Source organism: Lonchura striata, chromosome 3 (assembly GCF_050655825.1).
Source record: "Lonchura striata isolate lonStrDom1 chromosome 3, ASM5065582v1, whole genome shotgun sequence".
NCBI classification, from domain to species: Eukaryota; Metazoa; Chordata; class Aves; order Passeriformes; family Estrildidae; genus Lonchura; species Lonchura striata.
Window position 1 is genome coordinate 110474502 of NC_140705.1, and position 984883 is coordinate 111459384.

At 38.5% G+C, this 984883-nt stretch overlaps 4 protein-coding genes, 1 long non-coding RNA gene and 1 other non-coding gene across 18 annotated transcripts; 3 read left to right on the top strand and 3 right to left on the bottom strand.

The window, feature by feature from the left end:
* Nucleotides 1-4628: 4628 nt before the first annotated feature.
* On the bottom strand, nucleotides 4629-34070 carry ESF1 (ESF1 nucleolar pre-rRNA processing protein). 4 transcript variants are annotated; one of them, XM_085577216.1, is made up of 14 exons: nucleotides 33990-34070; nucleotides 31674-32370; nucleotides 30629-30963; nucleotides 29692-29805; nucleotides 28902-29002; nucleotides 27658-27810; nucleotides 26098-26212; nucleotides 25014-25152; nucleotides 19183-19344; nucleotides 12502-12623; nucleotides 11225-11315; nucleotides 6483-6550; nucleotides 5686-5832; nucleotides 4629-5534 (listed from the first exon to the last, which is right to left on the bottom strand). In XM_085577216.1, the coding sequence occupies exons 2-14, from the start codon at nucleotides 32368-32370 to the stop codon at nucleotides 5235-5237; spliced, it is 2544 nt and encodes an 847-aa protein (XP_085433342.1). In that variant the 5' UTR covers nucleotides 33990-34070; the 3' UTR covers nucleotides 4629-5234. The 4 variants fall into 4 exon arrangements, with proteins under 4 accessions (XP_085433342.1, XP_021383505.3, XP_021383504.3 ...); XM_021527830.4 differs by having other exon boundaries at nucleotides 33963-34070; XM_021527829.4 differs by having other exon boundaries at nucleotides 33906-34070.
* Nucleotides 34071-34114: 44 nt separating this feature from the next.
* NDUFAF5 (NADH:ubiquinone oxidoreductase complex assembly factor 5) lies at nucleotides 34115-41204 on the top strand. Of its 3 annotated transcripts, none has more exons than XR_014954522.1 (12): nucleotides 34115-34376; nucleotides 34898-34938; nucleotides 35115-35178; nucleotides 35831-35878; nucleotides 35980-36083; nucleotides 36513-36552; nucleotides 38248-38445; nucleotides 39038-39098; nucleotides 39826-39920; nucleotides 40322-40422; nucleotides 40779-40861; nucleotides 40976-41204. XR_014954522.1 is itself a non-coding variant. In XM_021527835.4 (11 exons), exons 1-11 carry the CDS (start codon nucleotides 34143-34145, stop codon nucleotides 41060-41062), a joined length of 1044 nt encoding a protein of 347 aa, XP_021383510.2. In that variant the 5' UTR covers nucleotides 34115-34142; the 3' UTR covers nucleotides 41063-41204. The 3 variants fall into 3 exon arrangements, 1 of the variants encoding a protein (XP_021383510.2); XR_014954521.1 differs by having other exon boundaries at nucleotides 40339-40422; XM_021527835.4 differs by lacking the exon at nucleotides 39826-39920 and having other exon boundaries at nucleotides 40339-40422.
* A 47573-nt stretch (nucleotides 41205-88777) lies between these two features.
* On the bottom strand, nucleotides 88778-90474 carry LOC110469269 (uncharacterized). Its single transcript, XR_002465220.3, has 3 exons — nucleotides 89755-90474; nucleotides 89312-89380; nucleotides 88778-88833 (listed from the first exon to the last, which is right to left on the bottom strand). It is a non-coding gene; the product is annotated as an uncharacterized LOC110469269 (long non-coding RNA).
* Nucleotides 90475-91564: 1090 nt separating this feature from the next.
* On the top strand, nucleotides 91565-937348 carry MACROD2 (mono-ADP ribosylhydrolase 2). 7 transcript variants are annotated; one of them, XM_021527839.4, is made up of 19 exons: nucleotides 91572-91886; nucleotides 95779-95895; nucleotides 114966-115073; nucleotides 275280-275309; nucleotides 353586-353702; nucleotides 585416-585537; nucleotides 657477-657507; nucleotides 684681-684754; nucleotides 852911-852992; nucleotides 868588-868629; nucleotides 875930-875995; nucleotides 888402-888464; nucleotides 891794-891859; nucleotides 900391-900468; nucleotides 901082-901156; nucleotides 901650-901739; nucleotides 927750-927833; nucleotides 932376-932444; nucleotides 934255-937348. In XM_021527839.4, exons 1-18 carry the CDS (start codon nucleotides 91841-91843, stop codon nucleotides 932435-932437), a joined length of 1353 nt encoding a protein of 450 aa, XP_021383514.2. In that variant the 5' UTR covers nucleotides 91572-91840; the 3' UTR covers nucleotides 932438-932444; nucleotides 934255-937348. The 7 variants fall into 7 exon arrangements, with proteins under 7 accessions (XP_085433345.1, XP_077637978.2, XP_021383514.2 ...); XM_021527840.4 differs by having other exon boundaries at nucleotides 95779-95877; nucleotides 875927-875995; XM_021527838.4 differs by having other exon boundaries at nucleotides 91573-91886; nucleotides 875927-875995; nucleotides 934259-937348.
* FLRT3 (fibronectin leucine rich transmembrane protein 3) lies at nucleotides 190961-203804 on the bottom strand. Of its 2 annotated transcripts, XM_021527836.3 has the most exons (3): nucleotides 203714-203804; nucleotides 195763-196507; nucleotides 190961-194699 (listed from the first exon to the last, which is right to left on the bottom strand). In XM_021527836.3, the coding sequence occupies exon 3, from the start codon at nucleotides 194652-194654 to the stop codon at nucleotides 192705-192707; it is 1950 nt and encodes a 649-aa protein (XP_021383511.1). In that variant the 5' UTR covers nucleotides 194655-194699; nucleotides 195763-196507; nucleotides 203714-203804; the 3' UTR covers nucleotides 190961-192704. The 2 variants fall into 2 exon arrangements, with proteins under 2 accessions (XP_021383511.1, XP_085433344.1); XM_085577218.1 differs by lacking the exons at nucleotides 195763-196507; nucleotides 203714-203804 and having other exon boundaries at nucleotides 190961-194791.
* Nucleotides 477885-478074, top strand: LOC116183515 (U2 spliceosomal RNA). The gene has a single exon (XR_004148147.2). It is a non-coding gene; the product is annotated as a U2 spliceosomal RNA (small nuclear RNA).
* Nucleotides 937349-984883: the final 47535 nt, after the last annotated feature.

Genomic DNA, 984883 nt, shown 5'->3' on the forward strand with positions numbered 1-984883 from the left:
ATACATTAATATGCAATGTGCATAGTAATATGCATGTAAATGCAATTATATGTATATATGTATATATGTATAGGCATATATAAACATGCAATATGTATATTAATATACATATATTAATATGCCATATACATATGTACAATTACACATAAATATAACACAGTATGCACTATATAATACAACATACACATATCCATGTAGGATACATGTATATCTACACATGTGACTTCTCATAGCTACTCAAAACTAACCTTATTGATTAAAAATATGTGTATTTCATAATACAGTTGCTAGGAAATCCTCACAACAATCAGGTATTTTACATCTTTCTGCTTCAATGAGCATTTAACTATTGTGTTCTGCTAGAGATAATAAGTTTTTATTAACTTCTGTCCACTTTGTTGTAGAGGTGGTATAAAAAACACATTGTTTACTGAAGTTGCCTTTCCAGGATCAAGGACAGCTGTATGTGAATCCCATTTCCATGGTACCTTCTCTGATGGTCACTATCATCAGTCCTGGGGACCAGCTGTGTATGTGTGAGACAGTTCATTATCCCAGTCCACACAGTCCACTGTTCCCAAAGTACCTCCACACTTCCAGCCTGCTGCTCCTCTTCTTCATAGAACCATGAAATGAGTCCAGATGTCCTTATAGATTTACTTTTATTGTAAATTTATTTTATCTGACAGCTGAAATTCTCACTTGCAAAGCTTGGCCTTTTAAAGTAGAAACTCTAAAGCTTTTAATACATCAAGAGAAGGTTGCTCTGTTTGCAGAATTCACTTACTTTCTTGCTGAAGCTGCACATGGGCAGTGAAATGATATCGATTATACACAATATTATCCTGACCCCTCTAGATGAAATAGATTTTAACTCCTCAGTTTTATTTTCTTAGGAGTAAGTATGTAGCTATTACACTGGTTCCTGCAACAGTGAGCAATATAATGCATTCTGTGCAAACAAGCTGTCAGAAAATCACCTGCTTCAGCCAAACTACAGGTTTTGAAAAGAAAATTTCTACGGTGCCTCTCTGACAATGAATTCATTCACTACTAATAATAGGTGTCTTTCTAAATAAACTATTTTAATAATAATACAAAGCTGTATGAGTAATCTTGCAGTATATTGCTCCATTTGCCTAGCAGGGGTTGCATCTAAGTCCTTCCACACTTTCTCGCTCCTTCCTCTCTGGAGCCCGTTCCCCTGCAGGCAGCGTTGGCGCAGGTGACATGACGTGGCAATGCACTGTGGCAGCCCAGAAAACAACCCTGCTCCAGGCTGCATCCAGAGCCCTGCGGGCAGCAGATGAGGGAGGGGATTCTGCCTCTCTGCCCCCTCTCTGGTGTGACCCCAGCTGCAGGGCTGTGTCCAGATCTGGGGTGGCCAGCATTGGAAGGACACAGAGCTGTTGGAGTGAGGCCAGAAGAAGCCACCAAGATGATCAGAGCGATGGAGCAGCTTTCCTTGAGGAAAGCCTGAGAGATTTGGGGTTGTTCAGCCTGGAGAAGAGAAGGCTCAGGGGTGACCTAATTGTGACCTTCCAGTACCTGAAGGGAGCCTACAAGAAGGATGGACAGAGACTGTTCACTAGAGCATGGAGTGACAGGACAAGGGGGAATGACTTCCTAGTAACACCAATTTCATTCACTAGCCAAAATAGATTTAGTAGCAAATAATAACTAGCAACAGATTGCTTACACTTCTTACTGTCATCAAGAGAAGTGTCATTTGCTTTCATGTTTGTGGTGAACACAGGCTATACCATGTATTAAACATCAGCAGGAACTTGCAATGAAGTGGCAAGAACCACACAAAGAATTGTAGAACCATAGAACGGTTTGGGCTGGATGGAGCTTTTAAAGAACATCTAATCCAAACCCCCCTGCTGTGGATAGGGACATCTGGAAACTAACTTTTTCAGCCCCACACTTTATTCCACCTCCATCACATCCTAATTGCTCTACACAGGATCTCCCCCAGGAATTCAGAGGGCTCCTCCCTGGCCCGCCTAATAGTCACAGAAAATCTTTCTGTAGATTTTTTTCCCAGTAAAAATGTGCTTCCACTTTTGTATCATTGACTTCTTTTTTTCAAAGACCAGCCTTACATTTTTAACAATGCAAAATATGTCAGGAACAAATGCAAGTCTTTTTCAACACAAGTTTTTGGCACACAAAACTATGTGGCTTTTGGAGAGCAGTTTTGTCTTCCACATTACCAGGTGCTTCCTATTCTGTTGGACAAAACTACAAGGAAATAACATGCACTCCACAAACCCTCAGGAAAACTTTGGCTTTCTTTCACAGATTTTAACCTGAGGTCCAAATCCAAGTTGCAAGTTGCTTTGTTACCTTTTTTTTTTTTTTTTTTTTGTTTTTGTTTTATTTCAAGCCCTTGTTATTCTTAACAGTGCTGAACTGAACCAAGGAGATTCCTCAAAGTACTTTTTTTCTTCTCAGATGGCAATAGGTACATATGAGGTAGGACAGACTGATTCGAGAGAAAAGGAAGGTGTTGGTAAAAAAAAGACTGCAATATGATACTGGCTTTCACATTGTATATATTAGTTTTTGCACTGATCATGTATACCTTTGTTTAGTTGTTTGTCAGTATAACAATAAGTTTAAGTACATACTGCATATCTTATAGAAATAGTAGTGGGATGAATATACTATCTTACAGGCCTTAGCTGAACACTAGGTTTTAAAATACCTCTATCTAACCAAACAAACGGTGTAAAGTGAACATGGTGTTCCCCTTTCCTTGACTGAATCCTCCAAGTGATAAGATAACCATGACACAAACCAGAGCACTGGAGGACAATTAGAGAATACCATGTTAAATTTAAGGAGGGCATACTAAATTCTTGTCAGAGGATGTGAAACAGCAGGATGGAGATACAAGAAGAAATTAAATATATTGACCCAGGATATCATGCAGATAAACCGGAGCGTGAAGCCAAAAACAGGAGTTCCTAAAACATCAGAAAGTCCACAAGAATGTTTAAATAATGTATGAAACACATGAATATGCATGTACCTCAGTGATGTAACCATATAAAGATAACAATGTTGGGATATACCCCTGTGTTCTTTGGCTGTCCACCAGGAGCACCCCAGAGCTGGACTTTCGTCTCTTATTTTAGCCTTTATCAAACCTTACAAAAACCCTTTATCTTGAGCTTCCCAACCAAGATGCTCCCTCAGCACTCAGTAACTTGAGAACAAATCCAACAACAAAAACTTCTGATTACATAAAATGATTATACGTTAAGCACTTACAGGATACCCAATACACACTACCATACAACAAAATAATTATTTAAACCGATATTTAAAATCACTATGAAGTCTGCATTCACCTTTCCATACATTTTGTCTATGACTTGCAAGTAGAGGCAAGGCTTCCTAACAGGAGAAAGTAGCCATGTGAAGATAGAACATAATTTATACAATCTAATTTAAATTAGAAAGAAATCCTCACAATTTGTGACTTCTAAATTTTATAACCAGATTTTTCAAATTACTCCTCCAGCAAAGTTCATATCAAGGACAGAGGCATTGCAGGAGGACAGAGGTTCTGGTGGAGTTCTGTACCAGTGAGTCACTCAGCATATCTGGGCAATCTGCAGGAGCAGAGATCCACTGATTCCACTTTGATTTCCAGCTAGAAAAGCACCAAACTGAAAAGAAAAGCACCAATAACACAGAAGTGTTTGGTAGAACTCAGCAGGGTTAGAGGATTCAAGAGACAGCGTAGTTTGTTGTTGCCTTTCATTTCCCAACACATCTGTTTTCCATACAAATTACTGAACAAAATTATGGGAGACTTTCAATCGACCCAGTATTAAAACAAAGTAACTCTGAAGATGTTAAAATGTTTATGATAAGTAATTACATTTAAAACAGTCTCCAAGTATTCAATAGGAACATCATTGCAAAGCACTCTTGTAAAATCCATCTCCACCTGTATTTGTGTATTATGTTCCTTAATACCTTTGGGTTTTTTGGTCATTCTACAGCCTCCCATGTATTAATCCAGCTCTCTTATCTCCTTTACATACTGAGATAAATTTACTTGCTATAAACACTGGTTTTGATTATCAATAGTTTTAATCTCTGATTCATAGAAGTCTTTGTTTAGATTAGTAGAACATTTTAGAAATTAAAAATGTCTTTAAAATGGAAAATTACCTTTCAGCTCCTGGTTTCTAAAATTTTCAGTGTTTCTTGTAATGCCATGTTGTATTTCCATTGTAGCTGATACAGCAAACTTTTAAAAAAATCCCAACACCCCAACTCACACCCAACCTTAATCAATGGCCGTACTCCAGGGAAGAGTGATCATTTTCTACTTACTGTATTCTCCCTGCACCTTTGATACCTTCATCACCAGCACTGACATGGCCAAACAAGATGTTTTCTAAAACTGTACCATCTAGATCTGCCTTTGATTTTTTTCCTTTCCTCTTCCCATCCCCTCTTTGTTTTTTTTAACACTTGCAATACTGGAAGACCTTGTATAAGTATCATATTCATGGAAATGTAATAACAATAACAAAAAGTTTATTTTGATGCAATTTCATTTAGGCGTGAAATAAAAAAACACAGCTAGTACCCAAAATTCGTTTGGGCCAATTTAAAATATTTATTTCCAAAGTATGTCAATGAAACACTTCTAAAGGGCAATATTTCCACTAATTAGTTCTATTACCTTCAAGTATTAAAAAGAGAAATGTATAAAGCATTTATGCAATCTTTTAAAAAATCTATGAAAAGCTTGTATACAAAATTTTGTCCATTTGTAGTTATATTATTACCTTCTTTATCAGGACAGGTATGTTTTACAGACTTCCGTGGAATTAAAAACTTTAAAACCACTTAGTTTCAGCAATAAACCTCTGCAGAATGGTTTTTATTATTTATAAATAAACCCATAATCATGATGTTTTTAGCCATTTTCAGTGCTTCTATTATTTTTAAGAGATGACATGATACAAAACAAATCACCCCAAAACCATCATTTCCTTACATATATGCAAAACGGTATTTGTTGTGGCATAAGAAAAGAGTGATTATTACTCTGAACACTTCACAATTCACCAACATAGTTAAATGAATTTTCAGGATATTTTAGGTGGACAGGAATTAGAGCAGGCCACAGTAACTTAAACAGATGTCTCCAGTTAGCAGGGCTTGGACTAAAGTAAAGGCTGAGTAAAATCAAAGTTCAGTTATTTGAATTTCTGCTTTTTCCGTGCCTGAAACTCTTGGGTTTTATGTTTGACTGACTTTATTAGCATTGATAGGGCAGGATTTATGGCTTTCTTGGCAACCTCTCCTTTCTTTGCCATCTTGTTCTCCAGGCCCTTGTTTGCCTCCTTGAGATCTTGCTCCTTTTCTTCTCTTCGGCGAGCTTTCTCTTCCAGGATCTTTTCTACTGCTTTTGTCTTTTTGAAATTTGGATCTGAAGGATCCAAATTAAACAGAGGAGAAGTAAACATGGCTTGGAATCTTGAATCAGCAACATTTACCTGAAGTGAGAAAAGAAGCATTTATTTTAGGTAAACTTTTCCCATGACAGCAAAGCTTTTAAGCCTAATAAAACATGAACTGCTCCAGAAGTCATAGTTCATGAGATTCCTGGAGCTGCTTCAGTCACAAAATCAAGAAATACACAATTACCTGGAAGTCATCTTCTAGTAATTCTTTCTTTTTCATAAGAAGTTTCTTTTTCTTCTTGCTCAAATTCTGTTGTTCTATAATCTTTTTATAATTAAAATGTTTTCTGGTGTCATCCTCATCATCCATCATCAGTAGGGCCATTTCAGCCTGTTACAAAATAAGAAAGTCCATGTACACAACGAAAGTTTTCTAGGAAAAAATTCAGCATCACATTAATAAAACCTGTATGAGTCTACATTTGTTTAAATAAGTTGAAATAGGGTCATCAGGGCAGTATTATTTCATCCATAAAAACATTCTTTTAACATTTTGAGGTGTAGTATTAATACAAATTTATTTCCTTCTTATTAGATTTTAAATGAATGCAAATATGCACATTCAATTTTCAACCACAGTAATAATCTCATCTGAAAATTTTACACTATAACTTAGAAATAACTAATGGATACAATTTAATACTGATATTCATATAGCAAGATTAAAACAAAAATATCTGGATTTAAGTGATTCTTTTAGTTAACTTGTTCTGAGAGAGGATGAAAAGAAAACAAAATAGCAAATAACTCACTCTTCAAGGACAAAAATATACAGGACAAGGTTTGAACTCACAAATGTTTCATACAATACTGATGTTAAAAAAATAAAAACTTCGTGGTAGTTTTTGCTCTACGGGCTCTCACTAATAAAATTGTATAGTTTTATTCTACTGCTATCCTACGAAATTCTACAGTTCTGTTCACAAACACATACCAGATACTTGCAGAATTCATACAATGCAACATTTTACACCACTTTACCTTCTGTTTTTCAACTTCATCCTCATCTTCTGAGGTGCTTTCTATTGATTCTGGCTTCTTCTTTAAACCTAAGTGCAAATACAGGGCACAAACATATTTATCCAAGCTTATGCATGAGGGCATAATTTACCTATAGCTAGAACTTCTAAGTACATCTCATTTTCTTGCACTCAGTATTTGAATGTTGGATGTGGAAAAAGGCTGAAAAGTTAAGAAAAACCAGGAAAACTTAAAGCAATAAAAATCCTCTGAATAGTTGTTCAGTTTAAGGAGGCAGCAACATTCAAATGGCATTAATAAGTCAAAACCATGGTTTTACTGTATTTTTCATGGAGCAGTAGAAAGAAGTATCACAATAGTGCAGGCAAACTCATGACATCACACCACTCCCAGGGCATTTTCTTGTGGAAATTAAAATATGATTGACTCTGCTCAGACTGAATATTGTTCTGAGGAAGCTCCCCTACTCCCTTAGCCTTCAGATACACAGTGCTGATAATGACAGATATAATGAACAGTAACAGCATAAGACATTAGTCAAATCTAACTTCTAATGAAAACAGACCTGTTTATAAATCCCACTAAATCAAATTATTCTTTTTGGAATGCCTGTAGATCTTGATCAAGAAAAAACAGGAAAAGCAGAAGGTTTCCTGACCCAAACCACACACTCTGACCTTTGAGCTTAGAATGACATTCCCAGGCAATTTACTGCAGTCCACTGGGGGTACTCTTAAGGAAGATATTTGGCTTCATTTTGTTAGGACAGGTTTGTACTCAGACTAGAAATACAGACATGCCAGACACATGTCAAGTTATATCACTAAGGATACTCTGGAAGAGGATGTATTTCTTGAGAAAGGTTTTTTTTTTGCCTTGACTATTCCCTTGACTATTTCTACATGGATTCCAAACTGGAAATGGATTTCCAGAAGAAACAAACCATCACCATGAAAAAATAAACTATTCTGATGCACAATGCCATCAGCTGAAAAACTAAACTATTGATTTAGTAGTTCCAGAAAATGTGCAGGAAAAGCAGATTCAGATATGATAGTTTTACCTAAATGACACAATTTAAGTTAACGTGTAGAAGGAAGAAATAAATGTCTTCTGTAGGCCTTCAACAACTATGGAATATTTTTATCTTTCAGAAGTGGCTAAACTACAGAAAAGGAGAACAGAGATAAAATTGGAGACAGTTATATGAGAAATTAGATCAATACATTTATTTTCTTTCTACACATTTCCCAAAGCAAAGTCATTCAAGTCACCTTCCTCTCTCTTTCACTCTATGGGGAATTACAGCAGTGACGCTTATGCCTTCAGGGTATTCTGTGGATGAAGATGGGGCTGAACAAGGAGTTGGTATCAAACTGAGCTCTTCTCCATGAAAATAAATAATTTAGCAAACCCTTTATTTCTTACTTTGACACTGTGCAGCTAGTAAAACCAGCTCGGGACTTAAAATCACCCTTGGGACTCAACAATTTGTATAAAACTGAAAATGGTTCTGCTTGAAAATTCACAAATGAATAATTTTCTCTCTTATTAGCATATGCCTGCTACAGTCCCTCTTCCCACATACATTCTTCTAACCCCACCACACACACTTGTTGCACACTTATGGCAAACTGATTGCAATCTGTCAGAGTTTTCCTAGCACTTCATCCCCACTGCCATCCTTCAATCAGATTTGTCCCACCTACAACAGAAGATACTTCAGTGTGCCACAGAATTAATTGGTAGCTGGTGCCAGCCAGTACAAGTGTCCAGTTTCTGCTGTAATTCCCACTCAAGCTACCATTCAACTCTTTCTCAGCTCAAGAATTTTGTTTGCAACATTAACTTTGCACATCAACAACTTTCCAGCAGACAGTAAAAGCTAATTATATCTTTGGGACTTCAGATACAGAAACTGACCCCAAGTCAAAAACTCCTTTCACAAGACCTCTGCCTTATTCAGAAACTTGAGTCGGTCTCAAAACCCTTGCAAAGAAATGTGGTAAATGAATCTTTTCATCTACTTTATCTTTCAAGTACAGGTTCTACAACTATACTCTGATTCTGTCGTTAAGCTCTTAGGTCCTTGCACTCATACTGCTCCCTTCCAGCTTTAAAGAGCCATCAGTTCCTTCCTATATCATAAATTAGATCATGAGAAGGCAACTAATGGTTTGAAACTAACAGGAGTTACAATAATGTGTGGAGAATTCCTCAATGGTTCAACAGAAACTATGTTTAATAGTCTAATGTCTTCTGAACCTGTTCAGTGATCCCCAAAAGCAGGACCTTGGTTTCAGTTAATAAGCAATTACACTATTTAGACATTGATTTTTCAACAGTTTAAGCTACAAGAGTCATTTTGTCTCCCTTTTCCAAGACCCCACATAAGCTGATGCAGTAACAGTGAGACTGACAAATCCAAACCCAAATCTTACAAGGCTTTTTGAAACAGTATGGGCATCAGTGTAAAATGAAAGTGACAATTTTTTTTTTTTCTTGACAATATGAAACTAGAATCAAGCTTCTAGAATGGATCATCAGGGCTCATGTATCTGCAGCATCTGACATTTTAGCCTGTGGTACTATTGAATAGTCACATGAAAACTGCAAAGCAAGTACTGCCATGAACCCTACACAGCTTTTGAGCAGGCACAAAGGATTTCATCTACCTTGCCTCTCCCAAGGTGAAGCATCCACAATCTAAGAATCATTGCCTGCTTAACAGGAACAAAGACATACCTGAGGAACATATGGTACAGTGAACTTCCCGTAAATTCCAGATTTCCTTTCACAGCACTCAGAGTTTTAGGCCCTTGGTCTAGCATCTCCTTTCACTCTTGCTTCCCTTCATTGCCTCAGCTTGACAGAAACCAAGCTACACAAGAGCCATGCATGTTACAGCCAACAAATGAATCCAGCACTACTGCATCCTCAGTTTCTGCACTGGTCCACATAAGTCTGCAAATAAACCCTGTCATATGATTTTTCAGCATAATCTAAAATAATCTGTCAGTCAATTTAAGAGTGAAATTTCAAACTTCCAGGGGAATTGTGGAAGGCTCGTGAAAAATGATGGTCATTTAAGTTGCCTGTACCCTAAATACAAACTTGGCAGGATTACAGGCAAGTTCAAAGATGACTGTAACCTATTCTCCCTCACTGGATAAGCTGTGCTTAAAAGCAACCCCAACTATGAGACAGAGGCTCTTCTGGGTAAACTTGGTGAACGCCAAAGTTGTGCAGTGAGTGTAATTACCATTAAAATGTAAACTGGCTCATAGCCAGCCACTGTACTGTCTCTTTAGAACTTCTCCAGGGCTAACCACGTCCTGGTTTTCTCCTGTACCTTAGTAATTATCAGTAATTGTGAAGACAAAAGCTTCACTTTCTTAACTTTTATGTGTATTAACTATCCTCAAAGACTCCACAAACAAGTCTATTCTCTATGTTATGGACAAGGTTTAAAGTGCAGATAAGCTCATTCTCTGCAAAGCCCCTTTAGGACACAACTTTTCACATAATGCAGAAGAAAATTTTTTCAGAGATTTCACAGAGAACATCACACATTATATGAGAGTACATAGGTAATCTCGCTATTAAAGAAAAATGAAATAATTTGGTGAAAGGAATGGTTATCTTTACAATTAATGACTTCAACCTATACACAAGCCACCCAGAAATCATGGCAGAAAACAGCACTGCATGACACTTGGGACTGTGGTGTTTTTTCTAAAACATGGACAGGACTCACTCTACTCTTCTGTATTTCAGCTTATTAAGTACAAAATCATCCAGATTTGGGAGGTTAGTTATTTATTTTATCCTAGGATAGATTGTAACATTCAGGACAGAAGCCTGTGTGTTGGTGAGTATAAAATTAAAAGTAACTTACCCTTTTTAAATGGAACTTGGATCTGCACTACTGTGCTCAAAAAAACCCCAACCAAACAACAGACTGGCAATATGAGTAAACCAGTTACTAACTTATTTATGTTTGTTTTCTTCTTTTGTTTTGATGTCATTTTTCTTCTTTTAATATGCAGTAATATGAGCCACCCTTAGGATCTGGCTCCCAAAAATAAGGAACATCAGAAACTTACCTTTAGTGATTTTACTCAGCAAAATCACTCAAAATAAAATTTGCTGTTACCATGGCAAAAGCTAATTTAAACATCAGAATAAAAAGTTTGTAAAAAAGGTATCCTAAAAATCTAAACTGGGCAAGTTATTTTCTAAAATATTACATTTCTCAATTGGGGTTTCTAAGCAGCCAAAAGTACTCCAGTAAAAACATGTATCAGAATAAGAGAAAAGTGATTTCTTCTTAAAGACAACTTTGTTTATCATGCAAAAACATTTGACATTTTTGTAATTTTTGTAATTGACCCAAGCTTCAAAGAGACCCATATAGATTTGGCTCTTCTTAAATAAAAAGACTTCAAAAGCAATGGAATACTTTTCTCTGGAATACTTAGGGGAGCAGCTTGTTTTTAACAGCCATCCCCAGAAACTGGATAACTAATGATCTCTGGTGAAAGCCAAGAGAATATTCCGTACCATTCCATGTATTACAATACACATAATTTTACAGAAATGGCCATTTTAGGCAAGTAACACCTACTTAATTTAATTCTGAACATTCTATCTCTATGTTCAGTCCAGCCTGACTTTGTTTTGGAAACTCAGTATTTAACAGAAAGGCAGATTTACTCTAGAAGTCGCCTGTCTTGACTGACCTGTTTTCTCAAATTCTTCAGCAAAATAGGGGTCATTGAGGTCAACATCAGGTGGAAGTTCATCTTCACTCTCTTCTTTCTCAGCAGCAGCCTGTAACAAAGCACAAACATTAATTCAATCAACACTTGATTATTTCAACACTATTTCAATCAATCAACTATTTAAGTTTCACTGGAATGAGAAGTTCTTTTAGTAGCTATGAAGATGAAAACTGAAATAATGTACATGAAACATCAAAAAAACCAGAGCACAGCAAAATTTGATAGTAAAGACAAATAAAAAAATTCAACCCTCTTTCATACATTTTATCAGGCATATCCCCAAACTGTGATGCATCAGACAACCATTCCAACAAAATTACAAGATCAGTACTGTTATGTCCTTACTTTATGTTCCACAAAAGTTATGCTTGGGGACAAATTTGAGTAAAAAAGTTCACTTTGTGCTGCAGATTTCAAAAAGCTGGAGTTCAGATTTAAATGAACAAATTTTCTTACTGATAGTAGTGTGTCATACACCTTGCTCCTTGATGTAATTTATCAAACTGGACAAGCCTGTTTAGCTAGACAAAGTTGCTCTGCTACTGAACACTGCTGCTTACTCCATTTTAAGCACTTATCAACTTAAAGAAGTTACTCATCAAGTGCCAGTTAAAATTAACTGACAGGCACAGAATAACTCAAGGTGTAGAGTTTACTCTTAGAAGTGTAATTCAGCAATGTGAGTTATACTAAGAGTAAGACTTCAGAGAATCTAGATTCTGCATGCAACATGCTTTTTATTTTTTATCTTGCAATTTGCAATTTGAATAGTTCTTTGCAGCTATTAATTCTTTGTAATTACAGGTTTGGTAAACAAGTCTGTATTATTTTAGCCTCAAAATCCCCAAATTATCATTGTCATAACAACTACAATTATCGTTGTCATAACAACTTTGAATTGATATGCACACAGTAGCAAAAAGACTGCTTCTAATGCATTAAAAATGCAAATTACAGTCAATTATTATTATGACTAATTTATCTTTACAGCAGCACAAGTAGATAAAAGATGCTTTGTGGAAGCATATGTATGGTTAGCAGTATGCTGAATATCCTTTTCCTGTGTAGGTTTGATGAACTACTCCCAGTATTTCCATATGAGTGACCATTGCATATTATAACCTTAAAATAGCACTGGCAGCTGGACAATTTATTTTGTTTATCTGAAACAAACCTTAACAACAAATAAGAAAACAAACAACAACTCCCCCTCAAATGGCCAATATAAACATTACCTTTCTCTTTTTCTTAAGAATTCTTTTTTCTTTCTTCTTCTCTAGATATTTTTGCCATGGAGTCAGGTTATCTTTTCCCTCCAACCTGTTTTTGACCATTTCTTCAGCAGTTTCTTTGAGGCCTAGGAAAAAAGCCATAGTAAATTTAATAAATGTGATGAATCTGAATTTTTTTAATAAACTGTTTTCTCCTTTGCAAAAGATCTATCTAGCTTTTATTCAACAAGTCTGTGGAAACAACATAAATATTGCTTAAAAACCCATCTTTATAAGAAGACTGCTTTACAGTATGTGTTTTTCCAAATAAAACATTCCTTCAGTAAAAACTGTATAAAAGTCAGAAGAAGTGTTTGCTATGTGGTATCTGATCCCCAACACTCCTGCTGCTCCTCAGAAAGGTCTCTTCTGCAGACATTCAATTGTGCAGTGTACTGATGCCAGAATGAGTAACACAACAAAACCAACAGACATACACAGAGCCCTTATGTTTAATGTACCACACTATCATTAGTTCAGATTCTGAATTAGTTACATTGCTGAAACTTTGCCTGTGTGGCAATACTCTGAAAATGCTCTAGGATCTCTGCTGAACACTGTATTTTTCATTCTAGAAAAGTAAACTTCATAGAAGTGCAACATGTCTGGCTCTTAATAATTTTGGCCTAACAGGATCAGACAGTTAATTTTGGATGTGTGAACTAGGACAGTTAAGTTTGGATGTGTAAATTAGGTTTACATTAAATTCCATAATTTAGCACAGATATCTACTGTTTCCATGCCCAGCACTTTCGTCTGCATTGACAAGTGTTTCTTAACCTTTAAGCTTTTTGTAAATAGAACAGAATAAAGGTTTCTATAAATATGCATCATTAGAGTATTCAATGATGTAAGAACATCACCTTAAACATAAATCCACTAAGTAACTGAAGTATTCCCACTTTACATGTGGAATACTTAAATCCAGAATATGCACTACATTTAAAAGCAATCTTCTAATTTTAGTAAAAAGTTCCATATACATCAAGAACACTGTCCTAAAATTCATTGCATCACAGAGCACTTGGATATTATGAGGATGAAAACTGATTTCAGATGCACCTCATAAACGTTCAGCCCACTCTTCAGAAGATGGGTGTTTGCAAAAACAAAATTTCATGATCTAAGAAGATTAAGTGACTTGTTGTGCAATACACTGAGCACAATTAATGGGAAGTAATGGAACTGACTTCCCTGGTAGGAGGTAACAGCCTGGGCAATGAAGTATTTTTCTCCTACCTGCAATTCCTTGCTTCATTCACTAAACCTTTTTTTTTTTTTTTTTTTTACTTTGGTAACAAATTAGTCAGATATCCTACACATAACATTGTCAGCCAAAAAGTGACTGAATTTGCTTGGGAGTTTGTAGGAATCCTGTTTCTGCTTCACTCTCCAAGTCTGATATTCATTGTCTCTTCCTCAGTCCTACTTCTAGTGGTCTCTCTTCTGCCACACCACTCCAGCCCTGACCTAACTAGATCCTACTCTCCCACCCCTCATCCCAGTTTTATTGCTTACAAAGCATACTCAGACCTCTCCAGATGTCCTAGACTAGATCCCATTCTTTTTCCCATATTTCTCAGTTGCCAAGTTCCCATTCTTCATCATTTCTTCCAGCCCTCCTCAGCATGGAGGAACTGAAAACAATGATCATGATGGAATAACAGGGCAGCTTTCATGGACAGTTCTAGCCATCCTCAGAAGAGCAGGCAGAACATTTTTCTGAAAAACTGCAAACACTAATCCCTGTTTTTGCGTTCCATTGACACTCCAAAAATTATTCCAAGGCTGGGGAGCTGGTTACAAATTGTCTGAAATATGAAGTGTGGACAAGATATAAAATCATATTAAACCACAGAATCATAGGAGGAAAAGAATGGAGCAAAAACAAGATAAAGGATACTTCTACTACTCTGGAAAATTGCCAGAATGAACAGTAAGTGGCAAACTGTTACAGCCAGAAAAATTGGCTGGTACTTAACCAGCACACAAATCAGAGCCACAATAAAAGAAGGATTTTGCATAGATTAACTAAAAACATGCCATTAAGGATCTCTCATAGAACAAGAACAAATATTTAGTTATCTTCAAAGTCCATGAAAGCAGAGTCATCAGCTTCCTTGAAACTGAACCACTATAACTTTGAATATTTTGTAGTACTTTTATGGAAAAAATTACTGGTCAGGTAACAACCCTGCAGATTCTCTTTGAAGATAATAAATACAGAATAAAAAAAAAAAAATGTCACATCTCCAGCAAAAGAGAGACCCAAAATCTGAAAGGAAGTTACAATATTTCTGATTTATTTGCCTGGAAAATTGAATCATTTGATCCATCTGGCACTGAAGAACTTGGAGGAAAATCCAGCCCTTTCTTGTGGTATTTGGCAGTCTCATGAAAGGCATTAGAGTTTCTCCACAGATTAGAATGCTTAGAAACTACTGTCCAGACCACTTCCCGAGAATAAGAGTGTATTTAAGTGGTCAGAAGGATTTTGATTCCAGAAGGGGAAAGGAACTGTCTACTTTAGGTAGAAATATTAGCTGGCCATAGAAAGGTCTAACTTAGATATACCCTTACTGATATAATTTTTTTTTTAAATTAATGAATCAATAGTTTTATTTAATCTTCACAAAAGTGGGCAAGGAAAAAGATCATCTATATTAGCATGCAACGAAATTATACTTCAGCTAAAGGATTAAACGTGTTGTAAATACTACAGCAAACCTAAATACACTGCTGTTCTCACTGGTGGGACAGCAAGCAATGGGTGCAGGCAGAATTTTTACTTCTCCAAACACTTAGTTCTGAAAACTAATGGAAGTATAAACAGCCTGCAACTGTCACTGTTATTAGAGGCTAGAAAGATACATTTCTGTTCTCAGGAAATCTAAACAAGCAAGTTCATTTTTGCGTGTAACGCCTCACCTGAAAAATGAAACACTTTTCAACAGGTAGCTGAAAGGAACGCAAATAGAAGCACTCGGATAACATTAGAATTTATTTGAGCTTTCCTCAGCAGTAAAAGTGCCTGTGAGAAGCCACCACACGTAGCAGCTGTCAGGTGTGAGCCCCCACACAGCTCAGCACATGCTGCAGGAGCTGAGGCCACTCCAGGAGATGGACACACTCAGCAATGACCCAGATGGAGATAAATACTTCATATAAGCATTTCTGTGCTCAGCATCATCTCTAACTACAGTTGGGCTTTACTATGCACTTTACAGATGCCACAGTCTTCTATGCTACTCACCAAAACATATCTGAAATTTTGCTCTAAGCCTAGCTAAATATTTACATCTCATTCTTCCCAAAGGAAAAGTTGTTAAGTTCAAAAAATGCCCCCAAAAACTTGGCTGAGTATCATCAAGAAATGCAGCTGTGGTCTTCTCTCTTTTCACTTTCTAAGGGGAGCTTTGGGAGCTGGATAAGGATTCATACTAATTGTTGCTTAAATCAGATATGATTAAGAAAACAGATGGATGCTTGAATATAACACTGATTTTGTGCCTAGAAGAAACAGGCCAAAGAGAGCTGGAACTACATCTAATTTATTTTTACTGGCACTGTGGTTTATTTAAAACTATTATGATTCAAGCATAACTGAACCATTGACAAAGTATGCTTTCTATAACCATGTGTAAATAACTATTCCAAAACTCAAAATTTCAAATTAATTCAAATATCTGCCTCTCAGTTGAAAAACTTCCTAGATTTAACTGTTGTAATTCTTCCATGTATTAATCATTTGGGCAGGAAAAAGATTTTGCAATAAGTCAAGCACAATAAGGCAGAACTTGATAATAAAAATATTTCAACAGACATAAATTAGTTTCCTGAAAAAAAATAAGGAGGCTTCAGAGAATACAACTAAAACTATTTTTGAATGCCTAGAATGCACCAACTAAACATAAATTATTTTGAAATTTAAAAGAGCACATTTGTTCAAGAAAAAATAACGTAACAACTAATGTTGTCTCCCTAAGGAAGCATAGCCTCAAGCGTGTATAAATTGCCAAAGCTACAAACTACTGTTCAACATGTGCTGCTTATGCTCCACAATACAAAAAACATATATAAAGAGTATCCTCTTCAGGTGTGCAGGACCTCTTCTCCAAATGCTGCCCAAATTAAGTAATAGCTGAATTTTTGACTCAAAAGCAAACTTTAGACACTGATTTTCAGTTTTACGACTTGTGTTTTGGACAAAATTATATTGCAGGGGTCACTAGCCAGAAGTGGCACTGCTGACCTTGTGGAGGGGAACAGTCTCTAACAAAGGCAAGTGAACACTTTTATGATTTCCAGAACCTCTGCCCTTCAACAAACCTCTCATTATTCAGCGTAAGAAATGAGGAAATGTTACCACATACTGTAAAATTATAGTTGCTAAATTAACATCAAATACTATAAACTATCCATGTAAAATTAATTGTGTGCACATGCGCATTGAACCTAAAATTATATGAATATCTATGCATGGACATCTAACTACATTTAGACAAAATCAGTCAAATTTATGTTTTTTGTTTAGTTGTTTGGGTTTTTTTACCATCCTTCCATCAGAAGAGTCCTAGGAGTCCTACAAGAAGGTGCAGCTAGGAAGGGGTTGGACTAGGTGTAAGCATGTAACTAATCCAATTTTCTAAAGTTCCATTGGAAAGAAACAGAGAGCCCATGCCTCGTGGAACTGGATTCCATCTCTACTACAGTTAATACTCCATTGCTACTAAATGTGAATGCAATTTACTCATAACATAAAAGGTACAGTCTTAATGACGGCCTCTTAGAAAACTTCTTGCTCTCTCAGGGCAAGCAAGACTAGAGAGTTTTCTTTGGTCTCCCTTAAAACAATTTTCCATTTGCTAAAATGAATGGTTTGCTCTAGATTCCTGAATATGCACATTAAGTTGCTCAATTTTTTTTAAATTTACAGAACTTCTTTCATACAATTCGTAGAATTCTTTGAAAAACAGAATGCATAACAAACAAAAAACCCTCCAAACGTGTTTTCCAAAGACAACACAAAAAATAGTTACATTAACAACATCTAAATACAAACATTTATAAATACAAAACACTCATAGCAGCAACTGATTCACCTGTGGTTTCCACCTTCACTCTGAAAGGTGGCAACAACAAATCTCTGTGGAAGTCTTATATAGCTACCTATCTATGAAAACTCCTTGGTCTTGAATACTCAGTGACACAATGAATCAACTACTCAGTGAGCAACATCGTGAATGCAAGTACTGACATGCTGTGGACAGATGGAGTACGACACTCTGTTAGTGATCACTTGTCCTGGCTGCATGATACATGCTTTTTCAAAAAGGTTTTGACAGAATTCATATCAGAAATTATTGGAATTATAAAAGCATGATTGAAAGCACATACTTTTTAATGCCCATGTATCCTTTTGAATACAGGTCTCATGAAGAAATAGGAATAAAATTATTCCTTTCAGTTTAGTCCATTTCAGTGAACTGAACAGCTACAGACCAGAATATTTCAAACTGAGCAGAACTTCTATTCAGCAGAAGTTACCTGAATTACAACTCAGAATAATATTTGTATAAATCATATTGTTAGATATGCATTGTTAGCTGGGATTAATCCATCAGCAGTGAAGGGCCTGTATTTTGGCATGTGTCTGGTCTTGCTGTATGCAGTAACAGAATGGGGCTGTGTCCTGACATAGGCTGCAGTCCCACAGCTGCTGCACCTTGCTGCTCCCAAGAAGGGAATGTCATACTTTCCTAATCTTTCAGCTGGACATTTAACCCTCTGAACATGTGCCTAACATGCTAACTCAGTGGAAAAGATCCAGATCTTTTCTTTTCCAGAGTAGTTCTGTTATTTTAGCAAACAAAATTAGACTTGTAGAGACCTACCAAGTGCCAGGGCTGGTACAGACAGTCAGAATGAGCTCTGGGCCAGGATTAAGGTGATGGCACAGTGCAAACCTTTCCCTTTGTGGATGTAGTGAGTTGTTAAAATGGCTCATTGCACCTCATGGAAAGCATTCAGTCTGAGTGGTTTTTTGTCACAAAGAAAAAAGAGAACTATACACTCAGGTTTGGCTCTCCAGATGAGTTGTGCTGGGATGCTACATGGTGAAGTTACCTTTCACTGATTTCCAAATGTCAATCTGGATGTCACTGATCCCCAGCCATTCCTGGTACCTTGCTTTTTCTCCCAGAGCAGTTTCACTGGAAGGTCTTCTTCCTCATTTCTTCCCTAGATCTTTAGCATTATGCAAGCAACACTTCCAAACCACTCTCCTCTAATTATATACTATGTTTCCAAATCATACTGATTTCCATTTTTAAAAGTGTAAGCATGTTTTATGACTCTATAGCAAACACATGAATTCTACTTAAAAAATGTCTATAAAGTGATAATTAAAAAAGCAAGTACAAAAAGTCTTGGCAAAAATTATCTATGAAGAAAAACTTACAGCTCAGGAACTGAGTTCAGTCATGTTATTTCTTCTATTTCCCTCACTGTAAACAATCTGGATTTCAATTTATGGGAAAAAAAAGGGGTTTTTTCTCCTACTATAAATTCAGCACCTTACACTATATCCACGTCAGCAGACCAATACTGCATATCTGCCAAAACAGGAAAAAAAATAAACCCTACCTGGAACCCACTTAATCTCCATTCCTATATCCTTTTCTTCCTGTTTTTTCTCTTTTTCTTTGATACTTTGCAAAAGTTCTCTGTACTTGGCAATTTGCTCTTCATCATCTTTGTGGCTTTTCCTCGGTTTGTCATCTTCCATTTCATGAGCTACATCACCATCTTGGAGGAGAGAGCAAAGTTATCACAGAGAGCTCCATGAAAACTGAAATTAATCTTTACAAAATAAATCAGTCATACACATTATTTCCAGAAGATAATGTAAAATATTTTCATCTATTATTACCCTACAGAACAGCCAGTTTAAGAATTCCCTTATTTAGACGAGTTAAAACGGTATCTGAAAAGACAAGACAATTTGTCCTGTAAAGGAAATCACTTACTGGACACACATCCTTCACCATATTTTACAATTATTACTTTTAGAGTCCCTTCCAGCAGAGTAGAATGTAAATCTCCAAAACCAGCCCTTCCAGGCCTTTGTGTAGTTGGGCATTACATCTCTGAACTTCCAATCAACTGGGACCTCCTTGATTATCCAGGACTGCTCAAAAATGATGGAAAGTGGCTAAGAGCATAAGATATCTGCCAACTCCCTCAGTACCCTTGGGTGGATCCCATCTGGCCCCACAGACTTTTGTGCCTCTAAGTGGTGTAGCAGATCACTGACCATTTCCCTTTGGATTAAGGGGGCTTCTTTCTGCTCCCTGTTCCTGTCTTCCAGTTCAGGCACCCACAGAACTGGCACTACTATTAAAGACAAGCAAAGCAGGCATTAGTACTGCAGCCTTTCACTCATTCTTTGTCACGGTGCTTCCCTCTACATCCAGTGAAGGATGGAGATCCTCCTTAGCTCTCCTCTTATTGCAAATGTATTTATATAGACAATTTTTGTCTTCCACAGCAGTAATCAGGTTAAGTTCTAGCTTGGCTGTGGCCCTTATTTTCTCCCTGCATAACCTCCCCACACCCTTGCAGTCCCCCTGAATTGCCTGCCCCTTCTTCCAAAGTTCATAAACCCTCCTTTCTTTCCTAAGTTCCAGCCAAAGCTCTCTGCTCAGCCAGGCCGGGCTCGTTCCCTGCCAGCTCATCTTTTGCACAGCACATGGGGACAAGTCAGCTGCAGCTGCTTTTCTACTTTCCTCATCAGAAGCTGAGATCTAAGAGGGAAGCATCTGCTCATCCAGAAAGCAAAAGGCAACTGTTTTGAAGACAAGTAGAAAAAGAAGACATTTGGTTGTTTCTTATTCCTAGTGTCCTGAGAAAGAAGAGGTTGAACTGCATGGGAACTGAAAAAATCCTTAAGCTAAAAGAGGATGCTAGAATCTGGATAGGCAAGGGGCTATCAGTTTGTATTTATCACTTGTTTTGCTAGGAGAAATTTAAGTGGCAATGCATACTGTCATTCTTTCTCATTTAGATAGAATTTGTGTTTCTTCTGTCAAAATTAACAGTTCCAAAACAAATGTTCAACATCGCCTTCAAATGAACTGTAGGAGCTTTTAATTCTGTAAGCAAATAAAGCACATTTGACCACAGCTGCAAGAAAGGAAAGTGAGCTGAATTTGTTCTCAAAGTTTGTTCAGAGTTCAAATAACCTTGTCAGTAGCTTTCAAGTATCAAGCTGTATTGCACAACATCAGGAAACACTTTTTGATGGATATTAAGGCAGCAACGCTTTCTGCCAACAGCTTGTTCAAAGGCTTTTTGAACAAAACACACAAACCAAAAAGTTCTGGGGCATTAACTGCTGCACTGCAAGAGAAATACAATCAACCTGGGAAGGAGAAAAAGGCAAAAACTGATGAAATTTAAAATAAAATACAAGCATATTCTTATTGTTTTCAAAAGAAAGTAGTAATAGAAGTGCTAAAAGATTTTAAAACAAGGAAGTTCAAATAGTGAGGCTGGTCAGGAACATTCAAATACAACAATTTGTTTATAGAAGATGATATTAATACCAAATATAACCAAATGCAGAGGTTCAATATATTAAATCAGTGACTGGCAGCTGAGTTAGCTGAGATCATCTTGTTCTTGTAATAATAGGGTTGTGAAGAGATCATGTTCTTAGTTTAAGATTAGCTTGCAATAGCTGAGAAGATGATACCTTTTTTTAAAAAACTCAACCTTAGAAACTAAAGACAGTAGAAAACTTTTAGCAGATATAACATCAGACAAGAGGTCTGATGCAAAGCTGAATTATTTTAGAGGTAGGGGGAATTTTCTTTCATGTAGTGGCAAAGCAGAAAACTCAGCTACTGACTTGGATGCTGATGGCACTACCATAAAAATTGCCCTAAATATCTCAATTTTATTCAGGGTAGGTACTCAAATTCAGATAGATAAAAAATGAAAACCAAAATATGTACAATGCATGTAGACCCAGAGAATTAAAACCAAAAAGCTTTAGACTCCAGCGCTCAAGAATCAAGTCTGAGGTACAGGTTTTTGCACTACAGCATGCTATGAAAAATGAAATGTGTTGATGTCAGTTGTGAGCCAGAAAATAATGTCAAAGAAAACATTGGGGTTTAACCCCTTTTCCCCACATTCTAAGCACTTCCTGAACAAGGATTTTTGCAAATCCCGTTAGTTCATCCCAGTGAAAAAAAAAAAAATGGAAAAATTTAGTATACAAGAAGAAGTTTATTCAAAGCCTATCAGAGTTGATGCCTTTTTGTAAGATTTTTCAGGGAGAAAAGATACTGGAAGAAGAGAATGCAAACAGACAGATAACAGTAAATGAATGGTAAACATTTAATTACGGCATTTTCTTAGATTTCTTTGCGTTTTCCTTCAGATCTGTGTAGTCTAGCTATTGAGGGGTGTGCACTGGGTGCAGTTTTTAAACCTCCTCTTGCAAACCAGGTGAGTTTTGTATCTGCAGCCTTCAAGCACCTGTCTGTGCACCACTAGAGACAGGCCTCTGAGCCAGCCAGACCTAAGGCAAGGTTAATACTTTGGCACTCGGAGTCAGTCCTGAGTAGAGACTCACTGGCCTGCAAAAGCACAGGGAGATGTGTTCCTCATGTCACTGGACACCTCCAACAGTTTACATGAACTTCCTAGTAGGAATGCTGACATGACCCTTCTTGGCCTTACAAGCACCTTTATTTACAAAACAAGCCCAACCCAACAGTTCCTGCAAACATGCTTTGGAAAAGTATCCAACATCGCATCAGTTGAATCAAGTTTCTGATGCTTCACAGAAAGAAAATAATCAGGTTGTGGTATTTGCATTCTGAAATTCCCATGAAATTCTACCCAAGCCTGGCCAACTCATAAACTGCTAAACCCTCTTGCTTCTTCTTTCCACAGACAATAATAAATAACCACATGTTCTACTTCTGTCACCCTTCAATTCTTAGCCTTCTGTAATAGCTTTAGCAAATATAAACACATGTGGATACTGTTCATTTTTAAGAGAAAAATTCTGTGCCTTATCTAATGAAATGCTATACATGCATTTAAATTTATATATGCAGTCATGAGTTATTGCAACAAATAGATTTCAGAGTTGTAAAAAGATTTAATAACTAGTCTGATTCTAAACTTAATTATTATTTAAACAAAAATGCCTCCCTCCTGACCACTACATTTCCTTTCACTGCACTTGTACATCTCTGGCATCAGGAGGGCAGTACAAAACAAAAGACCTACAGGCTTTGTGGAGCCTTGTACTGGAAGTCAAGTACCACAGGAGACTGGATTTCCTGCTCAGATTCCTACTGAGGAGAGCAGGGATCTACATTAAGCTCCTACAAGCCTGGTGGTGTTCAGTGTTTGGACAACTCTTAGGTTTAACTTCCCTTTGCAGAGTCACAACTTGGACCCAGTGACCCTCATGGGTCCCTTCCAACTTAGGATATTCAGTGATTCCATGATTCTATAAAGACCAGCTAAATAAATAAAGTCCTAAAAAGTATTTTGTCATAGAGTCTGTTTCACTATTTGTGTGCTGTGCAAAGCAGAACAGCAGAAAATATGTTGTTCTTGTAAAGATTAAAAAAAAAACCAAAAAACAACCAGATTAAAAGCTTAGACATAAACCCCATAATGCTTAATTTGAAGCATATTCAAAATGCCATACACTAAGTCACTGGTCCACATTGTCAAAATAGCAATAATGGGTTGAACTTGATGAATGCCACAAACACTTCCTAACTGGGATAAATGTACCCAAGTAACAGAAAATTCAGAAGCAACATAAAGGAGAATTTTTTTGCTATGAACCACAACATTCCAGGTCACTGAAATCCTTGATGTTACAGAACTGTTGTTTAACAGTAATACTAACATTCACACGATGCACATATTTTAAGCTGAAAAATTCCATGAAAAAACATGTTAGAACAGGCCAACAAAAACCCTTTTAAAAATAAAACATTTTAATAAGTTTGAAAAATATGAATAGAAGTCCAGGACACTTTTTCCTCCTTATCAGACTCCTACATTTCTATTCAGGCAGCTGACATTGATTTTTCCCATTTGTGCATAGCACCACATAATTCTGCTGAATGGAACCCTAACAGATGGAATCCTGTTTTGTATCACATAACTGAATGGGTAAAATGTCAGGAACATATTAAAGACATGACAACGTAATTCCTCTATTAACAACTTACTTTTCAAAACATAATTTGAATCTAGATAGTTCCAGATTTAAAATTTATTAGTGTGGTAAGATTATTTAAGGTCATTTTTTTTTCCTTCCCAGCAATGGAATTTTACTCTTTAAAATTCCTGAAGTGTTGTTCACATGAATATTTGCTTTCATCACTACCCTATCATAGATGCTTATCTTTAGCACCTTGGTAGTCTTGTACCTGAGAGAAGATCTTTACTCTGCATCCCCTGGTCCCCGTTATAGACTTCACTAAGTATTGCTAGAGAAAATAAGGTGCATTACAGTGCAGTTTTTATGTAAAATAAGACACAAGTGGACATTATTGTTGCCAAGATAATGCCAAAATAAGTTTTCTGCCAAAAGATTTCCCAACTTTAAAACCAGAAGAATCTGCAATGTTTTTTTGCATGCTCCAAGCTCATCTCTGATTGCAACAACCTGCTTTAATGTGGTATAAATAAATTTTAACATCTGTTTGAAAGACCTAATTAAGGTTTAATGAAATTTTATTTGCCTTGTAATCTAGGCTGTATATATTAAGAGCAAGATGAATTTTAGAATGAAAACAAACAATTTAAATCAGGAATTTAAACATTGCTGCACCATATGAAAAAACTCATGTACCTTACAAAGTTAGATTAAATTCTCTCTATATTCTTAAGAAGTATGTGAATCAAAAAGCATGTGAAATATGTTCCTGTTCATTTAGTCATTATCCACCTTGCATTTCAAACTAGGACTTTTCCTCTGAAAAGGAAACACTTCAAGTTCTATGGGCCTATAATTTATCTCAGAAATTAACAGATTAAAAGCGGATATTGCCAAACTTGACAAAGAGATGCCAAGATACCCTGAAGAAAGAAAAAAAAAAGGAGTAGGAGGAGAAACAAAATGCAAGAAAATTATTTTCCACTCAGAGGTGCTAGCTCCTATTCAGAAAGCAGCTACTGTAGTCCAGTGGAAGGTGACCCTGACAACAGCAGGCTATTGGGAGCTAGATGGTCTTTAAGGCCCTTTCCAGTCTGGACTATTTAAAGATTCTGCTCAGGGGTACAATCATTATGCAACAAATGTAATATTGTCCTTGTAAATGATGATGTTCAAAGCATTTTCTATAGATATGACATTTAAATACATAAATAATTTGTATTCAGAACCCTTCAGCTAACCACTTTGTGTACAATATTTATTACCAAAGTACCTTGCTGTTGTTCCTCTTCTTCTTCGCTTGATGAAGCCAAATAAGCTTGAAAATCCATGTCAAGAAGCTCCTCTTTGTTAAAAGTTCTGCTGAGTGACGTTACTCGTTCATGATCTGTCTCATCCCATGTGATATCTACCTTAAAAGAAAGAATGCCATTTGTAGAAGCTGAAACTAAAAACTGTAATGTTGTCTTTATAGGGAAGATTATTTTATATTTTCAGTTCAATTACCTGTTAGTAATGCTCTCTACAATAATTCACTATAATAACCATTTAGTTACATAAATTTAATTACAACATCTTGGAATTTATTTTACAGTTTTAAGGCATTTGAGCTAAAAGAAGAACTGAAGAGATCTCATGCACTGAAATGGTTCTTTAACAGCAGGTCCCACAACACAAAACCTCTGTAAGCCAAATTTCCTTTGTGGCAACAGATACTGGAGTTGAAGCAGCCACTAACTCCTCTCTTTTCCTCTTCCAGCAGCAATTCCCTGCCGGAATCACACACGGACTGCAGTGGAGACAATGAAAGTGTTTGCGCAACTGCGCCCTCAACCAGAACGTGAAACAGATCTGACCGAAAAACCATCTAACAGAAAGTTCTTATTTCTCAACTAATCACTTCTCCAATCTGGTTCACTTCATGGCCAGATGGAAATTTTGGCTCTCAGTAGGACAGAGTAGGAATTAATTGCTACAAGGAGGGGAAGCAACTGTTGAAGCCTGGCATTACTACCAGAAAAGCTCTTACTGATTTATACACTAACATCCATTTTAGGCAAATTAAAGGATTTAACTGTAAATTACAAAGTAATTTTATGTGCAACTTGTCACAGAGATATAATGAGGTCAACATTCAGTATTTAATTTGTAAAAGAGAAGCACAATCTCTTTTAAAAACCAAACCAGGGTTGCAACTTGTAGGTCCATAGCATGCTTAAATCTTTAATATGTTTGGTGTCTTTATTTTGAAATGGTGGAGATAATCAGGAATCTTTTCCCTAGTACATATATCATTCATAAGCTGACAGCAAAACTAAACAAATAAGAAAAGCATTACAAAAACACTGTAAAGATACCTTTGATGTTCCCATAGCAGCAGATGTGAAGTACTTTGGTTTATAAGCAGCTATGTTCACTTCTGAGGCTACATCTTTTGGCTTATCATCAAATGTAACATTATCTGGAATAAATCTTAAAGGCAAATAAAACATGTTATTCTTCAAATACACCGGGAAATTTCATAGTATAAACAGCCTAAGCTTTCCTGAGTATGGTACATCAGCATGAAAGAATTAGCTAAAATAAAAAGGGGGTAAGTCTGAAAAGGGAAAAAAATATATGGACAAGTACTCCACACATGTGAGATTTACTGCCTGGCTTCTGCAGATCTGTTCCACAAGTTTTCAGTGTACAACAACATGCTCTTTGGGAAGTATTTCAATTTTCAGTATTTCAATATTACCAAATTTCATTCTGGTACAAATAGGGTCACAGGTGGGTTTTTTTTTGGTGTTTTTCTTTGTTTTAAGAACAATCTTTTCAGAAAGTTTAGTATTAAACATTAAAAAGAAAAAAGTGAATAAAATAGGATTTGGAAACAGATGAATAAGAAATTCCAAACCTTTTAGGAATGTTTGGCACATCCTGAGAATTATAATTAGTAAGGAAAAAAAAAGTTTAGAAGTAACAATTGAAGAACTTAGTTTACAAAAAAAACCCAAAAACTTTGATATGCTACTTGAGAAATTACTTGTGACTTTTTAAAATCTTTGCAAATGTAATCTGATAAATAGTATTCAACATTAAAATCTAATAAAGCAGAAGATTAGGAAAATAATTGGAGATTTTCAAACAACTGTATGTTGTAAAACTTTATCAGTGTTCAAAATGATGAAAAGTTACATGTTCCCTTAGCATAGATGTCTTCTCCAAGTTGGTTCAAAGCAAATTAACTGAGTTTCTCTAGAACATGATTCAAAGCAAAAAACCCTTAAATTTCACTGACTTCCAAAGGTATCCATAACAGAGGCTCCAGCAGACAAACAGGGCTTTTGTCATAACTTTTTGTGATTTAGTAACTTTTCTACTTAGAACAAAAGGCGGCTTTTGCAACAAAAGGAAAAACTAACAATAAACCAAACCATAACTTTAAATCCTTTCTTTCTCAAACATGACTTTTGAAGTATCAGAGCATCCAGGTCATTCACAAGGACTAACATATCTATTGCAGCTTTGTGACAAAAGCAGCAATAATCTTGCCCTGTGGTAAGGAATCACAAAAAAGATCCACTTCTGGATCCTTGGGAAGAGAAAAAGAAAAAAATTACATTTTCTGAATCCTATCACTTTACTTAATTGTACCAAAGCTCGAAGATGTAATCAGAATTTTTTATCCTGGCTTCTCTGAAAATAGACTCTCTATGCAGAGATCCTCTTGAACTTCCCATATTACAATAAAAGTGGTTAAAAAGAAGAGAAATCAAAGGGAAACCTAACAACTCACTGGATGCCCAATTTACCTTCGTAACTCATTTTGGTTACAGAATAAAGTAATATAGTTTACTCTGAATTATTATAAAGTGCCTTTAATTCACCCTCCCTGGCCCAAAGTGCAAAAATATCACCAGTGGAGTTACCTCAGGTCTATGAAAGAACAGCTACTTTCAAATTCCAGTCCATCACATTCCTCATAAATTTTATTGGCTGTTTCAGGAGAATCACATTCTACAACTGCATAGAAGTATTTCAGTCGCTTAAACTGGTACTCCCGCAGTTTTTCCCTATAAATCCTGCAAAAGTGGAGAAAAGACCAGTCAGGTGAGCTGGCTTTAACAGCTTTTTATTCACAATATCTTTTAATTCAACTCATTAAAAACATGCACCAATCAACCACTCTCCTCATCTTGTAAGATTGAATGTTAAACAGCACAAAGTTCCATCAGAATTGAGTTTTCTTCAAGTAAAAAGACTACTTCAGACAGTTTTATTAAGTGTAAAATTTGTACATGACTCCACTGAAAGGTCACAGGGATGAGGTTCAGTGAATCAGAAGGGCACAGGTACCACTGAGGTACCTCTGGGATACCTGGATTTTTGTGTGTTGGATTCCTGATGCTCTCAAGCCTACTGAGCAGTAAATCCAACACTTCAGGATGCACCCTGATGAACACAATGCAGGTGACCTCAGAACGTGCTCTACATCCACCTTACAATCTCCTGATGCACCAGAGAATATCTTCAAAGGGATCTGCCCTTATTTTATAAGCATCTACATTTTGTAAATACAGGCCAGTCCAGCAGGATGCATTATACAAATATGGCCCCAATCAGGCTGCCAAACATCTGGAAATTCTGGAAAAATATCAAAGCAAAACCTTGAACAAAAGCTAAAAAAAGGCAAAAAAGACATGCCTGAAGAACTGAGGAACTCAGCCTAGGAGGCCTGGGCTGTTGCTGGTGACACTCAAGAAATCTCAGTCTGGGAATTCTTGGACTAAGGTCCCTGTTGATTCACAGGTAAGAATATCGACAGTGAGCACTAAAGAGAGCTTACTGCACAAATGGCAATTTGTAGAGGAGAAATGCTGGTTTTTAAGCTAACTATGCATTTGTTCCATTGATTATTCCAATGAGCTACATCTTAAAATTCTGAACTCATATGAAAAGGCAAATCTTCTCAAGTTTCATCATCATGCATTTATTAAATGCTCTGATCATGAACGAGTGTCTGTTGTAAAACAACCTTTGAACAAAACTAGAAAAATAAGGTGCCCACAGACACTTCCAGATATGAACTCCTGGAAACAGGAGTTGATTGGGATTTCTACTAAGAATTAAACATATTATATCTGTCATTTGAAGACAAAATTAAAATTAATACCCATCATCCTCTGTGGTATTCTCTGGAAGATCGAACAGTTCCACAGGTCCTTTTTGTTCTTCCTCTTTCAATCTTTCTTTTCCAAACTCTGAAGGATAAATCTACAAATACAACAACACAAAACTAAGCTTTTAACTGCAGTGTAATGTAGACTAAGGAAAAAAAAAATCTCTCTAGGCTTTTACACTTCACAGTTTTTATTTAGGATCAGTAAAGGGATCAATTCCATAAACTTTAATAGCTTCCTAATGTTAATGTATGGAAAAGACAGTTATTCCAACCAAACTGCCTGCTAGGATTTTTGAGGCAGATGAAGAACAACAGGAACCTTGACTTTGTTCATTGTGTACATTGTGGCCCTTTTCAGAAAGAGGTATCTGATTAAAATTTCTCAGAGAGCTGAGGTAGACACTAATAATGGAAAAATATAACTAAACTGGCCAGAATAAAACCAATTTATTAGTAAGGTCTAAGGCTGGATCTTTAATCTAAGGTTGGGTTATCTGCCATACTACTACCACTGAATATTAAACTAATCAAGGAAATGTAGTCTCTTCCTACTAGAGAAAACCTGCACTTTGGGCCAACCTCATAAATAAAAGAAGTTAATGGCTTTGGCTTCTAATTCTGCTAAATACATGCCTGTTACAGCAAGTTAAAATGCAACAGAGTTTCTCTTTGAACACATTAATATTTCTTTTGGCTCTCCACAGTACTGTCTTGCTTCTTATTTTCTAGTCTATTTTTTTAACAATGAAAGTCAGTACTCCTTTTAGAAACCAGTTCTTACCTTAACAGAAAACACTGTTCCTCCTTTGGGTGTGAAACAATTAAATAGAGCCAATAAATCCTTAGCCTTCAACCTATCCCAATCCATATTACAAACAGCCAATCTACTTGTAATCTGAAAGAACATAAGAATTCATAGATTTATATGTTACCTGTTGTGGGGAATACACAATTCACAATACACTAGCAGAACTCAGTGGTAAAAATCAAAGTCAGCAATAAACTTTGCTGAAAAAAATAAAAGTAGCATTGTCGTTGTGACTTTTTACCATTTAAAGTAGCAAAGATGAGAAGCATCATCATGACCTTTTAACCTTAAAGTAGCAAAGATGAGAAGCATCGATTACCAGAGCACATAAAAAGGACATAAATAGTGAAGCACCACAGAATGGACCGCACCAATCACAGATTTAGAACTGCAGTGACAATATAATTGCTTAGGATTCTGTTATCATCAAACATTGTTAGTCTCAGGAGCAACAACCACCACTATTGTGACAGCACTAGAGTACTGTGATTTCTTTACACACTGATTGTGCTAGCTGTAAAGTCCTATTTCACTGTCCCACGATGCCTTAATTTCTTAAAGTGAGAGTTAAAGAACTAAATTTTTAAAAAGTGAAAAAAATCAGTAATGAACAAAAGCAGTACTATTTAAATTCTGGAATTACTGAGAGGCTTGATTTTATTTGTTCTTTCACCATAGCCAGCTTATTCATATGTATAGGTAAGTGTGCTTAGGGGAAGAGGAGATACCAGTGAAAACTGCAAGTCTCTCATTGTCAATTTCATTACCACTTCCATTCTGTCACGAAAAGGCTGAAAAACCTTTATGAAAAATACTTCCACAAACTGTTCCAGAGATGATGGTCTACAATGAACTCGTAACATTTCTGAGTTTGTCATGTAGCAGCTTTTCACATGCAAAGTATTGTTACCTCATCTCCACGTGGGGCATCTTTGTCTAGCTCTCGCCATGAGTGCTCGATCTCCGGCTCCTTTGGAAACAGCTCGTTTAAATCCTCATCATCCTCTGAGCTTGTGTCAATGTTCCCTATGCCTCTGGCTAGATCAGGCCCTTCATCTAGATCACTTTCTTCATCATCTTCTGAATCACTGTCATCCTCATCCATTTCCCCATCATCTTCTGGCTCCTCTTCCTTGCTTGTTTCTCCACCATCTTCTGATTCCTCTTCTTCCAATTCTGCATCTTCACTTGAAGAGGTTTCTTCCTCTAACTGGCTTTTACCTTGGACACTTTGGTCACAGATGTCTGAGCACAGAAAGATAAACATTAGATACCTTTTTATGTTAGAATTACACATGACTCTTTACGAAAAGGGAAACTTCAGGGTTTTTTCATACCTATTTACAGGACTCCTGATACAATGCAGGAGCAAGAAACAGAAAACATCAGCATTTCCTCTTTTGTTTGTCTGGTCTAATCTAATTTAATTACTCTTTAGGCTCAAAATTGTACTATCAATCCCAAATGTAATTAAATATTCAGCTATTTTATTTATATTACAGAATGAAGAAGTAGAAATCTATTTAATAATGGAGGCTATACACATGCACAAGTTTTTCTTCAAGTTGCCAGTTCTTTCTAATTCCCCCTAATATTAATGGCTCAACACTGCCATATTTCAGTCCACAAGTTGTGACGTGCCTTCATGATATCAGTTCATGTATCTGCAGTTCAGTTTAATAAATACAGCAGTGCATATGCTGTTATAAATTTTCCTTTCCTTTCCTAACGAACTGACAATTTCAGCAACAAGAATTAAAAGAACAGAACAGGGATATTCACAATCTTACTGAAGAATCAGAACTGATTCTATAGTGAGCTGACCAGCTCCAATCCTTCAGCAGCACTGAATTTGAGTCAGTTAGCTATTTTATAACTAATCTTGCAGAATAAAACAAAAGCATCAACATCCAAATGAACACAACTAAATTCTCCTTGTTATTTGAACAACTAACCTGATTCTTTTATTTTCCCTCCTACGGAGTGGTCCCTCCTGGGAGCTTTGACTGACTTAGCAGCACTTCCCTGTGAAGACTTTTCCTTGATTTGAATGGAAATGGATCTTCCCTCTGACACTCCTTCTTGTTTGTTTTTCCCTTTGGGTAAAAGGCCCGTGATTCTCTGAGAGTGATCAACTTCCACAGCAGGTTTCTGCGAGTCCTCTTTCACGCTGAACTTAGACTTACTTTTTTGTCCTTCTTTTTTAAGGTCATTTAGTTTAGTCACCGCCTCACATGTTTGGTCCACCCCTTGTTGGGCTTTTTTGCTCTCCTCCTTTGGGATGCCACCTGCAAGAGCCTTTGCAGAATCTCCTTCTCCTTTACCTTTAACTTTCTTTTTCTTTTTTTTCTTTGCTGTGAGTTCTTTGCTATCACTTTCCGAAAGATCAGAATCAGATTCTGACAAGGCATAAAACTTCCTGAGGTTCTCTGTAGTGGTGTAGTTAACAGGGCGACCTCTTTTATCCACTGTGTACTTCAGCTTGAACTTCTTGTCATGGAACATGGCTCGGAACCGCTTGTCAATCTTGACTTTACGTTCCTTTTCAGGCATCTCCCAAAACCTGGGGTCCCTCGCAACGCAGCTGAACCGGCCATCGCTCAGTATTTCCTCCTGGGCTGACATTTTCGATGCCATTGAAGATTTGGACATCTACAATACAGAAAAAACCCAAACATTTCTTATTAAAAAAAAAACAATTAACATAGATTTAGATATGCAATTTAAAAAATCAAGGATCAAACAAAGTTGGATTTCTAACCTATACTGAAGACGTTATTTCAAAAACCATATATGGCAATTTCATAGCATCACAAGCCACCTGCTTGGAAGGGACCTCAAAGATTCCCTGGCCCAACATTTCTTGGCAAAAGCACTGAATATACAAGGTGGCCCAGCACTCTGACAGCCAAATCTTGTAAGTGGGAATCCACCACTTCCCTGGGGAGATTCTTCCAGTGGTGGAATATTCTTATTGAGGAAAATTTTCCTTTTGTATCTAAATGGAATCTCTCCAGGAATAACTTGTACCTATAAGCCCTTGTCTTTTGCTTGTGACTTCTTGTAAAAACACAGTCTCTGACTTCTTTGTAGCCACTTTTTAAACACTGGAACCTGAGGATAAGGTCTCCCCTGAACCTTCTTTCCTCAACGTGGAACAAATCCAACTCTCTATGCCTTTCCTCACATGGCAGCTTGCCAGTCCTTTGGCCATCCTTGTGGCCCTTTTCTGGACCCTCTCCAGCCTGTCCACATCTTTTTTGTAGGGCAGAGACCAAAACTGAGCACAGATGTGACCTGACAGGCACCATGTGGCATAATGACTTCTTTATCCCTGCTGGTTGATGGAACCTAGCAGCCTGATGGCTTTGATGCAGCAGCAGATTTAAACAAGTCACAAACAGTCCTGTACCTACCACAGTCTCAGCCACAAATCTTTGCTTTGTCAGCTGCACTGGCAGCCCAAAAAACCCCTGTGCCCTGGGCTGCATCCAAAGCTCCATGTACAGAAGGCAAGGAAGGGAATTCTGCCCCTCTGCTCTGGTGAGAGCCCACCTTAAGTGCTCTGTCCAGATGTGGGGTCCCAACACGGGAAGAACATGGAGCTATTGGAGCAAGTCCAGAGACCACCAAGAGAAGAGGAGCTCCTCTCCTATGAGAAAAGACTGAGAGAATTGAAATGGCTCAACCTAGAGAAGGCTTCAGGAGACCTAACTATGGCCTTCCATCTGAAGGGAGCCTACAAGAAAGATGGAGAAAGACTATTTACAAGGATCTGGAATAGCAGCACGAGGGGAAATGGTTTCAACCTATTAGAAGATAGGTTTAGATTAGATAGAAAAAATTCTTTCTATCTAAGGAAGACGGTGGCGAGGCACTGGTACAGGTTGCCCGGAGAAGCTGTGGATGCTTCATCCCTGGAAGTGCTCAAGGCCAGCTTGGATGGGGCTCTGAGCAAACTGGTCTGGCGGAACGTGCCCCTAGCCTGTGTTTAAGACCTCTTTCAACCCAGGCCGTTCTCTGACTCTCCAATTACGGATACACCTGGCTTGCAGACACATCCCTCCGTGACTCCTCACCAGACCCACGCGTGGGACCTTCAACGAGATTAAAACCCAACAACATCCCACCAGCAGCACCAGGTGCGCCAACTCGGCTCCAACCCCCACACCCGCTCCGTCCCGCACCCCAGCGACGGAGGCGCCCGCGGTGCGGAGCCGCGAGGCCGCTCCGCTCCCGCCGACCGTGCCCGGCGCCCGCCGCTCCCTCACGGCTCCCTCACGGCGCCCTCACGGCTCCCTCACGGCGCCACTCTCGGCCGCTCTCGGCCGCTGTCGGCCGCTTCCGGCGGCGCTACGGCGGCCGGGCGGGCCGCGGCTCCCCGCCCGCACGGCGCAGGCGCGGAGGGGCGCGGGGCCGGGCCGATGGCGCCGCCATGGCGCTGCTCCTTCTGCGCGCTGAGGGCGCGCTGCTGCCGCCCCTTCTGGGCGCTGCCGGCCAGGGCTGCCGCCACTTCGCCTCCTCCTTCTCCTCCTCCCCCTCCTGCCGGAGCCTCGCCGGGCGCGCTGAACCCGTTCGACCGGCGGCTGAAGCGGAAGCAGAAGAACTGGGCGGCGCTGCAGGCCGAGCCCGCCAAGTGCGATTACCTGAGGGAGGAGGTGCGGGGCCGGCGGCGTCCCCCAGTGCTGTGGCCAGGCCTGGGCCCCGGGGCTCTGGGCGATGCTGAGCAGCTGGAACGGGTCCAGGGGAGGGCAGCGGGGCTGCACAAGGCTCTGAGAGAGCTGGGCTGTTCAGCCCGGAGGAAAGAAGGCTTAGGGGTCGCCTTATCACTCTATAACTCCCTGGATAGGGGGTTGTAGGCAGGTGGAGGTCGGACTATTTTCTTAGGCAGCCAGCGACAGTATAAGATGCCATCGCCTCAAGCTTTGCCAGGGGAAGTTTAGGTTGGACATCAGGAATTTCCTCACAGAAAAGAGTAATCAGACATTGGAATGGGCTGCCCAGGGAGGTGGTGGAGTCACCGTCCCTGGAGGTGTTTAATGAAAGTCTGGACGTGGCACTCAGTTTAGTTAACCACGGTTTAGCTGACAAGGTGCTGTTTACTAACAGGTTGTACTTGATCCCAGATCTTTTCCAGCCTCACTGCGCCTGTGATTCTGACCGCCGGCTCTCCCCGCAGGTCGGCGGCAGGATCGCGGACCGGGTGTTTGACATCACCAGGTGAGCCCCGCCTGTCCCTCATCCCCAGGGCTGGGAGCCCTGGGGGTAGCGCTGGATGCGGAGTGCCTTTCCCCGAGGTACCACAAAAGCATGCTCGGTGGGCTGAGTTCAATAAGGTAGCGGCTCTAAAATTAAAAATACTGGTTATGTTCTGTATTGCTGATCTTATCCTTTAGAACGTTTCCTCTCGCTTTGGATGTTGGCTCTGGAAGAGGTTACATAGCTCAGCACTTAACCAAGGTACTGTTCTCTTCATACTTAGAAGTGTTTAAGGGAAGGTCATAAGTTGTACGTCCCTTTCAAACAGGGCTCTGTTACAACTTAAGACAATCATCTGAGTCTTAATGAGGTAAATTTTCCCCCACCCCATACGCCTATACCTGTAGTTACAGTTCAAAGCTGCGTGTTGTGCAGGCTGTTCTTCATTTATTGCCACTGAAAACTGGACAAATGTGCAAGGGAAGTTAGCTATTATAATACAGTTAACTTTTCGTTTTGGTAGAAATATGCCTGTTTTTTTGGTGAATATATTGGCTACAGTTAGTTGTTAAAGAGAAGTGTCATTATGGAGGCTTTGAAGCCATTAACAGTTTACCATTTATGAACCACTCTGTGAGTAAAGGTGCTTCCTTGGCTGTTAATCCATGGTTTATGTTTAACTAAACCTATGCCTAAAATTACAGAATGTGTTTTCTGTTACCACTTCTGTCTCAGCTGTTCTCCCTGGGTGCCACATTGTGTGGGGAAATGTGCTTTGTGCTTTATATAAAGCTTCTATCAAGAGTGGAAAATATTCGTTCTAATTTATTATAGGTGTAAGTGCCAAAAAGTTACTCATGTCCATTTACAAAATAATTCACATATTTAATAGACTTTTAAAATTTTATTTCAGGAAACAGTTGAAAAGCTTGTTCAAGCTGATATCGCAGAGAATGCTTTAGTAAGTAGCTTTTTGAATGCTAAAGTGCTTCAATTCTGTAATACAGGAAAGCAACAGAAGTGAGGTTTTGATGAGCTGTTTTTCTTCCAACCCAACATTAGAAAAATGCTGTAGAATCTGAAATCCCGACGGTCAGGGTTGTAGCTGATGAGGAATTCCTTCCTTTTAAAGAAGATACATTTGATCTTGTTGTCAGCAGCTTAAGGTATGTATTCATAATTTATTTGTTTTGTTCAAGTTGTTAATAATGTTCTTTTCAGAGTAGCTTTAAGAAAATAAATCCAACAAATTTTACTAGTCCCATTAAAAGGCAATAAGAAAAGTACTTGCATAGTTAATTTGGTCATGTATTAGGAAAAACTGCTGTCCTGGTGATTCTTCCTGTTTTTGTTTAATTTCCTTCAAAACACTTGGAACTTCTCTCTTTCCTGCATTTTGACATACTAGTCTCCAAGATTTGTGTTTTCTCCCCAAAAAGAAGGTCTTTGTGGATAAACTTCTGTTCTTGTTTGGTATCAGTTTCAAGCAGCTGTTTCATCTTCAGAAATCAGTTTGTGGCTTTGGCTTCTGCTAACTAGGTAGTTAGCATTTGATTTAATCTGAAATTATAAAATGTACACTTCTGTTATTTCAGTTTACATTGGGTGAATGACCTTCCTAAAGCTTTCAAAGAGGTAAGAAATTGTTTTTTAATACTCTTAAGTTAGTACTTGCCATTACTTGCATTGAGAGCACTCTCTATTTCCAGGTCTTCTTTAAATAAGAGGCACACAACTCATGCTGCATGCAAATATTTTTTGTAACACTTTTCACAGTTTGAGGAGCATTAGCTTACGTTGTTACTAATTTGCTCCCTCAGACCAATTTGGAAAAAATAACAACATCATACTTGTACAATATTTGGATTCTCCACAGCTGAGATCATGGTAACTAATGTCACCTGAGACAGTGCTATTGATCTTTATTGTTAGCTCTTACTATTTGTAATAAAATACTACACTTCTCCAGAGCTGCTTTATGGAGCTTGAGTTATTTTTATCTCTTAGCTGTTTATTTTGAAATACAGCTTTGACCAAGGCTTTTTGATATTAGAATAAAGCAAATACTTGTTGAGGACAGAAAAATATTTTTTTTCACTAACAGTTTTGGTTATTTTGGATTACTTCAGCTCTTTCCTGCAGGTGTAAACTTTAGTCAAATCAAAAAACGTGGTGCAGGAACAAGGAACATGTTAACCAGTTTGCTGGTTTTTCATTTATTTCAAATTGATCAGTCATTGCAGTGCTGTTTTATCACCTGTTGGTAGGACTAGGACTACCCTACTGTCACTGAAATAATAAAAATCAATTGAAATGCATTCGGTACCTATAAAAAGAAGTTTGAAAGAAATACAGAATTTTCACTGGAATTTAAGTATTCTATGGAGGGCCAAATACTTTCTCCTACAGTAAATATAACTGACACTGTCTCACAGTGGTGAGGGAACTGGGCTTCTTGGCCAGCTCTCATGATTTCCTGTGTTGTCTTTAAGTGATGGAAACTGCCTTTAACTGCCTAATTGTCTTACCTGTCAATTAAAGGCTTTTTTACTAAGACAGAAAAGGTAGCTTGATTAATACTTCATTAAAAAACTATGGAAAACATTTTTTTTCAAAGGCATTGGAAATGCTTGCTGTTGTGTTAGCCTGGCTGTATAATCAGACTCTTCTGGATGTCTAAGCCAGAGATAACTTCCAGCTCTTAAAGCAATGAGAAAGCATGAATTTATTTGCCTTCTCTCTAGGAAGAGGGCTAGAACTTAGAAGACCAGAAAGCAGCTTGTCAGCCTTGGTGTTTGAATTATAATATTGCTGTTTGGGCAAGTTAATAATAAGTAACTGTAGACATAATAAAAATGGCATTACTCTATTGTCTCAGAAGTGCAGAGATCAGTACTGGAAACGAAAGTCTTAACTTCTCTTAAATCAAGACATTAAGTGCTTTTGCTGCTCTCAGAAAGTAAAAGTAAATAGCATACTTGGCTTAATCTATCTTCCTTTTAGAAGTAAATTAATTTAGAATAGTATTTTAGGAGTATTGTGCTGAAAATAGTTTTACCCTCAATTTCTACGGTTTGTTCCATGTTTCCTGAATGTAAGTGTAATTTCTGAGGATTTACTCTTAAGAACAGAAAATAGTCTCTCTTCAACAAGAGTATTTGCAGTGTGACCAGAAGCTGCATCACAGCTTGCCCTGCAGAATACAGTCCATATTAAAAGTCTGTCACAGCTTTAAAAATGATTACTTCTGAGTTTTTTTTTAATAAAAAGTGCTAAAAACCACTTAGTTACGTAGGCTCCACGCAGCAAAGCCGTGTTTGTGTGTTGCAGATCCACCAGGTGCTGAAGCCCAACGGAGTGTTCATCGGAGCCATGTTCGGGGGGGACACTCTGTACGAGCTGCGCTGCTCCCTGCAGCTGGCTGAGCTGGAGAGGGAAGGGGGCTTCTCTCCTCACGTCTCGCCCTTCACCGCCGTCGCCGATCTGGGACATCTGCTGTCCAGGGCTGGCTTTAACACCCTCACTGTGGTAATTATGAGAGCCAGCAGGGAGAACAATCCAGAGCATCAGAGCTGCTGGAATATGGAAATCGCTGTTTGCTAATGTAGTAATAACATACTGCGTCATTCTGCATGTGGTGCATCTTGCTGAACAGGCTGCAGAAATAGCCTGGATTGCCACTGTTCTTGGTTTTGTGGTGATTATGGAACCAGCTGAAGTGTATCTTTGGCTCATGGCCCAGTAGAATTTGGATGGCTTTCTTGGAGAAATGTCAAAGAATGTTAGACCTGCATGAAAAAATTATAGACACTTGCTCTTTCTTCTAAAACCAAGAAGAAGATAATGGCATTTAAATTCAAATTTGATTGCATTTGGGCTACTAAGCAAAACTTGCTTAGAAATCTTAAAATAGTACATGCTTCCTAGAAATACATGATTTGAGCAGAAGAGGCAGAAGAATAGAATTGTAGAATGGTTTGGGTTGGAAGGGACTTCAGAAATCATCTAGTTCCAACTGTCCTGCCACAGGCAGGGAATAGTTTGGTAGTACAGCAAGGTTGAAAGAATGCTACTGGTTTAGTTTGGTATGCTCTAAAATTGAACTTCTCTCTTCTTCTAGGATACTGATGAAATCCAAGTGAACTATCCAGGGTTATTTGAGGTTATGGAAGACTTACAAGGCAAGTATATTCTTTGTGGGAAGATAAATGTTTCCTGTATCAGTGGACCAGACACAGAACTGTTTTACTGTGTGTTTCTTAACTCTAAATCATAGACTAGTGTGGGTTGGAAAGAACCTTTGAAGGTCATCTAATCCAACTCTGCAGTGAGCAAAGACATCTTGAACCTAGATCAGGTTGCTCAGAGCTCCCTCCGACCTGGTCTTGGATGTTTCCAGGTGTGGGTCATCCACTACCTCTCTTAGCAACCTGAGCCAGTGTTTCAGCATATTCATCACAAAGAATTTCTTTCTTAAAATAATACAAATAAATCTTAGTGCAACAGGGGAAGCATTAGGTTTTTTCCAGCTTTCTAGTGAGTCGGGAGATTATGCCTGTCAGGAGCTTTGTGTTGGGAGGCACAAGTCAAAGATTTGCTGCTTCATGGTCTGCTGTGAATGTTCTGCTTCCCTGGGTTTCCTGTTCTGCATGAGCCTGTTCACTGTAAGGTGCAGAAAAGCCTTTAAAGGGAGACAGCAGTCCATATCCCACACACTGACTTTTCCTGTGAGCCTTTCTAATTACCAAGGCAATCAGCAAACGGCTTTGGAATGAGAGTAAATAAATCCTTAATTTGGAAGTTGCTGAGGAACAGCAAACAATTGAGTAACGATTTTGTTAATACTCTGATTGCATTTGTCATGGATTGTAAAGCAGTCATTCACATGCAGTTTGTTGTTACTGACAGCAACTCAGGGCATTTCTTATCTGGATCGACTGCTGTATGGAGTAATTCCTTAATGGAAAGGCAGCTTTTATTCTGAGCAGAAACATTCAGATGCAGTAAGTGATTAAAAAGATCAGAATTGTGGTTACTTTATTTTGTATTTTAAATCTCTTGGATTAGTAATTGTAATGATTATCTGTTAAACAAATACTGTCATGTGTCTGAATAAACCCTTTGTACTCATTCTTAAAATCAGTTATACTTAAAAGCCTAAATGTTTGAAGACTCAGACTGAAGAAGTAATAATTTGAAATTATTCCTAGCAGTGCAAACTGTAAATTGCAAAGTGTAGGAATTAAAAGTTTTGGATTCTTATACATAAGAAACTCACCTAATGATAATGTGGTATGTTTTCTCTTGCATTGAATAACAGAGGAGTCTGTACTTTGGTTTTGTAAGAATCTGTCCTTAGTGCATGACACTTAACTCATGGAGTGTGCAATTCTTTTTCTTAAAGCTAAAACATATTTTTAGGTATGGGGGAGAGTAATTGCTCTTGGAATAGAAAACCTCTGCTGCACAGGGAGACAATGCTGGCAGCTGCTGCAATATACCAAGGTCAGTATTACAGAGTAATGAGTTCATCTAAAATGACTTTGAGAATATTTTTCTATGTCTTTTTTTATGACTTTTTTGTAAAAAAACTCCAAAACCTAAACAAACCCAAAGCAAAACCAAAAACCCCAAATACTCCAGAACAAAATGCCATTATCATAAGCTATTTTTAACCTCAGTTATAATGCTAGGATTTGAACTATATTGATGCAGCAGTCTGAGATATTTTTATTGTCCCAAATCTTTCAGCAGGAGTCATTCTGATGAATATGTCACACTCAGCTCTGATGTTCTGAGAACTGAGTGTTTCCTAGAGCTGACAGCCTGTACCTTCTCTCTCTCCCTTCCTGCCCCAACAGAAATGTACGGAAACAGCAATGGCTCCGTACCAGCCACCTTTCAGATCTACTACATGATTGGCTGGAAATACCACGAGTCACAGGTAATGTGAAGCTGTTATTTTCTCTATGAAGGTACTGATGTTTTAAAAGCTTTTCACTAAATTTATTTAAAATTAGCTCTATATGGTTTGGTTTTGTTTTTTTTTCTTCCTTAGGCAAAACCAGCCCAGCGAGGTTCTGCAACAGTTTCATTTGGAGATCTGGCAAAAATAGAAGGACTTCTTAAAACGGGAAAAAAATAGTTGTTCTTCAGAAATAATAATTGTCTTGAAACTTCTATTAAAGTTTTAATTGCAGACAGTCTTCACTTGAGCTTATTTAATGATGACGTCCTGAAATGATAATAAAGTACGCACTGTTGAGGTTTTGTACTGTGCCACAGCATTATCTGTGTGAAATGGTGGGTGTTAATTTTTTCTTTCTAGATAAATATTTGAGCAGTTTTCTCTCTCAAGTCTTTGAGAGAGCAATTCAACTTTCGACTTTGTATTAAATTTACTATTCTCAAAAATAACACCTCCTTCAGATTTCAGTATCAAAGGGTGCTCCAGGTATGGTTTACATATCTTGAATGCATTTTAAAATAATTTTTCAAAGCTAGTAGATCATAATAAATAATAGTGTATTATAACAGTAAAGAATGGTAGCAGGTGAATTTATGAGACAGCCTATAAGAGAAACTATCAGCAAATACAAAGATATGAATTGTTATGGTTTTTATTAGTTGGGAAGTATGGGTAAAAAGTTACTGTAAGAGATTTGAATAATTGATACATTATCTAAATGTTAGTTGAAAATTACGCTTACACATTACTTTCCACTTTTCTATGTCAGAGGCTAAAGAGCAAGAAGAGTAATTTTCTCCTTAGGTGTGCCATTGAGTTATGATTTTTCTTGTCTATAACAGCATTGCCAGAAATTTATATTAATTGCAACTATGACCCATTAATATGAGAGGTTTAGAAAAAATACCTGCCCAGAGATTTTGTCTGATTGTAGCACTCATAGAGTTGGGGAGAAACAGAAAGGATGAAGCCTATACAACCAAATATTCAGTTCCATAATTTTTATTCTAGTATCTTAAGTGGTATATCAATCCTGATGGAGCTAAAGCTTTTAAAGTTTATTTCCTAGGTTTTTTTAAGATTAACCACCAGGTGGAGTTTGACAGAACTTGTGCATAATACAAACCCAACAGGCCAGGCAGGCAAAAGTCTTCCCATCTGTAATGTCGTGATTTGGGGGCTTATTTTATTGACCAGGCTGTGACTTTAAATAAAAAATGGGCAGAGAACATATAAATCATGAGAAGGAGGGCAAGAATATTCTGTCCTGTTTTTGCTTACAAGCCTAACCCATAATTATCTGAGAGAAATTAATTGATTTATTGTTTTCCTAGAAAAGAACAGTAATTCTGCTGGGAAAAAAGGGGAGAGGATCTAAATGGTCTGACAACCTTTAAAACTCTCGAAAGACTAAAACAAGAGCTTGTTTCTGTGAAAGCTGCTGTTTTTTTAATACTCCATCAGTGGACTTGGTACAAAATAGTGCATCACTCTACAGGTCTTCTCTGGCTTAAATAAAATTCCCTTGTTTCTGGAGGAATCTCTGATTTCCCAGATGTAGGTTTCCATGAAGTTATGTGTCAAATTAATGTAACTTTATAAATCATTGGTTTAGTAGGTTAATTTCCAATCACTTGAGCTCGTGGTTGTGACTCAGACGTGTTAAGTGAGTGAGGAGGTGGAATGTGCTGGGTAAATGTTAATTGGAGAAGTGCTCCTGCTGTGCTCCTTTGAAGTATTCAAGTTGTGGTGAAAAGGAAGGCTTTCCAGTTCTTTGATTTCATATTTCATAGATGGCATACATAAATAGTAAAGTGTTTTGGTAGTGGAGAAACATCTTCTGAACAGGAGGAAAAGATATATAGCTTTCCTCCTAGCCCTTGGGGGAAAAAAGGTGTAGATATTCTATTAATTCGAAAAAGGGCTGGGGAGTAATAGAAGTGAGGAGTAGTAAAAATGGCATTGGAGCAGTATGGGTTAGAATTAGGAAACATGTAACAGGCAGGTGAGGTGTTAATTTCCCTGTCTATGTTTGAATACCTGCCTTTTGTGGGGGCTTTAAACTGCAATTATAGGGGTTTTTTTTGTAGTACTTGGAGTTCTAGGTTACTCCTGGTTTCTATTAGTTGCTTGAATAAGTAACTTTGAAAACACTTAGTTTAATATGAAGAGATGTTTTTGTCACAAGATTCTGTTTCATTTTAATTATTTTTCAGATTTAAGTCTTTATGGCTTTCTAAAATTGTAATGAAGAAGAGCACAGTTGCCAGTTGCTAGCCTAGTACTCTGTATGCCGACAGTCAGATTTTCAGAGTTAGTAACTTCTAAAAAGTAGCTGTGAAGGTGATGTAATGTCTCTTGTAAGTTTAGTTAACTTAAAAAGCTTTATGCATAATACAGAATATTTTTCTCCTGAATACAGAATGAGAGAAAAAATCAAGGCGATAAGTATTTGATTAATCAAAAGTTAGGAGCCCATAAATAAAATAAAAACAAGTTTGGAAGAAGTGTGGTTGCACTTAATGAGCATGAGAGTTTGAGTCACAGATCAGTGAGTATGCTTGGTCTGGGTCTTTGGTTGCAAGATCTGTCAATGTATGGTTTTATTCAAGTCTGTTTAGAATAAAGGAATGAGATCCTGTGCTTTCAAGACTAAGAATCTGTGAAGTTAAAACATGAGAGAGGATTCTTCATTACCTCTAATTTATAAAAATGACATCAGTAGAAGTACAAAAGTGAACCATACAAAATTAAATTTAGCTGTATTTCTTTACACTGTTTAAAAAAGAAAAATACGAATGACACTCTTTTGATGTTTTCTGGAAAAACTAGGAGCTAACACTGAGCTTTCAGTTGCAGGGGGAGAGACACACCAAGCTTTCATATGATGTTTAATTGGAATTTTCTGAAGCAAAAACCTGATCTCTGGGATTAAATTCATTAGAGCATCTTGTTTAAGAAACCACTTCTTAGAAGGCTAGCATGTATGTTAAACCTCTTAAGCTTTCATTTTTGTAACCCAGAGATTTAATATGCACTTTTCAAAGATGTGGTCCATTTTTGCCCAGGATTTGGAGCCATTACTTTGAAGAAGTACAATTATTGTAGTCCTTTAGTCCTTTGATTGGAATCAGTCTGAGTACTGAAGCCAGTGTGATTTCCTGACTATCTTGGATGCTTTCAGGTGAAAGAAAAGGAAAAGAAAAATAAAAACCCGAGATAGGTAAGTTCAGTTGAAGGCTACATGTAATAGGAGTGAAGCAGAAGACACTGAGGAGTGCATTTGCTGCTTGTAAGGGAAAAACAGCTCATGCCTTACTTAAATCAAGTTAAAATTGAAGTGATTTGTTGATTTATTGCTAGTTTGTAATTGACTGTTAGTCCATGAACTATGCATGCAGGATTAATAGCAGCAACATAACAGATAAATGACTACTAGACCCTTACAAAACCTTTGTAAAAACCTTCACATACCTAAACATACTCCTATAGCAACCCCCACAGCCCCCACACAAACACTGTCAAATTTGCTCAAAAATGCTCACCCCCGTCCCTTTACCAGGAGGTTTCAGTGGTTTGAGCCCACCCTTCTCAAAGTATATTTCTGTGTGCATGCATCACCTGAGGAGGTGTGGATGCTGTGGCTGCATTCTCCCCTGGGCTGTTCCTATCACCTGCTAATCCACCCAGCTGTTGGGGCAGGGCCCCAAAGGTGGCACCGCACCCCAGGAGTGACCTGTGCTTGTTGAGCTCTGTTCTCAGCCCACTGCCAGGGGAGGCTGTTCCCTCAGGCCCCATAGAGCTTGAGATGCCAGGGGCACCTTCTTGGTATCAAACCAGTTTTTCACTGCTCTTTTCTCCCTGTTAGAAATGTTAGGGCTTTTTATATTTTATATTTTAGCTGATATTTCTTTCCTATCTGAGGTCTCTTGATAACTGCCTGATTACTGTTTCATGTGGCTGATGGTTATCTTCATTTTCAGACAATCTCAGCAGATTTTAAGCAAACACTCTGTCAGTTCCGGATGTTTTGTTTGCACACATTGCACATGTATTTCTATCATAGCAGCTGATGATGTTCAGGATTTTTTGCCACCTTGTACTCTCTGTAGGTTTCCCCCATTATGTGGAGCTGTGTCTTGGGGTACAAGGTTTGTTGATAAAGGAAGAGACAAATTCCACAGAAAAAGTGTTCCTGTTTGGAGCCTTATTTTGAAGCACAGAACAATGAATACTGGGCAATCTTATTTGGCCTCAAACTCATGATAGGCCAGAATATATGAAAATTTGCAAGTTTTCTAATAATTGCAAAATAAGAAGGTTTATTCAAATACAATCTATATAACATATATTGGATATAATTTCTGGTTTCATAGATGCCAAAACTATGGAAATACATTGGATGCATTTCAACAGCCTTCCAATACTAAAGGGGCTGCAAAAGAGTTGGTGAGGGACTTTTCAATGGTGTGTGGGCTTTAAAGTGACAGGGGGTGGGTTTAGATTAAATAATAGGAAGAAATTACTTCCTGTGAGGGTGGTGAGGCCCTTGAACAAGTTGCGCAGGGGAGCTGTGGATGTCCCATCTCTGGAGAAATGTTCAAGGCCGAGTTGGATGGGGCTTGCAGTGACTTAGTCTAGCAGAAGGTCTCCCTGCCAGTGGTGGGGGTTGGAACTAGGCAACCTTTAACATTTCTCTCGACCCAAGCCATTCTGTGATAGTTTGTATAAAATGCCACCTTTTAGCCAAATTACAACATAAAAGAAGTTATTGTTTTACTTGCTACCTGCATTGGTTTAAATCTCTAACATTGAATTTTTTACATCTAAAGTAAGGCACCCTAGTATTAAAATATCACTTATTCTGTGGAAATACTAGCCAAAATGAACAATTTACTGAGGGAATCTACTGGGTAACAAGTATAAAAAGTAGTAACTTGAAGTTCTTGTTGATAGTAGAATCATTGTACTCCCTGAGGGTTTTTTATCCATGGAATTTTTTCCTCCTGGAATTGTTTTCTCCCTAAACTGAGCCACAGATGGTTGTATGTGATGCCCATTTTTTTAGCCATACTATCATCTTGTCTTCACAAAATGTGTATTGCTGTACCATTCAGGTGCCAGAGCCATCAGTTCTTACCAAAAATTACATAGGGAATGTTTTAAAGTCTCCCATTTATTTTTCTGCTGTGTGTAGGAATGTGCCGCCTGTTGGAGTGACTAAATTATTCTTTGTCTTAAGAAGGCAAAAAGCCCAGACCCCAATTTGCTAAAATGACACCTCATAGAACCTTTTGGACTTCATCTCACACCTGGGGCTGTCAGATTGGACAGAGGCCAAGAGGTTCCACCTAGGTAATCCACTAGAAAAGGTAGAGAACAAAGGAAATAATTGCTTTTGTGGGGTATTTTAGCAGAAGCAAGGACCTCTTGCCCCTGGCTTGGTTTTTCTCTGTAACAGCTTTGTTATTTTGTCTTTTATAAAACCTTTTTCTGTTTCCAACATTATGTAAGAAGCCCTCCTGCTAATTTTATGTGTTTGAGGTAACTGGGCTATCTCAGGTGTGATAGGTTTTTTGGGAGCTCATAAGACCTGGTTTGAGGAGAAACCCATCAACCACGTATTATATTTTCAGTTTTATGAAAATCTATTACTTTATTCCAATTCTAGAACTATTGATTGCTTTAATTTGATGCAGAACATACATTTGTTTCAGAAGTCTCCATGTGATTTTCTAATGTCAGTTGCGTTCGCTTCTGGAATTAAAAATGTAATTCCCATCAAGTACCACCTCAGATTTGGTGATTATATTCCCAGTCAATTTCTTTTCTGACTCAAAAGCAGGATGCCCAATCTTAGAGTAATATTGCAGTTCTGAGGCAGCAGGTGTAGTTAGCTTTACTTGGTAAACTGATGCTGAATTTGATAGGTAGCTAAATTCAAAATATAAGCCAGTCAGAACTCAGTATCCATTTAACAGAAATTTGCATAATATCTTGTCCAGGCCAGACTTTTTGTCTGTGACTTTTTTTTTTTTTTTTTTACCTATAATTTATGTTTCTGAAATTCCGAAAGAAAAGCTGAGCTGGAGCTACTGTGAAGAGATTTTTTTAATCACATCTCAAAGAAAGCATTCCTCAGATGATTTTGCCTCCAGGCATCAACTTCGAAGGCATTCTCAGGAGGAGCTGCAGTGCTGTCACAGCACTGTTGAGTCAACAGAGGTAGAGCACTTGTTTGATACATGGATGACTGATCTTCGATTACCACCTTTCACAAAACAAATGAAAACATCTGTTCTTTTATTTATATGTGAGCTTTCCAAGTAGATGTGTACAATTTTCTTTTGTTTATTTTTGTTGTGTGTGTTCTTTTTCCCTCCTGACTCACTGAATCTTCATTGTATGGAAAGTGAAACTTTGAGCACTGAATGGCTTGGGTGATTGCATCTCTATTCAGGTTGGTTTACAATGTGGTGGCTGGTATTTTTTTGTACCTAAAAGTTTATTATCCCTTAGAACATAGCTAAGCACAGAGTTATAAATTAAATTATATCCCAAAGATATGGCATAAAGATAATAGTATGATCATTTATTACCCTATGTTTGGAGCAGACTCAATTGCTCTGCTTTGGAAAAGAATTCAGGTTTATAAACACAAATGCTGCCAAAGTGCAGGGAAGTGTTTCCCTGCAAAGAGTTAGTAAATCTTCACAAATATAAAATTACTCAGTCCCTGCACTCCTTTCTGGCATTTTCTGCTTGACAGCTTGGCTTTATTAAATACTTGCTCTCATAGATCTCTCAATTGTCACGTAGAGACTGTGCATAATTTTAGAAGTCTTGAGAATTGAAATCAGAGCCCCTTAGCTTTGAAAAGGATCTGAGAGTTGGATCACAGAATGGCTTGGGTTGGAAGGGACCTTAAAGCTCATCTAGTTCCAACCCCCCTGCCATGGGCAGGGCCACCTGTCACCAGAGCACTGCCCTGAGTGCTGCAGCAATACGAATGGTTCTGTGCACCTACCTGCTCAGTGTCTGCTTTTGAGCATTGCTGAATAACTCCATTGAACTATACTGTAAATATTATTTGTTTTCAAGCAGTTAACCGTCTTGAAAACACATCAACATGACTTAGTATAACATTTGATGAATTTACAAATGAATCTTGGCATAAGGCAAATGCATTTTAACGCTGTGGTTTGTATGCCTGCTCCCTGCATATTTATTTTCAACTTCCAGTTGATTAGTTGCTTTGTCTTGTGTGTAGAAATGGCCTGTTTAATGCAGTGGGAAGTCGAGTAGAAGCCAGCATTTGTTAATGGATGCTTTGAACAGGCACAGTCAGACATTTTAAATTATTCTAACTAAGCAGGAATTCTAATTTATTTCTAAAGATAGAAGTACAACAACCCAATTACCTAGTTTTCTCAGAGAGTGTAATGAGTGTAATTAGCATTAAATTGGTCTATAAATTTAATGGGCAATTTCTTGTGTGGACATTGAAAACACTAGTAAAAATGTGGCAAGCTATATTAGAGTCCATATAGTGTCTTGTTCCCATTAGATGCTTCCTTGACAGAAGGCATTACTGTAAAATATCAATCCAATCTGTTCTGCACAAGGAGTTTCTAAGGTATTGGTTCAAACAGGCATGCCTGTAGGTTTGAAAGTTCCTTCAATCAGAGAATTTTTTTGGCTGTGTTGGCAGTAGGGTTTTTTTACCTTTTAAAGATGGTTTTCTGACTATAAGTTCAAATTTGTAGCATATGTGAGGATGTGGCCAGTTTTGTGTGTAGCCTCATAGCAATAGCTGGATCAGTTGTTCTAAATGTAGATTATACACACAGCTGACAATAAAGATAATACTATTTATTTACTCTTGAAGTGGAAGGGGTGCTGGAGTCCCACACCTGATGCAGAGGTTCTCAAGTCATGATTCAGGCTGCTGCCAGCTCTTTTGCAGTTGGTTGGATGTAACCAGCTGTGGGGCATTTCAGAAGTTCTAGATGATGGAATTCAAAGGATTATTTTCCCTCCCTTCTACAGCCGATTTGTTTATGATGGGGAATTCTCTATGAATGTGTTTTCATCTAGTACTGTGAAGTCAGACATAGCAAAGTTGTGGTGATCTGCTGGGACTAAAGTGGTGAAAATTAATGCTGTGAGAGAGAACACATACTTAGAAGAATATAAAGTTTCTTCTGCTTTGTCTGTTCCCTAGAGAGTGAATAAACAAAAAATCCAACCCTGAGGCTTGAAGATTAGGACCAAGTTCTTCAAAGTATGTTTTTCATGATGGGTTTTTGATTTTACCCTAGTGCAATCTGACATTACTGGAAAGAGAGATAAATGTAAAATTCTCTGAAACAAATTCACCAATCATGAAAATTCTTTAATTTCTTCAAGAGTGTATCCATTTAAAAGTTACTTTTATTGCATTGTTCTGTTAAATACAATGAATAAAATTATGGCTGTGACTGTGAAAATAGCAAGTTATTTCTTGTGCATTAGAACAGCAACTCTCTTAGGGATTTATGCCCTACCACATCTTTCCCTGTCTGATAATTTCAGAGTGCACTTGCCTGCCTTCCTCTTTTGCCTTATCACTGAGCAAATGAAATAATTTTCAGGTTCTGGGCTGCTTTGGAGAGATGTTGGGTCACTGTGTGTACTCTGTGCAGCCTGCCAAACAAATTGGGCAGTGTGCTCAATTTACTTGGTTGTAGGGCCAGTAATAGATGTATCTTTACATTTCTAGGATTTAACTCAGGGAAATGTAAATTATTTTATCAAAATATATTAACATGTAATTAACAATTCTGTTCCAGGTTCAACCCTAATCCTATGGGATTGCTAACTTGGATTTATTCAAGAAATAGTATTTTAAAGCAGATATTTTAAAAAAGGGGTTTTTAAAGTTCCTGAACTCAATATGAACCACACAGCAAGGGGAGAAAAACATGGAGAGGTCCATTGCTGGCCTCCCTCAAACTGAGCTGTACTCTACTAAAATAGAATTTCTTATGGAGGAAAAGTATTCTCAGGTCTTTTGGTCTGAGAGAGTCACAGAAAAAATAGATCAAACTTTTAAATAAATCTCTTGGGAGAGTGTATTCATATTTTACCTGGTAAATCAGTGCACGTATCTTCACTAGTAGCTGAAGATTGAAGATGTGATTCTATAATAAGGATGTTTTGGCAGTAGAACTTGTAAGAAGAAAAGTATTTTGTTGGTCTGTGTAGGAATTTAGGTGTGTTTGACTTGGAATGTAAGAACCACCTCACTTAATCCTGATTATAGGAATAAAGTTACAGGCAGTGCAGGAAGGGGCTGATTTTGGTGGCTGTGCTCACAGGGTTAGCAGCACCCAAGCTCCATCTGTGTTTCAGGGCTGCCCTCACTTCTGCAGGCAAAAAAAAAAAAAAAAAAAAAAAAAGTAAAGTTCCCATTTCTGGAAATATTGTCAAGCTGGATGGGACTGTGAGCAACCCGATCTGGTTGAAGGTATCCCTGCTCTTTTGCTCTTTTCAGGGAGGTTGGACTAGATGGTCTTTAAAGGGCCTTTAAACCTAAACCATTCTATGGTTCTGCAATCTTATCAAAGTGGAAATTATAATGTATTTCTCCCATCGAACGCTTTGTGATTGACAAAATAGAACCAGATGTAAGCACAAAGCAAACCCCTGTTTCCCAAGGAGTTTCAGAAGTTAAAAATGGTGATATGGGTAAGTTTGGAAGTTGGCTGCAAGGTCAGGTAAGTAGAGCAACATTATTGCTTATAAAAATAATAGTGTTGATTTTTCTCTTCTGTGGATTTTTTTTTCAGCACAGGCTTTTACCATCTATTGGAAGCAGAGCACTTGTGCTCTGAAATGAATAATTATCTGTTGAAGTAGGTCTGTGCTGTGTCAGTACAGCCTTCTCTTATGTAACAGAGAAATTGAAACTGAAATGGGGGAAATGTTACTAAATCCTATACAGAGGTTTAAATTTTAAATTAAAATGGGGTTGTGATGTTAGATGCTGCTTGGGAAAGACACCTTGCCTCCTAGTGTTCTCCTTGTAATCATATTTCCAGCAGTATTCTTACAGAACTGAATTTCTAAGTATATTTCATTTTAAAAATAATAGTATTTTAAATTCTAACATGGTGCCACTAACTGACTATTTTTGCAAAATGGTACCATGAAAAGCAAATACTTTAATAGTAATAAGGACATTAAATTCAGCATTCTGTGGTTTATATATGGTTTGTATTTTAGTAAAATATGCAAATTTAGTTTTTTCTAATGTACTTTGCATAAATACTGACTGTGATTACTCTTTTTTGTCTGTAGTTGCAGTTATTGCCACTTGTATTAAGCTGTTTTGCAGCTTGTTCAGCTCTGTGGAATACAGCTAACTGTATGTGGCTATAATACACTTTTTTATTAAAAAGCCTAATTATTTATAAAACAAATTATGAAAATCCTAGTTCTGGTAAAGTTTATTCAGCAGCACAATATAAAACTAACCACAGGAGAATGAAATCTGTGGTGGAAGGGAAATGTAATTTGGAAAGGTACAGCTCTATTAGAGGAATGTGTGGGATAAACCATGAAGACGTGTCTCTTTCACTGAGAACTGGAATAGTGAAGACAAGGGAAGAAAACTAAGGAGAGGAAGATCACCATTAACCTAAATGTTGAAATTCACACTCAAAACTAATGAGAGACAGATTATTACCAGCTCAAGATTTTAATAGGTAAAGTATCATATTTCTCATTAACCTTCTTTAATAATTTAAATTTCATGTATATTCTTCCATTTCACCTTTTCATGCCCTGCCTTCCCCTTTATATACTGTAGACAATTCTTCTAGTTTCTCATTTCCAAGCTGTGTTACTTAGAGGTACTCAATTATATATCACATATATATCTTTGTTTCCATTTACTGAATGACAGTGCATATCACTTCTGCATTGTTTCATATGTTAGGTTGCTACAAATGCTTATGCACCTTGATATGAATTCCTTATCCACAGCTATTTATATCAGGAAAACTCAATTGGTTTGAGCACTGCTGGAAAGTAAATGCAAGAAGTGCCCTGATATCATTAAATCAAATTCACTGAAAAATATAAGAAGGAAAATCTGTGCAAAGTGAAGCTATATGGCTGCAGTCAGATATATGATATATGGCATGGAGACAAGCCTTGTAGCCTGCTTGAGCTCAGGTATTTTTATTGCTTATGCAGAAATTAGTTGCATGTATACTCTGCAGGGCACACAGCAGTTTTTCTTGAAAAGGTATGGAACTTTAACCTCCAGATTGCCAGCTTACTGCAGTTGGTTTTTTTCCTTTGCTGCAGGCACTTGTTTTTAAAGCTGGTGATTATTATCATATGCTGTTATGAAAGGAAGCAAAGGGGCTACAGTGAAACTGTGGCCAACACATAAATAATGTCATTATTCTAAGCACTCCCAGATAATTGCAGAGGTGGAAGTTTAGGCTCCTGATGAGGGAGCGTCTGCAAAGGAAAGGCAGAAGGCACAAAGAATTGAGGAACAACTCTTAAAGGTACTTTGTTTGCTCCTTGTTGCTCAGACCCTTAAGTGCCAAGGTTGCCAAGTGACTAAAATTTCTGAGACTATTTTTCCCAAGGGAATAAAAGCAGCACATTTGTTATAGTTCTGTCTTTAGCTGGAACATACAGGGACTTCTGAGGGCAAAGCTCTTGTTTTGGGACCTGGCTTAAGAAAGCATTTTTTCTTCCTCTTCTTGTTACTAAAAATAAAAAGCATTATTAAGTAATGCTGTTTGCAGCTATGCTAGAGAAGCTATATTGCTTCCATGTGATTGCACAGAATATTGTCAGAGAACAGTATGAAAAGGACTCAGAAACATGGGACATTGAGAGAGGACAGCTCAGAGGGCACCACAGGCTAAGCTAGAGCCTGAGATACCAGTTCACATTAAGAGGCAGAGATGTTTGAATCTGAAAACAAAAAGCCTTAGTGTCAAAGGTAAAGGAATGATAAAAGCAGCTGTCAAGGGTGGCGTGGTCAGCAGCTGGATTCCCAAAACACTGAAGAACTTAGGGTGACAAGCAGGAAAAGGGGTACTGTCAAGAGTATCTGCTATGGTTTCAGGATCAGAGGGAGAGAGAAAAACAGGTTTATAGAACAACAAGAAAAGAAGGCAGGTAGGATTTAGAAACAGCTTCACTAAAGGAGAAATCGGTTGAGTGTTCTAATGATGGAAGGAGAAGAATAAGTTTGAATGGAAGGAGAAGAATAAGTTTGAATGAGGGAAAAGGGATCTGACAAACTCGAAACTTTCTTTTTGCTAGTTAGCTGGAGGTGACAAGGCACACCTCCAGTTCTGGTGCTAAAAATGGGAGCTTGCAGTACAGCCAGTTCACTCAAAGGCAGAAATTACTTTTGGAAGTACTGAGAATAGGTGATGTCATTTAGGTGAAAGAGAGAAGGTCCACAAAAAGAGGCTGCAGGAAAAGGAAATCTGTCTTTTTATCACCTTATTCAATAGGGTTAACTTTTAGGAGGAGAAGTAGTTATTGCTTCTCCTTTCTCCTGTGACATTATATAGACTGAGAGGTACAGTTGTTGAAAATATTTAAAAAGTTATTATGATGAAAAGATTTGGACTTTGTCATCCTGGTCACTCAGATATGTCAAATTTCAGTGAAGGAAAGAAAAAAATATGTTGTAGATTGAAAAGGATTAGAAGTGGTAGAGCAACAGGAATTAACTTTGCTATACAAAACACTGAAAAAGTTTTGGAAAGGGGTTGACTGCAACAGGTTCAGTGATGAAGGTGAGAGGCTGAAAATGAGATAGTGTGGGGAGTGATGTAGGCTGACTCCTACCCTGTGTGAAATACATGGGCAGCTCAGTATTTCTTGGCACTATGAACAAGGTTGAGTTTTAATGCCTAAGAGGTGAGGGGAAAATAAATTTCCTCTCCCAGAGAGGATGAAAACCAACTCCTGTGGCTGCTGCTACCTGCCAGAGAGTGAGTAAATCTGCAACTATTGTAGACAAGTGCCATGGCAACTGCTCTGAGACCAAGCAAGTCTGCCTCTTCTTGATTTCTTATGCTTTTTCCATCCCATTAGTCTAAAAGGTTATTTATCTTTATCTATATTTCTCTCCCTCCCCCCTGCCCAGTAATTGCTTGCTTTGATAATAGTGCATACAAATGAGAAAATATGTCATTCAAATTGTTAAAGATAAGACAGGGATTAAATCACTTTAGAAAGCATCAACAAGACTGTTTTCAATGGAAAGATGAGAAGGTATGTTTCCGTTCTCTGAATAAAAACTTCTCCTCAGTACGTAGTAAAATTAAGTCTGTCAGTAGGATTGATTTAAGGATACAGGTGAGGAAGTACTTCAGGATATCTGTTTTATGTTGGCAGCTTCATACAATACAGTCAATTAGTTTTTGAAGGCTCCAGTAGAGTCCTGATGGCTTGAAAGTTTCTTGGAGTTTTCATGCTAATTTGTAAAACTTCTTGTGCCTCGGGCCTCAGGAGCTCAATATCTGTCTTTGGGGCATCACTTCCCAGGGACATCCTTCAGAACACTGAAGAAGCCTTGGTGACTTCAGTAAAGGACTCAAAAGTTATTTAATCTTGATTTGAGAGCTCAAATGCAAGAGAAGCTACCACAGGCCTTATTTGCAATGATTAATTATTCACTATTTTAAAAAGGTGAACCTTACTTTCAGCCTTAAATCTGGAGCTTGCAGCTGTTGCACTGATTATGGAGTGCTGTGTAAGACTATAGCCCTTCAGAGTAAAAACATATCTGAGAGTGTATGGTGATCAAATTCTACTTTAACATACTTGGATGAAAAAGAAAGTGTTTTTAGAACTGCTTATTCTTTAAATAGCATTTAATTGCACTAAATACTGCATATTTAACAGGGAAGATCTTTTCACCCATTTCCCTCAATTTTTATGCTTAATTTCTTTCAATTTTTTGAGGGAACTTGATGAGTTTTTTTTTCTAGAAGAGATTCATTTAGCTAAAGATTTTTTTTTTTTTGTTTTACAGTTTTAGTGACTGTAGATATGGTACAGAGTAGATAGCTTTTGATGCAAAGAAAATTTATGTGTGGTGATTATGTGAGAGGTATAGTTTCACAACCTGAGCATGTAAAGACCTGCTGTGCATGATTTTTAATATGCATAAAGCATCATAACACATGTTATTTTGTGAACTGATCACAGAAAAAATCCTTTGATGAAGAATAATTACATTCTCAGAACCAAATGTGGATTGATTTCACAGGTGTGAAAAAGAAAATATACAGTACAGAAGTTCTTAGAGCAGCAGTTTGGTAAAGCTGGACAGAAAAGTAGCAGTAGAACTAAGTGAGGTTTTACACTTCTGCAGCACAGCTAAGCAATGAGCCAGACCTTAGTGTTTTAATATGCATTAAGTATTCTGTGCTTTAATGAGATCTTGTGCTTTGGCTCTGAAGATTGTTAGTGCCCTGGTGAATAGCCCTTCAGTCTTCAGGCATACCATGAGAATTTGATTCCTCTTTCAACTCTTCAACTTCTTGGATAGAATTTATTATTTCCCTAAATATAAGGCAGCTGACAAAATTCATTATATATTATAATACCCCTTTTTTGCTATTTTTAACTCCATCCCATTAAGTGGGTTACATGGAATCCTTTTGTAATTAAGTGCAGATTAAATATCATATTAAAGACATAAAAAATGACACCTTTTCAACTGCCATTATGAAATTTTTAAAGGCAAAAGAACAATTCTGATTTTTTTGTCCAGAAATGTTGGTCAATAAAATAAATACATCTTGTCCTTGTTGATGTGATGTAGAATCAAAAATGTCAAGATGAAATGTGCTTTGTTCTTTCCCACTTAAATGCCTTTCAAAGATAATTAATTTTTTTGCCTATTTTATCCTTCTTTGAGAAATAATGATTTCCTTCCAAGAGTTTTGTTGGATGTGAATTATTTGGACACCAGGAAACCGAAATATTGGTAGAATCAGGGAACAGAGAAAAAATAAGATTTATATATTAATTTGGTAAGTATTGTCTTTATTTGGTAATAAAATAGCATTTCTATTTCCACCAACTACATAGAGTGAAACCAATCCATGGAAATTACTTGTAAAAATTCTGCATGTTTTAAAATTTGATCAAGACAAGCATTATGGCCCCAAAACTTTCTTCATATGAACTCACAGAGTTCCAAATCTAAATCCAACCTATTTAACATCAATCAATTAAGACTGTCTATAGAAAAAAGAGAGTTCTTCCATAGATTTGAAATAAGAGAGTTCTTCCATAGATTTGATTCCCACCCAAGACTTGCATCACCTGTAAAAGCACTCTCTGCCTTTGCTGCCCACAAGGAAGCAGCCACTCTCCTGCTCCAAGTATCTCTGGCTGGGGGCTATGTACAAATCACAAACGGGACGGGGCTGCTGAGGAACTCAGTTTTGAGCTGTTTATTTTTTAGCATCAGTCTCATTACATGGTTATGATAATGGGAAGATGCTAGCAGCTCACATCTCAGGCAGCAGACTAAGAACTTAATGTTACAAATTATTTTATAAACTTTTTGACCGATCACACAAAGCAAAAGCATATTGACAGTAGTTTTATCCAATCATTATAAGCACATGTACTTCTGGTTAAAACAATGCTTGCTTGTTTAGACTACAATACTTGCTTGTAAACCTTAAGAGACAATGCACAGAGCTCTATTATTAAGCTTAGAACTTCTTAAGGTCTCACCAGATTTTCTACCCAAGTGTTGATACATAGACCATTGTTCTATTTGTCCTTTCTTTCTACTTCTTGTATAATTTTTCTGCTGACAAATCTTATAGCTACTGCTTAGCTCTAATCACCATCCTGCTGTCTCTGAGGCCTGCCTTTTGCAACGTGTCCAAAACCCTCTGATTTTAAGGATTTCCACATCAAGTGCCCCATTAATGCCTAAAGGTGAGGGAATGTAAATTTGGTGGTCCTCACTGAGCTCAATGAAGCCAAACTGCTCAGTGTAACTTGGTCCTCTGGCTTTGGAGTTAAACTCTACCTTGGCCTCCTGCTTTTCTTCAAGTTTGTTTCAGGTATGATTTAAGCATAAAGTAAGTGTGTGTTATTAATTATTTCAATCTGGATCCTCAAGAGATTTCTTTGGGTAAAACTGTTGTTAATTCTAATTTATCTGATTTCAAACTAAGTCAGCAACTGCATGATTCCTAAGAGGTAAATTCTGTTCCCCAGGCTGGGCTGTAGTGACAATCAACCCATTCTGTCACCAGTGCTCAAAGCATTTTCTGCAAAAAAACAAAAAGCAGCCATCATACTATCCTTATGCACCTGAACAGCTGCATTAGACTTAGTAATTATCAAGTCCTTAATGATGGCAATTTATCAAATTAGCCTTAAAAATAATACATACCTTTTTCGAAATGCTAGGCCATTAGCATGCCAAATTTTGACTGTCTTTATCAAATAGTAAAGTTTCCTTTAAAATTAGTCTTTCCACTCACTCCCAAAAAGGTGAAATGAGTTTGATATATTCTACATTTTCGTTTTGTTTCATGTGAATTGAAAAATATTTAAATGCACAAAAAATATGTTTCCCTGATTAGCTGTTGAATCTGATTTCTTGCTAAAAGTGATTATTGCAGATGCAGTCCCACTCAGCAGATCTGTCATGCCAAAATAGCCATAGTTTAGCATGGAAGGTGGAAAGTGGCTGAATTTGAGGAGTTAGATATTTCAGCTGGAAACAATTCTTTCTAAAGAACAAGATCAGGTTAGCTCTGCTAAAACCAGACAAACCAGCAATTTGGAATTCTTGTTGCAGTGCATTGGTATATATGGAAGATGTTATTTTTTGTGAAAACATGAAATGGTGTTCCAAAGTATTTTCACTGCAAATACATTACCTGCTCTGCCCAGCTGATGATAGTATCTCTAAAAGCGATCAGCAAAGTATAAAATTAATAAATAGATATATATTTATGTATGTATGATTAATATAGATGTATTCTGCGTGCGTAAGCCTTAGGCACAAGGAGTACTTACATATCTGTTATTTTGCAAAGCCTTGCAGACTATGCTGACCTAATAAGTAAGAATTGTTCATTTCTGACAGTGGAGATAGAAAGGAATGAGACTAACCTTCTGATTCAATTAGTTTTCTTTACAGCACTGAAGAAGGAAAGAACTTTCTCCTAGTTTGATGCTGTCTGGCAGCTTCAGTTCCCCTTTTGCTGGAGACCTAGAATCTACTTTGATTCCATATTTGCAGCCTATTATCTTTCTTTCATATTGGTAGGTTCTATAACTATTGCAGTATTGGATCTTAGGGTCTAGATTGAAGTGTTATTGTTCTGGGCACAGTGAATATAAGTACAAGAACCAGCTTCCACCCTGAGAAGCCCTAAAATACAGTCTGCTCTTCCACAAGCTTTACAGTCCTGTAGGCTTTGTCTTTGTTAGCAAGTAGTGTGGAGCAGTGGATGTGGACTTGCAGGAGCAAACAGGCTGCAGGTACCCACTGTGTGGGTTTTGAAGGGGTGATGGGTGGCTTTACATCACACTAGTTAAAAACTCATACTGTGAACTAATTGCCCATTCATGGTTGATGTGCACTTCCAATTTAGTTGGTCCTTAAACTAATCAAGTCGGTGCACATCAAACCTGGTCCACAATGTGAACCAAATCAGGCAAATGGGGACAGTGAGATTTGGTTTGAAAAGTACATTCTTGAGCACAACAAGCAAACCCAGGACTGTTTGTGTAAGACTTGCTGTTGTAGTAGTGCAAACATGGTTGATGTCCAAGACATACACGTGCTGAGTGCCTAGGGAGTCCATGTATCTAAATGGATCCAGCTGACACCAGTGGCTTAATATCTTCTGCTTAGTTTCTGTGATTTTCTGTGCCCAAAACACAGGCCTTAGCAACTCTCACACACAACATTCACAAGTTTTTTTGTGTGACAGTACCTACCTTGAGCACAACTCAAGAAACAGAGCAGAGGGCTGAAACACATCCCCATAAACACACAAATCACTGTTGCCTTTTGTGTTGCTCTTGTTTTGCCCCAGACCCCCAGATAATTTTAACAAAACGTCTGAGTTTCTCTGTCCTAGGTTACAAGGTGAGATGTATTTGCCATCTGTTAGAGGTATGGCCGTTGTCTTCTGTTAATTGGGCAGTTTTCTTTATCTCTTCCACAAACTCATCCTCCCTCAGAGGAGACATCTGCTGTTAATGGCCTATTCAATGTCACTTCCTGACTGATAAAAGTTACAGCATCCCATTGTGAGATGCTCCACCCAGGGGGAGGAGCCAAGCACTCCTACCTGGATAAAATCTGAGTTTTTGGAACATAGACTGAGCCTTTCCACTGGACTCCCAGAGGAACTGCTGGGACTTTTCACTGGACCTTCAGAGGAAGACTACACCCTTCTACAGGATCACTGCTCCAACAGAACCACATCTGCCACTCCAGGAGGACTGCAGCCATTCCAGTTTGGACTGCTACCAACACCCTGACCAAAAGGGTGTCAGGTTGTATTCTGACTCTGTCAGTGGTTTCTCTTATGTATTTTGGTTTTTTATTTTTTCCCTTTTCCTAATAAATTGTATTTCTGACTTTCTGGTTTTGCTTTCAAACCAGAACACTCCCAAACTTTCTGTTATCAACACATAGTTTAGTTCTTAAACACTCAAATTTTGTCCATCTTCAATGTTTTTAATCCAACAACAGTTGCTAATAAATTGTAAGACCTAAGGTGGAGATGAAAAAAGAGCAATATATAGTGATCCAGAGATATCAAAGCAGCCAGTTATGCTAAACTTAATGAAACTGCATAAACACGTTGGGTAACTAGAATAAACTTGCACAAGAAAATATTTTCAATATTAATTTCTCTTAGTAGATATTGGACAGTTCAGTAAAAAAAGAATAGTAGCTGGAAGAATTCAGTGCCAGGGATTACACTGGAAATTATCAACAATTCACCCTTCATGTGGCTACAGGTATAAGGCCAAGAATGAGAAATAATGGTCTTATTATTTACTAAAACAGGGTTTCTGTTAGCTCTGTATGTCTCTGTTAGCTCTGTATTTGCTATTGCTGCACTAAGGACATGATTTCAAGACTGTTGGTTTGCAAAATAAGATACTTTCATTTTACCATCACTCATGTAAACTGGATGTTCTACTGATGATGCTTTAAGGATAAAATTATCTCTAACAAGAACAATAATGTAAGAAAACTCAAATTGATTTTATTAACTTCAAATGCTAAAATATGTTTTCTGCCATTACAAATAGAATTTCTTATGACGATCATTATGCTCCAGAAACAGAGTTAAAAGTAAAAATTTATGACTTACAGTACCACATGGCTACTTTTTTTTTTTTAAAGTACAGCACGATCTTGGGAATTAGGGAAGCTTCTAGCTGGTGCTTGAGTATGAAGGCCAGAAATGCTCCTACCCCTACCCACCTGCAGAATGGAACTTGGCACCATTTCCCACAGGAAGCTTAGTCAGCTCTGTTAAATAAATTGCAATAGTATGATTTTAAATTGTATGACAAAACTTAACACCTACTCTTGCAGTTAATGTAGGGTACAGTCATTTTGAAAGAATAAAGTATTTGGGGAACACATAACTCAGAGGGCTGAGCTGGTTTTGCTTGTAACGTCAGGGAAGCAGCACAGGTTTCATGAACTATGGCTCTGCTGGCTCAGCTTGATTTCTAAGAAGTCTTAAATATATTTCTCTCATGCTCTGCAAGACTAAATAGGACATAGAATCAAATATGAAGCCATTAAAGCTACAAAGCTGTGCAGTCAGTTTCATTTTTTGGCTTAAAGCACTAGTGTGCAGCTGAAATTTGAGATGTAAGGCTACAGTGGTACAAAATGCAGCAAGTTATGTCTGATGGAACCTCTGCATGGTGGGGTTGTTTTGTTCATTCTAGGTGTTTTTGTGTGGTTTTTGGTTTGGTGGTTTTTTTTTGTTTTGGGGTTGTTTTATGGACTATGTCAACTACGGAACCTAGAAATATTTTTCACAAATAGGTATACCTATTGGGTTTAGTAAAGTTTTCATAGGTACACTTTGGAAATTCTGATGGAGAATGTGAAGCGATTTCATTGGCTTGTGGCTTTAATTTTTAAAAAAATCAAAAACAACAAAAACAAAAGACCAAAAAACCCAAAACATCCTCACCCACCTCAAAATCTAAGATTTTGTATCGAATTTAGAATAAAAATCATCTTGATCACAATATCTTTGATATTTCCCTTGTAGGCTACTGAGAACTGGACATAGTCCAGTGAACCCAATGGCTCAGAAATGCAGATAATCACAAAATCATAAAGGCTAGGAGCCCACAAATTAAGCCAATGGAAACTGATTTAGACTCTGGGGTATGCCATTCTTGCAGTGTATTCCAAGATTTTTGGTAGCTACAAGCTGGAATTAAAAACATGAATGATAATTGAGATTAGAAAATATAGAAATCTACAGCAAATCTTGCATATATTCTAGTGAAGCTCCTTCTGTGTACCCAAGAAAATAGCACTGTAGTATATTCAAAATAGAGATAATAATTCTTAGAGATAATTCTAGACATACTTATAATACCAGGAATTATTTTTTATTAATTTGATTGAATTAATGTCCATTTTATGTAATAATGTACTTTTGTAAAGAATACGCTGTTCTTCTGAGCCTTTAAAATGAATGAATGGGAAAGATAAGTGCATAATTCATGGACCATTTGCAGCCCACCATTCTGCATAAGAGGGAAAATCTGGAGGAAAAAAAAAGACCATCACCTGTACAATTTAAAAATAAGTTGTGATGTTAAATGAGGGAGAAATAGAACTTCCACAATTTCTTCTGAAATGTGAGTTAAGTCTAAAGGAAAACCATGCTGAAACACTGGAGAGACTTCTGACCAAGGCAGTGGAGATTTCACAGTTGAGAGTGATAATTTCTAAATATAACTGCATAGTCACACACTGTTTCTTGCAAAGCTGTAATAAACTGCCATCCTAACAATTTTTTATTGTACAATTGCACCTTAAATTGTCACCCACTACAGAAGTCCTTATTGGTCATGGCACTTTTTAATCTTGTCTACTGTAAAACTACTGGAAATATTGTAAAGGAACATTATAGGAAAAAAATAAATGTTATTTTTCAAGTTCTCTGCAGGAGACCAGAGCGGGCTGCCAGGCAGAAATTTCAAAAGCAGACTTGCTGTCTGAGATGCTATGGAGAATGGAGCAGCTGAGGAACAGAGAATTACTGTTATATAAGCTTTCTATTTCCTGGCTGAACAAGGCAGGTCGCTTGTAGAAACTGAAGCCACGAACTAACATGAATCTCTAATATGTGTGACAAAGCATAACAGTGAAGTGGGAGAAGGCATCCAAGCGTCACAGCTCTGCAGGATGTGCCCCAGAGAGACACTGCCCTACGTGTCTGTCTCTGGAGTGCATCAGATGAAATGCAGGTGAGTGAAATTGTTTTACTGATAAAAAAACTTTCACACAAGAAGCAGAATGGGCAGATCTGGTTTGTAGGGACAAAGGAATGGATTAATGGTGCTGGGCCAACATGTTCCTCCTTTCTAGCTGGTGCCTTCCATGGCAGTTTTTACCAACTCCTTTGCAGTGGGATGCAGTCACCAAACTGCCATGTGTGGTATCTTGAAGTTGATACTTCAAGGGGAAGAGCAAAGAAAGATCCTGCCAGAGTACTTGGGTGGATTCAGTTCAGCCTTCTTACTATTTTAGGAAGGGAAAAAGGCAAAGTTAGTGGAGAGGGAAAAGAAATTCTTGCTCAATCCAGAACTGGGTAAAGTTGATGCAAAACTTGGTTTGATTAGCATGTATAGGAGTCATTTGCAGTCATTTATCTGCTTTTTTCCTAGTGCTTTTGTCCTAAACTTGTTTTGCACTGCGAAGTAAGGCAGTTATCAGCTGCTTTTCTGTTATCGTCTGAGGGGAGCATTTTCTGCAGCTGCTGAATTGCGCTCAGAACAGTGGAGAATGATCACAATGATTTACAGGAGGCTTCTGGCCAATACCATGCTGAGGAAGTGAAGGAGCAGGGGTTGATCAGACAAAGATAACTGCTTCTGCCTGGAAGGTACAGGGCTGCCCTTGAGGGGAGATCACATAGGGGCTGCAGGTTCAATCGCTCCAGGGATGTGGTAATCACTAGGTGGGTCACTTACCTGAAGAGTCTGGAGATAGCACTAACTATTCATTACTGCAGAGTTATCAAATTGATTACTCTCTCTTTTCCCTGATTTTCTTGGGCTTAGCACTTAAAGAGCAAAACAGGAAAGTTGCTATATTAAACAGCTCTTAAATAAGGTGTAACAATGAGCTTTGTTATAAGTAGTTTATAAATGGTACTGAAGAAGAGTAAAATCCAGAGGGCAGAGTCTACTGCTATTAACACAAATTATTTCCACTCACTGGTTTGCAAAGTTCTTAGTTCAAATTAACTGAGCTTCCTACTTTGGAGAGAGTAGCATCACAAGAGATTGATTTTCTTCCCTTTTGAGCACAGGAGTAAAAGGAGAAAGATGGGCATTTGAATTTGCTATAAATGAGAGCTCCAATTTTTTAATTTAAGAAAATTTATTAAATGTTCCAAATACGAATTTAGAGAATAAAAACAAAAAGCCACTATCAAAAAGGGTCAGTGCCGAGCCCGGGTGTCGGCACTGGGTGAGACACAGGTTTGACCGCTGCAGCACAGGGTCCCCTGTGCTTCACACCGACTGTCCTGTCTGACCAATTTTAATATGTTTTTTCTTGCCTGAGGCAGAGTCCTTTTTCTTCCTTTTTGTACTGCACGTATTCACGTGGCAAGTTGAACAAAACATGTCTGGAGAGTGATGAACACCCATGATCGTGTTCCTGGAATTCGGTATGGAGATGTATCTCCCTGATGGCTCTGGCTATATCAGTCTTGGGTATTCATCATATGGGTGTTCCTCTGACCACCTGGATGGGTGATCCTTCTCCAGGCTGGCCATGATCATTTGCTTGTAAATGAAGTCCCCCTCTCTTGTCCAGGTGGTTTCAACATTGTGTTGCAATCCCTGTCACTGGCTTGTACATTTTAAAAACTTCTTATAAGAGTATATCTTAACAGTACATAATTATAAAATATATCACAACTTTATTTGCACGAATTATCATATACACATATAACAAATCGGTCTAATCAGAAGAAAGGTACACTCATGCCAAAGAAATCTGAGGTTCAAACTGCCTGGGGCACTACATGGCACAAGAGTTTAAACATGTTATTCAAACTGCATGGTTAAAGAGCATAGGTTTATAGAGGCCAGACACCTGAGACCCAGTAAAGGGAGAGCTGTTCCAGTGTCGATAAAACTGATCTGTTGGCTTAGACATCTAGCTGGGATGCAGAAGACTTGTATTCTATTTCAGGTTGTATAAAGACAACCCATGGTCCCTGGACAGATAGTTATCCAACTTCTTCTGTGGTTCCTACTTGAGAAATTAGTGTAATAATTCTCTTGCGTGTGGTCATGTGCTGGTAACTGTAATATATGTTATGGAACAATTCGTGCTCATGCCAAATATACATGAAATAAGTTGTGCTTGTCAAGAATTTTTAAAGTTTAAAAAAACCCACAAGCTGAAGCGGGGGAAAGGTTGCAAAACCACAGATGGCAGCAGGGAGAAAGACCTCATTTACAAACAAAAAACCGAAAAACCGTGGTTTTGTGCAGAGATGGGCCCTTTCCCAGGACCATCCAGGAGACACCCAAGAAATGAAGATTTGAGAAGTATCCATGATCAAGATAGTCAGAGTCATTAGGAGCATGTCAGGACCATGCATCTCAATACCAGGTTCCCCCAGCTTGAGGATCAGGAAACAACTTTGTCCAGCCCAGCACAGAGAAAAGGAGACCCCATGAATATGTGAAGCAATGAAAAAATAGGAGAACCTCTGCCCCAGGCAGAAAAAACTGTATAAAACTAACCAGACAGAGACAATGTTCCTGAACAGAGGGGATCTGAAACGATAGAGTTCGGATCAGAGTTCACCCAGTGCCAATCCCAGGCTCTGTGCTGTCCCTTTGATTGTGGCTATCGGAGACCGAATCTCAGTCGCAATATAAAAACTGATTTTTTATTATTATTAATTCAGCTCTATAATTTTTTTACCTATAACAGTAAACAACAGGAAAGATCACTGTCATGGTGCTTTGACTCTATGCTCCTTCCACTAAAAGTTCAGAGAAACAAGGATGAATGTGTTTTTTCTGTGGGCTTTGCTTATGAAATATGTTCTCACTGAAACCCATTAATCGAAGTAGAGGTTGATGCATGGTTATTTGCTTGATCTAATGTTTACTGAAGTCAGCTGAAATCTTTCACTGGGTGTTTAATGTCTTCCCCTCCCTGTCTCGCTGTGATGCTTTATGGTCAGTGGAGCAGCTTGCGATTAAAAGCTCTTAGGGTGAGTATTGAGGCAGCAGGGATCCAGCAAAAATAATCTGAAGGGTCACATAATTTATATTTTTTAAAGTAATTGTAGCCCTACAGCAACAGTGTTAGTGTAAGGACTGTTGCAGCCTTGATGCTTCAAAGGTATATGGGAAATAAGGTTGTTTAACTCAAGGTCTAAATCAAATTTAAATGCATTTATTCTAAACTTTATTACACTTATCCCCATAGTCTGAAGTGCAGAATAGAATGCCCAATAAGCTGAACACTGACCCAATAATCTTTGTATTTTATCAGGTAAAACAATTGAACTTTGAAATTGAAAATGCCATTGTTTCAACTTTTAGAACTGCTTGTTTGAGACATAACCTTTGTTAGATAACACTGTCTTGAATTTCCTTCTTTTCCCACAAAGACGTATAATAATAACCTGGAATACAGGCAAGGGACAGAAGCAGGAGGAGCATGTTGTACAAGGAAAGGCTGTGTCCAGCCACAGACCACCTAGCCCTGCTCCAGGACCAGTGGTCCTGGTCATAGAGAGGAGCTCGGTGGCTGAGGAGTCACACTCAAGCTCTGGGGACACCAGTGTCAGCTCCAGACAAAACCAAAGCACAGGCATGTGGGAAATGCTGAAAGAAGCCAGGGAAGAAGTTCCTGAAATTGTAGGATTTTGTTCGGACAGGAATGAGGAGGATTTCAGTTTTTACTTCTCTTGGGAGAAATAAAATTTTAGTTTATTCTTTCTCCTTCACCCCTGTCCTGTGATTCACAAGTCCTGACTTATTTCTCATATGTAAGAGCTACGTGATGAACTCCAGTCATAAATTTGGGTTGTTCAGCCTCCTTTCACATCAAATGCTTATTTAGGAAATACCTGGAGGACTATTTGTAATTACTATGACACATTCAGTATGTCCATACAGTGTTTAAAAGGGGTTTCCTAGTATCTACTTTCTTTATCTTTCTGTTCATAGTTTCCAGAGTGATTTTTATGTCTTTAAGACAAATTAAGTGATGAACCTGGCCTGACAAATAGCATTTTAGGACCAAAATTCCTCAAATGTGTTCAAGTTCTACAGCGATGGGATTTTTACGAATTAAGTACAAAGCAGGCACAAGAGGTCTTGAGGTAAGACACTTTCTACAGTGTCAGTAGTAAGTGAAAATGTCTAGAAAATTCTGCCATCACTTGATATTTATTCTTCTGTCCTTCGTGCATTATCTTTTAGACTATGTTTTCTATACCATATTGTTATGCAGTGATAAAGGGTTCAACAAAATGAAAAATTTTTCAAATGAAAAATGCGAATATGACTATGACTTGACTGGTTTGTACAGATAGGAGAGTATATGAAATATAATGTTATCAGTTTAATCCATGTTACTTTGGACATTGCCACACTTACAGTTTATTAACAGTAGGATTTCTGCTCTGTAGGTTTTGTACCAGCTAAGTTGCTTAGCAACCTTAACTCCAAGATAACGATGTCTTGCTGCCTGTGATTAAAGAATAATTTTTCCTGTATTCTGTTTATGATATATCTAAGTTACATATTTTGTTTGAAAAGTCTTTCCCCTCAATTTTCATTCAAAATATAGCAAGGTATATATATGTTCCTTGAAGTACTTTATCTTTGAGATTTACCACAGTCTCCTACTTGAGTAATGCAAGTAGCACAATGGTATTATGAGAAAACCCACACTATACAATAATGCAAGAACATAAAATGGAGAAGCAGCCTATAGGGCTGCTCCTGATTCTGCTGTATAAATCCTTAAAACATTTTCAGCACAAGTGCATTGCTAATAACCATGGATAATGCTTTAGTCCTGTGGTTTAATTCTCCTCTTAAATAAAGAAATAGAAACCTCTAGAACTTGCCCATGTGTGATGCTGTGCTTTGGAACTGGTCCAGAAAAGTGAAGTAGTGTATTTTAGATGGTAGCAAATGCCTCTTGATAAAGCTGGGAGCTAGATCAATTACTTTAATAGTATTACAGAAGTCCACTGGACCTCAACACTAACAGTGTTGTGACCCAGCATCTGAAGGATGGCACGAATATATTTCAAAATATTCTGTTAATTCCTGAACACCTTATCACCATGGTTACTGTGACACAAAATTAAACAGACAGGAAATAATTTTAAATTAATCCATGGTGAATAAGATTCTAATGGAATTCAGACTCTCATTTAAGCATTGGGACTCACATTCAAGAGTGACAGCTCTTTGGCTAGTAATATAACTCATGCCTGCTGGAAGAGGAGGAGCTCTGTTCTGAGGTTTGGGGTGTCTATCATAAATTATTGTAACTGCATGGTGTAGAGGTTTGTAACTGAAGTATTGATATTGGTATGGATGCAATGGGAATATCTGTATGTGACAGCACTGGAAGTTACAGCAAAGTATTATGAGACTGGAATCTGCCTTGAATTCCCAGGACATGGTACCCAGTGGTAACACTGAGGAGAAAGATGCTTAAATCATGTGAGAAAGGAGCACAGCACAGATGCTTCCTCAAGGCAAGACCCTCCATCCTAAACTCAGGATGCAACAAGTTGCAGTGCATCATGAGTGCCAATCCTTTCCTTTTTCCCCAAACAGAAAAACTTACATTTCAATCAAACAAAAGAAAAAAAACAAGAAAGAAAAAATGACAATGCATTATGAGCTTACCAAAAGCTTATGGCACTACTGGAGTAAAAAGCAAAGTACTAGCTTGTCAAAATTGGTAAATATGTTGTCTTTGTGCTTAAGTATTAAGTTAATGCTACATTCAACTCTCTTCATCTAAGAGATGTGAACAAGTCCTGCAGCACGATATTTACCATATGCTGCTTTTAAGGGTTTCTAATGTATCAAGTTGTCAGCAGTTTCTAGGTGTTTATTTTGAACAATTATCATTACTTAACAATTCAGCAATTCTGCTCTGAGTGTTTGGAGTAAGTTTTTAGTTACTGACCTGGACTGGCTTCTATTGCAGTGTTGGATGTGTGAGGGTGTTACAGAAGCAGAAGGGGAAGGTATCTGTGATACACAATAATGTTAATGTCTGTAGTGAACATTCTGTAGACCAACAATTGAAAAATATGAGCATTTCTACAGTGAATTCCTGCTGGATCGGCCTGGTGCTTCTTGAATATTTTTGTCAAGAATACTTTCAAGAAGTGTTGCCTCAATGGAAATAGAAGTTGTCCCATACAGGATAAAGTTCCCCTACAAGAAACATTTATTTCAAATATCTACCTGCCAGGTGTATAAAATCTGATACTCTGGTGCTTTTAGTTTAAAGTGGAAACTCATTCTGTTCATCCTATTGTTGCCATAGGTGCCATGGGATCTGAAGCAGATGACAAAACTAGTCTTTCCAAGGAAGTTCATACAATCAAAATGCAAAACCTTAGCAAGAGCAATATGAAGGCATAACAGGAATACAGGAATATCAATTAAAATACCCTCTTGAGTGACAGGGTTCTGTCAAATTTGCTTAAATTCACCAAACATGTTTGTATACAAGTAAATATTTGTCATCTGGAGATTCCCCTTGACTTGAAACTAGGCATCAATTAAAGCACTTTTAGCTTATGCTGAACTAGTCTGTGCTGAGCAATACAGTGAGAAACATCTTAACAGATATACATTTTGAGGATCTGATCCACTGATAATTATGAATAAAATTAATAGAATCTGGAGTACCTGATTTTGTAGTGACATCCCCAGGGGGGAGCTCACAGTAGTAATACTGGCTGGCTCTAGAAATGAAGGTGCATTAAATGATAGTGAGCTGTAATGGGAAGTGAATCTGGTTTGAGTCATCAGAAAAGAGTGACTGGAACAAACACTATTTTTAAGGGAAGGCCTTTAACCTATGTAATTAGTGCATATGTAGTCACAATGGAGTTTCACTCAGACTAAAATTCTTCAAAATTACATCTGGTATTCAAGAGACTTAGACAAATCAGAAAGTCTTCTCTGTGAGAAGTTAAAGTATTTTCTATTTTTGAATTATAGTTAATGTTTTCTCACAAAAGCATTTTGAACTTGTTAGCATTTAAAGATGAACCTATAACTTTGACAGCTGAATATAGTTTTTGGTGGTAGTGTAAGAACATGTGAATTAAAATAGCCAAAACATCTCTCACATTATGCACTCACTCAAAATTCAGGTTTAAAATCTTCTTGGGGATTCATATTTAATATTTAGTTAAACTTTGCCAATTATCTCTGGAGCCACAGAATATAACAGAACTTTAGTAATTGTTACAAACAGTGACATGGAACAGCTTATTCCAGTGTGAATGAAGCTCTGAACATAAGTAATTCTTTTAAAGAATAAAAAAAGAAGTACATTAAAGGTTCAGTATCACTCATTAATATTAGTTTCTTCCAACATTGATCAGGAAATGTGATCCTCTAAAGCTATCTCAAAGAAGATGCTGTCATTCGGATAATTACACATGACCCCAATTTATGCCAAGATATATGTAGAAATAAACTAATTCTTACTGCTATTCAAACATTTATAAGTTTCCAGATGAGTAGTGCTAATTAGACCTTTATACACTTACAAAGAAAATTTAAAATAGTGTGTTTAGCTTGGCTTTTATAAAATCTTCATTTCTTTTCCCAAAGATGTCATACAGCAACACGGCTGTAGTGGCATCATATGCAGAAGCCCAGGAGGTCTGAAGAATAAAGCAGGAGCTATTCTTTCCATTGCATTCAAATTTCCTGTGGCTGTTGTTTTGCTGGCATTTATAGACTCTAATTCAGAACTGAGAGGTTCAAATTGAATTTGAGTGTTTCCTAAAGCCTTTAAGAGTAGTTACAGAGTAATGGCCTGAACACCAATAGCTAATATTCCATTGTCTGCCAGCTAACTACAACACATTTTTTTTTTGAAACAAAGATCTTTCAAGTTCTGTTTCTTCTCCCACACTCCCAGACTATTAGTTTCAACTTAATGTGGCTGTTACTTGGTAACATTAATATTAACACGAGGTTAGGGTTAATAACATTAAATAATAAAAAGACCTGGGAGTTAGATTGCAGGGGAAAAAAGTCTGGTTCAGGCTTACATAAAGCTTTTGGTAAGTGAGAGAGGACTTCTAAATCCCTTTGCATTTATTAATGGCAGGGCTGGATTTGCACCCAAAGCTACAGAAACCTAAAAGAAGCCACCAGTAAAATACTGGTCACTGATAGCCCATATCAGTTTCTTCACCCAGATCAACACTTGTGCCAGTGCAAGGGGAGGATGGCATGAGGTAAAAATAAGGAACCAATGATTATTTCTTTCAGTGCCAATGCGCTTCCAACTTAAACTTAGTGCTAAAAAATAAGATAGCTGTGTTTAGTGTAAAGGAAATTCTGCTTGAAGATTAAGTGGAAGAGAAAGAAACAACATTTTCTTCCATTCTACCTAATGTACTAGTAATTCCTCTGGTTGGAAGTGTATTGTTTGAGGCCTGATTTCTGGGTACAAAGTATGTGCTTTTGGAAACCTTGTTCCTACCAGAGTCATAGAGATTTCCTCTGAGTCAAAGGGGGACAGAGCATGTAACACATGTGCATCTGTGCATGCATGTGCATGCTACACAACTGCTCTGCACCTTGGTAGTCACTTGGGCTGGGGAATAGATGGGGCAATACTTCCATCAAAAGGAAAAATACACACCCTGAAACTGGTGGTTCCAAATGTCTTTCACTGGCTAAAATAAAATATCTCACTGTTGTTACTATTTGATAAGTAGAGTGCTGCAATAACCAGTGTTCTCTCTGTAGTAGCCCTGTGCTTCAGGCAACAGTCCTTTATAGGAAGATGCCTTAGGTGCTAAAATGTCTTATATTCTTAGTGGCATGCTTATTTTCCTTATTTTGCTTATGGATGCTCATATTTTTTTGTAATAAAGATGAGTGAGGGAGTGCCACAGCAATTTTTTTCTTGAATTCTTTAGTAGACTTTTGTGCTGTGAATGGCTCTAGGAAAGTACAAATTGCTGCTCCCTCACAAAGAACACACTTCCTTCTCAATCTATCTTCCCTCATCCTCAAACTATAAATGAGGATTTCACCTATTTTTGTGTGTGTTTTTAAGGATTACAAGTTAACATTATCTTGCATATTTCTTCCTTTGTTTTGGTTGTGTTAAAACATATAACTACTTGATGGAGAAGGTTATATGAAAGATTGGTACCTATATCTTTTAAGACTTAATGTGTTTAATTCAGGGATGACTGTACTAATTTTATCTAAGCTGAATTCTAAATGAATGTCAGTGGTTTTCAAAAGCTTTATTTCAATGAATAACTTTTTTTACATATATAATTCCTTATTTTTACAGAATTATTTAATTTATAATAGTCACACATGGATATGAGACAAATCAAAGCATTTATCATTTGGGTAATCACATTAATATAACTGCATAAAGTAACATAATCTTTCTGCAATAATATTGTAAAATGATATATCTTACTATCACATTTACCGTGATTTTTATGCTTTGTTTGACATTTTCCCGTGGTCACACAGTTCAGACCACAGATCATGTGGCCCCAGGCACTGACCAGTGTTCACCAGACCATGTGTATTTGAAGATAGCAGTAAGTGCTGTCAATTGTGGTCTGGATATCTTCCTTTTTTTATTAATCATTATGCTTAATTTTGATTTTCCCCTCCACCTTTTCTGTTTCCTGTCTCCTGTTTCTTCCCACATTGCTTAGGGAGAACGCTTCAGACTGTCCTGAAGGGGAGACTCAAAGGAAGAGTGACCAAATGGGAATGTTCCTGAAAAACTACAAAGGGGGTAAGTACACAGGATACTCTCTAATCTCCATCTGCTGAGAAGCTCAGAGACTTCTTGATCTAGATACAATGCTTGACAATTTAATAATTCTCAGTGTTTTTATTTTCTGTGGAGTTGTTCAGTGTCCCCTAGAGCTCCTGCAAATTTTTTGGCACCACTGCATCTTTTGGCATGCAGTTCCCTAGATGTCCTCTCTGCTACATGAGGAAAACTTTCATTTGTTTCCAGTGTAGCTCCTAATAGCCTAATTTGATCCCCCATAGGTTTTGTTTCGGAAGAGGCAATGAATACTTGGTCTCTATCCAACTTCTCCATACAAGTCATGCTTTTGTATATCTTTGTCATACCCCTTTTTAGTCATCCCTTTTTCAGATTAGAGAAAAAAAATACATCTTGGACAAGTTCAAGAAAAAAAAAACAAAAACATTTTTAAGGCTTTCAGGAAACACCGCTGCTTAAGTACTACACCATCCATTGTGCAGAACAGTAGGCAGCATTCTGCTTTGCTCCATGACTAATAGATGGTGGAGCTGTCTAATTTCACATTTGTTATGCCTTTATCCTCACTAGCCAGGAATTTACTTGCAAGCTAGCAATCCTTATCATGATGGGGTTTGCTGTGGTCTACCAGGTTGTTTTGCAGGCAAAAAGAACCAACCAAATAAATTACAGCAACAAGCATAGCTAAGAGATATTTTCTTTTTCCCTATCTATTATCTTACTGAAACAGCTTTAGTGGTAAACAGTTAAAAGAAACACTTCTCAATGTCTTTTTAAAAAGGACTGCCAATCACAATGGAAGTAAGGTAATCCCATCTCCAGTCAGACAACATCAATAATAATCAAAAGAATTTTACTATCAATGCACTACTTGGAAAAATCCAGCAGTCAAATTAAAATAGAAATTATATTTTTGAGTAATTGAGTATAGATTAGATTGCATTAAGGGAAATACTATGACTCCATCTTCTTTTATAAGAAATAAAATTTACTTTCTTTACTTAATCTTATCACGGCATTACTGAATAGATGAGATTGGGTGGGATTTCTAGAGATGACCTGGTCCAGGGCCCATGATCAGGCATGGTCTTCAGAGGGGTCATGGAGGCTTCATCCTTGGAGATATTCAAAACCTGATGGGATGGGGTCCTGGGAAACCTATTGTAGTGATCACCTTCACATAAATAAACATTTTCCTATGTTTAGCTGGAGTTTCCTGTATTTTAAGATGCTTCTTGTCCTGTTTAGATACTACTGAAAAGAGAGTGGCAGTTTTCTTTACTGAGGGTCAGATTGAAGTGAAGAAGGCATCGAGTGCTTTGTTCTTTTTGTGCCCTCTCCTCTGTGATCAGTTCCCCGTCATGCTCAAGAGTAGTCCCACAATTTCCCTAGACTTCCTCTTGCTGCTGATCTACTTGTAGAAACACATCTTTTTGCACCTCACATTTTTAAGTAATTCATCTGCAGGTGAGTTTCAGTTTAAATGTAACAGATGACTTTAGATAGATTTAGCTAATTACAAAATTTCTTGCAAATTAGTCTGGTTGAGTTTTACAGGTGCTACTTGTTACTTATTTTCCTGAGGGAAAAAATATATCTGTATTTCTCAGCTTGGTTGTAGCTTATGTAAAAACAGGTATCTTAATAGAATTAGCTTGTATATAATATATACTTTGCTACATATATTTTACTTCTAAGTAATGATAAAAAACATTTGGTCTAGATGGTTTAGCATTCTAAAAGCTCTGGGTTAGAAAATTTCTTTGCCTCACAAATCCCTCCAACATCTACCACAGCACTGAAAATCGCTATTGCCCACTATATAGATCTAAAGACTGCATATTTCATGGTTAAAATACACCAAACATTTCAGAAATCTTAATGATTTTCCTCTGTGACTATTTCTTCATTTTGATATACTCACTGCACACTTCTCCACTGAGTCACTTTCTTGGATCAGCAAACAATCTATGATCCGCATTTTACAGAACGGTTTTCAAAAAATAATAACCTACTCCCAAATGCAAATCAAGTGAACAAGAATGAATTTGGCCCACATTAAATTAAAAGTTTAGAGAAATGCTCAGTCATTTTACCCCATGGAAGCTCTTCTGAATGTGAATTGAAAATTAACCCTGTATGGGATTAAAATGCTGAACTGGAAAGGCAGGTCATGTGAGCTCCCAGAAATCAAAGGTGACACTTGGATTATTGTCTCATTCATTGTCATCTTTAATGGCAATATTGCAGAAGATTAGATTGGGGATGTATTAACTTCCATTGCCTAGTTTTGGTAGTGGGGGGCTACAGGTCTGGCTTCTGCAAGGAGCTGCCAGAAGCTTCTACCATGTGTGGCAGAGCCAATCCCTGGTGCCTCCAAAGATGGATGTGCTGCTGGTCAGGGCTGGGCTGCCTCTGTGAGAACACGTTTTAGAGCAAAGGAAAAAAAAGGTATGGTGCAGTTGTAATTGCCAGAGAAGAGCAGGGTGAGAACATGTGGGAGGAACAACCCTGCAGACACAAGGTGGGGGCAGAAGGAGGAGCAGGAGGTGCTCCAGGCACGGAGCTGGGGTTCCTCTGCAGCCTGGGGTGAGCCCATGGTGAGGCAGCTGTGCCCTGCAGCCCACGGAGATCCAGGGGGATGCAGAGACCCACCCACAGCCCGTGGGGAGCTGGGGGTGCCTGAGAAGGGGCTGGGACCCTGTGGGAGGCCCATGGAGAGAGGAGCCCACGCTAGAGCAGCCTGTCCTTGAGGGACTGCACCCCCTGCAAGTGACCCCACCCTGCAGAGGTTTGGGGAGGACTCTCACCATGGGATGGGCTCAGGCTGGAGCAGTTTGCAGAGAGCTGCTGCTCATGGGATGGACTCACATTATTGCAAATGCAGGTGAACCCAATGGGAAGAAATGACCATGTCTGACTCAATTCAGAAAGCTGAATGATTTCTTTATTATGACTATGCTAAAATACATTAATATACTATATAAAAAAGAAGATCCTAAAACTCCATACTACTTTTTCTGACTCTAACACAACTGGTGACCCTCTCTGAGAGCCCAGGCCCAGGTGGGTTGGATTGGCCATCAGGCTCAAACAATCCTCACCAGAATCCAAACAAGCACTCACTCCAGGTAAACAATTCTCCAAACACATTCCACATAGGAAAAACAAGGAGCAGAAATAGAAATTGTTTTCTCTTTCATTTCTCTCTGTGCACCTCTATGAAAAGTCCTGAGAGGGAGAGAAATGTGCTTGCCCCACTCATTGGAGAAGTTTGTGGAGAACTGTCTCCCATGGGAAGGACCCCACAGTGTGGCAGGGGAACATCTGGAGTGGACATGATGTAGCAGGTAGAAGTCGAAGACAGTGAAATTTTTTATTGAAGATGACACTTCAAATTTTTGAGACACATCTGCTTTAGAAAGGCTTTGTAACTCCATTGTCTCACACTACCAGCATGCTTTACAGAGGGCAAGCAGCACGTGGGGAAAGCAGATACTTAAAGCCAAGGCTGTTAACTTGCAGTGAGGTGATGTCTTCCATTCTTTATCCTTGAAATTCATTCAGTGTGTCCTAGATATGAGAAGAAAAGAAATGATGCACCATTTCTTTCAAATCAATCTTTATTTTTGAGATATACACGCAGATTATGTGTATTTCTAGATATTGTTCATCATTCATATTAGTAATAACTGACGTAAAATGTCACTCAGTTCTCTACTTTTACTCTTAATTTATAGAATTTAAACAGTCTTGTTATGCTGCTGAGCTGTATTTGAAACATTTGTTAAGACTGACATCCCATACATAAAACATCTAAAAATTCAGCTTATCTGATTTTGAGATGGCACAAATATGTTCACATATTTTATGAGCTGAAGGAGTCTGGGCTTCTTAGGCTGAAGAAAAGCAGGTTGTAATTGGTAGCTGGAATCATTGTGTGTGATCATTGTGTGGTCATTGAAAAAATATACTCTGTATGTATTGACTTTTAAAAAGCAGCATTAATGGCCCATTCACTGTTTAGAAAACATTTCAGTAAGTATTTAAAGTTTCTTCTTTATTAGCATTAGGAATTTAGTAATAACAGATATCAGAACTCCAGTGTTATCAATGAAATCTCATATTTAATTATATTTAATATTTATCAGATTTTGCAGAAAACAAAAAGTAGAAGAAGATATAGCTGTGTAGTAAACATCTTCCATTTGTTACTGCTCATAATTTTATACTGTGCTTCTCTATTTTATTTTATTTTTTCTCAAAGTGTTCTTATTTAAGGAGGCTGCTCTTTTCTCAGACACGATGCATTTAGTCAGCATGTTTCTAAAACTTACAAACCTGGAACGAAAACACTTGTCTCAATAAGCAAGTAAATCTGATAGACCCTTTCCAAGTATAGTATCTGACAGAATAACTGAGATAAAAGTTCACTGAAAATAAAAGTTCACTGAAATTCTCAAAAAAACTATTGTTTCATTTAGTGTGCCATGGCCATCACAATCACTTGAACATTTTTTTTTTTTTCTGAGTGTTTGCCTGTGTTTCACATTGGCCTGACCTAATTTACCCACATCTGAAAGGCAATGCCAAATTTCATTCCCTGTGAGTCAGTGTAGCCTCCACAGACAGCCTGGGGATATATACAGATCCAGTGAATGCAGCTATAGCCTTGTTTTATTATTGCTGGAATTTGACCTATAAGAAGGAGCCTTGCTTCCATTTTTATCCTGCCAAAGCTGTTTCTTAAGCCAAGGACCCCAAATTCTGATTTTTCCTAAGAAAACAAATTCCAACAAAACACATACACAGTTTCCCACCCCTCTCTGTGCACCAAAATACTGCCCATAGCTACTTGTATAAATCTTATTAATACTCCTCAGTTAATGCCCCTCACTGATCTACTTTTTCTTCCTGAAGAAAACTCTTATAATCAAATTATTTCTATAAGGGAGAATCTCATAAGTCTTTGAAGAAATAAAATTTTAGCATTCTCATTAATATTTCTTCAGAATCTGGAGCACAGTGTCTGGTGCTCAGGTAGTTCCCATTTTAGTTTATCAGGGTGTTACTTTTTCAACTGAAACTTGACGTCACTTCTGAAATGGCATTTGTGGCCACAGATGCAATTCAATCATCATTAAAATCAGTGGGCACTTTTGCCTGCAGCATCTGCCCTTTGGGACTAAAAACCTTTTCAGTCTTCTCTCTAATCCTGCTCAGATGCAGGAATATACCAGGAGAATCTGACAAAACTCTGACATCAGACCAGTTTTGACAGTTTTCTACACTTTACTTATATTAAACTAGCATACAAAAAAGCATGAACATTTTAAACCTCTAGCTGTCATTGCTGAATCACTGAAATACTTCATTTAGATAGCACGGTGTAAAACTGCATAAAGAGGGTGATGACCAATTAAGGACCAAAAGAAGGGCAGGGGCAGACCTTGTAAGAGACTGGATAACACACATGAAAAAGTCTGCTGGCAGAGATATATCTGTAAATGAGTATTTTGGCAAGGATTGGTTCATCAGGCCATGTCAGCTATACTAACAAAAGCACTTTAATATCAGACTTGTGTCTCTGATGGAAAAACATTGAAGAACTAATAAAAATAAAATTTACCAGTGTTTCTAATTTTTTTAGACTGGGTTTAAATTGGTTTTTCACTAAATACTGCTAGGATTTCTATTTTCTGGGTTTTCATTTCCCTCTATCCATTATTTGAACTGTGATGACCTCCTTAATCTAGGTTTTAAATAATCTCATCTTGCTATTATAATATTAATATGCTTTGGGTTTATTTCAGCTTGGCAGCCTTGTTCAAAAATGCACATCATTTATATTCAGGTAAGTCCTTATTTGCATTAAGAAGTTCAAGTACAGCAGCTTTCCTATTTTTCCTGGAATATTTTTAACATTTGAAACATAACCATTCTAGATCATCTTTTCCATAACTTGTGAAGGTCTATCAAAATCACATTTGCTCTAGGCAATAAAACAGCCTAAAGCTGAAATGCTGGCTGTGGCCCTTTGGAAAAATGTAAAGAATTTATCAGTAAAAGTGTTATGTCCCTTTGGCAGTGTCTCAATTAATTATCCTTGTGCCACTGTAGGTATGGCAGGTATATTGCCATCAAATGTCCAGGGTGAACTAAAATGCATTATGTTGTTCCATCTTTCATATACAAACTATTTTAAAACTGCAGATACTGTTATTATAGGAAGGGGAGAATTATGCACATTTACTGCAGAGCTCTGCTAAGGCAGATGTGGTCGTACATTGTTAATCTGTTTTTTAACTTCTCATAAAAGTTGTGGTCTGTACCTTCTAACTCTACCCTAAGTTGTGTGTTTAACTAAAAAAACAGAAGTAGCAACCACAGAAAAATTGTTGATTTTGTGATAGTTTAAGGTGATTATTAACTGCTGTATCTGGATACATGCCTCAGTGTTGGGGGACTGACAGAGAGCTGTTCTGTCAGCTCCACTTGAACTAACCTCATTACTTTTGGATTCTTCCCTGAGGCTATTTCTACCCCATTTTGTACAACTAGAGCAACATGATGAGACTGAAGTTTTGCAGAGTTGAGTCTATAATTTGAAACACTTTTTTTTAAAAATTTTTTTTTTTCATTTTTTTTTCTTTAAGGAGTAGCTGATTTCCCTTGTATAGCAAACTTGTTCAATTGTCCAATTAGATTGCTAGAAGGGGCAATTTATTATTAAGGTCTGAGAAGTCATATTCTAGGAGGGTTTTTTGTGAATTTATATCCGTTACAATTAAATAATATTTTTTGGCAACATTTCATACTTAATTTTTAGGGTGATGTTAAATAGAGGAAATGATCAACAATTAAGATGAGTGTCAAATCCAGAAATCATCATGAAAACAGTTTTGCTGCCTAACAGAGGCAGTCTAAAATAATATTTTTAAAAATGGGAATACATATTTTGTAAACAGAAAATTGTTAATATTTCACAAACCACAGAAGTGCTCCACGATGAACACATCATTTTTCTTACTGTTAACAGTGCTATTTTGCAATCAAGGAAAATTAACCTTGTTTTCAAATGCAACTGAAGCAAGGCCCAAAGAACGAAGTCAATTATTTAATATACTGCTTTCAAAAGGATTGTATATTACCCCACATGCAAAGTATCAACACAAAATAAATTCAGTATAAAATATGTGCAAGTCTCCAGCAGAAAAAAATGAACAATAACAGGCTTATGGAGAGCAGCCTGTGATTCTCTTGTTCATAGACAAGACTGTATCCGGTATAGATTATTTCCAATAAAAACAGTCAAATGCAACTGGATTTAGGCATAAACTAAGATTTTATTTCAAAAACTTACTACTAAAATAACTGCATCTAGCAGCAAATATTTGATAAGCATTTCTCATCTATATCTCAACTATAGCTTAGCACGTGAAACTGAACTCATTTAATAAGTGTCATCTTCACAAATCATGCCTGTGAGGTATTGATTTGGATACTAAAAATTAGCAGGACCAAAATTAATGGCCACTTTGCAAAATGTGGTTGTATTCAAATATTGTGGGGCAGCTCCAGCTGTATGTGGTGAATTTCCATTTCCACCTGATTCCTAGTTTAAGGACCTGGACTGATTCATCAATCTTGGAGGGATTTTTCAGATTCCTGCTTTATCAGCAGCAATATAGAAGACATTGATAGTACATACTGCTATATATAGCAGCAGCTTAATGCTATTTCATTTTTCCAATAATAACAATATGTTTCACCACAGTAATGAAAGTACATTGTAAGACTTTATTGAAAATTGCAATTTTTAGCTATCACTGGAGAAAACACTGTAAGAAACAGTCTTTAAGACTCAGGACTTAAAAAATGAGCTCTCATTAGCTCTACCCATTTCTGTGCTCAAATGTATTTCACTGGCCAGTTCTGTAGTGGTGACCAACTACCAGAGAGAGGGACAGATAATGAGATGCTTGTGGCTCAGCTAATTAATTACTAGTAAGTCCATCTGTAGCAAGATGCATGGTTGGGGGAGGGAGGACAATTTCTGTGAGGTGGCAGCTGTTTACTGAATTAATTTCTGGGTCCTGGTGGCAAATTCCAGGCAGTGTATCAAGCTGATGGTCCTGCTCCTCCCGAGCACAGGACATGGCTGCTGGACTTTACTGCTGTGTGAAGCACAGACCTGAGGTCTCCAGCAATATTGGTGACCAGGTATTTGGGAACACATGGTCTCAACATCTGTGGTGGCCAGGGCTGGGTAACCAAATTGCAAAGGTGGGCAGTTGCACTCTGAAGTGCATGGACTTACTCTTCTCTGTGGAAGCTGGCCTCCAGAGAATTGCTTAGATTGTCCCATTGTAGCCATTCATAAGAGCTGTGAGTGCCTATGAGACATCATCTGATCTCTCTTCCTCCTGCCTGCTGTGTTGTCAAGTGTCACCTCAGTGTCCAGACAGAACAACAACTATTGTAAATGCAGGTGAACCCAATGGGAAGGAATGACAATGTCTGACTCAATTCAGAAGGCTGAATGATTTCTTTATTATAACTATGCTAAAATACATTAATATACTATATTAAAAAGAAGATCCTAAAACTCCATACTACTTTCTCTAACTCTAACACAACTCGTGACCCTCTCTGAGAGCCCAGCCCCAGGTGGGTTGGATTGGCCATCAGGCTCAAACAATCCTCACCAGAATCCAATCAAGCACTCACTCCAGGTAAACAATTCTCCAAACACATTCCACATGGGAAAAACAAGGAACAGAAATAGAAATTGTTTTCTCTTTCATTTCTCTCTGTGCACTTCTATGAAAAATCCTGAAAGGGAGAGAAATGTGCTTGTCACAAGCAACCCTCTGAGTGAGAGCTTGTCAAGAAGCACGAATCCCTGGAGTGCTCCATGGGAGCAACTGGAATTTTTGTCATTGCTTTGTGATCTTCCAGTCCTGGGAGGTTCTGCAAGTCACTCACACAAATATCAGTGGTGCTGTGGTCTCAGGGTACACACAGTGACTGACCCTCCCTTCCTGCTATTCCCCAGCAAAGTGAACGGTTCGTGCTGATTTTTGCCAAGCTTGGCCAACCTCACTGCCATGGCACCCAGCAGGGTCTCAGCTCCTGCTGGCCTCCCCAGCCCTGCTTTGGGTCACCCAGACACCAGCACAGCCTGCCGTGAGGCTCCTGAATGCTGCTCCCCAGGTGTGGCACTAAATGCTCCAGTTCCAAAGGTTCCATTAGCAGTGAGCGTGTGGGACTGCTGCCTGTCCATGCTACCTTCAAATCACTGTGTGGATGCAATTTGGGTGCTAGTGAAAAATACTGTCCCTTCAGACAATTTTTCAAATTTATTAAAAGAAATAATGTGTAACACAGTTTGTGGCTGTGTTGGAGGGACTAAATGTTCTTCCTGATAAATTATACAATTATGCCTTGAAATGCATTTACTTGTTTTGAAACATTATTTCTCTGTGGTTTAAAAAAATTTGTTTTCTGCTTCTGAGAATATGCAAGTTATTGGTAAGCGGGTTCATTGTGTTATAAAACTGTTTTGTTTCTATCCAAACAGAATGTATCTGAGGCAAATAGTCTTACTTTGCTAACTAATTATAAAGTCATTTTTCCTTTTCCCTTTCCCTTTTCCTTTTCCTTTTCCTTTTCCTTTTCCTTTTCCTTTTCCTTTTCCTTTTCCTTTTCCTTTTCCTTTTCCTTTTCCTTTTCCTTTTCCTTTTCATTTTCCTTTTCCTTCCCTTCCCCTCTCCTCCCTTCCCTTCCCCTCCCCTAGATAATTATAACACTGTAGTAATCTGGTAGAATAGTTATTAAAACATAAGATATTAAATTCTAATGAGACCACAGACAACTTTTTGAAAGGGGTTTTAAGAAGGCATTGCTAAAAGAAGAAAAGAAAAGGTAAATTCATTTTCTAGCTTATAAAAAAAAAGGCAGCACAGTAGCACTGAGCTGTAGCCACCTACATGAATAATCATAAATTAAGTGGTGTTGTAGCCAGCTAGCTATTCCTTACACTGCTATGCATGAGCAGGCAGAAGGTCTTAATTTTCTCTGGAATGGATTATTTGGAGAATTTGCAATAGGTCAGCCTTAACTATGCTACTTCTTGTAAGTAAGTACAGATGAATTAACAACCAAGAGGATTGTCAGGACCTTTATCAAGCTTGTAGATAATCCACAGAAGAGGATACACAATGCAAACTCCTGTGTGTTACTGTGCAGTCAGGAAGCAAGGCAGCACTGCAGAGCCATGGGGATAAAGTTGCTGGATGGAGCTGGAGGAGGAGAGGAGAGTGGGGAGCACTGGAGTCCTGCCCAGCTCCCTGCAGGAGGGAGCAAAGCGTTTTCCACTCTCTGCTCTCACTGACACGCTTAGTACCTGCTTTTGGATTCACTGTTGCAAAGAACATCCTGTATCCACAATAAATAATTTTCTCACAGTCCAAATAAAAGGAGGGTTTCATGAGGAGTTTGACAGGAACAGAACAGAATTCGTAATACAATTCTTGAGCAACTTGAGGAGGAATATAAACAAAACTGCCTACTATAGGTCAAGAAATACTTGTGGACTAGTAAAAAGATTTGCACTGATTTGGGCACATTGGGAAAAGCTATTAACATACCAGCAACAAAAACTACTGTAACAAGGCAAAAAAATAGTTAATGATGATGAGGACTATAAAAAAAAAAATCAAAGTCACAATTGAAACATCTTGTAAGAATTGTGATGTAAATCTCCTACTTTTTTTGTATATCACTGATGCAGTAACCTCTATTTACAAAGCAATAAATTCAAGTTACGGGGAAGACATTTTAATTAACACCATTCTGGCTCAGTAGTATTATATATAATATAATTAAAAAAAAAAAACAAACTTATCTCCTTTAAAACCTGAACTCCCAAATTTTGAATGAACTTTTGCCAAGTGATATAATTGCACTAAATACAATACACTGTTATGACCTAGGTGATTTAAGGTAAAGCAGTTATTTTTATGACATTTCTGTTCTCCCTTCATACCAAACAAATAATTTAGAAAATTTGATTGAGAGGAAACTAGTGAAGTGGATATGGCGTATATTGCATTAAGATGAAAAAAAAAAAGGAAAATGTAGATATGCTTGTGCAATCCTGGAAGGATTGCAAGAAAAGGAGCAGGAGCATGTGCTTCATTTACAGGGGATAAAAATACACTGTGCTACTAATGGAAATATGAGCAATAAAGAAGACAAAATGGTAGGCAAAGCAAACAAAATGCAAGAGGAGACAAAAGAGTAAAGTAAATTTAGAAAGAAAAATTACTTGGAAAGTAACCATGCCATTCCTTCAGCAGACACCCTCCACCCCAGCTCTTCCTTTTGTGTTGGACTCTATAAAGATACAGTTCTTTGCCTAAAAGCCACATTATCCAGCAGAGTCTGAGGCTACAGCAGGATCTTTTCTTGCAATGCAGTGCAAGAAAGTGCAGAGTGTGGGGATATGCTCACACAGCCCTGTGTATTGTGGTGCACCAGAAAATTGAGTTGAAATTCTTTGAACTATTCCTTTAGAGCTGGGTTCTAGATGAAAATGTAAAAAAGGTGGTGGTAAACTTCAGCAAATCCAGCCAAGGCTGGGACAGGTGGCCTGGAGAGGCTGAGAATCCACTACCCCAGGAGGTGCTCAGCACCAAACCTGTCAAATCTGAGCACCCTGGTGCAACCTTGCTTTGGACTAAGATCTTCTGTGAGTCTTCCAGCCACAGTGCATCCATAATTCCTTCATTTTGTCCATGCTGGGATTCTGTTTGTATCACACACAGAATCTCACTAATGTTCACTAGCACCTGTACTTTCATAATCAAAATGTGCCTTGGTATTTGCTTCCAGTCTGTGCACCAAAAGGTGTGTAGGAATGGATAGATTTAACAACCAAATCGATCAGAAATTATAAGAATAGCAACATGAATAGAAGATGCCATGAATAGATGGCATCATTTGGAGGGAATAAAGCTAAACCAAATAAAATAACCAAGCAAAAGAGAGAGATGGAAAAGCAGACTTGAAAATTAACTCAGTTATTTCTTGTTATATATTAAATAAACATATATTTTCAATGATATAATTCCATTGATTTTGATGGTGCATATTATCTGTTGAAACAAAAATAGTAAGATGTATAACATCTACGTTATAATATAAATATAAAATAGCCTCAGTTTTTATCAACTTTTTTGTACCAGCTTTACCCTGTATGTAATTTTAAAATTTTGAGTTATTTTTCCAATTCTTACATCATTTATCTGTCTGCTCATTCTTTCAACTCTCAACCACCTCCTAGCTTCTTAGCTTTTTTTTTTTTTTTTTTTTTTTTTTGTTCTCTGTTATAAAAGACAAAACAGAACAAATAGCAGATAGCAGAATAATGACAGTGGATGTCCCCTTTGGTGAGATCTAGATTTCCTCAGAATGTATGACATTCTTTCATTTCAGACACTTGAAAGCTGTCTTAATAATGTAATTTCAGTCTAATTTAACAATTAGCATGTTAGATATCTTTTAAAGGTACTCCCTTCTTTTATTTGTTTTAGCAACCAATTACTTCCCAGCCCAACCAGCCCCAGTTGAGCTCTATAATGGCACAGCATGTTGGAATAAATCACTCGCCTTCTGCCCTTTGCAGTCTTAAAATAAAAATCCAAGTATAGACGTAGATGTGTGCAGTCATGGGGGAAGAACCAAAACAAGAAAAATGCATATTTACCTCTTCTTATGGTCACCTGGCTCGACTGTTTCTAATGCCAGGATGTTGTTTTTCTGGAAAGAAAAGAAGCTATCATTTAAGGAATTTTATAAGCAGGGAATATTTTTTACTACTACTGCAGATTAACATTATGCTTTCCTCTGCTAGATGTGATCCCATTTAATTATATTCTGTCCTTGCAGAGACACTTGACTCTCTTGATGATAAGAAGGTTGTACACAGCCTGCTGAGGTCAAGTTCCCAGCAGTCAAAGAGTACATCAGTGGTGCTGGTGAAGTCAATGGAATTGCTTTTATGTGCTTTATGTTTGAGCACATGGTCATACCCTGCTTTTTTTTTTTTTTTTTTTTTTTTTTTTTTTTTTTTAACTCTGTTCTTCTCTATTCAGGTCACATTGACTTTCATCCTGTTTGTGCTTTCAATCTTTATTTTTTACTGAGGACATTGTAGGCTGAACAGGAATTTCACTTTTTCAAGCAGCATAAAAAAAGAGTAATTTCCTACTTAGTTTTCTTCTCTATCAAGTACTTTGTGGAATACATCTTATTCCATTCAGATACATCTTAGTTCATTCAGATACAGAACAATTGAGATTAAAAGTTACTTCTGTTTCCAGCAGCCACTGGCAGAGGCCTGGAAAGGTTTGTGCAACCACCACCATCACACCTACAAACACCTGAACTGTGGCAAACTCCCAGGGAGCCAGTGTGGCATTCCACTCCTCTCTGCATTGATTCATCTCTGAGTTAGGACACTTTCCTCTTTTCCTCTCTGAGCCAGGAATAGTTCCAGAGCAGAAGACAGTTTGAGTCTGGATCAACTGCTGAATTTTTCAGCTTGTATTTTTATCTCTTCCATATGATGCTGATCCTGGAGAGGAGCCTAAGTTGAACATTCCTGCCTTTTTTCCCTGGGTCTTCTGCTGCACATAAAACATGAAGTCTTTGGAGTTATTGTGGAAACTCTGAAAAGCACTTTCTCTTTTGCCTTTTTCCCTTGCCTTCTTTGCCTCTGGCTGTAATGAAGAGCAGCCCTCACTGCAGAACTCAGCTACAACATGGTAACAACATGCAGTAATTATAACATGCACCAGTCCCACATGGTGTACATAATCACACCCGGTATTTTGGAACTCTAATTAAGTCTTGGGAAAATGCTCCACTCATTTCCATCACCAGACTGAACTGTGTTAAAATAGTACTATATGGGAACAATGTTTTCCAAAATAGTTGATTTAAAATAGGTCTGACCTCAAAGGATCTACAAAATTCTCTTCTCAAAGTTTGTAATGCTGCAACAAATTAAAAATGAGACGTGGATATCAAAATACTAAAAAGTTAGTCTTGTCATAAATGTCAATAATATATATATATTAGATTTCTTGTCATAAATGTCACTTAATAATGTATATATATTAGATTATTTCACTAATTATCTCAATATATTTATGTGTTTAATGTGCTATTTATTTACTATCAAAAGTGACAATATCTAGATACAGCTATACCCTTAGTGGTTAAACTGAAATTCGATTAGTTATGAAACAACAGAATCATGCAATCATATCAAAAGATGCATCAAAAGTACAGAAACAATTATCTTTCTTTGAATAGTTTAGCTATCACTAATAGTTTAGCTATTTTTAGCTAATTATTTGATGGAACAAAGGATAGTTCCCTGACAAAGTGGACAAAAATCAAAAAGCTGTGAGTAATTCGAGTGTATTGCCTTTCATCTCCATCTCCACTCACCCACTTGGACAAATGGGGCTTGTAGTTACTTGTTTCCTCCTTAGCACATTTGCCCAAGGCAACAAACTGAAGAAATTACAGGTAACAGTTTATCAAACGCTTTCAGGCAGTTAACTCCCACTCTTCTGTCACTCAGCATCATTTTATTAACAGAACCTTGACCCAGGTGTGCCATGAGCTTGAAAGTTCAGTAGGTGGGATGCAGCTGTCGCATGAAAGATGGATGATGTGCATTTTGTGTTTTCAGTGCGTGTTAGTGTACCTCAGAGTGGACGTGCTAACAAAAGATGGCATCTTACCAGTGATATTGCAGGAGCCTTGGGAAAAGGACTCAGAACACTTCCAGCATGTGATAGGGATGGACAGGAGGAGAGACTTCATAGTTAATGTACAGGGGCTCTAAGTTTGTATTTGAATTTCCAGCAGTGGAAAGGTGCATGGCACAGGGTTTATCAAAATTTGCAGGACCACGTACAGTGCAGTTTGCTACACAAGCAAGCTTTGAAAAGAATAATGATGGCTGAAATAAATTTTTATTAAATAGAAATAATTTATAAACACATTTTAGATTGTTATATTGCTCTGTTATCAGTGTAATAAATCAATTTTGTTTAATAGCTACAGATATTACATGTTTAAAAAGGTACTTTCATGTACATGATGAAGAAATATTTTCTTAACATGTAAAACTGTCCATAATGTTCTGTTGCTTTCTGCTTTTATGAGGTAGAAATTGAGTAAATAATCTGAATATAGATCTGCATTTTAAATTTTTGTTAGTAAAATTGATATTTAAATTATGAAAATTTAAATTATTTCAGAACTTTAAGACATCTCAATTTCATATTTATCTTTTCTGCTGTATTCAAGGAAAAAATGAACAGTGTGAAAACCAAAGAACTGCTTTCCACTGTAAGCAATGAAAAGAGCTGCTTACTGCCATTTTCATGCAAATTTTCTTCTTGTTAAACTTCACACCTTTTCTCACAAAAGTGCCCAGTTTTGCTGCCCATGGTTCAATGCCCACAAACACAGGCCCTGACCCTATACCATGCTGTGGTTGTGAAGGTGGCACTAATTTGCCCTTCCCTCTTTGACACAGAATTTTTCAAATGTTTTTAAGACTTTCAAGACTTGGAGCAGCCAACTTCCATTACCATCCTCTCTATTTCTCCAGCAACTGATGTTTTGATCCTTGCTTTAAAATCTGCATCCCAAACCCACTCTCCTGGTGTGCCACAGCTGACCTCCACGGGGCCAGGGCTCACCCAGCAGCCCCAAACTTCCTCCTGCAGGGCCCCAGATCTGCTCAGCTTTGCTCTGCAAGGGCTCAGCCCAGGATTTGCTGTGCTACTGCCTTTATTTTGGTCAGGATGGTTTATTTTGGTCAGGAAATGATGCACGTAACAGCCTTAATGCTGGTTCAGTGGGATGATCCAGCAGTTTGGATAGAGGCTCTAGCTCTTCTTTGGTACATTTATTCATTTCTATAGCATAGTATTCCCTCTCATATTAATTTACATTTTCTATTATATCTCCAATGGGAACTCTCTAACCAGTCATTACTTTATCCATATGTTAAATGTTCATTTTTGCAGCTATTAGTATTCTATCTAGGCTATATATCTCTTAAATACTAATTTTGGACATTGCTCAGTTTTCCTGTCTTCCTCTGCAGAATGCCACCATTCTGAACTTAGTTCACTAGGCCTTGGATGGACCAAATACACACAAATCATTAGATCAACACCAATTTTCTGTTGCTGCTATTTTCATATTCATTTTTTCAACAGAACTTTTTTGAGCCCTTCTGAGCATTGCTTTAGCCCTCAATGTATGCCAGCTCACTACAGTGTTCTCAGAAAATAATCTCCCAGTTTGCAGCATGATTGGTTTTCATCCAAGTACTGAAATGCAACTTTTAGGTGAATTTTCCCACCATGTATGATAATGCTGATTGTTTCTCTGCCTTCAGGCCTCCAGAATCAACAAGTGTAAAAAGACAGATCACGCTCGTATCAGTCAGTGGCACAATTTATTGCTTCTTCAGTGGGATCAATTGTATCACCAGCACCTGAAGAAAAAAATGTAAAATACAGTAAGAATTTCCCTACTGGAATTGTAACATTTGGACACTTCTATTTTTAAGCCGAAGACCAGTTTTATTCCTGTCTTTTATCTTGTCTTTAATTTGGTGCTGGTGTAAACATCAGGCTTAATTTTCTTTCTACTTTTACAAATGCTTTAGATATGCCTTTTATATATGCTTTATATACGCACATACTTGCTTTAGATATTTTCCAAAATCATGGCTGTTGTAGCTGCTTTTACAAATGAAACTGCAGAATGCATGCAGATGGCCTCTATAGGATGAGAGCTAAGTTTTCTCTTTCTCCCCTTCTGGTCCAATAAACATTGATTTATAAAATGTGGAACAGATCCCACAGGACACCAGAATATTCAGTAGCCTGGTAAATATTCAGTGATCTAGGATATGCATTCAAATATTTGCTCCACATAATAGACGTAAAAAGAAGAAAATAAAAATTTACCTGTTGGTTTCCCTCTCATTTTTCTTATCAAGATGAGAAGATTGTGCTTGGGCTACCAAGGCACATCACCTGGGCAAAGCAAAGAAATCAGGTAAAGATAGCAATAACCCTTCAATAGGTGGTCTAATATGAATGCTCAAATATGCTCTGTAAAGAGGACTCAGTCTGATTTATTAAAAAGTAAACTGGGTTCTTTCCTGCATCAGCAAGTGGGATAAGATTAATGATTCCACTGTAAGGAACTGTACCAAAATTAATGGTTATAGTAGATATGCTAACATTTGTGTTTAGCAAATACTATGAGAAGTGAAATGTTGCTACTGAAATGTTGCTAAGCTGTATTTCACCTTTCTTTGATACACGTAAAGCACAAAAGTGTGTCACAAGAGAAAATCCAGTCCCTGACCAGGGGCTGCACATAAGACATTCTCTGTACGATTTACCTGGAATTCCATTTTCCATATGAGCAGATGTAGACTCCGTGTTTGACTTCAATTGGACACCTCTGTACCCCTGTCAACTGTTCTGTCTTGGTGAGGCTGTGTCAAATAAGCACAGTGAGGCTGTGATGTGTCCTTTGTCACACCAGCCCCTCATCACTCCTGCTCTAAGTCAAGCACCTGCTATGCTCCAGGGCTAAATCCATTCACCTGCATGGGAAGGGACTTTCCCTCCGTGGGGCACAAGTGAAGCTAAGAGAATTTGTAAGTTGTAGGGAAGCTTTTGTTTTTATTTATTTAGTCCACAGAAGTTGGTGCGAAGGAGAAAATTACTCTTGTTACAGAGAAGGCTGAGTGACACAGGGGCCAAGGTGCCTTCCTTGACCCTTGGACCTGGGCAGACCTTGGCCTCTGCTGCAGGCAGAGGTGATTTTCCAATAGGTGGGACTAGGGGCTGGGAGTGTGGTGTAGGGATCCCAGGAGTCACAGAATCTCAGAATCAAATAGGTTGGAAACCACCTTCGAGGTCATCGACTTCAACCTTTGAGTGAAGACCAGATTGTTTAGGAAAAGGCTGGACATGTCAACCACTCCAGGGGTGGTAACTCCACCACCACTCTGGGAAGCCCATTCCAATGTCTAATCACCCTTTCTGTGAAGGAATTCCTCCCAATGTCCAACACGAACCTCCCTGGCCCAGCTAAAGACTATGTCCTCATGCTGGTGTTATGTGTAGTAAACATCATTTGTGCCATTCCTTGTATGAAATATGTAATATTGGATACTTGTCAGATTATGCTCATTTGTATTAGAAGCCCCCCCAACTCTTGCAGGCGAAACCTGGTGTATGTTGAAACCTGATTTACAAGTAAAAGGATGTGGCCTGGCCAGGAGATGGGCCATGTCTGGAGGGATACCTGAGATGGATATCATGGAAATCCTCAGGAAAATACATGTGCACTTCATCAAGGTATTCAACAACTCTGGACACTGAATTTTTTTTCCTCATCACCAAGAAAGAAAATCTTATTAACCTATGGTCTCTGAATGGAAGAAAAGACTGATTGCTGAAATCTTGGCCTCGGGCTGAATTTTCCCTATAAAAACCTCTTGCGCCAGGATGGAGGTGTGTGAGCATAGGGGAAAACCTCTGCTGAGGTGACTCCTTGTGGCACACCTAGGGTTGATCCCCGGGCTCGGCACTGTTTTTTCCGTGGCTACCTAGATAGAATTTGACAGCTAATAAAACTATTTTTATTTTTAATTTGTCTGAATAAATTTCCATTTTTAACACTCGGTTACATGGGACCACATGGCTGCAGCCTCCTTTCGGGGAGTTCTAGAGACTGACAAGCCCATCTATGAGCTTCCTTTTCTCCAGGCTGACCATCCCAGCTCCTTCAGCTGCTCCTCACAGCACTTGCGCCCCAGACCCTGAACCATCCTCGGGACGCGCCAGCTCAGCCGCGCTGCCGGAATCCTCACCCGGCAGCTGCAGCCGCTGCCGTCAAGCCGCTCGGGGCAGCTCCCCGCGCCCCGGGAGCTCCGCGGCCGCCCGGCGCCGTCGCCCGGCAACAGCCGCGGCGGCCGGGCACAGCCCGGGCCCGGCGCAACCCGGAAGCAGAGGGGCGGAGGAGGCGGGCGGGGGGCGGTGGCGGGGCGGGACGGGGCTGTCCGCCCGCTCCTTCCCTCCCTCTCGCCCCGCGGGGGCTGCGAGCGCCGCGCCGAGCGCACGCCCGAGCCCCGGCCGCGCCGTGTCCCCGCACAACGCGCTCCCCGCAGATCCGCCGAGCCGGCGCCGCCGCGCTCGGGCTGCTCCCGGTGGGTGCGGGAGGAGGAGGCGGCGGCTGAGCGGCGGCTGCCGGAGCCAACGGGCGGCGCGGAGCGGGGCGGGCGCTGCGGGGGTGCCGGGGCAGAGCGAGGCGTGACCCGGCTGACGGGCACCGTGCGGCGGGCGCGGAGCCGGACCCGGCGGCAGCGGCGGCATCGCTCGGCTCTGGCTCTGGCTCTGGCTCTGGCACGGCGTCTCCTCCACCCCCTCGTGAGCCTGGGGAACCTGCAGCTCAAAGCCGCCGCCAGCCACGCCACCATGTACCCCGGCAACAAGCGGAAAAAGCTGTGGCGGGAGGAGAAAGGTATTCTCGCCCTCCGCGCCGGCCGGGCCCGCTGCTCTCGGCGGGAGGGAGCGAGGGGAGCGCCGGGGTGGTCCCGGTGCTCTCGGAGGGGTGTCGGGCAGCGCTTCCCGCTGAAGGGACGGGGTGGGGAAGGGGCAGCTCCGCGTTCCCCGCGCTTGTGCCGGGCTCTCCTGGCTCAAAGCCCGCACGGCAGCCCGGCCGTGCGGGAGCTCGGCGTGTTTCCCCCGCGCCTCGGCGTGCCCGCCGGCTGTGCAGCCCTGGGGCGGAGGGAAGCGATGAACAACCCCTCTCCGCAGGGCTTCCCGCCCCCAAGTCACCTTGCGGGAGGGTTTCAGGCCGGAAAGTTGGGCACATGCTCTCAAAACGTGCTTTTTCTCCTCTCTGTGCGTTTGTTTTCTGAGAGGAAGCGTGGTTTACTGGGCTCATTGGTGTAATCAGTTCGGATCCTAGTGCCGTTCAGGCGGGGTGAAATGTTTGGGGTATGGGAGTCTCAGAGCACCCCGACGTCCCACCTTTTGAACTGTTTATGCATTTTTATTTTTATCCTTTTATGCATTTAAGGACTCCGACCCGTGTATTCTCAGTTTATAAAGCCCCTAAGCCAAACTCCAGAGCATGAAAACTGTGGGCCAAGCATTTGATGCATTGTTATGTTTGTACTTTATATTGATCCCGAGGAGACCAATATAAAAATAAGAAAAAAAATTCAGAGTGGAAGTACAACATTTACATCTGTGAGGAGGAAAGCTTCTTGCCCGGTGTGTTCCAAATAATGTAGTAATAGATGAGGAGAGGAAGAAATACCTATCAGAGGGTCATATTTTAAGTTCTCTTTTTTTCTTCCATCACCCTTGTGACTCTAAGTATGTTTCAAGCTAAGAAGGCAGAAGACCAGTTCAAGGAAGAGGATTCAGGTGCACGTTTCTAAGGAAAAATTGTTAAAACAGAAATGAACTTATTTTTCTGTAGGGTAGGTGCTCCTGTCAAACTCCTCTCAAATGAAGTGAGTCTTTTTCTTTCAAACCATCTTTCAAACCATGTTTCTGTAGTAAAGGTGAGGCAACAAATTTCTACCTGACAGGTTTCTGTTTTCAATGAAGAAAGTTAAATTGTCTCGAACATTGTTTATGTGTGATCAGTTACAACCTACTTTTTCTTCAATGCTGTATGTTTCACCTTTGAAAAATGAAAGGGGCAGATGGGGAAAAGTTACTGGTAGGCTCTAGTGGATGTTATTATTACTCTCACTTGTCTCTTTCAGCTCTGTTAATGTCTCAGCTCTGTTATTGTCTATGTGAATTCACAGCTTGGCAGGTGAACTCGAGCCATTAGTAAGGAGGGCAGGGTGGAGGGGCTGGAAACTGGAGCTGCTGACACACTTTTGGTGTCTCAGCATGTTATGAGGATGGTGGTCTCCATCAGCGTGGTGATGTTGCTGAATGCATATCAGTGCTGCTGAAGCTTTTCCATCCAGGAGGCATTTTTGAGTGCTAGCTGGCCATAACTCCCTGTCTTTTTGCCCAGTGAGAACGAAGAGTATTTGCCAGTCTTCTGCTACAATAAGTTTTTCAGCACCATGGTGATGTTGGTCCCGAGTACTCTGAGTGAGGAGGGTAGAAAAAGCTTCTCTCTTCATTGCTGGCATTGCCCTTCAGTTTTTAGCTCTGTAAGACTGCTCTTATCAAGTACCTCGTTTAATAGAGAAGAAAACTACAGAAGCCAAACTTCCTTCCTTCTTACCCAGTCAGTACTTTGGAAATCAAATCTTGTCAGGTCTTTACCTTTTACAAGCCCCCCTGAACTCCTGCAAAGCTGGCTGTGCTCACTGGCTCTGTTCTTCCCATGAAGCCCTGAGTCCAGTTGCTCTCAGCCTTTTATATTCTGAAGCACTTCTTGAAATGAAAAAAGCACTGATTGCTAAATATTGAGTTCAAACCCACTGACAATACGCTCGCTTTTCTTAATTACTTTCTTGGTAATTAAAGGTTGGTCCACGTCCTCTCAGGGGAGATCTTCCATGAGGACAGCTGAAACGGAGTAGGAGCAGGAGTGGAGGTGATTTCAGAGCCTTGGACACAGGACTGGGCTGTCTGCAAACTTCCCAAATTTCTGCCACAGGCAGAAAACTGTGCTTGCAGTGAAGGCTGTTGGGAACATCCTCTGGGAGGTTTGTAAGACTCAGTTTCAGTTCTTGCTGCTGACTCACAAGAGGAAACTTTTGTAAAACCTTCCTACAGAGAAGAACTTGTGTTTTGAAGGCACTCTTATGCAAAAGGCACCTAGGCTAGCTGTTTGTCAGTCCCTCAAAACTGACATGCTCTCTCAGGTCTGCCCACCTGTAGGACTTCCAGTGTGCATTTCACATCCTTGGAGTTTCGTATGCCTGGAGTTGGGCAACGGAGGTGGGTACACAGCTGCTGTGCAGAATGGTGATCCTCATTAGTCAGTTCTAATGGCAGGTGTAAATATCCCACTGAGATACCAGGCTGAATAAGGAGAGAGAAATGTTTTTGTCAACTGCAGAAATTGGTAATACTTTGTAAAAAATACCAAAATAAACTTATTTTGTTAAGGAAAGCTGTGCTCAAAACTTGCTTTATTAGACTGTGCTGACTGCAGCCTACATAATTAGGAAACTCTGTTTTGAAAAAAACACAGAAAAACCTCAAACCAGACCCCAGTGATTTTCTTTCTTGGTTTAAGATTTGATCTGAGAAGCAGTTTCCGTGTTCATCCTTTGCTGCTTCAACTTGAGATGAAAATGTTCTTTTTGTCTGGGTAGTCCTTTATGTAAAATGTAAATAACACAGGTCTAGCCTTTCCCCACACCCCTAAAAGTTCTTCAGTCATTGAAAAGCATTTATTACTGATTAACACGTCAAGAAAAACTAATGTGGTTAAAGTAGCACAGTGTTACCGTAAAAACAGACGGAGAAATTTGAGTATTGGTGTCCTGATGTTCTCTACTGGTCTTTTTCTTTCCCCCTCTTCTTTTGGGAGGGGAAAAAGCTCTTCATCTTGTGCTGAGCTAATACTAAGCATTGATGAGGTAGGGAGGGAAAAGAGTATGTGACTGCAGAAATGAGCTAAAGTGCTGGGGTTGCTTGCAGTTTTGGGTCATTGTGATGGCTTTTTTTTTTTTTTTTACTGTAAAAGTCCATTTATAGCAGGGTCAGAAGAAGAGTGAAGTTGGCAGTTGCTGTCATACTTGTGTGGTGTTTGAGGCTTTACTTTTCACGAAACATCTGAAAAAAGAGGTGGTGGCATCTCAGAAAACAAAAACAACCGTCCATATGTATTTTGGTGTGGTAACTAGGTGTGTCCTGTTAATATTCCCATGAAAATCTCTAAAGCTAAACTTGCCTTTTTTACCACCCCAGACACCTAGCAATTGAAAAACATTTGCTGTAGCTCTGATCTCTTTTCTTACGTAGTAGCATTTTGTTAATTTCCCACCAGGCTCCCTTTACTTGAACTTTTGTGGTTTTTTTTTTTTAGTTCTGGTTTACAAATGCAAAACCTGCAGAACAGACTTTCATACCTGAAAACTCCCTATAAAACAACAATTCCCTACTAAAATTGCTGTTCTCTGACACAGGAATTAAAGTGGCAGGAAGAAGCAGCACATAGTGATGTGGGTAGGAAGCCTCTCCCCCCAGAGTGTGGGGAAGAGGTGTTGACTTTGCAGAACTGGGATGGCCAGAAATAGGTGTGTGCACTTGTAGAGATGCACCGTGGTTAGCTCCTGTTGTAACTCACTGCATCACTCGTGCTTGGTCCCCTCAAGTGGCATTTCATTGATCAAGGGCAGTGCACTGGTCACTGTGTCACTCGTATGCAACAATGTATGAAAGCTTGCCAAACTTTTCTTATTTCTCTTTCCCCTAAACAGAGCGTTTGCTGAAGATGACCTTGGAAGAAAGACGCAAAGAGTACTTGGGGGATTATGTTGCATTAAAAACTATTCCAACGTGGATGGAAGACTTAAAAAGTAAGAGTGAAAGTGATGGTAAGTGAAGTGGGGGAGTCTTTGAAATATAGACCACTCTGTTTTCTCAATCTGAAGTTACTTCAAGGAAGGCCAAAACTTAGAACCCATGTTGTTTTGAACAGTGATAGTCTAAAATTGGGACGGGGACAAAAGAAACTCGACAAGATTTCTTAAATTTCTGGACACCTCACTGGTGTCCCAGAACTCTCTTGGTATTCCCAGATGGAGTCACTAACCCTTAAGTGTGTGAAATAGATCTTCTCTGCAGGAATCTTGCTTTCTAGATACTCCAGCAATCAGCTATGCCTAAAATTACTGAGCATGATGATATGGGGGAACCTGGGCAAAACGATGCTGCAGGTGACCCAAAAGCAGAGGCTAAGTGTGCGAGCTGTGTTATTTCCTAAGAATCCAGAAACTGGAGAAGATGGGGCCTCCCTTACCTACATGTCCTGCCTGCTTTCTTGGGCTGAGGAACTGATGTTCCTCTGGCCAGGATTAACTCCAGTTTCCTTAGTGTGTGCACCCTTATCATGGTTGTGATCACCAGCAGAGTTATCTAGATACTTGCAGTGAGAACTAACCAAAAATGTGAATCCTATTTGCTTACAGACTTTTCTACTCTGCAAGTAATTCTGTTACAATGACTTGTTTTCTGTCTAGTTCCCTTTCATTAATGCAAGGGTACAGAGGAATGGGGATGACTTCTGAGCTAGTTTCTTTCTCCTCTTCTTTTTTTTTTTTTTTTTTTTCTGTATACTGCTATCCTTCTTGGCTGAAGCCCGTGTTTTTTTTAAGAAGTATCTAACTATGAGATCTGAAGTGCTTCCTACCTCTGCAGATATAGGACTAATTTTCTGACCCTTTTGTTATTATTAAAGGGAAATACTGGTCTGGGTGAAGAGGTGCGTAGAGTAACCTCAGGCTGCAGGTGAACATAGTCTTTATGGTGATAGTCCAGGTGAAATGAGGCATGGAGCTGATCAGCTGTTTTTAAACTGGAAGGCTGTAACACTTATTTTAGCACAATCTGAAGGAGCTCGCAGATTTTCAGATGTCCTTGTCAAAAGCAGCTATTACTATTGTCTATCCTAAAAGCGTCTGGAATAATTTCCAAAGTGAAAATATGTCAAGAGATTGCTGAGCTCTTCAGCCCTGCTGAGTAGCTGTATTACATCAGTACCCATAGATCTTTCTCCCATTTGAGTAGGTCATTTATATCTTGCAACATCAGGAAGCCTGTCCATCTAGACAACAAAGGCTGCATAAAAATAAAAAAGAATGCCTGACTTCTTGCAAGGTGATCTTGGAGGCCTGTGGTATGTGGGAATATACAGTATGTCATGTGGTTTAACTGGGAGACTCTTTAGCTATCCCTCCTAGCCCAAAATAGGTTTTTTTTTCCCAGCTACTCTCAGATTCTCTGTAAAGCACTGAAATTCACAGATGTTGCATTACTTGGGCTGCTGTAAGTGACAAGGTGTGGATTTATGTTGTGACTGCTGTAACACTTGACAGGAGCAAAATATCAGTGTCTAATATGTGGGTATTGAATCATGGCAGTGGTGAATTTATTTCCTTGTAGCTGCTCTTGAATTCTTTTTGTTAGTACCCAGTACACTGTAAAAAATGCTGGAAGGCAAAAGTTGTGCTGGAACACAACGCCTCTCTGCTGCATGAAGGTTTTGTTACACTATACATTCAGGAGAAAATATCCATAGTGACTCTTTTTCTTTGATGTATTTGTTGTAAGTAAGCCATGTGTAATAGTGAACTTCTGGAAGGTTGGGCTGCTGAAATGCTTCCGTGTTCCAACTGATTAGGAGAATTAAAAGAAGTATGTGTATTAATGTGATTCTTTGTTTCAAACTTTATTTCTCTTAAATGTTGACCCCATTCTGAAGGTATCAAGTGTGTCTAAAAGCTGTCTTTTTGAGCTTAATTACAGAAAAACTAGAATTTAAATCTTACTGCTGATGAGAACTTTTGTGCTGTTTGATGGGACATACAGAAGGCAACAGGTACAGCCTGAGTGAGATTCTGGAGAGAACAAGTGAAGCCCCAGGTGTGAGGGAATTTGGTGAGAGAACAAGTGAAGCCCCAGGTGTGATGGAATTCGGTGAGAGAACAAGTGAAGCCCCAGGTGTGAGGGAATTTGGTGAGAGAACAAGTGAAGCCCCAGGTGTGAGGGAATTTGGTGAGAGAACAAGTGAAGCCCCAGGTGTGAGGGAATTTGGTGAGAGAACAAGTGAAGCCCCAGGTGTGAGGGAATTTGGTGAGAGAACAAGTGAAGCCCCAGGTGTGATGGAAATGGTGATGATCTGACGACGCCGTGTTCAAGTTTTGGTATTTCCTTCAAGTGCAAGGTGGCTGCTTGCACTGACAAACAGAAGGGATCTGAAGGGGAGAGGTGGTGAAAATAAAATCTTCTGTGTATTTGTCAAGCCAAAACATCACCTGATGGGGAATTTGGAAAAAATTCTTTACAATTCACTCCCGAAAGTGAGTTGGGTGTTGAATTTTACGACAGTAAAAAAAATGACAGATTGATTGGTAAAGCATAGAGTGGCTGTTCAGGAAGAGTGATGAGGAGAAATCAAGAAAACAACCAAGAACAAATCAAGTGAAGCAGGCACAATCAATCAGCTGCTGGAGTAAGAAGCTGTAGAGAAGAGCAGAGCATCTGAGCTGGCAGCCATTCACAAACACACTCAGTACTCAGCTGGAGATTATGGGTGTTCAATACTGTACAAGTTTTTGTACTGGCTATTAGGAAAAATTGAGTGGACAATGTAAAACTTTCACAGTGCCCATTTCTAAATGTGAATGACTCACTGCAAGGTGTTGGGGAGTTCCAGTTAGGCATACATTTTTGTTACATCGAAGTCTAATGGCAGATTATTAAAAAGTCTGCATGTGGAATTATGCAAACTGAAATGACCTAAGAGGTTAATATTGGGAAGGAATCAATCTCACTGCTGGGATACTTCTTTATTGGCAAATTGGAAGATCATACTTTAGTTTGTGGAAGAAAGTTTTTCCCTACCCCTCTTCTACCCTTTGATAGAAGTTGTGTTCAGAACTAAATTCTGAAGAAAACCAGCAAAGCTTGGAAGAAGTTCAGTGTTTTGGTGAGGATGGAAGTCTTTGTAACAGAGCAACATGAGGGATGCACATCTGTGTAAAGGCTCCTGAGGAGTAAAGATACTGAATGGCAGCTGGCAAGGGCTTTCTCTCTTTGCTGGCAGCAAAGCTATTTAAAATATTTGGAAGTTCAAAGAGGCAGTATCTTTTAAAATGCTCTGCTGTGAGTAAAAAAAAAAACAAAACCAAAAAAAACCCAAAAAACTACATTTTTTGTGGGTCTCCTCATATGGACATGACTAGCCATAAGAAATTAGGTTGGTGTATGTTGGCATGGAATTTTGTCAATGTTTGTGTTAAGTCTTTGTTTTGGGAAGAGGGTGGCAAAAAGTGGAATGCAGAGACTAAGGTTTGTGCCCACTTTTCTGCACTAAGGGAAGCAATCTGATGTGGGTATAGTAATTTCCAGAAGGGCTATGCTGTCAACACCCCTGATTTTTGGTGTGCTGCTTGCCAGGCTGCACAAGTGGATCTCAGAGATCAAGTGTTTCAGCAGTGGAAGGAAAAGGGACAATTAGTGACAAATGGCTCTCCTTAATGTCAAGAGGGGATGGTAGGAAGGCAAAACTTTTTTCTTGAAGTAGTCCAGTAAATATAAACTTTTTCTGCTTTAAGTATTTATTAAGGAAATGAGGAGTTGTCCACTTTGGAAACAAAGAATGAGCTTGCTGTAGAGGGCTGGATAGTGTGAATATCCTGTAATGTATCATTCTCTCCACTTTTTATCCTTCAGATAGACCAAAAGTACATACATCTCATCTGTTTCCTCATGTACTTTGAAACAGAGTGTCCTCCTGACAACATGTGAATAATGAACTTGTTTTATGAAGTTCTGGAATTTATATCCCTTTGTTTCAATGCTATTTATTACATGCCACTTTCTTAGACACTCATCTTGTACAGCAACAGGCGCAAATGTTGCTCTGTGAATTAAATGCCACCATGTAGACAACTAGAGTGTATTTTGAAGTTAAATACATATATTAGCTTTTTGTTGGGTACACACTAATTCCCAAAGATATCTTTATTCTGCAGTGGTGAATTTGAGAGATGACTTCTGAAAACTTTTCTGGAAAGTTTTTTTAAAAATTAGGGTCTTGGTAATTTTGTTGTCATTGAGTTTTGTGTTGTAAACTGGTAAAAAAACATTTTGTTGTATTAACTGGATAATTCAGAAAATGGAATAATTGATATTGTTTAACTACAGGCAGCTGATAGTCCTGCTGACTCTCACAGCTCCTGGAATTCAGTGGTGTGACAGTGATGCCAAGAAAACAGCAAATTTAGGTGGTGGTTTAAAGATCTTTACTAGTGGTAAGAACTGCTTTTCATAGGATGAAGTTAAAATGGAAGGACGTGATAACTAAGTTTATTTTTATTTAAGGTTAAACGACACAAAAGGTCTGCAGTCCTTTTAAACAAGTCTTGAAATATGTTTAGATGTTTTGGCAGTCTCTGAATCTTTTTAATCTGCTATTTTTAAAGAAAATTATATGGCTTAAACTATTCAAATTGATCTGAGGGTTTTACATATAATCATAAGGTTTGGATTTAATAAAACCATTGTTGTACTATCAATGTGTAGCTTTCTAAATATTCACAGTGGGTTGACACAAGATTACAGAGACAAAGCATGTAGATGAGCCAGTCCAAATGCTGCATGGTGAAAAGAAAATGTGCAGTAAGACTGAGCTCTGACTAGCATTTCTTGAGATGGGTAACTAGCACAAGTAACTCTCCAGTATCTCCATGCAACCTTGCTTGATATGAATATCTGTCCTGCAGGAACCAGGAGCCAAAGTGATTATTATTAGACTTTGGAAAGTGACACCACTACTAAGCTGCAGTGAAATTCAGCCAGATAGCTACAATTAAGAAATGGCATCTCTCTAAACCATTCAATATTATCAGTGATTTATACAGAAAAGGAAATTATGTTCAACTACAACATTGAGATTGTTAGAACAGTTTGACAATCACAAGATCTGTCGGTAAGAGCTGTGTGAAACCTGTGTGTTTCAAGATCATTCCCCCACCAAAGATCCAAGTCCATCAGCTTTCATTGTGATTTTTTTTTTCTTACAATGACTGTAGCAACTGTCTTTATAACAGATTCTTAGCTGAGTGGAAAGGATGAAAATAAATTGAGACAGCTTAGTGTAATTTTTGCTATCTTGCAAAAAAAAAAAAAAAAAAAAAGCTTTTGCTACTGAAACTCTTGCTTTGGGGAAGTTCAGAGTGCAGCAGTTTTTCTGCTGAGTACACACAGAAAACAGCAATAACTTGTGTGCCACTGTTCAGGGTCTCCTCTATTACCTGTGGCCCTGAATGTGAATTCCAGCTTCACCTAAACTCATGCTGTATTTGGTTTTGTCCTTACTTTTCATGTATTGGCATATCACTGTTACTCATGCTAAACATCTTATCACAAGGTCTCTTCAAGACTGGTGTGTTTAAGGTTAGAAAGCCATGTCTCCTAGATGCACATGGAGAGCACTGCTTGTTAATTGCTATGTATAATAGCTGGGGAAGCACCATGAAAATATTAACAATTGTGGTTTCTGTGAATTGTGTGAGGATAGTGGTAATTAAGTGTTTTGAATACTTGTGTAATTAACATGCTTTTTGTGGACAGGGCTGAAAACGTGTTTGCTCATTTCTACTCTGTCCATGTTATATGCATATTAAGGAAGCAGCAAAGGAATTAGAGGTGTAAGAAGGGCAAGCCATGTTTGCAGCTTCTTAGTCTGTGCTGAAGGTGTCCAGGAGTCTGTGTGCCCATGGCACAATGTGGAGTAACTTTAAGGCTGAGTTGGTATTTGGCAGTGGCAGATATCCAAGGCTGCCAGGGCAGGAGGGTGTAACCTGAGTCCCGTGTGCTCTGCTTTCCTCGAGCTCTTGGCTGCCCTTTCAGGATGTGTCCTGAACAGACACAAAGCTGCAGAGTGGTACAGATCTGACCATATGATCTGGTGACCCCACACACCCTTCTGGCTCTCCCAATACCTACTTTGCCTATTGATTTCCAAAGATAGACTTGCACAGTACAGAGGTGAGAATAACCCTTTGTCGTGGTTTAACGTAGTTTGGTTTTTAGTTAAGGAAAAAAAAAATGATCCATGAGCTATGGAAGTGATTCCCTGTAAGGACCTTGGCAGGTTCCTTCAGACATGACAGAACCAATTAACTGGCTAATTTTAAATATTGACGCCCTGTTAAATCACTTAAGAAAGTCAAATCCTCAATGGGTGGAGAATGAGGAGGTGCCTTAGTCTTGGACTGGGATTCTCCTGTAAGGTTATGGTAAAGATAAAATTGATACACCAGAGTTTTTTTCATTGAATGCTTTGGGGGGATGTAGCATTCTAGCCATCACCGTGAGCAGAAGCACCAGTGTTGAAGCAAGCAGATATTGAAGTAGCTGTGATCTAATGAGGAGCTTGAAGAGAGAGAGAGAGATGAGAAACCTTGCCCCAGGGATAGAATAAGAAAACCTCAGTTCCTGGAGATAAAAGAAGAGAACTTCTATTTCTATACTAGAACAGCTTATCTTTAAATTGCACCCCAATAAGCTGAGATGACCCATGGTGGTAGTTATGGGAAGACTACCAGACCATGGGAGGGTCTTCACAATTGCAGATTTCTGGGAAGCTGCTATTTGTGAAAATTGAAACCACGAGAAAGCTGTTTCTTGTGGGAAAGTCTCCATGGCATGGCAGGAGAGACTCTTAAGTTCCTCTAAGTGAACTTAAGTAAGATTATTTTTTAAGTGGTAAACTGACTGAAAATAACAAATTTGTCTATGTTGTCAGTATGAAAAAAAAAGTTAAAGGGAGGAGAAGTGGTCTGAATGTTTATTCTGATTTCTTACTATTTCTTTTCTTTTGGTTCTGTTAATGAAATTTTCTTTATTCCCTTTAAAGTTTTGAGCCTTCTTTGCTCTCTTCCTAATCCTTACCTTGCAGCGGAAAATGAGTAAATAATTCCAGTGGATGCACTGGTGTTTGGCTAGTGCTAGAGTTACTACATGAATTGGTGCATTGGCTGGGAAACTCAGATTGGCAAACCTAAACCACTACACTCTTGAGGTGCACGTTTACTTGAGCATAAACTAAGCAATAATCTGTGTGTGTGTGTGTTCATTGGTTCCTGGAGGTGAATCATCTCTAGTTAGTGATAACCCTGATGTAAGTAGATAAATCAGTGTGTTTAGTGTAAGGGGTAGAGGGAAACGACAGTAAACAAAAAGCATGAAGATGTATTCAGCTGACCTTGTAATTCTCTGGTGAGTTTCATGTGAATAACCTTTATTGAATGGGTTAGCTGCCAGCGAGATGATGCTTGTTTTACAGTTTGCATTAAAGTGTCTTTGGGAAAAACAAAAAAGTTTCTTGCTTTCAGCAAGTATGAGATGATGATTATTAAAAAGTTCAGGTCTGTTTACATAGATTAAGAACACAAAATCCAGTGTAGCTAATCCTCTCTCTAAGAAAGTAAGTCACTTGTCTTTGATGTAATTAACATGATGACTTCTCTTTAAGCTGCTGCTCTGTGCCTTTTTAATAAGGTAGCTTCCATACAGCATTAAGCTTATACAAGTCCTGGATAGAGTTATTATGTTGTGGCTCTTCTGCATGCAGCTGAGAAAGCTCTCTTATCTGCAGTGTCAGACAGCTCCTTCAGGGGCAAAAGTTAACCATAGGAAAGCATGCTGCCCTCAACAATAAATTGATAAATTGGTGTCCTTATTGAGGCTCAGCAAGCTCTTGATGGGTTTTAGAGAGGGATAGCAGGTGGAGATGCAAAGGGAAGTTAGGTACATCTTTGCCATAAAGAATAGTTGTAATGTTTGATTACTGGTAACATGAATCTTGAGCACATTCATAAGTTTCAAACTTCCGTCCTGTGTAATATGAGAAACAATCCTTTTTCTTTTTTTTTTTTTGTAGCTACTGAATGTCACTGCACTGAAGTTTTGTAGAGAGGTCCCTAAGGAAGTACTTAGTAAAGTTGGGAAGTCAAGATGATGCAGTGTGCTGTCAGCTGGCAGGCTCGTTCAGGGTGTGAGGGAGGATGACTTTAGCAGCAGTGATGCTTTAAGTTGGGATGTGCTGTTCCTCAGACACTGCTGAGAAAAATTGCAGGTTCCAGCTTGGAATATTTTGGTGGCTGACTTGAGTAAGATAATTTAACATATGCAGGGTAAAAGTCACAGGTTATATATTTTGGCTTCTGTCTTTTCTTCGATTATTATTTTTTTCCATTCTTCTTTTTTATATATAAAAGGTGAGCTTCTTTTGAGTGTGGGGGATTTCAGAATCAAACCCCCAAATTAATCTATATGACACAGGGTAGGCCACCCAACTCTGTGTGTGAGAGGCTTGCAACAAGTTTGAAAATTAACCTCGCACTCAAAGGAAGTAATGATAACTGCTTTAACTCCCTTGATGGTGTTGGGGAATCACTCGTGCAGTTTGGGCTCACCAAGCTCTCTGTTTGTATAATGTTAACTAACTTTCATGTGTAGCTATATTTGCTTCATGCACAGTTGAACACTTGATCACACAGGTGTTAAAAACCCAGTCACTGGAAATAACATAAGCCTGGTTTCCCTTTTTTGATTCAGTATTCCCTTTTTTATTCAGATTCCCTTTTTTGATTCATTTCTATGTGCTCAACATGAAAAAATGTCTCTTAAGTCAGCAAGGGTCTGAATAATTGTAGTGTAGAATCATAGGATTGTTAAGGTTGCAGAAGACCTCTATGTTGATTTAGTCCTGCCATTAAATGATAGTAGTTCTCTGTGAAGTGATAAGTGGTTTTCTCCATGTGAGGACATCTAGCCGATGTATATTTGTAAAACAAGTTGAGAGAAAATTTCTCAGCCCTGTAGGAAGTGCTGCTTATTTTTTTAATGCCCAGAAAATGCTCTTCTCTGCTGGAGAGAAGGCTTAACAATACAATAGAAAGATGTTAAATTTGGATTTTGCACACCTTTAAAAACCATTGAAATGATATTGAAAAGTATTTTCTATTCCAATGTACAGTGTGAGGGAGAAGCATAATGTTTGTGCACAGAGATTGTCCTGAGACTTGTAGGCATGTTGACTTGGCATGTTTGCAGAAATGTGTCACAAGGGCCTTCACCAACATTGTCAGTTGTTTTTTTTCAGGATGGGGTGTTATAGAATGCACATGTTGGAAAATGAAGCTTCTCAGCCGTGTGCTGATGTAGCCAATGCATTTATTTCTGAGAGTGGAAGTAGTTCTCTGCAAGCACCTTTGCACTAATAGTATCCCTAGGAGCTGGTAATCAAATGTTGTGCTGGAAGACTTCTCTAGGGTTTACCCAAAGGCTCCTGTCCAAAAGATACAGTCTTTTGCACTCTAAGACAGAGTAGGTATGAAGAAAGTGTAAGATATGAAGAAACTGGTTGCACCTCTGTCTTTCTTTAAATAATTTCCCTGTGTTATCTTGCCCTTTGCTCTTTCACAAAGGCTTGTTCATGCAATTATGGGCTTTTATGATGGTCTTCTTGATACGGCTGATTAGACTGTAAAGGTGCTCCAAGTTCTGTGTTTTCTATTTGCTGCACAGGTATGACTTGTAGATGAAGTTCAGCCTGTGCTGGATTTATTCCCATGTGCTCAATGCAACCTTTTCTGTGTAAGGTACTCTACTGCACACCTACCAGTGTATTATGTGTTGTAGTGTTGTTCTTTGGTGGGATTTCCTAATGAATCGACATCCACTGAAAGCAAACCCCAGACTTCATGTAGCTGTCACTGAGAGTATGGGTCAGTCATATTTAAAGAAAAAATAGAGTTCCTTTCTGTTTTTTCCCATATTTCTGCATTCTCACCAGTGTTCTTAGAGGGGAAGGATTGTAAATGTACTGCAAATAACTAAATCCAGGAGAATAGGTGATGTACACAGACATTCTTATATTGACTTAAAGGCTCTGAGATCTGGTGTGTCTTTCATTTCTAGGTAGGTATGTAAAAGAAGATAGAGCTAGATTTTTCTGCTAACTGCTAGTGGAAGGTCTGGGACCCTGGCAGGGGTCAGGAACCCCCTGTACAGAGCCCCGAGAGACACTATCTGTGATCTCTGTCCATGGAAAAGAGTTTTCAATCTTACAGGATGAATTACAAGCTCTGAGTGTTTGATATAAGTAATAATTAAGTGTGGCATGGGTGCAAAAGTAAAATTTTAGGATTCTAGATTAGGGGTCCAAAGGGGACAAGATGGAGGAAATTGGGTGTGCCTTGTCCTTTTTCTCCCTCTTCATGCCCTCCATGTTTCACTGTGGTGTTGGCATTTTTCTGTTGGTTCAGGCTGAGGACACACTGTCCAACGTAGGTGACAGATATTGGCACATTATTGTAAATCCAGTCCAGGGAGTTTCTGGTATTTAATGTTTGTAACATCCCACTGAGGGCAGAGCCCCACACGCTGCCCTGCAGGACAGAGCTGGGCAGGGCAGCAGAACATGTTAGAGATAAGCAAGAATAAACAACCTGGAAACCAGCACAGACCAATTATGGCTTCTGCTTTGGCAGCGGGGCTGACAGACAGACTTTCTGCAATCTCAGAATCATCAATGCCTCAGATTCTGACACCCTTCCTGTCGCCAGCTGGGGGCTATATACAAGTCACGAAGGAGGATGGGACTGTTGTGGTATGCGTCTCAAGCTGTTTATTTTTTAGCATCAGTCTTATTACATGGTTATGACAATGGGAAGAGGCCAACAGCTCACATTGAGGCAACAGATCAAGAACTTAATGTTACAACTTACTTTAAAAGCTTTTTGACCAATCACACGAAGCAAAAGCATATTGACTGTAGTTCTATCCAATCATTATAAGCACACGTACCCTTAGTTAAAACAATGCTTGCTTATTTAGAATACAATACTTGCTTGTAAGCCTCAAGATACAATGCACAGAGCTCCATTATTAAGCTTAGACCTTCCTAATATCTCACCAGATATACTTTTCTGCAACTTAGGGAGTTATTCTACCCAAGTGTTAATATACAGACTATTGTTCTATTTGTCCTTTCTTTCTACTTGTATAATTTTTCTGCTGACAAATCTTATAGCTACTGCTTAGCTCTAATCACCATCCTGCTGTCCCTGAGGCCTGCCTTTTGCAACGTGCCCAAAACCCTCTGATTTTAAGGAATCCCACACCTTCCCTCTGAATTATTATAAATTTGAAAGTAAGGAGCTTTCAGGGAAAGAAGTGGGAAGGACAGATCTTTAGCAGTATGCAGAGGGATCACGAGGCAAGGCCAGCACTGCCGGCGCTTTCCCCTTGGGCGCAGTTCCGGGCACGGCCAGCAGGGGCGCTGCTGGCTCCTGGCTGGGCAGGCCGGGGGTGCTGATTCCCCGTGCAAGCTGGAACAGTAGGGATGAACGAAATCATGGAACGGGAAAGGAGATGTGTCAGGAACTCCGCAGCCGGGGTGTCCCAGCGGGCAGGGGCTGTGTGGCTCCAGCGGCAAAAACCCCAGAGCGGGGCTGGGCCGTGGCTGCCTGGCTCCGAACACGGCCAGCAGAGGCTCCCTTGGAGGCTGCAGGGGCTCAGAGATCCCAGGATTTCCCCTGAGGCACCCAGGGAGGTGGTGAAGGGTCCTTGGTTCAGTGAGGTCAGCTGTGTAATGGCCACTCTTGCAGAGCAGAACTCCCCTCACGGTAGGAGAAGGCAGAAAACAGAACCCTGCACTGGTAGCAAATTTTTCCCACAGTGACTGCAGCCTGTTCCACTTCCAAATGCCAAGAGCACAGGAGAAAGCCAGGAGCTGCCCCCCAGCCCAAATCTTGTGATACCTCTGCCTTTCCCACAGGAGCTCCCAAGTCAAGAGAGAGAGCAGCCAGCTGCACCCCTCCCCTGAGCTTGGCAAATTATTTTGTCTCTCTCAAGTACCCGGTCATTTTTGTCTCCTAGCAACATATGGGCAAAAATTCCCTGAGAGAAAGAAGAAAAGGAAAAAATCCTAAACCCTATGCCTTACCTACCGGCCTTACCTACCATCTTGCAATACTAGAAAACTAAAGTTTGTACTCCCACCTGGTAAGCTGTCACTCTATGTCAGGGAGAAAGATTTTTGAATGACAATACCATGAAATGCTGATGGATTTGCACAAGTTTTGTAGTTTTCTGGTAGTAACATTTTATTTCCAAGCTTTACTTCAAGTACTACAAAAGCCTGTAATACTCAACTAGAGAAGTCGTTGCTCAGCAGTGGTGTAGAGAATTAAAAAAGCAGAACATGTAGAATAAATTGTCTGACAGCTTAATAAGTTAATGAAAGTAATGAATTTGTGGTTCCCCACTATAAACTTATTTAAATCCTCCTTGATGTTGTATGTGCTTACCCATTTAAATGGGTTCTCAGATTTTGGTAAGTAAAACAGGTGCTGCCAAGGACTAAGTACCTGACTGGTCATGAAAAGTAATTTTTTTCCAGACAGTTTATAATGGTCAGTGGGGGAATGCTGCACTGCTGGTGGTATGTTTTGGATGAAGGCTCATAGTTACCCCAGGTGGTACTGGATCAATTTGAACACATCAGGAATAGCTGTATGAATGCATCTCTTGCAGTGAAGGGATCTGCTTTGTCTTGGAAGGAATCTAGTGATGTGGAATCACCTGTAGGCCTCTAGTTTTATAGACAAGTATCAACATACTCATGGAGCAATGAACAGTGGTCTATAGCAGTGTCATATGTTTGAGTCTCCAATTTTGAACTTCCATTGTTAATTATAAACTCTTTGTAGTAGAGGGAGGTTATAAAGTAGGAATTGAGTTTGAGGCAATGCAGGGTAGTTCTTGCCTCCATGTGACCTTGGCTGACCATTTGATGTACTTCAGTACAACTCAGGCTGCTGTTCATTGAGAAGAATCTGTATTGAAATTCTTGGTATCACTTGGAGTGAGGTACTGATAATCAGGCTTGGGCGAGGATTTAGCAAAATACCATATCCAACAGCATTTTTATTCAACTATATCATTACAAAGTCTGGGATACCTCTGATGTGGGTTTCTTCACACAAAGCACATCTCCTTCTCAGTCACAGCTGAACCAGTAGCCTTTTCTGTGGACCTTAAATCATGAAATCTCCAGCAAGCATAGCAACCAGAACAGCTGGATGCTGACTCTTCAAGTAAACACACAAATACCCAAGGGTCTCAGCCTACTTATGTCTTTGCTGTCAATGTGCTTGCTGCTGAAGTGAGAAGACTCTGATTTATGAATTGACAATTGCATGTCCCTGCAGCTAAGGGTGCATCACAAAGTAGAATTGGGAATGTATTCCTATTCTTGTTCTCCTTCTTTGTTGTTACTCCTTTCTCAAACTTTGTTATTTGGTACTTTAGCTTTCCATACCAAGTCTTCTCTTGGTTTACAAAAACTTCATAAAAAAGACAGGCTCCTCCTTTCCTTCCACTTCTTTCTCTCCCAGACTTCAAGGGTTCTTTTGCCTCTCAGCTTTGTTATTTTGGGGACATAGAGAGCTGTGTGGGATAGACTGAGAAAAAGGTTGTTTAAGGACTATGCAAGACCTTGTAACACAGGAAAACTGCATTTTGCATGAGTGTTGTGTGGGTTGTTCAGAGGGACTGTCTGTTTTGATCAATTCTCACGGTGCGCCGCTCTTTTTGTCTGTAATGTGTAAATGTCTTCAATGGCTCCCATTTAAATGTGGCTGAAAAGTCAAGGCTCCCACTTACAACCTTTTTTGAGGGCTGCTGGTGGTCCTATCACTGTATTAAACTTGGTCTGACGAACGAGCTTGGGGCTTTTTGTGATACTTGTGCCAGGGGTGAGTTATAGCCCTGCAGATGGGGGATATTTCATGCCTCCTGTGGAACCTTGGATGGGAGATACCGTGACTTCCTGACCTGGAAGATGGGGCAAAGTGTGACCTCTGGCAGTTTGTCGGTGGTGCAGAACTGCAAAGTGTAGTTCATGCACCAGATGAGTCACAGAGATGATTAAAACATTATAATGGGGCTGGAGCATCCCCTGTGCCTGGAAAGAGTGAGAGAGCTGAAGTTTAAACTGAAGAAGAGATACCCCAGATGGGATCTGATCAGTGTTTATAAACATAAAGTGGAGGGTGTAAAAGAGATCTCTCCAGACTCATCTCTGTGGTACACAGTGACAGGACAAGAGGTAGTAGGCACAAGCTGAAAGAGGAAATTCTTTCTGAGCATTAAAAAACAAAGCTACACACATACTGTTAGGGTGGCTGAACACTGGAACTGGTTACTTGGAGAGGTTGTGGAATCTCTGTCTTTGGAGATACTTTAAATTCAACTGGGACAGGGTCCTGGATAACTTGCTGTGGGTGACTTGATCACCAGAGGTGCCACCCAACCACATCCATTCTGTGATTCATGGTGTCTGCTTGCCTCCGGAGTTTGCTGCTTGGCTGTCGTCCTCAGCTAATCCAATTATGCCACTTGGAAATTAGCTGAAACAGACCATATTGGCAGAGTGTGCAGCCGGGGAGAAGGTGTTGGTGTTCATCATCAAGTGCTTTTGACTTGCATGTTGTGTGCATTTTTGTCTGGGTAGAAAGTGATTTGTTTGCAACAGATGTTTCTTCCTTGTGCTCAGGTTCTGATCTTGTTTAAGTCCAAGAAGTGATAGAGCAAATCTGTACTACAAATTTGAAGTAGTGCAGTGCATCTGTGAATGCTTTTCCCCTGGTGATGGAACATATGGAAATAATGCTTATCTTGATTTAGATAAGCAATTGCCTTTCCTATACAGTCATCCACACTTAGTAGAAGACACATAATATTACTGGTCTTACAATCTGTCTTTTTTAATGATCCATAAGCCTATGCAGAAACAAATGGAATGGAAATTGTGTTAGATGTGATATTAGTAATTGCTAATAGTTCATCATTTGTAGTTTGTACAGGAAACTTGTGGAAACAAAGGCTGAAGTAAAAAAAAAAAAAATAGGCACTGAAGGGAAAAAGCACAATATGTAGCAGAATTGCTGCTGTACATTCTGCCAGGGTCAGATGCCCTCCTCTAAAGCTCGCTTATCTCCTTTGTGTTTTCAGCAACCCAAAAAAAGTGGCTTACTGTCCCAGTCAAGTATTTGCTGAGGATTCTTCCAGGAGTGGAAGGGCTGCCTCTTGTCTGGGGATAATGTCATTCTTGTCCCTTGCTCAGATTCTTTCTCCAGATTCTCTTAGAGAAGCCTTCCTTGTGGGGATACATCTCTACTAGTAGCTATTGTAGCAGGGATGAGGTAGTGGGCAGACTTATTTCTGTTGAATTTGGAATTTACTTCTTTAAGCTGTGGATTCTAAAGCTGACTAGAAATGATGGAACTCTGCTATTTTCAGCTTTTTTTTTACTTGCAATCCAGTCTGCTACTTGTTTTTATGAACTTGAAGAGAAATGTGTCATGTTACTTGTTTAACAAACTTCCCTTATAAGAGTGTGTGTCTGAGAACCTCGCTGCCATCAATCCTCACTTGTTCTCTCTTTGATTTCTTCTCTTATCGGCCTTTGCTCATAGACTGCCAAGAGATTTTTGCTTTGCCATAAGTATTGCTTTATACTAGGGGGCTTTGGTACCTATTTTTACTACTTTGTGTGTGCTCTAATCTTTCTTTAACATTAAAGTGCAAATGTAGTGTTTTTTTGTAATAAACTTTTCAAGTGGTAGGTTTTTCTCTTCCCTCTAGTGGTAAGCTCTTTGGTATTGCTTTAGGGATTTTGTAATTGGATGCTTGAGACCTGTGTAAAAAATTAATATACTTTAAAGTATATTAGACTTTAAAACTCCAGCTATTTGAGCAGTGATTGAGTTTCAGGGCTGATTTTCCAATACTGTAGGTTTGTGTCATACTTGTTCATTGCACCAGCTGAGTACATTTATGTCCTGGGTGGGGGCTCCCTCTAGTGAGATGTTCTGACAGTCCCTTAATCACTTGGTTCAGGTGAACTTTACCCGTTTTGTTTTTAAGTGCGGTTTTTGCAGACTCAATCTAATGCATTTTTCTACCCTTGTGTAAGCTGTAAAGGCCTTTTTCCTTACAACTGATCTGGAAGGAGTTGTAAACAAAACTGAGGGCTAGGACTGCCTATTTTCTCTATTTGGTGTGAAGAGCTCAGGTAATCCACCTCATCCTACTTCAAGCTGTGGCTCTGTGGACTCTCAGATGTTTTGAACATGATTGAAGGACCAAAGGATCATGTAGGAGGAAGAGCTAAATGAAATTGGATTGTATAAGCAGAGGGGTAGAAAATGATGGCTGGATCTAGAGGGAAAAAAGTTTGGATTGGACGTGATTGTTCAACTGTTTCTGGTGAAGATTTTCAGCTGTAATGTATTGCTGGGGCAGAGGAGACAAGAGGAGGACCAACAGCAGTGTTGCCATTTTTGTGTATTGTCAGTAATAGCCTAAACCCCCACATTTTGGAAGGGATGTACCAGGATAATCTCCATCTTTTGTGAGTATGTGTGCAGAGATGATTTAGTGGCCATTGACTTCGCTTTCTCCTAAGAGTAACAATCAACTCGTTTGCAAGACTAAAGTTAAAACAGAAATAAAAGCTATCTTATTTAATAAGTCATTTTAATAATAATACAAAGCTGTATGAGTAATCTTGCAGTATATTGCTCCATTTGCGTAGCAGGAGTTGCGTCTTCCACACTTTCTCGCTCCTTCCTCTCTGGAGCCCGTCCCCCCGCAGGCAGCGTTGGCGCAGGTGCCTCAGGAAGCTCTTGATGGAGGCAGAGTTTTCCTTCTGGCGGCCGATCACCTCGTCATGGAGGGGGGAGCAGGCAGCCAGGCAGCAGCTCCTTGTCCAGGCTGAGTGTGTCCAGGCCTTCTCCTGGGAGACACAGGGCAGGGAGCACTTGTTTCCTCCTGGGAGGAAGGGGGCTGAGCCCCACCTCTGCTTCTGGGCTCGGGCACGGGGCTGGGGAAGCGGCAGAGTGTCGCGTTGCTCTCGGGCTATGCTTTTCCCTTGCCAGGGACACCTGTGACCGGGATGTGACAGCATGGTCCCCTCCTTCCTGCTCCAACGGGGCTGGCGGAGAGCCAAAGAGCCCTCCCTGTCCTGATCCTAGGTAAAGCCCTGTCCTTTCCTGGTTCTCTCTCTTTTCCCCTTCATCCCATGGAATAAAACAGCTCGGACAACCACATTGGGCAATCTGAGCCTCTTTGGGGAATCTTTGCCCAACTCCTGACCCGCCTTCCCTCACGGCCGCTGTATATCTGGGCTAGCCTGGTGATTTGGGGGCTGCGAGGGATAGGCGCGTCAGCAGAGGAGCCTTGGTGCCTGCCCAGCTTTCCTCTCCGCAGGGGCCGGCGCTCCTCACCCTACACCTCGTAGCTGCCGTCCCCTGGCACCGTCCCACCTGCCTGGTCCCCATCCCTCGCCTCTCTCTGCCGCCCCTCGGCTTTTCTCCGGAGGCTGCAGCCGAGGCAAGGCGCGGCGAGCAGCAGGGACAGGCTAAGAAGGCGCAGCAGCGCGGCTGCACGGGGCGCAGGCTGGCGCTGCCCGTGCCGGTGTCCGGCTGCCGCACGTCCTGGGCTGGCACAGGCAGCCGGGCTGAGCTCCTGCCGGGCCGGCCGTGAGCTCTGGGCGTGCTGGCCAGCAGCGAGGCCACGCAGAGCCCCAGGAGCAGCGAGAGCCCCGGGTGGGGCATGGCAAAGCTGCCCGAGCAGCTGCGATCTCTGGCCCTGAGCTGAGCAGTGCCCACGGGCTCCGGGCATCAGCTGCCATGTCCCAGGGCTGTTGCCTGGCAGCCAGAGGCTGGCAATGTCAAAGCAAGGCCAGGCCAGAGGGTCTGAGCATGTGGCTGTCTCAGCCTGCTCCTCTGTCTTGTCACTGTGGGACAGGACTTGGGAGCTTGGGGATGTGCTCTCTGGTGCTCAGGAATGAAATGTTGATATGTCCAAGTTGGTATTCTTGAGTTGATGGAAATGGAGGGTAAGACTAGAGGGACAAATTTGTTTGGACGGCTTCTACTGTCTCACTAAATATTGAAGATTTTCTGCTTATCAACAAGCTTTACATATTTTGAAGATTTGAGACAAATAGATGAAGTCAGGCTTCTTGAGACTTGTGTTAGAACGAATTTAAAAAAAGTAGTAGTAAAAGTGAATTTCATAATCTTCCCTCCTCAGTTCATTTCTGGTGATGTGCATGTCTAACTTGAAGCTTTGGGCAGTATGTTTGTGCAAGGGTTTGAGGTAACTGAGCTGTTCTATAGAGTGAATTGAATATAAATGAAGCAATTTGGTGATGCAAAATCTCAAAGAGTTTAAAGGAGTAAGGGGCCTATGGTAACATTATTTAGTAACAAATCTGTTATGTTGTCTTCACCACCTGCCTCATCCTAGTTGAGCAGTTTAAGGTGACAAAGCTCCAAGTTTAAAATTTGCATGGATTTTTTTTCCAGGCTTGTTGTCTGGCTACATGTCTTTAGAAGTCATTCTGAATTTTGGAGCTGTTGGCAGATGGTGTGCTTCTGTATTTTTGTACTCCTTTGGTATAATTCTGGATTGGAGAAATTATTACTCTGGCTAGGAGAACAATCTTAATGCCTCAATTTGTTTTTGCAATTTACACCCTTGTGATTACCAAATAAAATTACTTGATGGATCTCACTCAAAAAATATGTATGTTTCTACAGTTTTGTAACAAACGGTATGTGGATACGGATTCAGTGCTTCCTGCTAGCTTCTATTTAGAAACAAGTAAAAAGCAAGCAGCCTGCTGTTAGGGCAGTGCTGGTGTCCTGTGGATTACTGGTGCCCTCTCGAGGTGAAACCAAAAGATGCTGCAGTCTGACAGCGGTAGTGTCACTGTACTGCTGCCTGTTTAGGGCTTGTAAATAATGACCTCGGACCCACACTTATAACCTGATTTTTCTGCTTTCTTGGTTTGTAGGTGAAAATGCTAAAGAAGATCTGCAAGGGAAGAAAAGTCTGAGTGAGAAAGTTTCTCTCTATAGAGGTGACATTACGCTGCTTGAGGTTGATGCCATCGTTAATGCTGGTAGGTGGTTAAATATTTTATGTAGCTATGTCTTGAAAATCCTTTATAGCTCTATGGTACAAGTGTGAACTCAGAAAAGTTGCCTAAAACTGGTGCATCCTGTGGAAGCCTGTTGCAAATACGGCATTTTCCCCAATTTGTTCATATTGTAGCTGTTCATCCTGTGTGCATTTACTGTGGCAGGGATTATTGTGAAACTTTTATAGTACGGTCGCCATGAAAAAATTAATGGTCTTGTGTCCATCTTTTGACCTGATTTGGTTAGTTGAGACTTCATACTTTGCCTTGTAGAAGGCTCATTTTTATTACTAAGCTAATACAGTACATTCCAGTCTGCTTTTATAAATCGATCCACTTGTGGGCTAGGTAATGTGAGAACTTTAATGATAGGGTGATAGGAAAACAGAATTTTGTTTATGTGGTTTTCATATTTGTTTTCTTGTTGGTAGATGGTATTTTTCAAGATTTTGGCCATGAGCTACAAAGTTTTAAGTATTTTAGTACCTCTTCTTGCTCAGTGACTGTGTCTCCATGTGTGAAGTCAAGGTGAAGAAGTGTATGTAGCATCTTGTGACAAAAAGAGGGAAATGCCTGTGTAACTAATTTACACAGCACTCAGCAGCACATTTGGTGTTAGTGACAGAAGGGTTCACAACTCCCGCGGAATGATATGGGCCTTGCTTGCTTATCCCAGGATTATTTATTAGGCCAAAAGGGTGAAACTAAAACCGTCTGTAAGTCAAGTATACAGCAGAGGCAAGGACCACGACACAGGCAGGGCAGTGAGTTTTAAGGGACAGGACCAGGGTGGAGTTTGGGACTAGGAACCAATAACACAGTAGCAGGGGACGAACATAAGGCAGGGATTACCATGTTTAAACCAATAGGAAGTTCCAGGGGAGGGGAACAGTCAATGGGGCAGTGGGGGGTACATAAATGACAGGGAACTCTCTGGAACAAGGGCTAAGTATGAGGTAGGACTGACAAAAAGGACTAAACTAATGCCTCAGGGGAGGGGGGGGTACAAAACCAACTATTGAAAACAAAAAAATAAGAGAAAACACCGCAACACTAATTAATTAGTGTATTAGATTATAGAAAACTAGTTCAGTTTTTTGGCAAAAAAATGATGGGAAGGTTTACCCCTATACACATGCTCATAGCCATATCTTGTCTGCACTCTCCACTCCAAAAAGAATGTGTGGTTTGTGTGTCCTGAGGCTGAAATTTTTTTTTTCCGTAGTACTTGAGTGGCACGGATTAATTTTCAAGAACTAATTTTGGTGGTATTAATTTTTTGGAAGGAAATGTGCTGCAGTATCTTCTGTGTGATGGAATTAAGTTCAGAGATTCCCAGGGATGTAATAGCTAAAATTGATGTGTTTGCTTATCAGAGGAAAATGCCGTGTGGAATTACTGGTTCATGTCTGTAAAGAGCACAGGAATGTTTGCTCACGCAGAGTATAGGGTAGTGAACAGACTCTCCTCAACTATTTGATTGTATGGCATCCTGCTTTACCAGTGGGCATCTGCTAATGTGTTTTGTGAAATACAGGTGGAATCCTTAGCCATTTCCAAATAAAGTTTGCATTCCAAGGACTGAGGCTGGTATTCCCATGCAAAAAAAAAATTAATTCATCTTCTAGTTCACTGATGCAGAAAAGCCTTCCTAAATAACAAACATACAGTAGCATCTATGTAACATGACCATCTCCTCACTGTGTTGACAAGGCCTCTGAAATGTTCCTATTTCAATATTTTTTCCTCATTCTATTTTTAAAATGATTTTTCCAATAGTGCCTTTGCTGAATTCTTTACTTTATTGCTTTACAGTAAGTCAATATTAGCATACTTTCCTCCTTTTATGTTTAGCTTCTCTTTGTTCATAGGCCTCACTTGAATTACAGGCTGGAACTAGTTACAGATTAGCTTTAGAATAGGAATACTTCACTTTTCTTGATTTAAATCCCCCTTTAATTATCCTGAAAGGTCCAAATGCCTATAATCCCAGACTGCAAATGATATTATCTGCCTATAAACCTATTAGCCTGCCATCCTGGTGATAAATGCCTCTTTCTGAGAAGAAAAAAAAAAGAATCAAATCAACATGTATTGATATGCAATTCTGAGAAAAGGTTTAAAGACCACTCAAAACAGACTGAGGCTTAAAGACCTAAAGAGGGACAAAACACTCTAAAAGTATCTAGAAAGCTTAGTTGTTTCTACTGTTGTCCTCTGTAAATTGAATTTGGGCTTAAAGGGAGATTCAGATTAGATGTTGGCAAAGCTACTTAATGATTGGAACATGTTTATACAGTAATACTTTGGTGTATCAGATGGACACAAAACAGCAATCCTAGGGCCAGGGCATTGGTACAGGTGGATTTTTAAGATTCTTCTAACTCATTAACCTTCTATAGTTCCTAAAGGGCATAATGTGTTAACTATTATGAGATATTAGTAATTTTAGGTTAAAATATTAATCTTCAGTTACTTTGGAAAAAAACATATGCTGTGTGTCAGTGCAGTAATGAAGTCTAAGCCTTTGGTTTGCTGAGGATAGCTGGAAAGCTACATGAGGGAGGTGTTTTGGTTCAAGATCCATATTATTTATGCAAAACATCTTCTGTGCTGGGATTCTTTTTAAATCAAACCATTTCAGTGAAATTGTAGTGTCTCTTAGATGGTATCTAAACCCATGTTTCTGCAACATATGATGCTTTTGCAAAGAATTCCATTGTTTTTTCTTCTGCAATGGAACTTATCCAAGCCTCAAAGACATAAAGCAGTAAGTACACACAGTACCAGTTTATGTATGTAAGTTGAATAAAATGCAGCCTGTTGAATATGGAATAGGAGACAGGTTTTCTGGAGGTAAATATATGCAAGTTCTTTTTATACTTAATGCCTTTTGACTACCCCAAATGTTAATGATTGACTCCCTCCTACCTGTTGCAAGCCCTGGGTTAGGAAGGGAGGAAGGGACCCTCTGGAGACTTTCTGAATTTAGAAATTCCAGTAACTGTCTCCAGTAATACATAGTTAAAATACAGCAAGTCATATCTAAATTAAAGCCACAGAAAGATACAGGTTGAATGTTGAAATTGATCTAAACATGCTTGAAGTAAGGGAATGGTCTGACAAATTCTGGGGCTGTGGAAGGGTTCCAGGTGGTTCAGATTGTCTCCAGATTTGCATCCAAACCTATTGACAAAAGAAGTGTATTCTCAAATATGTAAGAAGGAAATGAGACATAAATTAAAATAAATGGTGATCTTCTGTAGGTAAATATCAGGATATAATTGATGAACACTACTGCAAAAGAATCCTTTTTTGTCCTAGACTTCTAGCAGACAAACTGAATGTTGCTTACCTTCTAAAAATATCTTATGTATAGTTTGCTCGTTCTCAAAAGAACCACATCAAAACAGTCTCTTTGAAATCATTCAAGACTAGAGTGAAGAGCTGAGATGCATTGTGAGAGAGAAAGGAGCTGAAAAAAGGAGCTGATGTGTGATTTTGCTAAAATTGATGTCAATTATCTACCCCTGTAAATGTCTTTTCCTTACACAATGGTTTCTTAAAACTTCCTTACTACCAATTTCATTGCAGACAAGTATTAGTTTAACTTGATATTTTGCTTAAGGTGTCATGTTATGCCATTTCCTTCACACATTTTTTTTAAGGATTCAGGTAAGACTTGTATGAAAATCTTACTTTTACTCCTATGTCCTCCTCTGCACTTTTTTATTACACTATAAGAATGTAAACAGGCTCTCCTTGAGGCATGTGCTTACTGTATTAATCTGTGCTGATTGGCCTTTTTAACATATTAAATGTTCCCGGATGTCACTTCATCCTGATGCCAAAAGTGCTTCAAGCACTTGGAAGCCAGATAACCACAATTAGCCAACATCTGAATAAATCATCAGAACAGAGCTTGGAGGGGGTGTGGTGTGTCTGTGGTGTCTAGGGAGGGGAGAGATGGGCCATTAGTTCCTCTGGCAATCCCAAATACAGAAATGAGCAGTAAAAGCCTGAGTAAGGTTTGAAAAACAATTTCTTTAATATTTATTGTATCAACTGAGCAGTAAAGGACTACATTTCCTCTGCATTTTTAATATGGAAAACGGTGTCACTATTTATGTAGTATACAGTAACTATCTGAAATGGGTGCAGGAGTGGTATTTTGGGAGTGGGTGTGACAGGGATGTCTGTGTACCTCATATACCTTAAGCAGCAGTTCATCACTACTGACCTCATGTATTCATTTCCTACCTGTTCATAAATCTTGCTGCCCAGTTATAAGATAAGGAGGCATATACTAATATGCTTGTGTGGGAGTTTTTACTAGGAGGAAGAACAAGGGGAAACCATTATGTTAAGGGAAAATAGGATTCTCCTGATTTTTATCTGATAGGGAGGAGGATGATGACTTGCAGAACTAGAAGAGATAATATTTCTTCTTATATTTGAAAAATATTCTTTGTATCAGTACAAAAGTATGGTACTGAGAACAGAAACCTTTACTCTTCAGGAAAAAGGAAGATGTTCATGTCTATTCAATTAGGTATTACTGTTAATAAGTCTGTAGTATTGCATCTAAGTTTGCAGTTAGAGAGTTGCTAGAATTATAGAAACTAGGTGTCTCCCTTTAAACTGTATTTGAGTGCTGGAATACTTTCTAATACTCACAAATTTGGAAAAGAAACTCTCAATTTTTAAAATTAATATCTTCTCCATGTGAGAAAACAAACGTGATTTAAAATCTTCCTCTGATAAAGAGAGAAAAGACTTGGTGACTAACATAAGTAAATAGCTCTTTATGTCCCTTTTCTACTAACCCTGATGCTGGAATTTAGTTTCTGAGCCTCACATTGCTCAAGAAGAGCATCAAACCTCTACCTGTGTGCAGTGAGTGGCCTCAGGTGGGAATGCTGGTTTGGCAGGCTCAGGCTCCTCAGCTTCCTTGGTGCAGCGTGCAGGGCCAGCTGAGGGAAGGTGCACAGAGGTGATGGTCTCCTGCTTGCTTTAAGAAGCAGAGATGTTTCCAGGGAGAGAATTACAACTGAGTTTTTAAACAAATTTGCAAGAGTTTGGAATGCTTGTCCTGCTTCTCGGTCCCAGTACTGAACATATGTGGAACTGAAAAATATTCAGTTTTAAATACCCTATGCTTGATTTGCTTGTTGCAGGACTGTTTTTCACTGGAGCCTCTACATGACTTGATTTATAGGATGAAATAGATATTTCATACTGAATCTCACATTTCCTAGTGAAATATGCCTTTCTTCCCTCAAGCTTCTGACTTCACAACCATGTTTCAGCATTTTTGTGTCACAGCAATATCTTTATCCAGTTTTTTTATCTGGAGATAGCACATTATTTTCTTCCAGATTAATAATTTTCTGGCCTTGACCTTGAATATGACTGTTTAACTTAATGAGATGGCCCTTTTTTTCTCAAGCTCAAAATTACACATCAAGGTATAAGAGCTATGTATTGATACTGGGAACTGAATATAATATCAGTGAATTATGCTTATACAAGTGTGTAAGTATAGATAGGGACTGAACTCTGCCTTTCCACACAAACAGCTCGTTAATGTGCAATCAGTCACTGTAGTTGCCTTGAACTTGGTGCTTAATGAACAGGTGGGGGAAAAGGATGGATTCTAATCTGGAACAGATCTGACATCAGGCAATTTCACTGATTGCTAATCCCTTTCATTTGGCAACTTAATTTATCACACAGAAGTTTCATCTTGTAACTTCTGAAGTAGAAATTATTTCAGAAGTGGCCTGTCTGAATATTATGAAGGTATTTGAGTCAGTTGCTGAGCATGATCTGGTGTGTATACTTATTCTCCCCCTTTTTATTTTACAGTGACCAGTAATTCTTACTCTGGAGTTTATTTGAAATTATTCTTCAATAATTTTCTATGAAAATAAGTCCCTTAACTCAAATGTTCCTGCTATTGAATATGGAAGAAACAAAATGTAAAATCTGCCCTTAAGATGCTTATGGCATTTTGACATTGGATTGTTACATTTTATAGTATTGATTTTTGTGGGGTTTTTACTTTTTTTTTCAGTTGAACTAAACATAAATGGTTGATTATACTCACAGCTTCTTAGCGAGTTTGCTGTCCATTCAAATGTTTTGTAAATATACTTTACATGTTTTATCTCCAGTGTACAGATAGAAAATGGAAAACTTGTATTGAGATCTCTTGCATGGAGTGCATCTGGCATCTGCCTATGTAACTTACACTATTGTAATTTCCTCTAGGAATAGAACCAATATTGCTAACAAATTGCTGTTAATTTGGTTTTCATCTTTACTATGAGCAGACTGTGGTGTTAATCAAAGGTTTCTCAAGTTATTTTACAGTTGCTACAATTACACTTGTGTGTAAAACCCCAGACTAATTTATATGTAGTCCTCACTTACTCATCAGGAATGTCAGTGTTAATAGTTGAGGGAATCGGTCATGCTCAGTTGTGACATCTGTGAGTGAGTTTATTACTGCTTTCTGTGGAAAATGCTGTAAGCCTGGCTGGTGAGCAGTAGATGTGGTTAAACTTGCCCTCTGCTTCTGGTCTAATTTCATTTCAATTCTGTTCTTCCCTGTAGTGCAATATTCATTTGGATGAAAAGGCTGTGTATAGTGTTAGTGTTCAAGAGAATGAAATGGAAGGCAAGTACTGCTGTAGGTGTGGTTTAATTTAGGTGGGGAGCTGTAGCTGCTGCCTCAAACACCATTTGTGGCCAAGGTTTATGACTGAGGAGGCTCACTCAGAATTGCACTGCAGAAGGGGTGGTTGGAATGCACTTTGAAAATATTTCAGGTGTAATTAGTATAGCTCAAAAATTTAGCATTAAAAAAAAAAGGTTTGGCAGTGCTGCAGACACATACCATGGAAGAACTTTGTTCCTTGTTCTAGGGTGCTTTGGGAAAGGGAAGTGAATTGTGGTGAAATATTTTGATTCCAATATTCCACCAGTGTGCTTACAGCCATCTCATGTAGCTCATGGAGATTGGTTTCTGGGTGGAAATGTGCCTCAGACCCCTGGATGTTATCCTGCCACATTGTGTGTGGTGCCAACGAGCCGAGTCTCAGGTGGTGGAATGGAAGCCTCAACCTCGCGTGCCTCAAGGAGAGCTTTGCCACTCCACCTGCCATATGGGCAGGCACTGCAAACAGAGAGGCACTGAATGGTAGTGGTAATCAAGTGATGATTTCAGGCAGTGGGATGTGAGTGTTCAGTGACTTACTGAGAAGACATGAAAAAAAACAGTGGAGAAGGAAATGTACTTTCCACTGGAACAACACACTCAAAAAGCTCCTTAAACTAACGGGTTGTGGGCAGAAGCACCAGACACATGTGTTGAGGTTCAGAGCTATGTTTTTTGACTTTTAATGTTATTTTCTGCTCCCATAGAAGTCTGAGTGCAATGAGATGAGCGTGCATGGTTGTTAAGTATCTGCTACCTAACTATCTAAAACAGTTTTGCCAGACAAGTTGTGGATGCCCCATCCATGGAAAGTTTAAGGTCAGATTGACGGGAAAGTTGAGCAACCTGGATTGGTGAAATGGCTCATGGCGAGGAGGGGTTGAACTAGATGATCTTTGATGGTTCCTTCCAAAACAGGCCATTTTGTGATTCTAGGAAATACCCTGACACAAAATTAATGGCCAGCTCTCTCCTCTGACAGGATTCAGCATAGTCTGTCTTCTGAAAATCTAATAATAAATGGGCAAGGTAGATGTTTTAGCCTTTTCTAACCTGATGGTCTATGGTAGCTGGATTTATTTGCTGTCTGTTTTCAGTGTTGATGCTTTCAGGACAGTATCTGTTTTACCTAGACCAGTGTGTTCTCCTTGTTTCTTTGTGCATCAGTTGTTTGAATCCATTTATTATCTCTGATCCCAGTGTGATTTCTGACCCTTCATGCCATGGTCACCCTGGACATTTTCTGCATGTACTCTTTCTACTGAAAACTAGCGGTGTACAAGCCAAACACCTGCAAAGTTGGATTTTTTCAAAAGTCTGTGACTTCCCTCAGTTGGGAAGCGTGAGGTGGCATGGGATGCTGTGAATCCTTTCTGACAGCAGGTGGCAATAGTGCCCCTGTTTTCGTAAAACCACTTTTAGGCTTGTGTACCTTAATTTTCCTGGACATAAAATCGGTGATGACTTAAGCAGAGGAAACAAAATGCATGTATTCGAGGCGTGCTTGTTGGATAGGCCATCGATAGAGCTCATGCTTATTAAATGCCGACTCCATTTCATTATGTGTGTTCAGCGTGTGTTTGAAATAGAACAGGAGACAGGCGTGGTTTGGAAGAACTGTAAGCATCTGTTTTACTTCATAGAGGAAAATATTTTGGAGAGACCTTGCTATCAGCCTGTCATATCATACATTTGACAGTGCAGCTGTCATCTTGACTGCACTGATGGAACAGAGTGGTATAAGAAACTACTCAAGGTCGTCTTGAACAATTATGCTTCGTTTCATAATATTAAATCCACTTTTAATCAGGACTTGTGGCGGATTATCTAAAGGATTGTGTTTTTTTCTAAGCTGATAGTTGCAACAGTGTGTTCTCAGTCAAGATAGGCATGCAACATTGTGGGTTTTTTCAAGATTTTGCATTTTAAAAAACCCAGACCAGTCAAGTAATTTCCAAATGTCGGAACACAAAAGAAGAAGAGAGGCCTCCTCTCTCTACTTACAAAATACTGGCAGCTGGAAGGCTGACATTATCTCTGTAGTGTTAATATTACCTCTCCCCACCACCCCACTCCTCTGTCCAGATGTATATTTGTTTTTTCCTCCCTTTCTGTTTCTAACCATGAACACTTTGGATTTTTCTGGATTTGCACACATATTGTCTCAACACTGTCTCAGTCACTGTAAGTAGTACAGTAAGGTCAGCATTGGAATTAGGATTTCTATGTGTAATGTAATCTTGTTAAACATATGCAGTTAAGTATTGAATAGGAGCAAGTAAGCTTTAGGTTTATCTTATCTAATTTTCTAGATGCAGAAAATGGGATAAAAAAGCAGTATCAGAGTTGATGTTCAAAACTGCTATTGTGCAGCTGGCTGACCCTATCTCCCCTGCCTTCTCCAGCAGGAAGAGTTGCTTTTGCTTAATTCTCTTAGTGCTGAGTCTTCCACCCTTTGCTAGGGTTTTGGGTTTGCCTAGTGCTTTGCCATTTGCTGCAGGTCTTGGAAATGTTACTCCCTTGAAATACAGCTTCCATTACTTGTTAAATAAATAGTTATGGACTGTGAAATGCAGTTTAGGTTTGGTTTTGACCTATGGCTGTTAGCAACTGATTTTCTGAGAAAAGAAAAACATTTCTGTTTGCAAAAACACAAGTTTCTTTCTTTAGGAATTCAGAATGCCTCTTGCTTAGAAATTAGTATTAAGGGTACAGCTTGGCTTTAAAAATCTGGGCTCCAAATTCCTTTGTGTGACCTGGTGTTCCAGTAATAAAAATTAGTAACGGCAGCTAAATATACATCAAAGGTCAGTGGAAGCTTGTGAAAGGGGTATTTGCTTGTTAACCTAAGCACAATGGCAAGTGTGTTTGCATCGTGTGCAATAAGGAGTCACTCGCATGGTAATATACCATTGTTCAGAGTCGTTTGGATGTGTTTGGGAATTGTTTTAATTACAGTATTGAAGATGCTGCAAGGCCCTGTGCTTTCCTCACAGCAGTGGGGTGATGAGCTGCTGCTGCTCTCAAGACTTATTCTCTTCACTCTGAGGTGAAAGGAACATTCAGGGTTTGTCTTAGTATCTCTTGCCTGGATTATCACTTGCACAGTGTGCTTGAATGGCCAAGAGGGGACGTGGGTGATCCTGTTCCCTCCTCCCTCGGGTATCCTGTCCTCCTGGCTGCAGAGGAGCTTTTGGAGCTCTGCAGCTCTGCCTGAGCTGTGCCCGAGGGCTGGCAGTGCCATAAAGAAAAGATGACTTGGCTCCTTGTGGAGCGATGTTGTAATGGCCCTTGTTCTCAGATGGTTTCACCAGTGAAGCCTTGGAGCCTGAGGCTTTCATTGTCTATTGTGTCTGAGTAGTTGAAACCTGTGGGAAAAAACACTGATTTGGAGAAGATTTTCAGATTGTTCCTTCTCTCTTTTATCACTTGCATGTTTGCGCCGAAGTAACTTTAATCTGGTGTGCAACTTGAATCACTTCAATATGTCTCTGTAGCACCTTCATTTTATGCTTGAAAGCTGGTTTCTGCCGAGTAATAAATATAAATGAATAGAAATAGTTAATATCTGGCATGCCTAGTTGTGGGCTGCCTCAAAAAGATGGTTCTGTCAGCTATATTTGATTTGTATTTAGAATGTTTTGCATTGCAAATCCATGTTATAAATGCTTTTTAAATTTAAAGTGTGAACCGTATTGCTTTTTCAAGGGAACTGTACTCTTGTGTCATGTGAAATAACTTTTTATGTAAGAAAGAGGTGATACTGCTTTCAATTCTATCAAACCAGGTTATAGAGGAATGTAAGTCTTCCCTGTGACTTGATATGCCTGATAATAATAACTGGCAGCCCATTCCCTTTACAGTTCTAAGAATTTGTGGTGTACAGGCTATTTCAGAGGATCTCTCTTTTCTCATCCTGTCAGTTTTAGTCCACTTTGAAAGGATTATGTTGAGCAGTGTGGTCAAGTTCACTTGACTAGTTCTGAATTTCTACAAATCTGAGTAATTTTATTACTCTTTGTGAAATGAAAATCACATTTTAGAATGATTTTCAGAATAGTCAATCAATGAAGAATGGTGGATATTACCTGCAGAGTTCAACGAGCCAGAGAGAAAAGGCTGAGAGAATTTATTAATGACAACTTATTTCTTAGGTTCTGAAACAATTTTCATTTTAGATTGTATGTTACTTTAAAAAATAAAACTACTAAATCAACCTTGGGGAAAGAGTAGACCAGGGCAAAGGCTTACTTGTTGGTTTTCTTTGATTCTTTGGATGAAGACATCTTTGAGTGCTGGAGGCCAGACAATTTTTGTGATGTTCCAGAAGAGTTTTGCCAGCAGTTCTAGCCTTGGCCATGGTTCAACTAATTATAGCCCCCCTCCCCCATTAGATAACAAATGCAGCATTTCAGGGAGCTGAGTGATCAGTATTAGGGCTGTTTCACCACAAAGAGTGATTTCTCTATTTTCCTCCTCCCTTCTGATACAAAAGAACCTGCTTAGGAGGCCCAAACCCGGAGTTTTGGCAGGGTTTACAGCCCAAAGGCTCTTTAGGTCAGGAGTTTACAGCTTCAGAGGTTGCAGCTCTAGTTCAGACTAGTTTCCACCACCAGTAACAGATGAGATTAAAACAGAAACTGTTTCTTAAATCTGAAGTGAATCCCTGATGGACAGGCCAAAGGGGTGTTTTTAGGTGGGAGTACTTATCTCTATAGCTATTATCAAAGACCCAGCAGAAGATTTTGGGCTCCCTACTTCTTTCTTAGTTCCCATGTCCCAGGGTCTGAGTTACATGTGGTTTCTCTTCTGTCATGCTGGCATTGTCAGATTGAAACCAGGATTTCAGTCAGAAGGTATAGCTTGTATCTGCTGCCTTCCTCTCCTGTCCTGTCCTCTAGTGCTAGCACCCAGCAGAGCAGCTTGTGTTGACTGTAGCCTCCCTTTTACCCTAATTGCTGGGGAGAGGGGTGTGAGAGGGAAAGCATGCACAGTGTAGCCTCTCTCCTTAGTAAGGCCCCTGTGAGCTGTAACTGGATGTAGCCTTGTAACTACAAATTGCTGTCTCAAATCATGACTTCCTGTCTGTGCTTTCAGCAGCCAGGGAAGCTGTGCTGATGTATTTAAAATTTCTTATTTGGGCCACTGCTAATCATTCAGGAAAACTGGGTTTTGTTCTTCTTGGCAGCCTCTTTTAGAGAGCCAAGGCTGTTCTGCTTTGCCTGAGGGTGAGCGAGATGGATGGCACTTTGGTGTCTCTGCTATAGACACCGTGCCTCAGGAGTCTCCCTGGGGCGCTGCTGGAGTCACTTCATATTTCATAATTCCTTGCTGACAATTAAGTCAATTTGCTGGTGCAGGCATGATGGAGCTAAGCTAGGACATGTTTCTTTTTTAGCCAAGATATGTAGTGAAAAGCTCACTCTTTTGCTTTGATTAAATTGAAAACTGAAGTCCATCGTTACCTCTCCCTGGCTTGGAACGTGGATCTGATTTATCAGCGGCATTGTCATCCTCTCTAGATTTCTTCTCGTGAATTTTTTGTTTGTTTTGTTTTGTTTTTGTTTAATGAGAGGAAGACTCAAGGCAGGGATGCCTTGATACTTGGTGCTGAAGGTGGTAAAGCATCACTCCTCAGTTAGAAAAGATGCAGCTGTGAACTGGGGCCCGTGGAACTCCAGTGGGCTTTGAGTTGTTTATGGCAGTGATACAAGAGCATAGTTTCATGATCCAGGGCTTTAGGAAAAGGGCATGGATACCTTGGATCTGTGCAAACTGAGTAGTCTCCCTCTTCCCCAGTGTGGTCTCCTGAATCAAGGGATTTTTTTTTAAGTTCCTTGGCCAAATGAAACATTCCTCCTGCTGGAAATACTGCTTTTATTTTTATTTTTTTAAAAAGCTTTTATTGCCTCTGTTAACATTATCTTACAAGTCTTCCTAAATATATAACTTAGAAATTATAGTTGTTCTATCTTGGGTCTAATTTTTTTCCAGTTCTGGCATGAACACAGTGCTGCACATGTGGACTTAGTCTGGTGAGACGGAGAATGATTTAATATTAGAAGTGGAATTTTGGGTGCTTTCTGGTTGTGGTGAAATCAGTTAATGAATTGGCTTAACATTTTTGCTTGGGATTGTTATGCTATTTAGACATGGGCTCTGTCTAGGTGATGCTTATGCACTTCAAGCATAGTATTTAATTTTCAATATCTGTACTGCAGCATCTAATAGGTGTATATGTTTTCACTCTTTGTATTTTGCTTAAAAAAAAAAAAAATTAGCTGTAGTTTTAAGTGTTTCTTCCTGACCAGCTAAGCAAATAGTCTGAGCTGTCAGCAGTCTGCGTGGCATTGTGCAAATACAGAAGCTAAATCCTATATAATTAGTGAGACGGAAGAGTTTTTACTTAAAATCCTGAATTTTGATCCCTTGTCAGTGCACATAATGAATCTGTGAATTAGGTGAAAAAGAAATATGCATATGAACTGGAAATAAAATCAGTTACTGAAGAAGCCTAGGCTTTAATACAACTTTGGTACAAGTAATCCAGAGAGCTGGTTCTTAGCAATATTGAGGTAAATCTATTTATACAATTTGAGTGATGCACTGGTGAAAGGACTGTTTATATATTCCAGAAGTTTCTTTCAATGATATCTTCTTTTAACTGCTTTTTTCTTTTCCGATAGAGTGTCATAATTGAATTGCTTGCCATGTAACATGCATGCTTGCATGAAGATAGCTGATGGGAAAAGGGAATGGCAAGAAAGCTATTTGAAGAGATTGTTTATGGATTGTTATTACTGTTCTTTTACACCAGTGCAACTGGTGGCTCACTTTTTTCATTTTAACACCTTGCTGAGAGAAGGTGTTAAATGTTGTTTGTTAATGGATGTATTATTTCTATTCTCAACTTATGTCAATTATTTTATCTTAAGGATGGGAAATCCACATCCTGGAAGAACCAAAGCATTTTTCTTCTTCCTTTGTCCAAAATGTTTCCTTTTCAGAGTGCATGGATAACTCTTTTTGGTACCAACACGTTATGCTTCTGAAGCTTAATACCTACAGCACATATATAATAGCTTGCAAATTTAATGAAAATGCTGATTTTAAATGAGGCATTTGTGTCACTCAAAAGATACGAGTTTAAGCGCTGAACCTGGAAAAAACTGCACAAGTTCTTAAATTTAGTGCAGGCGTAGTCACGTTCACTTGGGAAGGATTGTTCTTACATAATTTAAGGACATATAAAAGTCTTGAAAATTATGTGTTAAAGGACTATTTCTCATTGAAGTTTTTTTTTCCCCCCGGTATTTAATAAAAAAGGCACTAAGTTTTGTTCTCTTTTAAAGCTGCTCTCTAATCATGTAGTTCATTATTTCAGCTTCAAAGTGTAGTCTGTACAGAGAGGCAATGAGGTGTATCCACATCTAGAAATTAAGCAATAATCATGCAGTTTAGTGTTTCAACAGGCTTTGTTCATTAGTAGGTACAATGATCCATTGTAAGTACTTGCTGTAGTCATGATGTTCTTAACAGTCTGAAACTTAAACTCTCCAAAATTATTTTTTGAGTATATATTCCTGACTGAAGTAGTGCTACCATGGGTACCAAATGTGTCTTGTGTAATGGTGATTGTTCCGTGAAGTCATTATGAGAAGAAAGTCTAACATTGTGTGCTGGTGTAGTGTGTGTGTGCATATATATGTGGCTTTGGATTAATCAATAATTCACGTTTGCACTAAGAACAGGAGCAACAACTGTAGACATGGCAGACTGGGAAAGCTTCTTTAATTTAAGCACTTTTTAAACAAATTGAAGCAAGAGATGAGAAACAAAGGCACACTGGAAATCACAGAGAAACACTGGGAAAAACAGAAAGGGGAGAATTAAAATTGAAGTGCTGGAAAAGAGTGGGAGAAGGAAATTGGCACTGAAATGCAGGAGGGCATGTGGGGAAAAAAATTAGTGGTTTGATGGGTTTGAATTATTGAGGCTTATCTTGTCACTGAGTCCATGGAGTCACTAAGACGACACCTCCAGATTGTGAAGATTGTTCAATAAAACTATAGGATGTGAAAAAAATCATGCTTTAATTTGAGAAGATGAAGGAAGTATGGGCTAAAGGTGTGAGTGGGAAAGGGCCACTTGACCAAGGTACTGTGAGTTGGGGCTGTAGTTAGTTACATGGCAATTTGGAAGCCTCTCAGCAATCAAAATTACTAATATTTTACACTGAATGAGAGGGGTCTGTCTATGTGCTTGAACTCTTCCTCTAGGACCTGCTAAGCCAGGGCTGTTCTGGGCAAGTGCATGAAAATGTGGAAGTCATCTGTGCTGAATTTATTTTATAATTTATTTCTGGATTTCTTTCACTTTTCCAGCCTTAGTGAAGCAATGTGCTTTGAGACTATATATAAACTATTTTTCTTGATAGTGTTGTGCTTACAGGGTGTTGGGAGGGAGAGAAGTCCCTGTTTTTAGTTATTTTTGGTATTGCAAATAGACTGTTGCAGTAGCTGAAGCACCTGTTGAAAAGCTGCTGATGTTCAGTTACATTTTACAGTGCAGACTGTATGTGTAGCCTAGAAACTGCAAGAATAAGCCACGGTATGCAAAGATCTCTGGAATCTGGTGGTTTGTGGGGAAGAGTGTCCTGGTGCAGTCCTGCTGGAGCTGGGGTGCTGCTCTGGCATCTACACATAAGGTCCCATGCTCTTGTCTGCTGCACGTCAGTTCTCGACCAGTAAGACAAAGTGCAAAGCCATAGCTCATCAATAATTAATTATCAATGTTTCAATCTGCCCCAAAGAAATGGCAAACTGCATAATAACCACAGTTGCCTTCACAGGGCAAGAGGGGAAAAAGGTTGGTGGTCCCAGACCAATGCTTCTTAACAAGCATCAGATGTTTTATAAATAGAGGCAGAGTTCAAATCACTGCTCTTTAGCTTTTTTGGGGAGCTCAGGTTGAATTTATTTAGTTTTTACTGTGGAGACTTTGGGTCACTAGGGTGTGCTGCAATCCCAGTCCCGGGCTGCTATGAGCTCGCCCCAGTGCTTTCCCTGTAATTGGGCGATTGGGAATTTTTCATCACGTTGCTTTGCTGTCGCCCGGGCAACTTAAGTGAATTTCCCTGCTGTTTTCTTTGTGTTGCACCCTGCTTCCCTGGCGGTGAATGACTTGGTGGCTCATTAGCTTGGTACCTGTGTGCCCCGGGAGAGCATCTTGTTGTTAAGCACTGTATTGCCCCTATGGCCGCCTTTATTTTTGTTGACTGAGGAGTCCATGAGAGGTTTCCATGCTGATAGCTTATAAAGAATTGGTATCAACAACATTTAATTAAACAATTTACAGGTGACCCGCAGTAATATTTATTAAGATCAGATTTGGAGCTTTATAGTGGTGAATGTAGGGAAGAAAATGCAAACCTCCTGCACTGGGCTGTATATGGAAGAAAACACATGGTTTATAGAGTTTGGAAATGTATTCATTTATTTACCAAAAAGTCTTAGTTTAGCCTTTTTTGAATAAATATGGTCTGTTTTCTATGTTCCTGCAAGTTATTCTTTGATAGAGAGACACAAGTTAAAAGTAGTAATTTTTTTGACATTCAGTGCTCTTTTGCTTGCTCAGGAGAACTTTGTAAGTTGAATTCCTTTCATATTTTTGGTGAAGGCTGAAGCAGTCTGGATGTCTAGCTTGAGGACAAATCCAAAACCATAGAAATGTAATTAAAAGGTTTTTTATTACTTCTGCTGTCCTGTCTTATTTTAATTAAGTTTATCCTCTGAAGAAAATTGTGCTCTGAATTATAGTGGGAAATCCATAATGTTGTCTCTTCTTCTTGGATGAAGATCACGGTTGACAATTCTCCTCTGCGGGCACAGTGAGTTTCTGACGTGAGAAGAGAAGCTCAACCGTGCAGGGAGCAGTTTTCATAGGGACAGGGCTGAAGTTGTGAGACTTCATGCAGAAGCCAGGGACAGTTGCCTTCCATCTGAAGTATGAGATTAACCTGTGTTCCATGTAAATACATATATTTCAAGTTGTGATTTTCCAAAACAAAAGCCTGTTAAGAAAAAGTCCCATTGCATGTACATTTCTCTACCCGCACATTTTGCAACTTGTTACTAAAAACTCAGCTGGAAGGAAAATGAATGCAAGTGCAAAGCCCACCTGAGCACCCAATACACAGCAGGATTACCCACAGTTATGAGCTTCAGGCTCTGTCAAAGCTCCCTCTTTCATTTCCCTCACAGCTCGTGTGCTATTCCGTGCTCCAGGATTCATCTCATGACTTGATCTGTGAAGCAGGCAAACCATCTTCTGCAATTCAGCAGAGAACTCTCTGGGAAATATGAGCATGGATTAGGACAGATAGGGAAAAATATTCTTCTGCTGGAGGGCCCCCTTTCCTGTTCTCTCTGATAACTTTGACTTGATGCAGAAATGTGTTGTCCAGCTATTTGCTCTGTTGAGCTTGGGGGGTGAAGTGGCCAGATGAGAGCGGCTGAATCTGTAAGTGCTGTTAGTGTTTTATAGCAACGTGATAACATTATTTAATCTGGAAATAGTTATGGCTGCTAATATGTCTGGAATTTGTGCCAGATAGTAATTTTTCTTGTCTAGAATGATACAAGCTAAACCTGAAAAAAACCAAACCCCAACCATACAAACAGGTCTAGCAGCTTCACTGTGCATACACGGCACAGAGCTGTTGTGTCCGGTGTCTTTAATTGAACGTGATGAGCTTTGGTTTGGCATAGCAACTTCTGAAAAATAAAATTTCTCTTTACAGGCTAGTGAGAGATGGAGGTTTCTCATTAATTTTTTTTTTTTCCCTAGTAAGAGCATTTTTTTTTATTATTTTTGAGCTATATGTTAAGGTTGTAAATTTCCTTGGAAAGCTAGCAAATGGAACATGCCTATGAAGAGATTAAAGTAATTATACCGCAATGCTCTACTAGGAACAGAGAGCAGTCTGGGATAAAATTATTTGGAGAGATGCCAAAGCCAAGTTTGGTTCCGTTTTAAGCTAAAACTAATTAAAGTTGTCAGGTCTTACAGTGGTCAAAGGTTGCTTAGCTGCTACTTGAAATAAATGAATCTTTTCCTCAGTCAGTAACGCTAACAGCTATGTGTTTGCAGCTGTCTCATAACAAAAAAAAAGCTCCAAGGATCTTCTAGTTCTTGTGTGTATGTTTCCCTTTGTGCATGTCTATTTTAGCATGACAAATAGTATATCCTGCCACAATATGGAGTTTTGAGTCTTTTTGTCTGTCTTCCTCCTCCTTTGTGATTTGATTTCACTTGTGAGGAGGAATTCTTATAGAAGAAACTTCCTCAGGAAGCCACTTTAACTCTTTCTGATTCAGAAAAGCTGCTTTGTGTCTGTATATTCTGTATACTTAAAATAGCCCTACAAGACTAAGGAGAACATATATGGGTTATTTTGAATGATAAGTCTGATAGAATATTGGATTTCCTAAAATATTTGAATATCCACAAGGAGCCTACTTTTTCAAGAGCATGTAGTGACAGGACAAGGAGGAATGGATTCAAACTAGAAGAGAGTAGGTTTAGATTAGATATTAGGAGAAATTTCTTCGCTGTGAGGGTGCCCAGAGAAATTATGGCTGCCCCATCCCTGGAATTGTTCAAGGCCAGGCTGGATGAGACTCTGAGCAACATGGTGTAGTGGAAAGTATCCCTGCCCACAGCAAAGGTTTGGAAATAAATAATCATTAGGGTCTTTTCAAATGCAAACTATTCTATGATTCTATAACTTGAAATTTTTCAAATGTCTTGTACCAGATACAATTGATCCAAAATTCTACTGAATGAGGAGTTGTTGATCATTAGTAATGTTTCCAATAAACACTGACATCAAAATATACAAGTAAAATCAAAATATTCTCAAAACATTTTGAAGGAGGAGTTTACAATTCTGGTCAGTAGTAGGTTTTTGTAAGAATCTGGATAGGGAATAGCACTATTTGTAACAAGGATACACTATCCATATGTTCCTAAAAATCAGAAATTACTCCAAAAAATGGAATTGAAGATTGTTGTTTGTTCTTGTGACGTGGTGTTAGGTATATTAGTCAAGGACTGATCTTGGCATGTTAAAACTGAATTTCTTGTATTTTGCAGTTTGTAGGAGGAAAATTCGCAAATGTGTTTTGATGTTTTACATACTCAGTTCTGGCTGCCTGACACAGATTTGGAAACTGCTTCACTTACGCACCTGTGCGTATGTGCAAGGACATGTGTTAAAAAACTTAGCCAAGCAGGCCGTTCCTTCATGCTTTTCTTATGGATGAGTTGTAAAACTTAGGCACTGTATGCCTTTTTTTTATCATATAGGGCTGAGGTGTGGTGCGGGGCCAGATTGCTGAGTGGAAGTGGTGGTTTTGCTTGTCTAGAAATAAATTTCTTTGCATTGCTCATTAGTTCAATCATTTCCCCTCTGAAAAAAAACAAAAAAAATGGATAATTTTCAAAACTAATTTCAAATTTTATTATTAAATTTAGTGAGATCTATTTGTATGTTGGGAGAAAAAAAGATCTGAAAAGACATGTAGTAAAAAAGCTGATGCCTATTTTATATACTATTACTGCTAAATTAACTTTTATCTAAAATTTCACCAAGCTCTACTTACCATGAAATTTATGTCAGACTTGACCAGCTGGGATGTTGAATAATTTGGCCTTGCAATTTTTTCTCTAATTCTAATTTTTAAAGGTTTTTTTTTTTTTAAATTTAGGGAATATCTTCAAAGTAGTACTTCCAGGTGTAGCATGTGTGTATATATTTATTTTACTACTGATATCCTTTGCGTGTGAATATAATTACATGAATTGAGGAGATGAGCTTGAAAGTATGAGTTGGAATTGGATGTCTGTTGACTTTCTGTGGTTTTAGTTGTCTCAACCCTGATATTTCCTTAAAGGTATTGAGTTAAATTGACCTAGAGTATTAGTAAGTAAAAAAACTTGGTGCATATCACAGACTGCAAAGAGGTAGTTTTACTACCATGATGTTGCCAAGGTATTTTTCATATATGAAAATTGTAAACATATGAGATCCAACTGGTTGTGTAAGACTTGCTTTGAGTCTTTACATCTATCCCGTCTGTGTATAATTTCATCAGTCATGTTTAAGTGCAATTATGAAATAATACTGTTTCCTTTCCTGTGAATTTTTGGTGTTGTAGACTTTACCCTTACGGCAAATTCTTCTCTCTGTAGCTCTTCACAACAAGCTCTCAAAAGCAACTACACAGAGGAGGTCTATTTAACCAGACTGGAGTGGCAATCCAAAGAGACGCTAACAAACCCTGTGGGATTGGAATAACTCGTACTTAGAGCAGGTGCTCTCTAAGCTGGGGTTTAGCAATTTGTTGCTTCAAACAACCTGTCTGACCAGAATGTCAATTTAAGAAACTTCCGTGGAGATGACTTGAGTGATCAATGTGTAGTGTTAAAAACTTAATGAACCATTTCTGTTAAAAGGAAAAAGAGACTTATGCTGAGCACTTTTAGAAAATCAAGGAAGCATAATTGCTGGGCTTCATTTTTGGGTAAAAGAATCTTGAAACTATTTATTAACAACAAAAAAAAGGTACATAATAAGCATGTTAGACTGGATGCTCTCTTTAGATGTTACTGTCCTGAGAGTTATTCAGCCATGGCAGTTCCTCCATGTCTGTTGTACGAAGAAGGCACTGTTCAATCATGTTGTGCTGTTATGTGTTCATGGATGCAGGATACATTGAGCAGTAGCTGCTAATGCCAACTTTCTTGAAGCAAAAAGTATTTTAGATTGTTTGCTGCTGTTGCTGTAAACTTCCTTGACCGATTTCTTTACGGAACTCCTCTGTTTTGGCTGTCTCACTCCCCATGTGAGTAACCTTTCAGAACACACGTGACTTCACTGTTAAACTTCTCTTATGGTAAAAGTGATTAGGTAGATTAATAGTCGGCAGGTCATAAGTGCACAGCAAAAGGACTGGGCATAAAAGTATGCTCTAACATCTTTAATGGATCGGTTGTGGATGCAGGGGGAATGCAAGGGGAAGGGACTTTGCAGTTTCCAGGCTGACATGCTCTCTCTAAAAATCATCCCCTGTTGCTCCCATCAGGGAGAAAATCCTGGTTAGACAGACTGTTAGTCTTGTGTGGTAAGGCATTTCTTCTTCTTAATAGTATCATGGAGTAGGTGTTTCTCAGTCTTAAAAACCAGGCTGCTCAGGTTTCTCAGGCTCATTTCTACTAACTGCTCCTGTCAGCAGGAAAAGGTTTAAATTTTCATAAAATATGGAGGAAATGCTTTTGCATTTATTTTTTCCATTAGAACTGATATCTGGAGCCATTTTTCCCTTGCAGGAACAAGTGCTATAAACCAAGTCCACCATCTCTAAATCCTTATTCTTTTGCCTTGTAATGAGTGACAGTTCAATTATTTCAGCACCATGAAGCTATTTGGGATGCCATAGCACATATATTCATATATATGCACTTCAGTATTTAAAGCTGACCAAGGCAGCGATGTGAAGTGGTGCAGTCTATTCCTAGAAACAGGAGTAGCAAAGTGGCTATAATTGAATGACTGGAATGTGATAGCTGTTGGGTTTTGCTGTTGAGTGCATTAATAAACAATAACCACTAAAATGGAAATGTGTAGCCATATACACACACGTGTTTCTTACCACAGCATTTGAATAAAGTACAGAATACATAGAGGAAAGTATTTTGTTGTTGCTGTGCACACAGAAGTCTGGGATATTTTCTTGTGAAGTTCACAGTGGATTACCAGATTGTTTTGAATTTGCTTTGAAAACTACACCATGGTAAGTTGCACTTGTTGCTGGAGTTGCTAATGACACCTAGAAACCTTATATTAATCACTAAAATCCACAAGCCCTTGAACAAGCAAACAAATCAAAGAAGTAATGGATTAGCTTGTTACGCTGTCCTGGATGACTTGTTTTTCAGTATGCTTACGGGGGATTGCTTTCTGCTGCCCACGGGTTATTTAATCCTGTTTTAACACAGAAATTTGGTGGAAAAAGCTACTAAATCTCCTTTTCTAAAACAGGTCTTCATTGTTTATCATGGAACAATTAAAATGAATGTGACTATCTGTTTATGAAGGCACTAAACCTTGTAATACCTTTCTTGTTTGTTTTGGATTTAATTAAAGTTTTTTTTTGAGGGCTACTAGTGCCAGGTAGGAAATAAAGGACTTTTGAAGCAGAAGCTGCATGGGTTTGTAATTTTTTTTGTTTGAATTTTAGGATTAAACTATGATTACAAAGGAGACATGTCTTCAAACAGCACCAGAACAGTAACTGTATTGTTTCAGTTACATGTCTTGTTCCGTCAGTAAAATTCATGAACTTTCAGTACTTGTACATCAGAAGATAATTTGAGTGATATTATGTACACATCTGTAGTGGTTTTTATCAGAGTCCTTTGCTGTAAATATTGAGTATTTCTGATATTCTGTATTTCACAGTGAAATACAATGACATTTTTTGGTTACTACTGGTAAAGAGTAAATACGCTCTTCATGTTTCATACCAGTGCTTGGACAAATAAGTATCTACTGCTTTATCATGAAAGGCTTCCAAACAGTCCAGGTTGCAGCTGGTGAGAGAGGTCATATTTATATCTGAGAAGAGATTGATTGGACCTGCTGGCTCTGCTATAATTTGGTTATTACCCATTGCCCAATCAATATTGTGCAAATTGAAAACCCCAAGTCCAGGCAGGAGTGAAACACTCGCTTTTCCTGGTCAGCCATAACTGAAGGGGCTGCTGCCTGTCTCAAACAGAAAAGCTCTTCCTTTCATCTGTGGTCTGTAGTGGAAGGACAAAAGGGGAGACTTTCAAAAGAAGTAATGAGAATCAGGAGCCAAAATCCCATTGACTTTTAATGAAGGTTAGGGGCAGATGCTTTTGTTGTGCATCAGAAACATCCTCTTTCTCAATTGTTGAGATTGCTGATGGTGGATGAGATCTGCCTGTGCCACCTTTTGGGCTCCTGCAGGAACAAAAGTTACCTCGAGTTATGTTTGCTGTGTGGCCGAAGCTAAACACAGATCCACTTTACTTGTTTTCATGAGGAACGACCAGTAATCCCACCCCCACCTTTGTCCTTCTCCTCTATGTGCTTCAGAGCCTCTTGACAGATAGAAGGACTGAGATCTTACTGCTTGGTTACTCTCTGCTGCAGCATTGGGCATCTTCGGATAACAGAGTGAACATTTTCCCAAAGTAAAGTTTCTCTCACACAACAGAAAAACTTAATCTTGTTACCTGTGAAAGATGCTGCAAAGGTCTCTGTCAAGCAGTGTTGGAAGTACCTTCCACGTACCTACATACTGTGGCTGTGCTTACAGGAAAGTTAGTTTAATGATTAAAATACTTCACTGCCTGAAAAAGTCATCTCCTTAATTTTTCTTCGATAATATGTGAAGCTACTGTAATAACTTACACATTTTACAGTAATGCCAGTCACAACCTTAGAAGAATTGCTGCTAGGATACTTTTTTGGTTTTTAAAATTTTAAAAGACATTTAGATCTTCCTTGCCAGGCGTGTTTTTTGCATGCTGACAGGAAGCTGCTCCCATGATGAGGACTGGTTGGTACACACACACACACTTGCAAAATGCTCTGCAATGTGTCCACGCAGCTTTCCAGTTGTGACTCTGGTACTCATGGAATAGGGTCACAGCCTCCCTGAGTGAAGCAGTGGGGAGGGAGGAGGGTTGCTTTGGGAAGTATATGGGAAAAGCAGAGAATTATTTATTTGAGACTTTTAAGTATTCCTGGATACAACATGGAATTGAACCTAGCTTTATGTCTTGTTTGTGCTCTCTTAATTGCCAGCTCGTTCCCCTCTCTCTGCATTTTTGAATGTATTGTGCATCATAATCTCTGGGAATTTAGGACTTTATTTGTAGTTATTTTTTGATAGAATTCTTGATTCCTATTTTTGTGCTTGAATATCTGTATGTTTTGTGTGCTTATTGTAAGTGTAGCATTTGGATTTTAAATATGAAACTAGTTTAACTAGGGGGAACCAGCAAGTCCCTCTATATTTCTACCTTGCGTTAGGTGTTAAAAAGGATCTGTATGCAACCCTCAATTCTTTTGAAAAAGGTCTTTGGATGCATTATGGATAAAGCTAGAGACAAAGTGCTTTTTAAAAAGTTTATCTTGCAAAGTCATGCTCTATATGAATGCACAATCCATACTTCTTACAGTGACGAACCTGGTGTCCAGCTTTTTTGCTTGTGGTTTTCCTCCACAGTTCAATAATCTTCTTTATTATTCATATATGAAATGATGAATGATTGCTTTATAAAACTTCACCAATATAGTGTTGGGAAGTATTGAAAGCAATGTAGGCTCACCATTTGCCTTGAGCTGGCTTTCACAAATACCTGCTTTTGCCTGAACTGGTACTTGCCAAAGCTGCTCTTCCATATGGGCTTTCTGTAGGAAACCACTGTTCTTGTAAATTCATGGGTTTACTTCCATGGGTGTTGTACATGGATTTTACTTTACCATTCCACATCTGAAAAGTCAGTATCAACAAGAAGCAACATACTTTCAGTAACATTTTGAAGTAATCTACATCAGTGCTTGTTTTTCGTAAAGATTAGAATATATTTTTATAACCTGAAGAATTACTACTGGAACACTCAGCTGAGGTCTGATTTTGGCTAGTACTATCACACCCTTTAGCTGTTCTGTCTGGATCTTTATAGTTATGTAACTTTATTTTTGGTTTAATCATTTCATTCTATAAGCTTTTGTAATTTTTAAGAACAGATTATGAGAGCACAAGTCTGAAGAAACTGGTCTTGGGTGCTTCAGAAAAAAAATGAACATAAGGGCAGAAGTATGGCATTATCTTTAATTATGATTTTAGAAAGAAAAACAATTGGAAGGGAGGAAACAGGGAATGGTTTCAACCACCTGAGCAATGTTTGTTTGGCTGTTGCCAGTAGGGTCTTTGTGCTGGACAGTAACCTCCTGCATTACCTTTATCTGTGTTTTATGCTACATTTGCTCAAAACCTATATGGTTTTCTATGTTTTGATAACTGAGAATGTGATGGAACATGATTAAAAAGTACAGATCTTGGAAGTCTGTGAAATAACTTAAATACATAAACCACCAGTAAGAAGCACATAGCAAACAAGTGGTTGAATTGAACCAATAACACTTTAAATACATAATCGTAGCTGCTAAAGTACTGACATTACAATTCCTACCAGCATTGTTTCAATGATGATAAGAGCTGAAATACCATTTTAGAGACTACATTAAAAATAAAAAAGCTTAGTGGGTTTTAGGTTTGATCTCATCCTCCCTTCCCCATTCACATGGATTTTGTTCCTCACACAAGTGTTCTGCAATCTCTTATATGGGCTTAAGGATGGAGTCAGTACCTCTCATTTTTTTTGGGTATTTAAAATTTTTAAATGAAAGTAGGTTTGCCACATGAGTTTCAGTAAATACGGTCAAGGTTCAAATTCTGTTTGTTGCTTTTCAAAGGGAAGAGATGTTATTTAGGAAGCTTTGAAGTGAGTGTAGCTGAGAAAGTGGTTCTTGCAGGTTTTTGATGGGCTTTGATTTAACATCTTTCCCATCATTTGCTTTCTGTTAACTGGTGAAATTTGGACTCTGAAGTGGCAGAGAGAGCACTAAGCAGAGTTTAGACTGAGGCTTTTCTACCTTTATATCTATCTGGTTATAGTACCTGTGTTCTGAATTGTTTGTAAATGGAACATTTTCTGGTTTTGCCACGAGAAGCCATGACATTCACAAAATCACAGAATGAACTGCGTTGGAAAAGACCCTTAAGATCATGTAGTTCAACCTAAGGTAATTTAGTCCAACCTTCATTTAGTTTCAGCTGCTAGCAATTGTTATTTTAGGGCTTATTTTGGATTTGGGCTTTGCACTGCAGCATTGCCAGCTCAAGGATTTCCTTCATATTTCTGTTTTTGCTAAGATCAGTCAGATGGTATCTGATGGATGAGTTGCTTGCTGTGACAGCACTTACAGGATCACAACTGCTCCTGCCTCCCTGACGATGGACGTGTACACAGAACTGGGATGTACATACTTGCAGTAGGAGAAATGGGCTTTGCTGCTAATTCTTCAGTTTAAACTATAGAATAAACAGTTGAATGTTATTAGAGCCATTAGCTGGATATATATAGTTACGGTAATAAGGACACCTGAGAAAATGCAAGCCTAATCTATTTTTAAGAGACGTGTTTTTTATGGAGTATTATTTCTTTCTTACCTTTCCAGCTTAACTTACCCCTTGAGGAAAAAAATTTGTTCAGTGTACCTCCTGCCTCCTTAAGTGCCCTGTCTTTCCAGCCTTTCAGACTTCTTTGGGTATCCATGTCAGGCTGCATTGTGTTTTTGATCAATCCTGTGCCAATCTTCAGGACAGATGTCACACCCATTTTTAGGTATCTAACTTTCATCATGGGGGGAAAGAAGAGCAAGAGTAAAGGAGAAGATTGTATCTATTCAGGTATTAATTCATTTGTGTGCTTTAACTTTCTCACTTTTCTTTTTTTCTTTCACTCCATTAAAAAAATAAAAATCTAAAGTAGTACTGCAGGTTTTCATAAAGTCCCTAATAACCTCTCTTTTGGTGCTGGTAGCTTTAGCTCAGCAGAATTCCTTGGAATGATTCCTTGGTGTTGTTAAATGTCATAATTAATGGTATTTCTCTGGAAATACGACAGGTAGCCAGGGCTTTGGAAGCAGAAATCCTTTGTAGGGAAGAAGTTAATGAGACAGACAAGTCGCAAAAGCGTCCACTGAAGTTCTTCAAAATTTTCCTTGTGCTGGGGCAGCTTTCTGCTTCCCTTCCACTGCTGGTTGCTGCACTAAAACAAAGGAAAAATATGATTTAAACCTCAGCTTCCCTTGTCTTTCAGCCTCTTCTTAGGAAAAGCAGGGGGCTGGGTTTGGTTACTTATTCTGGAGAGGGACTGCCTAAAATTTGTTTTTTGTCTATTCAATGCAGCTTTGTGAAACCAGAGATATTTTTATGGACTGATAATACTTACGACTTTTTGTTTTCTTAAAAGTTTCACGTGACTTAATTAGTAATTTATATTTCCAAATGAGGAAAAGATTTGTGAGTATATGTGCTTGGGATTCTCTTAGTCATATATTTTCAAATTCAGCCTTCTTGGCGCTTTTGGAAGAAAACAACAGAAATGTCTGAATAATTTTATGCCATCTTTAAAGCAATATGTTATGACAATTTACTTATCAAAATTTCCATGGCAAGGCAAGATCATTCTCTTAGAACTGTAATGCAGGAGTTTAGTAGGATGTCAAGATGCATCTATAGTATATGGCAACAGAAAGATAGCACAGGGTATTGCATTAGTTATGGCACTGTTAAAAGTTAGGGAAATATTTCCTGTTCTTTCTATGGAAATTTTTATTTTTCCTTGACTCACAGCAGGAATGCTCAACTAGTCATTGAAATATCATTGCCAGATATTTGAATAAACTGTTTTCCTTGAGAAGGAAATATTATCAACAAATTCAAGCATGTTCAAAATTCAAGCATGTTCAAAATTATCAACAAATTCAAGCAAATTCAGTTACACCATATGTAGAAATAAGAAATTCATAAATAATTTCCCTTGGATTGCTAATGAAGATGACAGGCAAGAAAACAAATGGCATGCATTTTTATTCATTAACCTCATTATTGAAAACTTCTTAAATCTTATCTTTATATCAGACTCTTTTAAATTGCTTTTAATTCCCTGTAACTTTTTATCTCCAGCCTTTTTAAGCATTGTACATTATCTGCATCCAGACATGTGGGATTTGAGTTACACTGAATCTGTTCATATGGTGTTCTCTGTGCTTTTGGCCATATGGGCATCTTTGTTTTTCTTTTGTGAGCCTCCTTAAAAGCCTTATAGCTTACAGTTAACAGGAACACTTGCTTTTTCCTTCATTTTTATTTTTTCCACTTTTATAAAGATACCAAAATCCATGCAAGCATGGAGCAAAAAAAAAAAAAAAAAAAAAGGGTTATTTATGTGAAGCGTGGATGTTGTTACTGGCACCTGTGTCACTGTGTCAGGGTAGCCCCCAGTATCAGTCCAGGATGGGGGATGAAGGGATTGGGAGCAGCCCTGACAAGAAGTAGTTGGGGGTGCTGGTGGAGGAGAGGCTGGACATGAGCCAAGGAGGAGAGCCACCAAGTTAGTAAGAGAGATGGAGCTTCTCTCCTAAGAGGAAAGGCTGAAAGAATTGGGATTGTTCAGCCTGGAAAAAAGAAGGCTTTGCCTCATGTAATTGCAGCCTTCTAGTACCTGAAGGGAGCCTACAGAGTAATGGGGGGAGACAATTTAGAAGGGCATGGCATAACGAGGGGGAATGGATCCAAAGTGTCAGAGGGCATGTTTAGATTAAATATTAGGAGAAAACCCTTCACTGTGAAGGTGGTGAGGCACTACCAGAGGTTGCCCAAAGAGGTTGTGGATGCCCCATCCCTGGCCTTGTTCAAGGACAGGTTGGACAGGGCTTGGAGCAACCTGGTCTAGGAGAAGGTGTCTCTGCCCATGGCGGGGGATTGGAATGATCCCTTCCAATCCAGGTCATTCTATGATTCTATGATTTTATCCTTATACACTAAAAAAGCATACTTGGCACTTCAAACATAGATACTTTGATATAGCAGCATTTTATTGAGCTTGTTTGAGGTCTGTACAGACCAGTTTTTTTCTCATTCATATATCTGGAGGTTTTTTCTTGGTCTTTTTTCCTTGCTGCACAAATGATAAGTTTTTGAAGAGCCAACATTGCTTTGGAATGTGAATAAAAAGGATCAAATTCCTCTAAGACTGAATTTAGGCTTGAGATTGCAGTGTAATGAAGAGAGGTGGGAATAGAGGTAGAGCTTGGTCTTTTTAAATGACATTAATTTTTCTTGTATCTGCTTTGTGCTTTAACATTTTAACTTGATTAAAATTAAACTAAAGGTGCTCCTTTATTCTCCTTGAAATTTCCTACTGGGCTTCTGGAAAGCTTTTGTTAACTAACGTTTGCTTAGCTGATAACAGCAGAACTGTGGCTTTCAGGTGTGTGTCAGCAAGCTGGAAGCTGAGACTCACACCTGGTGGGCTGCATCAGTAGTGAGCCTTGGGGTGAGGTTCCCCATTGCCTTGACAGTGACAGATTTCCCTCTGTCAGGTTTTATTTACCTCTTTGTTTCCTTAGCCGTTTCATACAAGTAACCAAATTCTTTAGAAATACCTGTGTTTTGAATTCCAAGTGTTTGGAAATCATTGTGGTATTTATATTCCTAAAATATGCAGTTGTCTGGGTGACAGCCTGGAGAAGCATCCCCTGGGTGAGAGGAGGAGGGTGAAGGTGTACTGAGTCGGTAACGAAGGCAGAGTTGCACATCCACTCATTTCTGACAAGCGTGCCTGCAAGGAGAAATTATGGTTTGAAAATTGGAATAAATATGAGAGAGCAGAAATTTCAGTTGCATGATAGGAAAGACTTTGCAGCTTTTTCCTGTGGAAAACAGTCTCAGCAGCTGAATTCTCTAATGTGAAAGCAACACGCTGCCTGCACCAGCTCCAAGATGAGGAATGGCCTGGCTTTGCACAGCTTGTGCCTCTAAAGCAGCCAGGAAGCCTGAGAGCATTTGCATTTTCTGCCTCAAATCCAAGTTTTTTCAACACACATTCATAATTTTGAAGTGTGTAATAGTAATGGAGTCAAAACTGCTTCCTGGAATAAAATTTGCAAGGAAGTGCTGTGAAGGAAGGCATTTCTAGTGCAAAACTTAGATTCCTTCATCAAATAACCTGTTGCAGAATTGAGCTCTCTCTGGGTTCAGCAGATGAGATGCTCAGCAAACCAGGTCTCCATAAAAATTAACAGCAGGAGAAATTTTGTGCATTGTAAACAGGAGCAAGTGTCCCTTTGCAGGGAACTTGCCAAGCTTCTCGTAAGTCGCCAGGTTCTTAAATGAGTCTTGAAACAGGGCAGTGCTGAAGTAATTTATGGGATAGGTTTATAATCAGCTGATAGCTTAATTCATGTAGCATCTTAACTACTTGTCTCCAATTTAATTTTTTCCAGATGTTAACTTTTAATGAAAGTTTTTTCAGAGACTCATGAGGAAGGTTAACATCTGGGAAGAGCATTTAGGGCAAGCTTGCATGGAAGTGAAACAATATTCCCTTAGATGTTAGCTTACATGTGAGCACAAGGCAGTCCTGGTTTTATGTGTTATTACATTTATATGTATACACACACACATACTATTTTGGATTTGTCAGCTTGGCCTAAATACAGCTAATCTCACTCCCATGTTCCACTTTTCAATCCTTGTGTTTTCTCTGCTCAGAGGAAAGATTGCGATAAAGACTGCTTTTCAATATCTTAGCAAGCTTTTGCTTTTATAGTACAATGTAGAAATTATTGGACAAGTTATCTGCATTTTCTATCCATATGGAAATACTTTAAAAAAAGATCAGTGTGATTTAAAAAAGCAGTATTATCAGTCTTAGGTGGTCTAGTTGCTGTTTCTCTAGTTTGTATGTCAAAGTGATTGTATTTCCAAATGTTTCCATGTTTTAGGAGAATCCATATAAGGACTTCTGAATGGTAGTGCCCAAACCCAAAGAGTATTAGGAAATGCTTTCCTGAAGTCCTGTCCCAATGCTGGGACAAGTGAAACACTCAGAGTTATGTTTAAAGCATTAAAAAAAAAATCCCCAAAAGCTTTATGTTAAAACACATGTTTATCCATATGTTTTAGATAGGCTATCTATATTTTTGTAGAAAACTGATATTAAATGGAAATTCAAGCCTTTGCAGCTTTCTTAACAAAAGACACTTGTGGTGGGGCTCTGAGGTCTCAGGACAGTTCCATTACTGTAATTCCACAGCGTGAGCTTTAAACGTATCTGGAGATTTTAATGGCTCACATGGGAAGTAAATCTCTTTGTACCTGCCTTAAGCCATATGTTACTGATACAAGATGTTGAGCTGCCTATCTCTTTCACTTGGGCACAGCTGTGCACTTCCATAAGGGCTGCGTTTTGAAATATAAAGGGAAGTTTCAGATTCCATTCTTCTCCCCTGTTTCAGGAAATCTCATGCTTTCTAATTTCAATTGTGTAATGTTATAGATTTTTTCCAGAAGATGTGGCTTTTTGATACATTTCTAAGTCTAATGAAGCTTTTAAAAATGCTTTATGACTTTTAATGTAGTCCCTTCATTCTTCCTTTCTTTCATGCATTTCCTGTTGTTGATCAAGTTTCTTTGTTGCTATTTAAATAGCATGTACAAAACCTATTTGCACCCAATTGATATTGCTGAGTATCAATGCAAAGCAAAATTAAACATTAGATTTAAATAATGGACTTGTTTTTCCTACTCCTTGTTTATTATTTTCTAATATAACTCTAATCAGTGAATATTGTAAACAATTCATATAACTGGGAGATAAATAAAGCAGGATTGAAATTTTATGCCTGATAGGACACACAAACTTTTAATGTCTAAGATGCAATTTATGTGTAATAAACTAACAATTCCCATTTGCAACTCTAACCACTTTTCTGAATGCTGCTTGTTTCATTTGTTTTTCAGAAGTCATATTAGTTACTTTACATTTCTTTTGGGAACACTTTATATCACTGGTTGAACTCCCCACCCTGGAAATCTGAGACTGATGTTCTCCCTCAATAACCAGGACCTTCTTTGCTGCAGTTTATTGAAAAAAAAAATATTTATGGCCATCATTCAGTAAATCATCTATAGCAAAGGAAGGCTTCTTCCATCCAAATTATCTTGGTAGTAATTGTAAACACAGGCCTTCTCTCTTACACTTAAGTGGCATGGGACTTAAGGCAGTTACTTATACTCTGTGCTCTTTTTTTTCAGTGTCAGAGGAGTATATTTAAAAATGGAAGATGTAGGTGAGGGGAAGGTGCTTAGAAATCTGCTACTCACAGAGCTGGAGTAGTAGGCAGCTCCTTTCTTGTAAGTATATTTTAAATAGCAGAGAGGAGGAACCTTTATAGAAAAAAAAATTAAGTAGTAGGGGAGTAGTGATGACAGCAGAGAGTAATTTTTTACTACTTTTTCTCTTTGTAAGGAGTAGCTGGTTTTGAGAAGATGTGAGTGAGGGGAAGAAGCCTCCACAGAAAGTGTTGAGGTGGTGGTAGGTGTATGATGTGGTGAAATGGCTAAGAGGGAAATTAGCAGAACTGATGGGGGCAGGTAAAGTGTGAATGTTGGTATGAAGGTTTTGAGAAGAAAAGGAATTGATGCTGTTTACTTGATTCTTCAGGATAGTTTTATCCCAGGCAAAGATGTAAGAGCCCATTTTTAGTATGACTTCTGTTACGGGGAATAATGACTAGAAGCTTAAATTTCTGTGGAAATCTTAATTTCTTCTAGCATTAAGCAATATGAAGCTTATTCTTTCAAAATGAAAATTGATGCAGTTGTTGCTCATTTCAGCAAGATGCAAATGATATATATAATATTGTCAATAAAGTTTATAGAAGATGTTATGTATTCACTGCCTTATGTTTAATGAGCTGGGCTAATTATACCATGCCATAACTAACCAAGTAACAGCCAAATTGATTTTTTTCTGAGCTTGTAGTTCTCAGATTCAATATACCCATGTAATTGCATAATGCTACAGTTCAGCAAGTCATTGGGGAGTGTTTGGATTGTTAGTAGCAGTGTGAGAGCCTGTAGCTTCTTGTCAGCTTTGTCCACACTTATGAGCCTGCCCTTGGGAATCACAGAATGATTTGTGTTGAATGGGACCCTAAAAATCATTTAGTTCCCAACCCCCATCCCTGGGCAGGGAGGAAAAACTTTGTTATCTTAAACACAGAGTAATGAATTCAGTTGTCTGTGAGAAAGAAACCTTTGTCGATTTCACATCTTGTTTTTCTCTTTTATTTGTGTCAAAGACATGATGTTTTTGTAGTAATGAATACCTTCTGTATTTTTTTCCCATATGTGGATTTTGCCTCCCTTTCCACTGTCCAGTTTGGCCCTCTGCTTCTTCCATAGGCAATAAAGCAAGAGCGCCTCTCTGAAGGCAATCGAGCCTTTCCTTAAAGAGGTGCTCCACAGCTGAGGTGGATTCTTTTGGAGTAATTGATATCTCTCCATTCCCTATAGACAGAGATGGGGAAGTATTTACCCCAGGAAAAAATGTCCAATTTAGACATTTGTCTTGCTCATAACACATTATAAGTAGCATCTTTCACATCTTTGCTTGCATAGCTCTCTGTTTGAGACTGCTACTTCCAGGTAGCTGGACTGGATTTCAGTGGATGTTTCTACCTGTTTATGTTAAGCTAAGTGGCTTCTTGTTCAGAAACGTGGGCAGCCTTTGAACTGAGACCCCTTAGCAAAGTGCTTCCCAACATATTCTCCAAGTAGCCAGGTAAGCCATGTAGACTTGACTTCCATAAGCAGATACAGCAGGGTCAGAGTAGGCCTCAGCCACATAAACTGACATAAGTATTTTTTATTTTGTAGCTTGGTTTAGGCTTAATGATTTAGTAATATTTTCTGTTACCTTTCTTTAAGCAATAAAGAATAAAAAAAAAATTCCTCAAGTATGCTGTAAAATAACATCTTACTTTATCTCCTTTTAAAGAAAATAATTAATTGAGCAGCTAATGTTACTTAAAATATCATAGAATCTGTTACACTGGAAGAAGAGTCACCAAATTAGTAGGTTTAGAATCATAACTTGACCATCAGTGGGTTTCTTTCAAATGTTGACCAATTAATACCAATTAATACTTTGTAAAACAAAGCAAAAATGGCTTCCTTTGTCATATTTTTTGGGAAGTGTTTTGGTTTAAATTTTTCAGCTCGTTGTTTTACTTCTTGAATGAGGTAAAAACTGTTAAACTATAGGGCAAGTTGGCCATTATACTTACCTTTAAATAGCTGAGGAAGGCTTGCTTTTACCAACAGCATAATTTGTTTTCTTCTTCTCTCCCCCACCCCCCACCACACTTTCTTGAAGAGTCAGCAGAATATAAATGACAGATACTCTTCAAATAGGTACCTGGTATTTCACATCATTAGAACTAATGCTGCTGTTGCCATATTGTTGCAAAAATGACTTCAGTGCATCTGTTTTCCTGGGACTGAATTCCAGGTGTTAATTTCCAGTCTACCATCTGTTTGATTTTGGTGGCTGTGTCAAGTTGCAGGTCAAAATTACGACTTGCTTGCTGTCAGGAGAACGGCAGCATTTGCAGCACTCCAATCTTACGTGGAATGCTTGGCTGTAATTGCAGCCTAATGTGTATTTCCCTTACCTTGCTGGAGGGAATGCACACACAGCTGAGATCTGCTGTAACTGTACGTGGCCCTCCTCGTGTGCTCCTTGGTTTTTGGTGTGCAGAGCTGCCAGGCTGTGCAGCTCCTCATTTGATGCTCTCTGAGCCTGTGGAGTGGGTGTGACAACTCTGGGAAGCAGATGGTGACCTTCTCATCTTGCACAAGTGATGAAACTCCTCCTCTCTGCAGTGATCAAAAGCCGTTTATAATTTCGATTCTACGATGGTAGTAAATGTTGTAATCTCAATCTTATGACTGTAGTAAATGTTGGGTTTATTGCTAGGTGAAAATACTTTCAGCTATTAACTATGGAATTATAAACTACTCCTTTGTGACAGCAAAAAGTAAATTACATTCTCTTACTTTGAACTCTGGCTGAACAATGTGTGCTAACAAGGTAGTATGATTTTTTTTTTTTCCCTAAGAATCTGTGTTTGAATTAATGTGGAATTTGTGACATGCAGTCTTACTTTGAAACTCATTATAGTTCCAATCATTATGTAACACTTCAAAAGATAACTACACTTACTCTCTCTTCAGACTTAGGTAGATAGTTTTTTCCACCAGAATTTGTCTTTTTTGTTGGTTTGGTCTTATTTTTTTTTCATGATCAGATAAAAAGGTAGTGAAGAAAGGGGATGATTGATGCTTCTGTGCTGTTGTTTTTGCCTTGGGGACACTGTAGGAGTTTGTTTTGATCCAAAAGTGATGAATCATAGAATCATGGAATGGTTTGGGTTGTGAGAGACCCTAAAGACCATCTCGTTCCTGATCCCCTGCTATGGACGAGGACAGCTTCCCCTAGACCAGGTGCTCAGAGCCCCATCCAGCCTGGCCTGGACTCAGCTTCAGCAGACACACACGAGGAAAGCAGTGCATATGCACGAGTATGGGAGTAGTCAAAACTCCTTTAATTTAGCTTATGGGCAAGTCTTCCCTGTAATTTGTCATCCTTGCATTCCAAGAGTTCCTGTTATTGATGTTCCTTAAAGCTGTAAAGCAGCAGCTGGGGATGATCAGTGCTGACAGGAGAGTACCTGGGCTGTCTTTTGGGACTTGGTATTCAGACCTGTGCTATACACTTTTAAAGAAGTAACTGACTTAACTTTTGCAAGATTTGCATTTTGCTGTATTTTATTTCTGTAATGTAGTGTCATGCACTGAATTTTAAAAGTTTTGGCTTATAAACATCATATAGAGGTAGTTAAAATTATTTTTTCATTTAACTTCCAGTAACTTCAATTTATGACACATCTGTTATCAGGCATATCCCTCTCTTTTTTCCTTGTCAGAAGTATGTTCTGATATTTTAACTTATCTTCCCTCTTCAATGAAAATTGCAGTTAAGTCACTCTATTGCAATGGACAGTAGTTTCACTCAGAAACACTCTGTAGTAATAATTTCTGGTGGGTGCTCTTAACACATCTTTTTGCCATTGACTTAACTCATGTATATGGTGCTGTGAATGGCTGTGTAAAAATTCTTTCCATTAAAATGCTTCATGCTTAGTGCTACCATGCAAATGAAATAATTCAAGACAGTTTTTTGCATGAAAATTTTTAAAAGGGATAAAAGCAGTAGACCAGTAATGCAAGTCTCTAATGCGTTTAGAGAACGAAAGATCAGGTTGCAATGACTTCTGGAAAGGCAACAAAAAGCTTGTATCTTTGCCTTTATAACCCAGAACTTGGGTGAGTAAATGTTCAGAGCAGGGAAGCACTTAGAGCAATTTAAGCAATGTTTCTCTTTTTTTTTTTTTTTTTTTTTTTTTTTTCTTTCCTATAAAAGAAACAAAACCACTTTTTGATGCAGTTAAAATGGAAATATATTTTCTGGAAAGGTTACAACATAGGGAAAATAGGATCTTGTGTTTCCTTGTGTTTCTTCTACAGATTTACTTCCATCCTTCACCTTCAGCTGGTACCAATTGAGTTTGTTTGCTCTGCATATAGTGGTTTACCCAGATGTATATATGATGATAATTGACAGCCCTGACTTAATTGCTATTTCCATTTTATTAAAAGCTAAAATCCACCTGTAACTCTCAACTACAATGGTGAGGATTAAATTGCATCTGTCATTTATAAGGCAGGAAAAAAAAATAATCTATTAAGTTTTCAGTTACCTCTGCTAAACAAATGTAGGGGCTTGCAAACTCAAATAAGATGAATAAATTCTCCTTGTAACTTAAATTTTCTTGCAATATTAGAAAATAACTGAGGTTTTTGGTGTGTTTTTTATTTTTCTCTCCTACCATATGCTCACTTTATACGTGTAAGCAACACTTGTTAAAAGAACTGAAAACCTCCAAATCCTGGAACTGGAAAAGATTATCCAAAGGAATGAGAAGCTTCAGGGAGTAATTTTCTCCTGCTGAATTACCTTTTTTTCTGAACACAGCTTTTCAGTGCTGGATGGCCGCACTCTCTGGCTCGTTCGGGGATTTGGAGTGGGGATGGTGGTGGTGAGAAATTCAGGATGATGGAGAAAGTGGACAAGTGTCCTTATCTCTGCTTCTCCTTTCTTCAGTTAATGAATTTTTTCTACCAGTGGTGTATGCGTATCAGCAGGCCAGACACTGTAAAACCCTTCCCATACCTTGTCATGGCCATGCTTTTGGTCTTATAATAAAATCTGATAAATACAGCTTATGCAGTCTTTCAATAAATAGTCCACAATTAGGCATTTGTTCTAACTATTCAAAGTACATATCAAAGTTTTTTTCCCTGCTCTTGCTCTCTAACTTACTTTTGCTTGTTTGCAACAGCTGCCAGACAGTGTTACAAAGCAAAAGACAGAACTCGGGCAAAAAAAAGTCAGATATTGAGCGTTATTATTGGAAGCACTTTGCTACATGTGTGTTCCCATCACTAGTTTACATGGGATTTGATACTGGATGTGAAATAGAAATTTGTCAACCTTAGTTTGCACTTTGGTACTTTAAATGACATTTTTCTTAGTTGTGGTAATTTTCACAGGATGAACTCCAGTTTGTTAGCGTATTTTTATTTTCTTAGATGTAGTGAAATCAAGTTCTCTTCTTAAGTATCTTGTTATGCTGTAAAAGTTAGCAAAGGATTTCCCTGGGTTGGCACAGGTAGAAGCTCCAATCAGGAGCTGCTGGGGCCTTTCAGTGGTGATTGTGGCACTTATATGTCCAAATATGGTGTGTTTTTTTGGCAAAACCTCCCTTTTTTGTACATTCTTATGCCCTCAATGGTACTGCTACCAGCTGGGGAGTCGTGGTAATAGTACCCTTTGCTGAGATTTTTTCTGATAGAAGTCACATGCGAAAGGAGGAGGAACATCCCAGATACCTGTTGTTTTAAATTTTGTCTAAGGAATACTAGTGAGTGTTTTAATTTCTTGAAAGAAAAAGAAAAGGGAGAGTGAAGAAAAAGTACTGGTGACTGGATCATATTTGTTATGAAAATGTTTGGTTTGTACCTTAATGGAAATAGAAAAGTAGTCATTGTTTATGCATAAAAGCAGCTGGTACTGCTTGGTGCCAAAGAGAAGTTCCAGCAAATCCTATGGAACAAAAACAGTGGTGGAGAGAATGGGTGATTCACACCAGAGATGAAGTTACAATACCAAAATAAAGGAAAGGCAGCTCCCCTAAAATTGTTTGAGGCAGTGATGTTCCATGGGATGCCGTGAAATATCTTAATGGTTTTCAGCTTCTGCTGGGAACTCCTAGGGAATTCATTCCATTCCATGCCCATGCACAGCTGGGCACAGTACGGGTCTCTGAAGGGAATAAGACTTTCCTTGCCCAAATAACTTGAGCTTTATGGACATAATACCAAACGTATTACAGGTACATGTGACTTGCTGTTCTCTTTGAAGAAACATGTTGCTTTGACTCAAAGTTTCTTAAGAGTTTTAACAGACAGGTACAAGGAAGGTTGAAGATAGTGGGTGTTTTTCTGGGGGTGGGTGGGAAGGTACTGCAGTTGGAATTGAATTTTGTCAAAACCCCTGAAGACTCAGCAAGGTATTCATAAGAATGAAAGCCCTGAAGTGGCACATTGCAGGAATGTGACAAAACATGGCAGATTTCTAATGGTCTATAAAAATAGAGCCTGAAAGGCAGCGTGCGCTGGTGTCTGCATCAGTGAATTTCTTCTCCCTTAATAACGGTGCCCTGAAGGCACTAATCAGCTTAGCTTCAAAATGGTTATGAGCATTAAAAGCAACAAGCTGCTTCAAAAGTATATTGGAATTTAGGATACTTGATTTCAAAACAAGAAAAGAAATCACAAGGCTGGGGCAAACAAGCCAGGACATGCAGTTTCAGGTTGTAACTCTTCTTCCTTACGAAACCAGCCATGATGCAGCTGTTCAAGTGCAGCCTAACATAAAGCATGAGTCAATAATGAGTGCTTTGAAAAGAATGGAATTTTTACCTTGATAGAATTGAAAAATACATGAGGAAAAGTTGATTTCTGAAAGAAATGGATTCAGAAAAAAAATTTTGAATGCCTTGTGCAGCAGGGGATGTTACACTTGCAGTACAAGTGCTTAAGTAGTTTAAAAGTTTTGCATGAAATAGTTATGTAAAATGGATGAGTAGAGTAAAATCAAACTCTTAGAGGAAACCTAAATCTACAAGACACAAATGACAGTTTATGGATAGTTTATCTCAGAATTAATTATTCATATATATGCATGCATGTGTATATAAAAAAAAATGTACCCCAGTAGAGATAATAGCTAAAAATTGCAGGTTGGGTATGAGTCTCAGTTATTTGTTTGATTTTTATCACTTCTGCAATATAAATTTCTGAATTTAGTGTTTAAACAGTAAGTTACTGGAATGTTCATTTTCACACAAAGCGCACAAGGGCTAATTAAAACAGCAACTTGCGCAGAATTGTTTATATGATGTCAGTATTCATGTTTAAGGTAGCACATAAATCTGTAATTGCTGTTTTCTTGTTAATTACTATTACTACAAGGGCTTGGATCATTTGAAGAGAGGTAGCTGTTTCTACCAAATGTAGCTTGAGTTGCATGTCTAATTATCAATAACAATAGTTGTGTATTGGCATGTTTTTCAAATGTGGCAATGTCTTTTAAAATAAATGAGAATAATTTCTTCTGATAGAAATGTGAACCATTTCTTAGACTGCATAATGCGAGATGATGCAAATTTGTTTTGGAGTTTATTAATTGAGTAAATAGTGATCAGTCAGACCTGTTGCCTGTGCTGTCTGTAGGGTACCAGCATTACCAGCAGCTCATTGTCTCTTTGAGAGCATGGACTGACAATCTCAAGTGAGGCATTTTGATAATACTTATATAGTGTTGTGAAATGCAGTAACTAATTTTTACTGTGATGTCTGCTAATACTCTAAATTAATAAATTTTCTGAAGTCAGTTTCTTAGCTTCAAGTGTGCACAGTAGTCACATGTGGTGCTGCTCCTGCAGCACTGCTTGCATCTTTACACAGGAAATACTACTTGGAGTACTACCAGAAATAGAATAAAAATCAATTATCTAATGAGCTAAAACATTATTTTTATAAAAACCATCCTAGAAACTTGTGATACTTTAACTTGCTCAGCAATTTAATTTGAATTACTGTTTTATCTCTTACACCCTCCTGCATAGTAGCATAGTACCTGGAGTTTATTCTCATGATGTATTCTCTTAAACATGTCAGGGATGTTGTTTTTGTGTATGCTTTTAGTTTTCAAATGTTTCAGGGCATATATATATATATATATAGTCAGCTTGTTCTGTAAACATTTCAAGCTGGCCAGTCAACTGTTTGTGGTGTGCAAGAGAGTGGTAAATTCAAGGTGTAACAGTTAATATAAAATGCTTGTTTTCTGAGAGGAAGGAAGGAGAAGGTATTGTAGAGATTATCTGGGGTTTTTCCTTTTGCTTCTATAGGCACAAAGTTTGACTTGAGCTTTAGATAGTCAGACTTGAAATGGATTCATTCTCATGACACTCTATGTGAAAACTCAGTCCAAATTTTGTAAAATCTGGATCTTGATTAGATGACAAAACTTTTAGTAATGATCTTGGCTAAATTGTTTGAACCTGTTCTGCTCTTCACTTGAGGGAAAGATCCCTTTAGCATGAAGAATAGTGTTTTTTCCAGTTTCATTGTGTCACAATAAAGATGAAACAAGAGGGTATTTGATGCTTTATAAAGCACAAGATGGTCACCAGATTTTTTTTTTTTTTTACTGACTGCTTTTCTTCCCTTTAATGGGCACTGACCAATTGTAATATACCAAACATTTATCTATAGTAAAAACTCAGTACTGTGTCCATGCATTACTGCAAGAGTGAAAACAATTCTCTTATTCTTTGTGGTGTAAAAGGCCCATGATTTTTTTTCTCTGGAGTGTCTGTGCAGATGTGCATTGTTGTAAATATGTTCTCATACCCAGATGGCAGAGTGCATCTTTCCCTCTGTGTCTTCAACTACCACCTTTACATGTTTCCTTCTTTTTGTTTGTTTGTGTTTTTAATTTTTTTTATTTTTTTTTATTTTCTCACCTGGCTGCTGGGACAGAGGTCTCTGTGCCCTAGCAGATTCCTGCTTTGTAGGACTGGCAAAGTGTTAACCAGGACTCTGTAATCAACACCAACATGATTTGTTGCCAAACATATAACTTAAATACAATACCGTTAATCTTTGCCTCTGAAGTTGGCAGGCTGAAAGTTAATGCAGGAAGGAATGTTTCAAATGCCCCTTTCCCTAGGAGAAAAGATTACATTGGCAACAGTTTTACCTATGGTATGATATAAAACTTTCCTATCAATCAGAAGTGTTATTGTTTTATAAAGTATTATAGCTCACTCAGGCACAGATGTTATTTACTGCCTTGAATTGATTCATGGATCACTGTACTATTCAAATTCTCTTTCTCTGCTCTTTTTGACCCCAGTTGCAGCTGAACTTCTGAATATGAAGGCTCATTGTGGTTCAGACTAATATTGATTTCTACTGCTCTTGTGAGGTGTATCTGCTTCCAAACTGAGTAGAATAAAGAAAGTTGTTTCTTAGGCCTGACTAATCTCTCAATACAACCATTCTCAAGACCATGATGAAAACCAGCTGGTTTTGTCTCCTGAGGTGCCTTGGCCAATATCTTCCCTTTTTTACCTTGGAGAAACTTTGGAGGATGAGGTTCAAAGACTGCCAATAGTTTGAGTTCTAGAAAATGCAAAAATAATATGGATTTAATATTGTACTTGTTAAAAGCAAAATTATGTTACACTAACATAATTCTGCATTTGAGAATGTAGTTGCTGCTCGTGCAAGTGATTTCTGAAAGAAAAATCAGGATGGTTTGAAATGTGTAGCAAAATGAGTGTTATTAAAAATCTGCTGAGTACTTGACTGTGTATGTGTTTTTTGCAGGAAGATGAGGTTTAAAGAAATCATAATGCTGTAAAGTTCATGATCTATCCTGTTGGTTTCCAGGCTCTTTCATTCATACATTTCATCATTCATCAGAATTTCTCATTTCTTTCAAATGTTCTGTAATTCCTAAGGGACTAGGAGGTACTGCCCTGGGTCACATTCCTGTTCATGCATAAGAATTTTCATTTCCCTGCAAATGTTCATAATTTGTTTATCAGAAGTTTTCTGGTTTTATTTAGAAAAAATTCTGGATATGTACTGTAGCAGATTGTTTTTTCTGATTCCATGAAATTTCACTGCATCTTCTTTCCTCAGATTCTTCTGAGGAAAATCTCTGGGTCTTTTCACTAACTGTGGCAACTTTTATATCTCAAGACCCTGTATCCCTCAGTCTTACTTGGCTTTCACAGTCACGCCAACATATTTCACAAGGTAGTTAAGGAATGATTTCTTTCTTTTTTACTTTAGAGTTACTTTATTCTTCTGAGGGAGCAAGGAGAAGAAACAAAGTGGAAGAGAATTGATAGCATTACACAAACCCTGAATACAAAACAGCTGCAATGTGTTCATGTGTTAGGGGAACTTGTGGCTTTATGAATTAACTGCTTTACCTAACCGCTGAAGCTGAATTACTACCTATGAGAAGTACTGACTAAGACTGTAAAAATCTGAGGTTTTTTGTCTGTAATGCTGTGAAATAGATGGTTGTGAATAAGGTTGGTGGTTATGAATAAGCTTATGAATTTACCTCTCTTTATTTCCCCTTCTGGGGCATTCAAAGATGACATGTTTAATTTCACTGGGTAGCTTCGTTAGGTATCTCAGGGAGCCAATCACTTCATTAGTGGTGCTGTGTGACATATATAATACCTAGTATATAGAAATGTGCTTGTCAATTTAGCAGAAATGGATCCAAGACCTTCCATTTTATTCCTTCCTATCTGTTAACCTGGCTTCTTTGTTCACCAGTCTAGGAAATACAAATGCAACAAGCCAGAATGCTGGTAGGGATCTAAGTCTGCATCAAATTAAAGTAATCTAATTATATTGCTGCTCAGGGAATTCAAGCCTAAATCCTGGTATTCCTGATTGATCAGTACAAGAGCATTGATCCAGAAGGCTCGAGTGCAGCAGCAGGAAAGCGATGTAGCAGCAGGGAGGCGAGTCCGTTTGTCTCTCGTGCCAGCGCTTCTCTGGACATATGGTAGGACATATGGCTTTGGCAGGACTGTGTGCCTGGGCTGGGGATAGGTGACGAGCTCTGGATGGGCAAGGTGGGCTGCAAACCTCACCTCTGATGGCTTTGTCTTACCCTACACCATCCCAGGGAGGGCTTCTTACCTTGAATTCATCAGTTGCTCTGTTTTTTGGCAAGTGAAGAGAGATGACTGCACAAAGGTGGCTGAGACCATCTCTGAGCTGATGCTGCAGGCTGCCTCTGCTGCCAGGAAGCTCCTCTGCCCACTGGGTGAAAAATTATTTTAACTGTCTTAAATGAACTTTATCCTACTTTTAAATACCTTTCAGTTTCATGTGTTTTTTTCAGCCTCTCCACAGAGTATGCTGCTTTGTAAACCTGGATTTCTGCTCACCTTAACCTCTCCCATTCCAATCTGGAGAGTCCCAGCCTTCCCAATCTCCTGCTAATGTGAATGCACAAATGTATGCTTTCAGCTGTATAGTTTTTAAATTGTAGCTTGCTGTGTAAGGTACATTAATTGAGCAGCATTTGCAGTGAGGGTTTGCTAGGAAATAAGCAGGAGTCAGACCATTATTTTTCACCTAAGAGAGTAAATGTCCTTGTAGAATGGTTTCTTTATGGATTTGTAAAGAATTAAAAAATGCTTTTAATGAAAGTTCTCAAGAGATTTCTGATGATGAAAAGATAACAGCACTGTGTGTTTGTGTTTCTTGAGTTGTTCTCAAAAATCTCCTGTGGCACTAGAGTTCTAGAAAAAGAAGAAACCAAACCCTAAAATTAAGAGAAATGGTTGGGTTTGATGTTAAACCATGCGGCATCTCTTTTATTTTCCCCAGCCCAGCTTTGCCACACAAGCATTGCATTCCTCAGATACTGGACATTAGGTTACTCTGCACAGGAAAAGCTAGGAAGCTTTCGTGGACATTTTCCCACCATCTGCTGAAGGCAGACAAACATGTGTGAGTGTGTCTCTGATTCACACCAGTTGGCCAGCTGGGGTTGAAGTGATTAGTTCTGTTTCAGTGTGAAGCATTCCTGCATTTTGGACAGGTTTACATCCATCTCACAACTAGGTTTTTTTTTGAGAATTGCATGATTTTGTCCTCGTGCTGTAAGATGACTCCCTTTTTTGTGTTAAGTTTATGTCCATTGTATTGTAATACCCAGATAGCTGGTGACTGTTTCTGGGTAGGCTGCATGAGGAGAGCTGGCAGGCCACTGGGACAGGGGTTTTGGCTGCTCTGAGCGAGGATCGTGTCGCAAGTCACATCTTCTCAACTTTTCTAGCAGTGTTTTGGAGCCATGAACTCTGGTCTTAGGAGCTACCATTGTAGCACAGTAGTTTTTACAATCATGTTTATCTAAGCAGATTAACAAGCATATTTCTAAATTTTGTATCCAACCCTTGTTTTTGTGCTCCTTTTCTATCTTAAACCATCTTCTGTCTCTACTTCCATTCTCTTTCTGTGTGCTTATTTCTCTTTCACGGTCTTTTTCTCAGTCAGTGACTTACTCAATTTTCCTGCCTTCCAAGTTTTTGTAATCAAACTTTCATCTCTGTTTCCTTATAATCTGGCAATTTATATTTCACATTCTGCAACTTTCCCAGAATATGTGTTTTCTAAACCTCTTTCCATGGCCTGTGCTTCTTTCACTGTTCACCAGTCTTGGATGCACTTATATCCTCTCATGTATATCGATAGTGCTTTTGATTTTCTAGTTCCAAATACTCTTGTTCTGCTCTGGTCCCCTGCTACGCCACTCAAATTCCCTCCAGTCTTATTCAGGAGCTCACACAGAAAGCCAATCCTTCTCCAATTTCTTCCCAGGAAAAGTGGGGAAGAGCAGAAAATGAATCCAATTTCTCCAGGAACCTCTGATACTGTGGACCTTTTAAGAAGGTGTCGCTTATGCCCCAAATAGAGAATCTTGCCCTGTACCTCACTTAGTCTTCAGGTGAAGCTTTTCCCAAACATGTTTGGCATAGGAAAATGTGATACACTTTTCCACAAAGACTTATTTTACATAATGGGATATGAAGGTAGGGTCTAGATGATTTGCATAGAAGTATAACAAAAAATTGAGAAAAAGCCTACTACTTTTTTTAATCCCTTGTTCTAAGGTAGGATAGAAATTATTCACAAACACAGATGAGTTTTATGTATTCATCACTGAGTAATCAAGTTTTAAAGTTGTTTTGCTCACATTTTTACTTTTTTTTTGGTGTTTCATCATAAAGATTCATCCATGAAAATCAGCTGCTCATTTCTGGAGACAGTGGCATGAGGGACAGACAAGGTTGCATAAGGCAGAAACTGTATTAACATTGTTTTTCTGAAAAACATTAAAGGGAAGTTGAGATACATCTATGTACATCTTCCCATTAATGTCAAATTTTTGTTGTTTTGTTGTTTGTGATTTTTTGTTTGTTTCTTATTTTGTTTTTTAAACAAGTTGTGGGCATGGTGGGTTTTAGGTGTAGGTTTTAGGGTCCTGCTGCCAGATGGAGCTTAAATGTGGGTCTGCAATGACTTCAATGAATGTTAGAAGGCTTTGAAACAGGGGAAAAAAAGGCAGGTTTTATTACACTATAAACTAGAATAACGGGCTGTTTAGGTAGAAGTCAAATGATATGGGGAGGTGTAAAAGAAATCAAGAGGTTCACATAGAAGTTGTTCCTTGATTGTTGTGTCTTGGTGAGTGGATTCATTCTCCCAGCCTTGATTCCAATTGTCCACTGACCCTGGTGGCAAATCCTTACCTTGAGATACGGTGTTTTCCCTTGTTTTTTGTTCCAGTTTTTAATAAGGATGTGAGAAGGGTTTTCTGGGCCTATCTAGGATTGGCTGCAGTGGCATCTGAGCAGTAATGAATTTTCCTAGAGTGCTTTCAGCCTCCTCTGACAGGAAGCTGAGAGACTGCTTGAATACAGGTGCTTAACCTCTAGGATCTCAGCTGCACATCCTTGACCTTTGCAGTAGGAAGGTCCCTAGTGCTGTGTGCTGGAAACAGGGAACTTCAGCACATCTCCCCAGGTGATGGTGATGAGCAGCATGGTCTTATGCCATGGGTATTTCACCAATGGACTTCTTTGGCCTTGAAACTGGCCACATTCTCTCTATTTCAGTCTCCAGCCCATCTTTTTAGGCACTTTATTACTCTGGGAAAAGGATAACATATCTAACTGTATTCCTTTGGGGGTTGGTTTATTTTCTTCAATCTTTCTTTACTCAACTCTTAAGCTTTTGAAAGGTGGTTTGTTTTCAGTGTGCAGTTACCATGACTTGATTGGGAAACACAGTTATGCCAAAGAACTGAACATTGAGAAAACTTAATATATTGAGGCAGCAAGAAATGAGAATGGAAACTTTCTTGTCTTCCTTGACTCAGCTTTCTATTTCAGTAGGAAACTGACAAAACAAAGTAGGGTGATAGCACTAGAAAATATGAAAACTAGTTGATTAAATTATAATTATTTTTGTAAAAAATTCTTTCTAATTATAGTTACAAATTGGAAAAGCATCTGGTGTCACAGCAGCAATAAAGGTGATACAAATCAAATAGAAAATTATAAAACTTGTCTGAGACTGGATCCTTTCTCTGTCAAATTCAGGCTGCTGCATGTATTTGCATAGGAGTATTTTATTCTTATTAAAATAATTGTGTGTTTAGCCATTTTCTTTTTGGTGCAGTGGCAGCCTTAAAGGCAGCTTTGCAATTGCAGATCAGTAGTGACTTTGTTCAAAAAAAATAATCTATTTTGTTGCACTTACTGGAGCAACAATACTGTAATGTGTTTTTTTGTCCAAAGCAGTCTGAGAAGTGCTTCATCATAGAATTGGTGAATTCAAAGGACAACTGAAGTATTGACTAAAGACTTCATTAAATTAACATAATTTTAAACTCTATCAAAAGGGTCTTAGTGTATATTTGAATCTTAAACTACTAGGGAAAAGCAATGTCTTTTTCTGATTACATTTCTATTTATTTTTCGGAAATTTGGAGGGAATAACTCTGTTTTTTATATGGCAAATACATCATATGGTTTATAAACACAAATACAACCTTTCCTATTCTGAAATGGTCTCATTGACTTTGGCATTTTACCTGCATGTTTTAAACTTCTGTGTACGTGGACAGAAGACTTTATGTTTTCAATTTAAATTTTACATTTTGAAAGAACAACAGGTAGCTTTCTTAGTTTTCCTTTAAAAGAAATAACAGCAACAAACCCCCAGTCTATAGGCAATTTTTCCTCTCTGATTTGTATTTGGAAAAGGGGAGAAAAAAGCACAGCGACATATTCAGTATATCAGTGTCTGATTACAAGATACTGGTGCATTGACACAGAATAAGAGGTCGTCTGTGTTTCTAGCCAGTTTCTGCCTCTCTTCTCTCAATTAAATGTACTAACATGGCAAAAAAACTTTGTGTCACTGACACATGCTTTAAAATCTTCATCTGGAGGCTTGTTCTTATTTCATTAATTTTCCCTTAGGTAGCAGTGCCTAATTATAAGCTGCATTAAAGCTTATATAAAAGAGGAGAAATCAGATGCAGAAAAAATCAAATTTTCTTTTTATTTTATAGGCTTTCTGGGGGCAACATTTGAACTAAACTAACTGTAATGACAATTTTAAAAATGTCTCTGACTTCAGGGATCTTTTTGAACCACAGGAACTGGACAAATTAAATTTGAAAGGACCTTGGCAATTAGCATATTGTCTTCTGCTCATGTTAGAAAATAGACCGTTAATTACAGATGTTTCAGCTTGTGGTTTTAAGTCAGATGAGAGATGTGGCTTATGCCTCATGATAGACTTTTTTTTATCCCCTTCTCTAGTAACCTAATGAGGACAATAAGCAGTCCAGGGACAGGGTGGTAAGTTGGTGAGGTGACCTGGATGTAAATGTCATGCTTACAGTATTGGATCAAAAATGGATTGTTGGTGTGGGAGGTGTTTTGCCCTGTGGTGGCTTCCTTGCAGTGGCCTCTCTTCTCTTCTCCAGAAAGGTTTGAAAAGCAAGGGTAGGCTAGCATTGAGCAATTAGGATAAGTAAAAATCTGCATATTCCAGTGACTTTTAAGAAAGCCTGAAAAGGGTAATTGTGGATTATTTCCCCTTACTGAAAACTTTGTCCTTTTTTGAGTTGTTTTTGTTATAATAGCTTTTGGGCACAAGAGTTGCCAGGTGGGTGTAGCAGTTTTACTGCCCTGCTTATTTCCAGCCTCAAAAGTAGCAGAGCTTTGATACTGTTGTCTACAGATTTAGAGATGAACCCCAAATTCTTTGAGACAAGGGATTTACTGACAGCTATTTCAGCCTGGGTTTGTGTAGAAAATTTAAAATAACATGAATGAGGGTGGTAAAGAATGTAGGCTCAAAAGCTTTCTGCATCCTACTGGCATTCTTTCACAAACTCTTGTCCTCCCAAACTCTCTGGAAACCAAAATTAAAGCTGTTAATCTGTACACATTTATTGAACAACTTGCCTCACCCAAAGGTTCTTTCTCAGGAGACACACTTGACTTTTCCTTCCTGCAGTACGGCTGTTTGCAAGGCCAGCAGTTCACTGGATGCTGACTATGGATTTCACTTGGCCTATAAACTATATTTTGCACCCACAGAGCAGAAATCTGTGCACCTTCTGCACCTGTAGTACTGCCAGCTTTCAGCAGCAAAGACATTGGTTTAAAAAAAGCCAAAATGCGGCCATGAAAGAGGATTTTGTGTTTTTGTACCTTTAGTGCATAATATTCTCCTCTACCCTTCAAACTTCAAGGGAAGTCTCCAGTGAGTGACATATGGCTGATAGAAAATGTGTGCATGAGCCATATTAATAGAAATGTTTGTGGCTGAACAACATTAGTACAAACCTTGCTTGTTGCAATCCTGGGAGACAATGATAATGCTTGTTATGAAATCTGGAAGTGACAAATTAGCCATTAGGATTTTACAGCCAACTTTTTTATTAAATGTTTGATGCAGCATTTAATCAAAAATGCTCAAATGTTAAGCAAAAAACTGCTCAAATGTTTGAGCCTCAGAAATCGATGTACTAAGGGTGTAATGTTACTGTTGTCTTGGGCCACCTGAGAATCTTACTCCCAGGGGGGCAAGAAAATATTAAATATCATCTAATTACATGCAGCATCTTAAAAGGATGCTTAGAACATGGTTATATACTCCTAATTTTGCTCAGTTTGAGGGACAGTTATGGCCTGATCCCTGAGAAAGCAACTGGGTTTATTTAGGAGACAAAAAAAGTGGGGAATATCAAGGTAAAGCTGAAGGGCTGTTAGGGCATGGAGGAGGATACTGAGCACCAGTTTTGTGGTTGGATCAGAAAAATCAAGAGTCAGAGCTCTTCTTCACCCCTGTGTTGTCCCTTTGGGCTGGGCAGGGCTGGGGACAGCACAGGCTGAACTGTGCTCTGCTGACCACTGAATGCAGAACAATGTGGATATTTAAAGCTGCCATGCTCAACAGTGGCCACAAACATGTGGTTTCAAAATCCTGGTTCCTCTGGTCCTGGTGGAGATCCAGTGGTGATTTTATGACTTCTTTAGTTTCTTACTTTTGGTGTGTGAGAAGCTGTTCAAGCTGGTGGTTATGGAAAAACCTTGAAGTTCCCAAGTATTAAATAACATCTCTCTTCTTCTCCCTGAAGGAAACATGGGATAGAGGGCTCAGGGGTAATTCTGGATCTGTAAAATTGTATTGGAACAAATGAAGTGCCTCTCAAGTGCCAAACAAATAGGTATATATTGATGTCATCTAATTTTAGGCTAATAGAATATGTTTGCTGCTCAAAACCCATTTCATTTTCTTATATCTGCACATTCAAAATAGGTCTGACTTCAATCTGTTCTTGACTTTAAAAAATTGTGTTTGGACATCAAAAAATGGATTAACAATTCCATTATCCTTGTGTACTACAATTTCAGGTTTATCTGCATCGATAGAGAAGTCTTCTAGGAATAATTTATGTTAACTGGAAAAAGTCTATTGTTACTTGCAAAGTCTATGTAGAAAGTTGCACAGTTGCTAATAATCTGGGATTTCCCCAGTGCATATTTTTTCCTTGCTTAGAGTATTTGCAATTAGAAGTCTCCATCTCAATGGGATAATTAAAAAATAATTTACCACTTGGAAAGAATAGGTCTCTTCAGGCAAACTGCACTGCTATTGGTTAATTATTACTAATTTTTGGTTATCTGATATGGTTCTTCCTGACCTGACATCTGCATGATGTAGAAGCTAATGAGAATAGAAATTAAGCCTGGTAGTTGACATGTCCTCTAGTCAATTTGAGAGACTAACATGGAAAGAGATTAAAAATAAAATTGTCAAAGTGGGACTTCAGCATTACTGGCAACTTTATGTGATGGACCAAATTTTTATATAGATGGATAGAAATGTGGAGAGAGAAAGACACACATATGATTTAGCAACCTACAGTTGATTTTTGTCCTGCTAGCTGAAATACTGACCACAAAAGATGAATATAGCCATATACTCTGGGTAGCCATAACACCTGGTTATTGTGGGACTTGCCATAAAATCAAAATTTTATTCTTTCTTTGCAGTAAATTAAGTTTTTACTTTAGTAGCTCTTAAGGATATACGTCCATTGCGTATCATCCTGTCTTTTACATTTTTAATATATCTGAGTATCATTTCCATTTATAAACTGCACCGTTGTCACTCTCCTTTTGCTCTACCTGGTTGGAGAGGTGAGGCCCTGCTGCCACTTGTGTGAGTCACTTCTTTTGCACCTCTCTGGTTCTTGCCTAATGTTACACACAGCGGATTTTCTACACCTCTCCTGGCCACAAAATGTTTATTTTTATGTCAAGGCTGGAACTATTAAAGGGGCTTATTTTGAGACATGGTGGGACGTGGACACTCTGGGATGTCACAGTGTTTAGTCATAGAACCATAGAATGGGTTGGGTCGGAAGGGACCTTAAAGGTCATCTGCTATGAGCAGGGATACCTCCCACTAGAGCAGGTTGCTCAGAGCCCCATCAGCTGACCTTGAGCACTTCCAGAGATGGGATGTCCACAACTTCCAGAGATGGGATGTCCACAACTTCCAGAGATGGGATGTCCACAACTTCCCTGGGCAGCCAGTGCCTCGCCATCGTCACAGGGAAAACTTCCTTCCCTGTGTCTAATCTAACCCTTCCCTCTGGCAGTTTAAGCCATTTCCTCTTGTCCAATCACACTCTGTGCCATGTCAAAAGTCCCTCTCCAGCTCTCTTGTAGCCCCTTTAAGATAGTGGAATGTGCTCAGAAGTCTCAGTTTTACCTCCTCTTCTCCAGACTGAATAACCCCAACTGTCTCAGCCTGTCCTGAGGATAGGTGCTCCAGCCCCCTGATCATACTTGTGACCTTCTCTGGATTTGCTCCAAAAGAATATTTCATATTTCAAAATACTCTGTCTTTTAGCATCATGAAAAGTAGCACATAAATTTGGACAAAAGAAGAAGACAATCCTTCAGTTGGTAATGCAAATGAAAACTGGATTATAGGCACGGAGAGGTGTAAATAATGGCATGTAATAAACTGTGATTATTTTAAAGCAAATAAAAGTGAGATACATGACAGTACCATTATGGAAATACTAATCTGATGTTCACTTTGGGTATTGCAGCTCTTATACAGTGGTAAAAGGTTGTTCTATTTGGATAAGACCAAGTTATTACAATTAGCTGTGGACATGTCAGAGACAAAAGGCCACCTAACACATTTTGGAGGTAGTTAACCTGTATGGTCATGATCTTTATTGATCCAGATGCATGATTCCATTTTTAAAATATTCTCCATTTTGCTTTTGTTGACAGCAGAGGAATAGTATAATGTTACACTTTGAATTTTTCTTTGTGAGAAAATAGCTGTATCCCAAATGAGAGATTTATTATGATAAACGAGCAAAATCTGCTCCCATCTCAAAAACAAAACATTTTTTTTATTCAGAAGGCACACAGCTCATGAAATATGACGACAGATGCAAACAAGCGAGTTACAAAGCCTTTACAATAAGATTGCAGCAGAACTTTTAAAAAAGGGGGAGTGCAGCATATGAGCTGAAGCCATCTGTCTCTGTTACTGAGCATTCCTTCCCTTGGAGAGCATAATTATGGGTCCGGCTTTTCTGTTGCTGGATTTTTATACAAAATTGTCCCTAAGAAAAATAGAATTGATCCAGAATAAGGTGAAATTGACTGCTACTCTATATTCCTTGGACTGTGGCCACAGAGTTATAATTTGCATTACAGTTCTACATCTCTGCAGTGGCACTTGGGGAGAATAGTAGAATCTGTGGTGGTAGCTTACTGACCTTGTGTCTTGTCATTTAAAAAATCTTTATCAATAACAGAATTTATTATGTTGGAACAATTTTTTTTAGGGGTGACAGGTAAATTCTCAGTATGCTGCTTTAAGTGATAAATTGCTTTTGGGCTTGCTAAAGATTAATTATATATTTTAAATAAAATTGAAGCAGCATCTTAATTGTATTTCTTATAAGGTGGAGATTGAGCAAATTTTAATATTTAGATTCGAATTCTGGAATGTATTCTTTAATCTGTTTTCAGATAAAATATTACTGTTTTGAATAATGCACACTAGTATATATGAACCAATCAAATTAGCCATCTCTTGTTTCATTTAGTCATAAATGACTTAAATAAAAATAGTTCTAAGCCTTTGTATTGTAGTAGAGCTGCATCAGGTCATTTTCACTTGGACCACAGCTGACTTACAGTCCTGTTCTGAAGTTAAGACAGGTGGTGTAGAAAAATTTAGCACTACTCTGTGCAAGCTATTTTATTGCTTATGTAATTTCACATATTTAAGAAATGAGGTTTCTAAAATAAATACAATGTGCAACAGAATCATCTCTGGTGGAAATAAGATTACTTTTATCTTCTCATATTGGCTGTGAACTTTGTTTCATGATGGAGATGGTGTCAGGTATGGAAGTGGTACTGAGATGTGTCTTGGCACAAGAAGTAATAATGCAGCTAAGGGAAACATTAGGAGGAATGAATTACAATGATCTTTAAATGCTTTTTGCTTGGAGAACTTGAGAACATTCAGCATGTTATTTAAAAAATAGAGAAGTTGGTTTGTATTTTATATGTACCTATTCCCTCTGAATAACTGTCATTTATCTTACAGAGGCACATCCCTCTCCTGCTGGCCATATGCAGGTTGCACCCTGTTGTGGTTTGCTATTCCTGAAGTTTAATGGGATGCTCATGAGAATCCTGCTCCTTTGAAATAATAATATATATCTTCTTAAATTCTTGGCAAGCATTTTAGGAAGGTCAGATTTGCCATCAGTTAGCTTAGCAGCTTTTTACCAACTTACAGTCATGTAGCCTCTGTGCATGTGGTTGCTGCTTTCCCTGCTGGGCTAGAGGAAAAGCAAGCCCAAGGAGATGAGGGAGGAAGGAGAATGGGGGCCCCCTAAAATATAAATTAACTCCCAATTGTTTCAGATCCAGTATCAGGCACTTCCTGACTTCAGGTGGCCAAGTATCTTTTTATTGGTGGTAAGGAAAATCTCTCTCCCTGTACACTCAGAATCCGTTGGCTCTATGAAATCTAGAGTAGTCTTCAGTCTGTATTTTAAACACTTGCACAAAGGTTTGACTCTGAAATGGCTTCCAAGCTCTGTTTCTGTCCAGTCCCTCCTTTGGTCTTGCTTTAACTAGGTTCAGTGTTGACGTCCTTGTTCCCTTATAGTGGACAGGCAGATGTCAGTGACCTGCAGCCTTCCTTTTCCGAAAGGGTTGTGATGCTTTGGGTAACATCTGATTTTCTGTTCTCTTCCAGTCTTCCAGTAGCAGATGCTTATTTTAAAAACAAATATTAATACATTAGTATGCAATGCTCAGAGCGGCAATTTGAGAACACAGTTAATATGATTTTCCTGTTCTGTAACACTTGTTTTCCTTGTATGCAAACTCTGGTGGAGCAATTGTGACAGTCTTCTCAGCTGAAGTTTGAATATTAATTTTGTATTGGCTATAGGGGCTGGTATCAGTGTAGACTTTAATGAGGCTGGCACTCAAAAGCATTCATGTGTAACTGGTGCTGTCTTGAGAGAAGATGAAAACACTCTCTAGACACCAAGGGGCAGCTGAAGTCGAGGAGCAGCTTACCAGCTTTTATTGTTTCCTCGACTGTCTCTTCTGCTTGGTTTTTCTCAGTTGATGTTATACATGAATGTGCAGGACTTCTTGCATTCTCTAGCTAAGATTTTCTTATCAATTTACCACTTTGTCTTTTTTTTTAAAGGCCAAGACTAAACAATTTCTGAATCGAGTGTCAGGCAGTCCCTGAGATGAGAGAATTTGGAAAACAAATGCTATTAGGGAATGGAGCATAATTGTTATGTAGCTTCTGCGTGCTGAGAGAAAACAAAATCTTCTCTATGTAAGACAAGTCAGTGAGGATGTTTGGACACCCTACCACATTCCATGCAGGGAATGAATTGTTTGAGATGACGGTTATTGTGGTTTTGCACACTTTCTGTGTTGCACAATTTCTGTCTGGTGTTCAGTTAACTTAGAAGAGAAATTGTTGCTTAGCAGTGAGTTGCATTCTTTATAAGTAAGTTTAATCCTTTGGTGTGAGTTTTTCAAACAGGTTTTTATTTATCTTGAAGGTATATAGCTATTAATATTCACAAATGTTCTTAAAAAAGAAACACCAAAAACCCCTCACACTTATAAGTAAATGGCTTGTCCAGAGTGACCAAAAGTAAGTGGTAAAACCCAGTCTTCCAGTACTGTTCTTAAAGGATCTTTAGCAGAATTTGGCCAAGATGCTTTCAGTCTTGGAGCTATAACTTTAAGTGCATTAGTAGGCTTTTTTTTTTTTTTTTTTTTTTAAGAGGATTAATTGGACAGATTTTCAATCTAGCCTGTTAAGGAAACTGGGGCAAGTTCTATTTGCTTTCTGCCATCAGTAATTCCTAGTGGTTACTGGAGCTGATTAACTGGAGAGAAGCACTAAAAAGTAAAATAACTGAGTCATAGCAAAATGTGTGTGCTCTGTGGGCAAATGCAGTGAAAACTGTTTGGGGCACATTTGAGTGGGAAAAGGACAGTACTTGCATGGTGTTGTCAACGCATTTCCTACGTGGCATTTGGTGAAGCTGATTCTTAACTCTGCTGAAGCTGTAGTGATGCTGTGGTTGGCTATGGCAGTGCTTGGGAGAAAACTGAAGACTTGAATTCTTCAGAAATCTGTGAAAGGATTCTCAGTTTGAGAAACATAGATTGAAGGATTTTCTGCATGTTTTGGTGTGTGTATTGATTTCCTGCTCTGCACTTAAAATATGATATATGAGGTAATTTCCTAGTTACATGGGGTATTGGACTAAATCCAGAGGGGGTCAGATGACTGCCAGCGGAGCAGAGCTGGTGTGTACTGTAACATGTGTCTTGTTCTGTGCAGAGACAGGCAGGTAAGCGATCTAGTGGAGTGACTTAGGAGAAGAGGGGTCGAGGGAGTGGATTAAAACCAGCAGCTCTGCTTCTAACTTGTGCCACTTGGGGCAAATCAATTCAACTTGGAGTGAAATACTGCTTTCATTAATTCAGACTTAAACTTCTATTCGTTTCAGTAGAATGTGTTTTCCTCCTCTGCAGTTTCTTGTCTTTCCTTTCAGATATAAGACACAGGTGGGGAAAAAAAACCGGTATCATATTGAATATCATCAATGTTATTACAATGCTGCCAACAGAGAAGCAAGCAAGTAAAACCTATTGCTGCATGTATTATAGGTTTTCCTTATACTGATGCTTTCCTTGGTTATTGAACAAGTTTGCATCTTCTCATTTCCATATTTTAAAATCTGTTGTTTTAATGACATTTTATTGACTTGATACATTTTAAAACATATGGCTTCTGCCAAATTTGCCTGTGGTGTTTGTGCATCCAACATTATTGTGCTTGAGTGACTCTTTGGTCCACTGGAAAAAACCCCACCCAGCAATTGAAATGGTCTTAGGAAATACAAGTAGAAAACTACTTAATGCTGTAAATATATTATTTATCTTGCCAACCAGCAGAAAAAGTCCATTTCAATACACTGTAATCTCTACAATTATTTCCAGATTATGACATGATAAACAATTGTCTTGAGTGCCACAAATTCAAGCATACCCAATAAATGGCTATTGAAGATGGTGGTGAATAATTGCTGGTGGTGAAGGGTGGACTTTTCCCCTAAATCTTAGAGTAGCTTATATGAATTTATAAATAAAGCTCTTCCTTCCCTGCTCTCTTCCCAGCCTGCAGTGCAGTCTGTGCAAGTCCAGTTGGTCTTTCTTCTGCTGTTACATGTCTGTTTTTAGGCCGTAGCTGGAGTTTACAGCATGCAAAAGTGCTTTTAATTTTTCACAGAGTTGGAAGAACAGGTAGAAAGGAGAAGTTTCAGGTACCAGTCTTGAAGTTTTTAGAGTGAAAAGAAAGATAATTATTACCAAGGAATGAAGCCACTGTTTAATTTTCCATAATCTGATTACTTTCAGTCACTACTAGGTATGGCCTGATTTAAACAAGCCACATAGTATTGAGTAATTATGTATAGGATTCTTCAGGATATGCTAAACATTAATTGTCATATTTGGAATGAAACAATGGGATCATTGCTTGTACACCAGAGAAGAATGCCAGCAGTTTGTATTTCAACATGAGAATATGCTGGGAATTGGTCCATTGCTAATGAAGGAAGTGGGCAGAATTTTAGTTTTAATAAAAGGCTCCTAAGGACCTTCTCTCACGTCTTGGCTTTTTCAAATTCAAAGAAAATCTTCTTTGCTAAGAATATTTGTTTGAACTTAATCTTATTTTTAACATAAAGTTAAAATCAACACATTTCTAACAAAAGGTAGAATGCAGTGTCCTTATATATTTCATTATAATTAATTGTATTATAGCTGAGATGTGTGTTTATTTCAGAGACTGAGTATGTGACAAGGAGGAAAAATAGTGTCCAATAAACTTCTTAGAAGGCAGAACAAGGTCTCATCCCCTGCCTCTTTTTTCCAGCACACTTTCTGTGGTTCATTAAGGCAGCTGCTTTCCTATAATCATGGCTATACAGAAAAACAGAAGCAGCTTCAAATGCCTCTGGGCAAAAGCAAAGCTGTGAATTCTGTAGATTATTGAGACCCTTAGTTAGAGACCCACCACTTTCTCACTTTGTTGGTTGTAGATATTTGAGTAAAGAAGAAATGATTATTTAATATGCACATGTGGCTGTTGTGCACGCTGTGGTCTCTGTCCATGAGCTCACTGCAGCTGGCTGCTGCAAAGACACCTCCACCACATGTGGCACCACCTGAGTCTGAGTTCGGAACTGAGGTTTCTGTAAAGGGCTTTCAGGGAAGAAAATGTTTTATTTCCAAGTGCTTCTTGGGAGTACTATCTCCTAAGGAGCACTGTGCTGAAAATCTATGTGGTGGCTGTAACTCTCATCTTGGAAAAAGGTTTAAAGTATTCCCCCATTCCTAGTGCTGTTTAAATGGTTTTTGCCTTCAACTGTGTCATCTGGAGAGAAAATATGTGTAAGTATGTCTTACTATACTCTGTGACAAAAGTATAAAAGTACATCCTATTCAGGTGAGGTTTTCTATATTTTAGTTGTAGGGGAATGAAATTAGTGGCATTGTATTTTTTTCTAACTTAAAGATTAATCTCTTTAAATTGATAAAGTACTACTTCAGAGAGAAGAGCCTGGTATTTTTGAATCCAAGTCCTTAGTTTTGGAGCTGTGTTTTATGTAAGTATTCTTCATTTCAGACAATGACTATCATATAGCCATCTATTGGACTAAGTGTGCAGCAATCCTGTGCAATGCTGGAGTTCTTTGATGTGTGAGATTTAAGAATAAGAGATTAACCTCACTCTCTGGTAGATGAAGAGATTTATTTTTCATCTTTTTATGAAACCTCACCAGAAGCCATTAATGTCTATTGAAACCATCCTATTTACTTCAATGGGATTGAATGAGGAACATGGTTTTTGTGGTCCGGTGTTTAAAAGAAAACCCAAAACAACAAAAACTTTACTGCAAAGTCATAATTGCATCCATATGAGTTTCTCAAAGTGGTTATGAAGCAGCTGATGGAAACTCCTTAACATGACCAAATTCAGCATGCCACTTGTTTCTGTGTGTGGGAAAATCCGACACAATCTGGAGGTAATTAGTCTGGAACCAGCAGCAGCAGCACTCCCTGAGCAGTCCTTTTAAAATTAGTTGCAAATAAAAAGGTAGACCATCCCTAATAATAGGTGCATTGTCTGTTGTGTGTTGTGGAAGGTGTTTTTATCAGTAACATGACTTACATTTTTTAAAATGTGTTTTTGACTTGTGTCATGCTGTATGTGCAGTATACTGTAAGAGTGGTTGTCTTCCTATAGTTCAGTTTTTTCTGTTATTCTGTGCATTACAGAGTGTTCTGTGCCAAAACCTTTTTTTTTTTAACAGCTGGGACAATAGATTGAAATTTCTAAGCAATACTAGTTTGGTGATGTAAGCACAGGAGCCTTTGCTATGGACAATTTTCTGTACTCTGGCTGGGTCCTCTTGTGTATTGGTACTGAGGAAGTAAGACCTTTGAGTAAAATACTTAAGAATAAAACTAAGAAGAAATCCATTTAAACAGAGAAATGGAGATTAGTGCACATATGATGTTTAGCATTGGGTTTATTCCTAGTGGTGCTGCTCTGCCTGTGATGATTCATTCCCAAGTGCAGCCATCTCAGGGCAGAGCATCATCCTTCCTCTGATGGTGTTCAGTAGCAGCTGTTTAAGGAAGACAATAAAAAAAGACAAAAAGCTAGTAAAAGCCCACCAGAATTATATTCCCATCTTCAAAAATGGGTTATAAATGTATCTCCCCAATTTAAGTGGAATTACTTGTGCTGTTTCAAGTAAGGGAAATACAAGGCAGTGTGGCCCTTAATCTTTTCTTCCATGAGGTCAGTGCTGAACTACTGAGCTATTACTGCTTGACCAGAGACCCTGAAAAAATGGGATGGAGCAAAATAGAGAAGAAACTAAAAAACTTGAAGATCTGATTTTTTTTGAGAGGCAGCATGTACAAGTATGGAAGCATTCTTTAGTATACCTTTTAAAACAGCAATAGTACACAGGAAGTGTTTTTCTTAATGTGAAATGGGAAGAGGAAACAAAAGAGGAATTTCAGAAAAATGTACTGATTGAAAACCAGCATGACATAATATACTCTTTAGCTTCTGAAACAGAGAAACAAAATGAACTTTTTCAATTCTGTTATGACTAACTGAACTGTAATGCAATATAGTAAATCTCTCAGTATTATGTAATAAAATTAGTCAAAAGATGACAAAAGCATAAACCATACATTAATGAAAAAGCCTTGCAGGACTTGTATTTAAATTGGATTGTGCCTGTTTGATTTATGGTGGTGTGTAAGTACAATTGGCTCAAGTGTTTGTGGAAGCATGGACAGTAGCCTCTTATTCTATGTTTACTGTTCCTTTTCACTGGTTGCCTTTTTTTATCATTTGGAAATACATTACGAAATATTACAGCAGCATTGTCATTTATAGGTGGTGGGAATAGATAAGTCTGTTGTGCAGTCTGAGAATATAATTAGGAAGAAGCAAAAAGCCTTATTTTACTGCAGCATGGTAAATGGTAGAATTGCTAGATTGTGTTGAGCTCACTTGGCTCAGCTTAGATGCACATAAAACCCATCAGCAGCAAGCTTTTCACTCAAGCAGTATCAATGCATTTTAAGAGGAAGCACTCCCTTGGTTTCATTTAGATTGCAGGCCAGCTCTGCATGTGTTGATATTTCAGATAGAAAAATATATTCAAATACCTTTTTTTTTTTTTCCCAACATAATTTGTATGGTACCTCTAATGATGCTGTGAGTTTAAGGATGGTGGTGACTCTTTATTCGTGCATGACATGCATAAGCCTGAAAGCTGTGCAGACCCTGTTAGCAGCTTTTAAAACAGCCTTCTGAATCAGTTATGGAGATGAATATCTAATTTATAGCTGTGAAAAAGGAGAGGAAACAGAGGTGGTTCTTCAAGTTCCAAATCAATTCCTTTCTTTCTGTCTGAGCCTTATTTCTGCTCCCTGCTCCTCTCTGCTGATGGGAAGCACCCCTTGATGCTTTATCAGTATATTGTTTTCAGCTGCAGCATGCAAACACTGCCAGTGTTTTCCTATCGAAAGACACTAGAGCATAGCTCTTCCTTGTTTCCATTCAACACCAAGATGTATTTGAAACGTCTGTCTTGAACAAAAAAATGCACAGATATGGGAAGCTGCTCTCTAACACAAGTTGTAAATAAAGTAGCATAATGCTGTGGGAAGGAATAAAGAAATGCATTAAAATTGAGCTTTTCTTTGTAAAATGAAGTCAGTTTAAATGAGATAAAGAAAGGAATTGAATATAAGCAAACATGATGCTAAGTGCTCTGGAATGAAATAGCATGGACTAGGGGCTCAGATATGTTCCTGCTTTCACAATCCTGTTTGCTTCCAGCACTGTTCCTGGGTTGATTCCTGCCTTGCACTCCGGCCAGCCAGGAGGCTCTGTGCTGTAGTAACCGAGGGATTAGGACTGCACCCTTTTCCCTGGTGGTGTGGGAGGTCTGTCATCACATTGTCTGTTGTGGAAAGCACATCTCTCCTGTCTCTAGGGCTGCATCTTCTACGGAGCAAATCTCTGACTGGCTGTTGGGCGCTCTCAGGCCTGCAGGAGGTGGGGATCCTGTGTCCCAGCTGGTTGGTGTGGTGTGATGTGCTGGATGGCATGGCATGGAACAGTAGGGTGTGCCACTCAGCATGGCTGATGTGCCAGTTGGTGTGGTTTGGTGTGCTGGACAGCATGCCCTGGCACAGCCTGTCCTCGTGTCACCTGCCACCTGCAAGGCGTTACCTGAGTGGGAGCGGGTGGGAGGCAGCATCTGTCTGACAAGGCTTTCTTGAGTGCTGCGGGGATGAGGTAACGTTGCAGGATTTAATGGGATGCACGTGACTCGACTCGCTGATACCAATACTCTGATTTATGTGCTGATGGATCTGACAGGCACCCTGTCTCCTCTGAGCCCTCCAGCCCGGCCTGCGTTATGGAGATGCAACGAGGTAACGCTCATCCCGTTGTGCTTTCAGTCCACCCACACGCACCATATGCATAATTTTTGCATAAAGGATGACTGTGGGGATATATATCTCAATTTAAGACTGTTGCATGTACTCTTTATTTTTCACATATGACTGTTTAGCGATATAATTTATCTAACTAAAACTAGTTGTTGAACACCCAAGCAAAGCTAATGGTTGCATTGATGGAATGCATCATGTGCTTATTTAACAAGAATCCTGATATCTGCCATCTTAGTTTTCTGTTTCTCAGTTCCACTGGATATCTTGTGTTTGCTTTTACAGCAAACATAATGCTTTTACAGGAATTAATTACAGGAATTAATTAAATACATAAATGCTTTTACAGGTATTTTTGATAAATATGAGGATATCCTTTGCATTCCAAGTTAAAGATAATGGTCGGCTTTTCAGAAGGGCTCATTGTTGTGTGACTTCCATTTAAGCTGGTGGTGAATCCTTCGTTAATATCAAAACTAGTACAGTTAAGGGAGCACACAAGCAGTTTTGGAAATGATGTTCTAAGAAGTTGCAGGACTGACAGGATAACAAGCTCATTGCTTCTGTTACAATGCTAGAATTTGGCTATTTGCATAATACAGAGCAGTAACAATTCAATTTACAATTCATGAATAAGCATTTCAAATAGTGGTTTCAGACACGACTGAAGTTTGCGAATGCTTCTCAAATAAATTGAAGGTTTTGAGCACATTTTGTTTATATTGGGAAGTTGAAATTATACTCAGATGCCCAAGCCTGAAAAGAGAATGTAATTTGGTGTTCCTGTGTAAATGCTTCCTGAACAAGGGGAAACACTGATACAATTGGGTGTTTAGTTGTGCATGTAATAGATACTAACTTGGTCATTCTGTACTTGCATTGTAAACTTGCTGGTTTTGTTAATTGGTTGGCTATAAAGAGAAAAGGCCATTTAGAGGGACTCAGGATAAACTTTTTTTAGTTTTTTAATCAATATTTACGGGTAGTGCTAGTACCAAAGGAGCCCTGCTTGTTTTACAGCTGTGATAAACCCTGCTAGGTTTGAAAAGACCTTCTGTTTAGTTGTGTGCTTCTTGTAGCTGAACAATTTTGCTGGAGTTTTCCCCCTGCTCACTGTGCTGGTCTTTCGGTTTAAAGTGTGATAAATCACAGGGTGGGGCCTGGGAAGCGTTTGGTGGTGGTGATCCTGGGCTGCAAGAACGTGTCTCCCAGCCACAGGATTGTGGTGTTCTTCGATGCCAGGGGAGCTGTGTGAAGATGAATGTAGGAGTAGTGGCAGATGTGCTGACTGAAGAGCTGCATCAGGAGATGCAGAGCTGAGAGAGAGATAGACAGCAAAGTCTGATATCTGTGATAAACATGATAAAAATTTGCTGAGGAGCAGCTTGGATTACAAAGAACTTTCTGCCTCTTTCATGTCTCACAATAATTAAATGGTCCATTTTTATTCAACTTGTTTCAAATGGGGTTCTAATTAAGCAATAACTAATGAAATATGAGATTAAGCATCAGCAGATCTCTGGTGGGCAGAGACGTGCCCAGGGCAAAGTTTAAAACAGTTTTGTAAAAGTTGTGTTTGAAACAAAGCAAAAATATTTATTACTGAAGCAGAAGTCAGATTCTGTGAGTGTAAACGCAGATTGAATTAATTTTCTTAGTGTTATGTAGAACTGAAAGAACATAAAATTTAATATGTATTCCTTTTAATGTGGTTGCGATATCATCACCGCAAATTTAAAAAAAATGGGTTTGTAACCAGATAAGACGATGCTATCATGCACTTCTAATTTTAATTAAGGTTCAACCTATTGCAGGGATATATATTTAAAGAATTAATTAAAATGCTGTTCACTGTATAAGAGATATCAGTATAGGAAATTAGCTAATTGCAGTATCACAGGGGATCTGTGCTTTGCAAGCTGTTTCGTGATGAAAGCATCTTCATGCGGATGAGAGGGACATCTTGGGGGGAACTAGGAGACGATGACAATGACCTTCTTTCTGGGTTAGTTGGAGTAAAAGTGGTCACTGGGCTTGCTGCATCTGTGCAAGTCAAACAGCGTTAGTTCAGTTTTTGTTTTTCTTTGGGGTGGGTGGCTGGCACAAATGCTCACAATACTTGAGATAATTTGACATAATTTGATTGCATCATGGTAATCCTGTCTCCTGCAAAAAGGGCTTTTGAGATGGTTAAGATATCTTTAAAGAGTTGGAGTCTTTCAATGCTGTCATTCGTGATAACCTTTTTATCGCTGCAAGTTTAAGCGAAGGTACTGCTGGAGCTCCTCAAAGATCAAATCGTGCTTTATTTAATATTTTCATTAGCAGCCTTTACAGAAGAATTAAAAGCTTGCTAAATAAATTTGCCAACTCCAAAGCTGAGAGACATTGGCAAGGCGGGGGAGGACTGGATTATTAAGTGAGAAGAATTGCTTTCCTCTGCCATTAATTGGTTTCAGGAGAATGTTGTGTGCTTAAGGATGGATGATATGAATTCCTTCTGAAAGCTCAATGTCACCATTTGGGAGCAGTAAAGAATGAAGGTGTCCTATCTGTACTTAGGAAGATGAGTTTAAACAGCCTTGACACAGGTCAAGGAAGGGAAATTAGGATAGTGGTGGAAGGATCAGCCAGCATTTTACCAGTGGCCTGGAAGAGCTTGGCTTCAGCCTAGAAAAAGATAAGCTGAGGGGAACTAGGATTGTTTTCCATACGTTTATGGTAGGAAAAAGTCCCAAGCATACCACAATTATTTAAGCTAAAGGATGGCTTTAGAAGGCTGCATGGGGTGTGAATCGGGACTCCCACTTCATCTGGCAGGCAGGTGATTTCTCACCCTTTTTGGTACTTCCATGGGCAGGGTGCCTTGAGCATTTGCTAGTTTTGGCAAACTCCAAGGTGAAGTGTTGGAAGTGTCTCCCCCACAGAACACTTATTGGGAGATTGCTTTAAATGATTTATTTGAAAAGAAAGAACAAAGCTTCTAAGGAGAAGTACTTAAAAAGGGAACTTAATGCATAGACAGCCCTGTCTTTAAGAATTTAGCGCTGCTCTTGGTGGGTGTGTGGATGCGCCAGACGTCTTCCAACACCTCTGAGTAGGTGCCAGTCTGTCAGATTAGCTCAACTAAAATAAACCTTTCTCCCACTCCCTGCCTGCTACCAGCCCTTTGAGAGAGAATTGCCTTTTAAAATGTACTGGGGTATTCACTGGGCTTTTATTCTGCGGTTTTAAGCTAGTTTTGAAATGAGCAGAGAAGAGGTGAAAAATGCTGGATGCTTTTAACACTGTCATTTAATGATCTCATCATTTGAGCCTGTTTGTGGAGAGGTGGCTTATCTTGAGCTGCTCTCTCCTTTCCTTGTCTGTTTTCCACGAGAATGTCTCCTATTGTGTTAAGCCAATAACCCTTATTAATAGGTCAGTGTAGAGTATTAATGAGCTTTTACACTGTGGTTATAAATGTCACACTTGTTTCTAAGAGTAGAAGTGGGAAATAGAAAATATTGCCTGGATTTGTTCTTATTTTCGACAGTGTAAAACAGTTGATCTGATTTAAAAAAAAAAAAAAAAAAGCTTTGGTCAATCAGAGCCTTTTAGCTTTTGTTATTTAAAATGCAATCCTAAGGACCAAGCATTGTAGTATTTGCCTTCATAAGCATCTGTGGCAGCAGCTCTCTGGTCACAGAGAGCAGACAGATATTTCCCAGGCATTTTTCCGGGGAAGGCTGTGAGAAGATCAGAGAAAAGAATGAGAAACAATTCTTATCTCCACTTGTTGCACCTGCTGTTGTGCACATGTGCAATGTGCCATGGAGATTTGTTTAATAAAAGGGTGATTTCTTAATTGGCCACTGGATGGTGTTTGGATTGATTGACCAGTTAGGTCAAAGCTGGATCGGACTGCCTGTAAGGGTTACTGAGTTTCTTAATAACTATAGTATAATATAGTATAAGATGATATAATAAAGCAATTGATCAGCCTTCTGCAACCATGGAGTCAATGCTAATTACTACCCGGCTGGGGACCTGCGGCGACAAGCATCTGCTTTAGGAAAGTTAAAAAAATAGAAATTTGCTGTGAAATAGATGTAACGAGAGATTTGTGCAGGGCAACGTGCAAATAAAAGTTGAGTGTTTTTATTTGTCTTGTGAACCCACAGTGTGGTCACTTAGCTATGATGAACCTCTGCTTGCTACACAGTAGAGTTTTGTCATCTCCTCAAAAAGCAGCAGAATTAGTGCCAGGCTTGGCTTACACCAGGAGTGGCCGGTATGATTGACTTGGTGTAATGTGTCCAAGTCTCCATATGGGTGGCAGGTCTAGGAAAACATAAACATATTGTACAGCCCAGAAAACAGCATAGTGGGAAAGGGACACCATGGTCCATAGAAGGGAGGTGGTGGCAGCTCTCCAAGGCTCCCACTCCTGCCTTCTTGCCAGTCTGAATTGCAGAGATCCCCAGTAATGTCATCCTTCAGAGTTTCTACAGTTTAATTTCCTCCAGCAGCAACTGCTCCAGGACATAGTTGCTCCTGGCAAGGCAAGGTAGCCCTGGTGCTGTCACTTCCATTTCCTTTTCAGTCGCAGTTACCTTGGTAAACAAAGGGCTGAACATCTGCAGTTGTGCTTTATCAAATGATCCTCTAATGCTGCAAACAAAGAAAAGGGAAGCTGAAGGCATTTGAAAGTAGCTTAATAAATTAGTATTAGTGTTGTAATTTGCTCACTCTTTACTTTTGGCTGCTTAGCAAAAATTGCTTGGAAGACCTATTAATTTTATCATAGGAATGATGCTGCTTTATACAGAAAAATATCTGGCCATATGCTTGTATCTTTATTTTAAAGGACAAAGATTAATGAAATGTAATTTAAAAGGAAAAATTACATAAAATTTATAATTATGTTTATTAATATAACATAAAATTATATTTATAATTATAATTATTAATTATATTGCTTATAAAATGTGTTATTATACATTATGCTTTCGAAGAAAATGGAGAATAGATTTAGAGGACTTATGTTCCCCTTTGCACTATGGCTATGTATGTAATATATGGCTTTGAGAGATCAGGGTAAGTGTCATGTAAGGAGAGTTCTTGAATGGCAGAGTAAATATCACAAATTCTGCAGTGTTAGACAATCTGATGCAGACTTGCATGGATTTCAGTATTGTGCAGCTGACTTCATATCTGGTTAGTACATTTCACATTCCTCTGGCATGTTGTGCTGATTCCTTCTATTGCTGCTACAGCTGAGCCAAAAATTACTGGTCCCTTTCAAGCTGATTAGAAGAACATTTAAAAATCATTAGTAAGGGAAGAATGTTATAAAAAAGATCTTACAAAGCACATTTTTAAGAAGGACTGTTCTGGACACAGAATATTTTCATTTTTTAAAATAAAGTTGGAATGTGTAAGTTGATCACTATGGTTGGAGGAGTTTTTCTTTTCCTGCTCATTTTCTTCTAATATGAAATACCAGCAATTAACACTGTTGCTTTTCCTCATATAGGAAATACTGTTTTTTTTTTCTAGGCAGATACAATGATTACTCCTGCAAAACTGTTGATTTAACAACAAATACCCCCAGCACTTTGCAGTGTTCAAGAAGCCTGCATCATCAGCATATAATCCTATACCGCAGGTATTAAGTAGCGAGTGTTTTTTTACTGTTACAGTAATAGTAAAATCTGGGTCAGCTCCCAGGAGAATAAGAGTTTAAAGGTCTTGGACAACTTCCTAGTGCCCACGTATGAATGGGCTGCTTCCTTGCTGTGCTTCAGTGGTTCAGGGAAACATTGGCAGTTTTTCATGTGCTCTCTGAGTCCTGTGCTGAAGTTGCTTGTCCGTGGGCTCACAGTGCCCCTGCCCTCCTGTGAAAGAGAGAGATGTTACAGGCTGGCATGAGACATCCTGGGATTGATAACAGATCTGCTTTTGGATGTCTGTGCTGCACCTGAACAGGTGACTCCCCATAAATCTGTTCTGTTCACTCATATCAGGCTATTGGGATGCGTAATGTCCTAAAAAAACCCTAGTGCTCCTGATAATTTTTCTGTTAACGGACCCAAAAGAAAAGAATAATCTTGCAGAAGACAGGTCTTCTATCTTGGAAGTGTTTGAAAATGGCTGTGGGAGCTCAGGACCACTCCTTGCCTCCCTGTTCTCACTGCTATTCAGCCTGTACAGCATCCATTTAATACAGCACTAACCTGCTCAGCCAGATGGTAAATGTCATAGAGATATCTTCATGTTTGTCTGGGGCTTTTTTCTGTGTAAGGTGAAGTAAACTTCAGTAAATCTCTCATCTGATCATGGGGAATAAATTTGATGTTGCTTTTGGGCATACTTATTCCATATCCTAATTCTTACTTGTTTTCAGGACATAAGTGACACTAATTTGCACTTGTACAGTTCCTCTGTCTTGATTACTGAGCAGGCTGGATGATGTGGAGATTAGCGATGACATTTTGAAAGACCAAACGCTTGCCAGTGTCTTTAAAATTCTCTATTTTTCCTTCGTTGTATGATCAAGCCCTGGGGGGAGATGTCAGAAGCAGCTTCCTACAAACGTGAAAGCAGTAGAAAACATGATCCCTGGCTTGTTTGACAGATGAAAGTTTATAATAAATTTTTTTTTTTCTTTTTTTTTTTCAACGGAAGCAGTATTGACTGTCTGCTGACCAGACCTAGCACAAGTAAGAGCACCTGCTGATCTCTTTCTCAGCATGGGAAAAATTGTTTTTTCCCCTCCATGGTGGCATTTTAGCTGGTTGTGAAACATGGGAGCACATGCCCTGGCAGGTTTCCAAGCCCCCATTGACACCTAGCATGGTTCATTTCCCTGTCCTCAGGAATTCTGTTTCATTCCCGGGAAGGCACAGGAATGTCCTAGATGGGTTCCTTAGTTGACAGTGATGCACCCAAGCATACCCAGACATGAGCTGCTTCTGTTTTAAGACATTTTCCTATTTAATATCCTTAAGCATCAGTTTATAGCAGCACTTTAGACATTTCTATGAACGACTATGGGAGACTTCACTCATCACTCACATATTGACTTGCAAACTTCAGAAATAGGTCAGTGTTGGGGGAATTTGACCTAATAGCTTCCTAGAGCTGCTGAACAAAATAGAGAAGGAAACATTTTGAAGAGCTAGATTTATTTTCTTTTCCTGAAAGTGTTGCCACAGAAATCTTTGCATCAGTCAGTTGCTGCAAAAATTTTGCATAATCCAAACCAGGCTTTTGTTAATACTTCACTAGTATCCTTTCAACCCACTGAATACGTTTTAATTGATTTGGCGGGATTATACTGAAGGATAAAGTCAGTCTTTATTAGCACAAAGGAGAACAGTAGGTAATTTTAAATTTTATTTTATTTTATTTTATCTAAATAAACCAGCAGTATCTAATGTAGCAGTGGGTGCTTTCAGTAGTGTTAGGTATTCTGTGGAGGAAAAATAAAATACCTGTCAGAAATATGCTGATGACGGCAGCCTGCCTGGAGCAGAACTCATTGTAATAAAACCTCCTGGACTGGAATGGCTGCCACTCATGCTCCTCGTCCCCCAAGCTGTTTTTGCAGTGTGCAAACCCACAGCCAGCAGCCATCAGGCCATGCAGGAGGCACTGCTGGGGCTGTGAGGCTCCAGTCCTTTCCAGGAGGTGTCGGCTGGGCCATGGCAACGGGAGCTGGAGCCTGGAGGAGCTCAAAGAGTGGGATTAGAAGAGCTTACATCCTTTTACTGTGCACCAGATCACTGGATTGAAATCACTTTGATAGGTGCTTTTTGAGGATTTTGCAGGGTTGGTTGTTTTTTTGATTTGTTTGAGGGTTTATTTGAAGTCCCTGAGACTTGGTTGCTTTGCTCCTGAGTTTTGCAGCAATACCAGCATTGAGTTCAAAATGGATATTAAGACAACCCGACTTATGCTGACTGTACCAGTGGGGTGCTCCTTCATGAGGCAGAGGATATCACCTTCAAATCCATATCAAAGAGAGATGCTCTCTTTCCCTCCCTTCCCAAAGTGGTGTAGTTGCTTTGGGAACAAGATGTGTTTCTTGCATGAGCAGCTCCATAGGTCCTTTTGTCAAAATAGCTGAGCTTGTGGAAGCTTGGGTTTTTTTTTTCCCTTTCAGTGAAACAAGGGAAATCTCCCTGCGCACACAATAACACCCTTTCCTGTCTTATTAGCATCCTAGTATAATGTGCTTTCCCTCTCCCATCTCTAAGACCTTAAAAAAGTTTTGATACACTACTTTTTGCACTTCTAGTATTTTATTACTAAAATTATTTAAGTGTTAAAGAAGTCAGTTGACAACACAGGGGAAATGGGAAGGGAAAATGAGTGGGAACTGTACTGCACAAACGGCCGTTTACTTCTGTGCAGAACAGGTATTGAAAAACACTCGGGAGGTCCTCAATAAACATGTGCTCATCGTAGCATTGGGTATGAAGTCATATAAACCAAACCTTTGAAACTTGTTTATAGGTAACACTTGGCATTACATCAAATTTTCCATGCTTGAAAGATAAGCTATTTGATTTTTTTTTTTTTTTTTTTTTTTTTTTTTTTTTAAAGAATACTCTAAGATAGTAATAGATTTCAGAGTTTGGGACAAAATGTTTTAACACAGACATTTAGGACTTTTTTTTTTTTCTTTTTTTTTGACAAAATCAATCCCTATAATTTTGTTCAGGTGTATTTGGCTCCTTTTAATGCCTCTGTCTATACCCAAGGAACACTGATCAGTGCACCTCTGTCCCTTGGCCAGTAAATAATGAAAGACCTGAGTATTTCCTGAGACATATATGATAAACAAAGTAGTAGTTCTTTTTTTTTTTTAGCATAATTCAATTCTCAGTAGTAGAAATGTGATTTTGTGGTATTGCACTTATCATCCAAAATTCTCTTTACTTGATCTTATTTATTTGGACTTTCTTAAATTCATATATGGAACATGGGAAAGCAACAGTGTTAAGAGCAGCTTCTTAGGAATATATGTTTATGTTGTTCCCCCCACCCTTAACATAATGTATCTGTAAGTTCAGGGAATAGTGGAGATTTCCAGGGAAAATATTTTGTGATGTGCCTGCCCTGGATTTAAGTTCAAACTCTTTAAGGAGGGTTCAGCACTATTCCATTATGTGTCAACAAGTGTGGTTAGCAATGAAGAGGTTTTTACATGCAATGAGCTTTATTTAATTAATTTATTTAATTAAATAAAAAAGAAAAAAAAAAGAGAAGAAGACTAGAAAGAACAGCCTAGAGATGGTGGTTGTCCTGCTGGTGCTGAACCTTTTTGACCTTTAAAGGTACTTACAAATTTTCCTATTATCAAAAGCACCAAGTTGTGTAAATGGGAGAGGTGAGGGTCTGTCTCTGAGACAGCCATGGTTGAGCTGGTGAGGTCTTACATGCAGTTCCATCACTGACTTTTTTTCCTTTATCCAAGGAAATAGCATGAGGTCAGCAATTTAGCTCCCCGAGTGATATTCTCCTGACGGCTTCATTTGGCTGCAAGGTGCTGAATTTCAACAACCAGAAAAACTTCCAAGATCTGGCAGTACTCTGTGGCATTTTTCTCAATTTTTAGTTTAGCATGCTATAAGTAATTTCTCTATCAGGGAGAAATGAAAAGGTTTTTAGAGGATGAAGTAGGTTACTTGCCATTAAGGAGTTCATAAGGTAAAATAATTGCTTTAAAGACATTAGGCGGAGGTTCTGTGTTATCAGCTAATGCCGTAAAATTGTATTTACTCACTGGGTTAGCATTTCCCTGTATATGGCTTTCTTTCTGTTAATGAACATGGGCAGCAATTTATTCCATCAGGCTTAGGAAATAAGTGTCTTAATGTTTCTTGAGAAGATTACTGAAACCAGGTAAACAAATAAAACACCACAGATTCTGTACCTATCCATGCTCAAACTGTGTAGAAAATGAAAATAGTTTGAGGAGGAGTGCAATGCAAATAACTCACGTCCATTACATGTAGCTTAAACAGGGGGTGAGCATATTAGACACACCATCAGGAAATGCATAGGGTTTACACAGGCTTGTATTTGGGATGTAATTCTGGAGTAACAGCTAAAACATAATTTCTTAAATCCTCTGCTTTGTCAGCATTCCTTGGTAGAAAGGCTTACCTTTTTAAAAATAGTTATTTTCGTACTTCCTCATTGAATCCATGGAAAGACAACACTTAAGGAAGCCAAATTAACTCCACTTTACACACACAAAAACCAGTAGCTAAAGATGATATGTAAGGTAAGGAGGCCTTCTTGTACTGCCTGTTGAAATTGGTGATGCTTGGTCTAGCAATTTTGGAAGTTTTGTTAATACAGCAGGCTCAGAGGTGGACAAAGACAGATTTGCCATGGCCTTCTGTGTGTAATCTAGCCTGAAAGATGCTTCTTCTAAGCCACACCTGCATTAGATAAATACAAGTGCTCGTGTGCATCTCAAAATTTGTAAGTCCCTAGTTTTGATCTTACAGTAGTGAAAACAGATTTAATTACCTTTTTGCAATCCTTGCAATAAAAACGAGGCTTCAAGTTAATACCCTGGAAAGCATTATTGTGAGGTGAGATGGGAAAGCAGAGTTTGTGGGGATATCTTTTATCACACCAGCACCTGCTGTGTCTGAGGGTATTAATTTAAAATTATCAACCAGTTGAATTTGTATCCCATTAAAAATGGAAAGATTTTCACTAAAATTATTTATTGCTCCTAATTGTTCCTAACAAAAGAAAAAAAAAAATCCTAATTCCTATTGTTCCTAACAAAAGAAAAAAAAACCCAGAAAAAATATTAAACAAAACTGATCCCCACATCCACAAAAAAGATCTGTTTTCATGTGGAAAGCCAGTTTCCTAGTAGGCATTTATCAAGGATTAAGGCCACTGGAGGAAAGCGGTATTACATAAATTGTATGTGCAGTTCTGAGCTAAATAAATTTTTAAATATTTTGCATAAATTAGGGACATTAAATGATGCATAATGTGCATAATTTCATCCTTTTGTAAATGATGTTCCCACAGTTAGTGATTAAAGAACATGGTGCAGCCCCTTGAGTTTGAACAATTAGAGCTTCCACAGCTCTGTCTATAGATAGATATTCCTTAAGCTCAGCAAGGGAACAGAAGCATGCACTAGCACTTGGCTATGATCTGCTCCCTGTTTTTGATGACTTAAGAGGGCTGTTCAGGACAGAGTATCAGCCTATATGAACACTATCAACCAGCTTGAACAAGTCAGATTATTTAATTAGCCCTATTAAGATCCTTCTATTTTTATAACTTATTTATGAGTGTTCTTGCTAAGCTTAGAAGGTCCAGCTTCAGATATCAAAAAGATGTTTTCAGCTCATGTTGTTAATCTTGAGGGGTTTTATACTGTGACTCCATTAATTTTTCACCTAAGAAAACAAAAAGGGGCCATGAAAATCAGTTGAAGTTGGGAAATTCACATCTGCAGTCCTGACTTGCTGTTTTCAGGCATAGGGCATTTATGATGTCCATGCATGATGGACATTTGCTTGGTTGCCAAAATATGTATTGTATGCCTTTGCCTTAGACCATCAAAAATCCAGAGAATGTTTATTTAATACCCATTTGAAGTGTCTTGGTTTCCCCCAGGGGAGAAATGTTCCTCAGGCATCACTTAAAGACTACCATGCTGTGAGTATCTTACTTGATGTCCTGTGCTGAGAAAACAAGGTGATCCTTATTTTGAGCATCTGCTTTGCCACCCTTTTACATTCTGCTTTTATCCAGGTTTTTTGGGAGAAGCAGGCAATGATTTGATGAAAGAACTATTAAATCAAACATTCATGTTTACCAAAAGAAAAAACTTTTTAAGCAATTGTGTCCAGAATTTAATACCTGTGTCATGGCTGTACCTTCATAGTGTTTGAAAAGGCTCTAATTTCATCACAAGGGTGGAATTCTTATCCACCACCCCCACCCCAAAATTAAATTCATTTGCAAAGGGATAAAAAAAAAGTAAAATTCTGATGTCTGAATTCAATCAATGAGCTTTTTTTCTCTAATGGGATCACTCTGGTTTAGTTTGGAAGATGAAAACTTCTCAGGTATGGAGTAACTTCATGCTTTAAAAAAAAATCACTGGTGGTTAAATGCTGGCTTGTGGCTTGAAGCTCTGGCAGTTCTAGTATCAGTAAAGAAACAGTTAATTAAACAAAGATCAGTCCCTAGGTGATGCTGAAACAATGTACAGATTTGGAAGGAAGGTTAAGGCATTTTGAAAGTGGAGGGTACCCGTGTGAATTATGGTTCTGCCCAAAATTATATCAAACAAATGTAGTTTGGATAAACTGATGTGGATGGCATCTGCCAGCTCACTTCTGAAGGTCTTATCCAACTTCAGCTGCAGGTGACTGTACAAAATTTTATCCTCTTAGAAGGGAAGTCTTTATATTTGCTGTAGTGCATTATGTCATCAGTAAATTATTTTAATAGCAAATAAGCCTTTATTACTTTTGCTCTTGCTTTATTGCATTTGCTGCTCTACATTCAATATGTACAGCATTGGCACAAGATAGCTTGCATGCTCACTACTGCATTAGCAGGAGAGATGGAAACTGTGTTCCAAGACCATAATACTTTGAATTTAGTACTGTTAAAGCCAGAAGAAAAAAAAAAAAAACCAAAAACAATCAAAAAACCCCAACAGTTGCTGCACATCAGGCTCTGGTAAAAAGCTAGGAAATAACTGCTTATAAATGAAGCAAGTTTCTCACAGAACTGTAGAATATACTGAGTTCAAAGGACCCATCAGGATCATTGAGTCCAGCTCCTGGCCCTAGTTCTGGAAGGTGCCAAGATGAGACAAAATTAACTGTTTCCAAAGTACCAGAGTATTTTTGGAGACAGCTTTCAGGTTAAAACAGAACTGTGGGCAATTCAGGATAGCACTATAAATTTAAAAAGGGACAACGATAAAGAATGTAAAAGATACTTAGCATAGTTTTTGAATATGGAGAGTACTGATCAAGTGAATTCTGCACACAGGTTTAGGCAACACTGAAAAAAATCTCACCCCGTGCTCCACAATTAAATATTGAATAGGACACAGAAATAACATGGAATTCGAAAACTGAGATAAATTATGTGGATTAATGTTATTTTGATAAACTTGTTGAACAAAGTGCCTACTGTAGTAATCTGCTTTGCCTGCATATATACCTAACTGAAGGGATTTCTGATGATGCTGGGGAGCACTGCGTGCAGCAACTGCAGCACTAGAAGTAGCAGTCTTGAAGAGATAGTCCTGACATGGAGAGGAATAGAAATTTGTATCAAAAGGCAAAAGAAAAAACACACAGTTTAGTTTGAAAGCAATCTTTCATATGCTGAATTAATTTTAACATTATGTGTGTAGAGTAAAAGTTCCTGTAGAACCTGAGGAAGGTCTTGCACACTCCAGTGAGCAATTTTTTGCATTGACATTACATGTGGTAAGAGGACACCAGCTCTCCTGCAAGTCTGACCTGATTGCCTGAGGAAGACAGCCTTGCCCAGATTTTCACTCTTGCTGGTGGAAGGTAAAGTAGGAACAACTGGGCTGATTTATTGAAGTTGCTTTGGATTTGTAGCCTTCTGCCTCGCAGGCAAAAATGTCACATAAAAAGTCATTTTACTTAAGACTGTCATACAATTATCTCTTCAAATGTTAACTTTTTTATACCCTTATGACCTTGTGTGGCATGACTGGAGTTGGTACATACTGTTACCAGGCACTTCTGGCTTAGGTGCCTCAGAAGGCAAAGTACTCACTGAAAGTTGTTTTACCTTTTTCAAAACATAAATTTGGAGCCAGCTGAGACAGAGGTTTTCAAATAGCTTGAAAATCCAACAAAACCTGTTTAATTTTGTTACTGGAGAAGTGCTGGCAAAGAACTAGGCTCTCTTGCCAGTGACCCAGCCATTACATAGGCTCAGATATCAGGGATGCCCCCGTGTGACTGTTGACAAAAGAACAGGTCTGTCCAGTCCCTCTGTGTTGTTTTCCTTCCCTGCTCACTGCTTGGGAAGCTTTTTGCACATCACTGTAATGAGGTTGCATATGCTCAGTCTTGGCTGTCTTGCCCTTCCCTAGATTGGCACCTGATGGGACAACAAAGCAAAATAATCTTGTTTGGTGCAATACACTGGGCTGAGTGTTACACTCCCCTTTCCATGGATCCATTCAATGTTCCATGCAAAGGAGACATGGTTTGGACAAGGTCAGTAAGGAAGCACAGTGCTTTGTGCCTCCACTGCTCAGGAAACTGCAGGAGACATTTTTGAAAATGATCTGTCAACAATTCCATGGTACAGGGACTTTGGAGAGGAACTTCCCTGGGCACATCTGGAAAATGAAGATAAAGAAAAAGTGTGTCACTGGAAATTTTGTGTCTGTGCAGTTAGATAGATCCCTGGTAGGAGATTCATTTGCAGGCTTGATTGCTGAAACCGTTAGTCTCAGTGCTGGTCACTCTTTCTTCATCTCTTGTTCTTTACTACTGTTAGAGAAACAGGCAAAGCATCACTAAAATTCTCATAGAATTAAACTGCATTTGATATACATTCCTTCTTGTCTGAAATATTAAGTATTTTTCATTTGTTGTTTCTTTTAAAAAACTCCCGTATTTCAGAGGGTTGTAACTCCACGCCTTCCCTCCCTTTCATTGTTCACTGTTGTGAAAACTTTTTTTCCAAGCAATTAATAATGGAAGAAAACCTGCAAGGGTAATACTGTTAACCTGAACACAGAGTGAGGTGAAGCTCATGACCTGAGAAGTAGTAGCTTCCAAGTGGGTTTCTTATCCAAGCACTGCAGAGGTGCAGCATAATTTTGAAGTACTTTTTCAGCTTCATTCATGAATAAGACCAGTATTTTTCATAGTTAAGTTATGTATGAAAAGGTGGGTATTTTATTATTTCCTTTTTTCTTAGTTTTTAAAAGCTTGATACATGTAGCGTTGGATCAAGGCACACACAAGACTGGCCAAAGGGCATACAAAGCACTTTGGTTTTTAGTTGAAGAAACAGAATGATTATTGCAACAAAGAGTGGCTTGGGGTTTAAACATGAAATAGCTCATAGTTCAGCAGGAAGGCAGAAAGAAACATGTTACCTTAGAGATTTACCAAGGAATTTCTGGATAACTGTGACAGTAATGGGCAGTATTCCTGACTGTAACAGCATTATACTGAACACAGACGCGTATATTCTTCAGAATAGCTGCATTCTCCATTTGTCTGCTCACCTTTGGGACCACCTTAGTTTTTGAGATCTTGCTTTTATTGCCTTGGGTTTTGTCCTGCTCTCTTTTCTTGTGAAACTGCACTTTAAGCCCTTTTTCTTTTCAAAGCAGTTTCAAAGAGTTGTCTCTGTCTTCCTGCCCTTGTCTCCCAAATGCCTGTGAGCATCTGTGGTATTCACATTCTCTGAACAGAGAGAGACATGATTCTCTCTCCCAGGATTTTTCCTGGGAAGTTGTGAGACACAGTAAGGAAGCTCAGAGAAAGAAGGAAACAATTCTTATCTCTATTCACTGCTCCTGTTTGGCACATGTGCAATGTGTTACGGAGATTGTTTACCGAAGAGTGATTCGTTAATTGGACATTGGTGAAGGTTGTTTGGACTGACTGGCCAATTGGGTCAAATCTGTGTTGTGACTTGTCTGGAGACAGTCACAGGTTTTTCTTTAGTATCCTTTTAGCATTATATAGTTCTAGTATAGTATAGAATTAATGTAATATAATTTAGCTTAACAAAACAATTTATTCAGCCTTCTGCAACATGGAGTCAGAGCACGTTATTCCCCCTTCAAGGATCACTGCTTCAATAAGCATCCATCACTATTTTGTCTGTAATATACAGACCACTGATTCTGATAACCAAAAAACTATTCCTGAACTGTATCTACCCCCTTGGTTTGTAGAGCCTACCACTTTTTTTTTTAACACTTATCAAAAGATTCAGTCTCATGCATATCATCAATTTGATTATTCTAATTTAAATTGGATTTCACCACTGTTGAATGGATATATCCAGACAGCTGATATTGCCCATTACTACACACATTTTTGTTTATTGAGTATTGTTGTGGTTTACAGATTTAATAGACTCAACACTGGAAGTTCTGTGAGTTTTTGTAACCACTTTTTGATCTTCCTGATTTGCCAGGTTCAACATTATTTTATTGATACCAAAGTGAAAAATGACCTGTGCTTACACTTACAAGGATCTCAGATGAATGTTCTGACTGCTCAACACGGCAAGAAAATTCACTTTCACAGTCAACAAGTCATCTTACTCAGTAGAACACAAAAGTTAAATGGTCTGTAACTTCAATATTAGCAAGGAAAATACGTACAAATTACTAAAAAATACTAAAATATAGAATTGTGGTCAGGTATCCCCACTACATTAATCGCAGCAGTAGCCTGAAATTTGAAACTTTTAATAAAAAGTTCTTAAATATAAATTATATGGCAAATGTACAGTACATTGCTTTGTCAGTCTTTTAATCCAGTGTTTTGCAGTAGAACAGCGACTGTTAAGTCAGTCTTTTCTTGTTTTCTTTAAAAAACAAAACAAACCCAAAAAACCCAACAAAACCCAAACCAGTCTTTCACGTCCCTCAGTATCATGAGTGTGAATGATCTGAATCTGGAATACCACTGTCTCTGTAGCTCCTGTTACTACTGCTTTCACTGTGGCTGTTCTTGTACAGATTCATGCCATTAGGTGGGAAAATGGTGTGTATTACAAATTCCTCCTTGGACACTTGGTCACTGGTTATTGGTATCATCTGGAAAGAAGTCTCCCTGATTTCCAAGATGGAGTTATCCTTCTTGGTTCCTGCTTCGGCATAGTCATCTTTTCTCCGGCGTCCCTTGCTGTAGGTGCAGTTCCGGGAGAACAGGGACCCGTTCCTATGGACGTACCAGCAGACCAGGGCCAGCAGCCCTATGGCCACCAGCGCCACCACACCACCGATGATGGCGGCCAAGGGCAAGCTGGAGTTTTTGTAAGGTTCTTTCTCCTGCTCCCGATTGAGGGTGGTGGTAGGGTTGTACATCTTAAGAGGTGCCGTCTCGGTCTCGATGCATTCGGGTGTTTCATCGGAGAGATAGATATTGCTGGTTTCCATGGGAACCATGCACACACGGTATGGTGACTCTGGTTCCAGAGCCGTGAGCAAATAGTCATTTCTGTCGCCCGTAACTATAGTTTCAGTTATAGATCCAAAGGCAGGGCTGTGACCCATCTTGAGCCAGCTCAGTCTCAAAGCAGTCATCGGTAGTGCAACTTTCCAGGAGATGTGAATAGTCTCCGTGCTGACGGATTTCACAAATATTGTAATGATTTTGCGTACTGGGCTTGCTGTGGTTCTGTAATTTTTATTTAGGTTGGGAGTCTTGATGTCTGGTTGTTTGGTCACAGAAATAGGCCAGTGTCCCTGGGCTGGGTATACTGTGTTTGGTACTGCAGTAGTGATTTGGATGGTGCTTACCATGCTATCGTCCTTACAGTCAAACAGTTCTGCGCTGAGGTCTTTGATAGCCATTCCACGTACCTTTTCTGGTGCCTGACACATCAGTCCACGTACGTTCACTTTTAAAGGCAATGACTGTAGCCAGTCACGTACCCATTTCATCTTGCACCCGCAGTGCCAAGGGTTGTTGCGAAGAAAAAGTTGAGTGATGTTGTCTAGATCATCAAAGACACCCTGAGGTAAATTGCTGAGATTGTTATTGGACATATCTAGGCGATACAACTGCCGTAAGTAAGAGAAAGCATTGGGTGGCACACGGTTGATATGGTTTTCTTGGAGATAAAGCTTTCTTAGGTTTGTTCCTGGCAAATTCACTGGTGCAGCTGTGAGTGAATTGCGGACCAATGACAATTCTGTAAGATTGACTAGATTAATGAAGACTTTGTCTCCCAATCCATGATTATTTAGAAGATTTCCATCTAAAACAAGGCGTTTTAGATTTGTAAGGTCTTGAAGGGACAGCTCAGAAATTGTGGAAATACGATTATCATCCAAGCGTAGCTCTTCTATGGTTTTAGGCAACCCCCAGGGAATGGTGCTAAGGTGATTTCGAGAGAGAAAAAGAAGTCTGAGATAGATGTTGTCCCGGAAAGCTCCATCCTCAATGCTAACGGCAGAAACAGAATTATCATCCAAATGCAGTTCTTCCAGATAAGGAATTTTTGAAAGTGAATCATAAGTAATGGTCCTTATATTGTTCTCCTGCAAATGCAGTTCCTTAATGTACTTAGGGAGGTTAGTGGGGAATTCATCTAGGCTGTTGCGGTATAAATATATTCTTTCCACCCTAAGCAAGTTCTTCAGTTCTGAAGGAATCCCAGCATTATTTATTTGATTGTTCTGAAGGAAGAGGGTAGTTGCATCCTCTGGGATTCCTGTAGGAATAGACGTCAAATCGCGATCATTACAATATATGAAACCCACATCACAGCGACATACTGAAGGGCATGGTTTGGCACTAACAGAATAAGGTGCCATGTCAAGTAACAGCCCTATTTTAGTCCAAACTAGGAAGATGCTCCAGGTAACACTAATCATGGTCAGGAATGATGAGATTTCTATACAGTTCTGATCTTCAACAATCTAAAAAAACCAAACAAACAAAATTATCCAGATCATCAGTGAATAAACCGCAATTAAAAAAAATCAACTTCAACATCACAGAAGACATCTGAAACACATTAAACCAAAATTCAAGTGCGTAGATACATTTTACTCTCTTTTCTTTACATCAATAATTCTACTACTTGGACTAATTAACTGCATAGTGATTGAAAATAATATAATCAAGTATACCTGATCTGTGAATTATTTTGCTTAAGCAACAAGACTCTTTCTAAGGATTCCTTCCCATTTCATGTATACCGACAATCTTTGTTCACAGATACCAGATAAGTACAGAACTGAAGTCACACCAGAGTTCAAGTAAATCATTCTATATCTGAAAGATAAGAAGTAATTCCTAAGCCAGCTAACTTCCTCAGGAGCCCTTAAGTGAACTATAAAACCCTTACAAACCTACAAGTCTAGTGGTAGCTATTTCAGAAGTTAAATAAAAGCCCTAAAAGCAAAGCATAAAATGCAGACAAAAGAGTGAGGGCCAGTGAAGACATTTTTCCAAGTCTTTCCCAGTGCTCAGCTTCACAGTGCTCAACTTAGAAACACTGTGGACTATTTTGCTTGGTTTTCAAGCTTAAGTGACTGCTCAGAAAGTTGAATGTTACAACTGGTAGAGCTATGGCTTTCTAGTTTACTGGATGAAATATTTCATTACATGCTTAATTTAATGTTTAAATATTTGTCATTCTCAAAAGTTGTCTTACTAAGTAGCATACTCATAAGTATCTATTTGGCAGGTTTAACCACATTTTCCCATCTTATTACCAGCATAGTATAAATTAACTCTTGAGACTGAGATTTTCCTTTGCATTGGTAGTGTGTTTGTACACTGAGCTCAGGTAATTAGCATTTTTATAGCTTTTAAGACAACATAATTCAATTAGCATTGTAATTAGGGTTGTGAGAACTCCTGCAAGATGACCTATGCATAAAGCGGTGTCATGACCTTTTCTCTTATGGGTTCATATATTAATTGAACTTTACTCTCAGAGGCATGAAAAGGAAAATAAATTTATATTGATCCTACCGTATTTAAAGGTATGAGTAAGTTTTGTGCTTGAGGATATCCAGTAAAGGGATGTCTTTCTGCCCAGTCACTCTTATGCTTTACTCCATGAAGCAGTTTTTTCTCGATGGTGTTTACTCAGATGATCCTTGGTGGTGGTGTGTGTTCCCTGGCTCCTGGCACGATACTCAATGAGCATTCCAACCAAGATTTATCATGGTACATAAGCACACCAGGCCCCAGTGTAGAAAAGCTTCAGCTTCCTTCTATTTTAGTCCTCATGTAAAGTCTGTGAATGAAGAGCCTCTTTTGTTTGGTTTAATGCCTTTAGCAGGAATTACTTTCTTTGTAACTCTTACAAACTCTTCTGTGCAGCATAGTAGTCAGAGGAGGGAACTGTAGTGCCATGTGATACAAACTATTCATTATGCTGAAGCTTGAAGGAATTGCAGCCTCTTCAGGAGGTCAGGAAAGGGATGCTTTTTCCTATCCAGAATTATCCAAGTATGACCTTTGTACAGTAGCTACATCCTGGTACATCCACACCTCTTTCAGAGAACCATTTTCCAACTCTTACTTCTTAACATTTCTTCCAAATTTGTAATGCAGGAAAGAATTCCTCCTGTGCTGCAAGAATGCAAGTTACTTTACCACAGAAACATCAGGCAATTCAGATGGTTTTCTTCATTATAAAAAAACCCCACAAAAATATGATTTCCTTCCCAGAAAACTCCCCTTTGAAAGCTTTCCTTGAACTCTTAACGTCCTGCAAAAGTAAAAACAAAAAAAAAAATGGAATTAATAACAACTGGTACACACTAGTTTTAAGGGTTGCATTCCCTGTACATGAGTAGCACACCTTGTTTCCCCTAGGCATTGGTATTTCAGCAAAATCCATAGAGCTCTTTCAAAAAATGTTTTGCTGTGTAGTTTCATGTTACTGCAGTTTTGCTGGAACTATTTTCCTTTGTTTCAGTAGAAAAATAAAGGCAGAGTGTAATAAAATATCTGTAAATTATGTTTTTCATTTGATGTTAAATGCCAGTGTTGCCACTTTGGAGGAGGCCAAAATGGTTGCTTGCTTTGTGTTCCTGGTAAATAGATGATCTTCTCCTTGGTTTTGAGTGTAAAGGGAGCTAATAACTCTTCACTAGCTACTGGGTGAAAGGGAAAGCATTTTTGTCAAAATATTGTATGAATGTATTTCTTACATGCAGCACGTTGATTCTGAGCTAGGGGCTAGCCAGGCATCTGTGTCTGCTTTTTGGCAATACATAGGTGGGTTTAGGTTGTAAAATTTCTAAAAAACAGAAAAATATTATTTCTTCTATTTGTATTTTTTGCAGAATACTAATTATTTTTTAAACAGCATTCTTAACTTGGGCAACTTTGTATCACTACTGCGTAAAGTATCCAGTGAGATACCAAGGCCCCAGCGAGTTTGTAGGTAGCATGTCTGAAATAAAAGTGGTTAAATCTGAAATGAAACAAATCCTTAATGTGTGCTTGCTTTTTTCCCCTTTTGTGACTTCACGTTTGTCCAAGGGGCCGAGCACAATCCTTGGAAGCAAAATACTTGGCAGGAACAGTGTGCTGAGTAATGCTTGCTTAGCTGCCTTCCTGGGAGCAAAACTAGAGCATCTTCTGCTCCTCCGTAAAATACTTGACCTAAACACAAACACTCTCTGTTTTAGAAATGCCTTTTGCAATTTGTAGCAGGTCTGTTATGAAACAGACCGGTCATACTTCTTACAGCAACACAGAATATGCAGTGATAAATTTAAATAGGTATAAATTTTGCTGCTCTTTTTCATAGAAAAAAGTTAACCATTTAAAAAAACCAAACCTCAAAGCCCTCCATTTGAGAGATGGTGTGACTACCCATCATGTGAGGGAGTGGAAAAGACTCTTCTCTCCTGCTGCTGCTTTCCTGCTCCTCTGAGCTTTGTTTTCAGCATCTTGTTTGCAGCAGTGGTTCAATGAAAAAAAAAAAAAAACCAAAAAAAACAACTCAAAATGAGAGACCTCTACGTTGGCATAAATAAGTATTTTTATGTATTCTTTATTTAAGGCAAAAACTCAATCTCTCTGGCCACATTTTAGAATAGAAGGGAATGCATGTTTAGTGGTAACTTATGTAATTTGGGTAAATTATATAATCATTATGAAATGAAACAAGAAAAGCTCTGTATTCTTACAGTGTCTAGTTTTCTTGCTCTGTATTACTCAAGTGTTTGGGGAAAGAAGCCCAGGCTGTATTCCTAAAACTCTGAAATAAAGAGCAACTTAACAGCTGTAGAAAAAAATGGTGTCTCTTAGGAACTAATGTGAAGCCGTGATAGAAGGTATTTTCTGGAAGGGTATGGTGAAACAGGAATATAAATTCCTTTAATAGGCCTTTGAAGGCTACAATAACTTTTAAGTACTTATAATCATAAATTTCCTTTAGAACTCTGAGCTGTAAAAAACTTGTTAGTATTAAGCAAAACGTTGGCTCTAGTATGCATACATTTCATAGATACATGCACACAGCAATTTCATTTATTTTACCTTTCTAGCACAAAAACTCTTTCCTCTGTGCTTCATTTGATAGTCATCTCTTCATTTATTGCCACTATTATAATAGCAGTAATGTGCAGGATTAAAATGAAAGCACTAAAGCTCATTAATTTCCTGGATTTTTTTTTTATCCTTTCTCTCAAAATTACATGAAAACAGGAGTAAGGAAAAGAAAAGGTCTCTTTGGAGAAAATGACACTGTTTCAAACATGTGGATTAAGGCTATACCCCCCACTCCCTTTTCTAAACTTAGAATAGTTTTCTTCAGGTCTTGATTGTTTGATATCTCGCACTTCCCTTTTATATCTCAAGCTGTAGCTGAAAACAATGTTTTTGCATATCAAAGGATCCAGTGATCTGTGTACAGAGAAGAAGGGAATCGTGCTGCCATGCTCCAACTTTCCCCTTCTTGAGCTGTCTCTAAATATTCCCTGACACCAAGTCATTATAGCTGATCCGGCAGGATGAAAAGAAAAGTGACCCCCACTGGTACAGACACTGTGTCCAGGTTTCTGCAGCATCAGACTGGGAGGCTTCATGGACACATGGTTTTGAAAGAAGCTATTATTTTTGAGCAGACCAGATTTTAGAAACTGTGCTAATAATTTTTAAATTCAAAAATCAGTCTTTGTTTTTTGGTAACAAAAGTAACATTGGAAAAACTGAACAATCTCAGCCTTTTTGCTCTTTATTTCAAGTTGAATGTTTTCATGAACTTTCCCGAACTACATGATTAAATTAGTTTTCCTGGGACTATGTAAGCTAGTGAATTACTAGAGATATCAGGAAAGTGTGGACCTTGCATGTGGACTTATCACTGTGGTACAATTAAGGGGACATCTCACTTTAAAATGTTCAACATAAGTTGAGCTATTTAAAAAAAAAACAACATAAGAACAACAATGTATTTACCCTGAAGTATGGAGTCCAGCTGCACTCGCTGTACTGTAGACAGGCAATGGCTTAACAAAAGAAATAGTTTTGGTCTATTTGAAAAATTGGGATTTTTTTCTAAAAACAGTGTCAAAGATTTCTTTCCAAGCTAGTATAAAATGTGAATAAAATCAAGACCTGCCTCACTTGAGGTCATATGATGCTTATTTGAATTTCTAATCTACCTCTGTGTTCCCAGCAGTAACTCTGGTAGCTCAGTGGCTTCTTTATTACCATCAAAGTAACAGAGGAAAGGGAAACTACTAGATATTTTTAGGTTGTAAAAGACAAGACTATTATTCAAAGCCACCACTAGAATATACATACTTGATAAGCCAACTTGCTTAACCAGTGTACTTCTATTCCAGAATTAGCTCTTTATTTGTGTAGAACTGAAAACATATCGGAAACACAAAATGTGCTTATTTTTTAAAATACTTGTGAAGTCCATCTACTGCTTGTAATGCCAGTTGAGCTTACAAAGATCATGCTGCAGCTTAAACAGCTTCACCAACTTTTTTTTTTTTTTTTTAAAGAAGTTCCACAGTGCTAATCTAGACTTAAAACAATGTCCACACTTTGTTTTCTTTAAGTGTATTACTCAGGGTTAGTTGACAGAGACAGCAAAATGCTTTCTAAGCACCCTGTCTAGGAGCTGCAATTTCCACGATCATCGTATTTCAGGAAGGTGCCCCAGCCTTTTGTTTGGCGCTAGGCAAGCAGAAGGTCCTCTAGCTGTCTTTCCAAGGGGTAAAAAATGTAAATGAGCTTGTTAAAATGAGAGTGAGCCCTTCAGTCAGAGTGTATCACTGTGTGTTAGTGAATTTGTTGTTGTTTTTTCTTGGAGATTTCATTTACTTGTAGAAAATTTGCTCCCACTTCTTGTGCAGTAGGAATAATACTGCTTTGTGTCTTATTAAGTCTAACTCAAGTGTCCTAAAAAATGCAAATTTTTATGTGATCTTCCCTCAAATGCAAGTAAATCTGACTTAGAAATGAATTCTGAGTAAAAGCTTGACTCCACACCCAAGATCAGCCAAACCTGTATTTGCTGTAGAGGATGGAAATGAACTATGAGTGGTTCTCTTCTGAAGTTTACTTCTAAAATCTTTCCTAGTTTTGAAGATGCCGGGTTGAAAAGACCCAGACTATTACTCTACTCCTTCTCACTCTCTTGTTTTGACTACTCTGCTGCAGGAAGATTTGCACGTTAAGAAAACACTGTGAGGGGGAGTCTTCTGCAATGGATTTTTGGTTTGTGTTTTAGTGCTCTTTGAGTTTAGCCAATTATGGCTTCTAGGTTTTCTTTTTGAGAGCTGCTGCTGAGGTAACTTGTCTGGGCATTAAATAAAAGAATAGAGAACAAATGCTGCCATTGTTTCAAGGGAAAAAAAATCTGGTTTTCCCCTCTTGACAAGTTTAGGTAGACTTATACCTGATAGGGAGTTTCTGGCACAAACTTCCAACATGTAAAAACATTACTTGAACACTAGATAAAGTTTCAGTAGTTTTGTTTCTTTCCTTTTTAAAGCAGTTGTTTGCTCATATCCCGATTATTAAGTTTGCTCCTCAAAGAAATAGAAAAAATGTGAAGCTGTAAGACTGTTTGGATTCTTACAGCTCAGGAAAGGCAAAAGAGAGTTTGTGATGCCATAAGATATGTACTGAACACTTTTCAAGATTCCTGCCCTGAGTGGTATTTGGCTGCTTTTAAAAATAGATGCAAGCAATCACATATTAATTCTTCCGCACATTCCTGCGCTTTGAAGTGATTAAGGAAAAAACTTAAGAGCTAACTAGCCATTAGCATCCATGCTTCCTGCTCCAAGGAGACAAAGATGGCCATCTCCCAACTGAAGCCACTTCAAATAACTGCAACTGCAAAGTTTGCAAACTCCAGCAATTGCTTTGATTAGTCACCACTGCCTTACACAATATCAGGCAACTTTTAGCTACTGGTGACAGAGGGGAAAAAACCAAACCAAAACAAACACCAAAAACCCCAACCCAGAAACTAATCTTTATTTCGTTCTTGCTGTAAAATGTATCCACTTTATTTCTGGAGATCAAAGCTCACTGTGAGTTTACTACAGAGTTTTTTGCCCACTGGGGGGTGGTACATGCTACAAAACCTGTGCTTTTAAGAGCCACAAGTCAGATGTTTTTTGCTGCTGTCCAGTCTTCTCAAGCTTTAATTACAACAAAGTCTCCTGGTGAGAAAAACAGAGGCAGCTTGCAAAAGAGCGAGTTATAAAAAAATAAACTGCTCTTCTAGAGAGTTTACAAAATTTCCCATGCCGATTACTTGCAGTATTTATCTGGTTTTTCTCCAGTTAAAATGGTGTAAGTGTACCAAAAAAAAAAAAAAAATTGCATTAGCATTTTAAATATATTCCAAGGGCTGTCACTGTTTCTGGTATACAGGAGGAGCACAGAAGACAGGAAAAAATACAGCTTTTAGAAGTGATTAAATGTGGATCGAAAAATAAAAAAGCTTGATAGCAGCATGAAGTAGGATTAGAATAAACCGAGTGTATTTCAAGATAATTGGCTTTCTGTAAACCCAGGTATACCTTTTGTTTATAAAATATCTGAAGCCCTATCTTAAACAGGGCTGTATTGTATGGTTTTGGAATAAATTAAAGGAAACTTGAAGGTGGGTTTTCTTTTGAGGGAGGGAAGGGCACTGAAAGATCTTGAGTATGACCTAATGCATGGCATATATTGACAAGGAAAACACAGACTGATCTTTCTGGTTTATAGCAAATAATTATTTTCTTTATACACTTGAATCGACAAATGCAGTTTTCAGTCTAATTCAAAGAAATGTTCATTAAGGCACCATATCCCCAGGCAATAGATGGTGAGCATAACTGATGCTTCTATCTTTTTGGGCAGTATATTTTAGACAAGGAAATTGGGGTCAGGATAATGAACTGTTTCTTTAAGTCTGAACATTTTCAGCCTCTTTGTATACTTTGTATAAAAGATGTACATGGAAATGCAAAATGTGAATCTTTTTGTTTCAAAGAGGCAAAGAGAAAATGCATTCAGCTAATATGCAGGAATAAGATTTAGCTGTAAAGTAATTCTGCATTTTGGTGTGAATCTGGTGTAGAAAATATTCCACTGTACTCTGTTAACTAACCAGAACTGATCCCTTGCAGAAGGGAAGCGACTTGCCTTCAGCCTGAATTAATAACCCGTTGGTAACAGCATTCCGTGAATTAGTTAATTACATACACTCGTCCTCGCGTTTGCAACACTCCTTGCAACTTTGCCTGGATGTGCCAGGGTTGAGCTCAAACCCCTCTGCGGTCTGAGAGATTAAAATTGAGGCGACCTCAAAGAGCAGGACTGAGCCAGAAAGGCAGCTGTCTGTGCAAGAGCTGAGCTTTTATTCGCCAAGGGGATGAGCTTGGAAACTAAGCAGGAATCCAAAAAAAGAACCAGCCAACCAACCCCAAAATCAAAAAGCTGTGCTTGGTTGCTGTGAGCTATGGCAGATGCTGGGAAGCAAGACCACTACATTGGGAAATGCAGGAATACTTGGGCTCTGCCTGATCAACTAAGTTGCAGCTCCTAATTGCATTTGAAGAAGAGGGTTAAAAACAAAAGATTTTGGAACATCCAGCAGTGTGAAACGATTTTTGAGGTCAGAATCACATAGAGATGAGGTGTGCAACAAAGTACGTAGTGAATTATTTATTTGCAAGCCATTTATAAATTAATTAGCTGTGCCTGTACGAGGGCACAAAATCACTTAATACACTGAAAACAGCAGAAAAGTTGATTAGAACTAGGCGAGGACCTATGGAATGGCAGGAGGATTATGAGCCTGCTCTTCTTCCCAAAGCAAGTGGGGCGTCGGGGCGGGAATTTGGGCCTGTTGCATTCTTTCTGTGCAACCATTTTGTTGCCCATCTTCTCGCCCGCAGACTTTGTGGTGCGGGGGACAGCGCTGCGCAGGGGCGCGAACGCATCGCCTCGATTTATTTTATTTTTTTTTTTTTTTTTAAATAGATGCAGCAAGAAGGGATGGAGGGAGGGGGAAGTTTCCCAACCGTGGGAGCGATCCGGGTTACGCTCAGGATCGCCCCCACCATCCGCGTTAACACGCGCGGCCGGGGTCCCAGCGCCGCGGGGCGCGGGCGCTGCTCTGCGGGTCCCCGGCGCGGTTCTGCGCCCCCGCGCAGGGCGGGTTCGCGCTGCCTCCTTCTCCTGGCAGAGCAAGCACCGCACGCCCAGCCTGGGGAACCCCCGGGCGCGCTCCAGATGTGCGGGCTGAGCCCTCTGCGCACCCCGCCGGGAGGGCGGGCGGGCTCTCCCCGCCGCAGCGCCGTGCCCGCACTCCGGCGCTGGGAAGCGGGGGGTGGCGCAGGGAGCGCGCCCAAACTTCCCTGCACATCCTCCTCCTCCTGTGCGCCCCCCGACCCGCGCAAGCCCCGCGGCGGAGAAGAAGCGGTTATCCCGCGCTTACCTGCGGGGCGGTGCGGGCGGCAGTCGCGGCGGGCTCGGAGCGGAGCGCGGCGCGGAGCGGGCGCGGACGGAGCTCCGCGCGCCCCTCAAGTGGCGGCGGCAGCGGCGGCGCCGCGGGGGCGGGGCCGCGCGTCACGGGGGCGGGCCCGGGGCGGGGCGCTGCGCGCGGCCGCCGCCAGGGGGAGCAGCAGGCGGCGCCGCGGCCCCGCCGGGGCCGGACGTGGCGCTCGGGGGTTAAAAGAACTTCTTTATCCCGTGTTTGACGTGGCAGAGAGGCGCTGGTGGTCGTGTGGCTCCCCTTCATCCCCCATTGCATCCCCCAGTGCCCGGCTTTGGGCTGGGCAGGTGATGCCAGCTCCCTGGTTTTCTGTCCAAGGACCAGGACTGGCCGCGAGTTTCGCGAAAGGGCTTGAAAAAACCCTGTTTAAAACATAAATAAATTAATAAATTTCCTCAGTCCCACCCGCCACATGGCTGTGAGTGCCGGCACTCCCCTGGCATCTCCCTGGCAATGCAGGCTACGGCGGCTTTGGAAGACTGGAGGGTTTTCCCGAGGTGACTCCTTTAGGAATCATCGAGTGGATGGGAACTGCCTGGTTCCTTCTCCGCTGCTCACCGGGAGAGATCTTATCATCCCCAGCAAGACTGAGACTGAGGGGAATCAGGGCCTGGCCAGTCCATAGGGATTTTTCCTAAATTCTCTGCCCTTCAAACACAACCAGAAATTTATGGTCGTTAAAGGGCAAAGAGAAGACATCTACCCCAGGCGTTTTATTCATAAAACCCAGTTTTCTTTCCCATAGCTTACAAGCAAACAAGTAGCATTAGTTTTGGCAGATAAGGTAGATGTTTCCATTGTTTTGGTTTTTTAAAAATTTCCCATTAAATGGGGCATCTTTCCCAGCAGACAGCTGCTGCATTCAGGAGCATCCTGTTCTCTTCATTAGCCGTGCACAAATGATCTTGGCCACCTCATGCGGGGTTTTGACCAGCGTGTTCTCCAGCACAGAGCCACTGTCTGGGGGGGAAGGCAGACTCCTGAAAACTGGCTCTGCTGATGCTAGTTATCCTCTAGTTGCACTTTTTGCTGTATCAGAAGACTACAGGATGAAGCTCCATTGATTCCAAAGAGGGCTCGACTTCTGTAAATCCTATAGAAACTGCCACATAGGTGCACCTTCTGTGTAAAACTTGAATACTTCAGTTGCTGTTGATATCTTGTCAAAAATATAACCAGATGAACTTAAAAGTGTCAGACCTCATCCTTTATCAAGAGGATTTTATTAAATTTTTGAATGCCACTTGACGGATTTGATACTTAGATATATGAAATGTTATGTACATACTGTATTTATTCTACTAATTAAAAAAAAATATGGATTGATTTTTCTTTATAGGGAAGGAAAGGATTTTTTCACTGCCACTTCAATTCTAATCTTTCCCTGAGAAGAGTAAAAACTAATAATAAATTGACTTCAGGTTAAGGTGCAATTGTCTGTATTGATAGTCCTGGCAGTGAGCTGTGCCCTAACCAGCTCAGAATTGTATTGCATATACATCTTAATGCACATCTAGCACATTATAGGCATTTGGACACATGTATTATAGGCATATGTATATGTATTATATGAATGGTGATATGGTGATACTTCTGGTACTACAGCAGGGCTGTATGTCATCATGTGGGACAGAATAGTGGGCTGTGGAAATACTGAGTTTGGAAATGCTGCAGCTATCCTGTTTTTTTTTTTTTTTTTTAACTAAAATTCCTTTAGGATTATAGTAGTATTTTTCAAAAACTCTGTGTATTTGGTATTTCTCAGCTGTATTAAGTAACAGATTCTAGGGTTATGTTGTTGTGCCATGTTGCTAAGCCTTAACACAGATCTGTGGGATGCTTATAAAAGATGTATATGGTACTCATCCAGCTATCTCTCAGCTTAATTACAAGGCTGGCCCAGTGCTTATGGCACTGGTTAGAAATTACAGTACATATTCCTAAAGAATTCCAAAGGCATGTGAAAAATAATTACATTTTACCAGGTCACAGCTGCTCTGGAGTACTGAAAGGTCTTTAATGTGCTGTTGCAAACAGATTTTTGACTGTATTCTTTGATGTAAACTCTGTAAATATACTTCTTAAGAAGGTGGATAGCCTTTCAAATACTCTCCATAAAAAATCTCTTGTACATGCAGATCTTGACCACATTCTCCATATTTTTCTTAAAATGTAGGAATTCAAGATGTCTTCAGTTCCAAGAGAATGGAGAAGTTCTGTTGATAAGGATGGAGTTATTCAAATGTTGGGAATAAAAATATGAATATTTAACACATAGGTGTGTGTATTTTCCTAGGCGTGTATATTCCTAGGTGTGCCAAAGCCTAGGAATATAATGAGAGATTTTAATTGAATTTTTAAGTTAAAATAATGTTTTACCTGTATTTTGTTTATAGAATTAATTAATGCTCGTGACACTGAGATTAAAGTTCTTGTCAGACCTACAGGGAAATTACCTTTTGGAAGACATAGTAATCTTGTTAATGCTTCATGGGCTGAGAGAGTTGAGAAGGTGTCGGGTGGGAAATTCAGAGTACTCACACTGCATACTGTGTTTCACAGAATTTTATTCAGGTTTCTAACATGCTCTTGTAAGGTGCTATTAGGTCAATGTGGTAATGATGATGCCTTTTTATGTTTTCCTCCACCGATGGTGTGATAAGAATTGAAGTTCTGGGAACTCCCTCAGCCAAGAGTTGACCTGAATGACTCTCTCTGTGACTTGACAGGCTTTTTGGATATGCTTTGTCCTGCTGTAGATCAGGTTCCAGTCATATACATTTCCAGGCAGGACATTTATGAAATATTGAGAAACCAAACACCTTGACTGTGAAAGTGAAATTGAATCTGAGATCACTTATCCTCAGCGAAGGAGAGGGCTGGCTGTCTTCAAGAATCAAAACTGACCCCTTGCTTTGTTGATCATCTCAAGGACAGATTTCTGTCAGATAAAGCTGAGAGTAATAGTTTGATATTCAATGGAATAAGCTGAAATGAATGTTAGTGGGTATTAGCTTCAGACTTTTATGAGGTTATATTGATTTTCCAAAGCAAGCTGTCCCAAATCCAAGTTAGGCATGGGCTGATTTGTGGAGACATGTAAGGAAAGAGGACACTATGATATATGAACTTCAGTATGATACATGTTCTGTAAGGTTTCCTGATATTCACTAGGTAGTGTTTCTCAGCAAATACATATTGCAGTTTGTATTAGACCTTATATTTAAATGATCAGAATAATTTCAGAATTAGAATCCAGTTTTGGATATATTCCTTCCAAGTACAAATGTCTGTCAAATTCATCTTTCAGCACTGTGTATGTACATAGAGTACCTTGTCAAAGTTGGTGCAGCAGCTCTGTATCAAATGCGACAAAAATGGGAGTGTAATCATGCAAGGCAGTCCACAGCAGAGCTAGAAATGAAGAATCTAAACCAAAATACTCGTTTAAAAGTAGGTGGGCTCAAGTGTGCTTCTTTCTTTTCCCCTGCCAGAGGAATGTAAGGGATAATAGTTGTAATTGTGGCTATTTTGTTTGTCTCTAAAGGCCAGGAGGTTAGACAACTGTACCTGTATTTTCTTCCATTCCTCCCTCTTCTCTCCATGCTTTCTCCTCATTCTTCTTTCCAGCTCTCCTAAACAACCCCAGGGAAAAGCCCTGTCAACTCAGAACCACTCGTGATGCAATCACATCTGTATTTTCCCTAAGGCAAATAAACAGCTTTGCTTGTGAGATCATGTGCTATGGATAGCAAAATTAAGTAACTTAATAGGGCACTTGAAATTGCAAAGCCTTTGAGTACTGTATTTATTTTTTATTATTTACAGGACATACTGCAGTGGGTAAAGAAAGCTGAGTCCATAAAGTCCATTCCAGGAAAGTTTGCTCCTAATGCTTAAAGTGAACTGTTGCTTCTCTTTCGACCGCCACTTTGCTCTCGGGGGTTTCTCGCCGCTGTCCCCCGTCCCTCCCCGGCCCCCCGGGACCCTCCGGCTAGCTGTCCCCTCCAGGGGCCGGGGTTTTCCGCGGTCCCGCTGCCCTGGGCTCACCAGGCAGCGTGTGGGTTAGCACGGTCCGAGCTGCGGCGCTGCCTCAGTCGCCGCAAGGGTTCGAGATAAAGAGACCAAGAGAGACCAATGGTATGCTTGTCCAGAGAGATTGTATTGCCTGAAGCATTGCAGTGACCAAGGGCCCTGGGCTATTGCCCAGATACAGTTTTATACAGCAAAATTAAGAGATAAGGTCTTAAACAATAGAGACAGTGTTCAGCTAAGGCACATCAGAACCACCCCAGGGGCCAGGTCCAATGGGAACTGCTCAGGGGTGGGGAGAAGGGGGTCTACAGAGGAATGCTGAAGCGGGACTTTCCCGAAACAGTGGAGCAAACATAAATGTATCTTTTCCCTCAGTTTCTCATTCCCAAAGCCTTTCTAAAACAATGGGGCATACATGAATGTATCCTTTTCCTCAGTTTACCATTCCCAAGGCCTTTCTAAAACAATCCTCCATGCTACCATGCCAGCATGACTGCAACAGTGAACATTTATATTTAAAAAGCAATTTCCTCTATTTGTTAGATGTCAAACCATGAAAACACCATGACAACATTTTTAGGAGAACCAGTGCTAACTCCTTCGCAGCTATGAAGAACATGGAGTTTTTCCTTGCTTACTTGACAAAGTAAGGAATGCTGTCAGAACACAAGAGACTTTCCTTTTGCTTGATGTGGCTTTGAAAGTGTGTTAAAGGGAGGAAAAATAATGTTCCTCCAAAACAACCTTGAAAACCTTAGCTGAGATTGTTAGTAATGTCTAGTGAGTGTGAGGAAGAATCCTGTAAAGGAAAAAACCTGCTGTTCTGCCCTCAGGGTAGAGTTCTGCATTTGCAAATTCACATTTTTATGGATGAAGCATATAGTGAGCTGAACAAAGTGGTAAATGCATTTTTACACCTGCCTCTATAAAAAGGGTTCCAGTAGTACAGAAATACATAAAAAAACCCTGAAAAAAATACCAACCTGAAACCTTCTGACATGGCAGAAAAAAAAAAAAAATCTGGTGCCATTTTGGTCTTGAGCTCTTTCTTGGAGCTTTGTTTGCTGCTTATGCAACAGCTGCCCAGAGCCAGCCTTCAGAGGATAGAGAGATATCCTAACAGGCAAGGGTGATTTGGGGCTTGCTAAGAAGGGGCTTGGGATGGATGACTCCTTTCTGTCCATGTTCCTTTTTTGCCTGTTAATGTTGGAACTCATTGCTGCTCCTGCTGGTGCCTGCTTAGATACTGATCAGACAGTCAGTTGGGCAAAATCCATGTTTCTTGTTTTATATTCATATGCAGTTTTTATAAATCTCAGTTCTTCATAGGTTTATTCTGAAAACTTGAAAGTCACATGCTTTCTATTTGCAGGCCATGAAAATAGCTCTGGTCCTTTCTCTTTGTTTTTACTTCCTGACAGCCCCAGATGATTTTCTCCCTTTGTCTTTCCTCTCACTGTACTTAGCCTCCCTCTGCCAGGCTTTTTGCATATGCCCTGCTTCTTATCCACCTCCTCCCACAGTGCCCAACAGTTGTTTCTCCACACGTCAACCCACATGGAAACATTCACATTCCAGCTTTTTTTGCATTGTGCATTTTTTTGTGCATTGATTTTATGCCGGGAGAAACTGCTTCTGCTGAGCTCTTTTCTCTCCCTTATTGTCCTTCTTTGGCCTCTCTTACATGTTAGAGAGTTTCCTATTTTCTTTTCTTCTCCTATGAGTTGAGCAGTCTCACTTAGGTCTAATCTGGTAAAATTACAGTGGCTAAGTTTTCTGCACTTGTATAATGTATGAGTTCCCCAATTTGAATATTTAGCATTCCTGGTAAACGCAAAGCAAGTGTATACAGTGCAGCTGAAGGCATTAGGTGGTGATCTGTAATCTCTACAAAAATGTACACCCCCTGCTTTGCAGGCAAATCGAAGCATTAGCACATTTATTTTGGCCAAATGCACCACCCTAGTTGTTTGTGTCTAGTCTGTGTTAACATCTAGCAATAAGCCAGAGTCTGTGCATTTGCTGATTTGCTTGTGTAATACCTGGGTTTGAAATTACAAAAGGCTGTGCTAGTGTTGAATATATTAATAACTCAAAAGTGTTTATTCTCAGGAAAGACTAAGTTTACATTGTCTGAACAGATTTATTTAGTCGTGAGCAGGGGTTATTATTCTGTCTTCTTCTGTTCAGCAAGAGAGGCTGTTTCAGGAATGGCTTTGTACAACAGCAGTTAATGGGGCTGGCAGAAAGTTATGGGTTGATATGGTCATTAAAAGTGAGTTAACAGGAATTTTGAAATTTCCCTGGCCATGAGAAATGTAGTGATGAAATTCTGACTCAGGAAAAGGACACACATGCAGAATCTTTATCTTAGTTGAGAAGACAAGTAAGTTTTGTACAAGGCTCAACCCCACCAGCACCATCTGCATGAATTGGTGTGGGCGCTGGCGTGTTTTCAGCATCTGCTGGCTGAATGTGCTGTGGAAAGATCCTTGAAGCTAAACAGAAAAAAAATTAGTTGTAAGGCATATGTGTGTGTTCTTTCACATTTCCTATCCTAGTCATACATTATTAATGGTGATTTGACTTTTTACCCATGAAATTTTGTTTAGAATTTCCCTCTAATTCACAGGAGATCTCATTCCTACAGCACTGGCGTGCTCAGCAGAGGCATCCTATTTTCTATGTCTCTGAAGCACATTCAAGTTGGACAGTTTCCCAGGTACTCCTAGAGCAATCCCTCTTCAGTCTTCACTAATTCCAACACCTAGAATGACTAGGGACACTGAGGAGTGAGAGAAGCTCTCCCCAACCAAGTGTCTACCCAGAACTTGCTGGTAAACAGGGAAGTGAGGAGAAGGCCTGACACCTGGGAATTACTTTGAGCAGGTGATGGACATGCATTATTTAGTGGGTATGACTTGCTGCTACTGAGGATGAAGTTCATTGAAGTGATGAGAGGCTGAATTTTCATGGGAATCAGAATCTGAAATTAATTTTAAGCTTCGTATCTAGAGCAGTCTTCCTCATTTTCTTTTTTTATTTTTCTCCCTTCCTTAATTCATCTTTGATCTCCTTCCTCAAAGGTTTTGTTCTTTGGCCTTTGGTGAACACACACTAATTGCTGCTGCCAATCCCAGGGCCTTGGAGGAAATGTTGGGAGTCCTAAAGAGAGGTAACCTGTAGGAACCGGTGAGAGACCTTCAGCTCTGTGACTCAGGAAAACAAAGCCATTTGGCTGACCTGGATATCACTGTGTGTGATGTGCAGCACCTAAGATAGTTGACTTGCCTGAGAAGGTGACAACAGCAACTTTGTTAGTAAAGAGCAGAGTCTGACTCTTTCTTTCAATTCCTTGTTTCTCCTCTCACCTGGCAAGTAAGAAAACCAAACTCCTGCCTTTCACATACACGGCTGAGCATGCTTTTGTCTCCCCTAAGAATGGTCTACATTGTAGTAGCTTTGTATCCAATTCATTGGTGGGGAAAATATTTTCAAAGCTGCTTTACCATCACTCTTTCACCTGCTGCTCCACCTAAACCACACTGCTCTTCACTGAAGGTTTGTGGCATTGATGCCAGAGATTTAGTCTCCATTCCCTTCTGTAAAAATGTTGAAGGCAGGCTTGGCTCTCCCAAGACAGCAGGTTAAACACAAGGTCTGTAGCACAGTCATCACAGTATAAGTGATGCCATGGGCTAGAGAGATCAGTGATATACACTCTTGAGTGGTTTGGCTTTTCATTTCTTTGCTTGCTACTCTAGATGGGTTTTAAAACCAGAATATAAATCTATTTCTAATCTTCAGGTATTTTGACAACAACTCGGAGGTGCAAAACACAGTTTTGCACATTGCTCTGAAAGCAGAACTACTTAGTGCTGGTATTGGCAGGGCTAGCTGGACCCATGATCTGAATCAAATATAGTATGTATGTAGTCCTAATTAGAGCATTACTGTATCTCTCTCCACATAAGCAGTCTTTCAGATACAGTAGAATGTGTGAGAACTATTTAATTACCACTTATTGACAAAGAAAAAAACAAAATCTTCATTTGAATGAAAGAAGCAGACAAAGTCCCTCATTAAAACTGTAGTAGTTCTTGACCTGTTCAATGATTCTTTAAAACCATGCATTTCTCAAACCATCAGCAACCCAAACTGGCACATTTTTTATGGATTTTGTTCACCTGATATGTACCTCAGCGTGTCTTCAGGTATATTCAAAACCATGCAAGATGCTTGTTACAATAGCAACATAGTTTTGTACATAAAACCTCAAACCTTTTACAAATAAATTGACCACAGTATCCCCTGAGATGCAAAGTATGATTTTTGAGGGTGATGCTTGAAACATCTGCTTTGGTAGTTATAATGCACTGAAACCAGAAGTTTGCCTTGCAAATGCCAGCAGATGCAACACCCAAACTCCAAGAGAAGCTCAGGAAGAGCTGGTAACAGCTGCACTGGGAAATTACCTTCATATTTAAATATGAATGCATCTAAAAATAGCCCCAGTGAGAACCATTTGTTGTTAGCCTGCCTAGTATTTGTCTTTATTTCTAGTTGGTGTTATTTTACATTATTGTTCGTGGATATAACAAAGCCTATTTCGTTTCTTGATCGTTTTTCCCAGGGGTTGTAGAGAGGTTCTGATTGCAATTGTAAATTCTTCAGCGAACAAGTCGTGATTGCTATGGATTGTTCAGCCACAATAATTTTGAGCCTGTGCCGGGTCAGCTCTGTGCTCTCTGTGCTCTGTGCACACAGTGGAGCCTAGAAGCACATAACAGAAGGGATTCAGGTTATTGAGTTCAGGTCCTCAATACTCCAGGCAAGAGCATCTAAAAATGGATTTCCACAATACATCTGGTTGGCTGCTGCCGCAGAGGGCAGCCCCATCTCCACTTTTGTATCAGCTTGTGTTTGGCCAGGCCTTTAGTCAGCTCAGCTGCCAAAAATGCAGACTTCCTCCCGGAATGAAGTACGTTTTGGTGGTGCTGCTTTTCCATGTAGCTTTTGATGGAACCAGACAAATGCTGATGCCTGTGGGACCATCCTGTTCCACTGCACTTTGGTTGTTGGGTCCAGCGTGCTGCACTGTGGAGCTGTTGGCTTTTGTGGTCAGCTTTAACTGTACTTCAGGTATGCTTTTCAGAGAGGTGAAGAGTCAAGTCTTGAGCCTCATTAGGGGCTCTATTTAGTCTCCATGGATTTAATAGAAACTTTCTGTGTATGTGTGCATAGAACAGTTTCAAGTCAAATCCATGCACTCGAAGAGCAGATGAGCCAGCTCTGAATGACAGCCAGTCACACTGCACGTCACAAGTTGCTGCTGGCTCAGTTTCACTTATTTGTTTATTTACTTCACCGTTCTGAGCTGCCTGCAAAACAACTGCAAAGCCCTGCTGCCTGCTAGTTATGGTTTTCCACCCACCATTGCCATTCAAAACTGACTTCAATGCTGCATCTGTGAACTTCTGCCTTAGAGGTCTTGTACAGCCTTGTTCTTAGTAAACGTATGAGTTTGGCATATGCAGCTGTCAAATTTCTTGCTGTTTATGTCGCCTGTCATATTACTACAAAAACATTTTTCTTCTTTGCTTTTCAATTTCTGATACTAAAAAGAAATACTCATCTCTTTCTGTAACATGTAATTCTACATCTACTGTATTTTTAATAACAATAGATGCCATAACATGCTGCGGCTGTTACTGTGGAATTACTTTGTTGTTTTCCCGATGGTCTAAGGATTTTAATATGTTGGCCAAATGCCTCATTGAAAGGATTGTGGTATTGGCATGGAAATTGGCACTTCCATCAAATTGTGTGGCAGCTGTTCATTTTGTCCTGACTGTAACAACTCTTTGCTCTCGCAATGTGGTGCTTGTGTTACTTAAGGTTTCAAGTAGAAACAGTCTCATGTAACTACTGATGAAATGTGCAGCACTTATTCTGGGAGTCCCTGAGCAGTGGGTGCTGACAAAGACAAGGCAGGATCTCATCACTCTTGTGACCAGTGACTCGAGGAAATGGAGTGAAGCTGAGTTAGGGGAGCTTTAGGTTGAATATCAGGAAGGGTTTTTTTACCCACAGGAGGGTGTGTACTTAAAGGGCTCCCCAGGGAAATGGTCACAGCACCAACCCTGACAGAGCTCCAGAAGCATTTGCACAATGCTTTTAGGCACATGGTGGGATTCTTGGGATTTACTGTGCAGGGCCAGGAACTGGGCTAAATGATCCTGATGGGTCCCTTCAAACTCAGCATATTCTGTTGTTCTATGATTATTAATCCTATGTGGGCAGCTTTGAAATCTATATGTCTTCTCATTCTAGGGTGGTTTGGGTCTGTTCCCTTCTTAGAGATGAAGAGAAGTTACTAGCATTGATAGTTAGCTGCTTTTGGAATGACTGCTGGGAAAACATCACTGTACCTCTATAAACCCAGGAATGCTGTGCAGAAAAGCAGGGAATGTCAATTTGTCCTTTGCTATGGTACCCCAATCTGTAGAATGCCGTGTATTAGGAAAACATATTTACATAAGCTTGGCCAGAGAGTCAGGAGGACATAGTAGGGATTTGCATTTTCACTTTGGTGAACAAACACCGTTGCTGTCTTGTGTTAGTGGCAAAAAGCAGAGGTAGATGGGAATGAAGGCAGCCGTGGCAGCCAAACCAGGAGTCATTTACCAGAGGAACGATGAGGCATCACTGTAACAGGCACTGACCTGTTGCTGGCCTGTGAAGGGTTGTACCTTTCCACTTTGAAGCTCTACAAGTTTAATAGCTTTAACCCAAAGGCTTTCAGAGTTCTGTTGGATATGCTTATAATACCATAGATAGCTTTGCATACGTATTTTTTATTTCATCTCATGGCAGTGATATGCTGCCTGGATTATAGGCATCTTTTTGAAATTGCTAATTAAAATTCCTTTAAAGGTTTTGGATTTGCAGACTGAGCAGTCTTCTGTATTGTTTCAGAAGTGGGTGTTATAAATTTTGTAGGCATTAGTGTATTGTTTAGAAAACAGATGTTATTTGATATCTTCAAGTGATCTGACTTTTTCTGGGTGAGAGGGAGAGCACTGCAGACAAAGAGGAATTTTAAAACCTGGGCTCTCAATTTGTGTCCTATGGCCTGCAAGCTCTTTTACCTTTTTCTGGATGGCTTAGTCATCCATCCAGTTACTGATGATTCTGCTTTAATGTAGGCACTTGAGGCCTGGGTTTTGGGTCTGTTATCTAAAGTGGAGTTCATAGCATTTTAAATTTTAAAACCATTACTTTGTAATAGTGTATTGCAGTGATCTGCAGCAGCGAAAACAAATTGGTTACTACAGGAGTAAGTAATCTCTTAGAATAAGGGAAAATAACCATATAGAAGAATGAAGGAAATACTTTATGGCTTCTAGAACTTTTTTATAATCAAATGTGACTGCTTTCCTCCCTGTCTGTGCTCTGCATACACATGCACGTACATATTTTCCTTACATTCCAAATGTTTCTGATCAAAGTAGCTAGTTGCAGGCACGAATGCTGTTAGCAAATATCAGTCCTAGAAACAGCAGCTATTGAAAGATTAGATGTGACTGAAAACAAAATCTTGTAAAAATTTTTTTAATGTAATTGTAACATAATTTGTTGCTGCTCTTGCTCTGCTATGGCATGATTAAGTACTGAATTTGAATCAGCTTTTAAAAGAAAATGCTTACTTTCATTCCACAGCACAATCGGCAACTAAATAAAAGTTCAGACTGGATTTTTTTTCCATCCCTCTTTTCACAGAGAAAGAGAAATGTACATAGGGTCTTTTGTATTTTGCAGAGGGGAAGTGTAGCACAATAGACCCGTTGGAGGAAAGCAATTCCGATAATCAGTTTTCTGTACTACTTATTACAACTGGTCAGGACTGAGGTTTAATTAAATTTTAGGGATAAAGGACAATAGAGTGTGCTAAGGATGGCGAGTCAGCTTAAACTTAGAATTTCCTGGCTTTAATCCATTTCTGTGCCAACTGAGTAGTACTTCAATGTATGACTTCAGATCGGATTCTCTTGTATAGAAAGTAATAACTGTTGAGGTTTTTGAAGTTTTCCAGGGTCTCCTTTTACTTCCAGAATAATTATTAATTCATGAGTGGGTAATGAGAGTGTGGCACCTGGGAATGCCCCCCTTCTGTGCCAAGTTTCAGCACTGTGGGTTCACACACAAGTTTGTTAGTTTGTCACTGTTTTTATAACAATGCTAAAATACAGTGATTTCAAAAGGATAGTTAATTAAGAGCAAATGTGTTTTGACTCTTAAATGTTTTGTATCAAGTTTAGAGAAGATGAAAATAAGCTGGTGCATTATGACATTTAGAGTGAACTTCTGTATAATGGGGCCCAAATAACCTCTTGACACTATTTTTTGGTATCACAGCTGTCACAGGCACAGCTTCAAAAGACATCCTGTCTTCCAAGGTGAAGAGTCTGCTGCATATCTTAAATATGAACTGTTGCATGTTTGTCCTCCAAACTGCCATTGCTGTTAAAACCTGTCCCAGTTTGTGATCTGCCTGGGTGGCAGTGGCGTTGGACATTCTCAGCAAAAGGGTAATCTATGTGATAAGAATTGTCTCATATTCTGGGGTTTAATGGCTGCAGGTAAATCACTCCTACCTTGCTGTTGGATGTGTATTTTAACTACATTCTTCCATTTGCCCACACTGAAACAAATTTTCTAAGTTTTGAATTCTTTCTTTAGAGCTTTTCTAGTGCTTTTCTAGAGCCATTAACATTTTTTTCCCAGGTCAGATAAAGCTGCAGCAGTGATTGCTTTAGTTTGTGCTCAACCAACAGCAAATTCAGAATAAAAAATAATTAAACAAAATTTGAATTCTTTATTGATGGCATTCAGATTTCGACATCATTTTAGCTACGCCTTTTTGTCAGACTCACAGTCTACAGACCTTTTAAAACCAGTTTTGTAGAATTCTATTTCTCAGGCACATCTAGAATATTATAAAAAAAGAAAAGCAGAAAGGACTATCTAGCAGGGTGCCTGGAATTTTACTTTTGTATTCTTTAATATTCATAAGAAGTGTGAGCTGGTACTTCTGCCATGCACTGTACTTCTGTGCTACGTTAATATTTCTTAATGAACAAGTGCCACTGTTTTAGCATCCACTTACATAATTATTAAATAATTAAATAAAATATGCTAATTGTGGAGAACCCCAAAACACTATGTTGAGATATGTTTAATTCTCCTACTGTGAAAGAAGACACTGCTTCACAAACTTTCCTTTTCATACTTTTTCCTTCACACACTTCACACACTTTTTGTGGGTGATATACTCAGCTACACTGGCATGTTATGCACAGTCTGTGCTGCACTTTTGCATTACAATAGTTTTTCTTCAGTAATGATGTGACAAATTAGAAAAACCTAACATGATAAATCAATACACAACTTAGATCTTTTGTATCTATCTGCCTTTTAGCTGCTGTTATAGGATACATTTGTGGACCTTCATGGTATGGGTAGGAATACCTAATATTTGAAAAACTTTTAGGCTTAAAAAATATGTTTGTAATTAGTTAATTCTGATGTAGCATAATTTTATTGAATAAATTAGGAACTATAATAAAATGGAGGAGACACCTATAAATTTTGCCAATGCATGATTAAATTGAAAACTGCTTCACACTACCTAATTGTATAAACAGTGTTAGTAAGCCTAATTTTATAGGCTGTAAATATTTGGATTGGCATTTGTCATAGCATTTAGTTAGGACAAGTCCCTATACTGTATTTATTCCCAGACTAAGACATATGCTGCCTTTACACAGATGTTCCAAATCAGTGTGTTCGGGCTGCTTATTCCCACCTACATTCATGAATCATTTGAAGAGGGAGGATGGAAAACACTGACAATTTTAGCAAATGCAATTCCAGAAACTGATTAATAAATATGTTTCATACGCCCCCAAATCTTGAATTAACAATAAACCTGATATGAGAATGTGCAAATGATACCTACTGCCCATTTTTTCCAGTGTTTGTGCTGTAAATGGTACAGGGAATGCTGTTGAGTAATTTTGCTCAATGATGGGCTACATATTGCTTTTGCAGAGACCAGTTTTCTGCTTCAGACAACAAAATCTCTAGATTTTGTTGTTTGGGTTTTTTAAAATTCTAATTGCTGAAAAATTATTTCACCTAGTCTTGCTTATCATATAACAACAAAGTTTTAGGGCAATTGACCTGCTGACCTTAATTCCCAGGAAACTGTCACATTTCTTCTTTATTCCTTTGTTCATCCTAACAATGTGACCCAAAATACTACTGAGCTTTAAAGTTTCTCAGCGTAGTAAGGTCAAGCTTTAGTCGCCATAGTTACAGTTCAGCTCCGCAGGTCAGAGGGCAAACAGATTAATGATGTCAGACACATCTTTAAATGGTTCTTACACTGCTTTGCCGTGCGGTGAGCAGCTGAGCATATTTGAGATGACAAAGGCCTCCTTAAGTCTTGCTAATAGGAGGATCCTCGGAGCTGTCTGATGGAAAGGTCCTTTCCGCTGCGCGCCAGCGGTCAATATTGAGCGGCGGTGGGCACTGGCAGCGGCTGCTACGCTTCACACTGTCAGAAGAATATTGCAAAGAGTGGATAAATAGCTGCTGCTCCCCTGCGCCTTTCGTTCTGGACATCCGATTCCTTTGTTCAGGATTCAGTCCAATGGTTAAAAGCCTCAGAGAGGATGTAAAATAGTAAGCTGGAAGAATATATTGCCATTTTCGATGAAAGACGTGAGCTTTCCTCTGCGGTGGTGAGGTGAAGCCAAGCATGAGGTGGTTGGTGTGCCTGTTTCCTGGTAGTTATTAATAAAAGCCCTTCTTCATACATGTAGTAGTCAGATATTAATAACATATATACATTCTTCCTCTAGATAATGGAACTTTTTATATTAAAAAAGGAAATATGGCTCACTTGATGACTTACATGGGTTCCTTGTGGAATAAACCTTGGTTTGGTCTCACATAGCTCATTTTTATCAGAATCCAACAAGACTAAGTTGCTGTTTGATCATTTTACTTTACGAGCAATAATGTTTTTCCTTTATAAGATCTTATTACTTGCACACCTGCACTATTGCACTTTTTTTAAAGAGTGATGCATGTTGCACAAAAATGAGAAGCTCTGGGTGAGTTGACATCATTGCTATGGTAGTTAAAAGAAAAAAAACCAAACCAATAACCCCCCAAACCCTAGCAATGCACTTTCACATGCACCATATTCCAGTATCTTCAGCAAACTTCTGATTTTGAAATAACATCTGTGTGAACCATGAATTCATTCTTGAAATGGAAATCCAGCTAATGGTTTGTGAAAGTCTCCAAACTGAATAAAAAGAATAATAACTTTATGATGAATTATGGAAGCCACATCAATATTTTTTTATTATATGTATACACTGTCCTTCATCAAAATGCATTATCAATTCGTCATTTGGTAGTTGACAGCAGGGAAGTAGGAACTGTTGATGTAAAACTGATTTAGATGAAGAAGGGAGTGAGAGCCTTTCTGCAGCAGTGTCCTGATGCTGCTGGATGGGAGAATATTGTCAGTCCTGAGAAGGACTTGATTGGCTGGTGCTGCATTACAGACTTTGCTTGTGACTGGCAGAACTGTGTAGTATTTCCTCTTCAATACACTGGAATTAATTGTAGCAGAAGAATTTGGACAGCCAATGGTCAGCAAAATAAATGCTGATCTGTCAGGGCTTGTTATATTGGGCTGTATTAAGGGCATTACAAACAAATATTTATGTTTCAGAGTCATTAATATATTACTTATGCCTCTGAAAGGTGCATTGTTAGCTTCTTGGATCATTTCCATAAGCCTTTTTTATTCTTATATTTGATATTGAGCAGATTCTGTTCCCTTCAATCTGAAGTTCTGAGAGTGCAGTGTTGTCTTTATTCTAATACTAGTGAAGAATAGACCACTCTAATAAGATTCAAATATCTTTTAATTGTTGCTGTGAGGTACAAGAAGCTCCTTATTTTCCAGTATTACTTTTCCAGCCTTGTAGGATATATTATAGTCTCTTTCTCTATAGCTCTCTTTCCTTTGGGCAAGTGCAGTTTCCTTTTCTTCCTCAGAGAACTAATCTAGTACTTGAGAGTTAAGTGCTGCCCACGTTTCTTATGTTCTTAGGTGCTCTTCTCCACCAGTCCAAATTGTTTCACTGATACTCACACCTCTCCTGTAGAGGTTGCTGCTTTTGCACCTACTTTTTCACCTGAAATAAGTTTTGGTTCCGTCAATGCACAGAGTCATCCATGGAAGGTTTTGGGTTGGAAAGGACCTTAACAATCATCCAGTTCCAACCTCCTGCCATGGACAGGGACACTTTCCACTAGTCTGGGTTGCTCAAAGCCCTATCCAGCCTGACCTTGAATAGTTCCAGGGATGAGTCATCCACAGCATCTCCAGACAGCTGATTCCAGTGCCACCTTCACAGTAAATAATTTTTTCCTAATATCTGATTTAAACCTACTCTCTGTCAGTTTGGATCCATTCCCCCTTGTCCTCTCTCTCCATGCTCTTGTAAACAATCCTTCTCCATTTTTCTTGCAAACTCCCTTCAGGTACTGGGTATGTCACCCCTTAGCCTTCTGTTATATAAATTCTTTCAAGCTTATTAGTGTTGTGGAGACTTTCATATGTCAGCTGCATCTAAGAAGTTAACTGATATTTTTGAAGAGTATTTCTTTTAAAGAGTAACTGAGTTTGTCTTGGCCTTGGGAAAACTGAGAAGTTCCATGTGTGTGGCATACCTGGATGTACTAAATACTGCAGCTGGGTCTGTGGCATGCAACCAAAGTGGGAGAGGGGGTCTGACTGCACAAGAACAGGAGCAGAGCACCAACAATTCACATCCATGGACAGAGCACTGGGTAGTAAAAGAGTAAGGCACTGCTGTCCTTGTACAGGTCCCATATTAGGACTGGGAGAGCTGTTTTCAGACAAAGATATTCTCATCCAAGGTGAAAAAGCAGCTGCTGCAAACTTTCTGCAGGAGACTCTTCCACTTGTTTCCTTACAGCTCTGTCCACCTTTCAGTTCTTAACTGGTACAACAGCTCAGCTAAGGGATTTCTTAATGTGGCAGGTTCTGGACTGACAGCACTTGTATCCCCTGGGAGCTGTCAGATACTGCTGCTGGGGTTTGATTTGCCTGTGATCATTCAATGACTCTATTTATTTATGGTCATTATTTTGAGGGAATTTTACGTGATTGACAGAACCACATAATTAAGAAAGATGAAAAAAAAAACCCACCCCAAACTTTGAGCTAGTCAGCTCTCAAAATGTGTTTTGTGACGTGGGAAAATGTGCTTGCTATTCTGTAGATGTGTTGATTTAGACATTGATGATACAACCCAAGATCCCTTGGTTTCTAGAGCCTTACTGTGTGTGCTTTACTGGCCAGTTTGAATTGTTGGGAACTGCATCTCAAATTGAATTATTATTCTGCAATGCTGCAGCAGACAAAAGTTAGCCTCAGTTTCCATGTCCCAGTCGTGAAGTGTATCAAAGGGGCTTGCATCTTAACATATGGATAGTGATTTTCTACTGGATGCAGACTATTGGTACATAATAAACTAATTGTAAACCTGATAAAACAAATGCTGGAAGAGTAAAAAATTTATTAGAATCTCTGGCTACAAATTTACATGCCATATCCTTCCAAAAAACCCACCAAAATCAAGGACGTTTGCCAATTTAATAGTGAGTTTTGCTAGGTTTTAGTTTGTATGTTTTGACAGATGGTGTAGCCACGTATTCTGATAGATTTATTTGCGTCCATTAAGCACCGATATCCTTCACTGGCTTCAGGCACAGCAGGAGAGATGGCTGTGAGCACCTTTGCAAAACCACCACAGAAAGGGACTCCCTTTGTCCAGCTCCAGAGATCCCTTGGAATGACTGACAGCAGAACTTGCTTTCCCTGCATTGAACAATCAGATTCCTTTCATTTGCAGCCACTTTTAGGATAGTTCCATGAATTTTCCTTGTGCTCCCCAGCATTGCCCCTCCACTTGTCCCTGTGTCTGAGCTTTCATTCCTGGTGGAACTCGAGGCACTGTTACTGGCCCACGTCTTTCCCTATCTGAAACTAATTCTTCTTCCTTATGGTCTTGAGGGCAGCCTGTGCTAGTCACATCAAAGGTCTGGTTTCTTTCAGGGCAGTACTTGATAGGGCTGGAAATTTCCACAATATTTTCCTGATGTTAATAGAGGACCTCTGATTTATGAGAGATATAATTCTTCCAGTTTTAACTTTTACAATTCATGAAGCTGCTCGTGTCTGGGGTTATTATTAGATTAGGTATCCATTTTCTTAATAAAAAACGTGGATAAGTGGAGGCTCAACATGAAGATTCAAAAAGGGAACTGTAAAAAAATTACTGAATAATATAATTATTTTTCAGGATAATTTGTTTTATACTAATCTTACTGTGCAAAATGTGCCCAAGCACAATTTGAAGTGATTTGCAGTCTTACTTCTGAAAAACAATTTTTATGTATGATAATTAAGTAACTTCGGATAACTGTGTGCTATCAAGTACTGTGGATTTTTTCTTTTTCAACACAATGTATAACAAACCACTGCTGTCCTCATCACTGCATCAAAATAAACCTGTTGAACTAAAGTTTTCACCACTTTTGTGTCTCAAAGATTTTAGTTGGGAAGCTTGTAAAAAAACCCAACTTTCTAATGTGAAGTCTATTCCCTGGACTTCGAAAGTGGCACAAAAGCAGATTTTTTGAGGTGATTTCCTAAAAGCAAAGGCTTGGACCATTCATTGCATGCGTGGTATGGTTACGTGAGCGACTGTGTACAGCGACTTTTAAGCCATTTACCAATTTAAGATAAATGGGAATTAAATGATGGGGGAAACCTGTAGTAGCCAAATCTACTGACATGTTGCTTTTTTAATGTGAAGTTTATAAAGACCCTTGAGTGTTGTGTCTGATCTGATTGTCTGCCATTATAAATGGTGTCTGGCAGAGTGGATGTAATTTGTGTACAAAATGAAACAAACCCTTAAGGGTAAAAAGTACTGCAGTTTTTTTTAACATAAACACAAGCATAATGCAGGCTGCTTATGGAGGCCTTGCTATTTTCCTGTGTTAAATCTCATCCTTTACTGTACACCCCTACTTAGGTAATGATTCATTTTAATTCTATTCATAGTGAACATTCTTATTTTTATAAAGCATCTGAGATTTCTTTTTGGTTAAGAAGTCTTTTGAAGTGCCCAGGAATACTACTTGCAGCTGCATAAATGGCTTGGCACTGTAATTATGATCCCATTTCTCAAAGGTATATGAGAGGAGGAACAAAAAGGGGCTTCCCCTACTCTTGTTTACATCAAAAAATGGCAAGAACAAATCAGAGACTATAAAAATAATAGTAGCAGATGTAGAGAAATTCAGGAGCAGGCCAGGAGTTATGGGAGGTACATTCTCTTTGCAGATGTTTAGAGCAGAAACTAAATAGTGTGACACACGTAATATTGTAAAAACAGTATTTAAAAAGTTGATTTAGAAGCAGATTCAGAAAGAGGGAGGAGTTTTCCCCTTGACAGAACTGGAGATAGAGTAATCATGTTAGAGAAGGCTTGAAAATCAAAAGGCATAAACAAAGTTCAATTTAGTTGTACATGTGTATCCTTTCAGCTGGCAGACCAAATTATTCTGATTGTTTCCCATCAGATTTTAGTCCTTCTGTTCCATGCTGTTTATATTAAATTCCATTAACCTACATGTTTTGAGTGAAAGTTTTAAATGGGCTATGGAAATTGCTTTCATCACTTCTCAATTTTAAAATAAGCATTAACACTGGATTGTTCTGTACCTATAATAGATTAGTTTTAATCAATAGCATATTGATAACATACAATAACATAACCCAGAATAACTGCATGCCTTTAAATAGAAGTTTAATACTTTTTTTTTTTTTCCCAGTAATTTGAATAGGTTTTCAGCATCCAGAGAAAGAGTTGTGTTTAATGCTAGAATTTAGATATTTAGGAGTTTTTACTTTTGCAATTGAGATGTCTTACTGCCCTTTAATGCAATTGACTTAAAATAGTCAATCTATAAATTGAGAAGGCTGAACTTGCTGCTTCCATGTACAGGTTAACTTTAAGTTTGGTTTTATTTTCCATTCCTCCAAAATCATCAGTGATTAATATAGTCCAAGGATCCAAGAGTATATATATATGCATATATTTTAAGCATTGTTGCTCACTGAATAATGAATGTGAAAGCTGCTCATAAAGCTTGGTCAGTAATGTACCTTTGAAAGGTATTACCATCAATATCTGACATGACTTTGATTTCCACTAATGATATGTAACAATGAAGACTGCTTAATCTGTCACTGCGAATAAATCAGCGTAGCTGGGTGGTCAAGGAGACCACTGTATTTGGTAGTTTGGGAATGTAAATCCCTAATCCATCACCGGCAAACTGGATTTCTAAGTGCTGCTTTATGTGTTCTGTTGTAGGTCTTTGTTTATAATGTATTTCATGAGTTTGGAACTCGTAAGAGGTGAAACTGGGCAGAAAAGCATTTATTTAATGCTAAAATCCCAGCACATAATGCTCATTTAAATAAGGAGAACTAAAATGTCGAGCAACAAAAGGTGAATAAACTATAAATGAGCTATGAACTACTAACCAGCTGTTACATTCCATTTTAGAAGCAAAACAAATTAATGCAAAGGAGGGGGAAAAAAACCCAAGGAGAAAAGAAAAGGATTTTTGAAGCAGAACACAAATAAACAAGTAGTGCCAGGAATGGAGCGGGAGGCTGACACAGGCAAGGATGCAGGCACTAATTGTTTGGTAAGGCACACACAGACATGGGGTGTGTGAACATGGGGTATTTTATCCTGATTCTCCAGCTGAAGAAGTAAAGATGCTTTAGCTAGTGCTATGGAAAGACTTGGTAAGGAGCCAGGATTGGAACTGGGTTTGATCAGCCTTCCGTGAGAAAGAAGCAAAGGCAATTAGAAAGCAATCAAGAACCTGCCAATACACCTATAGAAGACTTTGCTGGGTAGAAAAATTATTCTGTTTAGTAAGTGACATGTTTAGGTGACAAAATATCATCAACTTGGTAAGAAATTTTTTCATTTCATGCACTTACTGCAGTTACCTTCAGAATCACATCTTAGGCTGATCCTGTCAGAGGAAAGTAAAGGGAACAATGGGGATTCCTATTTCAAGTCTGGTGAACAGTGAGAAAGTAGACTTAATTTTTTTATTGAGTAAAAACTGTCTTTAGTATCCAACTAAATCCTTCCCTTTTGGTGAGGGAAATGAAAGAAGACAGAGGATAATGGAGCTATGAGCAGTAAGTGTGATGAGTTGAAATAATTAGGCATTGCTGGAAAAAAACTTGTTGAGATTATTAAAAGTTTTGTCCAAAGAACATAGGGTAGTCTGGGTGAATCCCAGTCTTTTGTATGCATTATGTGAAGTAAGTGTCCTGAAAAATAAATTACTGTTGAGTACTTTTTGACACTCTGCAATGTACTGAAAACTGGTTAAATAATCATGAACAAAGTTATGCAGTCAGTGTCTGAATTGGTTGATAATTTGCATTTTATGAAGATTTATTATAGTTATATTAAGTATATATGTTGTTTTAGGGCATCAGGCTGAAATGATAGATAAGTAAACTTGTGTACTTATAAGATAATACTTCAGAAGATAAGTTTGAAAAGTTCAGAAAAAGCCAGTGTAGACAATGAAGTTCAGGAAAGGAAAAGGGAATTATCCTTTATGGAAAGTGATTTGTGTGTCCAGGGGAAAAAAGGGAACTGGTAAATAAAAAAAGAGGGTAGTAAGTGATTACAATGAGAAGGGACTTAGTGAATAATAGAAATTATGGGTATAATGTCATAACTTGTTTGTTCTCTGAAGAATTGAACGTTAGGGTTGTCCCCTAGTTTCAAATAAATCAGATACTCATTATGCAAAGTAGCAAGCACTGACTGTGCCTAACCAGCCAAAACCCCTGGAGCATCCCATCTCTCATATTCAGAATCCCAGGAAAGTCAACCACAGCTCTCAGATCTGCTGTACCATGTTGTCTCCTTCTCGATCTCTCCAAGATGGTCTGAAGTTTGGTTGGGAATCGAAAATTGCTAACTGAGCCCTCCCCTAAAAAGCTTCAGCTCTTCACTTTTGTATCAAGCTGAAAATGGTTCTTGTGTCAAGAAGTACAAGTAAGCTAATACGAAATTTCCTTGGAAGTGAGAGGGTGAAGGATATGAGACATGGATAAAGTATTGAACAGAACTTAAAAGGCAAAACAACACTGCCGTGTCTTAATTGGATCCTATGAAAACATTTACATCAGTATGGTAGTTACCCTTTTATCGTTGTTTTTGCAGTCTCTGAGACATTACAGAGCAATCATTTAATTTCTATGTTTACTTTGAAATGAACTAATGCAGAGTCCTGGGTTTTCTGGTTTATGACTTGTGTTATTGCTTCACTGTATTAAAATCCTCTCACAGTTCTTTAACCAGCACAGATCTGTTGATAATTAAAATCTAAGAATCAGCTCTCTAAACAAAGGTCAGATATTTGTTTCTCCTATGTTAAAATAAATACTGATTAAGTACATTACATGGCAGTATAAAAGCTAAAGTGAAAGGACGTTTCTGGTTCTTTGTTTCCCTTTTTCTTGTAAGGACATTTAGCAGTGTGCAGGAGTAGCGATTGTGAGGCTGATGTGGAAGCAAAACCTGAACAGGAGTTACTTGGTCCACAAACCTTTCTGACTTGAAGTGAAATTATTTGCAAATCCCAAAGTACCAAAAAATTTATAGGCCAAGATTCCTTGGTTTCAGAGGTGAACTGATTTTTTTAATTAATATATGCACATCTCCTATTACAGCCTTAGCAATTTCAGTTCTGCTTTTAAGAAGCTTTTTAAAACAGAATAATAATCCCCCCTTTCTTCTACAGCTGAGTTTGGAGGGGATTTCTGTGTCGTTCTTAAAGCCCCACTGGTCATGGTTGACCCCCCAGTGTTTCTACCCAGTGCAAAGTTAATATCCTGCACCCATTTTCAGTTTTGTCTTTAAAACTGTAACAGGAACTTGTAGCAGAGTGAAATTTTATACAGACATCTGGCTGACTTTCTTCCCCTGTTTAAGCAGAAACAAATATTCCTTCTGATTTTGGTGTCAAGGTGCTGTGTATGTAATTTGAGTACTAGTTCAGGACAGTAATTACTACTGTGTGACATTTTGTGAATTGATGCCACAATTTGTCAGGTTCTCATGGATTTTTGAATTACAGTGAATCACCAGTCACTGGTGATTATTGCTTTGCAGCACAGAATTTTAAGAAGAAACAAAGCAAAGATGATGTTTCATGTAAGAGCAAGCCCCAAGCTGCATTCAGTCAGATTCAAGGGAGCCTGATGAAGTGTTCTGGAGGAGCCTATTTCTGCCCATGATGAGCTGCTTAGTTGATTGAATAGGTGATTCAGTTCCTGACAGTTGTCAATCTTAATGTTTACTTCTGAAATTCTGGTTTGCCTCATTTACCTTAATCTCTGATTTTCTTTTCAATTTTCTTTGATTTTGCCTCCTGTGCTCATTTCCATTCTGGTCTCTGTGTTGCCTCCTCCTTTTGTGTGGCAAATCTTGCATCACTTTCCTGGAGTCCCCTTCACATGCAAAGATTAAAGCAGGCTGCTGGTTTTACATTCTAATTAAAAAAAAAAAAAAAAAAAAAAAAAAAAAAAACAAACAGAATCTGAAGGAAAGATGTTATACTTTAAAAAGCAATCTAAAGATGAGTAATGAGCTTCCCTTTGTCCAGAATGGCTAAGATAAGAGAGCGAGACAGATATATGAAAGATACCTCAGTTGGGAAATGTCTAGTCCAAAATCAGGATGAAATTATCATAATGAATAGGTATGTATGTGTCCAAACAAATCTTTAAATGTGCTTTGACCATCTCCTAAGCTGAGTGCCACTGAATTTTTTTTTCCAGGGGAAAAGAAAAAACCCAACAGGAGAGGGATATCTTTTAAAGTTTCTCAAAATTTATCCTAAATTATTATTTTTTTTTGTACACACTGAACTTACTACTCAGCTTATGAATAAAGTATTGTTTTTGTTGTATCCAGTGGTGAATTATGAATAGGAATGCCTAAAAAGTGGAAAGCTACAGTAGTTTCCAGATTATTGACTGAAATTAGGGATGTTTAATACTTCATTTCTTCCAGACTGACTCTCCAAGTACTGTAGTTGACTAACCTTGCAATTTTAAAAAATAATTAAAGTTACATACATCATGCTGTTTATTGAACTGAAAGTCAAATGCATTGTTTTTATAGATACCATTGCTTAAATATTAAATACATTTTAAAACTAAAATAAGGTTACTCCAGTGCTAGAACATTGAAGCCAGGAGGCCTCGAGCCTGTCCTCAGATGTGCTGCAATTTTGGGACCTATTGTGTGCAGTGTGTTGGTGTTTGTATCCCTGGCTCAGGAACATGTGAGCAGTGCAGGAACTGAAGTTGCTAACGGGTAAATTGCAACAAACCAATAGTGTGCAAGTAATTATGTGTGGCTATGTTTATGCTAATTTTTTTACTAATACTTTACTCACTATTCTGGATGAAATTCTCATGTTCTTGAAGCAATCTGGTTTTAAAACCTTAAAGTCTCTGTTCATATAAAGTCTGCCCACTGTAATAATTTAAATACAAAAGACTGTCCTTTCTGTTGCTGTGCACAGCAGATCAGAAAAAGTGTAGTTGCCCTGCATTTAATTGTGAAGTTCAGCAAAATTTTTCATATCTCAGAAATACTTGGCTTGGTTCTGATTTATAGAAGATGAAATTATCAGTCACACACACACACAAAACCCCAAATGCTGTATTTGCTCAAAACTAAAGTATGCAATTTAAAAATAATGTTTGAGTTCTGTTGTGAGCGTGACAATATTTCAGAATTAATGGAAAGCTCTTGTGCCTGTGGAAGCTTTGAAATGGGAAAGCAGATTTTATCTCTTCTCCTATTCTGATGTTCATGTGCTCCCCTGTGTCAGATCTGCAAATGTTTTGTATCCAGTACTGTGTGTTGCTAGGTGGCACAGATGATAAAAGATGTATTTTCCCTGTTCCTCTAAATGATTTTGTTTGTGGCAGATCCATGTGTAGTGATGACTCTTTTTTCTGGGGGTAGTGTGATGGTGGGGAGGAGGAGAGGTGCTAGATTCAGGTTTATAAACTGAAAAATAAAAGATGTTCACACCTTTAAAAATGTAATCAAAATGGTAGTTTGGCCAAAAGTGTTGTAGTTTTGCAAGTTTTTCTAACATGTTTATTCAATGTAAAGGGAGCTTTTCCCTCTCTGAGCGACAATAGTCAAAACCAGGGTGATGTACAACCAGGACTGCTTTCCTGTATGTGGCTGTAGATGATGGCTTTGCAGTACATGGTGCTGTTTGCTGAAAGGACAGGCACAGGATACAAAGGGTTGAAATGGATTTCTGGACTCTTCCAGTCCAACCCTGCGTTCAGTTAGATCAGTTTGCTCAGGCAGAGTCTATTCCAGCCTCCAATGGCTCCCAGGATGGAGATTCTACAACCTTTCTGGGCCATCTTCTAGTAATTAACTGCCCAAATGATGTCTTATGTCTCATTGGAATTTCCAGTTAATGAAAATCTAAGATGGCAGGTGCCAGGACATTGTATGGAGGATAGATAAACATCTGCTGGGGTGTTTCTCAGTAGTGAAACACACAGTTTATTCTGTGTGGTGTGTGATGTTTTTTTGCCAGGGTAATGAAGTAAATGATTTGACATTCTGTGTTCTGCATCTACTCTTTTGGCTTCTTTGTTGCAGAGGGAAAGATTGGTTGGACTCCAGCTAAGCTGACCAGAAACATAATGTCCTGTTTATTCCTAAAGGTGTGAGCATTGGGGTCGGGAATCTTGCTGCCCATCTTTAACACATGCCTGCAAAAATCTGGGTGTTTGATAGGATCCACTGCTCATCAGTCCAAGGGATTTTGTTGCCTGCACTATCTGTGACAGCCATCAATTGTCAAATCAGATTGTGTTCCTGCTGTAGATGCTGCTTCTCCACACTCATTTTTTAAGCCCAAGCCATCTCTGTGCATGTGTTTATAGCAAGATCTTGGTTTTTGCTAGCAGTATGCACTCTGTGTTTTCATGAAAACTGCATTTCCACAGTTCTCAAATTCCTTGGGCATGCTGTGGAGGAAACCTATATTCTCAATCTCATGCTTTAGGATGAAACATGTTAGTAAGATAAGATCCATCTTACTTCTGCTTATATGTCTAACCTTTAACACCTAAATGTGAGTTACACATCTCTCACGTTACAATCAATGGAGAAATAAATCTCAGAAAGAGATTCAGCTTGATTAAATTAGAAATTGAAGATAAATTAGAGTAATTGCTATATTAAGCCATTTATTCCTTTCCATGGTCTGTAGGAAATTCTGACAGTTAAATGTGAGCTGGTTGCATTAACCCGTGGAAACCTTACCTGAGGTGAATGAAATCCCACCTTCCTGTTATTGTACCACACTTTATATGTTCTGCTTGCTTAATTATGGATGCTGCTTTTAGCAGACAGCCGTTCTGTCTGTTTAATGTCACAAATTCAGTGCCCGATACGCTTTGGAAAGAGATTTTGGGGTGAGCGAGGTGTTACAATTTAAATGTTTGAATGTATTTTGATGTGACAGCTATGTTGTCTAACTAGAAATCAGTATTTTATCAGTTCTGAGAAGGATGCAGTATTGCATAAAGGTAGCTGACAGCTTGTGCATGCTGCTCTGGAATTTCCAGACAAAGACTGTGCAAATGTTGACAAGATATAAAAATAAATACTTGTGAAGTATTGTACTTGATCTGGATAATAATAAGACTGCTTTTAGCCAAGCTGTTTCCCCTGGCATTCAGCACTCAAGTGTCTGGGAAGACACCAGATGACCTCCAAGAAGAGGATGTTGGGTTTTGTGTTTGCTTGCTGCTTTGTGGTTTTTGCTCCTTTTTTTTTTTTTTTTTCTTTTTTTTTTTTTCTCTCTTTTAGGCAGCTAAACCATCTGAACTGTTGGCATGAGCTGTCAGAAAAATCCTGCTTTGAAACATGGAGACTGACTAGTATTTTCAAGTTAGGAGTAAAGGCAGAAATGAAACAATAAAACTTAATGTAGAAGATTGAATCTATTACAAATCTGTTGGTGAAGATTTTTTCCATAATACTATCAACTTTGTGGATTGATGGTATGGAAACTGTTTTATCTAAGAAGTGAAAAATTAGATGACCACTTGTTCCTGAAAGGTAAAAAAAAAGATGAACCTAACACTTAAACTTTATGGGATAATTCCCTGCAAATGCTGGACTTGAACTGAATACTTGTACTTTGAAATTGGGGTAAAGTTGTGGCAGCACTCAGTTGTTCAGGAGGATAGAGCTTCTTACTTGTGGTTGGGATTTGATGTTTATTTTAGAGTTCTTCAAGAGCATGATAGTATTTGGAAGATACTTTAACAGCAAGTGAGGCTGTCACATATACAGGATGAAATGCATTTTATTATGTGCTTTTGCAGTTCACCAAATGGATAACCCTGTGCTAAATGTAGAATTTATAGGTAGAAAAGCATTGTAAGAATATAGCTCAATATTCAGAAATATGCTGTCTATAAGAGGCAATGAAAACATGTCTTGGCACTTGGAATGGCATTCATTCATTCTTCATCACCAGCTATTGTGAGAGGAACTTCTAGTAAAATACTCCAGTGTTTGATTTTTCCATATTAGATTGTAAGGCCCCTGAAAGTTTTATGTAATTTTTTTTTTGAGTTTTCCATTCTGTCTGCAATAACTCATAAGTTTTGTCTTTCTTTCCTTCATGCATATTTTCTTTCACCAAGATGGAAGTGTTGTGCTCTCAAAATGTTAACCTTTCTAACATCCCTGTGATATATTCATGCATGAATACCGTCCCAGTCTTCAGGGATGTTGTTCCTCTGGAGCTGTGGGAGGATGTTGTAAGAACTTGGACGAAAGCTCTGGAGTCCCTTGCTGCAAGGCTCGTGCTCAGGGAGGTGGATGATGCTGTTCTAGGCAGTGACAGGCTTTCTGGGGTGAGTCAGGAAGTGCTGGTCACATGAGAAATGTTTTGACTAGAAACAACTCCAATCAAACAAATCTCTAGGGATATAACTGCCATGTTTCTGAACAAAGAATGATCAAACAAAAGCTTACAGTGAGATCTTAATTCAGTCCATGACAAAGCATCCTCTGACTTCACTGAGGTCAGATAACATTTTGAGTATCGAAAATCTCTCTAAAAATTCCTACCTTTTTATACATTTTTTAAAGTAAATTGTAATAATAAGTGTATTTCTATCAGCATATCAACATAAATTAGATTAAAAGATGATTAACTTTTCCATTGTACATTAATATTTAATTGGCCCTAGAAATTTTTGTCTATGTAATAAATGAAAAGTGTTGTCTGAAAGATTCAACTCGGGATCTTCATAGTTACCAACTGTAAGTTTTCTGTGCAGTATTTAATACTGAAAGAAGAGTCCTAAACTAATTTTAAGGAACATCTGAATTTTGCAATGTCCTTTAAACATCTTCAATGATGTAAGAGAGTGACCTTTCCCTGTTAAAAAAAAAAAAAAAAAAAAAAAAAAAAAAAAAAAAAAAGAGAGAGAGAGAGAGAGAGAAAGTGAGAAAAAAATTACCTTCTACGAGAGAGCAAATGCCATGTACTGTGTTTAGATGTAAGTGTTAAAAAGTCACCCAGGTAGAAGAGGCTTCTTTCTCCCCTTGATCTGCAAAGATAAATGTAAACATTCCAACTGCAGGCTCTCTGAGTTGGGATAGCAACTGGTTAGACCTTCTCAAATAAAAAGATGCTGAAGCATACCATCTTAACAATTATTCTATCTTGACTTTGAGTGATTCAAGGAAATACTTCTATTAAAAATTCAAGTGTCATTTTTGATATTTAGCATCTTTATTGGAACTTTTAAACTTAAGACCTATGGCAGTGCCTTCAAGATGCTTTTGATTTGCCTGTTAGTAAAATCTCAATCCTGCTCTGACTACACATTTTCCAAATTGGTCTGAAGTTTATTGGGTTGATTTATTTTAGTGAAAAGAAGTATGTAGTCCTTTCAAACAAAATAAATATCAGAGATGATTTTTTTATTTGCTAGCTGAGCAGAAAAAGAAAGCATAAACACATTGGTATATTGGTATATCACAGTTTTGTGAGCAGTTCTGGCTGGTGAAGGCTATGGTAGAAGGTTGGTCCACTGTTCTGGGGGGGAAGTATTGAATTTTGGCATCACCTAAGTTACCTTTCCTCTCCTGTACAGTCATTAACATTGTTTGAGTATTTTTTCATGCAATCATGGAATGTTTTGGGTTGGAAGGCACCTTTAAAGATTGTCCAGTTCTAACCCTCTGCCATGGGCAGGACACCTTTCACTAGACCAGACTGCTCAAAGCCCCATCCAACCTGGTCTTGAACATTTCTAAAGATGTGGTATCTATGAGTTCTCTGGGCCACCTCTTCCAGGGCCTCACGGCTGTCACAGGGAATTTCTTCTTAATAGCCAATCTGATTTTACCCTCTGTCACTTTGAAGCCATTTCCCCTTATGCTAGCACCCGATGCCCTTGCAAAAGTCCCTCTCCTGCTCTGTTGTATCATCCTTTGGGAATATTTGCCTATTTTCTGAAGTTCTTGGTTGTTTGTTTTAATTGTAACCAATGGAATCTTTCTCCTTCTGTTGCTAAGAAGAAAATGTTTACTTTTTACAGTGCTTCCATTTATCTCTTCAGCTCTTGCCTGAGGGGGTGTGTATGTGTATATTCTTTTGCTGATATGAATTATATTTTCTGTCTGGAGATCATAAGTTTTTTTGAAAGTGAAACAAAATGATTAAACTGAAGTCAGTTATATTATTTGAAGCTGCTGTATGTGTTTATCCTCACAGTGCTTAATCCTTGACTTTGCCTCAGGCTACTAACCCTAGCTGGTTATTAATTCCTTAAAAATGCCCTGAGCCAACATTGCTGCTGTTATAACTTGTTTGGGGCTGAAATGAAGTTGGCATTTTTCTTAGCTACAGCATCTTCTCGCTGTAATGTCACAGGATCAATTGGTTTCAACAATGCTGCTATTTCATCGTGTGCCTTGAAAAATTTCTTGTACAGCATCTGTTTAAGACTTCTCAAGTTAGTATTTAGTCTACCAGGGATGTAGCCTACTTTAATGAAGGGATGTCAGATCTTTTGGAAATACTCTCACTATACAGATCCTAAGTGGCCTATTACGAAGAAATCCATGGTTTTAATTTATGAAACAAAAACAAAACCCTTTGGCGGGATCAGAAACTTAGGCCATTACAGTGTGGGAAGAGGACAGTTGTGAAATTGGGCAAAATACAATATGGTTTGAAATGCTATGAACTTATTTTTGTATACATTTTAGGGATTATTTAATAAACTACTTAAGAAATGTTGGCCTGGCATGCATGTGTCTGAGGTATTTCTCTTCTGAACATGCAGTTGAGCTTCTTCCAGGCTGGAGGTTAGATTTTTCTGTTTTAATAGAAGACTTCCGGTAAAAATCAAAATGCCATAAAATAACAGATTGGTTTCAGGAGGAGCAAAACACCTTGGAAAATGATCTCCTAGTGCTCAGGCCAATCCCTTCCTCATCAGCTGGCACGAGCTGAGTCAAAGCCCGTGCAGCACAGACAGTCTGTGCTGCCGGATGCCCAGCTTGGCTCTGGCTGACTCAGCAGTGATGGGAGGCATGTCTCAGAGGAAGGATGAGTCTGAAGGATGTGCTGGTGTGTGGAGCCTCTGCTCTTTTGTGCCTGAAATGCAGTTGAGATGTCCTAATAAATTCCACTGCCATGGGAAGCCTGGGCACAACGTGTGTGGCTGTGTGAAAGCCTTGCCTGCAAAGGAGATGGAGCAGCAGGCATCTGCCGGAAACTCATCTCACTGTGCTTTTGTACATCTACTCTTTATGTTTCACGTTAAGCAACTCTGGTTTTAAGAGTTCTCTGAAACACACTATTGTTTTTTTGAATGAGGTAAAATATGTTTTAAAGTAGTAGGATCACTTAAACACCTTCAAAAAAATCTCTACCCTACTCCCCTTTTCCCCCACTCTACATGTTTAATTATGAAGGGAGTTTTGTCTCCAAGTTTCTATTTCAGAAATAACTGACTTCAAAGACAGCTGCAGAAATCACATCTCAAACTACTTCTGCTACTTTCCAGGAAACCTTCCCAGCAGATATCTTGGAAGAAAAAAATAATTTGATTGAAAAAGAGCAATAGAAGGAGGTCATCCATTACCAAGAGTAAAATTTAGCAATCTGCTCCTCCCTTCTGAGGAAAGAAGTCCAAAATATGGCTACTTTTAAGGTTCCTGGTGTGTCCAGCCTCCAGTGCATCTTCCAGCTCTTGTTGGAGACCAGGCAGATAACACTGTTTATAATCCTTGTGTGAGGGACATTGCAGAATGTTATTTCACTGCATCTTTCTATCAATCTATAAGGAATACTTCAATATTTGAACAGTAAAATGACAACTTTTACCCAAAAATGTTACATTTATTATGTTTCATTGACCTATTTGCATCACATCAATGGAAAGCTCCCTCCCTTCTCATAGTGCCAGAAATGATTCAGTTTACCATTTAAACGGTAGAGTTAATCATTATAGTTAATTAAAGCAAAGCCTGTGTGAAGAATGCTGAAATTCTGTGAATATTAAGGCATGAAATTATTTAATGCAAGATTTCTGTCATGAATATAATATGAAATAATTTCATCCATGCTAAACAACTTTATTAACTATAAACTTAGTGCGATTTTAAGTATCTCACCATTTTCCCTGTGATGAGACTTGTGGGAGACAAAAATTAACAGGATGATGAGCAGAGGCAAATGGTGGCCCCATGGTCCGGGAGTTCCAAGGCAGCTAGTTTTGACTCAGTGGTTTTAAATTATACTTCTATGTTTGTTTTCAATGTAATATTTATGATGTTTTTCCATGATGATATAATAACTTACTGAAGTCAAAATGTGAGATGCATAACATTCGTGGTATGTAAAGCATTTCAGAAATTAAATGGAGACTTCCAGCTGCCTTTTTTCCAGGGAAGGAAGTGTGTCTCCTTTTGGAGCTGCATGAATTTTCCTTAGACCTGAGAAGTTACTGTAATGCTTCCCGAAACTCCCTTTTGGAGCTGCTTCTGCCAGTGCTGTTCTGTAGCAAGCTTTCTCTTTGGATGATGGTGATCCCAAAGCAAATGGCACTGGGAAAGCCTGGATCAATGATGTACAGTCTATAAAAGCAGTGGAGAAGCTTATTTAGAGAAGTGCTGGTTCTCATGCACTAAAAGCTAGGAATGAAATACTGGAAATGAAAGATGTTAAAGTGGAACAGATTTAGTTTCTGTGTTGAACTTGGTTCTTCTGGCTACACAGAGAAATCTGTGAAGATTTTGAACACTGAGCAGAAGTAGGCTTGGAATCAAGACAGTCTGGAGGTTGAATCAAGTGATGCTGATCCGGTTTCAGCAGAGCTCCCTGCTGCAAACTGAGGTTCATCTCCCTGAAATGTGCAGCACAGGCTGTGGTGTGGGAGGGAATTAGCGGGGGGTTAAGAAGCACGAGTGGTTGCTGGGAACAGCTAAAATTTTCAGAGCTCTTCTTGCGTTTTCAGAGCCACATTAGCAGCGCTGAGGCTGGCGCAGGAGAAGGCAGGGAGCTCCCGGCGAGCTCATCCCAGCTTCACAACGGGACCGCATTCTGCCGGCGGCTGGGCGCGGTGCATTAAGGATCTGCTAGTCAGGGGAAAAACAAGGAGTCATTTCTGTCCCATCCCTCCCCGCTTATCTTGCACAGCCCCTCTCCGTGCCCTTACTTCATGCACAGCCCTGGAGGCACATATCTGGTTGTTTTAAGAGGAGTTTTGATCTGGAAAACATCCCCTTTCTTACTCGACGGCGCTGCCAAAGATTATTGAAACCCGGGATCTGCTGACTCCAGTGACAATTTCTAATAAGTTTTCCATCACCAATTTCTATGGTGATGCATGAACAAAAAAGAACACAGCTTGACTTTCAGCTCCGGAGCTATTTTTACAAGGCTGGTTCTTAAAGACAAAAGAAAACATTTGCTTTCTAAACTGAGCATATTTAACACTGAAGGTCAGTCAGAGATAATGTGACCAGAACTCTGGTGTTTATGCACTCATTTGCTTATAGAGCAAATTAAACGATTTAATGACCTGATGACTTCCTCTTCTATCATCCCTAAATGAAATATAACCCTCTTCACCCCTTCGTGTGCCTCTCAGCCCATTTAAAGATCTTTTAAGGGCTTTTTGTCCATGAAATCGGCACCTTCCATTACCCTTACCAGGTGCAGCAACTGGAATTCCTGAAATGAGATTCAGGGGCGTTGTGTGATTGCTCCTACCATTATACAGATGGGTAATTTCTTCCCATGCTAATTATTATCAAACAGAGAAAGATTAAAAAGCACAGTGTTCCTCAAACCCCCCCCCCCCCGCCTTTTTTTTTTTTTTTTTTTTTTTTTTTTTGTCTCTCATTATATTTTCTGAAAGAAAGGAAAAAAGAATGCTGGAAACCAGTTAGTCAGGGAAATGCAGAGAGTGTCTGCTCAGAGCCTCAGGTGAACCTGGCCCTCCACTGAGGCCAGGGAGAGGGAGGGAATGAGGGGGAGAGAGAGGTGTGGACGTTTTTATCAGAAGGTGCCAAGATAAAGGGACTGACATTCTTGCAGTGCCCCAGTGGGGGTGGAAGAGTAACTGGATCCTGAATTAGGTGGTTCACTAATGTGCCTATTTTTTCCAGTCCATGTGGTTATGCCTAGTGCCTCAGGCTTTTGGAATGGTGTTTTTATGCCACTTAAGGTCTTAGATTTGTACTTTTCAAACTGAAGAAGATGCAAGGCTTGTAATTTCTTCATCCTCACCTTGTCTTGGTTTTTTTTTAAATTTTTTTTTTTTTTAATACTATGTTCAGTCCAACTGATGGTTTTGATTTGGAGTATTTTTTTTTTCCCCTGAATCAGTCTAATTGTGACATTCTGTGGTTAATTTTACTTGGATGGAAATGTAGCACTTAGTGTATAGAGATCCTGATTTTTAAAAAACTTTTTTTGTCGAGTCTACAGTCTTTTTTCCAATGTGGGCTGTGGTTTCATTACAGTAAGTTCCTGCTTTGGATGCAGAGACTTACGTCAGATTCACCAGCTGCTGCTCTCTCAAAATAGGCAGCATGCCAGTACCAAGGATTAGCTGGGTTACTGTTTGTCCCACCAGTTGTTTTTAAAATCTTTAACTGTGCAGAAACATCCCTGTATGCCATCCCTGCAACTCAGTGCCTGATGCTTTCTGTTCCCACCCTTCTTTTAAGTTTTCTCCCGCAAATCATCTATTTTGCTTGCATTTTTGGTATTCATTAGCTTGATTTGGAAAACACTTTTGTCAGTGTATTTGTGTTTTCTTATAAGCTAGCAAGCTTCCATATAAATACCTTTCTTATCTTAGGTGAAGGCTTTTCGGGAATGGGTTTCCTCTGTGAATCACAGTTTTAGGATATTGCCATTAAAAGGCTTATTGCAGGGGTGAATGACTTGCTTTCTGATGACTCTGGAGGGGAAAACAGCAGCAGTAAGCAATGCTCACCTAAACCACAGTTTACTTGGCTTGTGAAACAATTTTGTCAATAAAATTACCTCCATGCTACAAGAGCAGTGGCTTGGACACCATGGCTTTGTGCAAGTTCTTCTCAGTCCATCAACTTCACTAATAAAGCTCAAGTGAAATCCTAAACTGGTTCCTAAATTAAGCTCAGAGTTGAGCAGCATGGATGTATTCCAGTCAAGGCAGCCAGGGATTTGCCTTGCAGAGATTGCCTGAAGTACCAAGTGTGTGTTTTCCCTAGAGGAGCTGAGGCTGTGAGTGGAGGAACCCAGGGCTGAGCATCCACGTGCAGGTGTTGGGAGCAGAGATACACCCCTGTTACTGTTAGTGCACTATTTCCCTGCTCCCATGAGAGCATCTTGGGACTTATTATAGGTTTCTTTCTCCTAAGATGCTTCTGTAGCCTTCAACTCTCCCTCTTGTCCAAGTTAATCGTGACAGTTTTGGAGCAGACATGTCCTTTAGGGCAAATAGCAGGAAAGTTAAAGGAAGACCATGAACACTTTGATGTATTTGCTGCTGTGCTCCCTTAAAAGAGGACAGGTTTTAGCCCACGTTTAAAATAGAAATCTGAATTGCAGCTGCAGCTCAAGCCAGAGCAGCCAATCTGGAGATACAGGGTCTTTGTACTTGTACCAAAGGGGAAAGTATTGGACCAAAACAAATGTAGTTGCTTTGGGGAATGAGGAGTTAAATGAAGAGAGACCGCAGGGCTGTTCTTCTGTTCCAGGGCAGCTGCTTCCTTCCAGACTGTGGGATTTAACTTCATTAACTGCACTAGGTCTATCATAGTGTGTTTTACAACCTACAGAAAATTTATTCTCAAAAGGAGGAAGAGGGTTTTGAGGCCTATAAGATATGTGCTGTGAACATGTGTCCCTGCCCAAGGCAGGGGGTTTGGAATAAGATGTTCTTTAGGGTACCTTCCAGCCCAAAACATTCCACAATCCTATGAAGCGTGGTAGTTGCCAAGGTATTGAAGATTAATTAATTGGGGAATTCAGTGGAAAGATCTTGCAGGTATTTTCCAGGTAAAAAAATTCAATAAATCTGTATGTCTGATTTGAAGTTTTAAAAAATGTTTTGTTATTATTACTTTCACAAGTAAAAAAGTTAACCATAGCATGTCTCCACCAAACTCTCTTTGGTGGACTCTCTCGTACTGCAGAGCCAAAAGATTCCAGTGCCTTTTTTTGTTTTATTACTTCAACACTATTTCTGTTCTCATGATAATGGGCATGAGTTGCCAGTACTCTAAGTGACAGAAGGAAAAGGTGATGTCTTTGATGCTTTGACAGCTTGGACCTACTTAGCAAGCATCCTACCTAGAAGATACTCTTTCTTTATCAAGTGCCATGTTTCATTTTGTAAATGACATATAACTGTGTTGGCCCACGTCTGTGTGGTTTTCCCTGGAGACAGAAAATACAAAATAGTGTGATTTTCTGGAAGCATTTCATTGTTCCATGCACCGATACTAAAGACCGTATAAATCAGGCCTTTTTAATTGTTGGCAAAGTGACATTGCCATGCCACTAAGGATATTCTGTGTTGAGGGGAGAAAAATATGCTTTCTGACTTTAACAGATTGCCTTAAAAATTAACTTAACTTAAGGAAGTGAAAAAGAAGACAGTCAAAAAAGCTTTGCAGTCCAAGGAGTGAAATTTAACATTACTGGTAACATGAACTGTGGTAGCTTAATTGTGTTAGTTTATGTTCAGGTGCCAGTTAACAGCATGATTCCAGCAATATGGTTTCATTGATCCCCAAACCCTATTTTGATTTGATTTAACTGTTGTCTGTGGTTGAAAAGCCACACTCTTGATGATTCAGTGAACTGTCATTATGGTCCATCTTGTCTCTGTATCTTTTTATTCCTATTTTCCCATGCCATCTTCTAAGTCCCTGTGAGCACACAGAGGATCAGCAACAGATTAAGTGGGTAACCAACTGTGGACTAGGACCTGATCCAGCAAACCATTAACATGGGTCTTTTTAGTTTACGTCAGTTGTGCATTCCTAAAGGTGAACATATGCTTTGGTGCTGTAGTGAATCAGCCTGCAAGAATATTTCTAAGTTAACATCAGGGCTGTCTCAAAGAGGAAAAAGGTGTTTTTTCCTTAGTGCTGCTGATTCAGTGGTGTCCAGCAGAGCTTTTTGGAGACAGTACCTGAAAATTATTTTAGCTTTTATTGCAGGAGAAAAAAAATCTGGCCTATTTCATTGTAGAGAAGAAAATCAGACTTAAAATGATATTTAGAAAGAAGTGCTTGTATCTGGCATGGACAAATGCTGTTTTCTGCTTGGCTGAGGTTTGTGAAATTACTATGTCCAAAGTTTAGAGTCTAATGAGAGAGTTTCCTGCTGTTTGTGACTGGAGCCACGCTTTTGCAAAGAGAAGTAAGACTGTCCAAAATGCTTACCTAGTCCTTATCTGAATGAAATGCTTTGCTTTATCCTAGCAATAAAGTTGTATGTGTGAGTTGGTATAGAAAGGATTATTCAATGCATAAAGATTAAAAATAAATTCCTTCTCAAATGTTTGTAAGAACCCAGACCATGCATATCAAGGTGGCTGTAATGCTTACACATTGTTACAGGTAGTAGTTTGCAAATACATCAGAACAAAAGAATTACATGTTTAATGAAATGTATTGGTTTGACTATTATTTGAAGGTAGTGTAGAAATAGCATAGTTGATGATACATCACAAGGCTGGCTTTAATGGTTACAGTCTTTGTCATTACCAGTTCAATACTGGGAAGCTCTAGAACCCTAGAAAGTTACGGCTATTTAGGAAAACCTTATTTTTATCTAAACTGCTTGAAAATAGTCCACTTCTTTCATAACTGAAGACTCTTAAAGACCAGATTTCAAGAATAGAAATACCAGCTTACACAAAGGGCTCCTTTGCAACTTACAAGAAAGAGAAGCATAAAATGGTATGAAGATACAATTCTGCATATAAAAAAAATCTTAATATTAAGCTTGCATAGTTTATATAAAAACAATGTCTTCCTAGAAGGGTGATACCTTTGTACTTTGATAAAAATTACATTACTATAGAGAGATAATCTTACAAAGGGGATTTTTTGAACAGCACTTGAGAAAACCGTGGAAAAAGAATCCAGGTGGAGAGGTGGCGTTAGATGTTGGATTTCTTTTTGCCATTCAAGAAGAAGATGGCAATTAATGCAGTCATCTTGATTTTTTTTGCATTTAGTCACTCAGCATAAAGCATGAAGCTCCCAATTCAAGCCTGTGTACAGCGGGTGATTGCTTCGTATTATGCTGAATAAGGCTGTTTCTGTACTGCCACTGCATCTAATCAGCACAGAGTGGGCTGACTTCACACCAGTTATTGAAAACACATTTTCATTAGTCTTCTTTCCTGATAAATATCCAGCCAGAATTCTCTTATATGTTGTAGTATGCGCTGCTATTGAGAAATGTTTAGTGATGCATGCATAATGCCAACCGTACAAATACGGGTTTGTAACATTTCTTAGCATATGTGCTATGAATTCTTGAAGTTATCTCAGTCCTACAGTATATCTGTGCTGAGCAAACCATGGCTGGGGGCCAAATCCATTTTACAGCTATCGAAAACAGTCTTGTGACCAATCAATCAAGTTTACACTTATAAAATGCCCATAGTATAAGCACCTAAGGCACTGTGCATAATCCATATGAAAATAAATACGATATACTATCACTGAATGGTGAAGTCAGGTGGAATTAGACATGTTCCTCTGAGGTTGTAGTAGATGAAGGAAGCTGGTTCTGTAGGAGGAGATGATTAACATGTGGAACAACTGCACACAACTTGTAGAGTCGGTCTCATTTTTGAGATGTGGATGGAAAATTGATTGAAAGTCTGAAGGGAATTAAAAGGTACTGAATAAGAAGGTTTTATAAATGGGACACAGGCTGCTGAGACTTCTTCTGCAAATTGCTGTTTAGCCTTGTGGAGAGGGCTCCTCCCTCACAAACACAACTCCACAAGGTTCAGTAATTTCTAAAATTTACCTGCTGTTCATAAGAGTGGACAGCCCTGAGGCTTACTGGATTTTGCAATAAGAGCATTGCACATTGGTCAAGTGTGGCAGTATGTTTTTTTTTAAAGAAATGGCAACGACCTCCATGTCATGAGTGAAAAACTTATGTAAAAAAAAATGGGGGCATAAACCCCTACTGTACATAGTATCTCTGGATACTGCAGTTTATTTTAGAACCAAAAAGATGAGAGACTTTGCCCTTTGTTTGATGATCTGTGGTCTTCTGCACAAGGATGATCTTGGCTGTAGGAGGTGGGACTGAAAGTCAGGTTCACAGGTAGCTCCTGATATCTGCCCCCATACATGAGACAGAGCTCCAGGATCTAACCAGCATCTTTTCTTCCTTCTTCCTGCTTCCCAGGCCTCCTATTTTCCCAGTCTAACAGTCCCACGTGCTTCTGCACGTGGGATCCTCCTCCTAGTTTTCGATTCTGTCTCATGTCCATACCAGCTGCAGCTAGCAGGTTTGTGTTTGAGCAGTCAAAAGTTCAGTTTTGCTGCCCCCAATTATCTACCACCCATTAGCTGTTACAACTTAAGTGACTTTTTTTTTTTCCCTCAGCAACCCAGCACTCAGCTATTAGTAGGCTGCTGGTGCAGCTCCCAGCATCCCGCCACTCTGTGTGTGTCACAGTGGGAACAATCCAAAGAAAGCAGTGTTTTTTGAGAAGGGGTGAAATGGTTTAGACAGTGTAGAATTTATCCTAATGCATGAATCCAGTATTTAAACATGCAGGTAGAAAAAATTGCTTCCTGTTCTGCTAATCCTTTGCTTGATAATTTACAGCCTTCTGGAACTTCATTCCTAGTCTTTTCAGCTTTCGTTGATAAAGATGCAAAAAAAACCAGACATGTACAAAAGGACTGTATATAGCGTATAATTCATTTTGCAGAGCTGGGACATCTAGCTGAATGTGCCATTGATTTACCCTGGCACTAATTCCTAGTGAGTAGCTCATTTTGAAAGTAGCTACAAGTTGGCATATTTGCAGGAGCATTGAATTCTGGCATGCAGTCACTGTTGTATTAAAAACATGATGTGCAATGAGTCTGGAGAGCCTTTGAAAGTGAGATCTCAATAGAAGCTATGAGTTGTATTGTTACTCTCAGTGCATACAGTGTAAAAACACCCCAAAAGGAGTAAGCTATATATATTACCAATAGTGTGCAGTTTAGGGAATGGATTTTTCTTCCAAAATGTGTCAGTGATGTTCCGTTTATTAAAAAATGGTTCTCAAAGCCACTTTAAAGTCCATATGGTATCTGTTATGATTGCCTTAATAACAATAGCATAATTATGTGTATTATGTCCTTATAGGATTGAATGTGCAACAAACATTGCTTGTGAGCAGCAAGTTTTTATGAGATGACAGCTGTTTTAGAACCAAAATTATAGCTTATTTATTGTGTGTATGCATTTGGGCTGGGTGAAAAATAGCGAAAGAATGAAATCTGCTAAAGGACTATTTCTCAATAAGTGTTATTTTGCAATAAAAAAGCTGGTTGTATTCTAAATGAACAATAAAAATGGGTTGGTTGGAAATAACATATTTCTGTAAAATAAGATGTTTCAAAAGGATGCAGAATGTATGAACTATCGAGGTTTTTATTCCCTTTCCTTGAATGAGAAAGGAGACCTTCAGAACTGGGTAACTGTGCTCGGTAGTGGAAACTTGCAGTGGAAAATATGAGGGATGAGGAATCATCCCCTTTGTAAAGCGAGGCTTGGCATGGCCTGGGTGGGAACAAAGGGGAGAAAAGGGAAGAGCTGTTGAAGGTTCATAATTTTTGTGGATCTTGTAATGGAAAGTCTCTGTTCTGTGGTCTGGCAGGGCCAGTGCTGGCCTGCAGGCAGTGCACCTTGTACTGTTACCCCAAGCATTACGTACGAGAGTGAGTTGAGTTGAAAGGATTGGTTGCAAGAAGGTTAACTTTAGACTAGAGTTCTCTTTTCCCCATTTTCCTTGCTGTTTCCAAAGGTCTGCCTCTCTGAAGGAGTGGCAAGTACATTACCACTGAAAAATGTGAGGTACCTCAAGCCTTGCACACTCTATAATCACAGGGCTTTAGGCTAAGTTGCAAAAAAAAAAAAAAAAAAAAAAAAAAAAAAAAAATATCCCTCGTGAAAATGAGTATTTTAATTGAAAGTTAGTTTTCTACTGGTATTTTCTTGTCAGAGAAATGTGTGTCAGTTACAGGTTTTAGCAACTTGTTGAAGGTTACACAAAATCTAGAGTTTCAGCTTGCACATTGTTATTTGCAGAGACTCTCACTTTCTCAGGGAATTTAGGAAATGCAAGGTGGGAACGTGTAAAGCTGAACTAAGGAGGCTGGGGGGGAGGAGTTCAGGTGGGTGTCTTCATTCCTGCCGATGAGCTGGAGTGTGGTTTCCTAGGAGGGGAAGAAAAGGTACATGCAGTACAAATGAGCAGACATTTCATAACAAGGCTTATAAAGCATTAAAATTCAGGCACAGGTTCTGTACAAACACAAACCAAGGCTCTTGCATATACAGAAATAAACGCTCATTCTGTGTGAACAATCTTGGCACAAAGGGAGTTCTCAAAATATTATAAAGTTGTCAAAAAGTGGTTTCCCAGTGTAAATGAATGTAAAATTTCTAGTGTGTGCTGTGAGTGAGTGTCCCATTGCTTGAGTCTCATGGAGATCAAAAACTAGGAGTAAGAGTGACAGCTCAGCTTTACCCTGCACTGATACTGTGACAACACTGTTGGACAAAATCCCTGTAACACAGGAGAAAGGTTGATCAGAAATAAACTAGGCTACAATGAGCAACTTCAGCCGTTCCAAAAATCCCGAGTGCCATGAGACAAAAATAACAGTGGACAGAAATTGTGTATAATCCCTGCTTCGGTTGCAGATCTCATTCCTGCAGGTGCCTGTGTCTGTGGCTGAAGGGGCTGTTGTCTAGAAGGTTTCTGGGTTGTGTATTATTAAAAAAACCCCAAGGTGTAGTGATGGAGAGGAGAATTCTGGAAACAACAAGGCTTTGAGTTGCTTGGAGGTATCACTGCTGAGGATCAGAGCTCAGGGGCTGGGCTCAGGCTGCATCCACTTCTGAGTGTTTCCAAATTTCAGCTCTCAAATGCCTCACCAGTATTCGCTTTACTTGGATGCAAGTGCATGTGAGGTGGGGGGCTTGGTTTCAAGGAGTTTTTCTGGGAGCTGCAGCCATGGCAAGCGAAGGGCTGTAGAATATGGGGTGCGTGGCCCTTTCACAGGCAGAGGTGTTGCAGAAAACCTGCCCTGAGCTGCTCGCTCCCGTGGCTCTGCTGCTGCTGCTGCTGCTGCTGCTTGTCACCCGGGATCCCCGGGGACTGCACACAGTGCAAGCAAATCCTCTGGAGTCTCCAGCTGTTCTCTGCTGGTGCCTTCCCAGCATCAAAACAAGTGTCTGCTTGGAAATCCAGTGGCGGAGAGTTCATGTGCTCTGACAATTGACGGGCAGAAGAGAGATCTCTCTTCTTTAGGGCAGGGATTTTTCCAGATGGCCTTGTGGGAAAAAGTACTGTATGATGGCTTCCTTTGAAAATGCTTTGTAAACTCAGAATTTTTCCCTGCTGTGTAACAAAACAAAACAGGTATAAGTTTGTTGCTTTTTTTTTTATTTGCAGGTTCATTTTAGACATAGCAGTATGCCAGATCCTTTGAATGGCAAATGGTGGCAGATTGGATCATATCTCTTTTGTGATAGAAATTATTGTCAACAGTGTGAAACGGTGATGTTGGCTATTTATGCAGTGAGAGTTGTGTTTAAGTAGCTGTAAATTGTGTAGCTCTTGTTAATCTCTCTGAAAGAAATAAGCCAAATACAATATAGTATATTTTTATGGTCTTGGGTTTTATTCTGTGGCTTCATAATTTTTTATTTTTACCAGAGCTATGAAATGGTTGTTGGGCTCAAAATTGGATGGAAATACTTTGTGAAAGAGTAAGCAGGTTATTCAGTTTTGTCAGTTGTCTCTGGTGTGATTTAAAGCAATTTAAAAAACCCAACATTTTATAAAATTCCAGAGCTCATTACCTAATGCACTGAATTACAGATGGAAAGAAATTATATCAGTATAATGGCTGATCCTACTGGGACCAGGCTGCAGATCTTTTAAACATGTCTATCCTAAGTATAATAGAAGGTGTGATTTCGAGGCACAAATCCTCATTCCAATGTTGGCTTTTGTTTGGAAACCATTTTACTGAACTACAAAATGCTTTGCACAGAAATTCAACAGATTAGGTTATGTTAGACAGGAAAGGTGTTTATTTCTTTTCTTTAATAGTAACATCAACAGGTTTCCCAGTGGCCTGGAAGCTTGTTTGCAAGTTAAAGTACTGGAGGACTGCTTTTCCTTTAGGAGAAGGCTGTGCAATCAAATGCTAAGTTCTGATGGAAAGTGAATTGTAGCTGATGGGCAATTTCTGCTTCTAGGGGCAAAAACCCAAAACTGTCTTAGCATGACATCATTGGATCTAAAACAGCGTCCTAGTTCTGATTTTTTGCTAGCATAAGCTTGTATTAAATATATATAAATGTGTGTGTATATCTAGAACAAAATGTTTCACTGAAACTAAAAAGTAAGTCATTTTTTCTGTTTCCAGAAATGAGTTGCAGAAGCTTGTGACTGTCTTTTGGCTTTTTTCCACTTCAAAATATGAAGGGATTGAGATGTGGGATATTTGGCATAAAGAAAATATAATTCCAGTCAAATTCTAGTCTCTGCAAAGCAGTCAGATAAAGGATTGTAATTTTGATTTTAAGTTTTTAAAGTTCAGAGCACGTAAGGTGCATGTTACAAAGCATCATAGAAACATTTGCTGGTTGGGTTTTATAATAGGATTTGAGGTAATAAATTGTGTTACTTAAAGAAGTTTTGAATTCTTAGCAAAATAATACATTTCCAAGGTGATATGAGAGGTTTGCTGGATTCTACTGGCATTAGTTTGTCCCTGTTAATATTTGTGGTACTTTTTTCTGTCATGAGTTTCCAATTTAGAAGGTACTCCAAGACATTATATATGTGGTTACTGCACTGTTGCTGTTTGTCTTTCCCTCGCTTGAAGCTGGTATTTGGGAATGAACAAACCATCTGTTGTGAGGAATCTGTTGAAGAATTAATTTAGGAAACAATCAGTCTTTTAGAGTTATTTTTAATGATGGAAATGACTCAAGAAGGAAGAAAAATATTGCTGATTACATTTGTCCCAAATGTTGCAGGTGTGTAATGCTGTTCATTAGGCTGATACAGGTCTTGCTAGAGCTTCCACTTCAGCTGGAAGATGTCACTTCACTTAACTGGACACTAAGTTTACTAAGAGTAAACACTTAGAAATCTTTTCCACCTTCTTGGCATAGTCATCTGCATCTGAGCATCATCTGAAAACTCTGTGGTGGTGAAAATGGGCTGAAATATATGGTGTGCCACAGCAATCCTTTATTGCCAACAGGAAAGGATATGCAGTGGGTTCAGAACAGATATGTTGAAAAAAACAGTATTTAATCTGTAGTAAAAGACCCTTGCACCAAGCTAGGATAATTTCAAAAGTGTTGCAGTATTTTCCCCTGTTTGCTTTTTAAGTCCTAAACATTGCAGTTGAAGTTTATGTTAGATAAATTGCCCTGGATTCAGAAATCAGTTTTCAGGTGAATATTCTGATACCAGAGCTTGTCTCCTCTTAAATATGGGAGTGTGTAATGAAGACTTCTGGTAGAATGTGTGGAATAATGTTGCTGTTGTATAATACACATACCAGAAGGGATTTGCACTGAAATGCTGGTAACCACGAAGAACAAAGAATTTTCCTTTCCTAATTTCCAGTATCAGAGATGTTCTAACATGGATTAGACCATCCATCAGGGGAGAAGTGCCTACTTGACACAATACAGACTGAATATTGCTTTGGAATCAAATCAACACTTCTCTTGCTTTCAAGAAACATATATTGAAAAAAAAAAGAAAGAAAAGTTGGTATAAAATTATCTGGTTTGCTTTGCCTACTTTCAGGTGAAAGCCAAAAGTAAAACTTCAACAACTTTGGTCAGTCATTTAATGATCAGAATAATCTGTTCAGTTGAAATACCATGCTGCTTTAAGGCCTGTTTTTAAATCTAACCTGTTCAGGCTAGAAAGGAACTTGAAAAGAAAACAACATCAGAATCTCAGTGTTGCAGGCAAACACCCACATGCTCACACTGAGCAATTCTGCTAGTTAAATATTCTTTGCTCTTCCGGTTGTGGATCTGCCTGTAGTTTTTGGGACGATTTCTTGGAGATCAAGGAGTCAAGCCAACCAACACAAATATAGAAGTGTTGACAGCAGAGAAGAAATCTGCCTCTTTGTAATCTGAATCTTGGGTTTGTATGAGTTTCAATGTTGTGCAAAAGACTGGAGGATGGGGCTCTGAGCACTGGGTTGAGTTGCTCATTTTCCTGAACAGTGCATTAACATGAAAGTCCAAAACCATAACTTAAACTGGCACACTCCTTTGGTTATTCTTATTTACTTATTGCTAGTTGATAAGACTGTTTATATTGGTTTGACTCACAAGACTAATTTTAATTATTAACATGTTTCTTTCTGTTTCTTATTAGATCATTCCATGATTGGAATATTTTTGCTTTGAAAAAAGATGTAGATGGATCAATAGAAATAGATTTTTTAACTGTGTTCATTACATTGATTTTGCCAGAGAGGTTGACAGATCTGAAATTTTGGGGAAAGGCAAATCATCATAACTTTTTTTAAAAGATTAAACAAAGAACTTTAGTTTTATATTTAATATACTCAGAATAAATTGCATATTGATGGCATCAGCTATTCATGAAGAAGAGTTGCAGAGATTAAAAGATATTTATAAAAATTAATATTTGTATTGAAATATGGCTGTCTTTATATGCTATTATGCAAGTTTCATGTCTAAAATGGAGCATAAATATTCAAGTAAAGTTCTTTAATATGTTAAAATTCTACATACGTGAAAGTCTTATACTTGTTAGATGAAGTTTGCTTCCTGCAATAGGAAAATAACAGGAGTTTTCTTAATTAAGTAACATTTTCATATTCAAATTCATTTGTTCTCATGTTGTCATCAGTTAAAGAAGAGGATGTAGAGACAAGCTGCATACCTGTATGCCAGGATGATCAGGTCAAAAAGCTGTGATTAATAAAGTCTTTTTACTATAAATATATTCCAGACAATTCCATCTATTTTGTTCTCATCAGAATCAAATTATAGCAAATACTTGCTTTACCCAAGATCCTCTGTTCTCCAAGAGCCCTTCAGCATTACTTGTAGCACTACCTGGAAATACTAATGAATTTAAAAGTACCGAAAGAATTTAAGCTGATTACATTTAGTGCCTTTTTTTCTTCTGAAGGTGTTTCAGGCTCACTTGTATTTCCTTAAGTGGAGCATTTCTGGAGGTCTTTCGATTTGCATATTTTGCATCTGATGCCTTCCAGGATAAGGTCTGTACCATTGACGATCTGCAAATTAGAAAAGAAAAAGCAAAGTCTTATGTCAAAACTGAAGATGGAAAAGATGTGAAAATATCTTTAATGTAATCGCTATATGTAAGGTGCATAGCAAAAAGGTCTGCTGAGGGTAGGTCAGTGATGAGCTCATTTCTGTGGAATTTTGGGTAGAGATATACAAAATGCTGTGAATGCTCCCCACCTCTCTCAACTGGAGAGATCAATGCTACAGCAAACCTTCATACAACCTTCTTGTTGGAAATGTAAATATTTTGCCTTAAGATAAAACCAGATAAAACCATTATTTCCCAAACTTTGTGAAGAATGAAAAAGGTGAATTACTAATGGTGTAAATGGTTGGCTGAAATGGCTTTGATGTGCAAAGTGGCAGATGTAATATCATTATGTTGAACACAGCTTGGTAAAGCTGAGGACTGTAAGCATTTAATGTTCTGAATAAGTTATTAAGGAGTGTAATAAAAAATAAAACTTCTCACACCTGCATAAATAGAGCCAGTGCCAGGTTTGAAGTGTGCAGGAGCTAGACTTGCTGTGCAATGAGTACATGGCATGTGGAACTTGTTGCCAAATGGTATTGCAGTTACTTATAGCTTAAGGAGAAGCTGGATGAAAAAGTCACTGGGGATTATTTAGAAACTAAAGGCAACTGAAAGCATGTGGAGTATTAATAAGAGTAACTATTTGGGAATATTGTGCTTGGTTATCCTGTTCTTGGCCATCTTTTCACATCTGTGTTAGAAGTAGGATCTTAGGCCTAGCGGGTCTTTGCTTTGAAAGAGTACTGCAGTTCTCATGGTCTTTCCTTCCAGAACACCATCTGCCATGTATGAAAGGTCAGTCACAAAAACAAACCAGCAAATGGCAGAAAACAGAGTCTATTAGAAAAATCCTTTGGTGGTATGTGGGAAGAAGTCAGTAGAGCAATCACATACCTATCGTATCTGGCTCTTGTCTCTTCCTCTGCAGAACAAGGCTGAGTTTCGACAAGAAGACAAAGAAATGCTGGAAGAAAGATTAGGGCAAGGCCTCTAAGTTTGTGTTCTTACCGAGGGTTGAAAGGAATTACAGTCTGTTTCTTATCCTGTGCTTTGCCTGGTATGAAAGGCACAGGTGGGAACATCTGGAGGGGAGTGGGAGACCTCAGTGCTTGGTTTCACCCAGGGACTTGCATTCCCTGCTCCCTGTCACGTGCTCCTGAGCTCCTGCATCCCTGCTCTCCGTGCCCTGTGCCAGCATCAGCGCTTTCCCTGGGGTTGGGGCTACTCTGCTCCATTCCCAGGCTGGTGTATGGAAAGGGCAGGAACAAGTGCTTCTCCTGAGGGCAGGACCTTTCAGATCTTGTTTCGCTGCTTCTGTACGAAGTGGCAGCCTGTCCTTTTTTGCTGAGATTAGCGGGCACGAGCTTGTCAGCAGGAGCGCTCGTTTTCTGGAAGCAGGATGTGGAAAAGGCAGTCACAGGGGGCAGGTTAAAACACAATCCACTAAGAAGTTGTGTGTACAAGGCAGCATGGACTTTAAACTCTCCAGTAGCCTCCATATTACTGTCAAACAAGTGTTGCTGAAAAGTATGAAGTATGCATACTGGATCATCTTTGAGAATAAATGGCACATGGAGCCTCATTTTTACTTCAGTCAGTTGCTTCATTATACCAACCCTCTGTTTTGGAGGACCCTCTGTTTTGAATTTGTAGATACAGAATAGTTATCATTTTCCTTTCCTCTCTTCTTGAAAGAATAGGATCTTTTGGATCTTTTTCTTTTTCAGTTTCTGAGGCTGTAAATCACAGAAGTGTTGTATGGAACTGGGAGTATGGAGGTCTTTAATAATTTCTGTTTGTCCAGCCATTGGAGTATTGAAACACTAAGATTATGAAAAACTCCTATCAAACCATCAAAATTTGCAGATTTTTGCAATTTTTTTTGGGTCACAGTAAGTTAGAATTTTTAAAGAAGCTGTGTAGAATCCACACTTGCTTGTACAGGCACAGAGAAGTGTGACCTGGCCCTTCTTTATATTGCAGAAATGTGTGTCTGAACAATGAACATGGGGAGAGGGCAGGGAGGAGGCTGCAGAGTTTACTTGGGTCCTCACCAGACTGAAATAAGGGAACAAACCCTCTGTTCTGGGCCACTGTGACCTGGAGGCAGCACACAGTGGTCCTGCATCACTTGGCAAGGACGAAAATGTCATCTGCTTTGTCCTTAGATGCTGTCACAGGGGTCTCTCTTCCTGGTGGAGGAGCAGGCAATAAGGCTGCACTTAAAAGGCTGTGATTCTTTTAATTGTAAGCAATAGTTTTTGAGTGCTTTTTTTTCCACAGTCTGTTAGGACCATGGAGTTGTTTAGACTTCTAGTTAGTGTTAGAAGCAGCAGCAACACTCAGTCTGACACAGGCAATTAAGTATTATATTTTCGGGATTGGAAAGGCAAGGCTGCTTTAGAAAGAAAAATCAGAGGAGAATTATGATTCCCCTGAAGCCTAGATAACACTCGTAATATTTAAGATATATATACTTTGACAATTACTTGCATTGCAATGATTTAGGAATTGATTTGTAGAGGTGGGTCGTAATACTTCATGTTTTTAATTACAACTGATAACATTGAAGCCAACAGCACAAAATAGTTTGATGGAAAACCAGCTAATTAGGGTCTTAAACACAAACCCAACCCTCTCTAGAGGCAACGTTGTTAACAATTTTTCCATTGTTGCAGAGCATGGGTTCAGTTTTAGTCCATAATAAAATACACTGAAATAGATTTCCTAGAATTGTCTGTGTGAATAATCACCTTCAGTGTCTGTGAAAGTATGGGGGAATATCTGTTTATACAAGTTGCACGTTCTCTGGCAATCAGCTTTTACTCCTTTTAATTAGAACTTAAGTCTAACTGGCATATTTTCCATATCATATGTTGGAGTGTAGAAAACTCTTAACTATTTATGTGTGTAAGTTGCACTCTTAATTTCTGTCATATTTCAGAACTTTACTTTGGATAATCCTGACCAAAAAAAGTTATATTGATTGTGGTGTAACTTAGCAATAACTCATATAAAAACTCTTAAATAATGAGTCACTGAAGTTAATTGATTTTTTAAGTACCCAAGTTGAATTCCACTGTCTTATGCTGTGTACATTATATTAACGACAATAAAGTATTTCTTAAATAATACTGTAAGTACTTCTAAATAGTAGGCTTTTGACCACTGTTACAGGCATAGCTTCTGAAATATATCCCTCAGTCCAATTCATTACCCCAGGTGTAGAAGAAGGGAAGTACCTGACTTGGAGCAAGGAGTTTTTTCTCTCCTTGTCAAAGAAGAAAGCAAAGATTCAAATAAAAAATAACAAAACATACCAAAATGCAGTGGCATTTCCTAGGAATGCTAACATGGCTGCTATGATAAAAATGCTTGCAAATTCTTAGAAATTATATTACTTTTGCAATTGCCTGGGAGGATATTAGCATACAATTGTTTTTTGGTTAAGCAACCCAAAGAAATCAACTTCACTGTATCTCCATCTAAATAAAGAAACCCAACAAAAACACCAAAACCCCTATTTTGGCCCACAGTATTTTTTCTTTCTGGAAAACTGGGCCTATCATTTCCTTAGGCTCACTAGTCAACCAGCAGGTTTTCCATTGACAAGGATGAGGCTGCTGTGGTAGCACTAGGAGAAATGGTCCTTGACCTTCTAAGCCTCTAAGGCAGTGGTTTAGAAATTCATAGCTTTTAACTCGTGCTTATCAGTCAGGAATTCACCCAGCTAATGCTTTTTATTGTGTTTGGTTTTATGTGTAAAGCATTGTGTTTAGTTAATGCTTTGCTATTTCTTCACACTAATTTAACCTTTGTTTTTGCCAGATGCAAGTGGCATCTTTTTGTTTAGTTAAACGGGCAGTGATGTACTCCAAGTACTCCAAAGGTTTTCCCCTTTTAATACCGTAAATAAGGAACAACAACAACAAAAATAACTGCAGTTGAACTTTTAAAGCGTTTGTTTTTTTTTTTTAATCAGCAGTCCTGGAACTCAGGTGAAAACAATTGTTCTGTAGATTTGACTAAACCTGGTGCGTTTTGGGGCAGGTGGAGCTGAAGGTTGGTTGAACCTTTCATTGATAACATTTTTATGCATGGCTTGTTCCCCATTACTGCTCTTTGTAACTTTGGGCATTGTTGGTGTTTCAGGGGCCAGGGTACTTGGGATTGCCGTGTTTTGCTATGTAAAATTAATGCAACTAAGGAGAAAACATATTTTGTTTTTTGAGTTTTGAGATGCTCTGATCACCTTTTCTACATCCTGATGGGTAGCACACAAACCCTGTTGAGGGAATAATTACCATTAGAGGGTAGTGGTGAGGAAAAACTAAACTTTATAAAGGGATGAGTCAGGCCTGCAAAATCCTACACAGAGAAAACAAGCCAAATGCTATGTAAACATGATTTCTGTACTGTCCATGGTGCCCTGGTTGGTCGGTTAGGGTTGACACTGCTGTGGAAGGCAGTAGTTAGTGCACGCTGTTCCGTGACTTGCCTGTCAGCAGCAGGAAAGCAGCACTGAGAGTTGTGCCACATGTCAAAATGCTGAGTTTTCCACTTTGTGTAAGCTGTTCCCAATCTGTCTCATTTTCCTTAAAAGCGGCATGTTGTGGGGTGTATCCCAACAATTTTATTTCTGAACAAATAAGAGGAAAATATCTTTATTCTCCCCACTGTGGAGAAAATAGCCATTTTATGTCCACTCACAGGAAATAAAACTATTTTGGTGCATTTGAACTGAGTCTCCTGAATACTTCCTTTTCAGGACAGAGTGTTTCTCCCATAATCACAGTTTGTAAGCTCCTCTTAGTAAGACCTGCTTATGTTTTATTTCAGTAGAGCTTGTGAGCCTGTGAGTATCCAAGGTCTACTGACATCCACACACCAGGTCTGCTGTGGCATTTGGAGGTAGTTTAGAGTGGCTGAAGAGACCATATTCCTGCCTGGAGCTAAACTATGCACATGCTGTTTTCTGCAGGGTTTCATCAGCACTGTTATGTGCTGTGCATCAGCTTTACCTTCCCATTTAAGAAGGGTTAGATGGAATTGTTTTTCAAATAAAACTGCTCAGTCTCTGCTTTCCAGATGATGTATTACAGTGTTAAATTTCTGGTTTAAACATCACTTAAAATCTGAACCGCAGAGAGTTACAGAGCCCAACTTCACCCCGAGGAGTTCCTGTAGAGCAGGTGACAGGACACTGGCAGGTTAATTTATGCAGTAAAACCTCCAAGTCCATAGTTAATTCTGGACTGTCTACTGTCACTGTTCTGTGGCTAGAACCTAGAAGTTGCCATCGGCATTCCTTCCTGAAAATATGGGATAAAAATCAAGACAAATGGTCATAAGTAGAAAAACTTGGGGTTTAAATCTAAAAGTTAGTTTCCAGTTAACAGCAAGAGGAGGGTTGTTGTTTCATGTACTGCAGTGGAAATGTAATTTCGATACGGGATTTTGCAGCTTTATTTGTTGTTAATTGCATGAACAAGTAGAAGAAAGGATGGGGAGAGTAAAGTTAATTTGAGAGGAGATAACTCTTCTGAGACAAATCTTAAATCTTGCTGAAACAGGAAGGTTAAAATAGTACTCACTGAGCATTAAATTTAACTCTTCCAGTATTTCTTTCCTGTAGGCTGATTAAATTGTCCAGTCTCAAGGGAAGCAAGGGTTTTTTTCACATTGTGGTAATGCTTGGTATTCAATATCCAGTTCAGGTTGTTTGTTTAATAATTCAATATTGGTGATGAGTCTTGGTAAGTGAAACTTTTTGCTTATACATCTGAGTTGTTGTTGAAAAATGCCTTAATATCTGATCTTAAGAGTGTGTACATATATATATATATATATATATATATATATATATACATTTCTCTCTTACATACTATTTTTTCAATAAATAGTATGATTCCACAACACATCTCTGTTTGCAGTTTCATAGTTATATTGCCAACATTTATAAGACTCCACAGGACAAATTTTAAACGATCAATATGGTGTCCAGTAAAATATTCTTAAGAGCTTTGATTTTGATTGAAAAAAATTACCATAATGCATAGGAAAAGATAATGGCTATTCTTCAATCAGCTACTTCCTAGTCTCCTGTGACCTTTTAACTCCTAGGCTATCAGATAAGGTTTTCCAGTTAGCAGCTGCATTCTCCCTCAAGAGAAAGCTCTGATAAATTAATTTGAATTGGAGTTTTTTCTTGACTTACCCAGGAATGTTTTGAGTTGTCTTTATTGAAGGATGACCCTGAAAGACAGAAAATAAGGGAAATTTCAGGCAATATTTATGGGGGCAATTAAAAAAAAAGGGTTGCTTTCTCAAACATGCGTGCTGCTTGAATGAAACCTGTGTCAGCTACTTATAACTCAGAGCTGCTTGTTTACATATTTGCCTTCTTTCTAATTTAAGTCCCTTTAATCCGGTTACTGGAAACCGCACGCACTGAAACTGAAAGGCAAAATGTCATCTCGCAGTGGAAAGCTGGATAGCAAATGGGCACAGGGCAGCTCAGGAGAGCAGTGAGGGGGGGCAGAGGGGTGTAGAAAAATAAACTGCTTGGGCAACACAAACCTGGAGAGGTAGAAAGCAGCTGAGAGAGGAACCAAAGAAAGGAGAAGTAACTGTAGACGATGTGGTTGTGAGAAAATGTTGTATGTTGGAAAGGAGAGAAATGTAGGGATTAGATCAAGGGGGAGGGAAACCATGAGTGGGATATCAGAGACATGAGAGCTGAGACAAAATGAAAGAAAATTCTGGAGACAACATCCTTGTCTCTGGTAGAAAATCTTGGACAAATAATGCTTATTGCCCCTGATAACAATGCCTCATTTGGGCTCAAGATTGTTTCTTTGCTCAGAAGTAGCAATTCCCATAAGGGTTGCTCTCTATTAAATACTACAGCTTGTAGTTTTTTTGGCAATTGTCTTGATTTAAACATAACTGCAGTCATGGAAGGGTGAAATGGTTGTAGAAGACAATACCTCGCTGGAGTTTCAGGACGGAAAGATGTCATGAGCAATGTGAAAGCAGAAGACAATCCCTCGCTGGCGTCTCAGGACAGAAAGATGTCATGAGCAATGTGAAAGTATAACTGCTAACTTTATGTTCATACAAGTTGACTTTAACTTGTGTAAGTGGGGCCAGTCCTGGTTGGAGTTGGTCTGTGATGCATTTTCACTTGTGACAGTATCTGCTGAGTGCTGGAATCCTCCCACTGTACCTGCTGAGTGCTTCTGCCAGGGACTCACTGCAGTTCTAGCGCTGGATTTGTGTGTGTGTGTTACTGTGGGTGAAAGCCTGGCCTTCCCTACCATGTTGTTTGACTGTATCCTACCCGAATGAACATGTTGATCTGCTCCCAAACCACTGGGGTCTTTTATGCTTCAAGATTTTGAAAATTGCTCCCAGCTGTCTCTTGGTCTTCTCCAGAATGCAGATTTCCAGCCCTAAATATGCATGATGAGAGTGCTGTAAAACCTAACTGGATCCCTCGTACAGTCAGTGGAAGGAGGGAGTTTGCTCTGCAGGGTGGGAAGTTCAGTGGCTACATCCAACTTGCTTTCTAGGAAGACTGATGGCTACTTGGGGAACAAAGGAGAGCAGCACATTATGGGAAATTATTACTTGTGAACATCCTGTGAAATCTAATCTTCCAAACCCTGTCATTTGCCAATTCCCGATTTGCTTTCTGCCCATGTGGTTTCAGCAGCATTAGTTGCACTTGGCCGGTTTAGCAAACATTTTTTGTCATTATGTGTATTTGCTATTACATTCTTCCAAGTGTAAATCATGGAAAGTGAAATCATTAGGCAGTTGAATAGTTATAAAAGTATCTCAACCTGGTGTTCTGGAAATACCTATACAGCCATTTATAAAAAGAATAAAATGAAAGAAACAATAAAGGAATATCAGAGGAAAAAATAAGTGTTCCTGCAAGTTTTTAAAGCAGCTGTACATTTTAATGGTTTTCTTTTTCACCAAAAGAAATTAATATTTTTTCAGTTTGATGAATTTAATAAGTAGATGATATTATCCAGAATTTATAGTTACAGATTTTTTAACTGCAGCTGAGTAAATTCTCAAAGTATTTGTTGCGTAACAAAATGAAAGATGATAGTTTTAAAAAAGGTTTCCTTGGGATGGAGCAAATTTTCTTATAGCTCTCAGACTTTAAGATATTTCATGAATAAACAAGGTCTTGCATCTTTTCTCATGGATTTTGTTCCTTCTGGTGAGTTTTTTAAACATTGTGTTAAAGTGGAGCATGTCATCCTTTTTCACTGTTTTTTTAAACCAAATTATTTCACATGTGAATTCAGTACCATTCATAAATGGTTGTATTGTAGTCCATTCTTAAATAGATTATATTAATAAAGCATTCTTAATGCATTTACCAAGCATCTTAATTAATATTGGTAAAATCTGTTTTTATTAATATTACTGTTTTCCAATATTACACATTTTTCCATTTCATCAATTACCTTGAGAAGTAATGCGTGATTCAGTTCCAGCTGGCTGGGTCTTTACCAACCCTGCTCAAGGCTGCCGGCTGTCAGGGTCTGATGCTTCCCATGCTTGTACTGTGCCTTTACCTGTTGCATATAATTTTGATGACAAATGTAGTGAAAGTTCCTGTATGGAATAATACTTTTACACCATGGCAACAATATCAAAACATTTCTGCTCTTCCTGCACTCATTTTCTTTTACTGGCTAGAAAAGCAGTTTGTGACTGGGGAGTCGGATAGACTTAGGAAAGCAGAGAATTGAGCCTTTTCCATGTTGTCTGTTTTTTTTTACCCTCCAGGAAATCTCAGGGCTCAGTGTAAGTCAAAAGTTTCAAGACAAAAAATATGCATAGATTAAAATTAACTAGTACAACTAGAATGCATAGAATCATAGAATATTCTGCATTGGAAAGGACCCACAAGGATCATCCAAGTTCAACTGCTGGCCCTGCATAGGACAGGCCCAGGAATCACACTAACTCCCCCTAAATAAATAAGCAAAACATCTAAATAGCCCATATTTGACATAAAGATACATAGAACTTTTTTCTCCTCAGTAATAGCCCTACTGTTTTTTATTGTAGTAGGTTAATTTGAGCCCACTTGTGGGCACTGGGACATATGTCTGTAGAAATGTTGTTCAAACACTTCCTTTGCTCTAATGATGGATGCTGTTTCTAAAAGCATAGCATTCTAATAGCATTGTAAAAGCACAGCTCCACAGTGCTGTGCAGCCAGAAGTGTAGCTGGAAGTGCCAAAATGCTGTCAGGGGCAGAGCTGGCCGAGTGCTGGGCTGGGCTGGCACAGCAGATCAGTGCCAGCGTCACTTGGTCTGGTTCTGCTCTGTGGGGCTGCTGGGCTGGGCTGGGCTGGGCTGGGCAGGGCTGCTCCTGGCCAGCTGCTGGGGACAGAGACCTGCAGAAGTTGGCTGACACCATGAATAACTAGCTGGAGAGTGGGAGGTCAAAGCATCTGATTACTGAGTCTTCTAGTACTTTCCAACAGTAGTAACTGCAAGAGGTATTAATTTTGTCTGTCAAAACAGACTAAAGATGTACTTAGGCGCTGAAGTTTATTAATTTAAATTATAAAAAGGCTGAAGTTACAGTGATGGATGTTTTGGAAGATGCAAGAGGGGACTTAGTTCTATTTAAATATGAATTCACTCTGGAGCTGTTGTAAAAAATGGAATTGCTGAGATTCCATATTTGTTTTCTGAAACTATGCTTAGGATTTATCTGGTCTTCTGCTTCAGCGGCACTTCTCAGATTAGGGAATTTAATCCTTTTAAGCCTGGCTGTTTAGTCAGTGGTGACCCTTGCGGCAATTGTGGCATGAGAGCTTTCCATGCAGCTCTGAGCTTTGGCTGGATCCTATGGGAGCTTTGTAGGTTATATGAAAGGGACTCAGACCTCCAAAAGGACATCCTCAAGAGTGCATTTCCTCTAGGAAATGCAGGTTAAGTGCATTTATTCTCCTCAAGGATACTTTGGGCCCACCAGTAGGTGAATTTGTCTTCATGAAAGGCTATTTAGTGCACCAGACATTATACACTTCAGATCTCAGCTTCAATGAAATGGCAGTCATAGAGTGGATGTTAATATCCTGTAAATTGTCGTCTGTTTCAATTCCAATTCAGGTTATTCTTCTTCATTTTAAAGAACTATCTTAGATGCCTCAAGTAAATACAATTTTATTATTTTAAAGATTAATTTTGGACAAGTAATGGTGGAACACATAAAGCAATTGCCTTTTCAGCAGTTTTCTGGTCTTGCCATGTGAGATACAGTTTGTGTGGAGTGTTCATCAGTTTGTTACAGGAAAGGGACCCATGCTGAAGGGTCTTTCACAACTGATTTTTGTGCTATTTCTTGTAGGACCTGTTGCAAGGTCCTTTTATAAACATAGCTCTTTTAAAAAGCTTCATAAAGGTGTACTTAAAATGCATAATGTGAATTTGAAGTATAGCTACATTGGTATATCTTCTGGGGGAAAAAGAGGAGACAGAGCTTTTGCAAATCTTACTTTACAGTCTTGCCTTTGTATGCTTTCTTGTTGTTTCTTGGCTGTATTTTGTGTGTGTATGTGTGTGTGTTTGTGTAGTTTCAGGGGATTTTTCTTGTTTATTTATTTTTTTTGTTTTAACTTGTGTTTTTGTTTGCTTTTTATTTCTCATCTGCTCCTCTCTTCTTCCTTTGTTTTCTAACTGCTGATCTTGCAGAGGAAAACCAAATTTTATCATGAATGGGGCAGAAAATAGCCATCAACTAGTAAGGAGTTACTGCTAGTATATCCATGCTTTTGGAATATTGAAGTTCTTTCCCTATTTTATTCACTACATGTTTAATAAGTGCTTCAAAAGTCAGAACCTTCAGGAATTTCAAGGTATTTCTCTGTAGCTTTCCCCATCTTCTGAGAGAAGAAAATCTAAGAAAAGCTTGGAAAGGGATTTTGTAAAATACCCTCTCAGCTGATTGGGATAAAACAATTGGGAGTGCGTAAGGAAATATGCAGACATCTTATCTAACTTTAGAACTTGGTTTGAACTTTGATTGAGACTTATTGTTCTTTTAGATATGCTTGATCCCATTACAGCCTTTAAAATGTTCAAGGCCAGGCATTTTTGAACAAAAGTGAATAAGTGACTTGCATTTAACGTAAGTATGAGGCTTCTCCACCCTAGGAGTTCCTATCTCAACCTTGATAAAATAGCCCCTCCAGGAGGGCCCTGTAGACTCAGACAAAGGCTTGGTGTGTGTTTGCTCAGAGAGATAGAGATAGTGCTGCTTTCTGCAGATCTTTACCAGCTAAGGGACTTCTTAAAGCCTTCATGGCTACAGACATCGTGGCACAGAAGGGGACTTTGTGAAAACCACGTCTGCTGTCTTGCAGCAATGTGGCCTTTTTATAAGAGACATATTTCTTGAGGAACATGCATGGTTTGCCTGTTGGTAATGTCTAAGGTTCACCTTTCCATGTTTCTGAGCATATTCCTGGATGCTTATGAATACTTCTGTGGTATTCTATGTACCCTCTGGCTCCCCCCAGTCTCCATTAGTAAAAGATTGTGCACATAATTAGTTAAAAACTTGACTTGGGTTTAACAAGTTTCCTTTTTGGAGAAGGACTGCATTTTTTGTGGTGAGGCAGTATTTCTCTTTTCTGCAGTGTACATGACAAAATGCAAGGCTGGCTGATTGGTGAATTCAGCAAAAATAAAATAATTTGTTCCAATATTTTAGACTTTAAAATGCCACTATCTGTGTTACTAGCACCAATCCTTGATTTATGGCAGTTCTGCTTGTGCAGGGATTGCAATGTCTTCTAGTAAGAGTCACTGGCCTGTTCTTACCCCTTCCTTGCACAGACTAGATGGCTGTGCGGTGTTAGTAGAATGTAAACTAGCAGTTTAAATGAGATTAACTGGGATTAGTCATCTGGATGGAGAAGATTTAAAGTCGCCTTGATTGAGGTCCTTAGTATTGTGAAGTAGACAGCAAAGCCATTATGGATAAAAGGAGAAATGGGAAATAGATACAATGTAAGAATGGATTTAGTTTATGTTTTGGGTATTTCAGAAGAAATAAAGGCATTATATTGCCTTTCATAGCTCTGGTCAGTATGGAGGTTTACTTGTGACAAGAGGTAAGAAAAACATACCATGAAATAATTTCTTTTTAAACGCAGAGTTTCATTGCAGTAAGAAATACTTTTGCTGTGGAAATCAAGTGAAGGAAATGTACTTTCTCTCGAAGTGTATCTATATAGCACCATGTGTGTCCAAAAGAGTTGCTTAGGACACCTTTCATCTCACTATATTTGTATTGCAGCAAAAAAACTTTTGTATAGGGCCAAAAGACTGAGTAGGAAAAACAGATTAAGACTCAGTGGATCTACACAAGTCCTGTGTAACCAAGTTGTTGCAATATTGAAGTAATAAACTCTCCCCACAACTTCACATCCAGGAAATAGTCTGCACTGAGTTTTATTCTTGGCTTGTAGCTTACTACTTCCACCTCCTCAGTCTGATAGCTGTTGCCTTTATTTTGGTTATTTTCACTCCCTCATGTGCAGTATCATGTCGCCCAGTTCTCTTCTGCAACCAAGTGTAGCTTTTCTCCTTTGTTCTAGTGGAAGAATTAAGGGGTTTTTTTCATTGTAATTTTCAGTAATTAAACTGATTAGAATTAAACTGGTGGGGAAACTGCATTTGATTACACAGGCAATACAGAGGAGGTAAAACTCATCTAACTAGGTTCCTTTCCAGCCTTTAGGCTTTTAATAGCTAAGTTAATTTCCTAGAGGAGTATGGGCTGATTGAAGGAAAAACTATAATCATTAATTGCAGTAGATTTAATTTGTTTTAAGTATAGAGAAAAGACTGCCTGAGACTTTGGGGGAAGAAAAGAGCCGTGCTCCAGTGCAGTCCCTTATTCCAGCCAGATCACTGTGGATTTTGCTGCCTCTAACATACTCTGGTAACATCTTGGGACTGTTGGTGGGTTTTATACATATTGGTAGGAATGATATCAGTATTACGTGAAAGAAATAAACAGGACATCTTTTCCTGCAAATAATGGCCATAAACTTGTGCTGGGTATTTAGTCATGTGGGCTTTGGACTGCAGTCTCCCTGCCTGATGCTTTGAGCACAGCAGATCCTCTGTAGCTCCACTGAGCCATCTCTGCTGATATGCATATAGAATTTGTGATTGGTGTGGCTGCTTTTCAAGAGAAAACAGAATTTTCTGTATTCACTAAACATTGGGGGGTTTTATTGTAATATAATTTATTTCTCCCTGATGGTTAGAGCATGTGACTGGTGTTCTGGGGCCTCTCTCTATTAATTGCCACTAGAAAAGTAATTTTATATAGAGCTATAAAAGATGATTCATCATTTTCTTTTCTGAACAGCTATAAAAACATACTTTACCTGCCTCACAGATGTGCTTATGTGTAGCATAAGATGCCTGTGATATCCTTTGACATTGCTGGTCTCTGTATTCTTATAAACAACGTTTGTACTTTGCCTAATTTTGCCTTTGTTTTCTTAGTACATTTTTCAGAATTACTCAGCTGCCTCATAAATCACTCTAGTAGTATTAGAATAGTGAAATGAAGTGTTTGCTCTGCACAGATTAGATTATAGTGTCCTTGTTTATATTTCCTAGACATGGAATAGACCACTGGGAGTTACATACTAATCCTGGATTCAAATGGTGTATGTGAAATCTTGGAGCTTTTTAGGATCTTTATTTTCCCTTGAGATAAAGTGTAGAAGGAAAATAACTCATTAAAATATCATCTCATTGACAGCAAGGTGTTAGAAAATTGCTCTAGATGGACTGCATATATTGCAGCATTTTGGAGAAAAATGTTTCAGCTTGGACCAGTGTGGTTTTTGGACCAACGTTCATCCCAGCGGGGTTTTTGAGCTACATGTATTTGCCTTCCTTTTGCCTTACAGAAAGCTTGGTAAACCAAAAGCACAGAAGTCCTTATTTAAGCAGCACTTTAAAGATGCTCAGTAACAGCACAAAAAAGGAGCAGCATACTTTGAAATTATTAATCAGCTTTCCCAATTTATCTTTGGTTTATTTATCTGTAGAAATTATTTGTAGGTTTTTTTTCTTTCTTGTTTTCAGTCCTAAGCTCTGATTCACAAGCCAGAGTCCTTTTTATTGAAACTCTCAGTGAGAATACTTTGTAGGCTATACAAAATAGCTTGTGATTGAGTTGTGGCCCAGGCAGAGGGGCAGATGTGTTCTATTACTTGTTTTACGTGCTGATACTACTCTTAAATTAGTGGGCAAACTGTGACTAGAAGCAATGAAACAAAAAGTAGCAAAAATAGCAAGTATGAGCAGTTCTTGCGGCTTTGGGTAGTGGTTATGCTGAAAGGATTTGTGGTGGAAGTGCTTGTGGTGATGGTGGTAAGTTAACCACAAGCATCTTGGCCACCAGACGATGAATTCATATCATCTGTCTTGGGTTCACAAAACATAGATGTCCCACACTGCCACCGGGCAGTGCCTGCCTGTCATCTTCTGGGGAGGGAAATCAGTCTTCCACACGTGTTCTGCATCCACAAGTCTTGTCTCATCTAGACTATGGAAATATGTTGCCTAACTGGGAATTGCCCTGTATCAAGGTGGCATTGCTTGATACAGGCAATCTTTCCATATCTAAATTGACCAGTGGAATTAGCACAGAGCCAGGACATGAAATTCTAAGGATGACCCACTGGTGCCTATATGATGAAGTTATTGATTAGGAGTTGCAAGTTGATGATTATTTTTCTGTCTGCGCGGCATTATCAGCGTTGACAGTGCAACATCCTGCCCTCCTGTTGTGCTTCACAGAAAAGGAAAGCTCCTTGTCCAGCAAAACCTCAGTAAATTTTTCATCAAAGCCTTAATGCTGCTTCTGCCAGATACTACCTGCTGGAATGCACAACCGTATAACAACGTTGCCTGTTTACTGCACATTTTTGGATAATAGCTTTAATCTGCCTTATCTTTAAGAAGTGCCTGTAATCATAGTGTTAAAGATGAATCTTAAGAGTTTAACAAATTGACTCATTGCTTTATTACTCAGGCAGCCATGGGGAGCACAAGGGGCAGGTACACAGGTGATGGCCAGGGAAATGGGGTGCTGGGCACTGTTTGCTAAGGAAGTAACCACACAGCACAGCTCGATCTGATGGTTGTTGGAATAAATCACAAACCGTGAGCATCTGCAGCTAGGAAAGATTAGAAACCTTCCACAAGCTGACAGGAACAAAGAATTGTCCCACACAATCTAAAATCTGTCATTGCCAGGGATTTCATCTGGGTTCTTGGCTCTGTCATGCCTTTGAAAATATCTTCAGGCTTTCCTATCATTTTGATTATTTGTGATCTTCCTTTTCTTTAAAGTTCCTGAATAGAGTTTTTAGGGTTTTCAGGGAATGTGAAAATACTGAGCTAACTGTATTTTTTTTTTCCCCAAACTTCAGTTTATGTTTCTCCATTTTAAGATGTGTCATGGACTGTACATTCCAAGAGCAATAAAATGGAGAGGATGATCGATCTAACTAAGCTGACTTACTTTTATCATAAAAGGGGAAGTTTCTGATGTCTCTGATAGAGTAAGTTGATGGCTACACTTTATTCTTACTGTCTTTTATGGTCTTCTCCAGATTTTTTTAGGCTATAGCTTTTTTGAAACAGACATTTAAGAAGAAGTATGGATAGCATATTTGACAGCAGGATACAGAAATATTTGGGACAGTATTATTTGAGGCAGTGTATGATGTCCAGTCTGTATTTTACCGTAATGCATTATTTCTGGTTTGACTGAAATGCTGAGGTTATTAAGTTCCACTTTACCTTACAAAGGAATACATGACTCTTGTTATACAAATATTTAGCCCTATAGAAACAGTTTGGGCCTATGTTTGAAAACAACACCCCCACGACTTTAAAATACATAACCAGATCCTCTGTTTCTTCTGTAATGTGGCTCCCACAGACCACAGTGGGAGCTGCTTTTAATTTCAGGCTATATAAAGAAAGGTTCATTAGGGAGGTGATGCAACACCCATCATGTGCAGAGCATGTTACACTCACCCAGTTGGACACATTTTAAAGTCAACTTCAGTGCTTTGCAGGCTCTTCAGCTCCTACAAGTCTGCGCTAGTTGCTTGCAGGAGCTTGTAATTCATTGTCAAAATCTTCCTTCCAGGCTGCTCTTGCAAAAACAGTGCAATAACAGCTTGCCTTCCTCTAACTTGGAGGCAGAAGTTGCAAGTGAAGTCTTGTCTGTGTAGCTGAAAAATCCCAAACCAATACCAAACCAAAACACCAGGGCTGTTTCTGTTTTGTAGGACATCAGGTGTGCCTTTTTTCTTGTTTTTCTTTTAAACTGAATTGTTCATGAGTGTTAATACCCTAAAAAAAAAAAAAAAAAAAAAAAAAAAAAAAAAAGGTGGTGTGGACATGTGCTACTTTAACTTGAAAATACACCCACTGCAGCTGCAGCCATGAGTATCCTTGCTTGGCTTGCCTGTGAGTAAAACAGGAGCAGTGTGGGATGTGCCTGCACCACAGGGAAAATCTTCCTGCTGGTTGCCCCATGGAAAAATGGCAGGACAAGTCCCCAGGTAACTTCTTTCCAGCAGTGGTCTTTGATTTCATAACAAATTAGGGTTTTTAAAATAGATTTGAAGCCTGAATGTTAAATAATGTTTCAGAACTGAAATATGTTAGTTTTTTTTGCCTTTTGTTTTAATCTTCAGAGGGTACATGTTGCTTAAATACAGTTTTTTGCAGTCTGACATTTTCCTTGGAGAAGTTAAATATTAGGCAGTTTTTTTGTAGCAAAATATTGAAATGAAACCTAGTTTCATTTATATATAGCTACACCATAAGTACCATAGCTATGTTTTAAAAATAGAAGAAAAAGGTCATAAGATACAGGTAGACTGGTAGGTTCAGAGCTGGCTGTAATTTTGAAAAGACAAAGGCAACAAAGGCTTGAAGAACTTCACTCTGATTTTTTTCCTGTTTTCCAGATAACATATTCTAGTTCCTTTGGGATACTAGAAAGATGCGTGAATTTTATACATTTCACTAATTATTTTGCAACAATTACTACCAAAACTGTTTTTCTAATTGTGCTAGTAGAACCTTGGACCACGTCTTACTTTATTTTGCATAAGCTTTTTTGATAATGATTCTACTTAAATGGATTAATTATATACTGCAACACTTTGATTCCCTTTAATGTTGCATTTACAAACCACACAAATGGCCTAAACTGTGTAATGAAGAATGGGTTTTAGTAGACCTGAATATTTTTGTCCTCATTATTCTGCACTGAAGGAAGTTCCTGTTGCTTTACATTTCAGCTCAGCTAGGTTGTTAAATACCTTAATGATCTAGAAGGCAACTTTTAAGTGACTGAGCAAATCACAAACTGATGCACAAAATAGATCAAATCTTAATTAATCTCTTTCCCTTTATCATCTTATAGTTTGTGGCAATTTATTACCCCGTGTTTTAGAGTGAAATTGTTGTTCCTGGTTTGTGCTTTTCTGATGTTTCCCAAAATGAGAGGAATGGGGAAAACGAGCATGACTTCTGCAGAGGGGCACACACAAAACATGACCATGGATCTTTCTGTGCTGACCAGCCACTCTTAGCCTTTTCTGATTTCTTCCCTGCAAACTGCAGGTTCTGATTCAGCAAGTCTGTCATCTTCTCCCTCCCAAGGATGACATCAGCCTCATCAAACAGGTTCTTCTAACTGTCCTTCTTGAGGTACTGGCAGGAAACCTTCTTCTTCATCACTTTCTTGCTTCTCTTTTGAAATAAATGGTCCTGTCTAGCTCAAATTAATACCAGTGAATGGGTATAAGAAGTATGAGTTTCATTGGTAGGAAAGTGTGAACTGCTGTTTTTGCAAAAAATTCACCTGGAAGTGCTTTGTGAAGTTGTGTTTGGGACCATTCTTAAAAACCAAGTTAATTTGGTTTTTGGGATATTCTTTTAAGTTACTTTTTTTTTTTTGTGGTTGTCTGACTTCTCTACCAATAAGCAATTTTGGTGGAGCCCTCAGGCTACTGCAAAGTTTAGGCTTCTTTTAAAGCTGCAGCCTAAACTTCAGTCCATATGGAAGTTTATACAGCAGCATTTAGGAAGTACTCTGGGCCAAACACCTTCTCTCATGGATTTTTCTCAGGATGTGTTAGTCAACTTCAATTTCTGTTAATTTTCTTCCACCCTGCATTAAGGCAATTACTGTATTTCACAGTATGGTAAAAAACCTGTCATTCAGCTCCCTCTGCTTTGAAGTTATGCCTCCAATTAGGCCAAGTTGAAGATGTTATCCTGATAGCAGTGTGCTCATTTCTGTCCCATGCTGCTGTCTGCTGCCTTACCTGCATTGAGTCTTTGGTGCATTTGGTGGCTTTTTTTTTTTTTTTTGCTCTTCATATCAGATTTCAGAGATACTTTGCATATGAATGATTAGGCTTAATTGATATAATATATAACTTTAAAAAATAACCGTCTTGCACAAATGTATATCATGTATTGAGTTGGTAATGTATTAGAAAAGAAAAATAACTGAGACTTTATGACAGTTATTGTTTCTTTATTGAATTCACAATGTTGTGAAGGCAATTTCCTTGACAGGATCAACTCCAGAGTACTTACTAGTATGCTGATTATTTTTCCCCTTTAATCTACCCCTGACATACCTTTTACAAGCTTGAAATCAGAGACAATGACTGGTGTATTTGCAAAGATAGCAAACCTAAGTTTAAAAAAATCTGTTCTCTGTACAGAATTTGTGAGTGGGGAAGAGAATATCACAGCTTGTGACAAGTGAGCCACAAAACCATTTTATTGGTTCCAAATACAAAACCTGTGCTTCTAATTGCACAAAGCTCTCCATTAGTTTTTTTTTTTTTCTTTAACTTATACTGTGCAGTTTTATATATCTAATAAAAGGTAAGACATGGAAAACTCAGTTCCTTCTGTAGTATCCCACATCATCTGTTTTGCTAAAACAAAGATGATGGAAACTTCATGAGCTGAATTGTTTGGTCATGCCTCTAGGGATCTTGACTTTTTAGAAAGAGAGCTTGAAGTTGGTACTTCCTATTTTGAATAAAATGAGACTGTGTAAATATTGGTGTCTATTTGCTGAGTGGTTTTATGGGGAGAAAAGGAGATTTTCTAGGAATGAAGCTGAAGTCTTTTGAGTGTGTATTGAGAGTATGATGTGCTCTTGATCACACATTAAAAGTAAGCAAACCTGGGGAGGAGCAATTTGTTTGTAGAAGTCTTCCGTAAATTGTTCCACCTGTATTCTGGAGCTGTTTCTGGGGTATGGTTGCATAAGTGTTTTAAGCTAATCTTATTTGGTCACTTAAATGTTTTAAGTCAATCTTATTTGGCCACTTAGGCCATTTAGGCCTAGTGGCTTTCTAATTTCCAGTCATCTCTGCTTTGCATCAATAGCCACTGACATAAGTTTGCCAATCTGTCCCTTTCTGTTGTTATAATGTTATTTTACCTCTCCTGACTGCTGTGGCTTTATATGCAGGGGAGCATTTTAAACAGAGTGGTGACTGTGTTTTATTTACTATACCTGCTGCAAAATGACTTTGTGATCTTTAAGCCTGAAGCTTTTTACTTTAAGGCACCAAAATACATCTCTTGCTAAAAATGTTTGGATGTACAAGGTGCAGCTGTTATCTCACTCCTCTTTGTTCTCTCTGGTTTCTTGAGAGAAGATGAAACGAAATTCAGTGATAGGTAAGGATGTCTCACAAAACATGTAGAAGAAATGTAGCTTCCCATTCCATAAATTACTGTTACTCTGCTCACCAGCTGCCTCTTATGATGTTTTATTGATGAATAAAAATGGTGTCTGAGGCAATAGAATGTCTTGCATCTTACAATACTGCCAGTTATAAAGTTGTCTCCTTGAATAAATTTCACAATTAGAAAGTATTGACAAAAATATTCAATCTTTTTTACATCAAAATAAGCTCAAGCATCTGCTGCCAAAGTCAGACAATATCAACTAATCTTTTAGAGTTATATTTTTATTATACTGACAGATGCATGGCTGCATGACATAGATGTCAATTTAAGTTACTAGTGCCATTAATACTTGACAAAGACATGCTCCCAGAAGAATTTATGTTCTTAAATTGTTGTCAGATGAGTATATGCCAACAAAAAGTAAACAGTTATTCAGCCGTGTTCTTAATGAAGCTAAAAGTGTGTTATCTCCAGAGATATATTAAAAAAAAAATGCTATTCACATCTTTCCTATTCTCTAAATTCCTCAGAACTGACAGCAGAAAAAGTAATTCTGTGCCTGCAATTGCCTCCCATACATATATCCTCCTTCACTTTTTGTATGTTCTGGCTGGCAGCACAGGAAAATTTTCAGTTTCGTTTGAGGTGAACTTCAGCATTCAATTGCCTTCCTCAAAATTTCAAATAACCTTACTTTTTGGTAAGAATGTTGTTCTAAAGAGAACAGTGAGGAAATCACACCAGAGTTTCTGATCTGCTTATTCAGTCAAAAAACTGTTGGAAAGTGATACAACATAACTCTTTAAGAAGGCTGAGATTTAAAACACTGATGTCCAGTTCTTATTTGTCAAATGTGCTGGTATATTCATTATTAAAATTTGTACATTTTAGAAACCTGAGCTTTCATTGTCAGTATGCCATCATGAGCAACTAAGCTTACTTTAAATTCTTTCCTTCCATGTTTTTTATTTTCTTTACTTCTTTCCCTTCTCTCCCCACACTAGTATTTTGGAAAGATTTTTTTTTCTGAAAGCAAGAATTGAATTCTCAAGGTACAGCAGACTAGTGTTCACAGGGTTTCTTTAGCAGGACTTTCTGGTGCTTTTAAAAAGCATATTTATCTAGTCCATTGAGGTTTTAAGTAACTTGAAATACTGAATTTCGGGTTGAATCTGGGGCTGTAAACATCTAAATAAGGGCTAAATCATTATCCTTAGTGATTAGCTACTGTTTTTTCATTTAAATTATTTTTTTAGAGTGGATTTTTTCTTAGGGATGAGGCTGAACTTCATAGAAACAATTTTTCTGCTAATGGCTGTAATGTCTCTATTAAAAAGTAAACCAGACCTAAAGGACTGAAAGCCATCTTAACACTTCTAGATGTATTTCTGTTCCCTGTACTGAGACAGTCTGTGAAGATGAGATCTGTCTCTCAGAATGCAGCATTCAAGTCTCCTTTTAAAGTAGTGGTGATGCACAGTATCTCTAGAGCTGTAATTTGCGTCACCATTAAGCCACTATTTAAAGGATACCACAGGAACTGGTCCCCAGATATGGTGCTTTTTTTTTTACTTTTTTTTTTTTTTTTAAATTGAAGCCTATGTTACTGGTGTAGGCAAAAATATTTAAAATCAGATGAACTCTCACCTCTGCTGCCTCTTTAGGGCCATTGGCAATGATGTTTTGGATGGGGCTCTATCAATGTGTGTTGTTTTTCAGTCTGTCACGGCAGACTGTAGTCTGCTGGATGCCTGACCACTCTGTATGTATTAAAATAATATTTCAAATTTCTACTGTGAGTACATTTTCAGAGTTAATGCCCAGGAATCTATTGTGGACTCTAGTTTTTAAGGAGGCAATTTCAGAGAGGTTGGGCAGGTCATTTTGATAGGGTGATATGGGGAATGAAATGAGGTGCAGGAAGTCTTTACTCACGTTTCTTTGGAGCCCCTCTTACTCTTGTTTGCTTTCTTTTATTGTTCTTTGCCTTGGTAACTTGGTAGCAATTCAGTCTTCCTGTTTCCTCCCACCCCAAGTCTCCTGTGACTTGAGAATCTCGTACAGCTCTGGAAAAGAGAAATAAGAACACGGGGTTAGCCAAGATGGATTTACAATCTACAATCATAAAATCATACAATCATAGAGTGGTTTGACTTGGAAGGGACCTTAAAAATCATCCCATTCCAGCTGTCCTGCTGTGGGCAGATATTCTGGGGTGACACCTCCCACTTGATCAGGTTGCTCAGAGCCCTGTCCAGTCCAGCCAGGAACCTTGCCAGGGATGGGACATCCACAGCTTCTCAGGCACATGGTGAAAGGTGTTCTACTAAGACTGGGCATGCCCTGAGTGGAGAGGACTTGCAGTGGTGTAACCTGTGGGGCAATTTGGACTCTGAAGTTTGGAGGTTGAAAGCTTCCTGGGACCTTCTGCTGGTTGCTCATACAACTACCCATAGTTGAACCTCTACAGCAGGAGCAGCTTCCAGAAGGCTTTCCAAGCCTTGATGGTTTGGAAGCATTGATGGATAAAATGCAGCTGCAGATAAACAGAGGGACTGAGAGGAGAGGCCATGCTTGCTCCAAAAAATGCGATGTGATTGGAGCCATGGGGCTGTGCTGACCTCTGTGTGGGAGAAGATTCATTAGGTGCTAAGTGATGAGTTACTTCTGTAGTGGTAATTTTTTCCCAAAAATGGAAAGAGATGCATGTTTTATTGAACCTTTCAGGAAGAGTCTGAAAAATCTGAAAATAAAAGTTCTTGCTTTTTTACACATTATCTTTCTAGAAAAAAAAAGCTGTAAATATAAATCAGTCTTGTTCTTTCCTGGAATCACAGGGAGATTATTTGATTTTCCTTCTATTATGAAAGCAAAATTTAAAAATGAAGAGTCCCTGTGAATTATTATTGCATTTTCAATAGCTGTAGTAGATGCATTGCAGCCAAAAACCTATTTGAACTGTTTGTACTGTTTCTATAGAGAAGTGTGTGGTGCTGACTTATATTATATGTTATTAAGAAATTTTTGGAAAATATTGGAAAGATGAACATTGTTAGGAAGACTTAATGAGAGAAGCATAATTCTCTGAGAAGCCATTGAATGAGTGTTTGCAATGGGGATGTTGGCTGGGTATCCAAAAAACTTTTTTAGCAGTGGAAACTTTGGAAACAGGTTTTAGCTGTGTGTCTCAAGTCTCTCAAACACAATAACTGAAATCCTAGAATGTGACTCATGTAAGGATTAGAATAGTTCAATTGTAGGTGTATTCTACAGTGCCAAAAAATAAGCTGGAATATCAGGCAGTAGATGACACTTTGTTCCTTTTAGTTTCTTCTGATAAGACCTCTCCTGATTTCTATAGCAGATAAGTACTTTTTACTGCAGGGAAAGTGATGTTACCTGTTAGAGGAGGTCTTCAGAAGCAGCTGTAGAAATATGTGAGGCTGGTTTTATTTGTTTCTTTGTTTAATAGTGAATTTCAGTCAGGGCAAGAATTAGGTAAATATAGCAAAGCTGACGTTTTTTCAGCATATCTGCACACATTTATTTTTACCATCATTATTTGTCAAAAGCAATATATACATGAGAGTATTTGTTCTCTGCTAGCACTTTAGAGAGGATAGGCAAGAGATGTTCATACTTACGGACAATTTTGTTGTTGTTTTTTTAAGTTTTCCATTCTGTGCCTGTTTCTCCAACCTTTCTCTGTCTCCAATCAAGCACTTCTTTAAAAATGGCTGCAAGTGACTTTGTTTCAGAAAAAAAGGATTTCTTTTGTCCCATTTTCCTTCATCTGATATTCCAGGGTACTAGAACCAGATTTGGATGCAGAAAAGGCATGAGAACATCTCTCTAGGTCTTGGTTTTAATGATTCTTCATTGACAGTAGGACAACTAATCCTAGGATGAGTAACTAGCTAAGTTAATTTGTTCACTTTGATTTAATATGGTCAGCTATGCTGGATATAAAACTGCATTTTATTTCTTTAAAGAACATTGCATTTTGACTAATACAGAAGTACTTGAGTAATGTAGAGGTACTTTTGTTACATGCATCTTGCCTGTGATGGAAACTCTGGCTTTCTGATGAAGGGAGTTTTACTGAAGTGTCAAGGAAAACTGTCTGCAAATGTTTGAGTTAAAAATGGATGTTAAGTCCAATGTGTTTGTAGAATATCTGATAAAAAAGAAAATAAAGATAATTGTCAGTTTTATGTAAAAGTCTCAAGAAAATGATGAAAAAAACCCAACAGCAGGGAATTTGCTGTTTACAAACTTTTATTGAAGAGACAGGAAAATGACATAAACAATAACATATTAAAACAATACCTAATTTATTCTGTGTATCTTGCTATATACCTTTGTCCTGGAGCAGGACATGATTTGAGGTGTCTGTTCTTTACTCATCAGAAATACCTGTGTGTCTCCTTTATGCCCATACTTTGTTTTAAATATATTCTGATACAACAAGGATTTGTTTCCCACACATCTAAAGGGCAGGTTTAGAAGCTTAGGCATTCCTTGTTTCTGCCTAGGCACTGGAAGGAAAATATTTGGCATGACTCCAGTTGTGCTAGATTAATTTGAAGGACCATCTTGTATCACCATGCTCTGAAAATTGCTTTTCATAAGCGATTTATCAAGTTCTGGCCTGGGTACTTGGATGGTTACAGTGCTGAGTCAATTAAGCCTGCTGAGGGAAATCCCAGCTCAATTGCACAAACCTTTTGATATCAATGGAGCCAGGATTTCTCATCATCATCCCCAAAGGTCCCATGGCATAGAAAACAAGGAAACATAATCAGAAGTTGAATCAAAGTGTATTTAAGTTTCTCTACAATGAAAATTTTAAATTAATTTGGTAATCACAGAGGAATATGATTTATAGAATTATAAATGCAGGATTGTAATTTCATAACCTATTCAGTGAATTAGCTTTAGTAATTTTATTATTATTTTATTTATTAGCCTGCATTTTCAAAGATACTGCAAAGGTAAAGATTGTGATTGCAATTTACAATAAGTGATTGTTTTTGCATTAAGTGTTTTCGGGTAAGGGAAGAGTGACAAAGTTACTGAAACAATGGCCAATCTCTTATGAAACATCTTCTATTTTGGTTCTGTGCATATTTAGGAAACTCAATGCTAATAATTCCCTTTTTGATTTTCTTACAGCTAATTCCAGCCTTCTTGGAGGTGGAGGAGGTGAGTCTTTGCATAATGCTTAATTCACTCTTAAACAAACATGAAATATATGCTGGACCAATGCAGAGAGGTTAGTTGGTTATGAAAGAATATAAATTCAAAAGTTGGAAATATACATTTTTTAGATGGAAAAATTCACCAAAGTCCATAATTATTCCTATCATCACAAGGTAAGGTTTGCAACTGCTGCTGAATTTGGTTTCAACTCTGGGTCAAAGTAGGGGCTGAGATGTATATGAGGCTAACTAAAACATAAAGGAACTGCTGAACTGCCCTATGGTGTGTTGTTTTTAAGTATTTAGGCTTTGTAATTTACCCCAGGGGAACCTCAAATGTATGATTAATAAACAATTTTAACACAAATGTGAAAATATTAAAATACAGTAAAATGTAATTTTAGTAAATGAAAGTGGCTTTATCTTTGTACTTTTTTTTTTTAATATTGTTATGGTTTAAACTTGATTGCTTACCTTACTCTGCTTGCCAGAATAGTCAAGTAGATTTCAATATAAAACTTTGGTGCAAGTCAGAGATGCTACTAAAGTGTCTACTGCTAAGGCAGGGATGCTCAAGTATGTATCATTGTATTACTTCCAAATACATGGATGTTTTTTTATTTTAGTAGATTGATGCTATTTTAATTTTGGTATTTCTGTAGTACTGTGGCCATATAATCTATATGAGTGGTAACAATGTAGGAAAAATGAACTCATAAAGAGCTTAATCTCAGTTTCAGTGACTTCCCCTGCCACCCAGAGGGAAGTTGAGAGCTCAGTTCTGGAAATTTCACAGCGCAGGCGTGGTACAGGCAGCAACTAATGCTCCATCCTGATGGGAGTTAAAAGAACTCTATGATCAGAGATTACATATGCAAGGGTAAAGGAAAGGGCTCTGTAAAAAGGAGATCTCTGTTGCTTGTGAGGCTGCAGGCTAAGTCCTCAAAACTTTTGTTTTAACTGAACAGGCAGCTCTTATTTTGGACTATAAAAAGGTGCTGGACAACCAAATAATCTAAATAAAACCATTCATGTTCTTCAGCTGTGTGTCTGGACATTAAAGTACAGGGCAGCCTTACCTGTTAATCCTGTTGGATTAATATGTTTCTTTTGATTTGAGTTAGTTGTTTGCAGTATACCAAATTTTTCTTTGTTTAAAAGATAATCCTTTAGGAGGTAATCCTTTGCTAGCTGTTCCTGTTTCTGCAGAGCTGTTCCTGTACCTCCTCTCCAGCACTTGCTCCCAGCTGGTAACATCGAAAAAAAAAAAATATAAATCAATGCAAATGTTCAAATTCTAATCAGGTTCCCAGGGCACTGCTGCTGCTGAAAGGATTTGGCTATTAACTTTCCGTGTTATTTATTCAGCTGGACTGTACTTCAGAAGTTGATGTCTGTTCAGTGTGGCCCTTGATAATGTGGCTTTCCCTCTGCAGCAGATGGGATGAGCCTGTGCTGTGGGTCAAATTAGGATTTTCCTTGCATTTTATGTGTTAAAAGTGGCAATTAAAATTATGTTCTCTCCCTTCATGGCAGGCTGAGATGATGGCAGCCCAAGGTGCTGCTGCCCTTTCTCCCCTCCCTCCTTCCCTCCCTCCCTGACATCCTTTGGGATTTTAATTGCCATTTTAAAAGATCAGTGCCTTGAGGGTTATGGGGAAGCTGCTGTGGGAGGTTGGCTTTTGGGCATGCAGTGGGTTTCTCCAGGCATGAGCTGCTGCAGCCCCCATGGCCAGAACCCCATCCCACATCCTTTGATCTCTGGTGGAAGGATAACAATGCTTAACATTAACAATAACTCTTGTTGTGGTACAGGAAAAATACCAAATCTGACAGATTTATGGCTTAGAGGGTGGCTGCTTATGGCTGAGGGGCTACATATGTGGAGGTGCCATCAGCCACCCATGGGTAGGGCAGCTGATGTCCTCAGAGCACACTTGCTTGGGGTTTCCAAATTTTCTGAATAAAAATCCTGATAGTTTCATCGCTAAAATATTCTGGATTTTGGACAGATGCCAGAGGGTGTATGTTTTGAGAAGGGAAAAGTGTGTGTGGTCTGCAGGCCAGATCCTACTCAGGGGTACCCAAAATGGAGGCAGACCTGCCAGCCACTCACCTGCCACAGGCAGGTGGAGCCTGGAGCCCCTGGCTTTTGGAAACATGGCTTGGTGCTCTCCACAGGCATTTTTCTGTAGAAGGAATTTTCTGATTCCCAGTGGAATGGTTGTGGATTTTAAATTCTGGGTGCATTTTTTCTTTTATCTAGAAGAAAGTGATGGTAGCACTCTGCGTGAAATACTGATAGTGAATTATTAAAACTTTATTATATACGTAAACACCAAAGCCTTCTTTTGATTGCAAATGCTGAATATTTATGATAATGCATAATACCAGTGTAGTTTCTCCAATAATGGGATTCAGATCTCCTTGGTAGTGCTCGTTAATTTAATCTCTCTGTCACTGCTGGAGGTATGAATACATGTCTTAGTTTTACAGATAAAGAGAACTGGAAATTTCCGCTTGTCCAAGCTTATGCAACAGGTGGTGTGATTTTGAGCTGCTTTTGAGCTGTTCTGTGTTTGAAATCTTTTCAGGACTAAACACAAATTAATTGGAAATAGTTATTTGCACATCCTGATCAAATATTTGCAAATCACTTTCTCTGGGTGTTAAAACCATTTTCTTGAAGAGATCTGCTAAGAAACCCAAAGGGCAACATTGTGAGTGAACATGGAACATTTGCTTGCAAGTTCAGGGCATGGTGGTTTTGGGTGGCTGCTTATCTTCCATGCAGCACCTCAGAGCCACATCAGGGCATCCCTGTACTTTGATTTCCCAGAGCTGAAGCAATGGTTTGTTCTTGCATTCCCAATTTAAATGCTGTCTGTTCATTTTCATGACCGTTTGGAATGAAGAGATAAAAGCACAAAAGATACCAGAACTGTTTAATCATAAAATCAAGAAACCCACAATGGAGTCTTTAGTTAAATATAGATGTTGAAGGTTTTTTTCGGCTTTTCAAATAACTCTGAAGTTTCCAGGATTTCATTATGAGTTTGGTGAGTGAGCCTTTTTTCTTTTTCATTCTTTACTGTTTTTAATAATTGATTTTTAATTAAGAGGCATACTTCACTTTCAGGTCTAGATTTATCACACATTCAGCATCTCACTGCTAATAACTTGCATGGAGCATTATAACTTATTTGTGCATCATGTATTATTCGTCCCATTATGCTCGAAACTGCAAAAGTGAAAAATTATTAAGAAAATTACCTGCATTTGGAGGAGTGAATAAAAACTTGGTATTTTGAGAAAAAGTAATCTCTTTTAAAAATGTGTCCTGAATTTTGACTTCAGAAATCAAAGTGCCATATTTTGCATGACAGTCTTTTTTCTTTACACTCTTTTACATTAGTGTCAAGGAATTAAAACATATGATTTAATGTGTTTTATTCAAGCAAAGTGAGCAGAAGCTGAGGTTTTTCCTCCCTTATGGCTTTGAGTAGTCTGTGGGGATTTTTTTGGGTATTGTCCTCTGCTGTTCCCACCTAGTATTCAGTTATTTTCATCATGGTTCATTTTTCTTGTACTTGATTTGCTGACTGTAATGATGTTCTTGTTGCATGTTGATTTCTGCATTGCCTTGATTTAGTTGACCTTAAATTGAGGGTACATTTAATTTGGATTTTTTTTTACCTCCGTAAGATTTTGTTGCCTATGCCAGAATTTGGGAAGGAGACATCACCTTTTAATGTGTCCTATTATGATCATAGTTTCTTTCAGCTCTGTACTTAAAACTGGTAACTTTGTCTTTACAAACTCAGAGAGAGGACAGGTTATATTTACAGTCTCTTGGAAGCTTCATTTAGACCCAGTTCAAGTTAGTCGCCCCAGAAGATCTGTCTGCTTTTTTGTGGTAAGAGCCATGTCTCTCTTTTTTTTGGCTGGTGTAACTATTTTTTTCTCTAGGGCTTTTGCAAGCATGAAAAAAAAAAATTCCCATATAGCCATAAGTATTTTAGCATATCTTAAATGTAGACTAGACATACCTGTCTGCCCTGACAAGATACAATTGTAGGCACAGTTTTAAGCAATTCTTATGGCATGGGGAACTTGTGTTCATGGTCACAGCAGGGAGCTGGGTTTCTCTATACTGCATTGCATAGACTCAATTTTGAACTTGGGATTTGCTGCTTTTATGTTATGTTATAATAGTGACAAAAAAAGAGTGTTTTCTCCCGAAAGAAATTACCAGAATGACTTTTATCCTGGAGTCGTGTCCCTTCAAGTGTGTCAACTGCTGTTTGCCAGCCATCCTGTCTATTTTTCAATTAATTGTGAGCTACTGAGCTAAAAAATCCAGTGATTATCCAGTCAGTAGTGTCAGGAAGGAACAGCTGACACAAATATCTTGACATCACTCCCCTTAGCCAGGGATAAATTTTTATTCTCACGGCTGTGTCTTAGGTACATTACTGGCCATGTCCAGCTGTCTTCTGATAGTTAAATCTCTAGCAAAAACAAAACTAAACAAACCAAGCCAAACCCAAAACAAAACAAAAAAAAACCACCAAAAAAACAAGAAAGGAGGTTTTTCACTTTCTTAATAGTAACTTGACATCAGTTTACTGAATGGATATTAATGACACTGAGAAGTGAAAGTTGTACAAGAGAAAATTGGAGGCAGGAATGAGATAAGTTGCAATATATATAATAGCAGAAGAGTTTAAATACCAGACTTGCCCTGCACTTGCCCATTCAAAATGTGTAACAGGAAGAAGACAATCCTGCTTTGTCCTAAACCAGGACTAGATGGTCTCTGTTTTGGATTTCACAGGGCTTGGGTTTGATATTTACATAATTTAAATGCAAGAGAAGCAGGGGTTTAAATCCAAAGTTCAAATTTGTACATGACATGTGCATAACATGAAATCATCCCGTGAGAGGGAGAGGAAAGAGTTTGGGAAAGGAGCACTGACAAGATTCTTTCATCAAGAAAATAAGCATTATTATTTGGTATTTTTTTATGTCAGTCTGTTGGCATGTTCCTGTATCATGTCAAATGCATTTGTCAGATTGGGGTGTGCTCACAACAAATGGCTGCATGGAACAAATGTGCTTCATCTGGGATTTCAGCTACCTTCAAAAGCTGTCAGCTGCTTTGTACACTGCATCGTCATAGGCTAGGTATGTAAATAATGGCTATGAAGGTACAAAGAATTTCCCGGTGAATAATGACCATGAGGAGAACTGATAATTTAAGGCAAATGGCCATTTGCCTTTGTTGCTAATTAATCCCTTTTTGCTAGAAGATTGCTGCTACAATTCTGTAGGGTTGTTAAAGTGTTTTATCTCCTTTTACTATTTGTATGCTGTTCTTTTCCATCTCTGTAAATAGAGTGGGTTTGAGAGGGTTGTATCCACAAGTTCCCCCACTGTGACAGTGCATCAGCCAATTAAAATGTTAATATTTATGTATTTTTTGCTGCAGCTCTGTGATAGTTCCATTGGTAGGCCAGTAGCTCAGGGTAGACTGTAACCCTTTCAATGTGTTGGGTTCAGCCCAAAATCTTGTTATTCATGAGCTTTTTGTTGTATCAGATCAAAGCAAATAGATTTCTCAGCAATTCAACATCTTTTATAGAATTTATTCAAACTTACTATGCAAGAAAAGTATTTCTTTACAGGTCAGTTATTTTTAAAATTTCTTTCTCTCTTTCTTTCTTTATTTCTCTCTCTCTTCCTCCCTTCCTCCCTTCCTCCCTTCCTCCCTTCCTCCCTCCTTGCCTCCTTCCCTCTTTCCTTTCCTTTCCTCCCCTCCCCCCTCCACAGCCTTCTTTCATTTGTGTACACTTTGGGTTTTGCCTTCTGTTATTGGAGTGGAGTTTTAGTTCAGCTTTAAATGAAAATTAGTGGATTTTCTCATTTTGCAATGCATCTAGAGATATGATGAAAGCTCTATAAATAAATAAGCACAGTTTATTTCAAAGGACTCAACATAAACTGCCGTGGCTGTATTTAAAATGTGTGCTCTACTCTTATTTCTTTTCTGTTTTTGTTACAATATGATATATGTTTTGCTATTTGGCTAAATAGGATTCTAGCTTCCTTTTTCCAGTCTTTTTATACAAAGTATGGGTAATAATCATAAACAGGAAGTCTCTGGATTTATTTTAAGTATTTCTCAGTTGTCACCTAATTGTATCCTGCTAATTACTCTTTCAGAGCAGTTAGTTAAAAATAAATAAATAACATTTTGCTATTTATATGAATTGATACAGATATATGATCAGTTTGGGTTTTTCTGATTTGTTTTTTTTTTAATACATGTTCAGCCTGTGACTCTTTAAAGGGGTGCTCCTGTTCCAGCTGGTGATACAGAAACATGACTGGTTTTTTCATGAAAATAATCTAAGATTTAGTCCATCCAGTCATACTCACTGCTATCCTCAGCTTTTTAATGCTGCTGCTGCATTGCCTTAATTGGGCATTAGGAAGTGATGTTTTATATTTCACTCCTCAGTTACTGAGTGCTGAGTCCATAACACTCTGAACTCACACTTAATTGGGGGGTTCTCTTTCTGTCTCAAAAATTGCACTAATTCTCCTCATTTTGTTAATTTTATGATGAGATATTTACAGTGTTATGTACTCACAAGTAAAGCATGAGGATACACACTGTCTGCTCTCTATCTTTACATGACTTTCATATATATATATGTGTGTGTGTGCATGTCACTATAGATGTTTTTTATTTGATCTTGCAATTGCTTCATAAACTCATATTTAGCATGTGTGTGCATAAATACATGCATAAAAATAGAACATTAATTTTTTTAGACTGGGACCTTTAGTTCATGGTCATTGAAAATTTGAGGCACTCTTGATATAAATCCAAGGTGAAAAGGCAGGTGGTTATGTAAGGAATGTATTTCTTTCCTTTTCCTTTTTGTTTCATCTTGGGGGACAGAGCTGCAAATCTGGGAGGAGAGATCACAAACCTTCCCTAAATGACGGCTACCACATGATGAATGAGGCAATTCACTGTCCATTTGTTATGTCAATGCAAAGTGATTTAAAAATGTAAACACTTTTCCCCCATACAGCACATAGATGTATGTGTCACGTGTCTTGAATGCAGAAAACACAATTTTTTCATTTAACAAAGTCATCTTAGGAGCCTTCTGTCAAGGCTCTCTTCCCATAACTGAAGAGGAGGGGCACAGTTGCCAAGGGAAAACAGGCTGGGAGTGCCGGAAGAGATGCACATCTCTGCAGGTTGCAGTAAGAATAAAGTTGACTATTTGAGTATATATATGTACCAGTCTACTGAAGATGTTTTTGAAAATTAAGCCTTTGGTTGGTTTCCTTAATGAAAAATCTGTAAATTGGGACATCTGTCAAAGTTGTTCAATTTCACGCCAAACAATTTTGACAATGTCCCTTTTGCTGAGGTAAGAATGAAGTGAACACGGCAGCAAAGACATGATTTGTTAGGCTCAAACAGTGGGTGGTGATGTTTTTAAATCTGTTTTTCAGAGGTGAAGTCTATGGCTATTTTCCTGGTACTGAGGAGAACCAGGAAAGGAGGTCTTGAATGAGGACTAGGCTACAATAGGAGGAAAATGCAAAATGCAATTTAAAACATTTAATGTTGTTTAATAAGTTTTACAGGGGGGTATTAAAAGAAATAGAAGTTAAATAAAGGAATGATGGAAGTACTTGACTTGTAGATATAGAGGCACTTTTGAATATCAACTGGTTTACTGAAGCTTTCATGCTGGTAAGCTTAAATACAAAACAAAGTCCTTAATCAGTAGAATGTTCCTTCTGAGAAATGGCACCAGCTGTTTGCTGATTCTTGTTGGTTATTCTTTTAAAATGTGCATGTCCAATACAATGAGAATATGGGCATTACATGGCACTCACATCTCCCAGAAGGAGAGAGGAAATCGTTGTACCGCTGTCTGCTGATATACTGACCCCAAAGGTCAGAGATTGGAGATTGTCATTGTGCTTAATTCCCCACCTCCTGTAATGAAAAGAATTTACAATAGTTTCTTCTTTCTGTATCTAATGAAAGTAATTACATTTTAGTTACTATATTTTCAAAGACAATTTTGAATAAAAATCAGGATTAAACTACAGAACCAAGGAAAACCCAAGTATTGAAATTACAGATATTACAGAAAGAGTTTACAATTCTATTGCTGCATAGGTTGAAGGAATATAAAATCAGGTCTGCATTCACCTCTCACCTTCTATTTCAAATTTTCTGCTCTTTCCACAGAACTTCACTACTCACTCTTTCCTGATCACATTTTCCCAAAGTTCTTTCTTCTAAGCAAAGCACATACAGATTATAACACGCAGTTTATCAAAAGCCAGGAAAATCTCCAGCAGAGTAGATGGCAAGATAGTTGAGTCTTGGAAAAATCTATCGTCCTTTGTTTGCAGTGTGCTTTGCTTCCCTCCAGTTTTAAGAACCCTGTATCAGACAGTGTGAAGTGGAATGAACTTTTGACATAATACAGAAAATTTAATGTTGTGATTGGTAATGAAGGATTAAAACTCTAACATCCGTGGAACTGCTTTTTAAGAAACATTAGTGGAAGAACTGCATGTACAAGTCTGTCTTTGCAGTTACTCATCTTTTTGAATTGAAAATATTGGATGGCAATGCAGCTTAGACTTGCTAATTTTCATTCTAGTGACATATGGAAGACTACAAAGTAGACAGCTCTTGTGATTTAAGAAACAAATAAAACCCCCCTGCCCTTTTTAAGGCTTCAAGTTTAACCTGAATGACTTTGTAGCAACAATTTAGACTTAATTTTTTAAAACCAAATGTAGTGGGGAAACAGTAAACTGAGATGTGACATGATCAGGGCCAGCCAGTAACTGCTGAAGATGGCATGGACATGAAAGAAAACACATAGTAAACCTCATTTCTATGAGCATTGTTATCACAGAGTCTAAATACTCCACAGACCTAATTACTTTGTGAACAGAGAAAGAATGTTTTCTCCAGTTTCCAGTTGGAGAATGAGACTTGGGAATCGTATGTTTTGCAAAAGGTCCTTTTAAAAAAGAGCAAAAATCAACTCCCTGAAGGCAAAGCAAAAATGTAAAAACTTAGATCAGTTTTGCAGCTAGAAATTTTGATTCCTATTTGGAAGGAAGAGGAATTTTAATTTTTGAATGAGTGTTATTGGTAAAAACAGGCTGATGTTTGGAGGGAGGGAAACCATACTCTGCTGAGAGCAACTTTCTGACAATTCAACCTTAATTGGTGATACAGCAAATTCTCTAAGGGAATGGCAGGACTACCAACTGGAAATAAGTACTGCTGGATAAACAGTTCTACACTAAGGGACTAGAAGGGAATATAGAACAAATGTGATGCATTTGAGGCTACTGCCACTGATAATTCTAAATACACAGAATTCACTGTTCTTACTTGGGCCTTTTTTTCATTATGTTAGAGAAAAACTGTTTATTTATAATTTTAATTTGTATAGTATTAATAAAAAAGTGTTTTAAAATATTTGATTATAAAAAGCTTTTTGCATTAAAAATATCTATTTTTATTATCAATCAAATTTAGTCTCTTTCAATAGCTGAAGAATTTCAATGTTTCTCCTACAAAAAATAATATCTCATAATTATATGTAGAATACTTGGAGTTTTTTTCTTTATAAAGTCACCTAATTTACATATTTTTCCTTGTTCTTTATGAAAATGCCTTATAATGTGTAGGGTTTATAATTCAAGTTTCTTTTAAACCTGATTTTCTTTTTAAAATGATGTTTTTGCCATTTGGACTGGCAGATCTGTAGTGTTGTAGTTTTGGCTACGTATACAGTAGCAAAGAACAAAATATTTTTTGTCACACTTCTGTTACAGTTCAGTCTGTTCCTTTTACATTATCAGCTTGTTTCTCTGGGCTTCACAGAGGCATCTGCTTTAATTTTTATTGGGCAGGGCTGCAACTTAGCAAACTGGGGTAAGCTTCCCAAATAATTCACAAATGTGGTTGATTAAATCAATTAAGTCTTGGCTGAGTGAGCTATGAGTCTATTATACACACACACTGTTAAAAGAATGTTATTAAGGTGCAAATACAAGTACTTAAAGTTAGGAAGTGCCAAAATTCAAGTTGCCTGGAGGCTCGCAGTCTCTGTGCATGTGTGTATGTATATGATATTGACTCTAACTGTACAACTTCACTGTTCTTCCAGCTGGAACATCATCTCAGTCATCCTCCTCGCTCAAAGCAAACCCAAGGTTTACTTGTTGAATATTTAAAGTCTGGTCTGCAAACCAGTATTTGTTATGGTATATGATTTGATAAGTAAATTAAAGATTTCATAGGTAGTTTATTTGTCTTTCCCAAAACAATGGTGTTTCCTTCACCAAAAGAAGAAGGAAAAAAACCAAACCCAGAGATTTTCATCAGAATTCTAATTTTAAGGCCCAGGTTATACAGTAGGGGGCTGATTTATTTGAAGAATGGAAATCCTTTTTTTTCAAAGAGTAGGTCTGATAAATTCCAAGCAATTCTTCAAACTGGAGCTTGTGTATCAGTTTAGGATGTCACGCCAGATTATAAATCACCCAGTTGAAATGTACCTTGAGATTCCCACCTTCCCTACTTGTTCCCAGTCCCACTACCTGCATTTTACAGTTTACTACTCCCTTATTCTCATCCATTCCAAAGACTGCAGGCCTAAATTTACATATTAAAGAGGAATTTGGTTTAGGGAGCATTTTTACTTGGGCAATTTCAAACTGGTCTTAAAAAGGTGCTTTGATGTGATTAAGGAACAGAGAGCTGATTGAGAGAGGAGTGATGGGTGTGGAAACAAGTGTGGAGGGGAAGAGATGAGTGATAACTTCCTCTGCTGCAGGGCAGATGGCAAAGTGAGACTATGTTCTCAAACATTTGGGGTGCAGGAAGTGAGTGTCCCCTTTCTAACTTTTTACCTTAATATTCACTTCTGAAAACAAGTCTCCATGTCTAGCCAGTCACAGTTCCTCTCTGCTTCTGGCTTACTGTCCAGTTTCTTTACTGGGAAATGGTTTCATTTTAATCACAGACCAATTTCCCAGATTCTGTCTCTTTGAATTTGCATGACTGTGCCCTTTCATTGCCAGCTTTATTCTTATGCAGTATCTTAATCACAGCTTTAGTCACCAGTCCCTCTCATCTTCAATCATATCATCAGCCTCTAAATGCAGGTAGTGGCACTTCCTTTCACCAGTTTGTGCTGGGATGAAGGGAAAAGTGTTCTGAGCAGGCAGTAATTTCTTAAGCCAAATGAATTCATTACTCAGGCAAATGAAAGAGAATTGCCAATTTCAGAGTTGCTGCAAGTGAAGGAAAAGTTTACAAAAGCCTACAGTTGTGTTTGTCATCTTTGTTTATCTTCCCATCACAATTTTGATTTAAAATGTTTAATGCAGTCCAGCTGTACCACAGTGGTCACTCTGTTGGCTGTTCCATGGCTTTTAGGAATGAAGGTGGTATTGTCACTGTAAAAGGATAAAACCGCTGGTGTTACTACCTTCTTCATGTTTCTTCAGTAATTTCTCCATGGGGATTATTTGTCCAAGGATGGGGCCTCTGTTCATTCCAGATATAACCCAGCTGTGGTGGAATTTCACCCCTTCTCTGGGCTTACAAGCAATTAGCGCTGCAGGCAGGACTGCCTGTCCTAGCAGGGAACAAAAGGTGCAGCAGAAAAATTTTCCCTTGAAATGGCAGCTGGACAATGAATTGGAAGATTAATCAGAAAATTATTTCAAGTCACTTTTTACAGCAAGGAAAAGTTACATGTCCTCACCATGAAAGAAGATGAGAGCTCTTACATGTATAAATTTATACGTAGATAACTGGTGGAATGAGTCTCAAAAAAGGGATATTCTTAATAACACCAGCTACAGATAACAGTCATGTGTGAGTTTTGAAGGAAATTTGCTCTGATGACAGGTCAGTTTTCCATCAAGAGCTGGAAAATTGCAAACATACGATTATTCAAAAAAAGATTATATCTGCAAATAGGATATACTAAGCAAATACTGTCAAGTTCATATGGGATATTATTATCTTTCCCTTTGAGACTTGATTCAGCAGGAGCAGTTGATTTTTTTTTCTAGCATAAGAATGTGGATGTTTAGAGAGAAATTGTTTGATTACAAAGGAAAGAAGTACCAGTGCACATCAAATATTAAATAGGATTCTGTCTTTTTCAAAATTAGTTCCCAAATTTGATGCTATAAAATTTTAGCAGTAGTGGGAGAGCTCCCAGAAGACACTTCATTATGTCTCATTATTACAGCATATGTGAGGCCGTGGTGCCTTGGTTGCTGTAGTTCCTTATTTTTTCAGGAAAACTATGTTTCATGACTGCACAGCTGGGTAACCTTATGTATCTGTAGATTTCTCCAGAAACAAACTTATCTGTACCCCATAATACCTTGATTTTCCTTAAAAACATCAGAAACCAGGCTTCTTTCATTTTTAATTTTTATTTCTTAACTACATGGTAAAGTTTAATATCAGTCCACAACTTTGCCTAGTGCTTCTCTGGGTTTGCTTAATAAAGGGAAGGATTCTTACCTTTTGGAAGGAGAAATTGCAAATTTTAGTATTGCAGCAGAAGTATGGCAGAGTTCACACTCACCTGATGATAGGTTTGCCATCAAGGATAAGAATATGGCTGTACTTTTCTAAAAACAACCTGAATACTTTGTCAGGTATTTTTCTCATTTATGTTATTTAAATCCTAATAGTTATTATGGAACAAGTTGGATCAGATCTCCTTTGGAACTCTTACCAAAAAGCTGTTTAAATAATATATAGCTTTAGGTGTGAGATTTAGTTAAGTATCTGTCCTGTCAGGGGAGATAACTGTGAGTAAGGCTTCTTTGGCTTTACAATTCCAGTGGTAATGTTTAAATTATTTCATAGGCGTGAACTATCCAGGAAGGCAGCTTTTTTGGGCAAAAAAACTCGGGTACTATTTGTAGTGCAATAATTGAGGAAAGATGATTATATATACGAAGCATTTAAATACTCATTTTAAGCTCACAGTAATTCCTGATAAATTGGCGTATCTTGGCATTTAGAGAACTACAAACTTCCAGTGGTGTGTGAACTTCCATTTGATGTGACATGATGTGACTTAGGAATCCCATATTTGTGACATTCATGGATGTCTTTGGTCATACTGAGTCTCATCTGTCATGGTGGTGGGATCTGAAGGTTTGTGAGTACAGTTCCCACTAAGATGGTAGAAGACAATTGGAAAAACATTTGTTTGATTTAACTATGGAGGTCATTCCTTTCCTTCATGTGACTTTGCACACAGGCGTTGCAGCTGCTGATCTTTAGCTGGTCAGGGAAAGGGTATTCCAGCTATTTAAAAAGATTCTATATATAATCAGGGGAAAGCAAGACTTGTTCTGACAGTAGCACTTTTGCTTAGGTCACTCTTGGTGGATCATTCTCAAACTCCTCCCTGTCTTCTTGATTATTAGTTTGCAGCTTCCATAGGCAGTCTTTTCAAGTTCATCACTATCTAGACCATCATGCCATTGAAACATTTTCCCTGAAATCTTAATTTATATTTTTTTTGTTGTTGGTACAGCTTTAAACCTGAAATTAAAGGATTCCTGTTGCTTTCAGCTGGGGGAGAAGCTGTCGTATCACTCAGAGCCTCATCTGTGAGCAAAGCAGGTGCCTGTGAAAGGATCAGGACACACAGGAGCTTTGTAGATTCATTAGTTTGTTCCACACTGCCTGATCTGGTTTTGCTTTTGTAGCACAAAACATCTGTCAACAACAGTTCATCTGAATTTCTAGGGAGAGAGATGCCAGCAGTACTCCTGCCTGCTCTTTTTTTGGGTAAATCTCACCTAGATGCATTTGTCCTGAAATTATAAAAGGGAGCAAATTGCTGTCTCCTCCTCATCTGTGGGAATAAATCAGAAATGGGAGCTGTGGGCTTGGCACTTAAGCATTTCCATTTGTAGTACACTGACATTCTAATGATGGTAATTTTGCATTTGTTACTACATGCCTAATCTAATTAAGTTTCTCTTAGGGTACAATTGTTGTTTTCTGTATTTAATTATGTAACCACCAGGTGCAAGTGTTAATAGTAGCTGAATTGAGAAGGCAGTCTTTTATCTTTGTACCATGTAGGAATTTTTTTCTGTATCTTCAGTTTCCAGTGAAAAAAGTGCTTACAGTATTTGATTGCTCCAAGGAGTTCCAGTAGCACTTCTGATTGATACACATAGGAAACACTAATGAGGACTGAACACTTATATTACCCTTTAATTTAGATGTGTTCAGAACCATTTATGAGCTCTACATTTTTGGTTTCAGGTGTTGCAGTAGTTCAGACTCCCTTCCTCAGCTATCCTGTTGATTTTGAGGGTTGGCAGACTTGCCACACTCTCTGAGTGATCTGCTCCTGTCTGTTTGAAAAAGTCTGAACTATGCAGGGATCTGTTGTCTGAAGCTGAATTTCATGGAGCACTGGAAAAACTGCTTCTGTGACTGCCAGCCTAGCTCTGTGAGCTTTTTGCTATCATTTCACCAATGCTTGTTCAAACAGTTTGAAAAAGTATTCAGCAGAATTCTTTGCCTGCAATAATAAACTCAAGTATTATTTTTAAAACTCAAGGATCTGAGCTTTGAAATGATATAAGAGTGTGCTTGGAGGCAATTGACTCTCAAAAGGTTTTGAAATTATAACTTTAATTTCTAAATAAACTGATCAAGAATTGCTGTAAATGTTTCCACCTGCAGATTGGCAATTCTTTTACTCTGTTAAGTAGAAATAAGTAAAGCTTATATTTTCTAGCTTCTAGTTAGTCATCAGTAATCTATAATTAGATAAATTTGGCACTGAGTGTAATAGAAAAATTAGGTAAATGATTGGTGCATGTTTATTCTAAAGCATAAGGTACCCATGCAACATTCCCATTACTAAAGAAAAAAAATTGTCTGCAGAAGCCTTTTCCAGCCTCTTGGCATTTGTGAACAAGTATAGATGTCCTACTAGAAGCACGGCCTGTATGTACCAATGGTTCAAGCCTACTTCCAGATGCCTTCTCTTAGTTACTTTTCAAGAATTCTTTTAACGAAGGATTTTAAGCCAACCATGGATGACAAGTCAGTGGTAGTGAACCAAAATACACTGCTTTTCATTTAGGGATCCTGTGGGATCATTTTGCCTTGAGCTGTGAAGTGTGATTTTACAGTTGAACCATTTTCAGTATAGAATCATAAAAGTTCCAGTTTATTCTGGTGCAAGAATGACAGTATCCTTTGGTTTAATTCTACATCCAGGTAAACAAGCTGTGTCTGATTTTTTTTTTCCATTGAGCTTTCCATAGCTGTTAATGGTAGAGATTTCCTCCACTCCTGCCACGTTTCTTAGAGACCTAAGTTACTTCAAGTTTAGTTTGTTTCTTACCCTTCAGGCCTTTACTTCAAACTCCACTCCTTTGATGGTTTATCACAAAATTTGTTCAGAGGCTTCCATTTTTTAAGGTAGTCTTTTAATTGCTACTGATTATGCACTGCATCAAAGAAAAGTGGTTGAAAACTTTAAAACCACAAATAAACTATACATCAGTGGTTTACAGTAATGAATGCTAACATCCTGTTTCTTCAGAAAAGCCTGTTAGGGACAGAAGACCATGTTTCTGGTGATGTGAAAAATAGCAAGCTTGACTTCTGAGAGCAGCTTGCTAGAGTCAGTGGTCAGGTTTGATTAAAAATTATTTTTAAAATATTAGAATAGGTATGTTTGGTATTAGTTCATAGAAGTCTTCAAATTAGTATCAGGATTAAGTCTGCAGATTAGCATCAGGATTAATGCTTTCTGGCAGCAAGGCCTGACACTGGTGGCAATAACAACTTTTCACTTACTTCCTATATGCTTTTGGATTTATTTCTCCATTATTCCTATTCCAGTAGCTGTTTTTTCTCCTAGAAGTACAATGATTTATTTGGGTGATAACACAAAGACTGTGGTATTTCAGAAGCTTTTATCAGTTTCCATATAGGGATGCTTGGAAAAAAGAAAATAACACTATCTTGCAAAAAATATACTGGCTTCATTAGGTGCAAAACTGTCTCAAATGGGCCTTAAGCAGCACTTTGGCTTCTCCAGCTTCTCAGCATGAAAACATGTCTAAGTAAGTTATATTATTTCAGGACAGTGAACAGCTTGCTTCAGATCCAGCAACTGTGTTTATTCTTTGGTTTTGGTTTTTCTCCCAAGTGAAGAATGTCATTGTGTGCTGTGTACATTTACATCTCAAAACAATTAAGCTAAAACAGCTTCTTAAGATTGGGAGCTGGCTTTCTCTCAGGGAGAGTTTTACATTAAATTTCCAGAGTCATGCAGTAGATAGACTTATTTTTGTGTTTTTTTTTTTTCTTTTCCGCCATAAGCTGGTGTGATTTCCTTCATTTTCATCTTTCTGAAGATGTTTGAATGCTGTTGATTTTGAATTGTGCATATTGGTAGGAACACTTAGATGTATTTTCTGTAGAGTGCTTTAATTATGAGAAGAACAACTAACTGATTTATTCTATATTTGGTGATATTTCTTACTGTATCTTTGGGTATCTCACTGAAATACCTTTTTCGTTTAAAAGCAGAGTAGTAAGCAATAAAATTAAAATCAGAAAACAATGATTCCTGTCTTTGATTACAGGACCATGTACTAACAAGATACAGAGACTTTACTCCTTAAATTTTTCCATGTCCTTGTACTAGAACTATCTTTGAAATAGATGAATAGCTTTTCTAGTCTGAACTGACTTATAGCATAATAGTATTGTTCTAGTGCTTCACAGCAATGCTACAATACATAGAGAGCTTTGAACAGACCCAGTGTTGCCAAGTTTTATGCTACCATCCTGCTCTCTTCTTTCATCCCTTCCCCATTTCCAGATTTCATCAACATACTGTTGTACAGTTGCAAAATGTGTTGATGAGTGGGCAATCCAGTACTCCTTTGCTCCCTCTTACAATAATTGGTGTTTCTTTCTCAGAGGACAAAGCTTTAAAAATAATTTTGCTCCAGGGCAAGGAACTGGGGTGAAGATTTAGAAGTTTTAAAGCTTAAAACCTTCTGAGCCTTCTTATTTCTGGATCTTGATTCTGTTTACTCCCTGTAGGATGAAAGAGGATGCCTGAGGTTTGAGTGAGCTGCTGTCTGTAGGAAGTTGCTTCCTCTCTACTGTTCATTTGCAGAGGCAAAGCCCCATTTTGGCCAAGAACGCCAAGTGGATGTTCTGGATTTTGGCTGAGAGCACCAAGTGGATGTTCTGGATTTTGGCAGAGAACACCAAGTGGATGTACTAGATGAGGTCTTGTGCAGCCTTTGTGTGGTGGAATGACCTCCCAGCAGGCTGTGTGAAGGCCTGCTGCATTGGCAACATGGGACATCAGTTTTGTGTCCTATGTTTGTTATTTCTAAACACACACTGCCCAGGCTCTCTGAAGTAGGAATGATCCTCTACAGACCCTCTGTCATCCTCTGACCAGAGCAAGTTCCCTGTGAAAAGTCCCAGAGTGTTTTCATGTCCCTCCTACATGCCAGTGGGCAGAGCAGGTGTGAAGCAGGGCAAGTGGGCTCTCAGTTTCTTACAGTGTGGAGGAGACCCTGATTTTCCTGCCTGTGTTTGTCGTGCCCCTGCCTGAAGGCTGTCCCTACAGAGCGTGGGGGCAGCCTGCTCCCTGGAATGGGCAAGTGGTCAGCAGAGGCAGGCTGTGGGAAAGGTGCTCCTGGTTCCCAGGGCTAGTGCTGTCACCTTTGACATTCCCTGTGGCCCCAGCAGCCACACTTGAGACCAGCATCATTTCCCCCACTGGTTTTGCAGGCAGTGCAGTCCCAGTTCAGAGGTTTGCTGTCAGCAGGGGCTCAAAGGGCATTGTGGGATTTAGCCACTGTTGCATATACAGTTCAGAATAATTTTCTGCTCCTCTGATAGATGTTGATGTGTTTTATTCAGTTCCAGTCTAATCAAGTTAACTGTTTTAGCACATTGTCTTTCTTCAGACCTTTTAGAGAAGGCTGGTGTAATCTCTCTTAAAAAGAAAAAATAATTCCCCTTTCATCTTTCCGGGGAGATCACTTTATTCATGTGTAGTGACCTGGCTTAGCATTTGATAACTAATGTGTCACTGAAAGTTCCTCATTATGGCCCCAGCTTGCAGACCACCTGGAGTGCTCCATTATTAATGTGAACTTCAGGTTCAATTTTTAGATGTGTGCAGGTGCATGTGCACTATTCATTGCAGGCTGGTGACACTTGCTCCGTGAAGGGACAAAAGTACGTGTGGCTGAATGTGTCTTACAGGCCTGTGGAGCACTTATTGTTTTGATAGCAGCCATAAGACAAGTGTAAGTACTGAGGCTCCAGCTCTGTGTTGATTATAATCTAACTTTTGCTTTCCTTGGCAATTGTCCTCTGATATATAGGCACTTAATCTCAGTGCCTGGAGAGCAGAAGTAGAGAAGCCAGAGAGGGGAGGATAAAAGAGGAAGCCACACTCCAGTTAAACCAGTAACATGGGAAAAGCTTAGTTCTTATTCCAGACATATATGTATCTTTGGATGGCAGATGATAGTTACATGGCAACCAGGCACTGCAGGGCCCTCCTGGGTGCTGCTGGTTGTAGTGCAAGATGTAAGTAATCTTGTTGATGCAGCCAGGATGCTGTTAAGACGATGAGTTTAGGAAGGATCTTACATCTCCTTGATGGAAGCTTAATTTTGTCTGGGTATTTTTTCAGTAGTTGCTTAAGCCACCTAAACTCCTCTAGCCATCCATCTTTGCATCCTGAAATCAAATAAGTGACCTACTGAATTAAATCTCTGATCTTAACTTGTTTGTTTTATAGTCTAAATAAATGAAAAGGCAGGAGATAACAGAGTCTAATGTTGCATACAAATCAGTGGAGCTTGGTACAGTTGCAGCGTTATTCATTGGTTTTACTGAGGTTTGATTTTCAGGGTTATTTCCTTTTTCTTTTTTAAGGGGGGAATTTCTTTGTGGTGTTCTTTTTGTTTTGTTTTCTTTTAAAGGAAATATGGAAATAGAAGAAGTGGGAGGAGAGGTGGATTCATAGGAGCAATGAAGCTACAAGGACAAAGGGAGATGGGCTGAAAAGGAAGGGTAAAATAATAGTTCTGAGTGTGTGAAAGGGAGTGGGAGGAACAGGAAATCAGAGTGTGGGATTGAAAGCACTGGGAAGTGTGGGCAGGAGTAAATTGGACTGAGAAAGAAAATTCCTGAAATGTCTTGTTTTCTTTAAAGAAACCAGCCTGATTATAGTAAAGTAGCTTCTGCTTTACTCACTGAGGACCAGGTCTTGACATACTGTATCTGCTAAAAACAAGTAGTGGAATACATTAGTAGATTTTTTATGAAGAGCTAAAGCACAAAAAGGTGCTTTCTTAATAGCTTAGTATTTTAAATAAACATCTCCCTCAAGTACCAAAGGATTAAGGGTTTTAAAATCTTATACAACTGTGTATGATTTGTGTAGTTATTTGTAGTCATTTTACTCTTATTTAAGTTGAGTATATGCTGATTTGGGTTTCTGACACATCAAGACTGGTGCTCTGTTCTTCTCACAGATTATTGTAGACAAATGAGAGTAAGGGTGTTTCAGACTAATGTTTCTTGTCATGGCTGGTAGCACTAGAAGAATGAAAACTCTGAGATGACTTTGAAAATGTTTGTTTTCCTTTAAAAAAACACCTGTAAATTAGATCTCCAGGCACTGATTTTCTAAATTTGCTGTTATTACAGTGAATTTGCCTTTTGGAGTTGTTTTCAAATAAGTGGATATACTTATCTTGTAGCATTTTAAAGTGCTAAAGTGCCATGTAAAAGATAAAAGACGTCTAAAATTCAACTGAATAGTTTAGAATTAATTTAAAATACCAATTAATATTATTTAATATCTGATTTATTTCTCCTCTGCACCTTAGATATTTACGGAAGAAAATCCAGGAATTTTTATAGTATATTTATAATGTATCTGGTAAATTGTGAAATAAATTATTTTTATTGTAATTTAGAAAAGTACATATTTAATAGTGAAATGCTTTGCTTATGTACTTACATAACTCCTGTGTATAAGACAGGTCCAAATGTCTTTAATTAATTATAAAGATAGGAATTTAATGACAAAATAATTACTCTGGTGTATCTGTACCATTGGGTTTAGACATTAGAAAGGTTTCATATCTTTCAACTCTTCCTTATGGGATGTTCCACTGGTGCCCCAGACATTTTTTAATGCATGAGCAATCAACATAAATGAAAACTAGCAAGCATTCATGGTAAGAAAAGAGGCAATGTTACTTTCAATAAGGTGACTTCAGAAAACTCTCACACAGGTATTTCACTGGAGACATTCTGGTTTGACCTCTATCTCACCATGCCTTTTTTTGTTTCCTGTCTCTTTCTCTCTAATTTTTTTTTCTCTTATGATTAAATAGAGGAGAAGAGGCTTGTAAAGGCCCTCCAGAAAACTGGACATTCCTTGTAGAATTGTAGGTCTTTCTGATTTCTATGTATTTTCCTGCAGAAGAATGGCTTTCTAAGAGCATGTTAGCCTTCAACCTTGGCAGGTGTAGAAGTACGTCTGCAGTATTATGATTGGAATGTTATACCTGCTTATTGTAAAAGTGACATGAGAGGTGACAAATGACAGAGGCATTACTGGGTCAGGTGAAGTTTTTGTCATAATCCCTTTTCCCTGAACTTCTAGCTGGTGCAGCAAAGAGAATCCTGTTTCGGGGATTATTAACACCACCTGCTACAAAATTCTTTAGGGAAGGACTTGAGTGCTTTGGATTCAAACACTGCCTTTGAAACATGCAGGAAAATGGCACAATCTCTTGCAGACACTCTAATGACTACTTTGGGTTTGGTATAAGCCAGTCTTTCCACTGCAAAAATGTGTTATTAAGGATATAAATGCTGTTTCTCCCATTGCAATGTAAAAGTGAATTTTCAGTGAATTCCTTAAGGTCTTATGTTTGACAGGATTCAGAGGTACAGTCTCCTGCAATGGGTTGCAATCAGTGCAACAGGGTTGAACTGATCTCTAGTTGAAGCCCCTTAGTTTTGGGTAGCACTAGTAGAAAGCTCTATCTCCATTATACAGGATTTTTTACTTCTCTTTCTTCTCAAGCACTGTTTCATGTTTTGTAAGCTTTGCTTTGTGTCTGGTTCATCCAGAAGGCAGATTCTTCCCTCAGGAAGAAAAAGTGGAAAGCCTGTGGGAAAAGTGATTTTCTCTTTGGTCGACTACTTCTGTCCTACTTCTCTTGTGTAACTGCAGCCCACTGGCAGGGCAGGAGCACAGTGCCTTCCTGACGGGCTGTGGGGCACGTACCTCAGCTCCTGCTAGAGAGCAGAGATGAAAGGTACCCGTCCACAACCTGGGCACCAGGTTTGACTCCTGTTCACTTCCCATTCCTGTGCTGGCTTTTGGATTTTTTTCAAAGCCAGATGAGGAAAAGTGCCTCCTCTTAGTCATCGGCATTGATAGGACTGGAGTCCTGCTGGAGCTCCCTGAGGTGAAACAGGCAGAGCAGAGGAGCAGGCAAAGTCCTGGGCTCTTTTCATCACAACCTCTGATTGCAGGATCCCCCTGGAACTAGGAGGTGAATCTGTTCCTTTGTATTTCTGAGTGAAGTGAGTGCTGATTGATTTGTCAAGTGATTACACTCTCAGATGAGATACTGGGATGTACAGTTTGATTCCATGCAGCACCACAGCAATGCCCAAGCAAAGCTTCATACAGTACAAAGAAGATTGTAGTCATTGTAGGAGAATGTGTACAGAGAAATCACCTTTCTGAATGGCTTTTTTGAACCTTATTCACCATTGCCTCTCTTAGTTTGTTTTCCTTTAGCAAAGTTTTTTGACTTTGCCCTTGCAAAAAGCAGAATTTGCTGTTAACTGTTGGCCAGAAGGACCTGCTTGCAAATAAACAAATCCTGATGTGCACTGGTTTAATTGCCTTTATTGGGTATGTCAGTCTTTTTCAACATCAGGGGCTGTAATGTGTACCTAGGCCATGAGGAGGTTTCAACTTACCAAAAAGAGCTCTAAACAAAGGTACTGGTTGCTTGGCATGTTAATACGTTGGAAGATGTTGCTCCTGTGAATATGAATCCCAACAGGTTTTCTTTTGGCATAATTGCCCCCTTTCTCTCTCAAAATGAATCCCCCAAATCCCAGCTACTCATAATTTGTTCTTGGCTGACCATTTTGTTCTGCCATCCCCTGTCTTACATCATTGCATCATATAATTTACAGAGTCAAATTTACAGCATCAGGGAATCTGCAATCTCCTGTAAGACAAAGCTGTTTTCTACAGTTTTAAGATTTGAAACCTAGAGAGATGGCATATTGCACAATTTTTAGGAAATATGTGGGTGCTGTTTACTACACTCATGATTTCCTAATATATGTATGTTTCTTGAAGGGTAGTTTTCAATATCTGAGGCATAACATACTGTGAGTAATTTTTTTCTTTTAATTCAGAAGCGTATTTTTTGTAAAACAATCTTAATCTGTGTTTATGATGTGGTGTGAATGTAGTGTGGTATCTGAGCTAATCTTGGAGTCTATTTTAGAAATTTGAGACTATTTAAGACAATTTTTGGCATAGTAGTTGCATTTCTAAGCAGTGGCTCTTTGCTTTGGTGGAAGGAGGGTTTTTTCCCTTCTATTGCACATTAAGCACACATGCTCAGAAGAAGTGACTCTCTGATTAAGGACATTACTGTAGCAGAAGAAAAATAATAGATTTTTAAGTTTTATTGCCATCAAGCCACTACTAAGATTAATTTTTTTATACATGCTAAATCTTGAATTCCTTTGAAGTTATGGGTTTGATTTGATTGTGAGCTCAACCAAAGCTCTTTCCCCTGCAGTTTGGGTATCTGAAACCTGAGAAATAGCAACTAATTGTTATTTAGCCAAGACCTGGTTGGATGTTGCCAGATTGAAATTTCTGGGTCTGAAAGTAGAGCAAAGAGAGATGCTCTTTAGCTGAGAAAGATGCAAATTGATAAACCAAAGGCAGCATAAATATTAAATATGAAATTGAGTTTTTTCCATGTATTGGTAGAAACACCAATGCAGAGGGGGCTGAACTGGAGGGAATTAAAAATACAACTGCTGAGCTGGAGTGGGTCTGAATCCCTCAGTTGTCTGCAAGTCACTTGGTGGTGGTGGTTGGAGGCTTAGGCATTGGCTCGGGGGAAGTGTGGGTATCTGTCTATCCACCTAAATATATTTCTATACACAAATACATGAATTTAGAAAATTTCATTTCAGTTTTCATCCTCTCACTTTTTTGACAGCTGTTACAGTTGCAAAGGGTTGTTTGAGACCAGCTGGGTAAAATTATCTAAACTTCTAGGACTTGCAAACACTCAAAACACAAAAAAAATCTTGAGGTGTGTTTTGAAGTGATGTATGGACACAAAAGTGATTGACAAGCCACTCAGCATGGGCCTGATCTTTTGAATTCTCAGAACAATATAGCTTTTGGGACAGACCTTTTTGTCTGTTTATTCCTTCTCTTGAAGCCAAACTTCTGAGTTTCTCTGAGAGGTCCAAAAAAACACTTTCAACTCATCATAGGGCAAAATAATGCTGCTCCTCAGTGGTTTGTCTTCTCAGAGCTGGCATGGAACCCAAGCAGAATTCTGCCTTGTTCTGATTGAGTTTTGTAACAACCTCTCCCAGTACCTCTTGAATTACCAGAGGTAATCCAAAACACTCATATTCCTTCCAGATGGAGATGGTGGTGGCCTGATATCAACATAGATTATTTAGGAAGCGAGGATAATTCACAAATGAGTACTAGAAAATACTAAAGGATATATTGTTATTCTGATGTCCTCACGATGGAGCAAGGGAGGATATTGTGTGTCTTCCCCTTCACTGCTTCATGGACAGAGCAGGGAAAACATGCAGGGGAAAGGGGAGATGTTTGCACAGTCTGAGAGGAAATAGTGTTCTTATTGGAAAAAAGGCATGAATAAGATGAAAGGGACTATGTGTAGTACTTAAATGCTATCTGTATTGCTGCTGGATCATGACATGAAAGGGAGGCCTTTTGGGAGGAAGCTGCAAGACAATATGGCCCTTCTGGGCACAAGATCATTGTCTTGTGTCTGGACTGATCTCTGGAAATCTAGTTTAGGGAGTAATTTTAAACTTCCTTTAAACATCACTGAATTGTTGAAATGGTCAAGGCTTTCATTTCATTTTGTTGACACATTTTGGTGGCACGCTTTAAGAAATCTATGGCTCTCTACTGACATTCACAAACAAGAGCAGGCAAATCAAATGCAGGCTCTGCCCAACAGTTTGTATGTGTGAGAATTTCACTCTGCATTGGCCAAGTACTAAATGCTTAACTTCCTTTGGACACAATAGTACATTTCTAAAAAAAAAATATGATGTATTAAGAAGATGGCAGTCCAGAATGTGCCATTTATAAAATGGAAAGAAATCTGTCTTAACTTGCAAAAATAAAGATATCCCTTGAAACACAGGCAGGGAATATGACTTGCTCCTTTATTCCACAGAGATATATTGATGACCAAAGCAGATACAGAATTCCTGTGTGTTATGGTTTTCCTTAGAGTTATGCATGTATTTCCTTACTTTAGCATTTAACACTCCATCAAACATATGATCATCTGTGTTGGAGTAATTTATTTTCAATCCTAAAAGGTAAAGAGCGTGCTGATGCTCACCCACATTTCATTGGCACATACACGTGTCTCTTCCTGCAAAGTGCTGCAAATAAAAAGTAATTCTTCATTTCTTTAATGCACTTCAGCTTTGTTATTTGAACTTTCTGTCTCATATATGTAATAAATGAAAAGGAAATGAGACTTTGGAGAAGATAATGTAAACACTCAATATTTCTGTGGTTTCACTGAAATGAAATGAATGCCTTTTGTAAAAAACTAATTATTGCATTCAGAATCTAACATGGTCCTGGCCAAGTCTGTAGTGCCTCCATTATTTCAGGCATCAGGTTTTATGAAATACAGTATTTCATACAGTAAATATAAAGGTGCTTTATTCTCTGCTGACTTTTGCATGTAAAGCAAAAGGAAACTAAAACCCAGTTTTCTTCTCTCTTGAGTTTCATCAGTTTCCTCTCATCTTAATGTTTGCTAACTTAGAGATAGGAGCAATTTAATTTTTGGTACATCAGATTTCATTGTGAGGGTGTGTTCTTATATGTGCTGCATGTAGGTAAAATAAACTGCGAATAAAGTAATTAAAGCATAACACAAAAATATTTAAATGAGTGCTCAGGCCTCCCTGCTTGTAACCTCTTCTCTATTTTTTAATACTTTTGTCCTGGATTATTTTCCCACCCTTCCATGTAGGAGTTCCACAAGTCCATGTTTCTGTCTAGTTTCCTTCCCGTGCCCCCAAGCTGTTCTGATTCAGTCCTTAGATTAAATGGTCCAGACGTGTTCTTAAAAGTATAGAATTTGTTTGGCTGAAACTTGTTCCTCTTTTGTTTTGCTTTGATTTGCTTTGCTTTGTTTTGTTTATTTGTTTGGGGGGTTTGTTTGTTTGTTGGGAGTTTGGGGCTTTTTTGTTTATTCTGAAGTGTAAAATGTAACATCTGGTGAAGACAAAACTCTCATCCTTCTAACAGATTTAAATATTTTTTTCTTTTTACTGATGTATTTTATCCTTCTTTGCATTATGAGTTCTAGAAATGAAAATAGATTTGTATCTCTGCTGTGTGTATTTTGCCTTTGAATACTTAATTCCTGTCAGTTTTGACCACTGTCTCTCTCTTTATATTATACAATATTGGGATTGCAGAATGATAATTTTTTCATATTTTTATCCCTTTTCCTTTGGGCAGTTCTGTGGGCTGGGGGTTGATAAGTAGATAAGTTCACTCAACCAAATGCCGGGCAGCCTCACTTTTATTTTTAGTTCCTGTGTTTTGAAAAATAGAAAAAACCCTCTCTTTGGTTTTGAATCTGATGAAATGGCCTAGACCTAATCTGTGAGGAGCATATTTAGATTAGCTTCATAATCACAAGAGAAGGAAGTATTTCTTAGGTGATTTGTGTATGTCCCTTTTAGATGACAGAGGCGACTTTGCAGGAGTTGCATTTGATCTTTTAATGGCAGCTAAAAAGCCTTCTTTGTCCTCACCAAATACATGAACAAGGGCGTAGTAACTGCAATACTTGTCAATTTAGAAATTTTACCTACACTGTCAAAGTTTCACATAGACTATTTTTAAAATACAGAATTAGTGCTATGTTGTCTGGTTTGTGTGTTTGCTTAGGAGTGATATATAAATATATAAACATCAGAAATACTGTGTCCAGTTCTGGGCTCCCCAGTAAAAGAGCAATATGGAGCTTAATTGGCTGTTAAAGGCTTTCCTGTAGTCTGAAATATCTGAGAACCTCCACATTGAGCAGCTACAAAGGGTTTGGTGAAGGTTGGCCCGGCTTTTTAAAGATACAGGAATCTGAATGATTAAAGTGAAATACCTTTCTCATGCCACAAAAGGATTCTAGATGCCTTTTAGCATCCCATATTTCTCAGTTTCCTTCCCATGCCAGTAGTTTTAGAGAGGTAAATGCAGAGAAATTGTAAAACTCAAATATAGTTAAAACCTGATCTTTGAGAAAAGGTTTACAGACTTGGATTTGTTCTGTATAAAAGAGAATAGTGATCAATTGTTTTCTCTGCCTGGTGGTTACTAAGGGGAGAGACTTATTCCTAAATCTAGGAGGATGTGTCAGCTACATAACCATTAAGTAGTAAATAGGCAGAAAAACTTTTTAAATATTGGCCAAATATTTGGCAGTGATATTATTTGTTAAATAATGTCTATTTAACATAGGTATTTAAGTAGCAACAGAGAGTGTGAGATGATGAGCTGGGTGACTTCTTGAGACCTGTTCATAATTTCTATGCATTCTGTCTGCAGCAGTATTTTGTTATTTACATCAGGGTATTAAGAGAGACTTCAGGGGATTTTTTGTGTAGAAAACTCACAGTTTCTGAGGAGTCCTTCACTTATTTAGATTTATTTAATTGGACATCCAGGCAAAGGAGGTGTCAGATTATGTAATTGAGCTTTATTGCTGCTGGATAAAGAGGGGAATTAAGAGATTGCCAGAATTGCATTAATCATTTGAAGTGCAGCCTTCTTGAAATGCTTTGTCTGGGTCATCCTTAGAGCCATCCACTGTGGAGGCTGGTGGGCCAACAGGGTCCACACCACTCCCCTGCAGGGAAAACCCCTCAAGGTATTGCCACCTTGTTAGGGTGAGGAAAGAGGCTTCTCCCAGCATGCCTTGCTGTGACATGCAGATTCAATGTATCTCATTGGCCTTCCCACTTGCTCCACCCCTGTGCCCTCATCCCATTGCCCGTGGTGTTCTCCCCCACCCCTTAAAATCCATACATAAATGTGGGTCTCAGATTCAGTCAAAGAGAGAAACAGAGTTTCTAGCCAGGCAAAAGCCTGGGAAAGTGCTGGAGAAGAATGTAAATAATTCTTTATCTCTCTTGTTGTTCACATAGTTAAGTTCTATCACTGTGTGTCAAGCACTCTGCACCAATGGTGTGGCTTGTTTTCACTTCAGGACCAATGGAGTTGGTCCTCACAAAACTGTATAAAAGAACAGGATATTTTGAATAAACCAGAGTTTTGCTCTCAGCAGCCTCCTGAGTCAGTCTTCTCATTCCTGTCCTGCCTCGACAGTGACATATAAACCCCTGCTTTCCCTGCCTGAGATGCATTTCATCCCTTTCTTGGAACCCCACACGAAGACCCCGTTTCTCCTCCTGCATCGCCCAGATCACAAAAGAGCTGAAATATCTCGGCGTGAGCACAGACGTGCCCGTGCCTCTGAGGTGTCTTTTTGAAGATGCTTCTTTGGGAAGGTTGTGGCATTCAGAGCAAGGCCTGCCACGACTATCCACATCTTCAGCATGTTTTTTGTGAAATCAAATCAAATACTTACAGGCCCAACAAATATGTTTTCACAGGATATCGGCAAGCTAAATTTTCTGTATAAAGTGTATCAAGTTACACTGAAAAATATGTTGATAAACAGTGTAGGGATGTGAGGCTATGAACACCTTATTGTGTCCTTGCAGTATAAAGGACCAGAAGAGTATTTTCGGACTCTGCTTCAACTGCCAGTGCATAGAAGAGGAGTAGCTGATGTCTCAGTCATCATTCTAAATGCACATATAATTAACATTCTTAGCTTCTGTCTAAGTATATAGGCATTCTCTGTGGAATTGAAATGTTTTATTTCAATGAGTATAGAAACATTTTGCACTTACCTCTGGTAAGTATGAAGTGCTAACACATGTATTATAATAAAAGATATTCCAATAATAGACTATAACTTTGCTAGTCATGTTAGTTCAGTTAACAGATGAACACTTCTATGCAAAACCCTTCTGGGAGGTTCTTTGTTGTAAACAGTTGCCTTTAAGTGAGAGAAAAATTGCTGTTGTGAGCCATAATGTACTGGTTGTGTAACACTGTAGTACTTTTGAATTTGCAGTGGGAAACACAGGCTCTTGTTATGGTTGGAGCAGTGAAATCTGGTCCATTTAGACACTGCCCTGCCCTTTTCTTGAGTTCTGTCAACAACATCCTGGTGTGTTCCAGAGCTGATTGTCCAATAGCAGACTTAGGTGCTGGCAAAATATTATTCTTATATGTGAATATTGATATTGCAAAGATATACTTATGTCCAAAAGCTGAAGGTTTGAAAATATCTATGTTTTGTATCCTCCATAATACTCCTCCTTCCCTCTTCTCCTTTTAATCTTTCATTTTTGTGCTTTCTTTGTGATTGTTACACTTAAGTTTTAGTAAGTGTTAGCGTTGTCTTCTCTGGGTATCTGTTGGGAGCTTTCTCAATCTTTAAATGTAAGAGTAAGGACTCATTAACAGCTGAGCAATATCTTGCATTCCTATGTTCATAGTCATTGAATATTAAGAGGTATTTAGTCCTAAAATACTACTAAATAGTGGTTTAAACAATCTGTATGAATGTTGTTTTTCTCAGAATCAAATTTAACTCCTGTCTTATCTGGAATTTTTGCCACTTACTTTGCCACTTTTCTATACTGTTATCTATGGAAAATTGTATAGAAAAAATGTTGAGTTTTCTAATTAAAAATTAAGAAGTAGAGTATCTAGATGTCTTGCATGTTCTATATACATCACAAAAATATGGAAAAAATACTTTTTCTGCAGGAATATCAATTTAAAAGATGACTAATTTCTAGGAAGACCCATTTAAAAGAAAAGAGATAGAGGATTATGCAGTCTCTTATGGTAAATGCAGCGAACCCGATGGGAAAAAATGATTATGACTCAGTTCAGAAGGCTGAATGATTTCTTTATTATAACTATGCTAAAATACATTAATATACTATATAAAGGAAGATACTAAAACTACAAACCTACTTGTTCTATCATCTTTAACTCAAACAACTTGTGACCCTCTCGAGAGTCCAACCACAGGTTGATTGGATTGTCCATCAGGCTCAAACAATCCTCACCTGAATCCAATCAAGCACTCACTCCAGGTAAACAATTCTCCAAACACATTCCACATGAGAAAAACAAGGAGCAGAAATAGAAATTATTTTCTCTTTCTTTTTCTCTGTGCACCTCTATGAAAAATCCTGAGAGAGAGAGAAATGTCCCTGTGACATTAGTCTCAAAATATTGATCCTTTTGTGTACAAATATATGTGCTTTTTCTCCTATTTTGTCAGGAAGACTTGGATGATGGTGTGCAATATTAGATCATTGTGTAGAGGAAGAGATATTAGCTTCTAACTCATTGGGAATTACATAAATTTAGTCACTGTGCTTAGTGTGGAGTGTATCCCACATAAAAACTCAAAGTTGATATACTCTCGCTCTACTGTGTTGCTTAATAAATTGATTTATAAAAAACAATGTTACAATGTTATTCTCTGTAAAAATGTTTTCATTTGCTTTATATGAATTGAACATTTCTACAAGTCAGATTGCCCAAGCAAGTATTTTGATAGCTCATGCAATGGTGTTACAAACTTCAGTCCTTTGGAAAGGTATGTAAGTAGTTCAAACATCTGCAAGCTTTTGTTCTTATTGACAACAATGAAACATCTATTTAAAACTAATTGAGGCAAACAGGGTTTCTTAACCTCTACAAGGTGATAAGGCCGTTCAAAATGTGGGAGTGATGAGCTAGAAGATTCAGTGTTTCATTACTTAGTCCTGACCTGTGCAGATCACACCCTCAGTTTTCAGGTCTGAAAGCTGAGGCCCATTTAAAAGGTACCTGTATAAGACTAGAGAATTTTAATTTCAGATAAAATAGTGTAATAGTTTATGCTGTTATTCACTCATAGTGTCAAATGTTGTTCATCTTTGTGTCAGTTTTAGAGGTTTAGGAAAAGCCAAGCACCTGATTACAAAGTACTTACAGGGTTCTAAATGCAGCTGTTTAAGGAAGGGCAGTGGTGGATGGAGTGGGTACATAGGGGAAAGAGGGTGCTTGTCCAGATACTTTTCCCTCGTGATAAATTTTATGCAAGTTCAAAATCAGTATTTAAGCAAATAATAATTGTTTTACTATTGTAAATATTAGTGCAAAAAATATTCATAGTTTGAGAGGTAAGAGAAATCAGATGACAAGTTTTCTTTATGACTAAGTATTCTAGATCTCCTGAATCATACAGACCCTTTTATTACAGTTGGTCTGTAAAGTGCAAAGCACGTCACCCTTCCCTGAAATGGAAGAAATGCAGAAACCTACAACACATCAGGAAAGGGTTGGAGATTGATGAACTCAGTTTCTGAAGAAAGTACTGAAACATCATCATGAGATCAAAATGAAAGGGCAAATAAAAAGAGCTTAGGTCAGCTTTTAAAATGTAATATTCTTTGGCTAGGATCCTACTTCTTCATGCTTCGATTTAATCTGTCAGGGCAAAAGGGCAAAGGTTCACATGATTGCTGGGGAGGGTACAAGATGCATGACAGAGCAATTTGCTGAGTTTCTCTGGATGAGTGTAGACAAAGCTTGCATGTCTTTGCTCTTTGTCTCTCTGACAGTAGCCTTTAACATAGGCTTATTGTTCACTTTTTGGGTCACTGAAAGGCATTTATAAGGTATTTCTCGTGCAGAAAGCACATGAAACTGTTTTCTAATTTGTCTTAATTGCTTGTCTCAGTAAATGGTTAATTCCCATTTGTATGTGCTCAGCAGTTTAGAAAATAGGTGTTTGTTCATATTTGAAATCTCTGTAATTGCTCAAAGCCCTTAGAGGTGTTGGTGGATGATCAGCTCTAGACCACCTAAACCCCTTTATTGTCACTTCTTCTACTTTCAAAAATGCTAGATAATTATTTTATAATTTGTACCACTTTGCTGAAGTTGTACTCAGTCCTTTTTCTCTTTGGAACAATATTTTGTCATTTGAAATTGTTCTTGTTTTCCTTTTGTGACAACATGTGTGTTAACCCTTTGTTGTGCTGTTAAAACCCGGCGTACTCATATTGGCCATCAAGTTACCAACCAGTATGTCTCTCTCAAAGTCAATCGGGTTTTGGTAGCAAATAGGGGAAATGTTTGAGCCCACACACATGCCTAAAAATGTTCTAATTTGGCCAGACGACAGTTATTTCTACATCAGGAGAAAATTGCAAAAGTCTTCAGCTATTCTGTGCATTACCACTAAAATGCATAACTTCTAAGGAAAATTGAACAGTACTCACTTTTCAGGATTGTAAATTGAGTTTTTGATCCTGCAACTGATTATTCCCAAATAGAAGAACTTTCCAACCAAATGCAATGGCCTGTTTCAGAAATTTGACAGAGATCTGGAATTGAAGTCTGCATGAAATACCATCTTGGTTTCAAGAGTTAAATGGCTTGGTACTCCTTACAGAAATAGGTTAGAGGCTTCATGTCTCCTGCCTCATTTAATTCAGCTATACTCAGCTGATACTGAGAGAAAATGTCTTGCAAACCTAAGTTTGCCATTAGCTGGACAAATGTAACGTCTTGCATACATCATGCATATTATAGTAATGTTCAGTAAATCAGTCATAGTAGCAACAAATTACTTAGATCAAGGTTAATTTTGGTAAGGAATGGCAAGATTACTGGTGGACATAAAACCAGAGAAGGTAAGACTTTACAATGTATTTGGGCAGTTCTTAAAAGCAGTCTTCTTTAATCTGTGTGCAAATTCCCACTACATTTCTGAGCAAAAGAGGAACGTGACTAATGAGCCTGCAGTAGGTCATTTTACAGTCCAAGTTTGTGTCATCATATTAAGCAATGAGTGATAGGAATTTAAAGGAAATTACTCAATGCATCACAGCATTCTGGATCTGAGTAGTGATTCCCAACAGCCAGTGTAGTCATAGCATGCAGGACATCAGTTTGCCAATACTGCAGACTTTGGAAAAAAGGCACCACTTGGTGCCTTTGTTGGTCAGACTTAATAATCATTTTAGAGTCATCCTCTTTGAATTTTTTTCCTGTTTTTTCATAACTGTCTTTGAGTGTTTCAGTTCCTTTATTTGAAGAGAAAAAGTACATTAGCAGCCCATAATACTTTGGGCTTAAGTCAGGTAATGTCCAGACATAGAGAATGACTTGAGCAAAGGTCAGCACCTGAGCAGTGGAGGCTGCATAGTCAGTGAGGGGACCCAAGGCTGAGGCTTAACAAAAAATCCTGATATGAATGTTTACAAAGTGCCAGCCAGAGTTTGGAGCAACTCGAGCTGAGCAATGCTTCCCTTATCAGTTGCCTAATTTTGGCTTGTGTTTTTAAGAGGTATAATTCCACTGTTTTGACATGATGGCGTGTGCATAGCCTTGGAGATTTTAGACAAATACCAGAAAATGCTAACCTGCTGACTGTAGAAGTAATAGTAACTAGACATAATTCTTTTGAATGTGTTACCTAAATTCACTCTGCTAATGCACGTGCCTGCCCCAGCAGCATCACCTGATCTGTGTCCATAGAGACACCCTGCCTCAATGCCCATGAGGAGCTGGGCCTGAAGAACCTTTCCTGTTGTATCATTTCTCTATTTTGCCCTTACTGAATGCATTTCTGTTTTCAGGACTGTTTCAGTTTAGCACACAGAGCTCCTTAAAGGAAAAGCAAAGAACTTATTTCAAAATCATTTGTTTGCAGAAGTCACAGGAGCAATGAAAACCAGTATTTACATTTAGATCTTTCAAGCAAATGAAAATTAAGTGGAATTTTTGTTTTGCCTTCAAGTATTATGTGCTGCATCACAGGATAAATCAGTATCCATGATTTTAAGTAGCTTTATTGTTTATTATGTCTTCGCTATTTTTCTATTATTTTTGGTATGCCTTCCTCTGCTGATGCTTATGTTGACATTTATTCTGATTAGTTTAAATGAAGGTTTTAACCCTTTCTTTATCCTTTTAGATGGCATTGCTTATGAAAGAGTAGGAATAATAATTGTATATAACTATGCAGTGCATTTAGGTACTTTGTATTTAATGTCTGTAACAATGCATTTCTTTTCCGAAGGAAATGAGCCATGCACTTTTTTGGGAAATCTGTGTTCCTATGTTCGGGGGTTCAATGGAAAATTCCCTTTTCAGGTGGTGTTTCTGCTATACTGAAGAGTATAAAGTTTGAAGTGTTGGTGCTTCTGACATTTTGCAAAAGCTGGGGAGATTGTTCTCCTGAGTGTTATCAATCCAGTGATGGAAGGTGGATGGATTCAGGGTAGTGTTTGTTTATTTGATTGTGTTTTAAAATGAAAAATAAATGGCACTGAGGTGTCCTGTTTCATTCTTTCTGGGTCCAGTTTGTAAGTTATTCCTCTGACTATTACTAATGTGGCATTGAGGTGAGGGCACTCAACACCCTGCAGATCTGATCACATTTGAACCTTTTCCTGAATAGTGCTTTTACTGATTTTCAGTCATTCTGTCTTTCCTTCATTTGTGTCTGTGTGTTGGAATTTTTCTACCTGCAAAACTTAATGAGACTTGCCTAAAAACATTTTCAGTGAAATGTAGATACAACCCAGCTTTCCTTAATTCCTACTCTTACCTTAATTTAAAACCTTTTTTTATTGCTTTTGACTGTAACATAAATAGGGCACAGAATCTCTTTTACTATTGGGATTAAAGAACAAAGGAAAATACTTACTCCAAGAGAATAGTTTCCTTTCATTGGTTTTGTGAGATATGCTTCAGGAAAACATTTTTTCCTACACAACCTGTTTCATTGACTGGAGAATATCATATCACAGGAAGTTGGAGAGTGTGTATTTGTCAGGAGCATATTGTGCATTCCCTATGAATTAAAGGGTTTTCATGTTCTTGATGTCTGTCATTTGAAGAAGAGTTTGAGAAGAATCGTAAAGCTGAAGTTGGTTTGCATTTTCTAAGTAAAAATACTCATTTAGATAAAAGGAAACCCTAGACATCTATAGCCCACATAAATGATGTATAACCTATCTGAATTAAATAATCAAAGGCCCAGGATGATTTCTGAGGCTTGCATATCTAGGAATATTGGCATTTAGTTACCTGGACAAGTCTGTAAGCATTCCCACAGGGATAAAACCTGGCATTGCAAAGTATCCAAATCAAACATACAGTTAGTTAATTAGTTAGTTGATATAAGAAACTCTTTGTCTTTGTTTAAATATATATTCCAGTGCTGCTAATAGTACAACTCTTTTCTAACTAGCATTGGAACTTTTTTCAGGTGAAGGTGAAAAAAATAACTAGACTTGGTTTGAACAGTCGCTAGTGTTGGACTTTTTTGTTTTGTGGATAGAGTAAGAAGACAGATGAATAGGGAAGCTGAAGAAGTTATGTTCTTAAGACTAACACAGAATAACTCCTTATTTTCTTTGGTTATATCACTATACCACAGTCTGCAACTGTGGGTTTTGACAGTCTAGTATTGGCTTATTTTATGGCTATGAGCTGAACAGAAGCCTATCTTTTCTTGTATAAATAAATCTGGGAGCTCCTAAAGAAAGTAAAAAACCTGTGTACCAAAACTGTTAATATCAACTTAACTTGTGACAGTGAAGGATCTCTGTCTCCAGTGAAACACTGGTGGTTGATTTGGTTTAGTTACTCATTGATTTGCAAACAAAAAAATTATGACAAATTATGTGAACTGGCCTGAAAACTCAAGTTTGTGACCCCTAGCATTTACTTTGCATTTTTCAACTCACTTTCCAACATTTTATATTCCTATAGCAGTAAGTGAAAAGTAAGTGGTAATTGATGTACCAAACCTGCTATAGTGTGATTTAGGTTATCCAGTAAGTCAGGCTTCTCTCTGACACTACAGAGATGGCATAACATGTTTCAGATGATTAAAGCCAATCTACTGCTAAGGCTTGAATTAAATGTTGTGCATTTAAAAGTAGTGTGCATGCAGAATATTGCTTGAAAATGTGGAAAAAGTGGATGTTATGAAATAACATTAAAAGAAACCTAACACACTCATGTAATTAGTACCCTAAGGAAAGGAATCAAAGCGATGTAAGATAATTAAAAAGGCTTGTGATAAGCACAACTTCTAAACTAGTATGTTGTGGATGCACTATTTTGATTTCTTGTGATGGCCACATTCTTGGAATCTTGTTTGAGAGGTCAAACTGAGTTCCAGGAGTTTATCAGGCTCAGACAAGTAACAGCCATGTTATAAACCAGAAAATAATGTAGGGAGGAGATAGGAGAAGGACAGAAAAGTACATTTGGAAAGGTAAAAAAATATTCTCACAAGTACTGGTGGCCAGTTTTCTACTGATTTGTATATTTTCTGTTTTAAGAGTGTTTGTTTTATTGTGTTGCAAAAATAGTACCAAATTTAAAATAATCTATTTTAAAGATAATTAATAAAGCCAATTATTAAGAGTGGTATGTTCTTAACCTTTTCTAATTTATGAAGATCATAAATCTATTTGAACAAGGGCAAGACCACTATCTAGAAAGCAGATGTGAGAGCCAAGAGCTTTGGATCTTTTCCAGGTGGTTGTTCCGGGCTGTGTACCAAATCTATCTGCAATAGTAAGAAATGATTTTCTGGGTTCACAGTAGAGTGACCACTTGATCCAGAGCTGCAGAGAGGATCTTCCCCAGCCTGTTATGGGGCAGCCGTGAGTCTCACAGCTCTTGCTCCATCCTGGGAGATTTGCTCTCCTTCCTTGGATCTCTGCACAAATGATGCTTTTTACTTTTTTGATTTTTATTTCTCATTATCCTTCGTGAAATATCCTGTCCTGAAATGGTGTTTGAAACACCTGTGTGGCAAAATCTCATGAATGTAATTTTCAGTGGATATTTTGAACAGTATTGAAGCAATTTGGAAACACCTTTTAGTACACAAATTAATTCTCAATCTTGCTATTTTCTCATACATGAAACAAGATTTTTATCTTCTTATAGTCCACAGTTTCCTAAAGCAGAAGTTGTAGTCAGTGATAAAATGCACAAGGGGGTCACAGCTGTGAGTTAGAATGAATAATCTCATGTTTTCTTTTTATTTTTACTTAATTCCTTTCCTAGTTCTTGTACATTTAAACTATATCCTTCCTGTTATCAGTAGATGCTCCCTAATTAAAAGCATCTAAAATGTAACATAAATTAAGTACAGAGGAAGGAGTCAAGGATACACAAATGTTTATAACTAGCTTGCTGTGAGTCTGGGGCGTAGCTGGTTTGCAGGGATGGTTGAATGAAGCTTAAAAACATCCAAGCTGTATATGCAGAGACAAAAAAACTTGGAGAAAGCTGGATTACTACCTGAGACAAAAGCCCTGCATGATTCAGGAAGAGGAAATACAAACTGGATCATGAGCGATGTATTCCTTCCCTTTCTGTCTTAACGATACCGGCATGAGTGAATCTACATATCAAAACATTGCTTGAATTTTTTGAAAAGTCAGAAATGGTAGCTGCTGTTTTTTTTTTTTTGCATTATCAAGATGATGTTTTGTGTAGTGAATTATTGCTTTGAGCCAGCTCCTCTTCTGCTCTGTAGCACTGAAAGTCTGCTGAAGGATGGATGAAACGTAATAAAGTACATCTCAGCAACAGTAATTCTGCAGCCATTGACACAAATTATTGCTATTATTGCTGTGGTATATAGTGCTGTGTCAGGCTGAAATTGCATTTGTGTGCCTTTTAAGTTTCTCCACTCTTCTCTGCAGTTGGGCAGAACATCAGCTCAAGACCCCAAAGGCCATATTAAGTACAGCATCACTTTGCTGTGAAATTACTGTTAAAATTTGCTGTTAAAATTTACTTTTTTTTTTTTTTTTTTTTTAAATTTGGTGGTGTTAACGTCGGCAGTGTATTCTAATTTCCTCAATTCAGATAGCAGTGATTCTACAAAAAATAGTTACCTTGGAATTTCTTGTGGCCAGCTACAAGATGATTTTGCATATTGATTTCTAATGATTTTTTTAAACACATATGTGAAATGACTTAGCTTATAGTCCTTGTGGAATAAATTGTCTTGTCAGACAGTGGAAAATATGAACTTCTTCTCCCCAGCCAATGTGTATGCCAAAGAGAATAACTAGTAATAAGGGAAGTACCTGGTTAGGATGTAAAAGAATTTGCTAATTACTTTTGATGGGAAAAGGAGATTTTAATGTATTTAATTTCTTCTTCTGATACATTCAAGACACTTGCTATTAGTAATGAACAAGGAAAATCAAGAGCAGCTGTACATTCTGAGGAACAAGCTATCAGAAACTGAGCTGAGATTGCTAATATGGAGCTTTTCATATCATTCAAATGGACAGCAGCCACATTTCCCTCTATTTTTAGGGCTTTCTTCATTCTGGTGTTTGAGAAGTCGGAGTGAGACAAGAACTTGACAAATTCTCATAACCACTTCAATAATACCTTTACTCTCAAACATGCCATGACATTAATTGTACTAATATTTTGCAATGCTAAAGGAATTTTCATCATCATGTTTTAAAAGACTGTGCATAAATAAATTGAAAATGTTAATTCCAGTGTACAGATAAGAAAAACTAAGTAAAATAATTTTGTGTATTTTAATGGTGAGATGTTTGAGAGCTGGCATTACATTCATCAGTTCTCTTATTTCCTGTCTGTTCCTTAATCATCTGCATGTGCCTGTATTTTTCTTTTTCCCCCAGCTGTGTGCAGAGAACAGAGGCAGATGAGTGGAACAAGAAAACAGTGCTTGAGCCCACCAATTCCCTGACACTGGCTCAGGTTGTTGGGTGTGTATGGGGAGCTGGCAGGAAGCAGCATGGGCCCAGTTGGAGCAGAGATAACACAGGAGGAGCAGAGGGAGCAGGATGCTTTGCATGCTGCCTGGCCCTGTGTGATGTGGGTTTATGGAAGAAGAGTGTCACTGAGATGAAACAGACTCAAATAGAGATTGGCTTGGCAGGAGCCTGTCAAACTAGTTGCATGCAAAGCTCTTAGACTTTGGAGATGTTCCTGTTCCACCATTCCCACCATTTTCTACTCCAGCCTATGTGATCTGCAGCTCTGTGTTGATCTGTCCTCTCTCAAATGCTCCTTTTTAGTCTAATATGAACTTTATTGCTATTTTCCTTTCCTCTTTTTCTCTCTTAGTTTCCTTATTTCACTTTCATTTGGTTTGATCTTCTGATTATGTGCTTTCTTACATTATCTTCACTGTTTTACTTTCCTAATCATTTCCTGGCAAAGCCCCTTCCAGCTGTAGGGAAAGAACATTCATAGCTCATTCAATATTTACTGACTGTCATATTTCCTCTGCTTCTGAGTTGCATTGGCAAATCCTTGCCTGTTTTGTCAGCTCCTATGAGTAGGACTGACTGCTCTATATTGGACATTTAGAGAAGGGAGCTGTATTTGCCTAGTCATAATCCTCTGTCACACAAGTACTTGAAAAATTCCATCGTGTGCAGTGCCAAGCTGCTCCTCCAGAGGCTCAAAGCTCTGTCAGCTCTCCCTAACTGGAGGGCAGGCAGCAGGTTAGACTTGCCCACATCAGATCGCTTCACTGTGGCCATTTATTTCCATATGTTTAAGTCAAATCAGTATAGGATGTTTGGAAAATCTCAGCCATAAAGTTTTATTTACATAGTTTTAGCAGCTCAGGTTCCCGATGATGATCTTGGTTTCATCTCTACACACTGAGTCTTAAAAAATGTGGGTGATTTTCTGCATATACCTACAGATAACCCTGACTTGGGCTTCTTTTCTCTATTCATTACATAAATGGAATTTTTTTTCCTTAAAATGACTTCTGAGTCATTCTAAGTTATTATATGAAGAATTATTAACAGAAATATATTCTAATTATAATATTTTCCAAAGCATATAAACCATTTTAAAATAGGCATATTTAAGCAAGTAATTTAATAATAAAGCATTATTAATACTGGGCATCAGTAAAGAACCTAAGAGCAGAATTGCCTTGCAGACCTTGATTTTCTGACTGTATCACTTGCATGGCCACATTATTCATTTGCTATGGTCAAAATGGAAAAAAGAACCTGGAATTGTTTTCATAGCCCAAGGAAAATATGTGAGCAGTAATAAGAAGACTGGTCATGTCACAATCTGGAATCATTCTTCAAATTTGCTTTGAAAATTAAGCTTTTAACACCAAGCAACTGGCTCTCTTAAATATCTTGTTTCAAGGAAAATACTGCAAGCAATAAATTGCAGTATCAAATGGCCACTGTAACTAAATCTTGTTCTTCCTTCAGTGGCCTCAGGACAATTGGCCTAAAGTCTGCTTTAAAGAAAAGGGCTATAATTACTACTGCGATTGTTTGCTTTGCCTCAGATGTAGAAAATGTGCTTCCTCCTCTTTTGTCCTTTTTATGGCTATTTTAGCTTCATCTTTCAGTGTTTAACTGTTTATGTCTAAGTAGATTCCCTCTAAGGTCTAAAGACGGCAAGTGACTAACATGCAAATTGGCAGCTTTTCTGATAAGTTCAACATCAAAATTAATTAATATTCTAAAGTAAAATTTTGTGTTTGTTCTCAATGTACAGAAATAGTAATGTTTAATGTTTACATTACAAATGATCTACTGATTATACTTCTAATGAGATGAAAAAGCACACACTAATTAAAAATATTAAAAATCCTTTGGAATTTGTTTTTACTGGAGATTAATACTCAACATTTTTCAGGACAGAGGGTCCTGACAGATCTAAACAAAGCTGTTTCTACACAGTTGCTGATACTTATAATCTACAATAGAGAAAAGAGTGTTTTGTGAATGTTAAAAAGATCAACACTAACACCTAACAGATGAGTGATATAAGAACATTTGCTAACAATACTTGATCTTAAAGATCTGCTGATACTTCATAGAAAAGATTTCAAAAAAGATTCAGCATAGATTAAAGAAAAAGGCTCTAAAACTGCAGATTTCACAACTTTATACATTGTTTTAGTGGACTAATTAAACAGATCTCATTCTCTGAATTAGTTGTTCCACATGTCAGTTTATTTGGTTGTGGGTTCTTCTGTGAGACTGCAGGATTTGGCCTCAGCATTATGAACAGACTTCTGTACACTGCATTCTTAAAAGTGCATATGCAGAAATCTTTGAGACAAATAATTAGATTTACATATTTAAGTGAGTTTAAATAGCAAGCACACTGTGAAAAGATAATTTGTGCAGAAACTTTCTGGCTTTTCTTGCTCCCTAAGATGGCAAACCAGGCTTAAACAATTTGTAACTGGAGATGAATAAGAATTCAGAGGCAGGGAGCTGGAAGTTCATTGTTTGTAAAATATTTATTTTGTTACAGTGCATGAAAGTAATGGATTTCAGGGGGCATTAAATGATTCATATTCTCTTTAAAGGAAAAAAGTTCTTCTTGATGTAGTATGAATTATTTTAGAAATGCATTTTCTAAAATCTGCTGTTAGCATAGAGCATCTCTGACTGTCTTAGGTACCCTCTGACTGCCCGCCCAGACAAGTGGAAGCATGTCAGTGCCTTGGATATATTCCTGTCTTTCTCACTGGGAGCTGAAGGACAAGGCCAATGATGGTTTAAACTGAGGGGACTTAAACTTGCATGTTTAATTACTAAACTATTGTGTCTACTTGATCTGATGCCAAAGGGAAAATGGTTAAAATCTTAGCAAGTAAAGCTCTGCTGTGCAGGATTTGCATGGGAAGGTTTGGGGGGTGGGGGGAGGATGGGGGATGGTGCTAGCAGGGTGGCTTCTGTGAAGCTTCCAGAAGCTTCTCCCGTGTCCAGTGGAGCCAATGCCAGCCAGCTCCAAGATAGATCTGCTCCTGGCCAAGACTGAGCTGAGCAGGAATGATGGTAGAGTCTCTGGGAGAATGTATTTAATAACAGAAAAAGGGTTTCTGTGCAAGAGCAATTGCAGCTGGAGAGGGGAGTGAAAATAAGTGAGAGCAACAGCCCTGCCGACAGCAAGGTCAGTGCAGAAGGAGGGCAAGGAGGTGCTCCAGGCACCAGAGCTGATTCCTCTGCAGCCTGGGGTGCAGCCCATGGTCTGCCCCTGCAGCCCATGGAGGAGACCTGCACTGGAGCAGCTGGATGCTCAGAGGAGGCTGGAAGCCTGTAGGAAGCCTGTGCTGGAGCAGCACAGCTCCAGCTGTGCTCCTCACAGCACCTCTGGACCCACAGAGAGAGAGAGGAGCCCATGCTGGAGCAGGCTTGCTGGCAGGACTCGTGATCCCATGGAGGGCTTATGCTGGAGTAGCCTGTTCCTGAAGGACTGCACGCCATGGAATGGACCCACATTGGAAAATGTAGAGAAGGACCGTGTCCCATGGCAGGGATCCCACCCTGGAGCAGGAAAAGAGTGTGAAGGATTTCTCCCTGGGGAGGAAGGAGCAGCAGAAATGATGTGTGTGAGATGAACTGACCACAGGCCATTCCTCTACCCCATCCCCTGTCTCCCTGTGCTCTTCTAGAGGAGACAGAGACATCAGGAGTGAAGTTGAGCCCAGGAAGAAGGAAGGGGTAGAGGAGAAGGTGTTTTAAGGTTTAAGATTATTTTCTCTCATTACTCCTCTCTGATTTGATTGCTAAGAAATCAAATTTCCCCAAGCTGAATTTGTTTTGCCCAGTATGGTAATTGGTGAGTGATCTCTCCTGCCCTTATCTCAACCCATGAGCCTGACATTATATTTTCTCTTCCCAGCCAAGCTGAGGAGGGAAGTGATAGTGCAGCTTTGGTAGGCACCTGGCATCTAGCTGGGGTCAACCCATCACAGATGAAAATTTTAGGAGTGGATTGATCCTGTGCATACAACCATCTTCTTATTGCTTGTAAATTTGCCCCCTTATTTGTGCAAAATGAATTATTCACCACTGGATGAATATTTTCATGAATCGTTTGCCAAGTTTATTCACTTTTCATATTTTTCAGGTAAAATGGCTCTCCATTTCCCAGGAATAAGACTGGGAATAATTGTTCTTTTCCTGAAATAGCTGTAACACTTCTGAGTTTTGGAGTTCAGATTACATATTTGACAACAGGACAAGCATCTGCTCCTGTCTGATAGTATTTTATTGCTTTTTAACGAATCATTGAATTTTCAGATTCTTAATATTTTAACAAACATATTCAGTAAAGTGAGCATCCATATGGAACATGGTCTGCTTCAGAGATGAAAGAGACTTTTTAGGCAAATATGTTTCCATGCAGTTCTCCAATGCAAATAATAGTGCTATTTCATTAGTATGAAAATAAGCTGAGGAACATTATTAAGCACACAGATAATTCCATGTGAAATGTCATGACTCCTGCCAGGATATTTTTATAAATTGGTTTTCATGGCTGATTTTAAGCAGCACCTGAGCAAAAAGTAAACAAAAAGTGGCCTCATACTCAACAGCAAAAATTACATTTTGTAGTATTTAGAACATCCATTCATTCTTCTGAGTCAGGCAGATGTTATTTGGGGAAAAGCAGCCACCCATGTAGTACAATACAATGGACCAAATCAAGTCTATACACATTAAGTTCAAGCTAGTGTTTCCTAAGTCTCAAGTGGTTCTCCATACAATAATTCTCTTAAAGCATACATTTTCTGTAAAAGAAATATTTTCCGTGTAGCTAATGCTATTGCACAACCAGTGTACTGAAGAGAGCTGTATCTGAAATTGTGCAGAATAATTTGCTGTTATTACACATCTTTAGCTGCTTTGCCTCTGTTTGTAATCTCAGTTCTTTTTTTTTTTTTCCTAAACTACTGTATATGTGTTTGCCCTTATAAAACATGTCTGTGAGCATATTGCTGCTCTCTAAGTGCTTTGAGTCAAGTGTTTGCAAATGTTTTCAGAGTGTGACCCACATTTTTGCTGTACTTTAGGTTGCAGAGTCTGTGCCTACCAGTTCTGACTTTCTATCCTGCTTTTCTGCTTTATCAATACTTCAGCTGTTGCTCAGAAGGAAAATAAATATGTCAGGAGTATTTTGTTCCTCCTAATGCAGTTCAGCAGTTGCAGAGGACCCATTGCTATCAGATAATAGCAAGCTTATCTAGAAATTTCATAGCTCAGCACTGGTGAAGCACAGATGACATTATGAGACTCAGTGCCATAACTGATATTTTCCCACAGATACTGTAAATTCCAGGTAATGAGCAAAGAGTGCATTTCCTAACTTGTCCAAATTAGTTATATGCATCAATGCTTAACAGGAACTTTTTCATCATTACAAGAATCTGACTCTGGGAAAGAAATATACTCCTCATTCCCTAAAGTCAGCTGTTTGAATGGCAGACTTGAAGCCAAATGTTGCCTCACTGTTCAAAAAGCTTTGTTAAATCAAGTTGAATTCTGCCTCTCATGTAAGCCTAGAAGAAAATATTGTTGCCTTTGTATTGGGTAGATCAAAACTTTGGGTAACAGAGCCCACAGCAGCATGAAAATGTCCTGTGCTTTTGGAAGAGAAACTGTAACCAGAAAACTCTGTTAACAGGCCCTTGTTACAGCTTGAAGGTAAAGATAGTAGGCTGGGATGGGAAAAAAAAAAACATTCCCCAGGCAGAAATGACAATTATGTTTTGAAAACACTTGAAGAGGGTGAGAAATACAGTCAGATTTTTCCCTGGCATTTGCTTAGCGAGCTCAGTTCTAAAACTTCTTGCACACAAACTAACCCTAGGTCAGTGCCCTGGGCTGCATCCAGAGCCCTGTGTGCAGCAGGGAGGGAGGGGATTCTGCCTCTCTGCCCCATCAAGTGTGACCCACCTGCAGGGCTGTGTCCAGGTCTGGGGTTGAGCACAGGATGGACATGGAGCTGCTGGAGTGAGGCCAGAAGAAGCCACCAAGATGATCAGAGGGATGGAGCAGCTTTCCTTGAGGAAAGACTGAGAGATTTGGGGTTGTTCAGCCTGGAGAAGAGAAGGCTCAGGGGTCACCTAATTGTGACCTTCCAGTACCTGAAGGGAGCCTACAAGAAGGATGGACAGAGACTGTTCACTAGAGCATGGAGTGACAGGACATGGCTCCAAACTGAGACAGAGTAAGTTTAGATCACATGTTAGGAAGAAATTCCTTACTGTGAGTGCTGAGGCACTGGCACAATTGGCCAGAGAAGCTGTGGCTGCCCCATCCCTGGAAGTGTTCAAGGCCAGGTTGGATGGAGCTCTGAGCAACCTTCTCTGGTGGGGAGTGTCCCTGCCCATGGCAGGGGAGTTGGAACTGAATGATCATTTTTAAGGTCTTTTCCAACCTAAACCATTCTATGATTCTATGATATATTGCTTAGTCTTTAGACTAGCTTTGTTTTAAACTTTTGGTGTTTAAATATGTTCATATTTGTGCTTCTAGCTAACCCATTCATGAGGATGATATTTTACCATGACACTCTATGTTTCTTTGGAGGTGTTTCTTTCCCTCAGTGCTGGATTTCATTTATATCAAGATGCCATTAGAATCAAGCTTTAATATAATTTTGAGATAGGGCTTCCTTCAGTGGAAATTTGGAAAAGACAAGGGCTCACAAGGGTGTGAATGGAAACCTCTATTAGTGTATTTTTTTTTTTTTTTTTTTGTCTGGTGATCTCTACCATGGAGTGAAGCAGGGAACCTTTCTGGGAGGAGCAGTGACTCCTCATGCCCTGGGCAGTGTCTGGCAGCTGTGCTCTCTCCCTGTGTGTTGATGACAACTAACAGGAAATAAAACATAATTTCCTGATTAATCAGTTCTTCACCTTTCTTGGAAGGAGCTACTCCCTTTAGCCTTTTCCTTGCAGCAGCTAATGTTTTTTTACAATTTTAAAATGTAATTTTTTTTTTGCCCTTTATTTTTTTCTTATTTTTAAAAATCCCTTGAGGTTCTCACTTTTGACAAGACAAATCTTGTTAAGTCATCTCTCCCATCTCCTGGCTCATTCAGGGTTGTGCCACAAAAGCAATGATAACTTTTTGTCCAGTTTAGTGTTCCACTTTCCTCTGAAGAGGATATTTTAGGTGACACTGATGCATCTCAGTGTCAACTACTTTGTGAGACATGACATAAAAATTCCAGGATTTTTAATGCAATGCGTCAGCGTATGATTCATATTTAAAATACCTCACCTGTATGAGTAATAACAATTTAAAAAGTACCCTCCTTAATGATCTATTATGTGTCTTGTAAGAACAATTTCCAGGGCAGGAACAGATTAATGGAGTTAGGACTGCTTTAATATAATTCCCCTTAGAGATTCTGCAATGCATGAACTACACAATTTGTTTGTTTGTGAAGGTTTTGAGGTTTGTGTCTCTTTATTTCAATTTAGCAAAATGCCATTTAGCAGTCACACATTTATAAAAATTCCCGTTTGATCTCTACTACCTGTTTTGATTGGTGTCTTTTTTTTTCCTCTTTGTTGGGGTCAAAATAGATTTTCTGTAGAAAATTTTAGATGAAAATTTGCAAAAAAAAAAAAAAAAATCATCTGAGTAATATGCTCCTAATTAATTTACAGCATCCTGTGTCATTAGCTGTTCTAGATGGTTACTTATATATATGTTAGATACGAACCTTATTTCTTCCTGAGCTTTGCTGGACTCTGATCTTTGCTTTGTTAATAGAAGTTGATAGTTGATATATCATAGAATCATAGAAAGGTTTGGGTTGAAAAGGACCGTAAAGATCATTCAGTTCCAACTCCCCTGCCATGGGCAGGGACACTCCCCACCAGAGAAGGTTGCTCAGAGCTCCATCCAACCTGGCCTTGAACACTTCCAGGGATGGGGCAGCCACAGCTTCTCTGGCCAACTGTGCCAGTGCCTCAGCACTCACAGTAAGGAATTTCTTCCTAACATGTGATCTAAACTTACTCTGTCTCAGTTTGGAGCCATGTCCTGTCACTCCATGCTCTAGTGAACAGTCTCTGTCCATCCTTCTTGTAGGCTCCCTTCAGGTACTGGAAGGTCACAATTAGGTCACCCCTGAGCCTTCTCTTCTCCAGGCTGAGCAATCTCAATTCTCTCAGCCTTTCCCCATAGAAGAGATGCTTTATTCCCTTAATCTTCTTGACTTGCTGCAGCAACTCCGTGTCCTTCCTGTGCTGGGGATACCAGAGAGTGTTTTTAATGTCAGATATCTCTGCTGATGTTTGCTGCAGGGACTGCTGGGTAGGTAGCCTGCACTCTTTTTCACTGTAAGTTTTGTGCCCATTGGGGGTAGAAGGTTTACCAGGTTGTTACCCTTTCCTCCTCTTAGCTCCACTTGTGGTGGGTTGAAGACAGCTGGTTTTTGGTGGACTCTTGCTTAATTTGATGGATTCTATGCCTTGGGGGCTTGGAAGCTGTGTTCCAAGCTCTTCATTTGTCACATCTCAAGCAGTAACAACAGTAACACAGCACTGCACATCTGGGCCTATCCTAGAGTCATAGGCCTCAGCTGCTAGCTGGTTTGGTTTTAGTCAAGCATATTTCATTTTTCATTTTTTTTCTTGCTTTGAAAAGATACTGGAAGACCACCTAGTATTTATTTTAATATTCACCAAAAATATTTAAAATTTATTATTTTCCTTAGGAGTAAAAAGAAGGGGCAGTAAGGTCTCTAGGTACATGTTCATAGCAGTTAATTTGATGCCTTTGTCACCATGTTGTGAACTGGCCCCCTAGGAGTCAGTAAATGGCAATGGCCTAAGAGTTAAGTTATGTTTGGGGAGCTGTTGGCACATAAATGTCACACAGTGCTGCATCCTTGGCACCTCCCAGATACAGACCTCCAGTGAGCAGCAGCATATGATCTCATCAAAGATTTATAAACTCGGGGGCGGGCACAATGCCAAGTGATAAAAATGGACAAAAGACACCAGAAAAACCTGAGGAATAGACTGGAAGCTTCTGACACCTTGTATTGTAAGGGACAGAAAAAAGCATGACAGAAACACTTTCACCAACTCCCAGAGGAAGGGAAGAATGACACTTCACACTGTTTTTGTCAGAAAACTCTTAGTGGAGATGAATTACAACCTCACTAAACCATACCCCCCACTGCTGCTTCTGTGTCCAAGACAAAAGATCTTGTTGGGAAAAAGTAGTTGTAGGGTCGGATTCTTTTCATTATACTTTTCTTTTAAGACAACAAAGGAGTACAGCTGTGAACTGGTCAGATGTAAACATCTTCAGAGATAAATATTTCTGATGTATTTATTTGATCTCAGCATTTAATCTCTTGGCATTTTATTAGCATTTGCTTATAGTGTTACCATGTTCCTGTAAGGACATCCTTGTCATGGATTTCCCTTACAGACATCCATTACCATTTCCAAAAGGTATGTTTAGCTCTACCACAGACCATTTTATATTTAAAACATTTGTGATTAGTTCAAATTTCTGTTCTAGTGAACTTGTCAATATCTCTTTGAGAAATAATCTCATTCCCATATTACTGACTTCCGTTACTTAGAGTCTGTGTAAAATTTTTCTAGGTAATAAGGAATTATTAGTTGTACAAAATCATTAAAGACAAAATATTAGTAGTAACTTGGAAGTTAAATGACATTTTTCCGAGCAACTTATAAAATAGATCTTACAAATACAGTTTTATAATCAAAATGCTGGCAGGACTTTATTCATGGCTGCATAAATACCACTGCTTAGATGTAGCCCTGGAAGTATGGAACTACCTGCTTGTAATTTTAGATACAGCTATATAAATTTGTTCTGTTTGTGTCATGTAATGAACTGAAGCAATGCTGCAGGCAGTTAATGAGGTTTGCTCCATCCTATAAATATAATATCTGCAGAATTCTCCTGCGTATGTTGTGGCATTAAAATATTGTTATGCTGTACTGCTACCGACATTGCTGCTCTTAACAATAACATCAAAATGGGTGGTTACTGCTGTTTATTTGAAGTGGGGGTTACATAATTTTTTGTGGAGAGTAATTTCTTTTTTTCAACCTCAAAAATGTAATTTTTTTAGTAATGTGTTTACTCTGAAAGACACAAAACTTATTTGCTTTTTGAAGACTGATATCTTCCATTGACAGTCTTTTCTGAGTGTCAGCTGGGCTTTTTTTTCAGGGACAGGGTGTCAAGGGGTCTTGTAACATCTGGTGTTGTGATTCTTCTGCTTCCCCTCATAGAGTGAGGCACCTTTTCTTTTTCAGTTTCTGAGGCACAACAATTCCTTGGACAAAAAAAGTATAGGTGCAAAGCACATTTTCACGGGCTGGAAAGACATTTTGCTCCTGGAATGACCCTTGTTAGCCTGCTTGCCAACATTTAGTATGAAGTCACTTTTTTACATTAGAAATACATCCCACCTCTTGTACCCACTATGAATTTCCAGACCAGTGGTGAATGGTGGGTGCTGGGTCTCATATTTTGCACTAGAAAGTCACTGACTTGCATAAAAGAAATATTGTCTGGGATAGAAGAAAACCTTACAGGAAGGACAATACATTTAAGGTGGTAAAATACCCTAAATAATGTTGTGGTCATGTAAATTGGATTAACCCTGGGAGGAAGTGAGAGACAAAATTTGTAGTAAGCCCTTGAGTTGCCGGAACTGGGAAAGGGATGTGTCCCATGGCAGAGCCATTAGACTTCAAAATCCACATTGTATTTGGATATGTGCTAAAATATCTCACATCTTACACGGAGAAAACTTGAAGTGATTAGGCAGGACAGAACCAAAATAAAAAGGTTTTGCAGACAATTTCCCCTTTTGTCCTGGCTGGCAGCTTCCTGCTTTCAAGCTCAGTTTCAGTCAGCTCAGTGCCCTTGGATAACAGCAGGGTGATGGGAGGAAGGTTTTGGAGAGCTGACTGCTGACCTCGTGCCTCCAGTGGGAGCCTCTGTCAGAGCATGGGCTCCCCACATCTGTCTGCGGGTCCCCCCTTTTCTGTCTGCCACAACCAGCCAGGGAAACCCTCTGCTGTGGGGAAGGGCCAGCTCCTTCCAGCAGAGAGCCGGTCTGTTGTGGTCCCCAGGCCCCTTTGTGGGGGCAACACTTGGTATCAAGAAGCTAAACAAAATACTGCCTCTCAAAGTAGGTTCCTCTCAGATAAAATGAAAGATTGGGAAAACGGCACTTCCTGGTAAAAAGCAGCTTTCAGACTGCAATAGTTTGAATTGTTCTGCAGTAGGATTGCTCTTCAGGTTTGGATTAGATACTCAGATGTATGTCAAAATAAGCTTCTTCTCCAAAGAGAGTTCTGGTTTCTCTTTTTCTGTACTAAATCTGCTGTTCTTGACTTCTTCTGAGGATACCTGTGGGCTGTGGTCACTGCAGATCTTGTCTGGGCATTAGCAGTAACCGAGAGCTGCTGGAGCCAGGCCTGCATTATGGGATAAACACCCAGGCAGGTAACTTATTACCCAGCTCTGGGCTGCCCTAGGGATTTTGAGACCTGAGTCCGTATCTGTGCACTACACTGCAGCAGAGGCACAGCAGCACAAGTTGGCTACTAAATTGAGTCCCAGTCTCTGTAATACCTTTTTGTTTTATCCCACATACCTCTCTGCAGCTCCCTTTTATCACAGACATCCTCCTCCAAGAGCCTTCTGCAGACCCACTGCTGCCTCACTCCTGCCTTCCCAAATTTCTGTGGTTCCAACTTGCATGATTGCAAGTGAATTCAGTGCTGTGAATTCTAATTTTCATGTCAAGTGTCTGTTCTCCACACACCAAATGAATGTGTGCAATTTCAGACTTTTCTTGGCCATGGTTTTGGCTTGTGTGTGTTTTTGGGAAGGCAGACATTTTTCCTAAAGTTTCTCAAATAACTGGTTCCCTTTGGTTAGTTTATTTTGTCTTTTTGTTTGTTTGTTTTTGTTACATGATATACAAGAGTGATCCTTACCAATACAGATTTTTAGTATGGAAAATAGATTACTGGAACAGATTTTTATTGGAGAGATGGAAATTCATTACTTCACTGTTAATTTCTGTGTCTGGCAGCTTTGTTACATCTCTGTTCAGTAGGAATTTTGCCCTAAAGCATATAATAGAACTTATCTCTTCTGCTACCCCTTACAAATGACTCCAGGTTAAACTTCTAGCACTGTACCTTGCTAAGGGCTGTTAGAGAGCATCACTGTAGTGATACACTGCAAAGGTGCAGCTCCCCCAAAATGCTGTTCATGTGACTGAAGGATTTCTGCAGAGGGATCTGAAGGTGGATGGGTTCTAGAAGGGGGAGAGAGGAATTATGATATTTCTACTTGTTGTAAATTAAAAATTTGACTGTTGGCATTCACTGGCCTCTGCCTCGCCTCACAGAGCATTTCTATCCTATTCTGTTGTAAGGCAGTACTGTGGAGCTTCTCATAACATATCCATCAGTGATCCCAAGTGCTATCATTCGTTATATGCCGTATGTTCCGACTACTTAACAAATTCTCATTATTCCTTAATTGCCTATGTTTTAAAATGAGGTGTGGAGTTGTGAGACAGAATATTCAGGCACTTACCTAGACTTTGAATCATAAACTAAATGAATGTTTTTTTTTTAGAAAGCAGAAAAGCTAACATTATCTAAAGAAAGAATTGCACTCATGGGTTCTTGGCAGCAACATGTAGATCGCTTGCTTTTATACCTATGAAACTAAATTTTAGAATATATTTTATTTGTTCAATGTACATGTTGTTTATAGAGCTTTTTAGTTAAAATTAGCTACCCAGATGTTTGATCACCAAGAGGACCGTTTAAGCACAAATTAATGCAGTGGTCACTTTTTAAGTAATTAATTCTCAGCAGTGGTGCATTATAAAAAGTTTTGTGTCTCTGTACAATACAGCTAGGCGTTAATTAAAGTGAGGGTTAACTTATACATTGAAAAAAAGGAGAAGTTGGTTAAGTTGTAGCATGGAAAAACAGTAGGAAAACAATAACTTCAAGTAATACATAGAAACTGTATGAGTTAGTATTTACTGACTGATGATGAATATGGCTTTTATATCATCACTGGTGAATGCATTATTAGATCTGCCTCCTGTTTGTTTGCACAGTGAGCCTCCATCCACTTCTCCTTGTACCAAAGCTGAAGCCTGCAGCCTTGGCTCTGAAAGCTCTGGGGCACTGACAGGGTCAGCTCACACAGACATTTCCTGTTTCAGAACAGGAGCTGTACTTGTAGCTACTTCAGTGCACCATTAAAGGGAGAAGAGCCTCGCAAATCAACAACAAAATGAAGTTAGGACTAAAATCCAACCAGTTCACTTGAATGCCATGTTTTAATGACAGCCCATCACTCCATGCTGTGGGAGAAGCTTGTTATTTTCAGCAGAGCTGTAGGATGTACAACATTGTGTCTGGGGGATATGTGCACCTCCATGTTTTTATTGCAAGGCTGGGCAGCACTTTCACGCTAACATGGTGCATGGTGCTTCAGCACCCCTGAATCAGCAGGGTCCCATGGCTCACTAGATCTTTGTGGCCTTTTGTATGAGGCTCAGTCTGTGACATTGTTCCCTAGTGGCACAAGCAGAGTGAGACAGATGGCAAAAGCCATTCTTTTGCTGGAAAAGCTGAGGTGGAGACAGGAAAATGGAAGGAGAAAGTGTCTGTATAAATGTGCACAATGAGGAAGACCAGGAAGGACAGTAAACAATGGCTTACAAGGGTTAAAAAGCAAGAAAAATCAGTGTCCTGTTTATTGGTAAATGTACCCCATTAATTTCAGAAGATCTCTGCTGCAAATTGTCTTTCTTTACTAGTTTTTTCTGAAAGCAAGTGATCCAGTGGTAATATTCTCATTATCTGTATTTCTGTCTAGCTTTCAAAGTTAAAATTTCCTGTACCTACAGATACCATGTTATAGTGCATAAAGCTTGCTCCAGCATCAGCTTTTAGTCTTGGGGCTCTGGAGCATTTTCCTCAGAAGTGGGAAAAGCAGTCAGAAATACTGTTAATAAATGAGACAGAGAATATGTGGCTATATAAACTCAGGAAAATTAAACTGCTAGTACTTTTTCGTTATAATGGCAAGCTAAGTCACAGGTCATCAGGTTGGCAAGTACATTTGCTGTTTCCCTGCCTTCAGGCTGCAAACCCCTCAGACAGATGGTGCTTCATTGCCCTGCAACGTGCCATGGGTGAGAAGAACCCAGAGCCAATACGGATCCCAATCCATGCCTTGCTATTCCCACCTCAGCCCACTGCCTCATCCTTCCTGTCACAGTCCTCACAACTGCTTTCCACTCCATCACCCCCTGGTGTGATTTGGCTTGAGACTTGCTGTTTCATAAAATAATCCAGGAACAGGATGGTTATATGTATCCATAAATATAAGAAAAAACAATCCTCAGTGATTCTCTAATATTTCCATAAGCAGTCTCATCACATACTTTTTAATTTGTTTGTGTGCAAGTAATTTTCAGCAGGGATATTGGAAAAGTCTGAGCTGGGTTTCAGTATGTTCTGATAGTCGACTGGAAAATTGGTTTGCATTGTCTCTTTCTTGAAACATTTTTGTCTCTCAGGAAAGATTTTGTATTTCTGTTTCACTCCAAGTCCTTCCATACCACTCAGGAACACTCTAGGCAGGGCTAATGCTTCAGAAGTGATAGAGGAGGTGGTAAGGAACAATGAGGCAATTTACAGTGTAAAATTGACACATTTTTTTACTTCTGTATGGAGGGGAGGTTCAGGTTGGGCTTTAGGAGGATTTCCTTCACAGAAAGGCTTATTAGACATTGGAATGAGCTGCCCAGGGCAGTAGCAGAGTCACCATCCCTGGAGGTATTTAAGGAAAGACTGGATGTGGCACTCAGTGCCATGTTGTGGTTCACAAAGTGGCATTTGGTCAAAGGCTGGACTTGATGATCTCAGACGTCTTTTCCAACCTCGTTGATTCTGTGATTCTATGACACAGATTACCTGTTTGGTTCAAGTATTTTTTCAAATGTTCCCATCAAAGAAGAAGCCCATCTCACTTGACTCAGAAAAGCAAAATACTGGAAAATATAGCAGCATCTGGAAACATTGCTCTGAGCTGGAAAATCTGTGGTTTGTCTACAGTCTCCACATACCTGATTGGAAAATTATTCAATTCTTGGGAAGTGTAATTTTATTAGGTCTGCTAGACCTTGTCCGATGGGCTTTTATGAATCTTTTAACTTCTCTCCGTATTTCCTTGAATCTCTATTTTTATGCAAGTTATTTCTATCCTATTCTTTCACACTACCCTTCAACTGCCTGCTTTAAAACAAGTCAAGCTTTTCAAGCACATGTGGCTTTCCACAGCTCAGCTATGCTCCCTGGAATAGTAATTGCTTTGCCAGATCAGTTTTTTTGGAAAGGCTTCCAAATAGTGATCTAATAAACCTAATATGTTAAAATACTTCAGTATTCAACAAGTGTTTGGCGAGACGAAGGATGTTCTTGGATTCAATATCCAAGGAGTGTAGAACACGTAGTGTCTTACTGTGCTTGCAGTGCTGTAACTGATTTTATACTTTGGTGCCTGTAGAGATGTTCAGGATTTTTTCCCCCTGTCTTTGTTTTCTCCCTGGTCTGGGATCTTAATTCCTGAGGTAGGAGCATGTACATTGGGCAGGTCAGCGTTCAGAAGTGGCTTTATCCAGCTGCGTGCTCCCCGTGCTTGTTTGCCTGGTGAGAATCTGTACGAAAACATTTCCTTTAGCTGGATGCTGAGCTGTATGACTGTCATCACCTGCTGGATTTCTTCAGACCTGGGGGATGTGGGGAGGCCAGTGTGAAAGTGGAACCACTGTTCAGCAAACCTAAGTTTAGTTGTTCCTCCTCCCTCCCAGAAACCAAAGGACTGTTTCCAAAGTAATTGATATATAGAAATGAGCTAAAAAACTTAACATGACATTAACTGCTTCTGTTGAGAGAGAATTTTTCTAGGAACAGATGGAGGCCTAAGGAGGACATAGGATCTTGTCAAGAACTGTTTTTTCTGTCTTTCTCTTCCTGGATTTTGTGTGTGTTGACATCTACATTATACATATATATATGTATGTATGTATGTATGCATGTATGTATCAAATCTATTGAAAAAAAAGGGAATGAAGTTTCCTGTCTCTGTGGTATTGATTGAGGAGTTGGCCCATTGGCTTGAAAAGCCCCATATTTTCCTGTCTCTGCCCATATCTCCGTTTTTTTTTTTTTTTTCCCTATTGAAAAGAGTTTTGTTCTTTCTAACACTTTTCCCCAGTTCATAGAAAAGGGAGGTCAGCGATAGTAATCCTGATGAGCAGGGCCTGGGGCTGTTTCTCTCACAAGTCTGCTTTTGTTCTGTCAAGGGTCCTTGCTTTGGTGGGAAATTCTTGAATCCTGTAGTTTTGCTGCCTCCAGTGTCTCTGAGAAGGTTTTAAAACCCTTTAAAAAAATTGCTGTAGCTCTAGGTGGCTCTTACTAGTGACCATAAATAGCGCTGCTGTTTTCCTTCAGCCAGCATGTAACAGTGAAAGACCATCCCAGCCCTAAAATGCTCATGGTGTGAGGAGAGGACAAGAGACAGCAAACAGACATAGCAAGCAGGCCTGGAAAGCCCAGAGCAATGCAGTGGTGGTTGTGAATTTTGGCTAAGGAATTCTGCCAGCAGCTGGAAGTGGCTGGCTAGGTGGAGCAGGCCACTCCAGGTCTTCATTCGCACGCAGTCTGTACCCAGGAAATAAATACCAATGGTAGTGAGACCACCTGAATTTCATAGATAACATTTATTAGCATGAGAAAAGAGGCAAAATGTTTTTCCATGTCTACCAAGTCCAGCAGAGGAGAGGGGACTAGTGTGAGGAGAAATGTGCCACATGAGAGTGGGAAATGGCAGGAATAAGTCTGTAGTTAGGGGAGAGATGTGTGCTTACTGTGGGCTTCAGTATATGTTGTACCTCATGTTCATCCTGGGTTTTAGCTTTTCCCAGGAAGTGCACCAGTTCTGTTTGCCTAAGTCACTACAGGCATTTACTGTAAACAGATTTTCGAAGCAGGGTGAAATAATGGTGTTCTAATAAAGCATTTGATGACTTTAATTTCTCATATCCAGATATGGTTTTTAATTGTGTAAGGACCAAAAATGAACAGAATACTTTTAGCTGGCATGCCATGTCCTGATTTAAAATGTTTGAGTTAATCTGTAACATATAACCCTTTTTTCCCCCCATTGTCTTCTGAGATTATGCAGTATACTAAATTTTCAGAAATAGATGTTTAACTATGAGAACATGAGACTGGACTGTCTGCTTTTCTCCTTCTTGTTGTCCAAAACTTTTGGAGTTAGAAAACGCTGTTGACTTAGATGGGTTAAAGATGTTCTCTTCCATTCTCCTGTATTTATCAGTGATAAGATTCTGCTTATGTAATATGTACCCAACTCTAAACATCATAGCAAGATCAAGTGGGTAACAGAGGTTCAAGAAGCCTTGCTTTCTTCCCAGGAAACTACACAAGATGGTGAAACAGAAGCCTGAACAAATAATTACTTATTGACTTTAGAAGTAGAAAGGCAGAGACAAGCTACATAAAGTAATGAAGTCCTGCCTTCAGAGACTACTATTTAGCCACACATAAAAAAGTTTTGACCTGTGTTTCTTATGAAGAAAAGATGATGGCAATTAATGTTTTTCTACAAAGCTTCCCTTCTAAAACATTTTCTGCTGAATTACAGAAAAAGGTGTAAGTAGAATACTACAGAAAAAAAAAAAACAACAAAGTGGATTTAAATTAACAGCAAATAGTCATGATAAATTAGCACTCACTATCATGATAAAAGTCTAATAAAGGAAGATTTTAAACAACATTTCATTTCTCACCCTCCAATCCTGAGGAAATTAAGTAACATTCACAGTTCAGACACTTGCTAGATAAAGCAACCTGGATGATTAATCTGTTTAGTTCTCTGACTGACATTTACACAGCTAATTGTGTAGTGATGATGCTTCTTTAATAGGTCTGAATATTAATGGAAGATTTGGTTAAAGCTGGAACTTGTTTGTTTAAGAATATCACTAGAGAAATAAGAATGCTTCATCAACTTCAGAGTTTCATCACAGGTTTTATAACATATCATGGAACTTTAGTGCTTTTATGACTTGTAAAAAAACTTGCTCAGATGTTTGACATTCTGTGCTTCAAGGAATCCTGATTGGCAGTTGATTAGCCTTTTGCTCAAGTCATTATCTTCTTTAGTGAAATTAGTTGGCTAGAAAATTGCATTGTAATTCATCAAGGGGAAAGGAACATTTGAAAAGCTCTTGAGAGTATGATCCTTTTTATTTAGTATACAATATGAATTATTTTCCTAGCAAGCTCTTCTAAAATGTCCTATTCATCATATTATAACAGCTTGTATTAAGTTATTATCTTGGTCTTCATTTCAGTCTTTTCACTGAAACTAGGTGATACCTGTGTTTGAATTAGCTCATGAGTAGGATGTGTGTACAAGAGTTTGGTTTTGAATCAGAAAGGCACTGAAACGCGTCCTTAGAAATGAACCCAAATGCATGGAAAACTCTCATTATATTTAATACAATGCTAGCAGTCAGATCTTACTCATTCAAAAGGAAAGGTTTTTGCAAAAAACATCTAATAAATACTGCACAAGTGTTAAGGTGAAGAAAAGGTATTTGCAGAAAGAACGTTAGTTTTTCAGAATCTGTAGTGTACTGAAAAAAGCTAAGACAATAGTTTTGATGAATGTTCCTCATTACCTAAGTGGAAAGTAGGGTGCCTGAAGCACGGTGCTAATGAGGTGGAGCATGGTGGAGGTCAGCTGCTGGAAGCACTGGGGAAGTTTTTCCCTGCCTTGGCTTCAGGGAGCCACCTTGTCTCATCCTGACACCTTCCAGCTCTCCCAGGCGACCGCGAGAGCTCCTGGTCAGAACATGACATGGAACAGCAACAGAACAGGAGCTGCATTCCTCTGAAGGAGGGAGTTCCAGCCCAGTCCCCTCCAGCCACCTCAAATGACACGTACAGAGACCAGCTCTGGTGTCTGGGCACTGTCATGCCCTGCTTGAGAGGCTGGACTGCAGGTTTCTTATCACCAATATTTCTGATTGCTGTGCACCATATTTCAGTTTGATTCCCTTCTTTGCACTTGGGTTGTGGAATATAGTGGGTTCTCTGTGGTGTTGTTTCATACACTGTAGATAATTCTCTTATTCTTTTTTTTTTTTTTTTTTAAGGAGTTTTTCAATCTCCAGCCATGGCTTAAGGTCACCTTAGGCATAAAGAGATGCTTCTTGACAACACTGAGTGTCACCAGCTCCATTAATTTAATTTTTTTTATACCATTAATAAGGTTTTTTGATGGTGTTTAACTGAAAGCTTCCTTGTTTTTAGATGTTTTAAAGCAGTATCTTGATACTAGAATTTCTAGTTGAATTAAATATATATTGAAGTACAGTCACATGTGTATCTTACAAAATTAGCTACTATGCAGTGATTATGCTTAAAATCTTATTCCTAGCTTGCTGATAATCTCTTCCTACACAGAAAGACAGAAAATACTTTTATCATTGCATTTAGCATTTCTCCTGTGAGAGTCTCTAAGAAAATGAAGATGAAAACATCAGATGAAATAAGAACATTCTTTGTATGTGTTTTAATAGCAATTAACTCACTGGACATCCTCTAAGTCCTTAATTAAAATGATGGGTTTGTATGTAGCTTTGTTCCAGTATTGACAGACTTGTCTGCCCAAGACCATTTAATGAATTACCTCACCATTGAAAATAATAAAGGACATCTCCCATAAACTAAAGCATCACCAAACTTTTCTGTCTGTCTTCTCTGTGCTGGAACAGTTTTATTTATCATGCCGTTCCATTTCCACTGCACCCTAATTATTACCACTGTATGCTACTGTTGCCTCTTATCTGATAGATGAGTAGCAAAAATAATTTGGGCAAAACCAAGTCCATTTAAATTGTGTCTACTGTAAATTATCTGAAAAAATGAGTTGCAGAAAGTTGCCTTCCTACTTTGAAATTCAGAGTTTTGCACATTTTGTGTTGCATGTTTTGTATTTTTCCTCCTTTAATTATTGTTGTAATAGAACAGGTGGGGTTTTTTTCTAATGTAAAATCTTAAATTCCTGGAGTAATAAACATACCTATATTACACTCTGTACAAAATATTTGTCAGAAGGAGTAATTAAAATTAATTAGTGCTTCTGGCAAAGGTGTAATTGTGCCCTAAAGGTATTGAGCACTGGACTGGAAGATGTTTTTAAGAGTTTCCAACAAAGTAAACAAAAAGCAAGAGTACTTTGAGAGTCGACCATTATTATTGCAGCTTGCTTCTCATGCTTATTGATCACTTCTTGTCTTCCCAAGAGGAACTCCTCAGTCTCTCCAGGAAGCATTATCAGCTCCAAGCTGTTCCTCTTGGCGACTGTGCTCTGACCACATGATAAATTATTACTCCTCATGCATAAAATATAAGATGGAGGGATTGGTCATGTGTGCTCCTCCCATCCCCACATGTTACATTACAATATGCTTACCCAGAATATGTCACAACCTTTCATTATTTACAGAAGTCAGAGCAGCAGCCGGTGTAATGATGATGGTGTTTGGTGTATCTGTAGTTTTCTATCTGAGGAATGTAACGTACTTTACAGACACTAGCTAAACAAGTGCTATCTTTCCATCATTACTATTAAGTGGCCCTACTGGAATAATCAGCCTGCTATTAACTGAAGTTTCTCTCTTCTCCAGTCATATTTAGCATGGTGAAATAATTGACATATTTACTTTGTGCTCTTATTTTCTTCTCCTGTTCCTTTTACGTTGTACCCTACTCCTTTAGAACTAGTTTTGGAGGAAGGAGTTTGATTTTTAAAGAATGTTTGTTCTCTAACTGTGAAGCTGAAAAAAATTAATTCCATAGGAAGGTTGTTTTATAAATTGTTTAAGAAATTGTAAGAGGTCAGTCTCCAAAGTCAGTCTCTCTAAGGCCTTGTCTCAACGCATGTTGCAGAGAAGCTGGAGAATATGCTGCTTTCTTGAATGTTTGTAGAGTTGCCAGAACACCTTTTAGACAGAGGAAGAAATAGAATCTTATTGTTTTGCAGTAGTGATGCGCTACCCGGTATGGTTCTAAAGCTTCTTGGCAATACTGTATAACTCTTTTGTCTAGGAAGAATATAAAAGTTGCAGACAACTTTTATCTAACCTGACAGGGTGCAGTAAAATGTGGTACTCACAGCTCAAGAGGTGCTATCTCTCTGAATGCTGCCAAAATATATTGGTGTGCCACAATACAGGGCTGCTTTATTAAACTCCCTAAATGAGAAAGTGGGATAGGATTTACACATTTCCTGTCTCACTAGCCAGAAGTACCTCTGTTCCCTTTCTTAGGGAAAACCAAATACTTGTAAGATATTCACTTTACGATTTGAGACCTCATATCACTCATTTGCTTGAAAAGTGTGATGGAGGAAAACCAAGAGAAAAGGCTTTGCTCTGTGGCTGTGCTGGTTGCTGTGAGTGACCATTTCATAAACTCTGGTGTTGCTAAGTCAAGAAGTCATACAAAAGGCAAGGGATATCTTACAGGTACAAGATGTGCTTTTCTCCAAGCACAAAAATAATGCTGGTCGTTTCACGGCATATTTTCAATTCCTTTCCCTGGCAGATGTCAGAGTAACACCATTTGAAAAGGCAGGGAAACATGGGACATCTTCTAGATTTTAGCTTTTATTCACGAATACTTGTCCTGGAAGAATTTCCAAAATCTGTCCTTCCAGTTTCTGCTGTGTTTCTGAATCTTCTGAGCTAGATGAAGTATTTGAACACAAATAACTTTATATTATGTTCCCATTCTTTAATGTGATCATTGTGCTTGACAAAGGATACATATTATGTAGCAAAAAAAAAAAAAAAATGTACAAGCGTAGATTTATGCTTAAAATTTGTAGTATTTCTTCTTCTGGTAAAATTGACTAGAAGCATTACAGAAGGTCTGAGGCATAAGGAAAAGAAATCAAATTTCATGTTTTCTAATCTTACACACACTAAATTCCTTTTATAATGATTTTTAAGCTGTACTGTGTTAGGTCAGGTCTGTTACTTGCCTCTTCTGAGGCATGTCTGCATATACTCCTGAATGTAAAAACATCTCTTCTTTTTCTAATTTTTTTGGTAGCTTTTCTTTTGAGTAGTATAGAAGAATTACATTTATGCTCTTGGGAACTGTTAATGGTTTTGATTCAGTAAAACGCTTTTTGTATGAATAGATAGCATTTATCATTTGCTTAATGACTGTCAACTTTATGTGCTAATGTTGAACAATCAGAAGTAAGATAGAGAAAACACATTTGGTTATTTAACAATGCCATTTGACTGTAGTGTTTTAAGGGCTTTATAATTATACATGTGAGAGAGACATTGGCAGCACAGGTATTTAGAAAGAATTTGTTTGCTTGTTGAAAAAAGGATATGTTTGACAAAAGCTTAATTGTTGTTTTTGCATACCTGCAGCGAGGGACAGGACCACTGCAGTTGGTGTGGTGCTTTGTGCATCCACCCAAGCATCTCTGCATCCAGTGGAGAATGCTCCCAAAATCTTGATTTATGAAGAAACCTTTCCGAGATCCACATTCACATTCTGTGGTGCTTCATGTGTATTGTATCCAATTTAATTTTTTTTTAAAAATATGCCTTGCTTTGTACAGTGTAAATCCATTTCTGCTTTACTTTGTAGCCGTTTTTGTTTTGATGTGTGGTGAAGCAGTATCTGGCCTAGTGTAAGGAAATGGAACAGGAGAACTGGGGAGAAAGTACAACAGTCACACCTACTGCAGCAGGAATGGGAGCAGAGCCATGAATACCTAATTGACTGTAGTGATTGCTGTGTCCATACACACGTTATTTTTGTGTGTGTTTAAGCTAGGCTTAGTTTTTGACTCTTTCAGAAAGCTCAAGACCAGAATATGTTTAGAAAGGACCATTAAAGAGGCAACAAAGGGGGAAGCTTTCCTCTCAGTTGAAGAATCTTGTGTATTGCAAGAAATCATTCTCCTAACTGTCCACTGCATGGTGGGAATGATTTATTTTGGTCTTGAGATTAATTTAGGAATTCATCCATGGAAATGAGAATAGTGACACTGGCTGCTGGGTCTTCTGGCTCATCCTAGCATTGATACACTCCAAAAAGCTTTACTTACAAATCTCTGCAGTTCTCCCTTCCCCCTGCTGCAGTCCCTCTGATTTTTGATGTTTGAAGGCATTGAACCCCAGGTTTTATATATATATATATGTATATATATATATATATAAAATGTTACTATTAAAGCACTTCTCCATAATTTTAAGTTTAAGCATAGCCTGAAGCCAATAAGTAGAAAGAGGTTTAAGAGGAAAGAAGGGGCTCTTTTGTAGCTGTTCTGCAATGATTTTTTGATTGTTCACAGAGTTCTGGAGGCAGATGTGGCCAAGGTCTTATAGACGAAGAGGCTGGTTGGACTCCTGAATCACAAAGACTTTTTATGATAAACAGATGGTGCCAAATTTTGGACTAAATCCATTGTGGAATTATCAAGAGATGTTGTCTTTTTGGGAAATGATGTTAAAATGTGTCTCTGTATTCAACAGGGACAAAGTATAACTCCTGATTTGCTGGAATTAAAACTTAATTAGGCCAGGTTTCTCTGAGAAGCCCTAACAACTGCATCCTCCCTTAAAACCTGCAGCTTAATGAATAAGAGAAGAGAAAGATTGAGTGTGGCTATCTAAACATTTTTCCTTGTCACTTTTTATTCTGTACTTTTCTGGGGTATCTATTTAAAATATCAAGGGAACATCAGTAATTTCACAATGATTAACTCTGGCTCTAAAAAAAGTGCTGTCTCAGAGTAATTTTGTTGCTTTCAAGTAGGTAGGCTTGCAACACTAACTCGTATTTGATAGGGAATCTGCTGAACATGAGAAAATGTTTAGATGGAATGATGGTCGATATTCCACCAATAAATGCCAGAGGTGGAAGTTCAAGCCCTGATGCTCACTGAGTCATCCTCACGTCCATGATCTTTCCTGTATTTCCTAAATCTCCTGACCACAGGTGCTCAGACTTCTCTTACTCATTCCCAGATAGGCAGATTGCTGTAGTGTGACCTGGCGTCCTTGAAGTCCGAGACAGTTTTGTCAGGGATTTCTTGTCCAACTGGAAAGGAAATAGTGATAGTATCAATTTGTGCTTTGGTTGTGCCCCATCCTATATAAGCAGTCTGCAGATTTTGAAACACTCTTACTCTGGTTTTCTTGTGCTGTCTGTTACCTACTATTAATTCCCAACGCATTAATTAACCTAAGGGTTATTTGCAGATGTGTTTGATAGAGAGTTTCAAGTTTCAGAACAAGTAGATTTCTAAAACATTTCTAAAATCTGACATCCAAAAAGAAGCTAAAGCCTCTGTGAAGCCAGGGAGACTCTACCATTATATATTTTGTTGGAATCATGTGGCTGGTGTATTTCAGATTAGCTATAGCACACATGAGTTTTACCTGGCTAACAACTCACAGAAGTCCAGATTGGAGATGTGGAGGAGCTGAGTGTGAAGTGAGTGAAGGGGAGACAGGAGATCTGGGGCTTTCTGGAGCTACAGGGAGGGTTTGGACAGTACTGGAAATATGACCCATCATTTTACCCTCAGTTTCCCTTGCTGTGTTTTCCTCTTTTTTGTCCATCTCCGTTACAAAGTACATAAATTCTCTCATAAAAGAGCTGTTCAAAACAAATATTCTTGTAATATCTGTATCTGTGCTGACATATACATAAGGCATTAATTGAGAAGGAATGATATATTGGTACTCAATTTAAAAAAATCCTATTTATTTAAAACAATGTAGAAAGAAGTGTAGTTCAATGGAGAAAATTGTCTTTCAGAAAGTCATGAACATCCCTCTTTACAACATTACTCTATCCCACTGAATTTTGTATAGTAATATTTTAAAAATATTTTAATAAGTCTTTTGTTGGGATGTTTATGTAAGGGATTTCAATGGGCAAATAGGTTTGTTCAGGCAAAGCAATACTTAAACTCCAGGCCTTTGCATGTCAGTGTGAACTAATTAAAATCATATTGTGCAATAGGTCAAGAGATCAGGAAGTTGGCCTTCTAATTAGAAGAGATAGTTATAAATAAAACCTTGTTGTTGAAAAGGAAGAGCAGAATTAAGAAGAAGATGTGGATGTGAGAAAAATAAATCAGAACCCTGGGTCTCTGCTGAAAGCTGTGTTAAAAGTCACCCCTTTCTTTTTTGCCTTTCACCATGTTACATGGAGAGAGACTTGAGGCTTCAGGTTGTCCCTCATTAAGGCTCTTGGGGCTCATTCCTGTGCCAGCAGTGCCTGCCTATGTTGTGCATACCTCAGTCCTCAGATAACAAATAATAGCCTGGCCTCCCCAAACAGAGTCTGACTGGAGAATTCAGGTCTGGTTTGTATTTGCTGTCAGCTTAGACCTTTCATCCTCCTTAATACTTTAGCTGCACCTATTTTTCTGTGGTTCCTGCTATCACCACAAATGGGCACCTTGCCAAACTGGATAGGTGTCATCTTGGGACTGTTTTTGCATGAGCCTTTTGTGCCAGCTTTAATTCTTTATTGTTTAGCTTTCTCTCTTCCATCTTAATAATTGAAAAGCATTTACTTTCAATAACATGTAGGTGTTGGGTGTTATTTTACCTTGGAGCATAAACATAATTAGTAAAAATAATAACAATAAACAGATTTTAGATGGTGGAACAGCTCTTCAACTTTTTCTGTAGTTTTTCATCATTTCAGAAGGATAGAAGGCTGATCTAGTTTGACCACGCATTTGTTTTGTAAAGGGAACTGAGCAGGTGGTGGGACTACTTACCCTCAAGGCTCCAATCCAGCTTAATTTATTCTCTGACTCTATGAAAGCATATATGTCGAAAATAAAAACCATTAATAATATTAAAGCTTGTAAATCTAAGATATCTATTTATCAGAGTGAAAGTCACCATCTTTCCATAGGCTCATGACCAGTTTGTCTTTACAGTGTGATGCTGGTAATACTGGAATACAGGGATTATTTATGGTGTGGGACTGTAAGTTAACCATTGGTCTTCTGGAGACTGTCTTGTAAAATGTTTCCTCAGCATATTCAAACATGTTGCTCTTGGTTTGACATTAAATGTATATTTCACAAGGACTTTGCCATGTAAAATGTTTTGTATAATATTGTGAAGGCAGGGAAAGGATTCCTTTTCTCCATGTGCCCATCAGAAGTAACTAGAACCATAGGATTGGGTTATTTGTGTGAGTCTTCTCGATGCTCTGATGGAGTTTGTCTATCCTGCCCTCCTTCTCATTGGTTCCCAATGCTTCATCCTTAACATCACCACTGCAAGCAGAATTTATTAGTCATTGTAAGACAGGGCTTGTTTATGCCTGCACCCTGGGGTGGCTGCTGAATGTTTTTGTTCTGCCATTGCTCAGATGTTTGTTAGTGCCTGTTTACAACTAAAACCTTAAGGGATGAATATCCTATTGTGCTGACTTTTGTGCGTGGCTGATACAGAGCTTGAGTTTGATGCGAGTTGTTACTTTGATCTTTTGAACTTTGATTCATATAGGTTGTTCAGTACCAAACTACTGCTATGAAAATGTAAAGATTTGTTTTATTTGAGTGAGAATGAGGCTTTCCCCCTTTATTTGCAGGTACACTAACTCAGGGTTGGCTAAAAATCCTGAAAAATTCAAATAAATTTCAGCTCAAACCCATACAAGGTTTATGCACCTTGCTTTTTATAGTTAGGGCCCAGCGTGTGCTTTTGAAGGAAATTCCCATGTCCTGTGGCTAAACACTTTGCTATTTAGCATTATCATGTACCTTGGAGCACATGAACTAGGTTTCTTTCTGGTGAAAGTAGACTGGAAAATGAGTCCCTAATGCATTCCACTGGAAAACTGGCATTCAGCCCTAGCACCAGTCAAGATCTAGCTCGAAATTAAATAAAACCCCCAAACAAAAACCCTCTGTACCATCAAAAGGCCTGAACTGTGTATAGTATTTATACAACAGGTTCTCACCACCAGCTGTTTTACTCCACAGGTGTGTTCTTACTGGTCCTCTGTATTTACTAATGAAGATGTACCCAAAGTGGTAAATTTTAATAGAAAAGTGCAGATGAGTCTTAATGTCCCCTTTGTATACATGGTTGTTTACGGTGCCTTGCCCATTCACCATAATCTCTTCTCATAATCCCATATATGACTTGCTCTTTGCAAGCCTTTTACTTCTGTGAAATTAAGTAGGTGAAGCTGTTTTGAAAAGTATATTTTCCGAGAATGAGTGTATTAATATTAATAATTATATTGAACTTTAGTCTGCATTTGACACCACTGACGAACTATTAAGATTTTTTTTTTTTTAATTTTTCTAAAAATGGGTAAAGATTTTGTGCTATAAATGTTTCTAGGAAGGAGGCCAGACTTGAAGAGGAATTTATTCCCAGGGTTCATCACAGATGCAGTCTTTGGAGCTTTGGTACCTTCAGCCAGTGTTACCTGTCCTCTCACTTTGTTATATTGGAGTAGTTGCTCCTTTCTAATGATATCAGGCTGCAGTTTAGATATGAACTACCTATGATTTAATGCCTCTGATGAAAACATTCCAATGTAACTTTTCAGAAACAGATTGACCCTTTGTGATTTTAATTTCTTTGCAAGCTTTTTAAACTGGCACCATCTTTTTTTTTTGTACAATGCATCAAATATATCTCATTCCTTCTCCTCCCTTTAATGGAAGCTGGAAAATTAAATCTGGAGGCATAACCATAATGCCAAATATCACAGGATATATACTGTTCAGTCTTTCTACTCATGATGATATGTATTTTCTTTTAAAACTGTATTTTTATATATTAGAAATATGCACACTTGAACGTGTTTACTACATCTTTTATGAGGTAATGTTGAGCTGCTTTTTCATTTTAAAGCCATGTCTCAGTGCTCTTGTATTATTTCGTTAATATTGCTCAAATGGCAGAGTACTTGAGATGCTTTGGCCAAAGTGTTGTTCAGAATTACCTCTTTAAAAGATCAGTTAATATTGATCCACATCCGTAGAATGTTGCTATGGAACTGATGCTGTTTACTCGTTAATCACTGCAGACTGCAGCTCACAGTGTTGGCAATGTGACTTGTTTGTTACATGTGACGATCGCTTTATAAATGTCAATAAAATCAAGACAAAAAACTCCAGTACAACTGGAACTAGCAACTCAGTATTTGCCTCATTATTTTTGGCAGCAAAGTAGTCTTACAGAACAGTATGCAATAAAACACCAGCCAACTGAGTCCCACACTGTGGCTATAATTACATATTTTTGTTTGCTAATCAGTAGAATTTTTCTGTGTACACTATTATACTTTAATGGTTCTGTTGCAACACCAAATTTACTACAATGTTCTCTTGAAGAAAATGGCACATAATGATTTTGTATTTACTACAAGAAGATATTAAACTAAATAATACATAATGATGCTACGCAGATTAACCAGCTCTTTAGTTCTTCTGTTCCTTATCTATGCTTTAATGGTGTTTTAGGACAAACATAAAGTTATTTGGGAGGGAATTACCAGAATTACCGAACTGGTAAATATAGCCATCTGTGTGGGATGTCTTGTTTCTTACTTGAAAACTATTAGATTGTAAATTTAAGCTGTGCTTAGTACTTTAATTTCCCTTCCCACAACTCATGGAGCATAAAGAGGGTTGCAGCCAGCTCAGATAAGTAGTAAGTTCATTAATTACAGGTTTACCTTTTTTGTAGGTTAAAAAAGCTTGTGTGGGACTTGATTAAACAAGCTGTTGTGGTGTGGCCTTGTGGAGGACTGGGCAGGAAACAGCTCAGAGAAGCTCCCCATGCAACTTTTGGAATCAGTCTTCCATTTAACTCTAAAGGTTGCTTGCTGTTATCAGGCCTTGTGCCCTTCTTGAGTTTTTTATATGATTTCTGTCCAAAGTGATTGCACTGCAAATAACCCCTAAGGACACTGGGCAATGTGGAAGGTATATTATCTCAAGCTGTGCCATTATCTTGTTTTTATTTCTGTCATTAAATAAATAAATAAATAAACAAACATTCAAGGGGTTTTATTCCTTTTCTTTTTATTCATGATTATTCTGTTACTAATTTCCACTCGATAATTTTGAATATATCTGACAATATTAAGCTAGTAGAAGGCTTTTCCATTTACCTTGGAAACAGAACTTTGCTGTCAGACAAAATCTGTCTAGAAGTAGAAAAGGAAGGCATGGTCCGATGATGGTAGCTTGCTCCCGTACTGCAGATACAGTAAATTATGTGTGAAGGTTGTGGTTTTTTATAGGTTGAGATATAGATCTAATATTTTTTGTAGATTTGTCAGTTTCTGTAATGCAATCTGACATATTAGTGTAAATAAATAGTTTCTCTTCTGCATTTGATTTGCAGCGTAAGTCTGTATCAGGATATGATACTGGTTTTAGAGGGGAAGTTGTATTTAGTTTATGTGATATTTTTGCATGTGGCTGAACAAGTTGATATTTCAGCATTGCTAAATGTTGATATTTCAGCATTGCTAAATGTTGATTGCGTCCTAGATCTTATAAGTTATCTTTTGGCAAGATCTAGTAAGTTACCTTTTTCTTGATTGTGTTGCACATAGGATTTGACATAGGCTCTCAACTAAAGGAAAGAATCTTTAAGAATATTTGTTTTTATGGGTAATTACTTCTCAGGCTTGTGTTAAAACACTGTCTGAAAGAACCTTGTTCATGCATAATTTTCTGGTTAATCTAGTGTTTACCTTTTTCTTCCCTTGTATTCCATTAGAATACATTGTAATGTGTTCAATTGGATTTACCTATTGCAGGGCAATTTTTGTATATGTAATACCATTAATTAATCTGGTTTGAAACAACACTCCAAACTCAGAGGATATTTCTGTGATTGCAGACTGAGAAGTATCTCCACCAAGTTTTCTCCCTTCAGTGGTTCACAATAAAAGTAAATTAGCACAAGTGAAAATGGTCCAGGAAATAAGAAAACCAGCTGCTCCTCAGTGAATAACTTGGAGTTTTCCTAGAGCCTGTTAGCCTTGCTGCAAGCCAGAGAGTATCTCCTTTGTTGATGCTCAGTCTTACTCCTTTGTGCATTCCAGCTGGTGCCCTAATTCAGAGTTCCTTCAATCCCCATGGGTTTTTTAAGTCCTTTTGAAGTATGCCCAGCACTGAATGTACTTTGCTTCTGTAGCTGACCTTTCCTCTGGTACTTTCTTCACCCTCTCTCTCACAGTTGGTGCATCATGGAAACCTCCAGGAAGATCATCTGCATGGTCAAACTAAACCTGTATGGGTTAAAAGGGAAGAGAAGAGATGGCTCTTAAAAACAAACAATCAAATTGCTTACAAAAATTTTCAAGGATGTAATATTTGAAGTTGTAAATCATGAAAGCTTTTTCTTGGCAGATCTTCCCACCTTTCTTTGTAAAGATTTTTCAGAAGTGGACCTATTTCCCTTGCACAATGTACCTCCTTTGTCTGGCTCCAGCTCTCAGTGTCTTCTCCCAGGCTTCCTCAGAAACTTTAATGCATTCTTTCATTCCAGCAATGATGTATAGTGTTCTGGTGCTTGGTGCACCCTATGGCTAAAGAGAAAAATCACCTTCTCCCATGTCTGGATTAGTTATATTTAATTAAAAGTCATATTTCCTTATGGAAGCCCTCAGGCTTCAAATCCACAAAGAGCTATGTGAGAATGCCCCCTTCCATATTCTCTGTCAAGGAGGGCTTATATTATCTCCCCTTGCATTTTCATGGGGAAAGAGTGGTTAACATTATACTTTTTTTTTTTTAATTTTCACTATACCTTTAAAATTTTCAGGAATGACATGCCAAAAGCCTTTTGGGCTGTTAGGATGCATCACTATTATAAGGCTTCCTTTTACACAGTCATTTTATAATTATTACTTGATAGCCTGCTCCGTCTAAATCCTTGACCTGTGCCTGTCAACTGCTGGCTGATTGTAGTGAATAAATTTGTATAATCACTGCACGATGACTGCTTAATAACTGTACTCCAAATATGCAAATATCTATTCTGGCTTAATACAATTCATCTGCTTTGACCAGCCTGTGCACTTAGTATTTTCGAAACATTTATAAGCAATGGAGCACACTATTTCAGTCTCCTATCTTCTTGTGCTGAGCCTCTAAAATGCTGAAATGTACAGAGAAGAAAAAGATGTACAAAAAAATCCAAAAAAAAATAGACATCAGACAACAGAGAAGAAGCACTTGTCTGTATGTGTTGTAAATGAGGGGGGGAAAAACCCCTTAAACAAAAAACTTCCTAAAGGATTATAGAAGGTTTTTCTATTATCATTATTTTCTAGGTTAGCAATATGCCTTTTTTCAGAATAACCTGTGGTAATAATTTCCTTGTCTGCATTAGGAGAAGACTACATAAAATTGGAAGATACAAATTCAAAAGCCTATTTGAGTCTGAGACACTTAGAAAATACTCAAAAATAAATTGCAGCCCACAACCAAAAAAAACCCCCAAACCAAACCAAAAAATGCCAAAACCGCAAGATAAAAAGCAAAGCCATAGTCATACAGAAAAGACATCTTTCTCATCTTTGTGATTTTCCAATGCTGTGGACGTTCTGGTAATTTCTTTCTCTGATCTTGCCCTCTTCTCTTAAGCATTTTCTTTGGCCATCAAGTGACACAGGTTGCTGAGACAGATGGACAGCGAATCATACCAGTTTGTCCATTTCTGTGTTCCTTATTGCAGCATCAGAATATCAGCAAATAGCTTTTTAAAAATAAAATCTGATTTTCATTGACATACTTTTTATCTTCCTATCTTTATCTTTATACTATAAGACATACTTTTTATCTTCTTATCACATTCTTGTTCCTTTAGCCTTTCTCTGAGTTTAACTTAATGTGTCTGAACTGTGCAGGAGGAAAAAGAGAATCCATAGTTCAGTGCACCAGACAGAGCTTGATATGACGGTAGTAACTCGATCTGTTCAATAGCCATCATGGCAAAGAGGGTTTTAGAGACATTTTGAAGGCAATAATATGGATATTTACTAAAAAAAAGACAGTCCTGTGTAATAATAGCACAGTAACACGAGTAAAAATCCAGGACAAAGTAGGCGTCTTAGCAATGAAACGTAGATAAACATTTGTTGTCTTTCCAATCTGTGCAGTATCCAGCTGGAAACAAAGTACTGTGGCTGCTCAGGAGGCTGAGGAAAGGATTTCAGAGTGGCCAGACCCATTTCTCCAGGGTGATACCACCTAAAACAACTTGCACCTTCTTACTAGTTGTTTTGGGGAGCTGGGGGAGCGAGTTGAGAGGAGTGTGAACTGAGCTTGTTTTAATAGCCCAGAGTAGCCTGAATTTCTCCAGACTTATCACCTCCCTCCTCAGTAAACAACAACAAGCAGTTTTTGTGCTCACTGTGTGTAGGGCTTAGCTGTCTCCTTTCCATCTGGAAAAGAGTGTGGCATGTCAGGTGTCTCAACACTAACACAATTAAAAGGAAGTGAATGGCTCCTTCACACATGCCTTAATGTCAGCAGTTTGGACTGGGAAAAACTGGAAAAGCACTATTGGAGCCTTTCCTACTGTTTTTTCTTGCCAAAAGTGTGACATTCAGACAGGTTTATCAGCCCCGTGTTTCTCTGAGCCCTTATGCTGCTTGAGTGGGCTGACAAAAGTGTGAATCCTATTGACATTACAGCTCTCGTCTACAAAACTGGAGCAGAGCGCTCAAAGACCAAGGAAGATGATGTCATAAGTGTGAGATAAAACGAACACTTTCTTCATTGTTTAGTGGTTTGTGGAAGGAATTTGCCAATCATCATTACCAGCATGACAGGACAACTTTGACTTGGCTTTTTGTTTATTTTTAATATGAGCTTCTGGTATCCTGAGATATTTAACTAAAATAAAAAATCTGCCAAAATATGTGAGTTTCCTATTGGTTTCTGTTTTGTCAAAGTAGGAATAACTGGCTGCGTGCAATAAATGCAGGAGACTTAAATTTTCAGATTCGTGGGCAATTGAGATTTATTTTGAATTGGTGTTGATTTCTTTATCCATATGGGCTTTTTGCCAGTTTATGGCAAGGACATTGATTATGTTGGATGTTTCAGCTGCTTTTGTTAGGCTTGGCTGTGAACTGCATCCAGATAAGGTTAACCTTCTCTTAAAACAACCAGTAGGCTTTAAAATTTAATTCCCACTACTTTTCACCATGGCAGGCAATTACTGGTGGTTTGTAATGCTAAATTTATAGGATTTCACCTCGACAATACTCAAAAATACAAGTTTCCCATGTCTGACTTTCCAATAGGGTTTACACCTAGCATTGTTACGCATAGTTTTGTTCCTTGCAGTATATCCTGGAATAATGGTTTATTATGTTTTATTATTACTTTTCATTAAGCTTGCTCTGCAGTATGGTTGGCTGGAGCTGGGAGGATCCCCAGTTGTAATTCCACCTGCCAGAAGGCCCCTTGTGCAGCTTTAGAATGGTGATTCTTAAGAAAAGAAGGCACTGTTCAGAGAATGTGGATTGACACATTAGGTAATCAGTAATTTAAGCATCAAGACTTAAGGTGTCATTTTGGTCTTAAATAAGGTGTACACACTAAGGGTTTCTGAAAGTAGGAATATTTAAGGAATGTGAGTGTAGATTGTGATGAAATGTGAACCTAATTCAGGGAACTAGCCATCTCAAAATAAATGGTTCATCTGTGTTTTCTGTGTTTAAAATGGAGGATTTTAAGGATAAAGCTTAAGATCATGCTTTTGAATGCTGAGATTTTGGCCAGGAAATACTCTATAATTACTAAGTTTTTAAAATTGATTATGTTAGAGGCCTATAAACCAGTGCATTGATTAAAAATCTCCAGTTCATTAAACTTCCAAATGACAGAGGCCATCCCAGTAATAAAAACTGCTGTTCCTAGCAGTCATATGGCATCTGTGTTATAATCTTTTTAAGATCTCCACCTTTGTTCGTTAGACCATCACCTGTTGTCTCTTGAGGGCAGGATTTATTTCCTCTTGACACTGGTCTCAGAGGTACAGTTGCAACTTTGGCAGCAGTTGATTCCAATGAACTTTTCAGAGGTACTTTGCCAGTTTAGCAGAATGAAGCTGAATTTCTTTGTGAGTTGGTTCTTGGATTGTTATGTGGGGGTTTGGTGGTGTTTTTTTGGAGAGTGGTGTTTTTTGTTGTTTGGTGTTTTTTTTTTTTTTTTTTTTTTGGTTTTTTTTTTCCTCTTCTGGTTGCTACACACATCCTTGCAATGAGCATTTTTGGAAGGTCCACAAGAATGGAGGACGTGTGTAGCAGAGATTATACAGTGCACAAAGCAGTTTTCTCTTTTGTCCCCATCAGTGCATCTAATGCAATGACATTATCCTGCTTTTATGCACTTGTGTCATTTGCCATGTGGAAGACCAGTGCCACTTCAGAAATATATCAAGCACAGGTGACTTTCTTAAATAAGCAAGCCTCATGAATTTTCTAATGAAAATAAGAAATAAATATCTGGAAAAGCACCAGAGAACAGGAATTATTATGGAAAAAAGACTATATAGATTCTTGAAATGTAACACAATAAATCTGCATATGTTGTTTACATCATAGCTCACTTTATTCAGCCTTGCACACAAGGTCACAAAAGAAATTTGGGCCTTATTATTCCTGGAGGAGTTTGTATTTTTTGCTGTGGTGTTAGATTACCATACCCTTTTTATTACCATCTGCACTGCAAGGCTAGTTTTGCTGAGGTTATTTTTTTTAAGCAGCATCCCATGATACCCTTAATTCTGTGTTTCCTGTGCTTTTGCTTCATATGCAATTTTAAGACATTTTCCTAAGAAATAGATTTTTTCTATATTGTATAGCAGTAAATTAGCTAGTATTTGTAGTATATAACTTTAACCCTTTAATTTTGGAGGACAAATGCAATTGTTTTACAATAATTTAACTAAGAAAAGATTTCACCTTAGCATCCTTCAGTGTATAGGGAGAAAGATGGTGTCAAAGATTACATATTTTTGTTTAACATGATGTCATAAATATGCTGTCCTTTTGCACAGGATTTTTATTTTGATACCTGACTTTGCTTGTGTATTTTAGCCAAATATTTTCAGCTGACTTCTTTGTGCCACCAATGCCATTGACTGCGGTAGCTTTGAAAATAGTTTTTCTTCATTAATGGCTTCTGGTGAATTGTTGGGAGAACAAAGCACTGTCCCTAGTGGCTCCTGAAACTTATGGAAGCATGCAATGAAATAGCTATTATTTTTCATGAAAAAAAAAACCATTAGAGTAGTACTTTTAATAGCTTTACACAAGCATGAACAACTTGAACTATAGAGATGAAATTGAAGTTTCTTGGGTTGTTTTTCAGCCTCAAAATATTGTTCATGTTTGTCGATCTTCAAAACTGAGAAGCCCCTTCCATGTGCTTGTCCACCCAAGCATGGTGAAACAATAAATACAGAAACGCAGTTTTTCTGGGCTCTCCACACATGAAGGCACTGGGTAACAGGATCACTTTTCAAAAGACAAGTTGACCTGCATTAAGTCTTTGAAGTCATTCAAAAGCTGAAGTGTTTTGTGCTATTTCAGAATTTATGAAATTTATGAGAATTTATGGGGACCTCAGATTGTGGGGTACCAGTTTGTTGGGATGGGAGGCAGAAGAGGAGCAGGTGTTCTTCCACCATCCTGTGGGTGTTTGCTGCCTCACTGGTGGCCCTAGGCAGGACTCAGTGCTCTCAAAAATCCTTAGAAGTAGCTTGGTTTATAAGCCTGAAACTCATTTCAAGAAGCACAGTACCAAGAAGGATAGAAGCCCTCTCTTTAGTATCTTCAAGTGTTGTTGATTGATCAGCATGCAGATCAGAAATTGGATTTCTTTTAGTTATGACTGACAGTTTTGTCTGTGGGAATTTCCCCACATAGACCTTAAATGGCAGGTCACTTGTGTATGAAAATAACCCAAAGCATATCTATGTGATTTCCATAAGCCTGAACAAGAAGGCAGCCTGTAGAAGAAAAGGCACACTGTGAGGCAGAGTGAGGGCTTTGAAGTGAAATCACATTTTCTCTTGGTTGTAGAAAGCAGTGAGAAAGCACAATTCCTTATCGTTGTCATGTGATGCCAAATCAGATTTGACTGGGTTTTTCAGCCAGTTGTACAATGAACAGTGGGATATGGTCTAATGTTTTCCAGATCTTTTTGGAATAATGCAGATGTGCATCTATAGCAAAGTTAAAATTGAAAATACAGATGAAATATCTGAAACCAACCTATCAAGGATTTTGTACTTTCCTATTAATTTGGCAGCATGCCATTATTATAGTGTAAATTTCTTCCTCATTACTACAGAATAACAAAATGTCTTTGACCATAATTTTTTCCCTCCTGAGGTGGTTGTTATTATCTGTAATTTCCACTAAGTTTTCCTGTTAGTAGTGCTTGATTCTCTGTACATTGACATTACTAGTTGCTACACACCTCCAGAAAGAGAATATTTCATGTAAATATTTTATAATGCCTGTTCCATGTTTTTCTTTTTTCTTAATTAATATGGCAAAGACATGTTGTAGCTGAGGCTGAAGAATCATATTTACCTTTGCAATCATCTTACTTTGTGTTAGGCAGAGTGCTCATATTTGTCAATATATTTCAGTGTAGTTCTGAAGTGAATATATTATTTGAAACATAGAGTATTTCTGGCATGAGTTATTGAGTTATGAAATAAAAAATGCTACACAGACCAGAGGTCATCTCTATTAATGTATTTAATGAAGTATGATAGGAAAAAGAGGTTATTATTAAAGTTTTGGGTGGTTTGGTGTTTGGGTTTTGATTTTGTTAGTGCTGTTCTCCCCCTTCCCGCCTCCCCACTTTCATTCTTTTGTGTCATCAGTCACTGAAGTATATCAAATGCTAATTTTTACTTTTCCATCTAAGCCTGTCTGGAGTATTCAATCATTTTTTTCTTGTGCCACCTTTATAAGGGAAGTATGCATGTCTACTTGTTCCATTCTGGCAGATGTCTTCCATTTTCCTTGTCATATGTCAGGATTGGTTGTGATAGAATTGATTTTTCTCCATTAAGAATTCAATTTTTTTCAATTATTCTTTCATCCTTCTGGAGCTTCTTTGCTTATAAAGGTTGGACACAGATGTGTGGAATCAGGAAACTACTGATAGACCATCTTAATCATAGCTGTATTTGCATTAAGAGCACCCTTCCAACATGAGAGGGGTTATAGATGGGGAGCTGGGACCTGCTGTGTGATCACAGCTGCTCTGACACATGGAATGCTGATTTTTGGGTATTTTAGAAATGGCAAACCTGTGCTTCTACTTCCCTGGCAGAGGTGATGGTTTCCTTCTGCAGGTCCCATTGCTTGGCTGTGCTCTGAGCTGGACTTATGCTAAAGAAAATGAGTTTGAGGAAGAAGAGGTCAGATTGTGGAGTTGAGAGAGCAGTTGAACCTTGCACAGACACTATTCCAAGGAAAGTGCTGAACTGGTGGGGACAGCAAGGACCTCAGGGGTGGAAGTGATTCATCAGCCACCAAGTGAATGCTTGCATGGACTTGAGTCCTTGTCCACTATTCCTAAGGAGTTCTTCCTCTGTAAAGAATCATGGAGAAAGTGCTAGTCCTAAGCATCTGTGCTGTTTTTATGTTGCTGTCTCAGGAAGTGCTAAGGCTGGTAAAGATTGTGGTGATTCTGCTTATAAAAATACTCTTGAGGCATATATATGCATATATAATACTCTTCAATGCATACTTGTTTACTTATCCTGCTTGGTTTGGAAGAACATTTAGTAATTAGGTTAAAACAATTAAATTGGTTATTATGAACACAGGATAGATTTCAAACATTCTTTCTTCCCTTTAATGTTACAAAATATTATTCTTGCAGTAGCACCTTGGAGTCTGTTGAGCAGAGATTTTGGATAAGTTAAAAAACAAAAGTTCAGCTGAGGTAGAATAAGAAGCCTTGGTGTCTTGGGACAGAGAATGTGCAATGTGCTTACAGCTGGTGGCTTGGCATCCATGGTCTTTTCAAGAAACAATTTTAGAAAATTTCATTGAAAATGCAGTATCACATCATTCTGTAGTTATCTTTTGCTAATATAAAGTACTACAAAAAACCATTTTGAAAACCAGTGACAATGTGTCCAGGATGGGCATGGAATATTGCAAGGAACTGCTTATCCACTTGAACTGCTGTGCCACCTGAACGTGAACTCTGGTATAGAACTCAAAATGGACAATCAGGTTTTTAACACTTAGCAGAAGTCAGTTTTCATCCATTTGAAGATGTTATCTGCCTCCCCACTTGGGGATGCCTTACTTTAGGAAATACTCATAAACACCTCATAAAACCAGTTGTGGCCTTAAGGTAGAGAGGACTGCCATTGTTTCCATGGTGGCTCCCAAGAGCATCGTGGGGTGGGGAGTTTCCCCTTCTCTCCCTGTGTTGCAGCAGGCTCTGCGTGGTCCGTGGGAGCACTGAGTGCCATGGCTTGCTCACATGTGAGCCTGGAGGAAGCTACACAGCACCTGCTGTGACCAGGTGATGTGAATCTCTTAAAAACCCACCCTCCCATTGCCCTTTCAAACCTGCTCTCCTTTAACTGCTTCAAACGTGCTGCAGGGCACAGCTCTAAGTTTGAACTAGTTAAATCTGAATAAAATCTGAAATAAATCTTAAACAATGTTCATACAGATTCATCCTTTCTTAGCTATGTAAGTATTTTTTTAGCCTTTATACTTGAGCTTATTTTTTGAGTTGATGTTATGGTTTATGTGAAGATTATTTCTTCTAGTTGAACTCCATAGCTGCTGCCGAATGAGGGCTTTACTCTAGTGAATATGTTCATGCATACACTACTTCCTTTATTATTTTCTATTCTTTTTCTCAAACTTTTGCTATAATTACAGTAAATGATTTCTTGGATTGCATGTTGAGAGGGTAGAATTGCTGTGCCAGCAGCCTTGTTTTATTCTTTTGCTGGCTCCTGAAGGTAATAAGATCTATCTGCTCTATGAATTTTCTTGCATACTTAGCTGCAATTGCAACCTTTAGTAATTATTTTTTTAATTAGCTCCAAAATTTTGCATGAATAATGCAAAATTTAAAAAAAATGGAAAAATTTAAAAAGCTCAGAAGTAGTTATTTTTTATATTTCAAAACAGTAAGCATTATTTGTTGGAATTTTTATATAAGGCATTAGTAGCATGGTGACATTAAATGATCTGCACAGTTGTAGAAGTATCAGAGGTATGTTGTAAAAGAGGGTTTGGCATGTAGATGGGGATCAAATTATTTTCATAATTTGTCATGACAATTTCTTAGAGCCTTCAGTAAGATCCTTTTCTAATACTAAAACTTTTATTCTACTTTACATTTTCTGGATGTTTGCTTTTAAATTCACAGAAGTTGGTTAAAAAATACGCTTTTATGATACTCATTGACTAATTCTATCAAAAGAAAAACATGCGTATATTTAGATATCAACTTACAAGATCAGTTGGTCTGGGCTATGGATGTAAAAATGGGCAGTAAAAGTTTATTACTGTGAGTGAAGACAACATAAAAAGTGGTTTTTAATAAATTCCATGTTCTGGGCTTGTTTTGTAGTGGATGGCTGCATACACCGAGCTGCTGGGCCCTGCTTAGTTGCCGAGTGTCGCAACCTGAGTGGCTGTGAGACTGGACAGGCCAAAATTACCTGCGGATACGACCTACCTGCAAAATGTGAGTCAAGCCTTTCTCAGCATTCTTGTTTCCAGCATGTGCTGCTGGTGTGCATGGTTCATTTCCCTGCAGTCTAATTCAACAGGGTATTCATTTTACGGAATTAGCAGCGGGACTTAATTAAGCATGTTCTGTAATAATGTCTTCCCCTCAAAGCAATTCAGGCTTTTCTAAATGATTATTTCACCTATGTTCTGCGATGAAAACTTACATGTCTCTAAAATATAAAGCATCTTTCATGTTTATTTTTTGCAAGCTAAAACCTATCCTGTCATATGCATAATAAAGGATTGGAAATGCTTTATGAAATATGAACAAAATATACATTATCATATTTAAGTTCCGTGGAGACAGTTTTTTGAAATGTTGCATATTTGATATTTTTCATGCAGATTCTTTGATTGTGAATACTTTGAGGGCCCAGGAGATCAAAGTGATGTATTGTGTTTTCAGCTGCTGTGTAGTGTCTGATTGGCAATTACTGTGAAGGCATCTGTCACACTTTAGCTTTCGCCAGAGTGCAGCTGAGTGCTGGAATGTTTTTGCACTTTGAAGGTGGAATTGTCAAAAATTTTCCTCCTATTTCAAGTAGGAAGATGGTTATTTGACTGTGTTGTGTAGATGTTGAGCTTGTCTTACAGACCACTAACTGCACATTGGTCAGCCAGTCCATTATATGAAAATATAAAGTAGAAATATTTGCAAATTAGGATCTTATAGAATAGTATATTAAGACATGAAGATACAAATACTGAAAAGCATTGCAGACTTCATATAACTAGATTTCAACTAGCTTTTTTTTTTAAATTATTATTTTTTTAAAGTCAGATATGGGAAACTTGTATTTCTTTGAGATATGCAGGCTGCAGCAGGAACATGGCTCATAAAACAATATCTAGAACTCTCTTAACTCTCATGTAAAATCAAATGCTGGCTGCAGTAGCAGGTATTTCTCTAGGCTCCTGTAGTCCTTAATGTCTTAGATAGGTATGAAAATTGTTTTCCCAGTCATTTTTTTACTCTTTTTATGATGGTGGTCATGAGAACTTCCAGTTATTTCCTTGGCAGTGGTAATTTCTATTTGTGGGAAAACTTTTCTGTGTTTTATACGTTGTTTTGCCACATGATAATGGTCATTTATGAAAGGCTAATTTGACTAGAGGTCAGGGAAATTGTTGAGGAAGGTTCAGTGTGGTGGTTAGCTTGGGTTTGTACATGGCTCAAAGCATCACCGGATCCCCATAAAAGGGATTGTTGGATGACACATTGTAATTTACTCTTCTGGGGATGTTTGATGTTCTCCCTGTTTAACCAAAAAGTATCTCTGGAGGGACTGAAAAGCTGCTCATCAGTAGGTGAAAATTCCTCTCATGTATTTTAGTGACAGAAATTAAATCCAAAGTATCAAGGCAACTGATGTGTGTTGGAAAGAGGAAAGGTCATGCCTGAGGTGTGACCTCCCTTTAAATCTTGCAGCAGTTCAAGGGGCTGCTTAAGTTAGGTTTGAAAAATGAGATCCTATTTGAAGGCTATAGGAAAATCTTAGTTCTTTGTGTAAGCATAATAAACAAAACAATTAGGAAACTCATTATCACTTGAAGCTGGAAATAAAACCTGTAACCAGGCATAGGGAAAAACCAATATTCTTAATCAGTATTCTTAGAAGTTGAAACTGCATTAAAGCCACGTCTATTTGTATTTGATCATGCATCAACATGAGGAGGGGACAGGATACCTTTAACATCAACAGACACAGGGAGGGAAACATTCAATTTTCATGCAGAGGCTGAGAATTTTAAACTCTTGATTACTTAATTTTTTTTCCCTGAAAATATATTTGTGTTCTCACTAACAATTGTTTTTTTTTACTTTTGCCTTTATAAGCTTTAGTTTGTAGGCTCATTAAATTATTGTACCTTTTAAACCATTCACGTGAAAGTGATCCAACAGTCAAGACTGGTTTCATATTTTAGAGAGCTATAAAGCTACTGGATATCTTGTGTCACTCTCTGTCACTTTGTCTTAATAGTATGACAGTTTAACTGTGGGAACTATTTTGCATTTGACTTTCCTGAGGAAGCAGTGCTCTGAAAGGAGGTCCAGACTTTCCCATCCAGATCTGCTGTGAGGCAAGGTGGTGTGCCAGCAATTTGCTGAAGGTTATGGTTGACTGTTAACTTCCAACTTTCACAAGCAGTTTGCTTTTTATTGATCTGTTTGTGGGTAGGGAAACAATCACAATAATCAGTTAACAGTTTTTTGAGTAGTGAATTATTTATTCTGTTGTCTACTGTTGACTGTAGTTGGACAAACAATCATAGTAAATGTAAAATGCATTTCTTAGCATGATGAATTGTCGTGTTTGGGTGTTTGTTGTGTTTTTGTTATTTAACAGAATTCTAAAATGTTACAATTCTGTTTCCTACCCCTGGGGTTTTCCCATTTCAAGTTCTTGATCCTGAAAAGCTTTGCTTGGAAACAGTTTGCTGAATTCAGCAAAGCTGCTCTGGGACACAGCAGCCTGTGTGTGCTGTCTGATGCAGGACTTGGGCTTCAGCAAGAACTTCATATTAAAAAAGGTTTAGTATTCAAAAATCATGCAGCATATTGCTTTGTTTTATCAATGACTTGGAGGAAGCTGAGATTAAGTTTGGTACTGAAGGGAAGGTATGCTTTGTTAGGAAGGTAGTAGTTGGTAAATAAAAACCACTCTGGCCATCTCCTTTATGATCTATTGTATTTTTATTGAGTACTTTGCTATATTTACTTAGATAAAACAAAAACAGGTCTGACAAATAACTTCATAGTGGAAAAATTGAAAAATAATATCTGACTGAAAAGTGCAAAGATTTAGTATATAGGCTGGCTTTATGTGATTTGTTCTTGGTGTATCTGAGTCAGAAATCAGTTTGTGAAGAACACAAGTAACAGCAAATGTTCAGAGAGAGAATACATACAATTGTTCATAATTTTCTTCAGCGCTTTATTGTAATAATGTGAACAGACCAAGATTAATATGTCTGTGGCCTGGAGATGTTTCTTTATAAACTTTTCAAGACATACACTTTGTTATGCCAAAACATATTCTGTTTGAAAATAGAAAGGAAGTCAAACTGAGTTTTCTAATTACCAGTTAACGTAACATTCAGTACAGTTTTACAGAAATCAGTGTAATCACCATCTGCCTCCTGTGCTGCAAAAGCCTACACAAAGCCCCCCCAAATGCCAACCAAGTTATTTGCTGAATACATAATTTGGTTGATGTCATCTATTGTTGTTTTTCAGCAAACACCTATGTAGACACCCAAGTTTCCATAGTGCTCTGGAGGGCTGAAAAAGGCAGTGCCTTTTGCTCTGAGATAGTTTCCTTTAACGCTGTCCCAGACTGATCATCAGTTATTTAACTTCTGTACTTCATATTGTTGTTCCTTTTAAAGAACAGTTCATTCTAAATATTGTACAGCTGATCTTCAAACATTGAGCAGTACTCTGATACTGACATGCTTTAAATAACAGATGAACAGTATCTGTTTAAAGCTCTGCTAATGCTTGTTTTCTTTCTCATTTGATTAATAGTCTCAGTTGGCTCTACTGGCAGAAAATGGTCTGGATGTAAATTGTGTTTATGGCTGGAACGAGGGGTCCATAACAGCTTTGTGGATTGTTATCTACTTGCAGAGGTTCACTATAAAAAAAGACCCTGTCAGGACACATTAGAAAATAGAGTCCCATTCCTCCTGGTATTTAACAGGCCTAAAAACAATTGAAAACCAAAGATACACAGGCATGTGGTACCCTGACCTAGGCAGGAAAGGACTCCCAAACAAACTTTTTTCTATTACTATCAAATCTAGTAACAATTCCTTTCTTTTTTTGAAAAATGTCTGATAGTAAACCTCCTAAATCTAGGAAAATAAAATCTTACAGCCTCTAATATGGGATAGAACCAACCATCAGTAAATCTGAAAGGTGGACTTCTGGTGGAGACACCTTGCTAAGCAGTTTCTAATACAATGGTTTATGTTCATAATAAATCTATAATATTTAGAAAAATTATTTCTGTTTGCTTGACATTTTTAGTACTTTAAGCACAGTCTCTGAGTAAATAGCATATATAGCAAGTCTTCTGGTCTAAGATCAGCCTGGAGTAATAATGTGAATGTGCTCTCAGAGACAGTTCCTGCTGTGAAATAAGTAGTTAGGAGAAGTGCTAGTATTAAACGCAGTAGGAGGAATCATCTTTTAAATTTGTTTAATCAGATTAAAAAGTGGAGATTAAAAAGTAGAGATTAAAAAGTGTGCTTCTGTTATGTAGACATAATTTCCAGTCTTTAAAAGATGAATATTTGCAGAGTATTATTTTAAAGTAAGGCTGTAATGGTACTGATTTTTAGATCTCCTAATTTTCTCGGAGATCAGTCGCAGAGCTGTAATTAAAAGGTTGATTTATGCAGAAATGGAACTCCAAAACTGTACTGCACTACAAAACTGACCAGTTGGAAGCATGGGGCATAATGTTCAAGGATATTTTTCAGATTTCCAGTATTCCACAAAGAAATTTGTTTATATATTTTGATTACCTTGTTTATAAAACAATAGATTTTTGTTTCAAATTATTCTAAATTTCTGATATGTGAGGCTTGAAGAGTTGCTCTCTTCTGCATGATTCTGATGGTTGTTCAGTTTGCTACCTCCCTATTTATTCTGGTAAAAGGTAAGTCTGGGAATTGAAAAATATGTCTGGAAATTAGATAGGGAGGTGTAAATGTGAACAATATGTGGACAAGAGAGGATTGCTTAGAGAAGACTGACTTGATTTTTAGGTCAAGAATCTTGGCCTAACTCTCAGTTGGTCAAGATTCTTGATCTTCTCCCACAACTGATTCATAATGGACTGAATTTTGATGAAATTTCAGTTAAAAAGGTACAGCTTAAGGTGCCACAATCATTAATAGCATATAAAAGACATATATATATATATATATATTATATATGTGTATATATATACACATAATAGCATAAAAGTTATGATAGTTTTCCAGCAGGGATGTATTTTTACTCTTTATCTTACTTGAGTAGCCTCACATTATTTTTAGCCATGTGCCCAAACTGCATGACACCTCCTGAGAAGGCAATATATAGCTGGAAAAACACAGGGATTTCCTGAAGCAGCACCGAGCTGCAGCAGCTCTTTCCCATCCCTTCAAAACATTATCATTGCAGATACATTAAAAACCAATTTGAAAATTAAGCAAAGCAAGTTAATACTAATAAAAGGTCTGAGACCCCTTTTTCTTGAGAGATATTTTTCTTTTTCAGATTCCTTTGGGAAAGGTTTTCTTTATAGTTAACAAAACCACTTACCACATATTTATGTGTTTTTCTTCTGAGTGGTTTCTGGGTTACAAAAAGTTTTTTAATAAGATCATATTATGTATTTTAAGACCATTTTGAAAGTAAGTGAAATCATGCCTTTATTGTGTTTTAATTTGATCTAATTTGGCTCCAGTCATCTTAATGACCTGTTGTATTCACCATGAGCATACACATACATGTTTATACTGTGAATATGTTGGAAGGGAAGTATTAATGGTTACTTGTTTGGTCCTAAAAACTCCTTAGATTTTAAAGAGAGAGGGTTTATAGTAAGGCTGCATGGCTTGTCTCCTCCTTACATACCCCCTCACACACCTACGAAAAGGGAGAAGTTAGGACTCCTGGGGATGATGGGGAATGCATTTATTAACTTCAGCTAAACAAGTTCAAACATCTCTTTCTCTTCCAAGTCTGTACAGGGTCTGTCATCAGTTTGGGAAGAAAAGGGACAAGTGCTATAGCTACCAGAGGTTATGAATCAGCAAGAATCCCCCATCACAAGAGTATATGTTCTTTCTCCTTAGATTTGAGCCTAGCTCATAGACATTTTTTTTAATAGATAGATTCTTTAAAATTTAATTTGTGAATGGACCCAAGCGTGTGTTTGTCAGTGTTCTCTGCAGTGTCGTGCTGTGGTTGACTCATGGCCTGCTCTGCTGGAAGCTGTCGTTTCACATCTAATTGTTTGGTTACAAATGTACGTTCTGTGGCTAAAGGAAATGTTTTATCATCGGTCCTCACTGCCAAATCTCAATCCTCCTCTTCTGGGCATTGCTTGTTACAGTCTGGTCACTGAATACTGAACTCCAGGACAGAAGTGGGCACTGAGAAATTTTAGAGGAGCTCTGAGCCATTTGCTCAGTAATTGGGTCCACCATTGGCAAAAATACAACGTGTGTTAATATGTTGTAATAGCAGGCGGCAGAAACCTGATGGCATGAATTTCCCTCCCTGGCTTTACTTCTGCAATTCTGGGCAGCTGCATTTTCTGCAAAGGTCTGATTTTCAGTGTTACTGAAAGCAGTCACAGAACTGAGTTTGCAGGGTGGTGTGTTGGGGACAGCAGCCTGCACTCTTTATCACAGTTGCTTGGCATGAGCATCGAGCACTGTCTGGAAACCCCCTTGATGGAACAGAGAGAGTGAGTTACAAGGTGTGAACACTTTCCTAGTGCTTAATTTATGTGCAAAGTACTATTTAAAATGTCTCCTAATTAGGTGCAAAATAATTTGCTGGAATATGCCTCTCCACACTGGCTGTGTAGAGTCATTCCTCAGGTATGTTGGCACTGGAGAAGGGCGTTGTGCCCCTTAAGGCTAATATATTTTATTTCCTTCATACTTGGATATAGTTGGTCCTTTTTACTCAAATAATAATAAAAAGATGGAAAAGTCTAATGCATCAAAAATAAACAAAACCCCCATCACCACTGTTAGCTGACAAGGAGAAGGGTTAGAATGGAGATATTTATACTCCTTTAAGTGCAGTGGTTGCTGCTCCCACTCTAATATGTTCCCTCAGTAGCCAAAGCCAATGCTCAGTACTTGAAAATTAATCTTTGATGCATGAGATTTTGTCTGCCTGAATTTTGCTTGTCTCATTTTAAATGGTGATAGAAATTGCTTACTGTAGTAAAACACAACATTAACCTCATAGTGTGTTGGCACTTTGTGATTTATGCTGGTTTAGTTTCTGAAAAATATGCAGCCTGTCTCCCAAACCCAGATTTAGCTTATAAAGTGTGTTGGCACAGGCTTGGGGCTTGAATCAGAACAGTAACTGCTGTTCCTCTATTTCCCTGGAGTACCAAAAAGGTTTAGAATTGGAGCCCCTCAGAGGTCATTACCTTCATATCATTTCTTCAGATTAATAATGATTATATGATTGTAGCTGTAATGTTTTAAAAACAGTACAGCCTAATTTTCTTTCTTGAAAGTAAAAAATAGGATTCCTTTTTGTGCTGAAACTGCACATTATGCAGCCAAAAATAAGACGAATTATTTGCAAATGGAAGTAATCAGATCATAAGTAATAAATAAAGATCTTGTTTCTACTATTTTGAAATAAAGCAGAAAGAATAATATGAAGCTGAAAGGTGCTGTGATTCTTTTGGAGTTCTCCTTCAGTTAGAAACATTGCAGTTGAGGTTTTTAAAGTTGCTAATTTTGTGTTGGATTTTTTTCTGATTATGTTTTGAAGGAATAATACAGAACAGCAGAACTGTTTTGTGAGTTCTTTATCTGTAATGTAATTGCTTTAGACCAGGCATAAGTAGATAGGATGAGAAGGTTATGTAAAATGGTTTTTTAAAGATCTTCGTTTCACTCAGCAGAGGAATTTTGAGGCTGTTCCATGTAACAGTGTTTTGATATGTAGTTGGGATTTTTTTTTTTTGTGTGTAAACTTAGGCTAAGCATTTGAAACATTTCTCTTTAAGAAGAAAACAGCAAATGTGAGATATAGGGTATAAACAATGTTTTAATTGCTGTAGGAAGGAATCTAAATGCTGATTAATCAGATAGTAGTAAGATGTAAAAGTGGTATTATTTTATATATTGAAGATGCTGTTTCACTACTGGTGAAAAGAGATCATAATCGAGGATGTTTTGCTTTCAAGTATGGGGATCAAATTGACAGGGATTTTTGTTGTTGTTGCTGCTCAGCACTAGAAATGTGTTCCCCCTTTATTTTAGTTTCTGATAGCATCCCCCTTTTCTTAATACTGCCTTTACACAGATTTTTTTTCTTAAAGTTTTGTTTGATTTGTCATGCAAGTTGAAGACCATACACTAGGGATTTTTTAAAAAATTTCTTAAAATTCTCAGATTAATTTCTTACTTTTTTTGTATTTATGAGCTTTTGATGATGTTTATAGATTCTTGAGTTGCCACCAGTGATTTTTTTACCTTTTTCAAACATAAAAAAAAAGCCAAAGCAAGGGCTGGAAGGGACACATTTATTTTACTGTATATCTGTAGCTTTGTGCAAACTAGTTGGGATTACAGATTATTTACACCATTGTATGACTGCAAGTGTTGTACCATTTATTCTCCTCTGAGTAGATGGCAATATCTTAGATTATAAGCTGGTAAGAAAAAGTAGATTCTGGATGTGGTTCATTTTTGGCCATTTACAGACTACTTGGAGATGTTTTTAATGATTGCAGCACAGGGTTCTCAGCTTGCTGGACCTGAACTGAAGTTTCACTGCTGGGAATACAGGGGAGCTTTGGAATCCATCATCTGCAGGGCACAGCAGTCACTCTGATCTGGGATTTAGACTTTTCTGGATGTATTTAAATGTTAACAGAAAACCCAAACTGTGGCTTAAAAGACTCATCAGTACTCCAAGAGATTGATAATAGTTCTAGGACTAGGTTTAAGAGGAAACTGTATTCATGAAAGATCTAATACTCCCAACATAAAATTTTTATGCCTGTTTCTGCCCATGTGTTGGTTTGTTGGTGAGTATAATTTGTATAATATAATTTATACAGTAAGAAGCTAGAAGAAATTATTAATTAAACAACTGTCACCAACTTTGAATTACATCTTCTTACATACTCTTGCTTAGCTATTTGTCATTATATGCATCTCTCTTCTGGCTCCTCGGGAAACTGAGTTATACTGAATTTCCTTTAACACAGGGGTCTGAATTCTCATATTTCCTAGTGATATGTCAGAGAGATGGACAGAGAAATATCTGACAATCTTCATATTTCAACATGACAATGTGTTGGAACATTACTGCACTCTTTTTACAATAAAAATAGCTGGTAGCTTTCCAAGGCTCATAAATAAATAAACACATAAATACATAAATGTAAAATGCTTTGCATCACTAAAAATAACCCCTTTGATATCTGATTATAGCTATGTCTGTCTGAATCACTTTTTTTTTTTTTCCTGGTAACTTTCTCACTACACTTTCAGTATAATTTTATACAATGTTTTCATTAGAATTAAAACACGTGGGTTGGTTTCAAGAAACTAAGAATACAATAAGAATATTGTTTAAATATCTCCTAGTCTTCATGGACTGTAAACAGCAGGTCACCAAAACAAGACTATAAACTGTTTGAAGGACCCATGAACACAACAGTTTCTATTGAAGAATTTTTGTTTTAACAGTTGTGTTATTCAATTTTAATTCTCCAACAGAATTGAGAAGCTCCACATATGTTTAGATGTAACACAGAGAGGGAGAAAAACCCTTGAGACTCTGGGAGGTGTCATGGACACAAAATAATGTTATGTAATACATTATTAAAAGCCTGCAGTTTGTAAATGTAATGTAAAAATAGATTATCTGAAAGCCCACGGTTTTAAAAATCACAATTCACTCAAGTAAAAGACTGCATTTATGTCAGGTGTAATCCTGTCAGAGGTGTAATCTTGTTTAAAACAACTTTTTTTTTTTTTTTTCCCCACAAAATGAAGCAGAAATAGTCCCAGGGAAGACTTCATTTAAAATTAGTTTGTTGCAATACAGCCCTATTCATTAGAAGCTGAAAGTGAAGTTAATGCAAAATTAACTGGGAAGCCATGGATATTGTTGGATTTCTTTCACTTTAAAGAATTGAACAAAACAAATATGCAAAAAAAGTCACTGTAAATCACAATCTTACACTTGGCAAAGAAAGACAATTTCTGAGAGTGAGTTTTGCCTTTGAATGTTTGGTCCTAGTCAAAGGAAGGATATAAGGCTCCAGACCTGCCAGATCCCTGCTATGTGCTTGTTTTTTTGCAGGATATAAAACCTCCCCTCTTGGTGTGATTTATTGCTAAAGAATATTTATTACATGTCCTGCTTTAGGATACCACTATTTTAGCTTGGGAATAATTAGGTTAGAAGTAAAGAAAACTTGTATTATACAGGTTTCCCACCACAGGGAATTCAAAAGCATCAGAGAAGAGGCAGAAGGTCCCCAGTAGAGGTTCCTGAGTCTTTCAGATACATGGATGTCCTTTTGCACCTACACATCCATGAGTCCTCTTACTGTGTGGAACTTTAATTTTTCTGGTGGAATATCTGGGGTTCTCTCTACGTTCCTCAGATACTTTTTGTCTAGTTAATGTAATTTGCAATACTTCAAGTTCTGTAAAACCACAGTAAGATTTCCTTTCTTATTTTTTGTTACATCTCTTTGTTGTTGATTTGAGACAATGCTTTATTTAGCTTTCCTACCATCTGGTTGTGTCAAAAAGAGCAGTTAGTTCATGGGTCAGAGAATCCCTTGTGATCATAGACAGAGGGTGAGGCTAAAAATGAGAAAAGACTTCTTTTGTCTTTTTTTTTTTTTTTTTTTTCTTTTTAGTAGCAATATTTTAGAGGCCCAATCACCATGAATCAGAAATGAGTAAACACAAATGAGTAAATCCCCTGTAAGGCAGACACAGCATTTCTGAAAGGAAATCCTCTAAGGTGGAACAAACCTTCACCTTGTACACAAAAGAGCGGAGGGCTCCAGCCCTTTTCACATCTTGTGATGCTGCTTGGTGTGTTGTGTTTGGCTGTAGCATATGAAGAAACTGCAGCTTCAGAGCTTGTTCCAGGTTCCTCCCAAACAGCTCAGAGTCACCCTCATGCCAGCAGGGATGAAGAATTTAAGTGCTTGTTTAAAATTAAGCAATCCCCCTCCATGTATGTAAGCTACACTAGACAGACACATGGACTGGCATGACAGCCATGGGAAGGAGAAGGTTTTCCAAATCTGATTAAGCTGACTGTTTTTTAGTAAGAAAGAAACATTCAGTTTTTGGAATATTCTGTACTCTAAAGGTATTCTTTGAATTAATTCCAACTGTGGAAGGGACTTTTGTATTGAAGTGATACCTACTGAGGACAAACTGAGGGTATTAGAACAGATGAGTAATCCATTGAGCTGGCATAATTTGGTAATAGTTTTCTGTCACTCCTATTTCGTGTTGGATTTGAATCAGAACTGCATAATCAATTTCTCTGTAACCCATTATCTAATCCACTTCTTTCTAAGAATCCTATTTTATTAAATGGTGATTGATATTAGATGCAGGTGTGGTAAGTCCCTGTCTTGTGTTTTTTCAGAAGTCTGAGATTTTGATGTACCCCTGCAGGGTGAATGAATGGTTTCCTAATCTGTGTAGTTTTTTAGGGAGTGAATTCAGTGTCTTCAAACCTGGGAGAGCTTTAGGCAGGGCTGGCTGCACTGAGCCCTGAAATAAATGCTTCTAAAGTAGTGCTTTTTAGCCTCGTGTTTGTTCCCCTCCCATATTTTCCTCACTTTTCCATATTATCTAAGCAGTCAAAAATATGTCCCAGCCTACGGTAGAGGAATTCAATGTTTTTCTTTAAAAGAGGGCTTTGTTTTTAGCTGTTACCTTCAGGCCCTCCTTAATACAAACCAGTGACAATACTCATTTGAATTATTATGTGTTTTATTGGAGGCATTGTAACGAGGATGTGCTGTTGATGTTTGGATAACAATGTATTTACCTGCCAGTGTTCTAAATCAGAAGAGCACCTCTGCTGGCTTACAGTATCTTCATGCTCAACATCAGGAGCTGTGATTTGGCTGCAACCCCAGCATTCAGTGTATGTTGCACCTTTAGCATCCAAACTGGTAAAATGGCAGGCATACAGTTAACAGTGTACATTTAACTACAGTTTCTTCTTTATGTGCTGCTCCTGCAAGTATATAATTCTTCTCCTACCTCAGCAGTTTTCTACTTGAAGCTTTTCTTCCTTTTCCCAGCATTTTCTTGTGCAGTCACTTCAAGTGGTGATTTCTCAGCATTAATTGTTATGTATTTTCATGGGTATTATATTCTTCATCCGTTACCTTGTTTTAATATATGCATTAAAAAGATAATGGACATTTCTTTTTTTCTGACATGAGGTGTGCTATGTGCCATACTGTCTTCCATACATTCAGGGAATCCCCCTTCACTTTTGCCAATCACAGCTCTTGAAACATGGCTTGTGTATCAATTATCAAACCATACCCATTTTAAAATTCATTTCTTCTTCTTCCTGCCTATCAGATATTGAGAAATGGTTGACTGTAATTTCTCAAAGTTGCAAGAACTAGTCTAAGCTTGCCTTCTGATCAAATAAAGTCTTAAGACATAATGCTTTATAACAGGCCAGACTATGATTAAACACTTGGAGTTTTAACTTGTGAATACTTGACCAAATAAATGCCATAATCAACTGGAATAGATGGCATGTGATGATTTGCTGAGTGTGAAAATTGTTTTTTATTACTTTCTTACCTTCTTTATTTCTTACTTTCATGACTTGAGTGTTCATTTGCAATCAGACATAATATCTTTAAAACTATCAGTTATTTGGGTTTTTTTAAAGAAATTGTGGCTTTCTAGAGGGTTGTGTTTTGGGTCTTCATGGAGAATTATGTTTCCACTGGTGGGCTGAGCAAATATTTTTGTATCTTGCCTACTGTAACATCACTCACAACTAGTTCCTATTATAAAAGTGTTTTGAAACTGTGGTAGAAATCATGCTTTTCTCCCTTTTTAAAGGATCACTGTTTTTGAAAGCTAGAGAAGCTTCTTTGTATCCTAGCTTTTAGTCTCAAACAGAATGCATTTCTTTAGCTTTAAAATGTGAAGTTTCTGTTGAACCATGGATTGTGAGATCCCTTGTTTTCTACATTCATGTTTGAAGGTATTAATTTGAGGGTAATTCCAAGTAAAAAGGAAGTCTATTGTAGCACACTGGATGTCTGCAGGTGTTCTAATTTCCTGCTGTATCACTGTCTGGGAGATTTCACCTTCATGTGTAGGGAGTTCATTCGGGCTAATCAGGATTGGCAACTCTGTGCAAATGAGACTGTAAATGAAGCTTGAAAGTGGAAATTATTTTAAAGAAAATGTTTGGATTAAAGAGGCTGTGATATATTTATCCTTCTAATTTCCTCTTCCAGCTGAACACCCTTAACATTTTCATATTTTCTTATATTAAAAGTTTTGAAAATAGAAGAAATTAAGGCAGATCATTAATATAAACTGTTTTTTTTTCCTGAGTATCAGTCATACTTAATTCATTCAGAATGTAATTGGAATGTATGAAGAAATCAGTCCTAACAAACAAGCTGAGAAAGAGACAAGTAAATTGGTTTTCTTCCTTCATTTTGAAATGTTTTCTTGAGGACAGTGCTCTGCAGGAAAGAAAGTTAAATTATGGCTCCCATTTAGGAAGCAGCTCTGTGTTTTAGGAGCAGTGAGAGATGTTATTAAATGCCATTTCTCCCTGAAGTCCTTCCTAAACTCCGTGGAGTTGGTTTGAAAACTGATAGCGCTTTGCCCTTCATGAGCAGCTAGCTTATCTTTATGTTCCTGGAGACTTGTGGAATTTATTAAATCCTTTAAGGAATAAAAATGGCATATACTTTATACGCACAGATTTTTATCTATTTCCTTTTACTTTATTGCTGTTCCATGCGCATGCAAGGTCAGTGGTGTCTCTGGTGCTGCCCGTGCTGGCAGAGCTGTGCTGTTCTCACGAGCACTCCCAGTTCTCTTCCTTCAAGTTCCTACTTGACTAACAAAACGGTTGCGTTGCTCTTTTGCCCAGTTCCTAACAATTCCCTGAGGAGCTGTTTTCACTTTCTGTAGAGCATTTACATTTTATCTTTGTACGAGGGGAGTTTTGGCATCAATTTTTATTTTTACTCTAATGGGATTGATTTTGGAGTTACCTACACAACCATTCCCACATTCCTGCTTAAGTATAAGCCTTCAGAATACATGGAACAATAACCATTACGTATCAGAAGATTAACTAGACTGGAGAACAATAAAACTTAGTGAAGCAGGAATCCTCAATTGATGTGGAATAATTTTTGAAGCTTACATCAGTTTTGTGAGAGCTTTAATTTTACATCCCTATACGTTTCGGATTACTTGACAATGGCAAGCTAATAGCAGGGTGTACTTTTTCTACTTAGAGAAAGGAATGGAACAATTAAAAAAAAATTAGTTTCTTGCTTGAGAGGCAGAATGGTACTTGTTGTTTGAGACTTTCTATAAGAGAAAGTTCAGTTTGCCCTCTGTTGAAGTTGTCATTTCAGCAACCTGAACAAAGTGGTGGTGAAGAATGTTTGCTTGTAAAGCCTTTTGGGGAGTTAATGTAGTTTGCAAATTTTCTTGTGACATTTAACATCAGTTGGTTAGGTTGTGGCTGTGTCACAATCCATATTTATGCATCAGAGATTGATTTTCTTACCTTGGCTTGTGCCCCTTCTGTTAAAATGGCTGCTGTAGAGTTAAATGTGCTGTCTGTGTAAATCTGTTTCCATATTGTGGATAGCACTGAATATGTATGTTCATATAGCATATGGTCACGCTCTTCAAACAACGGAAATCTAAAAACAAGGAATTTCTAAAATACATAAATGAGCATAGTTCTTTCTGGAGGACAGGAATTTCTTGACAGTCAAATAATTTTACTATTTTTTTCTTATTATTTTTTCTGGGCTTTCCCAGGCATGTTTAATGTGTGTGTGCAATTCCAAAACAATGGAAAGAATAACATTCTGGGATGTCCTTTTGAACAAAAGAAATGCAAACTGGAATGCTGAAATGAAGGCTGGAATAGCTGGGAAAAAAGACAGTTGGTTAAGAGACGTATAATTTTGAAGGTATTAATTCTTTGCAGCCTGAGCTGTCATGTTTCAAACTGCTTCCTGAAGGAGAATATCAGAAGCTACCAATTCAAATTGTCAACACAGAGTAAACAGTCAAAATAAATTAAAATTGCCCTCTGTGATTTGTTGTCCCGAGGAATTTGAAAGGAAGTGGTGTTATTGAGATATGTTATTTTCTCAGCAGGGAAAGCAAATGTGCCTTCCTAAGACTTATCTGTCACTTCCTAAATACCTTATTCAAAACCATGCATATATTTTCATTTGTTTGTGATAGGCATAGAAGTGGGAAGTCCCCATTCATCCCTACTGCTCTCAACATAGTATCTAGCAAGGTTGACAGGTCTTGTAATTTGTTTGCTGCTTCTATTCTTTCATTTCTTTTTCTTCAGTTCACAAAAGAGCTGTATTCCAATTCCTGTCACTTTTTGTGTGCTAAATTCACTTCAAGTGAACCTACATTTAAATCTCAAATCTTCTGCTCTGAATTAAAAGGTGACTGCACTTACATGAATAGATTTTGAGGATGAAAATAATAAGCTTCAGTAGCTTAAAATTTCATTACCTAAATCTGTTAATACATACTAATTCTAAGCACTCCAGTGCTGATTTAAGATCTTACTAGAAACCTTTGCAGAGAGATTGCAGAATGAGTGCATGGGTACTGGGCATGTGGGGAAGTCTGGACGTTAAATAATTCTTTAGATAAAAAAGCAAAAAGGTACTGGGGAGCCTGAAGACTCTTGCTTAAAGTGTGCCTGGGGTTGAAAATTCATTCTGACAGTCTATGATTGCTGCAAGCATCCAAATGCCTTAAGAAACAGCTGCAGCTACTTTATGGGGTGCATTGCTTGATGGAAGATGCTCCAAGTATGCATTTGCATTGCCTGGGAGTGTCACCCTGGCTGTACAAACTTGAATTAAGGGCTTAAAGAGTTATGTTATGGGAGACAGAGAGCAGAGGAGAAGAGGAATTTAGAACTTTGACCAAATACAGAATTTAGGCTAAAACATTGCCTCTTAGCTCCCTGCCATTTTCCTTGTTAAAATTCAGTGAGATGTAAAAGGAAGAGGAATAATTGGGTGATGAGTTGCTGCATGAAAATTTCAAGGAGGAGTTTCTGTTTTGTGGCTCTGTGTCAAGAGCTTTCTTACTACGTGACTGTTTCATAAAATGAGTGGATTAGTGGTTGAAAACGTGGGTATATTGAAGGTGACTACAGTAAACTGTCATTAAATGAGCAAGATTGTTTACCCTGTGTGACTGCTCTGCCTGTGCCCCAAAAGCACCAAATCCTGTCAGGCTCTGGGCACCTCTTGAGCTACCAGTGGAGTAGCAGAGCCACTGCTAAAAATCCCAACTTGCTTTACAGGTTTCCTGGCACCTTTCAGCAGTAGATGGAGGAAGAATGTACCAGACTTGTTGAAACAGAGTGATCTATGAGTGCATGGAAAAAATTCTTCCAGCCATACCACGACTGGAGATATAGGGTGTGTCCTGTGCAGTTTGGGATGGGAAAGATTGTTTCCTGGAGGCAATGATCATCCTCCAGCGGCTGCCTCTCCCCAGAGCGAGCTCAGAGGCATGTGTAGGAGGGAGACCCATTCATCATGGCCCAGATCTGCTGTCAGAGCCTGCTCCTGTGTGTGGCTGTAGGGATCTGCCTTGGAGTTGTGCTCCTTTATTCCATTCACACTCTGCCCACAGAATGCAGCTTGGCATCATGGTGCCCTACTTGGTTTTGCAAGCAGAGGAGCAAGGCAGTTTTCCATCTTCCTGTGCCTCATTTCTGTGGCAATAATGAATACATTCAGCATTTTAAAGTTTGTAAAGAATTTAGACCTAGCTGAACATTCATTTTGTATTTACTTATTTGTGATTCCTCCAAGGCACAAGTCTATAAAAATACATTGGGAGGTACAAATTTCCCTATCTGGTCACTAGTAATGAAATATCAAACAACCTTTTAATTGTTAGTAGACCAGACTTCCAGACATTTGTCCTAAGGTTTGGTTCCATGTTTAATAGATGTTGGGGGCGAAAAAAATGCTGTCTCACGAATCTGTACAGGGCCAGGAGTAGGACTCTGTGATCCTTCTGAGTGCTTTCTTCCAATTCAACATATCTGCCATTCTGTGATCATTTATTCAGTATCTGAGGAAAGTTAATCCAGATTTGAGGTGTCTGTTCCAGTGTGCTTCACCTCTGAGCTGCATGATTTACTTCTAACCAAGGGCTTTGTGCAGCATGGAGGATCATGGTATTGGAGATAATGAGGTAGACTACATTATAGCATTTCCCTCCCTTTTCCTTTTATGCTTTCACAAAGTAGAAGAATGTTTTCCCTTGTGTTTCTTGAAGGAATCAGTGAGTAACTTTAGGAAAATAAAATTATTTTCTTGGAAGACATGGGGCTTAAACTTAATACTGAAGCAGCAGGTGAAAAATCATAGTGAAGCTGGTTTTAATGTGGGAAGTGGAGAATGTGTAATTGAAACAGTATGCTGATGAAAAGGCATTATGTGAAACTGTCAGAAGTCATTATAATACACTAATTAACATGCTTTGCACCTTAGCTTATGCGGTTGTGTGCTAATATTTCTTCCTCTTTTGCCTATTATATTCCTTAACCTTTTTTGCAAGTATTTGGAGGCAGGCAGTGGTGTTTTCCGTACTTTGCTCTTTTAAATGCTTTGTTAGAAAAACCTGTCACCTGTATAATATGGATTTTCCTCTCGATACCAATTTAATGTGTGTGCTTGGGCTTTTGTTTTCCTAATACTTAAAACAGATTATAGCATAGATTGTATTTCATCCTAAGCAGATAATGTCAAATTGTAAAGGGGAAACTTTATTCTGTGCATGTGACTGATACTTTCCTTTGCTTGGGGCTTTTCTCCCGTACGTTGTGAGCTTTTTCTGGAGAAAACCTTCTGAACATAACAAATTGAAACAGCCCAATAGATCTTCATACCTCACAGGACTTCTGGAAATGCTTCAGTGTGAAATCACTGCTTAAAATGCCATCATAGCATTTATGAACTACCTGAGGAAATAACAGCTTAGGCAATAGGAAGGGCAGGAATCGGTTCCATGAATGAATTTCATCCAGTGCACTAAATTTAGATAATAATGTTTCAGACTGATTACCATGATCTTTGCATACTTACGAATTTTGCTGCTGCTGCTCTTCTATTCTCCCTAGCACATCTACATAAGGTGAAGTTCAATGCCTGCTATGGATTTTCTAGGCTTCAAAATACAAAAGGCAGGGCATAAGCTGATGCCCAGCCTTTCCCAACATGCTCACACTTTGCGAGGTTCATTTGATGAGCCCTCCATCCCCAGATGTACCAGCTGATTCCAAGCACTGTCAGGACTTCCTGCTGCTCAGATATGTTTATCCATCTGCATAAACCTTACCTCAGTGAATATTTTCAGAATGGAGGAATCCAAAATTAAAGACAAAATGGTGAAATGTGTTGAAGTAAATCTGGGATGAGAACAAGCGCAGTGAAATCAGACTCCTGTTTCTCTCCCTGGTGATGGATTTGAGATGGGAGCAGTTCTTTCAGTCCTGAAGTATTTAGAATAATTTTTCTTTTTTCCAAGGCCAAACACGGAAAACTTTAGTATAGCAGTGAGAAAAGCTCTCAACAAAAAATTCTGTTTATGGAAACCGTTGTGCAATCCATGACTGTCAGGGCTTTTCTTGCTCTGGCGTGCATGCCCACATACACAACCCTGCTGAAAAATACCATTTACAGTTAATGCCTTAGGCACATCTCCAGTGTAGTGAACATGTATAATTTCTAACATAATATTATGTGGTAACTGTTGGCAAACTGTTCACACCATGATGGAAGTCAGCTTAGATTAATTACTTCTTGATGTTAGGAAATGGCAGCTCTGAGAGGTACAAGCTGTCCCTTGTGCTTCAGAGGCAAGTTACTGTCACGTCTGGGCTAGTTCCTCCTGCAAGTCACTGCCTTGGATGATCTGGGAACACATGAGCCTGTCAGAGGATGCTGCTGGGGCAGGGTGTGGATACGAGGCAGGGAACAAGGTCTGGGCAGTGAAGGGGTAGCCTGGGGGAAGGGGGTCACTTCCACTTAGGGGTACTGCTGGAAGGGTGGTTTTTCCTGGGGCTGTGATTGCTATGATCTGTTCCTGAACTTTGACACTGATTATGAAATTGTGTTTCCTCCTCTTTACGCTCTTTGCGTAATCCTATGAGAAATCGCTAGATATGCATCAGTCCTGGTGCTGCTTCAGGACTTCATGATTTCCCAGGATCCTGGGAATAAGGTGGAACCTTCTGGCTGGGGTCCTTTCTTCACCGAGTTTAGCAACGTATGCTTTATGTAGGTGAAATTTTGCAAAAGCACAAAGGGGCACGTTTTGGTTGTTGGTGAACAGCCATGCTTTGGCTGTTTGTGAAACCCAGGGCTTTTGCTCCATGCAGAAATACATAAGTAACACTTTCGGAAAAACCTTTTGGTTTGCTCCCTAAGGTTGTGTCTTCATAATAGCTCTTCCCTAGATTTGTTCTCAGTTTACAGATCTACTTGAGTGGTAAGGGAAATGCAAAAAAATTTAGATCCTCATCCTCTCTTTTAATTCGACCAGAATGATTTCTATAGTGAGACAATCCTGCAGTTTTAATTTGGAAGGTCTCTGGGGCCTTGAATAACAAATATAATCTGAATTATACCTGTAAATTATAACCAGTGTTGGAATCATATTTACCTTTTAAATCAAATCTATTTGATTTGCTCAAGTTTATTTTTAATACTAGATTGCTTTCTGTGTCTACCATTTTAGATCGATTGGTTTGCTTTTCTGCTGTCAAAGCTTGCCACTCTGTTGTTATTATTGGCAGTTCTGGAACACTTTAAATGTCCACTCAGTAAATTGAGCATTAATAGACAGTTATTTTCTACAGTAGCTAATACAGTGTGTCATCTCAGGTATCTTCTACTATAAGTTCTATTTGAGTAATAGGAAAATAATGGGATTTATCTGATTAATTTTCCTTTGTTAGTAAATGTACTGTACCTACAAAATTTAGGATATGTTCAAGTAAGGAACCAATAAAAAAGGACATTAATATTGAATCTCTGACATGAAACTTGTAGGTATGTAACATGCTGCCTGCTGTAATAAGCTGACTTTTCAAATGTTCTGTAAATACAACAGTTGTTTCTTCTTCCTGGCCAGACTGTGTTCTCCACTTGTAAAAAATTATTTACTCCTTCCTTTTTTTTTATTTGATGGAAAAGAAACTACTTAACACTAACACTAGAAGATTTGCACTTATGTGACAAGTGGGGAATGGCTTTAAACTGATAGAGGACAGGATTAGCTTGGATATTAGAAAGAAATTCTTCTTTTTGAGGGTGACTGAACAGCTTGCCCAGAGAGGTTGTGGATGCCCCGTCCCTGAAAGAGTTCAAGGCCAGGTTGGATGGAGCTCTGGGCAACCTGGCGTAGTGAAGGGTGTCCCTGTCCATGACAGAGGGATGGAATTGGATGATTTGCAAGGTTCCTTCTGCCTAAACCATTCTGTGATTCTGCAAAATGTATCAGGCAGCCAGTGAGAGTTTTCTAAATCTCACTCTGTTACTTTCACTAGCAGTGTCAGATATTTGTAGTAAAAGCAATTATGTTTGTGGGGTGGGGGTGATGGGGACAGACAGGATGGAAAGCAGTTATACAATGCCATTTCTCACAAATGGTAGGTGTCAAACAAAATGTAAAATCTAAAGGTGCCATGTAAGCTTGGTTCTCAGAACCTTTGTTTGAAGACATGAGTTTTACTGACAGCTTATGACAGAAAGCTTACATTTTCCAGGGTGGGCTGAAATGCATGGCAGTCAATCTCAGCCATTCACATCTCTGGTTTTCACATTTTGATGCAGCTAGAATGAAATGAAAAAAGTACTAAAGAGGCACAAATGAAGTAATTGGAACCTAATCATGCTTAATTATTAGGCATGTGTTTAATTTTAGGCATATAAATACGCCTGCTGAAAGGAAAAGGACATATTCTTTTCATTGCCTAATAAGACTTTTGTCATATGTATGCTCTTGAAGTACTTGGATGTTTCTGATATTTTAACATGAGGATCCTTACAGTCATCCAGTTACACAGGCTTTTTGTTAAATAGGCTTTACCTCTTTATTGGAGTTAGTTAAACGAGCTTTAACTTGTTCCCTAAGAATAAATAACCTGACAATAGGATTATCAAGATGGATAATGTAGCCATGTTTCATTGCTTTAGTTAGGGTTTATGCCAGCCACTGGTTTTGCCCTTTTTTTTACATTCGTCATTTCATACTTTTTTTTTCCCCCATTGCAAAAGGGAGCACATTTCTCACTATTTGCATTAATTTTTGATGCCATTGCTAAATTTAGCAGGTGGGGCAACTTCTCATTGGTGTCTGTTAATGATTGTATGTAGCATGATTAATTTCTCATGTAGAGAGCACTTGTTGATATACTTTTATATATTATCCACATTGGGTGCTCAGTTTTGTCCAAGGACAGTCTTTTTTGTGGCATTAGAAATCTGACTCAAATAGAAATGTTTTTGTTCCTGTGGCATACATCAGCACAGGTGGAACTTTTACATGAATGCATCTTCCTTCTTAGAATGTCTGCACCAGAGTTGGTTACACAATTAGTTTAATAAAAATATGTATCTTCATACCATCATAGGAAAAACTACTTAAACACTAAAGAATTTTATTTTTCACTGTAAAGGCTAAGAGTTTTAAACATTTTTTAATGTGTCTGACACTAAAGGCATGGTATTTTGCAGGGATTCTTTCTGTTTCTATCATATATCATTAAAGAAGTGTGTTGCATATGAGCATAGCCTTAGATCTGCTTTTTACTTCCAAAGATATATAGCATAAGTTTTCACTTCTGAAAGTTCATCTGTGCTGACATTCTCATTTTTAACTCATTACGAACCTATAATGCAGAGAGGCTTAGGTATGCTTTATGGTCCTGAATTTATTTATCTCTTGGGTAACTGTAGAGCCTTGAAAGCTCCAGAGAGCTGAGTTTCAAAGAATATGGCAAGCCAAAAGGTTGACTAAAATCATGTGTCCCTGCACCTAACCCCATCACCCCAGTCATTTTCAATTGTTCATTGGCATATGCTTTTCAGTCTTGTTCAATAACAGGTTTGCAGACCTTTGACATCTCTATTTAAAAATGAACTGACAGCTTTCCAGCAACAGCTGGCAAAAGGCATTTCTAACTGTTCATTATGAAGTGGATTAAAAAAAAAAAAAAAGCACGTAGTTTCCTATTTCCTACTTTGTCTCCAAGTTCAAAATGATTTTTACTAAATTTTTTGTTTCTGCTTGACATAGTTTTAGCTTATATGTGATATGCGCTTTTTACTTTACTGAACACTGCCTTATTTGGGAAGTGTGAAACCAACAGTCTTGGCATGGTGTGTCAGCATTGTGAGCAAATTTTATAATTGGTTGAATTGCTTTTAAAATGTTACCTACAATAATTTCCTCAGATGTTGCATCTCAAATTTTTCTATATAGTTCAAAGAGACCACACAGCTGATTGCAATTTGAATTCTTTTTGCAATTTAAACATTGCAAATTGAAATCTAACTTGGGGCATCCTATTGAAATGCAGTAGCAACTATTGGTAATATTTCTCTCTAAATTGCTTTATAAATAGGTCAATTTCCCATTCATATTCCTGGTTAATCTAAGCAGCCAGGTATAGAGGGAAAGTCAGAGCTTTTCTGGAGTCTGCTGGCAAAAGTTGTAACAAGGAAATAGTTTCTTAACATAAAAGCCTGTCCACATGGTTACACATTCCTAAATGCAAATTTGAAAGCTAATTTCCATTTCAGTATTCAGATATTTCCTTATACTGATGGCTGGAATTTTCTTAATAATATGAAGTACATGACTTTGTGTTTATGAAAAATCTGAAGCCTTAAATTTTCAGTGATGGTAGTAATTGTCATCCAAGCAAAATAATTCATCTCCCTGCTCTGATCTTCAACCACTACTATCATGCTATTGAAAGCTCCCCAAATCTGTCAATTTGCTTTCAGACTTTGATCCCTGACTCTTCTCTTGAGTTCCCTCAGGGCAACATTCCACTTCCCTGACCATCTTGTATGTAAATTGTTTTCAAATGAGTGAATTAATCAACATTGCAAAACCTTAATTGAAAATACAACTGATGATGCATGTCAGTTCATTCAAGTTAGAAATATATTTTAATTTTCATGTTCCCCAGAGCAATTAGCATTTCTCACTTTAACTTTTCAACCCTTTAAAATTACATAGGGATTTTAACCTGAAAAATGCTGAAATTACTATTGTCAAATGCCAACTTTTAATTTCCCTTCTGTTAAATGCCATGAAAACATTCTAAGAAATTTTCATCAAAATTTTTTTGAAGACAGATAAGGAAGAAGCTTCTACCAGGAGATAAACAATGGTAGTAGCTGTGCAAAGGGAGATAGCATGGTGGCTATCACAGGCAAACATTTGAGGTCAACTATTTAACATTTTTTTTCCTCTACAGTTATACCTCGAGTTTGTTGCTAATACAGTTGTTACTGTTGGCCTCAAGTAATGCCCTCCCCACCTTTTTCAGGTTCTTAAATGAATAAAGTGGTTCATGTGATTCAAACAGCTGTACTAGGAAGAAGGTGGAGGGTTTTTTTAAACTATTCTTATTTTTAAATTGAAGAGCTTATTAAAAAAAGAAGCACTTCAGCAAGTTAAATTACTTAATGCTGCACATCCTTGGAACCCTAATCACTTCCAGATGGAGCAATTTATACTTCTAAGAGAGTGCTAATTTTTAAAGTGAATCGGAGGTTTGGGTATCTGCATCTAAGAGCACCCTTGTACATTGCAGAGCCAAAGCCCTTAAAAAATTAAGCAATCTAGTTTTGAAAATAAGTACTTTATTTTTAAACTTTATTTAAGTAGTTCCTATTAAAACCAGATTTTATTTCCTGCTGCTGTTCATATGGTACCCGTATGCATTCTTTTGAAACTGCAGTAAACAGAGGCAGGAGAGTAGGAAATGTAATTTGGTGAAATACCTGTGGAAAGACAATCTCTGTGTAGGTAAAAGTGAGATAACTTTTTATGTGCCATTCAAAGTGATTCATAATAAATTCTGTCCTTGCTAAAAATCTTCTGTTTCTCCTCACACATGTTTTAAAATCCCATTTTCACGTTATCTTTTGTGTTTATTTTATTTCAATAACGAATCCATTTATTTTTGTTATGTGGTCTTGATGAAATGAGCACGCCACTCACTGTTGCAGTGTTCAGACATTCTCTCTATAAAATCAATGCAAAATCACAGGTCATGACTCACTTCTTGGCCTCTTGGGGCATTTTCTTACAACAGTGACAATTTCTTAGCGATCTAAACATGATGTAGCTGAATCTTTTCCCCAGCAGTGTTACACAGGCTCGTATTCCCTGGAAAAAGGGTTGAGTGTAGCAATGTCTGTTGCTCAGAGCCATAAATATCCTTAAAGAGTCTCTGTCTCTGCATTTGAAAAGAAAACCTAGCAAATATCAACAAAGTACAACTTCTATAGATAATTCTATTTTAAATTGTAGCTATTTATAATTGGTAATGTATTTTTTTCAGTCAGTGTGATTTCAAAAGATGGATTCATGGTTAGCCCCACTGCTCATTTCTGTTTCATTGCTTAGCAGACAAAATAAAAGAATAATACAACTTATTTAATACTTTTAAGTCTTGAAAATGCTAAATCATGTGTTCATTTTGCTGTTTATGTAAAAATTTTAATATGGAGTTCTGTATAATTTGCTTTTTCTTTTAGAGTCAGTGGAGGATATGCTGGGAAACATGATAAATCAGGGAAAATCATAAACATAATTTTTCTCTTTATGCTCAGAAGAAAAAGGGGAAGCAGCAAGGGAATTGTACTGGGATAAACTGGGCTGAAAGGACCAAGTGAGTCATGCCACACTCATTGACATGTTTATACCAAGGTAACACCAAGAACATGTCATCATTTTTTACTTTGTGACTTTTTCTGTTTGTGTGGTGATTTCTTGGACAGCCAAAGGCATGTTCCAAATCACACCCCATTGTCCCTAAAAATTATACAAAGGGCCACCACTTGAACCTGCCCAGGACATCCCATCAGCTCAGTGTTGGGGTAACTCTGTCATTGCTTCTAATAGCCAAGCAAAAAGCTACAGCATAGAGCAGGTGGCTCTCAGCCCACATGTGGTGCTTTCCAGTCCTTCTTTAACATTAACATCCACTACTGTCACTTTCCCTGGGAGACAGAAGGTTTTATTTAACAATGAGTTCTGTTTGAAAAAAGAAAAAAAAAAAAAAAAAGGTTAATTTTATCATGTTTTGTGCTTGTCAGAGGTGGTTTTTTTCACTTTTAAGTCAGCTGAATCCTGAAACAAGCCTGGATTCTCTTTGTGTTTTCTCCCTAACTGCAGCCTCAGTAATTTATGTAGACATTTTATTCTTAAATATCCAGATATTTTAATTTTCTGTACATTTACACTCCACATTTTCCCATCATAGGTTGTCACAGAAAAACTAATTCTCAAAATACATTGTATAAATTTTAGGAAGTTCATGTGTTCTATGATTGTAGGCTAAGAATGTCTACCATGACAATGAGTTTTTAAGTTGTAAATGCAACCTATTTACAACTTAAAATAATTAATGATAATGTATTAGCAATTAATTTATGAAAGCTACAGTTTCTGCCATTACTGTGTGTCTATGACTAACTCCATGTACAGTTACTGGAACATACGCATGTAACATTTTTTATCATTTTGGATTTGTTAACAATTACTTGAGCAAAGCAGGAAAGATTTTTGACTATTTTCATGCTACAATAATTGGGTGATAATAACTTTAGTACTGGGAAGAGTAAAGGAATAGAGAAATGGTATGAAATACCACCATTACAGAAATTGCCAGCTCATGAAAACATGTAAATCCATGATGTTAACATTTGACACTCTTGGTTATTGGAAATATCTCTCATTTTTGGATTGTTGTTGGAAGTTTTCCTCTATCAAAGGTTTATATCAAAACCAGAAGTGTGTGCCTTGATTTATATTTACTAAATATGTTTATAAAAGCTGACACTGTAAAATGATCTAAAATCTTATTTTCCTGGAGCAGGTCATACTCTCAGGACATGATATTTTATAGTGGTGTGGGTTGGTCCAGCACAGAATTTACAGACTTGAAAATTTGCTACTGCTCATTTTATGAAAACTAGATTACAAATGAAAGACTATGTATTCATGTGATATGTGAAGCCTAGGCATGCCTTGCCAGCTGGTCAGCTGCCAGTATAATTTATGCTGTAGGTATTTTCATGTAGAATATGGATAACATACTGCAATTTCTGTGTTTAATTTATTAAAGTACAGTGAAAAGCAATATATAGTCAGCATTTGTGTCCTTTAACTGCACACTAGGCATATGCTTTTGTTCTAAATGTAATCAAAATTATGGTATCTCAGATACCACTTAGTGAAATCCATTGGCAAAGGCTACAGTTTTTATTGTGATGACTATATTTTTGCATGTCTTTAAATTAAATGGCTTTGCTGTTACTGCTGATTTTGGAGGCGATGTTCTTTTCCTTGCAGCATGGTTGTGGAACAGGGAATATAGTAAGGTTGTTGGTACTCCCACTTTTCAGTTCCATACTGATAACAGGGAAATAAATAAAAATCATTACTCTGATGCTCTTCCACACATTTATAACATCCTGCTCCACGGGTGGCCATGGATAAGCTCTTAAGTAGTCCCATGGCTCAGTTTAAAATGCCTTCATCTATATTGGCAACAGTTTTCTAGTGCTGAGAGGAACATCCCACAGGCACAGACTCTCTTGGAAGATCATTACAGCACAGAATATGTGGCTTGGTATAGTTTAAAAAAATTCACATGCAAATCTTCCATTTGGACTCAGTATAGTATAGTGAGTATAAAACTATTGCATGATGCCTTCTTCCTTCCTAAAGTAGCTTAAAAGTTAATGCAAAGTTATCTTTTAAGATTCAACTGCCAATTTAAAGCAATAGCAACATAATCAGTCATTACAGCATACTGTATTTTAATGAACTGAAGAGCTAAATCTTCTTTTTCATCTTTGACCACATCTCCACATATTTTATTCCTATCTGAGTTGTCAGACAGTCAAATGGTCTTCAAAAATTGGGCATGGGGGACCAGGATGTCTTTATTTTAGCTGGTCCATAAGGCAATTTAGGGAAATATTTATATTTATTGTTAACTATTATTGTCTGATCCTTGCTGCATAAAGAAGGTCATGTGCCACTTTTTAAATTCCTATAAAATTTGCTTCATATTCCATCAAAGAGAGTATAAGCTCTGTCCAAACAAAATGGTTTATCTTGTGATCTTGACACATAATAAAAGAACCCAACTATCCTTTGTAATCAGGGCAAACTCTGGGTTCTGAGCCCAAGTCTGTGGGCTTCTCTAGCCTCTGTATAGTGAATTAGAACCCCAAATGTTCTTATAGCTATAACCTTGAGCAGTTGTTTTGAGATAGATACCAATAAATATAATGGGTCCATGGGGAAGAGACAGAGCATTTTCAGATTTATGAAGGGGAAAAAAAATCAATAGTCTCCCTGAGGCTGTATAAGTCATGAGTAGTACCAGTAGTTTTATGCAAAGTTGACAATATCATGAAATATAAACCCTAGGTTTGGAATTTTACCAGGAATTAAAGGGGCATTAAAAAGAAAAGTAAATGTTTTGGCATGTGGATTAAGAAGGTGGTTTGTATTTCTTATCATTTTGCACGGCAAATTCCTTTCAACTGAGCAATAAAAGACAGTACAGAAAAGATTTAAGAAGGGGTTGGTTCTCAGTCCACATGTCTCATCTGAATTATGTCTTTCACCACCCCCTATTAAATGTGTCTGTCTCTGAGGAGTGCTCATTCTGTAAATGGTGGGTTGCTGGCACTGCTCTTAGCTAGCTGGATGTCATGGAATTAGGAATAGATGCTGGTTTTGAAATGGTTGTATGTGCTAGTCACTTAACACATAGCAATAGCAATTAAATTGCAAATAGTCACATTTACCTACACAACAGTTTTGAGAAGTCATCTGGTTGCTCCCTAGTCTCCCTGATTGCCCTTCTCTGCACATGCTGGTTTGGTTTTCAGGTTGTTGATGAGTTTTGTCTCAAAACAAAGGGAAAAAAAAAAAGAAAATGCCCTCAACTTCAGGGATATTTATCTATATATAAAAACATCAACTGTTACATGAGTAACGCAAATTGCATTGTGGCATGAACTGATGTGTGCACATTGGAAATTGTACTTCTGTCTTTGAAAGATTGCTTCCAAAAGAGTGACCAGTATTTATGAGTGAAACAAAGAAAAAATAATTCTGTACTGGAAACATTGTGTTTCAGTGCTATTCTTTTAAGTACAAGTCCAATTTGCAAGCCATCTTGTTCTGTTATTACCCCATCAGAATTTTTTAAACTATCATTTTTCATTTTCCTGTATACATTGCAATATATGCAAAATACATTGTCCATAGGTGTTCCACTTCTAGTTGCTTTAAAAGGTCTTTGGCAAGGAATTTGAGATGACTTCTTATGGTACTCTGTCATGTTGTGATTGTGGTGTGTTGTTTGAAGATGAGGAAGGTTTCATTGAGGAAGCTTCATATTTACTTTACCTCAGTATACTACAAATTTAGATACTACAGAAATGATCACACAGTAAGAATGTAGGGGATGTTACATTGAGAGGAGAAGTATTATATTTCTGCTGTTCCACAAAAAAGAAAGTGTTGCTGCTGGAAAACTGAGAAGCTTAACAGCATGTGAAAAATTTTTCCACTCTATCTACAGTGTGAAAGATTTAAAGGAGATACTTGTTTTACATAGGGAGTGGAAGAGAGTCCTGGCTTACTCCTTGTTAGCTATGGTAATAGAGGTGTAAATAAGAAGACCTCTGTAATCTACCCTTGCATCAGTGGAGCAGCTTTCTGGTCGGAGCTTGGGGCTGGGTTGCCCAGGCAGGAGCTGCTGGCTCTGCCTGTGCAGGTCGATTCCCATGGCCAAACCTCCTCCTGGTGCCTCCTGCCCCCAGCAGCCTTTGAGGTGGGCAGGGAGGGCTGGGTGTTAGACAAGTTCTCCTCCATGGTCCCAGACAGCTGTGTTGTGAACAGAGGGTAACTGTGTCTCTTCCCATGAAAGGTGTGTTAAAAAATATGAGAACTCGTGCTGGGGTGCAATCCTTGGCAAGATGGGCTTTGCAGGGCTGGACGCTTCCACCACCAGCTGTGATGCTCCCCCATCCTTCTTGGCTTGGCTTTGCAGATGGGACAGGACTAGAATTCTTCACTTCCCATCTCAGGATTTGGCCATGTCTGTGGTTAAGAAGATTGAATTGTATCAGGCTCTGTTTTAAATTTAGTACCTGCCTGCAGTTTTTTAAAATGGAGAAAAAAAAAAAAAAACAACCCAAAAAAAACCCCCGAAAACAAAGGAGAGAAAAAGTTACAGCTGTCTGGGACATGCACACAGTTTGGATATGCAGAAGTGGAAATAAATTTTAACATGCAGTCCCAAAATAAACAGATATGACTGTGAATATACACAGGGAACAGATCAGTTGAGCTTTACACAGTCATTTTTCAAGTTAAACATACTTTAATGTAAGCCATAAATTTCATCATATGAATATTTTTATGAGCTGCATTTCATCCATTTATTACTCTGGAGTTCCAGATAATGCCAACAGGTAAATACAGTGCCAGTTTGCCTGCATGCTGAGTCACCAGAGCCTTCTCTCTCCTACACATTGTTTGAGCAAGGATAGCAAATTACTGATAGCATTTCAGACATATATCAGTGAGATTTTTTTGACAGTGCAGCTGTCATGATTTCATGAATTAGTCCAGGCTGCTAATTTCTGACTTCAGGTTCAAGGTGACGGTTCTAGTTTTGGGGATTCAAATGTGTTAGTAATGGCAGCTTCTTCACAGTATTTTCACCTATTTTGGGTCAGATTTTACATTTACTTGGATCTTGACTCTCAGCTTGTAAATGAAACTAACTTCTACATCTGTAAGATTGTAGTGCTCTTGAAGCAATGAGATACACTGAAAGTAATATACCTTAGAATAATTTGCTATAGATTTCAGACAGATTATTGTACATATACCTTATTACATGACCCTGTGTTATTAAAAAAATGCCTGGAGTGACTAAGAACCCTTTGAGAAACTGGGTTGTGAAAGGGAACTCTGTCATAGTCTGCCTTGGGCAAACAAAATCTCGATTCCACAAGAACATTCGGGGGAGGAATGGAGTCTGCTGGGGAGACTGTGGCCTGCTAAGGACCAGATTCATTCTGTCTGTCTTTGGGTGCTTAACTGAGGGATCTGCAGATGTGGGAGAGGGAGGCACACCCACGTCTCCCTCCTCCCTCTTGAGGAAGGACAGCTAAGTTGATAATTTAGGCATATTTATGAAGTGTCTGATGGATAAACACCACCCTTAAGCATAGGCAAAAGGCAGTTTGTTATTGGAAAAGTGCTTTTTGAGAATGGCAGTACATCTTAGACATTATGTATGTCCTGTATCCTAAGAAGGGACTTCAGTATTTCTCCTATGTGTACCTGAGAAGTAACAGTCTCTTTTGAAAGCTTTATTGCACAGAAGTAGATCACAGCAGAGTCCAAGAGCCAATGTAGCTCCCTAAATTTGCTTTTCCTGTTTCAGTCTTATTAGTATTTTCATCACTAACTTAAAATTAATCAGGGCAGACAAGTCCTTGCAGCCATGAAGCAAAGTGCTGGAAGCAGTTATTGCTTTTGTGAGTGCTGTACCATAGCAACCCTGTCTGTGGCATGTACCAAAGCACTGCAGTTTGAATTTTGGGAGATGGAGGAACTAGCTCTAGTGTTAGAAACCTTAATCTGCAAATGGCATAGAGCTTAAAATGTGGAGTGATCTTGCTTGCCAGGTGAGGCACCGTGCCTGAGAGCTGTATAGTAGCTTTCTAATTCTTTTCCAAGAGCAATGACATCTCTCATCCGTGTGTTGATGACAAAATTGCCATGTTTCTAGAAAAGGGATTGTACTGTATCATGTAATCTTTTTCTCTGTCTTCACTCAGAAGGAGATTATATTTGCTTCAAAATATAGTAACAAGAAACTGATTCTGTGAATTTGAGGATAACATCCTCTCTCTGCTCCAAATACCCAAACCTTTTTTTGATTGTTATTCATTCCTTTATGCGGGGAAATCCACCATTGCCTTTAGTCATTGCAGCTTCTCATATCTTCTACTATGCTACACTTAAAGATTTTGCCATGCCAATTGAAATAAAAATTATATGCTGAATTGGAAATGCTTTATGGTCCTTACAGTGGATAAAATATGTTAATTTGTGTAAATGCTCTTTTGAGTGCAGATGCTTGCACTGAAAGCATGCTTATCTTAAAAGCTGCATGTCTTTCATTCTTTTATATGCACAGTTTATTTTTTTAATGTGTCTAATATTTCAGAAGAGTTTTTAAAGGAGATATTGGAAGCTATGTGAAAGAAAAAAAAACCTCCTCGCTTTTTCATAAATATTCATGGTTTCATAGAAAATCTTATAACTGGATCGCTATTTTCTTTTGAAGTTTTGTGTGTTCTTCCCCTTTCCCCCCTTTTTTTCCCCTTCCTTTATGCTTCATTTCATTGCTATAGATTAGCAATGCTAAAGAATGCTAGGTTGGCTGTGCCATTATATGCTTGACATCAAATCTGGTATGCGAAGTGTTAGTCTGCTCACTTTTCTCACATACGTTTTATGTATCTTAATAATGTATGATAGCACACAAGTGAATTAATCAGAGTTAACATGATGAACTATGTACTTCCAAGGTTTAGAGTATAAGGTGAAGCATTTATTTGTATGTCATAGTTATTTAGCTTATAATTAGAAATATATGCACATTGCCTTTGAGGTCAGCAACCACAACATTGCATTATAGGTAAATTGTAAAGGAAAGCTTAGTATGAAACTTATTTGGAAGTACTGTTTCAATGCTCTTTATTGAAAAAGATTTCTGTCAACACTCACTTGTTAAATTGATATTCTGAATCCAATGGTTATTTATTTTAACTGAGACTACAGCTTGGTTCCCAGGCACAGGTATGGGAATAGACTAATTCTGATTCAAGGGAAGTGGCTTTTGTTTTATCAGATTAAATATTTTTTCTCATTGATGAGATGTCATCTTGGTCTTCCTGTTTTTAGTGGAACCTCTTTTACTTGAAAGAATTGGCAGAAGTGATGCCAGGTAAAGCAAAAATAAATGTCTGCTACAACAGTGGGGCAGTGCCATTGCAAATAGTGACCTGCTAGAAAATCATGTACAGCAAAATCCATGTATACATTTTTCTTACAACAAAATGCAGGCATATATATAATATTATAATAATTAAATATTCATTTTTTGAGTTTTCAAGTCTACACCTGCTGTTGATCGGTGCACTATATAATACATAAAAGATGGATGGTGTAGTGTGGCAAGAGTAATGAATTTCAGTTTTCCTGCTAGGAAACCCACAGAGCCTGGTACCAACTGATCATAAATAAATGCCCAGTCAACAGCAGTGTCAGTCCCTGTAAGGAGAACTTTGGGGTAGATAAATCAAATGTTGTTTAGGACATTTTTCTCAGTAGGAAAAAAATACACAAGTGCTTTCTGGATGTTATTCACTGCTGATTATTCACTGCACAGTTTTATTCCATCTCATTCACTGAATTTCAATGTATTAGACACTTAAAATTCAGTCAAATGCTGGGGAGAGGGTAAAAATGGCAAAGGATGAGGATATTCAAATCTCTCTGGAGAAGTGAGTATATAAAGCTGAAAGCTGGCAGTGCACTATAATAGCTGAGACCTGTAGTCCTTTCTCCCTGGTCAATAACTTAGTCAGAAAGACAGCTTTGCATATATTACAAATATATCCTTTAATAATGTTTTTCTCTTTCAGAGATTTGCCCTTCTTCCCCTGTCTTTTTTTGCCTGTTTTTCACCATGTGCAATTTGCATTCATGTGGCATGTTTCTGTTTGAGTAACACAGGCACATAGTGTCATTTATACAACCCACAACTGCCTATAGCTTTCTTTGGGGCAGACCAAGAATGTCTATTAAAATCCAAAATTTGCTTGTTACTTACCATGGATTACCATGGATTGCACTGGATTGGAAAAGTGTTGTAGAGAAAGGTATGTTTTAGCTTTTTTACTGAACTTAAGGTTTCTACTATTGCTTCTAGAAAAGCTAAATAAATAGAAAGAGAGATTACAAATTCATATAATTTCTTGTCCATTCAGTTCTTTATTTTGTGTATGGCCATTGGAATAAAAAATCCAGTTATTTGTTCCTGGTCACATCTAAGACTCAAATAGAACAGGAGGTCTTGAAGAACTGAGTTTAGTGAAAGGTGAATATACAAAGAAAGTGTGTTTTTATTTAAAAAAAAATTGTTTCTATGTTATATATACTGGTCTGAAATAAAAATTGATGCAAATCATTCCTAGAAGCAAATAATATTTAGAAAGTATCAAACATAGACTTTACATCCTCTGGCCTCATGCAGCCTGTATCCCAGTGGCATAAAATTTAATGGTTCAATAAGGAATGAAATTGAGTTTCAGATTTATTCCACTGCTACAGATGAGCCATAGTGGGGTGCAGGGCAGTTGTGGTCAAATCTGAAGTTGGCCATACATGTGTGTGTGTGTTTTCACTGCTTCCCTTCGTTAGGATTCTTTTTCAGTTTCTAGGGGTGTTAGATTTCTGCCCATTCCAATTACTGTTGCTGGCATGTTTGAAGATAGCAGGGAGTCTAAGAGATGAGCTTCTGAGATGAGTTACATATGTAAAAAGTCAGTGCAATTATGGCCCTGTCATCAACTCCTCTCTTTCAACCAATAGACCAAATTATAAAACCAATGCATGTAAAGAAATTGCCGCCTCCTACTTAGTTCAAGTGCTTTTGAGTGGAAAAGGTGCTCTGGCTACTTGAGCTCAGCTGTGGTGCTGCCAAAGAGAGTTGTTGAAATAACTTAGGAAATCCTGCAGATGGTTCATTCTCATTCTCCTGGCTGTTGAAACCATAGTTTCTGGCTTGCAGAAATGCTTGCTTATGTGAACTAGCTCACTGCAAAAGCTACATCTATGACCTCTTCTAATGTTCAGTAATAATAACAACAACAACATCATCAATAAAAAGATCAACTTCCAGTGCAAGTCTTGCATGCTACAATGATGCTAAAGTTAATGAAACAATTAATGTCTTTCACCTGTAATGATTATATGGGTTAATATAATATTACATGGATGAGTAAAATGATGTGGTATACTTTGTTTAAATAAAAGTTAATAGCTAAATATGAATAAGCATAAGCTGGACACAACTGTAGTGATAGGAGAGGTGAAAGGCCTCAGCTAACAATATTCTGGATGTATATAAAAGGAATTGTGGAAGATAACGCAAATATGTGGAAGCGCAAGAATGGGAGGATCCTTTCATCTTAATTAAAAATATTTAGAACCCAAATGGGAAACATTGAGGGGCTAAAGAGATATTTACTAAAATATCTAAATACTAAAAAAATCTGCAATGGGTAAATAAATAAAAAACTAAAGAAGATGCTATTAGGAAGGAAAAAAAGGAGTGCAAACAAAGAAGCATGAATTTCATATGGTTGTGGATCAGTGGCAATATCACTGGCAGTTTGAACCATAAGGGATGCAACAAGAAAGAAAAACAATTGCATTTTTTCCTGTTTATGATTTAAGGATGCTGCTTGCCTGTCTGGGGTATAATTCCTGGAAATATGTCATGTGGCAGGGGAATGAAGGAAAAGGGGATATAAAATGGCCTGAGAAAAAGGTTAGTTCTAGTTTATTCTGCTTTACTACAATAATAAACACAAAGAAAATAGTGATATAAAATGAAAGAGCAAGGCAGACGTAAGTTAACACATTTAAAGGACTTGATCCAGTTGGTTTAATGTGTTTAAGAGCTCAGCGTATATCCTGTTGTGTCTCAGATGAAACATTCACTGATACACACTAAAAGAAAATAGATGAAAGACTCAAATTTTCAAGGCAGGTACTTTTTTTTACCTGTGAAATCTGGCTGCCAATGCATAAAGATTTCCTGTTAAGTGAAAGCAGAACAAAGGAAAACAAAGATAAAATCTCTTCCATCAAACTCGACTTCATCAAAGCATATAAGGCAAATCTTCCTTTCACATTTGTTTAGTGGATGTTAGTGTCTGAATCTTTGAGGAAACTTTGGTCCACAAAATGTCATTGCTGTTTGTTTTTGCCAACACTGCACTGTAGCTTTCAGGAGAGAAGTGGAGTGGAAGTAAGAATTCCCATACAAGTAAATGCCTCCCAGTTTTGTAACCAGCCACAGAACGAAACATGGGACAGTTACACTTCAGTAATAAACTGCCAAGGCTTCAGAGAGCTTTAATGTCCCCCCAGAATCCTGTCACTGCCATCACACGTTTAACCCCTTTATGCCATGACTTGAGGTTTTGTGCTGTAGGACTCGTGGACAATGGAGCAGCTGCCATTTGCTGGCTCTCTGCTACCAGCCTTTGAATCAGACTCGTCATTGGCAACAGTGGCAGAGAGAGTGGTGCTCTCTGGAGGAGACAGTTCTGACTCCTAAGCCTAGGTTAGTAACAGAGGAAATGCTGTAAGCATCAAGGAATTCCATGCTTAATAATATCACCCTGTGGGCCTGTCTGCTTCAAACATCTTAGGCCACTGAATATCACTCTTGATTTTGCATCATAAGGAGTTGCAACCTTTTGATTGTCAGAAAATAGAATGTGATTGATATGGAAATATTTGGATATATTACATCCATGCTTTTTTGTTTTTTACATGTTGTAAGCAGAGAAGAAACCAGTGTATTTACTGCAAAAGTATCTTGAATTACCATGGTGCTGTATTTTTTTAGTCAGTAGTGACTTTTTTACCCAGAATCTCCACCCAGATGATCTCAGTATCTAGCTTAGATATGAGGTGACACAACAGAGAGTAAGAAAACCGTAGGCCTGGGAAAGGGAGAGGACATTTACATAAAGTAAATGAAGGTCTTTGATTGCACTCAGTTACACAAGATAATGGGTTAGTGTGGTCATTTCTTTGGAGAAGGTTTTTATTTTTTGTTTATGAATAGATTTAAGGAGTAGAAGACTAATGCTACGACTCAAACTGTTAAAACTGAAAGGGCGGATTTGGCCTAATACAGTTTGTTAGAAGCATCTAGGAAAATGATTCAAATGGCTTTTTCTGAATTCCTTTGATCATGTTGCTTTCAAAGCATAATCAGACTGCTCTTTGGTTCTAAAGTAGGGCATTATCAAAGAGCATGTGCTGCATAGCATCTTGCTTCTCTGTACTCAACCAACTGCATCACTTAGTCTTGGAAGGATACAACACAAGCCTGTATAGTTTGTCTCAGTTTCTCGTGTTTGTTTTTTACACCTTTAATGTGGTGTATTAATAGAAATACAGGAGCCTCGGCACACTTGCGCCACTGCCTCTGGGAATGCCATTTTGATACAAAGAGAAATGCAATGCCACCTGGAGCAGTCACGTACATCCATGCTCGCAGTACACCAAAATCTAGAGTTTAGCTGCCTCTTACATATCGTTGTGTTTACAGCTCTGTTCTCTCCATAGGCTTTCTTCCTATATGCTTCTGCACAGCCAAGCATTCTGTACACTTATCCATGTCTTTGTGACACAGCTTTCTTTGTCTGGCCCTCCCTTGGGCTGCTTCCAGCCTCTGGAGACGAGCGGTGTTTACACTCCTTGTCTCGGATGGCAGTGAACTCTTGATTAGGCAGCCAGGCTGATGTTACTGCTTGGGTGTTGTGCAGTTGGAAATCACAGCCCTCAGCAGTAACAACCTGTGTGTCTGGGGTGTTTAATTCATGCATTAAACAGAAATCTTTCCTGTGCTTGCTTCAGTTTTGTGAACTTACCACATGAAAGGGATTCTTTACACTCCTGAGGTCCCGTGGGCATTGATCCATAGTCTTTATCTGTGCACATAGTTGCTCTGAGAGAATATAAGCTTTGGAAAGCTTATCCTTTGGTTCAATCCAGACTAGCAGGTATGTTTGTGTTCTTGGTGGACGTGTTTGTCTGATTGCCTGGGTGAGATAGTAGGTTTGTAGATAGAGTCTGTACCCAACATTCAGGCATGTTTGCCAGAGGTAGCTGGCTGATCCTGCCTGTCTCCAAAGCAAATGAGTTGCTTTTCATTTATTTTCAGCAACAAGGAATTTGAGGGTTCTGAAATGGTACATTTGGCTTAACTTTGGAATTAATCTAATTCAAGTTTTGTAATTTGTTAGAGCTGGTATGCAAATGGTAGCTCAGATATGGGTGATTTAATATAGCAGTTATTTTGATTAGGAAATCAGGGGCCACTGTAATGGGAATATTTTGGCAGATTTCCACAAACACAAATAAGCATTATTTATGCTAAACTATTATGCTATCACTTCAACAACTAAAATAAAGCATTAATCCAACAGATTAATCAGCCTTAGGCATACAGTACCATATACTTGATGCTGTATTGTGGGCTCTGCTGGCTGCAAATTGTGATGGCCTCTCATCACTGAGGTACAGCCAGATCAGCATGAGGAAAGCCAGTGGGTTGAGACCTTTCTTCCCCAACTTCCACTTGCATTTATACTCACTTATTCCACACTTCCTGCACCAGCCTTGTCCAAAGGATTACATCCTCTTTTCATAGGTCAGAACGAGTCTGACCAGTGTGTCCAGAGGGCTGTCACCAGAGAGAGCTCAGCCATTATCTCTTCATATGCATGTTGCCTATTTTCAGACTGGCTTATAAGTTGTCATGTTTTTTCAGGGTGTTGCAGTGTTTGTATGACTTATGACTGGATATGATTATCTTTGCCTTATTACTTTTTCTTTCAACTCTGCCAAGCACAGACACTACCAAGTATTCAGTTCCTACCCTATGACATGCCCTCTTGAGGTATTTTTGAGGTAGAGGGCAAATGAGATGCGTTCCACAAATAGTCCTTATGCTGCAGTGGAATGGGGATGGCCCTGAAATTACATGTACCTCACATCACCTTCATCAGATAGCATTACAAAGGAATTCAGCTGCAGCGTCAGGTCCTTCCTAATTGAAGGGATATCACTTGGGACTCTTTTCCTTGAAGATCACCCACACATCTTCTTTGAGATTCAATCTTGAGATCCTTTAATGAGGAGACACACATTGACTTACTGAGCAGATGCCTTTGTAATCTGTCTGTCTAAAGTCATCAAAGGTGAGAATTTCTATATAAAAAAAGCCCCAAACCTACAACAACTTGCCTAATTTTGCATTACATATCTTCCTAGATTAAAACATGACAATTTTCTGTATGGTCAAGACAAATCCATGGCAACTGGCAACCTTGACTTACTCAGACTACCAAGCATGTTCAGTAAAAGGCATGATGTGAGTTTTGGTTTTTCTTTTGTTGTTTTTTTTTTTTTTTTTTTTTTTTTTTTTTTTTTTTTGACAAGTGTGCGTATGTACTTATGCAAAAGAATTGTGCATAAAAACACTTCCAGGAAGGCTCTCTGATGGGCGACACCCTGACTCAGCTGAAGAGAGCATGGCTTGTGGGCATTGAATGGACAGAGTTCTGCCCAATTCTGAAGGAAAGGGAAACCACCTATCTTCAACTCAACAAAGTGCAGCTCAAGTTTCTTCAAAGCTGTGGGGAAATCCTGTAATTTCTGCTTTATTGCTTCAATGAAATGAAAAAAGAAATCTTTTGAAAGGCAATCTTTTTATCTTATTTGGCAGATATGGCCAAGTTCTGCCACCGCATTTCCCAGATGTAGTTTATGTAATCACATGGTGCAACTCCTTGTTAAAAGAGGCAGATATTATGTGTTTGTCAACATATGGCTTGCATATATTAGAGTGAAGATCCTCCCATGTGTGGACTTCTCCCTTCTCTGGGGCTATGGCACAAGAAGAGTAAGAGTATCAGGATTCAGAACACATTATTGCAATTTTATTGTAAAACATGGACAATTTTTTCCCCTTCATTTCCCTGTTTTAGGATAATAACATTTTTTGAACAGTGAAGTAGTGTACACAATTATGCTATCCTGGTTTGCTAGCTTTTGAAAAACGTCCTGTCATCCTCTGTTTGGAGAACCCTGTCTACTAAAACATTAAAGCTTCTTGGTTATTATTAGATATTTCAAAATGAAATGATTGTGTGAATCAGAAACTGACATTTTTCCAGCAGAGAAAGAATTTATGAGAATTGAGAGTTTTGTGAAAGAGTTCATCTTCCATGAATTGGATGTGCTGCTATAAATTTGGTTGCTCCCTAATCAGCTCCGAGTATGAACATAATTTCCATAAAACTTACCCTCTGTAATGGTTTTTCACAGGTTCACAGCTTCACAGAGGCTGTGCTACACTAAGACTTGAAGATAGTGTGTATTATACCATAAATACTTCCTTTGCTTTGTAAAGAAATCTCCCATGCTCAGCGTTTGCATGTCATTACCTCTCTCACAGCTGTTTATGAGCAGTGCTGCTGTCTCAGCTCTGGGAACAAACAGGTTTGGACATGCATGTGAATGACATGGTTTGTTTTGCGAGCCAGAATTGTGGAAGTATCTCCATTCTCAGCCTGAGCATTATTCTCAGTAGTAAGTCATATTTTCCCAGGCAGATTGTTGAAATGTGCTAATGAGCCTCCAAATAATATAAAACAAGGGCTCCCATGGTTGCAGGTTTCCTAGTTCAAAAGCTACTTCTGGTGGCAGACCCAGGTACAACACGCTGACGCTGTCTGAGATCATTTGCTAAGCAGTTTGCCTGCCCACACCCAGAATGCACATCTAGTTTGCTATTGTAACACTAGTGCTGGCTGAGACCTGGGAATTAAAATATTTGGCTGGAGGTACTTTTTGGATGCACACTCATTTTCTTTCTGTACTAAACCAGTGCTAATAGTTTCTTCCAAAGCAAACTAGAAAGCAAATGTATATATGCAGCATGTTTCTCAGTAATAATCTTATTTTCAGACTAAAGTAGCATTACTTCAAAAAGTTAGTCTATGCCATAGGAGCTTCTGTCCAGACCTGTAAGTTATACATACATTCATTCTATTTTTCCATGTACCACCTTCCTTGGATTGCATGAGTTTTCTGAGAAAGTGATCCTTGGAGCCTCAGAGGCATCCTCTACAATTTTTGTTTCAGGAAAAAAGATGTGTTCCTTAGGCAGAACTCTTCTTTCCTATGCCACAGACATTGTCTCTGGCACAAAGGGATACCTGCCAAATTGTCTGTTGTCCTTATGATATGAGCAGCCTTAAGTGGTTCTAAACTTCATGCTCAATAACATGTGTGACTTGTTTGATTGCATATCAGCTGGCACAGTGTCACAGCCTCCTGCCTTTTCTGAGCCTCGGACACCTGGGGGAATGGGGACAGGAGAAAGTGTGACTTTTCCCATCACAATGCCTTCAGTCCTCTCAGGCCCCTGCTGGGCAGTATGAGTATTCAAATAAAGTTTTCAAAGGTAGGCGGTGACTTTTTTCCTATGTCTGTAATCTTAACTTAATCACAAAGTAATTAACGTACGTGCTTCCACTAGTACACTCTTGGCTGTACACAACATGTAAATATTTGGCTTTGTAAAGCTGAGGACTTTGTCTTTGAAACATTTTGCCAAATTCCTAAATGGAAAATAGCTAGGTGATTTTAAATGGCAATAAACCATGTCAAGTGAGCTTAATTCTTTAGCATTTTACTCCATTTTTTGAAAAGAAAATTTTTGGTAGAAAATACTCCAATTTTTGATTACAGATTTTTCCAGAAATGTTTAGCCCAGCTCTGTTCAAAATGTTCCATAAAGTTGAAGACCCAGTGGGTGTCTTTCCATGGTTTCACAGAAAACCTTGATGACTTCACTTTTTGTTGTTTTTGTAGCACTCTGTGGTTTATTTTTGCAATGTACCTGTCGTTTGGGTCCCTTTCTCAGCTTTGATAGGAAAATAAAAAAATCACAGCTTCATTAAATTGGCAAGGTGGTTCTTACTCTGTCACCTATTTGGAAGTGTGAAACCATTTTTGGTAGAAAAAGTAATGCTTGAATATTTCTTATGAAGAAGCATTAAAATTATGAGTAGGTGGTAATAATCAAATCAGTACATGGTGCTACACTGTGGTCTTTTAAAAGCAAGGTGCATTATTTTTTTTCACTGATCAAGATGAGTTTATTGGCATTTTAGTATCTCTTTGCTGACTTGTAAGTGTTAAGTGTCGTTTATAAATGTTTATACAACCCTCTCCTTAATCAGACAGGAAGCAGTGAGTGAGTGGTAGTTGTGCTTGTCCCAAGAAAATCTGTCCACATGAATCCAGTTCACTGGAACATCCCACATGCACTGGCAAGAGGCAGTTGTTCACTTGGACAAAACTCAGAAGATACCGACTTCAGATTTAGTATCAGTGGTTTTATCTCAATTTCTCCATTCTGTGGTGTCTCTTCTCCTCGTAACTCCCACACTTTGGCTGTTCTTTACAGTATTCTATGAACTGAGTTAGCAATGAGAGGGGTCAGAGCAGAACATCGTGAGAGTCGCTCCTGCTCCTTGAAATGAATTACAGCTGGACTTACCTGTTCACCTGTTTTTCAATTGTCTGTGTAGGAACACTTCTGCTAAATGCATTCATCAGGGATTTTTGTTTGATTTCCTTGAGTCCCTGGGATATAATTAATTAATGATCTCTAAAAGTACCTTAAAGAACAAAGGAAAGTGAATTGATTTTAAACATTGACGCAAAATACATTCTTTATTTTGTTAACAATTTTAAGTGAATAGGAATTATTTTTTTGGGAGGGTCTCATTTTACCTCTCCCAGTGTTCTTCAGAAGTGAAGAAAGAGAAAGAGAAGTGTCTTTTTAGGAACTAAGTGCTTTCTGTAGTGTAAATTAGATGCATTAGTATCTTGTGAATAAAGCAGAGTGACTGTCTAGTGAAAACACTGCTCTAACCCGACATGAACATACCATGTGTTTCAGTTAAAAGTGTGAAAAACTATCAGAGGTCCAACATAAACTTTGGATCCTTGGCAGGGTAAAGTGCATCAACAATATGTAAATGAAAGTAGAATTCTTTTCAGGGATGGCAGCGTTTCCGTATTTCAGATTAATACAATTTATTATTATGACATTTACAGTTAAGAGTATCTTTCAACCATCTGTAACATTCAGAGATGTTAGCTCTTAATGGTTTTGTCTCTCTATGCAATGGCATTATAAAGTATCTCTACAAAACTTCTGGCATTGGAGTATGTGTATTCTACAGTCAAAGTGCAGTAGCTTGAAAAAGAAATGTGATGTTATTAGGTCTAATTGTGCATAATTTTAAAAACTATTTGATATCTAAGGAGGGATAAATGTTTTCGCATTTCCAGCATTCAAACACTGTCCTCACACCACTTACACTGCTGTATCATATGATGTGACCTTTTCCTTAGCTTTCAAGCTTCTCCTTTTTATTAATTTATATCCTTGATATTAAGTAGGTACTCTGCTTAAAGATTTGTAAAGAATTGGATTTTCTGCATTTGTACTTTTTTAAGTGTTAAGGTACTTCTGTATATTTGTACTTTTTTATGTGTTAAGATAAAGATGGTTTTGGAATTAATGTGCCCTAACAAACTCCTTGAACCTAAAATTCAAATTCAATTCACATCTATACAGAATAATACTTGGAGAAGAAAAATTTTAAATTTCAAAGCATGTATCCCATCGAGGTTAACTTACTATTTATTGTACAAATTACACTTATGCACTGGATCATTTAGTGTTGGGTTTTATTGTAGAAAAGGTTGGAATTTCCTCTGTATTACAAAGAACCAGCATTTATTTGCTTTTGAATGCAAGTAGGATCTTTCTTCCTCAGATTTTCATATCTGATCCAAGAATTTGTATTTTAATATCTATATAATAACATTTCTGTTTAGATTTGTATCTCTTATAAATAGAATAAAGAATAAGGATATGGTTGTAACATGTTTTACATATGCTATGAATACTTTAAGAAAGGAAGAAAGAATGTCAGTTTAAAAAATCAAAACAACAAAGCAAAATTTTGTAGTGAAATGTAGGAGTCGTAGGTTGTTGAATCTGGGTATTGAGCCTCCAAGGTTTACTTTTCTTAGTCCCTCCAATAAATATTTTAATTCTCAGTCACAACTAGTAACTTTCAAGAAATCCTCATTCACTCTCACATTTTGGAGTAACAAACTCCAAGTCTTTCAGAAATAATGATTTTCTGAATGGTGTTTTCTCAGTTGCACTCTTCACCAATTGCTTTCTCTTTTGAGTGGGCAGGTGAAATGGAACTAAGGAAGCAGAAGTGACTGAACGCTGCTGGTGGCTATGGTTGCAGCAGGGAGGGATTTTTAGGAAACAGATGGCTGTCTGCCAGCAGTGGAAGAAAAGCCCTTCCCTTGAGGGCTTAAAGAACTTCCTCCTGACTTTGATTGCAGTGCAGTGGGGATGAGGGGCAGAGCTGTCCTCTGCCATGGGTGGGAAATTCAAACTGCCAGGGAATGAGAACCAAAAATCTAGAAAATGTGTGTTGGGTATGTAGAGAAGCCTAAGTGAAGTTCTGTGTTTGTATGTATGAGAAGATAGTCTGAATAAAATAAGCATACAGACAGAGAGCTAAATGCAGGAATGAAAAAGGATTCATATGATATATTTAGTAAAAAATTCACCTTCAGTGACAGGGTTCAGATGGAAACCTGGAGAAGTGAGGCAGCATTGATCAAAAGGCATGGAAAGAAGCTAGTTAGAAATTGTCACATTTTCAGTGGAAAATAGGAAGAGGAAATCATATAAAAGAGAGGCTGGAGCAATGAATGCAGAAATACCAGAAGGAAAGGCATCACTGGAGTAGTAATATTGATGAAAACAGCACGTTAGGTAGTGGAGCCTGTGGAAAAATATCGAGTTCTGCTAGTGAAGAGAAAAACTACTTCTTGTCCTTTAGAGGAGCCCAGCAATTTTCCCTATAAGCTTCTTCTTCAAAAGTGAAAATAATGAAAGGTTAAAAGGCTACAGTATTCAGAGAGTAGCAGAAAGCAGCTAATTTTGGAGTGTATCCAAAAAAAGCCATCAGTTTGGGTATTTTGTGGTATGGCAGTGGCTGAGAAGAGTCAGTTCAGGTCTGCAGGAGGAGGGGAAAGCAGGAAGGAAGAGATACAGAATGTTTTTGATGGAAAATGCCCACATTTCTTAGGGCTACCTGCAGTCTTAGGTTTGTCAGTCATGACACCAAGTGTCTTCAACAAACACTAGATGGAAACCTTAACTGTTTTTGAAGAATAAAAATATAGAAGCACTTATCTGTCAAATTGTACTATCTGATACAGTAAAATAAATACTGAATTCCACAGAGACTGAGGCATAGCAAAAAAATAGAGCATCACTGAAAAAGACAGGCCCTGTAGATGAATGCTGTGAATGGCATAACTTGCATGACTAAACATGCAATCTCAGAAATACAAGTTAAAAGCTGCACAGTTATGAATTGGAGAAAATCTCAAAATACTCCATCTTCATTTTGCAGACCTAAAGCAGACAGGATGTTCCCTTCTGTTTTTCTTTAAAGGAGAGGAATATTTTGGTCCTTATGACAGAAATGTCAGCATTGTAATAATAAAACACTGACAAACAAATGGGACTTACCATGGATTCAGGGGGCCACAAGAAATATGGTCTGCATAGTTATTTGCTGAAGCAGATATTAAGTGATCCATTTCTCCTGCTGTTTTGCAGGTGACATTTTAATGCTAGCTTGTGACAGCTTCATACTTAAAAAAATAATAATAAAAGCAGTCCTGGTAATGTATGAAAAAATACGGAAGTGATTTATTTAGACCACACAAGTATAAAATACAGCCTGGTTAATAAGAACACTAATTTAAATGGCACCAGTGGGAATTCAGAGAATATAAAAAGAATGCTCTTATTTGGTAGGTTTTGGACTAAAATACAATACTTAATAATGCCTCTTTCAAACACAGAAACTTAATGAAAAAAGCTTGTATGTCTAAAAGAGGTCTTTTTAGGAATGTTCATGTTTTTCACACTCCATTTTCTTGTTAGACATATGGATTTCAGTAATTTTCACATCACCTAAATGCTGCATCAGATATAAGTATCAAAGTAGAAAAGAAATAGGAAAGATCTTAAATAGCTGTTTGAGATTCATTTATGCAATGCTGAGAAGCCACATAGAAAGTCTAGAAAGAAATATTTAGAGTCCCATAAAAATAAGTAAGATTTGCTATTATAAGAAAATTGTTCTTATATAATGCTCATTCCACAGTCCATTTGATACCATTTCAGCACTGTTCTCTCTCAGCTTCATTATTTCATGGTTAAGAGGGCTCTCAGGCTAAGCACAGTGAAGGATGGGTGTGCCTATACTCATCTATAGGACCAGTAGATTTGAATTTATCAAATTCCCAGGCCATCCTGGAAAGGGACTGTTATCTTTTTTTTGTTCCCCTTTCTTTCCCTAGCAGTTAGAGAAGCATGGTATGTCTTGCATGAGGCAGTTCTACTGTAATGGATTTTATGTTTTATTTAACCAACTAGTTTCTGGCCTGCAGCAAGGCAGAATAAAGGTGATTTTTCAAAAGGTTTGTAACTGTGTGCACAGAGAGTTGATAGAGCCTGTCAGTGGGACAGGGCCAGCTCCCATCTCTGACTGATACCCAGCTCCTCAGCAGGGAAAAAGCAGCAAAAGCAGCACCTGTGCTTTCCCATTTGAGTCAGGTTGGGGAGCAGGATGGCTCCAGCAGAAGTCATGGATTTAGGGAAAGATGATGGAGCTTTGTGGGGACTCTAGCTGGGGAGGATACAGGGATAAGCAAATTGAGACTGAGGTTTTTCTCTCTTCTACCGCTCAGTTTTGAATTTGGTCTTTGTTTTGTTGGATTTTATTTTGGTTTTTTGTTTGTTTTGGTTTTTTTTTTTGTTCTGTTTTTTGTTTTATTTTTTTGGTTGGTTGGTTTTTTTTTTTGGTTTTTTTTTGGGTGGCTATCATAGCTATTTTTCCAATTTCTTAGTCAATTCCTATCACCCTTCCTCCGACCTTTGTTCAGGAATAGCACAGGTACTGTGCTTATGGCAGCAAGAATGGGATGTTTTTTTCCAACAGGGTCTCTGTTAGCCCTCTACCCATTTCCCAGAGATTATTAAATTCTCTCATCTTTATTCACTTGTTTCTAATGCTCTATACATTAGGAGTTTTTACTTTCCTCTAAAAACTAATTTCAGACATTGAAACCAGTAGATACCCTATTTCCCAGAGGTATAGCAGGAGAGATTAAAAAGAAAACAAACCAGTACATTGCTGAGGGACCAAACTGCTCTTACCTAACTAATCAGTATTCAACCATCAATCCTGTTCTTTCCCAGAAAGTAAAATGTCTCCCTTCAAGGTTGCAGTTATGAACTATTCTCATACCCAGATGGCTGATGGGCATTATCATGACTTGTGAATTGAATTAGTTGTCATATGAAGTTCCATTTTTCTTCCATCCTGAGTTGCGTTTGCATAAGTTATGGCAAGGATGCACTGAGAACAAGCTTCACTTGAAGCCCTCCTCCTTTTTCCTGTGGCATTGCAGTGGCCAGCAGTGCCTGAGAACAATAACACTATTTCAAATGCCTGACAGACATTCACTGGTTTATGCATGATGTAGACTTTTCCTCCAAAAACAGGTTTTCATCATTGGTACTTGGCATCACTGATAGGATTTCAGTGGGAAAAGAAAGAGTTCAGCATGACCATGATGAATGAATTTGAAAATGCATGATGTTGCCTTTGAAGGTTCAGAAGCAGCATTGCCTGGGTAGGTAAACTATGGATACCAGCATTTTACGTGGTATAGTAAAAATGCACATGCTCCATCTTTATCTCTTACACACACTGACATCTGCCATAAACATTATATTTGCTTGCTGAAAACCAGCCTTTTTAGGCATCCTTTATGGTGCACAGCTACTTTTTGAAATGAGCCTTTCTCCACATTTAGCCACATTTATTAATGACTCCAGCAGAATTTTTTAATGTCTATCAGTTTGGAAATGTAACATGTCCACCTGCAGCCTATTGTAATTCAGGTCACTGCAGGGAAATGGAAGCTTAACATTTGCAAATAGGCTCTATTTCACTGAATGTGATGGATGTGGGTATAGATTCCCTGTACACTGAATGGGTGCACATAAAAGCAAGTGTTCTGTCTTGCTCTGAACGTGATGAATGTGAGACTTGAATGCCTGGGTATTGAAAACACACAGTGCCTGAATGGACAGGTAGACTGCATCTACACTTCTGATCTCTGCTGCACACCTATCCACACTAGTAATTTTCTTTGGTGCCTGCTGAGTGCCAGATTGCACGTCTTGTAGAGGGGGAATTCAGTGGGAATCTAAAACCCAGGATTTGTGGGCCACTAATTGAGACAACACAGGAAATATCAAGGAGCATCTGTTCCCTACATTCATATATTCTAAAAAAAGAGAAGAAAGGGAAGTTTCATCCTCTGTTTACTTTGGTAGCCTTTGGTGTAAGGAATAAGTATGGGATGTTTGTTGGGGTTCAGAGCTCCTTTTCTAAAAGGGACCAGTTGTCAATAGCCACCTGGCAGTGATGCAGGATACCTGCTGGGCTTGTCCCTGCTGGAGGTGAGTGGACCATCATTGACTGGTCATGCTCCAAGTTTCTTACAGCTCAGGCTGCAGCTCAGCACTCCTCCCTGGGAAACACCAGACTAACCTTGCTCAGAGGGAGAGGACACTCGGTGGCATGAAGCTGTGTGATCTGGTGGACACAATAAAAGGGCTGCTTTTGTCTCTGGCATGGGCTTCGTTTTGTAGCATTCTCAGAATTGCACAAGCCAGGCTTTCCATGCTGTACAGCCCAAATCTGGAGAAGCTGGGCACTTGAAATTTCCACTGGAAACAATGAAAACGTATTAACTTGGAGAAAAGTGTGCTGGTTTTAATTTAGGAAAATAAATAGAGATTATGGAGCTATTTGGGAATAAAAGACTGATCTAGGATCAATATCTAAAGCCTTTGAGAAGGAGCTTTAATTACTGTCAAAATCCAGGATGGAGCAGAAAGACTAGTACTAAAAGGAAGTGTAAGCAGGGAATGTCTGGCTTCAAAGAAGCCAAACTTATTTATTTTGCCAAAAATTATTTTATACACTCTGGTCCCAAGCCATCCTGAGGGCTTTCACACTGTCCCTGTGTATGCTCTTTCTAGCCAGGCATCAAGACCCTGTAAAGGTAAAAATGGCCAGAACAGAATATTAACATTAATGTGGAGCTGGAAGAAGGAAAGAGTAAAAGATAATTGATTCAGAAGAGAAAAGGGACTTGCAGAAGCTTAGCTGCTCTGAAATAGAATCTCAATTTTATTACACAGAGTAGATTGCAATTCTCAGTGACATACCTCTGCTTCTCTTCTGACTTGAGTTTCTCCAGTCATTCTGACAAAATAGTAAAAAATTACTTTTTAGGCCCTCAGGGGTTGATGAGGAGCGGTTGGGATTTACAGTGTTGATTAATAGAGTATGAACTGTCAAATCTGAAAGGCAGCTATCCCAAAATGCCAGGAACATCCCTCTGACACACAGTATGAGTGCACGTGAGCTGCTTGAAGTGTTTATTATAATATTAATTGTCATGTGAGGTGTGCACTGCACCCCTGTGCTTTAATGTGACAGAAGTTTTCAGGTTGTTCTTGACAAAGTGTCTGATCGTGCATCCCCACAGCACTGAGTGAATACATTTCATGGTATGTCAGCTGTCTGAACAAACCTGCTACCTGCCACTTCTTCCTCCTGCTGCTGAAGCAAAGGCCAGCTCCCAGCATCTCTTTTGGTGTCCCACCACTTCTCACACAGCTTTTTGAAAGAACTGTTTGGATTTTCAGAGTATCACTTCATTTTAGGAGCAGCATAGACAATTCTGAATTTGAATTGTACCTCAGTGAAAGGGGTTGAAAACAACAGCAAGAGATTTGCAGAAGAGCATCAAAATACTAAGTAAGGTCCAAGAAAGAGGACAGGGATAAGAAAGCCAAGAAATATTTCTGTCTGTACTCTTCACATTTATGTAAGCTGGTGCTAGTTGTCTAATTTGTACTGTGCATGTATGAAAGGATAAGTTTTGCTCAGCTGTCATCAATTATTTATCCTTTTTTTTTTTTTTTTTTTTTACAGTGGACAATGAAAATATAGATTTTTCTTTTCCTGTTGATTTCTTCTCTGTCAGTCTGGTGGTGCAGTAAGTGTCATACTTGTGACATTCAGTCTAAACTCCAGAGATATAACAGATCCCGTTAAACTGAAAAAGAGACTATGGGGCCTTGAAAGACTCCAGTCTAAATATTCATCCCTTTCCTTGATGAGCTGAAGTAGGAGTGTAGGTACCTTTGACTTTGGGACTAACCTAAGTGTCTGTAACTCTTAAGAAAATAAAAACCAAACCCCAAACTAGAAAACTGTAATCTTTATGTACATACAGGGTTGAAAAACATATTCAGGAAAGAGAATTTAACTTTAAAATGCAGCATGGATTTTTGCCCTGGAAAATGAAGGGTTTATTTCTTTTATACAAAGAAGAAAGTAATATAAATATTGGAGTATTTTTGCTTTTCAAAAAGAATAAGAATTGATTATGCAGACAGCACACATTTGTTTTATGCTTTATTCTGTGTTTATAGAAAACATGCTATTGGTAGTAGCTGAAGTAGAAACAGATCTTTGGAGCTTTATTTTGTAAAAGTTCATCAGTAGAAGTGTTTAAAGATGATACAGTTATATTTACATAACTCTCTTGGTATTTTCTGAGGTGCTTTAAATCTTGAGTGTAAAAGAGACATTTGGATTATTTGGTTTTAATTCTGTTTACCTAGAGGTCTATGGAAACAAGTTTGTTTAACACTTCTCAGAGCAAAACACAATCCAGGAACAGTTCTTCTCTTCAATAAGAATTCAGATAACTTGAGATTTGTCTATAGATATTTTCAGCTGTAAATGACTGTCTTTATTAGGAAATATGTAATTTATAACTTGTGTTTCTTGATGAAGTTAGAAGTTGACAGTTCAGACTGTGAGATGTGGTGTGGATTTTAAATAGAGTGTGCACTAGGAGGAGAGACTACAGAAAGTTTAGTGGGTGAAGAAGCATTAGAACTTTAGCTGGACAGCTAAATACATTGCTAACCACAATTTTGTGTTAAATATAGTATCAACCCTAAGCACATTCTGTATTTTTAATAACTTACAGGTGTGAGGGGGTTCATATTTATTTTCTTCATTTTTTACTGGGAAGTATTTAAAATATATTTTTTATGTACCCTTATTCAGACTAAAACAAACAAACAAACAAAATCTCTGTTATGGAAGTCTCTTACTTATTGACACTTAGAGATCAGAAAATAGAGAAGTAGATTCCTGTAAAATTTCCAGAATGCTTGAGCCATAGCAGCCACAGTGCACTTTCTCTTTGCTTCTGAAGCTTTCAGGCTGTTTACTGACAACCACTGCAGCTTGTGCTTTGAGCACACACACATTTTGATAAGAGGGAAAATTACAGAAGTGGAGAAGATTAATTTTGCCTTGAGTGACCTTGGGTCCTAACTGCTGGAGAAGTGAAGAAACACCCCTTTGAAGTGCAAAAGACTGGCACAAGTGGGAAAACAATCTCTTGGATATTTTTCATTGCAAAAGTGGATCTCTAAATGATGATCAAGGAGCAGGCTATTCAAGAATTTCTTGTCCTCTTGCTCTTTTCAATGCTTCCTATTCTTGTGCTGCATTCCTTATGCCCGCTTTGGCATTTGGAGATGAATGCCATCTCATATGGTGACAATGAGGCCAATTCAGTGCCCTTCTGTAGGACATTAGGCTGTATGTCCAGCTACACGTAAGGGATTAATTAAATAGCTGTGAATAGCATATTTGAGACAGAAAGGTCACTGTCAGCACTTGGTGTGCTTATGCTAACCCGTTATGTTAGGAGAATAAAACGATGCATTAAGCATAATTAAACGTGAATTTGAGATGCTTCAAAGCAGAACCAGTTATTGTCACTTAATTGACTTGGTTGTGTTTTGTGTAAATGATTCTTCAGACTCTGTTAGTAGTGGGAAGTTCTTGTATTTTTATAAGGTATTTATTATCTTAGCCTTATTCAGTCTTCTTGTAGGCTTGCCATCCTTTAGTACCAAAATTGTATTTATAACTAAGTTATTATATCTGTCTTGGTTATCTACTGGTATCTGCTCTAAAAAAGAAAATATATATTTGGAAAATATATATACATGTCTAAAATCCTTTTTGGAAGAAGGTCTTTGTTGCTGCTGTTTTGTAATGAAAGATGAGCATAAGAGGGGTAAAGAAAAGAGAGAGATGAGTAAAAACTCTGCATGCTGATGATGCCAGGTTAATGTCTTGGCCACCTGGATAGGCTGTGATGCCCTCTTCCTTCATTATTGGATGGAGCTCAGGGCAAGGAGAGCCGAGTTGGAGCACTACCAAAGCCTTGCATTGTTTCCCTGCTCTGTCCTGAATTCACTGCAAGTGCCAGCAAATCTCTCCTGCCTGCTCTGTCCCGCTGCTGTGACCTTCCCTGGCTTCTTTCCAGCCTTGGGTCAAGAGGGTCTCCACCAAGAAAGGAAAGCCCATCATCTTCATGGCCCATTGCATCAGGCTTCTTCTCTTTGTGCCCTTTGCTGTGCCCATGGGATGCTGCAGTTGCCAGTGCAGGTTCTTCTCTACATCTTTAGAGGCAGATGGGCTGCAGACTGCAATCTCCTGGACACAAAGTGGATGCTTTCCTTTGGGTTATTACTGATATAAATTGAACACCACTGTGCTGGGCACTGTAGGAATAGATAATAAATGGCAGTCGTTGTCAGAAAGAGTTACCAGTTCAGATTGTTTTGTGGTAAGTGATGAGGCAATAGGCTGCTAATGCACAAATTGCTCAGGCACTGGGGAAATACTTAAGTACTACTGTCATGATTTTTTCTCTGCTTAATTTGCTGGCATTATTATGTCATACTGGTGAGTTCATCACCCTCTCATATTGCTCTGTGTTCATAATGACCAGTATAATTTAATTTGTGCACTATTCTTTGAAATGATTTCATATTCACAGTGTATTCTAAAAAAGAAAATACAGAGAGCAGAAATGCTGATGTTTGTTTTGGAAGGTTGTTTACCTCAGTTTTCAATAATGTCAGATGAAGGCATTTTTTACATCTATTCAGCTGGCTTTTTCTTGCAATAAGAGGTTATCACTTTGTACTACTGTAGGGTAAGACTTTAATTGCATTCATCATACATGGCAGAGGATTGGCTAGGATGGCCTCTCAGGATTAAAACTGGTTATCTGAGTATAAAAGAATCATTTGGTGATCTGCCAGAGCACTCTTGTTGTGAGAGCAGGTTTTACTCTCAAGCTGAAGGAGCACTCGGATACACAGGCTTTCTGTGCAGTTACCTTGGGTGCATGAAGGCTTTAGCTTAGGACACCTGCATCTCTAAACCAGGTTTACCTGGTCTGCACCGACCCTGGTGCTTACATATTGAACATCTGTACTTCAAGCTCTGGAGCCATGCTGACATTCATTCTTACTATATTGCAAATACATTGCCAGACCTGCTTTTGGACTTTATTTTCATGGTCTTCCTCTTCAGCTGATAGGCATGTCTCATCCAGTGCACAGTAGCTGTTAACTCTTACTTGTAAAACAGGAGCCCCCTGTGTAGATGATACCACATCCATCATCTTCTGGAACTTCATGAGTTACCCAAAAGTATAACTTCAATTAACACAAACTGATAATTCATTCAGAAAGTACCAGGAAGAAATGCATTCTTAAAAAAAAAATTAAAAATACCTTTTTAATGGAGGAAAACAGCATTTGGTATTAAAGAGTTATAGACTTAATAAATATGAACTTCTTTTATTGAATCCTGCTGACAGACAAGTAGCTTTAATCCTTTTATGTAGAAACTTTATTTATAGGAAGGTTCTGCAAGAGTGAAAAGTCAGGCTCTTGCATCGCCAGCAGAGCCTTACTGGAAAAATATTATTTCATTTATTAATTTATACTGTGTCTCTGATGCACCATGTAAAATTAACTTTTATCTCTAGACAAGATCTAAAATGTTTCCAGCAGTTCACTTGAAAGGATGGGGAAAAAGAACTGTGTGTTAACTAAGAAGATGACATCTTGCCTGAGGCAGTCTGCTTTTCTCCTAGCTCTAGGAGGAATTCCCTGTCTCCTAAAGGTCTGATTCTTTGTGTTTTGTTTTCTTTCTCTTTAAAAAATACGTAGCTGTGGTCTTCTCAGATATTTTATGAGTCCCAGTTGCCAAAATGAAACAAAAAAAAGAATAAAGATAACCCATATTCCTGGATAAGGTGAATCATCTGTTAGGCTGCCTCATCTCCGGCTTAAGTGCAGTGTTTGATCCGCTGGCCCTGGGGAGTGTTCAGATCCTGAAACAACTGGAATCCATAAGAGCAAATTGATCTGGTTTGACGGGAGGTGTGTGTCTCACAAGTGCTTTTCTTTGGGAAAGCGATCATCGAACACTCGTTCAGCAGCACTGCAGAGGTGAAGCTGCCAAGTGTCCCACAGAAAGAATCCCACACCTGGGTGCCCCAAACAAAGGGATCCTGCTCCCAGCTCTGAATACCACAGGTCTCAGCTTTGCAAGCGTATTTATGGACACTGAACTACTATCTGCTTTATAAACTTTGGGAAGAGTGGATGGCAAAAAAAATTCTAATCTATTAGCAAAGAGGTTTTCCACTGAAAAAGTGAACAAGTTTCCAGTGCAATGTGACTTCATGAGCAGACTGTCTCTGTTTAAAAGGGAGTTCTAAGCACCTGGCTTTCAGAGCGTGCCACTAATCAGAACCCTGATGCTGCTTTGAAAATCACCATGGGAATGTCTACAAATAATGACCTTTTCTGCATAAATTAAAATATAAACGAACTCGTACATAAATGCTGTCATCAACTTTAATGTTCAAAATGCTACTGAGCTTTAATGTGTTTTTCTGTCCACTTAGGAAGGAATTCTGCGCTGATTCATTCTCAGGTGTAATACTGGGCCTCAACATCTGTTTTAAAAGTCCTCATGTAGAAACTGATCCTAAGCTCCTAAAAGTCTTAGGTTATCTGATACCCATCTTATTTTACTGGTTTTTGATTTCAGTGTTTTGGGGTAAAATTAATTTATGCCACATAAAAACATCCTAGCTAGGAATCCTGTGTTGTTTTTCTCAAGTTTGTCTTCCATGAGGACTTTACATTTCCACTAGGTGAGTCTAAGCTAAGGTTGTAAGAGTGTGAGAATAAGTCCCTGTGTCCCATCCTGGTACCTCCAAAGTATAATAAGTGGAATAAATGTATGGAGTAGGTCAGCAAAGATGGGCACAACCATGATCACAAATACTACACATCACTTGTGCATGGAAAAAGTAAAACTGTTTGGTGATGATGTGATAAGAACTGGAAAAGTTTAGGAAGATGGAGATGTATAAGGGAAAAATGGGAATCAGAACAGGATTCAGAATCAGTCTTCCTTATTCTTCTGTAGTCCTTAAATCTGGTACTTGAAAGGTCTATTTCCTTTCTCTGGTGGTGTTTGGCTGTGTATTTTTCTAATGGATTTATGTAGCTTTGTTTAAAATAGGGTCTTATTATTATAAGACCCGATTCTATAATTATGGAAGCCAAAATTTTACAGTCCCCTAGAGATTTCTTTAGAACTGGGACCAGATATATTTTTTAAAATTTTATTTGTAATTCCAAATCATAGGATTCCAAATTCCAAATCATAGGATTGCCAGCCTCTGGGATTATGAAAAATCAGTGTTTTATAATTCCTGTTCAAAATACGCCAAAATAATACACTAGAAACCAAATTATTTTACTTAGTCACGGTCTTAATGTCACAAGTTAGATTTTAGGGAAGGTGGTAGAAGAAATGTTAGCATGCCTTAAGTCACTATTAAGCACCAAAGGATGAAAAATATTACTGGCCTTGGGGAACCTTCCTCTTTCAGTGATGCTGCTCAGCACAGTGTAAGCTATTCTCCCTGTGAGAAAGGTTTCCCATTCAAAGCAGGAATAGGAGTGCATGAAATCAAGTGAAAATAATTGCTTCTATCACCTCATAAGATTTTGTAGTATTAGGTATAAATACTTATCCATCACAGAGATGTTGCTTTTCATTTTGAAAAGTATGCTGCAGATATTAAACCATGCATTCTTTTTGGGTGAAAAGGGACTATCTCCATTTTTGAACTACTGCTTGGAAGGAGGCTGTTTTCCTTGATCTGACTGTGTTTTGTAACATACAAAACTAAGATGCTCCAGCACATCCCTTCTGGAATCATTTGGAGATGATGAAACCAGTGGGCCAATTTGTGAACCTCTTTCTTGGCAGTTAAGTGTGTCCTGGACGTTTTCCAAGTACCTGCAGAGCCCATGCTTCCTTAGGTTACCTATAGCTTAGGGTCTCAGAGGGAGCTCTGTTTGCTGTATCTCTGTGAACCAAAAGGCCATTAACTGGAAGGGTCAAAGTGTTAATGGAAGGAGTAGTCTCCGCTTGCCATTATCTAGCAAACGTTCTGCGGGAACCAGGGAAACATAACACTTGCTCCCTTTTTTCTGTAGGTGGTTTCTAAATAGGTGACCTCAGTGTTCGGTGACTAAATAAAGAGATTAGATGCAAGTACACAGGCCAACAAAACTGAACTTGCTCAAACTGCTAGTGGAGAGCCACACTCCATTATATGGCCACTTTGGTAGCATCAGGTCAAATTCCTCTTAGATGAGTAAAGGTCACAGAGATTGTATTGCTTAATTGCCTAACTTTCTCTTTGCACTCTCTGTTCTTATCCTCTCGTGCACTCAAGGAGAAGAGCACTCACTCTCTTTGGGACTTAGCTGTACGGAAAGTACAACATAGAGAAAAGATAAAAGGAAAATTTCAGATTAGGGTCATGTCATTGATACACTGATCAACTAAATAGTTTTCCAGAGTGTTTAAAAATGTCCAAAAAATAGTGGAAAGCATAAAAACCACAATGTGTAACTTTCTTCAAGATACACACGTGGTTCCTTAAAGAGAACCATTGGAGGTTCATTGGAGGATTTCTGTTCAGGATTGTTGTGATGCTGCTTCATGTGACATAAATTATTTTATTAATTACTAATGCTTCTTATAACCTCAGTTTTGACATTTGGATAGTCTTCTGGAAATGTAGAAACAAATATTAAACATAAAGTTAATGCAAAATACACGATATAAAAAAGTCACTCCCTGACAGAGAAGTAAGGTGACGTTATATCAGAAAATTGGAGGTGATCCTACACATGAAATTTGGATTTCCTTTTTGACATCCAGCTTGAATTTGGTATCTGTCTAGCTGTCCACTATCAACTTAATAGTTATCAGGGAGGATAAGAGAGGTTCCAAAAGCCAAAAAGAATAAGAGAAATTCCAGTCTGAAAATTTAAAGACATTATATGCTGATGTTTTTGTGGGTTTTTTTAAATCCCTTATGTTTTAGGCATGGGTTCTTCTTATGTAAATTGAACTGGGCTTGGGATAAGTCAATTATTAGCCATATGAGGTAGATTCATATGGATATGAAGAGTTGAATTGATGTGTGAAGTTTAAGTTTCTTGGTCCAAAGTAGCTCTTTTTAATACATTTATTTTAATACTGTGCTAAACATCAAGAGACTCTTGATAGTTCAGCTTCCAGACAACATTTCCTCCATTTCTCTCCATACTATTTTAAAACTGGCTTAGAACTGGAGTAAATTAACTGATTGTGACTTCAGATTAGAATGCATATGCAAAAGCAGATGATAAAGCATTAATTAAAACTGCACATATGTATATGTGGAGAGTTATCTAAAGCATAGTTCCAAGCGAACTCTAAAAGAGGAGTGTGTCCTTTGGTTTTTTGTGCCTAAACTGGGTCAGAGTCATCACTGATGACATTGTTCCCAAACCAATATTATGAGTTGAATGAGGTATAAGTATGTTTAAAAATGCTGGTGTTGGAGTAGTGGGTGCTGCTGCCTATAATATGCTTTTGATAATCCTGGTTAAAAATACTCTCTGTGCATGCCCATAAGGGTCCTTAGGGCACAAGGAGGCTGATGGAGAGGTAACAAACTCAAGACCAGGTTATACCCAAGGCATTGTGTGTTCTGGCCAGCTGTGCAAAAGGGTTGGCAATCCCAAGATGATGAGATTCTGAAGTTAGGGTGAGGTTGTTGAAAGCACCAGTTATTGCTGTTGCTTGTTTCCACTGTTTCTCAAGAGAGCCAGGTTTTGATCAGACAAAGGGAAGAACTATTCTCATGCTTGGTGTTATCTGAGATGGCCCTATCCATTTCACCTTTGGCTCCAGTTATTTTGGGTCATACAGTAATTCACTTTTCCATTTATTTTTTCCTCTTCATTCCAGTAAGATGCATTCGTGGTCAGAGCTGTAGAAAACATCTGGCAAAATTCTGCTATTGTCTTTGTCAGCTGTCAGGGTTTTTTTCAGTTTCTTTCCAAATTGCACTATTTCTTTTTACTTTCCATATATTAAACACTCCAGTTCCTAAAATTACAAGTGTCTCGACCATTTTGTTCCTGCACTGTGAATATGCTGCTTAAGGCACATGCCACACATGTTAAGCTAAGAGCAAAAGACACTTCGGGGAAAAGTATTGGACTGTTCTCAATTACAATTAAGAGGGAAGACTAAAATTGCAAAACTCAAACCATTGTTGAAAATCTTGCCTTCAGTTTGACCCTCATCACATGGTTTCTTATTTCATAGCACTAACCCAAAATTTGTCATGAGTCCAGTTAAACAATTTTTGCATATTTAAAACTCCCTGCAAATTCTTACAATGGCTTTCTTATTTTCTTTGCTGCTGTTTTGGTTTTGTTCTCTTATAATTGAATGTTAGTTCTTTTAGTATTTTGATTCATAATACTTCTTTTAACAGAAAACTGCATACAGCTTGTGAATAAGATCACATAGCTTCTACCAACTTTAATTGCAGAATTGCAGAAGGGAAAACAGACTTGAAGTGCTGCTGCCATATTCACATTTATGAGTTATCTCTTGCTATCCATGCCCAATAGAAATTACATCAACTTAACTAACAAAATAGTTTTCTGTCTTTTCAGGTGAATAAATACTGTTCATTAAGATAAATGAATAACTCACTGCTATTAATTTGAAGGGAAGAAGAATTAATTTAATATTTTTACATTGCTGATTTCATAAATAATATTCATGCCAATTCATTCCTGACTCTTTACAAGATTTTAAACACTTTCTCCTGTAAAAGATCCTTTCTCACTTATTTTGGCTTCTGTGATCCTAAGCCAGCAGACTTTTTCTTTTTTAAGGTTGGAGGTTAATTGGACAATGCATTTCTTCATTCACATTTCAAAGTCTTCTATCTGATTTTTCACATTGCAGAAAGACTTTGAACTTCTCTTGGAATGTCAGATCTCTAAAACGACTTCAGGGAACCATATTTTTTTGCTCTACTTCAGGGGTCGGGGCAATAAATGATTTTTAGGCCTTTCTCTGAAGGCTGCACAGCTAATTCCACCTACTTCAATTCTAGTGGCCACAAGTCTCCCCTAACTTGCCTTCCCTTCCATAGAAAGGGGGTGACCTTTTTGACTGATGCGTAAATGAAAGAACACCACGCATGGAGTCTGTCAAACGTATTTGTGTCTAGCCACCAAAGAGAACCTTTTTTGGGCTAATGAGAGGGAGAAGTGGGGAGTGTAAAAGCCAGTGCCGGAGCAGTTGCTGGGAATTTCAGTCAGTGAGGCAGATCAGTGTTGTGCTTTCATAGCCCCATCACAAATATTTTGTAGATGGTGTATTTTGTAGTTGTGAAAGTGTGTGACAGGATAACTACTAATAGTGAAGTACTTCTCTAATCTGTGTTTTCTGATATGGATCTTTCATCTTGTCTCTGAAATGGATGTTTTTCATATTATCTGCTGTGCTTTTTTGCTGCAGTCTTTGAGACCCAATAACCTGTAGAGAATTTTCGTTTAAGACAAAAGAGTGACTCCTGCAGCAAGTAAATGGAGCCTTCTCCCATGTAAGCTGTAATTGAGGTTATGGCATGGCACATTGCCTTTGGCAGAGTTCTTTCTGTTGCTGAGAAACTCAAACCATGGTTTTGAGGCTGCTGCAGTGTAAGCAGAATGAATTAATTATTAGAGACATAGGAAGAATTAGAGGAAAAGAAAATGGCTTCTGGAGTGAAATACAACATATTGACTTTGGGAAAGAGAGAGGAGGAGAGCAAACTTAGTCATGAATAATCCACTTTCATGTAGCTAATGACACCTTAGTAGATCTGTAGGAGTTAGCCTGCTGGTTGGGTTGGCTCTCCACATAATGTCAAATATTTCTTAGAAAATTGAATTTTGTTACCTAAGTCTTTCTGTGGATTTAACTGTGATGCTCAGTTAAGGGGCCTGACAGGTCACGAATATTATGGCCTGCAAGTTAGTTTAAAATATTTTAAAATTTATTGCAAGAGCTCTCACCTCAGGAAAACAAGTGTAAAAGATAGAAAAATACATGGGTTTGCATAAAATTTAGTAAAATACTGGTCTGATTAAAAAACCTTTTCAAGTTTAATATTTAAAGAACATGCAATATACTGAAGCAAATCTTCACAGATGTGCCTCTTCATTTGCTGAATCAAGCCTTTCTTCCACAGAGGTACACAGTACTTCAGTTTTGTGTTTTTTCTTACTATCTGCTTTGAAAGAATGTTTGTTTAAAGTATCATATAGTCTCTGGATAAATATAAATCCATATAGCAAAATAGCCAGCCTATGCTTGGATTTTCATGCATCTGCTGATGTAATTTTATACCCTATGAGAGGTCTTATAGAGATAGCAAGGAGAAGGGACTATTTAACATGTATAATACATAGCAAACTTGTCCAACCCTCATCTTTGCCTGTCTTGCACTTCATTTCTTTGTTTCCCTTTTCTAGATTTTTACACTTTTAGTTTTAGAATTTCTTACTGAGAAATTATTATTCTATTATTATTAATATTATTTTGAACAGACATAAGTGAAGCCACTATGTTTTACTTTTTGAGGGTCAAGGAATGCTGTGAGTCTCCCCTGCACTGACAAAAAGGGATTTTTTTAATCTTCTTTGAGTTTCCTCACTCATTTAATCTACCTCATGTTTTCAAAATGTTCCTGTTGGGTAGTATGGGAATGCTCTGGGAGTACCCCAGGTGGATCTGATCAGCTTAGTCTCTTTCCTCTGATAAAAGAGGGTAAATCTGCTATTGTACAGTGTTATTCTGCAGCAATCCACAGGAACTGATGGTCATAGATGAGCCCACTGCCTCTGTGCTTAGGGCTTTATAATGTAAGAAAGGTCTTGCAAACGTACAGTTAGGTCACATGGCATTTTTAAGAGTTCACAGGAGTACCCTTATCTCCTTGTTTTACTTATTAAAGAATTTTTTAAAGAAGAGAAGAATGCATCTCTCCAACCCTCATCTCTATACAGCTATAGTTTCCACCCTGTGGGAAAATCTAAGTTTGCCAGAGCACAGTAAAAGGTTAATGTTGTTTGACATATCAAAGATTCTACAAGATGGAACTGTTTGTGGTGGTATGAAATCTAAGTAACTCTGTTAGTAAAATAGTTCAGATCCATGCTGGAGCAGCTAAGAGGAAAAGGTGGATGTTATATTTCTACCCATTCCCAACTCCACTTTGAGGTTGGAATATAAATTTTGTTGAACGTCAGTTGGACTTGTGTATTTGGAAAAGGTGTCTTTAACAATTTTTTAATGTGGAGATGTTATAAATTCACGTATTAATCTGTTCAAGTTGGGTTCAGATTGAAATTCAGACTTATTAAAGAAGGGAACAGTGATCTCTCAAGTTCTTTCACCAATTTTTTTTTAATATGCTTGATATTTTTATAACAGACTCCAGCTTGCCTTTCTGTGCGTGGTGCTGACACCCTGAATTGAAAATTATGGCACAGCTAAGGGATGAGATCGATTGAAGTGCTTTTTATTACTGACTGTTCCCAGGCAAAATGTTTTAAGCAAACTGCGTAATGGAGGAAAATTACATTATATGGGGTGCTGGCCTTAAAGAGATCTTTATGTTATGCCTTCTGATAAAACAGAAGTGCATTCAAATGAGTAATTGCAGTGTGTATACAAAGGGAAAAAAAGTGTTTTGACTGCCTAAATGAATGAAACTGAAAATCCACAAAACTGAATTGGTTTTTATGTTGTTTGATAGAGAACATTCAGTCTGTTAGAAGACTATTTAAAAACTCCAACTTTTAAATTTGGAGTAGCCTGAAAAGCTGACAGGTACAAGTTAGCAGCTTTTTAGAAGTCTGTAGCACTTTGTGTCAAAGTAACTGTGTCATGGGTTTGGATGTGAAGTTTAAAGGTTGGAATGCCCCACAGCCATCTACAAATTATACCAGTTTTGTAAAAAGAAATGTTGCTGGTTGTAATGGATCAGACTGAAGATGTGTTTAGCCCAGTGTCATGTCAGGCGCCAATGAAAATATTCCCAAATCTCAGCTTATTAGGCCATTTTCTAGAGAAACAGAGACCTCCTCAGCCAACAGTAGTGTTATTTTCCTTAAAATAAACTTATTAGGTTTTAGTTTCCTGAGTGTTTATTGTTGCTTTTGAACTCTCCTAATGTTTCACATTTGAGTATTTTGTCACTTAATTCATTTTTTTATGGCATGTTTATTAAAGGACCTTGTTTCTATTTGGGGTTTTCTTCAGCCTCCTTGTAGCCTGTTATATGTGGCAGTAGTTCTTGAACATGGAGAGGTGGTGAACAACTGCTACCTCATCCCCTTCTCCAGGCCACTCAAGTTAGTATAATCCTTCATCATAACTCTTTAAAGTAATAATTGTTAGAGTTGACATTTAAAAATATTTAATGTTCGTTAATGAAAGAGAATGGAGCTTTTTTTTTTTTAATGCTTAATGGCTTCTGTGTGTTGGTTAGGGCTGCGTGCTGAGTTCTTGGAGCCCTCTGCAGGGTTTGAAGAAAGGTAGTCTTCTTTTAAGAGAAGAGGGTGGTGTCCAGGCATTCATATAAACACAGGGAATTACATGATTGCTGGAGGGGTGTGTACAGCTGCATTTTCTTTGTTTTGATTTATCTGTTTTTACCACTCCAAGGTAATACCTTTGATCTGTTCTTGTGGTTTGTGTCACACCCAGGATGCAGCCAGCACTCTGTTCTCCAGGGTGAGCTTTACTTGTGCTGTTCCTAGGAGAGAGGTACCTCATTTACATAGCAAGCACCCTTTTTTCTTAATGCAGTGCTGCTGCTTACATGGTCAGATAGCTCATGTTTCAAAGGGCAACACACTGGTTCATTTCCATCTATTTTGCATTGTGTGTGTTTTGCGTTGCATCTGCCTTAATGTAATTTGCTTTACGTTTGCCTTAATGTGTTGGTTTTGAGAGGCAGGCGTCCCTCTTAATGCAATTATGGCTTATCTTTTGGGATAGGAAACTTGCTGTGGGGTTGGCTAGTTCTAAGGGCTGGTAGGAATGCACCAAAACCTCCCCTACAGGATAAGCTGTCCTTTCTGGCTGACATTGAGTAGCTCACAGAAGAACCTGCCTTAATAAAGTGCACATTAGGCTGCAGTGATAGCAGAGAGGCCAGTGCCACGTGTGGTCCTCTTCCTGACTGATACCCTGCTTCCCTCTCCTGCCTGGTGTGTTGGACAGTGTTGATACAAAACTTCACAATCGGCTCAGAATTCCTCTCTGAAGCATGAACTTCTGTCACCTGTTAGTGACTCGATCTGGCTGGGTTTGTAAGAATAGATAACACACTGAGAAAAGGGAATTTTTGCCTACAATTAATTAAAACAGACCTCAGCAGTTCTCATAGCTGTCTTCCTCATCCTGTGATACTTCTCTGTTCATAACAGATTGCCTTTGACAAGGAGATGGTTTGTTGTTTCATGAAAAAACACATTTTTTCAAAATTTAAAGTATGTATTTTTAAAAAAAAATGTTTATTTGTTTGTTATCTATCTATGTATATTTTTTTTTAATTTTTGTCATCATGGATAAGGTGCCATGGTTCCGGTTCACCAAAGCACTTAAGCATGGGCTGAAGAGCCCTGGTGAATAAATGGCTGATAAGGGAAGATTTTATCTGTCTGATTAAAAAAATCCAGTTTTCCTTTTTCTGGTATCCCGTCTTCCTGCCAATTTCCATGGTTTTTGCACTACTGTTCAATATGACATGGCAGGATTAGAAAAATAACTGTTCAGGCTGGTTTTGCAAGACACAGTTTGGAAGAAATTAGTGCCACTGAACTGCAGAGCCATGCTCTTTCCTTCTCAATTTGCTTGTGCTTAACAGTTTGAAAATTGGTCATTGGGCCCTAAGGATACATGTATATATTTACTTTGCTAATTTTGGGACAGGCATGCTGTTAGAGCACAGTTGGTCTTTACCACCTAGGTGGAACACGCTGTGTTCTACAAGGCTTCTGAGCTCTATCCTTCTTGGGTTTTAGGATGTCATGCCTTGGTGACCAGATTGAGAGGATCTTCATTTGCCTTTCACGGTGAATTTATGGCCTTCAGCCAAATGAAGTTCTCTTGATGCAATATGTGCATGGGCGTGGAAGCAGAGATAGAAGTTCTGGCTTCTCTGTAATGGGATAATGGAAAGTCTGTAAGGAACAGGACAATAATTTCCCCATTATGAATGGGCCTAAGAAATGAGTTTTCAGTTCCACTAATGTAAGTCTTTGGAATGCCCACTCAATTTATTGTCTGCTGTGCCTCTGGGTCTGCTCTAAGAAATACTTCTGCACATGTCTAGACTGATTAAGTGCAGGCGACCTGAGCCTTGTCTGGCGGGGCAGCTTGCTGCTGGGTAGATCACAGGTGCCTGGATAGCGTAATAAAGTCTCCACCAAAAGACAGGAGGACTCTGGAGTTGCTGCGATCCACGTGGGTTTATTGAGAAGAACGAGGACTAAGGAGATGGGTGCTGGAGTGGGGGAGCTCCTGCACGCAGGGAAAGCAGGCTACAAGAGTGAGCTGGGAAGGAGGGGCCAGAGTATAGAACTGGGAAAGGAAAGGGGGTGGCTGGGGTGCAAAGAGTCAATGGGAAGGGGGTCTAAGGGGGGAGCAGGGATGGAGTGGCACAAACTGGACCAATGAGAACAAGGGGAAGGAGCAGTTAACTTGAGAGAACTAATGGGGAAACAGAAAACGTAGAACTTTCTAGAACTAAAGGATGGTACAAACAGATGAGCATAAACTGAGGAGGATATGACATATATTGGATAGATCTTCATTTACATGGGGAAGGTGGGGCAATACTTTTGCTTATACCACTGTGGCTTCCCATGGCATCTGTGGATGATTTTCCCCAGGACTGCCTCCCACAATTAAGATTCATATAAATAGATGCTTTTTATACGAAATGCATTTTGGCACTATATTGACATTGGAGTATATTACTCTCTTAGCCTTTAACAGTTGAACAAATTTAAATAAAGTGATGGCTCATTTTTACAAGGTGATAAAATGAAAATAATTGGGTTAATATCTTAATCTGGCAGGCTGGAGTTAGATTGCACGTACCTGTATGAACAAAATTTGATTAAAGAAAATCACATTTTCCATTCCACTTGATGATTTGTGACCCTTGGTTATTCCATATCACTGCCTAGAAGGAGCCCGTTCAGAGCAGCCACTCCAAATCTGATGGTGTCACTCATTCCAGCCCCATGTGCTTTTTGTCTGTATGTTGTCTTACAACTGGACAGCCATTGTTTTCCTTTAATACTGTAATATTGCGAAATAAACTTCCTGTAGTAAAGTCAGACACAAGAAAGGGGGTTTAAGGCTACTTTGGCAGATAGCTCTAACAATTATTTCCTGGTGGAAACAAATCAAATTGGTTGAGATGAATTTTGGGGATACTAGCAGTGGTTAGTTTGGCTTCCTGGAATTTGCTGTGTGAACTTATTTTGCTTACCAGCCTTTGGTTTGCTTTTTTTTTTTTTTTTTTTTTTTTTTTTTTTTTTTTTTGTGGATTTGGATTTTTTTGATTTTTTTTGTTAATGTGTTCAACATCAGTTTTCTATTGCAAAGAGCTCCACAGTGGAGTTGATTGCAGACAGTTGCTCAGTTACTGAGTCATCAGTGTCCTACTGGTGAACACACTAAAATTACTTGCCCTGCTTCCTTGCCTGACTAGAGGCTGCAGTAGCATCACTCTCTGCTTCAAATAAATATGTCCATTAACAGAAAATATTAAATGGGATAATAAAGCATAGCTTATTGAGTCTTGTGCACAGACTCATAGGCAATGGTCACTAAGTGTTTTGTCACTAATCATCACTGACCTGCATATTACTAGTTGTGTTGATGTGCCTCCACTGCATTCTACTTTGTAGCCACTGCTCTTTCCTCTTAAAATATTAAAATACTGCCCTGGGACCACCAGATTATATTTGTGACATGTACTCATGATATGGCATAGTAAATGGGTTCTAATAGATTTATTACCCTTTAAATTTTGGGACACTTATATACAACTAATTTAAATCTTGACAGCAGATGAAAAGCTTAAATACCAATTGCTGTTCCAGGAGAAAAGTTGTTTTAAATTAATCACTTAGAATTCAAATTTAATGTAGTCAAGATTAGCGATTGAATAGACTATGTAAATAGAGCATCGAATTAATAGATCTGGAAGTCTCTAATGTTCAAATGAACAAATTAAGTCATCAATGCTCATTATTTAGCCTTTTAGAGATGAACTAATGTCAACGCTAAAGGAAGACTGGCAAAAGTTACTTTTTGTTAGGACATTTCATTTTTTTTTTTATTATCAGGAGGTGCAGTAGCCCTTCCTCTGTGTGATGGATTATATTTTCAATGCTGTGTGCTTGGGTGTGTCAGGGTGCTGTGTATTGTCCAGGTGCTATATGAAGGTGATCCCCATGCCTTGACAAGCACACAATGAAGATTATATAAAAAGTTTAGCTTATGGTCTAATATGGGTGAACTGTTTCCTTCTGTTCCAGATGTTTCTTCTGCCTGTGGACATGTTATTAGCAATTTTATTTAATAGAATCTGCAACAGTAAAATACTGTGGTATTGTTCACTTCTGGTTATACTTTTAAAATTGCTTTTACTTGCTTCCTGTTGCTGGTCAAACTTTATGTGTGTACATCCTCTATGATAAAACAAGTTTGCATTGATTACAGCATCCTTAAAAGTTCAATCCAGTTTGTAATAAATATTGTTATTGTGCTTGTTAACAGATAGTATATATTCCTGGTATTATATTATACTATTATGTCTGTCATTGTAACACCTACAAGGGAATGCAGATGAAATTAATCTCAGAATTTCAGACATCTGCTTCATGACATGTCTAAATTCCTTTTCCTGTACAGGTTTGTATTCCTAGACAGTGTCTTTCTATGTAAACACATTTATTCTCAGATGCTCTCCTTTTAAGAAATGATTGTTATCATGAGTTCTTGACCAATGTATGATTGCAGCTAAAAAACTGAACCAAATGCTGCCTTGTCTAAGGCATGGACTGTGAGTGTGCAGAAGAGAATGTAAGACTATATTAATGGAGTGTTTGCACTTCAGATGTTTCTAGATATGTTTTCCAAGAGAAAAACCGTCACAGAAAGTAAAATAATCCATATTTAAGAGGTGAAAATAATTTAGAGACTCAGAAAGAATTGGTCTTTTTTAATAGAAAGACACAAAAGATTGTTTTCCCTGTAGAGGAAGATGTAGAAAACATCAAATAATTATTATATAGGATGACACAGTGGGGAGAACTTGGTTTGTTTGTGGTGCATGAAGAAAATGGGAGAAGTTTAATGAAACTGAACAAACCATGGAAATCAACAGCTGACATAAAAAGTGTGTTATGTTTGATTACTTACAGCTCTAAAATATTAAGCCAAGTCTTTAAAAGAAGTAAAAGCAAAAGGTGGAAGGTGAGGTGCTGGGATTAGACTTTTGTAGGTCAATACTTAGACGTGAAGGGAAAAGCCTCTCAAGTTACTTGGTGTTCAGTCAAATGAATGAGAGCGGGTTTCCTCTGGGGACGTGTCCTTTGTCACCTGAATATCCCCAGTGAATTAACAGCAGCTCCTTTTCTTTCTCCTGCCCTGGACTGCACAGGAGACCCTCACCTCTGCTGGGTCAAAAGGCTTTGGCTTGGGTGAGGCGTGATTCGGCTGATTGGCCTGTAAGTGTGATGTGATGGATTGTCCCAGGGCTGCCAGACGGATGTATAGCTGCAGGCAGTGGCCTGTCTCTCCCTCAGCAGATGCAGGAATGTAGGTGTTTCTTTAGGTCTGTCAGCCAGTGTTCATGATACTCTGGGAGTTTAATTGTCTCAAAGACTTTCCTGCCCTTTCATTTCAGTTTTGATGAAGTTGGCCAAAAGGTTCAAAAGTCACGTTCTGGTGATGGAAGAAGGGAAGCTGTCATGGCCACAGCAGTCACATAAGCCTTTTTGCTATGTGAAACTAGAGCTAAATGAGAAAAACTGGGTTTTGGAAGTAATTTAAATAACCTTGCTTCAGGGCAAAAGATGACATTGGATTATGTTCACAAAGTGGAGAAGACATTTATCTTTAAGCATAATTTTGTCCTTTAACTGTGTCCATCTGGATTTCTTCTATCTTCCTTGGAAACATTTGGTATTGGCCACAGTTGGTGAAATGATACTGAAGAAGTTGAATCATGATCTTGTCTGGCAATTCCCAGACTGCCAAGTCTACCACACTGTCCTCATTACCCTGATTAATACAGCATACAAATAGTCTTGTTTTACTAAGTAATTTGATTGTATGTGCTGATAATTTAACACTTTTTATTCCTTCCAGAATTTTAAACCTAACTGCTGTTACATTTGAGAGCCAGAGTAGCTTGTGAAGGGATAAGAAAGTGCAACTTTGCTACCTTCCTTCTTAAATGTGCCTGAAGAGCAAAGTGGAACAACTGTCCCTGACTTTTGAGTGTACCATATGTTCTGTGTTGATCCAGCTCTGTGCTCTGTAAAAAGAGGAGGGCTAAAAGAGTTACTGATTGACCAGCATAGTATTTGTGGTGTGTGATATGTGCCAAATTTCTAGTGATCCAACAAAGCCATCTGGTTTCACATTTAACAAAGGTCAGTACTTATGCATTCAAGCAGCACAGATAAATTGATTCACTGACATGAAGGTAATTATGAGCTCAGGTCAGAGTGATGAAGGTGTAGCAGTGAAAAATTCTGTCTTTTGATGTCAATCCTTTAGACTGTCTAGACTATATTAAACTGTTGCTAAATTCTGTCTTTTCTTCAGGGTGTGTGGACTTTGGTGTCCACCAAACCACCAAACTTCTGAGAGAAAAGCATTGACTTATTAGAACTATCCATATACTGTGGGGTTTTCTTTAGCAAAAATCCTAGAAATTAAAATAAAGAAAACAACTAGGAAACTTTAAATATGGCATTGGAAAGAGAAGGATTGAAGGATCTGGTGGCTGTCTTTCTGACACAAAAAACAATAAAGCAGCTCTTGATTTGGCACTTCATATTAATGATTCCAAACATATAGATTGTGTCTTTACATTTGTCTGTTAAAATTCATTGGTACAACTAATTTTCAGCATCTTTATGAAACAATGTTTCTTTTTTGGTTAAATTTTTTTAGCTTCTCATATAAAAGCAGCAGAAACAGAGCAGTTTTGCTCTTTTGGTTCGCACATTTGTCTCTAGTTAGCCCAGAAATCGAAGCACTAGAATCTTTTTATGCATAGACTAAGCTATGAGGTTATGTAGTTTAGAAGCATCACAGCCATATGACAATCTCTGTTTATAAACAGAGATATTGTATCTTCAGAGTGAAATGTGCCTTGAGACAGAAGGGATATACTTATATCCAGAAGAGATCTACCACCCTTTTGCAAGAGGTTGAACTGAGAGGATCAGAAGTTTCTTGATAGTATTATATTTTAATTTGCTGATATTACTCCATTATTTTAATCTGTTGGTATCATTTCCATTCTACAGCTGAAGAATGGAAAGCAGGTTCATCCTCCTAGACCTAACATGAAATGCAGCATATCGGTGACCACTATATGACTTAATTTATTCCAGTGCCAAGCAAACTAGATTAGTTTCTTTTATCCTCCCCTCAGAAAACCTGTGCCAGTGTGCCCATGAAATCTCAGATAAGTGCTTTGGAGAAGTTATTTTCCTCCATAACACTGGGTTTTTCTAGGAGTCTGTAAAGAATAAGGCCTCAAATCCACTAATATTCTCTTCAGCTTGAATACATATGACATGTCCTACTTCTGCTCCTTCAGGAGGAATGGAGAGAGAGATCTGTGACATAATAATCTTTACTGTAATTCTTAAAACCAGAAAGGAAAGATCTTTTTTCTTTCTTCATTGTTCCTCATCATCAACCTCTGAAGAGAAAGCTTCTATGGTCTTGAAATTCCTGAAGAACTATTCCTCCATTCCAACTTGAACTCTTTTAAGGAGAACAACTTTTGCTAAGTCATCAGCATCCTAATTCTTCCCTTTCAAGAAAGCAGTCAGAGGTATTGCTTACTTTTCTTCCTTTCTATTCCCTCTGATATGCTCTAGTAAGAACAGTTAAATCTGTTGCTAAGGCTCATGTTTTCACAGCAGATTCTGCTGATTTCTGTAGAAACATATCTTGTGCAGCTTAATTAAGCCGAAGAATATTTTGAAAGACACACACTTAGCAGGTAGCCCATTTTTGTCCTTTGCTTCATAAAAGACTGCCCCTCCCTCTGATCAAAGTTTTCATTTTGGCACAGGGTTTGCCAATTGACAACACTCACTTGCCATACTTAATTATTCTTTTAGAAAACATTTTACAGGTTGGAAGATGTCTGTATAATACTCCACCAGTCAGAACTGAGTGGAAATTTTGCTATTGAGTTTAGCAAGGTCAGGATTCCATCTTTTAGCACTGTTAAATGGAAAGACAGAAACCCTTCCTGTCAGTAACCATTAGTTGAGGAACTACACTGGAATTACTAGAACTTTAATGGCCCAATAAATCAAAGTGGTTCATGATATTGAGGGCAGCCTAAGATACTGCCACACACAAACCAAGGTATCATGATTACTTTCACTGTTTCTCAACATTTGTTTATTTTCCCCTTACAGCTCCTTGTCTCCCACTTTTGGTGGGAAGCAAAGAGTGGGAAGAAGGAAGCCAATCCTGCCGCTGCAAAGTTACAATTCTATCATGATTAGTTTTTTACAGATTTAAAGGGTAACTATTAAGTCATGGTTGAACGCATTGCTGTAAAATATAGTTATTGAGTGGTTTTGCTTCTTAGCTTTTACCTTTTCTCCATAAAGTTTCTGCTTGATTGGTCTGGATTCAGTGAAACCTCTCATTAGGGCCCCATGGTTCGTTAGAGCTTAAAGAGGCATCACTGAAAATTGAATTGACTGTGCTGTGATTCTTTAGCTGCTGTGGTTAGTAATCGTCTGATGTGATGCTGTGTCCTTTGCATGCATAAATTTTTCTCAACTCCATAGTATATGTTAAGGAGTTAATTTGTGCAATATCTAAGCTCTGAAATGCAGGACCAGTAGAGAAACTCTTTGTACAAAAGAATATAAACAGGGAACGCATTTCATTCTGAAATGTTTTCAAGAAATTACTGTGATGATCTGTACAAAACACCAATTTTCACACTTGGGTTTTCTTCATTATCTTTTGAATTGAGAGATGAGACTCTGACAATTCCTTAGGCTTGCTACTGCCATTAGCCAGATTGATAGTCAGAGGAAAAAATGCCATAATGAAAAATCAGTCTTTAAAACTTTTCTCCCCATCCCTCAATAAATGGAGTAATAAAGCATAATTATGTTTTTTTAATCAAAGTTAGAGTCATGTTTGCCAGAGCATGAATGTGATTTGCATACGTAATTCATTGGCACTAATACTGAGTCTGTCCTGATTTGAATCATGAAATAAAATATATGGAAGGGGATGGGCTCTAATTTAAGAAACTAATGACTGAATTGGTGAAAACAGCAACAACAGAAATGTTTCTGCATGTGCAGGCACAGAGAATTCTTCTTGCCTCCTTGTGAGTAGGGAGGATGTTAAAAACATTAGCATGTTTTTTTTGGTGAAACAGGGAGGGGAACCCATGATGTGGGAAATGATGGTACAGCTAATAGTGGACCTTTGATCTGCAGTGATGATGATGTGACTATATTTGACCCAGGAACTGGTGCCTTTTTGCCCTTTAGCTGAAAATCTGACATTTTATAAAATATTGCTCTTTTAAATGGCAGTTGTCAAGCTTTTTAAAGAGGTGGAAGATCATTCTTTCAAGGAACTAGGCCTGGAAGAGGAGGAACACAGGATGGCTCTTCCTAGGAGCAGGGAAGGATCTCTTTGGAAGGTCTTGTTGTGTGAAAATAAATATCAGTTCATTTATTTTGTTGTTTTCATGTATAAATCATCTGCTAACTGCCCAGAAATGTAAGGATAATACATGGCTGTGGGTACACAAGGGTGGTTTTGAGTTAGATGAACGTGTTTGAGGAGAGCTTGCAAGCCTCTGCTGTGAATATCAGTATTGTTTAAATTTGTTATGAGCAAGCCCCAGAAAGAATATTGTAGCCTTTTTGTTGATACCACATAAACTTGGGTTTATTTCAAATAATAGAGAGTAAGAAGAAATAATAATCTCCATTTTAATCTATGTACTCTGTGAAATGAAACATCAGGCAAAATTACTGGGTTGTGTCTCTGAGGAGCTTGAGCATGCTGATACAATGACATATTTAATCAGAAGGAATATATTTAATAAGAAGGATTTATGTGTCAAAAACTGCAACTAAATTACACAGGATTAGACATAGGAAGACACAAAATTTACACTTTCTATTCCATTTCTATGAAACGAATATTTAAAGGTCAGGAAGAAAGGCTAGTATTTGCATTTAAATGGAGATATTTTAAGTTGAAATGGTGATTGCTGACCTCTGTCCTGACTCAAGTGGATTTTTGTTTTTATTTTAGGACTGAGAATAAGGCACGAAAGAAAATAGGTTAAATTACTATAAATCAGTAAAATGGTACAACTAGTCTCAGCTTCTGCATTATTACCACCTATTTGCATATATTTGGTCTTCATCAAGCTATTCCGTGCTTTGTGTTGTTTCAAATAATGCTTGGCCTCTAACCATAGCCACTGTAGGGTCTTCTAAAGGGGAATACGTTACAAATTCAAGGAATCTGTGTAAGATAATACCACGAGAAAGTGCCAATCCATATGTTGAAGCTGCTTGTTTTCTCAGAGCAGACACATTTCTCAGTGTGTGCATGAGGCACTTGAGAAGTTTATGCTGTTCATGGATCTGAGGTTCAGCCCAATACACACTTGAGAGATTTATAAAATTTTCTTTGTGCACTGATGGTGCACAAAGTGATGTTCCAGTTTTGGAGCTACACCAAAGCATCTCAAGGATTCAGGTTTGATGAGAAGCATGTTTTTCTTTCTGCCTCCTTGGTGCTGGTGGGTGGGATGTTGGTTGCCTGGAGCTGCGTATCTCCATGCTCAGCTCCGTGTTCCATTCTGCAGCAAGTGCTGCTTTGCTGAGCTCCATGCTCAGGAGCTGAGGCCTGCTCCTCACATTAATTTGCACTGAGTGAAAATTCTAATGAGTAAAGATTGGTTTTTCCATTCTCTTGTTCTGTCAGAGATGTAGGCTAGACAAAAGATGAAGATACAGCTGTGGCTTCTCTGTTGGTCCCAGCTTGGGCCAGGCTGTGTAAATACAGAAGTCACAATCCTGAGGTTCAGGATTCACCATTCTGGTGCTGACACCTTTTCTGTGGTAGCACTTCAGGTACTTCGACTTGGTCTGTGTACCAAGTTCTTAAGGGAATTTCCACTTTTTGTCACACCACTTATAAGTGTGTGCAGAAAAAATGCCATGTTACCTTCTGAGAACTGCCTCTGAAATGTGACGTGCATCATCTTCTGAGCTGTCAAGAGTGGCAGAAAAGCTTTCACTTATTTGTTCAAGAGCCTCCTTTCATGAGGGGTTTGCTGTATTGGAAGTAGTGCAGTAGATGGGAGAGACACCTGGAAAATGCACACCCTGAAAGAGACTTAAAAGATGCTACTATTTAAAAAGAGACCTGCTGTTGTTAAAACTCTCATAGGTTACAACTGTATGTTCATGCAGTATATTATACTGTAGGTAATCTCTGTAATTAGGTAGCATTTAGATTACCAGTATATTTACTCTTTTTAAACATAGGCTATATATTTCAAATTTGCTAGAGAAAGGAGTTTGAGTAGTTTCCAATATTTCACTACTCACATCTTCCTGAAAAATTCTAGCATTAAAACCACATGGTTGTGACTTGTTTTTATAATTCTGAAATATGAAATACTCTTATGAACTATATGGAGCTACCTGTCCAGAGTAGCATCTGCACATAGAAAACTGGAGAAAAAAAAACACAGCAGGAGAAGTTTTCATTAGCACTTGGTAATGATAATATCTTAAGACTTATTAGTAATAAAATTTTCAGCTAGAAATATGAGGTTTTAATTGATCCTGCCTTTTTAATAACTCATGTCCAAGCTTAAAGATGCTTGTTTCCACAGACTTGAGTAGGGGTGAAGGGTCAGCTCTCCTTGTAACTGCTTGCCTCTTGAAAAAGGAAGAACTCCTCCTTTGCTCAGCCCTCAGTTAAGGGCAAAACAAGATACCGAATTTTGTTTCATCTGTGCTGCCTCATGAGTGACTTCCAAAGCTGCCAGGGTGGCTCCTGTTTTTTTTCTGAGAACACTGCATTGCAGTATTTTTGGTCTTGAGGTGTCAATACGTTTTTTCAGTCAGAAACATACTTTATTTTTTCAACATGACTTCTAGAGTCTTGCTGCTCTGGGAGGAGTGTTTCTTGCCTCATGTTGTTTTTGAATTATTAATCATATTAGTTATGATTAATACTGATGAAGACTCTTCATTTTCTGATGTCAGTTTTGTAGTGAGCACCCCAACTCCCCAACATGGACTTTTTCTTTCCTTATTAATGCTGAGAGATGCCAGAGCTCATGGCTGAGCAGTCAAGTAACTCAAAGTTCACAGTTTCCTGCAGTTGCATTCCCTAGTGTCAGAATTCTGCCTGAAGAGATCCTGCTTGAGTGCTGGTAGGAATATTTTGAAAACTAATGAGTTTACTTTGCATGTGTGGACCATTACATCTGTATGTAAATACAGTGATTATTTGATCTTCAGCTGTAAAAGGAGTCAATCTGCAGAAGAAATGTAGAATATGTTGATAAATATATTTGAAGTCTGCCACCTTTATTTCATCAAAGATTTGTCATAGCTTTTGATACCTGTTGGCTTTTGGGACGATACAGGAAAAGGTTCATGTTTTTGCTGGTCCATCATATTAGCAGCTGGAGCCTGCATAAGTGTTCTTACATGAGTAAGATTGGCATCTCCTCAACAAGAACTTAAACTTAGTTGTACTTTTCAAATTTTGAGTTTCCAACCTTGCTGTTGACCTTGGGCTTAACCATTGGAAAGGTTTTTCTGGATGGTGTGTGTATTAAACCCTTAGCGTGTCTGTAGACCAACATCTTTACCTTAACTGTGTTACAGGAGGTTACATTGTTTTTTTTTTTAAATAGGATGTGCTTGTAGACCTAAAATCCTTACCTTCTGAAGAATATTTCGTATGTACACATGAACACATAAATATTTCACTGTCAGGAAGTAACAACTTATCCTGTTTTAGCTGAGGAAGGTGAGACTGTTTAAAACCCAAGATTGTTAGTATAGAAGCTTCTAAATTCAGGGCTCATTAATCAATTTTACAATCAGAGCAGCAAAAATAAAGTGTATCATCTAGAGCTGTGATTATTTCCATCAACGACAGCAGTTTAAAATGTGACTTGTGTAACTAAGGTAGTAAGTAGGAAATTAAAAAAAAGAAAAAAAAATTCCCCCAAGACTATAACATTTTAAATTGGAGGTGATATAACAAGCAGGAAGCAGACAGGAAAACTTATACTTCTTGCTTTTTGTAGAGTGAAGAGTGAACTTTTGACATGCTAACTTAGAGTCTTCATCTGAATTTGCCTAATTTGAGATGTTTTAGCTTCATATCTTTGGACATTCATCCAGGACCCAGTTACTTCTGGCCAAATTCATGAGTCACAGGAATCCTTCTATCCATCTCAGCCAAACCCATTTTTTACAAGGTGCGCTAGCATTTTGCATTTCTACTGGGGACATTTGTAAGGAGAAGAAAATAAATTAAGCAATAAAAGCATGAGGATAATTGTCAGGAAAGTGAAATAGCAAAAGAGGAAAAGTGATTTAAACAAAAGAAGGAAAGGACAGCTAGGAATTATGTTTTCTCTGGTCTACTTTCATTAATGTGGAAACCAACTTGCTGAAGGAATGAGAATCTCCTGTGGTACTCTATGGAGAGAAGAAACAGCAGAAAACATTTGCAGTGCTGTGAACATGGTCTTGCTGGTTTTGTTTTGATTTCCCATAGTCCTAATAGCTTCGAAAACAGCAATAAAGATGGACTGTCTGCTGCCACATCTTATTAAACACTCTGTGTTGATCCGACCTGAATGAGGTGGCTGGGCAAGGTGGCTTCTCACACCCTCCAGAGTACAAAAGGGACCACCAACCTTCTTAGTTTTATGAAAACAATCCAAAGAAATAGTGAATTGCTTTTTCTTGGTATCATATGGAAACAGCAAGGCAGGAAAAGAGATTCTCAGTTAGCTCAACATGGGAAGCAGATCAGACTTTGCTACCAAGAGGCTCCTGAGCCACTGTTCACAGAGCTGCCCGTGTCCTGAGATCATGTTTTTAGGACAACCACTCTCTGTTGTGTACTTTTGAATGCAGTGTTTTGTATTTAAAAGTATTTAATACTAATGGAGATTCTGATTTTTTGGTTGCTTTTAAGTGGTATTTTGGAATACAGATGAAGTTCAAATAGGGCCACGTTGACACAGAGTAAATCTGCAATGACTTAGAAAACATTAGTGAAGTCACTGACCTTAAATTTTACATATGTGATCCTGTTGAGGTTTTAAGGTTTCTAAATCTTTCTTAAATAAACAACTTTCTATTGTCCAGTACTTAAATATTTTCAAGCCTGGGAAAAGTTCAGTTAGATACAGTGTTCCTGTGGTTGCATAAACATGTTTACCATCTGGAGCCACCATCACAAACAGTACAAACATGGCAGGCTGCATGCTTGGCTGTGTAATGATGCGAAATCTCACAATCTTCTTTGTAGGGATGTTTGGAAACCATAAATATAACAAAACATAAAGCTGTCACAGTACATGATAGTGGCAGCCTACTGAGAAGATAATCTTCTTGCAATTAAGGTTGTTCATAGTGAGTTTTGACTAGTAAATTATTGTAGATTGAACATGCAGCAGCAATAGAGATGCATCAAATACCCAGGTCTCCAGCTGCCCTAAGATGCATATGCCAAGTAGTCACTTCTGCAATTACAAACACTGTAGAGGTCTCATTTGCTCAGGTACATTTTTTTTTTTTTTTTTTTTTTTTTGTTACCTTTGTATGGTTATGATTTCTGTGGAAGAATAGACTTGCATTGTCAAAATAAACCACTGCAAAAATGAGTCCTCTACCCTTGGCTGATCTACAGAAACTCTGAGTACTCATCTTCACAGCCTTGTACTTCCAGTTCATCTTAAAATGTATTTTAAACATTTTTAACAAGGCTTACAGATTGAAATATAAATATACAGAAATGTGTATGACACATTAAGGTGACAATTTCCCCCTATATCATGACTTCGTAGTGTGATGTCGAGAATAATTTGTTAAAATTTTCTTACTGTGAATGGATTTAGGTCCTGTGAAGTTTGAAATCTCCTTTTTGCTCCATGTTCAGCTTTTAAAAAATCTATTTGATAACATGAGGATTCTAACTTAGTCTGACAGATCAATAGAAATTTAAAGTTGTCTTGTCTATCCTTTTTATGTTTCTTTTCTGCCAATGAAAATACTGCCACATGGACATTGTCAGTCATCAAATAGCATTAGGATAGGTTTCCTTTTGAGTTTTGGCTGTCAGCAGCGTGTATGGAGCATAACACAGAATGGTTTCAAATTCCCTCAACCCCCATACATTACTCAACAGGAGAATAGGTCTTGATCCTTTCCCCCTTAATTTTAAATAATGCTTTTCCCAATACATGCTAGATCATTATATATTTTATTTTAGATTTGCTTATGATGCAAGATCCTGATGTGGTCACATGTTATCTACAGGATTTTCCTGTGCATGGCCCACATTTTGATTTAGAAGCTAGTACGTTGGAATGAGTATATAAGAATACAGTTGGCAATTAATATTTAATGTCATCAAAGGGGTTTGCTATGACCCCTTTTGCATGGACATGCAAGAAGAATGACAGGCACTAAAGAGAAGATTTAATTAGATGTCAGCTTTGATAAACTAATTTGTTTAGAGATGTATCTGGCAAAAAGTTGGACCGCACTGCAGGTTCCTGTTTGTATTTGACAATTTACATAGGGCTGCCTTCATCTGCTCTCCCTTCCGGATCTGATTTCTGTCTGTGGTCCATCTCATTCCTGGAGCAGGCATTAGAGCCCAGAGAGAGGCCTTAACTTTTGTTGTCTTCACCTTTCAACTGATTTCAAGACTTCCATGGAAGTCTTGGACTTGCCCTGGACATCTGCTGCTTGCTAATTGACTTAGTTTAAGCAGCACCATCCTGATCTGCCTGGATAGATACTGAAAGGGTTCATGGGGATGCTAGTGGTGGTGACAGAGGTGAAAGGAATTTGAATATTCAAATCCAAAGAGATCTGCAAGCATTAGTGGGAGCAAGAGAGAATTCTGACAGGGATTCCCAATCCTGAGGAGGCCATCAAAGGCAATGAATTTTTATCTTACCGAGAGCCTGTGGTTATAAAAATAGGTTGCATTTGAAAACATATGTAGGTGTACCATATACTTTGTCAGCTAGGACGGAAGATGTCTGCTTCACTTAGACCTCTTTCAAAACCAACTAATTTAAACAAGACCTGAGGATATGAACCATAGACTAGAAAAGGTCCGTGACCTCTTTCATCCTGCTTGACCAGCAAGAGCTGCCCTGTCTCTGAAGCTGTGCCAATCATACTTTCTCATTTCAGCTTTGCATTGTGTTAAATGTTGTTTTAATTAAAAATAAATAGGCAAAATTACTCCTTAGATGTGGTATCCCAGGAACAGAATTCTTCAGGGTATTTTGCTAAACTTTGTCTTTTTTTCATCACTTTTGCTGGCAGACCTGGAGGATAGGTGTCAATGCTGTGATCTCAGTTATGTATGTTAAAGCTAAAGGAATAGTTAAAAGGTTACAGCCAAAATTGACCTTAAAGTTATTTGATGTTCAAATCTTTCATGTGTTGACAGGCCTGCTCAAATGAAGGGTGCTACTTCAGCAGGAGTTTTCTGCTTCTCTGTTATGCTTACCCTCTTAAAAATCTCACATTCCGATTGGAATTTATGGGGCTGTTGCCTTTTAGCTTCTGGATAAATCAAACTGGGTCCTCCATAATAGCCCATTGATCCATTTCCCAACAAATACACATTTTAAAGCTGGAATAGATGGTTACATTATTATCAGGACAAGTCTGTTGTCCAGTATGTGTACATTTTCCCTCAGTAGATATGTGAGTAGTGCTTCCATCTGTAGGTGATTAGTTAATTCTTATTAGGCCTAAATGTTACACTTTTTTGTTGAGCCCATTCCACCAAATAACGTAATACCTTCAGATAAACCCAAATGCCTTGTCTTGTCCTTTCCATTGATAGCCTTCACAGTATGGAAATGGTTAAACTCTAGGAATGCTTAATCATTCCTTAGCCAAGGAATGGATGGAATTTATTCAAGATGCACTCTTCTGTATGGGTCTTACACTGAAGTATGTCAGAAATGTCCAGCATTTCAACAAGCACAGAACTGAGCACTGGGACTAATTCCTGTCACTCTTCTTTGTTCCCTATTTCCATCACCAGTGGGAGAAACGTGCAGGGACCAGAATTCCCTTTCTGCAGGGTCTTGTGCTGCTTTTCCTTAGTGTGCGTGAGCTGCTCCATCCCTAATTATGTGCTAGGTTTGGTGTGCAGTTATGAGCTTGATCATTTTGTCATGGCAAACCTGTGCCAAGCCCACTTTTTTTTTTTCTTTAAGTTTTGTAGCTTAGCCTTGCCAGCCCAGAGTCTTTGGGTTTTTCTTTCTGAATCCCTGAAGTTTGTCTCCATCATTTGTGGGAGTCAGCATGGTATAGTGGTTAGGTAATAAATCTGGGTTCTTGGCTCTGGCTCAGACTTCTCACATGTTCTTGATACATCATTTTCCCTTATTGCCTCAATTATGAAGCAAAAAGAGGTAATATTTACTTACCTCAGAGGCACTGTAAAGTTAAAATGCTTGAAAGCTCTTTCACCTATTTCTCTGGCTAGTTATGTGTCTTTTGTCTTTGTGGTGTTTTTGCTCTATACTGAACTTTATATTTGGTGTATTTTTTCCTCCACTTTTCCCCCTCAGTGGCCACTACCCATTTTGAAATAATCACAGTTATTTTCTCCACAGTGGAGGGTTATAGTCTCTGGCTTGTGATCTGTCACTGTATGGGTCATCCTGAAACCTTTATCTTGGAAAGTCTTGTTGAATCTTTTATTATGCTGCAATTCTTTGGTGGTTTTTTATGTCCAAACTTTGCAAAACTGTGGCTTTGTAATGTGTTTCTGCTTTGTTAGTTTTCAGTTAAGTTCTCATATAAAGGTTCAAAGCCACAGTGCCCTTTCATATGTTCTACTTGTGCTTTTTTCTTTCACTTAACCTTTCTATATTGGTTTAAGAAGCATCTCTAGGAAATTGCACTCCATTCTCTGTTAGGGAACAGTGAGTTGTTCAGTAGTAATTACCTCCTTACAAATACACCTGTATTTTTAAACAAAGCAAAACCTTTTAAGTTTTGAGGCAGAAGTGCCTGAACACTTGAGCTGCTTCAATACAACTGTTTGTGCAGTTGTATCATCAGTGAACGCACATTTTATGTTCCACCATGAGCGCCTGTCACAGGCACTAGGCATAAGACAGATGGAAAAACAATTGTGTGAAGAGGAATAGGCTTCAAAGTTGAGTACTATTGTATTCTTTTCATTTGCACATTTATTTAGCATGATAGATTTTTGAAACAACAAATCCATAAAATCTTTTGTTTGTTTTCTTCAACTTCCTTGGGACACAAACTACCATCTTTTGAAGATATTTTTAAGTAAATCTAGGTCTCTCCTCTATATTAATTTTTGTACTGATAAACTATTACAAATATTTGTAAGTTTTAAGGAGATTAATCTACACTTTAATGAGGTTATGCTTATTTAAAATGCACTAACGATACTTGTTAGGATTGCAGGTGAAAACAGTCCCTGGTCACTCAGAGATGTACAGCCACACTGTTACTGTGAAATATGCTGTCTGGCTTTTGGGTTTTTGTCATCTCTCCCCACTGCTGGAAAACTTCAGACTTCAGTTTTTTTTTTTGGCCTGCACTCCATCCTGTCCCTGATAGAACATGGGAGAAATGTTTACCTCAAATCCAGATCCTGTCAGGAGGTGCAGACTTAATCAACAGACCCCATGAGAAATTACTAGAGAAGTGATTTAAGCTCTCAAAATTTAGACATTTTCTGCAATCCTTTGACTTCCAGAGCAGCTGGTGGAGCCTCTTAACCCTTAAAAGTTCTCTCCATCTCTCTGGCTCAGGGCGTTGGGATGTAGTTTGACATACCTTACAATCTCCAAGGATTTTGAATCTCACAGAGCAGATTCATACCTACAGAGCACAGAATCATGGCAGGTGCTTTTATTTTTAGCAACAGGTCTGTTCAGAGGTGGTTCATTTAATGATCCTGTCTCTGGCTGGAGCTCCTGTTCCTCTGTAACTCTCCCACAGCGAGGAAGTTTGATAGTTTGGCATTTGGAAGCTAAATCAATAGCATACATTCAGGAGGATAGAGATCTGCAAGCATTAGTGGAAGCAATTCTTGCTCTCATGCCACTAACTCTTGTGCCTTAAACACTGAGTGAGAGACACTTGCTTGAACTGAATTGTATGTGGGAGTGCAGTGCTCCTAGTTAGTCCCCCTTCTGTAGTGTTAACTCTAAGGTATCAATTAGAATAATGATGATGCTGTTTAAACAGCACCTGATTTTTTTCTTCTTTTTCCTATTTTGAATTGGCACTTTAAAAAACAGTGATCAAGTTATTGCTTTATTCATGTAGATTTGGTGAATATACTAACTAATGACTTCAGAATTTGATGTGACGTGAATGTTCTATTAATGCAGAGGAAAAATTAGGCTATCATCCCTGTCAAGCAAGAAACAAAGGGATGATAAATGGGGTGAATAGTTATCCTAGCTCCATGCAGCTTCATGCAACTTTGAGGTACCACCCTGAAATTACCATTTGAAGAGTTATTTGTAGAATGAAAAAAGAATGAAATGTGGCAGCATTTGCCATGTGTTAGATCCCTGAATGACATGTAATGGGACTTTCCTGGGACAGGGAAGTCATCTTGTTTTAACTTCAGCATCCATCACTGGTGGTTGCTGCAGTGCAGGGTTGCAAATGAGAGTTAATGTCACAGTTTTCAGGAAACTTGAGATTTGTCTTGCCTTTTTTTTTTTTTTTTTGTCATTTAAAAGGCAGTAGATTCCCCCACAATGAAATTGCATATGCCAAGTGCTAGGGAGCTGTTCTGTAGCATCTGCAGCACTGTGCTAAGGACTGCTTTAAGGTCTTCCCTCCTTCAGGTACTCTTTAATAGAATGAATACTGCAACTATTTGTTTCAGAGGTATATTCCTCTAAAAGGTTTCTTTATTGATTTTTTTTGTTTCTAGTGTTCCCTTTCTGTAATTTCTGTGGAGTTTAATTATTAGCTCCAGGTATCCTGATTGAAACCCAGACTATAAGAAATGGAGGTTTAAATTGAGACTTGTCTTTTGAAGTGCTGTAGAATAGTTTTAATATAGTTCCTATAATGTATGTTTTTCTGTTTACACTTTTGGGCAAATGAGACAAAAATGAGAGCTTCTGTCTGAATTTTGGTATATGAAGCCAGAGTCCCAGAGCAAATATCTGTGTGATTAAAGTGGTATTGAAGCATTATTAAAAAGCTGTAATTTCAAATATTTTATGCTTTGTTTCACAAATAGTGCATCTACAGTGAAGATTAGTTTCTTAATGTAATTCTGGTGCTTGCACTCTACTGAAGTCAAAGAAACTTTTCACTGGTCCCTGCTGGCTTTGGATCAAGCTCTTGGTTTAAAGTATTGATTAAAAGAGAAATTCAATCTGAATGGAAAGCCAACATAATTGATACAGCAAATGTGGTGAATTAGTAAAAAGAAAAAAAAATAAACACAAAAAAGTAGCTCCCAGAAGATTACGTCCACAAATGTAATTTATTCCTTTGATTTGACAAACCTGGTTCCAGGTGCTTATTTAAAAAGCATCTAAGTAGTAATTTTGTCTGTACCTACCCATGCTTGGTTTTCTCCTCTTTATTCTTTTCCTAATAACTCTGCCATTTAATATATTTTGTTTTCCTAGTATTTATTAGATTTCTATGCAGTAAAAATATGATCAGAAGAGACTTAATTAAGGGCTGCTGCAGCTGCTGAATCTTTGAAAACAATATACTGTAGCAGTAAAGATTGTCAACCACCCCAATAAAAGAGGATGTGCCCACTGGGAGAACCAATATTGTCACTTAAAATCTGGTAGCCTAGGAGGGAAAATCAGAATGGTTCAAAGTGTCTGTTGTATTCCTGTCTTTCCTAAATCACAGTCCTCAACAATATAAATGAATGCTTAAAAGGAAAAGGGAAAGCAGAATGGAGTATCTTCTCAAACAGCTCCCCGAGGTCTGCCATGTCTAAATACTGTGAATGAAAACTGCTGAATTAAATTCATGCAGTCTGTTCAACAAATCATTTGCTTGTAATACCTGGTTTTTTATAGCCTTGGGAGCATTATGCAGCAGAGAAAACAGCTCAAAAAATAATGTAAATCCAAGAAACATCACAGAACTTTGTTGTGCAATCCTGCTACATTTCAAGTCATATTGATTGGACAGACCAATACTTGTAGTTTAGAAACTAAATTTCTACTAAGTAAATAAGGTTTTATATACCCCTTAAGGTGGCTGACAATTTGACTATCCAGATTAATAAAATAAAAGGAATTTGAAGGACATCTAAACTTGAAGTCTAGGTGGAAAGAAGAATAATGTGTGTATCATTTGTTGCAGCCCTGCCCTCTGGGGACACGGTCAGGTTTTGATCTACAGACAGAAATTCAGAAGAGAAGGATGCATTTAAGGGATGTACTCTTGATGATGGTTAGCCCTCCCTCTCTTACACAACACAGCCTTCTCCCCATGTACCTTTTTCCTTTGGCACATCTTGTGTGTCAGGAAAATCTATAACCCTTTTGACAGGAAAGCAGAGTGCTGCTGAATCGATCACTTCATTAGGCTGCAGGTGAGACTCCTTCCTAACACACCGAGGCCAAACGATTCCTGTCCTGGTCTTCAGGTAGGGAGGAAGCTTTGAAGATGTGCAGAGAAAACATGTATAAAGCACAAGACCTCGTATTTTGGCTTTTCATTAGGCCAGCTGTTCCACTGGCAAAATTAACACGGTGGGGAAGTAGTTAGAAGGCAAAGAGAGGAGGAGAGGGAGGAGTTCTGTATCCTTACATACCCAATGGTTTAGTCATGAACAAATCACAGTGCATATCTTCAAAATACAATTTATAGTCTTAAAGTTCAGCCCTGCTCCTGGGAAGGGCCAAAGTGAGATGCTATTTTACTGTAAGTATGTGCTTTAAAAATTATGACACCCATCACTGAAGGGTGGTCCTACTGTCCTACAGAAACACCCACAATTGGTCTTCGTGAAGACAGTCATGTTCTCCCAAACAGATAAAATGGAATCTAATACAGGTTTACTTTCCTTAATTTTCTTTCCAAAGAAAGAAGGAAAATTTACGCCTAACAGTAGCCATAAGGAAGGGAAAGCATAGTTAGTCTTTTTCCTGAGAGAACTTGTTCTCATTATCTAATGTATCTGTAAATGGGGGTTTTTGATACCCAACATTTGGTGGCTTTCATTTCTGAATAGTCTATTGCAACCTTTGGTCCCCAGGTTCTGCTTTCTGCAATGCACTAAAAAAGAAAGATTAATTGTAATTTTTCTATTCAGAAGTTGAGGTGAGATCACTTTTCTTTTCAAAAGATTTGTGTTTTTAAATGCCGTTGTGTATGTTTGCTGGGTGTTAGATGTTTTGTCATTCCATCTAATCAATTACATTTCAGAATCATAGCCAGAGACGATATATTGTATTAGTAGTCAAGTATTTTTTTTTTTTTTTAATTATTTCAGTCTGAGTTTGTCTGGCCTCACTGAAAATTCTGGAAATTCTGTTATGTAAGTCTGTGATTTTAGGCAGAGCTGGTCAAGAATTTTCCAGTATCAATTTTTTTTCTCTTTAGAGCTCACCAGTTTTTCAAAAGAGAAACATTTTCAAAAAATTTATTTCATATGCAGCTGATGGACTGGAATTAGTAATTTGGATGTTATAATTCTGTTGCCTTATTTTAAAAGTTTAATAATTTCTTAATTTTCTACCCGTTCATAGTATTGATTGGTGAATCAGGTGTGTTTCCCTGAGTCTTTGAAGTTAAGATTTCAGTGGTCCTTGAAAAGGGAAGAAAGAATATTCAGCAATAAATTGTGGAAAAATTCTTGATAGATAAACCAACTTAGAAATTACTTTGCTTTTCTTCATATCAACTTATCTATGCAAAAGAAAGAAGTAGTTTATTCAGCAATGAATGCATGAAGCTTTGATACATGATCAAAATTATACACTTCTGATTTTCCTTTGCAGTTATTTTATTCTTACTAGAGAATAAAAGTGTCTCTGAGCATTCCCCATAATGCTTTTGGATAGAAGACCAATGAAAGTGTGTCTAATAAATTAAAAAATAAGTTTCATTCCTGTATTCAAAGGGGAGTTTAATGAGTTTTTCACATAGTAAACTGTAGTATTTTTTTTATGAACAGGCCTACTGTGCTTGTGGTGAAGACTATGTAAATTACACCAATGCATATTTATTCATGTACTTCTTGTGGGAATATATTTAGGGGCCTATAAGCATATATCAGAATTTGTTACAGGGAAGGGAACTTTTGAGGAAGGCTTATTATCCCAGGAGTGGAATTAAGGTGAAATTAACAAGTAATTGAAGTTATCTTTGATCATGATTTTTCATTCCTTTTTTTCCCCTGCTCTAAGGAAGTGAATATTTTTGATGTTCAGTAGAGCAGTACAATGCAGCACAGAGAGGCATAATGCTGAATTTTCATAATAATGTTTGTAATGCAAATGAGGGACACTTCAAAAACAGGTTGATTAGCATTTCTTAATAAATTGCCAGTCTCCTCCTTTTTTCTTCATTAATTCTCTCAGCAGATTACATAGCTAGATTTTAGCATTAGTGAATGTGAAGTGTGCAGTGGCTTCTTGTGATATAATTATTTGGTGGCTCTAAATAGTTTCAGATTGTGCGTTTACAGCACTTCCTCCAGCACTAAAGCACTACGGTGAATTAATGAGCTGCTTGTCACCTCTGGGACCTTTCCTTTGAAATCCAGTCTGGCTCCATGTGAACTGATACCATTGCAGGCCAGCAGCTGGGAAAAGGTTAGAAAATGAATGAGCTCCAGGGACATTGCTGAACTTCCACAGGAGCATATATTTACTTTAGTGCTGTTTTTTGGAGATCAAACCTGGGGAATGCAGAGCTGCTTGCAGTGTCTCCCACTGAGCACAGCAGCCAGCCAGAGTATTCCCCATGGTGTGGCTTTGGTGGTGTGCTGTGCCCTCCTCTCCCTTCCTTCCCTAGGTCCTGCAAGGGAGTGTTGGCAGCACAGCCCCTTGAGCAAACAAGTGGCTCCTCCTCTCTCTGTATCGTTCACATTTCTTCCTAAATATCTTTGTTGTCTTTTTAATGGCCAAAGACTCCTCTTTTTCCCCTTCTCATCCTTTATTTAATTTAAAAAATAATTTTTTTCTCTTCCTTATCTCACAAATCTTGCTTTTGCACAGTGTGTGTTTTTTAGCCTCCTTTTCCTTTGTTGTTTCCCACTGGGAGACCCAACAAGCAATCTCCCCTGCCAGACACCTGTGAGCAGCTATCTGCTGCCCTTTTTTATTCTCATTAGAGACACTTCAGAGAATGAAATGCTCATTGTGCTGCTTTGATTTTAGAGGAGAAAGCTCATTGTGTGAGTTTTCAGTTCAGAGCATCAGTTGGTGAGAATAAGTCCCTGTCCAGTTTTGATTCCAGTTGAGCATCGCTCTGCTGGTCAAATTACTTTTCCTGACTGCTCAAGGCAATAGCAATCTGAGTTTTCAGGGACTGTGTTTAGATGATATGTGTAACTGTGATAAGCATGCAGATTGCACAGCTGAAGTTGGAAATGTAAAAGCTGTGGAATAGAATCATAGATTTGTAGAACAATCTGGGTTGGAAAGGGCCTTTAAAGTTCAAATAGTTCATCCCCCTGCAGGGGACATCTTCAACTAGATTAGGTTGCTCAGAGGACAAACTGCAACTCCTGAACGTCCCTGGAGAAGCTCTGAGTTAGGGATACTTTCATATGCTCTGATTTTTGGGTCTTCTTGCTCGTGGTTCCCAGCATGGGGTTGTATGGCTGTGATCACACTCTATAACCACTAAACATATCTCAATATTGCTGCTTCTAAGATTCTACACAGGATTTTTTTTTTTCTCCAAATAGGAATGTAGAAATAATGTATAACACTTCCTCTCATTAAGATTGCTCTGGAGTCTTGTCTTTGTTAGTAAATTGTCTTGGCAATCTTCTTCCTTTAGTGTGTGTTGATTTTGATGAGGTAGTTCATCAAAAGTCTGTTGTAAGCCATTTTGTGAGCCTCTGTCATTTTAGCTGGTTGTAGATTGCTGTTGAGCAGTCAAACAAGGCTGGAATCTCTGTTCTCTGATTTCCCTTCCAATACTGCAGGAAAGTCATGTGTTGCTCTCCTTTCTCACTAACAGAGTCACTTAAATTCAACATTTAGGATAAACCCATGGTTTGCACTATTGATGATTACTTAAGCTCTTTGCTTTTGACTTTGTGTTGGAAAAGAAATTTTAAAAAGAAATGCAGCTCCAAGAAGCTGTGTAGTTTTACAACACAACAGTGTGTGGCAAGTTACAATGATGACTTTTGCTGTCCTGTCCTTTTTTATTGGATTTGAGAAGAGAGGGAGATGTATTATTTTTAAAATACTGTTGCTAGATGAATTGAGTGAAGGAAATTTATTTGTAGAATTGTCTTCATTTCAAGAAAAATGTTGCTTTATTTTTTCCCCTTCACTTTAGGATTTGCATTGGAACCACAGCAAAGCATGGTTTAGAAGGGACTCATGGAGATCATTTGGTCTCTTTCTGTTGGAGGAATTAGATTTGATTATTCAGGACATTACCAAGCTGAGCCTCAATTCTTTCCACCAAGAAGATTCCACTACTTCTTTGAGGGATCTTTTCCAAAGTTCAGTTGTTCTCACTGGAATATTTACCCCCCTATATTTACCTGTACTTTTCCCTGCAGCAACTTGTGCCCATTACCTATGTTTTGTGAAAATATATCCTGATGGGAAGAGTACCTCTGCTTTCTCTATGTGTACATTTTTTTTTAGGTAGTGGAAGTTATAACTAGATCTTCTGAGCCTTTTCTTCTCCAGCCCAGTTCCTAAAACTTTTCTTCTTATGAGAAGTTCTCCAATCATCCTGGTTGCCCTTCACTGGACCCCATCCAACTTTTCATTCTCTCTTGAAAAGTTGAGGGCACCAAAAGCAGACAATCATTCCAGGAATGGCAATGTGCTGAACAGAGTACAGAAATCACATCCCTTGGCCTGCTGTGGTCTAGGACAGGGTATCTATCCTTTGTTGCCTCAAAGGTGCCTTGCTGACTCACATTCATCTTGCTGCCAGGGCCCCCACGTTCTTCACAGCAGAGCTACTTCATGGACTTGTTATGTCCTTGTTGTACAGCTGGTCCCTCACCCAGCTCTGCTCTACAGCTCCAGGCACCGCCAGCCTGTCTGGTTGGAGTGGAGCTGGGTCATGACTCTCAAAATGGGAGGTGCTGGGAGGGAATTACTTAGACTGTGAGTGTTCTGGAGGAAGGTCAGGATGTGTACACCCACACAACTCCTTCTCTGCAGTGCTCAGATACTAATGAAGGGAACTGGTGGTTTAATTTCTTTATGCCTACAGGAGCAATCTGGTTTTTGATCATAAAGTAATTGTTTGTGTATTAACTGCTTCTGTGTTACTTCAAAATGCCTGCCTGGCTTCAGACACTCCTGGAAGTGCTGTAGGAACTTGCCAGACTGCTTGGCTTTTTTCTCTCTCTTTGCTTGTCCTCCAAGCCAGGCATTGAGCTCCCAGCTCCAAATCCAGAGACAAAGGCTGTGTGAGCATGACCCTTCTGAGCCCAAGGGCTCAGTGAAGTGTTTTCCAGGCCCACCTGGACTGGAGCACCAAGTAATCTCCAGTCTGTTAAGAAAGAGCTGTCATATTTCTAGCATGGCGCAAGATGGGAGGAGGCAAGAGGATGCACTGCACAGCCTCCCCAACCACCCACTATGGCTTACTGCCTCCAGCAGCTTCCTTTTCTTGGAACATAGGCAGCAGACTCAGTCTTTGTGCAGCTCTGTCAGCCATTATGTTACAGATTTATTGCCAAAATTCTGATCATTGACTGAGCTGACAATTGAATTCATTTGTTCTCTGGAAAATGGGGCTGTGCTGCCTGCCACATTAAGGTGAAACAGCTGGAAGAGCTGTGGGAGGATAAGCTGGCTCAGAGGCTGGGATGGGAGGGCTGCCCAACCACAACACACACTGCTGGCTGACTAAGGAGCAGTGATGGAGCTTCTGCTCCCTCCTGTCCTTTTACCCAAAACCTAATGACTCAGTGTGTTGTCAGGTACTCTGGGCAGCACCGCAAGAAGGGTTAAGAAACCAAAAAGCTCTTATTGACTGTGAAGAATTTTATACCTGAGCTACTTTGAGAATCAGAGGCGCTTTTGATGCCTTGTATCACTTGAAGCAGTTACATGGAACTCCTGATAGATGAATGATGTGGGGCCAACCTCTCTGTTAAGCCTGTGGGCTATTTCTATGACTGGATTAGGTCAGTTCTAATTAGATCTTTTCCCCTATCACAAGCCATACTCAATACAATGTAATCAGACAAGAGCAGCAAGAATGCTAGCATGGCTTATTCTAATAAAGTGAAAAATCAGCTTCACTTTTTCCTAGGTTGTTGCAGTAATTTATTTTAGCAATTAAAAATTAATTCAGTCAGAAATACACTATAAAGGCATGATAGCGTTGCTAAGAGGCAGAGCTAGGAAGCTTTCCTGGCTTCCCTTAGAGCCAGTGGTGAACCAAGAGTTGCTCAGCATAGAGTCTGACACATTGAGAGGCACTCAATATATTCAACATCTGCATTCTTATTAGGTGTTCTGAACTTGACTCCCAATGACATTTTATATGTATGGAGGGGAAACAAAACAAGAAAAAATATAAATATAGCAATTTAGGTTTGAGAGAACAATAGCTTAGCCAGTTAATTAGCATTCACCTTCAGAAATTGTCTCTTTGTGTAGCTTATTTTATAGAAATCTTCAATGAATAAAGAGAAACAGATACCGTTTCTCTGGTAACAAGTAAAGTGCAATGCCCTGTTTCAGTAATGGTGCAGAAACAATCATTTTTCCCCATCACTTTAAGTTTCCAATTACTTTCCCTTCTCATTCCTTCATTCTTAACTTAAAACATATCCAAAATTGTGCTCACATTGTCTGATGAAGGTGAAATTTCAAAAGTTAAATATTCAGAAACAGGACTAATTTGATTTATGTTAGCTGTCCTCCTGGAGCATTGCTTTGCTTTCAGGTATGAAGACTAAGGAAAGTCAGTCCGTGCCCATATATTCCCACTATTATAACCCCTGTATCTGATACTGCCAGAGAGTTTTGCCCAAGACCTAAGAGACTTTTGCAGACCTGTGACCAGTGGGAAGGAGAAGACAGGAGATGTTGTCATATTCTGATGATAAAACCAAAAAGGGATCTGAAATGCCTTATTTACCTTGACAGTGTCCTTGGCAGAGCTGGACAGGAATCTACTAAATGAAAAGAGTAGCTAGACCAAAGGGGAAAGAAAACTTGAGAGTATGGCCCCCAGTTTGATCCTGAAGTTGCAGGAATGCTGGAGTATTTTGAACAAGCTAATGATGGATAACATATTCACACTAAGACAATATTTTGGTAAGCAAAATAAACCCCTCCAATTAGCTTCCACCATGATTCATTTATGTGTAATTTTTAGTTGGACTTACATCTGGACTAATGTCAGCACTGGAAGATCAGTTTGCTACTGAAGAATGTGAAATTGTATCTGGAAGGGCATGGTAGGAAGTGGGATCCATTTCATCAATTTCTTAGGAAATTAAGTTTTCAATTAAAATAAAATGAATTTATCTTCCTAGAGATAGGCCTGTAGAGACTTACATTTGGGTTATTATTCAAATATCCACAAACAGATGGCTCTCATCTTTCTTTACTTATAATCTACCCAAGGTGAGCAAAAAGCCTCACCAAAAATAAATCCCCACCAAAAAATAATATCCATGTCTGGAATATCAAAACAGTTCCCTGAAACTATACTGCCAGTCTAGGATACTTGACTTGTTTTGATCTCCCCTGGTGTGCAAGAAGAGAATATTGAAATAGGTAGGCATGTTTCAGTGTTTGGTATTTGATATTTTAAGAAGTTATATTCTGAAAACTGTAGTCAAAGAAGGTCAGTAACTATTTTTTGAATGCACGCAAAATGTTGTGGTCTGAGTTGGAGGAAATAACTTGGTCTTATGTTGAGCTGGAAGCCTCCAGCAGAGCTTGGGAAAGGTGTGAAATTTTCCACTTGGGATCATTCCACACTTCCCCTAATATATTCCCATTCCATGTGTTTACATATGGCTCTTGAAGTATTTGCTAACATGCAAAATTTATAAATATCCAGTACTATTGAAAATGAGCCATTCTGAATCAAGGTTCAATCTTTTTTCACAGACACAGTTAGATTTATGGCTGGGGAGGTAAGGGATTTGTAAGCAAGGAGTTCATGGTTGCTCTCAGTTGGTGCTAGGTAGACATTTAAGGGTGCTCAAACCCTCCTCCTCTCTTCATCCCATGTTTTCACTTCCACAAAGCTGGAAACACTACAGATATGCCAGAGAAATGGAAACTGCATTTTTTTTTTTTTGAGAAGTGGAGAAGGAAAAAAAAAAAAAAAAGATAAAGATCAAATATCATTCACTACTGCAATTCAGTGTGAACAGCTGGAGTTGGCAGACAGAAAATGTAAGAATTAAAATAATCCTAGATCTGCATTCACAAGTCCATGGAAACAAAATTTCTCTTCAAAATTGCCCAATCCTGATATGTGTGCAACCAGGCCATAAAGTATATTATGATTACTGAGGATATGGCAGAGTAGAGGCAAGCACTGACAAAGAATGTCAGTTTGGAGAAAATAAAACAGGGTGGAGGGAAAAATAAAAGAAGAATTTTGAAAGGAAACATGTTGAAGGATAAAAGCTGGCACTGGAAAGCTGTCTAATGTGCTGAGGTATTGATCCAAATGCCCTATGAGCTTTGCAAAGAATAATGTGATGCTCTGCTTTCCCTGGAGGATACAGGTATGATAACTTTGAAACAAGTCAGATAAAGGGAAGAAAAAGATGTATCTCAAGTCTAGTAGAAAGATGAACTTTCTGTCATTTTGTAAACCCAAGTTCTAATGTATTTTACCACACTCGAGATGCAATCGTAATTTGGGAATCATTAAGATCTCAGACTACAGATCTCTCTTTCAAAATTCTGAGAACTGTGAAAATTAATTTATGAGAAACCCCCAAATCAGCACATACTCTTTTTCATACAAAAATACTGTAGTGAAAAGGACAGATAGGAAAATTAATGTATAGAAAAAAAATACAAAAACATTCTTCAAGTAAAAATGAATTCCAAGTAGTTGCTGAGTATTGATACTGACTTGACAAGAGCAGAAAGGGACCATTTGCAGGGAATAGTACATTAAGTAGTTGGAATGTGAAGTGTTTACTAAAATAACAGTAATTATTCAAACCAAGCTAATGGCAGCAAAGTTGTTGGGAAGCCTGTGGAAGATGATACGTTTGTTTGCTGCAGCATGAATGCTGTGGTAGGTTTTCGTGTTTTGTTTTGTTCTGTTCAGTTCTTTTACAAAATACTATGAAATTTTAAACATTTATTTATTTATTTATAAAAAGCTTGCATCACAGCACAATCTAATCAAAAGGGAAAAATACAAATTGTTCTTCAGCATCTTCTATCTGCAGGCAGTAGCTAACAATATATTGCAATATACTTGATTATGGCATTACAGAGATTTGCTGTTTATTATAAGGGCTGCATCCATATCACTCAAATACAGCTAGAAGCCTATTAACTTTTTTGTTCTCAACTGCAAAACTAAACTGATTCTGTGCCTACTGGCAAAGGCTGAAGTTTTCATTGACAAATGCATAGAATATGTAAAGACTTTGAACTTGTATTTTTCATAGCAAAAAAATACTTTAATGTTGTAAAGAATGTATTAGAATACTGTCAAAATGCACTTTCACTAATTTTATTCATTACTCAATGTGGTTTCTAATATTTAATTTGTCTTTTGGCTTTTAGTATGAAAGTGAATTTGTAATCTGCTATTATTATCTCTTTGAATACACAAATGTCCTTTTTCACAGATGCACATGTGTGTTAAGTAACAGAGAGTTATTTCATGAAATCCCAACCCCAAGCAGTAGATGCCACACGAGAATTGATTTTTTTTTTTTTCAATTTATAGAAGGTCAACTGTCCAAACCACTAACACACCTTCTTTAGAAGACTTTTCATGAAAATGTTTTTTACAGTTTTAATTATTCACCTTTTCCCTTGTCCACAAATTGCAGGTAGGATGTGTTGTGAGAAACAAGGTGTTTTTCCTTCTAACAACCTGCTTTGTTCTTGATATAATTTATAGGGGAAGACATAAAGTAAGCTAATGAAATAACGGGGAATGGATTGGCATGTCACATACAGGAGGGCACACAGCCCTCGTTGGAATGACTGTGATGAATGGTGGGCATGGGGAGATGAAGTGCTTGTTTGTGCTCAGTATGATCCATAACCTCCAGCTTCAGAAAGCATCCTTAATCATGACAGCTGTTGGAAAAGAGAGAGTCTTGTGGCTAGCAGGGGAAAAAAACACCCCTGGGTTTTCTCAAAATGTCTGTTGTTGGCTCCTGAACCCCTTTGGTGTTCCACAGCTACTTCAAAGGCAGGAGCAGTAGGAACAGCTGTCCTGCAGCTGTGGGATCTGCCCACTGGCAGGATCATCTCACTCTGGTGTGGGTGTGAGCAGAGGGGCTCCCCTCTGCCCACCTGTTGATTTCCCAAACTGAAGGGAAATTAATTGCCTCCCATTTTCCACTGCTCTTCCAGGTCTGTTTGAGGCTGACTAATGGCTTCCAAATGCTTTTGAAGACAATTTCCATAGAGAAGGAAGGGGAGGCAGGTAGATGGGAGGAAATTGCCTGAGCCTTGTTTATTTTAGGGAGCCAGGATGAAAGCAAAGCCCAAATGTGCATTGTATGAATTAAGGTATGGGTCTGGGTCCATTGCAAACACCTCCCTCTCCAACACTCTGAGTTGAGACCTTTGCCTCACAATCTGAATTTTGAGTGGGACTGCTGCAACTCAGGTCTTGGCAGAGTATTATCAGGAGTATTATCGGGTGCCATGTGTGTAGGAAATTAATTCTGAATAGTTTTGCCACTGAGGTTGGTTATTGGAAACTGGGACCTCCGATGATCTTTGGGTCAGGTGAATAAACTGCTCCAGTTACAAGGAAGCACCTTGTTATTGAGAAATTGACTGCTGACAAGTAGTAATTGTATAAATTAGCATTTTTTTTTTTTTTTTAAAACATAGTATCAGGAGATTTTGCAAAACGGTTTAACAAACATTATAAGCAAAAAGAGTGAAATAGTAGGCCTCAGAGGTTAGGCTGGATGAAGAAGCAAAGAAAACCATTAAATTAAATGCTACCAGCAGTGACAGAGAGTGTTTCAGCAACTTGACTTTCTGAACATAAAAGGTATGTGTGCATAAAAACATCAAGATGCCAACCCAGGGGAAAGTTGCATCTCTAATTGTCCTGTAGTATAGATGATAATTAATCAAGATGGAACCAGCTGGTTTGTTTTAAACATATCCAACAAGTTGTGTATGGTAGAAGCCAACCCAGCAGAGCTCTGTTTAAAAGCAGACTCTGCCCTGTGTGAAACTCTACATATTTTCTGTGGATGTAGTCTCTTGGTGACCATTTATATTTTAGGAACTGACATGTTCACTTTCATTAAACTTGCCTGAAAATGGAGAGCAACTGTTTAAGACTAGAGCTGTTGACCTTACATTTCACAAGTAATAAGATTTTATTTACCATAGTTACTACAGGCGTTCTTAAACTGGGAAAATATTTTAATACTTTGCCATTTCTGATAAATAAATGTAAATGCATACACCATTCCTGTACATTGTTCAAATGAACAACCAAAAAAATAGTTTAAAAAATATGAAACTGGACTGAAAAACATCTGAATGTGCAAGTGCTGATTTTGGTTTAGCCCAGGAATTTTCAAGCCAAAATATGTACCAGTTTGACAGAGTTGGGATTTTTTTTAACTTTTACTTTGACATGCATGTCCTTCAGGAAGTAGATGGACTTGTGGCATCAGTATCATCCTTAGAAAAAAACAGGTTTTAACCAAAAGCAGGTTTCATTTTATTTAAACATGATTTCTTTTTTGCTGTGTATATTTTCATGTCTATGCCTGTGATTCCTGCCTGTATATATAGTCCTGCTGTACTATATAGTAGCAGTGCTTTCACATGGAATTTTATTTATAATTTTCCTGTGTTTGACTTTCTAAATTTTCCCAGTAAGGAGAAAAAAAAAAAATCACATCTTATTCATAATCTGCAATGATTTCTGGTTTAGGTAGGCACCAAACGACTTTGAAAAGCTCCTTAGTATTTTGTACAGGATTTGATTGTCTCTGGAGTTGCACTGACTTTCCCTTTGGCTTGTGTGATGCTTCCTTGCCCATGTTACAAGATCTGAGAGAGACTGGGTTGGGCTTCCAGATAGGAAGCTACTGGCTTTTAAAATTTAATTTTCATAGTTTTTTTTTGTTTTGTTTTCTGAGAAAATACACAGGATAAGAAAATGCAGCAAATTAAGTAATAAAGTAGTTTGAAATAAAGATACTTCAGTTTTGGGGTTTTTTGTTAATCATCTGAAATGTCACAGGCAATTACAAGTAATTACTTTTCTTACTGGGGTACTTCAGCTGAGAACCTGTGCATCAAACTGTGGAGTAGGGATTTTGGCTATGACCTATAGGAGGCTACAGGATATGTGGAATCCCCCATCTTGCTGTTGTTTCTGACACATACATTTTCCAGAACAAAGCAAAGGGTCTATATGTGCTTCGACATCCGTGGCACATCAGATAACTCTTGTGACTGTGACTGATCAAATAACTCCTGCACTGCAGCCCTGTCAGAAGGGGGGAATTCAGAGAGGGGAAAAGCCTCATTGGCAAAAGCACACAGAAGGGCTTGGGAGAGGCAGGCTGAGGTGGAAAAAAGCAAATGAGTCCTTTTTCATTAAAAAAGTGTCCTCTTTGTGTGTGCCAGCAACATCATGGAGGAGGGGGAGAAGGAAATACTCCCTCAGTTACAATAAATAGCAAATAGATTGGTTAGAGCAAAAAATAATTTGCTTTTCCTTCATGATGGTGACTGACCCAGGAGATGCTGGAAGATCTGCTTGGTTGCTGTGTATCTTTATTTCTGCTACTGCATTTGTAGTACTCACAGAATAATTTACTGCAAGTTTCAATACCAATCATTTACCTAACCCTGTCAACATTAACTGAGAACATAGAGAAAATATGATTTTGTTTTGATCTTTCCGTGACCTGGCTGCTGGAGGACATAAAAATACATACTCTGATTATTATGTTTTTTTAATTAGTTTGTTTATTTATTCCTTTATTTATTGATATCCCTTTAAACAAAGGACTGATGCATGACCGTATTCTGGACTCCTGAAACATGCTTATCTTCAATTCATTTTTTAATCAGAAAATTGTTCTGTGTAACAAAATGACTAAAGCTGACAGTTTGATGGTGAAGCAAAGGCAATTGGCTTAAAGAAGTTCTTTTGTATACCTATGGAAAACTCAATAGAATGGCTGATTTATACCTCAGTCAAATCACATGCTGATAATTTAGGTATCTCTGTCTTCTAGAAGTGTTAGGTTCGTGCTTCAACATGCAAAGTGACAGCTAGATTTTAACTTTATTTAATTCCCTGAATGGAGACCTAATTACTTGCCAAAACAATATTGATGTTAGATTATGGACTAATACTAGCTTCTCTGAGGTACAGCTTTTTAGCAAATAGGAGGAGGTCTGTGATCTCCTATGATATATTTTAAAATGTTGCATTTCCTTTTTCTCCCTTGCTGGCATTTATGCTCCCTCTCTTGACAGTGAGCTGGAAGTGACACTTACCAAAATAACGTGACAAAGATGCTTTCCAAACTGTCACTTCCTCATGAAATCCCTTATTTCTTCAGATTTGAAGTTTTCATGCACATTTTTATTTACTGCTTTTGCAATTAGAGCATAATGTTACTGAAAGGTAACAGTGCAAGAAAAATCTGGAGATTGTCGGTTGGAAATGTAGTTCTTGGTTTTACAAACACACATTTTTTGAAATCAAAAAGCGGTATTAAAATCTTACCCAAATGCTGATTTTATATTTAAACAGTCAAATAATATACTTACAATATAAACTTCATTTCTTACATATTGATGAATTGCATTTTAATGCAATAGCAACAGGTTAGGTTATAATTTTCCAAGAGTTAATACTTTGCTTCATAAAATTGGGCTTCAAGAAAACATGTTTTTTTATTGAAACTATTCTTATTGTATGGACAGTTTTGCTTTCTCTAGAAGGCCTAGGAGAGAATTTTGGATGATTAAAGTAGAAGTACAGATATGTTGAACATGACTTAAATGTTGTGGGTTTAATTGGATTTTTAAAATTATTTCAGGTTAATTATATGTAACAGAACTTGATAGTAGCAAGACTTATGTAAACATTCTGATGAGATAGTTCTCTTCAAGAATACTATTAATGCTATTCTCTGCTTCAGTGACAATATCTATGGTGAGTGCAAAAGCAGCATGCTATAAGAATGTGTGTTTTAGAATTTCTTCCAACTTGAAGGATGTGGTATTGTGTGGAGCCTCTCTCTGTGTTAGCTCCCTTCATGCAGGATGGGATGAATGAGAAGGAGGAGACTCTTTGGATTCCAGACCTCGAGCTGCCAGCCATAGGTTCCTGAAGCACCTTTACCATCTGAAGTTTTGTCATGTTGGCTTATTCTCTTAGGTCTATCTGAAGACTGGTTGGTTAGTGTTAGTGAAATATTTGCAAAGTTCTATTCTAGTTTCTAGGACAAGAGCATTATTTTGGTGACTTCTTTAAAAATATGCTTCCATATTTGAGTTTATTTGCCTACACACACATACACCATGTATCATATTGACATTGCATCCTATATAGAGTGATCTATATTTTTAACATCAAAACAGCGATGGCAAAAATACAAAAATATGTATTTTTCCATAGTATTGGCAGTTTTAATTTATGGATGACAGCTCCAAATTGAATAGAAAAAGGGACATTTTCAGAAAATAGTGATGTCACAGTAATATAATCTGCACGTTGGATGTAATATTGTATATACTGCGTTGTAAATATTCCCTGCCAAGAGGAATGGGATATCTATAGGCACTTACCTAAAACTGTTATTAATTGTTAATTTCTAGAGTAACTGATTATTGTTGTAAAGACATTTTTTAAGTCTCCAGTATTGGACGAGTCAGCTGAAAATAACTGTGTGACATGCCTGAAACAGATTCAGACATCTCTGCTGAGCACAAGGAAAGACCTGAATACCAGGATTACAGATCCCACAAATCCCCTGCTCAGTTTTACAGAAGGATCAGGCAGTTTATGTATGCAGTTAATCTATTTTCACTTCAGTGCAGCTATTTGCAGCTGCAGCCCCACTTCATAGGCAGATCAGAAGCTACGCTGTACTATCTCTTTGGCCCGTACCATTTTTCTTGGAAGGCTAATTGTTTAGCTTACGGTATGTTTTATTTTCTCAGGGTAGGCTTAGAAATAAACAGAGCTCAGACAAGTAAACCTTGCTCCTGGCAGAAACTCAGCCGTGTCTGGGGCAATTGGAAGAGCAGCTAGAGGAGCCCAGGCATTGCAAGTTTAGCTCACCAGGCGTGCCTGGGTGGTCTGTCCACATGTTATTTGGGGACACTTCCACGGATCCTGTTCAGATGTTTTCTACAGCCAGTGCTTGAAAGTCCTTCAGCTTACTCTAGCTGGAGATGCAGAGGGGGACTGTCAGCAGGACAGGCAGGTGAAGCAGGTTTTCCAACTTATCCAAAGTTAAGAGGATAACAGCCTCCAAAACCACAGTGCCTCTTTATTTTTTAAACATCACTCTCAAGCTGTCTTATTTCACAAAGAGCAGTTTCCTTTACTGCTGTCTAGTATGTGCACATATCAAGGGCCAAGCCTGTCTGGAAGTCTGGCTCTACATTTCAGGGAAAACAAACTCAGAGCCTGGCTGCTGCTATGTAGCACCTACAGTAGCTGAGTAGTCATTTGGGAAACATGTTCCATAAGGTTTCATAAAATTGCAGATGCTCTGATGTTTTGCTGAGCTAGGAGAAAGTTTGTTGGTGAAATCAATAAACTCTCAAGTTTTCAAGTCATCAAATGACTTAAAAATGAGAAGGTTCTTCTTTTCTGATAAAGAAAATGTTCAAATATTTCAAAGCACGAAGTGATCAGGGCTCATAGTATTGGAGGTCCTCTTGGCATCTGTACCACTTTGGGAGGTGGGACCAAGTCATGGCTGTTAGGAAAATTCCACATCAAAGCTTCAGCATGCCTACACAAACCTCTTGTGCATGAAGACCAGAATGGGAAGGCATCAACTTGTGTGTTTTCTTCCAGGAAACCAAGAGTGTCCCCTGCCGTGAGCTAGTGCACACCCGAGGGTGATGAGACTGCTACATCCAAACACAGTGCCTGACGAGCAGGGCTCAGCCAGTGTTTATTTATTTGGGTGCAGATTTTCATCACATCAGCCCTTCAACATTTGCATATGCAAACAGGAGATCTGAAGGGTAACGGCTGTGAAAATACATGCTTATGACCTTACCTTACACACACTATGTGCAGCCTTGGGATGTGAATTTTGTATGGGTTAAAAAAATTACAAGCACACATACATAGGCACACTGTCGAGTTTCCTGCTTTGTTGTGTGTTTTTTGGACTTCATTAGCTTCCATCCACAAGTAATTAGATGTACAGTCCAGAAATTCTTAAGAGTGCCCCATTTCTTCTCCTATCACTTTGGATTCTGATCAGCTCTCTTGGAGCTCGGCATTTAGTGCAAGCTCCTGCAATTAAGCCCTTCCCCATGGCATTTTACCACATGTTGTCATGCTACAGCGCTGTTTACTTAATCGCCTTACTTTGCTAGATGGCAAGTGTTTCATTAGGAACTGTGAGGAATTTTTTTATAATGCAACATAATCTAATGAGGGCTTGTCTCCAGTCAGAACACGTTTGCATTTCTGGTTGATGTGATTATGTAAGTAAAGCTTCAGTATAAACTGGACTAGGGAGTCTTTTGCACACACATTTAAAAATAAAATTATGTTATTGCTAAATGAGTACCTGCAAGGCTTTGTATGGTTCATTTCATAGCTCAGCTGTGAAATAATGCAGAAGACTTTTCTTTTAAAAAGTTCAGACAACCAATTTAATACGTAAACAGTAATTCTTTGGAGAGATGCCACAGCTGTGTAATATTAGGGTCATTCTTGTTTTATTGTGGACAGACTTAAATTTAGCATCATGTCATAAAAACATGATGCATACTTCTAATTTGAACTATAAGTTGACACATTTCCTTCCAGATATTTGGACTGAGTCCTTATCTTTGATTTTACTAAGAAAAAAGTTAGTGGTGGGAATTGGTTTAGAGAATGTGATTCAAATTCATTTGCTTGCAAGAGCCTTGATTCAGTGTGTAATCTAGAGTTTGGCACTGCTAATAAAAGTGTAATTATTTACCAAATGGCATTGAAGTAGCACCTGTATTAAGGGCTAAGCACATGTTGAATTATTTGGATAAAGATAACCCATGCTTTCAGTTTCTCAATGGGAAAATGCTGTGACTTCCTATGGGGAGCACAGATATGTTCAGCTTTCATTTCCCCACTGTGTCCCCTTCACCTCCTTTTCCAGACTTTGTGTAAATCTCTGAGACAGATTTACTCTATCTTAATAAGAATGAAATGCAGATTTCTAGGTGATTATTTGCTTGCAAATGGGCAACTTAATATTTGGAAATGTTTTTACATCTTATTAATCATATGTAGTCAAGAAATAGAATTTTGCAACTTTTTTTTCTTCTTTCTCTCACTTCCTGTGATTTTTGGTCTCCATTTTGCCCTTTTCCCACTTTTTTTGTCTTTGAATTAGCTTCCTCAATTGCATACATTTTGTACGTGTGAAGTGTTGAGTGGTGAATCTCCTTTTGCACTATTTCCCCCCATTCTGCACTTGATTTACACGCCAATGTGCAGCCCCATGTTACCAGGCTCCAGTGTGCAGTAGATTTGGCTTTCACACATGGCAAAGGCCTGGGGAAGAACATCAACTTCCACTTCAGTGAATTCCCATCATGTGCAAAGCTCACGTAAGTCACTATGCAAAGAAGTGGAGATGGAAAATCCATTTCTCCCTGCAGCATGCAGAGCTAGAAGTGGTGAGCTACAGAGGAACCCAAGTAAGACACGTAGTCTAGAGTATTCATCATCTGGACACATTTTAATGCTGCTTTGTGGCTTTATTTTTAAAAGGAAAAAAAAAGGAAACAAACAAAACAAAAACCTTCACAAAACCCCAACTCCCAAGCCTTTATCTCCCTCTGCCTGAGAGCTGTGAGCTGATTTTCTAGAAAAAATATCTGAAGTATTTGGTGCTAAACTTCCTTTTAGAAGAAAGTTTGAAGTGGCTTTACAAGATATGTGCAGTCCTTGTTAGCAGCAAATGTTTAAACTTTCCCTAAATGAGGCATTCTTAGCCAGGTGATGTAGCTTGTTGTTACACTGAAATACTAGAATCACGAATTCCTGATCTATTCCTGAAACTCCCATTGCTGGATTCCAGATGTGGAAGTTAATGTGTTAATACTGCTTTTTTTCCATTCTGCGGAGTTTCAGGTCTTTTTTGTACTCCACCTCCTCTGCTAAGATATGGTTTATGGATTCCTGAACATCATCAGGAGCAAGCAATGCCCTGTCCCAGCAACCTAATTTTGATATGATTGTATTCATACTCAAGATTAACACCTCTATTACAATTTGAACTCAACATTTTGCTCTGCCCCTACACTTCAACTAACAGGTGCCTTTAGGACTTTTGCCATAATGATTTTGAACATCAATTAAAAAATGTATTATAGGCTGATTTAATAAGTATCAGAAGCATTGAAAGCAGGTACTTAGTTTTCCTAGGTGCAGGTTCTCCCAAGCCTGTGGACAGGTTGTTCTTTGCATGTATTTGATGCCAATTTAATTTACAGACTATATTAAAATTATATGAGTAATTATTAATTATTATGAGGTATTAGAAATGCATACATTTAATAATAGGTATATCGGATTCCAGTCAGTTAGCGTTTATTACCCAGAAGATTTTCCCTTAAACAGTGGAAATATGTAGCTTGCAAGCATAATTATAGGCTATGGTTTCCTTCTTCTGATGCTGTTCATGGATTGGTTAGTAGGAAATCAGGTGTATCTCCATTCCAAGGACACCCTTGAGCTCCTGTACATGTACTGCACACAACTAAAGCAGGATTTGAGAGCCTGTTTGTATTTACTTCCAGCCCATACTGTAAGATGTTGTGTAGACTAAAGGGGTACAGAATATATTTTTCAACATACAGATTTAAAGTGTAAGGTAACTGCCTATCCTTTTGTTTCTTCCCACCTCTTCCTTGAAAAAAACAAACCTGTAAGAAACAGGTGGGAGAAGTAATCATTTGAGTTTCATATTATGGTATGGATGGCCTCAAAAGGATTTTATAAATTTATGGCCTCTATCAGCCAAAGTTCTGCTTTTTCATAGCATTACAGTGGGTTGGCTGCCGAGCTCTCTGTTACTGTGCTCTACTTGAGCTGTTTGGAATATTACTTTGAGAACTGGAAGGGCTCCGGGGTGCTAAAACCGATAATGAGATTTTTCTTCACTTGACAAGATGAGCAGGCCCATGTGAAGTATAAGGCAGTTGTGTGGATTGATGGCAGACGGGTTTCAATCACAGAATGATGTTGTGATTTGCTTGTCTTTGAGGAAAGATGCCAATGGAATTGAGTTTCAAGAGGATAATTGCAGCCCAAATTCTCAGTTCAAATTTTTTGCTCTTTTTAAAAACTATTCTTAAAAAGATTCCTTGCAGTGATTCAGTGAATTCTGAGTTCTTCAGAAACTTTGTTTATAATTTGTCTTTCTGAAAATCAGAGTAAAAGGTGGTATATAGAGCAAAAACTCCAATGGTCCAAAAATCTTCATTTTAGAATCTGAATAATCCAGGGTACCCAGTCCTTATCAGTAAATATTTCCAGTTGTAAGTGAATATTATCCTTCAGTGTGGTGAAGTGACCGTGGTTCTGTGTTCTGATACCTCTGCTGTGTAGGAGTCTCAAGGCTGGCTAAGTGATCCCAGCTTGTTATTTCCCCCCTCCGAGACAACCTTCCCTACTCAAGCACCTGACCCTCTTAAAAATCAGGAATTAATTGAGACTGTAATGCACAGTCCTGTCATTTTAAGACATTCCTGTACTTTTGTTAGTTGTAATCATTCTTTTGTACAATTCTGAGCTTCCTCTACTTATTCCTTCTTCTGAAAGGATACCATATCTGAGTTGTAGGAAGCTGAGTTTTAACTCTGAAATGATGCTAGTGTGATTCAGCTATGTTCCAGGATATGAACTGATAGATTTTGTTATGCTAAAGTTCACTTTTGATCTGGAAATCAAATTCCCAAGATGTCTGCAAAGAAATTTAAATTCCTTGAACAGAATTTTGTTTTCACCTGCTCCAAACCAATCATCTGGAAGCCTGGCATACTATATTCAATAGAGTGAGAAATTTTTGGTATGTATATATGTAGTGATGGGAATAGAAATGTATCTTTTCATCACTTCTAAATAATCTAAAGATGATGGACATTAACCCTGGGACAAAATTCAATTGAAGCATACCAGTCAAGATCCAGTTTAAGTGATTTTGATGCTTTTCTTTCAAATTCATTGGTTGGCAGTGGGTAATTCTTTAATACAAAGCAGTTGTTTTCATTTGTAATGTTAGTTACAGGAAAATTTGTGATATATTGTACTTCTTCACAAATATTCAAGTGCTCCTCTGAAAAAAGGTATGCAATAAATAATGTTCCTTCTTACAGAGTGGATATGAATACACTTATTAGTATAATAAGAAAGCCTTGAACTAAAATTATTTTGGATTTTCTAAAAGTATTTTTACTTGGATTTTCTAAAAGTATTTTTACTTGGGTTTGGAGTTATGTTCTTTAATGGAAAACTTTGTCTTTTGCTATATACGGTCTTGTCTGGAAATTAGCATATGACAAAATGTCTGCTGTAACTACAAAAGAGATATATGAAAGACAGAAAATTTATCTGTATTAAATCATTATGCTTTAATCTAAAGTATTTATATGCCTTTTAAGAATACTGACAAATCTGAGTGTCTGACAGTGTATAGTGGCACTTGCATTAGCTTAAGTCTGCAAATACCAAAATCAAGAAATAAGGTGCAGGGTTTTTTCAGGGTCTAGTGATTTCTTTTAATTACTTTAGACTCATGGCTTCTGAAAAAATGGGTTGTTTTATTTCTCAGGGCTACTGATACATAACCTCTCCCAAACCCTTAGTACTATAGTTTTTTTCCTAAGTAGGGTTAAAACACACATGGGAGCTTTAATGTCTAAAGAGATACGTATTCAGCAAGGACTGAGTGCAAGAGCCTCGGAGCTGGAGGAGTCACGGCACTAGCTGGAGTCACCAGCAGCCTTTTATGATCTTCTTAGGCCTCATCCTGGTGAGCACTCGTTCCACACATCTGGACTATCATCCCTGCAGCCCTGTTCTAGCCCAGTAACAATTCCCTGCATGGGAAAGCACAGTCCCAAGCCTTTTTCTTTCAGAGACATACTCATGCTCTAAAAAGTGAATGTAGAGGATGTATTTGTAGAAGTGAAGCTTTTGTATTACATTTGTCTCAGTGACTCAGATTCAGTGTCATGTGCACAAATAATTTGTCTGTAGCTGGCTATTCTTCCAAGAGTGACAGAGTCAGGCTTTGTCCTTTCTAACCAGCTAAATATCATCTCCTTCTCTGGCCTCAGACTAAATTCTGGAGGCATGTGCAAGAGATCTCAAGCTAGGAGGAGCTAACTTTTCACCCTTCAGGATAAAGTTGCACTTAGAAAATTTGAAAAAACTGAGAATCAAATTGCTGTTTTCGCTTTGATTCAAACAATGGTAGAAATCCTGTGTCCATTAAGGAGAACCTGGCCTCAGAAAACGTGCAGGTAACAATTTCTCCCTGCTCTGCAATGGTGCAAGGCTGGTACTGGATTCTGTCCCTGCATTGCTATATAAAAATACCTTATCAGAAGTGGTCCAAATTAGATCGGATTCTTAGTCGGTGAGGGTGACATGTCAGAAGATGTGAAATTCCCAGTGAAATAACTTGTATATCAAAGCGTGAGATATGCCTGCATACATTCTTGTGTACAGTGCGAACACCCACAGATCTGCTTTTATTGCCTTCTTTCCTCCAGTTGAGATCCTGTGAAATCCCACTCAGAGGGGGGCAGATTTTATGACTGGATTTTATTTTATTGTTTCTGCTTGTGCATTTGCTCCATATATTTTTGAACTCCCTATGTATGCCTGCGTACTGTGTTAGAAATTTAGGAATAAATTTACAAATAATCTTCAAGAAATCATTGCAGTGCAATGCTTTCCTTCAGGAAGGCTTTTTGTTCCTGTCTTTGCTTTTTGAAAATGTAGAAATAGGCTGAAATCCTCAAGAAAATATATGAGAAAATTCATTTTGCACTTAGTGTAGATTTTAAGCTGTGGTTAACAAAACCTTAGTGTCTTATGCAGCACAGCAGCTTCTCCAGCCATACACATTCTCTTTCAAGACATTCCACCATGAAGGATTTTGTTGTTGGTGGTGTTTTTATTTCTTCGCTTTTTAGTCCCCTCTTTATTTTGCAAATGTGAAGTGTGGTATGTTTCAATTCCTTTGCTCCCTGGGAATGTTAAAGCCATTTGCTGTTCTAACTGATCCCTGCTTGGAGTGTTTCATTACTGATGCAATCTCGAGGTGAGCATTATAAAGTGAAGTATTATTCTTGATCTCACTGCGAAGCTGTAGGGAGTCAAGCTGCAGGCAGCCAATGTCAAAATCGCCTTTTCTAAAGGTTTTTTTTTTTTTTTTATTTCCCTTAGAGTGAGGGTGAAGTGCATTTAAGGCTGTGTTTGCTGATCTTGAAGCTTGGGATGTAACAAGTAAAATGACAGAGAAAAATATGACCTTGCAAAGAATAAGACGAATAAAATCTACATGAGCTTTGGGAATAATGGAAATGAGGCACAGCCTGAATGAATGAGACTGTTAAAGGTTGCCATTCCCTTCAAAAAGGTTTTTGATACAATATGAAGCTTCTAACAAACGGTTAAGAAAAGACAATTATGGTACTATGCATAGGGTTCAGAATTCAAGGTGCTCAGACTTGCTGCAGTTTGACAGCCATAGAAACCATTTCCATTTAATCTATTTAATAAGAATGAAAGTGTTTTCGTGCTCTAAGTATGTAGAATATTTAGTTATTAATTTAGTCTTATACTGTTTTCACTGCTGAGATTTGAGCATATTGTGGAAAATTAATTATCTTAACGCATACCATACTTATGAAGTATTGATTTGCCTTTTCCAGTTAGAGAAAATTGTACCTTTCTTCCCTCTTAAATTGAATTTTTTTCTACAGAGGAGTTAGACTGGAAAATGCTTCATGAAAAGCCAGGATTTTGAAAAGTAGGGTGTATTGAGCGTATCTTTTGAAGCAAATTTGAAATATTTTGGGCAGCTTTCTTTCACTGCCCCTCTTGTAATGTATCAATCTGCTAAGAAATTATGTAGTGCATCTTCAGCCATTAAGGAATGGGATGATCATGATGATGATGATGAGAGTGGTTGTTATTATTATTATTTTTCTTGTTTAATCATGTCCAAGCTTCTTCCTTTGTCCCTGTCTTCATGTAACTGAACTGCTGGGTTTTTTTTCATTCTAGAGTGGCTGGTTTTGGAAAAGGGAAAGAGAGATGGGAGTGGGAAGCAAGTTGGTTGGTTTGATACACGGGGTTTGTTCTAGTTGGATTTGGTTGGAGTTTGTTTCCTTGGAGCAAAATCTGTAGCTTTAGAAACAATGGAAAAAGAAAAGATATATGTTCACTTTAATTTTCCTGTTGATTTTTGCTTTCTATGGCAAATGCTCCTCAGCACCTCTTGTGAGTGGCACCAGTTACACATTGGTGCTCATCTTCCAAATCCTCTTGTTTTTCCACTGTGTGTAATGAACCCTCCTCTCCCTGTGTTGCCCTGCCGTGCTTTTCCTTTCTGCTGTTCTGCCAGATTTCACTTGTGATTTCTGTAGCTGACATATGAATGCTCAGAATTTCAAAACAGCCCACGGCTGCAATTAGCCATTTGTCAAGGTGTGCATAAAGCACCGGGCCTGCTCACTGCAGTTCTGTCCTTCACTTGATCTGCTGACACACCGCAAAATTATCCTCTTAGCTCAATGAATGAGAAAAGTCCCACAGCAACAGAAGCCTGTCTGGGTAATATATAAAAACCCTATTGTGTGCATTCACCCTTCCCCCCTCACTGTAGAGTTGTTTTCCCCTTTCATCTTTGTGTTTCTAAAGGCAATAAAAGCTTTGTCCACCAGCAGTTATAAATATCTGCTGTGCCACACCCCCAGTTCAGTGCTATTATGCTTTGGCTTGTATGGCTGGAACCCCACGAGGCATTTTCAAGTATCTTCTCCATCCAGCTCAAGCAGTTCTCATCCCTCCAGAAATGTCTTTCTTTAGCTTATAGGACAGAAGAATGAGCTCCCTTCAGAGCTTAATAGACCTCTGCTTCACACAGCAGCTCAAGGGGTGATGAGGTAGTGTAATGAGAGCACAGGCAATCCAAGCTGGAAGTAAAATACATTTTCTCTGTGTTGTGCTCAACCTTTTCTGCCCTGGGGCTTAAAAACTGAAATCGACTCTTTAATTTAGCATTCTCCTCCGTACACTGAAATGCTGCTAATGATTTGAAGAGTTAACAAGAGGGTTAGCAAAAATGATGTGTCAGATATGTGTGAAGCCATAAAAATTCTAGAGGCAAAAAAATTTGAGTCATGTCAATGGATTTTGAAAATACCATTTTCTGTCTACAGGAGGCCAAGGAAGAGAACATATTGAGGTTTTTTGTGTCACAGTATTTTTACAAACTCCTCATTAAATCAAACAAATTAAAGATTGGTTTTACCACAGTTAGTGTGTTACTACCCTTATTTCTTTAGAATACCAAGATAGATGAATTTTGATGTTTAGAAAGAATCTAGAAAAAATTAACGCAGTTCAAAACAGAGATATTTTTGAGGTTTTTTATCTGTTTTTTTCTTTGTTTGTTTTTCTGTAGAAGCAGTGCTCTTGGACAAAGGCTGGGATTTGTGGTTCACCAGTTAAGTTGTTATTATAAATGGGACATGTGTGTCAGTTTTTCTGATTTTATTTTTCTTTTTTCCCCATTAGTTTTTATTGGCAAGCTTGCTGTGCATCATGAGCTCAAGGTTTCAAGGAGATTAATACCCATTTCCAGAAACATAGCAATTTGTTATGATTTGTGATTCATAAAGGTGGCTATTTACACAATCTAAAAATGTTGAATAGGGCATATATTATTTAGCCTAATTTTTTTTAAGTGCTATAAAGAAGTTCATTTATTCAGTAAGAGAGTTGCTTTTCATGATGACACTTTAACATCTGTTTCCAAATGATATCTTCAGCTCTGTAGCAATACTTAAATCTACTTTGGAATTGGAAACTATTACATATTAGCAATGGCATATGATGCAATTCTAAGTTGTCCATGTGTATTTAAAATAAGATTGATTTAAACTAGTTTCTTTTCTAGGGAACTACAACTAAAACTAATTTTTAGTGATCCAAATGCATTTAAAACTGGTTCATAAAATCCTCACTCAAAACTACAAAACTCGGAAATCTTTCAAAGCCAGTTTACTCCAGCATTACTGTCATGGTTGAGAAAGCCCAGCTTTCTGACAAATATTTGGTAGGCTTTTTTTTTTTTTTTTTTTTCTGTAATATTGCCTGTTCTTAGCTCTCAAAATGCAATTTAAAAATAAATTCTTGTGATATATCCTTTGGAGCAAATCAGCTGGAGATACAAATGAGAAGGTCGAAGGTGTGGGATTTTAACAGAAAGCTTGCAACTAAGAGCAGATCCCCAAACTTGCCTATATGCACCTGTGTTCCACACACCTGTTTTGGGTACCTGTTAAGGTAATAATGCCTGGTCCCAAACTGGTTTCTGGCTGGTTTTAGCTGTATGGGCCCAGCAGAGGAAACAGTTCTGAACTCATCAGGAGAGTAGATTTCTCTTCTTTTTTAAGGAATGTACTTTTGGGAGCTACTCCCATCTTGTCATGGAGCTTATATTTGGCTGGACAGCATATCTATTATCTGTCTTCTTCCAGTTAGGAAAAGAGCCATTTCAGCTGCTGCAAAGCGTCTATTTTTTTTGGAGTGCGAATGAGAAAGGAAGACAGTGAAAAGCCAGTTAATCAGGCAAAAGATGATCTAAGCTTTTCTTCTGCACTGGAGGACAATCACTATTTCAGGTTTTGGACTTGAAGAGGGTATTTCAAAGGTATACAGGAGAGATGCTCAGTACAATGGATAATACTTTGGGAGTACTTCTTACCTGGGAACTCCACTGGTCCTTCCTTGTGACCTGCAGGCAGGGCTGAATCTGTGCTGTGTTGTGCCCAGTGTTTTACAGACCCATGGTGTGATGGAAAAGCAGCCAAATGTCCTATTAGATCCCATTATCAAGGCAAAGGAAGATGTGAGTTGTTGCTGTCTGATTAACATCACAGTAAATGGGATCTGTTGAGTCTAAACAAAATTTGCTTTGGTCTCCACTTTTGAGCATACCTTTATTATTTTTAATGGATTGAAGCTGACAGGAGATTTGTGTAAGAAGATTTTGCAGAATTCTAATGAGAATGAGTTCTTTGTCAGTGTGTGACAAAATCCTGAATCATTCACAGAATGTAAGATGGTGTTAGTGTTATCCAAGATTATTTACAGAATATTTATAAATGGTTAAGTGGTTCTCTGTTGTGTATTAAAGACATTTGTGGGCTCTGGAAGCCCTGAGCCAGCAAACAGCCCTCTAACTACAAAGGGAGTGGGTAATTACTGTCAGTAATCCAGAAGGAGCTGGAGAGGGCTGTGTGGGCATGGAGGCTGTACACTGTGCTGGGAAGGGCAGAGGTGAAGAAACCAGAGAATCACAGAATATTCTGAGTTGGATGGGTCTCAGAAGGATAACTGAGGCCAACTCTCAACCCTGCACGGGGCAGCCCCAAGAATCTATGTGCCTGAGAGCATTGTCCAAACATTTCTTGAACTCTCTCAGGCTTGGTGCTGACAACATCGAGCCATTCCTTGGAGCCCTGTCACTGGTCACCACAGAGAAGAGATCAGTGTCTTGACCCTCCTCTTCCCCTCATAAGAGGAAGTTGTAGACTCTGATAAAGTTTCCCTTCAGTCTCCTCCAACTGTACAGACCAAGTGCCCTCAGCTGCTCTTCCATACAACTTCCCTTCAAGGCCTTTCACCATCCTTGTGGCCCTTCTTTGGATGCTTTCTAATAGCTTAATGTCTTTTCTATATTGCAATGCTTAAAACTGCACACACACAGCACTCAAGGTGAGGCTGCACCAGTGCAGAACAGAGGGGGACAAGCCAACCCTTACCTTGGGTGTTGGACACCGAGCAGCCTGTCAGCATTTCCCCAGGGGAAAGGCAGCAGTGGCAGCAGCAGGGTGTTGTGCAGGTCCAGTGTAGCTGAGATATTTGATGGCCATTCTTGAGCACACCTGCTTCTCTCCCAGCAATTGCAGGTGTGCAGTGACCATGTGGTTGGCTCTTGTCTGAGGGGGTAATTGTAATATCCTGTATGTAGCCTTGAGCAAATGTAAACTTCTGCAAAGGCAAGAAATACTGCATGAGGTATTTAATCCTTATTACACACGTAGCCTGTTTTCAATACCTTTCTCAAGTCCTTTTCTGCTATCTGGGAGCATATGGGCACTGCTAAAATAATTTATTAAGTAGAAAGCAGAATTTTCCAGCTGCCTCAGTAGTAGGCTTCAATTTCTGGGTTTCGTAGATTTGTGTAAAATTTATCTTATCAGTGTCTCATGTTTTGATGACTATTTAGTAATGACGGTCACCCACACAGTGTGCTGGGACACCATGCTGTGTGGTAATGAGCACTCCCAGCGTTCTGTAAAGGCCTCAATTAATCATCATAGTGCCAATTAAAAAGGCCATTAGAAATACTGTCCGCAGCCATCAATCCTGCATAGCTGCTCCTTCTCCAAGAGGTGCATGTGTAATGCATTCAGATATGCACACATATGCAGACTCCTTTTTCTAGGTCGATATGACCTGGCAGAGCGATTGGGCAAAATATATTGGCAGTGGCAAGGAATTTATATTCTGTCTTGCATCATATCTGTAGCTAGGTCCCAAATTTATTCTGATCTGCTAAATCTTAAATCGGGTTTTAGTTCTCCAAGTATGACCTGGGTCATCATGTGGCACAGTTACACTCAAGCTCTCTTTGGAGTTGCATTGCAGTATTATCAAGGTATGATTTTTAAGGCCTGCATTCATTAAATCCTTTAAGAACAGTGCTATGTTATCCCACAGTTCCTGGTGGCTTCTTGTTGTTGCTCTTTTTATTAGGAAACAGACCTCGTGCTTTGAGCAAGGGTCTACAAATAGTTAAGGGGCTGTGGTTCTGGTTTTTTGTCATAAAACATCTGCCTAAGTTGTTCCAAGTTACAGTGAAGCTCTGGAAGCTCCTGTTTTCCCATGCTCAGCAGAGGTGAGCTGTGCTCTGCAGGAAGATTGGAACTGGGTGGGACAGATTCTGTAGTAAGTGCACCTTCATCAAGAAACTGGAACTTAACACAGGATTTTTCTCCGCTGTTAGCAAATACTTTATGAAATGAGTAGCAGATATGTATGCTATCACCCCGTTATCACAGAAGATAATCTGCTAGCTTTGTCTTTTACTTCTAGGTACCAGAATTTTGATAAGTGGATCTTGTAATGGATGATATGGATGTCAGCATCAATGTGCTGCTTCATAGTGGGATATCAATTTGGCTTTTTAGTTTACAGAAACAATGCAAGAATCCAAACAACCAGTTTACATCAAAAAATAGTAATCCAAACAAACCAATTCCATATTTTTGCAGTTTCCAAATCTCAGAAAAATTACATACGGAGGCTATGCATTAAAAGAAGTTCAGAGAGTTACAAATAGTCACAGTTTTGCCTGTCTTTGCCTCTGTATATGATTACCATAATTTAGTTTTTGATAATGTGATCACAGAGCTCAAAAGATTTTTTTGAGTGCAGAAAAAGTTCTGTCTCTAGGAATCAGGCTTGTGGCTTCATGAATTGGGCTTGTGTGGTGAAGGAGCTCAATGTCTGGTTTATTTGCTGAAATCATGAGGTGGGGGTTGTGTGAAGATAAGAGGTAGAACTGTTATAGTTGCATTGCATGGCCATCGTCCTTGATGGAGAGGTGGTGCCACCTTGGTGGCATCATCACTTTGGGCAGACAGCACCAGCTGACATTCGCATTCCCAGAGTGAAGAGCCGGAGGCCGGGGCAACCACGGTTCCTACAGCTGCTAGGAAATCCGTGGGGAGATGCTCTGAACCCCATAAAATGCTAACAAGTGCTGAATGCCCTTAGTGGGTGGACCTGCTGGCTTTTCACACGGGCATGCCGGAATTCTTGGAGTCCATTGACCTTCGTCTTGTGTGCCCCCGTATCCCAGCTTTTATCCAGGAAATGATAAAATGCTTTTGTCAGAAGGGAGTGGGAGAGTTTGCAAACAGTAAATAGCTTTGTTGTAAGTAGTCACATGTTAGCATGTTGATCACCAAGAAAACTTCATGATAGTAAGCATTTTACATTCAGAGCAAAATCCAGAGGGTTGTTACAAGGCAGCCAGAAATCACAATAAGGGCAACTATTGACTAATTTCTTTTAATTCAGTGAGACCCTGTGTTTGTCATGTGTAGTGGGGCAGAGGAAAGATGCAGCTTGTTAACAAATGTTCAGAGCTTAAAAGGGTGACATTTAAAATTAGCGTATTTGTAATAATAAAGGAACATAAAGCTTGTATCTGTTAAAAGGAAATTTAAAAATGAAGCCTCTTTCCTGCCCTTTAATTGAGTATATTATGATTATGTTAAGTCCCAAAATGTGTCTTCATTATTCATTTCCTTTTTACCAGAATGTAAAATAACTGGAGCTTGAGGGTTTAGTGTATTAAAAAAGAAGTAATGATTTTTCATTATAACTTCTGGTAGTGTTTTAATTAAAGGTATTAGGAGAACTGTCATGGGTAACACATTTTTAAATTCTCGTACATTGTGCTGAAGAATATCGAGGAAGTGGATTATGTGCACAACTTGTTCACTCACAGTGAAGTAGACCAGATTTTGTTATTCTTTATTGCTTATCACCTGACACATGATAATGTGTATTTACATGGCAGAGAGGAAGAATAGGAGTGTCTTTGTGCGTGAGCTCTTTGCAGTTCTTAATAAATTGAGACTGTTTTTTGCAAAGTTTATTCATTATTGTTTATTCACACTAGAAGAAACTGAAACTACCAAAAAATTTGACAATCATTTAAAGTTAAGACCAAGAAAACGATTTACCTGTCCTTGTGGCTTTCTTAATGTGCTGTTTTTGCCATGTCTGACAAAACACAATTTGTAATTAGCTTTGAGAATTGACAATCTGTTAAAATACTGAGAAGGCTAGACAGGCTTCTATGACTATATATGTTAAGGGTGGAAAAGTCCTGAGGGACCCTCTTTTCCTTCTGACCTGAGCAGGTCAAAGGCTGGCTTGGCCCCATCAGCTGCCAGGTAGAGGGGGAGGCATCACCCCTGGCACTGCAGCTGAGCCCCAGCCCGCTGCTGAGATCCTGGCCACTGCCCCCAGCCCAGTGCAGCTTTAGCCACAGGCTGTAGACTGACAAGAGGGTCTCCTCTCCCTAAGTGAGCTGAAAAAAGACTATTCTAGAAGTGATAAACTGACTGAATTTCTTCTGCACGTTGTTAGTAGGAAATAAAGGTTTATGGGGGGAGGAGAAGTGTTCTAAAGGTTTTATTCTGATTCTTATTATTCTTTTTTTTTGTTACTGTTAATCAACTTTTCTTTATACCCTTTTAAAGTTTTGAGCCTGCTTCCTCCTAATCCTATCTCACAGCAAGAAATGTGTAAATATATCCTAGTGGGTGCACTGGAGTTTAGGCAGCACTGAACCCACCACATTAATTAGTGTGTTAGCTGGAAAATCTCAAATTGGGGTACCAAAACCACTACAGAAAATTAGTGTTTCTGCCTGATTCAAACTGAAACCACCACACTTTTCTTTCTCATTTCCCCCCCTTGTGCCTCCCATGTATGCTCTCATAGCTTGTTTCAGCCTGTATTTGCATGTACCATCTTCAACAAAGGTTTTTGGTGATTCATTCTGATGGCCCTTGCTGTTCTGTTGGATTGATATGGTGTTACCTGCCTGGCATCCTGGGATTTCTCTCTGCTGCCTCAGTGATGAGGTGCTACCTTTCTGCAAATTCCAACAACTTAAAAGAGTAACCCAACAGAATTCTTTGCAAGCTTCCCCTCATCTGGTGATCAGCATTTTAAGGCAGTGTTTTCCCGTTTTTCTTGGAGAGTTTCCATGATGTTACTACCTGTAAAACTGTGTCTGAAATACTTTACAGGAATGATGATGAGTAGTACAGAGGAATGTATGAAAATTGCACTGCTTGCTATTTGGAGTGAAAAGTTTGTGGTTTTAACCTCCAATATGTGAATGAGAATAGGATGGAGGAAAAAAGTGGGGTTTTCCCCAGAAATTTTACTGCAATATTTTTTGATATAGATTTTGAAAAGCTTAAACTATAAGCTTCTAGGAGGATATTTTCAAAGTAGAATGGTGTTTCCACCAACTCCCAGGCATCTGTGTAAGCAAGGAATGTCACCACTTTAACAGCTGCCAGTGCAGCTGACCTGGGTTTGAATGGAAAGATCTTGTTGATTGACGTTTAAACAAAACGTTAATTTGTTTACGTGCCATGTGGTCCCAGTGGGACTTGCCTAGATGACCAGATGCCTTGAAAAGCCAAAGTTTAGGACTGTTACAAGGAATTTGTGCATTTTTTCTGTTTGTACAATTGCTTTTTTTCCAGCAGATCTGATTCACTTATAAGGTAGCTTTATGTAGATCTTTTTACTTTCACATTTAGCTGAAAAAAGTTAAACTTGTGCCTAAATCTGGCTGCAGTTACTGTCTATAAACATATAAACCCAATTATTAGGTAAATCAGGGTTGTTTATCAGGGAGCAAAGTATACCTCTGAAATAATAGAATATGCTGGCTCCTCCACTTGGATGAGAGGAAGAGCTGTGTGGTTTTACTACTGTTGTGCTCTTTTTCAACAATTAGTAAATAACCTGAGTTAACTTTTTCCTGTTTACTTTTCGAGTTATTTAGCTGGCTGCTGATTAACCAACCATGCTGAAAGCTGGTGGGAAAATTTGTTCAAATGGTGCTATTTTCCTTTTACTACTTTTTTTTTTCTTCTTAGGATCTCACCTCATTACAAGGTAGGTAGGGTGGTTGTGGCCTAATTATTTTTACTGAGATAATTAACATCCATTCAGAAATGTGGGTCTTCCTTGCATTTTTTTCTCCAGAATAATGGTTCTCAAATTTAGTTACAATAATACAATAAATGTAAATTTATATTCCTATGAACATAGCAAAGGGAGCATAAAAAATTTCTTACTTATTCCCATCTGTGCTTGGTAGGAGTGCTGATATATTAGGTCCTGAAAATAATTAGGTCCAAATGTTTAATCAAATACAAAAGTTTGTCTTTTCTTATTACACAAAAGCAAACTATTTATCTTGCAAGTATTTTAAGATTTATAGAGTCCATGTGAAGAAATTTCTGCCCATTAATGCACATTATTAATGGATGCCTCTGGTTCATTTGGGAATTTTATGTGTAGGAAACAACATCAATAGGCTAGCGTGTGAAAATTTGTCTAAAGTGCCTGCAACATTGTTTACTTAAGTGCAGACGTAGAGATTTGGCAATGCCAGCACTTCAGCAGAGTGCCCAAGGTGAAATTTTATAAATTATACGTCGGGTGATTCAGCTGGTTATAACATTAACTAACTGCATCAGACATAATAAATAGTATTGTAAAAAGTAAATAATATAATTGCTTGAAAAATTCCTAAGGCTAAATTGTTGTTATAATTAGTATTTGTTGAGGTGATATGAGATGCTAAATCTGAAAGAATACAATATTGTGTAGTGTGTCAACTGTCATGTCAGTGGGTGAACTCTTGTCATTCTGCTGCCCCATCTAATCACTCCAAGAAGAAAATCAATTTTGAATAGCAGACTATATCCTTTTCAAAGTACCCTCAGTTAAATGTTTTCTATCTTGCTACTTGAGAATGTGTATATGCAGATAGAGGCACACATTCTCAGACATCTTGGAAGACAAAACTAGAGTCTCTGCAATTTTTGATTTAATGGCTGTTGTGGTATCTCTCAGTTATTAGCAGTTTGGCACTCATCAAGACCAGCTTTAGCACTACTCTGGACCATTGAGTAAATTGAAACTCTTGGCTTGACAGCAGATTTCAGAGAAGTGCAGTGAACTGTGGGAACTGGTTAAAATCTCAGATAAGATGGAAAAACAACCCCCAAGGTGTTAAGTGTCTATACAGTGAATTTGAAGGCAATTTTCATTTCCTTGTCAATGAGATGAAAATGGAGCTCTTTCTGTGAGAAAGTGGGAGAAAGCAGCCACGCAATGTAATAGCATTTTGCAGGAGAGGTAATGTCCTCTCCCATAGGAAGCAGGAGAGCAAGCTGGTGTCTGTCACATTCCTCCCCTCCACAGCTGCACATTAAGCTCAGGCTGCTGTGGGTAGAGGGCCAGGCATTGGGGAAGTGGGGAGAATAAATGGCTCTTATGGAGTTTATTCCCATTATCCCTTCTGCAAAACCAAGGGAAGCCTCTGATAATTCACTGCTGGTTAAAATGATACATCCAGTTTTTACCACCTCATGCATTTTCTTTTGATATGTTGAGCAAAGTGAAGGAGTGTTAAATTGAAGCAAAGGCAGAAGAGGGGAGGAAAAAAGGAAGAATAAACCCTAAAGAGCGAGTTGTACAATGCCAGCTCTTAAAGCTAGATAAAATGCTGTTCAAAATTGCTGAGTATGAAGCAAACATCACCTGGATCAGCTTTCCAAGCATGACAGTGTGACCAATAATTCAACCTGACAGAGAAGCCTTTTCAGGAATAGAAATATCACGAATGCTCTGTTCTGCTTATGCACCAGAAATGCAATATGTGAGCTGGGACTTCCCTGACAGCGTGCTGTCTCTCCTGGCCTGGCCTTTGATGAGCATCTTCCATGGGAAAGCTCCACCTTTCTGATCCCATTAGAGGAGACAGCCTCTGTCTCTGTGGTCCTTTTTGCAACCTGTGTGCTTTGTGAGCCACGCCGTGCACGGGGGATTTGTTGAGAGATGTATTGGGACCTCACATGTCACAGGCAGGCTTGTTACAGATGAAACCCTGTTGACAGAAAGGATTAGCTGCAACCAAGAGAGACAAGAAGTCATATATTTTAAAGACAATCATGGTACAAAATTTTGATTATTTATTGGGCAAGTAAATAGTCAGGGCTTTGTGTTATTAGAGATTCTGTACCCTAGGAAACTGGCAGTGATTTCAGCCTGGTGCTGCCAAACTGTACTCCAGAATCTGAGGTTTCATATGAAGGAGGGGGGGAAAAAAGCAAAACAGACAGAAAACCCTCTATACCCTGCAGCTGCAGAGAAAATACTTAGAAACTCACTGTGACCAGGGTTGTGTTCTTGTCTTGAGTCAGCAATCAGCTTAAAGCAATACCTTTGAGAAGAGCAAACTGTGCTGGTCATTTCAATGCGTGTGAGGTATGAAGCCTGACATGTTTACAGAGCAGCTAGCTAATTTCAGTGCTTTTTTTTGGTGAAAACCTCAATGTCATGCACGCTCTACACAAGAAACATAACTTCTTCTTCCCTTCTTCTCTTCCCATCCAACAACCCCCAAAGAAAAAGTGGGGGAGAGGGAAAAGCAAGCAACTTTTCAAATTGTGGAGAAATGGATAAACACGGGGTATTTTCTTTGCCCACCAAAAAAATCTTTAGTCGTATCCAAACTCTTGAAAAAAATCAAAACAAAACCCCCTTCTTCCTTCTAACCCTTACTTTCTCTGTAGTACCATATGCCCCAGCTTACAATTATCCAGCTTTTCTTACATTCCACTTCTGCTCTGACAGCTATACGATGTACAACAATTGCACAGAGTCAGAAGGCAAATCTGGGAGGCACCAGGAATAAAGAATTTGGTGCCAGTTTAAAACAAATGTTGTGAATATGGAAGTAAATAACATAATTAAAACTGGATACTGACGGTGTTTTTTCATTTTTGTGTGTCTGTCTAAATGTCCAGAGTCAAATTCATGTAAACAGTACTGTGAATTTACCTTTTTCTTCAGCTTTGCTGAATTTACATTTAGAGGCTGCAAAATGCAGGGGATCTTGAACTTCATGCTCATGATCACCCCGAGGAACCTGTTAATCAGTGGAACTATTGTATGGTTATATGGCTTCACATCATGTTTGAGCATTGGAGCTCAACATGAGAAAAGTACTGTAATTGCTCACAATTAGTACTGGGTAAGCCTCAGAAGGTTTACTTAAGAGTCCCCTCATGTCAGATTCATATCCAAAATGTATCTGAAGTATCTGAACAATTTAAGAGTCTGCGAGGTAATACTTTGTCATTGTGTAAGGCAGAAGACTTGTGTATGAAAGGGCAAGGGGATTGTGAAATAATTACTGGCTCTGCATTTAATTTGAGTCAATGAAAATGCCAGAATGATTGAAGTGTTTATGCTGAAGATCAAGGAGTTATATTGAAATAGGGTAATCAAAACCAGGAACATCTCCTTTAAAAATTTTTAATATTTCTGAGGGAGGAGATAATGGTGGACTATCAGAGTATAGTGAGGGGAGTGTTGGAAGGAAAGGCAGGATCAGAGGTCACACCTGTGTGAAGTGATGGTTTGAAAATGACAAGTAAAAATGGAAATATGCTTCACTTGACAGTGATGAATGGCTTTCTTGACCTGAGGAGGAAGACTAGAGGTGGCTTTGCATTGTGGAGATGGTAATTTGATAGTGGCAATTATAGGTGAAAAAGTAAGCCAGTAAAAATACCATGGGGAAAATGCCTGCTCTCAATTAGGTATGGTACTCATGGTCCTGGGCCTTGACTGCCAGGGTAGCTGTGCTTTTCTCCAGCCTGAGATACTTTCAGTTTGCCATTTTTATGTTTTCAGTGTGATTCTCTCATCCCTAGTTTCATTGCACCTGCTCCCAGTTTACTTAGTGTTTGTTTGTGATTTGCTTACCTTCAGCACAGGAATATTCTGCATCACTCCCCTGAATTCTCCTTCTAACAACACCAAACCTCATGAAGTTGGTGAACTGCTGGGCCTGGCTCAGAGTCAATATTGCTAAACCTGGGACTGTACATAGAGTTTCCATGATGTGGCAGGTGGGATCAGTCATATCTTGCTCACATACCTCTCATATCTCAAGGGCAGGAAAAGATTTTTAGTGTCCTATAACTGTGCATCTCTGCAAGCAATAAATGCTAACAGCTAAATGTCTCAACAGCTTTTACATACTGAGGCACAAAGTATGTTATAGGCTCCTCACGGCCCCAGTTAGAATATGAAGTATAGATTTTGAGGTTAGGAGAGATTTACTTGCTTAAAAGAAGTTCTGATCAAGATGAATTATGAAAATGGCAATATATCCTGTGTTTTAAACTGACTATTAATGTGGAAGGCAGAGATCCAGGCAAACATGAGTGGCAGATTGAACCACCTACCTTTATGTACCTTCCTCCTCCATAGCACTCAGCAGGAGAAGATGAGGAATCCTGAACCATGCAGGGTCTTCCTAGAGGCCCAAAGGGTCAAAAGAGCTTCAGACACCATGTGCATGGGTTTTATTCCTTTTTGTGTAAGTTTTTGACCATATAAGTCCCTTATGTACATGTGACATCGAGCCACTTCTCAGCTAAAAGTACTGAGTACATTGCAATTTAGTATGGTACAATTAATCATGTGTTTGGGCACAACAAGTTTTATTTTGTTGTGAAATAAGGTGGCTGGAAATTGGAAATAATAAATAGTGAAGGGCCATGTTTAGCACAGTTCTTTTCTTCTACAAATCTTTGTAAAAATGAACCAAAGGTTTCTTCTAAAGAGTTGAGCTACTTGCCAAGTTCCAATCTGTATGCTATCATAACATCAGTTTGGAGACTCTCAACTCCAGTGACCCATTTGGAGAGCACTTATATCCATAGTTCTCCCTCTTTCTCCTGCCCTGGATGTGAAGTCTGATTAGTGTTTAGACATTGCTTTGAGATAATGATAATGTGCCTTTTAATTAGCATCAATATTTCTAGTCTTTTGGGAAATAATAATGTGCTTCCTTTTTACTCCTTGACTGTTGACAGATGGCCACTTATTAAACATCATTAAATCCTGATATCAATCATTTTTGTGCTTTATAAAATATGCTCATCATTTAAAGGAAATGATAAATATAGGAGGAAGATTTTCCACATGGATTGTGTAGACTGATGCAGTGCTGCAGCAGTAATTGATGGAGGGAAGCCTTGTTTTTTAAGACATTATAAGTATAATCTCTGAGGCCTTGTTAACTCTTTTTCGGTATATATGCGTATGTCAGAAGCAGCTCTCGTATGGAAGTAGCCTGAATGCTTTAGAGACAAAGCCACTATTTCAACATTTAAAAACATGAACTTTTAAGAAGCCTGTCCTTATATGCAGCAAACATTTTGTGCATTTACACAGGAATCCATATTGTATGTGGTTTTGTGAATGCCATGAAAAAGTGAAGATGGATTCCTGTGCGTCTGTTATTTGCAGCTAGGCTTTGTTTGACTTGATGTTCTTGGCAAGAGCCTCCAATTCATTACTTGTGAAACTTTGTTTAATGGGTACAATTACGATCCGCATTGTGCCCTTGCTCATCTTAGTAGCAGTATTAATTTGCAGGAAGGGACAAAAATCATCTTGCAGAGTTATCAAGCCGTGTTTAGACTTTCTGAATGCTAATTAATTCAGAGCTCAAATGCTGTACCTGCTGTTTAAAAGGCTGGCAGCTTGTATTCATCACCTGAGTGACAGCTGTTCCTTGCCTTTTTTACTCTTAGAAAAAGACTTGGGAAGATTAACTCCTTCCCATGCTGATGACTGCCATTTTGAAGTAACATTTATGTTCAACATTTAAATGTTAAAATTTTCTTTAACAGATTTGTTGATTTTGACAGCACATTAGAGAAAGGATTGGTGCCTGTATGTTGTTAAGAGAAATTGCTAAATATTTCTCTAAATAACTGTTATTTTTTTCTGAGCAGGGCAAAAAAACACCAAACAGTCACAGTGACATTTGATGCCAAAACCAGATCCTCCATGTAAGCTAAAAGAGAAAGAATTAAAATATGGAAAAATCAGATTTGAACATTTATTATGACTATGGAATCTGAAGAATTTTTCTCCTGGTATCAAACACCTTTTTTAATATTTTCTATCAATAAAATATTTATTATTTGCAATCAAATTTGATGTTCACTTAGGCCATTTAAGTGTCACAGAAAATAGAAAAAGTACACTTTTATACTTTATATGTTGCATTCAAAGCTCATTGAGTTGCTATTTGTTAAACTGGACTTGCCTGCTCTAGGAAGAAGTGGTGGTAGTCTTTGGTAGTAAAGAAGGAGGCTTAAAGGCATGCAGGTGGTTTTATTTAATTCAATCTGAGAAAAATATCAGCTGGTCCAATGCAAATGTTCATATGCAGGTATGGGAAGGTTGCACAGTTTGCCTGAGTGACTGAGGAAGTGGGATAGGAATATTGGATTAAGTTCCTTCTTTTTCACAGAGGAACAAATAGCTAAAATATATATGTTAGCTACATTCCTCCATTCCTTCCTGCCCCAGATCAAAACACCCAAATAATACTGCATTTTCTTTTTGGAGGAAGCATAAGACAAATCAGTAGTTGTTTCACATCAAAAAGTATTGCAGAGCTACTGACACCAAACAAAATTCCACAAAATCTTCCAGTTAGTATTTTAGGGTAAATACAAAGTTTATTCTTTTGCTATTTTAAAGACCTACAAAGTCTGGTATGTGTTTTTCTACATAAATATTTCAGACGTACAGGTGTGCAGTAGACGTGTCATAATAATATAAAATTTTCATTCACCTTTTGGAAGCCCTGTATCTTTAGGGAAACTCAGGGTGGGCTTGGCTAATACCTCAGAGCTTTGATTCTGCTCACATTGGCTTTTATGCATTCTGACTCAGTAAATCTCATTAAGCACATGCTGAACTTCAGTATTCACTGTTCATTCTGTTGACTTCAATAGCAAATTAAGCACATGCTCAAATGTTGTTCAGAGCCTTAGAGAAAGGTGATTAAACAAAATAACAAAGCTATGCTATTGAAATATTTTAACTCATTAAAATCCAGTGGATTGGCTGATACTGATTCACTGAAAACTCTGTATTGAAAGTGAAACAATTTCATTATAACTGGCTGATTGTCTTGTGCAGCTTGGAGCACCAATGTCAGGATATTAGATTCGTATTGCTGTGACAATACCTTTCCTTTCCAAGGTCACCTTGTGACCCTCTGTTGTATTCTTTCAGACAATTAGTTGTTATGATGAGTGATTGAAAATATCATTGGTAATAAAAAGGTTTCCAAGTTTGTTTACAAAGTATTCTTGAAAATAATTTTAAAGAAATACTTTTTCCAAGTTACTAAAATATCTTTTGTTATTACTCATTAACTTCAAAAGATGTTTTTGTGTTTCCATGCACAGGAATGTTTTTTTTTTTTTTTTGGATGCTTTAGCAGTATTGACTTAGTGCTCTTCATGTGTGGACAATTTCTCTGCTAATTTATGGTGGAGTTTGATACTGAGTAATTGTGCTTTAGCAAGACTGATATTTAGTCTTTGAATTAGTGTGCAAGATGCTCTAATGAGTCCAGCAAGGATTAACAAAATGCACTGCAGTAGTTCTGTATTTAATAAGTTATTTATTTAAAATTCCCTCAACTTTTTAGAATTTTGTGAAATAGTTTCTGTAGGGGAGATGAATTTCTAAAAAAAATCCTTTGTGATTCAGAAAACAGAAGTTTCCTTAAATATTTGGGGCTGGGGGCATCGAAACTGCAGGAGCTTGGAGGTCAGAGGGAAGGGCTAGATGTTTTCTCTTTTTATTTAGTTTACAATAGAAGAAATAGTCAAATCAAGATTGAAATAGTTTGTGAGGCTAGACATGGCATCATTAACTTTCCTGAGATCCTGTTCTGAGACACTTTCTATGTGTTTAAAATCATGAGCTCATTGAGATCCTGAAGTGAGTTATCTGGGGTCTGTAGTATGTCTGCAGCTTTTTGAAATAAATCTGAGTGATAAAGCTGCATAATTGCTGTTACCGTGGTGTTAAAATCTTGGGATGATTCAGTCTCAGCGTGTGCACTGAGTCAGACCAAGAAACCACTGAGTCTGCTGATTCGTGTTTGCCTCTTGACCTTTTGGCCAAGATCAAGTGCAACACATGTTTTTATCAGTTTAATATCTGTTATGTCCTCAGCTGGAGGATTTTTTATTAAATGAGTTTGGGGACTGGGAAATGTACTAGGAGCTTGCGCCATCCTCTCCATGCGTGAAGCCTGCTATTGCTGTTTTTCTAGAATGGTGTGAAAAGAAAAAAGAAAAAAAAAAAAAGCAACAAGTCCCTAAATGACCATAAAAGAGTGCAAAGGGAAGAGCAGGAACAGAGCAAACATAGATTATGCCTCTCCACAGTGTTCTCTTAATTCCCACCGATTTTCAGCTCAGCGAGTTCCTGAGTCTCCATAAAACCCCATATAAAGTAAAATAATTTTTAAAAATCTGAAATAAAATAAAATAGCAGTTCTGATTTTATTTTAATCTTGTTTTCACTGCCTTCTCAGTTTGTATTAGTATCTATTTTGTGATATTCAGTATTATAAAATCAGATTATCCTCAGAACTAGGTGGTACCTTGTACCTGCTGGGTACAGTGATCCTACACTTGGTCTTGTCCTTGCTGAAGAGCCAGTTCTTGCATCACTGGTGCTGTTTATTTTCGCTGACCAGTCTTACAGGTAGTGTTTTTCTGAAAAATGAGATAAATAGCGATCAGAAATAACTGCAGAGTCCAACAGATAGAAACACTCTGCATGGTGGTGAAATGCAACATTCAGGATTTACTTTGGTTTGATTCAAGAGCATTGGAAAGAAATAGATGTGATTGGTATCTTTGAGGAAACACTATTTTTTAAACACAGGTGTTTAAAATATATAAAAAAGCCAAAAACTATGGAGAACTGGTGTTCACTTGAATGATTTGGACTGATTAAATGCCAGCAAAATTCAATTTTGTAAACTGGAGGTCCAGAACTGTTCATTCATGCTGCAGTCAGTGGGTGGCTAACAGGACCTGGTTTTATTAGGGCTGTGACAGAGTCACTGCTGAGGTCCAGGTAATGCAGCAGGTGATCACAAGCATGGCTCATGACATCTTTTGAAACACAACCATGCCACTAAAAGCCATGTTGATATGACAGGGTGAAAACTAGATCTTCTATTAGAAATAAAATTCATACAGTTCAGATAGAGAGAGATCAAAATAATTTTTAGATGACATAGGAATTTGACTCTTCAAGCGTGTTTTATTAAGTACGTGAGGTAATACAGAATGGAGGAACCCATGTCATTGCAAATTAGTTTCCTTGAGTTAAGTCTCATTACCAAGACACCTTCACTTTTTAAAATTATTTTGCCTGCCATGGTTAATAAAAAGGAAGTTAATTTGGTGTGACATTTTTGGTGGTAGCTTGGTGTACTACCAACTTAATTGCAGTAAAATAATAGTTTCAAAAAGTCCCCTAAACTTCATGTTCCTTGCATTTTGAATCACTGGGTGATTTACTAGGCATTATTCATAGCCTCAGTATTTCAATTAGGATATGTTAAATAAAGCTTACGTGGGGCATGTAGAAGTGCTTGTTGGTTGTAATTATTTTAATGTTACTATTCAATGGAAAATACTATATTTCGATTCTTTAATATTTCTGCTTAGCTCCAAACCGAGAAATCTACAAGACAGAAATCCAGTACAGAAAAATGCCATCTTATTGCTATGCATGCTATGATGCTCACAGGTTATTGTCAATATCCAGTGTCTACTGGCAAGGTAGCTTTTGTTTGCCATGGGAACAAAATGATTGTTCCTCGTTTTTCTAGACGGCTGAGTTCTTGAAATGAAAAGCATTTTGATCCTGGAGTAAATATTGATTCTCTCTTTTCTCTGTCTGACAAAATTAATTTAGTGTGTATTATATGCACCCAGGTGAGGTAAGGCCAGCTCAGGTTAGCTAAACCTGTGACACAGGCTAGCATTCAAGAAGTGGCTTCATTACCCCTAGATCAGCACATACATGCTGGTTCTTTTGGAGAATGTTTCCTGCAACAGAGCAGAGAAGGATTCATGTGCCACTTGCCTGTAGCAATAGGATCCTAGATTTCTTATTTTCATCCAAAATGTAGTGGCATCAATCTGCCTTTTTTCCCAGCCCCTTCTGAGTGGTTCTGTGCCCCAAACCCAGGTGGTCTGGGTGAGGTCACAGCTACTAATGCACTGTGCCTTCCAGAGACAGCTTTTGGAGAAACACAGAGATCTGCATTTTGCTGTGCAGATTTTTAGCGTGCAGAAATCCTTTTCATAGTGCATTGGGGAAAAAGTAGAGTGGTTGGCAGTAGCCAAGTCTTCCCTTTATCAATAGACATTGAAAAGGGAGTCAGAGTGTTAATTCATTTAGGAAACTGAGCATCCACTGCTGTTGCCACTCCTCAGCTGACCTGGGAGCTCAGCACCCTGGGAGAGGAGCTCCTTGGCACATCCATAATGCACAAAGTGAAAGAATTGGCAAGAACAACAGGAAGAGTTGGACAGATTTCCTTAATTGTGCCCTGCCGCCTCCTCCTTTTAAAGAAAGGCACACTTCCACCATCTCATTTTTGCAGCTCTCTTAAGAAGAAACAGAAATATCTGAGCCTTTGCAAAAGACCACAGTGTGTCTGCTGCTATCAGTGTTTGATAACAGTCCCTGTGCATCCCTATTGGAGTCAGCAGAAGCTCACATTACTGTGGAAGCTGTGCCATGCAAGTGCGAAATTTCTGCTGCCCCAACTTAAAATTTAAATTTCATTAGTAAATAAACGGTTAGACCAGATTGATTGGTTCCCTTTAGAGAGTGATACTATGGGGTCATGATCTCACCCTTACAAAAGAAACAATTAGTATTGTAAGAAAATAGTTCTAGTGGAATTTATTACAACCTGATTAGTGTTGTTATTTGTAAAGTCTGTGTAAGCTTCTGTATTCTGCTTCACTGAATATCATTGTAAAACTGGTTTTTCATGTTTATGTGTGGCACACTGATTTTTGTATTATCTCATCAGCCATTTCCTTGCTAAAATGTTTTGAAAAGAAGAAGAAGGGAATTTTAGGGACTCTATATCACTGGCACTGTTCAGCTGACACACTGTGTTATCATGCCTTTATTCCAGAGCCAGCAATGTTGAATTAATGCTGAATTCACATTTAATTTATTTTTTTATTTTTGAATCCTAATATTGTTTTTTAAAAAAATTCCACCAAAAATAGAAAAATTTACAAAAAGGGATAACATATAACTTGTTTCTTACGTACCTCAGAAGGCACAATCCTACCACTGACTCTCTGAAAACAGTTAAGGTTGTTTAACAAGGTTTGAAGCTAAAACAGGACTCCCATATGACCTGTATTACTGCTCCTCAAGGGAATGCGTTTTCTTAAAGTGATGATTTATGAGATTCAATACTAATGTCAAACTTCATTCCGCCATGTGAAGTAACATAATTAAAACACCAAAATAGCAGAACACAAGCAGCAAAACATTGTTGAACTTGTAGATATTTCCACCTAGGTGATGTAAAGTATGATGGAAAAGTGATATGAGTGTTTTAGGCATGTCCACGTGAGATGTAAGAAAAACAAGCCTTAAGCAAGTCTGCTATTTCCCTCAGAAAGTTTTTATCCAGACAGGAAGATGGAATATTTATGTGCAATAGCAGCTGCATATTTTTAGAATAATTTTGAATTCTTTTATAGTAAGAATCTGTGTGATTAGAATATAGATACAAATCAGATGAGGTAACAGTTTGTCCTGTTTGTGTGAAGTGGTTTTCCAGGATAAAATTACATTCCCTTCTAAATGCAGTATTCATTTGGGAGTAAATTAATTAAGGCTGAGTGGATAAGTATCTGCTGTCATTCTGCAGTCATGACATGGCAAGACACGAGCTATCTACAAGCAAAACTCATTTGTACATTAAAAAAGTAAAGTGCCTGTGACTTGCTTATATTGCTGTTATGTGATACTTTGAATAAATAACTTAATTCCATGTTCAAAATACCCAAAGGCTTAGTATTTTATTATTGGTATTCTCAACTTAGACTGCAACAGTATCACAGCTCTTTTTTCATTTGAGGACATCACTCATGAGACAGGAATGTAGTCTCTGCATTATGCCCTAACAGGTATCTTAGTTTATCTGTGCTATGGCTTGAACAATTGAATATGAATATAATCAGGCATCCCACAATGACTCTCAAGTTGGGCTTCTCTCAGTGATCTTCATAGATGGGTAGGACTGATTGGGGGGTGGTGTTTGTTAGGGGGATCATGATTTGAGTTGCTTAATTACTCTGTACGTGCTGGAAAACTGGATGGTTTCTTTGTTCTTTTTTGAGGGGAGATTTCATGCTGAAGAAATGCATGATTTTCTTTCATGTTTAAAGCAGTTCATTAGGACAACAGAAAAGTGCACTTTTGGCTTTCCGTTGGGCTGTTGCAGATCATTGGCTTGATGTCTACCTCTGTTTAAACAAAATTGATTTCCCTGCTTAGTCCCATCATCCTGTGTGATATTTTGTTGAATTACTTTTCTAACCTAAAACTGTACTAATTGCAAAATGGTTTTTACATAACAACATTAACTGTAAAGGTGCGTGTTTCTATGTAAGTGTTCTTTTGTATGTCTTCTCTGCAATACTGTTTCAAAGTGGTGGATGAAAAATTGAATGCTGAATCTTTGCTGTCTTCAAGCAAATATTATGAGAGATGATATAGCTGGAGTTTAATCATAAACTTTTCCCTTTCCTGACAGTACTGACATTTATTTTCTAGACAAACAGATGAATGTTAGGTAACAAGTTGTTTTGAGCATGTATGGTGGTGGTGCGAAACTAAGGCCGATATATTTTTACCCCAAACCTCTGAATTGTCTTTAAAAGACTGAAAGCCTAAAAGATGATGTGCAAAGACTTATGAAATACTCTAAAAGTTACTCCAAGGTTAAGCCTGGGGTTACAAACCACTGCTGACCCATATGAAGGGCAATTCATCGTCCAGTGGACATGTCCTGGCACATAGCACTGCAGCCTGAATATTTAGTAACATTCTTTTTTTTTTTTCCATGGGAAACTTTACCAATGGCTCTGAGCTATGACTGTGAGAGAAGTTGAGTGGTAGCCTGTGATCCCCATGAGTCTGATTCACACCAAGCATTTTAGAGGGTTTCACAGCACTGTCTGCACTTCTTGCTGTGTAGTTGTCCAAAGAGCCTCCACCAGAGGAAGGAAAGGAAATGTGGGTATGTGAAAGAGGGAAAGATGATAGAACAGGGAGATGCTAAATGCAGAAAATACAAGTGAAAGCCCTGACCAGATTGAAGCTGAGACCTTACATGTTCCATTTTTAGCATCCCTTTATGTATGAAGAACAACATAAAGGAGCATGGTGCTCCAAAGTGTGGGGATTTGCATCTTTACCCTTCGCTGGTATATATTTGTGGATACTGGAGCAAATTTTGGTCCTGTGGTTGGCTTCCACAGTCACTTTGGGAAGTATGATACTAAGTATTTCTTTGTGAAGGAGTATTAAAGCACATGCAATTCAGCTAAGGGAGCAAACTTAGTCCTTGAACCTTTGTTTTTCTGTGATTTTAAAAATATTTTGCTGTGTGTATTTTTTTTTTTTTGTTGGGTTTTCTTTTTTTTTTTTAATGGGTTGTCTAATCTAAAGGCCACATACAAGTCTTCAAGTCTAACCTTTTCATTTTGCTTGACACTATTGAAGAAGATAAGAGGGGAATGCTGTCAGAGAATTTACACAGAGGATGGAGAGGGGTGGTGGTGAAGGGGATAATGACTTCAGCTCTGATTTTCTCCCTCCTGCTGCAACAAGGCATCTGTATTTTCTGCTGGGTGCAACCAGCCTGTAGGAGGCTCTCCTTCCTGCAAGCAACAAGTTAGGAAATCTTCTGGGAAATTCAAGAGACATCACATGTGGTGACTTGTTTAAAAAAAAAAAAATTACAGATGGATATTGAAGGGTAAAGATGGGAAGAATACGAGGAAGGCCTTGGGTATACTTCCTTGTGCAGTATTGTAGGATAATACTGTTTTGGCATCAGGTGCCATGAGCTTCCAGCCATCTATATAGACAGAGCTTTAATTTCACATAAAAAGGTGAGAGCTCAGTCAAAACTCAACTTGCAGCTGCCTGACACTTGCAGTAGTGAAGGAAGAAGATGGAAAGTTACTGGGCAGCAATTAGCTGAAGCTTTCTCTTACTATATAATAGCTTGTTATACCATCATATTCAGGCAAATATATACAGTGAAACAGTATGTCAGTTATTTTGCCTAGCTGTCAGACTCTTCTTTTTGTGCTGCAAAAACAAACTGCTTTTTTTTCAATTGCTTTAATATGCTATGCTCTTTAATTAGATGGTCTATAGGCAGCACATAAACAGCACTCTCCAGTATTGTTTCAGAAAATAAATAGCATGTGTGATGCCTACACTGAGCTACAGGAGAAGTGTAGACTGACATAAGTTCTTGTTACTTGCTTCCATATGAACAGCTCTAAGTGTCCCTTCCTGAGAAATGCACATTTGCTGCATTCTGGCTCAGGGGAGGCTGCATGTCTATTTGACATGCTCTCAGTGGAGAATTGCTTATCCATGCCTGATCCTGATGCGTTTCACCTTCCAAAAGTAACTAGCATAGGTCAAAAGTTGGCAAAATGGATTGAAAAGTGTTTCCAGCTGATGGAAAGGCCTCTGGTAACTAAGTGGGGGAATTTGAAATCCAATCTATTCTCAATGGAAAACGTGCAAATAGTCCATGTTTCAACACAGTCAAGCTATTCCAGTAACTAAGTGCTGACATACAAGAGTTTTTCAAACAACACAGACTTGAATCAACCAGTTTTGCATCAAAGGTACAAATTCAAAGTACCTTCTTTATTGTCCTTTTATATGCCTGAAGAACTTCTTTGTTTACTAGTTCAGTGCAGTGTTAATGGTCACACCTGGATGTGAATGTCTCCAGACTCCTCCGCCTCCTCCAGGTCATACATTCATTGATTCTGGCATGCCAGATTTCTTGTTTCTTTCCCTATTTAAATTCATAATATTTTCCCTTCTGTAGCTGCATCCCTCCTTCCTTTATCTGAATAGACAACATTTTCATCTCTCCTATTTTCTCATCCAAATTTTTTTTTCCTGTTTACTTTTTTCACTCTTGCCTGTTTGCCATGTTTAGGTTCTTCCATATGCCATTTCTTCACAAGTTGTTCCCATATTGTCCAATACTTTGAGGAAAACACAAGTTCTCAGTTGTTACCTATTCCTCTATGTGAAGGAGAGCATGCTGTGAGCGTGGGATGAAAGAGTGGGTCTGGTTGGGCAAAGATGATTTTATTCCTCCGTGATTTTCTTAGCTGCTTTTCTTTGCCTTCCATTCCTTCCATCTGTCTCTGGCTGTAAGCAGAACGTAAAGCAAAGGAAGGGCCAAGTGTCTGTTAGGTTTCCTGTTGAAATACAGAATAATGATGATGATGTGAGTCAGAGACTGGGCACAGCATAGAAGTGCTTTACGTATTATTTCTTTAATATAATTTTCCTTAATTTTATTCCATTGTTTGTCCTTTTAATTTTTCTGTTTGTACCTCTCGTATCTCATGTATACAATGAATTGAGGTATTATAGGAGATCTTTAATCAAAGACGGTTACTTTCTCATTTCCCTGGAACAGGGAACTACTTTAGTATAGGAATTGTTCCAGGAGTGCTAAGCTGCCCTTCATGGCTTTGTGCAGGGCTGATGGAACCCCTTGTTACACCTGTACTTGTATACCCTGCCCTTTTCAGAGCATGGATTTCTTACTCAAACTGGGGTATGCAAATTTCTAATTTAAATTCAGAACTAAACAAGGCAAGAAGCTCTTATAGTAGTTTTAGTATAATCTTTAAAAACAGTTTCAAAACCTACATTCTCCCCACAAGGACAATCAGCAAAGGCAGATTTCCATAATACAGGAGCAGTCTTGTTTAACTGTCTTGAGCAAATTTTCCTACTATGAACTGACTACTGAGAGTAAGTGGAATTTCTAACAACTCTGGTTACAATGGGTCAAGCACCATATCTCTAGTTATACTTATGTGTTGCAAGCCTTACGTGTTGCACTAGAGATTTATTTCAGCACAGTCATTTTATGGTGCTTAGAATATTTTCCTACTCTGCATTGCTGCTGCTGTAGATAATGGATGACCACTTGGTTAATGTTTGATGGCAGTTACAATGCACCTCTCCCAACGTTAAGTATCCTTATGCCTTTATACTAGAACTGACCTTCAGGGATGGTAAACATATTGTTTGGCAACAAGTTAATTACAGACTTTATCTTCCAAAAGCATTCATGTCATGGGTAGGATAATTAAGATGTCCTTGCAAGTGAAAAAACTTCGTGACTTATAGTAATGCTTCAGTGTCGGTGTTAGAAACTGAGGTCACAACAGTATTACAAGAGCCGTGTACTCAAGTTATTTTTACTAAATAATTCTCCTCTTCAGGCTATAAAAGTGAAAGATGGACTTAAATGATATGTATGGCAATAAATTCTGTAAGTCTGTGAAGAAAAACAAAGGAATTGGGTTGTCCAGGGGTATGATGAGCAAGCAGAACTGATTGTATTTGATTTACTGTGGGATTCATCATTAGGGTTTATTTTGTTTTTCTCCCCTTTCCTCCTTTTAAGGCCTCTGTCTTTTGTTAAATGGTTAGAATCATATTGACCCTTTCTGACTCTGTAACTTCATAGTGATAAATAGCTAATTATTTGCAATTGAATCAGGCTATGAATTTAAATATGACAGAAACAGATGTACCTGTGATTACCTTCAGCATGGCTCAGGAGGTTTAAGTTTAACACAGTATAAATACTTTGAAGAAATATTATTTCTAAAGTGGAATGCTGGAACTAGTGGAGACTATCACAAAGATGTTAATGAGCTCTGTGGTACATAAATTTTTGTTGTGTTTTTTTTATTCCTGAAAAATTTTGGGGAGGGAGGGGAGGAGTGTCCATTGGTGACTACTGAAGTTCCATTTCTGAAGTGTTCCATCTCTAAGCTAGGAGCATTTAATTTGGTGTGGAGTTGGGAAGTATTTTTTTCACAATTGACATTCAAAAGAGGAGGACACTGAGCATTCTCAAAAGTTGGAGTCCCTGGAGGGGCACACTGCAGGGTCACTTTGCAAGTGCCACTTGAATTAAAGTCCTTGTTGGCTGGCTGAAATAGGGCAGGATGCACAGTTTAACAGCCCCAGAACATCTTTGTATTAACGTGAAACTAAGGATGAATACATACATCAGTTTAATATAAAGATCTGAATTGTAATATTTGAAAAAAACATGGATTCTGCACATATTCTCTTTCTCAAACCTGGCTCAACGAGATCAATAGATCTGCTAATGAGCTACTTCTGATCTGCTGTTTTCTGTTTCAGGTTTTCTACTCAGAAATTTACATTCCAACAACAATAAGTAGCTCCTTTTCTAATGGTCAGTATCATCAAGAACAATCAAATAACTTTGGAATGAATTTTATTTTCCTCAACAGAAGGAAAGTCACAGTACAGCCACAATATATGGAAGCCATTCCTTTCCAAAATGTTGCAGGAGTATGAAGGATTGAAACATACATTTTGAGTTCTTTTTCTGGGTATCTGTTTGTTAAGATAAGAATATTTAAGCATTCCAACATTTGAGAATAAGAGAATAAAAAGGGATCTAAGTACAAAGTCTTAGATTAATGGCATGTTCTCATTCATGTGTAATACAGCACTGTTAACATCCTGACATGTAAGTGATGCAGTTACACAGAATGTCCTGGCTGGGTGTAAACTAGCTGCAAAGCAATAGAATAAAACCTTCAGAATTCTTAATTTTGAGGCTGTCTTGGTGACTATATTGAAAGTTAAATCCCTCTATCTTTGCACTTATTAAAGTGTTGACCATATATTTGGGCATGGTGTGTTCCAGAAAAGCCAGATAATCTCTTTCAGAGTCCTTTATTATTTAATAGCATTGGAATGTGATTTTTTCAGTATGAATTGTTTTAGAGGTTCCATAGTTTGAGATTCCATCTCCAGCCCTAATCTGGAAACTAGTTCATATTTGTTTTAACCTTCTGCAGTACATAAGAGCTGAGCTCAGTTGATCTCTCAGTCAGGATGAGGTACGTCTTAAAATGAAGTTATTGATGAACATCACATGCACCATATAGCATTTTTTATTTCATATAAACTAGACAGTTGTTGGTGAGCAAGATTTCATTTTTGCATGTTTTAATTTTTTAAATATCCAGTTCCCCTTTGATTTTTTTCAGAAACTTCATAGTCTATTTTCACATTTTCTGTGTTGTTTATCAGATTTACTTGTGTTTCAGCATAATATGGTTCTGTTGAATTTCATCTTAGGTGATTTTTTTTCTGCATAACTATGTGCAAATAAGAGTTCTGATAATCCTTTTCCTTTTAAATCAGCCAGTTTAATACTTCTGTCACTGTTACACAGAGATGAGAGACTTGACCTATTTTTTAAAATGAGCATTTTAGCTTTGTTAGCTACAGGAAAGCAGAATTTTAGAATTTTTAGAATTTATTATTTAATTAGTTACCATTAGGATTTTCTGGTGCACACATGGAGGATATTTTTCTTTTTATTGTGATCATTTGCAATGGAACTTAGTGGAATTCTTTTCTTCTTGTAACTCCTCAGTGCTTCCTAACATTGTTAGTGTTCTTCAGGCTTTGATTTTGACTTGCTATATCAGCTTCAGCTTTGCTACAGAAAAATTGCTTGGATTCTGCTGGAATATATAGATTATTGCATTTCATATGCATTCTAGCAAAAGGCATGAAAGGTTATTCATATATGATTACAATTATTTCTGATGTGACATTTACCCCAGAACTATATTAAGTTGTTAGCCCTGGAAAAAAAAATTTTGTTAATGCTATCCTGTATTCAATGGCTTTGATGGTACTTGTTGCAGATGTTTCAGATTACCGTCAAAACTTCATTATCAGTGATAATATATTAATGCAATAAGTTGACAAAGGGGTTGACTGAATGACTAAAGCAATATATGATTAGGTTGGTGTAATAAGATACTTATGCACTGATCCTCCACAGCCTCTATATGAAATCTGTTAGAGACTGAATTCCCTTGCTGCACTGTTACCATTCCCAGAGTGACTACTACCCTTTTTTCCTATGATTCTTGAAGAGGGTATGCATATATTATAGAAACTCCATGTTACAAAGTTGAAAATGCATTTTATTTCATTTTTATTTCAATATTTATATCACTGAATCTAATAATATCATTATAGTTAGCAGAATATGAGGACTTGCATCAGTCTAATAAACCAGATCAAAATACACTGTGTTTCTATTATATATAATCAGTATACCATATATTACCGTTATTTACAAGTATTAAGTAATTTGAGAGCTCTTGTCATTTCTGTACAAACAAAAAACTGGTTGCAGAGTTGTTTACAAAGAAAAAAAAAATAATGGAATCCTTCCAATAGCTGTCAGTTTCTTCCTTAGAATTTGATAATTGAAACGTTTGTTATTTTTTTAGGAAGGAAGATGGTTTTGATTATCCAAAGGCAGTGGAATATTTAACTACCCTTCTGCTATCAGTGGACTTGTTTGCATTAGGATTTTGACTAAATTGAGGTTGCACATATCCAGATGTTATCAGCCTGGGTGACTTTTTCATTTACTTTGGCAAAGGATTTGATGGTGTATTGCTACCATCCCTTTGTCATTTTTCACATCACAATTCAGGCTACACTTAGCCTTTCTTTTCTAAACTTCCACTAATTTTTAACTTGTAAATGCTCTTTTTTTCTAAGGATGATTCCTTACTGAAACCACAAGTGGGATTTTGATCTTTATTGCAGGTTTTCTCACTGGTTGTTGTGAGTAAAGCCAAAGTCTCAGGCAAACAAACCCAAGATACAAAACACACTTTTTTTTTGTTCTCGATTTTTATCTCTATTTGTTTTTGTTGTGCTGAGGGGGCGAGAGATGTATCTCAAGTGCATCCATGCTGCAATGTCCTTCAGCAAGACAAAGCTCTCCACTAGGAATGACTTTCTTCCAGTGACCTAAAGTGCCAGTGGCTCACACAGAGAAGCAAGGGCTTCTCATACAAGTAGGATACAGCAGGATAACATTCCAGAGAGCAGCAGTGGGGAATTGTAGAGAACATTCTCCTGGACTACATAGGAGCAAGGAATAATCTCTAATTCTGAAACGTAGCAACAGTTGGACAAGACTTTCATTTAATTCATTACTGTCACATCATTCTTCAGCACCAGTGGGGGTTGGGAGTGGGTTGGGAGGGAGAAATATCCATGCCCAGCAACCTGCTGCTTAGGATGTGCCATGTTGAGAGCCAGCTTGAATAAAGAGTTGAGGTTTTTATATCTTCAGAGTGCTAAAGATGTGAGGTGGGTGAGCACTCACGCTCAGCAGCAATCAAACAGAGCTGCAGCCAACAGAAGCAGACGTTTGACAGTGTAAGATCCTAATCTGTCCTAGTGAACCTTTCTGCTGAGTTGTTTTACCTCTTTCAACCTCCAGACCTTCTGGTTGGAAATTAAAAAGAGTTCATGCTGGTTCTCATGTGACTCACAGATACATTATCTCTGAATGGAGCTCTACTTATTAATGTTTATACAGTCTTGGTAGATCTAATCCTATTTGCAGGCCTTTAAAATGCCAACTTTTTATTTTAAGCCTGGTTTACTTTTAACTGCAATATTTAGCCTCAGACTGTGTTTGTAGAATTTTTCCTCAAAGGCTTTTCCCCTCAATGGCATTTTAAAACGTGTGAGGTTTCAAATCAGTAAAAAGTAAAAGTAATGAAATTGTCCATGCTCTTTTATATCTGTCATTTAAGCAACTCTGTGGTGTAACCATACATTGGAGGATCTGAATCAAGCAGATCTAATTGTTGCTAATACTGTTTATTTTGGTAATGCCTAGAAAACAGCTATTATTACAAGTGCAGAAACATGTGGAGATGGGTTTATGTTCTCTTGTAGTTTTCTTATAGTAGCCAGGAATGAGTGATATTGGTAGGAGTTCAAGTTAAAATTCACAGCACTGATGTCAGCAAATATCAGACTAGTTCCAGTTAGACTATAGGAAAGAGAAGAGGAAGGGGAGAAGAAAAATTGATTATGAAAATGCAAGATAGTTGGAAGGAAATGTGATACTGAAAAGGGAGACATAAATACACAATGAAACTGAATTGAATGAGGGGAAGGTAAAGATGATCTGCCAAGCAAAAGAGCAGTTAGCACAGGAAAACATAACAAAACAAGACATTTATGGATACCCAGAAGTACCTCTCTTTGGCAGCTGTTGCAGCTGCTTTCACAGGTTGGAGAGTGATAGGTCTCTCTCTGAGCATTTTCCCCCAGCCAAGTGATGGACTGAGAGTTGACATCTGCAGTGAACTATCTGCTGTCAATAAATTAGTGCCAATAATGAGATAGTTTTAGATGTGTGCCTGCAATTTGCACGGGCTGTGTAAGAGGTGAACACAGAACTTTTTCCAATGACTTCCCAGCCTAGCTGACAGGCACAGAGCAAGCAGGTTGTGCGTTGTGGTGCTGGGAGTTCTAGCTCCTTTTTTTCCTCTTTGTGAATTTTTTAAGAGCAGGGGTTTACTCCACATTGTGAGTCATGTTTGTAATAGGCAGCTGACTCACTGCATAAGGGTCTGATATCTCAATGGGATTTGTGAGATTTGAGAAAATTATTTTTAAATGTTGGGTCTGCAAAACAAAATGGAAATAAGTCTCCTGTATCATAGGACATTTGCTGAGTGGAGACCTGCCCTCAGGTCAGGTCAACAAAAGGTCTCCAAAGTGTTAACTTTGTGCACATTGAACAATATCTTGTTTAGGACCAACGGCAGAGTATCATAAAACTCTGAGGGAATTAATTATCATACTTTTTCCATTTCTGAGGGCATATTTGTTCTTCATAGACATTTTTTGAAAATGGTGTTGAAAAGGCTGGAATTCTGTTTTATAGGAATACTTTACACAGGGAGAGTAAGACTTGTGGGTAAGTGTTATAAGCCTATGTTTTCCCTCTCTCTTAGTCCTTTACAATTGCACTGATCAGGAGCTTGGTGTTTAATTGTGCTGCATCATTGGTAATTATGGCGTGGTCAGGAGGAAAGAGCAAGGGCAGGGGAAAATTTACCACTGTTGCTTTGCAGTTCAGCCAGGTTGCCTTCAGGAGATCCCAGCAGAACACTCTGCTCTTTGCTCCTGGCCTTGTATATAATTAATTTGGGCTGAGTGACTGCTTTTAAATTGAGTTTTGTGGTAGCTGCTGGTTCAGAGAGTAGGTCTGAGCTGTCAGCCTCTGAGCTGTTTACTGCTCACAGGTGTCTTCTCAATTGATGGTAATAATTCACTTAGAACAAAATAACCTGTGGGCTGAGATTCCTGTGTCCTCTTCCCCTGCAGAGGTGGGAGTCTTGATAAGAAAGGGAATTTAATAAAAAATGGAGCAAAGCAAAGAAACAAGGATTAGTGGTAGAATCAAAATAGATCTGAAATATTTGTGGAGCTGGAGCAACGTGGTTGGAGGACAGAGGGACATTGTTGCCTAGAAAGAAAACAGCTTAGACAATGTGCCAAAGGACATTTCTAGAAGGTTCTGCTAAATTCCAAAGTCATTCAGGAGTGAAGAAAGTGAGGCTTTGGGATGAAGGGGTGTTTGCTTAATTTTTTTTTTTTTTTAGACTCTTCTGTCTTTTGGTATGTCTAAAGCAGAGGTTCATAGGACTTCTTTGAAAAGCTGTATGGGACATGTATCATCCAGCCCTGGTCAGTGGGACAGTGAAGCACTATAATCCAGGGTCCCCAGAAGGAAGGAGTAAGAAATAAGTAGATTTAAGCTATCAAGTTGTTAATTTTTTGTGAGACATGTTATGAAGGACTAGGCAAGCTAGGGATTATCCCAGTAACACTTGTCAGAAGATAGAGCTGGTACCAATTTACAACAAAGGAAACTTGAGAGCACCTGGATACCTACCATGTCCAGTTACAGCATAAGAGCTACAACTGGCACTGTTTCCCTGACAGCTTGGCAGGTTGGAATAATAATGTGAGATTGGAAAAGAGCAGAAAGAAATGCATGGCTGACTGCATTGGTGCCTTTATGGCCTTTATGTCCATGAGTCTTCTCCATGAGACATGCACAAAAGCTCTAGAGCATGTATACACATATGGTGGCATACACATCTTGTGAGGTGCCATTCAAAATAACATCTCTTTCTTCTTCAGATTTCTAGGAATTATATTTAAATAAAATGATCAGTAACAATTGCTACTTGAAGAGATTTTCAGACTCTAATATTCAACACACTGTATTTCATTTCATGTTTCATTCCTGTTAACAGTGAGACAGGATTAGTTGGAAGCAAGAAGGCACAAACTGGTTTTGAGAAAAGGTAAATTTTACAGGATGAAATGTGCAAAACTCAAAGAGAATTCCAGCTTTAAAATCTTTGTTATTAGTTACTTTGCTTCTCGAGTCTCTAAAATTGTAACTCACAAAAGCAAATTAAACAAAGCTGTTACCAAACTTTATCAGTCCCAACAGAATGTGCAGACATCAAGAAGTGCCAGAAAACAGCATCCTTCAGCCCACTGCAGGTCAAGTCTGCAGGTACCAACTGTAGTTTACCAAGTCCTGCCCTGGTGACTTGACATCCTCTCAGTCCCATTTCCCAAGTGAGTTCCCTGGGCCCAGGTGGGCTTTGGAGGGGTGTTACTGGGCTCTCTGTATCTTGATTAATCTTGGAGATTGGGATATCTCCAAGCCTTTGAGAATGAACTGCAAAGAAAAAGAGTGTGCTTCCAGATGGTACTAGTATCCCCATTCCTTCCATTCTCATATTCCTTTAATTTGGCCTTTTTATAAAAATGCTGTTAATCCACTTTCTAGATTCAGTCATTTTTCACACACTTCTTAATGGCACTCACGTATATTTAATATTATTTCCCAAAGTAAATTTGAACTCAGTGTAACAGTGTAATGCAAATGCAACAAGGACAAAATAACATGTATAAATTCACTGGCTGACATTTGCCCTTGTTTCTAAAAGAAACACATAAATTCTTTACTCTTTAATCTTACTAATTTCAAGTTTCATGCAAAAGCTTTTATCTTTTGTAAAAACTACAAAATCAGTGCATACATTTTAAATGCTTTAGAACTAGGAGGTGTTAAATCTTTTTCTCCTGAGTTCAGATGCTTTTCACCTCTTCCTAAATGTGTTTCCTTAGTTCAAATTTGCTATGCTTGTCTCAAGCACGGCAATGTTGCCTTGGATCATTTGCAATGAACAGCTGCAAGGAGACCTCAGAAAGAGAATATGCTAAGTAAATTAGAGGGTTTAACTGCACAGCAGTCAGCAGTCTTTCATCTGCGATACTGTGTGCTTGTCTGTGAATTTGGGAGCAAGTTTCCAGAGTTCCAGAAAGCTCCTGGTTTTTATCTGTGGAATCCCAATGAGCAGGAACCTCTGACAGCAGCTTTTCCCAATATTTAATCTTCGCAGTGTCAGTGGAGGGAAGCTCAGATTTTATTTTCCCCCCCCATCACCCCTTTCTGCAGAGTTAACAGTGAATATTCAGAAACTCTCATTCTGAAGCTTTACCAATGAACTCACCCTCACCCAGAACACCACAGTATGAAGGCAACATCCCTTGACCTTTCTTACATCAAGACAGAAGGTGTTAAAACAACCATATTTTATCCATACAGCTGTTGCCTTGGCTGTCACTCATGCCTTAACACCACTCTTTGATGTTGGAGAAACTTCAGCGTAAAGCGACAGCTTTGTATTGGTAAAATTCCTGAAATGTTGTTGCTACATGCACTTTATTGCACATTCTGTACTTTAGCCTGCTACCTGCTGATGAAATTGAAAGCATTTGGGAGAAGAAGGGGTTGGGTGGATTTTTTACATTTTTGAAATGAAAGAAAATTTAATATATTCATGTCATTATTGTATATGACATCATTTAATGGTCATTTTTGTAAGGTAGTAAAATAACTGTTCCCAACTGCTTCTGAAGCATTGTGAAGTTGCACAAACTGTTAGGATAAATCTGTGAAACAGGTTTGAAAAAGAATGCTGTCAAAAATTGTGCTTAAAATGTGTAGAAAGCACAGTATATTTGAGATTGAAGTCTATGCAAAATTTAATTTTCTTGCTTTAAAAAACTGAGAGCAGAGAAGTTCTGAAGTCACTTGACAAATGAAAAAATTAGGACAATATGAATTTAGCAAAACTGGTCCCTGATTTGCATGTTGTATGTCAGGATCAAGCAAAATTAATACCTTATAAATAAGATGCTGGTAATAAAGGTTATATAAGATATATTAGTCTGTGTCATCTTCCAGAAGCCTCTGAAATACATGGAGATTTTGAAAAATAATAGTAGTTGCTGAGCCACCCTAAGAAGCACCACTCTCATCTAAAAAATATGGATAAATCTTGTTTACCTGCTGAACTGTAATTTGTCATCCTAAGATTTATTTTATGTAGGCACAGCAGCATGCTTCCTCCAATATTTTATCTGTAACCATCACAAAACAAGCTGGTTTTCATTTTCAGAACGGTATTTTCATCATTTCCATAACTAGAATGTATCATATTTTCAATTGCCATGTCAGAGACATTGTTGTAAATACCCTTTATACTCCTTGAAAACTCTTGGCTTTGTTAGAGATAGTGTTTTAGATTTTTTCCTATTGGAGCAATGGATATGATGGTTCTACATTAGCACTTCTGGCATTTATGCTGTATTTTACACTACAGCTGTTAAAAATTACTCCCACAAGCACCTGCATGTGTGGAAGAAGAATTATCCTAGGCCAGTAATAGTTACAAAACCTGTTATTTTGTTAGGAACCAGGATTTCAATGCAGCATTCCAGCTGCTAATGGATATCCAGGGCCCCTCCGGATGGAGTCTTGATTAGTAGATGACAGATTAACAGAAGAGCTGTGTTTTATGGTTAGGGAGGTTAAACAAAACTCATGTTGCCTTTTGGATGGAGAGGAAGTAGGATCTTTCAGAAACTTCACAGGAAGTCAGGGGAGGAGAATGCCATGATGATTGATGGAAGTGGTCCATTATCAAACACTTTGAGAAAACTTTTATTCCCTCTGAGTAAATCGCATAGCTTGTGCAGGGCACAAGTAGAGAATTAATTTTGTTGCCTTTTGCTGGAAATATGTCAAATGGTATTTAAGCCAAAATTTAGGAAGGGAAATTGCATAGCATATTTAAGCCAATTGTGTGGTTGATGTTCCCTTTGAATTTAGCAGCTTTTGTTGTTTGACAAATTATGTTTTGTTGAAAATTCTCTTTTTATGTCAATGTCATTTAGATTTCTAGGTCCAGACACACGAAATAGACCAACAGAAGTTAAATTTTTTTTCTGTGTACTAAATATGTAAATAGGTTGATTATTTTAATCTAATTTAGAATACTGCAATTTATTTTTGCAAAACGTTATTTAAATATTACTTAAGGAAATTACATTCTCTCAGTTGCTATTAGCATTTGAGTTTGGCCCGTCCCCTAGGTAAGGAGATGCAAGCTTGGGGAATAGTAATTTTGTATGTGCCACATATTATGAAAATGTAATTTTGGCTGGGGAAGCTGCAAAGGAGTTCAGACTCAAAAAATACTTTCAAGGAATGTTTCCAAAGAAGAATGGTACATGCAGCCACCAAAGGGCTCCACAGATTGCTGAGCTCCCAGGGAGTGCAGCCCTTGATAAAGGCAGGACTTGTTCTGTTGGATGGCCCTGGAGATTGGGGTTGAGATTTTCAGCTTGAATAAATGTAGGCTGGAATCTATCAGGAGCATAAGATAATATCCACGAGGGAATGTGAGACAAATTAGTCCCTTCTAATTGCAGAAAGGCTTCTGAGTGTTTCAGAGCAGTCACATTTTGCACGAGCTTGTGCCTTTGTATTAATTCTAGGTATGTCTCTGTATGGGAGGAGAATCTGTATGGTGCAGGTCTGAATCACCATCGAGGGGACCTTGTTTGTGAGTAAAGGGTCAAATTTTAAGCCATGTGCAATTTGGAGAGATGCTATCTGTAGGCGATTATTTTAGTGTATCATCTTAATTAAATAATAATTTAACTTACCATCACTCTGGAAGAACAGATGAGGAAGACATTGCTCAGGAAGTCCTCTAAAAAATTATTCACATCAGACTTATTCAGGCTTATTTTGTGCCAGGTGTTTTTTTGTGCAAGAAACTGATAGTCCTGGCAGTCCTGAATTTTCAGGGTTTACACATCTTCTTTTAGACTCTGGGATAGCTTGTAATCTGTGTGACAAAAGAGAGATCAGGTTTAGCTCCTTTTATCTGACACTGAATTTCTGTGCCCTACATGTTTTGTGACAGATTTCTGGAAATCCTAATGCAGTTGGCTTATTTATACATAGTATATACATACATATATATGTATATATATATATATTTCTTTATATATAGTGTGCAATCAGCCAAAATATGCAAAATTAAATGTTGGCTACACAGGTGAGCTATGTAAGCATCCAATGTAAGCCAGAATTCAGGGGCTAAAGTGTGCCACTGTTCCCTTAAAGCCTGCCAGCCAACCCAAGTGTGCCAAAATTCAGGTTTACACTGCTTCTGTAAAAAATTCTCTGCATGGCTTCCTGACTCATGGAACACAGATTGTGCTCTGTGGTCTGAATTGCCATCAAGCTCCTTTAAAATTTCAGTCTAATAAAAATGAAATAATCAAAACTAGAAAACTAAATAATCTGATCTTCAAGGACCACAAAGGCCAATACAGATTTTTTTCCTTGCATATATAGCTACCTAAAGATAATTTTGGAATAGATTGCAGTTGTTTGTCAAAGAACCTACAGCAAAAATCTGTGCTGAGATTTCTTGTAAGAGAAGGATGCAGGAAGACAGGTCATCCTGGCCATTTCCTGTCCCAGTACCAAGTTCTCATCTTTTGATTACTTAGAATTTTGTTCCCAACTTTTATGAAAGAGATTTTACTGAGGCATTAACAGCCTGTTAACTGACCTGGGTTTCTGCCTCAGAAAGAGGTGTGTGTTAGAAAAAATGTCAAAATTGGAAGGTCTGATTCACTTTTCCTGCTTATAACTTTAAGTTGGATGTAAAGCCAATTCCTAACCTAAGTCAGATGCAACCAAAGCTTCTATTCTCATATACATAAACAGCATCATTCAGGCTGGAGAATTTCACTACATCCTGTATTCCCAAAAGCCTGATTGCAGGTAAAAACCCCTGGGTTTCTGTTCCTGGGAAGTTCAGCAAATGGAAGCACATTTACACTGAATTCTGTTTGAAGCATGTTGCTTCATTGTATTTTTCTTTCCTTTATTTTGTCCCTATTCTCTAATACAGCTTATCCATTACTTTATGGTTGTTTTTTCCTGACTATTTTACTTCTTATTTTTTCTCTTGTCTTTCCTATTCCCCATATTTTCACTGCTTTCAAAAGTAAATGTTTCAGTCTTGGTGCTATTCTTCTGCCTGTTGTCTTTTGCTTCTTGTCCAATATTTTTGTTGTTTATTTGCTCAGCATTCTCTGGTCACTCTGCTCTGTCAGCTTTAAACTACCTGGACTGAATGGTTCTTTTTCAAAGGAATTACTCTGGTCTCCACAGACTCAGCTGTGTTCTTTTGTCTCTCATGGCCTATTCTTACCTCTAGTAACACTTAAATAACATTATAATATATTAATTGTTAAAGCATCATTAAAAATAGCTAAACAACTAGCAGTATTCTTGTATTTTAGATGGAGGAGCACTGATAAAAGGGGAGACTGCTCATGACATAGGATTTTTAAGTGATAATTTCCTTTTTCCCTGTAACATTCCTCCCTGCAAATGTGGTGCCTTTGAAAATTTTGCTTTATTGCCATGATTTGCCTGGAGCAGAGTGTAAATAATGGAGAGAAAATACTTGCAATTGCTCCATAAATTGTTCTGAGTTGCCTGATCCCAGATGAGCAGCATTGCTGGTGGGGTGCTGGGAGAGTTCAGAAGATGCAGGAACTTCCCTGACATCAGGCAGGATACAGACAGCCACAGAGCTGATCTTCCCTTGCTAGAGCAGGAGAGCCTTGTGTAAAATCAAAGTGAGAAAAGGTGATTTTCAAGAGCCTGTCATGGGCTTACACAGCATAACAAAGCTATTCATACATTATGAAAGGTGCTTTTAATGCTTCAGTGAGAGATACAGAGATCTGCATCAGCCATCCCAAAACCACAGTGGGCAATGGGGCTCCCCTGCCCCTTCCTGCTTATTAGGAATTTTTAGAAGTTTGACTGTGTGTTTATTTTCAGTTCAAGACCCACAGTGCCTTGCTCACATATAAATGCTTGGAGTATTTCAGGCTGTTCCTTCACAGGGAGTGAGGGGGCTGCAAAGTGGCCTTTTTCCCAGTTCTAGTCTGTTCTATCTCTACAAAGTGCTGAATGAAAATGAATTTAAAAGAAGCTTTTGAAGAGGCCTCCATTACATAGTGATGGTTGAGTCTTCTCTATTGTGTTTGACCCTTTTTGACACCCAACAGTTATTGGCACTTTCAAAATTTAAGTGACTGGCTTTTTAACTTTAAATGCTTTCTCCCAATTAATATGACCAGGTCTTGAACTGAAATCAGCTTACCCCAGTTGATGGTCCTCTGTGTAGCTCTCCTGACCAAATTTCCACAAAGATTTTTGGAGGGAAGTAAAGAAAAGAATTGACCTTCTCTTTTTGGATTTTTTAAAAACTGACCTGCCTGCAGAAATGCCTTTTATTTCAGGAGGCATGCAGCATAAATCCTATGTGTTCTATTGCTTGATGTAGTGAACAGGCTTTCTGTGCCTATGAGGTGAAGTGTTACGATTAAAACAAGGAGCTGTTGTTGCTATATTTTCATGTTCTGTTACTAAAGATTCCAACTGACTCGAGCCATTAAAACTGTAGCATTACCTGGTAACCAACAACATGGGCTTGAAGTCTGTGATAAGAAAATGACAGAATGTTTTCTACAAATAAATATAAAGGAAATAATAAAATAATAAAGAAAAGACTCTTTAAACTTTCCAGCTTTTCCATGCAGGCCTACATTCACTCCGCAGCCTACAGAATCTGGAGAATTATGCTGCACCTTTTCTTCATGGTACATCTTAATGCCCACACCCAGCCTAACTTCCTTAGGCTTCATAGTGACGACTTAAAATTTTTCCTGTGTCCATATTCCCCAACAATGCTGCTTTTAAACTTTACTGAAGCAGCAACACTTAATCTTGTACAATTATTTCACAGTTTTTATTGTTTGTGTTTAGTAGAAGGAGACACCTGGGGGTAGAGCTGTAAACAGATTTTCCACAGTGGTCTCCATGTCCTGCTTCCCTCCATCTTCAAAAAGGAGGCTTCCAACTTGAATGATTTTTTAGTACCAAAGTCCATTTTTTGTTGGATTCAAACTGGATTCCTCATCTATCAAAAGCTCCTATATAGAAGATTTTGGACATCTTTAGCACCTGTTGTGCTATATTAGTGGGAAATGGCTACAAAACGTTATCAGTAGCAATAGAAGCTCTTGTATGCAAAATATTATCTAAAATAGAAATACACACTTCTATTAGTTACTGCTCCTAGCAGTAAGCAGCTGATTTGTTATTGGTGCAGGAAATTTTCAGTGTGACCTGTTTGGGTAATGATAATGTTCACCTGCAGACAATCCAAGCATTAGTGCTTCAAATTGTCACACACCTGTTTGTGCATATTGCACATAATACACAGGCTATTGCAAAATCCTTAGTAGATTGAAAATAAAATCTTATATGGATGACAGTTTTTTCAAAGGATGATCTGAGTATTCATGTGGAAATTAATCATCCTGGCTCATGATTTGATTGAATGCAAAACCTGTGATTCTTTAGATTTACTTACCTTTGTTTCCTTTGTTTTGACAGCTAGCCCTACACATTTGCTTGTAAATAATTTTTAAAAAGACACTTCCATATGATTTCTTTCATATAACTTCTTAAGGATCTACTTAACTATAAGCATAAGGCAAGTTCAGATGGTTTGGATATAAGTTAACTTCTGAATAATCATGTCCTTAATTGCTTTGCTAAATTGAGCAGTGGCTTCCAGTCAGCAATGGCATGTAAGCATGTCTGTGCTTAACTTCATGCTCAGATGTTTTTTGAATCGGGATATTTTGACTGTGGGCCCTCCATCCCCCTAGGAGCTGACTGATCCAGAAAAAGGAGCTTTTCAGAACAGATCTGTGAACTGGTTTTTGGCATTACTGTTGCCAAATTTCCTTCTTTCTGAGCTAGTCCATTTCCAAACCATCACCTTTCTGAGCAGTGGCTCAGGTAATTTTGTTTCATTTGTAGCCCTGACTTTGTTATTTTGGGGACTGGTTTTGGTTTGTCCCAGAAGTGCATCCAGCCAGGGCATTGATCTGGAACTAGAAATACACTGTAGTTTATCACACTACATTATGATAATAGAAGTCCTTTTTCAGTTTGTGCATTTTTCACTTTGCCTAATTAAGGGAAAATTGTTTAAAATTGTTTATTAGCATGTAAAGAAAGAAGTTTGGTTTCTTCATTGCATGAGTGTTAGTGCAGTCTCTGCCATTCTTACAAGGAAAGAACTGTTCTGAAGAATTTTAAGGCTTTGATAGTGAAGGTCATTGAATGGGCTTTTTTTTTAGTATTTCCTTAGGAATAAACCTTAAAATAGTAGCAATAGGTTTTCCCCCTTATGTGCAATGATTTGAAAAGTGGTGATGAGGATCTTGCAGAAATCAGAGAATACTGAGGGCTTTTATCATAATGTTTTCATTAATACAAAGAAGAAATCAGGGATATTTCTATTTTGTTACTTCTTATGACACCTTTCCAGCTCTCTAGATATTTTGGAAGGTGTGCACAGGATCCTAGGAGTGTCATGAGTTACACAAGACAAATTAAATACAGGAATCACTTGGCAAAGTCTGTTAAAGAACTGCACCAGTAAGAAGAGATACAGGGGGAAATGGGGCTTTTATAAGAGCAGTTGTTATATTGTGAGGGCAGGACAGCTGGAATGGTTGATAGGGAGAAAGGCCCCAGGTGTGCTGGATTCCCAGGTGGTTCATGTAGGAGAAGATGGGAATGAGCAGCTGATTATGTGCAGCTCTGGAAGAATGGTAAGAGAAACACAGAGTCACAGAATCTCGGAATTAACTAGGTTGGAAAAGATCTTTGGGTCTAACCCATAATCTAACACCACCATGTAAACCACACTGTGGCACTGAGGCCACATCCAGTTGTTTTTTAAACACCTGCAGGGATGGTGACTCCACCACCTCCCTGGGCAGCTCATTCCAATGTCCAGTCACTCTTTCTGTGAAGAACTTCCTAATACCCAGCCTAAACTTTCCCTGGTGCAGCTTGAGGCTGTGTCCTCTTGTCCTGCTGCTGGTTGCCTGGGAGGAGAGGCTGACCCCCACCTGGCTACACCCTCCTTCCAGGCAGCTCTAGACAGTGCTGAGGTCTCCCCTGATCCTCCTTTTCTCCAGCCTAAATCCCTCCAGCTCCCTCCATCACTTCTCATCACTTTTGCTCCACACTCTTCATTACCTTGCTGCCCTTCTCTGGGCACATCTGGACACCTCAACATGCTTTGTGAGCCGGTGCACCCAGAGCTGGATACAGCACTCACAGTGCAGCCCAGCCAGGCCAAGTACAGGGAAAGAATGGTGCTGCTGGCCACACCATTGCTGATGCAGGCCAGGATGCCATCCACTGCAGTGCTCCAGTTTGCAAGTCCTCCCAGCACGTCTCTGTGGTGGGGACACTGCTGCTGTACCTGCTGGACCATGGCTTCCATCTCCTCCTGTGTGTTACCATGCTGTATGCATCAGTGTACATGCACTTCAGCAGGGCTGCTGATTTCACCCAGCTCTGGCTTACCACCCTGAGGGTCCTCTCTGGAGAGCCTGGTTTCATCTCCTTCCCCCTTCAAAGCCCTTTTGGTTAACCCTGCCAATTTATGGGCCAGAATCCTTTTGCCCTTGTAAGATAGGTGGAGCCTATCTCACTCTAGCAGGCCTGATGCTGCAGAAGTTGCCACATGATCAAAAAATCCAAAATTCCACTGATGGTACCAGCCCTTTAGCCATTCATTGGTAAGGTGGATTTTCCTGGGGTGCAGTGCACCCGAGAGCCCTAACACAGTGCAAAGGCTGGTGAGCTCCTGAAATCCTGCACGATTCTGATCCTCAAGAGAGATCTCTCTGTGGTAGCTGAAGAGTTCTGGGATTGCTGGAGGAGACACAGCTGTGCCTCAGAACAGGATGGGTGGATGTCAGGTAGGGAGGTGGGAGAGAAATACTCATTAGGACTCCAAAATGTAGGTTCTAATGCTGGCTCACAGTGATGGGGAGAGCATGAAGATGGGACTTAGAATGGTTATGAAAGGATTTATGTCATGTTGCCTTTGAACTGGCATGTTTTTTAGTGGCCATTCTTTCCATTCCTATGTACAAACTGGATGTTAGTACTAACTACTACCAGGTACCCTATTGTAAATGCAGGTGAACCTGGTGGGAAGAAATGCTGATGTTAGACTGCAGTTCAGAAGGCTGAATGATTTCTTTATTATAAGTATACTAAAATACATTAATATACTATGTAAAGGAGATACTAAAACTACAAACCTAATTTTCTACCATATCTAACTCACTCACAACTCGTGACCCTCGTGGCCACAGGTGGGTTGGATTGGCCATCAGGCTCAAACAATCCTCACCTGAATCCAATCAAACAATCACCCCAGGTAAAAAATTCTCCAAGCACATTCCACATGGGAAAACAAGGAGAAGAAATAGAAGTTGTTTTCTCTTTCTTTTGTCTGTGTTCCTCTATGAAAAAATCTTGAGAGAGAGAGAAGAATGTGCCTGTCATAGTACCCTGTTAAGGGGAAAGTGGTTTTCAAGGAATTTGGGTAAGAAGCCTTTTATATATTGCAAAGAGTTTTGTTAATGTGTTCTTCAGGTGTGTTTTTTCTGCTGTTACTATTGCTGAGGAAACCTGAGCTTGAATTGCTTTGCATGCTGAAGTGAGATGGGTTGAGTTTAGAGAGCAAATGATAATGTGAAGAATAAATACTAAAAATAACAAATGGTCATTTGTTTATTTTGTTAGAGTACTGATTATTGTTTTTGGATATAGTGGTGGAAGTAAATTATCTATAATCTAGTTCAGTTTAGTTATTCAGATTCATTTGCTTGTCATACTGTACTAAAAGCTATCATCAAATCATGAAATACAAGTCTTGATTTGAAAAAGAAAACTCAAAACTGAACAACCACTCCAGAAGAGTTAAGTGTGTTGTTATGCCCTTAATTCTGTATTTTACTTTCTGCATGCAATCATTTGTATTATTTGGCAATCATTATGTGGTAATGGAAGTGAGCCGAAGCACTCTAAGTGCAGAGCTGTCTTTTATAAAGAGATTTTTAGAAATAAATGGGTTGTGGCAAGGGATTATTCTATAAAATACATCAGCATACACAGAGTATCTTCCATATTTAGTGGCACTACAAAAATATTCATAATTATGTTATGTGTGGAGAGTAATTCTCATGAGACCTATTTAATATAATTAATTTCCAATAATTGCATTATTATGTAATATCATATCATATCATATGAGTAGATGGATACTCTGTATGGTGGCTGGAAATTTTAAATGGCTAATTCTTTAGTTCTTTAAAGAGAACAGATTCATACAGAAATTACTTTTTGTAAGGATGATAAGGCAGGTGAAGTGTCACCTACTCTGTGAGGAAGCAGCATCAGGCTTTTTCCAGCAGGTCTGTATTAGGAGTGCCAAAGAACTTATGCTTTGGTTCAGGGTATACTTTTTATTTATGGCTTTGGAGACTACTGGGTTCAAGTCAAAAATGAATTTGGCTTTTTATTATTTTCACCTCACTTTTGAAATCACGATACAGGAAAGTTCTTTGAAGTAAGTTTACTGACGTAAGCTGCTGAATATAACATTGTTTCATTAAAATGTAAGACTTCTGGCTTACATTATATCCAAGTTCCTTATATATCCTCTAATAACTAATAGGAGGCTTGGCTAAAAAGGCAGAGGCCTTGTCAGACTGTGAGAGGTGCTTTACAGAGCTTTTGGGAAGATTTCTACACAGAAAAACTGATACCTTGCACAGTGTTTTTAAAATCTTCCACTTCTCTCTGTTCACTTTTGTATTACTTTGTACAGCCATGGTAATAACAAAAAATATACTAGAAATGTCACTTAGAAGCTAAATCACAGTCTATTATAACTATCAAAATGTATTTTATTTAATATACTTGGTTGGAGAGATTAGTTTCTGACAGTAAATTATTGCTCACTAATTATAGCTGTCCTCATCCCAGTTGAGTGGATTCTGAGAAATATCTGAGGTTTTATTGGTATTTGAAAATCAAAAGAAAATTATTTTATTTCTGAAGTTTAAAGAATTTAAGCTTTTTTTCCAGTGTTGCTATGTTGTTGGCCACTTTAGGCCAAGTCCATGATGGTTTAGTATTGATGGGGAGGCTCTGATGCAGTCTGAATGACTTGGCTTGCTTGAGAAGGTGGAGGAAAGGTGCATATTGGCCTTTGGGGCCTTTTCCTTTTCCAGATATTTTTAGTTTTACCTCTTAATTTTCACCATCTCCATTTAGTATGTGTAGCAAGTATCTCAGGGTAAGTGATTTAGTTGGGATCAAGGGTCTTCTTCGGTACATGGGAAGAGATGAAGGATAAATACAGGAGAGAGAGCTAAGAAAATACAGCTGTCATGATCAAAATTGTCTCCCAGTTAAGATGAGGACATGTCTGAATTATTTAATTTTCCATGCCTTGCATGGAGACTTCTAGATATTTGTGAAGACAAGTAATGGTAGAGACTACCATTGGTTCTCTTCTTGCAAAGATGTGCCAGAAGGAAGGATTAAGTACTTTAGTCAGAATATTTTTACTCTTTTTGAGCTTGAAGTTCTACTTCCAGTTTAGTAGCAGATGAAACGGTTCTGTTTCTGAGTAATCTAAGAAAGTGTGTGCTTATTCTGTGGTAGTGTGTTTATGTTTCAGCTTTACATGTGGTTGCCTTAATCAAAATCCCAAGATAGAAAGGAGAACTCTTTAAGGCTTAGACTTCTTTCTTATCCTAATCTAATAGAAACAAGCCCTGTGGTCCCTGTCTGCTCATAGTTGATTAAGATGAATAGCTGAATCTGAATGTCTTTGTAATTAGGTGCTTGTGACTACAATTATTTTTCCTGATTTTTTTCCCCCATCCTTTTTTATTCAGTTTGTGATACCTATAATTCATATAAAGTAATACAGCTCATAAACTGTCAGACAAATGGCATTCTACATTCTTCTAAACATTTTGAAGTATGGAAATATTTAACAAGAAAGACAATATTTTCAGCATACCTTTCTTAAAGCTCCTCAGTATGGCAAAATACAGAACTATGGGATGGTTTGGGCTGGAATAGGCCTTAAAGATGATCTAGTTCCAATTCCCATGCTATGAGGAGGGGTGCCAGTGACCAGACAAGGTTGCTCAGGGCCCCATCCAGTCTGGCTTTGAACACTTCCAGAAATGGGGTGTTGAGAACCTCTCTGGGCAACCTGATCCATTCATTCAGCACCCTCACAGTACAGAATTTCTTCCTAACATCTGATCTTAGCACACTCCCTATCAGTATAAAACAAAATCTTTGTGTGACTAATGGAATACATTGGAATCAGAATGTGGAAATTTTTTAAAAATGTATGTTTTGCTTTTATATGGGAATAAAATGCTGAATTCTACATAAAATGTGTTAGATTTAACATACCTGTTTGAGAAAATCTTTCTCAGCTGCAGCTGACTGTTCAATAAGACTACAATTACCATATGGTAAATGGGATGCTTTTTGGAGATGAAATCATAATGATATTTTTCCTTGCCCCTTCCCTCAAGGCCATGAAAATGGAGAAGAATTTCAGTGAGCACATGTATGTGCCCAGTTTTACACTTGGATTTTCAACAAATGCAGGATGAAAGCGTAGGTTGTGCATTTTTAGGTATGCTTCATTGGCTGCTCTTTTGTAGTTTCAGTGCTCTGAAAGAATAATTACCTTGATCTTATGGTAAGTCCTGAGAGATGAGTGATTCTGGCAAATTGAGAATGTAAAAGGCATTTCCACTGTTTAAAAATGCACTAGTACATCCACTGATTTGTTAAATCTTCGTGTAAATGCCTAGTGTGTATTCATTTAGCATGTTGTGTGGACTGGCAGGTGGATGACTAATGGATTGCTTCTTATTAGTCAGCAGATGCAGAGATGAAGAGTAGAAAACACCCAGAAACAGTTAATTCATCTGTTCATCCCACCTGAGCAGCTCTTAAAGCCCCAGCAAGACTGAGCTGCCTCTGCAGTTTTCATAATGTAATGTAGCATCTACATTAATTAGTGGTTTTGGTAAGAGGCCAAAAGGCATGTATTTGTTTCTTAATAAGAAAATAATTATTGTATAATTTTCTTTGACTGCATCAGCATTTTTGAATAGTTTTCATATGAGCTAATGAGAATCTCTTTGCAGAAGAATAATCTTTCCTCTTTTGGTGGGTGAAATCCTGTGTGGGAGTAAAAGTCTTACCCATGTGTTTGTAATGTTTGTAGCACTGAGTACTGCTCAGAATACACATATTCCTTTATGTTTATTTTCCACGCTTTTTAGGAATGCTGTGTTGGTTGTTTACATGAGTAGTTAATGGATTAGCTTTTTTATGCTTAATGGGAATGGCCCCTCCTGATGTGCTAGAAGGTCATCTGCTAATTTGTAAAGTGCTTAACTCAAGGAAAATGAGTTAATTTGCTGTATCCACATTAAAATTAATATAATTTTTATTTAGATATATTAATATCTGCTGTTTGCTATCTACCCCACCTTATATTATGGAAACTTGGCAGTCTGAAGAAATGTAGGAAGCTGGTGACAGAAGAATTTTGATAACCTTTTTTTCCTAGAGGTAGCCACAATGCTGTCCAAACTTATTTGATGTTATAGTACTGCTCTTTCTCCCCACTGCCCACCTGTCCATGATTTGTGAACAGATCATTTAACAAATGATCATCTAAACCCTATGGCTCTACAAAAAGTTAGAAAAACTGGTAGCCAGGAAAGATTTTTTAAATGTAAGGGAATTAAGTGCTTGATACTATTAATAGTGGTCTGGCCATCACAGGGCTGACATTTCTTAGTTGACAAAAAGATAAAAAGAAAAGCAAGCATTTAGACCATCTGTATGTCTTTAAAGTGATTTGGGATCTGGGAAGACATCTGATTTCACTAAAGAAGCTAAACATTCCCAAGAAGACAGTAGTAATAGTGTGAGCTAAAGGGTGATCCTATTTTACTTTTCTCAAGGCTAATGGGAAACAGCTCATCAGAGATAGCTCCTGTTTTCTCTAAGAATTGGCACAATTTGCTTAAACTGGAAGAATTTAACTGCACCATTCTCCAGATTTAAAATATGTTAATGGCCTTGTTGTTTGGAAGAATAATAGGGAAATTATGCTCTAAATAAATTACATATAGTCTAAAGAAAAATAAAAGAAAACCAGTTGCCTTTACCCAGTATGGGTAAATATCCTTAATAAAACTACCAGCAGGGTTTTTGTGAGTCAGAACAAGCATGAACATTGAATGTATTTTTCAGACCTGTGGCAAATAATTTTATGGACTCCTTATAACATTATTATTCAGTGAGACATTTGGGCTCCTATTCTGTGTTTCCAGATTGTGGATAGGTCATGGTTTTGGTGTTCAGAAAGCTTCAAGTTCTGTGGGGAGGGAAGATAGCTTTGGCTTGATTTCTGCTTATGACAAAGCTATGATTAGAAAAGTTCATGTATTGCTTGAGTAGGAGGTGTACCTTGCAGGGTCATGGCTCTCAGATCATCTGGCACTGGGATGATCTTGCTCTGCAAGACTGATAATAGTGCATTTTCCAGCAGCATCCTGCAAACAGGAAGATATCCCTCCTTTTGTGTCACATTAAGGAGGTCATCTCTTCCATCTCTGTGCAAGGCAGCAGGTACCTCTGCTCCTCACCACTGCTTAAACAGTCCAGTTTAAAGGAGAGATGCATCATCTGACTAGAAATTGGAGATTTCCCACCATGGTCTGGTTTCCTTTGGGTGTATCTAGTTAGTTGACCCATCACTGGAAGCTGTTTGCTTCTGTTTCCAGCTGTGCAAACTACAAGTCCTTACTTTGTGCTTGCTGTATCAATTTAGGACAGCTGCTTCATGTAGGTGAAGTAGCCTATTATTCATGTACTTACTGTTAGTGGATAATAGCTTGTGGTTGATTAACAATAAACATGCAATTTGTTGCTATTGCTTTTGCTATCACCTGGAGATGAATGAGGCAAATGCTCTGGAGAGGTCATCTCCCAGAGGTGATGAATGCAAATGTTCCTACATTGGTAGCTTCATCTTTCCATTGAAATGCAAAGAAGTAGGTCCAAATTTAGCAATTCTAATAATATGATCTGTTAAATTCAGAAAGTAACTTGAACTGTTGACTTTTGAATCTTTCATATATAGGTCTGTAGGTTCTTTTGAAGAGTTACCAATAAAAGACTAGTATTTTTTCATCAAAAAAGTTTTTTTCACAGGCATGTAAGTTACTTTCTCTATTTTTAAAGAAAACCAGCATTTACTGTTGAAGGAATACAATAGTTTCGGGAAACAGATTTAGCCCAGTTTTTCAATACAACATCTGGCTGAGAAGGTTGCTAGGATGGTACTTTGACTTATAAATCTCACTCTGGAGTCAGAGTTGTGTGTTATGGATTTGTATTTCTAAAGGCAAATACCTTTTGTCACCAGAAAAATTATCATGGCCTTCAACTGGATTATGGTTATCCCTCTGAGAGAAAAACTTGCATAACAATTTTACATTGCAAAGGAGTGATAAAAACATTGCATATGAAAATGAACTAATCTTAGGTTGTATAAGGTCATACAAAGGTTGTCTTTTTAATCTGAAGTGCCTCTTCATGGGCTAATCTTGTAGTAGTCAATCTGGGTATAAAAGTCACCTTATCAATGTAGAAGAAAATAATTCAAAAACCTCCTTTGGCTGAGTAACATTCTCAAAGAGCACAGCCATATTGAATATACCATTTTTAGATGCTGTACAATTTTACACATTTTTCTTGGTTTCTGTCCAAACCCTTAAAATAATGGACCAGTTACATTGGAGACTTGCAAAGGACTTCCTTCTATGTGTTGCTGGTTTTTATCTATGTGAGATCATTTTGTGTCTGTTGTAGTTGATGCTTAAAATGGTTTACTTTACAGTTATAAGATCAAAGAGCAATCATGACACTATGTGATACTTTACAACATTTGTAGTTGTATCCTCATTTTTGATGGTATAAATGCATTGAGGGGAGAACTGCATCTTAGAGAGCTTAATGGTATTGATAGAATATCTCTAGTCTTAATCAGTCCCTGGAGCAACCTAAATCTGTATATAATGAGCATTCTGGAAACAGTGTGTCTACCTCTATTGTTAGAAATCAGAGCTTAGTGAGTTTTTTTTTTTTGCTTTTGTAATTGGTGTGATGTTCAACTTGAGTAAATTTCATTCACATTAACCTTGAAGTAAGGAGCTTCAAGTTGTTGGTTGTTATTTTTTCATGTCTCAAGTGTTTTGTTTCTCATTTCTTTGTGCTTTTTATCATAGGGAAATGAAATAGAGTTAATACCTTTTATTTGTTACAACTTCTTTTATATTCTTTATTTAAAAAGAACTTATTTCAGTTGCTTGCAAAGGGAATGAAAATTAAAAACAGGTGGTATCAGCTCTGTTGCACTTTTAAAGAGACGCTAACAAGGCTGCTGGGTTTACAGGCTTATTGACAGAAAACAAATGAATTCTATCCTTTCTCTTCTCTTCACTGCTTCTTCCTTCTTTTTCCTCTTAGTTGCACTTTTCTGGGCAGGCATAATAATTGAAGTGTACAGCATATGATTGTTACTGACTGGCAGTATGGCAATGTGATCCAGTCTGCACGTGGCTCTTGACTTCGCTGCATGTGAGTTGTAATCAAAGTTGCTGTACAGCTAACTTCAGGAAAGATTTGAACACAACTGAGGCAGGGTAGGTTACCTTTTGGTGCCTTACAAGGTCCTGTTCCAGGTGTAAAATACTCAAACTTCATTTAAGGCTCTGAAAGGCATAAAACAATCAGACTTCATTTAAGGCTCTAAAAAATACTGTAAATATTTTAAATAGAATAGTACAAAACTTGCTATGTAAGTTTTTTTCAGTAGTGTTATCCATCTTTGTGAGTTGTTTCTCACTCAGGGATGTAGCTGGAGGTGGAATTCTCTTCTGAGGGTTTTTCTTTGCTTTTCTATTACTAGTGCCAAAAAACCCCATATTGCAGAGGATAACACCAGTGTTGTACAAAGTAGTCCTTTAGTTGGTGCTGTGAATATTGTTACCCAAGAGAATTCTGTTTCCTTCTTCATGGACTTGTTTTTTGCTTTTCCTTCTCGGCATTTATTTTTTGTGCCTTCATATGGGAGTCTGTCTTTTAATTGATGATCTTGTTTTCTTTTGTGCATCAAGGCATTGTTTCCCATTTCTTCATTCTTTTATTTTGCTGATACTGAGTTTTTTTAAGAACAGTTTGGCAAAACCTTTAAGCATATATGTTTATCCATGTTTAGAAGAGATGAGCTGTGTCCATGTAGTTATTTCTACATAATAAAAACAACACCAAGAATGTCTGGGTCTGTGCTGCAAGGGGAGGTGTGCTATGCAGCACATTACTGAACACTGTTCCCTCAAGAATTATATGTGTATTGCCATAGTTGTGTATTTTCCAACCCTTTCATATAGCCAAGGAAGAAAAGAAATAGCTAAAAAGGAGGCAGAGAATGTGCTCAATCCTTTGTATCATCTCCTAAACAGGGTATTATCCTTTGGCAGACATTCCTGGCCATTTCAGCAGAGATTTATCTAATAAGTGTTTTATGTCTTGCATGTATTGCCTTCACATCTATCACCAAGCTTGGATTTTTCACTGTTACCTCTGATTTAAATGGAGGAGGCTCTTGCACTTGCCCTGTGGCAGAGTATACATGCAAAAATGGGAATTATCCTGGTCATTCTTTGCACAACAGGAGTGATCACATTGCATTGCCATGTTACCATGTAATACAGGATAAACTGTGTTCTGGTTTGGACTTGATGTTCAGTGACAAAAGCATGTGGAAATATATAAGAGATCTAGTACGCATTTAATTTGCAGTAGTTGCCTAATGCTTCGTTCCGAGTTTCTTGTGGATTTGTCAGTTTTCTTGAATGTTCTCTGGAACTGCTGATCATGTTTAGAGAAAAGCATTAGGTGGGAAGTGTCATGTCTTTGTCATTTGAAATATTTTCAAATTTTTTGTCAGTTGAAATATTGCAAATAATATTTCTGTTGAAGGATTTGTTCTGAGATGCTCAGATTTTCCATATATTTTTAATATATTAATTTATTTTATAGATGAGCAAATTTGCAAAATGTACATTTGTTTAATTTTTAATGTTGTATCATGACATAGTAACAACTTTCTATCCCTACCAGGTAAAGAGAAATCCTTTTACTGTTTTACACATCACATGAAACTTTGAGTACCATGAGTGAAATTTGCATATTACTTTGTAAAACATTATAAGAAGCTTCAATTTAATGATGTTTACAGCAATCTGAAAGAGTTAGAATTTTTTCTGGTGATGCCATACTGAAGAACATTTGTGCATGCAATTATGTTCATAACTTATTAAAGCTAGTATGAAATGTAATAAAATGGAGTTGAAGTTGTACTGAAATCTGTTTAGTTGTGGAGGTTAGAAAATTACAGATCAGGTCTGCTAAGTAGCTGGGGTTTTTTTTTTCCAGTTTTACATTTAATCACATTTATTCCCTGTTCAGCCACATTATTTGCTTGTTAAATGCACAGGAGAATAGTTTTTGTAAATTATCTATACTTTTAATAGCTTATGCACACACATTCTAGAGAGAATTAGTGCTGCCAACAGAAATGCATTTTAGATTGATTAACTGCTATTTAAAATGTCTAGATGCAGAGGCCAGGCAGTTTTTTCATGTATATGATAGAAACACCCCCATAGCAGATCCGTGAGCTGTTAAGATTCCCTGATCCAACTGATCCAAGGTGAATTGAATTGGAGATTTCCCACCTGTTTTGGGTCTGTGCTTGCAAAGATGAAGGGAATTGTTTAAAGCTTTTTTTTTTTTTTTTTTTTTTTGGTGCAGTTTACACAATGCACAAAACCTATTAGTGTTTTGTCTAATGCCATGTTTGAAACCTGAGCCCTTCTTGGTCATCTTGCTGGGGTTCCTTCTAATTATCTTTCTGATTTTGGAGAAAAGCAGCTGTTTGACCTTCAGCTGTTTGACCTGGGTGAGCCTGGTGCCACTCCCAGACATGGGAATGCTGCTGAAGTGGAATCTCCATTCCATGCTGTGGGCTGTAGCAGTATTGAGCACTTCCCACATGAATTTGCAATGGAAAACAGAAAATAAGTTGGATGAATGTAGCCCCAAGTCATTAGAAAAAACCAAACAAACTACCAAAATTCTTCATACAAAAGGCCATTCTTTCATCTTGGGACTTCTTGTTTTCTCACTTGGTTTATTGCACTATAATTCTTTTGTTTGTTGTGCATAAGGAACATCTCAATGACATTTCTGTTAAATTAATCAACATTTTTGAATCTACCAGTCAAAGGAGTAAGAACATGGCTGTGCCTAGCCAGAAGCTGCATTTCATGAAGCAAAACTACAAGTTCTTGAAATATTCAAGTCCAGTTCATTAATTATCATTTGAAACAAGGTTTGTTTGAAAAAAAAACCAACCAGAATAAAATTTTAAAAATCAAATTGAGAACCTTACAGATTAATGCTCATAAAACACTTTGGAGGTGTAAAATGCTGTTTCCAGTAGAAGTCATTTAATCTATTTGAGTTTTTTTCATTTTGTTGTGGGTTTGTGTCGCTTAGATTCAGAATGAGCTGCTGCAGTCAGAGTTCACACAGAGGTGCTGAGCTTCACCCAAGTGCCTTTCTGCCCAGCTGGGGATGTGTGTCCTCAGCTCTACTCTGTCTTGCTGGTTAATTATCTTTGTGTGCAAAGCTGGAAAGAGAACACATGAAAGAAAAATGTCTTTGCACAGCAATAATCAATAAGACCAGCAGTATTTTAGGCCTCTGGTGATCGCAATTTAGTTGTTTTGAAAACAATCACAAGAAAGACTAATGATGTAGAACTTGTCATTTGCTGGTTGTTCCTGACAACTCAGAAGAAATTGTGTTAGGAATGGGATTAGTTAAATACTCTGTTTATCTGATTGTCTTAGTGAAGGTTCGAAATATCAACTGTAAATTGTAGTGCAAGGTTTTAAATCAATGGCCAGCTTTACTGCCCTTCAAGGAGAGGAAGAACTGGGTGTCTCTAAATCTGTTGCCAGGTCCAGCACCATTTTAACTTCTGGAAGTTGAAGCACCTCTGCACCTCTTGGAATAGTGCTGAATTTTTACTTAAAGAGGTTAATGACCTTTATGCAAAAAATTACTCCTTTATTTTATGATAATGGTTTAGTCTAGAAGTGCTAGGATATTTTTTTTTGTATTTGTGTGTACGATTTGAGGGAAAATATATATGTGTATATATAGAGCATATATATATATAAATATATATGCTATATATAAGTTTCTGCTAAGCAAATTAGTTGGACTATTGGAAAGTACTTTAAAGTGAACCAACTAGTACGGTCTCTTTTTTTTTAGAGTTAAAAGTGCATATATATTTTCACTAGATAACACTTCTTTGTTGGCTTTCCAAGGTGAGTGAGCCAGATAAGTGCCAACAGGTATTCATTATCTTGAATGGTAAGGCCAAGTTTGCTTTTGGGAATAAAATTCCTAGATTGAAGGAATTACCAAGGGGTTAGCATACATCTTGTGCAGCAAGTAATAAACTGTGTTCAGAACATTCTATATAAAGACCTATACCTAACTTAAAACCCAGAGAACATAAAAAGTGCAGCCTTTGAGACTCCCAGTAATGTAGCTGAAGACAGACTTGGGAACAAAATGTGATCTCCTTGTGAATTTGATGTAAATACAAAGTAAAAATTTATTAAGAAGTAATTTTTACTGAGCTGTAGAACTGCATAGCAGCTGCTGTGAGGACAAAAAAACCCAAGGATATGAAGTGTAGAAATGTCCAGTAAACTCTCAGCTAGTTACAGTGGCATCAAAGCTATTGTGGGTTGCCCATTACTGGGGAGAGTGTGTAAAGGTGTTTAAAATCAACAATATTTTTGAAGTGATGTTTTGCTGACCACAGTGTCCTCAGTATGATGAAGATGGAAAAAGTGCCCGAGTGAGCATGGAGTTAGGAAATGTAGACCTGATTTTGGGGAGTGGAGCACCAGTTCTGTGTCAGTGCTGAGGCTGATCACTCACAGCTAAACTACCTCTTCCAAAGAAGAAAAGAGACTTTGTAGGAGGTGTAGAAATAATGAATTAAGAGGAGAAAGTGTAGCAATTGTGTCCATTAAAAAAAAAAAAAAAAGATAAGGATGGAGTGTAGGTCTTTCATATTAAAAGGTTCCAGTTTAAAAATATAGTAGTCATTAATTTTCTGTTTAAAAATATAGTTGTCATTAGTTTTTTGGGAAGAGCTCAGAAAGCAATTGGTTCCATTTGAAGCTATGATGGTTCTCCTTGGATGTACAAAAGCCTTTTTATAAGTCATAGACTTAAAATAATTTTTAATGGAATTTCCTTCATAGAAGAGAATTAATATATGCTTATCTATTAATCTAAAACAGCCTTGTGGATATGCAGATATATTTCTGTAGAAGTTATAATGAAAATGTATTTCCATAGAATGCTTGAGACTACATAATGTCTTCTAGCCCCAAATTTCTCTGACCCTCTGGTGATTTTTTTTCTTGCTTTTGCCAAGAGAGCTACTTGAAATGTGCATTAGTAGTTACTTCTCATGGTGGGTCCTTGAGAAAATGCACTGAAATTCATTTTAAGCTGCAGGCACTACAATCTGCAATCTGTAAGCCTGTTGTAATTTTTTTGCCTTGGAGATTGAAGTGGTGCACAGGGCTGTGCATAGAAATGGAAGAGAAGCCTCAGGCTACACCCTGCTGCTCTCCTGGGCTGGTCCATGCTCTCTTGAAGCTGCTTATGCAGACTGTGTTTACTGGTTTAAACACTGGGCTTTATGATCAAAATGCTACAGATTACTGTGTTTTAACACATGTTCATGTACTTGAGGAAAATAGTGGAAAGCGGATTCATGATATAGTGGAAGGTGTCCCTGCCCATGGCAGAGCAGTTGGAGCTAAATGGTTTTTAAGGTCCTTTCCAACCCAAACCATTCTGTCATTAGTTTAGTTTGCATAAGCAGCTTCTCATGCAGGGCTTTGATACCCTATTCTTTATTCTGGGTAAGTCTCACACAGGAGGTTGCTGAAACACAGGGGTTTTTTTGATCTGGTTTTCAGGCAATAAATTTAAATTTGCATTAAAATGAGGCAATATCCACTTCAGCAGGACTTCCCAGGATGTGGCTCAATGACTCATGGCTAGAGTTGTGTGTAGTACTCCACTCCTTGCAAACAGTCAGAAGCAAACCTTCCCTGTACTTGTTTCAGGGCAAGTAATTTCAAACAGTGACGCTTTTGTTGCTCCTTTGGACTTTTACAGGACTGAAAGTTTATAAATAATACTTTGGGGCTGTTCTTACCCTTCCATTATGTCGATTAGAAAGAAGCAATAGAAATTTTTTTTATTACTAAAATGAATGATCTTTGCCCATCGCTAAAAGGCTCCATTTCAACAGTGTGGGGGAAAACTGTTGTATTGGGGCTTTCTCTGCAGGTGTACATGGAATCAAATGCCAGCTGGAAATAAGTGGCATGCAGATGGCTCAGGGATGAAGTGGCCTGTGCTCATTTAGGCCAAGATGCCATTCTTTGGGAGCCTCAGGTTCCCAGCAAAAATGTTTTCCAGTGTTCTCTCCTTTAGTACCATTCTAGGTATGGGACAGGGTTTACTTTCACCAAGAAAGACTAGAAGCACACTGCACTAGAGAATGCTTAAAATAATAAGCAAGCAGACAGTAGAGACATGGATTTTTTTTTTCCCTGTTATCTGCCTTTGCTATTCTGGGATTTATTCAGAGAAAAAGGAAGCTAACATTTCATGAGGCTTGAACAAAACTTCAACATTTAAAATGCTGCATTTCCAAAGCTCTTCAAATTATTGTGAACAGGGTTTCTAAAATGACATGCTGCTGTGCATCAGAACTTCTGACATGATATAAAATGCAATTATTCAAGTTTTAAAATAAGTGAAAAGAGTAATTGAGTTCAGTGACAGCATAAATAGGCCTTGTGGCTTATCCTGGAACTTTGTGACATTTTTGAAATCTAAACTGCACTTTGCGTCTTCTGTTTATTGAATGTGGCTTCAGGAGGGTAATAATATGTGTGCTACCAGTTTTTCTGGAGTAAGGAAGATAAACATGAGGTTAAAGAAAGCTTTAATGTGCCCCCAGAGTGATCGTTTACAGTTACCATCTATTTTTTCTGGGAGAGAGTAAAAATTTAACATTCCAAATGAAAAGAAAGATGAAAGGCAGGGATGGAGTTTCAGTGATGGAAAGCAAGAGGGAGGGAGCCTGCTGTGCTGGAAAACCAAGGGAAACCTCTCCAGAGTGAAAACATTGGGAAGCAATTGAAGCCTTGTTACCAGTGTTAATGCTTGAGTGTCAGTGCTTTGTCTTGATTTTCTCCGATACCTGATCCAAGGGCAAGTTCCCTCTTTGGCATGTTTATCTCACCCCCATCCCCAGACCTTGAGGCCCTAAAGGTGGAATGTGACTGACACATGCCATGGAGATCCTTCCTTGTGTGGAATTTATTCCTGCAGAGCTTGGAAATCCATGAAAGCAGCAGGGTGGTGTTTGGGCCAGCCAGGTCCATTTTCAGTTCTTGTGTGCTGCCCATTTCTACATGCTATTTTAAACTTAATATCAAAGTTCTAGTGAAAATTTTAGTTGGGAATTATTTTAGAGATTTGGTGAAATTTGAGATGTTCTGGGCACCTTATCTCTGAAACCTCCAGCTTGAATATAAAATTATATTTTCCAAGCAATATGGGATTGACTTTGAATACAAATATTTGCCTTTGCAAATATTTTTAAACTTTAATTAATGGGAAGGTATTTCTTGGCTTTACAGCTGTGGTTCAGTTAAGGCCAGCCTGCTACCAATAGGGAAAAAGGTTCATTTATGTATTATGTGTTTGCATGTGTGCTTTGGCATCCAGTGTCATTTATCAAGACAAATAGTTTATGGCTTGTCCTTTTGGGAAGGCTCATGTTGAATATTAAGAGTAGAATTTTAGAAAACTTATTTAGCTAAAATTAATCAGTCTCATATTTTGATGTTCATGCTTGTATTTCAGTTTTTCCCAATGCATGGGACAGAAAAAAACTCAGAACCACTCTACCTTTATTTCTGAAAGTTTTCTTTAAATGTCCTGTTTCTAAGCTATGCTATTCAAATAAGGAACATGACAAGCTCTCTGGAAATCTTTTTATTGATTTTAACTTAGCAACATGTCTAAATCAGGTAAATTTCTTCAAGGAATTTATTGTTATTTGCTTAAAAAAGAAAGCTTATTGAATCTCTGCGTGTGTTTCCAAATCCAGTAATAAAATAAGTAATATGGCTGAAAAATGCACATTAGAATTAGATTTGACACCCTTATTTGCTTTATGTCTACCTTTATCTTATGATGCATTATTCACTGGTATTATACAGACTACTTTATTAAGTCTTAATCAAATGCATTTTATCATAAGTGTCAATTCAATATTTTGCTATTGTATTTCTGTTTTAAAATACTGAGCTTTTTGTAGGGGAATGATAAATGTATGGCAGTTTAGTCAGGAAGGATCAGTTTTATATTGGCATTTTGAAAATTGTCTATAAATTGTAATTCTACATTCTGCTCTAAAATGTCTGTGGATTCAGTCTATTTGCTTATATGAAATTACAAAATTGGGGAAGCAAAGTGGCTGATGCACGTTGATCACATTTGGATGTATTAGAAAAAGTGTTTACCTGTGAAAGTGAATTAAGCCTTTTTGATCAGGGCAGGTTGTTTGTCCTAGAACTACTCAGAATTATGTGGATGTGAAATTTAGGGTGTGTTTCCAGTGTGTGATTTTTGTATCTAAAACTACAGACCAGGTAATTGTGCATGTTACTGTACACAGCTTGTCATTGCAAATGTAAGGGTAACATTCATGCGGTCTGCTTTTTGGACTCTTAAGTATTTGGATTTGTATTGACTGTACTAAATACAAAATAGTTCTTTCTGCCTTTAGTTGGCTAGATAATGTAAACCACCAACTAGTAGCTGTTTTAAATTAGAATGTTGGCCCTCTTTCCTTCTTAGTGGTACAGCCCTTTGTGCTCTAAGAGCAGAGCTGGATGGCTCACCCCACATAGGGCTGTAAAAAGGCTGGAATTTTGCAGGCAGCTAAAAGTTAAAGATGATAATTCTGAATTTTAAGCATCTCAGGCTGAAAACTTGCATTTTCCTTATGAAATACAAACATGTTAAATGGTTGCTTAACAATCTCCCATCTGGGAAGCAAAAATTAAGTGGCTTCCATGTCACTAATCAATTTGTTTTGTTATTCCCATAAATTTACATTTCTCTGCAGCAACAAAGACTTGTCTAACTACAAAGCATACTTAGAAGGAAGTGCTACTTTTCATTAAGGGGCACCAAAAGAACAACCAATTTACTCGGGCTAATACATAACCTTCATTTTTCTCTATAAATTCTGCATTAAGCTACACTAATGCTGATGGGAATTAAGCTACGTATATGGCCTCGGAGGCTGCAACAAATTCTTTCACAAGCAGAATTGGTGATGTTCACTGCTGATACTTTTTTTCCCCTTCAGGCTGACTGTGCTGTGTGGTAGGAATACACATCATGACAAACAAAGCAAGTATTTATAGTAGTATTAGGGATTTTATAAGCTCAGAAGTGTAGCAGTTTGCACAGTTACAACTTCTGGCTCTTTTGTCTCAATTTTATGACCCTGAATATGTGGCATCTAGAAAAAATGAGAAAATCCAGTCTTGAAGAAAGGTTGGGAAGTGTCTAAGTATTATTTCTTATGTCATTTGTGAATAGAGCCAAAGTTAAGGTAGAGGATAACTGACCTGCCAAGGGCCTGATGCAATTATGACTAAGAACTGTGAAATACAATCACAACTCTCAGTGCTCCTCTGCTGTCTCCATCAGGCGGTGTTTTGCTGCTGATGGTCTGTGTGTTTAATGGCCAAAAAATAAAAAGATAATATAAAATTTCTGCTGTGCCAATGAGATTCAGTCCTGCCATTCTCAAATACTTGAGTCTGCCTAAATGAAGTGATGCCTGTGTGTAGGAGTAGCCTTTAACTTGTAAAAAAAGGCAATTTAAATGTGTGACCAGCCTTTCTTGCATGAATGCTATCGGATGCTGTTTTTCCAAATGTACTTGAGTGAATGAAATTAGGCCCATATAAAAGAAATACAAGAACCTTGCTTTGAGCTATGAATAGCAGAAGGAACAGTGCTGGAATTGACATTCTTGACTTTTTCAGCCTTACACACAATATTCACTTGGATGACTTTATAATGTAAATTTAACAGGTCTGTAGGGTTTTTAAGACAATATAAGCTGTAAGAATGGATAGCTGAAGCTCAAGAGCAGTCAGGCAATACTTCTTTACTGAGAGCACTGGAAGTCTGCTGAAGTTTTGTTTCAGAATTTTAAAGGGTAGAATGGAAGTGGACATCAGGAAATGTGAATATTTACTGTGAATTTTATAGTGTTTTTTTTTTTTTTCTTTGGGTTTGTTGGTTTTTTGTTTGTGGGTTTTTATTTTTAATTTCAAAATACCAAAATGCATTCTGAAATTTGTTGTCATTCAGGTTGTAATGCCTGCCTCTTACCCTTTGGGAAAATGACCTGGGGTTCAATAGGAGGCTTTCCAGAATTCCTGCTTGAGCTGCTTGGGCTTAGTAGGGTTTTTCTTTGCTTTGCTGGCAGTGCTGTGGTCTGAGTTGTTTGGACATTCTCTAAGTCATCCTTTCTGAAAACAAAACAAAATCTTAATTGAATACCATGGTGCTGAATTTACATCCCGGGATATGTTGTTATCAATTCTGATTTCCTTAAGTATTTTGTTATTGTACTCAAGTTATGCAGAAGCTTCTCAGCATATATATATAGTCAAGATACATAACAATCTATTAATAAAACTCCTATTTTGGGTGAGTATTGTGCTCATACTTGATCCTTCTGTAAAAAGTACCTTCTTTGAAAACACGAAGTCATTAAAGGGAATGGGGAGAGAGATGAACTTAACAGCCATAGACTATATGGAAAAATTGATGTGGCTTTTTTAGTCACTTATATTGCTTTTTTTTCCCTCCAGCAGTCATCAGATCCCCTTTGTTTTTAAAAGCCTGACAGATGTGATGATGTGTTCCTTGCTTTACCTACTTTGTTTTTATGGTTTCCAAAAATTCAGTCTCACTCCACTTTATAAGCTAACACCACAACAAATATTTAAATTCTCTTAATAGAAGAACATACAAGAGCTACCCATAACCTTTTGTCTTCTGGTGTATTTCTACTGCCAGCTAATGGACTTTAACCTACTTCTTGCTTTTAGTATTTTGCCAGTGGGATTTACAGAGGATTTGCTTTAAGTTTTCTTGATTTGTAGAAGATGTCTTCAAATCTAACTCTTTTTGGATTCAAAGGTGCCTCTGGCATTGCCAGAAGGTTTTTTTTTTTCTTTTCTATATTCAAGTAAAGAGCAGTATAAAGCTAGGGAAGTGATTGACTAAAAATTTGTTTATGTTTTGTAGTTCTGATTTGGGTTCAGACAACAGATTTTGTAGCTTGAATAAGAGAAAACGTGTATGTATAGATATTAAACCTATTGGATTGTTTTAAAAACAAAAAGAAAGTTTTATTTTGGGTTTCTCTATTCTGAATTTATTTTAAGGAACTGAGAATGGTGCTTGCCTTGTCTTGCAGAGAAATTAATCATTCTCTTTTGAAAAATTTATGCAATTTTCACAGGTTAATATTAAGCATCAGATCACTGATGCTTAATACAGTTCACTGGAGGGCTGGGAAGAGAGAGAGCTTGTCATCATTCTGTATGGCTCTGCCACCCTCTGCAGCAGGAGTAATTTCTAGGAACTGCACCTATTATTTCAGTATTTCCTATACTTTTGTCTTCCTTTCCTGACCACCAGCTATTTTCCTGCTCTGCACAGTTAGTCTGTGGAGCAGCTCCGTAGCAGTTGTGCAAATTCTTCCTGGACTCCATATTTCAGGTCCCCATAGATATATGTATTTCTAAACCTCATAATTTATATTCTCAGTATTATTAATTATCAGTATAAACACAAGTATAAAGAACTATAAATATCAGGACTATGACTTTAAAAAAAAGCCTGTAGAAGAATACATTATGCATGTTCTTCCTGGGAAGGTGAATGATCTTTCAGGGTAAAAAGTCCTGATCTTACTTTCAAGTATGTCCTGGGCTGGGGATTTATTCAGGTCTTCAAAATACAAACCCTTAGATCATGGAAACGTGATCTTTTATAAATTATGTTAGTATCGCTCCTTTAAAATGTGTTTTAAAATGTATGTAAAAACCTAGGAGTCATTTGCAAGAGAAGTGCATTTTCCCTTTGGGATGTTGTAATTATTTTGGAGACTTAATTTGTCATGTATTCCCCATGGAATCCTTGAAATATTAGTTTGCTTTCTTGAGGTTTCTCTGATGAGCAGGGGCAAATTTGGATATTTGATCCTCCAGCTAGAGCTGCTATTGATATGACAAATAGATCAATTTGTGTTTCTAATTATGCTGATAATGTCATATTCAAATCCTTGATGACAAACAGATACATATATTGTGGAAGAAAATAAGCAAAAAAAAAAAAAAAAGATGTTTATCTGAATTTTTTTCAGTCATTATACTTTGAAATGTAACATTTATCTTGGCATTCAGTTTCATTATGTACTCTTGAAGGCCCCTCTCTCATTTATTACTGTTAGCATACCAGAACAAATGTCTTTCAGATGTGAAAAATCGATCATCCCGAAAACATTGCCAGTAGTTATTTGGGTGGATTAATGCAAGGTGTTGGGAGAGGAAGGTTGAAATGAAATGTCATAATTGAGCAGCACAAGTCACCAGAGAAATAAAAGTCAATTGATCAAGGTTCCAGCTTGAAAAACCTTTTAAAAAATAAAATGGGTAAAAAACGCCACCTAAAAAAAAAAAACGTAAAAAACCCTGTACCAAAAAAAAGGCAACATAAGGAAGGAACTGTGACAGGATATACAAACCATTCAATTCTGGAATGGGCAGCACTTTGTGATTTAAGCACTTTGTGATTTAAGATTAAATACAGCAAGAAGTTCTTTTCAGATTATTATTTGTTGGTCCTGAATCTGTTTTCAGAGCTACTTCATCACTCTCTGGGAAACAGAAAATGGAAGCCCTTCATGGACTTACTCTGTAATTTCTAAGGCTTGAGTGTCAAATACACAATCTTTCTCATCAAGTCCATGTAGCTTTGCACCTGCAAAGGAGAAGATGAATAATGATGGTCTTACCAAATGAGTTTCAGAGAAATAAACTATTTTTCTTCTACTAACAGCTTAAATCAGCTGTCTACAAATGCTGAGTTTTTTAGCTGATTTGAGGTAAGATAAATCCCATCTGTGGGGCTGAGAGGATGTTGCTCAGATAACAAACAAATCGTAACAAATCTTTTTTCCCCTGTAATGTACTGAAGAATAACTCTTATGAATAAGAGATCACCCACATTTACACTATTCCACTGAAATGATGGAAAACACATTGCTGACTCCTGACACAGTCCTTCTGTTATCTTCAGTGACTGAAGCTTCCATGAGAGGAGGGTCATTAATATATTAACAGAATAATGTATTATTAATATAGAATATTTTGAAAACAGAGGAATCCCTCAGTATCCTGATGTTCTTAATTTAGTATGTAGATGATTACTCCCTTTGCAGCATGCAAGAAAACATGGTGGAATGAGAAATATGTTATGTAACCATGTTAGGACTTCTGGTAAGTTTTCAGTGAAGGAATGTCTCAATTTTCTTGTATGGATGGACCAAACAGTGAAGGTGATTTTGGGAGAAGAAATATTTGTGAAAGCTAAATTATTTCACTTGGGGGAAGAGGGGAGAATATTAATTTCCAATAATGCTTGCAACCATTTGGATTTTAGGGCAAGAAAAAGCATGATGGACTTGTAATGCATAAGGCTTCATTGTAATATACCCACTGCAGTACATAGAGACTCATGAGAAGAATATTTTGGGGTATGTTTGGAATTTTTTCTTTAAATTATTTATACTAGTTAGTTAAAATAGCTTAATTGAATAGCTTAGTTTTCTCTGTAATTTGTATCGAAATGGGCATTTTCTTTTCCAGAAAACATCAGTGAGGGTAAAGGGTCTGTGTGTAAACTACCCACAGGTTGTTTTCTCTGAAATCAGAGTGCTTTTGTGCAAATTGGGAAGCTAATTATTAAATGCCAGTTGTCATTGCTGCAAAATTGCAAGACTGCAAGAGAAACAAGATTTTAATATAAAACACAAAGCAGAATATGACAGATGTTTCAGAGTTAATCCCGAGTTTAAAGAGTGTGGGGGGGAAGGCATTATTTGATAGTGTTTTAATAGATTTGATAGATTTCAACTAATGGAATTGAGCTATGCACTGTGATATTTTTTAGTGCAAATACAAAAGAGGGTATTGAGAAGAAGCAAGGGAGTGACACAAGGTAGGGGAAAATAAAATGTAAAATGTTGTTTTGTGAACTCCTTGTATACCTTGTCTCAACAAAGGCTTGGCAGGTCTCTAAAGAACTGTTCTGGGGGTGAAATTTAGTTCAAAATTTGTGTTTGCTGCCCAGGCTGATGAGACAGTGGTTTGTTAGTGTTAATGCTGCTAACATTTTCTTTATAATATTCAGAATATTAGCTTGAGCAGGGAGAAACTATTGAGTTTAGCAGTATATGTATTATTTAAGGTCAGAGATAAAACTGGAACTCTGAAGTTCCTGGGCTATTTCCTTGTTTTCTCAGGCATACTCCAAGGGGTAACTCTTGGTCCCATTGAGTTAAATGGAAAAATTAATATGGAATCTGAAGTCTAATTCTTTTTTTTTTATCCCTGTACTGCCACAGAAAACTGGTCGGTTGAATACAGTCTGTCTTAAAGCAAAACCCTTATATAACATGTTACTTGTGAGCTTTCCTTAATGATATACGAAATTAACTGAGACACATATGCAAGTTTGCTAAATAGTAATTTTCTCCTTTTTTACCCTCAGTTCACTTTAATGTGGATTGATTCCTTTAACTGTGCTACCCTGCTCTGACTTTGAGATCTGCATTCAGTTGGGAGCATCCTCCAAAAGAGAGCACCAAGTGATCTGTTTAAATTCTGTGTATTAATTTGGACTCAGCATAGCCCTCTCAAGAGACCTAAATGCAGCAGGTCTATGCAGCCATATATCACACTTGAAAGAACCTCCTCCAAGGTGAACTGTAGCTTCTCTTGATTAAAAACATTTATAAATTATTAAAGATGAAACAATAAAATTCAAACCCACTAAGAAATTAAATAGTTTTGTTTAGATAGTAAGTAATAGCATCGATCATTAAAATTAATTAGAACTGTAAGCTTATTTTGAAGCTGTAAGAATTCAAAGCAGATGGGATTTTGAAGGAAAGGATAATCGCCCTTTCTGTATCTTTCAAGAGTTTAAAAAATAATTTAGTGATTTTAATAACACTGAAGCTAGTAGGTTCCTTCAGCTGGTGTGCTAATGGTGTAGTGGTGTTTTTCCTTCTGTAGCATCCCTTTAGGTGCTTCACTGAGTTTTCTGACTCACTGTTAAGGAACAAAGCTTTTGAAAATATTAATCTTCCCATTAATAAACATGGTATTTTTAGAATTTATCAGGAGTCTCCAATTAGGGAATGCTCACTGGTACAGAAGAAACTGTGGCATGTGGACTAGACCAGTGATTTAGGCAGCATAATTAGTGACTAAATATTAAGATGCATTGCTTTGTGTCTTGGTTGGATTTGGTGCAAACTTGTTTGCCATGGCCAAGCCTGGCTCAAGAAGCTGAAGTTGTAAGGCTGGATGAAGGCCAGTATGCAAATTGCACAGGTGCTCAGTAAGTGAAGAAAAGCAATAAGGAACATCCTTTAGAATGCCCACTTAATTATTTTCCATTTTAGCATTCAAATTGCTCCCACTTCCAAATGGCCGTTTCTAATTTTTCGCCATTACTTTGTCCTGGTACCTAGTCTGGCAAAGGGCACCAAGATTTTGTTCTTTGTATAACAGTAGAGTATCTGCTATTAGTTTTGGAGGGAACATGGGTGTCTGTGGGATTGTGAAGATCCAAAGCAAGGACGTCTGCCATCCCACAGTCAGGCAGTGCCTGGGAAGCAGTCCGACCATACTGGAGTATCTTCAGTAGACTGGGTGTCTGAGGGACGCTTTGGTTTGAACCTGGGCCCAATTTAGAAATAATCCCCTAATAGTTCCATTTACTCATGTCTTAGTTTATATGCTGACCATGCTACATTCTTAAACTTTCATGATTTGGAATTTGAAATACTGAGTTAAAAGAAATAAAGATTCCTTTTTATTCCACACAGGCCTCAGCAGCACTGCCTGTGGCCTTTCTAAGCAAATAGGCTGTGGCCTTTTCCAGCCAAGTCCTTGCTGGAAATGTTGGTATTTGAAGCTCATGTTATATTTTCCATGTCCTGCTCAGTCTTAGCTCAGTGACTGCAGAGGAAGCCTTTGCTGTAGGCTGATGAAGATGTGAGTTGTCACTTCATAGGTACCCACTCACTTCTCAGAGGACTAGAGATCATAAAGGACTTTAAAGGTAAATCAATGGCTTCTATAATCTATTAATTGACACCATGTAAGTTTAAAGGGAGCATTCAGTGAGTCAGTTAGCCAAATGTCAGTGCAGAGCCCTGGGAAGAGCAAAGCTTTGAAACACAGCAGCTTTTACAAACGAAGCCGCGGGTTAGGGCTAACCCAGTCTATTTCTTTTTCAAGTGAGTGTGCTTGTTCCTTATACATTATCTTCTTTGGGGGAGAACCCTCCTTGCCCTTTAAAAACCTCAATTCCTCTGTTTTAAATAATGCATGCAGTTAGTACTCTTTTAGTATGTTTGGAAACAAGTCTGCAAAATCAAAAGACCTATTTTAATATAGCTTTTTTCTAAAAGGAGAATGAAGAGATTTCTCTATGACTGTTGTATTTTTGACTTGCTCAGACTCAGCTATCAGCTCAAACTGGGGAAGTTTACAGGAACTTGCCTCTCCTAGGATTGATATTTACCAATTCTGAAATGTTTTTAAGATTGATGAAAAGGGGTTTGAATTCCACATGTCCATGTACATCTTTTGGGTAGATACTGAACCAATATCTCATTTCCATATTGTTTTATGAGCCTATATAGTATAAACATAAAAAGGTGTTGGTTATGACACCCCAACTTCTATTCCTGTGAGAGGTGTTGGAATCTGCAATATGGTGGAATTTAACAAACTGGCAACTGTCAGGACTATTTAGGAAACTGGCAAATGTCAGGCATAAACCTGATATTTTCCCTAATGTCCTGGGTGATGCAATCTATACCCATTTGGAAAGAGAATAACAATTTAAAGAAATTCCAACAGAGAATGATTGGAGATGTAGAAAATGTGACTCCATGAGGTATGAATAGGAGGAAGAGAGATTTAGATTGAGGAAAAGAATAAAGGAGATGTGAGGGTTTTTGTAATATGTCGTTTTAAATTTAAAAAAATGGAATAGTCTTTGTGAAGTATAAGAGGAGCAGCAACAGGATAAAAGATAGTTAAAGCTAGGAAAAGCTGTCGGATTATTAAAATAAGATTGGATTAAAGCAACATGGGAAGGTGATGAAGGTCTCATTTTTGAAAAGCTCTTAGGACAGTTAGAATAAGCACTCATTTAGTTGATTTTATTTTAAAGGTGGGAAATAACTTCCCAAAATGCTAGACAACACTGCTCTCCAATGGGGAGCTATGTGCTTATTTTGTGTGAAAGGAGCTGCTGCACTGGCAGATGCCTGGCAGTGAGAGAGAGTGACTGGGTTTAGACTTGCTGAGGTTTTATGTATTTAGTCACTTTGCAGGTTAGAATCATAGTCGTTTAGTTTGGAAAAGATTTCTGGGAACATTGAGTCCAACCATTTAACACAGAAGAAATGCAAGTGCTTACATATCTTTTAAGTGTTGACAGCTTTTTCCTTAACTAAAGGCAGTCTTTTGCAGCTTTGTAGGAAGCCCTTGTGCTGCAGGGAATTTTGTAGCAGGGGAGCCATAAAATTGGCATATGAAAATGCAGATTAAGTTATGAAAAACTGGCTTTTGAAATATTTCTTATTCACAACAAGTGTGTGTAGTATGATGCAAGACTTGTCAGGAAGCTGACAGAGAATAAAGTTGATAGCCTTGCCCATAGGTGAGCTCCTGGTGGGCTCCCTGTAGTTGGATAGCTTGAAATAGCTTGTGGGGCTTTTTTTATGTTTCATTGAAGAATATGACATGAAGTTCATTACAAATACAGCAAGTAAGAGGGTTAGACACCTTGCTGCTTTGCTGAACAGTCTGATTAATCAACTGTTGATCTATAGTGAGAGAAACAATGTAATTAAAAATATGGATTAACTGTAAGTAAGCTTAAATCACACATTTAAACAAAATTGTATAGAAGGATATCCTTTCTCAAAAAATAAAATAATAATAAATTTGGGATTGCAAGCATGTTGCTTTTCCTTTAGAGATAAAGGAAATGTTACAAAAAAATTATATGTTAAAAGAAAAAAGAAAAAAGGTGTATCTGTTAACTGAGTAAGTTTAGTGACAACCATGTAACCATTCCAGACTTCTGCAGTATGGATTTTCCTGTGCTGGGAGGGCAAGTGCTGTCAGGAGAGGGTGTGAGCTGTGCTACTGTAATGCAACCATATCTGCTATCCTGGAGACAAAGACAAAACCATTTCTGAGGATGAAAACATAAAAAAAAAAAAAAAAAATCCAGCCACAAGGTATCATCTGGACCAAACCAAGCAATCATCAGCAATTAAAAATGCAGTTCCACCTCCCATCCAGAATGGGATTTGTGTGCCTGTAAGTGCTGTGTATCATGGGGGCAGGAATAGTGCTGCCCTGTCTGGGCTGAGGAGCAGCTGATCTCTGTTTCCTGGGGCCCAGGAAATGTTCACTTTGAGGTTACACTTAGTGACTCCAGGTTGCTATAAATGTGGAAGGGAATGTAGTATGAACAGTGAGTGCAAGCAACTTAAAAAAAAGAGTATTTTCTTACAATTTTTTTTTACCTTGCTATTATAAACCACTGCATTTCCCTCTCCAACTGGGAAAAGCAATGCCTCACTCCTCTGCCTTCCCCTCATTTCTTTATTAGCACTGCTTAGCTTGAAGCTTGCTGGGTTGAAGAAGATAAATGGGTGTCTCTTAGTGAAAGAGAGCAGAGCTTTCATGTATTTGCCTCTTCTGAACAGGAGCATGTGGATGTAGATGCTGTCCTATCTCACTGGGAGCCAACACTGTGTTTCCCTCCTCCCCAGCCCTGAGGAGATGTGTTCTGTTCCCTGGCCCTTCCCAGGGTACACATCCATTGTGCAGCTGGCAGCCCAGCTGGGGCAGATTTAAAGAGTCACCATGGCAAGCATTTCAAGCAGCCAGCAGGAACTGAAGCACTAATTTTAATCAGTGAAAGACCTGAAGGAATAGTTTGTGAGCCATTGAAACTAAAAAGTGTAGGATGCTCTCAATTGGTGCTCACTCCATCTCAGGACTTGATTTGTATTGAGTAGTGCTCAGTATTTTTGGAAGCTTAGCCTAACTTTGCTTCTGTTGTCAATAAATGTTTAATGTTATCCATTTTGCATTTGGTGTGCATGATCTCTTTTCAAGCCTAACCTACTTCCTCAGCCAGTGACAATGTCCAAACCTTTCTGTGTGGTGCTTTCCCAGTTATCATCACAGAATTATTCTGGGCTAGAAAGCCTTTCTGGTTACTAATGTGTGATTGAGTTCTCTTTGTATCTTGCAGAATTGGGTTTGGTTTTTAATTCTGCTGGTCATTTGTTCCCAACTATCTTCCAGCAGGAGCCTTGCATTAATGTGCTAATGGTGGAAGATCTTCCCCACAGCCTGTTTCTTCACTTATCTCACCACTTTCCCAGACTCTCTTGTTTTCTCTCTTTGCCTTGCAGAGATTTCTCATCCTCCCCCTGCTGCCCTTTTCTATTGTTCCTTTCTCTTTTGGAGATTTTTTGCCTTGTTTTGTTTCATCTCCCTTGGCTATTCCCTACTCCCCCTCATTCCTTTGTGATTGTTTGCCAAATGCAGGACATCCAGTGGGGTTGGTCAACATGTGTTTTTGCAGCTGCTGTATGAATCCAGAAGGGACATTCTGGATTTAGGAGCTGCTGTTTTCTTGTCGGTCTGTATGCCTGAGTTACCACCTCGGGCAATAGATCTGCTCTGAGATCCAAGGGAGAATGGGAAAGGGATTTTGAAGCTTCCAGATCTTTATCCCTAATTTGGGGATTATGCCCTCAGTGCGTGGGTTAGATATACAACTTTGCAGCTCTACAAGTTTCATCTCTCCTGTATCTAGCAGCACTAATTTCAATAGGATTTCAAGTGGTGAGCACACTTTTGTACTGAAGTTTAAAATCAATTACTGCTTAGATTAAGCCATGTTCTGTAGAAAGCATGCAAAGATTTTCAAATGTCACCAGGGCAGGTGGTCAGAAGACCAGACCATGCTTACAGCTGTTGCTAGCCCAGGGAAAGTTGGTTGTATGGGCTGAGGAAGGGAGTGAGGCACTGGGATTTTGTGGCTGGTGGATTAAGGGTGAGCTGAGATTTTACTTGTTAGTGTTTTTCATATGGTTCCCTGCCCTGGCATGTCTAAGGTTAGGAAAATATTGCGTGTTGTTAAGGTGACTGATGAGGTGAGAATTTCTAACACTTAGGGAAGTCATGCAGTCTCATCAGGTACATTAGGTGGGGTGGTGGGAAGAGAAAATCATGGAATGCTTTAGAGACTGAAGCCAACAGATGCCAAGTGACTTTCCATTACACCTAGGAGCTTGCATTCAATTCAAACAGCTGTAAATCCTCAAATGCAGTGGCTTGGATTGCTCCTAAGTGGGTGGGTTTTTGTACTAGTCTGTTCTTCAGATGGATGGTCTTTAGTTTGCAGGGTACTAAAACTCCTGGTTGCTGCTTGGGAAGAAGCTCTGGGTGGTTCCTGGCCATCGGTGCAGTCTCTGGAGGTAGAGTCAGGCCTGGGCAATGCCAAAAATGAAACAGCAGCTGTGACACCTGGCTGCCAGAGGGCACTCAAGGTCACAGTATCCATACACAGCTTCCCACAAGGGAGCTTAGTGGGGAGGGGTTCAGGTTCTGCTTCCCTTTTTCCTTATTCTCCCTAGCCCTATTACAAATAGTTCTCCTATTTTAATTCCAAATTAAGATACACAATTACTTTCACAATTACCTACAATCAAGAACATGACATGTAATTTCTAACTCAAATGCTGTGTAGGCAGAAAATCCAGTGTCTCTTTTGATGTAAAGAGTTTTATTTGGGTTTTTTTGGTTTTTGTTTTTATAATTTGTAACAAGCATAGAAAATTTGTAAAATATGTTGAAAGATATGAAGTTGCTTAAAACTTATATACTTAGAGATACATTTTTCAGTGAAATGACATTTGTCATTGTTTTCTTTAGCTGCAGACAGTATTTTAAATCTAGCTGTAAGCTCTCCTGAGCTGTAGATGTTTAATTCCTATTTTCATGGCATCCCACTAAAATCAAAATTCAGTGTGATTTGTGGTTGCTGAACTGATCAACATGTCTTGTTCAGTCATGGTTCCTATCATATTTTTCAGCCAAGAGCCCCTTTTAAGGTGACAGGAATAATGTAATTTTGCATCCTAAGCTTATAATAGTTTGAAGCTGATGGCTTCTCTTTCTTCCTTCTTTTTCAAGTTTATATTTTCTTTTGAAATTTAAGGTGAATAGTCCAGCTCTGTTGAGCCAGCTTTTTCCTGCATTTTTTTGAAATAGGAAAGTTTTTGTTAAAAATGTGATTCATTGAACAATTTATTTATTTCATGGTTTGGAAAACTTTTTTCCTCTTTTGGTTAAATACATCACTTTGGCTTATGCTCATGAGTTGAAGGGGAGCAAATTGTTTTGTGCTTTTTTTTTTTTTTTTTTTCCTAGTTCCTCACTCTATTCTATAGTTTGATCATCATTGAAAGAGAGTTTCTGGGAGAAGCATGGAAATGTCATGTCTGTGCAACGTAGACCAAATCTGATGTACGTCAAAAACGGTTGAAGCTCTGACATTTTAGTGACTTCAGTTGCTCAACATCCCTGTGCAAATTCTGCTGCTGTGGTGAGGGGGAGAGGGGATTGTTGGGCACTGACCTTGCAGGTGCAAGCTGAGCACCCCTCTGTGCTGAATCAGGCTTGGGCTGGTGGCAAATGATCAGTCACTCATGTGTGCCACTCCACCTGTGGTGCTCCAGCCAGCAAATTAAATCACACTGCCCAGGAGTGACAAGGGCTCTGGATTTTAGGCCAGCAAACATCAGCTTGAATGGAAACTCATGTGAAAGAAGGCAGGGCTGCCTTTGATGTGTGTGGATTGCTTTTTCACATGAATACAGTCTTAAAAAAACAAACAAAACCCCCAAACTGATCCATAGCAGACCCTGGGATTTAGTCTGGTTTGGCTTAAAAAACCAAAAAAAAACATCAGCAGGTTTTCTAGATAATAGAAGAAATAGAAGTTTTGGATTTGCAGTGTACTTCAGCTTTGCTAACATGCTAACATACAAAGAAGATAAGGGAAGAAATCGATGCAAAACCATTCCAGTAACTAAACGGATCCCTATTAGTTTCCAGGCAATTGATTTTTAGTGGGTATTTGAGTTGTGAGGTGCTCTGCTGCTGGGAGGGGAGGTGGTATTAGACTTTTAACTGTTGATTATTTACCAAGCATGTTTGTTATTGAATGTGTTCTACAAAAGGGATGGGGGGAGAAAAAGGCAAAAAGTCTTTTTCTGGTCTAAATGAACATGACATTTTCCTGTTATGCCTTTATTGCAGACATCTTTTCTAACACCTGATTTTTCCCAGTGCCATAGCTATTCATTCGTAGGTTTGGGTTTTTGGTGTTTATGCTATAATCAGATTGGCTTCATGGAAAATTCTGCTGTATAATTACAGTGATGCAGAGAACACCAGTATAAAGCATAAAACAGGAAGAATGGTTTCAAATTTTATATTTGAATTTTACTGCTTTTCTGGTAGTAACATCAATCCTTATTAGATTTAGTCAAATAAACTCAAGGCTACTCTTTTGGGGCTGTGAAGCAAAATGGAATTTATGAAATAAATCCATTTTTGTACTGTAGGGTGCTGCTACTACAGCTACTCTGCCCCTTTTAAGACTTATATTCATAATATATTATTCAAAAGAAAATAACACTTTGCATTTATGTCTCACCTGTTAAAACATTGAATGAGGCTGAATTTGTAAGCCACAAAAGGTGACTATAATGACAGTAGCAGTGGCAGTAGCAGGAAAATCTTGCATTGCAGTAAACTATGTCTATTGATCTTGAAAATTCAGTGGAAAAGCTGATGGAAAAAATAGCAGAGCACAAAACGACAAGTTGCACAACTAATTCAAATGAACTGGGTGGCTGTGAACATTCATGTGAAAGAAATGCTAATGCAAACAGTGCAGAAAAAACCAAAATGAAGAAAAAGAAAAAAATACTGCCAGTATTGTCACTTCTTGAGTATACATAAGATATGATTTCATATGGAAGAAGAAGCGTTAGTGTTTAGTCAAATAAACTGAAATGTTCTGTGATGTCTGTGGAGGCAGGAGTGGAATACCTGAATAGAATAAGTAGAATAGAATAAGGTTTCTCTGCAAACTCCACTTTTGAGTATGTAATGACTGGAAGTCCAGAACTTCCACAGCATTTTTAAGAGAATATTGTGAATGTGCTCCTTGATCATAATGTGTATTGAAAGGGAAATGCAATCAAAGTCCATTATAGTTTATCAATGGGTGCAGTAAAACAATGTCAACTCCAAAGACATTTTGAAAATAGCTGACAGGCAGCTGGAGAAAGGATGAAAATTCCTGTTCCTTGTTACACACCCATGAACATGATGTAATGATGTAAAGCATTCAACTATGGGAAGGATGCCTTTCAAAAATGCAAGTTACTTTCCTGGAGTGAGATGTAGGAAAATCTGACACATCTTACAGTTTCAGGCAAGTCTACTGGTGAGTGAATCACATTCTTTCTCAGAGATGTACTTCTGAGGTTAGAGTCTCACCAGATTTGCAAAAGGGTGGGGTCACTTCCCTACAAACGTAACTGAACAATCAGGAACAATCAGAGGATGATTCTAGGAACATCTCTAAAATGTGCCACACAGAACACATTAATAGGGCCTTTTGTAAGAAAGTGGCCAAGTACAAGGAAGAGTCAAAAAGGCAGTTTTATATTCTACATTATTATTCTCAGTACAATAATTCAAAAGGTGATGTATTCATTTTCTCTTAAATTGATCTACAACATAGCTGGTGTCCCATAAGACTACTGAATTTTCTGACTTTAATATTGCAGGTAACAAATAGGGAGATTAAAAAAGATAAGGAAGATGATACCCAGAGTTATCAACAGCAAAAAATAGCACCTTATCCAAAATAAATATAATGATGTATCTGTACACAGTTGCCAAAAGGCTGATGTTACACAGACTCATAAAATTGCATAAATACAAACTGCATGGAAAAAGGATGTGATATAAATCAATTCTTTTGTGAATTGTCTGGAGTCTGGATCTTACTTTCATGTCACATCCAGCCAGTATTGTCAGGAAGGCCTATGGTATTTGGGATTTGGATTTAGACTGCTGCACAGGTTTTAAGTTGGTTTATGACTGAAGTTCTAATTTTAAGGGGAAAACTTCATTGTTCTGAAGTGTTTCAGTTTACCAATCTTCTGATGATCACAATCTTCTGATGATCACAAATTTTACCGATACCCCAGGCTGTTTCTTTTTAAGGGCTGATCTGCTGATGTTTTTCATAAGCACTTCTTGATCTTGTATTTATTCATAATGAGCTTTGTCTGTACTGCACATAAACTGCACAGCCACAGATAGTGGAGAAATGTGTCAGGATTTATTTTTAAAAATAGTTTTCAGCTTTCATATGAGCAGTCAGTGATGACCAAAATGAAAGACAAAGCATAACCCAGAGGAAGGGTCAGCATCTGTGCAAACTTGTATGCTAAGCACATGTGTGGCTGGGTTGAATCCTCTGCCAGGAGTATGTGTTATTTATCATGTGGTTTTTCAGCACTTAGAACCCCTTCAAAACCAGCCCCCTCCACAATGAACCCCGTATATCCCAACTTAAAATAGTATAAATATGTTTGCATGATGAACAATTCAAAGTTGACATCAGAAATCCTGACACAGCTATCCTAATGCCTAGGACTGAATCACACAACTAGTTCCTGGATCAAGACAACCTAATTGTATGAGAGCAGTATGTCCATTATTGTGTCTACAATATGCATTAGTGCATGCCACTCTGTAATTTCATTTTTTCTACAGGAGTTTAGCAGCTAAATAACTAACCTGTATTTCAGCCTCTGCCTTGTATGTTAATGTAGGCAAGGGACAGCTTTAAGCAGAGGAAAATACATAAAATGCGTTAGGGAAACATTTTGGATATATTCTGCTTTAATTGAAGAGGATTTTGTAGCATGAAAGCATGATGACAGAAAGTTCAGTGCTTTATTATCTAAAATTAACTATCGCTGTAAGTGCTAATTGAGTCAAAATATGTTTTCAAAAAGCTGCTAGATAGTGTATACTCATCTGGTGACTCCTCCTCTTCAACAGCTCTGCTTTTATCTGTGAAGGGTATTGCTGCAGCACAGATCAAAGTCATGATATATGCTGCTTTACAAATAATGTATCTATTTTCTTTCCCTTCTAAAAGATATTACAAATAAAGAGAGTTTTAGACCTTTCAAGACAATTTAAATAAGATGATAGCTGGTGATGGTGTTGAGTTGCCAAAAACAAATGATACAGTGTCAGCATTAAAAGAACAAACTATTCCCCAAACAGTCTGTTGGGCTTTTATGCCCGTCAGACTGCACCATGTTCCATTCTCAAATACAGTCTCTAATTCTCTGATAACTCCCCCAGATAGTGATAGAAGTATTTCAGGAAGTTTTTGAGTGCTTCAGCAGCTCAGGTTAGGGAAGGATAAAGAGTCCCCGTTGTGTCGGTGCGGTCCAGGCAGCGTTGCCTCTACTGTTGATGCCTGCTGCCAAATTTGTAACATCTGTAAGTGCAGAGGGGCTGCAGGGGGTGACAAGGCTCAGATAAGTGTTGGTTTTTCATCCAGATGTATGAATTTTGGGTGGAAATGGATCATAATACGATTAAATTGCAGTGAGCTTGCCTTTTGTGTCTCTTGCCATGTATGTACGAGTAGCAGGAGAAATAGCCAACCATCAGCCTTCAAGGGTTTATTTCCCTCCACCCCCCCTTTCCCTTCCTTGCACTGCATTCATTGGCAGCAGTCAGAAGAAAACTAAGCACCCAGATTATGTATTATTGACATAGGTTGACATAAAGGAAAATAAAACCTTTGCTGTTGCTGCTGCTGTGTTTGTGACACTCTGGATTTGCATTAAGACATCTCTGGTTTAAAATACAGGCCTGGAAGTGAGAAGATGAACAGTCTGCTTGAGCAGAACAGTGCTAATGTGGTAAATGTGGTGGTCCAGATAACAGTCATTTTAATTCTTTGCAGAGAGCATAAAGAAGCATATGGAATTTATAAACTTTGCTGAGGTAATACAGCTCAAGTTTGTGTTGGTACACACTGGCAGTGGATGCTGATGAGACGCATAGCTGGACAGATGAGAAGAAAATGACTGGAGGGGTGAAGGAAATGTTTGGCAGTGTGGCAAAGCATGTGGTTTTGTAGAGGGATGCATCAGTTTCATTTCCCAGCAGCAATGTGTTTAGAGAATTAAAGTGTTTCAATTACCTTATTACACATAGTGTCTGAAGCTGTCTTTAAAAATTAAGAAAAAAAATTGATTGCCTTTGTCTAGTTACCTGGAAGTTTAAAGTGACATCTGTTACTCTACAAAATCACCCAACTTCTTTTCTGTATCCACAGTTTATTATTATAGGGTTTCTGAAGAGATTTTACTTTGTCACTTGGCTGTTTTGCAAAGCAAAAGGCAGTGTGAAAATATGAGCTTTTCAAGAGAGTCTCAAAGAAAATCAGACTTCCAGCAAAAAAAGAAGAGAGAAGGAGAAAATGATAGCCTAGGCTTAATGTTCTGAAGGGTGTCATGCATGTTTGGCATTTGGTGTCTGTTTTTGCAGGATAGAAGGCAGGATGGGTTCAGGCAGGGCAGACCTCTGGCAGGCAGACCTGGACTGCAAAGACAATCAGATCTTTCTTCAGGATTGCATTTTTTAATCCTAAATAGAAGTTTGATATCTTACAATTTAGTGGTAAGCAAGCATGTAAACTAGGAAGTGATAATAGTTTAAATTAATATTTTTCATGTGTGTTGTCTGAAGCACATTGACCATAGCTCCCTTGCTGTTTTCTGCTGTTTGTGCAAGTCTTTGCTCTTTCATTCTAGATATTTAGTTCCTATTTTCCAATAATATCAGAAAGTATTGGATCATTTTTATGTATTGGAAATTTCTGAGTGAGTTGGACAGCTTTACAAAACATCCAATCCTGAATCTCTAGCTGAAGAGTATAAGAGATGAATTGAGAGGGAAGTCAAGAAATGTGGCACAAGGTAGTATTTTTTAAAAGAAAATATTATGCATAGCTCAGGTTTGGTTGCTTTCTGAAATTTTACAACATTCTGCAAACATAAGAGAACTCACATTTTTGCATAGTTTGCAGTTTGACATATTTGGACTCTGATAGTTTCAAAAAGTAAAGCATCCTACAAAACCAGTTGAAAGCAATTACTCAGATTGTAGCTGCAGAGGAATTGATTGTGCTAATGTCATAATGTGAGGGTACATCTATATTTTTATTCCAGGAAAACTGTGTGATTACTTTTTTCATCTCTTACTGTGGGAATGCTTTCTGGCTCTCCAGCACATCTGGATGTGATTGTATGACTGTGTATAACCATCTACACCATAGTTATGATTACGTTTCTGTCCACAGAAGGATAGATAAAAAGTTTTGCTAAATTTTTTTTCCTGAATATAATAGGAAGATTCTCTGTACCAAAAGATGGAAAATCCAAACTTGAATTTGGGATGAGCCATAGGAGTAAAGCAGAAAAGAGTTAAGAATTTCTATAATGCCACACATAGGAGAAAGGGATCTGCACTCCAGGTAAAATAAATAAGTAGTCTATCCCAACTGGTTGCACTGACCCTCTTGCACACCTCCTTGTAAGCTGAGGAGTAATTTTGCTGTGGTGTTCTCCTGAGTCTTCCCAGAAGGCTGCATTTTAAAACCAGATTAGTTATTATATAGGAAGTTAAAAATAAAGGCAATCACTAGCCTTGTGCTCTTGCAAGAGTGGGTAAACTAGTCCAGGAAGGTCCCTCAGTAAAGCGTATTTAATACGGTGCTTACTTGTTATGCAAAATATATGTAAATTTATGTAGATATACATGCAAAATAATAGCTTTGACCCTCGGGCTTTTGGCAGGATGCCAGCATGGCCCTGGGTACTGCAGCACTTTCCATCTCTATATCCTGGCAATTTCCTGGGATTATGTTATCATTTGGTTTTTAATGGGAGTTTCAGCCACCCAACAGTCTGATCAGTTTCCCTTTTACCACCAGCTTTGGTCGTGCAGAAGTAAACAAACGTATTTATCACCCCTGGGATCAGTAAGTGCTAATAAAGTTGCTGTTGCTTGCATTTTGGGTTTGCTTTCATGACAGGCGCATTATAAATGAAGGAGTTGTGCTGTACTTGTGCCACAGTACAGCAGGAAAGGGAGAGATCCAAGGTGAGAGCATTCATGGTGATGGATGTGAGGAATCCCTGCCTCCCCAGGGTGGATCAGCCCTGGGATGAGTTTCACACCAGCCTCCTGAGCCCCTGCAGCTTCCCAAAAACAAACCACATTGGTCGCTCTTCAAGACTGACTTCTTGGAGATATCTTCATTTGGGTTTAGTTCCAATAACTTGATGTATACAAAAGAGTAGAAATATGTATGGAACAAACTGTAGAAAGGCTGTACAGTTTTTCTTTGCTTTTTTAAAAGGCTGGCTACAGTGTGTCAAAGCTGGTTTCTGGAAGGGATACTGCTTGTCTTGTAATGTGTGAAAATCCTGTAATTACCTCTCTGAAAGTCTACTTGGATGTCTGGTCTTACGTGTGTCCCTCTGGCAATCCATAATACATTCCCTTCTGTAAAAGTCACTCTGGCACCACAGGACATTATCATCCACCTTTGTATTTTAAGGTATTCTAGCTCCTGGCCTCAGCTATGCCTTTTAAACTAATTTTTTTGCTGTTCCTGGCAGATATTTCCAGTGGACATTTTCTGTTAAAAGTTTTTAAAACAATATATACAGATGTGATTAATTGCTGAAGACTAAAAGACAGCACTGGCTGTGTGGCCCCAGAATTTCTTGCAAGGTGATACATGTTTTGTAGTACAGATTGTTTTAAAATATAAAAGTAATTTTGACATTAATGTGTGATGCTTGATTTATAGAACAAAATGTTATTGTTTAGTTTGCCCATGGAAGCAATTTCAAGTATAGCTCCCACTCGTGTAATCAAATTCATAAAATAAATAGAAAGAGGACAAATAAAATGTTGCCTCTCCCTGCACTCCAGCCAGGAATTTAGATTCCTTTTAAATTGCTAAATCCATTTGCATCTTTTCATTTTGTCATTTCCTATGACGCTAATGTTATAGGACTAACAACACTTTCTGAGCACTATTAGTTCTGTGTATTGAATCTTACCTCTTGCATTTTCATTTCCCTTTTCTTACTAGTGAACTTACTGTTCATCGGCTTAATACAGACATTGGAAATACGTCCAGTATGTCCAGACCTCTTCTCATATATGTCAGAGGACACTGCTATTCAGGAACATGTAGACATGGTGAATTTGTGAAGCAGAAAGATCATGCTACCTTCGCATGTGCATTAAAACAATGAGCTTGGTATCAAGTCACCCAGAAAATGCTTAGATAAATTAACATTAAATAGTTGTGATAACAAAAAGTAAAGAGCTGTTGCATTCCCCGATCGTGTTTCTCACTTGAGAACACTCCAGAGATGCCTTCTTTCATGTTGTCCTTGGTTCCTGACCTTCACCTGCTTTCAACACAGTCACTTTCCCTCTAATTGATGGAATCATAGAATGGTTTGGTTTAGAGAGAAATCCAAAGATCTTCTAGTTTAACCCCCTACTCTTGGTCAGGAATTCCAGTGGATCAGCCTGTTCCAAATCCCACCCAACCTGGCCTTGAACACTTCTAAACTGCTTTAAGGGTGAAATATGAACCTGATGATGATGCAGGTGTGCTGCAGTCCTCCCCATGGATTTAAGATTTCTAGAGCAAGAATAATACAGTACTGGGTTTTCTTGAATGGTTTGTCAACCCACAGGTTGGCTTCTGTTAATCCTTGTCACAGTTGTGGCAGGTATTTATGGTATTGAAGTATCTCTTCTTGTGCATACACTTGTTCTTGGATTGTTGTGTTCTGGGTTTTTTGTGTTTATTACCTGTAGATTTTCTTGTTGGCCTTGAAGATCTCTTTCTAAATAAGCAGCAGCTGCCTTGTTTACTGAATGGAAAAATCTATCGATAGAAAGGGGGTTTGGAAAATGAGAAACCATTCCAAAAAAAGAGTGGAAAGTGCAACTCAAGTAGCTTCAAGCTAAAGATTTTGTGGTTTTTCACAAAGGCAGACAACAGGATGTCTTAGATTTTGAGCCTCCTGTTGGGCTCATTATATTTTCCTAAATGTTTTCCAAATAATAATTCAGAGTGAAATTGAAACCAGTATTACTGCAGGCTTTTAGAGCTCTGATGCTTAGAATGACATCATAGTGGCATTACATTTTGGAGAGAAATGGCACACAGAACAAAGATGCTGTGCTGAAAGGGTTTTCCATTTTCTTTAGTTTAAAAGGGTGTTTGATGTTTTTACTGACTTGGACTTTGATTGCACAGTCCTGTAGTGTTTTGTGGGCACTAAATCCTCTGTAGTGCTAAATTGTCATAGAATCGTAGAATGGCTTGGGTTGGAAGGGACCTTAAAGATCATTTAGTTTCAATCCCCCAATGTACTTTGTAATAAAGAATTTTAGTGATTTTTGATAAGTAACTTTAATTTCCAGTCTTGTTTCTTTAACATGAAGAGAATACTGAATTTTCTTACAGAATATAGACATTTAGTTTTAGACTGACATTTATGGAAAAAAGAGCATTGTCTTGTCGGGGGGGGGGGAGTTGTTTCCTTGTGAGTAAAAAGACTTAAGGAGGTAAGTAATTAATAAGTGAAAGTACCATATTTTTGTTACAACCTGTCTTTGGAGCAACACTGAGCTGGATCAATGACTACAATGGCAAAGGGATTATTTAGTTTTAAAAAATGAAGATTCAGTTGTGTTGCCTAGCAAAGGCATCATTGGAGCTCACTTCTAAAACTATTACAAAACTCCTGCATGGCTTTTTCTGTGATGCGTGGTATGGTTCATTTGAGATAGCATTCATGTAGCCACTTGGTGGAATTGGACAGATGGGGAAATTCTGCCTTTTTTGTTGGACTTTGTTTCATCCAGACTTCCAGGCACATCTAACTTCTGTGATCCTGCTACATGGTCTTGAACCCTGGGCTTCCCACAAACTTGTTTCCACAGAGCATTTTCTCTCCTCCTCCCAGTTATTATCTTCCATCACCTCTATTCCTAGGAAGACAGTGTGTGCAGTTCTTGACTCTGGACTCCGTCATGAAGGAAAACTTAAACTGACAGTGTTTCTTTTTTCCTCTTGATAGTCATTTATCTCACCCTCTCTTTTTTTTCTTCTTTTGGACTTCACAAATTGCAAAAGGAGAACTGAAAAAGGGGAGGAGAGAATGGAGAAAACCTCGTAGTTGTACATTGTGAGGGCCAAATGTTTTTTAAAAAAGTAATAAATCGTTAGTTCTCTGTCTTTGTGATAACAGCATTTTTCTGGAGTTCTCAGATTTTAATGACATCAGTTGGGAGATGTCATTACGTTTGTGTGCTCTTGCTTGATTGATGACTTTTGATAAAAGTCTGCCTTAGTTTTTAGCTGCAGGGTTCAATTCTTTACACATGCAAGAATGATACTTTTAGAATTAAAAGAGCTCATCCATTCCACTTCCTCTTTTGTGCTGTAGTGCTTGGGCAGAAATGTCACTTTTGGTCTTGGAGGACTGTGGACAGGGTGGTACAGAATATGCTCTGGTGAGATAAAAACCTGGGGGTTAAAATGAGATGGTAAAACCTGGTATTTTTTTTCCACTTGTAAATAAGTCATCTCTACAGTTAGTATATTTTGTTATTATTTTGCTATTCCTTGTTGCTTATCTGAATTTCTTCTACCCCCACACTCATGTGTATTTTCAAGAATTTCAGCATTTTTTTGTAACCTCTCAGGCACAATCTCCTTTAATTTGTTTAAAATAAATACATTTTTTTAAAATAGATATAGTAAAGATATCCTGGTGAACTGCTGGCAAGCTGCTAATTTGTCTCGCAGATATACAAGTCAGACATCCTCACAAATAGAAGCAGTAACCTTCTGGATTTGTTCAGTTGCCAGACAGAAATTTATGTTCTTTAATTGTTCACTTCAGGATCACAGAAACACAAATGCAATCTCATCAATATACACTCGAGGCTTAAGAGCTCCATGCTGTTACATCTGTGCAGCTCAGGAAGTTTAAAATAGGCTTTGCAGATGTTGGGAGCAATGGAGTATGTTGGTCTATTTTTTATTTATTTCCATTGTATGTCATACTCTGGATATGAATGGTCAATCAGGTTGGACTATGTCTTCCATAAGGATTTCCTGTGCTTCCAGTTGGTCTTGTATATAAATATTTAACTTTTGTTTCTTAAATTTGGGTTAGGCAATATTTCACAAGGGTATTTTATGTAAGCATGAAACACAAATTTATTTGTTTGGTATGTACCAAATCCTTGAATTTTTGTTGGTTATGCCAATATAGATGGCTTGCAGTAGCACCATAATCCTTCTAAAATAAGGTGGTGGAGGTTTTTTAAATACATATTGGAACAGCGAAAAATTAATACCAAAGATCAGTCATTGTCACTTGGCCTGTGCTGATGTGATTAAATTAATGTTCAGTGTGCTACAGTTTACAGATATGGTGATATCAACAAAGTAAGAAATGTTCACTGTAATCTGGGAATTTATTGCTTTTCCTGAAGAGATGCTTAGCAGAAAATTTACATGACATCAATTTTGCTGGGCAACATGTCTTTTGTAATGCTTTGAATTTAGCTTCAACATGAATCCCACTGTGCAAATTAAGTATTATTCATTACATTAAGACAGTTAAGACAATGTTATGCCTGTTACATACAGGAGTAATTGCTCCTGCTTTTGTTCTGCCTGAATGTGCTTTGACCACTGCAGTAACAAATCCTTCTCTCACCTGAGTTACCACTTTTCCACCTCTCTGTTTTGCATACATCTTTGCTGTGTTAAATAATAAAAGTGAAATCAAATTCAGCCACTGACCTGGTCTCCAGACATCTTCTGTGTGAGCCCAATGTTTTTTTGAAGACACAACAGAAATATTTGAGCTTCAGAAGTGCATTCCAGACTAAGAGCAGAAATTCCTATCCCTCATTTAAATATTCTTTGATAAAAGATTAGGAAATATGTATGCCCACATATTTTTCATCCATCATGAAAGAGGAGAAAGTGCAGCTGGAGTTGGTCATGAGTATTATTATCTTGTTCCCTGTTTCTGGGGGAGAGCTTCACTGTTTTAAGAAAGAATAAAATGTCAAATAAGCATTTGCTGAAGGTATAATGAAATTTTCTGTACTGACTTTACTAGCAACTGCAGTTTGGGAAAGAAATGTTTATATCTTAGCCAGCTGGAACTGCATTGGACTGTAATTTATTATTCATGCTGGATTTTTGGTGTCCATGTGTTCATAACCAAAAATCTTGTAAAATTAGATCCAGAACTTGCATTTATGTGTGTAGTATATGATATTTAAAAGATAAGCTGTTACACGTCTGCTTTTTTTAGTGTGCAATCAGACTTAACCTGTAAATGGTCATTCTCACTGCCAAATTTTAATCATCAGTTACAGTATTATTCATTCTAAACTATAAGTTTTTGATTACATGATGTTATATGTACTCAAGATGCAAACAAAGAAATGTATGAGTTTGACTTTCCTCCATATGCAGTGCTTTATTCATACATCCTGAAACTAAAATTTGGAGGCTTTTAATTATCTAAGTAACATGTTGCTAACACTTAATATTTAAAATAGGTGCAGAATGCAAGTAATTGTTTTATTGCCATCGACATCTGTCTGTCCATAATTGTTTTAGCTTGTGCCCTGGGTGAGTTAGGAGGTGGCAACCATGACTTTTAATATTCTCGCCCCACTACCTCTTTTTCTTTCTTTTATTTTTCTTTTCTTATTAGTTGCAAAGAGAATGAGCTTTTAAAAAATTTTAAGCTAGGTTCATACTTGTATCCTACTGTTTTCTGTTTTAAATGTGACCTGGTGGAAGACAGGAAACAATATAAAATCTAAGTTTTATCTTCTCTGGTATGGAAAACATCCCTAGAGAAATTAGTGAGTGACAGACATACTTTTTTACTCTGTATTCCAAAGAACAGCAGTGATATATCTTCTGCCAGGAACCTAAAACTATATGAAAAAATCCTTACTTGAAAGGAGGAGCCCAGTTCCTAGGACTTAGCAGGAGAGGGATGATAGTCTACATGATATGGAAAAAAATGAAAAATAATTGCAAGCACCTCTGGAAATGAAAGATGTTTAGTTATCTTTGGAATGTTGCTCTCAGTAGTACTGTCCTGCAGTTTTGTGTTCTGCCATGCACAGCCTTCCCAGGGGAAGTCAAGGAGTTGGTCTCAGCTTTAAACAACTAAGTAGTGCTGCAACCTTTTTGTAGTCTATCAGAAAAGTATTACCTTTAAAATTTGTTATTTATCAGAAGCATTTCAGCTGGAGGAGGTTTGGGTTTTGTTCTGATCATGAGGGTTTTGTAATGCAGGGCTCTGCCAAGGCTTTTGGCTTTGGAGCTGATTCCCGATGAGGTCTTTTTATATTGCATTTCTTAAAATGCAATATATGCCACATCAGTGCTAATCACTTAGTGCTATGTGGCATGATGTCTTTAATCGCCTATGAGAACTTTCAGGAGTTGTTAACATTTTCTTTCATTTGTATAACACTCCCTATGTGCTTGAAAAGCTGCCTTCCTCTGAGGCTGGGGAGGGTTTGTTTGGTAAGGTGAGGTTTTTTGAAGTGTGTGGGATAGGAGTTAGGGCATGGATGGCATAATGATAAAGCTAATGGTCAAATTGGGCTCCAGCTGTGCAGTTACCAATATAACTGCAAACTGAAAGAATGAAATACATGTATTTGAAGCTCATGAAAAGGTTTGTAAGGAGGAATGTTACAGGGAGGTCAGAAGAGGAGCAGAAGGCTCTGGGTTGACATTATTTGTTGGATTGGCTTTCAAAGCCTGTTTGGTGTGGAGCAAGTACCTGATGTTTCCATTATGAGCTCACACTGCTGCTGCAGCAGGTGTTGGTTGTGTCCAGGTCAGCTCCAGAAAACCAAATTTCTCTGGAGACTTCAGAGAGACTCTGTGGGAGTAACCTCCTCTGAAGGACAAACCTGTCAGAATCTGAGGTATTGATGATCCCGAGATTGTAGAAAGTCTCTGTCTGTCAGCCCTGCTGCCAAAGCAGAAGCCATCATTGGTCTGTGCTGGTTTCCAGGTTGTTTATTCTGTTTATCTCTAACATGTTCTGCTGCCCTGCCCAGCTCTGTCCTGCAGGGCAGCGTGTGGGGCTCTGCCCTCAGTGGGATGTTACAAACATTAAATACCAGAAACTCCCTGGGCTGGATTTACAATAACGTGCCAATATCTGTCACCTACGTTGGACAGTGTGTCCCCAGCCTGAACCAACAGAAAAATGCCAACACCACAGTGAAACATGGAGGGCATGAAGAAGGAGAAAAAGGACAAGGCACACCCAATTTCCTCCATCTTGTCCCCTTTGGACCCCTCATCTAGAATCCTAAAATTTTACTTTTGCACCTGTACCACACTTAATTATTACTTCTATCAATCACTCAGAGCTTGTAATTCATCCTGTAAGATTGAAAACTCATTTCCATGGACAGAGATCACAGCCAGTGTCTCTGGGGGCTCTGTCCAGGGGGGTTCCTGACCCCTGCCAGGGTCCCAAACCTGCCAGGGCAGCCAGAGGGATGCTCTGGATTCCCACAGAAACTCTTAATATTTGTGATTACAAAGTGCAGTTGGGATATCTGCAGACAGAAGGTCTGGCAACAGTAGATTGGTGACAGCTACCTCTGTGCTGTGATTCAGATCTGTCTCAGAAATAAGGAACAAAATAATAATATCAAAGACCAGCTTCAATTTCAGTTTCTTATCCTTCAAGAGTAATTTCAAAATAAATGTGTAGGGATGCTACTTTTTCCTGATCATTTATAAAAGTTATTTCACTGAAAGATAGCAATTTCTGCTCTTAGTCCAAAACATTCTTCTGAAGATCAAATACTTCTAATGTGTCTTGAAAAATAAGTTTATTAGTAGCTAGAGAAGCAGTGTAAAAGCTCAACTATGCTTAAAATGTAATATATGCCACATCAGTGCTAATCACTTAGTGCTATGTGGCATGATGTCTTTAATCACCTATGAGAACTTTCAGGAGTTGTTAACATTTTCTTTCATTTGTATAGCAATGTCATTCTCTGTTTTTTGAAGAAAGAATAACCCTATGTTGGCTTATGCAAATAAATAATCTCTTACTGCACTTGAAACAGAATGATTCTTGAAGGAAGATGAGTGGCAAATCAAACTGGCTGCAAATTAAAGTAACCTCTCAGACCAGAGTTACATATGTTTTATTCAGATGAAAGTGTCTTTGTTTTAGCACTTTAATCTATTTTCCTTTCTCTTTTTTCTAAATAGTACTGTCATTCTGAAATGACAAGGATTTATAGTTAAATTACTGTTGCCTAATTTACCTCATTGCTCCTCTGTAGACAGTGTTTGATTGAAAGTTCAAGTCTTTTGATGGGTATAGCTAATATGGAATTTTTAAAATTTGGGGCAATATATATCAATTTTTGACAAAAATGTAAACAGTTTGCTACTTGGATGATTAATATTTCAAAAAGAGATTATTAACATTTGCAAAAGAATCAAATGTCTTGGTTTTAATTAGTTAAAGGATTGGTGCATCCCGACATGATAGATTTTCCCCAAGTCGCCTTTGTAGCTGCTTATTTTAAATTCTGGATGTTGCCTTAATGTGGCTAGCTTTTGCAGTCAGTATATTTGAAGTTCACTGAAGTTTTTCCTCTCTGTTATTCTGCCATGAATTATATGGTGCATAGTGTTTTGTAAACATTGATGTAGTATTGTCAACATTTGTAGTATTTCAACATTTTAAGAATGTATTTTTCATGTTTAGATTAAAACGACCCATTTTTTAGCAAAAGTCCTCCAGATAAGCCATTATGTTTCAGTGAAATTGCCCTCAACCAGCTATCACAGATTATATAGCAGTATTTATACCTGCAGGATTGATGGGGAAAGTTTCATCAGAAAGGAAAAATGAAGCAGGGAAATGCTGTATTGTTCTTGCCAGTTTCCAAGGCTGAATGAGAGAGAATTGGCTGCTTTTGACTCTAAGCATGAGCTTTTCTATTTGTTCCTTCCCTGAACCTGCCTTTGCTGAGTGTATTGGATCACTTTGTCTCTGCTAACACTGCATGTGTTTCCATGTTCAGGAGGATTTCTGGTGATCCAGCTCTCAGCTGCCAGCCAATGAACCGATGCTCCCAAGGTTATCCGTAATGTTCATGGGTGTATTTCCTTGCTGTGTTCACAGCCATCCCAGGAAATGCAACTGCCTTTGATTTTTGGCTTTGGCCAGAGCTTCAGACAAATCTGCCTCTTCACTTAAACCTGGGGAGAGAGAAAGCTGATGTATGGAGGGAAAAAACAAGCAGAAACAATGCAGTTTATACGGCTGGTGGCTTTAATTAAAATCCCAGTGCAAAGTTTGCCAAATACACACTTAACAGTTTATGCTGAAGTTTAGTGAAAGCTTATTTAAGTGCTCATTTGTTAAGCAGTTGGTTTTTTTAGGCAAAGGATAGTTTATGCTGGCAGTATGGAGGATTCATTTGTATCTCTGGATTGCAGTTAGCACCATTCTAATGCTGTTGGTTTTATTTGTTTTATAATATTCTGATGCCAAGCAAAGGAAACACTAAATATAATGAGTCTATTTTAAAAGTTTTTGAAAGCAACAGAAATTCCTGTAAATTAAAATCAGTTTTCTGTAAAGCCAAAGATAAAGGTCCCCTTACATATATCCATGTACTTATATGTATGAATGTATCTTTATGAAGAGAGGACCTGCATTTTTTCTGCAAAGGGTCATACAGATGAGCATTTATTTCCCCCTTTTTTTTTTTTAATGGAAGTTACTTTTTTATTTGAACATACAGAGGGCAACTTTGTTCTTAGCTTTGTGTGAATGGAAGCAGATATCAAAACCCCTATAGTAATTTGGTCTGATTTTTTTTTTATGCCTTTTCTGTGCAACATGAAAAGTTGTTTGGGCTGGATTCCCCTGATGCATCAACTCATGTGGTGCAGGCACCACTGTTGACATTAGCTGCTCCATAAAAGAGAGCTTTATATTTGTCTGCATGTTCCCAGCGGGTTGCACATAATATACAAGGAAAGCCTCCTCAGCAGGGCACCCAGACACTGGCAGTCATGTTTATCTCAATGATCTTTTGACTACAACCCCTCTGAGAACCCAGATAAAGCCTAATGTGTCATACGCTGTCATATGAACCTTTTGTCCAGAAAGCCCAGAAAGTGAAAACTAATTGAAGTCCCCAGTGTGAGTCTATAGGTAGCTGGGGAGATGTAACCAGACAGCTGTAGGCTATGTATTGATTTCTCTCCTCTTTAAATTCAGGACCTATGACTGTGCTATCACCCAGTCAGCAGTACAGAAGGACCATGACCTTGTTCTTGCTGAAGTCAGTGCTAGTTTTGCTGTTGACTTCAACAAGAGGCCAAATCTGAGGTGAGAGCTGGCTGCAGGTCTTTAAATGAAAATGCCTAACAAGTTTTATTTCTTTGGGGGAACATTTAACTATTGACGTTTCTCTCTGACATCTACACAGAAAAGAAAGTTCTTCCCTGGAGGACTTCATTGCAAGACTCGTGTTGAAGTATTATACTCTGCACAACATTACTCAGCTCCTCTTGTAAGGATTTTATTAATTGCCTTTATTATCTAAGGTGTAACAAATGAAGGATGAAGAGAAATTGTAGGATTTAGTGAAAGGTTTTGTCCCAACAGCATAGCATTAGTTGTGGTTTTAATGATGGTGAGTACTGGTGGTTGTTTAGTATTCCTGATAATCAGGTCCATCGCTCTAGCAAGCAAGTTAAGCATCCAGATGAATGGAAGGTAAGACAGTGGAAAAGTGCATCAAGACCAGAAATTGTTTTCTGAACAAAGCTTTAAATATTTTTGTTTTTCCTTTTTGAAGATAGACTGACTTCCAGAGACTTCCCCCTATAATCCTGGGGAAATGTCTTAACCAGTTAACATGGGAATTCTCCCATACAACACTGCAGGCACCTGTTTAGGAGCAAGAACCAAAAATATTTTTTTTCCCCCTGATAAACCCCTGGCAGAGATATGATCTATTGAGAGAGGAGCTGAGAGCTGATTAGGTGTCTTAATATTTCTCTAGCTATACTGGCACTTATATATGAAGGGTCTAAATATGCCACCTGAGAACTGAGAGAATTGAGAGCAGGATGGTTATTAGGAGATCACGATGAAACCCAGGTCCTTACCCTGTTGGTAAGAGGCTGGGACTACTTCACTGACTAAGGTGCACAGCCCAAATCACACTATATCACAGTTCATATCACACTTACATGGGTTTTTTAGATTAAATTCATACTTTCATAGTCCCTCTTTATTAGGCTGTATGCAGACTTCCTTTCTGAGTTTATGGTAGTCACAATAAAAGGTTGAATACACAATCTTCTCTGTATCTTGCTTCACTTTTGTGTCATTTGGTTACTTAGTTCATTCCATCTATTGGTTTCGTATCCAATTAGGGCAGCTTCTCAGTAAGCAGCCATCTCCTGTGCTTAAATACCCTTTTATGGAGCTTGGCTAAGGAACTTCTGCAGTTTTTGAATATAACTCTGGAGAAAAACTAGATAAAAATCAGCACCCTTGCCCCATGTGGTCTGTTAATTTGGTTTGTATTTTGAAGATATCTTGTCAGAAGGACTAGAACTGGATTTTAACAAAAATTAAATGGTAGGGGGGAAGACAGGTCTCAGGACTGTGCTGTGCCAAAAAATGTGATGCTAGTATTTCATATTCAAAATAGTTTGTTTTCATCACATTTGCTGTTACTCAGAAGGACTGAGGAAAACATGAATAAGTGTTTTATCCTAGTTCTGCTATGACCTTGTAACTAGTTGATGCTCTCTTTTTCCTTTCCTTATTTCTGGTGTTTTGAAGAAGGTGAATACCATTCTAGTGTTTTATTTATTGGAGAAAGTCAGCAGGTGTATGCTAAGTGGCTTGCCTAAGACATGCAACCTGTTTGTGCTAAAGGCTTGAACAATAACTGGATTGTCTTGTGTTCTTTATTGAATATTTTTGTGAGAAGCACTTTGTAGGCTGCTTGAAAGGAAATGCAGGGAGGAGGGGTCCTACAGGATTATTTATCCATAATACTTGCCTTTTGAATACTAATTTTTTTCAAGTTTTCATGAATGAAAGAGAAAAGAATGAATAAAGTAACCTTGTAAAAAATAATTTTCCAGTTTTTGAAATAAGTGGAAAGTCCATTCTGAAAAATTCTGGCTGTTCAGAAATTCATTTTAATTTCAGTAGCTGTCTCTGATCAACAGCTTTCTAGTTTTGCTTTAAGGATGTGAAGTTATTGACAGTCCTACACATCCGTGAAAGGATGAGTAAATGAATTGTTATTAAGGAGTGTTGAAAGAAGTGATTGTCATTGAAGAGTTAGGAAAATGTTAATGTTAGGATTGACAAGGAGGTAATTATACTTCAGTAGCTTCGTATTCAATTGATGTTTACTGGCAGGAAATCTGGAAAGTATTTCAGAGGCCTATAGCCTGTCTCCTCCTGATTTACATTTTCTGTCTCTTCTCTGTTCTCTGGTCTTCTTTGTTCCTTTCATCTATGCACCCTTGTGTGCATATTCAATTTGGAAGGGTGGGTTTAAAAAGCTGCAACCCTCTTTCTCCTTTCACTCGATGTAAAAAGATTTTTTAATTCCAATTAAAACTGAATTCAGTTCACTGGAATTCATTGTTAATTATGAAAACCATATGGACCTATTCTTACATTTCATGTACTTTCTGTGCCTTGGTTACATGTGTCAGGGTCAGTGGGACAGTTCTCTGTTTAGATTATGAGATGTCTGAATGTTTTTAAAATACTGCTCATAAAATTTCTAGCACTGGACCTATTTCCCACAAGGAGCCAAAAATAGCAGAGGGAGGAGGGACTGGGGGCTCAATGTGATGGGTTTGGATTTATTTATTGGTTAAAGTCTTTCACAACTGAAGTTTGATATATGACTGAGAATTTGCATGTACCATCTCTACCAAAGCTCGAGGCTCTGGTAGTTCAACTATCTTTTCATGTCCTATCCCTGTGTGCCCATTCATGCCATTACCTAGTAAGATGGAGATCTTAGTAGCATTGTGTGAATGGAATGGTTTTCATACCAGAGCCTTCTAAATATTTTCTATCGGAGATTTTGGGGTCTTGCAGCTGCAAGATGTGTTTGGGCCAGCACCCATAGCAAAGGAATTGGAGTTTTATACATTTAACATGAGTACTGCCAGCCTATTTATGGAAAATTGTGACAGTCAAATCTTGCTTCTACAGTCCTGGGCAGAAGATCCAGGTAATTGTCTTGCTGTTTAGCCACCAAGAAAATTATGTACTTGCTGTATAACAACACTCCTTTCTGGGAATCTGAAGGGCAGTGGGGACATCCTCTTCACATGAGAGAACTTCTCTAGACTGCTCTCCAAAGAACAGCTGCTTGGGCAGCAGATCCAAAATGTTTGAAAGCTTCAAACCAATTCTTGACAGTGATACTTTCCCATGGCAGCTGCTGCTGGGGTTGTTTCTAGCAAGGAGAGGGAAGGGCTGGTGCTATTGCTGTGCTTTCATCCAGCCACTCAAGGGCTCCTGCCTGTGCTATGACAGGACCTGTTTTTTTCTCTCATTGCAGAGCAGCTTCCATTTCCTGCTTTAGTGATACAAGATCCTACATTTTTCCTTTGAGTGCAAAAAATAAGCAGGATGGTTTGGTTTGGTATTTATTTAATACCAGCTGTGCAGAGATCATGTAGGTAAAGCTTTCTCAGTCCTGAGTCACTGAGTCCTCTTTAATGTGCATCTCCATTGACAGAGGTTGGTTCTGGCTGCATTAGGGCTGGCAAACACAGGAGATGATGTCTTTGGCCTTTAGGAACTGGGGTATGAAAAACAAATGCTGGACCATGCTGAGCACTTCCTATATCTGTCAGAGGTGCCAGCAGCTCTCCATAACTGGCCTTAGCAAAACAATCAGCTGGCAATTTACCAACAGAAATAGCTGCACTGCTAATTTTTAGAGGTGCTCAGCACCATCTGCTCTCATAGGACTCACCTTACTGTAGAGAAGGTTAAGTGGCTATTTAATCATGGTCTGTAAGTACCCACTGAGGGATAAGATGTCTGGAGCAAAAGACTTTAGCTAGCAGGCAAAGCCACAGGATCCAGCAGCTAAGAGCTGAAGTCAGCAAAGATCAAACGGGAAATGCAAGGTGTATTTTTAAGAGAGGGTAATTAGTCCGTGGAACAACTTGCTAGTGAATGTGGTGAAGTTGTCTATCACTGCAAGCATTTAAATTGCATCTTACACTTTATTGCCATCACAAGTGGTTGAGCTAGACAGAGTGGCTTGGCAGGGAGGAATACTGTGACCTGCATTATGCAGGAGGTCACCTGGGATGGTAGTGTAACCCCTCCATCTGTAAAACAATCCACCTGGAGTCCAGGATGCTTCACAGAACCCAGTGTGAGAGGAGGATTCCTTACAGCACCTCTCCAACTTTCACAATTGGTTTTCATTCTCTGGTGAACCACAAAAGTCTCTTTGTGTGCAGGACATGCATAAGCCTTATGGACTGACAGCTGCATTACTGAGCTGGGGATAAAAATTTAAGTCCCTGGTCTGTGTCAAGCAGGGCAAGCTTTTTCATCAAAAGCTGTAGAATTAGACAATATGGAGTCTGCCCCATTTTCTTAGTGACTCACCTGTTGACTCTGTCCCTGAAAGCTAGTCTGAAAAAGTGTGTCTCTATGAAATGATTCAGCTCCAATTAAATGTGATATTTTAAATAAAATTTTCCATTCAATCACATGGTCAAGACCTATGAAAATTAACTTTGAGCAAACAGGAAATGAAACAATTCCACCGTGTTTTGGGTTGGAAAAAGTTTTGCTGTACATTGAAGAAATAATGCCACTCTGAAAGTAGAGAATAACCATGACAATCTTCTTGAGGGATAGGGGAGATGTTTTGTCATGGATTCAAAAGAGAGAGGCCAGCTGGGACAGGCAGTGAAAGGTCTTTCAGTTGCAGTGTGCACTGTGAATAAAGATGCTGAGGCTCACAGGAGAGAGGCAGCAAAGGAGAAAAGGCAAGTGTTGTTCTTGCTGCCTGGGCAAGCTCTCCAGCTGGGATCCCTGGACATGGCTTATCAGGCTGTGCCACAGATGGGATTAGATCTGCAGCACTCGTGCCCATGCAGGAAGCAGAGCCAGAGGTTGAGGACAGGAAGAAAGACTGAGATTGTACCTTCTTGCTCCCAGTGTAGGGGATGCTCTACAATAATTTAATGATATGTGACTGTTGGACTCCGCCTAAGTGCTTAGGCTTGTGTGTTCTGTATGGTGTTTGTAGGAGGTGGTTGCCTATATTTTGGTTTATTTGATGGGTTTGGGATTGCTTGCCTGATGTTGAGAAAACATCCAGAAACTGAACCTTGCACATGTAGCAGGAAGGATGGTATCTGCTTGCAGCATTAGTTAGCTCTCCTGTTATGATAGGTATGACCCCACAGATAACACCCTTTTTCTGATGGTGAGCAACTGTTTGTCCCCATATCTGAAACTGAAATCTTGGTTCACACAGCTGGCACTTCAATCAGATCCACTTGATGGGTCAGCATTGCCCAGGCTCTAGTATAATACATCAGACACATAAACTCAATTCCAAGACAGGTTGAAAAGAAAAAGAAAAATCTGTCTGAGTTCCCCAGCAGTTTGAGTCAGTCACTGCTGCTTGCTGCCCATGGAGGGCTTAGCTTCACAGGAAAAGCTTTTCCTTATCAATGTTGCCACAGAGCACAGGGGTTTGCTTTAAAGCTTCTAAAGAAAGTCAAGAGGTTTTAGAGATGTAAGCTTTCCCTAAAATCCACTGTCACTTGTATGTTTCACAGATAATACTAATAAGTTAATACTTGATATGCCTGGAAACAAATGCTTTTTCATTAACACGGAGAAGGTCTGGAGGCTATTTGATTTGTATGCTTGCTTGATGAAATTACAGACTATCTGTGGTCAAAAGGATGTTACATGGTAATTTACACAACAGGGCAAGTCGGAGGGAAGTTTTAGCTGACATGCCTGGTAAAATGTGCAGCGGTTACAATATTTTTGGTTCCTTAATTTGTCTCTGAGGTATTACATGAGTTTTGATTTCGCACAGGCAGTTTAAAAGTGAAATGCTTACATTTAGCCTTTTGAATCTTTTGGTATGTGATTTTTTTTTTTTCCCCTGCATATTTTAAGCATGTCTGAAATCATTGGTAAACCTTACAAAACAATTTAGACACTATGTGGAAGGAAAGTATAGCCTTCAATAGGTGGATGATTTTGGACAATAACTTTTGATACAAGAACTGTCCATGATATTCAGAGAGGAATCACCAATGTTCATGCATCATGGGAAAACTCTGTTGTGGTCTCTATGTCCACTTTGAGCTATATTTTGCCAAATCTGGATTTTTTGTTTTGTTTTGAGAACAGCCATATTAGTTAGTAGCACACTGGTTTGTGCCCTTGTTGAACACGGTCTGACCTTATTGAATAAGATGTGACAAGTGTAACAAGGTATAGCAATAATGGAAAATCAAAACAAGTACATTCAATGCTCAGGTTGGAAGTTCCCAAAGACAGCTGCAGTTTTTCCATCCCTCTTTCACAAACAAATATTAGAATTGTCCAAATAAAGTGTGCCAAGGGTAAGGGGACATGTTCTTCATGTTGAAGAAGAAGAATATGCACTCAATTGCAGTTGGGTAATCACAAATAATTTGGACTAACATCTGGCATTTTATATCTGTGGGCTTCATCTGCAGCTATTATCATCAGGGGATTGGGGCGGAGGGGGAAGGAGGGAGAAAGGACTAGACTTGATTGGTTTCTGTATTTTGGCTAAGACAATTTAAACTTTGTGAGCGTCATCTGCTTTATTTCACAGAAACAAAAAGCAGATGGGGAAGAGGATATAAACCAGAGAACAGTTAAGGTGCAAGGTTAACAGGAATAGCTGTGTCTGTTGTTGAGATACCTGCATATTTCTTTGAATAACATAATATATGATTGAAAAAAGAGGTGCAGTAAGATTTGTATTCATTAGCAATAATGCAGCTGTAATTGTTCTATTATTGCCTTTGTACCACATTAGCAGAAAAAGATTTATGTTTGCTGACGTACACTGGAATAAAAAAAAGCTGGATCAGCAGTAATAGGATAAACGGATCTGTTTTGAAATATATGAAAAATATTAAAATACTGCCAGTAGCATCATTTAAGTGGGTGTTTCCATTTTAAATTTGACTGGGTGAGAGTTGCTTCTGCCAACGGAAGCTTGAGCAGACTTAACCTATCCTGTGTGAGACTCGTAGCTGGAATTGGTTTGCCTGTGTGCCCTGTGTCACCATATCAAAACTGAAGTGGACAGTCTGGGTGGACTATAGGGGCTGCTGGTGAAAGCACTGCTGACCTTATATTGCAAGAATGTTCTCTGATTTGGGAAAGAGAGAGAAAAGTATTTCTAATCCTTTCAGTATCACAAGACCAAGCTGCTTTTCAGCTGCTTTTTTAACTACATGAGTTAATTGAGAAGAAAGCAGCTATAGTCATGCTCTCTTCTGTTGCCAGGCCAAGTACAGCACTGGAGTGACTCTTAAGTAATAAACTGCCAGTGTGGTCATAATTCAGGTTTGAATAACTTGTATATTCATTTGGGAAAAATGCTTTGGATTTCACTTGTAAAGCCCTGGGTATTCTTGCAGCTTTAAATACAATTTTAAGGCGCTCAGAACATCAGTGTTTCACAAACAGTGAAATAATCAGCAAACAAATTGTAAGCATTTTTTCTTTTTTTATTTTCCTGAGTAGGTGATAAGTAATGTTGCCATTTCTGGAAGTGTCCAACACCAGGCTGGATGGGACTTTGAGCAATCTAGTCTAGCTCCCCATCATGAGATGCTTGTACTCTTCATCACAAACTTTCTGGACTATTTTTCCCATAAAAACTGCAAGTTTATGGCCTCAAACCCAGGCTTGCATCAAAGGGGAGTGGGGGGGAGGGCTCAGGTGAGACTTAGCCCCCTCCAGCCCCATACAACACTGTCATCCTTCTGCCAAGCCCAGTTCGGGTTCACCCACAGTAGTTAAACCCTTCAGCACCCTGGGCTGCTCAAGCCACTCGGACATTTTGGCAGTCTGATATTTTATAGTGTTTCTGCAGAACTTTAATGGGAAACATTTAGTGTCAACTTCTTGCATTATGTTTGCTCAGTCATATGCAACAAGGCTGTAGGGAAGAAAATTTTTGTGTATCTTTATAATAACTGCATATTTGTGTGTGCATTGAAGAATGAAAACGTGTTAAAGCAAACAATCAGGCACACACTCAACGTGCACACTTATGTGTGGATATATGCACATATATACTTTATTTTATGTTCTTTTATGTTCTGATATTATCATTACCTATTTTGTATTACCTGTTCTGTAGAGATACTTATATAGTTCTGGGCTAAATACTTTATTTTTGCTAATGTTCTAATCATATTTATAAATGTAGCCACTGAAGTATGTTTACAAATGATGTTATTTGTGTGTCTAGTTGGATTTTATATGCCTAGACTATTTTAATGAGCTTTCCAAACATATGTGCTTGGCTATTTCTTTACAAGAAAACAAGTTAAAAATTAAATTTAAGAATCTTCTGGTGTTAGAAATGTATTAGTATTTTCCAATACTCCCACCAACTTCAGTTGACAATTTCTAATGGAAGGCAAACATTCAGTCCCCATATTCATTGTGAGAATTAAATATGAATATAGCACAAAAGCATTTAATTCTGCTATTTTTTAAGGTCCTCTTTTCTCTAATAGCAATAGAAATACCACATTTCCACCCACTGGTTTCCAGTTCTTTGTAGTATTTTTTTTTTTTTTTGTGCAAGCATAGATTTTGGGTGTCTTTTATTTTAAAATATTAGTAGATGTATTAGCTACTATGGAAATACTATTTTTTCCTGGCAGTTACAAAACAATAAAACATTACAGGAAGCTTTGGAAAAAGCAAGCAAATTTCTTTCTAGTCTGCAAATTCGCCAGTGTTAAATGTGAATAATCATAATAATAATAATAAACGCTATTATTCTGCTTTGACAGATATGCAATTTCTGTGCATTTCCTTAGTCAAAGACATTTCTAGTGGTTGGTACTAATTTCATTTGTATTCCAACAGCTAAACTGTAAACCTAGAACCGAGTTCACATTAATTATGTCCCAGTTCAAGCCCCAGTTTGGGTAGGAATTTTCAGGATGACAATTACAAATAGAGTTTATGCTTTCTGCCTTAAATTTCTGTTGGACTCTGGCTGTTCTAGAAACCTGGATATTAATTCCTGAATTACACCTGTGTAGTGATAAAAATTGATTCTGTACATGTGGCTTTTTTTAGAGCCAAGAGTAACCTGCACAATGGAAAGTAAACTGAGAGTCAGACGGAAAAATCCCACAAGTCTCAGGGAGGAGAGGGAGGCAAAATGTTGTCAAGAAGTGTGATGGGGTGATTTCTGTTTTTTTTATATATTTATTTATTTATTTTCTTTATTTATTAGATGAAAGGCAGTACCTTACTAGACCTAGTAACTCAGAAAATGATCTTTCAGTAGAAAAAAAAAAAGCTACATTTACTGAGTATGGGTGAAAAGACCATTGTTAAATTAATCTAATTCTGCACAATACAGAGTTCATTCTGTTTCAGGAGAATTTTAGAAACTGGCTGGATTTCAAGCTATGTTTTAATGCAACTTTTTGGCTGCCTGCCTCCTTGGAAAGTCAAAGGCCTCTGCTCAATAACTGAGTATAAATACAGTCAGAGCAGTAGGTCTTTGTTTCAGTCATGCAGAACCAATTTCTTGTTTGATCGTATCACTGTTGCATATTTTTAATTGAAACTGTTTTGAGAAGTACTGACGTAAATTCTCATTATTATTCTGGTTTTCCCCTGTAAGATTATGGTGCTGTCTGACTTTGTTTGATATTGCTGTGATCACCAGCACTTCTATTCAAACATAGGCATATCCCCAACTTTGGGAACTGGGATAAGAACTACCTTTCAGTGATTAAAACCAGAGTACCACAGAGTATCATTAGCCTGTTAATGAAATGCTTCTGCTAATGCCAGTTGTTATAAACATTTAATAGGTTTAACATGGGACTATGGCATAACCCCAGCAGCTCTTACTGAATCTAAATATTCATCTTGGTAAATATGCCTGATATTTATTCTGTAGTGATGATTACCTCTACTGTCCAGTAAAAAGAAGTGAACCTCTACTGTACATTAAATACACCCTTCAACATTTTGAAAATAACACGTGTTCCTTGAAAATCTGCTTTTCTTCCTTCTCAAAATTAACAGTTCCCATTAATAAGGCATCTCTTTTAGAAAGACATTCTTTTAATCACCAATTCTTTGTCATTGGCTCTTTTACAGAGGGTTAGATGCTGAAAAAAGGGGTGAGCATAGCTGAATTGTAAGTCACAAAAAGTGAAATAACTCATAATGTGTCTATAAAGTTTGTGTTTGTAAAATTCTTCCTTCTGCCCCTACCTGGTATCTGACTCTCAGGAGGAGGGTGAAAGTCCTAAATATTCAATTTAGAAAATTAATGCAGTCTTAGAGAGTGGAAAGTTTCTTTTTTCCAGCAAGGGTCATATTTTGAAATCCATCCATGGCTTTTGCTCAGCCTTGCATTTGAAATGGTTATCTGAGGTTTATCTTGGTGACCTCTTCCAGCCTCTTGAATCTTTCAGGTATCTCAGGAAGAATTTCAAATGCGGCTCTGCAATACCCTTGCTATTCAGGGAAATAGGACTTTTTCTGTTCTTGTTTTTAAAGAATGATGTTGAAGCAAAGGCAAGACCAAAGGATGCAAGCTTTTTGCTGAGTGTCAGTATTCAGAGGATATTTTTTCAGGTCTATGTGTTTTCAGACAGCCCTTGAGGGGCTTGGGGTATAGATGTGTTCTGTGTATTGTCCTGTCCCAGTGAGAATTTCAGCACTGAACACTTTGCCCCTTTTTTAAAGTTGGGATTGGACTAGATGGGTTATTTTTCTTCATCTATAGCTATGAAAATAAATCTGCTCCTTATGTGATTCAAAGCTCTTTTCTGTACTCTTGTGATCTATCAGCTCTTAAATTTATGAGATAAGGTGATAGAAATTAGTAGCAACATTTAGACAAGTGATGACAGCTACAATGCTTTAATATCAAAACATCTCACTCACTTCCTTTGGTCCTCAGTGCCTACCACATGGTTGTTGTATTGTCATCTTTGATTTTGCCACGTAACAAACCTGGAATTTTAGAACTGATGCAAGGTTATAAGTAGTTGAGTTTCAGGTTCATCTTCAGTTCTCCTATCTTTTTAAACCAACCTTACTTTGTCTGCTCAGGGCAGATCTGGTTATTCCCTCTACTTTTAAATGCTTTTATGTGGTGGTTAATGTGGTTTTGTTACCTCCTACTTCTTGCTCTTTACTCCGTAAATTTAAGCTATGAAAATACACCTGTAGCACTTTGCCATCCTAGTCACTTCAAATAGGTGACATACCCTGAAGGAAAAGTAAATTTCTAGGTTTTCTGTGTGCTGACTGAGTAGTTAAAATATTTGACTGCTCTCAATATTTAAGCAATTAGATTAAATATTAAGGCACACAAAAAAGCTGGCAATCCTCTTGTTTGTTTATTAGTAGTAGGCTCAGGCAAGGTGATTATACATTGTGTCACTAACAGCCTGAAAGGAATATTTAGGAAGACTCTGAAATGTAAATTTAGTGAGCAGTCTACCAAGAGGGAACAAAGACGGGGATTATAGGAAAGAATTTGCAGGCAAAGGCAGATTAAAGGGACTTTGTTTTACTCATTAATTTCTGTTCCTTCAGGAGATAGGCTACAAATCACCTGAAAAGCTCAAGAGTCCACTCGCTGGCTCTCTGCACTTGAAACTGTGTGGAGTTTTGCCCCCACTTCTCCCTCGAATGCCAAACCAATTGGAAAGAAAAAGTGTGACTGCTCTGTGTGTGCTGATGGGCCATAGAGTGTTACAAAAAATGTCTATATTGAACAACTTAGCCATCTTCCAATATTGTTGTTCCATGAGAAAAACGTGGCCCAAACGTGCCCTGGCTCACTATGGCCAGGGTGCTGGGTAGACCATCTGGGGCAGTATATTGGTCTGAAATTTGAGTAGTAAATACCTACAGAAATACTTAATGATTGCAGTTTCATGGATGGACTCGCTTTCCATGGTCAGTTTTAGGCACCACAAGACAAGGATATAAAGCATCCAAAGGAAAGCTATGAAGATGGTGAAGGGCCTTGAGGGAAGCCACATGAGGAGTGGTTGAGGTCACTTGGTGTGTTCAGCAGCCTGGTGAAGAGGAGACTGAGGGGAGACCTCGCAACAATCTCCATCTTCCTCTCATGAGGGGCAGGAACGCTTCTCTTCTGCCTGGGGGCAACCAGGGATAGGAGCTGGGGGAATGGCCTGAATCTGTGTGAAGGAGGAGTGGGCTGGATGATAGGAGAAGGTTCTTCCCCTGGAGGGTGGTTGGGCACTGGGACAGGCTCCCCAGAAAAGCAGTCACTGCACTGAGCCTGCCGGGTTTCCAGAATTGTTTGTACAACACTCTCGGGCACACGGTGTCATTCTTGGGGTTGTCCTGTTCATGACCAGGAGATGGACTTGATGATCCCTGTGGATTCCTCCTAACACAGGATATTCTGTGATTCTTAGTAGGAAAAGCAGTGGCAGGCTGTGAATAATTTAAAATGCTCGAGGCCTTGCAACCCTTTCAGCTTCCTGGGTACCCCTGGGCTAGGGAATGCATTTGCCTTCTGTGGATATGTAGTTTTAAGTTGGAACAAGCTTTACTCTTCACTCTTTTTCCCCACGGAGGCCTTTGGCAAAGATCTCCAACATTTTTAGATAGTGCCAGGTCTATTTTCTAGGAAGTGTTTTAAGTACATTACTTAATGGTGTGAGGAAGGAATTTTTCTTCTGGCTCCCGGGAGCTGTAGAAATTTTCTGTTCTTGACACAGAAAATCCAGCAGGCCTGAAATCTCCATCTCAGCATGGTGATCAGGCAAAGTCTCTTGGTGATCAGGCAGTCTCATGTTGATCACTGAGGAACACCCAATTACAGCACAATTTTCCTAATTCCGTCAAAAGTAATTTATCCAATGGCTTGGCCAGCAGTGTGAGATTCATATTAGGTAATCTGAGCAGACAGGTAGAACAAATTAAAGAAATAACATGGTGGCATGGGGTAGGTTGGTGGAGCATAGCTTCTGCTCCCCCATTTCCCTTCCAGCTGTGTGAATGCCCATCTGAATTGCTCTGGACACTTGGATCCCCATGTTCTGCTTTGCACTACTCCTGCTTTCATCAGGTGTCACTTGACAAGACCTTGCTGGGACTGCTCAAAACCTAATCTGTAGGGAAGCAGGAATGACCAGTTTATTTCCTTGGTGGTTTCTTTTTTAAGTAATAGACTTTTCCATGTGATTTGCCTTTGCTCTGCAGCACAATCTCTGATTCTGTGCTAAGACTAAAATCCTTAATCATCACAAAAATTACATATTCTTCATTGTAAGGAATTACTCTAAGCTCTGCCAGAGCAAAAAATTCCATTGAAAAATTGCATGTTGATAAGTTTGATGCACATCTTGTTCTGCAGTGATCCCTAAGGATTTCTTCTTTTTTGCACCTGTTTTAACTCTGAATGCAGTTTGTGTGGAGGAAGGGCTGCCATTCGTTGCAGGACACACTTGCAAAACTTTTTGTGCCTTACTGTACTAGGACTTATGGAATATGCTAAAAGGTCTTTAAAAAGCAGTTATTGTGTGCAAAAATTGAAATTTGTGTGACAATTAACTTTTTTGTTTCTATGTTATCAAATTAGCACATCCTAATATACTATAAGTGCTAATAAAGTGTCTATTAAAAGACATGTAGCAGGTGAACCTAGTATTTCATTTTCCTGCCTTGCATTTAGTAATGTAACAGGAGAGGTCTTGAACACATGGCTCCTTATGATTGAAATTAAAATAAAATCCTTTATGCAACATAGAAAAGATTTGCTCTCAAAAGAAAGTTAAATCAACTTATTATGAAAATACTAGCTGATGAGAAAGAAAATAAACATGCCATTAGGTATTCAAAAGCATATTGTTTGCCTTAAGCAGTGTAATTGTTATTCACTTTCCATTCTGTTGAAAAGATATTGTCCAATGTATTGACTTTTTGCCTGCAAATTATGCTTTTTGCTGATTATATAGGTGAAATTCTTGAAATCTGAAGAGACATATTTGCAGGCAACGGTCCCATTCAACACTTTCGTGTTCCATTTAAAAATAAAAACTGAAAATCAAATAATTGCAGATTATGATTGCACAGCAATTTACGTTGGGTGTAAATTTGGTTAGATGCACTTTCTTTGACTGTTAAATACTGATTTTGGATCTAGATTGTTCATAACACAATGTTTTCGCTCCTGTTGTTGTGTGGCCCAGAGTTTGTATGAGATGCCCAGGATAGGGGTAGGACTAGTGCAGGGCTCATAAATACAGCAATGTTATATGGTTTTTAATTGCATTGGAATTTATGGAACTTTCACTAAATCTATACCACTGCCAGAATGCCATCAGGCAGTGAATTTACAAAGGCTTTTACATGATGTCTGGACTGCAGTGGGTCTCTCAGGCTTTCGTGATCTGGCCTTTTTGTCTGTGTGAATGCATCACTGTGGTTGTATTTTTAAAATCTCCTTGGGGTTTCAGTTGATTCAGTGCTTCAGGACAGAGAGTAACTGGCCAAGTTTCTCAAAAAGGCTTTTACCATATTGAAGTACAGGATAAACCTCTTCTCTTTGTGTTGAGATCTTTGAGAGTAAAACAGTATTATAGCAACGATCATGATCATCCCTCTAACTCCACTGACAGGGTTTTGGGAATCTTAACATCTGTCGTCTGACTCTCATAATTTTGGCACTGAACAGGGCTCTGTGCTGAGCAGAAATATAATCAAAGACACAAATAATCTGTGTTTGTGAGCCATCCATAAACCCTTGCATCTGACTCGTGCAAGTGCTGTCACAGACTTGATATATTTGCTTTTTGCTTCACTTATTCACAAAATAAATTATCTTGGTGTCAATCCATATGTGTTGGAAATGTCCACAAAACTTCCTCCAACATGGACAGAACAACAAGCTTTGCAGGACCAAGGCAGCTGGTCCTCAAAATTTGCCTTTCATTCAGTGCTTTGAGTTTTGAAATGAAAATACAAAGTCTGCTCCTGACAGCTGGTGAGGGTATTCTTGGTGATGGCTTGGAAAGTCTTGGACTCTATAGATGTGGTTGAATGGAGCATGCAGATGTTCCTAAATGGTTCTGCTAAAATTGTTGCTTCTGGTGCAGATAATAAAAAATAATATAAACCCAGTCAATAACTACTAGTCTTGCACTGAAGGACTATGTTGTTTGGATTATTTTTGTAGTAGGAATGTTTGATTTCTTTTTTCAAAATATGAATCAGGTTCTTTCACAGGGATGGTCAAAGGATGGGGAAAAAATTATATCTTCAGAGACATGCTAGCACAAATACTTGTTTCTGCTGAAGGTTAACAGTTGCTTTTTGCAAACACATTTTTTTACGTGTTTACCCTACTGACAACCTTTCATGTGTTACATGGTCAGTCCCTGGTATCTGAACCCTACAATTAAGCATCTGCCAACACTCTAACCATGACATGTCGTGTCTAGGCTGGCATTCTTTTTTATATGCTCCAAATGTTTTAGCTTTAAATCTTATGCTTCTAACTGTATAGTGTTATTTCTGATTGATTTGCCATGTAATTTTGCATAATAATACAATATTGTTTTGCCATTGCTAAGGAGTTTTTTTAAAAATCAGTACATCTAGTCTAATAAATCAGATGGTGGACAATGCATTGATTTTGGCTTATTAAGTTGAAAATTGAGAGTCTAATTCTTGGTAAGTGGTGGGAATGGTCTTAACACTAGCTAGTGCCCGCGAGGAGGAATACTATGCTTCATCACTGAATTAATTAATAGCAGTTAATATTCTCTCAGGGTGACTGGCCCAGTGTTGTTAATCATGTCAAGCTTCTCTGATTTATGTTTAGTATAACAGTTTTTTATGTAAGGCTCACTATCTATTTCAAAACACAGTGGCCCAAGGTGGGTATAAAATTACTAGATGGGTTTGCTACTGTGGCACTGCTAAAATTCTGATACAGTGCTTCTTCAGAAGGGTGTGGGGTACCGTTTGATTTTAAAATTGTGTGAAAACGATGTTAAAATTAAATTCAATATAAAGTTTAAAATTCAGCTCAGTACTGAATAATGTCACTGTCAAAATCTTGTACTTGCATCTGTTTGATTCTGGTACAGCTGAAATATAAACACATGGATATGTGCTCTGCTGGATATATGGAGTATTTACAGTTGAGCATCTATTTCAGAATGGGGATGAAATCTGTGGAACTGACTGGTTGCCCTCTTCTTCTGTGTCTATTTTTTTTTCTTACACATAAACAAGAGAAAAAGTGAAATACTTTTCTCTTTGGTTGTCCTGGCAGACAGATACTGTTTAAAGTAATTGGCTTTATTGTTTGAATATCAGATCTATGCAAAGAAACAATGCTTTAAGATGCATAACCCTGCTGACTTCAAAGCATCAAAGAAAACGTTACCCTGCCTGGTTCTAGTGCACTGCTCTGCTTTTAGCCTAGCACAACTTTGTTTTCTCTGCAACAGATTTTTTTGGCTAAGGTGGATAATGAGCAGGTGAAATGTGATGGGACATTGGACCCAGATCTAAATATGGTGGTGGCTGCCTAAGCTGGTCATGCCCAGGGTCACTCTGAGTCCTAGTGGCCCTGGCTGAGCCACAGAGTGAGGTAATTTTTTTCTTGACTCACCAGCCAGGAAATTATTCTGTGGAGATATTAATTCGGCGCAGAGAATTGACCTCCTGCTCTTTGGAAGGAATATCAAGTCACTGGTTAATAGTGTTGTGTGCTTCCACTAACAAGGAGGTTGATTTAAAGTCTTTTCAGTTGGTGTTCTCACATGGACCTACATCAAGGAGGCTTGGTTGAGAAAACTGCCAAGCTAAAATGGAAATAAATATACACTAGGGGGGAATAGCAGAGCTATAAAAATATTCATAAAGTCTGTGTTTAAATAACACAGTGCAGCATCTTTCGATGGAGGCATATTGTGTGTAATAAAGTAAACATTTGAGGTTAACTGCTGTAGGTGGAGGTTACATGCCAATGAAGCAAACCCTTCTGTCCTTCCTGTAACTCACGTAGATGGCAGAGCCTGGCTGGGATGCAATCCTGCTGCATCACTTCCCATGACACCATTGTGCCCTCGGAGCTGAGGTTCACCTGTGTGGTTTTAAGGGAAGAAAAGTTGCTCTGCACATGTGTGCTCCTTCTTGCAGGGCACATGGTGCTGGCAGCAAAGCTGTAGTGGTGGAAGTCTTCCTCTGCTATGGACACAGGCTGGGAGAGTTGGGGTTGGAGAACATTCCAGGAGACCTTCATAGCAGCCTTCAGTACCTAAAGGGGCTGCAAGAGAGCTCTTTACAAGGGCATGAAGTGATAGAAGGGAGAATGTCTTCAAAGTCACAGAGAGCAGGTTTAAATTAGATAATAGGAAAAAGTTCCTCACTGTGAGTGTGATGAGGCACTAGCTCAGGTTTCCTAGAAATGCTGTGTGTCCCCCATCCCTGGAAGTGTTGGATGGTGCTTGGAAAGCCGGTCTAGTGGAAGGTGTGCCTACCCATGGCAGGGGAACTGGAGTTAGATGAGTTTTAAGGTGCCTTCCAATCTAAGCCATTCTGTGATGATAGGAGATGTCTATTCTGATGGCATTTACTTTTCCAGTGTGCTGCCTAGTTTCTGAATTATTTGCTTTAAGTATATAATAGTTTGCTTCAGTAAATATGTTATTCTTTACAGATGTTTGTTTCCATTTTATCTACTTCTTCTTAATCATCCATACTCCTTATTCTCTCACTTTATTGTAGCTTAGTTATAAAAGCATGCAATTATAATAGCCTAGTAATAGACATGTAGTAGATACTGGAATATTGCCTAAGACAGTATATGAATATTTCCAACTCTTTATTGTGGGGACAGCAAATGGACAGCAAATAAAGGCTTGTTGATACCACTTCTTGGGCACACTCTGTGTGCTTGTTTGCAGGGAGGAATAGGTGATGTCCCAATTTGTGTGGGTGTTCTTACTCTGCACAAGATCAACTGCTTTAATTGCTCACTCTTCCTTCATCCATCTTCCTTAAGATGCTGAATCAAAATCCCATTCCTCTGCTAATCTCTCTCCACATCATATATTAGTTTTCCTAAGCGCTCCATAATTCCTACAAGAACTAACAGATCCTCGGACGCCTGTAATAAAAGTGCTGTTTCATTCCAGTTGACTGCACAGCACAGTTGAGCATCGTAAAGCTTCGAGCTGGCTACTGGAAAAGGGAGCAGCAAGGAAACGTGACGAAAATGCACCGTGTGCAGCAAAACTATGCTTTACTCCAGAGCTGTGAGGGGTAAAATACTGCACCCTTCAGTTAATAATCTGCAAGCCCATTATCTCTGAGCCATGAACTGCATTGTTGCTGATGTAGAGGCTGGATTATCCTAGCTACGTTTTCAAACATATATCCAAAAAGTTGACACTTTTATGTTGTCGGACAGTAGATCAAGTTTTACAGCAACAACAAAGGATTAAAACACTTTTGTACGAGGGACATTCAGAGGATAAACAGTGCTGTGTTATAAGAGGGAATGGCAGTCAGCTGTGTTACCATCTGGGAGAGAAACATTGAAGTGCTATTAATATGTAAACCTTTTAGGGTTTTGTTTTTGATTTTTTTTTTTTTTTGGTTTGTTGTTTTGTGTTTTATTATTTTAGAATTGGTAGCATTCCTAAAGAACTCATTACAATTCTGTAGTCAATTTTGGTGTGAAAGGATGCTGCAAATAGTATCACAACAAGAATTAACATGAGCACAACTATCTTCTCATTTGCTTTAGGGTGTCTTCTTCAGACACTAGAGAACAGGGTAACATCAGATCAGGTTTTGTCTATGGCAATAAATCCACCGTGTTGCATAAGCACTCCATTTGACACAGAAGAGGACAGTGCAGTTTCTTCTCTATCTCAGCAGAACTTATCCATATGTATGGCAGTTACTCTTTCAATTCAATGTGGTAATCACTTAAATATCCTAATTGGCTAATTTTATTATTGCATTTACTGCTAATGTGCTAATTGTTTTATTTCTGGGAAAGCTGTAAAAAATGATACTTGATTTATTTATCTTCTGCTTAATTTAGTTTTATTACAATATGGTTTGATTTAATTCTGTATGTCAGGAAATCATTATCATACATAAATATTTTAATGAAGAAGGGTAGGGCAGAGTTAAAAAGGAAGAAGACAGATAAATACAAGGTAGAAATTTTGTGTTTAAATGAATTTGTTTTGTGATCCCAACATGTTTGGCTGTATTTCATTCATTTATTTTCCTTACAATAAAACACAAAAATAAAAAGCCAATCAGTACAAACTCTCCAGGGTTTTAATGTCCTGGATTCTGGTCAACATGGCCCAGTTGCCTCTTTACTGTCTTTTAAGCATCAACCCTTTGAAAAGGCTCATACAGCTGTGCATAATTGCTGAGAGTCTGCACAGCCCTAAGCTGTGGAAGGGAATTAGCTCCCCAGAGCCAGGATGCTTTCCTTTGAGGGAAAACAGGGCAGGAACAGCTCCTCAACAAGGTGATACTGGGTGAAGTACAGAAACTTTTAAGTCCCACCTGGGAAGTCCAGCTCTTTCTGTTACAGGCAGAGTTTCGAAAAATTCTGCTTCATCAGCCTATTTGCTGCAATTTGCTGTGGTAATTATTTTGATGGCTGTATTAGTTGCTCCAGTGCTGACACTTCTAGGGGTGAAAAGTAAGTAAATTCTTAAGATAAGCTTCAGTTTAGAAAATTAATGCTTATGCTTAAAATTGAGCTCACTCTGGTTGTAGGTCTGCAGCATTTTCCTCCTTTTGAACTTACTGGGTCAAAACTTGGAGTAAGACCAATGATTTTGTTTCATCAGTTGTAGGTAATTCTAGAAACTCTATTCAGCTTACAGCATTTGTGAAAGGTGCACAGGTTTATCTTGATTCAGAGCTATTAATGACTATCAATATGGTTAAGGGCTCATACTTTTTCTGATATGGGAGAGGAAAAAAGTGTGTTCTGAGCTCTATAATTTCTCTCTTTTGTTGCAGCACATCCTAAACCCTACACACACCTAATTTCTAAGTAGTCCAAATCTTCTGTTTTGAATTTTCCTTTTAGTCATGGAAATAAGGATGGAATTCAAATCCACTGTACCATGAAGCCATTAAAGAATCAAATACAGCGTTTGGAAGGGCTCAGCTGGATAAAAACTAGACTTGAATATCCAAATAGCAGAGAATGCTCATCTTTAATTGTTCTCTTTTTGAGAAGTTACCAAATTGGAAAAAAGTGCCTCTTTTAATGAGACTATTTATTTGGCAATTTTATAGCTTATTGGTTAAAATATACGTTTTTAAAGTGTGTTGCCTTTTTTCTTTCTCATTGCCTGTTCATAAACATCCCCTTTACATGACCTTAGAGATGCCTCATTGACTGTCTTGCCATCAGTGGATTTTCTATGTCATCCCTAATGAATCTTTAAGAATCCTAAGACTTTTTCTTTTTAAAGGCTTTTGGGTTCATTCTCTGATGTAGATACCCCACTTCTCTTAGAAGTCCTTTTCAGCACTAAAACAGTGTTAGGTCTTCCTAGAAGTCAAGGAGTTTTTGGATAACAAGTTTGAGGATTAAATAAATTGTGCTCTGTCTCCCTAGCTATATTGAACACACTTCTATCCATTGGGGTTTTTTGTTATTTTTATATTTTCTTTTTTTGTGTGTGTGTGTTTTGTTTTGTTTGTTTGTTTTTAATTGTGCCTTTTAATGCAATAGTGGGGTTTAAAATCTCAGATTAAAGGATTTGGGCAGGGATGCAGGCAAATTCACTCTTAAGAATCTTGAATCTTTTTTGAAAAAGTTTTCTGTTACCTTTAGCAAGACTGGACTAGTGAAAGGGATACTGTTCAAAGACTTTGAAATAAACGTGGGTGCCAACAAGACTTTAATGAATTTTAAAGAACCTTCTACCTGTCTCTCTCTGTCTGTATTGTAGTAGAAGAAATCTTTGCTTCCGTAGGAAGCAACTTTATTTCTACCCAGGGCTATATGTTTCATGTGTGCTTTCTATTCTTAAAATGAAGTCTCAACAGTACGTGCAGCTTACATCCACAGTAGCCATCTATCACTTGAAAGAAAGCTTTAATTAACAGAACCCTAATTTTAATGAGGTACTGAGCCATGATCTTGTAAATTCTGTGGCACAGAGAATCACTTAGTTCAGGTTCACTCATAACAATCCTCAGCAGCACGGTGTGTTTTATGACTGTTTAACAGATTTTGATGTTAATCTAGGAGCCCATTCTGGAGCGACTTTGTTCTTTACCTTGTAAGCATATTTTGAATTAATTGTGTTAAGTTTTTAAAGCATAACTGTTACTTGCTTGCCTTCTGATCAAAATGCCTGGTATGTCTGAACTATTCACCATGGCCCTCCAAGGAGATTCACTGTTCTCAGCTCCTTCTCAAAAGTGTCTTTGCTGCAATACCTAGGCCAGGGTAGGTATCATTTTTGCAGAAACAAGTGCAGCAAAATAAACAGGTTATGCCATTTCACTTACATCCTCCTCCTGCAACTTCAAAAATGTGCTGTGCAGGAGGAAAGGGTAGTTTTGATGGCATGGCTGATGCTCTGGCTGAGATGTGCTAATTTAAATGTGCTGCACTTGACACAAAACCAGAAGGTGGGAAGTGAGGCATCCTGGAGTTTGTGTCCTCCTGTCGGAGCTGATCCAAAGTGACAGCAGCACGCTGAGCTGCTTTCACCTGCCACGAGCTCTCCCTGCTCCTGAGGAGCAATTCCAGTGTGCTGGAGGCATGAAGATGTATCTACAAAATCCCTTTCCCTGCAAATGCTGTGTGGGGCGAAGATGGTGGCTCTGCAGCAGTGTGGAAATGTTCCCTTGGTGGGAGGGATGGCCCTGGGGCAGCAGCGCCTGCTGCTTTCCCTGCTGCTTCCAGAGCCCTCGCTAAGCAGAGCATCTAGGGGAATCTAAGAATGAATCCCTGTGTGAAAGGGGTTTTTTCCCTTCTTTTGAAATATTATCACTTACAAGAAGACATTCAAGTTGTTGTGAATGTTTTTTGGTTTTTAATGGGGACATTGTAAAGACGGGTAAATTGTTGGTAAATTGTTTTGTACTAAGATCAGCAAACTGAGAGAATAATTTTATTTGAATCTAAGTAGTCTGGCTATTCAAGCACTATTGAAAAAAAAAACTTAAATCAGCATTCAAGTTACCATTCAGACTCTGGTTTTTTTAAGTGATGGTGCATTTTCATTGTCTTGTCCTATTCATTTTCTGATGAGAGTGTAGAATTGTATCTTCTGGTATCTGTGACTTGTACCACAAATAAATGTAACTGCACCCAACTTGTTCATTAGCTGGTAATTGAGAACATCATCAATGGCTTCCATTTTAGTTGCCAGTTCCAACAGCTTTGTTTGTGGTTTGTGGATTGGTTTCTTGGTCATGTTGTTTTGTTGTTTTTTTTTTTTTTTTTTTTTCCTCCAGAACGTAGCAGAAGTGAATGTGCATTTACCTTGGCAATCCAATTTCAGGGGATGTTATTAGGGACTCCTTTTTGGAAGCATCAGTATGTTTTTGTAACTGAACCCTTGCTGAACACTAAGAGTTACTCAACTAGTTTTTACAATCTGTTGTCCTGTAAAGTAATAAATGGACCAAATTTTCTACACACTAATTAAAATTCCATTTCTCATGAATTCCTTAATTGAGAGCAAGTCATTATGTGCTTTGTTGATTCTTAAGTGCAAAGATAATTGCAATGGGCAGCATGAAAGTGGTTTGATTATTGCCTGTCAACTCTTGTGAATTCTAATAGGTCTAATTGCATAGCATCAATTCATCATCTCAGCATCACTTTTTATTATTAGCTCTCTGAATTGTAATGTGCTCATAAAGAAGTGTAGTAGTATATCAAGGATGACATGGTACCTGGCCTATTGTAATTTTCCTTCCTTTCCTAATGTTACTAGAGAAATTAGAAGTTTATTATACGGTCTCCCTTTCCAGAAACTACTTCAAAATTTGAAGAAAAGGATACTGTCTTCCTCTGAATTTGCATTTATAATTTCTCTGCTAAATGATAGTCAGTGCAATTTTTTTACTTTTCTAAAGCATTCCCATAAATCCTGACCATAATGTGTTGGCTATGGAACATCTATCAAAAGCTTTATGACAGGGTCTTCTGTTATTGCTGAACATTATTTAAATGATGAGAACTCTAATGAGGTGAAGTACCTAACAAAGCTTGGTTTTGTTAGAATTTCATTCTGTGGGAATTTGGGAACAAAGGTTGGTTTTGTGGGATGGTTTTTTGGGGGCTTTTTTGGTTTGTTTTTTTGGTTTTGTTTTTCTTGGTTTGTTTTGGTTTTTTGTTTATTTTGTCCCTAAAGCCAAGGGTATCAGGTATCAATTTAGAAAATCTTGAAGATAACTAGAGAGGAACACACATGAACCATGAACATTATCAGTACTAGCATGGGGTAAAACTTCCCTTCTAAGTTTTTTTTTAAGAATGAAAAGATGCCTTTGTGCTTATGTTAAAGCTTTGCCTTTTTCTAGAGTTTCAATGTATAGTGTAATCATCATCCAGGATTCCTCATCCTTGGCCTCTTCCATCTGGTACTATTTACAGATTTTTCAAACAACAGCCACCAACAGCCAGTGCTCCAAAGTGATTTTCCAAATCATAGAGCAGCCCAGGTGGGTTTTAGCACTTGACTGTGTAAATGGCACTGTTGAAGCAATTGGATTTACCTTTTTTGGTGTGTTGCTTTCAGGCCCAGGATCCAAACTTAGAACACTCACCTGCATAAGGTCAGGCTTTTTGTCATGATTAGTATCAAGCAATTGGCTGGCTTTGAAAAAAAACACTGCAGTGGTAGCACAAGAACATGTGAAAGTACATGTCTGCATTTGATTTTTCTTTTCTGCTGTCTTGCCCAACATGTTTTAGCTCGCTTGACTATACGTTGCTCAGCTGGTAAGGTCAGCCAAATGGTTTGCTGCTTCACGTGCTCTGATTTCTAGTGCTTTGTGAACAATAAGAGCTGACATTATTCTTGAAGCAATTGCTTTCACTGTGAAAATACCAGTTTGTCTTTCTGACAACCCATGCAAGGGAAAACAGTGCTGTAAAGTACAACTTTGCACATGGACTTCTAAAAAGTCCCTCTAATCCTCAGGCTGGTGTTCAAGTGGTAATGTGATTTTGCAGACGTTTCTTCTTTTCCTAGAGAAACAATGCATTGAATTTGTGGACACTGCAGGTGGCAAAATGGTTGTTTTGACAGTGACAAGTGCAATAAAATATTTTTCTCAAGATGGTTTCACAGAAATGAAGCAATTCCCTTCAGCAAGGGACAGTCTTGGTTTTGGAAATGGCATGTGGTTCTGACAGTTGTCACCCTCGCAAGTTTTCCCATCTCCCCATTATGTTTTTTTCAAAGGCATTGCTACCATTTCTAGCCCCAATCTTTCTGGTTTCCAGTTCCTAAACACCAGTATCCCTTTTGAGTGACTTGAGTTAGAAATTCTCCACTGGTGACTATTGTGGGATGCTTGGACAGGCTAATGGCATGCAATAATACTGAGCACATTCATTGACTTTATTTACATCTGTGTTTCCTTTACAGTGAGTTGAAGCTTAAGAATGTCCTTCAACAGCTCTTTTAGTTCATTACATGACTTTCCAGAAGGTTGTTTAAGTGCATTTTTCTCAACTAAGCTGAACAAGAGGTGACACCAGTGTTTCTCCGGGGGCTCTTCCTAGTGACATTGACATGGAGAACATTAGCAGTGCAATAAGCCTCAGCAAGTTGCTAACAGTTCACTTTGCAATACATTTTTTATCTTGAAAAGAAAATAGTTTCCCTGTTTCTTATTTTGGTGTGTTTGGTCGTGCTGAAAATTCAACTGTTTACAACTTACACTGAAGCAAAACACTTTCAAGATGTTTGTCAAAGCTTGTTTTTCACTTGGAACCACAGAAGCAGTACATATTGTGTGAAATATCATACCACATTTTTTGCTAAATACCCTCGTTGGACGTATTTCATGTTTGGACTTAGCTTTTTTGTCTGCCAGTGATTCTGAACATGTTTGCTGAAGACTTACAGCTCCTTTCCACCTCGGTGGTGCTTACCTATGGTTTTGGTGAGCTGATCTGTGTTGTAAGCAGGCTGCCTCTGCACTCCACCTGGCAACCAGCTAGCCTGGCTGAGCTGGTCACAGTCCGTGAGAGGGTTTATATGCCTTAATCAGAAATATTGCTCAGTTATGTTGTATTATGAGCACAATCCAGAGAGTAAATGGAGTAAAAGATGGAGTGGTGTTTTCTTGTCATTTTCTATTCTCTCCTTTTGGCATCTCTCTGAGCTGGAAGGTTGAGATCAGATTATTTCTATGTGATGCTAGTGGTATCTGTGAAAGCTCAGTTCTGAATGAAAATTGATAAAAATATTAAGGGCAGAGTACCATGGCCAGGCACAGCCATATTGGTTTCTTTGTCCCATCGACTGCCACAAGTCACACACTCTGCTGCCCTGTCAGTGGAGGTATCAACTGAAGGGAAAATTGTACACTTGGGCTCAACCTGAGAACAAGCCAGATTTAACAAGTTGTGGGGTGTGTTCTGTTTGCACTGGGCAAAGGCTCTGGTGCCTGAGTGTGTGTGTAACAAATTGATGTTAGGACAATTCGACCTCCACTGTACCTCTGCTCTCCCAAGCAAAATGGCTGCTCTCAGTCTTGATTCAAGATTTACTTAATTCTGCTAAACAGTAGTTTGATTTATTAACAATATAAATTAGCCTTTTTTCTCTTTTTGTTTGAAGTATTCAGAGAAGTAACAGCTCTTTATTACAAAGCATGCAGAGAGCAGGGTTGAAGCACTGAAGTACTTCTCTAAATCTGTTCTTTTTTTCTGTGTTAAATATCTATAGGATAGATTGTCTGTAGTCTGTGCAGACACATGTCTTTTTAGTTGTCTCCTCCCTCTAGGACCAGGCTTGCTTGTGCCCGGCCTCTATCATCTGCTGGGTTTTCTTTTAGGATGGATTGCAGAGCGCTGGATTCCAAGTGCTAATATTTGTCTCATTGCCAGCTGATGAAACTAAACTATCTTTCAAACTAGAGAGCATCTCTGGGGAAGAGGTGGGGGGAGAATGGTCAAAGGAATTTATCTTGGCATGCACAGAATTCTCATAAATTGGTGTCTGGAATATGTTAATATCAGGAGGGTGCTTTTCTGTGATTTCAGCCACCAAGAATTAAAATACAATTGACAATAGAAAGTGAGATTCCTCTTCTAGGCAAGAAGTCTCATCCTATGGTTCAAAGAGCTGTCCAGTTATTTCACTTACCACACTTATGTAAGGCAATTAAAGTGGCACTGCCAACTGGAAATCTAGTCAGCTTTAAAAAATGAGTTGAGCTTGCTTTTGGGTGCTGCATCATATGTCCCTGTTTCCATTGGCTGTGTTTGAGTTTAGGAAAAAGGTTTCAATAGTAAATTTAATTTTTTCCTCTTTTGTTGTTTTGTGATGGGCTCATAGATATAGTAGGGCAACCATGTCTTAAGGAACTGACTATAGACAAAGATCTGTTAAATGCAGCTTGCTAAAAGTACAGAAGATGAATAGTTAAGATGAAGATGAAAAAAAGTACAGAAGATGAATAGTTAAATTAGGGACTATGGTTTTCTTATGAAAGTAAAAAGATAGTAAGAGCGAGATTTTTCAGTCATACCATTTAAAAATGAAATGGTAAGTGTGCATTCCTTCATCCTGAAGGTGTGCTCTCCTTTCCTGTGCTGGTGTTTGGATCCTTGTTACCTTTAAGCAGTAGTCTCACCAGTTTCTGTGAGATTGCTCCCAAGTTTAGAAGCAGTTTTCCAGTTTGGAGCTATAATCACTGTGTTTATTTCTGTATACAATGGAGTTCTGTTGCACAGTTCAAATGAATCCTCAGCTCTGTATCTTTTTAAACTGAGATTTATTGTATTTTTAAAAATATTTAATGGTTTCAGTCTTTTAGTTTCTAACTTTCTCTTCCATCTGCATCCACCTGGATTTGAGAGGAGATAACCAAGAGGCTGCACAAGGTTCTCCTATCCGTATTGCAAGAGCTGTATTATATTATATTGTTTGTGGCAAGGTTTGTATGGTTTCCAGTATTCAAACTTGAAAGTAAATTAGGCTGATTTAGCTGCCACTGGTTTCTTTAGAAGATGCATGGAGAACCTGTAATTTTAGAATATTTTTCTGTTTTTCTTAAAGACAACATGCAAAATCCTTAGCAAAGCATCTAATTTCTGCCGTGAGGGATATGTAGATTAAAGAAATGTCAAACAAAATAGATGTGTTCCAATTTCTGAGGTGAAACAAGTTTGTTTATTCCAAAGAAAACATATAGTAATAGTAAATGAATAAAACAAATGTGGGAACTTTTTGTAATGCACTTCCCTTAAGGAACAGATGCACAACTGAAGCTATGAATATAATAAATTTGTTATTGAAACTCTGAGTCATTCTCTGCCTCTTGAAGAAGCCAATAAAACTTCATCTTAAGGAAACAAGTCTTTCAGTCTTTATAAAAACCTTTTTACCTGAAGTGATCTCATTAAAAGATTTGTATCCCTTCAATGGGCAGATAAAACCAATGCTGGCAGTTTCCCTTCATTTCACCTGAGGTTATTCTGCTGCTAATGTGGATTAAGGGTTGTTTAGTTTGGTCCTCTGGAAACTTCCTGCTGTAATCACCAGTCCTTTCAAGTGAAGATCAGTGTTTTGTAAGTTTTTTAGGCTAATATTTTTAATTTCTACATGAAGGAGATAATTTGTGTGATTTGATAGTTTCATGAGGGGAAGAAAGCCTTGAAGTTGTGGCACAGTATCTGGGGATCTGCTTGTATTTAAGGTATCCCATGGCATGGTAAACATAACATGGTGGATCGTTTTCTTTCTTTCTTGGGATGTCTTCCTTTGTTTCAACATCCCTACAATGAACTTGATTGAATAATAAAGAGCATTTTAAGAAGAAATCCTGGAAGTTATCAAAACAGAATTTGCACAGAAAAAAATCCTTAAAATAGGAAATGAAGAACTTTTGCTATGGCTTGTTGTTAAAATTATCAGAGCACACTGTAGCACTGTTCAGCTGTCAGAAGAGAGCATAAGAAATTTACTTCTGAGTATTAATCTTTTCTGGATATAAGCAATCTGGCACTATGCTTTTTAATGAGGCCAAGTGAAGTTTTTTGTGGATTTTTTTATTTGTGGATGGGTGTGGTTTTTTTCATTTATTTCTGCTTTGTTTTGGGGATTTTGTTTTATTTTGTTTTGGTTACTTTGCTGTTTTATTTTCCCCATATCCTAAAGGGTATATTTATGCTTTAATTGTGCAATACTCCAGCAGAGGTAACTAAACTCACTTCAACAAAACCAGGCTGGACACTCGGAACAGACAACGTGTGACAAGAGGTCCATGCTTTGAGAAGCTGAGAACATAAATTAGCTAATTTCTGATTTCTGTGCCTGTGTAATTAATCCAATTCCAAAACTATAATTGAACTTAACTTAATCCCCATTTGCATTTTTATGACTTGATTTGTGTTGCACGTTTTTATGGGTAATATTTGCGAGACTCTCTACTCAATCAAGAATTGAGTGAGATTAACTATCCCTTGAATCTACATGGCTGGTGTAATATCCTTCACCGGCTTGTGGATTTTGGTGTAAAATTTTTGTGGAATGGTAGACTGAGACTCTGTCTTAGCTTCTAAAGAATAAATACTTTCAGTTTAGGGCAAGCAAGTTTATTTTTGAGTGTTGAAAAGCCTTATCAAATGATTTAAACCAAACTCGCTCACGAACATCTTTTGCTATTCAGTATAATAAAAATAGAGTCTTTGTGGCTCATGCTTTCCTATATGTAGCAAACATAAACAAAAATACAGATTAGGGCATTTTTGTCTGTAGCCCTGTCCACTTGTGAAGAAAAATAAGTCAGTGAAAGGTGGAAAGCATTGCTTGGGTCAAGGGGGTCACTTGGTACGTGTTTTCATGAGCCACTCGATGAGGAGGGTGCTTGTCTGAGCTCCTCTGCTGCTACGGCAAAGTGAGGTTTCCTCTAATGTGCGGGGGACAAAATCTGCTTGAGGCAGCACAATTTAATCTCTTCTGTTTTTCCGAGGTATATTAAGGTTTTTATTTGGGTAGGAAGGTAGGGAACGAGGATAACGTTTGAGCATTTCTGCTGCAAATTCTTCCAGTAGAGATTAAAAAAAGAGATCAGGAATAACAAGTCACGAATGTCATAACTTCATGTTCAGTCTTGTCATGTTCATTTCATGTTCATTCGTATCACACTAGGAATATCCCAAACAGCTTTACATGTGGGCAATTATTGCCATGGAAGTTGTGGGGCCGTCTGTCTAGCCGCTGCTTTGACATCTGTCATCGTGGCATTAAATTGCTTTGTAAAACCTATTACTTTGGGATACAGTATAGTGTCTTTTAATTGCACCACTTGCTTCTCCTGCCTGAACAGAGCCTACTTTTGTTTCTGATGTTAATGGTGAGGCCCTGATGGCAGAGCGATGCTGGAAGTTCATTGATGGCAGGGGAACTGCTCTGGGATTACACAGACATACTCGGGCCTTGTATTTTATGACAAGCATGAGTGCCAGAGAGGCTTTGACTTGTGTGACTTAATTCTCTGGCTGGCTGTGGAGGCAGTGGTGTAACCATTGTAAACAAGCTCTCTGTGACTCTCAGCTTCCCACGGGTGCTGAGCCGTCACTCTCTGCTAAATGCAGCCTATTGAGTGCAAACTTCTGCAGCTCCCCACAGGGGCTCTCAGACTCAGCAAATCCCTCGCCTCTCCCTTTGGGAATATTGTTTTCTGACTGTCTGTGCTGCCTAGTAGTTAGGATATACATCTAACCCACAATGAGGGATGCTGGTTAATAATTTACAGTAGATATATTCTTTACCTTTCCTTGGCAGACAATGCCATTGAAGTGAAAAATGGCTTAAATATTTTACACAAATGACTTCTAGATATTGTACCTTTTGCTGCTAATGAAACATTTTTTTTTTTTTTTGTATTCACCCAAAACAGCTAATTAATCACTGAAGGCAGTTACAAAAGGTACAAAGTTCAGCTTGAGCAGTGCTTATTGCCCCAAGCCTGGAAACCTGGAACTGACACTTTAACTGCTCATAAATGCAATATATACCTATACAAAGCAGAGAAATACTTTTGAACTTAGGAGTTGTATTGTATGCATTCCACATAGCATTCAGTGATTTATAAAAGATGTCTTACATTTATAATATTCAGCTCTGCTAATCTACTTTTGAAGACCTAGAATTAGACTGCGGTCCTGTGGGATTCATTTCAGCTGAACTTAAAATTAACAGTTGTTTCTTTCACGCTGAAAGTGCACTTTTTATGTGCAGGTGCATGTAGCTAGAAATAGAAAATTAAAAAGCTGAGCAACTTGTATACCAAAGCAATAGGCTGCTCATAGTCCTGAAGAATAGAGATAGCCAGGAGGTATGAGTATCTGGAGGTAATTTTATTTGCCATCAGCTAAACATCAGCTCAGATTCCTTTTTGGCACGAATATAATGGGTGCTTACTGTATAAATCAGCTGATAATATTTACAAATGGAGCCCTCAATGCTCTGAATTTTTACAAGCATTTTTTTTTTTTAAATTCAATGATGCACACAATGCAGTACCTTCCTTCTTGAAATTCACATGGTTCCCTCTGCGATTGACAGGGTCCAGGGTTATGCAGTTGGGTGGCTGGGCTGATTATGGCTATGAATGTGTTAATGGGGTGAATGAGAGAAATATGTCACTGATTCTGGCCGTGCTTCTTTAGCAGTGTGAATGCACCACGCTCACATCTGTAAGGGAAGGAATGAGAGAAACTTATTTGTACTTTTTTAGTTGTTTGGAAAAGCTCACTGTGCTAATATTTTTGCCGTCTATTGACACATTTTTAAAGAACAAGGGAAGAGTAAATTACATTGTGAGTAATTTACATCAGTCCTCCAGGTTGGTTTTTGAAGCACAGTCACTTCTTTTCACCCTTTTCAACTGGAAGTCTTGTTTCATCCTTGTCCACACTGCTCTCCCCTTTCGTCATAGCAGTACAATTAAAAACTTCTGTGAGAAAACAGCAAGTTAAGGTATATGGATTGACTTTTTTAAGAAAAAGACCTGAGAAAACAAGCCTCATTGGCCTTTTAATGCATAAAGTTTATACAACAGTTGTAGTTTTATTTCTGAAATATCTCCTTTCCTTATAAACACTGTTTTAAACCAACAGCTTCATTAGCATTAAAAGCAGTTTGATCCATTGTTGTGGCCTGAATCCCAGATAAGGATATACCTTCCTTGGGGGCTCTCCACCTCAATGTAGTATTAAAAATGTAAGCAAACATCTCTGCTCTCTGTATGCACAGTGATTTACGGACCCATGGATTGCAGCTTTCTTTTTAATGAAGTTTCCTATCAGTGCACTTGGCTGGAAGACTGACCACAGTAAATCAGCAACTTCACAGCAGTGCTGGCAACTTCTTTTGACATAAAAGTGAAAATACTACAAATGGTTAGTGTGCCATTCTCTGAGTGGTGACCAATCTCTTTTTTGACCAGCTTACTTGGTTTTGAAGATTAAAAAAAGCTTATTTTGGTTTTTGGGAAATGTTTGCATCCTTTACTCCCATGACCTCACTGAGAAGTGCTTGGACCCCAAAGGGTGCAGATGCCACAAGAGCAAACAGGAGTCATCTTTTCCAGCCAAACTAAATATTTTTTGAGTTTCACTACATTTTCCCCAATTTTAAAGTCTTTAGGTGATGAGACCACTTCTGTGTCATGCCATTGGTCCACAGTTTACCTTCAGGCCATGGTCATGCCCTGACCCACAGCTGGTGCTCCCACCTGCCTTGCTGCTGCAGTTGGTTTGCCTTCTCTGGTGAAACTCATGTGTATGTGTCCTGTGGCAACCCTTTACTGTTGTGTTTTCCTTCAGAATGTCATTGCTCTTCCCCAGGGTGGCTCCCTGTTCTGGCTGGGTGTGGCAAGTAGGACTTGCACATCCTTGGTTTTCCTTGCCAGCAGTGCTGGAAGTTGGCAATTGAGGGTGGCTGCTGTAGTAGGTGGCCAGAACAGCAGAGCAGCAGTTCTGCTCTGAATTTCCTTGTGGACAAATGTCTGTAGACCTCTCCTATGGCACACACTCCTCCATCCTGCAGCTTTCTGCAGAGGACAATGTGTGAGCAGAAAAGAAACAACTATGACAGACAAGCTTGAAGTTTGACAGTCTTTGTTGATATATTAACAATAAATGGTACTGCTTCAGCCTGTGAAGGCTGATTCATGGGCCAAAGGAGGAAGAAGAGCTGTTTTGTTTTCTGGTTTGTTTCCTTTATGCCTGTATAATCTCAAAGGGTTTTGCCTACCTGCAAACTTTAGGGTATTTTGGAATGGCTTAAGCAGAATAAGGTCAATGTAGTTGAGCTTACTATAGGTGTAGTTTTAGTTTTCTATGTAGTTTAGGAAGTGTATGTATACACTAATTTTATTGACAATGCACAACAATAAAATTATTACTTCCCTGTTTGTCTGCTGACCATAAAGCCCTGGCATATTAGTAATGCTGCTCTGCTAATTAGATCTTTATCACATGTTTCAGTATAATGTGCCTAAAAACAGGTTTTCTTTGTCAATAATATGCTGTAAACGGTATTTTATAAACCAGTTCATAGAATAATAGAATGCTTTGGGTGGGAAGTGATCTTAAACATCATCTAATTCCAAAGCCCCTGCCATAGGATGCCTCCCATTAGATTGGGTTGGTCAGGGCCTATTCAATTCATAACCAGCTTTTGTGTCCTGTCTAAAGAACAGCCTATGATGGACTTGAAAAAAATTAAACATAAAGGCTAATATGCATTAAAGGTCACTTTTTTATGTGAAGTGTCTCGTACAGCAATACAGGATTGATGAGTTGTCATGAAAATGCTAAATTGGGAAGTTCTGAAAAGAAGATGACAAAAGCACTTTGCATTCACTGAGCAAAACTAGCATTATTAAACTAGTGTTTAATAATGAAAACCTAAAGAAATGGAGGTAAAGATTTAGTGAGTGAAATACATCTAGGAATTATACTGTGGGAGTTTTATACAGAAGGACCTTGGCAAGAATTTGGTACATGGTCTGTTCCCCAAAACTCCTTCTTGCCTTTTATTAATCAATGAATAATTTAAACCATTATACTTAAGCTTTCAAGGAGCTCCACATTGAAATGCAAGAAACTCAGCCTTAGCTGAAAGAGGGAAATGTTTATGATCCTTTTCCTTTTCCCTTTCCCTCCTTTGCACATTCTTTTTAAGTTGATTTTTTAGTTGTTCCTTGATATGCTTGTTGGCTGCTGGGTATTGTGAATTCAAAATTCATCATGGTGACTCCGATCTGGGTGTCTGTAAATGTAGAGGGAACTTGACTGTGGTGAGATTCATGAGTATTTTCCTTTCCCTGTAGAATCATAGAATCATTTAGGTTGGAAAAGACCTCTAAGGTCATTGAGTCCATCCAGTAACCCACACTGCCAAGTCTACTGTTAAATCATGTCTCTGGCTCCATAATTTAAGTTCACCTGTTGTAAAATAAAAAACAAAGGAAAAAAGTCAAAAACTGTTTTTTTTTTTTTTCCCTTTCTCTGAAGTTGCCAGAACTTCTAAATAGAAATGTTCCTTGGAAAGTGTCAACCTCCAGGAAACTGCTATAGTCATGAACAGAAATTACAGTCTCTGGTAATGGAAGTACTCACATAACCTTATCTTTGCACACAGAAGCAAATTTTAAACTAGCTCTTTCATTTTTTCATGTCCTTTCTTAATAGCTCTCAGTTGATGATAGTAGCTAAAAAAACATGTGAGAGTATAATTTTTCTGAACTCACAGGTTGGTTTAGCATCCTGCTGTCATCCCACTCTTGAGTGGATAAAGGCTCAACACCTGGTGAAGGTTCAGTGGTAGGGAGGGATCTCTGGAGTCACTATCTGGCAGCAGTGACATTCAACAGAAATTATCCAATCTGTCCATTTTGTTCCCACAACTGGAGAAAATTACTGTGATCAAAACAGAAAGAAGAGTTCCCAACCTTTTATTTACTTCACAGGAGTGGGGTTTTCTGTAGCAGTTGGGAAGTTTAGCTCTTACAGGTTTCAGTTTCCATCACAGTGGATTCCTTAGTGTTCTGGACACTGGGAATCAGATGTGCTTTTATTTCCTGATTTATCAATACTTTGTGGCTAATGTATAGAAAATATTTTGAATTTTTCAGAACATTATGGCTCAGCCTAAAAGCTACCTCTTAAATAGCAGAAAGCAGGACTTGATGGATGATGTCTGAATTTTGAAAAAGAGACAGTGTGCATTTTAATGTTATTTTGTCCATTTTCTCTTATGCTTTGGCATTTGTAGGATGGAAAGCATCAAAACCAGCTTGGACAAAGAATAATGGTGTTAATTCTGTAGGATTTGTGAGTAAATTAAAATATTCTGGAACATAGCAACAGCAGATGTTGCTTGGAAACCTGACCCACATGGGACAGAAACACAACCTAAAAGGGGACCAGCACTACTGCAGTTGAAAGTGTTGGCTTAATCCCCGTTAGTGCAACACTGAAAAAAGAAAAAATCGTGCCACTGTTTATTTCTGCTATACATTGTAGGAAATTATAAAGAAAGGCAAAAAATATATATACATCTGCCACTATAACTCATTTATTATGCTCACATATACTATAGAAGAATGATGTGTAAAAGGTAAACATGTTTCATAATAGTTGGAGGGCTAGGAAGGAAGAGATAAAAAAAAAAAATGGTACCTTTTAATTTGTAGATATCTTTTCAATACTTTTTTACTCGAGGCTCTTAAATTCATTTTTCTTACAGCACTTCAGAGACTTTGATTGATTGAAGCATCAGATTTTGATGAGTCCAAAGGCATCATACCTAAGATGACTGTGTTTTCTCTTTTTGCTTGTTACAAATTTCTTCAAACAGAATATTTTGTTTTATTGCATGGCATCTCCATCTGGTCTGATGCTAGAGGAAAGCAGGATTTTTGAATAACCAACACATTTCTGAGTCTCAACTTTTCCTCCTTTCAAATGGTTACTACTGAGGAAAGACAAAGATGACCTGTGTATCACCAACGATGCTGAGTTTCTGTATAGTGAACTTTCCCAGTGAGTGGGCTTTGAGGAGTGAGAACAATTGTTTCAAAGTTCTACAGTATTTACAGCTGTAGAGGCCTTAAGACTTAGAGGATTTGTGCAAACATTTCATTTCTCCAGCGTATGCATTGCAGTAAACATCTAACAAGCATCCACTCTATCTTTCCTATGTTCTCCTTTAGTCCAAATCCTTCAAAACTTAACCTTTACTGATTTATGTTTAATTATGGCACATGTGGATTCTGATGTGTTTTCCAGTTAAATACATTTGTTTACATAGTGTATTCCTACCTTTGTGTGTAGCTGTAATACAAGATTGAATTGATGTGCAACGCAGTAGCATCTTTAATGTTGCTTTATTTTCTTTTTTTTATTTGCTGCAGATGTGATCCATACTGTTGGGCCAATTGCAAGAGGCCATCTCACTGACACTCATAAAGAAAACTTAGCAAGTTGCTATAAGTCCTCTCTGAAACTGGCAAAAGAAAACAACATCAGATCAATCGTAAGTATTGTGAGAGAGCACATTATTGTTTTTTCTCGTTTGGATCTCACTTTCCTTGATGTAGAATAATTATGACTGTAAGCTTCCAGGTACATTTTTTCTCTTCATGTTATAAGAAACCAAAAAAATTAAACATTATTTGGCCAAAAAAAATTGCTAGATGAAAGGGCTAAGCTTATTTTATGAGTTAGGGAAAGTGTGCCTGGTATTAGGAGTACAAGCAGCTGGGTCATTAAGGAAGGAAGGAAGCTGATCCCATGGCTCATTCTTATACTGCATTATTTATTAAAAAAACCCCAAGAAGCCACTCCTCAGGAGGATAACTGCATGCAGTATAGACTCCTAAATAGCTGAGAACTGATTAATTTGTTGCTTATTCTACCTTTTCCTAAAAATAAGAGTATTGGTCAGTCCATTGTTACTGGTTTTAACACCCTTTACCAAAATTGATCATAAAATAGCCTATTATGTGATATTTCATTGCACGATAAAGTTCATTGTACTTGAAATACATAGTACAGTGCTTTCCCTCAAAGTGCCAAATTTTCAAAGGCCACAGAGGAAAGAAGCTTTTCCCTCTCCAACTCCAGAGCTTTAATTCTATAGCTGACACAATTGCAGCTTAAGTCTTAGGTTAGCTCCTTGTAGGTTTGAGAAAGAATTTGGATTCTGAGCCTGACTTCACACCTTTGGGGTCATTTTGGCTGGTTATACGATAACACATATGTTTGGCAACTTAGAATGCAAACATACACACAATCTTAAAAAATGTAAGCTGAACCAATGGTGTTATATAAAGATGCAATATTCAGTAAGAGGAAGCTATTAACACTGAAATATCACAAATGAAAAATAAAGCTTTATGAGGCAGGGGCACGACAGTTTGTAGGGCTTTGAACTGAAGTTAGATGTGCCCTTCAGAGTCAGACCTGATGAATATCACTTATTTTCTTCTTTTTGGTGAGAGCTCTGCTCTTCAACACTTTTTGTGTTCATGACACCCTCTCTCTGCTTCTCAAAATGGTGCCCAGCAATCCCTCTTTTTGCCATTATACAAACCATTGTGGAGTCTGTTTTCTTTGGTGGGTTTGAGTTTTTTATTTTAATTCTAAGCATAAAAATTCTAAGAGCTGAAAACAACTTTGGATTGGTGGGCATATTTTGATCCCCTCTCTGGTGTTGTTGAAACACCAAAGAATGTTCATGTCCTGCTTTGATTCTCATTGGAGCCAGTAAAAGCTTTGTGCAGTTGCTCCTATGTCCATCCTTGTTTCTGCCTGCTCTGGACAATTACAGGTTAGTTTGAATAAAGATCCTAATATGTGGGAAAACAAAAATAGAATGATAATTAGGAAAGGGTGTAAAAAAGAGTATTGAAATAACAAAGGAAAAACCTTATTGGGCATTGGTCAATGCAAGTAATGCTTATATCTGTAGAGAGTCTGTAATTTTTAGATCATTCTAGGTGGTAGCATGGTGTTTAACAGAGAATAATAAAAAGAGATTGTGCTCAAGGAAACCAGCCTGATATCTTGTGAAACTTGGCTTGATATTTTAATGAGAAAGTTAACCACAGGAGAAATCATACACAGGTTATTGTATATGATTATGTAACTCTTAACTCATGGTGAAGAGTTGTTGCCTGTGCACCTGTTTGAGATAAAAAATGTTCAGCACCCAGACTTGCAGAACACAGCTGCACAAACTGAACAGGAGCCAAGAGCCATTCATTCATAGCAGCATTTGGAAGCTTAGAAAGCAATATGGATTTTAAAGGCCACATGACAGATCATGGACTTTTGTGAAAAGCCCTAAGTCCAGTGATTTCAATGATGCCTTGGGAAGTGAAGGCCACTTGAGTGTGTCCTAGTGACAAAACCAAGCCTGGAGAAAAGTAAGATGTATAATTCAGTCAATTAGGGAGCAGTAGTTTACTGTGAGTCTGAAGGAAAGGAATGCAAAGTGTGAGTTTCACAAGATCCAGTACTGTAGGTGTAGAGGGAAGGAAAATAAAGTGGTTTAAAGTATCCACAGATTTCTGAGGCTTGCAGAGACCTGATGGAGCGAGCAAAGGATTCAAACTGACTCAAACAGACAACATTTGAGTGTCATTTGGGTTATGGCAACAGAAATATTTGCAGTATGAAGAAGGAAGAAAAAAACCCTTTTGGTTTACCTGTGTAAAATAAGGAAGAGAAAATTAGCTGTGCTGATGGATAGCCTATTTTGATTGCCTTTTTAACAAGATGATGATGTAAGTATGTGAAAGAGAAAAACACGGATTCTTAACGTAGATAATGAGTAACAGGAGGAAAAGCCATATGTTAATGACACATAGATAAATAGGTATTGGTGCTAGCAAGTTGCAATATGCTAAAAGAGTTAACTAAACCAGAGAACATCAGTGCACTGGCAATTGTAATAACTGAGAAGGAAGCAGAGCAGGAAGACATTAGATTGTAACAACACAGATCTGTTACCTTCAAAACAGAAAGGATAAATCTAGAAATTATTGAAAAAGGAAGAAAAAGCCCCACCACAATTGGAAGTATTTTGAATATGAATTGTGTCAAAGGAGTTAGAATTGCTGGAGGCATTATGAATTGAGTGTGATGATGAATGGCAACATATTGAGTTGGACCAAAGCATGCAGGGTGACTCAGGGTGCACCACTAAATGCAGTTTAATTTAACATCTTAATGATTTTTGAAGAGTACATAAACACCTCATTAATTACATTTACAAATTATACTACAATAGGCAGTGTTGCAAGCACTGGAAAAGGACAGAGATATATGATAACAATTGATCAGAGACTGAATATAACCTCAACAGCATCCACTCCAGTAACAGAAGGGAGTTTCTGCCTGTGTTGCAGTGGAAGAGAAGTCAGAAATGTAGCTGACAGCTACAGTGGAACTCAGCACAGGAAATGATGGAGTAGCATGTGGTGGGGAAAAAGCCTAGTTCACAAATAGTCAAAGTGTGTCAGAAAACCAGCACAATGAGGAAATGGTCTTGAATAATAAGTCTGAAATTAGATGTACTTACAGCAGTTACTTGTTTCACTATTACATATTGTTGATCTGCCTCTGGAGAAGCGGTGGATGCCATAGAGATTATATTTAATTTCAAAGTGAACTGCAAGAACAAGAATATTCCCAAAATAGACCCAAACTCTGTTATACATATGTGTATATAGTTGTTTTACACACTGAGGAAGGGAAACAATTGCCTTGAAATACTGTGTAAATTCTGAGATGCAGCTTTATGGAGGGGAGGACAGAACAATATCATTGTGTGTGTGATAACAGGGCAATTACATGGTGTAGCTGATAGTAATTTAGGTTGCTTTCACATCCAGGGTGTCCAGGCATGGATGAGAGCAACTCTGGCTAACTCCTAAGGGAGCACTGATATCTCATCCAAACATGTTATTATCTTCATATCTAAAAAAAAAAAGAAAAAAAAAAAAAAAGATGGGTACAACAGAAAATGAGATGAGGAAATGTAATGAAATGCCCATCAGAGCGATTGCCAAGGTTCATAATCCACCAGCACCCCAGCTGTGGGTGAGGATCTGCATCGACATTAAGCCAGGAAGAAAAGGCTCAGGAAAAAATTTGATCATCCTCCAGATTGCTCAGAGAAATCACACAGCCCCTGACATTTGTCTTCTGAGCCTGTTTCCTGAAACGTTTTATATTCAAGATGAGGTTCCAAATACCATATCAGCTATTTTGTACAGAGTTAGCCTCTCTCAGGTCATCTACTCCATCTGCCTGCTAGGTTACTGAATTTTGTGTTAGTGTGTGTCCTTGTTATCTTGCATTTCCAAATCCACGTGTTGCTTTTTCCTCAGCACTTGTTTATGTAGCTGTGCTCCCTCTAGGAAACTTGTGCTGCTGTCGGACTATTTGTGTGGTCAGGGTGAACCTTTTTTCTTGGATGAGTCTTATTTATATAATCCTCTGTCTGGTGACAGAGGCTACTTGAGACAGCTTTCTGTTTGTCTCCACTAAAGTTGGTACAACTGAATGGGAGAAAAAATATTTAAGGCAATTCAAAGAGAGTAAATAGCTGGTGTTTTAGCAAAATAATTCTCTTAAATGTTCAGAATAATCTCTTAATAGTAAAAAATTTGTATGTTGATGTTGTGCTCTTTTGCACAGTACTAAGGATTGCTGTAGTGCAGCAATTAAATCTCTGCTGCCTGAAACACTGGAAATACATTACAAATCTTTACTGAAAGAAGATATAGTAAGAAACAGTCTAATAGGTGCTTCTTCCCCCTGTTTTTCTGTACTGGTTTTCTAAGTAAGAGTCTTACAGGCCAATTAAGTGTAAGGTTATCAGGCTGACTAGGGCAGCTGTAATCACTGTTTTCAGATTTTAAATTGGTCCCCTGTTTACACAGTCTTTGAAATTATTTGCTCTCTGTGCCATAAGTTTTTCATGGGACCTCTTATCCTGCTTTTCTTTGCATGCACTTCTTTGAAGCCATTTGATACCCTGGAAGCTTTCTGAACATCAAACACTTCCCTGCCACCTATTTTATTCAGACTTCACTTGTGGTTAAAAAAATTTCAATTAATTGCTGTCAGTCAGATCACAGTTAGACGGGGACTTTATGAACTGCACAGAAAATAAAAAGAGATGGTGTGTGTTGCTGTGGGTGGGATCCAAGCCAAAAGAGCTGTAGTGTGTTTGCAGAGAAGGGAAGCTGGTGCTGGTCCCTCACTCAGAAGGCAGAGCAGGCTTCCTCCACAATGGTTAAGGAAATGGAGTTCTGTTTGGGACTACAACTCTGCTGTTGTTCAGGACTGTGCTCGGAATTGCAGTCTTCAGGAACTCTTCATGTTGGCAGGGGGTGAATTGTAAAGCTTTAACAAGAGGCATTTCTTTAGCCTGCACCCTCTGACCTCCACCTCAAGGGAGAATTAGAGGGGACCAACAGGGGTAGGAGGAAATCCTCTAAGAATGTGGCTTTTTGAGTTCCAGAAGGAGCTCTGCTTATCACCAACGAATGTATTAACAACATTATATGCAAAATACTGATTTTTTTTTTCCTGTTGTTCCCCTAGAGTCAGCTTGAGTTCCCTAGAGTTAGCTTGGTGTGGCATTAAAAAAACACCACACCAAAAAGATCTGTCTCTTTCTGCCTGGGTGCTTGTCTGTGAATGTAGAAAGTTGTTCTGCTCCAGGGAAAACCTCTTAGCTGGACTTTCTCAGAACAACCACACTGCTCCTCCTGTCTGAAGTGCATGAAAAGGCAAAAGGGCATCTAGAAATAGCTCAGCAGTGAGAGGCCCTATTCAAGGGCTGATTTGCTCATCGTCAGGTCGAGTGGAAAAGCCATTGCTTGGTGGTGGGATGGCCAGTGACCTGAAATGATGGGATATTCCTGAGAGAGTAGGTTGTGTCTTTGGGCTCTGAATAAAGTGTGTCCCTCCTGTGCACACAGCTTATGCTGCAGTTTGGGGAGCTTTTTTACAAAAGCATGTTAAATAGGATCAGGACATGCTTTTTGAAATGCATGTTTTGCCTGCATTCCTGGGGTCTTCAGTCACTGTGCACAATGCATGATACTAGCTGTGCATTTGCAGGGGCTTTAAGATGAGAGTATTATTTGAGGCTTCATTAGAGAAATATTTCTTTCATTTATAATTAAGTTAATCTACAGGGAATTAAAACTCTTATCCTTTTTTAGGTGTTTTTTCAAACAAATGTCATGTAATTATATTTTGCCTGTGATTGGCAAAGTTAATATAAATACTATTATAACTTGTTTATACAGAAACGCAATTTAATAATTATTCAGATCAGCATATAAAAATATATCAGGAAAGGGACCTGCCACTTACCTGTTTATAGCACTTAATAAACAAACACTTTTTTTTTCATTTTCTAAAATATTTGTCTCCACCTGTAATTAGCGACTTTTAAAAAAGGTATTCACTAATATTCTTGGTATTTGTATCCACTTTCAAAAGGAAGCTATGCTTCTGCTGGGCTGTACAGTTTAATTGAGCTTCATTTGAGCAGAGACACGTTTAGCCTTTGTGATGCCTGAATCTTCAATTATAACTCGCAGACTGAAATTTTCAATATCTATTTCAAACCCAGTGTGTTTTCAGCTCTTCCTGTCATAAATGATAAAGTTAATGAAAGAGGAATTTTATTTGAATTGCAGGAAGATGCTTAAAAAGTTGCACTGTTGTGTATTGGTCTAACGGTTTGGTGTACACTCTTGCCTTTACCTGTCTTGTTCTTTTGTGCTGTAGAGTTATGCTTTAGGGAAAAGTAAAGTGATTTTTTTTTTGCTATTTCCAACGAAACTTATTTCTTGCTGAGAATGTTGCCATAGCAATGAGTTATAAGTCTGAAATTCCTAAAGGTTGGTTTTATCATCTTGTTTTCTGATATAAATTCATATCCATCAATCAGAAGAGTTGCTTTGGAAGGAAATTTCCACAGTATCATAAATCCACTTAATTTGTTTATTTGAAACACTTGTTTAACTTGTAAGTTATGATATGACTGATGTTATGTTTTCAGACTCCGTTTTCTCTCCAGCTTAGCCTTCCTCTTTTTTTTTTCCTTTTTAGCTTTCTGTTTTAGATATTTTCCAGATAAATATCCTTAAAAATTAATCTACTGCTTTAAGTTTTTCAGTTTGCTTAATCATCATTGTGGCATGAAATGAGGAGGTTGTGATCTTTCCGTATGGTTTCAGAAATTATTATAGTTGGCCATTCTTTTCTTAATCAAAGGTGAATCTGCTGCTTTGTTTTGGATGTGCTCCCAGCCATTTCTTCCAAAATTATCTTGGTAGATTGAATTGCAACCCTTTTTCCTCAATGAGGGTTTCATTAAATGCAGTGTATTCAGTGAGATGAAGTGTAAATTGCTACACCTCAACAGAGACACTCATTCAATTGAGAAAGGCTGAGGAATGATTGAAGCACTGGGCAGAGATTCCTCAGAGAATGAGCTGAAGTTTGTAGTGGATCATGCACTGGAGGTGTGTTGACAACCTTACACTGTTATGGGAAAACCAAGAAAGGAGCAGCTATCGAATGACAATTAAACAGGAAAAATTATCTGTTGTGCTACCATGCCCAGTGGGGGGAAGACAGCATCTCAGCCAGAAATGGTGTTAGAAACACACCAAAAGCAGAGTGAAAAAGAAAGGATTTTAAGTGCAGAGTAGAGAAGACCAAAGATGAGGAGAAGATAAAAAGCCCCTAACACATAAAAAGCTATTTTAGGAAGTGTAAAAGTAAATTGTTGTCTGGGTTAGGGACAGGACAAGAAGAAACAGACTGAAATTACAGGATTGGGCATTTAGATTTAAGATTGTGAGAAATTTCCTAACTGGAAGGTTGGTAAAACATTGGGAAAATTTCTTGGGAAAGTTGTGGCTCCACCAGTATGTGTAGATGAGCCTTCACTAGCGTTAAAATTTTGATTCTGCCTTTGTCTGGTTATATATGGAGTATATATTTCCTAGGAAGAAGTGATTTAGTTTTCTTTGATGCTTGAAATGTATTACAGCGTTTGCTTCCCATGGCTAAGAGTGGCAGAAGCAGCTCAGAGACATAAATGATCAGTTATGAGTATGTTTTATAGCAAGGCACCACACAGGTACCTTGGTTCATCTTCAACCACAAACTGCCTGCATGGTATAAAGAAGTAACTGTGTTGCTTTAATAAACTGCATTACTAGGCAGTCTCATTTCTCCATTTTGTTCTGTGGTGTTACTGTTTTACTGTTCTGTAACATGGTGATTGTGGTGACAAGGGGGAGAAAGGTGAGTTATTTTTTGGGGGCTTTAATGAAACACTGACTGAACACTGAAAAATACCATCCTGAACTGGTGGAGAAAGAAAGGAAATTACTGGGTCAGGAATAAATTCTGCAAGTTTGTGTATGTGATGGGTTTAATGTGTGATAATTTGCCAATTACCCTGTGGGAATTCTGTGCTTAAAAGGGTGAAACTTTCTAGAGAAACACTGGCTGTTGGCTCAATAATTGGAGAACTGTCTCATTAGGGAAGGATAAAGTACAGATCTGTCAGACAGTGGACCACAATGTTCATTACATGAGACAGCTCATAAAAGCCAGGGATTGCTGGAAAGTCTACATCATAAAATGTAGAGGAGGAAAATGTTTGATGTTTCTGTGCAGAGGAAATTGTGCTTCATTGGGATTGAAAGAGAATTAAAAAATAATAAAAGTAGACTAGAGGGATTTTATTTGCATACACATCTCAACTCTGCAGAGTCGAGTATTTAAGAAGTTTGTCATTATTGGAATAGCACATTCTTGTAATGCAAATTCATAGGGAAAGTTAAGCATGTACAAATTCATCTCAAACCCCAGAGAGCTGGTGAGCTGTGGCCATCAGGCTCTGTGCAAAGCCATCGTTGTCCTTTTATTTTGCTTCCTTTGATTGACCCTGTCACCTTATTGGCAGTTTGTAGGCTCTTCAGGAGGGCTTGTATTTCCTCTGTAAGGGCAATCAGTGAAATCCCTGTTAAGACTCATGAGATTCTGAATAACAGCACTAATGTGCAATAGAAGATGGAACAGAGTTGATTTGTTTGGGTTTTTTGTTTTTTTTTTGTCACTGCCTGCTGTGATTCTTTCCATCACCAGAAGTGGAGTCAAATTTTGCTGAAATTAGAAATTGCTTATTCACAGGTTTTTCTCCTGGTGGTATCTTCTGTGATGCCTAAAAGTGTATAAAGGGCTTTCTGGCAGATAATGACTTACCTGAAGGAAATACCAGATTTTTTTTTTCCCCTTGCAATTTGATGTTGAGGAAAAGAATGTGTTGCTGCATTTTGGCACTGCACCGTTCTCCCAAGCTCCTTGCCACTTGGCTTTTCTTCATGTGATCATTTTGAGACATCTCTGTACATTCAATTTGCATTGTTTAAACATCAACTTAAGAGAGAACGAACAATTCACAGAGAATGAACATTAATGTAACAGAGAACAAACAATAGCATGAAGTTTCTGGGTTTTTTTTATATTTAAATCAGTCAATTTTTCAAATAACATATTTTAAAAAGATTGAACATTGTTTTTATATTTAAATAGCTAATATGAAGCAAAGAAATGAGCAACTAAAAGCATAGATTATTCGGTGTATCAGATGGGCATCATAATACTTACCTAAGTTAGAAAAAAATATATCATGATAGTATAATCTCTATTTAGGATCAGAGTAGATATACGGGAAAGCAATTTTGAGGAATAATCAGAAGGGGCATGCTTTTGTGAGCCTTATTTGACAACTCATTAGTTTCCTGAATTGCTAGTAGTTGCTTGGAGCCATTTACATTATGCTGAAATTATATATTAAATCATAGTTACATGTAAAGAAACAGCCGTGTTCAGTAGTCAGTTACAAAATGTATACCCTTATCTAAAGGTGTTCTATATTATTCCTGTGGGATGATGTCATGTTATCTTTTAAGGTCTCTGAAGTATAAAACAACTGTAATTGGAGTAATATAATTTAGGTAATATGATTGGCACTTCAGTTTTTATCCTGGTGAAATATTAATTTATTTCATCTGAAAACTGTTCTCACCAAATATAAAACTACATGCAGTCTGTAGTCATATAAACAGTTCAGCAGCCTGATTTTTCAAAGCTGACTCCCATATCAACTCCTAGTGATGCCTGTCAGGATTTAGAGTTCTGTTCATAGCAGAGCTGCAAACAAACATAACAGAGCCTTTTGCTTTAGTACCAGAAAATATTATATAAAAGATGTGTTACTGTAGTATGACTTCCCGTGGCTTGTCATGGATAGGCATTCCTGCTAGGGGAAAAAATAATTTTAATTGGGACAATTATAAGTAAATGAATTTTTTGTTTGCTCTTATTATGCCTTTCCTAAAAGATGAGCAAAAGCTGTAAGCCAAGAACATACGTTTCTGCAGACTGCAATTAGCTGTAGCACATTTAGTTTACTAGTGGTCTTACTAAAAAATTATTATTTATTCTATTCTCATTGAAATATTACATTGTAAATCTTTTTCTAAGGAGAAAAATCAGTGTATTGCTGGGTTTTATGGGTTTCCATACTTTTCTGAACTTTCTTTGACATGCTGTCTGTATTAAACCTTTATGAATTAAATCTTAGCCACAGAACCATGCACTTCCAGAGAGGTGGAACTCACACAAGACAGTGTTTTTTGTTCATACTGCTTGATGTAGTTTGGACAGAAACCTTGGGTGATGGTCTCAGTGTTGGGGCAGAATTATCCACTGACACACGTCCTCCTTGAATAACAGTCCACGTGTCCATAACCAAAGGGCAGTTTTTTCCCTGCTTGTGTGAAAAAGGAAGACTGAAAGCATGTCAGAACCCACAAGAAAGGTGAGAGAGCACATGCCCAACAAATTTTCATATTCATTGTGTAGCCTGGGCTAGCTCTTACAACTCCAGCGCCACGCCAGGAGTGGGGAACTGCCTTGGTACGGGGATTTACCAGAGGCAGAACCTTTAGAGCCACTTGCTCTATGGTGCCAGATACAAACCACAACAGGGATCAGGCAGAGGAGAAAAGAGCAGGCTCTCCATCCTGAGGTTCCACAAAGAAGAATTTATTCCAAGTTAACGGATCAGAAACAAAGAGCCCCCAGCATTCCTGTGCAAGGGGTTTTGTACAGATCCAAATCAGGGGTGGATACAAACAGTGAAGCAATAGGGAATCCTCAGGGGAGGAGTGAGGGGATCACATCCAGTGTCTGGGGCCAGTTGGGGTAGGAGGGTGGAGAGGATGGGGTACATGGGCCAATGGGGCTCGAGGAGTAGAGGAATTCCAAAGGGATGTTGCAGGTCAGGGATTGGCCCGAGGTTAAAGTGGCGGAGAAGGTTGGGGAATAAGGGGCTGGGTTGCTTTGATAGGCAGGGAAAGAGCTGGAACAAAGAGTGGGGAATGGCATGAGGGATGGCTTTGAGGCAGGGTAAAACCCAGGGACAAACCAACTCAGAGAGAACATGGGGATACATGAATGAACCACTTAGCAAGGAATCAATAAAATAAATTGGAACTGCAACATGTTACCTGTTGGTATTCCTTATTGTGGAATGCATCCCTCCCTTAGTCAAGCAAGGAGAGTCAGGCTTTTTGCAGGGAATTTTTCTGGCATGGTAGTGATGAGATTGATCCTCCTAGTTTGTAAGCAGATGATGTTTCAGTGTCTGTGTTCATTACTTTGGCATGCCCTGGTTTTGTCCGTGCCTGCCTCTGTAAATGTGCTTTTTTGTGTTTTCTCAGGCATGTTGGAACTGAAATGTGCCTGCTCCCCCCTCCTCCCCCAACCATTGTCATGTACCTGAAGTTCATCATCCAAGTGTTTGTGCAATACAGAAAATTTCGTACCTGCCTGCTTCCTGCAGAAGGAGGAAATGCTGCCATTAATGATTCTGGATCACTAAAATGTGTCTGATATTGATCTTAAATCTCCATCTCCTACTCAGTTCTCATTTATGTCTCGAGTCCTCATGTGAGTGTTTTATCCAGCTGGATCGTAGCAGATCAGAATTTTTTTTTAAAGCAAAATACACAATGGTACAAAGCATTTCTCACACTTCTGTTACATGCCAACATTCCTGTTTGTCCATTCCTTAGCTGTTCTTCCATTTTCAAATGCAACAAGACTAAGCTTGGTAACAAGGACAAGCACAAGACAAATAAAAGTCATCAAACGGTTACTTTTACTTTCTGATAAATTCATGTCTTCCTTGCATTCTAACTTCCCTGTTTATATACTGTGGTGCCATATTTTCTGTCTATAACAGAGAAACATGTTGTTCTAAACATGGTATTATTACTTACTGCAATCTTGAATCGTTATGTTGTTGTCTGTAGCTTTGTTTCTTTCTTCTTCCCACTCAGTTTATGTACATCCCTTTTTTGATCCCTCAAAGTATGCTTCATTGTGTTCAAATTCCATAGGTTATTTATTTATGTATCAATTTTTCTAATCTTTTCTCCTCATCCTTTGTTCTTTATTCTCATGTGTCTTCATTATTTCAACACTTTTGGATAATCTGTCAATTTTTTAAGGGTCTGTGACTATCAAAGCCACTGAGCTGCATTAAATAGAAGCAAAGTTGTATCCAGGCCCACCTAAAGCAGCAGATGTAGAGATTGTAATTTGGTTATCTCTTCTCCATTGCCCTGGCAGAATGTGACATATAAGTTAAATTTTTGCTGCAGTATTAATATCTGAGTGCTCACAGTTCACCAATTCAGTTTGTTTTCTCAGGAAAGCAAGCAAACCCATAGCACCATATCCGGGTATTTTCACAATAAAATAGAGGAACTAAAAGACTTTGTATTCTTAAAAGAAAAATACAGTTTAACTAGACCACCAACCATTTGGTGCTCCAAGAGCCACATTGCTAGAAAACCGTGAGGTGGCAATGCTGCCTGACACTGGTTCAGTTGAATAATCTGCCATCCCAGATGATGTATATTCATCATATTTCACCCCCAGAAGCTAATGATGTTAATGATGGCTAATTCTGCTTAGGCCTGATGGTAGCAGTGCCTACAGCTTGTAATCAGGCGTTAGAAACATCCCACTTGATAAATTCATGGATGCTGAGCCAAATCACCTACTTCACTGTTCGCTTTAATTAAAATTGCTCGTGATCGATGGTTTTAAAAGCAGGAGCTGCTGATGTTGTTAATCACCATTTATTGTGGATCATTTCAGTGGTACATCTGTTTCCCTCCTTTATAGTTGGGGAGGGAGATATTTTGCTGTTGTCATGTATTTGGCCTTAGTCAAATTTATTTTTTGGATAGCCTAATCCAGTGTTACCACCATTATCCAAAGAGTTTCTGCAGGAACCAGAGCTGATGGAAATGCCTTATCCTATTCTAACTAAATACTCACAAATCTTGACCATGAAGAGCTCCATTATAGTCACACCATCTGTAGTTTCTGAGCTGGGTGGCTTGGATGAGTTAGTACAATTTATCATCATGCCTTTCTTTTGCAGTGCAGATGTACTTTGAATAAATTAAATAATTTTTCTTTATTATCTTCTTGTTAAGAAAACCAGCCCTTGCGTTTTCCCCAAGTGAAGGGCTTCTCTGAATAAATATGCAAAGTATCATTTCACAAAACGACTTTCTCCCAAATCCCTTTGTACTTAGTCCCAGCAGAGAAGGGAGGCTGAGATGTTTCATAAAACAAATGCATGCACCTTGAAAGCCTTTATGAGGTAGTTTGGGGAAAAAAAAATGGAAAGCTACAAAAGAGCCAGGGAGAATCTGGTTAAATGACAGGCTCCAAAAAATGCTTTGGAGTAGAAAATGTAAAGTTAAATTCTCACTAGTACCTAAATTACAGTCTGGACTTAATAAAAGCATTTTCAGCCAAATAAAATGTTATGTAGTTTGGACTGAATTGTGAAAGGTTTTGTTAGTTAAAGATAACAATTCCCTTGTAATTTTGGCTTCTGAGCAGTACCTATTTCAGCAGTTAAGTCTAAGCAGGAGAATAGCAAATAGGCAGGAATATTCAGGCGTTAATGCAGCATGAGAATAAGTCAGGAAGCGCTTGAAAAATCCTACCCAAGGCAAACTTGCAAATTGGATGAACACTTGTGGAGAGGCTAATGAGAAGCAGATGCTTGGCCCTTTGGAGTTCCAGCAGGACTGGGGGCAGGTGTTAGGAAGTTTGGCTGTTTGAGCTCAAAGTCTTCCTAAAAGCATATAGATATCAATATCAGTACAGATAGATATATCAGGCATATAACCTTTCCAGTTCTTGTGGGGTAACGAATGTACAAGTCATGTTGTTTAATTAAACTATTCCTAGAGAGAGACAGAGAGAGAGAGAGAGACTTTGTTCTTCCCTGGTTGTGCATCCACTTTTTACCTTGGTGCGTGCAGTGAGCGTGGCAGCGCCAGTGTCAACAGGAAAGTTTTTACTGACATGATTGCATGTTTTATCTATATATCTTCTGGTATGCAAAAGAGCTTGGCTTCCATTAGAGAAATGGCAGCTAACCAAAGTTAAGTTCTCTTTAAAGATTTGGTAAGAATTGGTAATCAGCAGTGGCACTGGTAATAGTTCAAAGATTTCTCATTCAATAGGAAGAACTGGCTCATATTAATAAAAATCTTTAACTGTTATGAATGTATGTGGAGGCTTTTGCCGTATAAAAGTCTCAGGAAACTTTCTATGCCTCTATACTCCAAGTTTTTGGTTTTTTTTCTTTTTCTTTCTTTGAAAATGGCTCAGTAGATCCTTTTTGTTGTTGTTGTAAATTCTGTAGGTTCTGTAGGGCATCAAGTGAAGCACCACTAATGACCGAAGTTCATGTCAAATGATTGCTCACTTAGTATAAAATAATGTTTTATGTAAAATTTCGGGAGGCATGGAATCTGTAAATAAAGGCTATGTGTAGAAGGATCACTTCCCTGTTTTCCCCTGAAGTTGTTTTAGTATATTAAACTCCTCCAGAATAGATTGTGGTGTTTTAGACTGAAGAATAAATAAATCAAAACCCTTGATGCACTAGGCTCTCTTAATAGTGAGCAATAAGTTTGCAGCTACATGACTGTTCTCATCTGAGTTATTATCTGGAGAAAAAAAATCTTTGAAGGGTTCTTGAACACAATGGTATTAATTGTGCGTGCACATTGGGAAATGTTTGGTTTTAAGGAAAAACCCAACCAACCCACCAAAACCAAACCAACACCCTCTCCCCACTTGCAAAAGAAATGAAAATGTTTGTATTTAAATTGAATGATCATAAGTGCTTTCTCCCAGCCACTGAGGATGAAAAGTTTGGACTCAGCTGAAGCTACTGGTGTCAAACTCCTATGTTATGCACCTGAAACAAATCTCATCAATTCTCAGCACCCAAAATGTTTTCAGCTGGCTTAACAGCTGCTATCAAGATGTAATAACCAAATCTCAGGCAAAGGGAAGTCTCTGTAACATATTCTGGTGAATTACTTATTACCATGGTGATGGCAGAAAACAGCACCAACAAAATGATCAAAGTGGGCTAATATCTTGAGCAGAACAGTGCCAAAAATTTATGTTTTTGCAAAAAGGCTCACACAATTTCATATAGATTTTCATTTTATTATGACCTTAATCATTGTATACTTGGGGTTTCACTTCAGAAGTGCCTCAGGCTTTTGCTCCAAGCGGTTTGAATATGCTTATCACAGATTATGGTCCCTGCTTTCCAACCATTTCAATGGAATAAAAAATTATTAAAGGCTTATCGAAAGGCATAATTTAAAAGACCAAAATGCTGGTATACTTTGAAAGCTAATAGGTGACATTTGTCATGAAGAGTAGTAAAGGACAAAGCCCCAGCAGTGGACTGGTGGCCAATATTTGGACATCTGCTGGGAGCTAAGTGCAGGAGTAAACCTGCCTCCCGGGACATGCCCTGGCTGCAGCAAGGTGATTCATATGGGCAGGTTTTGGATTCATAAACTGTAGCCAATTCATGAATCCAAACTGTGCATGGAGAGCCAAGGCTGATCTTATGTTTGATTTTTTTTCCTTGCCTTGGTTTTAATGTTTTTTTCTATTGAGTTAAGGTGAAAGCTTGTGTTTAGTGACAGGCTTGAGTGTGAGAGCTTCTTGCAGGAAGGATTGTGTTCCTTTTGGATTGACTGAGAGAGGGTTAAAAACCTTGGCACACTTTGAACTTGGAGACATTCTTGTAGTAATATCCAGCATGGAAAAAGACATAGTTAAGTGATTAGGAAATTAAATCTAGAGGGCAAATAATTATTATAGGATCACTGACATAAAGAGTGAAAAATACAATTTTAAAAATTATCTGCTTGCAGAACATAGTTCAAGGTGCAGTACCTCAGAACTGGAATGAGGCAGAATAGATAGCAAGTGTTGGATTTTTATTATTTTTGTTTTTAAAATGAATTCTGGGTCAAGAGAAAACAAAATCTCAGGTGTTTTGGGAGGTGACTTAAAGATTGCATCCTCTGTAAAAAATGGCAGGATGAGAGTGTAGTGAAAAAAGAATTGAAATGGAGGCTTTCTGAAAGGGAAGGAAGAAAAGACAATGAGGTATTTACCAAGTAAATATTTTCATGGTACAACCTGGAAGTTTGGTTTTTCTCCTTATACATACATAAATATTTACATGGCAAATGAAGTTTACTTCTCTCTGCATGGTGCAGCTGTTGTGAAACAGGTATCTCTGAATCCTAATGACTCACTTTCCACCTGTAACTTAACTGAAGGAGTGTGGAAGCATGTAAAAATACTAAGGATTGTCAATGGAAATCATAACTTGACTCGTTAATGCAGCCTTCATAGCAGCAGGAAGATGACTGTAACTTTTCCCTGGTACATATGGAGTCAGTAATTAGCCAGTGACATTGTCAGCATTGCACTGGTATTTTTATAGTACCTATGGATGAGCTGTTCTTAGGTGACTTGTCACTCTGTTAGAGAAACTTGCGGTCTAGTCCACATGGAAATTTGAAATACAGCAGATGGGAGGGGATCTGAGCCTTTTCTGAAGCAGATTAATAAGAAAAGCCTGGGGTAAAGGGCTGGCACATCCCAAACACCAGCTACTGAGCAGAGGAGCTGGCTCTTTGAGTAAGAGTGATTCACCTCAGCTCTTGGTGCTGCTCGTGGTGCTGTGTTCACATCCCCAGCCTCTGCAGGCACAGGGATGTGCAGCCTGGCACAACAATCTCCTTCTTTAACCTGGGCTTCAGGCTGCCAGAGTGCTGGCTGCTATTTCACGTGGGCAAAATAGTTCATACTTCTAATTCTCCTGCTTCCTCTTTACTTTTAGTTGACACAGGAGGCTGAAGGAGAGGTTAAAAATACATTAGAAGTGTGTTATTATTAGACACTTTACTGTATCTTATGTATTTTCCCAACAGATGCAAATTTCTACATTGTTGTTTTTGTTTTTTTTTTCATTACATAGACAGTGTTTAAAATAAGAATTGTTTTAGAAAGTCTTTTTATAATACTACGGAAGTTTGTAATTTGAGCACCATAGCTTAGCCTGAACTATTTTTAATTAGCAATGCTTTGTTTTTTCTACATTGTTACCCAGATAAACAGAACAAATGGAGAAAGGCTAATTGATTTACCTTGCTCAATTTATGGTAATGCTTTTGCTAACATTTGACATCATTTTATTAAACGTGATAGAGAAGGGAGAGTTGTGGAATGTTTTGTTCTTCCTGGTGTGTTATTTTTGGTAAGTGTCTGGGGTGCATTTAGATAAACTACAGTGCTAAGTCTAAGCAAGAAAGACCTAAATGTCCACTGAATTACTCCTATTTGCATTGAGAAATTAACTGTAATTAGCATTCAAGTTTTAATGATACTGTATTTGTGAAGCAGATAAGGCCTCTGGGAGTGTGATCACAAGAAACTTCCATTGTTTACTATATGCAAATCAGACCACTTAGCTTTAATTAGAGGTTGAAACCTGGAGCAATTATCAGCAGTCGCTTTAGTATTAATGAGTTTGACAAAGCTGTCCATCACAGTTTTTTACAAGATTGAGAATTAGGATATTTAATCCCAGTTGGTTCACTGTTCAAATAATGTGCAGTCTACATCAAGCAAAACCATTTCATTTTCTATGCCATCCATTTCATTGGCTCCAGTCACTGCAAAGACTGAAATCCTTGCAAATTTGTGTAGCTGCTATTTTCTGCAGGATGGTTTTAGAATATATGAGACAATTTCCTTTAAGGCTTATATTGCCAATATTTTTTTTTTTAGAGACTAGTTGTTCTAAGAGCAGTTGTGCAGTTGCAATACAGAATTTAGTTGTTTGACATCTGAATATTAGAGCTTACAATAACTATTGACTGATGAATTTCCTCACAAAATTAGCTGATGTCTCCTCATGTGTAATGGTGATGGATATTTCCCTTCACATTCTGATTTTAGTAGAGGATAACAAAAGAGTTATAAGGGAAAGAGAAAAAGCTTACAATGCCTAGCCCCTGAAATGGTTTTTATTTCTCTCTCAATGGAAGCACTAACCATTAGAGTCTTCTGTTCCTACTCTTCAATATTTTTTGCTTTCTAAAAGCAGTTTTTGTGCTAAAGAAGTAAAAAGTTTCCAGAGAAGATCTATATAGTGGGAGGGTGGGGGGTGGTTTAGAATTTGCCACTTGAATGTTAGTGCTTTTAAATACATGGTTGAAAGTTTTCTATTTTCGGACTAATTCTTTCTGAAGCACTTCTCTCTTCCAGAAGCCTTTAAGTAATTCTAATAGGTACTTTATATAGGGGGATATGTATGTATATATATACATACATACATATACAAATATGTATATATACACACATGTAATAAAGTCTTCATTTTTTTAATTGTCATTTCACAGAGAACAAAACCTAATTGTGAGCTTTCTTATGCTGTCACAGGTGAGGCTGAAATGAACCCACCCATGGATTTTTTTACCATTTCTCAGGTTTCTTAGGATGCAAAGCGCTTTACTGTATTGAATAATAACACAATGCTTTCTTAACTGCTGACCATTTGGGTATGAAATGTGGTTTTAGTCCTTTTGTTTTTAAATAGTGGAGATTATGTTTTCAACAGAGATGGCAGACCACGAGCATTTATAGAGAATTTATGAGGTTCCACTGAATGCCCCCAACTTTGAAGGTACAAAGCGGGGGCGAGCTGTGGAAATGGCTTATGGCATGTGGGAAGCATTTTTTGGGGGTCCTGCTCTGCCACCAGGAAAGCTCAACAGAGGAGGAGGACACGGGAGAGGAGGCAGTGGAAGATGAGGAGGCAGCAGTGGCCATTCAAACAAGCCTCAGCTTGGTGGAAGTAGGAAATGTTCAAGCAAAATTTGGGACGATGGAGATGATTTTTGTCTCTTTGAGAAACCAAGGCTAGAATCCAGGTATTTTTGTTGGTTTGGGGGGAATTGGCACAGAGGTGCTGGGATACATAGGGGTGGTTTGGGATACTTTGGGCCATTTGAGATACTTTTTGGATGTTGACATACATAGACATTTGGGGCTGGTTTTTGGACATGTTTGAATACAGGGAAGAGTGAATGGGTGATGAAAGTGTTTCAGTATGAAGCAGTTTTTCTGTGTCTGTTTTGATTAATGTTTTATGGATTTGATACCTAGGAAAGTGTTGTATTTTTTAAAGATTATAACCTCTGATTTTCTTCTTTGGTCATAAAGTAATTTCAGGATGCTTTTGGTCAGAACACATTAATAAACACAGGATATAAATATTTGTGTATTACAAAACAGAAGAATGGAAAATCAGCAGTTTAAAATTATTTTAGTATCCTGTGTGTGTTCTGACCCATCTTGCTTAGAAATATACAGTTGTTTTGTAGTCTAAGAACAGCTTTACCTAGCAAAGTGTTCAGCAAATCATTTTGGATTCAACACAGGATACAATACATATATGCACATGTGTGTGCAGATAAAGACACACAAATCCTGGTCACATAAGAGTGAATCCACATGAATAACCCTTAGGTGATGGATTTCTCTTATTTGGATTTTCCTCCAAATTTTCCTGTTTTGAACTACAAGTTTGAGCCCTCGCTGTAGGGTGGGTTTTCTTCCTTCTGATGGGGGTTCCAGTTGCCTCCTGTCCCATGCCACTCCAGAGCAGCTGCCACTCAAAAGACAAAACCTGGTTATGTTCTTAGAGTTGGAAGGCTCATTTCTAAAAAGAAAGCCTTGTTTTCAGGGGGAAGGACAACTGTAGAAAGTTTTAAAAGGTTAAATAACGGTGCGTGTTCTAGATCAGTATCTTTGGCAGCTGAATGCTCTGGGGAAAGCAGTACTGAGTCTCATTTGTTTGTAATTCTGAGTGAGCCAGAACAAGATGGAAAAGAATTATGAATCAGATGTGAATTCTGGTACCAATTTTATTCCTTCAGGAAAATACAACTTCAAAGCTATGTGTTTTTTTTGGTGAAGCCACACTTCTGAATATATCCTAGGTGAATAGAATTGAGGTTAAGGGACTAATGCTTTATCTCATAAGCAATCAATTGGGTTGTTTTGCAGCCATGGGAAATGTAATATATAGCAATTTTCTTATCTATTTTGTCTTTGGGAAAAGGCTAATTAGGGACCATCAAATAAGTGATCCAGCTGGCTGATCAGAAGCCATTAATTACTAACTCCCAAATCACCACTCTTCCACTTGTGACCTGTGAGTTACTGCTCTGATTGTCCATATTGGGCCAACTTTGATATAATCATATTTAACAGTAATCTCTATTTCATGACAGGTAATTTGATTTAAGCAAGAGAACAAACAGGCCACTAAAGGATAAAAGACAGCACATGAGTTACTTACCTTAGTGAAGCTTGTTCTGTGCTAGTTTATTATTAAGTAGTGAAAATGGGATTCATTTTGCCTCTTTATCCTCTGCTATGAGAGGTAATTAAAAATTGCTGCATATATAATTTCCTTATTGATACTTTCCCTACTATTAACTTTATAATAATACCATATTCAATCTTTAATACCTAAGTAACTTAAAGCATTAATTCCTCAGAAGTTTATTTTCTCTGTCTTTTCTCAGCAAGGAAACTGTGATTTAATCTTGCCCTAATTCACTCTGAAGGTTAAATGTGGTTTCAAGAAAAGGAGAAATTGGTGGTGGGATTGTTTTTAAATGCTCCAAGACTTTTTAAGTATTTTTGGTATACTGAAAATTTGCCATTATTATATAGTAGTATATATTAAGCATTTGTCATCTTTTTTTTTTTTTTTCTGGCTCCTTTTAGTTATTATAGTCATAAATATAAAAGACTCATAAATTACCAGTGAATCAAAACCACATTTAGCTATAGTTACTAATTCAGTCAGGCAATGCTTCTGGTTTTATTTAGAGCTCTTCATGTCCTTTTACTTTTTTATATTTATAGCCATTTACCCACAACAGCTTTTTTTTATTTTTTTGCCAATAGGTGACACACTCACCATTTCTTAAATCCTTCCAGTGGCAGAACCTTTGGTTGGTGTGATTTCATTTTCACATGTTACCCCCTTTGTTTAAAGTTTCTTTGAAGTCTTCATGGCAAAAACCTGGAGGGGGACAATTTGGGTATTTCTATTGCATTTATTTTATTTTATTTGAAAATTTGAAGTAAACTAGGCTTAACATTAACATTTCTCTTAGGAAAGCTTTTGCCTGTTCTCTGCTCAGATGTGAACCCTATCAAACAAGTATTACTCTGAACGTAATAAAATTTGTGAGCAGGGATTGCATTTGCCAGGCTGCCATAGGCATTTTAGAAGGTTCAGTGCTATTTGTTCTAGGTATAACTCTTTGAGTTTGCTTACATCAAATATCTCTTGCACTCTCTTAAGTAGTAGCTCTGATAAGTTCCCCAGCAAACATCACAAGGTCATTGCAATTCATTCCTGGGAGTTGCTTCTCGCTGTGGAGCAATCACTTCAAGGCACACGTTTGTTGTTTAGCAAAGAGCAAAAGAGAGATGGGACATTGTGGTTGCTTTAGAGCAGCTTTCATCTTCTCTTTCCTAACAACAGTGCACAATGGTAATTACAGTTCCTTTTAAAATGTGTTACAGAGGTAGGATAATAAGTGGAAAGGGAATTTTCAGTCATTTTCAGTGTCGATGAATGCGTTATTAACTCCTGGTGATTTTGCAGATGCTATTTCTGCCAGATGAGCCTGAATGAGAAGAGCTGGCCAGATCAGCTATTTCAGGAACTCTGTTTCCTGTGCTCAGCAAGGGATGGTTCCAGTCAAGTATAGTTGTAAATCCGAATCCGGGAGACGCGGTGTCTGTTCGGGCTGCCAGCATATTATGTTAGCCCAGCTCTGATTCTTTTGTCTAGAGCAAAACTGAAAATCCTGCTAGAAAATTCCCTTTTTGATGACTGCAGTCTTGGCTGGCTGGCTGACTTAGTTCTGCATCATGGAAGGGCAATTAGCTTTGCAGATGTCTCTGGGCAAGGCAGTGAAACTGAGGAAGGCTGCAAAGAGGCTTCCAATACAAAACAGACCACCCCAGCTGGGTATTAGAGCATCAACAGCCATGCAAGGAAATTCTGGCATCACAGAATCATAATCATTTAGAATGGAAAGGACCTCTAAGATCATTGAGTCCAACCATTAACCTAAAACAGCCTTCTGCAAGTGCCCCATCTACAAATTCACATTTTCTCTTTGTGAGACTGACTAGAGAACCTTCTGGGCTCTTCCTGGTTTGTGGTGCATGAAATTTGAATAAAGACATTCCAGGTGGAGTGCCTCCACATCAAAATATCTAAATCTACCTGTCATTGAGTAGCTCATACGTAATTTTTTTAAAGGAAGAATTTGAATTTTCTTTTAAATTAAAAAGTTTTAAAAGTTTTAAGTTTTAAAAATCATTCTAACTCATAGATTTGTACAATTTGTCTTTGTAATTAACTTGAGTGTTTAGACCAACTCCATGTTTAGTGGAGGCTGTAATGGCATTCCTGAGCTTATAAATAGCAACAAAGCTAGTGATCAGCTTTAGTAATCCATTGGCAGCATTGCTTACCAAAAAAAAATGTGGATATTTTGAAATTACTTCAGCAGAAAGCTAATCAAGCTTAGTCACACTCTCTGAATTACTAACTTCTGCCTAGCAAGTTTGCTTGATTCGACATATGCTACAAAAATTGCAGTTTTGTGGTTTCATGGAAGATTATCTAAACTAATAGCTTTTCAGAGCAACTCTGCTGTTAAAGAATGTGAGAGGATTTCCTTGATTTGTTTTTCACTTGTTTTTCCCCTGGACAGTATTGCAAGACTAAACTTGTCTTCCATTATTTCATTCAGTCTTGACAGTTGTAGCTCCTAATAGGCTTTAGTTATCATTCTCTACAACAGTTTTGATGCAGCGAAGGAAAATAATTACAGCCAGTCAAAACATTCATGTGAAGCTGCAGTCTTTTTTCACGTTACATTAGAAAGTTGAATCTCAGATTTGTAATTTGAAATGTGTGTTCTATAAAATTAGAAACTAGAAAATAATTTCTTGAGCAAGCAAATAATATAGCGCCTGTAGCAACATGACTGCGTTCTGTTTCCCCTGTTGTCTTTAAAATGCTGATCTTTTTAGAGGTGCATCAAAACCTCTGTTCCTAAGAGATTCTTTTTATCAGATCAGTTGGGAATGTTTGTAAGAGGAGTTCTTTGATTCATTAGTATTTTCTTGTATAACCTGATGGAAAATATTTGGGCGACTGGTAAATGTAAGTAAAATTCATTAAGTGCTACAATTAAGTTAAAGAATTTTTTTAATGCTTTTTTCAAAGTCAAAATAAATATTACCTGTTCTGAGCAGATGTTTTCTGAAAATTAATCTTTGATCAAATTTTCTTGTAAAGATAGTGCTCAATTTTAGAATTCACTTGCAGCATTATTTCTAGCAAAAGGTGACAATCAAAAACATTTTCAGAGGACTTGGACTTAATGCTCTTTTCTTGAACACCAAGGAATTTAAATGGAGTTTCCCATTGTTTATGTGTATTTTTATTTGATTTCTTTTAATTTTATTTAGTTTCTTACATATATTATTTTAATTTATTTATCTTTCGGCCCCTCAGTGTATCAAAAGTCTAGAATTCACAGAAGTGACTCAAGGGTTTTACAGCAGAGTGGCTTTAGTAGGAAAAAAATTAGTTTTACAGCATATTTGATGTGTAACTGTCTTCTCTTAGGAGTTGATAGCAGGAGCATGTAGAAAGAAGCAGGCACATTCTCGTTGCAGTTGAGTAGCTCATGTCAGGATTGAAACCATTAGCCTGGTGGTGATGCACCATTGTCACTTGCACACTGAGGAGTGAGTTATTTTGGAATAATAGAATAATTTAGATTAGAAAAGCCCTTTTAGATTGTTGATTCCAACCATTAACCTAGCACTGCCAAGTCCACACCCGATTTTTGGATTTTTGGATTTTTTGAGGTTTTTTTACACAGGTAAAATAGTTTCCCTACCCTGTTGACCTCAGTGGGATTTAACTTCAGTCCCTATTGAGCTTAGAGTTCTTCTGAAGAACTCTGTAACTGTTCTCATTATATATTCCATATTTTGGGCACCATTAATAAGCATAGTGTTATAGATGGGGTTCAGGTACCTTGAACCCTAATTTGCTTCCTTTAGGCCTGCACTGGCAATATACAATAAAAAACCTTTCCAAATTTGTATCTGTTTTTGTTGAGCCATCTGGTTCATCCTGTAAATAAATTGTGTAACTATGAAGAAAGCATTTATGATTTATCTAGTGCTGTTACAATTAATTTGAAATTCTTGGAAATTTATTAATGTTTTAATTCACAGTCTCTTTATCAAATTGTGCTGTTCTTGTAGCAGGAGAACGTGAAAGGTTTCACTGAGTCACATCACGGATCTCACTAACTCTTGTGTCTGTTCTCGAGGAGTGGCAAAGAACAAATACTTGGAGAAAAGAATGAGAAAAGGAGTAGCATGCAGCAATATAATTTTTTTTCTTCTTTGTTTGCTTTTCTTAATCTCTGCCAAGCACAGAGCTGATGTTTTTTTCACAATTACACGTATCTCCAAGCTCCTGTTTCTGAGTTCTAATAGCTAAATTACAGCTTATCATTGTGTAAGTAAAGTCAGGAATGTTTTTTCAATGCACGTTAATTTACATTTGTCAACATAGCATTTCGTCTGCCATTTCATCCATCACCTAAGCAGTAAATTATTGTGGCATCCTCCCACAGCTGTTTGCAGTGGGATTTGTTTGTGAGCTACCTCAAATAGCTTCACCCAGGCACAGGTGCCCACCACAGGGCAGGGCTGGTGGTGGATATATGGATGCTCTCCCCATGGCAGTCTCTGTGGAGCCTTAGGGGTAAGGTGAGAGTGGTGTGACTGTCCCAGTACATTAATTTTAATCTTGTAGCTCTTCAGAATGTTTCTGTAAGGGCTGAATTGTCTGTACTAGTGTTAGAAATGCTTTTCACCTTTTGTCAAGCTTCCTTTCCTTGCCTTCATTTCTTGGCTCAAGTTTTTGAAGTAGAGCTCTGAAGCTTTCTTGCAGTGTTAGAGATGGCTCACTGGCTCTTCAAAGTCCTTGTCATTTGTCGTGCCCATCTCAATGGGCACCTGTCCTAGTCTCATTTCACTTTTATAGAAAACATGTTTACAATCAATAAAAATACACCTGCAAGATGTCAGGGGTGTTTTGGTACGGGTGAGGCTTCTGACACAGGACATCTCTTTTTCTAGGTCCAGATCTGACAGATTTTATAATTTAACACTTCTGGAAGTTATGCTCCTGGTTGTACTGCTGCTGGCTCTGAATGACCAGACTGCATTTTCTGCTCATATCATTGCTTGTGCTGCTATTGTTGTCCATGCATTTTTCATAATTGATTCTTTCTTATAAGATTGCCAGAGAATTTCCTCAGCACATCCTTTTTCCATGGCACTGGCTAAGGCATCTTTGGTGAGCTGCTTACAGCAGACAGGCTGTGAATTTTAGTAGTAGGAAATGGAGCTAAAATGCTGCCAGCTTTTTTAGATAGCTACTGATGAGAGACATTGGGATGCTTGGCTCCCAGTGGGGAGTGCAAGTCAACAGATGAATGCTGATGTGAAATAGTAAGGGAGTTTTTCTTAACATTTACTTCCTTGTCTATCATTTGTGCCTGAAGAACATTATTGTCAAAAGATTATTTATCTCCTCAGAAGAAATGTCACACATTTGTGGTGGTATATTCTTGGGGGAAAAAAAGGAACTACCCATCTTAGGCAGCATCATTAAATTGGATTGGGTGCATTTTGTGGGAAAAGAGTTGGTTTTGGCTGTTTATTGTTGTGAGTTTTTCTGTTTGGTTTTAAAATTAATTTTAAATATGTAGCATTATATGATATAGATGTGTAAATCTTCTGCCCAGATATATCTCTTTTTTTGATCAATGTGTGCTGGGAAGAAGCAGCAGTTTCCTACCTCCTTAGAGAAATTCTGTTAGTTTGATGAGGACTGTGAGGATTGTTTCTGTTTTTAATTTTTTTATTATATGCCTTCCAAATAAACTTTCTTCTAAAGAAAGGGGGAGTTAGAAAAGCTCATTAATAGGATATAAAATACAAACTAGTAGGAAAGGATGTGACTGAATCAGTGTCTTTGTCTAACTGATGATATCTTGCTCTTAAACAGTTTAAATAACAAACCAAAGCCCTGTCCTCATTCTTCCCTGGCTAAGTGATGCTTCAAAACACTGTATTGTGTGAGATTTTTATGTTCATAAGTTGATAAAGAAATACAAAGAAAGGTTCAACAGGGGATTTATTTGAAATAAAAAAACCTTAATGAATGCTTTAGTCATTTAAGAAACTACCATGGGATGCCTTATTTTCTCAGTAATTATTGCACTTAATATTTTTTGATGATTCATCTTTTGCCACAGAAGAGAATTAAAATGTCATATTTTAAATAATAGTTTTAATAATAGTTTCAAAAATTTCTCTGGCTTTATTCATGTTACTGGGAAATTTTAATAAAGTTGTTTTTTTTTTTTTTTTTTTTAGTCAGTAGCAGTTCCATTTCTTGATAATTAAATGCAAGTTTCATAATTTTATGTCCCCAAATGATGTGAGACCACTAGGAGGTTGGTATAATGCTCATAGTCAAGGACACACTGTTTTAAATCTGAATCTTAGAAATCTTGCAAAACCAGTGTTTGGGCAGCTTTCTAAAATGCATATAAATCCATGCATCCTGGTGGAAAGTGATAGAAGAAACAGGTTGTGACAAAGCAGTTTGCAGGAATACTGGATTTTTGAAGATTCATTAGAATCTCAAATTCTGCTCTCACAGGCAGGGAAAATATTTTCTTTATTTCTGAATGATTTTTGAAGGACCACAGAAAAATGCAGGAATTTAACTGCCTTATTAATCACACTTTAGTGCTGCTTTGCCCACTGGAAGTAGGGTAGCCAGAAGTGCCTTTGTGTTTGGGCATTACAGGTTCCCATTTCACTGGATTTGGGTGTTAACAGTTAATATTTTGATCCAGCTGAAAGTTTGGTGATTCCAGTAATGGATAGATTTGCAATTCTCTTTTGAAAGATTTGGGAGGGGATGCAAGATTTGAGATTTATGCAAGCATCATTATTATTTTTTTTTTTAAATCAGCTATTTTGAGTTCAAATTCAGTTTTTAGAAGGAAAAAAAATGACGACTGGAAATGTCACACAAGTCCATTGAGGAGTCTTAGTGAAAATATAGAGAACGAAAACGATTTTCAAGCAGAGTAAGAAAGACGTAAGGAAAATGCCATAGGGTGCAATTTCATGAATAAATATCACAGAAAAAATAATCTTTGCTAATAATGAGAAAGTCCATATGGATGTGCTTGCCTTGTTCAGATGTGAAAGGGAAACATTCAGCACTCTGTCCCATTTCTGTTCAGAAATTTCATCAGGTTTATTATTTCTTGCTGTATTCAGGCAGACATTGCAATTGCATCATTAAAGATGTTCAATTCTTTAGCCTCCACAAGAGACCCTACCCCTGATTCATTCTCAGAACTCCCGTCAAAACTTTGAATTGATGTAAATATCCTCTTATTCAATATTAACAAAGTTCAAGCTTTGCTGAAACCTTTGGCAAGAAGGCTAACTCATGTAAATTTATTTTTGAGCTGCCCTGTGGTGAGGAGTTCCACAGTTCAATCTTATGTTATTGGTAGGAGTGTTGGTGGCAATATGAAAAAAGGGAAAATAAAGTAATAATTTTTCTCTATATTAGGCACCTGCTCTGTACTTCCATCTTCTTCCTTGTTATGCATCTTCCTTTCCAACATATGAGTGCACGGATGGTTTAAATCAGTGTAAAATGAGGCAGCTGGGACACCAAAAGCAGAGCAGCAGTTCCACATGGACATGGGCACAGCTGGATTTGCTCTGCCTCATTGCACCTAACCCTGTGTGATGTAGATACAGCCCAAAGTAAATGATCCCAGTGTTATCAGTCTCTTTCCATGAGGGGTTTTCTGGAAAGTTCAGCAGTCTTTGAACTCTCTCTAATTCTACAAAATGCTTCTAGTGGTACTTGGTGTGCTCATAACCTCGCAAATCACCCATGCTGACACCTGTCTACTGCATGCCTGACTGCCTCCTGAGCTTTCCTGATGGCACTGATTCCACTTAGCAGTTTTTTTTTTAGCAGAATACATAGGAACTGTTATGAAATATTTGAAATATTTGTTATCTTTTACTCTGGGTTAACTTGATTTTATTAATGTCGGTCCATAAACTTTAATGGAATAGTTAATGTGGTCTAACATTCTTAGATGGTTTGTTCCTCTTCTCTCTCCTCCTTGCTTAAGGCTAAATGTTCTTGCTTTCTTATTCTGCTGTTTCCAAAGAATTGTTTGAAAAGGCTAATACTCTCTTATGTCTTGAGGTCAGTGTGCCCTCACATGAAAATCTGCAAGGGAGGACTGGACACAAAGGAAAGTTCTTTTTTCAAACTAGAACTCTTTGTAAGATTTAGAGAAATTTGAAATGCAGCAGAAGCCTTTGTCGTAAGTTGTGCTTTCTAGAATGGAAGCTTTTCTCCAGAATACAGCTTTTCTTTGCTGTATTTCTAGAATGGAAGTTTCCCTAATGAAGAAGAGGTGAAACTATGATTTAAGTGATCACAGAACTGCCAAAGCAAAACTGTTTCAAAAATATCGTCCCACTTGGTTTTTATAGTGGTTGCATACATTGTTAAACTCCCATGTCTTTTAAAAATCATAGCTCACATCAATTTTCTCTATAGTTCTATATTTAAATGTACTTAAAATGTGATGGTAATGTTTTGGATTCAGGAAAATATACAGCAAGAGTAACCAAGTAGATGTTTCACATATCTACATCTTTTGCATGTAGGCATTACAATATGTTGACTGTTAGTCAGAAAACATCATGTTGTTTCAGAGTTTATGATACTACAGTTAAATCATCAGATAGTCTTTTTAGGGCAACACAGAAAATATTTATGTCAGAGTTGCTTCAGTATTCTAAATACTTTGTAAGTGAGGCAAATGAGGGTATATAAAATACTGCAAGGCAATATTCCATGAACAAACATTTTATGGATTTTTCTATTCAGAACCATTAAAAAATGTGAAACAACAGTGCAAAATGTCAATACATGGGTTTGAAGGATTGTTTCTTTGAAGTTGCGAGGTGTTCAGTACAAATAGTTTGGAAGAGTTACTCTTTTAGCAATGATTTGTGGCCACTTAACAATATGATAAACACAAGAGTTGCATTGGCATGATGTTATTGATGAGCCACGTTAGAGGGGATAGGTTATTTGCTCCATTAGTTGCACCAGCACTGCCCAGATGAGATGACAGAGCAGGACAGAATGACTGGATGCTGTGACACGGGACAACTTCTGAAGAAGCTGAGGCAGTTTAGAGGAATTGCAGAGAAGCTTCCTGGGAGTGGGCCAGACCACCAAAGGTTCCGTATGGGTTACATCTTTTCTCCTTTCTTTCACTAACCATTTTTTAAGCTGGCTTTAATTTCTCTTGTCTCCTCTGAACAGCTGATTCCTGTTACGTTTACCATGGAAGTTAGTGATCCTGAAGTGCTGTAAACTGGGAGAATCATATTATTATCTCCCCGTTCTAATTCAGATTTTCACTGTGGCAAATGATGTAGGTAATTTGCAGGAGAAAAGCAATGAGACCTGAGAAAAGCCTTCTGTGTGATCTAGGTCATGTCTTCTGCTCTGGTGTCAAAAATAAATGGGGCAAGAATATCAGGAAGCTGAGGGCGAGGTATTTATATGTATCTTGTGCCCCAAACCTTTGCTCAAAGTCTTGCTTGAACAAAATTAAGTGCCTAAAAGTTTGCAGTACTTTGGGAAGTGAGGAATGACTTAGACTCTTAGGGAAGCTCCCTCTAAGATTTTATATCCCTTAATTCATAACTAACAGCTTAGATTAATAGTGGTTTGCTGTAGGTTTAGCTGGTAACTGTTCCAGTGACATGTCTGGACATGAAAAAAGGCACATGACAGTTGTGTGTCTGCTTTCCATCAAATTCAGTGCATCTGGACATGCTATGGATAAATTCTTAATAGGCAGATACGTTCTTTTTCCCTCTGTCTTCTGGAAGGATGGAAGGAAGAGAGGAAGTGGCTTCCTATCCGATGCATATAAATACAAACATTGTAAGCAAAATTAGGTGATTAGGGGCATAAAATTAAATATTGCTCACTACCAATCTAGAAAACATGAATGTCTGCACTGTGCAAGTTCCTTCTCACTAAGGGTAAAAAATAAAGAAAATCCTTCCAGAAAGAAATCCAAATCTCCAGTGGAACAACCAAAACACCTACCTCACAACCAGATTTCTGAATTGAATGTGAAACTATCAAAACACATGGATGGGATCAAGGTAATTTTTTTTTCCCCTCCATCTTCCTGGTGACATATTTTTCCTCTCTTAAGTCAGGCATGATTTCCTGTCAGTGACTTCTTCCCTGCATATTAGGAGTAAGAAAATGAGGCTTGGAGATACAAGATAGCATGAGCTAACTTAGGTTATCACATCATACCTGCCTGTGCAGTATGCCATTGTTTCCCTGAGAAATCATGTAATTTAATTAAATCACATGATCTAATTTGTCACTTTTTTTCTTTAGGCTTTTGTACATCTCCCTGAATAGTTTCAAAATACTGAATCAAAATCCTGTTCATTGGAAAACCTAATTACTTACCACTGAAGGATACTTTGCAGAGAAATGTCATTTTTCAACTCCCAACTGTTTGTGAATTGAAGAAGTTGAACATAAAGATTTTTAATTTAATTTTTTTAGGAAAAATGTGTTTTGACTGTTCATGAAAAAGGTGGTTAAAGAATTTCTTCAAAGTACCTAAAAATTCCATCTTCAGGCATAGACTGAGAGATGGAAATTTGAGACTGTATTGAAACTGAAATAGTCTTAAATAGAAATGCTGTGATTTTAGGCAATCTGAAAGCTACTGCTCTGCATGCTAAATCTACAATAAAAATCTGAGATAATTTGTGTAATATTAACCTGTAAAGTTTAATTTAGCAAGAGCATAGGTTGGTGAAGACATTATATTAACCTAAATAACTTGCTAAATCAGGGTCTCAAATATGAAGTAAAATAAACTCTTAATTTAAATAGTTAAGAATTAACAAAGAAATAGGTGATATAGGGTAAGCTTTTAAACTCAAAATTTTAATGGCATTTTCTCTTTCCTTCTTCTGCCAGTTGCAGCCTGGTATGAGACTGCCAGTAACTCTTTGGTACAGTGGTTGTATGGCTCATACAGATTCTATTTGTTCAAATTTTCTGAATGTTACACCCATTTTTGTAGCTAATTGATTTTTGCTGTCACTAGTGTCTCTTACATATCCTGTAGTGAGTGACTTTGGCAGTATGAAGGGGTCCTCCATATATGAGGTTGGGATTTCCTTATTGCAGATAAATTTTGCACCCTATATCCCTTTAATCACTAGAAAACCAAAATACTCCTTTTTGTTTGTTTGGGTTTGGTTTTGATTTGTTGGTTGTTATTTTTGTTGGGGGTTTTTTTTGTGTGTGGTGTGTTTGCTTTCCTCCAATGTGCAGGAGAGGTTTTCACTCTGGGTGTTTATGTTTAGCACCAGGAGCCTTCAACACTTGTCCCCACCTTTAAAGATCCCCTTTAGAGGAGCTCTCCAGTCACAGGCAGGTCATTGCTTGCTCACTCTCAACTGGACCATTTCTTTAGAGAACTCCAAGAAGTGTTTCTTTGGGAATAAAACAGAGCTTTATGTTCTGGTGCAGGCAGATGCTTCCACAGGTGAGAACTGCAGGCTCCAGCCTAGTGACCTGACGGAGTCTGGTATCGGTTGAGTGTTCTAATGATGGAAGGAGAAGAATAAGTTTGAACGAGGGAAAAGGGATCTGACAAACTTGAAACTTTCTTTTTGCTAGTTAGCTGGAGGTGACAAGGCACACCTCCAGTTCTGGTGCTAAAAATGGGAGCTTGCAGTACAGCCAGTTCACTCAAAGGCAGAAATTACTTTTGGAAGTACTGAGAATAGGTGATGTCATTTAGGTGAAAGAGAGAAGGTCCACAAAAAGAGGCTGCAGGAAAAGGAAATCTGTCTTTTTATCACCTTATTCAATAGGGTTAAATTTTAGGAGGAGAAGTAGTTATTGCTTCTCCTTTCTCCTTTGACATTATATAGACTGATAGGTACAGTCGTTGAAAATATGTTCTGTCTATGTGGTTTCAGTTCTGAATCAGCGCCTCATGCAGATGTTACTGTAACATCTGTTTGAAATGAATGAGAGCTCATTTAGTCAACTGCCTGTTGTCTGTATTTGTAGGTTTGGCTTCACAACAGCACCTTTCCAGAGTCTCAACAGAAAATATTATGGTCTGCCAGTAACAAAAATGCATTGCAGCTCTTTAGAGCAGCCTTACCTTGGTGATACTTCACTACATCTATCTCAGTGTAATTTGCAGACATCTTGTGGTCGGTATTTCAAGCAGTCTTCCAGCCTCTTGTTTAGCATCTTCTCTATCATACTTTGGCTTTTTCCTAATCTTATTTCTCTTTTCAACAATCTTCAATGTCTCAGTGCCTGAGAGATGTTAAATATATTTTTATTACTAAAGTACAACCAGGCAATCACATCTCTGTTGTTGTCCCTTCCTCTTGAGTCATTCCTGAGATGGGACTTGCTTAACTGCATCAGACTTGATGTCACTCCATCCTCAGCTCTACCACTGGTGTGTCTGGGTGCTACAGAGAGGCAGTTCTTGTATTAAGCTACTGTAAAACAGGCAAAAGCCATTCCTAATGATTTGGGAGATCATGTTGAAGATACTTATGCTTCCTTACTTTTTATTCTTAAATAATAGAGCAGGGTAACGTATAGACAGCTGAGCAGCTGATCTCTGACAAACTCCTAAGAAATCTACTAACAATTTGCCAAACCTTGGCGACAACAATTTCTGTCTCTAAGTTTGGGATATTGCCTCTTTTTCCTCTGATTTTGAATGTTGGTTAATTAAAACACTTGGATAATGAAATGTTGTTAATAATTAAACTGCTTGAGAGATCAGTTTTGCAAATAGTTTTTAGGTCTGGGGTTGAACAAAAGTCTTTTTGAGATCAAAGAAATGTTTTTCCCCAAAAAAGCAAAATGTAGTAACCTGCTTTAGAACATGAAGAGCCCCATAAAACAGGGTAATCTCTCTAGCTGTGGAAAATGGATGCTTCCCTGGTGCCACAGCTTCCCCCTAAACCTCAGATGATTTTGTCAGCCTCTTCCTTAGCTCCTCCTGATATCTGTGTTTTACTTATTTTAGATAATTAAAAGTATCTTTTGGCTGGATATTTGATATGGACAGACAGCTGGGGTTTTTTCAGCATTTTGGAAACCCAGGTTCCCTGTAAGAGTCTGGCCAGTCATCTCCAAGTTGACTGTACAAACTGGAGCAATTTCAACAGGACAAGACTGAGTGAGGGACACCAACTTCTCAATCTGTTAAGTTGGGAAGTGCTCTTGAGATATGAGGAAAAAAGAATTTAACTGTTTTCATCATCTTGTACCATAAGTGCTCTTCTGTCGTACCGAAGGAACGCTTACAAAGGGACTGTGTGAGAAATAGCCATGAGTTCTCACGAGGTTTTAGAGAACCCTTCCCTTGTGTTATTTCATGTGTATCTGAAGTATCTAGTCAGTCATAGCAGACAGCTTTATTTTATGTGTGACAGAAGAGGAAGAAACACATAAGAGTTGGAAAGAGATGTCAAATATGTCACCTCTGAAATCAGTCCATTTCAGTAAAACACCTTATTGATCTGCTGTGTTCTGCCCTTAAGGCTATGCCTGTGGCTGTAAAAAAAGTCTCTTTATTTAGCAAAGTTTGATATAATATGATTGCCTGCTCTACAACAGCTTCTCTTTCTTTCATCTGCAGAGTTCAATGCAGTGTCAATCAAGAATGTATAAGGATTTTTGTTATACATTGAGTTGCTCTTTAATCTGGGTTAAATTGAAGACTATTGCATAGTAACAGCACTGTTTTGCTCTCTCACTAGAAGTTAGATTTAAGACATTACAAAGCAGTATTCACTATCTCTGGTACTTGTTTAGAGTTTTCCTTTGGGCTAAAAAAACAAGGTTTGTAAGATTAAGAGTGTGTTCCATATAATGAATCAAATCAGTCTCTAAGGAATGTTAATGAGTCTAATTACTAAAAATTATGTGATGCTTGATTGTTTTAACAATTTGGGAGGAGCTGGTGTTTTATCTTGACTGCAATAAGCAGTTTTGATGATATTTAAAAACCCTTCTCTTCAGGGAAAGAGCGAATCCAATGTTCGTTTATTCTTTCATTTGCTTTTGGTTCCTGGCAAATATTTTCAGATTATTGTCAAAAAATTAAGGTAGGATTCTGCTTTGGTTATCACAGAATATTAATTCCCTAAGTTATTATTGTACACAGTGAAGATTAGATAGGCTTGGGTAAAGGGCAGATGTCTCAGAGATATCTGGTGCTTTTTTTAATGATGTACCCTAGAACCTTTGTTCTGATCTTTTCAAATCACATGGAGAAAATATTGGATCTAGGTTAGTCAGGCAAATAGTTATGACCTTCATTTGAGGCATTAAACCTTTGTTTTGGAACCAAGATTTTGTTAGGTTGAAGTGTTATATTTCAAATTCAAAATGCTGAGGTGCTGAAGGTGAGAATAAGCTAAAGCCAAGTACTTGAATACCCTTTACTTTCAATGTAACTCATGTAATAGACACCCAAGTTTGTGATTCACAAACCTTTTGGAGGAAATGGCCACTTTCAGGGTCTCAGCATTTGAAGCAAAATGTCATCATCCTTCATTGTGGAATGTTTCAGAGCTGTGACACAGCAATGTCATCAGTTAAGCTGATTTGGTGGTTCAGCTGCAAGTTACTGGCTGTGCCTCACCAACTCTTGCCAGGACTGGCACAGCACATGGGAGGCTCTGGGGCTGGAGGGAGTTCTTATGTGGTGTCCTTTAAAAATGAAGATGGAGCTGATGTAGTGTCTATTCACCTGCTTCTCTCTGCCAGTGCATTTGTCATCTCATAGCTTCAATTTCACTGGGATTCTTTGATCCACTTCATTTGTGAAATTACTTATTATAACTCAGAGATGGAATTAGTGATTATATTTTTTTTAGTTCTCTCTTATTTGAATCCCTAAGAAATTATGCTTACAATAGTTGAGAACTGTTTAACCATTGCATGCCTGCAGTTAGCCTTTCACAAATGATATGTAACTTTACTTTTCTCTCTCACTTAGTTGGTCTTGGGCTGGCTGTTTCATTTCATGTTATTCCATGTACAGAGCCAACTTTGCTTCTGCACCTGTTTCTAAAGCCAAGCATCTTTTTCTTTATCTTCCCTTACTGTACATCTTGGTTCCAAACTTAACATCATGAATCAGATGCATAATTGTATCTCATTACTTAAATCACTAATCTCTGTTAGCTACAAAGGCAGGGCAGCTTTTTTTTTTTTTTTTTTTTTTGCTATGACAAGGCCTTTTATTATTAGCTATTATCTAATAAGACAAATCTTAACCAAATAACCTGAAAAAGAGGTGAGCTAAAATTTGCCTAGAGAAGTACCATAAATCCAGCTGTGTTAATGCTGTGTATGGACATAGATGTTATTTAAAACAGAGCTGTGCAGAACTAAAATTGGTTGCAGATCTTGCTTATCGATTTTGAGAATTTCTCTGCCAAGATTGCTTGTAACTTGTCTTCTGTTCCTTTTCACTTATGAAGCTTAGAGTTATCCCAGAATTAGCAAAGTCTGCATTTTCTCTCTTCCTTCAGCCTTTTCAGGCTGAAAGGATCTCTGGGTATCTCTACATCATTATGTATGATATATGAATACGGATGTTATATATAACATAAAAGAGATTGTGTCTGACGGATTGATTTTTTTTTTTTTTTAAGAGTGTTTTACTAATGTGCCATTCTGAAAAATGAAAGGTAACTGCTGAAGTTTTAAAATACTATTACTTAAAAAAGAATATCCTTTAACACAATGCTACATAGGGTGAGGATTCTAATCTATCTCATCACTGTGTTATGATAGGATAAACTGAGTAGGAAAAAGAACCACAGAATGGTTTGGGTTGGGGGGGACCTTCAAGATCACCTTGTTCCAGCCCCCTGCAATTGGCAGGGACATCTGCCAGCAGATCAGGTTGCTCAAAGCAGCCTGTATCTGAACACTCATAGGGATGGGAAAGAACAGTACATTTGTGTTACAAAACTTCTTTTGGAATGGCTGGTATAGATACTCACACATCATTTCCCCACAGTTGTGTCAGTCCCAGAACATAGCTCCTCTCTAATTTTAGCAATACCTTTCTCAGTAGACTTTCCTCCAGAGTTTTAGAAATGCCAAACTCCCATTACTATCTAAGCAATGTCTTACAGGTGTGAAGCATTTACCTTGAAGAGTTGTGTGCATTTAGTCCAGGACTATTTGTTTGACTGTTTGTGGCAGTGGTGAAAGTAAAAATACAGGTATTTTTATGAACAATGCCCTCTCCTTTGAAATTACTTTAGTAGGTGTATGTACATCTGTTTTTGAGAGAAGTGTTTATGGAAATGGAGGAATAAAAGGTGCTAGGGAAGTTTCCCCTTACAGATGTTATAGCACCATGTCCTTGTTTTCCATCAGACTTAACTGTAGCTATAATAGTGAGAATAAACTGAATTTGCACTTTGTTCTTGGCATGTATCCATCATTAAATACTTTTACTGTTCTCGATGTAAGCAAAATTAGTTAACTTTGGCATAACCGTTTTAGTCAAATTGTTGTAGACAGTACAGATGCAGAGAAAGCAACTTAAAACCACAAAATATACCTGGAATGGGGGAAAAACATATGTGAACATTATTGTCTGTGAATATCTACTGTTAGTGGTAATTAATTTACTTTAGATCAGTATTAATTTATATCAGTAATAATCTTAGTCAGGGATCTGTCTGAAAGTTTCCAAGTGTGTTAAAATCACTGAAGTTAAGAACAATTCTACCCTGACTTCTTAACAAATGGAATGAGTGGTGCCCAGAAGTTACTGAAAGATTCTTTTTTTAATGTTTTCATGGTCACTGAGGAATATGGTGTTTTTTAAAAATTCCCATATGGCTGAAATAATGCCTCCTTCCATTGTATACCCAGTTCTGCAGTGTTTCTTGTAGGGCTCTACATGCTGCGTTCTGTGCTCCGTGGAGATCTAAAGAAGTCTTCCCTTTCCTCACCCTAAATTTAGGACACGGAGGATTCATGATGGGAAGACAGCAGGATGCATAACAGAGATAAATGGATTTGCTGAAATCTCAAAATGGATTTCAACCAATCTGAGTTTTAATCTGCTGGAGTGTGGGAAGGAAATCTATACTTCATTTTTGACTTGGTTGGTGATTTGTGCTTTTTATTATCTAAGTGGGTGGTGGTTTCTTCCACTCCTGTTGTCAGGCTCACCTACATGAACATGGTAAAGCTGTAGTAAATGAATTGCTGTGAAGTGAGACACAAATGAATGGACTGGTATAGCACCATATCTCAATGATAAATTTGTGGTTTGTGTCTTAATGTACATTACCATAATAAATGAGCTTGAAGATCCCAATTTTGACCAGTGGATAAACAGCTTCAAACATGTGCATTGAATTGGTGGGTTTCTGAGTTCATTAGAGGCTTATGCTATGATACATTACAAAAATGGAATTATTTCTTCACTTTATAACAAATTTTCTACAGCTCATTATTGAGGTCAATGGCTTGAAAGTTTGGAAAAGTATTGCAGGGTTATTTGGAAGATCTATTTCTCCAAGGGACAATTAAGTTAGCTATTTTTAAAATATTTATGTAACTGTCACTAATGAAATTGGATGATTATAAAAGGGAATTTTGTGACTGAACACAAAGTTGGAGAAAAGACTATGTTTGTTGTTGAGACAGACATGAGAAAGAAGCAATACATTATAGCCATAAGATTCATGGTATCATCTAGAAGCAGTTCTGGCACTTCTACTCAGTCGATGAATATACTACTGTCCCTTTGTGAACTTGAACATGTCCAAGAGTTGAGTGAGTATTCAGAATAAAATTGCTTTTTTCTGCGAGGCAGCAGAAAATGGAGGTGATTTTTCACATTAGCACATTTGTGTGCTCCCTGGTGGTAATCTGGGAGCTGGGGATTACATAAAAACCAGATTCCTTAGTGCTGTCCTGTCTTTCTTTTCTAAAAGAAAAGCTACTTGAATTTTAAAGTGAATGGGAAAAATCACCTCACTAAAGCAGAGTGGTGCTGACCCAGCACAGCAGTGTGGTTCATTAACAGAGGCTCAAAGCACTCCCATTTTCATATCAGTTTTCAGTAATATATGGGAACCTGAAAAAGCAGATAAGATTTATTATTTAATAATATGACCTTATCCTTTCCAGTAGCATACAAAAGGTATTTGACAAAGCCTTGTTCAGTGTTGACTTTTCTACTGCATGCATAAAAAGCAAACTGAAGTTTTAACTGCATGGAGCAACTTCTTGATATAAAAAATTGTTTGATAGGGAGGGTGAAGATGTTTCTATGACCATGGATTTTTTTCTCTATGAAATCTGCCTGTATTTTGAATTATAATTAGTTAATAATGAGACACATGCAGACTAAAATTAATGTGATCTTTTATAGATTGTGGTGCAGTATTCTCTATAATTCATTAATATTTTTCATGTAATCATAGATGACTTGAGTTTGGACAGGGCCTCTGGAGATCTAGAAATTTTTTCTACTTTTTCTACTCGAAACATGGGCGCTGATAACAGGTTGCTAAGCATAATGTTCCTTTGGGGTATGAATATCTTGAAGGTGGGCACCCTGTGACCTTGCTGGCCAAGTTGTTTGGTGTTTGACCAGCTTTTCAGTAAGTGTTGTTGTAGTGGGTAACCAGCAAATTTTTTATGCAAAGTTTACATTTTTGGGAAGTGTTAATTTAAGCTGGGCAGATAACACAGATTTATTAAACAAAAACAGAGGAGGAAATAGATAACTCTTCAGAGCTGAGTAACATCTTCACTGTATTAATTTACTCAAAGGTACTTCCAGATGAAATCAGTAAAAATCATACTGTCAGCTTTGGTGGTGCTAGGGTAAGATGAGAAGAAGAGCTTGTGAAGGTAAATGTGTCACTGTAGTCTTTTGAGAACATGAATCAGGACACCTACTTCATCAAGGTGTCATTTAATTTCAAATGTGGGCTTTTTCCTCTCAGCTGAGGAGGCTGATTCATTTTATTTGTCAAAGTTGCATCAAATCCAATGAATTCACTCTGAGAAACTTCAATTTCATTTGAGCAACCCACATCTTCCTTTTCAAGCCTGTGTCAGTGTGTCACAGAGTCTGTTTTGGATGGAATGATCAATAAGTTATTTTGTCATGGAATGAGTTAACTGAATTTTGCTGCGGAGTTTATGAAAACTGAAAAATACCAGGAATCATTTCTGTTTATTAGAATGAATCCTTGAGGCCATTTTCAGGATATCAAAGGAAAGATCTTAATTAGGATAAGTTTCAGGTCTTTAAAAAAATTGATTGCGATAGCTTAGAAAGCTGGAAAAGATCTGAAGTGTGCTCTTCTTAGCATTGTCAGAGCTGAAATTTTTGATTGAATTAGAAAAAGAGTTTTAATGGCTTTATTTTTTTTTTTTTTTGGTTGGCAGAAGAGACCTTTTTATGTGCTGGTTAAAGAATTTCACTTCTTTTTTTTTTTTTAATAACGCTTAATCTGTTGAAACCAGATAAAGAAGTGCACATAATTAAAATAACTCCTGCTTTCCTCATTTGCATCAATCCAAGGTTTTGCAGTTGCTGTGGAGCTATTAATCCACATACATACATATATATATGTATGGAATTGTATGTATTAATAGGTTTGTCATATATATTTTTGTAGAATTGCAGTGAGACTTGTGCAAAACACAAAAATAACCTATCTCAGGTGTCTGAACATTTAAAATTGTTGCATATAATTATTTTGTTAGTTTGCACCCATTATCAATTTAACCAAATTTTGATCCTCAGGGAGAGAGAGGGGATCAAGCTACCAAATGATTCACATTGTTGCCAGGTTTTCCAGAAACTTTAGGTTAGTTGTTAGTCTTTCACTAGAAGAAAGTAAATCTTTTGATCAGAAGAGAAGATTAATTTGGCAATGTCAGCCTTAAGCTGCATTTGTCGATGTTGCAGAACCACCACCTCATTTGATGCTTTTGCTTGCCTGATTTGAGAGCAATTTAGAGCTGAAATAATTGGTGTACTTAAGAAGAAGCAAGCAGGCTCTACAAAGAGGTCACTCATAGCTGCTGGCACTCTGCCTGGGGCTGGGTAGGGATCACCCTTACAGATCAGAGGGGGAGTCCATCCAATTCCAGGTTTCCTGTCTGACAGCTGCTTCACAAGAGCAAGTTAAGAAGCCTGTGGCACACAGCTAAGGGATAACCTGTCCCTGACCTAATTTTTAGTAGCTTCAACTCTCATGCAAGAAGACATTGCATCTCTTCTGGAATGCTTATAATGCATTCAAATTTATTAGTTGATATTTTTGTGTACCGTTTATTTGCTGTGTAAAAACCAAACAAGCACCGAGTTCAGGCACTATTTTTCAACTTCATTCACTGACACTGATCTGTGAGAGGGACTGGAAATTCCTAGTAGGTATTTCTCATGCAATTTATTCTTGCATCATCCTGTGGTTTGCGTGACTTCCTCAGTCTCCGTGCCTCCCGCACTGTCTGGCAGGATAGCGATCAGAGAGGGGTCATGCCAGGCTGGAGAAGGGACAGTGATTCCTGCTCTGGCATGCAGCTTATGTCATGCATCCAAGTCAAGAACAACAGCAGGAGTCACTTGCAGGCAGATCTCTAAGGCAGGAGAATGCTTGTGCTTTATTCACTTCAATAAAACACACCATTCTGCCGGCTCCCTGCATTATTTTGTTCGCTGCTTTTGAGCTGCAAAGCATACAAACTCTTCCTGCATGGTGCCACTTCCCATGAACCATCCTGGAACAACAATATCACATGTATGTTCTAGTTATAGACTAGATTGTAGAAGAAATGGTGATATGTAGATTTTTCTTTTAAGTGGTATCTTTCCTGTGAACAGTGTATTATAAAATGATTGCTGTTGGCAAGAGAAAATAAAAGAATGTTTAAGAGAGTATAGAATTTCTGTTCCTGATGCAAGAGTAGAGTTAATCACTTGCTATAACTACTTTATACTATAAAGCACCTATTCTATCTGGCTTCACTGTGATTGTCCTATAGCTGAGTTTGATTTATGGTACATACTGAGTCCTCTTGCAATGCTGCTGTGCATTAGTCTGAGCATAAATTTTTTATTTTCTTTTTGAATTTGACATTTTTGCTTACCCCGTCTTGCCACTAATAAATTCACAATATCCTTCGCATGTGTTTTCCAAGAGTCAAGCCCGTGGTGGCCAGCTATGTTTTGTTCTCATTATAGGTGTTAAAATGATGAAAGACCCTATTCTTGAGCTCCCCTGCCCTGGATGAATCTCAGCACTTGATTGTGTAATGCTTCTCTGGGCCTTTTAGTCCCTATAAAAATGAGGGGAAATGATATATGGAAATGAATATGGAACAGTTTGGTGAGGTTTGAGGTTCTTTTTTTACAACTGTTTGTCCTGACTAGACTGCATTTGAGCAGTGATGCAGTAAAGGTGAAGGGTAACCTGGAAAACTTGAATGCTTTAAAAGTAGTTGGAGAAAGAAAAGCTTTGGCATCTGGAGCAGAAAAGGCAGACTTAACAGACACATTTCCAGCTTCCTAATCAGCAGTAACAGCATGCTGCTGCTAAACCAGCTTGGTTCTTTATTATTTATGATATACAAGTTATTTTAAAAGAGCTTCATAATAACAGTCCCATTTCATTCCTGTCTTTCCTATAACTGCTTTTCTTCCACCACTTCATTTTCAGCCCCAGTGTTTCAATTGCGTGACACACCGAGAATTACCACTCTCCTCTGCTTTATGGTGAAATATGTTCGTGCTGAGTAGCAAAAGCACATTGTGTGTAGATCCAAGGTGATATACTTTGTCTCTCACATTGGTTTTGAATTTGCTGGTTTTAAGAATGAATGGATGGTGTGTGAGCGGAATGCAGCACTGGGAGGATGTAGCAGCACGGCCAAATCTATCACTGACTTTACAAAGTGACACAGGCAATGCTGAGGCAATCAGTGCAACTGTCTGCTGTGCCTGCCAAGTACCTACCACTTACATTATGTGCCAAAAATGCTTTCCACAGCTTGCCATATATTTGCTGCAATGACTTTAGTCAAATGTGGGTGCTGGAGGAAAAAAGCAAGGAGTAAGAAAACCAGTTTGGGAGATCAGTGTGAAGCTGCCACTTAGAAAGGGACCAAATTATGGACCCTTTCTTTATGGTGGGTTTGAGCCTTTAAAAATATTAAGCAGGGGATTAATGTTTTTGTCTCTTGACCTTCTGCTTCAGCATGAGCCCCAAGTCTTCTTGTGCTAATCATTTGGTCTCTTGTCCCTCCCATAAAATTTTTGAGTAATTTTAATTTTTCCCTTCTTATATTACCTTCCCTCTACAACTTACAGTTGATTCTGTTTGGCTAAAAATAATATTAGAAATACCCTTATGCAGTCCTGATGTTTCCTTTCTTAATGAAAATTATTGGAAAAATACTTTTAATTTTTTTTTATTTTTTTTTTCTGGGCACCTTCCCCAAAGATTTATTTCAGCCTGGGTTTAGCTTTGGCTGTAGTATAGAAACAGCTTTCTTGGGAGTTTTATGTTGTCTGTGGTTATGAGAGTCCCCCGTTTCCTCCCCGTTCTACTTGCCCTTTGAAAACATGGACTATTATGTGTTTCAATATCACTACCTCAGCAATTTCTGGTAGATTTGCTTTTCTTCTTCTGCCATGCCAATACCAAGCAAAAAAATCAAAGTGCTTTCCCTTTTGCTAGAGACTGTCCTTCTACTTTGTAACTCTTGGCAGGGACAAACTCCTCCCAGATGTGGCTGTTTCTGGATCTCAAACCATCCTTTCCCCAGCTCCTTGCTGGAGGGGACCAGCCTGATATCTGCATAGGGATGCTGCTCTTCACTCACTTGGTCCCCTCAGTCCCCAGTGTGACCCTGGCAGCTCCTGGGAGGGCTGTGCCTGGGGCTTGGAGAGCCACACAACATCTGAGGAGTGGTGGCAACATGAGTTCTGCCCCTTTGTCCCTTGGTAAGAGGAGCTGTGACATCTCCTGAGGGATCCAAAGTCTCCCCACCTATCCCCTCTCCTAGATGTCTCTGCCATCCAGGATTGGTGAGTGAAGACCAGATGAGTGGATTTGATTACAGTAAGAGTTAAAAAGCTGGTAGGAGATTGAAAATGAAGTTGCAGGCTGAATTTAGCCTGGTGCTGCTGCCAGCCCAGTAACTGGCAAGTCCCTCTCAGGCTCTGCAGTGTGTCCTGCTGCTTTGCTGGCTGTGTCCTGGCTTGTCCCACTGTCAGACCAGAGGCTGAGCAGCTTGCAGAGTCTCATTGCTTGTGAGGGACCCCTCTGCCAGCTCAGAGCAGGTCTGGGTAAAGCAGCGAGTAGGATTTAAGAAGCAAGAGATACACCAGCAGCTGATTAATATAACATTGGCTCTGCCCAGAGATTAGGCATGACAGTTAACTGGACAAAAGGGGCTGGGAGAGGGGATTTTGACCTGCATTAACACTCCCTCTGTGCTGATCACTCGATTCATGGGACACCATCAGAGAGCAGATGAGAGACAAGTTGGTGGAGGTGAGAGAGAGCAGGAGGTTGTTAGGAGAACTCACTAAACTGGAAAATTAAAAACAAATGCTTGTTTGTGTACTGTGTGTTAAGAAAGGAATGGAACAATACAACCTTGTCCAGCCTAGAGAAGAGAAGGCTCCAGGGAAACTTGGGCATCTTACAGTTCCTGAAGGGGCTCCAAGACAACTTGGAGGAATTTTGAAGGAATTTTGACAAGAGCATGTGGTGAAGAACAAGGGGAAATGGCTTTAAAGTGATGGAGAGCAGGGTTAGATAAGATATTGTGAAGAAATTCTTTATTGTGAGGGTGAGGAGGTCCTGGAACAGGCTTCCCTGAGAAGCTGCAGGATGCCCCATTCCTAAAAGTGTTCAAGGCCAGGTGGATGGGGCTTGGAGCACCCTGGTCTAGTGTAAGGCGTCCATGCCCACAGCAGGGGGTTGGAACAAGATGATTTTTGAGGTCCCTTCCAACCCAAACCTTTCTGTAATTCTGTGAATATAAATTAAGTGAAAAAACATCATCACATGTAATTCTTGAAATCTGAGAGGTTTTGCTTCTAGCACTTGGGGTATTCAGGTATCAGCATGTATTAATTTCAATGTTTTTTTATTTGCATTAATTGAGATAATTTCAAACTTTCTGTTTCACTTATGGTTTAAATTTGCAGGGTTTCTTAAAATTGGAAAAATGCTGATTGATCTCTGTGTTGATACATCATAGTCATATCCAAGTCATAAGATCAGGGGCATATCATAACAGGGGATTGGATTTGTGCCATTCCCAGGTATCTGCAGGGTGCACTTGATATGATATCTATTTTTGTATACAAAGCTTTGTGATAGAAAGAACCCTACTACATTTTCTAATTAAGGAATAAAGTTACATTTGAATCCATTAATTCATTATGATGTAATGTAGACCTGATTTAGTTTATATTGTTTATTGCAGAAATATACGAGTAGTGTGTAAGTTATAAACACTGCAAATTCAGTATAAACACAAGTAGGACCTTGTCAAAACTACCAAGAGAATGGCATGATATTTGGAAATTGAGAAGTTCAGCTCACAAAATAACAGCTGCAAAGCTTTTATCTTTAATGTTTCCAGTTGTGTTGCAGTGAAAACAAAATCTTTGAGCAGGAAAATTATTTCCATTAACTTTGCTCAATTTTCTGCAAGCAGTTAGTGATTTGAAAGAAATACTGAAAATTGCTAATAATTTCCTTTAGATCTTGCTTAAGGAAAAGAAATACTGCTTCCTCAGTGGAAAGGCACTGATAAGTAGAAGATAAGTTACCAAGGAAATATTCTCCAGCAGCGTTTGGGATCCCTTCTCCTGCTGAGCTGTGGGCGAGAGAAGCGTTTCCACAGCCAGTTCTTCCATCTGTACTCCAGCAGGCTGGCAGCCAGGGATAGAGCCTGATCAACAGCCTCAAGGGGATGTGGCTTACCAATGAGCCAATGAGTAATCTGTTTGGCCGTTTTGTGTTTTGTAGATTGATTTAATTTTTTTTTTGTCCAACTCGAAATTGCCAGAGTAGCATCCCACCTGCCAGTAGTCCAGCCTTTGCCAAATAATTTGTGCTGGCATCCTAATTATCTGGAAAGTCCAATTCAAAAAAAAAAAAAAAAAATGAGCTGCAGACAGGAAAAGAAGAGCATTGAGGACATTTTGAAATTGTTTCTCTGACAGGAAAAGATTCTTTTTTTTTTTTCAAAGGAATATAATTCTGTTTTGTTTCTGCCTCCTGGGAATGCACATTTCTTCCCTGCACAGTGTATGGCCTGCAGTGGGTTGCAAAGCAGTGATTTGAGCTGAGGAGACCTTGATGGCAGCTCTCCAAGAAAAAAATCTGTGTACTTGCAGGCCCATGAGGAGTGGGTGGGATGGTTTGGTAGGTGGCTCTCTTTCCTGTGAAGTCTGTCTGCCCCTCAGCTGACTGGGCTTGGGTTTACTGAGATGGTGCAGTTAGGGCTGTATTAAGTAACAAGAGAATATATTGAATTCTAGGTGAAGTGTTCACTTTTGCTGACAGGTGAGCTAGGAAATTGGAGTAAAAAGGATGTGGGTGTAGAGATAAGTAACAGCAGAAGATGGCAGATGTGTAGCATCATCCAGCCAGCGTGTTCTGCAGAAGGTGGGGCACTCTGGTAACTGAGACATGCCAGGAGGCCAAAGACTGAGATGCTTTTGCTTTTGTGGAGAAAGGAGTTCAGTCCTGCCTTATCTTTCATAATGCTATTCTATCATCTTTAGATTTCAGATGTTATCTTCTGGTGTCATGAGTCCAGAACATTCTTTAGAGAAGGAGGTGTTTTGTAGCAGATTTTAGCAGTTGATTCTTTGCAGTAAGAAAGCCTAGTGATGTTTTATATTTGCTTGTTCATCCCTTTACATTAAAGCAGTAGCTCAAGGGACATGTCCCACCTAGAGACAGAATGGTGGCAGCCAAGACAGGTGATGTGTCCAGGCAGAATGGAATGAAGGTCTCCTGACCTGGATGGTGCTCTGGGTTTCTGGTGTAACATCTCCCTTGAGGAGGTTCTTACGCCCGTGTGATTCAGTACAAACAAGCTGCAGTCTACCGACTCCTTTCAAACTCCTTCTGTTCCTGTTTACTTTGGACAGAGCAAAGACTTTCTGCAAGCCAGCAAGACTTAGTCTTTGGTACATGCAGTTTTCCAAATAAATGTCTAAGGCTCATGCTGTGGCAAAACTTCTGGCATGTGAACAAAGTTTTTTAGGCCAGCTTGTACAAGCTTGGCAGCGTATACAATCTTGTGCAGTTGGGCTTAGCCAAATGCTGTATTCAGACTCTACAAAGTATTTAAATGTGTACTTAACTTCATTGCAGTTTAGCAAAACAGGTAAGAACCTTAATGCTTCATTCAGGGGTGGGCTGTAATGCAGGAATTTAAGTCATTTTCACAATCAAAGCTTGTTTTGTTTCTCAGTAAAGGAAGAAAAATAGCAACAGAAACTTCTCTTAGAATTCACAGGTATTCAGTTGTTACAGTAAATACAGCCATTTCAAAAGACTTACTATGAGATTAATGTAGCCGATAAGAAACATTTACATTTCAAATATGGAGAGCAAATAAGATATGTTCTAAAGGACCATTCACTTTTTGGAGAACAGTGGGACTTGGGCTGCAGTGATTACCATGTTGTTTTTCTCACTGCATTGCTGGCTAACATGGCTATTTGTTGTATGTTGATATTTGTGAACAAAATTATATTTAATGATTTCTTTTGTTTGCATGAATTTATGGAGTACACTTTAGCAATATTCCCAGTTGCACTGTCTATTGGGTAGTTTTCTTTCAGTGTGTTTCATTTGTATGCCAACATTGCTTACAAATAATGTATCTTGTGCATTACCAGTCATTACAGGTTTGGTTTTAAGATTCAGCATTTTCATTGCTTTTGCAAGTCTGTTTTTTCCTTTCTTTTCCATTTGGCATCATTATGTGCTCATGATTATTACCTGCATAAGTCAGCTAAGCACTTCTTTGCTTGAATGTTAATCTTTGTCAATTCTTCACCCACTAAGTGTGAAGGTAATAGTATTGCTAACTGGTTTCTGTGAGGCTGCATGCTGAAAAACGTTTCACATTAACAGGGAAATTGAAACTGTAGCTAATGTATTGGTCAAAGTTGGTAAGCTTTCTAAAGGCTTCTTGTGGAGAAATCCTGTGGCAATTATCCTAAAGAATACACAATGTATGTAGTGAGCTATTCAGACTGGCAATTCAATGCTTTACATGCCATTTGGGGAGCTGATTTCATCACTCTCCCTCTTTTGGACATTGGAAGGACTATTGGCGAGTAAAGTCTTATTCAAACAGAATAAGAGGCACTGTAATTTTGTTTTGTCCTGTAATGAATGATCCTCATGATTCAGTGCATGGGTCATGCTTGCATCCTGTGGACAGGCTTTGTTTTTCATTATTTTTAGTAACTAGAGGGTTTTAAAGCTTTCAGTTTTCAACTCAACAGAGAGTACTGAAAATCCTTACATTTCACCTACCTGTTTTTAAATTTAAGGGCTATGTTTTCTCCTGCATTACTAAAGCTAAATTTGGCTTTCTGTATAACATCTGTGTTCCTTCTGTCTGTCTTTTAGCTGTCTATGTAAGCCAGTTGTCTGAAATTTTTCATGGCTTTGAGCTTTCCCCTGGGGAAGCTGGGGAAAAATGAGAACAAGAGGTACAATCTGTCCATCTTAAAGTTAGCAGCAAAACTCTTGTCATAAATGCACAATATCATCCTGGTCTGTGCATTTATTCTTTTAGATGATAGGGCAAATGGGTTAAAATAGTGATTGCAAATTGTTTTGATAAATTTTGTAGACTAAGGAGTCAGAATCACTAGAGGCAGCAGGATGTAAGAAACTGGATGTTGTCCTTTAAAAACAAACCTGAAACCAAGAAAACCTGTGAAATGAAATGGATGCCTGTTCAACTGCAGTTGTGGGCTTTTATGCCAGACCTCTGCCACTTCAGTTTTTAGAATAACTGGAAGCTACAGGCTGGTGGGTAGGGAGAGGATTCTGGGACATGGAGGTAGGGAAGCAGAGGGAGAAACAGTATAAAATGAATTTGAATGGTTTCCTGCCAAACGTGGCTTTTGTTTTGCTTTGTTTTGAAATAAGGTTTTAAGTTTCTCTAAGCTCTGTCTGTGAAGTTTTTAAAGTAAAATGCAATATCTTTCCAGAAATATCTTCTGGTAAACTTGAGTTATATACTACATAATAAATATTCCTCACCAAAGTACTATGAATGTTTTACAGTATGGTCAGAATACATTATTATAGTGGTTATTTCTGGGTTTGGACTGCTGTAAACTTTTATAAACGTAATTTGCCTTGCAGGCATGGAAAAGGGAAGAAATTCAAATATGTGGTTACTTCAGCAGCTGTGGGTTTCTTCTTAAAACTTCACCTTTTATGCTGTGGATTCTATATGGATCAATGCCTATAGCATCTAAGTATTTTGGCATTTCATGTGAATGCTGTGGCATGATGGAGCAGCTCTGTGGAGCTCTGAAAGAAGGAGTCTTGGGGATTGTATTAGAGCTTTGTCCTTTTTTGTCAGGGCAGCGTGCAGAATTGTGATACTAATTCAGCTCTTCAACATGGCAGCATGTTTTGCTTAATTCCATAAAACAAAGAATAATAATCAGGTTGGGTACATGCAGGCATTTTGCAGTGAGCAATAAACAAAATAAAACAGACCCCTGGATGTTGCCAAGAGGAAGGAAAACCAGCATTATCTGTGCATGGCAGAGAGACACGTGGTGTCAGGTAAGAATGTGCAGGCTTGCTCTTCTCTGTACCCATGCTCCTTAGTCTGAACAAAAAAAGGAGATGGCAGCAATAGGAACACAGTGAGAACTTTCAACACGTTGAGTAAGGACCAGATGATGATATGTCCAACAACTTTTGTCCCACAGACAAATATTGGTATTTTCAGCCAAATGGCAGTAGTCCCATTAATCTCCATAAACTGCCTCCTAGCCCCTAAGAGCAAGCACCTAACAAGGCTACAGCTCTTGGCATGATTTTGGCATGAAAAATTTAGCACTAATCTCATTTACCTACACAAGCTGAATTGATGTCTGGATGACAAGTAGCCACAGTCTCTAGTCTGACCCTGAATTTAGAGGATTTTGCATTATTATGCAATGACAGCTTTCTTTCTTTGCTGCAGTTCTCAGCTGGACCGCCAAACACTGATTTTCAGGATTTCCCCCTCCCCCTTTCTTAAAAAATCTGCTTCAAAGAAGTCCCTTTAAAATAGATTAGAATGTATGAGCAACAAGTAGTTGTGAACTGATTTTCAGGATGCTGAATGCAATACCCATGTGGACACTGCAGACTCTGTATCTTTTCTCTGTCAGCTCCTACAAAAGAAACATTTGTCTTTATGTTGGACTTAGCAAAGTTCTTTTGACATGTAATTTCCAAATTTCATTGAGACAACATCTCAGATTGGGCTGAGAACAGGAAAAAATGAAGATTTGGAGTTCTTTTTGGAGATCTGTTGAAATATGTTCTTTCACTTCATTGCAGCAGCTTGTCCCTTCAAGGTCAAGAAAGCTTACTGCTTGCTGGTTGTTAGCATATCAACTGGCAGCAGAGCTGAAAGGTAATCTTACAGCTCAACAGGGATTTTCCAAGATATTTACAGTATTTTTAGGCTGTTATCAGGAAGAAATATATGTTTAAAAGAGAAAGGTGTTCAGAACAAAAATTGGAAAACAACTGTGCTCCTAAACTAGGTGTTATTTAATTTTCTTTAACTAGTCTCACAGTATGATCTGAAATAAAAACAGAATATTGTATTTATCAAATTTGGTATGGAATTTTCTGGAGGAGAGGTGGTAATGCTTAGAGACAATACTCTTGGTAAGGTAATGTAAAATTTAAGACTTCAAATTACAGAATTTCCTTTCATTTTTTACTGTTGGTTTTCTACTTTGCTTTGCATCCACTTTCCCTCCTACTTACAGGCATCCTTTTGAAGTCCTGATTTTATTCCTAGATGCAGCAAAAAAGCAACTGTGATCATATTTCCTGGCAGAGCTTGCTTTAAAAAAGGCATTTTTTGCTGCAGAGCATTCCTGGTGCAGCCACACACCCGAAAAGTCACAGCCACCCACATGTTCCACTGCACACTTGTGAAAAAGTAGTTATCCAGCAAAAGCTCTCCAGGTAGTGCACCATTTCTAGCTTTCAGCAGTTGCTAAGTATGCTGGTAGCATAAAAAAAAAAAGTCCTGTATCCATTTTAGTTATTAATGAGCATGTTTCCTCCTCAGATGAATTAGAGTGGCATCTAAAAAATCCTGGCCGAATACTAGAAGTTAAAGTCAGTACAAAAAAAAAAGGATACTTATGGTATGCACACTCTTGTTTTTCTCCTCTAAATGGCCCAGCCTGAGAAGGCTGAACATTTTAATTAGCTATATTACATTTACCTCATATTTAATTTTTTGTGTTATTATTGACCAAGACATTGAACATATTTAAAGAAAATCTAATATCTGATTTCCCTTCTTGATATTTGTTGTGAAATTCTGAATCTTATAGCTCTCCAGTGTTGTTAAAAATACACATAAGGGGAAAATATTGCTATGTTAGAAGCATAGTTTTATACACACTATTTTAGAAAATGTGTATTATATATTATTTTAATATAATCAATGTTATTTTAGCAATATCTATTATTTCCTTAATAATGGGCAGTGGTGTAGTGATAAATTTAGTCCTAGCAAGGTTTACTGAAACTGGTTTTTGCTTACATGATACGTAACATTTATATGAAAGAAAAATTAGATATTATATTATTAGTAATGATATATAATCAATACATATAATATGAAAGCCAAATTATTCTATTAAAATCATATATGGTATAGGAACATTTCAGAACAGAAGAATAGAACTATGTTTTTATGAGATGAAGGCTAAAAAAGGCAGTATTTGATGTGTGTGCTGAGTTAATTTGCAGGCATTTACAGGTTCAGCTTTGTAATCATTAATAATCTTCCATTATTTCATCTTTTTATTATTGTTGTTCTTCTCTGTTATTTTTTTCACATTTTCCCATTATGCTTCCGGATCTTACCTGTAAGTTTTTTTAAACTCTTAATTCTTTAAAGACAATCCTTTATTGTCTGCTTCTTACTTCAAACTACGTGCTAGAAAAGCACAGAGATTACAGTGCTGGATTACCACTACACAGAGCACATTTCCTTTTCCTCTTAACTTCTAAGGGGCTTTAGCTGTCTTTATTAAAATAATAGGGACAGCTAAGATCTCCTGGCAGCCCCTTCCTCCTTCCTCCAAGTCCCAAGAGCTTGCTTTTTTACTAAAACATAGATGGAATGTTTTGGAAAATGAATTTGAAAGCCTTAGCCTTCATTTCTTACCCACTAGAGGTATAAGGAATTGTTTGGTATGTTTTCAATAGACAGAGAATGAGGCTGGAAAGCCTGATTTGCCAGCAGATTGGTCAAAATTGCAATAATAATACAGAGAAAAGCAGGGGTTTTTTTTTATCAGATAAAATCTCAGACATACATTCAGCAAAGGGAAAGACTAGTCTACAGCAATCTGCTACAGCTAAAGCCGTGTGAGATCTTGACAGCCAGTATCACAATCACTCAAAATATTACTCTGATAGTTACAAATTCTTTCCTAAAGATGCCCAGTCTCTCTATGGATCAGCTGAGGAAGTAGGGTCTCTTTTTACAGGTTCCCTTTCCAATGAGTTTATGCAAATCCCAGGCTCCAAATGGCAATTCTATATATTTTTTAATCTTTGTCTGGGCTCCTGCCCTAGTAGTTTTATTTGGATATGTTTTTTAGCTGCCTATTTTTTAGCTTTGCAGTTACTCTGTGCACTGAGGCAAACAAACCACAATAACAACTCTCTGGTTGTTAGTCATGTCCATCCTGCAGCCTTTGCAGACAAAAGAAGTGTACACGTCACTTCCCCGGTTTGGATAATGAGGTTTTTCTGTCAGTGCATTCAGCAGCAGACGCCCCTCTGGCTGCTCCAGCTGCAGTCTGTGTGGGCTGGCACATGAAGCCTTTGTCATAAGATCTCTGGTGTGTGGGTCTTGCTTCCAGGAAAATGATGTATAGGTTCTTTTTCCACCCCCCTGTAATTAAATCAGCCCGCGATCGTGATTGAATTATTGGTCTTACTGAAGAAAATCCATCTTCTAGCAAGTTGCTAAAGTAGCAGGAATGATTTCTGTTGTCCCAGGAATGAACCAGGAAAAAAACCCTCATAGACTTTGGGCAGTGATATACTGACAAACTAAGTCAGTGCAGGCTTTGGTGTAGCCATGTTCCCACTAACACCCAAATGGCAATGACACAGTTTGTAGAAAAAAGGTAACTCATGCAACCATCTTCAGAGAAGGGATGACTTAGATTAAACTACCTAAAAATAGCTCCAGGAAGTAACCTACAGAAATAGGTTAATTAAATAGTGAATGGGCATTGGGAGAACAGACAGGGACTAATGTGATCATTAAGTTGACTCTGTGCTAAATTTATTCAGTAGCGGAATTCAATTTTTTCCCAAGGTTAAAAAAATGATAATTCAGGAGCGCAGAGAGTTGTAGGGCAGCTTATGTCAATCTCCATCCTCTTCCACTCCTCAGCAGAAAGCACATTCCTTTGGGAGGGGATATATAATAATAGTGCATGGCACAATAAAAACCTGCAGGATTTTCTGATTACCATTGTAATTTTTAAATGGATATATTCTATGAAGTTTTGCCATATGACAGTCAGATTACAGTGATGGGTCTGGTGAAACCTACTGTGTCTGTAGCTCAAGACAATGGGAAAGTTCATTGTTAGTTTTTCTGAGGTGTTTTGCTTTAATGTCTGAACCTGGGGGGTGTTGATGGATATAGAGCCTGTAAACTTCAGCTGCTGATATAAGCTTAGTGATCTTTATGCCTGTCTTTATAGTTGAACTCATGAATAATAGATCAGGTGAGGAAAATGCAGTACTCTCAAGCCTTAGGCAGCCCAACCTGGCCACACTCAAAGACAAGAGAACAGCGGGAGGTAAATAATAATTTTGCCAACTTTTTCTCAGCTTGTTTTTACTGGGATTTTCTGTTTTTTGCTGTGGACCAGTCAGCAGCATATCAGCTTCAGCTTTGGTGTGTCAACTAGCTGTGGTGTACCTGTTCCCTGCAAGGGGAATGCTGGCCATGGTGTGACCATGTACTGATCCCACATCTCAAACTGAAGAACACATCTATTGGAAGAAACTTCCCTAACTGGTCTTTTGCCCAGCCACAACCTCTGCAAGGAGGAGGAAAAACTGGAGTTTGGTGTCTCTGCAGCACTGGTGATATTCAGTGTTGCAGACAGGATCCAGAAAAGTCTGGAAGAATTGCTAAATGTATTCCATGGTAGAGAGAGAGAGGGAAAGCTTTGCAGCACAAGGCTTCTGAATCAGAGTGGCAAAAGAGATTTTGCAGGTAAGCTTCAAGCTGCAGAGACATTTTCCTGAAGCCTAATATTTACTCTGTGTTGCTAAAATGAATGAAATGCCATTGGCAAAGGCAAGAGGTGATGTACTGCTGGTAACTTGGATGTACTTAGTGCGGAGAGCTGGGAAAAAACCCAACTTGTGGATATGACCAAAATTAGAAATAGGCAGGTGGGATGTTTTGGCCATGGGGTTTTTCAGAGCAGCATTGGGGTTGACTATTAGAACTTCTTCTCTGTGCTCTGTTGCTGGGTCACCTTTTAATCCTTGGCCCAGGACTCTGGCTACTTCCCTGGGACAGATGCCCTGGGGTAAGAGCCAGTCACAGCTCACCCTTCCAGCCTTGGATGACTGCACAGGCAAGGGGCTGAGGAGCTGCCTGAGGCTCTGTGTTTCTGCTTTGTTAGGGAAACAGGTTTTTAATGCGTGGGTTTTTTTGTAAGCCAACAGGATTATGTTAATGATGTACCTGATTGATGTTGATAATTTATTGCATCATGCAAATGACTTGATGAAGCCCCAGCCTTGGGCTTTGCTGTGAAGGCAGACTGCAGAGAGCAAGGACTGACTGGAAAAGCTGCTCAGAGAGCTTTTATATGTTTCTAAAATATATAAATTCAGAAAACTCTTACAGGTGGAATGCACAAGGCTTTTTCTGCACAAAGTTTGATTAGCAAAGTGCAGCTAGCGTGGGAAACTTCCAAAAAGGTATTAGAGGCCTTTTCCAGGAAGAAACAGCAAAGGAGAAAATCTGCAACCATCTGCTTGATAAAACATAATCCAGCTGGGGTAATTAGATCCCAGTAGGATGACTTCTGGTTTTATTTGTCTCCAACCAAAGGTTGATTTACAGTAAGATGTCATCACTTCAAGAAGGAAAATGGAATATTTAATAAACATCAGGGTAACAAAATCAACTTAATTTTGAATTTAGGAGTGTACCAAAATGTAAATTAATTCTAAAGTTTCTCATCTCTGTATTCTGCTAAGGTGAAAATATTTTTTCCTTTTGTTTGTTTGGGGTTTTTCAGTTGGTTTGATTTGGTTTTTTTAAATGGCTGAATGTTTTCTTTGATGCTCTGTAACCAGACATTGTCTGTCCAAAAGCACTTCTCACTGTGAGGGTTGCTTGTATTGCACTGCTATCATAGGAAGGCATATAATGTGGCCAGTGCTTATGAATGAGCAGCTGATGGGCACCATTTTGCTACTAAAAAAACCCAGAAAAATTATAGAGCTTTGCAGACCCTGTGGAACATGAATCTGATCAACTAGTTTGCTGGTGTTTGAAGTCACCAGAAATAGCAGAATTCCAGTTGCTCAGACTGCTGCTTAAGATGCAGTGGGACATCTATCTCAAAGTGAGACTTCACACCTCTGGAAAAGAAATCCTTGAGGCAGTAATGTGAGTAAAGCAAGCGTGTGTATGGAACTGAAATTCTTGTTCAGCTGTTACAGAAAACTATTGCTTTTAGCAGAAATTCAGGAGTGACTTGTTTTCTGTGGGTTTTTTTTCTGAGCTCCTTGTAGCTTGCTCTGAATGTTAGGTTCTTTTGACTATAGTTTTGAAGTTGACATGTTGAAATCGTAAAGAAATCATTTATTTCAGTCATTGAGAATGGGAAAACTGTCTGCTGTTGGGAGGCAGCTGTACGAGGGATGCTCAGCAGGGCTGAGAGTGGCGTTCCTGTGCTTTGAAGGCTGCCTGAGCAGCTTGGTCTATGGGACACAGCTAGCTTTCATATCCCCACATGGTGCTGGGTCAGTGATCACACTGCCAATCTGAAAATAGAACATGGGGTTGGCAAGAAGCATCTTTCCTCTGCATTGCTACTGGTGGTGCACGAGCTCTGATTCCGTTTCCTCGCTGCTGGGAGCAGAGGCGTTGTCTGGACTGGCGATGGAGCAGTGCAGTTGTGTGATTTGCCTTCTAAATCATGAAAACTCGGGCAAGTTGTGGGCTGTTTCCAGAATTTCTTCTGCCGATCTAACTTAAAAAAGCTGGGTATAAGGGGAGTTCATCAGCAATCAAAAGAAATGCCCAGATTCCCCCCCACGCCCCACCCCCAGCTACAAATTTATAGTAAAAAAACCAACCAAACAGACAAAAAAATCCCTGATGCATCAGGCAGCTGCATTTCCAACTCTGATACTGATTTTTTTTCATTTCACTCTTTTTTTTTTTTGTGAATACACTAGGAAATGAAGTAAATCTGTTCCAGGTCTCTCAATGCTGCAGAAAGGCTGGCACAGCCATGTGCTAAGCAGTACTGGTCTGGCATAAAATCATTGCACTGGTTCATTTCTAAAACCTTATCATATCAGCTGTTACATATCTGCACCTCACTAATTTTTTTCTGGATGAGAATTTGTCCTCTATAGTACAGCCAGCTCAAAGCCAACAAAAACTTTGTATGGGGTTCTGTAGAAACACAGTCATGAGCCCATCAGAATCACAGTAAACTTTATGCCACTGATGTATCCACATATTCACAAATCCTTTTCTGGAGTGTCTTTTGTGACTGTAGGAATACTTTGCAGAGTGGGGAAGGCCCAGGAAGCTTGAGACACTCCCTTCAGAAGATGCTTAGAGTTACCTGGCTCATGCTAATAACATGAATTGTGTTTTTATAAACTGAACGAGTTAGGGTTCAGCAGAAAGAAATGCATGAAATTAAAAAAAATATATTCAAGGCAGAGTAAATACACGAAGAACTGTGCAACAATCTTAATTCTAGATTTTTGTGCCTTTTGGATGTGTTGGCAGCCCTAAAAAAATACTTTTAGAACTATTTTCATATACAGAGTATTATTACAGTTGATCCCAGGAACTAAATGATGTAATAGGTAGCTCAGAGAGCATATCTTTCTAGAAATGTACTGGAGATAGGGATAGCTGAATAAAAATTGTGTTGTTTGTCAAAGGAAGTACCTTGGGATGTTCAAAAACCCTTCTGTTTGGAAGTGGTCTTGACAACACTTGTTTCTCCCACTTCTCCCTCATCTTTAATGTCATGGTATGCTTTTATAGCAAAGCCTGTTTATATGTAAATAATTCCTTGATGGAGAAATTGCCTTAGTCAATATGCAGAAGCCTTCCTAGGGCTCACAGGTTTTACAGGGCCAATAAAATATTTTACTGTGGTGTGCTGCAGATAGGTTCATTTGAGTGGCACATTTGTAATATTTCAGTCCTTGAGAATCATCACCCAGCAACTAAGACCTGCAGAGCCACTCCCTCACTAGTGGGTTGGGGGAAAGAATCAGAAGAGTACAGTGAAAAAACTCCTGGGTTGAGCCCAGTCTAATAGGGAAATAAGATAAGTGATGTCTGAGACACCTCTGCTGGAAATATTTCAGGTGATGGCCTCTGTGTGCTCTTTCTGTAGTGTTTCCAATTGCCCAGTTTGTTCTTTTTGTTGTGATGTTTTAATAAAATACTAGCTTTTTGTCCTTACATATTGATTTAATGTAGAACAAAGCTTACATATAAGCTGATGTTCACATAGTATGCATAATCCACCATTGTTTCCTCCTCAGTTTTGCTCTATTGGGAGAGAACTGAACATATTGATGAAGATTGAAAATCACATTTATGTGAAAGAAAGGTATTGACAAAAAGGGAGATCCAGTAATATCAGCGATATCCAGTAATATTTCAGTGATATCAAAAAAGGGAGTAGACCACATTAGATGCAGCCATTGACCATCCATTGTGACAGAATTGCCTTCACTCTCACAACAGGGACAATTGCAGAGAACAATATTGTCCTATTGTTTTTATTTGAGGAGATCACTCATTCTACTACACAAAAGCCAGTATTGCAAAACTTGAACATGAGGTTTCAACAGAGCAGATTCAATATCAGCAGAGGCAAATATTGGGAATGCCATCCTACTACATCTCCAGGCATTTTGTTGCTGTTCCATTGTAGAAAGATGTGGGGCCTCCTCTGAGTGCTGTATTGCCTTTCAGCACTGGACTCTGAGCACAGACTGTGTAAAATATACTGCCAGTCTCTATCACATATGGGTACTTTCCTTTCCTGACTAGTACAATAACAGGTTGTTGTTGTAGTTTTCATTTTTTAAAGGCAAAGAGTTGCCTTATTCTAATTTCTGATGACAAAGCTTGATCGATTTATGCTGTTTCTCATAAGAATTATTAGCCTAGGCTCAGGATTAAAACAGTGTGGATTTCACTGTGAAACGTAGAATCTAGGTTGTGGTGAAGAGCATTGCCTAATAGCCTAACAGCTTTTTTTTTTTTTCCTCTTTTTTTGAGTAAAATGTATTTATTTGCTAGTTTCCTTTTGTATCTAATAATTAGGAAAAACTTAGGAAAATGTAAATTTATTGGCATAAAATACAAAAGAATGGACCATCCAGCCCTTTATGAAGTGAATTATTATGCAATACAAAAACATTTATATTGCACTATAACTTGAATTACTCCATTGTTAAGGTACATTTGGAAATTAGAGATAATACTGATAAAAATTATTCTTCACTTCCTGAGAATTAAAAGTAAAACAATCAGGAAAATCATAGAATTACAGAATGATTTGGATTCAAAAAGACCTCAAAAATCATCTTGTTCCAAGCCCCCTGCTTGGTCAAGCTTGGTCATGCTTACATGAGACCAGGTTTCTCCAAGCCCTGTCCAGTCTGGCCTTGAGCACAGTTTCTCTGGGCAATCTCCCCCTTATTCTTATTTATCCACACAGCTACATGTAGTGAGAAAAGTTCTTTTGTGAGAAGGAAGCATTAGTATTTAATGAAGTAGGTTTGCTACTTGTATGTTCTTGGAGCATGAAAATCTTTATACTGATAAATTTATGATTTACAGTGTATGCAACTACAGGCAAGTGCTCTCTGAAACTCTTGGATCTTACAGGTGCTCTTAGAGGAAAACTGGTATCCTCATTGCCTTTCCCCTTCCATCCTCCATCCTCACACAGTTTTCCTTCCAGTTCTCAGACAAGGCTTTTCTGTAGATGGAAATCCATTGCAGGCATCCTTCACTGTCCTGAGTGATGGCATAGCCAGATCCTCTGGAAACTCTCAGGGACTGAGGAGAGAGGATGACAATTTCTCCCAGATCACATACAGATTTTCTCTGAGTCACATTATGGGATTAGCCACTTTTTATTCCATCCCATAATGCTGGCCTTATGGCCATACTGGTACTAATATGGTAAAACATATTAGTGCCAATGTTAATTATAGGTGAAGTGGTAGCCAAAATCCTGAAGTGTATTAAAGTTGGTTTAGCTTAATCTGTGTATTTTAATTTTCTGATTTTTAGTTCATAAAGAATTTGTGGGTTGCCTGGACTGCTCCCAGCAGCTGAAGAGACCAAATCATTTATATCTTATGCTTTTATATTGCTGGTGTATTTAAGGTGGCTGTTTAAGAACCAGGACCCCACTGAGGAGGTAGTGCTAGCTGTTAGGATTTGACAAAGTGCAACACCAACTTAAAATTTGTCAAGTTTTTTTGGACACTAGGTTTGAAGAAATGTTTTGAAAGAGAGAAATGAGACAGCTTTGTGCTATACTCGTAGTACTATCAGCCAAATCATCCCAAATATATTCCATGTACAGCTAAAACCACAGCATTTTAATTTATCATTAATCATTTTGTCACTTTTTATGAGGAGAGCTTACTGTCACAACATCTGTAAAATAAAATAATTTCTTCTTCAGAAGAAAAACCAAGACCTTTGCCAGTGCTCTTTGTCCTGTGGCCACAGCTCGCTGGAGTGAGCTGAAGCCAGGGCTGCTGTCACAGTGCTCCATGGGCCAGGGAAGGGCAAGAGCTGACATTGCTTGTGGTGTGTGGACTGAGAAAGGTCAGGGTCCACTGCTCAATAACATGGAATGTTCAAGCTATTTCCCTGGTTTATTATTAGAACAGCTCAAGACTTGGCTGAAATGTCACATGTATTGGCCTCTCTGCCTTATGTTTGCTTCTGCTTGCACTTAGAATTGCTATTTTTGCCCAGCACTATCCATCTGTCCTGGGCAGTGTGTACCCCCTGAACTGAGCTAAGGATGAAAGTCTTGGCTGTCTTGTCTGGGCACTCTAGAGAGAGTTTCCTACTTTTTTTCTGGCACCAAGTAAACCGTGAAGGCTTGTGCTGCAGTGGCAGCCTCCCTCCTCGCTGGGTGTTTTTGAGAAAATAAGCAGCATTGTTTATTCAAAAAAGATTCATGGCATTGAGAAATCAATAGCCTTTTGGAAGTTATGGATTAAAAATCAATTAGCAAATGAGAAAGGAGCAAATGAGCTGTTCTCTCAATGGAAGAGGTTAACAGCAGTATTAGGAGGAGTGGTGTCAGGACCAGTTTTGCTCCATATATTTAAAAGTGTTTCCAGCAGCGCAGCACAGAGGATTGCTATTTACTGATGACTCAGAATGACTGACATTATATATAAATTTCAAAGACTTTAGATAAAAATTGAAGAATCCACAATGGAATCATGTAAATGACTAACCTGTGCATGGACTGCTAATTAGTTGCTCCTCCTTGGGGAGAAATTATCTGAAAGTGATTTTGGATGACTTCTTGAAAACAGTTCTGTCTGGAAAGGCAAATAAAATGCTCAAACACTTAAGGTGTTGCTGGGGATGGTATATTTCTTAGGGAGCTCTATAATGAGAATGCTGCTCTCAGATGGAGCAGTGAGTCACCAAAAAAATGTAAGATATAGCAGAAGTAGAGTTTCGTCAAATATTTTAAATATTATTCACATTGTTGTATTCAATATGTGTATGAAAGGTGAGCATAAAACACATCTTCTTTCGTCATAAAGATAAGCCAGTATGATGTTTTATGTTTTGGATTCAGAGAGCTGCTCATTGTGCATGGTAAAGTATTTCCTAAAGCCCCCTACAGCAGCACATTGGAAAGAAACGATGGAGACCAGAGGGAGAGTGGCTTCAGAAGGGAAGTGAGAGTGCTGCCTGGTGGCTGCAGCAAATCCAGCAAGGATAAAGAGGGTCTGTAGTCCCTTTTTGATTAGCATTGGCTCATGTTTTTATTGTTTGTGCCCCACAGAATCAAGAGCACATCACGCAATAAACTCCCCTGCTAGCTTTAAATCTTTACATACAAAGATGTCCTCTGCTCTAAAGGACATCTGCAGAAGCAAATGGGATGGAAGTCTTGATCTCCAAAACCCTGTTTGGTCAGGACAGAGGAGGCTTGTGGTCATTTGCTGTTTTGGCAATTGCTGTTCTGATGCAATTATTTGTTTTCACAGAGATTTTAGCTTAAAACGACTCCCCAGAGCTGCACCTTTTGCCAGTTTGTTCATAATTTTCTTGATAATTATGCAGATAGTTTGCTGAGGAATATATGAAGGGCCATGCTGGGTCAGCCCAAATGCAAAGTGTCTTAGTGGGGAGTAAAGGGATGGGGTAAGCATTTAATGGCAGTTGTCAGAACACTTCCCCATCCCTGGTTTTTCATCACTTAGGGACTTTTTGATGCACAGCTTTTATCTCCATGCTTTAAGTTGCTCATTGGCTTTTTTCTTAGGTGAATTCATATTATTGATTTTCAACTCCCATAAGCTTTTCTCATTTCTGTGGCATCCACTGTTTTATGTGAAGAAGAATCTCCTTTTATTCATTTTTAATTTGCAACACATTGGTTTCATCTGATATTCCCTGTTTTTTTTATTCACCTGGAGGTTTGAGTTGAAGGAACCTCAGTTATTGTAACTACAAGGTAACTCTAGCTACATTACTGCTGTGTTTAATATAGAATTAGTCATGATAATCTGTTAAGTTTAATGCAGTGTTACTTAGTGCTATATTGCAAATGATATAGCATTGCAGTTCAACTCTACAATGTGATTATTATTTAGATATATTTCTGTTTTTACAACTAGGTAATTCTTGACTATAATAATACTTTTTGAATATTACTTCATTCTTGAACTGATGTTTATTAATGACAACTTTCAGGGAAATAAACACTGTGTCTCCATCTACTGGATACACAAAGGGACCTACACATTTTGCCCATATGTAATCTCTTCTTTGCTAGCTAATGTGGGAAGAGCTTAGAAAACATGAGTGGGAGGTCTGTCAGATGTGGGCAGTGGATAAATGAGTCCCAGTGAGTAGGGTTTGAGGGGAAGAAGGACAGAAAAGGATGGAGAGGTTTGTACACTTTCCAAGGTACAATGAGCAAAAGGTCAGAGAAAATGTGGCAATGCCTATAGGAACAACAATCAAATCCCTTAACTAGCTGAAGGAACATTTAAAGGACTGTGGAAACAGATGGTGCATGAGTTAAAACTGTACAGGAGCAACTTACCTTCTGCAGTTATTTCAGCAAGACAGTTATTTCCGTGGTTGTTACTCTCTCATTCAATCACAACATGCAATTACTATAGCAAACCTTCTGTCATATTGCACACGTTTTCACACTTGTCAGAGGAAAAGTCATAGATTAAACAATATGGTTTAAAGTACTGTTTAGTTATGAATTTCATAACTGTATTTGAATGCAAGACAGAAGCATTCTGCTGGAGTAGACCTTGAAAGTAGAAGAACCAGGGGAGCAGACTCTGGAAGAGTAGCAAGTAGTGTTGGCCATACAAATCCCATGAGCACAAATGGAAATTTATGCATTTTAATGCCTTCAAAGCAGTCTGAAAAGAAGCATTTAGAGGCCCTTTGTGGAGTCACTACATGTGAAGAACACACCCTGAAATCAATGGCTGTTTGGAGAAAAGACAGCAAAAAGAACTGGGGCTTTAGTAGTCTACCAACGTTTCCCCCTTTGCTTTTATACAGTCCTTACCATGGCACAGAATCTTTCTTTTAATTCTTAATTCTCTTCAAGGTATTTGAAAACAAGAAACTGTAAAGCCATTTAACCATGCTAAACCTTTACTATCCTCAGGCAAAAGTTCTTAATTTCCTTCATTTTCCTGCCTGCTTTGGGCTTTTTGGTATTGGCTGGTTTTTTATTGGTTTTTCCCCATTTCTGTGTGCTAAACTTGTTCTCCAGAGCTGATATCTTTTGACAAACACATAACAGTAGATATATATATATATATGTAATCTGCTTTTGTCTCTCTTGATAAATAGTTTGCATGAATAATAAATATGAGTAATGCAAGTGGTTATTCCTTATAATGTTTCTTGAATAATGTGTCTCTGGTTTAGACCTTTTCATGTCTCTCTTTCCTTAAAAAGAAAAAAAGGAAAGCAACAGCACAAAGATTCTAATATGCTTTTTTTATTTTTTTCTTTTTAATGAAAAAGGCATCTAGGGGTAACTCAACCAGAAAATAAAGGGAAATCAAAGTGATAGCTATATTTCTGTGCTTCATTTTGATTGCTCTGTGCAGTTTTCTTCATTTGAGAAATGTGTATTTAAAAAGAGAGAAATATCTTTATGCTTGTAATTCACTTCTGCTGTTTTTGCCATTTAAAAATATACATACCAGTTATTTCCTTACAGAATATTTGAAAGCAGGAAGAATTTGACAAGTCATTATGTTACTTAAATTCAATAAAAAAATTGTCTAGATCTATATATTAAACAGTAGGACATAGAAAATTAAAGTCAGAGTTCCATTTTAAATTGTTAACCTTGTATTTTTTGCAGCAACACTTCTCAAGAGGAGGTATATGTCTATAAGAGAATGAAAGCTGAAGGAATTTAGAGAAAATAGACATATTTTTTCAGATTTTGGGGGGTTTTTTCTTTCTACTTTTCCCATATGTGTGACGGCCTTTTTTGCATTGACATTGAAGTTTTATTGCGAAAAATCTTGACACATTTACTGATGCCAAGGAAAGTGTTGTGCAGATTCATTCAACTTGGTAAGAAACACTGTTGGGGTTACTCAGAATGAGGAAATGTGCCAGAACCTGCAAACCTGGATTGGCCTCTCTTCAGGACTCCTCATTTTCTGACTGTCCTGTTGAAGACATTGCCACTGATTTTTCCAGAACCTTCTTTCAAGCAGTGAGTGTTGTCTTCTGATTTCTGAACCAAACCCAGTGTGCCAGAAATGGGTATCCAGAGTTGCTGACCTGTTTTTGGTAATATCGGTGCAGTTTAACTTGTTTATTAGTGTCATTCCACAGCAGCTGGAAAGAGAAAAACCAGTGGTAATAGGATTTGGATTGCAGTTGAAGCTGAGGGTTTCTTGCTGCCTGCAGTGGCTCTGAATCAAGCCGCAGATGGTGACGAGATTCCTGTAGCTGCTGCTTTCCTTGCACAGGCATTCCAGCGATGCTGAGAGCAAGGCAAAGCCCCAGGAAAAATTGTGAAGTGAATCTGAGAGCAGATGTGCCCCAGCTGCAAGGGAAGTGATAATGGAAGCAGTGAATTTGGAGCAGGGCGGATGGCGGCAATCCGTGATCGGGGAGGAGCGCGCAGAAGGATGGAAAGGAAAAAACGATAGTGTGGGGGTGACAGCAGGTAATAAATAGGGAGGGTAAAAACAGTGCACGGAGGGGTCTCACAACAGCCATAGAAATACCTGTAGGGATTGTGCCTGGGGACAGGAGAATGTAAGCTAAAAATATGAATAACCTCCTTGGTCTTTAAAGAGTCTCAAGTTGTCTTTACTGTGATTTATGTCACCAGACCTCCTCCACAGAATTACAGTCGCATAATCCACAACTGCTGTTATTTATTCCAGATAAAGAAGGCAGTTTTGACTGTGATCTCCCTTGACATTTTCCAAGGTCTGTGCCTTTCTCATACCTTTCATCATCATCATGTACTTCTTCAAGGCATCTCTCTTACCTCTCTCAAAAAGAAACATGCATTGCTGTCGCTCACCCTGGACCAGAGTGACACAGGCGTTACAGGTTAGGGGAGATCAATTGCATAGCCCTGCTCCTCTTCACCTGGGAGGATCTTTGATGTGTTGACAAGACTGGAATCCAAATATGGCATTAACCCACTGTATTGCAGTGGTTGGGGTGGCAGGAATGATATAAAATAGCATCTCACTCAACAAGGTATTCTCCCTTTTTCATTTTACAATCTGTGTCAATGGCAGTTGAAACTATTAGACCTGCATTAAAATTACATATTACTTTATATAAATGGAAGCTATAAATGTCACAAATAGTAAAAAACTAAAATTGCAGTGAGGTTCAGAAGCCAGTATGTCTCAAACCTTCAAAATTAAGGACATTTAGAGCAAAGCCTCAATACCCATCTCCCCTTAATTTACCTCATTATTCTTGTTTGTCAGAGTATGATCTCACTACTATGTTAATATGATTTAATAACTTTTTCTTGTAAGGTTGGCTCAGATCTAAATGAAACCACAGTAAAGGTGCAGTGGTATTTCCTTGAGTATGTTGGTTTAGATGAAGCAGTAAGAACAGGCTAACGTAGGCTTAAGGATGAGGTAATTGTCACTGTCATCAGTAAACACTTTTATTGCTGAGTATCTCCTTTCTAAAGCTTTTATATCAATATATAGTCTTGTGGTTTCTTATTCCTTTTTCTTTTCATTTGACAATATTATAAATGTAAAGCTACTATTGATCTGTAGATGTGGCACAAATTGATTTGAATGAGGGACCTAGACACCAAAATTGAGCTCATTAAGAAGTTGCTAGCAGGTAATGATGTGGATGCTGGAAATGCTGATGTGGCATTAGGTGTGTCCTCTCCTATAAACCTGGGTGGGCTTGGGCCAGGTTTGCAATGCCTGTGCCTTCTGAGCACCATGTACAGCTCAGCATTGGCATTTCTTGGGATGGAAATCTCCCTACCTGGAGCCTGCACATCTGATCCTCACAGCTGTGCTCCTGGACATGAAACCAATGCACAAAACTGAGGGTTATGTGTAATTCTTAATTAACTCTTTGGAGAAACAGGGGGGATTTGCTGGCCCTGCTTGTCTCATGAAGCTGGAGAAATATGGCTCAACATTTTTCGTTAAAAGTAATTTTAAATTGAATCAATGGAATAATATTCCTGTGGTGAGGACTCAGAAGAGAGAGAGTTCCTGCATCTTTCTAGCGAGTATATACGATTTCCTGTTCTGAGGGAAAGATCTGTTTCACCTAAATTTATCTTGGGTATCTAGCTTCACTCTCTAGTCAACAGTTCCCCATGAGAGCCATTCATTAGACCTGCTAAGACAGGTCAAATTACCCTCTTTATTAAAACTTAAAACTTCAGGCCAGAAGTCCAGCCTGGAAATGGGCAAGCAGAGATCCCAGCTTTCCTCTTAGCAATACACACATAAGATGAGTTCTGTGGATACTACAGGATCTTGTTAGTAGTGGGGCTGAAGGAATGGAATCCCTAAAAACAATAGGTGTTTTTAAGTTAATGTGGTTAAACAGTATTATTAGGCTTCAGAAAATAATCCATAACCTTCATTAAAAAAAAAAAAAGTGATAAGAGCTGTTCTGCATTGTTCTTGTAAAGGAATTGGCATCTTCAAGCTCTTCTCAAAGTAATTAGACACTGAGAGTTCAGGGACTCTAGAGGCAAACCTAGAAACTGCTCTGTGCTCTGTAGCACCATGAGGCTGATGTAATGTGTGGCATGTGGTTGAATGTTACTTTCTACTCTTGAAAAAGGAAGAATGACTTTTAATTTCTTGCTCTTCAGCATGAAGGAAGCTCATAACTGTTCTCTGCTGGGGCTGAAAGCACATCACAGATGTGGTTCAAAATCAGTTTGTCATTCATTTCAAGCCTGCTTTGGCACAGGATGGTATAGAAAGAAAAAAATAAATAAATCTGTTCTAAATTTGCATTTGATATTTTATTCTTTCATTATCATCTGCATTTTTGCTGCTTTAATTGGTATTTCAACTGCAATGGCTTCTAAGCATCCTAGGCAAGTGCTGTCTTATAAACCCAATTATTTCTGTCTTTTTTTTTTTTTTTTTTTTTTTTTTTTTTTTTTATACTGTGTAAAAGGTGAACTAAAAATTAGCTGAGCTGCTGGGATTTACAGGGTGGTGATCAGTGGCACAAGGTCCAGCTGGAACTGGTCACTTGTCATCTACCCTAGGGGCTGACTGTGGGGCCAGTGGTATTAAAATTCATTATTAGTGACTCAGATGATGGGGAACAAAGCACCCTGGGGAGTCTGCAGAGAGCTGGGAGGTGTTTAAACACAAGAATTGACTTCACTCTCTGTTGGTCAAACAGCAGAAGAGGTTGTCACAGACGTTGTAGGGTCTCCATCTTAGGAGATATTCCAGCCTGGGTGATCAGCTTTAAATGGCCCTGCTTTGAGCAGCCAGGTTTCATGGCTCAGTGTTTCTAAATATAAATGCATGATGGCTTTTAAAATATATGCCAAACTGTTAATTTGTTGTTCCCACATAAGTTTTTCACTTTAACTGCAAATATTCAAATAGTTTAGAGGAAAAAACAGGCAAACTTCACCCCACAACCGAGTTTGTATATGGAGAAATCAGATTCTTTGACTTAACTTCAGTCCAGATCTTTATCCTGGCAGTTAATTGAGCTATTACTTTTAATTATTGAAAGATTCTGAATTTGAAAATTTAAAAAAATATTAGTAAGATTTCTCAAGTAGTAAACCATCTTAATTTAATTCCATACTACAATGCTCTACTGTCTTGTGTAGGTCATTGTAGCATCTGGTTTTAATGTCTTCAAAAGACTATCTTAAATTCATGTAAATTAGAATACACAGATGCTAAAAGAATTTGTAATTCCTAGTAGACATTCCTCAATATTTTTTCACCCCATCCATTGTTGAATTAATGTCATTTGGTTGAAATTTTTGATTACTTCAGTTAAAAAAAAAAAAGTCATTAATTGTGTAAACTAAGACACATAATTTAACAGTAAGAATATTATCACACAGCAAACAGGCTTGCATGTGTCATGCTGCATTCAGAACATTCCTTATTTTTGAGGTGATAATTGCTTTTTTTGTTATTTAAAGACAACAAACATGCTAGTATTGTCTGTAATGAAAACAGAGCTTAAGTATTGTCATTTTCAATTATTCTTTTTTTTTTTTCCTCTTCACCTTCAGGATAGGGAATTGTGTTGGAATTCTCTATTTATGAATAGAAAATTTTCTTTGAATGATAGTTTTTCCAAAATCTGTTGTTTGTTAAATTATGGTTCAGAATTATGACCAAAAGAGAAATTACTTCAGGAGAGAGGCTGGAAAATAACATAAGATTTTAGTTTATTTTTCTTTCAGATAGTAGTAGAAGGATATTTAAAAGGAAAAAAGATAGTGTTTATAGTTGGTGGTTTATAAAATCATTCGGTTTATAAGTTTGATCTAGTAACAGCAGCAAAACTTGACTTGAGTGTTTGATGTTACTGATCTTAAATATGTGTTTAGGTACCTTGTGAATAGTTTGTGCAGCAAAAGACATAAAATAGTCCCTGAAGTTTATAGTTTCATTGTGTTTTTTGAAGTTCAGTGTTTTCATAGAGCATGTTATTTTGGAAAGCATCTAAGGTGCACAAGCTTTTTAGACTTTTTAGGCTGATGAACAGGAATATCAGTAATGCAAGGTGCATGAAGGAATGGCTCTCAAACAGGAAAATTAATCCTCTTTGTAAGATGATGCAGTGAAATCAGAGAAGGGTTTGTGTTTGATATTATTTTTGTATGCTGTGCTATGTGCTGGAATAAAAGTGCTTACCTTGCCTATGGCATTATAGTGGCAGAAATGTCACTGGGAGACCAGTTCAGGATGCTGAACACTTAATTTGAAGAAAGTCCTTGCTCTGTGTAAGCAATTAGGAGCTGTGGCTGCAGTAGGAGGCATCTGGTCATGGAGGCTTAGTAATTGTATTCATCTAATGTACAACCATTAATACATTGCAGCTCAGTGTGAACTAGAGCCCCTTGATGTAGATAAGCCTTTAAGTATTTAAATACCCAGGTGCTTCTTACTGAAATGTTTTAGAGTCCAACTTGGCTTCCACCTGGTGACTGTTGTAAATGTTCCTCATAAAGCTGCATTACATTTCATCCTAATTAGTACTGCTGCTGTAGCCTTGGTAAAGACACATTGGATTAAAAAGAACCAGAGGCTGAGTGCCCACATTCTCTCCTACAGGAATTAAATCCATTTCAGTCTTACAGTATTCACAGACCTGATTTAATTTGGCTTCTTTCTCTAGATGATTGCTAAAGCACAGTACTAGTAGGAAGCTCCTGCCTATATTACTTATGTTTAATTTCAGAGCTGTGTGTTTTGAATGCTATCAGGGTAGCATTTCTTATTAGTCCCCAAATAAAGCAAATATGCTATTTTGGTAGAAAAGAAATTAAAAGTTCATAAATAAATACTGGATACCAGCAACAAATTAAGATGAGAAACATTATTATTGTGGAAATAGGAATGAATGTTACCTACTGTGAAAAGGATTTTTAAAATTGAAATCAGATACATAATTAAGTTGTTATTAATTAGTCACAGAAAAGGTTAGAAACCTTAACATCTTTTGTCCATAAGCCAAATATTGCAGTATGTTGACATCCATGCTGTGAATTCCCTATTAGTGCTCTGCCAGTAATTTCAACCTGGCATCTAGACTAAATTGTCTCCCTAGGAGCTAAGAGGAAACACGGTTGATATGTGATCTCAGGCATGGGTCTTTCTTGAATGAATAAAAGCACTGTCACATTTTACGGAATTACATCTGCTGGTTATGTGCTGTGATCATCTCTGAATGAGGGAGAGGGCAGAGCTCATCTGAGTTATGGCACAAACCCATATTCCAAAGGAACTTGATGGGATTTTATAGTCTTGTACCTCCATTCCAGATCTGTTTCAGCTGCATGACAGAATCTGAAAGCGAGGTAATGATTGTGCCTACACAATAATTTTTAAAGTGCTCAGAAACACAGAGAACACACAAATTTCCAGCCAGAGCTTGCTGAGCAGCCTCAGAGCACGTTATTCTGTGAATGGAGATGAACAAGTTTGAACTGCTGAAAATGCAGTTCTCATCTTCTCTCTCTGAGCAAAGATGAGAAGGAAACTTGTTCCCTGGAGCCCTCAGCTGCTTGGGTCTAGCACCCCAGTACACAGCTGTGGTGCCAGATGTTGGCAGGGTGTGCTGAGCTGGTCCCACAGTGCAGCAGCCAGTCTTGCAGACCCCTTCAAGGTCCCTTTCATGGCTTTAAGTAGGTTCATGTAAGGGTTGGATTTGGTGATCTCAGAGGTCTTTTAGACCCTTAAGGGTGTGTGATCTTGCTCAGAGCCGTGTCAGCCAGATGCCCTTTGGGAGCTGCTGCTGTTTGCTGCCAGAGGCTGCAGAGCCACTGCAGCCCGAGGTCCCCGAGGTGGGTGGCTTTGTCACACACGTGGGGATCTCAAGTCAGTAGTGGAGCTGTGTCCCATAGACACCGTGTGGGGTGTTGCCCAAGGAGCCACGGGATTGATGGAGTTTTGGAGGTGCTGCAGGACTATTTCCCCTTACCTGGTTGTGGGGCCAGTAAGAGAAAGAATCACAAATACTCTGTTACTCCTGTTCTGAGGCAAATGAGTGTCTAAGTCTCATGCTGTTATTGAAAATCTGCAAAGAATAGAAAACAAAGCACTTGTTTGGAGCAATTATCTCTTAACATGTGGAAACTGCAACAGTGGTGAATTTTAAGATCTTTTCCTAAACTGAACAAAATGCTTCTCTGATTGTTGAAGTATCTGTTGCCACTTCAGCCTGAGCTCTATAACCATGTGGTGGTTGTTTTTTCTATTTTCTACTCTATTCTTCATTTCTTTAAAGAGCTGATTCTTGTGATTTATTGGGTACAAACTACAAAGCTAAGTACTTTCCAGGATGTAAGTTGTAGTGGCTATGAGAAGGAATGAGACTATAATTCTCCTTCACTTTATTTTAGTTAAGTATTTTCAGAGGGGAGGCGAGGGGAGGATGTATTCTTTCCATTAGACCTCTCCTTTCTTAATCACCATTCCCTAATTAATTCCCTGGTTAAATGTAAAGCAAGCATTCGCTTTGAATAATGTTTTCCTGTGTGATTAAGTAAAGAAGAATTTATTTCTTTTGTATGATGACTCATTGTTGGGGGATCTGGAGGGAGCCTCAGGGTGGATATTTGAGACTTTGGTCCCAGGTGCTCTCATACCTTTGAGCTGTGTCTGCTGTCAGTCCAGAGGTGGGAGGCAAAGGAGATATCATGTATCAGCTGAACATGAAGAAAATTGCCTCTCTCGTGAAACGTCAACTTTGTTTTTTCCTGGTGGAAAACTGACTCTGGCTCATAGAAATGCAAATCTCAAGACAACACATCCAGCTAGCAGGAATGCAAATTATTGTTCTTCCTGGCACAGTGTCTGTAATATTTCTTATTGCATGATGTATATTCTTTGGTGTCCAAGCTGCCCCAAAAATGTATTATTTCTTTTCACCAGCATCTTCCAGTTCCTCCCCCTGCACCAGTTTGCAAACCTTTGGCTTGTAGCAGTACAGCTGTGTTGGGTCACACCATAAACCACATCCAAAAAAACTGACCCTAAAAATGAGGTTATAGTGAATGAGGGCATGGCAAAGAGGCGTAACATAGTCTAAGCTGGCCAAGCTTATTTTACTGATGAAGAAACATTGTCTAACTCTACCCAGATGATATGACTTTGTGTGTTGCTACTGTAGTAGCTTATGGTGTTCATTTTTAGCTCATAGCATTAAATTTTAACTCAAAAGGCAGTTTTAAGAATGAGTCTGTATTCAAATGTTGCTTGCAGCTCAAGATGTGAAAAAGAATGCAGTTTTATTTTTATTAATGTGGCAGCAAGGAAAACATATGGAATATGTTTCATATAATGGCATGAGAATGCCTGTGATTTGACTGCTGTAACCATGAATGCTGTAACATATTATCTCTGGGTGTTGAAAAACAGGCATTTAAAAACACTCATGGTTTTGATAAAAAGTATGGTAAACAGAAATCCCACTGATCTTTTCTTTTCCTTTCATGTGTTTTACAGGCCTTTCCCTGTATTTCAACCGGAATTTATGGTAAGACACACCTTTGATGTCACTTATTCTTACTCATTTTTCCCTATCCTTGGTGTTTCAAACAGGATTGGTATTTCATATCAGATGTCTCGTCAGTCGTTTTGTCTCACCAATATATTTATACCATGTTAAATAACAGAGACTCAAAGCCTTTGGCTGTGACTGGATGCTGGTGTGCTGGGAAGTGGGATACTCTTGTGCAGCCCTTAGCATAACCCTGAGAGCCTGTGAGCCAAACCCTGAAACTGTGATTGCACTTCTGCAGTAACTCTTAAACACGCTGCTGTTCTTTCAACAAGGGGAAAATAAGGGTCTGGAAAAATTTTCCATCCAGAGGGAAAGAAAGATGCCATGATGTCCAAGACCGGCCAAAAGAAATAAAAAAAGCCAAGCCAGCTTGCTGGAGGAACAGGAAATTATTTTAGTTCCCTTGAGTTTTGCTTCCACCAGTTTAGTTTATTAATTTACATGCAAATTTACATGGCCTGAAGGATCTGGAAGGAAATGGTTATTATAAGTCTCTTGCTTTGTTGTAATCATAAGGTAATCCATCACCAAGAGTTAACTGGCTTTTGGCTGGCATTGTGAAACAAGTGAGCATGATATTTGATGGAGGAAAAAACAAGTTCAGTATCTTTTAAAAATTGAGACATTTGAGAAAACATACAAACTACAAAGGGGTGTTTTTTTTCCTCAAACAATAACCTATGCTGATTTTTTTTTTTTCATTTCAATCCAATATATGATTGTAGGTTTGATTACTTATGCAATTTAAAGTTTTTAAAATAAGGATGATTTAAAGAAATATGAGGGTGCTCCATGCCTTGAACAGTTGCAGGCCAGGTAGGATGGAACTTTAAGCAACTTGATCTAGTGGGACGTGTCCCAAAGGGGACTGGAACCAGATGATCTTTAAGGTCCCTTCCAACCCAAACTGTTTGATGATTTTATGCTAAGCAGAAATAAATTAAAGAAAAAAAGTCATTATCATGTAATGATGTAGTATGACATTAGTCATAACATATAGTAATTGTTAGATAAGATAATTTGAGCTTTGACTAATTAGATAATTCATATTCAGGAGGGGAGAAATATTCAGGCTTTTCCCTCCTATTTTAAGGACCTTTTACTAATTTTTTTTTTTATGATTGTAAATCTGAAATAGGCTTTAGAAGGTAAAATCTAGTTCAGTTTGGGTGCTGTATTCTCTTCTATTTGAACTGCATTTCCATTGTTGCAGAACTTGCAGATGCCATTTCCACGAGCACTGGAATTGGCTGAATAAAAATCTGGTTTCAGATAAAGCTTCGCCTCATTTCTCAGTTTTAGTCCCCCTTTTGAACTTGGAGGCAAACTTTACTTTTTAGTCCTTGATTCATTGGCTTAAATCTTGATCTTTTACATAGATACATTTTTGTTTCATATACTTATTTTTGTTTACATTTGTTTTTGTTTGATACATTTATTTTAGAAAATCAAGCAAGATATGGTGTAAGTATATGGAAATTACCAGTAAGTGGGAGGTACAAAGAATAGTAGTTGACTTTATTTTAGAATTGGCCTAGTTAATAGAAAAGTCTCAGCAAGTGAGAAATATGGTTCCCTAAAGCCAGCAGAGAAAGTTGGAAAGTATCTCTGATAGGAATCATGAGTTTATGTGAAATTTTCAATGCTTTTCTTGAAGGTGGCTGTGGCATTGCTGAAACATTATACACTGCAGCAGATGCTTTTTCTGTAATTGTTTGCTGTTTTCCCTGTTGGAAATAGATTAAGATGAGTTTATGCTAAAATGCTCTGGTTTTTTGAGGCTGCTTTTTGGGGTTTTTTTTTGGGAGAGAATACAACCTCTACTTGATTTTACTGTTTACATTTTAATAAATGTTTTTTATTCCTCAATTAAAGAAGTACTTCCCTTCTTTCCAGACTTTCAGATGCACTGCCTGAGAGTAATAATTAAACAGGCAGCCCTGCATCTGGCTTCAGGTGTCAGTATTTTCAGGAATGTTTGATAGCAGTTCCATTGCTAAAATTATACTCTGGGTGGTGACATGTTTGCAATGTAAAGTACACACAAGCCCCACAAAACTATGCTTTAATCTTTTTGGTTTGGTTGGGGTTTTCCCCTTTATCCACGCATATTCCTTTAGATAAAGGCAGAGTCTAGATGAAAAAGGGGATCAGCCTCATTCCTGGTGGCCAAGTTGATTAGAGGATCTGTGCTGTGCACATAACATTGGATTGTCCCAATTATGCAGTACACAAGGAACACATTTGCTATTTCATCTTAGATCCATGCAAACAAATTCTTTCCCTTGAGAAACCCCTGTCTGAGGATGAAATTTCTTCCAAAAATTAAAGTACAGAAATTTGCTAGAGGTTGGGTGAGTATATTCAGTTTGAGAATCTGGACTGAGTTTTGCTCCAGACTCCTGTGGATGTGTAGCTTGCTCACCTGCACTCTTGTCATTAGGACAGAGTGTTCACACTTCTGTGGGGAGCAGTCCATTCTTGTTTTCATCACTGCAGAGCACTCTTTTTCTCCCATAAAAAGGAAGCTGGGAAGAAACAAGCAAGCAAGGCTTTTTCTGAGGTCTTGGCAAAGGGCAGATTGCTTTCCATAGAAAGAGTGTTGGATCGAGGAAAAGTCTGCCCTCCTTCCCAAACACTTTCCTAATGCTCCATCTCCACCCATCACGCTGTGGATGTTTCAGCTTAGGGATTCCATCTTGGAAGAATTACATAGGAAACAACCAATGCTAAATATTTGTAAGGACTAAAAGACAAGTGAGAGTTTGCCCACAGGCACTCTGGGAAAAAAAAAAATTCCCTACAAGATCCCAAATCCCTAATATATTTTCCTAAGAGATCCCTGCCACCTTTAATAGGCTTAAGAACTGCTAATCAGTCTAAGAAAGCAAAGGTTGTGAAGGTTTATATCTCCCTGAATCCCTGGGTTACTGTCTTCCATTGCAATAAATGCTTTCGTTTATACCAAGAGCATGAAGTTTCCAAAATAAAACTGTTTTGGGAGGAGGACTAAGGATTTACATCCCTCCCATGGCATTAGGGAGGTATTGGAGTATCAAGCTCCACACATCCTTAGCAGCTGTTTAGTAACATACAAACATAAGCCAGAGCAGTTAGATTTTTAGGGATTTCTTGCTTTTTTACCCCCTCTTTTTTCTTTTTAAAGCAATTTTACTATCTGTTTGGAAACAAGTTATAAAAAGGGATGAAAAAAATCTCTAGACAAATATATAGTTCAGAAGGTACACAGTGCTATTTTAGGCTGCAGTGTGTTGGATTTTCATGTTATACTAGTGGATCACTATTTACATGTCCAGTTTCCCCTTAATTACTGTCTCATTATGTCTGAGGTACCTCCAGAAGAGAGGATTGGGAGGGAAGTGCCACTTTCTTGAGTAGATTTTCTGGAAGAGCACCTCATTAAGAAGCTCTCCACAAATTGTGGTGTTTGCAGCCTGCAAAGTGAACAAGGATGTTGGATGTGGTTCTACAAACCTTCCAAGCCACAAAGTTAAAACAAGGCTCTGCAGATAGATGTAAGGAGACAGGATTTTTCATATTTGTCACAAATATTTTGAGGGATAATTGTGGGATTGGCTACATATGGAAGGAATTGAAGATGTTATGGTCTATGCATACCTATGTGTTACCTCCTTACTGTTACTTTACAGTAATACAGGGTTGGGCTTTGTTCTGAGATACTTATGTTGGCAACAAAAACTAGTATTTAAATATTATTTTAAACTTAAGGGAGAGAGGAAAAAAGAAGAAATAAAGTGGAGGGAGAAAGATAAAACTCCTAATTCCAATTGGTGTGTATTTCTGTCTCTACATCACTGTAGCTGTATGATTTACCTTAGCTTGATTTCATGAAAATTATTTCCTCTATCCTTTCTGAGAATAAATATAAAGGCAGCTCTTAATTTTCTTATGAACTTATACTTGCATTAATTTTAAAAACATGGAGAGAAAAAGACCAAATGCCACAAAACTGCAGAATGTCTGTGTGATTTAGGTGGTGGAAATGCACAGTTTCACCACATTTTAAACATTGTTATTATGTTGGAGTAAATCTTGCTGCTGTAGAATCAGGCTACTGAAGCTTACTTGTAGCTTTTGGCCTGGTCATGGCAAAACATTACACTTTTTTGTTTGTTTGTTTTTTTGGTTGTTTTTTTTTTTGTTTGTTTGTTTGTTTTTTGTTTTTTGCTATGTGTTGCTAAAGGGAAGTCTGAAAAGAAAAACCTGGAGTAAAATGGCTGTGTGTATAGGAAACAAAAGCATATAATCTGTTCTTAAGGGAGGATGCAGGGAGGGAGCACAGATCCTCTGGTCTGCTTTAGATCTGGGGAAGGGGAAGAGGTCCTTTGGTCTTGTGCCAGCTTGTGGCACCAGTGTATTGAGCCCAAATCCATCCTGCTAAGAGTCCAAAAAGTGATTCATCCTGGGAGCATATCCATCAGCTCTTCTCCCCATGAGGTGAGCCAAGGTAGGTTATAACAAGGGATTAACCAACAGGTGTTCTACTGAGGCTTATAAAAGCCCTTGTAAAATCTGAGTCAGAAGACTAAACCAAATGTTTTCAAAGGCAGAATAAATTCCTGACACAGGGTTAAAGGTTGAAGCCATCTATTTCCATCTTCCTCATCTGTTTTTTTTTCCTCATTTTTCTGTTGGCATTTCATTTCTGGAATAGATGTTTCTTTAATGAGCAATTCTAGTAAGGGTTGCACAGTCATCTTTCCAAGGAAGGAGCTAGCTGTAAATTTTTCAGTGCCACTAGACACCAATGTGTAATAAGTAACTATGAAGTGGTTTTGTATTTATCTCCAGTCTGGTGCTTTGAGTTCCTGTTACCATTAAAAAGGCCTGATGCTTGTGTGATCATCAGAATTTGGATATTGTGATGTCAGTTGAAGTTATCCAGGAAAATGAATATTATCATATAGATCCTTCGTGATAAAAGATCCCGATCCGGTAGGTCACATAAGAAAAGTTCCTATTAAGAAGATTTTTGTAACTAAGCTGATTTTTAAACTTGATCAGCAGCTCCTCATCCCTCAGCTTAGGCCACATCAACTTTTTTGACACTGTGTTGTTTTAAGAGACCTTTTTTGTAACTCATTGAGAGTTAATTGCATTTTGTTATTTGCTCGTTAATTGGCATAATGCAATATGTTTTCAAAAATGAAGATATATGAGAACTCATTCTTTGACACTTCTTTTGGGTCTGATCACCAGTTAAATAGATTATTATTAAAAGTAATGGTAACAGCTATCAAATTACTATTATAATATTCAAGTAATCCTAGAATTCTAATTACTACTTGTATAAAAATTTGTTGCATGCATTATTTAACAGTGTTCTTATTTCAGATAGTGTGGTGTCCATGATACTAATTGGTGTCTTCCCATAATTTAAATACTAAAAAATTATTATAAGGAAGTGTAAATTGATGAGCTCTCAGCAGTCTAAAATTAACATTCATGTGATGTATTTATCAAGGAGAAGCTCTAACTTGATTCCAGATGAGAGACTTAATAAGCTCTCTTTTTCTGTGGAAATTAGCTTTTTATGGATAATGGAGTTTGACTATCTAGAATTTTATCTATTCTGAAGGACTTGCTGACTGGTCCAATTTGCAGCATTTCCCCTGAACACTAGAGGACAAATCCCGTCCTTCATGAAAATGGCATTTAGTGACTATCCTTAAAAATTTCCCTTTGAAAGCTTAGACTGTTGACTAAATAATTGCCTCATGGCATCTCTTGTAGTCTTTTCCATGTTCTCTTTAAGAAGAAATAAAAGTCTATGTAGTTACTTCTTCCACTTAAAATTATATTTCAGCCATATTTATATTAAATATATATTAGTATATTATTGTGCCTTTCAATCTTGCAGCTACCCATTCTCTTTAGCCTCACTGCCTGGGTTCTACTCTGCAAGAAACAATTGTGTGCTCTTTTGCTCTTATAGTGTTTTCCATGTTGAAGCTACTAGCCTGGCTCAAGTTGCTTTTGCAGTGAGCTCTATAGCTATCTCCAGACTGCTGAGGAAAAGCCAGGAACATCTCCAAATTCATCAAAAACTTGTTGAGCTTTGGGCACTTTTCCATTTTTCCTTTCACTTTTTGTGTTATTACTTTTTTTTGTCAGGTAACTATCCTGTAAATCATACATAAATTGGAAAAGTTCTCTGGTATCCGAAAAGCATATTCCAGAAATGATAAACAGGGCTTCAGCTGGTCAGATATATTATTTGCTTTCATATTTGTGGTTTTCTATTCAAAGAGCTAGGAATGTCTCAATTACCATGATGAAAGTTAAAACTCTATATTGTTGTATACCAACAGAATCACTTAATTTCCTTTTCTAAATTTTCTTGGCTGATGTCAACATGATAATCTGATGTGTTTGTTCTGTGCCTTTACACTCCGGAAAAGCTAAAGCTCTTTGAAGCTAATTTGTTGAGAAATTAATTGAAGTAAGAAAATAAAGCTATGTAGACCTCATCCTAGAGACATTGCTTTGAGTTGATACATGAAGTATAAAAAATTTCTTGGTAAAAGGCCCAATTATTGCTATCCAAATTTTTTCTTTGATGTAATCTTGCCCCTTGCCCCAGGAAAGAGCATGTCTCTAAAACTTAACTTGGAGCCCAATCCATTAGTGAATTCTACTGTGTTGTTTTGGGTGTCTTTTAACCATATTCCTCATTAGATGTAGTGTGAAAACATAGTCATTATAATGATATATTTTTCATGCCTTCCCACATTTTAGCACTTAGCAGTGATTTCATTTACCTGTGCACTCTGGCATAACTAGTCTTGCATGTAATCTTAGTTATGCCACATGTTCTGTATACTTGGCAGCTAGAAAAAGCTCACCAAGGGCAAGATTTCTATTCCTTTTAATAGCATGCAATTGCTTTACCTGGAGTTTACAAACATAAACAGAAGGAAGCTGCCATGAAACTTGATGAGCATGATGCCTTAGTTCCATGATTTAATTTTCGGTAGTCCTGTGAGGAGCAGAGAATCTGGCTCCATAATCCTTGTGGTTCCCTTCATCCTGAGATATCCTGTGACTCTGAGAGTATTTAGCTGAGTCCCACTCACAGCTTAAAACTCATTCTGTGAGGACAGAAAAGTAGTACAAGTCTTTGGGTGTCCTTGAAGAGCTTTTAAAAGCCCTGACACGCCAAAGTTGAGTAGGAGTAATATTTGTGGTGTCATGTATATCAAATAGTTTTACCACAAAGGTATTGACCTTTGGTATATTTTTGAACTTCTGTGACTGCATTAGATAGTAAATGGTTCAGGAAAACAGCTTCTGTTTCCCATTAATTCCTTAGTTTTTAGTGCAAAGGGTCTATCTGTGGTCTGGCCGCAGAATATTGTGATGCTGGGCCTTATTTTGTCCTACTTTTTATTCTCCATAGCAGACATTATCTCTTACTGTTTATTTATGCAATATCTATTGTAATGGCTCTATCAGTGTTGGAGACCCTTAATATTACTCCAGTACAAACACAGAAAGTTGCCATATATATAAATTTACATGACCAAAGTCATCTCTTGTTCTTAACTTTGGTCACTCCAATAAGTTTGGAAGAAGAGTGTGTGAGAATATGGAGACTTTTAGGTGGCTTGTGAAAGGTAAAAATGTATTGCTGCAAGGGTAAATATCTTTCTCCTGAAATGAAAGAAAGGATCAACAGAATAGACTGCTATTTTGAGTCTCATCAAAGTACCTGAAAGTCAAGCTAAAGGCATCTCTGAGAGTCATTCACTGTGTTGTCCTTTTTCCTGAATCTTTGTTAAATTGTGATGCTGCCATATATCACTGGAAAGGGCAACTGCCACTGAGGCAGAATAGCAGAGCTGAATGATTCTGTGTAGTGAATGACTAATCCTGTTTCTAAGCCAAAATCCTGTTTATAAGATGTATTCTGCAGCTCTGCACACCGCAGATCGTGTTGGCAGCTGGGTTAATGGAAGGCCACCTTGGGCCTGGAAGAGAGTTAGTTGTGCCTTTTTGTCTTGGGAATGTATTTAAAGTTATTGTGTACTGCACATGTTGGCAAAACATTCACCTGTCTTCTGTCTCAAGGTGTGATGCACCAGAAAATAGTGTAAAGTACCGTGAATTACAGTGGAAGGAAACATCTATTACAGTGCTCTGATTTTTTTTTTTTTTTTTTTTTTTTTTTTGTTGAAAAAGGGATTTTCTTTTTAACTGGCAATTTTTGAGGTAATAAAAAAGTTGGATTTATACACATACTTTGAATTTATGCAACTTAAGTAACTTGCTGGTGATTGCATCAGTGAATTAAACAAATGGCATGCATGCATTGCCAGGGCTGCAGTGTTATTTCTCAAGTTCCATATGAAGAATTATTAATAAAATATGAGGTTGTTGTGGAATTGTTTTCTGTTTAATTTATCTATCAGAATCTGATTATTCAGTTTAAGTTAGTTTCTTGTATCGATGAAATATTACACAGCTAGTAAGAACACATAAGCCTTATGGCAGAGGAAATGCAGCAAGAGTCAGAATTTACCTTTCTATGAGTAATGTTGGGGAGAAAGTTCGAATCCTTTCCAGAGCTTCTGTGCAGAGCAGAATCATTGCTAAGTTTGTTTACTTGGCAGTAATTGTACACACATTAAATTCCCCTTCAGGTTTATTCAGGGTGAGGTTCACAGAAACAAATGTGCACCTTCTTGTTGAAGAGTGTTAAGCCAGAAATTCAGTACATATTAACAAGGTGACTGCAAAAACAAATGTGAGTGGGCTTTTTTTGGGTACTCACCAAAACTCAGGCAGGCAGCATAGAAGTCACACATTTGCACTGTAGAGCAGGTTTGGACAGGGGGAAGTCACCTTATGCTTTAAAATACACTTTGGGTCAGGCTTCTGCTCAATAGAGCTGCTTTTGGTTTATTTCTGAGCTGTCAGTACTGCAGAAAAGGGCTGGTTCAAGGGGTATTCTGCGAGAAGATAACTGTAATTGGCAATCCATTTCTTCATTTCCATGCTATAGCCAGCCTTGACAAATTAATCATGATCAAATGCAGGCTGTGGGAAGGGGGTGACCCACGTAGCACAGAAGAAAAATGAGGCCCTGTGCTGGCATGACAGACTAATCCTTCAATTCACCCATTTGACTGAACGAGGGGACTGGTTGTGCCTGTCACCAGCACCGCCCATAAACAAACTGTTCACTCGCAGTCAGAGGGCTTGGCGGGTGTGATAAAGGTTATTGAGAGCATCCCAACACCTCATCCATCACCGATGTGGGACACCGAGCTCCTGGATAAGTCCTCAGGAGGAAAAGTCACAGTGGCTTACAAGTTCCTGCCTTGAAGAGAGAACAACCAAAATTGTGTTTGTGGAGTGATTTTGTGTCTGATCCCATGGGGAACAAAATGACTCCTTGGTTTGGCAGGATGTGTTATGGCTACTGTAAAAAACAGCAAAAATTCAGGGTTGAAGTTTAGATTATATACGGGTCCCTTCCAACCCAAGCCATTCCATGATTCTGTTAATAATGCTGGCAGGTCTGAGTGGTTATAGCTTCACACAGACTCTCATTTTCTCCCAGGGAACAGGAGGTAAGCTGGTTCCAGATGGAAAGGAAAACAATGGCAGCCTAAAGAAAATTATTTACTTTAACGGCAGTGTAGAGAACTTTGGAACTTTCGGTAGATGTTTGCTTAACTTTCCTCGTCGTTCTTATCTATTTTTTGGAATTGTGCAGCAGATGTGTGGCTTCTAGAGTTACATCAGGAATATGGGACTCCTTTAACTGGCCTACTCATAGTAGTACTCACAATAATGTTCTTTACTTACTAATGTACTTTTTTTCTATCTTTGGCTATGATTTTAGGTTTTCATCTGGTAATTAAAATGGAAACAGAGCAAGTTAATGTTGGAGTACATTGGTTTCAGAAAAGCTATGGTGATTTGCACTAGGTTTGAAATATTCCATTGCATCAAGAGGAATAGATGTGTTTTTTTGTAATTGTCCCTATTCACTTTGAATAACTGCATTGAGCTCAGCAGAGGAGAAATCTAGTCCAAAGTATTGTACCTTTTTAAAAATATTTGATTTGGGCAGGGAAGACTAACTTACTTCTTGAAAGAGTATCTAGCCCCTTGAAAAGATCATTAAAATCTGATTTGTAAACTATTTGTATATCTCTTTTATTCCCTTCAGTATATTACTTATATATAAGACAATGAAAGTACTTCTTTCCTATAAATTACTAGATGATAATCTGTATCTGTCATTTTCCAATTTAGTTTTGGACAATGCAGCATATCAGTGCCCCCCCTTCTCTATGTGATGTTTGAAAGAGCCCTCTAATAGAAATATGGTATAATGTAAAGCGTAATAATTTCTTGCATGTGATGCTGTGGTGGTGGAAGAATTTTTGCCCTCTTCTGTTTCATTTCTCTCTGGAATACGAACATTAAACCTTCATTTTCAGGGAGTGTCCCATATAGAAAATATAACAGTTCATTATACATTGTGACTTGTTTCTCTTACAAACCAAATTTTGGGTTGCTTAGTCCAATGGAGTGGCATTTCCAGGTCACTCATTGAGGAATGTGCTATTCAGTGTGAATAATTGTATGCCAATTTTGCATGGGGAAGGCCTAGTTCAGAAACCCCTGAACTATATAAGAGCTGATATAAATGTCAGCACATTGTTCTAGCTACCAGCCAGCCAGTATTGTATTTCCTTTATCATTTTTCTTGTTTCTCAGTTTTGATGAACAAAAATGTATTTATAAACCACAAAAGACGCTGCATTAAGTGTTTGGCATTTTGATGAGAAAAATATAGCATAGGAATATCTAGAACTTAAGGTTAAGAAAAACAGGTGCATCCTTAGGACGAGAGTAAATCGACTGTTCAAGTGGTGACCAGTGTGTGGTGTGTAGTTTCAGCTTTATGTACCAGCTCATTATCCAGGGTTGGAAAAACGGAGTATCAGTTTTATGCAGAATGCTTATCACTGTAAATTGCCCAGTGTAGGCTGTGAGCTGCAGACAGTGCAATCATAATAGCTTCCAGTTTTATGGATTCAGAACATTAGTCATTCTCTTATGCCCTTAATTACCATTAGGTAGTTACACTTGTGTCTGTAATAGGTGCTAAACATTCTGCCACTGATAGGTTTTTAACTATTCTTTTTGTTGTAGCAGTAAACACGCTACAGCTGACTGTTAGGAGGCCGGAACATTATTTTTTAGCCTAGTGCCATTAGGAACATGTCCAATGATGTTTTGAGTTGCATTTGCAGGTTGGTTGTAGCCTTCTCAGTTTGGTTTGGTTTTCAGGGTGGTTTTTTCCCATCTTTAGGAATGAGAGTAAAGAAAATTCTATTGCTAAGTGGTACTGCTCAATTAAGAGATTATGTTTTTTCCCCTTTTTGCCTAGTTTACAAAATGAGAAAGGAAGGAAACCTGATAGATTTTTCACAGTACTAGAAACAATATAGAAGAAACAAGTGATGCTATTTATATGTTGGCCATTCCAGTCAGTGCCCTAGAAATCTTGTGTTGTACTTTGCTATCAACATTATAAGCTACAGTTTACTAGTTTTCAGTAAAGCAATGAATCACTGATGTACAGTAAGACATTCCCTCCCCAAAAAAAAAGTGAGATTCAAAGCTCCCATTTAATCAAATCAGCTAGCTATGATTCAGGTAATGAGAATGCATATTAGCAATGCTTCTATGACATTTCTAGCAAAGATTCCATGTTATGGAATCCTACACCTGTCTCAGCTGTGTAGCATGGTGTAGTTGTCAATGTTTTATTGACTATAAGTAAACAGAAGCAGTGACTGTAGTTACCCTGATTGGTGGCCAAGAGTTAGAGAATGTACAACTGACAAATTTGAGTGTAACTCCCCACAAATATTTTTAGTTGATATTTTCCAAAATTGTACACAAGTGATGTGGGAATATATGACTATTCTCACCTTGAATTTCTTTAGTAATGTCAGCATATTCAAAAGGGTCTTGCTAAGGGCAGTCAGTGGTGTTCTGGCTCTGGAATTTGAGGCATTTGAGGGTAAAGAATTAGCTTCCAAATCCTTTCACTTGTTCCATGTTTTCAAGACTCTCTTTCCTAGTTGTTGACCTTCTTTTGAGTTTTCCATGTTGATTACATGGCATTTATGCTGACCTTAACTAAGCTGAGCATTTTCTGAAGAGGAATAAATAGAAACATTTCTCCATCAGCACTAATGCCAATAAAACATAGGCTTAAAGTTCATAAAAATATATTCATTTTAAATCACACATGATTTCAAGAAATTTTCTACTTTTAAAAAATTGGATTTGATAACAAGTTATGTTTGCTTGATAGACCAATTTTCACAAATTATTGAAGTTTCATGGTATCAAAGCTTTCTGCTAAGAAGAGGTCACCTTGATATTTGTACTGAATAAATTTCAGCCTTGGCTCCACATTTTATCATTCTTGATATCTTAAATTTTCCCTTACCTCCACAGTTTTTTTTAATCTACTTATTTTTATTATTTGTTTTTATGACTTACTGTCAACATATTTCACTGATTTTCTACTTACTAAACAAAATGGTTCTGTCTGAATTTCATGTGTAGCCTTAATTTTGTAACTTGTAATGCATGATCTGTGCTATTTAGGTTACTCTGTATTTATTGCTTGTTTTTGTCACTGCCTAGTAAATACATTAATGTCTACAGATCTCTAAATTGTAAGGCTGCTCTCTTCCCCAAAAATGTCAGGACTGATGATGAAACTCTTTCTTCGTGATAAATCTGAATATCCACACAGTAAATGCTAGCAGATAATCATGGGCTTCAGTCCAATCCTGAATTATCTGTCTATAATGTTCAATGCTTAAGACAGTATCATCACATTAGCACACATTAGATGCAGTTATTTAAAAGACACTTTGTTTTATCAAAAACCACCAAAACCACCACCATCAAACAGCCAGAAAGTCCTATTGAAGTACTATTTGTACCCCAATTCCAGCTGCTGTGAGAATGCTCAGCCCACAGCTGCCCCAAGCAGTAACTCATGGCCTCCTCAGGTCTGTCAGTCCACCTCCTAGCCAAACCATTCCAATCCCAAAAAGTGTGGCTGGGTGAAAAACCACCTGCACTGAAGCTGTTGAATCCAACCCAACCCACTGGTTTGGCCCAAAGCAAAGGATATCCACCCAAATGTTTCAGCCAGCAGATCTGAGCATGGAGTAACTCCTGGGGGAACAAGGCTGCGATAGTTGCACCTTCATTTCTTAGAGCTGGATTTAGAAGGTAGTGTTTTTCCACACTCTGAACTTGCTTCGTTCCAACTGGTTTGTGGGCTTTTTATTTGTTTACTGGATTTTCAAAAGGACTTCAATCCTTTCAAAGCATCAGTTCTTTTTGGTGTGTTTCTCGTGGTATTATCCCATGCAGCATATGAGAAAGGTAGATGTGGAATCTGATGGGAAATCATAAGGAACAAAATTGATGATAAAAGTTTAGCGCGGGAAATGACCCAGAAGCTCACACACTCATTGTGTCCTCCCTTGACTCTGTTACTGCACACAAATTCTTTCAAATGTGTTCTAAGCAGTTTTTAAACTGTTTATAAAAGTATGACTGATTGCTGATATTTTTTCCTTCTTCCCGCTCTTTCCATCTGTTTAGAGGATTTTTTTCCAAATTCTTACTGGAGAGGGGATGTCTTAATTTGACTTTTGGTGTTTGCATGAACTCAGATAACCTGCAGCAATTAGTCTTCTGGTTTCTTCAAATTATTTTGTTTCACAGAGGTTTAATTGTAATCTCCTATTTTCTAAGGAATACAAATCCTTCTTCCTTAATCTTTCTGAATTTTAGAGATCCTTCTTTCATTTGGATGCCCACCACTTTATTTCTGTGTTCCCAGAATACTTTTAAGTTAAGACTTCTGCTTATACAGTGGTTTCAACATAACTTGATTAGTACTCGTTACAGTGCTAGTAAAACTTATTTTTACTTATTCATAAATGGTTTATATAGAAACTGTGCCCTGCTTTTTTGTAATAATTTTAAATAATAATATTCAGACTTTCAGTTGCATAACACCACAAACTTTGAATATGTTATTCTTTTTCTTCTCCTGGTAGTTACTGTAAGTTTATCATGTTTTACTTTTATCAGCTCCAAACTGAGCATGAGATTATTTTGTGAAGTTCATCTATAAATATGTATAATACACATAAAAATAGGTATTATCTCATTGGATTTGACTCATCAGAACTGTTGAGTTTTCCCGATTTTCTGTGGAGGTCTTTTCTTTAGCAACTGATCTCTAAATAACAACCATGGTTTTCGTAGGATGACAGTCTCTTATTTTTGTGAATCTAACTGGAAATGTCTAACTACAATTGGTGTGTGTGACCCCAAGTACCTTATGTTGATCTCACCAGTACAAGTACTTTCATGCCTTAGTTTTCCATCCCCTTCCTTTCTTATGGTTTTTCTGCATGTGATTAGGATTTCTTTTTGCAGGCTTTCAAACTCTGTGTTTTGGTGAAGAAAAAAGAGTAGAACACGTAAAATGTTTTATGGCAGAGGAATCTGTGGTTGTGTGATGGCTTGATGTTGGCTGACAGATGCCCACCCAGCCACTTGCTTAATTCTCTTCTGTGGCAGGCACATTCTTCTCTCTCTCAGGAATTATTCATAGAGGAACACAGAGAGAAGACAGAGAAAACAATTTCTATTTCTGCTCCTTGTATTCCCATGTGGAATGTGTTTGGAGAATTGTTTACCTGGGGTGATTGAGCCTGATAGCCAATCCAATCCACCTGGGGCTGGACTGGAGAGAGGGTCATGACTTGTGAGTTAGTTAGATATGGCAGTTAGAAGGTAGGTATGTAGTTTTAGTATCTCCTTTAAATAGTATATTAATGTATTTTAGCATAGTTATAATGAAGAAATCATTCAGCCTTCTGAACTGGAGTCAGACATCAGCATTTCTTCCCACCAGGTTCACCTGCATTTACAATACTCTTCCTCCTCAGCAGGACAGGGGGAAAGACAAGATGAAGAAATAGGCATGCCAAGATGAAGACAGGGAGATGACTTGCAAAGTACTATAATGGGCAAAACAGTCCTAATTTGGGGAAAATTAATTTACTGTATTATCACTTAAAATAGATTTACCTAGTGAGATATAAAGGTCTTGCCTGAACACCAGCTTTTCCAGGCTCAACATCACTCCCAAATATTCTCCCACCATGGGCAAGAGAAGTTTGCAGAACTGTTTCTAATTTCTTTTTTCCCCCTCACTCCCAGGTACTGTTATTCCCCTTCTAGATTTTGACCCATGCATTCATACATACATACAACTTCCCATCCTTTGTGCACTTTTGGGGTTGCTTTAAACTGATTTCTGTTCCCAGAGATGTGAGGAAGACTGAGCTGTGGAGGCTAGTGTCTGCATACCAATAATTCACTGAAATAATCCCAACCCAACTCAATATTGCACAGGTGTTTTTCACAATCTGCAGATGTGCAGCGGTCATGATAAAGTGAACTATCTTGAGTGTAATTGTGTATGTAGTGAGGATGCTTTGATAAAAATAGTGGAAATCACATTGACTAAACTGCTCCCTAAGCTTGATTCTAAATCTAACATTATTTTGGTGATGTAACAAGCTTTTTTGAATTGACAACTTCTTTTTATGTATCCCCCAATTAAAAATCTAATATTTTCCATCATTTGCCTCAGTGTTTAACAATCAAGAGGGTTCCTCCATGCAAAGCATTCAAGGCTTTTCCATATCCTTTCTGCTAATCTGATGCCTGGGATGTCATGTTTCCAAGACGATTAGTTGTGTTTTTGGCATGGACCTGCCTTGAAAAGGTGGTTTTCCTGGGTGTAGTGTGGGTCATCTCATGCCAACCATACACATCATCTAAATTTATTAAAGTGTGAGAACAAACAACCCCTTTGGAGCCACATGGCCACATTTACAAGGAAATTGAGGTGGGAGGTCAATTTTCACTTTAAGACTAGGTTTGGAGATGCCTGGGTTTTTAAGGGGAGGTCTTTAAATCTCACTTGTCTGACAGGTAGTAAGAAATTTACATTTAAATTGTCCAGATCAGGTTCTTATTTGTACTGCATTGTTGGACAAAAGAGATTTCTCAGTCTTCCAAATCCTTTGCAGCTTTATCTGACCAACCGTAGCACTGGTTCCTTTGTTTCAAATCTGGACATTCTTTCTGACTACAGTAATTGTCATTTGCTCTGTTATTGCTTTCTCCCCTTTCTCAGTTTGAATATTGTTCAAAATTACTTGATAAACATGTGTGTTTGGACTTTATGTTTCCCCCTGAAGAGTGGCATCTCACAAAATTGAATAATTTCACTTTAAGGCTGGATTTACTGCTGTTGGTCTAACCAGAATTTTTGACGTTTGTTACACCTTTCTTAATGCTAGGAAATCCCGTTCCCTCCTAAAGCAGCCCATGTTTCCTGATATAATGATTTTAAAATAAATTTTAAAAACTCCAACCATACACTGGCAACTTACCAGAATACATGTTGAAAATGCAACTTAAAACAAGTTCAATAAGACCTAAAGTTCATATCAAGACTAAATTGTATTAGAGTTTCTGGAATTGCATGTGCCATTAACTGGTTATTTAATTTCCTTTTTGATTGAAGAATGCAAGATTCAATAAAAGCATAATTGTGAGTGAAATGCAAATCAGAGATGTTAGGAGAAATGGTATTTGTAACAAAAACTTGTTTAACAATTAATACTGTGATCTTTTGAAACACTGAATTATCTGATGAGGTCTGGATTATTTTGTTGATCAGCTACCAGTATTGGACTTAAATCACAACTGCTTATTGGGGGGATTGTTAGTCAAAAGTGTTCTGGTGAGGGTGTTCCATGAGATAAGGTTATTTTTATGTTTTACCCATTTATGGTTTTTTACATCCTTTAGCATTTGAGATCTTGCTAAGAGCATCAGAAGTGTGTAATGCATTGTTGTAACCAGGGAGGTTTGCTGAAATCAGAGTTTTAAATTTCAGTTTTTCCTTACTCTTGCTTTAATCCATTTTTTCCCATTATTCTAAACTTTAACAGTCTTCTAACCACTTTTCATCTGTTGAATTGCTGTAAATTGTAAATTTAAATTTACAGCATTGGTAAATTGCTGTAATCTCAGAACATGCAGAAAGGTTTTTCAGTGCTGCATTGGGAGGAAGGTTGAAGAAGTGGTAGTGGATTCCATGTAGTTTTTGTTGAAAAACTTATTGCTGCAGTACATCCTGAAATGAAGATAAATAGTGTAGATTGGCTGGTTGCTGATAGATACAGGAGCATAAAATGAAATAAGGCACATTGTGACCCTTGCAGGACAAAAAGAAGGATATGTGGAGCGTACCTCTTGCCAGGCAAAAAACTACTACAGGAATGCAGCAGCATCTGGGCAAGGGGAAAAATTTTTTTTCTCTTAAAAAGTTTTTCTCTTAAAAAATTAATGCATAAAATTGTTGAGCTAGTGCCATGATGCACTATCTCGAGTGCATCAAGTTCAACAACCTGCACAAGCACTTGTTTTATCAGTGTACATGTAGTAATGTGTTCAAGTACCAAGAATTGCTTTTCTGTACAGTGAAGAACAAGCCATTAAGCATCAAATTTAGAATGCACCTCCTCGCATTCCTCCCAAGTATACTGGCATTTTTGAAATCCAGATTGGATGGAAATATTTCAGTTTTGAATTGTTGCAGATTTCCTGAATACAGTAGCTGCTGGTGTGACCCTTTAGTATGGTTTACTGCAGTCTGAGGCAAGAATTGAAAAAAAATCCACAATGTGAATCATAAAGACAAACCAAGAATCAATAATGTATTTATTAAAAAGACTAAACTAAGTAGATTAAATGTGCCAGACATAGTGTCTTGCTTTTTCACCCAACCTGCCCTATAACTTTCTTTCTCATATGTCTTTTGGGAAAAAAGATAAAAGAACATCTTTATTTCCTTTTTTTTCTTTTTTTCCTTTCACAAGGAGTAAGTATATATTGCTTCAGCTGATTATGTGCTCTTAGGAAATCTTTGATTTCCCTTGGAGAGGAGATAAGAGCAGTGCTTCACTAGAAATAATGTGAGATAGTCTTGTTTGTTCTTGTACGTGGATGGCCTTCCCCAAATATCTGCTGGTTTTAGATAATCCAGCTAGGTCTTAGTGTTGCATCTGCTAGAGCAATTGAACGTGGTGGAAGTGACTTAAGGGCTAGAGCTGGGCTGGCAATGCTGTCTGTGTTCTTTATGTGATTTTGTATTTTTTTCACTATTGCCTGTGCATGTTTTATTACTCTGAAGTTTCTCAGACTTTCTATGCTGCTGTTTTCCTTCATTTTGCTGTAGTGGCTTATGTCCATTACATACATGTGTTTCCCCTAGTTCCTGTAACTCCTGCCATGGTGTGCTGCCTATTTGAGGCAAAGTACTGAGAGCTCCAGCAAAACCAGTAGCCCTGATATTTTCTCTCACATTCAGCCCTTCTTCCCAGAATCTGAGTCTCCATCTTGCAGCAGGAGGTTCCATGCTCCCTCCCTCTCCTCCTCTTCCTCCCCCTCAATCTGCTGCTCCTCAGTGCATTTTCCTGGCTCCTGCTGTCTGCACAAAGATCTGTCAGCAAGAACAGAGAGCCTCTCGTGGCAATTCCTACCCCTTCTCCCCCTGTCCAACCTGCAGTGGCAGGTATATTAGTAGACATCCAAAACTCAGTAAGGAGTGGCACATCAAGAATATCTCTGCTTCAAATAAGCCTTCAATTTGAGCTTGCAATCAATAGCAAAATGCCATGAGGAACAGTGCTGGGCAAGGTACAGAATTGGTACTTTATTCCAACTATTGAAACAAGGTCATGCCTTGGTGCTTAGAGACAGGGTGTGTCAAGGAGGGCTTGGGATAGTGTCAGTGGAGGTTAAGGAGGTCCAATGCCCTGGACCACACATTTGAAAAGCAAGTAACAGTTTCAAGTGGAATTCAGAGTGTGTGGGTGCATGGGGGTTGGTTGGTTGGGTTTTATCTCCTCTGGCATTATCAAGACATGTTAGGAAGGTAGGATTGACTCCTTGCACCTTTGCTGCACTTGAAAACAATAGGGCATTTTTATTTAAATCAGTGTGTAGAATAAATATTTAACCATGTTGCAACTGTAACTACACTGAAGCCAATATTCCATTGCTGTACAATTCAGTGTATGATGGGAGATTTCACAGCTGACTAGTGCTTTACACTTCGTTTCAAATTACTTTGGCTGTATTATGTTGCCACCCTAAACCCCAACTTGCTTGTTATATATGGCAAAATAAAAGATTTAATACTCTGCATTAGGAAGCTCATGTACACTTTGAGATCTCTATCAATTAACATTTCTTTGTACAGCATTTGTTTCTGGAATAGCAATTCTGGTTATGCCATGAAGTGTATTTAAAGGAGAATGATGTGCTTGAGCTCAGGAACAGCTGCATACATGTGTTTAAACAGCTGTGTACATTACACAGACATTGCATATACACTCTCATAGGTAGATTTTATAATTGCAAAACTACCTGCGTGAGTATATCTTCCACTTGCATTTGCATTGTCTATGCTTTCTCCTTCCATAGGAGAATGCTAATGGCCAGAGCACTGAGATCTTTTTGCTTTCAGTGTTGTGCTGGTGTCTGTCTGATCTTCCCCTACTGTGCTCATCTTGAAGCCTAATTTTCTGCTTGGGAATTAGAAATTCCTTGACAGACAGAAAAGCTCCATCACACAGCACAGTAAACAGCACAGCTACAAAGCAGTTTTGCTTCCCAGAGTCTCCAAGTATTGCTTGCTATTTTTTTTTTTTTTTCACAAGTCTGCTACAAAATCCATTTTTCCATGATGTATCCCCTGCAAGCATACTTCATTGCAAATGCAGGAAAAGCGAAACCAAAACCTAGATTTCTAATAAAAAAATTCTACTACTACTGCAGAAAAGTGAAATTCTTACACACATGCAGCTCTCCTTCAGAACAGCATTATGATACTTCTTGCAGCAAGGTGCTCGTAGGGGAACACTGTTCCTCCTCAGTAGTCCAAGTGTAAATGCATTTTCACTAAAATTTCTTCCCCCCTCCAATGCTAATAAATATCAAACAGCGCAGTGAACTTGCAATCTAGTTTTTCTTCAGTGGAATCTTTAGACTTACTGGTGCAAGCCTCTGCTCACACGACCTCCATGGTTACAGTGTATGTCTCTGTTCAGCTGACACTTTTAATTTTATATGGCAGGTATTTTTCCAATGCTATCAACATGGCAGAGCGTGAAGTGAAGCATGGTGTGGTATTCTGTATTTCAGAGAAAACAGCTATGACCTAGTTTATCTTGCATTGTAGCCACCTTTTGGCAACCAGCTTCTTTCAGCTGCAGCCCTAAGCTGAGCCCAGATATACAAAAAAAACCACCTGAGCTGCAGGTGAGTTGATGTGCTGAGCAGACAAGGGGCCCCTATCAGCCAGCACACAGTAGGCACCTCTTCTGACAAGCCAGGGCTGAGCAAGCCCCGTTACCAAGAGAGTCCATGGATCTTGACCTCCAACTTGTCTTGATTTTGCTGACTTGTGTGAGTTTCATCACGTTCCCTGGTGTCTGAATCTGTGCTATTGATGATTCTGAGATTGTAGAAAGTCTCTGTCTGTCAGCCCCGCTGCCAAAGCAGAAGCCATAATTGGTCTGTGCTGGTTCCAAGGTTGTTTATTCTGTTTATCTCTCACATGTTCTGCTGCCCTGCCCAGCTCTGTCCTGCAGGGCAGCGTGTGGGGCTCTGCCCTCAGTGGGATGTTACAAACATTAAATACCAGAAACTCCCTGGGCTGGATTTACAAGAACGTGCCAATATCTGTCACCTACGTTGGACAGTGTGTCCCCAGCCTGAACCAACAGAAAAATGCCAACACCACAGTGAGACATGGAGGGTGTGAAGAAGGAGAAAAAGGACAAGACACACCCAATTTCCTCCATCTTGTCCCCTTTGGACCCCTCATCTAGAATCCTAAAATTTTACTTTTGCACCCATGCCACACTTAATTATTACTTATATCAAACACTCAGAGCTGGTAATTCATCCTGTAAGATTGAAAACTCTTTTCCATGGACAGAGATCACAGCCAGTGTCTCTGGGGGCTCTGTCCAGGGGGGTTCCTGACCCCTGCCAGGGTCCCAGACCTGCCAGGGCAGCCAGAAGGAAGCCCTGAATTCCCACATCCTGGTGCCAGCATTGACCCTGACTGACTTAAGAAGGGATCCCTGTCTTACCCAGTGTACTTTTATGGATGAAGAAAGCCTCTCCCTTATTTCAACTCTCTACCAGCTTTGTGTTGCTGTATCAGAGCAGAAAAGTTCTTGTGAGTTTCTTTATTAACCACCTTCCACCAGCTGCATCTGTCATGTCAGTTGAATGCAAGTGGAAATGATTCTTCAGGAAATATATGTAGTTTTATGTTGCTGCTGAATTTTTTCACTCAAGGAAAATGTAAAGGTTTGTACCTTTCTTGGGATTAATTGAGAAGCATATAATGATTTCTCCAGAATAATGTTTTGTTTACGCATTTTGAAAATTTCTTATTTCCCCTTCTTTGTTTCTCATGAATGATAATTAATTACTGTAGCACAGTCTGTGAAGGATACAGTGAATTGGTGCAGCTTTGTTTCCTGGGGTAACAGAAAGGTTACTGGCTTTTCACAGTACTTAATTCCACTTTCTTAGAGTTAGCTTTTGAGTGGACAGCAAATAAGGTTTTCTCTGGCTGAATGAGTTCAGTAAGGTAAGGTAGGTTATTTAGCAGAAGATTCATGGCTCTTCAGTTTAGTCTTCAAAACAGCTGATCCAAATGTGGGTACTTTCTTTCCAGGTTATAAGAGTCCACACAAATGATGAAGGTAGGAACTTAGCATGTTTGTCCAATAACTATGTGACAATGGTAATTAAAAAAAAAAAGAAAAAGAAGAGTGAGTGAAAAACAGCAAAAATCTTGAGAATAGCAACAAAATAAGCTTTTTGGTAGAATACTATAAACTCTTTCCAAAAAGAATGGATTTACCATGCTAATGGGAATCAACGTGAATTCATGAGTGAATTCATTTTTAAAATACATCTCTGACAAGATGATTATATGGGATCAGTTGCAAGCTTATTCTGTTTATTTCACAGCTGAAGGACAAGTGGATGTATTGAGTTAACCCTACCTCAGGCATGCTGGGCTGTGCATCTCGTTTATTCTCTTTTATTGTCCTAAGCAGCATCATCTGTGCTGTCAATAGCTGGCCTTAACCCACATGGCCATAATGAAGCGTAGTTATTTAGGTGTTGGTTGTGATTCAGAAGGTATTTACAGTACCAACAATAATATCAGGTTTCAGAACATGTATGGAATAAATTCTTAGTACCTTTTTTCCTCTTCTTTCCCACTTGTTTCCTTTAAAGCATCTTTGTATTCCATGCCATCTGGTGCTGATGGTTCCCACATAGCAAGTACTTGATGCACGGTGGAGATACCCTGTCATACTGACTGCAGAGATGGCCTTCAGTGCAGTCCCCCAGTTTAAAAATGTGACAAGCTGCTATTTGGAGTCCATAATTTATATATCTGTAAACATACTGACAAATCTATACATTTAAAACCTGGAAGTTTTTCCATTTTAACAGTCTTGTTGATTAAGCCGTGGGACTCAGGGTTGATTTTAGCACACAGGAACAGTCTGCAAACTGTTACATCTTGATATATGCACAAATATGCCAGCGTAGATATTTTTCTGAGAAAAAATATGAAAATACATAATGATTATTTGTGTTGATGTGCATTTGGTTCTTTTCATGATTTGCTTCAAAATTAAACCATTAAAACTGGCAAATAAGAATATTAAGCCTGTGACGAGCCTTTTAGAATCCATAGAGAGAGAACATTTTAAATGAATAAAAACCTGACTAGCACTTAGGCTGTGCTAGCAGAAAAGGATACAGACCTTTTTTTACCAGGAGAAGCTGACTTAGTTGGGCATCTCAGTTGAACTGACAAATTATAACACTTATTGCTACAGCTACTGAAGTGATTTTTCTGGATTGACATTTGCTTGTTAGTATTATAGCCTTCCTGTTATAATCTCTTATCTTAATCCTCAGATCATATTAAAGTTTGATTACTTAATACCCGTGTTTTGTTAATGGGCTTTTCATGGGGAGGTGGCATTACCTGATTTGTAAGTTAGACGTTTTTTTGTAAGATTGGATCAAACCTAGTAAAATAGGCAGATAAAGCTACCAGCATTCCACAAAGTTTGGCAGTCCCTGAAATAGATTTCTGTTAGTTTTGTGTCTCAAAATCCTTGGTGCTCTGTTATGCTTTGAAGAGTATTGTACAGAGCCAGAGTTGGACTCTGTGATCCTTGTGGGTATGTTTCAACTCAGAATAGTCTATGATTCTATGGACCACTGGTATATGTTTTTTGGATACTGCACAGATAAATTAAGCAGAATGGCAGACATTCATAATTAGTAAATGGTTCTCCACTGAATCCCTCAAGCACAAAAGACTGAGCATTTACACAAGGGTGTCTAACAACAGGGAATTCATTGCATATTTTGTGTACTTTGATGAAACAGGAAAATTTATGTTCTTACCAGTTGCATTCCAGGGAAGAAATACAAAATGTAATGGGAATATCAGTGAGCATCTCTACTTACTACCTTAGTTATCTTCCACACTCTTTTCCTCAAAACAGCACATTTATTTCATATCCAAATAATTCTGCCATATCTTATCATGCCTTTGCAGGAAAATTATGGCCATGATAACTGCAAGGACTGTCACAGCCTACAGCTTGCTTTGCCAGCTCTTTCACTGGTCAGGGTTACAATTTCCAGGAATAAGTTGGTAAAGCCCTGGAAAGAGTTGCAGATTCTTGTAAGTTTGAAGACCTCTGAAAGCTTTCCTGGGCTGTCACTGTGGGTAGTATCTGTGCAAAGACATACCAAAAGCAGTGGAGTTCAGATGAGGTGTACTTTATGTGATGGTTCCTACTGACTCTGAAGGCTTGCACCCACTGTGCCATCAGCTGTGATGATGAAAGTTGTGCTGTTAAGAATGGCTTCTGAACTCAGAGGGGCACCAGAGGAGTGGCTGCTCATATCCAGGGTTTTGCTGTACTTGAGGAGCTGAGATCCTGGTAATGGATGGTGAGATGTCATCAGTTGGCACTGCAAAATGCAGATGGTGGCAATAACATTGTCACTTGCTGAAGCAGCTCTTCAGGAAGCAGACACAACCTGCACTGTTTTTTGGTATAGCTGGGTAGGTTGCCAAGGTGTTCACTGTGGCAGTGGAGGATGTAAAAAGCTCAGTCCAAGTTAGATACCTGTGTCTGTGGGCAGGTGCACTTTGCCACACACCTGCCCATGACATACAACCTGCCAACTCTCTCATTTTCTGCAGGCAAATAAACACAGTGAAGCCCTGTACCTCATGGCCAATGTGTGATTTTTTGTGCCCTCATCCTTTTCAGTATGCTGGAGGAGCACTCACTGCAGTAACATGGCCCAGTGTCACTCATTACTTTACCTGTTTTATCTTTTGTGAAATTGAGCCTTTAGCCAGAATTGCCTGAGCTGCTGCTCCAGCAGTCAGTAAACTGTGAGGCACCTCGAGCTCATTTCTCTCAAGTAATTTGATTCCCACGTGCTTCCTGAGATTGCTTTTTCACTGAAAGTGGGAAGGAGGAATGGGGGTGCAGATGGAAGCAATCCAGAAATGTTATGGCAGGCAAATGTAGGCTAGAGATAAAAACAATGCAAAAGCATGTTTTAACAGATCCCACCTTGCTTTATCTTCCTTTAACCCAGTCCTATAAACAAAAATGTTTTTCTGTTTGAGAATCAAAGACAGAGGGGCTTTTGTGCTGGTGCAAGGTTTGCAACAGGAGGCTAATTGCATCCTGCTTCTACATATAGTCAATAAGATAATCCTTTCCATAAAATGTTCAGAAATGTGTGTAAGATGCTAGTTAGATTATTCTTTTGGGGGGTAGCCGATCATAAAAGGCTATGATGGATTTCAACATATTTTCTGAAATCACACACATGATTCAAGGCTGTTTATTTACGTTGCTGAACTATTTCCTTTACATTGTGGTGACTTAGTAGTAATTGAAAACCAGTTTTCTAGATAAGGTTCTATTTAAGACTGGTAAGTATGGCAGCAGTTTCTAAACAGTGTGCAATCTATGGAGAGATTCTATACAATACTCAGTGCTTTATCACTATTTTGGCCAACTACCCTGCTGCAAGGGAGTGAAAAACAAGCCTGAAAAGTTAATCTTGCTGGAGGGAGAATTGTTCTGAAAATAAACCATTCAGTGCATAAACAATAATATATCAGTTGTCTGAAATATGCATTTGTCCCTCTGCATGGTGTTCATTTTATGTCCAGGCAGAGCTACCACACTCAGAGCATGGAATTTCTATGTGAAAAAGTCCCAGTTTGTTAGCTAGGATGTTACTAATTTGAGCAGATGGTCTGCTTAGAGCTCTGTTATTTTATATTATGAAAATGAGGCTGTTGGAAGTCCCCGCTTTGGGTTTCGTTAGTGGTGGTTAGTTGGTGTCAAGAGACATATGCCTTGATGATATCAGCAGCATTATTAAATGTTACAAGAATTTATTTTCCCAGCAGCAATAGACGTATCCACAGTAACATTTGCAGGGTCTAAGCTAGTTTTCTATCTTGGACTTGGTAAGTTTATTTTTTAAAATGTAAAAATAGGCTTTATTGAGAAATGTATTCAAAGGAAGCACATGCTAAATGCTGGTATTATCCAAAATTGACTATTTTACTTGTTTTTCTTGATGAATTGTTGTCATCTGTCACTTCAGAACAGTACACAGGCTGCTGGAGCAAATTTTTGCAGTCAATTCACAGCGAGTGATGTTTTGGGAACATGATTCAGTGGAGGGATTTTGGTTTAGGTTGGGTTTTTTCTTAATCTTGCATTGCACAAATTCTAGAAAAGGGTTAAAGAAGATATAAGTCAAAAAAAGCTGAACATTTATAATTTTCTGCAGTATCTGTGTTTCAGTTTATGGTGGAAGGGTGATGTATGATGTAAGAAAGGCTGTATCTACACTGCTGTATGCCAAATTTCATGACTCTTTCTAGCCCTGTTGCTTGCTTGTCCACTATGCCTGCAGCTCCATCTCTTCAAAGCCTATTCTATTAATCCAGCCTACTGAGAGCGATTCATACAGCTTATGGGGTTTTATTTTTAAATCCTCACAGAAATGATTTGCTGCCCCCAAGTTAGGAATTTAAAGGAAAATTAAATTAAGGTGACTAAGTAATGAAAGCATCCATGGATTTGATAGGTAGAAACCATCAAAGCAAAAAGTCTGTATCCCTGGAAAGAGTTTTGTTATTGTTTAATGCTGGGGGGAATTACTATTGCTAATGTATCATGCAACATAAGGCCTTAAGTTCATATGCTTATGCTTAATGAATTCTTTAATTTCCAAAGTTGTTTATTATGATTCAGGTTATAAATTGAGAGATTTCCAAATCAAACATGTCTCTCTTTATAAGGCCTATGGCACTGGGGTCATAGTGTGGTATAGTTTTGCTAACAGATGGATTAAAAAAAAGAAAGCCTTAAGAATGCCCTTATGCCTTAAGAAATGTCTGAATTTTTCTTGCTGCCATGAAATGTAAGCCTGGTCTTTGTTACTGTGATAGATGTGTTGAATAGTTGCCTGCCTAGTATGACACATGTATAGCTCTCTATTGTTTCTTCTTGTCCTGAGCAGTGGACTTTTTTTAACTAGAGTCAAGGAAAAAAAAAAATCCAATAAAGAGTTGTGCCTATTTATTTAGCTGGGGAAAAATGTAACAGATGTTGCCTAAAACCTTTATACAAATCTGTGAAGAAGGGAGTTGACCAACTGTAATTCCAAAATATTTTAAAGAATAGGAAGAAATAAAAGCCCATATTTTTGATTTCTTACATATAAAAGAAATATATACATTTTATTTATCTCCCATTTTTTTTCTTTTTTAGGTTTTCCAAATGAGCCTGCTGCTGTCATTGCCCTTAGCACTATTAAGGAATGGTTAAGCAAGAATCACAATGAGGTATGGAATAATATTTTTTTTTCAAATTTCTGTTTAAGGTTATGGTCTTTGACTCCAAAACTGTGAAAAGAGTAAACATAGGGTTGAGCTTGAAGTCTTTTGTTATTTAGTCTTAAGACCAGTGAAGTCATGTCAGGACAATATAGCCAGAGGAAGATTTTTATGTCTAAAAGCTATACTAGAGTTCAAAGGAAATACCTTTGTTTGAAACCATACTGTGCCTTTCCTGTGCATTGTAATCTTTCCTGGCAAAGCAGAAGACTGTTCTCTTCCTACGCTGTTTCTGTGTGTCAGAGTTTTTGGGTAATAATGAGGAGATTCTTGGAAAGGAAATGTGCACACCAGCTGTCAGTGGAAACAGCCACCAAAGGTCAGTGGTGTTCCAGAGGTCACTTTACAGTAAGGAGCTGTAGGTTCCTATTTTGTGTTTTCATTAATTTTTTTGGTTCTCTTACTATTAAGTGTTCATTTTCTCAGAAACACTCACTAAATATATGAATTTTTAATAGTACTGGTCATCTTCCAATGGCAACATAATAATGATTATTTGTACAAGACAAAAAATGCTTTTAACAGAATGATCTGCATCTCTCCCCTATCCAGTGTTTGTCTTTCTCTGTTCCTAGTGTTGGATTGCAGAAGTGCAGTAAAAAAAGTGGCAAAACAAAAAATAAATCATTGTGTCTTAAACTGACAGTTGCCTGTTTCCTCAAGATGATAGCCAGCAGATTTCAGAAAATTAAAGTTGTTTGGTATTTTGTCTGAAAACATTGAACAAAGTGGAGAAGCACTGCTTACAATGATGTAATTAGTAATGTTTTTCCTCTAGCAATATATTCAGGGAGCTTATTTTTTCCTAAGAATCTGATATGTCAGGGTATGAATTTAGTGGGTTTATATGGTTTTGTTTGGGTTCTTTGCTAAATTTGGATTGAAAGGTAGGAATATGTTGAGATTTGAGCAGTAGAGTTGAGGTTTTCAAGCCTGGAAGTGCATTAAGGAGGGCATACCTGTTTGGAGACTGATTTTTTGCAGCACTGAGTTAGTGGCTGCTGTGGCTTTTGCTGTCACAGTTGCTTCCCACAGCTGGAAAGCTGAGCAGTGAAGCAGGAGTTTTGGGTGGGTTAACACTCTTAGGGCCTAAATCTCATCAGCATATCCCTGAACTTACATTTTTAAGATCTTGTCTGTTTGTAATTTTAATCTTGATGTGTAAGTTTAAAACCAATATGTTTACGGTGCTCACCATTTTGTAATTTCTCCTAGCTTCATTTTTTACAACATAATTTAAAAAATAGGCTAAAAGGTTTGTTTTAGTTTCTTGCTCCAGAAATAAGCTTTTCTTCCTCAAAAACTGAGTCTGTATTGTATATACACCTCCTGCCTTCCTCCTCAGAAACTCCAATTTAACCAGAATTACTTTTAAAGAAGTAGCTGTCATTTATAATGTTTGGACAGTGAACGGAGCACAGGCTGTCCTTATTACAAAGAAATTATTGGAAGTTATCCTACTCGTCTTACATTTTACACTAATCTTATACTTCCCTCTTATACAGTTGTTATTTCAATTTGGACCATTTCAGCTCATAGTTGTTGTCTTAAATGTGTTTTTCCTAAAATCCTGAATCCCAGCCTCGGCAAGGCGAGGTCTCACTCTGTTTGATGTACTTGAAGACATATGGGTGGTGCAATTATTGCATATTACTGATGATGATGATTCAGAGCTGTTCCCCCAGAGTTTTTGTTGATTTTCAAAGGACGTGGAGTATTAGGCTTCTGTCAAGATATGTTTTGAGGGTTTGGTTATTCACAACTTTGTACTTTCTCACATGAAGCTTGCTATCTTCCTAGGGTTTTTCCACAATCCATTGGCTTAAGTTTTAGATTATGGCATACTAGCATGTTTTACATGCTGTAAACAGGACAGCAGCAAAATAAAGATATTTAATTTTATTGAAGACAGCAGTAATTTATGCAGTAAAAGGGATCTTTGGGAAGCATACCATAACTGGGTTTCTGTCATTTAATGCATACAGCAATGTGAGCATAGTTACTTGGTTTAAAAGAGCTGATGTAGCTCTGTGCTAGGGGTCAATGTGATCAATTTTATAATGTTATGGAACCATAGAATATTTTGCATTGCAAGGAACCTTGAAGTGCATCTAATTCCAGCCCCTGCTATGGGCAGGAATGCTACCCATTATACCAGACTGCTCAGGGCCCCATCCATCCTGGCCTTGAGCACTTCCAGGGATGTGTACTTACTCCCTTGATCTAGATCTTGTGTTTTGAGTAGTAATATTATACATTACCCAAGCTTTCCCCCAAAGTAGCTCATCATACAGCAATGGAATGAAGAGGACTTTCTGTGCTTTAATACAGTCTCCTCCTATTGCACACAGACATATGATGTAGTCCTTTCTACAAAGTTCTGTCTTAAAGACAGATCAATTCCCACTACACCCACTGGATATTTAAATTCACATTTTCTAGTCTGGGAGCAAAACCTCTAACGATCTGGCATGGGTTTTTCAGAGTGCTGTCTGCATCTCATTCCTGTTAGCATGGACCAAACCTGCTCTCTGGTACTGCCTGTGCTGTCAGGATGAGTTGGTGTGTCCTGCTAACAGCCTCTCCTGAGCAAGAGAAACCTCCTACACTTCAGTCTGTTAAATTAATCAAAGTCTGCTTCTTTCCCTCAACCTTTGTTCTGCAATCTGCCTAACCTGTGAGAAGGTTCTGCTCCTTTAGTCCCAAAGGTGTCTGGCAGCCAGTTATGCCCTTGAACCTGACCACTCACTAAGGTCTCAAACTCCTTGATTGTAGAATGTGAATTGACTGATTGAATTCAATAAGTTTTAGTGCAAGATAGAGAGCATGCTCACTAGTGAATCTGCCTCCATAGCAATATACCTGGCAAAAACAGGTAGGTGAATAAGGTGGAAAGCTGACAAATTTCCAAATCTTTTGTTGTGCTCTACAGCAGCTGTGTCTCATCTGCCTTCCAGCAACCCAGGAATCTGTGACAAATTTGGGAAAGATAAGGCAATATTCTTGTTTTCCCCTCTCTACCTTTCTGTAGTACTTCTTTCCTTTGATGCTATAATGAAGATTTTTTAGATATTGATATTTATTCCAAAGATAAATAAATCAGTTGCTGTATTCCTTAGTCAGCCCAGAGACCTGAAAATGTAACTTGAATGACTTCTGCAAGCTGTGTTAGAGTTCTGCAAATTTCTCTGTCATAGTATTTCAGAGACAAGTGATTTGCATTTAATAAAAGGTTTTCTTATCCAAGCCCATGGTTGTGCTTGACCCCTCAGGTGTTTGTATAAAAACTTATTAGCATGCTTAACTCTGATGTCACTTAGATGAATGTCTCATTACCATGCAAATGGAGTTAGCTTCTTTCTGAGGTTAATTGTTACAAAGCAACAGAGAGGTATTTCTATTGTAATTTACTCAACACACAGCCACCATAGTCCAGCAGCCTAAAACTCAACTGCATAAAGATGGATGGGAAAAAAACAACTGTGTTGTAAGTAGTGGTCTGGACTCAGTTTTGTGTAACAGCAGCACCCTCCCACTCTTGAAATGAAGCCCTTAATCAAACTAATCTCTGGCCATGCTTTACACCAAGGTTTGCTGACTTGCAGCCAGGGGGCAAATCTAGTTTAGAAGCTGGTAAATGGTGTTATGCTGTAAGTGTAGAAATCCCTTGGAGCAAACTCCCCGGTATGGCCTCAGTCAGCAGTAGTGGTTAATTTACTGCAGACCACCTAGGCTATCTCCTTAGCAAACTGTGTTTTCACTTTGCTCAAAATGCTCTAGAGGTTTAATAGAATTCTTCAGAGCACAAAATAGAACTGGTGTTCATCTTTAGGAAATTACACCCTGGGATTCATTTTAAAATGCACATTAAGCTTTTTAAACAGGTCAGATTGTTTGTTTCTGGGATAATTTGGCAAGGTTTGAGGTGTTGCCAGCTGATTTCCTGTATCTCAAAAACATTATGACAACTTTAAATACTGGACCCCCTTTATTACTGGGGGTGATGGGGAGAGGATTATCTTTGAGTTTTTGTAGCAGATGTCTAGAAATGTTTGCAATTATAGAAATTATCTACTTCTGCTTTGCTATGTTTCTCAAAGGGGTGAAAAATAAAAATATCTCAGTGTATGCCTCACCATACAATACACCGACATGAAAAGCCTCAGGACTTTTTCACTGCTCAAGAAAAGACTTTAATTTGACAGCACATTTAGTTCAAAGTATTGTTCTTTCTCTTGCACAATGTCTCACAACATTTAATACACACCCTGCTAGAACAACTGGGAAGGTGCAGTGGCAATGTGTGTGCTGTTAAAATAACTGATACAAATTAAAAGCACATAAATGAGAAGTAAATAAACACATTCTTGATTCCTTTTCACTAGATTAATTGCTGAAGACAGACTTTTTTTCTTGTTTTGTCTGAAGTACATGGGACTAAAGTCCTTGTCTCTTAAAAGGTAGTTATATATCATCCCACAGCCAAAAAAAGGTGAACATTTCCAGCAAAGCGGGATGAGCCAAATCCCAGTCCAGCTGAATTAGTGGAACTCTGTTTTAATGAGGGTGGGGAGGTGATCAGGATCACATTTCTTATACTCCTTCTGACAAAAATGTTCATGAGGAAACCCCTGTTTCTCTAGTTAGACACGCCCCAAGATGGTGCCCTGTACTTGTGCTTCCTTTGGTATTGTGCTCCATCCAAATATTATATGTGGGGGTATTTTCCACTACTAAGGCAGCTAAAGGTAGATCTCTCATGCACCTAAAATGGTGCTGGGTACTGGTGACCAGTTTGAAGAGAGATTCTGTGATGAGCAGCTACTGCCCAGGAGGGAAGAGCAAACTCTTTATTGCACAAAGCAGACTTGCCTAAAAGATCATTTCAATATTAATTTTATTTTGTTTTTAATTTCTCTAACCCCCTCCTTTTGGCGGTCTCAGCAGTCTATTTCTGGCTCTTCATTCTTCAGAGACAATTAAAGAAAGTGGCATCTTGAGATGAGGTCTAGGCTTTATCTCTGCAGAAGGATGCAGATGGAGACAGTGTGTCTTGGAAAATGTTGCCTGATGCAGTTCCATTTAATGTAACCTCAGTTAGATTCCCCTAGGGCAGAGCATCTAACTTTCAACATTTATTCCAGAAAGGAGTGGAGTAGCTAGCTGGCAATATTTAATTAATGATAGCAAGTTAAAAAAAAAAAAAAACAAAAAACAAAAACCCATGTATATTAATGCAAACAACTCCCCTTAAGACAGCATGACTTTTAGTTTTGATTTGTTAGTTTTCATGTTTACAGTTTTACAATTGTCAACAAAACCCTGTGAAATTGTGACAAAAATATACGTATTTATGCCTAAAGTGATATCTTTTAGTTCAGGCCTGCGGTGACATGTATTTATTGTAAAGAATATTTACTACTCAGAAATAAAGCTCTGAAAATGCAGGTTTCAATTGAAGCCACTGACAGATCCTCAAGGACAGTAAGGGTGCCGATAAAAATTCATCCGGCTATTTTGGTCGCTCTGATATGCCAGTATCACTTGATTAACATAATCTCCTCCCCTCCCCCAGCACTGTTCTCTTGGGTAGGTTAAAAAATGGTCTCCTTTCTATTTCTACATTCTAATTAGGTGGTAATCATATGCTGCTCTGATTGAAATGAAAATCAGCCATCATGCCACTGTCATCTTGCTGAAGTCGAGAAAAAAATGCTTTTCAACCGGTACAAAATTAAAATGATTTACTTGCTCTGTATAGCTGCTCTCTCACTAGGCTCAGTGAGATTCAGTGTCATCCCTAAAGCCCAAATCTAACTATCATCCATACAGACAATTCATTTTCTGAAATGATAAGGCAGCTGCCAAGGCAGCAATGCTTTTCTTCGATGTTCTAGTGGCTGCTGTTCAGTTAGAGGGGTGATAAAGCAAAGCGGACGAAGCCTGTCTTTGTTACACATAATACTTTATTTATTAACTTGAAAAGGTTTTGGTATTTTTGCTACAGCTACTGAGAAACAGGCAGGAAGGATCCCTTCTGGACAGAACTGTTTGAGCTCATGATGGCTGGGAATGTCCCACCATTCTGTGGTGTGGTCTCTGAGATGCTCATTTCTGACCAAAATGAAACTGGGAAGAAGGATTTGGAACCATGGCTTTCTCTCAATGCTTCCCTCTAAAATTTGTGGACAATTAAGGAAATCCATGCATAGTGTAGATGTTTTCACTGAATACATCTTTGTAATGATTTATCTAACCTTAGGGTACTGCATCAAAAACCCCTTCAGTAACTCCACTGCAGCTAATGAGTGTCAGTAATACAAAACAGAGCTCTGCATGGGTTCTTTCATGTTTACAGCAGTTAACTGTCTAATAATTGAAATTTTCCAAAGAATTTGTTCTTTTTATCCTTACAGTTTAATAGCAATTATGATAGCAGGATCCTGGATACTTCAAAATTCTACAGGCGTGTAGCTAAATTAACAAAATTGTCTCTGCTTCAGGGCTGGGATTTTATTTTGTTTCTTTGTTTTTCCCTTGTGATTTCTGGGTGTTTGGAGGGGCCTAACAACTGTAGTGAGCAATGTGAAAAAATACTTAAATATAAGTAGAAACAGTGGCTTTATTTTCCTTCTTGTTACTTCTTGCATGACAAAAAAGATCAGGATAACATCCTGTTATTTCTGTACTGCTTTCAGCCAGAAATCTGGTAATTTCAACTGGCTCCTCAAATCAACACAATGCAGAAGAGGTCCAGCCTTCATTTTGGTAGGACTCAGTTATTGTTGCTGCGCTTCTGGGGACTTTAAATTGCTTGTGTTCCTCATCTTGTGTGTATGTAGGAATATGTAACTGAGGAATAACAATCCATGCAGCTCATGTGAGATTCATAGATAAAATACTTTATGAGTGATGGAGAAATTGCTGCAGCAATCTTTGTTTTGCTTCCGAGCTCTTGACATTAGTAAATCTGTTGTGGTTTATGTTTTGCCCTCCTTTGGTGTCTGAACTGTATGGGTGGGTTATGGCTGGGTCTCAGCAGGAGCTGTGCTGAGGTGGGCTAAGAGGAAGGAGATGGTGGAGAAGATTTTCCTTCTGCTCTGTGGAGGTTTGCAAGGAGGCTTCTACTGTGGAGATGTTCTCCTTTGGGAGACTGAGAGGAGAAGCTGCCTGCTAGGGGTGGCTTTGGCTGGCAGTGAGCAGCAGACAGAAGCCAGGTTGAATGGATGAGCACCAGCTGGTGGCACGGGCAGCAGCCCCTCCACACCAGACAGGAGCATGTGCTTGTTTTTGCTGACACTTCTCTGGCATCTTGCAGAGTGCGTGATGGCTTCTTTGGGTCTTCTGTTTCCAATAAAATTACATGGCTGTTTTGTTTCTGGAAAGGTGCTGCTTTGGTTTGGTTTCAATTCAGTTCTCTTGCCTACAGTTTTTCTCAAAACAGAATGTCCAGTGTGGAACATGAGGGTGAAATAATACTAAAATACAAAAAAATACATTAGGTGACTCTCATACTGAAGCAAACATGGGATCACTCTATGAAGAACCAAACTGGTATGAAAGAAATAACCGTAAATGGAATATTCTGCTAGGTTTTATTCCACTTTCCCATCTAAGATCTGGCCAATTCCTACTATCATTCCCAGCCACATCAGCCATCAACAATAGGCCACAATCAAATATATACAGAAGGAAACCCACATGGATCTTTATAGCCAGAGTGCATTCCCTATGAAGAACAGAATGAGTTTATTGCTGCTAGACTTCAGCATCTTGACATATAGTTTGAGATATATGATTCTGACATTTAATAGGTTAGATGATATTGGCCACATACTTCATAGGTTCTGTATCCTACTGTATTCCTGGGAAGGTGAAAAATAGGTCTGTGTATTAAATATGAAATGACAGAACAGATTGAGAAGAGCACTGTGGATGTGGAGAGCATTGACAATGAGGACCTGAGGAAAGATGGAAAAAATGATGGCAGGCTTCCAAAGTAAAATAACTGAAAAATAATATAGAACAAATTGCTTAAATTCAAATGTGAGAACAGTTTAAGGGTGCATATGACCTTCCTACTTAGAGTTCAGGACAGATTATGTGATTCTTTCATTTATTTGGGATTAATGAAAAATGGAAAATAAATTAAGGAGCTATGAAATTCTTCACTTCCATAGGAATTGTAAGCAATGCTTCATGGGAAGAGTTTTTGAACAAATGCCATACAGAGACTTACTCAGGTTTCTCCTTACTTCTAACCTGATCTCCCATGAGATAAAAAATGAAGATTACCTTTTACAAGCATAGACTGTTTACAGCTACTAAATCTAAATAGAATTAATTTCTCAAAGAACTTATTTTCTTTTTACCTACATAAAAAGAGAAAAGGATGAATATACTTTGTGGATAGTAAAATAAGTGGAAAATAGCCAGTGGTTAGATCATAAATACGGGTGAGGGTGAAAGCGGAATTAAGTAGCTTTAAAAGCAATATAATTTTACAGTTGAAATGAAAGTTTCCATGGCACAGAGCACAGCTTTGACTTGCAGTTATGCCTTGTAAATAACAAGGTCAGCATTGCAATGTCTCTCTAATTTTCTGTCTTCATCCTGATTCAGGAGCACACTTTCATTCAGGAGTAAATTTACATTTACCAGAAGTGAATTTGGGATGCTTTTCTGAACCAGGAGTATTGAACTTCTCTGAGCTAGTATATTGGTCTCATCTTTGCTATTACACCTAAGATACCACTTGGTAGGACACTTCCCTGCTCTTTTTGAGGCTGAAAAGAAATACTAAGAATCAGCTGCTATATCTTCATCCACATGATCAATATCCAGTAAATCCAGGGGAATAGGTGTCTTTCTGATTTCTCCCCCTTTCAAGAAACTAGGGCCTTTCAGGAACCCATGTCTGAATTTCCTAGATTTGATGATGTGTGAGGAAGGGATTTTTCACGTTCTGCATTTTCTGGTTTCTTCCATACAGCTTTTCCACACGCTTAAAAGGCATTATGCATTTAAACCTCAATCTGGCTACATATTTTCAGGTTGGGGGAAGGGTTTTATACATAATTTTTAGCCTTTTCTGCTGGAAATTTCATCTTTCATTTAAGGCCCCTTTGGGTTTGTGATCTAACCAAAAGGTTAGGAAGCCTTAGTCTTCTATTTGCATATTGATAGTCCTATCCTTTAGTTTAGATGGTGAAGGATTGTTTTATAGATAAAATGCATTCTATATGAATAATTTATTCTTTTTGCTTTTGCATTTTTTTAAAAAAAAACTTCTCTATGTGTGGAAATAAGTCTTTGAACTTTCACTGTTGCTTATTGTTGGGCTTCTTGTTATAGGAGTTGGGTGCTCAAACCTGAAATAAAACAAATTTATCACAGAGCACTTTGACTCCTCTGACTTTAATCCTGATATCTGTTGGATGATAACCTCTTCCCTGTGGACATTTAAACAAACATCTCCCTTTGGGGTTGCATATAATAATATATTATATGTATGATGATAACCTCCTGTTGGGAAATGTTTCAGTAGGAATGATAGAAATGAAGTGCTTTAGTCCTCCTCACTGTGTTTCCTGTTAAAATCTCTCCCTACAGACATCGTATAAAGTTCATTAATATTTACAAAGCAAATATGTTTCCCTTCAGACAGCTGAGGTGCCACTGCCCTTGTTTTTCGTTGGATTCTATGAACTTTGATACAGTGTTATATAGCATAACTGCAATATCTCATTAATATGCATGCTTAGATTTGTAGAATATCCTAGACATTTTTTATCTAGCGTGATTTTTATGGGGCATATCATATGAGAATAAAATCTCAGCAACAGGTTGCTTATGTGTGTGTGCTTGTCACTCAGACCCCTCAGGTGGGGTCTGAGTCTTCATGGGAGTTTGGGAAATGCCTGGCGTGCTGTTGGTACTGAATGGCTTATTAGCAAGGTGGAGTTGTGTATGTAAGAAATTGCTGTACTGCAGATTATCAAAGATACTTGTAATTCAGTGTTCTGAGTGTAAATACAAAGGGTAAGCTTCTGTAGACTAACACTAGTCTTCAAAGCCTTCCTAAATTTTATTTAAGGTGGAATTTTTGAAGTGAAGGAATTTTTCAGCACAATTGCTAGCAAGAAACGGTGAGCATAAGGATCCCTAAACGTGGAATCACAGAATGCTCCGAGTTGGAGGGAACACATAGAAATTGTCAAGTCCAAATAGGGTGGTAATGTTAGTGTTTGTTATAGGAGATAGAGTAAAAGCCTGAATTAGCTCCCATGTTGAAAGCACAAGCATTTGCAAAAAATACAGTGGTTTATTTATTAGCACTTGTGGTAGTGTGAGCGTGGTGCTTCGGTTTCTGCAATGCTCTTTTTGAGACAGAGAGATCTTTGAGGGACAATCCCATGACGTACAATTTATAGCCATGGTACTCCAAAAATAAATCTAGCTTGTACGATGCCTCCAAATAGCAGACGCTGAGAGGGAAAGAAACAACTATAGATATTATTATTATTATTATATTTTTTTTCTGAACTATTAAGAGACTAAAGAATTATAGGTATATAATACCACGTAAAAATACTAATTAAATGTGAGACTTCCCAGTGAAATGGGATTTCCACCTAAATGATGAGTAACTTGTCTTTATTACTGATTCATGGTCACCTTTTATGTTGTGTATGTGGGAAAAAGGAATCCTGCTGCTGTCAAATGTGTTAAGATCTGGGGCAGATGTCTAGCTCTGGACAGCCTTGGAGACCTCATATGGTTTTTCTCTGTGGCCTGGACTGGAAATAAGGGGCAGGGAATTCTGACACTCTCTTACCCAGAGTATTGCCTGACCTTTACAAATGAAGCTCTGAGATTGATCCAGATTTTTAGTTCAAAAAATATCTTAGTTAAAAAGGGAGAGCTACCATAGATCATGTAAGTGCACTGTTGGCCGGTGGGTTTTCTCCAGTGTGCTGGTGGAAAAGGTTGATTTTGGATGTCCAGGGTATCCAAAGCAGTCTCATGGAGTAAAAATGAATTGCTGATACAGGGATCTGGCAGGTTCCAGTATGCACTGCTCTCCTCTCCTTTGTACCTTCTTTTGCTTTGCAGTTTCTTCCTTTCAGCCATTCCTGTTCTGCCCCCTGTGTGAGGGGTGAATGTGCCTATTTATATTTGGCTTTTCTGCCTGGGCATTTAGCTGAGTGCTTTGGATCAGGATGTGGAAAACAAAGGCTGTACCTCCACTCTGGATCTATCTCGTGTGCTGCAGATTTTGTTTTTAGGTAGGGATTTCAAGTCCAGCTGCTCCTTCTTGACCCTGTGGGGAAATGGCAGGTTGAATCAATTATTTGACATGCACATTCTCTGTTGGCACAATTCTCCAGAGCCTTATAATGGCACAAATTATGATACTTGCTAGTGAAAAAAGAAAGTTACAATTGGGTATAGCAATTAATAGGCAATTAAGGAGGCATTCTTTTTTCTTCCCAAGTATTTTTTTTTCCCCAGCTATTTTTAGATTTGAATTGACTGAATAGTTAAAGAATTGCTTTTGGAAAGGAGGATGGTAGTAGTATTTTTTTCCTACATGAGCTTTGATTTTTCTTCCTGCAGGGACAGCAAGAAGCACAGACAGCTGTTATCAAAACAAAATTGAACATAAAAGGCTACCAAACCGTTTACTATCTCTGAACTATAATGCAGCAGTTTTATGTTTTAATGATGCATTGCCTTTTATTAAGCATGGCATTGGTGTTCAAACTTACATTTGTTTAGAAAAATAGCGAGATTTGAAGGTAAATGGCGTGTATGTCTGGAAACAATCTATGTCTAAGGTATTTTATCCATTTCCTTTCTGGGCAGGGTAGTGACGTTGCCCGGCAGGATGAAACGGGGAAGAGGTTGGAGGGTGTTGGGCTGTGCATGGGTTGAGATGTCAGCACAATCCGAAATGACACCGACTGGGAGCAGAGGAGCAGAGCAGTGCCAGCCCCCTTCAGCCCAGGGCAGCCCTGCTGAGGCTCAGCACGGGGTCAGCTCGTGCCAGCGCCTGGAGCGCTTTGTGACGGTGACACTTTGTCACTTTGGACCTGGACTCAGACACTCAGGGCCACCAAGCAGCCCCAGTTCAGCTGCTCTGTCCCCTCAGACACCTACACTGTGTTTGACCTTGTGATGTACAAGACTCTATATTTTATAATGGTCTCCAGAGCTGCCATGTCCCAGTTTTCAGCTAGATTAATTAGCGCCTGTGTGAGTAATTCCATACATAGTCATTTTGAGATGGCTATTTTCTTCCAGATTATTTTCTTCTAAGTGCTCTAGAAAGTGGTTTGGAAGAAATATTCAGTGGTTAACAAAGATATTTATGCTCGTGAATCCATAGATGGTATATATTTTATAAAGCTTTTTCAAATACAAATGTATGACAAATATGGAGCGCTTTGTGACGGTGACACTTTGTCACTTTGGACCTGGACTCAGACACTCAGGGCCACCAAGCAGCCCCAGTTCAGCTGCTCTGTCCCCTCAGACACCTACACTGTGCTTGACCTTGTGATGTACAAGACTATATTTTATAATGGTCTCCAGAGCTGTCATGTCCCAGTTTTCAGCTAGATTAATTAGCGCCTGTGTGAGTAATTCCATACATAGTCATTTTGAGCTGACTGTTTTCTTCCAGATTGTTTTCTTCTAAGTGCTCTAGAAAGTGGTTTGGAAGAAATATTCAGTGGTTAACAAAGGTATTTATGCTCGTGAATCCATAGATGTTATATATTTTATAAAGCTTTTTCAAATAAAAATATGTGACAAGTATAAGGTTTTGCTAGCTGGATGGCCTCTGTGGGCTTTTGCTAAAAAGAGGTCAAATTGGTTCTGTGAACTTAAAACCACAACTTTACTAATTAATGTGATAGGAAAATGCTAGGAAATGCAATATAATTATTCACAGAACTGGGTCATAATTTCTTTTGCAGTTAGTTTTTGAGCATGTTGCTACACCACAATGCTTTCCATTAATAATGAAGATATTTTGGAGAAATAGTATTAGCAGCTGGTTGACTGTAGTTAGTTGATATTTTATTGTATTCCAGCACATTCTGTCAGGGACTGCTGTGAATGGCTTAAAGGCTTCTAGGGAGAAATAAAACCAAGATAACCAAAGAGAAGTAGTTTAACTTAATAGTTCTCAGACTCTGTATACCCTGATTCAAGGAGGCAAATTACTGAAATACATAAAGAATGATGGTTTAGAAAATAATGATATAATAATTTAATAAATGTTGTCTGTGGGAGTAGCACATCAGCTCTTGTAGGAGTAGGGTAAGGCAGTGGAGCTCCGGAGAGTTTTAAAACCTGAGTGACTAAACAACATAAATCCATCTACTTATGGATTTAATCCAAGTGTCTTTGTCAAAATTTGGAGTAATGAATTGACAAGCAGTTTAAAGAATTAACCCTTTATGTAACTGAGGCATGCTAATTACTGCCTTCCCCCCCTCCTAAAATTAACAGAGCTTCAAATAAATGCATCTTTGTTTTCAGAGTGAGGACTAGAGAAGAGGCAGAGCAAAGCTCTGGAGAGGATTTAACAAGTCCTTCACCTCCAGATCACCAATTGCAATCCAGACTATTTTTTCCATGTTTGAGAGCTTCCCAGCCTCTGTACTAGTCTGGCCCCTATAGAATGAAATTTAGAACATGGATTTGGTCCCTTTTGTCGATCGACAGGACTGTAGTTGTACTGATGGACATTATGCATTGAAAGAGTTTTATTCTGCAGTCATGGCACCCAGCTGGAGATTTTGCTTTTCTCTCCAGAGCAGCTGGGATTAGGCACAAAACAGCAACCTTTGGTGTGGATAGTTGCAAATGTTCAGGGATGTAAGAATGAATTTCTTCTTAGATGTGCTTACTGCAGGAAAAGGGAAAGTGAGTACTTCAAAAGAACCAAGCTATTTGATCACAGAACATATTATTGTACGGTTAATTATGTCAAATAGGCTGAATTGAGATAGAGTTCTTAGTGACTCTTTTGCTGTGTATATAATTAGATCCACAGAGCTGTTTCCTCAGCTGGTGTCAGGCTGCTTAGCTCTGTTTAAGTCAATTTGCATCAGCTCAGAAGCTGGACCCCAGTATTTATGGAACCATTGACTGTTTATTATACCAGAGTAACACACAGGCAAGTTCTGTGCCCTAAGGAAATATAGGCCAAGATGTATAAAGTCAGAAAAATGGTACCCTCTTCCCTTTTAAGTAATGATGGGCTAATCTCAACCTTCAGCACTTTTATTTGGCACTTTTTAGAACTTAGAGCAATTAGATACAGAAGTAAAGAATTGCCATGGTGTTTGGGGATGGACTTGAAATTCAGAGGAATTTGAGGTGAGGGATTTAGGTCTTTGTAGTCTGCGCAGGTATGGAGAAGTTTTAATATTGAAAAAGATAGAAACTTTCCATATTCAAGCTTCCAGATTTTGTTTTAATAGTAAAAAATTCAGATTTCCCATGCTATCTATTTTAAATTTGAAACCAATGTTACCCTGGTGCTTTCTACAGCTGAAAAAGCAGGTATCCCAAAAGAGGAGCACTCTCTGTATTGGTTAAATTATTTTAATACAGTTAATCTTTCAAATTGTGTTCAATCTGTTAATAGATATTTTTAGCTCTGTAGGCCTTGGAATGCCCACTTTCTTACACTGTGCTTTTAGGTTCATCATTGCTAGAAACTGGGTTAACAGATTAATTTAAAAAACTGTAGAAAATGCCAGTGTCTAATATAGTGATTAATAAAGTTACACTCATTTTCCTCAACTATTGTTTTGAAAAGATGCTTTCCCCAACACTAATTATTTCTGTATTGTTCTTATTTGCATCACAAGCATTTCACATCACAAGCATTTTGCTGTTCTTCATCTTAACTTATTAAATCCTTCTTGCTCATGCATGAATCTGGACAGCTGGATGCCACTAATGGGGCAGCTAGTGCTACCCAGTGGTCTATAATCAACATTTTGTTGCCACACATTAGCATCACTCTGCATGCCTGAAAGGACTAAGAAATTTGATTTGTAAAGCAACAGCTGATTAGGGATGATTAGCAAAAAGAGGGTCATGGATATTGTGTAACACTGACTCTTATCCTTTCAGAATCCAGCCTAGAATGGCATATTTGCTGTGTCAATGTGTACAGAAATAGATGAACCATTATCAAAATGTTTTTATCACTAATCATTTCTCAAAGGATGTTCAAAACCAAATACTTTTAATAGCATTTAAATGAAAACAAATATGGAAATTGTCATAAAACCATGACAAAGGAAATTATGTCTATTTTAAACAAAACATACCAATTCATTTTTCTGCAGTGTCGATGGAATACAATATGCCATGTTGAACATATAAAAATATTACTAAATCTACCTTAAATGCCTTGGTAGATACCAGGGTCTTCCAGATACTAAGGGTGATTTGAAGACCGTAAAAAGAAGCAGTTCATTTTTGAAAGAGAGTGAGATATGCTTAGAAACACAAAATTGTACCAGGCACTCTTGAATGACCATTGAGGAATATAGTCAATGGCTTCAGTGTAACCTTTTATATCCTCATAATAGTTCCATTTCTTCAGAGTGTTCTGTAAGCATCATCTGCACCTGTATGCAGTGTGGAGTTTTGGATGGAAGTGCTTTTCTTCATTAAAACAAACAAACAAACAAACAACAAAAAACCAGTAGCAACAAAGGCCAACAACACAGAAACTCACAAGATACCAACCCCAAAAAAACTAACCAAACAGAAAACCCCAGTAAGAGCTGTGAATCCAACAGTTCTTGGATATCTTTCCTCATCCCAGGGACCTCAGTGTATGTCTCTGCTCATGGAATGGTTTAGGTTAAAGATCATCTTGTTCCAACTCCCCTGCCACACTAGAGCAGGCTGCTCAGAGCTCCATCCAACCTGCCCTTGAACACTTCCAGAAATGGAGCATTCACCCCTTCTCCAGGCAGCCTGTTCCAGTGTCTCACCACACTCACAGAGAAGAATTTCTTCCTAATATCTAATATAAATCTACTCTCTTTCAGTATGATGCTATTCCCCTTTGTCCTGTCACCCCAGGCCATTTTAAATCATCTCTCTCCATCCTTCTTGTAGGCTCCCTTCAGGTACTGAAGGTCGCTATTAGGTTACCCAAAATCCTTCTCTTTTCCAGGCTGAAGAATCCCAATTCTCTCAGCCTTTCCTCCTAAGAGAGGTGTGCTCATGCTTTTCTAGTGCTATCAGTATTCAAGAGAGGAGACAATTCTTTCTGATCTTGTTGTTAACCGACGGTGATTTTGAATGGGAAACACTGATCATCTTAGTGCTGCCTATATCCAGCTATTACCAGTGACATGGCATTTCCATGTTTCAGTAATGCTTAGTCCAGATATTGTCTTTATTTGCCAGGATTTTTTTTTTCTTTCCTTTGGTTTTTTTTTTTTTTTTTTTTTTGACAACAGTCAAAAAGGATGTGATGTAGTTGTCTAGGTTCCCTTTTGAGAAAGGTTGGAAAACAAAATAACAAGAAATATTTTCTAATACTTTTAAAAATATTACACAAGAAAAGATATAGATTACCTGCTTCCTTCTGTCATACTTTCAATGGTAATTACTGTAGCAAAAAAATTGTGTTCGTATTAAAAATTGGAAAGAAAGTGAAGTACTAATTGTTTTTGCATTCTTGGTTACAAACCACAAAGGGATGGGGATTACAGAGCTGTTGGTGCAGTCATGAGGTGCCTGTAGGCAGCAAAACCTAATGCAATCACAGGGTTCATAAATAGCCTTCTAATGTACAAACTGCTGCACTTCATCACTGTAGTGGACAGTATTAAGACAATTATTTGATCCTTTGTGACTTGTCATTCTATTGTGCTGTTATATATACATCAATCTAATCTAATGAATATGTTTTGAGGTACAATTTTCATCTCTTCTTGCAAAAATGGTTTATTGCAGAAGGCAGTCTTTTTAAAGACTTGTCACTTCAGAGCTCTGGTGACAATAAATTCTTTGCTGTTCATTTACTGGCAGGTCACACAGTTAAAACCAAAAGCAATGCAGAAAGTGGCATGAAAAAAAAAAATTGATTGTTTAGCTCTGTGCCTTGGCTGGTTCTACTTCTTGTCATTTTGCTTGAGTTCAAGTTTGACTTATAACAGGATATTTTGTTCAATATTGTTCTGCAGAAGTTCAGAAGGTGCCTGAACATTCATATAAAATGCAGTTCAAGACCCAAGCAGAAATTTATTCATGACCCAAGTCTTTTGTTTATGCTTATGTCTTATGATTTTGCTGATAGTATTTTTGCTAGCTGATTAGTCTGCAAGTACCAATTCTACATAAATGTTCAAATGATTAGAGAAATGATAGTGACAAACAGAAAATACTATAAGTAGTACTAAAATTATTGCTATGGGGTTTTTTCCCCTGTGAACTTCTTTATTTGTGTTTTCTGAGTCAGTGACATCAGTGATATAGATTAGCTATGTTTTAGCTCTACTTTCAGTGAGAATATGTCAATAGAGAGGTCATAGGCTTGTTTAAAAAGGAACACTGATATTCACATTGGATAAAGATTTTTGGGGAGGGAGTCAGAGGCCTACAATTTTGATGAATTTGGCTGAACACACAGATACGTGTGCTTTTTATTATGCTGAGCCCCTAGGTGATGTTTTTGAGACTTTTAAGTATATTATTGCCAAAATACCTACAAATTTTGCAGCTAAGGGGAAAAATAAAAAATTGCAATTCACTAAGTGCACCATATGACAAAATATAATGTTTAAGAGAAGGCAGCACTAGGAAATTAGATCAAAAGCTATTGTCTGGAATTCAGGATGTTAGCAGCAATTTGTGTCTTTGGAATGAGAATGGAAGAACACAAGGCATTGTTTATAATTGCAATTATAAGCACAATAAAAATGACAATGGGCAGCCAGTTTATGGCAGCTTTGCCAATGTGCTCCACACAACACTTCCTTGTCTTGGCCAGCAGTTGTGATTCCAGAAGCATTTATCCTTGGGGAGCAAATGTAAGGTGTGAAGGCTGCTGCATTTGCATGTGGCAAACCAGCAGTGACTGGCAGCTGTTGATAAAGATGCATCACCCTCTGCCTCTGTTCTTCCCCATCAGTGTGAGCCTGAACTGGGAATTCGTGGGCTCTTTGTCTCTGCCACAAGGGCTGTCTTTGCCATACAGCTGCAAGACCAGGCATTCCTTTCTTATTTTGTCAAACAGTGAAGAGATCCAATTATTTTCAGTGCTTGGGAGGCTGGTGTTCTGTACAAACATTTAAAAAGGAAGAAAACAAGTACATATTAAAGGACTCAATGGCTTTTTTCTATGGTTTTCTGTACCTCCCTCTCCTCTCCTTTCCCTCCATAGAAGTAAAGAAACAAAGCAGCAGCTTTCTGACATTTATCATGGACATTAATTATACTATCTCTGGCTTCCAGAGCTAGGATATTACAAGGAATGTATTAACAATTTTGGCTTTTTGAAAGCAGTACATTATTAATATAATTAAGTAGGAGTACAGGGTCAGCAAGTGAGGGGAAAGTACACATCAAGAGTGTTCTATGGATTTTGGAATCAATATTCTATTTCATAAAGCACTCCTTATTACTTATGGATAAACATATCTGGGGAGTATGTATTAGCTACTTGTTTATCTCAGAACTTTGTTTTGTGGTCTACGCAATGCAAACTCTTTCTTGAGTTAAAGTTAAATCTGGGGAATAAACTGAATTATTTGATGCAAAATTATGAATTAGTGTATTGAATCAGGTTTTTTTTTATGTAAGAGAAGGTACTTTCAACATTTTGCAGCAGTAACACTTGCATTATAAAAGCTTTAAATATATCTTACATGTAAATAACCTAAATGCAATCTCCCTTTTGATAAGATCCTAAATGAAGTCATCCTGTACTGTCATTATAATTAAAGAATGCTACAACAAACTGATAGTTATTCAGCCAGGCAAATTTATATTTTAACTCACATACTTGATTCTTTTCTCTTCTCACAGACATGATTCTTTTAGAGGTGACATGGAAAATATTTCTATGAGATGCCAGTTTAGAATCAAACTTAGAAACTGAGACTTCCCATGAAAAAACATGGGATATGTGTCTTTGAAGATCATGAGAGATCTCTGAGAGATAATGACAGGGAGGCTATTTAAATTCAGATGTACCCAATCTACCTCTTGTAATAGAAAAGTAGGTTTGCCAAATAGTGGGAAAACATTACTTTAACTGTGGAATAAAAATTATGATAGAATTATAATAAATTGTATGAATATATGGTCAATAAAATATATGAAATAATAGTTTTGAAAACTATATGGAGACAAAACTTAAAAAAAAAAAAAGATAGTTTCTCACCACTGAAGCATGATTCCAGTGTCAGTGCCACTTTTCAGCTCCTGTCAGCAAAGTTCGGAAGCTTTATCACACATGAAGACCTGGCCCTACTCAGGGCAGGCAATTTTACATTTCTAATTAAATTTAACCTCTCAAATTATACAAATTGAATGAAGAATCCAAGTACTTTTTCTTTTTATAATCTTGTAAGATTTTTCCTTTTAATTCTAACAAGTTTCGTATTTAGATGTCCAGGGTCGTTCTTCAACATGGTTTATGAATTTCATCTGAATAATTTTATCTTTCTTAATGAGATTACCTAACCAAAAAGTCAGAGTTCAAAAGCAACATAGGTTCCACTTTAAGCTAATGAGCAACTGAGTAAATTTTAAAATGTGACTATATAGAGCTTAGCACGTTTCTCTGCTTTTGGTGGTGGTGGTGAACATTTAAGAGCAGAGTTTAGAGCAAGAGCCATTCAAATCTGGATGCAGCACTGACAAATCTGTACTGTGGCTGTTTCTGCTGTATTGTAGGAAGTTCTCTGTGCTTCCACACAAGGCATGCAAGATCTTTTTCCCTGTTATGCCAATGTTGAGGAAAATGTTGTTTACAAGTATTTTCCTCCTCTTAGTACTTGCATCCCATCAATGTAACAAAAGGTCGTAAGTGGACAATAGAATGGAGTCATAAGTGAGTTGTTCTCTTTTCACTACAAGCATGTCACACTATTTTTATAATTAAAAAAAAAAAATTACTAAAATGTCCCTTAAGACCTCGAGGAAACTGCTGAAGTTTTGTGATAGTTCTCTCTCCTTTTTTTCTGCATAATTTCTGGCTGATTGTAATTTTATCTGAAAAACTAAGATAAAACTTACAACTGGATTGTATAGGATGGAAAATGTTTTCGTTTCAGTTATTTGTTTAAAAATAGTTTATTTTTCTGTGCTGAAAGTCTGTGTGGATCTGTGTCATGTTTTTATAACACTGGAAGTTGCCTATTCTTCTTAGAACATGTGTGTATAGGCATAATGCTGCAAAAATGGAAGGTGGTTTTACTGGATATAGTTCAGTTGAAATCATAGCTGCTTCAGTGCTATTTTTTCCACACTAGTTCTTCCCCAAAACACTGATTAGGTGGTCTTTTTATTATAATTGGCCAGATGTACATCTCCGTTTTCCTCCAACTAAAGACACTTTTTGCAGGGGTAAAATAGAAAAGGGAATTCTCTCTGTGTCTCAGAGCATTCCCTGTTGCTCTGAAGGATTGTACTGTCTTGTGCAGGAAAAATTCCCTTTTTCCTGAAGACTGTGGCCACTGTAGAAGTTTTCCTGAATTGAGCTACATAAGATGGGCATGCAAGCAGCTGGAGGATAATGAAATAAAAGTGTTCCTGCAGAACCTTTTTTCACCTCTGTTTAGAAGCATTGTGTTAGGTTGTCTCATCATGAGATTATTTACTTTAAAATACTGATTCCTTCCCTTGCAGTGTTTTTTTCAGACTGTTATCATCCCCATGATGAGACTAAAACGCTAAAAGAATTTCAGAGAGAAGTCTCTTAGGTAGAGGTTCAGATAGTATCCAGAAACACTATTCTGAGTACACTTATATTGATTTTTTTCTATGTTCATCCTCTTATCAGTTGCAGATGCTTTTATCTTACTGTCATCATTTTCCAGGATGCAAGGAGTAACATCTACAAAAATACAGTGATCTGGTGACCAAGTAAAACTGATTAAAACTTGAATTTATTACCAGATGTTTTGAAACTTTGCCATTAAGTCTCTAAGTCCAGAACATATGTGGGCCATTCAGATAAGTATTTTACAAATGTTTGCGTTACTCAGATTTTTAATTCTTACACCAAGCATAGCTCAGATGCCTAAGAGATAAAGTCTCATTAACTTTCAGTGAGAAATCTCAAAAGCTTTCCATGAGAGCTCGTGTCCTGCATGACTAAATAATCTCTGGAAAGGTAACCAAAGCTCCTGGACACTGAAGTACTTCTGACAGTTTTTTTTTTTACTTCAGTTGGACTTGGATACTCCCTCATGGAATTACAAACACTCCTGAGCTGGCAAGACTGCCTCAGAGTAACTGGTGTCATATGGTCTCTGTCACTTCCAGTCTAAGGTTGCTTCCACCAGTATCATCCTATGATGGTGCTGTGATGTTGTTATCTGGTTCGTGGCACTGTGCCCAGGACAAAAATCAATGTGGCCTCAAGGAAAATGATAGCACTATGATTTTAGAAGGTCATTGATCATCTCTTTGGCACCTGGCATTTATATATTAAATGGGGAACCCTTCAAAAATGACATTTCAGGGAAGGAAAACTGAACTAGTGTGAGGCCTTGTACATGCCCATACAGCTCTGAACTGATGCCAAAGCACATCAGTGCTTTGCTGTGGGATCAGTGACATTTAAAGCCTGATATTAGAAAACCATCAGTCAGAAGTTCAGGCCTTCTACTAAGGACAAGTTGGAAGTTGTCATTTTGTGGCCTTCTAAAGGTATATTTTTTCCAAGTCTTTGAACTTACATTGGAGATTAATAAGTGCTTTTGCTAAAATGGTTTTATCTCACAGAGCAGGTTTTGTGCTGCCAGGTACACATTGCCCAGCTGGGGCCATCTGGCCCTCATTGTGGTTGATGTCCATAGTTGATGGTTGAGTGCTGTGGGGCAGCACAGAGCTGGTATTATTGCCCTGGTTTTACCTGCTTCCACTAGCAGATAGGTCTAGACTAATGGATGTGGCTGGATAATGGATGGTCTCTGAGGAATCTTGGTGTTAATCTGTTATGTCAGGTTTCTGTGAGATTACCTACAGCCCATTATCACTACTGGAACAATCAGGATTGTTTAAATGAAGCAACACATTCAAATATGTTCTGTTTTAAGACTAAAGACCCTCCGAAGCAGCATTCATATCTTCTTGTGCATAATAGGGAAATGCAACTGGAGATTTAATGCAAACAAAACAAATTATGTGACATACAGAATAGGACAGCTCACTGAGCTATATCTAAAAACCTTCTTATTTTGAACAATGTCTCTTCAGCGGAACACATGCTAAATATTTGACAGCTGATACAGCTTTTAACCAACTACAATGTACTGCCATCATGCTCTGTCTCTTCCAGGTTTCTTGATTTATGGTTTCCTGAATTGCAGAGGCATCAATCTACGATGTGGTCCATTTTTTTTACCAAGTCTCACCAAATTCAATTGAGCTGTGTATAGAAATGAAGATTCCCTCATACACACATTCTCACAGTGAAGCACTTATTTAATCTGTCCTTTGTTTTCAGAGCAGGAATTTTAATCAATACGTTTATTATTAAGAAGGCTTGAGCTTAAGGAGAAATCCAATGAAATTATGTTTTCTTCATTGAGAAAGCATTTATCAGTTGGTGCTGTAGCTATGCAGGATGCTGGAAAATGATGACTTTTGGCAAATGTACAAGAAGCACACTTGTTGGGCAGCTGGTCGGGGGTCTGATGGCTTGGCCCAGATGCCCAACCTTCCCAGAGAGAGAGATCCCACAGGAGACAACTTTCTAGGGGTCTCAGGCAGTCCTTCAACCACCAAATAACCTCAGCAAGTGGTAGGCAGATCAGCTCTTAGCAGTGATTTTAGCTCTTAGTGATTTCAGCTCTGCCTTGCCAGGTGTACCCTGGCCAACACAGGGACAGGACAGCTATTCCACAGAGGTAGCCTTTATTGCAGCACCCTGCAAAGGATACCAGTGATGACAGATCCCTCTGAACAGGGCAGAAAATGGGGTTTTTCTGGGGAAAAGTGAAGGTGGTACAAAGGAGGGAAAACCAATCAGTTACAACAAATCTATGTGGGACTCCAAAGCATACTAGGAGCTCGCCATGACCAAGGGGGATTTCTCAGTCCCAGGAGAGTTTGAGAAGATCTTATCATATCCCATTCAAGGGATACCTCTCCAAGGGAGGGGCCCAGCATGCCTCTCTGTCTCCACACACACTGAAAGATGAAAGAACTTCATGGGATGCTCACAGTCCACTTAATACCTCTGTGCCTGTAAATCAGTGGTACAAAATAAATATTAGGCTGCAAATCAGCTACATGAGACTCCTGTTGATCATCTAATGTAGTCCTGATAAACTGTTTAGTTCTCTGTTGTAAGAAGATCTCTTTCCTAGACTGTCCAAGTTCTTCTTTTTCTTGAGCTTTAAGAAGAAAGAAAATAAAAAGATATTTTTTCTAAGGTGGGTTGCTCAGAGAATTGACCCCTCAGGATTGCTAGGTACATGCACAGCAGCTTAGGGGAATAAATCTCTTGCTTTTATGAATCCATGGAGCACTTGTCTCTTTTTCTCAGCAGGATCAAGCCCTTTAGGCAGGCAAAAGCAGACAGCCTTTTAACATATGTTTAACTCTTTCTTGTCTCATTTTGTACTTAAATCCATCATTCTTCAGTGCTTCTTTAAGCTCTAATAAAGCCATCTGCTGAATGGATTTCACTGGGGAGAGAAAAGCGTGTGTGCATGATGGATAAACATTTAATAAAGTTTCTACAATTTTCATCATATTTCATATTAGATGTGGATTGACTCTCCTTTAGGAGCTACTGTCAGAGGAAGCGATGGAAATTCATGATTGAGCTATCTGTGCCCTGCTGGCTGCTATAAAGTTTTAAAAAATGCTTTGCAAGTCTTAGTAAATGTGCTCCTAACTATGAGACATGTGTTTGTCAAATATTTGGATTATGCCTTTGTATACTGTCTGTGCTTTCAAACTGATAGTTTCTACAGGTTTGGCATAGAAAGAAGGATTTGATTGATTTGCAATGTCGCTGTCATAAAGATTTGCACACAGCAATTGATTCTCTAGCATTTAACACCAGTTCAAAAATGTTAACACACAAAATAGAATACAAAGTTGTCCTTTTTTAAATGCATGCTTTGTTGAATTAATGTTCACAGTCTTAAACAGTACCAGTAGAAGTGAAATTATGGAAGCTACCTTGGGAGATACATAACCTCTAGCTTGTCTTAGCACCCTGTAGTTTTAATAGCTGCACTAAGAGTTCCTGTGTCAAAGTGTGGCCATCTCCAGTGTTTTGCTGTAAACAATGTCAGAAAGTGTTCCTTTTTCTGTCTGAGGTTTTATACCAAAGCTGCATGTTATTTGGACCTGAATACATATGAGACTCTAGATTTTCATATTAGGCTTTGTTTTTTAAATTTTCTCCTCCCTTCCACATCTGGAAATTGTTTCTTAAAAGGTGTCCTACCCTGTTCTATCTTCTTCAGTAGATGTTTTGTCAATACTGAATTTGCTTTGTGTTAGAATAGCTGCATTCCTGCCTTCATCAAAGGTTGTTTCACTTTGTTTTGCTTTTATCTGAACATTTTCAGAGAGGATCTTTTCCTTTGCTATTAAGTTCCTTTTTCTTTGCTCCCTCTAAGCCGTTACAGATCTTGAAATGAATTTAAGGTATGGCATTACAAAAAAAATCCACACCTCTAAGTTGAATGCTAGATGCTTGAACCACATGCTGAATGTGGTGGTTTGGTTTGGGTTTTTTCTTCTTCTACCAAAACATTGGTTTTAAGGAATGGTACAGAAAGCTCTGACTGATAACATTCACTTCTTTCCTCCCAGGTAGACATCCAGACAAATGTTTCTTGCTACTAAGAGTCAACTACAAATTATGCCACAGAGAAAGAGGAGCTGCAAATGTTCCTTTCCCTAGACTGCAAAATGAGTCAGATTCTTGCATGGAAAAACCCAGAAATTCTTAGCTTTAGAAAAAAAAAAACCCAAAACCAAAAACAAACAAAAAAAACCCCCAAAAAACCCAAACCAAACCAGAACCAAAACAAAACAAACCAAAAACAAACACAAAACCACTTCTAAAATACCCTAATTCTTTCCAGAATAAGTGCAAATTACATTTCAACACCTTGCCATCCTCAGTCTCCTGCAGAGTCAACAGGCAGAGCTATCAGAGAGCAGCAGCACCACTGATGCCTTGAGAGACTACCTAGAACAGAGGCTAGACAGTATTAAAGGAATAAAATAGGTATTTATTAAAATGGCCTTCAAAGGATACACTTTGGGCAATCTGGCAGAGGCTTCACCCGAGATGGATGCCAGATCATGAGTTCTCACACTTTTGTAAGTTCTAGTCCATTTACACATTGGGGTTAATTGTCCAATTACAGCCCCAGGTTAGGAAGTCCCATCCTCCCAGTTTGCTCTCCTCAATTCACTGTTTATACTTTTTGGCCTGAAGCTGCAATGGTGTCCTTGGTTCTCAGGCTGGAAAAGGATTGTTTGTCCAACTAAACAGTGAAAGAGAACTGGCTAACACTTTATATGAAGTTCAAAATTACTAATGCCGTACAGAATCTGGAAAATATGAAAAGCCAAGACTTAAGGCACCACCATGATGCCTTTTTCCTCCTGGTACTGAAGGGAATCAGCAACATTTTCGGCCTGCCTCTTACCCATCACAGACAAGAAAATGGGAGCCTCAATGGAAACATCACACTGGCCTCACAAAGAAAATTATCTGTTTCTAATCAGGAGCCTCATTAGGGTGTATCTATTTACAGAAATGTTTCTGGGTAACAGAGGACGCTTCTCTCTGTGTTGCCGTAATATATGAGTCTCCTCCATGTCCTCATGGCTGTTCTTTTGCTGAATCTAAATTCAGTGGCAAACAACTGAGTTGGTTCAGGATCTCTGGTTACCTAGTTTTATGAAGCCAGTCTTCATGCTCTGGTGGGATTGGCCACCACAAGGTGTATTGATGGGAACATCACAGAATTGGAGAATGATTTGGTTTGGAAGGAGTTTAAACATCATCTCATTCCAACCTCTTTACCATGGGCAACCTCTCTACCTTCCACTAGACCAGGTTGCTCAGGACCATGTCCAAGCCTGGCCAGTGTTGGATGGGACCCATCCAAGTCCCATCTGATCAGGTATTAATTGACATGAGGAGTCCCTGCACCTTTGTTTACAATGTCTTTCTGTTGAATTTGATACCACTTTCTCGGCTTATCTTTTTCTTTGTCCAAATATTGACCCTTCCTTAATGAATCCTTCTGAAAGCAGAATCGGCTTCAGGTGTTTGGTGTGAGGAAGTGCAGCTCACATCCCTGTCTCCTGACACGCTGTCCTCTTCTGATGGATATTGGTGCAATGATTCCTAGACATTCTGCTAGAAGCAGCATCTGGCTCTCTGCCTCTCTCCTCAGGCACTGTATTTCCAGCTTTGAACTTGTCTCTATATGTATCACACTGTTCATCTTCCATTATCCTTCCCAACTGCTGTGCACTTGGTTGGCAGTTTCCAAAGGCAACCTTTAAATTTTGAGTAAATTCTGGTCCCCGTGAGTTTTTGAGAGCCCACCTTTGAAAGAGGATCCTCACTTCTTCTGACATGTTGCACAGTGTGGCAGTTCAGGTCACACATTCTTGTGCAAAGGAAATTCAAAGATCTATTCAAGACCACGGGAAGGCAAACAGAATTCCTGCTTTGCTTTCACATGTTGTTACATCCTGATAGAAACAGGACTTTTTTTTTTTTTTTCCCTACTAATCCTGAACAGATCTATGATAGGTGCAAAGGTTCTGCAGCTATTCTGTTTGACATCACTATCACTCATTAATGTTGTGGCAACAAAGGCTTTATGTTATGGAATACTTGCTTAGTTTTAATAGGCTTATCAATTGGAAATATGTAATTCTGAATTTATTGCCTTGGCATGTGCTAATAGACATATACTTTTAAGGAATCATAAGATGAAGCTAATGTAGCACAGAGTACTTTATTTTTACTGTATGCAGAAGGGCTTGAAAATTTTAGTTTGTATTTTTATGAAATTTTCCTTTGGCTTTTTAATGCCTGGTAGAATCAATTTTGTTCAGCTAAAATTAACTGTGCATGAATTTACACCTAATGGAAGAGCAGTACCAGTTGAGTTGAGGTCAGTACCCACTGTGGGTATATTATATATAATATTCAGTTCTGTGCTAGTGACCAGTTGAAGGCATATGCAGCACATGCATTAAGTCCTAATTTAAAGTTTAAATGAGACTGAAGTAGTTCACAGGGTTTATGCTGTCCCTCTTCACAGGAATGAAGAATGCACACAAGAAGATATATGTCAAATTACTTTGATGTCTCATGAAAAATACTATAATTATTTCTTCTGATCATTTTGGGGTTTTGCTAACCTGATTTCATTATGAATTTTGCATTGTTTTCTCACCTTAAAGTTTCAGATCCTGGTATCCTGTAAGAATCACATAGGAATCTTGTAGTTTATTCAAAAAGAGTTCTTTCCTTTTCTGGTCGTTCTAAAAGAAACTGAAGACCCAGTGTAAAAGGAACCCAGAGGCAGAGAACAGAAATTCCATTCTTGTAAAAACATGATCTAACAATATGGAAAGGGTTAAAATTAGTAAAGTCAAATGTCAGACTGGCCCCTTTCTGTTTCTCTGAGTGATCAATGCTAGCTGCTTAGATAAGGAGAAAATAAAAAAGGGGAAAAGAAGAGGAAATAATGGGGCAAATGCAAAGTGTTCTCCCCCACCACCCTGGCCTTTTCTGCCAGAGTCTACTAGGCATTTGTTTTATTAATTTCTTTGATTTTTTTTTTTTTTTGGACTGGCATAATAAGAGAATTAACTTCATTGAAAGTACTAGATGTACTCTACTAGATTTAAGGTTGTCCTTGAGTTTTTTGCCATGGCCCAATCCTACCTCCAAAATTCAAGAGATGGATATGTATTTGTACTGTGTTGGCAGCATGAAATTTAGTTGTTGCTGACCGGTGCCACTAATGAAGCTTCTTTGATGTAAACTGAATATTAAGTATTTACTTGTGTATGTGCCAGAGCAATGATGGAGTTTTGGCATAGGGAAGTTAGATGTGAGTTTATAGAAGCATCAGGAAATACACACTTCACATGTAGCATCACTGAGGGTCTCCTGCTATCTCTTACTCAATTTGTAGGGGATTTTACTCAGGGAATACCAAGCAGTTGCAAGAACATCCAGCTATGAATGTTTATTTTCACAAGCAGCCCTTCAAACTAGTAGATCCGCCAATCTCAACAGGCGTTGCATAGGAGATATGTGCACTTACATAAGTAAATAGAGTTTTAGTCTGTCTTGGTCAATATGTTGGGGATTGTTCATTTATGAAATGATCAAATATCTCCCTGAAGCTGCTCATCTTCAATCCTGAATTGGACATTTAGTTATGTATCAGCTGACCCTGTATTCAAAGAACAGTCCTCACACAAATTTCTTAGTCTTCAAGTTTGTTTCTTTAAAGTTCTGTATGGAGCACTGATAGCAAGAGGAAAGAGTAAATGCTGATACAATTTAAGGAGAAAACAAATGCTAATCCCATCAGCCAGCTAGTCTGGGGAGCAGTGGTAATATATGGAGTTGTTCTGCATGTGATGTAAATGCTCTTCTGTAATTTCCTAATTCCTTAGACAATGCAAAACCTTCAGCTCTAAGTCATACTCCTCTAATGTGCTGTTCTTTGGTGCCCAACAATTGAGGTGAGGCAAAGTCACAAACCTAAATAGATAAACAGAAATCTCTTCTCTTTTTGCTTATTTTTGTTTCCATACTTGTTAAGATAGCCAGAACTTATTGCTCAGCTGATAAATAGCAGAGAATCCTTTTTTCCCCTGATAATAAAATGACCAGTTCCTGAATATGAAAAATCATCAAAAACTTCTTCTGTGTTTATTTCTCAGTCTTCAGAGTGGAACACAGAAATGGTTTGCTGGAGATATTTGCCATTCATAATTTGTGGAGTGCTAATTAGAGAGGGTTGAATGAACAGCCATCTCAGCATGAATCAGAAAGTCAGCACATGAACATACTGTAGATAATATTCTTCTGAATGTTTCTTTAACTACAGTCAAAATGTGCTGTTGATGAGTAGCACAGTGAGTAAACCCACGTGCCTTGGATTTTTGTGGGTAATGAGCACAAAATAGATGTTCTGAAATGTGTTATGAAATGAGTATTTACAGAGTATGTTTTCCATAGTTACTGATTTCCTACTTTGTAAGAATGTTGGTTGGTTTGCTGTGAATAACATTCCCAATTGTAGAAAGATAAGTAAAACTAAATAATGCAGACTTAGAGTTTTCTGCTTCTGTAGTTTCAGCTATTTGGAATATAAATTCATTTTGTGATCCTATGAACAATTCCCTGTCCTATCAATACAATTTAATCTAGAAGTCATTGCAGTGAAGTAGCCTACTGGATGGTGTAATGAAGATAATATCATAACCAGGAAGATTTGCTCTTAGTTAGCTAAAAATAATTTACTGTGAGCATCAGAAGGTTCAGTGAGATGCTACTGAGAACTGATGACATTTTAGGTTTATGACCTATGCTTATCTTGGATTCTTCACCCACAGCAGTTTTGCAAATTAGTTTGGTGATATTTCCAGCTCTGCGGAGTGTTCAGATGGAGAAGCACCCGAGTGAAGATTCTTTACCAAGATCCAGTGCCCTGATCCTTCTTTCCCAGAAGTCACACACAGAGTGCTCTTGCTTTCACCACTCTTTGCTGCTAAACTCTGTCTCATTCAGCCAAGCATACAGACTCAGAGGAGGAAAATTAAAAAGGGTCGTATAAGTCTTTGTTTTCTTTCAGGCATGCCATGAAAACAGCCATTCTGGGAACAAGATAAAAGCTTTACCCATCTGTCCAGTTTGGACCATTTGGGGAGTTTTCAGTTCTGGCATCTTGCTGAATGGTGCTGTAATGGCATGATGCATATGAACAAGGTGAATTCCTGGGAAGCTGAAAATTGGATGCAAGCAGTGGATTGGTGTCATTTTTTTTCATAAGGAAACATTTAGATTTATGATTCTCCTGAGTTAGACTATGAATTCTTGCTTGTTTTTCCTGAAGTCCTTGTTTATATTGAGGTGATTTACTTGCAGCAAAAATGAGCTTACTGTGCGAGTTGTGTCAAGTAAATAGTAGGTTTTTGATATACTGCTGTCTTACAGTTTCCCTATTAAACATAGGATGTTATTTATGGTTATACGCTTCCTCCTCAGTGATCTTGAGTAGTGAAGTGTGTAGCACAGTGTAATAGATATTTTTAACTTCAGAAGACCTGGTTTCAAGTTAATGCTCTTTTTTCTTACTTTAATTAGTATGCTAAGTAGTTCCTGTACAGATACAGAAACATTTTTAACCTTATGCAATATATATTATGTACTCTAGAAAGTTGTTTCTGAGAGATGGAGAGTTTTGCTTCATTGCTTGTCTTTGGTAAAGAATGGGGCAGTGTTGGAAGAGCACTTCACTCCAGTGAATCCTTGTCAGGCTCTGGGAATAACTGTTGGAAAGTCAGTGTTTTCAGTGGCCTTGCTCCACAGATATGTCCTCCACACAGCAAGGTACTGAAATGTGCAACATTTCTAGGATGTGCTTGAATCCCTTATGAACCCTTTCAAACATGTGATAGAGCACATTACTTAATGTAATTTCAGGCTTGCATTGTCCCTTTAGATGTCTGATGGCAGTAAGAGCTGAAATCAAATAAAGCAACTTTGTACAGAGGATCCAAATTCAGCTGCCTGTCCAGCCTTTTATCTTTCGTGGTATTTTGGAGTGGCATGAAACACTATTTATTGTTATAATACATAATATCTGTATATGTAATATAAATATTTATTCTAGAGAAGAAGTAGAATACTGAAGCAAAGGTGATATCCCTCATCTCTACTAAGTTGTTTTTCTTTTGGGCTGCAAGGGAGGTTTCAATCTTCCTTTTTCTTGATTTGCTATCATATTACCTTCTAAACCTATTTAGCATACAATTTATTTTTATATATGCTGTTCACCGTGCAGAACATCATAAACAACTTTACAGTCAGAGAGAGAGAAAGCAAAGAAGAATTCTTTAGTTACAGTCAGCTGAAAAGGGAAAGAACAGTGCATTAAGATGCAGTAAAAAAATGAAAGTTGAAATTTTAAAGTAGTAAAAATGCTAATCAGCATGCTGGAGTGATTCATTGCAGCCTCTTTTCAGAGAAGTGCACTGTTGTACACTGCTTTCAGTGCTGTTATTTGCAAGTATCAGCATATGCTGTGTATCTTCCAGCCTTCTGAATGCTGGAGTGTGGACATTAATGGGACAGGAAAAGCACAAATTTTCTGGGAAATAGGATAATATCTGGGGAAAGAACAAACAGCACAGAAATGAATGAAGACTATTTCGTGCTGTATTTATAATGATCACAAATACCTGCTTGCCTTTGAGAAATCAGCAGCCTGTTGTGAGGACAAGGTTCATATTTGAGGTGATTTAAAGGCTTTGGCAAGCTATTTATTTGTGTAAAGCATTTGCCTAGATGCATTAGAAGAAAGTTTTCTCTATTGCTGTGACCAAAAAAAAAAAAAAAAAAAATCACTTCTATAAATCAATTGGAGCAACCCATGCTGAGCTTGCTTATGCAGTCATGGCTTTGCTGAAAAGACAATGACAAACACTATTCTTGGTATAGCAGAGCTGTTATTTTAGTGTGAGGAGGCGTGTGGGCTCTTTTATGTAAGATGTAGTGTGCTTGATCTACTTTTGGTTGCCAGTATTCTGCCAGCTATAGAATTCTGCCAGTTAGTGGTCCCCAAACTACTAGATCTTATTACCATGTTTTTTATCCCCCTCCTGTGGATAGGCAAATGTGAGAGGTGTGATTCAAATGGAATGAGAATAGCCTTTAAATTTAATCTCTGAAATAAAAAGGAACATCAGCGGAACAGAAAAGCATGCAGTCAGTCTCACCATCAAAGTATGCTATTATCCTACATGTCTTGAATTTCTTTATTTTTGGGATCCAGCTAGAGCTCCAAACTCCATGAGAGGAGCTTTTCCTGTCAGATTATCAGCCCTGTTCCATTTGCTGCAGAAAGTGGTGTAAGTTACAACTTCTGGTGGTTTTCTTTGAAGAAGTTTGGAATGTATTGGTGCTCATCTATTGAGTCAGGCAGGATACACCAAACTGTACTTGAACACAAACTTTCCCTTTAATGGTGTTATTTCAGTGTAAGCTGCTTTTTCACAAGCTACCACTTTCAAAAAATAGATTATTATATACTTCATAATCTTAAGGATGTTTTAATTTGACTGGAAATAACAATATATTTTAGAACTTCAACCCAAATGATATCATAGAGCACATATTACTTATCAAACATGCTTCTCTGAAAATGTATTTAAAATGACAATTTAATATTCCTAAGAAGATTAAAGTGCTGACTTTGAAAAATGAACTTTCCACTTCAGGTTATCATCAGCTGCATGCCAGCATAACTAGAGCACACTTTTATCATGTTTTATTAGTGTATTCTATATGAAGTTGTATAAAGGTGACATGTCTGCCACCAGTAGACCAAAGCTAAATGTTATCATCACTACAAGGGCTTTGTTTTCTGAAATCAGCATTTTTTTGCACTTGTCAGTGACAGGGTTTTGCCTTTGGCTTTTGGATAAAAATCAAACAATCTTTTGGTACTGAAATTGAGATAGTGAAGGTGCACAGAATGTTCCCTTGGCATCTTCACATAACTCTTAAGCCTTTTCTGTTTGCAGTAAATTATTTAGGAACAGTTATCATTAAACTGGCACATACAGGAGCTTTTTTTTTTTTTTTTTTTTTTTGCTTTGTAACAATATAAACCCGGGGAAATGCTGAGGGGATTAATAATTGTCAAAGCATGATGTAGTAAGAGATGTTGTAGAATCTTTTTCTGACAACTTTATGTTGAACAAGTACCTGTTTAGTGCCCTGAGCATGTATTATTAGGTATTATTTTAGTATGTCCACCATTTAGATCATTGTACCATAAAGCTAGAAGTCCTATTTTAAAGAAGTAACAGCCTAATTTGAAGTGCAAGTGTGACAAATGAAAAGGGCAAACAGCAAATAGTGTCAACTAAAATTGCACTGTTACACTGGCTATTTGTAACATGATTGTTTTCAAAAAGCATATTTTTTTCCTCAGCTATCCTTGGTAATACTTAACCACAGTTGGTTAACTGGGTTTGAGTTTTTTTTTTTCCTGGCTTTAAAGTAGAGATGAGCCTTCAGGAAGGATTTGAAGTGGCAGAGAGAGAGTGCAGATTAGCTCAGAATCGAGGCAGTTTTGTCCCTGGCCAGTCAAGTTTAGAAAGGACCATAGAATCTCAAAGGTTGAAAAGACCTCTTAGATCATTGGATCCAACCATCAGCTCATCACTGCCAACCCTCTGCTGAGCCATGTCACTGAGCACCAAATATATATGTTTTCTGAACAATTACACTTCCCTGCTTAGCCCACTCCAATGTCTGGCCACCATTTCAGTGAAGAATGTTTTCCTAATGTCCAGTCGATGTCAGCATGATGAGATCTGTGCTGGACAATGACATTGCTCTTTGTTGTATGCTGGGAGAGTAGGTAGGAATGCAGATGCAATTATCCTTTTGTGTGTTTTTTACTTATCAAACTGTGACAGCAAATTGAGAAAAACACTTTGGATTTACTATGATGTGGGTATGATTGTCCCTGGCAAGGGCTACTTAATAACCAAGACCAGGATAATAAAAATGCTTTGAGAATTTGTTCTATTTAGCAGCCTGTGCTCTGCTTTAGAAAGACTCCATCTCTGACCACTGTGGCTACATTGCTTTATTTAGAAGGAGCAGCTTCCTGACTTTCATGCCTTTGTTTCTTCACTCTTCTCACTCTGTGCCCTTGCTGCCACCACCAGGCTTTGCAGCCCTTGGATAGCAGAACCTCTGAGCCCCCTGACATCTTAAAGAACTTTTGCTTGTCATTATGGGTTGGTGTTTCCAGTTCCTTATTCCAGCCTTCCTTTCCCAGCAATGGCTGATCACACCTTTCGCTGTGGAAGTGCTGCTCATCCCCCTTAGTTCACACATTGAAAAGCTCTCTTAAACTGTCAATTTTAGCTGCCCAAGCTGACACCTCTCCTTCTCGTATAGATTGGTTTCACATTCGCAGCTTAAATATAGATTAGTTTCATATTTGTGACCGAGCAAGATGCTGCCTGTCCCTGGCTGCTGTCAAACTCTGCTCTCACTCCTGGGAGAAAAATAGGTGACCACAGGAAGGCACTGCCAGTGCTGCTTTTCTTCCCTACATGATGCAATATGACAGGTGCCCTGTGCACTTCCTATCTCTGAGAGATGCAGGCTTTCATTGAGGAAAGTGGCTCATCTTCCTCCAAAGAACCTGTCTGAAGGATCTCTGTTTCTTCTCATGCTTGTCTCAGAGGCAGTTACATTTCTCTGGTTTTTTTTTTCCTCATTCCAGATTAACCCCACAGATGTTCACTTGGTTTGCTTCCCAGGGTAAATCTTAAACGCCTTATGCCATCTCTACTCACACCAAATAATTTCTCTTCTGTGAGAAAATCCACCAATGGCCCCATAATTTTGAAATTCACCCTTCCTCAGCATGCACATGCATTCATTAATATTGACCACATCATGGAAATACACTTCTCTGCCAAATTAAAGCTCACACAAATACAGCTCAAATAAAGACATTCACTTAAAAGGTAGGGCAGAGGTAGGGTGCCTCACAGGAAATCATGTATGGGAATTAACATTATCATAATGAAAGTAGAAGCCAGGCTCTAAAGGCCTTCTATAATAAGTGCCCTGAAGTCATAGGAACCAACATAATCTCCTTTCCAGAATTTAGAAAGACATGATAATATGAAATGGCTTCTCTAAGAGCAAGCATTGGTAATAAATCTTTCAGATCAGGGATGCCAAATCAACAGAGGACGATAAAGTGATCTGGCCCACTACAAAACTGTTAGTCTGCTCTGAGCAATGTGCAGATCTTTTGAGTATGAAAAGGAAATTAAGAGTAGTTAAAAGCACAGAGGTTAATGGGAAACTCGGATAAAATTCAAAGGCATTGCTTCAGATTTTACTGAACACCTTTCTTTGGTAAGATGCTTGACTTTCTATTTGAAAGCAAAACATTAGATATTACCTGCATTTTCATAAAGCACGAGATGCAATATTCAGTAGGATATTTTCCTTAGCTAAAGCAAGTGGAGATCTGTAGAAAATTGTATGATAGCCAGCTGGAGATGCAGGGGTGATGAGATGCCTAGAAGCAGTTGTGAGCTAGGGAAAGGTGACAGATCCTAAACTGTGGCCGTGGCTTTGATTTTCTCTGTTATTTCTAGTGGTGGCTACTTTATAAGCATTGGATGAAGCCAGTGGAATTTTTTGATGAAAGTTATGAGGCTTTTTCTGCCCATAACAATAATAGATAATATTAAAGACTGAGTGACAAAAACATTATTAAATTTGCAGGGGAGTTGTAAGGTAGTAGAGATTGGGATTAATAAAATTTTTGGCTATATGAAGTTCATCAATTGGCAATGGCAGAGGAAAAAGACTTAGAATTATTAAATCACATAATGGCTGAGAATGAATGATGTGATGAAGCCATGGCCAAGGCAAATGCAGTTTGGGGAGGGATGGCATGAAATATTTTAGTGAAAGTAGGCACACATTCATGACCTGAAATACACTGGAGAAACCTGATCTTGTAATCATTGTACTGTTGTGATCACTTGTGTTTAAGAACCATAGAATCATAGAATGTTTTTGTTTGGAAGGTACCCTAAAGTTCATCTCATTCCAACCCTCCGACATGAGCAGTTCACTTTTCCCTCCAGCAGGTTGCTCCAAGCCAAATCCAACCTGCCTTTAAACATTCTGGAATGGGCTGTCCATCCTTTCTGTGGGCAACCAGATTTGAAAGAAAGCAGACTGCAACTGGAAAACAATGGGGAGAAGTGACTTTTTGAGAGGGAGATATAAAATTTGGCTTGTTAAACCAAGGAAAAGTTAGCTGAGAGAGTTGCAATCTATACATATCAGGCAGGTAAGAGCAGAGCAGCTGCTGAAGCTGGAGGGTAGTGCTGGCACAGGAGCAAATTTAGGTAAACTGACCTGAAGCTGGTGAGAAAGTGCTCAGTTATCCCAGTGGGAAATTGTGAGCAGCCTGTCCACTTGGGGGACAAAAAAGTGATTGTAAGACAGAATCCTAATCCCTTAAAGGGTGAGAGTTCATGACTTGGTTGTCAGTGACCAAAGGAGTCAGAACTCAGAGAGGAGGAGTGGGACAGTCCAAGCTTTCAAACAGGATCACCTAATGCTTCACTCTTAATTCTATATTTAAGCAGCCAAATGAAAGCAGTCTAGAGTTTTTAGGTTTTGGTTTCCCTAGGAAGTATTGCTTGGCTTTAGAGACATATGTATCTGTTCTAGTTTTCACATAGTTTGGGATGTAAACACATAGAGGGGGCTAACACCAAGAAGAGCTGCTTCAGCAAAATATTTATACATCATCATTCTAGAGAAACCAAATGTGAGGTTTCAGAATATGAATTCATTTTTTGAATAGAAATAAAAATGTTCTATCTAATTTTCTTTAGTTAATATTGATAACTAAGTGCATCATTAGTATGTACATTTAGTATGTACATCATTAGCATCTGTACAGTTATTAAAAGGGATATGGCAGATTTCCTATGTTGTTCCTATCTAAAAAGGTATTGGGGCAACCTTGTAATTTTCAGAGGGACAGTTGGCAATTAGACACTGGCATTTATGACAGACAATGGCCATATTACACCTTTTTTCTTTAATGCATGTAGTGGGTGAGGCTTACATAATTTGGAAATATTTCAAAACACAATTGTCAAATCTTGGAAATATTAATGCTTCAGACATTAAAATAATATTCAGCTGATAAATCAAAATATTTTCATCACTCCCTCATCCTTTCCCATTAAAATATGGACACACATCTCCTTCCCCCCCATAAAACCTAAACACAGCAAAATAATTTTTTTTTCTTCACAAAGCAAAATAAATAAGTGACTGTACAGATAAGATAATATTACTTTATAATTCTCCAGACTTTAAAAATGAGCACTGGACTGGACTGGAGCAGAATCTCCATCAACTATTTAAAGGGTAGTTAGCTAGGAAAAGGGTGTGCCATATATCTTGGGCTGAATGTGGCAAGAGAAGTTTAGAAGTTTATGCTATCCTCCACTGATCTGGTTTGATCAGTGTTGAAAAAAAGGGACAGCTTTTTTTTTGCTTCCTTTTTGTTTCTATATTGTTTATTGACCTTAAAGAGATTTGAATAAGTTCATTTGAATCAGCCAAGATTTGTGCTTGAAATAAATCTCTCAAAGTTCTTTGTATGTACATTTATTCCAGATGCTCCCAGCTCAGCAAGTGATACTGAAAGAGTACTTGCAAAGCAAATTTCTCTGTCCTTTGTTATCACTTTAAATCACAGCAATTAAGATATTCAGTAAGTATATTACAATACAGCCCAAAAGCTTTAACAGTTGGAAATAATGCATGAAGAAGTGTTAACACGTTTGAGTTGCTCTCCTTCTAGGTTATTGCACACAACCTAACTGGGACAGGCATTGAAAGAAAGTGCCTGCAGGTCATCTTTTCTTCCAGGTTCTAGAATATGTAAAAAAATTAGAAATTATGAAAAGGATGTATCTTATCCCAGAAGAGCTGATATGAATGAACCTGCTTTCTCTTCCCCAGTACCATTTCACCAAGCACATATCAAACTATAATTTTATTTTAGACATCTCTCTACTCCTGCAGCAGCTGCTTGCACACATCACACTGTAGCATCACACAGAACACAGCTCTAAACCACTCCAGGTGCTGAAGGGGTTGTTGCACAGCCAGTGTTGATATAGCTGGTAAAAGGCTGGTGGATGGTACCAAAATCCTTGGTTAGCAAAGAACCAGAGTAGATCACTCTGTGGCATATTGCAATAAATCTTTTATTTACACATAGTATTTTTATGTTTCTTTTTATAAACGATTATATGTTTTCCATTTGTGAGCAGCTCCACTTAACCTGTAACCTCCTTAATAAAGGGTTCTGAACAGAAGGCTTAACAAATGCAAATTTCCTTTCAGAATTCTTAAGGGAAATTGCCTATAGGTTAAAACTGAAACAGTGATAGGAGATGCTTCCAAGGACAACTTTAAAATCTTCTAAATGGTCTAATAATGTATGTGAATTCTATAATCAACTCTTTCAGAAGATAAATGGAGATGTCCTCATTAAAACAATATATCAGCTAATAGCTTGGGTGGTGTTCTAGAGGGATTTTATATGCCTGTTTTGTTTGGGCAGAATTGAATAATTTTAACAGAAGACAGTGAATCATCTTGCATGATAATGGTGAAAAGGGTTTTTCTGTGAATCTGAACAGAACTGGCTCAAGTATTTGAAAAATGGCCTCAAGACTTTAGTAAAGAATAAATGTTGTTCCACAGATGTGGCAAAATGTCAGGGACATATGTACACTTAAGCAACATTAATGAGGGTGAACTTTGCTCATATGCAGGGGTTTTGATAAAGTAAAAATTTGAAAAGTCATTGTATTTAAACAATTTCCACTTAAAATGAGACAACTTAGAAAAGGACTGAATTTCTGCAGTCTGGTGGTAAAAATACCATACACTTCACCCTCAAGACATATGCTTCATTCTGTTCCTTGGTTCTTATTGACCTATCCTAAATAAAATACTTCCATATAATGAAGAAGAAGAAAAAAAAAAAAAAACCCACAGAGTTAACCACAGTAATTTCTAAAATCCTCAGAAGTCTTATAGTTCATTTTCTATGTTGTTCTTCCATCTCTTCCAGTTTCACTTTCAGATCTGGCATCGGGAACACAAGTGGAGACTGGGAGGGTCCCAAGGCTAGTCCTTCCAAAACCTCTGCTTTCAGCAGTTAGCAGCACAACCAGACATGTGCTTTTGAGCCCCAGGCAATAGCTGAGTAAAGTGGTTAGAGTGATTAGTTTTTTGGTGATACTGCATATTTAACAGGAAAGGAGAAAAGAGGCAGAACAATGTGACAAGAAGATGTCACTTCTTTTGTCTGCTTTCCCTCTGTGTTGCTGTCATATGCTTTTTTCTCCCCACCCAGAGTTTTCCACAGAGGCTTTTTCTGTCCAGAAATCAGAATTTTTTTTCTGGCCAGAAATCATGATCATTTGACAACTGCTGGCCTCTGTGAAATGAGCTGAATAGTCCCATGCCAGGTGTCCATTTCAGAACACAGAAAGCATTATCATTGTTGGCAGCAATTAGTGTGTGTGTTGGCAGCCTCACAGGGGATGTGAAGGATTCAGTGGTCAGGGGGGTAATGGTCACCCTTTGAGGTTTCTGTGGAGAGACATCTTGGCAGAGGCATTGAGCTCTGTGTCATAAAAGTCGATGAATTGTGTTTCTGTACCAGGCTTCTGTCATTTATTTTTAGCTATTTTAATATTTTAAAAGGCAAAGAAAATAACACCTTGAGGAAGTATTAATGTTCACTGGGGTACATTTGCATCCTGAAATCCTGTCTCTAACTTTTGATGCTGGGGGATTCTTTTTTTTTTTTCCATTCTCTAATCTCAGGGCATGGAATTATTTATGCTTTTACATGGAAGCCCCTCTGTACCCACTGAGGAAGAAGGGCCAGATCTTCTAGATCTGAGGTGATTGTTTTGAGTGTTGTGAAATGCACTGGATTTTATTTTTATGTCTCCCCAAATTTCCAACAGAGCAAAACCGAGTAGCGATGGCCATGACTTGCCATGTAGATCTGTGGCTTAGTTTGTGTGTTGCATCAATATGCAACAGCAAAATTGACATATAATGCCCTACCTGGATAACTTAGGTAATTAAAGCTCACACAGATACAGTTCAAATAAAGTTATTCATTTAAAAGGTAGGGAAGAGGCTAGATTTCAAGATCTCTAGCCCATTATGTCCCATTTTATGACCTGCTTTCCATTGCTTAAGAGTGTGCTGTACATTCACAAGCTGCAGGGCTTTTTTTCTCTCCAGGATGCACAGATGGTATGTGTTTTGAACAAATCACAGCTAAGAAAAAGATGCTGTTGTTTCAAGGAGCTTCATAAGGATGTTGTGTCACACCATATGTGGCAGAATCAAGAAGATGGAAAAAATTATGGATGCTTGTAAAAGAGGGAAAGGATTGAATGGTGGCCAAGAAAGCTGCCTTGAGAACTAGTGCCTGTCTGGGCCTGTGAATGAGTCATCCAGCATGACTTTAATAGAACTTCTTGATGTGTCCAAGGAGAAGTATTAAGGTCTGGCTTTTGATGGCTGAATGGCTGGAGTCAGCACTAGTGAGAATGTAGGTTCCCCAAGTAGGATGTTTAAAAATAGGGGACACGTCTTTAGCTCCTGCTTCTTGCTGTCCCCAGTTCTCCACCTCTGTGTTGTATTGCAGTGGTGCTTGTTCACCCTGCTGCCCTAAATTCACAAATGGCTCTAAAATTTGGAGACATGCTATACTTGGATGCTGGGGAAAAGCTGGCATTTTTTAAAGAATGCTTTCAATATCATGTGGGTATAAGAAGATGGAGATGAGAACAAAGTGCACTCTACCTCTTTAGTTTTTCACCTTGTTCAGAGGTACAGAATATTAAACCCAAGCTTGTTTTGTGAACATTAGTATGGCATGTACAAGTTGAAGGCTAAAGAATGTGCAAAAATACACTATACTATGATATACTTGTATAATTCAACTTATCTCTTTCCATGTTGTTTCAGCATGCTTTGTGTGTGTTTAAGGCAGTAAACAGAGCAAACAGGAAACTTTTCATAGCATAGGGAGGGCAATGTCAAGCACAAGTTAACAGAGGTTTGTATAGGTGCATTCTTGCAGATGGGGGCAGGTCACTTCACTTTACTGTGTAGTGCAGGCTACACAGTAAAGTAAGATGGTCTTACCAAAGGACAGGACACACTCAAGAACAGTGTGGCTGCATTAAAACTTCCAGGCTATCAAGGTGATTTGCTGCAAGAATGAGTCATTCATTCATTTACCTTGGAGAGAGCATATGACATGCAGGGGTTCATTAACAGCACAGCAGAGTTTGTGATTACACTCGAGGACAGTAAAAAGGGATTTGTGCATTTAGTACTATCTCTTGTCACTTTTCCTGATTGGAGTTTGGAGTGGTTTTATTACTTCGTGCCTATTTAACTGCAGAAATGTTTTCCTGGATACTGAATGAGCATGAAGTCCTGTTTCCCAAGCGACTGATCTGATTGAAAGGAAGTAGAACAGAGAAAGGATCAACTTTTATGCCCCTCAGATCATTGTCCATACAGGTAGTTAAACATCTGCACCTACCAAGGTTGTATGCTGAAACTTCTTTCAGTCCTTGGAAACGCTCTGAGAAGTGTCTGAAAGATGTGATGAATTTGCTGAGTGTTTATTTCAGAAGCGTGTTTTATTCAGAACGATCAAGTGGATAACTCCTGAAAGAGGTGGGATATATCTTACTACTATTCCCAAAATCTGAGAAAGGTGATGAGGGATACCAGATAAGATGTGGGAGGGTATGTTTCTGACCATGGGGGCATTACACCAGCATGAACCTAAATATGAGAACAAAGATATAATGTAGCACTAAAAAAAAAAAAAAAAAAAAAAAAAAAAAAGTCACCTAACTCTGCTATATAAACTCAGAAAAAAAATTATTGAGATTGTGTTTGTTCAGAATCAAATCAGGAGTTCGTGTGCTTATGTACCTGTTGGGTGTTGATGTGTGAGTAGTTGTAGTGGTCAGTACAGGAGCACTGCAGTGAGTCAGGCAAGCAAGGAGAGGTTTCCATCATTTGTGAAAGGAGACAGAGCTGCGCAGTAGCTACTCAGTGCTGGCCTTGTGTCTTACAGAGGTGTTTGCATCTCTAAGCAGGGAAAGCAGTGATTGTTTTATTAAAAAAAAAATAGTAAGACCACCCTCTGGTTAAGGTGAAATTAGAGCATGTTTTGAAATGAAAGATAAAGTCTGTCTAGACACTTGGGAACTTCTAAAGAGATTTGCTATAAAAGTTTGAAGGGAAGATGGAGACACTGAGGGTGAGCTCTGATAAGTATTTCTAAGGGTTTTCTTTTATTGGAAGTTGTCCATGGGGAACCTCTCCCTTACAAGGAAATTTTCTGATAAAACTGAGGTGTAGGCATTGTCTAGCAGATACACCCTCAGGCATAAACTCTGCACAGAGTGGAACTGTGCAATGAGCAGAGAGATGTATAAAGGAAAAAGAATTGTTAAAGCATTGCTTTACTTTTATTTCTTCACCTATGTATTCTATAAAGTTGTGTAACTGTGCTGCTTCTTTCAGATAGTCTAAATAAAATTCTTTATTTTAGTTTATATTAAATATCCTCAAACTATAGCACCACTTTAACTACAAGAGCCAGGTGGGAAAGGTTGGCACCACAGGAGTCAGGAGAGAAAGGAGTGTCAAGGGATGACCCTGGCACGTATTGGTAAAATACCAGGGTGTCTGCACGAATCCAAAACCTTCAAGGGAGCATGCTGCACATGCTGCTAATATAAATGGCATTTTACTCATCTTTGTCTTGTATTTTAGGAGCATGGCGTGGCCAAGCCACTGAGCTGGGGGATGTTCTGTGATTTACCTGGATTTGGTTCCAGAGAGTGTGACTTATAGATGATTTAATGGACTGAGCTTTTGGCCTGATTCTGTTATCGCTTCCTTACAGAACTTTGAATTGAATGCAGGAAAAGGCAAGCTCAGCTTTTACCTGGGAGCCTTGTTCCATAACCTACAATCCACAGTTGGCTAGAGAGGGTTTGGTAGGCTCTTGAAGTGAAAAATATGTATCCAGAAAGAATCTTATTGTGCTGCTTTCTGTTTGAATTCATCCTGCCTAGAAAGGCTGAGACAAGCTGCTGATTGTTTCCCAGTGTTGCCTTGTCAGACCTCACTCTGTGTGTGTCTGATGCATTCTGTTCAAAGCTTTTAGGATCTGCAAGCCTCACTCACCTCCTCAGGTTTGCCAAAACCAGCTGTCCCTTCCTTGCCTTATTAGTATTGGGCAAAATTTACACTTGAGTTGATCATTATCTTGTGAAGCTGTAAGAATTAACATAACAAAGTATGTTTTCTACTTTACTTAAAAGGCGTTTTTTAGTTTTATTGAAAAAGGAGGTTGTACTAATTGTCTGTCAAATATTTAATTTTTACTTACTCTGATAACTTCCTCAAATGTTGCAAGCTTCCTCCCTAGAGGGAGAGAGAAGTATCATTGAAACTGATGCTTAATTTAAAATAAAAGTAGCAGATCTATCAAATGATTTGTGCATTATTTATGGCGATGAGTGAATGCTATGGACTGTTTTCATGTATTTATTTCAGTGCATAGGATGTTTATGTACAAGATCCAAAGAAGCTGGGCAGTGGTGTTAGGTGCCCATGGATATGACAGATCTCTGATGGGACTTGCAAATATCTGGTTTTGGCATTGCACTGTGCGTCCCTTTGGAACAAGAGTGGATGAGATAATATCCTAAACAACACTTTGGATAAAACTGCCTTTTCTGGCAGTAAAACAGATTGGGATGTGGGCTTCCACCATGGAAATGCTCCTTGTAGTGTGATATTAAGTTGTGGGGAGAGACAGTAACACCCCTTTTGTTGGTACAGCAGTGTGAGTGCTTGTCAAAACCACTTCTATAGATCAATACACACAGAGCTATAAATCCTAAGCATTTACACCAAATTGCTAGTATTGTTTCATCATAACATTAATCTTTTATTGACCCATGAAGTCAAACATTTAATTGAGACTTTTTGCTTTTCCATGTTTCATTTTCAAAAAGGGTAGTCAACATTCATTAGTTCATAGATTTAAATAGCTGGTTGGGGAAGGAAACATGAAGAGATTGGTTGGGGGTTGAGGGGGGGTGTGTTTATTTGTTGGAGGGTGGAGCTTGTTCTGATTTTTGTTGTTTTTCTTTGGGGAAGGATTTTTGTTTCTCTCTCTCTTTTTTTTTTTTTTTTTTTCTCCAAACTGGAGGGATTTGGGAAAATATAAAAGGTCTTTTTTTTTTTTTTTTTGGAAGAATGTGTTGTGGGCTGACAAACTAGCACCTGAACTATTGCAGTGTTACCTGAAAGGCAGGTTTATTGAAAGAAAAAACAACACATGAACGTTTTTAGGGCATATTCAATAAGTACAGAGGAACTCCAAGTGTTACCCAGGAGAAGCCAGTGGATAATCACACTCATACTGAGGCTCAGTAGTTAAGCCTGTGGAACTTGAGTGGCCTCAAGCATGACTTGCTCATTTTATTAAGGGTGGAGTGGGAGTGTCAGTGTACATTTTCATAACTCTGAAAGGAGTCAGAAATTTTTAGGTGTTCCATCCAGCCTTAGGGCTAAGGCTACTTATTTTGCACTGTATAATCATAGTTACTGCTCCCCAAGGCAGCAAAGACCAACAGTGTGGAAAGCCTGTGAAGTAGCAAAGCCTGAAGTAATGAAAGAACCTAATTTTCCTGCTTTTTAAAGGAGATCTCAGGAATTTATTTTTCAGTCTGTTTTCATTTATAAAGTGTTCTACAGATGAGGCCTACTTTTTAAATTATTACCCCTTTTCTGAAGCTTACCTTCTCTAACCTCTAGCAGGTTTTGAGTGTAGAGGATGTATTTTTAAGTGGATTTTACAGGAACATGTCAACATATGCCTCATGGAAGGAGTAAAAAGCCATGACTTTAAAACCACGAACATATAAATCGACAGGAATTTTTTTTACAGAAATTTTTTTAACAGAAATTATTTGCATCATTTCTGCTTGGAAGCATCTGAAACTAAAGGAGTTCTGAGCTACCCTAAGTCTACATTTTTTTCCTTCTGTATTTTGCCTAATGTTGCATACATGATGCAGTTACTAGAATCTAACGTCTTGTGAGGGACAGATCAAGCTCTCCAGCATGTCATGGTTAAAATCTGGAATAAGATTATTTTTATTGCTGGCAAAGGCAGCTAAAGGAAGTGGGAGGATGTAGTTGTTCATGATGCAACAGTTAGCTAAACTTCCAGATTTCCATCTCATCACTGAACCAGGGTTGTTTTCTTCATTAAATTCATATAGTGACTTTGTTAAAAATTTCTTGAGCTGTGGTCATAAAATGAAGTACTAGTTGACTTAGAGTTGTGATAATATGATATATCTTTTCTTTTTTCTTTTTTCACCCTAATTTCCTTGCCTGTGAACATTTTTCTGATCTCAAATGAAGGTGACCTTGCCTGATTTTTCATACAATGAAATGTCTCTTGAAACATCACTATTCAAAACGTTTTATGTTATATTCCTTCAGTATTTGCAAGAGGATAATTATTTTTTCTGAGAGAAAGAACCTGGTGAAATATTTGCATTGCAATTTGGAAATTGGTGCCTCTCCTTTATATGCCTCTCCTCTGCCAATCCAGCTGAGAGGCAGCTCATGTTGCACTGGAGGCTTAAGTTTGTATTTCTCTCCAGCACTTCTGTTTTTTCTAACTGCTCGCTGTCAATTGCTTTAAAATTACTTCTGTTCCTTCACTAGGAGTACACTTGGGTTTTTTTACAACTTTTTAGAATTCTTTCTCATTTTCCTGAGTTATTCTGAGTGCAGAGTCATAGAACTGCTTCAGCAGGGAGCAGCATTAAGGATGATCTCATTCTAACCCAGCCCTGGACAGGGACACCTTCCACCAGACCAGGTTGCTCAGAGCCCTGTCCAGCCTTGCCTTGAACACTTCCAAGGATGGGGCAGCCACAGCTTCCCTAAGCAACTTGTTCCACTGCCTCACCACTCTCTGCACAGAGTGTTTTTGTAATATCTGATCTAAACTTACTGTTTTTCAACTTAAAGCTGTTAACTGAAAAAGAACAGCAGCAGAAACATTCAGAGAGAGAAGCATGTTCCTTTCTATATGACTGATGCACAGAAAGTAGAGGACTTTCCATTAGGTGTGCTTCACATTTCCATCAAATTCCATCAGAAAATGTGATGTAACCACTGCCAAAGCACTCATAGTCCTTGGCTTCAGTCAGCATTTGCTCATTTTCAGAAAGATGCTGCCCTGTTGTCAGGTTTTACTTCTGAACTCAAAGGACCAGACACTATCAGTAAGGAGTGTACCTTAGTGGATTTGTTCTGGTTTTATTCCTGTGACTGAAATCTGGAATCTGATTTCACTTTTTTCTCTCTGCTGTCTGTTGTAGTAATGTTATGTTTGATATTCATAAGTCAGAGCTCATCTGCCTACATTAGAAAGACATTTTTCACTCAGTCAAAAATACTGCAGGCAGGAATAACTGTTTTGCAGATAATGTTGGTCTTTGGTAACTCTTGAAATCTTCAGTACTGACCTAGGGCTGAGTGTCATCACCTGCTCAGTGTATGTCAAATACTGGGAATAAGGTTGCAACTGAAATTAGAAACAACCTTTGTGAGAAAACTTTTTTTCTATGAGAAATAGAACTGTTGGAGATGCTTCATCTCCCACATCTACGCTCTCTAGAAATTTTAGAGTTAAGATTGTCCTGAGTTTACATTTCTTTATGTTTTATTATTAGTAAATGGCTATTCACAGTTGTGAGATGATTTTCCTTTGTGAGTTCATCAACTTGTATTGTTGCATTTCCATTTTGATAACTGTTGGAGCTAATGTTTTTGTCCCAGGAGGATGTGAACCAGTGAGTAATCCCAAGTCACAGTTTGAATTATGGATGTAGCTATTGGCTGCCACCTCCCATTTCCCAGTGTACTTCCATATAATGATTCTCCTGATTATAGACTTTTTTGATACACAAAAATGTGATTCTCTGACTAGATCATAATTAAGCCAGGAAGCAAGTGTGTTTAGTTCCTTATGCTGTTCAGATATGTAATGATTTACTATTTGCACTTGTAAACTATTTTAAGGTCTTCTAATGGAAAGCTTTTCAAGGACACTAACATTAGGACAATCTGTTAATCTCTTGGCATCCTCCATGGCTCTCATAGTGTCATTAATGCCTTCCAGTTTATTGTCACCATGTGATTGCATATCTCTGTCCTGCATTTAGTTTATTGAGCAGGACTGAACTAGGTGACAATCTATTTTTAGTTAAGATAGCACAATTGAACACCAGCATTAATGAAAGTTCAATATTTAATTAGTGAATAAAGGATCTGGAATATGTAAAATACAATCAGGTCTATGGCAGCAATACATTCTAATTTTTATTCGGTGTTACCAAAGAGATACTTAAAGGTTGAGGGTGTCCCTGAGGTTTTAGAATTCCTGTCTATTTTTTGATGAAAGGCACAGTGGATTCTTGTATGTGTTGTGTCTGCCTGTTAATGGAAATGGCACAGCAAGGTGGGTGGAATGGGGCAGGAGTGGCTGGTGTTCAAGCAGCTGTTTCAGAGTTCACAGTCTTGTGTGTGTGTATGTACAGCTATCTGTATTTGTGTGGCTTAGGCATCAGTTAAGTTGATTTTTGTGGCAATAATACAGAAATTTATGAAGTAGAAGTACATTCAGAGCCTCCAGTTCATTGCTTCTGCTGCCTCTGCACTCTGTATCCCCTGTAAACAAGGATCATGATCACAGTCCTGTCCTGTCAGACATTGTGGGTGCACTGAATGGCATCCTAAGCCTTCATGTGACAGTGACTGAACAGCTGCATATCCGTGAAAAACTTAAGGGCAGCTGAATTTTGATCTAATGACAGAAGTCTCAGCCTTGACTTGAAACAACCATGCTGCTTTCCATAATTTTTCCTGCGGTGTACCTCCATTTCCCATCCTGCCTGAAAAAAAAGGAAGCAGGTTTCTCTGCTATTCTTTAGCTCAAGTTATTTTACCTTTGATCATCATGCAAATTTCTGGCCAATTCAGGCAGAGCTTTTCAAACCATGTTCCACGGAGCAAGCAGGGGTTTTCAGTCACTCTTCAGCACAAAACCTTGCAATCTAGCTCTTTGTTGCCTGTGCTCAACTTCCAGGCTCTACTCCCTCTATTAGTGACTCTTCCTGTATAATTATTCACAACCCTATTTTGGCTCTTTCTAAGGAAATTTGTCCCAGCATCCAGTGCAGAACATCTATTGCAGATGATGCTGCAGTTGCTATGTCTTCTGCCTCCTTGGTTTAAGATCAGTGCAGAGCCATACAAGCACCCTGAAGCTTTTATTTTTTTGCTTCATTTGTTTTCAACCTTTGAAGCTAATAAGCAGCAGTGGGAATATCATTGCTGCAAGATCATTTGGCCACATCCAAGGTTACTCCCTCGGTGTTCTTGTCTTCACAAATGGTATGGGTTAGATCTAGGAAATACAGCAGGATTGACAATTATTTTGCAAATATGTGGTTTAAAGTGTATCAAGGTCTAACTTGTGGGCTTTTTAGTACTTTCTTGTTTCTCATTTCAAAGTGTACTTATGGAACAGCTGCCAAGAACGGGGTGAGAGTCTCCTTCTTCCAATCAAATGTTCAAATATCAATCTTGTTTGCCATCCTGCCTTGCTCCTTGCAGACTCCTGTTTGTCACCAGATCTTCCCTTTCCACCAGAGGAATGAGAAACACAGTCCAGGCAGACTGTTGTCCATGCATGGTTGTGCTGATGAAGGGGTGTAATACCTGGCCTTGCTGCAGCCACTAGTGCAGCAATATCCTGCTATGCCAGATAGGAGAGAGTTAACTCTGCCTCTGCCAGGACACAGATTCTCCAGGTGGGATTAGGGCTTAGGAGCTGCAATGTGTATCCAGCTTCTTTTTCTGAGTGCAAAAATTTCTGCTTTTTCAGTCCAAGGGATATACATCAGATAGGCAAACCTAATTTCAGGTTTGTTTCACAAAGATGAGGATGTATAACCTGGGCTTTTGTTAAAAGCCAAGCACTACAGTGTCTGCAGCAATACTAAACCATATTGCACTGGGACTGTCTGATGCCTCCTAAGTTGTTAGTTGGATTTAGAAGAATAAAATTATAATTATAAAATTATGAGGAAGTAAATGCATAGTAGAAAATTATAAATTTGCAGTTAGATTTTGACTGTTGAGTTTTCAATTCAGTTAGAATACTTCCATAATAAAATAACTTTATTTAATAATAAATCAAGAGTTTTTGAAAAATTCAATATTTATTATAAAAGTAAAAATATTTATTGAATAGTTACATTTCCCATCAGATTTTGGCTGACTTAATTTACTTTCAAAACTCTTTTTACCTCTCTGCCTTCCCATTGGTTCAATAAATGAGACTTGAATGTAGACCTCAGAAATTCTTGTTTCATTATTAAAGGCTCTATAATTTCTAATAGGCATGGCCATCCTTTGGTGATGCTGTCTCAAGCCCCTTTCCTCTCTCTGATCCTTTATCACTTGTTCTGCTAACAGAGTTCTTTTAGTTCAGTTTTGCAAATTACAAAGGTTTCCATGTGACAATGTGTATGGAAATTCTCCAGGCTGATTTTGTTAATATCCAGCCCATCTAGTGGTGTTTGCACTGTATAAAGTCCTGTCATGATGCCTGTGCTTTGGAGAACTTGCTATGCTGTTGTTCTTCAACATGAAGTGTGTCTTTTGGACTGTTTGTTTTAAAATATTCTAAAGATATTATAGCTAAGAGTCCCTTCTTTTCTCCAATTGTGGAATAGTGTTGTTTTATGTCTTGGACTCAAATAAGTCCTGACTTCTCTTTCATTGTTGATGAGCTTTTAAGGGTCCTTCCCTGAAATACCCTGGAGATTGATTTATATGAGTTTTGAATTCTGCACATACAGCCTGGTTGATAATCACTACTGCACAAGTGCTATTCCTACAAATGAAGATTTTTATTAACACAGAAGTATTGCAATCTCTTTCAGCTGTAAGTGTACACAAGTAATTTTTTCTCTATACTTCACTGATATATTGGATTGGTTTGACTTTGTGTAATTATAAACAAATCCTGATAAGTGAGGGTGGGAGTACTGTCATTGGGAGTACCTAATAAAAAATTCTGAAGTAAGCCATTAGATAAGATTTTTGTTTTTAAGATATCTTAAGTGTTTGGTAATTTACTTTCTCATCGAGTTTTACCTGAGTTAAATTTACTTTCCAAACCATTTTTGCCTCTCTACCTTCTCAGTGGTTCAGTAAAACAATTTTGCCACTTTGATCATGAGAGAAACGGCTGGTTATTACTCTCCAAAACAGAGATAATGCAAGCAATCATCAGTTTTGAAAGAACTGTGATTACTTTTGGCCAAGGCACTAGTGCACATTAATACCTCTGTTCTTAGAAGACTGAACGTACATTACATGGGCTTGGCATCTGACATTTTCATTCTGTGTCAGCTGAGCTCTTTGAAATCTCTCAAAGTAACTTCTAAGGCTTGTGTGCAAGCTGTATCAAATCTAAGCTTTGAATTGCCCTGCTCCATATCCCTGGACTTCTCTTCCATCCTCAAGTACAAGCCGTGCATGTTTCTCTTAGTTTTCAAATTGATGCAGAAAACGTACCTTTTTGATTTAGGCTTTACTAGATATTGAATTTTATGTCAGTGTTATAAGATCCAGTGGTGTTTTATCTGCTGATTAGTTTTATAATGTAAAGTGCCTGGTGATGCATTGCCTAGAAGATGCTATAAAAGTAGTTTATGGTGTGATAGCAAGGAGAAATGTGAGGAGAGCAGATTCACTTTATTAGATGAGCAGGAGTCCCCAAGCAATCATTTGTCAACAGTAGTTAACAATTGGTTTATCTTCAATCACTGAACCCTTAATAAACATGTTTTCAGCTGAAGTGAAATGGTTATATTGAAAATAAAGTAAAGGGAATTTATAGATTTGTGTCAGTTTTATCTATTAAGGGATAAAATTTGTATGCATATCTAGTTTTTCCACTAAATATCTTTTCCAATAACCATGTTGATGAAAACAGGAATAATCAAATAGTCTTTCTAAATGTTATGTGAACAAAGTCCTTTTCTGTGAAAAAAAAAAAAAAGATGAAATTATATGCAATTTTTAAATTATATTGTGTCTATTATATTTGACAGGAATAAGCACAGTCATTCCATATAGAGAGGTCCTGTTACCTGCAAAAACAAATGTTTCTTTAAAGCAATTTTTCAAGTGCAGTCTATCATATTATGTCCTATTTGGTAGCAGGTAGTTTGTTTTCCAGCCTTGTTGGACTGTAGCCTTGGATAGGAAGAATTTTGACAAAATCAGCACCAAAGGGCAACCTTGGCAGTTGGCTCTTCACAAGTATTAGCCAAGGAATTTCTGACAGCCCTGGTAGGTACCATGGGTATTCTCATCTTAGTTTTTAAAATGGAGAGCTTAAGACTTTGGTTAAAGTTTTCTGAGCATCTGAACTCACGTGGGTTAGTTGTGTTGTTTAGGATGGTTTTTTTCTGGACAGACATCAAAAGTATTATCAGGATTCCTGAATCTTGGAATAAAGTTTGTTGTTAAGACCTTTTAAATACTAGCAGTATTTATACAAGTGGCTGTGTGTGATGACACGGCATCAGCTTGGGCTGAAGTTAGAGCTTAGTGTAGAAGAAACACATTTTTCATATATGGGCTCACTTCTGCTGAGCATAATTGTGCTGTACCTGAGCTTCATTGTGGGATTTGGGTGAATTTTGTTTCAGAGGACATTAGTGGCACATAAATATTAACTGCAGATAAAATGGGTTGATTTTGTGTATTTGTGGTTTAGAGACAGTTTTGCTCACCCACTATTTCTGAAGTCAGTGAAATTGAGGGAAAATGGCTTCTTGTTGCTGTCGAGGCAGGACGGGAAGGAGAAGAATCTGGCTCAGAAGGCTGCTGAGAGCAAAACTCCAGTTTATTCAAAATACCCTGCTCTTTTATACAGAGCTTTGTGAGGACCAACTCCATTGGTCCTGAAGTGAAAACAACCCACAGCATTGGTGCAGAGTGCTTGACGCACAGTGATAGAACTTAACTATAAACAGTGTGAAAAACAAGAGAGATAAAGAATTATTTACATTCTTCTCCAGCTCTTTCCCAGGCTTCTGCCTGGCTAGAAACTCTCTGTTTCTCTCTTTGACTGAATCTGAGACCCACAGCTTCCAGCTAGTGAAATCATGTGCCTTAACTGTGCTTTCCAAAACAGAGACATGCTTTGTGTGCAGTTGGATAACCAGCACCTGTGGCTGTGGCATCTGATCTTTCTATCAAAGACGAGACTGCTAAACAATTAGTGTTTGCAAAGTGAGGATTGGCATGGACAACAGCAACCTCCTGTCTTTTCTCATATGCGTATTGAACCCTGAGCATGATGGTGGAGACGTAAATGTAAGAAGCTATAGAGCATTCACAGAAACACAGAATGCTCTGGGTTGAGTGGGACATTAAAGATCATCTCCTTCCAACCTTCTACTAGACCAGGTTGCTCCAAGTCCTGTGCCACACAGTTGTGGATGCCATTGAATACAAGGCTTGTACATGCTTTGGAAACCCCTTCTTGATGTAAATTCCATACTTGTGAAAACAAAAGTGTAATTTATTTCCAACAGTTGCCATGCCTCTGACTGATGAGTGGTTTTCCATCAGCTGAGATACAGAATTTCTTTCCTTGGGTGTATGTTATAACTATTATTACCAATTTACACTCATTAGGAGTTCTTCTTCTAAGTAGCTTGGTAAGGCATTAAGCCCTACCATTTTTTCCTTCAAAGTCGTAGATATCTTAAGAGGGTGGGAAGTAAAGTGGGGGAAACATCACTTTACACAAGAGCCATTTAAAGATGACTTCTGCAAGACTTTTAGTGGCATGGCATAAGACTTGTTTATATTTAGGTATCTAGTTAATGAAAAATAAAAATATGCCTATCAATAATTAAAAGGAAAAGTCTTGCTGCAAGCTACCAAAATCTACAAGATAATAGTAATTTCAAAAATTTTGAGAAATATAATCATGTGAAAAATAGGAACAATTTGAACAAAGCCACTCTAAGTAGGCTCTGGTGAGGTTAAAGAAAGAAAAATAAATTAGTCCTTTTGGGTATATGTTCCATTATAGAAAAATATAGAAATCCTATGTATATATTTGTCATTATTAATGTAAAAATAGGGGAAGTTTCAATTTTTGTTTTTAAGTGATCTTGCTTCAAATTCTAAGACTTTTAATGCAATATAAACATTTTCCTGTTTCTGAAGGGAAAATTAGTAATACATGGTATTATTGAAACCAAAAAACTATTTTGTGAGTCTTCAAATTGGTCAGTTATCATTTTCTTTAAATTCCCATCTCTAACAAAATTCAGTGCAAGCTCTCCTGAGTGGCATTGTTATAATAATTGAATATCAGAGTTAATGCAATATTCAAAAGGTTCCCTTCCTAGTTTTCTCTCTTGCCTGTCTGTGCATGAAATCAGCAGTTAATGAATCTTGAGGCAGCACAATTGTTCTGTTAGCCTCTCAATATATATATGGACTTTCAGTAGAGGGGGAATTTTTAAATCTACAATTTAATGTCTTTTCATTGTCTAAGAGCTGTCTTTTTCTAGAAAATATTATTTCTGTTTCTATTGAAAGGCTGAGAAATGAAATATGCTAATAAAAGAATATCTGATTCATTATCCAGAGAATAATTTAATGGGGGGTGGGGGGAGGTGAGAGAGGGATTAGAAAATTTATGATTCATATTAAAATGTGCTTTTCACTTGAATCCATGACACATTTTTCAGAGTTTTTTTACAGTAAAAGATAGATTGTGACTAATATTAAATGGGTTATTATGGGAAGGCAAAATAAGAGGAAGTTTTATAATGGATTTGGATCCTCAGAGCCAAATCAACAAGCCAGGCTACAGGATTTTGAAGGGCACATATATGAAATTTCTAATTATTTAGCTTACTGTAGTACCAAAAGCAGTAGCTGCTGCATAGACAAACTTGATAGCATGAACTCCCTCCTGAAAGTTTCCACTCCTAAAAAAGTTCAAAAATAGGGTGAGGAAAGGGCAAAAATTGTTCTTTTTGTCCTGCTGGGTCTGTGACAGTTGGGCAGCCTCAGTAAGCTCAAGCAGGGATCTGGGGGCTGCAGGGGAGTGTCCTGTGTCCCAGTGCCAGGCCATGGGTTCCACACCTTGTGCACCTTTTCTCCTGCAGGAAAAGGTACAAGGACATCACAGAGGAGCTTGAGTTCTCCGTGGGATTAGCCCAGTGTTCCTTATCTCCCTATCTATTTAATAAGGGAAATAAATAGGCATTTTATTTTAAAATACTGCTGTCCAGGCTGACTTTGCACATTATCATCATCCCATGCACTGAGACGACACCACCCAGCTGGGTCTCTTCAGGCAAATTGATAACATTGGCTTGTTTTAATCTTCACTGTGTTAGGAAGAACATCTCTAATATTTACAGCTACAATTAAATACATCTCTTGACAGAACTTTTGTCCTGTCATTCACAAGGTTGATTTGTGCCCTGGTTTCTGTGGCAGCAGGACTCCTGAAACTCCCCTAGAGAAGCTGCCAAGCTAAGCTGTGCTAGTTCTGTCACCATTTTCATTGCTGAGAAGAAAAGCATTTTTCTTCAGCAAGTGTCTACTGCTTCTCCTTTATTGCTAGAAAGCACTTTGCACATGCTGCTCCTCTCATAACACTTCCTCTGCCATGTCAACAGTCAAGTGGAGGAACTAAAGTGCAACTTGCTCTAATGAAGCAGGGAAGGAAACCTTCCCACCCTTCTCCAGTCAGGTTTAGTGAAATAATTGTGCCCCTTAAGCTGTTTGTTGATGTTTGGAGCCAGTGATCTTAGGGGTCTTTTCCAACCTTTAGGATTCTGTGATTCTGTGATGCTGCTGGTGGCAGCACCATTATCTCTTTGCTATCAAGGACCAGGGCTCAGGAGTGCTGCTCCCAGCCTGGAAGACTGCAGGAATCCTGCTTAGACCTCACTGAAGGCCAGAGGATTTCATTTATGACCAAAACATCTAAGTAGCAAGGGGAACAGAGGGGCAGGCTGACCCTCAGGTGCTGAAGCCCTGCTGTACCTACCAGGGCTTAATGAAGTCAGCTGCAAGGCTGTTAACTCTGTGGCAGATAAAGTGACTTAAAGCTACACTTGGGCAACAGTAGTATAGAAATATGTGCACGTCTTAAGGATCACAGAGCTAATGTAGTGCTGTAAGAACTTTTGGCAGGCTAGTAAAATTTTGAGTTAAAATATCCCTGTAATTGTGTTCTTTGCAAGAAAACCTTGTATGAAGCTACCAATCTTGTTCAATAGCAAAATTTAAAAATCTCTCTGACCAATTTTGCACGTATAAGATTCCATGATCATTCTTCCCTTGTAGATCCCAAACCAATGAAAATTCATGAAATGGTGAATGCCCCTTATTTTTTCAAACCTTAGTTTAAATGGGTTTGATTTATTTAAACATTTTCAGTGCATCTCCAAGTTTACATAAACAGGATCTGACTTTCCAGCCTGCAGCAAGAAACCTGAAATTGTTGTGATGCACATTAATTTAGTTTTAAACAACAACCACTTGGTGTAAGATGATGTTTTAAGGTACAATAAAAGAATATGGGTAAGAAACCCACAGATAATAAGTATTTTCATACTGCTTCCTAATCCTGCTGTGGGAAATAAAGAATGTATTTTCCACTTAGCAAAGCTGGCAGTTGAAAAACTTAAAAATGGAGATTTATGGCACAATGACAATTTCATGACTCTTCATGGTCTCAGGAGGTTTTTCCCTATTCCTGATTATAACCAGAGGTACTACAGTAAAAAGAAATTTTTTGCCTAATAATTGCTAACACATATTTTTTAAACCTCTTCCATAACTTTCTTGCTTTTTAAACCCAGCATTGTCTAACACCAAACATCTAAATCTTAAGATAAGCTGTCTGAAACAACCAATGCTGGCTGTTTCTCACAGCTATTGTAAATATGAACAATGTAAGGCAAAGATTCTTGAAGTAACAACACATTCAGTTGTACAACTGCAATGCTGATTGCCTCTTTCAGAGTATTTTAAATATGGGTTTTAAATGAGCTAAAGTAATGGATAAAAGATGAGAAATGGTGCTAAAGGCTCTGTATGGTAGGAATTTGTAGACTTTTAATGCAGTCAGCCTCTCTAGGATGTTTGATACAGTTTTTGAAGAAGAAAAGATCAAGAAAATTTTGGTATTATTCCTTACATTGCCATCCTGTATTCAGGCATTGGGTGTATAGATACCATGTATGGATGAACAACCCAACTCAAAGAAGCAGTGCGTTTGTCAAATTGCCAAAAAGTGTTTCATCATCCTTATGTCCTACCACTTTCCTTGTGTCTGATCAATAATGCTTAGGCTAACATCTGCCAAGTGCCAGTGACCCCACCACACGAATGAAACGAGCTTTGCTCTGTTTCTGTGGCCTGTGATAACATCAGCCAGGCTGCAGGCAGCTGTTGTGAGACCCCTGGTTCTGGTGCTGTGGTGAAGGCTTGTACAAGTCTCTCATATGGGATTAAATGTCAAACTGCATTGTATGTTACATGTTCATAACTTGGCACAAGCTTTCTGCACTGCAGGGCTAGGAAGGGCTTTTTATGTACTCCAGAACAAGGAGGAATTAAGTTCTCTGATTCTTTGCTTAAGGAAAGTTAGGCAGCTACTGCTTGCTCCCTTTCACCTCTGACATTTGACTCCTGGCTGTCTGGCTGCCCTAAGTTCTCTTCCCTTTTCCTCCTGAGTGCACGTGAAGCTTTCTCCCCCTGTGTGGTATCTATTGTCCTTATCGTGTGAAGAACATGAGATACCTTCCTTGCTTTGGGGCAAGACATGTATGTTCATGGGTCCTGCAGCCACAGCCAGCTTATGGTAGCTTCAGTTATTAGGAAAGAAAATAAAAACACTCAGAAATTTCCTAAAACATGGTTTATCCCTCTATAGCACTGTTAATCTACCAAAACAATTTTTTTTTTGACTAGTGTAATTTTGTAGATTAAATTTATTTCAGTCAGTCTCTGCATCATTGAGTTGGAGACTTTCATAACTTAATGCTGGATATTCAAAAGTGGGACTTCCTTTATTATTTATCCCACGGATCTTTGGGATCTGTCTACCCAAATTGGTCATGTGGGCCCTATTACAGGCTGTTGCCTGTCTTGGTCTACAGCTTCCACAGAAGAGGAAGCAGAGGGGCCAGCACGTGTCTTTTTCCCCCTGGTCACTAGTGACAGAGCTCCAGGGAACAACACAAAGTTGTTTTTGTGGGAGGTTTATCTTGGATGTTAGGAAAAAGTTCTTCACAGAAAGGGTGGTTGAGCACTGGAACAGGTTCCCCAGGAAAGTGGCCGCAGCACCAAGCCTGACACAGTTCAAGAAGCATTTGGACCACATTTTCACATGGCATGATTTTGGGATGGTCCTATGCAGGGCTGAGAGTTGGATTTAACGATTCTCATGGGTCATTTCCAACTCAGGATAATCTAGTAGTCAATTTTAGTTTAATTTTTGACCCCTCATTACTGGTATTATTTTGGTTTATATGAATTGAATCAGATTGTCTCACCAGAATGCCAACATTAGCAGAAATGCTTTAAATCTATTTTCATTTGTCTGACAAAGGAGAAAAGCAGTCCCTGAAAAGCAAGGGAAATCTACTTAGTACACTGTGAAAGTATACTTCAATGCTGAAGTCACTCACTGAAAATCCTACACAGGTGAATCAGGAGAGAATTGTAGGTACATAAGAATATCTATTTTTCCAGAAGGTCTGATGAAATTATAAATTTTACAAGCTAATGGGAGTAATCTGCATGTTTGTAAGCACTTCACTGATGTCCACAGCTTAAACAGAGGAATCTTTAGTACTTCTAAAATATGGAATTGGCTGCTAAGTTGCAGAAAATAGAAATAAAATTTGTTGCCTTTGTTAATGTTATTAAATATCCTTGTGTCTTTGCCTATCTCTTCTTAAACCATACTAAGCAGAACTCAGAGTTATACGGTCATGCTTGAATGCCCTTTCTCTATTGCATACATTTGATGCTCAGACTTTGCATCTTGGTGAGCTGTATGTCATGTTTGCTTGTCTCTGTGTGACAGCACTAAAACAACATGAATATTTATCAGGTTGATGGAAATTTTATTAGAAATGAGGATCGTTAAATTAAATTTAAAAAGTAATCAGTGCTTAGTATCATGATGATTTTATGTAAAGTCAAATTCTTTTATCTTTTAAAATGTTCTTATGCTCATGCTTATTGAAATTGTTTATTCTGCATCATATGTTGGCTAAGGAATTTTCTAAGGGTTCTACAAGCCAACTTCCAAATATTATTTTGCATTACTTTATTACTAATATGCAAACTTGTATTTTAATTTTATTGGCAAATATCAAACCATTTTACTGAGGACATCAAAGCTGCCAATACATGAATATATGTAGAATAAAATATATCATAGAATGGTTTTGTTTAGAAGGGACCTTAAAGATTATCTATTTTCACTCTGCCTCCATATAGTCATCTTGATGCATAGAGGTGTAAATCACCACTCTGGGGAGTTGAAGATGCCTATTCCTTCAATTCCTGGGGACAGGCATAGCACAGGAGCTGCAGATGGGACCCACCGCAAATCTGCACATGTCTTCGGAATCTCATTTGACATCAGTTCTTCAAAAAAGCCTCAGACAAAACTCTTTTTTCCCTTCAATCACATGTGTATTTTAGTGTATCTGTTATCCCTAAGTTTGCATTAAGAGGTGCTAGTTCTAGAAAAACATAAGTATAGAAACCACAAACACACAAATAATCAGGATGCAATGATAGACACAGACTGCATTGCAGTCCACAGAAAATATTTGCTGGCATGACACATAATTGTCCAGGATGGCATATGTTGAGTAGGATGGAGAAAACCTGTTCATTTTTAAAACCGGCCCTACCTGGATTCTATTTTATTTTACTTCATTTTATTAGCAGAGGAGAGCCTGCTTCTGTTCTGAACCAGGCACAAGCCATTTTGTTCTTTATCTGACAATTGTTCTGTATGGTTCCATGATTAATGCTAACCTGCAGTCCTGTACTGTGAGAGATAGCACCACCTTCAGATTCTGAGTCCCACTGAATGCTTGAGTTTCTGCTTTCTAAAATCTGGAAAAGCAAGAAGCATTGTTGGAATGCAACCCAGGCATTTTTCAAAATCGGGAAATAATTGCAAATAGCTAATCTAAGTGGCAACCCAATATTTGCTGCTAAGATGTAAGACCCAACAATTCAGAATAAGACACACAGCTTACTCCTTACCTTCCTTTGGTAAGTGGTTTATGGGTTCATTTAGATGTTAGCTTGTGTGCTTGTCTAAGATAGAGTTTCATGCTGCTCTGTGAAGCTGTAAACCACTTTTCTGTTATTCTATGCTGTGTACACTCAGGACCTTACAAAACTTTTCATGGCCTTTAACATAGATGACATTGCTGGGGATTCATTACATGGCTGCCTAAGTACTTTCTTTTTATATCAAAATGATTTATGCATTCTGTGCCTTTCCCATTTCCTCTTTGGAGAATGCCAGAAGAGTAAGGCCAGTGCAGCAATCGCTATGATTGATACTGTGCTTTTGAAGACAGATGGGAATTATTTAATGCTAGGGGACTTTCCAATTAGCTCTCTATCCTACCAGTGTTTGGAATTATCAGTTAATTTTGTGTGCAGGGTTAGCTCAGCAGCTCCCTTCATGGACACGCTTAGCAGCACCAAGAACTGAGAAGCTAATATCAAATAAATTTCAGCTGAATATGATATCACCTGAGCTGGAATATTTTCCCAGGTATTTATTCAGGAATGATCATTATTGCTGAAGATATTTCATATCAGTATGGGGCCACTGCCCCTGAAGAAATTTTTCCAAAGTCAAGCCATGTAGGAGTGACCTTCTTTTAATAACCTGGTTTTCCATTGCTGATGAAGAGAAGCAAAGCTAAATGTGATTGATATTCTATTCTTACTGCTCTACTCTGAAATTTAGCAAATAGAGGTGAAGCACGGGGAAGTGGAGGTTATAGTGGCTGCTAAGTGGTCAGAGACTCTTGAGACACTGGGTTTTTGCAAGGCAGCACGCTGACACCCAAAGTGTAGAACATAGAATATCCTGACATATTTCGGGAAGTGTGATTTGGACAGCAGCTCCTGAAATTGCCATTTTAACAAATGTGTTGGGTGATAACTCTGACACTAGAATTGTATTGTCTTGCTTTTTAAGAAGAGGAGTAAGACTGTTGTCAGTAAATGCTGGAAATCTGTAACAAAAGTCTGTGCAGGCAATTATGAATATTAGTCACTGTAAACAGGACACACAAGGTTTTCTCTCTGATAAATACCCAATTCTTGGCACTGTTTCCTGCTCTCCAGCTCCACCTGATTGAGCTTTAAGTCACCTGTAAAGAGTGTCCAGTTTTAAGAACCCAATTCCTAGTAACTGTGGGAATACTTTGAACTTTGCAAGACCCCAGGTGATAGAGCTTTACTGGGAGTCTGTAGACTACTATGCTGATTTTGTAGCATTCCTCTCTGCTAAAAAGCTTAGATTGAACTGCATGATCAGTATTATCTCCATGATCAATATTATCTCCCTCATTCAGGTTTACAGTGGCAGAGACAGTTGTTTGAGTAAAACATTTTCCTAAAAACACCCTTTACTGTGGACCATATTTATCAACAGAGAGTTTGTTTCTGTGTGACATACATTTCTTTTAATACCCAGAAGAATGTGACCCACCCCTGCACTTACTTGAGGAGTGAAACCACTATTCATTGGGAACAATGTAATTCAATGTGAGAGGTATTTCTATTTTTTGGGCTAAATAATAGCGATTATTGTTTCACTGCTGCACTGCCATTCTGAAAAAAGACATTTGCCTTTTGCATTATCAGAGAAATATGAACACCACCAATAAATTCTTTCTTTATCTGCTGTAGGCAATATGTCATTTATATGTATATTATATCTATATGTATATTGTGAGAATTAGTTATATTTTATTACTTCTTGCCAATCAGAGTGAAAAGACTGACAGGTAACAGGCAAAGGAATTTATCAGTTATTTTCTACATTAGATTTGCTGCTATCCTTTATTTTATCAGTGCATAATAATATGAAATCATTAAATTCTCATTACTAAGGAGATAGAAATTTGTGAAAAATCTCACATTCCTTTAAGGGAAAGGAAGAATAAGGAATATGTGAGTCTAGAAATCCCAGGGAAGTAAATTCCTTGAAAAAAAAAAAATGCTTCTGCTGTTCTAATGACTGAGTTTATCAAATGTCATCTACACTTTACATAGATATTCTAGATTAATTATTTTTTACCAAATTTTTATTGCCTTGCAAATATTAATTTTTCTTTTGTTCAGCTAATCAGGTAAGAAGTACCTGGCCATTGTTATCTCTATGTTAACTTGAATGTTGCACTGTAATTGAACTCTTTCTTTAACCTTATCTAACAACGAACTTATGTGAATTGAAAATCTCTCATATAATCATAATCCTTTACTTATCTTTGCTTAGGAGGTAAAATACCCACTGAGCTTGACTTACCTGGAAGATTTATAGAATATTAGTACCCTGAAAATTGCTGGTTCGGTCTCTTCAAATTCCCATGGTTTATGCAGCTGCATTCAACTTATCTGACTGTCCAACCACTGTTAAGCTGCTCTAGCTCTGCTGTTGCTAGAATTTAAATTCAGAAACTCTTTGTAGCAGGGATTGCAGGCTGACTCCATCTCTTTTCACTCCAACAGGAGTGATGTCAGTAGCTTCTGTAGGTCAGGATTTACTTCCTAACCTTTGCTGTGCTCTTGAATCAGTGATGAACACTGTGATCTCAATAACACTGTACCAATTTGTAGAATTGTCTAGGTTTCTGGTATATAGTCATGTTTGCCATGCTGATTGGAGGACACCTGCCCTATAATAGTAAATGCAGTCTCTGATTGACTTGGGTTTGGCAAAAATTGCCTAAAAAGCTTTTTTCTGATGCTGCTTATCATAAACACACTTAGAATGTGGAGGATTCCTGACATTCATCCTGCATTCAGTGTAACTTATACCTTGATTTTATTTTCACATGTCTGGAGATAGCCTGCCTTCACGGTAATTTAAAATAAATCACAGAGGAAGAAAAATGGGTCTTGTGCTTTCATTTTATTAGTTCATCTCTGGAGTCTGAGAGAGATTTTCTTTCTTGCACTGCATTGTGTTTGTGACAGGATATGATCCACTGTGTAGGTAGTTGCTTAATAATTGTCCTTATAGCCACAGATAATGCAATCAGATTTGCAGAACACCTCCTCATCTTCCACAACACTGAACCATGTTTATTCCTAAAAGTCCATCCTGTTTCTTCAGCTCCCAAGGCTCAAGGCCAGTATAAAGCAGAATGAGCACTTTGCAAAATACAATTTTTAAGCCCATGCAGCTAGATTGTTTCTCTCTCCATTTTATTTATCAGAACTCTCCCCATATGACTTTGGGTCAGTGGAGAAAATCAGGCAGTAAGCTCAGGGCCTTTTTTTTCCATTTTCTGTCTGTCCAATTGTTTGGCCAGAATCTGGCTGTTGAATTGCCCTCTAGAGCTTTAATTTATTTTGATAATGTAGGTTCAGAGACCTCTGCCTCTCCTCTCGTAGTTGTTGGGGAAAGAGGAAGAACACAGCCAAGTCATCCTCTGGTGCTGAAGAGCTGCATGTGCCTTTCATGGACCCTTCCCAAGGGTCCAAGGTGTATTTGTTACAGGTATAATCAAAACCTTTACAGGTGTGATGTCAGGTACAAAATTCTGACTTCAAGATAATCAGATTTTAGTAGATAAAATTTTTAAAAAGCACCTTAGGACTTTTAATTTTGGCATTATTTTGGTAGGTAGACTGTTAATGTTGATGTGTTGTAGGCAATTCCATTCTGGCTATTTAAAATCTGATAATCACAAAATCTGATTCTGCTATAGAAAATCATTTAAGTCCCTCCAATGAATGTTCTTTGTTTTAACAAATCCTTTTCCTGGCATGTTGTTTTAATATGACAGTCAAGCACTATAAACCTATTCCCATCAGGTCCTGTTCATTTTCTCTCTGTTTGCACCATCTTTGCAAGTTTGCACTTGCCTAATGTCACTTGCCAACTCAAGCAGACTCAGGCAGCCTTGATGCTTGTACCCACCCCCCGAATGCAGATGTTCCCAATGGTACTTGTCTCCAAAATGGTCATGATTGTACTCCCAGACTTTTCCTAGGATCTGCTCTTGGCCTCCCAAAGCCTTCCAGTTTACATTATTAATGGCTGAGTTGTGGTTTGGGCTGTTCATGCCAACAGAGATCACACAGGTCCCAATTATTTTTGCACTTGTCTAACCAATTTTCCACTCTAAGTCAAATGTTTCAGGAGGGAAAAAAAAAAGCATAAGAGCAGATTTTTGTTCCTTGACAGATATATGAAGGGAAAAGAGACTTAATAAAGCTTTGTATCAGCAACACTAAATTAATTAGAATCAATGCTTTAGAAGGGATGTTTTAAATGCCCCATCACTTTACATCAGGCAGCCTATGATTTGGACTCACAGGCTGAAGTCATAGCATCCCATATTTTCCTTACATCTCACTTTATGTAAATAAAATGTTGTCAAATTAAAGGGAGATCTTTCACTTCTTACTCTTTCCTTTATATTCCTTCTCCCTTCTCCTCCTGTGTTTTCAGGGAATGGATTGTGTGACTTCTTTTTATTAAAGGTCTGTTTCTTTTAGTGAACCTGATTGCTGTTGTGTTTGTTTTGTGTATTGCAGTATCCTACAGGAAATGTCTGATTGTTATAATAGCAGTGGGCAAAAAATTGTTCAAAGTCCATTTACTAATGTTGAATTAGTTTTTGTGTCTCTGCCTTGTTTCACAGAATTTTCTCTTTGCTTTATTCCTGATGTTTGGTATGTCAGACAAACACTCTTGTACTGGACAGAATAATTAAACATCTGGTCAGTCATGCCACAACAGTATCTTTTTTATTCACAGAAAGCACTTGTACTTGCTTTGTGAAAATACTGTGCCTTCTCTAAAGCTACTCAGACTGCTTCAGGGTTTTAGATCAGCTGAAAGTTCCTCTTTGGCTGCTCCAAACCTTGGATATTGAAATAAGTACGTCTGTTAATGTGACAAGATGTGATAATTCAAGATGAAATTTACTTGCACTATGCCATCTACCACACTCAATATCTGTTTCTGCATTTCTTTGGAAAAATCCCCCACTCCATCATAGCCAGGCATTTCTGTCAGATGATAGTAAATTTGTTTTCTGATTTGTATGTTTGGACAGGTAAGGAACCACCACCCAAGTAAATTTTTTGGTTTTTTGATGTGTATGTTTGGACAGGTAAGGAACCACCACCCAACAATTTAAGTTGTCCTGCGTCACAATAGGAACTTACTCCCACATAGGATGTGCCGGCATATCTGGGTTTTAATGCAGATCTTCCTTCCCGTGCTGTTTGCCGTGGTGTAAACAGGATGGACATGTCCCAGACGTGTTCCAATGAAGTTCCTCTAGTCTGGCACTGATGGATGGATGCAGCAGGTCATCACCACTCTCTGCTTGTGCAGGGAGAGGCAGGGTGTTTGCCTCCATTTGCAGTGCGGAGGGTGCCCTTGACTTCCACCAGGAGCCTTCTGCACCCTCCAGCATTTGGGAGCCAAGGACCATGCCTGATCTCAGCAGAGCCCTCACTCCTTGAAAGACCAAATCCTCACACTGGGAAGGACAGAGGTTCTCAACCCTGCCCTGGCTGCCACTGCAGCTCAGCAGCTTCCTGTGGAGCGAATCTGTGAGCCTTGCTCCAATGCACCAGAATGGGCCAGTTAGAGCAAAGCCATGACAGATTCCAAGATGGGAAAGTGCTGCCTATAAAGCAGATTTCCAGTGCTGTCTTCACCTCTAAAGAACACTGATGAAAGTGGCATCACACAGACCTTGTTAAAAAGGGGAAAAAAAAAAATGATGCCATCAGGAAAAAGGATCTAAGGTATCTGGAGCTCTGTGTTGCAGAGCATTTTAGCATCTCTTGTGAATTGCTGGATGCTCTCAATTCACACTTATTAAATGGACATTCGAGGCACTTAGCACCTTGCAGGGGGCATTCAGCACTGTTTAGCATCAGTGTCTTCATAGGTCTTCACTTTTGAAACAACCAGCTCTGCAAAGCAGAAGTTATTTTTGACAACCTGTTGTGATGTATGGGTCCAATTACTGAAGTCTCCACACTCATGTTGGTTCTGGATTTTTTTTTTTTTTTTTTTTTTTTTTTTTTTTTTTTTTTTTTTTGATAGTAGAGCCATAATCTGAAACAAGGAATTCTCCTTTATGTTACATTCCCTCTAGGCAGAAAGTAAATATAGGAGAGGAAAGGAATTAATGGAGCCTATAACTCATACGGGTGTTGTTTGTTCATATACCTCACATTACTCTGCCATGCTTACTCAGTTTTTCTCATCATTCTTTCTCCACTCCCAGCTCTCTCTTCTCTTATCATATTTTTACATCAGCATAACATTTTGGATTTCATAGAATCCGCTCATAATTTACTCTAATGCTAACAATGTAAGTGTTGGAGATGTAATTTACACCGAGTTGAACTAGAGCCAGGCACATTTCTAAGAGTTGCACCTGCTTTCTCTAAGCTGTATTTAGTGGACTTTTTCCTATAATGTTTAATTCATATTCTTTCTGGGAATATACTTAGTGAGCTAACAATTGAGGTTAAGGTTAGAGGAATTTAGTACAACTTGAAATTCTATAATGTAGATAAAACATTTTTCAAACATTTCAGATATTACAAAATGAGTTTTGAATTATGTGAGTTTCTCCCTCTGCTCTTTTTCATTGTTAAATCCATGTTCACTTCCATTTCATTTCCATTAAGAGCATATTCTTTTTCTGCCTCAAGGAGAAAACAAACAAAAACCTCAACACATGCATACAAAAAAATCCCAACCAACCAACCACAAACAAGCAAAAAGCGCACCAGAAAAAACTCCAAACCCCAAAAAACCCACAACCAAAAAAAAACCCAAACAAAACCCACAGAAAAAAATAAGCCACAAAAAACAAACAAATCCAAACAAAACAAAACAGCAACCAAAGAAACAAAGCACCAAGAAAACCCTTTTGTACAAATAGGCTTTCTAATTTATCCTTCTGGTCTGGAGTGATGGTCAATCACTGGCTTTTCCCTCTTACAGCAGGGAAAGAAATAAGTTTTGTCTTACAAAGTAATATCCTGTTTTTAACATACAGCATGGAAAGTGCGTGCTCAGAGACATATCAATAAATATATAAAGAATTTTAAAAGACTGTTATTTGTGGCACCTTGTTATCTGAAATCAATGTAATTCATTCAAGACAATTCTTTTTCCTCTGTGATTCTACATTAAAAACTGTAGGCTACAGCTTCAAGCAACCAGGTCTGTTGAAAGGTGCCCATGGCAGGGAGGCTGGAACAAAATAATCTCTAAAGTCACTTTAAACCAAAACCATTCTATGATTCTCTGGAAAATGAACTTATGCTTATTATCAGCAAAATTGGAGCAGCTCCCTCCCTACCTATGGCACAGACAAATGTTAGATTGTCCTACTTGGGCTTGGGAACAAGCCATCTCTTCTTACAGATGTGGTTTGTTCTCTCGCTACCTAATTTTTCATCCTTAGTTTTTTTTTAAGAAAAGTTAGCCCCTGAAAACAACAATGTGCTTTTTTGTGGCATGGAACAAGATTCTGTGATCATGCATTAGGTGCTCAGTCCTGAGAGGTGCAGATGCTGACAAGAAAAGGTTCCTGATCAATATGAGGAGCAATGACAGCAGCAGGTTCAAGTTCTTTCTGACTCTCTCTTAAATTTCTTGGGGTTTCTAAATGAGACAATAATTCTTGTCTTTAAAATGGGGAAAACATTTAGATTTGGTCAAACCAAAGGTAGTCAAAATCTTTTTGTCTTTCAAGAGTATTGAGTCATACATCCATTAGCAAACTGGGATGCATTGACTTTCAGGTTTTCTTTTCTAGAAGTCTCTGAGGAAGTTTTTGTCTTTTGTTTCTCTCTTATGATAGTGAATGGAAAGTTCTCTGCATCCAATGTAATACAATGGGTTAGTGGTTTTGAGTGCTACAAGAGGGCAAACCTCTTTGTTGATCTCTTTAAAGTACCAAGAAACTAACTGTGTTGGTTCGTAAATCTAAGAAAATACATTAGCTAAGCATACTTGTCATCAAACTGCATGCAGATTCCTGGTACAAGTGCCTAAAACTGCTAAAATGTCTGGGGTATATAACAGAGGAAAAGATGGTTACAGAAATTCACCTTGCAATTTATTATCAGAATTATACTCCTGTATGGCCGTAACCTGTGGAAGGTCTCGTGTCAAAAATGATAAATGGTCAAAATGCTGGTAGCAATTTATGTTTGCTATTGAATTTCTGCTCAGCTAAACCTCCACTTAGAGCATATACTTCTTGGTAGAAAACACTAAAATAAAAGATAATTTTTTGTTTTCTGATAGGGAATGGAACAGCTTGTGGTACCTCATTTCAGTAGAGCCAACAAAGAAAAAAAAAAAAACAAAAAAAAAAAAAAAACAAAAAAAAAAAACAAAAACAAAAACCCAGAACAGATTGCTCAGCCTGTGGCTGGACTGGTACAAGCAATCTGTGCAAGATTTCTCCAGAGGAAAAATCTTGAGGCTTCTGCTGCTGAGAAACGTAGCATAAAGTGGTGGACTGAAAATTGTTGAAAAAGCAGAACCTTTACTTAAGACAAAAAACAATCCCAAAGAGTTCTGCTGTGCCTGCAATTCTGCAGTTCAACCTGCATTCCTTTCTTCCATGTTTTTCTGTTCTAAATGAGTATTCTGCTGGGCTGAAAGTGGAGCCTGCAAAAATTTCACTCCTGGGCTGTTATAGGGACAACCTGCTCCTATAATTTAATCCTTCATTTTAAGTTCTAGTCTACCACAAAAAAAAATTTCTCTATTTATGAAAACTACATGGTTCCCTTGGTTCATCTTGCAGTGCACTGTTGATTCCAGATGGAAATTTGATGCTGATCAATACTGCAATACCTTTCTTGTTTTCTTGCATGTTTATGGATGGTGTTTACGTTCATAATGCTAACGCTGTCAGTATTCACCTGATCCCTTGTTCAGAAGTGAGGAATTTCCTTTCCTGGAGGAGACATACCTGGACTAAAAATACGGATTTGCATAAATTGTGTCTTTGCTTAATAGGGAATTTGGGATTCATCTGGAATTTGTTACAAAAAGCGGGGCAAATGGCAACTAATGATGAAGGAGTTGTATCTGAGTGAGGCAGAGCCACGTCCTCTTTGCTGTCAAATCTGTGAGTGCTGGGGAGAATCCAACCAAGGCAATCAACACTGTGCTCTCCGAGAGTAGCAGGATGGGGTAGCCTGGATAAAGGGAAACCTGGATCAGCATAGAAATGGAGCACAGTCAGCACATCACAGTTACTGCATCCCTCTTTAAAACGGTGGCAGGAGATTCCTGCAGACACGAGGGCTGACTGAGCAGCTGGGACCATGGCTGAGCACCCAAGGCAGTGCTCGGTGGTGTAAGCACCACAGGGCTGGGCTGTGGCTACTGGTGGGGGAGGAAGATGAGGGCTTGTTTTATCCTCAGCCTAGAAAACCCACTTCCTGGGTATCAAGTGCTGTAGGGTAGTTTCCTCTGTTGGTTCCACCCTCCCCTCCTGTTAGCTGTTTGCTTAAAGCTGATTTCTCAAAGCTCTTCTCCAGGATGGCAAAACTACTCCAAAATCAGTGGTGGAGTCATCTTTGTAACTTCCTTGTTGACACAGCATGTTTCTGCTCTACCATAACCTGCCAGACAGGACATCCTGCAAAGAGTTTTTTTGTTGATTTGGTGTTTTTAATATGGTATTTCCCCCTGCGCCCTGACACACACACCTCTGAGCTAAACAAGATTTTTGGATTCTTTGGCAAATGAATCAAACAACACCCTCTTCTTGCACCATTAAAAACATATTTGTGAATTTGTCACTCAGTCTTCTGAAAATCAAGCTAGGTACATGGCTTGTGAGTGTGCCCCAGGTGTATCACCTGCTGACAGCCTTGTCCTAGAGTGCTTTAAAGCTGTCTGAATCATGGTTGTTCACCCTGTTCTCGTTCTGTTTGAAGAAAATAGCACTTTTATTTCAAATTCAAATGCCAGCAGATTAAATTCTGTGAGCTTTTGATGACTTCTATAGGGATCTGTGCCATTTGCAGTAGATATTGTCCAAGGCAGTCAATGAGCAATGACACCTATGTCATCTCATGTCTGATTAGCTGAAATACTTTGCTCTCCCCTCAGTCTTTGTGCATCTTTATGGTTGAAACACATAACACTTATTGCATTGAGGGAGTTGCTTTCAGAAAGCTATTTCTCCTAACAGTATCAAGTATTAAAAATCTGTATAGTTGGAAAGCTGCACCTTTGCTGTCAGCCCAATTAGTTCTCTAATGCTGTCTGGAAGGGAGAGGTAGAAGTGGTTTTCTACTCTTGTGGGGTTGGGTATGTTATTCAGAAACCTGTTTACAGCATATATAGAAGTGAGGGTGAACTCTCTTACCTAAGCATGAGGTTTTTCAATCCTTATCTCAGCACTTAAGCAGTCACATTTCCCAAAATAATTCCCTCTGCCTCCTTCACTTTTCACTGCAAACTCAATTGCTGACCCTTAGCTGTAATGAGCAGCTGCTGCTGTTTCACTAGGACTTCACTAAGGCCTCACGTGTTGGAGGCTGGAAGATTTTATTTTAATAAACCCTTTATTTATTTATTTATTTATTTATTTATTTATTTATTTATATTAACTGGCTAACCACAGAACTGAAACTCTGGTCCAAACATCCTCTCACATTTTGGTTCCAGCTGTCCAGTTTTTTTCTTTGGATTTCCCAAATACACTTGTGACCTCTTCTTACCTGTTTGGGATGCTACTTTAAGGGCCATATCCTTTTCTTTTACGTTGGCCATTTTACTCCTTCTTTTTTAATTTTGGTTTTTTCAGTGCCTTTTTCTAGCACAACAGATGGACGTGTTCACTTCCGTGGCTTTTTTTTCCTTATGATTCCACCCTGTGAATTCACCTCCTCAGCTAGGCCAGCCTCTCAGTTATATTCTTAGATAAGGTCTTTTGCAGACCCTGTGAATTATCCCCCTTGTTCTCCCCAAAAACATTTGTTAAAATTCGTTAAATCCTTGAAGTCTTTCCTTAAAATATCCCTTGGCATAATAATCACGAAGTAGTTGACATCTCTTTTCATCCATCTGTTGTCTCTTATAATGAGGCAGTAAAATTCAGGGCTATTTTTTTTTTTTTTTTTGTTCACACACTAGTTCTTAAGAAAGCCTTGCTGTTCCAGTGACCTCTGACAATCTGCAGCAGTAGCTGTTGTCAGGGCCAGACAGGCTGTTGGTAACTGAAGGGTTTTCTCCCTGTGCATCCTTAGCACAGTCGTTGCCCTTAGCATCCCTTTTGTGTAACCTATTTTCACGTGACATCAGGGGGATGCTCCCAGATGGTGAGAGGGCTGTGTTTCCTTGTGCTTTGCTGAAGTGTACTGTACATAACACCCCTGGCAATCCAGAAAATCCACCTTGTAGATAACCAGCTGTTCTTTGTTCTGCTGCTGGAAGTATTAAATCTCATCGTTAACTATGTGAGCACAGTCTTGTCTGCTTTCTGCATTTCAGTGTAAGTCCTCGGAGGGGAGAGAAGGAAGTAGTGTGTGTTTGGTGGAGATTCATCATTTTGTAAACAAAAAACCCAATTTTTTAGGTTTATTTAGCAACAATTGTGCCCTTTTAATGCTAAGCAGGCATTTAGCAGTTGCAGGAGACACTGAAATCAAGATGTTTACAGAGCGGTGGTGATCCTCTCAGATTCAGAAAACTGTATGGCATCAGAACTAATGACATCTTTCTCTAAAGTGTGACAACAGTGCCATCCATTTGTACAGTGTGATCAAGGACCTTTTACTAGCAAGTGCTATGTCTGCATATTTCCATTAATTCCCTAATAACAGCACACATATCAGGGAGTTCTGCATGAACAATGAATATCCTCTGAGGCATCCTGAGGAAATCAGATTTACTCAGTAGGTGTGGGACAACCAGGCTGGACATGCCCTGATGTCCAGACCATGTCCCTTAGTGGCACACAGTATGCAGACAGTGGTTCCTGTAGCACTGCTGCAAAGAAATCATTATTAATTTTAAGTGAACTGAAACTAATTCATTAAGACCCATTTCTGCACCTTATTCTGGCATAGTCCTTACAAGAAGAGCAATCAAGTCTTAGACTGGAGTCTAAAATAAATGAGGTATGGTTGCATCATTCATGGTGTTTATGCTTTGTTATCCCAAGGTGACATTTCCCACAGGCACGACACAGTGGCCAATCTGGGGCACAGCAACAGCATCGACACAAATGCCCTCCTAATTCTCTTTTCCTCTCTTTCCTATAGTCATTGATCCTTTATGTGTATCACTGTGCCAAATTTTTCCTTCTTCTCCCTCTCCTGTTGTTGTTTCCTCTTCCATCATCTTTCTTGCTGGCAGCCTATTGCTCTTGGAAAGTATTTCTGGATTTCTGATCCCTGGGAACCTGCCTCGTTCCATAAAGAGCCAGCCAACTTGGGCAGAGGGTGTGTTACTAGCAGGGAAACCAGCATCTGAATTATCAGGATGAAAGGGAGAATTCTTCTCTTGGCTAAGCTTGAAAAGCCAGGCCGAGTTCTGATTCCTTTGAAAACAGGGCTTCTTCCATCTTCATCCCATGATTTTAGCAGCATACACTCAGCAATACCCTTTTGCTCTGCTGTTTCTTGTCATTTATCAGATTTATGTAGCTGTTGGGTATGTATTATTTTCTAAGGCTGAGAAGACTAATATCATCAACCATAATTCTGTGGGTTTCTCCTGAAGCCATTACCATAATTAAGATAATGACATTTAAAGCGAGTGTTTATTTCATAGTACTTTGTATGGCAAAATATAATTAGATGTTTGGCTGGATGTGTATATGGTTGAAAAGGATTTTAGAGGCTGAATAATGTCTGAAAAAAGCAGTAGTTTAACTCAGAGTGAATCTGGAACTTAGAGCAAGTATGCAATGAGCAGACCATGAAATCTGCTAATAGAGAGTGAGAAGATTTTCTGAATTCCCCTGCACTTCAGGAATTCTTTTTTCAGTGATAACTGTACCTTTAGATTTACAAAATTTTCTCTAGTCTTGTGCTAACTGTACCAAGTTAATCTTGTAAATATTTATCTGCCTTACATTTGAAGCAAAATAAAGAACAGTTTCTTAGCACACTCTGCAATGCAATGTGGGCTTTTCCTGCCATGTAAGAACTTGTTTATGTTGCCCACACACACTTGAAGCCTGAGATCCTGAGCAGGGAAGCAGATTGCAGGTGAAGAATTAAGTTGGCTACCATGTGGCTCTAATCCTTCATATTTTTTCATTTGAAATAGCAAGTTTTGCAGATACTGATATATCCAAAGGTGTGTGAAAAGTAAGCTGATTTCATACTTCACAACTACACTTCACAACTACTAGGTTTTGCTTGATGCCATTTGCATTTTTTCTTTTAGATGGAAGTTCTCTATTTTTGGAATGTTAGTGTAGGGTAAGACATAACCTGACTAGATGAAGTGCACCTTTTGTGTATCTTATTTGGCTTAAAAAAAAAAAAAAAAATAGAGGGAATGGAGAAAAGGATAACCTATCTACTAAGTAACTCAAAGTAATATGAGGGTCAGAGAGCATGAGAAGAGGAAAAAAAAATTAAGCTTAAGTATGTCAACTTTTTTTCAAAACCAGTTGAGTGTTGATTTAGTTATTTAAATCAATGTTTGTTGCACACAGAACTAATGCTTCCAGTTCAGTATTAGGTAAAATGTTGACTTCTATAATCACAGGGTGGTTTATGCTGAAAGGACCTTAAAGGCCATTTTGTTCCAACTCCCCTGCCATGCTTACAGACACCTTGAACTCGACCAGGCTGCTCATCCAAGCAGGCTGCTCATCAACCAGGTTGCTCATTGAACCCCATCCAACCTGGTCTTGAACACTTGAACAGTAATTTAAAGTATTATATCTTTGAGGAAGCCATTTCTTTGTTTGCATACTCCCAGGAACTCTCCTCCTAAGAAATGCTTTCTCAGCCAAGTCCTGGAGAAGGTCTCTCCTTTTCAACCATTGTAGCACACACTGCATCTGTCATCCATTTCACTTTTCCAGATACTTCCCTTGTGAATACTTACACCATCATGAAAAATTATTTCTCTATTTTCTGTTACTCAATGATCCCTTGAAAAATATTTATCCTTCCTGCTATTGGCATAGTGTAGTGGATGACATCCATTTCAATGGAATAACTCGGAAAGACAATTTTTGAAACAGTATTACTCTCAGAGTTTCTAATGAAAGCCTTCTTCTATCATATTGGCTATAAAATGGCTATACCAATTTTCTTTGCACCTCTTAGGCTAGTTTATTTAGGCTTTACTGCCTAGTTTACCTAGGTGTCAGAGACTGGAAAAGGTGATCTGTTCTGAAATATTTGGGGAGCTAGGAATGTGTGGTAGAGGGTGGGTCAGACCTTACTCCGATGAGATGGTCTGTTTTGTGATACTTAAAATCATGAACCGTCAGAACTGTTCCCATTTTTTATGCTATTTGTATTCAAAGTTACCAAAATTGACCATTAAATTTTTTTGAGCCCTTTACATCCCACGAGGAGTGTGCAGGTTACTGGAACAGGCTATATAAGTATTTTAGATTCCTTCATAAAAGGTATGGTCTTCTGTAAAAGAGAAAGAGTTGCAGCTGTCATGCTACTTGCTCTGTATATAAAGATATTTTAAACATTGCACACAGGATATATGTTTACTTGAGATTTCTCTGAGAATTGTTCTTGGCTGTGGTATTGGGCAGGTTTTAGGGGAGAAATTACTTTGAAGTATCAGGTATCTAAGGTTGTAATGGCTCTTTTTGTGGAAAGAGCTTTCTAGGAATTTCAGTGCTGGTGGTGTTTTTGAAAATATGTCAAATTCAGTAGACCCTAATAGCAGCAAATTATTTTTCAGTCTGTGTCTTTTAGAGTTCTATCACTCTCCCTTTCCACCACTTTCCTCCTTTGATTTACGGACTTTGTATGCAAGATTCAGTACATTTAGGCAGATGTAAGCAGCTGGAAGCAATAGAGTTAGAGCACTTTGAAAGGCTGAATTTTCACAAGTGGTTTGGGCTTTAGATGCTGGGAGTCATTATGTGGTGCTTCAGAATAACATTTAGAGAATTTGCTCTCATGGCAGAGATTTGAAAGAGTTTATTCATGGGCTGTATTTCACTTCTAAAAAGTTGAATAAAATTACATTGCATTATATTTTTAAATGAAGAAATCTGATTGAGCCATGCAGACACATTTTAGAAGGATATATATTCTAATGGTACAGATCACTACTTTTATTCCATGTATTCATAAAACATATGCTCCCAGAAGCTTTGGAGAGAACCTTTCTCCTTGCCAACTATATATAGTAGAGTGAATGTTTCCTTTAAACTCAAGCCAACATCCCATGTAAACACGATGAAGTTAGCTACAGCAGTTTTATGGGGCAGCAAGGATTTGTGGTCTTACATTGTGCTTTTTTTCCTTCATTGCCATGTTTCTTTCACAACTATCCTTTCTATCTTTGGAGGCTGATTTCATTAGTTGTTATAAAAGGTTCCCGTGTTTTATCCATACCTCTCTGTGATTTCATGTCCTCCACTAATTTCATGTTTTCTTTCAATAGGTTTTTTGTGATAGTGACAACATTTTGGGGGGCACCTAATTATAAGTCACACAGGGCATTATTTGCTCATATTGTCTCCTCTTGTTCATGACGTGTCAAATGGGGTGCTCCTTTCCTCACTAATAACATAGGGAATGAAGCCACCATAATGCAAAATAGCAGTCCCAGATTGTTTCAGTGGATGTCTGTTTGCTGTAATTGCCATTCCTGCAACAAATTGTTCCATACACATGGACACTATGGGTTCTCCTTTCCTTAGCTATTTCACTTGCTGCTTCAGTAGCAGGGTAAATTTTCCCACATCTGTCTATTCCTGCTCATCCAGTGGGTTGTAGGAGAGGAGTGCCATACCAATTATTCATGGTCTTTGGATAGTGTTATGCACTGTCACTTTCACACAGAAAACACGGATGTGTGTGACCTATAAAGGTACATCAGAGCATGTGCTGCATCCCTGATTGCTGCAGAGTCCAGGTAGCCCAGAACTGATACCTTCATCCATCAAGCTTTCATTTCTTTACATCTTTGCACTTTTTTAACTAAACAAAAAGGCTTGAGAGGGACTTCTTACAAGGGCATGCAAGAGGGAATTACTGCACGAGGGAGGGTTTAGGTTAGGTATCAGGAAGAAATTCTTTCCTATGGGGGTGGTGAGGCACTGGCACAGATTTTCCAGAGAAGCTGTGGATGCCCCATCCCTGCAAGTGTTCAAGGCCAGGTTAGATGGGGCTCTGAGCAACCTGGTCTAGAGGAAGGTGTCCCTGCCCATGGCAGAGGGCTTGGAACTACCCAAGTTTTAAGGTCCCTTCTAAGCCAAGCCATGATATAAGAAACCATTAAAATAGCTTCAGGCACTCCTCTTTCAGAATGAAACAGAAAGGGCAGTTTTGGCCTTCTTTAGAATGAGCACGACCTGAACATCACCTTTTTTAGGAATATGATCCTGCAGAGTAACATTCTCAGGGAGCTGGAACCTGGGCAGGTTCTCTGTGCTGAACTGAAAGAACGAACAGCAAAATACTGCAGCAGGCAGAACTGAAAAGACTGGGATAAGGCTGTGTGAGAGACAGTGAAGTCTGAAATTCTTCAAAAGGAATGGTAAAATATCATAAGAACAACTTTTAGTAACAATATGCATGGTAGCTGTGTAGGTGTTCATATTTGTAATTCTAGTGTCAGTGTATATTCAGAACCAATTTTTTCCTTTCTTGCTTAAAAAAGATAAGACATCCAGGCAGACTTTACTATCTAGCTTAATTTCAATCTGCTTTGAACTATTTTTTCTTCCTTTTTTAAAAGCACCAGGCTTTGAGTGTCTCTGAAAAGGTAGTTTTAGAAAGATTATAACCTCCACTCTTCTTTTGTTAAATAAGAAAGCATAGTTACTCACATTCTGTGAATGTCTATTGCATGGAAGTGATTTGAAACACACCTTTAGCAGAAGTTATATTTTGATAATACATTTCCATGTAGTTTCAAAATCATATCAAGATAAATCTTTTATTTCTCTGTATAGAGTGGATACTCTCTGGGGTAATTTCTAGCAAATTTTGGTGATGATTTATATAGTTGATATATTCTGCCTAGGGAAATAAAAAATGTGAAGTAAAAGTTGGAATGAGCAGCTAAAATGGTCCCATTTCCTGCCAGACAGGAAATGTCTTTTGCCTTTTGTATTGAGGTTGGCGCAGTCTGGAAGAAAATAATGCACTGGTTTTGCATTGCAGTTCTTGAAGAATTATTACCCTTAGCTTCTATTCTGTTCAACTCTTCTATCCCAGTTTAAATGAAATTGAGGTCAAAAGGCCCCTAAATAACCATCTGGTCAGTAACAGTACAGGAAACTGATAGTATTGGTATTTTCTACAAAATATCAGGTGCCAGCTGTCACTTGATGTTTGCCTACTCCACTTCCACAAAAAAAAAAATCATCAGGATTGTTTTATTTTCATAATATTTTAAATTTTGCATTTGGAGTGTGAAAGGAGAAGGACATTTTTTATTTTAAAGGGGGAAAAGAGAGAAATAAAATAATATCTAATCTTGATCTGTTTCTACTTGGTGCTTTCACTCTAGAAAATATGTGAGTTTTGTTTTCTGCATTCCCAGTTTTCAAGTGCATTTGCAAGTCACAAAAGGTCTTGCTGACAATGAAATTCTCTGCCAGGTGTCATTTCTCTTTGATGCTTCATATTACCATGCTGAAAGAAAAATAAAGCCCAAGTTGCTCAAGTAACAGATGTCTCTACCCATACCCACGACCCCTTTACCAGTGTTGCTTTAGACATTTTTCTCTTCCAGGGCCCAGTCAATCTGAATTTTCTATTTCTCCAAATTCTTAGCACCAGAAAGCAAATGTCCATAACAAACAGAGCTTTTGACTTACAGACTGTGAAATTCCTTCCTGAAAGAATGAATGACTCATTTCACTGTTCAGCTCATAAGTGCTATATAGCTGACATTATTTGGATTGCTGTAATGCCACTCAGCAGATTGCAAAATCCTTCCCACTTGTGAGGAAGCACATGGGAATAGGTTCATTTTGGTCCTGGAGAGGCAGTAAAATACCTTTTAGTGGAAAGATTTGAGTGCAGCTTGCAGTCTGCTCTAGAATGATGTTGTCAAGGTTTGGTGGCCTCAAGATGTGGTTACAGATCATTTCCATGGGTGAATCGTCACTACTTTGACTACCAGGACATTTAGCTGCTGCTGCTGCCAAATCACTGGAGGTCCTTGGGCTTTAGAAACACTTTTTTCCTGCTAATGAAATGGTGTTTAGGGGAGGTACCAATATTTGCATGCCCAGTTCATCCACTCTTGTACAGGCAATAGACTGGACCCCTGCTACACCTCTGTCTTGCTGCAGTGTAACTGCTGTTATGTTGGAGTTATGGGTTTATTTTGCAAAGACTTCAGTGCAGGGTTATGCCAAAATGAGTAAAATCAAACTTAGTAATTCTGTGGTTTTTCTTAATTTGTATGTGTAAAAACAGCATAGGTACAAGGATGAATACATATATTAAACCTTTTTTTTTTTTTTAATGTAAAATGGTCCTCTTTTAAGACATTTTGGAAAAGCAATTCTCACTTTGTGCTGAAGAAGTTTCCATTCTGGGCTAGATATTGACAACTGCCCAGTCAATATTGGTTAAGAGGCCGAAGTTGACACAAAGGGAAGTAATGGCTTCATTCACAGCAGTGCCATCAGGTCCAAAGCCACGTGCCCTAGACTAGGCTGGATTGTGGGCTATTACACAGAGGACAGAAATCCTGATGCTTTCTTTAGCCTTTTCCATAAAAAACAAGATAGATCGTGAACAAGGGCAAATAGTCAATATGGTTGTAAGAATGAATGATTCTTGAGAAGGGCATTAGTGTATTTTACAAATATAATTATACAGTGTTCCCACGTGGTTGTTCTCTTTGATACGTACATAAATCAGAATTCAGAAATGGATAAATAAAGTATTTCTAATGTCAAGGTTAATGATGAAACAGCTTGTAGGCATATTCAGCTGATATTGCTTACTTCAAGACTATCTTAAATCTCTCTGGGCAGGGGAAGACAAAGAGCCCACCCAAACTTCAAATGCTATTAGTTCTGGTGTTCAGTCCCAGCAGACACTTACTTATACAATTGGATGGGCTCATTAGAAGTTAAGCTCAACTGCTGCCAGTTAGGACGTGCTAATTTGCATAGGCAACTTGATTGTGTGGCATCCTAACAGAGTGTGGTAGGATTGCTGTGGGAGAAGGCAACAAGTAAATCTTTGGATCAGCTGATTCCAAAGTCAGCTAGCCAAAACTGCCTTTGTAGCTGATGATATGTTCATAAATTTTCTGCAACATCTTCATATCATATTTTCAGTATCTTTAGCTTTGAGGCAGAATATAATTTTTTGGCTGAGAATATTTAAGTAGGTTTCAATCTTCCAACTTACTAGAGAGAATGTGCTTGGCATGTCATGAAATGAAACTTTTATAAGTATTGCTTACCAAGAGGAGAACAGCACAGCAAGTAATTCCCTGAAATGCATCATGTCTAGTTCAAGTTTCTCCAAGTCACCTAAATTTCTTCATCCTTTGAAAATAACTACTGATATAGCTTGTAAGGTTGAGAGACAGCAAAATGGCTCAATTCAAAAAAATATACATTTCTCCAGTGACTCACTATATTCACTATCTTTAGGGATACAAGCACATTAGCCATTAAAGGAACAATGCATTGCTCAGCAGTAGTGACAGGTAGGAAACCCTCATGGTGTCATCCCACTTCATTACCCAAGGACAAAGCTACAGCAGAAAATTATATTTGGGTCTTAATAAGTTATCAAGGGTTTGATTCTTCTGTTTCTGGCTTTCCTGAGTGAAATAAACCACAGAATATTGTGTTACATATAAAGAAGTAAAGCATTAGAATTCTGTTAGAAGTTTAGATATTACTATAGGTTTGATATTTCTTATCCTAGTTTCCCAGCAATGGATTTCCTCACTGCCTACTTCTATCCTTTTGTTTAATTAAGTTCCTTTTCTAAAATACTGTGGCTCTCAGTACAGCATTCAGGTTGGAGCAACACATTGTTCTGTGTTGCAGAACATCTCAGACTGCTTAGAAGCAAGCTTGCCCTTTCTGGAGGGTGTTAATTTTATTGTAGCAAAGAACTGGTCATTGAATGTTCACTCTTCTATGAAAAAAAATGCAAAGAGATACTTCAGCTTTTTAAAATGAAGCTTCAGTTAGGATTGTTGCTCTATCAGGTTACTCAGGAAATATTTGGATTGTTTTATTATTCACAGGCAAAGATTATCTTTGAATTCTAAAAGTTTGTTTTATATGGTATGTTTAGTCTTAGACATGCAGGGGAAATACTGAAAATTTAGAGGCCTTAGGCTTGACCACTTGAACTTGAGTGTGGGCAGGAAATTGTTATATTGTGGGATGGCCAGTTTTATGAAGTGAACAGTCTGTCAGCAGGGAGTGGGCACACGCTTTTTCCTGCTTTCCTGTGTTTCCTTAAAGGATTTTGCAGAGGTCTGTGGTGAAATAGGCAGAACATCTGACAGCTTTCTTTGGTCTGAAAGATGGTGGCCTGTTTAGAATGTTTAGGCAGATTTCAGGATCTGGAACCATTAACTTGGCTTTCCTGAGTAGTGACATTTTGAAAGTATGCAGGAAAATGAGGGGGATAAAAGCAAGACTAGGAGCTAGAAGAGATTTTTTCTTTTTTTTCTTTTTTTTTAGTTTTCACTGAATTTGTTATGGGGAGATCTTTTGAAATTGAGGCAATATTAAAAATATGTTTGTGGGAGTTCATATAGTTTTTAGTATCTGAACAGTTACATAAAACTTTTTGATATTTGGCTTTTGCTTACACCATGAGCTCAGTCTGGCTATTCTAGCAGCCTTTGAAAACATCTGCACATATTTATGGTCTCTGAAGTTTAAAAACATCTGATCTTTGGGTTACAGTGAGATTCTGGCCATGTTCTGGCACCATTATTCATTCCCAGTATTACCCAGAATGATAACATGCCATTTCCATCACTATTCAAATAAAAGAGTCAATGAAATCTTTATTTTTTTCTTCCAAAGTCCCCATTAGACTAAAATATGGGGAGTATAGGAAGCATGGAGAAGTGGATTCCAAATCTCCTTGTGAATTGTCAAAATTGATGCTGAAATAAACTGTTAGAACACAGGTTGGAGCCAGGAAGTTGCTTTTCCTTTCTAGAGCTCAAAAGGGGAAATTAAGAGGGAGCCTAAGGGAGTGTCACTCTTCAGTGAGTCCTTGGTGCCTGCAGTATGGGAGGGACTGAATTTCACCAGGAATGTTCTTAACTTCTGTGGGCACTTCTTAATTATGTGGCTGTGACTGGAGGAGCTGAAGGAAACCCTCCCAGGATCACCATTGGTGCCTGATTTTCCTTGTGCTGTGCCACACAGGCTGAAAGTCCACACCACTCTGATGTATAGCAATAACAGGTGTGGAAATTCTTCCTGCATTAAACATTGAGATTATGTCATGGAATTCTAGAATTCTTAAGTCTGGAAAAGACCTCGAAGATCATCAAGTCCACCTGTTAACCCAGCCCTGCCAAGTTCATTACCAAACTGTCCCAAAGTGCCACAATTACACATTTTTTTAAGATTTCCAGGGGTGGTGATTTGACTCCTTCCCTGTGCAGTCTGTTTCAATGCCTGACCACGCTTTCAGTAAGGAATTTTTCCTAATATCTCATCCAAACATCCCCTGTTTCAACTCGAGATCATTTCCAGTAGCAATTTGGAAACCAGGGGCACAGAAAGACTTTAGAGGTAATGAAAATGTTGCTAGAAATACCACCAAGTTGTTGGGCAGATGTTCATCCTTCTGTGAAAGGTGTAGGAGACTTTGCTGATGCCTAAAAGCAGGTAGGGAGCACTGTTCTCCAAGAAAATACCTAGTGTGGTGCTTAGGAGTTTAGAGGTTGGATGCCCTAGGGCATTCATTCTGGAATCTGACCTCTGCTGCCTTATTAACATCCTTGTTAACAGTGTTAGACACCTGGCAGGGGATGGCCAACTGGGAATTGATCCTAAAGAGCTCAGGAAAGTTTTGATTTGTGCAGATGTAAATAGAAAGCTCCACGCAGGTACTACCTGCAGTCACCACCATCTACTGTCCTTGCCATCCCCACCCGTCCCAGCCGGAATCTGATCCCTTAAAGGGTAAACCTCCACTAAATTAATTAATATGTATTTTTTCTGCCAAGGATTTTTATTATTTCAGGAGTACTGTCTATTATTTCTATCCAGAAATCAACTCTGTCATGCCAAAGCTTCACTGTATTTAGCAGTAGTTTTTCTGTTATATTAAAGATCAGTTTCTTGAGGTTTTTTTTGTTGTTTTTTTTTTTAAGTTTGAGGAAATTTCACTTTTAATCATTAATTTAAAAATTCAATATTGATTTATAGATCTCCCGTTAATTGCTTATAGTGATTAAAAAAAAAAAACACAAAAATTCATGTTTGTGAAACAGCTTATAGATTACTGAACATACTCTTTTTTTAAATATGTGTAGAATGAATAGAGAAGAACATGAATTAAAAAGCAGTGTTTCCAGGCAACTTCAGTTGTTTTAGCTGCAAAACCAGTTAATGAGTGCACTGTGTACCCACCAACATTGTCAGTGTTAGCCTTAATAAGGTACAAGGCAATAGCAACTCAGCAACTGTAATGTTTAAAAGGGAACAAGTTCCTGGCACATGATAATTTAAAGAATTGTCTTTTCTTTCCTGGGATATGCATCAATGTCACATTAATGGCAGCTAAAGGGCAGGGTAACAAAGTGAAAAATGACAGCACAGTCCTCAAAGTGAAAAAGGATTTGGCATGTATGGCCAAGAAATGATGTGATGGGACACGGCAGAAGACTGACCACAGCAAATTGAATGGCAGCGTTGGCACTGACCTTACCAGGCTGCCAGAATGTCATTTGTAAGCTACTATCTGTGCTCATTCTGTTCTTCATGGAGTAAAAGTGGCTGAACTGCTTCTCTTGCTGTGTATGTCTGTTCCCTGCTCTCACAGCTTCTACGTGCTATCTATTGCAGCATGAGTCACAGAGGGAGTTTTGAAGGTTGAAATATCATCATCTTTGTTGTCTTGTATTTATTGAGGTGATGGCCCAGGAGCATTATTTTAATGATGCACAAATCTTCCTAATCAGTTTAGCGTCCTACTTTTTACATTTTTGCATTCTGTCATATTGCAAGAGGGAGATCTTGCTTTTATTCCCATTCCCAAAGGGCTGTTGATTTTTGTTGAGACAGGTCTAGGATCAGAGGGGACATTAGTTTTTTAAGGCTGGACACTGGTCAGCTCTATCTAAAGGTTTTCCATCTTTAGGAAAATAAGTTTGCACTCTTTACAGTAATTATCAGTCATATCAGTTCTGATGTTTTGCTCTACTAGATATAAAGTATGACCTGAAATGTTACTCTCTCCCAGTTCACTGTAAACAGTGTATTTTAGAGCTGTCTAGTCTGTGTATTATGTTCCTGTCCATGTGCTTTTATTTATCTTTATGAAAAACCTTTGAAGTTCTCACTAATAAATCAGGAATGCAGCAACTAGTTTAGGAAAGTACAAATCTTGGCAGTTTTATTGGTTCCATAATTTACCCAATCTTTCTGGTTAATGCCAACAAAACCCTAACTTTGGATGTTTTCCTAGTCAGCTGGTGCATCTCAAATATATGTCTGTCTTAAAAAGATGAGGGGTAAAGTACCTTAAATATAAAATATATACATATAAAAATACCTCTACTCAGTATTTGCATAATTGAATCATTAATTTGTGGCCTACTTTTATAGTGGTCCAAGTGAAAACGCAGTATCACTGATAACCACCCCAAACTTGGATGTTAACTGAGTTTTGAATGCTTTAACATCTATATATGTTTTAACATTAGAGACCTCACAAGTCAGTTAAACTAAGTCAGGAGAGTAAATGGTGAGGAGGTGCTTTAAAAGCTCATTGCGCATTGCCATTTATAATTCACCCCCTGTTATCTACACATTGACCTTGGGAGCACTTTGCAAAGGCCCCTTTCAGGGCAACCAGTGGTAAGTAGGTGTGTCTGATGACTGGAAGAGGAGGATGTGAATCTATAATTTGTACCTGTATGTGACACTTTTACACAAACACTTCAACACTACTCAGCTGTATGCATGCCACTAGTCACAGCTTGGATTTAAGCAGATTTTCTGTTTATCTTGAGACAACATCCCAGTTGCTGCAGTTTCTCTGCGTGCTTTTAGATGGTTGTGATGCAAGCAGGTAAGCATGGTGATAAAATCAGCTGAAGAGGTAAACACCCCTTTCCTGATGCATTGCTTTGTGGCAAACTTGAGGAAAATACCATACTATTACTTTAAAGTTGTTGAAGAAAAGACCATTACAACGTAGAATTGTTTGGGTTTGAAGGCACCTTTAAGATCATCTAGTTCCAATCCACAATCAGCCAGTCACTGAAAACATAGAAATATTCTGTAGAATACAGGAAGTCTTTGCTTTTCAAGCAACATGCATAGAAACCATTATAGCCAAGTCATATAGTGCTCTATGATGGCAATATTTTGGGGTCTGTTGTCTATTGGTTGAGGATGTCATGTTTACAGCAATACAAAAATCTGTTGTGTTTGAATGAAACTTAACCCAGGGCTTAATTTTCTGTGCATCTTCAATTGTGCATGACCTGGAAAGGATTCAATGTGTCCTTTGGCTTTGTAAGTGCAGTATCAGTTTCTGGTGTTCTTGATGGAGCAGATTCAACATCAAAATTAAAGTATCAAAGTAGAGAGTATGCAGCATTGATGGGTGAAGATCCAGGGTTGGATGCCCATGACTGTAACCACTGCAAGTCAGGAAGGTGGCAAGAAAATTTACTGACTAAAAGCATGTATGGGGTTTTTTTGGTTTTTTTTTTTTGTTTGTTTGGTTGGTTGGTTGGGTTTTTTTGGTTGTTTTTTTTTTAATTATTTTTGATGGTTTCAATGGTGGCAAAGGCTCCCACTGTCAGTGCTTTCATTTGTTGCACTTTTTTCCCAGAAACTGCTAAGTTTTCAGTCCTGGTAGGAGAGGGCAAAGCATTGAGGTAGCTTGGAGTTTAGAGTAAAGTCTACTAAAATACTCAAGTATTCTCTGAAGTATATGGTTAGATCTAGAAACAGAAGTATATCTGAGCTCTTCTGGCTTGGGATGCTCCCTAGGTGAGGTGTTAAAGGAGCTGCCTGAGCTGCACATTCCTTAGGGCCAGAGTTATCTGCTGAAATTCTGCACTTCTCTGACAGTCTCAGCTTTTTCCAACCTGTATGTGCACCTGGGCATGGAAAAAGTGGTGACAAGTGGCTAACACTGGTAAGTTTTGCATCACCAACCACCCCAACTGACAGGATGGTTGAGCTGAGGCTAAAGACAATTACCAGATGCCCTTGGGGGTTGGAATCTAACTTGAAAGACTTATGCTGATTTACTGCTTACTAATTTTCCTCTCTTTTCCCTCATGTTTCTTCCTTTCCCACTTAGCAGCAGAATTCTCAGTGGTTTAAACCCTGCAATTCAATAAAGCAGCCCTTCAATTCAGGAAAGCAATGTTTCCTTATAGAGTTTGCTCAAGGGAAATTATCAAGGTATCCCACGTTTCTGGGTGGGAACCTGAGTGGTCGTATTTAACTTTTAAAGAAGAATCTGTGGATAATTGGAAATGGTTCTTTTTGTTACTGACTGCACCTGGAAGAAGCAGTGATAATGGTAATTAAGGGTTGCTGTACACTTGTGTTCATTGAATCAGTGTTTTGCCATGCTTTTTACCTGCATTTTCATTAAGAGAACAATGTGGTATCATTTTCAATGATACTCTGAAGACCACAGGGACAGAGATTGCCATCTGGACCAAAACAATTGTCCATCTTATCTCACTTTCATCCCTGACAGCTGCAGAACCTGACACTAAAGATTGTTTCTCTTTTAAAGCATGAGGACATCAGTGCAAACTAATCACTTGACCCCTCACCTTGGCTAATAGCCAGTGTTTCTCAGTGCTGCTTTCCTGCAGGTGGTGTAGGCAGAACCTGTTTTGGTTTTTTTTTTCCCTCAGTGACAAGGTTTTTGTGTGCCATAACAGCGACAATTTGTAGTAACAACCTCCTAGGGGAAGGCTTAAGTTTGCTGTGAATTTTTGTTATGATAAAATAAAAAAAAAAAATATGGATGATTAGACAGAGAGATGCAACTAATATTAATCAGTCAGCAGTTTCAGCCTGGGAAATCATCACAGATGTCATCTGCCCTTGCATTTTAACATCACAACAAGAATTTTCTTTTGAAGTATGAATGGTAGCCTTGAGGCACTTTGAGGCCACTTATACACTCACTTTCAATGTTGCAGATTCTGGTAAAAATTGCTTTGGGGGATTTTTGAGACTTGTAAATGAATTCTTACTTCTGCATTTGAGTCAAATATATTGTCTTAGCATGCAACTGAATTTCAGAAACAGATGTGAGTGACTTGGGAGTGTTTAAGTATCAAAGTTTTAATGGATTTTCTTCACTTTACAGATTTAATCACCATGTAGTAGGCATGTCATTGATTTTTAAGCATATTTCATTATTACTCCAGCTGGGAATTTATTTTCAAAAAACAGTGATCATGATATAACCATGTGTCTTTCTGCTGTTCTCTGAAATTTGTGTAGGGCTGGGGCTTGATCATTGCTGTGTATTAATCCATGAATTTGGTCATGGAAATGGTTTATATGAAAAATATTTCTGCTGTCTAAAGTTGCTTCATAGTCTTTGAGTATATGAAAGGGAGAAAATAAAAGGTAATGAGCTGAATTTGCTAAAGTACTAGTTGATATATGTGGCAGATAGAGAGAAGCAGAGCAGCTTTGCCACCGCTGCCATGCACCTGACAGGAGGCACCAGTGGAATGGGCTCAAATTTCATCCCTTACAAATCCACTCTTCATGTCAGAGCATGAAAGGTCAGTGGGACCTCAGTACAAGCTTCACATCCCAGAAAAAGCCCTTTACATCTCATCTCTCCATCACTTATCATTCTTTCTAAAACTGCCTTGCTTGTATTTTGCCCTGATTTTCCCCCTACATGTGTGTCTGCCACCACTCCTGGCACTGACAGAGATGTTAGAGACGGAGGGGGTGGAAAACCCCCCAGCCTATCAAATTTGCTTTCCTCAAAGTTTTGGTCTCCATTTCGGGTAGTAAATTGATAGGACAAAACAGAATTAATTTTTTTACTGTTCATAGCTTTACTTGGGACTATAAAATATAGATAGATAAATAGCAGTCAATGTCTATAAAATCTTGAGTAAGAGTGAAAAATTGGATAAAATAATTTTGTGTAGGGGATGGTTTGGTACAAAATAGCCAGTGAAGGAGTCTGATGATGAATGATTAGAAGGAGATTGAGACATTTATCCTCAGGGCAGGAAGAGGAAATGGATGGATGTAGGAAATTATTTGGAGGATTAACTGCAGTTTGAAGAAAGGGAGGACAGGGAAAATAACTGACAATGTTTGCAGCAATGATTTGTATCACAAAAGTAATGTTTCCAGCCAATGCCTCCTAGAGGTTTCTAGAGTGTAAGGACTCAAAATTATATCTTTACTTTGTTTTAAATAATAATTGGTAAATACAGACAAGTTCAAAATAATCAGAAAATTATTTGGAATTGATTCAAACATTTTTTTTACAGGCATGTAAATTCACATTTTTGCCAGGGGGAGGATAAGAAATACAGAAAACTAATAAAATCTCATTCTGTGTGACTTGTGCAGACCACTTATTTTAATGATGGAGGGGGATGTTTTCTCTTTTGGGGTTCTGTCATTTTAGCAGAAAGTATGTTACTCTCTCAGCTTGGTATTCTCAAGAGTTAAAACAGTACCTCATAGTCTGGTTTAGGAGGCAATATACGATTTAGTGGCATGACATCTAGCATAATGCTTCCAGATTCATAAAATTGTATTGACTAAATCTTTTGTATTCACATGGAATGGAATTCAGGAACATATATATTTATAGGTGTAGTGCTGCAGAACAGCAAAAGGACTTGTCTAAATTCTGTGAGATGTCTGCTTCACCTGCAATGTATTTGTAAGAAACAGCAAGTACCTATCTGACATTTACTATTTGTAGTCCAGGGACTCACATCTCATTTATTCCCTCTGGAACTTCACTCTCCATGATGGTTTTGAGCTACTGTAAACAATAAGCTGAAAAATTTGCTCATCATATTTTACTGTCAGAAATCTTTCTTCTGTAGCCTTTTCTGGTGGTGTCAGTGGAGTTTGTGCAGGCCTCGTATCTAGTGATATTTTCAGAAGAGATCATTATTTTGCAATAAGAACATCTAAATTGAAAGGCCTTACATTTTGCAAGCTCTCTCATTGTTAACTGATGCTAATCCATATTATTCATCTTATTTAAAGCCCATAAATCAGTGCTGTCTTGTCAGGATCTTGATGCCCTATTGCTAACTTATTATATCTTTCCTTCTGAAAGTGACCAGTGTTCACAAAAATTAGCTGATTTTGAAGAGTAATAATGAAACTCACCATTAGTGAACAGATTATCCACAATATTTTAATTGATAGGTTGTGTAATATTTAGAAGTCAATGGCTTTCTTGCCTTGAAAACTAGTATTAAATTTATAGAACACCATGGATAAGCATTAGTTACAATGACAAGAATAAATTGATGATTTTCTCCATGATTTTTGAGGAGTGATGCTGCAGCAGTACTTAATCTCTTCTCAGCATTTATCATAAAGTGTAGAGTTTCTCTGAGAGTAAGTTTGTATAGTAATGGTTGGCAACAAATTCAAGAATTTAGCATATTGATGTTAGACTGAAATGGCACACAGATTTATGCACTACTTTTAAGAAGTTGTTTTAGTGCATAAATAAGTCAGGAATTAAATGTTCAAAAGGTTGAGGGGAGTGTGCTGCCAAGGATTTAAGAAATGATAACATCTGGAATCCCTGTTTCACAGCTTTTTTTACAAGACCTAAATATTGTGGGTGCCTTTAGAGAGATATGTGCAGCACAGACAAGGCAGCATGAGATAAGCAAGACATCAGGCCACAGGAAAGAATTCTTCATACAAATCCTCCTTCTGTGAGGGGTTTTTATTTGCCTAAAAGCTTTTTTTGTTCTAAGAGACTTTTCTGCTTAAGTGTGTAAAGAGGGTTGGAGTGGAAATGTGAGGGTATAGATTGCTAACAGCTCTCTACTGCCCTGTGCCATGGACCTGCTTGCCCAGGAATTTTTTTAAGAAAGTAGAGAGGTTTTTGTAGTGGTTCAGAGCAAGAACCTGCCCTGAGCACTCCTGCAGAGTTCTTCTCTGTGAGAGAATATCGTAGCTGCTGAAAAGGACTAATTCTGGTACTATAGATACCCAGCTCCTGAGATGCCACTGCATGTGTAAATTCAGGTACTTCTAATGCTTCTCAAGTCTGTGACACAGACAGAAAATAACTACCCTGAGAGGGCATAAAACAGCATGTTGTAAACTAATGTCCATTATCTACGTGAGTTGTAGTGATCTTTTTTTTAAAGAACTTTGTAGCTAATTATTTTAAGCAAAATTGGGTAGATTCTTGGCCACCTGTTCCATTTGGTTAGTGTCACTCAGCCTGATAAAAGTGTCTTTCTCAGGTGCAGCAATGTTGTCAAGAGTTACATCCAAAGAAATAGCAGGTTTCCTAGCAGAAAAAAAATACATATATGCACCCCTGGAGACTCAGGTGGCTCTCAGGAACTATTACCTTGGCTGGTCACCAGGCTCTTGGTTTTGAACACATGCCAGAGTGTATTAAGCTGAAATTATTATGAGGATGGTATTAAAAATGAGGCAAAAGGTTACTTTCCCCAGCAGAAGCACTGAAGGCTGGGGATGTGGTTAGGTACCTCTTCAGGGTTGTCTGACTCAGGAGAAACCATTCCATCTATCTAAATGCTAGCACAAAAATTATGCCTGAATTTTCTTTGAGTCTTCTCTGTCTCTTTCAGCATCTACTCCAATTTTGCATTACTGTAGCCTGCTCTGTTTTCCAAATGGACCTCACATGAGGCATGCCCATAATGTGGTTTCCATGAGCCAGCCCTTTTCCTGTGTGTTTTCAGCTTGTGTCCCTCACCCATGGCATTTCCTTTATTGTTTGCTTTCTGCCTGCCTCATAGCCATGCTATATAGCCCTATCCCCAATGACCATAATACTAGAATTAAACCTTTCACTTCAAATTGCTTATAGACACAAAGCTAAAGGGCTGAAGTGGATTTGTGACCCTGACAGTGTAAAGCATGATTTTGAAAAACTCAGTCACCTCCATGGGCATCTGTAATGTAAAAATCACATTTAATAGTTTTTTCAGGTGCTTCTTTATTACCTTATCATTGGTCCTCACAGTAGCTTACTGTAATGGTTTGAGCATATAAAACATCTGTGATAAAATTGAATTTCTGATAATGATTTGCACTGTGAACCTAAGAGAATTCATTTAAAGCCCACTTGTGAACCTTTCCTTCCATATCAGAGCAGCTATTTCACAGAATTAGTACTGAAGCAGTGCAATGATTCTAGGGGATTGAAATGCTTCCAACCTGGACCTTGAGCTGTCTCCACTTGCTTCCATAAAAAGAAATGGGATATTTAACTGTCTCACAAGTGATTGTGAAGATCAGGTGTTTGGTGTGTAAGATCTGTTTAAACATAATTTTTCATGGAGAAAGATAAATTAATTACAGTTGCTCCTCTTTTTGAAACCTAAGGACAGTGTGCACCTTCTCTGTCATGTCTGGGCTTCGAGGAGGGTTTCATGTTGCATTTTATTCTTTGGCCAGTTTATCTATGGAAGTGTGCACTTAGAATTAAGCATGAAGATTTTCAAATTCACCAGCCAAATATATGAAAATGCAAAGGCAATTGGCTCATATTTTTATGTTTTTCTGGCCTGATGCCCTGCTAATTGTGAGAAGCAGAGAATGACACGCTGAAGAGAGGTCACTGCGTGTGGCAGGATCCACTTTCTGCCTGGAAGAGACAGTGATGTGCAATGAAATCTGCTTTGCATTCAGGGTTTTTTTCCTGGCATAACTTATGCATCTGATACTGAAAATCTCGTCCAGAGCATTTTACAAACAAACCCTAGAGGCTGCATGGTTACTAAAATAGCACTTTATGTTTTGTTTACATCCCTTGCAGAAGATTGGTATAAATTGCTAGTTGAGAGATCCTATTTCTTTATTTGCTTTAGGCACATGCTCATTTTAGCTTTGTAATTCTGCAATCTTAAAAAAAAAAAAAAAAAGGCCAGAAACCAAGGAGACTTAGAAAGTTTTGAGCAGAAATAAACATTACTCTGTATTGTTACCTTTAGCCCAAGCAGGCAGAGTTTGCAAGCTCTCACCATTAGGAGACAGGCTATATGTACAGTGATTTTTCTGGCTCAGTTTATGACTCAGACTGGAAAAGTTCAAACACCTGTACTGCCACACATTCACATTGACAGCCCCTCATCTTTTACCAGAATTTTAAATTTTGATCAGCCTTGTTGATGTTGAGTTCTTGCCCCATTGAAGCAGGAGATAAGCTGGAACATCCAGCTGCTCTATCTGTGTCAGTTTAAGCACAATATTATATTTTTTAAGCAGAAAGCATTATATTAGTAAACTGTGAGTCCTAGCTGGTCCTGAGTAATGGCACTTAATCCTGAGACTCATATCTAACCTTATCTTGAAACAGCTCCCTGCTTATGTGGATTTTGCTGTTTCTTGCTCTGTTCCAATGCTTAGCTGAATGTACAGTGAGGTAATTTGCTCTAGTACCTTAAATTTATGTTGCTCCAAGTTCAGGGCATGAGCTCTTGTTTCCCCAGCCAGATGCATGGAGCATTTGATGGTCACTGTCCACTCAGCCATATCTCAGTGTGTTCTTGTTATCTTTTATAGTCTCAACACACACACATATTTATTTCTCCAAGCCTTTCTAAAACCACTATTCCAAACATTTCCTTTGTGCTTTTCTCTGGACTTTCACCAGTTTACCTTTTTCATACTCTACATGAGACCTCATTGGTTTTGAACTGGTGGTAGCAATGGACCAGTTGCTCTAGCCATTATAAATGACACTCCTTTTAGTGCATTCCTAGAATAATGTTTTTCATCCTTTGTGGCAAATTTTGCATCACAGTATTTAGTCACTTATCCTGTGATGCATGCCAAATTCCTCCAAACCTGTTTTCATAGGTTGGCACTAACCTTGTGTATTTGTGACTTGTGTGTTGTAGGTGAAGTGCTTCTTATTGTCTTTCATCTCAGACTGCTTCTGCATTTCAGCAAGATTTGTTTTCTAGCTTCATACTCAGAATAAATTGCTCTTCTTTTTGTTTTTTCACTGGCCAGTTTTATATGTGTATTAATTCCATCATTAATGATACCAACAGTCAAACATCAGAACCCAGAACAGAGTCATTGATGCCTGTTTTGATACATTTTCTAGTTTTGCTGGGAAACCACAGGTAATTGTCCCTGGGAGCATGTTTTCAGATGGACCTGCATCTGTTTTGTTGTGGTTTCATGTTAACCTACATTTCTGTGGTTTGATTCAGAGTATGTCATGTGGAATATGTCAGGAACAGGAATGAAGCCAAAATAGATCCCATTCAATGTTTTCTCTCTAGTCCACTTGAGGAAATTATGTTGTGTGACAGCATTTGTCTTTAGCAGCTCTGTGCTGGCCAAACTCAGGCATGCAGTGATCCTCTAGATGTTTACTTGAGGACAGTTAAATGTGTTTTCTAGATTAAAACCTTTCTAATGTAGCGTATTGCTGTGCAATTTCCTAAATCCTCATTCTCTTGAGTTTTCCCTTGCTTATTTCCTACCTATCCTTTGGGATTTCTCCCATCAATCACAAATTTTTCAGGAGAATGGTCAATTTTCCCTGGGAGTCTCTGGAGTGATTTCAACAGGCTTTAGTGTCAATTGTTTTACCTATGTATGTCCAAATGCACACTTTCTCAGGGTTTTTTCCATCTTTTCTCCATTTACAAATAAAGGATCCCTTCCCTTCCCTTCCCTTCCCTTCCCTTCCCTTCCCTTCCCTTCCCTTCCCTTCCCTTCCCTTCCCTTCCCTTCCCTTCCCTTCCCTTCCCTTCCCTTCCCTTCCCTTCCCTTCCCTTCCCTTCCCTTCCCTTCCCTTCCCTTCCCTTCCCTTCCCTCCCCTCCCCTCCCCTCCCCTCCCCTCCCCTCCCCTCCCCTCCCCTCCCCTCCCCTCCCCTCCCCTCCCCTCCCCTTCCCTTCCCTCCCCTTCCCTCCCCTTCCCTCCCCTTCCCTTCCCTTCCCTTCCCTCCCCTTCCCTTCCCTTCCCTTCCCTCCCTAGTCCAATAGTAGCTATGTGGAGGATGATCTTTATTTGTTGGCTTTGCATTGTTTTCTACAACATGGCAAGAAACAAAATCTATGAAAACAAAAAACTGAAAGCGAAACAAAACCCTCAAAACCAAAACCAAACAAAAAACAACACCACCCCCACATCCCCCCTCACCAGAAAAAAAAAATCAAACAAAAAAAAAACTACCCCCAACTAACTAACCAGGAAAAGGGCCTGGGAAATATATTTCCAGAGTTGGAATTCTGGCAGCATTACTCTGTGTGTTTATCTGTGGAAGACTTGGCATGTTTTGTGGGTGGCATCAGCAGTACTCACACATCCTCCCATGAGGACCTAGAGCAGAATGGCAAGTGTGGTTTTCTCCGTGGCATTCCAGATGTTTACCTCTCTAGCCCATGTTTTCCACCTTTGGTTTGGCTTTATCACCTCTTGTATTTGCCAGTTCACAACGTGCTACAGGGAAATCATTTCCCTCTTATAAAGGAAGGGGATTTTCTCCCATCTCCTCTTTGTTTTTCTCTGTGGATGGGGAAACATTTGCCGCTGTTGTCATGAAGCAGTAACAGAAGTGTGCAGGGCAGGAATTGTATATATTGTGGACACCACAGAATGTCTGTTCCATTGAAATTCAAGCCATGAGGCTGTGTGGGTGGTCAGAGATGAAAGCAGGATCTGATAGCAGAGAGAGGATAAAAGATAACTGTAAGTGGCAGTTGAGTCCTTACCTATATTAAAGTGGAAAATGTGTGTCCCTAAGTGCCAAGTGTTCGAGAGGGCAGATCCAAATCTGGGTGAGCTGCTGAAGCTGCATCAGCTTTTGTGGCACTCTTTTCTCAAAATCTGACAATATCTTGGACTTTCATGCTTCAAATCCATTTGGCTTAGCATTTGTTATTTGGGAAAAAAAAAACAACAGAATCTTACGATGGAATTGCCTTGATGGCAGGAACTAACTTACACACTGGTCAAAATACATAAATAAAAGGATATAATTACATTGAGTAATGCTGGTGTCAGTTCTCTTTTTAATTTGAAGACAGAAGCACTTTGAATGTGTAATTAACTTCTTCAAATTGCCTGTGATGCTAGGACAAATCATAATTAATTTTATTTTGAAATTACATCCATGCAATTCAGTGCATTGAATAACATTATAATCAAAAATAAAATTTTCAAAATATTGTTTTCAGTGGAGAATGTTGCAAAAGGAATTCCATAAATCTTGTCATTTTGGGTCCATTTAAATGTTACAGGCATGCTTTGTCGACATTCTGTGTGTTTTTCAGGTTTTTCTACTAGTGATTATTTTTTTAAAAGTCTAACTTTTTTAGCTCTAGCAGATGTGTACATCAAATGTTTATAAGGAAAAATATTTTCACTAAAAATTAGGTCTCATGAAGTAGAAAGAATTTTATTATGTCATTTTATGCACAAAGCATTTGTTTTCTAAACACTGTGGGCATATAAACATTTAAGAAGCAATGCTGTATATTCACAACATGATGTGTCTATCACTTCTTTTTATCACAATTTCTCCCCAAGTGATACTTGTAATTGTAGAGTTCCTAATAGTTTACCCAGCTGTATGCTTCTGATGGCATCCTGGAGCAGTGATTTAATGTTCTGCCGGGACTAATTTCAGTGTTTGAATTCTTGAATGCTGGAACATTACTCTTGGTTTATTTGTGCTGCAGTTGTTTCACCTTCCCTTATTATGTCTTCCTTCCATCTATGGGATAATGGAGTATAGTTCTCCTAAGAATAAGAATGGGGGAAAAAGCTCATCGCTTTCTTGTTACAGATGCACAGATTATGAGGCTGGTGATGAACTCATAGGCTTTCTGAAACGTGCAAGATACTGAAGTACTCTGACTTTAATATCTTAATTTTTGAGGTCATTAAAGTTCTGGTTTCATTGCTCTTAACTTTTGCCCCTTATTTCTAGTGTGAATTTAGTGAACTTCTTTTTTTACCCATTTTATTTAATCTGGGAGGTTAAAGACTCTATAATGTTGTATTAGGTGCTTGTACTTGGTTGAATATAGAGTAACTCAGATTGGGAAGGAGCTCTGGAGATGTGTTCTTCAATTTCCTTGCTCAAAGCTCTGCTGTGGGCTGTGTCCATTTGGGTTTTGAATCTCTCCAAGGTTCAAGATCCCACATGAAAAATCATTTATTCAATTATATGGGGTACCATAGCGAATATTGCTTTATGAAATGGGGGTCACCAATCCTCTTTCTAGTCCTCCTTTATCTTACAAGTCATGGAAGACAACCAGTGTTGTCAAGGCAGGGTTTTATTTTGGTGCTTCCCTGATGATTTTTTCTATCCCATTCATGTCCTTTATGTGCATGGAGGTGTCTTTGGGGGAATTTGCTGCATAATTTCCCCAGGAAATAAGGTGAGCTTGACTGGCCTGTGGTTTCTTCTAACTGCCTCTTCTCCCTTTTTGGACAAGGGGACAGTTGTCAGAATTTTTGGAAGATGCAGTAGCATCAAAGTGGCTGCCCAACACCCTTACTCATGGTGAGCAGCATGTCCTTTTCACTTGCTGCTTTCTAGGACAAAGTCCTCACTCTGTAAATATGATTTTTTTTTTTTTCTGGATTTATGTTCAGTAGCAATTGGGTAGATGTTTGGTTCTTTCTGGCCTCTACTTGGAAAACATCCAATTCAATTTTAGAACCCTTCAGTTAGCTGATCTTTGATATATTTAATGTATTGCATTAAATTTGTAGTTTTCCTGTTTCTTAAACAAAATATTACTTGGCACTGAATTGCATACCTCAGGGAAATTCATCATCTCAGCACCTTTAACTTTATTAACCTTATAGTGTGTCATGTCATTGCCACAGATCTTGAGTTAGATTGACAAGACCATAAACAGTTCTAACTTATATAGTCCTTCTTTAATTGCTTTAAAAACAGCTATATTGCTTGTTCCATAATTTTTCCCAGGACTGATTTAAGATGACAGGTCTCTATATACCTACTTTTTGCTATAATAGCGTGTTTTCTTTTTGCCAAACCTCTTGAATTTTTGTACTGTTCAAAGAGTTATTCAACACTGATGTCGATGGTAAAAATTTCTCCTTGGAAACTACTCTTTGAAGGTGTTGCCCTGAAGCTTATGCAGGCCTGCTCCTTTAAAAGGTCTGACTCTAGAAGCTTCATTTAAACATCACCCTTGGTTGCTTTGAATGAAAGATAAATGTTATCATCATTAAGTGACATATCTACTGACTTATTTTCCAGATACGAGAGAGATTTATTGACTGCTTCTATCTTTTACAGCATTATTAACAACTAGTCAGTTTTGTTCACTAATCAACAAGAAAAATTGCTGTGGCTCATTTTGTTCCTAACACAGTTTTAAAGAAACACCCTTTTATTGCTCGTTACCAATGATTGCCAATTTCTTCTGTCTCCTCTTACCTTCCATTTTATTCCGAGTTGCAATGCATCACCACCTCTGTTAAGTGCCTTACTGATACAGCACATAGCAAAAGTAATGCAATTTATTTCTATGCTGATCTCCACACATTTACATTGAGAGTGATGCATATCCATAGACTGAATCTTTTCACTGTTGAAGCCATTCATTGAGTATATGTGCCTGTTTATTCATGGAGAGCTGTTTTCCCTCTTTCTTGTGCCAATTTCTTTTCTGTATATAGATAGCCATCTTTCTTGACTGCAAGTTATGAGGCAATTAGTTCTATATTTTAGGTTTTTAATTATCTGACATAGCTCATACTCAGTCTTCTTATTCTTTGTTTCTTCATACATGAACATTTTTGGTTTTGGTGAAATCACTTTTCATAAGAAGCCTCAGATAATTACAGATTAATTTCTTTGTACAATGAAAATAACCATGCCTAGATAATTTCCATGAAAGCATTCAAGATTTGTAAATGCAACCTATTTTTATTTATCCTGTTCATTTCTAATGCTAATTTTATCTTTGTATAGGTTTCCAGATTTTTCCAAATTTTTGAAATTCTGAGGAAATTGTTGTAATTTATGGCTGCATTGAAAAAATTCTCACAAATCCACTATATAATATTAGTTGTGAAATTAAAAGTAGTTGGTGTTCACCATTGCACTATTTCTGATGATCTGAGCAGGGTTTATGTCATTTCATCAACCAAAATAGCCCATAAGTATTTTTCAGGGAAGCAAGAAATTTGAAAGATTGATAGAATTCTATTCTTCATTTTTCTTTGTACTCTAAATCAAAAGGTATAGAAGCACATGCTTTTGAGTAGTTAATAAGAAAAAAAAAAAACACAACATAAAACTCCGGGCTTCATCTTCTGATATGCTAATTCTGGAAATAAAAAAGAGCAGTGAAACTCTCTGTAAATGTAAATCGCAGAATATCTGACAACAATACCCTTGCCAGAACGCTGAGAACCATTTCTTATCTCAGCAAATCCTTCCAGCCTTGACTGTCATATTAGCCAGTTTTATTCTTCATTGCTTGTCTTTGATAATCTGCAGCATGTTCCCATGGGAGAAAGTTATGCCCATTTGCCTGTGAGCAGCTCACAATGTTTAATGAGTATCTGCACATCCTATCAAGGTTTTAAAAGCACTTCTGCTCAGATAAATTGAGCAGTCCTTTCATTAGCTTTATGTATGCAGACTTGCTATTCCTCTCAAAAACAATAAGGCATTTGAGATTTTTTTTTTTTTTTTTTTTTTTGTGAGTGGGGTTGCACATTTCTTTTTTTATTTAAGGATATTTTTGCCAGTGTTTTCATTTCAGCTGGATCTGAAGACCAAGTTTTTTTCTGGTTTCTGCATTATGTGTAATGCTACCTCTGTCAAGTCTCTTTCCAAGAGTCAGTAAAAGATTACATTTGTAAATACTAGTGTGCAATATATTAAAATAGAAGGTATCTTATTGATTGTGACATGTGACAAGTTGTTCACCAAGTATATCCCAAAAGAGACTAGTAGTATTTCTTGGCACTGTCTGCCATAAAATAGTTTTTGGTAAATCTCTTACAAGCAGCTGCCTAGGAAAAGCTTAATTAATCCAAGTCCTTCAATTTATTATTTTTTTTAAATATACATTAAATTTCATTTTTATCTTGCCTGTTCCTAAAGTTAATGGTCTCGATAGTATATAGATGCAAAATTGACTTAAAGAACTGAAGTGTAAGCATATACTGGGTAAATCTCTTGTCCAATGCATTTAATGTTGGATAATAATTTACTTTCTTTTTATTCTTATTTTAGACTGTCTCAATTTAGTTTTAAGTTCCTTAGAACCTATAAGATACTACAAATAAAGTTAAAGATGTCTATTTGTGACAGCATTGCTATTTGCTAAAAAAATATTTTTTTATTGTGGAACATTATAACTTCAAGTATTCTTAATGTTAAGGACCTTGACTTAGCTTTGTTGTCTCTGTGATAATTAGGAAAAAAGGAGATAAATCTGACCACTGAGAAATGTTTCTCAAGGCTGTAAAAGAAGGTCACACAATAGAGCACTACAGGCCCCATGGGCCAGCTGGTTCTTGGTAATAGCCAGAGATCATTTTGTGCCAAATTCAGATAGCAAAATACATCTGTGGTACAAGCACCATTTAGAAATCAGACCACCCAGAAGTGGGAACCCTTTGAAAAATTAACTATATCTTTTTATTTCCTTTGTGGGACAACTTTAATTTCATGCATAGATTTAAGTTTCTTTTTGTTATTATGGAGTGTTTTGAAAACAAATAACCTTTGAAGATGAATTTTGTTGTTGTTTAAAAGAGTTTTGGAATAAGCCTGTGGACTGTTTAAAGTTTTTAATTAAAAAACACAGAAGGTTCTTTTTGATGTTGGCAGACTGGTGAGGACAGAGCCCTCCTCTTTGCTGTGCCAGTCTCAATTGTGTTGGAAACTCAGTCATATGTCAGTTCTGTGTGTACAGAGCACGGAGAGCTTCTGTTTGAGAGAATATTCCTCACCCTTAGTGAGGAACTAAGAGTAAAAATGCTGGTTTTACAGCAGATAAGATGGAGTTAGTATTCCCTCCCTGAGCATCTTTAACCTTGTGAACCAGCATTTGATACTGCTTCTTTCTTAATAATCATGGAAGGCAAATGGGGAAGTGTACTGAGGCTTTAGAGGGCATGGGACAAAACCTGCTCAAGTTTTTTTTCATTACTCCAATGGACTTGGGAGCTTGTTGTACCTGTCTGCTAGAGAAGGATGTTCTCTAGAAATGGCAGCTGCTACTTTGGTGTTTCAGAGCTCACTCAGTGCCTACTTAACAGAGCAAAGCTTCATAACCCAAAAATACACGGCAAGATGATTTCCCAGCATGGAGAGGCTGACAGATTGCCTCCCCTCTTTTGGCCCCTCCTCAAAGGAAAAAAGAAAGGGAAAGATAAAGTCTTAAGTAAGAAAGAGGAAGATGGAGTAAACTTCTAAAAAATCAGTGAGTCTATTTCCTGGTTTCTGGAAGCAAACATTTGTAATAATATAACTCAAGGCTTAATAGGTAATGATAACTAAGGAGGAACTATTTTACTCATGTAATAGATACCTAGTTTTGAATTTAAGATGGTTTTCCTCTGAGAGCTGGAGTTATAAGTAAGCTCTGTTGGTCTACAGGAAGTATCTGAGAAAGGGAGGAAAGTTTGGGCAACAGGACTGGGACTGGCAGATGCGTGTCACTGTGCCAATGTGATAAACTAAATTATGAGAATAAGGTAATTTACTGGTTTTGCAGCTCAATTGTAGATTGTAAATATGCCTGGTAGCAAAAGAGGTGAGTGCATGGAACACCAATATGAAGCCAACATTTATTGTCCAAGACTGCAGCGTTTAACCCACAGGGAAATCTGACAGCCAGAACTTCAGTGGACTATGACTGAACTGCTGCAGTGCTATGAATCTACTGGTGTATTTCTGCACCCATCAGCTCATTTCAGTGCTGGACCCCTTGTGCTTTTCTCAGTTTTTATTAACACGTGTAGGTGAATTCACTGTCATCTAGCCAGTTGCCTGTTGGAATGTGCCCAGAGCATAGTAAGTATTAGTTGTTGTTGGCAACAGAAAAACTAATCAAACAAAATTCTTCCACTCAAACTCAAACCTTTATTACTGTTCAAGATACAGAAAGGAAAGGAGTTAGTTATATTTGGAAGATAGAGCTCATAATTCAGAAAATCCAGTTGTCAAATACTCAATAATAAACTTAAAATCCTAGTTTTAGTGTATATTTATTAGCTGTCCTTCAATTCTGTGATACAGCTTAGCCCCTTCCTCATGAAAGGATCATTTACTAAATGTATTCAGAGTTATTTGGAAACTGTTGTGTGGTACAGCTGGAAATGTTTTTCCCTTCAAACTGCTTGGGTACTGTATGTGACAGCCCCTCCAGTTTTATACCACAGTAGATCAGATACATCAAATCACTTCCAAGATAAAAATAGTTTAAATGTATTCATGATCTTTTAAAAGGCACATTCCAGATGTTTGTTAACTCCTTGACCACCAGCAAAAGAATGATATAAATACTAATGTAGCAGAGTACTTTTTAATGAAATGGTCTTCATTTATTAGTACAGCAAGGGTTAATCAAATATGTTTCTTTGCGCGTGGTCCAAGTTCCATTATTAACTTGGCAGAACTTTAGCTTTATGAAATAATGTCAATATGCTGCTCAACAAGCTTTATTTATAACCATCTCATTTAATATTGCTCTTTACTTGTAATTAGTACAAATAGAAAATTATGTGGTGCTAGTCACTTTCAAATTGATTTAAAGAACGGTAAATAATTTTCAAAATGCTATAAACAGATCTTCTAATAAGACACCCTTAGAAGAGACTTTTGCTGATGACACTTCAGGCTGTTGCTTCAACAATTCCATAATTAGTTACTTAAAAAAAGAAAATTCCTTTTGATTTCTAAATAAATACAATGGCATAAATAAAGCCTGAAGCTAGTAATGTTAGGTATAAAGTCTTCCTGCCTGGATTTCCTTCCTGCTGAAGACACACATCAGTCTCAGATCCCAGATCCATGCTAGCAAGAGGTTATTGATTTCAGTTGCCCTTAGTCAGGTTGATCAGCATAGGATGGTTTTGTGCAGTAATTCAAGGTGGGATTTAACACAGAACATTACCTACTCTGCTTTAACTGTCATATGAATTTGATGCACACAAAAACTGGGTGATGCAGCCTGCTGGATTTTCTAAGTTGACTTGGGGAACCTCAGTTTGCCCCCATTAGCCTAAAAATGCAGACAGGTTTTGATTACTGGAGGTCTCTGATGTTTGCTGCATTTTGGGGCAACCTTGATGGAGTCCATATAAAGGATGATATACAGGCATAGTACAGAATAGTAACAACTTGAGAGATTCCATTAAATTAGGCTTCATTTCACTCATTTGTGTGGAGTGATTCTTAAGGCTGTCTGAAGAGCAGGCAGCCAGCAGGTAACAGGCAGACAGATAGGAATTGCATCAGCCCCTTCTTAATGACCTCTCCATAAAAGTTCTAACTTCCAGAAACATTTTTTTTTTTTTATATGGGAGCATCTTTTCAGAAACAAATAATGGAAAAGTTATCTCAAAAGAGAACAGCTGGAAAAAAAACAGCTTCTCCTAGGCTGGGAAGAGGGAAAGTGGCTTAATAATTTTTCAGATATGCTGGATCTCTAGTTAACTGCATAATAAACATAATAAAACCACCCTGACCAGCTGCCTTAACAACTTCACAACATACAAGCAGCTAATGGTGAAATCTCTGTAGGGTGGGTAAAATTCAACAGAAGAGAAGACACAAAATTCTACAGATCATTGCTTTGGTTCTTAATATCCATTCACTACAGCCCATTGTCCCCATGAACATCTTTCTATCAAATCTTGGCAGGAGAACCATGTGTTAATATTGCAGTAGCATTACACCCAGTACATAAAACGTTAAAACTTCTATTTTTCACAGTTGTGTCATTCCCATAAAACTACTGAAAGAATCCCTGGGAATGGTTTTAAGGATCTAAGACAAACATCTCAATAATAAGGAAATAGTCCAAAAGTCCTTATCTCATTACACAGCCAGAAGCTAATAAAGACACTTGTAAATTCTTCCTCATGGAAGTCTGTCTTGATTTCTTTCTCTTGCTTCTAAATTGTAAAATAAGCTGAGAGCAGCAAAATATTTAATTGGGCTGCTAATTAAATGTCAGGCATGGGCTGCCTGTTAAAATCAAAGGTTAGCTGGCAGTTAAGGACATTTGTGACAGATCTCTAGATCCAGTGTCTAGTGATATGCAAAATAATAAGATAATCTTCTCTGGAATATGTTGCTTTCCAGCCCTAAAATGCATTTGTAGAGTTCTTATCACTATTTCTTAGTTCATGGTACTGCCAAATGCAGGGAATCATATATTTCCTTTCTCAGTAAGTGTGCTTTTAAAAATCAGTATATTAATTACCATGCTGAGATTGCAGCTAGTTCAGGAGATTATTTTTGTTCAGATTCTGCAGAGGAGAAGATTTTGTGTTTTTAAAAAAGAGATGTTAAAATATAATACTGAATTAAAGCCCAAACCTTTTTTGCATTGAACTCAAGTAAGCTTATTTGCAGTGGTACTTGGGAATTTGTGGTTCATGTGATTGAAGAACCTGATGCACTCTAATATATTGCAGAGTTCCTTTTTGGCATAGATTAATCCTCATTTTATAGATGGGGAATAGAGTACAAAGAGATCAAGGTATGTTGACACTCCCAGTGGGAGTTCAGTCCAGATAAAAGCTTTAGAGGAGCTATTTAGCCCTGGAAGTGTATGGAGGCTCTGCTTAAATTTCCCTATCCTGGTTTTCATCAAGGTAAATGAACCTTTATGCCAATGTAGCATGCACATTTCTGCAGAAGTTTGAAAAACTCACATTCTCTCATACAGAGGAAAAAAAGATCTTTTTCTTTCCAAACAGAATGTTTAGAATGTCTTACTTGTGTTAGTGCTGACAGAAATATTTGCAATTGGAAGCCATATGAATACATATTGAATACATACGTATAGGTGTATTCTTTTATGTATACATGTGTGTGTGTGTGTGTCTGAAACTGAGTTTCCTGAAAAAGATGTTGAATGGCAAGTGAGTTTTTGATATTTTTTTTAATAACATTTTTAAGATGCTTTGAGCCACGGGATTCTGTAGAAGAATTTATAAACCTCCACCTAATAAAAGCATATTGCAACATAATACTGGAATTTCACTTCACTGAATATATTTTTAAAACCAGAACAAAACCACCGTAGAATTCTTATCTTGGGACGAATGCTTCATCACCATCATGATGACGGGCAAGAAATCCTTGAAGTCCTTGTATTCGCTTGTATTAGTATTAATTGGGTGAGACAGATCAAGTAATGCCAGAAAACATTCAAAGATTATATCCTTGCAGCCTCAAGGTAAGTTTATTGTAGGCTGACAGCTTTTTGGCTTTATTATGTTTGGCTTGTGACTAGTTTGTCAGTTCATCTATTGTTGATATAAAATGGAGATCAGATGGTCTGTTTGGCAAAGGCAGGTGACCCGCTTTGATCAGGATCCCCAGAGATTGCAGTCAAGTCTGGTTTTGTACTTAAACAGAAAGTTAGCTGTCCTGAGAAGTTTCTCACTTTGAGAGCTGCTAGTCTACCTTTTCCCTCTTCTGTCAAAAACTCAACAGGGTGACTGAGAATAAAACTTGAATGTTTCATGCCAAACCATCTTTTAGCAGTCTTTTCACTTCTTTTGAAAACTCATTTTGAGCAGCTGAAAGCACGTTGTGTTTTTGTAATTGCAAACTTGGTGGCCATCATATTCAGTCAAGAGATTTTTCTCCTTCTTCTGAGCTGTGAAATCAGTAAAGGAAAAAACTCCCCAGCCCCTTGCAAAGCAAAATACAGATCCATGAAGGCACTTCCAGTATTTTTGCATACTTTGAAATAGATGTGGTTTTGTAGTGAAGTGTCAGCTCACTGAATCTTGAACTACTCAAATTGCTGCTAGTGTGTGAAGAACACATTTAAGAGCTTTCTTGGGTTAGGGGCTACTCCATCATATTCAATTTACATCTCAGAACCTGCATGAATAGCAAGAAGTTGCTCCAATGTGTGCTCCAAATTTTGCCAAATTCTCAAACATTTTTTGCTGCAAAAGGAGAGAAGATGGAAGGATGGCTCCATATATGAGAAGATTAGTTCTAGCACATGTTTTAGATATATAGTCATTGCATTGGTCTCCTTGAATGGATAAAACCAGCTGGCCCTGCACCAGAAGTATTTACTTGCAACCCTTCTCCAAGAGGAGTAATTTTGCCCAACTTCTTTTGTGTCTTTGTCCCAAAAATAATGGAAAATGGGATAAATCTTAATTCAGTTGATGGAGATATTTTCTCAAATACAATCATAGAGTGGTTTGGGTTGGAAGGGATCTTAGAGCTCAGTTGGTTCCAATCCTTCTGCCACATATGGAGATACCTTCCACTAAACCAGGTTACTCAAAGCCCCATCCAACCTGGCTTGAACACTTCCAGGGATGAGGCACCCACAGCTTCTCTGGGCAACCTGTGCCAGTGCCTCACCACTCTCATACTAAGAATTTCTACCTAATAATGACAAATTCTGATTTTCTTGTCCACCAAAAGAAATGCAGTGGCTTTCTGCACTTTGCATTGACAGAAGTAGTCATCCTGCCCAGGTTCCTATGGTGGTCTGAGCATCTGCAAGGGGTGGGAAAAGAAAAAGATCTACTGAAAACCATTTAAATAGCCAGCACAGATTGTAGTACCCAATTAAGTTGGCTCAAGGGCTCTAAGGCCATATTAATCTCTCTGTAGCTCTGATGAACAAAGTAATTTAGGCTGAAGATTTAGTAAAACCCTTCAAAGTCTGAGAGTTTTTACATTACAGATTGCTCAGTGTTGGAGCTTTATTCCTGCTGTGTCATGCTGTACTTCACATGCAGTCTTTCAGCAGTCTGTCTAAGATTTAAATCTACCTGAGGTCCTACTAAAATATGAAGGAAAGGTGCATCTTAAAATCCAGCATGTCTGGGAACTAGAATTTTTATGTTGAAGTCTGGCTTTTATTCCTCTATAGATAAACCTGTAAATTTTCCTCTATAGGTAAATCTCTCTGAAAGTTCACATTGAAGTTGAGCAAAGCTGGTGTGAATAACAGCTCTTGCTATGAAAGAGTTCCAGTGTTTTCCTTGAAGGTTGCCCTAGAGCAAGTCAGTGTGTTTTTGAAGATTTCTTATGCCAGCTATGTGGCCAGGCTTTGCCACATTTATTCCAGTGCTCATAGAAATGCAGATTGAGACTCGGTGAAATTTCAGAGGTGGGTTGCTTTAGAGGTTGTTTTTTGGCTTATAATGCTGTGGTGCATGGTGGCACCAAAGAGTAGACCTTCTGTAAAGAAATTTCTGAGGCTGAGACTTGCAGGAGGAGTTCTTTGACATGTTCTCAGTCAAAATCTTCAGCAAGTCACCTGTAAAAGCAACTACTTTGTAATTGCTGCAGTCATAATTCAATGAAGATATTGCTAAAACCCTCATGCAAGTAATATGTGTGTTACATAGAGCAAAAAATTTAGTTTTTAATTCAAAACATTTTTCTGAGTTCTAGTTCTTCATAGTTGCTAACTCTTTCAGAAACTGACCTGGGGCAGCAGCACTCTGGCCACAGAGAGAAACACACGTTTTCCAGGCATTGTGCTGGAAAGGCTGTGAGAAGATCAGAGAAAAGAATGAGATATAATTCTTATTTTCATTTGCTGCACCTGTTGTTATGAACATGTGGAATGTGTTATGGAGATTTGTTTACCAAAGGGTGGTTTCTTAATTAGCCAGTGGTGATGGTGTTTGGATTGGAGGACCAATCAAGTCCAGCTGTATCGTAACTGTGTATAAAAGCAATGGGTTTCTTAATAATAATATAATAAATAGATTGATGAGCCTTCTGTGATCATGGAGTCAATGCTAATTATTACCCAGCTAGGGGCCTGCAATGACACTGACCAGACTCTGATTCTTCTAATTCTCCCTCCTATTGATTTGATTTTCTACTGTTATGTAAATTACTTGAAAATTGCACCAAAAAACCAAACAAAACCCCCAACCCCACCCCCTCCCCCCCCCAAAAAAAAAAAAAAAGCCAAAAAAGCATCCCAAACATATACATTTTTATAAAAGTATTTCTTATTAATTTGTGTTGAAGTGGCTGGTACAGGAAAAGTACAGGCTGTTTTTCAGTCCATTCAGGACTGTATGGCTGCCAAATATTGAGTGAGATACATGAATGGGTAGAAGTTATGGTCTCTGAATGGCATGGATATATAGCACAGGTCTCAGTCTTTCGTCTGGGTAAAAAAGATAGAAAGCTCAGTGTGATGTTGTTGGCTAATAATGAAGAAGTTATCTGGTGCATGATCTCTGTTTGGAACACAGATAAAAGACCAGCTGTTATCTGTATAATGCACACATCATTGAATTGCTTAGTGAAGCAAAGTTTGCATTTAAAATCATTTGGATCTGTGATACCAAGTCTATTTTAAATCCAGAAAGGCACCACATGGTATATTCGTGAATGCAGGTATTCTTCTAACATATTAACAGCCATCTCTCTGTGTTAAAGTGCTTTGTTTATTTAAATTGCTCTGTTTTGATGTTACATAAGTAGTAGATGGTGCCCTAAGAAATCAAGTGATGAAGAAAAGATGAATTTTTCACCTGTTCATTAGAGAAACATTTCAGGTCTGAGTTCAGAAGGAAATGTAAATGTATCTTATGATTAGTAAATGTATCTTACAATTAGTAAGGTCCAGCTGTTGTTACTTGAAGGTGGGCTCACATGCTATAAGGGTAAAATATTAGAATTTGGAAAGGTTCTTTCTACCTGCAGGAAAGCATGACAAACAAGAATTACAGCATGCCACATATTTAATTGCATTCACCATGACATCTAGCAGATGCTGGAGAAAACAGGATCAAAAGTTTTATGTCCTGAGGGAAGGTCAGCTCACACCAGATGTACCAGTTTTTTCCCCCTCTTATATAGTAAAAAATGAGCAGTAAATTGATTTAAATCTTACTTGAATCTCCCTAGAGAAGTATATATGTAATAGCATTTCAGCTTTACTGACAGTATAGGTACCTCATTTACCCAAACTCATTCCACCATGCTAATGAGGTAATCCTATTCTGAAGAACAAGCCATTAGGAGGAAAGTTTGTATATGGAAGCATAATGCTTCTTAATGGTGTATACAGAGACTTTTGCTAGTAATCACTGGGGAGTCTAAAATAGGAAATAATGCATTTTTGCCAGTTATATTTTTATATCTTTTACTTTATCAAAAATACAAAGCTTGGGTTAAGCTTGGATACAGGCTTAGAAACAAGAATGAAAATCACCTTTATAGGAGAATATGAAGTGTGGCATGATGTGTTGTGTGAAATGTCATTACTGTAGCACTGGAAAGAAAAATGTATACTTTAGGAGGAGAATCAAAGCTGATGGATGGTGTGTTATCAAAGATGAATTTTGACACCTGCCTATCTTTAGATCTCAAATAAAGAATCTACTCAATTCTGAGTTTGTTTAATCTTTACCTTATAGGCATGTTCTCTGCTAGATAGCCGAAGCTCTATCTTAAAAATGGCAATGGCTTAAGAAAAGAGATAATTAATCTGTGTCCACCTTCAAATTTCAGACTGCTGAAAAAGGGGCAAGTTACTATATCTCTGCTTAGGTGGCAGTTAAATCTGCTGGATGCTGTCAAACGTTTAAATTGATGAAAGAATGATTTTACAGATGGGTCCATCATTTTTGAATGCCACCTAAGAATTTACTGTTATGTAGAGGTCAACTGTGTGCATAGAAATGTGTAGTCACTTGGTGCTTTGGAAGAGATTTCTTGGAGAAAATGTTTATTAACTCCATGTTGTGGTATGCAGCCTTGTACTGTTGAACACACAGAGCAAGTGGTTATCAAAGAGAGGGCATTGCAAGGTCATGAAATTCCTTTCCCTGCTGGGTAATCATACCCTTTGTGGATAACCAGTTGCCTGTCCTCTCAGTCTTGCAGCAGGGTAAATTACAGAATCCCTACAGGTGCACTTATTGATTTTGGCTTGTCATGCCTGCAGGCCAGTTATTTACTTACAACAAGCACAGGGTGTGCAGCTGACTATTACTGGGTGCTTGTCCAATTTAATCTGGCATCACCCAAATGTAAGGATGACAAGATCCTCCTTTTGTTTCCTTTCTGAAAGAGTGGCTGTACCTCAAGCATTTGGTTTTGTTTTCATTTATGCCAATTAACGGTGTAAGTGATGATGGAAAATTATGTTTGGAAATGGCTGCTCCTTCATGGCCATTGGCTTTTCATGTGAACTTACTATTTGGCTTACCTGGTCTATGAAGATGACAAAAAGTCAGGTACACTTGATGAAATAGTAATAAATAATATTCTCTGAGACTTCTGATGATGTGAACAAGAAAGTTTAGTCATTGAAAGTCAGGTTGAGAGATGAGGATACTGACAATCTTCAGCGATTCAGTGAGTTTTGCCTTAGGTGTGGGGAAAGAAGCTGATAACAATAATTGCTATTTCTAGTTTAATTGCCTATCTAAATCTGAGTTTGAATAAGGTTCACAAAAGTAATGAGAATCTGATATTTTCTTGTGAAATTTCAAAGTCTTTCTAATTCCTCAAAGACAGACGAAGTCTTCACAGTCTTTACACAGAGTGAATCCAAGGAGTTCTCATCCTTGCAAGAAAAAGTGGAAGACAATTTCTTTAAACCATCTCGTTTTTGACTTCTACAACCTTAATGCAGAGGATATAGGCAATGTAATAGGTAAGCAAGACATGAGCTGCAGAAAGGGCAAAGCAGAGCTCAGGTGAAGCTGGAAAGGGGAGGTTGAAGGAAACAAACCACAGCCACTCTGCACACTCAGTAAAAAGCAGTATCCAGCTCTGCATTTTACTGCCAGGTAGCATCCTTAGAAAGTATGACCTAAATCCATTGTGCTCTTTGTGAATTGTTTGCATTTTTGCCATGGAAATTGAAGATATAACATGGTAACAAGAAAAGCAATCTTTGCAGACTGAAATTTATGGAGTTTTGCAAAACGAGTTCTCAGTTTTGAGCCTGCAGATTAAACCTTTTTTGACTGATACAGTGTTTTAACACCTCGTAGAATCAGAGCCCTTCCTCATGTGAAATGAGGAGACCATTGGGGAAGAAAAGATCATTGGGGGCTTTCCAGAAAGGGTATGTTACAAATGGAGAGGGGAAGTGTTTGGACAAATCCCAATCTCTGCCCAGGCCTCTGGCAGTAGACAATAACTTTATTGAGGCCAAAAACCCACTCAGGCTTTTCAGGTTCTTAATAATGGCTGATTATATCTATTACAACATGAATTATTTATTGAATAGGCCAAGAAAAACAGACATAAGACTTTAACAGGTTACTTAGTACGCAAAAGAAACACTGTTAGTAGGTAAACGATTCAGTGCACGAGTGAGATACAGCTAGCAAAGAAATGGTATAGGGTAAGATTCCATGGATCTCACCATCCAATTTCTGGTGAGGCATACATATGGTCCTTTCTCCCAATTCCCAGAAGAGTATCCACAGAGATGTGTCTAAACTTCATGGGAGAGGTCCTGCACATTTCCAGGGATTGTGTAGGAGGCTTCTGTCTCTGTAAAAATTGGTGTAGTTTTTATAGTGTAAAGCAGTGTATTTCAGCAAATGACATCTCATTTTTATCTCTCTCTACATCTCACTCTCCAGAAAAAGATGTTTATTCTTAGCTGGGGGTCTCGCCCTCTTGGCAGCAGAGATAACCCCCCTGTTTGGCATCTGTCTGCTGGGTTATCTCCTCCATAGCCCCCAGCTGTCTGGGGGTGAGGTGGGGAATGTCCTTGCAGGATATCCTTGCAGGATTTTCAGATGCTTCCTAATGGCTTTGTTGCTCTTTTCAGCAGACCAGGGAGCAAGCTGTAAAGATGTTCACTTGGTATAATGAATAGTCATTAGTTGATGTTGTCAATAATACATCAGATAAACACATCAGAGGGAATTCCTCAAGCAAATGTTTCTCACTGCAAAAATCTACCACATCTCCTTCCTCCTCAATTCAGCATACAGAATATGCAGGGAAATAAATTAGTTCAGATAATCTATTCACCTAGCCATAAATATATATAACCCCAAAGAACTCTGAAAATGAATGTTTTCTGTTATAAATTAGTGTTTCCCGATATTTTTAAGTTGGTTTTTTTTTTGTTTGGTAGGAAAAGAGATATGTGAAACTCTTATATTACTTTATATTATATATAATTTTTTCCTCATGCAACAATTATTGGATGGGCCTGATTATTTGAAAGTGTTTTCATTCATTTAATGACATTTTCCCCATATTTTTCAACTGTACATGATGAGGACTTTTCAATGTAATAGATTTTTTCTGAGAAAAGAATGAAATACGGCTAATCTGACCCGAGTGCTTTGACTACCTAGATTAAATTTATAATCTGACACAAACCAATGAACCTGGCTCATAAAATATGAATTATGCTGAAGTATTTTGAATAATTGAATAATGGATGTGACTTCTAGCAATATTAAATGCAGGCATATTATTTGTGTTGAAGGGAAAAAAAAACCCAAGGCTGCAGGCACTGTTCTGGGTTTTTTGCTGTCCAGCCTAGTTTTTGGTTCACTGACAGTACAAATATTGATTAATGAGTTCAGTAAAGATGTGACAAAGCTGTTGCTGCTGTCTCATGTTTGTTTTCCCTTTTTATAATACATTGAGCAAGATATGGAATCCTGTCCAAAAGATCATGAGTGATAAAAACATTTCAGTCATGGGAGAAATGTACTGTAATGTCATCTTTTAGCTGGGATTTCTGCCTTCCATCAGCAAGTAGTGATTGAATCTACTAAATGAGAGAAGGCTGTTGTGCCAGTTAGGGTATTATTGAAATGCATTTTGACATAGACTGTTGCCTAAACAATCAAAGATATCAGCAGGAATAGGACACTGGGTATACAGTGTATATATCCAGTCTGTATGTTGTTTAAGCAGCTTGAGGATTTTTTTCCGTGTGGCTTCTGACTATAAGCATTTTCCTAGTCAATGGTTTTGATATCTGCAATTGGTATGGCTTGACTTTGTTCCTTTGTTGAAAAATAAAAAATCATACAAGTCCCCAGAATATTGGAATAAGTACAGAAAATAGTCTTATAGCCAAGTTAAGCTTTGTGGAAACAGAAATCATGTGGAAGTATGTGAGTGAGAAAGAAAGGAGAAACAGAAGGAGCTGTCCAGAGGACAAGTATCTGAGATGGCAGTTAAAGTAACCATGGTATTGTATACCTGGGAAAAAAAAAAAAAAAAAAGAAGTTCTGATTGAAGAGAAAGTGCTTCAATCCTTCCATCTTTGTGGTCACTTCACCTTAGGTATGGTGTCCTTTGTCGCTATAGGACATGTGAAAGCAGAACATGAGCCACTGCTATTTGCAAGGTAAAGAAGAAGGTTTATTTTCTGACTCCAGCTTTTATACTTTTCCAAAGGTGACAGTGGATTGGAGAGTGAATGGGCCACCTCTCCAAAGACATTGGACAAACCACCAGTACATCAAGTTTCTCCACCCCTATGAAGAAATGCAAAACAATAGGTTGTTTATAGAAAATTGTGTGAAAAAGTTTTCTAACAGAATGTAAACTCAGAAGGCTTTAGAAAATCTTAAGAATTAGGGCGACAGTCCTTGCCTACAACAGGGATGCTCACATAGTAGGATATTATTTGTTTTGAGCAGCTGCTTCAGAGTGCAGCCTTAAAAAGGCACGTGAGTTACGAGAAGTTTATATATGCAAAGAAAATCCAGAGAGTGCTTTTTAAAAAAATCCCAGAGGGCAGAAGCCAAGGCAGGCACATGGAGTGCCACCTAGGCCAGGTGACAGCATCACCCTTTCCCTGTCCTGAGTGCACTTATAGGGCTCACAGGGGATCAGAAAGTCCTGACGACAAATCCCATTGTACCGCAGCTGCCCAAGATTGCTGAAGTTATCTTAAACCAAGGCTCATCTGGCTCCTGTCTTCTCCTACCCCCATCTCTGCTCATGCTGTTCTTGCCCTCTTTAATGTGTAACTCTAGGAATGAGCTGAATCCTTCAGCTGAATCAATCTCACACCACCGAATGGGGTGGTCCATTGGGGAAGTTGGCTGGTATGGATTGATGTGTGCTAAGCAGTGCTGCCATCTGCATTTCATATGATGCTTGATTCATGGGCTACTCTGGAAAACTGTTTCAGCTCCTTGTGGGCAAAGGAATGCTGTAAAATACTTTCAGTCTTTTTATTCTTTTTATGCGTTTGGTACAGTGGGAAAAAAGGTGAATGACAGATTTGTTTTGCATTTCTATAAGCATTGATAGCATTTCAAAAAGAATGCAGCTGGAAATATTACGTGGCAAAATCCTGGTACAAAAATATTACTTATGTCAGATAGATTTATGTTGAATTCTCTTAATTGCTACCAGAGCCATGGTAAAGTCTCCAAAATATCTGGAAACGTGGAGATATTAGCAACAGGAAAACACTTTAAAAAAATATAATCACAGCTTTTTATAAAAATCTGGTGATTTTTCTCAGAGAATTAAGATCTCCTTCACATCAACAAGCGAGAAGCTCATGAGGTATATAATTAGTAAGTTCCTGCTTCTTCCAGATTTGTTTGGGCCAATCTGTTTTTATCATGATCTTGGTCTAATCAGATTCTACTGATTGGTGGCTTGTGCAGAGAAGATTTCTCCTTTATTTTCTTTGTGTGAGTTCTATGCTCCTTTAGCAGCCTCGGGATGGAAATTTTTACTGGGGCACTTTGGTTTCCCTTTCTCCCAGCTCTGCTTCTGTGGGGTGGTTGTTGGAGTGGTGCCTCTGTGCTGAGCTATGTTTTTATAAGAGGCATCAGGCTTTCAAAGGATTATGGATAGACTTGAATAAGACTTGTACAGGAAAGAAGTTTCTTTGCAAACAAGCAGTACTATAAAAATACATTTATTTTAGTGGAACTCTTCATTCAAAATCCCTCAGCTAAGACAATACTGAAATGGTGGAATAGGTAAATGTTCTTCTTGCCCAGTTCTTATGGACTCTCTGTTGCTCCCATGGAAGTCCAGATTCAGTTGTCAGCACCCAGGAGAAAGCCACAGCTTAGGAATGTTTCTAACCAACCTCCCAGTCCTGCCATTTCTCTTGTCAGCTCCTGCCAGGAAAGTATGAGATGACACATCAACACCTCCTCCTGTGGCAGGCTCTTCTCAATCCCCTTGGTGACTCCATCCATCACTAATATCCCAAGAAAAATAACAGAAGCTCCTACCCTGGCCACTTAACATGATACTATATTTTGTGAATGCAGGACTTGACAGTGTGTACAGCAATCTGGAGTAGTCTTTTTTTTTTTTTTTAATAATAATTAGCTATCTAATTGCATGCCCATGCCCTGTTGATGCATTTGTACATAATTAGGGTTTATTTGAAATCCTGGTGGTTTAATGGTTTGTCTCCACTTTCTACAAATGAAATTAGAGATGAATTTAATTTGAAGCAATAAAGTTCAAACAAACAAACAAACAAAACCCAACAAAACAAACACCAATCAAAAAAATAAAACAAACAAACAAACAAAACCCTTAAATTACACTGAATATATTGATTAATCCCAGCTCATGCAGCACTGGCTTCTGCAAGTTTTCATCATTGAGGATTTGCCCCGAATCTTGTTGAACATGCCTGAGTAGTATTTTCTCTCTCAAGTAATAGCTGGAAGCACATTGTGGACCCATTAAGTGTGCACCATATTTGTAATAAACCTGCAGAACTAAGTACCAATTACAGGTACATACCTGCCTAATAATTTGTTATACCCAAATTATATCCCACAGTATCTGCCTTTTTGTCTACATGCCAACAATCTCATTTGTCTTGCTCCTAGCCTGTATGCTTAACAAATATTGGACAGAATAACAAATGGTATCATTATCTTCCTAAATGAATATAATGGAGAGAAAATAAAATTAAGAGTGAGGCAGGAAATTGTTAAAATGTTTATGAAATTATTTTTATTGCATTAATGAAAATAGGTTTTCATCTACTTCTGACTTTCAATTGCAGCAGGCATTTGATTAAAGCAGCATCAAGAAATTACTGGTTTTTAAAGTTGTCTCTAGGGACTTGCAAGCAGGTAGATATTATATTGATAAGCAAGAGGTCAAAGACAGTTATATTATCATAAAGGAAGAATATTCTCAAAGTGCAGTTGTGATTTGCCATTTCAGATGCTCTGGTTAAAGATCCATCTGCAGAAGTTACTGAGAAAGTATAGAATTATAGAGTCATTAAGGCTGGAAAAATGAAAGGTAATATGTATTATTTGGTTGTGTTTATATTCTTCCTTTTCTCTGGGGAAAATATCTTTGTGTTTGAAAATTCACTGATGATAAGTGAAAATTCACTGATCATAACTTTCCTTCAGATGCCTCTGTATGTCATAGCCTCATAATTTTAATAGTGTGCTGGGAAAAAAGGGAATACCTTGAAGTGCCAGGGCTGCTCTGTTCTGGTTTGGGAGTCCAGAGAACAAAGAATGAGATCAGGAGATGATGAGCAGTTCCTCCCCTAAGGTGGTGTAGTGGTCAGTGCTCCATGGCTGGTTTGGGTTCGCTCTGCTCTCAGGAGAATCTTTTTCACAAAAAGTGGAGCAAATCTACAAAGCAGTTATTTTCAGAGAAGCACTGGATTGGCATAAAATTATTTTTCTTATTTGAGGGTGAGTGCCACCTGAAATATAAATGGTCCTTGAATGCATTGATGATCAAGGTCAAAGTCTGAAGTGCCATTAGATCATCTCACAGGGTTAAGATACAATTTATGTGAGGCCATGGACATGTGTGCCCATTGTAGCTGTGTCAGTAGAGGGAATTTTTTGCTGGAAAAACCCTCTGCATCTCTAGCAAGATGCCATAACTGTTCTGCCACTGTTTCTCTTCTGCTTCCACCAGCTACTTAATTTGTAGTGTGGAAATATTCCCATTTATTTTTACGTGACATTGTACAGATGGTTAGACCTTATGGGATGCTTAAAATGTATGTTTTGAAAAGATTACCTTTTGGCTTTGTAGCTTTTTTTTTTTTTAAACTGTGGGCAACATTAGCCTAGAACTAGATTGTTTATGAAATAATATTGCCCACTGGCAGTGAAGGAAGAGGCAGATAGTGTTTTATGTCATGGTGACAGCTTTGAAAGCAACTCATTCCAACTATTTAGTCCAGGAGGAAAAAGCTTTAGTGTGTGCCTGAAGGAATTTTGTGCTACAAAACCTACATATAAGTTGATGTTAGAAAAGATTACATACATTGAACAAAAAGATTGATGATCTTAAGGAGATTCAATTTCAATACTGTTCCTTTGAGAGCAGGTACAAAGAATGAGATGTTGCATGTGCCTCGCTGCAGTTATGGCGTTCAGAAGATCCCTAGCAAAGAACGTAAAAATGGCACTAAGTGTTTAAAGAAGCAGTTCTTTTTGTGGTTGGAAAACAGTCAGAAACTAAGAAATGGTAATTTTGAAAGTGTTTTTCCAATATGAGTCCTGTTGCCGTGTGTGGCTGGTGTTCTGGGTTGCCACAACATCAACGTATGGAGAAAGGAAGTTTTATGAGCCATTTATTTCATGTATTTCTTAACTCCTTAGCAGTGACAGCCTTCCTGGTGTTCTTTTGTGTAGGTCTTGAATTGCAGCTGCCTATGATTTTGAAGGAATTGTGATGAGGGATCTGCTTGATGGCTTTTGTTACTCATAGGGCCCTCCTGGCTGGGAGAGGAGCTGGTGGCAGAAGTTGCTGTCCCTGAGAGGCACCACGGAGCCTCTGGGGGATGTTTGCTGGAAGACAGCAGGGCGAGATGCCACCATGGCTCCTCCTCCACGCACCCTGGAGGAGAAACTCCCCTAACCCATTCATTGTTGGCATCCCCAAATGATTCCTGTCCTATTGTTTTTCCTGATGCCTAAGGAAGCCAAGTCTTTGCTAATGAGGCTCCCAACTCTCCTCATGGTCTTCATGCCCAGCTGGAATCTTTGTCTTGTTCTCCAGCCTCATATTTTTCATTCTTCAGTTTTAACGATACCAGTCTGTCTAAGCAAGTTTTCTCCTCTCCCAGTTTACATTTACCCATGGAGGGCTTATCCTTTTTAAGCAGAGCCAGGCCCCTTCTCCCAGCTGCTATCCTGACAGATCTTCCCCCCTCCTTCTCTTTTGTGGACCCATTTCCCACACTGTATTTTAGTTTCTCATCAGCAATTTTTTTTTTATCAATCTTTAAAATGGGATGCAAGTGGCTATTTTAGAATGACTTACATGGCAGTGACTCTGACAATAGATAATCCTTCATTAAACAGCATTTGGAAGTAGCATTCTTGGCAGAGATTTGATAGAAGTGTGAAGCCTGGTGGTGTTTCAGTGGTTCTGTGGATTCTCACTGCAGTCCACCCTGCTTGATCTAGATTTATAAATATCAGAGCAGCTAACACCACTGAGGAGATTTTTTGGCTATGTCCAAATGTAAAGCTGTAAAGTAAATATGAACGTGGAAGTAATGTGCAATATGAACAATTTGCTTAGAGCTAAGTGATCATTCTGCTGTGTATGTTAGATTAATTGGCAACATCTTGGTGTATCCAAACTTGGATTTCAACAAATGGAGAGGGAAAAAAAATGCAGTTTTTGAGAAATGAGTGCTTTATGCATTTATAGTTGCATGTGGTCTGTGATTGCTGAGGTTAACAGCTGCTCATTTCATTTTTGCTGATTTTTCAATCATAAAATAATATCCTGTTCCAAGCAGAGGATTTTAGGAAAATACTGGAACATATGAATAATATTAACAAGTTACTAACTAAATATAATAGGAGAGGTATGCATTTCAATGAATTTAATTATGAATTTAATTTATGGAGTTGGCATAGCATTAAAATGGGTCCTTACTAGTATGCTATCAGACACTGAAAATTATTGCACATCATATTATCATTTATTTGCATTCTAATTTGGCTTCAGAAAAACTCTATTACCCAAATATTCACATAACTATAAAAATTGGACAGTCAGTGTAAGTCTGCTGCTCACTAGCACTGAATGAATCCTAGGTGCTTACTGGTGATGTAAAAAGTATGTAGGCAGATATAAAAAATAAGTAGGCTGAGGAAGTATGGGATTCTCTTCAGAGACCTTTGAGCAGTATGCATAGGGTAATAATGATATCTTAATTAGCAAAAATTACAGCTCCATCTCACTGCTTGAAGGGACCACTTAATAATGTAAAAAAGCATGATTGCATGTTTTATAACCATTACTTTTAAGAACTGGTTTGAAAAGAGTATTTTTTCCATTGGTCTTTACAGCTGTACATTATGGCTGGGGAGGCTATCACTCCTCAAATCCCCTTTATTGGAAACCTGCCCTAACCAGCAGCTCAGGATCTCAAAATATATAAAATTGGTGTACCTCTGTGAGCATCCATTTTTCTTTTTTGTTTTGCAACTGAAATAAGCAACATGATGTAATTTAAAAATGAATATTTTCTTTGCCAATATAAAAATTAAGAGCATGTCATGTCAGATATTTGTGTTTGTTATGTCTTGTAGCATCATCACAATGTTTAATAAATATTTATATTTAGTGTTTGATGTCACAGCTGGAAATTCCATAACCCTAAATAAGTTCACAGAAAATCTGGAAATATTTTTTTATAAGAAGCTTCACATTCACTACTATACTCCATATTTCAAGGCATATTGATTTTTGGTATAGTTGTCATAGTATTGTTAGAAACTGCTAGAAAAAGTTCTTTCCAGCCAAAAAGAGGAGGTGCACTGTAGTTTCTAGCATTCAATGATAATGGTTGAGATTTCAGTACAAAGTGGAGAAATGGACAAACCTGTGTTTATTCCTAGCTCTGTAGTAATTAGCTAATGAGCTAATGAGATATAATTGTTGTCTTTACCTGTTTCTGCGAGAAATATTAACTTAGAAATATTAAAATTTATATCTCACCCTCCTAAAATAATGACCATTCTGAGGAGAATAAGCAGAGAGGGCAGAGAAGATTCCAGCCTGGGGAGAGCATGACCAAAAATGTCAGATAGCTTACAAGCAGCATGATGTGACAGAAATATCAAATATCCAGAAATTATGGCTTTGTTTTGAAAATCATGCAACTAATGGCAGCCTTTTAATTTTTTTTTTTATTAGAGTTTTGGATTAATATGGTGAAAAAGGCGCACTTCATTTATCTGTTGCTAATTTAGTAGGCAAGGATAATTCATAACTTACAAATCTCACACACTATTTATATTTTTTGAAGGCTGATACAATCCCATTTCCCAGATGTAATACAAGCAGGGCATCAGTTCAGAAGCTGCTGCCTCATCCACTTAATTAATAATATTCACCTAGTTTAAAATCTGGGTGAGAATAATGAATTAGAAGAACACAGATGTAGTCAAGAGAGATATCAAACACATATCTAACATCAAAACTGAAAAGGCAGGAAAAAAAATCAACTTCAGCTCTATTTCAAGTGTTTTCTTGGATTTTTAAGTTTTTATTTCCTGAAGCAATGCTTGGGGGAAAACCACTCCATCGTTTGCCAGAGCAGCAGTAGCTGTACACTTAGCACTCAGCAGAGTCTGCATTATTTCACATCTGTTTCAAGGGAAAGCATTTTATCTCTTTCTCTGTGCTGCCTCAGCACTGTGGCACTGCTTCCCATGTAGGTCAAGAGACCATGATGGTGCTGGTCTCTCTATGCCACCATCAGAAGTGTTAGCTTAGAGTCTCGGTGGGGCTTGCTGTCTGATTTTTTTATTTGTATTATTTGGATGCAGAGAGGGTAAATAAAAGGTCTTGTTAAATATAAATGGAAGCATACAAAGCAAAAAAAAAGATATATATTATAAAAAATACAGGAGCAGTGCTCTGTGTGATAGCTATGTTAAGCATCAGCGGATGCAGCTTTTTTCACAGCTGATGTTTTTGCTGCTGTTTTTCCCCTTTCTCCTTGTGATTACACTTTACTCCCTTTCCAGTCTCTTCCACACCTCTTAGCCTTTCCTGACCTGTGTGATATTGAAAGTACATTGAGCATGTGGAAACTCTCATGCAGAGCACTGCCTTCAGCTTCAATGACAGCAGAGATCATGCTCAGGCTCTTCCATGGAATCACTTCCCTGCTGTCAAAACACTTCTTAAGTATGAGCAGCAGCCCAACCCAGAGTGAAAATAGAAATACACAGGATAGGGGAAGCGACAAGATGGCCTCAGGCTGGAAGAGAGTAGTTTTGGTTTGGGTATTAGAAAGAAATCCCTTACTGGAAAGGTGGTGAGGCATTGGCACAGGTTGCTCAGAGAAGTCCTGGGTTCCCCATCCCTGGAAATGTTCAAGGACAGGTTGGACAGTGTAGGAGCAACCTGGTCTAGTGGAATGTGTCCTTGCCCGTGGCAAAGGGCATTGGAATGAGATGGTCTTGAAGATCCATTTCAACCCAAATTGTTTTTTGGTTCTTTGACAGGACAGCAGCTCTTCCTGCTCGGTCTGTGTCCCACTCCATCTCACCTAAAGCTTTTTCGTGTCAACATCTAAAATAATTCTCTGTGTAAACCAGTGGCCTTGAAATGCAGTCATTGATGGCAAAGTTCAGTCAATAAGACCAGGAGTCATGCCAATAAGACCAGAAGGAGTTTGGGTTTCCTCCCATAAAGGTGCAGGTTTTAGTCTTTCAGTGACACTGATCTAGTACATCCATTTCCTTTACCTAAGCCATGGGCAAGACTTATTTTGTAAGGAAGAATACTGTGATATTTTGTGAAATGTCAAGTGATTATGTCAGCAGAGATTGAATATCAGTGGCTTAGCTGAATGAAAAAATAAGAGAGAATCTCATCTTTTATATAAATGAGAGAAAAGCCCAAATAACTCTGTGGGCCCTGATTTCCAATTCCTTGTAGGAGCACATCACAAAGCTTCCCAGAGAGGAGCATGGCTTCAAACAGGGACATTGAAGCCACTGCTGCATCACTCAAGCCTGACTAGTGATGTCCAATAAAGAAAATTATTCTATACATATGATAATAGGAAAATCAGGATCATGTTTACATATACTGCAGCACAATTGGAAAATTGGGATTTGCTGATTAATTCAACTTTTACAAGAAGAAGTGAGACTTAAAATGAGACTAGGTTTGCAAATAGCATATTCATGTCAGATTATTTCTTTTTTTAAAGTAATTTCAGGATTTTTGCCTATGCCATGACTTCAGATGGGATTTAGGATCACTTTTTGTTGTTGTTGTTGTTTCTAGAACAAAAACAACCTGTTTTGCCTGAGGTAGGCAAGACAAAAATATTGGTTATTCTGAAAGAAGAAGCTAAAATAAGAAACGTTCATCTCTCAAAAGATATGCCTAAGTCATTAAAATTACTGCCTAGAAAGAGATTTTGGCCTAAAGAGAAACACAATGTTGGAGCTGGTCCTTCAGTAAAACTTCCAGATATCTCAGATTTATGATTGTCAGGTACTGATTTCTTTCTCTGCTACCCAGCAAAGCAGTAGTTTGACACTTATGCTGCCCCATACCCTCACAGAATCCTTAAGGGTAGGAAAGTCCTCTAGGATCACTGAGTGCAGTCATTAACCCAGAACCACATCCCCAAATTCCACATCCACATGGCTTTTCATCACTTCCAGGGATGGTGATCCCATCCTTACTCCAGCCCTGGGGAAATGGTGAATGGTGATGATGAAAAGGAAAATTAGCCCTTCTGATCCCAAATCAATTTTACCATGAGGTTGTGTCAGGGTGAAAGTGGCTTAAGAGTAGGGAATTAGTTGGGATGGGTGTGAGAAGACAGGCACTCTTATTTTAGCTGTGCAACTCTCATATCCATGAACCCATGTCATTTAAAATTTGTCATCAGTCTCCCCTATAATTAGGGGATTAATAATATGAACTTAGCTATTGCAATTTAAGTATTTAATGTAACTTGGGATGAACATGCCTGCATGTCCCCATCTCCACTTGTTTGTATACACTGGGTATTTTTTTATTAGAATACACCAAAATATTAAATTTCAGATTATAAAATAATAAAAGTACTGGTATTCAGTTCATTTTAAAAGAGCCCTCCTGAAATAAGAAAAATGCCTGTTATGCATCTGAACATGCATGTTATCAAAACAATGAATATACACTTAAAAATAAATACATGAAAGTATTTATTTGTATGTATATATTTAAAATTGTATTCATATTGTATATGTGTCCATGTAGGCTTTTGCTGTACATACTGGATCAGATGCAGGGAGGTCAGTTATACTGAAATTGCTTCCAAATGACACTAATTTATTTGTGCTGTGTGAGGAAAGCTGTGGCTCTGTTGTTGACTCACATCTCATATCCTGAAACACACAGATGATAAACACCAATGAGCAAATAAAATACTCTGTAAAATATTCTGCAGGAGACCTGTTGCTCAATGTAATGACATTCTGAGCAGTGTTGAAACTCTTTGAGGCTAGTGCTTGACATACCCATCTTTGTCTGTTGACAGTGTAAATTTTAATTTAGTGGATTTAATTTGTATTTTAAGTGGCAAGAATGTGTGTTATTGGAGTAATTACTGTAAAGCTCTTTAATTATTGATTTCCCCAACATAGCAGGCTTGATAGTTTATCAGTTATAATGAAGGAAAAGATACACATTAGCAGGATGGATATGGAACAAACAAGCCTTTTCAATAGAGACTTAATTTATTTTAATAGAGATACAGTAATTACCTAGGAAGACTGTTTTCTTCATTGTGACATTAGGGATTCAGATGAATCAACAGGGAGGTGATGTATAGGTATATTGTAGCTATGTTTAAAAGACCACTGTTGGCATTAAAGATGCATAAAACCTTCAGATTTACTCATCTCTTTACTGCTAAATAGAGTTTGGTAATAAAATATATGTATCCCCCCCCATCCCTTTCCATCTTCATTTGAGTTACCCTGGAGAAAAGGAATCAAAATTGCTCCTAGTTAGAGCAGCAGGGCCAAAGGAGTGAGATGAGACCCCATGCCCTAAAGCACACCATCTGCAATTTATTTTCCTAGATAGCTGAAGGTATGGTTAGCCCTGCTGGGTTCAAATGTGTAATTTTGGGCATCCCCCAGGCATTTTAAACTTGTTTTGTGACCTGATAAATCCTGTATCTCTGTATACGACCATCCTGGAACTTTTAACTGAAGCCACCATTATGGAGAACTTGAATTGGTGCAGATGTCACCTTTTCCTCATTTTTTTAATGTGCTTTTGCTACTTTCCATTTCTTGGTGTGCAGTTGTAGCAGAGCTCACTTCCCTAGAAGCACAGCCTGGCTGAGCTCCAGTCCCTGGGAAGGAGCTTAGCTGCCATGCCCACCATCCCATCATCACCAGCCTGTTCCCAAATTCACATAATCCACTTTTAAAAGCAGCGTGGATGTGTTGTTATGGAGAGGTGCTGGACCTGCTTTGAGGCAGATTTCAGCTGCATTATGGACCATAGGTTAGAGCACAGAAGGATGCTCCAAGGGCTCAGGTTTATCTAGGATCTGAGAGTTTTTATGCTATTAGTGTGTATTGATGTCCAGGGAGAGTAAAGATGCCTGTAAGGGCTGTGCCTTTCTCTACAGCTGATAATAGCATACAGAAGGCAAACCAGAAAAAAAAAACCTCCAAAAAGAGCAATAACATGGTGACACCACTTGTAATTATTCCCTGGTTCTAAAATATAAGTTCCTCCAAGCAAGAAGTGTTGTAGGACTTTCCCATGAATGATCAGCACCCCCAAAACACGGTGTGTTTTACAGTCATTGCAAGACTATGCTTTGAAAGATTTAGGGGTTTGTGTTGGGAAGTGTGGGTAGCCTGTCTCATTTACCCAAAGCAGGAGCTGGAGGAACATTTTTGAATCAATATCATGACGCAGAGTAATAACTCCTTAAATGGATTGTTTGACAATCACCTGAAGTTTCAATTCCTTGCTTGAATTTAAGAGCTGTGAAAAGGAAACGAGTGCACAGAGGCAAAGGAGACAACAAATTTGGGCTGTTTCTGACCCCTGCCTGCTGTGTGTCTGCTGGTATCAGAGCTCCATATGGGACCTGGCTGTGCTGTGGGCAGTGGGATGGGGAGCAGCATCCTTTCAAATACACATGTGCAGTTTCTGGTGGGGTTCATAAGTTAATGTCAGGAAAAGTGTAAAAAGCTTCAGTAGCTTTGCTGGCTGCTGCAGTTCCCGTGGAAGTGAAATGGAAGATTTGCTGGTATCTGCAAAGGTTTAAGCTCTGACTGAGGGCAGCTGATCATGAAAACTGCTGTTGTTGAACAGTGCATGTCATAAAGAAAGAAAAGGCCAGATTGTAGCTAGGCAAGTTTTTTTTTATTCTTTCAAAGCCAGTTGCCCAGGTTGTACATATTACCAAGCAAAATAGCCATGTGAGTGTAGATGCATGCCTGAGAGCTGGGAAAGCACAGCTTTTGGCCATGCCTGTGTTGTGATGGATCAGTTCCTCATGCCTTTCACTGTGCTCTGAGCTGGCTGTGGGGCAGGGCTGGGAGGCAGATGGGGAGGTTGAGGGAACACTGCTACCTACAGTGAACAGACCAACAATAATAAACAACTCCTTGAAGACACAAAGTGGAATAGTTGGGAGGTTCATGAAAGGCTGATGCTCATGGTCTGGCTGTTTCACAGGTATCAGAGCAGGAACACAGAAACAAGGAGAACGGGGACTCTGTCTCATCTTACCAACAGCAAAGGGATGAACAGACCTGGATATCACATGCACATAGAAAAGCTTTATTCACATGAATAGTTTCAAACAATTACCCTGAAGAGTTCACATACTTTTACTAGTAATGTGATAATGTCATTCTGGGTGTAGGAGTGACAGTGCTAGAATAAGTGACTACAGACTTTAAACTTAATTAGATGATGATTTGTTTTTCAATGTAAAAGTGATAATGTAGTAAAAACTGAAGAAACAATGTAAATATTAATTTGTAAGCAAGAAACCCTTAGCTACTACAAATCTGCCTATAACTGTATCCATACATGCCTGTTGAGGATAAGGGCTAAGCAAGATATTATAGATCACTGGATTCATACTCAGCATGTGGCTGTATGTCATCTTACAGGAGTTGAGATAGCACTTGATTCCTCTAATTTCTGTGCAACTTGAAAATCTGTAAGATCACAAAAATAAAAAAAGAGCATAGTCATTAAGAAGATAAATGTGAAGAAAACCTTTTCAGTGTAATCTTTGCGCAACAGAGGAAATGCTAAAGTTTTTCATTGCAAAGGACTTGACAGGTAACATAACAACACTACTGCCTGTTTTATATATCTTTGGGAAATATTAGGAGAAGATGAGTGTCTTACTCTTTGTGAATCCAAGATTGTAGTACTTCAGATGGCTGCAAAACTAGGAGTCTAAAAGCAAATGTCTTATTTCTTGCCATCTGGGTGAATGCTGTTTTTTGAGAAATTGTACCCTTTAATTGACTAGGAAAGCTATTTCAGCACCTTGGCTTAATTTCAGAGGAGTACTCAAGATAGTACAATTCTGTGGAAAAGTAATTCTGCATTTTTAGTAGGAAAACATAAACATATTGCAAAAGTTTCTTCTCCTTTGAAACTTTTCAGTAATTTGAGAGCTAATTTTTGCATGTAAAATGAAGGACCCTTGCTGGCCTCATTGGTATTGGTAAATCATTAACAAGAACTCCATGGAAGAAAACAAATATACACCATCTTCTGTAAATTAGTATCCTCAGACTGCTTTCACTTTTCTTTGACTTGCCTATGTGTCAGGCATGAAGAACTGGGTATGTAATTCATTAGTGTAATTATTTTTATAGGCAAAATTCTTAATTTTTTTTTCAACTAGGGCAGAGACTTCTTACATGTTTAATGCACTTATGGCATAATCAGTATGTATGAAGAAGAAGAGAAAGGCTCATTAAAAAGTGGATATCTAGGCCTATTTCTTGTGCACTAAATTTTTGGCCTCTCTAATGCACAAAAATAGTCAACAAGAAACATTTGAGCTTTCAAGGTTGAGGCTGGGGCTCCTGCAATTGGGAAATATGTTCTTATAACAGAATCTCATCCAGTTGCTCAGTCTTTAAGATATCAGACTTCCCTTCCCTTCCCTTCCCTTCCCTTCCCTTCCCTTCCCTTCCCTTCCCTTCCCTTCCCTTCCCTTCCCTTCCCTTCCCTTCCCTTCCCTTCCCTTCCCTTCCCTTCCCTTCCCTTCCCTTCCCTTCCCTTCCCTTCCCTTCCCTTCCCTTCCCTTCCCTTCCCTTCCCTTCCCTTCCCTTCCCTTCCTTTCCCTTCCTTTCCCTTCCTCCCTCCCTATAATAAACACTATTATTTGAGGAGATTTTTTTCTTTCTTCAGACGAAACTTGTGATGTTCTTTAAGCCCTACAATTTTCAAATTGCTTTCACAATTTATTCATTAGAAGTTCTGCTTGTTTTTTTGAACTTTTGGTCACCAAACTGCACCAATTGTCCATTAAATAATTTAAATGTTATTTTTCAATAGGAAACAGAGTTGAATGGCTTGGGTAGAAAATCGCACAAAGATGCAGTGTAATGTGCTTAAGAAACTATGGTAATTGCTTTAATGAGCAATCAAATGTGCATTCTTAAGGTCTCAAGTAGTTTAAAAAAATAATATGCCATTTTGAGAGTGACACATCTTCTTTCTGTTTTGACATTCAGCTGCATTAGCATACACTTGTTACACTTGTGGCTTTAAATCCTGCTAGTCAGATATTCTAAAATCTACTTACACTTTCACCCGGGGCTCAAGTTCCTTCACCTTCAAACCACTTCACACATTTCAAGTGCCTAAGTGCCAACAAAGTCTTCCCTCCATCACAGAATGTGCTGCTATTATCACTTCCCAAGAATACTTTTAGGCGTGCAATGGGTAATTAATAAACTTGAATGCTAATAAGGAAGAAATAATGCTGCTAAAAGCAAAGTAGGGCTGAAAAGGAGTCTTTCATTAGAATTCACTTAAAACACTTAAAATGCACTTTGCTTGCAGAAGTTACCCTAGATAAAATTCCCTGGCCATAGAGAATAATGTTTTCAAATGTACTTTGCCATTCTAAACTTTTTTCCTCTTTTTTTGGATTTCTGTCTGAGTTTTTCATCCTTCTATAGGTTTAAAGAAATAATATATATACTATATATACAAAAATAAATATAACCTTGAGGTAATTCATTTTTCTGTCTTCGTGGGATAAAAAAAGGGATGTACCATATTCCAAAGCTGAATTTGTTTTAAAGGAAGAACAACTGATTTTCAGCCTTAGCACAGGTCTGCCTCTCTTCCTTATTGTTGGAGACATGGATTCTGGCTGGTATGTGCACATCCAGAATTTCCAGTTACCTCAACACCAAGCATTAGCAACTCTCAGTATAATGGCAGCTGATGGTGTTTATCTACTGCAAGATTAAGCTGTTTGGACTCAATTCTGACCATAGTTAATTCTGTAATTAAGCATTTGCCTATGGTCCACTGGCTTTAAAGACCCTCAGTGCTTAGCTCAGGGGTTTGCTAAAGTGCTGCCCTGAACAGGAGCCAGAATTTGTACCCAAAACCCCTTGCTCCTCTTGCCCCCAGGTTGTATATAGAAATGTTCTCTGATTGACAGCACTTCACTAACATAATTGCATTGCTGAGCAGATTGTTTTAATGTCCATAGCTGTCAAAAGGTTAGGTACACCTTCAGGATGCCATCTCCTTCCCTCTGTGACTAACAGTGCTGCCTGAAAAATGTAAAGGAACTGGTATTGATTGGAATGAATTGCAGAATGAGTGGCATTGAACTTTCACAATACTTGAATAGTGATGGGCAGATGACTTAAACCCTCTTAGGAGCCTGCCACTGTTGAAGACTAGGAGGGATACATGCAACAGGATAATGAAAGATTGTTCAAAATATTTGCTTACCACATTAATTCAGTAAGATGTGCCTGCTAAATAGGTGTTTATTGTCCTCACAGATGAAAATTTTATTCTCTGTTTGCTTTTGTGTTTGGAAAGTATCTTATTTTATTAATAGCTAGAAACCCTGTCTGTGAAAAACACAGGCTGGACACAGTGTGGAGGGACAAGATGTACAGCCCTTTCCCTTATCCGTAAATGCAGCATACATGGGACCTAAACAGACACTCCACTTAAGAAATGAGAAATTTATATGTATGATCCAGTTCATTAATTATTCAGAATGATGAATATATTTATCACAGAGGAACTAACCCAAGATTTAATGTTTTGTCTTATTTTACTACATGTTATTATGTTTATTATGTTCTGTGTGTCTCCTTTGCAACATAAATTGCTGTCAATAAATTCATAACTCTCATTGAGACACCCCAGAGTATGAACTCAGTCTTTTACCAGTACAGCCAGATTAACTTCATTGATATTAAAAGCTTATATGAAACAGAAATGAAGACATAGTAATTCTGATGACTAAAAATTCCTTTATGGATATCTGTCCTTGTGCCTCTAAAGCACCCACATGACTGTAAAAATTGCCATAAAAACAGCTTGGAAAATATATTTTGTAAAGCCTGCTTATGCACTTAGCTTCAAACACCACTGTTTCTCTATTAATTCTTCTATACATTTTTCCCATAATAGTAACTGCCATATAAGAAACATATTTTTCATTGTGTGTATTCCTAAGGTCCCAGGGTAAACTATAAATTAGTGGGGAAATAATGAGTTTAAACTAATTCTTAAGTTTAGCTCAAGTAAGAGCTTGTGCTGTTTTATTTACAGTGGTTAGAGACCAAGATATTTTAGGTATCCACCACACCAAATGGGAAAAGAATTGAGCATCAGTGGTGCTTTTAGCCTCTCTTTTCAAGTAAACAATGTTCCAGAGACATTATTTAGCCATAGTGGTGCCGGCCAAGCTGTAAGATTATGAGTTTATTTTTTTAAATTGTTTACTTCAACGTTATTGACTTTTTGGGGCTTTTTGTTCAGCAAAAATACCAAAATTTTGTGTATAGTAATGATTTGCTAGTTCACTTCTAAAGGTTTAATCCAAACTCCATTCTGATGGTGAAATTTTTTTAGGTTGTTTACCTGATGCATAGCTAAATTTTCTGTGCATATGAACTGCAGTGGTTGCTTTTGATTGCAGTGAGAGCTTGGCATCATCATTTAGTCTCTGATAGAAATATATTTTAAAAGTCTGAGATGAGAAAAATGTAGTTGATTTAGCATAACCTGCTGTTTTCATTCACAGAAGCAATTCAGATGTTATTTTAAAGCAGTTGTTTCATTTCTGAGCTATGCTTTCATGCAGCACTTGTCCATAGTGGGTCTATAGGCTGCTAAAAGTGGCCAGAGGAGCACATGCAGGGATTCTTTGGGTTCTTTCCCAAGCAAGGCTTCAGCCTGGTCTTGACTCAACTTTTTTTCTTGTCTGTTCAACCTCAGAACTGTGGGGTTGAATTTGGAGTAGAATCTGGTGCTCTGCTTTGAATCAAAAGTTTAAAAAAACAAACAAAACAAAAACACACAAAAACCCCCCAAACAAGCAAACAAAAACAACCTAAAAAATCCCACTAGGGATTTTGGGAACCCACTTTATGTTTGGGAACAGCTGTGTTCTTTTTAAGTCTTTCTTAAACTGAGAAAAGCCAAAAAAAGAAAAAAAAAAAAAGTCAAGTAGAAGTGAGTGAAAGCTCTTCTGGTTAGATGTTGTTAATATATCATATATGATCTATTAATCCCTGGATTTGCCCTTCTGAGAGGAAATTTAAGGATGAGATGGAAGCAGCTGTGTGCAGCCAGCAGCCTTCCAGAGCCACTGCATCCCAAGGCTCTTGCAGCTTCTGTTTACAGCAGCACTTTTGGTAGGGATGAGAATGAAGTTTGAGTTCCCATCTTTCTTCCTCCTTCAAATTGCTGTTAAATTTTGGGATATCAGTGTTTTTCTCTGGCAACACGATGGTGGATAGAAATTCTGTTTTCAGGCAGCAGTCACGGATGTGTATTTAGTGTTTGAAAATGTTCTTGGCTCCTTTGCTGTTCGGTGCAGTGACACAGCAGTGATGGGGAGAAGTGGTTGTCTGTTCTTCTCACAGCCTGCTGTTCAGAATGAAAGCTGTCTGCTGTGAGCAAGCTGAACAAATGCTGCATGAATTTAATTCACTCTGAAAAGCATATATGGTAAAACACATTTGTTTACTTCATCCTGCGGAATGGGGCCTTTAAGTCTGTTTCTAATTTATTCCAAGTTAGAAATATGAGGTAAATGCAGAAATCATGCATTAATAAAGTCTCTTTAATGTTCCCAGCTGGCATGAGAAATAACAGTTGTGGTTCACTGAAAATTACTCTGGGCCACCAATTTTGATGTGATCTTAGGTTTTATTTTCAGCCATGCAGGAATATTCCTGCGATGCTTTCTTTTTGTGTGTTTTATGGGCAGTTAGTCTTTTTGTTCATCCCTAAAGGAGTAAAGAATTTTTTTTTTTTTTTTTTTTTTTTTTTTTTGTCAGAAGAGAGCATTAGCAAAGCCAGTGTTTATCATCAGTGGAAGAGCTAGTAAAAATAAATACACAAAATGAAAGGACACATTTGCAAGTAGTTATTTATGGAGCAGACAGTGTTGGCAAATTATTTGGGTCTTCATAACAGCAAAATTTAGCAGCCAAAAAATAGCTTTTATTTCTGAGATACTTTCTTCTTTGCTTACCATCAACCCTGTTTCTGATCTCATTCCCCTTCATTTCATCTCTCCATAGAACATGCATCCCTCCACTTCTGGTTTCTCTCCATCTTTTTCTCACTGTGCTATTCCCTGTTTTCTAGTGTCGCCTAGCATCTTTATTTCTCCACTTTACATATTTTTCCTCTTCTGAATCCTATCTGTTCCATGAATTCCAGAAATTCGGTGACGACCATATTTGCAAATTGACATTGCCAGAAAGAAAGTTCTGCTTTAAGCTGTAACTTGACAGTGCTCATGTATTTGTATTTTCAATAAAAGCTGTTATGCCTTGTCAATTTGTACCATATTTTGTGAATGTACTTGTTCCTATTGTAGAATATGGAAGAGAAGAGGAACATGATTAGTATGCAAATCGACCTCTGAAATATGAAAATGTACAAGACCAGAACCTCATTTTCAATAATTTTTTGTATTTTCACCGGAAATAGAGAACATCATCTAGGAAAACAGACAGTTCCATACTCAAGAGAAAATATTATCTAGAAATTAAAATGTTCAATATTTTTTTGCTTCAACGTGACCTACAGAGTGGGGTTTTTTTTACATAGAGCAAGATAGTTGTTAGAAAGTCTATTTTGCTTTATCTCATTGCTCCTTTCCTGTGATCACTTTCTTATATTCTTTGTGTTCTTTCTTCTGTTCTGTTAGAACATGGACATAGGCTGCTACTGCATCCCCAAAAAAACTCCTTAAAGGTACAAGATTAAGCCCATTGTTTTAAACAGGTTTGACAGGGTTCTTTCCCCTCTCCTGAAGGAGGAAATTTTCCTGACTGGCATCTTCATAATGGCTGAGCCTAAACCTGCATGGCTAATGATAGGGTTGTCCTTTCTGAAGCAATTCTCAAACACTGCAGGACTCATCTCTGCAGTCAGGGCCATGCCAGAGTCAAGGGTTGTTTGGTCCCCCAGCATTTCATTTTGCAGCTGCAGCCATCAATGCCATGGGCAGTTATTTGTCTTGCTGTCAACTTAATCATTGTTATTTGAAAACATTGTCTGACTTGAGCTGTGTGACCTGTAGCATTCTCTTAAAGGTCTGTATGCAATTCTTATGCACTATTTAACTTGAAAATGCAATCTGAGCATCAAAATATTATTTGTTATGGGGCAATTGTGAAGCATGCTTTTGTTGCTCTTCAACATATCAAAACAGACCACGGAATTATGAAAATAGCTCAAAACTTTTCCTTTGCTGTCAGGGAAGTCAGGATTGAAACTCCCTTTTGTTTTTCCAGCACTTCCAGAAATGGCACACATCTGAGCCCGTACTGTTAATGAATGCCACCAAGTTCCACCCACAATTATTATTTCTTGTGCTTTTTTTATTGCTGAATGCAGTAAGGGATATTTTTTTCCCCCATGAAGGAAATTCCAATATATATAAGTTGAAAACCTTTAGGAAAATTATTTCCTGGAGAGAAAAAACTCCAAAACTTCTCAAATAAATATGTACAGCATTTAGTTATCATTCAGCAAAATGACATGGTATTTCTTTTTCTTTTTTATGGAATTATGCTTGTCTACTTAACAATATTTTTAAAATGTGGCTTGAATTCTGCAAACATTCATTCCTGTTCAATAAGACTGGAACTTTTCCTCTGCATTGATTACACTTCTCTCTAGCTTTATTCTAGGTTTCTCACACAACCTTGGCAAGTGGCTTCAGCTTTCTCATCATAAATTTCCCACATGTAAAATGAATAGAATAATTCTTATCCCAGGGGGATCCTTGTGGCTTAGTTCAACAATGGGAGTAAAGGACTAAATAGAGGAAGGCACTGTGGAAGTTTGGAATATCACTACAGCTGTGAGTCTACAGGCATTCAGTTGTCACAGAGCAGAGGATGAGAAAATTCAAATCAAAGCCACAGTGCAAATTTCTATAAATGCAATCTACATCTGGAGTGAGAACCAATTCCTACATTATGTTCCTCAAAGAAATATTTACTCAGCTGCAGAATATGTATTGTTTTAGCAAACATCAAAAATTATGGGAGTTTACAACACTCTACTGCAGTAACCTAATTAACTCACTGTTGATGAAATATTTCAGATGCCAGAACCAAAATAATTATATCTGTAGTCTCAACTGAGGACAGTATGCTGGGAAATAGCACAGGGTCAGTTCTTAGGCTAGTGTTAAATTGCACAGATTTGTTGATTTTGGTGGAGCCACACTGATTAACTGCAGCTGAGGGACTGGTCTGCCCCGTTTCAGCTGGAAGCTAGGAGAGAGTTGGGCTTTCAAAAAACAAGCTCAAGTCTTTAAAGTCAGAAAGGTTATACTTTTCACTAGCACTGAGTTTTGCAGAATATGCTGCACTGGAAGAGAAATTCTGGTTCTGAAGTGTGGGTGAAATTCTGTGTCTGTTACTTTGTCCCTTGGGTTGATTAAACTTGGAATATAACTAGCAGAGTATGCTGGTGATTATTCTCTCTGTTTATTCGTCTTCAGTGTATATTGTGGGGTTTACTGCCTTGGTTGGTTGTTTTTCTTTTAACAAATTTAGCATAACACGCTATCAATTATTGAGTGCATTATTATTATCTTGCAATCTGCACTTAATCTAATGCTAAACTATGCCAGAGTACATTTTGATTGAGAGGAAAAAACTCAAAATCTAGCCAGGACATCTCAGATTCTGGTGGAGATCCTTGCGAGTGAACTTGACCAAACAAAGCAGAAAAAGGACAAAAATCTGGATACAGCTCAGAAATTTCAAACAGTTAGATGTTTGTTTTTTTAAAAATTGCTCAAAATTATTTTATTACATATTGGCTAGGGAACAATTACCATGCATGATTTAGGAAACAAGTCTGAGAGTGCTCAATATAGATAAAACACTGTAAAACCTGAGTCATGACTTTATCACCTCTTTGCTTGCTTAGCATTTGGTGTGAAAGACTCAAAAGTCAACTCACAACTTTTAGACCTTCTGGGCCACGTTTGTCAGAACTTCAGAAATACCAACAGAATATTTTATTTCATTGTGTTGGACTGCCATCTCTCATCTCCCCAGTTCAGTCCTTGGCTGTTCTGCCAAGGACTCAGATAATTTATTTGTTTGTACAACTGTGATATTTATTTGTTTGTACAACTGTGATATAGGATTACTTCACACTATTAGGGAAGTTTATATCTCTCGAATATTAAGTGATTTACTTCAAATTCAATCAAATTGCTGTTATGGGAGTTTGCAGAAAAATAGAGATGCATGCTTAAGTACTGTTTTCCCCAGGAACAATTTAGGGGTGGAGTCAGGACTCTCCTGGTTATCATGCTTCATTGCCCTTCATCAATTCAAATGCTCCTCATTCAGCAATTTTTTTTGTTGCGTTGTGTTTTTTGGGGGGGTTTTATTTGTTGGGGTTTTTTTGTGTGTGGTTTTGTTTGTCTGCTTCTTTTTTGGGTTTTAGTTTTGCATTTCATTATGTATTTGCTGACTAAAATCTCTCAGCATTGTCTTATTTTTTGTTATTTTATGATGTTAGAATATTTGCCACACCTCTTCCAGTGGCAGGCTTTTCAGGTGACACCTCCTTATGGTTCTTTTTCTTTCAGTGGAAGAAAGGACCAGGGACTGTCTAGCAGCAACAGAATTAGCCCTTAGACAAAGGTGTTAATGGTGCCTTTTTTCCTTGTAAAGTAGATCTAGGAATGTGGACCAGCTAGTAAAATAAACACCCCCTGTGTTCTTTGGCTTAGGATGTGATAACATCAAAGGCTCATTTATGGTTTGCCAGGCGTCACTTTGTTCACGGGGCTAATTGAAGTTGTCTGGGGATAAATATTGGTGAAAAAGTGGAAAGATCAATGAATTGATTTATTGTAAACCGCTGTCACAAATTTTACCTTTTCCTGCAGTTAGCAGCCAGACTTTGTGTGTAGTGGGGTATGAATGGAGATTTACACAGGCCAGTCATGCTGCTAATTCTTTCAGTATTTTAGCAGATATTGAGCTTTTGATGGAATCTTTAACTTTTTTTGGCTATCAGGTTTCAGATACAGCATAGAAATTAGTAACATATAGAATGTGGTGTCTTACGCTCCTGTGGTATCATTTTCATTGGCTCTCTAGGCTTGGAGAAGTGACTTTTTGTGTCTCTTTCGTACTCTGGAGTGCCTCAGTTTTTACAGTTGTTGTGGCAGTAATCATGTTTATTAATACATCAAGGTATTTCCTTGCTTTTAAGCCTCCCACTCTTCCCCTGTGGCCACAGTGCTGTTCAGCCCTGATGTAAAGGCTGTGGCACTGCGTCCCTATACCTCTGTGTGTGATGGGCATTCAGGAATGGAATTCCTGCCTGTTATAAATGAAAATTTGTCCAGCCAAATTAATATGAAAAAATAAAATATTTATTTTGCAATCAAATTCTATCTAGCCAGCCACAAGGAAAGAACACAGCCAAGGCCAGGGTTGGCTCTGGGTGTGCCACAAGGAGTCAGCCTCAGCAGAGGTTTTCCCCTATGCTCACACACCTCCATCCCGGCACAAGAGGTTTTTATAGGGAAAATTCAGCCCGAGGCCAAGATTTCAGCAAACAGTCTTTTCTTCTATTTAGAGTCGATATGTTAATAAGATTCTCTTTTTTGGTGATGAGGGAGAACAATTCAGTGTCAGGAGTTTGTTGGATTCCTTGATGAAATTTATGGAAAGGCTGCATTCACATGGATCTGTCTGAGGATTTCCATGAGATCCATCTCGGGTTGTTTTTGTGACAATCAGCACCTGGGTTTCCGTATCTCCCCAGCCATGGCCCATCTCCTGGGGAGCTGTACCTTCTTACTTGTAAATTAGTTTCTAATATACACCCAGTCTCCCCTGAGAGGGCAGGAGGGAAATCCTAATATAAATGTGTATACTCTAGCAAATATTCAATATCACATATATCATATTAAAAATGGCGCGAATTATATCTACTACACATAACACTGCCCCATCCCCCCAGTTCTGTTGTGTAGAGACCTGCAGAGATGGGCATGGTGCTCCAGGGAGAAGAATGTAGGACTGAGCATCCCATCCCATCCCATCCACCTCAGGCCTTAGAGCTGTCTGGCAGCACCTCGGCGATAGCAGAGGGAATGTGGAGCTGGTTTCAGGAGCACTGCTGGTCACAGAAATGGGTACAGGTGTTGGTTTGGTACAGCCTGGTTTTAGGTAGCAGGGATGGCTCCTGTGAGAAGCTGCTGGCAGCTTCCCACCACGTCTGGCAGAGCCAATCCCTGATGGCTCTGAAGATGGACATGCTGGACAAAACTGGGCCAGTGACAGAGGCTGATAATGCCAGTGATTACATATTTAAGAAGAAGATCAAAACAAAGTCATGGGGTGTTTTGCTTCTAGCCAGAGAAGAGGAGGAGGTAGAATATGTGAGGGAAACAACATGGAGACACCAAGGTCAGTGGAGAAGGAGGGACAGGAGGTGCTCCAGGTGCCAGAGTCGAGATTCCTCTGTAGACCATGGTGAAGGCCTTGTTTTGCCCTTGAAATATTTCTCCCAGTCCTTATCCCACTCATGAAGCCTTTGGTAAATTTTTTCTCCTTTCCCTCCTTTGCCCAGCTCTGGCTGGGGAGGATGAGTGAGAGATTCTGGTGGTTGCCTGGTGTTGGACCAGTGTCAAAGCACACCAGTACACCACAGCTTTTGCTACACAATCCCAAGACTTGGCTGTTCACAGCTGAGTCTTCCTATGCTGAGCTTGCTTTAGCTTCTCATTTAATATTTAACATGTCAGCATACACAGGCTGGCTGTGAGTATACTTGCAACCAGGGGTGTGAAAATGTCAGGCTTTTCCTAATTTTGGGAATGTTTAGATGCACATAAATTGCATATTTCTTTTAATTTTTGCATTATTTAATAAATCTTTCCAGTATTTGCTGTGTATTTATCTGTTTTTTAAAAACATTTCCAACCAACATATCTTCTGCCATTGATCTCCAGTGGCTACTCTGTGTATGCAATTATCACATTTTTCAAAATGAAGTAATTATTGAAATATATTTCTCTCAATGCTTGCCTTTCCCTTCAGCTGCACCAGCAGTAGAATTTGTTATTAGGTAAAACATATTGACCTTCTTGTCACTGTGGTTTTGCATCTCCCTCCCTGATTACACCTAAGCCCTACAGCTGGATATCCATATTCATATTGCTCTACCACATGAAAAATAGTCCATCTGCATAGACTTAGTAGCACATTCCCACCTAAAAGAGCTTTATCCCATCCATCAAATCTGGGAATACACTTTCCATAGCAGGAGTGATACATGGTGTTGTTCTGGGTATGTCGTTTCAACATTCCGTGTAAAAGGAAAACTCAGAGAATGAAATCTGGGAGAATTAGAGAAAACGGCCTGTACTTCCAAAGAAATGAGGATTCAAAGAGATTAGGCTACACAATGAGCAGAAAGAAAAGTCTGAAATGTTGCATCAACAGTATTTAATTAATGGTTCAAGGGATTGATCATCCTGGTAAGCTGTTCAGAGTGAAACATAAATAATGAAGTATCAGTAATTAAAAACAGTGTTCAAAATTTGTTGCCTTGCATTTCTGATGCGTTTTTTTTTTTACCCTCACTGTAAGACATACTCTGCCTCTGAAATGTGCCTGGTGATAGCTCTTTGTGCCAGGAGGGGAGCTAGAAAACAAAAATGAGACTGCCTCAGGGAGAGTTCCCATGAACTTTGGGAAGGGGGAGTGTGTTTGCTTTAACTGGCCAGAGAATCACAAACTGGGGACTTGTCCATTCTTCCTCCAGCAGACTCCTGTTTCCCATGTTTTTCCTGATGCAGTGGGATGAAGCTATGGAGGTGTAACAACTAATACTCTGCCGGCTGTGAAAAATTGGTGTGGGACACAGGTGGAACAAAAAGCTCTTTCTGCTCCCTCAAAACAAGTCCCATGGAACTCACAGGGCAAAGCCAGGCTGCCTCTCTTGGTTTTCTAAAGATTCAAGTGTATTGGCAAAGTTTTTGAACATCCCTGGGTGATTCAGTGCATCAGCCTGCTGAAAGCCAGCGGAGCCGAAGGGCGAAGGTCATTTGGGCACTTCTGAAAATGTTATGCTGTAACATTATTCTCAAAGATCAAAACCTCAAATTGGTTACACTAGCTTAGATGAAATTACCACTGCATGCCAATCTTCTCTTAAATCACTTTTGCTCTGGGGCATCATCTGTTGTGGTCAGAAGAAATCTTTCTTATTTCTCAGGCTGGAAATTTTACAGTAAGGGTCAAAATCTGGGCTCCCCAGTGTCACGGTTTCAGCTGAGTTGATTAGTAGGTGAATTAATCTTGCTAGCAGCAAAAATGAATCTAACTTGTTTTGAAGCATCTGGCAGTGATGAGGATGCTGGACCCTCAGTCTGTTTTGATGTAGCAAGAAACAGCTCCTGTGTTTCAGAGCTGGAATTCACATACTTTGGATGTGAGCCCACGGTCTGTGGCCATCTATTAGCAAGATTGCTGCTCAAGGCAAAGCTGCCTTAGCTCAAAAACTGGTTTGAACTAAAATCAGGGAAAATAATTCCGAGTTTGGGATTTCTTAGAATCACAGGATGTTTTGGGTTGAAGGGGACCTTAAAATCACCTCGTTCCAACCATGGACAGGGACACCTTCCCCTAGAGCAGGTTGCTGAAAGCCTAGCGAAGAGAAGGAGAAGGGAGGGAAATCCTTCCCAGATGCTCTTGCACAGGAGGCACAGGCCAGACTGGATCTTCACCCCATCTCCAGCCACCAGCTCTGTACATTAAAGTCCCTGCACATCCTTCTCCTCCAGCCAAAGTGCCACTGGAGATTATTCAGCACAGAACCATCATCTTCATTTCCTCAAGCTTATGCAGTTAGGGAGAGAGAAAAAGGGAGAGAGAAATTTTATGCACATAAAAAATATAAGTACTTCTATATTACATAAAATATAAATCGTACAAAATACAATACACTTTTACAATATATTACATACAGATACATAATAATTTATACTTAAAATAAACATTCATATATATATACTTAAACATGGGGAATAGTAGCTGTCTTTGCAACTCTTGCAGTAATTTTGGTTTAACCACAGGGGATCTCTATAATGAATTATACTAGATGTGGAAAGAGGGGTTTGACTCTTTTTTTCATTACATTGGCTTTTTTTCATTACACTGCACAGCTATTTCTCGTATGGATGTGTGCTCTTACCAAATTAGTGTGTTTCCACCCAAATTAATTAAGGATGACTTTCCTTACTGTTTCCATAGGAAGTTAATAAAAAATATTTTCTCCTTTTTGCATGAGTCTTACACCTGAAGGTGCTGAATCAGAATCTGCTATGGTCAGGATAGTTTATAGCAGCAAGGCAGAATTGTCCTATATAAATACAGTTATAACAACTCCCTCATATATCTGCAGAGCTTTAGAAGGGTTCAGCTGATGTTTTATTTACTAATGACAGGATGAAAAAGCTTCTAGAACATTCATAATGCTGAACACTTGAGCTGTGTGAAATGTCTCAGGCTAATTGTCTTGAAAAGTGGTTTTTTCAAACCATTTTTGAGAACAAAAAGCTCCTTTTTTAATGAAGTTAAAGGAAAGAAATACTTAAGGACAGTAAAACATAAGGTACCATATAAACCTATGGTCTCATATATGTGGGGTGCTGAGCATGGAGAGTTGGGTGCTCCTGGGTGCAGGTGATCACACAGGGACCTTTGCCATCATTCATCCTTACTCCATAATAAGCAAAGGAATTTGTTGGTTCATGCCCAACACCTAACCAAAGGTGTCTGCACCTTTGCTTTTCTGTACATGCAGAAACACCTCCAGAATAAGCTGCACAGACCTTCCACAGTGTTTTATTCACAGTATTACAGAGCAGTTAAATGCTGCCTTTCATAAATATGTACTAGATGTGTTTGTGCTTTCCAATTTATTATGTTAGGTAGGGAATATCAGTGCTGCATTTTAAAAGGAACTATTTCCTTCTCTGTGCATTTGTCTTTATATCCTCAAAGAGAAAAAAAAAAACTGTTTTAAATAACTCTCTTTCCACAGAGTGCCAGGGATGTGTTTTAGTGACATTGTTTGGTATTTAATTAAAATAAACAAAGAGAGGAGATATTTCCCTAAGGAAATAAGTTGACTAATTGAGACTTCTCCACAGTGATTCAGAATATTAAAGCATTAATGCTTTTATAAAACTGTCTTTTTGACCTGCCTAGGTTCAACTATGATTAGAAGCTCTTGTCACTTGTTCTGACTTGTCCATATAGAAAAAAATGTGGGTGTTTCCATAATGCTCCATTTTAAGCATGCTGTGTAATAAGGGGGCCTGAATAAAACTTATGAGATGCTTGTGCTACCAGTTACTGTTTCACTTACAAATGCCAGGTGCTGGGAGGGAAGGGTTACTGTGCTCAGGTGAGGAACTGGAAGTTGTTAACTTGCATTAACTTGATCACTTTTCTTAGCTCTAACCTAAATTTTAAAATGGAAAATCCCAGCCTCAGCAGAAAGCATCATGCTTTGTGACTGAAAGGAACTCACAGAATCACAGAATAATGAGGTTGGAAGAGACCTCTGAGATCATCAAGTCCAACCTATGCCCTGACACCACAACCAGGCTACAGCACCGAGTGCCAAGTCCAGTCTTTTTTTAAACATATCCAGAGATGGTGATTCCACCACCTCCCTAGGAAGACAATTCCAGTATTTTATTATTCTTTCTGTGAATTTTTTTTTCCTAATATCCAACCTAAACCTTCCCTGATGTAGCTTGAGACTGTGTCCTCTTGTTCTGTCAGTGCTGCCCGATGGAAGAGACCAACCCCACCTGTGCAACCTCCCTTCAGGAGCTGTAGAGAGCAATGAGGTCACCTCTGAGCTTCCTCTTCTCCAGGATAAACAACCCCAACTCCCTCAAACGTTCCTCACAGGGTTTGTGTTCCAAGCCCCTCTCCAGCCTTGTTGCCTCCTCTGGATGTACTCAAGGGTCTCAATGTCCTTCCCAAACTGAGGGGCCAGAACTGGGCACAGCACTCCAGCTGTGCCCTCACCAGCACCAAGTACAGGGGGAGAATGAGCTCCCTGCTCCTGCTGGCCACACCATTCCTGATCCAGGCCAGGATGCCATTGGCCTTCTTGGCCACTGAGGCACATTGCTGGTCATATCCAACCAGCTGTGGACCAGCACCCCCAGGTCCCTTTCAACCTGAACATTTTCCAGCCACACTGTCCCCAACCTGTAATGCTGTAGGGGATTTTTGTGGCCAAAATGTAGAACTCAGCACTTAGACTTATTAAACTTCATGCTGTTGGACTCTGCCCATCCGTCCAATGTATCCAAAGTAAAACTCCCAAGTAAATCACCTCTCACCTGCAGAGGATGCCTTCAGCAGGAGATGGTGAGGCCCTCCAAGGTCTCTCAAAGTACAACTTTCTGCTCCACTCCAGCCCCTGCCAGCTTTTTCCATGGTGGCTGTGAACTCTGAGCTGTCACTGCTCCTGCTAGCTGAGGGGAGAGAGCAGTCAATGTTCTTAGGGTTGGTATTTGGAATTCTTCCCTTGGCTATCCCTTCTGAGCCTGGCAGGATCCCTGATGCAAAAAGCAGGCTAGAGCTGGTCTTCATGTATGCCTAAAGGCTCTTTATCCAGTCTTTGCAGCTGTATTTTTAACAGAATCTCAGATGTGGGCTATAGACAATATTCCTTGATCCATTTTGGTCAGGATTTTTGTTGCACCATGTCTTTAAGAACTTCCATTTCTCTTTTGATTCTCATGTTTTTTTTAACACTCATTTCATTTATTTATTTCATTTATTTAATACCTAGACTAATACTTATGCATTTAAGTATTTTTTATGTACTAAATATATCCCCAAATGGGAAACTATTTCCCTTATGAAAAATCACTGTAAAATGTAAGCAATGATAATATTTCTGCAGAGATATTTTTAAAAAATGACTGAAAAAGTGGTATGTCCATGGCATAGAAAATGTAAAATGCCTCAAAACTGTATAAAAAGCTTGTCATCCTCTGATAAATTCTTCATGTTTTCAGACTATTTTCCTATTCAACTGAATTAGTTTCAGCTAAAGGCATCTAGAGGCATCTTCCTTATAGGAACTGATGAGATTATTTATCTGGTAATTTCTATGTTGTAATTATACATAATTATTTTTTCATGCAGAATGCTTAACTTTTCTTCCTAAAACACATCTGATAATTTTTATCAGAATTCAACATTTCTGGAAAAGACCAATACAAGCAAGTGATAATGAAATATGTGGTTTCTGTGGATATTTACTAGATCTGTGCAGTCATTGGCCTGGAAAACAACCACATTTAATAGTGAATATGGCACTTTCTAATGCTGCTTTTATAAGAGGATATTGCATTTATAAGAGATATCACATAGTATCTGTGGGTCAGGTGTTTCCTGATCTTGGCACATCAGTGCTCCTCATCAATACACTGTCTGAGAATCATCCTAATGGATTTTGAATGTATTTCCACTTTTAAAAGTTAACTTTTGAAAGTTAATAATTTGGACTTTCTCCTGCAGGAACTAGGAAACAGTGATTCCCATTTTCTCTCTAATAATGATCCACAAATATAGATGCTGCTGAGTTTCTTTTCCAGTTTTCTAATATATCCTATTTGCAGTAATTGAAATTCTTCTGGATGTTTTAGATGGCTTTTGTCTTCTGTTTTTTATTTCAAGAAATTGATCATAAATGGCCTTTAGATTCTTTGGCACTAATTAATTGATTAATTCCAGTTCTAATGAGCTGTTAAAAGAATAATAAGTGGAGTAAACTGTTTGTGACCACTAACAAGGAGAGAGGGCTGACTTTTGAGAGAAGTTAAACTAATTGACTTAAAAATAGTAGAATGGCCCCTGTGGGGGGCAGGCTACCAGCAATCTTTTTTTTTTTTTTTTTTTCCTTACTGAATTCTGATTTTCTGATATGTTTGTACTACTGCATGTGCATAATCTGCCCTTTTCATTAATTATTGGTTCTGTAGTGGCTTCAGAGGAGGGTATTGAAAGTAATGGCAATCTTCCAGTTAGCACCTCTGAGACATGGGTTTGTTTGAAGATTAAAGCAACTCCACACCAGTGGAATTTCTAATAACTATTAGCTTATCCAAATATTGCTATTTTTGTATGGAAGATGACTAGATACCAACCTTCATCCATATGACTTTAATGGAACTGTGCCAGTTTAGATCCATTTAAAATCTGTAGCATTTTTAGGTTTCCTTTGTCATTTTGCACTGTGGAAGCAATGCTAACTTGCAAATTTTCTGCTCTAGTAAGTTGATATTCCATATACATTCTTATACCCTTGTGATTGTAGCAGGGGACAGAAAAGAAGGCAATCTGATTTTTATTTGACTTTTAATCTTACCTGGTTCCCTGCTTACATTTCTGTAAGTCAGTTGTCCTGACTGTGTGTTTTTTTATGTATTAATAAGATACGTGTCTGCTCAGGTTGATGTGACAATTGAAAATGCACTCTGACATCTTAAAACAAAAGTTTCCTGTGTGGTTTAAACCTCAGGGACCTGTTCTCAAAATGAGAAAACTGCACTGCAAATTTCAGAATTGTGCGAAGCAATTGTACCACAAGGACTACGCAAGCCATACCAGTAAAGTGATGAAATAAACTTAATTTGTGCACTTTGTTACATGGAGTCAGAACTGGCTAGGATTTAGCCTGCTTTCTCAGCCTGGAGTGCCAAACTACAGGTAGCTCACGTGTTCCACTGCCCAGCTGTTGGGTGAAAATAGTGTATTTTACAGATGAACTAGAGTAAATATCAGTAAATAACATTGCAGCTTTTTTTCTGATTTTCTGCATTTAAATACTGAATTTCTGAATGTTAATTTACAGCACTGGGATGCATTTAGCAGCTCACAGCCTTGATGCTGATTTCTTCTTGGAAAAGTCAGAGGCAGATTGCCTGCAGTGGCATAGGAATCTGGACACCAAAGCAAGGCTAGGAAGTCTGAGGATGGTGTTTGTGTCTCATTATCAGGAATTCATTTTTGAATGATCCTGAATCAAAAATTCATTTTAATTGTCAACTGTTTTTTTCTGTTGGATGGGGTTCTCATCAACCTAGTCTAGTGGAAGGTGTCCCTGCCTATGGCAGTGGAGCTGGAATGGGATGTTCTTAACATCTCTTCCAACCCAAACTATTTGATTCTGTGTAAAAGGTAGGCAGCTCTTTTGGCCTATGTGTTTAGAAGTGTAAAATTATAATACTTCTGAGCCAGACTTACAGAATTTTCTAAAACACTACAGTTGGTTCCAATCATAGCAGTTCTAGCAGTTCCCTTTCCTTTGCCTTGGATCAGTCCAGGGGGTCAGGGAATATGTTTTAGAGGCAGTGTGCAGTAGGACCATACCCAAGCCTGCTTGCCTTTTAAGCAAATTTAAGTGCATACCTACCAAGTACCTCTTTGAAATATTACTCTCAATTTAGCTCTGCTGCAGGTGTCAAACAACAAATTTCAGATCCCACTTGTGCTGACATTTGCTCTTGGGGAGAAGGAAATTAGATTTCTACTAGTCTGAAACCAGAAACAAATGTTAGAACTGAGAGCAGTTTGTTTGAGCTGCAATTTGGAAGGATGCAAAAATAGCAAGGTTGGTAGCAGAAGCTGCTTTTTCCCCTTCTGTGAAGAAAAGCAGATATGATTCCTTCTTTATCCTCAGATTTTCTTTTTTTCTTTAATGTGTGAGGTAAAAGGAGGGAATTTTCTGATTGTAAATCCACCCTCCAGGATTACCTGATCTTTTCACTTTTGCATCTGGCTGACACTGGTGCAGGTTTTCCTTCCTTTCTGTGCAGCTTGGCAATAGAGGCTGAGGAAGAGGTTTTCCCCAGTGTACATGGTAAAAGTTCCTTACAGGTTTTGGTGCTCAAAGAGAAGCAGAGAAACCACTGTGCTGCTCAATGAAATAGGGAAATAAGGGCAGTGCCAGTCCCATCAGTGAGTCCCCAGCTCTTTCAGGGACCACGTGCAGCCCAGTCCTTCATGAACACATCCCTGTGTGGAAAGAGAGGGGTTCAAAGGTCCCCAGGACTCCCAGTCTCATGACAGTTTTCTTCTTGCCTACTCAGGGAGCACCTTAAACTGATCTAAGGGAAAGGAAGCCAAGCTCCTCTCTGGAGCAAGCAAGAATATCTCATGGGTGTGCTCAGCATATGCCAGAGCTGCACTATGTATGCTAGCAAAGAGTGGGCCCACACTTCCCTCTGTAAAGAACAGCTTTTTTCTGTGTTTATTGATGTTCTTAGTTTATTTATCGAGCCATCTGCCAGGTATGATATGAAGATTTTGACATCAATATGTTATGAATTACAAGTTCTCTTCCTTCCATCATATTGAAGAGATGTGGATAAGTATAGCTGCCCAAAACTAGGGGAATGGGAGGAACACATCCTGCTTTTGTTGAAGAGCAAAGATGGAATGAAAAAGAATTAGAGAAAATGTTAAAAAAGCCTGTCCATCCTCACATGGGTCCTTTAAAGCAGTGTGAAACTTCATAGTTACTGTTTATTCTCTGAGAATAATTGCTCCATCCAGAGCACTGTTCAGCCTGGCCTTAAACAGCACTTATCAGGTTGGAACTACTCTACAATTCTTTGAATGTTAAAAAGCAAGTCTGGTCCCGAGACTGAGGAGTTTGGGGTCAGTTATTTCACCCACAGAGGTATGAATGTCAGAAATTTTGACAGTATATAGGTACCAATATTTTCTTCCCGTCCTAGGAGCTTATTTTCATAAATCCACATATCTGCCAGGAAATTTAGATACTCAATTTTCCTTTGCCTGTTGAAATTCATTATAGTATATTTGTAGTAAAATACACAGCATAATATATGTTTTGGGTTTTTTAGTAGATACTGTAATTAGTCCCCAGCCACAGGCTCAGAGCAGGTGATTAGAGAGAACATAAGCAATGGATCTTTAAACATTCTTTAACTGTTGGGAAAAGGCAGACATACATTTTTGTGGTACCAAAAGATGGCAGAATCTGTTGGACTTAGCCTGAGAACAAATGTGACATAGCACTGAACAAATGTGACATGTTTCTTCAATGACACTGCCCTGGATATTGCTTGTGCCATTTCTGTTTCAGCATAATTTTTTGAAACTGTCAAAAATCAATGGTTTGACTCTTGAACTTAAATATACTTTTGGAGGCAACTGATCAATACTGGAGATTTACTCTTTTTTATTTTTTGGTTAAAAAAAGCTAGAACTTAAATTTAAAACCAAAAAAAAAAAAAGGAAAACAAAAACCAAAACCAACCCCCACCATCTTTTAACCAGTTTGGATTTGGTATTATGGCTTCTTATCATCACTGGAGGTGGATGTATACATGTGATAATCTAAGTCTTTATGATCCAGATGAGGATGACCAGAATTTCCTAGAATATATTGGACAAACAGAAAATGCAGTACCAAGAATTCTTGAGAACTCTGCCTAATTTGCATTTATGGACTGAAATTGGTTGTGGAAACTGCTTCATGACTGCCATCCCAATCTCCAGCAGCTAAGGAAAAACAATCAGAAGCACCAAAGGAAGCAGCTTGTTAGAGCTAGAATTTCTAGCATCAGAAGGGTGCTTCAATTTTTTTTTTTTATATTGTTATGCTCTAGAAGGGTGATGTATAATATTTGTTCCATCTTTCTTTGACCTTATGGTGACTTTTAGCAGAGTATCATCCATAAATATGGAATTGATCTTCATTTAATTTAATAACTTATTTTCAGGGAGTGTGTTCTCTGGTCCCTTGCAAATGGATATTAAGATATTTTGGCCTCTCAGCCTAGTGCATCCATGTTAGCAGCACTGCAAAAGTATAGACACAAAAAATATGTAGGGTTATTTTTGATGTATTTTCAGTACCTTATAATTATGGGTGACTTCACATCAAATGTCACAGACTTATTTTAAGTGAAATAGAGCAATCTAAGAAACCTCAGAAGAGTGATGCAGAGACAATAATGTGGTGACTAATGAGATAACAAGCACAGTAATGCCACCAGCCAATATCAGAGTGAAGGAGCTGCAGAAACACAACTAATCCACAGGCTGAGCATCAAAATAACCTCTCAAGTGACTTCACAACCCTGGAACTGCTGTAAGGCATGTACTGATGTCTGGTTAAACCCCAAGGCTTAATCTTCTGTGTGTTCCTCCAGGCTAATTTTTTTCTTGTCCCTTTTTCCTGTATTTGATTTTTTTTCCCCCTATATGCCCACAGTGGACATCACCACCTGGCTTTCCTGGTAGGGATGTAGAGCCACATCTTCCTGTGGTCCAGATCATAGCAGGCACTAACGAAGCTCAGCAAGCAGAACATCCAAAGTGGGGCATTAAGGTCATCTTAAGTCTTCCATTGTGCCTCCTTGAGAAGAATGGTGGTGGGACATGATGTTTAGGCATCTCTTTGGTGTCGCTGTCAAGGCAGGATGGGAATGAATAGACTTGACTCAGAAGGCTGCTGAGGGTAAAACTCCTATTTATTCAAAATACGCTGTTCTTTTATACAGAGCTTTGCAAGGATCAAATCCATTGGTCCTGAAGTGAAAACAACCCACCACCATTGGTGCAGAGTGCTTGACACACAGTGATAGAACTTAACTATAAACAATGTGAACAACAAGAGAGACAAAGAATTATTTACATTATTTCCCAGCTCTTTCCCAGGCCTCTGCCTGGCTAGAAACTCTCCATTTCTTCCTTTGACTGAATCTGAGTCACACACTCTGGTGCAGGGAGCTCAAGCACTAGAAAGACAGAACTTCATGAGACTGGAGAACTTCTGGAGTCCTTAGTGGAGAAGTTGCATATAAACCTGTTTTTAAGGCATGTTTGGAGAAAAATTCCAGATGGAAGGCGACTGTTAAGCATTGTGAGGTAAATTGATGTATTAAGAGTACTTTGGGTGATAAAAGTAACCAGCACACTGAGGTCTGACTGCTTTAAAAGTCAGGGGAGTCACAAGGCAGTGGCAGGATTACAGCTTGGACAAAGGGGATGGAACAAGACTTCGGGGGATGGAGTAGTGCTGTGAGCAGCTTCCTTGAAAGAGGAAGGATTGTGTGCAGCACTCAGTCAAGCATTTAGGAACAGTATTTTTTCTTCCAAGGAGTCTTTTGGGGGCTAGGTAAAAGGTAAAGTTGAATGAGGAAGACCTTGTGCACAGGGCAGGCCCATCACACACATGACAGTGCTGTGCTGGAGGGACCACATGGCATTTCTTTTGCACGTGCAAAGAGTTGTTAATCCAGACATCTGTAGATCACATCAACAGTGCATAGCAAGGAGCAGAACACTGCTGCTTATAATTAATGCTACTTAACGTGTAGATTTATTCACAGAGCCAAAAATGTTGTGAATATGTTTTAAGTTGATACTTCAAGTACAGGCAGAATGAAGTAAGGAAGAGGGGATGTCATCATATTTATAAGGGCTCATTATAGAAATGTGTATTTTCATAAAGCATACATCAGAGGCCCAGGGAGAAGGCAGTACCTTAAACAGGCAAACATACCTCCAGCATGGTGTTTGACCCTTGCTTTTACTTCTTTCTCCTGAGCTACTTAAAGCCCACTAGAAACTGTCCTCATTGGGGTATCACTTGACAGCACATCAAGTGCTTTGCTTACAGTGGGATTTTAAAAGGAAGATAAAGTGTAAATCTTTAAACTAAACAAATACCAAGTTGTTAAGATTATTTTATGAATACTTGTCAGTGAAAGGAAAATACAGCTAGGAGGTGGAAATCTTAACATATAAATGTTAGTGTCTGGAAACTGTAAAAGAATTATTTAGCCTATTAGCTTGTTAACCAGATGCTCCTTGCACTTAACCTTATTTTCTAAACTCAGGCCATGCCTAATATTTACCTGCAGGTAATGAGGTGATGCTGTTAGATGTGGAGGACACCTTCTTACTTCTTGGACTTCTATTTTCAAACTTTGGCATTCTAACAGCTTGTCAGGGAGAGACATCTGGAATGTGACTTATTGGAGGTGGCTGTAATTGTCTGTTACAGCTATTTTTTGTGCAGAAGATGAGGGATTTCTTCAAAATTTGTGAAGGTATCTTAATTTCTTAGTTAAAAGTCTGTACTCAAAGAATTCTTTGGAAGATATAGCCTCTGTTTCTCCTTGGTCCTTTTATTCCCCTGGACTGGGGTCAGAGACTAGTTTTAGGTCTGAGAAATTTTACCTTGACATTTACAGTGATTTATAGGATGAGCCTTTCTAAAATGAGACAACACTTTATAATAAGACACTGGTTTAATAGCTGTCTGCCCACAATGAACATTTGCCTTCATTACCATATGTAAGCATCTAGGAAACTTTCACATTTTTCAAGACTTGTAGCCTGGACTTCTTTATTTCACCATTTGTGAAATATATCTTATTCTCATTTATTCACCTTTTCCAATCTGTAATTGTGCTCATTTTAGTCAGGGTTGAAAGAAGTCTCAGCACAAAATCATAGCTGTTCTTTTCATCAGTTCAGTCCTTCTTCTGCCACATTGTGCTGCCTTTCCAAAAATACAGCTCTCTTCTGCTCTCCTGATGTGTCTGGAATAGTCTTTTCCTTTGTATGCAGCCTGAGCCCTGTAAACATGGACACGGTAGGAGTCCTTTAATAAATTAGCTGTTAGCACATTCAAAACTTCTAAACGAAGGGGTGTTTGCAGCAGCCAGGGAGGAATTTCCATCAGATCAGAAGTTGTTATCACACGGGGAGTTACAGCTCAGGAAACTGCCACCACTGTTATTAGCAGCATATCCCTGGCATGCCAGGGGAACCCAGAGATCAATGCTTAACCCTTCCACTGCCCTTGTTACTTAATTGGTCATCCAAAATGAGAGTGAGAGAAATCCATCCATAGGCACTGTGCAGATAATCAGTTTTCTCTAATAACAGAGGTCTCCATCCTCGAAATGCAAGCAATCAAAAGCATTATTTTAGTGCAATAACCTTTGGTACTGAGTCAGATGCAGCAGCAGGAGGTCAGCATGGATACGCTATATCTAGTTTTATTTCCTTCCCTATATCATAGGCTTTGCACAGCAGCTCTAAACAATATGCCAGTTGCATTGGAGATGATGTAGTTGTTGGAAATAGATTTCTGCAGGATTATAGGTGTGATCACAGTGCCTGACTCTTGAGACCTCTCTCAATAACAAGTCCTCTTATTGATTTGCCTTTGTGTTGAGAAGTGAGGCCATCAGAGGAGATGGATATAGATAAGCACATTTCCACTTCCATGAGGACTGGTTAGAGTCTGCTGAAAATCCCATTGCTGTGGAAGAGAAAAATCCCCTATTGCTTTCCAAGCTATTAATCTGTTTGTGATTACTTTATTAAAAATACCTCTGGCTGTTCTTATAGCATTGTCATTTATAGGTTTAACCACATAATCATCTCCTGATATTTGCTAGCTACTTTGGTTCTCATTTATTTGAACATTTTGCCATCAAAGACTTAAGTGATGCATTCAGATAATGGCCACAGGTAGTTGCTCTAACAAGAGAGTCACAAGAAAAATTGCTGGTTTAATACCAGCCTAGGGTGACTATTCCCTGTCAGACTGTAAGAAAAGCAAGTGTCATATTAGTAGGGTAAACCTCACCACTTTCAGGGGAAATCACGTAAATACCAAGCAGACAGGAGTTCAGCAGCAGAAGACAGGAAAAAACCCACAACTATTTCTTTGTAGACTATCCAGCTGTGTATTGGGTATAATATTCCTAGGAGTGGTTGCCTCTGTAAATGGAAACAGACAGGGGAAACACTGTATGCCTGCCTAACCTCTGCTCATGCTAATGAGAAAATCCTTGGCCTGGCTTCAGTCAGTGTTGCTGTTTTTCTTGGAAGGCTTGCTGGGCATCTTACATGGTATGTAATGCACAATGTCTGCCTAAATGTGCTTTATGAAGTGTTTTGTGTATATCTGCTCTTAGAAATTTGGCATTGTCTGTCGGGCTTTTATAGAACAGGCCTTGAAAAACAGCCATCCTCCAAAAAAACACTACCAGAAAGCAGAGACCCAAACAGCCTCCCAACACACCAGCTTTGGTAATTCAATACCACCAGCCATTCCTTTGCTGTTAAGTTGATGCCTTTTGGCCCCTAAAATCATGAGCCAGACAAAATAAGTAGAAAGGACCCCACAGCTTGAAAACTTAAGCTATTTTGGCCTCTAACAAAAGCCTTTTGCTTTCTTTGAAAACGAAAATATATTTGTTAAACTACTTAAGGAGTTAATTTTCAGGCACTGAAGGCAGCTGAGATAAAAAAAAAAAAGAGGGAAAAATAATTTTAAAAAACCCTATGTTAAAACAAGCATTGCAAGAATTTTTTCTGTCAAGAAATTAAAACAGTAGCTTGTGGGTTCTGATTCTGATGCAGATTCAGCCAGCAATGAAGAAGAATGTGGCCCAAGGGGCAAATCCTCCATCCTGCACATCAGCAATGATCTCCCAGTTCAATGCCTGGTTCTGTCCTTTCTTGTTTCCAGGCTTATGTGAAGAGAATTGGGCGTGGGGAGGAGGAGGAATGTGGGGTGTGTGTTCTGCTACCTTTTATTATTGATTTCCCAAAATTAGAAGTCTCTTTCTAATAGAGAGGAGGCTGAAAAGCAATCAATATTGTTTATCTTACAAGGTAGTTCAAACTGCATGGGAAAGTGCTGTAATTCACCCTTTCTCTTGTTACTGATTAGTGCAGTGCTGCACAACAGCTCTGGGTTTTAACGCTGTAAATCCCTTAATTATGCACTCCCCAAATATGTTAAAAATAATATAAAAGTTTCAGTCAGGCATTTCTGGCTTTACTTCCCTCCTCCAATACTCATATTCTGTTTGCAACACATTACAACTTAACTATGTGATTTGTGTTGTAAAGATTTTTTTTTTTTCATTTCACTTTATTATGTTTCAGCAGAGCTGTGGCATCCACTTAGATATCTTTACTGCAATTGTTTCATTATGAGATCATATTGCTGCTGTAGATACATCACAGTAACAAATAAGGGAAAATTCAGGTCACCTTGCATCATTTTGATGAGCTGCTGTAGCCTGACTTGACAGGAGAGAAAAAAGACAAAAAAAAAAAAAAGAAAGAAAAAGAAAATAAAGGGAAAAAAGGAAAGGAAAGGAAAGGAAAGGAAAGGAAAGGAAAGGAAAGGAAAGGAAAGGAAAGGAAAGGAAAGGAAAGGAAAGGAAAGGAAAGGAAAGGAAAGGAAAGGAAAGGAAAGGAAAGGAAAGGAAAGGAAAGGAAAGGAAAGGAAAGGAAAGGAAAGGAAAGGAAAGGAAAGGAAAGGGAAGGGAAGGAAAGGAAAATTTAAAAATTCAATCAAAATACCACTGAATTAAAGCAGATTGAACTTTGTAAACAAACGCAACTTGAACATAAAGGTAGTACATTGTTCTGAAAGTTATGAAAATTAAAACTCCTAAAATCTGTAATTTGTATGTTTGTCTTGTTACAACAGAAATCATGTTTGGTTCTTCTGATTGAAAATATTTTTAATGGCTACTTTCTGTAGCTTGCAGGCTTCAAAATCAGTCCGTGGCTGTACAATTAATTTAAAACAACATTTTCTTTTCAAGTTGTACTGATCACTGAAGGAATCCTGTTTGAAACACCTCCCAACTCACCAGCTTGAATGTGGACCCTCAGATGAACCAATTCACACTCACAGGAGTTGGCAGCAGGCACTGTGATTGAAGTAATTACCTTTCCAGATAAAAGCTGATAATAGGTCAAGTTGAAACCTTATATATAAGAGGCCCCACAAAGGCTTCTAAGGCTACAGGCAAGATCCACTCAAGATTATTTTTGAGTTTTCTTGAGCCTTTTTAGTTAGTGAAGGAAAAGTTAGGATAGTGATAGCTTTGTGACTGGGAGCTCCAGCTGACTGCAGCTCCTTGGCTTGCTCCATGCCTGGCAGCATCACAGCAGCAGATTCTTCATTTCACTGGGATTATTCCCCACTGTAGCATTCCAGGCTCCTGTGAAAGAGGTCTGCAGAGAACTGAAGCCTAGAAACACAGATCTAAGTGTGACTCATCCTGCAGCACATGGGAAGAAAAGTGCAGCAGAAAAAAAAGCTTATTTCCAGAGATCTTCCTTCTGCTGCTGCTTCAAATCATCAGAGCTGCTTCTTTGATGTTCCTGGAGAAAATTACCCATTCTACAAAATAAGATGGCACGTCCCTTTTCAGTGCAGTAAAGAGAAAATATCCATTTAAAGGCATTTATATACAGATAATGGCAGAAGAGAAGTGACCCATCTTCCATGGAGGCAGAAGTGTGCAATGGTCATCACAGATGAGCCTGGCCCAAGTCCCCTCATAATTAAAGAAGCCCAACTGAGTTCAGTGTGAACAGGTCACAACCAGAGCAACCTTGCAAATCATATCAGGGAGTTTCAGCCAGGTCCCCTGCCGCTCCTTTGGTGTTTTTCTGGTGTTCCTCAACTTAAGAGGAAAGGAAAATGCAGCTTTATGATCCAGCTCTTGTGATATTTGATGTTCCTCTGAAAGCTTGAGATTTGAAGGTTATAAGTCAAAGATTTTTTTTTAAAGTTATTTCATGTGTGCTTTTAATATGTTCTAGTCTTTTGTAGTTGGAAAACACAGGTGAGAGCATGACCTGAGTTCCTAAAAGCTCAGAAATGACAAGGCAGAAGAGGTGCCCACATTTATTAGTTTGTGAAATGCTGTGATTTTTTTTTAAGCTGTCATCATGATGAAGGCTGTAAATATGGTGTTTACAGCTACAGTATGTTTTTAGTTCTGCAGGCAGTATGAGGTAGTATGAGCAGAATGCTGTGTTAGTGTCACAGAAGTTCAATCACTCCAACAGAATGTTTTGGTAGGTAGAGTTACTTTCTAAGGAGGAGGATGCCATCTTCATCCTCCACAGTAACTGAAAAATAATAAAAGTCTTCCCCCCCAGTATAGCATCATCTTGCCATTGGTCAAGAGGCAGCTCAAACCATCAAATGATATCCCTTGAAAACTGACATTTTTAGAGATGGCAGATTTGAAATGTTACAGTTATAGGACGACTTCCATTATCTGTATTATAAATCCACATTTTAGACAGTTGTAATTTAACCATATGTAGTAATTGTGCTTTGACACTTGGCATAAAAATCACAGACCTGGAGCTGATATTTTTATAAGAGAAGATAGTTGAGAAAACTGATTTGACTTTTCAGATATTTAGATATGTTTAACTTATCTCTCAGCACATTAATCTTACAGAAGTGAAATTTGAGTGAGTTACCAGACACAAGAATGTGGAGCTTTGGGTGGGTCTGACATGATCCACAGGGAGTAATCATTCCAATTTGATGGTGATGGATAATGTAAATGCAGGGACATGGTCTGTGGGTTTTAACATGGGACTACTGAACATTGGAGTCAGAAGCTAAATCAGGTGGATTTGTCCCCAGGATCAGCTTTGTGGATGCTCCACACATCACATGGATCCTGCTGCATGCTTGTAAGGTGAAATCAGAAGTAATGAATCTGGAAGGAGCTGCTTGACTCCACAGGTGTTACAGTCATGTCCTCACTGTGTGATGTGGAGGAGGGCCACAAATTGTCTTTTCTGTGAGATCAAGAACTCCTTGTTCTCTCCACACTGAAGGCTGCAGAGAACCAAGTTTGCAGCGAATAGGTTGGAGTTATTAGAAAGAGCTGCCAGATAGACTCACATCACTTCTGGGAGTTGATTGTTGCAAATGAAATGGTTTATCTACTGTATTTGCATGAAATATGCTTTTTTTCTTTCTTTTTAACCCACTCCACCTACAGCAGATATACAGCTATTGTAGAGTTTTACATGAGTCTGTAACTTATTATTATTGAATAATGTATGTATCTGGAATCCTGATAGGGCCATATGGATTTTTTAACACCAAGTATTACTGAACCTTTGGAGCAACTGCATGAAAGCAAGGTGCCAGGCAAGAGGCTTTGCTGTGGAAAATTGCTGTAGCCCTCCAGGAGCCACAGTGATCTGCACCAGCCCAGCCCACTGTGTCACAACAGCTGACCCTCCTCTGCTTTCCCTGCTCTTTCCCTATTTCTGTCTAGCTAAAATGAGATAAAGGTGTTGCTTTCTGAGTGGGAAAGAGTGAGAGCTCACCACAGAGCCAGGCAGAATTAGAACAGGAGCTGAACAATGTTTTGACAGGCTTGGATCACCCTTCATTTTGAGCATGGGGCCCCCCAAAGCTCAGCTGGGCCATGCAAGTCCTGCACAGCCACATGATGCTGGGATTGGTGTGGGATGTCACTGTATTTACCTTATAAATAAGATGTGCAGTGTAGCTGCCCCCCAAAAAGGTTTGTAAGCTGACACAGTAAACCCTGTAAAAGGTTTCATCTCTTCAAAGCCAGGCAGTTCAAATATCCTTTCTTTCTTTTTAATAATCTCCAAATTACTTTCTCTGTTTCAAGTGGAGCAAATTGGTCTAAACTTTACAGAGCAATGTTGACCACATCAGATATTTCTCACTTTTGTTCTTTTTTCTCCATTAATTAGAGAGTAAAAAATGATGCTGAATAAACACACCTATCTGTTATCAAATGTAGGGGATTGTTAATAGTGATGGGTGCAGTGTTTTGCAGACAAGGTTCTTGAAAACTCTTTAAATCTGAACATCCAGAAAGACTTTTACCAGATAAATTCTTGGCTAGGTTAATCCCACACAGACTAATTTCTATTATGGCTAGGCATGTGTTTAAACAGATACAAGGCATGCATAAAACATCTCCTGGTTTGAGATCTATAACAAGGATAGAGAGTATATTACCACCAGGTCAGCCAGGAAGCTGGAAACATGGAGCTGACTTGTTCACAGGTGGTACTTAGGCCAGCTGTAAGTCATCATTGTTCCTCTTAACTAATCAGGAGAATGATGTAGTTTTATTGGTGTCTGGTTATTTTAGACTTTCCCCTGTAAATGTGATCCTGAAGAAGCGATTTTGTGCAAGGCAGGGGTAGCCAGGCTTATTTTTTCAAGACAGATGCAACAGATGTACTTGTAGGAATGACACATGGCCCTTGTGAAAGCTCTCTGAGCTCTCATTTGGGAAGGAAAACTCATGGTCATGGCATCTCCTCAGTCACAAAAGATAGAGGAGGGAAAAACAAAGTCCAGTCAGAGAGGGATTAGAGGGAAGCATGTCACAGCAATGATAGGGATAGATAATGATGATACCATCAGGTTGTTACATAATCATCTTTTCACACAATCTCCTTTCCACCAGGAGATCAGAAAGCAATCTAAGCTCTCACAAAGATGAAAGGGAGTCCCATTCTTGTGTTGCATCCATTACACCTGTTGCATCTTGTACAGGTCAAAGAGAATGAGTTAAATCACAGCTAATACTAGTGAGCCACTCTTCTCAAATATTCTGTGCAAATGAGGAGAATGCAATAACGTGTTTACAATCTCTCTATACAACACTAATTACAGAGTTTTGAAGGGACTGTATACCTGGTATATATTGTGAAGGACTCAGTAATGAATGTGTTGCAGAAAATTTCCAGCTGGAGTCCAGATAGGACCATTTAAAGATGTTTTACTGAACAGAAGTGCCAAATCTCTAGGTTAGGGCTTGGCAGTGAACCAAAAATACTTTCCACAAGAAGTGATTATTATGTATGATTCATACAGTGTGTCCACATGGGTGAAAATAATACTGTTTAGCTCTCAGTGCTTAAAGTGCTTTTACATTTTCAAAGTGCTGTGCACACATTACTTAATTAATGGAATAAAGTAAGTTACGTTTTTATGCATTTAGCATTGACATTTTGACAATAAATGGTTTTGGAGACTTTATATGCATCAGTGCATTTGAGCAGCTTGTATAAATTGTTCTGATGTTCTCAATTTTATTTGAGCAGCATCTTAGTAATTTAGATGCATTTTACCTCATGATGAGGAGATAGATAAAACGAAGGTTATCTGTTGACAGTGACATACCATAAAATAAGGCAACTTCTTGTCCTTTCTAGTAAATCATAAATCTGCTTACTTGGTCGTGCTCTGCAACCCACAGCAGAACTAAACACACTGGTGGAAGTCAAAACCCACTAAGAGCCATAATTTGTATTCTAACTGCAGAAACAGAGCTCCATCCAGAAGATGGATTTTGTGGAATTGGTATACCCAATGTTTGGCACGGGGACTTGGTAAAGAGCTGGAACATCTGCTGGCTGTTTTCAGAGGACTGTCAGCCTATTACCATCTATTAAAATTAATTTTAAAGTGATCCCTTAGAGATGAATCTCATTTTTCCCCTATTGATCTTTATGAAAAGTGTTGGCATACTGTCGACATTTATATCCCATTGGTTTGGGGCTTTTTCCTAAACAACATGTATTAGACTTGCAATGTCCTCTGTGGAAGATATCTGTCAATTGTATCAAGCTGGATTAATGACCTTTTACACGAGGGCATTTTGGCTGGATTGCTGTCCCAACTCACACTGCCAAATCTATAATTTATCTGCTCCTAAGCACAGATCTTCCTTACAGACCCCAGCCTCTCACAGCTGCAGACATCCCAAAATCAGGCTCTCAGAAGCAGCCATCCCACGAGTTGACCCAGTCACCAACTCCAGTTCTTGAGTGTTTGGGAATATTATTTTGGGAATATGTTTGGGAAGAGTATTTTACACCCAATTTGCCTGACTTGCTGCTCATCGTTCCTCCTGACCTCATTTTTGATCAGCAAGAAACATGCAGAGGTTGCATTTAGATCATGCAGACTCCTGGCATGGATTCTTTCAGGATGCTGGGAATCAAGCATTGCAAAATCTTACAAAAATAGCTCATCATTCTACAGTCACTATTTTAAAAAATGGCATTGTTTTGTTGAACCTACCTGAGTGTTTCAGGCACAAATAGGGTGTTCCTCTAGACATGCAGTAAGCAAATCAAATGATCCTGAGTTGATCTCGTTTTTGGAAGAGGCACAGAAATGAGCATCCTGGGAATGGAAGTGTTTTTTGTAGCAGTACTGTAAATTTCACATTAATTTTTTTCTGGTTCTGTCTTTTTCTGGTGGCAAAAAGATTATCTCCAGTATTAGAATGAGACGCATACAGTATTTAAGAAAATCAGCCTTTGTCCTTGGAAAATGGTCTTTAATAGCTTGCATTAGTGAGATTAATTTGATCTCTACATGACAAATAATTTAATCATAAAACATTTTCTTCAAGGAGAGAGATTAGGTAATATTTACATAAATGATTCAGTACAGGTTTTAGTACGAGCAATGGTTTCAGAGCTGTTTCAAGTTATGCCATATGGCCTTTATTCTTGGGAATGCAGGTCTGTTAACCCTTTACTTTGCTTCCACAACAGGAGTTTTAATCACCTCATTGGGTAGGAATTAATAACTTTCTGTACTAGTGTTATCTCTACCCATGCTCTTCTCAAACAGAGACTATACTGAGGTGCTGGGAGGAGAACTTGCAGTACATTGCTGCAGGTTAGGTGAGCCCTTTTCTTCTCCTAAAAGTGCAGCTTTTACGACATCTGTTGAATTTTTGGAAACCTGGATGTAGTCAGACAAAATTGGTGACCATGTGCTGCTGTCATCTTCCCAGCAGGGTGGAAAGCATTTGGTTGCACTGCCCCAAAACCCTTGTGAAATCATCCAGCCTTTGGATAAAGAGTGACAAATGTGAACATTAATGCAGGATGAAGGAGAGAGATGTAAATGAGAATGATAAAAGGAGTGATAGCAAACAAGGGGAATATTCAGTGGGAATTTTCTCCTGGACTGCTCTCATTTACAATAGGTTTGAGAGACTTCATCAAATCATGTATTTTCAAAAGCTTCCTGAGGTGAAACTTTCTGGGTTCAGATGCTTATATAATTTTGTATATGGGAGAAATCTGTCCCCTTTTGATGAAAATATTTTTTAAAAGCTGCATTTTCAACCAACTTTGTAAGATCCAGCCAGATTTCCTTTCCAATAATTTGAAAATAACATGAAAACAGCTGGAAAGTATCCCAACCCCTGAGGTGGGGTGAAACCTTTTCTCAGACTCAGTGAGAAAATTGCTGCTGAGTTTAGCATGACTTCCATTTTACCCTGCCTGTAACAGTGCGCTTAAATAGTTGTTTAAACCATCATCATCTTCCAAGAACTGTTTTTCCTGCCCTTTTTCTGCAGTTCAACTATTGTGCACCCTTCAGGAGCCTGAGCAGCAGCAGTGGAGAGCTTTGTTTTCCAGAAAAATGGATCCCCATTGCTCTTCCTGCTGGTTCCCAGTGTCATGCAGTGCTGCCTCCTCCTGGCACTGGCTCTAGCATTCAAAATTAAATTACTCATCATTTAGCCACTGGAACAATTAGCCCAGAGAAATTGTGGATATCCCATTCCTGGAAGTATTCAAGGAAAGGCTGTATTGGGTCCTCAGCAATCTGATCTTGTGGGATATATCCCTGTCTGAAGCAGGGGGATTGGAACTAGATGATTTTTAAGGTCTCTTCCAACTCAAATGTGTGATTTTTTGATTCTCATACCTGTCTGAAGTGTGGGAGGTACCATTACTTGGTCTGTCTGTGTGATTTTAAGTCCTGGGGCTGTTTCGTATTCAAAATCTTGCAGCAGCCACTAGGACAATGGCAAGGAGGTGATCACATTTCTGTGTTCAAAGATATTTTGCTTTTTGAGTGGTGGAGTCTGAGCAAATAGCCCTAATTCTCCTGCTGGATTTGAGAAGGAGTGGGAATTTTACCAGTAGATATTATATGGTACTGCAACAAAACTGTCAAAAACCACCAAAACCATGAGCATTTTCCAAAGTGACACCTCAATCCAGCAAAGAGCTGGAGCACAACAATCTTGGGAATTAGTCTACCACAGGTTCAGTGCCCAGACAGGTTTAGGATGCTCATAATCATAGGGAACTTTGGGATATTTAAGTCCAACTTTTACTAAAACGATAGTGAAAAACTGATGTTGTAAGGTAAAATGTGATGCAAAACTTGGCTTATGGGATCACAACACCCTGCTTGATTGTGTGCCACAATTCCATCTTATTCAGCGAAGCTCCACAATGAGGATATAATGATAACTCTAAGTAAGCTGATGATTTATCTCCTCCATAAGGCATGGTTGTTGTAAAACTGCCTATCAGATATTTTCAGAGTACTATCCTTCACAAGCCCTTATTTAATGCAGTTATATTTGCATGCACACCCTCTCTTCCCATTTGCCATTTGTCACTGAGATAGCAAATTACATTCATCAGAATCCATTCATTCCCCCGGTTTCGCTGAATACAGGAATATCTTGGCTGTGTCAGCTGCCCTATGACTGGGAACTGTGAAAAATGGAGGTCGCCTTCAGATATTCCAAAAGTGTATCTTCAAAGGACAGTAGGAATTAAGCTGGAAAAGATTAATGGGTTTTATGTCATCGTGTTTGTGTGGCATAGAAGTGAATTGTGCAGATTGATGGATATCTTGGTAAAAACAAATGCATTCTTAAACTACTCTCCTGGCCCTTCCCTGACAAGTTTTAGTGACCATCAAAAGAAATATACTGAGACATTCCCTTAAATCCTAGACTAGTTTTACAGGTTTTTTCACCTTTAGGAAAATGAAAAACTTTTTGTAGTTGAGAGCAAAACCACATGTGGACTATTAAGGACTGGTTATTTTACAGCCTGTCTGTGTTTATATTACCACTACAGGACTGTCACATCTTATTTGTCATATAATTGTGCAGTAAGTAACTGGGACATACTTAAATGGCTGACAACAAAATTGTGAATTCCTGTGAAAATGCTGCTATAATTTCTTGTTTAAGATTCAGGATGGTTCTTCAGGACAACCATTCTGCTTGTCAGGCAGATGCTTTGTTCACACACAAGAAAGGACAGCTCAGCACAAAGAAGGCCAAAAAGGAATGCTCTACCTGCCCTTGAATAATACACTGTATTAAAAAAGTATTGAAGGTATTCACAGAGTGAATTCACTCACAAAGAACAAGTAACTTTTAAAAAACAATCAATGTATAAGGGAAAAAGACTTATCAGTATTGATTCACACAATACATGGATGCACTGAAAATATATTTCCACCAGAGGAAAAGCAGTGATGTGCAGTGAAGCTTGTGAACTTTTCATATGACCATTCATGGGAATTTTTTTTTTTTTTTTTTTTTTGGTCTGTAGCATCTTTGGTCAAAAGAGAACAGGAGAGAAAAAACCCAGGGTTCTCTCTATTTCTGCTGTTCTTGTTTCTCTGTGACCTTGGGCATGTCAAATCTTCACCTGGCAGCAGGGATCTATCAGAACTGTCACAAAACTGTAATGCTGACCTGTGCTTGAGAGCTGTGGGCAAAGTGGTTCTCCACTGGAAATTTTGTGGGTTTTAATGTGCTTCAGTTATGTGGAGATAGGCTTGGGCCATAGTGATAACTGCACTGGTGTGTCTGGTACCTGTGTGATACTGGGAATATCAACAGCCCTCAGCTGTTGAATATGAACAGACCTGTAGGATCAGGCACAAAGGACAGGGAGAGATGTTCTGACCATATTTTGAATTTTTACTGAGCTTCAATGTTAAATGAAGCATTTTGGTTTAGAGGCGGAGATAGCTGCAAAGCCTTATGCACTAGGATGTTGTTTGTATTAATATTTTAAGTTGGTAATAAATTTCTGGTGGGGTTTTAGTTGATTTTGGTGTGGTTTTCTAAATTGCCCTTGGACTTTTAATTATCTTTCACTCCAAGCTAAATATGTGTTCCATCATGAAGCAGGATATTAAAGTACTAATAATAACTTTCTAATTCTGTTTTCTAACTACAGTAGGACCAGCATAGAAACCATTCCACTCTGTGATAGGCATAAATAATTTTATAATTCATATGGTTTCTATTTTTTATTCTTTAATAGCTAACTAAGTAATATGATAGTTTAAGAGTTGCTTCTTCACAGCCAGTCCTTCACAGGTATTTACTCTTGATGCTATATCATAACTCTCCATTAATACCATTATTTGCAAGTGGCTTGCAGTAATGTAATTTTTTATTTAGGCTTTTTCTTTGTATTCCAAAGAATTTCCAAATTCAATTCCATGAAAACCAGAGAGCAGTACTCTGAAAGAGTACACTTCTCCCTGTATTAAAGGGTAATCCAGAGATGTCCCGTTTGCTTGAAGCTGGGCTCATTTGTATGATTGCAAGGTCAAGTAAACACAGGGTGTTTTGGCTCAGGCCTGCAGTGGATTTGAAGCTGTGCCAAGAGAAAAGCTCTTAAGGCTAGGTGAATGGCTTTGTGAACATCATCACACAGTTCGTTGATTGTCAAATTCACCGTATCACCAGTCTGACACCTCTGCCCTGCTTAAATCCTGTTCCGAGGATGAAGGCAGCACCAAAGCTTTCTATTTGCCATAAAAACTTAACTGAAGTTCTTTTTAGGAGTAATTCTGTGATTACAGACCATGATGTCATGCCAAAAGGAGCAGGCAGTCAGCTAGGCTTTATGCTCTAATGGTTTCTGTGAAATTAGTAATAATACCAGGAGGCTGATTTTTAATTTACAGTGCTATGAAATTAGTATTTCTAGGGCCTGAAGCATTCAGCTTCAGAAAACATGTGAAAATTTCTGGCATCAAGCCTGCTGGTCTCCAAGGGGAGATGCAGTCCTCTCTTCTCTGTTTGGTCAGACAGGCTGCTATCTGGACAGCTGGCCAGATGTTCATGGTGCTGGAGAAAGGCAGCATCTCTGGCAAAGTGGATCACAGCTGCTGGGAGGTATATGGCAGATGGCTGTGTTATTCTACAAAGCTGGTATTTCCATCTGTTGGCTGCAATAGGATTACCAGAGGATCAAATCAGGCAGAGGGCGGGCTGAAGGGGAGACTCAGCATCAAGAGAGAATATCATCTACCAGTTCTTCAGCAGGGCAGAACGAGGTGTTGGTCTCTGTACTTCAGTTCAGTGCATCAGCTCAGTTACAGGCAGAGAGCAGCTTTGTCAGAAGAACAGAAGAGATGGCAAATAAAGTCCCTGAATATAAGCAGGAAAGAGATATGAACTTCAGAACAGAAAACTGAGCCCTTGTCTCAAAAGTAGAAGAGATTTTACATCATGTGGAGGGACCAGCTAGAGCACTCAGAGCCTGGTCCTAGAGTGCATTAAAAATCTCTTGCTCCTTATTCTGAGCTGCTCACAGCTGAGATTTTGATTCTGAAAGCATACCTTGAAAACCTGACTTGGGTTGCTTTGTTCTCACTGCTCTCTGCAAGGGAAGTTTTGCCAGGCAATGAAAGCTAACAGGGCTGCCCATGAAATCATGGTCCAAACAAAGGAAAATGTCCAACATTGTTGAATCATAAGAAGGTTCAGGTTGGGAGGGGCCTTACAGACGATCTCATTCCAAACTCCCTGCCTTGGCAGTCTTTTGCTAGACCAGGTTGGTGAAAGCCCCATACAACTTGGAATGTTCAGAGCTCCTTTCTTACAGGCAATGTAGTCAAGGCATATTGAGGGGTTCAGGCAGCCCTGAACTGTCCCTGGTGAGGATATCTTGGAGAATGCGACATTTAGGATAATTAAATGTCTGTATCAGAAGAACTTGAACTCTTGAGGAGGCAAATTTTCTGTCTGGCGCTACAAATTATAGGTGCCAATCCAATGCTGAAGTCAATGAAAAAAATCTCTGGTTTGCTTCAGTGAGTTTTGAATTAAATCCATGTAATTTTGATAGACTAAAAATGTTTCTGCAAGCCTCTGGTGTTCACTGTTGCCTTATGACAATAGGGCCTAATGGGATGAGGCAGGAGTGTTTCATGGCATGGATTTGCTACACCTACAAAGAACAAAAAGCTGCTGCCTTCTCTTTGTGCTGTGTTATCATTCATTTGATGTAGGATTGGGAAACATTTTATGCAAGTTCTCATTGTTTTTCTATTGTGTATTTTCTGGTAAGATTTACGTGATGATGAAACTTTTTGATGCATATAAAAAGCAGTCACTTCCTGCTAGGTAAATGTCTTGGTGCTGGAGACATGCATGAAATACTTGGGAGTGCTTAGGTTTGTTTTCATTGCAAGCTGTTATTTTGTTAGGACATGGGGTGGCAATGACATGAAAACACTCATTATATAAAATAGTCTAGAAAGCCTTTTGATCAGTGTTTTGCTTCAGATCTGTGTTTGATATATCCAGCTCGTTACTTGGGTATGCATACAGCTATACCAATGAAAGCATTTGGCATGTCCTGTGGATTTTGCTTGGCAGTAACTCTTTAAAGCAATGTTTAGGTGCACAGCCAGGTGTTCCTGTCCCCAGACAGAGAAATGAAGCTAGAGGAATCACACAGCCTGCCTGAAACCACAGCAAAAGAGCTGAGATAAAAACATAGATATATCTTTGATGCTAAATATATAGAGAATCACAGACAGGCTTGGTTTGGAAGGGACCTTAAAATTCATCTCATTTCAGCCCCCTGCCAGGGCCAGGAACACCTTCCACTAGACCAGGTTACTCAGAGCCCATCCAGCCTGGTCATAAACACTTCCAGGGATGGGGCAGCCTCAGCTTCTCTGGGCAACACCTGGGCCAGGACCTCACTACCCTCATTGTAAGGAATTTCTTCCTAACAACTAATCTTAATCTCTTCTCCTTTAGTTTAAAACCATTCCCCTTTATCCTCTCTCTGTATGCCATGTAAGGAATTGCTATCTTTATTATACAGATATAGCTGTAAATTCCTACTATAGCAGCAGCTGCATGCAGAGATGTGCATGTAAACATGCGGTGTCCTCCCACACACTGCAGGAGAGGGCAGGGACCTTTAGGATAAGTTTAAGGGACCCTCAGCAGCTTTCCATCATTCCTGTACATGTCCTTGAGCACCCACCTGCCCAGCCTTCCATGGAGCTCTCGTAGACCATCAGTTGTCTGTGAGTGAACTCACCAATAAATTGAAAACTCACATGTGAAGTGCTCCCAAAGTTATCAACTAACAAAAGCCCAAATATCAAAAACCAGGAAGAAACTTCTTTGTTATTTTCTTTGCACTAAGATCAGTGCTGCTATTAGACCAACTGTGCTTTTATATCCATATCACATTAATTGAAAACACTAGTGAAGATATTTTCAGTTCATGAGATATGGCTGTGTCCTTCTAAAACTCTGGTGTTAGGGTCCATTCTAGTGCAAAAAAATGTGTCCAAGGCCAGTCTGAGTGGGGCTTGGAGGAATCAGGTCTGGTGGAAGGTGTTCTTGCCCATGAAGGGGGAATTGGAACTGGATTATCTTTGAGGTTACTTCCAACCCAAACCATTCTGTGATTCTAAAAAGATAGCCTGAGTCCTGTAACCCCTTCACAAGTTTACTAATTCTTATCAGGTGCTGCTAACAAAACCACCTGGAAGCTATTCCCATCAAAATTAAATACGGCAAGGAAAGCAGGGCCCAAGGTAAAAAAAAAAAAAAAAAAAAAAAAAAAAAAAAAAACCAAAACAATCAAATGTACTCACAGCCTTGAGCTGTGAAGGTGCCTAAGTGAACAGCTCATGCATTTTAACGCCCTTCTCCCTGTGCTGCAGTGCTCTTGATTTTGGGGTTCTTTGATCCATCTATTCATAGCTGCAAAGCGAGCAGAATTTAATCAGGCTCCGACAGGGCATGGTTGATTTTAACACCAGCCTTCAAAAAAAGAGCTGTCAATCATGGATGAGCTTTAATACCTTCAACCTGGAGCTCCTTTACAGTTCTGCTGCAGTTGAGTGGTGCTTGGGCAGCAGTGGAGGAGCTGGGCTCCTGCAAAAGGCACTGGGGTCTCATCTGGGCATATCAGGAACCCACAGGGGCTATTCCTGAGCCTCTCTAAAGGGGTGGTGTGACGCTCTAATGAAGCTGGCATGTCCAGGCCACATGAGAGAAGAGATTTCCTTGTTGAATAAGAAGTGGATTTCCAAACTATGTGTCCCAAAAATCCTGCTGAGCTTTTGTGGGCCAGCAGGAAAAGCAGGTTGATAGTCACTTGGATTAATCCTTTCCTTATTGTAGCTGGAATGGGCATAGTGAGGACAAGATTACTTTCCCTATGAAATCTCAAGTTATTTTAGCTTGGGATGTTAGATAAAATAGCCAATAACTGGCAGAGTGATAGAATAGGGGTTAATTTCAGATTTACTATCTGCCAACACATGCCATGCAATCAGATAAATACAGGATTTCAGCTGTCATCACAATATCTTATGCATACTTAAAAATAGAGCAGTTTTTCACACATCAAGAAGAAATGGAATGGGTTTATATATAGGATGTGTACAGTCAGGAGGCTAGAAATTTTGAAATAGTCTGCCAATTCTAGAGAGATTCCCTATTTAAATTAAGGAATCATATTAGAAGTAGTAGAAATTCTCATGGAGAAGTTTTATTATTGCAAGCTGCACTGAATAAATAAAAAGGGAACATCTTGAGAAGTTGGAGTATACAGAATGAGGCAAATTTCTGTAACATTTTCAGCAGAGGATATGGGACTATATAGAGACTCAGAAACTTCTTTGTATAGGAATATCCTTCCTCCTCTGCTTTATACATTTCTGTCCTTGCTCTTTTATCTGTTCTGGTTCATTGGGCCTATCACTTTTAATGCTTGAAAATCTGCAAGGCAGAGAGAGAAGATGACAATCTAGCAACACCCCAGCAATATCCTAATCAAATTTTCACAAGAAAGCACTTGCTGATTAAAGCCTCCCTCCTGAAGGCATCCACCTTAGGCAGAGCCATAGAATTATAGAATAATTTGGGTTGGTAGGGACCTTAAATTCATGTCAAATCTCATGTAGGCAAAATGTAACACTTCTTGGCAATGATGCTTTACATTATGATTTTGTGAGTGGGGAGATGAGTATGGCTTTTTGGCTTGAGCCCATAACTAGTATTTGAGTTTTTTATTATATCCCTTTATAAGAATAGCTGATGCCATGGTCCAGAATATTTTTAAGATCCAGCCTGGTTTGTTTACGAGGGATGCACAGAACAGCTTGGCTCTGTAGGCATTATATGAGCAGACAGCAGCAGGCAGTTTTCTTGCTGAAAAATCTGCTGATAGGCTTCCCTGCTCTGCTGCTTTCTCTCCTGCTCACGAGCCTCCTTCTTCCTTAACACCAGCATAGCTTGCACCTTCAGTCTCATAGAGTGTCATAGAATCAGTAACCTTGGAGATCTCCAGGGTCCTCATGTTCAACTTTTGAATGAATTCAACTTTTCCCACTAACCCATGGTGTAAAGTGCCACATATACTCATTTTTTTATCATTTCTAGGGATGGGACCTCCACCAGATCCCTGGGGAACCTGTTCTGGTGCTTAACCACTCTTCCAATGAAGAAATTTTTCCAAATGTTGAACCTGAACCTCCCTTGGTGCAACTTGAGGCCCTTACCCCTTGTGCTATTGCTAGTTGTGATGTTACATAGCCAGTCTGATCGTTCAGGTGACATCATCCCAGCCAAGGTTTTGTCATCACATTTTGCTCTGAGATGTCCTGGTTAGTAGCTGCTGGTATTTTCCAGCATAACCAGTGCTTGCCTGCTCTCATTCCCTTCTGGATCCTACCAGGCTGTGCCAAAGTGAGCTCAAAAATGACATCCTGAGCTGTTCAGCATAATGGTATCTTTGAAGGCTTGGACTTCACTTCTAAGACCAGCTGCAGCAAAAGGACAGCATTTTCTACTGAAGATAAGGGAAAGAATTTACATCTTGAGAGCATTCCTCTCACTGTTTCCCTGCAGGAGGGAGGCTTATGGTTCTTCCAGCACATGCAAAGGCACTCTTGAGGAGTTCTGCTGTGACAGCTTGTCCTATTGCCTGTGGAGACACTGTGGCAGCATAAGATGCCAAGTTTCCTATTGCTTGGGCCTTATCTCATTGTGGTTAGCCTCTTATGCACATCTCAGAAACAAATGATTGCTGGGTTGCAGGTCCCTCAGCTCAGCTGTAAGAGGGTCTTTTTGTTTTCCCCAGCCCCTCCAAGCTGGGTTTCAGCTACAGAGGCATTTTGTGCTGGGAAATGCAAATAAATAACACAAAGGTATTGCAAGGCTAAAGTCCAGTCTGGGTGGTTTTCAGCCTTAAAGGCTTTAGATTTCGTAGTTTTGTTTTATTTAGCTTTTTAATTATTTTTGGTCTGTTTCAGAAAAGCTATTCACATACAGTGATCTCCCAAAAGAATTTATTTGAACTTAGTGGTGGGTGGTGCATACATTATGGGCTGTGGTTTCATTGATATGCTCAGCCTCGCTAAGTAGATGGCATATTAAATGTTTTATTTACCCTGTGTGCTACCTGTCATCTAATCAGCTTTTGTGTTTCTGCTGCATTCTATTTGTATTACAGTGAGAATAAGTGGTTTCATGTAAATTAAAACCACATGAAACCTCTTAAAGCCATTTTAAAATACTAAATGGGTTTGCAAATAGGTTTGTCAGACAAGGATTGGAAAAAAAGCTCCTTGCTTACCCATTTACTCTTCTGTATGCTTATTAGAAGTCCCCACATGACTTTTTCATCAAACATTGCATCCCAGTTCTCATCTGGAATGCCAAAGTCATTTATACTGTGCTTGAGAGCAGTTTGCATAAACAAGAGGCAGTTAACAAAGAATACAGTTGTGAGCTGTGATTGCAAAGGTTATATTATAAATTACAACACAGATGTACAATAAAGTCAAGATGTGCAGCCCTGTTTTCTTGTTTGCCTGAAGCATAAAAGCACATTGGCTTAAAAGTTTCTTTGTCTTTATTGACTATTGTTGCCAATATGGATGATTGTGATGCTTTCACTGTGAATCGTTTTGTTTCTTACAGGTGGATCGTATCATCTTCTGCGTCTTTTTGGAGGTTGACTACAAAATTTTCAAGAAGAAAATGGGCGAGTTTTTCCCTCTAGGTAGGTACAGTAATCAAGCACCATTTTACTTTAAAAAAGCATGCAGAAAAAGATGCAACAGTTGACATATTTTCTTCTTTCCAAAGCCAAATACTGAAAATATGAATTTTCTTTAAAGATCAGCTGCACATAGAGGCTCTGATCCTAGACAAATGCAGATATTTAAAATGTGTGAACCATTTAAGCTACATCTAATACTACTTTTGCATGCTCAGCACAGCTAATCTCTTCATTCCATGCTATATGTGTATCTTTTCCCAAAACTTGGTGCATGGCTCACCTGACTCTTGAGAAGGAAATTATTTGCACTAATGTATATAGCTCATATATACACGTATATTGCTTTTCTATACACTTTTTACAGACTTTGGTCTTTCATTAACAATGATGGAAAGGTTCCTCTGGGTCTGAAAAGATACTGCAGGGGTTAGAGTCCAACTGGGTCTCAATGAGGACTTTAAACTTGCGCTGTCCAAGTGTAAGAATGAGTGGGAGAAAGATGGCTCTCATTGGAGCACTTGGGAAATGTTAGCCATTCATCTTGAATTCCACACAGGAGGTTGCTTTCTAGATTTAAGGAAACCTGGTGGATAGTAAATTTGCTAATCCCCCTCCTCCTACAAACCTGTGATTTATTTTTATCCTACGTTATTAGAAATCTGCTCTCTGTAATTTTAGCAACCCTAAAATTCCTCCCATTTTATTTTGCTTTGTGCTTACATCAGTCCAACTGTGTGTGAAAAGATCCAGAGTTTAGTGGTTTATCTCCCAATACTCCCCATGCTGTCCTAGTGGAAATGGTCGTGGAGTAATTGGTGTGAACAGAGTTCCATTAATTTCACAGGACTCTGTTGTCACTGTAGCCTTAGTGGTTTTTTTCCTTTTGCTTTGTCTGGTAGCATGGAAATTGTGATATTTTGGTCTCATCTCACTAGAACAATGCTTTTTTGTAGATGACTTTGTAATCACCAGTTCGCAGTGATTGGCAGCTGAAACTTAAAGACCTATTGAATTATTCAGGTAGCATCAAATGATGTCTAACCACTTAATAATATTCTTGTCTGAAGCATACATAACATGCATTTCAAGAAGCTGCATTCATATCTAATCCAGTCATTGAGTGATTTTACTTTTTGTCAGCATGACTAACCCAAAGGATAAAGTGGCAGTACCCTGCCTACTGTTGCTGGCTGTGTTACTGCCCTTCAGATTAAGTAAGAAAATAATATATAGCATCAATTTGTCAACAAATCAAGATCATTAATGCTCACTTTCATCTCTAAGGCCATGGAAATTGTGCTGTAAAACCTGGTATTATTTATATAAATGTAAAACCCACCTGGGTTTGAAAGTTTGAGACACAAGAAGATGCTTTAGAGCTGTATCATGACAAGCCTAGAGGCAGAAAGACAGCAAAGTGGAAGATTTATTTTAAATGGATTTTTTTTAAACCTGACATTATTGAAGTCCTGTCTTCAAAGAACCTGTGCAGCTGGCTCTTTTGTTATAGAAAAACATATAATTTCATTTCACCCCGTTATGTAGATGATCTGCCATACTGTAGCTTTAAAAGTATGTTTATTCTCATCTATGCAAAGGTTTTATGGGGTTTTTTCTCAAACAAAAATTTGGATTCTGATATGTGACCATAGACAGGTGATCATGTTAGGGACCCTCTAAATCCAGTGTTCTGCCTATGTGGCTATAAAAAAGGTTAATCCAAAATTTACAACTGTCCAGAAAAAGTTTAGTTCTCAGTATCTGAAATTCAGATAGATTATTGTAGGATTAGATTAATAAAATCTCACTGTAGAGAAATCCCATCTCTCTGCAGGACTGGTTTCCTGCACAGAAGACTTAGCTAACATGGTTCTGTGTCAAGGAGTTAGCAGCTGCCTCTACCTTTGGCAGTAAATTCCTGATATTTTTACTGTGGAAGAAATTAATGAAATTGGTGGTTTTGTTTTGGTTTAAAGGAAATCTATTAATTTAGTGAAATTAAAGTCTTTAAGGACAGACTTGCTGTAAATTCAAATTGTTAGGACACTATCTAAACACTCACAGGAGAGAATAACACTGAGGTATTGCTTTAAGCTTAGAGAAAAAGCATCAAGACATTTTAAAAGTTCATCTTGTATTCAGAAATATTATGAAATATATCTACTTTAATAGATGTGGACAAAAATGCTTAGAAAGAAGAATATATTCATAGAGTTATATACATAAATAATTATTACTTTAAACCCACTGCATTAATAAATCCAAAAAGACATGCAAGTGCTTGAGCTAGGTAATGAAAGTGGTAATGAAATGAAGCTAGAATTACACCTCAGTGCATTAGAGTAAGTGGAATATAGATATAGGGAAATCGTTCCATTAGTTGAACATATCATTAGGCCTATTTTGCAAGTGGAATGCCGAAGAAATTAGTCAAGTAATAATATTGATATCAAGACAACTGCCAAGAGTCTTGTCATTTTCAAACTTTAAATATATGGAGGGAAGAGACAGACTTTGAAGTAATGTCATGTCTTAGCAGTGCAGGAAAGCTGTGCAGTAACTGAGCAATTGTAACTGTCTCAGCATTTCTAATTCAATCTCAGTGATTACAGAACCCAATCCAGAGCCAGCATGCTCCAAGAGAGAGCAGAGCACCACTTATCTTTGATTCAGACATAGGTTCTCATTCCAGTGCTGTCCAGGAAAGTCCTGGTTTGGTTAAGTAAAGGGTCCTTGTCAAGGCAGAATTTCCTATTGATCCTCAGGGTATTTGCTGAGAAGATTTTGTATATTCTAGTAAGAAAAGAGAAGTAGAAAGAACAAGTTCATTTGCTTAAGATGGATCACTGTTTAAATATATTAAGCATTGCCACAGTGATGGGGTTTTTTTCTTTTTATGAATTGAGTCCTATCTCTTTGTGCAATGACATAGCCCAGCTATTCTCCCTTTGCCTCTGTTGGAACATTCCTTTGGCTTAAACTGAGAGAATGTCTTTCAGGAAAATAAAATATCTTTGCCTGCGGTTCTGGCTCATATGTGTAGCTTTTACATTGCTGGATTCATTGCTAGTAGTAGTACAAGTGAGTTTTCTGGGAAAGGAACTGCTACTTAGATACTTTTTTCTTTTGGAATGCATTGTTTTTCCTAATGGAACTCTCTGGAGTCCAGACATTACTTTTCTTGCTAACTAAACATATTTATAAGACTTACCAGAAAAATGAATCCCCCTTGAAAAGTGAGATTTGCCAACATTTACCTTGGAGTGATACATACTTCTAAGATTCTATACATAGGAGGAAAATTAAGAGCATTTGTAAACAGTTGCCAGTTGGAACGAAGATACCTTTTTTCTTTTCCTCCTGTATTCTGTGTACATAAAGCTACTTAATATGTCAGACAGATAATCTTGTAAGGACCTTTGGCAAATGCTTATTTTTCATGGTGGCTGTCATATATTCTAAACGGTTTATCTTCAATTGTAATGCTTAAAGTATTTCTAAATCTACCACCTGTTACCAATGGATTGGAGAGGAAAAACATTTTTTTTTTTTCTGAAAATGTTTTTTAGAAATAGTGCTATAAAAGGAATGCCCTGTGAAGCTGCAGCATCCAATGTTATGTTACTTCTTGGTACTTTAAACTGAGTAACAAAATTACTTCACTAAAACATTGCAAAAATTTTTAGAGAAAGGACATTTGCAAAAGGACTTTCACAAAGCCAGTTTATAGATGGAAGGTGCATGCTTTTGGACTCATGTCCTTTTAGAGCTAATGAAAGGATGCTGAGCCCAGGAGTTTGTTGTTGTTGGGGAGTTTTTTGTTTGTTTGTTTCATTTTTGAGCCGTTATCAGTTGATGTTAGGAAAAAGAGAGAGAGATTGCTTCATCTTGAGAAAACCTTTTCTCCCCTCTGTTACAGGCTATGATATTTAATGCATTTTCTGCTTTCATCCTGGTTGATGAAAACACAGTTTCCCCTACCCAAACCATATGGATGAGAGCTACTGCCTTATAATAATTCTCCTATTACTTCAGGAGGGTGCACAGCATCCCGCTTGTGCATAAATTGTGCAAATATATTACAATTGCAGAGGAAATTCATTGTTAAGAGATCTCCCAGGCTTGGAATCAAATTGGAAACTGTCTAAATGGCTGAATGAAGGCCTTTGTATTGAAAAGGCCAATCTCTGCACTAATACGTGAGCGAACTCCTAAGCAGTGGGTGTCATTTCTGTACTGGTATTGAGAGGCATTGCTCTCTCTGCTTACTATGGCAGACTGCACTGGGGCTGGAGCAATCCTCTGCTTGAGCAAAGGAGTCATAAGTTAGCCCTCAGCAAGTAATCCAGTATCAAATGGATAATTCATCTGATAAATTTAGCCTCTCTATTTGCATTTGCAGCGTTCATGAGCCAATTCGTTTCCATAATTCATCACCTGAATGTATTCCACAAAATATTTTCCATGGGCTTTATTTTACTCTGTGGAGAGGTGCCAAGCAGTTAACTGGAAGTGCCCAATATCCTTTATGGGAGGTTTCACCTGGGTAGTGATTTGCCTCATAAGTCACAAGGCTTTGGTTTTCTGACTGGTTCAGGCTGGAGTACAAAGGCCAATGGGGCCCCACAGAACTTAGGGAGTAAAATTTGGAGGAGTTTGATATCTCTTTGGCTTTCTTCCCCTGATCAATAAGGGCCATCCTGAAGGTTTTGGTTGCAGCTGCTTGTTCTGTCTCCATGCGCGTTTTCCAAGTTGTCTTCACAGCTGATGAATGCCTGTGATCTCACAGGGTGAAACTGGAAGCAGTCAGACCATCATATCACTGTCTTCACTGCTTTCCCTCACAAAGCTGGCAAGGTGGTGTTTGCTGTCTTGCTTCCCCAACACCATAGTGTCGCTGTCGAGGCAGGACAGGAATGAATAGACTCTGACTCAGAAGGCTGCTGAGAGTAAAACTCCAATTTATTCAAAATACACTGCTCTTTTTTACAGAGCTTCACAAGGATCAAATCCATTGGTTCTGAAGTGAAAGCAATCCACCACCATTGCTGCAGAGTGCTTGACACACAGTGATAGAACTTAACTATAAACAATGTGAAAAACAAGAGAGATAAAGAATTATTTACATTCTTTCCCAGCTCTTTCCCAGGCTTCTGCCTGGCTAGAAACTCTCAGTTTCTTTCTTTGACTGAATCTGAGACCCACACCATAGTGATGGAGGTGTTGTATTGCGTTGCTTAAGGTACTTTTATTTCTTGAAATCAAAAAAAACTTTTGTCCCTTGGAGATCCTGCTTGGGTTTTCAGGTAGTGATTGTGCCATGACCACGCATCCCTTTCCTTTCCATGGCTGTGTATCCAGCCATGGAAAGCATAGCAGGGTACCCCTCAGTATTTATGCAGTCAGAGCCATCCAGCCTGCTCTGGACTCCATGCCAGCATTTAACATTCCCCTCAGGTTTTGAGTCTTGTGGCAGTCTTGTGTTGAGGCAGGGATGAGTGAGGAATTTTTGGTGGGTGGAAGACAGCAGTCAGTTTGGAGACGTAATGGCACACTGATTCAGGTGGGTGCAAAATGCTCTCTGTATCCCTTTGAACTGTCTTTCTATTGGAAGATGTCATACTCGGATGGCTCCTGCAAGGCCCCTTGCTGAAGGACTTGGTTGCAAACAGCTGGGGAGAAGCACAGCCCCAGTTTCCCCTGATGGTTCCTTGGCCCTCAGGAGTAGAGGCTTCCAGGGAAGCACTGCCCATCTGGGGGAGGTGGAGAAGCCTATGCACTAAAATGGGATATTGCCTTTGCTCTAGCTCTCTCCCACAGCACCTTTGTCCTCTGATCAAGTACCCTACAGTGTAAATAGGTTGTTGTAAAAATTGTTCTCAAAAATTTAAAATAGACACCATGTATAAAGTTCTTGTCCATTTTGAAACATGTCTGAAAACAACTTACCTCAGAAAATGTCAAAGTCACTTAGAGCTAAGTGTGTTCATAAAACTGTAAACCAACATTTTTCTATGACTTTCTGTCTATACTTGCCATGGTGAAAGACTGTGCCAGTCCTACCACTCATTGAGGTTGTCAGTTTTGCCCATTTTGCCAACATCTCAATGTAGTACAGGAGAGTGGTCAAGCTCAGGAGTGATGCTAGAAGGACAGAGTATAGAGTTGATGGTTCAGATACTGTTTTCAGCATCTTAGGAGATATGCAGATCAAGAAAGGATTCCCATCACCTTCCAACATAGCAGTGGGTTTCCAGAACCTAAAAAAAAAAGTTTATGGGTAGTTTCCTGCTTCCTTTTGAATCCTAATAAAACTTCCTGGTATGATATAATCAGAATTATTTTCTGTCCAACTGCTGACAGAGAATTGCTCTAGGCTTTGTGTATTGCAAGTACTGGTCACCTAAAAATATGGTTTGAGAGAGGCTTGTCATACTGTCTGCACTATGGTCTGGAAAGCTGTTCATCTCCTCGTTCCTGCTGGCAGCAGGAACAGGGCATGTATCAGCAATGGGACCAGAACCTGTTTAAGAGCTGTTGTCAGGAGCTTTTGCTTTGCTAAATGGAGGCTCATCTTCTTTGCTTCTTTGCATCTTGAAGGGATTTTTATTGTCTCCTTCTTTGAGACTGACAACAGAGCCTACAATCCATCCAGAAGCCTGGGAAAATGGTTGTTTCTGTGTACTTCTCCACTCATTCCAAATCCATGAGCTTTCCAGTTCCTGGGAGACACCTGGATAGGAGCTGCATTGAAACAGCAAAGTGGCAGGTAGATGAGGATGCCCTTGAAGGCACAGGGGTCATTTAGATGCAAGGATCAGGATGCTGTGCATGACAACAGCATGGGGGAGCACAGGAAGATGATGAGCCTGGTAATTAGAAAGGTCAGTATGGACTCTTGTAACACAAGGAGTGCAAGGTGTGCCAGGAAATTATGAATCTTGATGAAAACAAGCAAGAGGAAGTAATTTTTCCACCCAACATACAGGTTAGGATCTAAGAGTACTTGATACAAAGTGCTGCAGAGCCTGCAGGTCTTAAATACAGTTTAAAAAAGGATTAGCTCAACCAACAGAAGACTGGTGCAACAACAACTATTAATCTTCATGGCCTGTGTGTAACCTTAGGCTCAGGGAGTGACTGGGAGAAGTGTGTTGCTGTTCTCTTCTGTACTCAGCCCTTCACGCATGGATGCCTGCACCAGAAAATGAGCAAGCAGCTTTTTCTGTATAATACATTATGTGAATATATCTTTGATCAGGGATCTTTTCTTCCTACTCTGTTGGGTATTGTGGCATCTCATTAAAGCATTCCAAATGCATTTAATGTCATCATCAAAAATATCCAGTCCTTTCTGGCCACATACTCCAAATGACTTCATGTGCTCAACTGCTTCATATTTCCAAGGAAGCAGTTAAATTTGGGGTTGTCTGGCAAGCACATTTCTCTCCCTCTCAGGATTTTTCATAGAGGTGCACAGAGAGAAATGAAAGAGAAAACAATTTCTATTTCTGCTCCTTGTTTTTCCTATGTGGAATGTGTTTGGAGAATTGTTTACCTGGAGTGAGTGCTTGGTTGGATTCTGGTGAGGATTGTTTGAGCCTGATGGCCAATCCAACCCACTTGGGTCTGGACTCTGGAGAGAGGGTCATGAGTTGTGTTAGAGTCAAAGAAAGTAGTATGTAGTTTTAGTATCCTCCTTTTATGTAGTATATGAAGTTATTTTAGCATAGTTGTAATAAAGAAATCATTCAGCCTTCTGAATTGAGTCAGACATTGTCATTTCTTCCCATTGAGTTCACCTGCATTTACAATAGCTGTATCATTTGGTTGCCTCTGCCATAGATGTTGTTAGCAGCTTGTATCAGCATGATGAGATGTTGTTAGCAGCTTGTATTTGCAAATGTATGACCGTATGCAAAACGTGCCATTTTGTGTGTGACTACTAGATTAACATCCAATTTAGCACTTGTGTGAATGAAACTTTGTTATTTTCAGTATTTTAGGCCCGAGAGGAAATACTGAATATGTTTGGATTTGTTTTGTTTTGTTTTTTTTTTTTATGAAACCTGATACCTCTTTCCCCAGGGAGTGCCTTGTTCCTTTCATGTAAGGTAGAAGCATCTGGCAAATAGAAGTCCAGATCTGATGCTGGTGTGAGTACCATTTCCTTCACTGGACTAAGGTTGTCCAATTCCCTCAGTGTGGGAATAGCAGTTACTGCATAGTCTTTGCATGCAGCTGAGGTTCATATGCTTTGTGTTTTATAGCAGATCAGGTGATACAGTTCATTAAAGAGGTCATCTATGTGATGACAAAAAAGCTGCAGTGCCTAAACTTTTTTGGAGATTGGTAGTAAGAATTTCTATTTGATATGGCTTCAAAAACTACAAACATATTCTACATTCTGTGAGGCTCCAGTGTTGTGAGACTGGTGTAACTAAGCAACACAGGAAAGAATGTACAGAGTGTATCAGTGGAAGTTTCTTTACAATTGGACAAAAAAAAATTAATGAAAATTGCTCAGTATCAGGTGGAGGTTTATGTAGTATACTCTGAAGGCAGGATTGCATGATGAAAAGATAGAAATAGGACCAGAAGAAATACTATTTTTACTTCCAAAGCAGAAGTATGGACCTTTTCTTGTTAAAGATCTATTTGTTTTATCTTTTTCTTCTTTTTTCTTCATCTTAGGAGCACTGAGGATGAGAAAATATTTTGTAGAAAATATAACTTTTTACTAGGAGAGGAGAAAAGAGTCAGGCCTGCTTTAGTTGATCTTATCTGCCAGAGATTTCCGAACCTGCTTTTCCTCAAAGAAAATACTGTCCTTTTTTGTGCTATTTTCTGTCACATTTCCCCAGTGGAGAACTGAGTTGGAGGAATCAAAACAACCAAAAGAGGTTGGGATATCATAGGTTATTGCAAGCCTCATATGTATGTTTGGCCTCAAGAAACCTTCCTGTGTGGCTCACTGGATACAGCAACTCTTATGCTAAGGTGGACATAAAGCCTGTACACTGCTTTTGGTTATCAGCAGTGGTTGCAAGCCACCAAAACAAGTGATTTTTCAGTTACTAGGAATTATAAATAGATTAAATGAAATACTATCATAAATCTCCCAAAGGTTGTGAAGGTGATCATGCAGTCAGGTAGGAAGCTTTGGGATCAAATTTTGGAAAGAAATGTGTGGGAGAGAGAAATGTAGACAGCAAAAACTTGCTTGGTCTTTTCAGCTGCTGGAAACCTGGTATTATCATGGGTTTGTCTCAGGTGGGTACCCTTGCCCACATTGTTGGCTGCTCTTGAGAACAGACAGAAGAAGTTTTTCAAGACTGACCTGAAATGGGATCCATTTTCCTCCAAGGTGTGATATTGCTGTGCTGCTCCTTCTCTGTAATCCCAATGGAAATAAATAGTGCAGGCAGATCATGGAATACTTGCTTGACAGTAGAAACACTTTGAACCAGACCCCTATTTTTGCATTGCAAATAAGCTCAAGAGGATGGCTGAAGCTTTCAGTGCTGAAATTTTGGGGGGTTTCTTTTGGTGTGAGCTTCTATTTTAAGACATCAGCACTATGATCACCAACCTGTCATTTCAGCCTCCTGTACAGCTGTGCCCATCTCATTGCTCTCTTTGGGAGAGTGGGATGTTCATACAAGCTGCAGAGGGGATTTTTATCCATTCCCACAGTGCCCTCCCAGTTCTCTCCTGGTTGTGGTCAGGACATGGAGCCACAGTTGCAAGGAGGAGGAGACTGAGACATGTAGTTTGACTAGAAATAGGGAAATATCTGGAAATCAGGAAACTGCAGAAAATGCTCAGTAAAAATAAAAATCCTGAAGGATGCAATTAAGCAGCTGAGGAAAGATTAGAGGGAGGCAGGGAGAAGCCAGCAGCATGCAGTGCTGTTGGGGAGTGACAGCAGGATGCAGGACCTGAAGGCAGATAAAGCAGCAGCCTCCTGCAGCACAGATTTGGTTCTCATGGAAGGGTTTCTCAATGTGCAATGTTTGTGCTAACAGGAAGGAGAATGCAGATGGAAGCGTGAGCAACAAGGAAGAGGTGGTTTAATGGCTTTGGGGATTACTGGTGGTGTTTAGAGCCTTTCACCTCTCTGTTCTTAACATAAATCTTAACACAGATTGATGATTTTAGCCATCTCACTTGTGTTTGCTTGTATGCCACGACTAGGGAGACAGGGAAACAACCTGACCAGCAAGGCAAAAGGCAAAACAAAAGGATCTGACAGAAGGCATCCCCTTCTCCTGTATCAGTAAGAGCAGATATGGTGTAATTATTCCATTTCCCAAAGCTCAGCACATAACAAGGGATAGGGCAATGAAAGAGCCACAGGTATGTGCATGACCCCAACAGGGAGCCTGTGGCTTACACAAAAGCTTTTGCTTTGAGCACCTTGCTCCCAAATGTAAAGCTCTCTGATCTTTAGAGATATAGTTACCTTGATAGTCTGGGAGTTAGAGAGAGACTCTCAATCATAGGTTGACTTTCAACTGTAAATTATTTTGCATTTGAGTGGAAACTTCTCACACACATCACCCATTTAATACCTTAATTTTATGTAGTATACCTGAATTTATAAACTGGAAAATTTTGCACACATTTTGGATTAGAAAGTTTTTTTATCTCCTAAGCTTTCTAAATACTGATGTGACTTTTCTTGGGGACGAGCTGATCCTTTCTGGTAGTCACTGTCAGTTTTCCTCTCACTCCAGACTGCAAGGTCAGTCATTCCTTTTCTAGCAAAGTCATCTTGGTAGAACTTCCTAAAACCCAGGGCTTTAATGGGGGAGCAATGTGAAAGGTCATTGTTCTCCTTCTCCAGCCAGAGGAGTAACCAAGTGTGGGTAGATGTGTACACACACTAGAGCATGTTTTGCTGGTCAATTATTTTTCAACAGCTCTCAAGTGAGGGTGAGAGGTACAGAGGATCCCACCTCTGGTCTTTCCAGTGGGGGAGTTTGGACAAGAAATATTGACAAGATGTATTTAAGGAAATGTTTGCTGCTGTCAAAGATTCACTCTAAGGTTCTCCTGTGGTTTTATCCAATTTTTCTTTGGGATTGACTGTCTGTGGTGCATATTTCAAACCAAAACAAACCTTTAAATGCTTCCTCCAGATGGGATAAGATATTGTATAGGAAAACAGTAAAAAAATTAGAAAAACTAAATAAACAAAAGAAAAACAAAATTAGGTATAACAAATCTAATTTATGGTAATATTGGTACTGATATTAGGCACGTAGCGCTTCAGTAAAAAAATATTTTTACTTATTCAGAACCAGTAACCAAGAAACTGCCCTTAATATCATCCTATTCAGGGGGTAAGTGAATGCATTTTGGGTACAGACTTCTAAACCACTGGTTTTTAGCTCTAATAATTGGTATTGGCATAGAGCTCTGTAAGCTAAACGTGGTGTTTATCACTTCAGCTGGCTACACCAAGGCCAGTGAAGGAGAATGTTTTATATTTAACATGGAAATGCTTCTACCAGATGGATTAATAATTGAGAGGAATACTTATGGACACATAATTATTAATAAGTGAGAGTAATAATTATGGACACATGAAGTGGCTGGGGATTGCTGTGTGCCAAAGTGAAACTCAGATTCATACCTAGATTGGGGTAAATTTTTTAAAGGCACACCACAATGCCTCAGAGATTGTATCACCAAGTTATTGGGAGCCCAACTTCCATTTTCAGAAATGATGCAGAGAGTTCATTGCCGTTCAGCAAGCTGTTGGTACTTTTTCAAAAAAAAAAAAATCCAGCCTTTAATTCAAAATTAGTTCACAAAAGCAGTCTTTGTCTCTTCATAATTACATTGCATAATGACTTCCCTACTTTTTAATAACATCAGATTTCTTGTCTGTGTCCATTATCACTAGCTTAGAAACTATTCTGTTGCTTTGGGAATTTCATATTCCAAGTCACTTACAGAACTATAATTAGGAACTTTTACCGAAGACCAGGTGATCCATGTATGTTAAGATTCTGCAGATTTAGTCTCATATCTTAGATTAATTTGAAACCTTATCATGCTGGTTTCATTATAAATGCTTCCATGGAAAGAACATGTTATTGGAAACTGAGTAATTAATAATCTCTACGTTGCCAAATGTTTTCTGAGCAGTTTGTTGAAGAATAGCAGAACTCCAGTTGAAAATCCTAGCTCTGTTGAAGCCAATGACAGAATTCCCATGAGCTTTAACAATATTTTTCATTTTCTTATCTTAAAAATTACTTGTCAAAACTTCTTAAGGTTCGTATGTTGGGGGTTAGAATATTTTCCTTTTGTTTTCTTTTGCTTAGGATATTTTCTCCCCTTTGTTGCTAAAAAACAATCACAACTGGTACATAAGAGAGAAAAAGGATGTAGCCATAGAGGAGGGGTGCAGCTGGCTGCTACTCCCATACCTGAGGGGTTTTCTCTTGGGAAGGCCACAGTTACCAAAAGATTTTGGGCTGGGGGAAGGGATTGGGCACAGCCTCCAGCTCTCACTCTCACTCCCGAGGGGGAGAGAGGCTGCAGTTGCTGTGGGGAGAATTTGCCACCACTGTGGGGTTTTGTCTCCTGCTAATGCCTCTGGTTTTAGCTTTCCTGTTTTTAGATTCTATTCTGCTTAGTGTGTGGGTCTGGGCTTCATATTAGGGGATACTGAGCTCTTCTCACAGAGTAGGGAGACAAAACAATTCCTTCTCCATGTGGGGACCCAAGGGCAACCAATCCCGATCTCAGACCCAAGAACATGAACAGCAGTGGACTGAAGAGAGAAAACAAGAAGGATGGGACTTCATGGGATAAAGCTATAATTGGACATTTAGTTCCGATATGCTAATGGACCAAAACTTATAAAAGTGTGAGACCCCATGACCGGTTGTCCACTTTTGTGACCATTTTAAGTTGCACTGCCCAAGGTGGATCTACTGAGACCTCTTAATAAATACCCATTTTATTCTCTATCTCTGTTTAGTCTCTGTTCTAGGTCAGCCTTCACACGGCATCACTGCTGCCTTCTCCATCCAGGAGTAGAGCTCTGCTTGTAAAAGCAGCGGATGCACTGGGACAATGCCCTTATTAATGCCTGATCTCACTAAACAAACGACCCTCACCACAGATATTCCAGTGCCTTGGGGGAAAACCAGGCACCCTGAGCCCCTGCCCCATCTGAGGGAGCCTCTCCTTGCCCTGTTCAGGAGCGGGGCTGCTGCTGCACAGCCCTACGGCTTCTCTGCCATTGCTCTGGGTTTTTTGCTCCACTAGAGCCCCAAACTCTCCCCTGTCTGCTGGGACAGCCCGGGGTTCCAGCTATAGCTGCAGAATTTTTATACATTTTGTTTACTATGCCAGGATCCACTTTTTCCTGCTTGCTGTTTCTGAGGTTCCTGCTAGAGGTCATTTCGCTATCAGGAGAGGCACCGTGTGCTGCTGTCTGGTGCTGCTGCTGGCTGTGTTTGTCTGCCTCGTGATCCCTGTGCATACTACTAAAGATCTGTCATTCCTTTCCCATTTCTTTGCCTGAAAGCCCCTTACTTTCAAATTTATAATAATTCAGAGGGAAGGGGGTTGTAGGTTTCAGATTCAGTCAAAGAGAGAAACGGAAGCCTGAGAATCTGTTGGAAAAGAATGGAAATAAGGTTCTTTATCTCTCTTGTTGTTCACGTTGTTTATAGTTAAGTTCTACCACTGTGAGTCACTTACTGTGTGATATGTTTTCACTTCAGGACCAATGGAATTGGTCTGAAGGAAGCTCTCTATAAAGAGCAATACATTTTGAAATAAATCAGGGTTTTTCTCACTCATCCTTCTAACTCAGAGTCTCCTCATTCCTGTCCTGCCTCAACAGCATCATCGGGTCATATTCTCCTTTCCAAGGGAGGTTCCTGCCTTCCTTGGCAGACACCTGTCTTTCAAATCATGACAGTGTACAAATTTATATTTGTACAGTAGAGGCCTATGTGCCCTTTTCACCTCCAAAGCAATTGTTTGAAGAATAAGAAGCAAGGAAGTAAAACGTGCAGTGGCTTTTTTCAGTCCTTTGGGCCAGAATAAAATGTACTCAAGAGAAATGTAATCTGTTGTTGTTTAGTGCTTTCTGAAAGTTCTGCTCTCCAGATCATGTCTGAATGAGAAGAAAAGTGGAAAAGAGTGGATGCAGATCCATCTACTGAAGATTCAGAATCATGAAAATTCTTACACTCCTGTCTTTAATACTTGTAATTAATTACAATTCCCAGGAGAGGCCTCTATTATTAACCAATTTTTCTGCTCTCATGGTAATTAGAATAAAGTTTCAGACTCCAAATCTTGGTGAGACCAGAGCTTAATCCTTATAGCCAGTCACAGCATTTGGATCTTAGCAGAGTTTCTGATGTAAAGTTCTAACCCTGTAAATTTGGACCTGAATATTGCAGTTAGTTTCCATTTAGTATTGCTTATTATATTGCAAAGCTCCTTGGAGTTCATGTGGTGGTCAATCGTGATATGCACATATACCAGTTTGAAAGATACTAAGCCTCACACAGAAGCTGTGGGCTTGCTATGGAATTTGCACATGCCCACATCATAGAATGGCTGGTTGGAAGGGACCTGAAAGGCCATCTGATTCCATCCTACCCTGCCAAGGGCTGGGACACCTTCCACTAGAACAGATTTTCCAAAGCATTTCCAGGGATAGGGCATCCACAGCTTCTCTGTCAATTTGTTCTACTGACTCAACACACTCACAATGAAGAATTTCTTCCCAATATCTCATTTAAACCAGCCCTCTGTTAGTTCAAAGCCATTCCCTCTTGTCCTGCCCTACAGGCTCTGGTAATAAGTCCCTCAGCATCTCTGTTTAAAGGATACAAATGGAATCTGCATGAATCAGGAACATAATTGACAGACATCTGTGATCATTGAGCTTTCCGTTAGATGATTGAGGCTGTGGGACACTGAATTACCAAGGTGTTAACTAAGGCTGATAATTTTTTTTAACTCAGCAAAACAACTTGTAAGAAATTCCCTTGCTACCAAAATGGAACTTTTTGCAAAAGGAATCTTCTTTCCTTATCTTTCATCTTAAGCTTAAATGTTATCTCTTCCTAGCTAGCCCAAGTTCGGTCTTCACAGATTCATTTTGTTCTTAAACCAATTTTCCTGTCTGGCAAATATTTAGTAACTTCTTTATGTGGTTTTCTAGTGGGGTATCTAGTTCTCTTCTTAACATAGCCAGCTGTTCCAGGGAAACCAAGCAAACTGAAACTTGTCAAGTAAACCAAAAACTCTGCAGGAAAGAGAATGGAATTTCTTATTATGCCTGTCTTTATTTGCAGAATTTTGTAAATTATGTAGACTTTTATTCCCTGTCTTTATTCTTTTCATTACCTATATGTGGTAGTAACCAGTATCAAAACTTTCCTCCCCATCCAGCTCCAGATTTTGATGCAAAATGTTAAACAGGAGGTGGTAAACTAAGATATGGGCAATTTCAAACATGGAATATTTCATTTAAGATGTTTGCTGGTATTCCCAGTAACCTTTTTCTTTTTTTTTTTTTCTTTTTTTTTTTTTTTTTTTTTTACAGGTGATGCTAATGAAGAAGGGCCTCAGCTGAGTGAAGAGAGAGGTGAGTAAAGAATATTTTATGCTAATATATATTATTTCTCTGAAGCATAAGCCCAACTGAAAAAATTCTAGAAATTAATTGCCTTAGTCAAGATAAGCGGTGCCAATCATTATTGCCAATGTTACCATAGTCATCTCTGGTTTTTACACAAAATTGGGGTGTACCATCCCTGATAATAAATAGTGCATGGTAACACTGGCTGAGACTACTTTTTTAATGTCATCACCTTATGAGCCTTTGGGAGATATTTCATTCCTTTTTATCAATAGCTAGTTTGAACATGAAGGAGAAATAATAATAATTCTTTAGTCTCTTTGCCTGTAGAAAAGTGTGAATAGAACAATTCTTGAGTCATTTACCATTCTGAATAGTGGCAGTGATATGTTTGCAATGAAAACAGTAGCAAAACTCTTCCACAAACTCTTAAATACACTGAGCTTGGTCTGACAGTGGTTCAGAGGATTATTTCCTGGTCCTCATAATTTACTGTTTAAAACAAGTGTCACTGTTTAGGGTTTGTGGATGACATAAAATGGAAATGATGAATAGATATATGGGGAAGAAACACCAGAGGAACAAGAAAGGGAGAGGACAGAGGATGAGATAACTCCCATGAGGACAAAAGCTTCCATTCAGGAGATTTCTGCAAGTTTTTTTCAAGGAAGCTTGTTCCAGTTAATCTTGACCAGGTTTTTTGTAACAGACTTCCACCACAGCACCTTCTGATACTTCCCCTCCCTCACCTGGAGGTGCTATGTCAGAGGTATTGATGATTCTGAGATTGTAGAAAGTCTCTGTCTTTCAGCCCCGCTGCCAAAGCAGAAGCCATAATTGGTCTGTGCTGGTTTCAAGGTTGTTTATTCTGTTTATCTCTAACATGTTCTGCTGCCCTGCCCAGCTCTGTCCTGCAGGGCAGCGTGTGGGGCTCTGCCCTCAGTGGGATGTTACAAACATTAAATACCAGAAACTCCCTGGGCTGCATTTACAAGAACGTGCCAATATCTGTCACCTACGTTGGACAGTGTGTCCCCAGCCTGAACCAACAGAAAAATGCCAACACCACAGTGAAACATGGAGGGCATGAAGAAGGAGAAAAAGGACAAGACACACCCAATTTCCTCCAGCTTGTCCCCTTTGGACCCCTTATCTAGAATCCTAAAATTTTACTTTTGCACCCATGCCACACTTAATTATTACTTATATCAAACACTCAGAGCTTGTAATTCATCCTGTAAGATTGAAAACTCTTTTCCATGGACAGAGATCACAGCCAGTGTCTCTGGGGGCTCTGTCCAGGGGGGTTCCTGACCCCTGCCAGGGTCCCAGACCTGCCAGGGCAGCCAGAGGGATGTTCTGGATTCCCAGAGTCCTCAGTGAACATCTCCTGTTCCATATGGATTTCTGTGCAGTGCATCTCCTTTCAGGTGCAGAGTAGCTCCCTCTGCTCCTCTGCCTCTCCTTCCAAGCTTCCTCCAAGGTCTCTGTGACCCTGATCCCATCACGGCCCAGTGACTGTGCAGGAACATCCAGCTCTCTTTATGAAAACATAAGGAGTTCAGGTCAGACTTTAAGCTTAAGGTCAGAAAGGAGTGCCACAAGGGGAGAGGCAGGCATATACCAGCCAGAAAACAGAGGTAAAAGCTCTTAAAGCAGTATTTTGACTACTTAAATTGGAAAGATTGTCCTAAAGACAAATGGATTATGATCATTTATGCAACTACTTAATTACCTGAGAAATTAGAAATACTCAAAGAATGGTGCATATACAAAGGTGTGAAAACAGATATGCACAGATATGTGTTATACTGATGGATTAGCACATTCTTTTATGGCTGTTCTGGCCTACTGATTTTATTACATGTAATTGTAATTACATTTTGGTGTCAAGATTACTGGATAGGAAATTTTAGTAATTTTAATACAGTTAGTTTGATTGATAAAGTTGTAAGAACATACATAAAAGTGGAAAAAAAAAGGACTTGTCATTATATAACAAATATTTGCCAAAGATAATGCCCCTGTTAAATTTGCAGTATTCATCTAACATTTCTTATTTAATTTTTTATATTTATCATGGCATGTATCTTTTTAGAAGCCAAATTATTTTTCATTTTTTGTCTCGTTTTTATGGAGATTATGCAAATTAAATTGGTGTGGGTTTTTTGGGTTTTTTTTAAAGCATTTTAAATTAGAATTAAAAGGAATGCAATTCTACTTTTTTGTCATGTATCCTTCCCAGCTTCATTAATTTAGGTAAAGCTACATAGATACTCCGGGAAATTATCACTGAATTATGTAATTTGAAGAAGACATTTCTTTTGTGCATATGAGATAGATCAGATCAGAGCTGCCTTCGATGGTCTAGGATGCTGTGAGCTTTAAGAGCACGTCCTTGGTTATTTCTTTATCAGAAAATTATTTATTTATTGGAGATATTTTGGGAATCAGTGCATTGGTTGTAAGCAGTTAACACCTACAGGGCTAAAAATAAGTGTATTTTGTATATCCACCCCAGTAGTGAAGCAGATATACAAGTTATTCCCTTTTGACCTGTTTTTGCATGGAGTTTTTAATGATTGTAGCATGTGTCTACTGGAATTATAAATACAAGCATAATTTTTGCATTGAGGGGAGTTTTCATTTTTATACTAATTTTTTTTCAGTTTGGAGGATATCTACTATTTACTCTTCAAAGGGGAGAATGGAGAAGTACCTTCTAGTCACCACTACAAGATATTAATTGTATAATCATTTTTCATTCCACTTGACTTCATGGGTCATGACTGCAGCAGATGGAGTCAACAGCTGGCACCAATACTGACAACCAATTTTTCCTTGAGCTGTCCATATCCATTTGGGGTGTTTTCTCCAATTGTTTTGCTCGAAGTGAAAAGGAGAGGTTGGATTCCTAGAGAGCACATGTTGCAGACTAGACATGTATAGGAACTTTAGCTCTAACCCACAGCAATACTCCTAGAGCTGGGGGAGGAGAGGGAAAGGGAGGCAGAGACCACACTGGACACAAAACAAAAACAGAAACAAAAATGGGTATAGGATAAAAAACCATCCTTAAGACAATTTGCTAGATAATGTCCATTAGTATCTATATTCATTCTATAAAATCAACAAGCAGGAATGACAACTTTGGCAAGTTTATCATACAACATCACTGCTTATATTGGACATAGTAGAATAAGAAAAAACATTTAAAAATAAAAATAATCCACTCTTTCTAAATACACACACTCAAACCCACTCTTCTAATGGCATTTGATTAATAAGCTTTTAATCTAGCTGTCTGTTATTCTGAATGCTGAGTCTTGTAGTTGCTGGCTTAATGGCACCACTTAATTTGAAGTGCTTTGAGGTTATCATGTGTCATGCAGTTGGTGTTAGCAGGGTTTGAGTCAAAAGGGCAGATATAGAAATAGCAGGTCTGGGCCTGTGCAGGTCTACATCTCAGCTTTACTTTGTGAATGATTCCCTACATAACACAAGGATCAGATGATGCAGTAGTTAGTTTTTCCTGAGTGTTTTTGTTTCATTTTTTTTTTCCCTAATGTTAAGATAATTGACTTATGTCAGCACATAATAATGATATTGTTTGTTGACATAAATCAGTTCTCTTACCATTGCTATTGCAATTTAAAAAAAAAGGAAAAAATAAATAAACATTCAGGAAAATCTTTCAATTCTGAATCTGAATCTATATTCTCCCTCAATCTGTTCAGCTTCATTCTCTGCCAGATACCAAAGCCTTTTGACATCATCTCTTTGTTGCCACACTACTGTCATTTCCCATCAAGTAGTTATTCCTAATAAATGCTCTGCTGTTTATCCTGTTTCTATCCTGATTGTCCTGATGAACCACCTATTCATTTCCTAGAAGCCACAGCCAGTTAAAACAACAAGGTGAAGGATCTCATTCACATTATCAGGGCTTAAAAACTAATAATACCCTATGACAACCAAGATACATAAATACAGAGTTTTTTGGCATGTTCCACTGTATGCACACCCTTACTCTTGGAGATTGATTTTTGGAGGGAGACTTTATCTTTTATTCTTGAGATGAAAATAGCAATCACGTGCAACAAGGCAAATTTGGGAGTTGTGAAGGATTTTGAAAATTGGTTACTTGGAGACAGACTGTGGGATTTACATGACTTGCTGACCCTCTGAATTAGCCTATAAAGAAGAAATATGTCTCCCAGTAGTAGAGCTCAGAAACCTTTTTGCACAAATGATCACAATTAGAAAATATTTTAATATGATCAGTTCAGACACCTGTCCAGATCTGCTCTTTTTAAAAAGAAATTTACAGATAAAATTTCAGTAATATTTGATTAACTGTTTGGAAGGACATACACATGGCTGGAGAGCAAAAAGGGCTAAGAGTTTTATTTTGACCATTGTAAACACAGATCATTTTCTGTCTCTGGAATAAGGGATATCTGCTAAAAATAGTGAAATAGTGATTGAAATCTTGTTCTCCTGGGACACTGCCTTTACACCATTTTGTGAGCATTTTGAAGGCTTTTTACAGAGTGCATCTGTGCTAACAATTCTGACTTCTCTGAATGTACAACTCCTCCCTCTCCATCTTTGGGCTGTCAATTAAGATGTTGGTTATATTACCTGATCTATTCAAATAATCCTGAAAGACCTGGCTGGACATTTGCACTTTACCTGGATTGACATTTGATGTGTGAGACTGCAGGAAACTTCATGGATTGGTTACATGATAAAAATCCTCAGTAGAGGGGAAGTGTTGATTGAAGCATTCCTATTGATTCAGTCCCCTCATGTGAATTATTCTCAAACAAAAAAGAAAACAGAGCAGATAGTTCAGAGTGGCATTTTAACCAAAGAAGCCATATGTTGATATGGTCCACTATAAATATTCAAGTTTGTTTTTTTTTTTTTTAAAGTGAGAGGATTGGTATTAATAAGTCTTCACAAGTCTGGTTATTTTCAGGATGTCTCTTTTGTATTACAGTTCTTGTTGAACTCTATCAGCATTGCTCCTGAGCCCCTTAAGGGGTTGACAAAGCATGTCTTTATTTGGCAGGCTTTGCCTTTATTTTTCCCCACAGATTTTCTTGTGGTTACTCCTGCCTTCTTCATTTCAGAAAGAAATTCATCTTAGCACTTGAAAACTCTTGTTTTCCTCAAAATACTGTGTTCGAATTTCAAATTCAGATGAGCAAGCATGATGGCATGACACATGACATGTCCTGTATTAAGTGCTCCCAGGAACAGTCTACCACCAAACCAAACCTCAAGGCTTGCTCTGTTTTTCAATAACTGGCTTTATTTACTGATTGCTAAGGGCTCTTCATGCTCTGAGCTGTGTGTAGTTCTAGAAAGAAGTGTAAACTCCCTTCTAGTAGAAATTCATAAAAGCGATGTTCAGATTGGCTTTTTTTTTTTTTTTTAATAAGGCTCTTTAATTAAAATTAAGGAAGTGAGACAGAATTTCACTACTCACATATAGATCTCAATTTTGAAATTTTTGCTGCCATTTTGAGCTGTCCTGCCACCTTCCCAATCCATGTGTCTTTTGGGTTTTTTGGGCATAAGTATGGTTGGCAGAGAATATTTCTGTGTTCTCTGGACTCAATTCAAAGCCAATGATTGACTCCCTTTTTTGTCTTTTGGATGAGCACAATATTCTTAGAGTTATAAAATATCCTGAATTAAAGGGACCCACAAGGATCCTTGAGTCCAACTACCCCTTGAATCTGCAAGTTCCTTTTTCACATCCTAACTTGCCTTCATACCATCTGTTTCAAAATTTTTCAGCATTTTGGTCCTAGATATATGTAATTGTGGAAAGGTAGAAGATAAAAGGGGAGAATCTATTGGTCTTAACAGAGACAAGACCATCATGAGAGCTGAGCATCTCCTTGTCAAGAGCTGTTTAAAACTCCAGCAACATAAAGAGTAGATGATTGTGTGGCATATATGTGACAGCAGGAGAGACCTGGGAGTTTGTGAAACACTTAAGCAATTTATAAAGCATGTGTAGGTAGTTTTTTCCTAGTTGGTAATTAGCTAATCATGAGCCTTATTTTCTAGTGGCAACAGCAATAGGGGTGAATAATGTGAGGTCATATGTGTTCTTAAATTTCCTGGTTACGAGTGGTCAAGGTTTATTTCCAGCACACAAAAAAGTAGGTTTTCTTTAGGCTTCTCCTGCAACCAAGCCCTCAGTTAGCCACAAGGAATCAGGAGGCTTGACAGAAAGTCAAATGACAGAGAGTCATTTTCCCATCACGGTTGAATACATTCAGTAGGAGCAATGAATTGAGTTTTAATTGTCTGTCAGTCACTGCTTTCGTGGTTAAGCAGCAATGTTTAAAGAATGTTTTAATTAGGGAACCTGCTTGCATTAAATGTCTTAATTTATGAATACCTTTATGCCTAATTTCCAGCTTGGCCTCCCTTTTTATTAACAGGTTTTCTCTGCTACCAGTTTGTGCCTTGAGGTGTGTCATAGCAAACAAACAGTAATGCCATCATTTATGTTGACAGGATATTTTGAAAATATTGTAGAAAAAGTTCATAATATTTGAAGTTTAACCAATTGATATTAAACACTCTGTGCTTCAGTCCATACAAGTAAGGGAGATCTCACATTTAATTGACCTCAATTTTTGCTCCCTTTCCTCCAGCTTGATATTGCCCACTCTCTGAAAGGCTGGAATGGATTTTTTCAACCCAAACATTTCTATCTTGTAAAGCTTTCATTTCCTTGACTTCACTCTCTGTTAAGGAAATTTGTGAAATTTGTGAATTTGTGAAAGCTGTGGAATTTGTTTCCCTACCTTTCATTTAATTATTAATTTCAGTCTATATTCATTTGTTCTTGTGTTAAAACAGTGAGTGGAGAATTGAGCTGAGAAAAAAGGTCATTTAGATCAGATTATTTCTCCACAGTTCCATAATGCAGTATAATAAATATTATGCTTACAACTAAAAATTAAAACATTATTTGGCTGAGGGTTATGATTATTGTTTCTGTAGTGCTTGTGAAGCAGTATGTTATTTAAGTATGAGCTTTCTTCACTGCTGTCCTGTGAAAGTCTGAGAAAGTCCAGACCAGGCTGGAAGCCACATATTATAAATTTCATAAGAGATGGTGCAATAATTTAAATAGCAGAAAGATAAGCATTGAGTACTGAATGGAGTGCTAAGATAAAACATACAATTGTGATATCACACATGATAATATCTGATCCAATGAAACCATTTCCAAATAATGTATGTAATTTACAATGTTTTATGTTTAAAGAAGGCCAGCCTTCATCTCCCACAAAGAGCAAAGAAGAGCAGCCTGAGGACCTGCAGGATGATGCTGAAGGTAGGTGGTCTAACAGCTTCTCAGGGCTATTAATCAGTTCACATTTTGAGGAAACGTTTGTTTTGAATTCTTGGGAAAACTTTCAGTTAAAAATGCTCTTTGCACATACTTGAAGAGTTCTTTTTGGCCTAGATAAAGGGATTATAAGTCTTCTGAAGTATATTTCATCCTAAGGTAGATTCACAATTACAAACCCTGTTTTTATGTGATGGGCTGCTGATTATTGGTGATACATCTTAATAAATTGCTGCTGTTTTATCTCTAACCAGTTCTGACTTCATGTAATTGAAAAGCCCAAGTGTAATCCATGTTGTGAGGAGCTTGGGTCATAGTCTGGTTGGTTAAATTGGTCAGGTACCTGCTGTGAAACACGGAGTGATAAAATCCTCGCTTTCCTTTTCTACAAGAAATTTTGCTGTTTTCCTTTTTACAATGTTTATGTTTCCAGACCTTACACAATGTAGTACATCTCTCTGCAGTTAGAAGTCACAGGTGATTAACATTATGCCTATAGTGTTGTTCCTCTGAGGATATTTTTGTCCACTTGAGTCTGCTCAGGGAAGCTTGTCCATGTGTATGAACATTAACGTGGTCTATGTTGCTCTAAAACTGGATCAAAGTAAATTTTCCTAATCTCTATCTCACTGGTAGAGTTCTTTATAAACTGTTAACATCAAAGGCTTATTTTCAACGCTTTCAGATTTGTAGAAGAGCAAAACACCCCAATGCTGAAGAAATTCCTCTTATGTGACATAGATAAAAGAATGAACCTTCATTATTAATCCATGACACTTCCTTGTCATGGATTATTTTAGACCTAATATACTTCAAATGACCTATCTAATTTTGTATCTCAGTGGCTCCACAATCTTCAGCATTGTGACTTAGTGCTGTGCATTCAGCTCCTAAAGTTTTCTGACTAGGGTATAGTGTGAGTCACAAAGAGCAGAAAAAATGTTAACATTGATCATTTTAAGTAACTGCTAGTAACATGCTGTCACTAACATTGTGACTGGTTGTTACAGGCAGGTCATTAAAGCAAGAGCTGTCATCACCTGGAAGGGACAGCTATTGGAGGGACCCATGACATTTCATCACACCTGAGTGTCTTTCCTTTCATGCTGCATTGAACCCAGTTTAAATTAAAACGCCAATTTTATGTTTGAATTAGAGAATTCAGTGATGACAAACCACATGTCCATTTTTATGTAGGCTGAACCACGGCTGGGATTGTGGTGACACCTTCAATGTTCCTAAACAGGCAGAACAGCAGTTGTTTTATGATATATTCTTACATTGAGTGTGGCTAAAACTTTTCATTGCATCAATATCTTGAAAAAAAAAATAAAATGGAAGGGAGAAAGTATTGTCAAACTGTAAGGTTTTCCTTCCATTCAAAAATTAACTGATGTTGTTTCACTCTTTCTGTGGCTCCCTAGGAACAGTTTCCTGTTTTTCTGTGCCTATCCATTTTTCCCAGTGACCTGCTGTTCACTTTGTGAAGCACAAATAAACGTGTAGGAAGGGCAAAGTAAACAGTATGGCAATAGAATTATTGCATTACTCCTGAGCTGTAAAATGCCTGAATTCCTTGAATTTGATGTCATACAGTAGATTTTGCTGTATAGATTTGATAGAATTGAAGTCTGTAAAACATAATCACTGCTGCTGGATTTAATATAGCTGGTGGCAGAGCTCCCATCTGCTAGGCAGGAAGCAAACCTGTAATGTTTAGGATTGAAAGTTCAGATTTAGCCTTGAGTTGTTATGATGGAGAAAAGAATAGGTGATTAAAGTGTTTGCTGAGGGGCCTGTGGAGAAACCTGGGTCAGATTTCTTTGGCATTACCTGTGCCTCTGGAAGAGGAGACAAGAAGTTGGGATCTAGACACTGAATTCCTGTCAAGTTGCCAAGTGGCTGGAGTCTAATGTAACACACCTGTGAGCCATTTCCATTGCAGTAAATGGGATTTGCACACATTTGTCTGAGAGGAGGATTTAGTTCTCCTAATTATTAGCTGTTGGTTTTTATTAATTAGAAGAACTTTTAATGGGGAGCCTTGAAGATTATAAAAGTTCTGAAGATGTGACATGAACCATAACTACATATCTGAATATTTTTATTTAGGTAGGGGTTTGTCTTCACTTCCAAGAAGCTAGCTTTTTTATTTTCTTTTTAAAAGAATAACTGAGTAGCTAATGCGTATAAACATTCTTGAATAAAACACAACATAGGCAAACGCTGCCTGAGGTCGACTTGGTTGAATTTCCCTTAGGGTAAAACTGAAGTGCTTTGTGGTTTGGTGTGTTTATACTTTGGGATAATTCACTTTAAGTACCCCAAGTTAAAGAGGGAGAGGAAAGGAAAGGAAAGGAAAGGAAAGGAAAGGAAAGGAAAGGAAAGGAAAGGAAAGGAAAGGAAAGGAAAGGAAAGGAAAGGAAAGGAAAGGAAAGGAAAGGAAAGGAAAGGAAAGGAAAGGAAAGGAAAGGAAAGGAAAGGAAAGGAAAGGAAAGGAAAGGAAAGGAAAGGAAAGGAAAGAAGGAAAGGAAAGGAAAGGAAAGGAAAGGAAAGGAAAGGAAAGGAAAGGAAAGGAAAGGAAAGGAAAGGAAAGGAAAGGAAAGGAAAGGAAAGGAAAGGAAAGGAAAGGAAAGGAAAGGAAAGGAAAGGAAAGGAAAGGAAAGGAAAGGAAAGGAAAGGAAAGGAAAGGAAAGGAAAGGAAAAAGGGGGAAAGGTCACACACAAAAAAAGTAAACAAATATACAAAACAAATCCCCACAAAACAAATGAAAATCCCCAAAAGCCCAACCCCTATCTTTTATCAATAAAATCAAGTCCAAATTTAACATAGGATATTATTTTCCCTTTGATAACAAGACTAGCTATAAAATAGGTAACAAATATGCACTGAGACATGGGAAGAGCACAGTGTATTTCCTCTGCTTGGTTGTGAGTGCTGTTTTAGATTGAAGATGGGAGTACAACTTGCAATGATAGCAGCCTTGTGTCTGCCCTTGTGGCAGTCTCTGAAACCTATTCCACTGAGTTCAGCAATATTTCTGCTGTAATATTTTTCTCCAGCTCACCAGGCTGATTCGTTGGCTAGAGGTAATGGAGCAATAGCATTGCAGTACATGTTAAAACCTCCACAGAATATTGGGGAAAGTAAGTTCCTTTATTATCACCCTCTTTGCAATCAAGGAAAGGTGAGTAAGTGGCTGTATGTAAGGAGCTTGTTTTGCAGTAAGCTAAAATAAACACTTGACATGCTAATGAAAGCAACCTTATACCAAACCACTAAAGTATTAATGGTCTCTGTTATTATGCTATTAGCTATATTGTTCTCTCCACACTGTTGGTAGAGAAAAGTAAGTGTGAACTGCACAGCAGATTCTTATGTCAGTGGTTGTATTCCATAGATTTTCACTGCAGAGGTATTGTCTGTGAAAATGGATAGACTAGGAAACCTCTTTTACTCACAGGTTCCCTGCAGTATTTCAGGTTTGACATGTGCAAATATGCCAAACAATTTTCTTGCTTTTCATTCTTTTTTTTTTCTCCTGCCACTTTCCTGCATCCTGGGAGAGTAAAAGCTGCCAGGGATAATTTTTCCTTTCCCTCAGTCAGGTGCATTCATAGATTGAGTGATTGTAAATTGTCAGGTGAACAAAATATGTTTGGTACTAAAGAAAACATATGCATGTTTTACTTCAGTAGCTTCATAACACAATCTTAAAGTGGTTGCATAGACAAAATGGCAGTACTTGTCATAACATAGCAGCCATGAGTTGGCACAAATACCACAGTCACCCATTCTCATCCTCCTTATTGTCACCAAGCAAAGGCAAGCCATTTATACAAAATCCTAACAAAACAAAAATCTTAAATGTTCCTTGTGTCTCTTACCTACCCCACCATGTGTCCTCCCATACGGTGTGTGCAATAGGGAGAAGCAAAACTGTTTGCCCTTTCCTTCTTTACGGGATTTCTCAGATATGAAGCAGAGCCTGCCAAAGAGCTTCCCCATCCATTCCCTCCACGGCCTGTGTGAGACCAATGTTGCATCAAAAATGAGTAACACATCTAGTAGGAGTAGCACAAATGCCTGCTTTTTCTCTTCCTTCAGCAGAAAAATAATCAATCCACGCAGCAAAAGCCATTTTCTTGCCCTCCTTCAAGGGATGTGAAGACAGAACTGGAGCTCTGGAAGTTGTCTTACTCCAGCTTCTCTCATAAGCTGCTCCCCAGATGAATGACCAGATTCCTCCTGATAGATTGATAGGCTGTTTGTTTCCCAGGATCACCTGTGAAGGAGCGGGTCTGTTGGAGTTATTCATCCAGGGTGAACTTTGTCTGCTTTCCATTCACTTGGTGGGAAGGAGAACAGGTTGATGAATGAGCCAAACCACAAAGTTCAAAATGAACACAAATCACCTTTAACAGAGTTGATAGTGTTGGTTCCTTTGCCTGATGGAGTCACCACAATTTGGCCTCTTGGCATTCAAAGGTAACATCACATTTCTGAGTGTTACGTCAGAAATCCAGGCTCACCAGCTGGCACCTGCCTGAATTGGTGGATGCTCTGTCCATGAGAGATGTCAGTCTGACATATATAATAATATATAATATTATACGTTATATATATATATTATTATAATAATATATAATAATGAGAGATTGAAGTACACAGCAGAAATGAGGCAAAATAAAACTTCATGTTAATCTCGACAACTCATTGGTCCAGCAGGTCATGGCCATTCAGTTTGATTCTCACCAAGAGGGAGACACCCTGGTTCCTCATCCCTTCTCCCAAAAAAAGTTTTTGTGAAAAGGCAAAAAGTGCATCATCTTGAGACCAGGAAATAAACCTCTGCTTATGGCTCAATCTTCTAATTGTGAGATTAACATAAGGCTTCCCCTTCCTGCTTCTCCTTTATTTGCCATGAATTTTCCACTCTCTGGCTTCATGGAGAGGGACCCACCATAGTCCATGGCACTTGGCTTGTGCTACTTCCCTCCAAGGTGGGCTCAATCCTCTCTGAATGGTGGCATGCACACAGATGGCTCTTTCTTGCCAGTATGCAGAGATGTTCTAAGAGTCTTCTAACACTGTGCAGGCCTGATTGTCTGTCTCTTTAAGGTATTAATTAATATTATCTAGATTTGAGTTCTTAATATATTTTAATATGTTCTGCAGTTTATGGCAAGGGGTTCTTTTATCCTGTGATAAATTGTAGTTACAGTCATACTTTATATCCCACGGGGCAGTCATATTCTTCAGTAAAGTTTTGCTCCACTCATAATCTACTAAAAATGAACATTGAGATACATAATTATACTTAAAAAAACACAGTCGTTTATTCAGCCTTAAAAGTGTTGCTTTTTATTAAGATAGCTTACAATTGACTGTCTTCTTTTTGCCAGCAAACCTAATCTTTTAATAAAATGTTAAATGAAGATGAAGTAGTACAGAAGAAATTCCCTGGGAAGGATGTGTATCAAACATATCTGTGATAAGTTTCACCTTAATGCAGATGGGTTATGTTTAAAAAGTGGTAATTAACCTCCATCCTTTGTGGATGATAGCTTCTCTTTTTGCTTCTGTTTTGAAGTCCACCATCTGTCCTGACTGATTACAGCTTTCAGAATATTAAGTGATCACCTTGCACTTAGCCAGGGGTAAAGGAGGATGTTATCTGTATTTTCAGTTGTATTTTCTCCTTGAGCAAACATTTCTTAGAAGATTATTTTCATTGGTGAAGTGGCTTCTGCTGTTCCATTAAATTGCCATGCAATGTCTGTGCAAAACTCAGAAAACACAGCTCATTTTGGTCTCCACAGGTGATGTGCAGTCCTGTTGCGTTGGCCATTTACCCATTTGGGTTTCTTTTAGCAACCCAGTGTATGTTTGTGTAACAGCACCAGAAAGACACTTGCAATTCCTCTTTTCACCCTGGATGCTTCGGAGTAGATTGTCTTCCTTCTAAGATGAGCTAAGGTGCAAAACACTAAGTTACTGCAGTGACTAATGCAGTGTTGTCAGAGAAGAATTCTATCCAGTGAACACCTGCAGGGGGCTCATCTCTCCAAGGAATTCATTGCTCATTTTTAAGCATGATGTAAGTAACAGAAAACCATCCTGATTGCTCGGGTCTAGTGCAGGAGATGGGGCTGGTCCTTTCATTCCAAAATGCTGATGCTAAGTAGTCCATGGTTTTGTTTGCATTTTTTGAAGACTTTTATGAGTGTAGTCTTCTCTTTGGCTTCTCTGTCTGTTTCTTCAATTTGTAAAAATCAAAATAGGTCTCAAGCTTTATTTTGACTGTGGCTTGGAAAAGAAACCATGTGGCTGTCCCTTGTCCTGTGTAGTTACTCAGACTTCAGGCACACTGTAAAAATATGAACAAAGGGTAAATTTATATAGTAATGATAAAATTTGAGGATTTATTTCCACTTGCCCTCATGGGGTCATTTTGTTTCTCTTGGATAGGACTAACTGTAGGGCCAGGAGTCAGGGGTTCTTTATACTGCTGTAAACTATGCATCAGCTCACAGGAGCAATTTCTGTCCCCTTTTAGACACTACAAGCACAGTGGCAATACTGTGCAGCACCTGTACTGTACAATCTGAGTCAATGGAGAGTTAGACCCAGTGAAAAGCCAAGTGAGCACAGTGTGTGGGGTTTTTTTGCATCAAAATGCCAATATTATCTTTGTCCTCTGCACAGACTGCCTGTGACATCTCGGGTGTGATATCCATCCATATTCTGGTTGTGTTGGTCAGCCCAGGCTTCCAGGAGATGTCTCCCTTCATTTGTTCTGAACCATCACAGGAATAGTGATGCTCAGCATCTTTGCAATGAAATGTTCCATGTTCCTTGCCCAGCACCTCTCTTGCACAATCTGAGTTAGACCCAGTGGGAAGCCAGGTGAGCATATTTCCAGCACTGAGCTGAGATGAACCAGCATGCTCCTGCATTCCCAGGACTTAATTTTGTGCTGTAGTGTTTCCCTCTGGTTCTTCCCTAACCAGGGGGGTTACAATAAAGCTGAGTTAGCTGTCTTCTGACCCACAGAAGAGTGAAGCAAGGGGGACATGCATGGTGACTTCACCAGGCTTTAGCCAAGACTATTGTATTTCTCAGGACGTTAAATATATTAAATACAACAGTTTTATTTTTAACCTCTGAGATAAGCCACTCAAGCCACAGTTTTCTCATTCTCTTCCCACACTTCTGGACAAAATGCTGCATGGAAATGAAGCACTATTATTTATTGGACTGACAGCTTCACTGGACTGGGTGCATTCACAGTAGCATGTTCAGGGCTGCATCTGCAGCATGGTAATTTCTTGAAGCAGCACAGAGGGAAGAGTCTCATAACTCCATTAAACAATTACTGCAGATAACTCATTACTAACCCTTTAAAATTTACCCCAAAGGGGTTATATACAAGTAATGATTAAAACTGACCTAAATCATAATTTAATTAAAAGAAATTAAAATGAAAACTGAAAATGTTCAGCAACCTCAGGCCACCACATTAATGATTCACTTTAATGTGTTTGTAGTTCTGCAATAATGGCCTTTGTGTCTATGTGCTTCTTGGTTTATGTCTAATATTATTTTACTACTGGAATAGTTTGAAAATGGTTGCAGGCTGTATGATCTCAAGTACTTATATGGATGCACATGTGTTTTTTTCTCACATTTTAGGGGTTTCAGTGAAGCCAGCATATCTACTTGTGTGCAGAATGCAGATCAAGGCCTATATTTTTCACTTTCTCATTAATTAGTTTCTCTGCTATACAATAATGACATATTCATGTCATTAATACGATTACCAAGGCAGTATTTCTGTGCTGTAAAAAGACAGTTCAAAACTGGCGTCCCTTGTCTGACAGATCTCGGTTGTGCTTGTATTTGTTTTGCAAGAGAGAAGCACAGGTCAGGCCATTGGAGAGATGCCAAAGTCACTGGCCATGCAGAAAAGCAGAGGATGCTCCTGAACTTGCATGGCAGAGCCATTCAGAGGTGTAATAGGATCCAGCCTAGTGTGCCAGGATGTGGCACTTGCACAAATTAAGATGAAAGCCTCAGGTATTGGCCCTTTGTCACTTTTATTTCTACCCCAGGAAGGAGGAGGAGGTTTGGAGAAACTGTATTCTAAGCACTGACACTCTATGGATGATAGAGTGAATGATATATATAAATTAATGATTCATATAAATGATTCATATAAATGAAGCTTTCTCTGTAGCAAAAACAATTTTATTATTAATAGCCTCTGTGTTCATGAGTTGGACTAGATGATCCTTGTGGATCCTCTCTAGATCAGGATATTCTGTGATTCTGTGTTGGAGGGGTAGAAATGGACTGTTTTGTACTGATTATGCAGAACTTCTTCCTTGAAATAAAAACATACAGTATCTGCAATTCTGATTTCTTCTGAAAAAATGTCTTTTTGCAGCAGTTTTTGGGGCACGGACTTTAGCCTCATCTCTATGTATGTCACCAGCTGCTTGTGAAGAAAGGTGCTGCTGAGGAGGAGTAGGTGTGTGAGCAGACATTGCACTTCCTCAGCTCTGAAATGGGAAGAGCCAAGAGGCCAGCAGGCTATTAATATTTTTGTCTTGCCATGTTTTGTCACAAGAACAGTGGAAGATGTAAGAAGCCACATATTTCCAGGCTCTAACAGAGAAAATGTTAAGAATACTAAAACCTGCACCAAGGGTTTGTTCCCTGACCTTTCATCAGGATCTTGTCCCAGCCCTATCCTGTCTGATGGCTGGCTTATTATTTATCATATTATCTGCTTCATGTGGGGGCTGCCACTGCAGCTGGCACCTCACTAAGCATGCTAAATCCCTCTCCAGAACAGAAAGTGGGCAGGCACTCCTGGAGAATCCTCTTTTCTGGTGGAGTTAGAAGTGTCACTTACTCTGCCAGCTTGCTGAGCATGCTGATTGATCCTTGTTTAGCCACTTTCCTACCAAATATAACATCTGGGGAGGGGGAAGGGGAATAGAATTTCTTGATGATCTCAAAGAAAATGCCAAAGAAGACAGCAAGAACCTATCAGGCAGTAGTCAACTTGGCAAGAGAAAGTAGAATATATGGACAGAAGAAGGTATTTTAGTGTCTGATGTGCTTATTTTGTTTGTACAGTACTACTGTAATCCTCAAACTTCTATTTTTTATAACTGAATCTCATACCAAGGGGAAAGAAACAGATGTTCTCATTTGTCTTGTGATGGGGCTTAAAATCATTTACATTTTCTGGCCTAAAATGACACGACATGTCATTTGCCACTTCTTGTATCTCCTTTGGAGTGAGTGACAGATTGCTGTTCAATTACCAGTATAATAGAAAAGCAAATATTGTGAGGACAGCTTTCACCTAAAGGAAATACAGTCACTGATTGCTGCAGCAGTGGGAAAAGAAGGATGGCAGATACTGTAGAAGCCATCCAGAGGAAAATACTTTTTTATTATAAATAATGTCGTGGGGAAGACTCAATGAAAATGTACTGGCTCTGGCTTTTCTGCCTGGAGGAAAGGAGAGCCAGGGGTGAATAAAAATATGATGGAAAAATTGTCTCAGTACTCTTGTAAAATATATTTTCAGCTCTTTGCCTTGAGGACGTGCTCCTTAAAGCCTTTCCATTTGCTCGGCACCCAGTTCCAGTGAAGAGAAATAACTGCAGAAAGACTCTTCATCAGTCAAAGACACTCAGTGAGAGACTCATTAGAAGGGTTTTTTTAAAGTAGAACAACATGTTTGTCAAAGACTTTGGGATTAGTCACTTCTCTACTCCATAGTTTGCTTTCTTGTCAGTGTATTCATGCTCTGCTTCCTCTCCTTCTCACAAGATAAACATATACTCCAGATCAAGCAGAGTTTTTAACCATTCCTTCTGCAAGTCATTTATTTGAGCATCACTTGTCCAGTCTTAATTTTTAACATTTCCTTTTCTCTATTTCTGCCAAAGTCACTTGCCAGGCACAACACTTACTGTCAGTACACTGATCAAGATGAATTTTCATGCTATGATCCAGTCACTCTACTGGATTGGGTCAGAGTACAAGATAAGTTTCTGCTTAAAGTCTTTTACATTTTTCTTTCTAAAGGAACAAAATGAAGTGAAAACATTTTGTAACTTAGGTTCTATGAGACCAACTCTAAACAATTAATGTCATGTGAAATAATACGTTTAGAATTGAGATAATGTGGTTTACCTGATAATCTACCAAACCAGATGATCATTTAAACTTTCTCTTGTAGTTTAAATTTTCTCTGAGTGACTTAAGCAAGAGATATAGTTCCTTGGTAATAAATATGAATGAACCCTTGAAATAACTGGTTTTAGTCAAATAAGTTGTGCTCAGAGTCATAATAATGGATGTAGAAACAAGTATCATCTGGAAATGGAGTTTTAAATTGTGAATGCAGTAAGGAATAGCTAGAATTAATTTCATTTATATATCAGTAGTTACATTTATGTCTGACCTGCTTTTTCTGGTTGTGAAATTCTTTCTGCATAGGGTGAAAAAATGTTACACTTGACCATAATTGAATCCTTGAAGCTTTGGCACTGCTCATTTTACAGTGGTGCAATAATCTCTTTTGGTCTGACCTATTGGTAAAGATTTTTCCAGTGCTGCTGCACTGCTGTGTTATAGGATTCTCTTGATTTATGGATTGCTTGCTGCATAGCTTGATGGCACCAAGCCTGTGTTTTAAGAGAAAAGGGGTGGGGCAGATAAATATTTAGCTAACTTCTGGGTTTTGTTTTTTTTTTTCCATGTGGTCCTCCTATTGTGTGTGGACAGGCAGAACTGTGACTTTGAAAACAATACCTTTTGATTTCAAGTCAGGGAAAGAAAAACCCTGCAGCTTTTGTCAGTCCATTCTGGTCATCTGCATAATGCAATTTTTTACAGGAGCTCACTAATGTGCTAAGAAATCACTATGGCAGTCATCCATTAAGGTCGGAATTCCTACAAAGAGTTACCAGGAGGGCAGGAAGCCCAAGTCCCCAGTGATGGCCATCAGCTGCACCCTGCCCACCTCTCTTCTCTCAAGGGAAGGGTGTCCAGTTCCTGCTCCATCTCCTCTCCTCCTGAGAGCAGCTCTGTGCAGGGCCAGCCTTGGAAATCATTCTCCACTAGTCCCATCTGCTGGATGCCAGGAAGAACTGCCTGCTGGAAAGAGGGAAAGCATCATACCTCAGCCTTTAAATATCTGCTGGGTGCAGTGTGCTGCCAGATGGACATCTGCCCGTGGAAAATACGTGCTCTGTCTTCCTTGCATCCACCTAATCACATTGGACCACTGCTATTGCCACCACCAGGTTCCATGGGTTAAGTGAAAGCAAGGTGGCCGACACGAGGAACTTTAGCTGTTTTGTTTTAGAGAAGCTGTAATCAGAAAACCCATCAGCCAGCAAAGATCACAGAAGAAAAATATGTGTATCATTATCAGGACATTTCCAGGCCTGGGAATGAATTTCCCTTCTTGCAATGTATATGCTCAGCAGGCAACTTTTCAAATAATCTCATTGAGGCTGGTGCTCAGCTGTTCTTGTGGTGCTGCAAAGCAGGGAGTGTGGCCATGGCATCTGATCCTGCGTGAAGCTCTGCAGCCTATCATGTTATTATGAAGCTAAAAGAGCCTTTTCCATCCCTGAAAATAGAGAATTCCTGATATATTTCTAATTACCCATTCTCCGTGGTTATTTGCTATTTGGTGCCTGCCTTCCAAAAGGGAGCTGGAGGGTAGAAAATGGATAATGAATGTGAAGTAGTGAAGAAAACAGGGAATGAATGTGAATGTAAAAAGGGGAAAAATTCATTCAGTCCTAGCAATCTTACTTTGGTTTGGTGTGCTCTCTTCATTACAGCCATTTATGATGCTTTTTTTACTTTACATTAAGTGTCATAATGGCTTTTGCTCTAAAATTCAGTTCAGTTGATTCTCACCTTCCATAGGCATTGAAGTAAGTTCTGCAGGTCAGAAGCACAGCCCAAGAATCCTGTTGAAATGCTACAGGAGGAAAATAACCCTAGGAAAAAACCTCTTTATAAAATACGTAGAAGTTCAAGCAAAAATTTTATTTATTGTGGACCCTGTTTAGGGAAACATCCCTCTATTTGGTATTGTTATTTCCAGTGAGCTTATTGAGAGAAAATCTATAATCCTCATCTTGAGAGAAAAAACATGACTGGTTTAAATGGAACTGGTCCTGTTGGCAGGTTTTCTCAGCTTACCTTTACAATCTCTCCTTTTTTATCACAGTGCTTTGCTTAAATTAACAGTTTGTGCTAAATTGGTTATAATTAATATTGCAGTGCTCCAGGTACCAATAAAAAGATATATCATAAATAATTTTTCTGTGTTTTCTTCAATAGGTGGCAATGGCACAGTGGACAAGGAAAACACCGATGAAAGTAAGACAGAGAGCCAAGAAGCAGGTTTGTGCCCAGCTCCTTAAAGGCCTGTCAGGTTTTATCCACTTTGGTGAACAATAACCTTAGTCAGTGCTTTTGAAGGGAATGTTTGTACACTTTCACCAGATTAGCTCAGGTCTTGAGCAATTCTCCCATTAGAGACTGAATCTTCATTCATTATGAATGAATGTGCTGCAGTGCAGGAGTGCAGACCCCTCTCCAGCTCACCAGCTCTACATTCTTCCTTTCAGGTGACTAATCTAGCTAATCGTCTCACAAGGAATAACTTTTTTTTCTCCTCTCTGGATAGAATAGGAATGAAGGAAAGAAATTTGGGGAAGGAGGAAGCAAGCAGCAGGCTCCTTCTCATGAAAATTCAACTCCTGAATATTTTTAAAGGGTATTTTCAAGTTTTAAAAAATTGCCTGCACAAGTCACAATGGTTATGAAGATTTAAATCCATAGAGAAAAATATTACATATGCTGTGAGTGAATGTCAGAACTCACAAATGGTGGGTTTTGCAGGTGTCAACGCTTATAAATTCTAGTGAGTTCAGTATGTCAGAATATAGTGTCACTCCATGCTCACAAGAGATTTTTTTTTTCTGTTTGTTTTTTTTTTTTTCCTGTTCTGTTTGGTTGTTTATGGTTTGCACAACTCTGTTCCTTCCAAGAGACAGCTAGAATGACTTACTTACCAAAAGACCTGAAGTGGCAATCGAAATGTCTCTCTATTACCTTATTTATTAAGTATTTCTTTAACTGTAGTATTACGTGTAGCACACAGTTTTTCTCATTTGATTAGGATTTCTTTCCCATTGTAATGCGGAATGTTCCTTAAACATATTTAAACCAGAAAGAATAAAAGGGTTTTTCTTTGGAATTTCTTGAGCTGAAGGTAGCCAGTCAGCAAACACAGCAGATAAATTTAGACGGCCTGGGTTCCTGACTTACCTTATTTGTTTCCTGTATTGTGGTAATGAGAAGTCCACTGAATGAGGGTCTTTTTCTCATCCTGTGCATTGGCCACTGTGTAGGTAGAAGGGCAGCTTTTCTCTCTGCCTTCCACAGGTAACTGTTCTTCAACTGAGTGTTGACATCTGATGTTGCCTGTACGTGTTTGAAGCCCTTCTGTGCTTCATGTCCTTTTTGTCACCTCTTCTGCCTCTTAATGTGGGGCAGGCAGTGCCAGGTGAAGCCAGAAGCAAACAGTGTTACAGAATGAAATAGATTCCCATGGACCTCAGCAAACTTTATCCTCCCCAAGATAAGGGTATGGTGGTGTTTTGTAAGTGCTGGAGGGCAACCACATATCCTACCCTGGTTTTTCACTTTCATGCTAGTTGTATTTTAAACAGGCCCAGGGGACCAGGGAGAAGAATGAGCTATTCTGTGTGAATTGAAATTCTCTTTTGAATCCCTGACTAGACTGTGGCATATCTTTTTTCCTAGCAATTTTGAGCTTTTAACTTTACCAAGTACTACTTGACTGCCAGCTCACCTAAGAGCTAAGACTGCCTGGAGCTCCTGGCTCCAATTGCTGAGGTTCCTGTTAAACCTGATTATAGCTTTTGCAGATGCCCACTGTGCTTGTCAGTGATAGTCACTCTGAGGGTGTGAGTTTGATTGAATAAAATACTCTTTTTTTTTCCCCCCAAGAGAATTAAGGAATATTTGCCTCTTGAAACTACTTCTTTGCTGTAGGTGTTTTTAATGCATTATGCTTTTCCCAAAACTGCTTGTTATGACTTGTTGCAACATGAGCTGTCAGAGCTGGTTTATCAGAGCAGTGATATACATTCTTTTGCTATCTTGTATTGGTACTCATGTTTCATTATTCTCATGAAGAGTGTCAAATAAAAGATCCAGATATTTGAGGTCCCAGATCCAGAAAATTTCATACTTTAGGGACACGATTTAGGTACATACCTAAATATAATGCCATGCCCACTCATAGCCCAGTACTCAACTCCTTGACCCTGGGCAGATGGTGTTGCAGGAAAAAAATGATTTGCCTTATCAATTTTCCCTCCTGGTTCAGATAGTCACAGGAACAGAGCGCCACAATTAGCCCAAGTTGGTTACAGCCATTTAATGAGTCTCTGCAGTTTTCTGCTCTATGCACTGCAGAGAAAAAGCATCACCAGGAGCTTTGAGGTTGCTGCTTTTTCACCCCTTCTTGGCAGTAGAAAATGACCTGATTTTCCAAGGTACACAGTTGTATGCTTAGATTTCTAAACACTATGAGTGACCACTTTTAGGAGCAATTCCCCCCAATGTTAAAGTTCTTATTTGTATTATCTAAACCAAAGGCATAAACTTCTTCTGAGTGCAACAAATCATATACTGCGATATTGTGAAAGAAAATATAGGACAAAAATTTGATGCTTTATCTTAGCTGGTCCATTACATAAGGATTTTTATATTCTCATTATAGTGAAAAATATCATTATATTATAAAGAAAAGTATATATTATAAAGAAAACTATTGTAGTGGAGAAAACAGTAATATTCTGAAAAGACTGAAAATTTTAAACTGTGTGAGGTTTTTTTAAAGTCTGACCTCCAGTCTGTCATCAATGAGCTTCACAGTTAACACGTGGAAAAACAACAAGGCAGGTGGTTCTGAGGTCTTATTTCAATCTAGTTAAAAGTACTTGATGGCTATATAAGGAAAATATTTTCCCAGAATCATCAGCAACAAGTCTTTTGAAAGAAATTAAAATCTAGACATTAAAATGAAAGTTTATAAAGACTTTTAGAACTACAAAAAATAGCAAGAAAATAAAATGTTTTCACTTTCACTGTTGATTTAAGTTCAGGTACCAGTTGTATCTATTAACTACAATAGTTTTACCTGCATGCTCTACTATTAAAAAACTGCAAGCTGCAGAATTTTAGGGACTTTCTAATTTCAGACCTGATTCAAGAAAGCTTCTATTTTCAGGAAAGCATTTGCATCTAGTCATTTGGATTCCAGTAGGATTCATAGACATAATTCAATTTAAGAATGACTTAATTATTTTTTTTCAAAATATATGGGTTAAATGAAAAAAAGAAATCTCAGAGCAAATAGAATACCAGTGTACCCATTAAACCAATAGCTGTTCCTCTCTCTTTATTATGAGAAATTGAAATACAGATTTAACCTGCCTGTATTGGAATGTTAGATTACACCTTGCTTGGGGAAGATGATCAGACCAGTAATAGCCAGTGAATGGATGGAAGCCCAGTAAATGAAATTCAGGTCTAATGTCTTGTCTCAATAAGGCATAACACTTTTTTTCAGTAAAGTGGTTCATCAGTTTTCTATTTAATTAATAGCTTCTCTTTCATTTCCTTTGTTCTTGTAGGTGAAACAAAACCTTCAGCTGTAGCCAGCCTATCATCAGAAGACACTGAGCTCAGTGAGAATAAAGGTACAGACTGGAAATTGGATTTTCAAATATCCTCTCCCACGAGGACATTTCATGAAACTGTTTTTTCCTTTGTCTGGAAACAGCCAAAATAACAGTTAAACAATATAGAAATAGGTAAACGCTTGGATTTTCATTTACAAAAGTCTTTGAAATTAAGTACTTGGTACCAACTGTTGTGCTGGTAGGAGAGACATCACAAATTTGTAAGTCCTCTTGTTGTGGAGTTAATACAAAAATATCATACATGACATATCCAAAACAAGCCCAAAGCTTGGGCTCACTGGGGTGATTCACATATATTTAAGCATGCACATCTATCTCAGCAATATCAGCTCCCTGTTCAGTGCTCTCCTGATGCAGGAAAAGAAAAACACAATAGCTATAAACACATCAGGAGGAGACAGGAGGAGATGAAGTCATAACAGAGGGGCAGAGAGTAATGTTTATCTTGTGCAGACTGTGCTGGGCACTCAGATAATTTAGTTTGTAATAAATATTTAAAAGTGTCACAGGACCAAATGATAGGGTGTTTAGGAAACAAGAGAGATTATCTAATTTAAATGCTTCAAGCTGAGATTTTTCCTGTGGAGCTGTTGGTTTACCAACAGATAGGAGCCAGTGCACAGCTGTATTGTTTTTGATATTCCTGTAATAATCATGCTATTAGTTGCTTGTGCTGGTCTACATTTTTAGCATTTTTGTGGGGGTACATTAGGAAGAAGTCTGGGTGAAATACAAAATGTTTGCTACTGGTAATCCAAAACAGGAGTTATGCTATCTATAATAAATGTAGCCTATCAGTATGACCTTCAAGAAAGACTATTAGAAAATTTTCGTGCATTTTACTGAGATAACATAATTATTAACATCCATTAACTTATTTATTTTAAAAGATTTAGTGTTTAATTCAGCATTGCTTCTTGACTCTCTTCTCGTTTTTCTAGATAAGTGTGACAGGGTGTGAGATCCTGCCCTTTTGTTCAAAGCCACATGCTGGATAGCCTACATACTTACCTGATTATGAGTTCAAAGCCTTGTGCAGGTTGATTTAAGTGCTCTTGTAACAGATTGATTGATGCTGCAAAGAAAAAAAAGAACCACAAACCTTTGCTGTAGCACTGGCTTTTGCTTTTGATACATCACAAATTGAAATCCTGGCAAGGGTAGTGGAAGGCAGAAATAGTGATGGATTCAATCCCAGCATGGTTGGTGATTGCCTGTCATTAATTTCTCTTGTTTTGATGACATTTGGCCTGTTTATGTCTTCTGTATCTGGAAGACTCCCCATTTTGTCTTTTTCACAATGTGAGGGTCACAGAGAGGCTTTGGGTTTGGATTTTCCTTTTCTGTCTGCAGTCAGGTGACAATCCCAACAAATTGGTATTTTTCCACATGCTTGTTCCTAATGAAGAAGATGACTGTCTTCTGATATGCTTCTCAGTGTGTAAGCCCTCCAGGTTTTTACACCATTGCATTAGAAGTCTCTTCTTAGGAAAGAAATTGTCTTTGTGTGATAAGTCCCACTGTTCATATAATATATTAAGAGTATATCTAGTGTTTTCCCTTCTTCTCTTGAGAGGCTGATGGAAGAGAGAGAGCCCTGAGAGATCCAAAGTGCATTATCTCCTTGATGTCCTACCTCTCCTCATAAGAAAGATGGGAAGCATCTTGTAGGAAAAAAGAGTGAGACAAAATCTCCTCCATATATTTTGCTTGTAAAATTGTACAAGTTAAAAAAAGAAAAAAACGAAGATAAAAGCTAAGACCACGTTTTCATATTTGCTTGCTAGTTTTTTTTTTTTTAAATGGAAACAAGAATTTTGAACAGCAAGGCCACCATGGCCATGGTTTTAATCCTTATTTCCATTGGTAGATTTTCAGTTTGCAGATCTTTACTGTGAGGGTGATGAGGCATTGATAGAGATTGCACAGAGAAGCTGTGGATGTCCCATCCACAGTGTTCAAGGCCAGGTTGGACATGACTTGGAGCATCCTGGTCTAGTGGAAGGTGTCCCTGCTGGGAGGTTAGAATGAAATGATCTTCAAGATCCCTTCCAACCCAAACCACTCTGTGATTCTTCAATGCTTCTATAATTTCAGATTTTTGAGAGGTTTTTAAAATAAATATCACTGTTATAAAAAATGTGCTACTTTTTGAGAAATGGCACTTTTACAAAATCCTGGCATTTCTGAAAACACCTGATGCTCCCGAAACAAATTCCAGCTTTCAAATTGTTTGCCCACTGAGTTAACAAGGCTAAAACCTCCAGGTTCTGGAACATATTCATTTCTCTCATATTCATTTCATTATCTTCAACTAAATGAACAGGACATAAAGCATTTAAAGAAATTATGTTTTCCCAGTCCTTTCACTTAATTACTGTAAAAGATTTATGGAAAAGAAGTCTAGCTGCACATTCCCAAAATGCATCATTTAAACCACTCTTTCTTGCTATGAAAGTTTAGCTATTTTAAATGTCAGCTCACTTTGAGTGCACTAAAACAAGGATTTTGAGTCCAATTAGAGTTGACTAGCAGTTTTTCTGCTTTATTTTTCCTCCTCATATTCCTGGGATCAAAATATAGCCAGTATATTGACATAGTTATTGTTCTAAAATGTGATGATATTCAAAACAAAGCACATCCATCTCTGCTACTATGAAGATCTAGTATTTCTGTTGTATGTCAGTCCTCTTTATCATTTATTTTTAAAGGAAAAAAGGGAGGATGTGAACATGAAAGGGATTTTTATGATAAGAGTGAGGGACAGTGCAGGAATTACACTTGAGTGGCTTTGATTAAAATGAAAACCTCTTGTGAGACTGCAAATCTCACATTAAACTAAAAGTATATGTCTTCTGTTACCATAGATAGGTACTGTCCAGGAAAAAAAGTCCACAGTTTGCACACGATGTTTGAGCAAACTGAATTTTTGGAGTGTTCATTTGTCTCCAGAAAAAAAAAAAAGGGGAGGGGTTGGGGTGCAGGAAGGGGGAGAACAGTCATATTTCAAGAATAACAGGATTTTCAATGCAACACTGTAGAGCTATCCTCTTATTCCAATCTGTGCCAAGTTTCTCTTCCCACTATCTGCAAATTTTACCATCACAATTTTGCCCTTAAAAACTTGCATGCTTACCTATGATCTCTTGGGGGAGAGTTGACATCTCCAGGCAGCACCTTTGCAAAAGTTCTTCATTACTGCGCATATGGAAGTAGATCCTTTATATACAGCATATTTCAAGTGAGAGATGCTTCTTTCTGTGAAGTGTAAAGGCAGAACAAAGTGATTAAAGTCATTAATGTTTGTGCAGCAGATAAAGGGTGTATCAGGAAGGCTGCACTCAATCTGGTATGTCTGTACAAGATTATGCTGGGGCTACAAATTCATTTTAAACTGACCATGAAGTATGTAGAGATTGGATTGAAGGATTGAACCTGTGCTTATGTTTTGTTAAAGAGAGTCTGTGTACATGCATGCATGTGTGACAGAGAATATGCTGCATCTTCATCTCAGTTGACCCTTTTACCAATCACTATTTTAACCCAATTTAATGATTAGACTTTCTGGCAGGAAAATGTAAAAAGGAACTGGATTTAATACAGGTGAAGCATAAATCCCTACTGTGCAAAGTTTCTGTGCACAATACATTTATTATAATTCATTAGCACTTAATAAGAACTGAATTTCATTTGAAGGTCAACTAAATTAAATCATATACTAACTAATTTTAAAAATAAATAAGTGATTGATTAATTATTTCCAGACATTCACCAAAGTCTGGGCTTCTGTGGGAGTGCCATTGAAAGCAAGTCACTGTTTTTCTGCATTCTCTGGAGTCAGATTCAGTTGGCTGGAGGGCTTTTGTTTTCAGAAACAGAATTAGATATATGACTTGGCTAAGGGTGGGTCTTAAAAATTCTCTTTGGGCAACCCAGAAGCTGGTAAGTATCCTGACTGTAAAATGTAATGGGTGTAAATTCCTCTTTGGCCAGCTGTAGCTCTCAGTATGGAAAAATCATGATGTCCTGAAGATGGAAATGATTGAGAAAGGATAAACTGAAAGAGCATTTCAAATGCAGGGGAGCTGTGCAAATTGACATAAATTAGTCATTGGTAAGCACATGAAAAAGACTGACTGAAAGGCCAATATGTTCAGAAAGAGGTATTTAAAATCAGTTCTTAGGTATATATTAAGATGTCTAAATGACTGACCTGATTTTGAGCACTCAGCTACCAATGAAATGTTTTTACCTCACCCTTGGGCTATGATTACTCCTAAAGTTTCAGCCTGGAGAATTTCAATTATAGGTAACTGGAAAAGAACCTTTTTGAATGGAAGAGTTTCAACACCCTCAACCATACCTGTGGCTTTGTATACCTCCTCAAGCAATAACATTTTTCTGTCCCTTGGTTAGAAGGATTCCTGTGAAAGCCAACTGGCTAACACAAGCTAATTTGTGGGGTTTGGGGTTTTTAACCAGGGATGTCAGCACCACCATCCAACCAGTCACTTATTCTCTTAACACCTTCCACAAGGCTCACTGTGAGCTGCTTGTAACGTGGGTTATTCACTTCTTCACATTTCATCTGACCTGAGTTGTGCATCCAGATGGGGTCCAGCCCCTGAACTACTCAAGAGGTGTTTCTGCTCTACCCTTCACCAGTACTGGCACCTGCAATAGTGAACACTAATCCACCTTATTTAATCCTCCTTATTTTTGAGTGTTATCTGACCTAGAGCCATTCAGCTGTGCTCCCATCACTCCAGCATGAGATCCTGCTCTTTCATCTCCTCCCTCCCGTCCTTTCCCCTGGACAGGCTCTAACCTTACAGGTTTTTCTCAGCTTTTGCATTTCCCAGAGCCCTGTACAACAGGTCCTGCTCCTTACATCAGGAAAAGGATGCCCACAGTTTTTATACTAGCTGCACCTGGAATTTCTCAGGTGGACAGAAGATGAGATGCCCTTTCTTCAGCTTGAAGCACAAGCAGTTTGGAGAAGTATTTGGTGGTCCCACCTGCAGAGATGAACTTTTTGGTCTATTACCTGAAATCTTGCTAAAATATCTTTATGAGTTGTTGCACCTAAAGAGATCTGGTTTACCAAGCATTTTTAAACTTGGGCTTCAATAAATCTAATCTGTTATAAAGATAGATTAAAATGAAATCTTGGTGGATATAAAAATAACATTTTAAAGTCAAAGCTCAATAATTTCTTCCTAACTTCTCATAAACCATCATTTTATAGTACTTCATTTTGACATATTTTCCTCGGTTTATGAGGCAAAAGAATACCCTAATCATGTGGAAGCCTCCATGCACGCCATTACCTATAATTTTAGATGTCTGCTGGATTTCTTTCACTCTGGAAATATTCCAGTCATTTATCACAGTATCATGCTTAAAAAAATAAAATGTACTGAACCTGCTTCTTTCCTAATGACCAGCATTTTCCCTCTTTGATCTTCTTACAGCTCCCTAAAACATGGTGATTTATCTATGCTGTGTACAGGACCCAGATGTTCTGCACATTAGAAACTGCTCAGTAAATAAGCCATACAGAGAGTATCTGGGGAAGTGAATTTTAGAAGAGCATTAAAACCACTTAACATTCAGTTCTTAGCATCTCCCTTCTTCCTTAGCTTTTGCAAAATCGTGTTTGAGTAGCATTGCCTTATACAGTCAAAGGAAAAAATGAATGGCATGGAAAAGCATGGGGATTTATACAGGATTTAGACAAAATAGTGCCTGACTATTGGCAGGAAGGATAGGGTTGATAGTTTACTGCAAGCTGTGGGCATTTTTTGGAGATTAATTCAACGTACATTTGATAGGAGCGGTGAATATGCTTGCAGAGTGTTCTGATCAGTTTATTTAAAGCTGAAATATTTTGTAAACAGATTGTTAAAGACTGGGGCTAATTCCCAGGTGGACTCAAGCATGCAGTCCCACAAGACACTTGTTTCAATAAAATGTAGGGTAGCAGAGATAAGCACTCCTGACATAGACACTGCCACTCCCGCCAGCAAGGAATTTTGAGAACCAAGGGATGCTCAGACTTCAACCATCACTTAAGCTCCTGATGTGCAGTAGATAAATGTGGCCTATCTTTGCCTTATTTACACAATTAAACCTCCTGTTTGACTCATGCATGTGTGATATTAGGAACTGTGTCCCAGTGTGGTATTAGAAACAAGGTTTTTTTCAGTCCTGACTGGAGGAGTCTTAACTTTTACAGTCTCAATTTGTATTTACAGTGCCCAGTGTATAAGTTATCAAAAATACTGTACTGTGAAAGAATAGTCTGGCTTGGATTCTCTGGTATGACTTAACAGATAATTAAATATGTTGGGAGAAGGCTGACATTGCTTTATGCCATTTTACAAAATCAAGTGAGTAAGAGGTGAAGAAAGGCCTTAGGGACAGCCAGTGCTCTTGTAGGCCCTGAATCATATAGGACTATAATACTGGCTTTACACAAGGCTCCAAAGGGCTAAGTGGGCACAGAGGATCAGCTGAGCCTGAGGAATATCACTATCCTACTGAAAACTTGCACACAGAATGTGGTGTATCATCAGCATTTTTATTGATCACTGCCTTTGGTTTTACACTTTCACTTTTGCTTGGCACAGATTTGCTTCATAAATCTGGATTTATTCCTTTGTTTTATTTTATTCTTGTTAATCCTAAAAGTAAATCTGTCTTTGGACATTTTGGCTTGAATATTTAGTGCAATATTTGGATTTGAAAAGGAGTAACCTTTGATATGATCTTGACATTAAGGATTTTGGAGCTCAGAATCTGCATGGTAAAACCAATCAAGACAGGTTTCTGCTGGTGACGTAAAATTGAGAGACTCTTACAGCTAGGCAGTAACTTCTGTCCATTGTCTGTTATTTTCAGAGACATGCTTTGCAAAAAATAACTTGCAAAAATTATCATTGTAGATGGCCTGGGACAATTTGGAATTCAGTGAAGTTACATTGCTTTCTCAAACACTGGAGCAATTGGACAACTGTTTATGATAAAAATGAAAGTTTAACTCCAAATTACGATTCCTTGAGAATGAAGCCCATGGGACAGACTGCCAGCTGTGCCAATAGGTGGGAATAGTGTGGTATGGAAGACTGGTGAAGTAGGGCAAAAAAAAAGTGCAGCAAGTATAAAGTTTCGCAAATTGTACATCAGTGAGTTATTCTACTTTCAAACTTTGTTTTTTTAAACTTATTGTCATGCCATGAAAGAAGTAAGAAACTGTGCGGGTAATTAAATATTTGCCTTGGGGGATTATTTGCAGTTAATTAAAGCCACACAATTTCAGCACATACCTTTCCTACAGATTATTAAATTTGGATCAGTTATTAACAACCTAGCTTTCTACTTATCCATCAGAGATTACTTTTGGACACTTTCAGGAACAGAGTTTTACAGGGGCATACTTGGGTATATTGTAAGATTTGCTCAACAATGTTGTTGAGAGGGACCTTCCAGAATTTAAGTTGTAAAAGCACTGCCAGGATGTAATTTATTATCACGTGCTGTAGATCTTTTGGCACTGTCACTTACTTTTTCCATTGAGCAGGATTTTAGAAATCATCTCACATGGGAACAAAAACACTGATCATCTCTTGCTGCTGTTGTGACCTGGAGTGGACTTATCCCTATGTTTTGCACATTTAGATCAGCACTGGTTTTTAATGAGGTTCAAAGAGAGTTCTTTATCCAGTGAAATCTGTCTGTGAAGAGGATGAGCAAAACTAAATCAAGTGTCTTTTTTGCTGTATTACCTGAATGCATGGAATTATGCATTATATATTTCTCTGTCCCCATGCAAAACTGGCTGTTGTCAGAAAATGTTTGATGCAACAAAATGATGCCTTGTGTTTATGAAGACCTCAGATAGCACAGCAATTGGACTATCTGCCAAAATGTAATTTAAGTCTCACTGTGGCACTGGTTCCAAGCATTGCTTTGGGTAGTTCATTTTGACAGTCTGCCCCAAAAAAAGAAAAGCACTCTCGGCCTTGGGAGCTTTGTCATCAAGTGACATGAGGCTAGGATTTGCACAGGGATTTATGGGATTTAATGTTTCTGGAAAGATTTAAAGTTTCTGTAAATTCAGCCATGAAAAACTGTTATTCTAAATAAATAATAAATCACTTTATTTATCAAGTAGATTGTTTCTGCTATTTCTCATAGATTTGTGCCACTCCACTCATTAGGAATATAATTCTTGGTAGTGCTGCTGATTATTCTTATGCATCCTTCTTCATCAGCTCCTGGTTTAAGTCTTGTACTGCCAGCAAAAAACTGCTCAGTATGGGCAGGGATTCTGATATCAATTTGAATAATTGGAACCCACAAATACACTTCTGTAGTTTATAAGACTGTAGTTAAACAGCTAGAAAATCAGTCAGTGTATCAAAATGTCAAATACGAAGCTGGCACCTAAGAGCTCCTCTAACTCAAGTCTACTTTCCCAGCATGAAAACTGCTTCAGGATTTGTTTGTTTGCTTTTTTTCCTCAGATTCCCCAAAAGACTCCAAAGGCACGCAGAAAGGTGATTCAGTGCATCCTGTGGGGTGTGAACAAGATCAAGCCAAAGGTAAAGTTTTGTATCAAAGTTTTTTAGGACAGCCATGATGAACCAGTGTGAAACTTGAGTTCTTCCAGTGTCAGCACCCAGTGGGTTTAAGCCTGACTTCTGCCACCTTAAGGAAATGCTGTTGGCTAATGGAGGTTACGTGTCAGCCAGCTGTGGGACAGTAACCCCTGATGCTACTGGGAAAGCCACGTGTCTCTAAATAGGTTTAGCCATAATGATCCTGGCTGCACAGCACTGTTATCATGTCCTCCTGTGTTGTTATTGTGGTTCTGAAAGCCTGTGGGGTGTTTCTGTTCTTTCTGCTGACCATCAAGTACAAGTGCTTTACAACATCTCCTATGAGAAAAACAATGTCAAGGCTGAGCTGCAAAAGAAGAAAAACTGTAAGTGCTGCAGGGTCAGTTTTGACCAGCTATCTAACTAACCTAATGTTTAGTACTGTTAAATGACATTTTCCTATATAAAATGTGTTCAACATGGTTCACTTACTAGGAAAAAAAAGTGGTTCTTGGCTTAGAAATACCATGCTGTGTCTAAGGTTCACTTTCTGTTTTAATGAATTGCCTGCATGCAGCATCATCCTGATAGCATTTTCTGTTTGCTGTATTAACAGGACAACAGGATGTTTCTGCAAATGAGGAGATAAAAACTGGGGCAGATTCCCAAGGCTCCTGCATGGAAATAGAAGGTACTTCAGTGTCTTGAAATCAAAGAGCAAGATTAACAAGCAAAAACACTAACGTAGAATCACGGAATCATAGAATGTCTGGGATTGAAGGGACCTTAAAGATCATCTAGTTTCAACCCCCTGCCATGGGCAGGTACACCTTCTGCTAGGCCAGGTTGCTCAAAGCTGCATCCAACCTGGCCTTCAATGCATCAAGAGGTGGGGCATGGGCTGTGTGTGTCTCTGGGATTGCAATGAGTCCCAGTGAGGACCCATGTTTGGAGTAAGCACACGGGATTTTGTGCTAAATCCCAGAAAGTCCAGTATCTTCAAGGCTTTTCTCTGAACGAGAGCCCCTTGGATTTCCTTGGACAGCTTTTTTATTTGTATTCATGGAGGAAAAGATCCTTTTCCTCTGCCAGTGTTTTTAATGGCAAGGTCTCTAGTGGGTGTTAATCCTTTCAAGTCCATTCTGAAAAGCCTTACTCTTCATCTTTTTATCAAATTTATTCAGATCCACCGTTGAACCAAGACACAACAGAAGCTGAGATTCCTTTGATACTTGGTGCAGAGGAAAAGGAAGAAGGAAAAGAAGAAGAAGGAGGTGAGCCTATTATAAAGCAGATGGAGACAGAGAATGCTGCAGGACTCATGTTATCCTTTTCTATTGTAAGGAAACGTGAAAAGGACACAGAAGTGTTCTTTTTTCCTCTATGAAAAAATCTTTTTTTTGTCTTATCTTTGTGTGTAGTTTTTATATATTGGACTTGGATTTCACTAGAATGCTAAGTGCAAAAAAGTGCACACTCAGGTTCAAAAGTGGCATTTAAATACTCTCCTCACTTTTGTTTTTTTGCCTTTAAGCCCATAATGCAAGAAGCATTTGGAGTATTTGAATAAATGAGTATGATAGTTATTTGTGAGATAAATTAATAGAGATTTAACTAAAGAGTAACTAAAACTAGTAATTCTAAAGAAGAAACCAATATTTGGATTGAGAATGCAGTCTTCTGAGGCAGTAATTTTTTAATGGTAGTAAAGTATTTGAAATCTTGGGAATACTTTTGCAAGGAAATATAGAAATTTAAGTGTTGGATGCTCCTGGGAACCCTGCAATCATCTCACCATTTGTAAAGGCACATGGTTATATAAAAATGATGTATTATGTAAATAATTCTCTAATTTTAAAGTAACTGCCAGTTAATTATATGGTCATTTGTAGAGCCCAAGGATGAATATTACAGTTCCATATTAAAATGCAGACATGATTTTTATTGAAAATTCTGGTCAATACTAACTGTGTTGTCCTAATTATGAAGTCCTTTTCTCAGCCACATTGACATCAACTTAATTGCAAATCTGAATTAGCAATGTTGACAATTTTCTTCACTGCAAAGCCAGGTTAATAGAACCTCTTTGTTCATATACAGCTAAACAATATTTCCATTTCTATTTTTTTTCTTAAATTTTAATTGCCTATCCAAGTTGAGACTAATCACATCTCTTTGTTATCATTTGTGTTAATGGTATTGGTTTTGTGCTGTGTTAATGATGGTGAAGGTAGAATTGATATAATTCTTACGTTCAAATTCAGGTAAATGGTACCACACTGCCTCAGTTGCAAACCCAGGTTATGCAGTACAGGCTCACTCTGATTGCAAATACCAATCCTGTTATGTTAATCTCTGCCAAAGAGAAATTATTAATGTATTATTTTATGCATCAGCACAACTAAATTGTTAGTGTCCCCGACAGCTAGGGACTGTCATTTAGTTCTCAGAAGAGAGATTATATTTCAACATCTGTGCTACTTACTATTAAAATATGCAATGTTAAGGAAAAGCAGGTAATGTCAGAAAAGGATTGTTCTTGGCACCTTTCCTTTTCCAGCCCTTGATTTAAAAGTTTCAAATACTAAGTAAAAAAGTTCTTGCTAAATATTTTGGAACTTGTTCCTACCTGGGGTCTCAGGTGTTGATACTGTGCAGGATTCATCTGATTCTCAGTTTGTTGAAGTCCATAGAAGTAGTGTCATCAATTTAAGTGGTCTTTTGGTAAGTTCTATGATAAGAGGAGATGTGTTGAGTGTGTGCAGAATAAGAGCACAAATATTCTGTTCAGCTTGTTCCAAAGGTACTGTCTTTGGTACAGGAAAATAAATGGGGTGCTCTTGCAGAGCAGGAGCAGAGAAGGAAATAAAAGCTTTCCTTTATCTTGTTTTCATTCTTGTGGGTATAACCACCCTCATAGCTCATCTTGCTAGTTGCTTCTTGTTCTGGTGGGCACAAATTCTACCACATGGGTTTTGAAAATTTGCCATAAAATGAAGTGGATCTGGACAAAAAGAGGTAAGAAAAATAAAATCAGCTGAAGATCAGACTGATAAAATATGTTTCCCAATGAGAGATTCCTCTTAATGGAAAGAGATTGCCTGGCATTAAAAAGAGATTTAATATGTGATATTATTTTATGTAACCTAAGTGCTACCTCCTAAAGTAATTCAGCTGAAAGTTTTCCAACAACACACACAGTACATTTGATATAGGATTAAATACTGTATTTTTGTGCAAGAATGTGGGGAAAAGGCTAATGTGGGACTGCTAGTCCTGTTAAACAGAAATTCACAGATCTTTAGTCAGTTTGACCCATTCTGGATATATATGCATAGCCAAATGTTGCAACTACTAAATTCCAAACTACCTGGTCTTTCTGTTCTACATGACATTTTTTTGTGTGTGTTTTCAAACTCAGCCCAGAGAAAAGGGTGGCATGTAGCTGCCTCTCTCTTCTCTCTGTCTGACTGGGAGCATTATGGTCATCTGCCATCCCTTCAGTCCTCAGGACTGGAGCTGTGTAAGCCACTAAAGGACCAACAAAGAACAAAGTCCCTTTTCCAACCTAAAGCTGAATTTCTGCGCATTTACTGATTGTGTCTTTGTGGCATGCAAGGGAGTTTTTCAATGATGTGGTTTTCTATGGAAAAAATGTCTGTTTCTTGATGTTTTAGAGACGTGTCAGTTTACATGAACTTCTGACAAACCACAGGTTATCTTCTGATTTAGTTGTGCAAATTTTACTGCCATCTCGTCTCTGTGTTTTGGGTTTTTTTAAAGCTTGGAGGGCCCTTTCTATGTAGCTCATTTCACTTCACAGCTCCGGGATCATGCTGTAGTGTGAATTCCCAAGGAGTCCCAGATCCCGGGGTTCTGGGATACTGGGAGCCCAGAGGAATGAATAACCAAAATCTTGGCAGTTGCACTCTTAAATCCCATTGCCAGCAGTAAGAACCAAGCCAGATCACCCTGAAGAATATAACAATGTGAGGCACTGTGTGTTTCATAAAAACCTGCTGTTGCCTTTCCCAAAATCAGTAATAAAATATCACATGTGCCAATTTATTCCCTTTTTTCCTACTTCAACTTGAAGTTATATATTATAAGGGAGCAGCTAAAGAAAAAAGGCAAGCTAAGATGCCTTTTTTATTCTTTTTCCAACTACTATTATGTGCTCATTCTAGTTTGCAAAAGAAAAATGAAAATCTATGTTTCTTATAAGATTGGGGAATATTCTCAAATCCCTTTATTAAAAACCAGAGCAAGTGGTGATCACTGACCTATTTGCTGACTATGTAAGTGCACACATTTTAACAGACCTTTTGGCAGTCTCTTTATATGTACACTTTCAAGTAGTCCTGTTGTGTTGTAATGGCCATGCACTCAGCACTTATTTGTAGGTTTAATCAGCACATTTATTCCACAACACATGGAAGTAAATCCCATATTTGAGTGAGTATGCAGCCAATTTCTCCTCTGAGCCCACTTTCACCTCTGTCATCTTATTTCCCCTCTCTTTCTATCTCCCTTCATTGCAACATTCAGTATGATGATTTCCCTCACTAATCACCCTTAGAAGTCATTTAACTCTTTGAAGGGGCAGGATTTTTGTCAGAGCACTAGAAAATGAACTGTTATTGCTGTTATTTCTCCGTTTTCTCTCTTCTCTATTTGGGCTGAAATATCTCATCATCTTGTACCAACTTGGAATATTGTTTGAGCTTGAGGTGTGATGTTTCTCCACATGAGAGAGTGGCTGTGTAGAATCCTCACCTGAACCATGAGGTTAGGGCTGGCTCAGGGGCAGGCTGGGGGAGGTTTCCATCATTTGCAGTACATGTGATTTCCTGTGTCAGTCTTCTGATCAGTGCTTGCTTACTCTCAATTTGAAGTCTGCCTAATTTCAAAGTTGAAGTCTGCCAAGTTCTGTTCTAGCTAAGCCCAGTTTTGCTCAACATTCTTTGTAACATGAATAGCTGTAACCTGTAACTCTGTAGGCACCACTTTGTCCATTCTTCTCTTGTCCATTTTGCTTTAGCAGGAGTGATAATTTTATGGTGGAATCTTGGAGAGAACAAAATATTCCAAAACCCGGGGAAAAGAGCTCTCATGTTTTACAGCTTCAGTCTCAGGCATTTATAGGATTTTATACTCATTGGTACAGTTGTAAATAATGTCAGAATAATGACTTTGTTATCAAACACTCAAAAAATTCAAAAAGACATTGTGGCTATAGAGAAATGAAAGAATTCTTGAGAAAGATATTTTTGGACAAATCTGACATTTTTATTACTGATTCATGGCAATTTTATTGCTTAACCCAACTCCTTTAATTCTTCAAGTGGAGAAAGATGAGACATTTTTGAAAAAAAGAAATAAAAGCCTTCACTAGAATCTTTAAATAGGTAATTTCTCTTTGTTTGGAAAGAAAATAATACTTTGAGTTGCTGTGGCTTCTAGACTACTTCTAGTATGAAGGCTCCAACTTCTTTTATTCAGCTGTTCAAAAGGAGAGGAAAAAATACCCTGAACCAGATATAGTGCAATTGATTTGATAAGAACCCATACTGAATAGATCAGATGCCATTTTTTTTTGGTATGTTACACCATATTCAGATGCTAAATATTAAATATATCTTTAAAATCCTATTCTAATTGATACTGATGTTTGGCAAAGAAAAAGAAAAGTGCACCATTGGACTTTTTTGCAGAAAGGCTGGAAAAGCTGTGGAACCAGAAAGCTGCAAATGGGTATTTAAAGCTCTAGGCTATGCAGAGATATGGGCTGATGGGAAGCAGGAGATGGGACTAGCAGGAGGTGCACAGAGAGCTCAGGAACAGAAATTCTAAAAGGTATCTCACCTACGAAGCCTCACTTTACAGACCTTTATTTTCTTGAGAACTTCACAAAACTCCAGGGAACTTTTCAGCTGCAGTATCAGCCAGTTGAGGAGATTTTGTGAGCAGATTCTGTTTGCCAGCCCACTGTGCTGAGTTTGTGGCTGTCCAAGGGCTGTTTGGTCTGCATCAAGCACTCTGCCCTCCTGAAGAGATCATAGCTGTGGCAGAAAAGGATATCCAAGTAATTTCTGAGCCAGGTGTGTCAGAATCTGTGGTATTGATGATTCTAAGATTGTAGAAAGTCTCTGTCTTTCTCCCCGTTGCCAAAGCAGAAGTCATAATTGGTCTGTGCTGGTTCCAAGGTTGTTTATTCTGTTTATCTCTAACATGTTCTGCTGCCCTGCCCAGCTCTGTCCTGCAGGGCAGCGTGTGGGGCTCTGCCCTCAGTGGGATGTGACAAACATTAAATACCAGAAACTCCCTGGGCTGGATTTACAAGAACGTGCCAATATCTGTCACCTACGTTGGACAGTGTGTCCCCAGCCTGAACCAACAGAAAAATGCCAACACCACAGTGAGACATGGAGGGCATGAAGAAGGAGAAAAAGGACAAGGCACACCCAATTTCCTCCAGCTTGTCCCCTTTGGACCCCTTATCTAGAATCCTAAAATTTTACTTTTGCACCGTGCCACACTTAATTATTACTTATATCAAACACTCAGAGCTTGTAATTCATCCTGTAAGATTGAAAACTCTTTTCCATGGGCAGAGATCACAGCCAGTGTCTCTGGGGGCTCTGTCCAGGGGGGGTTCCTGACCCCTGCCAGGGTCCCAAACCTGCCAGGGCAGCCAGAGGGATGCCCTGGATTCTCACAAGGTGAAGCTCACCTGCATCCTCCTAGCTCTCCTTACACGTTGCAGACTGCAGAAGAGGAGTAGTTTGGCCCCACTGTTTGTGTGGGGGCTTTGGCAGCTGTGAAGTGGGAAGTCTTTACATCAGCAAGGAGGTTTCACTGATGGGGCAGGATGGGGCAGCACATGGGATGCAGAACTCCTGCAGGGCTTTTCTGATGCTGCTTCCCTGAGAATGCTGTGCAGCACTGTGCATTGGCAGTCAGGGTGGTTATTGCACTGTCAGTAGTCTGCTCTAGATATTGATTTCAGTCTCTCGAGGGGAAAAAAAAGTTGTATTTATTTTTCTGCCACAAAAAGAATCTGTTTCTTTTCATTACTCTCCACATCCCAGGTTCTAACCTGAATGTGCATAAAAAATAGGTGTTGCAGGATTAATTTGAAGTTTTAATTATTTTTCAGCCATTGCAAGGAAAAATAATTTAATTTTTTCTGTGTGCTTTTCTAATAAGAAAGTAGAACACCTAAGGAATTTTTCAGCTTAAATCTTTTGCTTGCTGTCACAGTCATTTTGTGTTACCAGACATGATGGTGAGGGTAAAACACATAAAGCCATAAACAAAGAAAACAGGAATACAACAATAGGGAATACTGTAACAATGATAGCATTTATGGTTTATTATCTCTATTTGATTGTTTTCTTCATTTCATTTAGAGTAAGCAGAACAGAAATATTATTATGAATTAGCAATTTTTATTGCATTTAAAAATATCATCTTTTTGTTCCTGCTGAAAATGTTGACAATGCATCCTTTGTTTAGTTTAATTAACTTATGTTGCAGCACTGAATTGAATCACACTCAGCATTAAATCAAGCAAAAGAAGCTTTAGAGTGCTTTTCCTTATACAGAAACTAAAAAGAAAGAGGAGAAATTAAATCCTTGAAGATGCTGTAGGTGGAACTGGATTTTTTAATGAAATATATTGAAGTGCCATTTTCATTTTGATTTTCCATGTTGGGAATGCCAAAAAATATGAAATCAGTAAATCCCAGTGAAAACGCAGATGCTATGATGTCATTCTTAGTCCTCATATGTTTATAAAAGTATTCCATGATATTGCATGTTTTTTACTTGTTAGCTACAAGTCTTGAAGAGCTTTAAGATACTGATAAGGTCCTTTTCACATATGAAAATTGAGGAGGTAATAGAATCTGTATTCCAAATGGTGGGGTCCAAGTCTAGCAGGCTTTGGTTCTAGCTCACTTCTGCAGAGAGCCAGCAGTGCCTTATGGAAACAAAACATGTATCTCTTTTAAACTATCTCAAACAGCACCCAAAAGATGAGGGAAATGAATATAGGAGAGAGTCTGACATCTTAGAAAGAGTTTCCTGTAACGTATTGAAAAAGTAGGACTCACTGGCCAAGCACTGCACTGTTACAGATGGCATCATAGCCATCAATATTTCTGGAAATAAGTTTTAGCACCTCCAGAGATAAGGCACCACTTGAACATACACTGCACAGCTACAGAGGTATCTGTTTGAACAGTGAGCTTAGCTCCTGTGTGCCACAGTAAGAAATTCAATCTTCCAGCAGACCAAAGGAGTGCAGGCAGTTTCACCAGGAAACAATTTGATCCCTCACAGATAAATGTCTTTGTGCCATCTTCTACAAAAGAGGTCTTCATTTTGTTAAGCACTGATAAATTTTAGATTCTTACTTCTTTTAATAAAGTTTGTTTATGATGGAATACACTCATCCAACTGAGCTGGCTCTGGAACTGGAAATTCTGTACTCCCACGTGCTTAGGTTTTGGATGGATGTACAGCCTTGCCCAGGTTATGGCACAATGTTATAGCTGTTTCAAATATTCAAATGGCCACCCACTTAGGGCAGCAGGGACACAAACTGCATTTCACCAAGGATTTTCATAAAATAGAGTGGAGTCCAGTCATAACTGTGTGGAAACCACAACCAGTGGGACTGGAGTAGGTATAATTGGAGAAATGTCTTTTTTTTTTTTCAAGTATAGAATAGGAAGGAATTAAAAGAAAACACCATATGCCCTAGGATTGAAAGATTCTGTGGCTTGTTCTTTGAGGAGTGGAAGAATATTTTCACTTCACTGCTTATTTCTGTAGTTTAGCCTAGTGCTGTGGTGAAGAGTAAATCTATAAGAAGGGTAGCATTTACTCACTCCATACTGTCACGTGGATCAAGAGACACACTCTGATTCAGCTCTGTTCTGTTTTCTCTTCTGTGTATTCCCACTTCTGCTCAGCTAGTGAGGTACACCATGGCTTCATAGCTGCCCTTGCTTCTTCTGCTTGGAGAAGGAGGCCAGAGCTGTACAAGAAGGGACTGCTACAAAGTGAGGGGAAATGTCTGTGCAGCCTTGTAAAGTAGAGGTTTCTTTCCTAGAGCATGAATTCAACTGAGATTAAAACTTTTTCACTGCAGCTGACCCAGAGCAGGAAAAATCCCACTCAGTCTCTCTCAGATCTTTGAAGCATAATGTTTTCCTCTGGATTTTATCTTCCTTTTTTCCTTACTTTATTCATAACTTTTTGGAAGTGGGTTTTTTGTCCCCCCCACCTTTCCCTAATGTGGTTACAGATGAGTGTTCTTTTGAGGTCTTGCCATCTGGAAGAGTTTTCCTCTGCTTGGTTGGCTTTTATCACATTTTGCCTCCAGATGAGCATGCAAAGTCATCACCAGCATATCTGGTCCATGGTATCAGCTGACCTTACCTCTAGCTACTCTGAATGACCTGCCAGGGAGAAAGCTCTTCCCTCCTCCATCTCTGGGACTGCATCTGGATCAGGCAGCTGGATCATCTCAACACGTTGGTGCAGAAGTGCAGCTCTTTGGGACTTTGTTATTTCACCAAAAGCTCGGCATCTCCTTTTTAGGGTGTTGCATGATCTCTGAGGAGCCTTTCCTGGAGCACTCCTGTGTGCTGTGCATGTGCTCATAGCTGCAATTAAAGCAGTGCTCTGAATTATGAACTGTGAGTTGCAGCTGCAGACAGTCTATGGGCAACTGCAAAAACACTTAGTTTTGTTTTAGAGGTCCAAGAGAAATATGAAGAGTATTGGAATGGTGGGTGTTTTTAACTTACTTGTACACATGCTTCAATGCTTATAATGTACTTGATTAACACTGTGCTTTGTTGAAATAGTTGCCAATGATTTTCCTCCCATGTTCAGACTTCTGATGTCTATCCTGAGTTCTCAAATCCATTGCTTTCTACAGCTAGCAAATTTCAACCAAAAGATGACCTTCATAACTGTTTCACTGTTGCAGGGCCTTTACACTGAAATTTTGGGGTATATAAACCCTTTTACTCATTATTCCCCTTTGTGGATGAGGATGTGCCTTTGCTGTTTGTTCTGCAGTCACTTTGCCAGTTTTCATACCTACTGCAGAGGACTACACATCCTTTATTCTATTTACATCATCCTAAAACCTCTCAATACTTACATTACTTTACAGCCCTTGAAAGACAGCTTGTCTACACATTCAGCATTTTCTCTGTGGAGGAAATAAGCAGCCACTTACAGGCTATACCATTCCTACCTGCACAGAAAAATTGGTTAAAATCTGTTCTGGATTTTGAGCAGAAATAGTCAGTAACCTCTTCTCCATTGGCCCCTGGGTACAGCTAACAATGGTGTATAGTCAGGGGGTCAGGATGGCAAATTCACTGTATCAGGGCCTAGCAAACATTGAGATTCCCAATTTGTGGCCAAAAGCTATTGCAGTTACACAGTTACACCTACACAGTGTTTCATCAGGTAAAGCACAACTGCTGGTCATGTTTTCACGGTCTGACAGCCTGAAATGTAGCACAAAGGTGTCAAATGAGAACAAATGGGGATAGCTCAGGTGCTTCAAAATAAGATGTCAATATGCTGAAAAATCAATGCCTGACTCCAGCAGCTCAAGCCAAGGAAATTAACTTGCCTGATTCCTCCAGCTAGAAGGAAGATTAGTAGGAAGCTGACAGACTGAGCAGGGAGGTAGCGCAGCTGGGTCAGAGCATCACCTCCCTTCTGGAGGTGTTGCATGATCTACCTTAGTATGGTGCCTCCATCAACCCAGCTGGTCTGGAGAGGTCACAAAACTGAGGAGGACTTGCTGTTATGAATGTGCAGTAGCTTCATTGCTTTTTGTTTTGCTCTTTTCTGAGCATTGAAAGCTCTCTACAGGTGACAAATTCTTATTCTACAGGTGACAAATTCTTATTGGTGCTGTCCCAGTAAAGAGAGGGGCTTCCCAGATGGCTGTCTTGCAGAAATCTCTAAGAAACAAGGATCAGGGGTGGAACCCTGCCAGCATTAATTCAGATTTATTTCCAGCATGTTCTGATCAAGAGAGTATGAGGCCAGGGTAAGCAGTGGCATGGTCCCTCTCCCTCACTTGGGTTCAGCCCCTCATTGCTCCAAGTTTTGCATGGCTGCTGCCATCAGACCTCAGTTAAACCCTTGGCCCTTCTTCTTGTGATCTCACCTCACAGATCCATGGTGTTTTGCTGTGGTCCTTACCCACACACCCAATTCCTCCTTTAGATATCAGGAGCTCCTGCCTGGTGGTCACATTGATCTAAACAACTAGATTGCCAAAAGGGACCAGAGCTGTGCTCTCATTTTTTGGGACTTCTTCCTTGGGACAGCAGATATTTTACAATTACCCTCACATGCATAGCTAACAGCTTCCACACTCATATTGGTCGGGTAAAACTGGCATCCTCTGTGGTTTTTGTTTACCTCTCTGTCTTCCAAGGCAATAACTGTCCAGTGTGTGGTAGGTACAGCTATTGTGGTCTTTTTAAAGCCTTGTCAATGTTCTTAATGCCTGTATCATCATAAATCTGCTTGCACATAGAAACCTGAGTCTTGAATTGCAGATGACTGAGGTTACTGGGAGGTTACAGACATGTCTCAGTAACCACACAGTTACTGAGTTATAGTATAGTATCCAGGCTTCTGCAGCTGGAACACAGCTGTTTTCAGGTAAATGTCCAAACATTTGGATGCTTTTGTAGCTTGGCTTTGAATCTTCTGGCAAAGCAATATGGGCAAGTTTGCTTTAAAAAGAAAAGAAAGTTAAAGGAAAAAGTCTTTAAACAATATTCCTAGTATTGCCTGCTTCCAGCATGGCATAAAATAGATTTCCTGGATGCAGTTCCACTTGCAGATCCAGCTGGCTCTTGAAGTGTGTGAGCATGAAAAGCAGATGATAAGAAATACATATATATCTTGTACCTATCTAAAGGAACGCAAGTTATCTTAGAAATTGATGCATATAGAGATCACAAAATCTGCTCATGAAACTGTTCTCTCTGGCATTAAACACAGCCAATGTTTAACAGTACTAAGTTAAAGGTGTGATGTTTAAGACACAGGAAATCTTTCCAAAGTGAAAAGAACTTTCAAGGGGAGCCTGGGGAGAGATATCCATGTCAAGATTTGGCTGTAAAATATGGTTAATGCCATTTTTTCTTATCACAGCTGCTATGGGATATTTAACCACCAGAAGTAGCCATGACCTGAGCCTTATATCTGATCCTGGAAACAGCAGTGCCATGCAATGTATGAACCATTTCCTTCTTGAAATGAGGTCTACCATTCAAAGATAGATACAGCTTGCTCTTGCCCAGCTTGTGAATCCAACTAGATCGCCAGTGCACAGCTGAAAAAACTAGAGAAGGATCTGCATGTAGGAGGGAAGGAAATCAGCTACACATATTCACATTCCAAAAGTGAGAATGAGCACAGAATGCTTTTGCTTTTTGGCAAAGCTTTGGTCACAGCTTCGGGTGTCAAAGCCAGTTTGCTCCTTGCTAACCTGCACCTGTAATCAGCTGGATACATATCCATCTCCTCCAAGAGGAGAAGGCAGGATGGCATTGGCACTTTCACACCTCACAACTGACAAAGTCATTTAGAGCAAAGATAGTTCAGATTGTGCTCCAGTGTGTCCTAAGTTTACCCTTTGAATGTTGTGATTTTTCTCTAGCTAGTCTTGAAGATAAGAAAACACAGCTGAGTCTTATCCAGGCCTGAAGAGGCTGGAGCACATCAGCTGCTTGCCATATTGCTGGAACACCTGTGGCATTTGCTTTGAAATCTAAATGCAGGCTGTTCACCTGTATTGCCAAGTACAACAGAAGCTTCCTTCTGGCTGGCAGGGTGGTATTAATTTAAAGAGAACACCATCTGTGAAGCCTTGGAGAGCAGCAGTCAGAAGAAACAGGTAGGGAGGTCACCAGGAATAGTCTTGCACTCCTCTGGGGGCCTTGCCACCTGCCTCTATTACCCATCATTTCTAATTAGCAGATGTATCTTGGGGAAAGCTACTCCTGTTTGCTTTCCTGAAGATGCTGTTCTTACTAAGAGGTATTATTTTTGCTGAGCCTTGTGAGTTCATTTTGTAAGCTTTTGCAGGCAATTAGGGTGGTAATGGTCTTGGTAGCCCAATAATTAAGGAGTCCTGTACCTCCCTACTGCAGACTGCCCCTTGTATTTCCTTTTTCTTCTCAACACTACTGCCAGATAGTTGGAGATTTTTCACCCTTTCAAAAGCTTTGTATTTCCCCATCTCATCAAGCACATCTCAGCAATGCTTAATTACCTAAGGCTTTTCAGGCCCCCTTATTTACCTCCCAGAAGATAAGTTAAGGACTTGAACATTTTCAATAAAGTGCATGGAAAGCAAATCCTTAAAGGTAAATCATAGGTGCAGGAGAATGTTATTTAGTATTATTTAGTTGTTTGTTCTTTCTTCTGTCTGTCTGTCCTCTTGTCCATACATCCTTCTGCCCAACCTCTTCTTGTCTTTCAGAACATTCAGGGATGCCCCTTGTTTTTTGGCAGTGGTTGACACCAGCTGATGTCTGGTACTATCCAGAGAGCTCTTGCCCTTGGGCCAGTTCCTGAATACAATTGGTTTTAAACTGTTTTAATCTGTTTAGATCCCCTGGATAAAAAATGGCAAATATAATTAGCCAACCAGTACTAGGAGACCACTGAGTTAAGGTGTTTTGATTTCAGGTTTGGGATTCTTCTTTCCTTTGTGTAATTCCCACACTTGTTTGAAGCTAGCTTGTATGCTTTATTTACAAGATCAGCATAGTTGAAATGAAAGCCTGGTTAATTAACAGAAAAATATATTTGCATCTTGCTTTGTGTTGAACATTGAACATCATTTGTTTCTGCATTGTCACATATGCTCTTTTATTATTAATCTTTAAGCTGTAACTGTACAGCTGCAAATGAGATTAAAAAAAAACCACAAAGCACAACTTTTTTCCCTTCTTCCCTACCTCCCTCCCTCCCTATAAAACGTGAGAGCTAGCTGCTTAACCATGTGAAGCACAGATTTTGTGTGGAATTCCAAATACCTCAGAGATAACTGTCACATAATTTTGCCACATAATTTAATTCAGTGTTTTGCACTTACAGGTAGATGAGAGCATCCATCCATCAGGTGTTTGCATCGCTAGAATTAAATGCCTACTAGTTTATCTGCTCAGGAGATAAATATTTATAGATCATTAAAATGGTTAGCTGTATATACATGGAAATGTCCGTGGATGATGGGGGGAACTGTGTGAGAGGGTTTCCTTGCAGTCACAGAGGATGTGACCTCAATTACTGCAGTTTTCTCCCTGACACTTTCCTTCATGTTGTACATAAAGTGGTTGCTGCTGAGCGCTCGCTGCCCAGAGGAGGAAAGTGCCTTATCTAAGGCTAGATTAAAATGCTCTTCACATGCTATTCTGACTCTTGGCATTTTTTAAGCCACTGAGGGAAATGAAATGCAAAGAGTGTGTCTAAATGAATGCACAGTGTAGGTTTGTGTCATGGGGGAGTGTTATCTCTCTAATGGTGCTCCCTCCATTTTCATAACTCAGGCTGTGGCTGAGGAGGAGCACAACTCCCCAGTGTATTAACATCCCTGTTTACAGACCCCGTGGCAATCTTTGAAGTGCTAATTGGCTTCCTTTTAAGCGAGTTGTTGCATTTTTTTTTCTATTTATTTTCCACTAAGTGGAATGTTAGTATTTTTATGATGGCTGGTGCTTAGTGGAGCTCCTCTGTATAAAGATAACAAGTGAGTTATGCGACCTGACATTCTCCCTGGGACTGTGCTTAGAACAAAGCAAGCCAGTGGCATTTCAAAGCCTGCTTTTAAAGTAGCTGGTTATATACTCTGTTTATCAGAATCATTAGGAAATGCCATTTCTCTGGTATTTTGCACCTTCTCTTAATTGCTAGGGAGGTGGAAAAATCTTTGGCCAAAAACTTATGGCAGGGTTGTTGGAACTAGATGATCTCCAAGATCCTTTCCCAAACTATTCTATGATTCTTTGACCCCAGGACCCAAAGGACACATATGCAGGAAGCTGAAACTGCACCATGCTTTCTGTATCCCTGTGCTGTCCAAGAGCTTCAAGTAGTTGGGTCTGCTGCAGGCTTTGGGAAAGAAGAGGTGAGCTCTAAGTCTTTGAGAGAAGCTACTGCAGGTACAAATTTCCAGGCATGCTTTGGAATTGACATCTCGATTTTCCTCTTCTTGCCATGCTGCTGGGAGTTGCTGAGGAGGCATTGCCTGGTCAGCAGGGGCTCCCCAGTTGCTCACTGATCACCCCTGCTGCTGATAACACAGAATAAATCAGAATTTGGAGGGTGTGTCCCGAGGAAAGCTGGAGGAAGGGGCAGGGAGCTGGTCCAGCCTTGGCTGTGCTCAACTACCATGGCTGAGGACACTTAGAGGGACTGTCAGCCAGCATCCCCAAAGCCTTGGTGATGAGGTTTGTGATGATGCTGTGTTTCTGCAAAATACTTTGTCTTTGATCCAATACTCTATATAACCAGGAATTTTGTTTTGGCAAGAAGGCAGCTTTTTTCCCCACATTTCACGGATTTCTAGTTTCTGGAGACTTCACAGTCTTGTTGCTATAAACCATCACACACTGAAACTGATTGGCCCACTAGCAGCCCTTGGCAAAATTTTTGAAATAAAGCCACCTTTTTGAGGCCTGATATTCAAATCACTGTTGTGCTCCCCTTGGGAGGGATGGCCTTTTGTTATAAGTGTTGCTCTGTCAGTGGAACTCTGCTTTCACATGGCTACAACACCAGTGATCCAAGGACTGCAATGATATCATCACTACTGATGAATGTCAAAAAGCACTGGGGAAGCCATTCTGTGCACAGAATGTGATCCATGGCATGTGATCCAGTCCTTGTAATTTCCTTCAGCTGTTTGCACAGTTCTTTCATATGTGGGCTGTGAAAAGAGCTGCATTAATTCAGGGTTTGTAAATCGGAGGACAGGCAGAAATAAAATGAGTCTAAACTTTTAGACTTGCTATAGTAAATATGCTATGAGATGAAGAGTAGATAAACTGAATTTAGAGAACTTTAATTTGGGTTCATTTTTATTATAATTTCTATTGTACATTAATGGTTACACTGTTAAGTTGTCACTTAGAGTATGAATTGCTCTCTGTTAAGGAAATGAAGCTTAATGAAGAATTTTTCTGATAGGAAACATACAGAAGGATAAGCAGGATCTTTTTACCTATTAGTACTAATTAGTACTATTTACTACAGTCCTAACCAGTGCTATAGTACTATTAGTACTATAGTACCATTTACCTATTACTACTAATTAGTACCTAATTAGTATTAATTAGGACTTCTACTATCATTAATAATTACTGCTGTATAGTCCAGTCTCTAAACTTAAGCTGGAAACGCTGTGCAAAGTGCCCTTCACAGTTTTCTTTATCCAAGGAATGCACAGCCTAAATTCCATGATTTTGCAAGCGCATCAGCCTAATTGAGGTATCCCTTTCATGGACTGCCAACACAGTGGCACCACTGTCTTATATATGGATTCTCTGTGACCAACCAGCTTCTTCCAGCTCTGCTGCCTAAAAAATAGCTTGCTTGCCTCTGCCAGAAGTACTTGTGTCATGAATGACCAATAAACATATTCTTAAATGCTTCCTGCTGGGTAATCAAAAAGCAGTTCCTCCTTATTCCTCCCTCCATGAAAATGTCTGACAAAATTGAAAAATACTAATGTCATTTTAAATTTGGGGGGCAGGGGGGGTTCACTTTTCTTATATTTTTTTTAACAGCAATCTGGTAGCTTCAGTTTATAGATTGGGCAAGAGCCAGCAACATATCTCTGGAAATATTTGGCTTCACAGGATAGATTTGTATGACTCTCTGAAAACATTACATTTCTCATTATACTATCTGTTCTTTTAAACCAGGAAAAACAAAGCATAGTTTGATTCAGGAGAATGTTTTATTAGAAATATTTTTATTAGAAATATTAGAAATATATACATGTGCCTTTGCAGTGGGCTCCCTGTACAGCAGGACCACCCCCTGCCTGCTGAATGCAGTAGCAGCAGTAGCTTTGTCACAGTGTCAGCTTCTGCCAGTCTCCAGCCTGGGCTAGACACAAAACTTCCAAATTAGGGCAGGTTTTATCAGGCTGAGGATCAGTGCTTGGGTGCCTCATAAGATTTTCGATCAGTTCTCAGCACTGTCACAGATATCCAGGGTGACTTGAAACATCCCTTTAAGGCACCAGGCTTATTTCTTCCCTACCACCCCAAATAATCTCTACACTTGTTAAGTGAAATGCCACAGGCTTTTTGGACTTCAAGCACATCTCATGTATGGACCTCTTTTTGGTGCTTACATCAAAATAACTGGGCAGCTAAGTTGGGAAGACCTAGATTTGCTATGAGCTATAAACTTTCTAGGCAAAGCCCAATTTTCTGTCTAACAGACCCTCCCTTTTTAGGGTCTGTATCATTTATAACAGGTTCTATGTCAAGAGAGCTGTGCAAGGTGTTTATTTCCTGTATTTTCTTAGATACATAAACATCCAGTGCATTGTTGTGAAAGAAATTTGTTTGGTCTCTTCAGATTGTCAGATTGATGTATTGTAGTGCACTGAAGTGTAATAAAAGATTGAAATTGTACAACTATTAGCCATCTAGATTTTTAAGCCTACTCAGAAAATCAAGATATATATCTGAAATATATTTATATATATTTAAAGAAATACAATAAAGCTTGTTTTTAAGATGGTGAAATTTGCTATTTTCACTGCCCAACAAAACCATGATTCAAGGCCAGTAACTTGATTCTAGGTGACACCTCTCCTAATCCTTTATGGCTTAATCCTTCAGTTTTATCTGTGACTCTGAGGAAATGTCTGTCAGGGCTGAAGTCACCTGCATCAGGAGATTAGCACTTCTGAATTCTTTTGAAATCTTCAGTAGTTCCCATGATAGTAAGAGCTGCCAAGCTATTTGTAGAGATGGGCAGTGACAATCCTTGCACCAGTGTACAAATACTTGCAAACCTGGGCCATGTGCACATTTGTAGAGAGCACACCTGTTACCTCTAATTTCTACCCTTGTGCTGAGTGCTGGCAAAAGCTCTGTATTACCCTAACTGTGCGTGTTCCAGAAGAAGAGGGGAAATATTGCTGCTTTTTGACACAAGGCTGGAACCATTATGTCAGGTGGGTTTTTTTTTTTTTATTCCTAAGCTCAAAACACTTGAAAGATATATAATGGAAAGGCTCCAGGCATCTGCAGGCTTCTAAGCTAAGAAGGCCTTATTATGAATAAATCATAAAGCATGGTCAGAATCCAGCAATTTGAAGAATTTAGCTTGAGGAAGTGTTTTTAGTGCTTGTGTGTCCCCCTGCTTTAGCAGGACAGAAGCCTGCCACTACCAGCTGCTAATACAATTATTATATTCTGGTTTAATTGTAGAAGTCTTGACTTTGGTGCTAAGGTTGCAGATACAAGCCCTTATGTTTCCTGGCACCCCATAGGAGGGAGCTCGCATTCCAGGAAGGGCTAAGTACTACAATACTGGAATTCTGTGCTTTTTTATGGCCTGTGGAATTTCTGAGTATCCCACAGCCCCAGCTGCTACATCCTGGCTGACCTACAGAACAGCTCTTTGTAAGGAAAGAGCTTGCCAGAGCTCACCCGAGGCCGGGGGTGGCTCCGTGTGGTGGAAAAGTCTCTCCTCCAATCCGAGCTTCCAAAGAAAGGCTCAGCAGTCTCTGTTGTTTGGTCTCAAGGTTGTTTATTGCAAGTTATCTAAGAGATTTTCTCCTTGAGCTGCTGTGGTTTGCTCACAGCTCAGGCAGAGGCACACACACACCCTGACATCCTCTCTGACCCCGACTGCTTCTTCTCTCCCCACCCAGGGCTGCTGCTCTCTTTTATATGGTACATTACGTGTTCCATGTTTACAGTTTTTCCCCAATGCCTATTACCTATATTAAATGGTGCTTTTCTATCTTTTATATGGTACATTACATGTTACATGGTTACAGTTTTTCCCAATGCCTATTACCTATATTAAATGGTGCTTTTCTGTCTTTTATATGGTACATTACATGTTACATGTTCACAGTTTTCCCCAATGCCTATTACCTATATTAAATGGTGCCTTTCTACTCTAAACCAATCTGTGAGTGCCAACATCACCAAGAACATGGAGGTAAGGAAGGAGAAAGAGGGAGGACAGGGCAGGCCCAAATCCCTCCATCTTAAAACCTCTGACCCCCATGTACAAAACAGAAACCCCCCTGTACAGGACTTAAACCCCCCCTGTACAGCACTTAAAAATTCTTCCCTCTACTTTGTAACTACTTCTACTATAATATCTAAACTTTTGTGGCTTCTTGTTCTTCCTGCCAGGCTGGTAAACTGTTCCACAGCTCAAACCCAAAATCCCAGCTGTTTCCAGCTGCCTTCCAGGTCTCAAATGTTCTGACCTGGGCCCAGAACATCCAAAAATGTCTGAGGGACATTTTGAGTTCCGACAAGAGCTCAGGAACTACAAAGAGGATTTGAGGAGGTGTTACTGAGTAGTTTCAATGAAAATTATAGTTATCTTTTTAGACTCAAGTCTGCTAGTTTTCACTATAGACACCAGTTTTATTAGGGGTTCTACAAATTATAAGAATTCCCTCAAATTCTGTTGAAGGAAAGAGAATGGAAAATCCAGGTTGTTGGTTATAATGTCACTAAGCTTTCTAAGCACAGATTAAAGAAGTGGTGTCATCCTTAGTGCAGTGAGAATTGGCATGGATTTTTAAAGTCCGTCTTTAGGATTCAACATAGGTGCCCTGAATTTCAAAAATGCTGAGCACATCCAAAACACTTTGTGAAGTGAGCCCCCTTTGAAGCCAGATGGAGCTGCTAGAAGCTTGAAGCTTTTGAAAAAAGGGATCAAAACTCCCTTTTAAAGTGCCCCTAACATTAGTCAGCTATTGTTGAAAGTGTTGGCCTGTGTGTGCTGGCATCTGGAACAACCTCTATGTTAAAAGATAGTTTGATGGACAGAGGGGATATGATTTCTAGTGCTAAAGGGTAAATCCTGCATTTTTTTGAAAGTGATTTCTCTGATAAGAAACACACTGAGATAGTTTTGTCCTCCTCTTTTTCCCCCCCTCTTTTTTTTTTTTTTTTTTTTTTCTTAAGGACTTTTGTTCAGACTGTGTTATATGGTTTTGGCCTCCAGTTTCTCTTTGGTACCTTGAGGCATAACAGAACTTTGAAAAATTTTCGATAATATGGAGTGAAGGCAGGATGGTTGAGGAAAAACATGCCTCAGCTTTCAAAAAAAGTTGCTCCAGTTTTTACCCAATGTCACAGTAATGATCTTGGCATCTATTAGAAAAACTTTGTTCAACTTCATATGCCTCTCCTTGTTGTAAATATTGTGTTCCATTTTAAGCTGCAAAATTTAGATTGGGTTCTCTGGAGAAATATCAGGGAAGAATCTTTCTCCCACATTGTATATTGTTATTGCATTTCAGTTAGATCCATACACCCTCAGCTGATGTCCACCACTACTTTGAAGCTCATTCTTCGTAATTTTGGTAATAGTCTCCTTGAAAAGGAATTGAACAGAATATTTTCTAAGGTTGCTCTTTTGCTCAGCAGTGATTTCTTTCAGAAGCAGGAGCCTCATAAATAAGTGGTTGCAAGCCAGAAGGATGAGAAGCCCCATCAGTACATGATCATGAGCTTGGGCAAAGCCTCCTTTTGGCCTGTGTGGATGGGTGGGTTCTCCATGAAAGGTGAGGGTGCTTCTCTGAGAGGAACTCTTCTAACTTTCAGCTCTTGAGCGATTTGAGGTTCTCTGAGGTTCTTCCCCTCTTCTTCCCCATCTTTTCTTTATAATTTCAATTACAAATATTGTTTCTGTTCACTACAGGTGCTCATCTGGTTCTTGCCCTGCTGCTCAAGCTGAGGACTGACTCAGTCCCCTTTATGTTTAGAGTTACTGCTTTGGAACAAAATGGAAAGTTTCTTTCCCTTTTTTTGAAACAGTGTCTGGCAAATCTGTCCTGCTTAGGAGATCCAGGATCTCTTTGCTATCACAGTCTGCTTTTCTGTGGTTTTCTCAAGGTCATTTGAAGTGCTCTGAAAATACAGTGAATACAAGATTGAAAAGGAATAGAGGCAGAGTGTGTGCTGCTGATGGCAGCACAGGCTATTAAGTCGGTTTTTAGTGGGTGGACCAAAGGGAAAGAAAGGCCTATTAAAGCATTTGGGCTCCCACATTGGTTCATCAAAATTAAGGCCAGGAATCCTCACCAGAGATTAATGGTGCAGAGAGGAATTAAAGCTGCTGGAGAGAGCTGCTGTGCTGCCAGGTGTGTGGTGGTGAGCCTGGTGAGTGTGTGAGAACAGAGATATTGTGGTGGGAGTAGAGGTGCAGATGTCATTCTGGCAGGCAGCTTTCTTTCCACAGGCTGGCTCACATGGCTGTGGAATTCAGAAAAAATTGTGAATGCCCAGCAGCATTCCCTCTGGTAAAAGGTGTGCCCTAGGAAATATGTAGATGTTCTAAGGCTTACATAGAAGGGTCCCCGAGTGCTTTAATTCCTCACACCTACACAGTTTTCAGGATGAGGCAGGTAGTGATCAGGAACTGAACCAAATCACTCATGAGTTTCACAAACAGCAGGAAAAAAAATGACAGAATGGTAAAGGGAGGTAAATAATCATACCATATCTGTTCCCTTCAATTGTCATAATGCTACTGAGCATACTATTTGCCTTATTTGTAGGCAGAGAAGGAGCATATGTGTTTTAGAAGCCATTTAGGACAGGTGATCTACTAGTTTGATCACAACCAGGCAACATTTTAGTTGTGCTAACAGCCAGCAATTGAGGGATGAGATGAAATTTTCTGGGTGCTCCAGTTCAAACATTCTATGCTGCAGTCTTCTTCTCTGATGAGGGTTTGACAAAAAGAGCATCTGGAAAACAATGACATGGCCTTTTAAACATTTTTCCAGATTTAAAAATCAATCAAAAAGGCTTTTCTTAAAACAATGTATCATGCATTCATCAAGTGTGCAGGTTTATCCTGTTTTTAGAGAGAGGCAAAATACACAAAGTGCTCCTGTTGGACATGAATAATTTTAGATGTTTCAAATTTGTATGGCTTTTATGGACTGTATTGCTGAGTGACACTCCTCACTAGCCTCCCATTCTCACCTTTGGAGAATGGTTGCCACAATGGGATTTTACTAACAGTATGTTTAATAAAAGGCTTGAAGGGGATAGAGATAAGCAGATCTTAGACACTTTTAAATTGCATTTTTTTAAATTGGTGTTCAGCTTGATCTGGGAATAACAGTGGCTGGGAGCAGCATGATGCCTTTAGGTACAGTAGTGTGCATAAACACAGAGCTGAGCTGACACACACTGCACTGAAGTGAAAGGGAGATTCATCACTCTTTGTTACTCTGGAAAACAGAAGTACAAACAGAAGTTTACTCTGGAAAGCCAAAATGCCAAAAAGGAGGTTGCACATGCCAATTAACAATGAAGGGGCTGCAAAACAAATCCAGAATGATGCTCACTCAGTGCCTTGAGAAGCCCAGCAGACCCTCCTTTGAAATCTGCATCCTGGAGTTTTCTTTCATCTCTGTGGAGCATAATTGCTGGGGACAGGGTGGTGGTTGATCGAGGTGTGGTAATTCTGATATAACAGATGGAGTTGTTTGTTATTTACTGAGCCATGCTGCATAGCGAGAGGCGTGGTGGTGGCACGGCCATTCCTGCAGATTTGGAATTGTCAAGCTTGACCTGTGCTATTGCAGAAGGACAACAAGGGAGAAAAGTGCCCTCCAGCCCAAATGTAATGAAATACAGATGGAAAAGGTCTCCTGTTTTATTTCTTAGTGCTCCAAGAGCAGCAGGTTGGGTGCTTATACCTATAAAGCCATACAAAAAGACAGCATAAGTATTTGATGTGGTAGAATCTGGTCTGATTAAAAAGGTCAGTCATCCCAGATGGATATCAAACAGGAGTCAAACAGAATCCTTGTATCACAGACAGCTTCAGTTTCTAAATGAGGCAGCATTTATAATGCCACTAAAATACAGCAGTAAACAAAATATGTGAAGGCTTGACAGTCACATTAGCAAAGTGCTACAATGAAATGACTGGAAAGAAGGAAAAAAAACAACTCTGGCTATTTGCAGAGCAAGGAGATGGGAACTGGTTTTGACAGAAGAGAATGCAGCTGTTGGTCAGAAGAGTTTTATCTGCTTTTGGGCGTTTTTTTTTTGGTTGGTTGGTTTGGTTTTGTTACTGCAGATGAAAAATGGTGTGTTCCAATTTTAAACGGAGAAATTTGGATTTATTCCTTTTTAATGTGCCTGACTCTCTCAGAGTCTCATGATTAGGGGAAGCATATTTACAACTAAACTCAAAACAACAGTGGGCATGAATTGGAGAAATCTGGATTGTTCAGTATAATTCTAACGTGGTTTTCCTATTGCATGACAGAGGCAATTTTTTCAAAGTATGTAACACAAGTAGAAGCAACTCCTTTATGCATAATTTACAACTAATGAATTTCTTCAGGTTACACATTGTCTGTGGGCAGGATAGTATTTTATTTGAATTCCTGCAGCAACACCCAGAATTGCAGAGCAGACTAGCTATGGGAATAATGGCATTGCCATTTTGCCTGTAAAAAGAGTAGTTTTCAGGATTCTTGTAGTATTGCCAACTCTTTTCTCCCTCAAATATTCAGAATGATCTTAGAGCCAGGATTTCCCACTTATTACAAGACTTCTGTAATTGGGGATTTTTAAAGATTTAAGTTACCATGGAGTATGTGATTACACTGACAGAACCAATTTACACATGAAACTGGTTCTTCTGTTTGTCTTAAAGGGGGTCTCTGACATTTTTAACAAGTAGAAACTAATAGCAGGAGCCCAGGTTTCTTGTTCAGAGCCCACTTGACATCCCTGACCCACATCTGGATGCCAAGGCTGGTCTTGAAGGTTCTGCCAGAAGAACCCCCCCCTTGAAACTCGTAAAAGAGAAATAAGCATCCTTAAGGTAGGCAGCTCAGAGCAGAAACTGAGTTCTTGGGTTGTTACAGCTTCTAAGCCTGGATTGTTTTTGTTGCTTGAAATAGATGTAACCCTTGTGCAAAGGGAGAAAGAGGATGATGAGGAAGACAAGGGTTATGCTTTTTACTTGTTAGAATTTATTGGGGATTCGTAAAACAGATGCCTAACCTCTATATTTGGGCAATTTGAAAATCAATGCTAACGTACCAAGAGCTACCACAAGAGCTTCGTGTTAGTCTTGCAAACAGCATGTGAATTTAGAGGGGGAAAAATAATCTCTAGAGAAAATGGTGTATTAACTGTTAGCACACAGAACAAGTGATTATTAAGGAAAAAAACGAAGAGATTATATAAGTGTACACAGATTTCTGTCTTCCTGGTATATACTTGTCTTATGCATTGGGAAAGGCTGGGAACCCTGCTTGCCTGTGCCAGCAGCCCATTGTTTGTTAGTGCTGAGCTGATTGTGTGACCAGTTGGCAAAGGGTTCAGGTAATGAGCTCTGGCAGGAGCACAATTGGAAATGAGAATTGATATTGAAAGTGGTATCTCCTGGGCTCCCTCTCCTTCAGGAGCCCTCAGCTCCTGCATGGAGACCTGACACCCTTTGCTTGTTTGTGCTTTAACCTGAAGGAATTAGATCAAGGGAGAGGCCTCATGAATAAATTGGTTGTCAAGGCAGTTTCTGGTATTGATCAAATTCTGCTGTTTATGTGAATTGGGCTGATCTCAGAGTGAGCTTGAATTGACTCCACAGCAGGGGAGCTATTTTGGATAATACCATTTCCACATGCATGGGAGTATAGTGAATATTCCTGCGTCCATCCCATAGTAATAATGAAGGAAGAAATTACATTTATAGTAACTGAATTTGTAAATTTTCCCAAAAAATGAGATGGTAAACTGTGAAAATCTCTTCCCAAGATTTGCAGTGGTGCTTAGCTTAGTAAAAGTATAAAACATCTTCTGTCTAGGTTGCCCCTGAACATTGTTTCCCACTATAATTTTCATGCTGACAATATCCAACAGTGAACTCCCTGTGTAAAAAACAGAAAAACCAGTGATACTGCAACAATCCCCTCCTAGAAAGATGGGGAATCAGAGTTTCAGACATGGAAAGAAGGTGAAAAAGCAGAACAAAAATCCCGTGAATTGTTCAAGGCCAGGTTGGATGTGGCTTGGAACAACCTGGTCTAGTGGAAGGTGTCCCTGTCCATGGCAGGAGGATTGGAACTAAATGTTTTTTAAGCTTTCTCCCAGCCCACCTGATTATTCTGAGATTTTTCAAAATTTTATTTTTCACAGAGCTGCTTCCCTCAGATAATCAAAATGTATCACAATCATAATGTCTGTGTATCTTCCTTCATTAATCAGTGTTTTCATGGTCCCTCAAATTTCATATTGATTTTGCCAGGAGAAGTCAGGTAGGGATTTTGAAACACCTGTTCAGTCTTGTACTTGACAAATTCCAAATACATATTACTCATGTAGGGTCTCCTGGGTTTACCTTTTGCATGAGGCAAAAAGACAGGTGGGTGAGCACTGGGAAATTTTGGGGATGTTGGTACATAAAAAACCACAGGAGATAACCACGCTCACTCTCATGAATTCCCTGGAGAAACATCTGGAGCTGGATGCACCCACAAAGGGGCCATTTCAGGTAGATATGCAGCATTCTCAGTCACAGATGTTTACAGGCATTTTGTTTGCATCCATGGGGAGATGATTTTAAACCAGTGAGAAAGAGGTGAAGCTGGTGATATGATGATCCACTGAAAAGCTTCTGCATCAGAAATAAAGTATGTTAAAGTGATAAGTAACATTTCTATCACTGTAAAGTCATCCATCCCCCAAGTTTGGTAGGACTTTAGGTCAGGCATTGGAATAGGCTGCCCAGGGAAGCAGTGGAATCCCCAACCCTGGAAATGTTCAGAAGGTGAGTGGATGTAGTACTTGAGGACATGGTTTTGTGGTGCACTTAGCAGTCTTGGGTTAAAAGTGGGACTCTTATCTTAGACATCTTTTCCTACCTTAATGATTCTCTGATTCTGTGATTCTATAGGTAGTGTGGCAGAAGTTGCCAGTAAAAATAGCTTTGGCCATCCCAGCAAGCAGAGAGTAAACTAAAGTATCCATTATACCATTGTTTTACAGATAAAATTAGAAGTAAAAGTGGCTGGAATTGTCAGTAGTAGATACATCTTTATGGACAAAATAAATGTAGTACACCCTGGTGAACTTAAAAACCCCACTTTAGAATTCCACAGGAGAAAGAAGGAGGTTTTTGAGAGACAGTGAAGGTTTCATCTGTGTTGTTGAACAGATAAATTATTTCAGTTTTTGAATGAAATGTTTCTGAAATATCTGAGTCCTCACTACTCTCTTCTGTCTCGTTACAACCAGCCAAATGCCTGGATCCCTTAGTGACCAACCACCTGATATCCTAGAGTTCAGTCACAGGATGAGTGCAACAGGCTTTACAGAAGCAGAGAAGTAGCATGATGGAATGTAAATAAAAATTGGCTTCTTAGCCAATAGCAGAATAGTAGAACTCTGTCTAAACCAGGAAATTAATTGTTTTTCCTTTTCAAATATTGTTAGGAGTTCGAATCTAAGTTTCGGCTTCTGCCTGAGGCAGAAGAGATAAAAATATTGAGTTACAGTGATAAAATGCATTTTCCTACATTCATATTCTAGTTTGTGTCTGGCTACCCAGTGTATTTGAACACTTCACTGTATTTCTCTTCTTTCTACTGGCTATAGAAACTTTATAACTGTGATTAAGTCCCCATCATTTACTTCATTTTATGAAGAGAAGGGATTCTTTAAAAGTGATGAGAAAAGAATGGTGGGGAGGCAGAAGCACGCACCACGATGTGATTTTAACAATCTCAGTTAAAAAAATAATTTGAATTACTAAAAATATTCAGGCAATTGTTTTCAAGTCATGTTCTCCCTATATCCTTTGTCCTCTTCTCTAGTGGGTGCCATTATACAACAGTGGAGTCTACAAAGGTAAGAGCTTGCCAGAAGGGAAAAAAAAGCCAGGCATGAGGAGTCTGAGAATTAGATATTAATCGGATACTGTGAGTATTGATTTTTCTCCTTCTTTGGCTTATATTATAGGGATACAAGAGCAAGAGGAAACTTCCGTGGAGCCTATGAAAATTGACCTTGCAAGTCAAGCAGCAGATGTTTCAAATAAGGATGGTATGTTGTTCTGTTGTTTTCAATTAATTTTTTAGAGTAATGGCTTTAATCTGACAAAGAGTGTGTTTAGGTTGGATATTAGTAAGGAATTGTTCACTCTGAGGGTAGGGAGGCTGTGGAACAGGTTGTCCAGAGAGCTGTGGATGCCCCATTCCTGGAACTGTTCAAGGCCAGGCTCGTGGAGGCTTGGAACAACCTGATCTGGTGGAAGGTGTCCTTGCCCAAGGCTGGGGACTACAACTACATGGTCTTTAAAGTCTTTTCCAAGCAAAACCATTCTATGACTCTGTGTATTGTCCTGAAGTTGCTACCTAGCATTGCCTTTCTGGAGTTTGTTTGTATGTTTCCTCCTAAAAAAAATTGAGTTACATTTACAGTCTCTTCAACTGAGTCTTTCTGAGAGTTTGCACCATCTCTACTGACTTGTGAGTCTGTTGGAAGTAATTTTTAGCACTGTAGGCCTGCTTTTTAATTTGATTGGCTTAATATGTTCAGTTATGATCTACACTTCCTTTTAATTAATATTTTAGACCCAGTGTAATGTTGGTCTTGAGGTCAAGAGGTTGGGGGTCTAACTGCAGTCAGAGGATTATTTCTGAATATTTTTGTGCTGGTGCCCAGCTCCATCAAGGGGGAAGTATTTGGCAGTATAACCACTCTGAACTTGTATGTTAATCTCATTCTTGCTCAGCTGGGAGACTTTTGCTGTTAATAAAACAACCACAATTAATTGACCCAACAGCAGTTTCAGTCAGGTTTGTGGACATGATCAACACACAATTCCTGACCTGGAAATTATATTCCTCCAACATTGATCTTGGTGAGCCAATGACCCATCTGTGTGGCAATTTCTAGCAAGGCCTGAGTACTAGGATGCTACTCAAAATCTACAGTGTGTAATATCCTTGTAAACAAAAAATAATTCACCTCCTTGACTCATCCTGTGTTTAAAGAAATTATAGTGGGAATCAGCATATTGGTGCTTAGGCTTTGGTGAGGCCTTTTTCACTCATTTTGGTCAGCTCTTGCAGTTTTGTTGGGTTTTACACAGAGGGGCATTTTTACTGCCCCAAACAGCAGTGGGTTTGGGATTGGGTGTCCAATCCTCATTTTTTACCCACAGACTACTCTCTGTAATGAAGGCTATTTTTTAATTCTTTATTTAACCTCCTCAACATTGATATAATATAAATTGAAGGGACACTTTTATACATCTTAAACACAAACCAATTATATTGTTCTTGCTATTAAGAATCTGATGCTGATTTCCTTTATCTGATGTCAGATTGTGCTGCATTATTTGAATTGGTGACTGCTTAGATACTGGTCTGTAAAGAAGTTTGCAAGCACAGGAAAAGCAAACTTGCGTAATGAACTTCCCTTTATTAAAAATGCTAGAGGTTATGCTATTACAAGTAGAAGTGCAGAATAAAGCCAAATTAGCCTTCTTGACTCATTCTTTGAACAAACCCAAAAGTCATAGCACATTAAAACATTTGAATTGTAAATCCATGGGACACTTTGGGCTACTTAGTGAAAACAATACAAATTTACTAAAGGAATATTTTAAGGGATTTCTGGCTGGAAAGGAAAGTGATTGCATAGCTGTTTCAATGTGTGCCCATAGCACAGGACAGCAGGACCAGCTAGCAGTTTCTAAAATGAGGATCTTGATAGCTTTCTCTGTTTCAAATTTGGCTTATCTTTTAATGTCTTCTACATATGACTCATCTTGTACCTTCCTTTTCTTTTAACTTTCTAAATTATATGAAAGAACAGGAAAAGTGTATTTGCTTAAGCTGCCAAAAAAGTACTTCACTTGTCAGGGAAGTTTTTATTTCTAGACTACTTAAATTGCTATTAGGAGTATGTTACAGAGTGGTTTTCCTTGTGGACATGTACTGCGTGTTTTAGAAAAAAACAAAAAAAGAAAGAAAGGCTCAAACTCATTCCCTTTAACAGTAATTTTTAGGTAAATTGCCTATTTTTTCCTCTGGTCCTCTTCTTTCCACCCCAGGAGATCTCATTGCTTCACAGCTGAAAGCACAGGCATGTATCACTGCATCCCCCTTGGCAGCCCAGCTCTTGTGGTTTAATTTCATGTTCAAGGGCACAGTGGAAAGTGCATTAGAGATGCAGAGAATTTAGACAGCTTAGGTGGATCTTGATATTGTTCATCCAGTGGGCAGGTCCATGAGAGTGATATGTTTGAGAAATTACTATTATTTGAGACCTGGGATTGGTTCTCCATCAGGAAAACTGTCAGAAGGTGCAGAAGGTGGATTAGGGCTATGTATACAGACACATATTTGTCCTGCCCATTTCCATCAGAGCTAAGACCCTTGTGTATATTAAATGTCTTGTACTCAAGACAGATTGCTGATTAGTTTTTTTAATGATGGCAATCCCCACCTTTGGTGATTGGGTTCTTAGATGGCAGCCTTCTTTTTCCTTCTTCTTTTTCCTTCTTCTTTTTCCTTCTTCTTTTTCCTTCTTCTTTTTCCTTCTTCTTTTTCCTTCTTCTTTTTTCCTTCTTCTTTTTCCTTCTTCTTTTTTCCTTCTTTTTTCCTTCTTTTTTCCTTCTTTTTTCCTTCTTTTTTCCTTCTTTTTTCCTTCTTTTTTCCTTCTTTTTTCCTTCTTTTTCCCTTTCCATTTCCCTTTCCCTTTTCCTTTCCCATCCCCACCATACCTGGTGGCAGTTCCTCCACGTGTTCTTGTGCTATGTGCTTCCCTGCTGTGCACTTTTCCAGCTAAACAGAAGGAACTGTGTGGAATCATAGTGGCATATGTTGGGGTTCACTCAGTGGGCTGCAGAAGCCCATCCTTCAGTCAGACCTCCCTGTCCCTAGCAGAGCTCATGCAAAGAGCTGAGCTCCAACACAAATATGTAGGAGAAGGTTCATCTGGGATGCTGACGGAGCCTCACCACAGGTTTCAAGTCCAGATTTATTTTGCAGGTGGTTTCTGTGGAACATGAGTGAAGGCTGATGGTATTTTCAGCAAATACTGCCAGTGAGACTGTCCAGCATGATGGGGCTGGGAGGGGATGCTGCTGTCAGTGTGCAGCAGCCTTCTTTCAGTGATTTTTTTTTTATTAAGCATCCTGTCTTTTCTATGCAAATATTGTTAAAGAATATATAAAGCTTGCTAAATGTGATGTGCATCAGAGCTGTGTAATCAGGAGAGGATACTTTTCATATTATTCATACATACATCCAGGAAGCCATTACAGTATCTTCTCTGCATATGGGTGATGAATAATTTACAAATAATTCATCAAAACTGTAACAGGTACATTGATATAATATTGATTCAGAAAAGACATCATACTACCTGGCTGGAAGTAGCATCGTTATTGATTTTGGGGTTTTTTCCTTCCTCTCTCCCATCTTAATTTCCAAATCTTTTACTCATGTTTGAGGTTTTTCCCTGCCACCCATATCAAATGCCTCACAATCTACAGGTGATAACACAAAGTAAAGAAACAAAAAATTATTTTACTATAAATGTCTTCATTCAAATTCAATGCAGAACAAATACTAAATATTAGTCTTAAAACTGCAGGTATTTATGTTTAGCCTTGCTATGACCAATCACACCTGCCATAATTTAGATTACAGTTTTGAGAAATGTCATAGTGAAATTATTTTAAGCCTTCTATTTAATTTTTTAAATTTTTTTTTGTTTGATTTTTTTTTTGTAATTTTAAATTAAAATAAGATTGCCTTTTAAATGGATCTTACACTAAGAAACTATTATTGTAGGAATATAGTGGCATTGCCTCTGAATTCTCCCCTAGGTTCCAGCAATTTGCAGTTCAAGAACTTCTGGAAGCAGCATCTCTGTAACTGAGATGGCATCAAAAGTGTCACAGCTTGGCTCCTGTAATTTAGGGACATGATTTAGTGGGACTTGGCAGTGTCAGGTTGGACTCAGTGACCTGAAGGGTCTTTTCCAACTTAATCATCCTATTTTTCTATGGAAATGGATCTGTCTTCATCCTGTGGCTCAACCCGAGTCCTACCAAGGACTTTGTTAGAAGTGGATGTTTGAATCTGAGGGTCAAGGTTTGAATCTGAGGATCAAGGTTTGAATAAAAGGTTCAGGTTTGAAATCAGAGGGTCAAGGTTTGAATCTGGGGGTCAAGGTTTGAATCTGAGGGTCTCCACTTAGTCCAGCAAGTCTAGGCCACTCTTTGGTAATACCTGTATCTCTGTGGCCTACAGAGACATGAATGTCCTTCTGCCCTTGAGCTGGACTCCTTGCTTAGGTGCCAAAGTCGGACTTTTTGGATGGATGTGGACCAAAGAGCAAATCTAGAGCCAGAGGCTCACATTTCTAGTGATGCTAAAGCCTTCCTCCTTGCAGGACTGCTTCTCATAGTGTCCAGGGTTAGGATGGGTCCCCTAAGAGACTTATTTGATGACTTAAGAGATTTCTTAATGCAATTAATGTCCCTTTTGGTTTAAAAGTAGTTATTACTTCACATAATTTAACAAGTATCATTAACAGAGTTTAATGATCATCTCGTTTCTTTTTCAGCTGAAATGAATAGTCAAGTTGAAAGTATAAACGATCCAATGGAAACAGAGCAGAAACCTTAAGTAACAGGTAAGATCTTCACAATTATCTTTTCTCCCCTATTTTCCATACAGTTTCTGTATAAAAACTTGCTTTGAAAGCAACTGAATTAAAGTTAAAATTTAGCAAACATTAAAAAAAATAGGAATACCTAATACAAAGGAGAAGTAATTGTCTAATATGGCCTGTATTGCATCAGAAAAAGGAAAAAAGCAAATATTATAGCAGCAGTCTGCAGCTGTAATGGATGCAGGTAGTGCATGGTCTTAGATCATTGTAAGGCAAAACAGCACTGAGATAAGGAACAGAAGAATAAGTGAGCAAACAATTTTTGGCATTGCTTTGGGAAATGACAGGCAATTTATACTGATTGGAACAAAGCTCAGTTCTGTATGAGCTGTGTTCTGGGAACAAAAGGTTCACATTGTAAGGGGTTTGTTGCCCTTGTGTCTCCATACCTAATATCTCTGCAGCAATACCACTGAAAAACAAGGCAAATTCAGAGAGCTGTCTTCTGGAGCTCTGCTGCCTTTCGGAGCTTTTTTTGGCTTGCCACACTAAATGATAGTACTGTGGCTGGAGCAGTGGTGGCTGTAGAGGAAGTGTGTTTCATAGGCATAAATAGCATTTCTTCCAGACTAAAATGAATAATGTAGTGGGAAGATAGAAGTCCAGGTCTCATCCCTAACAAAAAGAAGCAGGAGCCATTTCTCCCTCAGAAGTGATTTTGAGTGCACACTGCTTCCTTTGGGGTAGGGTTTTTGAGAAGTACCAATATCATCAACAGCAACATCCTATATTTACCCTTGTAATGGGGTTTCATGCAGCACAAGAACATGGTGTACAATGTAACATCTGTAACACAGAGATTTAAAACACAAGGTCTTATTATTGAACGTGACTCTTGGCCCTTATCAGCATACAGGTGATGTGCTACTACACTGCTGGAGTGAGAAATATCCCTGATAGTGTCCCATTTAAAAAGTACTGAAGTAAAAATAGGATGCACCCTCAAAATATTAATTAAAATGCAGCACCCATAACTCTTCCTCCCCCTCCCTTAGCTTTTTGCCCAAACAAAAAAGAGGAAATAATGAAATCCTTAACTTAAAAATACATCGATATGTTAATGACCTTCTGTTTTAAAAAAAAGTTATTTGAATATTGCAGTTTTCATGTGGCCCTTAAGAAATCTGTTTCTCATGCTGCATTTTCCCATAGAAATGATCATCTGTGAATGTTTAGGGCTGGAGTAGTTTTTGTTCATGAATTAGCAATCAATTAATAAATCTCTTCAGTTCCACTGCAAGATGTGGCTTTGCAGGCATCTTTCTATGCAAAGGGGCCAGATCCTGGGCACACCAGGTCTTGCTCAGCAGTTCAATGGCATGCACAGAATTAGAAGCAGGCGTCAAATTCATTGTAACTCATTGTCAAAGTCATCCAAACTCCGTTGCTGCTGTTTTAATTACTAGGAGCAATCCCCAGGGAGGATTGATCAGCCTGTTAAACCTCATAGAATCTCACAAGGGTCGTTCTGGAGTGAAGGGGGTCCATCTGCTTCCTATTTTTAGTACTTTAATGTGTTGTTTGTCACCAAAGCACCTGCCAGAGCTGGTATCTCTGGTATGTTCTGGAAAGCCAAGACGCCCTGATGAGCACAGGTAATTTGCTCACCCAATAGTAGCTGTTATACATAAGCTGTGTCACACACACACACATTGGACAAAAAATGAAACCTTAGGCATCTGTTGCTGGAAACATGAGACGTGGGTTCTGTGCAGACATTTGAGAATTTCACTTTTTTCTTTCTGCTTTTCTCTCTCCTGCTGTGTCAAAGGAAGGATGCAGGAGAGGAGAGACCCATGGAAACCCTACGGGCAGGCGCTGACATCCTCCAGCATCATTCTTGGCCGAAAAGAGCACACAGAGATGATCAGCGGGTTGGGAGGGGGGGAGCTTTTGGGGGAATGAGTCTTTGCTATTAATTTCTCTTTGTTCTTCATTGCATTTCATTCTGTAAGTCTGTTGGAAAGAATCATAACTTCCCAGGTCTAACAATGTTTTGCAATTAACCCTGTGTTTACAACAGTTTCTTCTGAAATGTGAGTCCCTCTCTTATCTTGGGTCTTTTTTCCTCCTGCATCATACCATCAGTAGCCTGTTTCCAGGCCCACCCCTTTTCTAGCATCTTTATCTTCTTTCCCATGTTCAGCCTATGCTGTGCCACGTCCTTACATGTGAATAACACATGTGGCCTCAAACAGCCAATACCTTAAATCCTGCTTTTTCCAGTTAGTTCTGCACATCTCAAAACCAGTGCTGTAAGTATGACCTTTGGGTACAGGTAGACAACAGACATTTCATCAATGCTGGAAAGACTCTGCATTGGAGGCATCTTTAAATACAGTTCCCAGCTTTAACAGCTTCACACAGTAGCTTTTGTGAGCCCTCATTACATTTTCCACCACATATGCATGGGTTTTTCTTTTTTTTTTTAAAGCAATTAACAGTTATTTGAATAAGAATGTCTCTCCATATGTCAATTTTTCTGCCAGTAAATGCTGCACTGAAATTTTTAGAAAAGGAACAAAAGGTTTTCGTGTGCATATCCCAACTGTACTGTAACCAAAACTGATGGAAAGTACACTGGATGGAAGAGCATGCAACCTGTGTCCCTAGTGGGATGTGCTACAAACAGGATTTTTAAATGCTGCTAAGACTAATTTGGTCATTTTAAGCACAGTAATTGATTCTAATTTGATAATTGTGATAAAATAATTGGTTCTGTACTCCTTTTTTCACCCAAAATATTCCTGAATCACAGAACAGGTATTTAATATCTGGCCATGAAAAAAAGTAAAAAAAAAAGGTAAGACATATCTCTATCCTCCTGTGATCTGGGTTCATCCCAGCTAGAGCAGTTTTAATGATAAATCCTGTGATGGAGTAACAGCAAGTCAAGGGTGACCTGAGTGTACCTAACATGGGCTATGACAGTCAATGGTTGTTGTTAATTCAAAACGGTGTCAAGGAAAAATAAGGATTAGAAAGGAAAACAGGAAAAGCATCAGGGAAGGGTATTTCTGTGTGCTGTCTCCAGTGGTACATTCACCCAGGTGTGACTAGCGCCAGAGGGGCTCTCAAGGAGCTTCTTCATCACCTGGAGTGGATGGACAACTCCAAATTGGATCAATTGTAGGAGTAAATGAGCTAATGTTAGTCTATTAATTGGTTTGAGAATTTCATTAAGATTACCTGTATTTGGTAGCTACCATTCCTTTGACTCTTGTTTCCTCCAAATACTCTTGAAGGGACTCCTTGTTCCCTTTGAGGTGCCTCTGATGCTCTCCTTTCCCAGTCTTGGGGTCATGCTTGGCAGAACGTGTCTTTTGGGATGTGGACTCTTTTGCATGGTCCCTGGTGTTTCTGTGTATTTCTCATACTGTGTAATTATAATTGAAACAGGCTGTCATAATAGGTCAGTCAGGAGTGGATAAATGCATCAGGAGGTGGTGTAACTGTGGGAACTCCAACAGCCCATCCAGTCCCTTGAATGTAGTTCTGTACCCCTTCTGATTGTGCTTCCCCATGGCCAACATTAACATTAGCCAAGAATCTTTTTTCACCAACTTTGGCTTTAGCAAGGGAGCCAAAGGGACAGCCCCACAGGAGGTTGGGTGGTGAGGTGTGGTCATTCAGAAGGAGATAAAGATTCCTTAAATGTCTTGTGAAGACTGACTGGCAGTTAAAGAAAAAAAATTAGCTGCAAAGATGCATCATATTAGATTCTCTCTAGCCCCTGCCAGTAATATCATTTTGCTTTTTATTTAACCTTGGTAGACAATAGCAAGTCTTTGAAACAACCATTTGCCCAATGATGTGTCAGCAAAGCATGAAGTCCAGAAAGTGTAAAGCAAGGAAACCTATGAGTAGATTAAGTCCTTACTGTACTATTTGCAGCCTTGTTCATATCTGTCTTCCTTTGGGTGGGTTTTGATTTAAGTTGTTGGCATTTTTCACTACTCATAAAGTGAGTATATGTTGGCAGCATGAGTTCTCAGCTGTGTTAATAAGTTGATGCAGTCAGTCTCTGATGTTCTTCTGGAGATGCAGAAAGGTAAGGAGCTGGTTTTGTAGAAGAACAAATGTTAGTTGGAGAACGACCATACTGATATTTATGTCAAGAATTTTGATTTAAACTCAAAATGTATTCACAGTAGGTGGTGTAAAGGGAGTAGCAGCTTTTGGGTGCTGCTGTTTGCATTCAACGTAAGAGGCTGTGCTTGATTGTTGTTTCTCCTGTGTCTGAAAGTGCTCATCCCTACCATTAGGCACAATATTCCTCAGGCTGGTGACTGCTCCCATGATGACATCCAAAGGTGATACTGAGACATAGTCTGTAATAATGGGTCACTGCAGCTAATTGTCACTCTTTCTATAAAGCACTGAGAAAGCCTCTCTTTGAATTAACACTGTTCTGCTTTAGGACTTGAATTAAATTATATTAAAAAAAAAAGTTTTCTCTATATGCAGTGCATGCCAGCTTTGCTTTTAAAATTACAAAATTTAACAGAGTACGTGGATCTATTTTCTTGGGGAATAGGGATTTTTATCATATTGTTCATCCAGGATTTGCCTTACCCTGACATTTGTGATATAAGTTTTAAAAAAAATGTAAAAATTGAAAAAGGTAATTTTCTTGACCAAAAAATATGTTTTTACTTCAATGCAAAGAAATGTAGAATGTTGCTTGCAAAATGTCTTCTAATAGATGGTCTAGTAGTTATCTGGGTTAACATATGCCTTTCTTGTTACTTTGTCATTTACATGCTCAACCTGAGTCTCGTTACTTTCCTTGTAACCTAAAGAACCAATGCCTTCATAACTACCTTGTTAAAGCAAATAGTTAATAAAGCTTGTCCTGAAGAAAAGGCAATGCCACTCGTGTGTTTATGCCCTCCTCACCATGCCAGTGGTGCAGTACACTTGTCAACGAAGGACATTTTGATTTGGTAATTTTGGTTGTCAACGAAGGACATCAGCCAAGGACCTGCAGCCAGATCCTCATTAAAATTTATCATTTGACAGATTCTTGTAACAACCAGATATCTCCTGGCAGAGGGGATTTTTAGAGGATCTTACAGCTCAAAGGGGGAAGGCATCTTGGCTGGTCCCAGCACTGCTCAAGAGATGTTACAAAACCTGTCCTGTTGCACTAAATCCCAGCATCTGTTATGTGTCAAAGAATACTCCATATAAATGCAATCCACAGGTATAATAGGGAATTATGTATATTACATGTTATCTGTTCTTTCTACCATCCCTTATTTAAAAAATGGATAGGTAGAGGATACCTTAAAGACCATAAAAGTGGTTTTTTTTTCTCTTTCATGACACTGACATAGGTGAAACTGTGTGTACCAGCCCAGCCTTACTCTTCTCAGCCAAGGTTTTAAACATCAATAACTGAAGGGAGGGGGCTGGGCTATGTGGGTTCAACACTCTCCAACAAATGGCTTCCTTCTCTGAAATTTCACCTTTCCTTGTGTGCAAACCCTTGGACTGCTCAATGGAAGAGGACAAGGTACAGGAGATGCGTGGCTGTGGGGAATGTCTGCGTTTTTGCTGTATGCAAGCCTCAACTGTATGTATGGTCTGAGTTAACCTGAGAGAGAGAAGTACCAGAAATAGCTTCTCACTGTTTTCACTTTGTGTCCAGAACTTTACCCACACTGTAGCCTATTTCTGCTGTAACAGTGTGTGTGTTTTAAGAGAGAACAAATAAATTGCCTTCTTAGCTAAAAGTGCTGTCCCTCCCACCCTTCTTGACTAGCACAACGTCAAGAGGAAAAAGTCCATGCCATTGGAGTATGAAGAAGGTCATGTGTTTGAAGTGGCACAGATCTTCCCAGAGACGGATGTTTTTCCAAATGATGTGGGTTAGGAGAGTGTTCTTGACAAATTTCTAAAACAGGACTGAAAAGGGAAGGTGTTGAAGTGGTGGATTTGTGCCTGGGAAAGTCTTCTGTGGAGCTGATCACATTGGGTGTCAATCTTTGTCTACAGAATCAGAAGCTCTATTACCAATTTCCCTAATCAGCTTCTCAGAGAGAGTCTCCAAGAGAAATTGGGTTACCTTTCAGGATTTCTATGTGAATATCCTCAGAGGGTTATGTACATGTTTTAAATTGGCTTTTATTCCTCTCCCTTAGCCCCCCTCACACAGCAGCTTCTAAAGGGGCCATTATGACCTTGGTTTATTTGAAAGGTAAAAACCGTGTTTTGGGATTTTAATTAGTCTTGAGGTTGGGCTTCTTTCTTTTCTCTCTCTCTCTCTTTTTTCTTTTTTTTCTGAAGTAAAAGTGTCCAGAGACAATTAAATACCCTAATTTCTCACTCCACTAAAATTATCAGGAACTCCTTAAAGTAAATGTCAAATCACTATTAACTGTTTCAGAATTCAATGATAAAATATTTATCATAATGAATTCCTTCAGGGAAAAAAAAAAATCATTCCTGATGAAAATACAGATGGTGGAGGAGGTAGTTGGGGAGGTTACTCCATCTGGTGGCAGCTCAGGGCTCATGGTTTGGGGGGCTGCCTCTATTTGCATTACACAGGTGAAATTTTCCTCCAGTTTATACCTGTTGAGCATCATCCATTCCCTGGTAGAAAAGCAAGTCCATGCACTTGGTTGATGATGGAAAATGTGGTTGGCATTTGCAACTAGACACACCTCACCTATTAAAAATAGTCACCAAGATCTTCCTGGTTCTCCCCAGCAAAAAACAAAACAAGCTTTGTAAAATAATTTTCAGTGCAAGTCTGGGTCTCAGTGCTGACACCAGCTGTTGCACAGGCCAGAGAACCTCTTTGGCCTTTGCCCAGTACGTACAAGTCCTACTTATTTCACACCAGTTTCCAAGTACCTGCTTGGCAGAAGTGTCCTTCTGGATGGGAAATGTAAGCCTAAATTATCAGACTTTAATATATTTTTAAACTATATCGCAACAGCAAGTCAGGAAAGAGTTTTGAAATGAAAGCAGGAAGAGAGAAGAAGAGATCAAATCACAAGACAGTTGAAACATGCAGCAGAGACCCAAAAATCCAGAAGTACACAAATGGGCATGGTGAAATTAAAAATCCCCTCTCTGCTCGATGTGCCCTTCACAGCACCCCACACCAGAGCAGAGTGTGTTTATTTTTTTCTGCAGAAAAGGGAAATGAGAAGCCAGGTGCTGAGCAGACATTAATTACCTCTTTCCCCCAGTCAAAGAAAATGTTATGTGTTGTGTTTACAGTAAATAGTGTGTGTAGTATAAGATTCAATATAGTTCATTATGATAAGAAGATAAGATATATTATGTTTCATTATGTAATGTATTGTATCTTGCTAATGGCATTTACTAGACAAACAACATAGTATTATATAATTCCTATATGGTATGGCACAAATATAATATATGATATAAAGGAGTAGTATATAATAGAATAGCATAGGGATATACTACATAATACTACTGTTATATTTTATACTGTTATTATATACTACTGTTGTGTGCAGTTCTATCCCAAGTTACATTTATTTTATATAAAATACCACTATTGTGCTAGTGTATATGTAGCTACATTTACATTGAATATTAAATATCATATAGCTTATATGTTATCTATAATATGTGTTCTAAACCACAGTATTTGTAGTAGACTGCTGCTATATATTATCTCCATGTTAGATGATACCTAGATGGTTTAGTTTATGTAATACCAAATACTTTGTGTGCAAATATTGACTTTACGTTGCAGCTTTTACCTGTGTTTAGGGATTATATAAACCCAAGGTTGATATAATGAGTTTTCTATACAGCACACATTTTGTCTAATTAAATTAGGTGTAATACACATACAGTATGTAATAACATACACTATACAGTCCAAAATACATTAACTAACAATCATCTGCTATATATAGTTTATATTATTATGATGTTTATTATTGTGTTTATATTATATGATGTGTGATACAGTATTGGGATATGTTTTACTATAGGCTGTATTTTATATCTTGTATGTATCTATTGCACATATAGTATGTCATTTTAGATTTTATTTTTTTTTTGGCAGTATATCCACTTAACAAAATTGAACAAAATTCTCTATAAAATGTCATGTAGGATCTATCACATCCCAAAGAAAACTCCCAGGATAGCTATATATGCAATCCCCATGTATAACATATAATATGTAATAATGTACACTAGATTTTATTGAGAAACTTTATAGCAGAACAATATTATGACACGAGAGCAGGAATCAGAGAACAAACAGGACTCTATAGTGTAGTTGATTTCTATCATGAAACAGAAATGGAAGTTTTAAAAAATATGTTAACAAAAAGCACTCCTAAGTGTTGTTTTGTTGCTGTTTCCAGTCAAGCCTAGCACAAACTGTAAAAGAGGAAAAAGTAGAATTTAATTTCAGAAAAAAAAAATAAAGGCTTTAGTCCCCTAGTCCCCTATAGCCTTCAGTGGAAGGGTGACAAAACTTGTGACAGAGAAAACATTCTGACAGACCTTCACACTTGTTTCTTTTCCTGACACAAAGGGGGGATCATGTTTTGGTTTGTTTTTTTCTGCTTGACTACATTAACATGCAGTTGGATGTGGGGCAAACTAAAATTTTTTAGCCCAGTGAGCATCACAGCAGCTCCCTGGAGCTTGAGCTAGCCAGCCACTAATCCTATCTCCCAGCTGAGGGCTCTGGAAGAACAACCATTGTCCAAAGTTCAGGCCAACATTCCAGCAGGATGCTGGAGAATTGGAGGGGGAGGGAGATGGGGGAATACCTGTGTGCTTGGGAATGGGAGGCAATGGTACACAGTGGCAGACAGAGACTTTGATCCAGCTGTGGAGAGCACGTGGCAGCCCCAGCAGTGTGATTCCAAAGAGTGAAAAGAAAGAAAAAACACAAGCAAAAAAACAAAAACAATGACACTTTTATTTAGCCAAAAAGAGAAAAGAGAGATGGAGCTGTGAGCAATGAAAATGCCTCCTGCTGTTTTAGCCTTGTTGTGGATGGAGAGAACAGGACTGAGATAAAGCATTGCCTCCTTTGCTTCAGCAGAATTACCCAATTCATGAGGCTTTTTTTCTGCTGGTGGATACAACCTGCTAGACCTTCCCTGCAATGACTGGCCTTGTATGTCAAGAGAGAGAGACAGAATTATTGACACTGCTTCTGCTAAAACTCTGACTTGCATTGCTGAACCCCAAGGAAAAGAAGACAAAGATGACATATGTTTTTGGGCTTCCCAAAAATGGCTAAAAGAATAATAGTGGCACAGGAAAGCAGAAGCTCCCATGGGGAGTTAGGAGGGGCTGTGGGCAGCAAATGCCTGTTTTGGTTCAGCACTGCTGCATAGCACACACATCTCTTAATTCCCCTATCCCCAGGGAGCTGCTTGGAAGAGATGATGTCCCAAAGACATCAGCAAATCCTGCACTGCCTCTGTGATGCTGGGTTTCCACGATCCTCTGAACCACATCATGAGCCTGAGCCTCTGGTAGCTGGCATCTTGTTCAAACCAATATGGAAAGAAAAACTGACCTTGGTCGACACAACCCAACACTCACTGTCTCCAGTCAGCTGTAACTAACCAAGCTTAAACAAACCACTTGTTTCAGTTAAGGTGCTGCACTTTATAGCAAAAAAAAACCTCAAACACATTGCCTCCATGCCAGAAGCATCCCCTTGTCAGAATCTGTGGTATTGATGATTCTGAGATTGTAGAAAGTCTCTGTCTGTCAGCCCTGCTGCCAAAGCAGAAGCCATAATTGGTCTGTGCTGGTTTCCAGGTTGTTTATTCTGTTTATCTCTCACATGTTCTGCTGCCCTGCCCAGCTCTGTCCTGCAGGGCAGCGTGTGGGGCTCTGCCCTCAGTGGGATGTGACAAACATTAAATACCAGAAACTCCCTGGGCTGGATTTACAATAACGTGCCAATATCTGTCACCTACGTTGGACAGTGTGTCCCCAGCCTGAACCAACAGAAAAATGCCAACACCACAGTGAAACATGGAGGGCATGAAGAAGGAGAAAAAGGACAAGGCACACCCAATTTCCTCCATCTTGTCCCCTTTGGGCCCCTAATCTAGAATCCTAAAATTTTACTTTTGCACCTGTACCACACTTAATTATTACTGATATCAAACACTCAGAGCTGGTAATTCATCCTGTAAGATTGAAAACTCTTTTCCATGGACAGAGATCACAGCCAGTGTCTCTGGGGGCTCTGTCCAGGGGGGTTCCTGACCCCTGCCAGGGTCCCAGACCTGCCAGGGCAGCCAGAGGGATGCCCTGGATTCCCACATCCCCTTGATTAACACCAGCTTCCACCTGCAGTTAAACATCCTCACCTTCCCCTCCAGGACTTGGGCTGCAGCAGCCAAGACAGGCATCCATAAAAATCATCCTTTGAATCAGACTTCGCTACCAAGTGGGGAGGACTTCAATTCAGAGGGCAGAAGAACACATGGAGAACTTGGATCCTTTAGGAAGTGAACCTGAAGTTACTGTCCCAGAACAGCAAGAGACTCCTTATGCCTGAAAATCAAAACAGTGGAGTGCCTCCCTCTTACTGCTGCTATTAGAGCAAAGTTTGTATCACTTAGGAAAGCTGACAGCCTCTGAATACTTCTGGTTTGTGTGTGTGTCTGAATATTTCATATATTCTAGAGAGAATACTTGACCTTGAAGGGTAAGGGTGTGCAAGGAGTGGTACAAGCAAGTTTCATGTCCCTGCATACTCATGCTAACACTTGGGAGAAAGGTGAGAATTAGTGGCTTATTTATTGCCTGGCTTTTTACACCCTTTTAATTTATTTATTTAATCTCATGATTTTCAGTTAAGCTTTTCATTTTTTGCAGGAACACAGAGGGATCTGAATGGGATTAAGAAGGGATGTGTCACATAGCAAATATGTCTTTGGCTAGTCTGCTCTCTGCAACCCTCTATGGCACCACAGAATCACCAGCAAGAGCAACATGACTTTGCAAGACATCCCTCATTACACTGGACACATGACTGCATTTTATCCAGTTTTCCCAAAGCCAAAATTTATTTATCCAAAATTATCAACATACAGAGAGCTTCCTTTGTTCTTGGATCTGGGTTGCACAAAGGTGAGATGGGTGGCACTGTGATAAACATGTCTCTTTGAAAAATAAGTTAAAAAATCCTACTCCATCCATAAGAAGAGAATTTGACATCACATGATGAAGCCATGCATGGAGTTAGTTTTCACCCTGGTTCCCTCACTGTTCCTTGCCACTTCTCCTCCAGGACAGGTTGGGGAAAAACTGGATGGGTGATTCCATTAGCATCAGACTTCATTACTGAAAATCAAGGGATAGGAAGGTTAGAATAATTATTTATATTGCCTAGTAATTTATCAAACAACTTGTTTCTCAACATGCATTGGTCCCTCATTTCCTACCTCTTTTTAGCCACACAGGGGCTCATTCCTGACCTGTGAACCTGCAAGTCTTCAATTCAACACTCCCTTGCCCAGGCTCACCCTCTGCATCCACTATTTGATTTGTTTTATTTTGCTCTGTTCTATTTTATTTACATGGATCACCATAGCCAATTCTCTAGCTCCATGAAGTGATGAGGAATCCTCCTACCACAATACATTATTTTGGCACAGAGCAGGAGGAAGATGTAGAGGAGTCAGAGTAGCTCTGCTGGAGGGTCTGTATCATCACATGTCCCTGCATTCAGGAAACAGGCCCCAGGGAGTAAAATCAATATCAAATTGACATTATACAGGAGAAACCATGGTGCATTTGGAGTCTGTTTCTCCCTGTGGTGTGAACATTAGATCTGCAGAGAGAAAAAATATGTTCTGCAGCTGATTTCTAGGAAGTTTTTAGTCTAATATCTATCAAGATTGGAACTTTCCCTGTGGCATGTGGTCCAGGAAGAAGAAAAACTGCCCATGCAACACCAGCAGAGAAGCATGCCAGGAGGAAGAAAATAAGGGAAGGCTAGTGGTACAAACAAATTTAAGCAATAAATATGGCCAGGCTGCAGAGAACACTCATTTGTATATAATTAATGGGGATCTAGGGAGACCTTTAGCTATTTGTAATGAAAACTGGAAACTTACCTCAGAAAGTACAGCAGCAATGTTGTGGGTGTGATAGCACTTCCCACCACTGCACCCAGGGGCTCTGTGCTCCACAGACTCCCATGCTGCATCCTTCCTGCCCTATGCTGGTTGTGCTTTTACTGTGCTGGATGATTTATCGCCTTGCCTCAGGCTAATAAAACACATTTTTGTGCTTTCTGGAAGGTAAATCAAACATTTTCAACCTGGAGAAAGCCAGAGAATGTGCAGGCATTTACTGAGCTTACAAGGCCTGCACTCCAGTGCACTATGCCAGTGTTTATGTGTGAAATTAATTTGCACGATAGAATTTTTTAAATTATGCCTCATTAGTGCTCAGCTATGCTTTGTCTTTGCACAGCTGGGGAATCTGTGACTAAACCCACACTGCTAAGTTGTACAGGAATTAAACTGACCCCCAGCAGGACTGAGTGCCACCTTGGATGTGGCCTGGAATTGAACCTGAGCACTGGGTTCAGACCCAACCTTTCCTCTTTTCACATTGGGTAAACCCTAAAAATAGAGAATTCCAGTGCCTGGAAAGGGCTCTGTAGCTGGGAGCCACCTGGAGCCTGTGCCTGTATGGGGAACTCAGTCTCTTGCTTGCAGAGTGAATGGCAGTCCCAAGGTCCTCTGGCCCAGGGAGCACAATGCTTAAGAGAGCTGGGAATGCCTATCCTGGTGCCCAGTCCTGTGTTGGAATGCAGCTCCTAGACTCATAGACTTATTCTCCCAAAATAACCCTCAAATCACAAGGATGGGGAAACAGAACATTCACAAATGCTATCAAACAGATGAAGAGGAAATTAATGGGCATCTTATGGGGCATCTTACCTTTATTATTTTTCCCTCTAAAGAAAGGGGGTCGAATAAATTTTTGTTTCTTTGAAAAGCATCCCTTCATTTTTTAGAGCCGTTTGCCATGATGAATCAGACAGAGGTTTGTTTTGTGGTTACCCTGCTGACCAACACTACAATGTAGGCTGTGGTCTCATATCCCTCTCAATCCTTCTCTGCTCTCTTGCCTCAGTGACATCCCCCTTTCCAAATTTCTGTTGCTTTTATGCATCTGCATACAGACAAAATAGTACCACCTTCTCCATGTTCTCCCCTTCAAGAAGCTCCAAAGCTCATCAGGGACCCATCCTGACATGAAATGCTTTGCAAAATAACTAAGTCATCTCTAATTAAGTGCTAGATGACAGTATTCATTTAAAGATGTCATCTCAATCAGAGCTAATGATGTGCCAATCCATCATTCAAATATAAACTTCCTGCCTCTCCAGGAATCAATATCTGCAAATAAAGCTACTTGGCAATTTAGATGGTTTAATTCTTATCAAAACTGCAGAAATCAGAAAGATCTCAAGAGGAAAATTTAGATGGGTATTTGAACAACCTGTGCTGGTGGGAGGTGTCCCTCCCTATGGCAACGGGTTTGGAACTCAGTGGAGAAGAGAAGAGAAGAGAAGAGAAGAGAAGAGAAGAGAAGAGAAGAGAAGAGAAGAGAAGAGAAGAGAAGAGAAGAGAAGAGAAGAGAAGAGAAGAGAAGAGAAGAGAAGAGAAGAGAAGAGAAGAGAAGAGAAGAGAAGAGAAGAGAAGAGAAGAGGAGAGGAGAGGAGAGGAGAGGAGAGGAGAGGAGAGGAGAGGAGAAGGGGAGGGGAGGGGAGGGGAGGGGAAGGGAAGAGAAGAGGAAGAGAAGAGAAGAGAAGAGAAGAGAAGAGAAGAGAAGAGAAGAGAAGAGAAGAGAAGAGAAGAGAAGAGAAGAGAAGAGAAGAGAAGAGAAGAGAAGAGAGAGAAGAGAAGAGAAGAGAAGAGAAGAGAAGAGAAGAGAAGAGAAGAGAAGAGAAGAGAAGAGAAGAGAAGAGGATGAAAAAGTGGCCAATTATCTAAAAAAATCCTCTTTAGAAAGTCTGAATCTGTCAGAGGAAAAAAAAAACCTTCCACAACTTCACGGGATTTCCAAGCCATTACAATGAAAACAAAATTTGGAAGTGGCCATCATCTCATCAGGGCCCATGTCCACTGTTCATGATTCAGGCTCCATCCTGGTAACCTGTGGGTGAAGGAATCCCATTTTGAAATGAGGGAAAATCTAACTTCATCTGCTTCTCAGGGAGCTATGACAACCCTTTCTTTTGGCAATTTCCTCTCTTTGCCTTTCTCAAAGAATGTTGTGGTCTCTGAGAGACCACTGCTTCTCAGAGAAACATTATCACAATTAGAGAGCCCCTGATTAGATCCCCCAGTAGCCTGATGCACATTTGAATAACACCAGAAGCTACTCAAAAGCTCCAATGTTCTGCTGAGAAGTAATTGGACTATCCCAAATTTTGACACTTAAATGCTTAGAAACCCTTTCTGTCATTTTCTTTACTGCTTTACTTTTTCCAGGTCTTCCTACAGGGTAGAATTTGTGGAGGACTGGCAGCTTAAGCTGTGAAATGAAAGACAAGAAGACACCAGCTGGAAGCTCAGAATGCTTGTTTAGACATTTTTGCTGGCTGCTGCTGGGTGGCCCCGAGCAGGCTCATGCTACATGTTACCCAGGGATTATTGCCCTTTTTTTATTCTTCTTGGGGAAAATATACCTTTCTGAGGGTTTGGGAACATCAGGGGAGGCCCTGCAAGTAATCATTGCCAGGGGAGAGCTAGACAAACACAGCTGCAGGGAGGGCATAAGACTGCATTAGGTTTGTATGTACTTTAACTCATTGGCAACTAAACATAAATAACTTTGTGACAGGAAAATAACCTGAGGCAACGTATGCTACAAGACAGGGTGTCTCAGCATGGTCAGGTCGCTGCTGGAGACATTTGAGGCAGATTTCCTGTGCAGTGTTTATGAAGATTAGAAGAATGGAGAAGGCCAAGAATTGGGGAATCATTTATCTTTGTACATCTCCCTGGGTCAATTCTTCAATGGGCTCCTCAGTTGGTCTATCATTCATGCAAGGCAAAGCCATATCCATCTTTGAACCTGGGTAATCATCGTTGGGCACTCCAGGACCCTCTGGATCCCAGTAACTGTGGTGAAGTAGGACCCAGAGGGTCATCCACACAGACATGTGAGTGCATCCAGGATGGGTCCTGAGGCACCTTCACCTCACAGTGCAAGCAAGGCTCCCTCAGGCATCCATACCCCCAGTGTAGATGACAACCTGGTTAGGTGGAATAGCACCTCTGAGTTAATCCTCTGAGCTGGAACTCTCTCCTCTCTGTGAACTTTACAGGAGAGAGGCATGTCTGCCCCTTGCTCTGACAGAGGCATCTCTAAGTCTGGATGACACTTAGGAAGGACCCAGCATTGTTGGTGTCCAATTGGGAGCATCAGAGATATTGTGTTCTATTGATTCTGGATCACATTTTTCTGATCAGGATTATTTGGGGTTTAGCAATTGGAATTTGTGAAAGTTCTGATTTGGGACATCTAGCTCTGCCCCTAACCCTGACAGAACCCATGATGACAAGGTGCACTTCAGTCCTGCATGCTGTTTCATTAGCACACCTCCCTGCAGGGAGAGGCAACATCTTTAGTGGGCACAGATCTCCTTGGGGTATCCCTGGTGTGTACTGGAGGGTCAGCTAATCAAAGAGGCCACAAGACACCCCCTGCTCATCCAACAGCCTCAGGAGTGACAGGATCACTCAGGGCACGAGGCATGTGCTCATCAATCACATTGCTTTATGGTGGCATTAAAATATTGTAGCACATAAAAAATCCTAAGAAATGGTTAGTTTGGGCTTGGAGACTGTCTGTGTGCAGCTGTGGATGGTGACAGATGGTGTGAGTGCTGGAGGCTGCATGGACACTTGCAAAGACAGTGCTGAAAGCAAGCTAACAGCACTAGTCCCTGCTGCTGGAGTATGATGATCATGCTCTGTGCAAGTAATCTGTTCTCCTTCTAAAATCCTGAAAGAAAAAAAAAATAAAAAACAACAACAACAACAAAAAAAAAAAAATAAAACAAACAAAAAAAAATATAAGAGTTCTTATTGCAGATTAAGCTTTTTCTGTCAATTTTGACTCAGAGACAAATTCTGCTCAACATGAGCTTGCAAAAACACATATTCACTAAAGGAAAGAGCATACGCAGATACAGAAATAAGATGCACATGCATAAACCAAAACAAATACCAGAAAATAAAGCAATAATTCTCTTCTTATGAAATCAGAGCATTGACATGATAATTTTCCTCATCTGAAACACTAAACAACCAAGTCACAGCTAATTAGCTGCAATATTCATCAGATATGCCATATTGATTACAACGTGCTCCGAAACCAATCAGTATTTCCATTTTAGATATTGAGCCATAAGTGAAGCATCAAACATAGCCAATGTTTCCTGATTGCTATTGATAACTTTACACCCTGTTCAAACACCCAGAGGCCAAAAAGATTTCAAACCCATCATCCTAGCCCTTTAACACCACATCTCTCTTCCCATCCTTCTCGCTATCCTTATTTTGGGGGATGTGCAGTGTATTGTTATTTTGGGGAATATGCAATGCACTCAATGCTGTATCAGCCAGAAATGTGGTGACAAAACCAAAGTAATGACTGCTGGTCTCAGTGGATGCTTAACTGGCATTTAAATGCATTTTTAAATACTGGAAGGGGATCTGTAAGCAGTGGATCAGCTCTCAAAAAGGGAGAGATTTAGGAGAGAAAGGGAGAGATCATTCAATTTTTAATCTGCTTTTAAGAAAAAAATTTAAATCAGCCCTCTTCAACTACCAAGGCAGTTCACTGGAACCTGCAGGGGGAATGGCAGGGGCCGATCCAGCCAGGCAAGACCTTGGGAAAAGCTGAACCAACAAGAGAAAGGACACCAAATTCCACCAGCTTAGTCTGCTGTGAGGTGGAGACCAGCACCAGAAGTTCAACAGGTTCCCATCTGTTTTGCCTGAGCTGCTGCATGAACTCCTTTTTCCCTTCCCTGAGACAAAGGAAAAGCCACAGTTTTTCCTTCCCAACCACGCAGCAGCCAGTGTGTTTTTCTTCCCTGGGCATTTTTAGTTTTATGTTCTGCTGTGGGAGGTAAGGTTCTGAAAGTTCAATATCTAGAATTTCTTCACTTTTTTTTCCTGTGCTGTGCAGGCACCTTGTTTGTTAATAAACAGTTGGGGTTTTTTCACTTTCACCCACTGGTATTCATTTCTTTCACTGGCAGAAAAAGGAGATTACTGAATCACTTCTCTTGAAAAAACAATGCTCGTTCCAGAGCGTTTTTCTCCTAAATTTGTCTCTAAACTGAGACACGTGCCATGTGCTCTGGCTATCTTGTGTTTGCTTCTCCATCTTTGACCTTTCAGTATCTCGTGGATGTGTCAAAGTAGATTTTTCCCGGAGAACTATCACAGAAAGGAATTGGCTTGCACAGCCCACTCCAACATTTCTGAGCCAGGACTGAGGTAGCCTTATTGGCCTCCATGGGATGATAACACATTAAAAAGCCCCTTTTGCCATCTCGTTTATTACCCACAACGGCATTGCATGGAAATATTAGAAGATCCAGTATCCACAGAGATAGGCGAATTTTAATGATTAACTGAGGCACTATTAAATTTGACTTCACTGCTCCACTGTCATTATGGAATTAGTATTAACAGCCATGTACTTCCTGCAAGATAAGTAATGAGACTTGCTGGATATGACAATGCCAAGGATCTGGATCTCTATAATTATAAACTCAGTTCATATAATTCAGAAAAAAAAAAAATAAAAATCTCTCATGAGCCTCAGTTAGTTGCCAAATTGTGCTTGGGTCCCTGGAATGTGAAGCCAAATAATTTTATTTTTCCTCCCTCTTGTCTTCTCTCTGAGTCTCTTGCTCTCTGTGGTTGTTTTTAATTAAGCCTGGATAAAATTAGCAGACAGAAAAATCAACAATTTTAAAATTGTCTCATTGCAGGATGATGGCAGGACAGCTTCTTGAAAACTCCATCAGTTTTTCATTGCAATGGCCATAAAGAGTGCAGTAATGTCGAGCCTCCTGGATAACCATGGCTGCTTAGGAAAAGAGAGGACCAGAAGAGAGTAAATCCAAGACTTGTGGCATTGCCCTTTCCCCCATCTAAGTTCTACATATGTATGTTAAAATTTGCCACTCCTTGCTTTGCTGGCAACTCCCTCCACACAAAACACATCCTCCTATGGTCTCCACCAGCACCATATTGTGTGTCATTCTTCTTTGGCCTTTGACTTCATTTCTACCTCCTTTCTGGCCCTTTTCAACACCATTCTGACTCTATCCTTTGTTCAAAGCATCTCAATACTCCAGTGAATAGCTTGGTGCTCTTGGAAGATCTAAGCTCCCCCCTCATCAGTTGTTTTGGCTGGTTTTACTTTTCTGTCATGAGTATCTGATCCACCCACTGGAGTTTCCTATTCTCTGGTAGCCATTTATGCCTCATCATCTCCTCCACAATTGCATTTTTCACTTTGTCTTCTCGATCTTCCCAATCCTTCTAAAACATTTGTTTTCACATGTATTTCAGCTTTCTCCTTTTCTTTTCTTGTGCTGGTGTCTCATGTCCTTACACAATCTTCAGGGCAATGCTCGCTTTTAGGTGATTCATCTTCCTCTCATCCTGAGGACCTCCCTGCCCCTCAGGCTCTCACATATTCAGTAGATGAACAATTGACTCTCTGGACACATTAATCAAGTAGGAAATATTTTTCCATGATGAGTTGTGGTCCTCCTCTGCCAAAACAAATATCCTATGGATGGCAGAGGGTCTAAAATGGAGACTCTTACAGTACAAAGAGACATCTTGGCTTTGATCTTTTTTCTTCAATCTTTTTATCCCCAGGGATGATGGATGAACATAGTCCTTGTTCCTACCATCATTTCATATTACCCATATTGGCTTGATGTGTCACCTTCTGCCCAAAATTGAATTTTTTCTCCAGTCCTGCATGTTCTCTGTTATCTTCTAGACATGAGTTATTTATCACTGACCTTGAATAGCAGCTCTTGCCCCCAAAAAATCTGTTTCACCCACCTGCAAATTTACTTTAATTTCCCTTTTTTTCTTTAGCCTAATCACAGTCCAGACACCTGCTCTGTATTACACAAAATACAGAATTGGATTTTATTTTACACCCTCTTCTTCTTCACAAGATACAGCCTTCACAAGATACACTGTTTGGCCACCTGTAGGGAATGTCTTTGTGATGCTCTCTTTTTCCTAACTTCCCTCTCTAACATTTACAACAAACACATTTGATACAATTTTGAGATATCTTTTTTTAAGAGAAAATATGGGTGGGTATTTTCACTCCAAAATTCCCATCAAATTCTCCTTTTCCATGGTTCCTCTTCATAGACACAACTCTACTGATTTGACAGTGTCTGTAATGCATCCTAGAAAAGTTGTCCTGACCTGTCCCAGAGCTTCCAGGAGATGCCACTATGAATGTGTTAAAGCTGATTTTAGAGTCAGTTCTTCAATTCTTCAGTCAATTCTTCAGTGTCCACACTGGCAAATTCTTGTCAGGAGAGCTGAGTATCTGGCAGCAAATAACTGTTCCAGCTGTGTTATTGTTGACAGTATTTCTATAAAGTCTGCACCAAAACAGAGGGAGAAGTGCAGCTGGCAATGCAGTTCAATTGCTATGGATTTATCTCTGGAGAAAGAAGGGATTAACAGACTTTTCTTAGATGACTCTGACTTGTGCCTCCTCCCAGACAAAGTTTGATGGTTTTTTTCAAGACATACAGCTTTGGGATTTAAAAGAGTAAATTGGCAGTGGTATTGTAATGAAAACACAAAGCAGCACAAAGGCAGAAAAGGCTGCTGGGATTCATGAATTTGGGCCCTCACAGTGGGAATAAAAATATATCTGTGAATGAAACAAGATATTCACTATTTTTATGGTGCAATTAAGAAAAAAAAAAAAAGAAAAGAGCAGGCTAAAGATTCCTTGTGGCCACAAAAATCTGTCTTTGTTCAATGGGGTGTTGATTTTATTTTTGAAATTCACCCTGTGGTGCCAGAGTTCCCACCTCTGTATTGTAATTGCAGATGCTGCCTGTGCTGCTAAAGGATGGAGTTTCCAAGTATCCCCTAGAAATAAGTGTAAATTGCTGTAAGTCAGCACCCTTGAATATGTTTCAATATTTGAAGTCAATTTCTGGGACACTCGTGGCCCTGTTGCTCACCTGCCTGTGCTTTCTCCTCTTGTGCCTCCTCTTCTGCCTCTTGTTGCTAGCAGCTTATCTCTGGCAGCCCAATCAGGACTTTTTTTTTTATCAACTGCTGTGAGTCCATGACCAAAACAAACCTGGAAATATTTTGAACAGACAGATGATGATACAATGGGTCCAAGGTTTTGCGTGACTGTTATTACCACGCACTGTGCTTACCTTTCTTCAGCAACAAAGCTACAAGAAAAAAGACAGAAGCAGAGGGGGAAACTGCATTTTCTGGCATCAGTGTTCTAATTTCTCCTTTCTGCCATTTGCACATACTTTTTTGTCTACAAGAATAGAGGATATGCCCTTCACAACAAAAGAAAATGAAAGTTGAGCTGTTCAAGTCTTTTGAGCATCCAAAGGAGGTGCACGAGGATGGTGAAAGGTCTGGAAGAGAAGCTGTATGAGGAGCAGCTGAGGTCATTTAACTTCTTCAGCCTGGAGGAGACTGACAGGAGACATCATTGCAGTCTGCAGCTTTCACACAAGTGAAGAGGAGGGGCACTGAACTCTTCTTCCTGGGGATCAATGACAAGACTCAAGGGAATGGCCTGAAGCTGAGCCAGGCGATGTTTGGTTTAAAAATGAGGTAAAGGTTCTTCACTCAGAAGGCATCTATGCACTGAAAGAGGCTCCCCAGGGAACTGTTCACAGGACCAAGTCTGACATATTTTCAGAAGTTTTGGACAATACTCTCAGGCCAATGGTGGGGTTTGGGGCTTGCTCCCCGCACAGTCAGGAGTTGGACTTGATTACCCTTGTGGGTCCCTTCCAACTCAGGATATTCAATGATTCCCTCTTTGTCTCCTGTCTTCCAGGAGATATTTGGGTCACCCTTCAAGTTAACAGACAGCTGAATCAGGGAACTCTCCTTTTCTTTAGAGAAAAAGAAAGAAAAAAAAATAGCATTTTTTGCACCATTCAGTGTCCACAAGTCAAAAGTTACCATAGAGAGATCCATGCTGAATTACGTGGCATTACTTAGTGCCAAAATCAAGTATCACCTGGTGGTTCCTATAGCCATTTATTCCCTCTGACAGAAAAAGAAAGTGGGGATTTACATCATGGTAACTCTGCATGTTCCATTGCACAGCTTCTCTGGGGGCACATCTGGATGGTCCTCTTGCTTCTGCCTTGCTGCCCAGATTGCAGTAGTAAATACAATTTCCCAGCACAGCTCAAAAGTTGTTGCCCATTGGTTTTTCCACTTCTCTTTTATGTTTTATCCAAAGTCACAGGTCCAGACAATCAAGTATTTGGAACCCTTCCCTGGCTATTTGCTGAAGAACAGTTTATTGTGGAAATTAATCTTATTAAAGTGTTAATTGGCCTCCTTTCTTGTGTTTATTAATTTATTATTTTCAGCAGTTTGCAGAATGAAAGTGTTTAATGTAACAGATATTGCTTGCTTTTCTTTGTGTTTCTTGAGGCAAAATTGGTGTCATCCCTTGTCAGAACTCAAAATGTCCCTCAGACATTTCAGGAGGTTCCAGGACCAGGTCAGAAGCATTTGAGACCCTGGCAGGCAGCTGGAAACAGCTGTGATTTTGGGTTTGAGCCATGGAATGATTTACCAAACTTGCAGGAAGAACAAGAAATCACAAAAGTTTAGATATTATAGTAGAAGTAGTCACAACGTAGAGGGAAGAATTTTTGAGTGCTGTACAGGGGGTTTAGTTTCATACATGGGGGTCAGAGGTTTTAAGATGGATTTGGGATTTGGGCCTGCCCTGTCCTCCCTCTTTTTCCTTCCTTACCTCCATGTTCTTGGTGATGTTGGCACTCACAGATTGGTTTAGAGTAGAAAAGCACCATTTAATATAGGTAATAGGCATTGGGGAAAAACTGTAAACATGTAACACGTAATGTACATATAAAAGATAGAAAAGCACCATTTAATATAGGTAATAGGCATTGGGGAAAAACTGTAAACATGTAACACGTAATGTACATATAAAAGATAGAAAATCACCATTTAATATAGGTAATAGGCATTGGGGAAAAACTGCAACCATGTAACACGTAATGTACCATATAAAAGAGAGCAGCAGCCCTGGGTGGGGAGAGAAGAAGCATTCGGGGTCAGAGAGGATGTCAGGGTGTGTGTGTGCCTCTGCCTGAGCTGTGAGCAAACCACAGCAGCTCAAGGAGAAAATCTTTTAGATAACTTGCAATAAACTGCCTTGAGACCGAACAACAGAGACTGCTGAGTTTTCTTTGAAAGCACGGGTTGGAGGAGAGACTTTTCCACCACACGGAGCCACCCCAAACTAGGGATTGCTCCAGCATTCCCTAAGCTTCTCCAGAGCATCTCCTCATAACAAATCTGAGCATCCTGCCAACTTCCCTGACACGGTGGGAAGTTCACCCTCTCCCCAGTGGCTGCTGCACTTTTTTTGCCAGCTGTGTAGCAATCCGTAGATACAGGGTCATGAAACGAAGCTTCAGGAAGGAGATGGGGAGCTGCCTGTAGGTGACACCTGTTGATTGGTGGTGGATTGCTGCTGTGGCAAATAAGGGAGATTTTCCTATTTTCCTTTTTACCCTCTGCTCCCTGTCACTCACTTCTTCAGCTGCTGGACTCCAAAAATACTTTCTCAAAGCAAAGCGATGCTGCAACATCAAAAATAAGAGTAAAATGATTAACAATAACTTCAGATAATCAAGGAACAAGATCAGAACCAACTGTATAGCTGTGAGGCCTTCTTAAGGCAGAAAGTTCACAGGATGAATTTCAAAAATAAAAATATATAGGAACAAGCAAGCTTAATTAACTTGCCACCTAAATGAACACTATATGGACAAATATTCTGTACGCATGCACCATTCAGCAGCATGTTTAATTTGTTAAGCACAAATGGATTCAAAAAGTGAGCCTCTTTATCTTCATTAAAACTGATGAGAATGAATTGCAAGATGTGGCATTATTATTCTGGCATGATTCACTTCACGTGGAAATCTCTGAAGCATTAAGGAGCACAAATAGGCTGCAGCATGGCCACATTATGCTTTGCCATCACCACCTTGACAAATCTGAGCCTTTTTCCTCCTGCACTGCAGGATGCCTTAAAAGAATGTCAACAGCAACAAATAAAAGCAGGCAGAAAGCTCTCTCACGTAAAAAGGTATTAGAGAAATTTGCCTTGTATTTTCAAGAAAGACTGCCACACATACCCAGTAAGCAGATGCCTACACAGCTCTTCAGCAAAATATTTGCAAACATTTGCAAAATATTACATCATGTTCCTCATTTTATGGCAAAATAGGTTATTAATTTTGGAACTGCTCTTTCTAGGCTTACAAATATTTAAATTAACTTTTCATTCATTAAAAAGAGGTAGAGCTGTGTAGAGCTGTGTCACTTTTTGCTCGTAAGTTTTCTGTACTACACACCCTTCCTTTGGGCTCTCTCTCCCCTTGTGCTGTCACTGCTCACAGAGCTTTTCAAGGCTTCCTGAAAATGGCCATTACTTGAGCCATCAGTCTAAATTAAGCCAAAAAAGAAATTTAAGAGTGAGCAAAGCTTGCACACAGATTGCTCCAGCCAGCAGGTGCCTGTGGGCTGGGCAAAACACCCTTGAGTTTCCTAGGCATAACCAAAAGTCTTTGAATGCCAATACCCCAACAAAGTCCTACGAAATGCTAATGGCCTAGTGACAATGATGTCACAGATTTGGGAAAAGGCATCTATGGGATTGTTAATGAATTTGCACTGTGTGGACAGAAAAGTGAAATGCTACAGCTGGCAGTAGAGACAGTTTTTAGCAAGTCCTTGCTTTCAGGGTGGAACCTGTCACTGCAACATCGGGCCCCTGGCCGGGTAATAATTAGCATTGACTCCATGATTCACAGAAGGCTGATCAATCTCTTTATTTTATTATTATGTTATAATTATTATTATATTATTATATATAATTGTATATTATATTTTATATATATTGTTATATATAATTATTATATTACTATATTATTCTGTGTATCATTATTAAGATACGCATTGCTTTTATAGACAGTTACAATGCACCTGGACCTAATTGGTCCACCAATCCAAGCATCATCATCATCAGCTAATTAAGAAACCACCCTTTGGTAACAAATCTCCATAACACATTCCACATGTTCACAATAACATGTGCAGCAAGCGAAGACAAGAATTGTTTCTCTCTCTTTAATGCACTGTTGAGGAAGGATGAGGAGGGAACCAATTGGTCATTAGATTTTGAGGAACCAAAGGCTTTTTCTAGTATTTCAGTCACAGAAGGAGACAGCTCTGTTCTTTTTCAGTGGAATTTATAAATGTGGGAATAAGGAAAACTTCAGAAGGAAAGGCAGGGAGAAGGGAACAGGCTGGCTCTGACCTTTGGGGTGGCTGCTCACTTGCTCACTAGCTTTGCTGGTATTAAATCTGTAAATAGATGCATATATCCAGAGCAAGGTTTTTCCTTTGTGTGTCTGCTTTCTAAAAAACTGGTAGGCAAACCAGATTATTCCTTGGGTGTTTGGCTACATCACAGCTTCTTAGGAAGAGATTTGCATATTAAAATGTCTTCTCTCTGCTGGAAAATTCTCCCTTGGCACCTCTGGGTGCAGTCCTTGGGCACCAAGGAACAGAGGAAGGTTTTATGTTGTCATGTCTGTCTGCAGAGGGATAGGGAGTGAATGATGGGACAGAGGGAGCACAGGAAACCCCCCATTCCTTGAGACAAAAGAGCAGGCAGGCACCCATCTTAATTTAGAGAAATTAATACTTAGCTTGTCAAAAGACCTCAAGGCATCACTGAATACTTTCAGGGGAAAACCCATGCTGGGGAGCTTTAATTAAACTAAACAGCTGGCAAAAAAAAATGGTAGTAAAAAAAGGGATAAAAAATATGCAGTGTCAACAAGATGTTAATCTAAATATTAATAATTAATATAAACCTGAAATCTCAACAGGGATAAAATCTTTCCCTGCTGTTGCAGAATGCCCAGCTCCTCATCCTCCATATCAGATGATTTAGGATTAAAAAATCTCACCCTGAAGGATGGGGAAGAAGTGTGCCAGAAGGGATTCATACTCTTTTTGGAAGGGGGAGAAATTTCACATTGGGAAGCTGGGTTTGCTCTCACTGCACCAGTGCTGGCTGGTGGCCAGATCTGCTGGTGCTGCCTCGCCTTGGCTGGGAGCAAGGTGCCAGAATCACCCCATCTTGTATTTTGGAGAGTACAGGAATGGATTTTTCTTTAAACTGTCTCAGACAGCACAACTTGACTCTGTCCAGATTGTATAATCTTTCCCCAGGCTTCTCTGGACAGTGTTGTGATATTTTGCTTGGTACAAGGATTTTGCTTCCTTTTCCCTGCTGACTGTCTGAAATTGGACCCTCTTGCTCTGCTCTTGTTTGGAACCCCAGTCTGAAAAATGCTGGCACTCGATTTTCTCTCAATTTCATTATTTTTTATGGTCAGCACTGAATAAATTTATTTTTGTCTGGAAAGTTGTCTCCTTTGTTTAAGTAAGCATGGGGGAACCTGAAAATTCTTAAAAATAAAGTCTTATAAAATAAGCAGACACATTCAAATCTGAGTACTCTTTATTTCACAATATCTATCATTCAACAGCAAACTTTATGCTTTACACTACAGGACACTGCAGCTCCTAAATGAACCTGTGGATTTCATAATTCCTCAAAGAGGGGTTTGTCACATGACTGAGGCAAGCCTAAAAAATCAATGGGTGGATCAATTCAAGTGAATATTTTACCTCTGCAAAAGGCACAATGCATCATCCACCCCATCTCATGGTCCCTGACTGCTGGGGAAGGTTATCTAGGATACTGGCTGAAGTGTATGGAATAAGGATTTTCAGAGGAGAAGGTTCAAAAATTAACTTCAGGGTTAGTTTCCTGATCTTCATGGTTACAGGGACATGAGTTCAGTGACAGCACATGCCAGAAGTCCCCCAGGCCATGGTGGGGATGTTGGTACCTGTGCCAGCTACCTGCTCCTCAGCCACTCACCTCCACAAGTTCTGTGCTTTGCATATTGCCAATCCATGAGAACTTTTAAATAATCATTGTTTGAGGGAGGGATAATTACTACTTCTTATTTTTCGCACTGACATCAATGCTATCACAGAAGCCTAAACACACACTACCTTTTCTGAGGAATTATCACACTGTAACACAATACCTTTGGCTCTTATTGATCCACCTGTTGAGGATTATGCAGAGCTGTTGACAGATAAGACTGAAAATATGAAACAGTCTCCTTGGAGTGCTGGTACCATACAAAGCTTTTACTGAATACCAATCTGAACATTCAGACTGCTCCTCACAGATAGCCTAATATTTTTCTATGTTAGCACTCCACAATGAAAGGAATCAATTATATCTATCTGTCCATATAGATTTGGTGCTATGTTTTTGGAAGCCTAGTCTTGTTCCTTCATTATTGAGCAATCAATAAAACATTTCAGTAGGAGCATTTTACCATTACATAATGCAAAACTTCATATATGTTTGGCTTCAGCTGATCCTCTGTGTTGTTCTTTTGTGAAGGTTGGATTTATAAATATTTTTTCCCTATGACTATGAACTAATTATATAAAGCAGCCCTGACATGGAAATCCAATCTGTTCTTTCACGAACAGAGCATTTTGTTTGCTGCTTATAAGGAAAAACAGCAACAACAACAAAAATTAGCAATAACGAAAGAAAAGTCAGATGTAAATATTTCATATATTCATTTTCTTTGAATTAACTGTGACTCTTCAATAAGCTACAGAATAATTGTCACAGCAACACTGGCAGCTCATTGAGGGAGCTAGAATTGAAATTCAGTCCTAGCTGTGCAGGGGGGGCTGCAGCAGTGTCAAAGGTTAGTGTGACTGGAGTGATGGTCCAGCCAGGCTGTGAACACAGGCAGTCCACAAAAAAAAATGTATCAGTAAGACTTTACAGCAACGTTTGGGGCAGTGGATGCTGCTCCTTATCCTCCCAGGTTTTCTTAACTTGATCTGCTTTTTCCTCAGAGAGATTTATCACTCTCTCTGCATGGTCCCTGCAGAGCTTCTTCAACACTGGTCTGCTAAAAAGAGGTGAATAAGACAGTGAATTTAAGCAAAAAAACTTCAATAAGACATGTTTTGCCAGTTGATGGGTGTGACAGAAATATCACAGACACCAATGGAAATAATGCTCTCTTTTTACTATTATTATATTAAGGCAACACAGAAATAAAATTATACATTTAATACATTAATAAGGTTACTATGCACTCAGTTCCAGCAACATACAAAATAAGTAAGATACCAAATCATTACTATATGAGAAAGAGAATAGTGACTGAGAAAGTTCCATCACCAATTGCTCTAACACATTACCACACCCAGATCTGCAAGTTGCTGGGGAGACCCTGCTGCAGTGACAATTTGGAGAATTTTCCCAGGAACTGGGAGGTCCTATCAATGCATCCACTCCTAAATTGCTGCAGAACGGTTCAGCTTTTACAGACCCAGATCAGCAAGTCAGAATTACTTGGGTATCTTGCTGTGCAGAAACATCTGATGGTACACTTCCCAAAATCCCCAGAGCAGGGCTTGGCCAGAGCCCACGCCAATGGCTGGGAGGATTTCTTAAAATTGGTAATACTGGGGAGATTCTTTTAGCATATCATGCAGACAATTGCACAAGATCATGCAAAAATCTCTAAAGCATCTGGTTTGGCATTCAAACAGCTAGCAAAAGTGGTTTGGTGAGTCTGTTAAACAAGGTTTGTCTATTTTTAAGTAACTAGCATAGGTGATATTAGTTATATCATGCACAGGAATAATTTGTAAGTCAGTTCTGGCTTGGACCTGTTGTCCAGACTCTAGCACTACAAAACCCCATTTTAAAAAGTAATCAGAACAGAAGTTTCCAGATTCCCTAGAGAACTTGGCATAAGTCCCCCAGGTCAGCATGAGAAGACCTGAGATTTTTTTTCTTTTAAACACAAACATGCTAGAACGCAGTATGGGTTTATCTAGTTTTATGAAGGAGGTTTTCAGCTTTTAAAAAATCTTTGTGAGGGAAAACTGTACCTTGACTTTGGATTAAAAAATCAGCATTCTCCACTAAAAATTCTTTTTGAAAACAAATTGTGTTTTTACAATGTGTTTTCTCACAAACATTTTGTGCACAAGAAAACTCTGAGCAGCTCTCTGTGGGTTGTTTTTATGCTGTGTCTAATGGCATATTGCTAATTATAAGTACCCATAAAAACCTATGAACTATACATCCAAACCACCAAAAGACTATCTAAAGAAATACAACGGTGATTATATCTGCCATATAGTTTCTGATTTCTAGGATTTATTTTAGTGTTGTTTCCCAGCCTTTTTCTGTAAACATGAAGGGTATAAACTTGGAAGGAGCAGGAGAGAGGGACACTTATTTTTTGGCATCTGGAAGATAATGATAGTTAGGATTCTGAGGAATGACCTAGCCACTGTTTTCTAGGGCTTTTATGATATTTCTCAGCCATCTTTACTTCTCTCTCACTTCTTTTAGAAGAGGTCAAAAATCTGTACTCTTTTCCAGGCTGCTTTTTCACATTAGTAAGGATGGCAACATCAAGTCCTTCTGCTCTTTCATGGTGGCTGTTCTGACTGGTTTCTCTCAAATTAGCCCTAGCTGAGACTTCTGGCAGGAGCCTGCACTTTGGAGGGAGCAGGGTGATTCCTCCAAAGCCTTCCTTGCCACCAGCACAGCCTGCTCAGCACCGTGCTCACACTCTGTGGCTTTGCTAAGATTTAAAGACTCCCCTGCCTCCCTTCTGAGGTTGGAAATAGAGGACCATGTTTAGCTTTTAAGGTGTGTGAAATGCTTTCAGGCTTTACCTTCTGTCAGCCATTGAATACATCAAGCTCTTAGTGCCAGCAAACATACTCGGTCATCACCGGGTAACAGTGACGGTGAGCAGAACATCAGGGTGTAAAACAGGAAAAGATGAATATCAGTTAAATTTATGCATCTGTTAAAGAAAATGTCAGAGACACTCAACAAGATGTTGACAGAAATGGTTTTTCAGGATTTACTGAAAGCAAGTTGGATGCCTGCATTAGACCCAATACAGTTTTCCCCACTCAACAACACAGCACATTTATCGATCTCCACTTTTCTAGTGTTCATGTAGTTATTGCTACTAAATAATGAAACAAATAGATATATGATAGGCTAAACATACTTATAAAGCATAGCAAGAAACCAGGTATTATATTACAGAATTATAGTCTTATATAGGCACTAACAACATCCTGGGCAAAACCCAAAATAATGCAGTTTTTCCTTTGTAGTTCTGCAAAACACAGTGAATCCAGAGTCGTTCACTGACCTCTCCTTAAATCCAGATGGGTTGTGTTCATTTTGCCCCTTGCTGGGTTTTCATTTGGCTAGGTGCTTGTAGCACCTGTGCCATAAAAACACCTATGAACAATTAGCCTTCTGTAAAACACTTATAAATTGAATCATGCAGTAATCTGTAACAATTTTTGCTGGAGAAAAAAACCACCACATCTATTAGGAGCACTTCTAAATGCATGTTTGAAATTCATAAATATTGAGTTTTGAAATTCTCTCTTCCAGACTCAATTACTCTTACACATGTGAACTCAAAAAACTGGAAAGAAATCTATTTTTAATTAAGGCAAAGAGGCAATTTCCCACTGTATACACCTAACTCTATGTCTATAAAAATAGGTCCTTTCCTCCCAAGCCTTGTTCACAGTATGTGTGCCCTCCCCATGGCCTCTCTGAAGGAATGGTAGATTTTAATCCCTCACATCTACAATTCTCTCTAAGGCCCTGATAGTTTCTAATAAAGGAGAATAAATTATTGATATGGACCTAATGTGTGTGATTGTTTCTGTAAAGCAGCTCACAAGTACTGAATTAATAAAAAACAAAATCAAGGGAATTGTTCTAGTGCTGCAGCATTTGTTCAGAAAGCTTTGGTCACAAAAATGTGTGGCCTAAAGTATTTCCTAGTACTGGGGAAACTGAAGTGTTGACTGCATAGCAGTTATAGCTCTTGCAATAGCTATTGGTGTAAACTGGTCAAAAGAAGGAATAAATCAACTTAGTAATCAAGTCAACAAGCTTAAAGTTTACCTTTTCCCCTAATGCATCTGGCAATGGCTACTAAATCAAAGACATCATAACAAATTAGCAAGCTATGTTACAGCAAAAATGAAGTTTAATGGCACACATAAATTGCCACATTTTAAAATCAATTCTTTGCAGTCTACTTCCTTAATTATTTAACAATGGAGGCATAATGTAAAGAGTAGCTCAGAACAAAAAAGGAAATTCCCTACTAAAGTTGGCAATGTGGAAAGGACTTTTTGCTCTTCAAAACCCTCTCTACAATGCTACAGCATTCTCACACTAATTTCAGTTGGCGTTTCAGTGCCACTTAAATTAAACCACCAAAACAAAACATAACTCCAAATGAACAGATTTGCTCGTATCCTCCTACCTTTTTAAAGGTATGAAATGGAAGACAGGAAAATTACTAGGAGATAATAAAATTACAGGATCCCCGTTCACACAAATAGGGGCTCCTCTTGGGAATCAAACCCAATATATTTTGATGTTCTTAAAATTGCTATGGCTCCTTGCAAATTTTTCATGCTCTTTTATGTCTCCATTGATTATGCAATATCTTTAAGATGCAGAATGTCTTCTCAGAAAAATGTTGACTTTTCTGAACCATTTGCCTTCTCCAGGAAAACAAAACATTTTCTGGTGCAAATCTGGCCCATTTGAAAACATCAAACACCAAAGTAGACATGAGGGGCAGAGAACACAGACCATGTATAGGCTTTTATGCTGTGTTCAATACAATTCATGTTCTTGTCTAATTTTATGCTGCTGTAAAACAGAGGACACTAGTGGTGTCATCCAGCAATTCATGGAATTACATTCATATGAGCAAAAGGAGGAAGAAAACAAATTGCTAAAGCAGCTGCAGAGAAACAAGATGGGTGTCCAGGTGTGCCTCTGAGGACAGAGGTATTTGGAAAATTGGGCAAAGGAGAGAAATGATGAGAGGATATATATCTGAAAGAATGAAAACATAGAGATGACTACTGGGACCACTGCTGTCCAAGGAGAACAGCAGCCTTTGTAGAGAGAAGGGGTCAGAATGACTCCTATGAAACTACAATCTGTCTGCAAAGCCAAAATTATTAAATTGTCTATGTGATTAAAAGCTGCTATGCAAAGTTGAATACTGGCAAAACAAAACCATGGATAAGAATCACTTGCTAGCTTACATAATGCTGTGACATCAACAACATTTGTCAGGAGCATTTGGCACTTGCCCGTTCACCTTGGCATTCATTTTCAGCAGATCTGTGTTCCATTCTGTGCATATGTGCCTCTGTGATTTTGAGGGGTGAGCCCAGAGAAGTCAGTGCTGACTTCTCTGCAGATGGGCTTTGCCTCTGAGGCGTTGGCCACTGAATCTGTGTTTCTCAGCCACTCTGCTGGGCCTTGCACAGGATGTCTGAGCAGCCCTCCCTATGTGAACAGTGTCTGCTTATCCTTGTGCTCACGCCAGCTGGGATATGAATGTTGCATTGGGCTCACTGCAGAGTGCCTAAATACAGGCAGGAGCTGTGTGTGCTCTTCTGAGGAGGGGAAACCAAGCTGCCTAACTTCACCTACTGCTGCTTGCAGGAGAGCTACCTGGTTGTCACTATAGGACACGAGAAAGCACAACACAAGCCACTGCGATGGCAAGGTAAAAAAGAAAGAAGGTTTATTCTCTGACTCCAACTTTTATACTTTCCCAAAGGTGACAGTGGGTTGGAGAGTGAATGGGCCACCTCTCCAAAGACATTGGACAAACCACCAGTACATCAACTTCCTCCACCCCCACGAAGGAATGCAAAACAATATGTTGTTTATAGAAAATGTGTGGGAAAGTTTTCTAACAGAATGTAAACTCAGAAGGCTTTAGAAAATCTTAAGAATCAGGGTGACACCTGGTATTGGCTATACTGCCATGGTGAGGGAGCAAACCAGCCAAGGGCTACATGATGGGGCTGCTGCAGCATCCTAGAAACAACAGGTAAAATGCAAGAGATCTCAGACCCACACCCAGAAATTCTGTGGTTGAAGGTGAGTCTCAGTTTTGCAAGTGCAGTGCCAGATGTGACGAGGCCATGGAGTGGGTCAAGGCAGCTGGGCAGAGATGACACACTCCATATTTCCTATAATTCACTTCACATCTCATTTCCTAAAGATGAGACCATAAAGTGCAAGTGATTTTTCTCACAGTGAAGCGATACATAGAATAAATAATTAGACTCCACAAGCTGGGGTAGTTCTGAAGTGGGTATGTACTGTCAGCACCCAGCACAAGTGAGATATCTCTCCAAAAACTTGTGCACCGAGCCTCGGTCTGACCCACACCTTTATTCCCAAAGGTGTTCCATATTCCATACATTACACAACTTTTCCATGCATATTCTACCCCTGGCCCTGCCTGTCTTTTATGTTTATAGCTTTACCAACTCCCAGCACAGAGGAGCAACATTACACCTATGGTCTGGCCCAGGACAACCTGGAGGCATCTCAGCCATGTACAGAAATACCTCAAAAACCAGATTTGTCCAGAGTAGCTAAGACCCCCAAAGAAAACCTGAAAAAACAGGTAAATTTTATTGGATTATTTATTTTGTCTTTGCCTACTTTCTCTGAACACTGTCATAAAGCCTTGGGCATTATATAAAGGTGGACTTCTGTAAGAGCTCAGGGCACAGTTGAGCACATGGATGCTCCTTCTTCCTGGTAGATCTGAAACCTTTCTTCTATATCCTTCTCCCACTACCAAAAGTTTTTTCTTTTATTTAAAAAAAAATTCTTAGCTATTCATTCTAATGAAGAACAACAATTAATGAGCAAGGGGTGTCTGGGACTGTGCTAATGGAGTGGCATTACTTGCTGTATCAGGTGCCAAAATAGCATTTATTAACCATCTCTGCTGAGGCCTCAAGAGTTCAAAGGTGGATTTTACAGCTGGCACACCAAAAGGGCCAACAAGAAAAATCCCACCATTAAATAAACATTTACAAAATATGTATTAAACTTTAACGTCCCTTGATACAGATAGATAATAGAGGAGGATTGTTGGGATTGTCTGGTTTGTGTTTTTTCATTTGGATTTGTTCAGATTTAAAGACTTATTATGAGACTCAGGATCAATAAGAAATGCTTTGGTGCTTTTTATTTATTTTAAAGAAACTACAGGCATAATGAAAAGTTTTAATCTTATTTCAGAGATGTAATTTAAAAAAACACAGCTTCTAAGAAGGTCAATATGGCTTGATGACAACATTGATTTTTGGAATATTACTGATACACATACTGAGGGGTTTCTTTTAAGATCACTTTCATCCCTTCAAGACCTCTGCCAGATATAATTTGATTGGTAAATACCTACTCTAAATTAAACTCACACAGTAATTACAGTGCTTCACCACGATATATCTGAAAATTATTCAGAATGGTTAAGCAAGTAATAAATTTACTTTTACTTCACCTTTGGGACTAGAATTTTGTTTGTGATGTTTACAGGGCACAGAGGATCCCTATAGTACAAATTTGGTCCTGCTGAGCTTCAGGTGTTTTGAATATTGATTTGCAGGCAGAGACAGTTTTCATGTTGGTTTTTAAACTGACAAACTGGGTCTTTCATGCCTGCAAATTGAGGCTTAGAGTTTGCTGTCTGTCTCTCATAGCCTTACTGTAATTCATGCTTAGCCAGCACTTTGGGAACTTCAATTGAATTGGTAGGGGTGTTTAATTACTCATTATTGTATTGCCCAGAGAGAACACCAAGCTTGGGGCAGGGATCACCACTACAGAATATCCTTCTGATAAATCTGTCTCACTGATTTTGTTTTCATTTATGGGACAAAAAACTGGGAGTAGCCTTCTGCTGGGGCTGGAGTGAGAATGAGCTTGCAGGAGGGCTCACTCAAAAGGACAGATCAATTATCACTCAAACACCTTTAGGTTCAGCCTGCTCTGGTCTGTGTGTGGGGATAAATGGTCTGGCTTGCCTTAGTCCCACTTTACCAGCAGAACCAGCATTTTCCATGAGTACATTAGCACATCAGGAATTCTGCCAACACAACAACCTGCTTATTGCATCTCCCACTCAGCCCTTCCATGGCTCATTTAAGTGATTTCACACTACTCTTGCATGCCAAACAGATTTGTGGCTGTAACCTTGAGGGGAAGGAAAATAAATAAAAGTTTCATTCTCACAGAAGTGAAGGATTTCCAATGGTAAAGCAGCCCTCACTCAACAGGTACACCTTGTTAATGGCTTTCACTAAAGAGCAATCCTAGCTGTGGCTCTCCTCAGTGATCCTGTGGTGATAGATATGGATTGAAAACAGTCTGATTTATTAATGGTAAATAACACCTATGACTGCAGCAATCCTAAATAATCATGTCCCCCAAAGTGTATGGCCTTCAGAAATGCTTTCTGAGAGATGAGGCCCAGCTAATGTAAATGAGTATCACCCCATTTTGGGGGACTTAGCAACACCAAAGATTACAGAAGATGATCTCTTAGCTTAAGAAGTAGATGCAGTGCCACATATGAGTAAATTCTTGGCTATTACCATAATTTTAAAAGGTGTTAATGAACACCAAATCAGGTTAAAAAGCTATTCTTGTATCTTTATACAGCAAAGGAGGTGCCAGTGCTGGCAAATATTAAGGACACATCAGAGTTGCTGCTTCACTGCAAATGGAAACTACTAATATCATCATCTTTCAGCTCAGGAAGGGTAGATGAAGTATATCAGAAATAAAAAAAAAAATTAGTAATCCCCATTGTATAACTCTCTGCCATTCTCTCAATTAACGTGAAATAATTCCTGTCCCACACATATATGCATAAATATGTAAAATGTACTTTATTATTTGGCATTGCAGCTCGCTGTCAATTTGAATTAGAGACTCTCCACAAAGTGCCAGGCAGGAATTTAGCAATTTAGCTCATAAAGGGAGAAAAATTGCCACGCTTTATACAGTGCTATTTTCCAATCATGAAAGGTAAACATTAATAACCACCTTCAAAACTAAATCTCAAGCAGAGGAATGCACAGAGGAGTATCAGGTCCTGGTGTTCATCTCACCAGAAGTGGTAATTCCTTCCCTCATATCCCAAACTGGATTAATCGTCTTCAATACCAGCATTATGAATTAACTTTTCATTGACTTCAGGATTTGAGATGTAAATTAGTCTACACGTGTGAGTAAAAAATAAGTTTAATTTTTTTCCCCAAGCACACTTTTTAGCAGGTGGGTGCAGGGAGCAAGCACAGCTGATTGCAGTATGATGCACCTTGAGCTGCCAAGGGAAACATCCTGTGCTCCTCCAAAGCCTTTTATTCCTCACAGGTTCTGAGATGAGCTGATTTTAAGCATAGCCATGAAACCTGACAAGCACACTTTATACTCCTCAAGCACATCCTCAGAGCATCACCACCTAAATCCTCTGGCACCTTTCCAGAGCATATTTCCCTTAACCCTTCCTCTGTCTGGGACGTTTGAAGGACAGATGAAAGCAACAGTTTGCTCAAACAAATATTTTCTAATATCTACAGGAGAGTGGGTTATCAACTGCAAATCAAAGGCTTTATCAGCACAATTGTGGATCATAGGAAGAAATAAATAGGAAGAACTAAATAGGAAGAACTAGAAAATCTTGAGGAACTGGGAAAAGTTGAAGCAGAAAGAAGCTCCAGGCACTTGAGACTTAACAAAACATTTGACCTGTTTGGGGGTGCAAAAGATGAGTTTGTATTGAGGGGAGGTAATGTAAAGCAAAAAATGGCACGATTTTGGCAAGGGAGCTGGTCTGAACCACCATCAGCTCACAGAAAATTTCCTCCTAAATGGTGGTATAAACAAATACTTACAGTGGAGCCAGAGATGCCAAAATCAGTGCACAACCATAGCTGCTATATCTACTTTTACACAGCAGTGAGATTCCTGGAGTGTGCTGCTTAACTCTTATTGCTGCTGTGATTTTGTTTGCCATATAAATTGTATCTTGGTGCAAAATTATGCCTATTATTTCTAGGCAAGAGGAAAGGAGCACCATGGGATGAGATCCTGAGTGAATCTGACCACAGGATTTGCTTGGAGATTGCGTTTCATCACTTCCAAGCCTTCTTATTCAGAGTGACCACTGCAACCTCTCCCAATAGGTGCTTATTTACACACAGAAATCATTAAATGATCATGGATACCCTTGGAAGTGGTCAAGACCAGGGGCCATGAGCAAATTGATCTAGTGAGGGACATCCTTGCCCATGGTGAAGGGGCTGGAACTAAATGAACCCAATCAGTTCTAGGGTTTTATGTTTATTCAATAATTTTATTCCTGTACACATTTACCTCAAAGGAGCTTGGCTTTACTCAAGCAAAAATCATTTTTAAAAGCTATCAGGAGGAAGGCACTCTATTTTGTTCTAACCTGGATATTTTCTTGAAAACTTGTGAGCCAAGTCAGCTGGGGAATACATGGAGCTGCTCTTCTTCCTGGGGGATTTCCTGGCTCAGTCTTCTTGCTGTCACTTCTCAGTTGTCAGTCCTTTTCTGTACACATGCCCTTCTCCAGATCAACCTTCAGGCAGGTGAAATCCCCAGACAGATAATTTTGGGGTGAAATAACTGGATAGCAGAGGGCTCTATAGGTCCCACTGAGAGCAGTGCATAAGTACAGACCATCACTCATGGAAAAGTGAGGCAGAATTAAGAAAAATCACTATAGGAAAATAAGACCAAATTAGCCCAAATTCACAGAAACACTCTATCACAAGTATATCACAAAAGACAGTTTCACATCTGAAAGGACTTTTCAATCCACATCTGAAGGGTAGTATAAAAATGTTACAGGTTATTTAATTTGGCCTTTCAAATAGTATAAATTGGCAAGTCAGCCCCAATATTAATCACAAGATAGATGTTAAGTCAAACCTGATTTCTTTTTGTTGGATTTTTCAGCCTGGACTGCCACATTTCTGACCATTTTTCTTACGTCATGAGGACTGAAGTAAAAAAGAAAAAACACTTTTTTGATGAAAGCTGATACTCAGAGAGAAGCAAAAAATTCCCACTGCCCGTGGTGCTCTGTAACCCCCAACACCACGAGACACATGGTAGGAGTTCACAACACCTACACCTCTGCAGGGCAGTGCCTCCATTGCAGTCTGAGCTCCCATCATTGGATCACTTCTCCCAGAAATGCTCCTCTGCAAGGTCTCACACTGCTCCCTTTGAAAGTTCATCAGATTGTGTTATATATCATGATACACAATAACAAATAAAATGCTATTTGCCTTAACCCCAGAAGGCAGCCTTTTAACCAGAGAATAATACATTTTTTACAAGATTTCTTAGCAACATGTTCAAACATACAGAAAATTACTCTTTGAGCACAGTGAGTCTTGGTATGAATCATCATCTTCTCCAGCTGCTTAATTACTCTGAGATTATGAGTTCATATGATGGTCTGCACTTTTATTTATGAAAATATCTATTCTTTTTCTTTTATGTGGAGCCAGGACACACTAGGAGGCCTTTACAGCTGAGCCCTTTATGCCTACAATATGACTTAGGTAAAATATGCCCTCAAACACTTTTGGATCATGATGGATTTAACTGCTAGTGATCATGGTCTAATCACAAAGTGACTTTGAAATACCATACATTTGAAAAAAAAGGTCGAAGTTTTTCATGAAACAGGCTTTGGGCACATCCAAGTGATAGGGAGGAATGTGTCTTGCTGAGAACAGCACTTTGAAGTTGCTCCCATCTGGATAATGAAGGACTAAAGAACAAATGAGTTAAGCCAAGTTTAATACATAGATGCACCCTGAGCACCCTTCATCTGTGGAGCACCCAGAGCATTTCAAAAGGGAGGAAGCATTTCTGTGCAAAGGAGCATTAGATACAGCTCTGCATGCCCCCAGCCCATGTGAGCACGTGGGCAACCTCATTGTCCTAGTTTAGGGCAAATTTGGGGAAAACCCCTCTGGAAGGAGCCCCCAGAAAACAAACCCCCATGGCCCCTCTCTACCCAGGTCCCAGTCTGGAGCAGGTTGGATGGTATTCAGGAAAGGGAAAGGGAAAAGGGGAAAGGGGAAAAGGGAAAGGGGAAAAAAGGGGAAAGGGTTAAAAAAAAGGGGAAAGGTGAAAAAAGGGGAAAGGGGAAAAAAAAAGAGAGGAAATGGGAAAAAAAAAGGGGAAAGGGGAAAAAAGGGGGAAGGGGAAGGGGGAAGGAGAAAGAGAAGGAAAGAGAAGGAAAGAGAAGGAAAGGAAAGAGAAGGAAAGAGAAGGAAAGAGAAGGAAAGAGAAGGAAAGAGAAGGAAAGAGAAGGAAAGGAAAGAGAAGGAAAGAGAAGGAAAGAGAAGGAAAGAGAAGGAAAGAGAAGGAAAGGAAAGGAAAGGAAAGGAAAGGAAAGGAAAGGAAAGGAAAGGAAAGGAAAGGAAAGGAAAGGAAAGGAAAGGAAAGGAAAGGAAAGGAAAGGAAAGGAAAGGAAAGGAAAGGAAAGGAAAGGAAAGGAAAGGAAAGGAAAGGAAAGGAAAGGAAAGGAAAGGAAAGGAAAGGAAAGGAAAGGAAAGGAAAGGAAAGGAAAGGAAAGGAAAGGAAAGGAAAGGAAAGGAAAGGAAAGGAAAGGAAAGGAAAGGAAAGGAAAGAAGGAAAGGAAAGGAAAGGAAAGGAAAGGAAAGGAAAGGAAAGGAAAGGAAAGGAAAGGAAAGGAAAGGAAAGGAAAGGAAAGGAAAGGAAAGGAAAGGAAAGGAAAGGAAAGGGTCAAAGATTCCAGGGAAAGAATTGGACTGCTTAGCTAAACTAACTAGGAAGCAAAGGCAAAAGCAGAAGCAAGCAAAAGCAAGCCAGCCAGTACCAGCCTTTTCTAGACACAGACCATGGGGGGAGGTGAGCCGGCTGATAACAAGGCAAAACAAACCTTCACTTTCAGACTCAGTTCTGAAAGCACAGAACAGAATATCAAACATAAACAGAACACAGGACTGGAGATACAAACACCATAACATCATCCTAGGACACTCATCCACATGGATGGCATGCAGCAGATTTGTAGCCCTGGGTTAAGAGATGCAGTTATCAAAAAGGCACTGAAGACTCATCTCAGACTGGTGGATGCTACGTGGGAAATACCACAAGATCTACTATGAAAGTGCTTGCCCAGAGAAATAAAGTCTCCTCAAAACCAGAATTTATTTTCCAGGTGGTGCTGCAGAGAAGGAATCAGGCACATTTTCTAGTCCCTAAATTTAATTGCTGTGTTAATTCTTACCTCCCTTTCAAGGCCATTGCCAGTGTGGCAATTGTTGCTGCACGCTTCTCCTGCACCCAGCTCTATGTTTGCACGATGGGAATGCTAAGAGCTTTTGAGCTTCTTCTTCCCTCTCACACAGGTGGGACAGATCCATACTTCATGCCCCTTGGGGAGGTCAGAGAAGAGATTTCCATTTGGGAAACTCCTCCCTGAGTTATACAGCCCCTGATGGAGCAATGGATGCAGCACCCTGAATAGATAATAGATAATTAATTACAGTGGAAAAAAGGCAGACACTCCTCAAACATCTGTGCTTTTCCTTTTTAAAATCAGAAGAATGGCAGTAAATAAATAAACATATGGAGGAATTGAGGACAAAAAAGGTAAATAATGCCTGCTGATCCCCTGGAGCTAAGGGATTCCCCAATCACCTGCAGAAACACCATCTGAGAGAAAAGCACAGACAAAAAATCAAAGTGAATATATTTAGCTCAAAAGAAATTAGATGCAAACTGCTGGCATTCCAGTTTGAAAAGCATATCCTGAGAAAGGATACCAAAGGCTAAATCCTCTTTTTTCAATTTGACAACCCAACCTCCATTTGAGACTATGTCCAGGAAAACACCACTTAGCTCACCAGAGGAGCTGCAAAAGACAGCGATGCTCCAACACAGGTTTTTAGCTCTGGACATTGCTGTGTCACTGTGGGCAGCAGGGGATGCATAAGGAGGTGGCAGAATGCTTGTTTGCAGAACTTTTATGGCTAGTTGACATTACTGCAGAGCTCCCCAGACAGTCTCTGGTAGCACTGGATGGCTGAGCCATGGAAAACTGTCTAATGCTGCCTCCCGTGGTACCCAAAAGGGGCTCATATTCCTGACAGACTCCAGCAAAGAAGTCACAGACATAAATATATCTAAATGTGTTACATCTGAGCAAAGACACTTGCAACGAATCTTTCTTCAGCCAATATAATTGCCTTAGACGTTGCATATTTCCTTTAATTTCCACATCCATTTGAGACAAGCTAAATCCCTAAGGGACCATCAAAGCATCTCACTTAAGAAATATCAACATATACCAAGGAAAGCCTTCCTTTCAACCAGAAAGACCAGTTGCAGAAGCTCAAAAGGGCTTTTTTTTGTTTAGTTATTCTCTGTGTTTAGCTCATCCATCCAGGGAAGTAATAGGATGTGAAGACAAATTGCAGGAGAAGAAGAATGTTGTTAATGATTTCCCTTTCAACCGCTTGCTCAGCTTTACCTTTGCTGGGAAGGATTACCTGTTGCTGACAAAAGATGTCATCTTCCCTCAGATTAATTGCACTCAAATTAATTACTGGCATGGACCAAGACTGGCTATGTGTAACATTATTTCAGCCTGTTAAATCTAAAAAGTTTTAAGCAGAACTTGCTGTAATAGAACAGCACGTTTTGTCCCATTAGATATAGACTTTCGAACCCCGTTACTCACATCTAAATAATCCTTTTAATGTGATCTGAACCACGAGGCTTAGATTTTCAAGCTTTTTCTTTCTCATTACATGTTCTCCCTTTATGTCTGCTTCTCCTGCTTTCCAACATGATTCATCACAGCATGTTGCCCCGAGCTTTATTAGGTGACTTGTGGCAGCCCATTTCCCAGCTAAGAGCCCTGCAGGAGCAGTGTTCTGTGCTGCTGAAATTCCATCCCCCTAAAATATGCCACTTTCATGATTGTATTTCCCCACAGCTTGTGCTGAGTGCCTCACACTCTATAAAATGCTGTAGCACTGCTGCCTTCACCCAAGGTCCAGCAGCAGGCACATGCTGAGGATTGAAGCCAGCTTCAACAATCCTGTTTAAGATTTCGCTGATGCAATGAGGACAACAAACATCTCCATCTACCAAAGCCTCCAAGAAAATTCATGTATGCTGTGCTGCTGCAGCCATCAGGTGACACAGCCTTAGGGATGATGCACTGGTGCCAATCCAAAAGGGAGAGCACCACAGTTCTGCCTCTGAGGTTTTATGACACTGGGGTTGGGATTAGCCTTAGCTTCACCACCTGTAAATTTTCACTGAGTTCAGCATTGCCAGAAGTCACCTCTAGGTCAGGGGTGGCTCCGTGTGGTGGAAAAGTCTCTCCTCCAACCCGAGCTTCCAAAGAAAGGCTCAGCAGTCTCTGTTGTTCTGTCTCATGGTTGTTTATTGCAAGTTATCTAAAAGATTTTCTCCTTGGGCTGCTGTGGTTTGCTCAGAGCTCAGGCAGAGGCACACACACACCCTGACATCCTCTCTGACCCCGACTGCTTCTTCTCTCCCCGCCCAGGGCTGCTGCTGGCTTTTACATGGTGCATTACATGTTACATGGTTACAGTTTTTCCCCAATGCCTATTACCTATATTAAATGGTGCTTTTCTATATTTTATATGGTACATTACGTGTTACATGGTTACAGTTTTTCCCCAATGCCTATTACCTATATTAAATGGTGCCTTTCTTCTCTAAACCAATCTGTGAGTGCCAACATCACCAAGAACATGGAGGTAAGGAAGAAGAAAGAGGGAGGACAGGGCAGGCCCAAATCCCTCCATCTTAAAACTTCTGACCCCCATGTACAAAACCAAAACCCCCCTGTACAAGTATTAAAACCCCCCTGTACAACACTCAAAAATTCTTCCCTTTACTTTGTGACTACTTCCACTATAACATCTAAACTTTTGTGGCTTCTTGTTCTTCCTGCAAGGCTGGTAAATCATTCCATGGCTCAAACCCAAAATCACAGCTGTTTCCAGCTGCCTGCCAGGGTCTCAAATGCTTCTGACCTGGGCCTGGAACATCTAAAAATGTCTGAGGGACATTTTGAGTTCCGACACAGCACCTGCCTCATTAGCGATGAAAGAATGAGAAGTGGAGATGACAAATGAAACATTTAAACATTTCACTCTGTCTATACCCAAACCTGGCACTCAGCAATGCTGCAAGTGTTCATTTGCCAGCAGCCCAAGAGACCGCCCCGAGTCAAATGCTGAAGGAATTTTTCACCAGCAAAGCTCTGCCTGGAGATCAGAGGAGCAGAGCCAAGGAATCAGCTTTCCTCACCTCTAACTGCAATCTGCTTTGAGAGGCAAAGCACCTCTGAGTTTGGCCAAAGCTCTTTACTGGCTAAACCAGGAGTCCTGAGCTTAAAAATAATGCTCATTGATGAGCATAAAGGGTTTTATTTCACTTTTCTTTCACTAAGCCTGATGCTTGATAGGACAAAACTGAGCATTTGGGATCACCGTAAGCAGAACAACTTTGCATACAGGGAGCTTAAATGATTTCTCATATAGCCACAGGGCAAGACACAATGATTATACCAAACAGCTTGGCATTTTCCCTCATCTCTTCTGTCTTAATAAATCAATAATGTGGAATGCAAAAAGTCCAGAAGGCCCTTGTCAGCTACTCTGAGGGGACCCTGTCTCTGGCCACATCCAGACCAGCCTTATGGTCATCATGGGATGACCACAACATGACTTTGTGGCTGCTCTGCAGAGCCCCAAACTACAGGCACAACCACAGGACAGTCCTGTTCATGGTTCTGAGCAAAACCCAGACCCACGCAGTTCCTGCCAGGACCAATCCTGGAGACTGCTCAGTCAGAATCGGAGCTGCCATCCTTATGCAGGGCTTACTTAGGCAAAGCTCTGTTACATACCTCTGGGGTGTCCCACAACTAGAACCCAGGAGAAGACAGCCTGAAGGAAGACAGCAGGATCTGCTTCACAAGCCCCATGATCCCATGTGAGCCTCTTCCTTTGGGCTGCCACCACAAATCCAAATAAACACAAAGCTCCACAGTGCCTGATCAATATGTGATCAGCTGTGCCCAGCACAGTTCAGCTGCTTTGTGACCATCATGTAGCTCCGTTACCAAAGGTTCTGTCAATATGCTGGCAAGCAGCAAGAAAGTCAAATTAGTTCAGTTCATACATATTTAAGTACCTTGACCTATATTATCAAGCTCAGGCTTCAAATATTTGTAATGGCACAATTAGCCCCGGGCACGTTATCTCACTAGTATCAGCAACTGTATATATTTGTCTACAAATCACACAGAGGGGTATTAAATGTTGCTGTCACTGTTGTCAGGGAAACAAACTTCTTCTAAATTTTTAATTTTTTAATTTAAAATGCTGTATTCTAAGCAGGGATAGTCATTAAAATTGTATGAGGATAAAGGAAAAACAAAATCTCGTGCATATACCTATGGCAGAATTGATGTACACTGTAATTACAGCAGGTTACTGAGGGAAAAATGGAGCTTTCATGCAAGACTGTGGTTATGAATGTTTCTGCACATTACTTATGATTGCTGTTGCTTAAGAAGAAAAAATAAGCTATTGTGCATGTGTAAATTTCTGTCAAAAATTTTAGGTTAGAATACACAATTTACCTTGTGTTCTGCAATTTTAATGTAAATACTAAGATCATCACCATAAAAATGGTTGCTCAGTAGAGACAGACTTACAATTACATATAAATGGTAATTTGTGCAGTAAGATGTAATAACTGATATCCTAATTTAGTACTTTAACAGAATGGGTGGTACAGAAAATGCTCCCTCTTTGAGCAAATATCTTCTAAAGCCTCCAGAGATGGACTATCATATCTGCTGGGAAAATTGCTGCAGTGTCTTGTCAAGGCATTTCTGTAGAAGCAAAACCAGGCAAGATTAAGAGGAAAACAACATAAGGCAAGACCACCAGTCACCAGCCTTACAGACCCTAGAATTGTAATCTGTTTCACTGAACAAGAGACAATACATATAAATATTTTTTGAGCCCATCCCTCCAAAAACCTGGATGCCCAAAGATTTACCATCCTCTGCAAATCCAAACTCACTGCCAGATTCTCTGCACTTTCCATCTCCTTGTGCTAAACCACATCCAGAGTTTTCTTTTCAAATTAATGTGTGGTCTGTGTAGCCAGAAAATGATGCTGTGTGCCCAGTCCTTATTGGAGCAGTGCAGGAAAAGAGTCAAATTCCAGTGCAGAGCTGGGAGAAGAGATGGGCAGCACTTGTCCAGGGCTGCCTGCACCCTTGGGGTCCTCCTCACCATCTGGCCAGGACTCTTCTTCCATGCCACACAGTAAAGGAGCATTTGGCAACAGAGCCAGGAGGGAAGTTTGTTTTTTCTGTTTTTTCTGCTTTTCCTGGCCTTGTTTGTGTTACCTGAGCTAATGGCTGGCAAGGAGGGGCTCTCTGGGGTACCCACGCGGCTGCAGAAATCCTGGCTTTGATTTCTCCAACATGCAAACCATCTGTCAACAGCTCCCACGCTGGGAGCAGGGGCAGGGGATGCCTTGGAGCCTTTCAGCGCTCCTGTGTCCTGGCATGGCCCCCTGGAACTGAGCTGTGCCCTCACCTGAGCTGGCCCCACCTATGCACATCACACAGCCAGGCTGGCTGCTGAGTTTTTCATAATTAGCACTTGGATTTGGCCTATGGCCTGTTAGCATGGCATACTGTTCTGCTGGTTTCCACTTTATTCTTTTTCCTTTTCGGAGCTGTGAATTTGTTTGGTTTTCTCTCAAGTCTGTCCCTGACTAAGAGACCTAACAACATCAGTTCTTGGTCATTTTTATAATGGGGTTAGTAATGGTAATGGGGTTAGTAAATCAACATAATCTAAAGCATTAGCTGCAGATTTAACCCCTTGCTGTGTCAATACATTCCCAGCTTCAGTGAGTTCCACTTGATGGAGTTGGAAAACCCTTGATGTTTTGCACCAAGGGGTTTGAAAAGGGACTAGAGTTCAGTTTCAGTTACAAGCTTAGGTTTAATAATAAGGGAATCACAGCTTTAGGTTACCTGGAGACCAACCAGTATAAAATTGTCCCTGAAGGTCTATTTCTGTGTGAAGGTGAAAACAGGGGGTTCACATCATAAAGCAGGAAGAAGAGAGAGGAAACACAAAAAAAATATGGATATTCCAGGTTCATTTTTTTTCCCCCACATATTGCACATCTCTGCAATATGTAAGGGAACAGTAAAATTGCACAAGGCAGTGAAAAGGGATCAAAATTACACATGCATTCAATCAAAACAGATGCAACTGAAAAGTGATTTACTTTTAAAAGGGCTTGAACAAAGGAACCTGAGGAATGGAACATCACTGTAACCTGCAGAGAAAACACAGAGCAGCTCCTTCACCATGACTTGTGGGAAGTGGTAGGAAGTTAGCAGTGAGTCCTCAGTTTCATCAAGCAGGATAAGCTGGGGAGGGGTTGTTAACACTTGGCTCTTGGGGTGCCTTTCTTGGTCCCCTTTTGCCTCTACCATCCTGCCACCACTAATTTCTTTTGAATGGAGATCTGCCAAGGGAAGAAAAGCTGAATAGTGATTATTGGCCAAAGTACAAAGAAATCAAAGGCTCATAAAACAAGTAACTTATTTTTAGTTCAATGTATCTTGTCCTGGTTTTGGCTGGGGTAGAGCTACTTTTCTTCCTACAGGTTGGTACAGTGCTGTGCTTTGGATTTAGGACAAGAAAACATTGGTAATACACCATTTAGCTGATGCTAAGCAGTGCTTACACTAAGGCAAGGACTTTTCTGCTTCTCAAAGCACACCACTGTGGAAGAGGCTGGGAGGGGCACAAGTGCTGGGACAGGATTTTCCAGACCACATGGTCCAACATAAAACTGGGGAAAAGCTGCTCAGGAGCCACTGCTTGGGAATTTGCTGGGCAGCACTCACCAAGTGGTGGGCAAGCAAGAACTTAGAACTTTAAAACTTGCAAAAGAACACGGTAACATGAAAGCCTTGTAATTTCAAAGTTATAATAACTTGGAGGGAAGGGGATCACATTTTCCATTCCAAGGGAGCTTCCCACCTTCCCTGGCAGACACCTGGTCCTTTAAACCAGGACAGATACCAAGAAATTTCTAGCAGAGAGCTCTGTGCAGCCTTAATAACCACAGCTTAAGTCTTCATGCCTGGATAATAAATCATTTAACCCAAGAAAGTCCTGTTGTCACTGATTTTCCAGAGTATCATCAAGGCAATCTCATTTAGCAGCCTTGTCAAAGGTAGTAATTCAAGAATCTTCAAAATGGTATAGTGAAAATTATTATGTGGCTTTTGTCCTGCAGTGTGCAGGATCCCAGATGAGTGCTAATAAACAGGTCAAAATTTGCCTTGTAAAATCTCATCGTGCTTTTAAAGGCCAGATTACTCAATATTGACTTTTAAATCCCACCCTTGATTTAATTCACACAGAATGAAATGCATGCTGCCAATACACCCAGCAGGGTCCCAATTCCATATAACCCTGTTCCACCACTACAAAAGAACAGGGGTAGTGAAATCCCCTTGCATATGAAATGAGCTGTGCTGAGAGATGCTCTCAATTTGCTGATAGACTTGACAAATTTGAGCAATTCTCTCTCCGTTCATTAAATAATGTTATGCAAATGTTAATACAGACTAAGAAGTTTGTGATACCTTTTTTTTTTTTTTTTTCAAACAATCACTTGGGTTTGTTTTGTTTGTTTGGTCTGGGGTTGTTTTTCTTTTATTTCCTTGCCAATTTTTTTGCGTACTTCCATTCTCCATTGCCTCTCCTAACAACACCAAGAACTACTCACACAATAGATACAGCCAGAGTCTGGCACATAATTAATATGTTAAGAGGTAACTTCATCTGGGCACATAAACCTGAGCACCTGCTGATGCAAGCAGGTGCCACAATCGATATGCTCAGGCAGCTTGGAAGCTTGTCCAAGGTTCTGATTTTACACTTTGCTCCTGTACACACTGCAGCCTTTCTGTGCTGGAGCCCAGAGGGTGTCTGCTGCACCTCCTGGAAGCTCTTGCTTCCCAGAACTGGCATATTCTTTTATCTACATTGCATTAATGAACACTCCCAAGCTCAGAACAGGAGAGATCTGAACACTGGACAGACTGAGATGTGTATTTAATTGTTCACATTCTCTTAATCTTTCAGAGAGCTCTGCTGCCTCTGCGTTGTCCAGCACTCTTCTCCTGTCGCTCAGCTACTCAAATAATGAGAACTGGAGGTGGCTATGGATGAAAATGTGCCATGGCTTGTTTTTTCAGCAGTAGAGCACTGCCTCCTTCTCTTGAACTCAATGAGAAAAAAGAAGTCATTAGTTTCCATAGAACAATTCTTGAAGCTCTCATTATCAGTGGATTCATTTTGCACCTATTATCAGCATACTACTCCTCACCATGGAAAGGAGTAATTTGCAACCCTTACATCTCCAAGGTGTTCCAATTTGGGAAAAAACCAAGCACGATGCAGAAGTCCTGAAAACACACTGATTTCCCAGGCAGAACAACGACAACACCATTAACAATTTTCACTCGCTCATTTTTGAGATTCTGATTTCTCTTGTAATTCCCAATATCAAAAATCAAGGACACCAATTTTTGCAGAACACAACTAAAATGTGGTTTCAGTTGATGATCTCTGATCCATGCCTTTAAGGAAACAGAAAAACAGGAAATAAGAATAAGTTATCAGAAGATAACTACCATTTGTCATATAATAAAGGATTTGCTTTCTCTTCAACTCTTCCCAGCACATTCTTATAAACCATCTGTAAAATAAGACTACAGACTGGAAGTAATTGAAAACTTACAAAAAACGAGAACAAGCCACCCGGACAAAACTGTCATGAGAATATAGAAGAAGCTAGTAAAAGAAATTGAGGACTTTGAAAAAGTCTGTAAACTTTTCTCTTAGACCTATTTCTTTTTCTGAGACCAGTTTCAAAAAACAACCACCAAAGTACTGCCAAAACTCTGTGTGAGAGCAAAAGCTGTGCTACATGCTCCAATGTCAGCATAATTCTGGAGAAAATTGTCAGTATTTATAAAGAAAACAAAGTTGCATAGAAGGAAAAAGACACAGGGTTTCCCATGCTGCCACTTGCATTTTTGCTTCTAAGACTTGTTACACACTGCAAAACATGAGACTAAATCCTGCCTACATTTTGTCAAACATTAATGTTCACCCTTAATATGGTTTCCCAACATATTCCTTCTAAAACTCAGTTTCAAAAAGATGAAAGAACAGTACTGTTTGTGATCAGGTGTTTTCAGCCAGTTGGATAAACTCATTTATGGATTTAACTGCACTAAACAGGTGGCATAAGGAAGTTTCCCACAAAATTCATTTTCAGGTCACAGTTCACTTTCCCTACCTGCTTCTTTCTCAAGTTGCAACAGAGGAGGTCTAGATTAGATATTAATAAATATTTCTTTGGTGAAAGGGTAGTCTGGCATTGGGACAGGAAGCCCAGGGAAATTGTACAATAACCAGCCTTTGAAATGTTCAAATAAGGTGTGGGTGGCACCTGGGGACATGGTTTATTGGTGACACAGCAGCTCTGGGGTAATGGTTGGACTTGATGATCCTAAAGGCCTTTTCCAACCTTAACTGATTATATTTGATGATATTTTTGTTTCTAAACAATTTTGTTTTCACTGTATTAGGAATAAAAAGGTATATCTACAGCAGCATTCTGGTCTGCTACCAATAATAACAAAGCAGACTCTTAAAATAATAAAACAACAATTTGAAAAAGTGGAGGGATGCAGTGTATTAAAAAAATTCACTTTACAGCTTTGCCAAGAAAATATATCTTTATCAGACTTTAAGCCTTTAACTGGTTTGGGGTCTGTACAACTGAATTGATCCTAATTGCTCATGAAGCCTGTCTTGCAAAGGAATATCTTCTATTTCCCATTTTGAGGGTGGAAGCCAGAAAGTTTTTGCTCTTTAGCGTATCAAACATATTTTTTTTTTTTCCAGAATCTAATGAAACACAGAGAAAATAAACCCAAGGATGGACATAAGAAACTTGCACGTTAAAAATAATTTATTTTTTTTCCAATTCTGGGGCTTTGGTGAGCTGGGAGTATATAAAATTTCAAGCTCTATCACAGTCTAATACAAACCTATTTCTAATTTCCACCTAGAGGAGCGAGGAGATTTCCAGGAGTCATTTATCAGCAGGGCTTTGAGGGCTGCTCAAAATCTTGCCTATGAGCAGCAGCATATTGAGGGGAAAAGCACTTCCAGTTAAAGGAGAGCAGGGACAAGACTAACAACAAGGCTTTCCTCAAAGTTTTTTTGCATTTAATCATGTTAGGCAGGAAAGAAAAAAGCCAAGCACCATCTCCAGTGTACTTTTTAGCCTTTTTTAGAACAATCCTATTGAAAAACTGCTGTAGGCTCAGCAAAGATATGAACCAAGCAGTTTGGTGACTTTAATGGAGGCATGATTTCAATTGCATGGATAAGTGTGATGGCCCCATTATAGTAAAGTACTTAAACACACACTTTGTCTGAAATATATATAGGACTGATACATAAGTTAGATTTTACTTAAGGACATTTCTCAATTACTTAGGCACTTGGAAAAAAAAAAAAAACCACCACCCATACCAGGCTTGAAAATAACTTTCACAATGTTGTTTGAAAGTGTCAGTATGTTGAAAATAAAATTAATGGACAATTTTAGAGCTTGAGAACATCTACAGAGAAATGCAATTGGAACATCTTTAAAATGGCTAGCTATATGCATTTCAGCTACTATTGAAAACTTCTCATGAAGTCTGAGTTTAAAGACTGTAGGTTATAAACAGCCATCCTATTTTTTACTGATGTAATTATTCAAAGATGCCTCTTAGCTTAGCCTGAGCTTGCCATCATTGATTAAACCCTGGATACCAGTGAAAGATAGGTAAGAAGGTGGGAAAAACTGGTAGCCAGGGCTTGTGGTCCTAATCTCCTGCTTGCATTTGCAGCTCTGTAGCTTTTAACTTGATGACATTGTAAATAGAGTGATTAACAGACCTTTGTTATTTGCAAGGTACACATTCAGCACTGCAGGTCAGATAAACTAGACAACATAAATTAAACATCTTATAGGCAAGCTTACACCACTGGAACATCTGGTCCTGAATCAATTTGTACTGTTGACAGGAATACAGTACAAGTCTTCTTTTAAATTCAAGTGAAAAAAAAAAAGAATATTAAAATTTTTCACTTGACTTAACTCTTTATCACGCTGAGTTTTTCTTAAAAAGGGTCTCCAAATCCAAAGTGACAGAAAATACCTCCTGGAGTCCTGCTTGCTTTTGCCTTTTCATAACCAGCATTCACCATGTGATGCAATGGATTTCTGCTTGGCACACTGGTAGTTTTGCAGGAAAGACAACTGCAGGAAATGGGTTTAGCAGTGCAGAAAAGGCAGTTTACTGTTTTTTGGCGTGCTACATCCTTTCACAGAAGTGGCACACAGGAAATAATCTCTACAGTTACACAAATTAATTTTTCTAAAGACTCTGAGACATTAATTCTTTATCATACCTCATTGCAATGAGGTAGGAAGGGGAACAGGCCAAGGGAGAAGGAGAAACAGAATAACCATTGGCTTTGGAGTGAGATTCAGAGCCATTTATTTATCATCCCTAATTCCTGCCTCTGAAGCACTTTTATAGGCATCAGAGCAAGACAACCACATGCACTTACCAGTCTTCCATCAACCTGCTGCACACCAAACTCCAGTTACTCAGCTCACCACAGGGACCCAGCAAGCACCAAGCTCCACTTTCTGACCTGGGAAACACAAGCAAAGCCAAAAGGCAGAGTGAAGAAGGAAGGGAAGACACAGCCTTGTGGTGAGGAGGATGAAATGTGCACGGAGGGCCCTGGGAGAGCCTGGAGAGGTGTAAAAAAGGCACTGGGATCACAAGGTCAGGTCCCCGCCAGTGATCAAGCACGGGCAATTAATGCTCCAGTGCATGCAGAAATCCAGGAATGTCCAGGTCCCAGTGAAAAAAACCAGTTTGGGAGTCAACAGGTTTGATTGGAATGCTTACCTTCCCAATCAAAGGCATTAAGATACCCAAGTCAGTTAGAGTCAGATAAAGTCAGATGTATACAAAGGCAATAAATCCTACCCTGCTAACAACAGGGCCTAGAAATTTTACCCTAACTTTTGTTTTCCCTTAAATGAATTAAAATTATAAAAATACTCTCAAAATTGAATTTATCCATTCTATTTTTTTCTATTTCTTTTAAAATTTTAATTAAAGATGCTTATTGTGGCAGGCTATGCTTAGTAATGGAACCCATTTATCTTTATACATCTAACATAGAATCATAGAAGGGCCTGCTTTAAAGACCTTAAAAGTCCTCTAATTCCAATGCCCCTGCCACAGGCAATGACACTTTCCTCATGCTTCTCATCAGGTTTCTCACAACCCCATCCAGCCTGGCCTTGAGCACCTCCAAGGAAGGGGCTGCCCAGAGCCTCTCTGTGCAACTTGTGCCTGTGCTCACCACCCTTATAGTCAGGAATTTCTTCCCAATATCTAATAAAACCAGCTTAAGGCCAATCCCACTATTCCTTCATGCCCTTGTCTCTCTCCAGCCTTCCTGCAGGCTCCCTGTAGGTATAGGAAGGTGTTCTAGAAGCTCTTCCCAGGCCACCAAATTTGTCAGGCGTGATTTGTCTTTAGTGAAGGCATATTGGCAGTCACTAATCACCACATTATTTACCATGAGCCTTGCACAGTTTCCAAAAGGACCTGATCCATAATCTTGCCAGGCACTGATGGAAGACTTACTGGCCTGTGGTTCCTTGGGTCTTCCTCTTTTCCCATTTTAAAAATGAAGGTTTCCCTTTCTTCAGCCAGGGGGAACTTTCCCAGAGTGCCATCGCTTCTT

What these genes read in the sequence shown, in the direction of transcription:
- ESF1 (XM_085577216.1), bottom strand. Translation starts at nt 32,370, where the DNA reads ATGTCCAAATCTTCAATGGCATCGAAAATGTCAGCCCAGGAGGAAATA. An exon ending in AGAAGAGGAACAACAGCAAG is followed by an intron (nt 19,345 to 25,013) that starts GTACTTTGGTAA and finishes CTCTCCTCCAAG; the next exon opens with ATGGTGATGTAGCTCATGAA. An exon ending in GGAGATTAAGTGGGTTCCAG is followed by an intron (nt 12,624 to 19,182) that starts GTAGGGTTTATT and finishes CTTTTTTCCTAG; the next exon opens with GCCTCAAAGAAACTGCTGAA.
- MACROD2 (XM_021527838.4), top strand. Translation starts at nt 91,841, where the DNA reads ATGTACCCCGGCAACAAGCGGAAAAAGCTGTGGCGGGAGGAGAAAG. An exon ending in AAAACAACATCAGATCAATC is followed by an intron (nt 585,538 to 657,476) that starts GTAAGTATTGTG and finishes TGTGTTTTACAG; the next exon opens with GCCTTTCCCTGTATTTCAAC. An exon ending in GGGCGAGTTTTTCCCTCTAG is followed by an intron (nt 852,993 to 868,587) that starts GTAGGTACAGTA and finishes TTTTTTTTACAG; the next exon opens with GTGATGCTAATGAAGAAGGG.
- NDUFAF5 (XM_021527835.4), top strand. Translation starts at nt 34,143, where the DNA reads ATGGCGCCGCCATGGCGCTGCTCCTTCTGCGCGCTGAGGGCGCGCTGC. An exon ending in GGTTATGGAAGACTTACAAG is followed by an intron (nt 39,099 to 40,338) that starts GCAAGTATATTC and finishes ACATATTTTTAG; the next exon opens with GTATGGGGGAGAGTAATTGC. An exon ending in GGAAATACCACGAGTCACAG is followed by an intron (nt 40,862 to 40,975) that starts GTAATGTGAAGC and finishes TTTCTTCCTTAG; the next exon opens with GCAAAACCAGCCCAGCGAGG.
- FLRT3 (XM_021527836.3), bottom strand. Translation starts at nt 194,654, where the DNA reads ATGATTAGTGTTACCTGGAGCATCTTCCTAGTTTGGACTAAAATAGGG.